The 1,062,241-nt window shown below is 39.9% G+C and overlaps 8 protein-coding genes, 3 long non-coding RNA genes, 1 other non-coding gene and 1 pseudogene across 22 annotated transcripts in view; 10 read left to right on the top strand and 3 right to left on the bottom strand.

The window, feature by feature from the left end:
• Window positions 1-22,945, top strand: part of DNAJC13 (DnaJ heat shock protein family (Hsp40) member C13) — a 119,993-nt gene extending 97,048 nt beyond the window's left edge. The window contains exons 45-56 of the mRNA XM_045791762.2: window positions 181-272; window positions 1,907-2,006; window positions 3,876-3,950; window positions 4,177-4,289; window positions 8,467-8,636; window positions 8,785-8,827; window positions 9,182-9,355; window positions 10,923-11,102; window positions 11,398-11,538; window positions 13,544-13,687; window positions 16,067-16,166; window positions 22,072-22,945. Of these exons, the coding sequence (XP_045647718.1) occupies window positions 181-272; window positions 1,907-2,006; window positions 3,876-3,950; window positions 4,177-4,289; window positions 8,467-8,636; window positions 8,785-8,827; window positions 9,182-9,355; window positions 10,923-11,102; window positions 11,398-11,538; window positions 13,544-13,687; window positions 16,067-16,166; window positions 22,072-22,178 (1,439 nt within the window). The 3' untranslated portion in view covers window positions 22,179-22,945. The remainder of the gene's footprint in view (window positions 1-180; window positions 273-1,906; window positions 2,007-3,875; window positions 3,951-4,176; window positions 4,290-8,466; window positions 8,637-8,784; window positions 8,828-9,181; window positions 9,356-10,922; window positions 11,103-11,397; window positions 11,539-13,543; window positions 13,688-16,066; window positions 16,167-22,071) is intronic.
• A 22,937-nt stretch (window positions 22,946-45,882) lies between these two features.
• Window positions 45,883-52,545, top strand: LOC148108400 (uncharacterized). The gene is made up of 3 exons (XR_015727871.1): window positions 45,883-46,305; window positions 48,145-48,288; window positions 52,189-52,545. It is a non-coding gene; the product is annotated as an uncharacterized LOC148108400 (long non-coding RNA).
• A 2,434-nt stretch (window positions 52,546-54,979) lies between these two features.
• On the bottom strand, window positions 54,980-150,222 carry ACAD11 (acyl-CoA dehydrogenase family member 11). 2 transcript variants are annotated; one of them, XM_045791770.2, is made up of 20 exons: window positions 149,933-150,222; window positions 144,958-145,057; window positions 142,583-142,708; window positions 141,797-141,958; window positions 139,815-139,979; window positions 119,754-119,895; window positions 119,109-119,230; window positions 116,745-116,851; window positions 115,593-115,719; window positions 101,743-101,820; window positions 100,917-101,055; window positions 95,810-95,917; window positions 94,118-94,216; window positions 73,740-73,806; window positions 72,855-72,940; window positions 70,754-70,825; window positions 69,644-69,798; window positions 57,429-57,545; window positions 56,464-56,573; window positions 54,980-55,580 (listed from the first exon to the last, which is right to left on the bottom strand). In XM_045791770.2, exons 1-20 carry the CDS (start codon window positions 150,079-150,081, stop codon window positions 55,466-55,468), a joined length of 2,346 nt encoding a protein of 781 aa, XP_045647726.2. In that variant the 5' UTR covers window positions 150,082-150,222; the 3' UTR covers window positions 54,980-55,465. The 2 variants fall into 2 exon arrangements, with proteins under 2 accessions (XP_045647726.2, XP_087726331.1); XM_087870205.1 differs by lacking the exon at window positions 95,810-95,917.
• On the top strand, window positions 88,122-93,734 carry ACKR4 (atypical chemokine receptor 4). 3 transcript variants are annotated; one of them, XM_045791777.2, is made up of 2 exons: window positions 88,122-88,331; window positions 91,626-93,734. In XM_045791777.2, the coding sequence occupies exon 2, from the start codon at window positions 91,635-91,637 to the stop codon at window positions 92,685-92,687; it is 1,053 nt and encodes a 350-aa protein (XP_045647733.2). In that variant the 5' UTR covers window positions 88,122-88,331; window positions 91,626-91,634; the 3' UTR covers window positions 92,688-93,734. The 3 variants fall into 3 exon arrangements, with proteins under 3 accessions (XP_045647733.2, XP_045647732.2, XP_045647734.2); XM_045791776.2 differs by having other exon boundaries at window positions 88,246-88,331; window positions 91,395-93,734; XM_045791778.2 differs by lacking the exon at window positions 88,122-88,331 and adding an exon at window positions 89,186-89,311.
• LOC148108401 (uncharacterized) lies at window positions 125,449-139,808 on the bottom strand. Its single transcript, XR_015727870.1, has 2 exons — window positions 128,123-139,808; window positions 125,449-127,855 (listed from the first exon to the last, which is right to left on the bottom strand). It is a non-coding gene; the product is annotated as an uncharacterized LOC148108401 (long non-coding RNA).
• Window positions 150,223-150,409: 187 nt separating the features above from the next.
• On the top strand, window positions 150,410-167,235 carry UBA5 (ubiquitin like modifier activating enzyme 5). 2 transcript variants are annotated; one of them, XM_045791771.2, is made up of 12 exons: window positions 150,410-151,030; window positions 152,309-152,354; window positions 152,467-152,556; window positions 156,805-156,914; window positions 157,789-157,875; window positions 158,514-158,598; window positions 159,328-159,432; window positions 159,611-159,738; window positions 161,454-161,589; window positions 161,882-161,957; window positions 162,098-162,204; window positions 162,739-167,235. In XM_045791771.2, exons 1-12 carry the CDS (start codon window positions 150,870-150,872, stop codon window positions 162,820-162,822), a joined length of 1,215 nt encoding a protein of 404 aa, XP_045647727.1. In that variant the 5' UTR covers window positions 150,410-150,869; the 3' UTR covers window positions 162,823-167,235. The 2 variants fall into 2 exon arrangements, with proteins under 2 accessions (XP_045647727.1, XP_045647731.1); XM_045791775.2 differs by lacking the exons at window positions 150,410-151,030; window positions 152,309-152,354 and having other exon boundaries at window positions 152,467-152,551.
• Window positions 166,482-209,680, bottom strand: NPHP3 (nephrocystin 3). 2 transcript variants are annotated; one of them, XM_045791768.2, is made up of 27 exons: window positions 209,234-209,680; window positions 207,290-207,415; window positions 206,611-206,761; window positions 204,215-204,367; window positions 202,755-202,888; window positions 200,855-201,015; window positions 197,803-197,959; window positions 195,789-195,863; window positions 193,499-193,672; window positions 191,267-191,370; window positions 189,941-190,055; window positions 189,542-189,685; window positions 188,966-189,063; window positions 187,765-187,867; window positions 187,273-187,355; window positions 185,301-185,439; window positions 183,435-183,599; window positions 177,700-177,794; window positions 177,043-177,165; window positions 174,478-174,667; window positions 174,077-174,318; window positions 172,978-173,053; window positions 171,452-171,579; window positions 170,323-170,563; window positions 168,994-169,119; window positions 168,313-168,428; window positions 166,482-167,498 (listed from the first exon to the last, which is right to left on the bottom strand). In XM_045791768.2, the coding sequence occupies exons 1-27, from the start codon at window positions 209,630-209,632 to the stop codon at window positions 167,321-167,323; spliced, it is 3,996 nt and encodes a 1,331-aa protein (XP_045647724.1). In that variant the 5' UTR covers window positions 209,633-209,680; the 3' UTR covers window positions 166,482-167,320. The 2 variants fall into 2 exon arrangements, with proteins under 2 accessions (XP_045647724.1, XP_045647725.1); XM_045791769.2 differs by lacking the exons at window positions 166,482-167,498; window positions 168,313-168,428 and having other exon boundaries at window positions 168,994-169,139.
• A 426-nt stretch (window positions 209,681-210,106) lies between these two features.
• Window positions 210,107-883,998, top strand: TMEM108 (transmembrane protein 108). Of its 4 annotated transcripts, XM_087870206.1 has the most exons (8): window positions 210,107-210,430; window positions 288,087-288,181; window positions 351,582-351,790; window positions 491,908-492,026; window positions 717,307-717,392; window positions 868,029-869,456; window positions 876,851-877,005; window positions 882,080-883,998. In XM_087870206.1, the coding sequence occupies exons 5-8, from the start codon at window positions 717,353-717,355 to the stop codon at window positions 882,200-882,202; spliced, it is 1,746 nt and encodes a 581-aa protein (XP_087726332.1). In that variant the 5' UTR covers window positions 210,107-210,430; window positions 288,087-288,181; window positions 351,582-351,790; window positions 491,908-492,026; window positions 717,307-717,352; the 3' UTR covers window positions 882,203-883,998. The 4 variants fall into 4 exon arrangements, with proteins under 4 accessions (XP_087726332.1, XP_045647735.2, XP_045647736.2 ...); XM_045791779.2 differs by lacking the exons at window positions 210,107-210,430; window positions 288,087-288,181; window positions 351,582-351,790 and adding an exon at window positions 484,987-485,075; XM_045791780.2 differs by lacking the exons at window positions 210,107-210,430; window positions 288,087-288,181; window positions 351,582-351,790 and adding an exon at window positions 484,987-485,075 and having other exon boundaries at window positions 717,311-717,392.
• LOC123788501 (U6 spliceosomal RNA) lies at window positions 673,763-673,866 on the top strand. The gene has a single exon (XR_006778518.2). It is a non-coding gene; the product is annotated as a U6 spliceosomal RNA (small nuclear RNA).
• A 2,260-nt stretch (window positions 883,999-886,258) lies between the features above and the next one.
• On the top strand, window positions 886,259-945,114 carry BFSP2 (beaded filament structural protein 2). The gene is made up of 6 exons (XM_045791945.2): window positions 886,259-886,762; window positions 919,397-919,479; window positions 924,783-924,939; window positions 925,969-926,130; window positions 938,322-938,453; window positions 944,890-945,114. Exons 1-6 carry the CDS (start codon window positions 886,274-886,276, stop codon window positions 945,112-945,114), a joined length of 1,248 nt encoding a protein of 415 aa, XP_045647901.2. The 5' UTR covers window positions 886,259-886,273.
• Window positions 945,115-950,225: 5,111 nt separating this feature from the next.
• LOC148108402 (uncharacterized) lies at window positions 950,226-991,966 on the top strand. The gene is made up of 3 exons (XR_015727954.1): window positions 950,226-950,322; window positions 971,387-971,545; window positions 991,896-991,966. It is a non-coding gene; the product is annotated as an uncharacterized LOC148108402 (long non-coding RNA).
• Window positions 991,967-1,015,405: 23,439 nt separating this feature from the next.
• CDV3 (CDV3 homolog) lies at window positions 1,015,406-1,032,577 on the top strand. 3 transcript variants are annotated; one of them, XM_045791781.2, is made up of 5 exons: window positions 1,015,406-1,016,040; window positions 1,016,779-1,016,855; window positions 1,025,032-1,025,177; window positions 1,028,578-1,028,737; window positions 1,030,203-1,030,645. In XM_045791781.2, the coding sequence occupies exons 1-5, from the start codon at window positions 1,015,801-1,015,803 to the stop codon at window positions 1,030,348-1,030,350; spliced, it is 771 nt and encodes a 256-aa protein (XP_045647737.1). In that variant the 5' UTR covers window positions 1,015,406-1,015,800; the 3' UTR covers window positions 1,030,351-1,030,645. The 3 variants fall into 3 exon arrangements, with proteins under 3 accessions (XP_045647737.1, XP_045647739.1, XP_045647740.1); XM_045791783.2 differs by lacking the exon at window positions 1,030,203-1,030,645 and adding an exon at window positions 1,030,652-1,032,577 and having other exon boundaries at window positions 1,015,412-1,016,040; XM_045791784.2 differs by lacking the exon at window positions 1,015,406-1,016,040 and adding an exon at window positions 1,016,350-1,016,368.
• An 8,191-nt stretch (window positions 1,032,578-1,040,768) lies between these two features.
• LOC123788459 (cyclin-A2 pseudogene) lies at window positions 1,040,769-1,044,023 on the top strand (annotated as a pseudogene).
• The last annotated feature ends 18,218 nt before the right edge of the window (window positions 1,044,024-1,062,241 follow it).

The raw sequence follows: 1,062,241 nt of genomic DNA on the forward strand, positions 1-1,062,241 counted from the left end.
TCTTTTTGCCTCTTAAGATTGCTGCTTAGGAGGTACTCCATTTCATGTCACAATGTTGGGAAAGGGTTATCAGAGACTTATAATTGACAGTAAACAACGGTGTAGATCAATTTTCTGAAGGTCTGTACTTTAGAACATCTCTTAGAAATAAAAGATAAAGCTTTTGTTCTTATTCCCTAGGCTCTGAAACTGAATGCATTGGGCACTTTAAGTTAATATTTTCTCTTCTCCGAGTCCATGGAGCGGGTCAAGTGCAGCAATTGGCTTTAGAGGTAAAGGAATTTTATATTAAAGCATGCTGTCTTTCCTACCACTACTATATGTGGTTTAGGCCTTGATTAACTACCATCTGAGGTTGAATGGAAGTTTGCGTGTATTTTCTTCTTCTTTTTTTTTTTCATTTAATCTATTAAGCCAAGTAAATATGTTCTTAAAATTTAAATTAGTATACTCATTTCGAAGAGCAAACATGCACAGTGTTGTTCAGTCTGGTTCCCTGTGTGGTCATTGTCATGCATCAGACCTTGGGATGCATTATGTAGTGTCATGCAGTGTGGGTGAAGGAATGGGCTTTACTGGGGAAACTTGGAAGCCAGAGATGACAAGAAGGGGGGGGGGCAGGATTTCCCTGATCTCTCAGTGTCCTCAGAGACCAGGGCATACTGCTGGCCACACACTGTAGGTTTGTGTTCAGAGGACAGACCTACCCCCTTCCCTTCAGTTACTGTCCCTTTTTATAGATTAATACAAAAGCAACCTCTTTAGTGAGGGTTACAGACAGACAACTGGGTTTTTATGCTGTTTACAGGAGCTAAGAAAGCCAGCTGCTCAGAACCTTTGGGCTTTAGAGGTCCAAGAGAAGTTGGAAGTCCCTTTTTTAGGAGAATGAAACCACTGGTCCAGTGAGAAGCTGGGTGAGGCCTTTTCTTCTGGGAGAAGCAGGAGGTCCCTGGCTACAGGGGTCTCATTGTCTAGGCAACCCAGAATAAGCTCCCAGGATCACTTTTCAGATGATCCTGCTAATTGTAATGTACACAGTTTATTGTAAAGAACACCAAATTAAACCCTGCAGTAACAGGTTTATGAGCAGTTTGTGAATTAGTTGTATAATATGTTCTTAAGGTTGCATTTTGGTTTAAAAGATTTTTTAATAAAATAATACATGTTAAATTGGTCAAAAAATCTTAACAAGCATGTTCTTTTAATTGAAAAGCGTGTTTCTCTACTTAATTCCTCCATGTACCTTATAACTTTTCAAATGAACATTATTAAATCTAACGTGTTGGTTTGAGATGCTGACCACATGGTTCAAGTTAAGTGACATTGATCTTTAGGTGTAGAGTATAAAAGTTAGACTTGAGAGGTCATCCTCTTTGAAAGAAAAACATGCCTGTTTCTTTATAATAGGAAGATAAACTAAATCTTTTGTGCTGGGCATTGAAGACATTTACTTTCTCCCTCTAAAAGCAAGAAGTCTGTCCCAGTAGTGATAATCATTATCTTCCTAATCACTCCCCACCCCAGTTCTGTGATTGGAATACATAGTTTTGGAGCATGAACCAGTATCGGATTGAATGCTTCTTAATAACCTCTAGATGGTGACTTGTTTCTAAAGTATTTTTTAGATTATTACATTTAATTCTTACGTCTAAATCAATAGGAAGCTAATATATATAATACATACATGAGCATTAACATTTTTAATTATTTTTATTATTTCACAAAAGATCAAAGTAATAAAGCCAGTCTTTTAAAATTAAACTCTTAAAAATTATTTTCCCTTCCATACATTTTTTTCACTTTTGTGAAGCTTCAAATTTACTTAGGTCTGACTAATTGGACTTAATATTACGTAGGTCCAGAATTATTTCCCAAACTCTTAATGTCCTGTTGATTTAATTTTCAGGTTGTGAATATAGTGACATCTAACCAAGATTGTGTCAACAATATTGCTGAATCAATGGTTTTGTCCAACTTATTGGCTCTTCTGCATTCATTACCATCAAGTAGGTATATTTCATGAACTGAGTTTTGGAAACCACAGCATGACCAACCTATAGAGGGAGCAGTTGCATAGCGAATAGAAAACCTCTGATAAAACATGGTATCCGTATTTACTTTGGAATCTTTTAAGTGGTATTCTTTATATTAAAGTTGTCTTCCCAGTTCAGAAGTTGAAACTTAAGAGAGGTCCAAAAGCAAAGGAAAATAACCTAGGTTTTTCAATTTTCTGAGTATGGTATGCACATGAGTAATTGAGAATTGACCCATGGTGTATAAAGAAATATCATTGGTCTTGGATGATAGGAAAAAATGCTTAAGATAAAAATTACCTTGTTTTCAGCTTAGAGTTCAATCCTGCATTATTTGTCCTTTACTGATTTGATGCAGATAGAGGTTATTACCACCAAGGTGAGATCAGTTTTTAAAAATATACCTATCTTATTTCTTGAATACACCCTGCACTGATATAGGCTCCTTTTAAACTATGTGGTTGTCTAACATACTAGTGTGTGTTTGTGCTGGAATCAACCTTGAGATTGCTTTTCAAAGGCAACTGCAGTATAACTCCAACTTCATCACTGACTATCAGAATACGTTGCTCACTTGGCTTTGCCAACCCCTTGGAGCCATGTTGCTTGGCTCACAGCTATCCACCTCCTTGAGAATAAGAACCTGCCTCTTTTCATTTTATGCCTTAGTGCCTTGCACACAATAGTGCAAGTTCAGTGACTTGAATGGAGTTGAATTGCCATTGAATAATTTTCTTTTCTTTAGTAAATGACATTTGAAATCGTTCTCTAAAATGACAGCATTTGAAAGTCATTTGCACATTATTTATGTCATACTTAATAACTTTAGTTTTTCTTTTTTATTGGTTTTCAGTAGCTTTGTGAGACTTCAAACAATGCAAAATAACACTGACGACGTAAAGAATGTTACAAAAATCATAATTGGAAAACTATAGTCCAATCAGTATTTTAAGCTTGCAGGTGAAATGGCTGACATCTAGATATCTCAGCCTACTCTGCTGTCATTTGTATTTTAGACTAAATTATCTGTCTCCACTGTTTGCTAAGGGATATTAAATACATAAAATATTTAACTTTCCTGTATCCACTCCAAAGACTTGTTTACCTTTGAGACTATGTTTTAACAGTGGCGCATTTTCGGTAAAGTATTGTTGCTTCTCTTAGGAACCTCCTTTTGAATTTGTGTTCTCCTGTATGTGAATGGAGCCCAGCCCAGGGACCAGCCTTTGTTGTTGCTTCAGCGTCAGCCTAATACTTGGTAGCCTCCAGCCTTTTTGCCAACTCTTACCCCATTGGTCACCTGTGTGTCATTGCTATTTGACTCTGAAAGCTGAGTATACTTTGATGGCAAGGGATGAGAGGTGTGTAGGCTGTGTCCAGAAGGATACTGTCATGTCTTAGATTGGAGCAGTGTCTTGCAACTGCTGCTTCCTATTCACTTCTCTAAGGCTGTAGCACCAGATAAAAATCTTCAATGCCTGACCAGTGTCTTCAGGGTAGTGCCAGGAGGTGAGAAGATTTTGCCTGTGTAGTGAACAATAAGGTAGGAAAGCAGTATGGCACAGTGGTTACAAGTGTGAAGTTTGGAGTCAGAAAGACCTCTGTGTAAAACCCAGCTATACCACTCACTAGCTGTGACACCATGGACTGTTTTAAACTGAGCCTCATCTTCCTCATTCCTAATAAGGCCATGATAATACCTATCGCTGGTTATTGTGAAGAGATAAGTATGATACCCTTTGTAGAACACCTAGGTCAGTGCCAGGCACAGAGCTGATGCCCAGTAAATGTCAGCTAATGTGATGATGTGATACATTCCTTGAAATATCTTTTACCCTGCAGGTCGCCAGCTTGTTTTGGAAACTCTTTATGCTTTGACATCAAGCACAAAAATAATCAAAGAAGCAATGGCAAAAGGTAATATATAGAGTGCTTTCTCATCCAGTCATGCTCAGAATAAGTGAAGCTTATTTTGAACTATTTTGTGCAGTCTAATAAACTAGAAGAATGCTTTGGAAGGCTTATAATTTAAAAAAAAAGTCATACTGCGTTAAGTTGAAATAAAGTTGAAAATGAGTTCAGCTGATGAGAAAAGTCATATTCTTTATAGTATAAATGCTAATTCTTTTTTTTTCTTTCATAGGAGCTTTGATTTACTTACTAGATATGTTCTGCAATTCAACACATCCACAGGTTCGAGCCCAAACAGCAGAACTTTTTGCTAAAATGACAGCAGACAAACTAATAGGTCCAAAGGTGAGCGCAAAATAGGTCCTTAGAAAGGAGTTATTTAAGCTCTGTTACTTTGATATTGATTTCATGAAGTGTACCAAAGTCTTATGGTGAGGATAAGGACATGATCTGATGTGAAAGTTGGAAGATTGACGTACTTGAAGTTGTTACTCTATGTTGACTACTTTGAGAAAAATTATAGTTGGAGAAGCCTGTATTAGAATTGAAAAGTCTTAAGACCGTGTTTGGATTATGGCGTTATACTGTTTTCCTTCTTTGAAGAAAGAACAAAAGTATATGTAAGTTTTGACAGAAGATAATTAGGTTAGACTGTGACACTGTGAGGATTGGCCTGTGGAAACAGCTAGTGACAGGGAAATGGTGATCTATGTTCTTACACACTCCACATCTTTGTTAGTAAGGATACATCACCTCGGAAAGTAAGTCCATACAGGCATGTGAGTGTAACAGCCTCTCCGTTTTGCAAGGAGATCTTTTGTCCAGAATCTGGAGATGACCAGATAACCTTTGGAAACATAGTCCTGTTTGTAGATTAGGAATGTGTTAAAGCAATGCTTCTAAGTAGAATTTCATCCAGACACAGGTGGATGGAATAACAACTCCTTCTGTTATTAACACAGTTTCAGCAGAAGTAGTGCTCACTGAAGAATTCATTGTCTTTGCTAGCCCATGAAGCTAGCGCCTCAGAGAAATGTGTCAGGACTCAAAGGCTCCCTGAGCCCCCACTTCCAGAGTCGATTTTACATCAATAAAACAATCTGGATTTAGGTTTTTTCCCTTGGCTCATCTCTAGATATGAATATTGTGAATGTGTCACAGGCCCTGAAACAGTTTTACTTTGGGAATAAAGTTAACAGTCTGTCATCACAAGGGTTAATGAGGGGGATTACATTCGGATGTCTATAGAAGGGGTCCATAAAAGTATGAATATTGATATTTAATATCAAGTTTTCTTAAAGCTAGAGTTGGGTAGCACATAGTTGTGATATCCAATATTACGTGATAGTGTTTTAGCTGTTTAAACGTACTGGAATTGACTTTGAGCTCTTTAGTAATTTTTTGTCCTTTGAAATACGTGAGGGACAAATTTTATCAAGGTGAATATATTTACACTTAAATTTTTTGTATAGGAACAATACAAGTACCAGCTCCTTAATTGAATGGTTTTCAGGAAGATATTTTGGAACTGGGATCGGTAAACTTTTTTTTCCTTTTTGGTTAACAGCTTTATTGTGATATAATTGACATAGCAAACAGTTCACACATATAAAGTGAACAGTTCAGTGGTTTTATTATATTCACAGATTGGGTAACCACTGTCAGTTTTCAGCAATCCAGGAAAAAAAACTGTTCCCCTTAGCAGTCACTCCCCATTCCCCCTCTTCCAGCACCTGGCAACCACCAGCTTACATTCTAGATTTGTCATTTCTGGGCAGTTCATATGAATGAAATCATACAGTATGTGTTACTGGGTGGTCACTTAGCATGTTTTCACGGTTATTCCATACTGTTGCAAGTTTCAATACTTCATTCCTTTTTATTGCCAAATATTCCCTTGTATAGATACACTGCATTTGCTTTTTCATTTATCAGTTGATGGGCATGTGAATTGTTCCTACTTTTTGGCTGTTCTGAATAATGCAACTGAACATTTGTGTGCAAGTTTTCATGTGGATATGTATTTTATTTCTCTGAGAGTAGAATTTCTGGATCAGAGGGTACTATTTGTTTAACCTTTTGAGGAATTGTCATGTTGTTTTCCAAAATGGCTGCACCATTTTACATTCCTACCAGCAGTGTCTGAGGGTTCTAATTTCCCCATACCCTCTCTAACACTTGTTATTAGATATCAATTTTGATTATAGCCACCCTGGTGAGTATGAAATGATATCTCATGGTTCCGATTTGCATTTCCTTGGTGACTAATGTTGAGTATATTTTCATGTGCTTATTGGCCATTCGTGCATCTTTTTTAGAAAAATGTCTTCGCGTCTTTTGCTTATTCTTTAATTGGGTTATCTTTTTACTATTGAGTTGTGATTGTTCCTTTTACATTCTGGATACCAGTCCCTTATCCGATACATAATTTGCAAATATTCTCTCTCATTCCGTGAATGTCATTCTGTTTTTTCTTTTTTATGGTGTCTTTTGAAGCACAAAATTTTTTTTTAAAGATTTATTTATTTGACAGAGGGAGCGTGAGGGAGGGGTAGAGAGAAAGAGAGAAACCCCAAGCAGGCTCTTCACCCAACATGGAGCTTGATGCAGGGCTCGATCTCACTACTCTGAAATCACAACCTGAGCCAAAGCCAAGAGTCAGACGCTGAACTGACTGTGCCAGCCAGGCGCCCCATAGTACAAAATTTTTTAATTTCAGTGAAGCCTAGTCTGTTTTTTTGGTTGCTATTGTAGCTTGTGCTTTTGATCTCATATCTAAGAAACCATTGCCTAATCTCAAGTTACAAAGAGCTATGCCTGTGTGTCCTCCTACTAGAGTTACACAGTTTTAGCTCTTGGATTTACGTCCTAGATTCACTTGCGTTAATTTCCATACATGATGTGAGGTGGGGGTGGGACCAGTAAACTTTTTCTATAAAGGAAAAAATACAGTAAATATTTTATCCTTTTGGGGTCATCTGATTTTTTTCACAAATACTCAACTCTGCCATTGTAACAGGAAAACAGCTATAGACAGTAACTGTAAATGGTTGTGGCAGTGTTTCAGTAAAACTTTGTATACAAAAACAGGTGGCAGGCCAAGTTTGGCTCCTAGTGTGGCAATTCCTGTTCTCAAATAACTGAGTAGTCTGGATGTAACTCTGAGTCTTACAGTCAAAGACTTCGCATTATATAAATTGTTTTACTTAAATGTTCAATAGTATCAGTGAGTGAGCACTTCCTATTTGAATTCATTCATGACCAAGAAAAGTGAAATGCTTCCTATTTTGTGAATGCTGTCTATTATATAACCGACATAGCTTCCTTTAGTTCATTGGCTGCTTAGGAAGTTCAGAACTAAACTTGTAGTGTGTCACTATCAGTTATGTAGAATTTTTGATGTTTCCTTTGTGTACTGACTTTATATTAGTCTACATGCAAATAAGTTTTTGACTATCTACTGCGTGCCAAGGGCTGAGAATACAAGCAATGAGTGAGAAAGACTAGGTCAGGGAAGCTCTCCAGAAGATAAGTTTGAGGGGCATCTGGGTGGCTCAGTCAGTTAAGCATCTGCGTTTGGCTCAGGTCATGATCTTGGGATCCTGGGGTCAAGCCCCGTGTTGGGCTTCCTGCTCAGTGGGGAGTCTGCTTCTCCTTCTCCCTCCGTCCTTCCCCCCTGCTTGTGTTCACTCTCTCTTTCTCTCTCTTTCAAATAAATAAAATCCTTTAAAAAAAAAAAAAAGGTAAGTTTGAGCACAGGCTTAAGTGATATGAAGAAGAGAAAATCATGTGAAGACCTCAGGGGAAAACTTAACTTCCCAACCTTCATTTTCCCTTTGTCTTTATGCCTCAAACTAATTTTCAGTGTGTGTTTGTGTGTGTATGTGTTTATGTGTATGTTGGAGGTATTATGTTTACTGCCCCCTCCTTTTAAAGCAATCTGCACCCAATATGGGGCTTGAACTCATGACCACGAGAGCAAGAGTTACATGTTCTGACTGAGCCAGCCAGGCACCCCTGTATTTTTTTAAAGCTGCATTTTAAGTCCTTTTTGGAAAAAGGCACAGTATAATATAAAACATAGTATTGCAAAATAAATGCACTTGAAAGGCACAAAGGCAGGGTGAGAAAAATTTGTTTGTAAGGGTAGGTGGCATGGGGGAGAATTGGAGAGACAGGCCAACCAAGGGTATTCTGGGAAGAAGAAACAATGTGTGTGAGACATAATCTAGCAAGGTGTCCTCCAGACAGTATATGCATCGGCAATATTGAATTTCTTCAAGGGTCTTAAATTCGAAGCAGAGAGAAGAAATGAAACTGGATAGGTACATAAGAGTGGGTCATATGAGACTTCTTAAAGTTACCTTTGCATAAACCAAGGTTGATCTCTTTGGATAATAGTTACGGCCCAAATCAGCCATACCACAAATACAGCAGTATTCCATCCTAGAGAAATACAAAGCACACCAAACACTGAGCTGTCCAATAGGTCTTTTATCTTTCTCAACCCCCCTCATAACAGGTCCGCATTACATTAATGAAATTTCTGCCAAGCGTTTTTATGGATGCCATGAGAGACAACCCTGAAGCTGCTGTACATATTTTTGAAGGAACGCATGAAAATCCTGAGTTGATTTGGAATGATAGCTCCAGAGATAAAGTATCTACAACAGTTAGAGAAATGATGCTAGAGTAAGTAAAGCCTTCAGGTAAATCTCCAAGAAGGACAGATGTTTCCCACGTCGTCCATCACCTCTCTAATATTTATTCTAAAGGTTAATGAAGTGTATTTTGTGACTGAAGTTTGATATCCCCCCTCCTTCTTTTTCCCCCCTCCAAGGCACTTTAAAAATCAGCGAGACAACCCTGATGTGAATTGGAAGGTAAAATATACTTTTATTCAGAGGAAGGGATTTTGCATCTTACTGTATTTTTTGTTGATTTGTTGTTGTTTTTTAATTCCTACTGAGTCAGTTTAATGACTGTTAGATATTTTGTCATTAAGACACTTAAGTATTCCCCTGGAAAACAAGGTCTTAAATTTAAAAATAGGAATATACACTTTCTAAGTAACTAATCGGAGCACCTTTTTTGAATTTTATTAAGGAAAATAAAACTTACAGTAATTATAATTTGATTATATTGATAAGCATTTAATGGGATTTGCATTTTTTGTGTCATGTTGGACTGGTGGTTAAGTGACTTGACTGTGATTTTTTTTTTTTTTTTCTTTAAAGTTGCCTGAAGATTTTGCTGTGGTGTTTGGAGAAGCAGAGGGTGAACTTGCTGTTGGAGGAGTTTTCTTGAGAATCTTCATTGCACAACCAGCGTGGGTTCTAAGAAAGCCCAGAGAATTTCTTATTGCACTATTAGAAAAATTAACTGAGCTCCTGGAGAAGAACAATCCACATGTAAGCTTCAGCCAGCAGCAAAACATTTTGATCAGTTTCCTAAATATACTGATGGTGTTTCTGTTAAAACACCGTCCTCATTGGCCATACATTAAGAATTGGCTACCTCTTTCAATATAGCAGCCACATTTAAATTCAAATATACCCATTCACCTTTTTTGCAGCATTTGAAAGTGAAACTCGTTAGTAAAAGAGTTCTTTCTGAACCAAAGTTGGAGATGTCTATTGACAGAATGCTGTTTCTAACAATTACAGAGGCTCTAAAAGGAGGTTTCTGCCACCCCATTTCCAATGACTATATAATTTTAAGGAGAAACCTAAATGTTCAGTATTGCCCTGGGAGTGTGTCCTGCTAGGGGGTATTCTTCACTCAGCTTTCCATATATGACTGGGATGACTCTCATGAGAGATGTTGACAGGAGAAGTAACTATGAGTGAACCTAGTACTTATGTTCAAAGCCAAAAGCTACTAGGGAAGCAGGAGTGAGAAAGTAGCCTTGGTCTTCATTTGTTGAGTCAGAAATCCTAGTAGTATGTAAGGTTTTGTTATTTAAAACGTTAGATTAAAAATAATTGAGGTACGTGACTGTTGTTATATTAAACAGGCTGGCTATGGGGCAACATGATAAAGAGCCCAGGCTGTATTATTAGGTGGTCCTGGACCCCAGTACCAGCTCCACCACTGACTAACTCTGTGACCTTGAGCAATACTTCATGGTTCTGCCTCATTTATAGATAGATCACAGCACCTGTCCCTAAGGGGGAGGTTTTAGTGAGTTTTGATATCTAGAGGGACCTTAGCATAATGTCTGGCACCTGTCAGGTACCTAGAAATTACTCGTTACTATCATTAGCTTAGCACAACTTCAGAAGAAGAATTACTAGTTTACCAAATATTTGCATATGTCACTTTCCATAGTCATGTTTTCTCTTTACTAGGATTTTTACTACATATATAGTTTCCTTAAAAAAAATGAAATCCTCAAAAAGCAGAAACTTAGGGAAAAAAACACAGTATTTTCCTCATATCAGCTTTCTTTGTGGGCTCATCCCAGTTTCCATGTTCATTTAAGATGCTGTGGTTGTGTATGTCTGCATATAATGGTATAAGTTACAGGTCTTTGCAATCCACGACAGAAAGTGCCTTGTGGCAACCAGACCTGTTCAGTAGGATTTTTAATAGAACTGGGAAACAAATTTCATGAGTTCTGCATTCTCCTGAACTAGTGATGTTCCCTGATACTGACATTTCTATAACATTGATTTAAACTTTCTAGTAATGTCTTTCGGGAGATGACCTCTTAAACCTGCAACAGAAATGAGATACGATGTGGCCCAGTGAAAGGCTGCTTGATTAGGATATGACATTCTTAAAGTCCTTGGAATTCATGGCTTTTTTCAAGACGGGAAGTTTGTTGTTTTTTTAGGATTTGTGAATCAGTTTTCAAAAATCAGTGCTTAGATTTATAGATCTCTAGGTTAGAATATCAGATAATTTCCAAGGATGTTTAGGACTTATTTTGTCAGTCTTTTATAATTTGTTTGTGTGTTTGTTTTACACCCTCAGGGAGAAACTCTGGAAACTTTGACAATGGCCACAGTATGTCTCTTCAATGCACAGCCTCAGCTGGCTGACCAGGTCCCACCATTGGGCCACCTCCCCAAAGTGATCCAGGCGATGAATCATAGGAACAATGCCATTCCTAAGAGTGCCATCCGTGTTATCCATGCCCTGTCTGAAAATGAGGTATTTATGAATGTATTTAGTAGCTTGTAATTCTGGAATTTATTTATGCTCTCCTCTTCCTGATTAATGCACATTGCAGAATAAATCCCCTTCCTACCATGTGCCCTTCTGCATATGAACCAAAGTATTGTAACAACTCTTAAACTAATTCAAAAAGATATAATTAATAGGAGACTGAATTTGGGTTCATTATTAGACTTGAGCTGAATGGAGGTTTTGCATATATTTTATTGTATTTACTGTGCTATATGAAATAATGCTGTTCTACAAGTAACCCCTTTTTTTGGACACTTAGCTGTGTGTTCGAGCCATGGCATCTTTAGATACCATTGGCCCGCTGATGAATGGAATGAAAAAGCGACCAGATACTGTTGGTCTAGCCTGTGAAGCAATTAATCGAATGTTTCAGAAGGAGCAGAGTGAATTAGTGGCACAAGTAAGTGACTTTCTAGATTCAGTACTGTTATAGGAAAACAAACATACCAAGCAAATAGATTTTCATTATTTGGCACTGGTTTGGTTTCTCCGACTTAGGTTTGGTAGAGAGGTAACTTGGGGGTTTGTGCATGCATGATTTTATGTTTTATATACACATACATACTGGCGCATACATATATATATCTATGTGTATACGTATGTATATATACACGTATATGTACATTCACACACACACACACACACACACACACACACACACACTGATAAAGGTGGACCAACTGTCAAAAATCTTACCAGCTTCAGGGCGCCTGGGTGGCTCAGTCGGTTAAAGCGTCTAACTCATGATTTTGGTTCAGGTCATGTTCTCAGGGTGGTGCGATCGAGCCCCATGTCATCAGGCTCTGCACTGGGTGTGGAGACTGCTCGAGATTCTCTCTCTCCCCCTCTTCCTCTCCTTCTCCCCCCTCTGTTCCTACATGCTTTCTCTAAAAAAACAAAAACAAAAAAACTTCAAAGTACTTTTGTGATGTTTAAATTTTAAATTTTGGTTTTCTGCCAAGCATTTATTCTTAGCTTGCCTTGTAAAATTTACTTCCTCCTCTTTGGAAAGACTCACTCTGTTTATTGATGCCTTCATTTCTTAAGTCATGTTTAAGAAACGTGCCAAGATTATTTTCTTTTCCAAAGATACTCCGGACCCACCTAATGTAAATAGGACTTGGTGGATACCAGTGTAGAGTAGACAGACACTAAAGGAACAAAAACCATTGCAAAAGTGATCTTTTTAAAATACAACTCTTAAATGTAACTGGGCCGCCGTTCATTTTAAAAACTCTTCATTGGTTTCCCGTTACTGCCAGATGACAGTGACAGCTGACACACTTAGCCTTAATACAAGGCCCTGCATCTTTATATCCGGCCCTGCAATTCTCCCAGCCCCTTTTCCTCTCACGTCTTCTTTTTTTTTTTTTTTTTAAGATTTTATTTATTTATTTGACAGAGAGACAGCCAGCGAGAGAGGGAACACAAGCAGAGGTAGTGGGAGAGGAAGAAGCAGGCTCTCAGCCGAGGAGCCTAATGTGGGGCTTGATCCCAGGACTCCGGGATCACGCCCTGAGCCAAAGGCAGACGCTTAACAACTGAGCCACCCAGGCGCCCCTCTTACATCTTCTGTCCCCACCTACCACTTGTCCCTCATTCAGGCAGATTAGATGTTCTGGGTACCTCTCAAGGAGGTAATTGGAGCTCTGAAGTTCCAGCTTGCAGTTGGCTTGGAGGGGGTTGGTGTATTGGAAAGAACTTGGGCTCTGACCTTAGGCATGACACATAACTTAGAACATTCAGATTCCTCATCTGTGAAATAGTTCTGATTCCTCACAGAGTTGGTAGGAGAATGGTATCCATAAAGGGAGGTACACTCACTAAATGTTGGTAACTTCCACCTCTTCCCTTTGAGCTTCAGTTGGGTAGTGGAAATTGTGTGATACCTGAGTATTATCTAGCTTTTATTAGGCTGATGGGAAATGTGTGGTGAATGCAAAGGTTGATGTTTTAAGAAAATGTGAAAAAAAAAATTAAGATACTTCGAATTATGTGCCCATTAGTATGGTGTGATGAGAGGAAGCAGCCCAGTATAGTGGCTAAAAGGTCCTGTTCTGCACTTTGTGGGCCTACATACAGATTCCATCACTGTCTCTGACTGTCAGGTTTTACAGACTCTGTGTGATGATTTTTCCATCAGTAATAATCATAATGCCTATGTCATTACATGTTGTGAGGATTAAGTAAAATAATCAGTCTACAGCATTTAGAGCAGTTGATGGCATGAAATAAAATCTCATTAAATAAGAGTGTCATTATCATTAGATCTATAGAAGAAATCTTTATTTACATTGAAATGAAAGAAAGGAGGTTGTCTTCTTCCAGGTATGGTTCTGGGGTGAAATTGTTTCTTCAGTGAATTTTTTTGGGCATATTTATATATGCTCATTATTCTCTTCTAGGCCCTGAAAGTAGATTTGGTCCCATACCTCTTAAAATTACTCGAAGGCATTGGCCTTGAAAATCTCGACAGCCCAGCAGCCACTAAGGCTCAGATCGTTAAAGCTCTCAAGGCCATGACTCGAAGCCTGCAGCATGGAGAACAGGTGAGTCTGCACAGGGTGACTGCAGTTTGCTGGTTACAGTAGGATAGTCACTCGAGGGGATTCTTTTTTTGAATACTGATAGCATGTTGTACATTTCAGGAAGAAAAATGCTGAGATTCTTCAGCATAGAAGAATATTGAGCATTTAGTGCTGGTTAAGGTTAATGTTTAGTTTTAGGATTTATTGCTGGGTAGTGATAACCACATTCATTAACAATTCCATAATGCCATTTCCAAATGCCATTTTAGTTTTATCCTCTTTCTTTGTTAACACTTACAGTGTGGGTCAGCCACATGCATATGCTGACTTCCAGCTGGCCCAGTTATTTAATTTTCCTCTTCGGCTTTATTGTTATTGTTGCTTCTGAGGAGTTCCTCATTCAGTGTTATCCTCCAGCCATTATCTACTAATGCTCTCTCGCTCTATCTTTTTTTTAGATTTAGGTGAAATTTACACAACATAAGAGTAACCATTTTAGAGTGAACAATTTGTGTTTAGCATATTAACAGTGTTGTGCCACCACCACCTTATCTAATTCTAAAACATTATCCCAAAAGGAACCTCTATACCCATTAAGCAGTCCCTCCCCATTTCTCCTCCCCCCCCCCCCCCCCCGCCTCTGGTAAGCACCACTTTGTTTTCTGTGAATTCACCTATTCTGAATATTTCATATAAATGGAACCATATAGTTCCACCACCTTTTGTGTCTGGCTTCTGTCACTTACCATGTTTTCAAGGTTCATCATGTTAATAGCATGTATCAATGCTTCATTTCTTTTTATGGCTGAAATATTCTTGTATGTATATGCCACAGTTTGTTTACCCATTCATCTGGTGATAGGCATTTGTGGAGTTTTTGTTTTCTTTTGTTTTGTTTTAAGATTTTATGTATTTGCCAGAAGGAGCGTGCAGAAGCAGGGGGGGTGGCAGGCAGAGGGAGAAGCAAGCTCCCGAGGAGCCTGATGCAGGACTCGATCCCAGGATCCTGGGATCCTGACCTGAGCCGAAGGCAGACGCTTAACCAACTGAGCCACCCAGGTGCTCCAAGACATTTGGACTGTTACTACCCACTATTGTTCTTTCATAAGTTTAAATTGTCTTTTAGTGATTCCACTGTGTTTGTGTAGAGTCTCCCTGAAGAAACATTTGTTATACCATTGTCTATTCTGTCAGTATCACCACTTGAACATTTTAAAGTAATACTAAAGAAGAGAGGCCACATATCTTGCTGCAGTCATCAACTATATGTTTAGAAGTATTTGGGGTTTTTTTCCTGTGGGGGTTCTGAACTTGCCAAGCCGAGGCACATTTGTGTACTATGTGCAGGCGGCTGTCTTACCTTCCACCTGCCTCAGGATTTCTGTTGATGAAATTAGCCAAGTAACCCTGACACCCATCTTTTAATCTCAAGGGGGAGGAAACAGGTGTGATAGTTTTCAGAATAGCAGCTCCTCTACCACCTTCCCAAGTAAGTACTTCCGGTGGTGCTTCCCAGCGTGGGACAGGGAGTCTCTTAGACTTGTGTGGCCCCGTGTATATCTCTGCTCTCTTGCCTGCCACCACATTATCTGGCGCTGCCTGTCTCCTCCACCAGGACTAGACTGTAAGCACTTCAGAGACAGAGGCTGTCTTTTTCATCTTTGTGTCCATTGTGCTTCCACATAAGGAGGTACCCAATAAATATTTGATCTGAATGTTGATATGTGAAAGACAGCCTCTGAGTTGGGATTTCCTAAACTTTTTTTTTTTTAAATCTGTATAACACAGAAATATGTCCTTCATCTTAGTCCATTACACTCTACACACATATTCTGTACTCATATATGTATATACATCCCAGATCAGTATTTACCCGTTTTACATGTGAGACTCTGGTGCTTTCAGTATTAACCTATTTTCTCGAGCATGCTGATCACAATCCTCTTAATCGATTTCATAAACTTCTAACAGGTCACAACCCATAATTTGAAAGACTGCTTTAGGTTTTAGCTTGAGTTTGTTGCATCTTCTCCCCAGACCCTGTCCTTGGGAATACTTCATGAGCTCATGCCACATGCTCAGCCAGTGTTACTATCACAAGAAAATCTTCCTGCCTAAATTACAAATAAGCAAGTAAATTATAGGTTCAAATAACAGTGTTCCACTCTAGAGGGAAGATTACTTATTAGGGACTTTTTTGGGTCTGGCTTAAGATGTGCCTCTCCCAGCGCCTGGTATAGAGTGTTTGATGAATGCTAGGTCTCGCTCCATCTTGGAGTCTTCCTCAGCTGACCTTCTTCCTTTTGTCTTGGAAGTTTGCTCTTTCTCTTTAGTTCTGTCTTCCACTACCCTGTCCTTATTAATTGATTTATGCTCAAAGAGTTTGCTTTACTTCCCTAGGTGAATGAAATCTTGTCTCGTTCTTCAGTCTGGAGTGCCTTCAAAGATCAGAAACATGATTTGTTTATTTCTGAGTCACAAACAGCAGGATACCTCACAGGTAAACCGCACCTAATTGGTTACTCTTAAGACATAGAGCAAAAACCACTTGAACTGTCCTTTTGTCCTGACTAGACTGAATGTAGCACTTAGCGTTTCTTCTTAGGCTACTAGCCACCTGTGTTGGGGTGCTGTGGGCATACAGTGGACTTCTGGGGTTAGTCCTGGACAGATGTCAACTGCTATTGTGTTGAATGTGTGCTGACTGAAACATGGACCTTGCTCAGTTGAGACTCAATTAATTCATGGTGGCACAGGTTACATTTGGAGCACGAGTCTATTAAAATGTTTATCTTGAACGTGTAAAAAGAGTAGAGAAATATCTACTCAGAAGTATCAGTATCAGAAACATGGTAGCATCATTCCATTTCTGTCAGAGTAACAGATTGAAACTCTAAAATGTACATTCATATGTGGAATATTTTTCTTCTAAGTTTCCAGTGATTAATCTGTAGTTTTACAAAATATTTACAGTTTTTCCTCTCAAGGGAAGAAATATGTGGGTACCGTAAAGGAAAGGACATTTTATTACGTAAGGATCAGAAGATCATACATTTTTGAAGTTGAGGACATTTGTCCATTTGATACACCAATTGCATAACAACTTTGGAATATTCGTTTCATACTGGCTTCTGTTTAAAAAGAAAGTCATAACCATTTTATTGCTATATCTGAAGATGAAATATAGTCCCTGCTGTAAAAGTTTTCAGTTTGAAATGAACCTTAAGAATAATAGGTAGTTTTTGTCATCTGCTTGTGTATAGTATATATATTAAGAAAAAAAGTCAGCTCAGGGGTGCCTGGGTGGTGCAGCGGTTAAGCGTCTGCCTTCGGCTCAGGGCGTGATCCCGGCGTTATGGGATCGAGCCCCACACCAGGCTCCTCCACTAGGAGCCTGCTTCTTCCTCTCCCACTCCCCCTGCTTGTGTTCCCTCTCTCGCTGGCTGTCTCTATCTCTGTCGAAAAAATAAATAAAATCTTTAAAAAAGAAAAAAGTCAGCTCTGTATCCTCCTCTAACCAGAGATGATGTGGGTAAACTGAGAGAAAAACCCAGTGGTTTGCATGCCAGTGTAATTGTTTTAGTAATCCTGATCACTAGTATAGAAGTTTATAAATCATGAAGACTAAAAACGGCGACTTCAGAAAACGTTTTCTTGGTTTTAATTTTAGTCTCAGTTGTGACACTCCTGCTTTTTCTTCACTATGACCACTTTCATATGAATCCACTAAAATGTATAAGCAGAGCCCTAACATTTATAAATACACGGTGCTTTGATTGCCAGTCCTGGGTCTCCATGAATGAAGAGCAGTGTTACAGGGCTCCCTTCTAACTTTTCCATGCCCTGTCTTGTGATTTCTCTGGAGAGAAATACCTAGAAAATGGTCTTTGTTTATCTCCTATCTCTCTTTCAAATTTGAAGTAAAGTTGTAGCTTCAGAGTATGAGTATGTTCTCTAACAGGCACACTAAAAACTTCATCTCTTTAGACTCTTTCCCAAAATTGTATGTAATACCACCTTTTTGTGGCATTACATTCGTTACTTTGTATCTAAGGATGTTGTGACTGGAAAATCTGCCTTATTTTTTTCCAGCTAAAAAGAACTACTTTTTTAAAAAGTTTGGCCCTGAAGAATAATAAGATGTAGATTATAAGCTTCCCTACAGGGGGACGCCTTTAATTCGCTGTGTTCTCCATTGTGCTTAGTGTTCATTGACTTGACCTCATACAGTAAAAGACCTGAGATGGTCCTTCACCCACTAATAGGATGTGGGCCAAAAGGTTTGTGTTGGAATACAGAAGAGATAGAGATTTATCTTCAGGGACCTAGATTTCCTTTAGAAATCTTTCAATCCTCACCCCATCCAAATTTGCTATAACTAGAGAAAAAAGTACAGGGATTAAAAAGGTTCCTGTCTGTGCCTTCCCTTCTACTTGGATCCCTGGGGTGACTTCTGAGTAAGGTGTGAGAAGAGCTATGATGAGCTGTAGGGGATGGAAGTGGGTTGGGGAAGAAGAAGAAAAACTGGGGTTACAAGTTTCTTCACATCCTCCTTTGGGCATCCTCAAGGGTCAGCAGCTTCTGTATAAAGCCGGTCAAGGGGGCAGTGTATCAGTCCCAACTTGGAAGTGGACTGGTGGTACTGTGGCCATTCCAAAGGCCCTCCTGAAGCCCATAGACACGTCCACACGGGACAGTCTGGACTAGTCCTGAGCTGTGTTGGCCCCCAAATTGTCCAGTTCTTAGCACATCATCAGTCTGGGATGTTCTTTTGGTGAGGTTTTTGAAAAAATTTTCCCATCAGTTCTAGTCTTTTTTAAAAAGACGGTTTAAAGAGTCAGAGCACTACTGGTTGAATTGTTGTCTACTCATTGTTCAGATTGCCAGATGTTGCCTTCTTGTGTTTGAGCTTTTCCATGCTTTGTATTGTGTGTCATGTGTGTGCTAAAAGGGGCAAGGTCTCCTAATAACGGTAAAATCGCACCCATAACTCTGTGGAATGTCTACAGTGGTGTGTTGAGTTGGAACTTAAATTGTTTAGGATTTACCCCACCCTACCCTCGGTTGTGAGAGGATTCTCTAACCAGTGTGCCAATGAAGTAAGGCACTATGAGAATACACTTCACTGTCCCTTTTTCTAAAATACCTGTGGGGGAGTTTGGCAAGTAGGTGTATTTTGTGTAGGAGATGGGAAAAGACAGAGGAAAGTTAATCACTATTTCAAAGTAGGATAAGAATAAAAAAATTCATTTATGGTTTTCTTCACCCTCGCTGCTGAGCAGATAGCATTCAGTCACGTGCTCAGGATTGGGGTTATAAATAAGTGTCCCAGGCAGGATTACTCATTGTTGATGAATTGAGATAAGACTGCCTGGTTCCATAGGCTCTCTAGCCTGGCATACTTGTTTTGTTTTATGATAAACAATCTAAAAGTGTCTCAATGCGGTTTTACCCGTAATGCAGAAAAGCCGTGGTTGCTTGCGGGCCCTCAGTTACTTAGTTATTTATTAGGTTCTAGCAGAACTGGGTACTGACAAGCTATCAAAATAATTTTTACAGTGAAAATCCTCAAATTACCTCAGTTACAAAATCAGAATAGAGAAGGAAGGAACAACAGGGAAAGGAAGAGAAGCAGACCAAGGTAAACATGCTTGTAGGAGTTGGAAACGAAGATGAAGAACTTTGTATACATACATACAGGCATGTACACACATATATTTAATTGGAATTGGAAATGAGGTTTACACACACACACACACACACACACACACACACACACACACACACACACCTGTATATGTTTATATTGTATTTAACTAGAGGCATGTGGAATAGTTAACTTGACTTCCTAAGGTCACTAAAGGGAGAGAGGGTGCAATTTTTGGGTCTCTCCTCAAACCAGTCTGTCAGTTCTTCACAGAGTTGGGTTTTGTTGTTGTTGTTGTTGTTGTTTTTTACCTTATGTTTTTCTTTTTACACCTGTCCCAAGACTACACAATGTGAGTGATGTTAGGAAAGATTCCCTAAGGTCGTCAATTTATTGTAGGTCACTGACTGCTAAGGCAGAGAGCTTCCTTCTTTTTATCTCCCTGCTGAGAATCCCATGTTCATTTTTACCAAAGCCCGTGCTTTTTCCACTACTCCATTATTGCAGCCAGTTCCCTTTTGTGGGATTCTTTGTTAATTGTCCATCTTTTCTTGTTCTTAAGTCTGGCAGGCTGGCTCAGTGTTGCCGCACGCCCCATTTCTGGCAGCCCCTACTCTGTCCTCCCACCTTTCTCTGGAGAACACAACTGCTCTGTCCCATCCTAATGACTAGACTGTACCTTCTGGCCCCTGGAAACCAGACAGGGTCTAAAGGAGAGGTCAGAAGTGTGAGGGAAAGAGCATTTCAGACTTTATTTACAGAAATGTCAAGGCATTGGTTTGTCTTTCCTGAAGCGGCAAATGGTGGGGCTAGAATTTGGTCTCTCGTGGATAATCCTTTTAGGACCATCATTTCACAATTTAATTTTAGCCCAGAGGTTCCCAAACTTTCTGAGTTCACAGTGCCCTTAATATCTTCATGATTTTTTTTTTCATCTGCTTCTAGGCCAGAAATAAGCTAACAGTTAAGTATTAGGTCCAAACAACTTGAAAATGGTTGTGTGGTGTCCAACAGATGTTCTGTGTTTCTTTCCAATTTAAAATATCTAGCAGCACCCCTGTGAATTTGTCCCAGGGTGCCTCAGCACACAGTTTGAGAACAGTAGCCTTAGTCTGTTTTCTATGTAGTATTCATGATTTGGTCTCGTAATCTACTCATTTGATGTGAATCAAGTTGAGTCCACAATTGGAAGTGCTTGGGAACTTTACTGATCCAGGGTGTTTGGGGGTTTATTTCTCAGCCTTCTATCTCTGGTAATCTTGCTGCTGCCTAAGGTTCAAAGAGTGACAGGTTGGTGGGAAGTGATGGTACCAGCGTGGTGCGGTGGCTCTGCACTGCCCTGTTAGCGGGGGTAGGCTGCCCCGGTGCTCTTCTTCTGGGCAGTCTGGGGAAGGCCTGGCACCCCGAGGGGGCAGAAGGCAGGAGTTGATAGATGCAGGCCTTCTGGTGCCATAAAAAGGGACAATCCCTTTTCCACGTTTTATTAGTTCAGGGTTCCAAGTGCCTCAGCCCTCTGTTTGGCACGTTACAGCTCACGCAAGCTGAATTGTCTCTGGCTGTATAATTACGTGCTAGATGCAGTGTTTGCTCAGTGACGCGAGTCATTTCACATCCTCGATACAAGTGCTTGTAAGGTGAACAAGATGAATCTGATTTGTGCCCTTTTGTCCTGCATTCGTCCCTGTTATGCCTTAGCCTTCATCAAACTGCTCTGCTGTTTGCACTTCCTTATAACTTCCCTTGCCGCTTATATTTCTTTTTTCCCCTCAGGTGTCTCTCCTTCCCTTCTAACTGGCAGCAGCCCCCTTCACCTCAGGAGTGGGCTTTAGATCCGCTCTGCCAGGCAGCTTGCTAACTTCTGTGTAGCTCTCTGAAGCAGGTAGAGAACCATTTTGCTAAATGCATGCCGCTTCCACTGCCTTTCTAGTTCTAACCCTTTGATGTTCCTTAGCCGTTTGCCTTATTTCCTGTAGTTGCAGCTAAAAGTATTGCTCAGTTTGCGGTATTATGCTATAATGTCTCTCGCAAGTACTCTGTACAGTTTGTGCAGTGCTTCTGGGATGTAATTGTCTCTGCAATGTTTAAGATGAACTGGAGGGCTAAAGCCATGACAGAGAATGCTCATAGGACACATCTTGATAAATGCTGGCATAGGTAGCATTTCCATGTACTAGAGTGTTAGAATCAAGGAAGACCTAGAAAGAGAAAATATTGGTATCTTTTCCCATAGCATTCTTGTTTTGACCTATGACAGATGTCCAGAGCCTTCCTTTTTTTAGAGACGTTGGTGTAGCAGCCCTTGTTCATTTGGTGTTACTTGTTGTGATAGCATTTCTTTGCACCAAATGAAAGTTGGTTACCTTGAATGTTGATAAAGTGTTTTTCTTGGGCATTTCATCAAGTATGGCTTTTGGATGGGCTGACTGAGTATTGAGTTTCTTTCCTCTACTTGTCCCCCCCCCCTTTTTTTCCATTTGATATAGCTGTCCTTTAGTGCCCAGGATTTTTTTGAAACATTAAATTCCCAGAATTGAGAAGGGACAGTTTCCCATGTTTCCACACCAGTGTGACTGTCCAGCATCAATTTTGAAATGATTTTTAACTTTGTCATCTAGCCATACCTTGAAAATGGCACTGTGTAGCTGTTTGTTAAGGTATGATAAGATAGATACTTGACTAGCTTCTGACGTTTTTATAAAGGTCAGCGTTTTCCCGTGACTCTGCTCTCTAGGTGTGTGTTTTCCTTTCTCTCTTGCAGGACCTGGAGTTGCTGGCTACCTTACTGCAGGGACATCCTCGTCAGTCATGTCTAACCTGCCGCCTCCCGTAGACCACGAGGCGGGCGACCTTGGCTATCAGACTTGACACATTTGTGAGAGACAATAAATGCTGAAAGGCCAGTGCCCAGTCCACATTCCTCCAGCTGATACGTTGAAGCAAACTCTTACTGCCTTTCTCCTGGTTTCATGACAGTGTTATTCCTTTTTCTATAAAAATATTTTTATTTAGGAAAAAAGTCAGTGATTCTAATTGTATCACGTTGTAAGAAAGCACTCTGTGGATCAGCCTAAGTGGGTACACAAGAATTTTTTTTTCTTGATGTATGTAAGCACATTCTGTTCCTTTATATCTGTTTACAAGACTGTGAATCAAAAAGACAAGACTTTCTTCCTAGTTTTTATAATGTTTTTTTGAATTAGTGTGACTGTGGGGTTGAACTGCAATCTACAGAAATTGGACTAGTTCACTTATCCCCGGAAAAGGGTCTTTCCCTCTACTGCATCGAGTCCACGTGGCTGTCCTCCTCCACCGTCAAACACTATTAGGTTTTGTCCTTGTGCCTGTTCACTGGTATCCTCTCCTCAATCATTAACTTCTGAGAGCTCACAGTACACGTCGGTATGTATAACTGGCTTTACCAAATTGAATGAAAAAGGAGCTTGTGCAAAAAAATTTAAAAATTTAAAAACGGATGTCAAGATATGTTATGTAAGAGATTAGTGTAATTGTGAAATGTTCTATACATTATCAAATATATAAAGCTTTCTATATTGAATGTACATTATACAGATCATTCATATGTGTACATAAAATTTTAAAAATAAAGGGAATTGACTGCTTTGTTAATGAGATATATTTGTTCTAATTTAATTTTTCCCCGTGGGAGACCTCATGTCTGTTTCTAAGACAGATTTAGTAGTAGGAATAAACACAGACTTTCCTCACATTCACCACTCCTCGTACAGATAACTACATTGACACATCTGATCATTCCTAACGTCCTTTGTTAATATTTTAGCCACACCTAAATTTCCAGAGACATAGCATTTTCTATTAAGTAATTCAGGAGTGGGGCAGCCTGTTAATACTCTGATGTGTGAAACACATTAATTCCAATATTTTTAAGAGGAGAGAAATTTAGAATGAGAACATATCTCAAATAACACAGATCTTAGCCTGTAGGTATCCTATTATGATCACAAACTGCAAGAAAATATAAACATGTAAAGAATACAAGCACTTCTTAAAGAATGAGAAAATACCCAAACCTCCACGTTGCCTTTGAAAGTAAGAACCAAGTTTATTCCACAGTTGATGTGTAAACAGAGCTAGAATGGAGACTTATTCCTATGGTAAGTCACTAATTCAGAATTTTGCATCATCTCTCGAAGATTATGGAGTAATATACCCATGTAAGTATTTTAATGTATAACTGTGATTTTAGTTTCCAGATAATACTTGTTACAAAAATATGTTCACTAAAGAGATTATAACAGCCAATTTAGGAGTGTTTTAGGAGAGTGCAAATCAATCTATTTCCTTTAAAAGCTATGAGAACGTAAATATTGTATTTATGATATTTAAAAGGCTATTTAAATTAATCTACAGTCATTGATATTTGAATACCAGTAATAGCTCATCTTTATTGAACATTGCCTGAATGCCAAACATTATATAAACATATATATATTAAACATACATAGATAGATAGATATAGATATATATCTCCTCATTTAATCCTCAGAGCAAGCTTATGGGCTTGATACTGATAAAATTCTCATCTTCCAGGTGACGAACGTGGGCTCAGAGAGGCAAAGCAACTTAGCAAAGTCACACAGTAAGTAACAGAGTAAGAAACCAAAACTACTTAGATCTGACACCAAAGTCTGTGTTCTGAGCCATGATCCTAACACAGCAGCAATCTCTAGCAGGTGTATGTAACTAGGAAAACAGGATTATTTTGGTCTTGTTTTGTTTTTAAACATTTTATATTGTAAACCAAAACAGATACAGAAAATCTCACTGAACAAATTAGTTTATGAGTCGTTATATAAGGCAAATCACCCTTGAAACTACCATCTAGGTCAAGAACTTTGCCAGCCTCTCCAGAAGTCCCTTCGTGTGCACCCATCAGAATCACAGTCCCTCCTTCCAAAAGTGACCACTTGTCCAACACTCCCTTGTGTTTCTTTTATCATCCACGTGTACATCCCTGAACGCCAGAGTTTGGTCTTGCACTTTTTCTTCTTTAAGTATGCTTTTGAGTCTTTTTTAATCTGTAGCTCCCCTTCCATCCCCTTTCCCCCCATAACTTTGTTGAAGGCCCTGAGGCCATTTTTTTTTTTTCCCCAGAGTTTTGAAGTTACTGATCACACACTCCTGGTGCAGTTCAACTTAATCTTCTGTCCTTTTGCATCCAGAAGCTCTATCAGATTCAGGTTCCATCCCTTTGGCAAGACTAGAGGAGTGTTGGTTTCTTTTGTTTGGAAGCACATTATGTCTGTAGGTCATGTGATATTGACAGTAATGGAAGCTCAGTGTGACTGGATCCATTCTTACATCAGGAGTTACCAAATGCTGCTATTTGGAGGCCCTTTCGCTTAGTACCTGGAATACTTCATAAGAAATTCTTCCTGCAAAAAAAAAAAATTGTTAAACAAGGAGGACTACATCAAACTAAAGTTTCTGCACAACAAAGGAAGTCAGTAATACGAAAAGGCAACCTAGAAAATGCTTGTAAATCGTATCCAATAAGGGGCTAATATCCAAAATATGTAAAGAACTCGGTAGCAAAAAATCTGATTGAAAAATGGGCAGAAGATCTATTGGGACATTTCCAAAGAAGACCTACAGATGGCCAAATGACACATGATAAATGTTCAACATCACCAATTATCAGGAAAATGCAAATCAAAACCACGAGATACCACCTCACATCTGTTAAAAATGGCTAGTATCAAAAGGCAAGAAATAACATGTTAAAGAGGATGTGGAGAAAAGGAACCCTCGTGCACTGTTGGGAATGCAAACTGGTGCAGTCACTGTGGAAAACCATATGGAGATTCCTCAAAAAATTAAAAATAGAACTACCGTATGACCCAGCTCTTCTACTCCTGGGTATCTATCTGAAGAAACAAAAACACTCATTGAAAAAGAGACATGCACCCCCTGTGTTCTTTGCAGTGTTATTTACAGTAGCCAAGATAGGAAAGAACTTAAGTGTCCATCAGCAGATGAATGGATAAAGAGGTAAAAAAAAATTATATATATATATATATATATATATATAAAATGGAATATGATTCAGCCATAAAAAAAAGAATGAGATCTTGCCATTTGTGGATGGACCTTGAGGGTATTACACTAAGTGAAATAAGTCAGACAAATACAAGATTTCACTTATATGTGGACTAACATAAAATTCGTAAATATGGAGAATGGATTGGTGGTTATCAGGAGGGAAGGAGTTTGGGGGTAGGCAAAATGAGTGAAGGGTGTCAGTTGTATAGTGATGTTTGTTGGTAACTGGACTTACCGTGGTGATCACTGTAGTTTCTACAAACAATTACGTTGCATAACTGAAACTAATACAATGTAATATACTAATTTTACCTCAATAAAAGAGAAAAGGAATGCTTTCTTTTATCTGCTGTTTGTTACCCAGTGGCACATTTTATATGGGAAAGGCAGGATGAAGGCTTAATTCATTTCCTTATCCACGTTCAAGATAATTTACTCTCTGTCCTCTTCTGAAGGTGACCAATTTGCTTTCTTACTAGTACCATTATTGTCGTATTTTTTAGTATCATAGATTTAAACATTCGCTGTGTTTCAGTCCTTTGCCGTTATAGGCATACCTTGTCTTGTTGCACTTTGCTTTACTGTCCTTCGCAGATACTGCATTTTTTTTTTTACAAATTGAAGGTTTTGGCAACCCTGTATCAAGCGATGCTTGGCACCGTTTTTCAAACAGCGTTTGCTCACTTCGTGTCTCTGTGTCACATTACAGTAATTACTGCAATATTTTAAAGTTTTTCATTATTATATTTCTTTGTATCTGTGATCACTGATCTTTGATGTTGCTCTTGGAATTATTTGGGGGAATCACAAACCATGTGCGTGTAAGACCGTGAACTTAATAAATGTATGTGTTGTGGCTGCTCCACTGACTGGCTGTTCCCCCATCTCTCCTTGGGCCTCCCTATTCCCTGAGATGCAACAATATTGAAATTAGGCCTATTAATAACCCACAATGACCACTTGTTCAAAGGAAGAGTTGCATGTCTCTGACTTTCAATTAAAAGCTAGAAATGATTAAGCTGACTGAGGAAGGCATGACAAAATCTGAGCTAGGTGGAAAGTTGGGCCTCTTGTATCACATAGCCAAATTGTGAATGCAAAGGAAAGTTCTTGAAGGAAATTTAAAGTGCTGCTCCAGTGAACACATGAATGCTACGAGTGAAACAGCCTTATTGCTGATACGGAGAAAGTGTTAGTGGTCTAAACAGAAGATCAAACCAGCTACAATATCCCTTTAAGCCAAAGCTTAGTCCGGAGCAAGGGTGAGGAAGCTGCAGAAGGAGTTTGAAGCCAGCGGAGGTGGGTTCATGAGGTTCAAGGGAAGACGCCGTCTCCATAACATCAAAGTGCAAGGTGAAGCAGCGAGTGCTGATGTGAAGCCGCAGCAAGTGAGCCGGAAGGTCTGGCTGAGGTAATGAATGAAGCTGGCTGCGCTGAACAACGCGTTTTCAGTGTAGATGAAACACTTCTGTGGGAAAAAGTGCCATCTAGGACTTCTAGGACTTTCAGAGCTAGAGAGAAGTCATTGCCTGGCTTCCACGCTTCAAAAGACAGAGCGTTAGAGGCTAATGTAGCTGGTGACTTTTAAGTTGAAGCCAATGCTCATTTACCATTTGAAAAATCCTTAAGAATTATGTTGAATCTATTCTGTTTATGCTCTGTACATGGAACAAGAAAGCCAGGATGACAGCACATCTGTTTGTAACATGGTTTACTGAATATTTTAAGCCCACTATTGAGACTTCTCCTCAGAAAAATGATTTCTTTCAAAATATTACTGCTCATTGACAATGCAGCTGGTCATCCAGGAGTCTGATAGAGATGTGCAATGAGATCAATGTTGTTTTCATGCCTGCTAACACAATGTCCATCCGGCAGCCCATGGATCAAGGAGCAGTTTTGACTTTCAGGTCTTAATATTTAAGAAATACATTTCGTAAGGCTCTAGCTTCCAGAGATAGCGATTCCCCGGATGGATCTGGGGAAACCCAATTGAAAACATTCTCGAAAGGATTCCTCATTCTCGATGACATTAAGAACATTTGTGATTTGTGGAAACAGGTCAAAATATCAACATTAGTAGGAATTTAGAAGTTGATTCCAGCACCCATGGATGACTTAGAGGTTCAAGATTTCAGCAGGGGAGGTCACTGCTGATGTGGTGGACATAGCAGGAGATCTAGAAGTGAAGCCTGAAGATGGGACTGAGCTGCTGCGATCTGGTGATAAAACTAATGGCTGAGGAGTTGCTTCTTATGGATGAACAGAGAAAGAGGTTTCTTTCTTTTTTTTTTTTTTTTTTTTGATGTTTTTATTTATTTATTTGACAGAGAGAGACAGCCAGCGAGAGAGGGAACACAAGCAGGGGGAGTGGGAGAGGAAGAAGCAGGCTCATAGCAGAGGAGCCTGATGTGGGGCTCGATCCCAGAGCACCGGGATCACGCCCTGAGCCGAAGGCAGATGCTTAACGACTGTGCCACCCAGGCGCCCCGAGAAAGAGGTTTCTTGAGATGGAAGCTACCACTGGTGAAGATGCTGTGAACATTGTTCAAATGACAACTAAAGATTGAGAATATCATAGAAAGTTAGTTGATAAAGCAGCAGCAGGGTTTGAAAGGACTGACTCCAATTTTGAAAGAAGTTCTGCTATAGGTAAAGTGCTATCAAACAGCATCATATGCTACAGAGAAATCATTTGTGAAAGTAAGAGTCAACCAGTGTGGCAGTTCATTGTTGTCTTATTTAAAGAGTTACCACAGTCACCCTAGACTTCAGCAAGACCACTCTGGATCAGGCAGCGGCCATCAACATCGAAGCAAGACCCCCCCACCAGCAAAAAGATTACAACTTGCTGAAAGCTCAAATGATGGTTAGTTAGCACCTTTCAGCAATAAGGTGTTTTGTGTTTTTTGTTTTTTAGAGAGAGCAGGAGTGGTGTCGGGGGAGGGACAAAGGAAGAGGGGGAGAGAATCTTAAGCAGACTCCGTGCCTAGCCTGGAGCCCAGTGTGGGGCTCGATCTCACAATCCTGAGATCGTGACCTGAGCTGAAATCAGGAGTTAGACTTGATTAATTCAAGTCAATTATGAGCAACCCAGGCACCCTGGAATAAGGTTATTTCTTAATTAAGGTATGTACATTTTTAGACAATGTTATTGCAGTTAACTAACTACAGTATTATGTAATCATTTTTTATATGCACTGGGAAATGAAAAAATTCATTTGACTCACCTTATTGTGATACTCACTTTATTTCAGTGCTCTGGGACTCAACTCCACAGTATCTCCAAGGTATGCCTGTATTTTTATTGAAGTTGAAAATGTCCTGTCTTTGCCAGTGGAAGCTTCTTCAGCCTGGTTCCTAAGTCCTTTTATTTTATTTTTATTCTAATTTATTTATTTATTTTTTAAAGATTTTACTTATTTATTCATTTGACAGAGATAGAGACCATCAGCGAGAGAGGGAACACAAGCAGGGGGAGTGGGAGAGGAAGAAGCAGGCTCATAGCAGAAGAGCCTGATGTGGGGCTCGATCCCATAACGCCGGGATCACACCCTGAGCCGAAGGCAGACGCTTAACCGCTGTGCCACCCAGGCGCCCCTATTCTATTTTATTTTATTTTCCTTTAATGTGGTAAAGTACACATAACATTAATTTATCATCTTTACCATTTCAAGTGTACAGTTAGGTGTTATTAAGTACATTCATAATGTGTAACCATCAGCACCCTCCACCTCCAGAACTCTTCACCTTCTTAAACTGGAACTCTGTACTCATCAACTGATTGATAACTCCCCGTTCTCCCTTTCCCCAGCTCCTGGCAACCACCACTCTACTTTCTGTCTCTGTGAGTTTGAGTGTTTGAAGTATCTCATACAAGTGGCATCATACGGTGTTTATCTTTTTGTGAATGGCTTATTTCATTTAGCATAGTATCTTTAAGATTCATTCATGTAGCATGTCAGAATTTCCTTCCTTTTTAAGAAGCTGAATAATAATAGTCCATTGTACGTATATGCCGCATTTTCTTTATCCGTCCCTCCATTAATGGACATTTAGGTTTCCATATTTTAGCAACTGTGAATAATGCTACTATGAACAACAACTCGATTTAAAAATGTGCAAAGCACTTAAATAGACATTTCTCCAAATAAGGCATACAAATGGCCAATATGCACATGAAAAGGTGCTGAATCATTAATTACTAGGGAAATACAAATCAAACTACACCGAGATACCACCTCACACCCAAGAGGATGACTCCTATCAAAAACCAAAATGAACGTCAATGAGGATGTGGAGAAATTGGAACCCTTGTGCACTGTTAGTGGGAAGATAGTGGTGTAGCTATGGTGGAAAACGGTGTGGCAGTTCTTCAAAAAATAAAAAAAGGAAAAATAATCATCATCAAGGCAATGCAAATCAAAACCACAATGAGATATCACCTCACACCTGTCAGAAGGACTATAATCAAAAAGATAAGAAATAACAAGTGTTGGCAAGGATATGGAGAAAAGGGAACCCGTGTGCATTGTTAGTGGGAATGCAAGTTGGTGCAGCCACTGTGGAAAACAGTGTGGAGATTTTTCAAAAAACTAAAAATAGAACTACCACATAATCCAGCAATTCCACCCCTGGGTATCTGTCTACCCAAAGGAGACTAAAACACTAATCTGAAAAGGTATTTGCACCCTTATGTTGATGGCAGCATTATTTGCAATGTCCAAAATATGGAGGCAACCTAAGTGACCACTGATAGATGAATGGATAAAGAAGATGTGGTTTATATATACAATGAAATATACTCCGCCATGATAATGAGAACTTGCTATTTGTGGATCTAGAGGTGTTATGCTAAGTAAAATAAGTCAAAGACATACCATATAATTTTGCTTATATGTGGCATCTTAAATGAATAAAAGAAGCAGAAACAGACTCATAAATACAGAGAACAAACTGGTGATTGCCAGAGGGAAGGGGCGTGGGGGCATGTGCAAAATAGGTAAAGGAATGTGGGAGATACAGGCTTATGGTTATGGGGTGTATACATCCTGGGGATGAAAGGTACAGCATCGGGACTATATATAGTTAATGGTATTTAATAGTGTTGTCTGGTGACAGACAGTAGCTGCCCGTGTGAGCTAATGTACAGCATAGCATAATGTACAGACTTGTTGAATCACTATGTTGTACACCTGAAACTAATGCAACATTGTGTGTCAGCGGTACATCAATTTAAGAAAATGAAAAATAGAATTACCATATGATCCAGGAATCCTGCTTCTGGGTAAATACCCCAAACAAATGATGAAAAAGCAAGGTCTCAGATATTTGAAAACTTAGTTTTAATCTTTTAGAGTAGAGGCTTTACCTAAGATTTATACATGGGGCATTTTTGCTTCAGTTCTCAGGTATAAAAGCAAGATAACACAGGCAGGGGGATAAGAAAGTAAATAGAGGACACCTAGAGGGTGGAGTTGTCTGGTATGGTTGGTGTATAGGGGTCGAGAGAGAGAACCCAGCCTAAGACCCAGGGAGTGGCCGGTTGGGCAGCATCCTGAGTGCCAGATGGAGGTGTGGGCATCCCGGCATAATTGTGATTTAGGAATGAGATCCGTGTTTGAAAATAGAAAGGAGTGGATGTGATCAATTTGTCATGTTTGTCTCAGGGAAGGTGGTCACAGGTGGCGAAACTCAAGGACACAGGTAGCGCACAGCCCATGTGGAAGAGCAGAGCAGGGGACGAACACAGGGAACAAGCCCTTGCTAGTAAACGTGAGATTATCATCAGGTAGCTGGAGAATCCCTTCCAGTCCAGAAATTCTGTGATCCCTTTTCTGATCTTAAATTCCATTATAGGATGGAATGTCTCTAAATACCTAAGCTTTACTAGGCTTTTGGAAAGAGCAGTTTGAAAAAAAAATGTTATAGATAAACTTCATCTGTTTCTGGCAACCTATTGACTAGAAATTGAATGGCCTGCTTGAATTTTCAGGACCACATGACATCCTATGCGGTGTAAGCACTTCCTTTGGGGCACTTGGCTCGCTCAGTCAGTAGAGCATGTGACTCTTGATCTCCAAGTCATGAGTTCAAGCCCCATGTTGGGTGCAGAAACTACTTAAAAAAGAAAAAAAAAAAAAACCGTTTCCCTCTGAGTGACCACAGGAGGTGTGAGCAAACAATGTGAAGCCTCCTTTGAGTTTGTTTCCTTATCTACATAGTAAGGTTGATCATTCTTAGCCTGTCAAGGACTAAATGCAGCTGCAAAAGGACTCTGGGAACCGCGAGGCATAACAGTGGCGGTAATAATCCTGAGACTTGAAGTCAGCAATTGTCATCAAGAATAGGGTAAAACAAATTTCAAGGACTTTTAGGTCTACATAAAACAATTTGTAATGTTTTAGTCATTTTTAGAAGTAGTCATGTTGCTATGTAATCCCTAACTAAAGAGTAACTATCAGAGATGCTACGATCTTTAGTTAACAAGACCACCCATTTCCTACAATGGAAACATCTTTTTCCCTGAGCTGCTGCTTGCTTACCGGCAGATGAGGTCCAAGAGGCAAGTCCTAGAAAGTGACTTACATTTGCTTCCGAATTGAGAAGAATGCCTGATGACTGACTTGAATGAAGGGTTCTGTCCGCAGACTGAAGCACAGACCACGTACACAGTCCAGCCAGTCTCATTGTCTCCATATGAAATGTAGAATTCAGAGTTTGAAGTTAGTTGATTAAAAAAAACTAGAGGGGCACCTGGCTGGCTCAGTCGGTAGAATGTGCAACTCTTGATCTTGGGGTTGTCAGTTTGAGCCCTGCTTTGGGTTAAAGATTACTTAAAATATTTTTAAAAAAGAAAGAGAAGGAAGAAGATAGAAAATACAGAATTCCTTGGGAAGCTGATTTCTAGAGGGCTGAGGGACAGCAGCAATCAGCCTCCAGCTTCCATTTTCAGATGAAGAGCCCAGGGCTAAAACCTTGGCCTGCAAGGTGGGACATGGAGTGGGACATGGAGTGACGGCTCTGCTGGTCAACAGCACACACCAAAACTTGGAGCGGACACTGGGCTAGAGCTGAGTAACTGGCTGGCTCCTGGGACCGCATGCGCGTTTCTGGGTTTGTCGGGTTTTTTTTTAAAAGTGTGTGTTAAGTTTTGGGTTACCCAGGTTGTATCAGAATCACTGCTTATGCCAAAGGATCTAGGTGTTGATTCTAAATAGTCCACCCTTGTTCACTTCAACCCCAAGAGGTTGTGTGGACTTGGAGTTGAACTCTGGGTCTTGGTCTCATTCAAGTGAGAGGAAGAAAGAGGCTGCCAGTTGTCCTAGAGCGAGTTGGGGCCATCGGGCTGCAGTCCTGGCCCTCACTGTGTGACCTCTCATCTTTAAATGAGGTCATTAATGCCTCCCTTACACTGCTGTTCTGTCACTAAGAGGTAAGGGGTGTAAACACCTGATAAAGGCCGGCCTCCTAGATGGTGTGGTGGTGTCAGGGGACGAAACACTGGTGTGGCAGGCAGAACCTACCCTGCTTAGGTCTCTGACCTTGGGCATCAATTTCTTCTATAAAATGCCTGGGTTGGTCAATCAGGAAATATTTCATTCCCAGGAATCTGATGAAAGACAACATAAGCCCTCTATGCAAAAATGTACAAAAGCACACATATTTTTTAAATATTAGAGAACTCAGTTCCACTCTAATCACAGTTAAAAAGCCCAGAGCTAGATAGCTTCTAAGAATTATGTACGATATTGTTTACCGCAAATAACTGGGCTTATTATGAAACAGACTCTCTGTCCTCCACTGTGGAATCTATCCTGGTCATCAACGTTTTCCTATTGCTATTATGTTTATGTATATGTTTAATATGTTACTTAGCATTTGGAACAAAAAACTTCACATCTGTGGGGCGCCTGGGTGGCTCAGCTGTTAAGCGTCTGCCTTCAGCTCAGGTCACGATCCCAGGATCCTGGGATCGAGATCCGCATCGGGCTCCCTGCTCCGCAGGAAACTTGCTTCTCCCTCTTCCACTCCCCTTGCTTGTGTTCCCTCTCTCACTGTCTCTCTGTCAAATAAATAAAATCTTTAAAAACAAAAAACAGAAAACAAAATCTGGGTTATTGATCATCCACTAACTTCCAGATTGAAGGAGTAAAAGGCAAGGCCAGTTTACTGTGGGTTCCAGGGCCCCATGAATACAGGAAGTAGGGTAGCCAGTTTAAAAAGTTTGTTTTTCCACCAAGCTTATCAAAGACGTGAACATTTTCATCATTTTTACAAAGCCCACAGTTTAGGAAAATAACTTTGTAAGAGAAAAGAAAGGCCCCAGAACTGTTCATGGAAAGTCTCAGTTACATATATAAATAAGAATCAATGTTTATGCTTACATCTTTTAACATTGAAAAGGTATACGGTTTATCTAACAAGGTTATGTGTTTACTATCTATAAAGAGTTTTCAGTTATACGCCAGTGGCAATATATATAAAATTGAATGTCTGTAAGGAACGTTCACCTGGCCCTTGCCAAATGGCAGTATCTGTGGGCGGGAAAATAGGAATCTCATGCCCTCAATTTCTTTATTTCATGGAAAAGTTTATGAAAATGTTACTTGAGTCAGTAAGGGAATGAGTCATTTGTCTTCAAAAAGAAAGGTCATATGGAAGTAATTCTGCAAATATTTAGTTGTGCGTAAATTCACTAAAGTTACCTCTACTAGAACTTAAGCGCAAACCCTTCTCTCACACTTGAATATTTTACAGGACTCAGAACAGCCCTTCACGTACATCTATCCAGTTTCCCAGCATTCCAAGGCAGGAAATGGAGCATATTTCCTGGCTTTAAATGTGAGAGTTGGCCAGACACTGTCTTGTCAGCCCTGAGTGATCAAGACGTTCAGAATATTTATGTGCATCCTGAGTTCAGAGCAGGAAACGTTATCAGTTGCTGCAGGGTTGAACGGTACCCCACCCTTCATATGACCAGGACATTCCTAAAGCAGCTTAGCATGATGGAAAACCTTTGAAGTCGAGCCTTAGATTGAATACCAGCAAGTGTATTCTTCCAGTCAGGATTTTAAGCATGAATGAGGCCAAAACAGGAAGGAAAAAGGTAACTTGTAGAAAACAATAAAGGAAGAAGAGAACATTGGAAAAGAAAGGTATCATATTTAATACCTTTAGAGATAAACATTGCGTGCACAAAACGACAGGATGCCACTTTAAAAAAATATTTTTTTTTCCAGAGAATTAAAATCAGGTCTTCAAAAAAAAACACCAAACAGCAGAAATGAGAAACAATGGAAGACACTGAGAGATAACGTTGAAGAAATTCCCTTAAGAAGCAGAATAAACAGAAAGATGGAAAAACTGGAGACAGAGTTAAAATAGGGGAGGCCCAGTCTAGGCGGTCCATTATCTAAAAAAGGTAGGTCCAGAAAGAGTTTTGAAAGAGAGTGGTTATGGATTTGTGTCTCCCCCCCCCAACCCCCAAGGTAATGGTTTTAGGAGGGAGGTGATAAGGTCATGAGGGTGGTGCCTTTGTAAAGGGACCCGGGAAGCTCTCTTGAGATCTTTCTGCCATGTGAGAACACAGTGAGAAAGCAGCACTGGGAAACCAGAAACAGGGCCCTCCCTGGCTGCTGAGTCTGCTGGTGCCTTGAACTTGGACTTCCAGCTTCCAAAACTGTGAAAATTAAGCCAACTAGTTGGGGTATTTTTTTTTATAGCAGCTCAAGCTGACTAAGATGGGTGGAGAACAAAATAAAAAATTCAAAAGCATTCCCAGAAAGGAAGAGTATGCCACTGAGTACCCAGCCCAACAGATGAAAATAAACCCTAACAAATGCATGTCATTGTGAATTTTTACGATATGGAAACAAGAAGTTCCTATAAATTTCCAGGGTATGGCAGAAGGAGAGAACGTTCCTTAGAAAGGAGCAAGAATCAGAATAGCACTGTATTTCTCAACATAGAATGTTAGAAGACAAGGGGTGATGCTTCAAAAGTCTAAGGGAAAAATAATTTCCCAGCCTAGGATTCTAGAGTCAGCCAAACTCCCAATTATGTGAGGGGACAACATTTAGGCATTTTCAAACACACTAGGTCTCAAATTTCTTCCCATGAATGTGTTGTAAAGCTCCTGAAAGATGTTCTCCCCCAGAGTGGGGTAACCAAGAAAGGAAGGAGGGGCTCTCCAGAAGGTGGTGAAGAGCTGGCAGCTGACTTAAGAGCATGACCAGCCCAGACCAGAGCAGTTCAGAGACTCTGGGAACAAACTCTTCACGAAGATGAAACAGAGACAGTCTCTGGGCTCAGCATATTGAGAGGAAAGGGACTGACATACCTAAAGGGAGAGTTTGGAGAAACGGCAGAATAATCGCTGTGGTGCGACGTGGCGAGGTAAGGTTCTGACTGGTACTTCCATAATGACAATGCCAATATGATTATATTGGGAGAATATAAGAACGGGATGTATGTGAGAGAGTGTATGTATGTTTGGTGGGAAGAGAATGTGAAAGACAATTGAATCTTCCAAAGGCAGAAATTAAAAGATGATGGCAAAAGCTAAAAAAACAACCCCCACCAAATAAAACAAGGAGTAGCAATATAACAGGCTATAGATGAAGAGTAGTGTTTTGTCAAGGTCACATTTCCCAAACGTAATCATTGTGTTGTGGATACGTGCCATGATGAAGTACATTTTGTGAGCGCAGGGATCACGCCTGTGTTGTTCGTCTTTAGATCCCCCCAGAATGTAGCAGTATACGTAGAATATAAGTGGTATTTGGTGAATGAATTAAACTGTGCTTATATAAATCAGTTCTTTATGATTAAAAAAAAATAATAGCCTGAATCCACATGGTACAAAATGGATGTTAATGGCCAACAGCAACCTTTACCAACTGACATTAGCAAAGCCACGGGCTGTGTCTGAATCAGGGCTGTGTGGGCTAGTTTCCAAAATTACAAATTCCTGCTCCAGGCCAGTCTCCCCTGACTTCTAGGTATTTTCAACAATGCCAGTTTTTCAGAATCTGACCTAGTGAGGCTTGGGGCTAGAACTAGAGTTCCCAGATGAGAAGAAAACCCACCTATTACCTTGCTTCACTTCTAGATTCTTCATTTGAACTTGCTTCAAACTCGTCTTGCGTACTGTCCTTGGCTTTCTATAGTGGAAATAGAATCTAAAAAGAGAAATTTTGAAAATACTTTCTTTTGTTTTCTGTGTACCTGTCAATTTTCTCAAGGTTATGTGGTAGACAAAAATCTGGCCCTAACCAGGACAAATGGGTGGGGTTTGGGGTTGAGTGACCTGTCAGCTGGATGAAACACCTCCTGAGAACAAGGACATCTGGGCTGTCCGCAAGTGCGTCCCCGTGGGTGCTCAGGAAGGGCCAGTAGAGCTGCTCACGATTGCAGGTGTCCTGTGTCTCAGCTCTATGATTAATCAAGGGTTCTTTCAATTCCAGATGGTCTAGTGTTGTGTTGCTTTAACTAGATATGAATAAGAAATCCTTTTGATTTAATAAGCTTTAAAGAAGCATAGAGCAGCAAAGCTAACAATGAATAGGAAGGAAATGTGTTAAGTCCCTCAACATTCACGCTCTACTTCTGGCAAAATGTTAGAACTTCCATGAATAGCTGTTTCTGTTTCGCTTCTTTTCTTCTGGGTCATTTTTGTCTCAAATTTTGTCAGCAAAAGAAAAGTTAAAAAGAGAGGGGCTCCTGGGTGGCACACTCAGTTAAGTGTCTAACTCTTGGTTTCAGCTTAGGTCGTGATTTCAGGGTCATGAGATCGAGCCCCGCACTGGGTTCTGTGCTCAGTGCAGAGTCTGCTTGAGATTCTTTCCCTCTCCCTCTGCCCCTCCTCTCTCTCTAAAAGATTTTATTTGAGAGAGAGCACGAGCGGGGTAGAGGGAGAAGGAGAAGCAGGCTCCCATCTGAGCAGGGAGCCTCACGTGGGGCTCAATTCCAGTTCCCTGGCTCATGACCTGAGCTGAAGGCAGACACTTAACCGACAAGCCACCCTGGCGCCCCATAAATAAATCTTTTTTTTTTTTAAGAGAAAACAAAGAAAATCATTAACTTAGTATGTGAGGATCACAACATATTATGGGTTTGCCTGTCCATTTATTTACTCCTTTGGGATTTACTCCAGCTGTCTTTTTTTTTTTTTTTTTAATTTTATTTATTTGAGAGAGAGAGAGCACAAGCAGGGGAGCAGCAGGCAGGGGGAGCGGGAGAAGCACGCTTCCTGCTTAGCAGGGAGCCCGACATGGGACTCCATTCCAGGACCCTGGGATCATGACCTGGGCTGAAACTAGACACTTAACTGATTGAGCCACCCAGGCGCCCCTAGTCCAGCTGTCTTGAAGGGTTGGAAGGAGATTTCTTGAAGAATGGTTTCAACTGGATTTAGAATTTAAATCTAACTTCAACCAAAGGAGGAGGGTAGACTGCCCAGGTCAATGGGTCTGTGTTGATCTGGCCCGAGAAGTGGCAGTCACGATCATCTGTGAGAGATCACCTGTGGAAGGAAGCTCATTTGCTCCTCAGCCCTCCAGAGAAGGCACAGAACATCTGTATCTGGGGAGAGTGCCCTCCCTCCAGCCTTATTCATGGCTTGGTCCTTTAATAGTAGAAAGTTCATTTAGCATCTTGGAGACAGAGATAGGAGTTATGATGGACTAAACTAAATAAAATGCAACAAGTAAGACATTTGGAGACCGTTTTCCCTGACTCCAGAAACCTCATCATTAACAATATTGCAGAGGATAAATTGGGAGAGAAAATTCGATGATCACAGTTTTGTATTTTGTAAAAATGTTGTCTCCCATTTCCCATGACAAGATAGGTATTAATTCCCACCAATTGGGGGGGGGGGCTCTCACTCATAGTTTACCCTTTTCTCTTCCAAAATCTTAGAGCCAGCCTTTTATTTACATTCAGAAACTTTAACCATCCTGAGCAAATACCGATTTTCCCTGAAATGATCTTTAGGGGTGGTTCTACTGCAGGGCCTTGGTAAACTAGAAATGCTTAGCAATTCCTTGTCATGCTGAGTTGTCCCCCCCCCCCCACATAAATACAGGAAATCCACTGGACTTAACTTTTCCCCTTCACCAGCTAACATAAAAGACATAAAATCACTGTCTTTCCTTAGTTGCCATAGTACACAGTTGTTTTTGGGGGTTCATCATCTGGTCTCCATTTCTAATACTGCCCAAGTCCTTTTCCGCACAGAGTGTGATTTGGGTGGGAAGGAGACCTCTCACACCGTGGACTGAAGAAGAAAAGCTGGGCTGTCCAATACAGCAGCCACTGGCCACATGTGACTATTGAGCACTTGAAATATATCTGAAGAACTGAATTATTTACTTCATTTTAATTAACTTATTTAATTTTTTATTGAGGTATAATTGTCATATAATATTAGTTTAAGGTGTACAACATAGTGATTTGACATTTGCATACATTGTGAAATGGTCACCATAGTACGTCTAGTTACCATCTGTCACCATACGAATGGTCACCAATGTCTTGTTACCATCTGTCAGTACGATACTATTGACTGTATTCCCCATGCTATACATTATATCCCCATGACTTATTTATTTCATCACTGGAAGTATGTACTTCTTATTGCACTCCTCTCTGGCAGTCACCAGTCCATCCCCTGTATCTACGAATCTGAGATTTGTTTGTTTCTTTTGTTTTTTAGATTCCACATATAAGTGAAATCATACAGTATCTTTCTCTGACTTATTTCACTTAGCATAATGCCCTCTAGGTCCATGTTGTCACAAATGGCAAGATTTCCTTCTTTTTATGGCTGAGTAGTATTCCACTGTACCACACCTTTATCCGTTTATCCATCAGTGGACACTTAGGCTGCTTCCATATCTTGGCTGTTGTAAATAATGCCACAATGAACATAGGGGTGCAGATATCGTTTCCAGTTAGTGTTCTTGTTTTCTTTGGGTAAATACTCAGTAGTGAAATTACTGGATCATATGGTATGTCTACTTTTATTTTTTTGAGGAATCTCCATAGTGTTTTCCACAGTGACGCATCAGTTTATGTTCCCACCAACAGTGCACAACGGTTCCCTTTTCTCCACATCCTCACCAACAGCTTGTTGTTTCTTGTCTTTTTCATTTTAGCCATTCTGACAGGTGTAAGGTTATATCTCACTATGATTTTGATTTGCATTTTCCTGATGATGAGTGATATTGAGCACTTTTCACGGATCTTTTGGCTATCTATGTCTTCTTTGGAAAAATTCCCAGGTCCAACGCCCATTTGTAAAGTGGATTGTTTGGTTTTTTGAGTTGTGTTATTGAGTTGTGTGTGTTCTTATGTATTTCGGATATTAACACCTTATTGGATGTATGGTTTGCAAATATCTTCTCCCATTCAGTAGGTTGCCATTTTGTCTTATTGTTTCCTTTGTTGTGCAGAAGCTTTTTAGTTTGATAAAGTCCCAGTGGTTTATTTCTGCTTTTATTTCCCTGGCCTTTGGAGTTAGATCCAAAAAAATGTTGCTTAGACCAATGTCAAGGAACTTACTGCCTATGTTTCCATGTAGGTTTCAGGTCTTACATTCAAATCTTTAATCCATTTTGAGTTAATTTTTGTGTATGATATAGGACCATCTAGTTTCATTCTTTTGATATGGTTGCCCAGTTTCCCCAGCACCATTGATTGAAGAGACTTTCCCCCCCATTGTATATTCTTGTCTCCTCTGTTGTAAACTAATTGACTATATATACAGGGATTATTTCTGGGCTCTCTGTTTTGTTCCATTGATCTATGTTGCTGGTTTTTTATACCATACTTTTTGATTACTATAGCTTTGTAGTATAATTTGAATTCAGGGAGCATGATACCTTCAGTTTTGTTCTTTTTTTTTCTTTTGGCTACTTGGGATCTTTTGTGGTTCCATAAAAATGGTGGAATTATTTGCTCTAGTTCTGTGAAATATGCCACTGGAATTTTGATAGGGATTGCATTGACTCTGTAGATTGCTTTGGGTAGTATAGATATTTTAACAATTTTAATTCTGCCAACCCATGAGCATGGAATATCTTTCCATTTATTTGTGTTGTCTTCAATTTCTTTTATCAGTGTTTTATAGTTTTCAGAGTACACGTCTTTCACCTCCTTGGTTAAGTTTCTTCCTAAGATTTAGTTATTTTTGGTGCAGTTGTAAATGGGGTTGTTTTCTTATTTTCTCTTTCTGCTACTTCATCTTTAGTGTAGACAAATGCAGTGGATTTCTGTATATTGGTTTTGTGTCCTGCGATCTTGCTGAATCCATTTACCATTTCTACTAGTTTTTTGGTGGAGGCTTTTAGGGTTTTCTATAAATAATGTCATTTGCAAATAGTGAAATTTCTATTTCTTCCTTACCAATTTGGATGCCTTTTTATTTCTTTTTATAGTCTGATTGCTGTGGTTAGAACTTCTAGTACTATGTTGAATAAAAGTTTTGAGCGTGGACATCCTTGTCTTGTTCCTGATCTTAGGGGAAAAGCTGTCAGATTTTCACCATTGAGTATGAGGTTTGCTGTGGGTTTTTCATATATGGCCTTTATTAGGTTGAAGTATGTTCCCTCTAAATCTATTTTGTTGAGCGCTTTTATCATGAATGGACGTTGTACTTTGTCAAATGCTTTTTCAGCATTTGAAAAGCGTCTGTTGAAATGATCATACGGTGTTTATCCTTTCTCTTGTTGATGTGATGTATCACATTGATTGATTTGCAAATGTTGAACCATGCTTGCATCCCAGGAATAAAGCCCATTTGATTGTGGTGAATGATTTTGTAAATGTATTGTTGGATTCTGTTAGCTAATATTTTGTTGAGGACTTTTGCATCTGTGTTCATCAGAAATATTGGCCTGTATTTCACCTTTTGTGGTTGTCTTTATCTGGTTTTGATATCAGGGTAATGCTGGCCTCATAAAATGAATTTGAAAAGGTTCCTTCCTCTTTTATTTTTTGGAATAGTTTGAGAAGAAAAGATATTAACTCTTCTTTAAATGTTTGGTAGAATTCACCTGTGAAGCCAGCTGATTCTAGACTTTGGTTTGTTAGGAGTGTTTTGATTACCGATTCAACTTCATTGCTGGTAATCTGTCTGTTCAAATTTTCTATTTCTTCCTGATTCAGTTTTGGAAAGTGATATGTTTCTAGGAATTTGTCCACTTCTTCTAGGTTGTCCAATCTGTTGGCATACAAATTTTCATATTATAATCCTTTGTATTTCCATGGTGTTGGTTATTTCTCCTCCTTAATTTCTGATTTTATTTATTTGAGTCCTCTCCTTTTCTTGATGAGCCTGGCTAAAGGTTTATGAATTTGTTGATCTTTTCAAAGAACTAGCTCCTGGCTTCATTGTTCTGTTCTTTTGTTTTTTTAGTCTCTATTTCTTTATTTCTGTTTTAATCATGATTATTTCCTTCCATCTACTGGGCTTTGGGCTTTGTTTGTTCTTTTTCTAGGTCCTTTAGGTGTAGGTTAGGTTGTTTATTTGAGATTTTTCTGGCTTCTTGAGTTAGACATGTATTGCTATAATCTTGGACTTTTGTGTTTTCATTTTCATTTGTCTCCTTGTATTTTTTTATTTCCTCTTTGATTTCTTGGTTGACCCATTCATTGTTTAGTAGCTCCTCCACTTATTTGTGTTCCTCCAGATTTTTTCTTGCGATTGATTTCTCGTTTCATACTAGAAAAGACGCATGATATGATTTCAGTTTTTTTGAATTTATTGAGACTTATTTTTGTGGCAGAAGGTTCAGCTGTTGTGACTGCAAACTGGCGTATGTGGTTATCTTCCCCTCTCTCCAAGGCAGGAGTCACTTTGAAATGTTGCTGGTCTCTTCCAGAGCGGCTTGAAGATGAGACAGAACAGAAGCCACTTTGGAGGGACTCCTGCCTAGTTGGGGTGGGGGATGGTTGGATGGGGTGGATCTGCAAGAGAATTCAGGGACAGGTTGCACTTGTTAGTAGGGCAGGTAGAGAGTGTTCATGCTGGTTCCGCAGATGTCCGGCTATCTAGGCTTGGGGAGGAGGGAGGGCAGAGAATCTCACCAGCTCTTTTGTTCGTAGAGAAGTCTCCTAAAGATCCCTGCCCCTCCAGCACTAGTTCTGAGATAAGGAAGTAAATCTCTTTTGAATATCCCAGATGTTTTTCAAACTGCTGCTTCTGTGCTGTATCTTGGTAGCTGGTTTATTATGCCGTTTCTTTAAGGTTGGGGGGGAGGATCTCAGTTTCCTATCACCCATTGGCTCTGCCAGAAGCAAGTGCAGATTTTTAAAGTACCTGGAGTTAAGCCCTGCTGATTGTAAAAAACAAAACAATACAAAAACCTTAAGCCCCACTGGTTTTCAAAGCCAAATAGTATGGGGACTTATCTTCTCAATGCAGGTCTGTGCCTGGGGTGCCTGGGGTGGGGTCTGCTCTGTGTTTGTGGTTATTCTTGCTGGGAGTTTGATTCCTGACCACATCCACACCCCTCCTACAGTTTTTGACATGGCTTCTTTTCTATGATTAGCTATGGAAAGTCTGTTCCGCCAGTCTTTTGGTCATTTTCTAGGCTGGGTGTACTGATGTGGCTGGTATCGAGACGTGTCTGTGGGACAAGGTGAGCTTAGTATCCTCCTATTCTGCCATCTTCCCAGCAACTATTTAAGTAATTATTGCCAGGTATGTACTACTATCATTTTATTAATTGTTTTCTGGCTTTTTTTTTTTTTAAGATTTTATTTATTTGTGAGAGAGATAGAGCACACAAGTAGGGGGAAGCAGTAGGCAGAGGGAGAAACAGGCTGTCTGTTGAGCAGGGAGCCCAGTGTGGGGCTTGATCCCAGGACCTGGGATCATGACCTGAGCTGAAGGCAGACTCTTAACCTACTGAGCCACTGAGGTGTCCTTTTCTGCCTATTTTTGTAGTTTCTCTTCATTGCTTTCTTTTCCTTTTTCTCTTTCCCCTTGTGGTTTGATGACTTTCTTTAGTGTTTTGCTTAGATTCCTTTCTCATTTTCTTTTGTGTATCTATGGTACGTTTTTGCTTTGTGGTTACAATGAGGTTCACATATATCATCCTATGTATATAATGGTCTATTTTAAGGTATGGTAACATATTTGAACACACCCCAAAACTCTATGTTTTTACTCTCCTCCCCCAAATTTTATGTTTTGATGTCACTTTTTACACCTTTTTAAATGTATCCCTTAACTAATTGTTGTAATTTTAGTTGATGTAATTAGTTCTCTCTTCAACCATATTAGTTAGATATGCTCAGTGAGGAGTCTGCTGGGGACATTCTCTCCCTCTCCCTCTGCCCCTCCCCGCTGCACTCACGCATGCTCTCTCTCTCTAAAATAAATAATCTTTTAAAAAATTTAAAAATTCTTTTTTCATTTTGCTGGTTTAGTGTGAGTTACACTGCTTTGTTTTCCAGTTTGCTGATCCATTTTTCTGCTTCATCTCGTCTGCTGTTGAACCCCTCCAGTGTAAATACACTGTTCAATTCTGTTCAGTTATTGTACTTTTCAGCTCTGTGACTTCTGTTTAGTACTTATATTTTCTGTCTCTTTGTTGAAGTTCTCATTTGTGTTCATCCATTCTCCTGAGTTGGGTGAGCGTCTTTATGACCTTTACTTTGAATTCTTTTTAGGTAGATAATTTATCTCCATATAATTAAGGTCTTTTTCTGAGATTTTTGTCCTTTTCCTTTCTATGAAACATATCCCTCTTTCCTCATTTTGTTTGACTCTCTGTGTTTGTTTCTATGTATTAGTCAAAGCAGCTACTTCTGTCAGTCTTGAACGAGTGCCCTTGTGTGATGATGATCTTTCTTGTTCAACCTGTTCAAACTCCTGGTTGTCTCTTGAACCTATGTAATTGTCTAAGCCACCTGATTTGTTCTTCATATGTCTCTATTACTGAGAGTATGCCAAGACCTGTCAATGATCCAAGAAAAGGAATCTTAGCACCTAGTTTTAGGCTAATTGGAAGCCACACCTCAGGCAGCAGCTTTTAAAACATACAAATATGTACAGTCATGTGGGGCAATTGTAATTCCTGTTTGTCTCCAGTCTAAGAGATCCAGAAGTGTCTCTAGAGTGACAGTTGCAAAAAACTGGGACTTTAGACGAGTGTATTTCCTTTCTGAGGATTGTCACCATGCTGTAGCAAGGCCGAGGGATGTGCAAGGATGGTATCTCCCTGATAGTGCCTTCTTAGCCTCTAGATGTTTGGGAATCCTTCAGCCTGTCCCTGAGGCTGAAGCTCTAGGCTAAGTAAATAAGCCTTTTGTATAGGAAGACTGGAGTTGTGTTTCAGTTTGCTGTCTGTGCAGTGCCCTGGGGGTGGTGGACTGCCAACAATTGTCTTTCTAATTGTAATCGTCCTGTGGAGCTCTGGAATACCAGTCTTCTTGGCCACCAGGGTTAAGCAATCAAGGGGCATCCCCTCATGGGGTTTTTGTAAGCTTGAGGGCTTTAGCAAGGCGGCTGAAGAATGTAGGGGGTGGGTCATACTTGCTGGCTTCAGAAAGGCAGAGGGAAAATATCCTTACTGTGCATTACCCTGGGTTTCAGCAGTGTAGCAGGAGAGTACCTTGTCTGTACATTTGTGCCAACTTTATGCTGACCATTCACATGCACTAGCCCCAGCCAGGGAGTGGGAGACCATTGCAACTGCTGGCACTCTCTGGTGTCAGCAGTGCCAGGACCACTCGCCCTACCCATCCTAGTGAGAGGGTGTGTCCAGCATGCCTGTGCTATTAGGCTATAGGGAGAGTGCAACAGTGGTGTCCACTAGCACTTCTGTCTCTGGGGAGAGTCTCAGCTGTCCCCTGCTCCTCCAGCCAATGCCCCCACATTAGCGTGTGAATCTCCCTCACATATAGTCTAAGTGCTTTTCAACTGCTGGTTTTTTCCACTGGGTCTAGAGTGAATGAAACTGCACGTAAGCCCTCTAAGGGGGAATCTCAGTTTCCTCTAGCACTTTGGGACCCCAAGAAGTCAGTCCCATTGGCTTTCCAAGCCAGATGTTCTGGGGACTCACCTTTCTGGGGTGCCCAATGTGGGGCACTAACCCCTCACTCCTCTCCTCCAGGAGAAGTGCCTGTCAGGTGAGATCCCACCCTCTTGTGGGTCACCACACTTGGGGATGTTTTTGTTTGTTTGTTTTTGCCAACTATATCTCTGCTTCTCTTACCCATCTTGATGTGGTCCTTCTATCCTTTGTTGTAGACAGTGGTTCTCTATTTTTTCAGATCTTTTTCAGAGGGAAATGATCCTTATGTCACTGCAGATTTGGTGCGTCCATGTGAGGAGGTGAGTTCAGGATCTTCCTATGCCTCCATCTTGGACCTCCCTCTAACTTATTTAAATTTAAAAACTGATGCTCAAGTCAATTTTTGAAAAACTTTAAGTAAGTTTGGAACAATTTGAATATGTGAAAATACTTTTCCAACTATAAACTTTACAAAATTTACATACAGTTAACTTTTTATAGTTCATGTATTTCCACTGAAAATTTAGCCTCCAATTTGAGATGTGTTATAAATTTAAAATATACTCTAGAGATTTGGGGGGGAAAGCATAAATATCTTGATCATTTTTTTATATTGATTACATGTCGAAATAGTAATATGTGGATATATTAGGTTAAACAAAATATATTATTAAAATTAACTTCACATGTTTCTTTTTACTTTTTTTACTGTGGCATCAGAAAATTTAAAATCACACACATGCCTTGAATTATGTTTCCCTTCCCTCTTCCTTTTTCAGGACAGGCTGGAGGTGGAAGTGTAACCTGAGTTTGGCCAACCAAATGCTCCTCGGAGCCCAAGAACGCACGGCAAGGACAGAGAAACGGTGGGCTGGAGGAAGGTAAGCCGTGGTGGAGGTTGCTTGTCCTACCTGTGTGTGTCTTGGCGAGACCCTCAGACGTCCACACCCACCTAACAGATTCCTGTTTGCTCGCATTAGCCAATCTCTTCCTGGTGTTTACAGCCAAACACCCTAACAGACCTGATTAGGAAGTCAGTCTCTACCCTCGACCCTTTTTCACAAAAATCCCTTTGTTACCACTAAAGTCACACAGTTGCTGGAGCAGCTGAGTCTATATCAAGCTCCTCAGGGGATTTTGATGCTCAGCTAAGATTGAGACACTCAGCTTTAGGTCTTTTAAGCATCTGTATAGCCAGTGAGCTAACATGAGCCTCTGCTGTCACACTTCTGATATAGAGGTTAAACAAACTTCCTGGGATCCCTGCTCTCCTGCAGCTGGAAGAATTCCATGCATTCAATAAATATTTATTGAGGATCTAATATGCATGCTTCAAACATTGTCCTACATGCTAAGGGCAGAGCAGCGAGCAAAACAAAAATCTCTTCTGCTTTAGCATACGTTTTAGTGGGGGAAAGGGAACAATAAGCCAAATTAAAAAAAGAAAGATACATAGTATGTTACATGGTGACAGGTCTAAGAAGAAAACCAAACCGGAGAGGGGGTAAGGAGAGAGAGAGAGTTGGAAGGGAGTAGAAATTTAGATGGGATGATCACAGAAGAAAACCTAGAATGTCACATTTTCAGGAAAGGGGCAAGCCTTGAGAATATGGGGTGGGAAAAGAGCTTTCTAGGCAAACAGAAAACAAGTGCAGAGAGCTTGAGGTAGGACCTTGGACTTGAAGTTGACATAAAGTTCCTTAATTAGGCTGCTCCTAACTTGTGAGGATGAAGGCTGCTTAGGGCTTCTGCATGCTGGAAGCTACCACTAAGGAGAAGAGGTGGGCAGGATTAGGTTGTCCTGAAGGGTGAAAGGAGGGGGATGGTAGGGTCAGAGTTCTGTGCATGGAGTTGGGGAGACTGTTGCCTTAATGACTTCTTCAACCTTGTATAGCTTGGTGTGTGTCATTTTGGAATTTGCATTCACTCTTGTCAACTTAAGGAATCTCAAGAGGATCAGGAAATGAAGTAGCTTCTAGTCGGGATACCACCTGTGGCCAGAGGGCTGCCCTGCTATACCCAGAGTATTCCTTGCTAAAGTGGGAATCTCAGACTCTCAATGAAGGCACTATGCATGTTTTCAACCAGGTGACTGGGAGCTGGGGTCTTCTTTGATCCCTAGCCAGGAACACCTTATTTCTAGGGTACCATCTAATCCTGGCCAGCACATGGAGATGGGGACCTGAGGCCCACACCTGGACTGGGCGTACGTGCCTGTTAATAGTTTTGTTTTGATTTTTTTTCTTAATGCATGCACATAATCAAAAGTAAAATTAGAGTAGCCTAATTTCCCAGAGTAGGTGGGGAACTTTCCCTCCTACACAGGGAGAAAAGTTTTGAATGGACAGCTTCAGCCTGCTGGGATGAGAAAACCCAGGAAGGATCTCTTGCACGTTCTATCCTCATGAGAAGACCCTATTTTAATAAGAAAAAAATATTTCTAATTTAAGAAAAAACATCTGGGATACTGGAGAAATATCAGAAGATCAACGTGGTTAACTGGGGTAAGGAAATAGAACGGTAGAAACTGAAGTCAGAGCTAAGGTGTTGGGGGAAAGAGGCATCTGCAATCTCCACCGTCACCCATTTTGAAAAAGTGAAACATGAGTGTTTGCCGGGGTGGTGTTAGCCATCAGCCCAGCAGGTGAAGGAGTGCTGCTGACGTGCTGTCCTGAGAGAGAGGCAGCACTCCAGAATAATCACCCTTTGTTTCTTCACAGGTTTTTGGTGAAGATAAGGCAGAGGAGAGCCCTTGTTTGACAGAGCTTATCACACCCCACACTTATACTAGAATGTGTGTGGATTTTCTTCATGATCAACACATAATGAGAGATACCGAAAAAAAGAGAAAGAAAAATACTGAGGTGGGGTCACAAACCCTAAATGCTCTTTGCCCCGAATTAAGTGAGGACATTTCCCAGAATCCTGTTTATTTGGAAACTTGGAAATCCTAGCGATCACCAACAGTGGTTTTATTTTTCTTAGGAGTCCTGACCTCCCTTTGTACCAAGAGCTGGTCACAGCACTCTGGCTGATTAGATTGGATTGAAAAGCAGGAAAATTTAAGAAGTGTGCGCATTCCCCTGGATTGTTAAATACTCATTAAACATTTCATCACCTGATTTGCCCAAACTGCTCTTGCCCTCCCACTGCTGGGGCAGCCACGTCCTCTCCAGCTACCTGGAACCCATTCTAGGTCTGCATTCATGCGCCGGAGCTTAAGCTTCTGCTCTGATCCATCTGCAGGCTTATAAATCAATGCTTTGCCCCCTCCCCAGTTGCAATTCAGGGATCATCCATGCCCATTCTTTCATTCATTCTTTTTTTGAGTGTTTACTGGAGGCCAGGCATGGTTCCAAGGACTGAGGGGAACCCCAGTACACAAAATAGGTGAAATAAGTGACTATAGGAGGGGAAAAGTGGTGCTTACATGGTAGTGAGCAGAACATAAATACATAGATACGAAATATGTCAGGTGTTGAGTACTGTGAGAAGAGAATGGCAGATACAGAGGTGGAGAATGACAAAGCATGTGGTGTTAATTTAGAGCAAGTAGTCAAGAAAGGAGACTTTGCTAAGGTGACTTGTGAGCAGACACCTGGAAATCTCAGGTTAGCTCTTTTTTTTTTTTTTTAAAGATTTTATTTATTTATTTGACAGAGATAGAGACAGCCAGCGAGAGAGGGAACACAAGCAGGGGGAGTGGGAGAGGAAGAAGCAGGCTCATAGCAGAGGAGCCTGATGTGGGGCTCGATCCCATAACGCCGGGATCATGCCCTGAGCCAAAGGCAGACGCTTAACCGCTGTGCCACCCAGGCGCCCCTCAGGTTAGCTCTTTTTAAGCGGAGAAAACAGTATAGAACCAAGCCTCAGAGGCCTGGCTGGGGTTGCAAGTTGCAACAGCAGACAGGAGGCCATGATGGAGGGAGGGAGCCAGGGGGATGAGCTCAGATGGTGTCAGGGGACAAGCTCAGATGGAACCTTGTTGGCCATGACAAGGACTCTGGATTTTATTCTAAATGAGATGCAAAGCCACTGAAACATTTTGAGAGGGTCATGCTGACTGCTGTGAGAACAATCTAGAAGCCCAACCAGACTACCATGGTGATTCAGGCAAAAGAAGTGGTGGAAAACACTTGATGGACAAACACTGGCCCAAAGGGCTAAAAGGAGGCCCACTGATTGGTCTGCACCCCCTGTACTCTGCTCCTTGGGGAGGGATCATCAAACGCCCATGAAAGAAGCCTGGCCAGGGATACCTGGCTTGATTGAAAGAGGGCATTTGTCCATAGCGGACATTTTCTTAAATACGTTTCACCTTATAATATCCTTTACTTAAGACCTTTACTAATTTAAATCCTTTCAGAAGCCTGGGTAAAAAGTGCCTTCCTTCTTTTTTTTTTTTTTTTTAAAGATTTTATTTATTTATTTGACAGACAGCCAGCGAGAGAGGGAACACAAGCAGGGGGAGTGGGAGAGGAGGAAGAAGGCTTCCAGCAGAGAAGCTTGATGTGGGGCTCGATCCCAGAATGCTGGGATCACGCCCTGAGCCCTGAAGGCAGACGCCCAACGACTGAGCCACCCAGGCGCCCCAAAAGTGCCTTCCTTCTGAACTTCCTAGAATCTGTTGTAGTTTAATTCACGAAAGGATGAGAAAAGTCTTTTTTTTTTTTCCTTTTTGCAACACTTATGCAACTTTTCTATTAAAATACTTAAATGCTGGGGTGCCTGGGTGGCTCAGTCGGTTAAGCATCTGCCTTATGCTCAGGTCATGATCTCAGGGTCCTGGGATCGAGCCCAGCATGGGGCTTCCTGCTCAGTGGGGAGCCTGCTTCTCCCTCTCCCTCTGCCCCTCCCCCCTGCTCATGCTCTCTTTTTCAAATAGATAAATGAAATCTTGAAAAAAAATTACTTAAATGCTTACCCAAGGCAATCTAGACATTTAATACAATCCTTATCAAAATACCACCAGCAGCATTTTTCACAGAGCTAGAACAGTCCTAAAATTTTCATGGAACCACGAAAGACCCCAAATAGCCAAAGCAATTTTGAAAAAGAAAAGTAAAGCTGGAGGCATCACAATCCTGGACTTCAAGCTCTATTACAAAGCTGTAATCATCAAGGCAGTATGATACTGGCACAAAAACAGACACATAGATCAATGGAACAGAACAGAAAACCCAGAAATGGACCCACAACTCTATGGCCAATTAATCTTCAACAAAGCAGCAAGGAATATCCAATGGAAAAAGGACAGTCTCTTCAACAAACGGTGTTGGGAAAACTGGACAGCCACACGCAGGAGAATGAAACTGGACCACTTTCTTACATCATACACAAATATAAATTCAAAATGGATGAAAGACCTAAATGTGAGACAGGAAACCTTCAAAATCCTAGAGGAGAACACAGGCAGCAGTCTCTTCAACTCAGCCACAGCAACTTCTTATGAGACACATCTCCAGAGGCAAGGGAAACAAAAGCAAAAATGAACTATTGGGACTTCATCAAGATAAAAAGCTTCTGCTCAGTGAAGGAAACAACAAAACTAAACTAAAAGACCATCTATGGAATGGGAGAAGATATTTGCAAATGACATATTGCATAAATGGTTGGTATCCAAAACCTATAAAGACATCAAACAACACCCAAAAAATAATCCAGTTAAGAAACAGGCAGAAGACATGGACATTTTTCCAAAGAAGACACGTGGCTAACAGACACATGAAAGGATGCTGTACACCATTCATCATCAGGGAAATACAAATCAAAACCACAATGGGACACCACCTCGCACCTGTCAGAAGGGCTAAAATCAACAACAGGAAATAGCAGGTGTTGGCAAGGATGTGGAGAAAGGAGAACCCTCCTACACTGTTGGTGGGAATGCAAACTGGTGCAGCCACTCTGGAAGACAGTATGGAGGTTCTTCAAAAAGTTAAAAATAGAACTCTCCTGTGACCCAGGAATTGGACTGTTAGGTATTTATCCAAAGGATACAAAAATACAGATTGGAAGGGGCACATGCAACCTGACGTTTATAGTAGCATTATCAACAATAGCCAAATTATGGAAAGAGCCCAAATGTCCATCAACTGATGAATGGATAAAGAAGAAGTGGTATATGTATACACTGGAATACTACTCAGCCATCACATAGAATGAAATCTTGCCATTTGCAATGACATAGATGGATCTAGAGAGTATTTATTATGCTAAGGGAAAGAAGTCAGAGAAAGACAAATACCATATGATCTCACTCATATAGAATTTAAGAAACAGCACAGATGAACATAGGGGATGGGGGGAAAAAGAGGGCAGCAAACCACAAAAGACTCTTTAGGATAGAAAACAAACTGAGAGTGATGGAGGGAGGTGGGTGGGGGATGGGCATTAAGGAGGGCACTTGTGATGAGCACTGGGTGTTATATATTAAGTGATCAATCGCTAAGTTCTCCTGAAACCAGTATTACACTATATGTTAACTAGAATTTATTTTTTACTAGAATTTAAATAAAAACTTGAAAAATAAAAATAATTAAAAAAATAATAAAATACTTAAATGCTGCTATGGAGTTTGCTGCTTTTTACCCACTGGTTCTCCTGGACAGAAAGTGGGCATGCCTACCTAGGACGTGTAAGTAGACCACAGTTGTGGGAAGAGCTGGGGTGATGCAGACCTGGGGGAAGCCTCTGTAAATAATCACAGGTTGATGAGGAAATGCGCTCCTTCATGATCATACTTTCTGCTCTGTGTTGCTAAGGTTAAAATATCAACTACCAAAGAGATCCTTAACTGGCTACACCCCTGGACAAGCACTGTCACAACTTCCATGACCGCTTTTGTGGGGAGCCTCACGGGAACTTCCCTGTCAGGCTGTCATGAGGCCCTTCCTCCCTGCTGCTGACCATGTGTAAATCTTGGAGAGGTCTTGATGGGTGAAGCACTGCCTGGTAAGCTCTCCTTTCTGCCTTCCTGCTGGGTGGTTATTATAGAGGGCAACTTGTCAGTTCAGAACCCGGGAGCAGGCAAACCTGGCTGACCATCCCGGGTGTACTGCTGCATAGTGACCCCCAGGGACAGCCTGATGACATCTTAGAAATGGCTCTGAGCCCCCACACTTAACAGTCCATTCATACACCGTGGCTGAGGCGAAGTATCACTTGATCATTCCATTCTTTGGAGACTGGAATTTTCTTTTCAAAACAACCCTTACTATTCTTTATAATGTTGTATCTAAATAAATGACAGGTAGGGGAGAGAAGTGAATATTGGCCACATGGAGTGACTTGCCTTAGGACTGGTTGTGTATATGGCAGAAAGAGATAAAAATAGATGAACTGAAATAAGTCAACCAGCAATGTAGCCAGTTTTCCTCAAAGGATAGGGAAAAATTATTACAAAATTCTAAGTACCAGACATAACCTTTAATTGTTCAGAAATAATCCTGATATCTTCTAAGTCACAACATCTAAAACTAGAAATAAGGTTCGATAGCTTGGCTTATAAGACTTTATCTCTTTCAAATGAGGATACCTTATAAAATATTGTGGTTCAGAAAAATCTGAGAGCTTCTACACAGCTTCAGTGATTGTCACAGTACACCCTCAGTAGGTAAGGGTCCTCTGGACTTAACAGTTAATCCCAGCGTACAGAAAGAAAAATGAGGTACAGAGAGGTTAAGGCTCAAAGGCAAATGTTTAGGAGGCCCATGTGACACACAGGAATCAGAACCCAGGTCTCTTTGTCAACTGCCTGCTCTCCACTCCAGGAAGACATTTAAATAATCTCTGGACATCAATAAACGTATGTGATGTGGATGTTAACAAAACAGAATTTTAAAGTTTTTAGAAATAAAAATACACTTGACCATGTAAAATTTTACCAGTTAATAGTCCAATGGCATGCACACCAGAAAGTTAACAGGTGAAATTAATTGTAATAATATATTTTAACTCAGTACAGGGATACCTCAGAGATGCTGTGGGATCGGTTCCAGACCACCACAATAAAGCGAATGTGGCCATAAAGAAAGTCAAATGAATTTCCTGGTTTCCCAGTGCATATAAGTTATATTTATACTATACTGTACTCTGTTAAGTGTGCAATAGCATTGTCTAAAAAAAACAGTGTACACACCTTAATAAAAAATACTTTAGGGGCACCTGGCTGGCTTAATCAGTGAAGTACGTGACTCTTGATCTTAGGGTTGAGAGTTTGAGCCCCACGTTGGGTGTAGAGATTACTTAAAATCTTTTTTTTTTTTTTTTTAAGATTTTATTGATTTATTTGAGAGACAGAAAGTGAGCACAGAGGGAGAGGGAGAAGCAGACTCCCCACTGAGCAGACCTTCTTCAAAATTAGGGGTCAAACCTTGGAAATCCTGCCCCTGCTTTATCAACGAAGTTTATGTCATATTCTAAATCTTTGTCATTTCAGCAGTCTTCACAGCATCTTCCCCAGGAGTTGATTCTACCTCAAGAAGCGACTTTCTCTGCTCATCCATAAGAAGCAAGTCCTCATCCGGTCAAGTTTGATCATGAGATCGCAGCACTTCGATATAATAGTAATGAACAAGTTTGAACTATTGCAAGGATTACCAAAGTGTGACACAGAGACATGAGGTGAGCAAATGCTGTTGGAAAATGGTGCTGACTTGCTTGACGCAGAGTTGCCACAGACCTTGGCTTTGTAAGAAGTGCACAAAGTGAGGCACATAGAACAAGGTGTGCCTTACATCTGCATTTTATCGTCTCGATATATAGTCACTACTCGAAAAGTATTAATGAGATAATTTACCTTTTTCTCGCACTAAGTCTTCAAAATTTGGTATGTATTTTACACTTACTTTGTTTCTTAATTTGGATGCTAAATTTTCAGCCAAACTACTTGCTCCATACTTAGATTTCATAAAATTTAATTTGAAAAAGTCAATTCACATACCCAAGTGAGGTACTTTAAAGTTTTCCAGTAACTAAGACTTGATGTTTAAAATTTTAATCAAAAGTTCCTCAGTTGCACTAGGTACAATGAAAGTGCTCAAAATCCCATCCGGCCGGTGGCCACTGTACTGGGCAGCACGGTGTGACATTAACGGGATGGCATTCAGAACAGATGGTCTGTGATCTCTTCTCAAAGCTAAATAACTTTCTTGTAGCGTAAACTATCCACTGTGCTCAGCATATTATACATAATCAAAACTTTATATTTTCTTGTAATATGCCATGTTTTCTAGTAAACTTAAACTGCATTCAGATTTTATGTATGAACGCTTTCTGTTGAATTACGAAGAGGCTTATATGAATTCTAAATGACAGTCGGTCACGCATCCTTCTCCAGTGCACACACGGTGGTACTACAGTGTTAAACCACCCCCTAAAACCACTGTTAAAAAGGATATCCCACTATATTTTTTACAGATCAATGACTCCTTGAATATTTATTTAAATGGAACAATTCCTGGGAATCAAAAAGTGAAAATATTTTTATGCCTATGCTTTAGCTCTACAGTTTACTTCATTATTTCTTTACAAGTTGAATGTTTTATTTATTTATTTATTTATTTATTTATTTATTTATTTATTTATTTATTTATTTTTAAAGATTTTATTTATTTATTCGAGAGAGATAGAGACAGCCAGCGAGAGAGGGAACACAAGCAGGGGGAGTGGGAGAGGGAGAAGCAGGCTCATAGCAGAGGAGCCTGATGTGGGGCTCGATCCCATAACGCTGGGATCACACCTTGAGCCGAAGGCAGGCGCTTAACCGCTGTGCCACCCAGGCGCCCCCACAAGTTGAATGTTTTAAAAATAAAGGCTGAACACGCCTTTAGGTGTGTGATAGACTGAACGACAGCAGCTATAGAATTTCTTACTTAAACCTTTGTGACCCTTGAAATTATAAAACCCAAGATCAACGCAGATGCTCAAATCTTTACTGAAGATGAGTGATTAATCCTGTGCTCAAACTGGTGCAAAATGAGAATGAGGCGCAAATGCTAGAGCCCGTGAAGTGTGTGTAGAGGTGAGACACCGCCGCTCCTACACCTTGGACCTCATGCCTGCGGCTTGGTCCCGCAGCTCCATCGCTGCGACTGCTGAGAGGTGGACTTCATCGGGCCCGTCTGCTAAGCGCAGAGCCCGCGTTAGGGCATACCTGGAAAAACAAAAGGAGCAGGAATGGCAGGAGTTATCAACGAGGAACACGATACTTTAACGTCAGTCACTCTGACTCTAAGCCAAGACTATTCATTTCTGAAATCTCGCCAAGGCAGTGATAAGAGCATAAAGAGAATCAAGGAAGTAAGCGCAAGGGCTTGTGAAATGTCACTGAAAGTTGTTACTTTGGGGAGAGGAATCTTAAATGGCCCAGTGCCATGGGTTTAATCTCAGTCTTGATGTGCTTTAGGGTTCTAGAAGTTGCTATAACTAAGAGGTATCTTAGGTAAGCCATAGGGAGTGAAGTATAAATATGTAACACTTACATACTATAAATATGTGGTGCTCTGTATTTAGTTCTTATGGTTAAGAATTGATGGGAAAAACTGGCGGGGCACTAGACTCTTGTTTCCAGTGTGAGAGAGAAGATGGCAGGGGGACCGTGCAGTGACGGGCACTGGAGAGTGTTCCTCGACTCCTAGCAACCAGAATCAGGACATGAGATGGTCACTGGCCTGAGGCATCCTTGTGGAGGTGGCAGACAGTCCTAAGGACATACCCAAGCCTGGCCCTGGGTGCCGTTTGCCATCTGTGCTCCTGTCTGATCATTCTGGTTTCAGAGTGAACCCCCAATGCCATTTCCTCGCTAGCCCATGAACCCCAATGTGCCCATCGGTGTAAAAGTAATTGAGCAAAATGATAATTGTAATCATAAGAGCAACTATTTATTGGTACTGGGTACCTATATTACCTCATTTAGCCTTGAATTATACTTTGAGTATCTTTTTTTTTCTTCTGAAACAGGGTCAAGGCAGCTGTAGATTTTTAATTCCATTCCAAGCCTGTCAAATGTAGATGATTACTAAGTGACATCTACTTACATGTTAGCCAGAGGGTAATCTTGGGAAAGACCTGCACCTCCACACACTTGGATCGCCCGGTCAATAATCTTACAGACGGCCCGAGGGGCAGCCACTTTAATCATTGCAATCTACATAAGCAAGATATAAAAAGAATGTTCCTTTCTTAGACAATACAGAATGTGGCAGAATTTGATATAATCTGTATTTTTTTTGTCAAATGAGACAAGGGAACTTTCCCACATGACTTCATCACTGAAACAAACAGGATCTTTGATGGAAGCCAACAAAGAGATCCATTGTAATGAGGTTAATGGCCATATTTCAGTCAATATAGACATTCTGGAAAGAGCCCTTCCAAATCATATTTTATTATTTGTGACTTGCCTTGTTTCCAAAAGGATTTAAGGTAGGTGATAAATCACATTCATCACCTTAGGGATCATAAAAAGAATTCCAGAGCCTTCATTAATCAGTTTTCTCTTAGGAATTTTTATTGGTTTTTAGAATTAAACGATATGGTTCTGGCTTATATGGAGTAAGAACATAAGAAGATAGGCGATGAGAGGCATCTTTTATGAAGCATTTATACTATGTGGAAGCAAAGTGCTATGCGCTCTGTATCACCTCGGTCACTTTCACTAGAATCCTAGGCCACAGGCAGCACGTCACATACTTTGCCCAAGGCCACAAGGCAGAAAGTAACATACTGGGTATAATTCCAAGTCTTTATAGTCTTGGATTTCCCTACTCCCTGCGACTGCATCTCAAGAATGCTGAAGATACTCTACATCCTGAAAGTCATTCCCTGAAACAGGCAAGTGAAAGGAAAACTAGTAAGTGACATGTATTTATAATCTTGAAACCAAAATCACAGAAGTTGTTTTCACTATTCTGAGTGCCATTAAGGTACCATGAAACCTGAAATGCCCAGTGGGTGAAAGAAACTGAAGAAGGCTTGGCAGACGTGGTCCGACGGGCCCTACCTCCTTCCTAGCGCCAGCGCTGCCCAGAGTGTCAATGTTGTGGGCGGCTTTCAGGGTCAACAAACGTATCTTCTCAATGGCAATGCGGCTTTCAGCAATCCAGTGAGCCACAACCTCCTGCAGGGGAGCAAAGGGCAGCAAAAAGGAGGAGTGGATAAGCTGGCATGAGTCCACATCTAACACGGCCTCGTAGCTTGGTGAGACACTCTAGGCCAAGGACCGTTCCCAAGCCTTACTCTGTTTTTTAATGGAAGAGTTAACTCATTTGATATATACCAGCCAACCACGTACTTCTGCAGTGCTAAAGTTAATACTGCCAGACTTTAGGACATTTTATTTGCTTAGAAAAATAATTTATTTTGGATAACTTGATGTCTAAAGTCAAGATGGCTGAACTGAGCAACCATCTTATTGCTCAAACGTTCCTCACTGACCCTCCTGAGTGCTAATCTCATAGTCTCATTGAAACTTGGATGAATGTCTGATGGTGGACTTGCTTATAGATGATGGAGATGAGCCGCAGGACAGTGTCAGTGTGGGGCAGGTGCAGCAGTCCTTTGCAGTGTTATTATTTAGCAACAATGACCTTGACCTGTGGTGAACAGTTCTATGAATTGTACCACATGTATAGATTGCTGTAACCACAATCAAGATACAGAACAGTTCTATCTCCCCTGAAAGCTGCTGCCCCTTTTTAGTCACATCCTCCCCAACTCCTAAACTCTCACAGCCACTGATGGGGTATAACTATAGTTTTGTCTTTTTCAGAATGTCATATAAATGGAATCATGTAGTATAGAGACTGGCTTCTCTCAGCAAAATGCTTTTGAGTGTCACTCACCAAGTTGTTCTGTATACCAACTGTCCATTCCTTTTTATCAAGGAGCGATATTCCATTGTAAGGATGTACCAGTTTATTTATCCCTTTACCTGCTGAAGGATATTGGGGCTGTTACTAGTTTTTGATGACTATTAACAGAGTTTCTGTAATCATATGCATACAGGTTTTTGTATGACTATACTTTTCATTTTTTAAAGCAGCTGCGGGGAATGGAATTACTAGATCATCTGGTAAATGCTTTTAAGAAACTGTCAAACAGTTTTCCAGACCAACTGTACCATTTTGCATTCCCACCAGTAGTGTATAATAGTTTCAACTGCTCTTCAAACCACTAGCACTTGGTATTGTATTTTTTTTTAATGTATTAGTCATTTTAACAGTGTGCAGAGCTATTTCATGGTAGTTTAAATTTGCATTTCCCTATGACTAATGATGTTGATCACCTCTTGATGGCTTTATTTGCCATCTATATATTCTCTTTGGTGACGTCGGTTCACGTCATTTCCCCACTTTTTAAATTGGGTTGTTTTCTTACTGCTGTTTAGAGAGCTCTTTCTTTATTAAGGATACAAGTCAATTTTCACATGTGCAATTTGCAGATATTTTCTCCTGGTCTGTAACATTTTCGTTCTCTTAATAGTGACTTTCAAAGAACAAATGTGATTAAATTTGATGCTGTCCAATTTGTCAGTTTTTCTCTTATGGGTTGTGCTTTTGGTGCATGTCTTAACATTTTGCCTATCTCGTCACAAAGATTTATCCCTATTATTTTTTTTTTCTAAAAGTTTTATAGTTTTACCTTTATAGTCTATAGTTTTATCTTTATAGTCTATAGTTTTACCTTAATAGTCTATAGTTTTACCTTAATAGTCTATAGTTTTACCTTAATAGATCTATGATTTATTTGGAGTTAAATTTTGTGTGAGGTGTGAGGTTTAGGACAAGGGTCATTTTTTTTCGCCTGTGAATGTCCAACTGTTCCAACACCATTTACTATAAAGATTAACCTTTCCCCATTGAACTGCCTTTGTACCTATATAAAAAATTGACCCATATTTTTATGAGTCTATTTCTGGACTCTGTTCTGTTCCAAAGACCTATATGTCTCTCCTTTTGCTAATACCACAGTCTTCACGTCAGGTAGTGATCTGATTCCTCCAATTTTCTTCTTTTTCAAAGTGTTTTTTAGTTTCTTTGCATTTCACATAATTTTTAGGACACGTTGCCTATATCCACAAAAATGTCTTGCTGGGATTCAGACTGGAATTACATTAAATCTGTAGAAGAGTTTGAGGACAGTTGACATTTTTACTATTACTCTAACAGTCCACGAACACAGTATTTCTCTATTTATTTAGGTTTCCTTTTATTTCCTTTATCAGTTTTATAATTTTTAGCACTTGGATACTATACATGTTTTGTTAGATTTGTGCCTTTTTAAAAATCTATTGTAAATAGCATTTTTTAAATTTCAGTTTCCAATTGTTCATTGGTAGTATATAGACAAAAAATTGATTTTATGTGTTGATCTTATATCCCATGATTTTGCTAAGCTCTGTTAGTTCTAGGAAGGTTGCTTTGTTTGGTAGAGTTCTAAGGATTTTCTAACAATCATGTTGCCTGTGAATATGGACAGTTCTACCTCTTTTTTCCCCCCAAACTATATGCACTTTCTTTTTCTTGACTCACTGCATTGGCTAGGACTTCCTCTATGATGATAAATAGGGGTGGTTAGAGTAAACATCCTTGCTTTGTTCCCAGTCTTGGGAGAAAAGCATTTAGTCTTTCATCAGTAAGCATGTTAGCTGTAGAATTTTTTAGATGCTCTGCACTGGGTTGAATAAATTCCTTTCTACTGGTTTGCTGAGAGTTTTTATTATGACTACATGCTGAATTTTGTCAAGTGCTTTTCTGGATCACCTGACATGATCATGTACTTTTTCAGGCTAGTATGGCAGATTACAAAAATTATTTTTCTTAGTAATTGAGTTTTGAATATGAATAAATCTTGCATTCTTGGGATAAATCTTACTTGGTTGTGGTATAATATTCTTTTTATATATTGCTGGACTTTGTTTCCTAATAGGTTTTTGCATCTATATTGGTCTACTTTGTTCTTACCTGGTTTTGGATTAGGGCAATTCTGGCCTCATTAGTTGGCAAGTGTTTGCTCCATTTCTACTTTGTGAAAGGGATTGGTGTTATTTCTTCTTTAGTTATTTAGTAACATTTACCAGTGATACCATCTGGGCCTGACCATTTCTTATTTCAAACTATGAATTCAACTTCTTTAATAGTTGTAGAATACTCTAGTTCACCTTCAGTGAGTTTTGGTAGTTTATGAATCTTGATGAATTGGTCCATTTCATCTAAGTTGTTCAACTTACGTGCTCTGCACCCTTGCCTGAATGTGTGGGTTCCAAGGCCCAGATCTGGAGTCGGGGAGTCTCCACTTCAGCTCCAAACCTCATTCCCCAGTCTGGCTTTTCCCAGAGAGTTCTGCATTGCAGTTTATAGGTGCCTACATATATCAGTAATGTTGTCACTTCCAGTGACTTCTACTTCCAGAAAGATGAAATAGATGTACTTTTCCCTATTCCTCTTGCTGAACACAATTAAAAACCTGGGCAAAGGGCGCCTGGGTAGCGCAGTCGTTAAGCGTCTGCCTTCGGCTCAGGGCGTGATCCCGGCGTTCCGGGATCGAGTCCCACATCGGGCTCCTCCGCTGGGAGCCTGCTTCTTCCTCTCCCACTCCCCCTGCTTGTGTTCCCTCTCTCGCTGGCTGTCTCTCTGTCACATAAATAAATAAAATCTTTAAAAAAAAAAAAAAAAAAACCTGGGCAAAGATAGATAAGAGGAGGAGGCAGACTGGCTAAGCTAAAAGAACAATGTGGTAGTGAGCTCCCTGGGTTTTCTTTTTGTCTAATACATCCCAGACTTGGAGCTGAAAAAGTTAACAAACTGAAAATGCCTGTGAGGACAGACAAAAATTTTTGAAAAATACCTCCAACAAAAGTCTACTCTGTTTAGCTGAAGGTTTGGGTAGGGGCGGCCTAGCAAAACAGAAAACTTTTAAAAGTCACCAATCACAAGGAAAGAGATCAAGAGAGGAAGAAATGAACAGACAAGAACTACAAAAACAACGAGAAAACAGTTAGCAAAATGGCAGTAAGAACTTACCTATCAGTAACTATTTTAAATGTAAATAGTTTAAATGCTCTTATTAATCACATCATAGAGTGATGGAATGGATAAAAAAATACAAAACAAAAAAGAAGACCCATCTATATGCTGCCTACAAGAGACTCCCTTCAGACCTAAAGACACATACAGACTGAAAGTGAAATGATGGAAAAAGATATATATATTTTTAAAGATTTTATTTTTTTTATTTGACAGAGAGGCAGCGAGAGAGGGAACACAAGCAGGGAGAGTGGGAGAGGGAGAAGCAGGCTTCCTGCTGAGCAGGGAGCCCAATGTGGGGCTCGATCCCAGAACACTGGGATCATGACCTGAGCTGAAGGCAGATGCCTAACGACCGAGCCACCCAGGCACCCCTGGAAAAAGATATATTCTTTGGAAGTAAAAGACAAAAGAGACTTTAAAACAAAAACTAGGGGTGCCTAGGTGGCTCAGTTGGTTGGGCATCTGCCTTTGCCTTGGGTCATGAGCTCAGAGTCCTGGGATTGAGCATGGGTTGGGATCCCTGCTCAATGGGGAGTGTGCTTCTCCCTCTCCCTCTGCTCATGCTCTTTCTCACGACAAGAAACATCACAATTAAACTTCTAAAAAATGACACAACGGTAAATGCAGCCAGAATAATGACACCTCACCTATAGGGGAAATGTGTATATGCCAGAAGAGGGTGGCACGATATTTTTCAACTACTAAAAGAAAAGAATTGTCAACACAGAATCCTATACCCAATGAGGATATACATCAGGAATGACGGATAAATCACGATGTTCTCAAAGAAAAACAAAAAATTTGTCACTTACAGACTCTTAATAGTTAAAGGAGTTTCCCTAAACAGAAAAGATAAAAGAGGAACCTTAGGAAATTAGGAAGAAAGAATGAACATAGTAAGAAAATATATAGCTAAACACGTTGGTTTTTCTTCTTGAATTTTCTAAATTACGTTTAACAGTTGAAACAAAAATTTTAACACTGTGATATCATTCTAAATTTATGTAGAAGAAATATTTAAGACAATTAGAGATAAAGGAGGTTAAAGGGATTTAAATTAAGGGAGATAAAGTTTCAAACTGGTAAAATGAGGACACCAGTAGACTGATAAAATACATGCATTTATACAAATACGTATATATTTATATAATGTAATACCTAGACCAACCACTAAATGGGCTATACAAAAAGGTACACTCAGAAACACTACAAATGAATCAAATCTAAATTTGGAATTCTAAAAATGTTAATCTAAAGGAATGCAGGAAAAAGAAAACAAACGAAAAACAGAGAACACAAAACAAAAAAATGGCACACTTAACTCATAACATGAATTAACAAAGACTGATAGAGTGGATTAAAAAACATGACTAATCTAAGTGCCAACTAGAAGAAATTCACTTCAAATATAATGATATCAGCAAGTTGAAAACAAAAAAATACAAAAAATGTGTAATATGCAAACATTAATCAAATGAAAGCAGGATGAGCTATATATTACTATCAGATGAAGCAGACGTCTGAACAAAGAAAATTACCAAAGACAGAGAGGGTCATTATACAATGATGAAAGGCTAAATCCATCAAGAAGAAGTACCAATCCTAAATGTGTATGCAACAAATAACGGAGCTGCTGAATATTTAAAACAAAAATTGATAGGAGCAGTAAACAAATTCACAATTCTAGTTGGAGACTTCAACACCCCCCTCCCAACTACTGATAGAACTAGACAGAAAATCAGCAAGAATATAGAGGAATTCAACAACACCATCAAGCAACAGGATCTAATAGACATTTCTAGAACACTCCACCCAACAACAGAATACACATTCTTTTCAAGTGTCCTCAAACATACAGTAAGATAAAACCATATCCTGAGCCATAAAACAAATAAGAAATTTGTAAGAAATGAAATAATACAGTTTGTTCTGTAACCACAATGAGATTAAACTAGAAATTAAGAACAGAGTAACAGGAAAATCTCCAAACACTTGGAAACTAAGTAACACTCCTCTAAATAATTCATGTGTCAAAGAAAATTGAAAGGAAATTGAAAAATACACTGAGCTGAATTAACATGAAAACAACAATATATTGCAATTTGTGGAACATAAAGCAGTACTGAGAGGGAAATTTATAGCACTAAAAAACACACATTAGAAAAGAGGAAAAGTCTCAAATCAGTAATCCATACTACCACTTCAAGAACCAAAATAAATCCAAAAGAGCAAAATAAATACAAAGAAAGCTAAAGGAAGTACATCATAAAGAGCCAAAATCAGTAAAATCGAAAAAACAGAGAAAATCAATGAAATGAATATCTTAATATTAGGCCCTAATATAACAATATCATATCTTATAGTTTTGTATATTAATAGTTAATATATTTTATATTCTTTGAAAAGATCAGTAAAAGCAACAGACCTCTAGCAAGACTGACAAAGGAAAAAGTAGGCACAAATTACTACTGTCAAGAATGAAACAAGGGATATATCACTAAAGACCTTGCAGGCATCCATAGAATAACAGGGGACTATTGTGAACATCTCTAAACAATAAACTTGACAGCTTAGATAAAATGGACCACTTCCTCAAAAATTATAAACAACCACAATTCATCCAGTATAAAATAGATAAATTGAATAGCCCTGTAACTATTAAGGAAATTAATCTTTAAAAAACTACCCCCCAACCCCAAATCTCCAGGCCCAAATGGTTTCATTAGAGATTCTACAAAATGTTTAAAGAATAATTACCAGTCTAGACAATCTCTTTCAAAAAGTAAAAGAGATGGGAACACTTCCCACATCCTTTTATAAAGACAATACTATCCTAATATCAAAACCAGATGAAGACAGTACAAAAAAACAAAAACAATAACAAAAACTACTAACATCCTTCATGAATTCACATGCAAAAATCCTTAACAAAACATTAACAAGTAGAATACAGCAATATATAGAAAAGAATTGTACACCATGACAAAGTAGGGTTTATTTCAAGGATGCAAAGTTGGTTCAATATTTGAAAATCAATCAATGTACTCTATATTAACAAGACTAAAGACGAAAAATTGCATGGTCGTAGAAATCAATGCAGAAAAGTTATCTAACAAAATTCAATTCATTCATGATAAGATAAAAATGCTCAGAAAACTAATTATAGAGGAGAACTCAACAAAGAATAGCTAAAAAGCTTACAGCTAACATTATATTTAATGTTCCCCTAAGATTGAGAACAAGGCAAGGATAATTCACTCTCCCTTTTCTTATTCAATATAGTGCTGGAGGTTCTAGTTAGTGCAATGAGGCAAAGAAAAGGAAACAAAATATATATGTATCTGAAAGGAAGAAGTAAGACTTTCTCTTATTTACAGATGACACCATGGTCTACAAAAAAACCCAATCTACAAAACTCATAAGTGAGTTCAGCAAGGTTGCCAAATACAAGATAAACATACAAAAATCAATTACATTTATATATAATTATATATACAAAAATATATTTCTATATACTAGTGATGAACACATGGACACCGAAATTAAATATACAATATCATTTACAATCACTCAAAAAATGAAAATACTTAGATGTAAATATAACAAAACACACATAGGATTTGTATGCTGAAAGCTACACATAGATAACAGAAATCAAAGAAAAGCTAAATAAGTGTAGAGACGTACTGTGTTCGCGGATTATAAGACACAACATAATAAAGATGTCCATTCTTCCTAAACTGATGAATAGGTTTAACACAATTCCTAACAAAATCCCAGGAGGATTTTTTTTTTGAAGATAAGGTAAGATTATCCTAAAATTTATATGGAAAGGCAAAGGAACTAGAATAGCTGAAATAGTTTTGAAAGAGAATAAAGTGAGATGAGTCAGTCGTCCTGATTTCAAGACTAATATATAACTATAGTAATTAAGACTGTGTGGTATTGGCGGAGGGGCAGAATAAAAGGACAGATCAGAGAACCTGGAAATAGACCCACACAAATATGCCTGACTGACTTTTGAGAAAGGTGTGAAAACTAATTCAGTTAAGGAAGGAAAGCCTTTTCAACAAATGGTGCTGGAGCAAGTGAACATCCACAGGCAAAGAAATAAACTTTGACCTAATTCTCAGACCTTATACAAAAATTAACTCAAAATAGACTGCAGATTCAAATGTAAAACTTTTAGAGAAAAATTATAGGAGAAAATCTTCAGGATCTAGGGCTAGGCAAAGTGTTCTTAGACTTGAGTCTAAAAACACAAACCATAAAAGGAAAACCAACAAATTAAGAGCTCCTCAGAATGAAACACTTTTGGTCTGTGAAAGACCCTGTTAAGGGGATAAAAAGATAAACTACAAAGGCGCCTGGGTGGCTCAGCTGTTAAGCGTCTGCCTTTCGCTCAGGTCATGATCAGGGTCCTGGGATCGAGCCCCGCATCGGGCTCCCTACTCAGTGGGAAGCCTGCTTCTCTCTCTCACACTCCCCTTGCTTGTGTTCCCTCTCTCGGTGTCTCTGTCAAATAAATAAATAAATAAATAAATAAAATCTTAAAAAAAAAAAAAAGATAAACTACAGAGAGGGAGAAAATATTTGCAAGTCAATAGTGGCAAAGGACATTATCTAGGATATATGAAGAACTCTCCAAACTCAACAGTTAAAAAATAACATACACACACAAAATTCCGGTAGAACATGGGCATAAGATGTGAACCCAAGAGGTTATAAGATGGGAAATAAGCACATGAAAAGATGTTCAACATGACTAACCATTAGGAAAATATAAAACAGCAATGAGATATCACTATAAACCTATCAGATGGCTTAAAAAAAACAACCAACCAACCAGTGACAACACCATATGCTGGTGGGGATGTGAAGCAACTTTATCATTCGTACACAGCTGGTGAAAACGAAAAACAGTTTAGCCACTCTGGAAAAGAGTTTGGTGGTTTCTTTAAAAACTGAACAAGCTACTCCCATATGACCCAGCATTCTTGGGCATTAATCCCAGAGAAATAAAGACTTATGTTCAGACAAAAACCTGTACATGAATGTTTATAGGAGCTCTATTTGTAACAGCTGCAGGCAGGAAACAACCCAGATATCCCTCATCAGGTAAACAGTTCAACTGTGATAATCCATACCAAGGAATACTACCCAGCAAAAAAAAGGAACCAACTACTGATACACGTAACCTGGGTGAATCTCCAAAGAATTACGCTGAGTGAAAAACACCAACCCCAAAAGTTTATATACTGTATGATTCCATTCTTGAAATGACAAAATTCAAAAATGAAGAACAGATTAAAGGTTGCCAGAGGTTAATGAGGAGGCGATGAGAATGAGGAAGTGGGTGTTGCCATGAAAGGACAAGATGAGGGATCCTTGTGGCAACGGAAAGGTTCTATATCTTAACTGTATCAGTGACGATATCCTGGTTCTGATTTTATACTGTGGTTTGGCAAGATGTTACCATTAGGGGAAACTTAGGAAAGGGTATAAGGAATCTCTCTGTATTATTTTTTACATCTGCATGTGAATCTACAATGATTTCAAAATAAAAATTTTAATTTAAAAAATTGGCACTTGCTTCTTAATTGTCTTAGTGAGTTTTCTCTATTGGTCAGAACGTGGAAGAGAAGTGTGGAGGTAAGTGAAGAATATAGAGACCAAACCTTATCATAAATCCCACAAGCAACCAAACATTCAGGATTCCGCAGTGAAACTGAGGAGACAAGAACAGAGGCTTCTGGTTGGCCATAATGGGTTTGTTGTTGTTCCCATTCCTAGTCACGGAACTGATGTTTACAGTGGAGAATAATATTTGTTAAGTTTGACCAGCAGCCAATATTATATGCTATTATTTGAGCCACATTTACCTTCCACAGTCATTTTTATGCTTGGTTATGTTTGTTCTAGTACATTTCTTTAACAGTGGATATTCGATCAGCTTCCCTGCAATAGTGATGTTCAATATACTAGCTGCTAATAACCACATGGGGCTACTGAGCATCTGAAATATGCCTAGTCTGAATTGAGATGTATCTATAATGTGAAATATACACCCAATTTAGAAAAATCAGTTTTTAAAAAAGAATGTAGAATACCTTAATCTTTTTATATTGATTTCATGTTGAAATTATAACATTTTGGATATACTGGGTTAAATAAAATAGATTATAAAAATCAATTTCATCATTTCTTTTACTTTTAAAAAATGTAGCTACTAGAATTTTTTTTTTAAGTAAAGCTTTTTTTTTTTTTTTATGTTCAGTTACTAGAAAATTTTAAATTACATTTGTGGCTCACAAGGAACATATTTCTACTGGATGACTAGAGGCAGAAACAAGGCTCTGAATTAACAACTTCAAACAAGCCCCAGCAGTGAGTATCTTTTTGATGACGGTAAAGCTGGGTGATTATAAATTCACGAACAGATCACAAATACATTTATTTCTTAGCTTTCGAATAAAGGAAAGTGCTCTCAGTTGGGTCTCTACTGAGCCTACATTTGCTGAAAAGCAGTCAGTGTGCAGAAACGGAGTGCCCTAAGGAGTTCCCAGATTTATTTACTAAGACATTATTTTGATACAGAATTTTTTGCTTTAGTGCCTGGAATAATTTAGAAGGCAGCTGGAAAGAGTCTCCAAATTCAGGGAAATGGAATGTTACTTACACAAACTGAAAAAAAAATCTGGCTCAGATTTTTGTTTATGACATGCCTCCACATCTCTTTTGCTTCTGCCAGATCATTTTCTTCGTGCCAAATGCAAGAAGTTTCCAGTGAAGGAAGCATATTTTTGAAAAGCTCAGGCTTGTTCTGCTTGATACATTAACTTACAAAAAGCAGGAGGGAAATTTCCCTCTAGTACAGTGTTAAAGACATCTCTCATGAAACTTAAGGAGAGTGCTTTTATGTGTTCAAGATGTCTGTGCATCAGCCTGTCCATGTCCTCCCTTCATCCTGCTCCAGGCTTTGGGTGATAATCTTGAAAAGAGAAAAGTGTAGGAAGTGAAATGGATGCTATGAGCAACTCTTTAGCTCCTACTCAGAGCAGCACGGAGTTGTATCCACAGTCCCAAAGTTCACACCTTCTTATTTCCTCCCACAGTGTCCATCCAACAGCTGAACTCCTTGCCCTCGCCATATACTAAAGGGGTTCCCCACAAATTATTCCTAGGTACGTGCCATAAAACAGCCTGTATTTTCCCAAAAGAACAGTGTTACAACTAAATCACAGATATGCTGAATAATATTTCACAAAAAGCAAACATAGCCTATAGCAATTTAAGGTAAAAAATATACTGTGAAATTTTAAAAGATACTCACAAATGTACTTTTACAAGGGGACCAATGTACTAAAATACACATGTCCAGCAAACACAAATACAATTTTACCACCCCAAGTTTGACCTAACACTCAAATGTTAGCAATCCTAAGTACTGAATATTTAAAAACAATTTTTCTTGCCTTCTTAAAAGTTAGAAGGGCTTTTGGGAGATGATTTGAATATCCCACTTACAAAGTTTTCCAAGGAATTAGAATGACAGCTTCTTTTCCCTCTTGATAAATACTCCCTAATTTTGATTATGTTGCCCACATGTAACTATATTGTTTACGGTGCTTTGTAAACAACAGACTCTGTAGAACATAATTTACAGATGGGAATTCAAAAAATCATGCACATCCCACCAAACATTTGTCCCATTTCAACTTGCATTTCTCCAGTATTAGGGAACTCACTTCCTACAGAAGGAGTCGATTCCATTTTTGGATCTCTCTCCTTTCCCTGAGTTTTAGGTTATTTTCCTATATTTCCTCACTTATTACTAATTCCCTTCAGAAAGCCAAAGAACAAGGCAAATCCCTCTTCTCTATGCCAGCCCTCTCTATCCATAGAGAGTGCCAATGTACCAGATTCTCTAGAGAACAAGAGTCTGAGAAAGTTGAAGGAATTGTCCATACTCTTTGTGCGGTGTTGAAGCACGTTAGGAATTATTTAATCTTTCACAAAGTTAAAGATCTTTCACCAGACTCTATTTATGTACAGACAAATATACTTTGTGGGAAAAAAGCATCTTATGATGTAGAGGAAATCTCCCTATGATCAAGTAATGCCGTTTTGTTTCAAAGTCAGTGAGTGCATCGGGCTACAATAAATTCAAATAAATAATCATCCTTACATGTGAGAACAGCTTCTTCTTAAAGGCCACTCTTTGTGTTGCCCGTTCACACATAATCTGCAAAGCGCGTTCTGCCAGACCTACTGTTCTCATACAGTGATGGATTCTGCCGGGGCCAAGGCGGCCTTGGGTAATTTCAAATCCCCTACCTTCACCTGTAAGAAAGAAAGGAGAACATGAAAGTGGCCAAAGCCCACTTATTTTGTTATTTACACAAATCTTGAGAAAAAGATGAACTGCCCCTTCAATGAGAATGGTATTCCAGTAGGAAAAAAGTCAGCTCTATAGTAATGTTCATTATTTATGGAACTTTTGATTTCTATATTTTTAAAACTACCGTTGTTAAACATTTCAATCCAATTTAAGAACTGTCTCTTGTTGTATGGTGACTAACATAATATAATAAAAAAATATTATTATTAAAAAAAACTGTCTCTTGATACCAGCCATGTGTATATTTTATAAGTGCTGCAGTGGTTACGAAGGTATATAAGACACAGTCCCTACACTAGGAGTTCAGGATCCAGAAGCAGGGGCAAGGATGCTAGGGATAAGGGATATGGAGGAGAACAAAGAAAGGCAAAGGAGAGAGAGATTGTATCCTGAGGGCCTGGCAGACAGCAGGGGTTTGCTGAGTGGCTGGGGTGAAGAACACAAAACCTTCCTGAAAGAAGTGCCATTTGAGATGTTCTCTGAAGGTTGGGTAGGATTCCAATAAGCAAGAGGATGAAGTCATTCCAGGCATTCAGCATGCAAAGTTATTTATGCTTCTAATGTGTTCATATATAAGACTTGAATTCAGAAAGTACATTGAGGTTTTCTTAAAACAAGTAGAGACCTGAAAGTCACGTTTCAAGAAAAAGTATGTTGCTCTGAATTGTACATTTTTTGTATTTAGTTATGCCTTCAATCGATGTGATATATAAAACCACATCAAACACTTAAATATTATTCCATGTAAGAAAATCCGCTGTGAAAAAATGTTCCCTTATAAATGGGTAAGAGGGAAAAGTATCTAAATCAAGATACACTTCCTATCTTTTCCAGATTTAGACCTGAAAATATTTTAGTACACAATACTGGAGAATCATTTTTTCCAACTTATCTCACCTAGTATTAAATTGGTGGCAGGAACTCGTACTTGATTAAAATGGATCTCAAAATGTCCTCCGTGGATATTATCTATAAAATAGAAAATATAATTTTAAAGAGCAAAATGAGCTGATCAAAAGAATACTCATATATAATTAATAATTACTCAAAGCAATTACTCAGAAGTAGGACTTAAAAGCCTCATGTGTCAGATATTCCTAGGCAGACCGTGAGCGCTGAGCCTCCAGCACCTCACAGTCCAGAAAACCGTTCCACTTAGAAGAGATTTTAGAAATCATTTGATCTAGAGTTTCAAATTCATTTTCTGAAGTTGTAGGGTTACTAAAATGGAAGGTGGCTTCACAGATCCAATCAGATTATCTTATTATTATTATTGTATCACTGCTTCTCCTTTGAGATTTTTAATATATGGGCTTCCATAGAAAATTTTGCTTGGAAAAAAAAAGTTTCCAATAGTTCAAAAATTGAAAGTGAGTAATGTAATTCAAGTTTCTTATTTTATCATTGTGTAAATCAATGCCTGAAGATGCAAAGACCCTCCTGGAAGGAACAGAGCAGGCTCAGCATTCAAAATAAAGCAGAGACTGGACCTTGAGGTATGTTTACTCCCAGTGCAGGCCTGTTCACTACGTGTTTGCCTCTTGGAAATGCTGGCATTTGATGGAGACTGGGAACACTTCTGTCTTTACATCACACTGCCTTACCCCTCCTCCTGCTAACCTCCCCCCCCCCCCCATCAAGTTCTGGAGATAATCTCATGCTAACTCCACACCCTTTTCCTGTCAGAATAGACACTAATAATCAACCTTCTCCACAACTGTTTCTTTTGGCCTTGGGCATGGGAGTTGGAGAGGTGCTGGTGAATTTGTCTCACTGGAAATTAAAACACAGGTTCTGCAATGGAGGTGATTTCCAGGCAAGTTAAATTATAAATCCATTTTGGGGATCTTCAGGCCATCGGTGTGCAACCCAACAAATCCCCATGCACAGTTTGCTCTAGTGAGCTTGTTCCCCACCATCTTGCAAACTACGCTTAATCTGTGGGTTTATTCTACAGCTGCATCCTATGGAAGGTGATGTCAAATGTTCTATAAAACTCTAAGTCTTACATCCGCTACTTGAACATTTTTATTAGCCATATTCAACAATAAAGAGAAAGCCAGGGTCATCACAGAAGACCATGTGGATCAGGTACAATAAACTTTTCCATAGCATTTACCTGCTGACTTGCTATAATTTACTTATTTACGTGTTTGTAGTTATTGCTACTGTCTCCTTCCCCTAGCATAAGCTCCCTGAGGACAGAGATCCTAGCCTATTGTGTTCACTAATGTATTCTAAGCACCTAGAACAGTGGTCAGCCCTCAATAAATACTTGCGGTGTAAATAATCTGAGCAGCAAGGGAACAATGAACATGAGCCTGAGGTGGGTAGCAGGAAACAAAAGTATCCTTGCTTTTTAGAAATTCCAGAGGACAGAAGGAAAGAAAAGTTTTGAATTCAAATCAGGCAAAACTCATTGCTTATTAATAGCTTTTGTAGTTTGGTTAAGAAAGCTAAACTTGAAGACAAAAGTGAATTTTATTGGGGTGCCTGAGTGGCTCAATCAGTTAAGCATCCATCTCTTGATTTTGGCTTGGGTCATGATCTTAGGGTTGCGAGATCAAGCCCTGTGCTGGGCTACACACTGGGCGTCGAGCCTATTTAGGATGCTATCCCTCTGTCCCCCAACCCCATTATGTCTCTCTTAAAAAAAAAAAAAAGTGCATTTTATTGTGGATTACTTAGATTTAATTTTTCTAAGTCTATTTCATTAATCCATTCTCCTGGATGACAGAAGCAGCAGTCTTAGTTGTTGTTCCTTGAATACAATCTACCTTTTCCCAAAAGTAAACAAAATGAGGTCCAATGCTGCATCACTTCTCCTTATTTGCTTTATTCTGAGTTCCACTGGCATTTATACTAAGACAGTTGTCAGCACCAAAGGATTTCTAAGAACACATCTCCTGTATTATAATGCTATCTGTTCCCTTCAGTGTTACTGCATATTCCAGCCGTCCTGCCTACAAATGCACGCTCATGTTGGTTGAATACTTACCCATGTAGCCAAAAACTGACAAAGGCCTTATTATTTCTACTCCAGGTGTGTTGATAGGAACAAGAACCATGCTGTGTTGTTTGTATCTGGTTAAAGAAAAACAGATGTTAGGAAAAGTGTGCTAAGTGGAAAAATAAAACAGATGCTAGGTGGAGTTGCAATTGTCATTTTTTGGTTGTTATTATGTAATCATGTAAGCAATGATGTCTGGAATGGGACTTGTGTAAAAGACATCAAGCAGAGTTGGATGGAGGCTGTGATCTGGAACAATGATTTGATTGAGGCTTATCATTGCTCAGCAATGGAAACTGGGAACTGATACACAGTATCAAATGTTGCAAGACTATATCTCCTTTGATCTATATATCTAATCACTTACTTACAGACAGTTCTGAAAATTTTTATGTTTTATAATCTGATCCAAACAGCTTTGAGGATTCAGCAACACTTTTTAATACAGGAAATTCCACAGTGAAGAATGTAGAACAACACACCCTAAAATGTTTCTTAAATATAATCTTATAGTAAAATAATTGTGAAACATAAATGTGACAATCTCATAATATATTTTATATTATTATGATTTGTAAGTCCAAATGGTGCATTAAAATTTTTTTTTTTTTTTTAGAGAGGGAGAGACAGAGGGGCGGGAGGGGCAGAGGGAGAGAGAGAATCTTAAGCAGGCTCCATGCCCAGCACAGAGCCCGACACAGGGCTCAGTCTCACAACCCTGAGATCATAACTTGACAGGAAATCAAGAGTTGGACACAACTGATTGAGTCATCCAGGCACCCCGACCAAATGGTGCATTTTAAGTAAATTATATGGGTTGAAAGAGTAATTCTTATTTCCAAATAGATTTCTCAATCACAATTATTTTATTACCTGTTTGCAGAGGCATTTTTAGTTCTTCCCAAAACAAGTGCAATTGTGCACTTTGGATTTCCAGCTCCTAAAACCAGGGGGAAAATGAGCAGAATACATCATAAAGGGAAATTTTTAGTGTGACATTTCACCCTAAAAGTTCTAATCCTTCCAAGTTTATCTTGCAAAAAAATAGGAAGAAAACCCTTGATTCATTAAAAAATGCTTATGTGCAAAACTGTACACCACCCAAGAAAAATGATGAGGCAGAGCCAAGAGTGGATTCCATCAATGAGAGCTGCTGCACAAATCTAACCAGAAGTCGAAGCCACGAAACAGCTGCAGCCCTTAAGACAAAATGCCGGCTCTCCCATTCATACTATTTCAGCATGTTAGAGAGGTTGTGAAATCCTTCTAGCGTATTTCCTCCTGTTTAGATCTCCTATTTTCTGACCAATGAACAACAAAGTATTAAAACTCATATGGTATTAACTACCCAGCCAGTGGCTGAGAAAGACCTCATTTCCCCGACCGTGGAGTTGGGTGAAGGTGAGCTGGTCCGAGGATCTCAGTACCTATCCTGACTATACCATTTGGTCAAGACAAACTAAGAAGCAGCTGAGAAGGATTTACTTGGAGTTGTCCACATATATAAGGCTCTGATTCCACCATTAATAAGCCTAGGTTCTCATTTTTTTTTTTTACATATTAAAGGTCAGGAATTTGAAATATAAAGTTCTTTCCATTTTAATGCAAATTTTTAATTTTATTACAGTTCAGAGCTCTATGGTAATTCCCCAAAGGGGCCTTCTTACAAAAACTACATTTCTTTTTCACCAGGTAAGTCTAAGCACCTGGTCCCTCAGGAAAACCATTTAACTGGCTTTCTAATTACAAGGCCATATGCCACAGGGTCAGACTAAGTTAAACACATCCGTACAAAGCCTTTAAACAAATTATCAGATTCTTTTTTCTAACTTCTTATAAAAAATGGTTTCAAGAGATCTGAAATCATATGAACATTCAATGAGCAATATTGGGAATTATGTCAAATACAGCAGTGCCCCCTTATCCACAAGGGATATGTTCCAAGATCCCCAATAGATGCCTGAGACTGTGACTGGATCAAACTCTTTATATACTGCTTTTCCCTATACATACACATCTATGATAAAGTTTATAACTTAGACATAGTAAGAGATTAACAACTAATAAGAAAATAAAGCAATTATAATATACTATAATAAAAGGTTGTGAATGTTGTTGATTAGGCAAGAAACAGAGACCAAGGCAAACACAGATAATGGAACAGAAGGGTAAAAGTCACCAAGTTAGAAAGACCAGGACTCACATTTGAAAATTTAAAATTCCTTACAGTTGAATCTCTGACTCTATAGAAGAAACAAATGAAACAGATTGTACAGTCACAACTGTACTCTTGTTGTGGTTTTGGTCTATCTGATGAAATACTAAACAAACAGAAAACCATACAATAGAAACCAATCTAGAATTTGCTAGAGCTCAGAATGGAAACCGAACTGCTTGGTAGGTTGGTTGCTTATTTATTTATTTAAAGAGCATGCACATGAGCAGTGGGAGGGGCAGAGGAAGAGGGAGAGAGAAAATCCCGAGCAGACATAGCACTGAGTAAGGAGCCTGACTTGGGGCTTGATCCCACGACCCTGAGATCATGACCTGAGCCAAAATCAAGAGTTGGACGCTTAACCGACTGAACAACCCAGGCACCCCATGGTAGCTTTTCTAAAACCAACTTGGAGAGATTCAAGATTGCAGAAATTTGTTTGTCCCTCATTGCTCCTGAGATTCCATTGAAATAAATATATAAAAGTATAACAAAGGCATAACCGTAACAGAAGAGGAAGTAGAGAAGGTGAGGCATAGGTTTGGGAGTTTGGGTGGTCGCCAACAGATGAAAGATTTCAATAAATATCAAGGAAGCAGATGAGGCAGGCTGATCAATGAAATGGGCAGAGGAGTCAGAGTCTTAAAAATGATGTAAGAAACTGCAAAGGGAGAGGGTTCTGGTCCCAGAGTCAGAAGGTATGACTGAGAAGCAAGGCTACCAAAGGTGAATTAATTCAAGATTTACAGGTGGGCAGATGTACCAGGTGACACTCCCATAGGCAGGTATGTGACACGTATCCTGAAAAAGAAAAGTATAGCATGTTACAAAAAAACTGAATAAAGTTATTCTGAGACTTGGAGCCTGTAGCTTGAAAACTAGCTTCCCATCAGTGACTCTAAACTGAGTCCCAGCCCTCCTCCACCAAAAGTTTCTTTATATAATTCCCACCTACGAGAGAAACATGGCTGGAAAAGAGCTCTGTGAAAAACTCCACCATCTACCCTTGCTTTTCCCTTAAGTATGCCCAGAAAACCAAGGATCTGTAGTATGTGAAGAGAGCCTGCAGCATTAAAGAGAATGATTGACCAAAATAAATAAACTGTGAAACTGACAATAGAGGAACAAAATAAAACAAGAAACAGAACCTAAACAAAACAAAACAAAATGAGTTAAACCAAACAACAAAAACTCTAGCTGATGTAATTGGAGAGATTCAAATGTATTGCAGCCATAAAACCAGAAAAGGATGTTATGAAACAGGAACAACCAGAGAACAAGAAAATAAAAACTTTCAGAGATTAACATATGACTGCTAAAGCATAAAGTTCAATAGGAGCACTAAAAATCAAATGAAGAAAATTTCCCATAAGCAGAGGAAAAAGTCAGAGGCCGAAAATAGGAGAGCAAAGATAAGAGACACTTAGAGCAAAAATATGAAGCCTAAGATCACAGTAAAAGAGGTCTAATAAAAAGAAAAAATAGTCCAAAAAAAGGAGAGAAAAATAAAGGGAAGAATTTATCAAAGAAACTTGAAAGTTCTCTAAAACGGAAAAAAGACCCCCGCGCCAGCATAAGATTATGACTTGCTGAAAGCTCAGATAATGGTTAGTGCTTTCTTGCAATAAAGTTTTTTTTTAAGCATGTACTTTTTTAGACATAATGCTATTACACACTTAGTAGACTACTGTATAGTGTAAACATAACCTATCTGCGTAGTCTGGAACTGAACCCGCAACATCTCCAAAGCTATGCCTGTAGATGATTTCATCTATAGCTAGAAAGTAAGGGAGAAGCCTTTTAACTAACTGGAACAGGAAATATTTTATCTTTTAAAAGATTTTATTTATTTGAGAGAGAGACAGAGAGAGAGCATGAGCAGAGGGAAGAGGGAGAGGGAGAAGCAGGCTCCCCACTGAGCAGGAAGCCTGATGCGGGACTCGATCCCAGGACTGTGGGATCATGACCTGAGCTGAAGGCAGACGCTTAACTGAGCCACCCGGGTGCCCCATGAACAGGAAAAATTTTTAAAAACAACCTTAAATTGGTCATGAGATGCTACACTAATCAGATAACAAATATGTTAGACAAAATTGTCTATTTTTTCCTCAAATATATGATTTATTGTCTGTATTTTGTATGAAATAAAAAGCAAAATTATTTTTCTACCCACTGGGCTTTTGAAACAATCATATTACTAAATCCAACTATTTCAAATAAAATATAAAGTTGTGATATTGAAAAGGAATGAATCTGTTTTTAACTAGAAGAAAAATACAAGCATTTTCAGAAATACAAGAGAAATGTAATGTTCAAACAGAACATTTTACAATATTTTGAAAAGTCTGCAGTATGTGTATTGACATTAGACAACAAAGGCCCTGAATTCAAGTTAAACATACTTATTTTCTATCAACCAATGATAACTGGCATTTTGGAGTTTCTGGAATTTATATATACACACATATGGACACAAAGAGAGAGAAAGAGAGACTTTATAACAGTTTTAGGTTCACAGAAAATTGGGGGGAATGTACAGAGATTTTCCATATATGGCCCCCATGTGTAACCTTCCCCGTATCAACCTCCCCCATGAGGATGCTACATTTGTCATAATTGACAGACCTATCTTGACACATGATCATCCCAAGTTCATGGTTTATATTACAGTTCACTCTTAATGTTGTATATTCTATGGGTTTGGACAAATGTATAATGACATGTAGCCATCGTTACGATATCATACAGTATTTTCATTCCACCCAAAGTCCTCTGTGCTCCCCCTCTGTGCATCCCTCCCTGCTCCTAACCACTGGCAACCACTGATCTTCTGTCTCCATAGTTTTGCCTTTTCAAGAATGTCATATAATTGAAACCACACCCTTTTCACTTAATAATATGCATCTAAGGTTCCCTCGTGTCTTTTTATGGTTTGGTAGCTCATTTCTTTTTAGCACTGAATAATATTCCATTATCTGTATGTTCTTCTTTTAAATGGCAATCTCTCCTTCTCTCTTCTGGAAATCCAACTGCACATATTTTATACCTTTTGATATTGTCCCACAGCTTCCTAAGACTCTGTTAATATCTTTCCATATATTCTTCAATCTGGTTAATTCCTACTGGTCTATCTTCAAGTTCATTAAATTTTTCATCTGTCATCTCCATTATATTATTAACCCCATTCAGTGAATTTTTCCCAGATATTTTACTTTTCCATTCTGGTGTTTCCAATTGGTTCCTCTTTATATTTCTCTTCTGGTATTTTTTTTTTTATCTTTTCTTAACCTCATTGAGCAAATTTATAATGGCTGCCTTAACTCCTTGTCTGACAATTTCAACATCTGAGTCATTTGGGAGTGGGCTTTCCCCTAGAAATGGGTCATGCTTTCCTGGCTCTTCTTTTGGTGAGTAATTTTAAATTGTATTCTGGACACTGCGATTTTTTTTGTTTTGAAGACTCTGGATTCTGTTACATCTCTTCAAAGCATGTTGATGTGTTTTTTTTGTCTTATTAGGCTCTTAGGTAGAGTCAAAGTGCAGAGTCTGTCTCAGTTTAGGTGGGGTTCAAAACTGAGTTCTTTGTATTTAGCTGCAGGTGCTTTGAGTCGACTGTCTGCATGATTTTGATTCAGGAGTCAGCTGAGACTTAGGCAAAGTTTACAGGTGAAACCTGGAGCTCTCCTTTTCTGGCTCCCTACAACCTCGTTTTTCAGCAGTGATGGCTGCTCCAGGCACTGTCTTCTGGTTCTTCAGAACACAAAGACCCAAGTTTTCTAGAGAAGCTTCAGCTTTCTCAAACCACACTGTGTCCTCAAGCCAAAGCTTAAAAATGAAAAACTGAGGGGGTGCCTGGGTGGCTCAGTCGTTAAGCATCTGCCTTTGGCTCAGGGCGTGATCCCGGTGTTCTGGGATTGAGCCCCACATAAGGCTCCTCTGCTGGAAGCCTGTTTCTTCCTCTCCCATTCCCCCTGCTTGTGTTCCCTCTCTCGCTGGCTGTCTCTGTCAAATAAATAAATAAATCTTTAAAAAAAAAAAAAAAAGAAAAACTGAGGGCTTCAGAGGGGAGGGGGGTGGGGGGATGGGATAGACCGGTGATGGGTAGAAAGGAGGGCACGTATTGCACGGTGCACTGAGTGTTATACGCAAGCAATGAATCATAGAACTTTACATCAAAAACTAGGGGTGTACTGTATGGTGACTAACATAATAAAAAATAAAAAAAAAAAAAAAGAAAGAAAAACTTCCCTTCTGTCTGTCTCATCTTCCAAATTTTGACTCTGCTACAAGATCAGCCTGCTCTGGGTCACTCCCCAGCGTCTTCAGGTAGTTGGGTTTTTTTTAGCTTTTTAGTTGTTATCTATGAGGTCGATCTTAGGGTTAACTCCACTGCATAAGAATGAAACTCCCTTAGAGTTCTGGCCTTTAAACTTTGCCAAAACCAGGTTTTCGCACATCCAGTAGAACAGTTTCTTACATATTCACATACCTATCATCAGTGTTGGCTAATGTTTTAGAAATGTAATGATCATTGCAAAACATGATCATATAAGCAGAATTAGAAATCTTAGCTCTAAAACTTTAAAACCAATAAAACCAAGGGTTTAAAATCCTAATCCCCTCTCTCCTATATTGTGAATTATACATGTAAAGTAAAAATGTATTTAAGATTAAAATATAATTGTTTTAAAACAATTTAGGTTCTTTCAAATTTAATGGAATCTCCTTTCCAAACAGTCCTGACAGGACTCTCTAGAAGAAGGATGTTTCAGCTGCCACACTTGCCAAATTTTAATGAGAAAAGATCCCACCATTCACATATTTCAAAATTAAATTTAAAAAAGTCTCAGATTATACCATCAAGGTGAATCCACTTGACTATATTTGCTTATTGAATCATGTTTGAATTTCCAAATTGTGTATCACTGTTTTATATAAGAGTGTGTCCTGATTTTTACAGGTGCTAATAGATTAAAAAAAAAAAAAAAAAGAATTCCACTAATCTGAGGATCAACCTGCAGAACATTAGGATGACTCAGATAACAGATTATCTACATTGAATTATGGCTCTTAACCGAAATTTCTTATCTGAAAATGCTGGGCTGGGGAATTTTTTTTTTTAACCCTTGATTGGTCCTGGCTGTGCAATAACATGCAATTATTCTTTGATTCCTAGAAATTAGAGAAAAAAATAATTTCCAGAGAGGCTCCCTTTTAAATTTTCAAGTGAGTATGTTTCTAGTTACAGTTTTTGAAGTTTTAGTTGTAGGAAGCCTTGAGGCCCACAGGCTGAAAGGGTTAGGTCACTTGCTTTATATAATCCACATTGTTCCCTTGGTGGGAGTACTTAAAAAATCAGATTAGGACACAATGGCACAATTTGGAGTTCATTTTCACTAGAGATCTTTTCTTTCTCTACTTTCTATCCTGGTAATCAAGGACATTTTTGATAAATCTTTTAAGGTTTTGTGGATTTTAAACTTAGATGACCAGAAGCTAAATCCTTCAAAAGCAAACTCTTTCTATAATTCCCTAAACCTAGCTGAAAGCCCTCTTTTTCTAATACCCGGAATATGTTTTTCTCTAGTATTTCCCAATAGCATTTCTCATCTTGCTTGACCATGAAAAACTGCTGCCACAGCTTTAAGTAGTGCTTAACAGATTTCAGGTATCAGGTAAATTTTGAAGAAACAAGGCAAATAATTCTTTGATTCTGCCTCATTCAATCTAACATGGAAAACAATTCAGATTTAAAAAATAAAACTTCTAAACTGGCTCTCCTTTGGGGTCATTAAGTAGAGGAAATAAGGGTGAGTGCATAGGTTGTAAATTTTAAGATACTTTGAATTAAACTTGATGTTTCAGAAAATGGGAAAACCCCCTCACAAATATATAATGTCAACTTAGCTGCAAGCAGAATTTGGCAGGTGCAGCAGACGAAACACATCCTTTAAATAGAGCTTTTGCTCTATTTTATTATTGGTTTTTTGTTTGTTGTTTTTAAGTAGGCTCCATGCCCAGCATGGAGCCCAATGTGGACTTGAACTGAGGATCCTGAGATCAAGACATGAGATCAAAAGTTGGACACTTAACTGACTGAACCACCCAGGTGACCCTCTTTTTTATTATTTTAGTTAATGAACAGGATACCAAATGTTGTAAATGAAATATGTTAGAGGAAATCTGAATAGGCCAGGAAACATTTAAATATATCTGTTGTGTCACAGGCCTCCATGAATGAAAACAGATGGCACATATAAAATAATTTTGTTTTTAATTCAGACTGGTATTTCAAGGCTGTTCAAGTGCCAGGATTAAGTCAAGCTGAAAATGACCTCTCCCTGATATTTCCTGGTGAGTTTTAATTTTTTAGGCTCTTACAAACCATATGGTTATCAAACAAAATCGTTCTCTAACACAAGGAAAAATGGCAGTTGGAGAAAAACCATGGGTATGGATGTGATAACAATAAAGTGATGTAAAGAGTATATAACATGAAGCGCACTTAGCCATTCACAGAAGTCTCAAGCCTATTTCCTCTACACTGAATTTGAGGTGAAATACTTGAACTTCAGTTGGTTTAGCTTTAATACTAACACTTAACTTCAATTCAAATTGGAATAAAAAACCATTACTCAGTAGGGAGGTTGCTTCTCCCTCTGCTTGCTGCTCCCCCTGCTTGTGCTCTCATTCTCTCTCCCTAACAAACAAACAAACAAACAAATAAATAAATAAATGTCTGTTAAAAAAAATGTTTAGCATACAATCCTACAGTTTTGAAAAAACCCCAATCAGGGAGTCTGGGTGTCTCAGTTGGTTAAGTGTCATGATCCCAGGGTTCTGGGATTGAGCCCCACATCAGGCTCCGGGGGAGCCTGCTTCTCCTTCTCCCTCTGCCTCCTGCTCTCCTTCCTTGTGCACACGCTCTCTCACTCTCTCTCAAAGGAATAAATAAAATCAGAAAGGAAGAAAGGAAGGAAGGGAGGAAGGAGGAAAGAAAGAAAAGAAAAGATAAGAAAAGAAAAGAAAAGAAAAGAAAGGAAAGAAAAAGAAGAACCCACCCCAATCTCATATGTTCTCTTGGAATATGTGTTATTTTTAATGGGGGAAAACACCCTTTGAAATTCACTTACTCCACCTCTAGAAAGGTTATACACAGTAATTATGCAATAAATGTTAAATGCTGAACTACCGCTGTCATTGTTACAGAACATGGTTGGCAAAATCAATTCCAAATAGATCAGAGTTGAAAATTATTAAAAATTTAAGTAATCAAGCCATAAAAAACTAGAAGAAAAAATAATATTTATGAAATCTCTGTCTGGATGGGAAAAAAATTCTAAACCTTAAAAATGATATATGAAATCAAAAGAAAAAGATCAATTGCATTGTCCATATAACTACTGTACATTAAAAAACAAAATTAAAAAGCAAAAAAAAAAAGCCTAATCGGGGGAAAATATTTTATACATGGCCAGCAAGAAGATGGGAAGAATACTGAATCTGTTACAAGTCATTTAGAAAGCAAAGTGGTAGTCAAATAACACATTCTATTGGCAAGGTTCCATGGAAATAGACACTTCCATTATTGATGGGTGTACAAAGTAATATCCCTAGGTAGTACAACTTGGCAATATCCATCAAAATTACAGATTCAGTTACTCTTTGATCCATCAATCCAACTTCTGGGACTTATCCTACAGATATAGCTGTTCCTGAATGAAAAGACAGATGCACAAGATTATTCACTGCAGTAGTATTGTTTGTATTTGCAAAGAATTGGACATAAACCAGTATCCATCAGTAGGAGACTATTTAAATACACTGTGCTGTGTCCATACAATGGAACCCTTCCAAAAAGAATAAGGAACCTTTCTACGCACTTATCTGGAAGAACTCTACAATTATTCTATATTGTGAATAGTATAGAACTATGAATAGAACACCATCTTTTGTATAAGACAATTACACATGATTAATCACATTCTTCAACACTTCTCAAATTAAGTTCAGTTTCCCACATTATCTACAAAAATGTTTTCTATAACATCACTTGTAATAGCAAAACACTAGAAATACTCTTTAAGTCCTATAATAGCTGAGTGGGAAGACAAATTATGATCTACACAACAAAATATTATTTAGCTACAAAACTGACATTTATAGGAGTGCCTGGGTGGCTCAGTTGGTTAAGTGGCTGCCTTTGGCTCAGGTCATGATCCCAGGGCCTGGGATTGAGCCCCACATCGGGCTCCCTGCTCAGTAGGGAGCCTGTTTCTCCCTTTCCCTCTGCCTCTGCCTGCCCCTCTGCCTGCCCCTCTGCCTGCTTGTGCCCCCTCCCTGATCAAATAAATAAAATCTTAAAAAAAAATTCCAGCTCCATTGCTAAACTTTTAAGTCTGTGGAGGATAAGTTAAACTCTGATTGAATCATTCATTCATTCATTCATTCATTCATTCATTCATTCATTCATGTATTTAATTATTATTCAGTAAACTGGTACCATAAATAAGGCACAAAGCTAAATGTTGAGGATATAGCAGGATACATAACTGCTATGCAAGATAGAAAATTTTACTAACAACAGAGTGAGATAGTACTGTAGGAGTAGAGTACATACATCCGATCTAATCTAAAAGGGTTAAGGAAGGCTTCCTGAATTAAGTAATGTTAAGGTCAGACCTGAATCTGGAACCTAAATAAGAGTGAGGGAGCTAGGGGCGCCTAGGTGGCGCAGTCGTTAAGCGTCTGCCTTTGGCTCAGGGCGTGATCCCAGCGTTCTGGGATCGAGCCCCACATCAGGCTTCTCTGCTAGGAGCCTGCATCTTCCTCTCCCACTCCCCCTGCTTGTGTTCCCTCTCTCACTGGCTGTCTCCCTCTGTCAAATAAATAAATAAAATTAAAAAAAAAAAAAAAAGAGGGAGCTAAAGTGGAGGGGGAGGAGTATTCTAGATAGGAGTAATAGCACTAAACAAAGGCTCACAAGTCAGTATTGTATCTACATATAATATAGATGGATGGAAGAAATTATATAATTGTTAATTATGGAGGCTGCAGTTATAGATGAGTCATTAAAGAAGTACAGCATCAAGGGAAAGTAAAATGGATTAATAATTAGAAGGGAAAGTAGGATTATTTATTAATTCAAAATATTGACTATGTGCCAGGCACTATTCTAGACACTTGGGATGTATCAGTGAAGAAAGCAAATAAAAGTCCCTGCTCTGATGAAGCTTTTATTCTAATATAAGGCGAGAGATAACAGCAAACATAATACAAATTATATAGTAAATTAGCACAAGATAAGTACTATGGGTAAGCTTAATTGGAATATAGGCAGGTGAGGGGTATTTTAAATAGAGTAATCAGGGATTGCCTCGGTGAGGAGCTGGTGGTGACTGGACAAAGCCTTGAGAGATGAGGGAGTAAGGCTTACAAATATTAAGAGGAAGCACATTCCAGACAGACAGAAGAGCCAGTACAAAAGCCCTAGAAGGAATGTGACTGGTACATTCTAAAACAGCAAGAGAGTTGGTGTGGCAGACCAAACAAGCAAAACGTAAAGTAGTAGGAAATAAGGTCAGAGAGGCAATGAGGGATGGAGGGAGACCTTGTAGGATTTTGTAGGCCTAAGAATTTAGGGGAGAGTTGCTTGTTCAATTCATACTGTTCCTGTGTATATGAGATCAAGAACAAGAGGTAAGAGAGGAGGCTTGGGAAGATGGCCGAGTAGGGGGACCACTGTCCCATGTTTACAACTAGATTTCAATCACCTCTGAGTAAATAAACCAGAGAGCTATCTGAAGACTGGCAGAACAAACTCCACAACTAAATGTAGAAAAGAAGCCACACTAAAGAGGTTAGTAAGAGTAGAAAAGGTGGCTGGGAGCTGCCTGCAGGAAAGAGGGAACTGTGGGTGCGGAGAGGGGAAAGTAACATGGAGCCCACATAGGGAAAATGAATCCCAAAACATCTGGCCTTGAAAACTGGAGGGGCTGAATTCCACGAGTTTGTATAATCAGTGAGACTTGGAGCCTGGAACTTCAAAAGTTGGCTGACTCAGCACTGGGCAAATGGGGAGGGGAGTGATAGCTGGGCCCCCCACCCTTAAAGAGACAACAGACCACAGAGAGGCAACACAGAAGTGACAGTTTGCACAATGGGAGGGACATCTGTTTATACTGACTTTGGAGTGTGTTGGGGGACTTCTCTGGGAACAAAGGAGTTGGTGGGTGCCATTTTCCTCCCCTCCCCCCAAACACAGAGCCATTTGTGGGAGATGGTGCTGCGCAGACACTTGCTGCCTAACCTGCTAGCAATGCACTCCACTCGTAAGTTCTCCTGGAGCACTCGCCCACTCCGAGGCTGCTGGCTTCAGACCTGGGTTCAGCACAAATTTTGTTAATGCCTCCGCATTTCAGAGGATCCAGCCTAGGACTAGCAGCTCAGAACTAATATTGCTAACCCCGCCTTCCTGCGCCCAAGCCCTTCTGCACTCACGCCCCCTCAGAACCAGCCTTCGTGGGTCTCACTAACATTACAGAGAGCAAACCCAGCCCACAACAGGCAGAGATTCAGTGCAGATGACTGGACTGAAAGGAAAAGCAACTCCGACACAACAGCAGGATGCAAGCAACACACACAGGTGAAGTGCCAGGTTCTGGTGAACAGCAGACACTGCACTGCAGGGCACTACAGGACCTTTTCCTCATAAAGCCACTACTTTCAAGAGCAGATGATGTAGCTGACTTTCCTAACACAGAGAAACAGACACAGAGAAGTAGAAAAATGAGGAGACCGAAAAATATGTCCCAAATGAAAGAAAGAATAAGATAAATCACAGCAGGAGATCTAAGTGAAACAGAAATAAGTAATGAGCCTGATAAAGAATTTAAAGTAATGATCACAAAGATACTCAATGGACTTCAGAAATAGGTGGAGGACATCAGTGAGACCCTTGACAAAGAGATACAAACTAACATATCAGAGATGAAAAACTCAATAAATAAAATTAAAAATACAATAGATGAAATAAACAGTAAGCTATAGGAAGCAGAGGAATGTGTCAGTCACCTGGAGGACAGAGTAATGGAAAGCAATCAAGCTGAAAAGGTGAGAGACAGACAAATACTGCATAATGAGAATAGATTTAGAGAACTCAGTGACTCCATCAAGCATAATAATATTCACATTATAGGGATACCAGAAGAGAGAGAAAGGGAGGCAGAAAATGTAATTGAAGAAGTAAGGCTGAAAACTTGCTGAATCTGGGAAGGGAAACACAGATCCAGATTCAGGAGGCACAGAGATTCCCTCAACAAATTGAACCCAAGGAAGTCCACACCAAGACACACAGTAATTAAAATGGCAAAAAAATAGTGATAAAGAATGTTACAGGTTGCAAAAGAAATGAAGACCGTTAGATACAAAGGAAACACTGTAAGTCTATCAGCTCATTTTTCAGGAGAAACTTTCCAGTCGAGAGTGGCATAGTGTATTCAAAGTGCTAAAAGGGAAAAATCTGCAGCCAAGAATACTCTATCCAGCAAGGTTATCATTCAGAATAGAAGAGGAGATAAAGAAGTTCCCAAACAAAAGTTAAAAGAATTCATGACCACTAAACCAGCCCTACAAGAAGTGTTAAGGGGGGACTCTGAATGGAAAACAAAAACCGTAAGTAAGAGTAAAAAAAAAAACAGGAAGCACAAAAGCAAAAAAAAAATTAAGTATATCTGTAAAACTCAGTCAAGAGAAGCACAAAATAAAAGGATGTAAAATATGATATCAAATATCTGAAATGTGGAGGGGAGTAAAGAATGAGTTCAAAATTAAGCAACCACCAGCTAATACAGATTACTATACGCAAAAGATGTTATATATAAACCTAATGGTAACACAAATCAAAAAACAGTAATAGACATGCAAAAAATGAAGAGTAAGGAATCCAAGTATATCACTAAAGACCAGCAAACCATGAGAGCAAGAGAAGAAAGGATCAGAGAAAAACTGCAAAAACAACCACAAAACAAGTAACAAAATAGCAATAAATACCTAATAGATCGATAATTACTTTGAATGTCAATGGACTAAATGTCCCAATCAAAAGACACATGGTGTCAGGAAGGATAAAAAAAAAAACAAAAAACAAAAAACAAGAACCATCTATATGCTGTCTATAATTTCTGCAGGTGGAGACTGAGCCTAGCTTTGCATGAGAAAAGAAATAAAAGGCACTGTTATGCAAATGTATTGAGAGTCCAGTTCAAATAGAAGGGCTGAATCTGCATGCATTTCTTCTCTAATTTTCATTTGTTTGGAAGTGTGGGAAAAACAAAGTTGCCCAGCAGAAGGATTTTGAAGGTTTGTATGCTGGTCTTTGAAAAAAAAGTTTAAAGAAGGCAAGATAAAGTCATGGGGAAAGGCATACTCTGGGGTCAAGGATAGGGAAGAAATACAGCAAAGCCAAGAGTAGTTTAATAGTTTAAGTAAAATATTAAATGATGTGGCACAAAAAATATGAAGTTCTATAACTGCCTAATTATTACTCAGAATTTAGTCTGTGATAATTTAGTCTTTAAAAAGAACTTTCTGGGGGTGCCTGGGTGGCTCAGTCGTTAAGCGTCTGCCTTTGGCTCAGGGCATGATCCCAGCGTTCTGGGATCGAGTCCCACATCAGGCTCCACCACTGGGAGCCTGCTTCTTCTTCTCCCACTCCCCCTGCTTGTGTTCCCTCTCTTCGCTGGCTGTCTCTATCTCTGTCAAATAAATAAATAAATAAAATCTTAAAAAAAAAAAAAAAAGAACTTTCTGATTTAAAGTCATTTTTCTTCTCTTTCCTAAACAAAATAACTTTTGGGAGTATTTCTCTAGATCCTACCTACAAGTGCTCATTAGCTGCCCTGATGCTCTCTGGGGTGAATTTTTTTGGTTTGGCCATTGGTTCCTCAGCTGCAGGCATTTTCTTGTTCCTTTCATCTAAGTGGAAACTTTGAAAGGTATGTAGTTTTTGAAACAAGATGGAATTCTTTCAAATTTGTACCCTAAGACACTTTAGAAGTTGGATTTGACTTCACAGTATGGTTATACAAAAAAATAAAAGATCAAGTGCTCACAAGGTTAAATTTCAGGAAAGCCCTCTTGGATGCAAGACAAAGGCGGGGTGTAAAACGAAAACAAAAGTAGCCTGAGTTAAAGAGGTCATTTGATTTTACTCTACACTCAAGACTGCTCCTCTCTGCACGCTGAAACAGGTTGGTTTTCTCATTTTCTCATTCTAACTTGGATAAGATTGTTTTTTAAAGCCCAAAGACTTTGTATATTTACTTTTGTAAAGGAAGTCTTGATGCACAAAAGTCTAAACGTTAACATGTGCAAAAAAGAGCTATTTGAAAACAGCTATATACTTTAATCTTAAAAATCTGAATATAGCAAGAAGAAAATATTTCTGATGTTAATACCATTACTTGCGTATAAAACTTTGTTAATGAGAAAATAGGTTTTGCTATACCATTTTTTCTGCTTTATTTTACAAATGCTATTTTTTTGTTCTTGTAATAATTATAAAGACATCTAAAATGTGCTCCTATATATCTGCCAGAGGATCAATTCCTGCAAATAATTTCAATTCCTGTCCTATTGACTCATATTTTTTAGTAAGAATTTTTTAAATAAGAATTTAAAAATATACTTCCTTAATGTCTTATATTATTTGGGCATATTATTTCTTATCATCAGGTTCAAGATTTGTGATGAATGAGAAAGAAAGAACAAAGTTCATACTGTGTTAATAACTAACACATAAGAAAATGATGACCAGAATGGTCTTCCAGATTGGAACTTTCCAAATAAACTTACAACAGTCATTTTAAATTGTTGGCACCTGGTTTTTACATAATGAAAGCAGTTCTTCTTTTTTTTTTTTTTTTTAAAGCTTTATTTATTTATTTTATTTATTTATTTATTTATTTATTTTTTAAAGATTTTATTTATTTATTTGACAGAGATAGAGACAGCCAGCGAGAGAGGGAACACAAGCAGGGGGAGTGGGAGAGGAAGAAGCAGGCTCCTAGCGGAGGAGCCTGATGTGGGGCTCGATCCCATAACACTGAGATCACGCCCTGAGCCGAAGGCAGACGCTTAACCGCTGTGCCACCCAGGCGCCCCGAAAGCAGTTCTTCTATGTGGTGTATTTCCTTGAGGGACCTTCTTTGCTTTACTCATCCAAAAAACGGTTAGTAAGAATAAGAATATTCTTTTGGAAATGTACAAGTTGGCACACTGTTTTGAAAATAATATTTTCATTAATGATTCTATAAGAATATCAGAGCTTCTTCCAAGGACAAAAATAACCAAAGAGTGACAGGCTAAGGAAAAAGCAAAATGAAACTCAGCAGTAAAATAAAAACACCAAAAGTCATTTTTATATACATTTTAAAACTTGTGAATTCGGGGGGGGGGGGCGCCTGGGTGGCTTGGTCAGTTAAGCATCTGCCTTCGGCTCAGGTCACCATCCCAGGGTCCTGGGATGGGGCCCCTTATCGGGCTCCTTGCTCATAGGGGAGCCAGCTTCTCCCTCTCCCTCTGCCTGCCACTCCCCCTGCCTGTGCTCTCTCTCTGTCAAATAAATAAAATCTTTAAAGAAAACCCCAAACTTGTGAATTCTGTGTGAGCTTATTTTACTTCTATAAGGTGTTAACCAATATAGTAAAATAACTAATAATGAGACAAGAAGATTCCTGCCATATCATCTACCTATTCTAGACTAATAGCTTTATATCTGCTTGTAAAACCTTTAGTTTGACAGATACTTACTGAGCACCTACTGTATACCAGCCACTCTGTAAGAACATACATTGTATTTATTTTAAGTATTATTTTTGTAATTAGTTTTGTAAGCTTTTCTTCTAAGCTATTCATTACAAACATAAATCCAACAGGTCATACTTTTAGGGAATAAAGAAACCCATCTTTTCCGCAGGATGGGGTCAGTTCTCTGAGAATGAATGTAGGTATGTATGTAGATGTAGCTATCGGATCAGCAAAGTCTTCTGGGGAGGTGATGTTAACTGAGGAGGAATCGGCCCTTTAAGGGAAGGGCAGGAAATAGTCTACCAGATGAAGGAACAGAATGAGTAATGATGTAGACATGTGCTGCAGCATGGCTGGTGCCAGCAACTGCTTGCAGATGAGTAGTGTAACTGTCTGGGGCGTATAGTAGAGAGATGCAGCACAGCGTGGGGTGCATAGTAGAGAGATGTAGCAGGAACCATGGTTGGGACCACATTATGGAGGGAGCCTTGGGCATCATGCTAAGGACCTTGGATTGTATCTTTCGGGTGGAGAAATGTGTCTTTCAGGTGAGGAGCTAAGTAGAAGAGTGACAGATTGACATTTCAGAGATACAGAACTCTAGTGGCAGTAAGAAAAATGATTTTGATGGGGCGCCTGGGTGGCTCAGTCGTTAAGGGTCTGCCTTCAGCTCAGGTCATGATCCCAGGGTCCTGGGATTGAGCCCAACATCGGGCTCCCTGCTCGGTGAGACTGCTTCTCCCTCGCCCTGTCTGCTGCTCCCCCTGTTTGTGTTCTCTCTCTGTTAAATAAATAAATAAAATTTAAAAAAAAAAAAAAAAGGAAAAAGAAAAATGATTTTGACAGAGAGGTGGTAAGGAAGAATAAGAATAGCAGATACCAGTTGGGAAGATATTGTAACAGGCCAGGTAAGAAACAATGGTGGTCGAATGGTGCAGGTGTGTCAAAGAGGCAAATTAAAAGAGACAGATTCACAATCTATTTGGAAGGTAAAATCAGAATTTAGGGGCTGACTGGAAATTAGGGATGAAGGTGAGAGAGGTCAAGGACAGTGTAGGCTTAAGACTTAGGTAATTGGTGGAACGATGCTACTGAATGGTAGCATACATTCAGCACGTGTGACAGGTTTTGAAGGAAAGCTAACTGGAGGAGACTTTGTTTTATAAAGGCCAACCAGTGAACTTAAGCATAAATACTGAGGTAATTTATTTAACTTATTTTAAAATAAATTCATTTTTAAAAATAAGTTTATAAATAATAAAAATAAATTTATTTTAGATGAATAAAATAATTTCTAATTTAATTTACTGCCAATATCCTCCATAAGAATCACAAAGTTGTATATGTAAAAAATATAACATTTTTTATTCCTTTTGTTGAAATCCGACTAAATTTTCATATTTTAAAAACTATTTTTACATAAAAGTCATTACTTTGATTTAGGGTTTAATGATTAAGAAAATTTCCTCAGGGTATTATTTTTATCTTTCTTGTGTAAATTCCAGCTCCTGCACACAGACTTGTAAAAACAAAGGAAGAAGAACTAATCTTGGGGGTATACTCCAATGTGGCTTCCCCTGAAGAGTTTCAAATTTCAAAAAGCGGCAGATTCAGCCTCACCTATGTTATAACAACAACCTACTTTCTAGTAAAAGAACAAAACATATGCTAGATTAAAAAGTATCTCCTCTTAAACGATATTAAAATGAATATCCTGTACTCTTTTTGAAATTTAGATTGGAGCCATGGCTTTGGAACACAACCAGTCAACAGATTACTACTATGAGGAAAATGAAGTGAATGGCACTCATGACTACAGTCAGTATGAAGTGATCTGTATAAAAGAGGAAGTCAGAAAATTTGCAAAAGTTTTCTTGCCTGCCTTCTTCACAATAGCTTTCATCATTGGAATTGCAGGCAATTCCACAGTAGTGGCAATTTATGCCTATTACAAGAAGCAGAGAACCAAAACAGATGTGTACATCCTGAATTTGGCAGTGGCAGATTTACTCCTTCTATTCACTCTGCCTTTTTGGGCAGTTAATGCAGTTCATGGATGGGTTTTAGGGAAAATCATGTGCAAAGTCACTTCAGCCTTGTACACAGTCAACTTCGTCTCTGGAATGCAGTTCCTGGCTTGTATCAGCATAGACAGATACTGGGCAGTAACTAAAGCTCCAAGTCAATCAGGAGTGGGGAAATCATGCTGGCTTATCTGTTGCTGTGTCTGGATGGCTGCCATCTTGCTGAGTATACCTCAGCTGGTTTTTTATACAGTAAATCACAAGGCTAGGTGCATTCCCATCTTTCCATATCACCTAGGAACATCAGTGAAAGCATCAATTCAAATGCTGGAAATCTGCATTGGATTTGTAATACCCTTTCTTATTATGGGAGTGTGCTACTTTGTCACAGCAAGGACACTCATCAGGATGCCCAATATTAAAAAATCTCGACCCCTCAAAGTTCTGTTCACCGTGGTTATAGTTTTCATTGTCACGCAGCTGCCTTATAACATTGTCAGGTTCTGCCAAGTCATAGACATCATCTACTCCCTGATCACCGACTGCGACATGAGCAAACGCATGGATGTTGCCATCCAAATCACAGAGAGCATTGCATTGTTTCACAGCTGCCTCAACCCAATCCTGTATGTTTTCATGGGCGCCTCTTTTAAAAACTACATCATGAAAGTTGCTAAGAAATACGGGTCCTGGAGAAGACAAAGACAAAACGTGGAAGAGATTCCTTTCGATTCAGAAGATCCTACAGAGCCAACCAGTACTTTTAGCATTTAAATGTAAAACTGCTCTCTCTTGCTTCGATACACATGAATGATGCTTCTCCCTCAAATAAAACATCTGCTTTATTCTGAAACTTAGATCTCAAACACCGTGGTGCCAACTTATAGCAATCAAGAGGTGACGGGAGGATGGGGAGAATATAGCAACCAGGAAGAGGAGGAAACGAAATAATAAATGCACAAAACATGAACTTAAAATTAATATAGGAAAATAGTATTAACAGGCATAAATAACAAAAGCACTGTGCTATGAATTAAGCCATCTGAAACAGATCAATAAAAAGTCTTATATTAAGGGGCATTTCTGATTACTTTAAATGATCTGAATTTTAATGTAAGAATGATTTCACTGCATAATTTCAGTACTTGTATAGCCATACAGCAAAATTTAATCCTTTTTTCCTTTTTCTTAGTTGGTAAGTGATTTCCTAAGACCCCAGAAAGAATAACAATTTAACAATAAAAGAATTAAATAAAAAGCTTTACTGGCCCTTTTAATACATCCCTGGTAAATTACTTTTTTTTTTCCTTTTTATCTCTGGTAAATTTCTGAACATATAATTTGCTTCCATGATGTCAATTTTCTTTAGTAATAAACTGGTTATCCTGTTAGATTGATATGTATACTCTAGAAGCAATCTTCAGTTAATCATATTTACATAGATGCCGATTTTGTGACTTCCTAAAGGGCTCATCCATTTATGTGAGTCTATTACTGAGGGTTGACTACACAATACACTTTCTTATGTACAGATTATTTGTTCTGCTTATACACTTGCATTTTTAAGCAATAAACATATGTGACACAATAAACAATTTTTAATAACATGTACATCTTATCTTTTTAAAATACAGTAATTTATAAATTATTATAGTTCATTTAATATGTCCCTACTGAAATTTAATTTTGATAGAAATTACAGCGGTCAATAGTGTACACTAATATGACTTTTCTCTCACAAACCATAAAAAATTGTGAACTGTAAAATTGTAGAGAAAAAACAGACATGTTTTCTGCTCTTAAAATAAATATCACCTAATCATGATATGTTATTTTAAAATTATTTTTCTTTGGGGCACCTATTTGGCTCTGTCGGTTGAGCCTCTGGCTCTTGGTTTCGGCTCAGGTTCTGATCTCGGGGTCGTGAGATCAATTCCCAGGTCAGGCTCCGCACTCAGCATGCAGTTTGCTTAGAGTTTCTCTCTCCCTCTGCCTCTGCCCTATCCCCCACCCCTGCACTCTCTCCCTCTCTCCAAAATAATTATGAAAGTAATTTTGAAAATTACTTTTTTTAATCAAATATTTCTAAATTTGAACTTGCTTTCGAAGGCAGAATTTAAAGAACGGTGATCATGAAACTAAGAACTGTGTATCATATTATTCTAGCACAGCACCTGGGACAACGGATGGATCTGAATACTCACCACTGCTGAACCATTTCTTGCCATCAATTACATAGCTATCTCCATCTCGTTGGATGCTACATTCAATATTTGTGGCATCACTTGAAGCTACACCGGGCTCTATAAATAAGCAAAGTTTGAATTTACAGGCAGGCAGACATCATCAGTTTACAAAAGAGGCATGTTCCTATCCTTCCCCCCTTCCCCCCTGGTTCTCCTATAACCTATACATAGTAGGTATTCAGTAAATGTGCATTGGAAGAATGAATGAATGAATTTCAAACACTGGGGATCAGCAATCTGAATTGTGTTCTTGGTTTCCTCACTGATACGTGATTTAAGATAACTCACTCAATCCTTTCTCCAATCATCAAAAGTAGATTAAGAATATTATTGTTTACTGTCCACAATGGAAATCTACTAAATACTAAATATTTGCAAGCCAGATTTCCCCACCATCTAGTTTACCATCTTAGACAATTTCCAACTGTGTCTTGCAAATTCCATCAGGAATGCTCTTATTTTGCATTCTATAAAGCCTGCTCAACAGAAAGTTTTCCATAGGACACCCTTACACAACTGCTTTACTACATGGCATTTCAAAATGTACAGGCTAGCCCTCAATCATAGTAATCTGTATTGTTAATACAGATTAAATGGGTCCTTCAGGTATTTTGCGTGTTCTATTTCTAAGACTAGAGACCCATGGGGTTCCTTTAGAAAGGAGCTATGTACTTATTTTGTAACCTCCAGTTAGTGCTTTGAAGATAACATGTCCCTGCAGATGTTCAATAAATATCTCTCGCCTATTTTATTTTATTTTTTTTTAAGAGTTCTTACTCTTTTTTTTTTTTTTTGTGAAAGATTATATTTATTTCTGTGACAGAGAGACAGCCAGCGAAAGAGGGAACACAGCAGGGGGAGTGGGAGAGGAAGAAGCAGGCTCACAGCGGAGGAGCCTGATGTGGGACTCGATCCCGGAACTCCGGGATCACGCCCTGAGCCAAAGGCAGCCGCTTAAGGACTGCGCCACCCAGGCGCCCCTCTCACCAATTTTAAATGGAGATCAGCTTTGTTATTATAAATATATACAAAGTTATAGAAGACTTTTAAATCCGGCTAAAATTAAGGCCAGATGACATTTAGTTTACTAAACTCAACTATAAAATGATGACTTTTTCCTTCGAAGAATTCTTAATTGCTGCTTCCTATGTACAAATGGTACCAAACCCATTTTTAACATGCTCCTAATTTTACCTCCCCACATGATCATAATTTGAACTATGTGACCAGCATTGGTGAATGGTCTATTTTTCTAGGTTTATGGCAGAGTTAAGTATTTTGTAACTATCAATAAAAATTATTACACAGATTAATATTTCACACATAAGGGCAAAAAAGATATTAAATATATATACCTGGCAATTTTAGAAATGCAAGTCAAAAGATTATGAAGTTAGTTTTACTCTGCTGCTAAATGCCTAAAGTAGAAGGCCAGAAAACATCACCTGGTATCCTCCCAAAGGGGAGGACAATTTAGTTCTGCACATTTAGAAATGCCAAAATTCGAAACTGGGCTCAAAACAAACATATGCCCATCTCTGTCCATGGGCAAATTTGCCTGAAACACAGAGCCACTCTTCCATTTTAGCTCATCCATAATTACTATAGGATGACTGACTGCACAAGGGAAGAACCATGGTTTGCTTTTACCTGTCATACAGAAGCAGGAGGCAATGTTCCCTTGAAGAAGAGGCTCAAGCCACTGCTGCTTCTGCTTTTCACTTCCATATAGGTGGAGCACTTCCATGTTCCCTGTGTCTGTATGTAAAAAGAAAAAACATTTCTTTTGCATTTAAAAATTTACCAATATGAAATCCAAACTTTACGTTGACAATATACGCACGTATCTTTTTAAAGCAAACATTTGCTTACAAAAATATTTTGAAACATTAATAGTAAATATAATTTATAATGAAGGTATGCCATAAATAGTTATTATAAGTATATGGCATTTGGTGCATATTTATTCGATTTGTGTTGAATTACACACACTTGTCTGCTTCATCCCAATAAAGCATGGCTTTAATGAGGTCTGACTCAATTAGGACTAAGGAAAACAATCTACCGTCTTATCTTTCCCTGTTTTCTTGCAAATATGCTTTGCTAGGAGTGACTGCAATGCTCCTGGAGAACAATTATCATTACATGCTCTACTGAGACGCCATCGTTGAGACTCCTGTTCCTCAAACATGCACTGTGCTCTCTAACTTTCACATTTTTGCCTGTGCCAAGCCTTCTCACAAGTCCAGTTCTACCCATCATTCCTAAATAAATTCCTGCTTCTGAGCCACTTCCATTGCGAAGAATCTCTGGTTACCCAGTCAGCAATCTCTCCTTCCTCTGAACTCAAAGAGTAATTATTGTCTCTTTACCTCTACCATTGCTCTTACTTCTTTGCACCCCGTACCATCTAGAAAAGTACTAGGTCGTATCTCAAGAATGCTAAACACAGAATCCCTGACAGCAGACAACTTCAAAGACCCTTTCCAATCCTAAGAGGGCATTGTTCAGTAACTGATACACTGCTATCACTCTCATATAAAAAAGAATGCTTCGTATCTGCCATGGAGCAAAACAGTCTAGGGGCTTTTCTCTGATATTTGTTTCTATCAAACTTCTTAAAAAATACTATTTAAAACCTTTTCATTGGGCTCCCTGCTCAGTGGGGGGGCCTGCTTCTCCCTCTGCCTGCTGCTCCCCCTGCTTGTGCGCTCTTTCTCTTTCTGACAAAAATCTTAAAAAAAAAAAACAAAAAAAACCCCTCTCCCTTGAAAACTGATCAGTCATAAGATTTTTTTTTTAAAGATTTTATTTATTTATTCGACAGAGATAGAGACAGCCAGCGAGAGAGGGAACACAAGCAGAGGGAGTGGGAGAGGAAGAAGCAGGCTCATAGCGGAGGAGCCTGATGTGGGGCTCGATCCCATAACGCCAGGATCATGCCCTGAGTCGAAGGCAGACGCTTAACCGCTGTACCACCCAGGCGCCCCAGTCATAAGATTTTTAAAAAATATTTATTTATTGTATTTTAGAGAGTGAGATACCCGACACAGGGCTCGATCCCACAACCCTGAGATCATGGCCTGAGCTGAAATCAAGACTTGGACACTTAACCAACTGAGCCACTCAGGTGCCCTCATTATTCATAAGATTTTCAGGAAGAATTTTTCAATATCACCTCTAAACATGACTTGAAGGACAGTCACGAAATGCCTATGAAAATGGAGTTAAATCCAATTTAAGTCTCTCAAAATGTGTTTGTACTCTGTTCAGACACTACTAACAGAGCCAAAGTTACATCAAAATGCACAAAATTCCTAGTAGATTAACATCAGTTTAAAATTCTTTTTGAGGGAGAAAATGAGTCTTGAGTTATAATTTATGAAGCTCACTGTTTTCTTTGCTTATTTTAAATTCACTGTTTCTTGTTATAGTTCAAATGAGGTAATATTGACTAAGATCTTTCCAAAAATTTTGTATTCTGAGAAGCTGGCAAAACGAAGCTATCATTCATGGGTTGGGAAAAAGCCTAGATAAGTTTCTTCTACAAATCCCTACAAGCCCCCCAAATTTTCTAGTAATAGCTGTAGAATTAAAATTGCTATTTTCAACATTCTAACATACAGTATTGCACGACTTCGTGAAGGGTAAAAAAACCGAAACAAACGACAAATTGGAAGACTACATATGTTTCCCATAAGCTTTTAGAACTATTTGGAAAGCTTGAGTAGAAATTCATCTTTCATACTTAAGAAACCTCCCGAAGTATTTAATTGGCGTCAATTACATTCCCTTCTTTATCTGCTTTGGAAATGCTCTGAAACACAATGCCCCAAGGCCTTCATGAAGATATCTCCACTATAAAGAGAAAATGCCTAGTTTTCTACTTATGGTTTTATACATCCTTGCTAAGGATGTTTGCTAAGGAGAGTTGCTGATCATACTCTGGCCAAAGAAAATGTATTTTCCTGGCCAATTTTAAAATTTCAGCAGTTTGGTGATATCATTTAGACAGTACAACTGACAGACTCATGAAATTTTAATACTAGAAATTTTAATGCGAGGCAAATGATCTCCTAGTGAAAAGTGAGTTCACAGGACAAATGAAGAAATAGTGGCAGAACTGTGTGTGCAAAGGAAGTCTTCTATAGCATTAGTTTTTATATTATGACTTCTTACTATGTCATGAAATCAATTTAATGGAATATGGCTAGCATTCTCTAAAAAATGAAATAGATCAAAATAGAACACAGTAGATTAGACTCACTAGAAAATATCTGAATATATTGTATGTAGTAAACTATTTCATAAAACCCTTTTTCAGTAATATATACGCCTCTCTTCTTGTTCCCCAAATCTCTTGCCCAATCCATCCATCCATCCATGAACATACACTACAACTACATATGCTACATATTAGGTCACAATATAAATTATATTTCTAATATGAGTAGCAATAAAAAAAGTTTTAAAACAAAAGACTACCAGTTCTCCATCCACAAAATTGTGCCACCTTTACAGTATAATGTAATAGCTACACATAAATGAGATGAAATCTTTAGAAATTCTGTGATAGATTTCTTGACTTTTACAATAGCCTCATATTGGATTAAAATGTAGTAGAGCAGTAATTTGGTAAATTGGTGATTTGCAGAGGGAAAACCACCGCAGATAAATTCAACCATCATCAGAAGTCTATAACTACCTTAATAGTTCCAAATAAATGGGAGTCAAAGTCCACTGTGCAAACACTTTGCTATGCCACCAGATTGTGTTTTCTCTCAGATAGCAAATATATATTTTTTTTTGGTAGTTCCATCCTACGTTAACTCTTTTTCAGAGAGCTTTAGCAGCAGGGCCATACAATGAGCACAAAAGGCAATGCTGACGTCTAACTTGCTCAGTGACAACGTAGTATATCATACCATCATCCTCTACAACAAATCAAATGTTGGTCCTTGACTGGAAGCAATAGAATAACTAGAGTAACTTCGGGGAAAAAAGACAAAAGACATTCCCAGGGTCTACCCCAGACCCACTGAATCAAATCTACAGGGATGGAGCCTGTGAATCTGTTTTTTTCTTTTTTGGGTTTTTTTTGTTTCATTTTTTAAGTTCCTTAGCCTGTTCTTTGACAAATCCAGGTTTCAAAACACCTTCTACAGACCACATTCCAGGTTTATCTCTTCCATATTACCTTTAAAAAAAATTTTTTTTTAAAGATTTTTATTTATTTAATTGAGAGACAGAGAGAGAGGGAGAACATAGAGGGAGAGTGAGAGGGAGAAGCAGAGTCTCTGCTAAGCAGAGAGCCCAACATGGGACTCGATCTCAGGACCCTGAGATCATGACCTGAGCCGAAAGCAGACACTTAACCGACTGAGCCACCAGGCACCCCTCTTCTATATTACCTTTTTAAAGAAAAGTTGGCCTCCTTCCCTTATCCTTCCAATTTTTCATGCCAAAATCTTTGGAGGCATCCTTGACTTCCCCACATCTAATCAGGAAATCCTCTTTGCTCTTCCTTCAAAATATATTTAGAATCTTTCTACTTCTCACCTTTTCCACTGCTACCACCCTAAAACAAATCCCCATCATCTCTAACGAGGATTAGTACAACAGACTCCCTGCTTTCTTCCTTCCCTCCTTTTGTTAATTCCCAACATAGTAGTCGAAGTGATTCTTTTAAAACTGACATAACATCTTGTTACTCCTCTGGTCAAATCTCCCATGGCTTCCCATTTCACAGGATGTATATGCCCTTACCTGCCCTATAAGGCCCTTTCCTCTCTGATATCTTCTCTTACTATTCTCCTAACTATGCCAGCCTCCTTGACTCTTCTTGGAATACACTAATCATACTCTTGCCTTAGGGTCTATGCATATTTTGTTTCCTCTGCTATAGAAATTCCTTCCCCAGATAGCCCCATAGCTAACTCTCTTACCTTCTTTATCGTACATCATTTTCTCAGTAAGGCCTATCCTGACCATTCCATGTTAAATTGTAATTTGCATTTCTTGTTCCCCAGCATTCCAGTGCTGCCCTACCCTGCTGGGGTTTTTTCTTCCTCCCAAAGCACTTTTCATCTTCAAACTTACTACATAATTTACTTACTTATGATATCTATTATTTATTTTTGTCTCCCTCCATTAGAACATCAGCTCCATGAGGGCAGGAATGTTTGTGTATTTTATTCTTTGATACATCCCAAGGATCTAGAACAGTGCCTGGCACACAGTAAGTAATTAATAAATAACTGGTGATTAAGGGCGCCTGGCTGGCTCAGTTGCAAGAGTGTGTTACTCTTGATCTCAGGGTCGTGAGTTTGAGCACCATGTTGCGTGCAGAGATTAAATAAATGTTTAAAAACTTAAAAAAAAAAAAACCAAACTGGTAAAGAAATGGAGAGATTAGTGAGGCTAACCAAAAGATTTGGAACTCTATATCCATTCCAACTAGCCATATTAATATCTAAAACTCAGTCATGGAACTGTAATCTTTATATTGCCAGTCCCTTTGGAGGTGACCTCTATTCACTAATACTCTTAATACAATGATGTTTAATAAAAGAATAATTCAAGAGAATATCAGATCCATTTTTAAAAATATTTAAATCAAAGTAACAGAGAAGTAAAATTGCAGACAAGTTTATAAACCAATGACTTTGTGTAGGAAAACTTCCTGTCATAAAATAGAGGAATTTCAAACACTGATCAAAATATGTCAGAAAGTTCTGTTCTTAAATAATATAGTAACCTGGTGCTTGGCAGTTAAAGACATCTGGAGCAAAAAAGCATTTTCCTGTTTCTTCAGCAATCAAGGCATAGTCCACCTGGCTGAGACCGCTTACAGCTGGCAAAAACAAGTTCCAGAGGCCTTCTGCTTTGGCCATTTCCTGTTAAGGTGATGAATATGCCAGAGTGATCATAATTTACCATGAACTAAAATAGTTTATTTTTAAAAGATATTGCTATTTATGCTTTTTGAAATTTAAAAACACTTATGAAGTTATTTGTTTTATTTACCCTACACTGTGTGAAACCAGAGTTACTAACCCATTATAAATCAACAGTTTCCTAACTGTTAAAGAAATGCCTTTTCCTCAAGTTTCCTTAGATTTGGCTGAAAAACTAAATTTGGTTTCCTGAGTACTTCTTATTGAATCATAGTTATTACAGATCTACCACATTTGAGTATAATTATGCCAAACATACTATTTTATACATTTTAATTTTGTACATGTGTTGTGGTTAGGATTTAAACATGAAATTTAGACTGAGCCCATGTGGGACAAATGTCCTGCTTGACTTCTACTGCAATTTCACAACGGATGATAGTGAGTGGTGCTGATCATATTTTTTCCTTCAACAGCTGTAAGAGGCTATCTTCATCACATACCACATACAAAACACTATGTAACCTGATTTGAATACTATAGATTCTGTTTTTAAGTTTCTTTTTAAAAAGTTATTATTGATATATTTATTCTCTACATATATAACAACAACAGCAATAACAAACTAAGGTTTCATAATACACCTGCATGTACATATTCCAACGTTAAAGGTTTTATTTTTCTTACCTTAAGTTTATCAATCACTAAAGGTTTTTTCCATCTGTCCCCTGAATTTTCATTTTGAACAAAGAACTCAATTACTTCCTTAAAGTAATAACAAGAAAAAAGTTCATTAGCTAAAGTTAATACAAAGCGAATAATGCCATAAGCTGGAAATATCCAAAGTAAACATACGTAGGTGAAGAGGCTTTTCAAGCTGCTATTAAATCAGTAATATTTCTTTCTAAAACCAGATACACAAGTATAAACAATTCTAGAGGTTTGCTGCTCACAAAATTATGCTGTCTCGATATTAGATAACAGACTTCCAAAATCTTGTACCAAGATTTGAGTATCCCATTTTTAGCAATATAGCTCACTGGGTGATCATAGAAACCAACCAGAAATGCCAGAGAAAATATTTAAAATAATGAAAAAAAATACATGTAGTAATGAATAGCTGTGCTGGAAGAACAATAAGGAAATTCCTCAGTGGTCAGAATGAAAAAAGCCTGACTCTTCAGGTGTTACTAAATTTCAAGCCACCATTAGCAAAAATTGGCAAAACTAATACTGTAACAAAACAGAATCACACTCCCCAAAGACCACAGATAAAGTAATGATCAGATACAGAATAAAGTATTTGTGTCCAATAGATTTCAAGAATAAAGGAAGGAGTTAAATGTATGACAAGGGTTATCAAAATTGGCCAAATTAAATTTGAAAAAGAACCCCCCCCCCAAAAAAAAGAGGTAAAAGAATCAAATGCAACTTGAGGAAAAGAAAAACCACATTAATTAAATATAAAAATTCAAGCAGCGGTTCTTAAACTTCGGTGGTATCAGAATTACTTGGGGCACTTGATGAGAACACAAGGATCCACCACCTATCCTACTTCAAAGAGCCTAGAGCTTCTGTATTCTTTACTAGCCTGGAGCTGAGATGCCCTTCAACAGATGACTGGATTAATAAGATGTGGTCCATATCTACAATGGAATATTACTCAGCCATCAAAAAGAAACGATTTCACAACATTTGCAGCAACATGGACAGGACCGGAGGAGATAATGCTAAGCGAAATAAGTCAAGCAGAGAAATCATATGGTTTCACTCATTTATGGAACATAAGAAGTAGGAAGATCAGTAGAAGAAAGGGAAGAAGAAAGGGGGGATAAACAGAAGAGGGAATGAACCAGGAGAGACTATGGACTCTGGGAAACAAACTGAGGGGTTCAGAGGGGAGGGGAGTGGGGCAATGGGATAGGCTGGTGATGGGTATTAACGAGGGCACGTATTGCATGGTGCACTGGGTGTTTTACACAAGTAATGAATCATGGAACTTTATATCAAAAACTAGGGGTGTACTGTATGGTGACTAACATAGAATAAAAAATTATTATAAAAAAACAAAAACACAAACAAAAAACACAAACAGCCTAGAGCTTCTGTATTCTTTACTAGCCCTGGCAATTCTGACACTCCAAATTTTGAGAATTACTGCCCTAAGGATGGTTGAAAAGATTAGATATAGCTGAAAAAAAAAATAAACTGGAAGACAAATATGAAGAAATTACTCCTTTTTTGAATGAAGCACAGAAATTCAATAGAAGGAAAATACAAAAGGGTAAGGGATACGCTGGATATAGAGAAAAGTTCTCAGATCAGTCTAATTGGGGACCCTAAAGAGTATGAGAAGAGGGAATACTGGAAAAAATTACATCTGAGTGTTTAGAACTGGTAAAAAACACCAATCCTCAAGTTCAGAAAACACAATAAGCCAAAGCACAACTGTTGAGCATCAAGGAGAAATAAAAGCTCTTAAAAGTAGGGGAGGGTGGAAGGACAGATCAATGATAATTTTTTTAAAAAGATTTATTTATTTGAGAGAGAGACAGAGAGGGGTAGGGGCAGAGGGAGAGGGAGAGAAATCTCCAGCAGACTCCCCGCTGAGCAGAGTCCAACATGGGGCTTGATCTCACAACCCGAGATGATGACCTGACCCAAAATCAAGAGTTGGACACTTAACCAACTGAAACACCCAAGTGCGTCCAGATCACTGATAATTAAACAATGGAGAACGGGCTTCCCAGAGCAACAAACAAAGCCAGAAATCAGTATGATAATGTCTTCAGTTGCCGGGAGAAAATAACTGTCAACCTAGAATTCTATATGCAATAAAAGAATCCTTCAAGAATTAGGGCAAAATAAAGGTATTAGAAATAAAGAAACAGAGAGAATCTGAATCTGAATCATTACTTTCCTCTCTGAGCAAAAAAAAGGAAAAGGAAAGGAAAAAAGAAAGATCAAAGGAAAGGTTACTAGCAGATTCTCATTAAAGGAACTTAATCCTAAAAGAAACATCTGAGTTGCAAGAAGAAACAGTAAATAAAGTGATAAATACATGGGTAAGTCTAAATTAAAAACTAGCCACATAAAACAATAATAATAATAATCTCCAATTTGTGCAACTAAAAGAATCAAGATAAACTAAAATATGGACCATGATGGCATTTTCCAATATTTTGCTATTATAGCCTCTGTGTCCCTATTTTTTTTTTTTTTTTACACTTAGGCTAGAATTACTAGATTAAAATCTGTGACTATTGTCACAAGGCCACATTAAGAAATTATTTTCTAAAATTGTTCCACTCCTTTACTGTCATATAATATACAAAAATGTTCTCTTTATTAAGCATGGCTAGTCTAGGGAACTGATGTATTTAGTGAAAACTGCAAGAAGACAAAGGACAGCTCTTTCTAACCAGGATGAACAGCATTCATCATTTCTGTCAGGAAGTCGGTTGAATTGGAGATTTCCTGTTTAGGGTTGTTTATTATTAACATCCCTTGTACTGCCATGGAAATAGTCAATGCTACTGTGTTTGATAAGAAATATATTATGCAATACGTTTACAAACTCCTCATCTCTGACTACCTCTTTATGATACTACCGTTCTGAGAAATTAAATTATCCAATGTTTACATAATTATTTTAAAACTTGTGTGATTTAATACTTCCTGTTCTAAAGTCCATCCATTTAGAGGTCTGCAAAATCTGACTGCAGTATGACAGGAATCAGAATTAATATAAAATATCTCATTACAAAGAAGCTTTCTTTAGTTCTTAGAGTATGAAAAACAGTATACTGGTGAAAGAAGAAAACAGAAAATACTCTTGATGCCTGATCAATTCTCCCCAAATAGCAACTTTAACATCTAACTTCCTCATTCACTGATTGAGATACTCCTTTGCAGTATATTGGTTCAGAATCTTAAATCTGAGCCTACAAATAATTTTGCAATAAGTTTTTCACTTTAATCTTAAGTCTATTAGAAAAAAGCAAGTTCTTTATTAGTACATTATTATACTGAATAGGAAAATATGACTAATGTTATCATTACAAGTGTATTCTCAAGACTATGTTGCTAGTTCTTGTTTTATATGCTATTTTTAGGACTCCTTATCCATTTTATTTTTATTTTTTTTTAGACAGAGAGCATGCACACGCGGCAGAGGGAGAGTGAGGGAGAGAGAGAATCTTAAGCAGTCTCCACACTCAGTGTGAGCCCGTTGCGGGCTTGATCTCATGACCCTGAGATCATGATCTGAGCTGAAATCAAGAGCCAGGTGCTTAATTGACTAAGCCACCCAAGCGCCCCTCCTTATCCATTTTAAATAGGAAAAATTGCCTTTTAACATTTTCATAGATAATGGGTTCTTATATTTTCACTTTATGAAATCCAAGGAATTTCAAAGATCATTTGAGTAGTTTAAATGAAGTTTTTTTTTCCCATTATAAAAATTTGGAAAAATATGTAAAAGTATTAAGAAAAAGTCACCAAGAGTCTTACTAAAGATGTATACTGTTAAAATATTGGTGTATTATATGACATAATCTTGTTTTCTAGACATGACTTTTAATTTTTATAAACTTAGTTATAATAATATTGGATAGAATGTTATAGGCTTTCCCCCTCCTATTTTGAAAAAGCTAATTACTTTTCTCCAGATATAATTTCAAATGTATATGTTCATAGACAGGACTTAGTATTGTTCAGAATCATTCTGCAGGATAAAACATTTTTACAGATATTGGTTTAAGATTTTTTTTTTTAAGATTTTATTTTTAAGTAATCTCTATACCCAACTTGGGACAGATAAAAGGCTGGTATCCAAGACCTATAAAGACCTTCTCAAACTCAATACTCAAGAAACAAATAATCAAATAAAAAAATGGGCAGAAGATATGAACAGACACTTTTCCAATGAAGACATACAAATGGCTAACAGACACATGAAAAAATGTTCAACATCATTAACCATCAGGGAAATTCAAATCAAAACCACATTGAGATACCACCTTACTCCAATTAGAATGGCAAAAATTGACAAGGCAAGAAACAACAAGTGTTGGAGAGAATGTGGAGAAAGGGAACCCTCTTACACTGTTGGTGGGAATGCAAGTTGGTACAGCCACTTTGGAAAACAGTGCGGAGGTTCCTCAAAAGTTAAAAATAGAGCTACCCTATGACCCAGCAATTGCACTACTGGGTATTTACCCCAAAGATACAGACGTAGTGAAGAGAAGGGCCACAGGCACCCCAATGTTCAAAGCAGCATTGTCCACAACAGCCAAACTGTGGAAGGAGCCAAGATGCCCTTCAGCAGACGAATGGTTAAAGGAGATGTGGTCCATATATACAATGGGATATTACTCAGCCATCAGAAAGAATGATTACCCAACATTTGCATCAACATGGATGGGAATGGAGGAGATTGTGCTAAGTGAAATAAGTTAAGCAGAGAAAGACAATTATCACATGGTCTCACTCATTTGTGGAACAGAAGGAATAGCAGGGAGATCGGTAGGAGAAGGAAGGGGAAAACCAAGGGGGGGGGAACAGAGGGGGAAATGAACCATGAGAGACTATGGACTCTGGGAAACAAACTGAGGGTTTTAGAGGGGAGGGGGTGGGGGGATTGGCTAGCTCGGTGATGGGTATTAAGGAGGGCACGTATTGCATGGAGCACTGGGTGTTATACACAAACAATGAATCATGGAACATTACATCAAAAACTAATGATGTACTATATGGTGAATAACATATCATAAAAAAAAAAATCAAACCCTCAACCCTGAGATAAAGAGTTGCATGCTCCACTGACTATGCCACCCAGGTCCCCTGGTTTAAGATTTTTAATGGAAGAAAAAGCTCATGTTATTAGTCTGGATATATTCTAGATTTGAATGATGTGCAAACACAAAATGACTACAGCTTCCCTTGACACACAAAATATTGACAATCTTCCGTTAAAGCTACAGATTTTTTTTTTTTACTAATAAAGCATTTTCTTTACATTGAAAATTCTTTTTTTTTTTCAATTTATTCATTTGAGACAGAGAGATACAGAGAGAGAGCATGAGCAGGGGGAGAGGCTGAAGTAGACTCCCTGTTGAGCCAGGAGCCCTATGTGGGGCTTGATCCCAGGACCTGGAGACGATGACCTGAGCTGAAGGCAGATGCTCAACCATCTGAGGCACCCAGACATCCTTACATTGAAAATTCTTTGTAAATATTTTAATAGCTGCATAATATTAAGTTCAGCAGAGGTATCACAACCCAACTTGTGATACTTCTTTTCTGTTTTCATGTTTCCTTTGATTTCCCATTCACATTTATAAATGAAAGAGCAAGACTACACGGCTTCTTCTGCCAACTCTGGCCTCTCCTTTGAATAATCGGCTGGTTCCAGGCACAAGCATATTAACAAATCTGTTTCATTTTAGGGTGAGCAGGTAGAAATCAGGCAGGCTGATAGGCAAGCTGGAGTTTACACCAAACCCCTATTTAAAAAAAAAAAAAAAGGCCCCAAAACAGAGGACTGTAGAGCACTAACCCTCATGTTGAAACCCTGGCTTCTCTGAAACAGGTAATTTGAGGTGGGTTTTTTTTTTTTTAGAGTCCTAAGCTTATTACTCGTAATTTAAATATTCTCTGACTCATTTTCAAGCCAGAGTAATAACTGTACCCCCGCTGCAAGGATTACACAAGTTACTATACCTCAAGCTCTTGGCATAGTATCTGGCAGAGGAGTAAATTCTTAATATAGTAACTAGTGCTGATTCACGGTCTCCCTCTCCCATTTGACTGTGAAGACAGCAACTTGTCTTCCTTGCTTAATATCGTCATGCTTAATAAGATTTAATATTGTCATGTCCCCACCATCAAGTACACAGACCAGCACAGAGAGGTGTTCAATGTTTGTTGAATGGCTGAAGGAAGTACTTTGCTGGGGGTAGAATTTGGGCAAAGTCTAAATCAGAGCACATGCTCTAACTCTAAGGTCCAGGTTTTCCACACTGTTCCACATTGGCTTCCTTCTTTCTTTGATTTAGGCAAATTGCTTAATGTCTCCGGGCCTCAATTTCCTTTGTCTTTTACCTTTTTTCAAATTGGAGTGGTTAGCATGCAATATTATATTAGTTTCCAGTGTACAACGCAGTGATTTGACAGTTATATATGCTATGAAATGATCACCACGATAAGTCTAAGTTGATCATTTGCTTTTTTAGAGGACTCCTGGAGCCTTCTGTTTGAAGCAAATGCCACTGCTATGCAGAAGTGTTAGAGGCCTAACCCTGAAGCCAACCTACAGGTTAATTCTTCAAACATCTTGATTTTGCTTTCCCTTCTCACTCTTGCTCTCCACACCAGCCAATCACAGGGGACTCCATTGTAAAACAAAAAACAAAAAACAAAACAAAACAAAACAAAACAAAATGGTCACCACCTGTGCTGCCACCTTCTCTTATTTCAAAATGTTTTTGAGGTGTGTCTTCCTCTGTTAGGGGTTATTCTTTGGTATGATCCATTCTGCTTTCCAATCCAACTTCCATTCTCTTTTCTTTCTTTCCTTTTTTTTTTTTTTTTTTTAAAGATTTTATTTATTTATTTGTCAGGGTGAGGAGGCAGGCAGAGGGAGAAGCAGGCTCCCTGTTGAGCAAGGAGTCCAATGCAGGATTTGATCCCAAGACTCAAGCCAAAGGCAGACACTTTACCGACCGAGCCACCCAGGCATCCCCCATTCTGTTTTCAAAACCTTTAGTCCTCTGATGTGTCCTGCTCCTGTTTTTGTGCTTTTAGCAACTTATTCTATTTTTTAAAATTTCTTTATTGTTAATGGGATTTTATTTGAGGGAAAGCAGGTAAATGCTGAATTCGGTCTGCCATTTGAACCAAGTGTTGCATTTTCTTTTTAATACGCAAAAGTTCAGAATTTTAAAACTCAAAATTCTGTATGTACTAACTAGATCAGAAAGTCTCCAAAGTGATACATTAATCACTAAACACATGTAAGAGGAGACTATTTTTTTTTACTATTTTATAAATTTAAATTCAATTAATTAACATATAGTGTATTATTAGTTTCAGAGGCAGACTTCAGTGATTTATCAGTCTTATACACACAGTGCTAATTACATCTGTGCACTCCATAACGTCCATCACCCAGTTACCACATCTCCTGACCCCCCTCCACTCAACCCTCAGTTTGTTTCCTATGATTAAGAGTCTCTTATGGTTTGTCTCTCTCTCTGATTTTGGCTTGTTTTATTTTTCCCTCCCTTCCCTATGAGCCTCTATTTTTTTTTTCCTGTTTTGTTTCTTAAATTCCACATATCAGTGAGATCATACAATAATTATCTTTCTCTGATTGACTTACTTCGCTCAGCATAATGCCCTCCAGTTCTGTCCATGAGTTGCAAATGGCAAGATTTCATTTTTTGATGGTTGAGTAATATTCCATTGTATAAATATGTCTTATATATAGAAGACATCTTCTTTATCCATTCATCTGTTGATAGACATCATGGCTCTTTCTGCAGCTTAGCTTTGTGGACATTACTACTATAAACATTAGGGTGCAGGTGCCCCTTCAGATCACTACATTTGTATCTTTGTGGTAAATACCTACTAGTGCAATTACTGGCTCACAGAGTAGCTCTATTTCCAACTTTCTGAGGAACCTTCATACTGTCTTCCAGAGTGGCTGTACCAGCTTGCATTCCTACCAACAGTGTAAGAGGGCTTCCCCTTCTCCGCATCCTCACCAACATTTGTTGTTTCCTGAATTGTTAATTTTAGCCATTCTGACCAGCGTGAGGTGGTATTTCATTGTGGTTGTGATTTGTATTTCCCTGACACTGAGGGATGTGGAGCATCTTTTCATGTGTCTGTTGGCCATTTATATGTCTTCTTTGGAGAGATGTCTGTTTATGTCTTCTGCCCATTTCTTGACTGGATTATTTGTTCTTTGGCGGTTGAGTTCTGTAAGTTCATAGATTTTGGATACTAGCCCATTATCTGATAAGACATTTGCAAATATCTTCTCCCATTCTGTCAGTTGTCTTGGTTTTGTCGATTATTTCCTTTGCAGTGCAAAAGCTTTTATCTTGATGAAGTCCCAATAGTTCATTTTTGCTTTTGTTTTCCTTGCCTTAGGAGACATGGCTAGCAAGAAGATGCTGTGGCCAAGGTCACAGAGGTTGCTGCCTGTGTTCTCCTCTAGAACTTTTGATGGATTCCTGTCTCACATTTAGATCCTTCATCCATTATGAGTCTATTTTTGTGTATGATGTAAGAAAATGGTCCAGTTTCATTCTTCTGCATGTGGCCGTCCAATTTTCACAGCATCATTTGCTGAAGAGACTGTCTTTTTTTGATTGGATATTTCTTCCTGCTTTGTCAAAGATTAGTTGACCATAGACTTGAGGGTCCATTTCTGGGTTCTCTACTCTATTCCCTTGATCTATGTGTCTGTTTTATACCAGTACCATACCATCTTGATGATTACAGCTTTGTAAAAGAACTTGAAGTCCAGGATTGCAATGCCACCACTTTGGTTCTTTTTCAACATTCATCTGGCTATTCGGAGTCTTTTTTGGTTCCATACAAATTTTAGGATTATTTGTTCCAGCTCTGTGAAAAAAGTTGGTTTTTTGATAGGGATTGCACTGAATATGTAGATTGCTCTAGGTAGCATAGACATTTTAACAATATTTGTTCTCACAGTCCATGAGCATTTCTCCCTTTCCTTTCCATTTTCCCCTTTCCTTTCCATTTTCTTTCTCCCTCAATTTCTTTCTTGAGTGTTCTATCGGTTTCTGAGTACAGAGCCTTTGCCTCTTTGGTTAGGTTTATTCCTAGGTATCTTGTGGGTTTTGGTGCAATTGTAAATGGAATTGATTCCCTTATTTCTCTTTCTTTTGTCTGTTAGTGTACAGAAATGCAAGGGATTGCTGTGCATTGATTTTATTTTATTTTACTTTTATTTTTTATTTTTTAAATGATTTTTTATTATATTATGTTAGTCACCATACAGTACATCCCCGGTTTCCGATGTAAGGCTCGATGATTCATTAGTTGTGTATAACACCCAGTGCACCATGCAATACGTGCCCTCCTTACTACCCATCACCGGTCTATCCCATTCCCCCACCCCCCCTCCCCTCTGAAGTCCTCAGTTTGTTTCTCATAGTCCATAGTCTCTCATGTTTCATTCCCCCTTCTGATTACCCCCCCTTCTTTATCCCTTTCTTCCCCTACCGATCATCCTAGTTCTTATGTTCCATAGATGAGAGAAATCATATGATAGTTGTCTTTCTCTGCTTGACTTATTTCACTTAGCATTATCTCCTCCAGTGCTGTCCATGTTGTAGCAAATGTTGAGAACTCGTTCTTTCTGATAGCTGAGTAATATTCCATCGTATATATGGACCACAACTTCTTAATCCAGTCATCTGTTGAAGGGCATCTCGGCTCCTTCCACAATTTAGCTATTGTGGACATTGCTGCTATGAACATTGGGGTGCATATGGCCCTTCTCTTCACTACGTCTGTATCTTTGGGGTAAATACCCAGTAGTGCAATGGCTGGATCATAGGGTAGCTCAATTTTTAACTTTTTAAGGGACCTCCACACTGTTTTCCAGAGTGGCTGTACCAACTTGCATTCCCACCAACAATGTAGGAGGGATCCCCTTTCTCCACATCCTCTCCAACAATTGTTGTTTCTTGCCTTGTCTATTTTTGCCATTCTAACTGGCGTAAGGTGGTATCTCAGTGTGGTTTTGATTTGAATTTCCTTGATGGCTAATGATTTTGAACATTTTTTCATGTGTCTGTTAGCCATTTGTATGTCTTCATTGGAAAAGTGTCTGTTCATATCTTCTGCCCATTTTTTGATTTGTTTATTTGTTTCTCGTGTATTGAGTTTGAGAAGTTCTTTGTTGTGCATTGATTTTATATCCTGCCATGTTGCTGAATTCCCGTATGAGTTCTAGTAATTTGGGGGTGGAGTCTTTTGGGTTTTCCGCATAGAGTACCATGTCATCTGCCAAGAGTGTGAGTGTGACTTTTTCTTTGCTGATTCATATGCCTTTTTTTTCTTTTTGTTGTCTGATTGCTGAGGCTAGGACTTCTAGGACTATGCTGAAGAACACTGGTGAGAGTGGACATCCCTGTCATGTTCCTGACCTTCGGGGAAAAGCTCTCAGTTTCTCACCATTGAGAATGATATTTGCTATGGGCTTTTCACAGATGGCTTTGATGATATTGAGGGTATGCTCCCCTAATCCCTACACTGTGGAGGGTTTTAATCAAGAAAGGATGCTGTACTTTGTCAAATGCTTTCTCTGCATTTATTGAGAGGGTCATACGGTTCTTGTCCTTTCTTTTAACCATGTAGTGTATCACATTGATTGATTTGTGGATATTGAACCACCCTTGCAGCCCAGAACTAATCCCACTTGGTCGTGGTGAATAATCCTTTTAATGTACTGTTGGAGCCTACTGGCTAGCATCTTGGTGGGAATTTTGCATGTATGTTCATTAGGGATAGTGGTTTATAATTCTCCTTTTTGATGGGGTCTTTGTCTGGTTTTGGGATCAAGGTAATGCTGGCCTCATAGAAAGAGTTTGGAAGTTTTCCTTCCACTTCTATTTTTCAAAACAGCTTCAGAAGAATAGGTATTAGTTCTTCTTTAAATGTTGGGTAGAATTCCCCTGGGAAGCCGTCTGGCCCTGGACTCTTGTTTGTTGGGAGATTTTTGATGACTGCTTCAACTTCCTTGCTGGTTATGGGTCTGTTCAGGTTTTCTACTTCTTTCTGTTTCGGTTTTGGTAGTGTTCAAGTTTCAGAAATGCATCCATGTCTTCCAGATTGCCTAATTTGTTGGCACATAGTTGCTCATAATATCTTCTTAAAATTGTTTGTATTTCCCTGGTGTTGACTCTGATATCTCCCCTTTCATTCATGATTTTATTTATTTCACTCCTTTGTCTTTTCTTTTGGTAAGTCTGGCCAGGGGTTTATCAATCTTACTAATTCTTTCAGGGAACCAGCTCCTAGTTCGTTGATGTGTTCTACTGTTCTTCTGGTTTCTATTTCATTGATTTCTGCTCTAATCTTTATTATTTCTCTTCTCCTGCTGGGTTTAGGCTTTATTTGCTGTTCTTTCGCCAGCTCCTCAGGGTGTAAGCTTAGCTTGTGTTTTTGAGACTTTTTTAAGTTTTTGAGAAAGGCTTGTATTGCTATGTACTTCCCTCTTAGGACTGCCTTTGTTGCATCACAAAGGTTTTGAACAGCTGTGTTTTCATTTGTTTCCATGAATTTTTTAAAATTGTTCTTTAACTTCCTGGTTGACCCATTCATTCTTCAGTAGGATGCTCTTTAACTGCCAAGTGTTTGAGTTCCTTCCAGATTTCCTTTTGTCATTGAGTTCAAGTTTCAAAACACTGTGGCCTGAAAATATGCAGGGAATGGTCCCAATCTTTTGGTACCAGTTGAGACCTGATTTGTGACCAAGTATAGGATCTGTTCTGGAGAATGTTCCATGTGCACTTGGGAAGAATGTGTGTTCTGTTGCTTTCGGATGGAATGCTCTGTATATATCTGTGAAGTCTATCTGGTCCAGTGCGTCATTCAAAGGCCTTGTTTCCTTGTTGATCTTCTGCTTAGAAAATATTGTTGTGAGTAGGATGTTGAAGTCCCCTACTATTAATATGTTATTATCCATGTCTTTCTTTAATAATGTTATTAATTGGCTTATGTATTGGCTGCTCCCATGTTAGGGGCATAAATATTTACAATTGTTAGTTCTTGTTGGATTTTGTTAGACCCTTTAAGTATGATATAGTGTCCTTCCTCATCTCTTATTACATTCTTTGGTTTAAAATCTAATTTGTCTGGTATGATGATTGCTACCCCAGCTTTCTTTTGATGTCCATTAGCATGATAAATGGTTTTCCACCCTGCACTTTCAGTCTGGAGGTGTCTTTGGGTCTCAGATGAGTCTGTTGTAGACAGCATACGGATGCGTCTTGCTTTTCTATCCAATCTGATACCCTGTGTCTTCTGATTGGGGCGTTTAGCCCATTTAGATTCAGAGGAACTATTGAAAGATATGAATTTAGTGCCATTGTATTACTTGTAAAGTCCCTGTTTCTGTATATTGTCTCTGGTAAGAGGAGACTATTTTAGATAGAATTTCCTAATATCTAAGTAGTATTTTCTTAAAAAAACTATACCCAAATGTCAGCAAAATACATCTCAGCCAGTTCTTATTAAAAATATAATAATTATTTATGTAGTTCAAGCAACAATAGTTACTGCCCTATAAACAAATATCAACTGTGAACATTTTTGTTTAAAGAATTTTGGTCTTTTTCAGTTTCTTATTTGATTTTGTTGGTCTAGCTCAGAGAGCTGTCAGAATCATAGAAAATTAAAATTAAAATTTACTGTATATCTACTCATACCTATGCACATCACAGATGAAAGACTGAGGCACTGAGAGTTAGAATCATTTGTTCATGATCACCCAACTTATGGCAGGAATGGACTAAAATTAAACCCTTATAATTTCTACACCAGTGTTCAACTCACATATACCTGCCCCCACCTGTCTTATGTATTTTCATAACAGCTTTTATCTTTTCTTCACAGAATTATCATCTCTTATTGAATGTCTTTCTTTTGTGCTAAAGTGTAGGCTCTGTGAAAGCATTAGCTCTGTCTTGTTCTTTTACTTTTGATGGCTCTCCAGATGCCTAACCCATTATTAGGTACCTAATAATTACATGTTAACTGAATGAATGAATGTACCATGTTACTTCTCTACCCTCGGTGAACTTTCTGAAACTTAACACTTTAAAGTAGTAGCCTGTGGGGAGAGGTGTGGTAGCATCTGTGAACAGATTGAAATGATATGCAACATTTTCTGGCTATGTCCATTTTGTTTAGTCTACAGTTTTCTTAATTCTCAAAGGGGGCCATAAAAACAAACAAGCACCTGAAAGTCACTGCCTTATGAAAAGGCCCTGGGGTGCCTGGGTGGCTCAGTCAGTTGGGCATCTGACTCTTGATTTTGGCTCAGGGAATGATCTCAGGGCTGTGGTGTTGGGCCCTGCGTGGAGCTCCCCACTTGGTGCAGTCTGCTTATTCCTCTCCCTCTGCTCCACCCCCGTCGAGTGTGCTCGCACGCTCTCTCTCTCTCTCTCTAATTAATAAATAAAATCTTTTCTTTTTAAAGGTCCTGAAGTAATGTTTTACTCTAATATATTTAGGATCTCAACTTTACAACAGTTAATCCCCCTTTGACTAAATTTTAATTCCAAAGATTCATCTGTGGCATTTCCTTCACATATTTTAGAAGCTTAGCTTCTACAGCAGCTCAGTGCTAAGGTGAGGAGGGGAATGAGGTAAGGACTGACTACAAAAATAGAATACCATGATACTCCTAGAAGCAGAGATAACAGACATAATCCATCAACAGTCCTTGAACACAAATACATTCTGTTTGTTTATACAGCATTTACCTTTTCAGCTGGAAGGATGTGTTGTTTCATGAAATGCTTCACCCTAGCAAGAACTTCCTGGCCGGTCTTACTCTGTACAAACAACTGCTGGGAAGTATCAATCTGTGGTGATGTACTATTGAAAGTTCTTTATAAAAAAATTTAAAAAAAAAGAAAAGAAGAAGTTACAAAGGTGTCCCAAATCATTATTATATATTTCTGAATATAATGTGAAGTCTTCTCCAACTTCCTCAAAATATCCCTCAGGAGTTGCCATATTTTGGAATTACTTAAGTTTTTCACACTATGGGGTGAATGTAGAATCACTTTACTTTGAACATGAAACCTCAATGCTGAAAGCACTATGTGGGTAAAACATAAGTCTGGCCCGATCTCAATCAGTGGTAGTTTTGAATCTTTATTAAAGTCACTTATCACAATCTCTCAAAAAGAAAGTGAAGGAACTGAAGACAAATGTAGTTATTATTCTTAGTATGTTCCTCACAAATACAACTACTGGATGTCATTATAAAGATCTTTATGAAGAGCAACACTGTCAGTTGTTATGTTGAAAGAACACAAACATCCGTCTATAGGATGAATTGTAAAACATAACTATCCTGCTGTTATGCCCTGGGTACCTGTGGCCCGGATGGAATTTCCAGGGACAGCATCACCATGCATTCCGTAAGTGCTAGTTATCACATCGTTTAGATGGGAGTGTGTGGTTGGCAAGTGAACTAGATGCCTCAAAAAGTGCCCCACTGACTGAGATATGGATTTCAAAGACACTTATGAAATGACTGAGTAAAATTTCTTTAAATATGTTGAAAGAGCAAAACTTCTAACATTAATATATCATCTTTTATAAGATGTAATTTTGAATAGGTAAATGTAAGTAACTTAAATATTAGAAAGAAACATTTGAGAATTTTATCTATATCCTTAAAAGTTTATAGGCTCAAGTTGGCAAAAAAAAATACTTTTAATCATGAATCTGGATTATTTTCTTTTTTTTCAGGCATAGAAGATATTTACCAAAAAACTGCTATGATTGGCAGCAGTAATCCTGGTATAAGCAATAAAAACAGTCCCTATCCCCCTGAAGTTTACAACCTTCATATATCTAATAAACGGTCTAACTTGAATTAGCCACGAATTGATTTTGCTTACCTTTTTGAAAGTTGTAATCCAGTTTCTGCCAGAGGTTGCACAATCTTGGCAAACAGAAAGCTATTCTCAGATGCATTATTTCCCAGAAGATATCTACTGTATACTCCCTATAAGTAAATTAACACAGAGCGATTAAGATTCATTGAAAACTGTTCTTCAGCTATCCAGTCTCTTCAGTTTCCCAGCTATGTGAGTCACTAAACTCACAAGGTATTAAGATGTAAATCAGACCATCAACTCTATTATTTACACATAGGGATAATTATACTCCCCTAAATTAAAGAGTTATACATGCATCATTTGCTTAACACACTCTCATCCTAACAGAATTGTAACTGGAAATCAAATCAAACTTGATAATGAACTCAGGAGTTAACAAAGATGCCAAACTGTTCTTAGGGCGCCTGGGTGGCTCAGTCGGTTAAGTGTCTGCCTTCGGCTCAGGTCATGATCCCAGAGTCCGGTGATTGAGTCCTGCATTGGGGGCGGGGTCCCTGCTCAGCAGGGGGCCTGCTTCTCCCCCTCCCTCTGCAGCTCCCCTTCCTTGTGCTCTCTCTCTCTCGCTCTACCTCTCAAATAAATAGATAAAATCTTACCAAAAAAAAAAAGATCACTATTCTCCTGTTATAGTGGGGGAAAATCTAAATAAACCAAAATGAAATTAAAAACTATAAAACTAGGGGCACCTGGGTGGCTCAGTCGTTAAGCGTCTGCCTTCAGCTCGGGTCATGTTCCCAGGGTCCTGGGATCGAGCCCCACATCAGGCTCTCTGCTCAGCAGGAAGCCTGCTTCTCCCCCTCCCACTCCCCCTGCTTGTGTTCCCTCTCTCCCTGTGTCTCTCTCTGTCAAATAAGTACATAAAATCTTAAAAAAAAACCACAAAACAAAACTATAAAACTAAAGAGAAGGCAATGAGATGATCTCTAAGAAATTTTTTTCTCATTTTTTTGGAGTCCTAGTTTAATTACCTGTCACCTTGAACAGGGTTAGTTGAATGCTAAGTAGTTTTTCTTTCTTCTCCATGTTCTGTGCTTGTCCCACCCTAACACAATCAACTGAATTTAATTAGTTTCATTTCTTTATGTAATTCTTTATGCACTAAAACACTCTAACAGTCTTTTCATCATTTCCAATTTCATATTTATAGCTAGAATGCAATGTTTATGATCATCTCTGTTACCACATATAGTCTATGACATACATATTAATTACAACATAACCCAAGTCAAACTTTTGTTTGAAATGAAAATACATTTTAAGTTCAAATCCCATTTGGTATCTGATTTGTGGAAACTGACAAATATAAAAAACATACCATAAATCCTCTTTTGAGAAACCCATCCAACCAACATGATTAACATGATTCTAAAATACAGGATGAGATGTAATACAACTATATCCTAGAAGACATTTCAATAGGTCATGGATAGCATGGACTCTGAAGACAAGGGGAAAAAACCTTAACCCTTTTTCCATTCTCTTTTGTTTCTAAAATCTTCTATTTACTTATTCCTCCAAGCCCTAGCACTTTGTCACTGATGAAGCATCTCAATTTCTTAAATAAACTCCTGAGGTTCGAAGCACATGGAAACTAAATCAGTATAAAGAAGAATACATTTTAGGGGCGCCTGGGTGGCTCAGTCGGTTAAGCATCGGAGTCTTGATTTCTGCTCAGGTCATGATCTCAGGGTTGTGAGATCCAGCCCTATGTCAGGCTCTGTGCTGGGCGTGGAGCCTGCTTAAGATTCTTTCTCTCCCTCTCCATTTGCCCCTCCCCCCTCTAAAAAAAATACATTTTAGATTAAGCTGTAATTTAAAAAAACTGAATTTATGCTCAATTTCCTCTTAAAATTAATCACATAAATATGACATTGTTAGAGAATGGAAAATTTTACTCATCTATTCTCCCAAAAATATATATTAAGAGGCTACTATAATCTAGGTACCATGCTAGGCTTAGGGACATGCAAAAGCATTTCTTTCCTCATCACCAGACCTGGTTAATAAATGGTTTTATAGTTTGAAGCAGACATCTTTAAAAGATTTTAGCTCTTTCTTAAATTGGATATTCAGGAAATAACCAATCTTCATATGCTTTTCTTTTTTTATCATTATTTCTTTCTCTCTTCCTATCTTTTAAGTTTATCATACCAAAAAATGATAACACATTTTGCTACTCAATTTTTTCCCTTGCCAAATTCCTATTCTGTAAATTCTGGGTTCATATTCACCCATTCCTGATATTTGTCATTACCAAAAGCAAAATGATCTAAGGAGAAAGAACATAAGACTCCTGAAGACCAGAAAATATTGTGAACAGTACAATAAATAATGGTGAAAAATAGGTTAAGAACAATCAATTACCTGTGCTATTCCAGCCATTTTAAAATATGCGAGGGCAAGAAAGAAATTCCAGTTAGGGAGAACAGAATTAATTCCCCTGCAGCGGCAATATATTGAAATCAGTTCTTCTAATGATGGTATCCCTAAAAAAACAGCAAACACCATAAAATTTAACAAAGATATCATGGTGAAGATTTCAAATGTAATAATACTGCATATGTATATAAAACTGAATAACCATTAATCCACATAACAAACATGTTCTGAATGCTGATTTCCGAAAGAATGATGTATATAAAGGGTTACATTTTATCATAAATTACTAAAAGTGAAATGCTATTGTTGAGAAAAACCAAGAATAAAATGATTTAGAAACATTTCAAGAGGGACGCCTGGATAGCTCAGTTGGTTAAGCGTCTACCTTCGGCTCAGGTCACGATCCCTGCCAGGGTCCTGGGATCAAGTCCCAAGTCAGGCTCCCTGCTCATGCATGCTCTCTCTCTCTCTCAAATAAATAAATAAAATCTTAAAAAAAAAGAGAGAAACATTTCAAGAAACAAATAAAAGCTATTTATCTAAAATTACAATATAATCTTACCTTTTAATTATGAAGAATAAATACAATTTTATATTAATAGCAATTTAGGCAACATTATGGTTTCATACCTATGTTTTCTTGAAAGTAAGAATTTTGATTTATCCCTGGGACTGTCCGTGGCCAAAAGTAGAACAGGGAGAGATGAGCTAAGTCCGACAAAGGATGACCAATGGTTGAAAGCTCCCAATCCAGAAGAGCTATAACTCGAGACTGCAATTAAAAATAATAAGGTTTTAACATATTTAATACAAAACTAAACAGGGAAATAAATGAAATCCTATTTTCTATCAAAAGCAAATCTTAGTTTACATAGTTTGTAGTCTTTACCTGTAATAGTACATCTCATTTATCAAATAACTAATTAGCCTTGAATATGTAGAGCCAAGTCCACTGGCTCCATTATTGGCCATCAGTTCTCCTGCATTTTAGTTTACGTACCCTTAGTATCTCTACTAATGAGGGGAAACAAAAGCAGTTGAAATTGCTCAACTTAGGGTTAACTATAGTAAAGGAGAAATTCTAATAGTTACTTATAATTTAAGCATCTACGTCATGTCATGTCATGTCATGTCATGTCATGTCATGTCATGTCATGTCATGTCTAGTTAAGAGTTTGCTCTCAGGACGCCTGGGTGGCTCAGCTGGTTAAGCTTCTGCCTTGAGCTCAGAGGATGACCCCAGGGCTCTGGGATTCAGCCCCATATCAGGCTCTCTGCCGAGCGGGCATCCCGCTTCTCCCTCTGTTGTCTTCTCCCTCTGCCTGCCGCTCCCTCTCTGACAAATAAATAAAATCTTTAAGAAAAAAAAAGGAGTTTGCTCTGGTGATAAATCTTACTGCATAACTAATATTACACTGTTATGGCAACTGTAATTTAATTTTGGCATTTTTTTGCTTCTTTTTAAGATTTTATTTTTATTTATTTGACAGAGAGAGTGAGAGAGGCACAAGCAGGGGGAGCAGTGGAAGGAGAGGGAGAAGTAGGCTCCCTGCCAAGCAGGGAGCCCGACGCGGGGCTCAATCTCAGGACCCTGGGATCACGACCTGAGCTGAAGGCAGATGCTTAACCATCTGAGCCACCCAGGCACCCCTTTCTTTTCTTTTTATTAAAGATTTCTAAGTAATCTTTACACCCAACATGGGGCTTGAACTCATGACCCCAAGATCAAGAGTCACATGCTCCCCGACTGAACCACCCAGGTACCCAGAGGCAATGGTAATTTTAAAATGAGTTATTTCATGCTGTAGCTACAAAAATATAATTGTTATAAAAGATGTTATTTATAACTATAAAATTCACAATTATACAGCAGTATGACAAAACAGTCATGTAATTTGGAACTCATAAAAACACAAAACTTTCCTCATTCTACTTTATCACAATATATATCAAGGGAATATATCTCATGTTAAGAACACAGGATATGATATTCAACTGTAAATACAAGGGGAAAAGCAATTTGCCAGAATACATATAGTTGAAACTATTTTTGTTTAAATAAAAATGTTGTAAACCACTACTCAAAGTTGAAAGGATATACACCAAACTAATAGCAATGGCTGTGGCTATTTCAAGGTATGGAGGAAGGAGCAATCGGGTATAGGGAGGGGAACCTCCACTGGAGGTTTCTGTACAGAGGAGTGACCTGATAGGGTTTGTATTTTAGGAGGGTCACTCTCGCTGCTACATTTTGAACAGACTGTAGAGGGGCCAGTGAGGAGGCTGCAGCAATCATCTACACAAGATTATCCAAGCCAGATAAACAGCAGGTTCATCGAAGCAATGCAAATTACTGGGTTCCATGCCTTTATATAACTTGCACTCCCTCACCCCTCTGGCACACTTGTACGCAGTATTGTAATTTTGTGGAAGAACACAGACTTTGGAATAAGACAGACCTATATTCAAATCCTAGCTCCACCACTTATTGGCTGTGCAACTCTGGACCATCTGGTTAACCTCTCTGAGCCTCAAATTTTCTCAGCCATAACATACTTATATAGAGTTAGTGTGAATATTAAATGAGGGCAGACAGCATGTCTGTTTTGCTTACCAGTTCCTAGCAAAGTCTCTGGCCAATATTCCATGAATAAGTACAGAGCATGGCATATAGTGGGCATTCAAAAATTTTCTATTATATCACTAAACACTACCTCTGAAACTAAAAAAAAAATAAAAAATGCTATTATATCTAAGGGAAAAACTGATCACCCCCTCTTCCTTGATTTGACTTAGTAAGACCTTTTATTGTTGTGGTTATATTGTTCTATACTTTACTCTATGAGCCAGAGTTGTTATGGAAACAACAAAAAAGGACTGATGTATTTTTCTCTATACTACTCTACTTGTTTCTATGTTCTTAACACCCAAAGAAAAGACGAGACATTTGCTTAAGCTATAAATGTTTACCTTTTTTTCAATGAAAACTAGGAATCTTCTCTGGAGTTAAGTTTCAAGATTTCTAAAAAAAATTTTTAGGTAGTTGCACAAAGCTATAGAACAATGGCCAGTGAGAAAAGCTGATGGTTCATCAAACTCTTATCAATTAGTATAAATTAAGTAGCAATAGTTTATCAGAATACCATTTATGCTTCTTTGTGTACAGAGCTATAACAAGCTCAGCTGAAGTCCTAGTAGTTAAAATGAACCTTTACTTCTTCCTCTTGCTGCTAAAAAACTTATTACTAAAATGACTTCTGACAGTTTTTCTGAAACCTCAGCACAACAAACAGCTTTTCATTTTGCTAATTATCTTCTACATTGAGTTTTATTTTTCTATGTGTGCTTTCTGTTCTATTGAATGTTATTAAACCTATGTATATTACCATTTCAAAACAAAAGAAACACATGCAATCCAAGATGACAAAAAGTAGGTGAAGAAGGCAGGGAAGAAAATATTAATAGAATTTTATATAAAAAGATGAAACCAGGGCCAAGGTTATTACATGAAATTAAATGTCAGGGGAAATATACAGTTGTTAGTGTGGACAGTAAAAGCGGATCTGAGTTTTCAATGGACAAAATAAAACGAGAATCATGATCAGTCAAAATCTTTACAGTGTATATAGATTCAAAACAAATCAGCTGCTTAAGAGTGACAACTTTTCTTGGCAATGAAACTTAAGAAAAATCTTACATGACAGAAATATTGTGTAAAGTGCTGAAATGTCTTCAACAACATCAAGAGGACTTCAAGGGGTCTCTGATTCCCAGAAAGAAGCATGGGCCGGAAAGCAACTAAGGACAAAAGTGAGTCAAGTAGAAGGCAAGACCATACACTAAGAGTGGGGATCTAAATGAGAAAAGCAACTTGATATTTTGAGAGGAATGGAAAAGATTTGAAAAAAAACATTTAAAAAAAAGTCATAGATTTTACAAAAAGATGTGGTTACAGCCTAAATGAAATTCTGCAACATATATGTGTCCCACACCCCATTAACCTGATTTATGACTTTATTCTGAGGCAAAAACATAATGACCCAAGATTAGGGTTAGAGACTCTATAAAGACAAGAGGTAAGAAGATTCTGGAATAATAAGTAATGTAAGGTCAGGAAGCTTTATAACTCTTATATTATCGGATACATCCACAAAGAATTATTAATTCAATTGACAATAAAGAAAGTAGTTTTTGAAATAACTGATCATGCCCACATGGGCCAGGTAGGATAAGAAGTCAAATGAAGTCATTAGGGTTCATGGATTCTACAGTAACAGCAATCAAATTTGTAGCACCTCAGGGGAGGTATAAGAAATAAGAGAAACAGAAAGTAAAGTGGGTATGGTCAAAGACACCCCTGAAGTGGTGTGAGAGGAACAGCAGTAAAATGTAGAAAAAATTATATAACATTGCAAGTCTATAGGCTGGAGATCAAAACCTGGTTTTATTACCAACAAGCATTTACTAAAGAATATTTTATCTTATTTACCTACTATTATTTAAATTCAATTAGCAACATATAGTACATCATTAGTTTCAGATGTAGTGTTCAATAATCAGTTGTATAAAACAGCCAGTGCTCATCACGTGTCCTCCTTAATGCCCATTATCCAATTACCCCATGCCCCCATGTAACTCCACTCCAGAAACCCTTAATTTGTTTCCTACCATTAAGAGTCTCTCATGGTTTTTCTCTCTCTCTGATAACTTTTCAGTTTTCCTTCTCTGCCCCTATGATCTTCTGTGCTGTTTCTTATATTCCACTTATGAGTGAAGCCATATGATAATTGTCTTTCTCTGACTTATTTCACTTAGCATAATGCCCTCCAGTTCCAACCACATAGATGTAAATGATAAGTATTCATCCTTTCTGATAGATGAGTAATATTCCACCGTATATATACACCACATCTTCTTTATCCATTCATCTTTCAATGGACATCTCCATCTTTCCACAGTTTGGCCATTATAGACACTGCTGCTATGAACATTGGGGAACAGGTGCCCCTTTAGATCACTACATTTGTATCTTCGGAGAAAATACCTAGGAGTGCAATTGCTGGGTCGTAGGGTAGCTCTATTTTTAACTCCCTGAGGAACCTCCCTACTGTCTTCCAGAGTGGCTGTACCAGCTTGCATTCCTACCAACAGTGTAAGAGGGCTTCCCCTTCTCCGCATCCTCACCAACATTTGTTGTTTCCTGAATTGTTAATTTTAGCCATTCTGACCAGCGTGAGGTGGTATTTCATTGTGGTTGTGATTTGTATTTCCCTGACACTGAGGGATGTGGAGCATCTTTTCATGTATCTGTTGACCATTTGTATGTCTTCTTTGGAGAGATGTCTGTTTATGTCTTCTGCCCATTTCTTGACTGGATTATTTGTTCTTTGGCGGTTGAGTTCTGTAAGTTCATAGATTTTGGATACTAGCCCTTTATCTGATAAGACATTTGCAAATATCTTCTCCCATTCTGTCAGTTGTCTTGGTTTTGTCGATTATTTCCTTTGCAGTGCAAAAGCTTTTATCTTGATGAAGTCCCAATAGTTCATTTTTGCTTTTGTTTTCCTTGCCTTAGGAGACATGGCTAGCAAGAAGATGCTGTGGCCAAGGTCACAGAGGTTGCTGCCTGTGTTCTCCTCTAGAACTTTTGATGGATTCCTGTCTCACATTTAGATCCTTCATCCATTATGAGTCTATTTTTGTGTATGATGTAAGAAAATGGTCCAGTTTCATTCTTCTGCATGTGGCTGTCCAATTTTCACAGCATCATTTGCTGAAGAGACTGTCTTTTTTTGATTGGATATTTCTTCCTGCTTTGTCGAAGATTAGTTGACCATAGACTTGAGGGTCCATTTCTGGGTTCTCTACTCTATTCCCTTGATCTATGTGCCTGTTTTGTACCAGTACCATACCATCTTCATGATTGCAGCTTTGTAAAAGAACTTGAAGTCCAGGATTGTGATGCCACACAATCTTTTTCTTTTTCAACATTCATCTGGCTATTTGGAGTCTTTTTTGGTTCCATACAAATTTTAGGATTATTTGTTCCAGCTCTGTGAAAAAAGTTGATGGTTTTTTGATAGGGATTGCACTGAATATGTAGATTGCTCTAGGTAGCATAGACATTTTAACAATATTTGTTCTCACAGTCCATGAGCATGGAACATTTTCCCCTTTCTTTTCCATTTTCTTTCTTCTTCAATTTCTTTCTTGTTTTATCATTTTCTGAGTACAGAGCCTTTGCCTCTTTGATTAGGTTTATTCCTAGGTATCTTGTGGGTTTTGGTGCAATTGTAAATGGAATTGATTCCCTTATTTCTCTTTCTTTTGTCTGTTAGTGTACAGAAATGCAAGGGATTGCTGTGCATTGATTTTATATCCTGCCATGTTGCTGAATTCCTGTATGAGTTCTAGTAATTTGGGGGTGGAGTCTTTTGGGTTTTCCGCATAGAGTACCATGTCATCTGCCAAGAGTGTGAGTGTGACTTTTTCTTTGCTGATTCATATGCCTTTTTTTTCTTTTTGTTGTCTGATTGCTGAGGCTAGGACTTCTAGTACTATGCTGAAGAACACTGGTGAGAGTGGACATCCCTGTCATGTTCCTGACCTTCGGGGAAAAGCTCTCAGTTTCTCACCATTGAGAATGATATTTGCTATGGGCTTTTCACAGATGGCTTTGATGATATTGAGGGTATGCTCCCCTAATCCCTACACTGTGGAGGGTTTTAATCAAGAAAGGATGCTGTACTTTGTCAAATGCTTTCTCTGCATTTATTGAGAGGGTCATACGGTTCTTGTCCTTTCTTTTAACCATGTAGTGTATCACATTGATTGATTTGTGGATATTGAACCACCCTTGCAGCCCAGAACTAATCCCACTTGGTCGTGGTGAATAATCCTTTTAATGTACTGTTGGAGCCTACTGGCTAGCATCTTGGTGGGAATTTTGCATGTATGTTCATTAGGGATAGTGGTTTATAATTCTCCTTTTTGATGGGGTCTTTGTCTGGTTTTGGGATCAAGGTAATGCTGGCCTCATAGAAAGAGTTTGGAAGTTTTCCTTCCACTTCTATTTTTCAAAACAGCTTCAGAAGAATAGGTATTAGTTCTTCTTTAAATGTTGGGTAGAATTCCCCTGGGAAGCCGTCTGGCCCTGGACTCTTGTTTGTTGGGAGATTTTTGATGACTGCTTCAACTTCCTTGCTGGTTATGGGTCAGTTCAGGTTTTCTACTTCTTCCTGTTTCGGTTTTGGTAGTGTACAAGTTTCAGAAATGCATCCATGTCTTCCAGATTGCCTAATTTGTTGGCACATAGTTGCTCATAATATCTTCTTAAAATTGTTTGTATTTCCCTGGTGTTGACTCTGATATCTCCCCTTTCATTCATGATTTTATTTATTTCACTCCTTTGTCTTTTCTTTTTGATAAGTCTGGCCAGGGGTTTATCAATCTTACTAATTCTTTCAGGGAACCAGCTCCTAGTTCGTTGATGTGTTCTACTGTTCTTCTGGTTTCTATTTCATTGATTTCTGCTCTAATCTTTATTATTTCTCTTCTCCTGCTGGGTTTAGGCTTTATTTGCTGTTCTTTCGCCAGCTCCTCAGGGTGTAAGCTTAGCTTGTGTTTTTGAGACTTTTTTAAGTTTTTGAGAAAGGCTTGTATTGCTATATACTTCCCTCTTAGGACTGCCTTTGTTGCATCACAAAGGTTTTGAACAGCAGTGTTTTCATTTTCATTTGTTTCCGTGAATTTTTTAAAATTGTTCTTTAACTTCCTGGTTGACCCATTCATTCTTTAGTAGGACGCTCTTTAACTGCCAGTGTTTGAGTTCCTTCCAGATTTCCTTGTCATTGAGTTCAAGTTTCAAAACACTGTGGCCTGAAAATATGCAGGGAATGGTCCCAATCTTTTGGTACCAGTTGAGACCTGATTTGTGACCAAGTATGGGATCTGTTCTGGAGAATGTTCCATGTGCACTTGGGAAGAATGTGTGTTCTGTTGCTTTCGGATGGAATGCTCTGTATATATCTGTGAAGTCTATCTGGTCCAGTGTGTCATTCAAAGACCTTGTTTCCTTGTTGATCTTCTGCTTAGAAAATATTGTTGTGAGTGGGGTGTTGAAGTCCCCTATTATTATTATCCATGTCTTTCTTTAATTTTGTTATTAATTGACTTATGTATTTGGCTGCTCCCATGTTAGGGGCATAAATATTAATACTTATTAGATCTTTTTGTTGGATAGACCCTTTAAGTATGATATAGTGTCCCTCTTCATCCCTTATTACAGTCTTTTGGTTTAAAAATCTAATTTGTCTGATGTGATGATGGCTACCCCAGCTTTCTTTTGATGTCCATTAGCATGATAAATGGTTTTCCAACCCCTCACTTTCAATCTGGAGGTGTCTTTGGGTCTCAGATGAGTCTGCTGTAGACAGCATATGGATGCATCTTGCTTTTTTATCCAATCTGATACCTTCTGTCTTTTGATTGGAGCATTTAGCCCTTTTAGATTCAGAGGAACTATTGGAAGATGAATTTAGTGCCAGTGTATTACTTGTAAAGTCCCTGTTTTTGTAGATTGTCTCTGTTTCTTACTGGTCTATGTTACTTTTGTGCTCTGTCTTTGCTTACAGGATCCCCTTTAGTATTATTATTATTTTTTTTTTTTGCAGAGTTTGTTTAGTGGTCACAAATTCTTTCAGTTTCTTTTTGTCCTGGAAGCTCTTTATCACCTTCCATTTTGGTTTTTTTTTTTTTTTTTTTTTTTTAAAGAGAATTTCCTTTTTTTTTTTTTTTTAGATTTTTATTTATTTATTTATTTATTTGACAGAGATAGAGACAGCCAGCGAGAGAGGGAACACAAGCAGGGGGAGTGGGAGAGAAGGAAGCAGGCTCATAGCGGAGGAGCCTGATGTGGGGCTCGATCCCATAACGCCGGGATCACGCCCTGAGCCGAAGGCAGACGCTTAACCGCTGCACCACCCAGGCGCCCCTATCACCTTCCATTTTGAATGACAGCCTTGCTGGAAAGTATTCTTGGCTCCATGTTTTTCTCATTTAGTACCCTGAATATATCATGCCAGCACTTTCTGGGCCACCAGGTCTTTGTGGGTTGATCTGCTGTCAGCCTAATGTTTCTACCCCTGTAGGTGTAAAGCATCTCTTGTCTCAAGCTGCTCAGGATTTTCTCTTTATCTCTGAAATTTGCAAGCTTTGCTATTATATGTTGGGGTGTTGATCTATTTTTATTGATTTTGAGAGGGGTCTTCTCTACCTCTTGGACTTGAATGCCTGTTTCCTTCCCCAGATTAGGGAATTTCCCAGCTATGATTTGTTCAAATATTCCTTATGTCCCGCTTTTTTTATTCTTCCTCAGGGACCCCAACAAATCTAATATTGTTTAGCTTTATGGTATCACTGATTTCTCAAAGCCTCCCCTCATGGTCCATTAGTTGTTTTTCTCTCTTTTCCTCAGCTTCCTTCCTTTCCATCACCTTGCCTTCTATGTCACTTACTCCCTCTCCTGCCTCATTTATCCTAGCTGTTACAGCATCCAATTTAGACTGCATCTTAGTTAAAGCATTTTTAATTTTGGCCTGATTAGATTTTATTTCTGCACTAACAGATTCTCTAGTGTCTTTAATGCCTTTTTCGAGCCCAGTTCATAACTTTATGACCATTATCCTGAATTCCAGCTGTGACACTTTACTTATATCCATATCGATTAGATCTGTGGCAGAGAGTATTACCTCTGGTTCTTTCTTTTGTGGTCAATTTCTCCTTCTAGTCATTTTGCCCAGAGAAGAATTGTTGAACAAGAGAAAATAAAAAATATCAACCACGACCCAAGCGAAATACATACTAGACAAATCTGAAGTGGTCAGAAACCAGAAGAGAAAAGAAAAAGAGAAAAAAAGGGGTGGGGGGTGTCGGAGAGAGACTATAATCTCCCAGGTGGATAAAATAGGGTGATCCACTTGCTCCTGGGTGTATTTTGGTCTGTTTGTTAGAAGAGACAAAATCCCAATATTGTAAAGAAAGCAAAACTTACACATATACAAAAATAAAATTGAATATAAGTGAAAGGAAGCCAAAAATGAAGAACATATCTGCAAAATGTAAAAAATGAAAGTCAAAAAATGACTTAAAAACAAAGAGTTGATAAGGTAAGAAACTTGTTGAAATGGGAAAAAAAAGAGAAAAAGAAAAGGAAAAATTTAAACTGAAAGATAAAGGAATCGTGAGGAAAAAACCCTCAAATTCTATATACTATTTTCCCCTAGTGCTGGAGTTTTGCAGTCCTGTGTGCTCCATAAACTTGGTGTTTGCCTGTTTTTCCAGCTGGTCTTCTGGGGGAAGGGACTGCTGTGCTGATTCTCAAGTGTCTTTGCCTGAGTGGAGTTACACCACCCCTTGCCAGGGGGCCAGCCTCACTGTGAGCCACTTCTGGTTGCTCTATGTGGGTTTTGTTTACTGAAGGCTTTCCGGACCTCTCTGGATGATGAAAATTAAAATGGCCACATCCCGATCGCAAGACCTGGAGCTGAAAGATCACAATCCCCTCTCTTCAGTAAACCTTCAGGGATAAGTGGTCTTCACTTTTGTGTGTGCCAAACTCTGCAGACTCCTGTGGTGTGCGTCAGATTCGATTTTCCTGGGGGGAAGGTGGAGGGTTGCAGCCTTTCTGCCCGTTGCAGGGCCCCCACAAGCAGAGTTGTTGCCCAAGCGTGCCACCATTCAAGGTTTACGGTGAATTGAGCTGAGAGTCCTCTCCCAGGCACCAAGTTTCCCTGCTGCAGTGCTTGGGAATGCTGCCAGCTCAGGCACCCCCATTCTTTCTGTGATTCTGGGGATCTCCTGAGGTCACACCGTCCCACCTGGGATTCCACCACCCAAGCAGCTTTCCAGCAGGGATGTCTCTCACTGGAGTGGATCTAAAGGTTCTGATTTTGCACTCAGGGGCTATACACTTTCCAGTAACTGGCTTGCAGAGGCTCCCTTCCCCTGCCATTTATCTTCCAATATATCCCCTCAGATTCACTTCTCCACACCTCCTATCCTGCAAAAAGTGGTCACTCTTCTATTTGTAGAGTTCCAGAGATTCTTTTCTTACATCTCAGGTTGAATTCATAGGTGTTCAGAATGATTTGACAGTTATCTAGCTAAATTCAAGGGACCAGATGAAATGAGGTCCCCTGCTCTTCCACCATCTTGGCTTCCCTATTTTATTTTTATTTATTTATTCAAGAGAGCAAGAGAGAGAGAGGAAGAGGGAGAGAGCATGAGCAAGGGGGAGGGGAGAGGGAAAAGCAGACTTTCTGCTGAGTAGGGAGCCCAACTTGGAGTTCGATCCCAGGATCCTGGGATCATGACCTGAGCCAAAGGCAGACACTTAAGTGAAGAGCCATCCAGGTGCCCCTATTAAAGAGTATTTTTAAGAAATCTGTAATATAGGGGTGCCTGGGTGACTCAGCTGGTCTAGTGTCCGACTCTTGATTTCAGCTCAGGTCATGATCTCAGGGTCATGAATTCAAGGCCCATGTCAGGCTCCCTGTTGGATGTGGAGTCTGCTTAAGATTTTTCTCTCACCCTCTCCCTCTGCCCTTCCCCCTCCATGAAAAAAATGTGTGTTATGTAAAGGTGTTGAAAAAAAACCCAATTGCCACATCTTTTCTAGCAAAATTAAACTTTATAACTATGCTTCTGCCCAACTACTCTGACACTTAAGAGATAATGAAGGAAGTTAAAAAGAAAGCCATTAAAAATACAAGTTTTGTTTGCATATCAAATGTTTTTTCTTCATAAGTTAATATATAAAAGGCTGCAAGACAGATGACTTCAGAAGAATCAGATTACATATATTTGTTATCTTAAATACATCTGACTACTAATTAATGAATGCAGATGCATTATCTCTAGGTTTATCTGTTTCTAATTAAATAAATTTGTTTTTCAAGTTGAAATGCACATTAAACTCCTTAAACATTTTTCTGCCAGATGGGTAAGATTTATATTTAGAAAAATAACAATATTTTTCAGGAACGCTGGATTTCTTTTAAACATTGCTGTAAGCATGCTGTACTATGGAAATACTCGCTCAAACATGCTTCAAATACTTTACATACAAGTAACTGGAAAATACGGATTACAAAACTGAGTAATGTGCTCTGGTTTTGCCATACCCTTTAGTAATCCTTTACTGGCTTACCACACACATTCCTGGAAGGTTTATCATTTAAGTTTGTTTTTGTCCTCTTTCTTGTGTTTTCTGATGATAAAAATAAAACACGCTATTCTTTGAAAAAAACCACAAAATGATAAAACCTCAAATCTTACTCATTACAGAAATCTACAATTTAAAAGTCTCCTATAATTTGATCCCTTACAGCCACTGTTTAAGTCTTGGTACATATTATGAAATATTTACTTCTACCTTAATAGTTTTATGAAGAGCAGAGCTTGATAGGCAATCTTAGAAAAAAGTAAAATGGAGGAACAGAGAGGAAAAGAAGGGAAAAGTAGAAGAGATATGAAACAAGCTGAGCACAGGTATGCCAGGTACCAGCTACTTGCTTCATACTGATTACTGCATTTTAGCTTCCCAACAACCCTGAACTTTTCATATTTCTTTATCCAATTTAAAAGGCACACAATGTCAGTTTCCTGGCTTTGATAATATACTATAGTTGTGTGAGATTCATTTGGGGAATTAGAATGATAGGTATACAAGACCCCTCTGTACTTTTTCTTTTTCTTTACAACTTCTTATGAGTCTGTAATTATTTTAAAATAAAAAGTTAAAACGAGTGGTTCATATGCTAGCATAAGAAGACCCTGAACTCAACTCCTTCCACAGATACACCAAACCTTCAGCTCCATATAGAACAACTTTGTCTGAAAAATACCTGAAAACTACCTGAACAGCTCCCCCACAATAAAGGCCAGGAAGGCTATATCAAGGGCACCTGGCTGGCTCAGACAGTAGAGAATGCACCTCTTGATCTTGGGGCTGTGACTTCAAGCCCCACGTTAGGTGTGGAGATTACTTAAAAACAGAATCTTAAAAAAAAAAAAAATGGCTACATCAAGATGGGTAGGAGAGATAGAGATGTAGTCTCACCAAAAATCCTATACCCTCCAGTGTGGTAACACATAAGCAGGAGGGATCTCATAAATATGGACTATATCCCTGAGGAGCAAGGGATAGCCCCACAGCAGGTAAGCCCCACATCAGGTACTCCCACCCTTGGGATCTGCACCAGAGAAATGAGCCCCCAAAATGCCTGGCTTTGAAAACCAATAGGATTCATATCCAGGAGAACCAAAAGGCTCTAGGAAACTGAGACTGCACTCTTAAAGGGCTCATGTATAGATTTACCCATCTTGGGACCCATCAAAAGCAGCAGGTTGAAAAGACCTTATATGAAGGAGATACGTTGGCCAATCTTAAAGCATCTGCTGGAGTGGCCAGGATCTGTCTGAACTCTCTCTGGGGTTAGAGAAGCTGGTAGGTGCCATTTTTGCACTCTCCCTCTACCTTGCTGGTGCTGCTTGCCCTGTAGCACCACACTGCTAAACCCAGCAGATGGGCATGCTCTGACCCTGTGCTACTACATGGCCCTGCCTTACTGAACTCAGCAAGTGGGCTAGCCAGCTGGGTGCTCCCTCGAGGCCTCATCCCAGTAAATCCAGTGGATAGTATTATCCTAGCCCATTCCTCCTTTATGGCTCTGCCAAAGCTATTCACACAAGGGACGCCCCTTGAATGTTGGCTCTGGTAGCCAGGGGGCTTGCATTTCTGGACCCCATGGGGCTGAAATGATCAGAGAGGCAGTCCTTGGCAGGCTATCACCCTTAGGACACTGTACTGACAGCAGAGTGGAACACATCCCATGTTCCTGTAACCACTCCTTTAAGACTGGGAGAGATAGCAGTTGTGCTTAATACATAGAAACAAAGACAGTGGTGTGGGTGGCTCAGCTGGGTAAGTGTCCGACTCTCGATTTCGGCTCAGGTCTTGATCTCTGTCAGGCTCTATGCTCAGTGAGGAGTCTGCTTGAGATTCTCTCTCTCCTTCTCTCTCTGCCCCTCCCCACTCAAATAAACAAACAAATCTTTTAAAGAAGAAGAAACAAAGAGAATCAAGCAAAATGAGGAAAAAGGAATATGTTCCAAACAAGAAAACACAATAAAAGCCCAGAAAAAAACCATAATGAAATGCAGATAAGTAATTTACCTGATAAAGAGTTCAAAGTAATGGTCATAAAGATGCTCATTGATCTAAGATGAATGGATGAACACAGCCAAGAACTTCAACAAAGAGAGAAAATATAAGGAAGTACTGAACAGAAGTTACAAAGCTGAAGAATGCAATAAATAAACTGAAAAAATGCACAAGAGGGGTTCAACAACAAATTAGATGAAGCAGAAGAACAGATCAGTGACCTAGAAGATGGGGGAATGAAACTCACCAAAACAAAATAGAAAGAAAAAATTGAAAAAGTGGTAATAGCTTAAACTTGATGAAACAACATCAAGTGGAATGACATTTGTATTATAGGGGTCCCAGAAGGAGAAAAGACAGAAAGAGGAACAGAAAACTTAACTGAAGAAATAATAATTGAAAATTAGGGAAGGACACAGAGTTGCAGATGCACGAGTCCAAGACGAGATAGCTTCACTGGTGAATTCTATCAAACATTCAAATAAGATTTAGTATCTATCCTTCTCAAACTCTTCCAAAAAACTGAAGAGGAGGGAATACTTCCAAACCCTATTTATTTATTTACTTAGTTATTATTTCTTAAAAATTTAAGTTATCTGTACACCCAACATGGGGTTCAAACTCATGATCCTGAGATCAAGAGTCTCATGCTCCTCCAAGTGAGCCAGCCAGGTGCCCTCCAAACTCATTTTATAAAGCCAGCATTACACCAAAACCAAACAAGACACGAACATACACACAAAAACGAAAATTACAAGCCAATATCCCTGATGAACATAGATGCAAAAATCCTCAACAAAATATTAGTAAACTAAATTCAACAATACATTAAAAAGGTCATACACTATGACTGGGATTTATTCCAGGGATGGGAGGATGGTTTAACACCTGCAAATAAATCAGTGTTATACACCACATTAAGAAAATGATCATTTGACTATCTAAGTGGATGCAGAAAACACATTTGACAAAATTCAACACCCATTTATAATAAAAACTCTCAACAAAGTTGTAATAGTGAATGCACCTCAACATAATAAAGGCCCATATATAACAAGCCCACAGCAAACATCATACTCAATGATAAAAAGCTGAAAACTTTTCCTTTAACAATTAGGAACAAGACAAGGATGCCCACTCTTGCCACTTTTATTCAACACAGTATTGGAAGTCCAGAGCTAGTAGGCAAGAAAAAGAAATTAAAAAGCATCTAAATTGGAAAGGAAGAAGTAAAACTGTCATTATTTGTGGACATGATTTTTTATATAGAAAATGCTACAAGATTTCACCAAAAAACTATTAGAATAAAAAAATTCAGTAAAGTTGAGGGATACAAAATCAACATACAACAATATTATGTTTTTATACTGTAACAATAAACTATCAGAAAGAGAAATTTAGAAAATTCCATTTACAATTGCATCAAAAATAGTAAAATACCTAGGAATAAATTTCACCAAGCAGGTAAAGGACCTGTACAATGAAAACTATAAGACACTGATGAAATAAATTGAAGAACACACAAACAAATGGAACGATACTCCATGCACATGGATTTGAAAAAGTAATATTGTTAAAATATCCATATTCTCCAAAGCAATCTATAGATTCAACGCAATTCCTATCAAAATTCAAATGGCATTTTTCACAGCAATACAACAAAGAATCCTAAAATTTATATGGAACCACACAAGATCCCAAAGAGCAAAAGCAATCTTTAGAAAGAATAAAGCTGGAAGCATCACACTTCCTGATTTCAAATTACATAATAATTTGATATAATAATCAAAACAGCATTGGCACAAAAACAGACAAAGACAAATGGAACAGAATAAAGAGCCCAGGAAAAAAACCCCACGTATTTGGCTGATTAATTTATGACAAAGGAGGCAAGAATATACAATGAGGAAAAGACAGTCTCTTTAATAAATGGTATTGGGAAAACTGGACAGCCACATGCAAAAGAATGAAACCATACCACTATCTTACACTATATATAAATTAACTCAAACTGTATTAAAGACTTGAATACAAGACCAGAAACCATAAAATTCCTAGAAGAAAACACAAGCAGTAGGCTCCTTGACATTGCTCTTGGCAGTTTTTTTTTCTTTTTGTAACTGATTCCCAAGACAATGGCAACAAAAGCAAACATAAATGGGACTAAATCAAACTAAAAACCTTCTGCACGTAGTCCTAAGGGGAAAATACATAGCCATCCAAACCTCACTCAAAAGAATAGAAAAATCTAAAATGCAGTTTTTATATTCTCACCTCAAGAAACTGGAACAGGAACAGATGAATAGGCCTAATCCACGCACGAGAAAGCAGCTGATCAAGAGTAGAGCAGAGATCAATGAATTAGAAACCAGGAGCACAGTAGGGCAGATCAACAGAACTAAAAGCTGGTTCTTTGAAAGAATAAATAAGATCGATAAGCCAATAGCCAGACTTATTCAAAAGAATAAAGGACCCAAATTAACAAAATTATGAATGAAAAGGGAGAGGTCACAATCAACACCAATGAAATAGGAATGATCATTAGAAACTTCTATCAACAGCTTTATGCCAATAAATTAAATAATCTGGAAGAAATGGATGCCTTCCTGGAGACCTATAAACTACCAAGACTGAAACAGGAAGAAATTGATTTTTTAAACAGACTGATTAATTATGAAGAGATTGAAGCTGTGATCAAAAACCTCCTGAAAAACAAGACTCCAGGGCCTGATGGATTCCCCAGGGAATTCTACCATTCAAAGAAGAAATAATACCTATTCTCCTGACGCTGTTTCAAAAAATAGAAACAGAAGGAAAACTACCAAACTCATTCTATGAGGCCAGTATTACCTTGATCCCCAAACCAGGCAAAGGACCCCATCAAAAAGGAGAATTATAGACCGATATCCCTGATGAATATGGACGCCAAAATTCTCAACAAGATCCTAGCTAATAGGATCCAACAGTACATTAAAAGGATTATCCATCATGACCAAGTGGGATTCATCCCTGGGATGCAAGGGTGGTTCAACATTTGCAAATCGATCAGCGTGATAGATCATATCAACAAGAAAAGAGTCAAGAACCATATGCTCCTCTCAATAGATGCAGAAAAAGCATTCGACAAAATACAGCATCCTTTCCTGATCAAAACACTTCAGAGTGTAGGGATAGAGGGCACATTCCTCAATTTCATAAAAACCATCTATGAAAAGCCTACAGCAAATATCATTCTCAATGGGGAAAAGTTGGAAGCCTTTCCCTTAAGATCAGGAACATGACAAGGATGTCCACTCTCGCCACTATTATTCAACATAGTACTAGAAGTCCTTGCAACAGCAATCAGACAACAAAAAGGGATAAAAGGTATCCAAATCGGCAAAGAAGAAGTCAAACTGTCTCTCTTTGCAGATGACATGATACTCTATATGGAAAACCCAAGAGACTCCACCCCCAAACTACTAGAAGTTATAGAGCAATTGAGTAATGTGGCGGGATACATAATCAATGCTCAGAAATCAGTTGCATTTCTATACACGAACAATGAGACTGAAGAAAGAGAAATTAGGGAATCCATTCCATTTAAAATAGCACCAAAAATCATACGTTATCTCGGAATTAACTTAACCAGAGACGTAAAGGATCTATATTCTAGAAACTATAAATCACTCTTGAAAGACATTGAAGAAGATACAAAAAGATGGAAAAATATTCCATGCTCGTAGATCGGAAGAATTAACATAGTTAAAATGTCTAGGCTGCCCAGAGCAATCTACACTTTCAAGGTCATCCCAATCAAAATACCAATGATGTCTTTCAAAGATCTGGAACAAACAGCCCTTAAATTTGTGTGGAACTAGAAAAGGCCCCAAATAGCCAAGGAATTGTTGAAAAGGAAAAACAAAGCTGGGGGCATTACGTTGCCGGATTTCAAGTTGTACTACGAAGCTGTGATCACAAAGACAGCATGGTACTGGCACTAAAACAGACACATAGACCAATGGAACAGAATAGAGAACCCAGAAATGGACCCTCGGCTCTTTGGGCAACTAATCTTTGACGAAGCAGGAAAAAACTTCCAGTGGAAAAAAGACAGTCTCTTCAATAAATGGTGCTGGGAAAATTGGACAGCTACATGCAAAAGAATGAAACCTGACCACTCTCTCACACCATACACAAAGATAAACTCCAAATGGATGAAAGACCTCGATGTGAGACAGGAATCCATCAAAATCCTAGAGGAGAACATAGGCAGCAAGCTCTACGACATCGGCCAAAGCAACTTTTATCATGACACATCCTCAAACACAAGAGAAACAAAAGAAAAAATGAACTTGTGGTACTTCATCAAGATCAAAAGCTTCTGCACAGCCAAGGAAACAGTCAAAAAAACTAAAAGGCAGCCCACGGAAGGGGAGAAGGTATTTGCAAATGACACTACAGATAAAAGACTGGTATCCAGGGGCGCCTGGGTGGCACAGCGGTTAAGTCTGCCTTCGGCTCAGGGTGTGATCCCAGCGTTATGGGATCGAGCCCCACATCAGGCTCCTCCGCTATGAGCCTGCTTCTTCCTCTTCCACTTCCCCTGCTTGTGTACCCTCTCTCGCTGGCTGTCTCTCTCTCTGTCAAATAAATAAAATCTTTAAAGAAAAAAAGAAAAAAAGACTGGTATCCAAGATCTACAAAGAACTTCTCAAACTCAATACATGAGAAACAAATAATCAAATCAAAAAATGGGCAGAAGATAATGAACAGACACTTTTCCAATGAAGACATGCAAATGGCTAACAGACACATGAAAAAATGTTCAAAATCATTAGCCATCAGGGAAATTCAAATCAAAACCACATTGAGATACCACCTTACACCAGTTAGAATGGCAAAAATGGATAAGGCAGGAAACAACCAATGTCAGAGAGGATGTGGAGAAAGGGGATCCCTCTTACATTGTTGGTGGGAATGCAAGTTGGTACAGCTTGGAAAACCGTGTGGAGGTCCCTTCAAAAGTTAAAAATTGAGCTACCCTATGATCCAGCCATTGCACTGCTGGGTATTTACCCCAAAGATACAGACGTAGTGAAGAGAAGGGCCATATGCACCCCAATGTTCATAGCAGCATTGTCCACAATAGCCAAATCGTGGAAGGAGCCGAGATGCCCTTCAACAGATGACTGGATTAAGAAGATGTGGTCCATATATACAATGGAATATTACTCAGCTATCAGAAAGAACGATTTCTCAACATTTGCTGCAACATGGACGGGACTGGAGGAGATAATGCTAAGTGAAATAAGTCAAGCAGAGAAAGACAATTATCATATGATTTCTCTCATCTATGGAACATAAGAACTAGGAAGATCAGTAGGAGAAGAAGGGGAAGAAGAAAGGGGGGGTAAACAGAAGGGGGAATGAACCATGACAGACTATGGACTCTGGGAAACAAACTGAGGGCTTCAGAGGGGAGGCGGGTGGGGGAATGGGATAGGCTGGTGATGGGTATTAAGGAGGGCACATATTGCATGGTGCACTGGGTGTTATACGCAAGTAATGAATCATGGAACTTTACATCGAAAACTAGGGATGTACTGTATGGTGACTAACATAATATCAAAAAAAAAATATTAAGGGCCAAGTGTCTTGTCCAATGGCATGCAGGTAATGAGGAGAACTTAAGTGGTTTCCTCATTTCCACCATCCTCCTCCAATCCCAGACCTCCCTGTCTGTGTTCCAGGGAGGAGGGTTATAGTTTTGAATTGTTTGTATCTTTTATGAAGATTACACTGTGTACATTTACACAGAGCAAGGTCACATTAATCTAATACAATTCTTTCAAAACCTCAAAAGAAGTTTTTGGAATTCTGTCCTGAGCTTATACATATGTATTTAAAGATTTTATTTATTTATTTGACAGAGAGAGCACAAGCAGGGGGAGTGGGAGAGGGAGCAGCAGACTCTCCACTGAGCAGGAAGCCCAATGCAGGGCTTGATCCCAGGACCCTGGGATCGTGACCTGAGCAGAAGGCAGACGCTTAACTGACTGAGCCACCCAGGTGCCCCTCTGAGCTTATAATTAACCAAATTAAAAATTCATCATGAGATAAGAAAAGGAACTGGAAATGAACAAAAAGAGCAAGAACCCGGATAAGCTAAATATTTTTGTAGATGAAAAACTTCTCTGATGAAAACAGTGACATGCATGTAAATTCCCAAATCCTGTTTAAGTAGTTAATCAGATATCCTGAGGCTTAGACTTGGCCTTAAAGATAGGCAGCAACCTATGCCTGAAAATCTGCAGGACTCGCTCCTAAAAGTTTTGAATGGTGAAGACAGTTCCAAAGGTAGGGGAAGCGTGAGGTTGAGCTGGGCTTCTTCAGAGCCCTGAGGGGACCATGTACCTAGTTGACATGTGTCCCAAATCAGAAGTGCTAAGATCTACTTAGTTTATTATAAATATGGCTTACAGTACCTCTGTAGGGTGGAAAACTATGTTATCTAGTTTGTAATCTCCATGAATCAAATTTTCTTCATTGTCATTATCTGGCAAGTTTTTCATTAGCCAGTCAGATAGCTGGTTCATGGCAGGGATGTCCTGATGAGCTGCAGCTTGATATTGTTCTGTCCAGGTTGATACCTAAAGATACACAAATAAGAAAAATTATAAAACTGAAAGTAGAAGTAAGATCCAGCAATTCTAAAATTAAAACAAAATTCAATTATATCAAACTTGGTCTTATTCCTAAATGCTCAAGACAAATGTCTATAAGTGACATTCACATGAGCCTAAAACATTTTTTTTAAAGCCTAAAACATTCAAATCTCTCTTGCATCTAGTTCATTTTACTAACCTAGACTTTAGTCAGGAAAAAAATACTGGCATCGGAATCAAGAAATGTGGGTTCTCGTCTTTTTTCTGCAATTATTTTATGGAAGAAAAAAAGAATGTACACAAACACATACACACATATACACAAATAAATAGGCATAGGAGATTCCTGGAAGGATCACAAGAAACCAGTAAACACTGAAAAAGAAAATATGGGAGCTAGAAGAAGAATGCAGATATTTTTCATTTTAATACTTTTTTTTTTTTAAAGATTTTATTTATTTATTCGACAGAGATAGAGACAGCCAGCGAGAGATGGAACACAAGCAGGGGGAGTGGGAGAGGAAGAAGCAGGCTCATAGCGGAGGAGCCTGATGTGGGGCTCGATCCCATAACGCCGGGATCACGCCCTGAGCCGAAGGCAGACGCTTAACCGCTGTGCCACCCAGGCGCCCCCCCACCTTTTTTTTTTTTTTAAAGATTTTAAATACTTTTTCTTATTACCCACAGAATCTTCTAAATATATTTCAGGTATAAGGAATGCAAAGACTTTTTATTATTCTTAGAATCAAATGCAAACAAATCAAACTATTCTCAAAGTCCTCCATCAATTGAGACCATATTATTTATCACCTTATACTTCTCTCCACATTCCCCAAGGTACCTCTGTTCAACTTAGTGCAGTGAAGATCTTCATCTTGGGAATCATACAGACCTAGGTATAAATTATGTCTAAGCCACTTATTCATGTATTATTTGATATCCATTAGCCTCAGATTCCTCATCTACAAAATGGGAGTAATAATACTTATGTCTTAGGGTTGCTACAAAGATTTAAGAAGAGTAGGTCAGCAACTCACCTACCATGGGACCTGGCATACAGTGAGTATTCTCTAAATCTTGGTTCCTTTCTCTCTTCAGTCAGCCCCTCAAAAAGATATACATACAAAAAGAAATAGTCCCATACATATCTGGTCTAGCTGTCCCTTTGGTTTCAAGTGTTCACCAACTCTTCCCTATCACTCTAGATTTTCTCTTTCCTTATATACACAATGCAAGACATATCTCTCCCACAAAGCTTTCTCCACCTAAGCAAAGGCACATTGACATCCACCCTCTGAATGGCACAGCTCTCATCATAAGTAACGAAACATTTACTACTAGATTATATACTCCTTTATTCTATTTTCGAGTTTTATGTAAATGAGATTCATGTACAGGTCTCTCAAAAAATGACCAAAAGTTCCTTTAGGGGAAGAACTTACTTCTATTTTCTTGATATTTAACATAGTGCTCAGCAAGTATTGAATACATAGATTTGCTTAATAGATATGTTAACTTAAAAAGGGAAACTGTATAGAAAATACATTGATAAATTAAATGAAGAGGCTGAAAAGCATTAAATTTGCATTCATGTACATGTTGTTAGTTACAGAAGCTTAGGCTGAAAAAACCCGATCTAAAAATATAAAATTATTTTATGCTAACAACAAGTCAATATAAAGGCTGATATTAAAAGTTCTATCCAAGGTTCAGGAACGTATAAAATAGGCTTTTATTCTGACTAATAATATATATTGTTTCCAAGAACTTGAGAAAAGGAGCTCTTTATGTGGATGTATTACCTGTCTTTTGCAGTAGCCAGCACCTCTACTGTATCCCTCCAGCTGCAATGACTGTACATTCAAGGAATGTAAGCGAGCCAAGGTTTCTATCATGGCCACATATATGGCTGAGCGTTCTGCTGGGCTAACTCCAGGAATTGTGAAATCACGAAAGATTCGACCCTATGGAAACAATTACAACAAATAATTTAAAACAAAATAAATTTTTTCATACCAATTATTTGCTGTGTCATAATTCCCCATTGCCTACAAAAAAAAAACCAGGATAACAGTTTGCAACCAAAAACAATTTTTTGTAGAATATGCTAGAAAAACATTCCCTTGGGAAACATGTTCAATAGAGTATATGCGCCAAAGGAAAAATACAAGGGCATTCCAAGTTGAACTTAAAGGACAAAAACTACTCTCAAGTTACATTTTACAAAAAAAAAAATTTTTTTTAAACACTTTGAATTTATTGTTCTTAATGGATCGACTTTCTATTTGGAGTCGTTTTCTTCCCCACTACCATCTGGAGGGTTTGGTTATTGCCATTACATATAGCTCTTTATTGCCACCTAGAGGAAAATTTAAGAATGAGTTAACAGCCCCAGTTACTAAATTTGTTCCTAGTCTATTTCATCCCTCCCATATTGCCTGTGCTCATATTAAAACAAAAGTTTAAGCCCTTGCAACTAATTACCTAAATGTTAATTAATAAACTATAATTTAACATCTAATTTCATATTTTTAATTTCATAATTAAAAATAAAAATAACAATAAAGTAAGATTAAGTGTTAATTTACCTGCACATGGTCCATCACGTAAAATTCTGTTCCAATGACAGAAGGATCACTGCAGTACAATAAAGGCTTGGGAACGGGGAATCCAACTGAAAACAAAGCTTTCTGGACTTTAAATTCTCTATCAATCTAAATAGGATGATGGATTATTAAAAATCAGAAACACAAAAATTTTTAAGTTTTTAAAAAAATTTAATTATTTTTTAGTAATCTCTATACCCAACGTGGGGCTCAGACTCATGACCACAAGATCAACAGTTGCATACTCTTCCAACTGAGCCAGGCAGGCTCCCCAGAAGTACAGACACATAATAACTATTTTGAGCTTACATTAAGGCTAGAAATAAATTTTGAAACAGTATCAACAAATGACGTAGAGGACAATAGTTTCCTTAAAAGTAGTCTTAGTGTAATTATTACAATTATAAATTAGGCCAGCACTAAAAATACCGTGATAATTAGGCTAAAGGATAGGCACATGCATGGGGCTTACTCTTGGCTCTATTAATATGAAGGCAACAGTTTCTGACCACAATATTTCAGATTATCATAAAAACATCTCTTTGTTCTCAGCCGTTCCCTGCTTGCTCATTGGCTTACTCTTGCTCATTCTTTCTCTCTCAGGCAAGTCTCTATTCTAATGCTCTGAGCACAGTCAGCTACAGGGTGCTGGGGGAAGGCAATGAGTGCTGGTAGAAGGGAAAAACCACTAGGTCCTTCTGGAGATCAAAAGAGGTACTTGTTTCTAAAGCAGGGGGAGGGGAATCCTTCCTGGTACCCAAGGCTACCATGGAGCTCAGGATAACCATGGGGAAGGGAGGCAATGAGATGCAAGCTAATACTGAAGCAGGAACCCAAATAAGATGGAAGGGCCTCCTCAACCAGGACAGATATATGGGCCTATCACTCAGGACCTGAGGACACAGCTTATAGCAGAGCTGTGATGCTGACTCATCTGTTCCAAACTCCCTGGTGATGGATCACTCCCCCCCCCCAGCTTTTTTTAAATTTATTTATTTTAGATGGGGCCGGGGGAGAAGCAGAGGGAAAGGGAGATTCTTAAGCAGACTCCTTGCTGAGCTCAGAGCACAGAACCCGACAGGGGACTCATCCCCGGGCTTGATCTCAGGACCTGAGCCAAAACCAAGAGCCTGAGGCTTAACTGACTGCACACCACCCAGGCGCCCCGGTGACAGATCACTTCTAAGGAGAAACCATGCAGTTTGACAGCAGGGACAAAGCAGCAGTTAATAAAGATTAACTAGAGCAGGGACATGACTAAACCCATGACCAAGGTGAGAGAAGCCAGTGGAACCAAAGGTTATGAAAGGAGTGTTTGTAATCACTCTGGTGCTGGGGGTGGGGTGGGTGGTGTAAGGACAAAAGGGTTAGGGAGTCATGAAGTGGATGGCAGTGTGAGAACATTGTTTTTTCAGTGCAGGCGTAGAAAAAATGAAGGGAGTTGAAACCAACTAAGCCACATTGTTGGGCTGAAAGCATTATGTTATTTTCTGATGTCTTCTGGTAGAATGTTATCAAGAAGAGAGACAAAGAAAGCTGTTTATTGGGGCATAAATTTCTGGGCATAAGTGGGGATTCTGCTTCAGCCTTACCAAGTTGAGACCTAATAGAAGTTACCCAACTTTAATCTTAAGCATTCAAGTTACTTCAAGTTTCTTGGATACGGAACCAAGAAAGTCAGAGTATGCGTTTTTCCATTACTGTAATCTTAAGCCTGTCCTTCAAAGGCCCTAACCCAGTCAGCTGGGCCTGGGAAATACCTATTATACATGGTTACAATAATACCCTAAATATGCACAGTGCTTTTAATGTTCTCTAGGACTTTGATTTCTGTTCTCTCCTGTTTTCATCTCTAAAATTCTACAGATAATAGCTATTTTCTGAAAACAGACTAGATTTTTAACATATCTTTTTTAATTCTCACTCAGCCTAATATTTAGAGAATACTATAAAATGCTTATTCAAACATTTCCTTTTATTAGCAAAAGATCAGTGGATTGTCAGAGCAAATATATTAAGATACTTCAGTGAGTAGATATTGTTATAATTTTTAAAACATAATTAAAATATGTAACCAAAGTACAAACATCTATAAATGAGCAGCACTGAAAATATTCACTAGATGACTGCATATCTAGCCAATTGTAAGGAAGGAATCAAATCCACAAGAAGACTAATTGCTCAAGATTAATGACCTAAAAATAACAAGGGATACAATTCAAGTGAAATTTTTATCTGAGAAATAAAATACATTATTATTTAATAATAAGATGACTTTAAAAAGCCATTTAAATTTTTTTCTGTATATAAAAAACATTTATTTGTCAACAAAGAATTATTGCTTTTGTACACCATACCTTATGTGCTTTAGGAAGAAGTGAACCGGGTGGTTTTTTTCTGAGTACATATGCTCGAAAGCCCTTCCGGAGATGAAAGGTTGGATTGGACTGTCCTGATCTAGATAAGAATAGAGAAAAGGTCAATTACAAAGATATTTTCCTCCTTCCCCAAATCATACTGAAATGTCAAAAGAAACACAAAATAAAAATATTATCAATTTCAGCGCTGGGAAACCAAGAGGGGTGCTACCAGCAGCTCAAAACATTAGTTTCTGGATGATATAAAGCAGATGATGCCACAGCGGCAGATCGACAATCTACCCACATAGGTAGAAGAGAGGGCCTCACTCCCGGCCTGCAAATCATGAGTTTTATCAGAAGTATCCCCAGAACAATGCCTAGATCTAAGTAAATAAAGGCTGGGAGAAGAGATTGTACTAGTCACAAAACCAATTAAAGGATGGTGGAATAGCTGGGTTCGTGTCCCCTCATCTGCTGTTGGAGATATAACCCCCAGATGCTTCACCAAGGCTAGTACACAAGTGCAGCTCTCCACAGGGGGAGCTGTGGTAAGCAAGGTCCCAGGGCGGACACCCGGGCCAGGGAAGTACAACAGTGCCCCAAGGAAATCACAGATACCAGGGCACTGGCTCTCCCTGACAGATGAGCAGAAATTCTCACATGAACTAAAAATAGACTCCAGATATCAAAACTATTCAGTTTGCACCTCCATTTACAATATAGCCAGTTTAGAATTACCCAGCCTTTGAAGACTCCAACAGCATGAAAGAGAGGTCTTAACTAGTGAAGAGAATCAATACCTGATACGTGCTGCAACATGGATGGACTTTGAAAACCTGGTGCTAAGTGAAAAAGCCCAGTCACAAAAGGCCACATATTATATGATTCCACTTCTATGAAATGTTCAGAGTATGTAAATCAATAGTGACAGAAAATGATTTAGTGGCTGCTGAGGGATGGGAGGAGGGGAAAATTGTGAGGTAAGGGTTTTTTGGGGGGGTGACAGAAATGTTCTGGATTTAGATAGAGGTGCTGGTTGCACAACATTGTGAATATACTAAAACGCACTAAACAACACACTTTATTTTTTTATTAAAGACTTTTATTTATTCATTTGAGAGAGAGAGAGAGAGCACAACCAGACGGAGCAGCAGGCAAACAGAGGGGGAGAAGCAGGCTCCCTGCTAAGCAGAGAGCCCACCGTGGGGCTTGTTCCCAAGACCCCAGGATCATGACCTGAGACAAAGGCAGACGCTTAACCGATTGAGTCACCCAGGTGCACCTAAACAGTACACTTTAAAATAATTCAAATCTTAAATTTTATGTAAGGTAAATTTTATCCCCCAAAATCCCAATATCAGTATAAACAGAAAAAAATTTTTAAAAAAAATACATATTTCTCTTTAAAAAAAAAATCTCGCCAAACTAAAAGCTTTTTCCCTGTATACATATCTACCATGGTTCTAACAAAGACACCCCAAAATGCAAAAGCCCACCTTGGGAAGATCATCACCAACACTGAACATAGTAACAGCTAAATTTAACCACTCTAAGCATCAGGCCGCCATGTAGTCTAGAAACCACTGATAGTATACCATAAGAATCATCAATAAGCCAACAGCCATAATTATTGTTTAGGACTTAGACAAGACATGGTGCTTGAAGAATTATGTTGATCTGTAACCAAAGAGGTGCACCTTTGTCAAACCTTAATTCACAAAGATGAAATCTTTGCATTTAAGTGTGCAGTTAGGGAAACTCACTTGGTTGGAGAAGACTTTGATTAGATGATCAACCTCACAAAACCCTAACAGGCTACCCTCTGTATTGGTTCACTTGGAAGCATATGAAGTCAGGAAACACGGTATTCCAGCAGGGTAGCATCAGATGAGCTTCTACGGTGGAAGCATCCCAGTAATCCATGCAGCATTCTAGCATCTACTCTGTGACCCCTGTGTCCCTTTGGTGATAGCTCAGGTTCTAAGAGATGAGACCACATAGGTAAGGGTGGGTGCCAACCTGGCTTAGAAGCCTGGTGTTCCACAAGAGCCATTGCCTCTAGTAATAATCCTCTGGACATAGCTCCCAGCATCCTAACAAGGGACAAGAGCAGTTGCAAGAACTTGCTACACTTAGGGAAGCCCAGAGTATCCCACCAGATACTTACAGTTTATTTCCAGGCCTTCCAGTTCAGATACAGTTTATCAATTAGATACTATTTCTACCAGAAGTAATGTTGCCTAGAAACACAGCTGACATGCCACCTTTACCAAGTTACTAAAGTAACTGAGCTAGAAAGTTAATTTTCTTCTCTTCCATAGAGAAGAAAAGGTTTTTAACCCTTTCTTCACAACTTGCTAGAGAAGTCTCAGGCCTGTGAGGTCATCCTTGTGGGTGGTTTTAGCTGCATCTCCAAGCTTCAGAAACTTAGAAATGCCTACAGGATTTTTTTTTTCAACAGCAATAGATTGGAAAAAAGCATCAGTCCTGATAAGGGTGTTACTTATGTTTGCAGCTATGTAGGCAGCCATCGTGTCCCTTGTCCAGAGATAAATCTGAAAATATTCAGGATTCACTGCTCTTTGATATCATTTCTTTTCCTAGTAATATTGAAATCACTATTTTGGTATTGAAACCACTCATGAAGTCATATCAATTCTGGTTAAGTGCGATACACAGTTCATTCCAAGTGAACTTAGACCTTCACTATCTATTCTATGAAACTGAGTGAGCAAAGATGAAAGATCACAACCAGTTTGGCAAGTTTGAACTTACAGACATTCCTCCTGTACCCTTTAGATTTGTACAAATTGAAGTAACTTTTGATATTGATAACAGCATCTCAAATGTATTTTCTCTAGATAAGAGATCAAGAAAAGAGAAGATTAAAGGACCAACATCATGGTATTTGAGCATGGAAAACATTTAGTATATGGTCCAAGAGGCTTAAAAGTATAAAGCTGGAGATGAGAAGCAGAGAGGCAAAATATCCCCTATAAACATGCTCTGATCCTATGTGTTCAACAGTAAGGACATGGTGGAAGATGAGACACATCAAAACAGAAACAAAGATGAAGCCAAACAGAAGATTCTTGGCAGGTACAATGGAATTATCAAATGGCTGGTGAAGAATCAAATTACTGAGAAGGAAGAATTTAACATTAGCAGAAAGAGCTGGAGATATCTTTCCTTTGTACCCCTGGAACTCGTTGTCTTTCAGCATAACCACATACAGCTTCACTCTCTTCTCTGAAGGGACCCTTCATCTCCTTGCTCTAACTAAAACTTGAATGTTCCGTGAGGACCCTCTTTCCTTTGTAGGCCTCTCAAGTGGTAGATTTTCAGCCCCCCGCATCAGTCATCTAGTGGGGCTGGAGATGGAGTTTATGTCTTTCCTGATACTCACTGCCACTTGCAAACTCTTTGCCTTCCCTGTTGCAACCAACTACTCTCTATCTTGCAATCACTCTTCCTCATTGCCTATTGACTTACTATTGCTCTTATTTACACTACTCCTATCCTCATTATTTCAAAATCCACTCAGATGTTCATTCTAACACTTAGGCCTGTCAGTCCCCTGAATTATTCTACTCCAGTGATATTTTCCGTTACAGTACTTTAGTCACCCACTCTAGGGGACACATTTTAAACATGAACAACTCAGGCACTGCATAATCCTCCTTGTTAAGCATTTCTATCTCTGACCATATTCCATCTTTCCACCCACTCCCACTGGTACATTGATTCCAACAATCCCTCAGTCCTGGGATCTATCATCCATTGATCATACTATTGTTCACCGTCCTTCAGCCTCCTCCCCCCATCCTTTCTGAACTCGCTTAATTTTGATGGCCAATACATAACTACCCTCTTGAATGCATCTTTAATACACTTGCTCCCCACCATGTTATTTGCTTGGCTTCCCCCATTCTGGCTTAAATCCAACTCCTTGCCTGCACTCACTAGAGCTGGATGTAGCTGGAGAAAGAAACATCCTAACAGTTACCACTGGCATTTGTATTCCTTGACTACTGATTTATGTGAAAATAAAAATAGGGGTAAAGAAGATTGATCAGAGAGTTTTGTGGTAGAATTAAAAGTCACCATGTCCCAATAGATAGTGGACGCTGAAGGTTGAATTAAAAACAGCTTAGGTTTCTGGCCTAGAAGCCTTGTGTTGTAAACAATGTTTAAGAGCTTACACCTATTATTGCATCATTAATTATCAAAAGGAGTAGGTTCGTATTACGGATTAGGAAACCAGTCTCAGGGAGTTTATGGAATATTTAAATTCCCAGTCATTAAGTGGCAGATAGAAATTCCTGAAAGCCAAGATTGTTTCTATAGCTCTGTGTTTATCAAAATACTATCTTTTGAATAAAATTTTTAAAATTTGCTTTCTATTATAAAACAGACCAGAGCCAGATTCATGGTGGGCAATAGTACTCTCAGGATCGTCATTCAGTTCCATTCCCTCACTTCAAAACGAACTAAAGCCCAAAGTGATGGCGTGATTTACTAAGTGGAAGATCTAGGATTAGAGTTCAGATTCCCCCAGCTAGCGCCATTAACTCAATCTCCTAGAATAGGGCCAATTAAACGGAACTACATCTGTTTCTCAGAAATAAAGGTCTACAGGTTACAGAACAAAAGTTGAAAGATCTCTTTATATTCCACAGAACTTCCAACCTTAATTGCCTCAGTGAATCCTCCAGGTACATACTTGCATCCTTTAACAAAGATTCCTTCTCATAATTGGAATCGTGAATGTTGTGGTGCTTCCATTATTGTCCTCGAATTGGAAATACCCAGAATGAAATGCAGGGCACCGCCGACCGCAGCTCCCACCTGCAGAGTGCGTCAGTGCAGGAGAAGCAGCCGGGATGGGGGGAATTGCGACCCCACCCAGGGCCAAAGGAATAAAAGGCCAATGCGCAGATTTGTTTCTGCGCAAGAAGACCTGCGTCGATACCTGTACTGAGTAACGGTCAGCTTGGCCTCGGGCTCGGCCCCAAAGCCGGGCAAGTGCTGGTTTAGATAGGCCTCTAGGGACCCGCTGTCGAACTTGTGCTGGGGCAGCACTTCGGCTGTGTCGGGCTCAGGGGAAGCACCGGCCTCCATGGCTCCGGCTGCCGCTGTCGGCCTCAGAGACGCAGATCCCACAGGCCTTCCGCGTTCAGAGAGTCCGCAGGAGGCCGAGAGTATAACTCCACGGCCAGGGGGCGAGGCCCGGTCGCGTCGGGGCGGAGATGACCCTGCCGCTCCAGCCAATCACACTGCCCTGAATCTGGTGACTTAGGTTCTAGACGGAATGTGCCAGAGGACCTCCGCGTGCTCGCATGTAAAAATTTTTCATTTCGGAGGCCGCAATCTTAAAGAAGGCAAAGCCTTTTTAGTCGCTACAGGCAATTATGGACGAAAAGGACTTTTGCACCCCAAATTAAATGCACCGGCAGCCGTAAGACCTACAGGGTCCGGTGCAGAAAAGGGTCCGTCAGGACCTTGAGCCTAGGAATAAAAGATCCCGGTGTTTCTTGTAGCCGCGGGGCTGGAAAGGCAATATCGCAGGCCGCGGGCTTTGGACGCTAAGGACCCCCGCCCCTGCTGTGGCCTGGTCTCGTAGGACCCGGCGAAGAAGGAAGCTAAGAGGGGCGTTGTGGTTTTGTTTTGTTTTACCTGAGGGGGAGCGATGACTGCAACGTACCGGAAGCGGCACCGTGGGAGGCCCGCGGGAGCGGCGGCGACGTGTCTTCTGTGCGGCGCTGGGAGCACTTCCCCAGGGTTCTGGGCTAGGAAGGCGGCGGCTACGTGCCTCCTCACCTACCCCTGGCGGGGCCGGCAGGCTTGGCAGCGTGGGGCGGCGGCGGCGAAGACCGGGGCTGGGAGCGTTGGCGGCCGGGGTCCCAGCCATGGCCCAGTCTGTGGAGCGGCTGCAGCAGCGGGTAGAGGAGCTGGAGCGGGAACTGGCACAGGAGAGAAGTCGGCGGGCCGTGGGGGGCGGCGACGGAGGAGGGGGCCGGGTCCGCATCGAGAAGATGAGCCCGGAGGTGGTGGACTCCAACCCCTACAGGTGACCTGCGTTGAGGGTCGGAGGCGGGCAGGGGGTGAGGTCAAGGTCTGCGAGTGGTCAGGAACGAGGCCCTCCCTTCCTGTTCAGCTCACACGGCCTCTCAGCCCCCTCTTCTTGTGCTGGGGTCCTGCTCCCAAACGCGCAAGGCCAGCTCTTAGTAGTGGTGGAAAGATAGTCTTCCTCTCAAAACACCCACCCACCCCAAAACCGAAATGAAGCCATATGGTTCTGCTCCTGGCATGCTGAGGATACACGTCCGATTTCCCAATTCCCCTGCCTCTATTAGTCTACCTCGTTCTGCATAAAGCTGATAGTAATAACTTTCGGAAGATGACATGAAATGTAAAACCCACTAAGCATTAAACTTCGAGTTTCATAAAGGCTTCTCAGCATTTCAAAACTGGGGACGTGGTGGGCAGAGCAGGATTAGCTTTAGCTTTAAAGCTGTTCGACTTTACCAGTCCTGTCAGCTCCTGGCCTTTCAGCTGGCTGAATATAGTGCAGTGGTTATAAGAGTAAGGACTCTAGAGCCAGACCGATTGGGTTCAAATCCTAGCCCTTAGTTGGATTTCCCGTGGTTACAGGAAATATTTGTGTGTAGTAGGGACCAATGATACCTGTGAAATCTTCAGATAATACCTACAACTGAAAATCCAGAAGTAACAATGTTGGCAAACAATTTAGAGATTTGTTAGGAACAGTTGAAAATGAGGAAGAGGAAAAGGGGGTCCGGGCCAGAAGCCTGTAGAATTTCCTAGCAAGCATGGTAGAGCTATTTGACTCTTTAAAGTGTAAATGAATGGGACTTTTATGTATATGTGTATAGGTTTAAATGTATACATTAAAAACTTAACAGTACGTGCTTACTAAGAGTAGACATCAACCATCCATTATGGGCAGAGACAACTGATGTTAAACATTAAATCTGGGTGTTAAACATTAAATATTTACCTATGCTAAGAAAACACAGAAAAATGTTGAAATTTCACTTCAACCTGTCTCACCTGGACACTTAACATTTAAGTCAGTTGTTTTCAATCGTGGCTGTCCATTAGAATATCTGAGGAGCATTTAAAAAAAATCTTGTTGCACAGGCTACAGGTGGAAGAGTATTCAGTGTTTTTAAAGCTGCCCAGGTGACTTAATTTCATCTGGTAAAAGCCAGCTGAAAGATTCTTTTAAAGCATCAGTAGTGATTGAGTTTTTCTGCGATGATGCGTGTTTACCTATATCACAATTAAAATTGTAAGCTTTAAAACATTTTTTCTTTGTTTTAAGCCGCCTGATGGCTTTGAAACGAATGGGAATTGTAAGCGACTATGAGGTATGGTAAACCTTTCCAAGGTTTTGAAGATGATTTTAATAAATGAAAATAATTTCTGACAACATTTTTGATGAAAAGTTAACCGACAAATATATAATTTTGCATTTCACAGAAAATCCGAACCTTTGCTGTAGCAATAGTAGGTGTTGGTGGAGTTGGTAGTGTGACTGCTGAAATGCTGACAAGATGTGGCATTGGTAAGGTAAAAACATTTCTCTTTGCCTGTCATATAGGGAAGCTACTCACTTCTGGAGTAAATCAGGTATAAATTAGGAATTTTTCTCATTACTAATGGTTTATTGATTTGGGGTGTCTTTATTCATATTGTTAAGAGAAGTTAAGAGACAACCCCACCCAAATGGAAGCTGATATTAACGCTAATAAAACAAGGAATATCCAATTTCAGGAGTTTTGTGTTTGGGATAATATATATTACAATTGGGACTTAAATGTTTTAGATACAGAAGCTTAAGAGAGAAGGCTGTTAAATTGATAGTGTATGAAACACAGGCATCTAACAAACATTTTTTAAACATGCATTATACAAGATGAACTAGAAAGCATGTACCTTTTTTTTTCCAAATAATAGTGACCCTATATTTTTAAAAATTTATTGTAGTTGACTTACAGTATTAGTTTCAAGTTTGCAACACAGTGGGTGATCGAACAGTTCTGTACATAACTCAGGGTTCATAAGTAGTCACCACTTGTCACCATACAACATTATTACAATATCATTGACTATATTTCCTATGCTGTGCTCAACGTTAAGAATAAAATCTTGCCATTCATGACAACATGGATGATCTAGAGCGTATTATGCTAAGTGAAATAAGAGAAACACAAATACTACATGATTTCACTTATATGCGATCTAAAAAACAAAACAAATGAACAATGAAAAAACAGACTTAACTGCAGAAAACAAACTGGTGGTTGCCAGACGGGGGGAGGTGGGTGGGAAGATATGTGAGATAGGTGAGGAGGATTAAGAGATACAAACTTCTAGTTAGAAAATAAATACCCTTCCTCTTTTTTTTTTTTTTTTAAGATTTTATTTATTTATTTGACAGAGAGACAGCCAGCGAGAGAGGGAACGCAAGCAGGGGGAATGAGAGAGGAAGAAGCAGGCTCCCAGTGGAGGAGCGCGATGTGGGGCTTGATCCCAAGACTCCGGGATCATGCCCTGAGCCGAAGGCAGATGCTTAACGACTGAGCCACCCAAGTGCCCCCACCCTTCTTCCTCTTAAAATTGAAATGGAGAATGTTCTAGATTTTTTTTTTAACCTATACTTTTTTCCCCCACTTCTTTTCTAAAACTGATTTAGGTTGTGAGTAGGAAGGAGAGATAACCTTATACCAGTCTCAGATATATAAAGCTAAAGTCCGTGATGTTAGATTCCTAGTGGTTGAATACCAACGCTTTCCACAATTGATTTCCCCCTCTTTAATTTGTCATTTTGACAGAGCAAGCATTTTTCCCACAAAGTTTATTGGTGCTTTTTAATGTGTTGGTCTGTCTCATGCCCCAAATTCCTTTCTTTTTTTTTTAAAGATTTATTTGAGAGTGAGTGCAAGAGTGCATGCATGAGCAAGCTGCCGGGGTGGAGGGGGCAGACAAGTGCACTCTGCCCTGAACACAGAGCCCAATATGGGGCTTGATCTCAGGACCCTAAGATCATGATCTGAGCTGAAATCAAGAGTTGGACACTTAACTGACTGAGCCAGTCAGGTGCCCCCATGCCCCAAATTCTTAAAGTGGTTTCAAAGTTGGCAGTCATGTATCCATATAGAAAAGGCAACACAAAAATACTAAAAATGTTTATTAACATTTTAAAGTGTTTCAAGGAGTTTACAAAAGCCAGCCAACAATTGCTTAGAGTTCACATAAGAACCACGGCTGATTGACCTAGGATAGTAGAGATCATGGAGATTATGACTCTCAGGTTTGAGTGTGCTTCAGAATCACTTGGAAGGCTTCTTAAAACGTAGATTGCCAGAGCCTACCCAGTGGTTTTGATTCTTTAGGTTTCGAGTGAACCTAAGAATCTGGATTTGTATTAAATTCCCTGGTAATTCTGATGTTCTGGGGGGATTTTTAAGAACTTCTGGATCGTTGTTACTCAGTCTGATGCCCAAAGTTGTATCATCAGCATTACCTGGGAGCTTGTTAGAAATGTATACTCTCAGGCCCCACCCCAGGCATGCTGAATTAAGAATCTGTATTTTGGGGCGCCTGGGTGGCGCAGTCGTTAAGCATTTGCCTTCGGCTCAGGGCGTGATCCCGGCATTCTGGGATCAAGCCCCACATCGGGCTCCTCTGCTAGGAGCCTGCTTCTTCCTCTCCCACTCCCCCTGCTTATGTTCCCTCTCTCTCTGGCTGTCTCTGTCAAATAAATAAATAAATAAAATCTTAAAAAAAAAAAGTGCTTTCAGAAAAGGGGTGGTGACCCACTGCCTGGGTATGGCTAGGGTTGGCTAGGGTTCCCTCTTCTTTTTTATTTTATTTAATTTAATTTATTTTTTTAAGGTTTTTTTATTATATTCTGTTAGTCACCATACAGTACATCCCTGGTTTCTGGTGTAAAGTTCGATTATTCATTAGTTGCGTATAACCCAGTGCACCATGCAATACGTGCCCTCCTTACTACCCATCACCAGCCTATCCCATTCTCCCACCCCTTCCCCTCTGAAGCCCTCAGTTTGTTACAGATTCTTTTTTTTTTTTTTTTTTTTTTTTTTTAAGAAGAGGGAACCCTAAATGGATTCTCAGAAACAAACTTAGGGTTCCCTCTTCTAAAAAAAAAAAAAAAAGAATCTCTATTTTAACAAAACTCCAGATGATTCATATGCATATTAAAGTTGGGGGAGTGCCCCTATATTTCTGACAAGCTCCTGGTGATACTGATGCTGCTAGCCCAGGCGGTGTTTTGAGTAGCAAGGCTGTAGAACAGTGGTTATCAGATTTTGCTGTAATTAGAATCACCTGGGAAGTTCAAAAAATTTTTGATACCCAAAATGGAGTAGAATCAGTCTTTGGGGATGGTACACAGACATCAGTGTTTTTTAAAACTCTCCTAGTGATTCTAGTGTGCATTCAAGTTTGTAAGTTAAGGATCTACATAGGTAAGTTTCAGAACTCTTCATTATGTAAAACAGATAAAGAAGCAGCTAATTCACGGTTAAATAGGAATGTGTAAGATTGGAGACTCAGAGCCTTTTACCCCTTTTGCCGTGGCCTGGATCACCAGATCTAGATTAGCTGCTTTATTTTACAGATGAAGATACAGGTCTAAAAAGTGAGTGACTTATCCGTGATCAGAGCTAATTAGTGACAGCTACAACTCATACCTCCTATCCCCAAATTTGAGATTTCCTTAGCTTATAAACCAGCTATGAGGCTGAAGACTCAAATTTAATTCTTGGCCTGACCTAGTAAGTACTGTCTAGTGAGCTGAAATAAACTATATTTTGTTTTAAGTTGAGTCAGAAAATTATCATAGAGGGCAGACAGGGGTGATGTATTTTCTAGCAAGATATTAAGGGTTACCTAGGTGTTGTTCTCTAGGTTGGGTTTATTTGTTATTGTTAATAAGATCCCCCCCTTCTTCTTCTTTTTTTAAATAATTTTAGCTGTGCACAGGATGGTGCACCACAAGCCACAGCCCCTGGCAACTGCTGCTGTAGCCTTTGCCTCTGTGCTCGCTCTGCCCTGGCCTCTTCCTCCATTTTTGTTTTTATTTTTAAATCTAGGATGCTAAGAATTGTGTTACAAAGTCATAGAATTTTAGATGACGGAAGGGACCTTGGAAATACTTGAGTGCAACCTGATAATTTCTTACTGATAAGAAATGGGATCTTTAAAAAGGTGTATGTATGAATGTGTGAGTGTGAGAAATGCTGTTATGCCTAAATATATAGAAGGAAACAACAGTTAACTTACTGGTTAGTAATTCTGTTTGGGGTGATATTTTAGCCATGGTTTAAGAATGGTGTCAGAGTCACAAAAGGAGTCATGTTATACTATAATTTTAAGTTATGACATTTGTTATCTTATTTTAAAATTTTATTTATCTAATGTGTTCTTGACTTTTAGTAAATGATTAGAATGAAATGGAATAAACATTAATTTCTCAATGAGTCATTTAGAGAGGCAGTAAGTGTTATGGTTCAGGTGCAGATACTGGGTTGAGAATGCTTGAATTTGAATCCCATTTTCATGTATATTAGCTGAGTGGCTTTGGGGTTTGTGCCATAGTTGTCTCATTTATACCTATTGAGCATGAAATGAGTTAATATATGGTATCTAGTGCTTTAGAGTTAGCTGATATTATTACTGTCAAACTGTTAAACCCATCAAATGTGAATGAAGTCCACTAATTTATTGTTTTTTATTTTTAGTTTATATTTTGGTCTGTTTTTCATCAAAATACCACTATTTTCATTTTAGTTGCTACTCTTTGACTATGACAAGGTGGAACTGGCCAATATGAATAGACTTTTCTTCCAGCCTCATCAAGCAGGATTAAGTAAAGTTCAAGCAGCAGAATATACTTTGAGGTAAATGGAATAACAATTAAAGACTATATTTAGTGAAATTTTAGTTCGTGTATTTTGTATAAATTAATGTCTGGGTGGCTCATTCTGCTTCTCCCTCTGACCCTCTCCCTCTTGTGTACGCTCTCGCTCTCAAACAAATAAAATCTTAAAAAAAAAAAGTTAATGCATAGTTTTTCTCCATAAAAATGCAGGTTTTACTTATACAAATTGTCTTACCTCTTGGAATGGGGTTGGCAGCCTTTTTCTGGGTAGGGCTAGATAGTTAATATTTTAGGCTTTGAGGGCCAGCTGTGACACTGCCCAGCTGTGTAGTGGTAGTATGATAACAGCTATAGGCAATAGAAGAATGAATGAGCATGGCAGTGCTCCAGTAAAACTTTCTGATGTTTAAATTCCATGTAATTTTAGCCTGTTATGAAATATTGTTCTTTTCTGCCACCGTTTGAAAAAGGAAAAACCATTCTTAGCTTGCAGACTTCATAAAAACAGGTGATAGGTCAGATTTCGCCCAAGGGCCTTACTTTGCCAACCCTTACTCTAAGGGTTTCTTTGTGGCCTCAAACATACTTGCACTGAATTAAATAAGGAACAAAGAAGCCCTTTTGTCAGGCTAGGCTATAGCTCACAGAGGTGATAAAAGCTTAATTCGGACCACATGCATGATGGGAACATTTTTGTAATCCTGTAGTCAACATGTTTTGAATGTAGTCCTTGAAGTGGGTCAAAGGAAGTAGAAGAGGGCTTCGGATTTTCTTTGAATAGCTTGAATTCCATTTTTCTGACCTCTGTTAAATGATCTTTTTCAGCTCTTTTTCCTGCTTTCACTTAGTATTCCTACCAGTAGTTTAATAAACATTCCCTTTTTCCCTCTTAGGAACATTAATCCTGATGTTCTTTTTGAAGTACACAACTACAATATAACCACAGTAGAAAACTTCCAGCATTTCATGGATAGAATAAGGTAAAATTTTATTTATGAATGTTTTGCACAGTGTCCAGCTCAGTTAAACAAGTATTATTAGAAAATCTGATGTTTAACTCGGTTGGTTGGTTGATTTGATATATATTTGTTTTTAAAATAGTTAATTTTTATGTGATCTTTATGTATTAGGAGCTCAGTAAAAAGTAAATATTGTCCAAAAAACAGTAACAACAAAAAACCAAAAACCCTGTTATTACAATGATAGAACAAGGGATCCTCAATTATAAGTTCTGTGTTCTAGGTTATATTTTTATGTGAAAGTGCTTTTCTGCAGACTGTTGTAACACCACTGAGATATTGAATTATATTCAGTTTTTATTACATTTACATTTGGAGTGAAACATGAATAAAAGTCTGAAAGCTGATAGGGAAATGGTAACTTTTATGAATAGACTTTATACTTCTTGTGCCTTCCAGGCGAAGTACTGTAGTATCATTGATGTTCATATTAGTTACTCAATACATACTAGATCTTTAATATTAAATACTATGTCATAATTGTACTCAAACATTTACTGAAAGAATAAATGTGTGCCTGAACAAATACAGCCTAATTAGAGTGTATTTTGTGTCCTGATTTTTTTTTTTTCCAAATAAAATTTATTTTCTTTACCTAGTAATGGTGGATTAGAAGAGGGAAAACCTGTTGATCTAGTTCTTAGCTGTGTGGACAATTTTGAAGCTCGGATGGCAATAAATACAGTAAGTATTCCTATTGTATAAGATGTTACACTCATGGATTTATCTGTTTTCTTGTATAGTTCTGCATTTAAGAATAGTTCTGCATTTAAACCCTCATGTAATGTGTTTTGTTAATTTTTAATTATTTCTTACCCTACTTTTGAAATTTATTCTAATAGCTGTGGGATCTGTCTAGCCTTGCTGGTATGGCTTATCTTTCAATATCCTGTTCTCTCTTACGCTAATGGAGGAAACTATAAAATAGTAGATACTTCTGATGTACAATTTTTAAAATAAATGAAAGTCTTAAAATGTCTTAACTCTATGTCAGCATTGGTTTTAGCTTTTGTTACTTTAAGATATAAACATGTATAAATTGCCTACAAACCTGGTTTCTCAGAAATAAAATTCTTTGAATTACTGTGTTTTCAATTTTTCAAAAGATTTTGCAGTTTTTTGCTGAAATTATTTTAGAAAAATGAATTTTTACATTAAAAGAAATCCAATAAGCCTAATGGCTCAATTTAATTAAATAGATGTTTATTGACTGCTTACTGAATGCTGTCAGTTTACTTTTTAAATAGAATGGCATTTGCCAAGGAATTCCACTGTTCATAACTTTCCTCTTTAGAAAAATTTAAAAAACCCTTGGTAATCCATTTAGTTAAACCCCAATTTTTCATGAAAAGAACTTACAGTAAATTACTTCTTTTTATGTTCTTTCTTATGTTTTCACCTGTTTCTATCAAGGCTTGTAATGAACTTGGGCAAACGTGGATGGAGTCTGGGGTCAGTGAAAATGCAGTTTCAGGGCATATACAGCTCATAATTCCTGGAGAATCTGCTTGTTTTGCGGTATGCATAATTCACTTTGGCTTATTTTTTTCACTAGTAAGTAATAGAGTTTCTAGGGGTACTGAAAATGTATTCAAAGAAAAAACAAACTTTGCATGTGATGGAGTACTATTTTGAGCATGTTATACTTTTTTCCTTTTATTTTGAAATATATTTTCTTTCATCCTTTTTCATGTAGTGTGCTCCACCACTTGTAGTTGCTGCAAATATTGATGAAAAGACTCTGAAACGAGAAGGTGTTTGTGCAGCCAGTCTTCCTACCACTATGGGAGTGGTTGCTGGGATCCTAGTACAAAATGTGTTAAAGTGAGTAAGGGCTAATTTTTCTGAATAGTCTTGTTTGTTTTTGATAAAAATATATTTCATAAAGCATTTCAGATATTGGAATTTCCAGCTAAGTATTTAGTTTTTTAAAAATCTGGTTTTAAATATATGTACGTTGTTTAATATATGTATAATATATATGTACTTTTAACTTACATACATATCTTAGTATATCTAATTTAAATATAAGCATACATATAAATACACGTTACTCTGTATTTGGAATAGCTCATGTTAAATGGTACAGTGGTACTGGTGTATTTATATTTGAAGTATTAACCAAATGATTTAAATCTCTGCAGTTCTGACCAAAGGGCTTAAACACACTTCTTTATTTAATTCTAACTAAAAATAATATGAATGTGATTAATCATGAATGAGGATAATTGCTATCCCAAAACACATAATCCAGCAACCACATCATCTAAACTATAGCAACAAAGAAGTGCACGGATTTCTTTGCAGCTAAAATTAATGTCAAAGGGTTTTTGAACCAACTCACACTTTATTAAAAGCAGAACCCCTTTAGGTGTTTTCTATCTCAGGCCATTTTTTTTTCTCACTTTACAACTTTAGTAAGCTTTGTTACGTTTCCTAACCCTCCACTGTAATAAGAACAAATTGCAGCATGATATAGAGAGGCACCCTGATATCAGAACTGTCAGCTACCAGCAAAAAAATTGTAAAAAGCATATATGAGAAATCTCAAGGCAACTGTATAGGGCTAGTTCATATAAAAAAACTTCACAACTGTACAAACTGTACAAACTTCAGTAGGCCCTATCTAAACAAAACATTTTAGAGTATGCTACCCAAAGGGTGGGGGGGAGATCATGGTTATAAACTGTTCTTTTAAGGATGTGTCAGATTTAGCCAGCCCCTTACTGATGGACATTAAAGCTACTTACAGATTTTTTTGCTTGTTAACAGTGCTGTAAACAACATCTTGCATATATTTTTGTATAGATTTTTATAGATAAGAATTTTTAGAAGTGGAATTTCTGAGTTTATGCAATATTTGACAGATAGTACTAAATTTCTCCTTCAAAAATATACATTTCTATCACAGAGTAGGGAGTACCTGGTACACCCACACTGGTTGATAACATTGGGTATCATCAGACTTCTTAATCTTTGTTAATATGATGGGTGAAAAAAATGGGTGTCTCATTTTAATTTTCAGTTGTTTATGGAAAGGCGTGAGCACTTCTGTTTTTCTTGAATTGTCTGCTTCATATCATTTGGTCAGTTTTTTGTCTTGTTATATATTAACATTCACTGCAAATATTTTTCCTTTTGTTTATGTTTTGTATGTGATTTTTTTTTTTCCTCTTCATATAAGCTTCTAAAAGGAATTAGATTTGACTGGTTGGGAGCACAAAGGAGCTTTATGGCACACTGGAAATGTTCTGTTTTTGATCTGGTAGTGATTACATGGGTGCAAACTTCTGGAAAATTTCATTGAGCTGTACATTTAAGATTGTAAAATTTAAGTTGTATATAAAAATTTTTAAAAAGTAGTTAGATTAAGTACCATATCTCGGGAGTCTTCACATTTTAATCTGACATCAGTACTTAAAGTATTTTGTTAAAAAAAAATCATTATGTACTTCAATAACATTTTTTAAAAATTCAGTTACTTCTAATACTTTTATGGTTTATTTCTTTGTTAAGTGTACTTTGATTTGTTTTTCTAGGTTTCTGTTAAATTTTGGTACTGTTAGTTTTTACCTTGGATATAATGCAATGCAGGATTTTTTCCCTACTATGTCCATGAAGCCAAATCCTCAGTGTGATGACAGAAATTGCAGGAAGCAGCAGGAAGAATATAAGGTATACATCAATCCATCAGAATGTATGAGAGGTCATATTATTTGGACAGTAATTTAAAACAATTATTTAGATTTGGAATACAAGATAAATGGATTCTGGATTTTGAAAGTTTTATTTATTGTATCTCAAAGGTGGAAATGTTAGTAAAAAATTCACCATGCTTCCAAAGTGAAAAAAAATCTCTCCAAAGTCCTTTCTTGCTTTTGGTAAAATAAAAAGCCTGTCTGAGTTTTTGCTCAATGCTTCAGAGGTCTGAGAGTAAGAACACTTTGATACTGTTTGATTTCTACAGAAAAAGGTAGCAGCATTGCCCAAACAGGAGGCTGTTCAAGAAGAGGAAGAGATAATACATGAAGACAATGAATGGGGTAGGAATTCTTTCATAAATCAAAATGGCCGTGTCAGATCTCTTATGGGAGGGAATATAATTATAATTGTACAAATTTTGAGTAATTATTGCTTATTAAGTTTCTTGAAAACTGTTACAAGATCAAATTTAACTCTATAGGTATTGAGTTGGTATCCGAGGTTTCAGAAGAGGAACTGAAAAATTCTTCAGGTCCAGTTCCGGACTTACCTGAAGGAATTACAGTGGCATACACAATTCCCAAAAAGGTACATCCAAAATCTGATTTACCATAAGTAAATGTTATGTAAGAGAAAATGTTTATCTTCTTTCCTCTTCATCCTAGTTTATCATGCCAATGCAGTATTTACTGTTTTAGATATTTTACACTATAGGCATTAAGATGTGTGAGAGAAGGTGTTCAGTGTTAATGTGGAAATAGGCATAGTACCTTTTAAACTGTTTAAAACACAGACCTAAAAGAGTGTTATTGACTCATGAATGGATCAGATAGAGTGGATTTTGATTAAGTCAAGATAACATTTTTGTATATTGGGCATTTAGCCATTTAAAAATACCACTTCACTAGAGATCTCAAGAATATTGAAATTACTGCCTTGTAAATCAAAAGATTGGTGGGGAATGTAAAGGATTTTGTCTGTTCTAAAAATTAGAAGGCATATTTCTTGAAATTGACTTTGTAAACTAGTTGAACATGGTTAAAACTTAGTGATTATATATTCCTAAGCATCACAAATTTTATATGGTTATTTTTTCACTATGTTTCCCCCCTTTGTTGATAGCAAGAAGATTCTGTAGCTGAGGTAACTGTGGAAGATTCTGGTGAAAGCTTGGAAGACCTTATGGCCAAGATGAAGAATATGTAGATAATGGACTGACCTATATTTTATTTCCTGAGTTTAAGCCTATTCCCTTGCAATTAAAAAAAATCATTTAAAAACTGACAAAGCTTAGGGCAGCATTAATTGATACACAATCTTCACAGAATTGTTACACTTTTTGAAAATAGTGTTGTCGCTTTTTCCTTTCAACTAAATCAGTAACTCCTAAAACTCATGTTTCATTCTAATTAGGAAAACTTGAAAACTTAGCCACTGAAATGCTTTGGCCTTTTGGGAGGGGTGGGAAGAAAGGACCAATATGATGCTGTATTTGTTCTCCTTTCACTAATCTTTTGTGGTCTGTTGCCCAAGGCCATGGATAATAAAGTAGTATGTGGTTCTCAAATATAGGGAAAGGACAGGAAGTACAACCAGTTGATAGAGCTAGCAGGTATCTACTCATTGTATTTAGAATCCCTCCTTACAAGAAAAACTATCCACTATTATTGGCCAACAGTGAATTTAAAATAGTTAATCTATAAAATAAAAAATATCCTCTCAGATGTTACCTAAATACAAGCTAAAATGTAGTCAGTGGAAGAAGTTTGTAAACCTGTATATTCAAAACAAGACAAAGGCAAATAAAAGTAAGCTTTCTTCATGGATAAGCAAATAAAGGTACTTTCAGGAAGTACAAATTATATTTCTGCATTGACCAAGGAAAAGAAATCCTTGCATCTGTAGAATACATATCTGGAGTCACTGCACTTTACTGAGGAGTAAGGAATAAATTTAGTTTAAGGTCATCTAGATTATACCCATCATATGGGCCACCTTCTGAGTACTTCATTTAAATTTGATTTTCTAGATAGATAATTGTCCTGTATTGGCATGAAAGAGACCTAAATTACCTCTGTAATGACTGACATGTATTTATTCACTGGAAGAGCATCATTTACTCTAATCATGACCACTAAATTATAAATTGATAAACTGGTTTTCTCTGAAGTTGCATACAAATAGAGAAAGCTTAGAGAACCTAGTTAAATTCCCAGTGGTTTGGAGACCAATAAAAAATATGCATGTGTAACCATTATTAGTAGGATGTAACTATGCTATGCTAATCTTCTATTTTGATGATTTTTTTTTTTACTTTGAAGATATGAATGACTAAATTGTATCTCTAGGGAAGAAATATTAGTACAAAATGAAAAATGCAATTCCACTTGTAAAATAAAGTTCTGGTTTCAGAAAGTCCCAAATATCAAGTATGTTCAGTATATTTGCTTTGAGATTGTAGAATCATATAGTGATTCTTCTGTTTAGAGTAAGGTCAGGAAAGTAAGAGGATGGTAGCCTTGAAACTTATTTATGTTGCCTTGGTAGGTCATTTGCCATTTAAAAAAAATTAGTGAATTCATCTGTAAAATAGTTTTTTCTAGTTACTCAAGATGTTTGGAAATTCAAAAAAGAAAAATAACCCCATTCCTTTGGAACATCAGGTACACTGATTTGGTAAGGCTTTGCTTGTAATTTAAAAATTGTATGGTTTAGGGGCGCCTGGGTGGCTTAGTCGTTAAGCGTCTGCCTTCGGCTCAGGGCGTGATCCCGGCGTTACGGGATCGAGCCCCACATCAGGCTCCTCTGCTAGGAGCCTGCTTCTTCCTCTCCCACTCCCCCTGCTTATGTTCCCTCTCTCGCTGGCTGTCTCTATCTCTGTCAAATTAATAAATAAAATCTTTAAAAAAATAAAAAATAAATAAAAATTGTATGGTTTGATAAAGTATAATAGCCAGCACTCATCTTTGTTCTGTTCTTAACATGGCATTGCACACTGTTGGTGTCTTACACTGTACTATTACCTAATTTATCTGATTTCTTTGTCTAATATTTTCCATTAAAAAATAGTTGATTTTACCAGAAAAAAATCTGGTAACAGGTATCTTTTGCTACCTGGAGTGCTCTCTTGACAGTCTGTATGCCATGAAAATATATATAATAGTCGATATGAGAAATTAATCATCACCGAGTTTTACATTACTAAATAAACCTGTAGTGCTTGACCATATTTATAAATACTATAGTTTCTAATGTGAAAGAAGGACACACTCCCTAAATTGCTGTAGCACAAAGGCTCTAAATTACAGTAAAACAGTATGTTCAGCTTTAAACCCCTTCTGCATTGTGATTGGGAAGTTAATTTATGTACCACTTAAATATTTTATGTGGTGAAAAAAATACGTATCCTAGGTTTTCTCACATAAAAATACTCCTTGAATACCTACAAACACAGATAACACAAAAAGGTAATAACCATTTAAGAATATTAAAGAAGCTTTAACCCTCCAATTGCATTTTTTCCCCATATATCTCTTTCTGCAAAGTATTAATGAAAATTATAACTACCATTATTTGGTTCCTACCAATTCAGATGTAATTGAGTTGTCTGAAAGCTACCTTTTTCATAGCGAAGGTGTGTATCGGTGTGAACGTATTTCTATTTGAGAACGTCAAATACAAAGAGATGTCTGTCCCAGCTTTTTTTTTTTTTAAGATTTTGAGAGAGTGTGCACATGTGTGTGCATGCACGCGCACGAGAGAACATGAGTGGATTAAGGGGAAGAGGGAGAAGCAGACTCCCCAGAGAGCAGGGAGCCCGATGCAGGTCTCCATCCCAGGACTCCAAGATCACGACCTGAGCTGAAAGCAGATGCTTAACTGACTGAGCCACCCACGTGCCCTTATTTTTAGTTTTTTAAGTAGACATTTTACATGAAAACATATGAGTTGGTAGTACAATAAGTAGTAAGATCAAAGTATAGCTTTCAAAAGTATATTTAAACTTAAATTTCGTGAAATATATGGAGTCCTCAACCTCCAACTGTAATTAATTTTTACCATAAATCACTTTGAAGACTATTATGTTTCCACTTAATGTTTTTCAAGTCCAAATTTTGTGGGAACAAAGAATAAATGCCTGTGATTCTTTTGCTGGTTTTTCCCTTTTTCAGGGTTCTTCTAGAATATTAATCTCAGATTATTTCATAAGGAGTTTTTAAAGGCATTAAATTTAATATACTACTATAATGTATTAAATTACTATACTACTAGATAATCAAACTTTAAATTTTAATTACTTTGTGCCTTTCATAGCTGGCAAACCCAGAAAGATGTATGATGGTCATATTTTATCTTTTTTCCTTTTGCACTTCTCTCAAAAGGGGAAGAAGGAGGCTCATTTTATAAGATCCTGTCAAATTTCTTCTAAGTCACCACTATAGTGCCTTAAAATCAGACCTCTGCTGCTCAGACTTAGGTGCATATGAATCACCTGGAGATCTAGCCAAATTGCAGATTCTGATTTAGTAAGTCTGAGGAGAGGCTCTCCAGTCTTAATTTTTCATAAGCTCCCAGGTGGTACTGATGATCCTGGTTCATGGACCACCCTGTGTGTAGCCAAGCCTTACTGAACATTAACCAAAACCCTATAAAGTCGCCAAAACCTAATTTGAGCAAACCACTCAGTATGGATATTTTTCAAGTATTTTTTGTAATGTTCAAAGTATTTATTAATTATGTAACTACAACTCTCTTGTATAAACTTGAGTGAGAAAAAAACCTTGAAACTGCACTTTTATTTTAAAACAGTGAAGTGATGGTTATTTCACCTTTCACCTTTATAATTAATATGTTGGAATCTTACAGGTATTAAAATTGAAGATTTTATTATATATAAATACGTAAATGGTACAAAACTAAAATGTGACAACATTTATAAAACGTGTAAAACATACTTCATTTTCAACATAAAATAGACTAATCTGAGTTTGAAATAAATGAAGAGATAGATTTAGGCCATTTAAGAAAGGAGACTGTCATGTCCCTGTTTTGGGGGGGGGGTGTCAAAGAATGCTAAGAGCTTGCCTTATTGCATTAATAACTTTAGATTATGCAGATACATGTAACACATCAGAACAATGTAGAGAGAGTAGAAGGCAGAGGGCTTGGCCCAGTCTGCTCATGGAAAAGGTAGAATTTTAAAACATGTAGCAGTCAGAGACAACTGTTACTAGTTCAGAAAACAATTCAAACCTTTCATAAACGTTATCCCTTTATTCCTTGAAACTTTTCTTTGAGGTAGAGATTTGGGCGAGGCTACTGCTGAAAAGCACGACCAGGAATGGTGAGGCTAACATTATAGCTCTTGAGACATGAAAGAATTATGGAATTGAATTCCTTGTCTTCACGGCTATGCAAGCTCTTATTGAGCAGAACAATCCACTCTTGATGATCAATTCTTCATGTCATTTTAGGGTTCTAATGTGTCCACATCCATGGATCCCATACATTAAGAAAGTTAATTCTTTGAAGCAGCTAACACTGACACAATCATGACTCAAACTTTAATGTAGTCCTATGCAATTTCATGCAAATATCCGTTAAACCACAAAATTAAAACATTTTTTTTTTGTTTTAAATTATGTTCCAAATGTTTCTTAATTATTTTATCCTAAGGTGCATTTGCAATGAATTGTAATTGCTATTACCTCTGTCCTTGAAGGTAAACATTAGGAGAATGGGTTGTTTTTAAGCTAAATGTGTCTCCACTTGAGGAGTGTCGGGAAGGAGCTTTTCCACCCAAGAGTGACGTTTCTGCTTCTTTTATTTCCATCGCCCTTTTGTATAGTTCAGCAGCTTTTTCAAAATCCCCTTCTTCATAGCTTTGAAAGAAAAAATTGTTAAAATGAGAATATATCCTCTTAACTTGAAATGACCTTATAGGATACAGAATAACAAGTTGTGAATAATTCCTCACTTTCCCCTTTCTTTTTCCAGTGTGTGCATTCAGGCAGACCAGTAAAATAGAATACCCAAACTCTTCTTTCAGAACTGCTAAAGTATATCTCAGTGCCTCATAGAGATACCATTAAGACCATGTTGTAACAGATGCAGTGAAATTGCTAAGGAAAGTCTCTGCATCCTGAGATACACAAACACAGATAAAGGAAAATCAATATGCACTTGTTTTTTTAGAGAAAAAAAGTGCATACAGGGTGGGGGGGAGGAACAGAGGGGGAGACAGAATCTTGAGCAGGCTCCAGGCCCAGCACGGAGCCCAACGCAGGGCTTGGTCAAGGCTCAGTCTCACAACCTTGAGATCATGACCTGAGCCAAAACCAAAAGTCAGATGCTTAACTGACTGAGCTACCTAAGCACCCCAAAATCAACATGCACTTCATGGTAAATTAGTTTCTGAGGACAGTAAATTGCCCATATTATCCCAGAACCAGTTACCTGCAAATGTAAATCATCTTTCACTATTTATACATTCCTCTACAAAATAGATGATGCGACGTTCATTTCATTCTGGATACTACTTTAGTATCTTAAGTAAATCAACCCAGAACAACCCCTTCCCCTCTTATAAGAAAAAACAATTAGCCTTAAATAGTCTGTGTTGTTCTATAGTAAGTCAAATTAAAGCTGTTTTAAAATGGAGTTTGGCTGTTACCAGGAAACTGAAAAAATTCTTACCTAAGCACGGCTAAATTCTTTAATGTTTCTCCAACTCGAGGATGCATCCGACCCAGGCTGTCTTCATAAATCTTTAATGCTCTTTCATATAATGGCAAAGCTTCGATGTGTTTTTTCTTATTAAGAAAACACAGTAATACTTGAACACACTGAGTTGCTGAAATTACTATAAACATTCTGGACCAAGCTGATCTATTGGAGTAAGCCCATTTGCAAACGTTAATATCCTTGTACAGATTAAAAATTTATTACTAACATCATGGTAGAAGCATATAATAGACAGTCAGAAACCTAAGTTTTAGACCCAGCTTGGTGACCACTGACCCTAATCCAGTAATGTAAACAACCTGTTTCTTACTGCTCAGTAGGTATGATATCTGCTTTCCACCTATCACAGGCAAACGCCAGAGCTTGAAGATGTATTAGACACAGAGATGTATAGAGTCTTCAGAATTAAAAAAAAACAAAACTTATGCAATGAACTAAAAAATACTCAGTAGGTGTTCTATACTAAGAGGAAGGGATGGTCTTACAAATGTACTTCAATAATTTCTCAAGTACTAAAGGAAGCATTAGTAATCTTAAATTTTCTTTAGTTACTTTTACTGTGCCACATCTATTTCATGTTTATATTTCATACCTTAAAACCATTCAATAAAGAGTTAATATGTGGGAACTTACCATTTGGCTATAGAGAACAGCTAAGTTCACCAGGGCAGTAGCTACACTGGGGTGCTTTGGGCCAAAGGATTTCTGCCGAATTTCAACAGCCAACTCATACAAAGGTACAGCTTTGTCAAGTTTCCCCTAAAAAACAAAAGTGAAATCTACCAAAAATATTAAAATAATACTATCTGATCAAAGCTTTTCCCATAAATAAAATTTTCTATTAAAGAGTAATTTTAAGGAAAAAATTTCAGAAACATCTTCCCCTACTTCAATGGTTCAATTTATAGATAACTGCAATCTAACAGAATATGTAAATAAAGCTACAGTGAATATAAAAACATTTTCTTTGATAATTCAGAAAGCCCCTTTATAAAGCTCACCTAGTATCACTTAGTTCCCAGTGAAGTATAAATATGCCAGTAAAATGTTTGCTACTGTATATAATTTAGATATGGCATCAAAATAAAATCTCATTTCCCACCAAATCCCTTCAAGATTTGTCCAATTTTTTTTTTAAAGATTTTATTTATTTATTAGAGAGCAGAGGGAGAGGGAAGAAGCAGGCTCCCAGCTGAGCAGGGAGCCTACTGTGGGGCTTGATCCCAGGACCCTGGGATCGTGATGTGAGCGGAAGGCAAATGCTTAACTGATTGAGCCACCAGGCGCCCCTCTAATTATTTCTTTTTCACTTGAAATTGGGCAGAAATAACAACGCATCGTTCTTACTAAAGCATTAACTTTGAGCCAGGTTGACCAGCAAGGGTCCCACAAAGTCTAAAGATAGGCTATGTAGCTCTGTAACTGCACTAAATGAAATGAAATCAGACTTCTCTGGCATTTTTTTTTTTTTTTTAATTTTAAGAACAGCTACAAAAATTCCAAACACCACTCAGGCTAGAACCCTATGGCAAAGGATGGTTACATTTCATTGTAGGCAAAGAAAAAAAACCGTGAAATTTAAATGCTCATTTAATCACCTACAAAGATTTCTCCGTCACCTCTGACAACTAGGTGATTTGTTGTGTTTATGGCTGCTTAACTCAGAACACTTACTAGTGGCTAAATTTTAGAACTTCTGAAATACAAGTTCCAATCAGAATGCTGATGAATGCATTTGTATTTGGAATGTATTTTAACAAAACCAAACCAGTACCTTAATTAAGTCTGATATAATGTTTTTTAATGTTCTACTCAGCTATTTGTTTAAAAATTTAATCATTATGATTGGAAAGCTCATAGAAAATAATCTATCCATCAGAAGACAAATTATTTTGCTGACAGTGGTTATGACTTAATTGGTAATATTATAAAACACATAGAAGCATGCCAAGGATTACTTACCATTTTCTTATACAAGATGGCAAGATGCTTCACTGTATAAGCCAAAGAAGGGTGATCAGGAGCTAATGCTCGTCTCCGAATGTCTAAAGCTCTTTCATAAAGTTCTTCTGCTTTATCATACTGTTTCTTTTCATTGCATAGAGCTGCCAGATTATTTAAAGACTGGGCACAGTCGGGGTGATCTGGTCCTAGAACTCGCTCTCTCATTTCTAAGGACCGCTTCAGAAACTGGTCAGCTGTTCTATGAACAAAACCCCAAAATGGTTTAAATAATTTATTCTCTAGAAGTAAGAATCCTTAGCCCGAGTTAGGTGGAGAACTGAAGCATATTTATTCTTAAATCCAAGATAGTTAGTATGAAGGATTCAGCCTAAAGTCCTCTCTCCCTCTTTCCTACCCCACATCCCTTCCTGCCCCTTTTTAAAAATTAAAAATGCTTTCCTGATAGTGTGAAGACCTAAAGTAGCTAGATGATTGCCTTAGTTCTCCACTTGACTTTTCCTAAAAGACAAACCCATAAATATTTTCCAAAACAAATTTCTGATACCTTTAAAATTATCAGACCTAATTCAAAAGATTTGGGTATTCATCGTTTTTCCCTTTCAGGTTACTACTATATCATTTTTAATTGAAGAATTTCTTTCAAAGCTAGCTAAAGTATTTAATATCAAATTTTTCATAGTTTTCTGAACTCCAAAGTAGTCCAAAAACACTTCTTTTTCAGAGTAGAAATATTAATGTCTTTTTGAATCTCCTAAGTCCAAATAAACTGAAGACTAAAACAGCAACCATCTACATTCTATCCTTTATTCTCCTTCAGTGCCAAGTTTCTTCTGTGAAGACTCAAGTACAGTATCTACACAAAATACTTTTTAAAAACATATGAAACATACTAGGGATGCTACAGAATAACTTTTTAGCTAATAAAAGAAACAATGTGACAGGAAACAGTAAAACAAATGCCATGGTCTTTGTTAAGCGTGGCTGTATGTTCATAACCTACCATATGTGAAATCTGGCATGGTTTCTACCAATTTATTCTAGCTTGACTTGATGGAAACAGAAATCAGCTTTGCATCTAAGGGACACAATATACACTTGTTTTCATTATTAGCATCATGGTACTCACTCCAGGTTATTCTGAAGATAGTAGAGAACGCCCAGCTCATTGAGGGTCCGAGCATTGTCAGGTGTGTCCTTTCCTAACGTTAGCTCTTCTAACTGCAGGGCTCGTCTACGTAAGAGGGCAAATCCATACTGAAGCAAACACAATGGAGAGTACATAGTAAGTGCAGTCCTTGATTCTGAAACACTACACTGGAGTTCTAAGAAATCCTTTCTCCTTTTGTTCCCTTTAAAGTAGATTACAGTTATTTTAAGTATCACACTAAATTAAAGCAGTGGTTATTGCAAATGTACATACTTCCACATGGCATCACATTCTAAAATCCATTAAAAGCTGTTTTGTGAAAGTGATGATGAGCTATTTTAGTGAAGTGAACAGAGTCCCAAGTACTTCAAAAAGATCAGGACACAGAATTCACCTGCAGATATTTACCAATTCCATGGCTTAAACACTTAAAAACGCCAGGTACTTAAACTGCACCTAGCACTTGCAAGTAGTAGACAAATAAATCCTGGAGCTCAAATGCACAGTATAGTGAATATAGACAATAATAGTGTATTATAATCATCAAAGTTGTTAAGAGATTAGATCTTAACTATTCCCACCATAGATAGAATAATTATATGATATGACAGAGGTGCTATCACAATGGCAATTATATTACAATATATAATGTATCAAATTAGCATGTTGTACACCTTAAATTTACACAATGTTATATGTCAAATATTATTTAATTTAAAAAATGTACATAGCATTTGAAGTTAAAACAGACTACATTTAGATTTTATCAGCAGATTAGAAAAATGAAAATAATTTTGTGTGTGTGTGTACAAAGGTGAGAATTTCTTTGCATTTGAATCTAACATATTAAATTTTATTTGCTTTTCCTTTACAGAATTGAAGAAGCTTTTTTTTTTTTTTTTTTTTTTTTTTTTTAAAGATTTTATTTATTTATTCAACAGAGATAGAGACAGCCAGTGAGAGAGGGAACACAAGCAGGGGGAGTGGGAGAGGAAGAAGCAGGCTCATAGCAGAGGAGCCTGATGTGGGGCTCGATCCCATAACGCCGGGATCACGCCCTGAGCCGAAGGCAGACGCTCAACCGCTGTGCCACCCAGGCGCCCCAGAATTGAAGAAGCTTTTAAGTCCATCTTCCAAAGTCTAACCTTCAAATGAACTTTATAGTCCCACTTTAAAAAAGTAAAAAAAAAATTTTTTTCCATGTTTACTGAGACATAATTGCCATAAAACATTGTGTAAGTTTAAGGTGTATAACATAATGATTTCATATATGTATATATTGCAAAATAACCATAATATATAGTTATACTTTTTAAAAATCTGCTAAGTTGTACTTCTCAGTAATACAAATAAACGTGTGTATAAGAAAATGTTAGCACTTATATAGAAATCACTATAATATCTGAAGTTCTTAAACATGTAAGGTGTATACAGCTATATTATGATATTCAGAGATGCTCTTTTCCTCTGGTTCAAATCACAATACAAAAGAAATCTCTCATTACCGAGTTGCCTTTTCTCCTTGTAGCCTTCTGACGAATTTTAAAGGATTTTTTCCTAAAATGTTCAGCTTGCTCATATCTTAAAAAAAAATAACAATAAAATCAAACAAAAGAAACATATGTCCAGAGTATTATACTTCAGTGAAATGAAAGCATTCCTTACCTAGTGGAAAGCTTTTTTTGGCTCTTAAATATAGCATAATTTCTAAAAATGACAGTCACATGGAATTAAAAATCTTTAACAAAAACCTTCATAAAACAAAATCTAACAAAACAAACCTAATCCTCCACATAGCTGACATTTAACAGATTTTTAACCGACTGAACTCACCCTGAATCTCTAAAGGATGACCTAACTAAAGGAAAATCTAAAATTTTAGTTTGCTCTACCATCTTCTTCTGTATGTGCTAATTTCTGGTCAAATATAAATGTGAAATTCACAAAAAATTTGTGTGAAATAATACTTCTAGAAATTAAAAGAAAAAAATTCCAATATGTATCATTTACGATACATGATTTCTGATAGAGGAAAAGATGCCATTCAGTGGGTGTCTAATAAATATGAGACTTTTTATTACACCCAGAATTGGTAAACTTTTTCTGGAAAGGGCTACATAGTAAATATTTTAGGCTTTGTGGGCCACATGGTATCAGCTACGACTATGGAACTCTTGAATCATGGAAGCAACCAAGATAATATATAAATGAAAAAAAGTGACTATGTTCCAATACAACCTTATTTACAAAACAAGGGGCCCTAGTGGACTTGACCTGTGGGCAATGGTTTGCCGCCCTGTATTAGTAGTGCACTTAATATTACAAAGCTAGTCAGTGAAGGAGCCCAGAATCAAACCCGGCTATATGACTCCAAAGTCCATGTTCTATCCTCCAAGCGTCTTCAGATGGAGATGAATCTTGTAGTTCTAATTTTCTGTTTACTCCACAAAGACCCAAGACCAAGAGTAACATTTGAACATGGTAGATTCAAAAGAATATTGGATAAGAAAAGTACACAGCCACAAAACAAAGCTTACCACATAAATACATTAAGAACTGTGACTCCCCACCATAAAACCAGAGTATTACTGATTGAAGTCTTACTTATTTTGTTTCTGGTACAAAGTTGCAAGTGCCTCAAGTTCACGAGCAATATGGGGATGTTCTGCACCATAAGCATTTTCGGAGATTTCTAACGCCTGTTTATACAGCTGTTCTGCATTGCCGAACTTCTTCCACTGCACGTACACACTTGCTAGTTGGTGGAGGGACTGAGCTACTCTCGGGTGATCTGGATCTAAAGCTGTTTCTCGAATTTCTAGAGACCTCTGCAAAGGCACCACAGCCTAGGGAAAAGAAAAGGTTAAAGGCCAGTTCAAGTGAGTGAAATGCTGTAAGATCTGCAATCTCATTAGCACAAAAAATGAAAGATGCACTAACTCCTAGCAAGGACAGAAGAGCAAACATGAAAAACCCACCCTGCCCCTGACTCCCAGCTGAAGTACCTGACTGAGGAGGCCTAGATCCTTGAGAAATCGCCCCAGGGTTTCATAAAGATCAGCCAAGCAAATCATGTTCTCCTCGCCTTCGCAGTTTTTCTCATACTGCTTCAATGAATCAAAGTATTCTGCGGCCATTGCGCTTTTGTCCTTGCCAACAAACTGCCAGTAGCTCAGCAGCTCAGCAAAGTGTCCTCTGTTTCAACAAAAAACAGTAATTTAATGAAAAACTTTAAAACCCACTATTGACTGAAAATGCCATAATTCATATCAGGCTATTGACACTTCATTAGCAGGCAAGTATAGTGTAGAGAGAGGTAAGGCTGTCGACTCTGTCATCTGAGTCCATCACTTCCCAGCTGTGTGATGGTGAGCAGGTGGTCTGACCTCCTGCACCTCATCATCCTTATCTGCAGAAAAGGGGCTCACCAACCCGACCTGCCTCAGGTGCTACTATAAGCAGATGATGGCACACAGCAAGTACTCCATAATGTTGGCTGCTGTCGTTAACGTACTTACTAAACACCACATTGTGAGTGGGAGACCTCACACTGCCTACTTTCCCGCTTCACTAAATGCTACAGCTGAATCTAATTCCGTCTCTTTCTCAGCCCACCCAGATGTCCCTCTTTGCCAGTTGCTTTCTGCTCTAAATCTCATTTTTATTACAGCATTATGGGGTTTTTTGGTAATTTATTTATTTTGTAAGATATAATTAACATACAACATTTATTAGTTTCAGGTTTACAACTCATGATTTAATCTCTGTATATACAGTAGTCCGCCTTATCCCTGGTTTCGCTTTCCCCAGTTTCAGTTAGCAGCTATCAACCGTGGTCCAGGAGCACATGATCCTCCTCTGACATAAGGTCAGGTCAGTAGTAGCCTAAGGCTCCATCACAGTGCCTCCTCCATTCACCTCGCTTCCTCTCCTCACTGGGACATTTTATCATCTCATGTCATCACAAGAAGGGTAAGTCAGTCCAGTAAGACATTTTGAGAAAGAGATCATATTCATATAACTTTTATTATAGTATATTGTTATAATTCTTCTATTTTATTATTAGCTATTGCTGTTAATGTCTTATTATGTCTAATTCATAAATTAAACTTCATCACAGCTATGTATGTACAGGGAGAAACAATAATATATAGGGCTTGGTATGACCAGTGGTTTCAGGCACCCACTAGGGGTCTTGGAAAGTATCCCCCATAGGAAGGTGGAGCTACTGTATTGCAAAATGATCACCACAATAAGTCTAATTAACATCCATCCCTATACATTTTTTCTTTTTTTGTGAAGAGAACTTTTAAGAACTACTTTCTTAGCAGCTTTAAAATACGCAATACAGTATTATTAACTATAGTCACCATGCTGTACATTACATCCCCAGGACTTATTTATTTAATAACTGGAACTCTGTGCCTTTCTACTCCTTTTACCCACTTTGCCCACTCCCTACCCTCTGCCTCTGGCAATCACCTACCTCTTCTCTGTATCAAGGGCATGTTTGGCTTTTGTTTGTTTGGTTGGTTGGTTTTTTTTTTTAGATTCCAGATATAAGTGAGATCATACAGTATTTGTCTTTCTCTGACTTATTTCACTTAGCATAATATCCTAAAGGTCCATCCATGTTGTTGCAAATGGCAAGGTTTTGTTCTTTTTTATGACTGAATAATATTCCATTGTATGTGTATAATGTGCACATACATATACACACCACATCTTCTTTATCCATTCATCTATCAATGGACACTCAGGTTGTTTTCTATCTTGACTATTATAAATAATGCTGTAGTGAACATGGGGGCGCATATATCTTTTCAAATTATTGTACTTGTTTTCTTCCAATAAACACCTAGAAGTGAAATTGCTGGGTCATATTGCAGCTCCAGTTTTAATTTTTTGAGGAACCTCATACTGTTTTCCACAGTGGCTGTCCCAAATTACATTCCTACCAACAGTACATAAGGGTTCCCTTTTCTCTACATCCTTGCCAGCATTTGTTATTTCTTGTCTTTTGATGATAGTAATTCCAACAGGTGTGTGGTGATATCTCATTTTAATTTTTAATTTGCATTTCTCTGATGACTAGTGATGTTGAGCATCTTTTCATGTGTCTGTTGGCCATCTGGATGTCTTTTTTGGAAAAATGTCTATTCAGATCCTCTGCCCATTTTTAAATCAGATCCTTGTTATTGAGTTGTATGAGTTCTTTATACATTTTGGATGTTAACCACTTTGCAGATGTATGATTTGCAAATATTTTCTCTCACTCAGTAGGTTGCCTTTTCATTTTGTTTATGGTTTCCTTTGCTGTGCAGCAGCTTTTTTACTTTGATGTAGTTCCACCTGTTTATTTTGCTTTTGTTGCCTTTGCTTTTTGTGTCAGATCCAAGAAATCATCGTCAAGACTGATGTCAAGCAGTTTACTGCCTATGTTTTCTGGGAGTTCTATGGCTTCAGGTCCTATATTAAAGCTAAATTAAAAATGCCGTTTTTCTTTATTATACCAAGCAACTATTTAAATCTTTTCCTGGGGGAAGGTGTTCTACAAGGAAGTTTCTTACCTTTTATAAAGGTTTTGAGACACAAAGAGATTGAGAAGGCAATCATGCAACTTCTGTTTACTTCCCTGCTGCTGAAAAAGCCAAGGAAGTTCATCTGCACTTCTCCAAGTCACTCGGTCCTGACTGTAAGGGGGAAGGGACAACACTCAATAATACCTTCCAAAAAGGAGATTACCTCAAAAGGCTTCAAACAAATGTTGAAGGGAGAAAAATGTATTTGACATCTATCTCTGACTCTTCAAATATATTCTAATACTGAGAAAATTAGGTCAAAATCAGAAACTCTAAGAAATAATCTAAGAAAATAAATACAGTGATATCAGGACCACTAACCAAACTCTCAAGGTATTTTCCTAAAATTGAGCTATTAAAAACCCAATGGTAAACAGACACACACATATTTTTAAACTATTAAACTGGAATAAAATAATAATAAAATGATCCTGCACTGATTTCATTTAAGTTTAAATCTTTAGCATGATATTAAAAGACTTACTTACATAATAATCTCTTGTTCTTTTGACATTAACAGGGGAGATGATTTAATCTTTTCCGTAATAATTAAATTTTTATACATTAAGTTATAAGCTAAGGAAGAGAAGTAAAGACACAGAGGTAAAATGTTTTGCAGAAGAACAATACGGACATTTATAATACCTTAGCTGCATGGTGAAATAGTTGATTAGCTTCTGCCTACATGAAGAAATAATGGTAGGACCTTCCATGTATTCCAGTCTTACTGTTTCCCAAGCCTGGGAAGAAAAAGAAAAAAATATTGCAGTCTATTTTCTGTAAGTCACTGTATATCTAACAATTAATTTATAAAAAGGAATTTATAATTATTTCAATTTTACAGATGTATAATAGAGAAGGCATAAGAATATTTTAAAATTCAGGAAATGTTTATGTGATAAACTGACAGAGAATAAAAATCTCCTGGAAACACTTAAAACACAATTTAACTCAAACTTCTAGTTAATACAGTAAAAATATCAGAAATGTGGATTGAAAAAGTACTGAAGAGTATATTTAAGCAATATACAATAGAGAAAGATAAGCCTGTGAAATTGCAAACACTTCACACCCGCAAATAAAATGCAGCATACTCACACGAAAGACTTCACTGACATTTTGTATACACAAAAGTCAACCATGGTATTGCAGATGGACAAGAATTAAACCAGTCAACATGTCCTAAATATGTGCTAGACATCATGCCTAAGATCTCACTAGGATCAAGGACCACCTCAATCAACTCACTTCACAACCTCTATAGTAAGCTGGAAAAATCTGCCCAAGGCTTACAGAATCTACCCAAGGTTACAGAGCTGTTAGCTGTGAAGAGCTGGATTATGAACTGAGGCATACTGACTTACTGAGTCCAAGCCCTTAAAACATAAATAATGATACCAGCAATTAATAATACATACAATTGAAAAAAACATTTTTTCTCTTTCAGAAAGAAACTACTTTTTAAAGTACTGTAAGTCCCTCTTTATCTCCAGTTTCACTTTCTGCAGTCTTAGCTACCCATGGGCAACCGGGATTTGAAAGCAGATGATCCTCCTTCTGATACTACGGTCAGAAGGTCAGTAGTAACCTAATGCTAGGTCACGGTGCCTACATCATTCACCTCATGTCACCTCATCAGGTAGGCATTTTACCAGTAATCTCACATCATCACAAGAAGGCTGAGTGCAGTACAATAAAATATTCTGAGAGAGACCACATTCACAGAACTTTTAGTACAGTATGTTGGTACAACTGTTCTGTTTTATTATTAGTTATTGTTGTTCATCTCTTACCAGCCCTAAATTATAAATTTAACTTTATCATGGGTATGCACGTATAAAGAAAAACATAGTATATATGGGGCTTGATACTATCCTGGTTTCAGGCATTAATTGGGGGTCTTGGAAGGTGTCCCCTGTGGATAAGAGGGGACTGCTTTAATTGTCATTTCATAAAGGTACTTCATAAAAATAGTATTAGCCAAATTTTACATTTAACCTAAAATCATTGCAAAAAAATTCTGTAATGCCAAATTTCAGATTTCAATTTTTGTCTTGTAATTGAAACACGTACAATAGCATGATACGCTGGCTTTTAAAAAATTTTTATTTTTAAACTTAAATTCAATTAATTAATATATAATGTATTATTAGCTTCAGAGGTAGAGGTCAGTGATTCATCAGTCGTATATAATACCCAGTGCTCATTACATTGTGTGCCCTCCTTAATGTCCATCACCCAGTTATCCCATCCCCCCTACCCCCTCTCCTCCAGCAACCCTCAGTTTGTTTCCTACAATTAAGAGTCTCTTACAGTTTGTCTCCCTCTCTGATTTCATCTTGTTTTATTTTTTCCTCTCTTCCTCGACAATCCTCTGTTTCTTAAATTCTACATGAGGGAGATCATATGATAACTGTCTCTCTGACTAACTTATTTCACTCAGCATAATACCCTCTAGTTCCATCCACATTGTTACAAATGGCAACATTTCATTTTTTTGGTGGCTGAGTAGTATTCCATTACACACACACACACACACACACACACACACCACATCCTCTTTATCTATTCATATGTCGATGGACATCTGGACTTTTTCAATAGTTTGGCTATTGTGGACACTGCTGCTATTAACATTGGGGTGCAGGTGCCCCTTTAGATCACTACATTTGTATCTTTGGGGTAAATACCTAGTAGTGCAATTGCTGGGTCATAGGGTAGCTCTATTTTCAACTTTTTGAGGAATCTCCATACTGTTTTCCTTTTTTTTTTTTTTTAATTTTTTAAAGATTATTTATTTGACAGAGAGAGAGCCAGTGAGAGAGGGAACACAAGCAGGGGGAGTGGGAGAGGAAGAAACAGGCTCCCAGCAGAGGAGCCTGATGTGGGGCTCGATCTCAGCACCCTGGGATCACGCCCTGAGCCGAAGGCAGACACTTAATGACTGAGCCACCCAGGCGCCCCCTCCATACTGTTTTCCAGAGTGGCTGTACCAGCTTGCATTCCCACCAACAGTGTAAGAGGGTTCCCCTTTCTCCACATCCTTGCCAAAATCTGTCGTTCCTTGACTTGTTAATTTAGCCATTCTGACTGGTGTGAGATGGTATTTCAATGTGGTTTTTTTTTTTTTTTTTAAGATTTTATTTATTTATTTGTCAGAAAGAGAGCACAAGAAGGGGGAGCAACAGGCAGAGGAAGAAGCAGGCTCCCCAATGAGCAAAGAGCCCGATGTGGGACTTGGTCCCAGGACCCTGGGATCATGACCTGAGCCAAAAGCAGATGCTTAACTGACTGAGTCACCCAGGCGTCCGGATGTGGTTTTGATTTGTATTACCCTGATGCTAAGGGATGTGGAGTATTTTTTCATGTGTCTATTGACCATTTGTATGTCTTTTTTGGAGAAGTGTCTGTTCATGTCTTCTGCCCATTTCTTGACTGGATTATTTGTTCTTTGGGTATTGAGTTTGATAAGTTCTTTATGTTTTATTAATGTAGTGTATCATGTTGATTGATTTGCAGATGTTGAACCACCCTTGCAGCCCAGCACTTTTGCAGCCCAAGCGGACTAAATCCCACTTGGTCGTGGTGAATAATCCTTTTAATGTACTGTTGATTGGCTAGTATCTTGGTGAGAATTTTGGCGTCCATGTTCATTAGGGATAGTGGTTTGTAATTCTCCTTTTTGATGGGGTCTTTGTCTGGTTTTGGGATCAAGGTAATGCCAGACTCATAGAAACAATTCAGAAGTTTTTTCTTACATTTCTATTTTCTAAAACAGCTTCAGAAGAATAGGTATTAGTTCTTTAAATGTTTTGTGGAATTCCTCTGGGAAGCCATCTGGCCCTGGACTCTTGTTTGTTGGGAGATTTTTGATGACTGCTTCAATTTCCTTGCTGGTATGGGTCTGTTCAGGTCTTCTATTTCTTCCTGTTTAGTTTTGGTAGTATATACGTTTCCAGGAATGCATCCATTTCTTCCAGACTGCCTAATTTGTTGGCATATAGTTGCTCATAATATGTTCTTAAAATTGTTTGTATTTCGTTGGTGTTGACTGTGATCTCTCCTCTTTCATTCATGATTTTACTTCTCTGGGTCCTTTCTCTTTCTTTTTGAAAAGTCTGGCCAGGGGTTTATCGATCTTATCATTTCTTTCAAAGAACCAGTGCCTAGTTTCATTGATCTGTTCTACTGCTCTTTTGGTTTCTATTTCATTGATTTCTGCTCTAATCTTTATTAATTCTCTTCTCCTGCTGGGTTTAGGCTTTATTTGCTGTTCTTTCTCCAGCTCCTTTTGGTATAAGGTTAGGTTGTGAATTTGAGACTTTTCTTGTTTCTTGAGAAAGGCTTGTATTGCTATATACTTCCCTCTTAGGACCGCCTTTGCTGCATCACAAAGGTTTTGAACAGTTGTGTTTTCATTTTTGTTTGTCTCCATGAATTTTTTAAATTCTCCTTTAATTTCCTGGTTTACCCATTCATTCTTTAGTAGGATGCTCTCTAACCTCCAAGTGTTTGAGGTTTTTCCAAGCTTCCTCTTCTGTTTGAGTACCAGTTTCAAAGCATTGTGGTCTGAAAATATGCAGGGAATGACCCTTATCTTTTGATATCAGTTGAGACCTGATTTGTGAACCAGGATGTGATCTATTCTGGAGAATGTTCCATGTGCACTTGAGAAGAATGTGTATTCTGCTGCTTTAGGATGAAATGCTCTAAATATATCTGTGAAGTCCATCTGGTCCAGTGTGTCATTCAAAGCCCTTGTTTCCTCGTTGATCTTCTGCTTAGATGATCTGTCCACTGCAGTGAGTGGGGTGCTGAAGTCCCCTACTACTATTGTATTATAATCCTTGTGTTTCTTTACTTTATTAATTGGCTTATGTATTTGGCTGCTCCCATGTTAGGGGCATAAATATTTACAATTGTTAGATCTTTTTGATGTCTAGACCCTTTAAGTATGATATAGCTTTCCTTTGCTGTCCATTAGCATGACAAATGGTTTTCCATCCCCTCGCTTTCAATCTGGAGGTGACTTTTGGTCTAAAATGAGTCTGTTTTGTCTAAAATGGTCTAAAATGCTGCAGACAGCACATGGATATGTCTTCCTTTTTTATCCTATCTGATACCCTGTGTCTTCTGATTGGAGTACTTAGCCCATTTAGATTTAGAAGAACTATTGAAAGGTATGAATTTAGTGCCATTGTATCACCTGTAAAGTCCCTGCTCCTGTAGAATGTCTCTGTTCCTTTCTGGTCTATGTTACTGTGGGGCATTCTCTTTGCTTAAAGGATCCCCTTTAATATTTCTTGCAGGGCTGGTTTAGTGATCACAAATTCTTTTAGCTTCTGTTTGTCCTGGAAAATTTTTATCTCTCCTTCTATTTTGAATGACATCTTTGCTAGGGAATGTATTCTTGGCTGCATATTTTTTATCATTATGCACCCGAAATATATCATGCCAGTCCTTTCTGGCCTGCCAGGTCTCTGTGGATAGGTCTGCGGCCAGTCTAATGTTTCTATCCTTGAAGGTTATGGACTTCTTGTCCAGAGCCGCTTTCAGGACTTTCTTTGTCTCTAAGTTTGCAAGTTTCACTATCATATGTCAAGGTGTTGACCTATTTTTATTGATTTGGGGGGGTTTCTGTGCCTCCTTGACTTGAATGCCTGCTTCCTTCCCCAGATTAGAGAAGTTGTCCACCATAATTTGCTCCAATACACATTCTGCCCCTCTCTCTCCTCTTCTTCTGGGATCCCAATTATTTTAATATTGTTTCACTTTATGGTATCACTTATCTCTCTAATTCTCCTTTCATGATCCATTAGTTGTTTATCTCTTTTTTTCTCAGCTTTATTCTCCATCATTTTGTCTTCTATAACTCTAATTCTCTCTTCTGCCACATTTATCATAGCAGTCAGAGCCTCCATTTTTATTGCATCTCATTAATAGCCTTTTTTATTTCAATCTGATTATATTTTAGTTCTTTTATTTCTCCATAAAGGGATTCTCTAGTGTCTTCTATGCTTTTTTCAAGCCCAGCTAGTATCTTTATAATTGTTATTCTGCTCTCTAGTTCCGACATCTTACTTATATCCATACTTATTAGATTCCTGGCAGTCAGTACTGACTTTTGTTCTCTTTCTTGAGGTGAGTTTTTCCGTCTTGTCATTCTTATAGAAAGTGATCACTTTTCTATTTATAGAGTTGCAGCTATCCTTTTCTTAGCTCTCTGGTTGGGTTTGCAGGTGTTCAGAATGATCTGATAGCTATCTAGCTGAATTTCTGGGACCAGACAAAACTAAGGTCTCCTACTCCTCTGCCATCTTGGACTATCTCCCAGTATGTTGACATTTCTAAGTAAAACACCTTATTAAAAAACCATTTACCTGTAGATGTTGAAACTTGAGCAAGCCACAACCATAAGTCAATAAGCACATTTTGTGTAAACTGTGAATAAGGGACGTCAAGACAGCCCAGGACAGCTCAGGGTAGAGTTCCATCAGTTCTGACTCACTCACACCATTGTGACTAACATTTATGAGGCACAGAATCTAGGTAGAGAAATGAATTAAGAATGATCATAAGCCATCTTTATAAGTAACAAACAGCCATTAAAATTTCTATAACTCTTTAAGGTTATTAACTTCTTATTCAAACTTATTGTTCAAATGATTTAGTAAAGAAACATATTTCTTAGAATAAAACACACTTTCCAAAAAGCATTAATCAGGAATAAGATAGTGTATATAGCCAATCTAGCATGCCAAAGACAACACACAGAAAAAAGTTTGATGAAAATTAAAACCTCAGCGGGCACCTTGGTGGCTCAGTTGGTTAAGCATCTGCCTTCAGCTCAGGTCATGATCCTGGGGTCTTGGGCTTGAGCCCTGTGTCAGGCTCCCTGCTTAGTTGGGAGTCTGCCTCTCCCTCTGCCCTCTGTGTCTCCCTTCCCCTTCACCTGTACTCTCTAACAAAAAATTAAATCTTTAAAAAAAAGAAAAAAATTAAAACCTCGGGAAATGGATTAAAACTAATAACAAAGTTCCAATTTTGGGAAGATGGTAGAAGAAAATGGTTCTTTTACTATAAATGCCCATTAACATAAGACAGCATATAACAAAACATCTCTAAAACCATAGGTGAGCCTGCAAAAAAGAAAGGGAAATCCCCCAGGTGCCAAAAATGAATAGGAAAGTGAACACTGGAGGGCTAAGTGCTGGACTGCTGTCCCTGGGGGAAGTGAGCATACCGGGTAGGCAGCAGTCTCAGTAATTTAAGGGCTTGGGTTTTCACACCCACAGCAGGTATGGAAGGTAAGCCCTTACACCCAGTAAGGTGAGTAGCTGGAACTAGAAAGCTTGCCAACACCAGGAATCCCAAGATTACTCTCAGTGAAGGGGTGCATGAGAAAATATCAGCCCACAGACCAACCACATAGGAAAGTTTACTTTCAAGCTCTAATAGTTAAGACACTGTGGTATTGGCATGGAATAAGCAAAACTGGAACAGAAGAGCTCAGAAAACAAACTCATGTTAATTTGTGAGTATGATATTCAAATCAGCAGAAAAAATGTACTATTTAATAAAATGAAAAGTTAGCCGGCCATATAATATAAGATTAAAATGTAGATTCCTTCCTCACATAATAAACAAAAATAAATCCATAAGATAAGAATTCACAAAGGTAGAATAAAACTGTAAAACATTTTAAAGAGAAAAAACACATATGAGAACATTTTTACGAGAACAAAATTTTTTTGATAATAAAGAAATTTTTAAAAAAGATATAATAAGCATAAACCACAAAGGAAACTGTTGAAAAATCTGACTTCATCAAAATAAAACTCTGTATAATGAATGATACCAAAAATTAAGACAAGAAACAATTGATATTATTTGCAAATTCTGTAACAGAAGATTTATATTCAGTATGCAGAACATCTAAGAGCTCCTGAAGATCAATAACAAAAGACAATTTAATTAAAACGCACGTAAAGAGGCTTGAAGCAGCAATTCACAGAAGAGGAAACAAGAACAGCCAATAAACATGAACAGATGAAAAATCTCAATGATAATTAGGAAAATGCAAATTTCATGAGATATCACTTCTGGCCATAAGCACACTATGGCAGCCAGCATTCCTGTATATGCTTGAAACATACTTAAGCACAAATTTAAAAATAATCACCATTTTCTTCAATTCACATACAAATGCAAATTTTTGTGAGTTTTATAAGTTTATTATCCTTTACCTGTTTCATTAGTTCTTTATCCATATCATTTGCCAAGGACTCCTGGATAGATCGCAGAGCAAGTCTATATAATGAAATAGTATCTTGACACTGGAAACACTGATGAAGGATTTTATCTAAATTGCCTGCTCTCCCAGCACTGTTGGAATTGAGAATAGATTTAATTTCTTACAGACAGCCAACATCTGTGAAAAATTTGGGGTAGATAAAAACAATGTGGTCTCTATTTTTTATACTTCAAATGATAACAGAAATGTAATAAAACACGATATAGGAAAATGACAGTTTTATGGGGCTGCTAGAGTCATCAATTTTATCCTAATGTACCACTTAACTCGATTCAGTAAACACATTCTGGGAACTTACTATGTGTCAAGCTATTACTGCACATTATGGAACACAGAAATGAGTAAGACTGGTTCTAATCATTTAGAAACATGCTACCTACATACAAGAAGCAGGAAAGTAATTACAAATAAGTGTTATTAGTTAGCCATGCAAGTTAAATTTGTTTAGGGCCAGGATTTAGGAGACATCAGGCTAAAGAAAGTCAGTAAATAGTGTGGTTTGTTTTAAAATATTACGCAATATTTGCCAATAGTTTCTTTTTTAAGTATGGAGATATACAGAGAAGAAAAAACAAAACAAAAGGTCTGTAGTCCCATCCCTCTCTATAGGCCTAATACCCTTTCTAAAGGCCTAATATATATGGGAAGCCATATCAGATTTCTTTCTAAGTCAGCATGACTGTACATAAATTTTGTTTAAACCAAAAGCCTGATTTATGGTCCTCATCTGCCTTGCAAATGAGTAGCCTAAAGGAAAACCATCTTGTCCTTAAGATATGGACCAATGCTCCCACCTCCTGCATTTTTTGATGCTCAGATGCATGATTCCTGCCTATATGTTAATCTATAATTCTTCAAGCTTTTACAAGATGTAAAAAAGTTATATAACCCTATAAGAACTCTTCGTTCTCCAGAGCACCTTCTTCCCCGTGAAGATTGTGTTTCCGGGCAGCTGTCCTAACTTGGGATTGAATAAAACTGTCTTTCTTACTTTTAGAGATTCTAAAAGGTTTGTTCATTTTGTGCTGACACTCTTAAAATAGCTGGAATGTGTGGAAAGGGACTCCCGCTCTTGAACTGGACTCAGGCCAGCTTCTGATGCTCACAGAAGCCAGACGCACTGCCCAAAGTGGAGACGGTGGGAGAGGACGGTGGGAATATCATGGGCAATTCAAAATTGTAGACGATGTTTTCACTGCAAATCTGGTGCTCAAGATAAGAATGTGGAATTAAGAGCCAAGAGTACTAGACTCAGTGTGTAGAGTAGGAGTTGCACTGGGATTACTGTCTATGGCGACGATTGCCAACACCATATTCATCTTCCTTGCCTCTGGTTGTGAAGAGACAAAGTACGGTGAGGCTGTACTGAAGAAGAAACATAGTTACACTCTGTAAGGCTTACTTAAAGGCAAATGACTAAAGGGTATCTGAAACAGAAGAATCTATTTTAAGATAAAAGGTTTATCAGGATTTGAGGACAGAGACAATTAAAAATTCCTACATACCTACCTACTAATATTCAAGGACACCCCAAAACAGCATGTGTTTGCCTCAGTTGTCCCTCACTTTCCCAAAGCTAGGGGCCTTAAGCAGGTGACAAGGAGCACTCACAGGCCCCCAAGGAGGGCAAAGATGGCCTTCTTTGGCAACCCTCGACAGGGAAACAGTTAATTTGATGAAAATTAGACAACTATATCCAACATGTTCTTCTAATTCACGGGCTAGGATCAATCCACAGTCACGAGTCACATTCTCACAGGAGTTAGTATCACTGTTAGAATCAACAGAATCTGATGTGAGTGGCTCAGAGACTGCCGCAATGATTGTTCTCAGTTTCACAAGGTGAGGAAGCAGTCTGCAGCAAACACAAAACATGCAGATCATGTAAAATCGCCACCACTTACCGTGCAATCATTTTGCCGAAAAGGGTGACATAAAGGGCATTGCAGGTCGTAGCAGAACGACAGTGTCGTTCTAGCTGCTTCTCCTGAACCAGTTTAGCAAAACACAAAACAAACAAAACAAACACAAAACCACCCTGGAATGAAACGGTCTTTACTACAGAGCCATCAACAAATATCAATGGCAGAAATGACACGGTTCCCACCACCTCGTCAGCGGCATCACTGCCACGCGGTGATGGACAGCAGATGTTCTTTTGCTTTTAAACATTCCTGCTTAATATAATATAGTAAAGCAAAACTTAAGCCCAAAATGTTTTTTATTGCTTCTTTTATATTTGTTAGTAGTTTAAGAGCCAATGCATTTAACAATTAGGAAACTTCAATTTTCCTTAACACAATAGAGAATTCCTATTTTGAATTTTAAGTCTCATTTCAGTGTTTTATAGGAAAGCTGATAGAGAGTAAAAGAGCAACAAAATTAAAAGTACTTACCTGCTCCTTACTCAATTTAATGTCCACAGAGTGGCATTCTGCAATTATAATAGATTTTGCATCTTTTGGATTTAAAGGATCAAGATGAAGTGTAGGCCACAACCTTTTATTCAAAGAAAAAAAAATAAAATTCTCTTCTAATAAGACAATAAAAGCTATAATCTACCCAAACACAAGTCAAAATCCATTACAAGAATTTTTTATATTGCCTTTATAAAATAAACAATACTAATCTCTGTTAGTCTTATTAGGTAATATTATTTGATTCATTCTAACGTGTATAGCATTACTTTCGGCAATTAATCCCAACAAGACTTTTAAATAGCATATACATTAGGTAGTAAAGCGGTAAAACATTTCCAGTTCTATGTTCCATACTAGGAATAAAACTAAACAAACTAGTACCTATGAAGAATAGTACAAGGTAGTGTTTGCCTACAAATTACTTGTAAGCCAACTGGAATGTAATCATTCTGCAGACATCCATTCTCAACAGGGTACTGAAAATTGTTTCAGGGTGGGGAAAAAGAATCTTACTTTTTTTATGTATAAAGCACAAATATACACATGCATCTGTTTATATACATAAACTGATATACAGCATATGGATGGTACTAAAATTTCTAGGAGCGAGGGAGGTGATTAGGAAGAAAATGTGTAAAAAGGCTCCTAGGGGGACAAAAATAGGTTGAGAAACACTGCCCTACAGAATTCAATCACTGTATTCCTTTCTTGAGGACTGCCAAAGTAAGCGCATGTTTCAGGATAACACGTGTCTGGTCCATTACTCATAGCCTGGCCCTCTCCCTATTTTTCTCCCCTGTAAATGTCATTGCCTTCTAGCCATCGCTAGCTGAAGCCACAACTGGCAATTCAAGCTAACCATGTCCAAAACAAAACTTAAAACCCTTCCTCCACAAACCTGCTCATCCTCTGTGTTCCCTATTTCAGTTCATGGAACTACAGTTTACTTAATTTCTCAAGCCAGAAACGGGGCCATCTAGCCTTCCCCTCCGTGACATCCCAGCTCTAACCTCCCACCAAATCCTGTAGACTCTTTCTCTTGAATTCATTCACTTCTCCCCCTCCTCCCTGCTGCTTACATGAAAAACATGAAAACACAAACACACATCCAAAACCTTTCCTTGTTTGTACTTAACACATTTCATGTAATCTGAAAGAACTAAAGTTAGCATCGTACCTCCATGCTGGAGGGCATGTTTCTACATTCACAGAAACAATTACTCTTACATTCACTGGCAGTGGATCTATCAGCCATTTCATGTGTTTTTCAACTTGCTTAAAAATATAAAAACAAAATTCATTCTATTAATTCAAAATATTGCAAAACAACCCAATAATAGTTCCCCAAGTAAAATGAAATTCTCATTAAGTTTCTCATTATAATTAAAGATACAATCTTGTTCTGGGCTGATACATTTATCTCAGGATATTAAAAGAACAAGTGACAAAATACTATTATAGCTGATATGAATTCTGGACACTTAAGTAGATGTCAAGGCCCTAAAAATATGTCCAAATGAACAATTTTTGCTAATTGGTTCATTCAACTGGTCTGTCCCAATAAGATACTAGTGCCCACTGACATACAGTACATTTTTTATCCATGTGCTTCCTCCCTAGAAATTAAGCAGAAATAGTAGAAACAATAGCAACATTTTCTTCTCATAAACATATTTAAATGCCTGCGACAGCCATTACTGATAATTTTGTTTCTTTCTGAGAGTACCAGTAGGTTACAAAGTGAAAACAGTACCTGAACTTGATCTATAGAATCAATAATGATGATGATGCTGCCTTGATGACGGGCAGAGAGTTTTTCTAGCCAGCGTGGAAATTCTTCCAGAAGCTTAGCCGGATCCAACGTCAGAGCAGATACTGACCAAGAGTGCTGCATCAACTGCAAGATGAGAACACATACGAATTCGAGTAGTTACACTTTATCACGGCTGGTGGGAAATAATTTCTATCCCGACTTTTTAAACCAAAATTGAGTGGCCAAGAGGACCCAATTGCATCAAGAATTATTTTTAACCTCATACAAATCTAAAACAAATAGGTAATACCGAAAATTGAAAATTATTGGGTACTCAGCCCCCACAATTTCTGATTCGAAATAAAAATTCTGGCAATTCCAAAACATGGCATCTTATACCTTTAGAGTTAGTCGCTTAATAATCAACGAGGACTCGGAGCTGGTTGACATGGGCCTTCCCACAAAATGAGAAAGAATTAGCGTGTTAGGGGAATTCTTCTGTTGTAACTGAATCCTGAAAGAAAAAGACCTTTTATAAGACTGATGAAGCTTATTTATTATCAACACAAAAAGAATTCACAATGCATTAGACATCAAATGCTACCCAACTGTCAGCAATCACATGGTCAATCACTTTTGAATGAACATGGGAAATTTCCATTTTTATTCCACTTTTAGATCCTTTTAAATAAACCTTTAAAAATTATAGATTCTGGGGCGCCTGGGTGGCACAGCGGTTGGGCGTCTGCCTTCGGCTCAGGGCGGGATCCCAGCGTTATGGGATCGAGCCCCACATCAGGCTCCTCCGCTATGAGCCTGCTTCTTCCTCTCCCACTCCCCCTGCTTGTGTTCCCTCTCTCGCTGGCTGTCTCTATCTCTGTTGAATAAATAAATAAAATCTTAAAAAAAAAAAATTATAGATTCATTTAAATCACAAGTTGATATTAACTAACGGAAACCAATATAGTATACATTTTACGTTAAAGTATTAGTGAAGTGAGCATTACCCTTTAATAAAAAATATGTTATTAGAGGAAAAAAGAAGTTTCTTTGCTAAGTATAAAAATATTTTCCAAAAAAAACATTATTTTCTACTAAGTAAAAGGGCAGTAAAAAGGAAAAAAATATGCTAACTCTTCAATGTATGTCATAATTCTGAAAGAAAATATTCTTACTAATTGTTTTTAAATAATAGGAACTAAAATGAAAGTAAAAAAGAGTTTATCAGCATCTATAAACCACAGTCCCTAATCTGAAGAATGACTGCATTCACAGTACAGGTCATCCTTGATTTTGATGTTCTTTATGACTTATTTCACTCTAAACAGTCTGTCTTTGCCTTCTTTCAAATATTTAAAATCTCAGTGAAACTTTTAAAATGAAGCCGTTAACTGAAAACACAGGCACATTCCCTGTATATCTAGTTCACCTAATTCCCTTTCACACTGACCACTCCCTTACACAGCACGTGCTTAGCTCTGACCTACATAATTAACGTACACAATCACAAAGACTCCTATTTCCGTTCCTTTCTCATCCTGTATTCTCTCTAACATCCAAATTGTATACACTTCAGGGCATGACTCTATTATTTTATATGTTTTTGCTTTTTCAGTGTTTAGTACAGGCCATGCAGGAAGGCAGACAGGCAATAATACATTTTGTTGAATGAGGTAATTCAAATGATGACAATGGTAACAACAAATTAACTGCACTGCATCATACCACTTTGATAAGAGAAGGGACTTTCCAGAACCTGGTCCTCCAGATACAAGAAGGGGTGGAATTGGTGCTGGGGCCGCCACAAGATCGTTAAGGCGTTGGTAATACTAGAAACAAAAATGAATTTAAATTGTGAGGAAGCACACACCTCTGAGAATTCCAGAGTCAACTTCTGACTATCCTCTGAAATCATTAGAGAAAAGCTGTGTGAGAAAATGAAATCTACTTTTAGTCAACAGCATCCTCATGATTGCTTCTTTTTATGGCTGGTTAAATGTGCCCAAAGTAGTAAAATAAGAATGAGCCCCAATTTCTTCTACACATAGTACTGTTGTCAATTAATGAATGAAAGACAATACTTAAGATCCTCCTCGGGTTTTACAACAGTCCAATTTTGCAGAATGCTGCTGGGAGGCCACTGTATTACTCCATATACCCTAAACCACAGAAAGCACTGTAGAAGGCTTTGAGGGTGCCGGTAGGCATCCTGTCTCCTGGGCAGAAGAGCACCTGTCCTGGACACCACCTCACTTTCCAGAGATTTCTGAGAATAGGTCCAAACAAGAACAGGTTTTGTCTGGGCCCTTTATTGCAGTCTCCCAACCTGCCGCAGAGAATCAGGTTAGGACAGGCTGCCTGAGATCTTTCCGAAATTGAGCTCTTGGCAAAGTCCGAGAACCCATGTATCTCAGGCTCTTCCCAGAAAACCAAAATACCTCAGTACTTACTAGGGAGTTGGCAAAGTTATCTTGGGGGTTGAGATGTTCATTAAGTGTGCCAGTGGCCTAAATGATAGCTGATGAGGAATTTAAAGAATTTGTAGTAAGTGGTTTGTGCACAGCTTTAGGGTAGCAGAAATTTCCAACAACTACAATAAATAATTACTTGGTATAGTTTTTCAATTAAATTTTCTGTTTGCCAATACATATATATAGAATATATTCCTCAGGAACTCCAATTATTCTGATAGCAATGATGCTTCTCAGAAAGCAAAGGACTTTATTGATTTAGGACCTTGTAAATCCTAACAATTTAGTTCATGGTCCCACATAAAGCCCATTTATAGACCCATGGTTCTCAAGGTAAGACCATTTGCCATAGAAGAAAGAGCATAGGATTAGGAGCCAAAAGACCTAGGTTCAAATCCCAGATCTGTAATCAATGCCATGTGTGCTCTTAGGTAAACTGTAATATGAACCTTAGGTTCTTTATTTATGAAACAAGGATAACAACATCTCTCTTATAAAATAACAATTTAACATTTATCATGTGCCAGGTACTGTGCCAAGTGGTTGATATGCTTTACCTGGTTTAGTCCTCCCAACCACCCTGTCAGGTAGATAAAGTAGTCAATCTCATTTTATAGACAAGGAAGTCAAAGTTCAGAGCTAAGTAATGATCAAAATCCAGAGGTAGCAAGTGGTAGAACCAGGAATAAACACAGACAGCCTAAATTATAAAATTTCTATGGAATTACTGCTGTTAACTGACAGCTATGATAATATTCTTTAAAACATTCATTGTTGGAGCACCTGGGTGGCTCAGTCAGTTAAGCATCTGCCTTCAGCTCAGGTCATGATCTCCAGGTCCTGGGATCAAGTCCCGCATGGGGCTCCCTGCTCCGTGGAGAGTCTGCTTCTCCCTTTCCCTTCACCTCTGCCCCCAACTCGTGCTTGCTCGCTCTCTCTCTCTCTCAAAATAAATAAATAAAATCTTAAAAAAAAAAACCATTCGTTCTTACATTAATTTTTAAATATTAATCATTTTTTTGAACTTGGACATAGATTCTTTGTGCAATTCAAATTCTGTTAATTTGTTTAGATATTTAAGGATGCTGATGAACTGATCAGCCCATTGCATTAACTACCGTGGTGTTTTCTCGATGTTTGACATTTTGGTTCCTCCAAGCATTGGAAGAATAGATAGCCTTATGATTTTTATCCAGTTTCCTAGCTACCCTAATCTTGGTTTGGTGAACTTCACATGGTAAGGAACATGTAGTGATAAATCCTAATCTTAACTAAAAATGTTTGATGTTCATAAATATAACTGAATCTCACTTATCTTTCATATGATACAAAGTTAAGCATGTGTCTCAACATGGATAATCAAACCATGAGGACAAACACTAATACACTTATTATTAACCTTGACTATATTTAGGTAAAAACACAATCAGAATACAGCTTTAAGTGGTGACTGATGTTTGTTGGAACAATAACTCCAAATGCTTACTTTCTCAAATCCCAACTCATGGGCTGAATTTGTAGCTTGTTGAAAAGTTTCCATTTGCTCTTGTTCATCATGTATGTCCCACAGAACATCACCAAAGTCATCTTCTTCTGGAACAGAATCTTCACTGCCCAAATCCTTAGTCTCTGGGTCTGTGTTCTCAAAGCCCAGGATGTCCTGAACACCAAGAGCAAGCACACAACAATGAATAAAGAATGTAAACACCTTGTAGCAATGTCAGCACCACAGGCCTAAGGTGGGTTTCACCTACTGAGGAATCAAGTCCAAACCTATGGCCTTTATATAGTACCTACAAGAATAAATTTATAACTATAAAAAAACACTAGTTTAGAAGTAAAGAAATATTAAAATGACAACCACACACAAAAAACCCAAACTCTTAATAAAAAAAACTTTTATTAAAAATAGAGGTGCAATTGGGGTACCTGGCTGGCTTAGTCAGTAGAGAATGTGACTCTTGATCTTGGGGTCATGGGTTCAAGCTCTACACTGGGCATAGAGCTTACATTAAAGAAAAACAACTGTCTGATAAAAAACAGAGGGGCATTTGATTCTTGGGAATCTGTTTTCTGAAAAATGTTACACAATATATTTGCTTATATCTGGTTGGTGAATCATTTTAAAGATTGTGCTAATGCCTAAGAAATATGCTGCTTTACATTTTTATAAGAATTTAATTACGAAGATGTGGTTTCTTGATATCAAATATCTGTGTCATGATATCTAGTCTTTCTATCACTGAAAATATGTTGTTCTTCAAGCAGTAAAGATGGCAAATATGTCCACTTTCACTTGCTGCCATTTATTCTACTCAATTATTTTTATTTACCTGGGTCCTAAAATTCACAAGATTGTTGAGAAGATCAAAACTGATGTTAATTTTTATACTAAAGAACACTGTACAAAATATGTTGCCAGAAGTCATATCATTATGTTTTGGGGCTCATTTTTTTTCTCTGATAACAAATCTCCATACTTGTAATACAAGTTAGCTGGAAAAAGTAATCTAATCCCTAACTTCTCAAATAGAATCCCTGGCGCCCTGGAGGAGGTGTCAGCAGGTACAGGCAACTGCAGCCTAAATGTGGTACATCTTTCTATTGTGCCCATTCTACTTTAAGGCGGGGGGGGGGTGTCTTTTTCTTATCATTATTAGTATTTTTGATAATATATAATTTTAAATGATTTTTTATATTAAAATAAACACAAGTATAACATTAAGCAGAATACATAACTCACATAAATTTACAAGTAATACTTGAGATATCATAGAAACACAGAAACTTTCATCATGAGATACTGTCTCTGGCCCATGACCTCAGACCCTTATAGGTATGATGTTACATCTCTCTGCTGTAAGAATAATGTAGTGGATAAATTTGAAAAGGATTTTTTTTTTTTGAGAGAGAGAAAGAGAGAGAGTGCGAGAGCATGTGTGTGCATGTGAGCAGGGGCGGGGAGTTGTTTTGGGGAGGAGGGGCAGAGAGAGAGGGAGAGAGAGAATCTTAAGCAGGCTCCATGCCCAGCACAGAGCCCCAGGCAGAGCTCAATCTCATGACCCTGAGATCATGACCTGAGCTGATATGGACATTTAACTAATTAAGCCACCCAGATGCCCCTGAAAAGGATTTTTCTACTTTATAAAAATTCAAGGTGCACACAAAACCTGAGGAGACTCTATTGAAAAAGATAAACATTTTCCGTCAAATCCTTACACTTTTTATCTAGCACTTTGTAATCTATTTTACACTTAATCAGGTGTTGAGGCATCAAATAGCTTTGTGAGACAGATGACAGATAAAGAGATATGGTACTAGTAATACTATCATACCACAGGACAGAAAACCACCACAAACAATGGCACTCTAGCCAGGTATTGTTTTCAAAAAAACAAGGAAGTTGTTTTTACTGGAAAAGCCAACTTTATGGAAAACAGTCTTTTTTTTTTTTTAAAGATTTTTATTTATTTACCTGACAGAGAGAGAAGCAGAGAGAGAGGGAACACAAGCAGGGGGAGTGGGAGAGGGAGAAGCAGGCTTCCCGCTGAGCAGGGAGCCCGATGCAGGCTCGATGCAGGGCTCGATCCCAGAATGCTTAATGACTGATCAGCCCAGGCGCCCCTCTGGAAAACAGTCTTAGGATTTTTTTTTTACATAGGTTTTATGCCCAACACGGGACTTGAATTCACAACCCCAAGACTGAGGACTGCTGAGCCAGGCAGGCACCCCTTAAGAGTATTTCAGATGAAATCTTAAAAAGAATGCATATTTACCTGTTTAATAATTTTTTCCACATAAATATAAGTTTTATATGCTCCTTCTGTAGGATCTCCAGAGTGATCGATAATCTGGAAAAAAGAAAGAAGTTCAACAACAACAACATGAAGAAAACCATAGTAACAGGAGGGGGTAAATACTTCTATAAAACTTATATGTCAGGGATTATTCTAAGTACTTTACAAATATTAATTTATCTGTCCTCACAACAAGCCTATGAGGGAGACACTATTATTATTACCTCCATTTCACCAAAGAGGAGACTGAAGCAAGTGATGTAACCTGTTTGAGGTAACAGGAGGGATTTATCATGAACAATGGGAACAATGTTGCAATAAAACAAAAATTACACTTTTTTTCTTATGTGTCCAAATTTTGTCTTATGTATTTCCATGCCACTCAATATATATAACCCTCAAAATACAACAAAATCAATTTTAGGAGAGTAAAGCTATAATTCTACAAAACAAAAAGGCAAAATGGTACTTGGCTATGTAAAACGGCAGTCTTCTGAGCTTGCTGAAAGAATGCCCTACCTGTAGAGAGCATGTACGTTGCTAATAAGTGATTAATATTTGACGGAGTAAGGCAATGGTTTTACGAGGCCTATCAAGCGAACCGTAATAAATTCTATCCTGCATTTACATTTATAATCATGGTAGACAGATTTTATTCTACTCCTATTTTTATAAAATAAATTCATCCTTCTGGTGTATTAATTTTTAAAAGTGATTTATAAATAGAATAAAGATCAGAAAGAAAAATCAGTCTCTTTCCTCTTGGGGCCTATGGACTAGGTTCATACTAAAATAAGACAAAGAATGAATGGTTCTGGAGATTATAAAAAATATGCACTTTTTTGTGTTAGGCTCTTTAGTTTAATGTTATGCTGGTCCTAAGTTTTTCAATACTAAACGATGTAAAAAAAAGCTTGTATTCACATTTGATCTTATTTCTTGAATGAGCACAGAGAAATAAAAACAATGTGAAAATCTGAGTTGTTTTCAACTGTATTCTTTTTTTTTTTTTTAAGATTTTATTTTTAAGTCATCTCTGCACCCAACATGGGGCTTGAACTCATAACCCTGACATCAAGAGTTGCATTCACTTCTGACTGAGCCAGCCAGGTGCCCCTCAACTGTATTCTTATGTATGCGTTTTCAAGTTATCTCTCAACTGTATTCTTAGTATGCGTTTTCAAGTTATCTCAGTGTGCAGTAAGGCGAAGCCTGTGATCTCTGTTCTAAAAATTATGCCACCATGCATCTAGGAATGATCAAATCTCTCACATTCATCATTACTGTTTTGCTTTTCCCAATACTCCTGGAAAAGTTACTATGAAAAGGCTCTTCCTTACACTGATCCTTGGTCAACAGCAGACAGAAGAACTCTGTACTTAGGAAAAAAAGGAACAGAAAAGAATCTGATTTGCCCACTCACATCATACCCTTGTAGTTGTGCATTGCTATTTATTCTTCTCTTTTTCTCACAGTCCACAACTAAGTCTACTGGCTCTGCTGTCAAAATTTATCCAGATTCCTGTTTCTCCTCACTTCCTTTACCACCACCCTGGTCCAAGCCACTGGCATCTTTCACCTGGTGACTGTAAGAGTTCTCCAAATCTGCCCTCCTCCACTACCTCCAAACCAATCAATGCTCAACACAGCCACGTAACAACATCCTTATCAGAATTGCATGTCTTCTGCTGCTGCTTAAAGGTCTTCCAATGACTTAAGTAAAAAAAAAAAAAAAAAAAAAAAAAAAAAAAAAACTCCAAGTAAAGAAACCATCTCACTCCAAGTAAAAAAAAGAAAAACAAGTAAAAAAAAAATCTCGCTTCAAATAAAAAAAAAAAACAAGGTTTCTAAAATGGTCTTCAAGGTTCTTTACCCTTGTCTCTCAGTTAACTGTCCTATTAATCTCCCCTCAGTCACTCCTACTTTATGGCCTTTGTTCTAACACTTCCCTTGCCTGAGCAAGTTCTTAAAAAAATAACCTTATGAATTTTACCTTGGCTTTGTTGGTCTTGTTCAGGTTAGAAACTTGATCAATCAATTGCTGGACAGAGTCGGAACTGACTTTCCCATCCTCCAAGCGATGATAAATTAATCGTGGTTTGCCTTCAGGGTTTTTCAGAAAAGCTTCTTCACAGTCTTCCAATAAAAGGCTAGATTGGAAAACAGTATTTCTTGTGCTACACTGCACTATGGCAGCAAACAGTCAGTCAACCTGAGTGTCAATAATGGGACTTTACAGCAATGACAGAGACAGAAGTGTAGCTTTCCAAAAATGCATGTTATATAGCTCTGTTCCAGCTTGGTCATAAAAATATAATGCATTTATTAGCAGACAGTGAGAACAGGTACAATAAAGTCTGCATTAAATTGAATTTTAGAGCATACAGAACTTTAATTTTTTAAATCTAGCAATAAGAAGAAAACTCTCAAAAATACTGTAAGCATGGCTCAAAATAATGGACCAGACTCATGAGACTGCAAATAAATGGAAACCTAATTCCACTTACAAATATATAATTTCCAAATTAAAATACAAATATTATTAACCCCAATGCTTCAACATTTTTCTCTTCTCTAGTCCTTTAGCCTTTCTCATCCAATAAATGACCTAAATCACCTGAATCTTTATACCCAAGATACAGTACGAGAAAGATCCAGAGGCAGATGGGGGAGGTCGGATGGCTAGTAAAAATCTTAACTGAGGTGCAGGGTTAAAAAAAAAATCTTAATTTTCTACAGGGTACCATAATGACAGTTTACAATATAATTTAAATTCTAGCATAATCTCGGAAGAATCTAACCATGTCTTGTACACTGCAAGGAAAATTACAACCAATTCCCCTTTCTAAAAAGCATTAAATGAAGTTTGTCTACAGAGGCAAATTGGTGTGTATACAGAGGACAGCTATTACATGATTCGGAATTTATATAATACATTAAACCACAGCCCCAATACAAAACAGAGTAATATTCTATCACATATCTCTGTGCCAATCCAATCAATCCAAACTATAGATTTTTTTCCTTGTTAAAATCATTCTGACCATGTTCTATATAATTTTTGGATTTTAATAGTTTTGTTATTGCTTTAGGAGAAAAGTTTGTGGCCATGTGAATACCAAAGAATGGGCGTCTGTTTGGGCACATGTTCCTATTTTAAAATCACTCCCTATAGAATTGACATATGGAGCTCAGATGAAATGATATCTTGGGATTTGGTTCAAAGTCTTTGGTGGGAGAGGAGTAGATGGGGCTACTAGGTAATGCTCAGGGGACGCTTCTAGATTCATCTTTTGAGAAGAATGGGGGAATCATCATGAGAGGTGAAGGAAGAGAGAGAAATAAAAGCTCTACCAGCCCCTGTTTATGGTGTGAGACCACCACTACTGCCATGCTTCTTGACAGCCAGGAAATAAATATTAAGGAAATAAAATAATCAGTAAATGGAATAAGAAAAATTAAAGCAAAATAAAGGCAAAGTTGAGGTGAATAATTAAATTTTAGAAATTAAAATTCTGTTTTAAAAATTAATTTATATTAGAGTGAGAGAGAGAGAGTGGGGGAGGAGGGACAGAGGGAAGGGGAGAGAGTCTTAAGCAGATTCCACACTGGGCATGGACCCCTGTGTGGGGCTTGATCCCAGGACCCTGAGATCATGACCTGAGCTGAAACCAAGAGTCATATGCTTAACAGACTGCACCACCAAGGAGCCCCTAGAAATTAAAATTCTTATTCTTTAAGAAGAATAAAGTTTTTAAAATATAAAATAAATATAATTTTAGCTAAAGAAGATAAACTGAAATCTGCCCAGCAAGTAATTAAATATGAAAGAAACAAGTAAAAGATTAAGAGGAATTTAAGATGAGAAAAATAGTTAAAATAATAAATGTTAAAAGAATAATGTATAATATTTTATTAACTAAATATAGATAAAAGATAAAAAACAAGATGGTTTCAAGGATTAAAGAATTAATGAGGAAAACAACAAATGGCATATATTACCACCTGAGATAAAACACTACCCAGATATTAAATAATAAAACAGAATATACCCTTAATAAATATAAAAGAAAAAACAGGAAAAGAAAAGGGGTAAGGGAGGAAAAGAACCCCAACTAAAGGCAATCAAGTGGAAAGAATCCTTAAACTTGTTTTGGGTTGAGGTCCATTGATCAGGTGGCTCCCTGGCCACTGGGCAGTCTTAAGGATCCATGATTGATTACACTGCATGGTCTCCATAAAGCCTAGGGCTCCACATACTTCTGTACACAGGTGAGGTCAGAGCTGGTTTTCAATAAAGACAAAAATGCTTTGGAAGGGTTAAATCCATCAGACAGCAAATGTAGAAAGAAAACTTAACCTCTTATTAAATGTATTTTGTCTTCTATCTATGTATCTAGTTGGTTAAAAAAAATCTTTATTTGCATACTAGACTCATTGGTATAATTATATTCACATTATAAGAAAATCGCTCACTTTACTAGAATTAAGTAGTAAGCTCCTCATAGAATTAAAAATTTGATTTAATATCAATACAAGTGTTCAAGTAACTCTCAATTTGTATTTGAAGAAAGAAAAAAATGAAGGTGAATGCTGACTATTGAAATCAGGCGTTGCCGACTTGTTCTGTTACGGCCAGAGAGCATACATTTTAGGCTTTGTGGGCCATACACAGTTTCTGTTGTAACTACTTAACTCTGCTGTTGTAGTGTGAAAGCAGCTGTAGAAATATATAAATAAATGAATGTAGCTATATTCTAATAAAATTTTATTTATAAAAACAGCTGACTGGATTTGGCCCAAGGGCCATAGTTTGCTACCCTTGATTAAAATGATCTTTGCTTTAATGATGCTAACATTATGACCTATTAAACAACTCAGTGTAAAAATTTTAATTCTTTAAGTATGAAAAGTTAAAAAATTTATTAAATTTTGTGGATTGCTTTTGATTATAAGAATATAATTATGACTTGTCTTCGAAGTTCATTTGGCAATCTCAATTCTACTTACAACTCCCCTAATAAGTGGCAGAATTTTCAGCTTACCTTGGTAAAGTTAAATGAATGAATAAAATAACTAATGAACTCTTCTCAATTTCCCATTTTCTTACAGCAAGGTATTGATTTTCAATATCTATTGGAAAATATATAGCATGGAAAAAATATCCCATTGTCTCACACATTCTTTTAAGTTTAGGAGAATAGTCCTGAAAAGAAATTAAAACAAAACAAAAGAAATTAAAACATAATAAAAGCACAGCTTATTTAACTAAAGATCAAGTCAGCTCATACTACTTAAGAAAGCATGTTTTAGAACAGGTTATATTGTATATATTTTTATTTAAAATTTAAAAATACATACATTCATATTTTAATAAAAATCTAAGACAAAAGGCAGGGTTCCTTTAAAACAAAAATAAGAAGAGCTTAGTAACTTGGCTGTTTTCTAGCTCAGAAAATGATTTTATTACATAATAAAACCTAACCAGTGAAGAAAAATATTAGGCTATTTTCCTTTGTATTTATTATTATTATAATAATAAATGATTTCTGCTTTATTGTTACAAAGAGTGTAAAACATAAATCCATGAATCTATACAGAAAAAACTGTCCACCATGCTATATTAGAACATTAAAGTCAACAGGTATAAAGGAAAACTATGTTGGTCTATAACAAATTAGGTTACTAAGTAATGATGACTTATTATTATGCAATAAATGAGTAATTCCCTTAACATCAGTTTGCAGTTTGGTAATAATCTACATTCAGTTAGTAAGTAGAAACTTTGATTTTCAAAATATTTTATCTTTTTACAAAAATTGAATAATATCAAAAAGAAACGCTGAATAAGTTCATTACTCAATACTCTGGAGGGTCTTAATATAGCAGGTATCACATGTGACATGCAAATTTCTTTCTTTCTTTCTTTCTTTCTTTCTTTCTTTCTTTCTTTCTTTCTTTCTTTCTTTCTTTCTTTTTTAAGATTTTATTTATTTATTTGACAGAGAGAGATAGCCAGCGAGAGAGGGAACACAAGCAGGGGGAGTGGGAGAGGAAGAAGCAGGCTCCCAGCGGAGGGGCCTGATGTGGGGCTCGATCCCAGAACTCCGGGATCACGCCCTGAGCCAAAGGCAAACGCTTAACGACTGAGCCACCCAGGCGTCCCCATGCAAACTCATTTTAAATGCAGTTAGAACAGCAGTTGGCAAACTTTTTCTGTAGAAGGCAAATATTCTTACAAATTAGTAATAGCTTAACAACTTGGATGTTTTGGCAGAGGTCTTTGGGGTCCATTTAGTTTTTGCTGTAATTTATTCTGCTGTTGTAGTGTGAAGCAGCCAGAGATAGTATGTAAATGAATAAGCCTACTTGTGTTCCAATAAAACTTTCTTTAAAGACGCTGAAATCTGAATTTAATATAATTTTCACACATCACAAACGTTCTTCTTCTTTGGATATTTTTCAACCATTTAAAAAGGTAAAAAGTAATCTCAGCTCTGGGTCATACAAAAACAGGCTGCAGGCCAGGTCTGGCCCAAAAGCTACTGTAGTATGCCCACCTCTGCCTCAGGTTAACTCCAATGGCTGTCTTGAAAAATTAAAAACCATGATAAGGATTAAATTCTGTAATAACTTGAAAGAGATTCAAGGCTAGAGCTGCCAGATATTAACTAAAGCAGGCACTATCAACATGTGTCTTAAACGCTGTGGAGAATGTGTAATAAAGCATTCAAAAGCATAACATTCCAAGGACTTAATTTGAATATACTGATAACAGTGAACAAAATTTTCTCTAAAGAAAAACTCTAAATTCTTCCTGCTCTTTAAGACATATAATCTGGTAGGTAGTAAAATACTTGGTTTAGATGTAGTAGTATCATAAACAGGACACAATATTGACTTGTATTTTAAATCAGTGAATACAGAATTTATAAACATCCTCACCTTAAGGAAAAGATCCATTTCAGGCTGGGTTTCATCTGTATAAATGAGGTAACATCTGACAGCGTTACTCCACAGAGAGTGTGAAAACAAGGGAGTAACTTGTAATAAACTAGCTACAGCAATATCCCAGTCATCTGAAAATAAAATTTATTATTAATTATTTGTGGAACATAAGGAATAGCATGGAGGACATTAGGACAAGGAAGGGAAAAATGAAGGGGGGAATTCAGAGGGGGAGACGAACCATGAGAGACTATGGACTCCGGAAAACAAACTGAGGGCTTCAGAGGGGAAGGGGGTGGGGGGATGGGCTAGCCTGGTGATGGGTATTAAGGAGGGCACGTATTGTATGGAGCACTGGGTGTTCGCAAACACTGGTGTACGCAAACAATGAATCATGGAACACTACATCAAAAACTAAGGATGTACTGTATGGTGTCTAACATAATAAAAAAAATCATAAGTTCATTTAAAAAAATCACCAGAAAAACATGTGACAAGATGATTTTTTTAAAAGTCTGAAAAAATACAACAGGCAAGGTAGAATGGAATCTGATCTCACTCGTGAATATTGACACAGTTTCTGGACTACCATATTAGAAGGCAAACAGTTCTACAACCTCAAGTTCTATTCTTGGGAATAAAGCAATCAATGTTGCCAGTGGTCCTTGCTGGGGTACCACTGGTTCCAGTCAGATATCATGAACCTATGTTACATGAGCTGTTCAAGGAGTTCGCAACTTTAGGACAGCCTACATTCCCAGGCCGGCCTATAGTTTTGCCTACTTATTATTCTTGAGATACATTAAGTCAAAAAGAAACTTTAAGAATGGCATAAAATGTAATGCTATTTAGTGAGAAAGAACATTTGAAGACGTATTTGGCGAATTCAAAAGCTATAATTAAAACATTATTTTCACTTTGCTAATAGATAATTTTGTAGTTTTAAGAAAAACGAGTGGTGCTACTTATAACACTCAGATCTGCACTGGTATTGAAATTCACAACAGACCTTAGAGCTGTTTTGGACACCAATTTATATAAAAATAATGAAAATATTCTTTTGACTAAGGATACTACATTGCATTATATTCCATTCTGCAACCTTCTCCAACCTTTAACAGCATCAAAGATGTGGAGGAAAAGATCAAAAACTACTGTTTTTCAGTTAATCTACGTTAGATTCTCACTGATCAACTGCGACACCTAGAATTCAGACCAGAAGCTAAGTTTTTAGAGCCTGATTGGCCAGTCGGGCTGTGGAGCACCATCTGATCCTCATGTGAATCATATAAGTTAATCAGCCCTGGTCAGTGACAGTACCAGTACATGCTGGTTTGGCAGTGGAAGACACCCAGAGTAAAAATCTCCTGCCTGCTGATGGTCTTTCTCCCAGCACACACAAGATTATAGTACCTGAACAGTCATGACTAAGGTAATTTGCAAATGGCATGTGTTACCTCTGTTGACATTTGCAAAGGGTCCTTCCACATCTATAGAACTATGGGCAAACTCAGGGCCCCTGAAGGACTGCTGAAGCTGGATCATACTCCCTATGGAAGGTTCACTTCCCAAGGCTCCTCCGGTCCAATATTCACACTGGGTTCCAGCAGCTTTAAATGCAAGAGATTTCATCTTGTGAAAACCAAATTATTGCATGTTCAAAAAGTTATCACATATACTAAACAGGATTTCTAATTTTAAAAAATGCTATATATTATAAATACAGTAAATATTCAATCTTTAATGATTTTGAAAGTACTCTGTCATCAACTTCTGGCAAGTTCTAAGGCGCCGGTTAACATAATTCTGGTTATCATCTCAAATTCAAAGAGGGGATTAAAAAGAGAAAGAGGAAAAGAAATAAAGAATATAATAATCAAAGGAATTGTAATAACAGAGGCAGTTAAAAATATCCCCATACAAAAATTTTAAACATTTCTAACATTATGGTTTAGGTATCAGTGTAAAATTGGAAGGAGAGAATTTCAAAGGAAGACCATTACTAGCACACCTGTAATTAAGATTGGTAATTCATTAGGATGTAACGTAAGGATATAAAAAGTACATCTTCTTTAACCTCCCAGAGTAACAAAATTAATGCCTGAATCAACAGGTACTTATGAGCTTTTTGATTTCTTTCTAAAAGATTTATATTTATTTATTTGAGAGAGAGAGAGTGTGTGTGTGTGCATGCACGTGCACTCACGAGTGGAGGGGTGAGGGGCAGAAACAGAGAGAGAAGCAGACTCCCTGCTGAGCACAGAGGCCTACATGGAGCTTGATCGCAGGACCCTGAGATCCTGACCTGAGCTGAAATCAAGAGTCAGATGCTTCCCGACTGAGCCACCCAGGCACTCTTTGGTGTTCTTTTTTTTTAAATAAATTATATTTGCCAGAATATCTACATGGCATCCTTGACTAAATATGAGTATACTAGTAACGGAATCAATTTCTGGCAAAAATAAGATTATTATCTGTAGGTCTTTGAATGTGAAATGAGTGATGTTCTCTCAAGCATTCTTTCTTCAGGTTTTAAATCAAAATATGAAGAAAGACCTAGGAGGAAATATTAACTTGTTCTTATTAACTTGCCAAGGAAATTACAATATAATGGTTTTGAGACACTGTACATTTTAACATATGTCAATACTGAGATAACCACTAAGATGAATGTGGGGGCATAAGAGCATCCTCTTAAGCACTCAAATCCAATAAAGAATCACATCACTTTTTTTCCCCTCAAAAGTTGGTAATAAAAATCCTCAGATGCTGGTCAGATTCCAGTGGTTCTAAAATGCAAATTAAGAGGCAATTATCAGTTGCCACATTTCACTCCAAAATCAGTTTTTAAGATAAAATGCATGAGGCCCCTGGGTGGCTCAGTCTGTTAAGCATCGGACTCTGGATTTCGGCTCAGATCATAATCCCAGGATCATGAGATAGGGCCCTGAGTTAGGCTCTACACTGAGCATGAAGCCTGCTTAAGATTCTCTCTCTCCTCTGCCAATAACTTCTCCCCCCGCCCCCACTCACATGCTCTCTCTCAAAAAAAAAAAAAAAAAAAGGATAAAATGCAGTTTCCTATAAATGAGCATTTTTCCACTGCATTTACAATAGAATCTTTTCCATTTTTCAGTATCAATCACAGTTTATTAATATTTTCTTGGAACACAGTAGACCCTTTCATTCTAGGACTCCAGGCTTTTCTTTATTTCTAGAAAAAAACATTTTATATGTTTAATTATAAAATAAAAACTTTTTGAGTAGCTTACAAAACTGTGCTGGAAGCCACTCAGCAGAATATCATGCAGATATTCTAATGGATAGTTGCAAAGAATGTATCATTATGTGGAAAAATAAGGTGACAGAGACTATGAACTGTCTCCCAATATCCATTCTCCCCTTCTTCCTTTAGTAACAGAATTTCAAACTTTAGGTGGATACATGACTCTCCTACTAATGATTATACTTTGCAATCTTCCTATTTGTATTTCTGGCCAATGGGGTATGAGGAGTGATCTGTATACCTTTCAGATTGTGCTTCCAAGGAGAGGAGCGGATTCCCTTCCCTCTTCTCTCTGCTAAAATGTAGATGACCTGGAGGAGTTGTCTTACACCAGAAAGAGGAAAGCTAGGGGGCGAGGCTGGCAGAGGAATAAGACAGAAGGAAACCCGGCACCTAACAACGTCATGGACTTTATGGAAAATTGCTGTTGTAACAGATGAGAAAGAGAAAGTGCAACTCTATTTGTAAGAGCAACCACTTACAACTTATAAAAGGATTCAAAGTTGGCTCTATGATATCATTACACCTATACTGCGGGCTCAAAGTATACACAGGAAGTAAATTTACCAGTAACGTCTGTACAGTTGTCATCTGAATCAGACTCTCCAGGATCAAATACTTGGATCCCCTGAGCCTGGAGCCTCTGAAGTTTACTCTCCAACTCGCGCTTAGCCCTCAGTAAGTCCTGAATTTCATTTTCCTTGGTCTCCCTAAAAATCTTTAAAAGACAAATGTTAATTTTGAAAGCTTTTCCATCATCAAAAGTTTGTGTCATTAACTCTTAATAAAAAAATCTTTCATTTATAAAACCAATATTCATTTGGTCTTGATCTTTTTTGTAACTGGAACCCTCTGGAATTCGGGCAGGAGCCCCATCTGCAGCGTGGGGCTGTCTTGAGTATAGCTTATTTTTAGCAAATTTATTCCCCTCCCACTAGATGCCAGTAATACCTTCCCATACAAAATATCCCCAAATATTTCCAAATGCCTTTGCCCCCATTTGGAAATACTTTCCTTTTCCCCCAAAATTCCTATTGCAATGCTCACTTTTTTACTTTTTCCCTGAAGCGATCTCAAGTTTAACAGGTCCAACTCAAAAACGTAAGAAGTGCTCTACTCTAGTTCTTAGAAACTTTAGGACTCCTACATCATTTACTTCTGTTTATTTATGCAGCATTATACAAACTTTTAAAACATGCTGTTTTTATTCTATGTCACTTTGAGGGTAAAAATGTAAGGAATTTACCTTGAATTGCCTTTTCACTTTATCTCTGTCATGTTCAAATGTCGCTGCCCTCTCCATTGCTTGGTATTTTGCTTCCAAAGCACTTTCCTTTTCCCGAAGTATTTTCTGATAAGTTTTTTGAAGGGCCTGAAATAATGGACCTTGTTATTTCTAACAAAAATTGTATTCCTCCCAAATTTTACATTATCCTACCTACATACTACATACATACCTCAGAATTGTAACAATCTACCTACTATTTTACCAGTTATCAAGAGCTACATATTGCCATTTTATTCAAATGTGGGATGAAAAAATACAAATATGCTTGAACTGTAGTAAATGAAGACACTTCAACATTAAACTTTTAATGGAAATTATTACTTTTTCTTTGAAATACTGTGCCAAATTCTTAATCTTCCCTATGCCTCAGTTTCCCTATCTGCAACAGAACAAAAAGTATAATTTATAAGGCTTAACTTGAAGGATAATTAATTCTGCATGACCATGCACTCCTTGGCTCCATGTCTTCTTCCGTTTGCTATCATCCCCAGAGCCCTCTTGGTGCCAGATACATTGAAGGCCTCCAGTAAATGTCTGACTGAAAGGGTTAAATAAATACAGAAGAGTTCTTTTTAAACCTTAGATATGTGAGAAAGGAATCCAAAGGGTTATATAAAAAAAGGGGCAGGTTAGTTAAGAAATCAGTTTAGGCCCCAAAAGAGTATGCCCCCTCAAATTAAAATGCAGAGCAGTTTCTGTTCAACTTTCAAAACTACTACATAAGGTAACAGGAGGAACCTGAGACAAAGGTGACATTTGTCAGCCCTTACTGCATTGTGCCCTGGTTGATCCAGCCTTCTTTCCTATCCCCATCATGTGCAGTGTCCACTGGGCAATGGCTTGGATGCATGAAATCGGGTATCTGAAATGCATGAGGTCCATTTTACACTGGCAAACGCATCAAGACTGCCCAGGAAGAAAACTGGTAAGACAACAGGTAGACTGCTGTTAAGGATTTCATCCCAGATTACAGTGTTAATAATACAACTAGTGCGTGTGTGTGTGGGGGGGAGGTGACTAGAATGCCTAGTCTAGAAGGAAGATGGCTCTTCCTATTAGAAAAATCAGTCTGAGATTCTTATTCAATTCCTACTGTGATGAGCCCAGGAACACCTGGGATGTCTCTTCCACAGTTTATAAAAACAAAACAGTAAAACCACAACCCTCAGAGAGGCCCAAAACTGATGGCACAAAGTCGTACAACTGCGGTCATAGAAAAGTAACCTTTTGCTTTATATACTGTTTTGATGAGTCAAAATACATCTACTGCAGGGAGCCCACGCAATAATTATTTTTTTTGAGTAAATTAATCAAATGGATTAAGGGAATTTGATTACACCTAGAGAAACGTTTTCAATCACAGCAGTTAAGATGGTGAAAAAGAGGTTTCCATAAAAATTCACTTCAAGATCATTAAAACTCAAGAGCTTCATGCAAAGAAACTGAGAGGTATGCAAAATTTAAGGGGGAGGATGAGTAGAGTTAAAAACTCCTAGGGAAAGTTTGATGAGTTGCTTCGACAGATGTCACCAAAGTTTTTTGTGTGTCTGTGTGCTCTGGGCTGACCTATTTCCCTGGAGTCTTCCTGCATTTGCTGCTTCAGAACACTTTCAGGCTAATTGCTTCAAGGTATGTTAATGAATGAACCAGAAATACAAGAGCGGCGGGGTTAGTTAAGGAATCAGTTTAGACCCCAAGAGAGTATGTCCCCTCAAATTAAAATGCAGATCGGTTTCTACTCAACTTTCAAAACTACTTGGTTCGGAGAGGGGACAGAATGGACGAAGGACGGAGTCAGGCGTCCAGAGTCCAGCCTGGCAGTGCGCGGACGTGCACTGGCCTTCCCGACTCTCAGCTTCTCCATCCCGGCTGCCCCAGCGGCGCACCCGGGCCCGGCGTTACCTGCAGCTCGGCCCGCAGGCGCTTGTTCTCCGTGTCCAGCTTGGCCTCGCGGCGGCCCATGGACAACAACTCCTGATTCTTGCTGACCCGGAAGATCTCGTATTCCTTCTTCAGCCGCTCGTACTCAGCCGCTGCGTACTCCAGCTCGGGCACCGACGAGCCGGTAGACTTAAAGCTAGCCCCCAGCAGCCCGCCACCACCCGTCCCGCGGGGCAGCGACCCGGGCCCTGACCCCGCCGCCGCCGCCGCCGCCGCGCCGCGGCGGAACGAGCTGCGCAGCAGGCGGGCTTTGGGCTTCACCTCCACCGGGATCTCGCAGGCCTCGCCACCGCCCGCCCCATAAGTGTCCTCGATCACTTCCCCGCCTGCGGGGCTCACGAGCGACGAGGCGGTCCCCATTACGCCTGTGGCCGGCCCTACAAGCCAGCTGGGTACCAGGAGGGGGCGGAACGCCGCAAACGAGACGGGGCGGGACAGCAAAAAGGGGCGGAGCGTGGAGGGAGGGTGGGGCGAGCGGGATGGGCCCGAGCCGCAGGACCGTGCGGGGCGGAGCGCAGGGCGGGCGCGACGGATGGGGCGGGGCAGCAGGAAGGAGCGAGACAGAGAGCAAGGAGGGCAGGGCGGAACAGAGCAGTACAGTGGGCGCAGTACTACGGCGTGGTGGAGCGGGGCGCAGGGCGGGCGCGACGGATGTGGCGGGGCAACAGGGCGGGGCGGGGCGGAGCGCAAGGTGGGCGGGACGAGCGGCACAAGACTGGTTGGCAGAGCTCAAGGCGGGAGGGACCGGAGGGACGGGATGGGCGGGGCGGGGCAGAGCGAGTAGAGGGGCGGTGGCGCGTGGGGGACCACTATATTAAGTCAGGGGCTAGGGGCGACCGTGCGCACGGCTTCTCTTAGCCGGTTCTACCTAGCCGGAGGCCTCTGACGGGCGCGTTCCTCACAGTGAGCGCTGGCATGGGTCCCGGGTTCCTCCACCTTCGCGGCTGCTGTTTCTCTCCTGCTACCGCCCCTGACCCAGCGCTCTTCTCTGAGGGCAGTTGGGAAATCTGAGAAACGTATTGAGCGCAAGCTATGTGCCTCTCACTATGTGTCTGTCAGTATGCAAGTAGTTGGAATGACCAGCAAGACAGAGTACCAGATAAGAAAAAGCTTTCAGACTTTACAGCCTGGGACCACCAGGGACAATCTTTAGACAAGGTGAGGTTTTTTGACTTTTTTAACAATGGACTCTGGAGGCCGCACGTCAGGGGAACGGTGGAATATCTCACCAAATAAAGGGAAAGAGTATTACAGTTATTTGGGGCAATGGTGGGCTTTAGGTGATATGAAAACATTTAAAAGATGGGGAAACTGTTTTAGAATTTAAAGTCGGAGGAGTAGCATTGACCTCTTTTCTGTTACCCTGTCTTGTGTTCTTGGACCTCTATCTGCTAACTAGGGCTTCTAGCCTCTCCAGGTGTGGAGGCCTGGGAGGACAGGAAAGGCGTTATTTGATTGACACTCCTGGGAACTAGATGTTGGTACTTTTTGGACTCGGTAGATTGCTAAAGTTGGCCTTTTTTCTCATAGGTACCTCTGTAAGTTTTTCAAAAACCCTTCTCCCCCTCATAATGGAAAACTTTTGATCTTCATTTCCCTTGATCCAGGCTGGTGTGGCTCTATTCAGGCTGTTGCTCCCTCCCTCCCCAGCTGTAAGGAATCCAGTGATACATTAAGCATCCTCTCTGCTGATGTTTGTTCAGATTGAAGATAATCTACTGGTTCACTTGCTGGTGAGGCTCACATCTGATCCACAGGTGTTACAGGTCAGGTTTCCCGGAAAGCGGACTCTGAGATGAAGATAACCATGCAAGATGTTTATTAGGGAGTACCCTTGGGATCAACACCTATGGAAAGGAAAAGAAGCACGTTTGCATGGCAGCAGAAGTTGAGCTCTGCTGCAGTCTCAATGGAGGCCTCAGCCAATCTTCAGAGAGTTCTGAAGCTGGAATGATGCTGCAGAGTTGTTTTAAATTGGGGTGCTGGTCTGGGACTTTATACGCCCATACCAGCAAGTCATCACCTAGCTGTCTTCAGCCAAAGCAATCCCATGGGGACTGGTGGTTGAAGGCTGTTTGCTGGCATCACTTCTAGTGGCTGGAGGAATAAGTCTTTCAGTCATCACAACATCTACCACAATAGGAAACACAACTCAGTCTTTGTTCTGAACAACTCTGGGAATGCAGGCCAATTCTCCATCAAAGTAGCTAGTCATCCTTTCTCTTACCCTTTCGATTTTCATCAGGAGGGAATCAGACATCAGGCCATTACATTCTTCAAACTCCAGGAGACATATATTCTTCAGGTTGTCTCCTGAGATGAAGGAAAACATTCCCACCGTCACAGTATCTCAGGAACTCTCTCCCTTTTAAAGTCTCTTCTGGGGATACCTGGGTGGCTCAGTTGGTCAAGTGTCCAACTCTTGATTTTGGCTCAGGTCATGACCCCAGGGTCCTGGGGTGGAGCCCCACGTTGTGCTCCTCACTTAGTGGGGAGTCTCCTTATCTCGCCCTCTGCCCCTCCCCCTGCTCACTTGTGCATATGTGTGCTCTCTCTCTCTAAAAATAAATAAATCTTTAAAAAAAAATATAAAGTCCCCCGATCTCTTCCAATTCTTGTACCCTCAATGTGGATCAGTGCTTTAAGGATCATCCACCAGGTTTCTGACTACCTCCTTTGTAAGATTCTGCATCTTAATCTTGCACCTCCTTTAGAATGTGCCTCAGTTGAAGACTTCCATTATTATGCTTGCATAATAAAATAAAGAGCCATCACCCATTCCCTCTAAACCAGTAACAAACTACACTAAACTTCCCCCAGCTTGTGGAGTAAATTCAGATTCTGCAGCCCGGTATTGAATGCCCCAAAGCAATGAGTCTCTCCTTTCCCCACTTCTCATCTACCCAGTAACATCCCTCTACCCACATTATTCCATTCTAGTCAAGCTGATTTTTCTCCTCATACCAATATGGTTTCTATTTCCTTTCAATACTGTCTGCCAACCCCCATCTCTTTCAACATCTACCTTCTTTCTCTAAGAAACTCCCTGGATAATTATACCTGTTGCATTTATCACATCAATAGTTTCAATTCAATAATCCTTGCCTACTATATGCAAAGTACTGTACCTTGTTCTCCATTATTATGTCCATCAATCTTGGTTTTTTGGTAGTTTTTGTTATTGTTGTTATGCCATTTGTGGCTTAGATTCATCCCAGCAACCCTTATTGAACTCTTGAAAACATAATGTTGTGGAAAACAAATGACTGATGACCCAAAGAGATGTTAAATACAGCCCACTTCTCAAAAAGCATGCGAATTTTCCCTCCTTTCCTTAATAACCTTTATTTTTTAAAAAAGATTTTATTTATTTGTCAAAGAGAGAGAGGGGGGGAGAGAGTGAGCTCAAGCAGCAGGCAAAGGGAGAAGCAGGCTCCCCGCTGAGTAAGGAGCCCAATGCAGGACGTGATCTCAGGCCACAGTGATCATGACCTGAGCTGAAGGCAGACGCTTACCTGACTGAGCCACCCAGGTGTCCCACTTAATAACCTTTCAATAGTTTTTGCAGTTGCCCCAAAACACCAATCCAGGTTTGCTGAGATCGTGGAGAGTTTTCCCTATGTAGTGATTACTAGCTGCCTTTCTCATCAGGGACACTATGTTTAAGTTCAGCTTGCACACTGACCTTGGATAACTGTTGGTTAATGCCTAAGTGACCTAACTGGGTGAGCCCAGAAGTGATCCGATCTAGAGTGCTAGCAATTACTCGGGATAATAGTGTGGTTGGTTTTCAACGTATTTACCAATCCTAAAACATCACAGAATTTAGTTTAATGTTTAGTCTAATTTCCAACCTCATTATTTGTTTCCCTTCTTTATGCTGAATTTAATGCACATACCACAATCTGCATTTTGAAAGGATAGCTTTGAATACAGAAGTATGGTGAAGAATAAAGTCTCTGACAGAAAGCTTATGGCTAATTAAGAATGGCTACATTTTTTAAAATACTACTTTCATTGAAAGGTGAAGTTTATGATGAGGATGGGCTATATAATTTGTGGGATCCAGTGTAAAATGAATATAGTGCCCTTTATTTAAAAATTATAAAGAATTTCAAGATGGCAACAGAGCATTAAACCAAGCGTGGGGTCCTTTTATGTTGAGCACTTGGGGTTCTTCAAGAGTCAAACATCCATGACTCCAGCCTGTTTATGACTCCTCCCCTTGAATCTGGTTGGGCTCAGTGACTGCTTTCACCAGTAGACTATGGCAGAAACGGCACTATGCCAGTTTCTAAGCCCAGGACTCGGGAGAATGGCAGCATCCACTTCTGTGTGTTGGAACACTCTCTCTTGCATCCTTGAGTTGCTATGTAAGGAGACCTACTACCTCACCTGAGATTGCCAGACTGGAGAGGTTATGTGTGGACATTCTAGGCAACAGTCCCAGTAGGACTCAGCCTTCAAGTCAAGGCACATGAAGTGAAGCCATCTTGGACTCTCCAGACCAGCCTATTGGCTAGTTGGATACCACAAAGTGACTTCAGTCAGTGACAGGGAGAGCAGAAGAATCACTCAGATGATCTCTACCCAATAATCTGATCCACAAATTCATGAGATATAATAAAACTGTAGTTAAAGCCACTGAATTTGGGGGTAATTTCTCACACTTGGAAGAGGAGAAAAATTTCCCCACATTTGGTTAAAGTAGTTTGTGAAATTAATGCTGCCACCTTTTTTTTTTTTTTTTTAAATGTGATTTGTAGAAGAAACATTTCTGGCAGTTAGTGTATACTTGGTTCTCAGACTACATGACTCTCAGAATCATTTGGGACACTTGTTAAAAATTAAGATCCACTGAATTTTAATTTCGGAGACTGGAGCTTGTGAATTTGCATGTTTCGTTATCTCCCAGGTGATAGTTACGTACTTTAAGATCTTAGAACCAGTGAAATTGCATAAAAATTGTGGCTAGGGATGACCTAATTCCTTGCTACTGAACGTGTGATCTATGGACAGCAGCATGACCTTAAATCTTGTTAGGAGTCAGATTCTCGGGTGCCATCACAGATGGACTGAGTCACAATGTGCAGATTAAGAAGATTCCCCAGGTGATTTGAATATACCTTAAAATTTTAGTGAGAAACACTGCTATAGAACAATGATCTTTAACATTGGTTGCACATTACAATCACTTGGAGAACTTAACAAAAACAAAAACTAACCTGCCGCTTGGGGTGGAGATCTGGCCATCATTTTTTAAAAGCTCCTCAGAGGATTTTAATCAGTAGTCAAGGGAGAAAACCAATGGTTTCATCCTCTGCTGTCTCATTATTGCCAACATGTGTGCAATCCCCCTGGTAACCGTCTTGGCATATGTTTGCTTACAGCTAGGTTCCTCTCACAGCTTGCTTTCATCTCAGTTCATCATAGTGAGTGCACATGTGATTTTGACTATTGATAGTATTGTGCTTCACTTTTAGAGATAGACATGACATCACAAATGGTCAACATGTCCCCCCAAAAAAATCCAATTGGAAATGCTACATGGAGTAATAGTGTTTGGAGAGAAAGCAGCTTTACAGAAGGAAGGGATTCTAATTCTCATTAAAACTGCCAACCTTCTCCCGGGCCATTTAGCCCTGCTCTGTTCTACCAAGTGAATTCTGATTCCTGAAGTCTCTTGCTACAAAGTCTGTATGTATGATTCTGATTTCAGGAGTTAACAATGGGGAGCATCTAATCGGATTAGCATCTGTGATTTAACATTTCTACCATTAGGGGGCAGTATAACTCAGGAAAAATTAATTTGGTTGGTAATTTGTATCTATAAAAAAGTCCTCGTTCTCATATGAAGATAAAAATTTTAAAGAATTCAGTCCAAGTGTTGTTGTTTTCAGTAGTGATAATCTCCATTGCCTTATTTAGTTCCCATCACAAGTAATAACATGACTCTGGAAATTAGCCCTGAAACAAAACAAGAGCAGAGGTTGGCCCCGTTTTTCTATAAGGGACCAGACAGTAAGATTTTACTCTCTGTGGGCCATTCGATCCCTGTCTTAATTACCCAACTCTGCCATTATAGCTCTAGAACAGCCATACGCAGACATAAATGAATGGGAATGTCTGCATTCCAATTAAATTTGATTTACAAAAACAGATGGCAGGGCAGATTTGGCTTGAGGGCTGTAGTTTGCTGACCCCAGAACTATAGGGGTAATTTTCAAACCTGGACCATTTTGAGAAGTACCTGGGGAGCTTGTTAAAAAATGTAGAGTCCTGAACTCCACATCAGATCTACTGAATCAAATTATCTGTGGCTGGGGCCCAGGCATCTAAATTTTTTTTAAGTCCCTACATGACAATGAAGCAAATACTAATTTAGTAATCATTATGCCAAAATAAAGTTAACTGCCTTTTTTGGGAATTTTAAATTCCTCCATGGCATTTTATTATATTTTCAGTATCTGAATATCTACCTATGTTGTAAAAGATATAAATGTAGAGTTTCAGCTTAGATTATCCTATACGTACAATCAAAGCACATCAGTGAAGTTCTCATTTCTACATAAATGTATTAAGCCACTGGTTTGGCGGTGGTTTTGATGAGATTGTGGCATATACAGGAGGTTCAGTGGGGTGGAGTCCGGAGCCGACGACCAAGAAAGAATTCTTAAGACGTCTTTGGTGCAAAATTGGTGGTTTATTAAAGCACGGGGACAGGACCCGTGGGCAGAAAGCGCTGCTGCCCCAGGTTGTCAGGGGTGGCTAATTATATACCATGGGGTTGGGGGAAGGTAAGGAAAACGGAAGGTTGGGAAAATACTTTCATATGTTAAAGAAGACACAGGATACCCGAGGCCTTGCCATTGTCAAGTTAAGGTTGTTTTTCCCTCTAGCAAGGCATTAACATTAAGATAGTTGGGAACTTCCTGGATCCCTAGAAGTATCTGTCTATGGTCCGCAGGCTCTAAGACATTTAGTTGTATTTCTGGAAACTAGGTTAGTGATAGAAATGCCTTGTTCTTGTAAACTGCTAAGACATTTGCAAACCGAAGGAGACTCAAGTCTTGCAGGATTGTGGTATCTATAGGTTAACGGTTTCTTTGTCCTTTAGGGCAACCAGGAGTGCCTGAGGAATGTCACGTACATCCCATGGTGGGAGGGGTTGTGGGGTGTCACTTTCTGCTTTGTCCTCAACTTGCCTTCTGTTCCCTCATCAGTTTTGTACCACAGCACATTTTGGCCCGTCCTGACTGATAGAGGGGCATACTGAATTAGTTTGAACAGGGAAGGGGGGAGATTAAAGAAAATGGAAAAAAGAGAAAGAAGAGTTTAGAGGGGTGGTGGAATGTTGTGCAGTATCTCCCCCAAATGTCCCAAATCTTTAAGGAACTTACAACCTCACAAAAAGTTTGCTGTGATTGAATTTTTGATTTTTTTTTTTTTTTTAAGAATTTGGTGAAGGGGAGGAGTTTAATGCCTAGATGAGTACAAAGGTGAAACAATACACACAGATGCAGTGGTCAGGGAAGTTGGGTAAGAATATTTTAAATATGGAGTGTCCATTCTTCGTGATGTATGTTCTCTGAAGATAGGGTTGCCCCTGGGCTTTTTACCTTGGACTAAGTAACTATATGGATATAAAGACATGCTTTAAAAAGAGTTGCAGTGGGTTTTCTGAAGAATATGATAACAAATATATTTACTAGCGGTCCTAAAGCAGACCACACATTTTGGATGTTTATTTAACAAATAAAGCTGTTCTATTTTTCTGGAGCAGAAGCAGCCTCAGGGTTGCAGGAAGCCATTTCTTTCTTGCTTGCTGAAAAATGTCTCTTTGTTTCTCAAGTTCAGGGTTGTTCTCCCTCCCCCCCCCCCGCCCCCACCACCCTCACATTCAGCTCTGAAGTTGAATATAACCTTAATTTTTTTTTTATGGAGCCGCCCATTTCAAATCTGGCAACCAGTGTCCACTTCAGACTGTCATTAGTGACTGTCACTTCTTACCCACACTCATGACCCACATGCCAGGAAGCAGGCAAGGAGCCAGATTTAATCAGCTCCCATGAAGGCAAAATGCAGTCTTTTCTCTACTGTACAAATTTGAAAAGAATGTACCTTTTCTGACTTACATCAAACATTGAGGAAAGTCAACTGAGATCTGGAGTTGTAAACGAACTTTATTTCTTCACAAGTTATTATGGATAAAAGTGGCAAGTTTTAACTCTCAGAGTTTAAAATATAGGAGAATTTATCTTTTAGATAAGATTTATTCATGGTTATAAAATTTTACTAACTCTTATAATACTAATGGGAGTTTTTATATTTGAGTTATAGCCTCAATCTATAAATGAGTTGTGTTCCAGTGATTAATAATCTGATATTTAGTATTTGAAACGTATTTTCTCAAGAAACAATGTTCGACAAGGTGGTTATTGTTTCAGCTCTCCACACAGAATGTTATTATGCTAAATGCAGAATAAAAATAATTCAAATGTCATCGGAACATGTATTCTATGGAACCATGCTTTTAGCATTTAACTCAGATCATCTAGGAACACATCCATACTTGGGTTGTGAAATCTCAGATATCACCGCTGCTCATATTTGTGGCCTGTTAGATGCCATGAAGAAGATAACCACGGAAGGAAATACTAATAGAGTGGAAATACATGAAATCGAGATTGGAAAAACAATAGAAAAGATCAACAAAATGAATGGTTGGTTTTTGAAAAGATAAACAGCATTAATAAACTTTTATCTAGACTCAGGAAAAAGGAAACTCAAAGAAAACAGAAAAAGCTCCTTGACATTGGTCTTGGCAGTGATTTTTTTTGGCTATGATGCCAAAATCACAAGCAACAAAAGCAAAAATAAACAAGTGGGATTACATCAAATTAAAAAGCTTTTATACAGCGGAACCTGGATGGCTCAGTTGATTGAGCAACTGACTTGGTTTCAGCTAAGGTCATGATCTCAGGGTCATGAGATTGAGCCTTGCATCAGGCTCCATGCTCAGCAAGGAGACTGCTTGAGATTCTCCTTTTCCCTCTCCCTCTGTCCCTCCCTTCGGCTCACACTCTCTCTCTCTCTCAAATAAATAAATCTTAAAAAAAAAAAAAAAAAAGCTTCTGTACATCAAAAACAAAACAAAACCAAAAAAACCCAACAAAATAAAAAGGCATCTTAAGGAATGAGAGAAAATATTTACAAACCTTATATCTGATAAGGGGTTATATCCAAAATATATAAGGAACTAAAAATATAAAAATATAAAAAATATATTTAATTTACTTAACTCAATAGCAAAAGCATCAAATAATCCAATTTTAAAATGGGCAAAGGACCTGAACAGATGATTTTCCAAAGAAGACATACAAATGGTCAGCAGGTACACGAAAAGGTGTTCAATACCACTAATCAGAGAGAAATGCCAATCAAAACCACAGCGAGATATCACTTCCCACTTGTTAGAATGGCTGTTATCAGAAAGGCAAGAGGTAACAGGTGTTGGCAAGGGTATGGAGAAAAGAGAAATCTGTTGCCCCACTGTTGGTGACGTTATGGAAAACAGTATCTAGTTTCCTCAAAAAATTAATGCAACTACCAGCAATCCAACTTGTCGGTATATATCTGAAGGAAATGAAATCTCAGAGAATCTGTTCCTTGTGTTCATTGCAGCATTATTCATAATAGCCACCACGTGGAAACAACCTAATTGGATGGATGCTGATGGATGAATGAAGAAACCGTGATACACATATACAGTGGGATAGTATTCAGCCTTAAAAAAAGAAGTCTTGCCATATGTAACAACGCAGATGAGCTCTGAGGGCATTATACTAAGTGAAAGAACCCAGACACAGACAAATATTGTATGATCTCATTTATATGTGGAATCTAAAAAAGTTGAATTCATAGAGGCAGAGAGTAGAATGGTGGTTAACAGGAGTGGGGAGGTAAAGGAAATGGGGAGATGTTGGTCAAAGGATATAAACTTTGCATTATAAGATGAATAACTTCTGGGGATCTAGTGTACAACATAGTAACTATGGTTAAGAATATTGTATACTTGAAATTTGCTAAGAATAGATTTTATATGTTCTTACCACACAAGCACAAATGGTAACTATATGAGGTGATGGGTGTGTTAGCTAACCTTATTGTGGTAGTCATTTCACTATATATATCTCACACACTGTATACTATATATATATATATATATCTATCTCATAACATTGTATACCTTAAACTTACACAATGTTATTTGTCAGTTATAGCTCAGTAAAGCTGGAAAAACAGAGATTCTGCTACATACTCATCCAAATAGCTAAAATAAAAAGAAAAAAAGAGACAGTTCTAAGTGTCACAAGGACAAGAATTTGGAGTAACTGCAACTCTCCTGCACTTTCTGAGGCAGTATAAATTGACACAAGCACTTTGAAAAATTGCTGGGCCATATCTCTTAAAGCTGCATATCCGACCTGTCCTAGCCGTAGGCATAATCCTTATAGAAATGCACCAAATGACACAAGAATGTGAAGAGTAGTATTACTTATAACTACCCCAGTTCCCATCAACAGTAAAATGGACAAATATGTGGTGGTATATGGTCACAAAGGAATACTACACAATAATGAAATGCGTAAATTATGTCAACAGGCAGTAACATGGTTACATTTCACAAATGTTGGACAAAAGACACAGACACAAAAAAGTTCATGTTTCACGACGTCATTTATAGTATATTCCAAAGCAGGCAAGTATAATTTATGATGATTGAGGTCAGAGTAGTAATTTCCTTTGCCAAGAGGGAGAGAGTCTGGGGGCTTCTAGGGTGCTGGTAGTGTTCTATCTTTGATCTCTTCTTTGATCTCTTCTTTGATCTGGAAGGTAGTAATGTGTTGTTCACTTCATAAGAATTAGCTGAGATTTACACTTAAGATTTGTGCACTTTTCTGCATGTCTGCTAAATTTTAATAAAGAAAATTCACTGTTAGATAAATGCGGACACCTATAGCCACAGGTTGAAGTGGACACATTCAATTGGTCTGACACAGAGGTTCAAGCAGGGAGGGGACCTGAAAGAGGGGAGAGGGAATAAGTTGTTATATAGTTTCCATTGTTTAGATTCTAGCAAGATCTTGTGCAAATTATTTGACTTCTTGCACTTTAGTTTCCTCATTTGAAAATGAAGACAATAGAGATTCACTTCATAGCAGCTGTAGACAGCCAGATGAGTAGTCTAGAAGTGTTAGAATTCATTATATCTTGTTCCTCAGGGATCCAGAGACACACTACCTAGTCAAGCTAAATTCTCTAAGTAACTTAGTAGGGTGACCTTAAAGAAAATCTGACAAGCCTGACAGATACATTTCATTCTCCGAAGGCTGTTTGGACTGACAGACCAAGACTTAGCCTTTCTGTGACAAAGAAAACACTGGCATATCTGCATCCTTAAGCACACATCACCACTGTCCTAAAATCAGTGTCTCTTGACTGCTTTTGTGGCTGTTCCATTTTGAACTAGTCAAAATCATTCCAAGAAGAGGGTCTGTTAGATTCTGAGGTCAAGAAGCAGGAAATGCCAGACTTCTTTTTTGTCAGTTTTTCAGATGACAACAGATTCACAAATCAAATTGAACCAAACCAAACCATAAAAAACAGTACCCTGAAAATGGAGGAAACGGTTATTTTTCATGGTGCAGGAAACATAACCATTTTAGTCTTGACAAATCATTACTTGGCAGCACAAAATTACAGGGTATAGCAAATAGGGAATAGTTTGCCCAATCACTTTTTATTACCTGTAATTAATGTTTTCTCCACTCTTGTTGGACTCAGGGAGACTCCCCCAAACTGTGTCTTTGGCTTTTCTTCCAAGTTTATTTGGGTTTTGAGTGGCCCCAACCTCAGCCACAAGGTCAGCTGCAGTCTGTGTACAAGGGACATTTAAATCCCCCCTCCCACCCTTGAACTACTCCTCTCTGTCCATTTTTTTTTTTTAAATGATTTTTTATTATATTATGTTAGTCACCATACAGTACATCCCCGGTTTCCGATGTAAGGCTCGATGATTCATTAGTTGTGTATAACACCCAGTGCACCATGCAATACGTGCCCTCCTTACTACCCATCACCGGTCTATCCCATTCCCCCACCCCCCTCCCCTCTGAAGTCCCAGTTTGTTTCTCATAGTCCATAGTCTCTCATGTTTCATTCCCCCTTCTGATTACCCCCCCTTTCTTTATCCCTTTCTTCCCCTACCGATCATCCTAGTTCTTATGTTCCATAGATGAGAGAAATCATATGATAGTTGTCTTTCTCTGCTTGACTTATTTCACTTAGCATTATCTCCTCCAGTGCCGTCCATGTTGTAGCAAATGTTGAGAACTCATTCTTTCTGATAGCTGAGTAATATTCCATTGTATATATGGACCACAACTTCTTAATCCGGTCATCTGTTGAAGGGCATCTCGGCTCCTTCCACAATTTAGCTATTGTGGACATTGCTGCTATGAACATTGGGGTGCATATGGCCCTTCTCTTCACTACGTCTGTATCTTTGGGGTAAACACCCAGTAGTGCAATGGCTGGATCATAGGGTAGCTCAATTTTTAACTTTTTAAGGGACCTCCACACGGTTTTCCAGAGTGGCTGTACCAACTTGCATTCCCACCAACAATGTAGGAGGGATCCCCTTTCTCCACATCCTCTCCAACAATTGTTGTTTCTTGCCTTGTCTATTTTTGCCATTCTAACTGGCGTAAGGTGGTATCTCAGTGTGGTTTTGATTTGAATTTCCCTGATGGCTAATGATTTTGAACATTTTTTCATGTGTCTGTTAGCCATTTGTATGTCTTCATTGGAAAAGTGTCTGTTCATATCTTCTGCCCATTTTTTGATTTGTTTATTTGTTTCTCGTGTATTGAGTTTGAGAAGTTCTTTGTAGATCTTGGATACCAGTCCTTTATCTGTAGTGTCATTTGCAAATATATTCTCCCATTCCGTGGGCTGCCTCTTAGTTTTTCTGACTGTTTCCTTGGATGTGCAGAAACTTTTAATCTTCATGAAGTCCCATAAGTTCATTTTATCTTTTGTTTCTCTTGCCTTTGGGGATGTGTCATGAAAAAGGTTGCTTTGGCCGATGTCGTAGAGGTTGTTGCCTATGTTCTCCTCTAGGATTTTGATGGATTCCTGTCTCACATCGAGGTCTTTCATCCATTTGGAGTTTATTTTTGTGTATTGTGTGAGATAGTGGTCAAGTTTCATTCTCTTGCATGTAGCTGTCCAATTTTCCCAGCACCATTTATTGAAGAGACTGTCTTTTTCCCACCGGATGTTTTTTCCTGCTTTATCAAATATTAGTTGCCCAAAGAGCCGAGGGTCCATTTTTGGGCTCTCTATTCTGTTCCATTGGTCTATGTGTCTGTTTTTGTGCCAGTACCATGCTGTCTTTGTGATCACAGCTTTGTAGTACAGCTCGAAATCCGGCATTGTGATGCCCCCAGCTTTGTTTTTCCTTTTCAACAGTTCCTTGGCGATTTGGGGCCTTTTCTGTTTCCATACAAATTTAAGGACTGTTTGTTCCAGTTCTTTGAAAAATGTCCTTGGTATTTTGATCAGGATAGCATTGAAAGCGTAGATTGCTCTGGGTAGCATGGACATTTTAACTATGTTAATTCTTCCGATCCATGAGCATGGAATATCTTTCCATCTTTTTATGTCTTCCTCAATGTCTTTTAAGAGTGATTTATAGTTTCTAGAATATAGGTCCTTTACGTCTCTGGTTAAGTTAATTCCAAGGTAACGTATGGTTTTTGGTGCTATTGTAAATGGGATGGATTCCCTAATTTCTCTTTCTTCGGTCTCGTTATTCGTGTATAGAAATGCAACTGATTTCTGAGCATTTATTTTGTATCCTGCCACGTTACTGAATTGCTCTATAACTTCTAATAGTTTGGGAGTGGCTTCTTTTGGGTTTTCCATATAGAGTATCATGTCATCTGCAAAGAGAGACATTTTGACTTCTTCTTTGCCAATTTGAATACCTTTGATCCCTTTTTGTCGTCTGATTGCTGTTGCAAGGACTTCTAGTACTATGTTGAATAATAGTGGCGAGAGTGGGCATCCTTGTCGAGTTCCTGATCTTAAGGGAAAGGCTTCCAGCTTTTCCCCATTGAGAATAATATTTGCAGTAGGCTTTTCATAGATGGCTTTTATGAGATTGAGAAATGTACCTTCTATTCCTACACTCTGAAGGGTTTTAATCAGGAAAGGATGCTGTATTTTGTCAAATGCTTTTTCGGCATCGATTGAGAAGATCATATGGTTCCTGAGTCTTTTCTTGTTGATATGATGTATCACGCTGATTGATTTGCGAATATTGAACCACGCTTGCATCCCAGGTATGAATCCCACTTGATCGTGATGGATAATCCTTTTATTGTACTGTTGGATTCTATTAGCAAGTATCTTGTTGAGGATTTTGGCATCCATATTCATTAGGGAAATCGGTCTGTAATTCTCCTTTTTGAGGGGGTCTTTGCCTGGTTTGGGGATCAAGGTAATATTGGCCTCATAGAATGAGTTTGGTAGCTTTCCTTCTGTTTCTATTTTTTGAAATAGCTTTAGGAGAATAGGTATTATTTCTTCTTTGAATGTTTGGTAGAATTCCCCAGGAAAACCGTCCGGGCCTGGAGTTTTGTTATTTGGAAGGTTGTTTATCACTGACTCAATTTCTTCATAATTAATTGGCCTGTTTAAGGAATCAATTTCTTCCGGTTTCAATCTTGGTAGTTTATAGGTTTCCAGGAAGGATTCCATCTCTTCCAGATTGCTTAGTTTATTGGCATATAGCTGTTGATAAAAATTTCTAATAATCCTTCCAATTTCAATGGTGCTCGTCGTGACCTCTCCTTTTTCATTCATAATTTTAATAATCTGGGTCCTTTCTCTTTTCTTTTGGATAAGTCTTGCCAGTGGTCTGTCAATTTTATTGATTCTCTCCAAGAACCAGCTTCTAGTCCTGTTGATCTGCTCTACTGTACTTCTGGTTTCTGCTTGATTGATTTCAGCTCTAATTTTGGTCAACTGCTTCCTCGTGCGTGGATTAGGCCTGTCCCTCTGTTGCTGTTCCAGCTTCTTGAGGTGAGAATATAAAAACTGCATTTTAGATTTTTCTATTCTTTTGAGTGAGGCTTGGATGGCTATGTATTTCCCCCTTAGGACTGCCTTTGCAGTATCCCATAGGTTTTGGACTGTTGTATTTTCATTCTCATTGGTCTCCATAAATTGTTTAATTTGATTTTTGATTTCCTGGTTTATCGAGTCATTCCTGAGCAGGATGGTTCTTAGTCTCCAAGTGTTTGAGTTTCTTCCAAATTTTTCCTTGTGGTTGAGTTCCAATTTCAGAGCGTTGTGGTCTGAGAATATGCAGGGGATAATTTCAATCTTTGGTATCGGTTGAGACCTGTTTTGTGTCCCAGAACATGGTCTATTCTTGAGAATGTTCCATGGGCATTAGAATAGAATGAGTATTCTTTGGTTCTGGGGTGTAGTGTTCTATATATATCTATGAGGTCCAACTCGTCGAGTATGGCATTCAAAGCCTTTGATTCTTTGCTTAGTTTTTGCCAGGGTGTTCTGTCTATTTCTGATAGTGGAGTGTTGAGGTCCCCTACTATTAATGTATTTTTATCTATGTGTCTCTTTATTCTGGTTAAGAGTTGGCTTGTGTATCTTGCTGCTCCCCTGTTGGGGGCATATATATTTATAATTGTCATATCCACTTGTTGAATACTTCCTTTAAGAATAATATAGTGCCCTTCTGCGTCTCTAACTATAGTCTGTAGTTTAAAATCCAATTTATCTGATATGAGAATTGCTACCCCAGCTTTCTTTTGAGGTCCATTTGCGTGAAAGATGGTACTCCATCCCCTTACTCTCAGTCTGAATGCATCTTTGGGTTTGAAATGAGTCTCTTGTAGACAGCAAATGGATGGGTCATTTCTTTTTATCCAATCTGCAACCCTGTGGCGTTTTATGGGATGGTTCAAACCATTTACATTAAGACTGATTACTGAGAGATATGATTTTAATGTTGCCATGTTGCCAGTAAAGTCTTTGTTTGTATTGGCTGTGACTTTCTGTTCTGTATCACTCTTGGGGCCTTTTTACTTTTATAGAACCCCCGTAATACCTCCTGTAGGGCTGGTTTCGTGGTTACAAAATTGGTTAGTGACTGGCGATTCTGAAATGTCTTTATTTCTCCATCAATTCTGAATGACAGCCTTGCTGGATAAAGGATCCTTGGCTGCATGTTTTTCTCTGAAAGAGCTTTAAATATGCTCCCCCAACCCTTTCTCTCATTCCAGGTCTGTGTAGACAGGTCTGACGTAATTCTGATGCTTTTGCCTTGGTACGTGAGAAATTTCTTTGCCCTGGCCGCTTTCAATACTGTATCCTTGGATCTCATATCTGCGAATTGCACTATGACGTGACGTGGCGTAGGTTTGTCATGGTTGAGCTTGGGAGGGGTCCTCTCTGCCTCTTGGACATGAATGTTTGTTTCCCTTGCTAGATTAGGGAAGTTTTCAGCTACAATTTGTTCAAATATCTCTTCCAGACCTCTGTTTTTCTCCACCCCCTCGGGGATGCCGATGATTCTAACATTGGATCGTTTCATTGAGTCAGTAATCTCCCGTAACCTACATTCGTGGGCGTGGATTTTTTTAAGACCATCTTCTATTTTCATTTTTTCCTCTATTAACCCATCCTCCAATTCACTAACCCGTTCCTCTGCTTCTGCGACCCTGGCCGTCAGAGCCTCTAGTTTTGCCTGCATTTGGCTCATAGAATTTTTAATTTCTGTCAGATTCGCTCTCATTTCTGTCCTTAGGGATTCTATATTCTCAGTAACCTTTTCGTTAATAGTTTTTTCAATTCTACTCATCATTTTGACCATCGTTACTCTGAATTCCATTTCTGATAATTTGGTTACATCCATATCCATTATTTCTGTGGCAGAGGCCACAGAATCACTGTCTTTTCTTTGCTGGGCGGGGCTTCTCCTTCTTGTCATTCTGATGAAGAGAGGTTGCAGGGTTTCCAGAGCCCAAATTATTGACTGGGTCCCAGGCCGTGCCCCTTGTTTTATAGGGATCTTAGGGATGTGGGCTTCTTCTTTAAAGATTTTATTTATTTATTTATGTGGCAGCCAACCAGCGAGAGAGGGAACAGAAGCAGGGGAGTGGGAGAGGAAGAAGCAGGCTCCCAGCGGAGGAGCCCGATGAGGGACTCCTTTCTGGAACGCCGGGATCACGCCCTAAGCCGAAGACAGGCGCTCAATGACTGCGCCACCCAGGCGCCCGGGTTGTGGGCTTCTTGATTTCTCAGCCTGCCTTCTGTGTTCTGGGGGAGGGGCCTGCCGCGCCGATACTCAGGCAGCCATGTTTGGGTAGAGACTCGGCGTCCCCTGCGAGGGGGGATGGGGATGGGCACTTCCTGAGCCGGTATTTCCAGGCTTTTGTTCTCTGGCAGCTTTCCCTGGCGGTTTGCTGTGCCTCTTCTGAGAGTCAGAGCAGCAGCGGCCAAATTTCAGCCTCTGTCACAGAACAGAGGGATTGCGGCCTGTTCTCTACTAATGTTCTGGCCACTTTAACTCTGTTTCTGTTGGTGCTGCTCAACCCTGCAGCGTCCCGGGATGTGCGCCCCACACCCGGCGTCCCAGCCCTCACTTCCAGGGCCGGCGCGTCTCTGTCCTTTGTGTTTCTAATGCTGCCAGCTGCCAGCCGCCCCGCGCCCGCTCCCGGATCTCCCGGTCTCAGTCTGGATCCAGTGAGCGCACCAGGATTCCGGGGTTCCGCGAAATGCCCGGTGGCGCGCGCACCCGGCTCACGGTCTCAGTCTGCTGTTTTGCAGGTGCCGTACGTGAGCCCGCCCGCTCTCCTGTGCAAGTGGCTACCGCTTCCCGGCGCCCGAACACGGTGGCTCCCTCCCCCTTCCGTTTATCTTCCGATATCTGTGCACAGTTTCATGGCTCCCCGCTTCGTACCTCAATACTCAGCGCTGGAGATGTTCATTTGTAGAGATCCAGATGCGTCTTCCTGCGTCTCAGGCTGGTTCTGTGGTTGTTTAGGCTGGTCTGGTACCTATCCAGGTCGACTTGGAGGACCGGCTGAAAACGGTGTCTCCTACTCCTCCGCCATCTTAACTCCTTCCCCTCTCTGTCCATTTTTGCATTGCCTTTCGTCCAGTGTACTTCCACTGGATGGCCATTTGCAATTCAAATTTTACCTGCGGAAAGCTCATCTTCTAATCTTTCCCAGAGAAGGATAAGCCTCAGTCTTTTTTCTTACACCATTTAATCTTCAAATCAGGCGATTAAGTAACATTTATGACCTACCAATAGGATCTCCCCACCTTCACAAAGCCAATTATGCAAATTTACATGATTTTGTCACTAGGAAGTTTCCAGAGATTCAGGTTCACTGCCCTTGCCTTACCCTATGCCTCCTACAGGTTAATTTTGATCCTTGGTGGTTATCCATAATTTCCCTTTAGAATAGTTTAAAAATACCACCTAAGAAGAAATTTCAGATTCACTTAAAATCCATTCTTGTCTTTCTCCAGTATATACTATTTGTAGCTTAGGATTATTAACTTTTTCACTAGAGGATTTTAGATTTTTATGTCATCTTTTTCATCTTCGTGGTTTTAGAGCCACAATAATATTGCCCAGAATAATGGAGCTATATTTCCACCATAGCACACTCTCCAGCACTGGCCCTTTCCAGTTAATCCCTGAGACTTTCCAAAGCTTTGGCATAATAGAAAAATAAAAGGCAGTGAGCCATACCAGGCTTTGAATTCCAGCTCTGCAATTTTCTAGCAGTGTGACTTTTGACAAGTTATTTTACCTCTCTGAACCTTTTTTCTGTTAGTTTTTTTTTTTTTTCCTCTTAAAGTAAAATGGAGTTGCCTCATAGACTGGCTATAAGAATTAAATTTGGTTTCACAGTGACGACTGAACTTTACCTAGCATGATCCCTTGCTCAGTCAGTGGTAGCTTCTTTCTCCCTCACCTCCCTACTCCCTTGCATGTGGGAACTAAATGAACCAATTTCCAGAAAGTTAAAGGGTTGAAGTTCAGACAGAAGTAGGTTCTGACGTTATGTGCATCATTAATAAAAACAAACATATAATTGTTACTTCCATGTAATTCACTTATTGAGAAACCTCAGCTATGTGAAATACCACCCAAACACTATAAATGCAAAAGGAGGAAAGTGGCGTCCCACCAAATCCTTGCACTTTCCTTGGCTAACATTCACCTGACTCATGAGAGAGCGTCCAAGTTCTCTGTGAAGATCCTATGTACTATTATGTTGGATATTGGCTTCCAGTTTTACAAATTAGAAAAGACTGGACAAGGTAGAAACATTGGCAGTAGTGAAAGCAGCAGCTGTGGCCTAAACTTAGTGGAGGAAGCAGGAGAACTAAAAAACATAGGAGAATTTTTAAAAAAGGAGTAGAATTTTTTAAAAAAAGAGTTTAACACTCTTGTAGTCCCTGAGAGCATTGCAGGATAGCATAATAATCAATGTCCATAGTGATTTCTTAATTATCAGTGAAAGCACATATTATGTTGTTAATTTAAATATATTGGAAAGTATGTAATAGGTTTTTAAAAATATAATTAGCCAGCATATAGTACATCATAATTTTTTGATGTAGTGTTCAATGACTTATTAGTTGTGTATAACACCCAGTGCTCTTCACATCACGTGGCCTCCTTAATGCCCATCACCCAGTTACCCCAACCCTCTAGGCTCCTTCCACAGTTTGGCTATTGTGGACATTGCTGCTATGAACATTGGGGTGCATGTGGCCCTTCAGATCACTACATTTGTATCTTTGGGGTAAGTACCCAGTAGTACAATTGCTGGGTCATAGGGTAGGTCTATTTTTAACTTCTTGAGGAACCTCCACACTATTTTCCAGAGTGACTGTACCAGCTTGCATTCCCACCAACAGCATAAGAGGGTTCCCCTTTCTCCACATCCTCGCCAACATTTGTTGTTCCCTGTCTTGTTAATTTTAGCCATTCTAGCTGGTGTAAGGTAGTATCTCTTTGTGGTTTTGATTTGTATTTCCCTGTTGCCAAGGGATGTGGAGCACTTTTTCATGTGTCTGTTAGCCATTTTTATGTCTTCTTTGGAGAAGTGTCTGTTCATGTCTTCTGCCCATTTCTTGACTGGATCATTTGTTTTTTGGGTGATGAGTTTGATAAGTTCTTAATAGATCTTGGATACCAGCTATGTATCTGTTATGTCATTTGCAAATATCTCCTCCCATTCTGTAGGTAGCCTTTTAGTTTTGTTGACTGTTTCCTTTGCCGTGCAGAAGCTTTTTAACTTGATGAAGTCTCAATAGTTCATTTTTGCTTTTGTTTCTCTTGCCTTTAGAGATGTGTCTTGAAAGGAGTTGCTGTGGCCAGGGTTGAAGAGGTTACTGCTTGTGTTCTCTTCTAGGATTTTGATGGATTCCTGTCTCACATTGAGGTCTTTTGTCCATTTTCAGGTCATCTTTGTGTATGGTGTAAGGGAATGGTCCAGTTTTATTTTTCTGCATGTGGCTGTCCAATTTTCCCAGCACCATTTATTGAAGAGACTGTCTTTTTTCCATTGACTGTTCTTTCCTGCTTTGTTGAAGATTAGTTGACCATAGAGCTGAAGATCCATTTCTGGGCTCTCTATTCTGTTCCATTGACCTATGTGTCTGTTTTTGTGCCAGTATCATGCTGTCTTAATGATCACAGTTTTGTAATACAGCTTGAAGTCAGGCATTGTGATGCTCCCAGTTTTGGTTTTCTTTTTCAACATTCCTTTGGCTATTCAGGGTATTTTCTGGTTCCACACAAATTTTAGGATTCTTTGTTCTAGCTCTGTGAAAAATGTCGATGGTATTTTGATAGGGATTGCACTGAATGGTAGATTGCTCTGGGTCTGTACTCTAGAAACTACGAAACACTTATGAAAGAAATTGAGGAAGACACAAAAAGATGGAAAAACATTCCATGCTTGTGGATTGGTAGAATAAATATTGTTAAAATGTCTATGTAGTAGGTTTTTTAAAAATTTCTATGCTAAGTAGTTAATATGTTTTCTTTGAAAAAATGCTGGTGGCCCTTCATCAAGAAATTTCAATTATTTTGAAATTTTTTTTCACGTTATGATACCAATATTTTATTTTCTTCTTCTTTTTTTTAACCAACATTTTATTTTAAGTAACTATATTCATGTAATACAATGAACACACAATTTGAGAGTTTACTGACATGTGTTTCCTGCTCCACTCTCTCTGAAACTATTTTTTGATGAGATTTTCATTCTTTGGTCAGTGGGAAGATTTAAACATTATTTGTTTGCACAGGCAAAAATCATAGAACCTCATTTTAAGATTTCTTGGGGTTATTCTTAAAGAATTCTTTAAGACACCTCCCTGTTTAGATTGGTCCCATGTCTGGGTAGCTTGGAGTAATATTCAGGAGATCAACATCTTACAACAATGACAAATTTTCTGAGATTTTTTTTCCCATCTCAAAGTATTCTCTTTGTGATTGTAGATCAGTGGTTTATTATAAAAGGATATAACTCAGGAATAGCCAGATGAAAGAGATGCATGAGGCAAGGTATGTGAGAAGCAATGTAAAATTTCCATGCCTTGGCCAGGCACGTCACTCTCCCCAAATCTCCACATGTTCACCGACCCTGAAGCTCCCGATTATCTTGAAATTTTATATGTGGAACATCTGTGATGTCAATCACTTCCACTCATGCCTCCGTGTGTGTGTGTGTGTATGTGTGTGTGTGTATGTGTGTGTGTACATACAAATTCTCTTTAAAAGATTTTGTTAAAAGATAATATATTCTCCAACATTTGTTGTTTCTTGCCCTCTTACACTGTTGGTGGGAATGCAAGTTGGTACAGCCACTCTGGAAAACAGTGTGGAGGTCCCTTAAAAAGTTAAAAATAGAACTACCCTATGATCCAGCAATTGCACTACTGGGTATTTATACCAATGATACCGATGTAGTGAAGAGAAGGGCCATATACACCCCAATGTTCGTAGCAGCATTGTCCACAATAGCTAAATTGTGGAAGGAGCCAAGATGCCCTTCAACAGATGACTGGATTAAGAAGATGTGGTCCATATATACAGTGGAATATTACTCAGCCATCAGAAAGAATGATTACACAACATTTGCAGCAACATGGACGGGACTGGAGCAGATTATGCTAAGTGAAATAGGTCAAGCAGAGAAAGACAATTATCATATGGTTTCACTCATTTATGGAACATAAGAAATAGCAGGAAGATCGGTAGGAGAAGGAAGGGAAGAATGAAGGGGGGGTAACAGAAGGGGGAATGAACCATGAGAGACTATGGACTCTGGGAAACAAACTGAGGGCTTCAGAGGGGTTGGGGCAGTGGACTGGGTAGGCCGGTGATGGGTATTAAGGAGGGCACATATTGCATGGTGCAGTGGGTGTTATATGCAAATAATGAATCATGGAACATTACATCAAAAACTAAGGATATACTGTATGGTGACTAACATAACATAATGAAAAATTATTATTAAAAAAGGAAAAAAGAAAATATGTTCTCTTTAAAAGATTTTGTTAAAAGATAATATATTCATGTAAAGACATCTCCTCTGAGCTACTTTGGGAGATGCAGTTACTAAGAGTATATACTAAGAGTATAAAAGTTCTTAATTCTAGTATGGTTTCACAGAACATTGCTGTGGTGAGGTTTCAGAGAACAAAACCACATCTATCAAATACTATTTTCTTGGGTTATGAACAAACATCCTTAGAGTAAATTAGATCCTTCTTCAATAACATTTCAGGTTTCCCATCATCTAAAAAGTGATTTTTGTCACTCTTCCCTCTGCATTAAATTATGCTGAATGTTTCAGCCTCTTAGAGTAAATTGGCTTCCCCAGAACTACCTGTGTTTTTGAAATTACTTTTCTTTTTGTAGAAGTAATTTCTTTACATTATTGAACTCTATCACAAAGTTTCTATCCTGAGTAATTTTTCTTTATCCTGGGTAGCTTCATAGATTTAAACATAGTAGTTTCAGAAGCCACATATAAATTGACAATATTTTTTTTGTCAGTACTCACGGCTTAATTAAAACTGTTTTTCCTCTTTTTTTTTTCCCATCAAAATAAACTGAAGACCTATATCCAGCAGATGCTGGAGTTCTACTTCTATTTAAGAGGGGAAATATATACCTTTCTTATCTTCATTTAGATTAATCAAGTATTTTAAACTTATTCCATCTCTCCATATGAGCTTGTTAGGTGTACATTTATATGTTAATCTTTTAGTGGTTGCTGTAAACATTTGAACATGTACCCTTGGCTTTTTTTAGAGTTTATCACGAATTAGGACTTTTAGCACTTCTCAGATAATGCAGGTCAAGTATTTAAAAACTTAAACTTCATTTACTCTCCTTCAACTTTTGTATTTTTATTATACATTTAATTTTTATATATATTTAAAGTCATATGACATAATAATTATTATTATTATTCTTAAAGATTTTATTTATTTATTTGACAGAGATAGAGACAGCCAGCGAGAGAGGGAACACAAGCAGGGGGAGTGGGAGAGGAAGAAGCAGGCTCATAGCAGAAGAGCCTGATGTGGGGCTCGATCCCAGATCGCTGGGATCACGCCCTGAGCCAAAGGCAGACGCTTAACCGCCGTGCTACCCAGGCGCCCCTGACATAATTATTTTTATATAGTGGATATTTATTCATATTTTTGCCACTTTTACCTTTTCTGTTGCACTTCATTCCTTGCTACATTCTCTGCTTCCATCTGGGGTCATTTTTATTCACTTGAAAAAGTCCCTATAGTATTTTCTTTTAGGGAAGGTCTGCTGGTGACAAATCTTCTCCATTTTTGTTTGTCTTAAAACATCATTTCATTTTCTTTTTTGAAGGATATTTTTATTGAGTTTATATTTTATATCGTTTATTGAGTATATTTATAGGATTGTAGGCTGGCAGCTGCTTCTTTCAGCATCTTAAAGTGTGTTATTCCATCGATTTCTGCTTTCACTGTGTGTGTTTGATAGTCAACTATAAGTCTCTCTGCTGAGCCCTTGAAAATAATTTCCACCCTGTGTCTGCCCCACATGGCTGGTTTTGATTTTCTCTTTATTTTCATTTTCAGCAGTTTGGCTATGATTTTTAAAAAAGATTTATTTATCTATTTGAGAGAGGGAGAGAGAGAGAGAGCTTGAGCAGGAGGGGCAGAGAGAGAGGGAGAGAGAATCTCAAGCATGACATGGGGCTTGATCTCATGACCCTGAGATCACAACCTGAGCCAAAACCAAGAGTTGGATGTTTAACTGACTGAGCCACCCAGATGCCCCTGGTTATGATTTTTTTTTTCACACTATTGGGATTTTAGCATTTCTTCAGCCTAAATCTTGATGTTGATCATTTTTATAAATTCTCAACCAATCATTCTTTGATTCAAATATTGTTTAAAAAACAAAAACAAAAACAAAAAACCCAAAATTATTGGGGTTTTTTGTTTTTGTTTTTACCAAATCTCTCTTGTTACCCTGGTTCTTTGATTAAATATATGTTTGACCTTTTGACCTTATCTTACAAGTTTCTTATCTGTTTTCTGCATTTTCCATTTTTTTTTAATTCTCCCTGTGCTTCGGTCTGAATATTTTGTACTGAACTACCTTCACTTTCACTAATCTTCACGTATACTGAATTTAATCTGCCTTTAGAATCATGCTTAATTCTCATAATTATTCATTTAGTTATTTGTGCTTATTTATACTAGAATTTTAATTTAATTCTTTCAAGTAGAGTCCAGTCCTTTCCTAAAAGTCTCCATTTTGTCATCTATTTTCTTTAACATATTAGTCTCCTAGAAAACTCACTGGACCAAAAGACTTTAGTAGGAAATAAATCTGCTGAAAGATGATTGCTGCCCTGGCCTATTGAATCTCATTTCTACAAGTGGGAACACTAAACACAAGATATAAAGGTTAGAAGTAATGAGAATTATATATAGCAAAAGAGAGGATGACCTGCATTTATGACATAAAATGCTTATAGAATTTAAATGCCGAATAAAACTTTAGTGATAATGTCAGCTAAACCCACCACCGAGCCTAATGTCTTGTACCTAGTGAACACTCAGTAAGTCTATATAATGGATGCATCCTCTGGTTGAATAAATCAAACCTAGATGACCTGCCCAAGAAACATTATGCAAGCATAGCTAAAGTGGAGCTCAATTCAGGAGAATGTCACAGAATTGTCATCTTTATAAAGTATCTTCCACTGACACATGTCATTTTCCTTCGTTTATTAGATGTTTTATTATAAAAATTTCAGACATATATAAACGGATTGATTTACATATGCAAAGTAATGAGTCCCATGAACCTATCACCAAAGTTCAAAATTATTCAACATTCTAATTAGAATTTTTCTGTAATTGTTGTTTTATTGATTTCTTTACCCACTCACCAACCCTCAGTTTATAATTTTTTCAACAAAATTTTTGAGGTAGAATTTACAAACATTGAAAAGAGAAATATAACTGTTAGTACAGTGTTGGCAAGTAGATCTACTTATGGAACTGTACTGTTATGGACTGAATTGTGTCCCCTTAAAATTCAGTTTGAAGCCCTGAATGTAACCCCCAATGTAACTGTATTTGGAGATAGGGCCTGTAAAGAGGTAATAAATATTAAGTGAGATCATCAGGCCAGGTTCTCAATCTGATAGGACAGGTGTCCTTATAATAAGCAGAAGAGACACCAGAGATCTCTGTCTGCACACAGAAAGGAAGGGTCATGTGAGCACATAGCCAGATGGTGGTCAACTACAAGCCAGGAGAAGAGGCCTCAGAATGAAACCAAACTAGTCAGCACCTTGATCTTGGACTTCTAGTCCCCAGAACTGTGAAAAATACATTTCTGTTGTTTAAGCCACCCCATCGATGGTATTTTTTCATGGCAGCCCTAGCTGACCAACACATACTCTAAAATGATCGAGAACATTCTTATCTACCAGAAAATTTCCTCACCTCTCTTTCCAGACTATTTCTAATGCTCTTCTTACTCTTGAGACAACCACTGTTACGATTTTTTTAACCTTATATTTATTTTGCTTGTTTTAGAAATTCATATAATAATTCAGTATGTTGTCTTTTGGGTTTCTTTTGCTCAATATTATGTGAGACTCATCTATGTTGTGCGAATATGTAGTTCATTCCTTTTCATTGTTCAGTAGGATTTAATTGCATGAATATATCACAGTTTATCTGTTCTCATGACATCAGACATTTAAGTTGATTCCAATTTTTGGCTGTTGTGAACCGAGCTGCTATGTACATTCTTGTGCAAGCATTTTGTGGACATAAGTTTTGATTTCTCTCAACTAAATGCCTAGGAGTAGAAGTGCTGAGTCAAAGAATATGTGTGTATTTAACTTCATAAGAAACTGCCAAACCTTTTCCCAAAGTAGTTGTTATCATTTTACATTCCTGTTAGGGATGCATAAGAGTCTGGTCACCCTCCATCTTTGTCAGCATTTGGTATTCTCAGTCTTTTTAATTTTAACCATTCTAGTGGTTGTGTAGTGATATCTCATTGGGATTTTAGTTTACATATCCCTGATAATTAATGATGTGGAACACTTTTTTTATGTGCTCATTGGCCATTTGTATATTTTCCTTTGTGAAGTATCTGTGGTGTGCTTGCCTATTTTAAATCATTTATTATTATTATTATTATTATTATTATTATTATTATTTTGTTCTGTTCCAAATATAAGTTCTTTGTCAACCATATGATTTGTAGATATTTTCTATAAGTCTGTGGCTTTTTCTTAATATTGTCTTTTGATGAGCACAATTTTTAAATTTTGATGAAGTCCAGTTTATCAAAATTTACTTTTATGGTTATCACTTTGTGCATTCTGCCTAAGAAATCTTTGTCCACTCTCAGGTTATGAAAATATTCTATGTTTCTTTGAAAGGCTTTATGGTTTAATTTTTATGTTGTGGTCTATGATCTATCTTAAATACTAACATGCTCGAGGTCACACTGTGTATAGACTCTTTCAACTTGCCCGCCCAGTATTTCATCAATCTTTTCATATGTCACTGAAAATACTGCATGAATTCTATTAGGGGCCATATAATTTTCTGTGCTATGGGTGTGCCATAATTTAACCATTTATTTTTGGACATTTAAGTTGTTCTCTTTTTTCTGTTATAAATAATATTTGCAATGAAAATGGGCTTTTTTTGCATATATGTGCATTTTGGATAATTTTGGGGGGTACATTCCTAGAAGGGGAATTACTGGGCCCAACAGGGTGTTACATCTTTAAGACTCTTAATACACATTATATTCCCAAATTGTCTTCTGGGAAAGAATGATGACTTAAATCCCCTTCGGCAGCATATGAGAATAGCTACCTCACCATATTCTCTCACTGAGTACTAGCCTCTGTAACTATTATCCTTTGACATGTTAAGGACAGTAGTTCTTGCAGTATCAATATGTATTTCTTTCATTATTAATGAGTTTGAACTTTTTAAAAATTTTGTTTTTATTTTAATTCCAGTATAGTTAACACAGTGTTGTATTAGTTTCAGGTGTACAATATAGTGATTTGTCAATTCTATACATTACTCGGTGCTCATTGTGATAAATGTGCTCTTTAAATGAGTTTGGACTTTTAAAACAGAGTTATTAAATTTGTTTTCCTTAGTTTTGAATAGCCAATTCATATTCTATGCTCACTTACTCATGACTTATCTATAGAGCTCCTACCTTTGCTTCCTATCAGTTTGTTCCAGAAATGTATGTATTAAAGATATTAGTCTCTTATTTTATTTTACTGTATGCTCATATTATTGTCAGTGTTTGCTTGTGATTTTTGCTTATGATTTTTTTTATGTTGTTAGTGATTGTAGCCAAAATTTTTGTCAATACTATGAAGATATTTGGGAATATACCAATTAAAAAATTTTAGAGGCAGAGGAAAGGTAGTAATAGTGAGTTAAGCATGATGGCTTTCACTGAGATGGCAGAGTAAGGACTTTTGTATTTGACATGTTTAGAGATTACTGTGTATTCATGAGTAGGTCCCATGGTTATCCTCTGCTTGTTTCCCCATGTATAAAATACAGCTAACACTATATACCTATAGACTAATCCTAAAACTTTATGTATAGAGTTCTGGTTGATAGTATAGGATAATGAAACACAAAGTATTATGCTCATAAGCTATTTTAGCTTACATGGTGTGTGCCAGGTAGAGACCCATTTTCTTTCTCTTCATATATTTGTAAGGGATAAAAATGCATGTATCATTTCACTTTTATGGCAAAAGTAAATTTATTATATTTAAGATAAACAGTTCCCTAAAAGGAAAGATGTGTCGTTGGAAGCAGATTTAATTGCCATTATATGTAATACCTTAGAAAAATTGAGGAAGAAAGAAAAGTCTTAATTAACGAAGAGGATGAATTCTAAAGACATGCTTTGCATCAGACACAGCTCTTTCTGAAATCTTACCATGAGCAGCTACTCCCGTTGGTAGGTAATACCAGAATTCACTGATAATCATTATGGACTCAAACCATCTTATGTATATCCAATTGCCTCCTTAGATTATGAAATCATCATCTCATGGAGTTGTAGACCTTGAAGACTGGAAGGCTATGTTGTCTAGTTTTATTGTTGTGAGAACTGAGGCCCATATTTTTCTCAAGAACTAATATTTCCTAAAAACTAATGCTAGAGCCCAGATGAGACCTAAAATTTTTCCTTCTACTCTGGAGTTTTTCCAGAGCTCTATACTGAGTAAAGGAAGTTAGTAAGTAAATTTTAAAAGCATAGCTACCTCAAAATTAAAAAAAAACCAGGATATTTCCAAATTTGTACTTTTTAGGCTAAAGTCCATTTATCCAAGAGTCACTCACTTTCTTGTTCTAAAGCAATGACTTTATTATGTTCTAATATAATAGGAAAAAAACTACTACAACCTAGCATGTGGAAAATCGTGGGTTTAAAAAGAGATACAAAACGGTGCCTGCCTGGTTCAGTTGGTAAAAGCATGCGGCTCTTGATCGTGGGGTCATGAGTTCAAGACCCACGTTGGGTGTAGAGACAACGTACCAAAAAAAGAGGTATAAATTATGACTTTCAGAGAGTTTGCCATTTGCTCATGGAATGGATTCTGCTTTACAAGGCTTTCTCCCAGATGTCAGAAAGCAAAATTTTTGGAAGTATTTTCCATTTGCTAACTAAGAAAAATGTATACATCTGATAACTTCTTTTAAATTTACTTCCGAGGAAAAAATATCTGGTGCAAAGACTCTTCAGCTTATTTGTGAAAAATGAATTGTCATTTCATTTTAGCAAGGTAAACAAAGCCATAAAAAGCATCGCTCAGAACTGTCAGAGAGGCATACAGCTTTTAAATCAGAAGGAAAGCTCAATGCTGCATTTTAAACCAGTGCTTTGTTAGGGCAAACTAAGTAGTTGAAATGATGAATTAAAAAGAAAAAAAAACAACATTCTACTGTTACAGTGATAAACATGCTATCTACACTCTTGTTAACTACTGGAGAGTGTGACCAATGGAACTGATCCACTGACCTTTGTGGAATGAAGCCCTTTCTGTAGGCTCTGTGGAAACCCTGTTATTATCTAGATTTATTTCGAATTAGATGGGCTGTTGTTTGGACAAAATGTAGTTCTAGTAGCTATCTAAAAAAACAGACCCAACTAGATGTTATTAATTTAGTTACTTCCCCTGCAAACGTATTTCACGTGCACGTGAGTGTCTATGTAGACATATTGGAAGATAAGTGAGTCTGAAGATTTTGAGAATCTTTCTGAAAATTAATCAGGAAGTAAGATGTTGAATACGGGATTTTTAAAGTTCAGTCAATATATTTAACTCGGTGAGCCCAGCTTAGCAAAGTTGCCCATTTTTTCCTGTCATACTCTTCTACAAAGCATCAAAGTATTCTAATTAGGTTCTCTCAGAATAAACTACAGTGCCAATACCGGCAGTTACTTTTCCTGGTTTATTAAATCAAGTGTCTGTTGTTTGTGTTTTGAAAACTTGGGTCAGTGACTGTGCAGCTGGCATAAATTAACTGGTGTAGGCTTTTTCACTGTGAACCCATTTTAGAGGTGAATAAGCTTGGCTGTGAAGGGAGAGGATTGAGCTTCTTAGCAGGCTGCAAGGGCTGATGGCAGAGTGCTGGATGACCATTTCTGGTGCCAGGTCCAGAGCTCACTCTCTGCCCTAATGCTAAGAAAGAGTTCCTTCTGTAGAAGCACTGGGCAAAGGTAAAACTTGTTGTTTTCATTGTGGCACATTTTTGTAATGAAAATGGAAATAGAGATGTTGTTAAATAACTGCATTGACCAAACAGTTCTTTTTTTGGGATTTAACTCAGCGGGGAATCTATTATAGTTTCCCCTTTCTAGGTCACAAAGAAATATTCCAATAGTGCTCAGGAGATTTTGAAGTACACACCACCACTCCCAAGAGAGAATTATAAAATCAGAAATAGGATCGCGTAACTAATGATTAGAGTGAAGAAATGCAGATCCTATTCTAGCAAGCTTTGATATTGACATGTGTCTCACTCAGGTTGGGAAAGTCGATGCTGCAGAATTATTTTTTGGCAATATGCTTTATGATGCTTAAAGAAAAGATTGATGTTGACTGTGTCAAGAGCAGCATCAAGGGTCTTGCTGGCATAGAGTGGTAGAGTGGAATGAGGACATGTCTGTTCTGTGGGGATAAAGATGGTCCCTGACAAATATTGAAATAATGTGACCACTACATGGTAACTACTTTGCAATTTTTGCTCCTGAATGGAGCTTCTTGTTAAGCAGGAAAAGACAAAACATCCAAATGTGAGACTGTTTAAGAATTTAAATAAAACTCCAGTAAGAAATAGAAACACAAACAGGATGATAATGATTTTTCAGAGGAGTGACTGTCACCCAATTTCCTGATGATTATGTCTGTTTATGTTGAACTTTAGATTTCTGTTCCTTAAAATTCAGCAATGATTAAAGACCAGTCCATTGGATCCAGCTCTAACCATTTCCAGAACATTAATCACAAACCAAGTCAACGTTTGTTCATAGCAAACTATTAATTGGTATTTTCTACAGGATTATTTTTTGAGCTTTTGAATTATAGATATATAAGGGAGATAAATAGAAATCTTTATTTGGGATGGAAAGGATGATGTGTTAGTCAACATCTCGTTTATTTTATGATCATGTCCTTCTTTGAGTCCTTGGTGTTTTAGGTCACCATGCGTTTGTGGGTATGGTAAAACCAAACCCTGTACTCTGTTAAAATCAATCAATAATCAACAATTTAGTTTGTTCATGTAGTAATGGTTTCATTTCAGACTAATGTTTTATTTAACCAAAGTTATTATTATTTACCCTTAATAGATATGACATTGAGCAATTTGTTTAACCCTTTTAAGTCTTACCTTTTAAGACTTACAAAAAGGATGATAAAATGGGAACAGAAATACAGTCTGCTTTACAGAGTTGTAGTGAGTGGTAGGAGATAATATCCATGAAGTGCTAAGCACAGGATTGACACATGATAAACACCCAATAAATGAATTCTGTTGGTATTATTAATGATATAATAAAACTGTGAGCCTGTGTGTGTTTTGCCTATCAAAGCTTATTTATTTATTTTTCATTAGGTTTGGTGCTTTAGAACAAAACCTTTTGGAATTTCCAAAAACAATGAGCAGACTTCACGAAACAAACAAACATTGGCTTTAGAACTGAAGTAGTATGGAAGCATTATAAATACCTAGTGTGGATTATTTGAAAATGATATATTAAATGTGAGAACTTTGATGAGAAGGTGCAGAGGATCTTGGTCTGAAACGGGTGCATGGAGGTCTATTAAAGCAACTAAAACATATGATTCCATACTTGTTCTATTTTTTATGAGTTCTTCACATGGAAACCTTTGAAGGAAAGTTTCTTCTCCAGCAGAAAATATATGTAGGTATTACACTTGATTTAAAAATTCTTTTTCTGGGGTGCCTGACTGGCTCAGGCCTTGGAGCATGCAGCTCGGTCTCAGGGTTGAAAGTTTAAAGATTACTTAAAAGTAATTGGGTTTAGAGATTACTTAAAAGTAAAATCTTAAAAAAAAGTTCTTTTTCTAACAGTGATTCTTCTAGATTAACTCATTAGGTGAGGTCTGTAAACATTTCTTTTTTATTCCTAGCCTCAAATGATACACCCTATTTTAAAAATACTCTTTAGATGTGGTGTATATACACAATGGGATATTACTCAGCTACGAAAAAGAATGAAATCTTGCCATTTGCAATGATGTGGATGGAGCTAGAGTATATTATGCTAAGTGAAATAAGTTAGAGAAAAACAAATACTGTATGATTTCACTCATTTATGGAATTTAAGAAACAAAACAGATGAACGCACGGGAGGGGAGAAAAAGAGAGAGAGGGAAAAAAACCATAAGAGACTCTTTAAGATAGAAAACAACCTGAGGGTTTATGGAAGGAGGTAGGTGGGGGAGGACTAGATGGGTGATGGGTATTAAGGAGGGTACTTGTTGTGTTCAGCACTGGGTGTTGTATGTAAGTGATGAATCCCTGAATTCTACTCCTGAAACCAATATTGCACTGTATATTAACTAACTAGAATTTAAATAAAAATTTGAAGAAAAAAAAGAGAAAAGGTTAGGACTCTGGGAAACAAACTGAGGGCTTCAGAAGGGAGGGGGTGAGGGATTAGGATAGGCCAGGGATGGGTATTAAGGAGGGCACATATTGCATGGTGCACTGGGTGTTATATGCAAATAATGAATCATGGAACATTACATCAAAAACTAAGGATATACTGTATGGTGACTAACATAACAAAATAAAAATTATTATTAAAAAAATAAAGTTGTAGGGCGCCTGGGTGGCTCAGTCGTTAAGCGTCTGCCTTTGGCTCAGGGCATGATCCGGGTGTTCTGGGATCGAGCCCCACATCAGGCTCCTCCACTGGGAGCCTTCTTCTTCCTCTCCCACTCCCCCTGCTTGTGTTCCCTCTCTCACGGGCTGTCTCTCTCTGTCAAATAAATAAATAAATAAAATCTTTAAAAAAAAAATAAAGTTGATGTAAAGAAAAACAAAGAAACAAACAAACAAAAAAAACCTTTTTATTGAAGTATAATTGACCTGCATAACATTATATTAGTTTCAGATGTACAACATAATGATTAGATACTTGCATATTTTGTGAAATATCACGTCTAGTTAACCATCATCATACATAGTTAGATTTTTTCTCGTGATGAAAACTTTTAAGATTTACTCTCTTAGCAACTTCCAATATGTAATACCGTTTAATTAACTGTAGTCACCATGCTGCACATTATATCTCCATGACTTATTTATTTTGTAACTGGAAGTTTGTACCTTTTGACCACCTTCACCCATTTCACCCATTCCTCACACCCCACCCCTGGCAACCACCAATCTGTTCTCTGTATCTATGAGCTTGGTTTTGTTTTTAGATTTGACATATAAGTGAGATCATACCTTGTGTGTCTTTCTGTATGACGTACTTCACATAGCATAATGCCCTTGAGTTTCATCCATGTTGTTGCAAATGGCAAGATTTCATTCTTTTTTATGGTTGCATAATCCTGTGTGTGTGTGTGTGTGTGTATCACATTTTCTTTATCCACTCATCCATTGATGGACACTTGGGTTGTTTTCATATCTTGGCTATTGTAAATCATGCTACAGTGAACATGGTGATGCATGTATCTTTTCAAGTTAGTGTTTTCATTTTCTTTGGTTAAATACCCAGAAGTGGAATTGCTAGATCATATGGTAGTTCTATTTTTAATTTTTTAGGAACCTCCATATTATTTTCCATAGGCTACACCAATTTTCACTCCCAGTGACATTGCAAAAGAGCTCCATTTTCTCCACATCCTCTCTGACGCTGTGATTTCTTGTCTTTTTGATACTAGCCATTCTAGTAGGTGTAAGGTTATATCTCATTGTGGGTTTGATTTGCATTTCCCTAATCTGTAGTGATGTTGAGCCTCTTCTCATGTATCTGTTAGTCATCTGTATGTCTTCTTTGGAAAAATGTCTACTCAGATCCTCTGACCGTTTTTTGATCAGACTGTTTTGTTGTTTTTGTTTTTGTTTTGTTTTGTTTGTTTTTTTGCTATTGAGTTGTGTGAGTTTTTTATATATTTTGGATATTAGCCCCTTATTGGACATATCATTTGCAAATATTTTCTCTGATTCGGTAGATTGCCTTTTCATTTTGCTGATGGTTTCTTTGATGTGCAGAAGCTTTCTAGTTTGATGTAATCTCAATGGTTTATTTTTGTGTTTGTTTTCCTTGCTTGGGGAGACAGAGCCAGAGGAAATATCACTAAGACCAATGACCAAGAGTTTACTGCCCATGTTTTCTTTTAGGAGTTTTATGGTTTCAGGTCTCACATTTAGAATTTAATTCCTTTTGAGTTTATTTTTGTATATGGTGTGAGAAAGTGGTCCAGTTTCATTCTTTCACACGTAGCTGTCCAGTTTTCCCAATATCATTTGTTGAAGAGACTATCTTTTCCCCATTGTATATTCTTGGCTCCTTTATATGTGTGGGTTTATTTCTAGGTTCTTTATTCTGTTCCATTGATCTGTATGGATGTTTTTATGTCAATACCATACCGTTTTGATTATTATAGCTTTGCAATATAGTTTGAAGTCAGGAAGTGTGATACCTTTCTTATATTTCCAGATTTGTTCTTTTTCCCCTCTCAAGATTGCTTTGGATATTTGGGGTCTTTTGTTCCATACAAATTTTAGAACTTGTGAAATTGCCTTTGAAAATTGTGAAAATTGCCTGTGAAAAATGTGAAAAATGCCATTGAAATTTTGACTGTAGAATCTATAGATTGCTTTGGGTAATATGGACATTAATTGACAATATTAATTCTTCCAATCTATGGGCATGGAATATATTTCCACTTATGTCTTTTTAAATTTCTTCTATCAGTGTCTTACAGTTTTCAGTGTACAGGTCTTTTACCTCCTTGGTTAGATTTATTCCTAAGTATTTTATTCTTTCTGATGCAGTTGTAAGTGGGATTGTTTTCTTAATTTCTCTTTCTGATAGTTTGTTATTAGTGTATAGAAATGCAAGAGATTACTATATATTAATTTTGTATCCTGCAATTGTACTGAATTAATTTATTAGTTCCAATAGTTTTTTTTTGGTGGATTCTTTAGGGTTTTCTTTTCTTTTTAAAAAAATATTATTTATTTATTTGAGAGAGAGAGAGCGAGCAAAAGAGTGCACACACAGAAGGTGAGGGAGCAGCAGACTTCTCGCTGAGCAGGAAGCCCGCTGTGGGGCTTGATGCTAGGACCCCAAGACCACGACCCATGCCAAAGGCAGATGCTTAACCTACTGAGCCACTTAGGCGCCCCTAGGGTTTTCTATATATCGTATCATGTTAGACGCAAATAGCGACACTTTTACTTCTTCTTTTCCAATTTGGATGCCTTTTATTTCCTTTTCTTGCCTAATTGCTCTGGCTAGGATTTTTGTACTATGTTGAATAAATTTGGCAAGAATAGATATCCTTGTCTTGTTCCTGATCTTGGAGGTAAAACTTTCAGCTTTTGAGTATGATGTTAGCTGCAGGCTTTTCATATATGGTCTTTATTATGTTGAGGTATGTTCTCTTTATAACCACTTTATTGATAGGTTTTGTCAAAAATGGATGTTGAATTTTGTCAGATGCTTTTTCTGCATATGTGGAAAAGATCATATGATTTTTATCCTTCATGTTGTTAATGTGGTATATCCCATTAATCGATTCATGGAAGTTGAACCATCCTTGCATCTCTGGAATAAATTCCACTTAATCATGGTATATGATCCTTTTACTCTATTGTTGAATTCGGTTTAATAATATTTTCTTTTTTTTAAGATTTTATTTATTTATTTGAGAGAGAGAGGGAGAGAGAGAGGGAGAGAGAGCATGAGTGGGGTTAGGGGCAGAGGGAGAATCAGACTCCCAGCTGAACAGGGAGCCTGATGCAGGGCTCAATCCAGGGACTCCGAGATCATGACCTGAGCTGAAGGTAGATGCTTAACTGACTGAGCCACCCAGGCACCCCAGTTTACTAATATTTTCTTGAATATTTTTATATCTGTATATACCAGGGATACTGGCCTGTAATTTTCCTTTCTTGTGGTGTCCTGGTCAAGGTAATACTTCACAAAATGAATTTGGAAGTTTTCCCTCCTCTTTTTTGGAATAATTTGAGAAGGATTGGTATTAATTCCTCTTTGAATGTTTGATAGAATTTACTAGCAAAGCTGTCTGGTCCAAGACTTTTGATCACAGGGAGTTTTTAAATTGCTGATTCCATCTTCTTACTAGTTTGATCTGTTCTGGTTTTCTATTTTACCATGATTCAGTCTTGGAAGATTGTATGTTTCTAGCAATTTATTCATTTCTTCTTGGTTGTCCAATTCGTTGTCATATAAATGTTTGTAATAGTCTCTTATGATCCTTTGTGTTCTGGCAGTATCAGCTGTAACTTCCCCTTTCATTTCTGATTTTATTTATTTCAGCTCTCTCTCTCTTTTTCTTGGTAAGTCTAGCTAAGGGTTTGTCAATTTTGTTTATCTTTTCAAAGAACCAGGTCTTGGTTTTATTTATCTTTTCTATTGCCTTTTTAGTCTCAATTTATTACTGCTCTGGTCTTTGTTATTTCCTTAAACTATCTTTGGGCATTGTTTGTTCTTCTTTTTCTAGTTACTTTAGGTGTAAAGCTAGGCTGTTTATTTGAGATTTTTCTTGTTTCTTGAGGTAGGCCTGTATCACTATGAACTTTCCTCCTAGAACTTTTACTATATCCCATAAGTCTAGGATGTTGTATTTCCATTTTTGTTTGTCTCAGGGTATTTTTTGATTTCACTTTTGATTTCTTCATTGACCTATTGCTTGTTCAATAATAGCATGTTGTTTAGTCTGCACCTATTTTTGAATTGTCCAGTGTTCTTCTTGAAATTGATTTCTATTTTTATACCATTGTTTTCAGAAAAGATGCTTGGTGTTATTTCAGTCTTTTTAAATTTGTTAAGATTTTTTTGTAGCCTAACGTAGGATCTACCCTGGATAATGTTCCATGTGCACTTAAGAAGATGCGCAGTCTGCTGTTTTCGGGTGGAATATTCTGTTAATAGTTTTTAAGTCCATCTGGTCTAATATGTCACTTAAAGCTGATGTTTTCTGATTGATTTTCTTGGTCAGTATGATCTATCCACTGATGTGAATAAGATATTAAAGTCCGTTACTATTGTATTGATGTCATCTCTCCCTTTAGGTCTGTTAATATTTCCTTTGTATACTTAGGTGTTCCTATGTTGGGTACACAGATATTTACAAATGTTGCATTGACCCCTTTATCATTATGCAATACCCTTCATTGTCTCCTTATTACAGTCTTTTTTCAAAATCTATTTGTCTGACATAAGAATAGCTACCCCAGCTTTTGTTTTGGTTTCCCTTTGCATGTAATATCTTTTTCCACCCCTTTGCTTTTAGTCTGTGTGTCCTTATATCTGAAGTGAGTCTGTTTTAGGCAGCATACAGATTTGTCTTTTTTTAAATTCTTTCAGCCACTTTATGTCTTTCATTCAGAGAATTAAGTGTATTTACATTTAAAATAATTATTAGAGGAGTTAAGATGGCAGAGGAGTAGGGGGATCCTAAATTTGTCCCTTGAATACAAGTAGGTAGTTATCAAATCATTTTGAACACATGAGAAGACAAATACTGCAAGTCTACACGTAGAAAAGTGACCACCTTTTGGAAGGTAAGAGGTGCAGAGACTTGAATCCGGTGTGATATAGCTATGGATATGGTGGTGGGGAGGGAGCCTGCTTAAGGAGGCTTCTGCAAAGGATTATAAGCAGTGGAGCACAAAATCAGAACTTCTAGCAGTCTGTTACAGTAGGGGGCAGACCTGGCTTAAAGGTGCTCAGGTGGCAAAGTGGGGCAGAATCCCTGGTGTGACACTGTGATCTGAGGATCCCCTGGGTTGCAAGAAGAGCTGGTGACACCTAAGTGTGGCACTGTTCCCAGGCATAGGAATGTGGAACCTGGCTGAGAATAGTGAATCTAGGTGCTGACTCTGCTCTATGTTGCCATAAACTGCAAACTACTGTGTGGTCCTGTGACTACTTTCCTGGGATGGGTTGGCAAATGGCAGAAGTATGGTGAAATTCTCCCTAGGAGGAATGGTGCAGGTCCACACCACAGGAGTCCCTAAAATTTGGAGTTTTGAAACTCAGTTGCATACCTGAGATTAAAAAAAAAAAAAGCTTGTACACAGGCAGGGTGAACACAGGATTCTGATGGAAACCGGGAGACAGGAGTGATTTATTGCTCTTCTGTGAGGACTCCCTGAAGAGTTGGGGAGCACGAATTTTAAACCTGGGGCTAGAGAATGGGGCTCTGCCATATTCATCCCACTCATCAGTGCCGAAAGCCTTCAGGAAGCAAAACAGCCCCACCTAGTGGAGTCTGGAGCTGCTTATTTTTTTTTTTTTTTTTTTTAAGATTTTATTTATTTATTCGACAGAGATAGAGACAGCCAGCGAGAGAGGGAACACAAGCAGGGGGAGTGGGAGAGGAAGAAGCCGGCTCATAGCAGAAGAGCCTGATGTGGGGCTCGATTCCATCACACCGGGATCACGCCCTGAGCCGAAGGCAGACGCTTAACCGCTGTGCCACCCAGGCGCCCCCTTTTTTTTTTTTTTTTTAAGATTTTATTTATTTATTCGACAGAGATAGAGACAGCCAGCGAGAGAGGGAACACAAGCAGGGGGAGTGGGAGAGGAAGAAGCAGGCTCATAGCAGAAGAGCCTGATGTGGAGCTGCTTATATGAAGCACTGCCTTGCTGTGCCCTGGAAGCGCACTTCCACTAGGGCAAGTCCACCTGAGAATCAGCACAACAGGCCCCTTCCGCAGAAGACCAGCATAAGCAACTCACTGGCACCAAGTTTACTGATCACAGAGGGCTGCAAAGCTTCAGCTCTAGGGGAAAATGGTACCTAGCATCCTTTGTCCTTAACTGTAGGGAACTCCCCCCAAAATCAACAAAAACAGGTAAACACCATGACATATTATAGTGAAACTTGCAAATTACAAAGATAAAGAGAAAATTCTGAAAGCAGCTTGGGAGAAGAAGTTCTTAACCTACAAGGATAGACACAAGGCTGACAGCAGATATGTCCAGAGACCTGGCAGGCCAGAAAGGACTGGCAGGATATATTCAATGTGCTAAATATTAAAAAATGTGCAGCCAAGACTACTTTACAGCAAGGCTGTCGTTCAGAATGAAAGGAGACAGAAAGAGCTTCCAAGACAAACAGAAACCAAAAGAATTTGTGACCACTAAACCAGCCCCGAAAGAAATATCAAAGGGGACCCTTGAGTGGAAAGAAATACCAAAAGTAACAAAGAATAGAAAGGAACAGAAACAGTCTATGGGAACAGTGACTTTACAGGTAATACAATGGCACTAAATTCATATCTGTCATTAGTTGCCCTGAATGTAAATGGACTAAATGCCCCAATCAAAAGGCACAAGGTGTCAGATTGGATTAAAAAAAAAAAAAAAAAAAAAAAGACCCGGGGTGCCTGGGTGGCACAGCGGTTAAGTGTCTGCCTTCAGCTCAGGGCGTGATCCCAGCGTTATGGGATTGAGCCCCACATCAGGCTCCTCCGCTATGAGCCTGCTTCTTCCTCTCTCACTCCCCCTGCTTGTGTTCCCTCTCTCACTGGCTGTCTCTATCTCTGTCGAATAAATAAACAAAAAATCTTAAAAAAAAAAAAAAGACCCATCCTTATGCTGTCTGCAAGAGACTCATTTTAGATCCAAAGTCACCTCCAGATTAAAGTGAGGGGGTGGAAAACCATTTATCATGCTAATGGACATCAAAAGAAAGCTGGGGTAGCAATCCTTATATCAGACAAACTAGATTGTAAACCAAAAATTGTAATAAGAGATGAAGAAGGACACTATATCATAATAAAGGGATCTATTCAACAAGAAGACAATTGTAAATATTTATGCCCCTAATTTGGGAGCAGCCAAATATATGAATCAATTAATAACAAACTTAAACTCATTGATAATAATACAATAATAGTAGGGGACTTTAACACCTCACTTACATCAATGGACAGATCATCTAAGCAGAAGATCAACCAGGAAACAAGGGCTTTGAATGACACACTGGACCAGATGGACTTCGCAGATATATTTAGAGCATTTCATCCTAAAGCAACAGAATAAACATTCTTCTCGAGTGCATATGAAGCATTCTCCAGAATAGATCACATACTGGGTCACAAATCAGGTCTCAGCTGGTACCAAAAGATTGAGATTATACCATGCATATTTTCAGACCACAATGCTTTAAAACTTGAACTCAGTCACAAGAGAAAATTTGGAAGGAACACAGATACATAGAGGTTAAAGAGCATCCTACTGAAGAATGAATGGGTCAACCAGGAAATTAAAGAAGAATTGAAAAAATACAAGCAACTGAAAATGAAGACACAACTGTTCAAAATCTCTGGGATGCAGCAAAGGCAGTTGGTTAAGCAACTGGCTTTGGCTCAAGTCACTCTCTCAGGGTCCTGGGTTAGAGCCCCATGTTAGGCTCCCCACTCAGCAGGAGTCTGCTTGTCCTTCTCCCTCCTCTTCTGCCCCTACTCCTGCTTGTGCTCTCTCTCTCTTTCCAATAAATAAATAAAATCTAAAAAAAAAAAAAGAAAGAAAAAGAGTGTCCCTCTTTATCCCCAAAGCAATGAGAAGCCTTTAAAGAGTTTTGGCTAGTGGTATGAAATGATCAGATTTGCATTTTGAAAAGATGCCCATTCTGGCTGCAGGTAGAGAATGGATTATAGTGGACAAACGTGGTTCAGGGGATAGTCTTTAGGAAGCTACTTCTAAATCCCCACAAAAAATGAGAGTGGCTTGGACTATATCATGGAGAATATGGAAAGAAATGGCCAGGTTTAAGAAGACTTGGATGTGGAGGGTGAGGGAGTGGGAGGCCTAGCTTTCTGAGCTAGGAGACTGTAGGGATGGGCATGCAATTTTCTGAATTAGGGAGCAATAAAAAGTGAAGACCTGGTTTTTAGGAAATGATCATGAGGTTTTGTGTATGATAAGTTGAGTTTGAAGTTTATTTGAGGGTGCTGAAAGTTCTCAAGTAAGCTTTTGGGTATCAGCGTCTATCCAAGGCTTCCCCCGACGGGGCTACCACTGTGTCTGGCCTCTTCAGGCACATTTTAACTCCCCTAATAAACTTTAGTAGGAACCTGTCTTGAATTTAGACCCTGGAACTGCATTCTCTGGCCCTGGCCTCCTCGAAAGTGCACTGGCCCCTGTGAGTCCTGTAGCAGTAGGTCTCTCCCCTCCTCCCCACATAGAATGGCCTTGAGCCTCAGCCCTGTGGTGTAGAATCTCTTTCCTTTGCCTTGAGCTACAGGTGGAGGTGACTCACCTGTGGTCCATTTCTTTCCATTCCGTCCAGCCTGTATGAACTGTATTCACCAGCAGCCTGTTAGGTCTGATTCTACTTATCTATTTACCTGTGGGTGTGAGCCTGTTTGAGGGGATGTTAGTGGTAACCCCTATTACAAGGGGCCTATCAGTTACTGGTTGCCTCTCAGCTGCTTCCAGCACAGACTTCTTGTCTCATTCTATTTTAGCTGGAGCATCTTATTACCTCAGGTAAATTTCCTGTTTCTAGTCAGAAATTTCTGTACTTCTCAGCTTATGGGTAGAACTAAGAATACTGATAGGTCTTAAGCTTGCTTACGTCCCCAAGTTTTGTTTGACAGCTTGGTCTCCAGGTAACTACCTCAAAATGTATGTCTAGAATCTGGTCACTTCAATTTTAGAACAGAAAAATACTTGACAAATATCGTAATTACAGACCATTCCTTCCCAAAAGAGCAGGAGTATCTTCAGTATATAAATGTCTATTTTTAACGATTGATTTATCGATTCATTTGTTTGATAAAGATTTCCTGGCCCTGTTCTCAGGGTTTGAATTAGGTGGAAGAATTCCTTGCTCATCTTTCATTTATGAATTGACCAAAGAAATCTTTGTTCTCCAATTAACACAGGGAAAAATAAATGGTTCAGATGCTCCTGGCAGCAATAGAGTTAATTAATTTTGACCCAATTTTTCAAAAACTTAATTCTAAAAAAAAAAAAAAAAAACCACTGCAAAACCCAACACTTATTTGCTTGCTAGAAGCACTTCACTGATTTATCTCTCAGCATCCCACTCCTGGTCATTAAAAATGCTGACTGAAATGTTTAAAAACCTGTAAGCTTCATTCACAATTCTGTGTGAATCTACCCTGTCATAAGATTTTTATTTTTATCTACCTTAAGTTTAGGCTGCAGAGATAAGTTGGCTTACTGTGTCAACTTTTAATTATCATAGATGTAAGTTTCCTTGACATTTAATTTAATTTATCTGCATTTTATCTCAATGATATATGTAATAAAAAACTGAGATACTTCTCAGTAGTTTCCAACTATCACTCTGTGAATTATATAAGAAATGAAGAGCATTGTTTTCTGTTTGCTGTGTGAGGAAACTGAGTCATAGAGCAGTGAAATAACGATTAAAAATCATCCAATGTCTGTGGCTGCAGAAACTAATAAATTCTCTGGTAGGAAATAAAATGGTTCAAATGAATACAGCTACCTCTGATCAACCTCTATGAATTCTTCCATGATGATTCATTCCATAATACTTTTTCCTCATTTGGAGTTCCCTTCACATACTAAAAATCATGGTCATTTCATATTGTTTATTTTTGTTTAAATTTTGTTTATAATCATTTAAAATTGCTCTTCATCTATGTGTGGTTTTAATCATAGATTGTGGCTGCTAGAGAGCAAGGACCACACTTTTATTTACTTGTTTTTAATCTCCTTTGTGTATAGAGTATAGAGATTAGTGTATAATCAGGGGTCAGTGGATTTTAGTTGATTTTAGCTCTGTGTTTTCCAACTTGTATTGTTTTGGCTGAAAAGTTTCTGAAGTTTCTGACAAAACTCTGCTGATTTGTGGTCAGTGAAGTAACCCAAGACCAAAGAGGTTTCCTGCTTGAGTTTTACACCCTGCCCTATCTGTGGGCAGATACTGTGAAGAGAAGACAATTTTAGGCTGAGCATTTGAAAAACATACCATGTAAAGCTTTGCCAGTGTGTCAGAACATAATGCTGGTCTTCCAACTTCAAATCCCACACTTTGTCTACCTGTTTATTTACTCATTAGAAGGCACAGACTGAGCATTTTGAGTACTGGGTCAAATTTCCTCTAGCTATGGGAATGTGTACAGAAACATTTTGTAATTTTTCCTAAACATTTCCTAATGAGGGAAGCAATACTTCTCACCCAACTAATATGCTTTCATGTTAATCCATAAACTTACAAAATAATTGAATGTTGAGACATTCGAATAGTGTAACTAAAAAAAAAAAAAAATCCAAAACCTTGATTTAATTCTTGCCAGTGTGAGAATGTTCTATTTTTGTTTCTGCACATAAGTATTTCAGTTTATGAAAGTCAAGGTCAAACACCTCACACAATGAATAGCGTTTCTCAAAAGTGCAGTACTTCTGTGCAGTTGAAGTGTATATTTCATGATCAGAACTCATTGATCTGATTCTATCATACAAAACTCAGGCTCCTTTTGAAGTGATAGTGATAATGCTCTCTAACAAGTATGGAGCCATCTGTGGTCCACTTCTTTATACATTGCCTCATTTGGTCTTCATAATGGCTCTATTAGTTGGGTAGGAGATTCGTAATGATTATTAACATACACATTTGAAACCAAGGATCACAAAACCATGGTTAAACCACTTATTGTGCAAGGCACAAGCTGATATGTAGTGGTGGGAGGAGACATTTAATTAAGTGCTTATCATGTATTGGAATGACCAACAGGCATTAAATTTTTATATTTGATTATTTGAGATGGAATATGTACATAGGTTAAGAACATGAGTTCTGGTTTCAAATCTTAGTTTTATTACTTACTAATTCTATGACGTTAGGCAAATATAACCTTTCTCAGTATCAAAATCTTAGAAGTGGAGAAAACACTATCACCTGTTTCCTAAAAAATTAAATCAGTTAAGGGATCTAGAGCCCTCAGGATATTATCTTGCACATATGAAGATTTCAATAAATAATACTCTTAGTATTAATCCAACTAAACCTTACACACACACACACACACACACAGCACGCACACCACACACACACATGCACATTACCAATAACGACCCTATGAATGGAACAACATTTTATATTCTTTCTTTATAATCACCCTTTGGATGATCTCATCCCGTTTTATGGCTCTGAAAACTATTAGTTCATTGATGATTTCAAAATGTGTATCTCTGATCTGCACCTCTTCTCTGAACTTAAATATCCAACTACCAACTTGAGATCTCCTGGATGTCTAATAGCATCTAAAATATAATGTACCTCAAAGTGAGCTCATCCATATCTCCTGCGATTTTCCCCATCCCGGGTAATAGTTAACTCCATTCTTCACCACGTGCTCAGAACACAAATCCTGGTGTCCTTCTTGACTTCTCCTTGTATTCCTTACTTCTTTCTTGTGCTGCATATTGGGTCCAGAAGGAAATTATATTGCTTCTACCTTCAAAATATACCCAAAATGCTATTGCTTTCCACTGCTCCCTATTTATCACTATTTAATATATCATACATTATACCATTTTGTCTTGTTTATTGTCTGTTTCCCTTGTTAGAAGGAAAGCTTCACGAAAGCAAATAATTTTTTTTCATTTTATATACAAATTCTTTATGGTTAAGACAGTCCCTGGCATATAACAGGTACTCAGTAAATAATCTGATGAATGAATGATTGAATACTTATTTAATAGACAAAGAAACTGAGCTTCACAGAAGCTTATTAACTTGCCCAAGGACAGGAGTGGGTAAGTAATGGCACCTAGGTTTATGGGGCTCTAAAGCCCACATTTATAAATACTACACATTTTGTCAGGGTTAATTTCTGGATATTGGTCATAACCTAGATGTGTCTTCACGTACATGTTAATGTAGTGGTGTCTTAGTATGTCCTTGGGAAGTAAAAATTCCTTATAACAAAATCAGCCGGTGTTTTAAAAAACCTTTTAAATGCTTTTCAAGGGTAAGTGCTTCCTGGTCTGAGCACAGAGAGGAAAGGGAGGTTTGGGAAGACTGGAGGAGGGAATTTTGATTCTGCCCACTTGGCTGCTCCCTTCCTGCCCAGTCCTCAGATTCCTGAGAGCACATCTTGCTCAGGCTGGGGAGGCATCCCTTGTCTTCTTTCCTTTCCTCTTTTCCTCTCTGTTTCTTTCCATTGTGTCTTTTCACTTATCTCCATCTCCATTCATACTTTTCCTTCTCTCTTGAGCTCTTTTTCTATCCTCTTGCCCAAACTACTGTCCTTGCTCCTTATGTTGTGAGACTCGCTGCCAACTCTCCCATGTATGAATGTCAGTGCCATCTCCTAGGGCACAGGATCTAAAATTCATTGTACAATATGTGAACCCTGGCCCTTGAACCCCTAAAATTTCACATAGGTAAATTATCTTAAATGAACGTTAAATGACCTTGGGATAGGCAAAGATTTTATAAAGAGGATATGAATAGCAGTTGTCATAAAAGCTAAGGTTGATAAATTAGACTTCATTAAAATAAGAAATTCTATTCATCAAAAACACTGAAAAGTGAAAATTCAAGTTACAGACTAGGAGGAGATATTTCAAAGGATTTATATCCAGCACATGTAAAAAACTTCTACAAATCAATAAAAGAAAGACAATGTAATTAAAAATGGAAAAAACCTAGAACAGATACTTCGCCAAAGAGTATATTCAAATGATGATTAAGTGTATGAAAAGTTCCCAACATAATTTTTCAGCAGGGAAATATAAATTAAACCCAAAATGAGATCACACAGCACATCTCCCAGAATGACTAAAATTAAAAAGAATGTCAATACAAAGTACTGATAAGGATATGAAGTGATTGGAATTGTCATACATTGATGGTAGGTATGTAAATAGACACGACCACTTTGAAAAGCGAACATCAGCCTACCCCAGGACCCAACAGTCCCATGAGTTGGTCAAGAAAAATGAGATTATATGTTTCCCAAAGTCATGTACAAGAATGTCCACAGTAGCTGTAAGAAAAGAAACCTGGAAACAGCTCCTCTATCCATCAACAAGGGAATGGATAAGTAAATGTGGTGTATTTATACAGTGCAACATGGCACTGAAGTAAAATGAGTGGACTGCAACCCTGCGCGGTAGCATGAATGAATCTCATGGACAGTTGTTGAGCAAGAGAAGCCAGACACAAAAGGGTGCATACATACTTTATAATTCCCTTTATATGATGTCCCCAAACAAGCAAAACTAATCCATAGAGACAGAAGTCAGAATAGTGATGATCTCTGCAGGAGTCTGCTGACTGGGAAGGGGCACCTTCTGTGTATTGAAAATGTTCTAAATCTTAATCTGGATGGTGTTACGCAGGTGCACATGAATATAAGAAATTTTCAATCTGTACATTTGTGATTTGTGCACTTTATGTATGTTACACCTAAATTTAAAAATAACGTCTTTCCTCCTAGGTATTTACTACACAAAGATTTATACATAAATATTCATAGTGGCCTTAGTCATAATAACTCTAAACTAGAAATTACCCAAATGTGAATCAACATTTGAATGGATGAGCAAACTGGGGTACATACATACAATGGACTTTACTTAGCGATAAAAAGAACTGAATAATTGAGAAATGCAACATGGATGAATCTCAAAATCATTACATTGAGTGAAAGAAGTTAAATGCAAGGACTGTATACTATATAATTCTATTAATATAAACTCCTAGAAAATGCAGACTAATTTATAGCAACAGAAGTAAATTGGTTGATTGGTTGTGTAGAGGGAGGGATGGACAAAATATTTTATTGAGGTATATTTTATATAAAGCAAAAGACACAGATCTTAAATATACAGTTCAACCAGTTCTGACAAATGCATACACTTGTGTAATCCATACTTATATCAAAATGTAAAACATTTCCAGCATCCCAGAAAGATCCCATGTGCCCCTTTCTAGAAGATCACACTCTTCAGAAGCAGCCATTGTTCTGATTTCTGCTGAAGTATGTTCGTTTTGCCTGTTCTAGAACTTGGTACTTTCTTGTGTTTGGCTTCTTTCATTCAGCATGTTTTTGAAATTTAGCTATATATTATTGTGGATCTAAGTAGCACATTATTTTATTGTTTTCTGTAGGCTTCCTTTGTATAAATATACCATAATTTATTTATATTCTTGTTGATGGCCATTTGAGTTGTTTCTAGTTTTTAGCTGTTAAGAATAAGGCTGAGGGTGGTCTTATACAAGACTTTGTATAGGCACATGTTTTTACTTCTTTGGGGCAAATACCTCGGAGTAGAATTGCTGGGTCACAGTACAGATGCATGTTTGACTTTTAAAGAAACTGCCAAATAGTTTCCCAAAGTGTATGAGAATTACAGTTTTTCCATATCCTTGTTGCTACTTGGTGTTGTCAGACTTTTTTCAGTATAGCCATAGGTGTATTTTGGTATCTTTAGGTTTTTTCCCCAAGCTTTGTGGGATTCTTAAATTGCTATCTATGGAATCGCCTTGGGATATGCTCATGAAGCTATATGCAAAAATTTATGCCCACTTACATTTTCATGAGAATAGGATCTATACATTTCAGCTTCTTAAAGCAGCCCCTCATTTTCTCAAATGCTAACAATTATACAAAGAGCAGTTTCTAAAGATGTGATTTTTAAAATCAGTCTGATAGCCTAAACCATAATTAACTAGTGTCAATCAACTATTTATATTCTTAAATCTTAAATATTTTTTTTATTGTAACATGCAGTTAAACATAACATAAATTCTTACTAGCTCTTAATGTCTTAAAATACCATTTGGCCCAGATTTGTAAAATGTCCTTTTGTACATAGTTCTCTCTATAATGAAAATCGTGTTTTCTGGCTCTGTGCTATCAGGAAAAGAAATTTGCTTTTCTGATTTGATTAAGGAAAAATTAGTTATGGAGACTTATACAAGGGATGTCTTTTGGTCTACCTTGAACTTGAGGAAATAGAACAGTTAAGAAATAATGCCTATCCAGCATGCTCTGTAAGGCCCAATTTATGGTTGTAACTAACCTCATCATTGCAAGTTTTTAGGAATTTGCTTCCTAGATTGTTGTTTATTTTCATGTGCATAATTTAGCAAAAGTTTTCAAAGCACCATTTGTATGGGTCTTTGACTTAAAAAGCCAGTGAACTTCAGAAGAGATAAAGTTTCCTTTTTACAAACCCCTCACATTCACTTTTAGAATTCACACTGAATGAATTCGAGGATTGAAGAAAGAATTGAGAAATGTTTGTTCATTCTCTGGATGTCCTGTTTATGCCCAATTCAAAGCATGTCATTAATATGTGGTGTTCATTTCCAATATAATTTTAAAAAAGCAGCTTCTAGCATTTATCTTGGTAAATGCCTTTTATTAGGCATTTAGGTTTGAATAAAAGTAATATGGAATTGTGTGTTGGTTGATACACATTGCATCCAAATTGCTTGAATATTAAAATAATGAATGAGGTACAGGAGGATGGCACTTCATTCCAGACTACCATAGTCATAAAGGCATTAGTTTAGTATCTCATTGATATCATTTGATACCCTCCCGAGGGAGAAATGGAGCAGGGGAGAAGCTTCTGATATACTTTTATTTTTTTTGTAACAGATTTATTGAGAGGTGATTCACCTACCATCCACCCATTTAAAGTACACAATTCAGTGGTTTTCAGTTTATTCATGGAACTGTGAAAACCTCACAACAATCAATTTCAGAATATTTCCATCATCCCCAAAGAAACCCTTTAACAGTCCCCACATCCCCCCACCTTGCTCCCATTTCCCCTCAGCCTCTCCAGCTCTAGGTAGCCATCAATCTATTCTCTCTATCCATTGATTTCTTAAAAAGATTTCATTTATTTATTTGAGAGACAGCAAGCGAACAAGCACAAGTGGGGGGAGGGGCAGAGGGAGAGGGAGAAGCAGACTCTCCGCTGAGCATGGAGCCCGACACAGGGCTCAATCCCAGGACCCCGAGATCATGACCTGAGCCAAAGTCCGATGCTTAACATACTGAGCCACCCAGGAGCCCCTCTATCCATTGATTTTTATGGATATGCCTATTCTGAACATTTCAAATGAATGTAATCATATAATATGTAGTCTTTTGTGATTGATTTCTTTTAATCTAGTTTGATATTTTTGGGGTTCATCCATATTATAACATGCATTCACACGTCATTCCTTTTTATTGTTGATAATATGCCTTTGTATGGATATACAACATTTTATTTGTCCATTCATCATTGATAAATGTTTGGGTTGTTTCCACTTTTTTGGCTATTGTGAATAATGCTATAACTACTTGTGAACATTTGTGCATAACTTTTTTGCATAGACATACGTTTTCAATTCTCTTGGTATATACCTAGGAGTGGAATTGCTGGGTCATATGGGAAGTCTTTGTTTAACATTTTGAGGAACCACTAAACTATTTTCCAAAGCAGCCACACCATTTTATCCCACCAGCAGTGCATCAGGGTTCTGATTTCTCTACATCTTCACCAACACTTGTTATCATCAGTCATTTTTATTATAGCCATTCAAATGATGTGAAATAGTATCCTTGTGGTTTTGAGTTGCATTTCACTGATGGCTAATGATGTTGAGCATCTTTTCATGTGCTTCTTGGCCATTTGTATATCTTCTTTGGAGGAATATCTATTCAAATCCTTTGCTCACTTTTTAACTGAGTTATAGTCTCATTATTGAGTTGTGATATGGTTTTGATATGCTTTGAGTAATAGAATGAAATGGAAAAAATGGTAATACGGGTATCTCCAAAATGATAACAATATGCACATCGATTGACATGCTTTGACTCACAGAACTTAATGAGGTGAAAGTCACTCTTAAGATCCCCAAGGCAAGGGCATTCTTTTATAGATAAGGAAACAAATTATTGTGAAAATTAAATGATTTCCTAAGAAGCTATAGCCAAGAGGTGAAAGAATGGAAACTCAAACCCAAGTGTTTTTATGCAGAATTTGCTACTCTAGCTAACACACTGCATTGCTTGGAAATGCAAAAAATGCTCTGTGCTGCCAGGAATTCTTAGATCTTTGTTTGCCTCTTGTTCTTTAAAGACAAATGAAACATTTATATTTATTGCTATAGATCATACAAAGTTTCTGTTTAGGACAGGACTAATGGATATGAGTTAGAGCAGTGTTCTCAGATTTGAGTATGTATCAGAATCTCCTAGGGAGCTTGTGAAACACAATTATATCCAGCATACATAATACATAATATTATGTAAATATATATCTTAAAATCATTATACATGATTTTATCCTTTCTGACATCATTTATCTTTTGATTGGAACATTGGAACATACAGCGTTCTGTGTGTGTGTGTGTTTAACTATATATATAGTTATAGTCACAGAAAACTTCTTTTTAGGTCAAAGAAGTTAAATAACTTATAAAAGATTATACATGATGCACAAGTGCCATTAACAACAGTTGAATAATGTCTAGCACTTATTATATGACCCCAAATAAACATTTATTGAGTGGATATTAAAAACATAGTTTAATGTATAATCTTACAACCATGGCTCTGAAACAAGTATGTATCAGAATCACCTGGAGGGTTTATTAATACACAAATTGTTGGACCACTTCCAAAGTTCCTGCTTTAGTAAGTCTGAGGAAGGATCCAGTAATTTGCATTTCTAACAAGCTGCCAGGTGAGGCTGATGTCTGCTGGTCCTGGAACCATACTGTGAGTACCATTGTGCTAGAGGAAAGAGAACATTTCAGTGCCTGGGAAAAGGATAATATGGTGAAGGGAAGGCCTGAATTATAATATAATTCTATATGCAAGTGAACATTTTTTTCTGATATCCTTAATCTTAATCATTTTTAGTGTACACTTTGGAATATAAAACTTGCTCTTTCTCTTGTGGCTTCAAAAGGAGAACATAACAAAAATGCCTGTCTTTTCAATTCCCTTAAACATACACTGCAGAACTTCATACCATCCAAGCATTCTGTATGTGTGCGTGTGTGTATAACTATAGCCATAGAAAACGTCTTTTTAGGTCAAAGAAGTTAAAAGATTATTTCTGCACATTAGGTTTATATATGTGCTTATATATAAGTACACATAAATATGAAAGAAAATATTTGATAAGGATGTTTGGCTTCACTTATTATATAAAGTGATTTTTTAAAAAGATTTTATTTATTTATTTGACGGAGAGAGAGACAGCGAGAGAGGGAACACAAGCAGGGGGAGTGGGAGTGGGAGAGGGAGAAGCAGACTCCCCACTAAGCAGGGAGCCTGATGCAGGGCTCGATCCCACGACCGTGGGACCATGACCTGAGCCAAAGGCAGACGCCCAATGACTGAGCCACCCAGGCACCCCTAAAGTGGTTGTTTATTCTAAAGCAAGGTAGCAAGAAGATACCACTCTGATGTAGCTGGAAAGCCAATCAGATTTCTCTGGAAGAGCCAAGTCATGGCCAGGGTGCTTAAAATACATAACACTGATCCTTGTGTACCATAGGTCCTCTGTAAATATTTGTTGAATAGATAAATCCTATATCTGCCATGGGTTTTACTTTGCTTCAATCATGTAACTTTCAAATTAAAAAACATGACTGATAAATTTTAGCTGTACTTTTCAGACTTTCATATCAAGGTGAGAGACATGCATTTCTTTAAGGCTGAGTTATTGTATATCTTTTTTCCTTGGGAGTTCTAAATCAATATCCATCATTAACCCTAGGTGATCAAATATATTCAAAAATGAATACCACACATCTGACACAAATCATGCTACTCAGTTATTCCTGAATTCTAAGAGAATTCAATGATGAAGCATTTGGAAGTTACTTAATGAATTCACCTAGATAGAATATGTTTAAAAATTTTTTTTTAAACTTTCTTTTTTTTTTTTTTTTTAAGATTTTATTTATTTATTTGACAGAGATAGAGACAGCCAGTGAGAGAGGGAACACAAGCAGGGGGAGTGGGAGAGGAAGAAGCAGGCTCATAGCGGAGGAGCCTGATGTGGGGCTTGATCCCAGAACGCCGGGATCACGCCCTGAGCTGAAGGCAGATGCTTAACCACTGTGCCACCCAGGCGCCCCAATATGTTTTAAATTTTTACCATACTTAATGTTTTGGTTGAATCTACTTAAGTAAGGGAATTTTTGTGGACAACCTTAGAAAAGGTGTTAATCATAAAAAAAAAATAATAATAGAGCCAAGGTTGAATTATCTACATGAAATTTGAAAAATTCCCAGGATGTCAAGACACCAGGGTCATATATCCAGAACTAGCTTATAAATTATATTCCTTTATATCATTTTGTAAGATGGTAAAACATATAGATACCCAACCAGCTGACTGCCTGTTGGGGCAAGTGCAGTGGAAGAGTACAGGGGCTTTGGTGTCAGAGCTATGTTCACATTCTGGCTTTCTTACTTCCAGGTTGTAGCAGATGCTGTGATGTGTTGCTCAGATCTCTATTCGGGACTGAAGACTTTATTTCCCTCAGCTGTTGCTAGTGCTGTAGACTACATATAACTGATTTTCATGGGAGTGTAAAATCCTGGTCCACTCATCCCAACTTGGGACAACTCTTAAAAGGCCTTTACAGCTCTAGAACTCCCCATGGGATTAGCTGAGGCCTCATTGAGACTCCATTGAAGCCCACTCCTCCTTCTGCCCAATGCTGCTTTCTTCCCTTCTTCTCCAAGTATTGATTGTGAGAGTACTCTTTTCAAATTCTTTGAACACAAATCTCCATCTCAGATGCTTTCTGGGAACCAATGTGCAACAGTGATCGTTTATGTTATTCAACTTCTCTGACTCTAAAAAAATGTTTCCTATAAAAATGCCCATCTCATTTAAGGTTGTTATCAGAACTAAATTAGATAATGATCTTAGCACAATGTCCAACACAGGATAGATGTCCAGTCTGTTAAATTCCTTTCTGTATCCAGCTAGTTTTCTTTCCTGTTGGTTGTTAAGTGATTTTTTCTCAGACTACTCACCTTGTGCGACCACAGGAGAGTGGGAGAATCTGAGATATGAGAGAGTGTGAAAACTTTCATTTGGTTTGCCCAACCCAGGCAAACAGCCTCATTCTGGGACTAGTTATGAAGAAAGATGGTTTACAAATTATTACCACATTCCTGAGTAGGCCAGGCTATGGTTCCCAATGGCTACTTCCTTGTACTAGTTTTCTCTGACTGCCAAGAAAATGGGTGATAAACATTTTTTAAGTTAATGGTTTCATGATTGATTGATATACCACATTTAAAAAAATTATTTTAATTCTAGTTAGTATACAGTGTAAATGAGTTTCAGGTGTACAGTATAGTGATTCAACAATTCCTTATATCACCCAGTGCTAATGCTGACAAGTGCACTCCTTTATGTTTGTTATTAACTTTCATGTATTTGGGTGCTCCCCTGCTGGGTGCATATATATATATATTTATAATCATTATATATTTTTATTAGATTGTCCCCTTTATTATTATATAGTGTCCTTTGTCTCTTTTTACAGACTTTGTTTTAAAGTCTATTTTGTCCAATGTAAGTGTTGCTACTCTGGCTTTCTTTCTTTCTTGCTTTCTTTCTTTCTTTTTTAAGATTTATTTATTTACTTTAGAGAAAAAGTGTGTGCACTCATGCGAAAGAGCGCAAGAGTGGGAGGGGGTAGAGGGTGCGAATCCCAAGCAGACTCTGCACTGAGCATGGGGCCTGACTAGGGGCTTGATCTCACGACCCATGAGATTATGACCTGTGCTAAAACCAAGAGTCTGACGCTTAACTGACTGAGCCACCCAGGCTCCCCTCAGCTTTCTTTTGATATCTATTTGCATGATAAATGTTTTCTCATCCCCTTACTTTCAATCTGCAGATGTCTTTAGGTTCTGAAATGAGTCTCTTGTAGGCAGCATATAGATGGGTATTGTTTTTTTATCCTTTCTGACACCATTTATCTTTTGATTGGAACATTTAGTCCATTGACATTCAAAGTAAATATTGATATATATGTATTTATTGCTATTTTGTTACTTCTTCTGTGGTTGTTTTTGCAGTTTTTCTCTGATCTTTTCTTTTGCTCTCTTTCATGGTCTGCTGGTTTTCTTTAGTGATATACTTGGATTCCTTACTCTTCATTTTTTGCATGTCTATTTTTGATTTGTGTTTTTTGATTTGTGTTACCATTAGGTTTATATATAACATCTTTTGCTTATAGTAGTCTATATTAGCTGATGGTTGCTTAATTTTGAACTCATTCTTTACTCCTCTCCCCTCTATATTTCAGATATTTGGTATCATATTTTACATCCTTTTATTTTGTGCTTCTCTTGACTGATTTTTACAGATATATTTAATTTTTTTTTTTTGCTTTTGTGCTTCCTGTTTTTTTTTGTTTTGTTTTGTTTTTTGTTTTTGTTTTTGTTTTTTTTTACTCTTACTTAATGGTTTTTGTCTTCCATTCACAGATTCCCCCTTAACACTTCTTGTAGGGCTGGTATAGTGGTCATAAATTCTTTTAACTTTTGTTTGGGAAATTCTTTATCTCCCCTTCTATTCTGAATGATAACCTTGCTGGGTAGAGTATTCTTGGCTGCAGATTTTTCCTTTTTAGCACTTTGAATACATCATGCCACTCTCTTCTGGACTGGAAAATTTCTGCTGAAAAATGAGCTGATAGACTTATAGTGTTTCCTTTGTATTTAATGGTCTTCTTTTCTCTTGCAACCTGTAACATCCTTTCTTTATCGCTATTTTTTTGCCATTTTAATTACTGTGTGTCTTGGTGTGGACCTCCTTGGGTTGAATTTGTTGAGGGAATCTCTGTGCCTCCTGAATCTGAATCTGTGTTTCCCTTCCCAGATTTTCTGCCTCCCTTTCTCTCTCTTCTGGGATCCCTATAATGTAAATATTATTATGCTTGATGGAGTCTTTGAATTCTCTAAGTCTATTCTCATTATGCAGTATTTGTTTGTCTCTCACCTTTTCAGCTTGATTGCTTTTCATTACTCTGTCCTCCAGGTCACTGATACGTTCCTCTGCTTCCTATAGCCTACTATTTATTTCATCTTTTGTATTTTTAATTTCATTCATTGAGTTTTTCATCTCTGATATGTTAGTTTTTATCTCTTTGTCAAGGCCTTTTCTAAAGTCCAATTAGTATCTTTATGATCATTACCTTAAATTCTCTATCAGGCCCATTACTTATTTCTGTGTCACTTAGATCTCCTGCTGTGATTTTTTCCTGTTCTTTTATTTGGTACATATCTCTCTATCTCCTCATTTTGTTTACCTCTCTGTGTCTGTTTCTCTGTGTTAGTAAAGTCGGCTATATCATCTGCTCTTGAAAAGTAATGGCTTTATGAAGAAGAGGTCCTGTAGTGCCCTGCAGTGCAGTGTCTGCTGTTCACCAGAAACTGGCACTTTAGGGGAGTCTCCTATGTGTGTTGTGTGCACCCTGCTGTTGTGTCTGAGTCACTTTTTCTTTCATTCCAGACATCTACACTGACTCTCCGCCTGTTTGGGTTGTACTTGCTCTCTGTGGTATTGAGACCCATGCAGGCCAGCTCTGACGGGGCATGACTGCAGGATAGCTCAGAGGTGGGGCAGTGGTGTTAGCAAAATTTGTGCTAAGCCACTAGTCCTAGACTGGATCCCCCCCCCCCCAGTCATGGTGGCCCCTGGGGTGAGGCATGCAGCAGCTGTGGGAGCATGGTGTCTGTGCCTGTGGGGGCTGGGCAGGGCCACACGCTGGGTTAAGAAAATTTGTTCTGGGCCCAGGGCTGAGTCCAGCAGGCTTGGAGTGGGTGAGTCCTCAGGAGAACTCCTGGGTGGGATACCCTGATAGCAGGTTAGTGTCTGTACAGCAAGTGTCTATGCAGTGACACCTCCCACGGGTGGATCTGTGTTTATGCTGGGGGACAGGGGAGGAAAATGGCACCTGTCAGCTTCTTTGTTCCCAGAGAAGTCCCCCAACATGCTCAGAAATCCATGTAAACAGATATCTTTCCCATTTGCCCCTGGCATTGTGCGAACTGTCACTTCTGTGTTGCCTCTCCTGGGCTGTTGTCACTTTAAGGGCAGGGACCCAGCTATCCCTCACCTCTATCTTGCCAGTGCTGAGTCAGCTGACTTTTAAAGCTCCAGGCTCCAAGTCCTGCGGCTTGTACAAACTCACAGAATTCAGCCCCTCTGGTTTTCAAGACCAGACTTCATGGGGATTCGTCTTCCCGGTGTGGTCTCCCTGGTGCTTTCCCCTCTCTGTGCCCACAGCTCCATCTCTCCTGCAGGGAGCTCTCAACCACCATGTCTGCCCTTTCTAATCTCTCAGATGTGGCTTCTTATCTACATTTAGTTGCAGAGTTTGTCCTGCCAGTCTTTGCATCCCTCTCCATTTTATTTACATGGATGTGAGTGGTATCTAGTTGTAAATGTGGAACAGGGGAAGCTTAGGATTATCCTACTCTGCCATCTTCCCAGGGTCCTCTCATGTTTGATTTAAATAGTCAACTTGAGAGAACGCGATCATGCTTTGGGAGTCAGGTTTTTTGTTTTTTGTTTTTTTTAAGATTTTTATTCCTTTCTCCTAAAAATATCAAACAGCAAGAATATACTAAAGTGCTTCACCATGTAACCAATTGGATCATATGGTATGTAAAGCCAACAGTGTCATGTATATGATAGAGTACTACTCATTAAAAATGGAAAGTCTGCATTCCACGCATTACTAAAGGGGTTAACCCAGATAAGAGCTGTAGGAGTGATTGATTATTCACTCTGGTAAACATTTATTAAGAATATTTCTGTGTTAGACTGGGGAGATGTGGAGATGAGTAAGACATAATCCTCTGCCTTAAAACAAAACAAACCAAAACTAAAACCTAAACCTCATCCTTTAGTCTTTGGAGGTGCTGGCTGTATGGGAAGCCACCTATGAGTCAGTACTTCTGGAATATTACATGAGAAAGAGGTGTTTTTTTTTTGTTTTGTTTTTTATCTTATTTGAGCCCCTATATTTCAGGTTCTCTTTGTTATAGAAACTTAGTCTATACCCTGACTATACATGTATTATCTCATTTAATCCTTATAATTATTATGTGAGGTATTTGTTAGTATCCTCATTTATAGATGAAGAAACTGATTCAGAGATTAATTCACTGAAGCAAGTGGCAAAACTAGAATTCATGTCCAGATAATCTGTATTCAAATCTAATTCTTTTCTCTAAATGGATTTGGTTACAGGAGAAAAGAAAACATTTTTAGTATAGAAAATAAAAGGCCATGGAGACATTGTCCTAAAGTTCATAAAATCGAGTAAGAATAGTCTGAACTGGTCTTGCTTATCAAACCTTGCTGTTAAGAACTGAGGGCTTCTTTGAAGATTGAAACCAGAAGAATTAAAGTTAATAGAAAGAGGAATTGTTCTATTTTGCAAAGAAAGTCAACTAAGGTTGACTACTGCAAGAAGTAAAACTGAAAATATAAATTAGCTGAAGGTGGTTTAGGTTATTCATTCACGATATACTCAGATGAGGGAAGTTTTGTGTGTGTTTGGGTACATCCTTAACTTGTGATTTTTAAGTTTTAAAGAAGAATTCTGCCTTCCTACAAAGTTCTCCTTAGGGTCTCTCTCTGCCAGAAATCTCAGATGGACTGGCTGGCACAGCATGCCATTCCTTAAATTCTCATGCTGGTGCTAGCACAGCACACCAAGCTGTGAGCAGCTTTGCTGCCAACAACTTCAACAAGGAAGAAGCAGACCATATGCTAAGATGTGACCTCTGCAAATGTCCTTAAACTCACAGTGATGAACAAGCAGGTGCTTAATAACCACATTTTAAAATTATGTCACAGTTTTAGGTTTGGAAGAGCATCAATCCATCCTGTACTCACAACCAGAAGCCTGTAGATTGTCTCTGAGTTGGTTGCTCTTGGAAGTTTCCTTTTGTGAAGGCCTTCAGAATGAAGGTATGGCATAAGTTAGTTTTTTGTCTTTGAAAGGGGCCATCTTCCCTTGTGTGGCCTCAAGTGATCTGTCATTTCCTTTTCTTCCAACAAGTGTGTTTTGGTGCAGTAAAGTGTGAGAAACACTGGTTGACTCCTTGTAAACTGGGCCCTTTTCCCTCATCTTCTTATTTCTTCTTTTATACTCCACTTGAAACTGCTCTTTTGAACAGCATTGGTGGCTTTCTTGTGTGTCTAATCCAAAGACCTATTTTCTGTCTTTAGTCCTCAGGAGCAATTGATATTACTGAAAACCCTTTCCTTCTATTCTTTATGTCCTCATAGATGTATGTACTGATGTCTCTCCCCTAAGACTTCCTGGCCTGTTCCAGTTACTAGGCATCTACGACTCTAATTCTCCTCCTTACTCCCACTCTTTTTTTGTTTCCTTAGCCAGCATTTCCCAGTGTCATGTAATATCTCAATTCAACTGGGAAATGTATTGAACAACTGCTGTATGCCCTGTACTGTGCTGGGCTCTGAGAATATAGACATAAGTAAAATTCATTCTTGCACTTAAGGAGCTCATGGTCTAGTGGTCTGAGAGACTATAGATCATCAATTATAATTGAGGATAATAAGTGCTTCCAGAGGTGAGTAGTGGGTGGTAGGACAGAAGGAAGAGGCCAGGGCAGTATGTCTAGAGGAAGATTTAAAGAATCGTCACTCCAAGCAGGTATAGAATTTTTTAAAATAATTTTTTATTATATTATGTTACTCACCATGCAGTACATCCCTAGTTTTTGATGTAAAGTTCCATGATTCATTATTTGCGTATAACACCCAGTGCACCATGCAATATGTGCCCTCCTTAATACCCATCACTGGCCTATCCCATTCCTCTACCTCCCTCCCCTCTGAAGCCCTCAGTTTGTTTCCCAGAGTCCGTAGTCTCTCATGGTTCATTCCGCCTTCTGTTTACCCCCCCTTTCTTCTTCCCCTTCTTCTCCTACCGATCTTCCTACTTCTTATGTTCCATAAATGAGTGAAACCATATGATAATTGTCTTTCTCTGCTTGACTTATTTCACTTAGCATTATCTCCTCCAGTCCCGTCCATGTTGCAGCAAATGTTGAGAAATCGTTCTTTTTGATGGCTGAGTATTATTCCATTGTATCTATGGACCACATCTTAATCCAGTCATCTGTTGAAGGGCATCTTGGCTCCTTCCACAATTTAGCTATTGTGGACAATGCTGCTATGTACATTGGGGTGCATATGGCCCTTCTCTTCACTGTGTCTGTATCTTTGGGGTAAATACCCAGTAGTGCAATTGCTGGATCATAGGGTAGCTCTATTTTTAACGTTCTAAGGGACCTCCACACTGTTTTCCAGAGTGGCTGTACCAACTTGCATTCCCACCAACAATGTAGGAGGGATCCCCTTTCTCCACATCCTCTCCAACATTTATTGTTTCCTGCCTTGTCAATTTTTGCCATTCTAACTGGCATAAGGTGGTATCTCCGTGTGGTTTTGATTTGAATTTCCCTGATGGCTAATGATTTTGAACATTTTTTCATGTGTCTGTTAGCCATTTGCCTTTCTTCATTGGAAAAGTGTCTGTTCATATCTTATGCCCATTTTTTGATTTGATTATTTGTTTCTTGTCTATTGACTTTGAGAAGTTCTTCATAGATCTTGGATACTAATCTTTTATCTGTAGTGTCATTTGCAAATATCTTCTCCCATTCTGTGGGCTGCCTCTTAGTTTTTTTGACTGTTTCCTTGGCTGTGCAGAAGATTTTGATCTTGATGAAGTCCCACAAGTTCATTTTTTCTTTTGTTTCTCTTGCCTTTGGAGATGTGTCGTGAAAAAAGTTGCTGTGGCCGATGTCAGAGGTTGCAGCCTATGTTCTCTTCTAGGATTTTGATGGATTCCTGTCTCACATCGAGGTCTTTCATCCATTTGGAGTTTATCTTTGTGTATGGTGTGAGAGAGTGGTCAAGTTTCATTCTTTTGCATGTAGAATTGAATGAGGATGTTCCAGCAGAGAAGAGCCAGGTTAAAAAGTAAGAGTTGTGAGGGATCAAGGTACACTCTGGGATCCGTAAATAATTTGGTTTATCGTGTGAGGGAATGGCAAACATGAGGCTGAACAGGTAAGCTAAGGGTGCATCAGGAAGAGCCTTAAATGCCTTGTCTTTAAGGAGTTGGTCTTTATTCTAAAATGTCATTAGGGAGTTATAAACAGCAGAGGAAAATGAGTGACAGATTTGTGTTTTGGAAATACTATTATGGTAGTGGTGATAAAGGTGATGATCCTAAAGCCAGGGAACCAGTTAAATGGCCCTCACAAAATCTAGGTAAGGAATGGTGAGCGCCTGAACCAAGCCTGGCCAGAGTGTTTGAAAAGGAAGAGAGTTATGTCTGTGGTAGGGTTGACAGAGGTCAGTGGCTGATTAGATTTGGGTGGTGGGGAGGTTGGAGCACTGAAAGACAAAGAGAAACCTAGGATATTATGTAGATTTCTGGATTAAGTGAGTACATTATGTGCATTTATCTGAGATAGGGACTTATGGAGGTAAACTAGATTGGGGTGGGGTGGCAGGACAGGGGACAGGAATGAAGAGTTCAGTTCTGGGCCTACTCAAGTGGAGATGCCCAGTAGACAGGTGAACATAGGGATAAACAGGCTTGCTCAGGGAGTTACGGGCCTTGCCCCCCTCACTGATGCTCTTCTTTTGGGACACCCTAAGCCATGGATACTTGATTGGGCTTTTATATGGAGGAATGACTGTGGAACAAATTAAAATAACACCTGGACCCATTTATAAATCCTATCCTTCTAAAAACTCTGTCATTCAACATCTCTTCCTCTCCCTGTGCCGCACCCCCCTCGCCTATTCTATCTCTAGCAACACTGAGGGGGAAGTTGTGAGAGGCTGAATAATGGCCCCTCAAAGAGGTCCATGTCCTAATCCCAGAAACCTGTGAATATGCTACCTTACATGGCAAAAGGGAATTTGCTGATGTGGTTAAATTAAGGATTTTGGATGGGGAGATTATCCTGCATTATCTGAGTGGCCCAATGTAATCACAAGGGTCTTTAAAAGAAGGAGGTAGGAGGGACAGAGTCAGAAGAGATATCATGAAGGCAGCAGTGGACAAGATGATACAGGGCCATAAGCCAAGGAATGCAAGTGGTATCTTGAAGCTAGAAAAGGGAAGCGAATGGATTCTTCACGAGAGCCTCCAGAAGGAACCACACCTGCCTACACTTTGACTTCGGGCCTCACTGAATTTGGACTTTGGACCTCCAGAACAGAAGGATAATCAATGTGTGTTGTTTTAAGCCACCAAATGTGTGGCAATCTGTTATGGCAGCAATAGGAAACTAACACAGAAGTGTAGCAAGAATTGAAGCTGGAGGGCAACACAATGGCCTTAGATATTGGCACAACTGAAACCTCAAACCTGCCTCATAGTGCGAGGTTACAACAGCCGGAAAGGCTCCAGAGCCCAAGTTTATTATTTCTTGGTTGGATACCAGTAACCAATGCAGTGATTTCCCCAAAACAATTATACTTTATTGTCATCTTTTTTGCTAAACCAGTGGTTTCCAGACAGGTTGCACTGGGAGATAATTCCTAGGCCCACCCTCAGAGTTTGAGATCCGGTAGGTCTCATGTAGGGCCCTTCTTCTCTCCTTCTCCTTCTTCTCCTTCTCCTCCTCCTCCTCCTCCTCCCCCTCCTCTTCAACCTCCTCCTCCTTCTTCTAATATTTTATTTATTTATTTGAGAGAGAGAGAGAGAGAGAGAGAGAACAAGCAGGGGGAACAGCAGAGGGAGAGGGAGAAGCAGACTCCCTGCCGAGCAGGGAGCCCGATGGGGGCTTGATCCCAGGATCCTGGGATCGTGACCGGAGCCGAAGGCAGATGCTTAACCAACTGAGACACCCAGGCCCTCATGGAGGGCCTTTCTAATAAGTTCCCAGATGATGCTGTTGGTCTGGGGACTACAACTTTCAGAACTACTATAGTGTGTGTGTGTGTGTGTGTGTGTGTGTGTGTGTGTGTGTGTGTATGTCTCCTTTATACTCACTCTAAGAGTTGCTGTATGAGTCCTCTCTCTCTTCTTTATTGGATTGTCAATTCTCTTGGATCTCATTCTCCTTTGTATCCTCAGAGTTTAGCAATGTGCCTGACCAAGTAGACATTTCATGAATGCTTATTGATTCCCTGTATAGTCCTGTCCCACTTCTGTTCCCTAAAAGTTAAGGACCTATCTCCTTTCAGCAAGAGTCAATTGCACAAAGCATTCTTTGAGATGCAGAATTTTTTACAACCCCAACAAATTTCATTGAGATGTAAGCAGTTGTACACTATTTCCAATGAATTGTGCATGGTCCATTCTGTGTGTGTGTGTTTGGTTTTTTTTTTTTTTACATGCCTGGAAGACTAAGTTAATTGTCCTTTGGTTGTTGGCAACTTCTCAATTAGAAATCTGTCAGATGCAATACTGTCACAAGGCATTTGGTGACATAAAGAAGAACAAAATTATGTAAGAAGAATAAACATTTTCTCCCCACTGGGGGCAGGGAAGGGGTGAGAAGAAAGCCACATCAGTAGTTGAAAATGCTCTTTCTCATGAGAGCTTTCAGGAAAAACAGTGTTGGTTTATACCAGTTAACACTGGGTTCCTAGATACAATGCAGTTTTGTTTCAACTCAGCCTTTCTCTGACAACTCAAAGCTTGGCTCTGCCCCAGAACCATTTCCTAGCCTGATGTGACTCCCCAGTTGAGTTCTATAGAGAAGAGGCTCTCAAAGCAGGTTTTTAAATCTTTCATAATGTGTTTAGAAGTCTTATATTAAGGTGTCTAGAGACCCTCATGTACCAGATTCTTCAAATATTCTTTCTAGTTAGTTGTCTTGAAAACTATAATTGACCATTAGAGTATGAACATGATATCCTATAAAGTCATAAAGTATAGTGACAGTTTTCTTTTGTTATAGAATCCACAGTGATTTTTCCTTTAGAATAAGGCTGCATGGTTATAAGGCACATGCTTATATGTGACTGACCAGACTGTACCCATCTAACTTTGCCCCCACTGAACCCAAACGCATCTTCAGAATCCTTCTCAACACATTACATTATATAGCTGGGAGTGTGGACTCTGGAGTTAGGGCTGGGTTTAAATATACACTGCTCTAGTTATTAGAGATAAGGCCTTGGAGAAGGTACTAATCTCTAAGCACTAGTGTTAGTAAATAGAAGCAATAATAGTACCTATTTCACAGAGCCCTAATGAGCTTAAATGAGAATATGCACACACATTTCTTAGCATAGGGCGTGGCACAAAGAGCTCCATAATGTTACTTATTCTTCTCATTATTATCAATAGCTATTAAGAATGGGCAAAGGATGGAATTGTCCTCCCCCATTATGCTTAGATCATATCTGGGCAGAATCTTTATTTGTAGGTTTCAAAATTACTTAACTAACTAGGCTCTATCCTTTTTGGCATGACAACACATTTGAGTGAATACCCAATCATATACCCAACTGCGGTACAGCCCTTTGACTCTAAGCCCAGTTTTTACTGCAACCTTTTATCTCCTCCAAACTATCCTGTTCAAATGGTGGTTCAGACATTGGGGAAGCTACTGTTACTGTTGTCATGTTCTCTTAACTCTTAGAGGACCTAGATTAGAACTGAGTTTCATACCACTTACCACCTGATCCTGTGTCTCACTAGAGTTTAAAGTTATTGAATGCAACAGTTCCTATTCCATTCAACTTCCCAACCATATCTTCAACCCATCCAGTTCTCTCCATCTACATGCTGCTACCCTTCTACTTCCACACACCATTATCTCTTGCCTGAATTTCTGAAATAGCCTCCTTCATGGGCTTTCTCCTTCCACTTTTGCCTCCCTGCCAACCAATCTCCATCTTGGCCAGTTTGATATTTTAAAAATGCAATCCTGACCATGATCCCTGATTAAAATTCTTCAATGCCTTCCTAGGCTTTCGTAATAAAGTATAAAAGCAAGAACCAGGCCTGCATGGCCCCTTTTAATTTGTCTCTGCTTATTTCTCTATCCCTATCTCATACCCTTCTCCTCCTCCCTCTGTACATCGCAGCTAAACTGAGATCTTTCAGATCCTCAATGAGCCAACCTCTTTCCTTTGTCATGGCCTTTGCACATTCTATCCTTTTGCCTGAATGCTCTTCCCCCCAAATTTTAATCTACTTGATTCTGGTTTTCCTGATAGGCTTCAGTTCATCTGTTCTTTCCTCAGACAGTCTTTATTCATTCCCACTCCTTTTTTTGCCAGACTATTTTTATTTTTTCCTCCATAGAGCTTAGCACAGTCTGTAATTCTACACATAAATCTACATTGACTTGTTCAGTATTTCTCTCCCCTTCTACGTGATGTGATGCTTGTGTGTTTAATCAGTCTCCTAGACCAGGAAAAATCGTAAGCAGGTTCTGGTTATCCTCACAAATATAAGAGTAAAACCTTTCCCTCCCTTAATGTCATACTGCCATGGCAGATTATAAGGGCCTCACCCTCCTTTTGGGGGTGAGTGCTTACTATATCCTGGCATTTTGCAATGGGGTGCCTGTCCTCATGGGGTAAGCTGGATAAGGAGTGAACTAAGTCCAGGAAGAGGAGTGTTGCTTGAGCTGGGGAGTTGCTTGAAATATTGTCAGAGTTGGCAAAACTTTCTGTAACAAACTGCAATATTTTTGTGGCTTAGTGCAATAAAAATTAACTTCTCACACAAGAACTCAGTGCAGATGTTTCTGGTCAAAGTGACCACCTTAGGTGGCTCTCTTCCAAGTAGGAACCCAGGGATCCAGGTCCCTTCCATCTTTTGGCTCTGCCATGCCTTAGGGCCTTGAAGCTCATCATTTATATCTGGTAAAACAGGAAAGAGGGAGCATGGAAGATTGCATTGGAAGTATTTATGAACAGGATAGGAAGTGGTGTATATCACTTCCTCACACGTTCCATTGGCCAGAACTCACTGCTTTGTGATATGATTCCATCTAACAGCAAAGGAGGCTGGGAAACAGAGCCTAACTATATGCCCAGGAAGAAGATGCAAGCATGGAGTTTGGATGGCTGGAGAAAGGATGGCTGATATGGGCCCTGGTGTGGATGACAGGTGGTGTTGGCAAATGCACCCTTGGCTACAATCTGGTTCCTGAGTGTCCACAAATTCTCCTCACTGTGGCCCTTGGTTGACACAGTTTGTTTTCATTGATGGTCCCTTCAGGTCTGATTGTCTTTCCTATCCCCACTGGCCTCTATGGCAATTCCCTTGCCTTCCGCCTTTCTTCCCCCTTTCAGCTCAGAGGAATGGTTTGTCACTTACTGGGGTATCTCTGTGGGATGAAGTTCATGCTAACATTTGCTCTGTGTCACTTTTATTCCTGTAAGTATAGGAAGTCTCTTCTTTTTTCTCTGTCTTCTGCTTATTGTATCTCTGCCCTGAGGCAATGAGTATAGCCTAGCTACTTGAGTGGGAGCAGGGAGAGAGAAAAGTAACTTTGGGAGAAAATAACATTGGTAGTATTTCAAAAATATTGTCCTACAACAAATACAAGCTCAATGAGGGTAGAGACTTTGTCTGTATGTATACCACAGTATCTCCAGAATCTAGTAAAGGGACTTAACAAATATTTACTGAATAAATAAATGCATGAATAAGTGCATGAATGTTGTAAGAAGCAACATTACTCACAGATAACCTCTTGCATCCTGATTCATCCATATCTTCCAAGGGTTCTCAAAGGGGTGTGAGTTGTGCTCCTGTGGCCTCTACAGGGAGACCAGAGAGAGCTATAGTGATGGTGCCGTAAACTCTGCAAGTCTGACCTTGTCTTATACTTTTATACACACATGCATATTCCCATATACACTTAGAGTGAAAAATAATCCAAGAAAACAGGACAGGGAACAATAATAAAGGGAAGAGGAATAAAAACACCCAGTGCCTGGCACATAGGAACCCTGTAAATGTTTACTGAATGAGAGAAAGGAAGAAATGCCCAGTTTCCCCTATTCAGAGACTGCAATGGGCAATTCACGAACATGCATTGAATTCCAACATTTTTTCCTTAAAAGTTTACTAAAGAGAACTACCCTGTAGGCTGCTTATAATGTCACTCTTGTCCCTTAGCAACAGACTGGGTTTGCTTTTCTAGCTGATCTGACTCAAGGACTGTGTGAGTGCGGTTGAATTCTGGGGGAGAGCTAACTCTCATGGCAGGGAGAGGCAGGACCAGGAGGCATTGAGGTTCCCATCCAACACTAAGGAAAGTGATGTGGCTTGAGATGGATTTTCTTTTTTTAATCTTTTTTATTTTAGAAATAGATAGAGTAAGAGCACAAGCTGGGGGAGGGGCAAAGGAAGAGGGAGAATCCCAAGCAGACTCCGTGCCAAGCACAGAGCCTGATGCAGGGCTCCATCCCAGGACCCTGAGATCATCACCTGAACCGAAATCAGAGTTGGATGCCTAACTGACTGAGCTACCCAGGCATCCCATGAGATGGATTCTTTATCATTAGTTCTTCTGATGATATTTTTGAAGAGGGCAGAATTCAATGAAAACTTTTCTCCTCTTTTTTTTTTTTTTTTTTGTAACCTCTCATCAACATTTGTGGCAAACACTACAGGTTGGCACTGACAACTCTCATATCAATCCCCTTCTTTCTGGCCTGTGTCTATTATATGGTCTGAAAAAAATATGCCATTCCCAAACTCCCTTGCAGCCAAAGAGGCCATCTGACCCAATTCTGGATCCGGGGACATAAGTTACCCCCTACTTTCCCTTCTTTTCTACCCTGAATGGACAAGATGGCAACAGCTGTAGCTACCATTTGTGACCATGAGGGAGAGGTCAAGAGACCCACAGAGATGTTGGCCCTGACATTGTTAAGCCACTGAACCAATGCAAGCAGACACCTGTCTTCAGACTTTCTTTTATGTGGGGAAAAATGAACCCCTCTTTGTCTGCGATACTGAGATGAAGGATTCTGTCACTTGCAGCCTAAAATATCCCTTGCCGACAGCGTCTTTTTCTTTTATTTTTATCATGATAAAAGTAAATAAACCAGCTCTATTTAATAAATAAAAAAATTCCACAAAATATTAAAATAAGATTTTAAAACATGGAATTGTAGAATGGACAAAACAATTTGGAAAAGAACAAAGTTGGAGGATTCACACTGCCTGATATTAAGACTTATTCTAAAAGCAAAGAATTTATAAAGTTTTTAAAAATCAAGATAGTGTGTTATTGGCAAAAGGATAGACATGTAAGTCAATGGAACACAATACAGCATGCAGAAAAGATGGAATTGCAAAATATTCATCATTGCAGAACATTTCCCAACAGAGGAAATATTCAACAATTCCAATTACCTCTTCTGTTTACAGTTTCAAGTCAGCTTAATTCCCAGTGACTTAGCCTAAGATAAATTGTAATAATAATGAATATGTTTAAAACTAAATTCTACATTAGCCTTTCCTTGACTAGACTACACTTATCTGATTTCAAGTCTTCTTGCTATCTGCCTCTGATCCCCCTGTAGTTTTAGGAAAACTCCTTTGCCCTTCAAGTAACCAGTCCAGGCACTAACCATATACCACCCCAAGTCTGAAACAGCTGCAAGGATTGTTCTTTCCAGTGCTTGTGCTTTCCCCTTCCTGCCTTTACTAATTTTCTTTCTCAGGCACATCATCCATCTCCCTCCCTCAGTTGTTTTTGGTTCCACAGTTTCCTTCTTTCTTATTTCCCTAAACTATGAATCAGTTTAAACCTGCAGTAAGTTGCCCTATTCATGAGGTCTGTTCTTGCAACACAATAGAGGCTTTATTGGTTACCTGCCTGGAGCACTCTTTCCCCTCATCTTGGCATGTCCAAACCTGTCTGGACATGAAGGTCTCCAGCCAAATGTCTTTTCAAGCAAGTCTTCCTGGCTGTCTACCTCTCTACCCTGCATCATTTCTAAATTCCCAGTTTTTCAATTCTCTTCAAAGCTTTATCAGTCTCCATCTATCTTGTTCATTCCTCACTTTGCTTTATTACTTTCCTCTGGTAGCATTTCTATACATTAATAACAAAGTAGCAGAAAGACAAATTAAGAAAAACAATTCCATTTACAATTGCACCAAATAGAATAAAATACCTCAGAATAAACTTAACCAAAGAGGTGAAAGATCTGTACTCTGAAAACTATAAAACGCTGATGAAAGAAATTGAAGATGACACAAACAAATGGAAAGATATTCCATGCTCATGGATTGGAAGAATTAATATAATTAAAATATCCATATTATCCAAAACAATCTACAGATTCAATGCAATCCCTAACAAAATAGCAACAGGATTTTTCACAAAACTAGAACAAATAATACTGAAATTTGTGTGGAACCACAAAAGTCCCTGAATAACCAAAGCAATCTTTTTTTTTTTTAAGCCAAAGCAATCTTGAGAAAGAATAATAAAGCTGGCAGTATCACAATCCCAGATTTCAAGATATACTACAAAACTGTAGTAATCAAAACAGTGTGGTTACTGGTATAAAAATAGACATATAGACATAGATTAATGGAACAGAATAGAGAGCCCAGAAATAAACCCATGACTATATGGTCAATTAATCTACGACAAAAGAAGGCAAGAATATACAATGGGGAAAAGATAGTATCTTCAATAAATGGTGTTGGGAAAACTGGACAACTACATGCAAAAGAATGAAACTGGACCACTTTCACAATATACAAAAATAAATTCAACATGGATTGAAGACCTAAATGTGACAGCCGTAGCACCATTTGTCTAGATGTGTCTCCTAAGGCAAGGGAAACAAAAGCAAAAATAAACTATTGGGACTACATCAAACTAAAAAGTTTCTGCACATCAAAGGAAACAATCAACAACACAAAAAGGCAGCCTGTAGAATGATAGAAGATATTTGCAAATGATATTAATTTCCATCTTCCTTTGTCTAAAGCTCCATGAGAGCAAGGACCTTATCTGCTAAAAGATGACATTTGTCTTAGGTTTACAATAAAATGAGTTAACCTGAGGGGAAAGTCTGTAAGCAGGATGTCCTTGTTTCCTCAGAATAGTCCATGTTATTTCGATGTCGTTATTTACAACATTCCCTTTCATTCTCAAAAGTATGCCTGGTGGATGGTGAGAATACCTTTCTCTGTGTCTCTTGTCTTTGGGGCTAAGCAGTAAGAATTATAACTTTATATGATCAGTGCTCTTTATAACCATATCTCTCTGATACAGTGAATCTGTCAGCCTCATTATAGATTTGATTTAAAGCAGGGAATGGAGGTGGGGTAAACAAACAAACAACTATAAATGACAGCCATGTTCAGTTAATATAAAATTGTTTCTCTGCTATAAAGATGTATTTCAAAGTCAAAACCATGATGACATACCACCTCACACCTGTCAGATAGCTAAAATTAACAACACAAGAAACAACAGGGGTTGGCAAGGATGTGGAGAACGCTCTTGCACTGTTGGTGGGAATGCAAACTGGTGCAGCCACTCTGGATAACGGTATGGAGGTTCCTCAAAAAATTAAAAATAGAACTATCTTGTGAACTAGCAATTGCCCTACAGGTATTTACCCAAAGGATATAAAAACACAATTTTGAAGGGGTACGATGTTAATAGCATTATCAACAATAGCCAAACTATGGAGAGAGCCCAAATGTCCACTGACTGATGAATGGATAAAGAAGATATAGTGTACACACACACACACACACACACACACACCCCACGCGATGGAATATTAGTCATCAAAAAGAACAAAATCTTGCCATTTGCAACAATATGCATGGAGCTAGAGTGTATTTTCTAAGTGAAATAAGTCAGTTAGAGAAAGACAAATACCATATGATCTCACTTATATGTGAAATTTAAGAAAACAGATGAACAAATGGGAAGGGGGGAAAGAAAAAAAGGAGAGGGAAACAAGCCGTAAAAGACTTAACAATGGAGAACAAACAGGGTTGATGGAGGGAGGTTGGTGGGGGGATAGGCTAGATGGGTGATAGGTATTGAGGAGGGCACTTGTTGTGATGAGCACTGGGTGCTGTATGTAAATGATGAATCACTGAATTCTACTCCAGAAACCAATATTGTACTGTATGTTAACTAAATAAAATTTAAATTAAAAGAAGATGTATTTCACTAGTTCTAGTAAATTCAAAATATTCTAGCATATGGAAGGCTGATAATTTTTTTAACTGAACCCTTATTAATGAGTGTTTCAATTTTTTCCAGTTTCTTCTTTTTTTTAAGATTTATTTATTTGATAGAGATAGATAGCATGAGTTGGGGGAAGGGCAGAAAGAGAGAATCTCAAGCAGACTCCCTGCTGAGTGTGGAGCCCAATTTGGGGCTCCATCTCACAACCCATGAGATTATGACCTGAGCTGAAACCAAGAGTTGACACTTAACCAACTAAGCCACCCAGGCACTCCTCTAATTTTTTCTTTACTAACAATGTTGTGACAATGAACATTCTTATATATTTAGTTTTGTATACATGTGCGAAATTTCATCAGGATAAATTTCTATATGTAAAATTGCTGGTTCAAATAGTATACACATTTACAATGCTGATGGTTATTGTCTAGGGCCATTTTAAACTGGAAATTAATATGGCAATCACCTTTCACTAAAGCAAGCTAGTATTTCAGTTGTAATTTTAGAGTAACACACGTGTATTTTACACATACATTCAAATCTGCTCTCTCTAAGGAAAAATTTTTAGGTATCCAAACTATATAATTATCTTTGCATTCCCGGCTTTCATTTTAATGATCTCTAATGAATGCATATGGAGTGAATTCATGGATCGTTAGCAGTGATATGCCTTTTTTTGTTAATTTTAGGCTATTTAATGGTCACAGATGGATCCCTCATTTACACATTTGTAGACAAGAGACCCAATATCTACAAACGTAAAGATATAGTTGTACACTAAACTCTGAATTAAAGTCATTTTTTGGGTTTTGTTTTGAATCACACACTAAAATCACAACACACTGGAGCCATGAGAAATCCTTAACTGGCATGGCTCAATTTATAGTTTGGGATGCAGATAAGGCACCACTCAGGTGGGTTCCCAAAGTTGAACATGTGACCTCTCACATGCCCAGCGAACAGGAAATACCACATCCTTCCCTGGAAGCTCCTTCCCTGGATATGCCAGGGCCATTGTGGTCACTTCCATTTGTGCTTCTGGAGTCTTAGCAGAGATGTCCCCTCAAGGCCAGGGGACTCTGCTACCCCACAGGAGGTTGGTGGCTCCCAAGGAACAGCTAGTGTAGACTTTTTCTTGGGCCGCTGCTCTTCTTTGAGGGTCCAGAGTGAAGATCCCCAGCCCTCGTGAGTAAGTTCCACCAGGAGTGGGCTCCAGGCAAACCTGGTCTGGATGCCCATCCTTGTCACTCCTCACGCTCCCCCACACAGCCACTTCTCCAGGACTCATGCCTGCTACCTGATTCCTGGTCTGGGGTCAGTCCTCGTGTGCACTGATTTACAGCCTCCTTTTGAATTCCTAAGTCTGTGCAGAGGCTAGGCTGGTGGTCCTATCTTTTTTCCTTGGTGGTGAGTTAATCTGAGGGGTCTTGTGGCCATTTCCTGACTCTGAGCTTTGCCCAGGGCAACCTCCCAGTCCACTCCAACTAGTTTTAATTCCTGAGACAAGGTGTTGGGGTCTTGATGCCTTCCCACCTTCATCCTCTAAGAGTGTCTTGGGCTCCAAATGCAAATTTGGCTACTTGCTACCAGCAATCTTCAGGCTTCAGATCTCAGTACTTTCTCTCTCCCTCACACACAGATATTAAATTCCATTTTATCCATCTATCCTACTGGAGGTCATTTAAGCCTGGTCCCCTCATTTTAAAAATGAGGAGGGGCGCCTGGGTGGCACAGCGGTTAAGCGTCTGCCTTTGGCTCAGGGCCTGATCCCGGAGTTATGGGCTCCTCTGCTATGAGCCTGCTTCTTCCTCTCCCACTCTCCCTGCTTGTGTTCCCTCTCTCGCTGGCTGTCTCTATCTCTGTCAAATAAATAAATAAAATCTTTAAAAAAAAAAAAGAATCCTTGTCTTCTAAATCATAATTCAGGGCTCTTTTCTTTTTTAAGAATTTATTTATTTGAGAGAGAGAGGGAGTGAAATAGAGCACGAGAGGGGTGGTTGGGGAGAGGGAGAAGTGGGACTCCATCCTAGGGCTCCAAGATCATGACCTGAGCCGAAGGCAGATGCTTAACTGACTAAACTACCCAGGCTCTCCCAGGGCTCTGTTATTTCTAAATGAGATGTTTCTATTTTGTGGGGTTCTCTGGTGAGTTTTGACATTTAAGCCACTCACTCTCTAGCATTCTCGGCCACGTTCCATGCTGCGCAGCTGAAATATGCTCAGACGTGCTGCATACCTTTTTATTTACCTAGTAGTGATTTCCAGAGTCAAAACCAAACTGCTCATTAAAATCAGCTGCTCTTTCAGAAAACCCACATCTGTATTCCCCTCCATTAAGATAGAATAATCAAGGGCTAGTTCTGAGCACACTCATTGCCCTAGAATGTGCTTTGCTGCTTCGCTTTGACCCAGTGACTCTAGAAAGTTCTTGTGCTGCAGCCCAGCCTTTGGCGCATGTTTCCTCAGCTCCTCTGGACTCTCCATTGGGTCAAACCTTTTCGAGCTGCTTTTTTTTTTTTTTTTAATGATTTTTTATTATATTATGTTAGTCACCATACAGTACATCCCCGGTTTCCGATGTAAGGCTCGATGATTCATTAGTTGTGTATAACACCCAGTGCACCATGCAATACGTGCCCTCCTTACTACCCATCACCGGTCTATCCCATTCCCCCACCCCCCTCCCCTCTGAAGTCCTCAGTTTGTTTCTCATAGTCCATAGTCTCTCATGTTTCATTCCCCCTTCTGATTACCCCCCCCCTTTCTTTATCCCTTTCTTCCCCTACTGATCATCCTAGTTCTTATGTTCCATAGATAAGAGAAATCATATGATAGTTGTCTTTCTCTGCTTGACTTATTTCACTTAGCATTATCTCCTCCAGTGCTGTCCATGTTGTAGCAAATGTTGAGAACTCGTTCTTTCTGATAGCTGAGTAATATTCCATTGTATATATGGACCACAACTTCTTAATCCAGTCATCTGTTGAAGGGCATCTCGGCTCCTTCCACAATTTAGCTATTGTGGACATTGCTGCTATGAACATTGGGGTGCATATGGCCCTTCTCTTCACTACGTCTGTATCTTTGGGGTAAATACCCAGTAGTGCAATGGCTGGATCATAGGGTATCGAGCTGCTTTTGATTCTGTCTCATTCAAAACAGTTGTCACTCAATGGACAGCTTAGGGAAGCAACTGGAAAGCAATTAGAGAGGTAAGAAATCATTCTGAAAAGCAATCTCAATCCACCAAGTCATGGTTCTTATTTTCTGGGTCTGGAATCCTCATCTGTGGCCTGGAATTCCAGGTATAGGCCCATTCCTCAGGCTGGTTGCTAGCTTTGGGTGGAATGTGTAGTTCGAGAGTGAACAGGTCATGGTTGGGGGCGGGGGGGAGGGAAGGGTAGTAGGAGTGTTCACATTTAGTTCTTTCCCAAGGAATTCTATTTCAAAAAGCCTAGAGTTGGGGCACCTGGGTGGCTCAGTTGATTGTGTCTGCCTTTGGCTCAGGTCATGATCTCAGGGTCCTGGGATTGAGCCCCATGTCAGGCTCCCTGCTCAGCGGGGAGCCTGCTTCTCCCTCTCCCTCTGCCACTCCCCCTGCTTGTGCTCTCTCACTCTTTCTCTGTCAAATAAATCCATAAAATCTTTAAAAAGAATAAAGCCCAGAGTTTTGCTCTGTATTGTCAGAATGTGCTTAGTTGACCTACCTAACATTGGGTCAGACTCCCAGCCAGCATTTTGTCAGAATGCCATTCTACAAAGACAGCTTCCAGAACTTTCTGAAAAGTACCTTTCAAGAAATCATGCTTCCATCTTGATCTACCTGTATTAGTTGACATGCAGAGAAAACTTATTTCTCTAGGTTTGCACCCATAATTTTACTAAAGTGTAGAAATCCCACTCTCTGTTTTCCATCTTAGCTCATCTCGGAGAGGTTCTCAACCCTGGCAGCACATTGAGTCAGCGAGGGAGCTTTTAGATATTGCCAACGCCCTGGCCACACCTCAGAGCAATGAAATCATCCCCACTGGGGGTGGGACCTAGCCTTCAGTACTTTTTAAAATTCTCAGATGATTTCCGTTGTGGAGTTTGGGTTGAGAACCACTGCCTAAAAATTACTGCCTGCAGGCAACAGTTTGCCTGAATGCTGAACTTAAGCTTAGTGAGGGTAGAAACTGGTTTGTAAACTCTTGCTCCTCTCTGACACCTACAATACCTCCTGGCCCATGGGTAATAACTATTTACTGATGGGATGAATTCATGCGTATTCTGAACTTCATAAAGATGTAGGTAAAGAAGTGGTCTCCCTTTGGTCTAGGGATAATGTTACACATCCACAGTCATGGCACGAGTCAGTTTTAGAGGCTTCTATGTACCCTGGTTCTTAAATTACAGGATCATGAAAGGTTCATGGTGCTGGGGGTGGCCTGGTGTGCCAGGGCTATGGAGACACCCAGGGGGATCAGCACTGTGGTTATTTACCAACTGGAATGAAAATATTTTAATATTTTAATATAGGTCCTCTTGTACTCATGTATAAACAGGCCACAATGGTTTAAGTTTGGGTCCCTCTGTTGTCAGGGATTTCCTAGTCTCAAAAGCTGTATGTGACCTGGTGCTGTCTTCTGTCATTGTCCACTTCCTTCCCCTTGCGTTCCAGCCACACTGGCTTTCTCTGTGTTTTTGAACACTGTCAAACGCCTTCTTGCCTAAGGGTCTTTGCATTTGCTGTTCAGTCTGCTGGAACATTCACCCGATGGGAGGAGCTGCCAAGTCACGTTGCAAAGGGCATAAAAACAAAAATGGGAATGACAGCAGCCAATTTGGCAAACAGTCTACCACAAGGCCCCTTTAGGGAAATATTCAGTCTCTTAGATAAAATGCTCAGTACCTCAGAGTTCTTTCTCTCTGTCTCTTTTTCTCTGGGAGTGCTCAAAATCATTCTATTTTGGCTGCCAGAATCTGAATATTCACTGTTTTTCTTTATGTTTATGCAATAAAATTGTCTTTCCTCCCTTTTTTACTCCATTCTACCTGTCCTCCTCCTTTCCCCGATAAATGCTTTATACTGGCTAAGGAGATGCTTCACATGAACGTACAGAGGAGGAATGCACATTTGTATGGCCTAACATATTATTCTAGTTATGGTAGTTACTCACAATGGGCTCAGGAAATAGGCTGAGTACTTCCTACACATTGTCCCATTTAATCTTCACAAGACCTTATCTTACACATAAGAAAACGAGACCTTCAGTGGTTGAAGAAACATTTACTTAGGTAAATGGTAGAGCAGGATTTGACCTCAGGGCTGCCTGACTCCATAGCCCACGCTCTTCATCCTTACCCTCTCTGTGCTTCTCTGTGAGATCATCACCTGTGAGGTTCCCTTTTTAAAGCTCTAAAATTCCTATTCGTTTGAAGCTTGTTTACTGCTCTAAGAAGCATGCACTAAGGGCATACTGCCCAGCTAAAATTTAAAATACAGCAAACAGAAGCATGACGCAGGAGGTGATTGTAATGGCAAACAAATCACAGAAGAATAATAGGATGGCCTCCATGCAGAAGGCTTTTATTAATCCAGGGAAGTGGCAGTGATTTCATCACGAAGCACAGTCTAGCAAGAATGGGCCACCAGGCTGAATTATATTGGAATATCTTATCTTCATGTTGGGCACATAAGCAAGGGTACATATTATATGCATGATTATTTTTCTTTGGGTTGAGGCATGTTTATGCAGTAAATTTCTCTTGGGGGTACAGTATCCCATTTAGGCTTCTCGCAAAACCATGGTTTCCTAGTCCTAAATTCAACATGGTTGAAAAAGATGTTTCTTCACAGCTTCTATCATGTCTACTTAATCCTAAATTATTAATAGTTTCAATTTATTCCCAAGAAGCTACTATTTTCTCTCTAAATATTCAAGAGGAAGATTTGAGTGGAAAAAAAAATGTTAGCATTTGTGTTTTTTTCCCCTCATACCATTCTGTTAAAAAATAATGACAAAATGTGGTCCCTGGATCATAACATACATATCACCTGGGAAACTCGTTTGAAACAAATTCATGGGACTCACCCCAGTCCATATGTGGTCTCCTAGAAGCTTTATAGTTTCAAGTTTTTGTATGTAGGTTTATAATTCATTGCATATTATATTTTTCCATATACTTTTCTGGTTGTACCAGCATTATTTATTAAAAAGACTTTTGTCCAAAATCAATTAACTCTAAATGTGTGATCTATTTCCAGTCCCTCTAATCTGTTCCATTTATCTACTTATCCTTCACCAGTACCACACTGTCTTGATTACTATACCTTTATTTATTTTTTTAAAAGATTTTATTTATTTCTTTGACAGAGAGCACAGGCAGGGGGAGCAGAGAGGGAGAGGGGGAAGCAGACTCCCTGCTGAGCAGGGAGCTGGACATGGGGTGGATCCCAGGACCCTGGGATCATGACCTGAGCCGAGGCAGACACTTAACCTAATGAGCCATCCAGGTACCCGATTACTGTACCTTTATAAGAAGTCTTGAAATCAGGTGGGATAAATCTCCAATATAGTTCTTTTTTTTTTCCCCCATTTCCTTAGATTATCTGCAGTTTCTCTCAGTAATGCTTTGTGGGTTTTTGGTGCATAGGATTTGCATATCTTTTGTTAAATTTATTCCTAAGTATTTTGTGTACATATATAAACCATCACTACTGTCCATTTCCAAAACTCTTTTCATCTTCCCAAACTGAGATTCTGTACCCATTATAGACCCATTAAACACTAAGTCCCCTCTTTTTCCCTTTCCTCAGCCCCCAGCAACTGCCATTCTACTTTCTGTGTCTATGAATGTGACTGCTTCAGTCGCCCCATTTAAGTGGAATCATGCAGCGTCTGTCCTTTTGTGACTGACATATTTCACTTTACAAAATGTCTTCAAGATTCACTCATGTTACAGCATGTGTCAGAATTTCTTTCCTTTTTAAAGGCTGAATAATATTCTATTATATGTATATGCCATATTTTGTTTATTTATCCATCTATGGATTCTTGGGTTGATTCTACTTTTTGGTTATTGTGAATAATGCTGCTATGAAAAAAAACTGTACAAATATCTGTTTGAATCCCTGCTTTCAATACTTTTTAGTATAAACTTAAGGTGGTATTTTTAAGACTCTGTTTTCCAAATGCTTATGGACAAAATATAGAAATACACTAATATAACACTGTGTATTAACTATACTGGAATAAAATTAAAAATAAAATAAATTAAAAATTTAAAAAATATAGAAATGCAGTTGATTTTTGTATTATCAATCTTGTATCCTGTGACTTTGCTACAATTATTAGTTCTACTAGTTGTTTAAAGATCCTGTACAATTTATGCATATAGCCTTGTTGACTGCAAATAAAGATGATTTTACCTCTTCCTTCCATACTTTATGCCTTTTACCTATGTTTTCTTGCTTTAATGCATGGTTAGGACCTTATGGACAATGTTTAGGAAAAGTAGTGAGAGAAGCTATCCTTGCCTTGTTCCCAATCCTAGGGTGAAAGTGTTCAGTATGTCATCATTAGGGAAAACATTAGCTGCATGGTTTTTCGGTGCATTTTATCAGATAGAGGGAACTCCTTTCTATTCCTGCTTTGATGGGAGTTTTTTAAAAAACAGCTTTATAGTGGCATAGTCGATATACAAAAAACTGCATATGTGTACACGTATACCTTGTATTATTGCACTTTGCTTCATTGTTCATCACAGATAGTGTATTTTTTACAAATTAAGGGTTTGTGGTAACTGTGTATCAAGCAAGTCTATTGGTGCCATTTTTCCAATAGCATTTGCTCATTTTGTGTTTTTGTGTTCCGTTTTGGTAATTTTCATATTTCAAACTTTTCCCATATTATTACATTTTCTGGTCATCTGTGATCAATGGTTACAACTCACTCAAAGCTCAGGTGATGGTTAGCATTTTCTAGCAATAAAGTATCCTTTAATTAAGGTATGTACATTGTTTTTTAGACATAATGTTCTTACACACTTCATAGACTATAGTATAGTGTAAACATAACTTTTATATACACTGGGAAACCAAAATATCCCTTTGACCCACTTTACTGTGATATTTGCTTTATTGCAGTGGTTTGGAACTCAACCTGAAATATCTCCGATGTCTACCCATACACAATTTGATGAGTCTGAACATAGGCATACACCTGTGAAACTACAGTCAAGGTAATAGACATATCCATCATCTCCAAAAATTATCATGCATGTATAGTGAATTTTGCCAAATACCTTTTCTGTGTCTATTGAATAAATCACCAGCAAAGGGCAGTGAATTTTATGATTCAACTCCTGAGGTAAGGTGAAAGTCCCCACTGCTTTGTGAATTCAGCTGCCTGAACAAAATTAAGATTTTATAAACTAACAAAGAAGAGAAATTGATGGTTGTGATGGCAACCAACAGCAATGTTCATAATACACCCTTTGACTCTCAATTTTGGAATTTTGTGAAGCTTATATTGCAACTGAATTAATAACTTGCTACATTTGACATCTTGTTTCACCTATCCCTCCTGCTCACGCAGCCAGACTTGTCTTTCTAAAATACAGGTCTGACCATTTTACAGCGTTGCTCAAAAAAACTTGCTACACTACAGAAAAAAATTCCACAGTATGGCATCCAGTGCCTTTCTGGATTTGGCTCCCTGTTGTCTTTTTAATAGTATCTTTCAGCGTACTTCTATCTGCCTCATCACCCAACATTTGCCCTTCCTCTGACATGCTGTGCACTCCTACGTGTATCATTGCTGGTAATGCCTTTGACCTTCTTATTACTCCCACAATCCACTCATCTTTTAAGACCCAGCTTAAATGCAGCCTCTTCCATGATGCCATCCACAGTATTTCCAGTTGCTGCTGATTTCTATTATCTCTGTGCTCTTATTGTACCTGTAATGCTCTCTTGTAAGATATTTAGTGGAAAATGTGTTTGTATTATGTTTTCCTCAGCTGTGTAGCCTTACATTGCCTCATATAGGGATGGCAGATATCACAGAAGCCACAAGTCTTCATTTGTGAGCCTATGAAAGGTATTACTAAATGATTACAGCATGATTTTCCACCACGCCTAAATGCACTTCAAGACACCTCAGAACATTGTTAATTTATTAATTAATAACTGCTTCAGGCAGTTTTTACCAGTTGATTAAATGAAATCTGCATTCTATCTCTAGCTAAATTTATGACCTTGTTCCTAGCAAAAACTGAATCCGTTGTTTAGTTGAACTTCACTGCATAGACTCCAGGGGTGGTTTCCACCAAGGACTCAATTTATTTGGGAAAGGTAGAAGGCTAGAGGATTATAGCAGATTATAGTGCTCTAGCATTATAGCATGTGGAGGAACTGACCACATGGAAGGAATCTGTTAGGAAGAGTGACAAGCTCTTGCTGAAGACAGGCCAGGTTGTCAGACCGATTTTCTTTTCTTTCAAGAAACTCACCAGGAGACCTTGTTATTTTCTTGGTTCAGAATCCGAGAATCAGATGAAGGTCTGCATCAACTGTGTGTAAGGCCATGCTCTGGGAATCTCATGGGCCAAGGGGAGGAGTGAGAGCGTTTCCAAATGTCACAATCCATTTCATTACTGTGGGGCAAATTTCATCAGACATGGCCATAAGTTTCCCTCTGGGAATGGCAGGTGTCTGCAACAAATAAAACTCTTTAAACCATACAGACATCAGTCTGACTAATGTTCAAAAGTTAGTTTGGGAGATGACAAAGTCATTAGGGGTTTCCTTGAAGAGAAGGTCAGTTTTGACCATTTGTCAAGTTCTTGGAAACCATTCCAAGGCCACGCTGACCAATACAATGGACATTAGCCACATTTGGTTTATTTAATTGAAGTTAATTAAAATTAAATAAAATTAAAACTTTAGTTCCTCAGTAACACTAGCCACATTCTAAGTGCTCAACTAGCCACATGTGGCTAGAGGCTACCACATCAGACAGAGCAGATATAGAACATTTCCATCATTGCAGAAAGTTCTAGTGGACAACACTGGTCTAAGGCCTCCTGCAAAAAACTTAAACTCCTTTGCACTGTAGCTTGGAGTTGCTGCAGAAGTTTTGGCTTACGTGGACCAATTATACTCTTTTGTATTTCTATTATGTGTATCATGTAACTATTTTATTTATATTTATTCACCTAAATAAGTGCTTTTTTCTCTTTCAAGGCCTTTCTGTTTAATGTCCCAAAATATCAAGGAAGTATTTATTCCCCATAGTTAGAGGTCTGTGTGGTAAGCAAGATTCTATTATTTATATTCTGTTGTTTTTTTATGGTGGTTAATATCTTCCCTGATCCCTGTGAGTGCCTTTTTGCAACCCTCTGCCTGTTAAGCTGGCTATGTCTTGCATGGTTGTTTGAATTTAAATTACCTGCCATTTTGCCTTACTAAGGGAAATGTAGCGAATTCGGTCATTAAAGGAAGGGACTATTGGGAAATGTGCCATAAGGCTCCCATCTATTCTGACATTTTTATTCTTGCCACCTCTCCCACATTATATAAAAGCTATTGTATATAGGGAGATGCATTAAAAGTCGGCCACACAATACAATGTGGCTAAAGCTTTCACATTTGTTTTAAATGGGGTTCATTTGAAATGACTTTTATCTTGATTATGGTGGCTACTCGATATAGCATTCATTCTTTGTTATAACTCAAAGCTATATGTTTACTTCATTTATTCCTGTGAAGATAATATTTAATGTTTTTAAAATTTTTAAGTAAGGTGAAATATACATAAACAAATAAAATGCACTGTGGCATAGGAGAGAAAATCTAATCTTTATTTCTACTCCTATGGTTCCACAGATTATCATCTTTCCTTGTAATATCCTACTGGGTCACCTCTTTGAATAAGGTCTGGATTGGTTACTCAGTATTCATATCTTCTTTTTATCCACATGATGCTGAGGCTAAAAACATGGTATATATTTGGAAAAAATGAACCAAACCGTTCCCTTTCTGGTTCCATTGTTGCCCTCACCACCCCTCATCAGAGACCCCTGTAGAACAGGGATGGTTAATCACAGGTCGGGTTTGAACTCCAGCTCCAGCCCTGCTGGCTAGGTGAACGACCAAAGTTACTTAATATTGTGTACTTCATCTTCTTCATCCTGAAGATGAGTTTTATTTCCAAATCTACATCATTGGATTTTCCTGAGATTTAATAAAAGCCCTTAAAACAGCACCGTTATTTTCCATTTGGGCTTCAAGTCTAAAGGACAGTTTTCTGTGACTTTAAACTTTAAAATTGAAATGTAATTACTATGGTCTGAATGATTGTGTCCCCCTAAATTTCATATGTTGAAATCCTAGTGCCCAATGTAGTGGTGTTAGGAGGTGAGGCCTTTGGGAGGTGATTAGGTCATGAAAGGTTTGCCCTCATGAATGAGATTAATGCCCTTATAAAAGAGACCGCAGAGAGAGCTCCCTTGTTGCTTCCACCACATGAGGACACAGCCAGAAGTCAGCAGTCTGCAACCCACAGAAACCCGAACATGCTGGCACCCTGATTGCAGGCTTCCAGCCTCCAAACTGTGAGAAATAAAGATCTGTTGCTTATAAGCTACCCAATCTGTGGTGTATTGCAGCCGACTAAGACAATAATTTATGTACAGTGAAATCCACAGATCTTAAGTATACAGTTTGATGGGTTTTGATAAATGCGTACATCTTGTAACCCACTATCAAGGCGTAAGAGATTTCTATCTCCCTAGCGCTAGATTTCTAAGTTCCCTTAGTGCTTTCCCAGTCGATCCCTCCCCCCAACACACACAGACACACACACGCACAGACACACACACAGACACACACACACGGCAATTACTATTTTGATTTTATTGCCAGAGCTTATTTTTGTCTATTTTAGAATTTCATTTGAATGGAATCATAGAATATGTATTCTTTTGTATCAGGTTTTCTCATTTTCCATATAATAAATTCTATATCTGATATTTATCTCCAATAGTTTATTAGCATTATATTTTTATAATATTTAATTAATAATTATGCCCTGGGAAAAATTGGAATTTCTTTAAAACTGAAATATAAACAAAAAGCAAGTGGCCTAAAATATAGCTTATTACTGTTTCTTCTTTAGTAATTTTTTTATATGTTGTTGTGTTTGTGTTTTTATGATAATTTCTTTAGTTTACCTTAATTTATTTCTCTTACGATTTTTCTTAATATTTAATTCACATAAATTACATTTATCAAGATTTGCAAACATCACCATTATATAATTCCAGATCTCAGGGTTGTGGAATGGAGCCCCACATTGGGGGGGGGGGGTCCACGCTCAGCGGGGAGTCTGCTTAAGATTCCCTCTCTCCCTCCCCTTTAGCACCCCTCCCCTCATGCGAATTCTCTCTCTCTCTAAAATAAATAAATCTTTTAAAAAAATTTCTGCTGTAGCAGAACTTACATTCTAAACAGAGAAGATGGACAATAGGTGAATGAACAAACATGTTTGTTTACTTGTTTAATGTTGGGGTAATAAGTTCTTTAAGGAAAAAGAGAAGAGGGAAGCGGAACTTGGAATGCTGGGACAGGGGACTTATTGTTCTAAACAGGGTGGGGAGGGAAGGCCTTGCTGATAAAGGGAAGGAGGTGGGGAATGGGCCACACAGATATGTTGCTGGGGGTGTTCCTGGCAAAAGGAAGAGCAAGTCCACAAGCACTACGGCAGGAGGGTTCTTGGCATTTCTAGGAACAGCTGGGAAGTCAGTGGGCCTGGAACAGAGTGAGCCAGGTGGGGGGAGGAGGGCAGGAGGGATAATGGGGCCAATCATGACAGGACTTATTTGCCATTTAAAAAATGTTGGCTTTTACTATGAGTGAAATGCACAGCCATTAGAGGATTCTGGGCAGAGGAAACACATGATTTGTCTTACATTCCTAAGGAATGTTGGTTTGCCAACTCCTCAGGAGCTTCCTGGATATAATCAGAACCCTCCTCCCCACTGCCCCCCCATGCCCCCCCCTCCTGCAACACACACAGAGGGTAGGGAGAGACCCAAGAAAGAGGCAGGCCACTCCAGACTACCAGGCTTAATGAGCAAGGTCACTTACATACAGGACGGCTGCAAGATGTCAGTAGATCTGACTAGATCTCTGTACCCACCTGCCACATCTTAAAAGTTCTTATAGAGGATTCAGTCACATATACCATCCAGATGGTCTCAACACCACATCACTATCTCAAGGCTGTGTCCTTGGGGCAGCTCCTGGACGCAAAGAAGGTGAGTGGAATGTACACTCCAAGAACAGGGCAGAGGGTGAGGAGCCTCCAAATGCCCAGGTCCAACTCATGGGTCAACTGGGGGTCACATCCTTTCCCTCACCTCTTCCAATGAGGATCATTCTGGCTTCTGGCATGAGAAGACCCATAAGAAGGCCATAGGAAGACAAGGATGGAAGCAGGGAGACCAGTTAGGAGGCTGTTACAATAATCCAGATAAGAGATGATGTGGTGGTAGAGGTTATGAGAAGTGGTTAGATTCTGGATATGATTTGAAGTTAAAGTCAGTAGGATTTACTGCTGGGTGGGCTATGGTTTATAACAGCGAAGTCAAGTAATGTCAGGGTTTTTGTTCTTAGCCAGTGGAAGAGAATTTCTATCACCTAGGATGGAGAAGGCAGGAAGGGGAACAGGTTTGGGAAGGAACACCAGAAGTCTGTTTTTTGGAGAAGTTGAGTTTGAAATGCCTGTTAGCCATTAAGTAGAGACGATGAATAGCAGATCTAGACCCAGGTATGAATCTTGAGTTTAGGGACAAGGTCTGGGCTGACAGTACAAACCTGGAAGTTATCAGACAAGACAAATTCAAAGCTAGATGAGTACATTGAGGGTGTGGGAGCATAGAGAGAAAAGAGAAGTTCGGTAAGAGTCTCTTTGGAACTGATGAAAATGTGAGTTAAAATAAAAACTATCAATTACAGAAAGGTTATTGGAGAGGTTTTTGTCCTTTATTACTATTTAATATTTCCACGACACTTCTCATCTATTCCTTACCCATTCCTTTCCTTGATACAGAGATTCTTACTAATTTTATCTTTAAGATGAAAACCAGCCCTGCCGTCCTCTTCTTCAGGATCCTCTCAGATTAATGGACACTGAAGTTGCTATTGCTCTTTTTTTTTTTTTTTTTTTGAGGCTGCTCTCCACTCTTTTCAGCTCCTTAGAAATTAAGAGGAAGCCAAGTAGGCACAAAAACAAATATATTGTCTGTGAGCTCGAGGTCCTTACCGACGTGAGGAACAGAGTTTTAGTTCAAAAAGTCTTGTTTTCCTCCAAGAAGCAAAGATAAGAAATGTTCCAACTGGTTTGTTCTAATCTATGACCTTGATAACTTCCTTCGTCTTACCAACATAGAAACAAAATCCTATTTTGTTGAAATGTGGATAGGCAGAAATAATCCTTCCTCTACTTTAGATATTGCTATATGGTCTTTAGGTTGTTTGAAAAGTCACTCTGAGAGTAACCTAAAGGTGAAATAAGAGATAAAATACCTGGAGAGATTTTGTCCCAGTTACTATGGCTGCATAATAAATTACCCTAAAACTTAGTGGAATAAAACAAATTTATTATACTTTTGAGTTCTGTGGGTAATGAATTTGGATGGAGTACAGCAGGGATTACCTGGCCTCTTCCATGATGTCTGCGGCATCACATGGAATATGTGAAGGTGGGAGCAGGGATCATCTGAAGGCTTATGCAATCACCTAGCAGTTGCTAGTAGGTGCTTTTTGGGGTCAAAGTTCCTTTTCACTTGGGCTTCTCCATGCAGTCTCTCTACATAGGCTAGTTTGAGTTTATTTGTGACATGGTGGATTGATTCCCAGGGTGAGTATCCTGAAAGAGAAAGCCAGGTGGACACTGTCCCCTCTGTCTGACTTAACCTCAGAAGTCACACAGCATCACTTCTGCTACATTCTATTGGTAGGGGCAGTCTCAAGCTCACCCAGGTTCAGCAGAAGGGATATAGGTCCTACCTATCCATGGGGGAGTGTCAATCACATTGAAAGAGGAGCACACGGGATGAAATAAAAATTGGTGCTCCCATCTTTGGGAAAATACAATCTGACAAAGATTTAGTGACTATTAGGAATGTAAGCTATTAGATCCAAAGAGTTTTGCCTTGAGAATTAGAGAAGAGCTAAATACCTCTGAGAAGAGATAGGAGATTATGGTAAGAACTTTCACTGCTAATTTTAGAAATGTTTTCTTTTTTTTTTTTCTTCCTTCCTTGTGGACCATGAAACTGTTGCTTTAGGAAAAGGTCTGCCTGTATCTGTATCTCAGGTTCACAGTCTCATTAGGACAGTATTTGTGCAGTTTGCTGGATGACAAGCTTCTCAGAAGGACACAGGGAAGTGACCTATGGTGAAGTTGTAAGCAATTACTGACGACCCTTGGGAGTTTGCAGGCATCACCCATAGGAGATTAGTGAGAAGCTTTTCCCCTCCCTGACAAGAGACCAGTGAATTCCCTAACCCACCCTGTGCTTAACTTCCACCAACTTCTCTCCAGACATGTGCAGAGAGAATCAGGATAAATCATACCCTTTGCCTGTGTAGATTTAGATCTCAGGGGGAAAGCTCTTCTTTCCCCACATACAAAGTCAGCAACATGGACTCATTTTTAGAAGACATTTGTGGCTAGGTCCAGGTAAGAGAATAGACTAAAAAGATTCACAACCTCTAAATAAAGACTGAGAGGGAAAGGACTGAAACCCTTGGTGTTAATAAAGCTCAGATAAAGTAAATGCAAATATGTGGACCAAATTCGAGGAGTTATTTAGGATGATTCCAAATTCCCAAGCAGTGCATATGCTGTAGGTATAAACATCAGGGCAATATTTTCTGGCTTTGCCTATATATAGTCCAGTCAGAGGAAGTTCTAGGCTTCCTGTCAGCTCTCCTGAGCAAGGTGACACAAAACAGAAAGATAGCTTTTTAAAAAAATAAAAACACTTAGGTCACGAAATTTTAGAATTGATCTCAAATCTTAATGCAATTTAAATGGACCAGATTTTTGCAATTTTCAAAGTATCTACAGCCAAGGTTGAACTTTATCGATTTGTTCTATTTTAATTGGCCTTTGGCTGGTGGAATGTTAGAAAGTTGGACCATTGAGTTCCTAGAAATGTGGTTTGGTTGCCTGGCTTCTGCAGAAGCATAAGTGTCCAAGTGAATGGTGGGTGCTGTGAGAGCATTGGGGGTCCAGGTTGGCTTGGTGAAAGCTGGGAAGTGTTTGGCAGTCAAGAGAAAGTGAGGGCAACAAGAATAGAGAAGGTAGTTCCCCTAGAAATGGGTAATTTCATGGAAGCACTGTGGAAAGGATTTGGAAGGAAGGTAGTAGTGGGAGGTTGAGTTAGGGATGAGGAAGCCCAGACCAGTTCTGAGATAAGTTTGGGAAAGAAAGAATGACCTGGGTGGATGGAGAACTTACATTTTGTGTTCTGGGAGATAATACAGAATTTGAGTAATTCAAACTTTCAAGAAGAAGAGTAATGATTTATGTAGTAGAGTAAGTCTCTGCCGTAAGTGGTAGATAATTTTAATGCTCAACCATCCTGTCTGCCTCTCTTCCTGGTCCATGAGCGGCTACTCTTATCTACCCATCTTCTGTTTGGATAGGGCCATGTAACTAGTCTGGCGCCTGGGTTGTGTGCAGAAGTGACATGTGAACCAAAATATTTACCTGCTACTATAAAACTCTCCATTCTCTCTTTCCTCTGCCTTCAGAAACTGAAACGTTCCTGATAATGGAGGCTTCACTAATCTGGGTCCTGGAGTGAAGGCAACATGGACTAGAGACTAATAGCCACCCATCGCCCCACTAATGCAAAATGGGTCATGAGATCAAGCCCTGCATGTGGCTCCACACTGGATGTGGAGCCTGCTTGGGATTCTCTATCTCCCTTGCCCTCTGCCCCTCCCCCCAGGCTCATACTGTCTCTTTCTTAAAAAAAAAAAAAAAAAAGAAGAAAAAATCATAAGGAAGATAAAATATATTTATAGCACTGTACTGTATTTATTGAAAAAATCCACATATAAGTGCAGTTCAAACCTTTGTTTTATATATATATATACACACATACATACACACACCTAGATATATCTCTATACCTCGATACCATGTTAGCTGGAAAGAATCCTGAGGACTAGAGTTCAGGGAAAATAATATGTATTTTGACATATATTATTTATTTTTTATATATTTTTATTTAATTATATAAATTTATATACTTACATATGTTATATATATTTGAACATAACATATAAAAGTATATACCATAAATAAGTGTGTACACACACACATACACACACACACACATACATTCCCCCTCCCAAGCTCGAGGTCTCAGGACTCTTTTCAGCCAACATGGTATCTAGGTATAGAGGGCAGCTCATATATCCTTCTGGTAGAAGGGAGGAGAGGAGTTTATGTTCTTCCTGGTCCCTGAAAACCATACTGATATTGACTGCAGAAGTTTATGGCTAGGACTTCTGCTGAACCAGGTATACCCAGGTTTTATAGGTCCTGCACATTCTTGGACCTCAGGTCTTAGCTAAGTCCCATCCAATAGCCTTGTGTAGGATGTCTGCCCCCGGCCCAGCCTCTACCATATAGTTACCTTTCCATGGCAGCACCATGCAGACTTGATAGTATTCAACCTTGGCTACTTTTTCTTGTCTCCCTATTGGCTTATAGACATGTCTGAATCACTTTCTTCTTGCCTCCTCTCGGTCTTAAATTTCTGTCCTTTCATTGTCCACTCCACTGCCTGAACTAAGCATCAGAGAGATAGGAGGATTGGGCCCCTATGGGACCAAACAAACTCTTTCTCCTATACTCCCCCCCCCCTTGTTTTTCTTTCCCTTTCACATAGGGTATGACCTGCCCGTTCTGTCTGGTGGGAACTTCCTCTAAGTCAATTCCTTTCTTGATCATCTGTAGACATCTTTGTTCTAAGTGAGTGTTCCTCCTTCCCCAAGGCATTAAGCCTGGCCTTAATGGTGAACATGATTTATGGAAGAATAAAACAGAGACTCAGGTTCACATTTTCAAGATAATTACATTAGCGTTTATAAAGTACTTTCTCCCTGGAAATTCTGCCTACTTGCCTGATATTATTGGCATTTGTTGACTTACTTGGTGGCAAGCCTAGCAGCCTCCAGTGTGTGGTAAGCACTTTGAGGGATGTGGATGGCCCTGGTGTCAACCCTGTGGTTCAGATTGATGGATTGACTCAGCAAGCCTCCTTCCATTCTGTGGAACAGTATATATAAAATATTTGCCTGCAACGAAGTAAACTCAGAGTTTAACCTCCAATTCCCATGGAAAACCAATGGGAGATATAATTCATTCTTTGAGGTCTGCCAGCTGCCTTATTATCCTAAACCCTATAGCCTAATTTCCTTCAGGCTCTTATTCACAGAGTCATGGCTTATTTCAAAACTGTCAAGGATCAAATGAATAAATGCAAAGACTTTACTTTTTTTAAACTTTTTTTTGGTCACATAGTTGGTCTTGAGGCCTTGGGTGAATTTCGTCTTAAGACAAAATTTTTTTGTCAGTATCTGGTTTAATTTTGTACCTCTCTTATGGGATGGCCACGTAAATATGATGTCCATGGGTCATTTTAAGCTGAACCCCAGGGAGGTTTGATGCTTTTAAGCCTTGAGGATTGTTTGACCTGGAGATTCTTAGTTGTTCTTTATGAAAAATAATGATTACTCAAGAGCTTTTAATTCTTTTTTTAGTTTGCTGCTGAATATTTTTAGCCATGCATGATTTTATATTTGTTGAGCTCATGATACTCTGTCTTTCATCTCTGTACCAGTCTGATCATACTTTAGAAATATGCCATGTGTCTTTCTTACTCTCAGCTACTGTAAGTCTGTGCTATATAGAGCTGCTGTATTTCTCTCTGGTGGTAGAGACATTACAGAGGACTCTCCTCTCTTTAGTTAACACAGTGATGATGGGAGCTTGTTCATAAGCAGATGTGTGGCATTTTTGACAAAAGATACATTCCTAAAAGCTGCCTTGAAAGCAAATTTCTTTATTTCAAATCCTATGACCCTTATGTATATGATTGGATAGCTTTTGTGTGTTACTTAAAAAATTTGTCAGATCCATCTCTTAACTTGAGTTACTTCTGTGGCAGTGAGTTCCTGCAGACTTTATCCAGTTAATGCAAGGACAGTTAGACTGAGACTTCCTATGGGCTCATGCCATGACTTCATACCTCCAGTTCCTTGCCCTGTTGTTTCTCTGATACTACATAGTGGGATCCTGCTCTGTTCTTACAGATATGCAACTCAGAAATTCAGGGGGAATAAACTCTCACTTGAATCACCCTTGACCAATGGGAGAGAGGTACAGATGGATAGATGCTTCCTCCTTTGTCTCCAGGGTAAACACTTCTGAGATGCAATTCATAAGACTCCTTGGAAGGTCCTGGCAGATCAAGAACTGGCTGCTCATAGGGATGGCCAACTCAACACATCCTTGTGTTGGCTTTGCCTTCTTCCTGTTTTGCTTTTTCCATCCTGTAGTCTTGCTCTCTATGAATCATATCCCAAAATAACCTACCTGCAAGGATATTTTTGCCTCAGGTTTGTTTGGAAGCCAAGGCTAAGCTAGTATTCTTCTTTATAAAATAGAGTCTTCTCTTATTTCTTATCTTTTCTCATTAAAGCCTACCAGTAGAGAGTTGAAACTTGAAGTTTGTGAGTTTGGTGAATGTATGGATGTTTGTATGTATATATTGGAGTGTCTAACTATATTCCATAATCATCTGTAGTAAATATTTGGTTATCCATATAAATAATCAGATTATTAAAATATGGAAAAAAAGACAGTCTCTTCAATAAATGGTGCTGGGAAAATAGGACAGCTACATGCAAAAGAATGAAACTTGACCACTCTCTCACACCCTACACAGAGATAAACTCCAACTGGGTGAAAGACCTCGATGTGAGACAGGAATCCATCAAAATCCTAGAGGAGAGCATAGGCAGCAACCTCTACGACATCAACCATAGCAACTTTTATCATGACACATCTCCAAAGGCAAGAGAAACAAAAGAAAAAATGAACTTGTGGTACTTCATCAAGATCAAAAGCTTCTGCACAGCCAAGGAAACAGTCAAAAAAACTAAGAGGCAGCCCACAGAATGGGAGAAGATATTTGCAAATGACACTACAGATAAAAGATTAGTATCCAAGATCTACAAAGAACTTCTCAAACTCAATACATAAGAAACAAATAAATCATAAAATGGGCAGAAGATATGAACAGACACTTTTCCAATGAAGACATACAAATGGCTAACAGACACATGAAAAAATGTTCAAAATCATTAGCCATCAGGGAAATTCAAATCAAAATCACACTGAAATACCACCTTATGCCAGTTAGAATGGCAAAAATTGACGAGGCAAGAAACAACAATTGTTGGAGAGCATGTGGAGAAAGGGGATCCCTCCTACATTGTTGGTGGGAATGCAAGTTGGTACAGCCACTCTGGAAAACAGTATGGAGGTCCCTTAAAAAGTTAAAAATTGAGCTACCCTATGACCCAGCCATTGCACTACTGGGTATTTGCCCCAAAGATACAGACGTAGTGAAGAGAAGGGCCATATGCACCCCAGTGTTCATAGCAGCATTGTCCACAATAGCTAAATTGTGGAAGGAGCCGAGATGCCCTTCAACAGATGACTGGTTAAGAAGATGTGGTCCATATATACAATGGAATATTACTCAGCTATCAGAAGGAATGAGTTCTCAACATTTGCTGCGACATGGATGGCACTGGAGGAGATAATGCTAAGTGAAATAAGTCAAGCAGAGAAAGACAATTATCATATGGTTTCTCTCAACTAGGAAGATCGGTAGGAGAAGAAAGGGATAAAAAGGGGGGGCAATCAGAAGGGGGAATGAAGCATGAGAGACTATGAACTCTGAGAAACAAACTGAGGGCTTCAGAGGGGAGGGGGGTGGGGAGATGGGATAGGCTGGTGATGGGTAGTAAGGAGGGCACGTATTGCATGGTGCACTGGGTGTTATACGCAACTAATGAATCATGGAACTTTACATCAAAAACTAGGGATGTACTGTATGGTGACTAACATAATATAATAAAAATATTATTATAAAAAAATTAAAAAATTAAAAAAAATAAAATATCATTTATATTTGATATAAAGATACCTACATTCCTCCATTTACTGATAGTCAAAACTCATCTTTCCTTTTCAATTCCTGGCTTCAAGTTCCTTCCCACTTGATACTTTATAACCTAGGACTCTATATATAATGGCAGGGAAGAGATCTTGGAGAATCTACAAAGCAGATAAACTGACTTAACGGTGAAACTTAAACTGGAATTATCTGCTGCCTTGGATAATTCACAGTTTATTCCCATTTATTAATATGAATAATTAAGGATTGCTTGAATGGATAATGATGACATAACATGATTTCCTATTACTGGAGACTGGAAACCTGTCCAATTAGTGGTTCCTAGAGGATCTATTGTCAGTATGTCTATCAGGAGAGTGGTTCATATACTTTAGAGAATTAAAAGGGAAAAGGATTAGAAGAGCACCTTCTTAGGTGAAGCTGGGATCCCTCCAAATTCTAGAGCTTCATGATAATGGAGGAGGAATCCTAGTGACCATTTCTATAATCATTGTCTTGAGAAGGAATTTGTTCCCCCCACTGTGCTATTGTGATTTATAATAAATATATATTTGGCCTTTATTCCTGGCACAGAACTCCTAAAACCCTTGGAATTTCCTAAGAGAAAGTTGTCTTATGTTATATTAATGACATGACATTTGGAAAGTCTCTAGGTAACCTAAGGATAGGAGCTGGTTTCCAGGAGAACCAACCTTGTGATTAGAGGATTTGAACTTTTAGTCCCACTAACCTTCCACCCCAAACCCTACCTCCAAGGAGGGGCAAGGGACTGGAGATTGAGTTCAGTCACCAATGGCCAACGATTTTATCAATCATGCCTATGTAAGGAAGCCTCCATAAAACTCCAAAAGGATGGGGTTTGGAGAGCTTCCAAACTGGTGAACACATGGAGGTGTTGGGTGAGTGGTGTACCTAGAGAGAGCATGAGCATGGAGGCACCGTGCCCATGTACTTTGCCCTATGTATTCATCATCTGGCTGTTCATCTGTATCCATTATAATATCCTTTATAATAAACTGGTAAACATAAGTACATGTTTCTCTAACTTCTGAGAGCTGATTTATCAAATTACTTGAACCTAAGGAGGGTGTGGTAGGTCAGAAGAACAGGTGAAACCAGGACTTGCAATTGGTGACTGAAGTCGGAGGAGGGGATGCCATTTTGTGGGACTAAGCCCTTGACCTGTGGGATCTGACACCATCTATCTGGAGTTAAACTGAATTAACTAAATTTAGCTTCTTTAACTAAACTGAGCTGAAGTGTAGGGCACCCAGTTAATGTCTGTTGAGAATTGGAGAATTGCTTGTTGGTGTTGGGAAAAAAAAAACATATATTGGACCTGTCTAGAAAGATAGAATTTCATCAAAATCTCAAAGAAATAGACACACTATAAGAGAACTTTAGAGGAGGAGATCCCTAAAATTTTTGTTTTGTTTTGTTATAAAGATATTAATTGCAGCATTGTTTATACCGGTAGAAAAAATGCAAAAACCCCACAAAGTTCCTTTAATAATGCTTTTGTCCATATTATAAAATGTTAGTCATTGGAAAACACAATACAGGCAGTCCTTGCTTTGCACAGTTATGTAGGACCCTAAAAATAACCGTACAAACTAAATTGCAAAGCAATGTTAAGAGGAGGGATAGGATTATTCTATGACCTTTAAAATTTGTCAAACAAAAAATAGGAAAACTAATATTTAGTACATTATAATTTAAAACATTACAATATTGAGAATTCAATTGTTTTATTCCTTTGTAAGGAAACTTAGCAAGAGTAATTTGAACAGTGCTGCTCTTCTAGTCATATAACTTTCAGTATGGAGTGACCATCTCTCCTATGCTTTGGTGAATTACCATACTACTTCTTAAGTTCAGAGAGCCTCCCACACTTTATCCTTTGTAATTGCAGTGTCATGAAATATCTGCAAGAATTCCTTTAATGTGAAGTATTTTGCCATTGTCACTTCCTCTGAGATATCTTCATCCTTTCCATCACAACTACTTTCCTTGTTCACATCAATAAGTTCATCTTTACTAGATGTTACTAGCCTGTTCCTCTGGCTGCATATCTGGAGTTTCTCAAATAGGGCCATGTCACCATGGTCAGGTATTATTTCTATGACTCCACGTACATTCTATTCAGATTTCACTTTTGGAGTTCTGTTTTTCTTTGTGTTACTTTCATCTTTGTTGGCCAGTTCCCTCTTTCAGTTATCTGCTTTTGTAAAATGTTACATGGGTTCATTAGTGGGAGACAAGGAGGCAACACAACTACACACTTTGCTGTCTGTATGAACTAATAACGTGTGCAGTGACCAATCACTGACAGACTTTGAAAGAAGTGACATGATTGATCACCGAACATGATGAACAGCTGTTGTTTGCATAATGGAGATCCCTAAAATTTACCAGCGATGCTGAAATTGGGGTCCTAGTCACTTGATAGTATGTTCCAAATGATTTTTATCTTATTATTGCTCCTTTCTGAGTAAGCAGAAAATAACAGGTAGCTCTGGTTCCTTTATCCTTTTGCCAGGACAGGCAAAAATTAGAGAAAATCTGAAATCACCTCTCTTCTTGTGGTTGTATTATGTGGGTAACTAGTCATCATGGAATCTCTCCATGATGATTGGTCCAGAGAGGGAAGAGACTATTTCCAGAAGAAGGTAGAGGAAGGGTAGAGGTGGCTTTATATAGTTAGAGTAATAATTGTTCATTACACTGACCTGAAGGAATTTGACTCTGTACAGTCAATATGGTAAATTTAACATAAAGTATCACATCTCTTTTGGTATCGGGAACATTAAAAGATTCCTTTAGAAAAGTAAGGGTGTTTTAGAAATATGTAGTTCCCAATTATGAGATGAGTAAAGATGATGTAACAATTCAGTATAAATATCCAGTTATAAAAACATGTAAATACTGGAATGTTGATGGAATATTGGAATGCAATGAAAATGAAATATCAAGTCATTATAACTTGACTTAATTTTCCCAGCTACTGAAATACTACTTCAAATAAATGTGTATTTAGTTTTATTTGTTGTTATTAATTGTGGAAATAAGAAGTGATTAAGCAATCTAGCTCTGGAGGCATTTTGCTTGGTTCAGTTTTTTGGGGTTTTTTTTTTTTTTGGTTTTCTTTGTTTTGTTTTTGTTTTTGTTTTGTTTTGGTTTTTTGCCACTTACTAGCTCTATGGCCTTGGAAAAATTACTTAATCTCCCTATGCCTGATCATTTGTCTGTAAAGTAGGAATAATAACTGTGGCCTTTTCATAGGTCGTTATGAGTATAAAATTAGTTAATACATGCCAAGTGCTTAGAACAATGCCTGGCATGTTGTCAGCATTCAAGAAATGTTAGCTATCATTATTAGAATAATTAGAATAATCTTTGAGCATTGTTTTTTCTTCAGGATTATAAATGAATGATACAAATGGATTTTCTTGCAACCTTTTTGATTTCAATGAAATGATCACTTAAAATGGGCTACTTGCAAAAAGTTCATGAGCTCCATCTCAAAGAAAAATACAAAGGAGAGGTTACTGGTCATGCTTACAGGACCTAAGGCATATTCTATCCTAGGTATTTATTAAGACCTTTTGAAAATGTTCCTTTTCGTAGGTGTTTTCACCACTCTCTCCTTCTAAGCATGTGGCATAATTTTATTTTTCACCTATAGGAAGTTAAGTGTGGCCACGTGATTTGCTTTGGAAATGATTTGTAATCTTTCTGGGTAGAAACTTTAAGAATCAGGGTATGTTTTGCTGCATTCTGTTTTCCTTCCACAACAGGCAACTTCTGAGATGAGGGCTTCTCCATTAGCCTGAATCCCTGACTGACAACTCAGAATGGATAGATGGTATGAACAACAAAGCAATTTTTGTTGTTTTAAACAACCACAATTTCTCTATTTTTAATTCCAGTGGAACTGAGGTCCTTTAAATAAGGCCTCTGGAAAGGAGGGTATCTTCAGGCCTCAGGTCTGGCTAGGCTGGTTCTTCTTTGGCTATATTTCATTCAGGAATGAACATCTGCATAATTAGGGTATCAATTTAAAAAAAATCACATTACTAAGACCAAGTATTTAAATGCAGGACAAATCCCCATATTTTGTGCAATGATGCTGTTATTTTTTAAAACCCTGGCATCAGTTGAAAATTTATATTAAAGTAATAAATTTCTAGCCCAGCCTCAAAAAAGCAGAGCTCATTTTTAAGGCTGCCATTCTGCTTGCCTGGAAAAGCCCATGTACCCATTATTCCAACACTTCCAAATACCAGTATTGATAAACTATCTTTCATTGTTCTGTCAGTTTTAACAATCCATTTAATCTATCTTTTTCTGATCTAATTTATGACACCTGATTTTCTCTGCTCAGAAATTCTTTGAAATTGAGTCAAATTATTTATTATTTTTCATCTATCTTGAAATGTAAGCACAGTTTATTTAACCTTAAAAAAAAAATGTTTCCAGGCCCCTGGGTGGCTCAGTTGTTAAGTGTCTGCCTTCTGCTCAGGTCATGATCCCAGCATTCTGGGATCAAGCTCCGGATCAGGTTCCCTACTCAGCGGGAAGCCTGCTTCTCCCTCTCCCACTCCCCCTGCTTGTGTTCCCTCTCTTTCTGCCTCTCTCTCTGTCAAATAAATAAATAAAATCTTTAAAAAAATAAAAAAAATAAATAAAAAAAAGTTTCCTGCCATTGCTGGACTAGGAATGTGTATATAGTTAGGTTAAGGACCAGTTTCAAACTTGTGGGGATATAGTTTTACTGAGGCCAGAGTTTTACTATATCATTTTACATATATCATTATTGGCCAGCTGGCCAATAAAATCTTTTTAATGTTTTTCCTCAGAAATGTCTCATGAATCCACTCACCCTTTTGCACCTGTTGAGTAGTACCACATAGTACAGGTTTCCTCATCACTTGCTCATAATTTCAAGCTTCCCAACTGGTCTTCCTTATAGTGTTCTCTCATCTACCATCGGAATTACCATTTTATTTATTTATTTATTTATTTATTTATTTATTTATTTATTTATTTAAGAGAATGGTGGGGAGAGGGAGAGGGAGAGAGAATCTCGGACTCTGTGCTGAGTGCAGAGCCAGACGCGGGACTCAATCTCACAACCCTGAGATCATGACCTGATCTGAAACCAAGAGTTGGATACTTTACCAACTGCACTACCCAGGTGCCCCCAGAATTACCATTTTAGAAACCAAATTCTAGAAACTCTTTATCTGCCCAGGGGACAAAGCGAGTGCTTTAGCATTTAGGGTCCCTCTTCCATTGTGTTCCCTCCCCCACCCACAGTTCTCCAAAGACACATTTTCACCATTTCCTGAAAATGTCATAGCTTTTCATGCCCTGGGGCTCTGCCCAGATGCCAGTCTATGGGGACATCAAAAACCCTTATGAAACTTTTCTTTCAATTTTACTCTGAGTTTAAGGGTGGTGAACTGTAAGAAAACATCTTCTTTTGCTGTGTATTCATTTATTTCTCATAATAACTTAGTGCAGCTTACAGAACAATTAGCACAAATACATTTAACCCCTGGGTTCCATTTGGCCTCCTATGCCATGTCTGGGGAACTGGGTTTTAGTACTGACTCCAGTAGATGCGGGATCCAGAGTAGGGAACTTAATTTCCTGGGAAGCAACTTCCTAATTTTTTAAATAAATGGTTGAACAGAAAGATTTTCAATGGAGGAGCAATTGGCCCTGAGGCAGAACATTCTTTCATGTGTGAGACTGTCCTGCACATTGCAGGACACTTAAAATCTCTGGCCTCTGACTGGTAGCAACGCCTAGTCTATTACAACCCAAAATATCTCCAAATATTTCCAAGCAATCGACTTTTTTTTTTAAAGATTTTATTTATTTATTTGACAGAGAGAGAGAGAGAAATAGAGAGTGAACGTCCAAGCAGTGGGAGCGGCAGGCAGAGGGAGAAGCAGGCTTCCTGCTCAGCATGTGGGACTCGATTCTAGGACTCTGGGATCACAACCTGAGCTGAAGGCAGTCGCTTAACCTACTGAGCCACCCAGGTGCCCCAGGAATTAATATATTTTAAATTTTGTGTGGAGGATCAGAATCTGGAAGAATTGGCCATCTAGATTTTTTTCATTTTCAGGTTTTTTTTTTTAGTTTTTATTTAGATTCCAGTTAACATACAGTGTAATATTAGTTTCAGATGTATGATTTAGAGAGTCAACACTCCCATAGGACACCTAGCACTCAGCACAAGTGCCCTCCTTAATCCCCTTCACCTATTTTACCCCGTCCCCCTGACCTCCTCCCCTCTGGTAACCATCAGTGTGTTCTCTATAGTTGGGCATCTGTTTCTGTTTTGCCTCTCTCTCTCTCTTTTTCCCTATCCTCTTTTGTTTCGTTTCTTAAATTCCACATATATGGAGGCCTAGTAAGACCTACTTCTGTGTTTCCAAGAGCCTGGCAAACATAGGCATTTCTACAGGCACCTCTTCCTCCTACGTGTTTGGAGTCATTAAGGACAAAAACATCACTTGGATTTGGTACAAGTCTTTGATTGTGTGAGTTCACTTGCTGAAGAAGGCTTGCTTACAGACTAATGTTAGGGTTAATGTCAGTTTATATCTGGAGGGGCCTCCTTTCTTGTTTTTCCCTTCTGGAACCTCACATGCCTGCATCCTGTCCCAGAAGACAGGACTAGGGCTTAAAATTGCAAAGTAGATGAGGCAAGTGTAAGATCACAGGTAAGTTGAGGTGTCCCGCATGACCACACGTGCTATGTTTTAATTAGTGGAGCTTTTTTTATCTCCATGATTGTATTTCAGTTGCCCATGGGAGAGCCTTTCTTCATAGATGAAGGCTCACAGAGTCCCTTGGAGGCCCAAGAAAGATTTATGGCTGCTTATCCAAAGGTTTCAGATGGTTTCCTATTACCACAGCTTTAACTCAACTCACAGTTACAGGTAAGAGACCTGTAGTGAGAGGCCAATCCAATTGTCAGGCCCTTATACCAACCTCTAAATGTGAGAATCCAACCCTTTAAATGGGTAAATAATCTCCTGTATTTGTGCAGTAATTGTAGCTGACTCTGGTGGAATGCGTACCTTATACAGGCAGTGGGCTAAGATATATATATATATATATATGAAAATATATAACATATATATATATATGAACATATATATATATGAACATATATATATATATATGAAAATATATAACTGAATGAGGAGTGTTTTATTATTCCCTCCAGTCCTAGAGATATTAATTAACCTACTGAAGTCCACACAGCTAGGAAGCTGTAAGGCTGAGATTTGAACCTAGACAGTCTGACACTAGAGTATGCACACACACACACACACACACACACACACAGACACAATTCTATTAAATGTTTGACATGCTTTCTACTCCAACTTCTTCACAATCCTATGAGGTATAAAAGGGCCCAAAATAAAGGAAAAAAAATAAGGCTCCAATGCTAGAGAAGTTAAATTTCAGAGCTCCTAAACACACTGACCTTCTTGCCCTCAGACAAGACACCTCAGACAAGACCATGCCTGTAACATGCCCTGATAGGTCTGCGTAGGGAATGAGCACATATGGGAAGAGAGGACAGATCTGGAAGGGAAGCAAGAATCTGCTTCCAGAATCTCCAGTTAAACTACTCTTTTTATCAAGGGTAGCAGAGACTCAGGTAACCTCAGAAAGGGGACAGTTATTCTAAAGCTACATTTGGGGCAAAGGTGGATGACGGAACTCATGGAAATCCAGCTCACGGGGGTTTGGTCTTCTGGAGCCAGGGGGTGGAGAGGGACTGGGATCGAAGGCAGATCTAGGTACCTTTGGACTCCGCCACTATCAGGATTAGCTTCTCTAGTGCATCCACCCCTCTCTGGGCTGCCCACATCTGCCCGGCACCGCCACCTGCCTTATTCTTCCCCTATTTCCAGTTCCAATAATGAGAGAGGAAATCTGATTGGCTCAGCAAATATTCATCTATCTGTTTGGGCAGAACCCCCAGCCCCCAGGAGGACTTGCCTTAGGCAGATAATTTGGTGTCTTTTGTGTCAGCTGCCCACCCAGGCTCACTCAGCCAGGCTGGAGGAGTAGGGCAGGGTAAGAATGGTGCAAAAGAAATGGAAAATCTTGGTCATCCGGACCAGACCCTCTGTAGAGCTGTTTTTCTCAGAAGCAGCTAGGGGTTCAGAGGCAATGGCGTTCACGTATCTTTTACAGAGATAAAATACTGCACTTTTGCACAACTATATTAAAATTCAGTCCTGTCTAGTGGGTATCTACATTTTGGGAGGTGATTTTTCAGTTTTCTCCAGGTTATATAATTCCACACCTAATCAACCCAGAGTGTTCATTTCCTCCATGCCCCCTTGCAAATTAGATTTAGGTAAAATTCCTATACTACAATGAAAACCTCTGAGACTCTAAGTCATCCCAGACATGTCATACCTGTGTCTGAAGGCCCCATATGGATTTTGGTTCAGGCTTTCAGGCCTTAAATTATTATTATTTATTATCTTCTCTGCCACCTAATCTTTCTTCATAAATTCTGGGAGTTACTAGTGTTTTCTCCTTGCACATATCCTACTTAGTGGTTCTCAGCTATGGCTACATAGTGGACTCAGGGAACTTTAACAAATACTGCAGCCTGAACATACCTTCAGAAATTACGATTTGTTTTGTGAAGACCTGACAATTTTTGAAAAGCTCCCCAGGTGATGATAATGTAGAGCCAGGGCCCATAACCATAATTCTGAAAGTACGGTCCCTGACCAGCAGTGTTAGAAGCCTCTGGAAACTTATCAGAAATTCAAACTTTCGGACTGCATCCCAGACCTGCTGGTTTAGAAACTCTGGGGGTAGGGCTCAGCAGTCTGTTTTAACAAACCCTCCAGGTGATTCTGATGCAGTCTCAAGTTTCAGAACCACTGGTCTGCATGGAGCTGTTTAATTTTTTTTTACCTCTTCAGAAACCTGTATCTCAAACCTTTGAGCTAAGGCTTTTGGAGGTGGCCTCTCAAGTCACATTTGTCACACAGCTTAACTTACTTCCTAAGAGCTGCGTTAGGCTGACTTATGGCTTGGCAAAAGGTTAATTGTTTTGATATTTTGGTAATTCTCAGCTCATTTGTCTATGATTATTAATTACCAAAATAAGATAGCTAAGTCTAGTCCTCTCAGTGGGCTCCCTTTACTATTTTTTAATGTGATTGTTTTCCTAATTGTTTCAGACAATCGTTTTTCTCCCCATGTCTGTTCCATGACATGATAAACTGGCCAGATACTAAGTTTCTGCTTATTCTACCTTCAGCTGCCATTATATGATTTTTCTGTTTTTTTCTTTTTGAGAAAAAAGACCCAACAATTGTTTACCAGGATTTTTGATGCTAAATGTTTTTATAAATACATGGAACATAACATACTTGCCATAAAAGCAAACACATATTATATAGGATATCATATAGGATCTAAAATTCAAGATGCAATACAACGTTATTGTATTATAATTGTCTTTATATGTCCCCCCATTAACTGCCAAGCTTCTGCAGGGAGGGGGGTTGCATATCTTATTCTTAACTGTCCGGCAGATTGGCTGAGGCATAATAAACACTGATCACATGTTTAGTGAATGAATAAAAGAATGAATGAGTGATGGTACCATCCAACACTAGCTGGTCATATCCAGGCATCATGTTTATTTTGTCTGGAGGCCACACTATAGAAGACTCACTGTTGTTATAATCCAAAGGTAAAAAAGTCAGACCAGGAACATGAATGTAAGGGTGTCTAGGAGAGGGAAGGGAAATACTGCATGGGTTTGGAGTCACTCCCTTGTGGGGATGGAGCTGATTTTTCCCTCCCCTATGAACCTGGGGAAGGCTCATTGTTGTCCTGTCAGCAAATGGAGTGGGAAGCATAGCTTGGTGTGAGAGAATACAATTATTATAATAAATGAGAAGGAATCAAAATACAGTAGTGGGAAGACCTTTCTTATCTCTGGGGGATGAGTTGTCTATGGAGGGTAGGGTTGGGGAGAGCTGTAGGAGTGGTTACCCATTAGAAGCATATTCCCTCCATGAGGCATCTTGACAAGAGGTCCTTTAAAGTTCAGTGTTTAAGACTATGATGAAAAGGCATTGAGCAAGTGAATCATAAAGTTCTCAAAAAATGGCACCATGGCAGCTCCCCAGGTCAGACTGTGGCTTCACTTGCAGAAAGAGAAAGGGTGGCTATGGAGGTAGGAAGCTATCTGAGAAGAGAAGGGTCATCTCTTGAGGCAGGCCATTTTCCCCATCAAGCTAAACCAGCCAGGCTTTATACTAGGGGAGGAGGATTGGAGCACTTGGTTGTGGGATGAATAGGATGGTCCTTCTGGAAATTTTCAGTCCTCACAGAAGGTAGGAGAGCCCACAATGCAGTGGCAATTAATTGGGAACATTAAGGATATGATGGTGTTAGAATAGAACAGAGCTTACTTTCTCTGTGATGCATTACTGGGCACATTTGGCAGGGTGGTATGGTGAAGGGCAAAGGACCTCGAGCTGAGGGAAACACAAAAAGAACCATTTCTGCCCATCTTTAGCTTGGGAATACAGTGACCTTTTTCTTTGATGAACAGTTTGGATTTGGGGTCTCCGGATCACACCAGCTCACTTTTCCATCACCTCCTTCCTCCTTTGTATTTCCTCTACTGGCCCCTAAACCATTTACTTCTGTTCCATTTCTCTCGTGATCCAAGTTCGGTCCTCTCCAGTGCAATGGCTGCCTTCCATTTCTGGTTCATGCACACAAGGATGCGGCAGGTAGCAACAATCTATCACGATGTGTAAATATAGTTTTATTCTTCACCCACACTAGGGCTCCCAGCACACACATATATTTTCTTACCAGCCAAAAATGAAGACTTTCTGCTTATTATGACTATATCCAGGACAACTGGTCTTTAGAAGCTTCCTTTCAGTTCTTTCTTAGGATGTGGTAGCTCCTGCTTCAGGGACCTTTCTATTCCCCTATCTGGAATATTCTTTTTTTTTTAAATATTTTATTTATATGAGAGAGAGACAGAGATAGCGAGAGAGCTCATGTGGGGAGGAAAGGGAGAATCAGGCCTCCCCACTGAGCAGGGAGCCCCAATGGGATCAGGACCTGAGCCTGAAGAAGATGCTTAATCAACTGAGCCACCCAGGCACCCCCTATCTGGAATATTCTTATGCTCCCTTTTTACCAAGCTAATGCCCACTCATCCTTCAGATTTCAGTTCAAATGTAGGAATTGTAATGTTAGAGAAAATAACAATGCTGGTATTTCAGTATTTGTTTCAAGTTTCAACACCATTTTTTTTTTCTCAAAAAGTGTCAGCGTAGCATAGCTGTTAAGAGCATGGACTCTGAAGGTAGATGGCCTAGCTTTGAATCAGCTCTTCCGTTTACTGCTGTGTGACCTTGGGCAAGTTTTTTAACCTCTCTGAACTTCAGCCTCCCCATCTGTAAGTGGGGATAATACTGTACTCCTGTCATAGTGTTGCTGTAAATATCAAACGAGTAATATTTACAAAAAACTGATTAATTAAAAACCAGAAAATTAATATTTAATGCATTTAAAATATAAACATATTTAAGTCTATTATAAAAAGGAAATGAAAATATTACCTTATAAAAATGCTAGACATATTTTTCTGTTATAAAAATATAATTAATAAAAATATTAATAGAAATAAAATACTATAAAAATAAATCGATGCTACATAAAAAAGGACTAAAACTTGAGTAGTAAAGAAACATTTATTATGAAATAATTTTTTATTCTTTTTAAAAAACCTGTAGTCTTAGAACATAAAAAATGAGGGGTGCCTCGGTGACTCAGTGGGTTAAGCATCTGCCTTCAGCTCAAGTCATGATCTCAGGGTCCTGGGATCGAGTCCAGCATCAGGCTCACTGCTCAGTGGAGAGTCTGCTTCTCCCTCTCCCTCTGCTGCTCCTCCTGCTTGTGCTCTCCCACTCTGTCGAATAAATAAATAAAATCTTTAAAAATAAATAAATAAAAAATGACAATCATGTCATTATTGAAACTCCAGAGCACTGTTTTTGCAGAATTATCCAGCCGTTGGAAGCTCTGGTCCATGAATGCCAGGAGGAGATTTTAAACTAGCACCTGCCCTTTCCTTACTCCCCTATCTTCAGATAACACCATCTCTCTCTCTGTCTCTCTCTCTCTCTTAAAAGATTTATTTATTTATTTGGGGGGGTAAGAGGAGGGGCAGAGGGAGAGGGAGTATCTCAAGCGGGCTTTGCATCTATCACAGAGCCCAAATTGGGACTCGATCCCATGACCATGAGATCATGACCTAAGCTGCAACCAAGAGTCAGATGCTTAAACAACTGCACCACCCAGGCGCCCCCAGAAAATACCATCTCTTAACTGATAATGTGGAGAAGGTATTTTTAAACATTTCCCCCAATAGGAATTACAGAATTCCACAGAATCTTTTCTTTTCTTTTTTTTTTTTTTTTTTGAGTGATACTGAGCTTGAGTTTTTGTTTCAAAGAAATCATTTCTGGTCCATTTTTGTCATCCTCAGATTTCTTAGGTATAAATGAAGGTTCTAACACAGTGTTGTCTGTAAATGTGGAATCTGTTACTTCCTATTCCACTCTTTCAAGAAGGTCTCTTTCCATTGTTATTTTCCTTTTTTTTCTTGAGTATCCTGGAGAATATAAAAGAACCCCTTCCAAATGATTGCAAGTTTGATTCAAAATTTCGTTGTATTTTATTTTATTATTTTTTGATTCAAAATTTTAATGCAGAGTGCAACTCTGGGTATTTCTCAAGACAGATGATTCTGGCTTCAGTTTTTTTCAAGATGCCAGCATAACTTTATACCAACAAAATATGAGTATTTTCTACTTAAAGATTTTAAGATACGTGGGATGCCAGAATACCAAAAACAGATTTTGCAATCAATACTCAAATGTCATTTACTTAAAGAACCCCCTTTCCTTACTTCTCAGACTGGATTAAAGCTCTGTGTTATAACTAGAGGTCTGCAAACTATGGGGGGAATTAAATCCAGGCAGCCTCCCATTTTTTGTAAATAAGGTTTTATTGAGCACAGGTATACATACTCATTTACATACTATGGCAGCTTTTGCAATACAATTGTAGTTGCAACAGACGCCATACAACCCACAAGTCTAAAATATTCACTCTTTGATCATTTACAGAAAAACTTTGCCAATTACTAACTTCCTATACCTGTCCTTCAAGACCTGAGTACATTTGTAATGATATATCTAGTGATTACTTTATTAATGTTAATCTCTCACTTTCTTTAAGCTCCATGAGGGCAAAAACTGTGTTTATTATCCTCACTATTACATTCCCAGAACCTAGGCTAATGTTGGCACATAGTAGATGCTCAATAAATGCTTGTTAATTAAATGATTAGATTATATGAGATGACAATTTGGGAGCAAATATTGCCTCTGGGGTAAACCTACATTTCTGTTGAAATATAGTGATGAAGAGTTAACGGGATAATACACAAAGTATGCAGCGTAATGTCTAGAATATAGAATGTGCTGAATAAATGACAGGGCTTATTATGTAAAATCCTCCAAATTGCCTTTTTAAAATCCTGTAGAGACTTTGTCATGTAAATGCACAAAAATATTAGGAAGTGCATTCATTCTAGGGCACATGTTTATTATGAATTTATTCCATGCCTCATGAAACCACTTTTCTTCATGGCTTCTGAGTTTTACCAACCAGCCTTTTTTTTTTTTTTTTTTTATAGTCCCTTCCTAATGATATGTGTTCTAGAAAAGAAAATCAGTGGAGAGTCAGCAGCCTTACTAAAGAACGGGTCAGTTCTTCGTTTGTTTGCTTGTTGACCAGGGCTATGCATTGCAATCGCCTGGGAACTGTTAAAAATAATGATGTCTGGGCTCTGTCCCCAGATGTTCTGGTTTCATTGGTTTAGGGTAGTGCTTTTAAAGCTTCCCAGGTGGTTCTAATATGCAGCCAGGGGTGAGACTGTCAGTTTTATCAGTTAAGAGGTATTCAATGAATATTTTTTCAGAGAGATTGAATACACAAAGAGACTACGGCCAGACCATTAATGACATAAGAATTCTAACCCACAACCCCTGCAGTAACTGACCGACAAGGATCAGGACTTAGTAACTACCAGCTTCCCCATTTTTATACCTCCTCCACCTTCCAACTCAAGACCAACAATAGAAAGTCAAACATATTTCCCAACCATCATATAGGATGCACTGCTCCTAGTTAGCTTGCCTTTAGCATTCCCATACTAAACAATCTCCAATCAGAGCATCCCTGAAGCCTTCCGCTTTTTTTTTCCCCTCACTATAAAACTTCCCTACTGACCTGCTTGTGTTTGAGTCTCTGCCAAATCCAGGTGATGGTGGCTGACTCCCTTACTATACTGAATAAGTAGCCTCTATTCTCATTTGGGTGGTCTTCATTAATTTCCACAGTGCTATTACTCTTGTTACTGTAACTAGTGTTGCACAGATAAATAATAATACTTTGACTTCTCTCACAACCAGGAAAATCATATAACAGAATCCCACTGGGATTAGGTTAAAAGCTGGAATGAATATGAGAATTCAAGGGTGTTTCACACAACTGAAAGGCAGGGTCCAGTTGGGTCTTAGGAACCCAGGAAGGGAAGGCTATTGGGAACCAAGAAATTTCCCCATTCTGTCTCTCATCCCCATTTTTTCTGTGCATCTGCTTAATTCTTTCTCCTTGACTTAGACCACGTGTCTCTATTTTCCAGCCCACATGGCAGAATAACCACTACCAGCAACTCTTAGGATTTTATCTCCTGAATTAGAGACAGAAGAGCTAGACCAACTGGAATCTCTTAGTGTACATCCACATCCCTATGGAAGGATGTCAGTGGACCATTTTGGGGAGGTTCCCTTTTCTGCTGCCCCACTGTTACTGAGTGAATTGCTGGGAGGAGGTCAGTTCCTACAGTAAACATGGAGGGTGGCTGAGGGGGACATGTTAGCAATACAACTTTAATAATAAAAAAATGAATAATTTAAGTTCTAGATTTGTACCAAAGCCTTTGTTCAGCTGTGTGTGTGTTTTGGTTTTTTTGTTTTGCTTTGTTTTGTTTTTGTTTTTTTAGCTTCCTAGTGATTTTGGTCTCCTCTGGTGAAGCTTCTCTTGTATAACTTGCACCTGCACCTCCACTCTCAGGCATCCTGAGGTCATTTAACATTGCAAGGAAAATTGTCCTTGAGACTATAGTGCCTCAGGGGACCTCATGTGTGCCTCTCCACCTTATAAGTTTATATGCCCGTAGAAGTGTGCCAGTTATGTCCGTGCCCTCACCACCTCCCAGTGTCCTTTAGAAGTACCCTTCACCTACTACTTGATGAGAGGACCTCATGCCCAAACAACTGCTATGATCTATGCTATCCTTTTTGGGGGGCTTTATGTCCTTGGATCTTCTTGCCCAGCAGATCTAGGGTTGAGACAGCTGTTTGGAGGCCCCCAACTTCCCACTGCATGTATCTCCATTCATCCAACGTGATACTTTTCTCACTCAGTCACCCCTCACTCTACAAACCAACAGGGATGCAGAATCAGCAGGAGAGCTAGAGTAAGAGAATTTCTGGAAGTGGAATGAACTCAGAGTCATCAACTGCTCATCAACTCAGGCACTAAAAAAATTCTGGGCAACACAAGGAGGCAATTAAGCCTAAGTGTATGCCATTTGCTTTGTAGGTGAATATATATTGCAGAGACTAGAGTTTTGAGACACTGTGCTTAAGCCAAAACTAGGGCATACTGTACTTCTTCCATCAGATCATACACCCTAAGTACAGAGGAGCCCATAGGATTAAGCCCAGAATTGATACTTTCTAAGGAAGCTTGGAGGAAAGTGCTGCTTCAGACATTCTTCCACTATAACCATGGAGCTCTGCACTGAGTCTTGGTATCAAAGATTTACTGAAGACCTGACACATTTACCATTAGGGAAATAACATATTCTTACTTTCCCCCACTGTGAAGTTCAATTAATGTTTTATGTGAAGTCAAATAGGCTGCTATTCCTTAAAGTTCTAGTTTTAAACCAGCAGTATTGTCAGTCTGCTTTGATGTCTGCTTATCTCTGAGCGAGGAGAGCAAGGAGCAAAGATATCTGGGTGTTTTATATTGGTTATGTAATTGCAGAGTTCACGGTCTCTTTGCCCTTTTCAAGGTCTTGGGGACTATCTGATCTGACATTTCCCAAGCCAGACAGCCGAGGACGGCCTCTGAAAGATCATCTCTCTCTTTCATTTCCCCCCCTCCTGGAATATTTTACGAGAGTTTGCAGTGCATCTGATCTTCCCTGGAAAGGATTTATTGGGCCCTTACGGCTGGAGGACATTGTAACCTAGATGAGAGGGACTGAGTTTCCATTCCTCTGCTTATTCATAGAGGTTGTAGCAAAACACACAGATGTTTTCAAGCCTTGATTTTTTTCACCAGTCAAATGGGAATAATGTGGAAAGCAATGTATTATCAACTGATGGTCAAAAGAGATCCTGATGTGGAAGGCATAAAATCATTTATTGAGCACTTATTGTATGCCATGTAATCTACCAGGCCTGGGGATGCAGTGATGGAGCAAAGATAGTCATAGTCACTTTTCATATGGGTTTACTTGAGTCTATTTGGAAAGTTAGATATTCAGGTTTTAAAAGGCACACAAACAAATGTAAACTTTAACTGTGACAAATGCCCCAAGGTGGAGGTATGTGGTGTTGTGAGAGGCTGTATTAGGGGCATCTGTTCTGGGTTGAAGGTCAGAAAAGCCTTCCACAATAGTGGCAAATGAGCTACAGTCTGAAGAGAAAATAAGAAGTCACTAAGGGAAGAGCTAGACACAGGGGAACAGCAGGTACAAGGCCCCATGAAGAAGAGACCCAGAGTGTATACCAGGGACTAAAAGATCATGCAGAAGGACCACGGGCACCTTGCCCTGCCACTAGTAAGGTTACACATTGCATACAGTCAGAGGGGAGAATAAAAACAACTTTGCATCCTTAGACAACCACAAAAAAATAAAAAAACCATGTCTAGGGGCACCTGGGTGGCGCAGTGGTTAAGCGTCTGCCTTCGGCTCAGGGCGTGATCCCGGCGTTCTGGGATTGAGCCCCGCATCAGGCTCCTCCGCTGGAAGCCTGCTTCTTCCTCTCCCACTCCCCCTGCTTGTGTTCCCTCTCTACCTGGCTGTCTCTCTGTCAAATAAATAAAATCTTAAAAAAAAAAAAAAACATGTCTAATCCTACTTTTCAAAAATGAATCAATCTCTGACTTTTATGACCTTGATATGTTCAGATTTATAATAATATTTGAAGATTCGATAGTAATATTTGAAGATACGGTAAGTGAGGAATTTATGGTTTTTGAGCAATGAAAATAATAATCAGACTGATTGTAACTTTATAGCATATTTAAGTATCCACATTCTCCTTTATTCAGGGTGTCCCATTCTTCTGCAAGTTGGACTCTTGCAAACAGCAAAAGGCTCATTTCTTAGGGTTTGAATCTCCCTCTGGGCTCTCTCTTGATGATGCTAGTGTGGCTGCAATGACCCCAAGTGAGTCTAGAGGGATTTAGTTGGGACCAGCTCACAGAGTCCTGCAGGTTACTTCAGAAGTCTTGTCTTTACCTTGAGATCAAGAAGGAAGCCATTGGGGGTCATAGGGACATGATCTCTTTTTTCCCCTAAGTTTTTATTTAAATTCAAGTTAGTTAACGTATTGGTTTCAGGACCAGAATTTAGTGATTCATCACTTACATATAATCCCCACTGCTCCTCCTAACAAGTACCCTGCTTAATGCCCATCATACTTTTAGCCCATCCCCCACCTACCTTCCCTCCAGCAACCAGTTTGTTTTCTATAGTTAAGAGTCCCTTATGGTTTGCCTCCCTCTCTGTTTTTATCTTATTTTATTTTTTCTTCCCTTCCCCTATGTTCATCTGTTTTGTTTCTTAAATTCCATATATGAATGAAATCATATGATATTTGCCTTTCTCTGACTGACTTATTTTGCTTAGCATAGTACCTTCTAGTTCCATTCACGTTGTTGCAAATGGCAAGCTTTCATTCTTTTTGATGGCTGACTACTATTCCATTGTGTATATATATATCACATCTTTATCCATTCATCTGTCAATGGACATCTGGACTCTTTCCATAATTTGGCTATTGTTGATAGTGCTGCTATAAACATTGGGGTGCATGTGCCCCCTTTGAATCAGTATTTTTGTATCCTTTGGATAAATACCTAGTAGTGCAATTGCTGGGTCATAGAGTAGCTCTATTTTTAATGTCTTAAGGAAGCTCCATATTGTTTTCCAGAGTGGCTGCGCCAGCTTGCCTTCCCACCAACAGTGTAAGAGGGTTCCGCTTTCTCCACATCCTCGCCAAGGTCTGCGTTTCCTGTATTGTTAATTTTAGCCATTCTGACAGGTGTGAGGTGGAATGTCATTGTGGATTTGATTTGTATTTCCCTGATGATGAGTGATATTGGAGCATTTTTTCATGTGAGGGACATGATCTCTTACACTTTGAGCTTGCAGAGTGAAGGGTGCATTAGAGAGAGAGTGGACATGTTAGAAAGCCATTGTAGTAACTCAGTTGAGGAAAGATAAGAGGTTTGCTCTGGGGTGGAGATAGTGGTTGTGGAGTGGAGAGGAAAATGGAATTGAAGGATATTTAGGTGATAAAATGAACAGGACTTGATTCTGGCCTGAGAACTAGTTGGGTGGTAAAGCCATGCCCTGAACAGGGAAGCACTGGAAGAGGGGCAGGCCTGGGGGCTTATGAAGTCCACATGCAGGAAAAGTCTGATTTTGTTTTTTTAGCAATTAAAGAATTCCTCAGATGATGGTACAGTTACACATAAGCTATTCCAACTACATGGTGTTTTAAAATCAGCATTCCCAAATCTCAGTGTGTAATCCTTTAAACCCTCTGGTAAAATGCACAGAATTCATTCCTTTGTCAAAGCCACTATTGTACCTCCTTGGAGAACTCATTTAAATGTATCTATCCTCGGGGGCCAGGGCAGAGGAAGCATTAAGCCAGAATTTCCCTCTCTTAATAACCTCTTACGTTTACGTGGTATTTTAAAATTCACAAGATACTTTATCACAGTGCTACTCAAAGCATGGTCTCCAGAAGGCAGCATCAGCATCACTTGGGAGCTTGTTAGAAATGCAGATACTGAGACCTTCTGAATCAGAAACTTGTATTGTGGGTGTTAGAAGCGGGGAGGTCTGCAGTCTGTGTTTTGGCAAGTTCTCCAGGTGATTCTGCTGCATCCTCAAGTTTGAGAAGCACTGCTTGTCATGTAATATCTCTTCCATGCTTAACAATAATTGTGGAAGGTGGATATTATTATTCTTGTTTCACTAAAGAACAACCAAGGCTCTGACAGGTTAAACGACTTGCTTAAACATATAGTTGGTGGTGACAAAGGTTGAAATTCAGTCCATGGTTCTTCTAAATCTACATTTAGTGCCTTCATAACCTTCTTACTTGAAATGAGTGCAAGGACCTTGAGGCAACAGATCTGTAAGCTTTGTTGGTGATGGAGGGTGGGAAGCTGGGTTTGGAAGAGATGGAAGGATATCTTACCTTACACCAAATAATAAACCATCAGATTATATTCATCTGCCTAGGGGGAACCTCATTTGTGGGAGCAGGAGTGTGCTGGAACTTGCTGGTATCAGCTAGTGAGAGGCAATAATGCACATCTCTTCCAAATTCTTCATTCAGTGATGGCATGCTGGTAGGTTAAAATGGACCAGGACGGGAATATTTACACCACAGAAAATGGCTACGGCTGCAAATCAGGGCTCTTCATTCCTACTCCCAAGGGTGGATTGTTAAATATTTACCAGCGCACCCCTGGAGGAGTGTCAGAAGATCTCAGAGACAATGCATCATAAAACAGGGAAGGAGTTGCTGGAGAAGTGAGGCAGGGTCACTGTGATCAAGATAAACTGTTGCCAATTATAACCATGAGCCAGAAGTTTCTCCTATGGATTAAGATTACTGGGAACAAAAAAAAATGTATCTTAAATTTTATGCTTTCAGCCGAGCTAACCTAGTCAAGATGGGAAAAAATTACTAAATATGCTTGTTTTTGAGACAAAAATAACGAACATTTTAAAACAGTGGTCTCTAGTTGTTTTTAAATGTGAAAAGCAACATGGGCAGGACTTTCATAATAAAGAACACTTCTTCAGCCTTTTCCCCAGCATGGGCTTGAAGTTGCTTGTGAGAAATATCGAACAAAATAATAACAGGTACCATCAACAATACCTACAGAATATGGAAAGAAATGAGTTTTTGCCAAGATCAGGTTTATGTTACATTTCAGTTAAAGTTGAATAAAATTGTCTGATTTTTTTCTGAAAACCTGAGAGAAAATGTAATTATATTGATATATAGATTCACCCTGGGAGGATTATTTAAAATGGAACCTATCGTAGCTAAAATTTGAATATATTTTGGTTTAGAAACCAAGAATGAGGGGTGTCTGGGTGGCGCAGTTGTTAGGCGTCTGCCTTCGGCTCAGGGCGTGATCCCAGCGTTCTGGGATCGAGCCCCGCATCAGGCTCCTCCGCTATGAGCCTGCTTCTTCCTCTCCCACTCCCCCTGCTTGTGTTCCCTCTCTCGCTGGCTGTCTCTCTCTCTGTCAAATAAATAAATAAATAAATAAATAAATAAATAAATAAATAAATAAATAAATAAAATCTTAAAAAAAAAAAAAAAAAGAAACCAAGAATGAAAACTTATGGGGTTTTTCACTCAGAATGTCATAGAACTTGGCTACTGACCCCAGTGATAGGAATCACTCAGATCCCCCCAGCCCTGTGGGTCTCATTCTGGGTTTCACATTAGAATCACTTGGGAAGCTTTCAAAATAGTTGATTCCCAGGCTACGCCCTAGACCAGTTAAATTGGAGTCTGAGAGTGAGACCCAGGCCTTAGTTTTAAAGCACCTCAGATGATTCCAATGTACACCTAAGGGCAGGAACCCCTGTCCTGGAGCAATGACAGGAACCACCCCCTTATTCTACAGATGAGAGAGCCCAGATTGCTTCACTGATTGTCCCTGAGGCACTCAGCTAGCTGCTCACTAGTTAATCATCAATGAGGTAACAATTGTGGAACGCCTAATGTTTGCTCAGTCCTGGGATGGGTGCCATGGAGTTTGGAAGGACCAGTGCAGTAGACTATGGAGCTCTGTGCTCATAACTCCCCCTGGCATTTTCATCCTCGTGAAATCATTTTAAATCAGTAGTGCCTTCAGGTCTTCATTTCATCACCCAATTCTTTTCCACCCCCAGGTTTTTCCAATACTCTACTTAATATTACATAATAGCACTCTGAATTTTCCTAGTGTGTACCACAGTTTGTAGTCATTTATTTATTTATGAGATTATTATATGAATGTAGACTCCCCCACCAGTCTGCAAGTTCCATGAGGGCAGGGATTGTGTCTGGGTTTTGTTCACTATTCATTCATTTATTCAACTAATATTTTCTGAGTGCCTACTCTGGGTTGGGCTCTGTTTCAAGAACCAGAATGTTGCCTGGAACACAGTAGTCAATAGATGTTGCTGTCGCTTACAAAAAGGCCGCGAGAAGCAACATGGAAGCATAAAGAGGATGCCCTTTGCCTTGAAGTGTGGTTCTCAGAGTGGTTCCCAGACAAGCAATTTTCAGCATCACCTGGGAACTTGTTAGAGATGGGCCCCACTCCAGACCTTTAGAATCAGAAACTCTGGGCATTGGCCCAGCAGCCTGGTTTAATGAGCACCCCAGGTGATTCTGATGAATGCAAAGGTTTGAGACCCTTCTCACTAAAGAAGTTGGAGTAATTGGGAGCTGATGATATGCACCAGGTTTTGTTTTGGCGTCAATTAACAAATGCCACCTTTGACCCTCCCATTGGCTGCCTCTTTGCCTATCCCTTTTTAAGGCACCCCACCTGCCCCAGAAAATCTAAAACCTCAAAGTGACCATCAGATTTTGATCCCGAAGGACAGCTCTTCCATCAAGGTGAGAGAATGCATGGTAGGCACAGCTGAAAGAGATGGTTTCATGAGGCACTCTTAATAAAACTTTGAGAATATTCTCTTTAAATGAGTTGGCTGTGTTAGGAATCAGATGTGAGTGTCGAGTGGTTATAAAGTTTGATGCTAACTTGTTCTGTGGTACCTGTTGCCAACTCAGGTTGTTAGCAACTCCCATTTGCTTTTGTCTCCCTTGCTGGGATGGCCAAGAATTTCTGAAGAAGGTCACAAAGCCTTGCTATTCGGTCTACTCTCAAGTCTCACTTCCCAGCTTTGACAAGGCCCTCTCTGGTGCTGCTGCTTATCCTTTTTTCCCTTTCATCCTCACTCCCAACTGCCCTCTTCCCACTTCTTCCCACCAGCTTCCTCTGACCTCTTTCACTCTCAGTTCTGACCCTGCCACTCCTCTTGGGAAGTGAAGGAGTGCAGTAGGCTCCCTCTAGGCTTCTTTCTCTCCTCATCTTTCTGCAGCTTCACGTGTTGCTTCTTTCCTCACTTTCCATCTCATTTACAAAGGATTTACTGAGAAACTTTTATGTGCCAGGCACAGTGTGGGCTATAATCCTGCTCTCAGTACATTCCGGAAAAGTGGATTTAAAAAAATATGCAAGCAAACAAATATATGCAGTATATGAATATATGAGACAGGATAATTATAAATGGCAACAGGAGCCACAAAGGAAATTAATCAGGTCCAAAGAGAGAGAGTAACAGAAAGAGGAAGAGGTGATTTGTTCCTTTCCAGGGCTCTCCTTCCTCTGTACATTGTGATTCCAGCCTGGTTTGCTTCCCTGACTTAATTACTATCATTTCTCTCTCTTACTCCCAATACTTTCCTTCTGCCTACAAATAGAATTGACCCACTCCCACTGTAAAACAGATCTTCATGATTCTAAGATTGGTTTACAACTGGTGTTTGTTTCCACCTCTCTACTGAAACTGGACCTTCCATTAAACTGGTTATTAGAGTCTAAATCTAGTGGCAAATGCTGAGTATTCATCATTCTTGATTTGCTATGAGATTGTCCATGTCTATTTTGATTTAAACCCATTCCTGGGGCACCTGGGTGGCACAGCGGTTAAGCGTCTGCCTTCGGCTCAGGGCGTGATCCCGGCGTTACGGGATCGAGCCCCACATCAGGCTCCTCCGCTATGAGCCTGCTTCTTCCTCTCCCACTCCCCCTGCTTGTGTTCCCTCTCTCGTTGGCTGTCTATCTCTGTCGAATAAATAAATAAAATCTTTAAAAAAAATAAAAAAAAATAAAAAAATAAACCCATTCCTCCCCAGGGTGCCTGGGTGGCTCAATTGGTCAAGTGTCCAGCTCTTGATTTTGGCTCAGGTCGTGATCTCAGGTGGTGAGATGGAGCCCTGCATCAGGCTCTGCACTCATCACAGTCTGCTTGACTCCCTTTGCCCCTCTCTCAGCTTGTGTGCTCAACCTCTCAAATAAATAAATAAATAAATAAATAAATAAATAAATAAATCTTTAAAAAAATAAGTAAATAAACCCATCCTTCCCTAACTTCTGTGAATTGGAGCCAGCCTTGTCTCGAACCTTTCCACATGTGCATCTCTTCTTGTCTTTCTTCGACATCTTCATACCCACCTCCTTTGTGACATCATTTCTTATGTTACCAGGCAGAAGTGACCAGGCCCTCCTCTGCTATCTCACAGCTCTGTCCTTAATGAGTGGCAGCACTCACCACCTGCTCTAGCTCTCTCATTCTCCTTTCTGGGTCTGCAGGATGCCTACGGGCAAGAACTGTGAATCAGACCTTCTGATCCCACCATGGGCTTTGCCATGGAGGCATTCAATAAATATTTGGAATGGATTACTGTTAGCGATGGTAGATTATTAAGTAATATCTTCAAATATTCCTTAATTAACTTATGTATTTGTGCATTTCAAGGATTGTAAGGCCTGGAAGCTGGGAATTGGATATTTCAGCTGGGGAAGAACTGGATTCGTACACTCAAACTAAAAGCCAGGGCCATCTGTAGCCCTGGTGCCCATGAACAGGACCTCAGTAAAGGCTGCCATAGCAACACACAGCATTGCTTTGTTTTAGTCAGCATAAATTAACCTTTTAAAACATATGACTGTGAAGGGTTATGTTATTTTTGTTAAGTATATAATTACATTTTTGCTTTGAAATACCACCCCCCCCCAACATTCCCAACCATTATGACTCTGGAACACATCCCCATGCCCCTCTGATACTTTCTCCTCCCAATGAGCAAAGTGCCTTGTTGGATCGCATCTGGTATGTTAATAAATGTATCTTTGCACAGTAAAATGCTAAATGATGTGCTGTGGATGCATGGGTGCTGTCAGGGTTTGCAGGAGGAGACAACTTGTTCAGCAAGTGTTTATGGCACTGAGACGAATGAGCAGCCTCTTAGGGCATGTTTGATTCAGCCAGACTGAGAGTGAGATGAGAGGGCCAAGTGACACAGAGTATGGATCAGGGAAGTTAGCAGAATATGCATCTTAAGGATGGATGAACCAAACTGCCAGCCCCAGGTTTGTTCATGATGTTTGAACTCTATGGAGTTTTACTTGAGTATATGAAGACCCAATCACAAATCAGTAAGAACTACACAGAGAAAGCATTTCTACTGATTAAAAAAAACCAGAACAAGTTCCAAAAATGCTGATATTTTTTCTGAGTCCTATTCACAAATACTGTTCTTCCTTCTTTCTTTCTTTCTTTCTTTCTTTCTTTCTTTCTTTCTTTCTTTCTTTCTTTCTTTCTTTCTTTCTTTTTTTCTTTCTTTTTTTTTTTTTAAAGATTTTATTTATTTGACAGAGATAGAGACAGCCAGGGAGAGAGGGAACACAAGCAGGGGGAGTGGGAGAGGAAGAAGCAGGCTCATAGCAGAAGAGCCTGATGTGGGGCTCGATCCCAGATCGCCGGGATCACGCCCTGAGCCGAAGTCAGACGCTTAACTGCTGTGCCACCCAGGCGCCCCTCTCTCTTTTTTCCTTTTTAAATATTTTTTTCATTTATTTGAGAAAGAGAGCACAAGTGGTGGGGGGAGGGAGGGGCAGAGAGAGAGGGAGAAGCAGACTCCCTCCAGAGCATGGAGCCCAATGTGGGGCTCAAACCCAGGACCCTGGGATCAAGACCTGAGCTGAAGGCAGATGCTTAACCGACTGAGCCACCCAGGTGTCCCTCCTGTCCCTCTTTCTAATCAGTATGGTAACACAGTGGGTGGAACAATGGGGCATAGATGGATAACACCTATGAGTAAAAACCAACCTTCAAACATTGTCCAAGAAGGTGTGTTTTTTTAAAAATCATATCCTTTAATATTTCAAAATAGGCCATGATTAGACCTCAACAATCCCAAACTCTACATGTATGTACCAGATGTAGGAAAACAAATAGTTATCACTTTTTTCATGATTATGCATGTGTAGAGGGGTCTATTATTTGGAGACCTATTTGTTTAACGGAGTCATCCAAACTCAGTGAGCTGGGAGGCACAGGTTTCCAGGAAAGCCTTTAAATATTTGGTTATGCATGATCATTCTCCCTAGGAGCAGGTGGACAAAGTGTGGCACATTTGAATGTTTCTGAGGTCATTTCTAATTCTATGCTAATATTAGATGCCAGTGTGATTGATAATATAGCTCATCAGTTGTAGCCACTTGATAATTATTCTCATTAGGCTCAGGTATAATGCCATTTTTTCCCCATGAGAAAACCAAAGTATTTTATAAATTTTCACTTGCCAAATAAACAACAATTCTCATACTCCAAGAGGAAGACAAGTGCAAATTGCATTTCGATGAGTCTAGAAAAAGGAGATGCTATTTTATTTAATATTTTTAGTTCCACTTGCTCTTCTCAGATGTATTTTTACATTACTCTTTGATAGTTTCCTTTGCTGAGTGTCCTTTCCCACACAATTCTTTTGACTTTGATTGAAAGTGATTTCTGTAGCTCTCCAAGAAAGTTTAAACTGAAAACACAGTTTTACCATCCAAAGCAGTAGCATCTACCCCATCCTGCCTCCACCACCAATCTCATGTTTTCAACAATTAGACTGTGAACACCTCAAGGGTGGGGTTAGAGGTTGATCCACATTTGTATCCCTGGGGTTGAGCTCAATGGTTGGCAATTGGAGATACTCAGTAAGTGCTGTTTGAAAAAAAAAAAAAAAAAAAAAAAAGAAGAAATGCATGGGTGACTCTTCCATTCTAGTCCACCTCATTAGATATTGATGACGTCCATGGAGGAGACATAGGTATGGGAAGCTGTTTAAAGCAACTCCTCACCCACCTCCCCTCTGGTAACCATCAGTTTATTCTCTATAATTAAGAGCCTGTTTATTGATTTGTCTCTCTCTCTCTCTGTTTTTCCCTTTGCTCATTGTTTTGTTTCTTAAATTCCACATATAAGTGAAATCGTATGGTATTTATCTTTCTCTGACTTATTTCACTTAGCATTATACTCTAGATCCATCCATTCCATTGCAAATGGCGAGATTTCATTCTTTTTTATGGCTGAATAATATTCCATTGTATATATGTGTACAGCATCTTCTTTATCCATTCACCTATAGGTGGACACTTGGGCTGCTTCCATATCTTGGCTATTGTAAATAATGCTGCTATAAACATAAAAGTGAATTAGTGTTCTTGTATTCTTTGGGTAAATACCCAGTACTGCAATTGCTGGATCATAAGGTAGTTCTATTTTTAACCATTTAAAGAACGTTCATACTCTTTTCCACAGTGGCTGCACCAGTTTGCACTCCCACCAATAGTGCAAGAGTGTTCCTTTTTCTCCACATCCTTGCCAAACATGTTGTTTCTTGTGTTGTTGATTTTAGCCATTCTGACAGGTGTGAGGTGACATCTCATGATAAGTTTTGATTTGCATTTCCCTGACGGTAAGTGATGATGAACATCTTTTCATGTGTCTGTTGACCAGGTTGTTCCAAATTCTGAAAGTTCTCAGTCTTTGGGAGCAAGAATAGAGCTCAGATACTCCACCAGGTTGGCAAAACAAAGCAGTTAACAAAATTGAGAATCCTTTTCTGTGTCAGGATATTTATATACTCATTTTCATTGAATCTTCTTAATAACCCGATAAGGTTAATATCATTCTTATTTTGAGGTGAGAAAATAGAAGCTCAAGTGTACTAAGTGTTCAGGGAAGCTTTGTTGAGAACTACAGAAGCTCTTGTAAACTCACCACTAAAGCACTAGAATCTGGGATCTCATCTTTGGTCAGTTTTTCTTTCCCTTCGTACCATTAAGTATCGTAGTGAGCATCTTTGTGTGTATGAGTATGTACACGCATGTGTATATGCTAAGTGTGAAGTTGTATATTTTTTTAAAGATTTATTTATTTGAGGGAGAGAGTGGGGGGTGGGGGAGAGAGAATCCTCAAGCAGACTCCCTAATGAGCATGGAGCCTGACTGATCCCAGGACCTCAGGATGATGACCTGAGCCAAAATTTGGAGTCAGCTGCTTAACTGACTAAGCCACTTAGGTGCCCTGAAATTGCATGGTTTTTAAATTTTTTATTTAAAAATTGTCATGCAATAAAATTGTGGTTTTTTTTCTTTTGGTGTACAGTTCTATGAATTGTGTGTGTGTGTTTGCTATTAATCTGCATTATTATTTTTAAATGAAGTATACTTGACATGTGATGTTACTTAGTTTCAGGTGTACAACATATTGATTTGACAATTTTTTACATTATTCAGTGCTTGCCACAATAAGCATAGTCACCATGTGGCACCACATAATGTTATTACAAGATCATTGACTATGTTCCCTAGCTGTACTTTTCATCCCCATGACTTATTTGTATTATGACTGGGAGTTTGTACTTCTTAGTTTCCTTCACCTATTTTGCCCATCCTCCCACTCCTCTTTCCTCTGATAACCACCAGTTTGTTCTTTGTGTTTATGAGTCTGTTTCTGTTTTTTTGCTTGTTTGTTCATTTGTTTTGGGTTTTTTTTAGATTCCACATATAAATGAAATCATATGATATTTGTAGTTGCCTATACAGTTCTATGAATTTTAATATATGTATAGTTTTGTATTATCCCCACCATAATCAGGCATAGAACAATTTCATCACTCTAAGGAGCTCCCTTGTGCTGTCACCTTGTAGTCATCCCCTCCCCCCATCTCTATCTCCTGGCAACCACTGATCTATTCTCTATCACTATAATTTTATACCACTATAATATTATATCACTATAATTTTATCTTTTTGATAATGTCCTAAAAATAGACTCATATAGTACCTAAACTTTTGAGACTGGTTTGTTTACCCAGTATAATGCCTTTAAGATTTATCCAAGTTGTGCGTATCAAAGTTTTTTCCTTTTTATTGATGAATGGGATTCCACTGTATGGACATACCACAGTTTGTTTATTCATTTGTCCATTTGTGGTAGATGGATTGATGGTTCTCCCAAAGATGTCCACATCCTAATCCCCAGAACCTGTGTTGTGGCATGTTATAATATGTTATCTTACATGGCAAGAGAAATTAAGATTGCTAGTTACCTGAACTGGCCACTGATGACTACAAAAATGGAAGCGATCATGAGCCGAATAATGTGGACAGCCTCTAGAAGCTGAAAAAGGCAAGAAAATGGATCCTTCCATAGGGCCTCCAGATAAGAATGTAGCCTGTCAAAACTTTGATTTTAGGGGCGCCTGGGTGGCGCAGTCGTTAAGCGTCTGCCTTCGGCTCAGGGAGTGATCCAGGCGATCTGGGATCGAGTCCCACATCAGGCTCCTCTGCTGGGAGCCTGCTTCTTCCTCTCCCACTCCCCCTGCTTGTGTTCCCTCTCTCGCTGGCTGTCTCTGTCAAATAAATAAATAAAATCTTTAAAAAAACAAACAAACAAACTTTGATTTTAGCCCAGTGAGACCCATCTCAGACTTCTCATTTCCAGAACTCTAAGATTATAAGTGTGTGTTATTCAAGCCACTAAATTCGTGGTAATTTTTTACAGTACTAGAAAACCAGTACACTACTGAAGGACATTAAGCTATTTCCAGTTTAGGATAGAGCCAATTATGGATAGAGCCGCTGTTAACATTTAGGTACATGTTTTTGTGTGAATATAAGATTTCATTTCTTCAGAGAAAATACTCAGGAGTGGGATTACTAGATCATGTGGTAAATGTATGTTTAGCTTTATTAAAAAACTGCTAACCTGTGTTCTAGAGTGTCTGTACCATTTTACATTCCCACCAGTTACATATGAGAGTTCTAGCTGCTTTGCCACCTCATCAGGTAGCAACGGGATTATTTTAGCCATTCCGTAGTTGGGTAGTAGTTTTAATTTGCTTTTCCCTAATAGCCAATGATGTTAAACATCTTTTTATGTGCCTGTCTGCTAACTTTATATCCTTTTTAGTGAAATGCCTAAGTCTTTTGTCGATTTAAAAAATTGGGTTATTTATTTTATTGTTGAGTTTTGAGAGTTCTATTTTCTGTATACAAGTCCTTTGCTATATGGATCTATTTGTGTGTCTACTTCTGACCTCTGTATTCTGTTCCTATGGTCTATGTGTCTGTTCCTTTGTTAGCACTACATTGTGTTGATGAGCGTAGCTTTCCAGTCTTGAAGTTGGATAGTGTGATTCCTCCAATTACTCTACTTATCAATATATTTTCTACCTACTGTACTCCCTTGCTTTTCCATATGCAATTTAAAACCTGTTTGTATATATCAACAAAAAATCCTGCTTGAATTTTGATTTGTATTAGTTAAGTCTACAGATCATTTTGGGTAAATTGATACCTTTACGATCTCTCTCCATTTATTTAGATCTTGTTTAAGTTTTTTTATCAGCATTTTTTTAGTCTTTTATTTTTATTTAAATTCTAATTAGTTAACATACAGTGCAATATTGGTTTCAGGAGACTTCAGTAATTCATCACTTATATACAACACCCAATGTATCAGCATTTTTTTCATTTTCAGCATATAGACCCTGTACATGTCTTGTTATATTTCTATTTCTTGAGTTATTGTAAATGGTGTTGTTTTTTTGAATTTCAGTTTCTAATTATACTTTGTTAGTATATAGAAATGCACCTAGTTGCTCATCCCAACATGTGCCCTCCTTAATACCCATCACCCGTGTTACACACAATTAATGAATCACTGAACACTATATCAAAAACTAATGATGTACTGCATGGTGGCTAACTTAACATAATAATTTTTAAAAAAGGAAAAAGAAAAAAAAAAGAAATGCAATTGATTTTTTGCATGTGTTGACTGTATACTTCAACCTTGCTAAATCTACCTGTTAGCTTTAGAGGCTTTTTATGGATTTCTTGAGATTTTCTATATGGACAATCATGTCTGAAAATAGGGAGAGTTTTGCTCTTTCCTTTCTAATTTTTGTGCCTTTTACTTTTAAATTTTTCCCCCCTTATTGCACTTGTGAGGATTTCTTACTCAATGTTTAATAGAAGTGGTGAAAGTGAACATCCTTGCCCTGATTTCAGTATTGGGAGAAAACATTCTGTGTTCCACTGTTAAGTATAATGTTAGTTGTAGGGTTTATAGATGCCCTTTACCAGGTTCAGGAGTAGCTTTCTATTCCTCGTTAATGGCATTTTTTACATGAATGTATATTTCATCAAATGTTTTTCTGCATCTATTTGAAATAATCACGTTTTAATATATTTTTAGTATGGTAGATTACATCAGCTGATTAATTTTCAAATTTTTTTCCTGAAGATCATTTTTAATTCTTTTCCTTTTTTTTAATTATTTTCAGTTAGCCAACGAAGAGTACAGCATTACTTTTTGATATAGTGTTCAACGATTCGTTAGTTGTGTATAACACCCAGTGCTCATCACAACATGTGCCCTCCTTAATACCCATCACCCGGCTACCCCATCCCCCCACCCCCTCTTCTCTGAATGATTTTCAAATATTGAATCAGCCTTGCATTTTCAAAATAAATTGTGTTTGATCTTGGTACAGTATTCTTTTTATATATTAAATGGGTTCTATTTGCTGATATTTTATTGAGGTTTTTTGTGCCTGTTTTCATAGGGGATATTGGTTTGCAGTTGTCTGTCTGTCTCTCTCATTCTTCCTCTTGTAGTGTCTTTGTCTGATTTTGGTATCAGAGTAATGCAGGCCTCATGAAATGAGCTAGTAAGTATTACCTCTCTTCTAATTTCTAGATGAGATTATATAGAATTCCCATTATGCTTTCATAAGTATTTGATAGAATTTACCACTGAAACCATTGGGGCCTACAGATTTATTTTTCCAAAGGCTTAAAATTTTTTTTTAATTTATCATATAGTAAAATTGACTTACTGTCTTTTGATATACAGTTCTGTGACTTTTTAAAAAAATCTATGGGTTTGTTCTTTTTCAGAATGTTTAAAATGCAAATTCAATTCATGTATTTAAGAGTTAATAGTTATAGGGCTCTTCTAGCTATTTATTTCATATTGGGTGAGTTTTGCTAGTTTGTGGGTTTTGAGGAATTAGTCCATGTCATTTTAATTGTTGAATTTTTGTTCATAATATTTCCTTATGATCCTTTTAATGCCTATGTGGTCTATAATGATATTCCCTCTTCCATTCTGGAATTCTCTTAGTTTCCTTCATCCAAGAATATCTGCATTTTACCTTTATTTCTGATGGGTATTTTCACTGGATATAGACTCCTGTGTTGACATGTCTTGCCTTTGGGTACTTGACAACTGTTGTGCCTCTTTCTCCCAAATTCCAAGACTTCTTTTTTTTTTATTTCTAATTTTATTTTATTTAAATTCAATTAACATAGAGTGTATTATTAGTTTCGAGGTAGAGCTCAGTGATTCCTCAATTGCATATAACACCCAGTGCTGACGGCATCCCATGCCCTTCTTAATGCCGTCACCCAATTACCCCCCCCCCCGGCTTCCCCTCCAACAACCCTCAGTTTGTTTCCTAGAGTTAAGAGTCTCTTATGGTTTATCTCCCTCTCTGATTTCGTCTTGAATAAGAATACTCTTGAGAGGAATTATTCACAAAGACTTCTGCTGAAAAATCTGCTGTCCTTTGAATCATGGTTCCCCTACAGGTACTATGTCACTGCATTTAGTGACACTCAATTTGTCTTGAGTTTTTAACATTCTGATTTTTATGTTTCTAGGCATGGGCTTCTTTGTTTTTTTTCTATTTGGGATTTTCGTCACTCCTTGAAAGTTTTTATGACTTTTGAGTAACTCAGGAAATATTCAGCCATCATTTGTTTAAATATTTTTTCACACCCTACTCTTTTTCTTCTTCTTGTGGGACTTGGATGACACAACTATTAAACATTTCCTTTTTCCTTTCTTTTTGTCCCACAATTCCCCAGGGCTCAGTTTAAACTTCTCAATCTATTTTCTCACTGTTGTATGGATTGAATAATTCTTACTGATCTATCTTCAAGACCACTGACTCTTTCCTTTGTCACTCCTTTCTGGTATTTAGTCTATCCCATAAGGTTTTATTTTGTTACTATATTTTTTGGTTCTGTAATTCCCACTGGTTGTACTATTTCTGTTTTGTTATTATTGATACTTTCTATTTTGTTTTGAGAGTTTCACAATTTCTTGTTCAAAGTTTTAAATAATATCTTATTTAAGGACTGTCCAATAATTCCAACATCTGTGTTATCTTATCATTGATGTCTGATGATAGTCTTTCCCCATGTATGCTGAGGTTTTTAAGGTGATTTGCACACTAAGTAATTTTGAATTGTATTCTAGACACTTTCAATATGATAAAACTCTGGTGTTGTTTAAATCCTATGGACCATATTGAGATTTTTGTCTTAGCAGACACTTGACCTCCTTGGGTTCAGACTACAAGTTCCAATCCACTTTCTGTGGGCTGGGTTGCAACATCACCTTTGTTTTCAAAGCATTTACAGTGTCATTTAGGTCTGTCTTGTGTGGGCGTGCCACTTAGTGGTCAGTTTGGAATCTAGGTGAAAATCCCTTTATTAACTCAGTTCTCAAAATCTTTGATATGTCATTAAGGACCAGATCCAGAATACACAGGTCAGGGTGAGCTCAGGAGTTCATACACAGATGTGTGGGGTTGCTTCCTGAGCTCCTTACTCTCCACTATTGCCCAGGTACTTCCTGGTTCCATAGGGCTCCCCTCTTCAGTCCTCTGTCCAAAAATTGCCACTTCTCTGATTATACTGTTATGTTGGAAGGATGGGGGAAGGGAGGAGTGGAAATCATTGGGATTTACCCTGCCCTCTTGGAGCTGCAGTTCCACTAAATTGAAAAGAAGGTTACTCTCCTTCAGAATGTTCTCTCTCATGGTTTTTCTTTATTGTCATGCACCCGGCACTGGATTGCCTGGAACTACAGTAATAGAGAACAAAAGGAAAGAAAATAGCTGAGGCATTTACCCTACTATCTCTGAGCTTTAGGAGATCTCATTTCTGCTGGTTGCCCTCAGATTAGAGGGATACTCATGGATCTCTCTCTGTTTGCATCATAGTGTTCACTTTGTGTTTCAGGCAGCATCGAGTTCAGGACAGAGGATACTTGAAAGGGAAAATGATAAAACCACCAGTTTGGTATTATTTCGATTCTGGTATTCTTCCTCAGTCTGCCTACCGATATTTACTTTCCAGAGACTTTTAATATCTATACCATGCAGTCTAAGTTTTATCATTGCATTCCATGGGAGACAAAGATTGGCATGTGTTTACTCCATCTTACCTGGAATCAGAACTCAGGACATATGTTTTTTGTCATCCAGGATGTTTCCTCCCCTGGCAACAGCCCCTTGATTTCTTTTTAGGCAACAGTCTCCTTCCCACTTTCAGCCCAGATGTTTCCAGAGGAGTAGGTCCCACTTATGGCTCAGGGTATGGCAAGTGATTTAGGCCTAAAACAATTCACTCAACACATTCTCCTGGCCAAATTGATTGGATTAGCATTGGACATACGACCCACTCAGAGCCAAGCTTTCTGCTGGAGTTTAGAGAAACAGCACCAGTTCTTCCTCTTCTAGATTTAAATCTGGACACCTTTAGGCCCAGGAGCTGCTGGTGGCTATATTGGAACCATAGGGGAAAGTTGGTGCAAGCAGAGGAAGGGAGAGAGGAAAAAACATACCCTGTTATCATTATTTGATCTTTGGGTCAAATGTTACCTGAAACCGATTAGATCTCTCCCTGAACCATCCAATAATTGGAGCCAATATATTCCCTCCTGTTGCTTACTGCACAATGAGCTGAATTTTCTGACCTTTGGAGGAGAAGTGTTTTTCATTTTATCGATACTTTCATTTTGCATTCCCTCACCTATTAAAAAAAACACTGACCAGTCATTACTTATATTTCTTTTTAAATATTTGCCTTACCTAAATGTGAGACAGGAATCCATCAAAATTCTAGAGGAGAACACAGGCAGCAACCTCTGTGACCTCGGCCACAGCAACTTCTTGCTAGACTGTCTCCAAAGGCAAGGAAAACAAAAACAAAAATGAACTATTGGGACTTCATCAAGATAAAAAGCTTTTGCATAGCAAGGGAGACAGTCAACAAAACTAAAAGGCAACCTAAGGAATGAGAGAAGATATTTGCAAATGACCTGTTAGATAAAGGGCTAGTATCCAAGATCTATGAAGAATTTGTCAAATTCAACACCCAAAAAACAAATAATCCAGTCAAAAAATGGGCAGAAGACATGAACAGACATTTTTCTCCAAAGAAGACATACAAATGGCCAACAGACACATGAAAAAATGTTCCACATCACTCAGGATCAGGGAAATACAAATCAAAACCACAATGAGATACCACCTCACACCTGTCAGAATGGCTAAAATTAACAAGTGAGGAAACAACAAATGTTGGCAAGGATGCAGAGAAGGGGGAATCCTCTTACACTGTTGGTGGGAATGCAAGTCGGTACAGCCACTTTGGAAAAAAGTGTGGAGGTCCCTTAAAAAGTTAAAAATAGAGCTACCCTACAACCCAACAATTGCACTACTAGATATTTACCCCAAAGATACAAATGTAGTGATCTGAAGGGGGACCTGCACCCCAGTGTTCATAGCAGCAATGTCCACAATAGCCAAATTGTGCAAAGAGCTCAGATGTCCATTGACAGATGAATGGATAAAGATGTGGTATATATATACAGTGGAATACTACTCAGCCATCAGAAAGGATGAATACTTAACTATTTACAGCAACATGGATGGAACTGGAGGGTATTATGCTAAGCAAAACCAGTCAGTCAGTCAGAGAAAGACAATTATCATATGGTTTCACTCATATGCGGAATATAAGAAACAGTGCAGAGGATCATAGGGGAAGGGAGGGAAAATGGAATGGGAAGTCATCAGAAAGGGAGATGAACCATGAGAGACTCTTAACTATAGGAAGCAAACTAAGGGTTGCTGGAGGGGAGGTGGGTGGGTGGATGGGGTAATTGGCTGATGGGCATTAAGGAGGGCATGTGATGTGGTGAGCACTGGGTATAATACTGAACTGATAAATTATTGAACACTACATCTGAAACTAATGATACGGGCTAGTTGAATTTAAATTTTAAAAAATGAAAAAAAAATAAAGTATTTGCTTTTACCTTTTCCTTATGGACCTCAGCAATCTTGTTATCCACATGTCCATTTAATGTGATGAGATGTCAATAAACCCAGATTCCTCTGGAAAGTTGTGACTATGAACAGGTGTTAGGTATTGTCAAATGCCGAGAGCTCACAAAAAGACATTTCATCTGACGGTTTCTCCACTATTCCTGATGGAATATGTGTTATGAGATGGAAGGTGGGGACAGGTTGAAAGATGAGAGAGATGAGTATATAATGTTGTAGTAATATACTACAAGCTTTCGCTGAATTGTATCTGTTTGAGGTATCCCAGCGAACTTTATAACCTTTCTCTAATAAAGAGGTAAACCTCATGGTATCAGTAAAATCTCCCAGGATGCTGCAAAAGCTGACTGATATCTCTCATCTCTGTGCTAGAGTTCAAGGGATATTGCACTCTCTTGAGGAGGGGGTGGCCTGGTAACAAAGTCCTTAAGGTGACTTAACCAATCACTTAAAAAACTGACATTTTTTCATGTGTCTGTTAGCCATTTGTATGTCTTCATTAGAAAAGTGTCTGTTCATATCTTCTGCCCATTTTTTGATTTGTTTATTTGTTTCTTGTGTATTGAGTTTGAGAAGTTCTTTGTAGATCTTGGATACTAGTCTTTTATCTATAGTGTCATTTGCAAATATCTTCTCTCTCCCATTCCGCGGGCTGCCTCTTAGTTTTTTTGACTGTTTCCTCGGCTGTGCAGAAGCTTTTTGATCTTGATGAAGTCCCACAAGTTCATTTTTTTCTTTTGTTTCTCTTGCCTTTGGAGATGTGTCATGAAAAAAGTTGCTGTGGCTGATGTCAAAGAGGTTGCTGCCTATGTTGTCCTCTAGGATTTTGATGGATTCCTGTCTCACATCAAGGTCTTTCATCCATTTGGAGTTTATTTTTGTGTATGGTGTGAGAGAGTGGTCAAGTTTCATTCTTTTGCATGTAGCTGTCCAATTTTCCCAGCACCATTTATTGAAGAGACTGTCTTTTTTCCACTGGATGTTTTTTCCTGCTTTGTCAAAGATTAGTTGCCCAAAGAGCTGGAAATTGGTATAGCCACTTTGGAAAACAGTGTGGAGTTCCCTTAAAAAGTTAAAAATTGAGCTACCCTATGATCCAGCAATTGCACTACTGGGTATTTACCCCAAAGATACAGACACAGTGAAGAGAAGGGCCATATGCACCCAATGTTCATAGCAGCATTGTCCACAATAGCTAAATAGTGGAAGGAGCCGAGATGCCCTTCAACAGATGACTGGCTTAAGAAAATGTGGTCCATTTATACAATGGAATATTACTCAGCCATCAAAAAGCACGATTTCACAACATTTGCAGCAACATGGACGTGACTGGAGGAGATTATGCTAAGTGAAATAAGTCAAGCAGAGAAAGACAATTATCATATGGTTTCACTCATTTATGGAACATAAGAAATAGCAGGGAGATCAGTAGGAGAAGGAAGGGAAGAATGAAGGGGGGTAAACAGAAAGGGGAATGAACCATGAGAGACTGTGGACTCTGGGAAACAAACTGAAGGCTTCAGAGGGGAGGGGGTGGGGGACTGGGATAGGCCAGTGATGGTTATTAAGGAGGGCACGTATTGCATGGTGCACTGGGTGTTATATGCAAATAACGAATCATGGAACACTACATTAGAAACTAAGGATATACTGTATGGTGACTAACATAACATAATAAAAAATTATTATAAAAAAAATAAAAAATAAAAATTTGAAAGTAAAACAAAAAACAAAAAACCTGACATTTTAATCCAGACCTGCCTGACTCCAAAGCACTTTATTTATCCTTGAGATTACATGAACATGTAAAACACCACCACCACTCAGAAGCACACATTTGAGCAAAACAACCTGTTGTCAGTGTTCATCTCCTTCTATGCCACAAATTATTGCATTGACATCATGGAGACTGTAGTCTCTTCCATAGTGGCCGTAGAGACCATAATAGATTAAACATGCCGGATATTCTTTGCTATCCCTTCCATTAAAAGGTGGGGATATTAATATTGGCTGTCCTTGGTGACTTGCTAGACCAATAGAATGCAGCAGAAATGATATTTTGGGACTTTTGGGACTAGGTCATAAAAAGCCTTGCAGTTTCTGTCTGAGTCTTGAAACACCCTCTCTCTCAGAGCCCTGAGCTGCCATGTAAGAAGCCCAAGTACACCGAGACTGTCACGCCGAAGAGACCAATGTAGGTGATCCTGTTGACAATCCCCATTAGACGCAGCCAACAAGGCACCAGAAATGTGAATGTGAATCTATCTTGACCTCTTCTTTGCTATTTTGTGAGATTTCCTAACAGGAATTTTCTCACAGATTGAAGGATCTGTCATGTCCAAGTGCCCTGGATGCAAGGATACACCTCAGCCATCTTCTGTCCAGGGCATTGGGTTTGTTTGCCATTTGCAGAAATCTCCTGAGCGTCCTGTTCCTACTCTCAGGGAAGCTCCTTCTAGTGTTTGTGTCACCCTTCCTCCCATTTCACCTAGTTCTCAGCACCAGCTTCCACCCATTCCCCTCTGGGGTAGCCTAGCTTCATTCTCCTCTATTAGAACCATTTGCTTCCCATCAGTGTTGGGGTGCAGGTGGTGATCCTGTGGTAAGAAGACTTTGGACTTCTTGAAAATACAATGGTTTGGTGAAGTGGGGCAGGGGAAAAGGTTTGCTGTGTTCTCCCCTGATGAGTCCATAAGAAGGCAGCAAAGCAAAACCAAAATAAATAAACATAAGCCACCAGTTAGAGTTTTCTCTAGTCTCTAATTAGTTCTTAGGATAAACACCCCATCAGGGTCTCCAGGTTTTGGCAATGTCCAGAATTGAATGATACGCCAAAGAAAATGCCACAAAAGCTCTCAGAAAACTGCCAGTCTTATTGGAGAAATGGATCTCATATACAAAGCAGCATCTTTCACCATGGAAGTCTTTCTTCTAGGTGAAGGCACTGTTAGACCCATGAGTAAGACACAGCCTCAATTCCCAAAGAACTCACAATTTTGTTGGGGCAACAAGACATGCTCCCAAGACAATCAAAAGGCAGTACACTTCAATGGGTGTATGATTAAATGATAAAAAGGTGTGGGAGAGACAGCTATGTCTTCTCTGGACTTGTAGGAAAGCTATTTGAAAACCACCTTAGAAAGGGAATGCAGTTTCTACAGCTTCTCTCAAATTGCCACTTTGCCCAGATGACCTCTTTATGATCTGGAGAAAATCTGCCTCTGAGAATTTGTAGTGTATGTTTTTCACTGAGTGATGGGATGGGCACTTCTGCATTCTGAGAGGACAGACCAACAGTAGACAAAGTAGAAAGGATCTATGCATGATTCTCAGCTTGGCTTGGTTTCATCTATTAAGTACATAGTTTTCTTTCATCCTAGCAAGTCCTCCGAAGTCCTCCAAAGTGCCCACAAGCCACTGGGTGAAAAAAATGTCAGCAGCCCTGCAAGGAGGAGAATATCTTTTCCTTTTTGAGACATAGTATAATGAGTGCTTGCAAATGTGAGTTCTGGATTCAGACGCCTTGAGTTTGAATCTCTGTTTCTCCACTCATTAGCTATGTGATCTTGGGCAAGTTAATTAATATCTTTTTACTTCCTCTGAAAAAAAAAGTACATAAAAATTCCTCCCTTACAGGGTTTCTTGAGGATTAAATTTAGTTAATACATATAAATACATTTAGAATGGTGGCTAGCACATAGTAATTGTTCAATAAATGCCCACTATTAGTATTCTGGCTATTTTCTCTTTGAGGATATCTCTGAAGAACAAGCAATCTCTGATAGGTTTTCAGGGGGGACTCTAATAAACAAAATGAGAATGAATAGATATGATAACCTTTGGAAGCTTAAAGGAGAGGGTATTAGGACATATTGAAAATAATGTTGCCTTACCTGGCAAGTATGAAGCATACAGAACTCACTATCCCAGGAGGTTATATAAGCCAAAAATGTAAATAGAATCAAGGAGAGATGAAATAAAACTCTGAGTGGTAGGACATAAAATTAGGACATGCTGAACTTCTGAGGCACAGAAAGCACCTGTCATTTCCATAGCACTCCCCTTGGTGCCGCCATTACAGAGAGCCAGCTGGATTAAAGAAGGGCCCGGCCTCACAGGAAATCTGTTTAGGTAGAGCTTGAAGAGGTTAGTGCTTTGACAGCTGAAGCTTTGCAAAGCTCAAAGCTGGAAGCCCCACACCTGCCTGCCCAGAGAGGGTACTCACAAAGATTTTGTTAAGTAAAAGAGCTCTCCAAACTCTGGAACCCATGCTGGCCCCAAGACAGTGAAAGAAGCCTTGTTTTAGGAGTTTCGATCATGGTGGCACTATTTTTGATCGTCTACCCTGCAGGTATCCCCTCTTTTTCCTTGCAGAGATGACCTTGAGTGTGTTCAGGTATCAGGGCACCCTATATTAAGTTCCAGGGCTTACATCATGATTGGTCTAGACAGTTATGGTCATCCCACCTCCCCTTTACTTGTGAGCACATGATCTGGATCTGGCCGAGGTGACATCAGAGGGACTCAGCTGAGAAGCTTTTGGTAAAGATTTTACTCTCAGATTTAAAAAAAAACAAAAAACAAAACAAAAACAAAAACAAACCCCTGCAAGTTTTATTCCTTCCTACTTTCAACATCATTATGTGAAGGTGTGATATGTGGGGCTACTACATCCTTTTGCAGTCATGAGGGAAATTGAAAACGTGTTCAGCCAGGGTCCTAACTTTGGTGAGCGACTGAGACAACCTTAGGACAGCCTACTTCCAGACTTTGTATGTGAAATTACTAATTACCTGTATTGTGTATAAACCACTTGTAACTGGGTATTTTACCACTTGCAGATAAAGGCATCCTAAGTGATGTAATTAATGTGTATGTTTTGTTCATCATCAACTAGTGCAGTGCTTGGTAAATGGTTAGAAGTTCAATAATCATTTATTGAATTAGTGAAGGACAGAACTGTCCCATCTTATTGGTGAGCCTACTCTGTGCTGGTTCTGGTGGTGAGGCCCCAGGAGGCTATCTGAGCCCTTGCCTGGGTAACCTGCCTGCAGTGGCAGTTACTGGTCCACTGAGGCTTTTCTTGCTCCTACCAGTTCTTTTGGGCTGAGTTATGCCGGTGGTCAGTAGTGGCTCCTAGCTTTCCCTGAGACCAGCTTCTGTCCAGATTGTGAAAGGATGGCCTGCTTTCATACCTTCTGTTGCTGAGTTCCTACTGGAGAGGATCTGTGTGTTACCTTCTGCTGACCTGCCCAGCCATAGACCACCTGCCTAGATTGCTAAATTTTGTCTATTTTGGGGGGATCTATTCCCACATCTTGAAGACTATCTTACCTGCCTCCCCAAAGTACACCCCCACCCCTACCCCAGCCCAGCTCTCACCACCATCTCTTGTATCTTGTCTAGAACTGGCAGTTGTGACCCATTTTCATTACCCAGTTCCCACTCCCACCCCCTGATCTGATATGGTCTGTTCTATCACAGACTTCCCAAACCCTGGGGAGTGTTCCTCTTGATATACTCAGAAGTCTTTTCTCTCCTCATCAGACAGAGTATGGTCAGATGCTATTGAACAATGACAATAATTGCTGTTTCTGCAGGCTAGGAAACTTCACCTGTGATTGTGTAATGTCAAGTAGAAGCTGAGCTAGAATAAGAATAAAAAAATTATCCTCTGCTCATTTTTCACTTCTTGGATTAAAGAAAGAGTCCCAGGCTTTTTGAAATCCCTATACAAGGACATTTCAGCCTCACTATTTATAAAATCAAAGAAAGTAAGCTTATTTTCAATCTTACTAAAGTTCCTGAGAATTAGGAATGATGGAAATGTTTTATAAATTATAAACTTAGATGGCCTGCCAAAAATAAAACCTACCCAAATGCCCATCACCAATAGAAGGGTAGTTCACCTGTGGCATATGTACAGAACATTAGTTCGATGAGAATGAATGATCTACAGCCATGTGGAAGAATTTCAAACTGTAGTATTGAGTTAAAGAGGTCAGACACAAACATGTTATATTTGCTTAAAGTTCAAAAAGACGCAAACCAAATATATGTTATTAAAAGTCAGGACAGCAGTTACCCTTGTGAGACTCGAAGGTTGTGATGAGAAGGGAGCATGAGGGGGGCATTTGAGGTTCCGGTCATGTTCTACTTTTTGTTCTGGGAGCTGTTACATGGATGTGTTTAGTTTGGAAAAATTCAACAGGCTCGACACTTAGGATATGAGCACTTCTCTATATATGTTATAATTCATTGAAATGTTCAAAAATAGTTATGTGGCAAGGAAACAAGGCCTGGATCAGAAAGCAAGCACAGATTCACAGAATCCTAGTGGCAAAAATAAAGCCCCTCATTTTAAAGAGGGGAAGGCTGAGTGCTCTGGAAATCCAATGAATCATTGGCGATCATATCAATGGGTCAATAGTTATGTCAGACATTGTGCCCACATCTGATTCCAGCCCACGGCTCTCTCATTGAGTGGGCATAAAGGAACTTAGATTGTGACCAGAAATCGAGTGATATTTCCTTCTGTGCATCTTTATTTCTTTTTGTTGGATTTGCTTGTGAGTCAGGGTTGGGGGAATTGTATAGGCATATTCATTACTAAGAGACATCTTTGTGGCTTAGCTGAGGTATGTAGAGAATAGCACAGATGAGCAGGCCTGGCCGTCACACAGGACCCCAAGCTCAGAAGGCTCCAACCTCGGTTTAATGCTCTGTTGTTTCCATCTTGAAATCCTTACTAATTTTTAAACAAAGCACCTAGCATTTTCATGTTGTATTGGTTCCCACAAATTATGTAGCTAGTCCTGCAGATAAATGTTGCTTTGTGTAAAGCAGGTGATATGCAAGTCAAGTATTTGTAATCAAGACTTATTTTAAGTGATCGAGGGAAATTTGTTATTTAAAAGTAAATCCTATACAATAACAAATCAGTTTTATATGAAAAATAATAACCTAATATATGTATTTTTTTGCTAAATGTCTATGCCACCAGTTAACTTAAAATGAGAGATCACATGGAAAGTGAAATAATAAATAAGAGTCTTGGAGTCATCTAATTTAAGAGCTGGGAAGAGAGCTTTAAAATAATCCGTTCCTCTTATTTAGCAGATGGAGAAAATGAAGTTTAAAGAAGGGAGTGATTTGCAAAGGAATTGAGTCAACTATGTAGGTGGAAGTCAATCAAAATTGATCTGCATAGTGCAATATTTGAAGACTCAGTGATATTTGGAAATTTCTGGCAAAGTTTCTGGAGCACTTCTTTTTCCATCCAAGAAAAAGCCTCTTAGCCAGGCCAAAACATTAAACCTTGCTTTATGCAGAATCATTTGCTGGAGAGAAAGCATACAGGGAAATTGATTACATTTTGTATAAAATAATTACCTTAATGTAGCATCTGCCATATACAGTGTTCACTTGGAAACAGAAATGGCTGTCAGAATGGCTCTGCCACAAACAGTTTGTTAGCATCAACTTGACCCAACTCAGAGTCTGCCACATGCAGATACCAGTATCCAACAAAGACGCTGGCATGTGTCTGAAGCACTGGGCTTGCATCTCAGCCCACCTCTGTTTGGCTTCACTGAACAGATTTAGGTGGCTGGATCATGGCTTTGTTCTGCTTTAGATCAATGACGTTTCTGAATCCAGAGTAAATATGAATGGATTAAAGTTTTTAAGTAGCTGGTATGGGCCAGGACTTCTGCTAGGTGACAGGATGGAACATGCCTCTGTTCTCAGGAAGTCCACAGCCTGGTCAGGGAAGCAGGCACAGTTACAACTCAAAGCAGTGAGTGCAACAGTACAGATACACAAGCGGTAGTGGGATAGTGGGGCTACTTGGTGGAGCCTGCAGCAACGTGGGCAGCAAAGAAGTGCTTCCTGGTCGAAAAGGATGAGTAGAAGTTAGCCTGATGAGGGCCCAGGAGGGGGATGACCTGGCACGTGGGGTGAAGAACTCCAGGAAAGAGTGGGAACAGAACCAGTGAATGGTTTTGTATCGGGAAGTGATTGATGCTTCAGAGAGATTATTGTGGCAGCAGCAGGGACAATGGATAGTGGGTGGTGAAGGGCAAGAAGGCAGGCAGTGGTTCAGGTAGGCAATGATGAGAGTCTGAGATATGAGTTCCCCTCACTCCATATAAAAGGTGTCTGAAAACAGTGGGCAGTGAAGTTATCAGGATTTGGTTATCTATGATTGCAGAGGTTAGGAGAAAAGAAAAGGAGGCTCTCTTTTATAGCCAATGTGGTGTGGACATAGTGGTGCCATCACCTATCATAGACCTTCAAAGGAGGAACTAAAGGGAAAGATGGTCCATTCTTGAAGATGCTGAGTTTGGGGTAGCTATGGAACATCTAAATGGCTAACTTTCACCATTGCCAGCAGGAACATTTGAACCTTTTCTTAAAGTTGTCTAAATATGTGTTTCTCTTCATTGGATAAATGAGTTCAAGGCACATGTGTGCATAGAATATGCAATATCATGCATCTTCAGTTCAAGTGAACATATCATTAAGCATTCATTTTTAAACCAGGTCTAGAGAGAAGAGAGTAGGGAAGTTAGAATACTGAAATTTTTTTGCTTAAAGGAGCCACAGTAATCACATTCCACATGAAGCAAGTGGAGCTCAGTGAGACTAAGTGGCTCTCCAGCGGTCTTCTAGGTAAGTGCCAGAGTTGGGACTCCAGCCTGGTGCTCTATCCCCAGCCCCATGAAATTCACCTGTCTAAAGTTTGCTACTTGTGTGTTTCCCACACCAACCTCCCATTTTACAGGGGTACTTTGAAGAACTATCTCCTTCTAGCCTCTATATCTGCTTGCCACCTAATAATCGTTCTATTTCTCCCTCCAACTCAGGTCCTAATTTTATTCCTGGCTTCTCTCCCCTGCTTGCTTTAATGTTTCTTTGAGGAGTGCCTCAGAGAAAGTCCTCCTGACCTGTTAGTTGATTACATGGTTTCCAGTGAAGTTGGAACCCTGCTGAACATTGTCAGTTATGGTGGTCTGGTTGCCTTTGTTTGCTACGAGGGCAAGCAAGGTCTTGAACAGTTAAAGGCCCAGGAGAAGGCAAAGCAGGAAATTCTGGATCAGCATGTCCTTCCAAAAGTTTTTTTTCAGTGAGAGAAGCGGTATTATCAGAATTCAAGTTAAGCAGGTGTTAGCATCCACTAGGAGTACTTTTGAAGTAATACTCAGGAATTGTTTTTGAATAATTCTGCCTGGGCCTTTAAAATCACACTCCATCCTAAATTCTAAGAAGGCAAATTATTAGGTGTTATTGTCAAGGCTTCGTTTTACATAAAACTTATGGTTATTGGGAGCCCCTTATACCATCAATATGTACAGCAGAGTTGTGTCCAAATTATAGAAATCAGCATGGAATGTTTCTTTCCAAAATGATTATAGATTTATGGTAGAATATTTGCATGGGGGGATAAGTTTCTCTGTCCCTGGATCTTTGATGTTTTACTCAATCCTTTCTTCTGGTGGGGAGGGGAACGTTAAGCATAAAGTAATATCAAAGTTAGACTGTGGGAAGTCTTCAATATTGGCAAGAGGGAGCCAGTATCGTCTGTCTTATTGTGGTTCTACTCTAAAGAATTTAAAGCTGTGGGAAAAAAGATTTGTCAGCATGGCAACCATGGAGACCAAAGAAAGTGCCATGGCCAAGAGCAGTGGAAAAGGAAGAAGGGAGGGAAGGCAAAGCTTCATGTGAGCAGACCTCAGTACAAAAGGGGAACTATAAAAGCATTTTGACATCCTCTATGCTCTGAGCATGTTATAGATTCACCTTGAATAAGACTGGGCTCGTTTTGGTGAAGGATTCTGTCTACACACACCTCACTATGCAATGCGACAGGGTTCTAGTTGCTTTTATGACATGCTGGTAAGGGCCATGATATGATATATGGAGATGTTGAGCCCTTGGTCAGGAATGCATAGTAATAATGTAAATTAAACACTTTCATTCATTTACCATCTACTATGTGCTGAAAACCATCCTAGCTGTGTAGCCTTACCAAAATCTCATAGTCAGGGCATGGTGTCCAGACCAGAACCCAGGTCACAGGGCTTCCATGTCAGAGCTCTTTCCATTGTACTCGATTGTCTAGTGTTTGTAATCTAGTATGGAGGTGTGTGTGCACGTGTAAATGGAAAAGCTGCCAAAACTCCAAAGAATGAATCTCAGGTGGTAGAATATTATGCATCAGAAGACTGGGACTTTATCCAACTTTCTGAAAAATAGTGCCAGCTAGGAAGGCTGCTCTGCCCAGGTTAAGGATATGCTGTGGAATGTGGTTGTTGGGAAGATTCAGGATGACAAATGGTAAAGAGCCTGGCACACAGTGTGATTAATAAATGAACCAATGTATAATAAATTAATAAAATATAAGCACTAGAGGGCTTCTCACACTGCATATTTGAAGCCCTCCTTCTGTACTGCCCCACCCCATGAAGCCACTAAACACAGTACTTATCATCATTTGATAGGCTATGGAGATCATAATCATCTTCCTTGAGAATCCTGGGGGTGCCCTAGTTTTGAAAACCCAGGGGACAGATTTGTGGCTATTTCTGTCAGGCTCAAGGCGTTCATCAGGTAGGTCCTGGACAACCTTGCTCAGTCCTAAATTTATTTTCCACTACTGATATTCTCATGCAGGGCTGGGGCAGGAAGCTTGCTTCCACATGTAACTTTCCAATCCCAGAGCACAAAGTGGGTAGAGACCTGTTCTGGCTGCCTGCCTTTGACTCTACTTTCTGCCCAAGCATTAAAAACCTCTTCACTTCAGGTGTATCTAAGACTCACATCCTGAGGGCTACATAGTTTCAACTCCCACCTACTGTACTATCTAAAGTCTTTGCTTCTGGTTCCTGGGAATTTCCTTTTCTTGTTTGCATTCATATTAAAGTGAAATCTTGTTAAGAATGCTCAGTTTAGGCCCCTCACCGAATGGCCTCTGGCCCACTGGAAGCTTAGGTAACCAACCCTGGACTTGTTTGAATCCAGACTTCCCTAAATCAGAGACAGGAAAAGAAAGAATTTACACTCTGCCCCATAGGCCAAGTTCTTTAGATTTGTAACAGAGAGACCTGCTGAACTCATACCTGAATGAGGCCACATGCCTCTCCCAGATAAACGACAAGTCCAGCTTTGTTTCAGACTGCGTTTGGTCATCTTTGTTTCTTACTGTAGTCTATCACATATGCTTTCTGTATATTTGGAACACTCCATCCTAAATTCTAAGAAGGGGTAGGGTTTGCTAACATCTGCTAGGTCTGCTAGGTCTAAGAAGGGGTAGGGTTTGCTAACATCTGCTAGGTCTGCCACCTTATCTAGATGTGTGGGTAACACTATAGCATTTGCAATGTTGGCTCACATTATAATACTCCACAAAGACCCTGAAGGTCAGGGGAATACAGCCACAAGTAATTGAACGAGTGCCCAAAGCATCTTTTCTAAGATGTAGAAAGGCTCTCAGCTGCTCTGGCCAAGGGCATGGTTTGCTCTTCAACCCAAAGTCATAGAGGCAGAAGGGCAACTTTCTGTGTAGTCAGGAATCTGGGTTCCTCCATCAGCAACCATATGCATTTGGGAACATTCATCAGCTAAAGAACTCGCTGAGCTGGAGAAAGAGACTTTCACAGGACAGCTCAAAATATTTTTTAAACTTATGGAAAACTGGTAGTGACTTTCTTAATGTGCCAGCTGCTGACAAGCATTTTTGTTTAAAGATATACCAGGTGGAAAATAAAATGTTTCAAGGAACATTTCAGTGGATAAAAGTTGGCTGTTCCAGGTGTCACTTGAAACAAAAGTCACTCTCAGTAAAAGGGGGGCACCAACAGTGACTACTACAATATTCATTCCCAAGCCTATTCCCCGTAGGCTTTTCTTCTCAGGAAATTCAACAGTCCCCTTAAAATAAGAGTGCAGCTGATATCTACATTAGTTTCTTAGTCTTGAAAAATACTTTGTCTCTGAAATATGCATCGAGGCAGAGGAAGGCCCTCTACCCACTTTGTACCCCTAACTTGGGCCTGATAGCACCCTTCTATATGAAATTGTATTTTTATTACAATAATAATGATGCAACATACCACACACATATGTTTTGCTCTTCCTCAGAGTAAAAACTAAAATCTTGTGTACCCCTAACTTTTGTGGGGTCTAATGCAAGAGCACCACTGAAGGCCTATATATCATATATCAAAGTATTTAAAAGATATAAATCATGCTAACAAACTGTTAAATAAATTGTATCTATCTACATTTACATATATGCATTCATAGCATCCTGGAAGGCCAAATTTGAGTTTATAATTTTCAGATCTCTTGAAGTTCCATGCTGGAATGAGGTGGCCAGGGGACCCCTCCAACCTATGGCCCACCTCCCCACCTCTTCCCACACCCAGTCTAATCTGTTCTGTGAAGGAATTGTCCACTAGTGTATTAGTCTACTTGGGGTGCCATAACAAAACACTACAGACTGGGGGATTAAATAACAGAAATTTATTCTCTTATAGTTCTGGAGGTTGGAGGTCCCAGATCTAGGTGTCAGCTAATTTGGTTCATGCCTTGAAGATGGCTGCCTTCTTGCTGCTTACACACATGGCCTTTCCTCTGTGGCACACAGAGAGTGGGAACTCTCTTGTCTCTTCCTCTACTTTGAAGAATACCGGTCCTTTTGGATTAAGGCCCTACCCTTATGACTTCACTTAATCTTTTTTTTTTTTTAAGATTTTATTTATTCATTTGACAGAGGGAGAGAGAAAGAGAGAGAGATTGAGAGAGCACAAGCAGGGGGAGTAGCAGGCAGAGGGAGAGGGAGAAAACAGGCTCCCCGAAGAGCAGGGAGCCCAATGTGGGACTTGATCCCAGGACTCTGGGATTATTACCTGAGCTGAAGGCAGAAGGTTAACCGCCTGAGCCACCCAGGCACCCCAACCTCACTTAATCTTTACTACCTCTGAAGGGCCCTCTCTTCAAATACAGTCACATTGGAGGTTAGGACTTCTTCTTTTTTTTTTTTTTTTTTAAGATTTTATTTATTTATTTGACAGAGACAGCCAGCGAGAGAGAGAACACAAGCAGGGGGAGTGGGAAAGGAAGAAGCAGGCTCCCAGCAGAGGAGCCTGATGTGGGGCTTGATCCCAGAATGCCAGGATCACGCCCTGAGCCAAAGGCAGACACTTAACGACTGAGCCACCCAGGCACCCCGGAGGTTAGGATTCGACATATGACTTTGAGGGGGATACAGCTCCGTTCATAACAGCAAGCTTGCAGACATTCAAGCCTGGACATCCAAGCTCTATCTACACAGCTTGTCAGCAGTCATTTTTTGGCTACCCATTAGGCCTTGAGGTGCTCATATCAGCAACATGGTCTACTCTTACAAAGATTAACCTAGAGAAAAAGGCTGTAGCCTGGAAAATGGACTAGGGAATTTTTGGACATGGATTTTTGAGGTCCCAGAACTTGAACTGGATTAGTCCCATGCAGTGATGGAAATATTCTGTTTGGCCTGTCCAGTATGGAAGTAGTCACTGGCCACTTGTGGCTACTGAGTACTCAAAATGGGGTTATTATGACTAAGGAGCTGAACTTTAAATTTTATTTAACCTTAATTTAAATTTAAATTGCCACATTTGACTGGTGGCTACCATACTTTTCCGTGAAGATCTAGAAGTTGGGGAGCACGCTCTGTTCAATCGTGTCCTCTGGCCCCACAGACTTCTTATCCTGTGGGTATGTAGCAGATTGTATTTTCATATATGGCCAAACCTATATATTTATCCCATCCCACATGCTTTTCTTACAATATGAGTGACATATATTTTTACCAAGAGGTGGGGTCTCTGTTTCCCCCTAGGCAGGTGATTGGGACTGCCTAGACACAGGAAGTATGTAGAAGTGATAATATGTGACTTCTAAAGTTAGGTCATAAAAATGGCACAGCGTCTGGCCCACTCTCGCTTGTGCTCACAATTTCTCTGTCTCTCTCTCTCTGTCTCTGTCTCTCTCTCTCTCTCTCACACACACACACACACACATGCGTGCGCATACACACACACACACACACACACACACACGCACTTTCTCTCAGAACTTCTTGCTTTTAAAACTATGGATATAAGCAAAGACCACCCAAATGAGAACAAGCAAAGGCAATTTAATTCAGAGCTTGTGTAGTTAGGGAGTCAGCCACCATCTCTGTTTTGCAGAGATTCAAAGGCAAGTAGAGGAGTGGAAAGGTATAAAATGGAAAAAAGGGAGGCTTCAGGTGTGCCCTAATTAGAAGTTTTTGCCATGGGGAAGCTGTTGGGCTAACTAGAAGTAAGGCATGCTATGTGATTGGTTTTCTCTGTTGGCCTAAGTTGGAAATGGAAGTAAGATTAAGGAAGCCATCAGTTATTCATCAAAGCCCTGGACATTTTGGGTTAATTGCTACAGATGCTGTGGTTGACTTTCTGGGCTGGTTGCTGCAAGTTGTGGGTCAGAGTTCTATTTTCATGTATGACCTAATCATCATCCATTTGTATATTCAGTCTCTCAGAACCCAGCCATCATCTCGTGAGGGAGCTTCCCACGTGAAGAGGACCTAAGGTCTTATAGCAGCCAAAACCAACTTGCCAACTCTGTGAGTGAACCACCTTGGAAGTATATCCTCTAGTCCAAGACAAGCCTTCAGATGACTACAGTCTCAGCTGACATCTGACTATAACCTCATGAGAGACGTTGAACCAGAACCACCCCGGTAAGCTACCCCAAACTCAAAACCCACAGAAACCATGAAAGATAAAAATGATCGTCCTGTTAACCCATTGAGTTTTACGGTGATTTTCTATGCAACATTAGATACCTCAGGAAGGAGAAGAGTGTAGCAGAAAAAGGGCGATCCCAGAACCCTCAAAGGTATGGCCCCAAGATGGGGGGCTTCTAGTGCCTGGATCTAAGGGCGGTACTGATGAAAGGGTTTTGTTTTGGTACCTAGGTATTTCCTAGGGAAGGATGGGCTTATTTATACAAAAGAGGAACTTGGAGGACTCCTTAGGGGGTTTGAGATCAGGAAATTGTCTTACAAAAGCTGTAACAGAAGAGCCTTTTTTCTGGAGTGCACAAACTAAAATGTAATGACACCATTTATGTGCTTGATTGTGTAAACATAAAAAATGTACATATTTTGGGATAGTCACAGTGGAAGGAGATCTGCTTAAGCCAATGATGCTGTCTGTCACTTTCCAAAATGCCTGTGAAACTTCTCTTTCGGAATTGCCCACCAAGCTGGATTATGAGCTTCCTGTGAAACCAGACTCATCAGTCAAACTGAGACTTGGTTTGTGACCCCAGACAGCATTTCCCAGCTTGATCACTCAACCTACTTCACAGACTTTGCTCTGAATGGCTTAGAATTGTTTCCAAAACTCACATCCCCCCACCCCTCCCCGAGGCTATATGTCAGAGTTATCTTTCTAAAACACATCCTGGATCATGTGCTTCACTGGCTCTTGGTTGCATAGAGAATTAATACCCAGCTTCTCGGCCGGATTTGCAAAACCTTCTATAATATACAACCCCCACCTCACTTTCCAGGTCTATCTTCCCAGAACACATGATGAGCTTGCCATTTACAGGTGACAGGTGCATTTACTGAGCCCTTATTATGTGCTCCACACTGTGCTAAGAGCTTTATATCACATCTCATTTTCTCTTTATATGATTTTGTAAGGTAAATGTTATCTCTATAGTACAGATAATAAAACAGTGATCACTAACACTTGCACAGTGCTTGCAATATGCTAAGCCACTGTCCAATAGAAATATAATATGAGCCATCTATGTAATTTAAAATTTTCTGATTATACATAAAAAAGTAAAAAGAAACAAGTGAAATTTATTTCTCTAAAATATTTTATCAGTGGGCTTCTAATCAATAAAGACTTATTAATGATATTTTTTTCTTCTTCTTGAGAGGATATTAAGTCTTTCAAATCCACTGTGTATTTTACACCTGCAGCATATCTCAATTTGGACACTAAATTTTCATTGAAAGTAATTGAACTGTATTTAGATTTCATAAAAAGAACAGTGGGAAAATTAGTTTCACATACCCGTTGTTCCAAACATACTTAAAAGATTCCTAGTACCTGAATCAAGTACCAAAAATAGTTTCCTTTTCTACTCTCATCCATATTGATAAAACTGCTTCAATTTAAAATTTTTAATTTTAATTTCAATCAGTTAAAATAAAAAATAAATTTGTTTTCCAGTGCACTAGCCACATACCAAGTGCTTAATGGCCATATGTGGTAAAGGACTGCTATGTTAGGAAGTACAACTCTGGGCACTGTACTGCTGTCAGCAAAAATGTAGGAAGTAGATGCTGTTACTATCTTCACTTTAAAGGTAAGGAAACAGAGGCACAGAGGGGTAATAACTTGGAGTAGTACACACAACTAATAAGCTAAAGCTGAGAATGTTTAATCTGCCCAATGCAACTTAGCTAATAAAGACTGGAGTCAGGATTTGAACTTAGGATTGTTTATGTCCAAAGCCTAAGTTTTTATACACCGTGTTAATCAGCACTACACACTTAATTTCTCACAATTCTCCTTAAATGCTTATTTTCTTATTTCTGGTCCTTTTTATCAGATTGTTCCCTCTGTCTGGAATGCCTTGCAAGGTCCATTTTGAGTGTCATTCATTCATCTGGACAGACATGTGATCACATTTTCAGCAAATATTAAGTCATTTTTCTTTTTTTTTAAGATTTTATTTGGGGCACCTGGGTGGCTCAGTCGTTAAGCATCTGCCTTTGGCTCAGGTTGTGATCCTGGGATTGAGACCCACGTTGGGCTCCCTACTCCTTGGGGAGCCTGCTTCTCCCTCTCCCACCCCCCCTGCTTCTGTTCCCTTTCTCACTATCTCTCTCTCTGTCAAATAAATAAATAAAATCTTAAAAAAGATAAAAATTTTATTTATTTGAGAGAGAGAGCCAGAGAGAGAGAATGCATGCACAAGAGAGCATGAGCAGGGGGAGGGGCAGAGAGACAAGCAGGCTCCCCAGTGAACAGCAAGCTCAATGCGGGACTTGACCCCAGGACCTAGAGATCATGACCTGAGCCGAAGTCAGATGCTTGGCTCTTTGAACCACGTAGGTGCCCCAATATCTTTCAAATATCTCCCATGTAGAATATAGCAGTGATCAAGAAAGATGTAGCCCCTGTCCCCACAGGGGTTAGAGTCTAGAACAATACTTTACAAACTTTGGTCTCAGGAGGCTGTAGCACTCTAAAATTTGAGAACCACAGAGGGCTTCTAATTATGTGGGTGATAGCTGTCAGTGTTTATTGTATTAGAGATTAACACTAGAAAACATTTAACGTATTTATTAATTGATTTAAAAATAACATAATGGGAGGTCCGCTAGGGAGATGATGGAGTAGGAGGACACTAAGCTCATCCTGTCCTACACATACAACTAGATAATACTCACGTCAGTGTAAATAACTCTGGAAACATCCAAAGACTTGCAGATAAACTCTACAACTAAAGTTAGAGAGGAGGCTACATCAAAGAAAGTAGGAAAGGTGAAGATGAGGTCTAGGAGCAAAACAGACTGTGGCTGTCTATGGTGGGGAGGGAGCCAATGGTGTGGAGAAGGGTGGAAAACAGACTTTCACATGGGGGAGCCCACAAATGGGGAGGATGAATCCCCATAACATTTGCCTTGAAAGCAAGAGGGGCCAAATTATATGAGTTCTTAAAATCAGTGGGACTTAAAGCCTGGAATTTTAAAAAATCACTGGGCTCCACTCTGGGAGAGCCTGGAGGGCATTAAGAAGCAGAGTCCCTACCCTTAAAGAAGCAGCAGAACAAACAGCCTGTGCAGATACAGCCTAGAACCAGCAATTTGGAAAATGTGGGAGTTGGGGGGCAGATGGGAAGGAGGGTGATTTGCTCATCTCAGAGGATGGCCAGAGAGATGGGGGTCATGGGGACTTCAGGAACAAAGGAGCTTGCAGGTGCCATGCTGCAGGAACCAGCATGGCATGCCTTACCTAACTTGCTTATACCATGTGGCGCTCCCTCACCCACCCTGCACCTTACTCCAGTACTGCTGACCCCTCCTCCAAAAGACCAGTGGAAACCCTGCTAACACCACATTTCTTGACCCATGTGTTTTGCAGGACCTCAGTTCTGGCTGCAGGTCTCTTTTTGCAACTAGACCACTGAACACCTTATTAAAACATGCCCCACCCCTGCCAGGAACCAAACGCTACCCACAGTAGGCAAAAAGAGTCTTCGCAGACAACTGGACTGAAGGATTGGCCAAGGCTCAACAGCAGAGCACATGCAACACACATAGGAGACACTCCCTGAAGTGCCAGGCCCTGGGGATCAGGGGACACTGCACTGCAGGACACTGTAGGACCTCTTCTTCATAAGGCTGTTGTTCTTAAGAGCAAGAGAAGTAGCTCACTTCGATAACACACAGAAACAGACACAGGAAGTCAGACAAAAGGAAGAGATAGAAAAATATCTCCTAAATGAAAGAACAGGACCAAACTATAGTAAGAGACCAAAGCCAAATGGAAATAAGAAATATGTCTGATAGAGAATTTAAAATAATGATCATAAAGATACTCACTGGACTTGAGAAAAGAGTAGAGGACATCAGAGATTAAAAAAAAAACAATCAGAGATCAAGAATACAATAAATGTAAGGAGGGCATGTGATGTGATGAGCACTGGGTGTTATACACAACTGATGAATTACTGAACTCTACATCTGAAACTAATGATGTACTGTATGTTGGCTAATTGAATTTAAATAAAAAAGAATACAATAAATGAAAACACACTTGTTGGAATAAATAGCAGGTTAGATGAAGCGGATGAATGAACCTGGAAGGCAGGGTAATGGAAAATAACCAAACTGAGTAAAGAAGAGGAAAGAAAATTACACAAATTGGGAATAGTCTTAGGGAACTCAGTGACTCTATCAAGCATAATAATGTTTGCATTATGGGAATCCCAGAAGAAGAAGAGAGAGAAAAGGTGGCAGAAAATTTATTTGAAGAAATAATAGCTGAAAACTTCGCTAATGTGCAGAAGGAAACAGATATCCAGATTCAGGAGGCCCCCCAAATTCAACTCAAGGAGATCCACACCAAGAAACATAGTAATTAAAATGGCCAAAAGTAGCTATAAAGAAAAAAAAAATTAAAAGCAGCAAGAGAAAAGAAGACAGTTACATATAAGGGAAACCCCATAAAGCTATCAATGGATTTGCAGCAGAAACTTTGCAGGCCAGAAGAAAGCGGCATGATCTATTCAAAGTACTGAAAGGGACAAATCTGCAGCCAAGAATACTCTATCCAGCAAGGTTATCATTCAGAATAGAAGGAGAGATAAAGAGTTTCTCAGACAAACAAAAACTAAAGCAGTTCATGATCATTAAACCAGTCCTACAAGAAATATTAAAGGGAACTCTCTGAGTGGAAAGGAAAGACCATAAGTGAGAGTATAAAAAGTAAAAACCACAAAAGCAGTAAAAATAAACATTTCTGTAAAAATCAGTCAAGGGATTCATAATATAAAAGGATGTAAAATATGACACCATATACCTAAAATGTGGAGAGGAGAGAAGGGTTTAAACTTAAGTGATCATCAATTTAAGATAGAATACTATATGCAGAAGATGTTATATACAAACCTAACGGTAACCACAAATCAAAAACTAGTAATAGATCTGCAAAGAGTAAACAGAAAGGCATCCAAGTATATCACTAACGAAAGCCAACAAACCATGAAAGAGAGCAAGAAAGGATCAGAGAAAATCTACAGAAATAACACAAAATAAGTAATAAATGGCACTAAATACATATCTATCAATAATTGCTCTGAATGTAAATGGACTAAATACTCTAATCAAAAGACATAGGGTGAAGGAGTGGACTCATTTATATGTGGCCTATGAAAGATTTATTTCAGACTAAACGATTGAAAGTGAAGGGATGGAGATGGAGAAAAATTTATCATGCAAACGATGTCAAAAGAAAACTAGAGTAGCAATACTTATATCAGACAAAATAGACTTTTAAAACAAAGACTATTGGTGCGCCTGGGGGGCGCAGTCGTTAAGCCTCTGCCTTCGGCTCAGGGTGTGGTCCCGGCGTTCTGGGATCGAGCCCCACATCAGGCTTCTCTGCTAGGAGCCTGCTTCTTCCTTTCCCAGTCCCCCTGCTTGTGTTCCTTCTCTCTTTGGCTGTCTCTCTGTCAAATAAATAAATAAAATCTTTTTAAAAAAATAAAAATAAATAAATAAATAAATAAATAAATAAATAAATAAAACAAAAACTATAACAAGAAATAAAGTGGGCACCTGGGTGGATCAGTCCATTAAGCATTGACTCTTGATTTTAGCTCAGGTCATGATCTCAGGGTCCTGGGATTGAGCCCCGCTTTGGGCTCCATGCTTAGTGGAGAGTCTGCTTGGGGATTCTCCCTCTCCCTAAGCCCCTCCCCCCACTCACATTCTCTCTCTCTCTCTCTCAAATAAATAAATAAATCTTTAAAAAACACAAGAGATAAAGAAGGGCATTATATAATAATAAATGGGACAATGCAACAACATGATATAAAAATTGTAAATATTTTTGCACCCAACTTGGGAGCACTCAAATACATAAAACAGTTAATAGCAAACATAATGGAAAAAAATTTATAGTAGTACAACAATTGTAGGGGACTTTAACACCCCACTTACATCAATGGACAGATCATCCACACAAAATCAACAAGGAGATAGTGTCTTTGAATAACACACTGGACCAGATGGATTTAACAGACATACTCAGAACATTCCATCCTAAAACAGCAGAAGACATGACAAGTGCACACAGAACATTCTTCAGAATAGATCACATATTAGGCCACAAAACAAGTTTCCACAAATTCAAAAAAATAAAAGTCATACCATGCATCTTTTCTTTTTCTTTTTTTTTAAAGTTTTTATTTCAATTCCAGTTTGTTAACACATAGTGTAATATTAGTTTTAGGTGTACAATTTAGTGATTCAGTACTTATATACAACACCTAGGGATCATCATAACAAGTGCATTCCTTAATTCCCATCCCCTATTTCACCATTCCTCCCTGCCTTCCCATAGCCATCTATTTGTTCTCTATAGTTAAGAGTCTTTTTTATGGTTTGCCTCTCTCTTTTTATCCCCTGTGATCATTTGCTTTGTTTCCTAGATTACACACGAGTGAAATCGTATGATATTTGTCTTTCTCTGACTGACTGACTTTGTTTAGCATAATACCCTTTAGCTCCACCCACATCATTGCAAATGGCAAGATTTCATTCTTTTTTATGACTGAATAATATTCTATTATATATAATATTATATATATTATATATTGCTATTATATATTATACATTATGTATTTTATATATATATACAGATACCACAACTTCTTTATCCATTCACCAGTCAATGGACATTTTGGGATTTTTCTGTATTTTAGCTGTTGTTGATAATGCTTCTATAAACATCAGGGTTCATGTATTCCTTTGAATTAGTATTTTTGTATTCTTTGAGTAAATACCTACTACAGCAATTGCTGGATCACAGGGTGGTTCTATTTTTAACTTTTTGAGGAACCTCCACATTGCTTTCCACAGTGGCTGCACCAGTTTGCATTCCCACCGACAGTGTAAGAGGATTCCCCTTTCTCCACATCCTTGCCAACACCTGTTGTTTCCTGTGTTGTTAATTTTGGCCATTCTGACAAGTGTGAAATGATCTCATTGTAATTTTGATTTGCATTTCCTTGATATGAGAGATATTGAGCATCTTTTCATGTGTCTGTTAGCCATATCTTCTTTGGAGAAATGTTTATTCGTGTCTTCCCCCCCCCCTTTTAAGAGAGAGAGAGTTGGGGGGGGCAGAATTTAACTTTAGTAAAATCCACCTGTGATGACATCTAGCCCTGGACTTTTGTTTGTCAGGAGATTTTTTTTTTTAATAATAATATTTATTACAGTATGTTAGTCACCATACAGTACATCCCTAGTTTTTGATGTAAAGTTCCATGTTTCATTACTTGTGTATAACACCCAGTGCACCATGCATTACGTGCCCTCCTTAATACCCATCACCAGCCTATCCCATTCCCCCACCGCCCTCCCCTCTGAAGCCCTCAGTTTGTTTCCCAGAGTCATTGTTCATTCCCCCTTCTGTTTACCCCCCCTTTCTTCTTCCCTTTCTTCTCCTACCGATCTTCCTAGTTCTTATGTTCCATAAATGAGAGAAACCATATGATAATTGTCTTTCTCTGCTTGACTTATTTCACCTAGCATTATCTCTTCCAGTCCCATCCATGTTGCAGCAAATGTTGAGAAATCATTCTTTTTGATGGCTGAGTAATATTCCATTGTATATATGGACCACATCTTCTTAAACCAGTCATCTGTTGAAGGGCATCTCAGCTCTTTTCATGATTTAGCTATTGTGGACAATGCAGCTATGAACATTGGGGTGCATATGGCCCTTCTCTTCACTACGTCTGTATCTTTGGGGTAAACACCCAGTAGTGCAATGGCTGGATCATAGGGTAGCTCAATTTTTAACTTTTGAAGGGACCTCCACACTGTTTTTCAGAGTGGCTGTACCAATTTGCATTCCCACCAACAATGTAGGAGGGATCCCCTTTCTCCACATCCTCTCCAGCAATTGTTGTTTCTTGCCTTGTCAATTTTTGCCATTCTAACTGGCGTAAGTTGGTATCTTAGTGTGGTTTTGATTTGAATTTCCGTGATGGCTAATGATTTTGAACATTTTTGAAAGACATTGAAGAAGACACAAAAAGATGGAAAAATATTCCATGCTCATGTATCAGAAGAATTAACATAGTTAAAATGTCCATGCTACCCTGAGCAATCTACACTTTCAGTGCTCTCCCGATAAAAATACCAATGACATTTTTCAAAGAACTGGAACAAACAGCCCTTAAATTTGTGTGGAACCAGAAAAGGCCCCGAATCGCCAAGGAATTGTTGAAAAAGAAAAACAAAGCTGGGGGCATCACAATGCCAGATTTCAAGTTGTACTACAAAGCTGTGATCACCAAGACAGCATGGTACTGGCACAAAAACAGACACATAGACCAATGGAACAGAATAGAGAACCCAGAAATGGACCCTCAGCTCTTTGGGCAACTAATCTTTGATAAAGCAGGAAAAAACATCTGGTGGAAAAAAGACAGTCTCTTCAATAAATGGTGCTGGGAAAATTGGACAGCTACATGCAAAAGAATGAAACCTGACCACTCTCTCACACCATACACAAAGATAAACTCCAAATGGATGAAAGACCTCAATGTGAGACAGAAATCCATCAAAATCCTAGAGGAGAATATAGGCAACAACCTCTACGACATCGGCCACAGCAACCTTTTTCATGACACATCTCCAAAGGCAAGAGAAACAAAAGAAAAAAATGAACTTGTGGCCTTCATCAAGATAAAAAGCTCTGCACAGCCAAGGAAACAGTCAAAAAAACTAAGAGGCAGCCCACGGAATGAGAGAATATATTTGCAAATGACACTACCGATAAAAGACTGGTACCCAAGATCTACAAAGAACTTCTCAAACTCAATACACAAGAAACAAATAAACAAATCATAAAATGGGCAGAAGACATGAACAGACACTTTTCCAATGAAGACATACAAATGGCTAACAGATACAGTCTTAAAATCCAATCTGTCTGATATGAGAATCGCTACCCCAGTTTTCTTTTGAGGTCCATTGACATGAAAAATGGTTTTCCATCCCTTCACTTTCAGTCTGGATGCATTTTTAGGTTCAAGATGAGTCTCTTGTAGACAGCAAATGGATGGGTCATGTCTTTTTATCCAGTCTGCAACCCTGTGGCATTTATGGGAGCATTTAGGCTATTCACATTGAGAGGGATTATTGAGAGATATGATTTTAATGATGTCGTGTTGCCTGTAAAGTCTTTGTTTCTCTAGATTGTAACTTTCTGTTCTGTGTCACTCTTGGGGTCTTTTTACTTTTATATAACCCCCCCTTAATATCTCATGTAGGGCTGGTTTTGTGGTTATGAAATTGGGCAGTGTGTGGCGATTCTGGAAGGTCCTTATCTCTCCATCAATTTTGAATGACAGCCTTGCTGGATAAAGGATCCTTGGCTGCATGTTTTTCTCTGAAAGAGCTTTAAAAATGCCCCCCCCCAACCCTTTCTCTCAACCCTATTTGGATCCTTTCTCTTTTCTTTTTGATAAGTCTGGCCAGGGGGTTATCAATTTTATTAGTTTTTTGAAAGAAGCAGCTCCTGGCTTCATTGATTTGTTCTATTGGTTTTCTTAGTTCTATATCATTTATTTCTTTTTTTAAATAGTATTTTTTTATTATATTATGTTAGTCACCATACAGTACATCCCTAGTTTTTGATGTAAAGTTCCATGATTCATTACTTGCTTATAACACCCAGTGCACCATGCAATACATGCCCTCCTTAATACCCATCACCAGCCTATCCCATTCCCCCACCTCCCTCCCCTCTGAAGCCCTCAATTTGTCTCCCAGAGTCCATAGTCTCTCATGGTTCATTCCCCCTTCTGTTTACCCCCCCTTTCTTCTTCCCTTTCTTCTCCTACTGATCTTCCTACTTCTCATGTTCCACAAATGAGTGAAACCATATGATATATCATTTATTTCTGCTCTAATCTTTATTTCCTTCCTTCTGCTGGCTTTAGGCTTCATTTTTGTTCTTTTGCTAACTCCTTTAGGTGTAAGGTTATGTTGTTTATTTGAGATTTTTCCTGCTACTTGTGGTAGGCCTGTATTTCTATATACTTCCCTCTTAGTTCTGCCTTTGCTGTATCCCAAAGGTTTTGGACTGTCAAGTTTTCATTTTCATTTGTTTCCAAGTATTTTTTTTTATTTCGTCTTTAATTTTCTGGTTAACCCATTCATTCTTTAGTAGGATATTCTTTAACCCAAATGTATTTGTGGTCTTTCCAAATTTTTTCTTGTGATTGACTTCAAGTTTCATAGCATTGAGGTCTGAAAATATGCATGGTATGGTCTCATTCTTTTTTTACTTGTTGAAGGCTGATTTGTGACCTAGTATGTGATCTATTCTGGAGAATGTCCCATGTGGACTTGAATGTGAATTCTGCTGCTTTAGGATAGAATGTTCTGAATATATCTGTTGAGGCCATCTGGTCCAATGTTATTTAAAGCCAATGTTTCCTTGTTGATTTTCTATTTAGATGATCTGTCCATTGATGTAAGTGGGGTGTTAATGTCCCCTACTATTATTGTATTATTATCAATGAGTTCCTTTACGTTGGTTATTAATTGTTTTATATATTTGGGTGCTCCCATGTTTAGTGCATAAATATTTACAATTGTTGATCATCATGTTGGATTGTCCCCTTTACTACAATATAGTGCCTTCTTTATCTTCTGTTACAGTCTTTGGTTTAAAGTCTAGTTTGTCTGATAGAAGTATTGCTACTCTGGCTTTCTTTTGACGTCCATTTGCATGATAAATATTTCTCCATCCCCTCACTTTTAATCAGCAGGTGTCTTTAGGTCTGAAATGAGTGTCTTGTAAGCAGCATATAGATGGGTCTTGCTTTTTCATCTGTTCTGACACCGTGTGTCTTTTGATTGGAGCAGTTAGTCCATTTACATTCAGATTAATTATTGATAGATATGTATTTAGTGCCATTTTATTACTTGTTTTGTTGTTGTTTCTGGAAATTTTTTGTGGTCATTTCTTGTCTTTGTCACTTTTGGTCTTTCCTTTCCATTCAAAGAGTCCACTTTAATATTTCTTTCGGAGCTGGATTAGTGGTCACAAACTCCTTTAGTTTTTGTTTATCTGAGAAACTCTTTATCTCTCCTATTCTGAATGATAGCCTTGCTGGATATTCTTGGCTGCAAATTTGTCCCTTTCAGCACTTTGAGTATATCATGCCACTCTCTTCTTGCCAAGTTTCTGTTGAGAAATATGCAGCTAACCTATGGTCTTCCCTTGTTATTTAAGGACTTCTTTTATCTTGCTGCTTTTAAGATTTTTTCTTTCTTTCTTTCTTTCTTTCTTTCTTTCTTTCTTTCTTTCTTTCTTTTTTTTTAAAGATTTTATTTATTTATTTGACAGAGATAGAGACAGCCAGTGAGAGAGGGAACACAAGCAGGGGGAATGGGAGAAGAAGAAGTAGGCTCATAGCGGAGGAGCCTGATGTGGGGCTCGATCCCATAATGCTGGGATCACGCCCTGAGCCGAAGGCAGATGCTTAACCGCTGTGCCCCCCAGGTGCCCAAGATTTTTTCTTTATCACTATATTTTACAAATTAAATACAATATGTGTTGGTATTGGCCTGCTTTTGTGATTTTGATGGGAATTCTCTGTGCTTCCTGGATCTGGATATCTGTTTCCTTCCCCAGTTTAGGGAAGTTTTTAGCTATTATTTCCTCAAATAAATTTTCTGCCCTCTTTTCTCTCTCTTCTTCTTTTGGGACTCCTATACTACAAATGTTATTATGTTTGATGGAGTCACTGAGTTCCCTAAGTCTTTCTCATGTTCCATCATACTTCTTTCTCTCTTTTGTTCAACTTCATTATTTTCCATTATTTTATCTTATAGGTCACTAATTTATTCCTCTGCTTCTTCTAGCCTGTGTTCATTGCATCAAGTCTGTTTCCAATCTCAGTTTTGCATTTTTCATTTCTGACTGATTCTTTTTTAACTCTTATTTCTAAGTAAGAGTGTCCCTGAATTCTTCTATTCTTTTCTTAACTCTAGCAAGTATCCTTTTGATTGCTGCTTTAAATTCTCCAGCAGGCCTGTTATTTATATCTCTTTTGTTTCAATCTCTGGCTATGACCCTATCTTATTTTTTTATTTGGGATGAATTCCTCCATCTTGGCATTTTGTCTAGGTCTCTATATTCTCTGTGTTAGAAAATCCTGTTATATTTCTTGCTTCTGAGAATAATGGCTTTATGAAAAAGAGGTCACGTAGTGTCCATGGCCTGGTTCTTCAGGGAGTGTCTCTAGTGTGTACCGCTGCATGTGCTCTGCTGTTATGTTTTGGCTGCTCTATCTTTTAGGCCGGTCGTTTGCAGAATCTCTCCTTGCCTGTAGTGGACAGCGTTTGGTCTTTGGCCAGAATGTGTTAAGTTTTAACTAGGTGTGCCCTGGTCTGCTTGTTAAATGAGACCTGATACTACTTCCACTACTACTTCTACTAGGTCTGAAGCCCTGCTGAAGTCTCTGGTCGGGAGATGTGGTATGGGCAGGGGTTTCTGCTGGTCATCTGGGGAAGGGGCCTGTCATGCTGGGACTGAGGCAAGCTTGATTAAGAGGGGCAATCCCAGAAGAGCACAGGGGTGTGGGTCTTGGTTTAAGTAGGATAGGAAGCCATTGTTGGGGCTGAGCTGCTTTCCACAGGTGGCTCTGTGTTTATGGTAATGGGCAGGGGAGAGAAATGGTGCCAGCCAGCTCCTTTGTCCCTGGAGAACCCTCTCCCTGAATGCTGCCTCTCAGGGACTGGCTCAAGAAGAGTGAATAATCTCCCAGCTGTGTGCCCCAGGCATTCATCAGATCACTGATTCCATACCATCGCCCTCCTCCCCCTGGATGTTTGCTTGTCTCTCTCCTGGAGTAGGGTGGTGCCCTCAGGACTCTATTCCAGCCAAACCTGCTGACCTTTAAAACTCCAGTCTTTAAGACTTGCCTGCTGCAAGAACTCCCAAAAATCAACCTGTCTCATTTTCCCAGGCAATGGCTTTGGGGAAATGTTTTGCTTGTGTGTTCTGCATGTGCTCCTCTCTTTCTCACCTTTCTCTGTGACCATAGCTCCCTCCCCTTCACAGCACCTGCAATCCAGTTTCTCCTCCAAATCACGTCTCCATACTTTCTACCTTCTTTGATGTGGCTTCTTCTCTCCCTTTAGTTGTGGAGTTTGTTCTCTCAGTCTTCAGGTTGATTTCTGGGGGTATTTAGAATGATTTGATAGTTATCTAGTTGTGTTCATGGGAAAAGACAAGCCTAGTGTCCTCCTACTCTGCTGCCCTCTCAGCTCCCCCTATGCATCTTTTCTGACCACAATGCTACAAAACTAAAAATCTACTACAAGGAGAAAATCTGGAAAAAGCACAAATATTTGGAGTTTAAATAGCATGCTAGACTGTACAATGAATGGGTGAACCAAGAAATCAAAGAAGAAATTTTAAAAAAACATGGAAACAAATGAAAATGAAAACACAATCACTGGGATGAAGCGAAAGTGGTTCTAAGGAGGAAGTATATAACAGTACAGGCTTACCTTTGAAAGTAAGAAAAATCTCAAACAACCTAACCTTACACCTAAAGGAGCTAGAAAAAGAAGAACAAATAAAACCCAAACCAGCAAAAGGAAGGGCATAATGAAGATTAGAGCAGAAATAAATACTGTAGAAACTAAAATACAATTGAACAGATCAATGAAACCAGGAGTTGGTTCTTTGAAAATATTAACGACATTGCTAAACCTCTAGCAAGACTAATTGAGAGAGAGAGAGGACCCAAATAAACAAAATCACTGATGAAAGAGGAGAAATAACAACCAACACCACAGAAATACAAACAATTGTAACAGAATATTATGAAGACCTATATGCCAACAAATGGAACAACTTAGAAGAAATGGATAAATTCCTAGAAACATAACCTACCAAAACTGAAGCAGGAAGAAATAGAAAATTTGAACAGACTGATTGCCAACAATTCAATTGAATTGAACAGAAAACTCCCAACAAAAAAAGTACAGAACCATATGGCTTCATAGGCAAATTCTACCAAACATTTAAGAAGAGTTAATACCTATTTTCACAAGCTATTCCAAAAAATACAAGAGAAAGGAAAAGTTCCAAATTCGTTCTATGAGGCCAGTATCACCCTCATACCAAGACCAGATAAAGATACCACAAAAGAGGTGCTGGGGTGGCTCAGTCAGTTGAGCATCTGTCTCTTGGTTTTGGCTCAGTCATGATCTCAGGTTTGTAAGATCAAGCCCCATGTCGGGCTCCCCACTTAGTAGGCAGTGGGCTTCTCTCCCTCTCCTTCTTACCCCTCCCCCCACTCGCATTCTCTCTCTCTCTGCTCGTATAAATAAATAAATCTTAAAAAAAAAAAAAGAAGGAGGGTCACCTGGGTGGCTCAGTCAGTTAAGTGGCCAACTCTTGGTCTCAGCTGAGGTCGTGATCTCACGGTCATGAGATTGAGCCCTGCATTGGGCTCCACACTGAGCGTGGAGTCAGCTTGTCCTTTCTCTTCCCCCTCTCCCCCTCTTCCTACTCTCTCTCTCTCTCTAAAATAAATAAATGAAATCTTTTTTTAAAAAAGGCACCACAAAAAAAGGAACTACAGGACAATATCTCTCATGAATATAGATGCAAAAATCCTCAACAAAATATTAGCAAGCCAAATCCAACAATACATAAAAGAAAATCATATACTGTGGTCAAGTGAGATTTATTCCTGGGCTGCAAGGGTGGTTCAGTATTCACAAAACAATCAATGTGATACTTCACATCAATAAGAGAAAGGAAAAAACCATATGATCGTTTCAATAGACGCAGAAAAAGCATTTGACAAAGCACAACATACATTCATGATAAGAGCCTCTGCAAAGTAGGTTTAGAGGGAACATATCTCAACATAATAAAGGCCTTATATGAAAAACCCACAGCCAACATCATAGTCAATGGTGAAAAACTGAGAGCTTTCCCTTAAGGTCAGGAACAAGACAAGGATGTCCACTCTCACCACTTTTATGCAACATAGTACTGGAAGTCCTAGGCACAGCAATTAAACAACACAGAGAAATAAAATGCATCCAAATCATAAGGAAGAAGTAAAACTCTCACTATTTGCAGACATGACACTATATATGGAAAACTTCTAGAACCAGTATAGTTGCGGGATCAAAATTGATGCACAGAAATCTGTTGCATTCCTATACAGAAATAGCAGCAGAAAGTGAAATTAAGAATATAATCCTAGGGGTGCCTGTGTGGTTCAGTCAGTTAAGCAACCACCTCTTGATTTTGGCTCAGGTCAGATCTCAGTGTGGTGAGCCCACATTGGTCTCTGCACTGGTGGGGAATCCGTTTGAGCTTCTTTCCCTCTGCCCCTCCCCTGCTCATGCTCTCTCTCTCTCTCTCAAATAAATAAATCTTAAAAAAAAAAGAGGGAGAGAGAAAATAATCCCATCCATAATTGCATAAAAAACAATAAAATACCTAGGAATAAACACAACCAAAGAGATGAAAGACCTGTACTCTGAAAACTTTATAACACTGATGAAAGAAATTCAAATTATGCAAATAAATGGAAAGACACTCCCTGTTTTTGGGCTGGAAGAACAAATATGTTAAAATGTCCATACTATCCAATGTTATCTGCACATTTAATGCAATCCCTATCAAAATACTGACAACATTATTCACAAAACTAGAACAAACCCTCCCAAAATTTGTATGGAACCATGAAAGACCTCAAATAGCCAAAGCAATCTTGAAAAGGAAAACAAAAGTAGAGGTATCACAATTCAAGGCTTCAAGTTATAATACAAAGCAGTAATAATTAAACCAGTATGGTACTGGCATAAAAATAGATCAATGGAACAGTATAGAAAAGTCCAGAAATAAACCCACAATTGTATGGTCAACTAATCTTTGATGAAGGAAGACTGAATATACAGTGGAAGAAAGACAGTCTCTTCAATGAATGATGTTGGGAAAACTGGACAGCTAGATGCAAAAGAATGAAACTGGACCACTTTCTTACACCATACACAATAATAAATTAAAAATGGATTAAAGACCTAAATGTGAGACCTGAAACCATAAAATTCCTTGAAGAGAGCACAGGCAGTATTTCTTTGACATGAACTGTAGCAACTTTTTTCTAGATGTGTCTCCTGAGACAAGGGAAATAAAAGCAAAAATAAAGTGTTGGGACTACATCAAAATAAAAAGCTTCTGCACAGTGAAGGAAGTAATCAGCAAAACTAAATGGCAACCGACAGGATGGGAGAAGATATTTGCAAATGACATAGCTGATAAAAGGTTAGTATCCAAAATATATAAAGAACTTAAATAACACCAAAAAACCCCAAATAATCCAATTAAAACATGAGCAGAAGACATGAACAGACAGTTCTCCAAAGAAAAATACAGATGGCCCTCAGACACACAAAAATATGCTCAACATCATTAATCATCAGGGAAATGGAAATCAAAACCACAATGAAATATCACCTCACATCTGTCAGAACGGCTAAAATAAAAAATGCAAGAAACGGTAAGTGTTGGTGAGGATTCAGAGAAAAAGGAACCCTCACGTTGGTGGGAATGCAAACTGTGCAGTCACTATGGAAAACAGTATGGAGGTTCCTTTAAAAAAAATTAAAAATAGAGCTAACCATGATCCAGTAATCACACTACTAGGCTTTTGCCCAAAATATAGAAGAACACTAATTCAAACGGATACATGCACCACTATATATGCATAGTGGCATTATATACAATAGCCAAACTATGTAAACAGCCCAAGTGTCCATTGATAGATAAATAGATAAAGATGTGGTATATATATACAATGGAATATTACTCAGACATAAAAAGTAATGGAATCTTGCCATTTGCAACATGAATAGAGCTAGAGAGTATAATGCTAAGCAAAGTCAGTCAGTCAGAGAAAGACAAATACCATATGATCTCACTCATATGTGGAAATTAAGAAACAAAACAAATGAGCAAGTTGTAAAAAAAAAAAAAAGAGAGAGAGAGAGAGACATACAAGAAACAGACTCTTAACTATAGAGAGCAAACTGATGGTTACCAGAGGGGAGATGTGTGGGGGAATGGGTGAAATAGGTGATGGAGATTAATGAGTACACTTATGATGAACAAAATAATAAAATAAAAATAACATAATGAACCTGTTACATGTGAACATAGATAATGTATCACTATGAAAAGATAACTATCTTTTCCGAAACAAAAGTATTAATGAGTGGCATTGTTCTATAATTTTGCTACTGTCTTTAATGTCTTTATAAAAGGCAGCTGGACTCTCATCTCTGCTTCTGTCTTTAGTCTGTTGAAATACACTGTTTTGGTTGAACTATATATGGAAAATCTGGCCTCACCCAGATATGCAATTGGAAAAGAGAGGAGTATCTTCAAAGTCTTCCCAGATAATTGTGAAAATTCTTCTTTGGTACTATACCAAAAATCAACAAGTGTTAATTTCTTAAAGGTTAGTTACAATGTGGAATCTGAAGCCATATCAATGGTAAATATATGAAAGAAATGCCTCATATACTAAAATTAGTCTATCTTGCACTTTCAGTGAATCTTACATATCTAATATGCATTGTTCATTTGGAAAACATTGATTCACTGAGTTATACCACTCTTTCAAATGTTGACATGTTTCCCTATACAATCTATAAAAATCACATTCATTAATATCAGCACTGATAAAACCAGAAAAGTCTAAGTGTTGGGAGGCAGTCAAACTTGTGACAAATACAATTTTTCCAGAATTCTGATTTTTATTTGAGTGTTCAAATTTTACCATTGACAGCACATACTGTGAGTTGTTTTTCTTGAAGTGGCAGTCTCACTTTGTTCATTTATGGAGAAAATGTCAGGTACTCAGGTCTAAGTAACCATAGTTTAATTGCCTTTTGTTCTTTCAAGTAAAAATGGTGCTCCTTGAAAACACACTCAGCTCACAATCCAGTCACAGAAATGCTTTTTCTTGAGATGACCATTGTACTTCATTGTGCAGCAGAAATGCTTCATGCATACTTCCCATTTTGTCATGCAGAACACTAAAGAGACATGCTCAAGAGTCATGATTTAATAAAGTTAATCATTTTTACTGCTTAATTGAAGACATTCTAAAGTAAAACTCATGGAGTTTTTTTTGGTTTGGTTTGGTTTTGTTTTGTTTTGAGTGGATGGGTAAAGAATACAATGACCATATTGTATGGACCACTGAGTATTATACACAAACAGTGAATCATGGAACACTACATCAAAAACTAATGATGTACTGTATGGTGGCTAACATAACATAATAATAAAACAGAAAACCCATTTTGACCTGGAGAGATTAAATTAAATTTAAAAAATTAAAAAAAAAAGAATAAAATGACCAATGCTACTGTTTGCACAAGCAGCTTCCCTCCAGAGCTTTTGTACCATCAGTACAAATGTCAGTACAGTGAAAAAGGTAAATAGCATCTTAATTATTATTATGAAAATAGCTTTGACCTTATAAACCCCCATAAAATGGTCCCAAGATCCCAGAGGTCTGAGGACCACACTTTGAAAGCCAGTGGTCAAAAGGAAAGATAATTACAGAAGTACATGGGTGAGCTGGCCCACTCCAAGGGGTTAAGGAAGGGCTCATGGCTATTTAAGTTTAGATCAAAAATATATATGCCAGTAATCCAGGTGAATGAAGGAACTACAAGAAGTTTGTTGGCTGAAACTTGAAAGATCACAGGGAGAGCAGCAAGTTATGAGGCCGGAGAGATGGGCAGCGCCAGCCTATGAACAGCCTTGCAAATGGATTGAGGGCATCACATTACCTCTGATTATTCCTGAAGATGTTTAACCTGAGTCTAATCATGAGGATACAACCAGAAAAATCTAATTTAAGATACATTCTGCCAAACAATCTTCCTGGACTCTTAAAAAATGTCAAGATACTGAAAGACAGAAAAAGGCTAGGGAACTGTTCTGAATTAAAGGAGACTGAAGAGACATGACAGCTAAAAGCATTATGTAATCCTTGATTGGATCCTGGATCAAAAATAAGTAAATAACCCAAAACAACCATAAAGGACATTACTGGGACAATTAGGGAGATTAGAATACAGACTGAATATTAGGTAATAATATTGTATCAAGGTTAAATTTTCTGAATGTGAACACCATATTGTGGTTATATAGGAGAATGTCTTTGTTCTTAGGGTATTTAGGGATAAATATTATGATGTCTGTGATTAATTCTCAAAGGACTCCTCAAAAACATTGTATGTATATACAGAAAGAAAGAGAAAAAGAACAATGTAGCAGAATGTTAATAATTGATGAATTTAGGTGCAGGGTAAATGGGCATTCAAGTTTTCAGTAGATTTGGAGATTTTTCAAAATATTGGAGTATAAGGAGTCTGGGCTTTATCCTGGAATCAATGGAATCTGTGGAAAGACTTTTTTTTTCTTCCAAGTTTTTATTTAAATTCCAGTTAGTTAACATAGTTTCAGGTTTAGGATTTAGTGATTCATCACTTACATGCAATACCAAGTGCTCATTACAAGTGCCCTCTTTAATACCAATCCCCTGTTTATTTCATTCCCTGAACCCATCCCCGCTCCAGCAACCCTCCATGTGTTCTCTAAGTTAAGAGTCTGTTTTATGGTTTGCCCACCTCTTTTCCCCTCTATGTTCATGTTATGTTTCTTAAATTCCACATATGGGTGAAATCATACTGTATTTGTCTTTCTCCGACTTATTTTGCTTACCATAATACACTCTAGCTAAATCTGTGTCGTTGCAAATGGTGAGATTTCATTCCTTTTTATGGATGAGTAATATTCCATTGTGTACACACACATACCCCAAGGGAGTAACATAATTGGGACTCTTAGGTTACAGGGATCAAAACCCAGTTCGAACAGGAAACTTACTGACTTACGTGATAAAATAGGAGAGATGATGCTTGTCTCCAGATTTTAGAATCCCAGTCTCCTCAGGCCTACCACTCACTTCCAAACCTTTCTCTCTAACACTGGCTTAATTCTGTGCAACTGTGGGCAGGACTTCTCTGACAAGCAACATGGCCTTAGACAAGTGAGAGTTTTTTTTCTTACTGCGTCAGAATCCCCTACCCCTGCCTGTTTGAGGCTGACTAATCCCAAGGGAAACATTCTTATTGGTCCTATGGGCACCATAGGTTTACCCCTGTGATCAGTCACTGAGGCCATTGATGTGAACAATGATAATTGGTTCCCCTGCACTTGCCCCTGTGCATCAGTTCCTCCTCTCAAAAGCAGACAGCCAAGACAGGATTAGATTCCCAAGAGATTCTTTGAAGGAAATGCTAGTAAAGGATAAACTGAAGAGGTATAGGAGTAGGCTGGGAGAACCTTTAGACTGTGATACAAGCCTGATACCCACGAAAGGAAAAAGGTAAGGAAAGGCTAAGTAGTAGGAAGAGTATCAGGCCACAGCACACTTCTAAGGAAGTCCTCACCAAGCTAATAGACAGTTTCTAAGAAAGCATTGCCCACTGGAAAAGTACTACATCAGGCAGAAATGTCTAAGCTCTAGACACCCATCACATTCAGTAAGGGCTAGGAGCAGTCTGGGGGAAGTGCAGTCTGGTTGTGAACACCACAGTGGATCCCAAACCTGCAGCAGCTGGAGCCTATCTCATCACATAGGCCCTTCCTCTCAAGCAGGTTCTTCAGAAGGAGGTCTGCACTGTATACCTCAAGATTACCACACCCTGTTGGTCAGAAAGGGAATAGGGGCAATGGTGGGAGAGGTGCTGGATTACAGCAGTAATTGTTCTCTGCAAGGGAAACAATCCTGCCTTTTCTTTGACTTTCAGTTCCCAATTCTTTGCATCTCTACGTCCTTACACAGTAATATGTAATAATTAAATTTAGATTCTGGAGACGATTACAAAAGAAAAGGTGTAAAATAGATTTTATGCAATGACAGTGTGATCTGACTTGGTCTAGCTGGAGTGGTACATTGAGGGTAAAGACATGCCTGTGATGTGTAAAGTCTAGTGTGTTTTTCCTATCTTATCACTCTTACTGTGTTTTCTACTTAAACTTCAGGATGCCTATGAGGGTCCTTGTTTCTTATTTAATAGTTGTGTGAGTTCGTGGCAGAACTAGAAATAGAAACTAGTTTCCTCTATGTTCAACCCCGGTTCCTTGCCTCAGTCACATTACACAGATAACCAGGCTGGAACACACAAAGTCTGGATTGTCACTAAAAATGGATGGGATGTTAAGATAAGAGAGGCCTGAGTTTGGTTTGGGATGGAACTGTGAAAATGAAATGGGATGGTACAGCTGCAGTAAAAAAGAATATGGTGGTTCCTCAAAAAATTAAACATAGAATTACTTTATGAGCCAGCAGTTCCACTTCTAGACCCATACCCAAAAGAATTGAAAGCAGTTACTCAAACAAGTATCTGCACACCTATGTTCAGGTTATTATTTATAATAGCCAAAAGGTAGAAGCAGTTTAAGTGTCCATTGGCTGATGAATTGATAAAGAAAATATGGTATATCCATGCAATAGAATACATTCTGGCATATGCTACCATAGGCATGTATCTTGAGGACATTCTACTAAGTGAAATAAGCTAGTCACAAAAAGACAAATACCATTCATGATTTACATTTATAGGAGGTGTTTAGAGTAGTCAAATTCATAGAGAGAAAATAGAATGCTACTTGCAACAGACCAGGGTGAGTGTAGAATTTTTTAAAAAATGAAATGAGAACCACGTTGGAAAACTATCTGACAGTATCAACTAAAGATGAATGTAAGTATTCTAGAACCCAACAATCCCACTCATTTGCATATGCCCAAGATAACTGAGTGCATTTGTCCACCAAAAGACAGGTCTAAGAATATATATAGCAGCACTCTGCATGTGGCCAGAAACATTCACATGTCCACCTGTAGGAGAATGGGTAAAGAAATTGTGGCATATTCATATGGCAGAATACTGTACAGCAATGGAAATGAACAAACTATTGCTACACACAACATGAATGAATCTCACAAACATGAGGTTGAGCAAAAGCAATTCCATTATAAAAAGAAGAAACTAATTAAACTAATAAAAACTAATAAAAACTAAACTAATAAAATCAGAATAGTGGTTGCTTTTGGGGAGGTGGGGAGGAATGTTGGAGGGAGCATGATGGTGGTTCCTGGGGTGCTGATAGTGATCTATTTTTCAATCTGCATTGTGGTCACATCCATGTGTTCAACTTGTGGAATTTCATTCAATGTTACATGTATCATTTAGGCACTTTTCAGCATATGTACCTTAATTTCTGGAAGTTTATGAAGATAACAGATCAGGAGTAATTAGGATTTTAAAGTCATCATAGAGTTTGAAATTAGTCTTTACATAATTGGCACTCAGAATTGATACGGTAGATAGTTTGGGGCCCAAATGTGGGAAGATAGAGACCTTCTCTGCATAAAGCAGGTATCAGTTGTATGACTATGTCAGAGTTAGTAGCAGACCATTACATTTTTAAAATGTGCTTTAGATTAGAAACCTTTTCATGTACATTCACTAAGATGAGCTCCTCATAACAACCCCGAGAGTAGCAGTTGCCACCATAGGCAATTTCCAGGTGAAGAAACCAGTACTCAGAAAATGCAGTGATTTACTAAGGTGTTTCAGCTACTAAGCAATGGATTCACAATTGAAGCCCAGGTAGGCTGACCCCAAAGCTTGTGTGGGCTCATCCTTCCCACTCCGCCACCAAGTATCTTTTGGTATCTGCCAACTTCCTTTCACTCACATCATTTTCTGCCTGGGTAGTGTGGTTCTGATTATATTATGTATACATTTCTATTATAGAGAAAGAATTTTATAACTTTTCTTGGAGCTTGTTCTGTTTACCAATTAGATTTAACTTTTTATTGTTTTAATTTTTAATTCAGTGCTTTATTAGAATGCTAATACAATAACAGTTATTTTTATTTAATCTTCTACATCATAAAAGAAGGGTAATGGCATTAAAGGAAACTGAGAAATTAAGAAGTCATCCATAATCTCACCATCTTATTTTTTATTATTTTTTAAATTTAATTATTTTATGTTAGCCACCATACAATACATCATTAGTTTTTGATGTAGTGTTCCATGATTCATTGTTTGTATATAACACCCAGCGCTCCCTACTCCCATGAAACGGCACAGGGTTGCAGATTGGATAAAAAGACATGACCCATCCATATGCTGTCTGCAAGAGATTTTGAACCTAAAGATTTTGAACCTAAAGATACCTCCAGACTGAAAGTAAGGGGATGGAGAGCAATTTTTCATGCCAATGGACCTCAAAAGAAAGTTGGGGTAGCAATTCTCATATCAGACAAATTAGATTTTAAGCTAAAGACTGTAGTAAGAGATACAGAAGGACACTATATCTTTCTTAAAGGGTCTATCCAACAAGAGGATCTAACAATTGTAAATATCTGTGCCCCCAACATGGGAGCAGGCAACTACATAAGCCAACTGTTAACCAAAATAAAGAGACATATTGACAATACATTAATAATAGGAAACTTCAACACTCCACTCTCAGCAATAGATAGGTCATCTAAGCAGAAAATCAACAAAGAAACAAGTGCTTCAAATGACACACTGGACTAGATGGATTTCATAGGTATATACAGAACATTCCACCCTAAAACAACAGAATACTCATTCTTCTTGAATACACATGGAATTTTCTCCAGAATAGACCACATACTGGGTCACAAATCAGATCTCAACTGATACCAAAAGACTGAGATTATTCCCTGCCTATTCCCAAGCTACAATGCTTTGAAACTGGAACTCAATCACAAGAAAAAATTTGGAAGAAATTCAAACACTTGGAAGCTAAAGACCATCCTGCTTAAGAATGTTTGGGTCAACCAGGAAATCAAAGAAGAACTTAAACAATTCATGGAAACCAATGAGAATGAAAACACATTGGTCCAAAACCTTTGGGATACTGCAAAGGCAGTCCTAAGGGGGAAATACATAGCCATCCAAGCCTCACTCAAAAAACTAGAAAAATCCTGAATACACAAACTAATTTTACACCTTAAAGAACTGGAGAAAGAACAACAAATAAACCCTAAGCCACGCAGGAGAAGAGAGATAAGATTAGAGCAGAGATCAATGAATTAGAAACCAGAGATACAGTAGAGCAGATCGACACTAGAAGCTGGTTCTTTGAAAAAATTAATAAGATCGATAAACCTCTGGCCAGACTTATCCAAAAGAAAAGAGAAAGGACCCAAATCAATAAATTTATGAATGAAAAGGGAGAGATCATGACTAACACCAAGGGAATAGGAACAATCATTAGAAACCACGTTGAGATACCACCTTATGCCAGTTTGAATGGCAAAAATTGACAAGGCAAGAAACAACAAATGTTGGAGAGGATGTGGAGAAAGGGGAACCCTCTTACACTGTTGGTGGGAATGCAAGTTCATACAGCCACTTTGGAAAACAGTGAGGAGGTCCCTCAAAAAGTTAAAAATAGAGCTATCCTGTGACCCAGCAATTGCACTACTGGGTATTTACCCCAAAGATATGGACATAGTGAAGAGAAGGGCCATATGCACCCCAATGTGCATAGCAGCATTGTCCACAATAGCCAAACTGTGGAAGGAGCCGAGATGCCCTTCAACAGATGAATGGATAAAGAAGATGTGGTCCATATATACAATGGAATATTACTCAACCATCAGAAAGGATGAATACACACCATTTGCAGCAACATGGACGTGACTGGAGGAGATTATGCTAAGTGAAATGAGTCAAGCAGAGAGACAATTATCATATGGTTTCACTCATTCATCGAACATAAGAAATAGCAGGGAGATCGGTAGGAGAAGGAAGAGAAGAATGAATGGGGGGTAAACAGAAGGGGGAATGAACCACGAGAGACTATGGACTCGGGGAAACAAACTGAGGGCTTCAGAGGGGATTGGGATGGGCCAGTGATGGGTGTTAAGGAGGGAATATATTGCATGGAGCACTGGGTGTTATACGCAAACAATGAATCATGGAACACTACATCAAAAACTAAGGACGTACTGTATGGTGACTAACAAAACATAATAAAAAATTTGAAAAAAGAAACTATTGTCAACAACTATATGCCAATAAATTAAACAACCTGAAGATATGGATGCCTTCCTGGAAACCTATAAACTACCAAGACTGAAACAGGAAGAGATTGACATCCTAAATAGGCCAATATCCAGTAATGAGATTGAAGCAGTGATCAAAAACCTCCCTAAAAACAAGAGTCCAGGGCCTAATGGATTCCCAGGGGAATTCTACCAAACATTCAAAGAAGAAATAATACCTATTCTCCTGAAGCTGTTTCAAAAAAATAGAAGGAAAAAGAAGGAAAACTTCCAAACTCATTCTATGAGGCCAGCATTACCTTGATCCCAAAACCACACAAAGACCCCATCAGAAAAGAGAACTACAGACCAATATCCCTGATGAATATGGACGCCAAAATTTTCAACAAGATCATAGCTAATAGGATCCAACAGTACATTAAAAGGATTATCCATCACGACCAGGTGGGATTTATTCCTGGAATGCAAGGATGGCTCAACATTCACAAATCAATCAGTGTGATAGAACACATTAATAAGAGAAGAGACAAGAACCATATGGTCCTCTCAATTGATGCAGAAAAAGCATTTGACAAAATACAGCATCCTTTCCTGATTAAAACTCTTCAGAGTGTAGGGATAGAGGGAACATTCCTCAATTTCATAAAAAACATCTATGAAAAGCCCATAGCGAATATCATTCTCAATGGGAAAAAGCTGAGAACCTTTCCCTTAAGATCAGGAACACAACAAGGAGGCCCACTCTTGCCACTGTTGTTGAACATAGTACTAGAAGTCCTTGCAACAAAAAGAAATAAAAGGTATTCAAATTGGCAAAGAAGTCAAACTCTCTCTCTTTGCAGATGACATGATACTTTGTGTGGAAAACCCAAAAGACTCTACCCCCAAATTACTAGAACTCATACAGCAATTCAGTAATGTGGCAGGATACATAATCTCACCATCTTAATCCAATTATTATTTAAATCATAGTATACCTTCTTCTACATCTGCTCTTGTGTGTTTATTTTCCCCACTTTTCCTGCTTAATATCTAGAGTCTTTAAAGCTACATTTCTAGAATAACTTTTTTGTGTGTTAAGAGAAAAACATTAATGTTAAAAAAATTTCAATTGAAAAAGTATAAGGAAAAATAAAAATTATCTTAATTCCACAACTGGACAAATACCAGTACTGACAATTGATTATGTTTTTTTCTAGGGCTTTTCTCCCTGTGAATATATAATATTTATTTGGAAATTGGAATCACAGTATATATACAAAATTGTATCCTGCTTTTTTTCTCACTTACATTCTCTGAAACCAAAATTTTAATGGCCATATCACAGCTTTTGGATAAAACTATTAAAAATTTTCCTACATAACTTTTTCATTCTTAAGGTTCTCTTCTAGTCTATGTACATATATAAATATAATTTTTAACATAATTTCAAAGATTGTAAGCTTCTTAGGGGCAGGAGTCACCAGGAATAAGTACAGAATCTAACCTTAAGTCAAAATTATGTCCCACCAAAGGTGTTACCCAGAGTGGGGTATAGCCCAGTGAAAATTTTGGATTGTGGAATCTATTATTTCTGGATTAAGGAATCAATGGAAACTGGAATCTTAACATTTATTTATAAAGATAGAATCTTGGGGCATCCGGGTGACTTAATTAGCATAGGCTAACATAAGGCTAACATTAGAGATGGCTCAGGTCATGATCCCAGGGTCCAGGGATTGAGCCCCACGTTGGGCTCCCTGTTCAATGGAGAGTCTGCTACTCCCTCTTCCCCTACTCCTGCTTTCTCTCTCTCTGTCTCCCAAATAAGTAAATAAAATCTTTAAAAAAATAGAGATAAGAGAATCTTCACACATCAAGACAAATAGTCTTTGGCTAATGATAGCAAGTAATCATCTATATTTGAATATATCCTAATTAACTTCAGCTTTACATATGTACCCACTGCCCTACTTGCTAGAAGTTTGTTCACCACCAAGTTTGCTTTGTGGCATTCTCATGGTGCCCCTTCTCTGTGCTGTGGTCATGGTATTGGTGTAGTTACTGGGCTGCCACAGGCAATAGCAGAGTTCTCTAGTGCCTGGCCTCACCCCCTCCACTGTAACTGCTTTAAGATTCTTCAAGGCTCTGGGTTAAGATGAGAGAAATGAGGAGTTCCCTCTCCTTTCCATTCCAAGGACTGTCAGATTTCCTCCCTTGAGCTTTCCTTTATTCCAGGATTATTAACAGGAGAAACAACTATTCTCTTTAGGGAAAATCATTACTTCTCTTACTAGGGACAAATTTTATCTTCTTGGACCCTCAAAAGCAATAGCAAATTAGTTCAGTCTTGGCTTGCCTCCCACAGTCTGATTCAATCTTTCTTATCCAGGATTTTCAGAGTGACAGATGCCCCATCAATGTAAATAGGTCAACTTAACTCACCTAAAATTAAAAAATAAAAAGGTTTGGAACAAAGAGCCACTGTTCATGTTCCAGTCAGCTTCAGGCTGCTTATTTTGGAATACTGAGAAATAGAGGGAGACAAAAATTGTATAATCAGATTACTGCACAGCGTCCAAATAACAACCTTCTTGCCAGTCTACCCTCCTTTAAATTCACTATAATGAGAGATGCCCTCTGACTTGAAAGCAAAGATTCAGTTAAAATAACTGGCTATACAGTTGCTTTCCAAACAGGTATGTTCACCAAATGATTAAGAGGATTAGTGTTTAGCTTCAAGGCCATTTATTTTAGTCCTGAGTGATGCAGACATTTCTCATAAACATGAAGACCCTGGTGGGGAGTATGTGCTGTGCATTCAATTATACATTTAGCAAATTATGGGTATTCTATATGTTGTGAGTATAGCAGTTAAGTGTGTCCCAATCTAAAACTACATCATGTTGATGGCACCAATGGAATAAACAAATACATGTCTACTTCACTGAACTTAAATATTATTTATGACATTCTAGGTATAAATAAGGTTACTGTTAGAATTATGTACCCCTGTGACTGTATCTTTCTGTAAAAGTCACCCAGCATCTCATACCTTCTAAGATTATCCTGAACTTACCATGTTTGCCTGAGAATAAAGAAACTATGATTACTGGAATGAACTTTGTTGGAAATGGAGGGAACTCTATGCTAGCCTTCAACTACCCAGGGTATTCTTTATTTCTTCTTCTAGTTCTCCCCTCTTCTAGGGACTTTCCTCACTCCCAGGATTTATAAGACCCTGGGATCCATTATTTCCTTGGTGTGGACTAGAATTACGTTCTCTGTGAATATCTGTTCAGCAGGGGAGGAGGGAGAATTGGAGGAAAACATGAGGAATGTTAATAAACCGTCTGATGGAGGTAAAATAAAAGCGTTCCACAGAAATTAACATAATAGTACAATGAAGAAGCCTGTTCAATAGTGTTTAAAAGTCATAGAGCCTAATTTAATTTAAAAGAGATTAGAAACATTGCCAAATGGCCACATGTTTGTAATATATATATCCTCAATTGAAAAAGAATAAATGGTTTAGCTTTTTCTGGGTCAAATATAATTTCTGACTAAACTCCTGCTGAGCTCTCCAACAAGTTATGATCAGAAAAGAAGCCCAGTAAATTAAGAGTTTTGTTGAGTTTAAAAATCTGATTTTAAGATTAATTTACACTTAGAGATGTTGTGTTGTTATTTCTCTTTTCAGTTACTTAAATAAAACAGCAATTGAGGACCGAAGCTAATGGTATAAGTAACAATAAGGTTATAACAGTGAAGTTTCCTGTTAAGGAGCAAGGAGAACCCATACTTTTTTTTTTTTTTTAATGTTATGTTAGTCACCATACAGTACATCATTAGTTTTTGATGTAGTGTTCCATGATTCATTGTTTGCATATAACACCCAGTGCTCCATGCAATACATGTCCTCCTTAATACCCATCACTAGGCTAACCCATCCCCCAACCCCCTCCGTTCTGAAACCCTCAGTTTGTTTCCTGTTGTCCATAATCTCTCATGGTTTGTGTCCCCCTCTGATTCTCCCATTTCATTTTTCCCTTCCTTCTCCTAATGTCCTCCATGCTATTCCTTATGTTCCACATTTAAGTGAAACCATATGATAATTGTTTTTCTCTGCTTGACTTATTTCACTTAGCATAATCCCCTCCAGTTCCATCCATGTTAATGCAAATGGTGGGTATTCATCCCTTCTGATGGCTGAGTAATATTCCATTGTATATATGGACCACATCTTCTTTATCCATTCGTCTATTGAAGGACATCTTGGCTCCTTCCACAGGTTGGCTATTGTGGACATTGCCGCTATAAACACTGGGGTGCATGTGACCTTTCTTTTCACTACGTCTGTATCTTTGGGGTAAATACCCAGTAGTGCAATTGCTGGGTCATAGGGTAGCTCTATTTTTAACTTTTTGAGGAACCTCCGCACTGTTTTACAAAGTGGCTGTACTACCTTGCATTCCCATCGACAGTGTAAGAGGGGAGAACCCATACTTTTAAGGAAAATTTCACATTCATGAGTCTTTCCTAACATTCTCAAGTAGACTTGGCTGTTTCCTACTTGTCAAGCAAGGTATATTACTATGACTCTATCATAAATGTTTCATAATGCATAGCAATTACTTACCATTCCCTATAATTTATTGCAGCTCTACTCTGTGCCAGACCTTGGGAATATGAGGTTTAAAAAGGTACACATCCAGTCCTCAAGGGAAGACAAACATAACAACATGTCAAATGGGACTTTTGCTATCACCTTAATATTAAGCATATATATTCTAGAAAGGGCATGGGACATCTCCACAGGAATTGCTAAGAGGTAGCAGAGATGATCCTGTGACTGACTCCTAGCCCCTCATTTAAATTCAACCTATGAAAAAGAGGCCTAGTTTGTTTGTTTGATTTTTTAAGAATTTATTTGAAAGTAATTTATAGTAATTGAGAACTTTCAGGTAATCCCCCCCCCCCATTCCCCATTAGGGAGAAAAGGGATATATCTACTGCCTCCCTTTAAGACAAATTGGAGCTGTGGGGCACCAGGAGTACAAGAAGTATGTCCCTTGGACTTTAATAGGCCTAGAAACTCATCTACATCTTACTTGGAGGCTGGTGGAGGAAATAGCAATGACATTTAAAAAAATAGGTGGTTGTAATAGGAATGGCCCATACTTCCAGAATTTTACAGAAGTTTATTGGTGGGCCAAGCAGACTCTGCAGAAGGGCTGCTGAGCTGGAGTCATCCTGAAAAGATCCATGTGAGAGGGATGACCCTCAGGCTTCCCTCATCTTGAGGGTATTCTGCTGGAGAGTAGAATCTGAGGAGCGAAAGGTTTATAAACTAGTGAATGTCTAGTTAGTGAGATCATACCTATGACAATCACTCAAGAATCTACCAATATGTGTTGTGAAAGAGTCAACATTTGGATGAGAGAACATTTTACAGCCAAATAAGAGCTACAAACAGCATCAGTTAAATAGATTTTGTCCCTTTTCTTCTCATCCATCTCTCTGACCCTATTCTTGGAGGCACCATAAGTAGAATCAGAGAACAGGATGAAAGATGGAAATGCTGATATTGAATTGGACTTCATTTCTTAATATCTGAAAACAAGACTATCCTTTAACACCTGAAGATAATAGAAGTGATGGGATATACCCCAGATGTTACCAGGAAAAAGGACGGGGAGATCTGCCAGTGTTTGAAAGCCTTGGGAGAAAACAAAGACAAATTAACTCATTGAATAGGTCAGTCAAACAAATAAACAGATAATTATAAAGGAACTGCATAACCCTTGTTATACAGATTCATGTGGCCTGTCATGGGGAAAACATGGGGGCACCAGGTTGAGTCTCAGGGGAGCAGTGAATGATTCCTAGAATCCATGAATTCACATAGCAAGTAAGAGTTTGCCAGGTAAAAAGAGTGAAAGATTAGAGGGGAAGTGCAGCTGGGCAAATGGAGCGGGAGGTGCAAATTTCTAGAGGCAAGAGACACAATGACCTGTTTTGGAAATTACAATTCAGTATGTTTTGAGTTTAGATTCTGATCAGAGAGCAGTGCTAAGTAATGAAATACATACCATAATAAGGAGGTCAAATGGAATCCTGGGTTCTATGGGAATCCATAAAGTAGCACTTTTAAGCAAAGAAGTAGTATTGTGAAAGGCTACTCTAGCTTCTGTGTTCTGAGACACCTGGAGTTGGGGCAGACCTGTTAAGGTGCTATAACAGTAATCAAGGTGATGGATCCTGGTAGTTTGGACTAAAACTAAGGTAATAGCAGTGAGAGTGGAGAGAAGGTGGCAGATACGAGTACTCTACAGGGAGTATTATCTAAAAGACTTGGTGATCAACTGAATGACAGGGTAAGTAGAAGGAACATGTTTCCACATTTCCAGCTTGGGCCCCCAGATTCATTCAGTCATTCTGTAGTTTTTTCAGCTCTTCCATAAGGCCAAGCACTGTTAGGAACGTTGGGATACAGATTTTGTATTAATCGGCAGAGTAATTGGATTACAAAGGAAATGGAAAGAGTGAGCGTAAATAGCTCTTTTTTAATAATTTGGTGGTTTTGGAGGGGAGAAGTGGGAGGGTAGTAAGTAGAGAGAGATGAAAAGTTGGGAACAGGTTTTCTTCTTTAAGGATGGTAATGACTGTGCGTGTTGAAATGCTGCTGGAAAGAGACTAGGAACAAAGTTGGGGAGTGACATCCTGGGAGAGAAGCATGAGATGAGAGGAACACTGGTGAGGAATTGATCTTCAAGAAACCTAGCAGATGGATGGAGTTTCCATTATCTGCTGAGAGTGAGGGCAGGGAAGAGTGGAACAATACAGGGACTCATGAAATAACCCATGAACAAAACCTGTCCTTTTGTGAAAACTACACTAATTGAGTCTGAATAAATAAATACCATGATAAACTGAATAAGGAAGCAAAAAAACCCAATAAGAATCACCCAAATATTCAATAAGTTATCAACAAGTATTCAGTTTACTAATAATGAAATAAATATTAGCAGAAATTGAAACAACCATGAGATAGCAGTTCTCCTTTATCAGACTGATAAAGGTTTAAAAGGTGATAATGCTCAGAGATTTGGGGGAATCTTATTGGTAGGCCTAAAAGGGCACTACCATTTAGAGAGCAATTTGGAAAAAATGTGTCAGAATTAAAATATGTGTTTGCTTTGACCTTAGGATACTAATTCTAAAAATGTATCTAAGGAATTAATTGAATAGAGCATATAGACATATGTGCAGAAATGTTCATTGAAGCATTGTTTTTATTAGTAAAAATAGAAAGCAAATGAACTGTCTAACAATATGGATACTGATATTTATTATATGTTGTATTTACTATAGCATATAACCATACAATAGAATGTTATGTATCACTAAAAATAATGATAGTGATCTATAGCTATTGACATGAAAAATAACCACAGTATATTAAGTGGAAAACTGGTTAAAATGTAATAGTTTATTTTCCCAGAGTTGTAAAAATATATATGCATAGAAAAACACTGACAGAAATTATCTCTTGGAGAAAATGTTTTCAATGGTTTAATGTTCTTCTATAAATCTTTTGGTATTGACTGATTTTCTTTTACAGTTTACATATTATTTTGCCACTTCTCCTCCCACAGTTAATATGTATTAGTTTTTCGAAACAATAAAGCTAATGCCGTATTTGTTCTACAAAAATTAAAAGTAAATAGAAAATGCCAATTAGAGAAATTTTTTAGTACTACCACTGCCTTAGGGTGAATCACAAAATGACAGTTTAATATACACTTTCAGTTCTCTCCTACCTGTTATGTGCTATAAAACGTGTTTCCTAATCTGTTGGCTTATAAATTGGGGATCTGGCCTAGTGAATTATGCAGATTTTCACCATTGTGGTCTCTGGTTAGGCCTGCTTCTAGGAAGGCAATGTCAAAATCAGAGAAATGGTCAAGTCCAGCTAAAACCCCATTTTTTTTAAAGATTTTATTTTATTTATTCAACAGAGATAGAGACAGCCAGCGAGAGAGGGAACACAAGCAGGGGGAGTGGGAGAGGAAGAAGCAGGCTCATAGCGGAAGAGCCTGATGTGGGGCTCGATCCCATAACGCCGGGATCACGCCCTGAGCTGAAGGCAGACGCTTAACCGCTATGCCACCCAGGCGCCCCTAAAACCCCATTTAAAACTGCCTGGTGGTGTAGGGAAAGGTCCATTATGGTTGACCTGCTGATGAAGAGGCTCCTCTTCCCACCAAAGGTAGAAGAACCAGCTATTGTTATAAGATGTACTTTTGTCAGCCACACAAGAGGCTTCATTTGAAGTTGAGAATGTGTCACTGGTAGTGCCTAGATAATGACTCCTGCCCTCTCATTTTATATACCCAGTTTGCTGCTGCCAAAGTCTGCACCAATAGAATCACAGTCAACAATCACAGACATTGCTCTCCTCTGGATATGTGTGGTGGAACACCAACATGACCAATGAATGCTTGGGATGGAAAGTAGTTCTTCTCATGAGTCTGTTTCCCAATAGGTATTAAAATAAATAGTTTAGTCCTATGCGGTCCACTTGTCAGAATAAATAGCCAGATCATCAGCTGCAATTTGTATGAACCCAGTATTGACAAATGTACATAGTAGGCTCAGAGTTTTGACCGAGTTTGGGTTGAGTTTTGATGGCCATTTATTGATGGATGAATCATGCAATCTAAGAACTAAAAGGGATCATAGAAATTCTCTAAGTCTTCATTTTATCATCAAGGAAGATGGGCTTTATGACTTATCAAATATAATAGGTGTAATAACAATACATCAGTAACAAATTGCAAAAATATGCTTTTGGTGTTGTAATTTTATATAACCAATAACTACTATACTGTTTTATTAATGTAGTTTCTTGGTTGGGCATATGATTTTTCTGGCTCACTTTTCTGCAAATTCATTTGTTAGGTCATCAAAATTTATACTTTTAGCAAATTAATTTGCAATCAGTATAATTCAAAGTGACATCAGTAGCTCTTAGCAAATGCAAAATTGCAAGTAATTTTTGATAATTTTTCATTTTGAGGAAGATCTTTTTGTTGATGAACAATTTTCGTGGGACAATTTTTCTAAAAAGATTTAACTATACAAACCAGCTTCATCTAACTCTGCATTTAATTTCAAATATACATTTATACAATGGCATTTTAATGTTTCCTCTGACATTTTCTGTAACTTGCAGAAACTGAAAATGGCTTCATGATTTGTATATGATTCAAAATACTCATTTATGCATACTATTGCTTTATATTCACTTATAAAGAAAAATTAATTTAAAGCGTTTCCTCATTAACAATTAGCTCATTTGAAGCTTTGTATAAAAAGAGTCTTCCTGGCACCTAGGTAGCTCAGTCGGTTGATGGTCCGACTTGATTTCAACTTAGGTCATGATCTTGGGGTCCTAGGATTGAGCCCCATGTTGGGCTCTACACTTAGCAGGAGTCTGCTTGAGGATTTCTCTCCCTTTCCGTTAGCCCCTCTCCCTGCTCATGCTTGTGTGCTCTCTCTCTCTTAAAATAAATAAATCTTAAAAAAAAAAGTTTTCTTTTCCATTGAATGCAACGATTTTTTTAATTTAATTTCTATTTCTAAGCCTGTGGATATTTGTTCCTAATACTGCTGCAGTTCCTAATACAGCAGCAGTTTTTAAAACGAGAGAATCTAAATTATTTGAAGCCAAACAACTCCCTGATATGCCTTATTGCAATGCCCATTTTATGTGCTTTTATCTTGTAATAATTTACTGACAAATTTTACTACCTACATGCCTCTGTTCCTGTTCCAATGTGTAAGCTAGAGAATTAACATGTGTGCAGATGGTGTAAGAATGGGCTCTGAAGATGGACAGGCAAGCTGATCTCCCATTGCAGTCCTGGTGCTACTCCATGTGAAACCCCTCCTCTCTCCTGGAGTCACCCACTGCTACTGCTTCTGATATTTTTGCCATTACTGCTAACATTCTGGGCCTGCCCAGGTCTCTTTGCCCTGGCCTCCTCTTTGGAGTCCCACGATAGCGAAGACTACTGTGGGCATGCTTTCAGGTGCTAGGCAGCCAGGCCAACTGGTCCATGATCTCATTGCTTACTGCTTGCTATGCTTTTGGACCTAAGTCCATGCCTACACACCAAGATACCCGATATATCTCCTCTGCACATATACACGTTCCATTGTCCCAACAGATTTCACCTATAAAACATAAGTTCAAAAATCAAATGGCAACAACAGAGCATTAAACCAAGCATGGGGCCATAAGAGCTACACCCTCTGCAACTGTACGGGCTGCGTGCCCATGAAGCTGGCCATGTCCAAAACAAAGAATGATCTAATTCAAAATGTCCATAGGACCAAGGTTGAGAACCTTGCTATAGATTAGTTTTTTCTGGTTTAGATTTTCTGTAAATATAATCGAACTGTACTTTCAGAGTCATTCCTTTTATTTAAGTTACATTTCTTGATACATAATTTAAAATACAAGTTAAATCCATCCATTTGAATGCACAGATCTGTGAGTTTTGACAAATGCATAGAATTCGGCAACCAACACCACCACAGTCAAGATATGGAACAATTCCCTCACCCCACCCCCAAATTTCTTTCACATGAGATTAGAGTTGACGGGATAGAAATCTACCGTTTGAGAAAGATGAATTCAGATTAATGCAAGAATCCTCAGCATGGTATGGAAAGGAATTGATTTGGGAGCTTAAGGAAAAAGATGACCAAACTGGTAAGCTCTGGCCTGCAGAAGTGGGTCTGTTAATGGTAAGAGAAAATTGATGAGGACATAATCAAGCAAATTTTTAGAATTTAGGGCCAGGATGCTTGGGTGGCTCAGTCAATTAAGTGTCTGACTCTTGATTTCGGCTCAGGTCATGAGATTGAGCCCCATGTTGGGTTCCATGCTGGGTGTGGAGCCTGCTTAAGATTCTGTCTCTCTCCCTCTGGCCCTCCTCCCTCCCACTAACCAACCCTGTTCATACTCGCTTTCATAGATAGATAGATAGATAGATAGATAGATAGATAGATAGATAATAGATAAATAAAATTCAGGGTCATTTTTGTATTTTTAATATTCTGGCTATCTAAAGGTCTAGAGTTTCTGAAATACTTGTCTTTCATTCAGATTAAAATTGGGACTGCTGAATATATTTCTGATTATTACATCTGAAATTACTTCCTTCTGTATAACTAGTATGAAATAGTATAAGAAGACAGCTATATGGGCAGAACACACACACACACACACACACACACGCACGCACACACACACAAAATCTATGTGCCATAGCCTGAGGCAGGTGGGGATACCTTATCACAGAGGAGGTTTGTTATGGGTGACCTGTTTGCTTCAACCTGGGGTAATTTCTCAGGTGTTACAGATTTGTTTTCTTGATTAGTTGAAATGCTCACAAGTGCAGAGATTGGGCGTTTGAAAAGAAGATATCACACAGTCCAGCTGAAAACAAGAAGAAACGAGAGAAAGAAGAATACAATAGAAGAAAAATAAATCAATGTAGGGAATACATTTTGGGCAGCAGCTTCAACACTTGATTGCATGAAATGTCAGGTGGCAAAAGTCAGCCACAAATGCCCAGACCAATTTTTTTCTATTATTCTACTGCGGAGGCCAACTGAATGGGCTCCAAATTTTACACAGCTGAACCTGAGAATTCTGGATTCCCCAGCAGCATAATTGGAGTAGGTCAACACATCTTACATCAGTTCTTGTCAAATTCCCATAATCGAATATACCCAAGAAAATATAAACTTGGTGTCTACATATACACACAAACCCATATTCCTACTCTGTTATTCAAATGAGCATCCTATAGACTTTTATGGAGGTTTTTTTTAATGAGGTGGTATGTGAATAAAAAAGCAATATGCATGTGTTTTTGTTATATGGGCCTTAAAATTGATTAAATAGTCAAGGCTTTGCTTATTGAGCCATGATGTTGTCCTTCTGTTTTTCTGCTCTATATGCTTAGATTTTGGCTTGCCAACTGGTGAGAGGCATTTTCAATCTAGAGAATGTTTGCTTCTAGATATGGAAAGCTTATAATCAGAGAGACAATTGTAGAAAACAAGAAGACAATGAGACTTGGGGCTTAGGACGGCAGTAAAAGAATGCATCTAGAGGCAGAGTGAATGGTAGATAAATATATGTGGGTGATGGCAGGCATAGGCAAATAATAACATCAGAGATATTTCTTGGACATAACCTTGTAAAAGAATGAATCGAGACAGAATATGTATTAATTTAATATTCAACTTCAAGTGGCCTATATTTTTCTTCTAAGGCATATATATATGTATGTACTATAGCTTGTAATTTGATTTCTGAAAGCATTGAGATACAACCTCCCAATTCCCCTTTCCCTTTGTAATCCATGAATAACATGGGCTGTGAATCATGCCTGGGGGCTCTTAGAATAACTTCACAAAAAGTAATGACATGCCAACTTTAACTTGAGTTTTTATGGAAGATTTTATGGAGAAGAAAAAATAACTATTTATTAAGCTGACAGTGACTAGAATTATCATTGTCTGTGTTTCTTGAAATGCAAACACTGCCACCACCTTAACATATGTGCATTTTGTCTATGATTCTTTTGTTTTGATATTGTATTATAAAGATTGTTCATTTTTATCACCTTTTCTGGTTTGGGTAAACCCAAAGTGTGTGATGTGGCATCAGCTTGAATATGATCTCAGTCTAGGGACACTGGACACCAGGCCAAAGTAGGATTTATCACAGGGTCCAGTTCATTCTTGAATGTTCTGTTAAGCATATATATATATATATATATATATATATATATATATGCACACACACACACACACACACACACAAAGAGTGGAAAGAAAATAGAAAAAGAGGGGAGGAAGAAACTGATATTTAACAAACACCTATTATGTTTGGTCAATACAACAAAAGTTCTCAGAGTCAATGTAGTAATGTTCACCTATACTGGATGGATTGCCATGAATGAGAGAAAAAGAAGAGATTGTCCCTATGTCTAGAAGGTTAGGAAATACCCAAAATATCAACCATAGTTATCTAGCAGTTAGTGCAAGGTGATAAAAATACAAAGAGCCTGGATATTTTGGCCAGAAATTACTTCCACCGTATACTATCTTTTAGAGAGAGATGGGGTGAACAGAAAACATTTTAAAAAGGAGAGTAAGAGGAAAACATTGTCAGAGCACATGGAAACACCATTCAAGAAGTAGAGTCTGGCAGATAACAAAGGCTTTGTTCAAAAAAGGATAGGAGTTCTCTAACCTGCTCTAAGTTGTGCTATTTCCAGATCAAGATTATGCCCTCAGAGAGTTTGGTAAACATGAAGATGTGCCACACAGCTCCTTCAGGGTCTGCCTCCACTGCAGACAGCTACCAGCCCAAGGTTTTGACACTCGTGGGGCAGATAGCCACTCTCACCCTTACGCTGGAGGGGCCAAGAGAGAAGATGGTATGATCAGAGCCCAGGGGCCCAGGGTTACCTGGAAGAACCTGTCTAGCATGAACTAAAGCAATGAAGGAGACCCAGGTGCTGCTGGAGACAGAAAGGAAGGGGGGAAATACTCTGACTTCTTCCTTCCTACTATCTTCCAGACCCCCCACCAGCACCTCTCATTAACCGAGGCCAACTGACTGGGAGCCTGGGGAATGAAGCCCACCAAGTCAGCCTGAGTGCCACAGAAAGCCCAGGGCCATCATTGTCAGGATATATTTCAGTCTACTCCTGCGAAAAACCTCAAACTGATACAGATGGTTCTTAACTGAAGGTGGTTTGACTTACGATTTTATCTACTCTCACGATGCTGGGCAGGGGCAGCGAGCCGCAGCTCCTGGGCAGCCCCATGATCACAGGGGTGAACAACAGATACGCTTACAACCATTCTGTTTTTCACTTTCAGTACAGTATTCAGTAAATTACATACGATATTCAGCACTTTATTATAAAATAAGTACTGTGTTAGTTGATTTTGCCCAACTGTAGGCTAGTGCAGGGACATTTAAGGCAGGCTAGAGGAAGCTAAGATATTCGGTAGTTTAGGCGTATTCAATGCGTTTTCAATCTATGACACTTTCAACTTACCATTATCAGGATGTAACCCCATTGTAAATTGAGGAAGGTCTATACAGCCATTTGGGGGAGCTTTAGGAGCAGGGAGCCTATATTCCTTAGATTCCTTATATTCCTTAGATCTACCATATATTGTGCATCTTGATGACTGATAATTACATGAACCAAACACTGTGCCAGGCACTGTTTATTATAAAGCAGATCTAAATACCCAATATAAATTCACTTAACTCCAGGGAATTGGCATTAACAGGGACTAATTTGAAATCACATCCATTCAAGACTTTTCATAAACCACCCAGTAAAAGGCGAATTTAACCCTATTCTCTTAATAATTCCAAACTGAACATACGTGTGCCATGTGAATAAGGTAGAAAACCTGGTTGATTGAGTTCTAGGGAATGGAGAATGAAGAACCAATTGTCAAAACCTCGAGGAGTGCATTTGTTTACTGTATTTTATAGGGAAAGAATAATTAAAGCTGGAAAGCTACTGAATAAACATTCAATTTACTAATAGTATGTTTTTAAAAATGTCAATTACTCTACACAAATCCCCCCAGAAAATGAAATTAATTTGGTTCCTATTCTCATTGTTGTTACCTCTAATGCATGTTTCCTTTGTATTTTCATGCAAAGGGGCTGTCTCACTGTAGGGTGTGTGTTTACTTATTTTTATAAATATCCAGCAGAAAAAGTGTACCTTTTATGGGAAAAATATTTTTAGCAGGTGTTCCAAAGCAAGTTGCGTATGATGTTCTCTGGTATGTCAGTATAATAACTACATAATTTTAAATATTGTTAAAGCTATAGATTTTCAATTTCGTTCTTGCTTATGGAACTGCAAAGGAAAACAGATATTTTAAAAGAAAACAATTTTTGATTTATGGAGAAAACAATTGGAATAAATAATTTAACAATATGGGGATTTAAAATGTGTCCCAAAGGAAACTGGGTTCAATTGCCAACTTTCTTTGATTCAAAGATGTCTCTTAGTAATTTAAGGGTAGCATGGCACAGCACCCATACACCACTGAGAACTAAATAAACATAATTTGTTCCTGGTAATTTATGAGAAGTGATAAGATTTAGCTTGGACACAATAATAAAAATTACCTAATGACCAACCCAGCCCAAATGGTGGCAATTTAGTTTAGTGCACCTGAAACATTCCAACAGTCGGTGACCTCCACGTACACCTGATTTCCGGTTTTGCCAGAAGAAAGTCTGAGAAGAATTTAGTTCAAGTTTCAGAGATTTATACTCCTTCTGGTTTCCAGAGATAGGATTATAGAAAAGGGAGCAAATAGAGGTTCACTTTAAAATGGTTAGGATTAGGGCCTTACTTAAAGGCTGTGGAGATACTTGTACTGCAAATAAAAGTTAAAAAAGATTGCATGTCCGAAAAACCTTAGACTAAGTTCAGACTCCAAAGTGAAAATATTCCAATTATCAAGTCAGTCACAAAGGTCCATTTTCCAAAGTAATGCAAGAGATGAGTTTTGAGAGAGTAAAAATGCTGAGACATAGAATTCCTCCCTGCTTTCTCTTACAACATTGTTGTCATTCATTTCACGTGTCCATACTTACATTCACTCAATACGTTGTTGTTATTATTCCGTCAAACACTTATCTATTAGATCAATTAAGAATAAAAAAAACCATGCAGTTTCACCTTCATTTATTCCTTCTCTGATGTTCTTCCTTTCATTATGTAGATCCAAATTCCTGACTGTTGGTTTTCTTTTTTCCAAAGACATTTTGACATTGCTTGCAGTGCAGGTGATCTGACAATGAATTTCCTCAGTTTTTGTTTGGCTGAGAGAGTCTCTATTTCTCCTTTGCTTTTGAAGGATAATATCATAGAATTCTGGATGGGTAATTTTTTCTTTCAACACTTTGTTCTACTCTACTGTTTTCTTGCTTGCATGGTTTCTTACAAAAAGTCCACTATAATTCTTACCGTTGTTCCTCTACAGGTAAGATGTTTCCCCTTGCTTTGGCTTCTTTAAGATTTCTGGTTTCCAGCAGTTTGAATATGATATGCATAGTAGGAGGGGTTTGTTTTGTTTTGTTTTGTTTTTATTCTGCATGGTATTCTCTGAGCTTTCTGGATTTGAGGTTTGCTGTCTGTCATTAATTTTGGAAAATTTCCAGCCATTTATCACTTTAAATATTTATTCTGCTCCATTTTCTCTTTCTTTATATTCCGATTATACATATGTTTCAGCTTAAAATTGTCCCACAGTTGTTAGATGTCATGTTTGATTTTTTTGCCTGATTTTTTCTCTTTGCATTTCAGTCTGGAAGGTTTTGTATTGCCATATCTTCACGTTTAATGATTCTTAACTGTATCCAGTCTGCTTATGAAACTATGGGAGGCATTCCTCATTTCTGTTACTGTGTTTCTTATTTCTAGCAGATCCTTTTGATTCTTTCTTAAAAGTCTCCATCTCTCTGCTTACGTTATCCATCTGTTCATGCACGTTTTCTCTTTTCCCACTAGAACCCTTAACATATTACTTATTTTATCTGTTTATTTATTAATTATTTATATATTTAATTTTATGTAAATCCCCTGCTTTTTTTTTTTTTTAGTTTTAATTCCAGTATAGTTAACATAGAGTGTTATATTAGTTTCAGGTGTACAATATAGTGATTCAATAATTCTATTCAATACTCAGAGCTCATTGTGGTTAGTGAACTCTTAATCTCCTTCACCTATTTCACCTGACCCACCTCCCCTCTGGTAACCACCAGTTTGTTCTCTTAGTTAAAAGTCTGTTTTTTGGTTTTCTCTTTTTTCTTTGTCCATGTGTTTTGCTTCTTTTTAAAAAATTTCAATTATTAACATACAGTGCAATAGTCATTTCTGGAGTAGAATTCAGTGATTCATCACTTACATAAAACACCCACTGCTCATCATAACATCTTCCTTATATACATGTCTATATCTCACAGCTCATATATATATATATACACACACACATACATATATCTCACATCTTCCTTATTCATTCATCAGTTGATAGAGATTTGGGCTCTCTTCGTAGTTTGGCTATTGTTGAAAGTGTTGCTATAAACATCAGGGTGCATGTACCTTCAAATCTGTATTTTTATATCCTTTCTATTTTTGTATTTTTATATCCTTTGTATTTTATATCCTTTGGGTAAACATCTAGTAGGGAAATTGCTGGATTATAGGGTACTTCTATTTTAACTTTTTGAGGAACCTCCATACTGTTCCCCCGAGTGGCTGCATCAGTTTGCATTCCCACCAACAGTGCAAGAGGGTTCCCTTTCTCCACATCCTGACCAAAACCTGTTGTTTCTTGTTTTGTTAATTGTTGCCATTCTGACAGGTGTGAGGTGATGTCTCATCATGGTTTTGATTTGTATTTCTCTGATGATGAGTGATATTGAGCATCTACATTTTTATGTGTCTATTAGCCATCTGGATGTCTTCTTTGGAAAAATGCCTGTTCATGCCTTCTGCCCAATTCTTAACTGGATTATTTATGTTTGGGGTGTTGAGTTTGATAAGTTCTTTATAGATTTTGGATACTAACCCTTTACCAGTTATGTCATTTGCAAATATTTTCTCCCATTCAGCAGGTTGCCTTTTAGTTCTGTTGATTAATTCCTTTGCTATGCAGAAGATTTTTATTTTGATGTAGTTCCAATAGTTTACTATTTGCTTTTGTTTCCCTTGCCTCAGGAGACATATCTAGAAAAATGTTGCTATAGCTGATGTCAGAGAAATTACTGCCTGTGCTTTTTTCCAAGATTTTTATGGTTTGAGGTCTCACATTTAGATCTTTAATCCATTTTGAGTTTATTTTTATGTGTGGTGTAAGAAAGTGGTCCGGTTCCATTCTTCTGCATGTAGGTGTCCAGTTTTGCCAAAACCATTTATTGAAGAGACTGTCTTTATTCCATCATTTAATCTGGAATCCTTTGTTGAAGATTAATTAACCGTATAATCACAGGTTTATTTCTCAGCTTTCTATTCTGTTCTGTTGATCTGTGTGCCTTTTTCTGTGCTCGTACCATACTGTTTTGATTACTACAGCTTTGTAGTATAGCTTGAATTCCAGAATGTGCTACCTCCAGCTTTGTTTTTCTTTCTCAAGATTGCTTTGGCTATTTGGGGTCTTTTATGGTTCCATATAAATTTTTGTGTTATCTGTTCTAATTCTGTGAAAAATGCTGTTGGTATTTCGATAGGGATTGCATTAAATCTGTAGATTGCTTTGGATGGTTTGGACATTTTAATGATATTCGTTTTTCCAATTCATGAGCATTATTTCTATTTATTTGTATCATCTTCAGTATCACTCATTAATGTTTTACGACAGTGATTTTATTTTTTATTTCTAGAAATTCTGTTTTGTTCACTTTCAAATTGACCTCTTATTTTTATGTCATGTTATTTTAAAATTTTATCTTATTTTAGAGATAATGATCTGCCATGATCTCTATCATAGTAGAACCACCATATCTCTATCATAGTAGAAGCAACAAACAGAATTAGTGACCCAAGCACTCAAATAATAGAATCTAAAAGAGACTGTGAGAAAAACTGTGCTTGAAATAATTAAATGAGAGAATTCTCATTCAAGCATAATTTTTCCACTGTTTCCACTGTTCACTATTTCAAGCATAATTTTTTCACAGTCTTTTTTTAGATCTATTGTTTAAATGCTTGGGTTACTCATTTTGTTTGTGGCTTCTACTATGATAGAGATAAGGTGGATCTCTTATGATAGAGATCATGACAGATCATTACCTCTTATAATTAGTAATCATTAATTGGTGTCCACTTTACGCTCCTATCCTCTATGGAATTCCCTAATATCCTAGACCCTTTAAATGTCAAAATATGGCTTTGATTTTTTTCTGCTGAAGAAAAACAACTGTTTCACTCATTCCAGAAGATACTTTACATTAACTTCTCCACTTGGGATTCTTACACTCCATGATCAGTATACATTTAGGTGTCCTAGCCATTATTTAGCACAGACTTGTGGTTTTGACTGCTCAAGCAAAGTAATAATTTTACTGAGAAATTCAGGCAGACAGCAAGTTTTCCTGGGCTCAGGAAGAGAGTGTTTATAGATCCCCTTGCATGGAGATCTGTATGCAGTTGTATCTCTCCACCTCAACCATGCCCTTACCAAATTTGTCATAGTCGGATGCTAAAATCCAGCTTTTGGACACTGGGACCTACATTTAGGTCTCATACCTCTATGTTTCTAGAAATTGCTGGACTATACTTTGAGCATTGCTTTGTATTAAAAATTGTTTTGTATAATTGGACATTCCTGCTCCGTTGAGCTTCAGCTGACAGCACATGATGCAAAAGGATCCACAGATAAGTTGTGGTGGTTGTTTTTTTTAAACTTCTGTTGTTATATAACAAAATTGATAACCAAATTACTTCTGTTATCTCCAAGCTTCCTGTAAGGTCTAGCTAAAGGTTACCATCAAGATGCTATTATCACTGGCAAGAATTGAGAAAAGGGTATTGCCTCCCTCCCTCCGTTTGCAGGTAGGTAGCAGGGGAGAGCAGCTGGAGGGACAATCCTAACAGCAGCAATGTGACCCACAAGGGAGTGTACAGAGGTGTGTGTAAAGAGCTTATAGCAGCATTCCACATCTAGATGATGATCAGTGTAAATCCCTGAAGATTCCCAAAAGATTAGATTATACCATAAAATGAGTTAGGGACTTGAGTCATAATGAATTGTGCTTAAAAATATAATCTTACAATATGTTGGTTAATTGAACACAATAAAAAAAAACATATGACCTCACAGCCCAGCAGAGACTCAGGAAAAGGAGTACCACTTGGAAGGCAGTGCTGACTCAAAATTAGACATAAGTGGGGTCAAAATCTGGAGAAAAATACCAGGGCCAAGGGCATTAATTCCAAGAAAGTGTGTGTATGTTTATGCATATATGTGCACTTGTGTGTGTATGTGTATACATACGTGTGTGTGTGTATGTTTATTTTCCAGAAAGAACAGTCAACACCCATTCTCAAAACTGCAGACAAAAAAAGAAGATAAGGTTTACACATATCTATTACATTTGGCAATGAGATTTATCTACTCCTGTATGAATAGTTGGACTAGATAGATAAGATCCCTTTCTCCCCTGAAATTATTTGATTCTAATGCTTCCATGTATCACTGTCTTTTTGATTCATGTCATAGAGCTCTTCTTGGTTTTATACTCTTCTCCCTAAGGGGAAATAAGAATTTGACTGTCTATGTTCTGAATATGGTGCAACCCATTTGCTCTTATCAGCTTGATATTCTTGATTCTAATCAGATTTCATGTTAGTATATGTGTTTCTATACTTCCTTCCCATCAGGCCTTGCAAAGTGACTAATATATAAGTAAATAGATTATTCCCCAGTAGAACCTAATTTTTACATATTAGTGGTAGTGGGTTTTTGAACAAGGAATCTGAACATGACAGACAGATATTAACTCTTTATTCATAGGCCCACTCTATGGTGGTGACTAACACTTATCTAACATTGCATAAGCCAGCCACTGCTGTAAGCACATTACAAATATTAGGCAATTTAATCCTCATAGCACACCATGAGAAAGCTACTGTTATTATCCCCATTTTACAAATTAGAAAACTGAAGAGCCAGAGATTAATTTGCATGGTCAAATGTCAAGCATTTCAAATGTCAATGTTATCACAGGCTGGGTTCTTCAGAAAGCAGATCCAGATTGGTATATAGAAAGTTTGTAAGTACTCTCGGGACAAAAACCTGTAGAAGAGAAGAGAAGAAAGTAGCGTTGAGCAGAAAGAGAACTTGGAAAAATGCAGTTTTAGCAATAGCCTTTGTCAAGGCCATGGGGAACCTGAATCAGAGGTGGCTCTTCAGAGTGGTTTCAAGTAGGGTAAGGGGACCATGACTTCCAAACTGACCAGTCATCAGTGAAGGCTGCCCTTGAAAAAGGGGGCATGACTGTGGTGAAGCAGCCCTCTCCAGCTAAGGGCATTTTCCAGAGAAGGGCAGCATCCGAAGCCACTAGGAAAATAATTTTTCAGCCCTAAAGGGGGAACAGGGAAACACATCCAGCAACTACTACATATGTACTTATGAATCATTCAAGGTTCTTAAGATGCAACTTCTGAGTCAGTGGGTCTGGGCTTGGGCTGAGAGTCTGCATTTCTAACAGCCCAGGTGATGCCAGTGCTGCTGGTTTGTGATAGCAGGATCCTGGTAATGCAGCATCAATGCTGCAAAGTTAAGAATAGAACCTAAGTTGTCTAGTTATGAGACTGTGGTCTTACAACTCTGCTGTGCTGCTGCTTAAAGAAATTCTCTACTAAATTCGAATTCTGAAGAACTTGATATACCATGCCAGACTGACTAGCTTTAAAGCATTTGCAGATCTCCTGGCCTGTATCTTTAGTGGACATGCTGTCCCAAGCATTTGTTTATTGATGCAGTCTATCATTGCTGGCTTTCTTAGTGGTATTTCCATTCAGAATATTCTTTTTTTTTTTTTTTTTGGCTAGCCTGACAGGTTTTTTCCCTCCAACATTTAAGCAAGTGTATCAAACATGAGAATGACCCTAGTTACTTGGTATTCATAATTTGTGGCGTATATTGGCTATTACTATTTTTATCAGAAAATTACCATTTTTCTATCTAAGGAGTTTATTATATTCTTAGATATGATTTTATTATGAGTTAAAGCCATTTTCCCCTGAAGGAGTCTATCTTTAATTTCACAATGAGAGCCAGTAAGAGCATTGGATTTGACATCCTGGTTCATTTATACTCATTTTTTTAGAGGAACCTCTATTCTATAACGTCAAACCTATACCAAGAATTTTCCAGGTCACAATATCTTGTTAATTACATGATGATACTCTTCTCAGTATGTACTTCCCACAAGCACAGAGGGAGGATAAAATGTCATGCAATTTTATAATGTCTACAACAAAGGACAAATGTGAGAATCAATAACATGTGTGTTAGCCCTTATCTTGTTTGAAATTCTTATGGAAAACAGTGATCTAATTGTTTTACTTTTCATCATTTTAAAAGGAGTATGCCATTGTGTATGCGTGTGTGTTTGTGTGTGTGTATAAAATCCTATATCGAGATTGAGTAGGAGTGAAATGGAAAAGAGAAGTGATCTTGAAGATATTTATTGAATTGTAAGATAAAATAGTCTTGAACTGGACAACACTCTGGTTGAGAAATTTCTTCTAGCTCAGTCTGTTCCCTAGGCAACAAAAGTCTGTGTTTAAAAAGGAAAAAAGAGAATAACACTTAGAGCAGTTAAGGTTTTAGAGTTATTCTTCATTCAGGAGATTCACAATGAAACATCATTTATTCAAATATTACAGTTCATAACAGTTACTTCAGGAATTGGGGTCAGCATATAGAGTAGTTGTGTCTGTGGAATGATGGCTCTCCAAGTGTGGTCCCTGGACCAGCAGCATCAGCATCACCATCACCGGGGAACTTGTTAGAAATGTGAATCCTCTGTCCCCATCGTAGATCTGTTGAATCAGAAACTGGGGCTGGGGTGGGGGGTGGGGTGAAGGAGGGCAGGAAGGACAGCAGTCTGTTTCACAAGCCCTCCAAATGGCTCTGAGGCCACTTGATTTGAGAACCACTGTGGTTATGAAACACTTTAAGTCTGTTTAGAACCAAACCGCTTCTGTTCCAGAATGCTTTTCTGCACATCTATATGGACACACGTGTATAGACACAAAATCTTTAAAACATTACTTTGAAGGAACTCGTACTAAAATAGTTGTATCAGAAGCAAATTTCTTTCTCAAGAGGATTGGATTAGAATTGTCTCTAAAGTTCCTTTTAATGCCTTTTTCTATGCCTAAACTATAAAAGTTGCAAGTTGCACGGGCAGCCTCAGCAGTAAAAACGCCACCATTGAATTTAATTTCAAGCAATATCTGGAAGAGCAGTCAGCAGCAGGAGACATCTTTCAGAAGGAAAAGGATGTCTTTATTCTTTAAATCGAGTGGAAAATGACTCCCATCGGATTGTTGAAAGCAGCTTTCCTACTGAGGTGGAGCGGTAGTTTGCCGTGCTCCCTCCTCTCTTTCTGCGGCTTGGAGAGAAGGTCAGGGAAGATAAGAGCTGTGAACAGGAGGGGAGATACTGTATTTTGTTCCTTGCTTTTCTTCCTTTCACTAGTTGATACTGGGGAGATAGCTGTAAGATCAGTAACCACTGGTTGAGAAGAAAAGACTAGACCCTCGTTTTCAAAGCCATAGAAGAGATAACCTAGGGTATTCATAGCCAGTACCTAAGAAAGAAGTTGGAAAGTCCCGAGAGCATAGTTATCTAAAATCTTGCAGCCCTAGAAATAACTGAGTATAAGCTAGTCAGTTAAAAAAAGAAAAAAAAATTGAATAACATCCAAAGACAAGTGCAAAGCTGGATTTAGCTTTAATTTAAATATTAAGACTTAAGTAGCAAGAGCTATATGGAGTTTTTTAAAACTTGTATTTTCAACTAACAATTATTGAGTGTCCATTAAGCCAGGTGCTGTATTAAGCACTGAAATACAAAATATGAATTTTAAATGTCTTATTTAAGTATAGGGTTTTTCAAGCAGTGTCCTTTGTTTGTTCTAACGTATTTTTAAAACTACACTGAACAGGGAAATTACTGCTCTACCACTCTGTAATGACTTATAGCTATTATTTATATGTTTCCAAAATAGGATCTCATTTAATTCTGACAATTCTCTGAGGTTTGCACCATTTAATCTTCATTTTGTATGTGGGAAAAAGAAAACTGTTGTCTAGAAACTCAGTCGAGTTCACCAATCAAGTAAGTTATGGGGACAAAATTTGACCCCTGGACAAACCCTGCTCTTAATTTCTGTACTCACTGGCTTCAGTTAATTCCTCATCACCAGGTAGGACTGGTGGTTGACCATTCAACCAGCATATACATGTCCTCTTGTGGTCTTGTTTTCTAATTGCAAGTCCAGTTCTTCAATGGCTGAATGTGTCTTTTAAACGTTAACAGTGTACGTTTCATATATTCAGAAATGAAGGTCAGTTAGGGCCAAAATAAATGTTAAATTGAGGCTAATTTTACATCCACTGTAAGTGTACATTTCAATTATTTTATTTTATTTATTTTTTATTAATAATAATTTTATTATTATATTATGTTAGTCACCATACAGTACATCCCTAGTTTTTGATGTAAAGTTCCATGATTCATTACTTGCGTATAACACCCAGTGCACCATGCAATACATGCCCTCCTTAATACCCATCACCAGCCTATCCCATTCCCCCAATGATTTTAAAAATAAATTTACCAAGTTGTGCAACCATGACTATAAATTGGTTTTAAAACATTTCTATTATCCCAATAAGATCACTCATGCCTCTTTACTTTTCATTCTTCTCACTACCCACTCTACTCAGGCAACAAATAATCTGCTTTCAGTCTCTTGTAGATTTGCCTTTTCTGAAAATTTCACATAAGTGGAACCATACAACATGTGATCTTTTATATCTGGTGTCTTCCACTTAAGAATGGAAGTGTGAATTTCATCCATGGAAATTTGAACATGAATCAATAGAGCATGAATCAGAGCATGAATCAATAGTCCATTCCTTTTAATTGTTCAGTAGTATTCCATTGTGTGAATATACCACATTTTATTTATTCATTTACAGGCTGATGGATATTTAAGTTGTTTATAATATTTGTCTATTATTATTAATTTTGCAGGGTACCTGAGTGGCTCAGTCAGTTAAGCATCCAATTCTTGATTTCAGCTCAGGTCATGATCTCACAGTTGGGGATTGAGCTCTGAGTCATGCTCCACTTTGAGTGTGAAGCCTACTTGGGTTTCTCTCTCTCTCTCTGCCCCGCACCACTCATGCTGTCTCTCTCTATATAAAATTAATAATAATAATAATAATAATTAATAATAATAATAATAATTTGGCTAAGAACATTCATATCCAAGTAAGTCTTTGTGTGGACATATGTTTTTATTTCTCCTGGGAAGATGCTAAAGTGTGGAATTGCTGAGACATATGATAAGCTTATAGTTAATTTTTAAGAAACTGCCAAACTGTTTTATAAAGTGGCTGCACCATTTTATATTCCCACCAGCAATATATGAAGGTTCAGTTTCCCCACATCTTCACCAACATTTGATATTATCTTTTTTTATTATAGCCATTCTAGAGGGTATGAAGTGGTATGTGGTTTAAATTTGCATTTTCCTAATGACTTACGATGTTGAGCATCTTTTCGTGTATTTAACTGCCATTAGTATATATTCTTTAGTAAAATTTCTTCTCAAATCATTTACCTATTTTTGTTAGGCTGTCTTCTTATTATTGAGGTATAGGAATTCTTTGTATATTCTAAGCCAATGTAAATTATGTAGTCCTAAATCTCTCTCTCAATGTATTTTAGAAAGACAGTGTACAGTACTTCAATATCTATACACCTCAAAAACATTGAAGCCGCATCATCTAATTTCTATGTTGATGAGCAGATTCAGTAAAATTGAAGTTTAAGATAACTGCAAACACCCTATCTTTTCTGTGAGGTCTGTTCCTTGCAGCTGGAAACAGTAAACACAACCTGCCTTTTAAAAGAAGCCTGTTGTTATCACAATGTGGTAGTTTTAAAACATGGCATCAAATTCTTTGACATTCCTCCCATCAAGAGATGGGGTCTTTCTCTCCTACCCTTGATTCTGTGCTGGCTTGTAAGTGCTTTGATAAACAGAGTATGGTGGAAGTAATGCTATGTGACCTCCAAGCTTAGGTCACAAAAGGGCAAACATATTCTGCCCTGTTTGTTAGCATACTTGCTCTTGAATCCCTGAGCTACCATGTAAAATGCCCATCTGTTCTGAGGCTGCTATGCTGTGAGGAAACCCAAGCCATAGGGAGAGGTGGTGTGTAAGCATTCTAATCGACAGTCCCAACCAAGGCACCATTTTTGCGGGTAAAGAAGCTGCCAGTTGATTCCACCCTCCAGTCATTCAAATATTCCCAGCTGAGGCCCAAGACTTCATGGAGCATGGAAAAGAGATAAGTCATTCCTGCTGAAGCCAGTCTGAATTCCTCACCCACAGAATCTATGAATATAGATGGTTGGTGTTTCATGCCACTACATAGAAGCTTATTGTTCATTCAGCACTCTTTTTTTTTTTTTAAGATTTTATTTATTTATTTGACAGAGAGTGAGGCAGCGAGAGAGGGAGCACAAGCAGGAGGAGTGGGAGAGGAAAAAGCAGGCTCCCCGCGGAACAGGGGGCCCGATGCAGGGTTCGATCCCAGGACCCTGGGATAACGCCCTGGGCCGAAGGCAGACGCTTAACGACTGAGCCACCCAGGTGCCCCCGATTCAGCACTCTTTTAACTATAAGGGACAGAAACCCCTGCAAGATTACTCAAATAACATGAAGTTTATAAGAAGGATCTTCTCATGAACTTGGAGGACAGTAGAAAACGATTAGAAACTGAAGTCTCACTTACCATCTCTCAGGGACATCTCCTGTTCTCATTTGCATACCTGCTCCATTCCCCTCTCATGCAGACAGAATTCTTTGGTGTGGTCATCAATCTGTATATGACCTCACAGCTTCCCCACCTTGGACCCTAACTATATCATCACTTCCCAGCTTTATGTCCCTCCGCCAATTGATAGTCTTTTAGCTCAAATTCTCAAATAGGAGAATCTGATTAGTACAGCTTATTTATTTGAACTAAGCCATTCAAGCTATAGGTGAGCCAGTATTGGCTACTTTGGGATAAAGTATAAACTCCTAGTGACAGGACATGGGTCTAGGACATATAGTGTAGAGACATGCTCTTTTAGGAACTGAGGAAAGAAGGAAGGAAGGAAGAAGGAAGGTAGGAAGGAACCATGAAACTTATGTATTTCACTAATAATAACTACATAATATGATGAAGACCATGGGGGAAATGTACACAACATACTATAAAATGACAAAAGGAGAGTGACTAATTCTGCTGGAGAAGTCAGCAAGCCATCCCAGAATTGGCGGCATTTGAACTTAAAGGATAAGTAGGACTTATTAATTTTTCAGCAAAGGTAATGACTTAAAGCACAGACACACCTGACATAATGAGGAAATGGCAAATACTTTAATGGGATTATGTTGCCAAAGAGCTTGGGGACATGAGGCCAGATCATTGGGATGACATACCTGGAATGCCCCTTTTTGTTATAATCCTGTCAGAGAAGGAGTAAACTTTGAGTCAATCAATGTGACAGGTTATACACGATTTAGATTTATTCTCTAGGTTCATAATTCTGAAATTTGAGTGTGCATCAACATTGCCTGAAGCTTTTTTTTTTTCCTTGAATTAGGTAGGCTCCACACCCAATGTGGGGCCTAAACTCACAACCCAAACTCACGACTCAAGAGTTACATGCTCTGCTGACTGAGCCAGACAGGTGTCCCAACCTGGAGGCTTTTTAAGAAAACAGATTGCCAGACCCCATCTGAGTTTCTGATTTAATAGGTCTGAGGCAGGCCTTGACAATTAGCATTTCTCATAGTTTCCAGGTGATGCTGCTGTTCCTCCAGGGACCACACTTTGAGAACCACTGCTCACTGAACATGTCCTTTACTGCTCATGCTAATCTGGGGCCAGGATTTAGAACCCACAGATTGCTGTCTGATTCTTGTATAGACTCACATTTCTAAAAGGACTGGTTTTTCCCTCTACTTCTATATCAGCAGTTTGCCTGATCTAGGTTGAGGAATGGCCAAGCTGTATGAATGTTTCACAACTGCAAGTAAATGGTTGCTATAGTGATTCTGTCTTATTTTAGGGATATATTTGTACAGGGCTTAGAATTAGAGTTGAAAATGGAGTCCATCACTTGATAATCAAAATGAGTAATTGCAATGGTCTCTTCTGATCTGACTGCATTGGTGAGGGCTTATGAGCCAGATAGGATTATCAGCACAGAGAATAGAGAAATGTCACTGTATGTTTTTCTCTATCATAGAAGCATGCTTGTTCCTTCTTAGTACTCACTGCATTTATTCTCTTAGTACTCACTGTAATTATTTAATTTTTTTGTTTGCTTTTTTATTTCCTGGTACTACTACTTGATTATAAGTGCCACAAGGACTGGAATCAAGTATGCCTCGTTTATAATTTTGTTCCCAGACCTACTATGATTAAAGAAATGAATGAATGAAAAGAAAGATACACCTTGCTCTCAAAGAGCTAATAGTCTGGTTGACATATAATCACATTACAACATAATAAGTTATGTAACAGCTGAATATTGAGAAAGCTATAGAATACAGAAGATGGAGAAAGTAATTCTGCCCCAGGGGAGTCAGAGAAGGTATTACTGATAAGAGGATCTTTTCAATGGGGGCTTGCAAGATACGTAGGAGTTTAGAACATAGACAGGGGTGTTGTGGGCTGATGTTGAAGACAAAGAAAACATCATATGTGAAAGCATGGCTATGTTATAGAACATGGTATGTGGGAGGAGTTGATATGATGGGGGCAAAAGGGATGATAGAAGGAAATGAGATAGGAAATGGAAAATCATACTGGGACCACAGGGTCTGGGATGTCATGCTACGGGCTTGAACCTCACCTCGCATTCGTGGGGAGCCATTAGAGGCATGAGAGTGACATGATTAGATTGTAGGAAAATATCCCTGATGGTCAGTAGGAGGGAGAAAGGGTGTCTAACGGGTCTAAAAGACCAGTTAGAAGAGCATTGCAGTTTTTCAGGCAACCTGAAATGTCCTGGACCAAACCATAACCTTGGGAATCAGAAGAGTGGGAGATATTTGGGTGGTATTTAGAAAGCAAAATCAATTAATGAGTCCTGGCAACTGATAGACTATGATAGATTTGTGTGAGGGCAGTGTGAGAATTTATTTTATGTAACCCTTACTGTGTGCCAAGTAAGTATTCGTTAAATACTGTTCTATGTACTTTATAGGCATTAATTCACTTAATCTTAGCCTTGTGAAATAGATACTATTATTAGCCCAGCTTTAGAGATGGGAAAATCTAGGTACAAGGATATTAAGTAACTTGCTCAACATCACATAGTTATTAAATGGTAGGAGCCAGGATTTGAACCCAGAAAGTCTGGTTCAAGATCCATGCTGCTAAACACTAAAGGAGCTATCTCATAATTGCCTTGGTTCCAAGGACAAAATATCTGGGGGCAATTGCAAAATGCATAAAAGGAGTAAATTCAGCTCCTGGAAACTTTGAACAATTTTGTTCTTCCTTTGTCTTCCAAATGCTAACAAAATATTCTCCCATTTCCGATATTACTGATTTCAATGACTTTCGAATGGAATCGAATGGGGCAGGAAAGAGAGACTATTGGTTCTGAACAGATACCAAAGGGCAGAGTTAGAGCCTGGTTTAAAGCGCTTCCTGATGAATGGTGGTGGGTGGGTTTTGCAGAAAGGACTCTGTGTCTGAGGAAAGACCCAGTCATGCTTGTGATGAATGGGGGTTCTGATAATAACTACATCCTGTAAAGACCATCTCCTTTGCTTGTTAGAAGCCCACTACGTATGTTCGGTGAGTTGCTGTTTTCCTATAATTCTTAGGAAAAACTTCTTACATAAAATGCAATATAGCTTATATACTTTGATATATCTAGAAGTTAAACCAGATGGACATGGAGCTTTCAAATCTACATACTATTGGAAGGGAAAAGACAACTTTCTAGGGAATAACCTAAAAATGACTTTTCCCATCTCTCTTCCACATATTCCCCTTAAAATCTGGCCTAATTTCTCTAAGCCAGGAGCAGAGGATGTGGCCCTGTTTCAGTATGTTGGAAGCAAAGCCACCAGGCAATACAATAGTTAAGGGAAATGGTTCTAAGACTCATTTGGGTGGTGGCAAGCAAGTAATCAGAGAAATGTTTGTGTTCTTATTGTGTGCCTTTAGTGTACTGTCGCACTGATAGAATTTGAACCGTCATGAATTCTCTGTTCTGTGGTGGTGGCAGAATTTTAAAATTACCCTGAGTAGAAATAATGTTCTAGCACTTCTAAGAACTACTAATAGGATCACTGCTTGTGTTGGGCGGTTTAAAATGGAAATCCCTAATTATCTTATATAAATATAAATGCATTTGTTGAAAATGATAGTTTGTTAATAAGAGTAAATCAAAATTTGGCAAAGTATGGTTTGGTGTGTAGTTGAGCACCAACCACAATGTTCTCTCTATAGCTTAGAGTCATTTTAGTCTTGATTATGTTAAAGAAGGCTGACTTGACTTTGTAAAGCCAAAATTTACTGATATCATTAATATGGGATGGAAAAAGTATTTTACTCATATTTTTCTAATGCCTATTATATTTCATGCTCAACATACTTGAGAAATGACTACATTTTTCCTTGTAAAATTTGTTTTGTATTGTTGTGATAGGGGGCTATTGCTTTGGTATCAGTGTTTTTCTATGTGGATGTCAAAGGCAATACATGAAGTTAAAAAAGGAAAAATGAACGTTAATTTTTAAAGTTGTGATAAAAAGCACGTGGTATAAAATTTGCCATCTTAACCGTTTTTAAGTGTACAGTGTTCAGTATTACGTACATTTATACTGTTGTGCAACCATCACCCCCATCCATCTCCAGAGTTTCAACTTTCCAATATAAAAACAACAATAAGCATGTCATATATATTATTACCTATCCATTTCTTTTAAAAGGGCCCTCAGGGGAGAATGTAAGTCACCAGCCTCCCTATATTAGAAGGCCTAACCTTTCCTGTTCTGGCATTCTGGCACAGAGCAGGCAGGTTCTCTAATGGGAAAGAGAGGATGAAGCCTATAGTTCAATTCTGTTTGGACCTAATGAAGGGCTCCTTAGTGTTTAGACTTCAGTTCTCTGATATAACCATCAGTTGTAAATGGCAGAGTTCGTAGGACATAGTTACCTACAAATGACATTCAAATTTGGGTCTCATGTTAACAGTGGTTTGGGGCGTTTGTTTATATACTCCCCATGGTTGGTGGCCCACAGAAATAGAAATATGAGAAATATGAAGACATTGTATCTCCTCTCTGTCTGCCTAGGGTTTTTGCTGTTTTTAGCCAGACCTGAATTAGCTTCATTTGACAGTAACTCTGGGTTTTGAAATTGGCCTTTTGTATTCTCTTGGGCAATAACTCAGCCTACCCAGTTCCAGGTGAGTGAAGACATAAGAATTTAAGGAGAATAATAATCATTATATCATACTTTGAGTACTCACTGTGTGCCAGGCTCCATGATGTTTCTTATATATGTTATTTCAAACAATCCCCCAAATCACTCTCCAAGATAAGGGTGAGGTTTCCATTTACAACTGCTAAGTGTCTGTCTGTGCTATATATGCCATCTCACTTAATCCTTAAAGCCCCTTTGTTATATGCTTCATTGCACTAATGAAGAGACTGAGGTTCAAGGAGCTTAGAAATTCTTGATGGTTACTTAACTATAAGTTGCAAAGCTGGGACTCCAGTTCAGGCCTATCTGACTTCAAAGTCTATGTTATTGCTCTCAATCCTCTTTAGATTTCCCCTTTGAGTCACCTGAATTCAAATCCTACTTATACTACTGATCTTTCACAGGCTTGTTTTTGTTTTGTTTTGTTTTTATGTTTTTATCTAGCTTGGCTCTTGCCATCCATTAGTCATGAAGGTAGTAAATCAGCTCTTCGGAGTTCTGGGTCTCTGGGGGAGGCACTGGATAGATAATTTGCTTCTGGGAGAAATAGTCTTGTCAAGGCTTATGGCTATTTTAAAAAACTGTAATTATAAAAGGCTTCACGTCAAGACCAGGTACCGGCCGAATGGACTTGAATGTATAAATTGACCTTCATTAACACCATTTGAGAAGAGATGGGAAGGCTGACAGTAAGGAAGACTAATACCTCAAACTCTCTCTGAAGTATTCTTTCATCTTAATTGAACAAAGGAGAGCAGACATGATATAGCTGTGGTTGTTTTAGCACATTAAAAAATCAATATTAATTTTTAGTAACTGGTTTTTGCAAGTCTTTGTATTTGAGGTTTTAATAGACTACCAAAAATAATTCCATAGTCCTGTCCTTTTCTTGCTTTTTCTCCCTCACTACAAAAGTAGTGTATTTTTATTGTAGAAAAACTGTAAAACATAGAAGAGCAAAAGAAGAAAATGAAATATGCCCCTTTGTTGACCTCCTTTCTTGATGTCAGGAGAAAGGACCCCTTGACTCACCATTCCATTATAGAGCGTACTATATATTAGCTTTCTCCCTCTGGTTTGAGATTTCCAGATATTGAAGGCAAGAATGAACTCATGTTATATAAAAGACTGAATATACTTGTTAATATACTTGCCTTAAGAAAGCTAAGACCTCCTGGTAGTTTGCAACCAGTTTCCAGTTTGTGATTTTGTTTCTCTATACCTTTTCTTTTTTTTTCTTTTCTTTTCTTTTCTTTCAGAGAGAGGGAGGGAGGAGAAGCAGAGGGAGGAGGAGAAGAGAGAGAATCTTAAGCAGGTTCCACACCCAATGCTGAGCCCGGCAGGGGACTTGATCTCACAACACTGAGATCATGACCTGACCCAAAATCGAGTCAGACGCTTAACTGACTGAGGCACCCAGGTGCCCTTATTTCTCTATATCTTAAGGATAATTGATCATAGAAAAAAATTAGTAAACCTCTTGTTGAAATTTTATCTGTATTCATTTTAAAAAGTTGATTTTGAAGCTACATTGAACTTCATAGACTGAAACTGGTTTATTTGCAAAATACACATTTTCCTCCCTGACAGAATACAACTACCTCTATGGCATGTTTTCGATTATTTACAGGGTTGAAAATGCTGTATTTTGGGGAGGATGAGATGGCACACATGAAAGCACTTAGGCACAGAGTCTTGTACCTAGTAGGTGTTTGGTGCATATTGAGTGCTGATCATATTCAGAGCATTCCAGTGTGGCTCAGGCAACTGGGAAATTTTCTCTTGTGCTGTTGTGGCTGTGAAGACTTAAGTAGAGCTCGGAATTTACCCTTCCCTCTGTCCAGTGCATGTTCTTTAAACTTGTGCTACTTTGCAGGGCTCCTCAGGGCAGAGAGCACGTATCTTTTTAATAGTAGATTAAGAGGGGGTGTTTAATAAGGACAGACTATTAAGCTGTAAGGATTGTTCAGGAAGTAAATTTATAAGAATAATTTTCAGTGTGTTTGCTCATATGCTTCTGTCAGCCTGAAGGCCATTTATGAATTTTCAGGTGGCTCCAACTGGATATTCCATAGCACTGTAATCCCATCAGGTGAAAATAAACAAAAATTTTCTCTGTTCACTGTTGTATCCCTAAAGCTTAAAACAGTGCCTAACATATGGGCAACAATAATTTATCCTATCCCTCTTTCCATTTTCATTCTTTCTTAATGGACTTACCACCAGAGTCATCTTTGACTTCATCTCCTTCACACCTGTCTCAGTCTGTCTGAACTGCTATAACAAAATACCATAGACTGGGTGGCTTATCAGTAACAGAAATTTACTTCTCATAGTTCTGGAGGCTGAAAAGCTCAGGTTTAAGGCACTGGCAGATGTAGTATCTGGTGAGAGCCTGCTTCCCGGTTTGATAGACAACCAACCATCTTTTTGCTGGTGGTGGAAAGGGCAAGGTAACTCTCTGGGGTCTCGTATAAGATCACTGATCCCATTCATGAGTGTGTCACCTTCATGACCTAATCACTGCCCCATGGTCCCACTCCAAATACCATCACATTGGGGATTAGGTTTCAACATAGGAATTCGGTGAGGACATAAACATTCAGTCTACAGCAACCCCTATATCCTATTTGTCACTATATCTGCCAATCCTGCCTGCAATATGTCTGGAGAATCACTCCCTCGTCACTATTCTCACTGCCTGAGAATAAATATGCTCACCTGGTTGACATAACGTGGAATTTCTTCTCAGAATTAGGAATGTGGGGATGTCTAAGAAAAAGTGGAAGGCATAAAAGATAGGGAGTTCCTAAGAGCTAGGGCCCTTGCTCACTGGTGTCTCCCGCATCATGGGAATAGAGACCATGGCTGCCAGAGATTTCATGAAACCATCAAGGACACACTATCTTGATCACATTTCCTCAAAGTAAATACCATGGGACTCTAGTTCTGTGGGGTAGAGTAGGGTATTTTTTAAAAAGGCATGCAGTAAAGGTAAATCTGTAAAACTTGTGGGTCAGATAATATCAAGCCAGGGATTTCTTATAGTTTTTAATTTGCTTGCATTTGATTGTGAAATTATAAGGGGCAGTGATGGTACACAAACTTAGCTGGCAATTCCAGACTCAGTTGGAATCTAGGGAAAGAGGCCTGGAATGGAGAGAGCATGGCCTAGGAGCATCATGAGAGAACATAGATTATACAAATCAGCCTGAATGCAGAAGGGGACTGAACTGGAGGCCAGGTCAGATCATGAGAGTTTTCACTGATTATATCATAATTTTGTCTCAATCAGTACTATTATATCACAAACAATATTTTACTCTCTATATTAGGGTTCTCCAGAGAAACAGAACCAAATAAGATATATCTATGTACCTATACCTATCTATGCAGAAATAGAGATTTATCATGAGAAATTGACTCATTGGAGGCTGAGTTCTTCTGTGATCTGCTGTCTGCAGGCTGGAGACCCAGGGGAGCTGGTGCTAGTCCGAGTCTAGCAGCTTGGGAGTCGGGGAGACAATGATGTATATCCCAGAACAGGGCCAGGAGATGAGATGAGATGTCCTAGCTTTATCAGTGAGGCAAGAAAAGGAGACAAATTCTTCCTTCTGCTTTTTGTCCTATTCATGCCCTCAATGGATGGGATAACACCCAACCATATTGGGAGGGCAGTCTGCTTTACTGAATCCACCAATTCAAGTTCAAATCTCATCCTGAAATACCCTGATGGATACACTAGAAACAATGTCTAATGTGGGCACCTGTGGCCCATTCAAGTTGCCATGTAAAATTAACCATCACACTTTATAAAGAATTTATGTAGAAAAATGACAAGAAGGTACTGTTTATATTCTTCTTTTTTTTTTTTTTAAGATTTTATTTATTTATTTGACAGAGATAGAGGCAGCCAGTGAGAGAGGGAACACAGGTAGGGGGAGTGGGAGAGGAAGAAGCAGGCTCATAGTGGAGGAGCCTGATGTGGGGCTCGATCCCACAACGCCGGGATCACGCCCTGAGCCAAAGGCAGACACTTAACTGCTGTGCCACCCAAGTGCCCCGGTACTGTTTATATTCTTGTAATAATTATTTTGCATTGCCTAAACATATCTTAGAAGTCCTGTAAAATTACTTTATGAGCCATCTTTGTGGATATAAATATTTATATTTAAATTAAATATGTTATTGCCCAACAATATTCCACTTATTGATTTTTAAATGTGAGACTTTAAATATATATGTGTATATATAATTTAAATAAATTAAGAAACTTTAAAAACACTTCTCAACTTACATTAAAAAATTCCTTCACTTGAAAAATCCCTCATGTTTTCATGATTGATTAATTTTGGAGAGCAGGGTAGCAGAGAAACTTTAAGGGTCAACTAAAGATGAGTGAGAAATTAAGATAAAATATTGCTAAGTGATGACAATGAGAGGAGATGGATTTTATTATTTATTTTTTACTATGCACAACTTCTCAGGAAAAACATCCATTCTATAAAAAGGAATACATATGGGGCACCTGGGTGGCTCAGTTGGTTAAGTGCCTTTGGCTCAGGTCATGATCCCAGCATCCTGGGATGGAGCCCAGTGGAGGGCCTATTCAGCAGGGGGCCTGCTTCTCCCTGTCCTCCCTGCTCGTGCTTTCTCTCACTATCTCTCTCTCTTTCAAATAAATAAAATCTTTAAAAAGATTAAAAATAAAAAGGAATACATGTATTTCCTAGGTGTTCAACAACAACAGCTATAAGTACATAGTCCCTTCAAAATTTCCTTGTGGTGGATTTGTATTGTGTCAACTAAGCTAGAGTTTTATTTTCCCAAATTCCCTATTCTATATGGCTTTGGGTTAGGGTTGGCCAGAGAGGAATTTCTTAAGATTTAGAAGGTGGAAATGAAGCAGCAAGGTCAGTGCAGGTCACCATGGGCCCTTGCAGTCTGCACACATCGTCACGACTCTACTGCCTTGCCTCGTTGGCGTGGGCCCACAGTCAGCTCTGCACCAGCTCTCCTCTTTCACTTCCTCCCAGCCTGGAGCCAGGTGCATGGGCAGCAATGTAGCAAAGGACAGCAGCATTTTCTGCAGATCCCTGTGTCATCGGGTTTGGAGGCAGTGAGAGACAGATGTGGATTTCAGTGCGTCCTTCTCTTCTGCTTCCCAGCCAGTTTTTTTCCTATGATTAGCCCTGCTGACCTGCAGGTACTTCAGGCCCAACATCAGATGCAGAGGCAAAAAGTCTTCCATAGACTTCTTACTAGATCCCGCAATTGGCGTTAAGGCGAAATTCCTGTAATGACGCCCTTATTCTGCATCATGAATGGTGGGTCTGCTTCCCTGATTGGACCCTGACTGACACATTTCTGTGTAACATTGTACCTAGAACCTTTTCATAGGATTCACTTTACTAGATGATCTTACTTTGGGGCAAATTACCAGTTTATTGCCCTCATAGAAGGTCAGTTCCAGAGCTGAGGTCATGTTTAAAGCTATATCGAACAATTGTAGCTAAGAGTACTGTCTGAAATGTCAGGGGGTCCAGGTTTAAACCCAAGATCAGCTACTTCCTGGCCATACTTGGGCCTCTCCTTAACCTCCCTGAGACTTTGCTCTCACATTTGTAAAATAGACGCATACTGCCTATCTCGCATGGTTGTTGTAAGATGTGAAGGAACCCAAGTTACATTAAGCACTTAGCCTTGTAAGGGGCACAAAGTAAAGAAATAAATTCCAACTATTAAAACAAAAACACATCAATGTAATCATTTTTCCCGGTAGGATTAGAGAGATATCTTTTGTTGGGTAATGAATTAGAAACATTAGCCAAATCGTCCACTAATATGTACTTTTAAGAAATCCTTATATCCCTCAAATAACATCAGGTCAGATAACTTTACCTCGGCCTTTATTATCATTTAGAATATGTTTCTGAAGAAACTTTGTGGAGAGGGGAGTGGGGAGAATGCTCAGAGCAGAGGAGGTAAAGAGCTAAAGGAGCTGTTTTCAGTTGCTATCAAAAATGGTTGATGAAATGGAACCCAAATGGATAGGGATGTGCAGTTGCCATCGCCCACACAATTGCTTCTGCTGTCACATGACAGATGAGGCTGGGAACCACACTTCATGAAAGATGAATGCCTCTGAGCTATTTGATTTGCTAAGCTCAACAGGGAAAATTTTCCGTATGCTTGCATGGTTATTTTTTTCTTTTCCTTTCTTTTTTTTTTTTTTTTTTTTGAATGTTTTCTGCCTGTAACCCAAGCTGCTGATTGCTTATTAAAGGCATAAAGAGGAGCAGATCTCTCCATGTGGGTTACACCAACCTAATCCTCAGAGGGCTGTCATCTTTGCTGGAATAAAGATGCTCCACCATGATGCCTTGCCCTGGCATGTGGTTGAGGGACATTTGTGGTTTTGTAGAACACCTTAGGGGTACTATTGGGCTACAGACAGATGAGGCTGAATAGTTGTTTAGGAAGAGGAGGAGATTTCAGGCCAAGTTTAGGCTTGGGTACAAACTAATTAAAAAGTAGAGGAGAGAGGATGGAATCTTAATCAATGTGATGATAAGGGATTCACCCTTTTTAATTGTGTCCCAATGTGGCTGGTTCCCTAGAAGAAAATTATACTTCATAGTTTAAATATGATGAAATTTTATCAAATGCTCATGTGAATTTTTATGGGTGAAGAAAGTCATTTTTAATAGTATACTTTAATGATGGAATTAAATAATGGCTTTGACTCCTAAATTCAATAGCCTTAGGTTATCATAAGAAAGATGATAAAATATTCATTTCTTTGTAATTAGTCTGAGTTAGAGGTAAAATGAGAAAAAAGCCTGTAACTTTGAAGTACTGGCTTCAGAAGGATGCTTTCTACAAAAGTAGAAGAATCAATGACACTGTGTTTAGTAAAGATTACAAGGTCATGAAATTGTTACTTCACTAATCTGCTGTCCAAGTTTTAATTTGTCTGCAAGCAGATAGCATCAATTAGTGCCCACACTGTTTGGTCACATGCTTTATTACTATCTCATGTTTATTTTAGTTTTCACATAGTCTGCAGTTCAAAGGTAGACATTTTTTTATCTTCCCACCTCCTGCAATAATTATGGGGAATGTGAGATTAGGGCTCAGTTGTTTACATCTACCTTATATCCATAAAGATAAAGTTGTTTATGTTTTCTGAGTCATGAACCTCTTTGAGAATTTAATAAAAGATATAGGTTGCTTCTCTAGATGAAAACCTCTACACGTTTGCAGACTCACACCAAATTTGCATATAATACCCAGGGTTCATGGACTCCTCAGAGCTCATCTTTGGACTCCAGTGTGAGAGCAACTGATGGGGAAAGAGGATGGTTATTTCCACCTTAGAGTAGATATGGGAGTTGAGTTGAGATTCAAGATGAGGGAGAAATCAAATGACTTCTTGTTTTTCCTAGATGTAAGTATTCACAGGTTGATTTTAAAATGAATTTCCAGAACACTAGACATACCCACATCCAAAAATAATTTTAAATGAATCGCTTCTTGGTACCATATCTCTGGAGGGCAAATTGGTGATGTGTATCAATAGCCTTAACAATGTTCATAGCTTCTGACATAGTCATTCCAATTTCATAAATCTATCCTAAGGAACTATTCAGAGGTATAGACAAAGATCTATGTCCAAGACAGTTTATCATAGTATTATTTATGATAATAAGAATTTGGAAACAGCTTAGAGGTTTAGGGGGAAAAAGGTGTTGAGTAATTAAAACAATCACCCATGTAATAAATTATTTGCAGCTAGCAAAAATTATTTTTTAATTTGAATTTAATGGCATGGGAAACTACTTGATATCTAATATCTAGTTAAAATACATAGAAAGTATTTATATTATCTAAATTATGGAATTAAATATTGATGGGAGTGGGTTTTAAAAGATTTACGTATTTAAATGGTGGATTATAGATTATTGAAAATTTTTCTTCTCTATATATCTATATTTTCTAAGTTGTTTTTTTAATGAATTGGTTTATTAATTGCATAAACCAATATGCCTATTATATGCTAGATTCTATGCTGTGCATACGCTAAGTAATATTTATCAATAGAAAAAATAAAGGAAACCCACATGTTTCATCTATAACAGTCATCAGACACCTGAAATTTCTCTCACGCTGATTTATGTGTATATTTTATTTTCCCCTTGTGATGTAACCTCCTGTAGGATAGAGGAGTCCATTTAACCCACATTTATTATTTCTTTGTATTGAGCACTGTTCTAGGCTCTGAACTTATCCAGCACTTTTTAAAGTCCTCAGCATTATTCAGCGTCCTGCAGAGTGCTTTATAAATTCCTGTTGAATTAAAGTCTAATGCCAAAGAGAAATACATTTGAGCTTGTTATCAACTGAATGAGATCAATCTCTTAATAATTTTAGGACAGCAGTATCTTATCTCTGTTTCTTCTTTTTTTAAGGTGGAACTAATATTCCCCACCTCAAAGTGCTAATGAGGAAATTAAAGGAACTATTGCACATAATGTCTGTCATAGTATCCGGCCAGTAGTTGACCTTAGTGGTTTTTTTTCCATTCTTTATCTATATATTGAACTTAGTTATATTCAACCATTTTTTTAATCTACAAAATGGCAGGGTCATATGGTTCAATCTCATAATTAGTGATAACTATGATAGATAGTAGCACCCTTAATGAATTATATAAGGAATGCATAGCTCTAGATTGAAACAGAAAGGGAGGGCTGGTTATAATTATGATGAAATAATTCAGTGAAATTCTGAGAACTAAAAATGTTGCCTAATTTTAATGTAGTGATAGCATTCATGTTTTAAAAACAAAAGTAATAACATCTGGGAGACCACATGTATAAAGGGCTGAAGGAAGCCTTCACAACTAAGACTAGAAACCCAGAAGTGCTATAAGAAAAGTCAGACCTACTTGACTACGTAAAGTTTAAAAGATCATATTGAAATACTGTGAATAATATTGATTGATTTCTTGTGTTTTATCTCTGGAATATGAGGTCTAGAGAAAAGAGATTTTTGTCTATTTTGTTCACTGTTGAATCCTCAGTATATCTAATAATGTCTGGCACATAGTAGGTATCATTACAAAAATACTATTAAAAGTCAACCAACAAATAATAGATACAAAACAAATATTTGCAGTAAGGGAACAGACAAAGGGTTAATATTTCTAATGTAAAAAGTTTCCAGAAAATTAACAAGGAGGGGGCATAAAACTCACAGGAAAATAGGGAGGTTCAATATCCAAGGAATATATGAAAATATTGTCAAACTAATGCATAGTGTTACCACTTCAGACTGGCAAAAGCTGAAAAGATTGACAACCTCTATTGCTGATAGGAATGTGGGGAAGGGTATTACTGTACATGGCTGGTGAGTAGGTGAATTGCCGTAGTTATTGTTGAAATGCAACCCAATGGTCTGTTAGAATTGAAAATGCATGTACACTTTGACCCACAAATGCTTCTTCTGGGCATCTGTTCCATAGAAGGGAAAGCACAAGTATATAGCATATATGCAAGAATGTTTATTGCAGCATTATTTTAGAGGCACAACAGAGAAAAAAGTAGAAACAAATGACTGCCCATCAATAGGGGAATGGTTGAATAAATTATGATACATTGTAGCACAAAATGTTATGCAGCCATTACAAAGAGGGTTATTGTTGAGAAAAAGCAAAGTCCAAAAATACGCGTATGTTCCAATTTTTGCAAAACAGTGACAAAACCTCTCTGTGTATATGTGTATATATATATTATGAATATGTGCGTACATTATGTGTAGTCATTTATTTATGAACACATGAGCATAAAGAATAACATGAAAGCATATGCAAGTAGGTTGTTAACATGGATGACTTTGTGTCTATGAGGAGATAGTGCAGATTGAGAGAGGAGTATATGGGAAGAGAAAAGCTAAACTCAAACAAAAATTGCATTAAAAAAACAGGTGTTATATGATCACACATATTGAATTTATGTAAAATGATATGTAACTGTTTACATGTATAAATATTTAAAAAGAAAAAATAACAAACAGAATAAGGGAAGTGAGATTTACTGAGCTCATGGCCATTTCAGTGCAGCCTACGTGCCTTGGTGCGGCCATAAAGAACACAGTAATACGACATTGGAAATGGAAAATAATATAAGGCAGGACTGCCAAACCCATTATGAGGAGGATGAAGAGGGATGCACTTCCACCACCAGATAAATCAAAATGAGTTAAGTAAGCCCAAAGAAACAGCTCCTGCAGGCCGTAAAAAAAAGTCAACAGGGAATTACTAGTAGAAAAATATGAAAATAGAAAATAGTAAAAACCACCACCGTGAAGCACATTTGTTCGAGGCCTAATTCAAGACTCTAGTTAAACTCCATGGCAGAGAGAAGCCCTGAAGAGAAGCAGGAGAGTGAACTACATCTTACACTGGCTGAACTCTAAGGTACATTCATGCTCTGAAAGTCCATAACTGTAAAATACAATGGGGATGAGCCGACATATAGGATTCATACAACCATGGGATTTTGGAGCTGGGTGGGCCGTGGAGGATTGTCTAATAGTGGGTCCAAAGGTTGGTGGTTGTTGTTTTAAGATGTTATTTTTAAGTAATCTCTACACCAAACATGGGGCTCAAACTCACAACCCTGAGATCAAGAGTCACATGCTCCACCAACTGAGCCAGCCAGGTGCCCCCAAAGATTTTTTACATTTACATTTCTTTATTGCAGTAAAATGTATATAATGTAAAATTTACCATTCTAACCATTTTTAAGTATACAGTTCAGTGGCATTAAATATATATTTATATTTTATATCTTTTAATGGGCCCATTGGGGGAAAGTGGGTGAAAGTATATAGTACCTCTCTGTATTATCTTTGAAACTTCCTATAAATTTATAATTATTTCAAAATTTAAAGGTTTTATTTTTTTCTACTCAGTACCCCATTAACCAACAACTCCCCATTTCCCTTCCCTTCCCTTCCTGGTAAACACCATTCTATTTTCTGTCTCTCTGAGTTTCACTGCTGTAGGGATCTCATATAAGTGGAATCATACCACTGTTTGTCCTTATGTATGAAGCTTATTTCACTGAGCATAATGTCTTCAGAGTTTGCCTGTGTTGTAAACTGTATCAGCATTTTCTCCCCCTTTTCAAAAAAATTGAAGTATAGTTGACACACATTAGTGTCAGGCATACAATTTAGTGATTTGACATCTCTATACATTTTGCTTATGCTCACTACAAGTGTAGCTACTGTCTATCACCATACCAAACTACTACAATACCATTGACTATATTCCCTATGTCTTTTGTTGTTGCTGATTTTGTTTTAATGGCATGCCTATGTGAGCTTCAGGAGCTTCCTTGCAATACTCTAGAGGCAGTAGAAGCAACATTCTAGATGTAGACTCCACCACCCACCTTTGCTCAGGGCAGCTCCACTTCGTTTCTTTCAGTGTTGTGCTTCCATAGGAGATTTCTGAAATTTCACATTAAAAAACAGTCCCACTATAAAAAAATGGTTTTGAAAACTATGAACTCTTCTTTTTTTATTTTACTGATAAGAGAGATGAATTTAGTTTTCCAAGGTTGCTAAGCTAATAAGTGGCAGGACAAGGACTCCTGGTCTAGTCCTCCGTACACTATACCATATTGCCTCCATTCAAATACAAAGAGTTGTGTTTCTCTTCTTGGCTCTGCCAGCATTTATTATAACCTAAAATGAACATCTTTATATAGCAATGCAGGTAATGTGTATATTGTAGACATGGAAGAAAGCATGGTTGAGAACAAATCTAGAGAAATATGCCTAGGATTTCAAATTCCAATGTCTTCCAAGTTTGTAACCTTGATCTGGTAGGTATGTATGCATATGCCTTAGTCTCTGGAAAGAATAAGTAATGAAAGAACAAATCTGACCTGAGTCTCAGAGAAATTTAAGAGAAAAATAAATGCCTGCTTTTCAATTCATTTAGCAAATGTTTAATGAGTGTCTACTAAGTGTTAGAAACTATGATAGACACTTTGCTTGTAATAGTGAGCCAAACAGAATATGCCTTTGCTCTAATGAGCTCACTGACTGGAAGGTTAGAATACACAGCTATCAATCCAATAATTAAACTAAGGAATAGATATTTCAGCTGAGTTAGAAGTGAGGAAGGGATGAAAGCTGGTACTATGAACATGTGCAACAGAAAATGACCACAAAATGGTCAGAGCAAACTTCCCTGAAGAAGTCATGTTTGAACCGAATCCACAGGAGAAGTAAGAGCTAACCAGATGAGTTTGTGGAAAGCTATTTGTAAATAATAGTATAGTTTACTTGTTTTTTAGGGAGGCTTTATTGAAAAGATAACGTTTGTAGAGGAGAGAGTATTGTTTAGGTTCAGGAAATATGCCTCCTTCGTCATGCCATGTCTTTGATACTCAACTGTAGCAGACATCACCAATCAATCACAGCACTCTGGTAAATCCCCATTCACCTTCTTAACAGAAGTCCAGGCAGTCCTTGCCAATCAATCACATTTGACACTTGAAATAAAATGTATTTGCCATCTTGGGTATAGTAAAAAATGATCTCTGGCCTCAAATGTAGAAATTTTGAGTTGTAACTACATGTCCTTAATGTATAAGCAGGCAAGCCACCATTTGGGCATTTTACTTCAGCCCCTTTAAAGATTAATTTTTTGTGTCAACTTGATTGGGATACCCGGATAGCTAGTAAAATATTATTTCTGGGTGTGTCTGTGAGTGTATTAGTATTTGAATCTGTAGACTGAATAAGGAGGCTAACCTTCGTTAATGCACGTGAACATCATCCAATCCACCTAAAGCCTGAAGAGAGCAAAAAGGCAGAGGAAGGGTGAATTTGCTCCCTCTGCTTGAGCTGAGACGTTCATCTTCTCCTGACCTTGAACATCAGTGCTCCTGGTTCTCAGAGTCAGATTGAGACTTACACCATCAGTCCCCTGATTCTCAGGGGTTAGGACTCAAATTGAATTACATCACCAGCGTTCCTGGTTCTCTAGCTTGCTGATAGCAGACTGTGGGACTTCTAAGCTTTTATAACCACAAGAGCCTATCTTATAGATTAGATATATAGATATAGATCTAGATCTTATTGGTTCTATTTCTTTGGAGAACCCTATACAAAGAAGACAAGAGATGCTGCTGCCCCATCCCATAAACCACATGAGACAGTCTATAAAGTGAGGCCTCTTTGAGTCCCAATGGTCAATTTATGGATAGGAGAGTTAGCCAGAAAATACGTCCTTGGGCAGTACCAGAATTTGTCAATTGCCTGGGAATTATGCATATATTTTGCTGAGACCTGAAAACTAAAACTAAAAAGAATGCAAGTATCAAAGGCATGAAGTTTCAAGCCAGAAGGGATGATATTAAAACTTTACAAAGATGTTGAATGCACATAACTTAAAATCTGTAGGCACTCCCTCTTCAGGTCACAGAGCCATGGCAATGTTCTCTGAATAATAAAGGACTGATTATGCTACAAACTCTGATTGAGAAGGAACATGGCTGCTTGCTAGAACTTGTGTTTATTTTGGGCTTAAAATGCATATCAATACATTTTTATAGTTTTTCTCCTAACCCCTACTTTCTATATGTGTACTTGCCAACTGAAGTTTTTCCAATCATGATGCTACAGAAGCTGGCAAAGGATTACTGGATTTCTGAAGTTTTTTTCTTTAAAAATTTTTTTTATCTCAACACATGGTAATATCTTTAACACTGACTGTCATACTGTTGAAAAAGATGTTTCGCATATCCCATGCTCTGTTTAGAGCCACTCTGGTACCCCATCATCTAAATACCTTGGTTACCATCAGCACAGTCCTGATGAGATGGACCATAGGCTCTAGAGTGAACTGGTCCTCACTTTGTCTAGTTGAAGAGATAGACACTTGATTCAGGATGAATTCTTCATGCTTTTCACTTCTGTAATCTTATGATGGATAATTGGCATTATGCTAATAATAATGATTATCTTTAGCATTTGATTATGTATCTTACCCAGCTACACATTCTTTGACTGAAGTCTTTCATATCAGTGCCAAATTGTATGAGAGCTACAGAGGAGATTTCCATTTAATAAGTGGAAAGGATGCTAATCTTAATTCCACTCTGTAAGTGTGTTGGCAAATGAATCAAAATGACACAAGTAACCCTGGATGTTGGTGTAATTTCATTTACTTCAAAGAAAGATGAAGGTTGTATCTTCTGTTTAACCATTGTCATTTTCATCTTCCTCTCCTCCTTCAAGCTCTCAGTGGAGAGGTTTTAGAGGGGTAGGCAAGCAAAAGCTAGAGAGTGGTGCTTATCAGTGTTTAGGATGTGAATGTAATATCCCTTTAGGTGTGTGTAGCCAGAGTGCCAATGCACAGAAGGAAGGCAGAGCTACTCCTGTGGCCTCAACTCTTAGGAAGCTGTGTTTGCGTGTGTGTGTGTGTGTGTGTGTGTGTGTGTGTGTGTGTGTGTAGGGTTGTTCTCCATGGTCTGATGGCTCCTGCTCCTTGATCCACCTGTCAGATGTTTGCCACTTTGTTGTCACTCCTGTACAGTTTTCTCTTCTTTTCTGTTCATTGTTATTTCCTTCTGGTGAGTGTTGATCAAACCTTAGGAAAGCCAAAACACACACTCCTAGTGTTCTCAGCTCTCTGTGGTGAAGTGCTGAAATGCAAGACTATTGCAGCTGAAATCCCAGACAGCTATGCCTGTGAGGTGCAGTCCTCCAGAGTACCCACAGATGTCTTTTTATAAACTCTCCCACTTCCCTTATATTTCAAGTTTGGAATATATAAAGGTGCCTGGGGAGGAGCAGCCACAGCTATAGCTCCCCAGGCCCTACAGGAAGCTGTTCTGTCCCCTGTTGAGAGTACATGGTATCTCCAGGAGAGTTTCTTTGGGTGGTTGGTAGGTTTTGAGTATTTGAAAATCAGTGATTTTAGAGAGCCTAGCTTTAACCAAGACACAAAATGGTTTTAGTTTTTGAGAAATTTAGGTAATATGCTACTATGATGTTCTAATAGCCTCTTGCTTCCAGACTATTTATAAAACCAGCTGTGTTACTTGGGGACACATCACTTCCTTCTCTGAGCCTGAAACTCTATTATAAAATGAGAGACTTGAACCACATCAGTGGTTTTCACTCAAGGGCTACCTTGGGAGGTCGTAGGAAGGTTATACTACTCTACTGTCCCCCTGAGCAGCTCAGCTTTTATTTGTTTTATGTTTTGAGATTCCATGTATGATTTAAATTAGGAGGAAAGGAAGAAGGAGGAGGAGGAAGAAGAAAGAGAGAAAGCATTCTGTAGTTTAAGGCTGTTTGAGGAAGCAGTTCTACTCCATGATTATAAATATTTTTCCAGCTCATTTTTTTTATTCTAAGAATCTAGATTCATCTGTGAGATGTAGGAGACTTGCAAAATTTGACTATTCAATCACAAATTCACATATTTTAGCAAAGAGTTATGACAAAAGGAGAGAATGTAGCTTCTAAAGAGTATCTGTCTTATACTTTGTTGGAAATTGGTAAGGAGTGTGAGGGGTGTTACCACTCAGTTAAATTAATAACCTGTCATCTAGGGCTTTCTCTATATCCTTTGATATTACTGATTGCTTTCTTCTCTGTCACTCTCTTGAGCCCCTAACCGTAACCCAAATATTACAAAGCAAAAATGAAGGAACTCCAGCCACGTGAGGTCCCATACCAGCAGGTGGAGATGCAAGGATGGAGTGGAGAAAAAACAACATTTTCCCATGACCTGGTAGCCAGTCTCCAGAAGATGTGTTAGCTGAGAGTCACTTGAAAGGGCAAAATCCCCTCAAGACTCCATCCCCCAAGCCTCTTTTCTAAAGTCTCCTTGCTTTCTGGTATGACCCTCTAAATCCCCACACCCTGCCCTGCAGTGCATGCTGAGGTGAGATTCTCCAGTCCATACCTCCAGTCACTGAATCATTACTGGACACCTTACCTGACGCACATTTGACCCTCATGCCTTGTATCTTCTTGTATCTTGTCATCCAGCTCACCTGCCACCAGCATTTCTACTTTTCTTCCCCGTTACACCTTTATTTTGCCCTAAAGTGTTATGTATGTTTTTGTCTCTCTCCCTTCACCTCTAATTACTACTTTGCTTTTCTCTATCATAGCAGTGCAACAGTGGACCCTTTCCCAACTTGACCTAACATTCAGGAACCTTCTGCCCATTTGCTAACCCATGAACGCTGTCACAGCTCACTTCACATGAGCCTCACTGATGGGACTTGGCAAATGTCTCAATGTATCCAAGCTACTAATGATTTGGGTCCAATTTATATCACAAACTACGTATAACTGAAAAGATCGATCAACAGGGCTCTATGTCTTCAATCAAACTTGTAAAATTTTTACTTAACTAGTCAAGTGTGTGTGGCTTCTATGGTGATCAATTCACAACGTATACAAATGTCAATCACTCTGTTGTCCACATGAAACTAATAGGATATGGCAATTATACTTCAATTTTAAAAAGATGGCAAAATTTAAAGTAGAAAATGAAGGTAGTGATAAAATAATATTATCTATCTCAGAGGAGTTTTGTGAGAGTGAAGTGAGATAAAGCATAGAATATACCAAGCACAGTACCTGGCACACTGCCGGTGGGCAATACATAGTAGTAGCCATTATCAAAAGCAGGAGATGTTGTTGGTTGCCTACCCCAAATTCATTGTTTCCTCATTCTTGCTGACAGTTTGCCCATTTTATTTCTCTCCCTGCCCCACAATGCCAGTGATAAATTGTTTATAAGGGGAAAGCTTTCATGATAAGGATAGATTTCTACCTTCTTGATACCCACTTCTCCTTCCTCATCTCCGATCTCCTAAGTGCTCCTTTTACAGAGCTGGGCAAGCAGGATGGGCCCAAGTCAGCTGCTGAAAGCTACTTAGTTATAAACAGGATATATACTTTGAGATGTCACAGAAAGAGTTTGTTGCTTTATAAAATTTAAGGAAGAGGAAGCCAAATCTATAGACCATAAGAAAAAAATCCAACTTGTTAATGGACTGATTTATAGGAATCTCTCCATTCTGTTAATCAAAAACGTTGTTTTTAACACTTCATGTTACCGTGCCATTAGTACTTTGTGAAATCAATAGTAAGTTCAACCAGCAATTTTACAATATGACAAAAGAGAAAAGAATGGAAAATATCAGGTGCATTACACATAATAAAAATTATTACACAAAAAACTTGATTCAGTTAAATATATACAAAGCTATGAGTATATATAAAATGATTCAAAATTAAGTGTATTTCTTACTGTAGGTAGTGGGCAAAGCATTTGGAAATTACTGATTTGTAAGAATTGCCTCTGAAAGTCAACTTGGGGCCATGTATGGACCTCTTCTTGGTCCTGAGAAAATACCTGAAGTGTCTCGGTAAATGTCCTCCCCTTAAGAACTTACTGCTGCAGGGGGGCCAAGGTGAGTCTTTGGGCTCATGAGTGAAGTCCTCTACATCCCCCAGTGAAATACTCACCAGTGACTTTGGTGACTTAGGGATTAGACAGAGTCCTCTCCCTCATGTGGGTAAATGGAGTAATTGGAGAAATAGCCAAACCTCCTTTAGAGATGAATAGACCCAAATGTATCATCTTTCACTTCTGTAAATGTGGCCATGGGCTGTGAGTGTGTCTTCTCCTTGTCTCAGGAGGGTTATCTGCTCTCCATTTGTCTCTAATCTGGACTGTGTTATAGCTTCATTGAAAGATAATGACTTCAGTTAATATGCTCTCATGTATGCTGATGTCTGATGTGGCTAAGTTTGGTGAAAAAACTTCCCAAACATTCATAAATATCTGACATATCTTCACCATGAGAGAATTTTCACTATCTCAGAGCTAGTTTGTGCTGTCTCTTCAACCACCAGTCCTACACCTTTTATTTTACTCCTTCATTCTTCCTTGACTTCATAGCCAGGCTAATATATATATATATATATATATACATACACACACACACACACACACACACACTTACTGGGAATCATAGATATAACTTCTGACCTATGTCCACTGATTACCCATCCCAGGTCCAATGGAGCCCATTGCCGAGTCCCTAGTGGTATTCAGTCTCTGAAGATGACTTCCCTCTGCCAATTCCAGGAAGCATAAGGGATTCTTTATTGGCTCCGTATAGTAAACATTTAGAAAATTTTATATGCTACAAAATCTAACATAGGTTTCACTTTGAATATTAGACTTTTCTATTTTTAGAACTTTACTGTTCAAGCTGCCCTGGTATTAAATCTTTTGGATCCAAACCGTTGAATTCTGAGATATGTATTAAGCATAGATTGATACTTGTCATAAATGAAAGCCCACTTTTAAGCCTGTAGCCTTCTGCAGCTATATTCAAAAATTCCTGCCTACTTTAGATTTTGTTAATGTGTCTCAACAGAGGAAATGGCCAGGGGCACCTGGCTGGCTCAGTCAGTGGAACGTATAACTCTTGATCTCGGGGTTGTGAGTTTGAGCCTCATATTGGGTGTAGAGATCACTTCAAAAAATTTAAAAATCTTTTAAAAAATTGAAGAAATGGCCCATAAAATGCAAGCCAGCAAACTCAGACCAATGTTAGACCAAGTCACATAGTGATCCAGACCACCAGGGAAAAATTCAGGAAACAACTAACAGTATGAGTATTATGGTTAATTGCTATAGGTAATAAGACCTGATTTGCAGATTTTTGCAGGTAGCACCTACATAGGCTAGGATACGTTTTAGGTGCCTAATGATTGAGAGTTGTTGGTATTTTTATTTCCTTTTGCTATTTTCATCACCTCTGACCGGCCATACTTCAGATATGTACTTTTTGCTGTAAGAGGGATATATGAGCATGAATGGTTTAGTACAAAATCACATCCATTTAAGGACTAAATAGCTCACTCAATCTGTGCTTCCCAGTATTGGGTCATCAATGCCATTATTCAAAAATTTACAGTGTATATTATCCCAAGAAGAAGGAATGGTGTTGTAGATGGGGCTCAACATTTAAGCTCTTCCAGGTCCACATTTACCCCCAAAGTCCTGAGTGAGTTAAATTTTCTGGGGAACATTCAGCAAACTTACTGTATCGGAGCACAGGTTCGTATTTCAGTGAACTGATTGCATTTCAGCACCTTCCCCCAGAGCTAAGTCTCGCCACAATCTTTTCAATAAAACACTCCAGCAATGGTCTTATTTAGTTCTCTCCTTCCCACATGCTCAGACTTCTCAAAAGAATGGTTTCTACATTCACAACTTCTAGTTACTCACCTCCTGTGTTAGGGCACAGGTTAAGTAAGCCACTATAACAAAGAGATCCAAAAATACAGTGGCTTATATAATTTAGAACTTCTTTCTTGTCATGTAACATTCTGGAAGTAGGTAGTCCAGGCTTACTGGAAAGCAACTGTTGTCCATTCCAGAATACAGGCTCCTCGTATCCTGTGGGTCCACCATGCCCTGAAGTATTGTCTTCATCTGAGTGATGAGGACAGGTTGACTCCAGTGATTTGACCTGAACAGCTGGGAAAATGGAGTTGCCATTAACTGAAATGGGCAGATGGCAGAAAGAGCAGGTTTACAGGGCAGAGATGAGCTCATTGTTATTCATGTTTAGTTTGTAATCCAGGTGGAAATATGAGGTAGTTAGATAAACAGATTGGGAATTCAGAGGACAGGTCCAGGCTATAGATATGACTTGAACAGTCATTAGTCATGGACCTGGACAAAATCAACAAGGGGATGAGTATGCATTAAAAAAAGAGAAAAGGTTAAGTACTAAGCTCTAGGTCACTCAAAACTTTGGATTTTGGGAACATGAGAAAGGATTAACCAGTGAATGAAAAGGGGCAAATAGTAAGGTAGAGGAAAATCAACAGAGTATGATATCCTCAAAGCCAAGAGAAGAGCATGTGTCAAAGAGGAGGGGACAATCAACTTTTCAAATGCTGCTTATGAGTCAAGTCAGGTGAGGACTAAGATATGAAGATTGGATTTAGCTTCAAATGGCAAGCAGTGTATCTGCAGAGTGGAGGTGAAACTGAGATGGGCTCTTGTTTTATTGATTCATTTGTTTTTTCATTTGTTGACTCAAGAAATACTGAATATATACAATGCATCTTACATTCACAACATATGCCTTTAGGTAGATAATCAAAACAGACTATATATTGAGCCATGTGTCTTAGGTTCAATCCTGTAAAAAAATGCTATTTCTCTCCCTCTACTCTTTCCTTACAACCAATTCCCTTCATTTACTGGACACACCAGCTGCCTCAGTGACCAGCCTGTGGCAAAAGCAGTCACCCAGCAAGAGTGACCCTAAAGATAAGCTATAAGATATAACAATCAGAGAAGACATAAACCACTAATGAATTCTGGCTGAGTGCTGAATAGGGAAAATACACAAAACTCTGGGAGTAACTGGGCCACAGTTAACGTCCTCTCCAGTTTCAAGGGTCAGAGCTCGCCAAGAGAATTTCATTGCAATGAGTGTGCACAAGTATTCATTCCTGGTGATTTGCTCTGATGAAGTGGAACAATGACATAAATTAGCCAAATCAGCTTGGAAATTACTACACGTGCTTATGTTTGCTTAAATGTTTGTTAAAATGAGCTCACTTATCTGAACGCATTTCAGCATAAAGTGTGGGCCTGCAGTCAGGAGGGCCTCAGGGAAATATGGTAAGAATGCAGGACTTTAAACCCACCAGGGAAAATCCACAGGCAAAAGCTAAAGAAAGGGACTGTAATCATCCAGCTGGTATTAGGCTGCACTGAAGCAAACAGGTCACTGACTCAGGGGACAGAAGTCTCTGGTTCTGGCAAAAGCTGTCATTACCCACATGACCTTGGGGTTTCCTTTCTGGACCTCCTGCAGTTAAATGAAGGAGTTGGACAAGATAACCTTTGAAATCTCTCGCACCTCTTGCATTTCAAAGCTAAAGTCTCCCAAACGTGCAGAAAGATTCACTTTGTTGATAATTAGAAAGTACCTTCTTGGTTCCACTGTTAGTTTTGACCTGGATGCATGCATTACTAAAGGTGTCAGTGATTTTATCCTTATAAGAAGCCACACCTATATACAAGCTTCACAGATGCAGAGGCCTAATAATGTGGGGGGACATTTATTGCCTCTAACCTACATGCTTAGAAGGATTTGTGCCCTGTATGCCTGGTCAGGGCAAGACAATGGGACGGCTGTTGCTAGGAAGTGAAGCATTCTGTTACTTAGCCAAAAAAAAAAAAAAAAAGAAAAGAAAACAAAAGAAGAAGACAGCAGATGTGCAGGATCAGCTCTGTGGCACAGATCTGATGGTGACGACACTACTAACGTGTGCAAGCACACAGTGTCCTTTTTCCCTCTGTGATTTCTCACACGACCTTCCAAGTTAATTCTTGGCGTGCTTTGTGGATGAATGTTGTTGGACTTCTGTGCTGGGCTCCATGTCCCTTGTCTGAATTGCATATGACACGGTGGAATCATTGTTTTGTAATACAGTTTATTAGCTGAATTCACACAAAGCCACTCCAGCACATCATTCTATTGTGGAAACTGAGAGTCTGTTGAAGATATGATCTTAAAAAATAAATCAGGAGGTATATCTATATATCTATATAATAAGTAAATGAGAGGTATTTCTCTTTCTCTTTCTCTCTCGCTCTCTCTCTCTCTCTCTCTCTATATATATATATACATATATATCCTTCCTTGATGGCAGTCACGGCCTCTTAATTTATCTGCTGTCCCAATGCGGGTGGAGAAATGACCATAGGGTGGCATGGATCTCAGGCACTGTGCAGGGGATTTCCCCCCACATTCTCAAAGACAGGGATTGACTCCCCCACATTCACACCTTGACAAATGGTAAAACTGGGATTTGAATTTTGACTTTTTAACTCTGTCATTTATTCAAGACCACAATTATAAAACTCAATTATAATTTTTAGGCAACTAACGCTCTTTGACATCATTTGAACTTTGGAAATAACCAGGCTCAAGGTGAACTCAACTTCTGGATTCCCCAGTTAAATGAGCTGATAAATCGTCTTCTTTGCAGAAGCTACTTTGGCATTGGTTTTTGACACTTGTGAATAAATATTCCTAAAGATATATGAGCTTTCCGATTCTGGAAACAAGTGTGTATGCCTATAAAGGAATGATAATGGCATGTACTGATGGCGACCTATGGGCAAAGTGGTGTGCTGAAGACTGCGTATGTATTCATTTACTCTCAAAACAATGAGGTAGATGTTTTTATTGTCCCCATTTTCCAGATGAAGAGACTGAGGGGTTAAGTGTACTTTCCATGGTCATGTATCTAGTAAGATTCAGAGCCAAGATTCAAACCCCGGTAGTCAGATGCCACAGTCCCCACTCAAAGTCACTTTGCCATACAGATCCCTGTATATGTGTGCATACGTGTATCTTAACTATGGTGTGAAAAGGTAAGCTAAAAGGGAAGAAACTGAAGCTTCTAGTTTGTTAGTCGTTTTCTTCAGAGGAGACTCTGACCTCAGGATACCCAGCCACAGAGCATGCTGAGAACTCCTTCCAGGGAGAAGTCAGTGAGTTGGGACTAAGCCCCTGGACCGTGGATCACAGCAAGGGAGCTCAGGGGCTTTTAGAAAGTGGTGGATCATAGCATCTGGTTATTGAACAGGAAGTCTGAATGAAATAAGAGAAGGATTTCTGGAAGCAAAATCTAGCCCAGGGAACACAAAAAGGGTTAGAATGACAGGAGGGTTAGTCAGACCTCTGTGACCCATACCCCTACTTCCATGTGCACCTATAGCCTAAGCAGTATTTAATTTTATACCTTTTCAGTATTTATCAACCTTATTAATCTTTGAAAATAAAATATATAAAAACATATTGTCTGACTTTAATGTTCTGTTTTGTTTTCTCATGAGATTTTTCCTATACTGGCAGTTAGATAATTGGCCATTTTAAATTTTTTCTCTTGTGGATTTTTTTAGTAACAGATATATTAGGCCATATTATTTCATGGTAAATGACAGAAATCCAACAAACTTGAAGATTTATTAGATTTTATAACTGGGAAGACTAGGGGTACACCTGCTTTTAAGCAAGTCTAGATATGGGACCTCAAACAAGAGATCATGAAATCATTCGTTCTCTCTGTCTTTTCTGTCTCTCCATCTCTGTCTCTTTCCTCCTGCCATCCTACCCCAATGATTTATCTTCTTAGCCAGGCTCTCTCCCATGTAGCAGCAAAGTTGACTCCAGGCTTACATTGTCCTCAAGCTGGTGATTCCAGAAAAAAAAAAAAATGAGGGGGTTCCTTTTATTTTGTAGCATATATAACAGCTTATAGCATCTGTAAAATATTGGCTCATTGGGAAAATGCCAAGCCCTGACAAATCAGTGTGTCTGAGGGATGATGTGGTCTGGTTGGTTTGTTACATGCCAATTCTTGGGGTAGGGAGAGTGGTGCCATGCTGTACATTTCCATCAAGTAATAGTTGGTATTTTCCCAGAGCAAAATTAAGCAAAGGAGAGGGGGGGAAAAGCCACTTTTAAAATACTCTTTCCATTTAAAAATGAAGTGTTCAGATTTTTATTGATTTGGAAGTGCTCTTTATATATTAAGAATATTAGCTTTTGACGTGCACTATATAAACCATGTATGTTTGTCACAGTTTGTCACTTGTCTTTCACTTTGTTTATGGTATATTTGTTCCTTTTACAGTAATTAAAGAATTTTACGTGTGCCTCCACCCAGTTCAGTTCAAGCTATTTGTAGAGATCCTCACCCACGTCTCCAGACCACTCACTGCCTCACCCCACACACCTAAACAGCTAAATACGCTAAAATGTTATTTCGCTGCCTTCATCAAAGAGATTTTCAGGCATCAGTTAGTTTCCCCATCTGTAAAGTGGGTAACAATAGTACCGCAAAGCTATATGGCTTCATAGAGTATGTCCTTATTTTTTGGAAATGGATGCTAAAGTATCAGGATGTTGGGCACCTGGGTGGCTGAGTTGGTTAAGCATCTGCCTTCGGCTTAGGTCATGATCCCAGGGTTCTGGGATCGAGCCCCGCATCAGGCTCCCTGCTCAGCTGGGAGTCTGCTTCTCCCTCTCCCTCTGCCCGCCACTCCCCCTGCTTGTGCTCTCTCCCTCTCTCTCTCTGTCAAATAAATAAATATATCTTTAAAAAAATAAAGTATCAGGATGTCTATGGTTTATTTTCCAGTAGCTCATCTAAAAAAATTAAAGAATGAGAAAGAGGTAGGTAGAGTAAATACTATAAACAGCTAATAATTTTGAATCTAGGTGGTGGTTAAATGGATGTTCATTGTACTAATATTCTACTTTTCTCTATTTGAAAAATTTCCTAATTAAAAAGTTACAAAAGAGAGTGAGAAAAAGGAGCACTGGACTGTTGTGGGGAGTAAATTCTTTGCCATGCCTGCCCTCCTCCCTATCAGCTCCACTGACGGTCTGTCCAGGTGGCCAGGTGGGGCTTTGGGCTCCATGGGCAACACTATGGAGTACGCAATGCAGTCATCACCCTGGTATAGCCATTGCTGCTGAAGGAGGATTTGGGGTGGGGGAGGGGTGTTGGTGCCATGGAGGGCTGTGAACCTCCAGGAAACCTTCCTTCCAGCTAATCCTTGGAAAACTGTGTGAGACGGTGCCTGTTCTACCTGATGACCTGGCCTGACTTTGACATCTACAGCTTCTTTTGGGAGCGAGAGTCTCATTTTTTACATGTCTCCTATTTTGTTCAGAATATTTAGGTCAAATAAAATCCACTTTTTATTAAAAGGGGGAAAAAACATGCTAACATTGATTCAGAAAAAAAAATGTGAACCCTTTGACAGACTTAGCTCTGTTCAAAAGGAATATGAAAAACTGGAGTCATCTTTGAAGAATTCTAGCCTGGAGAAAGAGTCATCAGAAATCTGGAGCCTGGAGGAAACCACGAAGAGTTTAAGGAGAAATTAACTTCCTGAGAATAGGACTTGAATGAAGAAAGCTCTAAATGCACAGAATAAGAGGAGTTGGTGGCTGAAATGATAAGAATGATCCATTCACTAGAAGATGAATTAAAAGTCATCACATCACAAGCAGCTTTTCCAACAGAGTATGAAGCCAAGAGCCAACCCCCATGTGGTCCCTCACCAACAGGTAGACCTTCATTTTGAAAACAGAGCTTCCTCTGCTCTTCACTCAAGTCTCACCTTGGCTACCAGACTATGTTCACCCCCTTCTCCCTCAAGTCTGAATCCATTATTGCCAGTGAGTCCAAGGGAGCAATTTCTGCAAAGAGGACCTTTTTCTCCTTCTCTTCCTGTCCTTCCTCCTCCAGATTTGCACCCCCGCCACCTTCATATCCTGAAAATAAAGAGGATTCATTCTAGATTAACTCAAACATCAAACAAACCAAATACTCCAGAACCATACTGAGAACTTCTAGAACCATACTGAAAACATTGGGGCCTCCTTTTGTTTCTTTTTAAAGAAATAGTTTGGAAATTATTTCTCTTTCATTATTGGCTTAATAAGAAACTGCTGTTACTTATTTTTGCTTGAGTTGAAGCTTGATGGAACAGTTACTCTCAATGTTTTCAAGATAATATTACATCATACCAACTTATGAGGAATATTTCCATTTATTTTATCCTTTAGTAAGTATAAGAACTGTATTTTAATTTTTAATTACAATTACTATAATCTCAACAATAATAGGAATAATAAGTGTATTAATTCAGATACAGGAGTTGTTTTATTTTATTGTTTTTTTAAGATTTTATTTATTTGTTTGAGAAAGAGAGAGAGAGTGAATGAGAGGGAGAGGGAGAAAGAATCTGAAGCCGACTCCGCACTGAGCATAGAGAGTCCAGAGCAGGGCTCAATCCCGCAACGGGGAGTTCATGACTTGAACTGAAACCAAGAGTTGGATGCTTAACCGACTGAGCCACCCATCTGCCCCTACAGGAGTTGTTTGAAACTGCAAAAACAGTTTTTGTTTGCCCAGAGGTGTATTGATTACAGTTATAAAGCAAATATAAAAGTTGGTTTTTAGCTAAATAAATAGTGATTGGTGATTTGTTCTTGAAGAGATAGCTGCACTCCCATATTCATTGCAGCATTATTCACAATAGGCAAGATATGGAAATAACCTTAACGTCCGTCAAAGGATGAATAGTTAAGATGTGGTGTATGTATACAATAGGATATTATTCAGTCCCAATAAAAGAAGGAACTCCTGCCTTTGGAACACCCCAGATGAACCTGAAGAACAGTATGCTAAGTGAAATAAGCCAGTCACAGGACAAATACTGGATGATTCCACTTATATAATGCATATAAAATAGTCTAACTCATAGAAACAGAAAGTGGAAAGGTGGTTGTTAGGGAGTGGGGGGAGGAGGAAATGGAGAGTTGCTGTCCAATGGGTATACAGTTACAGTTACACACAATGAATAAGTTCTAGAGATCTGCTGCACAACATTGTGTCTAAAGTTAACAACACTGGATTATCCACTTAAAAAGTTATTAAAAGGGTAGATCTTACGGTGAATGTACTTGCTACAATTAAATAGATACATAAATAAATAGTGATTGGTTGAGAAGGATTTTACATGAGTCAAATCTATCAAACATTGATGTATGTTTTGGCTTTTCTTCCTTACTTGGAAAATTCTTTCCTACCTCAACATCATAAAATCTTTCTTGTACATCGTGTCCTAGAGTATTTATAATTTTATATTTTAATCCATACTGAAGTCATTTTTGTTAGGGTAACACTAACTATGGTAACAGCCCCCAAATCTCAGTGACTCAACCCACTAAGAGTTTGTTTCTCACCAACATCATAGTGCAGTGCAGGTTGTTAGTTGGGCAGCCTCTTCATGGACCTGCAAGGACTCAGATCTCTTCCACCCTGAGCCTACACTCTCCTTTAGGTCAATGACCTAGAGGGAAGTCCTCTCCAAAGACCTAGAGGGAAAAACATGGCAGAATGTTTATGGAGAGTGTATATGGGCCAGTCCTAGAAGTAGCACACATCACTTCTGTCCACATTCCACTGATGTCCACTGTGGACACAGCAAACTGCAAGGGCATCTGGGAATTTCAATGTGGTAATGGAGGAAATAGAGCAGGCTTTGGGGCACACAGAAAAGTCCGTGCCACAATTTTGTTGTAAGATGAGAAATAGAGATCCTTATTATTTGAAATACTGGGGTCATGTTGAATGACTCATTCCCTACTTCCTTCATTATCTTCATCTTCAGTTTGCTCTAGCTGCCCTGGTTTACCTTTCCTTCTAGGCCTTCAATTCTTTCGTGGTTTTGTATTGTTTTGTTTTCTTTTTCATAGAGTGGGAATGATTCCAATTTGGCTTCTCTCTAGGTGGTGAACTCAGGTTTCCCAGCATCATCTATCTAAATAATATAAATAAATTACAACTCTAAAATTTCAGTTAAAAAATGAGATGCCAACACATATCATGTTCCCACATAGATAAGGTCTCTCTCTCTCTCTTCTTCTAGTGGTCAATTTGTCTGTTTTTTGTTCATTACCACACTGTTCTTGTTACAATAACTCTTGTTACTACAATAATATTATGTGCACCTCGGCCAGGGCTGGAGAAACCTGGTTGCAGCCTATGTCACTTCATCATTGTCTTTGGATGACAAAATCTCTACACTGGGTCTTCAGTTGTGATATCATTCCATTAACAGAGCCTGCACTGGGGCAAGTGAAATCTAACCATGTGGTTTGCAGCTATAAAGTGAGTACACAGCCTCTGAGGCAAAAGGTGTTTGTCCTTGTTGAATCACAACCGTGACAGCCAGGATGAGGGTTTGCATAAGCCAAGGGAGCAAGATAACATCTCCCTTGTCACTTTACAGAATCCAGAATTCTCAGCAAAATTTCCCTCACAATCTGACTTCAGCCTGGTTTTCTAGTCTCACTGCAGAGATAGCACTGTGCTTATTTTCTCCAGTCCCTTATTTGCCTTTGGGAAAGCCAAGCACTTAAATCATTTACCCCAGATTATTTGGCAAGTTTTGGGAAAAGCCAAGACCACAACTCAAATCTCCCTTGTTTTGTAAGTGTACTGTGCTTTCCACCACCATCAACACGAATCCTGCTTGGGAAGCTTGTCTCTACATGTCTCAACTCCCTGTTTCTGAATACTTGAGAAATACTGCATCTGATCATAGATACTGAGACCAGGGTGTGGGGCCTATTCTTCTTCTCCTTCTTCTCTGTAAGTGATTCCTGATTCTAGGAAAGAGGTGAGTGAATACATGCAAAATTCCTTCATCCCACTTCCTTCACTGGGTTGTAGAGATGAAGTCAATGGCCATCTGAACATACAAAATCTGTAAGTCTTTACACCAAAAAATGCAAGGAAAGGCTCATCACATTATCACATCAGTGAATATCAGGTACTTAATCCTTTTATCCCCCATCTTGTCACAATCCCTGTACGTATGTCTTGGGAAAGTGGGTACAGAAGTAGAATGTATTCTACTCAGGAATTATATGAACAATATTCCAGTAGAGAACATGACATCCCCTATGAATGGCATTTGTGCATAACCATGAATAGTCTGGATGAGTAAGTCTGGGCTTTTAGGTTTATGTGATGTACCCACCCTCATGACTCTAAGAAATTATAGAGAAGTTCCTGTCTAATCATTTGAAAAAGGAGATAAACATCGAGAGCTAAGAAATACACCGTTCATGTATATATTCTCCCTGAGATCTCAAGTAGCACTAGATAAAACTTAAATCTCACCCCAGGCATTAGACAGGTAAGGATAAGAACCCAGGCAGGAGAAATGGAGGCGGAGAGGCAGGGACATGTCCAAATCCAGGTAAAAATTGAATTTCTTCATCCTTTTACACTCTGGGATTATTTTCATCAAGGCCAGAAGCTTCATGCCTTTATGTCTTCTTTTCAGAAAAGTAAAGTCTGCTTGGGGGAAATGTACTCAGGATGAGAGTTTCCCACACTGCTCCTAACTCCAGCATATATTTCTTGAGACAGTTTTAACCTTCTTAGGTGAGAAGGGAAATGATTTGGAGCCAGTAACCCTTGCTGACATTCAAGTGCTGTTCCTTGCAGAGACTTGCATTTAGTGTCTTTCAACCAAGGAGCCTTAAAACTCTTTCCAGCTGGCAATCTGCTGAGTTGGGGTCTGTAAAAGCTTTAACCTGTCTGAGGAGGATGCAGAGGAGAAGCGACACAGAGGCACGTGTGGGCCAGTAATCTGGGGCTTTCCAGCGGCATGCGCCATCAGCAGCCGACACTATTTTTAGGAATTTCAGCTTCTTACTGTGCATATGATAGCCAACCCTAGGTCTGTGCATATTCTTCGGGTGTGAATTAAAAGCCTAAAATGAAATCCATTTTCTTTAGTATTTACTGCTATTCTGATGCTGCTGCTACAAAAAAAATAAGTTATGCAGATTCATTTTTAATAATTCCCTTGAAAGAGAGGTCAAGGGAGTTTCTTGGGCAGATCCTTGAGAGCTGACTTGGGGACTAATTTATCTGTCTCAGATGGTGCCAGGAATGTAGAGGCTGCTCTGTCAAGTTTTGTGGACTGAATGGTTTTCCCTATTCCAGAATATCTGTAACAGGAATTGAGTCTCTATCTGTCAGAAGTGGTTTGGATGCCATTCAACAGAAAGACAGTTTAACTCAAGGGTCAGACACCATAGCCTTTTTTTTTTTTTTCCCCTTTTCTACCAACCAGCACCTCCTTCTATCTCTGAGAAATGTCATGGAATGGTGGAGAGATCATGAACTTTTAAGTCAGAAAATTGGAGTTTGAATATTAAAATTGCCACCCATTATCTGTGGGGGTTTAGGAGAATTACTTAATTTTTCTTAACTTCCCTTTGTCATCATAAAATAAAATTGCTGGCAGAATGAAGTGACAGAAAGTGCAGTGTGTAGGTGGTAGGGGCTTCAAAAATTATATTTTCTCCCTGCTCTCCAGACCAAATTTAAGAAGTGCTGAATGACAGTGTCAGAGGTGGAGGTCAATGTAGGTGGTGGAACAAACAAAACCCAGCTGGTGTAATTTACACATCAGTTCATTTAATCACTCGTTCAGTCAATACACATTGATTGAGTGTTGTCTCAGTGTTGTGCTGAGGGATGGGAATTCAGCACTGGCAAGGCTGGACTCTGATACCCCAGCCCCAGCCCCAACATGGGGAAAAATGAAGGACAGATGCCTCTCAACGGTGCAGAAAGTCAAGCTCAAAAGTGTACGTGCTGAGCAGATTCAAAGCCAAAATAGGACAGACGTCTTGAGGCCATCTGTGCTGGTCAGCATCCTCAGAGCTAGCCCAGGGCTCCAGATCCCTCTGTCTCCTGGTGATGACATAGGACCACTGTTTTGCTGACTGACACGCATAAAGTTCCTAAGATAAAAGCAGCTTAATATCTGCCCTGGCTTATTGAGTGGACTGTGGAAATGGCTGGGACTTCCTTCTCTTTTGCACTTATCTTTTCAAAAGCTTTTGAGGGCAGATAGGATGACCTCAGACTAAAGATGGAAGACCTGCTGGGTCTACATGAAATATGTTTGTCTTCTTTGGCAGACTAGGCCTCAGCGGGGGGAGATATGTGTGTGGCATGTGCTTTTGCCTGTGACATGACAAATGTTTACTTTGAGTGAACTCACAGAAAAAAGCGAGTGTGCCCTTTTACTCTGGAATCTGTAATTTATAGCATTCTTTAAGCTGTCTGTTACTAGAGTCATAATTTTTGCTTCAGACGAATTAAAATATAAACAGAAGTAAATAGTATCATGAATTGTTTATAAAGCGAAAGTTCTCGTGATAAGGATAGCAGCATTTGTTGAATGCTTACTTATCTGCTCATTGTTTTTCTTAGTTATTTACCTTGATCCTCAATATAACTATATGAGGTAGGAGTGGCAATCTTGATTTTGTATGTAGGTAAAACTTGGGTTTGAGAGGTAAATATTTTGTCCAAGGTCACATAGCTACTAAACGACAAACCCAGGTCTGATTCTGAAGCTCACAGTCTACACGGTGCACCAGCTCTGTATCATGTGAATAAAACGTGTGTGATATACGAGATATGATTTATAACACAAGTATGTATGAGTGCATAGAGACCCCACCATAGGAACAAATCATTCTCCTGGGAAGGCCATAAAATGCTCCGAAAGACAACCATCTCATTTTAGAGGCAAGAAAATGAAGCAGTGAAACTCAGAGAGCTTGTGACTTGCCCAAGGTGGCAAAGTGGCAAGGTTAAAAATGCCACCACATGCTTTAGCAGTGATTTTCCCTCCAATAAGGACGTTGCTATTTCATTAAGCCCAAAGTGTTGGGGCTCCACAGCAGCTAAAATAATTTATAGGGTAAGCAGAAAGTTTGAAAATCAAGACAGCTGCTAACTCATGATGTGCCTGGGGGCAGATCCACGTACAGCCTGAGTTTCCATGTTTTCGGAATAGGGATGATTCTGCCTACCCTGTGGGAGTGGTGGTGGAGGTCGCATAAGAGGGCGTCTTAGAATCAGACCCTGAAACAAACCTTGACATTAGAATGCATGTGAAAATTATTTATTAGGGACTGTTGTCAGTAAAAACTACTAAAGAAATGGGACATTGAGACAGGTGGGGCAGGAGGCCAAGTCACATCTTACAGAGAGTAATTTCAAGTCAATCCCACAGAGTTCATGTGGAGGAAAGGATAAGTAACAACACAGAGGAGTGAGGGAGCTGGGGAATTTATACCCCTATAGGTTTACATTCCCGCACTTGTGAGTCATTAAGTAAAGGGTGCCCCAGGGGGATGTAAATTCCCAAGCACTAACAGCTCCCCCTATGGCCAGAAAATTGGGCCCTGGCAGCCTGAAGGCAACCCTCCAACAAAAGGATGCCGTTTTAGGGAGTAAAAGCTACACCATAAGCCAGTGTGCAAGAAAATGAAAAAGGGACCAGAGGGTATATGAGCAAAAGCTACAGGTGGCATAGATAAACCACACAATATGGGTGTGTGGTCATTGTCAGCCCCTTAATAAATAGCAACAATTCTTTTTTTTTATGATGTTATTATTGGTGAATAGTGTAAAATATTTTGTGTTCCCCTAAATTCTGGAGGAGAGGACACTGGTAGATAAGGTAAAATACAGTTTCCTTCATATCCGGGGCTCCTTCTAGCTTTATAAAAGTCCCAGGGGCCCCGTTATCCCTGTATCATCTGCTTCACATCACTGTTTGAATGAAAAGGAAAGCCACTTTTCATAATTCCAAGCCAGGGGTGAAAGAATAGTTTTCCTTTCTTCCTCTCCTCCACCAGCCCCCTCTGCTTATTAGTGGATTGTGTGTCAGCAAGCTGGCACCGCTGGGGCCCTAGCTGCTTCTGCAGTTTGATCATTACCCTTTAGATGTGGGAGAGGGGAAACTGGCTCCTGCATCTGATCTCTTACGGGAATCACTGGGATCCTCTTTGACGGCACTTGCTGCCCACCATTTATTTTTTCATCAGTATTTCAGTAACAAAGCAGCATGTTCAAATAATCCTAGTCCCCTTTTCTCTTTGAAATACCTTCAGAGCCTTGGCCCAAGCTCACTTGGCAGAGAAATTCCCTCAGCACAGCTGCTGGTGGTGCTTCTCAGCCTTAGTCAGGATAAATCTCTTCAGTTCTCCCTGTCCCGTGGGTTTCATAAAGAATAGTGTTATGGGTTGAATTGTGTCCCCTCACACCCACACCCAAATATATGTTGAAGTTCTAACTCCTCATCATGTGACCTTATTTGGAAATAGAGCCTTTACAGAGGTAATCGAGTTAAAATGAGCTCATTAGGGTGGGCCCTAATCCAATATAATTGGTGTCCTTATGAAAAGGGAAAATTTGGACACAGAGACAGACATGCACAATGGGAAGTTGATGTGGAGATGTGCAGGGAAGCTGTGAGGTGATGACGAGGCAGAGATTGGGGTGAGGACTTTTCAAGCTAAGGAACGCCAAGGATTGCTGAGAACCACCAGAGGCTAGGAGGAAGAGAAGATGTATTTTCCCCTAGAACCATCAGTGAGAGTCTGGCTCTGCTAAAGCCTGGATTTCACACTTCTAGCCTCCAGAAGCATGAGAGAATTGACTTCTGTTGTTTAAAATCACTCAGTTTGTGAAACTTTATTTCAGCAGCCCTAGCAAACAAATACAACTGGGATCGCTGCTATCCCTGAGAATGGACTGAAGAATCTTTGCCAGCTGCTTCCCAAGCTCTGCAGTCCAACACATCCTCATCAGGAAAATGTGGAGGTTGGATTATATTTTCCAAGACATCTGCAAAAATGCTTCTCATCCTGCAGTTGATCATATTGACATTCATTAAAACTAGGCCCTCTCCCTTTAAATATGGGTGAGCTTGTGAGTCAATTGTATCCAATAGAAGGATGCAGAAGCAGCACTGCATGGCTTCTGAACCACCATGTAAGAAGCCTGACTATCCTGAGGCCGCCCTGAGGCCATGGCAGGAGGTCACAAGCAGGTACCCCGGTCGTCAGCCTGAGCTTAGGTCCCAGCAGACAGTCAGCATCAATCACCAGATATGTAAGTGAGAATACGCTCAGATTATTCTAGCTCTCATCCATAATGTCTTCTGCACTCACGGTCTTCCCAGGTGAGACTCCAGACATCCTCAAGCAGGATGAAAAGCCATTTCCACTGTGTTCTTTCTAAATTTCTGACCCACAGAACCAATGAACGTAACAAAATCATTGTTATTTTATGCCACTGAATCTGGGGATAATTTGTTAAGCAGAAATAACAGAATCAATAGCTCTCCAAAGTCTCTGCCAGATCTTACTGCTTAGAGTTTGAGAACTGGCCTGGGGTATTCTGACTAGAGCATGAAGAGACTCAGGGAGCACCAGATCTGCCTATAAAGAGTGTTCTGCTCTTCACCTCTCTTCTTGCTAGAGCTGAGGAACCAATACCAAAATAACTGCATGTTTTCAGGACACCTACAAATAAATCCTATAGCATCTCCACAAAGTTCATGTGACCCTGCATTTCACAAGCATTTACAAGTATTTCAGCCCCAATTCCATTCAATCCACAAATCTGCAATGACTTTCATTGTGGTTGGGCACCCCCTCTGCTCACTTCCTGCTTCCTTCCCACTACTGCCATTTTATTCATCTGAGATCAAATTCATTCATTTGACAAAGTTACTGTATGTCAGTTATGTATAACTTGTGCAAAGCTTTGGGGGTCATCAAGAAGGTATACAAGAGATGAATCAGCCACTGATCTTGCTCTTAAAGGAATTTATATTCGAATCAGAGAGTTAAGGCTTATCTGAAGAACTACCATTGCAGGTAAAAGGTGATATGTGCCATACAAGAACACAGACCAAGGCTGAGTGCTGTGCAGACAGAAGTCACTCCCTGGTATGACGGGCCAGTTATTAAATTATTGCCCTCAGCTTTAACCCACCCTTCCATACTCTTCTTTTCTTTTCCTTTTTTTTTTTAAATTCTATTTAGTTAACATATCATGTATTATTAGTTTCGGGGGTAGAATTTAGTGATTCATCAGTTGCATACAACACCCAGTGCTCATTACATCACGCGCCCTCCTTCATGCCCAATACCCAGTTACCTATCCCACATCCTCCTTCCCCCATCAACCCTCAGTTTTTTCCCTATAGTTAAGAGTCTCTTATGGTTTGTCTCCCTCTCTGTTTTTATCATATGTCATTTTTTCTTCCTTTCCCCTATGTTCATCTGTTTCGTTTCTTAAATTCCACATGAGTGAAATCATATGGTATTCGTCTTTCTCTGACTGACTTATTTTGCTTAGCGTAAGAGCCCAGATGTCCTTCAACAGATGAATGGATAAAAAAGATGTGAGATGTATATATATATATATATATATATATATATATATATATATATATATACACAATGGAATATTACTCAGCCATCAAAAAGAACAGAATCTTGCCACTTGCAATGATGTGGATGGAACTGGAGAATATTATGCTAACCGTACTCTGTTTTCTGGGACTCACAAACTATGTTTCTGTGTTTCCAGCTGCTCTCTTGTAGGCTGTGCCAATAAGGGGCACTAGAAGAAGACTGCAAGACTAAGAAGGGAAAGGATTTGCTTCACTTGCTTGCTTTTTCTGTGAGCATCACCCCAGCAGTGCTGTTTCCCCCTAGCACTTTGACAATGACATTCATTCCTGTGGCAGCAGCGGAATCCAATTTGCACTCTCTCTAACAGGACAGAGCCAGCCTCACTGTCACTTCTCAAAGATACCAGTACTAGCCAGCTTGTGCCCACTCCTCAGAGGTCTGGATCCCGGCTCCGCAGGACCTCTTCTAAATTTTAATAATCCCTGCCTCTTCCCTTCATTTCCTCAGCTCCAGGGGTGTTAGCAGCCTCCTGCAGCTGTCACCTTCTTAAAACCGTAGTATTTCCTTTTTACCCTTTCAGTTACCTAGTTAATAATTCGTTATATCAGATTTTCTCTGTTCAAAAAAACCAGTGTGATGTTGGTGGAGATGTGAAATTGGCACCCTGTTCACTGTTGGGGAGAGTGTAAAATGGTGCAGCCACTATGCAAAACAGTATAATGATTCCCCCAAAAACTAAAAATAGATTTACCATATGATCCAGCAATTCCACTTCTGGGTATAGATCCAAAAGAATTGAAAATGGGGTCTCAAAGAGATGTTTGGCCACCCATGTTCATAGCATTATTCACGATAGCCAAGAGATGGAAGCAACCGAAGTGTCCACTGACAAGATGAATGGATAAACAAAATGTGGTATGTACACACAATGGAACATTATTCAGCCTTAAAAAGAAAGGAAATTCTGACAGATTCTACAGAATGGATGAAACTTGAGGAACTTACGCTCTGAAATAAGTCAGTCACAAAAGGACAAATACTGCATGATTCTACTTATCGATATATCTAGAATAGTCAAACTTGTAGAAACAGAAAATTGAATGGTGGTTTCCAGGGGCTAGAGGGAGAGAAAGAATGGGAGTTATTGTTTAATGGATATAGTTTTTTCAGTTTTGCAAGAAGAAACATTTCTGTAGATTGGTTGTACAGCAATATGAATATACTTACTACCAGACTGTACACTTAAAAATGGTTAAGATGGTAAATTTTATGTGATGTGTATTTTACCACAATTAAAAAAAAAAAAAACCTCATATGATTTCTGTCTCCTAAGTGGACTCTGAATCATGTGACAACTAAAGAAACTTTGTACTAGTCATGGGGCAGGTGCAGGGAGGGAGTGAACAAGTAAAGGAACAAAAACTTAGATGCCAGTGGCTTCACACAATAAAAGTTCATTGTTCGATTTGGTGACAGTTCAATGTGGCCAGCAGGGTGGCTCTGCTCCATGCGTCATTCAGGGACTCAGGCTTCTTCTTCCATCATGTGAGCTTACCATCTTCAACACATGATCCCTGAGGTCACCACAGAAGGGAAAAAGGGTATGTGTACAACTCCTATAGCTAAGGTGATCATGCAAATATCCCATTTCCCAGATCTTCCATTGGCCAGAATTCAGTCACATGGTTCAAATGTAGCCATAAGAGAAGCTGGGAAGCTAGAGAGGGTAAGAAGAAAATGAATTGAGTAAACTGTTGCTACCACAGCTTTATAGAGGGAATGGTATTTAGGCTGAGCCTTGAAAAATGAGTCTGTCCTGACTTCATCTCTGTATTTATTGCCTTTAGCAAAGGGCCTGGCAGAGAGGACTCACTTGATAAGCGTTTATTAGATAGATAGATGGATGGATGGATAAATAGAAATGCAGCTTTCTATAACTACTGAACCACAAAAAAAACTAGAATCAGTCTGTTTTATTTATAGCAGAACTATTGCCTGATGTCTTCCTTTGGGCCCTGAGATCATAAGACAATGCTGATTGCCATCACTCAGTAGATTTTTCATTCAGCATGAGACAGAGAAGTTGGTGAGTAGCTTACTTCCATGGCTCAGTGATGGGAAATGAGCCAAGAATCAAGATCCCAAACTGGACCATAGTCTGGTAGACAATCTTGAGTCCACACATGAAGTGCTCCTCAATCAGTGGGAATCTGTGGTCCCTCCCAAATTCTGACACAAATGCTGGGTATGCGGGGAGTAAATTGTGTCTCTCTTGAGATATGCCTCATTTGTCTGATTGAGCCTGTGGAAACTTGCCCATATATGAAGGCATTTGTTCTTTTCTTTTTTTGGCTTGTTTGAGAAGATATTAATAAAAATAAAGCCAGTAAAAGCAAAATGATTGTAATTAATGCTAATAAAGGGAAGAAACAGATTGCTGAGTGCATCTGTTCAATCTGGCTTCTGAGTATTTGGCAGAGGTTTCATCATTGGTAAGTGGGAGATAGTGAATTCAGGGCCATTACCCATTCCTAATATACTTACACATGCATCATGATGGCACAGTTACTGTCCCTAGAACTTGGGCACCTGCCCAGTAGGTTTTGTGTAACAATGTAATCAACTGTAATCTGGGTGAGAAGATTGTTCTTGATGTTCTGCACTGAAAGTGTTTCTACTTGGAGTCTGTGTTTTGGTTATCTACTACTGTGAAACAAACTTGCTAAACTTAGTGACTTAACCACTTGTTGTGCTCATAGATTATGTGGGTCAGGAATTTAGAAGGGCCCAGTGGAAATCATTCTCTCTTCTTCATGATATCAGAGGCCTCAGCTGAGAAGACTCTAATGACTCAAGGGAATCATCCAGAAGCTTCTTCACTCTCCCTGGTGCCTGGGCTGGGATCACTCAAAGGCTAGGCTCAGCTGGGACTGTCAGCAGGGGCACCTGCAACTTAGCCTCTCCATGCTGCTTGGACTTCTTACAGTCTGACAGCTGGGTTCCAAAAAGGAGGAAGCATCATTCCAAAAGACCAAGAAGAAAATGAATGGCCTTTATGACTAACCCTCAGAGGTCACTTCCACTACTCTAATGATCAAAACAGTCATAGGCCTACCTGGATTCCAGGAAGGTGATATAGACCCTCAAGATGGGTGATGTATTAAAGAATTTTTAGCTGGTTTTTTTTTTTTTAAACCACCACACTCAGACTCACTTTTTGTGTGTGTGTGTGGTAACCAAATTCTAGTGGTCCTAACTTTAAAACATCTGACTGCTTCTTACTACCCCTCCAATGTCATCACACTGGTTCCAAGGTTTTCCCCCCAAAACTATTACAATAGCCTGTTAAGAATCCTTTCCTCTACTTCATCTCCCTAAAGACTATTTTCAACACTTACTAGAGTGATCCTATTAATCAGTAGTCATATCGTGGCATTCCTTGGCTCAAACCCTCAGTGACTCCTCATTGTTCTCAAAATAGAATAAGTTCTTATGTTGGCACATATGGGTCCCTGCTACTTCTCTACCCTCCTGTCCTACCACTCTGCCCCTTGATCCTTCTACTCCAGCCACACTAGCCTCTTTGCTGTTCCTTGAACACACTAAGCACAATCCCATCTCAGGGCCTTTGAACGAGCTGTTTCCTCTGCCGAGAATGCTTTCCCCCAGACATCTACGTGGTTTAGTCCTTCACCTCCTTTAGGAATCGATTTATTTATTTATTTATTTATTTTTAAAGATTTTTATTTATTTATTTGTCAGAGAGAATGAGAGAGAGAGAGAAAAGAGCACACAAAAGCAGGGGGAGTGGCAGGTAGAGGGCTTCTCTCTGCTAAGCAAGGAGCCCTATGCAGGACTCTATCCGAGGACGCTGGGGTCATGACCTGAGCCAAAGGCAGAGGCTTGACTGACTGAGCCACCCAGACATCCCAGGAATCAATTTATATATCACCTCGATGAAATCTTTGCACAGCTTTTTCAATATATACTACATTTCATTTCACCTTATCCTCCAATATTCACCCCCCCTCACGGCTTTTTCCAAAATACCAGTCATCACCTAACACAGTGTATTTTCTTATTTGTCTTATTTCTTGATGTCTTCCCCATTAGAATGTAAGCTGCATGAAGATGGGGATTTTCTCTTTTTTATTCACTGTTGTATCTCTAGAACATAGAACAATATTTGGCACATAATGGATAGTCAATACGTATTTGTTAAGACAGTGAATTAAGGAGAGAGTGAATGAATGAGAGAAGAAAAATAAGTTCTGTCAACTTGTGCTTAAAAACTGTTCTGACATGATAAAAGGTTTCAAAAAGACCCATAAAGGAAAAGGGTTTAACTCTATTGAGAAAGTTTGGGTGGTGTGCTTTCCTTTCATAGAGACAATGTCCCAGCTTAACGTGTTAGTTGGGTTTTCTCCTCTTCCTTAGATATATGTAGCTGTGTAGCAGAAAGAGGCATAGTCCTGAGCTTTCATTAACTAGCTGTATGATCAAAAATAATCCACTTAGTCATCCTGGGCCATAGTTTCTCTTCTATAAATTGAGAGAAATTGTATTTGAACCAGGTGATCTATCCCTAAGTTCCCTCCAGCCTCAACATTGAATTCTTTATTTTGCTCACCAGATCATTCTCCACTGAATTCTGGGGGAACTCGAAGGGCAACATCTCATGACCTGGGAATAAAGAGGATGAATCAGGAAGAGAGAGAAAGTAAGCCAAGGGATCAGTGTAAACCTGAGCAAAATAAAATATATACTGCGCTGGAATATTTCATGAAGGGAACAATATTGGACATGAAATTCTGATACTTGGTGGAATCAGGATATGGCTGACCCTTTGTGGGTGGGGATTGAGTAATACCTGGAAGGGGATATTAGGGAGCTTCTAGGGTATTAGAATGCTACTTGTTGATCTCAGTTGTGGTTATATGGGTATGTTTTGTGAAATTCTGTCCATCTCTCACTTATGATTTATATATTTTTCTCTATATATGTTATACTTCAATTTAAAAGTTCACCAAAAAGTTCCAACCCAGAGCAGTAGATAGATAGATGATAGATAGGTAGGTAGGTAGATAGATAGATAGATAGATAGATAGATAGATAGATAGATAGATAGATATGGTCTTTTCTATAGATAATTACTAAGGAGAATTTGGACATTTTACCTGATTAAAGACCTGGATAAAAATGAAAGATTAAAAAAGATAATTTAAGTGGTAGGAACTGGCAGGGGGAGTTCTCAGCTTCGTTCCTGAGAAAAAACTATGATGATGAACCTCAAAGTGGTTGAAATTTGATACAAGGGAGCTCGCAAACCTGAATTCTTCTTTTCTCAATGGTCTTAGGCCTCTCTGAACTCTCTGGTCTATGGGATCCTTCTGGAATTCCCGATAAACTCTTGGACTCATTCTTGTTCTAATCATTCATAGCATCATTTCCAATGTACCCTTGGAGGTGCTTTCACACAGTCTATTTCTGTGACTTTTTTGATCTATCAAAAGCTTTTAGGACTCTTAAAGTCCATTTTAAAAGCAAGGGAGGAAGATGTACAAATGGCCCAGGAGAGAGGCTGCATGCCTTTCAGAAGTCTCACAAGTCAAAAAGTACAGCTAGTCTTTTGAAGCTATTGTCCAGGCAGGATTTGGTGACTAAGAGCGAGGTATTTGAAGGAGGTGGCTTGATTTCCCACTGTGAAGCACTCTGGAAAAAATAGACATTTTAAGCTCAGGCCTGACATCCTACACCTCATCTATTATCCCTAGCAGAGAGAAAGCCCTTTTACAAAGTTCCCAGTTACAGAAGCTTATCGTAGCAGTCCCCCCACACCTTTTTCTTTATTATGAAACTTGGGGCAGTAGAGTGTACTGATTATATTGATAATCCGACACTAGTTGGTCTGCTTTATGAAGAGATCTATTTTTTCATACTCAAACTCATTCACGTTATCCAGTAAGATGCCTTATTCTACTTCTCATGGTTCATCTTTGGTGCTGCTGCCTTTAGATTTATATTGGTTAGATATTATGTCAGTTGTCTGTTGCTGTGTAACAAATAACGCCAAAGCAACCATTCATTTTGCTCATGAGACTGAAATTTGGGCAGAGCTTGGCAGAGATGGCTCATCAGCTGGGGCAACTTGACTGGAAGCTGGGTGCTACACTTTCAAGATGGCCCACTCACATGACAGGCAAGTCAATGCTGGGTGTCTGATGGGAATTCAGCCAGGACTGTAGTCACAGGACTCTGTTTCTCTCCACATGGCCTCTCCACAAGCTGCTTGGGCTTCAATCTTGGGTATCCAAGACAGACTGTCCCAAAAGGACAAGATAGAAAGACATATGATCTAGTCTTGGAAGTCAGAATGTCTCTTCTGCCATACTCTATTGGGTGAGGTAGTCAAAAGGCCCACTCAGATTCAAGAGGAGGAGACATAGACCGCAACTCTTGATGAAGAAATGACAAGATCCTTAAAGAGAATGTGGAATGGGAGATGTAGCCATCTTTGGAAAATACAATGTGCCACATAGGTTGAAACAGTTGCTAACCCAGAGGAGTGACAATATGGTCATGAAACAAATGTGTGGGTATAGGTATGCGTGAAATGTATATGTGGAGGAGAGCCTTTGGTTCCCTTTCCACATGCATTCATGAGAGAATTTCAGTGTCAATCATCAGAAGGAGGAAGTAATTAAAGATTACTTCTGACCCTTACTCCACACTCCCTCATCCTCTTCTCCCCAAGGAACACAGTATTTCCAGGGCCACTGCATTGAAACTCAGACAGGGCTGAGGTTTTTCTCCCTTAAAAGAAAGCCTGAGGCAAAATATGTACAATAGATAGTTGGGGCTTGTGCTTTTTGTCTTCATGTGGAAAGAAAACTGAGTGGAGCCTGGATTGGCAGGCTCTATCTTCCAGATTCTCTATATCTCGATGGGTAAACTAGGGTCCTGTGGATCCCTAGATCAGAAGGGGGAAGAAGGGGCAGGATTTACCACGTTCTTTAATCCAACCTTATGAATAATAAGCAGGTGTTGTTCAATGTTTTGTTTGGCTCCTTGCTATTATTTATCAATTGATTAAGAACCCAGACCACATAAAGGATGTAATTAGCATCCCTAAACTTCCAAAATATATATCACTAATGTTTGATCTATGGCTCTAGATTACTCACTCACTTAAAGGTAATAGAGTTTGGAGTTGAATACAAAGCAAGGATGATACTTCTCGAGCTGGTGTCAAAGAGGAGGAGGACATGTTAGAGGCTTGCAGGTTTTATCTAGAGACCTTGAGCAAATTGGGAGTTTGAGCCCTTCTCTTAGCCTTATCCTATCTATTGGCAAGAAGACCCCAGATACCTGCATGCTGCTTCCACTCTTTCTCAGGAGCCCCAACAGGTTGCCCAAGCTGTATGTCCAGAGTACTAGCCCTACCTGTCATTGGGATGTATGTTCCCCTGCTCCTCAGTCTAGGATTGAAGTACCCAGGGAATTAAGCCTGACTTTCTGGGTCCCTTTTACCTGGAACATTTGGGCATCAAAGATTTCTCCAACTTCACCCACTGGGGCTGTGGCCCTTGTGGGAAGTCTGCTCTTTACCTGGTTGGCACTGACTCACTCAGTCAGTATGTCATCATTATGTACCGAATGCCCACTGTGCCAAGCATTATGCCAGATACTAGATATAGGATGGTGAATAAAACAGACCTAGGTCTTCACTTCGCAGAATCTAAGTATCTAAAGGAGGAAACAGACAATAAACCAGAAACAGACAAAAAACCCAAATAATACATAATTACAAATCGTGGCGGGTGCTTTGAAAGAACTAAAGAGGGTACAGAGGGATAAGATCAAGCAGGGAAGCATCAGCTGAAACAGGCCCAGCATCCTGTCTAACTTTGTGGGGCTAAATCCCTATTTTGTCTGTGCTCTTTACTGAATAAAAACAACAGTGGTACTAATAAATAATAACAATACTTAATACATATAATACTGACTATGTCCCAGTGATTTGTAAGTGATTTTTGTATGCTAACTCATTTAACATGATGTTGGTTAATGTCCTGGATTGCACCAAGATTTAAGGTCTGCTATTACCCATATGTCTCAAAATCCATGCATTTCTGTCTTACTCCTCTCCCCTCCTCTCTCCCACACACAGACTCCCTCTCCTCCCCATCAGCGTCTCCTTGTAACCTGAGATCTGTTTTTTTTAATAATAATTTGTTTTATTATATTATGTTAGTCACCATACAGTACATCCCTGGTTTTTGATGTAAAGTTCCATGATTCATTAGTTGAGTATAATACCCAGTGCACCATGCAATACGTGTCCTCCTTACTACCCATCACCAGCCTATCCCATCCCCCTGCCCCCTCCCCTCTGAAGCCCTCAGTCTGTTTCCCAGAGTCCGTAGTCTCTCATGCTTCATTTCCCCTTCTGATTACCCCTCCTTTCTTTATCCCTTTCTTCTCCTACCCATCTTCCTACTTATGTTTCATATAGATCTATTTGAATGAAGAGTGGAGTGACATATCCATTTGATCTATAGCTGTAAAGGCTGACCCCTTCTGGGGGCACCGCTTCTGTCAATGTCTGCGTCCTGCATAATTCTCCCACTCCCTGTTGACTTCTCCTTATTCAGTGTTCCCAGAATAGTGCACAGATGCAACACTGATCAACCCTTGCAGGGAGCCAATCCTATCAATATCCAGCTGGAAAGGAAGATAACTATCACAAAGATATGGGAAATTTAGTTAGGTCTGGAATTTTAAAAATCACACAGGAGAGATAAACTTGGGCATACTAGTTTTCTAACATATTTTTAGCAGCTGAATCCTTTTTTAAATGAAATGTTATTTGGAAATTCCAATATGTAAGACAGTTAAAGAGTGAGTGGGAGATCCATGGTCTAGGTTACCCTTCCTATCCTTAGGGGACCCAAGTCAGCCACATGAAACTCTATGGCTCTATAGAACTCAACTTTAAAACACTGCATTCAGCAGTAAGGGGCAATTGTGAGTAATCGAGTAGAGGAATAACATTTTTTAAAGTGTAGTTTTAGGAAATTAATTTGGCAGTAATATGCAGAAATAATTGAATGAGGAAAAATGGAGTTTAAGAGATTCTAACAGATTGTTGCTGATCTCCTTATTCGAGGTGATAATGATAATGTCTTATCTCCATATAGTATGCTCTGAAAATTAAAAACACATCATATACCCCACAGCACTTCCATGTGATATGCAAGACGACTGTCATTATCACCATTTTATATCTGAGGAAGGCTCATAAATAAAAGCCATATGAAAATATGTTAACTGAGAAACACAGTTCTCGGTTTGTAAGATAAGATCCATCTCTTATTTCTGTGGTGATAGCTTTCAGGTGTGAACCTGAAGGAATGGAGCACAAGACAGATACATTTCAACAGGGAAAGGACAAGAATTGATCTAGAGCAGTATTTCCTAAGATGTGTTCTTGGGATATTTATAGGTATATTTATGGGTGTTATTTGGAGAAAGTGGATCCATCTTCAAAGAAGTTGGAAAACCCCAGTTTCCACTTACGTTTTAAACCATAGTGCTGTTCAAAGATTTAAGAATCTAATGTGCATTATCTCTCTCTAAATAGGGCGTATAAAACAAAGAATCTCCTACCTGGGACTTTGTCTTTAAGGGCGTCTCAGAGTTTGGCAAGATTATAAGAAATGAATTTTGGCAAACAGTGGTCTAGACTGGGTTGACAAACTTTTTCTGTTTGGGCCTGATAGTAAATACTTTAGGATTGGCAGGCCATGTAGTCTCTGGCACAAGTACTCAACTCTGCCGTTGTAGCAAGAAAGTAGCCATTGACAATAGGCAAACAAATGGGCATGGCTGTGTTCCCTTAGGGATCCTGAAATTTGAATACATATAATTTTCATGTGTCATGCAATATTATTCTTTTTTGGATTGTTTCCAACTGTTTGAAAGTGTAAAATCATTCTTAGCTTTTGGGCTATACGAAACAGCCAGGGAGCTGGATTCTAGAACTTAAGGCAGTACCTCAGAAGGACTGGCTGCAGGATGGGAGGATGCATCTAGAGACAGGTATGAAGTCGGAGGCATCTATGGTTTGGGAAAGAGTGAGAATGGTGGTGAAGCCTGGCCTCACTGCCCTCAGAATTCTGCTGGGGCCTGGCACCGTTGTAAAGTATAACTTTGTGAGAACTTCTGTTCATCTCAGTTTGTTGTTTAGCCTGGGCCATTTACCTGTAGTGATTACATTTGGGGTAAATTTACCATATAACTCTTCATCAAAAGCAATGACCCAAACAATAGTAACAAGATGGCTCAATGGCTCTCTTGTCTGAAGAAATTTTGTTAACCCTTTTTGCCATCTTGTTCCTTGGTGAACCTTAATTTCTCCTGTCAAATCCCTTGCCTAATAGTAGGCAATTGTATTTGAGCTCTTTCTTAAAGATCTTGGGGTTATCATTCAGTTACCTCAAGGCAGTGTTTGAAATGAAGTGAGTCCTTTGTTAGCCATACTTTCCATTCCTTCCAGTGTAACAGTTGCAAAAACTCAGAAATGCTTGAGCCAACTTTTACTCTTTCATCATTTTCCCACTTAATGCCTCATTTGCCAAAGTACAGGCTGAATGGGGTTGAGGATGGAAAAGACAGAAAAATATTTCACCCCCTCACCTCTCCTGAACTCACTTCCACTTCTACCCAAACAGGTTAAACAGTATTCTTCCCAAAAGTTCAGTAAACATTTGTCCTTTTAAAAGTATTTTTTCTTATCACAAAAGCAGCAAATGTTCATAGCAAAGACTATCAAAGAGAGAAAAAAAGAGAGAAAGTAAAGAAAAGCCACCATAACCCTACCACCCAGAGATAATGGCAGCTGGTATTCTTTATTTTCAAAGTTTTTAATGCACATTTAATTAATAAAATAAAAGTCCATTATGTACATACTCCTTCAAAATAGAATTTTTTTCACTAAAGGTAACAATTTTCCAATGACCGGTTACATGCATTTTAGCCTAAATCAGTACTTCTCAAAGTTTCTTCCAGAGAACACTATTTCCATGAGTAGTTATTACGCAGCTGGAAAAAAATGGGAAGAAGGTTATGATCACTACATTTGGGAAATGAGAAATGCTGGGTCAAATACAGTTAAACAGGCTTCTTTATCTTGGGGTTTCCAAGTACCTTTAATATGCAGGTGGGTGTTATAAATCCTCAGGATGAGAACTCGAGTATACAGTGCTTCCCAATTTGTTGAACTACAAAACTCTTTTCTCCTCTAAGAATCTCACTCCACCACACATTCTGGGAAATGCTGGCCAAAATCATTAGGAGCTGAAATCAAACTTTCTCATTTCTCATAGCTATATACTTGGAGTTATTTTTATATTATATTATGAGATCTTTGGGCAAAATGGTGGAGAGGACAAACTTCAGAAGGCTGGCTGTTCCCAGAACCCTTCTGAGACACTTTTTCCAAGTCCATGGTGGTCAAAGCTGATTAGCTCAGGGGAGAGAATTTGACCCTAAGAGAGCCCATCTACAAAGGATAGTGATCACCTGCAACAACTGGATTTGGAGAGCTGAACTATAATTCAGAGAGTCAGTGAGTTGATGATACAAGTGGTCCATGGAGCCAAATGGAGGTAGATGGAATAGCAGAGTCACACAAGCAGGTTTATGCTATGGTAACAATACAAGAATCCACTTTTGGAGACTCTGAGGCCTAAATGACCTCTATGGCCCCAAACCATGAGTCCCCATTGCCATGTCACCATGAGGCTTAGCTGTGGAGTTTTCTCTGAGTGAGGCTGGCCAGAGAGTTGAGATTCTTGTTTTGTTAATCTCCTCAGGTATTTTCGCCATGAACTCACCAGGATCAATAACCAGTATAACTGCTGCTTACCATGAGAATAGCCCAGCTCACACATCTGGAAAACACAGCTGGAAGTATGTTGACTGTTCTCCCTTCTTACTGCTGCCTTAATAATAATGATAATATATAATATAATAAAAGTAATAAAGCACAACCCAATTGCCCAGGAGGGAAAGGGGATGCCTCCTGATATCTGTATCTTATCAGGGGAAGATTTAGGGAATTATTCTGGAGCTCCAGATTTTTAGCCTATGGGTTGCAATAGGTGGATGGGCTTCAGCATCTTTGTGAATCCTCTGATAGCATATGTAAAATTTTTGGCTATGTATATTTTTCTGGGGTGAGGTACCATTCATACATTTCTTTAGACCCTTTAAGTTATTTGTAACCCAAAAGGGTTATAATTAGAAAGGAAAATCTAGGCTTGTTTGTTTTGAACCATGAGTTCTTTATATAGATCAAATATCTTGACTTTCTATATTAAAATATTAGGATTTCTTATAATTTCTCTGAATCCATTTAGCATAACTTTATTTTCTTTGGATCTCTCCCAGCTTGACATTACTACTTTCATCTTAAAAGAATGGGAAAATGTCTCTGTCTAATGCGTAAATAAATACACTGAAACAAGGTACGGAGAGTCAAAGTCTCATTTTAGGTTATAAAGTGACATCTTTTTCTGGCCTCATAATGTTTCATGCCAAGGCTTTCAAGTTGAAAAGACATCTATCTACAAAACAATCTATATCTCTGTGCCAGTTTTGTCTCCTTCCCTCTTGCTCAGGTATATACTCTCTTGCTCTCTCTCTCTCACCCACAAATATAATTCCAAATTCTAGGGGATGTAGGAAGAAAAAGGGAAAGCTAGTGAAGTCACTTTGATAATGGATAAAAGAATGAAAATTCTTGAAAATGTCAAAAACGCAGCGCGAGCTGAAAAATAAAGCTATCTCGTGATAATGTTGAAATCTACCCATAAGGAGAAAGGAGAGCCAGTGCAGTTTTTAAAAATGAATACTAGAATAAAAATCCTTGAAAATGTCAAAAACATGAAATCTGAAAAATAAAACACTCTCTTAGGAATGTGTTAAAATCTGCCCGTAAAAGTAGACATTTTTAATTGAAATTATTATTATTTTTTTTGGATTTGCAATAATGATTTCATATGCTGAGACAGCAAAGCAGGCTAAGAAGGTTATGACCTCAATTTAATGAAGAGAAAAGTGAAACATGGAATCAGTGTAGCCTGTGGATACTCAGTAAGATGGCAGCCCAGCAGGATCTGGTACTCTGAGTGTCCTTCTCTCAAGCCTGTGGTTAGATCAATGACCCATGCACTTCATGCTTGGTGTCCACCAGAGAAAAGTCAGATAGTAAGGGAGTAAGAGATTTCAGATGAATGATCAGCTAAAAGGAGAAGGGCACGCAAAAACTCATGGTCTCACAAGTTGGTCTCTGTTGAATAGTCTAGAAATGTAAATCCTTGTAAAGCTTTCAAGTGATAGCTCCAAACATCACTTTTATTTGTGTCCTTTTGGATCAAGGACAATGATAATTTTAATTTTTAAAAAGGTTTCCATGTTCCCTGAAACTAATAATACACTACATGTTAACTAACTTGAATTTAAATTTTAAAAAATGCCATGTATCACGTTGATTTGCAGATTTGAACCACCCTTGCATCCCAGGAATAAATCCCACTTGGTTGTGGTGAATAATTCTTTGAATGTACTGTTGGATCCTATTGGCTAGTATCTTGGTGAGAATTTTGGCATCTGTGTTCATCAGGGATATTGGTCTGTAATTCTCCTTTTTGGTGGGGTCTTTGGTTTGGGGATGAAGATAATGCTGGACTCATAGAAAGAGGTTGGAAGTTTTCCTTTCACTTCTATTTTTTTTTTTTTTGAAACAGCTTCAGAAGAATAGGCATTAGTTCTTTAAATGTTTGGTAGAATTCCCCTGGGAAGCCATCCAGCCTGGACTCTTGTTTGTTGGGAGATTCTTGATTACTGCTTCAATTTCCTTGCTGGTTATGGGTCTGTTCAGGTTTTCTATTTCTTCCTGTTTCAGTTTTGGTAGTTTATAAATTTCCAGGAATGCATCCATTTCTTCTAGATTGTCTAGTTTGTTGGCATATAGTTGCTCATAGTATGTTCTTAAAATTGTATTTCCTTGGTGTTGGTCATGATCTCTCCTCTTTCACTCATGATTCTATTAATTTGGGTCCCTTCTCTTTTCTTTTTGGTAAGTCTGGCTAGGGGTTTATCGATCTTATTAATTCTTTCAAAGAACCAGCTTCTGGTTTCATTGATCTGTTCCACTGTTCTTTTAGTTTCTATTTCATTGATTTCTGCTCTAATCTTTATTATTTCTCTTCTCCCGCTGGGTTTAGGCTTTATTTGCTGTTCTTTCTCCAGCTCCTTTAGGTGTAAGGTTAACTTGTGTATTTGAGACTTTTCTAATTTCTTGAGAAAGGCTTGTATCGCTATACACTTCCCTCTTAAGACTGCCTTTGCTGCATCTCAAAGCTTTGGAACAGTTGTGTTTTCATTTTCATTTGTTTTCATGAACTTTTTTAACTCAGCCATCAGAAAAGATGAATACTTCCCATTTACATCAACATGGATGAAACTGGTGAGTATTATGCTAAGCAAAACCAGTCAATCAGAGAAAGACAATTATCATATGGTTTCACTCATGTGGAGTATAAGAAACATTGCAGAAGGAGCGCCTGGGTGGCTCAGCCTTAAGCATCTGCCTTCGGCTCAGGTCATGTTCACAGCGTCCTGGGATCGAGCCCTGCATCGGGCTCCCTGCTCGGCGGGAAGCCTGCTTCTCCCTCTCACGCTCCCCTTGCTTGTGTTCCCTCTCTTGCTGTCTCTCTCTGTCAAATAAATAAATAAAATCTTAAAAAAAAAAAACAAGAAACATTGCAGAAGATCATAGGAGAAGGGAGGAAAAACTGAATGGGAAGTCATCAGAGAGGGAGAAAACCCACAAGAAACTCTTAACTATAGGAAACAAACTGAAGGTTGCTGGAGGGGAGGTGGGTGTGGGGATGGGATAATTGGGTGATGGGATTAAGTGGGACATGTGGTGTGATGAGCACTGGGTGTTATATGTGACTGATGAATTATTGAACTCTACGTCTGAAACTAATGATTGTACTATATATTGGCTAACTGAATTTACATTTAAAAAGATTTGCATGTTCTAATTCTTGCCTTATTAACTCTTACTTGAAAATGTAATCACTTTGTTTAGAAAACAGGAGTAAATAGATATTTTCAAGGATTAAACCTGGTTAAGCGTTCAACTTTAAAAAAATACACACACATAGAAACACAACAATGGACTTATCATTAAATTCCCTTGACAATGTGTAGGGCAAAAATCATCTTGTGAGGGGTGCCTGGGTGGCGCAGTTGTTAAGCGCCTGCCTTCGGCTCAGGGCATGATCCCGGCGTTCTGGGATCGAGCCCCACATCAGGCTCCTCCGCTATGAGCCTGCTTCTTCCTCTCCCACTCCCCCTGCTTGTGTTCCCTCTCTCGGTGGCTGTCTCTGTCAAATAAATAAATAAAATCTTTAAAAAAAATAATCTTGTGAAGGAAACTAAAATATGCTATTCCCATTTTTCCTTCTTTTTAAAAATTTTGAAATGTAATGAACATACTGAAATGTACCTAAAATGTCACAGTTGTGTGGTATTCCATTGTGAGACTATGCCAGTTTGTTTATCCCTTTTGCTGTAAATTGACTGGGTTATTTCCACAAAGCCTTGCTTGCCTAAGAAATGCTGCTGTGAGCATTCTTACATAAGTCTTTTGGGGCACGTAAACATGCATTTCTGTAGGGTATATACCTAGGAATGGAATTGCTAGGTCACTAACGTATGTGTATCTTTTTTTTTTTTTAATGATTTTTTATTATATTATGTTAGTCACCATACAGTACATCACCGGTTTCCGATGTAAGGCTCGATGATTCATTAGTTGTGTATAACACCCAGTGCACCATGCAATACGTGCCCTCCTTACTACCCATCACTGGTCTATCCCATTCCCCCACCCCCCTCCCCTCTGAAGTCCTCAGTTTGTTTCTCATAGTCCATAGTCTCTCATGTTTCATTCCCCCTTCTGATAACGTATGTGTATCTTTATCTTTATTAAACACTGCCAAACCTTTTCCAAAGTAGTTATACCATGCTTAGACTTTTCTATTTTTAATTATTAAAATGATGTACCCAAGTCACATGGTTAACAACTGCACCTGGTTTTCCTGGCAAGAATAGGTTGGTAAATTGGTTTGGAAACAATTATTTTGCCAACTCTTGTTTTTCTTGATTAAATTTCCCCCAGTGATACACTACTTCAGATATTATTTCTCTTGCCTTTGCCATGATAATACAGTTATTTATTTTTTTATCAACCTTTGACCTGTATCAATATAGCTCTATGCAAATTGGGATTAGGGGACCAAGAAGAAAGCCAGTATCAGGGAAATAATTTGCATAGGAATAATTTCCCTTGGGCCTAAAGTGTCTATATTAAAGCTTCTGTGATGTGTAGTACAATCTGGTTGTTGTTTTTTTTTAATTCTTTTTTTAAGGCTATTTAAGTGATGCCAATGTAGCAGAATGACTTAACACTGTTAAATGCCAAACTGGGATTTCAAATACCAATGTTTTCTTCTTTAAAGTTGGATCCCTCCAGGATATTATGAAGATGCAAGCATCTTCACAGCAGTCTGTCACCTTGTGGCTCCAGAAATTGAGAGCTCATCATGTTCATGGATTAGCACCATTTTTACTTATTAATATTTTTAGTGTCTGCCTGTAAATCAGGCGCAAAGTAAAGGGCTTTTAAAAATAGCCTTCTCAGTCTATTTAGGCTCAATACACTCTGCTAAAAGGAGTTGTTGGTATCAGCATCTTCCTCTTTTTCCTTCCCCCTTGCTGGCCTCTCCCTGGATATGGGATGCACCTGTGTTTGATCCAGGCCAACCAAGTTCTCCAAAGATTTACCACTGCTGGCCTTTGCTTCTGGAAAACTCTTGAGGTGACCATTATCTTATTCTTTCATCCAAAGAGGTTCTAAGAATTCAAAGTTAGGAGCCAGAGTCTGGCTTGTGGCTAAGTTTTAGTCCTAGCACTGGACAACAAAGATATCTCACATTATATGAAGTAAAACATTTGCTTGCTCAAAGGGAAGGCAGAGATGGTCTGGACAGTGACTATTGTGACAATTATATAGAATTAAGTGTTTGAGAGGACACACACACCAATATATTTTGCAAATTTGTCATTTTATATTAATGATACAGTCCCTGACTTAAGGAGATTGAAATATAATTCAGGAGATTATACATGTATATGGAAATAATTGAAGAGCAAGTGCTGGATGTATAGCACAGTGTAACAGGACTTTGGGATTCAGACAAGGAGTAACTCCACAAAGTCAGAGACTGAAGTGAGGACCAGAAGAGGGTTCAAAGGAGGTTGGACAGGCAGGGAAAGAGCAGTGTAGGGAAAAGCACCCATGAAATGTGAAAATGGCATGTAAAAAAGGTAGAGAGGCCAGATTGATATGGCTAGATCATGTTGGGGAGAAATAACGCTGGCTACCTAGATGTAGAGACCCATCCACGGGGAGTTTACATGCCCGTGGAGAAGTGGCAAGGAGGTGCCACTTAGTATTCTATACCTGACAGACTAATGATGGGAACGACTTCTAGAAAGATGAACCCATCACAATTAATATCAGAGGATGGACAGGCAAGGGAAAATATTCTGGCCTCATTGAAGGGAATTAGTTAAAGACTTACATTGACACATGCAGTTAAGCAGGTGGTGCATCGTGATATAGAACAGCACCCAGTAGAGCTGAAATGTACAACCTGAAAGAAGTTTTGTTTAGGGACAGAGAAGACTTGGAGAGTAAAGAGCCATCTCATCTGCCATGAGAATTATAGTGTTCGAGTTTTATGAAATGCTCCCACAAATCAACAAAACCATATATGTGCATTAGAACTTAAACTATATATACACTAACATTAACATCTTAAAAATATATTGTTTGATTTCCATACAGACGCTTGTGTAAGAATGTTCACAGAAGCATTACTCACAATAGCCTAAGACTGGAAACATTGCAAAAATCCATCATCAGGTGAATGAATAACACACTGGAGTACACCCATGCAATGGAAGAATACCCTGCAGCAAAAAGGAATGAATGACTCATATACCCAACTACCTGGATATATTTTGTAGACAATATGTTGAGCAAGAGAAGCCATGCAAAAAGAAAACACACTATGTATATAATTTCATTCATATAAAAAGAAAATGCATACTAATCTATAGAGACAGAAAGCAGATCAGAAGTGACCTGGAGGTCAGAGGTGGAAGGAGGGACTGCAAAGGTTCATAAGAAAACTTTTGGGAGTGATGGAAAAAGTCTTTATCATAATAGTGGTGGTTTCAGGAGTCTATCTGTTAAAATTTCATTGAATTATATGCTTTAAAGATGTGCAGGTAATCATAACACAATAAAGTCAATTAAAGAGAGAGGCCAAAATTCCAAAAGTTTTCTTTAAAAAATTATACTGTTGGGGCACCTGGGTGGCACAGTTGGTTGGGCATCTGACTCTTGGTTGCCATTCAGGTCGTGAACTTGGGGTTGAGGTATTGAGCCCTGCGTAGGGCTCCACACTCAGCGTGGAGTCTGCTTGGATTTCTCTCTCTCTGTCCCTCTGCGTGCCCCTCTTGCTCTCCCTCTCTCTAAAACAAATCTTACAATTATAGGGATGCCTGGATGTCTCAGTTGGTTAAGTAGCTGGCTCTTGATTTTGGCTCAGGTCCATGATTTCAGGGTCCTGGGATCAAGCCCCACATCAGGCTCCGTGTTCAGCGGGGAGTCTGCTTGAGGATTCTCTCTCCCTCTCTCTACCCCTCCCCCCACTTGCACAGCTCTCTGTCTCTCTCTAAAATAATTAAATAAATCTTTAAGAAATTATATTGTCAGAGTTATTAATTAATGGTGATTTTTTAGTTTTTAATCCTTCAATGTATTTTTAAAAGATTTCAGTGTTCTAGTTCCTGCCTATTAGCAACTTTTGCTTGAAAATATAATCTAATTACTTTGGAGAACAAAAGAAAACAGATATTAGTATGAGTCAGGAAATCAAAAGCAATTGAAGTATAAGAACTAAAAAATTATTTTCCCATTCATATTACCCAATTTTGTGTTTTAAAGTGCAAACACATTCAGAAATCTCATTAAGAATTTATTGTTATTACTTCATCTGATCATTTCCTGATATCATAGAAAGTCAAACTGAATCAATAAACTGGATCATTTCCCAGTTTTTTCCTAGGTATTTGCTGAGTCTGCAGAAAAATCAGTCATGGTTTAGCTCCAAGTGAATGAATTGACAGCTTGTGACATACTTGTCGTAGGAACCAGGCAAACTGAAGAATGAAAGGCAAACTTTAAAGGGCCTCCTTCATATGGGGTGGAAGTGGCTTTCTCTCTTCATGATAATCTTTTCTTTTTCTCTGGTGGAGGATGAGCCAATTACAGCCATAGCTCAACAGGAAGGGGGGCTGACACTTTTGATCATAAAGATATTAATAACCATTCTCCTAGTGATTCTCTGTGGTTTGGTCATATCAATGATTAATTTGTAAAGTGTGAGTCTGTTGTTTCTTACTGAAAAGCTGACTGCACAGATTGGTACACAGTGGAGCAGAGGAGGTGGGTTGCTAAGTAAGGGACTGTCACTTCAGTATTATCAATACAGCAGACCCTTGTTTGAAAAAAACTGCCACTTGGAAAATGTTTCACTTTTATACCTTCAGCTGGTACCATCCAGGACCTAAGCCTTATACCTTTTAAACATACTAGTTGTTACGTCCATTATGATGCATTGAGAGCAGTGGTTCTCAACCTTGTCTACGCTCGTGAATCACCTGAGGAGTTTTTACAAATATTAAGGCTGAGCCCCACCCCCCCAGAGATGCTGACTTAATTGGTCTGGGATGAGGCCCAGCCAAAGATATTTTTGAAAAGCACTTCAGGTGTTTCAAATATGCAGCCAAGCTAGAGCACTACTGATTTAGAAGGACGACAGTGTTTTTTAAGTCCTCTAAGGAAATGCAATATATGGAAGTTTTTATAGTCCACATTAATTCAAAAAGGCTTTGAAATGGATCCCAAAAATATATTCATCCAAAGATTTTTTTAAACTCTGAAAATTATAATTAAATAAATGGAAATTAAAACACGAGCGTGGTACCATTTTTTCCTATTGGTGAAAATTTAAAAGATTGATGATATCCAGTGGTGATGAGAATGCATGGAAATGGTAATGCTGATACAACACACAGAGGAGTGAAAATTGGTGCCAGTTTCCTGGAGGGCAATTTAGCAACATCTGTCAAAATTTTCAAGTCTTATACCAATTGGTCTAGCAATTTCTGCTAGAAATTTACTTGTAAAATTTCACCCAGATCTAGGTTTAGGAATATTCACAGCAAAAAAAATTTTAATAGTGAAAAACTAGAGGAAACCAAAGTGTCCATCATTCAGAGAATTGGTTAAGCAAATTCTGATACATTAATAATATAGACTATTATGGAGACATTTAAAAAGAAGTGCTTCCTTTATATTTGCTGATATTGGAAGATGTCCAGGATATATTACTAGGTGAAATATTAGATATATCATTATAATATTAGGTATTTGATATATAGATATTAGGTGTAAAAAAGATACAGAAAATTATGTAGACTATGATCTCTTTTGTGTATATTTAAATAAATGTAACTTTAAAATTTTTTTAATTATTTTTTTAAGTTTTTATTTTAATTCCAGTTAGTTAACATACAGTGTTATATTAGTTTCAAGTGTACAATATAGTAATTCAATAGTTCCATACATCACCCAGTGCTCACACAAGTGCACTCCTTAATTCCCATCATGTATGCTGCTATAAACATAGTAGTGCATGTATCCCTTTGAATTAGTGTTCTTGTATTCTTTGGGTAAATACCCAGTAGTTTGATTATTGGATTGTAAGGTGGTTCTATTTTTAACTTTTTGAGAAACTTCCATACTGTTTTCCACAGTGGCTGCACCAGTTTGCATTCCCACAAACAGTGCACAAGTGTTCCTTTTTCTCCACATCCTCACCAACACCTGTTGTTTCTTGTGTTGTTGATTGTAGCCATTCTGACAGGTGTGAGGTGATATCTCATTGTAGTTTTGATTTGCATTTCCCTGATGATGAGTGATGTTGAGCATCTTTTCATGTGTCTATTGGCCATCTGGATGTCTTCTTTGGAGAAATGTCTGTTTTTGTCTTCTGCCCATTTTTTAATTGGATTATTTTGTTTTTGGGTGTTGAGTTCTGTAAGTTCATTGTATGTTTTGGACACTAGCCCTTTATCACATATGTCATCTGCAAATATCTTCTCCCATTCATCAGGTTGCCTTTTAGTTTTGTTGATTGTTTCCTTCACTATGCAGAAGCTTTTTATTTTGATGTAGTCTCAGTAGTTTATTTTTGCTTTAGTTTCCCTTGTCTCAGGAGACTTATCTAGAAAGAAGTTGCTAGGGCCAATGTCAAAGAAGTTACTGTCTGTGTTCTCTTCTAGGATCTATATGGTTTCAGGTCTCACATAAGTAAATGTAACTTTAAATAAATGCTCACAGATGCATGGTTTTTCTTTGAAGAAAATGTGATTATCTTTGGGAACATGAACTTTAGGAGAAGTGGGAAAATTTAATTTTTATTTTACACCTTTCTAAACAGTGTGAATTTTCTAACCAATTATATATATTAGAGTAATAATTCCATGTATATATTATATATAATATAGTGATATGTTACATATCACTGGAGTTACCTAGATGGTGAGATAATGTTCTGGGTTTTTTCTTTATAATATAAACTTTGTAAAGTGAGAAAATCAGGAATAAGGGTTATAAAAATAAGATAAAAGTATGAGTAATTTTGAATATAGAATACATGTCTTAAGGTCTCTGTAACTGCTGACATGTGACCACACATTTGGCTCTGATCTTTCTAATAGCCAATAAAATAAAGGAAACATTATCAAATCAATTATATGACTCATAATGTCTGCGGGATAATAATGTATTGTGGGAGAATCCCAACAATTCATGAAACTTCAGTGCAAATTTTTGGGTGGATCTTTAAAAAGAGACTACTATGTGGGGTTACAGGGATACGGTCAACAGTTTTTCATGAAAAGTTTGGAAATTTGGATCTGTTTTATGGAAGACAAAACAATAACAGAAGCTCAGTTGCTGGCCCTTTCTGCTAAGATAGTAACATTCTTAGCTGCAACAAATGACCTCTTCAGCTAAAGTTGCTACTGATCACCGACATCATAAGTTGCCCCAGCAATGCTGAGCTGTGTAGTGCCAGGCTACTACCTTACTGTCCTCAAAAGCCAGACACTTTTTCACTGCCACCTTCCCCAGAAAACAGATCCCCTTTGTTCTTTTATAAACCAAAGTCTCCTGTATGACATTTGACGAAACTGAGGTCATGTGACTGTGCTGTCACTGCAAAGAAACTTGGGAAAATGGAACCTGTCTCATAATATGGTAGGTTTTCCCCAGTAGGAGGGCAGGATATTCACAAGATGCAAGCTGGTCAAAAAAAGTATACATGCCTACCAAGATTCCAAAGCAGATCCATGATGAGGGTCAAACAGCATTCAGTGTCTGTGATGATGCTTTGCATTATACTTCTTGTTTTGTTATCAGGAAACTCTACTTATACTTTCTCTTAACTGAAATATCTTTATCAGTTCCAGCACAGATCATACAAACACGTAAGCTAATATGAGCTAAAGGTTTGAGCATGCCTTCTTCTTACAGTCCCAGATACCAATAATCTTTTAAACAAATAAAAACAAATTAAAATTCAAACATGTAACGAAATCTGGAAATAGACCGAATGCCTTTCAAGTGGAGAATGGATAAGCAAACTATGGTACAATATATAATGGTATATAGAAATGAGCTACTTATATATGCATTAATATAGAAGAACTTCAAAAACATTGTGCTAAATGAAATAAGCCAGACTGAAAAGGCTGCCTACTGTGTGATTCCATTTATGACATTCTTACAAAAGCAAACCTAGAAGGATGGAAATCAGATGGGTGGCTGTGAGTGGACTAAGAAGGGTAGAAGAGCCTGACTACAAAGGGGCATGCAGGAATTGTGGGGATGCCTGAAGGGTTCCGTATCTTGATTGTTGTGATGGTTACATGACTGTAAACACTTGTTAAATCTCACAAAACTGTGTACCTGAAAGGGTGAATCTTACTGCATATATGTTATGCCTTAATTTTTTTAATGCAGGGAAAAATCAATGAATATACCTGCATTCACTTTTTCAGCCAATATTTACTGATCACCTACTATGTGCCAAATACTCTTAAATGATGATATATTTAATCAAATTAATCCCAATGTATATAATGTATTATAAATAATCTAAATTACTCTCCCAATTCCTTAAACTTGATTTGCAGCCAAAAACAATGCATGAAAAACTTTAGCAGTGGTGGGAAGTGGTGGCAAGTAGTGTCTTTTATCCATAACTGACAAACTACTGAAGTCTGGTGTGAAGACATATTGCAGCCAATGAATTTGACACCCGCCAAGCACCAATTTAGAAAATCATTTTTAGGTGATAATTGGCTGTGTGAAACTCACATATTGGTGCACAGAGGCCTGGAATTTCTGTGGGAAGAACTGGGGAAGGAAAATGGTGAGGTAGATTGGGCAGTCTGAAGTAGTGAGGTGGAGAAAGCAGAGCATTGGCCTGTGAGGTCTGTAGATGTTACTAGTCCTTCTCCTGATGTGGTCAAGGTCATTTGCCTTTCTGGACTCAACTGCCTTATCCATAAAATGAATGAAGAGGAAAAGCACTGACTGCACAATGTAGAGGTCTTCCACCAATCACCTGTGTGACGTTGGACAAGTTGGCCTCTTGGGCTTTACTTTCTTATCATATTAAGTGAGAGGTTTAATGGTTGTACAACAATGTTGATACTACTGAACTATAAACTTAAAATGGTTAAAATGGTCAATTTTATGTTATGCATATATTTTACTGCAATAAAAAGTATTTTTCAATTGAAAAACAGATTTAGACAAAATGACTTTTTGGAATTGCAGTTTGATTTACCCTTTCTCTTGGGTCCAAATTCCTTTTTTTAAAATAAATTAACTAATTATTATTTTTTTTTTGAAAAACAAAACTTAGAATTGACCATGGTTAAAGATCTGATGAGAGTTCATTATAAAGCAGCAGAACATTATATTCTTATACATATGGAACAAAAAGAAGACAGTACTCTTATTTGACAGTGTTTCCCATGTAATTTAACATATCAAATAAGCCTTCATTTAGTATTTATTTATTTATTTATTTATTTATTTATTTATTTATTTATTTATTATAATAGTTTACAAAGCCATCTATGGGGTGTGCAGGCCCCGGGCAAATTTTTTTTTTTTTTTTTTGTAGGGCCCTTGTCTATAGAAACCATTTGAATCACTGAAAATCAGCTTGTCAGCACCATCCTGGCAACCCAATCTCATGTGATCCCACACAAGAAATACTGCACCTGCCAGCAGGAGCAATCTGCTTGCCAGACTGCCATTCTGAAACCAGGGCCTGGCCTTGGGGCTGCAAGACAGTCTTATGGTATGGATCCTGTGGCATATGGTCAACCTTACACATGGGGTAGAAGATTAAGAACACTCTGAAGGACAGAAACAGAAAGTCTGTGCACGTCCCAGCCTGGGCTCTGTGTGTCCCACCCAAATGGCTCTCTCATATCCATCTGGTCTGAAACACCAGAATGGGACTTAGAAAATTTTGAAGAAAGCCCTCCAAAGCAGAGGCCCTGAGGCATGAGCCCAAGCTGGGGGCAGGGCAGTTGGGGATAGGACAGCACAATGCTTCAAGGGTTAGACCATGCCATTGTCCTGGGAACTAAAGGGAGCACGAAACATGGGATATTCTGCTTTCTTACAATGAATCCCAAGACTGTTTCTAAGCTTGCTACTTTGTAGCACTTCCTATAAGAGAACACAAGTCCAAATGAGAAGCAAAAAATTATAATAGGAGGTCTTCTCTGTCAAGCACCATGAATGGAGAAGAAACTTAAAGAAGTAATGACAAGGTCATGTCTACAGTACTTAACTACAGACACACTTTTTATCTGCCTCTCCAAAGACAAGGGTCAAGGAGGGAGTGTGGTGGCCTCTTATATCTCTACCTTACTCTTTGAAACACCTCAACAGTTAAAGGAGAGATATCTCACCCATGGAGGTGCTGAGAAAATAGTGTGGGTGATTTCTGAGACTAAGAGGATTTGCTAAAAATCCTTTCCAACTAATGTCTACCTCTATAATTGATTCTGGACTGGTAAAGAATGGGAAGTTTCTCCTATTTGCTCCAAATATCCTTAAAAGAAAAGTTCTAAATCATTTGTTCCACAGCTGGTATTTCTACCTCCATCCCCATATAAAATAAGAAAGATTAACAGGCTTCCTGATGCTTTCTCAGTGTCCTCTACTTGGGAACGGACTACTTCAAGTCTATAATTTCTTTTAGAATGAGACCAAAGCTATGGGCCTCCTCCCCAGAAGAATGCACATCACCCACGCACAAAATTTTCCACACAATTTTAGTGGATTCAGAGACCCACTTGCAACCTATCCATGTACCCTAAGGGATCTGTGCTCTAGAAAATATTAAAAATGTAATTTGTTGCAAAAAAGAGCTTCAGCTTTAGCTGCATTGATTGATGAATCCCCAGAAATATTGGACAGTGGTTCTTAGTCTAGAGGTCTGTGGAAAAGTTTCAAGGGAGGAGTGAAGTCAGTAGCTATAGAAATGGGCACAATGGCAGTATCTAATTCCATGATTGTGACACTATTCCTCCTAGGTAAGGTGGCCTGATAAAACACAGGATAAGCAGTTAAATTTGAATTTCAGATAAACAACAAACTCTTAGGATCAGTGTGTTCCATGTAATATTTAGGATATTATCTTCATCTTTTTAGGCCGCTATAACAGAATATCAGAGACTAAGTGGCTTAAGCAGCAGACATTTATTTTTCACAGTTCTGGAGGCTGGGAAGTCCAAGATCAAGTCACTCGCTGATCCAGTATCTGATGAGGGCCCACTTTCTGCTTCATAGATGAACATCTACCCACCACGTCCTCACATGGTGGAAGGGCTGAGGGAGCTCTCTGGGGCCCTTTTATAAGAGCACTCATCCCATTCATGAGGACTCTACCCTCATGACCTAATCACCTTCAAAGGCCCTACTTCTAAACACCATCACACAGGTCTTTAGGATTTGACATGTACATTTCAGAGACACAAACATTCAGTCCATTGCTGATAGACTTATGCTAAAAACTGTTCATTGTTTATATGATGTTCAAATTTAACTGGATGTCCTCTATTTTGATTTGCTAAATCTGGCAACCCTACTCCTGGTCATTTCTACTTTGGCAGGTTTCTCCACCTTGGACTTATTCTTCTGTTCTCTGTGTGTTCCTTTTGGCAATGGCCTTTCTTCTCCCTTATTTCTAGATATACCTTAGTTTGATCAAGCACTGACAAGAACCTAATGATGACTGTTTTTATCATCACTGTCTCTTCACAGTACAGAAATAGCACTATTCTGTGTCTGTGTATGCACATGCATGAGGGAGAGAAAGGGAAACAGGAGTGATTTAAGAATTACTGTTTGGAAAAAAAGAGATAGAGAGAGAGGCAAACCAAAAAACAGACACTTGGGGCACCTGGGTGGCTCAGTCAGTTAAGCATCTGCCTTTGCTCAGGTCAGGATCTCAGGGTCTTGGGACTGAGCCCCACATCGAGCTCTGTGCTCAGAAAGGAGTCTGCTTCTCCCTCTCCCTCTGCCCATCCCCCCCTACTTGTGCTCTTGCTCTCTCTCTCTCTTCTAAGTAAATAACTAAAATATGCAAAAATCCACACTCTTAACTATAGAGAACAAACTGAGGGTTGCTGAAAGGGAGGTGGACAGGGGGAATGGGTTAAATGAGTGATGGGAATAAAGGAGGGCACTTGTTGTGATGAGCACTGGGTATTATATGTAAGTAATGAATCACTAAATTCTATACCTGAAACTAATATTATAATATGTTAAATATGTAATTCCAGCTACTTAACAGCTTGTTAAGTAGCTGGAATTTAAATAAAAAGTTAAAAAAAGAATTACTCTTTTAAGGGACACTTGGCTAGCTCAGTCAGTAGAACATGTGGCTCTTGATCTCAGGGTTGTGAGTTCAAGTTCTACACTGGCTATAGAGATTACTTAAAAATAAAATATTAAAAGAAGGAATTACCATTTTAAAATAAACATGCTTAGAAAATGAAGTCTAACCATCAGTGACTGCAGAAAATGGTAGTAATATAACTAGAATGCAATTAAGATAGGAAAGTGACTTCTTATAATAGGGAAAAATCCTTGAGGTTTATAGTCACCCAAAACTGTCAATGGGAGTTAACTCTTTTTGAAAATCAGATGGTTTAGGAGAACTGCTAGTTGCTAATGCCAATATCGATTCTCTTCTTTTTCTTTAAAAACCTTGATCTCTGATTTTGGTCAAGGCAGCAATGTGTCTGGCTAAAACACACATTTTCCAGCAACTTTTGCAGCTAGCAAGGCCATGTGACAAGCCGTGGCCAATGAAACATAATGGGAAATTATTGGGCATTTCTGGAAAATAGTTGCTTTTCTGATACAGATGCCACCTTTTCAAACTTGTTGCTTCCTTTTGTTTCTGCCCAGAAAGCAGAAATAAGGCTGGGGTGGCATAGTCATATTAAGATCGTGAAGCAACCATGAACATGAAAGTCATGTGCTTAGAATGGTGGATCAGGTAGGAAAAAGGCATTTGGGACATGACAACTGTGGTAGGCATTGCGTCATACCTGCCTGCATCCCTTTTAGGACTGAAGTCTTTGATCCCAGCTGCTAAGACTGTTGATAGCTGATGTCCCTCAGCTGTCATCCTTGCTGGGAATTGCCCTCAGCTAAAGATAAACACCTCGCCCCTGGTCATGCCCCTTTCTTGCAGGTGGGCAGCCTGTATCCAATGACTGACTGATGAGAGCATAGAAAGGCCTGTTCCCTGACCCCAATTTGGAAAAGCTCTGAAGGGCCAGCTTCAGAGTTCCCATGTGATAAGCTGAGACCTTTTCGTGACTATACCACAATCCAACTTCTTCCTCTTAGCTAATTCTGCTGCCTTTCTTACCCAAAAGGTATTAATACCATGCACACTCCTCAGTAAACTTCCTCCATTCAGTCTCCATGGCAGAATTCACTTTTCAGAAGAAGCTGACCTGCAATGATGACATTGCACAGGTGCTCTGCCAGCCTATCTCTGGACTTCCTGATAACGAGATTGTTTAAATTATTGAATACGCCCCAGCAGCTGTATTTCACATATAACCACTCCAAAGCAATGCCTGTCAAAAACAGAGGGGTATTCTATATCTTGAACCAGGCTTCAAAGTTTGAATGAAGAACTGGTTCACAAGACTTAGCTTGGGTTACTGAAGGCAAATGTAATAGAAGTGAAACTTCTGGATTGAGGAGGAAAAAAAACAACTCCCATCTAATTCCTCCTTTTGAATAAGAATGAGAAAAAGCCATTCCCTCAAACTGCAGGAAAAGGCAGGGCCTTGACGTTTCTCACTGGAAGAGTAACGAAGAATGAACTCCAAAGATTAGCTAGATTGAAACACAAACATTAGCTCTATGAAAACATGTAGCCCTCTTTGTCGAAACTAGATGAAGGTACAAGAAGAGCTGGTCAGCATACCCCAGGGTAAACAATTCCAGCACTAAAGATTTAATGTTCAAGTGTGGATTTGTGTTGCTCTTGACAAACTCCTCAGACATCGTCAGCTCCAGAAAATCTTTATAAGAGATGTTAAATCAAGAAGACCTTATCGCTGGCACCAAAAACAAAACACAAAACTAAAAAGCAAACAAAAAAATACCTAGAGATGAATACAAAGTAAAAATGGAGGCAATTGATTTCCCTTTCCTCCCCAGTGAATGGAATATAAGGTTAAGTATACCCTCAATTATCATAAAATTCAAAGAAAATGAATTATAGGTGACACCAATAGTGAATCAAGATCTCTTGAGACTGTAGAAACCTGAAATTAGTATTATTTCTAGTGTCTCATTAAATGCATTATACCTATATTGTTTATGGTGAAGCCAAAAAGTATAAAATCGGAAAAATCAGAAGGCAGTCCTGAAGGCTTAGTCAATCCTCACCTATGGTCATTGCATCATTACTTGTAGATTATTGTCTTCTTTTTCTGGTTTTAAAAATTAGTACAATTGACTCTTCAATAAGAGTCATTGATGTGAAAATGAGAAGCACGTACGTGGTCCATCCAGCTTTTGACTGTAAAGAGATTTCCCAAAGTAATTTAAATATAATGACTTCTCAGACATTTGCTTGTCTAGAGACTGGGGCAGTGACAGAAGTACATCTATCATATCATGGAAGTCCCAGCAAAAGCAGGGATTCAAGTTTTAATTTGTGTACCTGGAACTTCAAGCGTATCTTTCCTTTCCCATTTGTCTGCTTTACGCAGAGCTGTACTATATTGAAAATGACCATATTTGGCACAATGATTGCAGTCCTTAAATTTAATGTAGTTGTATAATAAAACAGTACAAATCACATTATACTCAGGCTAATGGATTGGTCCAGAGACCTTCAAGGATGATTCAAGAACAGGGAGAGAGGAGATTGCTGACAGAGTAAATGTCTGGAATTCTCTTAGACCAAGCGTTTCAAAGCATGGGGCATCTTTCCTCCTTAGGATGTGTGGCCTCCTTTCTTGCTTAGTAGTAGAATCCTGATTTTAGTCAGGGCCACAATGTACCCTGCTAAAAAAAAAAAAACCAAAAAAACAAAAAAAAAAATACAAAAACTACACTTTCCAGCTTCCCTTTCATGTAGCAGTGATCACATGACCGTTCTGAGAAGGAGTTTGGGAGAGTTTAGGATGAGGAATGGATCTTTTTAGCCAAAGGGTATATCTAGGCCCTTATCAAATGTGTTTTGCTCGGCCCACAGAGATTTCCTTTTAAATTGACTTGAATAGATTCTCATAAGAACTCAGATTTCTAGATTCTTTTTTAAGAATCATGAAATGTGATCCATCTTGCATTCCCATGTTGCAGTAATAGGCTACAACTTAATAATAACATGTCCCCTTCTTCCTACTGTCTTCCTGCCTGCTATACTCCATTCGTCACCAGCTAGACACCAAGACCTGACCTTTACTGCCCACCTGCTTGTACTCTCACTCACCAACCTTTGTCCCACATTTTTCGCTGAGCTCTTCTTTCCAGCTTATCTCTTAACTCAGACAAATGGAAAGTGAAATCACCCGTGGAACAATAGCAGCTGCCCTGACAAGACCTCCAGCTGGACCACCTAGATCAGTTTGAGTTTAACCCCTGACTTGCACCTGCGCCGATGGACCATGGAGTGACCTCTAGAATGACCATGACTACCTTTACCTCATTATAATACTAAAATCTCCACGTGAGGAGGAGCATCAGCCTATTTACATAACATATAATGTGTGTCTAGACATGTTTCCCTAAGGCGTTTGCACCACCTTATGCCTATCTCTGCATCTGAGGACCAGGCTTCCCTATCTAAATATTCATCCTAACCCTAAATGAAAGGAACCCATTCAGCATTGTTCTGGAAATCATGGCTTTGGAAGCTGTTCCCATGATTTCCTTATTTGCTGCAAATAAAGTTTACTTTGTGGGACGACTCAACCTAGTGCAGTTTCTGACTCACCAAGGAAGAAACTAATGTTGGTTCAGATACACTTTTACCACCGACCTCACCCTGCAAGTATTTTGTAAACCTTTTCTTAAGCCATAGTCTTTATCTCTTTCACTCTTTCTCTTCTGTGTCTTATGCCATGTTTTATCTGTCTGTGCCTTAGCCTTGAGTGACAGATGTGTCTCCAAACACATGGTTATCAGAACTACCTGAATTACCATGCCCAAGAGGCACTTTTTAAAAGCTGGAGCATGTGTGAGTAAATGGAATTATTATTCACTCACTTTAATATTTTTAGTTACTGGGGGCGCCTGGCTGGCTCAGCTGGTAGAGCATGTGATTCTTGATCGTGGGGTCATGAGCTCGAGCCCCACACTGGGTGTGGAGTTTACTTAAAAAAAAATTCTTTTTTAGTTACTGGTCCTGAACTTGGATCACAGGCCATACTTCAAGGTGAAGTGGACCAGACGAAGTCTAAAGGTTAAATTGCTCAACTGTTCTTAAGTGTTAGAACTGTGTTATAAGGCAAAACTCTAGGAGTATTCACCATATTCTTTTACCAAAGGCAGCACTGGAGCCATGTGACAGGCAGATAAGCAGTCCTACCTTCTGTGGGCCATGAAAAGCTACCAATGTATTGTTTTATTATTTATATACTTGATGAAATATATTTCGAGCATCTTTATTTTCCTTACATCCATTCAGGGGTTATAAATACCACAAATTACACCCATTGAATGAAGTAGTACTTTCTTCGTAAACCTCCTTAAGTTCAAGTTTCAAAGGACCCTCTGCATTCCAGGATTTCAGAATTAGGTTATCAACCTATGTGTACTGCTCCTAATGTTAGAGGCTTTGATTGTCTTAACTTTTAGCTTTTATCATCTCAAATGAAAAAATCTTTTACTTCCTTTTATTTAGCTTTATAAAGCAGCCTTCTATCCAGTGGAACTCTTGCTTTCTATCAGCCCAGCTCCCCTTCCAAGCACTTTCCCAAGGGCCATTGTAGCTTTCTTGAATTTTGGAAGACAGAGGTACACAAAGTTTTATTAGAAAGAAAAATATGTTTCTTTTGAGTGATATTCAACAACTGTCTGAACATTTGAGCTATAGTGACACATTGGGTTGACATCCTGGAATGATGATACTCCTTTGGTCAGAGAGAGAGAATAACCAATCATGGAGAGCAATTCCTTTTGTACATAGACTTTGGATTAATTTGTTGATTGTTTTTTCTTATATTGTTCTTGAGTTTGTCACTTAATGACACATGACAGTGTTTCTAAAGTGTGGTCCTTAGGTAAAGGCATCAGCATCACCTAGAAACGTTAAAATGTACATTCTCAGCCCTCACTTGAAACCTACTAAATCAGACATTCTGAGTAAGGTCCAACAATTTTGTTTCCACAAGCCCTCTAGGTGATCCTGATGCACATTCACGTTTCAGACCCACTGACATAGTGTTTTGAAAGGCAATTTCTAGTTAGAACTAGAAAAACTGGAATGTAAAGGAATGGAATATGGAGAGTATCTTGTATTACTTTTTGCTTGTTAAAATGAATGGCTACAGTGATACAATCACTGGCAATGTGTACAAGGTGTCAGCTGCTCATGTTTGAAGTAACACTACCTGGGTTCGATGATCTTACTAAAATTAGCAAGGGGAAAGGAAGAAGTGTGAGACTAGAGAAAAGAATTTAACCTGAGGGGAATTTAAATATTTATACATGCACATATTAGCAGAGAGAACACAGAGCCCAGAAAGGAAAAGAAACATAAAGGAATGTTAATGATAGACCCTACTAATGGGTAATGGCAATTCTCCAGATCAGAGTGGAATCAGCAGAGATGCCCACAGAAGTAGACGGGGGGTGGAGTCTGAGAATGTGAGCTTCCATTCATTTAAAAAATGATCACCGAGTACCTGCTTTACACCAGGCATTGTTCTAGGGGCCATCGTTCTAGTCCAATGAAGGACAAGATAGAAATGATCCCCTCCCTCACAGAACTTAGTCTAGTGGGGTCATGAACCACTGAACAGTGAATTGTAATGAAGTGTGACAGAAGCCATGTTAGAGGACATGCAGGATAGCTATGAGGTCTCAGAGGAGAGGTGCTGAACCCAGACTTGGAAGATGGGTGTCTTGGTAATGGCCATCATAATGTTTTTTTTTTTTTTCCATCATAATGTTTTGAGCAGAGACATATTGTGGGAGTAAACTGAAGGAAATTAATAAAGTACTTCTCTAAAGTTCATTTCTAATTATCTCTTAGAGGTGGGAAACATTAGTCCCCATTTACGGTTTTAATAGAATATGTATGCGTTATGAGGATATTTGACAGAAGGGAGAGATCTTGGACTATGGAAATCAAAACCCTTGGCAGACGCACTGGGCTGGGTCCAGAGCCCTCTTTGAAACCAGTTCTAACCTTAAGAAGCAGGGGCAACTGTAGCAGTGCAGAGAGGGCTCTAGTCAAAAGAATGGCATATATATATATTTTTTTAATCCTTGAAAGCAGAAGACCTGAACATTCTTCCTAATGGGAGAATATGGCTTCAGCTACCCCTAGGTCCTCTTGGGAGGAATTATACCCATAAGAGCTCTTAAGCATAAATGGCTATAAGAATATACGAGGGCCATGTTTGGGGCCCTTTGTTAGTAGAAATTTTGTCAGAGGACTGTTGCTGATGTAGCAGGAGATGGCTGATGGACTTTCAGTAGGAGCTCAGTACAAACAAGGAAAGAAAATAAAGGGGGAGCAAAATAATTTATTTTATTTCTTTTTTTTGGTTTTTATATTTTTATTTATTTACTGAAAAAAACATTTAAAAAAGTTTATTTATTTATTTTTTTTGGTGAGAGAGTGCGTGCAAGCAGGGGCAGGGGCAAAGGGAGAGAGAAAATATCAAGCAGGCTCTGAGCTCAGCATGGAGCCTGCTGTGGCCCTTGATCTCACGACCCTGAGGTCATGACCCGAGCTGAAATCAAGAGTGGAAAGCTTAATTAAATGAGGCACCCAGGCGCCACTGAAAAAAACTTTTTTTAAAGCAGGTAACATTTATTACTCACTCTGTGCTAGGCTTTTGGTATGTTTTTAACTTGTAACTTTCCTGTAATTGGCCAATAAATTAACAAGTGGTAGTGTCAAGGGAGATAAGAAGCAATAGAAAGAACATGGCCACATGTAAGTTTATCAGGTATACTCAAATAGCTATTTCATTAAGTTATTTTGAATCAGGCAAAGTCATGGAGCCTATAATTGAGATTAAAAATCATTGAATATTTAAACAAAATAATCTTTGGGAGTATCTTTTTTCAGTTCTCTTCTGAGCCCCTGTACATGAATGGTCAACAGCTACACATTTGTATACACGAGTCACCCACATGAGTCAGCACATTCTCCATGCCCCAGTCTTGATGACTTGTGCACGTTGATTTTGCTCAATCCTGCAGAGTATCCTGAGTACATGGTAACTGTTATAATCAAGTAATTCTAACTAGTCCATCTTTGTGGATATCCTAGGAAAGGAAGTCTCTATATTATTCTTCCAGTATCTTAATTTGCAGCAAATAATTCAGCTTGTGAAATATGCCTCTTTCCATTCTTGAACAAATCCTTTATCCAACAAGATCAAAGGACTCCACTTACTCTTTGAATGACTTCCTTCCTTTGACATGTTAAAATAATCTTTTATTGGTTTCACAAGCACTTGCAAGGTGCTCTTCAGAGTGTTTTTCTTATAGTTGTTATTCTTTGTTTTCCTCACATGAACTCCCTTACCAGTTTGGGGGAAATGCCCTCTTTTTTTTCTCTGATAATTTTTATGGCTCTAGCTAGCAGTTCTCTTTTTAGTTCTATCTCAAATGCTTGTTATTTTCATTCCTTGGTATATGCTTTTCATGGAAAGCAAACAACAACAAAGTATATAGGCTTTTCTTGTGGGTTATTGACTTTTCAAAGTCCTTCCTTTCAGTTGTCTCCTAAATGGGGCTTGTATTTATCATATTTCCTTTTTGAAAAATTTAGAGTGTATGGAATGGGTTTCTTGGTTTTCCCTGGTCCCATGAGGATATAGAATTTAATTATGTTATTAATTTTTGCTTAATGGCTCACACACAGCAATCTCTTGGGTCCATTTCTGATCCTGTTTAGGATGAAAGTTCCCTCTATTTACCTTCCTAGTGAAATTTAGACAGCAGTACTCAATTTATTAACGTCCAGCCCACATCCCTACCTGCTCCCCACCCCCCACCCCTGCACCCCTGTATGTCATCCTGATGACCAGTTGGTTACTTTGTATTTGGATAATTAGAGTCTTTTATTATTATTATCTGGACAATTTTTTTCAGCTCTCCCAATTCCATTTAACATTTTCTGTCTTATCATTTTACTTGGGTAATCAATAATATACATTTTTCAGTACATAGATGTTTTAACATGAACTGAGTTTTTAAAAAAGATTTTATTTATTTATTTGACAGAGAGAGAGCACAAGCAGGGGGAGCAGCAGAGGGAGGCAGAGGGAGAGGGAGAAGTAGGCTCCCTGCTGAGCAGAGAGCCTGATATATGGGGCTCAATCCCAGGACCCTGAGATCATGACCTGAGCCAAAGGCAGATGCTTAACTGACTGAGCCATCCCAACATGAATTGTTTTTATAGTTAAAGAGTTATAAGATAAATCTATCTTGTGAAGCTTATTCAGCAGATGCTTTTTCAGTACTCTTATGTACCAGTTCTAGACACTGGGAATAAACAAGGACTGGAATCAAAATTCAAATTCTAGTGAGGGGTGGTGTAGGGCAACAAGAAATAATTTGTCAGATGTTGATAAGAGCTAAGAAGAAAAAAAAAGTCAGATGATAGTTCAGAGAAGCCCTTGTCTATCAGTTCTACCAGAGAAACTCTAATGCCCTAAGGCACCCTTTATATACAGTGAATTATCTTCTCTCCTATGCAGCTTGAGTGATACCAGCTGTGTACCATCCTTGGGAAATGGGAAAAAGCAGTCACCAAAATCATTTTCTGTAGGGATTATACTGTCATGGAACCCTAGTTGAAAAAGACTGGGTTAGAGAGCATCAGTTATAGGAGGGAGTGCTGCTTGAGATTACTTGGTCAAGGAAGGCCTTTCTGACAAGAAGTCCTTTGAGCAGACACCCGAATTCAATGAGGAATGGAGGTTCCCTGCAGATGCAAGGTGAGGGGAGGAGGGCAGCCACAGCTGAGTATTCCAGTCAGAGACAAGGGTGGGTTTGTTGTATTTGAGAAACAGTTAAGAAGGCCAGTGTGGCTGGAGCTGAGTATCAGGAGACAGAGAGATGGAGATAAGATCAGAGAAGTGGCTGGTGATGGGTGGAGATGCTGAGACATACCAGAGACATTTTAGCTCAAGTCAATTCAGCAGAGATTTACTGAGCTCCAACTATGTGCTATGACCTGGGGTCTTCAGAGATGAAAGAATCATGGTCTCTGTCCTCATGCAATGTACAATATAGAGTATATTACTTGACTTAGACTAAGTAAATATAGTGGGATGAATGCTCCACCTTAATAATAAGCAAATGAGTACTTGGTTGAGTACTCCCAGAAGTGCACTCTGTGCCAAGCATTCAGGTGCTAGTGATTTATAAAGAAGTGCTCCTAGGAGGAACTCATAAGAGCCAGGTAAGGGTGGGATTTCAAGCAACAGATTCAGCCTGATCTAGGGAGTTCTGTCGTGTAAATTACAATGCACAGTGTGTTACACTTTGAAGTAATGGAGCTGAATTTTTATATGTGTACACCTGCTAGTCATTGGCTGTGGGCTGCCCATAGGGTGATGTCACTCTCAGGTGCTTTTGGTTCCATATAGGTGAGTTGGCTCCAGTGTCAAAGGTAATCCTTTGAAGATTATAGCAAAGGGAGTGGAGGCTAGGGGATGAGAGCACAGAGCTGATGAAAGGGATCGAAGGGGGTCTTGGTTGGGCATTAACAGTCTCCACCCCAGGGCTAGCAGAGCCTCTCAGTCCAGAGGATAGGGCTTGATGGATAGGCAGAGGATAGTAAGCTTTCCCCAAATGGAAACCACCTCTGTTTGCTTGGCTCTGTGTCTCCTTCTTATCTAGTTTAGTTCTTACTCACCATAGAGAACCCCAGAGATGTTTCTGAGTGGGAATGAGTGCATGCACGAACCCACTCCAGGCCCAGGAACTAATCTGGAGAATTTTTAGAAATCATTTGGCAGAAGCCATATACCCCAATATTGCATCTTCATAGAGGATGCTAAGCTCTTCAGCATAGGAATGGAAAACTGGTGGGAATATAGTTCAGAAATCTGGGAGGTATAGCCATAGAAATGGCATAAAAACTTGAGTGTGAGCAAGTGAGAAATAACATATCTAAGGGACAAAAATCCAAACATCTTAGAGTATGATGTGTTCTATTAAAAATTCCCCCCAAAAAGTGAAAATAATCTCTTTAAATGTTCAAGATAATATTTAGTGGTGTCAGCATCTGGGGTGTGTGTGTGTGTGAGTGTGTGTGTCTGTGAGTTGGTGTTGGATTGAGAGGGACATTTTTTTCATAGAGAACTTGCTTAAATGTGGACACGAATTAGTATAGGTGAGTGGCACTAGGCTGTAGAGCTTTGAATCAGAGTTGTGTTAGGCACTAGGAAGGGCTGAGCAGTATCCCTCTGGGTGCCATTCTGATTATTTGAAGTTGGAGGCCAGTAACATTGTTGAGAAGGAGTCTGAGGCCACATCCAGGTTCAGGAGATTATTACTAATAGCTAACATTTATTTAGCACTTCCTACACACCAAATGCCCAACTTCTATGAGACAAGTACTTGTATTGCCATTATTTCCATTTTACAGATGAGAAAACTGTACAATCATTTATTGAATACCTTCCAAGGGCCAAATTGTCCAGGTTTACACAAGTGGTAAGTAGAAGACTGGGATTTGGTCTTAGAGTCTACTCATAATGTCTAGAGTAGAGTTGAATGCTATGATTGATTATAGGAAGAAGGAATGGCATATCAGGCATTTTTTCATCCCCTCATTCTGGTCTTTTCCTCATCCTTCAGTCATCCTCCTCCCCCTTTCACATCTAGTCAAATTAAACTACTTTCTCATCCCCAGTGTTATACTCTTGTATGGGCTCTTGCGAGTCCTTGAGCACCCAACCTCTAGCCTTTGCAGGCTAAGTCTTACTCATTCTTTGGAATTCAGTTCAGGCATCACTTCTTACAGAAAACCTTCCCTGATTTCATCAGTCAGATTTTGTGCTCCTTCTGTGTAATTTCTTATAGTGTTATGAGCCTCTCTTGCAACATAATACTTTTTATTGTGAATTGTGATGACTTATTTCTCTTAAAATGAGCTAAAAGAAGAGGACATGCAGTGTTGTTGTTTTTTTTTTTTTTAAAGATTTTATTTATTTGACAGAGAGAGAGAGAGAGACAGCCAGCGAGAGAGGGAACACAAGCAGGGGGAGTGGGAGAGGAAGAAGCAGGCTCCCAGCAGAGGAGCCTGATGTGGGGCTCCATCCCAAACCGCTGGGATCACGCCCTGAGCCGAAGGCAGATGCTTAACGACTGAGCCACCCAGGCACCCCCATGCAGTGTTTTCATTGAGTGAATGAGACCTGATGCCTCACCTCTTGGCTCCAAACTATTGGTATTGTCTTGTAAAAGTTACCTGCTTTCCAGGTTCATGTTTGTAATTGTGAAACACATATGTTGGACAGGTCGAAATTTCTAGCTGTTATCTTTTTCTTATATAAGTTTGGGAACTTGCGAATATTCAGTACAAATTTTACCCATTTACATTTGTTTTCTATTATATGCATACAATATGGTATTTCTCTCCATAAACCATTCTCTCTCTTTTGTAGCCAAGCTTGCTAAGTTTGATATCTTCATTGAAAACGATCAATTTGTTGGGAGCAATACATGGGCACTTTGTATTAAAAATGTTTTTTCTTTTTTTTTTAAAGATTTTATTTATTTATTCGACAGAGATAGAGACAGCCAGCGAGAGAGGGAACACAAGCAGGGGGAGTGGGAGAGGAAGAAGCAGGCTCATAGCAGAGGAGCCTGATGTGGGGCTCGATCCCACAACGCCAGGAGCATGCCCTGAGCCAAAGGCAGACGCTTAACCGCTGTGCCACCCAGGCACCCCTGTGAAATATATTTTTAAAAAGTGTCAGAGCAGGAGGGAAGCTAGCTTGCTGGCCCCTACATTGGGCTTCCATTTTTCTGATGTGACAAATAAAGTCACTTTCGAGCAAGGTGGTTCTTGTTGGCACAGTGTTCTGAAGGGACCTCACTAATCCATTTAAAAACTGGGTCATATTCCACTACTGCAAATATCACTCCATAGAAAAACTCTGTGCAACAACAGCTAAGATCCAGGCACTAATCTCTTTATTTCACAAAATGACAGAATTTGGCAAAAACCCAGGAAAAAGAATCAAGAATCTCTTGGAATTCCTTAAAATAAAATAAGGTTTATTTAGTTAGCATGGCATACTAAACTAATAGCACATCTGTTTTACTTGAGGGTTTGCCTATGATGTATATTTTCTGTATCAGGAGGTACCACTTGGACTCAAATGTAACTTAGTGCAGCCTCAGAATTGTTACAGGAGAGGCTAGAGGAAGTTCAGGATGGGGATGCTGGGAACCTGCATTTTAACAAGTACTCCAGGTGATTCTGTTGCACTTTGGGAAAACCTCAGAGAATAACTCTTAGTAATGCTCACATAGAAATGTGCTTTTAGTTAGGAAGAGCATAAAACACGTGACGATATCAACAGAGTTCATTAGGGTGGCTAAAAGGTGATAGGTTCTTTTAAATATTTAATCAACTGGAATTAAACCTAGCTGTGGACATTGCTTTTCAATTTGTTCCACTCAGTAGGCTTGGAGTATCTATTACCTGTGAATTATTTTTGGCCTTAAAAAAAATCTATTCTCACAAAGTATGTGGAAACTTTCCTCTTGTCAGAGTCTTTATGTCATTAGTGATTTGTGTTGCAGAGTTGGTTTTCCCTTGTTAAAGAATGAGTCCATCAACCTGGCAGCTTATGCCAGTTTTCTCAAGCAAGGCTAGATACAAACCACCTGTAGATCTTTTAGAACCTACAGCTGCTGAGGCTCCACTCCTTACCCCAATCAGAATCTCTATGCACAGTGCCCCCAAATCTATTTCATTAAAAGTTTTACTGTGCAGCCAGACTTGAGATACAGTGGTTTAATGATAGCAAAAGAAACTTCGATATTTTTAAATAGATTCTTCTTGATTAGATATTTCTTTACTCTTGATATAGCCAGAACCATTATTGTGCTAGGTTCACTGTATTGCCTGTAACTCTGGATTTTATGTTAAGCCATCTCTGATACAGACACTGTGATGAGTAATGTCTAAGATTGTTAAGGGGGCTTCACTTCTGGATTTGATGAGCCAGAGAGGCCCAAGACACACCTACAAAGGTGAAGTTTTCTCTAAGTGGCAGTTTGATCATCTTGATGAATAGAACAGAAAACTGGTTGAAGGGTTGTCATACTACCCCGTCTGCAGAGCTGGGAAAAGAAGGTTTTGGAGAATTTAGCATTTAGGCCTTTGACTCACCTTGGTACACTACTGTACAGGTAATATGAGTTTGACTATGCTGAACAACATAGGTTCTAGCTGGCAGGTCTGAACACATTTAGGTTTAGGTCAAGTTTTGAGAGATGGCAGAGGCACTAGACTTCCCAACTTCCAGACTCTGGTATTACTGACAGAAAGATATCAGGGCAATTTTTAAGATTCCTAAGGTAGGTTATTTTACCACCTTCTGGCTTATGCCTGAATTGTTCAAGATGCTGAGACTGACAGCTCCCTGCTTTTCCTATATGTTTCTTCCTGAACTTGCTTGTATAGTTCCCTCACAGAATGTGAATTTCTAGGAAGCAAAAATTACTTAAGTCACTTTCTGACCAAGAGTCTAGCACAGTGCCACTGAGACACACATGCTGAATACTTCAGAATGAAACTACTACTTCTAGTTTCCACACTCCAACTATCAAGTTGGCAGAGACTGCTGCCCCACAGAGTAGGGGTAGGTGATGTGGGAATTAAACGCACTTTCCCTCAGCCTGTGCCCAAATTACGAGTATCACCAGGGCACCCCATGTTTACTCAGTCCCTGGAAGCTTTCCATCACTGAAGGAAGGAAAAGAAAAGGTCGTGAAACTTTCAGATAATATGAAACAAGGGCTATAACCATTTTCTGACAGGTGCCCTTAAAATCTTGCTACTTAAAGCGTGGTCCTCAGATCGGGAGCATCATCATCACCATCTGGAGCTTGTTAGAAAGGCAGAATCTCAGGTTTCTATTCCAGATTTACTGGATCAGAATCCTTTTAACAAGATACCCGGGTGATTGCTATTAATATTTAGAATTTCAAATATCAATTGACGTATTAATTCATTCATTGAGCAAAACAGCTCTGGAAAACGAATTCAGCCCTTTGTGCCCGTTCCGCAGCGGCTCGGCTCGGTAGCAACCGAACCCCCAGGGACATCGGAGCGGGTGCTGCCGAGGGCAATTTGGTGATTGGCTGGCAAGACCACGTGACCGGCGCCGGGCCTCTCCTGTTACTGGATTGGCTCTCGTGGACTCTGACGGGCAGGGCTGGGGCGGGCTAGAGTCCGGACGGAGAGGCGCGCGCGGGGGCGCGAAGGCACGAGAGCGCGGGTGCGCGTGCGCGAGCGGCGGGGCTTTCTCCGGAGCCGTCGGAGGGAGCCGGAGCGCTTCTCCTGAGGTAAGCGCGGCCGCAGGGCGGCCCTCTGGCCCTACCGCGGCTGGTGCGGACTAGCCGGGTGGGCAGGGCAGGGCTGGGCGGGGTGAAGGGGGAAGTCTGGGGTCCTCCCGGAGAGCTCTGCTTCGGGTAGGATGCAGACTCGCACTCAGCCACCCCGTTGGGTGCCTCGGTTTCCCTTTTCCTACCCTCTAAATGCACCTGTCTATCCCCACCACGGTGACGAGTCCTCCCGAGGGGAGTTGCCCACCTGGCAGCCTCGTCTCTGCCTTTGTTTCCCGCTTGGAGGGATGCTGGTATCGGCCCCCTCCCCAGGTGAAGGGTGAGTGTGGTGTGGCGGGGCCATCAGTGGACTCCGGACCTGGTTTGGGGCCCGGGAGAGGATGGCTTTAATGCAGTGGGACCTGTCACATGTGAGAAGGAAGGGGAAAAAAATGTGTCACTCTAGCCAAGCCGCGGGACTCGAACTAATCCGGCGGCGAGCGACGCCGAATTCCTAGCGCAGCTGTGCGGGAGGAGGTGGGGGGGGGGCACGACCAGTAGACCGAGCCCAAGTGTTGCCCGTAGAAGGCTTCTCCGGACCTGCACGCGAGCTCTCACCCCAGAGTTGCATTGAAACTGAACGCTTTTAGCCTGCCAAGGGAATCCAGATTTTCGTTAAGAGGTGAAAAAAAATTTTTTAAGCGGTTGGGCACTGGTCTAAATGATAGGAGCAGGTCTAAATGAGAGGCTACAATAAGAAATTACAGATAGGGCGAAACCGATGACTGGTAAATTGTGAGGAGGGAAATGCCTGCAGTGAACTGCAGACCAGACCATCGCACTGAGATTCTCCTTCAAGAAGATGGGGGTTTAGGGGTGTGAGTGGGGGTGGGGTGGGATGGTGGTTATCTCTGTAAACTGAGGTCTTTCTGGGCTGCTGAAGAGAGTAATTCTTTTGAGCATGTTAATGGCCTGTAGGGAGAAGGGAAAACATGGTGTGAATTACACCTATTCCCTAATTCTTTGAAAAGTGCTTGCTTAAAGACCATTTGGATGCCAAAAACGGTTTTTGTGTTGGGGATGGAGGGATGTCTCCTTTAAGTCATAGTTTAAAAAGGGAAGTTTTATGCAAGACATCTACTTTCCTTCTCCATTTCCCCAGACCTTGTAATAGCAAGGGCATACTGTGTATCTTATAATGAAATGTTAAAAGTCCCTTTAGTTTTCCACGAATTTGTTGGATGTGTCTGTTAGTTTACTTGATAATAAATGATTCATCGGTCTTTAGAAAGATTTTTACCATATGCTGGCATTTTACTCTAATCTATTTAGAACTTATTCAGGTATGAGATGGAGAAGACTCTCTACCTGATTCATTGGAGACCTCCTGATACTCTTTCAAAGCCCTTTTATTACTCTTACCTTCCCACATACAAAGTTTTGTTTCTTCAGGAAACAATGTGATTTTTCAAACACACCTCATGCCTATGAAAACACTTGTTAAGAAGTCAGTTTACCTGGCAAGTTAAAATAAATTGAAGAAGGCACACTTAAATTTGTTATGGGTATTGGAACATTTATCAGCTGTAGCAAATCAACTTTTTGATGGTTTTCTGAGGTGAATGAAAGTAAAGTTGCTGCAAAGGTTTTTGGGAATGTAACAAATTACCCTATTAAAGTGACTATAGACTGTTACCCTATTAAAGTGACTATAGACTGTTACGTTGCAATATTAAGTAAATTAGTGGGAATAATTCAGTTTACCAATGATTTTTTCTTAAGGTGACATGTGATGGAGAGGAGGAATTCTGAAGGTGGGGTAGGTGGTATAGTTTGAAAAGACACGCTTTTATGTTTAGAAAAATGTCATTTTCGGGGCGCCTGGGTGGCATAGCGGTTAAGCGTCTGCCTTTGGCTCAGGGCGTGATCCCGGCGTTATGGGATCGAGCCCCACATCAGGCTCCTCTGCTATGAGCCTGCTTCTTCCTCTCCCACTCCCCCTGCTTGTGTTCCCTCTCTCGCTGGCTGTCTCTATCTCTGTTAAACAAATAAATAAAATCTTTAAAAAAAAAATGTCATTTTCATGTAAGTTATGTAAAGGTCATGGTATGTTTATGTTTAGCCTTTGGAAGAGAGATGGGTTTTAAAAAGGTAGAGAAAGATAGTTTTATACAAGGGAAAAGAGAAAGATTAGCTGACTTAGTTCATCTTGAGGGAAGTAGTGTACATCAGTGACTTACAAGACAAGGTTTTATTATTCAATGAAAGCCCACTAGTGTTGCTTTGAAAGCAACAACGAAATCATTTCCTTTCTGGCATTTCTGTCCTCTGGGTCAGGAACAGGGAGGATGGAGAGCAAATGAGAGAGATTAGAGTACGACCTGCATACCTAAGCAGTAGTGTCCTTTGAGTGGGATCTGTGTCACATTGTATAAATCTAAGAGCCTTCACGTTGAGATGGGTGTGAGCACTTTCCCTAAGACGCATGCTATAGGATAAAGCTGGATAACATTGCCACAGGTGGGGTCATGGGTGAGATCATCTGATACAGAAGCACTGGGGGAAGAGGAGAGCCAGGAAATGTTTAATTCAGTGAGGTTCTGCTGCTTGCCTTTGGAGCCTTAAGGAGGCATTTCCAGGCAGAGCTCATTATTGGCTAGCCTGGCTGGGCTTCGTATGGCTTCCAGAGGAGCTGCCCTTCATGTGGAGACTCCTGCAGAGGTTCCGTTTCTCAGGTTGTAAGCATCAGTTATGTTTGTTATGTGCTTTAGAAAAGAAAGGCTCACAAAGACACAATCTAGCCTGCCATTCTTTCAGGTCTTTGGCTCGTCACCCACAGGATTCCAGAAATAAGTTGTGCCCTCCCTACCAGTAGATGGCACTGCTGTCTCTAGAATCCCTGGAGGAGATGAAACAGAGCTGGCAAACCAGAGGTGTGTAGCCTCCAGACTTTGAAAGGCTATCAGCTCTTTAAAAAAAAAAAAAAAAAAAAAGGTTCTGAAAGCCAGAATTGCTTATTTTAGGTAGAAATAGTGTGTGTTGTGGGGTTGAGGAATGGGTACAATTACTTTGCTGGTTGTATATAGGGGAAAAGGCAGAGGGTAAACTGACAAGCATTATAGGTTTTGAAAGCTCTTGGCATACATGTTGGTTAATTGAACATGAGATTGAAATCCTGATTTAATCAAAATTCACAACAATTTCATAGTTCTGATTCTTTGCACGTAAAGCTAGTCTACACATGGACAGGACTATGGAAATATACATGTGACTTTTAAACCTGATCAATATCCAGTAATTATATGCTCTGAAGATAGTGGTAAGGGTATTACTAAAAGCAGTGCTTGTTGTTACTGTACCGCACGGCTGTCCCCATAGGCCAAAGTTATTCTGAATCAGTTTCTTCTAAAACTTGGAAATTACTAAGAAGTATTTTAAGGTTTTCTTAGCCAATGCTGTCCTTTCAAGATTGTTATTTCAAATCTTGAATTTTGGTTTTATTAAGCTTGTTAGCCAGAGTTCATTTATCTATTCCCCTCTTTTGAAATAGCCATTCTTTCTTTGTTATTGACTGTTCTTTGAGATGGAATTTATAGCCAGTTGGTATTAGAAGGAGATGAGTGCTGTTGCCAGTGAAGTTACAGTGTATATGAGAACCTGAGTTTTGACCCTGCCTGAGCTACAGGGTGCTGCCTCTGGGTGTCATTACCCCAGTCACCTGCTTCCTCGTGCAGTTCACTCCCTGTGGCTCAGCTTATTTGAGGTTTATTTCTGTCTCCAGGAGAACTGATGAGCTGGTTTTTACTACCAATGCCGAATCCTAAAATCCTGCTGGTGCTAGATGACAGTAGTTACAGCAGTCCATTAACATTGTCTCATTATGTGACCTCAAATCTTTGCCTTTCTGAAACTCTGTTTTCTTGCCTGATCACTGGGATTGCTGAGGTGATAGATGTCTATTAAAATCTCTTTCAAGTCTTATTCTGTGGCAGGGTGACTCTTGTAAGGTATTTCTGAAGCCTCTGAAAAATTCTCATCTAGAAGGTAATTTCATACTGTGAGCCTAGGGCAAAAAGAAATCTTGATAGTATTTCTTTCTAGAGAAGTGATTGTGTATTGTCTTAGAATCCTAATAATCTAGAGTTAGAAGAAACCCATAGGTGGTTTAACTCAACTTTCTCATTTTATAGACAGAGTTTCAACTCAGAACTGAGTGATTGACCAAGCTAACAGAACTAGGTAGTGGTAGAGAACTTATTAGAGAACTAGGACCCAAGCTCAGACTCCTTTCCATCTTTCCTTCTCCAATGCTGCCTTTCTCCACTTGCCATCAGGACTTAGAATATGCTGTGTCTACAGGGCCAGAGCCAAGAAAATTCTGAGTAATTCCTTAATGTAGCATTTTAAAACCACAGCATGAATAATGTTGAGTTTGGGTAGAAATTCAAGGTCAGGCTTTTCTTTGCAGCTTGTTCTTCATTGACTGATCCTGCACAGGATTCTTTATGTGCATCTTTGGGTTTTTAAAACTTTTTGCATACTGTTTCCTAGAAGAAAAAGAACTTTCATCATCCTAGAAGAGTCCCTTACCAATCAGATATTCTTATATTAGGTTTATGGAACTCTGAGCGCTGCGTGGAAAGAATATGTCAATATAGTAGGCTTCTTTTGTAATCCTATACCATTTAACACATTATTCTGAGAAGGAGTTTCTTTGGCTTCAACAGACTGCCAAAATTGGGGGTGGGATGAGAGGAGTGGAATCCATGGCACAAAAATAGTGTAGAAATTCTAGAGTCTAAAGTAGGTTGTGGAAAATAGCCAGGATGGGAGAGTTTTTGAGGAGCTAAAGACACTATAGTGCATGAGGGTTGGGGTAGAGTACAGAAGTAAACCTATGGAAGTTCTTAGAACATTTTACCTTTATTAAAATGTTTAAAATTGCTTACTAAATGAAGATGCTAATAGTATTTTATTCATTTTAAATTAATAATGGATGTGCAAGTATTGATTTCCACTTATCATTGCTTGCCCAGGAAGTGCTCCCTTGTGATTTCACCAAAACACTTTCATATTCATGTTCCTTCATTGAAGATGACATGCATTGTAAGAACCTCCTTTCTCCCCCAGTCTGATTTGATTTCCAGATAGTGCTTTTCTGACTTGTGACTTGGGGGGTTGACTCCTATTTTTCACTTCTGAGGTCCTTCATTGCACTGTTTTTTACTGTAAGCTCCTAGGACTCAGCATGATCTCGGGGATGCAAAAATAGCATATGTGTCAGGGATAAAAAAAAATCTTGAGGTTCCTTTCTTTGTCCTCAGGATTTACCATAGAAACTGCTGCTTCTTGGTTAATTATTTTATTTCTCTTTTCTATTTGCAACCCCAAATTCTTTTCCTAATTGTCCCCCAAATAGTAGTGACTCAGAGTTTTTATATATTGAAAATATTTTTGGTTTTGCCAGAGCATGTACAGAAGTTAATTTGTGTTCAAGTCCTATTTTAGACATGTGAAACATAACTTTGGTGGCTATCACTACATTATGAAGAACATCTGCTTAAAAATCTCCTGATGTCTTTTCTGTGTCACCTTGCCTACATTTGGTACCATAGTGACCCAAACTGGTGAATGCTACCTTCTGGTACCTTTTTGGGTATGGGCCAGAGTAGTATTTGTTCTTGCTTTAGCAGAAGAAAATTACCCTTTTTCAGAAGGCTATCAATTGAGTGTATATAATAACAAAAAAAAAAAAGTCAAAATTTTGGCATTCTATTCATAGTACACTAATTTATTGTGAGATTTTGGGGGCATTATTGACATCTCTGAGTTTATTTCCTTGTCTGGGAAATAAGAGAATAGTGACCACTTAAATTCTTTCCATTTTTAAAAATCTGTGACTATATGAAATTTTATATGGTACCTAGACTAAGCATTTCCTAAAAGTGCTGGCTAGTTGGGAATTATAATCAGATTTGGCACCAAGATAATTCTTTATATCTGCAAATTTCTGGTTTACAAAAATAATTCTCTTTCCTTTTTACTTAATGTGTGGTTAGAGTACAGCATTGGTATCATTTGGGAGCTTGTGAGAAATGCAGATTCTCAGGTTTCACTCAGAACCTACTGAATTGGAATGCATTTCATCAAGATGCCTGGGTGCTATGTGTGCACATTAAAGTCTGAGAAGTGCTGCGTTGTTTCATTTGGAGTTTCACATTGACCCTGTGAGGGAAGAGGTATTTTACAGATAAAAAATCAGGGAACCAAGATTCCCTTGTTAAGTAACTAAGTCAAGGTTATTCTTCTAGTGTTTTATCCATAATGTTGTACCAAATACAATATTGTCTTCTTGGTTGGGCTGGAGCCAGCCTTGTATGATAGATAATAACTACTAGGTACCCAGCAGCGCATGGTCTTAGGTGTGGCTGTGTTACTGATTCTAGCCACCAAAATATGAGTGGAAGTAGAAGAGTGTTGCAATCTACATCCAGGAAAAAAACACACAGAATACCCATGTGAGCTTCCATGCTGTTTTCCACTTCTGGCTGGCTGGAATGGAGAAGATTTCTAGGGCAAGCTTGGAAATCAAGTTTTAAAAAAAGTGGTGCAACTTAGGTTAGCCTGGGTGCCTGGATCACTGTGTCAGTGAGGGCCATTCCACTGACTAACCTGTTTACCTGTTCAGTATGTATATGGGAACCAGAAATAAACTTTTATTGAGCTTGAGCCATTATGTGTTTGCGTCTATGTGTTAAGCACTTAGACTACTCACAAATTCACTTGAGTGGGGGGTCTGGACTTGAAGTCATGGGTCTTCTGGCCTAATGCGTTCATTTTTTCTCTTTGGCAGTTGGCGATCGGTCAGTGGTGGCCCAACATGCAGAAGTGAGTGAGTGGTGAAAAGCAGCAGAGCTGATGGGTCATGAAGATGTAAGTGCGTTTGAAGGCTCTCACACCCTTTACTCCAGGGTAAGTCAAAGGCATTCTCTGCTGTTGTTTTTCTGGTTTTACTAAATCCTAGAGGCTCTTGTCTCACTAGCCTATTTGAGTCAGTGCAGTGAAGTGCTCTGTCTTTGAAAGTTTCCCAAAGCCTTTATTGATTCAATTTATAGACACCATACAAATCAACAGTTATGAAGAGAAAATTCTTCAAAGTGATGGGATGGAAACTTTATGTGGAGATATCTCAACAGAGGAATTTTCAGTGAGTTTGGGTATGATTTATATGGGAGGAGTTGGTTGACTCTCCTGGCATGTGTAGTAGAGAAGGGAATCAGGCCTGTTTGCCTTTTTCTTGTAGCCATATCCTACCATTAGCTCTGTTGGCATATATTCCCCTCTCCCAGCATCCTCCTCTTCCATGGCTTACTTTGCTTAACTTTTCCTTCATTAATCATTTAAATTTTTTTCCAGGAAGGAAACAACTTATTAGAGTTGACGATTCCCACTTTGATGGATAATAGCAGTAGCAAACACATGGTTCTGCCTGTTCCATTTTATTTTATCCAGTGTCACTGGACACTACATGTCCATTCACTCCTCTCTATTTGCAGTCCCTAGTATAATGAATGTGGGCATTGGGAGGATTATAATCAAAGCTGGCTTTGGATTTTCATTTGTGCTGAAGACTTTTGAGACCAGAGGGAGAAATTTACTATTTGGAATGCACTTCTCAGAGTACAAGTAGAGGTCCAGGAAGGATGGGTTGAAAGGACATCATAACCTTTCTGAGCTTCCTGGCTTTAAGAGCTTAAACTAAAATCAGACTCCTTGAAGAGAAAATTATAATTAATAAGGATCTAAGCAGAGCTAAGGATGGTTAGGAAAGAGAGGAGGTTAAAAAAAAAATGGTACTTAGCTGAAAAAGTGGATGGAGGGTTGTTTTAAGCATCTCAGTTGGATACTGTGGAGCCCTTGGCAGATAATGTCCCATTACCCAGGCTCACACAGAGGGCACCCAGAAAGGCTGATGGCCTTCAGTGCCTCACATGGCTCAGCAATGAGTACAATTTACTGAACAAAATAGACAATTAGGGGCTGTAGATCTCTGGAGATTCCCATAAGCATACATCATTACTGTTCTGGAGTGATGCACATGCTTAGAGATAAGCAAAGCAGAGAAAAGGCAGCTGCAAAGCTCGTCAACAACTGAAGAGTCCAGGTGAGCAGCCAGATACAGACCATAGCTCAGGGCCTGGAGGTTGCTAGTGCAGGGACCTGGTCTTTGCTAGGTTTTCTCGTTAAAGGAAAGAAGCCAGTCTTTGCTAGCTGTCCTCATTTTCCTCTGTGACTCCCATATATCTTGCATTTTTAAGGTAACTAAAAAACATAGAATGCCAGCAATAGCACTTGATTGGCATGTTTCTGTGTAAAAACAGTGCAAGGATCAAACTGTAGAGGGAGCCATTCTTTATTGATTAGGGGGCCAAAGAAAGTCATGCTAGAATTGCCAGAGGAGCAGGGGTTCTCATCCCTGGCACTGTTGACATTCTGAACCAGGCAATTCTTTGTGGTGGGAGCCATCCTGCGCATGGTAGCCTGTTTGGCAGGGTCCTTGGCTTCTACCCACTAGATTCCAGTAGCACTCCCCACCTAAAAAAAATGTCTCTAGACATCACCAAGTGTCCCCTGAGGGCAGGAAATTGCTTGGTTGAGAACCACTGCTGAAGTAATACTGCTGAAGGGATTGAATTTTGCTCTGAGTTTTTCTGGGATTGTATTTTAACCATTTAGCCTCATTTTGCTAGTTTCCCTACCTGCAAACAAGACACACAATTAATAACTCAGTACCTAAGGAAGTGATGTACATAGTACTATATGACTATGTGGGGGCTCTATAAATGTTAAGAAACAATGTCTGTCTCCCCAAATTTCCAGGACCCAAGGATCACTCTTGTGCAAGTATTAACTGAGGAATATTGGGAGTTTGAAGAAGTGTGAATGATTAGTGGTAGGAAAAATAATGAACAGTACCAGATTCTGATTTTTTTTGAAAGCTTCATGCCCTATTCATTGCACCAATATATTCTGAATGAAGGCTTTCTTTTGGAAAGTTAAGAAGGGGGGAGTGAAGGAGGCAGAAGGAAGGTTATTGAGAAGAAAAGTGAAGGAAATTGCTTTTTTAAAAAGTTTAAGTATAGTTGACACAAAATGTTATGTTAGTTTCAGGTGTACAACATATTGATTCAACTTCTTTATATGTTCTGCTATGCTCACCACAAATGTAGCTACCATCTGTCACCATACAATGCTATTAGTATGTTATTGACTATATTCCTTATGCTGTGCCTTTTATTCCTGTAACTTATTCCATAACTGGAAGCCTGTACCTCTCTCTCTCCTTCACCCATTTATGCCCATCCTCACATTTCCCTCCCCTCTGGCAGTTCTCTGTATTTATAGGTCTGGTTCTGGTTTGTTTATTCATTTGTTTTGTTTTTTGGATTCCACGTGTGAGTGAAATCATAGGGTATTTGTCTTTCTCAGTCTGACCTATTTTTCTTAACATACCTACTAGGTCAATCCGTGTTGTCATGAATGGCGAGATTTCATTCTTTTTATGGCTGTTTTATATTCCACATCTAAGGAATTGTTTTTGATGGGGTGGTCTCTTAATGTTAAAATGACTCACGTATCAGTAGACCAAAGAACATAAAGAAGTAACCCTCAAAGGAAATACAAATCAAAACCATGATATCACCTCACACCTGCCAGAATGGGTAAAATTAATAACTCAGGAAACAGCAGATGTCTGTGAGGATGTGAAGAAAGGGGACCCCTTTTGCACCTTTGGTGGGAATGCAAACTGGTGCAGCTACTGTGGAAAAAGTATGGAGGTTCCTCAAAAAATTAAAAATAGAACTACCCTATGACCCAGCAATTGCACTACTAAGTATTTATCCAAAGGATACAAAAATGCTGATTCGGGGCATATGCACCCCAATGTTTGTAGCAGCTCTATCAATAACAGCCAAATTATGGAAGAAGCCCAAATGTCCATTGACTGATGAATGGATGAAGATGTGGTATATATGTACAATGGTCTGTTACTCAGCCATCAAAAGAATGAAATAGTGCCTTTTGCAACAACGTGGATTGAACTAGAGTGTATTATGCCAAGCGAAGTAAGTCAGAGAAAGACATACCATATGATTTCACTTATGTGGACTTTAAGAAAACAGATGAGCATAGGGGAAGGGAAGGAAAAGTAAGATAAAAAAACAGAAGGAAACAAATCGTAAAAGACTCTTAACTAGAGAACGAACTGAGGGTTGCTGGAGGGGAGGTGGTAGGAGGATGGGATAAATGGGTGATGGGCATTAAGGAGGGCACTTATGAGCCCTAGGTGTTACATGTAAGTGACAAATCACTATATTTTATTTTATTTTATTTTTTTAAGATTTTATTTGTTCACTTGACAGAGCACGAGAGAGTACAAGCAGGGGGAGCAGCAGAGGGAGACGGAGAAGCAGGCTCCCCACTGAACAGGGAGCCCGATGCGGGGCTCAAATCCCAGGACCCTGAGATAATGACCTGGGCTGAAGGCAGATACTTAACCAACTGAGCCACCCAGGCTCTCCTGAATCACCATATTTTATTCCTGAGACCAATAGTACACTGTATGTTAACTAACTTGAATTTAAATAAAAAGTAACCCCCAAAAGAAATCTATCCTCCCAAATGGCTGCTGATCCTAGAACAGATTTTGCAGGTAATACAGTAAAGACCACAGAATGTTTGGAGGAACATTTTTATTCTAGAACCTTTTTATTTCTGTTTCTTCTTTGGAATATGGAAAGGGTTAATCTTTAAACATATGCCTTTTGAGTGATAAACAAAAGGTTTTAATATAACATGTGTTATTTTGATACTTTTAGAACTCTTTATTGAAATGGTGAAAGTGGCAGTAACCCTCACCTAGACCTGAAACAATTACATTATTCTAATAGAAAGCCTCATTTTGACTGTAAGACAGGGTCACTGCAGGAGTTAGATGTAGACTGTCCTGGCAGGTTTGAGTTCAGCCTTGCTGTGTTTCTGGTCTGTGTAATTGTTAGACACACCACAAAATTTATAACAAAGACCTCCAAGTGATTCTGATGGATGCTAAAATTTGAAAAGCACTGCTCTTTTGGTTTCTGATGTTGTGAAATCTTACAAATGTGTCTGTGTGGCAGGGAGGATGCTGAGAAAGTATTTTTCCAAGTGATCAGAAGATAGGTAAGATTTTTTTCTTCTTGTGATAACCTCTTAGATCATTTTCCCAGATCATGGTCTAAGCCTTTTCCTGCCTTGTTCAATACATTAGCCACTAGCCACATATATCTGCTTTTATTTAAGTTAAAATTAAATTAGAAATTCAGTCCTTCATTTGCACTAGCCACATTTCAAATGCTCCATAGCCACGTGTAGCTGATACCATACTGGACAGTGCAGACACAGAATATGTCCATAATCCCAGGAATTTCTACTGGTCATAGAACTTTAGTCTGTAAGGACCCTATTTGTTGGAAACTCTTATTTTTAGTGATAGTGTGCTCTTGTTATAACAAGACCTCACCTCATTTAAAACAACTGCATTTTGGACTTTTCTGTTTTGATGAGCTCTTCAGTCTGTGAGTGTATCTTGCTGAACTTTCACCTTGCTGTTTAATCTCTCTCTTACAGAAAGTGCCATGGGCCTGTCTCTCTGACATAATCGAGTATACTGCCTCTAAAATATTTGCCCTTTAATCCAAGGTTTCTGAGCTGTTTCTCTCCATTTGGTCTCTCCACGGCCTGACCCTCAGTGGTGAAGCTTGTTTGTGCAGGACGTCTCTTTTGATACTACTTAGAGCTTAACAAAGAGTCTGGGAGAGGTGGCAAGAGAATTTTCACCTTTCTTTCTGCCAAGCCCCACTATGGCTCAACAAAATATTTCATTAAGATGAAAGCAATTCATAAGCTTAACCACTAGGGAGTTATGCCCTGAAGAATTAGTCTCTAAAGCAAATTTTCAACAGACATATTACAACACAAATTTAGTAATTAAGCCCTTTAGCAACATGGAAGAATTTTCAGTTTGTATTATCTATTACTATTATCAGTATTAGTTGCTCAGAAACTATCATAATTAGAACAAATGAAAAGATGTGGAAATACAGTTTTTAAAAAGATGTAATTTAAATCTGAGCCTAAGATTGTTCTGTGTGGTAGAGGGAATGAGAGTAGGGAGTGTGCCATGAGTAGTGTTGGAGGTGAGGGGAAGGAGATCAGTAGGGTCTGAGATTGATCCTTAGCCTTTACTTGACTGCTTCACTTCTGATGGAGTGCATTGTTTGTTCTCTTATTGCCATCCTCTCTTCAATTTGCCTTTCTTTCCTGCTTTTTGGAGAGGGCTCAGTGCTTCTCAAGGGAAGTGCTATTAGCATTTTGATAGAATGATTCATTATTGTATGGAACTTTTCTGTCCATTTATGTCCATTATAGGGTGTTTAGTATCCCAGGTCACTAACTGCTCATATTATTCTAACCAAGTCGTTGAGTCAACCAACATATCCTCCTAACTCCACCCCCATTTCCAAATACCTGTGATTGAAAATAACTGGCTGCTAAACAGATGAGTGGTGACTTTTTGGGGGGAGGGAAGAGTAATTAGTTGGGAAGGTACAGGAGCTTTGTGGGTTCTCGCTCATTAATTTTTTATATAACCTGACCTTTTCCCAGTGCTGAAATAGCTTTGGGAGCCAATTTTATTCTATAGGGATTGGAAGAATCAGATTTTGCCAATGTAAAAATTGACCCTTGAGCCTTGAAATCAACTCAGAAGTCACGTGGGGAATCTGTCAGTGCCACAGAAGATGGAGAGACTACTGAAGTTCCCATAGGATGCCAGGTTTTTATTCTCAGCTCACTGTAGCTAAATCTTCTACATCTATGTGAAAATAAATTGTGGTCTGCATGTGACAGCAGAAAAAATGCAACAAGGGCAATTAAAAGGCGATCCAAGGGAGCTAGGCTTTGTTAGCCATTTCCTTTCTTTCACTGATTGCAAATATTGGCAAAGTAGCCCGTAAATTTGTGAGGTTATATGTAGGCTATCAAACGGGAGAGCTAGATTGTGTTATAGTAAAGAGAAAAGGAACACTTTGAGTCGTTTTGTTTTGGGGCCCATGTAAATGTCTGATTACAAAAATGGAAACTTGTTAAGTTACCTTAATAAATGGAAAGCTTAAGGTTGTATGAAGAAATGAAACAATGTCAGACATGTAGCAAATTGGGAAGAATTCCAGGGGTTTTTCAGAATGAGAAGGAGGTGTAGTCTGGTCAGACCTTACAGAGATAGGACCTAACTCAGGACCAGGAAGATTGTTCCCGATCTATTGTAACTCCAGGATGTGTCTGTACTACCTGTGTTTGGTCAATCCATATTCTACTTCTTGACACTTAACATGGCACAACATTTCCATTTTGGCTTCTTTCCTCATGTACTCCTGTTCCTGTTTTTCCTTTTTGTCCCCACAACCTAATTGGTGATCTGTGTACCGACCAAGAAGGAAAGGAATAGGATAGTTCTGTAGTAACTATCATTCCTACTGGTTAAAGCTCTTTTACTAGAAATCTTAAGGGTACTGATGCCGTCTCTTGGTCCACATAGCTGTGGCCTGGGCTGCTTGCCTCAGTAATGACTGTGATCCTGGCAGTTTCTCTAGAAAGGAGCGATGGTGGGGTGTAGACTGATATAACATGAGCTCTCTAGCATTAGGACCCTGAGTTCTTAACTCCTAGAATCAGTATAAATAGTATTTGTGGGTTATGTGTATAATAAAGAATTGGAAGATTATTTGAGAAGACTGCATGTTCAGTAGCAGTTGTGAAAAAAGCCTGCATCCATTTTTTTGGGAAGATTGGCTGCATCCCAGTGCAGAATGGTAGGGAAATTGCTGGGCTAGATGATTGGAAAATGAAGAGTTGTATTTTCCATATGGATATCTTGCTTTTTGCATCTGTCAAATGTGATTCTCTCAGCCACCCATGTATCCCACAGGAATAATAGCTAGGTAGCTGTCTAAATGTTGAAAGATGTTTTGACATCTTTGACAAAAGTTGTTCAACAGCTGTGTTTGTAAGATTCCAGTTTTACAAAGGAAGATAACTTGGCTTATGACTCTAAAAATAAATTCCATATAGATGTTGTCATCTTTGGGATTACTGCCTTACAAAGTAGACTTAATATTTTGTATTTTGTGCATTTACCACTGATCTTGGAGAGTTAATTTCATTTGAACCAATGATTGTGACTCTACAAGGTAATGCATTCTCATATCGCAGAAGGCTCTGTCCTTACTGATAATTCTGTGTCAGGGTAATAATGAAGGTCCTGGCTCCATGGACGCCTAGAGCTGTGAGTGGTACGATCTGTGGCAGCACCAACAGACCATTGGTTCATGGAATTCATTTAAGTCTCTCACACTTGTCAAGTAGCTAGAGCATGGTGGTGCCACATATGGACAATCAGTATTTCCTTAGATGCAACTTTTGTTGAAAGCAGCAGAAAAGGAGTTCAGCAGGGCTTCTGCAACTGCTGATGGAGGAAAGAATATTGTCTTATTGAAAGGTGATCGGGCTCAGGTTTCTCACCCAGCTGCTGACTACTGAGATAAAAAGAGCAAATAGGAATCATTTGCTGAAGTTTTGCCCTTCTAAGTCTGTGAAGATCCCTCTCCATCCTCTCTATTGAATTTTTTTTTAATGGAAAGGAGAAGGGGAAAATGTGGAATTGTATTCAAAGAGGTTTAACACATACCCATATTTTTTCTAAACAGGAAGATTTATATGAGATAACCACATCTTGCCAGATTAAAATCTTTAGTTTTAATTTTAAAGAATTACTAATCTTACGGTATAAGCTAAAGATAAAGTAACTCAAATTTTGCATATGCAATTTTTTTTTACGAAAATAAAACTAAATTATATTCTAATAGAATCAGGAATTAATTTGCAGCCCTTCCATGAAGATTCTGTAGCAGCAGTAAAGACACCTCTTTCTAGGGTGTAAAGAGATTCTGAAAGATGGCAGAGAGCCAGGATCTTGAGTCCTAATAAGATTTTGTCCTGTGAGTGGTACAGGTCACTCTCTGTGAGTGGTGAAGGTGCACAGGGGTAAGGACTATGGTTGCAGATGCTTGAGGGCAGGGCTGAAACCTCTAGCCTTGGTGAGCTGCCCTGTCCTTCCTGTGAGCCACGGGAAGGAGTGATTGATCCTTTTCTACCCTTTCCCTCCTGAGCCCATCATAGCATCTTGGCGTTCTCCTTTCCAAGAAGTGAAGCTGTGGCTGAAGTAAATGTCCTCAAACATGACCCATTCTTTATCAGCACACCCCCTTAGAGGAGGCTTTGTGAGCAAGGAAGAAGACAGGTAGACACATGTTTCTCTTAGGAACCAAAAGCTGTCTCTTTTCTATTGGAAAGAAGACTTATTGAATCACTTCTGAAATTTTAATTATTGGTATCAGTAAAGCATTAAACAATTGGATGTTATTTAGGGATTCCCAATATAGAAAATTAGGTTTTTACTTGGAGAGACCAAAATTCCATGTTAGTACAGTGCTTGATTTTAAGTTTTTGTTTTTTCTGGTGTTTCTCCAACTGTCTTTTCCTAATATCTTGTTTAGATTCTTTAGGCTCTTTCCCCCCTTACTTAGATTTTTCTCTTATTTCCAAAGTTCCGTGGTTGCCTACTGGCTGCAGGACAAGATGCTTAACTAGGGTAAAGGCTGTCCACAGCCTGACTCCAACTTTCTCACTTTCTTTCTACTCTTTCTGTGCATAAACTTCTCCTAATTCAAACTGGTCCTTAGTCTCATTCTCTCCCCTCTGCATGGAATGCCCTTTTTTCTCTTCAGTGACCATGTGGTTTGGTAGTATTGATAGAGCGTTGGCCTAGTAGCTGGACCTGTATATTGATCCTGTCAAATCAGCTTTTAGAAATGTGACTTTGGGCAAAATATTTGATTTCTGTCAGCCTCAATTTTCTTTTAGGGTAGGATTCATAATACCATCTTACAGTATGATTGTGAACATGGTACTTGCAGTGCTTTCCGACCTGTGTCCTCTTTCCTGCCTTTCTGACAGAGTTCTACATGTAGGCTCATTATATGTGCTTGCTGATTAAGTTATTGAACATCATAGCAGAGCTGGTCTGCATCACAATTCTTGATTAGCCATACTTATCCCTTCCATACTTTCTCTAACTACATCTTTCTTTGATAAAAGCCCCAGTACTTCTAGCCCTATCAGCAAGCACCTAAAGATATATTCTCCTCCGTCCCCTTGGGATTGTGAAAATTATGTTCATGGACATTCATGATGTTCTAGTGTATCTGCCCAATTCAGAAATTGACAGCAACTTCAAGGTCACACGACCTTGATAAGAGGTTCATTTTCTTCACATTTGTTCCCTCTCATACATAGTGAGATTTATCATAAAGAACAAATGCTATGGTTATAGCTGTCATCGTAAAGTAAGGTATACCTCTTTCAAACAAAGTTTTCTAAGGCCCAACCACCAGGCTTTTTATTACAAACATCATTTAATAAAATGCAACATGACATTAACAGGATTGCTTGGACGAACTCTTGGAGTTCATTTAAGCAGACTCTGCCTTGTATTGATTCTCAATTATAACATGTTAGCATGAATAAGCCTTCCAGTGTTCTTAAATGATGGCGATGCTCTCCTGGCAGCTCTGCCCTTCTCTGACTGTGGAGCTGCAAGCATATCAGTGTTTCTTTTGTTCATTCTATTTAAACAATGGTTTTCTACTTTTTGTTCAAATGATTTAAACCATATGTTAGGTCTATAAATTTTGGTTTCATAAAATCTAACTACTGCCCCTTTTTTTCTTCCATTTTCACCATTTTTCGTACTGCTTCATGCACAAAATAAGGCTTATTTTTTCTTCTACTCAAGGTAAGAATAATTTAAATGCTTGTATTGCTTTTCTAGTTTGATCTATTGTGTTTTTTTTTTAGTAATTAAAATGGGTTGTAATTTCATATAGATGTGTAGTTCTCATTGAATTTTGTCTTTTTTGTTCTTGAATTTTTTGGTGAGAGACAGGAGTACAACTGCTTGGATTTTTCTGCATTCTTTGCTTATTCATGTATATTGCTAAATGGACCCTTACCAGTGGTTTTGTCTCTTTTTACCTCAGGCTTTTGAAGGAAATATATAAAAAGCCACAAAAATATTTGTGGTATGGAAAGATGTGTTACGTTCTTTCCAGGTCCCTCTTTTGGAGAATTAAGATAATTTTTTTTTTTTTTTTTTTTTACTTTGTAATCAGAAAGATGACCTAGTGTAACTTCTTTGAATGAAGACATAGGCAGGCAATAGGGGCCCTTGACATTTTCACTCCATAGGCATTGATGGAGGGAGTGCCCATATTTGAGTATGTTTCAGGGGAGAAGAAAGGGTGAGTGGGAACAATAAACTGTGAAACTGCTTTGTACTTAGTGGCTTCTTAATCCTTCTGAAGGACAGGGAGACCTCAGGGCCCCAGCCATGTGCTCTTCCTCACAGAAATATTCATAGTTGGAGGAAGCAAGAATTAAAACCTCCTAATAAGTAAGGTGGATTTTTTTTTTTTTTTTAAACTATGGGCAGCAGGATAAGAAAAGCAAATGGAAGGGGAGAGATGATTATCAGCTCAAATGCATGGTTGCTTTGTTGAGTTGTGTTAGGTCAGACATCCTACTCCACCTTCAGTTTTAAATAAACCTCTCAATTTCTTGCACTGTGAGCTTAATCAGAACTTTCTGCTGTTCCTGGAAGCTCTCCCCTCTTCCCTCAGAATTTAGAAAGGGATCAGGCCCTGTCTAGGAAGAACTGACTGCCCCTCTGAGGGTTCGCTCGTAAGGAAGGAAAAAGGGCTTGCATCTTGTCTTGTGCAAGTCATATCCTGATCTGCCCTTGGAATCACTGCTGCAGTCAGATGTGTGCTCGCTGCCACATCTTGTCTGTTTGGGGGTGCCTTCCTCCTTTATTTGGCTGCAAGGCAGGTTGCTAAGTGTTGTGGCTATTCTCTTGTGCCTACCAGCCCTCCTCCCCAGGGTGGAAAAAATGGGGGAAGAATGCTCCTGAGGGGTGAGAAGTCCAAAAAGAAGACAAGTGCCAAAGCACAGAGCCCCATTTCACAGATCTGCTCCAGGCCTTTTTGTTTACCTAGATTTGCTTCTTTGGATAGTATAGTTGGAGGCCACATTTTTGTGACTGGGTGACTTTATTGCTTACTGGAATTTTTTTCTCACTTATTTGTCTCCACAATTAGACAATAAGGCCTCTACAAACATGGAGCATGCCATCCACTTCTCTTGGCATTATTTATATTGCCTGTACTATGGGAAGTACATGACAAGAGCTCAGAATAGGGGGTTTCAGTACATTAATAGTTTCTTTCTGTAGTCTGTGTTACTCATTCCCTTTACCTTCCCATACTTACCATTGCTATATTTCTATTCAGTAACCATTTGCTTGGTTCTCCCTGTAGTAGCATTTATTTTCTAAACAGGTCCAAATTCTGCTTGCCTCCAAAGCAGTCTGTAGTACAACTGATTCAGCCATATCTGAGTTTATCTGTTGATCTAAATCTTACCTTTCCCTCTCTTGTGACCCTGCAATCTCAGGAACATGAGCCCTACTTTTGATTTATGGGGATTCTTTTTCCTTTCACTACCAGGAAATGGAATTGGCCTAGAAAAGAGGCCTCTTTTCTGTCAGGTCTCACTTAGTCTGTGTGGTTTCAGAAGAGTCAGCACACCTCTCTGTGTAGTGCAGTCTCATAACTGAGAGTCATCCCAACTCCTCTTGCTCAGACCACTTTGTTACTGGTTCTCCATCTCTCTGGTGAAGTCATTATTTTCATTAAAGTTCTGTTCCTTTGTCCTAGTTGTTTTATTCATTTTTTTTTTTCCTAGCCAGACCCATTTCTTTGAAGGGCAGGGACAAGACCTAATTCTCATGTATCCTTGGCCACCCTTTTTCTCCCTGTAGACAAAGCATAAGATTCCATTCAAATTAGGTGATCCATAAATGTATTAACCTAATTAAACCCAAGCATTTATAAAATTCAAGAGGAAAAAATGCCCTTAAAACATTAGCATCCAAGCACACCCTAGAGGCCTTCTGGTTTACCACCTCATTTTTTGATTGTCAGTTTATTGATTCAGTTATTTTTTCATTCCTCCTTCCCTCCCTGCTGTGCCAGGCACTGTGTAAGAAGCAGCAGATTTGAGGTGAATATAGACATGGAACTTACCATCAAATGGAGAGGATGGACATTGAACAAATAATTAAAAGTCTTAGAGCTTAAATACTGAGAGCTACAGAAGCCCACGATGCAGAGCTGCCTTAGGGCCAAGGAGGCTTTTGTTAGGATTTGATGTTTATTCTGAGAGTTTTTAACCCAGAAGAGGGGAAGTGACTTGTGCAAGGCCAGTTAGTAGCTCGTGTGTACCAGAGCTTGGCCTGTAACCTAGATTTCTACCATTCTTTTCAATTCTGTGAGAATGCTATGGAGACACTCACTGTTAAAGTACCTTGGTCTTGAATTTATTGGGTTGCACAGCTTGGCTATTACATGAACAGCTTACATTTTGTTAATGTACTTACTCTTTATATTTGGCAGTGAGAAATGTTATACTTATGAAGCAGTATACTATGTTTTAGTACCATAACTCCTTCTGGGATAGTTATTGGCTCCCCTTCTGTTAGTTTCTCTCAACACTGTATAGTTTATGGCCTTCATGAGTTTTACATTTTTTCAATTTCCCTTAACTCATTGGAGTTTTAAACTGTGTCCTACAAAGTGATAAAAAATGAAAGACTCAGGATTTATAGAAATTGAAAGTGGCTAGAAGATAAGTGATGAGCAAGTAAGAACTTTAATAACAATTTTAAAATTTCAGAATAAACTCAAGAGGTTCTCTGAGATGAGCACAGAAGGTAGAGAATGGTAAAGGAATCCTTTTGCATTCTTTTCTAACTCATCAGACCTCTTCACATATGTGGGCCCAGCCAAAATGCCAATGGACAAAAAGTGAAGAGAACTTCTCTTTACATGTTTACTCACAAATTATTCATGTAATGTGCATGGGAAGAGGAACCAAACATTGGGGATAAAGTCCTTCAGGAAGGAGCTATAATAAGGGAGTCTGATTATTAACCTGTGGATATAGTAGGTATTCCGTATCATGCTTATACAAATAGTTCTATGATAGAGAAATATTTTATCATTCTATGTTAGTTTGCAGAGAAGCATAACATACAGAAAATGTGATTTGAGCAAGATCACACATCTAGTTAATGAGTTCTTGAACTGTGTGAAATTGTCTACAAAATGTTTATAGTTGAGGGCATTTTTTTGTGGGTGATTCTGGTTTTATCAGATTCTCAAAGGGGTTTCTGATGACAGAAAGGTTAAGAATAATGATATCAGCAGAAAATACTGATAATTTTTAAAAGTCTGGATTGATGGAATCTTTCCTTATATGTCATGAAATTCAAACTTAAAAAGTTGCTAAGTTTTACAATATAATTTAAAACTTACATAATGAAAATCACTCTAACAAGATTCAAAGATGTAATTGTGGAATATTTAGAGCATATTTGTTGTTAATATCCTTAACATGAAAGTAGAAATTGGCAGTGATTATGAAGTTGGACTTAATGGTATTGGTGAGCGTGGGGACCTCTGGAGCACTGTGGTTAGTTGGGTCTATGTTGTCAAATCTTTCTGGAGCACAGTTTGACCACATACATAAAAATGTAAAATATGCTTACACTTTGACCTAGCAGTTCAACTTCTAGAATTTGTCTAGAGAAAGCAATTGCACAACTGTTACAAGATGCATGGACAGAGATACCCATTGCATTTTTGTGTTTGGTAAGATAAAACTAAGGATAACCTGGATATCCATTAGTTAGGAGACATTATTAAATAATGGTACGTGTCTACCATGGAGTACTATGTAGCCATTAAAAATGATATGGTAGTTCTTTGTTTTTATGAAGAGGCATCCATGACATATTAGTAAGTTAAAAAAATTCTTATCACAGGACAACATAAATAACCCATTTATATAAAATTATAAATGCATATATATATATAAACATATATATATATATATAAACACATAAAGAATGTTCCCTAAAATCCTAGCAGTGTTTTTTCCGAGTGATTTTTATTTTTGTTTTGGTATTTTCCTATATAATTTGAATGTTTGTGCAATAAACACATCTCATCCATAAAAATCATAATATTTAAAACATGTTTGGCCTCAATGATCAAGTGTTTGCCACATCATCTACGTAAGGCAGCATATTAAATGGGTAAAAAGAACTGGACATTGTTTTTATGAACGTCTATTAAGTTAGACTGTGTATACAATATTATAGTAGGTAATAGGAATACAGAGGAGTATCTTTGTTTCCTAGGAGCTTAAAGTCTGGAAAAATTTAAAGATGATTTGGTATCAAGTAGGCGTGCAGTTTTGTGGCAGGGACTATGTAAGTGCCTTCCTGGGGCAGCTTTTATTTTTATTTTTAAAAATTTTAAATTTTATTTAGTTAATATACAGTGCAATATTGGTTTCAGGAGTAGAATTCAGTGATTCATCACTTACATACAACACCCAGTGCTCATCACAAGTGCCCTTTTTAATACCTGTCACCCATCTAGCCCACCCCCCACCCACCTCCCTCCATCAACCCTCAGTTTGTTCTCTACTGAGTCTCTTATGAGACTCTCTCCTTTTTTCCCCCCTCTCCTTTTTTTTTCTTTTTCCTCTTCCCATATGTTCATCTGTTTTGTTTTTTAATTTCCACATATAAGTGAAATCATATGATATTTCTTTTCTCTGGTTAACTTATTTCACTTAGCATAATACATTCTAGCTCCATCCACATCATTGCAAATGACAAAGATTTCATTCTTTTTGATGATGGCTAATATCTATCTATCTGTCTCACATCTTCTTTATACATTCATCAGTCAGTGGACATTTGGGCTCTCTCCATAGTTTGGCTATTGTTGATACTGCTGCTGTAAACATCAGGGTGCATGTACTGCTTCGAATCTGTATTTTTGTACCCTTTGGGTACCTAGTAGTGCAATTGCTGGATTGTAGGGTAGTTCTATTTTTAGTTTTTTGAGGAATCTCTGTATTCTTCTCCAGAGTGGCTGCATCAGTTTGCATTCCCACCAACAGTGCAACAGGGGAGCTTTTATGATGGCATGTGTATTCAAATATATCACTTTACCTTGAGAGTTTACCCAAATATGAAAGAAAAATCAGTCAATGCTTCACATTGAAGGAGGTATTTTGGCACAATTTTATGGACCTACAGAACCATTTAACTGAGTGTTGCTAACAGTTTTGGCACTTATTTTTAAAAGGAACTAGCAATTTCTTTGGCAGTTCATTAGGTATCTTAAACACCTGCAATTTAAATGTGGTGGCATGTGGTGACATGGAGTCTTTTTTGTGGCACTGCTGGAAAGTCAGAATGCATTTTCGAGGAGAAAAGGTCACATTGCAAATAAAATAAGTACTTAGTCATTCCCTAATCCAGTTTTTATTCTTGATATGGATGTTTTCCTCTAGAATTGTCGTATTATTTTTTGACGTCGGAAAATCATAGCCTGTTGACCTGATGCACAAAAAATAGCCATGAAATATTTTGAGATTTTTTTGATAATTATATTCTCCATTAACTTCTCATTTAAAATTGTCTTAATTTTTTTAAGGCTCAGAGAATAAAAACATCTGCCTGCAGCTAATGGACATTCTTTTGGGCCAGAAGGATAGGAGCCCCTGATCTAAGGAATCAGGGTAGGTTTAAAGGAAGTTGGTTAATGAGCTTAAATCTTAATATATTCTGCTACTCATTTTCTGCTTTTAGTTTTATCATAAGCTGTACTAAGGGGAATATTCAGAAACATATTCTAACTCAGGACATACACCGGCTTAGAAACTTGAAGTAAATCTCACATAAAATTTCACAGAATTAAATTTCAGTCTAAAGTCTGGTGACATAATTTAATGCCACTTCATTGCTACAAAGATTTATCAAGCCCCTATGGATTCAAGAGAGAATGGAAGGAGAAAGATTGGAGGCAGCACTTGAGAGGACTTTTGCCAGTTGCATGGGGAATGATAGGTAGGGGCTTACTGCAGGCCACAGATTTACAGTGAGAGCATTCAACAGGTTGTGCATGTCTCTTCTCTCTAGGCCTGTATGTGCATGAGTGGAGGGATGAAGTTAACCAGGTTGTAGTTTTGCCAAGTGGGCAGGTCCACATGAGAGTGGGAGGGAGTTCAGGGTATACTCCTTCCTCACTCAGAAAGGGAGTAGTCATAACAATTGAATGTGGAATTTGAACTCCTTAGGAGTTGAGGCCAGACATGAGGAGGTTGAGGGACAGTGAAAAGTGGTAGGATCAATGGCTTGTAAGTCTCACTGGAGTCCCTGAAGTTGGTCTCACTGAAGTTGGGGTACCAGAGGTGAAGAACTGTCACAGGAGATGGTGGTGGTTAGAGAGTAACCTGGAGGAATTGCAGTTAAAACTGGTGTCTGACCTTGGAATTAAGGTGGAGGACAGACTGAGAAGCCAGAGTACTGGATCATCTGTGTGGATACTGAGTTCACCTGGAATCATGGCCATGGTGGTGATTGGGAGTGACAGAGAGCCAGGAACCCAGGTCTTTGCTGAATGAGGAGGAGTAGATGGTAGTCTGATTTTGTGTGACTCCAAGCTCAGCAAAGGGCGGGACAATGGTCTAGATGTAAAGAGAAGCAATAAGGAAACACCCACCCCACCTCTAATCCCCATGGTTCAAGGAATGTTGGAGGTAGAAATAGTCACCACGTGGGGGGAGGGGGGAGTAGTGCCTTCAGGGAAGAGCCAGGTTACAGTTAGAGTAGAAAGATGAAGCATTCAGAGAGGAGGCCAAGGATATAGGGGATCTTGCTGGTGGCTGCCTGTGAGTTCCAGAGGCATAAGAAGAGGGCTTCAGACACTGGGGGTGGTAGGAGATAGGGTCAAGAAAATGAGTAAAAGAGGTTATATGGCCATAAAATTTGGAGGAATGAGAAATGACCTGGGCTTCTCACAGTGTCTGTTGTTAACAGGGACTAAAGGTGTGATGAAATTAATCTTAATGTTCCCAAGGCGATGAACATAGGGAATCGGATGGAAGGCAGGCAGTGTGGGTATTGGAGCACTCAGGGTTCTGGGTCTTCAGACACCTGATTGAGAAGTAGTCTTACACTGAGCGCACAGGGCTCCCATTTAACCCCAGCTGGGGGACTGTCTTAATTTCAAGCGCTCAGAGCTCAACCTTAGCCCTGGCCAGGGAAGTACAAAGAATAAAAGAGGGTCATACAAGGCTCTCCTGCTTTATTCAGCTTTGTGAATCACCTTACATATTTCACGACAGAGACTGCATCCCTTTGACTGTGGCTTCTTTCTGCTAATTACTTTCTACTTGATGAAGAGCCTTCCTTCATTTCTTGTTCCTTTCTTTCCCACTTACCCATCTGTTTTACTTCTGTCTGGACAGATGAAAGCTGCAATGTATGCCAGTCTGAGGGCAGAGCATATACAGCGCCCAGCTCAATTAAGATACTGTCTGCAGGAAGGCATTTGGTCATTTTAGACTAGGGATCACTTCTACCAACATAAAAGGCATTCTATTCTATCTTCTGGGCAAGCCAAATGAAACTAAATGTATGAACTGACCTTTAAGTGATCTATTTTAGAGAAGTTAATTTGTGTTTACTCTTTGTGAGCACTATATTTAAAATTCAGAATGAACTCTTGATAAGTCCTTACTGTCCCTGTGGACAGATGCTAGTGTCTTTAGTGTCTGTCTGCTCTGTGTCAGTCTTTTGAGCCCTAAATACACTGTGTAAAGAGATCCAAAAACGATTTGCCAAAGGGAGCAAATTTTAATTTCAATTTCTCTTTCTGGAATCCTACCTTGACAAGCATATCATACAGAAATGACATTTCATGAGACATTTGAGGAGTTTTAACATTTCACTTCTAAATGTCTATTTTGTGTGTAAGGGAACTTTTCATATATGAATCAGAATTTTCAAAACAAAGGGAACAAATGTGAATATAAAGGTTGGTTAGAAAAGGAACCCTTTTTTTTCCTGTGTAAAATTATAGAATGTGGTAGAAGTTTCAGAGATGGAGTGAAGCAGGGGAAGATAACACTGATGAAATCGTGGTTTTAAAGGTACCCATACAAAGAAATCTGTCCTACAGATCACTTACACAGTGTGTAAACAAAAAGGCAGCCAAAGGTGATTTACTGGCATTTTCCCCCCAACTTTGCATTGACACTTCACATCTGCAGTATAGTCATGATCACAGTGCGGCTCCTGCAAGACTCTGAAAGTCCTGAAATAACAAAGTTAAATCAGATTCCTGCCGAGCTATAAACTTTTAAAAGGCAGAACCAGGTCTTTTATGTCTTACACAGTGACTTTGGGAAAATGATCTCACCCTTTGAGATGTACTCAATGCCAAAGCCACAATGATATGATCCTTGAATATAAATGAATTTAGTGTATATTTGTTGAATAAATTAAATTGTGGTCAGTGTAATTTTTTTTAATACCATGTATTTACTAATTCTGTGGGTGCTAGCAATCCAAATGCTTGGGTGTGTATAAGGATATGCACAAATATACACATATATAGGAAGACACACACACAGACATGCACTGACATAGGAGATAACTCGGATATACAGAGAGACATTCTAAGTCTTAGCTAACATGATTTTTAATTAGCCAGAATGTTGCCTTTCCCAGCTATGGTAGATTCAGTAAGTTTACTCTAAATGTGTTATACTTTGCCAGCTTTTTAATCTTTTGCCTCATAGAGGAAACAACTATATTTAAGAAAAACATGTCTTAGGAAATCATAAAATGAGAGAGCTTGGGAAGGGAAATGTGACATCTTCTCCTAGTGCCTTAAGCCTGATCTTTTCACCTCTGACCTAGTTTTGACATTTTTAAGCTCTAGTTAGTACAGAAGCAATCCGACTTTTTTTTTTCATGCTCCAGAAACAAATTTGTTCTTACTGAAAAAATGAAAGGACCTTAACTTAGGGTGCATATTCCTTAAGAAAGAGCTTCTATGATGCATTTAACTGATAGCTCCTTTTTTTTTTTTAATGAGTATTTTTTTTTAAGATTTTATTTATTTATTTGACAGAGAGAAAGAGAGACAACCAGAGAGAGAGGGAACACAAGCAAGGAGTAGGAGAGGAAGAAGCAGGCTCCCAGTGGAGGAGCCTGATGCGGGGCTCAATCCCATAACACCAGGATCATGCCCTGAGACGAAGGCAGACGCTTAACCACTGAGCCACCCAGGCGCCCCTAATTGATAGCTCCTTTATCTTGATTTTAACAAGTTGTTTTATTCACAACTGAGCCAGTTTTTAAAATGAGAGGGTTGTTTTTGTCCATATGGCATTCATGTGGTTATGAGTATTTGTACAGAGCATTCTAGGAATAAAAATAAAATTTAAAAATGAAAATTGCAATACCAGCATGTGCCTATTTCTACATAGTTCAGCTGCTTTCAAGGCTTAAAGTGGATGGGATCACACATCTGAATATTTCAATATAATTGTAGGGTTATTAATGCATGTCAATTTTGGTTCTGTAAACAAGGGAATAGACTGTTCTGGAGGTTCTTCTCTAGTGGGTAAATATATTCTTTAAGTATAAGGATTGAAAACAACCATAATAGCAATGAAAACCTACTCCTCTTCATTAGTGTGGTTTCTGTGAGTTTTTACTGTGACCATAATTCTTCACGTGTACTTGATACTCCAATTACCTTACTATATTTGGCAGTCCAAGCATGACATTCCTCACTGGATTTTCATTAATTAAACTCGTCTTTTCTGTGAAGTAAGGACTTTCCTGGAGGCTGATATTTCAAGCTTCATAATTGGCATTGTACTGGGATAGCCACCAGTTTCATTCCTGTTTCTGTCTGGTATAAACCCCTTCAGTATTGTGTGTGTTTGGCTATAGGATAATCTCTTCATTCTGTTTTGTATTACTATCTTATTTCTAATGTATATCTCATTTATTGCCACATCTTGTTCTAGAAAGGATTTAGAGTGGTTTACAAAGATGTACAATATATAACAAGTTAAATTTTAAGAGTGAAAGTGAAAGAAGGTGGGGTAACAAGTTGAATGAAGCTAAGAAAATTGCAGTTTATAGAAACTGATAGTCTTGCTTTCGAGAGGACACTTACATGGCTTTGGGTTTGTAGCAGCCATTTTGAAGAGATCTCTGCTCCATTACATAGTTACTTAGGTATAAGAACAAACCATTTGCCTCTCCCCTCTTCTATAGTTTGATCAGTGTCTAATTCTTTCAAAGGAATTAATATACATAGAAGAGTAGATATCATGTATATGTAAGGTTATGAAGAATAAAACATGTACCTTCTGTGTACTCTTCACCTAACTTAAAAAAACAAAACATTACCACTTCTTTTGAAGCCCCCTTGTGCTTGTCTCCAATTACATCCCCCTCCTTTTCCCTTACTGGATGTAACTAGTATCTCCAACTTTACAGTTAAGCCTTACTGTTTAAGTTCTAACACCTGTCCACATATTTTTAAGCAAAAAAATGAAACTGTAATGTGTTTTTCTGTGACCTTTCCTTCTTGTGCTTAGCATGTTTGACATTCCTCTATCTTGAAGTTTGTACCATAGTTAATTCTTTTTCCCTTACATGAATGCGTACTATTTATCCATTCCCATATAAACAACAGTACTATCAGTGTTCCTATTTACATCTCTTGGCTCATGTTTCCCTTATGTATGTCTTACACAGATACACATTTGTAAGACTTTCTCTAGGCTATATAATTATCAAATGTTGTGTCATAGGGATTGTGAATATTCAGCTTCACTGGATAATGCCAAATTGTTTTCCAAAGTGGTTATAACATTTTATGCTCCGGCTAGTGTAATGGAAGCTCTTTTGCTCCATATCCTCATAATACTTGGTATTGTCTGACTTTGTAGCATTTGCCCATTTGGTGGGTGATCGATGCATTCTTTCTAAAGGTACTGCCAGGTGAGAAGCCTGACACCAGAGGTGAAATCCTATTTATTTGGTCCACCAGACCCTTCTAGACAACTTCTCTTTAGTCCCTGAAGTTTTCCTTCATACTGGCCAAAACTTCACTGTGTTCTGCCTGCTTTAGCTCTCTGAATTACTGACATTCATGTGGTATTTCCTACCTAGATTGAGAATTTAGAACATGCTTTCAAATGTCTTTAGTTGTGATTTTCTCAATTAATTCAACATATAATTACTTAATACTGTACAGAATCTATGCCAAGATATGTTCTCTGCTCCAAGAGGCCTTATATGTCTTTTGAGGGTGAGGGCCAAAAAGGCTGTAAACAAATTATAAATTAAAGTGCTATGAAGGAAGCATCAGGTGTTGAGATGGAGGGTAATGTGGGAAATGTACTTCAGGCCTTTCAGGCAGGTGGATTTAGTTAAGACATGATGAATGGAAAAGGGTTAGTTATGCCATGTGACTATGACAAATATGTGTGGGGCAGGCTGGGGAGAGGAAAGGGGTAGAGAAGGCATTTCAGGCCAACAGGAAATAACACATGCAAGAAACTTGAAGGCAGGGTAAAACCCAGCATGTTTAGGAATTGTAAGAAGGCAGATGTGTCTGGAAGGCAGATGTGGCTGGAAGGCAGATGCTGGTTTGGTGTATTGTGGTAAGACTGTGAAGATTAAGAAAGAGCCAGATCATGTAGAACCTTCTAGACAGGGTAACGAGTATAGATTCATGCTTAAGTACAATGGAAAGCTGGTGAAAGGTTTGAAAAGGGAAGCTGAAGGAGAAGGTGACATGATCTAATTGAAATTTTAAGTTAACTCTTGATATGTAAAGAATGGATTGAGGGGTAGGAAGGGTGTTCAAAGAACAACAAAATTATAGACATTTAGGGCACCTGTTCTTTAAGATGATACAAGGTGAGGTCCTTATGCTCCAGAAGTTGTTAATTATTGGGTGGTAAAACACATAAGAAAATTGATAGTAGGGGTGCCTGGGTGGCTTAGTCGGTTAGGCGTCTGCCTTCAGCTCAGGTCATGATCCCAGAGTCCAGGGCTGGAGCCCCACGTCAGGCTCTCTGCTCAGTGGGGAGCCTGTTTCTCCCTCTCCCTCTGCCTGCTGTTCTGCCTACTTTGCTCTCTCTCTATTGAATAAATAAATAAAATCTTAAAAAAAAATCGATAGTACTTTGCAGTTTTCTGTACAAAGCAAACATACCTTAGAGGTTCAGAAAAGGAGGAGATCACTGTGGACAGGAGTAGTCAGGAAAGTCTTCTTGGGCAGCTGTCAGATTCAATATAGACCTGGAAGGATGGGTAGAAATTAAATAGCAGGGAAATGGGGAAAGCATTCCAAGCAGGACAAAATGATGTAGACCTCTGTTTGAATAGAACAGAGGAGGGCTGGGAGGTGAACTTAGAGGGAAGGCCTTTGCCAGGTTGTGAGAGACCTTGAATGACTTCTCTTCCCTAAATATGTCACTACTGGTGGAGTGGTGAGTTGATACATGTTTCACATCTTTGTGAGAATGTAGCTGACAGCTGTAGTTGAGAAGATTTCACTGGGAATACAGTTTCCTTACAAAGAGCTTCTGACATCCTTTATTGTAAGCTGATTTTGTTGGTCCTGGATTACTTTCTTATGGGACTTTACTAAGTCACTGGTTGATTTTTAGTTTGTCCTTGGGTCTCCACATAGAAGAACCAATTCTTAAAAAAAAAATAACATGTCTAGCTAAAATAAATAAAAGGGCAGGGGCACTGGGTGGCTCAGTCAGTGAAGCGTCTAGCTCTTGATCTCAGCTCAGGTCTTCATCTCAGGGTCATGAATTCAAGCCCCATGTTGGGCTCTACTTAAAAAATAATAATAATAACCCAAAAACGACAGTGGGGAAGGGACATTTATCTCACTCAAGACTTTCCTTATTTCAGCTATGGGATGAGGAAATGGTTGAGGCAACATGTATCTACAGAATTTATTTAGACCAACTAGAATCAAGTCAAGTGTTGTTCTCAAGAAACTAAAGGCCCAGTTCAGTACAATTCCTATTACTTATAATCCTAAGCCCTGCCCTCTCCATATTTCATCCTTTGTTTAATGCCTAAACTCCCCTTTAGCTTGCTCTTAAGGTGGAAATAGTAAGACCACATGATATCCCATCCTGGATTTTGGCTTCCTTCATTTATGACTTTGCCTTTACTACATCATGCCTGTAGCCAGGAGTAGTGCATGGTCTGTCCAGTCTTTGGTCAAAGTATAAGTCTAACTGTGTAGTTGACCTCAGTCATATGCTCCTGAGAATGTGTACATTCTTCATCTGCTTTTCCATTGTTTTGTATACCTATAGGTATTCTCTTGAATTTGTTGATTCTCTACACCCTATTTTTTACTCACAAACTTGATAGATGTTCCTTGTCCAAAATAGTAGATTTCTCTTGGATTGATGCTATACAGTACCTTCCACATGTAACATATCTTTCTAAACTTATTTTCCTGTAAAAGCCCACTGCTGCCTTTTTGCCCATTTTTCTCTTTTGGCTCAGTATCACCTATCATACCTCATTAAGTGCTGCTCTCTGAGGGCATTGAGTGACAACACCAGTATAATAAATGTCATAGGTACCTGCCAACCTCCTCACACCGCCTTTCAGGTGACTTGAGCCATTTTGATAGCCTGTCACAGATTTAGAGGGACCCTTTAAGTGCCCAGGGTGTGTGACATTCTACTTGTCCTCTGGGAGGCCTACTGTCTTGGGAGAAGAGGGCTTAAACAAGTGAGGAGTGAGCAGATAGCATAAGAGTGGCATCACTAAGATGTCAGTCACCTCTGCTCAGCTCAACCTGGGCAGTTGCAGAGCTGTGGTGCACCTACTACCACTGCCACCCTCTCCCTGCAGCTGTGGGCAGTGAGCTGCAGAAGCTGAGGAAATTTAAAGTGGATTTTTCTCTGGAAAGGGCTTAGGACTCTGATGCAACCTGTGGGAAAGTGATGTGAATAAAGATATAAGACCAAAAAAAAAAAAAAAAACTACAAAAAACCCTGAAGAATGTTTAGTAGGAAGAGAGCATGATTTAAATCTCATTATAACATTTCATTATAAGAACTCATTCTCTATCATAAAGCCATGTCCACATCCTGGCAGGTGACCCACAGAATATGCTTTTTGTTGATCTGATAACGATAAACTCTGCAATGAATATTTTTCTGATTCTTGTTCACTTAATAGCCACTTGTCATCAGAAATGAATTGTGTTCTGAGCTGGAGATGGGTGCATGGGAAACCAGGCTATGGTAGCAACTCTGAATGTTCTATTTCCCTTTTTAAAAATTTATTCAATATTTACTGCCCTCAGGGAACTCAAAGAAATGGAGACATAGCCAACTAATGCAGGTCTAATCTCCTTGAAGGCAGGAGCTCATGAATTTGTCTTCTCTCGTGTTACCAGTATTTTATACAGTGCGTTATATGCAAAAGGTGCTCAATAGGGATTACGCCCCCCCCCCTTTTTTTGTTTGTTTGGAAATAATTTCAAACTTACAGAAAAGCTGAAATACACTGCAGAAAACACTCACATCCATTATCCAGGTTCATTTATTGTTGATATTTTGTCCCTTTGCACGCTCATGTACACATGCTTTTTCTCCTACTCCACCCCCAGTCCCCCGTATGTAGATGTGTATATAGTTTTTTTTCTGAAACCATTTGAGATTAAGTTGTATATCTCATGGTTCTTTAAACACTTTAGTATATATTTCCTATGACTAAGGATGTTCTTATACATGACCACAGTACTTTACCAACCTCGATAAATGTAACGTTGATAAAATACTTTAATACACTGTCCACATTCCATTGACCCAGTATTTTTTACAGCATGTTTTTTTCTTCCAGTCTAGGGTCATTTACTGCATTTACTTCTGTCTCTTTAGTTTCTTTTACTCTAGAATAGTCACACAGCCTTTCTATGTCTTTTATGACATCAGTTTTTTTTTAAATACAGCTTTATTGATACAGAATTTACATGTGATAAAAATCACCAGTTTAAGAAACACTTCATTGATTTTTAGTAAACTTGTGCAAACGTCTCTACAATCCAGCTTCAAAACATTACAGTTACCACAAAGATACCTCGTGCCCATTTGCAGTCAATCCCTGCTCCCAACCCCAGCAAACCACTACACTGAACCCCTAACAATTCATCAGTTGCAGTTTTGGTTTGCTTACGTTGGTACTGGTTCCCCCTGGAGGTCTCTGCTTGCAGGTATCTGTTCCAGTAAGTTGTGCTCTGCAACTACTTGTCCATTTCTAATTTGGGGGGGGGGGGGCAGTAGCTTGCCCTGTGACCTCAGTTCTCTGATGGCTCTAAGAAGAGTTGTTGATTTTCACTTTGTTCAGCTTTTTACTTGAGAGGATGGGGGTGATGACTTCCAAGCTCTTTACATGCTGACCAGAAACCAGAAGCTCTATTTAAGGATTTTCAAGAGAGCAAAGAGGCCAGTTTTTAAAAACTCATCAGCAAAATACCAAACCAAGGATAATATCACTTTTTTGTTTTTTTTTATTATATTCAGTTAGCTACTGTATAGTACATCATTAGTTTTTGATGTGGTGTTGAGTGATTCATTAGTTGCATATAACACCCAGTGCTCATCACAACATGTGCCCTCCTCAATACCCATCATCCAGCTACCCCAATCCCCTTCCCCCGTCCCCTTTGAAACCCTCAGTGTGACTTTTTTTGTTTTTAATTCCAGTTAACATACAGTGTTACATTAGTTTTCAGTGTACAGTATAGTGATTCAAAACTTCTGTGTATCACCCTTTGCTTATTACAAAAAGTGTACTCCTTAATCCCTATCCCCTATTTAATCCATTCCCCCCATCCCCTGTGGTAACGACAGTTCTCTACAGTAGAGTCTGTTTCTTGGTTTATCTCTTTTTTCCCCCCGTTTGTTTGTTTTGTTTCTTAAATTTGACATATAAGTGAGATCATATGGTTTTGTCTTTGACTTATTTCACTTAGCATTATAGTCTCTATTTGCAAATGGCAAGACTTCATTCTTTTTTATGGCTGAATAATATTCTATTATACACACACACACACACACACACACACACACCACATCTTCTTTACCCATTCATCAGTCAACAGACACCTGGGCTGCTTCCATACCTTGGCTATTGTAAGTAATGCTGCTGTAAACATAGGGGTGCAAGTATCCCTTTCAGTTGGTGTTCTTGTATTCTTTGGGTAAATACACAGTAGTGTGATTGCTGGATCATAGGTAGTTCAACTTCTAATTTTTTGAGGAAGCTCCACTCTGTTTTCCAGATGCTATACCAGTTTGCATTCCAACCAAGAGTACACGAGGGTTCCTTTTTCTCTATATCCTCATCAACAGCTATTATTTCTTGTGTTGTTCATTTTAGCCAATCTGATGGGATGTGAGGTGGTATCTTAACGTGGCTTTGATTTGCATTTCCCTGATGATGAATGATGTTGAGCATCTTTTCATGTGTCTCTTGGCTATCTGTAGGTTATCTTGGGAAAAATGTCTGTTCATGTCTTCCACCCATTTTTTAAATTGCATTGGTTTTTTGGTGTTGTATAAGTTCTTTATATATTTTGGATATTATTCCTTATTGCATATATCTTGTAATTATCTTCTCCCATTCATTAGGTTGCTTTTTGTTCAGTTGATTGTATTCTTTGCTCTGCAGAAGCTTCTTACTTTTTTAAAGATTTTATTTGTCAGAGAGTGAGTGCACGGGAGTGCACAAGCAGGGGGAGGGGCAGGCAGAGGGAGAAGCAGGCTCCCCACTGAGCAGGGAGCTGAAGCAGGGCTAGATTGCAGGACCCTGGGATCATGACCTGAGCTGAAGGCAGATGCTTAACCGACTGAGCCACCAAGGCACCCCGAAAAGCTTTTTATTTTGTAGTCTCAATAGTTTTGTTTTTTTGTTTTTTGTTTTTTTTTTTTTTTTTGCTTTTGTTTTATCTTTTCCCATTGCATATTCTTGCTTCCTTTGTCAAAGATTGACTATATAATTGTGAGTTTATTTTCTGGGCTCCTTGTTCTGTTCTGTTATTCTAGGTGTCTGTTTTTCTGCCAGTACCATACTGTTTTGATTACTACAGCTTTGTAATATAACTTCAAGCCTGGAATTGTGGTATTTCTAGTTTTGTTCTTTTTTCAAGATTGCTTTGTCTATTCAGGGTCTTTTATGGTTCCATACTAATTTTAGGATTGTTTGTTCTAAGTTTGTAAAATGCTATTGGTATTTTGATAGAGATTGCATTAAATCTGTAGATTGCTTTGGGTAATACAGACATTTTACCAGTATTTGTTCTTGCAACCCATGAGCTTGAAATGTCTTTCCATTTTTTGGTGTTGTCTTCAATTTCTTTAATCAGTGTTTTACAGTTTTCAGCATAAATGTCTTTTAACTTTGATTCAGTTTATTCCTAGGTATTTTATATTTTTGGTGCAATTGTAAATAGGATTGTTTTCTTAACTTTTCTTCCCGCTGCTTCATTATTTGTGTATACATTATTAATATATAGAATTAGTGTATACATTAGTGCATACCTTTTTCTTTAAGATTTTTTATTTATTTGACGGTACAAGCAGGTGGAGCGGCAGGCAGAGGAAGAAGTAGGCTCCCCGCTGAGCAAGGAGCCTGATGCAGGACTCAGTCCCACGACCCCGGGACCATGACCTGAGATGAAGGCGGATACTTTACTGACTGAGCCACCCAGGCATCCCAGTGCCTACAGTATTAATGTATAGAATTAGTGTATAGAAATATAGATTTCTGTATATTGATTTTCTAGTCTATGACTTCACTTAGTCCATTTATCAGTTCTAGTAGCTTTTTGTGGGCTCTTTAGGGTTTTCTATATATAGTATGTCATCTGCAAGCAGTGAAAGTTTTGCTCCTTTCTTTCTGATTTTGATGCCTTTTATCTCTTTTTGTTGTCTGATTGCTGTGGTTAGGACTTCCAGTACTATGTTGAATAAAAGTGAGAGAGGACATTCTTGTCATATTCCTGATCTTAGAGCAAGAGCTTTCAGTTTTCACCAGTGAGCATAATGTTAGTTTTGGGTTTTTTCATTTTTCATGCTTTTCATATTTTGAGATATGTTCCCTCTAAACTTACTTTGTTGAGAGTTTTTAAAAAGGGATGTTGTACTTTGTCAAATGCTTTTTCTGCATCTATTGAAATGAACATATGGTTTTTATCCTTTCTCTTGTTGATGTGATGTATTATGTTGATTTGCAAATATTGAACCACCCTTGCATCCTAGGAATAAATCCCACTTGATCGTGGTGAATTTTTTTTTTTTTAATGTATTGTTGGATTTGGTTTGCTTGTATTTTAAGAATTTCTGCATCTGTGTTCGTCAGAGATACTGGTCTGTAGTTCTCCTTTTTTGTGGTGTTTTTATCTTTGGTATCAGGGTAATGCTAGTTTCATAGAATGAATTTGGAAGTTTTCCTTCCTCTTCTATATTTTGGAATAGTTTCAGAAAAATAGGTATCAACTCTTCTTTAAATGTTTGGTAGAATTCTTCTGTGAAGGCACTTGATCTTGGACTTTTGTTTGTTGGGAGTTTTTTGATTACTGATTCAATTGCATTGCTGATGATTGGTCTGTTCAAGTTTTCTATTTCTTCCTTCTTCAGTTTTGGTAGGTTATGTTTCTAGGAATTTATCCATTTCTTCTCGGTTGTCCAATTTGTTGGCATATAATTTTTCATAATATTCTCTTACAATTGTCTGTATTTCTGTTGTGTTGATTATTGCTCCTCTTTTGTGATTGATTCCTCTCTCTCTCTCTCTCTCTCCTCTCTCTCCTGTCTCTCTCTCTCTCTCTCTCTCTGTCTCTCTCCTCTCTCTTTTGATTTGTCTGTCTAGGAGTTTATCAGTTTTGTTGATGTTTTCAAAAAACCAGCTCCTGGGTTCATCTGTTCTATTTATTTTGTTTCTGTTTTGTTTATTTCTGCTCTTGTATTTATTATTTCTTCTGATTTTGAGTTTAATTTGTTCTCCTTTTTCTATTTCCTTTAGGTGTAAGGTTAGGTTTATTGGAGATATTTCTTGCTTCCTCAGTTAGGCCTGTTTTGCTATAAACTTCCTTCTTAGAACTGCTTTTTCTGTATCCCAAAAATTTTGGACCATTGCATTTTCATTTTCATTTGCCCCTATGTATTTTTGAATTTTCTCTTTGATTTCTTGGTTGACCCATTCATTGTTTAGTAGTATATTATTTAACCTCCATGTACTTGTATTCTTTCCAGATTTTTTCTTGTGGTTGATTTCTAGTTTTGTAGCATTGTGGTTGGGAAAGAAATGCATGGTATGACTTCGGTTTTATTGAACTTGTTAAGATATGTTTTGTGGCCTAACATGTGATCTATTCTGGAAAATGTTCCATGTGCACCTGAAAAAATGTGCATTCCGTTTTAGGGAATGTTACGAATACATCTGTTAGATCTATCTGGTCCAATGTGTCATTCAAAGCCACTATTTCATTGTTGATTTTCTGTTGGATGATCTATCCATTGATGTAGTGGGGTACTAAAGTCCCCTACTATTATTGTATTACTATCAATTACTTCTTTTATGTTTGCTAATAGGTGCTTTATGTATCTGGGTGCTTCTTTGTGGGGTGCATAAATATTTACAATTGTTATATTTCTTGTTGGACTGTGCTTTTTATGATTATGCTGTGTTCTTTGTGGTACAATCTTTGTTTTAAGGTCTGTTTTGTCTGATGTAAGCATTGTTAGCCTTACTCTTTTTCCCCACTTCCATTTAATTGATAAATTCTTTTTCATTCCTTCATTTTCTATCTACATGTATCTTAAGTCTGAAATGAGTCTTTTGTAGGCAGCAAATAGATGGGTCTTGCTTGATTATCCATTCAATCATTCTATGGCTTTTTATTTTTTGCTTTTTATTTTTATTTTTTAAAGTAGGCTCCACACCTGGGGTGGGCGGAGGGGAGTCCAACATGGGGCTTGAATTCATAACCCTGAGATCAAGACTTGAGCTGAGATCAAGAGCCAGACATGCAACCAACTGAGCCACCCAGGCACCATTCTGTGGCTTTTTATTGTAGCGTTTAGTTCATTTACATTCAAAGTAGATACTGATAGGTATGTACTTATTGCCATTTTGTTACTTGTTTTATGGCTGTTTTTGTAGGTATTCTCCTTTACTTTGTTTTCTTTCTTCTCTTGCAGTTTCTGGCTTTTAGTGATGTACTTGAATTCTTTATTTTTTTATGTATCTATTACTGGTTTTTTGATTTGTAGTTATCATTAGGTTTATATATAACATCGTGTGTGTATGACAAACTGTATTAAGTTGAAGGTTTCTTAAGTTTGAACCCATTTTAAAAGCATGAAATTTTTACTCTTCTCCTTCCCACATTTTAGGTATATTATCATCCTTTTGTGCATCCCTTGACTGATTTTTTTTTTAAATAGATATTCTTACTGCTTCTGTTCTTCCTACTTTTTTTTTTTTTTTACTCCCACTTACCATCATTCCTTTATACTCAAAGAATCCCCTTTAGCGTTTTTTGTAAGGCTGGTTTAGCAGTGATGAATTCCTTTACTTTTTTTTTTTTTTTTTTTTTTTTGGTCTGGGAAACTCTTTATCTCTCCTGTTCTGCATGATAGCCTTGCTGGATAGAGTATTCTTGGTTGCAGGTTTTTTTCCTTTCAGCACTTTGAATATATCATGCCACTCTCTACTGACTTGCACGGTTTCTGCTGAAAAATCAGCTCATAGTCTTTTGAAGTTTCCCTTATTGGTAATTGTTTTATTTTCTCTTGCTGCTTTTAATATTCTCTCTTTATCACTCATTTTTGCCATTTCAATTACTATCTGTCTTGGTGTGGACCTCCTTGGCTTGTTAGGTACTCTCTGTGCCCCTGGATGTGGATTTCTGTTTCTTTCCCCAGATTGGGGAAATTTTCAGCTATTATTCAAATTTTCTGCCTCCATTTCTCTCTCTCCTCCTCCTCCTCCTGGCATCCCTATAATGTGAATGTTGTTACTCTTTGTGGTGTCACTGAATTCCCTTAGTCTCTTCTCATTCTTTATTAATCTTTTTCCTTTGTCCTGTTTAGCTTGATTGCTTTCTATTACTCTGTCCTCCAGATTGCTGGTCCATTCCATTGCTTCCTCTAGTCTGTTATTTATTCCCTCTAGTGTATTTTTAGTTTGAACTGTTGAGTTCTTCATCTCTAATTGGTTATTTTTTTTTAATGTTTTCTATCACTTCATTGAAAGTCTCACTGAAATCTTTCACTTTTAAGTTCAGTGAGTATCTTTACGGCTATTGCTTTAAATTCACTCTCAGGCATATTACTTATCTCTGTTTTGTTTAGCATTCTTCCTGTGATTTTTTCCTGTTTTTCCATTTGGGGTGTATTTTTCTCTCTCCCCATTTTGTCTAAGTTTCTGTATCTGTTTTTGTATATTAGGGAAGTCAGCTATGTCTCTTGCTCTTTTTTTTTTCCTTTAAAAATTTTCTAAAAATATTTTTTTAAGTTCAATTAATTAACATATATTATTGGTTTCAGAGGTACAGGCCTATGATTCATCAGTATTATATAATACTCAGTGTTCATTATATCACATGCCCTCCTTAATGTCCATCACCCAATTAACCCATCCATCTACCCCCTTGTGCTCCAGCAACCCTTAGTTTCCTATTATTAAGAGTCCCTATGGTTTATCTCCCTCTGTGGTTCATCTTGTTTTATTTTCTCCTGTCATCCCCTATGATCCTCTGTTTCATTTCTTAAATTCCACATATCACTGAGATCAAATGATAATTGTCTTTCTCTCATTGACTTATTTGGCTTAACAGAATACCCTTTGGCTCCATCCATGTCATTGTAAATGACAAGATTTCAGTTGTTTTATGGCTGCATAATATTCCATTGTATATATACCACATCTTCTTTATCCATTTATCTGTTGATGGACATCTGAGCTCTTTCCATAGTTTGGCTATTGTGGATATTGCTGCTATAAACATTGGGGTGCAGGTACCCCTTCGGATCACTACTTTTGTATCTTTGGGGCAAATACCCAGTAGCACAATTGCTGGGTCGTAGGGTAACTCTATTTTCAACTTTTTGAAGAACCTCCATACTATTTTCCAGAGTGGCTGCACCAGCTCACATTCCCACCAACAGTGTAGGACAGTTTCCCTTTCTCCACGTCCTCGCCAACATCTATCGTTTCCCGACTTGTTAATTTTAACCATTCTGACTGGTGTGAGCTGTTATCTCATTATGGTTTTATTTGGTATTTCCCTGATGCTGAGTGACGTGGAGCATTTTTTCATGTGTCTGTTGGCCATTTGGATGTGTTCTTTGGAGAAATGTCTGTTCATGTCTTCTGCCCATTTCTTGACTGGATTATTTGCTTTTTGGGTGTTGAGTTTGGTAAGTTCTTTATAGATTTTGGATACTAGCCCTTTATCTGATATGTCATTTGCAAATATCTTCTCCCATTCTGTCTGTTGTCTTTTGGTTTTGTTGACTGTTTCCTTTTGCTGTGCAAAAGCTTTTTATCTTAATGAAGTCCCAGCAGTTCATTTTTGCCTTTGTTTCCCTTGCCTTTGGAGCCATGTCTAGCAAGAAGTTGCTGCAGCCGAGGTCAATGAGGTTGCTGCCTGTGTTCTCCTCTAGGATTTTAATGGATTCCTGTCTCACAGTTAGGTCCTTCATCCATTTTGAGTCTATTTTTGTGTGTGCTGTAAGGAAATGGTCCAGTTTCATTCTTCTGCATGTGGCTCTCCAATTTTCCCAACACCATTTGTTGAAGAGACTCTTTTTTCCATTGGATTTTCTTTCCTGCTTCGTCGAAGATTAGTTGACCATAGAGTTGAGGATGTATTTCTGGGGTCTCTGTTTTGTTGCATTGATCTATATGTCTGTTTTTGTCTCAGTACCATACCATTTTGATGATTACGGTTTTGTAGTAGTTTGAAGTCCAGGATTGTGATGCCACCAGCTTTGGTTTCCTTTTTCAACATTCCTTTGGTTATTCAGGGTCTTTTCTGGTTCCATACAGAATTTTAGAATTATTTGTTCCAGCTCTGTGAAAAAAGTGGATGGTATTTCGATAGGGATTGCATTGAATGTGTATATTGCTCTAGGTAGCATAGACATTTTCACAATATTTGTTCTTCTAATTCATGAGCATGGAATGTTTCTCTATTACTTTGTGTCTTCCTCAGTTTCTTTCATGAGTGTTCTATCTTTTCTGAGTACAGATCCTTTGCCTGTTTGGTTAGGTTGATTCCTAGGTATCCTATAGATTTTGGTGCAGTTGTAAATGGGATCTACTCCTTAATTTCTCCTCCTACTGTCTCATTGTTCGTGTATAAAAATGGAACTGATTTCTATGCATTGATTTTTATATCCTGCTACTTTGGTGAATTCCTGTAGGAGTTCTAGCAATTTTGGGGTGCACTCTTTTGGGCTTTCCTCATAAAGTATCATGTCATCTGTGGAGAGTGAGAGTTTGACTTCTTCTTTGCCAGTTTGAATACCTTTTATTTCTTTTTATTGTCTGATTGCTGAGGCTAGGACTTCTAGTACTCTGTTGAACAGCATGGTGATAGTGGACATCCCTGCTGTGTTCCTGACCTTAGGGGAAAAGCTCTCAGTTTTTTCCCATTGAGAATGATATTTGCTGTGGGCTTTTCATAGATGGCTTTTATGACATTGAGGTATGTTCCACCTATCCCTACACTGTGAAGAGTTTTAATCACAGAAGGATGCTGTACTATGTCAAATGCTTTTTCTGCATCTATTGAGAAGATTGTATGGTTCTTGTCCTCTATTTATGTAGTGTATCACAGTGTTGATTGATTTTTGGATGTTGAACCACCTTGCAGCCCAGGAATAAATCCCACTTGGTCTGGTGAATAACCCTTTTAATGTACTGTTGGATCCTTTTGGCCAGTATTTTGGTTAGAATTTTGGCATCCATGTTCATCAGGGATATTGGTCTGTAATTCTTTTTGGTGGGGTCTTTGTCTGGTTTGGGGATCAAGGTAATGCTGGCTTCATAGAACAAGTTTGGAAGTTTTCCTTCCATTTCTATTTTTTGAAACAGGAAGTTTCAGAGTTTCAGAAGAATGGGTATTAGTTCTTCTTTAAATGTTTGGTAGAATTCCCCTGGGAAGGCATCTGGCCCTGGACTCTTGTTTGTTGGGAGATTTTTGATGACTGCTTCAATTTCCTTGCTGGCTATGGGTCTGTTCAGATTTTCTATTTCTTCCTATTTCAGTTTTGATAGTTTATAAGTTTCCAGCAATGCATCCATTTCTTCCAGATTGCCCTTTTTTTTGGGCATATAGTTGCTCATAATATGTTCTTATACTGTTTATTTTTCTCCCGTGTTGGTTGTGATCTCTCCTCTTCCATTCATGATTTTATTTTTGGATCCTTTTTTCTTTTTGATAAGTCTGGCCAGGGGTTTATTGATCTTATCAATTCTTTCAAAGAACCAGCTCCTAGCTTTGTGTATCTGTTCTACCGTTCTTTTGGTTTCTATTTCATTGATTTCTGATCTAATCTTTATTATTTCTCTTCTCCTGCTGGGTTTAGGCTTCATTTGCTGTTCTTTCTCCAGCTCCTTTAGGTGTAAGGTTAGATTGTGTATTTGAGACCTTTCTTATTTCTTGAGAAAGGCTTGTATTGCCATATACTTCCCTTGTAGGACCACCTTTGCTGCATCTCAAAGCTTTTGAACAGTGGTGTTTTCATTTTTGTTTGTTTCCATGAATTTTTAAAATTCTTCTTTAATTTCCTGGTTGATCCATTCATTCTTTAGTAGGATACTCTTTAGCATCCCTGTATTTGAGTTCTTTCCAACTTTCCTCTTGTGATTGAGTTCCAGTTTCACAGCATTGTGGTTTGAAAATATACAGGGAATGATTCCAGTCTTTTGGTAACAGTTGAGACCTGATTTGTGACCCAATAAGTGATCTGTTCTGGAGAATGTTCCATGTACACTTGAGAAAAATGTGTATTCTGTTGCTTTAGGTTGGAATGTTCTGAATATATCTGTGAAGTCCACCTGGTCCAGTGTGTCATTCAATGCCCCTGTTTTCTTGTTGATCTTCTGCTTAGATGAGCAGTGAGTGGGGAGTTAAAGCCCCCTACTATTATTGTATTTCAATGTGTTTCTTTAATATTATTATTAATTGGCTTATGTATTTGGCTGTTTCGGTGTTAGGGGCATAAATATTTACAATTGATATAGAGTCCTTTCTCATCTCTTATTACAGTCTTTGATTTAAAATCTAATTTGTCTGATATAAGGATTGCCACCCCAGATTTCTTTTGATGTCCATTAGCGTGATAAATAGTTCTCCACCTCCTCCCCCTCACTTTCAATCTGGAGGCATCTTTGGGTCTAAAATGAGCCTCTTGTAGACAGCATATCGATGGGTCTTGCTTTTTTTAAATCCAATCTGATACCCTGTGACTTTTGATTGCTGCATTTAGGCCACTTAAATTCAGAGTAACTGTTGACAGATAAGAATTTAGTGCTTTTGTATTGCCTGTAAAGTGACTATTTCCGTAGATTGTCTCTGTTCCTTTCTGGACTATGTTACTTTTGGGCTCTCTTTGCTTAGAGGATCCCTTTTAATATTTTTTATAGGGCTGGTATGGTGATCACAAATTCTTTTAGTTATTGTTTGTCCTGGGAGCTTTTTATCTCTCCTTCTATTTTGAATGTTATCCTTGCTGGATAAAGTATTCTTGGCTGCATATTTTTCTCATTTAGCACCGTGAATATATCATACCAGTCCTTTCTGGCCTGCCAGGTCTCTGTGGATAGGTGCTGCCAATCTAATGTTTCTACGCTTGTAGGTTACAGACCTCTTGTCCTGAGCTGCTTTTAGGATTTTCTCTTGGTCTCTGAGATTTGCAAGTTTTACTGTTCTATATTGGGGTGTTGACCTATTTTTATTGATTTTTGAGGACGTTTACTGTGCCTTCTGGAGCTGGATACCTGTTTCCTTCCCCAGATTAGGGAAGTTATCTGCTATAATTTGCTCTAGTATACCTTCTGCCCCTGTCTCTCTTCACTCTCTTCTGGGATCCCAATTCTAAATATTGTCTCACTTAATGGTATCACTTATCTCTCATATTCTCCCCTCGTTATCCAGCAGTTGTTCATCTCTCTTTTTCTCAGCGTCTTTATTCTCCCATCATTTGGTCTTCTGTATCACTAATTCTCCATTCTGCCTCATTTCTCCTAGCAGTTAGAGCCTCCGTGAAAGGATACAATCTAACTATAAAAATGGAAATTAAAAGACAAGAAAAAACAAAAGAGAAAATGAAAAATAAAAAAAACCCCAAAAACAACAAAACAGGAAGGGATATAAAGAGACAGGTGAACAGCACAGAGCAACACACTATCTCCTGAGTGTATTTTGATCAGTTTGCTAGAAGAAACTACATCTTGAAATTGTAAAGAAAGAAAACCTTATATATACAAAAATAAAATTAAATACACAGAAAGGATAGAATGTAAATGTAAAGATGAAAGATGAAAATTAAAAACAGTTTAACAAAACAAACAAACAAAAAAACCAAAAAAGATGGAAAAGAAAAATAAGGAAAAAACAACAAAAAAGAGAATGTGATCAGACAGAGTATTTACACTGATGTGGGTGTTACCTAGTTGTGGTCATGGGACCATGTGGATTTAGGATCCTTGTATTCTGCCATCTTCCCTGACTATCTGACTTTTTGATTCTAGCCAACCTATTGGATGTAAAGTCGTGTGGCTTTGATTGGCAATTTTTAGTGACTAATGATGTTGCTTTATATTTCTTGTCATACATAGACACATAAATTTAGAATTTTTGGGAGCACAGCAGATTCGTTTTGACTGGGCTCTTAGTAAGTCTTAAAAGGTGAAAAAGATGTTTTCAAATTTTGGTGTCTTTGGATGGTACTTGTGCTTTGCCCATTTTTACTCCATATCACCTCATTCCAGTGAACACTGTTCCTGAGTGCCTATTCTGTATTAAGTTTGACAGTTCATAAATAAATCCAACTTAGGTCTGTCCTCTAGGAGCTTATATATCAATAGCCTAAATCAAATCATCCTTGTAAAATAGCACATGAATGAGTCAGGATAGAATGTGTGTGGTTCTTCCTGCCTTTATCTCTCGTGTCTCATGTCTCTTATTTCTTCTCATTTGCTAACTAAAGAGATGCCAGGTATCAGCTGATTAGCTGTTACCTCTATAGGTCATGTGGAAGGATCTAGAGCTTCACCGCCAAATGGTAGCTACTAACCACAAGTACCTATTTAAATTAAATAAATTCACTTTCTTAGTTACATTAGTCACATTTCAAATTCCCAGCAGCACTTGTGGCTAGTGGCTATGGTATTGGAAATACAGAACATTTTTATCTTTGCTAAAAGTTCTGTTGGTCAGTACCAGAGATGCAGGATTGTATTGCTTTAGAGGAAATCTAATATTTCTTAAACATGTTTTCTGTTTCAGGCTCATACTCTTTCTTACTTGATCCTCTCAAAATCTCATGAGAATCAGGTCCTGAGGAATATCAATGAACATGCTGAAGTTGCTACAGATTAATTCATCCCAAGTTATATAATTAAAAAGTGACACAGTTGGGGTTTTAAGTTCTGTGTACCTATATTCCAAAGTTGTGGGAGTTTAAGTCACAAGTAGAGAGAGTTAAGTTAATCTTATTCTTTGGTTCATGGCACATTATCAACATTCATTATAAAAGGCCCCTTCTTGATATTTATATATATAAAGTTTATTTCCTTTATCCCCATATGTCATTCTCATTCCCCTCTCCCCATGGGCAGTCATTTTAATTTAATGTATATCTTTTTTTTATTTGGGTACATTTTAAAATTCATACTTTGTATTCATGTATTTTAACAGAACTTCGTGTCTTTTTTTCTTCCCACTAAGCATTGCGTTAAGTTCTATGTACATACAACCTGCTACTTCTCTTTGGTGTGCTTCTCCGTGGCACATCTACCACATTTTACTCATCTGTGCAGCCAGTGACACTTGCACAGAATTCTGTCGAGCTCCTCCTCCCCACAAATAGTACTGCCATTGACAGCCTCTTTTGACTGTGTATGAGCATTCCTTTGGGATTTATACACAGGAGTGGAATTGCTGGGTCATACTTAATTTTATTAAGTAGCATTTTATTGCTCTCCAGAATGGCTGTATCAGACTGTTCCTCCAGCAGCACTTCTGAGATGGTTCCTGTTTCCTTGAGTCTCCACTAATGCTTGGCATGACTCAAATTCTTAATTTTTGCCAGGCTACTGTGTGTGAAGTGAAATCTGATTGCTTTTTGCTTGCTATGTTGCTGTGATTTCTAGCAAGGTAAAGCACCCTTATTGAATAATAACCTTCAAGGAGTCCACCTTGAGGAATAGTCACAACTCTGTTGTTGTTCTATGCTTCATTACTTTTATATTTAACACATTCCCATAGTTTTAACTTCTCTGGCCATAAATCTCCCTCCCTTGTACCTTACCCTTTGTGGTGGAAAAGATAGGACATTATCTAGTCTACCCTTTTTTTTTTTTTCTTTTTTGCTGTGGTAAACAACAAGTTTTCTCCTGCTTTGTACCAAAAGTGAATAACAGAGGAAGTAACAGATGGTTCAAAGGGTGAGAACAAAAGCACAAAGCCACTTGGGAGTAATGTACCTTTTAAAAACCAGCATTCAAGGGGAAGCAAGTTAAAGAGGCTGACAGAGTAAGGAATCATGAGACAGGTTGCTAGGAAAGGGATCAGGTGGTATCTGGAGACCTCAAGGCCTAAAAGAAGGAGATGATCCAGAAAGGTATATAGCTCTGGGCAATGTGGGGCATAAAGAAAAAAGGAGATTCATTGCAATTTGGACTGGGAGGAAAGCAGAAGATATAAGGGTCTAGATTTTTTTTTTCAAGATTTTATTTATTCAGAGAAAGCGAGAGTGTGAAAGCACACACGTGAGAGTAAGAAAGTGGGAGGAGGGGTAGAGGGAGAGCGAGAATCTTAAGCAGACTCAGCACTGAGCACGGAACCTGATACGGGGCTCGATCTCACAACCCCAAGATCACAACCGGAGCTGAAATCAGGAGTCAGACGCCGAACCCACTGAGCCACCCAGGTGCCCCACGGGTCTAGATTTTTTTAATACATGCACTTTTAAGTACCGTATATGTGATAAAAAAATGTGTATTTTTAAATATATGTAATTGACCATGCAGTATAGAAAATGTCCTCTATAAGATTAAGCCAAAAGTCATAGTGTCATCTCCCAGAGGACTTAGAGTTTGGGAGCCCAGCTTTAAATTTCTTTAGAAAATGTGAGTCAAAGAGGTTACAGTCTATGTTCTCCTCTATGATTTTGATGGATTCCTGTCTCACATCGAGGTCTTTCATCCATTTGGAGTTTATCTTTGTGTATGGCGTGAGAGAGTGGTCAAGTTTCATTCTTTTGCATGTAGCTGTCCAATTTTCCCAGCACCATTTATTGAAGAGACTGTCTTTTTTTCACTGGATGTTTTTTCCTGCTTTATCAAAGATTAGTTGCCCATAGAGCCGAGGGTCCATTTTTGGAGTCTCTATTCTGTTCCATTGGTCTATGTGTCTGTTTTTGTGCCAGTACCATGGTGTCTTGGTGATCACAGTTTTGTAGTATAGCTTGAAATCAGGCAACGTGATGCCCCCAGCTTTGTTTTTCCTTTTCAACATTTCCTTGGTGATTCAGGGCCTTTTCTGGTTCTACACAAATTTAAGGGCTGTTTGTTCCAGCTCTTTGAAAAATGTCATTGGTATTTTGATCGGGATGGCATTGGAAGTATAGATTGCTCTGGGTAGCATAGACATGTTTATTCTTCTGATCCATGAGCATGGAATGTTTTTCCATCTTTTTGTGTCTTCTTCAATGTCTTTCAAGAGTGATGTGTAGTTTATAGATCCTTTACCTCTCTGGTTAAGTTAATTCCAAGATATCGTATGATTTTTGGTGCTATTGTAAATGGAATCAATTCCCTAATTTCTCTTTCTTTAGTCTCATTGTTCATGTATAGAAATGCAACTGATTTCTGAGCATTGATTTTGTATCCTGCCACATTACTGAATTGTTCTATAAGTTCTAATAATTTGGGGGTGGAGTCTTTTGGGTTTTCCATATAGAGTATCATGTCATCTGCGAAGAGAGACAGTTTGACTTCTTCTTTGCCTATTTGAATACCTTTTATCCCTTTTTGTTGTCTGATTGCTGTTGCAAGGACTTCTAGTACGATGTTGAATAATAATGGCGAGAGTGGACATCCTTGTCGTGTTCCTGATCTTAAGGGTAAGGCTTTCAGCTTTTCCCCATTGAGAATGATAGTCGCCTTAGGCTTTTCATAGATGGTTTTTATGAAATTGAGGAATGTACCCTCTATTCCTACACTCTGAAGTGTTTTAATCAGGAAAGGATGCTGTATTTTGTCAAATGCTTTTTCTGCATCAATTGGGAGGATCATATGGTTCTTTTTTTTTTAATAATAATTTTTTATTATGTTACGTTAGTCACCATACAGTGCATCCCGGATATGGTCCTTGACTCTTTTCTTGTTGATGTGATCTATCACACTGATCAATTTGCCTATGTTGAACCACCCCTGCATCCCAGGATGAATCCCACTTGGTCATGATGGATAAATCATAGAGGAGAACATAGGCTGTAACCTCTTTGACATCAGCCACAGCAACTTCTTTCATGACACATTTCCAAAGACAAGAGAAACAAAAGAAAAAATGAACTTGTGGGACTTCATCTAGATAAAAAGCTTCTGCACAGCAAAGGAAACAGTCAAAAAAACCTAAGAGGCAGCCCACGGAATGGGAGAAGATATTTGCAAATGACACTACAGATAAAAGACTGGTATCCAGGGTTGCCTGGGTGGCGCAGTTGTTAAGCATCTGCCTTCGGCTCAGGGTGTGATCCCAGTGTTCTGGGATTGAGCCCCACATCAGGCTCCTCTGGTAGGAGCCTGCTTCTTCCTCTCCCACTTCCCCTGCTTGTGTTCCCTCTCTCGCTGGCTGTCTCTGTCAAATAAATAAATAAAATCTTAAAAAAAAAAAAGACTGGTATCCGAGATCTATAAAGAACTTATCAAACTCAATATACGAGAAACAAATAATCAAATAAAAATGAGAAGATATCAACACTTTTCCAATGAAGACATACAAATAGCTAACAGACACATGAAAAAATGTTCAAGATCATTAGCCATCAGGGAAATTCAAATTAAAACCACCTTGAGATACTAACTTATGCCAGTTAGAATGGCAAAAATTGACAAGGCAAGAAGCAACAAATGTTGGAGAGGATGTGGAGAAAACCCTCTTCCACTGTTGGTGGGAATGCAAGTTGGTACAGCCACTTTGGAAAACAGTGTGGAGGTCCCTCAACAAGTTAAAAATAGAGCTACCCTATCACCCAGCCATTGCACTACTGGGTGTTTACCCCAAAGATACAGACATAGTGAAGAGAAGGGCCACATGCACCCCAATGTTCATAGCAGCATTGTGCACAATAGCTAAATTGTGGAAGGAGCCGAGATGCCCATTGACAGACGAATGGATAAAGAAGTATGGTCCATATATACAATGGAATATTACTCAGCCATAGAACGATTACCCAACATTTGCATCAACATGGACGGGACTGGAGCAGATTATGCTAAGTGAAATAAGTCAAGCAGGGAAAGACAGTCATCATATGGTTTCACTCATTTATGGAACATAAGAAATAACAGGGAGATCGGTAGGAGAGGAAGGGAAGAATGAAGGGGGTGGGGAATGAACCACGAGAGACTATGGACTCTGGGAAACAAACTGAGGGCTTCAGAGGGGAGGGGGGTGGGGGAATGGGATAGGCCGGTGATGGGTATTAAGGAGGGCACGTATTGCATGGAGCACTGGGTTTGGTATAAACGCAAACAACGAATCATGGAACGGTACATCAAAAACTATGGATGTACTGTATGGTGACTAACATAACATAATAAAAAAAGAAATGTGAGTCAGGAAAAATACTGATAGACACTTTTAAAACATGTGCTACTAAAGTTGTGTAGATAATCTAATTCAGTGGTTTGTAACTTCTATCCCTCCCATCCATGGAGAGGGCTCTGATATACTTACTGTTCAGTAACAGTGACTAGTGGTTGGATAAGCTCTCTCAGTATGGTGAGGGGAAGGGATGGAGGAAGAGAAGGTCAAGTTTTGAGGATCATATCTACAAAAAAATGAACAAGTGGTCAAAGACGATGGAAGTAAAGAAATTAGTTGAAGAGAAACAGCCTAGAGCACCAACTCTCCATTTCACTATTGCGGAGGCCCCATTGACTTATCAATGCCTCAGCTTCACTTTTTTGTCCTCCCCAACATACACAGATTTTAGGGATACCTGATCCACTTTATCTTTGTCAGATCCTCTGAAAACAGCTACTTTCTGAATTCCTTCCATTTGGATTTTGAGATCAGCAATAGCAGTTGCCGCAAATTATAGGCCGAGGGAGAAGGAAAAGGCATGGGAATGTGGGAGGAGAAATGCAGTGGCTGGACAAGGAGTTGAGTAGGTTCTAGAGGTCCTTTTCATGTTGTTTTCCTGTCAGACAAGTATTGAAAACTGGCAGTTACGGCCTTGTTAGCATCCCTGAACTTCCCTTATTTTATACCTTCTCCCCTTGGGATTCCCAACTTTTGAGTCTAAGAAGTTCAGCTAGTCATTTAAGAACTAAGCTGAGAGACCAGAGTGAAAGGTTAAGATGGAGAACAGATTAATCAGTGAAGGATGAAAGTAATTACTAATGATGGGAAACAGTGGTAGTTAAAAAGCTAAAAGGAAATAAAGCTTTTCCATAAAGGCAGGAAATGATACTAATAGTAGTAGTAATAGTCCTTTATGTGTATCTATTATTTCACTTTAGCATTCTTTTCACATTTTGAGGAGTCAAGGATATGACTGCCATTCTCATGCATACAAAGAGGCTGGGTTATAGATTGGAAGAGAGACTTCCTTGAGGTCTCCTGGAAGCTGAGGATGGACCTAGGGTTTTGAGTAACTTATTGCTTCTTTCCATGACAAAATGATGTGTACAGGGATAGATGTGCCTGGGACAGGCAGAACATAAAGGAAAAGGGGGTCAAAGGAACAGAAAAACTGCATAAGCAGAGTTATGTACTGAAAATTAAGCTACTCTGCCCTTAGTTTGTTTTATAATCTAATACTTTAAATTATTCCCTTGGATATTTTGTAGAACATAGAATCTGAATGTTAGAGCTGCTTACCTTTTTGATATTCTAGTCAATTTTCATTTGGCTAAAAGCCAAGTACAGTTTTCCAGTTTGAGATATGGGAGGGCCTTGGCAGAGGGTAGAGCCCAAAAAGAAGGGGCTTAGTCTCTTTATGCTATACCATCTTTCTAAGGCTGACTAGAATAAGGCTCAAATCAGAAACAGATCCAGGTCTAGGGAGAAGCTGATGGAAGGAAGAGAAATGGAGTCCAGGGCCAAGAAATTAAAATCAGGTTGCCACACCAAAGCAGGGAAGGACGGCATTCAGAGCTGAGCATGTTGGGGGCACTGCCTTAGTTCTATATATCAAGTGGTCATGCTAAAGCCCAAGAGACAGATTCATGGCACATATACCAGGACTTGGGAGCTGGGCTTCTGTGGTTCCTCATTCTTTGGCTGGCTGGACCAAAGACTTGGGTAAAAGGCAAAAGAAGTAAGCAAGTGGGTGGCCATCTGCTTGGGATGAAGCAGGGGGCACACAAAGTTGGCAGCTGCTGTTTTATAAATTGAAAATTAAGAAATCTGAGGTCTTAGACTTTATTTTGGCAGAGAGAAAAAGTGCCTATTTAAGTGTGCTCTTTGTTTCTCCCCCTTTTTCCCTGTATTGTAGTGATTGCAGTGGTGTTTAGTTCCTTGCAGTGCTGTTCTACCTCCTTGGGATGATTGGTGGGTCTTGTGAAATTCTGAAGAAAAATGCAAACTCTGTCTCCAAGAAGGATGTTTTGGTCACATTTCCTCTCTGGAGGCAGCCTCCAAAGTTCTAAAAATGATAAGATAGAAATAAAAATATGTCAACTTCTTTTCCCTCTTTCAGTCTTCCTGTGACCAGGCAAATTCCTGCTTATACAAGCTAGTTTCCGCTGCCTGCTGCTTAGAATCACAGGAGAGGTAGCCTACTCAAGGAAAATCTCTATTTCTTGTCTTTGATGTAAGGAATAAACAGGAACCTGGCCAGGATTCCCTGAGCTCTTGTTCCCAGACTGACTCAACATTGGCTCTGTTCTCAGGATGCAAGTGTGGTGTGTGTGATCCTGGGGCAGCCCTAGGGACATTCAGGGGAATCACCCTGGATGCTACTAGCTTTCTTTAGTGGGTTGTCTTAGACAAGCTAAAGTCATCCTTGAGGAAAAAGAGTTCCTTAAACTGAAATATAAAGCAGATGGGTGGGGTGGGGGACAAAACAGATTGGATTTATTTAGTCAGAATAATTGCAGACTAAATTAGTCATTTACCAAGTGTGAAATGTTTTCCCTCTTCACACAAACATACACACCCCTCTGTTATATTTTATTAATCTTGGGTCTTGTAAAAAAAAAAATGAAGGAGGAACTTATGGTTACCCAAAAATGTATTCATTTATCCAACAAATAGGTGTTGAAATCTTATATTGTGTGTAGCTCTCTGCTCAAAACTGTGAGGGGCTAAGATGCAAAAGATGTGATTTTTGGCTTCCAGAATTCTTCAGTTAAATATGGAAGAGAAGACAAACTTGAAAAATAGTATGAGAATACTCTGTAATGGTCAAAGACAATAAGCAGTATCGGTGGTATATAATTATATTCTGGAAGACTGGCAGATATATAAAGGAAAAGAGATCCTTGGTAGCTGCATTTTACCAAATCATTAATGTTCCCTCCTGGATTTGTTCCCTGTATGTAAAGCAGGGGCCTTTAAGCCTGGTCAGGTAAGATGAAACATATACTGCATATTGCATTTATCTAGGACTGTGTCCGAAGAGTGGTCTTTGAAAAAGTAGAGTTTTCCAAATCCCCTCAATGATTCTTTGGGATTGTTGGAGATAATCACCATTAACTTTATGTTGCAGGTAAGGAATGGCAGTTCGGAAGGGCTCATAGTCTTTCTAAGATGAGAAGGTATCCTTTGAAATAAATGTCAGATGGGTTAACATAAAGCTTAAAAGTAGAGAAGAGTACTTGTCCACAACTGGCATCTTGCCCATGTGCTAAGGCAGAGGTGTGGGGTGTACCTTTTCTTAAAGGAGGTCCTCATCCAAGGCATAGAGGAGCCTCTGAGTGCAGGCTGAGGTCCTTCTCTGGAAGACCAGAAACCTTACCCCAATGCATGGCATATGAGACCTAGGTTTTGCTCAGTGTTTTCTTGTGGCATGCTAAGGCCATGGTAACTAAGACAAGTAGACTCTTTACACATATCCTACCTGTTGTCATCTTGTCCAGTTGGTTGATAACATAGAGCTAAAGTGAACTGCTTAAGGTTCTCTTTAATATCAAGAAAACAGTCTGGAGGAAAGCCCAAAGTGTAGACTATCTAATCATAGTTCCAGAGAGCTATGGCAACCACCTATAGAAGATTGTGGCATATTGTCCACTCTCTGCTGCCTACCCCCATTCATATTTATTCGTTGTGTAGATTGAATAAGCATCTGATGGCAAAAGGATGGTGAATTTCAGATTCCTTTGTATGTGATTAACTTCCAGGGGCTATTAAGAACTGATTTATGTGAATTGTGATACTGAAACTAAGCAACTCATTTGCATCTTTGCCTTAGCTTCTCCAGGCAAATGCCTCCAAGGGCTTTTGTGGGTCACCTTTGGTACTTGACAGTGACTTTAGGGAAGGAAGATTTTGTCTAATGCTTGCTCATTCCTTAAGGCCCAACTGAAACACTCTTTCTGCGCTGTAATTCTTCTCTGAACTCTTTAGTCTTGTATATATTTTCCATAGCTCTTTGTTCATGTCTCTTTTTTTTTTTAAAGATTTTATTTATTTGAGAGAGAGAGAGAGTATGAGCACAAGCAGGGGGAGGGGCAGAGGGAGAAGAGAAGCAAACTCCCCGCTGAGCAGGGAACCTGACCTTGGGCTCTATCCTGACACCCTGAGATCATGACCTAAGCCAAAGGCAGATGCTTAACTAAATGAGCCACCCAGGCGCCCCTGTTCATGTCTCCTTTGACTACATATTTGGTTATTCACAAATGTGTCTATTTCCTCCATTGAATTTTAAGATCTTTAAGGACAAATTTCATATATTGATTTTTTTTCCCACTGAGAAGCTAGAAATAGTGGGTACTCAGTGGTATTTGCTGATTAAAAAAGGTTTATATAAAGGAAAGCCTGTACAATTCAGTATTGTCATTATGAAGTACTGTTATCCCTGCACGTAAAGTTTAGGTATTTTTCCAGATTTTGTAAAAATACTAGGACCTGATGCTTATGAGAAAGTAAGTTTTGTATTCAGGCAGACTTTAGATGGGGTTTCATCATATATGAAACAATTTATCATCTTCATTATTAGCTTCTCACAGCTTCTCCTCTGGGTTCCTTTATCTGGGAAGCAAAGTGGCCTTATGAAAGGAGCATGGACTTTAAAACTGACCAGATGGGTGACTTGGGTAAGCTGCTCTACCTTTCCCTGCATTCATTTCCTCAGCTATAAAACAGGGATGATTACAGTTCCCTTGCACAGTTCTAAGACACATGGTTGGGCTTTGTCTCTTATGCCTTCATCCATACCCTCATCATTTCTCACATAGATGTTTCACTGGGAATGATTATGCTATTCTTTCAACCCATTTTCCACACTGGTGTTTGTGGAATGTAGATCTCAACACTTTTCCTGTAATTTAGTACTTCTTCATCACCTCTAGAATAAAAGTCAAATTTCTTACCATAGTACTAGAGGCTCTGACTGCTGTTTTATTCTTCAACACTATCTTTCTGCTTTCATGTTGGTTGATTCCTCCAGGAAGCAGACATCAGCATGGAATTAGAAATGCAAGAGATTTCGTGCCTGTGAAAGGTACTGGAGAAAAGGAGTAGGAATAGGCAGGGGAAGTTTAGGTTGTGATGCTGGTCTGACACCTGTGATAGAGGGGAAAGGAAGGACAATTGGATAGGAAGAGTCTCAGACTTTGATACAGCTCTGTGAAAGTCTTTTCCAGTCCAGTAAGGAGCTTTGGTGTAACAATTACCTGTATATGAGTCCCCGCTGTTGGCAAATGGTGAGCCTTGCTCAGGCATTGGCTAGAGCTGCCTGGGAGAGTAAAACCTCAGATTGAAAGTCGAGGCAGATCCGGGATGCTTGGGTGGCTCAGTTGGTTAAGCGTCTGCCTTCAGCTCACATCATGATCCCAGAGTCCTGGGACTGAGTCCCGCGTCGGGCTCTGTGCTCAGTGGGGAGCCTGCTTCTCCCTCTGCCTGCTGCTCCCTGTTCTCATGCTCTCTCTCTCTCTCTCTCTCACCAGTAAATAAAATCTTAAAAAAAAAAAATAAAGTTGAGGCAGATCCTAAAGATATCCATAGCTAGCAGCTAGCAAACTGTACGCCTTGAGGCAGATTCTCTTGAAAATAAACCTGAGCAGCCGCATACCTCATGACCACTATAGTCTTCTTTGTATTCTTTGCTCTGCCATGTCAAGTTCCTTTAGCAACCATTGAACAGATATGAGTGCCCACTTTGTGCCCATAACCAAGCTTGCTGAGCAAAACCAGGCTCTCTGGAGCCTACAGCCTAATGGGGGAAATAAATGCTAGTCATATATTCACACTGACAGGTCCATAACTGTCAACTGCAGTGAGTGCTCTGAAGGAAAGGAAGCTCAGTCTGTGGGAGTGGGTGACAAAGGAACCTGGATTCCTTGAACTCACCACAGTCTCACCACACAGTCTCTTGCCTTTCTATATTTGTGTGTGTTGTCCTTCTGCCGTAACATTTTTCCCTGCTTCTTTACCTAGCCAACATCCTCAATAATAACATCCATAAACACATATAGGATGACCATATGTCCCCTTTGCCTTGGGTACTTGGGTAGTTACAATCAATCCCTTCTGTTCCAGTGTAATTGTTAGCATCACTCTCATGCTCAAAATGTCCCAGTTTGGATATTATGTAGTCATTTATTTGCCAAAAATTTGCACTATTCTACACATTTTATACAAAATATTCCCTTAATGCTCACTATATCTTTGGAACAGTAACGACTTCTTACCAGTTTTACAGTGTGAAAAGTGAGTCAGAGGTTAAATAAACTTAATCAAGGTCACAAAGTGAGTGGTGCTGGGATTTGAACCCAGGGAGTCTGGCCCCGAGCCTGGTCCTCTCAACCACCAGGCTGTTTTGCCCTTCATAGGGCTTTACTTTGTCTTTTTTATTTTTATTTATTATATTCAATTAGCCAACGTATAGTACATCACTAGTTCTTGATGTAATGTTCAACGATTCATTAGTTGCGTATAATACCCAGTGCTCTGCTGGCTAACTGAACATTAAAAAAAATTACTAACACCCAGTGCTAATCACCACACATGCCCTACTTAATACCCATCACCTGGCTACCCTATCTCCCCACCCCCTCCCGTAACCCTCAGTTTGGTTCCCGGAGTCCAGAGTCTCTCATGGTTTGTCTCCCTCTCTGATTTCTTCCCATTCAGTTTTCCCTTCCTTCCCCTGTGATCCTCCGCACTATTCCTTATGTTCCACATATGAGTGAAACCATATGATAATTGTCTTTCTCTGCTTGACTTATTTCACCTAGCATAATCTCCTCCAGTCCCTTCCATGTTGATGCAAATATTGGGTAATCATTCTTTCTGATGGCTGAGTAATATTCCATTGTGTAATATGGACCACATCTTCTTTATCCATTCATCTGTTGAAGGGCATCTCGGCTCCTTCCACAGTTTGGCTATTGTGGACATTGCTGCTATGAACATTGGGGTGCATGTGCCCCTTCTTTTCATTATGTCTGTATCTTTGGGGTAAATACCCAGTAGTGAAATTGCTGGGTTCTACCTGTAGGATAGCTCTGTTTTTAAGGTCTTGAGGAACCTCCATACTGTTTTCCTGAGTGGCTGTATCAGCTTGCACTCCCAACAACTGTGTAAGAGAGTTCTGCTTTCTTCACATCCTCGCCAACAGTTGTTGTTCCTTGTCTTGTTAATTTTTGCCATTCTAACTGGTGTAAGGTAGTATCTCATTGTGGTTTTGATTTATATTTCCCTGATGGCTAGTGATGTTGAACATTTTTTCATGTGTCTGTTAGCCATTTGTATGTCTTCTTTGGAGAAATGTCTGTTCATGTCTTCTGCCCATTTCTTGACTGGATTATTTATTTTTTGGGTGTTGAGTTTGATAAGTTCTTTATAGATCTTGGATACTAGCCCTTTATCCAATGTCATTTGCAAATATCTTCTCCCATTCTGTGGGTTGCTTCTTAGTTTTGTTGACTGTTTCCTTTGCTGTGCAAAAGCTTTTTATCTTGATGAAGTCCCAAAAGTTCTTTTTTGCTTTTGTTTCCCTTGCCCTTAGAGATATGTCTTGAAAGAAGTAGTGTGGCCAGCATCAGAGAGGTTACTACCTATGTTCTCCTCTAAGATTTTGATGAATTCCTGTCTCACATTGCGGTCTTTCATCCATTTTGAGTTTATCTTTGTGTATGGTGTAAGAGAATGGTCCAGCTTCATTCTTCTGCATGCAGCTGTCCAATTTTCCCAGTACCATTTATTAAAGAGACTTTTTTTTCCCATTGGCTATTCTTTTCTGCTCTGTCGAAGATTAGTTGACCAGAGAATTGAGGGTCCATTTCTGGGGTCTCTATTCTGTTCCATTGATCTATGTGTCTGTTTCTGTGCCAATACCATGCTGTCTTGATTATCACAGCTTTGTAAAAGACCTTGAAGTCACGCATTGTGATGCCCCCAGCTTTGGTTTTCTTTTTCACAATCCCCTGGTGATTCGGGGTCTCTTCTGGTTCCATACACATTTTAGGATTCTTTGTTCTAGCTCTGTGAAAAATGTCAATGTTGTTTTGGTAGGGATTGCATTGAAAGTGTAGATTGCTCTGGGCAGCATAGACATTTTCACAATGTTTATTCTTCCAATTCATGAGCAGAGAATGTTTTTCCATCTAGTTGTGTCTTTCTCAATTTCTTTCATAAGTGTAGTCATTTCTAGAGTATAGATCCTTTACCTTTTTGGTTAGGTTTATTCCTAGGTATCTTATGGTTTTTGGTACTATTATAAATGGAATCAATTCCTTAATTTCTCTTTCTTCAGTCATATTGTTAGTACATAGAAATGCAACTGATTTCTGTGCATTGATTTTGTATCCTGCCACATTGCTGAATTGATATATGAATTCTAATAATTTTAAGGTGGAGTCTTTTGGGTTTTCCGCATAAAGCATCATGTCATCTGCGAAGAAAGAGAGTTTGATTTCTTCTTTGCCAATTTGAATACCTTTTATTTCTTTTTGTTGTCTGATTGCTGATGCTAGGACTTCTAGTACTATGCTGAGCAAAAGTCGTGAGAGAGGGCATGCATCCCTGTCATTTTCCTGACCTTAAGGGAAAAGTTCTGTTTTTCCTCATTGAGAATGATATTCGCTGTGGGCTTTTAATAGATGGCATTTATGATATTGAGGTATGGTCCCTCTATCCCTATATTTTGAGGAGTTTTAATCAGGAAAGGATGCTGTATTTTGTCAGATACGTTTTCTGCATCAGTTGAGATCATATGGTTCTTGTCTCTTCTTTTGTTAGTGTGATCTATCACATTGATTTGCAAATGTTGATCCACCCTTGTATCCCAGAAATAAATCCTACATGGTCTTGGTGAATAATCCTTTTAAGGTACTGTTGGATCCTATTGGCTAGGATCTTGTTGAGTATTTTGGCATCCATATTCATCAGGGATATTGGTCTGTAATTCTCCTTTTTGGTGGGGTCTTTGTCTGGTTTTGGCATCAGGATAATGCTGGCCTCATAGAACGAGTTTGGAAGTTTTCCTTCCATTTCTGTTTTTTGGAATAGCTTCAGTAGAATAGGTGTGGTTTCTTCTTTAAATGTTTGGTAGAATTCCCCTGGGAAGGCACCTGGCCCTGGACTCCTGTTTTTTGGGACGTTTTTAATTACTGTTTCAATTTCTTTGCTGGTTATTGATCTGTTCAGATTGTCTATTTCTTCCTGTTTCAGTCTTGGTAGTTTGTAAGTTTGCAGGAATACATCCATTTCTTCCAGATTGCCTAGTTTGTTTGCATATAGCTGCTGATAATACATTCTAATAATTGTCTCTATTTCCTTGGTATTGGTCGTGATTTCTCACCTTTCATTCATGATTTTAATTTGGGTCCTTTTTCTTTCCCTTTGGATAAGTCTGGCCAGAGGTTTACCGATCTTATTAATTCAAAGAACCAGCTTCTAGTTTCATTGATTAGTCTACGTTGTAGTTTCTATTTCATTGATTTCTGCTCTAATCTTTATTATTTCTCTTCTCCTGCTTGTTTTAGACTTTATTTTCTGGTCTTTCTCCAGATCCTTTAGGTATTAGGTTAGCTTGTGCATTTTGGGATTTTTCTAATTTTTTGAGAGAATCTTGGCTGGCTATGTACTTCCTTCCAAGGACTGCCATTGCAGTATTCCGTAGGTTTTGAACTGATGTGTTTTCATTTTCATTGGTTTGCATGAATTGCTTAAGTTCCTCTTTAAATTCTTGGTTGACCCATTCATTCTTTAGCAGGATGCTTTTTAACCTCCAAGTGTTTGCATTCCTTCCAAATTTTTCCTTGTGGTTGAGTTCCAGTTTCAAAGCACTGTGGTCTGAAAATATGCAGGGAATAATCTCACTATTTTGGTATCTGTTGACACCTGATTTGTGACCCGGTATGTGATCTATTCTGGAGAATGTTTTGTGTGCACTCGAAAAGAATGAATATTCTGTTGTTTTAGGATAGAATGTTCTGTATATATCTACAAAGTCCATCTGGTCCAGTGTGTCCTTCAAAAGCTCTTGTTTCTTTGTTGATCTTCTGCTTAGATGATCTATCTGTTGTTATGAGTGGAGTGTTGAGGTCTCCTACCACTAATATATTTTTATCAATATGATTCTTTATTTTGGTTATTAGTTGGTTTATGTTGTTGGCTGCTCCCATGTTGGGGGAATAGATATTTACAACTGTTAGATTTTATTTTTGGATAGACCCTTTAAGTATGATATAGTGTCCCTTTATATCTCTTACTATAGTCTTTGGTTTAAAATCTAATTTGTCTGATATGAGAATTGCTACCCCAGCTTTCTTTTGACGTTTGTTGGCATGGTAAATAGTTCTCCATCCCCTCACTTTCAACCTGGAGGTGTCTTTAGGTTCAAAATGAGTCTCTTGTAGACAGCATACGGATAGGGCCTGCTTTTTTATCCAGTCTGAAACCCTGTGTCTTTTGATGGGGGCATTCAGCCCTTTCACACTGAGAGTAACTATTGAAAGATATGAATTTAGTGTCATTGTATTGCCTGTAAAGTCCCTGTTTCTATAGATTGTCTCTGTTAGTTTCTGGTCTATATTACTCTTGGGGTCTTTCTTCTTTCATAGAACCCCCCTTAATATTTCTTGCAGGGCTGGCTTGGTGGTCACATATTCTTTCAGTTTCTGCTGGTCATGGAAGCTCTTTATCTCTCTGTTCTGAATGACAGCCTTGCTGGATAAAGTATTCTTGGCTGCATGTTCTTCTCATTTAGTACCGTGAATATGTTTTGCCAGCCCTTTCTGGTTTTGCATGTCTCTGTGGGTAGAGGTTTGATGTTATTCTCATGTTCCTCCCTCTGTATGTAAAAAGTCTCTTACCCCTAGCTACTCTCAGGATAGCTTCCTTGGCTCTAAGATTTGCAGGCTTCACTATTAGATGTTGGGGTGTTGATCTACTTTTATTGATTTTTGGGAGGGTTCCTCTCTACTTCTTGGACACAAATGCTTGTTTCCTTCTCAGCTACAATTTGCTCAAATTGTAGTCCTATCTCTCTCCACCCCATGGGGGATCCCAATAAATCTGACATTGGAATGTTTCATGGCATCATTGATCTAAGTCTGTTTTCATGGGCTACTAGCTGTCTATCCATATCTTCCTCAGCTTCCTTCCTATCAGCTTATTTTCTAGATCGCTGATTTGTTCTTCTGCCTCATTTACCCTGGCTATTAGAGTATCCAGTTTAGGCTGCATCTCATTCATAGCATTTTTAGGTTTGGCCTGATTAGATCTCATTTCTGCCCTTAGAAATGATATATTGTCACTAATTCTTCTCTTAAGCCTAGCTATTGACTTCATGATTGCTATCCTGAAGTCTATCTCTAACATCTTGCTTATATCCGTATCCATTAGTTCTGTGGCATAGGACATTGTCTCTGTTTCTTTTCTTTGTTGGGAGTTCCTCCTCCTAGTCATACTGTTGTGAAATGGTTGAGCAAATGGATAGAGTCCAAAATATCAACCACAACCCAAGCAAAATGCACTTTAGAAAAAATCTGAAGTGGTGGAAAGCTACCACAGATACGCCTTCAAAGTCAAGATGATGAAAAAGAAAGGGAAAGGGGGGGGGGGCGGGGAGAGAGATCTTAATCTCTCAGGGTGGACAAAACTGAGTGATCTGCCTGTTCCTGATTGATTTTTGGTGTGTATGTTAGAAGACACTATATCCCAAAATTGCAGAGAAATCATTATATATATATATCACGATTAAGTTGAATAGAGTGAAAAATGCGCTAGTATGGGGGCATAAATCTATAAAACATATATGTGAAAAAATAAAAGTTAAGCAACTTAAAAACATAGGTTGGGAAATAATATTTGAAACAGGAATAGGTTCCCGAAAAAAAAAGAGAAAAAAAACAATAAGAAAAGAAACTAAAAAATGTAAAATTTTAGCCTGAAGCATAAATGTGTCCTGAAGGAACACCTGGAACTCCCTATATTATTTTCCCCTGGTGCTGGAGTTTTACAGTCCTGTGGGATAAGCTTATCATTCACCTGTTCTTCTAGCCAGTCTTCTGGGGGAGGGGCCTGCTGCTTGGCTTCTCAAGCGTCTTTGCCTGGAGTTGTCCCACCCCTTGTCAGGGGGATGGGCTTAATGCTAGCTGGTTGGCTGTGTGGCTTTTGTTCCCTGGTGTCTTTCCGCTTCTGTTTATAGGATCAGAGCAAATATGGCCGTTTGGGAATCTCTGGCCCAGAGCTGCAATGTCGCGGTCTCCTGCCCCCCCCCCCCCCAAATCCTCCAGGTCAAACCATCTCCACTTCTGCACATACCGAACTCCACAGACTCGTGCAATTTGTGCCCACCGCACCTCTCCTGGGGGAGTCATGGGGACCCATGAGTGTCTTTGTGCTTTGTGACTCTGCAACTGCTAGCGGCCGTGAGCTCACGCATACACCCTCTTCCACAGCTCCCTGGTCACGTGGGGGAATGCCCCAGTGTCCTTTTGTGGGCCACACTGCCCTGTGAGCCATCCCTGTCATGGGGGCAAGCTCTTTTATATCTCCTCTAGGATGTTAAACAGCCCGTACCTTCTAGTCCTTTTCAGGGTGGTCTCCTACCAGGTTGGTTTGTGGTTTATGGTAACCTGAGCTGACAGTCCCTTCTGGGCTCACTGACCATAACCAGTCTCCCCACTCGACTGCTTGATCATTCTATCAGTTCAGGCTTCCCTGTTCTTTCTGAGTCTCCTGGAATCCTGAGACCACAATGATTCTGCGTAGAATTCTGCCATGTTTGTCCCTTGTGCCCTTTTCAGAAGGGGGTACCTCTCACTAGAACAGATCGCTGAGGGTCCGGATTTTTTGCTCTGGTGTTGTATCACTTTCTGTGGCTGGCTTATGGAGGCTCCCTCCCCCCTCTGTTTATCTTTGGATATTTCCCCCAAAGATTCAAGGTTCCACACCTCCTACTTGGAAAAGTAGTTGTTTTTCTGCCTGTGGAGATCCAGATAAATCTTCTTACATCTCAATTTGAATTCGTGTATGTTCAGAATGGTTTGATAGATATCCAGCTAAATTTGAGGGACCAGATGAAACAAGGTCCCCTACTCTGCTGCTGTCTTGCCCTCCCACCCCGGGTTCAAGGCTTTACTTTAGAAGCCCTCTTCTGATGTCCAGTTCCACCTCTTCACCTGGCCTAGTTGTTCCCTATGTGATCCTTCATACCTTGCATGTTGTGGGGGCGCTGTGTACTGTTTCTCACTCTTCATTCCCCTCTGCTTCCAGTACCTCACACATACAGAGAGTTCAGTACATTTTTCGAATGACTGGATTGAGACAGGTGAGAACGTCATCGATATGTGCCTCATGGACTGTTAAGCTGGAATAGACCCTTGAGTGAGTAATAGTGCTCCTTTTATCTAACATTCAGACATTACTTACCTTCTCCTCCTAGCTTAATACCATCCCCATACCTACCAGGTTATGAGCACTGTAGACTAAAAAGGGACATCTTTGCAAAAAGTATATTCCATAATTATTTGTTTTGTCTAATTTCCCTTGTGGTGTCACATTCTTTGGGCATTGTTTCTTTTCATGTCCCTGAAGTAATGTTTTATTTTTAGAGAGTTCTAACCAAGAGGGCATTCCAAAGACAGTGATATTTCTGGACTTGTTATAAAAGAATTTATAATTTTAGAAAAAAGACCACAGTTTGCATTTTGCTAAAGGACTTTCAGAGGGAAAGGATAGTTTAGTAATTAGGAAATGAAGGTTTATTTTTTTACCTTGACTCTATTGTTTTCCCTTCTTACCCTCCATAGGGGCAAGTCCTGAAGTAATATAAAACAGACACATGAAGTAATTCTACAAACTTCATGCTCCCGTTATTTTCATGGTTAGGGCCTTCCTAAAGAAAGAGAACTTCTTAAGATATTGAAGATAAAGCTCTTAACATGGTTATATGGAGCATAGAAAAGACACTTGATCGATTATTCTTCAACCGGGAAGCTTTCTGTCATCTACCCATGTATCATGGAGAATAAGATTTTATTTTCAACCATTAGATTTTTAAACACTTCATAGATTATCAGTTGAAAATTACTAGTATTTAAAAAAAAAAAAACCACACAGAGAACAGTATCATGAACTGCATGTACCCAGCTTCGGCTTTTACCTGCATTCTCTCAATCTTATACCCAGACCTGCCTATCCAAGTCATGAATGCTAGGCTCTCTGGTCAGTTGGTTTTTCTTCTAATGCTTGGTTTCCCTTTGCCTAGTCTCTTTACTTTCGCTGAAAAGATCAATCTGTTAGACCTGTTTTAGCCACTCTTCCCTTTTCTCCCCACTGCAGAGAAGAAATGTCCTTACATCATGGTTTGGAGCAGGATGCTGTGAAGTTACCTTATTCTAAAATGGTGTAGACATCCAGGAGCTATCACAAGACAGTATCGTAGGAGAACAAGGGAGGCAGGTGGAGGCAATTCCTGTCAGAATGACGAAGACATCAGAACTGCTCTTTGAAGGATTATTAGCTTTTGGAGAAGCTTTTGGATGGATAACAAATTGCAATTATTCCTTTTTCTTTTTATTATAAGGATGATAGTAAACAGTTTGGCATGCTTACTACATTCCAAACACTGTTCCAGTATTATACTTTACCTATATTATTTCATTATCACAGCAACCAAGTGAGGTACAGGGACTCTAACATTCCCATTTGACAGATGAGGAACCTGAGGCACAGGGAAGTTAATTCACCCAAGGACATACAACACAAGGGAAATAGAAGTTCAGACATTCATGGGTTCATAGAGTAGGTGTGAAGGTCATGGAGACCAACTCCTTTATTAAATAAACAATAATGCAAGGGGTAAAGGCCTTCTCCAGGACACACAGCTAGTGTGTGGCAGGGTTGAGACTCATATTCAGAAACACTGAGTTGAGCCTGGTGTGTTTCACTTGTGCCACTCAGCTGTCTCCACTGCTAGAAGCACCCAGAGGCCTCATGATATCAGTACTCTACCTTTCAGCTTTTGTTATTATTGACTCTTCTTTTACTATCTTCTTCCCTTCAGGAATGTTTAATTTTTTAAAATCTTAACTCTAAAATTATTGAACTTTGCAAACAGAGAATACAGCCTATTCAAGACATGGTGCAAAAGTCAGTGTAAAGTTGGGGAAAATCTCCTGCCTTCTTACATGAAACTCTAAATATAAAATGAATTGTTTTCATGTTTTTTTCATTTCCTCCACCTTATAGCCTTAAAAAAGTGATAGATGTCTGAAGGATAATTTTTTTCTCTGCCACCAAAGGCATTGCACATTGTGGTGCTTATTCATGTTATTTTACTTTTATAATAGAAAAAGCATATACAGAACAAAAATTCAGTGTGAAAGGAACACAAACACATCACTGATTATCAAATCAGAGGCTACAACAAGAGATGGGAATATGATTGGGTTATAAGGATTTCCTTTTTTTTTTTTAATGCAAGTTACTGTATACTCATGGGTTTTTATTTACTATATTACATTCAATTATAATCATTCTTTTTTGACCAAATTTGGCCACTGGAAGTCTCCTTAATTGGTTCTTGTGTCTTTTTTTTTTTTTTTTTTTTTTTTTTAAGAGAGAGCGTGTGTGCATGGGGATGGGGGAGGAGCAGCAGAGGGAGAGAATCTTCAAGCCGACTCTCTGCTGAGCTTGGAACCAGACATGGGGCTCGATCCTGTGACCAATGAAATCATGACCTTGAACCAAAACCAAGAGCTGGATACTTAACTGACTGAGCCACCCAGGTGCCCCTGGTTCCTGCGTCTTTTTGACATAATCCCATTAGTTTTTGAGTCTTCTTGCTTTCTATGACAATAAGATATCCCCAAAAGATGTTTTATGTTCTTGCCAGATTTTTTTCTTTTTCGGTGTGTGTGTGTGTGTGTGTGTGTGTGTGTGCGCGTGTGCGCATGTGAACAGAGCAGTTTAGATTATATGGATTTTAGAACTCCTTGAGAAATTTGAAAGCCATTTTTTAGATCACTGTGCGAGTTGCTATTTTTAAAAACAGAATTTTGGCCTTCAAGAGCTATATTTTTAGAGTGAACCTTATTTGGGAAATGGAATTTATAAGTTTTCTAAATCAAGGGGTTTACTAACTTCATATTTTCTCTTTTTCAACTTTTTGACTCATTTACCTCTTTGCTGAGAGAAGAGAACAAATACACTTACAATTGCTTACTAAGGAAATTTCACATGAAAAGAAATGGGAAGAATTTTCAGATACTGTTCCTGCCCAGAGAGTGGTGAAAAGGATGGCATATTAAATGTTCTCTGTCCTCCACGGTCTTCTTTGCTATGTAATCAAAGACTCTCCCTCCACTCTGCCTCTCTACTGTTGGCTAGAAGTACAAGGAGCTATTTACTTCAAAGTCAGACATGCCTGGAGTCACATTTTAGCTCTCCTCTTACTAAATCTTTGTAGCATTTGAGGTTTTTCTCCCTCATCTATAAAGTGAAGCAAAAGTACTCTTGTAAGTTGAAAGTGAGGATATAATGACACATTCCACATAGTACAAGTACAGGACTGGAGGCATAGCAAGTGTTTAGTAGTTGTCGAATTCTGAATTCCTTCTACCTTGTATTATATTTACACATGCAGGATATGTGTCTGCCTCATTTCTCTAAGCTTTATTAAATATAACACAACTACAGAAACTGCATAAAATGAACAGTTTAATTAACTATAAGGTGAGCATTCTTTTGGACATATCCATGTGAAACAGGTCTCGTCTTCCACCGTTGGATGAGGTACACTCTACGGTAAATCAGGACAGTCCTGATTTTGTAGTGTGGATAATTTTGTAGCAGTTTCCACCACCAGAAGTCACATGTAGGGATGAAAAATGACATTTCATGGATAAATTAAGTTGGCCCAAATCCCACAAAGATCTTGTTAGCATAAGGGAGATCTCATTGTCCACTATAGTGTATTTTGGGCTTACTTCTATGGCTGTGGAAAGACTGGCCCACTTTGCAGTTTTTAAATCACGAAATGACTAGGAAAAATGCTGATGTTTAAAATGCTTGTATTTGTCCCAGAAAGCTTAAACTCCCAAATGTAAAAGGAAATTTGGAATGTCAGGAATCCCTGAGGAGGAGCATTCAACTTAGGATCTTGGTGCTGTTTGGCTGATAAAGTGGCAGTCACCGGCTGTACAGTACAATCCTGATGCAGATGTTGATGACTCAGTCTGGTCTTCTTCTTCTCTGCGTTCCTCCCTTGTCACACTCTTTGGCTGTGAATCCAACTACTTGACCTGCTCCTCATTCTCTAGGTCTCTGGGTTGGATAGAAAGCCTGATGAGTTCTGAATATTGATTCCAGGAGTTCTTTCATGTTTTACCATCCCACATTGACTTATCTCTCTAGTTCCCAGTTTGGATCTGGTAACCCTGCAGGATAAATCTTCTGATAATTGTTTCCTATGCTCCATGCCTTGTAACTATAGGAGGATGCAGCTTGCTCTGTTGCCCAGCCCTGGGAGATTAGTCACTGACTTGAAGTTAACCGAGGAAGTGTCTTTTTTTTTTTTTTCTTTCTGTTCTTGTTTGTTTTTGTTTGAGTAGTTTTTTTCTTTGGTTGGTTGCTGGCCCTTAAGAGATGTCATAAAGGGGACGCCTGGGTGGCTCAGTCATTAAGCGTCTGCCTTCGGCCCAGGACATGATCCCGGAGTCCTGGTATTGAGCCCTGCATTGGGCTCCTTGCTCCGCTGGGAGCCTGCTTCTTCCTCTCCCACTCCCCCTGCTTGTGTTCCCTCGCTCGCTGGCTGTCTCTCTATCTGTCAAATAAATAAATAAATAAAATCTTAAAAAAAGGAGAGATGTCAAAAAGCTATGGCATTATGACAGTTAGCTCTTGACCTTGCTTTATGGACCCAAGTGAGAGAAGCTTGGTTCTGTCATTAAGATTGGTTGTTCCAGGTCCATACTTCTTGTAGTCCCTGGCATTGCTGGTTAGCTTGCTCTGAATCTTATCTCTTTAACAAGACTACACATACTTTGAGAACAAGGAGCATGTCTAGTTTTCTTCCTTGGCACCCGAGCACTCAGCATTATCATCTATCTACCATGTGTTGTGGCAACCAGAGAAGAGCCTTGGGTTTGCTGTTTTGTTTTGCCTAGCTGTCATCTAGCAGGTCAGGTCATTAACTATTTTGTCATTAGAGTTGAAGTCCAACTAGTTGGTGTCTTATAGAAATAATACCTTTGTTAGAAGGAGAGGGCCCACTCTTAATCGAGAACTTTCAGAGAGCTCCAGGTAAATATCATAATTTTGGTTTTGTACCTATTTGAAGAGAGAAAGATTGTTATTAGAGTGTCGAAGTTGACTTTAGGGTTTCCTTCCTCAATCAGGGCCCAAGTATTTTAGTCCATGGTGTGCTTTTGAGGCAGAAGGATGGCCATGGTCCTTGCTCTTGAGGTATCTCTAGTCTTGTTGGACTAATAACAGATGCAAGAGATCTGAGAAGGGTGCTCTGGGACATACAGCATGTGCTGCAAGATTGTCAGAGGGCAGGAAAGGCATCACAGAGATGATAGAATATGAAGGTCTTATGCTGGACCTTCATGAATGGGAGGATTCCTAAGGGCAGAGAGAAGGGCTTTGGAGGAGACCAAGGTATGAACAAACTAATGTGCAGGATGTATTTGAAGGAACTGAGTAAGAAAATTAGGCTGGAGCGGAAAGATAAGACAAAGAAGTAATGGTGGGTAAATTGAGAAGGGTTCGTTATAGGTCATAGGTGATAATAAATGCCTCCTAAGGGGTTTGGAGGTGAGAAAGTGTTCTCGTGAAGGTGATGTTCTCAGATTAGCCTTGGAAGGGCCTGCAGGGTAATAGCAATGGGGTAATGCTGAGAATTGGGTAATTGGTGGGGATAAATTGCTGCTGGGGCTGCCGTTTTGAGTAGTAAGGCTTAGGCCACTATGTTTCTCTCCTACACTAATTCTAACAGATTTTTATAGTTCCACAGTAGCAGTTGAAACACAGAGAAGAATTTTTGCATGATTTATGACGCCAAACAGTACATTCAGACTGTATTTGAATGTTCGACTTGGAATAAATATTAACATGAATAACTTTTTAAGGACATTTCTGATTGATAATAGACATTTCAACGGCTGCTTATTAGACTGGTTCCGAGTCATGAAGCTGTGGCATCAACAATCCTTGACATTGCTGTTTGGGACCAACGAGGGAAGCTTACTCTGTCATTAAGATTGTCTGTGCCATGGCCACAAATGCAGTGAGGAACCATCCTGTGCATGCAGCCCTGGTCACCATGCACATTCATGCATGGGAGGGTCCTCATCAGAATGATGTCAGTTGTCTGGTCACCTTGCCAGTTCATGCTCTATATTTTTTCTATAATTTTGACATATCATTTTGAATTTTTTATTAAAAATAGATTTTGGTTTTTTTTTTTAAAGAAAATGTACATATGAATCTTATGTCTCTGGCTGTAATTCATTTTTGACAGCTTTTTTTGGTCCACTTTAATCTGAATGTGCCTTGTGGACTCTTACAGTGCTGTATGGTCTGGTAAGTTCAATAACACCGATTATAGGTCATCACTTCATAGGGACTGTAACTGAGTAGGGAGTGAACTTGACAAGGAAGGAGAGGAGAGAAGTTCAGGACCCACGAAGAGGCTGATTTGCTGAATAACTACCTTCTTTAATCCCAGATTTGTACCAGGCCACATGGTTCAGAGGTGCAAGCTAGCTCTCATTTCCTGAGACTGGAAAAAATGCTAATGGTCTGGTTGGAAATTTGTTCATTCATAAGCTGACCTGCTGTCAGTAGGTCTATCTTGAATAATAATAATAATAATAATAATAATAACAATAATAATAAACATTCCATGTTCAATCAAATGTCATTTTCATATCTGGTCTATATGTACAGTTCCCAAACCAAACTACACAAAAATGAAAGGCTCAACTAATGGAATTTAAAGGCATGCTCATACTTTGCCAGCTTTGTAGGTTAAGCGTAAGCAGCAAACTAAAATGAGACCAGCAAAGATGAAGAATGTGGTAGGCACGGAAGAAGGTGAAGAGTGGGTCTTCTAGGCACATTAGTGAAACCCTGGAGCACTTACAGCAAGTGCCTAATTACAAAGCAAGACATTCATTACCCCAGAGGGAGATCATTGCCTTTGGAAATCTAGATTCTGGGATCTGTATTCTGTCCCATTTAAAGCAAAACAACCCCCCTCCCGCAATTTTCCTAAAGTCCTTTATGTGAAACACCTTGAGCCAGGCAAAAGGTTATTAGTGAGCATTTCCTAACTCTCCAGCCACTCAAGGCAGTGATATAATTCTCATTGCTTGATAGATATAACAATTCTTCAGGGGAGTCTTTTCTCCAGACTTAATTTTAAAAGGAAATATCACAAAGCTGCTGTCTTGTTGAGGTCCAGTATATAGGGGCTGGATGTCCATGTATTATTAAGACTTCTTCCTGTCAGCTCTGCGAAGGATGACTTTGGGGCAAAGCCATCAATGTTCATTAGTAAGTCATTTCCCACCATTTAAAAACCACACACACACACACACACACACACACACACACACACACACACAGTTTAAGAAGTCAATGCAGTGCTATTCTCATATTGATACTATAAGAAGTTTCAGAGTTTCATTGTAACAGTGAGATAAGGCAGTCGTCCCTGAAGTCAGCATCAAGAAAAATCCATCGGTTAACAGTTTGGAGTTTTTCTTTCCAGTATAATTTACATGCATATAGGTACATCTTTTTTATTTTATAAAATTGGGATCATACTTTAAGAATATATGCCCTACATTTTTTCTTACATTATAATTTATCATGGCATTAGATATTCTCTAAGAACGTGAATTTTTTAAAAAGATTTATTCATTTTACAGGGGGAGAGAGCACATGAGCAGGGGAGGGACAGAGGCAGAGGCAGAGAGCGAATCTCAAGGAGACTCCCTGCTGAGTGCAGAGCCTGACATGGGGCTCCATCTCACCACCCTGAGATCATAACTGGAGCCAAAATCAAGAGTCAGACGCTTAACTGACTGAGTCACCCAGGCACCCCTAAGAACATGAATTTTTAAAGAATGAATACTATAGTTTTATATGGATGTCTGAGAATTTATTAATGAACCCCTTTTAAAAAATTATATCTTGCTTTTTTTTTAACCTTCATAAAATGATGTTTATTTTTGCACATTTAGACTACTGTTTGTGAATTTTTTAGGATAAATTAATGTAAGTTAAATTACTGGTTAAATACATACATTTTTAATAAACAACTTCAGAATGCTTCCAAAAAGCTGACTCCAATTATATTTCCTCCAGGTCTAACGGGAGATTGTCTGTTTCACTGTGCTCCACCAACACTAAGTGTTACTGTTAAAACAAATTGTTTGGCAGATTCATAGATAAAACATGGTATCTTACTTTAATTTTTATTTCGATTACCAGAGAAATTTAATTTTTTCATATACTTGCATTCTTGTATTATTGTTTTTGGCTTATTTTGCACCCTAGAAAGTGATCCTCTTTGCATATTGGCCTCCCTAATGAGCATGAGTGGTAAGGCAATCATAGTTTATAACTAACTGCAAACCCAGGTGAAGGACAGGCTTTCTTATAGATTTGCTGATTAGATCAATAGATTTTTTTTTTTAAAGATTTATTTGAGAGAGAGTGAGTATGTGCATGAGTGGGTGGAGGAGGGGCAGAGGGAGAGGGAGAGAGAGAATCCAAAACAGACTCCCTGCCAATCACAGAGGCTGACATGGGGCTCAATACCAGGACCCCGAGATCATAACCCAAGCTGAGGTGAAGAGTCTGACACTCAACCGAATGAGCCACCCAGGTACCCCTAGATCAGTATCTTTTATGTCTACTTAACAAACATCTGTCCTAACCTTCTGTTCCTTATTCTTTCTCTAACAGTTACTGATGATGGTGCATAATATGCTCTAATAAGTTAAGAGATCTATCTGATGGGTGGAATCGTTTTTCTTACTATGAATTTACAGTTCATTAGCATCATACTATTAAAACTTTGCTTATTTTATTAACTACTACTCTCAACTTATTCACTACCAACTTCTTAAAATTTTTTGGCCAAAGAAGACTGTGGAGAGCATCAAGTTCATTTTTCTGCCATTAGGCAAAGCCTAATCAAACTAGCCTGGAGGAGGCAGTAGAGAGAAAGCACTGGATTAAGTGCGAAGACTTGGTTTTGGATCCTTGCCCTTCGAGTAAACGTGGCTAAGCCAAACCTCTCTGAGCCTTAGATTGTCCATCTGTAAAATGGGAATAATAATCTCAGCTTTACTTACCGTAAAAGCTGTTCATTTAAAAAAAAAGGGGGTACATAAAACACTTTGTAAAGTGTTTTTATAAAATTTTATAAAATATAGAAACTTTTATAAAATTACAGAAATTTTTATATATTTTATATATTTTTATAAAAATAGAAATTTAAAGTACTGTAGAATTCATCTTTTTTATTTCATTAAGGAATTTCATGAACTGAATAAATACTGATTAATATTGAGTATTTTGTATGTGGCCTTCTGGTGTACAGGCCCCAAACTCTTAATACAAATCTTAGCTCATACCTGAAAGAGCATACTCTATAATTTTTTCTATACCTATTTAATCTTCTCTTTCTAAAAACTCTGAAGAGTTGATTCTCTGATTTGAGAGACATCTAAAAAACATCATAGATCAATGAAACCAGTAGCTAGTTCTTTGAAAATATAAAATTGATGGATCCCCCAGCCAGACTCATGAAAAAAAAAAAAACTCAAAGTCACAAATGAATGAAAGCAGAGGAATAACAACCAACATGACAAATACAGACATTTGTAAGATAATATTTTGAAAGATGGTATGCCAACAAATTGGACAACCCAGAAGAAATGGATAAATTCCTAGAAACATATAATATACCAAAACCGAAGCAGGAAGAAATAAAAAATTTTGCCAGACTGATGACCAACAATGAAATTGAATCAGTAATCCCCACAAACAAAAGTCCAGGGCCACATGACTTCACAGGTGAATTCTACCAAACACTTAAAGAGCTAATACCTATTCTTCTAAAACTATTCCAAAATATAGAAGAAGGAAAACTTCTCAATTCATTCTATGAGGCCAGCATTACCCTGATACCAAAGAAAAAACACCACAAAAAAAGAACTACAGGCCAGTATCTCTGATGAACATAGCTGCAGAAATTCTCAACAAAATACAGCAAATCAAATCCAACAATACATTTAAAAAAAGCTTCACCATGATCAAGTGGGATTTATTCCCAGGATGCAAGAGTGGGTCAGTATTCACAAATCAACATCAAATTGACAAGAGAAAGGATAAAAACCGTAGGTTTATTTCAATAGATTGAGAAAAACCATTTGACAAAGTACAACATCCATTCATGATAAAAACCTTCAACAAAGTAGGTTTAGGGGCGCGTGGGTGGCTCAGTCAGTTAAGTGTCTGTCTTCGGCTCAGGTCATGATCCCAGAGTCCTGGGATCAAGCGCCACATCAGGCTCCCTGCTCAGTGGGTCCCTGCTTCTCCCTCTCCCATCCACCTGCTTGTGCACACGCGTGATCCCTCTCTCTCTCTCTTTCTCTCTGTGTCAAATAAATAAAATCCTTAAAAAAAAAAAAAAAAGGCTTAGAGGGAACATAACATAATGAAGGCCTTAGATAAAAAACCCACAGCAGACATCATCTTTAATGGGGAAAAACTGAGAGCTTTCCCCTAAGGTTAGGAACAAGATAAGGATGTCCACTCTCACCACTTTTTTTTTTTTTAAAGATTTTATTTATTTGAGAGAGTGAGTGAGTGTGGGAGAAAGCACAAGCAGGGGGATCAGCAGACAGAGAAGCAGGCTTCCCACTGAGAAAGGAGCCTGATGCAGGACTTGATCCCAGGACCCTGACATCATGACCTGAACTGAAGGCAGACACTTAACCGACTGAGCCACCCAGGCGTCCTACTTTCACCACTTTTATTCAACACAGTACTGGAAGTCCTAGCCATAGCCATCAGACAACAAAAATTAAAAGGCATCCAGACTGGTAAGGAAGAAGTAAAGCTTTTGCTATTTGCAGATGACATGATACTATATATAGACAACCTGAAAGACTCCATCAAAAAACTACTAGAACTGATCAATGAATTCAGTAAACTCATGGGATATAAAATCAATATACAGAAATCTGTTGCATTTCTATACACTAATAATGAAGCAGCAGAAAGAGAAATTAAGAAAACAATCCCATTTACAATTGTGCCAAAAATAGTAAGATAATCTAGAAATAAACCTAACCAAAGAGGTGACCTGTACTCTTTTTTTTTTTTTTTAAAGATTTTATTTATTTATTTGACAGAGATAGAGACAGCCAGCAAGAGAGGGAACACAAGCAGGGGGAGTGGGAGAGGAAGAAGCAGGCTCATAGCGAAGGAGCCTGATGTGGGGCTCGATCCCACAACGCCGGGATCACGCCCTGAGCCGAAGGCAGACGCTTAACCGCTGTGCCACCCAGGCGCCCCAGGTGACCTGTACTCTTAAAAACTATAAAACATTGACCAAAGAAATGGAAAGATATTCCATGCTCATGGGTTAGAAGAACAAATATTAAGATGTCTATGCTGCACAAAGTAATCTAAGATTTAATGCAATCTTTATCAAAATACCAACAACATTTTTCATAGAACTAGAACAAACAGTTCTAAAATTAGTATGGAACCATGAAAGACCCTGAATAGCCAAACCAGTCTTGAAAAAGAGCAAAACTGGAGGTATCACAATTCCAGACTTCAAGTTATATTATAAAGCTGTAGTAATCAAAGCAGTAGAGTACTGGCCCAAAAATAGACACATACATCAATGGAACAGAATAGAAAACCCAGAAACAAAGCCACAATTATATGGTCAACTAATCTTTGATAAAGCAGGAAAGAATATCCCATTGTAAGACAGTCTCTTCAACAAATGCTGTTGGGAAACAGGTTAGCTACGTGCAACAGAATGAAACTGGACCACTTTATTATACCATACACATACATACATAACCTCAAACTGGATTAAAGTTCTAAATGTGGGACCTGAAACCATAAAAATCCTAGAAGAGAGCACAGGCAATAATTTCTCTGACTTTGGCTACAGCAGTATTTTTCTAGGTATGTCTCTAGAGGTATGGGAAACAAAAGCAAAAATAAACTGTGACTGCATCAAAATAAAAAGCTTCTGCACAGCAAAGGAAACAATAAAACTGAAAGGCAGGCTATGGAATGGGAAAAGATATTTGCAAATGACATATTTGATAAAGGGTTAGTATCCAAAATATATAAAGAAGTTTTAGAGCTCAAGATCCAAAAACCAAATAATCCAATTAAAAAATAGGCAGACTGGGGCACCTGGCTGGCTCAGAGGAGCATGTGACTCTTGATCTTGGGGTCATGAGTTCGAGCCCCATGTTGGGTGTAGAGATTACTTAAAAATTTGTTTTTAAAAAAAGGCAGAAGACATCCAGGTGGCAAACAGACTCATTGAAAAGATGCTCAGTTATCATTCATGAGGGAAATGCAAATTGAAACCACAATGAGGTATTGACTCACACATGTCAGGATGGCTAAAATCAACAACACAAGAAATAGCAGGTGTTTAGGATGTGGAGAAAAAGGAACCCTCTTACACTGTTGGTGGGAATGCAAACTGGTGCAGCCACTGTGAAAAACAGTATGGATATTCCTCAAAAAGTTGAAAATAGAACTGCCTTACAATCCAGCAATCACAGTACTGGGTATTTACCCCCAAAATACAAAAGCACTAATTAAAAGGGATACATGCACCCCAATGTTTATTGCAGCATTATTTACAACAGCCAAACTATGGAAGCAGCCCAGTGTCCATTGATAGATGAATGGATAAATGGATAAAGAAGATAGGGTGTGTGTGTATATTTACATATGTGTGTATATATATATATGTATGTATGTGTATATATATATGTGTGTGTGTGAATAAATTGTGTGTATATGCATATATGTGTGTGTGTGTATATAATGGAATATTATTCAGCCATAAAAAGAATGAAGTCTTGCCATTTGCAATGACATGGATGGAGCTAGAGAGTATAAGGCTAAATGAAATAGGTCAGAGAAAGACCAATACCATGTGATTTCACTCATGTGGAATTTAAGAAACAAAACAAACGGACAAAGGGAAAAGAGGGAGAGGCAAACCAAGAAACAGAACAAACTGTTGGTTACCAGAGGGGAGGGCGCTGGGGCGATGGGTTTAAATAGGTGATGGGGATTAAGGAGTACACTTATCGTGATGAGCACTGAGAAATGTATAGAATTGTTGAATCACTATATTGTACTCCTGAAGGTAATATAACACTAAGTTAACTATACTGGAATCAAAATAATAAACTTAATAAAAAATAATGTGGTGGCATAAGAACATGAATGTATGATGCTTGTTTTGAGTGTCTCTGAAAACTCATTTTTTGGTACCTTTCTTGCTAAGTTTCAGTTATTCTGCCTCTAATAAAATACCGAGTCTATAAACCATGGTGAGGTTAGCAGTACTTAGAGTTTTAAAATGCAAAGCGTGTCTTGGGAGGAAGCTTGCATCTTTTTCCTCTGATACTAAACTCAAGTACTCTTTTCTGAAACTGTTAAATGGTAGGAAAGGATAACCAGGAGGATATAGTCCATCATTTCAGCCTTAAGTTTATAAATATATAAAATATATAAAAAATTAAGTGATACAAATCAACTTCCTTTCAGATCCAGACTGAAAGTTAATCAGCCAAAGGGGCACCTGGGTGGCACAGCGGTTAGGCGTCTGCCTTTGGCTCAGGGCGTGATCCCCGCGTTATGGGATCGAACCCCACATCAGGCTCCTCTGCTATGAGCCTACTTCTTCCACTCCCACTCCCCCTGCTTGTGTTCCCTCTCTCTCTGGCTGTCTCTATCTCTGTCGAATAAATAAATAAAATCTTTAAAAAAAAAAAAGTTAATCAGCCATGAAACAGTCAAATTTATAGAACATTCTTCCTTATTGATTAGTTGGCATACCTAGAGTGCTATGAAAGCTCTCCATTACTTCTTGAACTCCAAGGCCTAGGAACTGTGGCTGATAGTATCCTCTGGCCTCTTACCTAAGTGATATATAAAAGTTTTTCTTCTGTCAAATTTTAAATTTATAATTTTCTTTAGTTGTATAATTTAAAACGTATCAATAGGGGCGCCTGGGTGGCTCAGTTGTTAAGCGTCTGCCTTCGGCTCAGGGCGTGATCCCGGAGTTCTGGGATTGAGCCCCACATCAGGTTCCTCTGCTGGGAGCCTGCTTCTTCCTCTCCCACTCCCCCTGCTTGTGTTCCCTCTCTCACTGGCTGTCTCTCTGTCAAATAAATAAATAAAATCTTAAAAAAAAAAAAAGTATCAATATATTAAATAGTTCACTGTTTAGAAGTTTTTAAAATAGCATTTGCTCATAATTCTAAACTAACACAGTGGTCATTATTTTAATTTTTAACTTTTTAAAAAAGACATGGTTTTACAAAGTATAATCAGATTATATTCAATATTATAACTTGGGTTTTTTTTTTTCACTTAACAGTAAATCTTCAAAAGCTTTCCTAATTCACAGTATAGTCTTGATAATATTAATTATCAAGATAATATTAGCAATATTTTTATCAAGCAGTCATACTCTTTACCATTCTCTATTGTAGAACATGTCCATAGTTTCTAATTCTAGAGTAGTCATTGAAGCTGTATTTATAATACATTCACTCATAAAATGATCAGATATTTAAAAGGGAAATTACATAAAAGAAAAGGGCACAAAGCTGTGTAAGTATCTTAAAAAGTTCATTTAGACATAACTGGAAAAGTTATTCTGTCATATCCATGGCTTGGGAGGAAAAACATCATCTTTTAATATGTTTGTAGATAAAGATTGGAAAGGTTAGAATGAAGTCCCACTTGGGTAGGAAGCTGGGACCGTCCCTGATTAAAGCCTGAACCTTGACCTTACTGCACCCTGCAAGAAAGCTTGTTTCTCATGCCCTAGTTGGGCAAGAAAAGTGTGGAGGCAGATCTGCTTCTGGGACTGGTTCTCCATCTTTATTGTGTGTATGATCTTGGCCAAGTCACTTTATTTCTCTGGGCTAGTTGAATCTTATTTAAAAACAGATCAGAGGTCTTAGATACTTGCCAACGTTCCTTAATTCTGTGACTTGTTAACATCATACCTGCTTAACATTGCTCTGAGTGGGGGCACCTGGGTGGCTCAGGTCATGATCCCAGGGTCCTGGGATCGAGCCCCGCATCGGGCTCCCTGCTCTGCTGGGAGCCTGCTTCTTCCTCTCCCACTCCCCCTGCTTGTGTTCCCTCTCTCGCTGGCTGTCTCTCTCTGTCAAATAAATAAATAAAATCTTAAAAAAAAACAAAAAATACCATTTCTCTGAGTGGTCTGGAATTATGGGAAATTAATAAGACTGCAGGGTGGAGGAAACTTAATTCTGATGGAGGCAGAAGTTTCCCAGAACAGATAAATAAGAAGGCCCAGTGCAACTTGCTTTAAAACATTTTTATATCTCTCCCGACAATTCATATTTACTGTTAAGACAGGGTGTCTTTCTGAATTGAAAATCTGGCTATAAATAGAGATGCTTTCAATTCGTTGAAAACTCAATTGGTGGATGGCTGTGACTTCTTTTCTGCTGAATCCATTTTATCCTGCTGAGAAGTCAATCCTTGGTCATTTGTAAACCTCTCATTTTCATTTATGACAATAATGATAACAGGGGAATTGATATGGGAAGCAGGTACCCTGGTAGCTAAGAAGGTCTTAGAAGCTGGTTCGTAGACCAGCTATTGCATGGATGGCAAATATTGTAGCTTAAGTTTCTAGTTCAATCCTATTTCCAAAGGAAACTTTTCTCAGGATGTACAAATGTGCAAGTCTGTGTTTCTTAACCCTTATAACCCATGTCCTTCCTGAGACCTTAGAGTTAGTCATTCTCTTTGTCCCTCCACTCTAGTGTGTACACATACACACATGAAAGAAAGATGCTTCTAACCAGGTTGATAAGCCTTGGTACAAATAAAAAGAGCATTACATTCATTTCAGGGCAACTTGGTTATAGTTTCAGATCATCCACTTCCTTGCTCTTTGGCCTTGGATAATTTGTCAGGCTCCTCCGTTTTCTGTAAAATGAGGGTTTTGGCTAGAGAAACTCCAATATCTACAAAATTATACTTTGAGAAGTAGAAGTCCTGAGACATAAATAAATGCAGGCCTGGCCCCAGGCACATTGGTAAGGCAAGACATACTATTTGCCCTGGAATTTACTCCTTCCTTTCTGTACACCTCATCATTCATTCACTTTCCCTACTTCCATTCGCCTTAGCATCTGGCACTTAGTAGAATTCTGCTGCCTCCTGCTGGCAGGCCCCTTTCAGCAGTAGGTTAGCGGTTTTATGACATATCCACAGCTATCTTGCCCACTTAGCATATTCATATGCTAGCCATTCTTCAGCATTCAGGTTAAATGCCTTCTTTGTGAAGCCATATTTGATTCCTTCATCTAATACTAATCTCTCCAATCTACTAGCTTCCATAGCACTTCTTTCTTTCTTTCTTTCTTTCTTTCTTTCTTTCTTTCTTTCTTTCTTTCTTTCTTTCTTTCTTTCTTTCTTTCCTTCCTTCCTTCCTTCCTTCCTTCCTTCCTTCCTTCTTTCTTCTTTAAGTAAATGGTATTTATTCTTGCTTTGTAGACATAAATAATATTTCTTTTACTGGATTATAGTCCCTCTGAGGGCAGAATTTATATCCCAATTCCTGGTACATCTGTTGAATGAGTGAATGAATGACTGAGGCAGGGAGTTAGTGAGTTGAATGAGTGAATTAATTCATCACTGCATCCCCACTGATACTATGGTGTTCAGTATTAGACTCTCAATAAATATTGATAGATGAACAATTCTGCTTTTCCCATCATTCCCCTAGGTCCTTTCCAGATAAACTAGCTTCTTAATGTCTGATTAATGAAGAAGTTATTAATAGCTGATATGTTGCTGCCCAGAAAGGAATTTGTGTTTTATAGCAGATTCAAAGGTGTGATTCTTTAATGGTATACATTTCAGATAATGGACTAGATAAGAGGTTTATGGGATGTGTGATGCATGTGGTCAAGGACAGACAGGAGCTTCCATCTACCATGTGGGTTCCTCTCAGCCTCTGTAGAAAGCTGGTCTGATTTACTTGTATTAACTTTTAATTTGTTATGTAAAACAGATTCTCCATAGAACACTTAATAATTGTTGCAAATCTAACATCCAGCTGGTGTTGTGTTCTCTTGCAAACATTTTTTCCATTCATCTGCAGTGTTTTTATTTTTGCCATCTTGGCCATGAATCTATAAGCTACACTGAAGAAGGAAGACTGAGATTATCCCAGAGAATGGAGATCTGGTGTTCTTAATCTCTTCCACAGTATCTTCCTGGAGCTCATGAAGCAGTGCTCACTTAAATTCACTCTTGAGGGTGCAGTGAGTAGTCTCTTTCATTGCAACTGGGAGATGAGGGAGACTCTTAGGACCTCTAATGAACAGCACAGTCTTTATTTTTTTGGATTAAATCTGAACAGCCTCACCTCATCCAAACACACAATTCTGATAGCTCTGCCTCAACCACCACCATACACTGTGCCTTTCCTATGATGTATGCCAAAACAGATGATAGATAGTAAGAACAATGCAAACCCTGAAGGCCTGATTATTTTGTGACTGTTCCCTTATTTAATTCAGTCTCCATAAGTTTTCTGTGGATTATATTTCTCAGATTCCAGAAGACCAAGTATATCTAAATAATTTGTTATAATGCCCAGCAGAGTACCGTGAGTGAACTGACAACAAATGACTAGTGATGAGAATGGAGGTTTGCAAATACAACATCCAAAAAACCAGGGGGAAAATTCAACTTAATGTTGAGTAGTTGGCCCCAAGAGGAAAGAAACGTCTAGGTGTCTCAGTGGGAGAGGTGGTGGTTGTCAGTGTTTGTACTGCAGGTATTTTCCTCCTTTTCTACTCTCAGCCACCCCCCACCCCCCAGCATGTTAGGAACATGTATACCCTGGGGTGGGAGGGATATTTAAAACAAAACAAAACAAAACCTAAAGCTTGGTTAAATTGGCCATTGCAAACAATGTTGTTGAAATTATGTAGAAGCCATGACCATGGGTCATTGTGGGAGCAAGATACAGCCTTTGATTTGTCTCCAGAATGCAGTGTGTTTAGAAACCCATCACTCAAAGTTAATAGTGCTGTGTTCATGATGGTTGGATTTCAAGAGTCAATTTAAACATCTTTTATTCAAAGAAAATCCGTAATATTTTGTGGTGATTAATCTGTTCCAGGTATACTTGAGATTTAAGGAGTGGGCAAAAGGTAAAAGTAGATTTCTCATTGTTTAGAGTTTTGATGGTGAAAACATCATTTTTAAAAAATCTAATTTATTTAAAAATTTTTTATTCAATTTATTTAAACTAAAAAAAACCCAACCAATGCACCCGTTTCTTCCATCCCCCACCCCTTGGCTCCTGCATCCACCAATCTGTTCTCTGCATTTATGAGCTTGTTTTTGTTTGTTTGTTTGTTTGTTTGCTTGTTTTTTTTTTTTTTGATTCCACACATAAGAGAGACCATATGGTATTTTTTTAAAAAAGATTTTATTTATTTGACAGAGAGAGGCAGTGAGAGAGGGAACCCAAGCAGGGGGAATGGGAGAGGGAGAAGCAGGCTTCCCACTGAGCAGGGAGCCCTATGCGGGGCTCGATCCCAGAATGCTGGGATCATGACCTGAGCCAAAGGCAGATGCTTAACGACTGAGCCACTCAGGCACCCTGACCGTATGTATTTATCTTTTTATTTCACTTAGCATAATGCCTGTGAGGTCCATCTATGTTGTCACAAGTGACAAATTTTTTTTCTTTTTATGGTTGCATAATATTCCATCACACATATACCACAGTTTCTTTATTCATCCATCCATCAGTGGTCATAGGTTCTTTCCATATCTTGGCTCTTGTAAATAAGGCTACAGTGAACATGGGAGTACATATAGTGTTTTCATTTGGGTAAATACTCAGATGCAGAATTGCTGGATCATATGGTAGTTTTATTTTTAATTTTTTGAGGTACCTCCATACTGTTTTCCATAGTGGTTGCACGAATTTACATTCCCACCAACAGTTCACAAGGTTCCCTTTTCTCCACATTTTTTCCAACATTTGTCATTTCTTGTCTTTTTTTTTTTAGATGTATGTATGTATGTATGTATGTATGTATTTAAGAAATCTACACCCAACATGGGACTCAAACTCACAACCCTGAGATCAAGAGTTGCATGCTCCACCAACTAAGCCAGCCAGGCACCCCTTCTTGTCTTTGATGGTAGCCATTTTGACAGATGGTAGGTGATATCTTATTGTGTTTTGATTTTCATTTCCCTGATGATTAATGATGGTGAGCGTCAGGGCACCTGGGTGGCTCAGTCGGTTAAGTGTCTGCCTTCAGCTCAGGTCATGATCCCAGGGTCCTGGGATCGAAACCCATATTGGGCTCCTTGCTTTGCGGGAAGCCTGCTTCTCCCCTGCCTGCCGCTGCTTGTGCTTGCTCTCTCCCTCTCTCTCTGTCAAATAAATAAATAAAATCTTTAAAAAAGGTGATAGCATCTTTTCATGTACCTGTGGCTATCTAGACATCTTAGAAAAATGTCCACTCTGATTTTTTGCCCATCTTTAAATTGGATTATTTGGTTTTTTGTTGTTGAGTTGTAGGAGTTCTTCATATATTTTTGATATTAACTCTTAGTCAGATATATGATTTGCAGTTAGTTTCTCCAACACGGGTTGCCTTTTCATTTTGTTGATGATTTCCTTTGTTGTGCAGAAGATTTTTAATTTGATGTAGTCCCACTTGTTTATTTTTGCTTTTGTTGCTTTGGCTTTTGGTTCAAAAAATTATCACCAAGACTGACGTCAAGGACCTTAGTGCCTATGTTTTCTTTTAGTAGTTTTATAGTTTCAGGCCTTTTGTTAAAGTCTTTAATCTGTTTTGAGTTAATTTTTGTGTATGGTTTAAGAGTGACCCCGTTTTGTTCTTTTGCATGTGGCTGTCTAATTTTTCCAAAACCATTTACTGAAGAGACTGTTCTTTCCACATTGTATGTTCTTGGCTCCTTTGTCATGAATTAATTAACCATACGTGCATGGGTTTATTTCTGGGCTTTCTATTCTGTTCTCTTGATCTATGTGTCTGTTTTTTTCCTTTTGTTGTTGTTTTTCTGAAACCATATTGTTTTAATCATACGATAGCTTTGTAATATAGTTTGAAGTCAGAAAGTGTGATGGCTCCAGCTTTCTCAGGATTGCTTTGGCTATTCAGGGTCTTTTGTGGTTCCATACAAATTGTAGCCTTGTTTGTTCCATTTCTGTGACAAATACCATTAGAATTTTGATAGGAATTGCATTGAACCTGTATATTGCTTTGAGTAGTATGGACATTATAACAATGCAGAGATTTTTGCATCTGTGTTTATCAGGGATATTGGTCTGTAATTCTTTTTTTGTGACCCTTTTGCCTGGTTTAGGTATCAGGGTAGTGCTAGCCTCGTAAAATGTGTTTAGAAGAGTTATCCTTCTGTTTTTTGGAAGAGCTTGAGAGCAATTGGTATTAATTCCTTGAGTGTTATGTAGAATTCACCAGTTAAGCTGTGCAGTCCTGGACTTTTGTTTGTTTGGAGGTTTTTGACTACTGATAGAGTCTCCTTGCTAGCAATCATCTGTTCAGATTTTCTATTTTACCATGATTCAGTCTTGGTAGATTGTATGTTTCCAGGAATTTATCTATTTCTTCTAGATTATTCAGCTTGTTGGCATGTAATTGTTCATAGTAGTTTCTTATGATCCTTTCTATTTCTGTGATATCAGTTGTAACATTTCCTTTTTCATTTCTGATTTTTATTTGAGGCCTCTTTTTTCTTTGTGGGTCTAGCTAACAGTTTGTCAGTTTTGTTTATCTTTTCAAAGAACTGGCTTAGTTTCAATTATCTTCTCTCTTGTCTTTGTAGTCTCTATTTCATTTATTTCTGCTCTAATCTTCATTTCCTTTCTTCTAACTTTGGGCTTCATTTTTTTTCTAGTTTCTTGAGTTAGATTGTTTACTTGAGACTACCTCATTTTTGAAGTAAGCATTTATCACCATGAACTTTCCTCTTAGAACTACTTTTGCTGCGTGCCATAAATTTTGGTATGTTGCATTTCCATTTTTGTTTGTCTCAAAGCATTTTTTTAATTTCTCTTTTGATTTCTTCTTTGACCCATTGGTTCATTATCATATTGCTTAATATCCACATATTTGTGAATTTTCTAGTTTTCTTCATGTAATTTCTGGTTTCATATCATTGTGGCTAGAAAAGATGCTTGATATGATTTTGATCCTCTTAAATTCATTAAGGCTTGTTTTGTGGACTGACACATGATCAGTCTTGGTAAATGTTCCATGTGCACTTGAGAAGAATGAATATTCTCTTGCTTTGGGATGAAGTGTTCTGTAAATATCTCTTAAGTCCATCTGGTCTAACATGTTTAAGGTCAGTGTTTCCTTATTGATATTCTGTCTAAATGATCTACTCATTGATATAAGTGGGGTATTAAAATCCCCTATTGTTGGCTATTTCCCCCTTTAATTCTGCTAATATTTCCTTTATATATTTAGGTGCTCCTATATTGGGTGTATAAAAATTTACAAATGTTATATCCCCTTGCTGGATTGACCCTTTTATCATTACATAACACCTTTCTTTGTCTCTTATTACAGTCTGTTTTTGTTTTTTTTTTTTTAAGATTTTTTATTTTATTTGAGAGAGCATGAGCATGAGTGGGGTCGGCAGGGAGAGGCAGAGGGAGAAGCAGACTCCCACTGAGTGGGGAGCCCAGCGTGGGGCTCGATCCCAGGACCCCGAGATCATGACCTGAGCCAAAGGCAGATACTTAACCAACTGAGCCACCCAGGCACCTTACAGTCTTTGTTTTAAAGTCCATTTTGTCTGATGTAAGTGTAGCTACTCCAGCTTTCTTTCATTTCCATTTGCATGGACTATCTTTTTCCATCCCTTCACTTTCAAATTGTATGTCTTCTCATATCTAAAGTGTGTCCTTTGTAGGCAATGTGTAGGGTCTTTGTGTTTTGTTTTGTTTTGTTTTTATCCCTTCAGCCACTCTTTTGATTGGAAAATTTAGTTCATTTACATTTAAAGTAATTATTGATAGGTTTGTGTGCTTATTGCCATTTTGCTAATTGTTTTTTAGCTATTCTTTTTTTTTTTTTAAGATTTTATTTATTTATTTGACAGACAGCCAGCGAGAGAGGGAACACAAGCAGGGGGGGTGGGATAGGAAGAAGCAGGCTCCCAGCAGAGCAGGGAGCCCGATGCGGGGCTCAATCCCAGGACCCTAGGACCAGGCCCTGAGCCGAAGCCAGACGCTTAACGACTGAGCCACCCAGGCACCCCAATTTTTTTTAGCTGTTCTTATAGTTCCTCTCTCTATCTTTCTTCTCTTGCTCTCTTTCTTTGTGGTTTGATGATTTTCTTTAGTGGTATGCTTATATTCCTTTCTCTTTATCTTTGTTTTTTCTTTGTGGTCACTATGAGGCTTATATATAACGTATCTGTAACAGTCTTTTTTAAGTTGATGATAACTTAAGGTTGATCTCATTCTAAAACTCAACCCCCCTCCCATGTTTTGCCTCCCCTTTACCCCCCCTCCTATGTTTTATGTTTTTGATGTCACATTTTACATCTTTTTATCTTGTGTATCCTTTAGTTATTGTAACTATAGTTAATTTAAGCACTTCTGTCTTTCAACCTTCATACTAGCTTATAATTAATCCACTACCTTTACTATTTATTTACTTTTGCAGTGAGATTTATTCTTTCATATGTGTTCTTGTTATAATTAAGACTCTTTCTCTTCAGCTTAATGATGTCCCTTTGACTTTTTTTTTTAATGATTACCACATAAGTTTAATTAACACACCCATCATCTCTTACAGATACAAAAGAAAAGTAAAACATTTTTTCCCCTTGTGGTAAGAACTCTTACTATCCGCTCTCCTAGTAACTTTCCTACATATCATACAGAAGTGTTAACAATAGTCATCATGTTGTACATTACATCCTTAGTCCTTACTTATCTTATAACTGGAAATTTGTACTTTTTGATCATCTTCATCCAACCGTCCACCCACTCCAACCCCCTGCCCCTGATAACCACAAATCTTACCTCTTTTTCCATGAGTTTGGGGTTTTTTTGTCTGTTTTTTAGATTCCACCTATAAGTGAGGTCACACAGTATTTGTTTTTCTTTGACTTATTTCACTTAGCATACTGCCCTCAAGGTCTGACCATGTTTTTGCAAAGGTAGAATGTTCTTTTTTATGGCTGAATAATATATATACCACGTTTTCTTTATCCATTCATCGCTTGATGGACACTTAGGTTGTTTCTGTGTCTTGGCTATTGTAAATAATACTGCTATGAACATTGGGGTGCTGATACATCTTTGACATAGTGTTTTCATTTCTTTTGGGATTTGAAGTGGGATTGCTGGATCATACTGTAGTTTTATTTTTATTTTTTTGAGGACCTTCCATACTGTTTTCCGCAGTGGGTATACCAATTTACAATCCCACCAGTGGTGTACCAGGGTTCCCTTTATCCCCCCTTCCCTCTGACAAACACCAGTTTGCTGTCTGTATTTATAAATTTGATTCTAGCACTATCACCTTTTAAAATTATCTGCTTGTTTATTTGTTTATTGTCTGTGTACCCTGTTAGGGGAAAGTCTACTAAGAACAGGGACAGGGGCACCTGGGTGGCTCAGTCGGTTAAGTATCTGCCTTCAGCTCAGGTCATGATCCCGGGGTCCTGGGATTGAGCCCTGAAGTTAGGCTCCCTGCTCAGCGGAGAGCCCACTCCTCTCTCTCGCTCTGCTCCCTCCCTGCCCTGCTTGGCTCTCTCTCTCTCTGAAATAAATAAAATCTTAAATAAAAAAAAAGAGCAGGGACAGTGTCTTGTTTCATTCTGTTTTCTGAGTTTAGAGCAGGGTGGGGCACAGAGGAGGCTCTCAATGAGTAGTTTCTGAATATGTGAGAATAAGCAGATAACTTTTCATGATGAAACTTGCCATGTAGTATAACTAATCATGTACCTATGTTTTTACTCATTTATTTGAAAATCTCATTTAGGTACTCAATTATATGTAGATTTATTCAAATGTGAATTAAAGTTTTTTTTAAAAAAACTCAAATTATGGGGCTCCTGGGTGGCACAGTGGTTAGGTGTCTGCCTTCGGCTCAGGGCGTGATCCCAGCGTTGTGGGATCGAGCCCCATGTCAGGCTCCTCTGCTATGAGCCTGCTTCTTCCTCTCCCACTCCCCCTGCTTGTGTTCCCTCTCTCGCTGGCTGTCTCTATCTCTGTCAAATAAATAAATAAAATCTTTAAAAAAATAAAAATAAAAAAAAATAAAAAAACTCAAATTATAACAGTCACCTCAGTTTATGTGACTGAGTGAGTGTGAATGCATTTTTTTCCCCTAAGGCTAGTTTAGTAGTGATGAACTTTAGCTTTCGCTTGGTTGCCAAACTCTTTATCTCTTCTTCAGTTCTGAATGATAACTTTGCTGAATACAGTATTCTTGGTTGGAAGATTTTTGGTTTTTTTTTTTTTTTTTTTTTTTTTCCCTCTTAGCCCTTTGAATATATCATGCTGCTTCCATCAGGTCTGCAAAGTTTGTACTGAAAAATTGGCTGATAGTCTAATGGGGGGTTCCCTCATTTATGGAGGTTTAGGCTGCTTCTGATGGTGAAAACGTAACTATTTCTTAACATCTTAATGTTCTTCCTGTGGTAATTCCAGAATGTTTTTATTGTAGTTCTATGCTGTAAGCACAGTCACAAAGGAGTTGTTGATAATAACCCAGTCTGGGCACTTTTACCAAGCCTTTGATTTTCCATGAATTGATTTTCAGTTGCAGACTTGCTGCACATTTGTAACCTCTGACCCATGAACCTATCATTTGTGAAGGAATTAGAAAAATAACACTGATTGAATTTGAAAGGATAAAATTAGAAATTCCTGAATACTTTAATAAAGTCTGGCTTTTCATCTATAAAATGGCATGGTAATATCTTCACCATGAAAGAAAATGAACTAACTTATGGGAAGCTACTTTGTAAATTATAAACTGCCTTATAAACTTACCATATTTTTATTATAAAATGGAAATACACTTTATCTCCAGTTTTTATTGCTTTGCCTTTCTGTCCAGTAATCATATGTGCATGGTGGCACTGAGGAGGTTGCTTTAAAATCTATTATATTTTGTTATCTATTATATTTACTATTATCTATTCTATTGTTTTACTACTATCTGAATGTTAGACTTCTATGTAGAATTCACTTGTAGTTTGGCATCATTTAGTAGTTATCCAGAGAGACAGAAATGTGGTTTACTGTTCCTTTTTAGGACTAGATCCATTAGTAAAGAGAGATAAACCTCCTTATATCCATTACTACATATGGATGCTGCAATGAGCTCATCCATGACTTTATGAAGAACTAGAGTAGAATACCAAATGTAGAAATATTTGTTTTAGGTTTCTTACCTCAGCCTTCTGGTGTCAATTTGATTTAATCCGAGAAAGGCCAAGTAAATCCAGCACAGAGGAGGGCTGCTTTGTGAGGATGAATTGAAAAAATGAGAATTCTTTAGCCTGGATTGATACTTAACAATGGAATATGTGATCCAAAACAATAAAATGGTGAAGAGTTGGGATTTTTTTCAGTACCTTCGAAAGAGTACTCTTTAAAACTTTCAGCACTAGGATGTAGATTCTACTGTCCATTCCATCCAATCTGAAACTTGAAAGTAATTTTCTTCTAAAACTTTTCTGATTACAGACATAACATGTTAAAATCTAGAAAATTCAGTTGAGCATAGTGAAAAAACAAAAAACAAAACTATAACCCCACATAATAGAGATCATTGTTATTAATCATAACCACGATCACTGTGAATAGCCTTTCAAACTTTGTTTTATGTTTTTATATCTGTATCTAGATATCTATACCTAGTTGTATGTATAACTTCTGATTTTCAAAATTAAGACCATATAGTTTTTATTACCTAAATTAAGAACATTTCCTCATTGTCACATGCAAAGTGTGACATTATCCATTTTTTAGATGAACCATTATTTTTTTTTAAGTGGGGGCTTGAACTTATAACCCTGAGATCAAGACCTGAGCTGAGACCAAGGGTCAGATGCCCGAATGACTGAGCCACCCAGGCACCCCATAAATTAAGAATCTTTCCTCATTGTCACATGCACATAAATTAAGTATCCATTATTTAGATGAACCATAATTTATCTGTGCCCTATTTTTGGACATTCCACGTTGTCTTCCAATTTTTGCTCTTATACATAATGGGGCAATGAAAAGAGCCTTGCATGTAATTTTTTGTGTGTATAGTTGACACACAATGTTAGTTTCAGGTGTACAACATAGTGATGCATCATGCCATGCTCACTACAAGTGTAGCTACCACCTGTCTCCATAGAACGCTATTACAAAATCATTGACTATATTTAGTGTGCTGTACCTTTTTAATTCTGTGATTTATTCATTCCATAACTGGAAGCCTGTGTCTCGCACTCCCTTCCATCCGTTTATCCCATCCTCCCATCCACCCTGCCCTCTGGCAACTATCAGTATGTTCTCTGTATTTATAGGTCTGATTCTGCTTTTTGTTTATTCATTTGTTTTACTTTTTAGATTCCACATAAAAGTGAAATCATATGGTATTTGTCTTTCTCAGCCTAACGTATTTCACTTATAGTATCCTCTAGGTCTATCTATGTTGTCACAAATGGCAAGATCTCATCCTTTTTTTTTTTTTACAGCTGAGTAATATTCCTCTCTCTCTCTGTGTGTGTGTGTGTGTGTGTGTGTGTGTTTACATGCATGTACATGCCACCTCTTCTTTATCCATTCATCTAGCCATGTATGTAAAAATTTATGTGAAATTTTGTAATTCTTTTGTTATGGACAATGCCTAAAAATGGAATAGCTTGGTCAAAGATACCTATAGTTTTAAGGATTTTTTAAATATACTACCAGATTGTCCTACAGAAGAGTAAACTGAGAATTCTCATTGTCATACTACTCTACCACTGTCTTACCAGCTTATCAAGTACTGTTTACTTTAGGCATTGACTGCAAATTACTTTCCCCTCACTATCATAGCCTTAGATAACACCTTATTTCTTTACTGGTTTACTTCAACAACCTCTAGTCTTGACTTTCTCCACAGCATTCTTCATGTTTTCAACATGATCTCTCAAATAGGAATCTTATCACATCAATTTGATGGCTCCTTTATAGTCTTCACATGAACCCACCTACTGTACCATGTATGCAGAGCTCATTGGATTTGCAGTCCCAGCCTCTCCAGCCTCATCTGTAGATACTTGCCCACTTAAAGTCTTGGCTTTAGTCCTCTTTAATTATGGTAAAAGACTTTTGATCTGAGGCATGATTTTTTAATCAAAAATACTGGTTAAAATGGGACAAAAAATGATACATCTTAAAATTTTTATTTTAACTTAAAACATATAACTGGACATTTGATAGCTTATGTCTTGATGCAGGGCCAAGGCCTTTGCTTTGAATGTGTTTCCACTTGTCAAGGTCCTTCTTGTGTAACCATACCCATAGTATGTTACTTACGAATTCCAGTTTGGGTTTTTTTCATATAGAGTGAATACAAAAGCAGAATCTTCTAGGTCATTATGGTTTTCTTTTATGGCTATCATTATATACATACATACACACATATATATATGTATATACACACACACACACACACACACACACACACACACACATATTTTGTTTTGGTGGCTGCTCTTTTTTAGTTTTTCCAAAAGATTCAACCTAGTTTTCGTGGAAAAAATAACTCTTTTGGTACATATTCATATTTCAGTGGCTTATATAATATTTAATTAAATTACAATTGTTAAACCAAGCACAACTGCCATACATAGGTTGGAAAGAAACATGAGCGGCTCTTGGCAACATATCTCTTAACTGGGGGAAGTATTAAGTGCCTGGCCTACTGGAGAGAAGCCACTAGGCCGGGAATATTTGGCTTGGCAAGTGTCACTGAACATGTCTTTCAGAGGGAATTGAGAGTATTTAATTCAGCAGTTGGTTCAGGGGAAGTTAGTAAAAGGAGTTTTTCACTAACAGTTTTCACTGTGTTTGCAATCCCTTAAATAAGTCATGGTCTCTCCCTTCTACATCTTTGGCCTGCTAGTTGCTCTCAGATCCTTGCAAATTGACCTCTGGTATCATGGCTTCTTCCCAAAAGTTTTTTTTCGTAGCCCTTCCCCTTCCAGCTACTTGTTCCTTCTGTTTGCTCACTTAGTACCATTTGATTTTCCTTGTTAAAATGACTGTTGTAATTCCCTTGGTTAAAGTGTCCCTATATTAGGCTATAAGCCCAATGAGACCAGGCGTCATGTCACTTATCTCTAATTCCCTAGCATCTAACACAGCCTTGGCTTTTAGAAAGTATTGGATAAATGAGCTTGAATTTTTTTTTTCCAGCAAGTGATACAAGCTATAAATATAAATACCACACATCCTCATATTAAGACACATTTATTATTTCTAAAATTTGAATAGAACTTAAATGTGTTTTCTGAATAGCAGTTATTGAATTGGTGGCATATCTTAAAAATCATAGAAATGAGAGTGAGTTAAGAAAGGTTAGATCACTTCAGGGACAGCTAAACCTTAATGAGCATAGTCATTGAGTATAACATTGAGTGTAACATTCTTTTATAAACACCCCTCCGTGCTGTTGTCAGAATCTCTATTCTGGGCTTAAATAACCAGTGCAACATTTCTTTTTAACTTCTAAATCCTAAGGGTAGTTCCAGGGTAGGGAGGTTGTGCAGCTCCATGGGTAAGAACATGAACATTAGAATCCAAGTGCTTGGGTTCATACCTTGGCCCTGCCTCTTACTCTGCCCTTGAACAAGTCAGGTCCTTACTTCTTTCATCTATAAAACAGAGAAAGTTATAACTTCTAGGTGATCCATAAAAAATACTTAAAGCTGCTTGGCATGCAGTGTGCCTTCAGTTTATGTTCTCATTTACTATTGTTATTATTGTGATACTAAAGAATTCATAAAAGTGATCCTGTAAATAGTATAATCACAGAAGGATTCATAAAAATGCTTTTATAAATAGTATCATCCTTCCTGCGCACTCACTGCACAGAATCCAAAGAGGTAACTCTAGGTGGGTAGATATTTGAATCTGGAATCTACCATTTACTAGCTGTAACATTCTGGGCTATATTCTTAACATCTCTTAGCCTTGATTTTTTTTTTTTAACCTATAAAATGGAGCTAATCACAATGCCAGACTTAGAGGGTTATTGTTGATATTAAATTATGAGATATATGGAAAGTATAGTTCCTGGAAGATAATAACTGCTCAATAAATGTTATATATATCTGGCAGTTATAATTGACAGTCACAGTCTATAACTGAATTTTTTTTCACAGGAGCCTCCATTTTCTCCATTGGCAGAAAAAGAAATCTTGCCAGTTTCTGATAAATTCAGGGAATTCTGGACTTTTCCCCTCAATCTCTAGTTTGAGTAAATAATCTTTCCTTGTATCTTATTTTTCATATCCCTTAAAGTGAGGTTCTGGGGACTAGGTGTTCTGATATGGGTGGTACTTCAGTTCAAATATAGAGTTCCCAGTGGTCTTTGGCTCTGCTGAGTCCACAACTGAAAATTTTCATTCCCTTTCTGTCTCCTGGGCTCCAGATTTTACAGCTACCTTTGGTTTCTTGGAGCCTGGTCTACCTGCTTCATATCTAGTACTTTGGGGGAAATTTTTGGTGTTCTCTGGCATCCTGCTAGAGAGCTCAGAACTTGTAAGAGCCCCCATACATTTCCATGCTCACCTTCTGCTGCTATGGCTCTTCTGTCTCTCAGGATCCTGCCAGGTGCTGAGCTGCTGTCAGAGCTGCTGAATTTACCTGGGGTTTCCACTGATTCATCCTCCATCCACGTGTGCTTAGCTCAGAGTGCAAATGGGTAGAGAGGTCCTCTATTTCCTTTTCAGAAACCCAGAACAGCATTTAACATTTAGTCTGCATATTATTTTTCTATCCTGCTGTAACAAATCACTAGACATTTAGGAGCTCAAAACCAAGTCCAGATTGACTTGGCTGACTTGTCAGGCTCAAGTTTCACAAGGCTGAAATCAAGGTCTACTTCAAGCTTACCAGGTTGTTGACATAATAGTTTCTTGACTTTGTTTGTAGGATTGAGATCCCCATTTCCTTGTTGACTGTCAACTGGAAGTTGTTCTCAGTTTCTAGAGGCCACCCACATTCCTTAGCTTGTGACTCCCTTCCTTAATCTTCAAGGCCAGCAATGATGGTTTGAGTCCTCAAATTTTGAATCTCTCTAAACTTCCCTTCTGTGTCATCTTTCCCGCCTTCCTTTTTCCATGCATTTCTCTGACACCTTTGCTTTTCAGGGCTCAAGTGATCCATTGGGCCCACCCAGATAATGTCCCTGCTTAGGGTCAGCTGATGAGTAACTTTAATTCCATCTGCAAAGTCTCTTTACAACAGTGCTTAGATTTAGTGGTGGATTGAATAGCCAAGCAACAGAAAACTGGGGTAGGGTACATCTTTAGAATTTGGCCTGTAACGCTCTTACCCCAAACCTCCCTTGACTTTTCCTGTGCAAATGGAGAGATAAGCTGGCTAGACATGCATTCTTCAAAAGCCATCGCTTATCCTAGGATCCCAGCTTTTGATATAAAAATATGTTAAAAGTGCCTAATTGGGGGCGCCTGGGTAGCGCAGTCGTTAAAGCGTCTGCCTTCGGCTCAGGGCGTGATCCCGGCGTTCCGGGATCGAGTCCCACATCGGGCTCCTCCGCTGGGAGTCTGCTTCTTCCTCTCTCACTCTCCTGCTGTGTTCCCTCTCTCCCTGGCTGTCTCTCTGTCACATAAATAAATAAAAAATCTTTAAAAAAAAAAAAAAAGTGCCTAATTGGATGCCTCAAGATGCCCTGGACATCTAGAACCAAAATCAACCTTTCTCTGTTATATCTTGTGTACCCCATGGACAGTGTGTACAGAAAGCCCTCCTTTTCTCTTTGGATGGTGGTTGAAGGGTAAAGGACCTTCTAAAGTTACGGCAGTTCAGTTAATCAAACATTTACTAACTATTCTGTACACAGTGTCATGGGACATTCTGACTTTGAGGAATTTAAAACCCAGTATGGGTGAATTTCATTTAAATAAATACAGTAAATACACAATGTGAGAAGACTGTTGTAGGAATATGCATATTGTTGTCGGAACCCAGAGGAGGAGGCTGGAACTTCAACTGAGAGGTGAAACTTTTAAAAAATAATGGTGTACATCAGGCCTTGGAAAAGGGTGGTTGTTGAGAAATAATTTTACATATTTGCAGTCTACAGAGTACTTTTCTATACTGGATTTCATTTAGTACTCACAGTTACTTTTTGCAACAGGGATTGTAGTATTTGTGTTACAGATATGGGAGCTAAGGCCAGAGAAATTTGCTCAAAATCAGATTCTGATCTTTGACTGAAATTGAACGAGTTTGACCAATTCTAGATCATCCGCTTATTTACTAAACCACATTAAGATGAACAGAAAGAAGGAGGCAAATCATGTGGAGAAAACTGCATTATGCTAAGGCAGTGAGGTGGGCTATTATAGTATGTATAGTAGTCAGCCTTCAGTAGTCTTCCATGATGCCCAAGTACTGGTATTGATACCTTTGTGTAGTCCTCTCCCAAACTGGTTGGGGCTGGCCTATGTAAACAATAGGATACTGCAGAAATGATGATGTTTGATTGTGAAGCTAGGTTAAAACAGACATTGTAGCTTGCAGCTGGCTTTCCTGAAATCTCTCATTGTGAGGGGAAATAGCTGCTATGTCCTGAGACAGGCATCTCTTTGGGGAGGTCTGTGTGGCAAGACTATGTGAAGGCCATCTTGGCAGCACGTCATCCAGTCCCAGCCAAGCCTCAGATGACTGCACCCCTGGACAACATCATGACTGCAACCACATGGGGGACCCTGAGCTAGAATCATCCAGTTAAGCTGTTCTCAGATTCCTTATCCACAGAAACTGTGTGAGATGTTCATTGCTGTTTTAAGCCACTAAGTTTTAGGCTAACTTGTTTCACAGTAATAGGTAACTAATACAGCATGGATTTTAAGAGAGTGAGTAATTAATCTTATTTAAATAGTGTTGAACAGATTGTAACAAACAAACAAACAAAAACGTGCCCTGCAGTCTAAGAACCTTGTTTTTTATTCTATAGGCATGGAGACACTGAAAGGTTTTGAATAGCAAAGCACTTGGAAAAATAGACTATTGGAGAGAGTCTTCCATATGGAGTATTTACAGATTAACTGAATTCCATGCCATTTGAGCCTGGAAAGCAGTCACTAAGAGATTAAATGCCCTCCAAATACTTCTGTCTCATCTTTTTTTAAATTTTTTTTTTTTGAGTCTGAAAATCTTAAAACCTATATCTGACTCTTTTTGCAATCCTAGGAATTTTATTTTTATTTTTCTAATTATTGGAGAGCTTCCTACTTCCATTTTTTTTTTAATTTATTTATTTCAAAGAGAGAGAGAGTGAGTGAGGGAGGGAGCATGAGTGGGAGGGGCAAAGGGAGAGGGAGAGAGAATCTCAAGCAGACTCCACATTGAGCATGGAGCTCAACGCAGGCTTGAGCCCACAACCATGAGGGACACTCTGAGCCGAAACCAAGAGTCGGACACTTAACAGACTGCACCACCCAGGCACCCCTCTACTTCCAGCTTTCTTACAAGGTGAGCATAAGTCCTTGAAAGACAAAACGAGTTGTCCTAAGAGTGCTAGAGGCACATCTGTGGGTTACCACCAGGAGGAGGTATACGTGGTATGGATGCATATGCTGCACAGCCATAGGGAAAAGTGTATAGTAGGAAAACTCTCATATGGACCCTCTATTCCCTGGCCTTCTTGTGTAGTCAAATGATGAAAGAGATTTAACTGCCAGCAAAACCTAGACATCAACTCATAGCAACTGGAAAAGAGTGATTGCTTCTGATATGCCAGGATACCTAGAATGAAGCAGGTGATGCATCCTATGTTTTTGAGACCTTTAGGGATTGAAAGTCTACTACCTAAACCCTGTCAGTGAACAGCCATAACCTGTAAGCTACAATGTACTGGGGAGAGTGATGTGGGTAGAGTGAATGCCTTTTTTTAAAGTAGAGTGAAATCCAGGTTTAAAGAAAGTGGTATAAAGTGGCCCCACATCTTTGGATTTTGCTTGAACATTGTAAGGGCTGATATATCTCCTATGCAGACTTTGTCTCTGAAGGTGACCTTTCTATATCATGGGTGCACTTGGTCATACAGGAGACCCCGGAGATGTCATCCCTGGTTTGCTTTGCCTGAAGCTCGGAGGCAAAATGCTATGGTGGAAAGAACATTGGACTGGAGAATCTGGAGATGACTAGCCATGTAATCTTGGGCAGATATTGAATCCCCCAGGTCTCCATATCCTTGCCAGTAAAATGAGGGAGGGTTGAATTGGATGATTCCCAATGTTCATTTTGATTACAACATTCCATGACTTGTTATTTCTTTTAGGGAATATCTCCATCAAAATTGAGGTACCATGTATCTCTGGGGAGAGTTTAGAGTGATAAGCTGACTCTCTTTCTGAAGGGAATAAGAGAATTTTGTAAAAAAAAAAAAATGTTCTTGGAAACTTTATGCAGTTATTAGACACAGTATATATCCATTTGCTTAGTTTTCTGTGTAACATGAGTATTCCTCTGTAATTGTAAGAATTATTTAATTTCTAAAATTCAAAAAAGTTGTGGGAAAAATTAGCTGCCTGCCATTGTGTGCATAAATAATGATTAAGCAAGTCTGTGCCATAGATATTGTTCAGCGTGTTTTTATTCTGTTAGTAACTTTTAAAGTTTTTGATATAGTGTTCAATGATTGATTAGTTGCATATAATACCCAGTGCTCATCACATCAGGTGCTGTTAGTAATTTCATTTTAAATCAAGTATTATGATGGATAGGAGTTAAGATGGTGGAGGAGTAGAGGACCTGTTTCTCAGCCGGTCCCCTGAGTCAAGCTGGATAGGTACCAGACCAGCCTGAACATCCACGGAATCAGCCTGAGATGCAGGAAGATACATCTGGATCTCTACAAATGAACATCTCCAGCGCTGAGTATTGAGGTACGAAGCGGGGAGCCGTGAAACCGTGCACAGATCTCAGAAGATAAACGGAAGGGGGAGGGAGCTGCCGCGCTCGGGCGCCGGGAAGCAGTAGCCACCTATACGGAGGAGCAGGCGAACTCATGGACCGGCACCCGCGCGAGAGAAGACGGAGACCGTGAGCCGGAGAGCGTGCACAACCAGACTGAGGGCCGGAGCTTTGGAGCGCGCAGGGGCGGCTGGCGGTATTAGAAACACAAAGGACAGGGGCGCCTGGGTGGCACAGCGGTTAAGTGTCTGCCTCCGGCTCAGGGCGTGATCCCGGCGTTACGGGATCGAGCCCCACATCAGGCTCCTCCGCTATGAGCCTGCTTCTTCCTCTCCCACTCCCCCTGCTTGTGTTCCCTCTCTCGCTGGCTGTCTCTATCTCTGTCAAATAAATAAATAAAATCTTTAAAAAAAAAAAAAAAGAAAGAAACACAAAGGACAGAGACGCACCGGCCCTGGAAGTGAGGGCTGGGACGCCGGGTGTGGGGCGCACATCCCGGGACGCTGCAGGGTTGAGCAGCACCAACAGTAACAGAGTTAAAGTGGCCAGAACATCAGTGGAGAACGGTCTGCGATCTCTCTGTTCTGAGACAGAGGCTGAGATTCGGCCACTGCTGCTCTGACTCTCAGAAGAGGCACAGCAAACCGCCAGGGAAAGCCGCCAGAGAACAAAAGCCTGGAAACACCGGCTCACAGTGTGCCAATCCCCATCCCCCCTCGCAGGGGACTCGGAGACTCTACCCAAACAGGGTTGCCTGAATATCGGCGCGGCAGGCCCCTCCCCCAGAAGGCAGGCTGAAAAATCAAGAAGCCCACATCCCTAAGATCCCTATAAAACAAGGGCACACGGCCTGGGTCCCGGTCAATAATTTGGGCTATGGACAACCCCTCAACCTCTCCTCATCAGAATGACAAGAAGGAGAAGTCCCCTCCCCCCCCAGCAAAGAAAAGACAATGAGTCTGTGGGCTCTGCCACAGAACTAATGGATATGGATATAACCAAATTATCAGAAATGGAATTCAGAGTAACAATGGTCAAGATGATGTGTAGACTTGAAAAAAGTATTAACGAAAATGTTAATGAGAATATAGAATCTCTAAGGGCGGAAATGAGAGTGAATCTGGCAGAAATTAAAAAATCTATGAGCCAAATGCAGTCAAAACTAGATGCTCTGACGGCCAGGGTGAATGAGGCAGAAGAACATATCAGTGAATTGGAGGATGGGTTAGTAGAAGAAAAAGCTAAAATAGAATCTGGACTCAAAAAAATCCACGCTCAGGAATGTAGGTTACGGGAGATTACTGACTCAATGAAACGTTCCAATGTCAGAATCATCGGCATCCCTGAGGGGGTGGAGAAAAACAGAGGTCTAGAAGAGATATTTGAACAAATTATAGCTGAAAACTTCCCTAATCTAGCAAGGGAAACAAACGTCCGTGTCCAAGAGGCAGAGAGAACCCCTCCCAAGCTCAACCATGACAAACCTACGCCACGTCACGTCATAGTGCAATTGGCAAATATTAGATCCAAGGATACAGTATTGAAAGCAGCCAGGGCAAAGAAATTTCTCACGTACCAAGGCAAAGGCATCATAATAATGTCAGACCTGTCTACACAGACCTGGAATGAGAGAAAGGGTTGGAGGGGCATTTTTAAAGCTCAGAGAAAAACATGCAGCCAACGATCCTTTATCCAGCAAGGCTGTCATTCAGAATTGATGGAGAAATAAAGACCTTCCAGAATCACCAGTCATTGACAAATTTCGTAACCACAAAACCAGCCCTACAGGAGACATTAAGGGGGGTTCTATAAAAGTAAAAAGGCCCCAAGAGTGATACAGAACAGAAAGTCACAATCTATAGAAACAAAGACTTTACTGGCAACATGGCATCATTAAAATCATATCTCTCAATAATCAGTCTCAATGAAAATGGCCTAAATGCTCCCATAAAATACCACAGGGTTGCAGATTGGATAAAAAGACATGACCCATCCATTTGCTGTCTACAAGAGACTCATTTTGAACCTGAAGATACATTCAGACTGAAAGTAAAGGGATGGAATACCATCTTTCACGCCAGTGGACCTCAGAAGAAAGCTGGGGTAGCAATTCTCATATCAGACAGATTGGATTTTAAACTACAGACTATAGTTAGAGACACAGAAGGGCACTATATTATTCTTAAAGGATGTATCCAACAAGTGGATATGACAATTATAAATATATATGCCCCCAACAGGGGAGCAGCAAGATACACAAGCCAACTCTTAACCAGAATAAAGAGACATATAGATAAAAATACGTTAATAGTAGGGGACCTCAACACTCCACTATCAGAAATAGACAGAACACCCATGCAGAAAATCGACAAAGAAGCAAGGGCTTTGAATGCCATACTCAATGAGTTGGACCTCATAATATATATAGAACACTACACCCCAGAACCAAAGAATACTCATTCTATTCTAATGCCCATGGAATATTCTCAAGAATAGACCATGTTCTGGGACACAAAACAGGTCTCAACCGATACCAAAAGACTGAAATGATTTCCTGCATATTCTCAGACCACAACGCTCTGAAATTTGAACTCAACCACAAGGAAAAATTTGGAAGAAACTCAAACACTTGGAGACTAAGAACCATCCTGCTCAAGAATGACTCGATAAACCAGGAAATCAAAAATCAATTTAAAGAATTTATGGAGACCAACGAGAATGAAAACACAACGGTCCAAAACTTATGGGATATTGCAAAGGCAGTCCTAAGGGGGAAATACATAGCCATCCAAGCCTCACTCAGAAGAATAGAAAAATCTAAAACGCACTTTTTATATTCTCACCTCAAGAAGCTGGAACAGCAACAGAGGGACAGGCCTAATCCACTCAGGAGGAAGCAGTTGACCAAGATGAGAGCAGAAATCAATGAATTAGAAACCAGAAGCACAGTAGAGCAAATCAACAGGACTAGAAGCTGCTTCTTTGAGAGAATCAATAAAATTGACAAACCACTGGCAGGACTTATCCAAAAGAATAGAGAAAGGACCCAAATTAATAAAATTATGAATGAAAAAGGAGAGGTCACAACCAACACCAATGAAATTGGAAGGATTATTAGAAACTTTTATCAACAGCTATATGCCAATAAATTAAGCAATCTGGAAGAGATGGAGGCCTTCCTGGAAGCCTATAAACTACCAAGACTAAAACAGGAAGAAATTGATTTTTTAAACAGGCCAATTAATTATGAAGAGATTGAGTCAGTGATAAACAACCTTCCAAATAACAAAACTCCAGGCCTGGACGGTTTTCCTGGGGAATTCTACCAAACATTCAAAGAAGAAATAATACCTATTCTCCTAAAGCTATTTCAAAAAATAGAAACAGAAGGAAAGCTACCAAACTCATTCTATGAGGCCAATATTACCTTGATCCCCAAACCAGGCAAAGACCCCCTCAAAAAGGAGAATTACAGACCGATTTTCCTAATGAATATGGACGCCAAAATCCTCAACAAGATCCTGGCTAATAGAATCCAACAGTACATTAAAAGGATTATCCATCATGACCAAGTGGGATTCATCCCGGGGATGCAAGCGTGGTTCAACATTTGCAAATTGATCAGTGTGATACATCATATCAACAAGAAAAGACTCAGGAACCATACGATCCTCTCAATTGATGCAGAAAAAGCATTTGACAAAATACAGCATCCTTTCCTGATTAAAACCCTTCAGAGTGTAGGAATAGAGGGTACATTTCTCAATCTCATAAAAGCCATCTATGAAAAGCCTACAGCAAATATTATTCTCAATGGGGAAAAGCTGGAAGCCTTTCCCTTAAGATCAGGAACACAAGGATGCCCACTCTCGCCACAATTATTCAACATAGTACGAAGTCCTTGCAACAGCAATCAGACAACAAAAAGGGAACAAAGGTATCCAAATCGGCAAGGAAGAAGTCAAACTGTCTCTCTTCGCAGATGACATGATACTCTATGGAAAACCCAAAAGAATCCACTCCCAAACTAGTAGAAGTTGTAGAGCAATTCAGTAATGTGGCGGGATACAAAATCAATGCTCAGAAATCAGTTGCATTTCTATACACAAATAATGAAACTGAAGAAAGAGAAATTAGGGAATCCATTCCATTTAAAATAGCACCAAAAACCATACGTTACCTTGGAATTAACCAGAGATGTAAAGGATCCATATTCTAGAGACTATAAATCACTCTTTTTTTTTTTCCTAAAGTTAACATGTTTATTTTATTTTTTTTTATTTTTTTTATTTTTTGATAATGATTTTTTATTATATTATGTTAGTCACCATACAGTACATCCCCGGTTTTCGATGTAAGGCTCGATGATTCATTAGTTGTGTATAACACCCAGTGCACCATGCAATACGTGCCCTCCTTACTACCCATCACCGGTCTATCCCATTCCCCCACCCCCCTCCCCTCTGTAGCCCTCAGTTTGTTTCTCATAGTCCATAGTCTCTCATGTTTCATTCCCCCTTCTGATTACCCCCCCTTTCTTTATCCCTTTCTTCCCCTACTGATCATTCTAGTTCTTATGTTCCATAGATGAGAGAAATCATATGATAGTTGTCTTTCTCTGCTTGACTTATTTCACTAAGCATTATCTCCTCCAGTGCCGTCCATGTTGTAGCAAATGTTGAGAACTCATTCTTTCTGATTGCTGAGTAATATTCCATTGTATATATGGACCACAACTTCTTAATCCAGTCATCTGTTGCAGGGCATCTCGGCTCCTTCCACGATTTAGCTATTGTGGACATTGCTGCTATGAACATTGGGGTGCATATGGCCCTTCTCTTCACTACGTCTGTATCTTTGGGGTAAACACCCAGTAGTGCAATGGCTGGATCATAGGGTAGCTCAATTTTTAACTTTTTAAGGGACCTCCACACTGTTTTCCAGAGTGGCTGTACCAACTTGCATTCCCACCAACAATGTAGGAGGGATCCCCTTTCTCCACATCCTCTCCAACAATTGTTGTTTCTTGCCTTGTCTATTTTTGCCATTCTAACTGGCGTAAGGTGGTATCTCAGTGTGGTTTTGATTTGAATTTCCTTGATGGCTAATGATTTTGAACATTTTTTGATGTGTCTGTTAGCCATTTGTATGTCTTCATTGGAAAAGTGTCTGTTCATATCTTCTGCCCATTTTTTTATTTGTTTATTTGTTTCTCGTGTATTGAGTTTGAGAAGTTCTTTGTAGATCTTGGATACCAGTCCTTTATCTGTAGTGTCATTTGCAAATATCTTCTCCCATTCCGTGGGCTGCCTCTTAGTTTTTCTGACTGTTTCCTTGGCTGTGCAGAAACTTTTAATCTTGATGAAGTCCCATAAATTCATTTTGTCTTTTGTTTCTCTTGCCTTTGGGGATGTATCATGAAAAAGGTTGCTTTGGCCGATGTCGTAGAGGTTGCTGCCTATGTTCTCCTCTAGAATTTTGATGGATTCCTGTCTCACATCGAGGTCTTTCATCCATTTGGAGTTTATTTTTGTGTATGGTGTGAGAGAGTGGTCAAGTTTCATTCTTTTGCATGTAGCTGTCCAATTTTCCCAGCACCATTTATTGAAGAGACTCTCTTTTTCCCACCGGATGTTTTTTCCTGCTTTATCAAATATTAGTTGCCCAAAGAGCTGAGGGTCCATTTCTGGGCTCTCTATTCTGTTCCATTGGTCTATGTGTCTGTTTTTGTGCCAGTACCATGCTGTCTTTGTGATCACAGCTTTGTAGTACAGCTCGAAATCTGGCATTGTGATGCCCCCAGCTTTGTTTTTCCTTTTCAGCAGTTCCTTGGAGATTCGGGGTCTTTTCTGGTTCCATACAAATTTAAGGACTATTTGTTCCAGTTCTTTGAAAAACGTTCTCGGTATTTTGATCGGGATAGCATTGAAAGTGTAGATTGCTCTGGGCAGCATGGACATTTTAACTATGTTAATTCTTCCGATCCATGAGCATGGAATATCTTTCCATCTTTTTATGTCTTCCTCAATGTCTTTTAAGAGTGATTTATAGTTTCTAGAATAAAGGTCCTTTACGTCTCTGGTTAAGTTAATTCCAAGGTAACGTATGGTTTTTGGTGCTATTGTAAATGGGATGGATTCCCTGATTTCTCTTTCTTCGTTCTCATTATTCATGTACAGAAATGCAACTGATTTCTGAGCATTGATTTTGTATCCCGCCACGTTACTGAATTGCTCTATAACTTCTAATAGTTTGGGAGTGGATTCTTTTGGGTTTTCCATATAGAGTATCGTGTCGTCTGCGAAGAGAGACATTTTGACTTCTTCTTTGCCGATTTGAATACCTTTGATCCCTTTTTGTTGTCTGATTGCTGTTGCAAGGACTTCTAGGACTATGTTGAATAATAGTGGCGAGAGTGGGCATCCTTGTCGTGTTCCTGATCTTAAGGGAAAGGCTTCCAGCTTTTCCCCATTGAGAATATTTGCAGTAGGCTTTTCATAGATGGCTTTTATGAGATTGAGAAATGTACCTTCTATTCCTACACTCTGAAGGGTTTTAATCAGGAAAGGATGCTGTATTTTGTCAAATGCTTTTTCGGCATCGATTGAGAGGATCATATGGTTCTTGAGTCTTTTCTTGTTGATATGATGTATCACGCTGATTGATTTGCGAATACTGAACCATGCTTGCATCCCAGGTATGAATCCCACTTGATCGTGGTGGATAATCCTTTTAATGAACTGTTGGATTCTATTAGCAAGTATCTTGTTGAGGATTTTGGCGTCCATATTCATTAGGGAAATCGGTCTGTAATTCTCCTTTTTGAGGGGGTCTTTGCCTGGTTTGGGGATCAAGGTAATATTGGCCTCATAGAATGAGTTTGGTAGCTTTCCTTCTGTTTCTATTTTTTGAAATAGCTCTAGGAGAATAGGTATTATTTCTTCTTTGAATGTTTGGTAGAATTCCCCAGGAAAACCGTCCGGGCCTGGAGTTTTGTTATTTGGAAGGTTGTTTATCACTGACTCAATTTCTTCATAATTAATTGGCCTGTTTAAGAAATCAATTTCTTCCTTTTTCAATCTTGGTAGTTTATAGGTTTCCAGGAAGGATTCCATCTCTTCCAGATTGCTTAGTTTATTGGCATATAGCTGTTGATAAAAATTTCTAATAATCCTTCCAATTTCAATGGTGTTTGTTGTGACCTCTCCTTTTTCATTCATAATTTTAATAATCTGGGTCCTTTCTCTTTTCTTTTGGATAAGTCTTGCCAGTGGTCTGTCAATTTTATTGATTCTCTCCAAGAACCAGCTTCTAGTCCTGTTGATCTGCTCTACTGTACTTCTGGTTTCTGCTTGATTGATTTCAGCTTTAATTTTGGTCAACTGCTTCCTTGTGCGTGGATTAGGCCTGTCCCTCTGTTGCTGTTCCAGCTTCTTGAGGTGAGAATATAAAAACTGCATTTTAGATTTTTCTATTCTTTTGAGTGAGGCTTGGATGGCTATGTATTTCCCCCTTAGGACTGCCTTTGCAGTATCCCATAGGTTTTGGACTGTTGTATTTTCATTCTCATTAGTCTCCATAAATTGTTTAATTTGATTTTTGATTTCCTGGTTTATCGAGTCATTCCTGAGCAGGATGGTTCTTAGTCTCCAACTGTTTGAGTTTCTTCCAAAATTTTCCTTGTGGTTGAGTTCCAATTTCAGAGCGTTGTGGTCTGAGAATATGCAGGGGATAATTTCAATCTTTTGGTATCGGCTGAGACCTGTTTTGTGTCCCAGAACATGGTCTATTCTTGAAAATGTTCCATGGGCATTAGAATAGAATGAGTATTCTTTGGTTCTGGGGTGTAGTGTTCTATATATATTATGAGGTCCAACTCGTCGAGTATGGCATTCAAAGCCTTTGATTCTTTGCTTAGTTTTTGCCAGGGTGTTCTGTCTATTTCTGAGAGTGGAGTGTTGAGGTCCCCTACTATTAATGTATTTTTATCTATATGTCTCTTTATTCTGGTTAAGAGTTGGCTTGTGTATCTTGCTGCTCCCCTGTTGGGGGCATATATATTTATAATTGTCATATCCACTTGTTGAATACTTCCTTTAAGAATAATATAGTGCCCTTCTGCATCTCTAACTATAGTCTGTAGTTTAAAATCCAATTTATCTGATATGAGAATTGCTACCCCAGCTTTCTTTTGAGGTCCATTTGCGTGAAAGATGGTACTCCATCCCCTTACTCTCAGTCTGAATGCATCTTTGGGCTCGAAATGAGTCTCTTGTAGACAGCAAATGGATGGGTCATTTCTTTTTATCCAATCTGCAACCCTATGGTGTTTAAAGCAAGAATTTAAACCATTAATGTTAAGGCTGAGTACTGAGAGATATGCTTTTAATTCTGCCATGTTGTCAGTAAAGTCTTTGTTTGTATTGGCTGTGACTTTCTGTTTTGTATCACTCTTGGGGCCTTTTTACTTTTATAGAACCCCCCGTAATACCTCCTGTAGGGCTGGTTTCATGGTTACGAAATTGGCTAGTGACTGGCGATTCTGAAATGTCTTTATTTCTCCATCAATTCTGAATGACAGCCTTGCTGGATAAAGGATCCTTGGCTGCATGTTTTTCTCTGAAAGAGCTTTAAAAATGCTCCCCCAACCCTTTCTCTCATTCCAGGTCTGTGTAGACAGGTCTGACGTAATTCTGATGCCTTTGCCTTGGTACGTGAGAAATTTCTTTGCCCTGGCCGCTTTCAGTACTGTATCCTTGGATCTCATATTTGCGAATTGCACTATGACGTGACGTGGTGTAGGTCTGTCATGGTTGAGCTTGGGAGGGGTCCTCTCTGCCTCTTGGACACGAATTTTTGTTTACCTTGCTAGATTAGGGAAGTTTTCAGCTACAATTTGTTCAAATATCTCTTCTAGACCTCTGTTTTTCTCCACCCCCTCGGGGATGCCGATGATTCTAACATTGGATCGTTTCGTTGAGTCAGTAATCTCCCGTAGCCAACATTCGTGGGCGTGGATTTTTTTAAGACCATCTTCTATTTTTTTTTTTCCTCTATTAACCCATCCTCCAATTCACTAACCCTTTCCTCCGCTTCCGTGACCCTGGACGTCAGAGCCTCTAGTTTTGCCTGCATTTGGCTCATAGAATTTTTAATTTCTGTCAAATTCGCTCTCATTTCCGCCCTTAGGGATTCTATATTCTCAGTAATATTTTCCTGAATACTTTTTTCAAGTCTACTCATTATCTTGACCATTGTTACTCTGAATTCCATTTCTGATAATTTGGTTACATCCATATCCGTTACTTCTGTGGTAGAGGCCACTGACACACTGTCTTTTCTTTGCTGGGGGGGGCTTCTCCTTCTTGTCATTCTGATGAAGAGAGGTTGCGGGGTTGTCCAGAGCCCAAAATTATTGACTGGGTCCCAGGCCGTGCCCCTTGTTTTATAGGGATCTTAGAGATGTGGGCTTCTTCTTTAAAGATTTTATTTATTTACTTATCTGAGAGAGGGAGACAGACAGTCAGCAAGAACGAAACAGAAGCAGGGGAGTGAGAGAGGAAGAAGCAGGCTCCCAGCGGAGGAGCCCGATGAGGGACTCCTTTCCAGAACGCTGGGATCACGCCCTAAGCCGGAGACAGGAGCTCAATGACTGCGCCACCCCGGCGCCTGGGTTGTGGGCTTCTTGATTTTTCAGCCTGCCTTCTGTGTTCTGGGGGAGGGGCCTGCCGCGCCGATACTCAGGCAACCCTGTTTGGTTAGAGTCTCCGTGTCCCCTGCGAGGGAGGATGGGGATGGGCACTCTCTGAGCCGGTATTTCCAGGCTTTTGTTCTCTGGCGGCTTTCCCTGGCGGCTGGCTATGCCTCTTCTGAGGGTCAGAGCAGCAGAGGCTGCATTGTCGCAGAACAGAGGGATTGCGGCCCGTTCTCCACTGATGTTCTGGCCACTTTAACTCTATTACTGTTGGTGCTGCTCAACCCTGCAGCGTCCCGGGATGTGCGCCCCACACCCGGCGTCCCTGCCCTCACTTCCAGGGCTGGCGCGTCTCTGTCCTTTGTGTTTCTAATGCCGCCAGCCACCGGCCGCCCCGCGCGCTCCCGGGTCTCCCGGTCTCAGTCTATGCCTGGTGAGCACACCTCGATTCCGGAGTTTCGTGAGAAGCCTGGTGGCGCGCGCACCCGGTTCAGGGTCTCAGTCTGCTGTTTCGCGGGTGCCGACCGCGAGTCCGCCCGCTCCCCCGTGCAGGTGGCCCGCCAGCCGCCAGCCGCCCCGTGCGTGCTCCGGGAGTTCCCGGTCTCAGTCTGGATCCCGTGAGCACACCGGGATTCCGGTGTTCCGGGAGATGCCTGGTGGTGCGCGCGTTCACGGCTCACCGGTCTCAGTCCGCTCTCTCCCGGGTGCCCTCTGTGAGTCCGCCCGCTCCCCCGTGCAGGTGGCTGCCGCTTCCCGGAGCCCAAACGCGGCGGCTCCCTCCCCCTTCCGTTTATCTTCCGATATCCGTGCACGGTTTACAGCTCCCCTCTTCATACCTCAATACTCAGCGCTGGAGTTGTTCATTTGTAGAGATCCAGATGCATCATCCTGCGTCTCAGGGTGATTCCGTGGTTATTTAGGCTGGTCTGGTACCTATCCAGCTCGACTCAGGGGACCGGCTGAAAAAGGGGTCCCCTACTCCTCCGCCCTATAAATCACTCTTGAAAGACATTGAGGAAGACACAAAAAGATGGAAAAATATTCCATGCTCATGGATCGGAAGAATTAACATAGTTAAAATGTCTATGCTACTCAGAGCAATCTACACTTTCAATGCTATCCCGATCAAAATACCAATGACATTTTTCAAAGAACTGGAACAAACAGTCCTTAAATTTGTGTGGAACCAGAAAAGGCCCTAAATAGCCAAGGAATTGTTGAAAAGGAAAAACAAGGGTGGGAGCATCACTTTGCCGGATTTCAAGCTGTACTACAAAGCTGTGATCACCAAGACAGCATGGTACTGGCACAAAAACAGACACATAGACCAATGGAGCAGAATAGAGAACCCATAAATGGACCCTTGGCTCTTTGGGCAACTAATCTTTGATAAAGCAGGAAAAAACATCTAGTGGAAAAAAGACAGTCTCTTCAATAAATGGTGCTGGGAAAATTGGACAGCTACATGCAAAAGAATGAAACTTGACCATTCTCTCACACCATACACAAAAATAAATTCCAAATGGATGAAAGACCTCAATGTGAGACAGGAATCCATCAAAATCCTAGAGGAGAACATAGGCTGCAACCTCTACGACATCAGCCAAAGCAACCTTTTTCATGACACATCTCCAAAGGCAAGAGAAACAAAAGAAAAAATGAACTTGTGGTACTTCATCAAGATCAAAAGCTTCTGCACAGCCAAGGAAACAGTCAAAAAAACTAAGAGGCAGCCCATGGAATGGAAAAATATATTTGCAAATGATGCTACAGATAAAAGACTGGTATCCAAGATCTACAAAGAACTTCTCAAACTCAATACGTGAGAAACAAATAAACAAATCATAAAATGGGCAGAAGATAATAACAGACACTTTTCCAATGATGGCATACAAATGGCTAACAGACACATCAAAAAATGTTCAAAATCATTAGCCATCAGGGAAATTCAAATCAAAATCACACTAAGATACCACCTTACACCAGTTAGAATGGCAAAAATTGACAAGGCAAGAAACAACAATTGCTGGAGAGGATGTGGAGAAAGGGGATCCCTCCTACATTGTTGGTGGGAATGCAAGTTGGTACAGCCACTCTGGAAAACAGTGTGGAGGTCCCTTAAAAAGTTAAAAATTGAGGTACCCTATGACCCAGCCATTGCACTACTGGGTATTTACCCCAAAGATACAGACGTAGTGAAGAGAAGGGCCATATGCACCCCAATGTTCATAGCAGCATTGTCCACAATAGCCAAAGCGTGGAAGGAACTGAGATGCCCTTCAACAGATGACTGGATTAAGAAGTTGTGGTTCATATATACAATGGAATATTACTCAGCTATCAGAACGAGTTCTCAACATTTGCTACAACATGGACGGGACTGGAGGAGATAATGCTAAGTGAAATAAGTCAAGCAGAGAAAGACAATTATCATATGATTTCTCTCATCTATGGAACATAAGAACTAGGAAGATCGATAGGGGAAGAAAGAGATAAAGAAGGGGGGGTAATCAGAAGGGCGAATGAAGCATGAGAGACTATGGACTCTGAGAAATAAACTGAGGGCCTCAGAGGGGAGAGGGGTGGGGGAATGGGATAGACTGGTGATGGCTAGTAAGGAGGGCACGTATTTCATGGTGCACTGGGTGTTATACGCAACTAATGAATCATCGAACTTTACATCAGAAAGCAGGGATGTACTGTATGGTGACTAACATAATAAGAAAATTAAAGTAAAAAAAATAAGTATTATGATTTGTAGCATCTTCTTAACACCTTGCACGAGGTGCAGGCTCCTGCCTACAAATCGGACTGATCTTAGTTTTGGTGCAACATGAGTATATCATAGAATGCTTGGGAGTTGCAGTTTGTAGCTATTATAGATTTTAGGGGTAGGTAAGTGGAGACAGGAACCCTTATAGAACTCTACAGGATAACTGAAATCCACTAATCAGTCACAAATCCTATATTTTAGCTTCCACTCTAAATGCAACTCTTTTTCATCAAACCTGATTGTTTTCTTTTTACTCTCCACCCCACTCCCCGCCATCCCTTAGAGGTTTGGTGAAAATGCAATCAGATGAGAAAGCAGAGAAATGAAAAAGGAACAAAATCAAGGGGCCTAGATGTTTTTAAAGCTTCATAAAATCAAACTCTGGTGATTCTGGGGTTGATTTGAGTGTGGAGAGGGAAGAAATGGAAGGTAGTCCCAGGTGTAGCAGTTGGCCCTGTCTGAGCAGGGAACCACAGCTTCACACAGTGAGCAGGCAGGATGACAAGTAGAAATAAGTAGTCAGGAAGAAAAGAGGGAGAAGCAAATCAAGAAACAGACTCTTAACTATAGAGAAGAAACTATAAAGAAGAAGGTAGGTGGGTGGAGGGATGGGAATTAAGGAAGGCACTTGTGATGAGCATCGGGTGATGTGTGGAAGTGTTGAACAACTATATTGTACACCTGAAATTAACATTACACTGCATGTTAACTAACTGGAATTTAAATAAGAAAATGTTTAAAAACAAAAAAAAGTTGGTGTTGGGCTTGTGAAAGCAAGTATTTCCATAGCAGTCTTTCCACTGTGGACTCTATTTACTCTCTGCAGTAGGTTCTTTTTCTACAGTCCTTTCTTTCTAAGAGGATTACATCCTCCATTGCTTTCTGTCCACAAATCTTCCGGTACCATTTGATCGGCGTGTTTGTGTTATTTCTGATTCAATTAGGATTGGGCCATACCTCTAATGGTCTGAGGAAGTGGCCAGCATTGCTAGGTGACTAGCATCCTGCTCTCACATAGCCAGAGAGTGATGTGAATTCATTGCTAAGTTATAGAATAGGGCCCGAGGGATACTGGGATTCTTCTACTAAATCAGACCTTTTCAAAATCCTGATTTGAAACAAATACAAGCTCCTAAAGCTACTGAAGCAAAACTCTGTCTCATAAGGCTGTGGTTCTTAAACTTGAGTGTACATCTTACGGAGGTGAGAATCTTCTGGAGGGTTTGTTAAAATCCAGTTGTTGTGTCCCTACCCCTAGAGTTTCTGATTCAGTAAGTAGGAATGGAATTAAGGCCCCAAAATTTGTACGTCTAACAAGTTCCCAGGTGATGCAAATGCTGCTGGTCCACGGATGTTTTGAGAACCAGTGTCCTAAGGGTTCACCAACGTGGAGTAATTCGAGAAGAGGCTACAGTCCTGAGGTTTCTTGGCTCTGACCCACTGCCCCTTGGCTCTGGGGATCATGGGTGTGTGCTCATATCCTGTCCTCCAGATGCATAGGGTTCCAGACACCTGAAACTGTGTCTGAACTCTGGGATGCTCAACCAATTTGAATTTCCGAACACACTATAATTCCAGAGATTCAGGGCAGAATTTATCATCTCTTATGAAAATAATACTTTTAGGTAGGGAGTATTATACTTTATCTATGAGGAATTGAAATTCAAAAGGTTTAAATTACTTGCCTAGGAAATAAATGACAGAACTAATATTTGAACCCAGGACTCTGGCTTCAGTGTCTGATTATCCTTCAAGCAAATCTCTCTTTCTCCTGGGTTCCATTTTGAACTGAGGGTTTTCATCACCCTCTTTTCTCATTTTTTATGTAGCTAAGATTATTAAGACTCTGTTTAATTAGGGTTTGAATTATGACTTATACATGTTTGTGTGTATTCATATATGTATGGATACATATACATGTACATGCTCCCTTCATTTTTATTATTTTGCATGTATTTTTATCATACTATATAATATGCATTTTGTAAATTGCCCCAAAACAGGGCAAAGAATATATATAAACATTCCCAAGTGTAGTGAACACATGCACACACACATTAGTCATGCACACACAATCTGGTTTTTCCTCCATAGCTCACATTAAGTCTGAGAAAATGTGTCTTTTGTAGCCATAGACTTATATTAGGTTTCAGCCATGCCCTGAGCTGCTATCAGTAAATGGAGTTCTAACTGCCTTTGCTACCCTGCCCTCCTCTCATTCTCCCCAGTAGTTCTCCATAAAGGAAGACATTAGGGCATCATTTAGTTCTGGTGGGAGATAGTTGGCAGGTCTGTATTGACATACTCACTTTGTTGGAAAACAAGGACAAGCCCTGAGGGCTTTGAGACCATGTTTGCCGTGAGAGTTTATATACTTTGTCAACATTAATAACAATGTGTGTGTGTGTGTGTGTGTGTGTGTGTGTGTGTGTGTGTGTATGTTTGTTTTCTTTCTTAAAGAAAACAGCTCTTTTTCCACTGAGGCTGGCGGAGGGGGGGGGGCGTGGGGCGGGGCGGGGAGGGACAAAAAAACTAAAAAATTCCAGCATCTGCTATTGACAGCTATAGTGAAACAAGGATCTGGGTCACAGGAGGAGTGGTGATAAGAGGAAAAAACTGTAGATGTAAGTACCTCCAGGAACAAAATGACTCTGGGAAAATATAAAATCACTTGCTTTTGTTTTTAAGTCTGGTTCTGGAAGTGGGCATTGGAAAGGTTGCAGCTTGCAAGTTATTGTGAAATTGTGTATGGAGGGCTACTTAAAATCTGAATATTGCAAAAGCAGATGTGGGCAGGTAGTTCATAACACATAAACTAGGTAGCTAGTAGGTGTTAGGTTTGTCCATGTATGTGCATAAACTTTGGCTCGGCTGCAGGTGGTTTTCCACAGTTACCTCGTCGTTCTTGAGGATGAAATTGTGTATAAAACACAAAATTTTCATTATGCTCAAATTGTTCCCTATTACATCACTTGAATTGAAACAAATTTGTGTTTTCAAAACAAGTATTATGGCAGAACTGACTTGACAGGTCAGTTCTCAGAAGATTCACCCCTTCCCTTATTCTTAGTATATGTGCTGCTGAAGCAAGCACCCCTTCCCTTATTTTTGAAATACTTGATGGTCATTTGTAACATGAAGCGGCACGTGATGACTCTAATTATTTTCTATCTCATATAAAATTTTGGACAGTATTAAAAACATAAAATAATGAGTAAAGTCCCCACTCCCAACCTCACAAAACAGATGTTAATTTTTTTAAGTCACACAAACATTCAAGATGAAATTTTCTTACCTAATGTCACCCTGTCCCTGCCTTTGAACAGCCATGTGGGGCTAAGTCACTGATTACTGAGTGTTTATTTTCTCTTGTTTATTTTTCTTGACTGATATTCCTAGAAGTTATCTGTTGAAGTGGCTCTGTATTCTTTGATGAGGTATATATATTCATTTGTTCCCAATCTTGAGGCAGTTCTCAGGGTCTCATTTATTGACTTCAGGATATAGCTGAGTATACTGGATACTTCTCAGCAAATCCTGCTTACAGAATATTTGTGATGGTTAATTCTTGGGTTCTCTGGGTGTTTTACCCTCTTCAGGCCCACTTTGGGAGGGAAAAAAAAAAGAAAATCCACATGGAGAAAGAAATAGCTCCACATCTTTGAGCCTATATTTGCAGGGGTGCCATGTCTGAGAAAAGCATAGTTTGGGCATCTGGGTGGCTCAGTTGGTTAAGCGTCTGACTCTTGGTTTCACTCAGGTCCATGATCTCAGGGTCTTGAGATCAAGCCCCTGCTCAGTGGAGAGTCTGCTTGAGATTCTCTCCCTCTTCCTCTGCCCCTCCCCCTGCTCCTGCTCTCTCTCTCTCTGTCAAATAAAATAAATCTTTTAAAAAATGATGTCCTTGGAAGGAGCACTTGGTTATTTTCAATAGGTTAAAACCCAGTCTTCTAATTAGATGTGGCAGCTGGATTCTCATGTGTTTGAAACACAGAGAGATGAACATTGCTTCACTAATATAATTGCTGGGATAGGTAGTATCCATAGAAACATGTAGGAAATTTTTTAAGTCTTGATGTAGTAATAAACTATAAGGTCCTAGAATTTAGGGTTGGAATGAAATGTGGGGAGAGTGGACATTTTGTCCCATGCTTCATCTTACAGTAAGGAATTAAGCCTACAGAAGCAGCATGACTAGCCAGGAGATCCTGGCTGGTTATAACAGAACTAGGACTTAAACACTAGGGTTGCTAGCTGTTCACACCATGCATTGATTTTTGTAGTTCAGGACGGTCTGACCACTTAAGATTCCAGACAGGCCCCATTTTGTTGCTGTTCCTCCCTGTAACCCTAGCATTTGTCACACCTACTTGATTTGATTCCTCTGCCTGCCCCTTCCATTTTATTTTTTAAAGCTGATAAAAATGAGGGAAGGATGCTTGTATAGAGGCATGGTTACTCCTTGTTATTTTATTTCTTTAGTTGACATCCTTTCTTACTTCCATGGATAGAAATATGAATAAGAATATTGGTGTAAGGAAGACAAAAGTGCTAGCCTACTTTATATGGAGACCCATTTTTCAACAGTTGTATCCAGTCAGTGAAATTCTCTGCTATATTACTGGAGATGCAAAGACCTGGGAAAAAGCAACCAAGAAAATTTTAGGAAAAAATGTCTAACACCTCAAAATAGGTATATACACACACACACATACACACACACATACATATGTGTACATGTATGTGTGTATGTGTATCTATGTGTGTATATATGTTCGTATATATGTATTGTGTATGGGTAAACACACACGTAGACATATTTTTTTTAAACCAAACTGGGAAAATGTATTAAGAAAAATGTTGAGAATGAAATACAATATTTAAGATACAGAGTGTTCATGTGCTATTTGTGACTTTTAAGCTTTCAAAATGAATTATAAAAACCACGTAATTGGAGGGTATTCATGAAAAACTGTGTAGTGTTAATTTAGTACAATCTCCATACACCCAAGGATAAGCTGAATGATAATAACAATAGCTGACACTTCACTGAGCACTTACTAGGTGCTAGGCACTATTCTTCATGACTTAAAGAGAATCTTAAAGAGAACTTAAAGAGAATCAATACAACCCCATGAGGAAAATGCCATCATTATTAGTCCATTTGATGGTAGGGAGACTGAGGTTCAGAGAGGTGGCTTTATGTGCCTAATATCACACAGTTAGCAAGTTGAGGAGCTGGGATATAAATTGAGAATGTCTGCTTCCAAGCTTACACTCCTAGTAGAAATGAAGGGAGGAGTTAGAAGCACCTGCCTTGGTCATGCCTTTCTCACTTAATCAGACAAGTCAGGGCATCCCTTCAAGCAGATTTGTTATCTATTAAAGGGGCATAAAAGTAATACACATACTGTTTTCCTTTCTTACAGATTTATTGTGATAATCTAAGAAAATAGGGGAGGGAAGTTATATTTAATGAAAAGCTATGAGCCAGGGACCATAGCAGATTTTTTTCACATCGCATTATTAGCTGTTGCTGTCCCTGCTATTGTTACTGTGCAATACTCAAATTCACTGTTGACTTCAGAGTCACTGCCATTTTCAGAAGATGGATTAACTGCCATCTGTTCTTATGTGTGGGTTTTTCTTTCTGCCTCTCTTGTCTGTTTTGCTCAACTGATTTCACTGGGGGTGGGAGATTATTTTTAAGGCAATACATGTTGTTTGCAGAAAATTTGGGCAAAGGATTTGAAAAGGCAGTTTAAGAAGAGGAAACTCAAAACGCCATCAAGCATTGGAAAAGATAATTCATTAGTAAGGAGATAAATGCAAATTAAATCAATAATGTGTATAACATTTTAGAGAGCTCAATTATGCCAAGTGTTTCTGGGACTGTGGGGACATTCATGCATTGCTAATAGGAGCATAGACCAATGGTACCATTTTTAGAGAGCCATTTGGCACCACTTGTTCAAACTATGGCTACTCAAATCTCCATGACCCAACAGTTACACTCTTGGAGATGTATGAAAATACCTTTGTTTTGTATATACACTGACATGTATACATACATATGTGTGTATATATAAAACACACCATAGCAGGACATAAGAGGGTCTTCGTGCAAGGTTATCATGGTCACATAAGAGGGATTTGGAGGTAATCTGGATGTCCTTCACTAGGGAAGTGGTTGCTTCAAATTTAGTGAGTGAATGTAAAGGAGTTAGCTATTAAAGGCAATTGATTAGATGAACAGTTATCAACATGGATGGATTTTAAGGGCACAGTACAAAGTGAAAAAGGTAAGAAAAATAAGACCCAGTACAGAACCATTTTCCCAATTTAAAATACGTGCCCACAAAGTGATAATCATTTTGTAAGAGCACATACAAAAGAGATACCTGTTAAATTTGTTAGAATGGTTATATGATGATTATATGAAAGATGAAGGGGAGAAATGGAGATTAAAAGTGGGACAATGAATAAAGAAAAGAACAGATAGTCTCATAGGAACAGTGATAATAATGTGCCCTAAACAGAGGGTAATGATTCATCAACCCCCTGAAGAGAAAAAAAATTAAAAAATATGTCAGAACAAAACAAGAAGATAAATTTATCCATAATCCTACTGTTTGCAGATAGGTGTTAAAACTTCAGTGGACATTCTAATAATATTTTATACATGTGTGTGTCCATGTATGTGTCTGTGTATATGTATACATATATACACATATTTTATAATTTTATAATTTTAAGTGAATAATTGATGTGCAATGTTATTAGTTTCAGGTGTACAACATATTGACTCAACAGTTCTATATGTTACTCAGTGCTCCCCGTAGTAATTGTAGTCATCATCTGTCACCATACACTATTACCATCTTATTGCCTATATTCCCTATGTTGTACTTTTCATCTCTAACTTATTTATTTTAAAACTAGAAGTTTGTACCTCTTAATCCTCTTTTTTTTTTTTTTTGTCTATCTCCCTAATCCCCTCCCCTCTGGCAACCACCAGTTGTCTGTGTTTAAGAGTCTATTCATTCATTTGTATTTTTTTGATTCCACATGTAAGTGGAATCATATGGTATTTGTCTTTCTCTGTCTGATTTGTTTCACCTAGCATTGTACCCTCTGGGTCCATCTATGTTGTCCTGAATGGCAAGATTTCATTCTTTTTTATGGCCAAGTAATATTCCGTTATATGTATACACCCACATCATCTTTATCCATTCATTTATTCATGGACGCTTGAGTTGCTCCCATAGCTTGACTATTGTAAATAATAGTGCAATAAACATAACGGTGTATATATCTTTCTGAATTAGTGTTTTGTTTTCTTTGGATAAGTACCCAGTGGTGGAATTACTGGGTCATATAGTATTTATATTTTTAGTTATTTTAGAAAACTCCATACTATTTTTCATAGTGATTGCACCAATTTACATTTCCACCAATGGTGCATAAAGGTTCGCTTTTCTCCACATCCTTGCCAACCCTTGTTATTTCTTGCCTTTTTAATATTAGCCATTCTGACTAGTGTGAGGTGATCTCTGATTGTGGTTTTGATTTGCATTTCCCTGATGATTAGGGATGCTGATGTTCTTTTCATGTGTCTGTTGGCCAATTGCATGTCTTCTTTGGAAAAATGTCTACTCAGGTCCTTTGCCCGTTTTGTAATTGGATTGTTTGGCTATTTGACATTGAGTTGTGTAAGTTCTTTATTTATATATTTTGGATATTAAATCCTTATTGGATATATCATTTGCAAATATCTTCTCCATTCAGTAGGTTGCCTTTTTGTTTTGTTGATGGTTTCCTTCACTGTGCAAAGGCTTATTATTTTAGTATAGTCACAATAGCTTATTTTTGCTTTTATTTCCCTTGCCTGAGGAAACGTAGCCACAAATATGCTGCTAAGGCTGGTGTCCAAGAGATTACTGCCTATGTTTTCTTTTAGGAATTTTATAGTTTCAGGTCTCACATTTAGACCTTTAATCCATTTTGAGTTTATTTTTGTGTGTGGTGTAAGAAAGTGGTCCAGTTTCATTAATTTGCTTATAGCTGTCCATTTTTTTCAACACCATTTCTTGAAAAGATTGTCCTTTCCCTATTGTATATTCTTGCCTCCTTTGTCATGAATTACTTGATCATATTATTTTTTTCCCCAGGGGAAAGGGATATTTGTATTTAATGGGTACAAGCTCTTTTGAAGGACAATGAAAAAGTTTAGAGTATAAGTGATGGTGATGGTTGCACAACATTGTGAATGTATATAATGCTACTCAATTGTACACTTACATATATTACACATATTTTATCACAATAAAACAACAAAAACAAACATTATCTCCCAGTCTTTGTGGGTCATGAATATAGGCCCAGCTAAGCTAGGAATTTTACTTCAGAGTCTTTCACAAGACTACAGTCATCTGAAGGTTCTGGGGAATAATCTACTTTCATATTCACACATGTGGTTGTTGGTTAGTTCAGTTACTTGAGGGTCCTTGGGTTGAGAGGCTTAGTTCCTCACTGGCCAGTGGCTCATGAACAATTCCTTGCCACATGGGCTTCTTCAACATGGCCAATTGCTTCATCAAAGCCAGAAACAAAGGGAGAGTATGCTAGAAAAAACAGAAGTCACAACCCTTTGTAACCTAATCACAGGAGTGAAATCTCATCATCTTTGTCATATTATATTGGTTAAAATGTCATGACTAAGTGCAGCCCACAGTTGGTGGGAGAGAATTACACATACACATCCCAGGAGACAAGAGTCACTGGGGACCATCTCAGAAGTCAGCTTGCCACAATAATACTGTATCAAATGATACCACAACATCTGGATGAAAGTTATTAATATCACATTATTGAACCACCATGTAGAAGCAAATCAGATGTTTCTGAATATTTAACAACAAGTAGCCAAAGATTCAGATGATAGACTTGAATATTGACATTTATTCTGTATTTTTCTTGCTCCATAAAACACATCCACAAAGATAAATATACTTACTTTGATAGTTCCACCAGTTCTGTTTGAAATATGAGAACATTTTGAATGTCAGCTTAGATAAATGACATTTTTTGAAAGACGGTTAAACTATCTGGCCTTCTGAGAATCAGATTGCTTTATTATTGATCATCAATACTTTTCTTCCAACAATTTGAGATGCCATTAATTCTGACAGTATATCTGTGCTAGATCCTTGTAGAATTGTAATTGATGCCCATGGAATCTAGCTAGTACCTGAAATTGTTTATCAATAAAGTTAATTATGTCTTTTAATAATTTATAAATATATATGAATGTGTCTACACATATGTATATACAATTTGTGCATATTGACCCAAAATAGATTTAGAAGTAGACAATATTTCTAAAAAATAAAGCAGTAAATAGTAAACTCTCCCTTAGTTCGTTTTTAAATTTTTCCTTCCCCACCCCTCCTTTATTACTTATTTTATTTTTTTAAACTTTTTTTATTAGTTTCAGAGATAGATGTCAGTGATTCATCAGTCTTATATAGTACCCAATGCTCATTACATCACGTGCCCTCCTTAATGTCGATTACTCAGTTACCCCATCCCCCCCCCTCCAGCAATCTTCAGTTTGTTCCCTTTCAGTAAGAGTCTCTTATGGTTTGTCTCCTTCTTTGATTTTGTCTTATTTTATTTTTTCCTTTCTTCCCCTATGATCCTCTGTTTTGTTTCTTAAAGCCAAATATGAGTGAGATCATGTGATAATTGTCTTTCTCTGATTGACTTTACATAGCATAATACCCTTTAGTTCCGTCCACATCATTGCGATTGGCAAGATTTAATTTTTTTTCTTGGCTGAGTAGTATTCCATTGTGTGTGCGTGTGCATGTGTGTGTGTGTGTGTTTGTGTGTATACATACCACATCTTCTTTATCCATTTATCTCTTGATGGACATCTGGACTCTTTCCATAGTTTGCCTACTGTGGACATTGCTGCTATAAACATTGGGGTGCACGTGCCCCTTCAGATCTCTACGTTTATGTCTTTGGGATAAATACGTAGTAGTATAATTGCTGGGTCGTAGGGTAGCTCTATTTTCAACCTTTTGGGGAACATCCATACTATTTTCCAGAGTGGATGCACCAGCTTGCATTCCCACCAACAGTGTAGGATGGTTCCCCTTTCTCCACGTCCTCGCCAACATCTGTCGTTTCCCGACTTGTTAATTTTAACCATTCTGACTGGTGTGAGCTGTTATCTCATTGTGGTTTTATTTGGTATTTCCCTGATGCTGAGTGACGTGGAGCATTTTTTCATGTGTCTGTTGGCCATTTGGTTGTCTTCTTTGGAGAAATGTCTGTTCATGCCCATTTCCTGACTGGTTTATTTGTTTTTTGGGTGTTGAGTTTGAAAAGTTCTTTATACATTTTGGATACCAGCCCTGTATCTGTTATGTCATTTGCAAATATCTTCTTTCACTCTGTTGGTTGTCTTTTGGTTTTGTCGACTGTTTCCTTTGCTGTGCAAAGGCTTTTTATCTTGATGAAGTCCCAACAGTTCATTTTTGCCTTTGTTTCCCTTGCCTTTGGAGTCGTGTCTAGCAAGAAGTTGCTGTGGCTGAGGTCGACGAGGTTGCTGCCTGTGTTCTTCTCTAGGATTTTAATGGATTCCTGTCTCACAGTTAGGTCCTTCATCCGTCTTGAGTCTATTTTTGTGTGTGCTGTAAGGAAATAGTCCAGTTTCATTCTTCTGCACATGGCTATCCAATTTTCCCAACACCATTTGTTGAAGAGACTCTTTTTTCCATTGGATTTTCTTTCCTGCTTTGTTGAAGATTAGTTGACCATAGAGTTGTGGATGCATTTCTGGGGTCTCTGTTCTGTTGCATTGATCTGTCTGTCTGCTTTTGTGCTAGTATCATACCGTCTTGATGATTACAGTTTTGTAGTAGTTTGAAATCCAGAATTGCCAGCTTTGGTTTCCTTTTTTGACATTCTGTTGGCTATTCCAGGTCTTTTCTGGTTCCATACAAACTTTAGGATTGTTTGTTCCAGCTCTGTGAAAAAAGTGGATGGTATTTTGATAGAGATTGCATTGAACGTGTATATTGCTCTAGGTAGCATAGACATTTTCACAGTATTTGTTCTTCCAATCCATGAGCATGGAATGTTTTTCCATTTTTTTGTGTCTTCCTCAATTTCTTTCATGAGTGTTCTATAGTTTTCTGAGTACAGATCCTTTGCCTCTTTGGTTAGGTTGATTCCTAGGTATCCTATGGTTTTTGGTGCAATTGTAAATGGGATTGACTTGTTACAGTTTCTCTTTCTTGGATCTCATTGTTGGTGTATAGAAATGCAACTGATTTCTGTGCACTGATTTTATATCCTGCCACTTTAGTGAATTTCTGTATGAGTTCTAGCAATTTTGGAGTGGACTCTCTTGGGTTTTCCTCATAAAGTATCACGTAATCTGTGGAGAGTGAGAGTTTGACTTCTTTGCTGATTCAGAGGCATTTTATTTCTTTTTATTGTCTGATTGCTGAGGCTAGGACTTCTAGTACTCTGTTGAACAGCAGTGGTGATAGTGGAGATCCCTGCTGTGTTCCTGCCCTTAGGGGAAAAGCTCTCAGTTTTTCCCCATTAAGAATGATATTCACTGTGGGATTTTTGTATATGTCTTTTGTGATATTGAGGTGTGTTCCATCTATCCCTACGCTGTGAAGAGTTTTAATCAAGAAAGGATGCTGTACTTTGCTTTCTCAGCATCAATTGAGAGGATTATATGGTTCTTGTCCTTTCTTTTATTTATGTAGTGTATCACATTGATTTGTGGTTGTTGAACCACTCTTTAACCCAGGACTAAATCCCACTTGGTTGTGGTGAATAATCCTTTCAATGTACCGTTGGATCCTATCGGCCGGTATTTTGGTGAGAATTTTTGCATTCATGTTAATCAGGGAAGTTGATCTGTAATTCTCCTTTTAGGTGGGATCTTTGGTTTTGGTATCAAGGTAATGCTGGCCTCATAGAACAGGTTTGGAAGTTTTCCTTCCTTTCTATTTTTTGAAACAGCTTCAGAAGAATGGGTATTAGTTCTTCTTTAAATGTTTGGTAGAATTCCCCTGGGAAGGCATCCAGCCCTGGACTCCTGTTCGTTGGGAGATTTTTGATTACTACTTCAATTTCCTTGCTGGTTATGGGTCTGTTCAGATTTTCTATTTCTTCCTGTTTCAGTTTTGGTAGTTTATACCTCTCTAGGCTAAGTAAGCTGCTCCATATTGCTCTGTGTGATTTTTGTTCCCTGAAGGCTTTCCATGCCACTTTAGGGGATGAGAATGAAAGTAGCAGTTTTCCAATCTCCACATCCAGAGCAAAAGCTCAGGGCCCCACTCCTCAGGACCCTACTCCTCAGTACACCCTCAGAGAAAATCAGTCAATCACTCCTGTTTCCCTGGTCTCCATAAGCATTGTGTGCTCACCCAGCCTGTGACCAAGTGTTTCTCTCTCAGCACACAAGCCTATTTGGAGTCTCCAAACCCTGCATCTTCCTGAGGCAGATACCTTCACCCCTCCTCGGGGCAAGCTGGGCAGGGTGGTTTCTCTGCAGTTCTGCTGCTTGCTGGGTCCCTGCTGCTTGCTGGGTGCCTGCTCAGACACACAACTGTGGTGTGGTTCACAGTGTATGGCAACACCAAGCTGAAACCCCACTCCTGGGCTTGCTGATTGCAGCTGGCTTCCCTGCTCCAATGCCTGGGAACTCTGTTGCACTCGGGCACTCCTGGTCTTCCTGCAACCCTGGGCATCCTAAGACCAGACTGTCCCAACTAGGATTCCACCCCACTTTGTCACCTGAGCATCTTTCAGGCAGGGATATCCCTCATGGGAGCAGACTTCTAAACGTTCTGATTTTGTGCTGTACTGCTATATCACTTTCTGGTAGCTGGCTTGCAGAGGCTGCCACACAGCCCCCTACCCCCCCACCATGGTCTGTCTTCCCATATATTGCCTTGGATTCACTTCTCCATACCTCCTAACTTGCAGAAAGTGGTTGCTTTTCTATTCGTAGAGTTGCAGTTGTTCTTTTCTTAGATTTCCGGTTGAGTTTGCAGGTGTTCAGAATGATTTGATAGCAATCTAGCTGAATTCCTGGGACCAGACAAAACTGAAGTCTCCTACTCCTCCACCATCTTGGATTATCTCTCTACTTGATCATATCAATTAACTGACCTGGCTTTTCACCAGCTTCCTTTGACTTATGTGTCTGTTTTTGGTCTAGTACCATGGTGTTTTGATTAGTATAGCTTTGTAGTATATTTTCAAGTCTGAGATTGTGATACCTCCAGCTTTGTTCTTCTTAAGGTTGCTTTGGCTGTTCAAGGTATTTGTAAGGAACCACATACAAATTTTAGGATTATTCTATTTCTTTGAAAAATGCTATTGGTATTTTAATGGGATTGCACTGAATCTGTAGATTGCTTTGGGTACTATGGACATTTTAATGATATTCTTCCAATCCATAAACATGCTAGATGTTTCCATTTTTTTCTGTCATCTTCAATTTCTTTCATCAATGTCTTACAGTTTTCATAATATAGGTCTTCCACTTCTTTCATTAAATTTATTGCTAGGTAGTTTTCTTTTTGGTACATACACTTATTTACACAAATAAATGAAATGGGGTCATTCTCCATGTACTTTGTTTTGTTTTTTTGTTTGTTTGTTTTTTTGGTATCTTGGCTATTACAAAGATGCACTAAGTTATCTGTAAGATGCCTTCTAATTCTAAGACACTCTCCCCTCAGGATGAATACCATATTATCAAATTCAGTCAAATTGTAAACTGACTTTTGTTCAGCATGACCCAAAACATATTTTGCTTAACACTCTTAGTTTCAACTATAGATACTAATGCATTCAAAGGAAAATATATTTGTATTTTGATTTATTTGCATTTAATTCAAATAATAGTCATTTTGGCTGGATATGCTGGGAATTAGTTATGTTCAGACCTTTTCACAGGCTGATAGTTTACTGTAAGACTAGATGACAGCATCAAATGAGTGTTGGTCCCAAATGGAACAAGTGAGGGTGAAACTTGATCTAATGTACTGGGAAACCATTCCATTTGAGTGACCAGTGGTTTTTAATAGGCTAGAGATAAATAGTTTCTGATGATTATCAACACCCAGTAAATTAGTGAGTAAGAGTTCTGAACCTTTGCTCTCTGTTTAGTATCGGGATAGTGAACAACCTTTAATAAAGAATGCATTCCTTTCTGCCAGAGACAAAAGCACAACTTCCCAATGGAAAACAGCATGTCTATCTAGGCCTCCTTCAAAAGCTAGCTCAGATCTCAAATCATTGCACTAGGAGCTGGAAATGACAGAATGCCATTGGCTATTGTTGCCATGGTAATCACTGCTGACCTCACAGGTCCTTTCTAATGATTTGCCGCAGGTTCATTTGTATTACATTTGGCGGTGTGTGTGTTTATCTAGGTCTATTTGTTTGCTTGAGGCTGAGCTGTCATGTTTTGATCTGAATCCAATGAGTAAGGCACCAATGCCTTGTACATAGTAAATGTTAAATGAAGATTTGTGAAATTGGATTGGGTGCACTAAGTTTGGAAAAAATCACAGGCATGAGGAGTTTGACAAATTTTTGCAGTTCTCAAAATGTAGTCCTTGAAATCCATGTTGCTGGCTACTTTTCCTCTTGAACAGTTAGAGCTGCTTATTGGAGTATCAGCAACTGTGTAAGTTTTGCAATTCTCCAACCCACACAAGCCCCCCAGGTGGCCAGGAGAGGGTAGCTATTTTAAAAACTACCCTTCTTTAGGATTTATTTTTAAGCTTTTCTGGGGGAGGGAGAAGCATGGATTTAACAGGCCCAGGGATACTCACCAGATTGTCTTGTCTCTGGGGGTTGATTGATTAGTGGTTCTAACACCCAGCTGAGTATAAGCTGTTCTTTGGGATTCTGATGCCTGTCCAGGTGTGGGAATCACTCAGTAATCCCAGGACTATCTTAAGACCTTTGATCCTGAGATTTCCCCAAACCTAAACTGATATTATATCAGATTTTTCCTATGTCTCTCATGAAAAAATAATGTCCCACATGTTAATATATTGCTTATGGTTGTAGAGTACCACGAGCCTTTACATGGAATCATTCTTTCAAAAAAGAAGTGAAAGAGAACACCCAAAGTTTGGGAGATAATTTAATCAAGCATTTATATTAAGTTCTGTGTTTTTAAAATAACTTTCCAGTTGCCTTTCATTTACCCATATAAGACTAGCCACTCCTGCCTCCAGTGTACATCTCAAATTTACTAAGAAAAATTCAGAACAACAGGTAATTTGCTTTAGTCATTGCCCCCAAACCCTGTTTTTCACTAGTAGAGGAGATGCAGATTAAACTGTACTTAACATCTGGAAAGTAGCTGTTCCAGAACCAGTAAATCCTTTGTGAAATCACAGTGAGGCCAAGGGCTGTGAATCACCCCTTATTCTCCACTCAAGTCTCTGCTTCCCACAGATACGATAGATCAGATGCCAGGGTTTGTCAGTGTACCATGGGGGTGTGTAAATAAATTTTGCTATGTTCTGAGGCAGTGGGGCATGGGGATATTGCTACAGACCAAGTGGGAGGACTGGACTGAATGTTGGGCCCTATTATTTTCTAACAGTGTGACCTTGACTACGTCAATATAAAGATGCCCGCCTTCCTTGTCTCACAGGTGGTTGTATCAGATGAGTAACATTGATCATTCTTTGCAGCTTCTGGAGTGTTTTGGAAATGTGTTAACTTCATCCACTGAACTCTGATGATCCTACACAGAATCTAGGAAAAGTGTTTGCATGTTTACTTTCCTCGAGTCCAGGTTGTCAAATGCATCTTCCTCAGACTCCTCAGTTTGATACAGCTCTTAGAGCGTATCCCAGAATACTGGGTAAGAGGATAAAGAAAAAATAGAAAAGAAAGGGGACAATAGTATGTACTCTCCTCTACCCGCTCTCCTGTTCCATTCAGTGCACTGATTTCACTCACCACTTTTCTGCTTTGTATGCAAAGACAAACCTCTCATCATAATATGCATAAACAGTGGAGTATAAACACTCGTTTAAAAATAAATTCACTTGTAGTTGGCTGCAGCCATCTGAATGAGCCCTAGATCTCTTTATGGCAGTGCCATCCATTTGTAGCCCCTTTAATTCATGGTCCTTAATAATTTCTTCAGAGTAAATATCAAGTTTACTTTGTTTTATCTATGAAGAAAGGACCCACAGAGCAAATGAATAGTGTAAATAAGGTTTCTAAGAAACATCAACCTGCTTGAGAGAAAAGATGGTTCTCAAATGCCTTTCATTTGTTTGCATCCTATGTACTGATTATGTGGGATTCTAGTCAATAAAGTAGTCCTTTCAGGATATCCACTTGGTAATATTTTATTAGCACTTAATTTGAATTACTGTAATAAAACTCCACTTCTTTAAGATTCATCCATCATTCAATATTGTAACCCATATTTTTCTTCTGGTAGTATGAATTTGTTGTAAGGTATTATTGTAATTAATTACATGCCCTTAAATTACTTGGATACTATCTGGTATGGTCACATTATGTAAGCAAGACTTTTTTTTTTTAATTTCAATTAGCCAACATAGAGTATATCATTAGTTTCAGGTGTAGAGTTTGGTAATTCATCAGTTCCATATAACACCTGGTGCTCATCACATCACCCAGTTACCCCATCTCCCCACCCACCTCGCCTCCAGCAACCCTCAGTTTATTTCTGTAAAGAGTCTCTCATGGTTTTTCTCCCTCTCTGATTTCTTACCATTCAGTTTTCCCTCCCTTCCCCCATGACCCTCTGTTTTGTTTCTTATATACCTCATATGAGTAAAACCATATAATAATTGTCTTTCTCTGATCGACTGGTTTTGCTTAGCATAATACCCTCCAGTTCCATACACGTTGATGTAAATGGTAAGATTTCATCCTTTCTGATGGCTGAGTAGTATTCCTGTGTGTGTGTGTGTGTGTGTGTGTGTGTATACGTATACACATACATATATATATGTATATCACATCTTCTTTATCCATTTATCTGTCGATAGACATTCAGGCTCTTTCCATAGTTTGACTATTGTGGACACTGCTGCTGTAAACATCGGGGTGCATGTGCCTCTCGGATCACTACATTTGTATCTTCGAGGTAAATACCCAGTAGTGCAATTACTGGGTTGTAGGGTAGCTCTATTTTCAACCTTTTGAGGAACCTCCAAACTGCTTTCCAGAGTGGATGCACCAACAGCGTAAGAGGGTTCCCCTTTCTCCTCATCCTCTCCAACATTTGTTGTTTCTTGTCTTGTTAATTTTAGCCATTCTGACTGGTGTGAGGTGGTATCTCCTTGTGGTTTTGATTTGTATTTCCCTCATGCCAGTGGATATGGAGCATTTTTTCATGTGTCTGTTGGCCATTTGGATGTCTTCTTTGGAGAAATGTCTGTTCATTTCTTGATGAGATTATTTATTTTTTGGGTGTTGAGTTTGGTAGGTTCTTTATAGATCTTGGATACTAGCCCCTTATCTGATATATCATTTGCAATTATCTTCTCCCATTCTGTTGGTTGTCTTTTGGTTTTGTCGACTGTTTCCTTTGCTGTGCAAAGGCTTTTTATCTTGATGAAGTCCCAATAGTTCGTTTTTGCTTTTGTTTCCCTTGCCTTTGGAGTCGTGTCTAGCAAGAAGTTGCTGCGGCCAAGATCAAAGAGGTTGCTGCCTGTGTTCTCCTCTAGGATTTTAATGGATTCCTGTCTCACACTGAGGTCTTTCATCCATTTTGAATTTATCTCTGTGTATGGTGTAAGAGAATGGTCAAGTTTCATTCTTTTGCATGTGGCTATCCAATATTCCTAACACCATTTGTTGAAGAGACTCTTTTTTCTGTTGGATTTTCTTTCCTGCTTTGTCGAACATTAGTTGACCATAGATTTGAGGTTCCATTTCTGGCATCTCTGTTCTGTTCCATTAATCTATATGTCTGTTTTTGTGCCAGTACCATACTGTCTTGATGATTACACCTTTGTAATAGAGCTGAAGTCTAGGATTGTGATGCCACCAACTTCGGTTTCCTTTTTCAACATTCCTCTGGCTATTTGGGGTCTTTTCTTGTTCCATACAAACTTTAGGATTGTTTGTTCTAGCTCTATGAAAGCAGTTGATGGTATTTTGGTAGAGATTGCACTGAATGTGTAGATTGAGCAAAACTTTCAATTTTCCCTTGGTTTCTTTCTTTCTTTTTTTTTTTTTAAGATTTTATTTATTTATTTATTTGACAGAGAGAGACAGCAAGAGAGGGAACACATGCAAGGGGAGTGTGAGAGGAAGAAGCAGGTTTCCCGCGGAGCAGGGAGCCCGATGTGGGACTCGATCCCAGGATCCAGGGATCATGACCTGAGCCGAAGGCCGACGCTTAACGGTTGAGCCACCCAGGCACCCTTTCCCTTGGTTTCTTAAGATAAAAATGTCTTGGCACTTAAATGGCATCACTAAGGTTTGGATGCAGAGAGAATTGCCTATAAGAAGCCAATTGGGGGGTAGGTAATTAGTTATCTCCACTGTGACTAGAGTCTAGTCAAGAAAAGGGCCAACTTTTCCTTCTCAAAACTTGGATAGATTTCTATAATTGCATGAACAAACCTTTATTTATAAAACTTTCACCCTGTGCTTGACCTATAGTGAGCATTGGGTAAATAATGAAGATATAAGAGTACATATATCTTTGGGGTTTTCCTTTGTCTTTCATATAGACTGTCTTAATATTGAGCAGACTGTGTTGTGATTGGAGCACTGCCAGAGGATTGTATTGAACGCACAACCTTTAATCATCCTATCCATCCATCTATCCATGTTTCAGATATTTGGGGGGAACCTACTGTGTAACCAGCCAGGCACAGAGAACAGTCCCTGTCCCTGTACATGTCATATTTAGCGTATAATCCACTTAACCTTTAGTAGAGAGATTGATAAAGTCTTTGCCTCTTGCTATACTCAGAGTTGCTGTGTGCTTCGTCAAAGTTTTATCCCAGACATCCTTTTTTGGTTATTGCTTTGTGTTTACTTGGCCACTAGTTACAAAAAGACAGGTTCTGTGGGCATAGCTGATCCCTGCTTTATGTTCTTATCTCATTTTTTTTCACTTTATGCTACTATGTGTAACATAGGGACTCTCCAGAATTAGGGATTCATAGTTCTAAGTAGCTTTGTATTAAAGACAATAACTAATATTTTTGAGCATTTGCTGTATCTATGGCAGACACTCTTCTAAGAACATTTCATGTTTTTTCATTTTAATCCTCATAGTATCCATGAAGTGAGTGTTGTTATTGTTCCCATTTAACAGAAAAGGAAATTGAGTCACGCAGGATTATATTTGTATGATAATTTCACAGAGGCAAACTCTTGGTCTTTTTTTTTTTTAAGATTGTATTTATTTGAGAGAGAGATAGCGAAGGGAGTATGAGCAAAGTGCGGAAGTGGGGAGAGGGAGGAGCAGGCTCCCTGCTGTGCAGGGAGCCCAATGCGGACTTGATCCCAGGACCCTGGGATCATGACCTGAGCCGAAGGCAAACATCTAACCAACTGAGCCACCCAGATGCCCCAGTCTTGGTCTTTTTAATAGTAAAGCCATTTTGGTATCCTTTTTTTTTTTTCAAATTGTTTCCATATGTTATCTCACTTGATCTGTCCCCATTTGTTTATATGGGAGCAGTGAGGTAAATGAGGGTGAGTCTCTGCTTTCCAGGTTAAGGACTACATAGTACTTGGACTCAGGGCCTCTAAATTCTGGTCCAAGACCCTTCCTCCAGGAGTACACTGCCTTGTTTCTGATAATCCGACCAGTAGATCTCTCCTGAAGATGTGGGTCTGTCAGTTTTAATGGGAGATTTAGAATCTTGGTGACTTTAAATAGTTCCTGGAAGAGCATTATAATGTAGCATGTTTCATATCCACTTCATTTAGTCTAGGATCTAGAGTATTTCAAATAAGCACCAAGCATCATCTTTTGCTGCTTCTTTGTTGGATTAATATCTGGAATCTGCCCTTAACAGCTCTGGAGTAAAAGGCTAGTTCTCTGACCAAAGAATGAGTACTAATTGGGAAATAAATCAGAGTTTGCTATAGCTAAAAGGGAAAAACTCCCACAAATTTATCTGTCACTTTGATTCGTTCTTTCATCCTTAATAGATTTTCGGGTCTCAAAGAAGTTCTGTGTATGAACGTGCCTGTAGAAGCATCTTGTTTTACATATGATGAAAATGGTGAGAGCGCTTCTTTTGACAGGAAATTTCACTTCTTGTTACTGAAAACTGTCATAACAGTCATTATGTCTGGCTTTCAGAGATTTCCTGGAGTTAGGAGAACAATTGACAGTTAAAATGGCAATATCAAGAGCATTCTGGGGTTTTATAATGAGTACCAAGGGAAATTTTTTCTCTTTAGTTTGTAAGAAAAGAGTAGGAATATTTAGGAGGCTGAGGATAATGTGGAAATGAACTTTAATGCTTTATTTTTTTAAAACAGAGTGTTCTTTCTAACCGTTGGAAGTTGAAAAAAAATTTTATATCATGGTTCCCATTTTCTTGTTACTGAGTTGGCAGTTAACTAAGAGATATGTCTCTTCAGCTATCCCTCTGTGCTTTTTAAGTAATCCCCCTCAAAAAGCACATTTGCAGCTTTTTGTTTATGTGTTTATTTATTTATTTAGGGGTGGAGAGGGGCAGAGGAAAGGGAGAGAGAGAATCCTAAGCAGGCTCCATGCCCAGCGTGTAGTTTGATGCAGGACTCAATCTTACGACCCTGAGATCATGACCTAAGCTGAAATCAAGTGTTGGATGCTTAACCAACTGAGCCACCCAGGTGCCCCCCTGTCTCTTTATTTGATTAAGCATCATTTAGAGCTCTTGGATCCCGTTTTTTGGTTCTTAATTTTTATATATACAGGGCTTCTGAGGCTTATGATTTCTAATTTTTCAGTAGGAGTTATTTCTCTGCTTCCTGTAAACCCACCCGTCAGCTCCCCAAAAAGAGACTCCCATGCATTAGGAAGAGCATTGGCTTATTTTATTGTGTTATGTGTTTTCACAGGTTTTAAATCTTAATTTACAAAGCTCAAATATGATTTCTTAATTTTAATAGCGTTTTGATATATTTACCATGTCCAACACATTAAATGTTGAAGCTTTGTATGTAATTTATGTGAGTTGTTGCTTCCATGTCTGCAGTTTCTTGCTTTCAGGAATTGTGGATGGTCTTAGAGATTCCTGTGTTAGTTACCTAATAGACCTGAAAGGTAAAAATAACCTACTAGCTTATTAAAAAAAAAAAACTAATATGAAAGCAATTATGAACATGTTTTTCTTTTCTTTTTTTTTTTTTTTAAAGATTTTGTTTATTTAGAGAGAGAGAGAAAGAGCACGTACTTAAGTGGGGTAAGAAGGAGAGGGAGAAAATGAATCTCAAGCAGAGATGGTGGTGAGCATGGAGCCTGACAGGGGGCTCAATCTCACAACCCTGAGATCATGATCTGAGCCAAAATGAAGAGTCAGATGCTTAACCGACTGAGTCACCCAGGTGCCCCAATTATGAACATGTGTCTGACTATGAATAAGACTTACTTTTCCAAACTAGTCAACATTTTTAAAAGCTATTAGGTGAAAATAAGTCTTTCTCCCTATTCTTTGATTCCTAAATATCATTAAGATAGCCACTGTGAAGTTCCTGAAGTTCCCTCTAGTAATGATCTAATGTTCTATTCGCCTACGAACGCACACATAGTACATGTATATATGCATATGTACACATTACATACATCTGTACTTATTTATGGAAAAATATGGGTTTTGTTATGTGGTACACTTCCCTTAGCGGTATATCTTGGATATATGCTTACATCAGTACATATAGGTCTACCTCTTTTTAATGTCTATGGAGTATTCCATTGTGTTGGCATGCCATAATTTAACTTCTGTGTATCAACATTTTGGTTGTTACCTGATTTATTTTGTTGCAAACTATGCTGTAATAAACATCTTTCAACATATCTTTTTATATTTTTTCAGTAAATATATTTGTAGGATACATTCAAAGCAGGGGAAATACTAGTGAAAATGTGTGCATTTTTAGTGTCACTAAAAAGTGTCAAATTGTCTTCCAAAATTACCACACCAATTTATACTTCCACTAACAGTGTATAAGAATGTCATGTTTCTCCACATCTTTGTCAGCATTGAATATGACAAAAACTATAGTTCACAGATATGATAGGTTAGAATAGTTATTTTAACTTAAATTTTTAGGTCCTTCCATGTCTATGGTTGATTTCAGTAAATGGTTACTGAACACTTACTGTGTGCCATCATCGAAATAGGATCTGGGGATCAAAAATTGTCCTTGTGGAGTCATGGAAGTGAATTTTTTTTAGAGGAAATCAAAGATTACAAGCATAGAAAAGTGAGTCTTTTGTTCCCTGATAGCAGAAGGAAGTTCTCTCATAAAAGATGGACAGTGTCCACCAGTGTTGACTTTTGGTTCTATTGCTGGCTTAAATTGGCAAATCTTCACTTCTGCATCAGTGGCCTTGCTTTCCTCGTAGAAGGCAATAGCTTTTGTTTTTCTCCAGAACCTGGCTTAATTACCTCATCAGGTGTCTGTAGGAGCTAGCATCTGCTGTTGGGCTCTGTTCTGAAAGGGCACCAGGCAAGCATGAGATCCTAACAGCAGAACAGCCCGAGGGCTGGAGAAACTTCGTTTATTCATGGTTCAAGCTCCTCCACTTCACTGGGTTTTCAGAGAAAGTATTTCACTTATGGGCACCCAAATTATATTATAGGCATTTTGAGTGTTTCTTAGGATTCACTGAAGGGGGGGGAATGTGGATAGCAGTATCAATCATTTGGGACCATGTTAGTTCCTAATACCAAAATTACCTAAGTGAATAAAGTGCAATAGGTAAGTTAAAATATCTGGTTGTGAAGCCTAGTAAATAAATCAATAAATCAGTAGGCAGGTCCTAAATGCACAACATACTGGATGGATAAATCTGGTTTTATGAATGAAGCCTAATATACCAATAACTTAATTCTTCTTATAGCTGAAGATGAGGAAGATTTGAGGTTCTGTAAAACTGGAATTTTCCCTGGAATTAGCCTGAAGAGAGCTCCTTAAGAGCTGTCCACTCTTGGCCCATTGTCTTGAGCCTGTGGACTTTTTTGGGGGGAGGGGGTCAGGGGAGGGCTCCAGTTTGCTTAAGGGCTGTGTGTGCTCTAGGCCAGTGCCCAGGAGGCTTACTTGGGAGCTGCCCTTTCTGCAGCCAACCAGCCCCCAAGTATATTTTAATAAATAAAGAGAAAATAGCTAAGTACCTTTAGAAGGGCTGGAACAGACTAGTAGTTGCTAGGCAAGTGAAAGTAATTCAGTGTCCTTGCCAAACGTCTGCCATGCAAATAAGGAACTTCCAGGGAAGGGGGAGTGAGATGGTGGTGCATATTGGTTGCCATAGGAATGTTTCCCTGATTGGAACAAGACCACAGAGCAGAGAGCAAGACAGCCACATGATGGTTCTTTCTGCTTGGAAATGGAAGCCCAGAGTGGGCAGTGCAGCAGAGGTAAAGCATGGGGATGAAAGAGCAAAACCCAAGGTTCTGTAGGGGTCAGGATGTGGGAAATATATAAGAAACAGTGCATCCTCTGAAGGAAGGAAGGGCTCCCGCAAATGAGACCCTAGATGCCCTATTAAATTAATGGTTTCTTAACCTAAAATCAGGGAGAGAAGAGAGACTAGAGTAACTCAGGAGAATTACAAGATGAGCTCTTATGCTATTCTGAAGACCTGAGACTTATTGGAGAAATTACAATCCAAATTAAATCAGGGAGAATTCCAGTTAGGGTCTGGAATAAACCCAGGTTTAAGTTAGTTGGAGGTTTAAAATGGTAGAGTTTAGTGGAAAAAGATAATTTAAAGGTAAGTATTTTTAATTTACATAAATATGCTAGATTGTCTTTAATTCACAAAAAGGTAGTGATTAAAGATTTGTTAATGAATTGTGCTGCTTTATTTATCAAGTTCTATTTTTATAGGGAAAAGAAGCACAGTTGACCATACTGTGTGCTACCAGTGTAAAACCTTAAAAGAGACCCTCTGAGATGGGCTTACTGCTCTATTAGTAAGCACTTTACACAACTGGTAGCAGCTTCCAGAATGACAGCTCAGGGTCCAAGCAGAAGTAAGCAGCTTTTAGCAAATATTGAACCTTGAATGTGCTGTTTAACTTCTTTGTGATTAATCAATTATCCAGTTTTTAAAATGGAAGTGATAGCTGATCCTTGTCTCTAGGAATGGTGTGAGCATGGGTGCTGCTCTCATTGAATACTATTTCTGGGGTTGGTGTAACATCCCAAGGTGCCTATGATGATAATGACAACCTTAGTTTGTCAGTAGCGGTTTAGGGCAAAGAGTTTTTATCTTTTAGGCTACAATCTTTAAAGGAACTTTCTTTAATTGATAAAGGTTTCCTTGTACAAATGAAGGGTATGTATGTATTGTCATTTGCCATATATTTGGCTCCTGTACAGTTGCTATTTAAAATAGTTTCTTCTTCAGAATATGTATATAAGGATTATATATAACTGTTTACTTTTTATGTGATTACTTTTTGGGTCATATAGAAGAAGACTAACAGAATGTGATTATTTATTCTCAAATATTTGACTTTTTGTAATGCAGAAATTGAAAGGATGCCATGGGACCTGGATTTTAGTAGTCACTGTGTTCTGTTTCATGGCTCACTCTCCAGGTCAGTTTCTTGAGTCTGGAACTTCAGTGTCAGTTTTATTTTATAATTGATCAGGTGCTGGTTAATTGACACAAATTATTTGAGACAAATTTGTAAACCAAATGCAAAATTTTAATTTATTGGGAGAGTGTGATTAGAAAAACTGTTTTTTGGGTTCTTCAGATGGTATAAACTTTCCCTAGTATGATTTTGACAAGGAAGCCAGAATATATACTGGCTATAATGTTCTTTAAACAACAACAACAACAACAAAAACATATTCTTAATCTAGATTCTCTAGAATCTAGAGCAGTGCTATCACATAAAAGTATAATGTGAACCTCAGATGTGAGCCTTATACGTGATTTTAAATTTCCTAGTAGCCACTTAAATTAGTAAAAGTAAACAGGTGAAATTAATTTTAATAAATTTAACCTAATATATATAAAATTTATCATTTTAACAGTAATTAACATAAGAGTGAGTTAGTGTGCATGTTTTCTGTATTACGTCTTGAAATCTGTACATTTTACACTTATAGCGCATACCAATTTGGACTCTAAATTTTTACAGGAAATACCTGTATTTACATTAAAATTTACAATTGAAAAAGTAGATTCATATAATCAAGTTACTCCAAACATGCCTAACACTTTTCAATAACTGAATCAGTGTCCATATCTAAATTTAATTAAAGTTAAATAAAATATAAACAGAATTCAGTTACTCAGTGATACTAGACATATTTCAAGTACTCAGTGACCACATAGAGCTAGTAGTTGCTACCATATTGGACAGCATATAGAGGACTGCTCTTATCTAGCTACTTTTCCTCACTCCCACATACCTAATATTAGGAAACCTGTCTGAGAATTCTAATGAAGAGAGGAAAAAAAGAAATCTAATGAAGAGAGACTCTCCCTTTACAAGTATGGGATGACAGACAGAGTTTATGCTTTTCAAAGGAAATTTCTACCTAAGCTGTATTAGAACCTTCCTGGCAAGGAGTAATCTATCACTTTGCTTCCAAACACACCCCTCATTGTCTTTCCAACAGACAAAAGCATGCCAGCATTGGTAGTTTGCCTCAGGTTCATCTGGTCCTCAACTCCATGATAGTTCATTTCCATTTCATCATTGCATTTCCTGGTTATAGGCACCCCCTTTATCTTTCTCATTGTTTCAATGTTCATATTTGGCTCTAATTTCTGCTTTACCTTAGTGAAAGATTCAAATGTTCAAATTACAGGTTAGTTGTTAAGGTCATCTATACTGAGGTAAATGTAATTGGTTTATGTTAATTTGAATAAGAAAATTTTCCTCCTTTGCTTCTTGCTCCAGATTTCTAGAGTGGCTGGGCCAGGAAACCTCACTCTCCCCTTTACCCATAGGAGTATCTTTCGTTGGGAAAATCAGGGTTCTTTGATACAGAAGTCAGCCCTGTTAATCTTAAAGAACCTCTTTTTCCCTAGACAAGAGGAATTAAGAAATAAGTAAGTCCATAGGTAATGACTTGGAAGGTAAAAACGCCCCTTCAACTTGCCAGAATTTTTTGCCCTGAATCTTGGTTGGGTTTGGAAACTTATCTGGCATGTAGTATAATAGCAACTCCATCACTGGAATGATATAGAACACAGAACTTCATCAGTTCCTGTTGAGTACCTGCCACTTTCAAGGGACATCACCAATGACAGTATTGAAATTTACCCTCTATGTTCTGGAATATATAGAGAGTGAAGCACTTACAGAAGCTTTCCAGGTCTATAGAATGGTGTATTATCCGTGACAGCAACAAGTACTCTCTTGGCAAGAAAGCTAGGTTGGAAATCAGGAACTGTTTGACCTGTTGAGACATTTTAATCCAACCTGAATAGGAATGCATATTATGCTCTTCCTCATTACCATCGGAGTCAAATAAATTTAAATAGGGCTTTGTGGAATGAGTATTGGAGGATAGCTAGAAAACCTTGCCTGCCAGTACCTGGTCTATCAGCTGTTAGGGGTGTGACATCAGGAATGCCATTAACTTCTTGCTCTAGGCCACACTTTTCACCTGTCATGTGAGAGTGTTATACCAAATAGTCTTGAGGTCCCTTTCAGTCATCACATGTTTTGATCGTCTAGTCTAATCCCACAGCTGCTTAGATGAGGAACGAAGCCTTGCAAAGTCTCTTCTGAGATCACATAGCAAGTGTGAAGCAGGTCTCCGGTTATCACAGACCTGTGCTTTGTGTGCCCCAAGGAGCTTCATCATGCACTTAGATGCTTAGGTTGAATTAAGTGAAGATATCCAGAAGGATGGCTGGTTCTTTTTGTTCTCATAACAACATTGATTTTTGTCTGCTCATTTTGAGATTACTGGCTAACACCTCTACAACCCCTGGGTTACCTATTGCTTTACCTCCTTCATATAACTAGTCAGTAGTTTTGCTCAGATATCTGTGTGGCATAAAGTCCCCCAATGACCTCAAAATGAAAAAAAATTGGTTTGTTTGTACACACATAAGTGCACACATACACATATTCTTTACTGCTGAAAATGCTTGATAACAAAGGGAAAAGCAGTAGCTGATATGTAGATTTAAATTTGCTTAAATATTTACCAAAACAACAACTATAACAAAGCAAGCAGAACAGAGGGCCCCAGTGAACTGCTTTTGTTGAAGTTCCCAGTGTAGGTTGGAGGCCCACTTCCAAGTGTGGGAGCGAAACTTACAAATAAGAAATTGAGCCTACTTTCTCTGGAGGACTTCTTTTAACTGGGCAAACCTAGGGGCCTGCAAACTCTGATATCCTGTCATCAAATAAAAAAACAAGAGGTGTCAAGAAAAGGAAACTTACTGATTGCCTATTATGTACCAAGCATGCTAAGTATCTTATATATATTGACTCGTTTAATTCTGTAACCACCCTGCAGGATAGATAGGTATTATTTTCATTTTACAGATCAATAAAAGTGCTCAGTAAAGTTATGTAGCTTGCTTAGGGTCACATAATAAGTGAACAGGGATTTTCTTTGGCTCTAAAATCTGATTACACTAGCATCCAATAGCAGATGACAATATGTAGACCTTAGCAATTTCATTTTCGTTCCCCTGAATTTGAGGAGGACACCTGATATGACACTGAGATGCCAACCTAAATAGACCAAAAAAAAAAAGAGATAGATACAGTAATGGAAAAAATTTTGTTTATAGACAGATGTTGTTAACATGTATCTCAGAGATCCTTTGAAATAATTTTAAAAAATATTAAAGGATTTTTTTTTCAAATAATAGGTTTATAAATGAACCCACTTATCAACATCAATGATCAGCAGCAGGTATAATGAATCCTAAATCAAATTTAACTTTCAGGGAGGTGCTTGCTGCTTTTTGGGTGAAATAGAGTTCTATCATTTTGGTTTTTAGAAACCATGCTATTTGTATTGTTGGTTCTCAGTCTGTAATCCTTTGGGTACATGAGAGGATGACATTTACGTTCAATATCTTTTCTGTAGATATGACAACTCTTCAAGTTATCTAATGCTGCAGCACAACAAACTTAGTGCCTTAAAGCAACAACTATATTTTGCTCACAAATCTGAAATTTGGGCAGGGCTAAACAGGGACAGTTATCTCTGTTCCATTCAGCCTCAGCTGGGTTGGCTTGGAGGCTGGGGGCTGTATTCATCTGAAGCTCACTCTCTTACTGTCTGGAGGCCTGGAAAAGACTAAACAGCTGGGCTCTTCCAGCATCTCTATTTCTTTGTGGTCTCTCCAGCATAACAGCTTCAGGGTAACCAGACTTTTTCCATGCCAGCTCAGTGTTCTTAAAGCATATGACCCAAGAAAGAAAGTCAGGTGGGAACTTTATCTTTTATGACCCACCCAAGGAAATCACACATCATCCCTACCCCACTCATTGAAGCAGTTACAAAGGCCACTCAGTTTCAATGGCAATGAAAATAGAGTCTGTCTCTTGATAAGGAAGTGGAAAGCTTCTGGAAGAGCATGTGGGACTGGAAATATTGTAGTGGCCATTTTTGGAAAATAGTCTGTTACACAGATAAGCTAGCCTACAGGTTACATGCTGGTGCCCAAGCCACATGTATTTTTGATCATTTATCTCACCCAAGGGAGTATATTGGCATGCAAATAAAATATTTATTTCCATATAATTAAACCCACCAAAAATTCAAAAAAGTACATTATCTGCAAGTTTTTGGCACCCTACCTATCATTAGAAACATATTGTAAAATACTAGTGGATTAGGTTAATGAAGTAGATAGTTGAGACTCTCCCTAAATTTTTCATCATTGTTAAGCCAGTATTTGTTAAACGTTCCTGAATGGTCCTATTTCTCCTTTTCTACTTTGTGTGCAGAGGTAAACAGCTGAATAGTTATATAAATAGCTTTGCATAGAAACCTTTCCATTTAAAAACTAAAAAATGAGAACAGTTGCACTTAAAATTGAATGTTTCCTGAAAGGGTTTGTTCTAGCATTTTATAGCAGCTGCTGCCTCTTTTGGGGATGAAATGATTATTCAAGACACATTTTCAAAGTTGACAAAATTAGTATCTTCTCCTAAGCTCTACTTGTAAATTGTGGGAATCCTATGACATGACAGACAACAGACTTTTTGCATTAATTGGGCTATTTGTTCTAGACCTTTTTTAAAAACTATAAAATAACTCATAGAGAATATAAAATTTTAGGTACAGTTTAAAGAATTAAAAACATAAATACTCATGTGCTTATCATTCAAGTTAAAAAGTAAGCCATCACTTTCCTCACCCTGTAGAGGTCAAACCTGACCTGACTTTTGTGTTTATTGTCACTTTTCTTTCATTTGTCTTATTACCATTTATCTAGTCAAATCCTTCAGTTGTTTGGATCTTCATACAGTGCTTTTCACTTAATTAAAAACATTTCATATAAAGAGCTTGCACATCTTTTGTTAAATTTATTCCTGGGTACTTTTTATTTTTGTTGCAGTTAATGATACTCTGATTATTGCTGAATATACACATGTAGTTGATTTCTACATACGATTTTGTAAAAATCAAATGTGCTAAATCTTACTGATTAAAATAATTTGTCTTTTGATTCTTTTGGGATTTCAACATAAATCATGTATTTATATCATGTATAAATGACAACAGTTTTGTAGCTTCCTTCCTAATTTTTACATATTTTCTTTTTCTTATATTTTTGCCCTGGTCAGGCCTGCTAGAGCAATCTTAAATAGATATGATAATAGCTGGCACCCTGGTCTTCTTTCTGATTTTAAAATAAATATTTTTTATTATTTTCATTTTCAAGTATATAATATTCATTGTAGGTTTTGTTTTTGTTTTTATTTTGATAGATATCCCTTGTCAAAGTTGTTTTTTTTTTTTCTGTTCTTAGTTTGCTGAGTTTTTAAAATTGTGAATGAGTGTTGAATTCTATAAATATTTTTCTGTGGCTAATGATTTGGTCATGTGATTTTTTTCCCCTTTAGTTTGTTATTGGGATGAGTTACATTAACTCGTTTTCTAAAAATAAATCAAGGTCACATCCCTTTGATAAACCCAATTATGTTTACAAGTAATTTGTTTAGAATTTTTCACCTATATGAAATTGACCTATAATGTTCACTTCTCATTCTGTTTCTTTCTTAATTTGGGATCAGAGTTATGTTGAAAGAGGGAGTGTTCCCTCTCTGGAAGATTAGAATAGTAAGATTGGAATTTTTGTTCCATGAATGTCTCATAGAACTTGGCTTAACCTTATAAAGAACCTGTCTGAGCCTGGTGATTTCTTTGTTGGAAGATTAATTATCAATTCAATTTATTCAAAAGTTATAGGACTATTCAAGTTTTCTACTTAAGTCATATTTGGTAAATTGTAGCTGTAGTTTTCTAGATGTTTATCCTTTTCACAAGTTTTCAAATGTATTGGGCTAAAGTTGCCGAAAATATCTTCATTTATTACTTGTAGCATTTATAGTTCCATTTTTCTTTTAAAAATGATTTTTTAAATCATCATTTAAATCATCATTTTAAATCATCAACCCTATGATTATATGCATTCCTTCAGGGTTCCCCCCCGCCTTGATTGTCACACTAAAAGCTTGTCTATTTTCTTAATTTTTACCAAGACCCAATATTTGGCTTTGTTAATCATTTCTATTATATATTTTTGCTTTTTCATTAATTTCTTAATCTTATTTTCTTCTTTACTGTCTTAAATTGGAAGACTACCCCATTAATTTGGAGCTTTTCTTCTTTTCTATTATAAACATATAAGTTTACAAATTTCCCTTTGTATTTTGGCTCCATTCCTCAGATTTTGATATGACCGTTTATTGTTCACTCTAAGAATTTTCCAGTTTCCTTTTTTTTTTTTTTTTTTTTTAAGAGAGGGAGAGGGAAAGAGAAAATCTGAAGTAGGCTCCATGCCCAGCATAGAGCCTGAAGTGGGGCTTGATTTCACAACCCTGAAATCATGATCTGAGCTGAAATCAGTTGTCAGATGCTTAACTGACTGAGCCACCCAGGTGCCTGTCCAGTTTCCATTTTTATTTCTTCTTTGGTTGTGAGTTGTTTTGAAATATGGTTTTTTTAAACTTCTAAATGTATGAAAGTTTTCTAGTTATCTTTAAAAAATTTATTTCTAACATAAATTGTATTACAATAAAAGAATTTTGAAATTTACTGAGGCTATCATAGCTTAGTTCTGAGAATTGTATAATGTATCACTAATTTTTGCATTTAATAGTCTGTATGTGTTCTATATTGTTAAAAAGCTTATTAGTTAAGCTATTTAAAACTTCTATCCTTACTAATATTTTATTTGCTGAAGCTGTCAATTACTAAGAGAGTTGTATTGCAATTTCTCCTTCTGTTGATGGATTTGTCCGTATCTTCTCATTACCATATCAATCTTTGCTTTGCGTATTTTGGGACAATACTAATAGGTATACACAGATGTATAATTCTTTTGCATGTGTCTTGTTCCATGTTTTAGGTGTATCTTTTAAAAGCAACATGTAGCTAGATTTTTGTTCAGTCTAAAAATATTTACCTTTAATTGAAAAGTGGGGTCCATTAACATTTTTTGCAATTAATGATGAATTTGTACTTCTTTCACTGTTTTATGTATTTTTATGAATGTTTTCTCTTCTCCCCTTGCCCTTTTTGCCATCTTTTGAATTGATAATTCTTTTTGGTATTCGTTTTTTACCCTACTTCTTTGGAGGTTATATGCTTTATGTCTACTCCCTTAATAGTTGTTTTTGCTAGTTTAATGAACATACTTTAAAAAGTTTCTATTTAATGAGTATGTTACCACTCATGCTCCAAAACTCAAAGGCTTATCTCTCCTCAAGTTCTCTATTTTACCCCACAGATTACACATTTTTCTTACAGTTTTAAATGTTTGCTTAGTTTTACCTATCTCTTTACCCATCTCTGTTTTTCTTCATTGTTACTTTCTTCCCCCTTTTTGAAGTATGTCCTTTAGAATTTCTTGAATGAGTCTTTTTTAAATAGCAAATGCTAGAAATGAGTAAGATACACTTCCATAAAATATGTAATTCCAATGTAAACTAAGTATAAAAGTAGAGATCAGGACAAAGTGTTGAGAGCACAGAGAAGGAAAACTAAGTGTAGGGAGTGCGGAAGGGTTTCTCAGGACAGACTATAAGAATATGAGATGTGACGTCATGGAGGGCTATGCGTGTGTTCATGGAACATTCATCATCAGCTCAGCAGGCTGGAACTTAGGCGGGGGTTGGTGCCAGATGGAGCTAGAGAGGTTAGCCAGCTAGCTAATGGGTTGTGAAGAGCATTAAATGCCAAAATAAAGACAACAGAAAGTTGGGGGAGGTTTAAAGCAGTGGAGTGTCATGATTAAATGCATTATTTAGGAGTGATATGTGTGACTATATGGAGGACAATGAGTTGCAATAGTCACCTGAGAGGAGGCTGAATAACTAAACCAAGGTGAAGCAAAAATAATGGAAAGATAAAATTTTAAAAGACGTTGACAGGTAAAATTTTAATAACATATTTAAAGCAGAGAGGGTCGGAGGATGTTTTCCAAGGACTCTGATTTAGAGGACTGGTAAGATTGAGGTGGAGTGCATGTTTGGAAGTTGGGGGGAAGGTGCCATTGGGGAGAGAGAATGATTTTTAGTTTGTAATATAAACCATTTGATGTGTTTTCAGAACAGATGGTGGTTGGTTGTTGAAGAATCAATAGCTAAGGTATTTGGGATGTCTCTAGGCTGAGAACTCAGCAACATTTTTAAAATTATATTTACTGTTTTTCCTCCTTTTGCTTTCTAAGTTACAATATAGATCTATGCTTCAGGATACAAACAGCAAATCCTCCTGTTTGAAAAATTATTGTTACTGGGCAGTGATTGCTCTTGGCTGGTGGGACCTCTTGTTTGAAGTCTGTTTTAATCTTAGCCCTGTTTGCAGGCTGGCAGATGTGACCCAGAGTATCTAAGAGCATCTGGTAAGACAGGAGAAAAAGGAGAGAAGGAAGACAGGCAGAGCAAGGGAAGAGGGAGGGAAAATATTTTCCATTTAATTAAAGTACTGGCAAGGCTTTTGCTTCCTACGTATTGTGTGGGTTGTTTTTTTTGTTTTGCGTATCATTCTTTTTTTCCAGTTTTATTGAGTAATAGGTGACATATATTATAGTTTGAGGCATACTACATCATCATTGGATTTACATATATTATGAAATGATTACAATAGGTTCATCTAACACCCATCTTCTTATATAGATATAAAAAGAAAATAAGAAAGGAAAAAAAATTCTCCTTGTGCTGAGAATCCTTAGGATTTACTCTCCTAACAACTTTCCTACATACCGTAACAGCAGTTTTAGCTGTAGTCATCAGGTTGTATATGACAGCCCTGGTACCTATTTCTCTTATAACTCGAAGTTTGTGCCTTTTGACCACCTTCTTCCAATTCCCCCTCTCCCCAGTCCCTGCCTCTGGTAACCACAAGTCTGATGTCTTTCTATCTGAGTGTTTTGGAGGGAGTTTTTTTGGTTTCACATATAAGCAAAATCATACAGTTGTTTATCTTTCTCTGTCTGACTTATTTCACTTGGAAAATGGCTTCAAGATCCATCTATGTTATTGCAAATGGTAGGATTTCCTCATTTCTTGTGGCTAAATAATATTCCATTGTATATGTATACATTTGACCTTTGAACAACATGAGGGTGAGGGGTGCCAGTCCTCTGCACAGTTGAAAAATCCATGTATAGAGGGGGGAAAGATAGCGGAGGAGTAGGGGACCCTATTTCAACTGGTCCCCTGAATCGAGCTGAATATCTAACTGACCATTCTGAACACCCACAAAATCAGCCTGAGATGTAAGAAGATATATCTGGATCTTTACAAACAGAACTTCTCCAGTGGTTGGTCTTGAGGTATGGAGTGGGGAGCCGAGACTCTGCGGGCAGATACCAGAAGATAAACAGAAGGGGGAGGGAGCCTCCATAAACTCGTGCCGGGAAGGCAAAAGCCTCCCATGCTGGGGACAGCTACAGACCGGTAGTGGCAGGGAAAGGTCTTTAGGACACCACCCCCCAGACTGAAACCTGGAGCTCGGGAGCACATGTGCAAACCAGGGGCAGCTGGGGGTTTTAGAAGCGCAAAGGGCAGAGACGTGCCCGGTTCTGGGAGCGAGGACTAGGAGAACAGCTGTGGGGCACACAACCCAGGACACTGTGGGTTTTTAGCAAAGACAGAATGGAGTCATTGTGGCCCGGAGAGCTCAATGAAGAGCAGACTGTGATCTCTCTGTTCTGAGACGGGTTTGGATATGGTCACTTCTGCTCTGACTCTCAGAAGAGACACAGAAAGACACCAAGAAAAGCTGCCAGAGAACAAAAGCCCCAAAAAACCAGTTCTCTCTGAGCCCATCCTCCGCCCCCCACAGGGGGCAGGGCAACTCCGCCCAAATAGAATTGCCTGAGTATCAGCGTGGCAGTCCCCTCCCCCAGAAGGCAGGCTGGAAAAACAAGAAGCCCACATCCCTAAGGTTCCTATAAAACAGGTACATCTTGCTTGAATCCTGGTCAATGATTTGGACTCTGTACATTCCTGCAACGACACCTCATCAGAATGACAAAAAGGAGGAATCCCTAACAAAGGAAAGAAACAGAGACTGTGGCCTCTGCCAGAGAACTAATGGATATGGATATAACCAAGATGTCAGAAATGGATTTCAGAGTAACAATTATCAAGATGATATATAGGCTTGAGAAAAATATTAACAAAAATATAGAATCTCTGAGGACTGAAATGAGAACTAATCTGGCAGAACTTAAAAATGCTATGAATGAAATGCAGTCTAAACTGGATGCTCTGACCACCAGGGTAAACGAGGCAGAAGAACAAATTAGTGAGTTAGAGGATAAGATGATAGAAAAGTAGGAAAAAGAGGTGGCATGGGATAAATGAATCCCATTTCAAGAAACTAAGCTGAGGAAGATTACGGACTCACTGAAACATTCCAATATCAGAATTATCGGGATCCCCAAGGGAGTGGAGAAAGAAAGAGGTCTAGAAGATATATTTGAGCAAATCGTAGCTGAGGACTTCCCTAATCTGGGGAAGGAAACAAGCATTCATGTCCAAGAGGGAGAGAGGACCCCTCCCAAGAACAATAAGAACAGATGGATACCACGACATATAATAGTATAATTTGCAAATCTTAGATCCAAGGAAACAATCTTGAAAGCGGTGAGGGGGAAGAGATTTCTTATGTACAGAGGGAGGAACATCAGAATAATGTCAGACCTGTCCACAGAGACCTGGCAAGCCAGAAAGGGCTGGTAAAACATATTCAGAGTAGTAAATGAGAAGAACATGGAGCCAAGGATACTATATCCAGCAAGGCTGTCATTCAGAATGGATGGAGAGACAAGGAGCTTCCAAGATGGGCAAAAACTGAAAGAATATGTGACCACCAAGCAGGCCCTGAAAGAAATATTAAGGGGGGGGTTCTATAAAAGAAGAAAGACCCCAAGAGTGATACAGAACAGAAATTTACAGTGAAGGGATGGAGAACCATTTTTCATGCCAGCGGACCTCAAAAGAAAGCTGGGGTAGCAATTCTCATATCAGACAAATTGTATTTTAAGCTAAAGACTGTACTTAGATATACAGAAGGACACTATATTATTCTTAAAGGGTATATCCAACAAGAGGACCTAACAATTATAAATATCTATGCCCCCAACAGGGGAGAGGCCAACTACATAAGCCAACTGTTAACCAAAGTAAAGAAACATATAGATAATAATACATTAATAGTAAGGGACCTCGACACTCCGCTCTCAGTAATAGATCATCTAAGCAGAAAATCAACAAAGAAATGAGAGCTTTGAATGACACACTGAACCAAATGGACCTCATAGATATATACAGAACATTCCACCCTAAAACAACAGAATACTCATTCTTTTCAAACGCACATGGAACTTTCTCCAGAATAGACCATATACTGGGTCACAAAACAGGTCTCAACCAATACCAAAAGACTGAGATTATTCCCTGCATATTCTCAAACCCCAAAGCTTTGAAACTGAAACTCAATCACAGAAAAAAAATTTGGAAGAAATTCAAACACTTGGAAGCTAAGGACCATCCTGCTTATGAATGTTGGGGTAAACCAGGAAATTAAAGAAGAACTTAAGCAATTTATGGAAACCAGTGAGAATGAAAACACATTGGTCCAAAACACGTGGAATACTGCAAAGGCGGTCCTGTGGGGGAAATACATAGCCATCCAAGACTCACTCAAAAGATTAGAAAAATCTAAAATACAGGGGAGCCTGGGTAGTGCAGTCATTGGGCGTCTGCCTTCAGCTCAGGGCATGATCCTGGCGTTCCGGGATCGAGTCCCACATTGGGCTCCTCAGCTGGGAGCCTGCTTCTTCCTCTCCCTCTCCCCTGCTGTGTTCCCTCTCTCGCTGGCTGTCTCTCTCTGTCACATAAATAAACAAAATCTTTAAAAAAAAATCTAAAATACAGACCCTATATTCACACCTTAAACAATTGGAGATGGAACAGAAGAACAGGCCTAAGCCATGCACGAAAAGAGAACTAATTAAGGTTAGAGCAGAGATCAATGAATTAGAAACCAGAAATACAGTAGAGCAGATCAATGAAACTAGAAGCTGGTTCTTTGAAAGAATTAATAAGATGGATAAACCACTGGCCAGACTTATCCAAGAGAAGAGAAAGGACCCAAATTAATAAAATTATGAATGAAAGGGGAGAGATCAGGACTAACACCAAGGAAATAGAAAAAATCATTAGAAACTATTATCAACAACTATATGCCAATAAATTAAGCAACCTGGAAGAAATGGATGCCTTCCTGGAAACCTATAAACTACCAAGACTGAAACAGGAAGAGATTGACATCCTAAATAGGCCAATATCCAGTAATGAGATTGAAGCAGTGATCAAAAACCTCCCAAAAAACAAGAGTCTAGGGCCTGATGGGTTCCCAGGGGAATTCTACCAAACATTCAAAGAAGAAATAATACCTATTATCCTGAAGCTGTTTCAAAAAATAGAAACAGAAGGAAATTTTCCAAATTCGTTCTATGAGGCTAGCATTACCTTGATCCCCAAACTAGGCAAAGACCCCATTAAAAAGGAGAATTACAGACGGATATCTCTGATGAATATGGATGCCAAAATTCTCAACAAGATCCTAGCTAATAGAATCCAACAGTACATTAAAAGGATTATCCATCATGACCAGGTGGGATTCATCCCTGGGATGCAAGGGTGGTTCAACATTCGCAGATCAATCAGTGTGATAGAACACATTAATAAAAGAAGAGACAAGAATCATGTGGTCCTCTCAATTGATGCAGAAAAAACATTTGACAAGATACAGCATCCTTTCGTGATTAAAACCCTTCAGAGTGTAGGGATAGAGGGCACATTCCTCAATCTCATAAAAACCATCTATGAAAAGCCTAAGGCGAATATCATTCTCAATGGGGAAAAGCTGAGAGCCTTTCCCTTAAGATCAGGAACATGACAAGGATGCCCACTCTTGCCATTATTGTTCAACATAGTACTAGAAGTCCTAGCAACAGCAATCGGACAACAAAAAGAAATAAAAGGTATTCAGATTGGCAAAGAAGAAGTCAAACTATCTCTCTTCACAGATGACGTGATACTTTATGTGGAAAACCCAAAGGACTCCAACCCCAAATTACTAGAACTCATACAGCAATTCAGTAATGTGGTGGGATACAAAATCAATGCACAGAAATCAGTTGCATTTCTATACACTAACAGACTGAAGAAAGAGAAATTAGGGAATTGATTCCATTTACAATAGCACTAAAAACTGTAAGATATCTCAGAATAAACCTAACCAAAGAGGTAAAGGTTCTCTACTCTAGAAGCTACAGAACAATAATGAAAGACATTGAAGAAGACACAAAAAGATGGAAAAACATTCCATGCTCATGAATCGGAAGAACAAACGTAGTTAAAATGTCTGTGCTACCTAGGGCAATCTATACTTTCAATGCCATCCCGATCAAAATACTAGTGCCATTTTTCAAAACGCTGGAACAAACAATCCTAAAATTCGTGTGGACCAGAAAAGACCCCGAATTACCAAGGAAATGTTGAAAAGCAAAAACAAAGGTGGGGGCATCACATTGCCTGATTTCAAGCTATACAAAGCTGTGATCATCAAGACACCATGGTACTGGCACAAAAACAGACACATAAATCAATGGAACAAAATAGAGACTCCAGAAATGGACCCTCAACTCTATGGTCAACTAATCTTTGACAAAGCAGGAAAAAACATCCAATGGAAAAAAGACGGTCTCTTCAATAAATGGTGCTGGGAAAATTGGACAGCTATATACAGAAGAATGAAACTCGACCATTCTCTCACACCATACACAAAGTTAAACTCTACATGGATGAAAGACCTTGTTGTGAGACAGGAATCCATCAAAATCATAGAGGAAAACATAGGCAGTAACCTCTTCAACATCAGCCACAGGAACCTCTTTCATGACACGTCTCCAAAGGCAAAAGAAACAAAAGCAAAAATGAACTTTTGGGACTTCATCAAGATAAAAAGCTTCTGCACAGCAAAAGAAACAGTCAACAAAACAAAGAGGCAACCCACAGAATGGGAGAAGATATTTGCAAATGACATATCAGATAAAGGACTGGTATCCAAGATCTATAAAGAACTTCTCAAACTCAACACCCAAAAAACAATCAAATCAAAAAATGGGCAGAAGATATGAACACTTTTTTAATGAAGACATACAAATGGCTAACAGACACATGAAAAAATGTTCAAAATCATTAGCTATCAGGGAAATTCAAAGTCACATTCAGATACCACCTTACACCAGTTAGAATGGAAAAATTGACAAGGCAAGAAACAAATGCTGGAGAGGATGTGGAGAAAGGTGAACCCTCTTCCACTGTTGGTGGGAATGCAAGTTGGTACAGCCACTTTGGAAAACAGTGTGGAGGTTCCTCAAAAAGTTAAAAATAGAGCTACCCTATGACCCAGCAATTGCACTACTGGGTATTTACTCCATAGATACAGATGTAGTGAAAAGATGGGGCACATGCACCCCAATGTTCATAGCAGCAATGTGCACAGTAGCCAAACTGGAAGGAGCTGAGATGCCCTTCAACAGACGAATGGATAAAGAAGATGTGGTCCATATATACAATGGAATATTACTCAGCCATCAGAAAGTATGATTATACAACATTTACATTAACATGGATGGAACTGGAGGAGATTATGCTAAGTGAAATAAGCAGAGAAAGACAATTATCGTATGGTTTCAGTTATTTGTGGAACATAAGGAATAGCAGGGAGATCATTAGGAGAAGGAAGGGAAAAATGAATAGGGATAACAGGGGGAGACGAACCATGAGAGACTATGGACTCTGGGAAACAAACTGATGGTTTTAGAGGGAAAAGCAGCCAGCCTGGTGAAGGGTATTAAGGAGGGCATGTATTGCATGGAGCACTGGGTGTTATATGCAAACACTGCATCAAAAGCTAATGATGTACAGTATGGTGACTAACATATAATTAAAAAAAAAAACTAATGATATAGTAGATGTTGAGTGATTGAATTTAAGTTAAAAAAACAAAAATAAATAAAAATAAAATTGTTACAAGTAAAAAAAAAAGAAAAACTAATGATGTAATATATGTTGACTAATTGAATTTAAGTTAAAAAAACAAAAATAAATAAAAATAAGATTGTTACAGGGGCGCCTGGGTGGCACAGCGGCTGGGCGTCTGCCTTCGGCTCAGGGCGTGATCCCGGCGTTGTGGGATCGAGCCCCACATCAGGCTCCTCCTCTATGAGCCTGCTTCTTCTTCTCCCAGTCCCCCTGCTTGTGTTCCCTCTCTTGCTGGCTGTCTCTATCCTGTCAAATAAATAAATAAAATCTTAAAAAAAAAATAAGATTGTTACAAGTAAAAGAAGAAACTAATGATGTAATATATGTTGACTAATTGAATTTAAGTTAATAAAAATAAAATTGTTACAAGTAAAAAAAAAAAGAAAAGAAAAATCCATGTATAACTTCTGACTTTCCAAAAACATTACTAACAGCCTACTGTTGTCTTGAAGCTTTACCAATAATATAGTCAAGTAATACCTTTTTTGTGTTATATGTATTATATACTGTGTTCTTCAACTAGAGAAAAGAAAATGTGAAGAAAATCATAAGGAAGAGAAAATCCATTTACAGTACTATACTGTAAAAAATCCATGATATGTGGACCCACACAATTCAGACCTGGTTGGTCAATGGTCATATGTGCCACAACTTTTTTATTCATTCATCAGTGGGTTTTTTCTGTGTCTTGGCTATTATAAATAATGCTGCTAGGAACATGAAGGTGCAGATATCTCTTCAATATAGTGATTTCATTTCCTTTGGATATATACCCAGAAGTTATAGTGCTGGATCATGTGGTAGTTCTACTTTTTTTTATTTTATTTTATTTTTATTTATTTATTTATTTATTTATTTATTTATTTATTTATTTATTTGATCCTCCATACCGTTTTCCATAGTGGCTGTACCATTGTATAAGTTCCACCAACAGAGTACACATCCATGCAATCATTTGTTATCATTTGTCTTTTTAATGATGGCCATCTTAATGGGCATGAAGTGATATCTCGTTTTGATTTGAATTTCCATAATGACTGGCGATGTTGAACATCTTTTCATGTGTCTGTTGACCTTTTGTATATCTTTGGAGAAATAGCTATTCAAGTCCTTTGCCTATTTTTTAATTGGGTTATTTGTATTTTTGCTATTGAGTTTTATGACTTCTTTATATATTTTGGATATTAACCCCTTATCAGATACATACTTTGCCAATATTTCTTCTCATTCCATAGGTTGTCTTTTCACTTTGTTCATGGTTTCTTTTGCCGTGCAGAAGCTTTTTAGTCTGATGCAATCCCGCTTGTTTTTTATTTTGTGATTTGTGCTTTAGATGTCACATCCAAAAAATCATTAACTAGATCCATGTCAAGGAGCTTTGTTCCTATGTTTTCTTCTAGGAGTTTCATGGTTTCAGGTCTTATATTTAAGTATTTAATTCATTTTGAGTTAACTTTCGCGAGTGGTATAAGATAGGGGTCCAGTTTCATTCTTTTACTGTGAATATCCAGTTACCTTAATATAATTTATTGGAGACTGTCTTTTCCTTTGTCAAATATAGATACCACATGTGCTTGGGTTTATTTCCGGGCTTTCAGGTCTGTTCCATTGGTCTGTCTGTTTTTATGCCAATATCATACTGTTTCAATGACTATAGTTTTATAGTATAGCTTGAAATCAGGAAGTGTGAATACCTCCACCTTTGTTTTTATTTCTCAGGAGTTTTTTTTTTGTTTTGTTTTGTTTTGTTTTGTTTTGTTTTTGGCTATTTAGGGTCTTTTGTGGCTCCATATAAATTTTGGAAGTGTTTTTTCTACTTCTGTAAAAAAATACCTTTGGAATCTTGATAGGAATTGCGTTGTACCTACAGATGGCTTTTGGTAGTATTGAAATTTTAACTATTCTTGCAATCCATGAACACAGATACCTTTCCATTTTATTTGTGTCTTCTTTGGTTTCTTTTATCATTGTCTTTAGTTTTCAGCACAGAGATCTTTCACCTCCTTAGTTGAATTTATTCCTAAGTATTTTGTTGTTTTTGATGGTATTTTAAATGGGATTGATTTCTTTCTTTTTTCAGAAATTTTGTTGTTAGCGCATAGAAACACTACTGATTTTTGTAGGTTAATCTTGCTTCCTGCAATTTTATGAATTCATTGATTAGATCGGACAGTTTTTTGGTTGAGTCTTTAGAATTTTCCATATATAAAATCATGTCATCTTCAAATAGAGACAATTTTACTTCTTCTCTTCCAATTCTGATACCTTATATTTCTTTTTCTTACCTGATAGCTTTAGCTAGAACTTCCAGTATTATGTTAAATAGGACTTGTGAGAGTGGGCATCCTTGTCTTATTCCTGATCTTAGGAAAAAAGCTTTCTTTTTTCACCATTGAGTATGATGTAGCTGTCTGCTTGTCATATGTGGCCTTTATTATGTTGATATATATTCCTTCTATGCCTAATTTGTTAGAGTTTTTATGAATGGTTGTTGAATTTTATCAAATAGTTTTTCTACATCTGTTGAGATGATTATAGTCTTCTCTTTCATTCTATTAAAGTGATATGTATCATGTTAATTGATTTGCATACGTTGAACCATCCTTGTATCCCAAAGATAAATCCCACTTCGATCATGGTGAATGATTCTTTTAACATGCTGTGGAATTGGATTTGTTAGTACTTTGAGAATTTTTTCATCCATGTTCATCAGGGATATTGGTCTGTAGTTTTCTTTTCTAGTACCGTACTCTTCAGGTTTTGGTATCAGTTTAATGCTGACCTCTTAAAATGCGTTTGGGAAGGTTCCTGTATCTTTCATTTTTTGGGAAGAGTTTGAGGAGAATTACTGTTGTTTTTTTTTTTAAATATTTTGCAGAATTCACCGGTGAAGGTATCTAGTCCTGAGCTTTTCTTTATTGGGAGATTTTTGATTACTGATTCAATCTCCTTACTAGTAATTGGCCTATTCATATTTTTTGTTTCTTTCTGATTCTCAGTAAGTTACATGTTTCTAAGAATTTTTACCAGTTGTTGACATATAATTGATCATAGTAGCCTCTTACGATGCTTTGAATTTCTTTGGTATCAGTTGTAGTATCTCCTTTTTCATTTATCATTTTGTGGATTTTATCTTTGGTTACTCTAGGTAAGCATTTGTCAGTTTTATTTTTTCAAAGAACCAACTCTTAGTTTCGTTAATCTTTTCTATTGTTTTTCTGCTCAGTATTCACTTATATAGGCATTAATCTTTATTATTTCCTCTTTCCTGCTAACTTTGGGCTCAGTTTGTTCTTTTTCTAGTTCCTTAAGGTAGTGAGGTAGGCTGTTTATTTGTTAATGTAGGCATTTGTTCTTAAGAAGTTCACTCTTAGAACTGCTCTTGCTGCATCCCATTAGTATGTTGTTTTTTCATTTTCATTTGTTCTAAGAAACTGCAAATAGAAACGGTTTTACTCCTTCCCTCTTTCTTATGACCCCTTTAGTTTCTTCTTTGATCCATTGCTTGTTCAGGAGAGTTTTGTTTAATTTTGATGTGTTCATGAATTTTCTAGTTTTCTTCTTGTTGCTGACTTCTAGTTTTGTGCCATTATGGTCAGAGAAGATAATTGGTTTCTTATGATTTCAGTCTTCTTGAATTGCTAAGACTTGTTTTGTGGCCTAACATATGATCAATTCTAGAAAATGTTACATATGCACTTGAGAAGAATATGTGTTCTGTGTTGGATTGATGGATAGAATGTTCTGTGTATGTTTGTTAGGTTCATTTGGTCCATAGTGTTGTTCAAATCTTTTGTTTCCTTATTGATTCTCTGTCTGGATGATCTATTCATTGGTGAGAATAGGGTGTTAAAGTACTCAACTGTTACTGTATACTATACAGTTTATTACTCCTTTTAGTTCTGTTAGTTCTGCTTTATGTATGCAGGTGCTCTGATGTTGGGTGCATAAATATTTACCATTGTTCTGTCTTCCTGCTGTATTGAACCCTTTATCATTATATGACCTTCTTTGTCTCTCTTCACTTTTTTTTTTTTACTTTAAAGTCTATCTTGTCTGATATAACTGCCTCTCGTTTTCTTTTCTCTTTCTTTCTTTCTTTCTTTCTCTTTCTTTTTTCTTTTTTTTGATACTATTTGCTTGATATGTCATTTTCTATCCCTTCACTCTCAGTCTGTGTGTGTCTTTAAAAGCTAAAGTGAGTTTCTTGTAGGCAACATATTGTTGGATTTTTTAAAAAGATTTTATTTATTTATTTATTTATTTATTTATTTATTTATTTATTTATTTGAGGGAGAGAGGGGGAGAGAGAGAGTATGAGCGGGGAGGAGAGAGAATCTCCAGCAGACTCCACATTGAGCCTGGAGCCTGATACAGGGCTTGATCTCATGACCCTGATATCATGACCTGAGCCAAAATCAAGAGTTGGACACTGGAATGACTAAGCCACCCAGGCGACCCATATTGTTGGATTTTTAAAAATCCACTCAGGCATTCTATGTCTTTTGACTGGACAATTTAATCCATTTACATTTAAAGTAATTATTGATAGGCAAGGAGTTACTATTGTCATTTTGTTTGTTTTCTGGTTTTTTTAATAGATCCGTTGTTGCTTGTTTCTCATCCTGCTGTCTTTTTTCTGTGTTTTGATGTATTTCTGTGTACATACATTTTGACTTCATTGTGTTCCTTTGTGTAATTACTCCAAGATTTTCCCTTGTGGTTACCATGAGGCTTACATTAAATATCTTAAACTTATAGCACCCTATTTTAAAGTTATAAAAATTTAACTTTAATAGAATTCATATACTTTACACTTTTACTTCTTCCCCCCCCTCACATTTTAGGTTATGGCTGTTAAAGTTTACATGGTTTTTATATTGCTTAATGTAGATTATTGTACGTATGGTCATTATTTGCTACATTTGTGGATTTGGTTTTGTTTTTTGGGTTTTGGGGTTTTGTTTTGTTTTGCTGTATTCATTTTTTTTTTTTAACTTTCAAACTAGAGTTGTGAGTTCTGCACCACTATTGCCATTTTGCAGAATCAATGGCTATATATTAATTATTACCAATGAAATTTACCCTACTTTTTTGTGTTTTTTGAGTTTAATATTCTTTTACTTCTGCTCAAAGAACTCTCCTTAACATTTATTATAAAGCAGTCCCATGGTTATGAACTCCCTCAGCTTTTGTTTGCTCAGGAAAGTCTTTATCCCTCCTTTGTTTCTGAAGGACATATTAGTTGACAGTTTTGTTTTTGTTTAATATTGTAAATATGTCATCCTGTTCTCTTCTGGCCTGAAAAGTTTCTGTTGAGAAATTGCCAATAGTCTTATGGTGAGTTCCCTTGTATGTAACTTCTCTCTTTTTCGCCTGCTGCTTTTAAAATTCTTTCTTTGTCTTTTCTTTGTCTTTGACTTTTGACAATTTAATTATAATGTGTCTCAATGTCATTCTATTGAGGTTCAGTCTATTTGGGGTCCTTTGGGCCTTGTGGAGGATCCAGATTTCCATTCCTTCCCCAGGTTTGGGAAGTTTTCAGACACTATTCCTTTAAATTTACTTTCTATCCCTTTCTCTTATTCTTCTGGAATTCCCATAATGCAAATATTGAATATTGTTTCTTTTTATTATGTCCTAAAATCTTGTAGGCTTTCTATACTTTTTCATTTTTTTTCTTTTTGTTTTTGTAACTGGGCAATTTCCAATGTCCTATCTTCCAGGTCACTAGTTTTTTCTTCTACAGAGTTGAGTATACTTTTAAAACTCTATTGAATTGTATAGTTCAATTATTGTATTTTTCAACTTTACAATTTCTGTTTGTGTGTTTGTGTGGTGGAGGTTTGTTTTTGTTGATGGTTTCTATTTAGTTGTCAAACTTCTCATTTTGTTATGCATTGTTTTTCTAATTTTGTTTAATTTTTCTAACTTTGTCTAATTTTTCTAATTTTGTCTGTGTTTTCTTCTCATTTGCTGAACTTCTTTAAGAGGATTATTCTAAATTATCTGGCTCTTGATAGATCTCCCAGTTCTTTAGGGTTGGTTATTGGAGCTGTATTGGTTTCCTTTGGTGATGTCATATTTACCTGATCCTTGATTTTTTACATTGGTATCTGTACCTTCAAGTAATGGGTCTCCTTTTCCAATCTTTACAGGTTGACTTTGGCAGAGATAGTTCTTTACCAGTTTGCTCAGTTTGGGTTTATGAGTGTGTCTGCTGGTAATGTCTTTGGGCATGTGGGGCTTGCTATTATGGTGTGTTTTGGGGAGAAGCAAATATTTGAACTCTGAGGACAGGGATGGGGTGTGTGCCACTGTCTAAGAACAGGTGGATAGAACTGTTTGCTTGGTTCCCTGCCCAGGCTAGGCTGTAGGATGAACTCTGTGGTTACTTGAATCTCTGGTCAGGCTTACTAGATGGTCAGGACTGAGTACTGTATTCAGAGCTATGAATTAACTTCCTCACCCTGATAGAGTAGCAGGCAGGCTCAGGGCCTACACAGTTCATTCATTGTTTGGGAGCCCAAATCAGACCTGAATGTGTACTGAGGTCCTTAAGTGAGGTCATTGGTTTTGCTCTTGCATATGGGGAAACCATGGGTTATGCCGTCTTTTCTAATGGCACTATACATATGACTGTTGAATTGGGCTGCATAGCTTCCTGTCTGCTCTGATTATATTCCCTGGTTGGACAGGCTGAAGGCTATATTCAACTATAAGCAGGGCTATAAATTAAACTCCTTGTTCAGGCACAGCAGGAGAAGCAGGTCTAAAACTGGTGAAGCTCTTTGTTTGCTATCTTAAGCTGACCTGCACCTCAAGTTCCTTGGCTGAACAGGGCCACTGGCTTTGCTCTGCAAACTATTTGCTTTACTTTGCCCAGGCAGGAGGTATAGAGGGCTGTTCCAGGCTAGTCTGAATTTCCCAAAAGGTCTTTCCAGTTTGGAGTTGCCAGGAAGCTACCCCCGGCTTTGGCTATGGATTAATCCCCCTGCCTTGGCTTAGCATGGGAAGCCTGAATGCCCCACACTGATTTTGTTCTGGAAGTGATCAACTCTGCCCACTTACCTGTCAGCTTGAGTCCCACTGGGCCACATAGCTTCTAATAGTTGTCACTAGCCCTTCTGATCAGATGCGACTGGAAGGCGCCCTCCACAGAGGGTAGAGCTTTGACTTAGCACCTTGCCTGGGCGTGGGCAAACTCAGCTCTAGGGCCTGCAAAACTCTTCATCTGAGGATCCAAATCTCAGGGTGAGATCTGCACCCTGCCAAGTTCCCTGATCAGAGTGCACCCCAGATTTGGTTCTACAGATGAGCAAAGCTGGTGGTTGGGATTACCACTTGGGTACTGCAGGTAGTGAACTCTGTCTGCCAAGATCTGTATATTGATTTTTGCAAGCTACTTGCCCATTTTATCTGTCATAGTCAAATTCCCAGTGTCTGCACCCTGCAGATTCCCCTGCAATTCTCATCATGTGAGATCAGGGTATGGGTTCTCACAAGTGACCCCATAATGCTTGGGTTCTCGTTTCCTACTAGAGGAACTGATGGCTCAAGTGAGACCTTTCCTGGTGGTGCTGTACTGTCCTGGAGGAGGGGCAATGTGGTCAATGTGTAACCACTCCTCTTATCCTTCTAATGTAGTCCCTTTTGGTCTCTGTGTACTTCAGTCTCACCTCTGTGTTCTAGGATTCTCTCAGTGGCATCTCTTTCTTGAATAGATACTAGTTCTTCCTGTAAGAGGGAGTATAGTTAGGAACAACTTACATTGCCATCTTCGTGATGTCACTCTCCTGCCCTACTGTTTTTAGCTAGCAAGGTTAGCTTCTCCCTGTGGAGATTACTGTCTGACCTATGAACCTCCCAGAGGAGGGCTCTCTTTTTGATACATGAGTCATCACAGTGACTCAGTGACTTACTGGTCACTCACGTGTAATAATTGCAATGAGCACTGCTAAGAGGTGAGAGGAACTTCTCCCTGCCAGGGTATGAAGTAGCTTTGACAGCAGACGTGTCAGCTTGAAGCCCAAGCAGCTACGCACTTTCTACCTGGTGCCATCATGTAGTGCTCTGGACTCAGGCATGCATGCAGAATGTCCCATCACATCCAGGTACTTCTTGACAGAGGGAGAAGCTGCCCAGGGTATTTGGGAGAAAAAAATCATGTACTTTAAAATGGTTTCTTTGGGGAGCTATACTCTATCTGGCAGCATCATGATCTGAACAATTCCTAGCCTTTTTATGTTGGTGGTGGTGACTGACCCATGGGATCCTGCTATGTGGATCAGCTGCTGTTAAAATATGTGATCTTTTAGAAGTGACTCAGGAGGAAAAGTGTCAAGTAAAGTTAATCATTTCATCCTGGTCAAAACAAAAAAAAAAATAGAATTCGAGTTGTTAAGTTGCAGAATGAGTCTATAATTTTTATTTTGTTAGAAATTACAATTATGATAAGATATATCCCTGCATCTGCATAGAGACAGGTTTGTCACTATTAGCACCTACCTCTGGTTGGCATTGGTAAAGGCAGAAAGTGAGGAGCAGTTGGTGACATATGTGAGCACATATGAACAGTACTGGGCATTTTCTCTAAATTATCTCATTTATCTGATGGTGTAGTTAAGGAAGGTCAGAGAGTAAGGAAACTATTCAAAATCACTGAGCAGGACCTGGTGGCCATAGTTCAAATCCATGTATAATTGGTTGCAAAATGTATACCACATTGCCTCCAGGCATGTTTTGGGTTTTTTGTTTTTTGTTTTTTTTTTTTTTTTGAGAGAACAGATGTGGTTTCTTTGATGAATTAGTCTCACCCAGGTGTTTTCCCTTGATAGAGACACCATCCTTTTATGCCTGCCCCAGATTCCAGCCTTCTATCCCTCAATACTATCTCCAAGTTACAACACACACACACACATCAGAAAACAAACTGAAAAGGGGGTTCACTTCAGAGTGCAACAGCCAGCCAGCCCTATTTCATTCTTTGCTTTGTATTCTTTCTTGAATGCCTATTAGGTTATTTGTCAGTGATGTTTTTATACTTTTAAAATTTCTGACCATACTTATCACAAAGACAGATTATATAAGGTTCTGAACAGTGAAGATAGCAGCTGTATAAATGTAGGGATTTGTTCCTTATTTTTCCTGGCAATTTAAAATTGACTAAATGCCAAGAATGAGCCAAATGTCAAGCCATCGTGAAAGACAGGAACATATAAAGGTTTTCTTGGGAGCAGGATTCCTTGGTACCAACCTGAAGTAGCTTGTTGCATCACACCAAGCTTGGGGAAAAGAGCCTTGAATTCACATGGGAATGTTCTGTTGTCTCTAAGAGAACTTATAATCACTTGCTTGAACAAACAAAATTTACAATAAGAGGGCTTGCGGTCATGCATGGATAGTGTTTTATTATGGGAAGCTGTGTTGTAAAGATGTAAATGTTAGAACCTGATAGTTTTAGGTGGTAATTGGAATTGGAGTATATCTATGTCATGGTCATATTCCGTGGGACTATAGTTACCCAGTTAGAAGACTAGATTACTTTTAGCCTAGATTGTCATCCACAAAGCACATAAAATGAACTAGAACCAGGAATTGGGAGTTATGAAAAAGTGGAACAGTAGGTCAGAAGATCAGTTAAGACCAATGACCATATCATAAGTCATCAATCATGGGACAAGTGTGATCCATTCTCCAGTGCAGAGTTTATCACTTGTTTAAGAACCCATAAAGAGTGATTTCCTGAAGAAACCTCTATTGTTCTTTCTTCCTTCAAAAGAAATCTGAGGAGAAAAAAGTAAAAGGGAAGAGAGACGAAATGTAAGACAAGGGAAGATCTTTATATTTGGTACAGATAGTCCAAATCAGTTTTTGTTTCTTAGTTTTGTGCCACCTTTTTGTAGATAAATGAATTCTGGCAAAGCCCCAGGAGCCATTGTACTAACCTCTGTTGATTTTCTACTAACTTTTTAGAAACCCAAGCTCTTAAACTGCTTAGAGGTTTTGGATTTCCCATCTGTGTAATAAAGGAGGCATTGTAGATGATCTGTAATGTTGTATGATTTGTGATCATAGCAAGTAAGTTTAAATGAGTTTAGTTATCATTTAATGTGCTAGTTGACACACAGTGACGGGGAAAATCAGCCAAGGACAAGTAGCAAGTAGGACATTAGAGTTCTGTCTAGTCTCTGCTGAGCATGCACAGCCTTCCAGATCACCAGAGATAAGGGGGAATCTTAGCGAGACTCTCCCTGGTTGTTTCCTTCCCTGAATCTCCCTATTATATTTTTGTCTGGTCTGCCATTTGATACTTTCCAACCGGTATCAAGACCTCAGGCTACCCCTGATGTTACCTTTTCTGATTGTTTGCCACTGAGGTTGCTATTGTATCCATCAGTACCCAGGCAGGAATTTTTCCATGCTCTGCTCCAAATAGTCAGCCCCCTGCAGCAGAGCAGCAGCACTGCCAGTTACCACAGAGTTCTCCATCTGCTGAGGCTGAGGGAGAATTTTCAGGTAATGGAGCTGAGGTGGAGGTGTGGGGGGGGCGGGCCAAGGGATTGGAGGAGTTCCTGGCTAAACTGTAACAGATGCACTGTTGTTACTGTGATTCAGTAGGTTTTCCTTAATAAATCCTCAATTTGTTGTATGCCTTCAGTCAGTTTCCAGATTGGTTAAATGATTGGGGGGTATTCGTTCGTTCGTTCGTTCTTTCTTTTTTTATTGAGATGTGATTGACATGTAACATTGTATTAGTTTCAGGTGTACAACATAATGATTTGATATATGTGTATATTGTGAAATGGCTACCACAGGTTTAGTTAACATCCATAAGGATACAATGGTTATTTTTTTCTTGTAATGAGGACTTTTAAGATTTACTCTCTTAGCTGCTTTCAAATATATAGTACGGTATTGTTAACTATAGTCACCATGCTTCATGTTACATCCCCAGGACTTATTTATCTTACAGCTGGAAGTGTGTACCTTTTCACCACCTTGACTCATTTCGCCTATACCCCCACTCCCTCCCATTCTTGCCTCTGGGAACCACAAATCTATTCTCTGTATCTTTGAGGATTTTTTTGTTTTGTTTTTGTTTTTTTAAGATTTCACACATGAGAGGTCATACAGTATTTGTCTTTCTCTGACTTATTTCACTTAGCAAAATGCCCTTATGATCCATCCATATTGTTGCAACTGGCAAGCTTTCCTTTTTCTTTATGGTTCAATAATATTCTGTGTGTATACACACACACACATACACATACACACACACACACACACACACTACATCTTTATTCATTCTTCTATTGATGGACACTTAGTTGTTTTTTTTTTTAAATATCTTGACTATTTTATTTATTTATTTATTTATTTATTTATTTATTTTACTTTTTTTTTTTTTTTTTTTAAGTAATCTCTTCACCCAACATGGGGCTCAAACTCGACCCCAAGATCAAGGGTCACATGCTCTACTGACTGAGTCAGCCAGGCATCCCCATCAGCTAGTATAAATAGTGCTGCAATGAACATGGGGGTGCATATATCTTTTCAGATTAGTTTTTTCATTTTCTTGAGAGAAATACTCAGAAGGGGAATTCTGGGTTATATGGCAGTTCTATTTTTGGTTTTTGAACAACCTCCATACTGTTTTCTATAATGGCTGCACAAATTTACATTTCCATCAACAGTGCACAAAGGTTCCCTTTTCTCCACATCTTCTTCAGCACTTACTTTTTGTCTTTTGATAATAGCCTTTCTAACAGGTGTGAGATAATAGCTCATTGTGGTTTCAGTTTGCATTTCCCTGATAGATTAGTGATGTTGAGTATTTTCCCATGTACCTGTTGGCCATTTGTATGTCACTTTTACAAAAATGTCTATTCAAATCCTCTGCCCATTTAATTAGATTTTTTTTTTTTGCTCTTGTGCTATAGGAGTTCTTTATGTATTTTAGATATTAACCCCTTATCAGATATATGGTTTGCAAATATTTTCTCCCATTTTGTGGGTCATCTTTTCATTTTGTTGACAGCTTCCTTTGCTGTGCGGAAGTTCTTTTTGTTAGATGTAGTCCCACTTTTTTTTTTTCCCTAAAGATTTATTTATTTATTTTAGAGCACAAGTGGGAGAGGGAGAGAGAATCTCAAGCAGATTCCCTGCTGAGTGCAGAGCCTGACATGGGGCTTGATGTCACAACACTGAGATCAGGACCAGAGGTGCATCCAATCAAGAGTTGGATGCCTAACTGTGCCACCCAGGTGCCCCATCCCACTTTTTTTTTTTTAATGCTTCTGTTGCCTTTGCTTTTGGTGTCAAATCCAAAAAAAAAAAAAAACGAAAAAGAAAAAGAAAGAAAGAAAAAAAAAAAGAAAAATTGCCAAGGCTGATGTCTGTGGAACTTTATATTGTCTTCTACAAGTTTTGTGATTTCAGATCTTACATATCTCTAATCCATTTTGCAGTTTGAGTTGATTTTTATGTATGGTGCAAGATGGTGGTCCATTTTCATTCTTTTGCATGTGGCTCACCAGTTTTTCCAATACCACTGATTAAAGAGACTGTTCTTTCCCCATTGTACATTCTTGGCTCCTTTGTCATGAATTAATTGACCGTATAGGCATAGGGTTTTTGCGGGGGTGGGGGCCATCTATCCTATTCCATTTTTGGGGGTGTGTGTGTGTTTATGCCAATACCATATTGTTCTGATTACTGTAGGTTTATAATATAGTTTGAAGTCAGGAGTGTGATGCCTCCAGCTTTGTTGTTCTTTCTCAAGATTGCTTTGGGGTTTTTTATGCTCCCATGCAAATTTTAGTATGTGTGTGCTATTTCTGTGACAAATGCCATTAGAATTTTGATAGGGATTACATTGAATCTATACATTACTTTGGGTAGTATGGACATTTTAACAATATTAATTGTTCTAGTCCATGAGCTTGAATGATCTCTCCATTTATTTGTTTTCAGTGTCTTATAGTTTTCAGTGTACACATTTTTCACCTCCTTGGTTAAATTTATTCCTAGGTATTTTCTTCTTTTTGATGCAATTGTAAATAGGACTGTTTTCTAATTTCTCTTTCTGATAGTATAAAAATGCATCTTATTTTTATATATTGGTTTTGTATCTTGAAGCTTTACTGAATTTGTTAGCTCTAACAGTTCTTTGGTGGGGTTTTTAAGGTTTTCTATATATAAAATGTCATTTGTAAATGGAGAAAGTTTTACTTCTTCCTTTCAAACTTAAATGCCTTAATTTCTTTTTCTTGCCTAATTGCTCTGGCTAGGACTTCCAGCACTATGTTGGATAAAAGCAAATGTGTGCATTCTTGTGTTGTGCCTGATCTTAGAGGAAAAACTCTTAGCTTTTCATCATTGAGCTTGCTATTAACTATGGGTTTGTCATATATAGCCTTTTTTATGTGGATACATTCTCTCTATACCCACTTGGTTGAGAGTTTTTATCATGAATGAATGTTGAATTTGGGAATGCTTTGTTCTACAATTTTTGAGATGATGTGATTTCTTTTTTCTTCTTTTTTTCTTTCTTTTCTTTTTTTTTTTTTTTTTTTTTTGTTGTTGTTGTTGTTGTTGTTAATCTGGTATGTCACATTGATTGATTTGCAGATGTTGAGCCATCTTTCCATCCCTGGAATAAGTCCCACTAGTTCATAACGTATGGTCCCTTAAATATGTTGTTGAATTCAATTTGCTAATACTTAGTTGAGTATTTTTGCATTGATATTCATCAGAGATATTGACCTGTAATTTCTTAAAGTTTTCTTGTCTGGTTTTGGTATCAGAGTAATGGTGGCCTCCTAAAATGAGTTAGGATGTGTTCCCTCCTCTTCTATTTTTTTTGGAAGAATTTGAGAAGGATCGTATTAACTCTTTTTATAAATGTTTGGTACAACTCACCAGTAAAACCATCTGGTCTGACTTTTGTTTTTTGGGAGATTTCCAGTTAATGATTCACTCTCCTTATTAGGAATTGGTCTATTCATATCTTCTACTACTTCATGATTCAGTATTGGTACATTGTATGTTTCTAGGAATTTATCCATTTCTTCTATGTTGTCTAATTTTTTGGTTTATAATTGTTTATAATAGTCTCTTATCCTTCATATTTCTCTGGTGTCCATTGTAACATGTCTGCTTTGATTTCTGATTTTATTTATTTGAGTCCCCTTTTTATGTTGGTGAGTCTAGCTAAAGATTTGTCTAATTTGTTTATATTTTCTAAAACCAGTTCTTGATTTCATTGATCTTTTCTATTGTCTTTTTAGTCAGTTTCATTTAGTTACACTCTGATCTTTGTTTCAATGAATTTCATTGTTTTCAACAAATTTTCTAGGTTTGTCACTGCTTTTTGGGGAAAAGATTTGCTAAGCTCCTCATTCAGCCATTCCAGAAATCCTGTCTCTTCGTGTATTTATAAAGTATTCTCCAAAACCTGTTTTACAATTTTATGGCTTCAAATTCATGCACGTACACTCTACTTAAACACATATGAGTCTCTTCATTATCTCCTGTGATCCCTGCAGGTGCAGTTCACCATGACTTGGCCTTAAACCATACTGATTTGTTGCAAGCAATCAGCTATTTATATTACTTCATGATTTGTTGGTAACTGGAAAGATCATATCAATAGGCATTATACTGCAAATGGTAGAATATCTGTGAGTTTTGTAATTCAGAGGCTAGGTTGATTAGAAAGAATATTATTAGCTGAGCAGTTTTGTACTTAAATAACTGATAAGTTCACAAGTTTTTTGCTTTTGAGAGGAAAGTCTGAGCAGGATACAGTTAAGGGGTGGTAAAAATCTTTTTAAAACATCCTCACAAAGCAGAACTAAGTACAAAATTGATTGCTGTGTTCTCAGTTTATTCCTTTCATTTCTCCCCTTCCATTTTCTGCACATAAGAAGTCTTCAGACATAATCACATTTGAGTGATGGAAAAACACATCACAGTACCAGAAGACAGAAAATTCAAATGGAATCTGGTACTGAGAATGGGATATCAACTTGTCATAATTTATTATTTTATCTTCTACAACCATTTTATATTGTGCTATTAAAAATTTTTAAGTATTGGGGCGCCTGGGTAGCGCAGTCGTTAAAGCGTCTGCCTTCGGCTCAGGGCGTGATCCCGGCGTTCTGGGATCGAGTCCCACATCGGGCTCCTCTGCTGGGAGCCTGCTTCTTCCTCTCTCACTCGCCTGCTCTGTTCCCTCTCTCGCTGGCTGTCTCTCTTTCACATAAATAAATAAAATCTTTAAAAAAAAAAAATTAAAAAAAAAATAAAAATTTTTAAGTATTTGTATATGCCTCTCCTTCCCTCCCCAAAAAATATTTTGCTTGTGTCATTTTGAGTTCTACCTCTAGTAAAATTGGCTGTGCCTGCCATAGTAGATTAGGGGAAAGGCACTGACTATAGGGGCTCACTCAAAGGATCCAGCATACCCAGTCACAATGGTGCTGCTCAAATAAAGTTTAAAATTATATCATTTAGGGGTGCCTGGGTGGCACAGCGGTTAAGCATCTGCCTTCGGCTCAGGGCGTGATCCTGGCGTTCTGGGATCAAGCCCCACATCAGGCTCTTCCGCTATGAGCCTGCTTCTTCCTTTCCCACTCCCCCTGCTTGTGTTCCCTCTCTCACTGGCTGTCTCTGTCTCTGTCGAATAAATAAATAAAATCTTTAAAAAAAATTATCATCTAAAGGGAAAGAGTTGATATACAAGAGAACATAAGGCCAGATAGTCTAAGCTGTTGAGGGAAGCAGGCTGCAGACCTCTCTAATGGTCAAGCTAGTTTCAAAGCTATGGTACCAGCAGTGCCATTGTGGTTGAAACAGGCCCACAGTCAGTGAATGGGGTACTGGGAGTAGAGCCTACCCCCTCGACAGCTGAGTCAGAGGTAGAAGGTGAGGACCTGAATTACAGGGTTGAACTGGAACCCACTTAGGAATCTAGAACTAAAGCTCATTCATGGGAACTGGACAAATCTGGCAGTTTGGTAAGAGAAAACTGCAACAAGGTATCTGTGGGTCCCCTCGGGGTACCTTAGGTACACATGAGCAAGAGTAACAAAAACAACTTCAGACCCTACCTGCCCATGGGATGGCCTGCTGTTATCCAGATAAGAAACCTGGGCTGAGCATGCTGGCTAATGGTCTTTTGGAGCCTATAGCTGGGCTGAGGTGGGAGGCAGGGACTAATCTATATGGTCATCTTCTCAATGCCAAGGAGATATTATTGTCTTTATTCATAGTAAATTGATCAATCAGTACTGCTGCTACTGAGGATGACACAAATGTCAGAAGGCCCAAATAATATGGAGAAAATACCCCTCTTGTTTTCATGATTATTACTGATTTTTTAAAAAGGTGAGACACCTTAGGTTAGTGGATATGATCCTGGAATGGAAGTTGAGAGTTAGTGCTTGGCTTACTGAGATAATGTAGTAAAAAATCATGAAATTGGAATGAATCTTATCTTTCTGCTGTCCTGGATACTGTTGGTTCAGTTTTCTCAACCTTAGTACAATGAATATTTTGAGTTAGCTAATTCTTCATTATGGGGGAGGGTAGATTGTCCTGTGGATTGTAGGATGTTTAGCAGCATCTCTGGTCTCTATCTGCTAGATGCCAGTAGCACCTCACTTCCTCAGTTGTACAACCAAAATTGTCCCCATCAGAAAAAAAAAAAAAAAGTCTCTAGACATTGCTAAATGCCTCCTGGAGACAAAATCATCCATCTGAGAACCACAACTAAAGGATACAAAAGCACCTTGTGGAAGGGGCACCTGGGTGGCTCAGTTGGTTAAGCATCTGACTCTTGGTTTCAGCTCAAGACATGATCTCATGCGTTGTGATCTCATGGGTCGTGGGATTGAGCCCCACATCTAGCTCTGTGCTCAGCTGAGAGTCTGCTTGAGATTCTTTCCCTCTGTCTGTCCCCCCACTTGTGCTCTTTTTCTCTTAGTTATTATTGTGGTGATTTTAACATATGTTGACAAATTTTTTTGAGATTTCTTCCTCCAGTAAGCGAAGCTTAATACGTTTCCCCTTGAGTGTGGGTTGGACTTAGTGACTCACTTCTAACGAACAGTGAATGGAAAGGGAACATTAGTGACTTTACAGTAGAGAAACTTGACAGATACCACCTTAACCATGTGATCAGAATAAACACCATCAGTAGTAAATCATGTTGCTATTATGTATTCCCTGGTATGATAGAATGAGAAGAATACTTTGCCTCTGTGGTATTCTTCCCCCAAATGCACAACCCCAAATTAAGGGGAATTCTATAAAATGCTTGACCATTACTTTCAAAAGTACCAAGGTCATGAAAGAGTAAAGATAAGGAAAGATGGAGAAACCATAATAGATTGAAAAGGCTGAGGAGACATGACCATTAAATGTCATGTGGGATCCTGGACTAAAGCTAGGAACAGAAAAAGGATGAAGGGAAGTAAAAGTTCTTTATCCTCTTAGGTTCTCTGACAGGGCTTAAGAGTTACCGTGACATAAGACTATTAACAGGAGAAAAGCATACGAGTTTTGTTAAATTTTTACATGTACATGGGGGCCTTCACAAGAGTATGAAGAAGTGACCAGAGCAGAATATACCATTTAGACAAATGACATATTTGTGAAGAAATGACGGGGGTTTGGGTTGGAGGCATTAAGTTGTGGAGAAATGACTAGGGGAGATAAGAAATGGGAGGGAAACTAGTGGAAGATAAGGGTTATTTTAGTAAGTTTGAATAGATCCATTTCAGCATCATTTGCCAGTGTCTGGTGATAAGGATGTCCTTCTCTTCGTGGTACGAGGAGGGTACCTTTCTTATGGAAAATTTTATGACCTGTGTTTAGAAAGGGGAGGTCAGTCCTTCCTAAATCTGTTTCTCAAGCAACTGTACCTCAAAATAATCGATATGCCAAAGTGGCGTATTTTGGGGTGGCACATCCTGAACACCTTCAGGGATATTAGTTTGGGGGAAAAATGGAGAAATTGAAATGAAGTTGTAGTTAATAATATTGTCCCAATATTAATTTCATAGTTCAATACCATGATTATATAAGATGTTAACATTAGGGGAAGCTGGGTGAACAATATATAGGAACTCGGTACTATCTTTACAACTCTTTTATAAATCTAAAATTATTTCAAAATAAAAATTTGAAAGTTTTTCTCTTACATTTTTCTCATTTTGCATGTCTTTAGCACTTGAGTTTATAGACACCCCAGGGTCACAATCCACTTACTTATGAATTTACTTAGGAATTACTTAGGAATTTTATTCTTATAAATATGTGTTTTTCCAGCTATTATAGAAACACTACAGAAAAATTAACTTTGTAACTTCCTTGGCTCCAAATGTAATTCTCTTAAAATATTCTTTAATGAATGGATAAATAAATGAGCAGAAACTGATTGAGCAAACTGGAAAATTATTGAAATATACCCAGTAAATATCCAGTGCATGCAGGTTTGGAAGATGGTTAGGATTTGTTTGTTTTGTTTTTTAAGGTTTTTCTTGACCACACCTTTCTCTGAGGGTGAGTTAAGTTCTTTCTTAGGTGATTTTTAAGCAAATGGGGCACCATTTTTCTCAACTATGTTCATATAATAAGTTGTAGAACAATGTCCTCAAAGACTGGGCATTAGAAAGATGTGGGTCATAGTTTACATGTACTGTTCACTACAGATAAAAATAGTGTCTAACATTTGCCTCTGTTTTATTAATTTTAAAAGTAGGGTCTTTTCAGAGGGTGCAAAAATACAGATTTAAAGGTGTACATGCACCCTGATGTTTGTAGCAGCATTATCAACAGTAGCCTATATATGTATGCAGTGGAATAGTACTCAGCCATCAAAAAGAGTGAAATCTTGCCATTTACAATGATGTGGATCATGCTAGAGTATATTATGCTAAGCAAAATAAGTCAGAGAAAGACAAATACTATGATTCCATTCACATGTGGAATTTAAGAAACAAAACAGATGAACATATAGGAAGGGAAAAAAGAGGAAAACAAACTATAAGAGACTCTTAATGATAGAGAACGAACTGAGGGTTGATGGTGGGAGGTGGGTGGGGAATGGACCAAATGTGTGATGGGTATTAAGGATGGATCACTAAATATAAATAGATAGATAGATAGATAAAATTTATTTAACCTTAAAAGGTTAAGGTTAGCAGATGCCATTGCATGGCCTATTTGAATTCCTAGCCAAGTGTTTCCTCAGGTTATAAAGCTCAACCTCATATACTGTAATTAAATTATGCTGGTGGGATATACATTACCCAAAAAGTTTTTTTGCTACTACTTTAGGTTTCAGGGAATCTTTAAAAGCAAAAGCAAAATCTGTTTAATAGTTACTTTTCTTGGAAGAGTTGGGAAATGCATAGGATTACTTCGGAGACAGTGAGCCGGGTTTTGCTGAGGCAGTAGTATTGTCCTTTTGTTTCTAGGGCCATTATTTTTTTTTAAATATTGTCTTCCATGATCCTGCTTGTTTCATATAATTCTGTTTTTAATTAGATGATTCTAACACTGGAAAAAGTGCTGAGGTTTCTTTTCAAAGTTTTCTCTGCATTCGAAATATAAATCTACTTTATTAGCAGACTCCATCAGAGTATTTCTTATATCTCCAGCTTTATATTTTCTTACTTAAGATTGCTTTGGATATTTGGGATCTTTTATGGTTCCATACAAATTTTAGTATTGTTCCAGTTTTGTGAAAAATACCATTGTTATTTTGATAGGGATTGAATTGAATCTGTAGATTGCTTTGGGTAGTATAGACATTTTTAATGATATTTATTCTTTCAATCCATGAGCATGGAATACCTTTCTATTTGTGTCAACTTCGATTTCTTTCATCAGTGTTTTATAGTTTTCAGAATACAGATCTTTCACCTCTCTGGGTAAGTTTATTCCTAAGTTTTCTATTAGTTTTGGTGCAATTGTAAATGGTTCTGTTTTCTTAATTTCTCTTTCTGCTACTCTGTTATTAGTGTATAGATATGCTACCGATTTCTGGGTATTAATTTTGTATCCTGCAAATTTACTGAGTTTCTTACTTCTAATAGTTTTTTGGTGGAGGCTTTAGGATTTTTTTTTTTTTTTAAGATTTTATTCATTTGAGAGAGTGAGTGAGAGCATGAGCAGGGGGAGGGGCAGAGGCAGAGGGAGAAGCAGACTCCCCCACTGAGAGGGAGCCCGAACCAGGGCTTGATCCCAGGACCCTGGAATCATGACCCGAGCAGAAGGCAGATGCTTAACCAACTGAGCCATCTAGGTGCCCCTAGGATTTTTTATGTACACTATCAAGTCGTCTGCAAATAGTGACAGTTTAACTTCCTCTTTACCACTATGGATGCCTGTTATTTCTCTTTTTTGTCTGATTACTATGACTAGGACTTCCAGTACTATGCTGAATAAAAGTAGTAAGAGTGGACATCTTTGTCTCATTCCAGACCTTAGAGGAAAAGCTCTCAGTTTTTCACCATTGAGTAGAATGTTAGCTGTGGGTTTTTCATATATGGCCTTTATTTTGATGAGATATGTTCAATCTAACCCCACTTTGTTTGTAGTTTTTGTCATAAATGGATGTTGAATTTCCTCAGGTGCTTTTTTCTGCATCTATTGAGGTGACCTATGATTTTTAACCTTCATTTTGTTGATGTGGTGTATCATATTGATTGATCAGTGAATATTGAACCATTCTTGCATCTCTGGAATAAATCCCACTTGTTTGTGATGAATAATCTTTTAAATATATTGTCACATGCATTGTCATATATATCATATTGCTAATATTTTGTTGAGGATTTTTTTGGATCTATGTTCATCAGGTTATTTCTTTTTTTGTGTTATTTTTGTCTGATTTTGGTATCAGGGTAATGGTGGTCTTATAGAATGTATTTGGAATGTTTACTTTCTCTCTCTCTCTCTCTCTCTCTCTTTTTTTTTTTTTTTTGAATAGTTAGAGGAGAATTGGTATTAACTCTTATCTAAGTGTTTTGTAGATTTTACCTATGGATCCATCTGATCCTTGGGGGCACCCTGATTGGGTTGGGGCTAGAGGTACAGGCAGTGAAGAGTTCAAGGCAGAACAAAGGAGATAGAAGTTTATTGAATACAGTGCAAGGAAGCAGCAGGCAGAACCACAAAGGAGAGACTATCTGCCATGAGGTGGTGGTGAGGGGCTATAGTTGCAGGGTGGATTGAGGGGGTATGAGGATATTTGGAATTTTCCCTTTTTTGGTAACTGTGCCTGGTAGTAAGTATCCCATTGGTTAGTGAAGGCTTATGGCTTAATGAGCCAGTTTGTGTCAGCTCAGTGGTTGCTGTGGGATCTTTTGCCTTGCTGAAGTTTCATTGTTCAAGACTGTTGCCTAAAAGCAGCCTCTATCGTCCTGGACTTTTTTTTTTGGTAGGTTTTTTGATCACTAATTCAGTTAGTCTGTTCAAATTTTCTATTTCTTCCTGATTCAGTTTTGGAAGATTGTATGTTTCTAGGCATTTATCCATTTCCTCTATGTTGTCCAATTTGCTGGCATATACTTTTTCATAGTATTCTCTTTGTATTTCTCTGGTGTCAGTTTTTACTTTTCCTCTCTCATTTCTGATTTTATTTGGGTCCTTTCTCTTTTTTTCTTGGTGAATCTGGCTAAGGGTTTATCAATTTTGTTGATCTTTTCAAAGAACCAGGTTTCATTAACTTTTTTTCTTTTTTTTTACTCTGTTCGTTATTTATTTCTGCTCTGATCTTCTACTCACCATGGGTTTTGTTATGTTTCTTTAGGTGTAAGGTTAGATTATTTATTTCAGCTTGATTCTGTTGCTGCTTCAACTTATCTATTACATCACCATTTCTTCCGGGAAGTCTTTCTTGAGCCCCTTCTGAATCTGGGTTAAGAGTACTTTGTAAAGTGCTCCTTTAACGTTTGCTGCATTGTATGTAGCTGCTAATTTTCTGTTGCCTTCTTGAGACTCTAAGACTGAAGGCAGGGAACATGTTTATCTTGTCCACATCCCTAACACCCAATGCAGTTCTGGCACCAAGATGCTCGATAAATATTTGTTGAATGAACAAATGATGAATGAATGATCAAATGAGTAATATTATAGCTGAACTAGGTTACTGATGAGACTTTCCAATGTCTACTGAAGAAATATTGGGAAAACCAAATTAGGGTCATTTTATCACGTATTCTAAGAACAGTCTAATAGAAATTTAGCAGGTGGGGAGATGATTGGCATTAAGCCAGGATTTTAAACAGTAGAAATAAATAACACTAACAAAGATCCTTTTGTACTACAACAAAACTAGTCTTACAGTTTGAGCTAATTTAATTATGTTATTTGAGTGACAGATCTATCTTTTGTGTTTATGTTTGAATAGCAGTAGAGCAATTATGTAGCAGTTCCTCAGTATTTTAAATTGCAGATTGTCACTAAATTTTGCGGTATCTTCTCACTTTAAATTAAGTAGAGGTTTGGTTAACAGTTCTACAGCTTCTCTCTATTTTGGGTGCCTCACAAATCAGTTGCCTCTCTTACAGCTAGTGGCAAAGTAGAACAAGGGGATGAGTAGGAGAATGGGGAGTTGGATGTCATGGTAGATGCCAACCAGAATAGACTAGATGCTATTGTATGCATCTACAGTTGATGTGCACAGATAGAGTGATAATGGGTTTATTTGGTTGTTAGAGACTTACATTAACCAAAACAGCATCTGACTTCTCCATGGGCAAGTTTTCTCAGCTGAGTGAATACTTTCAAGATGCCAGTAGAGCATTCATTTTAATCTCTCTCAAGTCATACTTTAGATATAAGAGACAGAAGAAGGTACTTGTTCTCCATTCACAGTGCCTTTGAAGAACAGCATTGGTTGCTAAGGAACCGCAATAGCATATTTTTGTGCGAACAGTTGGTCAGCTGGGAATTCACATTACTGTTTCAGTCAGACTCTTTTCCCAGAAGGAAGCAATCAATCTCTCTCTCTCTCTCTCTCTCTCTTTCCCCCTCAGGGTATGGCAATATGCTGACTTTGGTTCACTTTATCTATTTTGGTCAAGAGGTATCTCAGGTGAACCTTCATAGGGGCAGAAGAGAAGGCTAGGATGGCATATCTACTCTGCATCGAATATTGATTTCATTCTGAAAAGAAAAAAAATTTTAAATCCGCCTTTACAATTGTTCTGGAAATTGCCACCATCTATTTGGTTAGTGTCTTTGTCACAAGGCTCCTCTATGTCTCCCCTGGGCTACAAGGGTCATGATTTCTATTTCACAGACAAAGAAACTCAGTGGCTTACTTTGGAGGAATAAGAATAAACTCTCAGCACCTAGAGGGCCTGGAAACTTACAGGAATTTCCAGACTCTCATTACCTGGAAAAACACTTTTAGTCTGTTTTCTGAAACTCCCTTATCTAAGCCTTTTAAAAGAGAACCAGTTCAAAATATTTCACTATAAAGAACATTGGAACACAACAAGCATTTCTGTTAGCTCTTAAAATTCCTGCAGTGTAGCAGTTAAGGATGACTTAATTAAAAAACAACTGACAATATCATTAAGTCGGTGAGCAAAATAGAACTATTTTCAGACTGGAGTCCTACCTTCAGTCTGCAGAGAGCTTTGATTTAATATTTGGGCTTGTTTCCTTTTGTACTCAGTACAGAATTTAACAGTGATGACCGTTGGTTGTGTTCTATCTACTTAAAAAGATGGATTTTCAGAAGAAATGAAAACTGATGAAAGTAAATCAATTCTGATTTGTGTGCAATCAGGTATACAGCTTCTTTTTGTGTCAAACACCTTTCTAAACAAGGTGTTCCTAGAAAACAAATTATAGTCAGGAGACCAGATCCTATCTTGGCTCTGTCATAAACAATTGATCCTGGGCAAATCTCTTAAATTTCTTGGGAGCAGGTGGATTCCAAAGTCCCTTCCAGCCCTAAATTTCATTTTATGTTAATATCTGAGCTCAAATTGCTAAAGTGGAAGCATTTGGCAAAAATCAAGCAAAATAATAACTAAAATTTAGTGAGTGTCTACCATGTATTAAGCATGTTCTAAGTGTTGTTGTTTTTTTGTTTTTTGTTTTTTTGTATTGTCTTATTTAATTCCTACAATAACCCTATGAAGTAGGTGCCATTATTATTTCACTTTTACCAATGAGAAAATTGAGGAAAGTTAAGTAGCATGTCCTGGACAAGTTCAGTCTGTGGTTATATTTAGGCAAATTAGACAAACTATTGGAGAACTGCTTTTACCATCATCACCTCAGCTTTTTATTCAGACTTGAGTGCTAATCAAGTGCTTTGTTTTTGAATCTTCCAAGCTTGCCCTATATGCGGGAGCACTGAATTCCAGTGTTTTCAGAAGGAATTATGACTATGGGGATCCACAGAAATGACATTATGATGGCAAAATAACTTTTAGTAATTAGTAAAGAGGAATTTTAAGGGTCAAAACAAAGGCAAATAGAAGTCTGTATAAATCTGTGGAGGCTGTTGTAAAAATGGCGCATTGTCAGTAGTGTGTGGTGTGATTTGATGTGATGAAAAAGGGAAGCACATGCATGTCAAATGTCACACCTATGAAACATACCTGTAAAGACAGGTGGCATCTGCAGGACTTCTTCAAATGGAGCAGCCTTAAATTCTCCCTAACAGGAAAGTAGTCAGTCAGTTTACCTAGTTGATATTTCTCCTCAGCTCCTCAAAATCCGGGTGTTCAGAAAATAGTGATTCTATAGGTGTTTTACAAGTCAACCAACACACTTAAAAATGTATTGCCTTTTATGAATCTCAAGTGGCTAAGATGCTGTGGAGAATGCAAAGAAATTTTTATGACAATATGTCCTCAAATACATAGTTACAGTACATGTACAATATACATGAAGACTTGAGCAATGTGAGATAATGTATTTAATGAACAGTACAGATAAATAGCCAATTGGAATGGTGCAAAGATTGTACCTCAATAGCTTTCTAACTTAAATGATTAGGATTTGAAGTTCCAGAAACTGTTTGACTTACTGTTTATGTGATTTAAGCAAGTTATTTCATCTCTCTGAGCTTTGTTACTTCATTTGTAAAATAGGGTGCCAGTAGAACCCAAACTATAAGGGGAGAATAGAAATCAAATGAGCTAATGAGTGTGAAAGAACTTTGCAAAGTTTTTAGATGATATTGTCATTTGAGATAGCATTTACTGCTGTTCATAAGAAATGTCTAGCTAGGTGCCTTCTAACCATATGTTAGAATTGTACTGCCTTCCCCCCTTTAGTTAGGTATGGCCATGTAATTTACTCTGGCCAATGAAACGTGAGTCCAAATGGACGTTTGTCCCTTTCACTTTAACAGCATATATGTGATTCACTACTTTCCCCTTTGTTGTTATGCCACTGTGACTGTGAGAGCATGGGCCTTAATCAACCTGTAGTCCCTTGAGTGGCCACAATGAGCAAGCCCACAGCTGATCAATGTTGAGCATAGAACATAAGCAAAAAATAAATTTCTGTCATTTTAAAGTAAGGGGTTGTTTGTACTGGAGCATCATCTCCTAACACACTCCAACTAAAATGTGTATCATTCATATTTAATATTACTTGAGTACCTGTATATTTAGGTTCTAGTTATGCTGCAGTGGTATTGTCTACTACATAGTGGAGTTGTGTTTATCTTTGCTAACTCCACTTTTCCAAAAAAGATGTTGGTCTCAAACTCAAACCAGGCCTTTTATCTTTTTTTTTTTCGTCTGTATTGTGAAGTATTTAAGGTATCTACAGATCAAGAATAGAATTGGACTGTTCTGTCTACTTCTATTTTGCAATATCAGCTTAATTGAAAGGAAAAGTTTCTATTTGGACAAAATTTCTATTTGATTATAACAATATTTGGAAGGGTGGTTGAAAAATAACAGAAGATGAATTACCTTTGTTATATCTGTTTCCTTCTTTAAAAAAAAAAAAGTAGTCTAGTTATTCTGAAAAAGTAATACCTGAGTCTTATTTTAGGCAAAATAAACTCTTACTCAGTTTCAGGTCCTTACTCTACTTGACGTACTTTTCTCACTTAGTGAGAAAAGATTGGACCCGTTTTAGACCATGTGATCATGAGCCTAGGCTTGAGAGCCTTGCAAGGAATGGCATTTTGAATAAGAGTACTTTCCAAAATGAGGACAACAAATCCTTCTAGATGGTGCCTAAGACAGAACTACTTTAGATTGTACTTCTTTTCTGCATTAAAGAATATGGTAAGCATCCATTATCGTAATCACTAACTAACTCTGAGGATCTGAGCCATCAGTTAGGATGAGGCCAGTGTACCAGCACTGAATATACCTTTCTCTAAGCATGTGTAAGCCAGGTGAAGGAGTCCTTTCTTTGTTCTTGGATGAATGATTAGCCCATCCCTGGGCAATGAGTCTGTTGGAAGGCTAATTGGTGCCAGCACTGGAGGCAGTGACATGAGCCTTTTGAACGTTTAGTCTTTTTAGATTGAACAACTAAACCATCTTTCAGGAGCAAATCCTAACAGGCCGTATGCCAGGTATTTGAGTAGTCATTTTCAAATAGGTTTTGTCCTTTAATACTCTTAATGATCCTGTGAGTTTTGTCAACTCCCTTTAGAGAATAAAACAAAAATACAAAAACTCACTTCTGCCCTCCACATTTATCTCTGTTGTACCTCAGATATCTTAGAGATTGTTTAGATGTGAAGTAGGTTGGCCTAAGGAAACAAACTTTTAAGTTTTGTTGTTTTTTTTTAACATCACAAGAGTGACATATTTTTCACAGATAATTTTTTAAAGTAGGCTCCATGCTCAGCCTGGAGCCCAATGTGGGATGTGAACTCACAACCCTGAGATCAAGACCTGAGTTAAGATCAAGAGTCAGATGTTTAACCAACTGAGCCACCCGAGGGCCCCTACTTTTCATAGATAATTTAAAATGCTGAAGAGTCAGTAGGAAAGAAATTGCCCATAATTCAACCATGCATGACAAACTGTGGATACTTTGGCAAGCCACCCCTTCCTAAGCTCAACTGCATGCAGTGTGTGTGGAAGGAAATGAGAGAGTATTGTCCCTTTTCCAGCAATAGCTGGACAACTGAGTGTCTCAAGAATAAGGGGCAGGAGAATTAAATCAGTAAATAGGCAGCCTTGAGAGATGCTATCACAGGGCTAGTGTCTGTGGTTACTATCTCCTGTTGACCTTTTCCACAGCTGGCTAATGTCAACCAGCTACTAATCAAAGCTTGTGAAAAGTTGGCTAACACAACAACATAGAGTTCAGCCTATAGATATGTTTACCATACTGAAAACACCACTGGCCTTTCCCATACAGGGAGAGTGTTAACAGTCATGCTGTATCTCTTAGAGCATGTGGTGAATCACCTGGAAAAGGACAACAAAAATGCAGTCTTCCCATATACAAGGGAAGAACATTCATTTCTCCCCAGATTGCATTTATTTTCTCCCCAGATATTCACTTGTGACATCCTGCTGTTTCTGATAGATTGTCTTCTATGATTTTCTCCTATTTAATCCAGGTGGTGAGGTATTCCATGTGTCACTTATCTTGCCAGTTGACAGTGATGAGCAAGAGCTCATCATTATGATATACTTTGTGATTTTCCACCTGCACATTAGTTTTTATTCTAGTTTTCTTAATTAAGTTAGGTAAATTCCCAAAGCCCATTTTCCTGGAATTTAGATACTTCAAAGCATTTATACACCTGTGCAATTCTCTCAGTTCTCCTTGCCTGCATTTATCCATGCTCTAAATGGCTATTTTCTTCCATCTGCTCAAGGGGATCTACCCCTTCAACTACCTAATCTTTGAGAGTTCTTGTACCTTATTTGTCATAATTCTGGTGTAATTCTTTACAAGAGTAGAAACACAAGTTTACATTCAATTTTGAGAAATCCATGATGATGATGATGATGATGATGATGATGATGATGATGATGGAGATGGTGGTGATTAATATTCCCATGCCTCTAACTTGGAGCCTGGCACTGTTCCACATGAGTGAGTACTGTTGTTACCTCCATTGAGGAAATTGAGTCACCGAGAGGTTAAATGACTTACCCAAGCTAATAGTGGCAGAGCTGGGATTCAGACCCAGGCAGTGTGTGACTCTAGGGCCTCTTTCTTTTAACTGCTAGTATGTACACTTTCATTCTGCTTCCACTTTTCACCTTTTTTCTGAATTATTCTTCAGTCTGTGTGAGGTCTTTCTGTTTTGTTCCATTTTATTTGGGAAGATCCAACAAAGACAGAGAATATAACGGTTTTGCTCCTAATATGAATGCATGTTGAAAAAAATGGGAGAGCCGGGAATCAAACAGAGAATTCCTGATTCACAGTCACCTTCTCTGTTGATAGCTGTCAAAAATTACAGTGATCTCCTGCGGTATGCTTTGCATTGATCAGTATGTGCTTATGAGGAGGACTGGCTGCTTTCTGGCAAGCCTGAGGCAGAAGGCATCCTCCAGGGCTAGTGGGCTTTCCTTAGGGCCCACTTCATCTCAGGTGGGTCATAGCATCAGGTTAAAGTCCTCAACCTTATGAGGGTCTAATATGCAAGGAAATCACAGTGTTTGCTGGTGGAGTCAGAAGTTCCGAGAACTCCACAATTCAGGAGGAAAGTTTCTTGGAAAGTGGATCTGGTAGGGAAGAGGAGCTTGATGTGGTTTTGCGATATAGGTGAGGTTCAGTGGGGTGGAATCTGGAGCTGACGACCAAGAAAGAATTCTTGAGGCGTCTTTGGTGCAAGATGGTGATTTATTAAAACACAGGTTCAGGACCGTGGGCAGAAAGAGCTGCTGCACCAGAATTGGGAGAGGTGGCTGATTATATATTATGGGGTTGGGGGAGGTAAGGAAAAAGGGAGGTTGAGAACGTACTTTCATATGTTAGAGAAGACTCACAGGATACCCACGGTCTTGCCATTGTCAAGTTAAAGTTGTTTTTCCCTCTAGCAAGGCATTCACAAGAAGATAGTTGGGAACTTTCCAGAGGAACATTATACTCTGCCTGCTTCAAGTATCTGTCAATGGCCTGCAGGTTATAAGGACATTTAATCGTATCTACATTTCCTTCTGGAAGCTAGGTTATTGATAGAAATGCTTTATTCTTGTAGATTGCTAAGACATTTGTAAACTGAGGGAGACTCATGTTTTGTAGGATTGTGATCTTTATAAATTAACTATTGGTTTTTCCTTTTGTTAGCTTTAGGGCAGCCAAGAGTGCCTGAGGAATGTCACATATATCCCACAGGGGTGGGGGGTTGTGGGGTGTCATATTCCACTTTGTCTTCAGCCAGCCTTCTGTTCCCTCATCAAGCTGACACCATTCAGTGGAATCATATGAGGAAACAACAACTCTGTTTGCTTTGTTAGTGGGTCTGGATGTGAAATTGTGAGAATATGTGTGGTTCCAATTCATAAGCCATCCTACACTGAAGAGTTGGATTTGGACCTAAAACAATACTCCATTTTTATTCTAGGTTGTTTCTGTAGTTTTACTGAACAAGAAAACATTTTCCTTAGTGGTTTAGTGTCTTTTCACTTCATCTTCCAAATACCTGGCACTGAATTGAATTTAGGGAGCACTCTGGTCTAGCTCCCTTGTTATATAAATCAGGAAACAAATGTCTACAGCACTTAAGAGATTTTCTCAAGTTTTCAAGTAATTATAAGAGTACAGCCCTGATCTTTGGCCTGCCAGCCCATGTTCTCGTCCACTTTATTTCCATTTTTGCTTATTGCAGGAAGGAACAAATATTAGTTGGAGTGTTTGGAGGTTGATAGATGTCATTTGTGAGAATTTTTTAAACTCAGAGTTTACATTAACTGTGAGCAAAAGCAGATTTTAAGGTAGGCCTCAGAATTTACCCAACCCCTTTCCCTTCATTTCTCCACATCCATTTAAACAGGTATAATATCTGGAATCCCAAATTGAAAGAAAGCTTTTTCTAGCATGATTGACACACTTACTGTTGGCTTAAGGAAATGGGGGAGGGTATGAAAAGAAAGAGGGTAGTGGAGGAAGAAGGGAGGTAGGGAGAGAAAGAAAAGACACAAACTCTTACTCCCAGCTTTGTGACTTGGAGAACATGGTAACTTTTCTCAACACCTAATTAACATAGTAGGTATGGACTACCTCAGTAATTAACTTCTATTCACTTTTAGTTGGTGCCACTCATTTAACATTTAAATGCCAGCCTAAGTGGGAAGCTGAGGTTTTTGTGAAAACTGAAGCAGTGAAAGGGGAAGTTACCTAAAAGGTGCACCATGGCCTTACCTTTAGATTTTAGGTCTTTGTCATAGGAAGAGAAATTTTGGGAAGGTGGGAAAAGGGCTTCCACTGGATGCTCTGTTTTTCCATCAAGACCCAGACAAGGCCTAGTTTCCATTTTGAGTTTCTCGAAGTCCCTGAGCCCCCTAGGACTCCAAAGAGTTTGAACACTGCAGTTCCAGGTACAGGTTAAAAATTTTAGCCCTGGACCCTGCAACCAGGTCCCTTTAGTTAGAGTGTGGCTGGGCTGGCTTCTTTAAGCTGCCACCTTTGAATGCTTTCCATTAATAGAAAAACTGATGGAAAACCAGGGTGTGAATTTGATCAGTTGACCACACCTTGCTGTCACTGCTAACCTGGCCATGCCTTCAAATCTCTGTTGACTTTGAGGACTTGTTGGCCTATTCTTTGCAAGTCACTCAGCCCAGCCATCCTGCCCACTTTGTAAGTATCTGGGTTAGCCATGCCAAACCCTAGTCTTTGTGTAGTTTTATATACCTCTGTGGGGGACTGTTTGAGGATTTAATGAACTATATGCATGCAAAGGATTGGTATCTGACATTAAGTCTACTTACTATCACCCGAACCTCTGTAATGGCCTCCTGACTGACCTTCTTGCTTTCACCCTGTCCCCCTGTAAGCTGTTTTTTTTTTTTTTTAAGATTTACTTATTCTAGAGAGAGAGCAAGAGAGAGTGCATGAGTTGGTGGGGCGAGGGGCAGAGGGCGAGGGAGAGAAGCAGACTCCCTGCTAAGCAAGGAGCCCAACTTGGGGTTAGATCTCAGGATGCTGAGATATGACCTGAGCTGAAATCAAGAGTTGGACGTTCAATGGACTGAGCCACCCAGGCGCCCCCTGAAAGCTATTTTCTCTGTAAAAGCCAATATGATCTTTTAAAGATGAAAATTATATCGTACCACTTCCTTGCTTAAAACCCTGTAGTGACTTCTGAATTTTGTCACACTGAATAAAACCCAAGCTGCTCACCCATGCCTGCATAGCCCTGCATGATCTCACCCCTGCCTCCATCTTGAATGTCATTCTGTATAGTTTTGCCCTTTCCATTCAACTACACAGATCTTTTTTTCTTTTCTTTTCTTTTCTTTTCTTTTCTTTTCTTTTCTTTTCCTTTCTTTTCTTTTCTTTTCCTTTCTTTCTTTTTTTAATACTCCCAAGTACCTGCTGACATTGGCACGTGTGTACAAGCTATTTCTGCTTCCTAGAATGCTCATCCACTGGTCCTCACATGATAGCTTCTTCACACCATCAGATTCCAGCTGAACATCTTAAGAGGCATTCTTTAATTGTTCAAGCTAAAGTAGCTACCTATCACTCTTCATGTCTCATTTGTTTATTCATTTTCTCTCTACTCCCACTAGAAAATAAGCTTCATGAAGTCACAGGGACCTTTCATGGCCTTTTTGTTTGTTTGTTTTTGTTTTTGTTTCCCCCATGCATGCAGTGGTACCTAGAACACCGTAGGTGTTCAGTTAATATTTATTGAATAAATGAATGACACATGGTAAGTGTTCAATAAATGTTAGCTATTATTATATTAGAGAAAAACAAAAAAGTGAAACCTTAATATAATTGGAGTTCCATTTAGTCCTCATTCTGTGCAGTGATATATTCAGAGAAACAACTGTTCAGGAAAATAGGACTGAAAGCAACAAAAATCTTTACTCCCACAAGAAAATATCAAAGGTGGGAGGGTATATTTTTCATTTATTTCAACACTTGGTAAAATCGTGTCTTGCTATCTCTGTTGCTCACAGTACTCAATAATCATGGCAGCTACTCCATCAGTATTATCTTCCTGTCTTCTTGCCAACTCCCAACCAAAGAACTATCCTCAAACAACTGTAACCTGGCTGGAGCCATTTTCTGAATCACCATAACAAAAAGCCTGGAGTGAAGCAAGCATACTTGGAACCTGGTGGTGTGGGTGGTGGAGGTGAGACTGGGCATATTCATAGGTTAACAATTTTGTACCTGGTACTCATATGGCAAAAAGGGGGAAACTGAATAAAGATTTTAATGAATTCTAAACTAAATGATATTTAGGAAAGACTATGAAATAGCTCTACTTAGGGATCACTGAATCCCACAAACTTTTTACTCGGAACCAAATACACAAAAGATAAGTCTCTCCATTTTTAGTATCCTGCTACAAAGCTTTGGACCTAGGATAGGAGGAGATATCTATTATCACAAAGTTCCTCTTCACTTAGAACCTTATGGACTCTGATTAGATGATGTTAACTTGCTTTATTATTTTGTTTTTAACTATTGTGGATTAGAAACCAAACCTAAAAGTGAAGGGGAACTGTTACAGGTGAGAAAATAACTTAATATTAGACTGCTTGATATAAGCAGACCAAGATGAAGAATGATCTTACCATATAGTCATAACAGTGACTCTGATTCCCGAAATAGGGGTCAGTCATATTTTGTTCCTTAGTGGGTTCTGACTTCTAGAGCCATTAGTGCTCTCTGAAAGCTCCCTTAGGTCCAGCACACATTTGTAAGACAGACCCTTAGAATCACAAGATGTGGTCTGAAGGAAGTAGGACTTTACTCTGCAAAATTGCCAGGTCTGCCAAAGCAGCTTTCCTGAGCTCTTGGCTTCCTTAGCACAGTGCTCCAACCAGCTGACCTCAACTGACTCATCAGATTATAGGAGAAGTTGGGAATAGAAATTAGTTCCCTGGGGGATCCTGGCTGTATAATAGCTATCATTTGTATGCAGTTAAATGATTTGCAGAGTAGCACAGCTCAGAGCTCCCAGCTGCATTTTGTCTATTTCTGGAAGCGTATGAAACAGTTGGCTGGGAATGTAGTTTCCAAAAGGTAATGTGAGCATTATAGTAACATCTGGGGCTAAGTTTTTCTCCCACCTCATCTGACCAAAATCTAGATTTCGGTCAGAAGTCCATTCTGCATCCAAGGAACTTGGGTTTAATAGCTATTGTCTGCTTCCCAATGCTTGCCTGTCAGTTCTCTTGTTTCTACCTGCCAGTCTTGAGCCTCTCAGCGGCCATCCCCCCAGAGAGTGCCAAGAGACATAAATATTCATGAGGGAAAGAGAGATTCAGAAGGCTGAGGTCAGGGGAACCCTGTTTCTCAAATGGGCTACTGGCTTCTTACCTTGCTTTCCTTTTCCTGTCTCCCATCCTCTTAGAGCAAATTGTCATATAAAGTGGCCATTATCTATCTCCTCCATCCAGTAGGGAAACGGCAATGTGATAGGCAAGAGCCAGGAGAGGTGTGGGAATCACACATGATCCCCTGGGATGGCACAGTGTTTCTCAATCCAGCTTATACTAATGATGGCTAAATTGTCCCCAAATTCCTCCTATACTCCAGGAATTAAAGAGAGTAGGATAAGAAGAGCAGAGAATTATAGGTGGTAATGGCTGTCATGGTCAACAGTGGAGGGATGAGGGAAGGAGAGGCTGTTGCTATTTGCCCTAGCAAGGCCATCAACAGCTCTGCCCTAGGGAAAGTCATTTACGAGCTCACACCACTGCTTCCTCTGATTTCCCAAAACCTTTCTGCACCAGAAACCAGATTAAAAGGAATGATAGTTGCAGCCTAGAAGACTGTGAGAGAGGAACCATATTTTAGCCCTTTGCCTCCCTAAAGAGTGGGAGGGTAATGCTCAGTTGCCTGGATCTAAAGGTCTGGAGAATTTTGACACTGGGTAGTCCATCCTCCTCTTCTCTCACCTTTCACTTCCCTCTGAGTCCCATCAACACTGGCTGCCAGGTTTCCAAAGCTCAGGCTTCTGGCAAAGGCCCCAGTCTGTCCCACACCAGGGACTCGTTCTCTGACAGCTATGTGTTTCAGCCTCAAGTTCTGATTTTCAGTTTTGTCACTATTCTAAGCAAGGATTTTGCCTGTTACTGGTTACCCTTACCTAGGTTTCATTTTGTGACTTCCCATCAGAGATGCTTAGTTTGATTAACTATCTCTTTATAGTGCTCCTTTCCTTTTCTCTGCATTAGAGTTGGTCTCTTAAATCACCCTAATTTATAGAACAACCATGAAAACCATCTTTATGTGCCTGCCTTTGCATGAACTATATTTAGTGCCTTTATCTAACTATGTGGCAAGAATAATTTTATTAATCTCAGCAGACAAAACCAAGTGTCAAGTCATAGCAAGGGTGATAGGAGCAAGGATTTCTCCCTGATTTGACCTAACACCGTGAAGAGTTTCTTGGCTTCTTCAGGTAATGGAATATACCAGTGATTCAACACAATCCTTAACCCAGCCAGTCTCATGAGGCATGTATGGAAAGCTTGATACTTTGAACAATTGGCAGGTCCCCGAACAGTGAAGACCCAGTAGTCTGTGAGAATGAAGAGCTTGTGTTGGAGTTTAAGAGGCCAGCAGGAGGCTGTGTGATATAATAGAAGGAACACCGAACTTGTAGTGATAGTCCTGGGTTTAGGAGCATCCTTACTCTGCCAACTTGCCACATGATGTAGTCAAGACTTTTAACCTGATATTCTTCAGGTGTTAATGACTGCTGCATATCAGGCACCATGCTTGGCATTGCTGATAGAGTTGGGAATGTGACAGGGTTTTGCAGCTAAGTGTGACAACCCTAGATATATTATGGGGTTCTTATGAGAGTCATTTCTTTAGTTGAACTTAATTGTTCACAATATATTATTTCTATGAAAAATAACATTAATAACAAATATGTAGATCTTCACAGCAGGTTTAGGTCCTGATAAGGCCATCGTAAGTTGAAAATGCATTTAATAAACCTAAGCTACCAAACATCATAGTTTAGCCTAGCTTACCTTAAACATGCTCAAAGCACATAGCCTATAGTTGGGCAAAATTATCTAGCATAAAGCCTATTTCATAATAAAGTGTTGAATATCTCATGTAATTTATTGAATACTGAAAGTGAAAAACAAATTGGTTATATGAGTACAGAATGGTTGTAAGTGCATCGGTTATTTATCCTAGTGATTACATGGCTGTCTGGAAGCTGCAGCTCACTGTCCAGCATCACAAGAGTACAGTATAGCATACTGTTAGTCTGGGAAAAGTTCAAAATTCAAAATTTGAAGTTATGATTTCTACTAAATGTAACACTTTCATACCATTATAAAATTAAAAATCTTGAGTTAAACCCTCCTAAGTCAGGGACCATTTGTATTTTAAAGTCTACTTGGGAGATGGTTAATGTATCCAGCCAGGGTACCATATTGAAAAAAGTACAGAGCAATATAGATGGGGAATGCACATTATCCTGTGGGAAAAGATTTTTTACTCACTTATACTCATAAAATAGCAAAATGTAAAAACATTACTGCCATTGATATGAGGGATATAAGGTGCTTATTAAAAAATAAATTTCATGAAACTCACTTGTTTCTTTTAAAAGCCATTTTTCTGTGATCTTACTGAATACCTGGGAAGACTGCAGACTTATGATAAAGAACCTCTGTTTACATAGCATATTTTCATATCACTTCTAGAAGGGTCAAAAGCAGCAGAGCAGAGTGGCCTGAAGGATTGAGTTGAGGACAATCTTTAGATCACCCTTCCAGAGATGAAGGGGCTTTATGAGAGCTTCTTTGCTCATTTGGAGCCCAAGACACAGCCCTTGGGATCCTCCTGAGAGAATAAATACCAAAAGTAGATTAGGTCTGGGCACTCTTAGATGCAGTACACATTGGATGATTCAAAGTAACCGAGAAGAGCATTTTAAAATCATTAATTATAAAGAGAGTTTACAAATTGATAAAAAGACATTATCCCATTAAAAACTCTTCATGATGTAGATCTTAGTTTGGATCTTAGTTTGGTAAGTGAAAAAAAGACTATTAAGTTTCTTGTACATATAATCTTTTTGGAAGAGAAATATTTGCAGGTGTATAGAGAATATTAACTGGTTATCATTGGATGATATGGTTCTGGGCTTATCTTTAAACTTCTTTGTATTTTTTAAGTTTTCTGTAGTAAGTATGTACTTCTTTTAGCCCCAGAAAAAGTGATTATAAGCAAAATCCTAAAATATTATTTATGCAGGAAAGGGACTATGTGCTGTTGACTATTTTATCCCAGTGTTTGGAATATATGTTAAAATAACCTGAGAGAGAGCTTGTAGAACTACAGCTTTGTGAGTCTCACCCCTGGAGATGCTGACTCATTTGGACTGGAGGAGACACGGCTGCCAAGGAAAGTGGAAGCAGATTCTAGACTAAGTCACACTAAAGAGTATCAGAACCATCATTTCCCGTATAAACTCCAGGTTTATTGTAGCACAGGGCAAAATCTGTATTCCAGCTGAAACTTATCATTCAATTTCCCTCTGTCTTAGTTTCAGTAGTTGTTCTACCTGGCAAGGATGTATCTAGTTTAGTTTCCCCTAAGATGCCTTTTAGGCTCCTGGGACTTGGAAAAGACAATTATCTACTAAATACCAGGTGGCTGTGTAGATTAGCCCCAGTGAGTAAAAACACAGTGATTTGAACAAAAGACATGATTAGCTGATTGAATAACCACAGGCCATCTCAGTGCAGGTGTAGTAGAAACAAGGATGGGGTCAGATACTAACACTTCTGTTTTCTTGGTTTCATTAACAGTGCACTCATTATTTCAATACTCCTCTGATGTTAACAGTAGGGAGACATGGAAAGAGGGATAACTTATACACCACAGCATTCATATTTTTTATTAAAATAACATTTTCCTTAAAATTTCATGGAAAGAGATAACTTAATGTTATTTCTCCATCTACTTATAGAGAACTAATAGTAGTGTGTGCTTCCTGGGAGATATTTTTAAGAATTCCAAACTAAGCATTTGGCTCCATTTATGACTATGATAGAAAAACTAATATTCACACTGTCCACCTGTGCATACACAAAACTATGTTATATAAAAGGCAGGGCTACCCAAATGCTTTAGACTACCATTCCATTTTCTGCTTAGTTAAAAAAAACAAATGGAAAGATTCTAAGATGCTGCCTGTTGAAAACCCTGCTATAGACACCAGAATCTCTGAGCTCCCAATTAACTAAGGTATAAATGGGGAGAGGAAGGATCACAGGTAATTTAAAGTATAGTTAAACCAAAACTAGTCAAAATGTAGTACCAACATTTTAATTGTAAATATACTTAGTTTAAAATGTATCCAATATTCAGATACACATTAACATTCTAAAATGTCATCAAAACATAGATAATTTAGGTATTGTTGGTATGCATGCAGCTGAATATCATTTTGCTTCCTCATAAAGAAATGGTCAAAATATTAAAATCAGAGTTTTTAAAAGATCAAAGTCTGTTTTTTTTTTGTGGAGAAAGATATCCCCAAAACATGATAGACATATCTATTCATTAATATGTATTTCCAATAGTAGACACATTCTAAAACATAGTTATTTGTGCAGAATTTTGGGGATTTTGTTTTTGGACAGATTCATTATCTATGCATACCTTTTGGGCATGGTTAATCTTCATACTTATTAGTCCACTTTTAAATATTCAACAGTTAAAACTCATATCACCCTGGCCCATGTTCCTATCATTTAGGTAAGTGATGGAAGATGAGGCAACTAAAAGCAGTGGGTGTTATTAGCAAGAGACAGCTCTGTGAGGTGAGCTGGTCATCAGTTGATTCTTTTTCATTATCTCACTCATTTGTAAGCTCGAGGTCATTGGTTCAAGCTTTCTCCTGACATCTAGATAACTCACCACCAGATAGATGGTGATGGTGGTAGCTGGCTTTCCATTATAATCTATGCCTCCACTATTGTCATTTGTCCACACTTGCTAGATACATGAGAGAAGATAGCAAAGCTATAGAATAAACAGATAAATGTAATATGATTTTAGAGAGTAACAGTTTTACTTGAGGATGTTGAGGGCAAAATAATGTAAACAAGTTTTATTGATGATAAGTTTAAAAATTAGTTTTATATTAAAGTGATATATACATATTACAGAATATAAAGCAAAATGTGCATGCTTTTTAAAGATGAAATGGGAGACTTCAAGAAAATTTCCTGATTAGACCACTTTCGACTATACTCAAGACTCCAAAATGGGAGATTGGGGAGGAGGTAGAGTGGTATAATTAGTTCAGTCTCCTCTTCTATTAGGTGTTCTGGGAAAAGATTGAGAAGCACTGCAAGGGGGCATGAAGAAAAATAGCATAACATTTAGTTAAATAGATGCCCATTTAGTTACAGTTAGGATGGGACTCCACTGAGTTACACTTTTTCTGAAAAAGCCTAACTCTTAAATGAGCCAAGCATAAATCGCTAATTATCCTGTTTATGAGGATTTGAGATTTAGAGAATAAAGAAATACAAATGGCTAAATTATAACAATTTCCTGTTAGAGAACCATTACTTTCCTCATTTACTTACTGTAATGTCTCAGTTACCACTTTGGTGTCAAAAGTTCCCATGACTTAGGTGTACCTGCCATCTTGCTGCTAAAGATTCTCTATACACTTTGATGATGATGATGACAATTATAATGATAGTCAAGACCTACATAGTGTTTATTGTGTACCAGGTGCTGCTCTAAGTGCTTTGCATTTAGTCCTCACAACAACCCTATGAGATAAAATTATTCCTGTTTTTTTTCCATTTTACAGATGAGGAAGCTGAGGCACAGAGAGTTCAGTAATTTTCCCAGGACATGTTGCCTAGGGATGGTAGAACCAAGATTGGACCCTGGGCAATCTGGTTCCAGAGTCCTACTTTTAAACATCAGCTTTCCTGCTTCTCATCACAGAAATTATTAAACATGTAGTGTTTACAAGGGTAGAATTCATGAAGTTGTTGAAAGTGATGTTAAAGAACTGCTTGTGTTACATGAACAGCATTAACAAATGAGGATCTGGTAGAATTAGATAATCAGGACACAGTAGGTGCTTCCAGAAAGAATCAGTTGGCTAACAAAGGAAATAAAATGAAGTCCTGAAATAGATTTTTTAAAAATTACTTTCATTATGATGCTCGCTTCAGCACATATACTAAACTTGGAATGATACAAAGAGGATTAGGATGGCCTCTGTGGAAGGATGATACACAAATTCATAAAATTAATTTCATTATGATTGTGCTATGAATGTCCTGTATGAAGTAAAGGATGTTGTATGGTAGATATATTGGGCAGTTCTGTCGAGAAACACATGTAGACACACTCCAGAAGGCACTCCATTTATTCTTTATTCAGAGAACTAGTGACCTTTTCCTAGTTGTTTTCAGATAAAGACAATCTGTAGTAAGGGTATGCTTGAAAGTTAACTTCAGTCTAGTTATTGACACAGGAAGCTAGGTAATGTAAGAAGTTGATGGTGCCAAGTGTCAGTAAAGGTAGAGAGGAGTCCCATCTGTGATCAGTTGTCCTATCCCAGAAAATAAGAGCCTGAGTGGTCTTACCTGTGCCCTGTCACTCCAGATTTCTTTATTTTTCTTAATCATAAGAAAAGAGAAAATCATTCAGGGGCTACATTGCTCTTTATGATTGCTCTGACCTTGGAAACCGTGTGTGTGTGTGTGTGTGTGTGTGTTTAATTTCACTCTAGTCGACAGCTTCCTTCCTTAGGTCTGTGTTTTTTGAGGGCAAAATCTTTTTTTTTTTTTTTTAAGATTTTATTTATTTATTTGACAGAGATAGCCAGCGAGAGAGGGAACACAAGCAGGGAGAGTGGGAGAGGAAGAAGCAGACTCCTAGCGGAGGAGCCTGATGTGGGGCTCGATCCCGGAACGCCAGGATCACGCCCTGAGCCGAAGGCAGACGCTTAATGACTGTGCCACCCAGGCACCCCCAAAATCTGCTTTCTTTCTTAATACCAAATGCTTAGGGTCACTTCATCACGAAAGTTGCCCTTCCCACAGTTTACACTCAGAGATTATCTTCTTATGAAAGACCCCATTGCAAAAAGAGAAACACTTTTAGGCACATTTAAGTGGAATGTATGAAAGATTTTCCAGGAGTGATTTTGCTACAAGAAAATTAAGCTTTGAGCAGACCAAATCCAGAAGCATGAACTTCAGTCAAACAGAGGAGGGGAGATTATTCATTATTACCATATTAATCTTGGACTTTGATCATTGGAATACAGATTTAACCAGCTAACCAACATAAAATAAGTTCTGAGTCCACTCTTAGGAAGTTCTCTTATCAAGTAGTTTGATAGTGACCAAAATTAAATTTCAGCTTTTATGCTTTGGGCCCTGAAAATAAGAAGATGGTTAATATTGAAACAGAATTTAAATATTCAGAAGTCTTTTTGCCTAGAGCATTGAGTCAAAGATATTGTAAGCCACAATGAACCTGTGGCAATAGCCTTTGTTTCTGAGCCCCAAATCTTCTTTGCCTAGTACTCCACCTAGTAGATCACATCCTATCTAGGCAACCCAACTTTGTCTTGTTGTGCCACCAGGCTGCCATTTATCTCTCAAATGTGTCAAGGTCCAATAGTTTCTGTATGCAATTTTCCGCCAGCTTTTCATTCCAATTTTAATGGAAGCAGAATCCTTCCCTCCCACTGTAGATCAGTTAACCAGACTGCATTGACAGCAGGGAAGATAAACTTTTCCCTTCAGGACTGCAGAATATAAAAGATTAAAATTTGCTTTTCTCCAGGAAAATTCATAGGTTTGAGTCTCCCCCAGGGAGTTCTCTGATCTTTGATGCCAGTGGGCTCTTGAAGAAGACCTGCTGGGGATCATCCTTTAGAGAGAACAGTTTGAAATTCCAGTGTAGATTTGTCAATGGCCACATCAATGCACTAGCAAACCATGAGAAGGAAATCCTAGGAATACCAGGGTCATTAGGTAGTGGCAAACTATTGTCATGTTGCAGTTGTTTTTTTTTTTTTGTTTTTGTTTTTTGGTTTTTTTTTTTAAGATTTGTTTATTTTAGAGAGGGTATGAGTAAGCAGGGAGAGAGGAAGAGGGAGAGAAAGAATCTCAAGCAGACTCCCCACTGAGCATGGAGCCCAGTGTGTGGCTCCATCTCAGAACCCTGAGATCATGAAATCAAGAGTCAGATGTTAAACCAACTGAGCCAACCAGGCATCCCTCATGTTGCAGTTCTTATATCTGCTGGTTTGAAGGTTCACAGTAAGGCATTTTCTTCCCATGTTACGATAGTCTTGTAGCCTTAAACACTGCCTTAAGCGTTTATTTCTGCTTCATCAAGCAAATCATTGTTCCCTTATCCCAGGAGCATAGAGCCTGGCTAGAGGTGTGCTGAATAGAGCTGTCCTTTCAGTGAAGCCTTCTGAAATCCAGGCATGGTACTCGTTGTGTAATAGCACCCAGACCAAATATGTCTGTAGGAGGTGACCTGACTCAGTTTTGTCCTTTCTTGAACCAGCATCTTCACTGTACTGTCCAGTCCAAACATCTTTATAGAAATAGCAAATGTTTATCTTTAGCTAGAAGTAGAGAAGCCTTTCTAATAACAACAAAAATGTTAGTTGGGAATTTTTGAACTCTCACTCTGGAATTTTGAATAAGTAAATATACACATAAAAACAAATTATGTTTTCACAGATATTATACTAATATATCTTCCCCTTCTCCCCTTTAAGTCTTGTCTCATTGCAGCGCATCATTCTTAAGACATGGTGGGCTTGTGGCTTTAGCATAGGAGATGGTAAAACAGTGGGTGTGAAAGCAGGCAATAAGGAGTGAGGAGGCCCATTAAATTATTTTATCTGCTCTGTAGGTATAGAGAAAACAAACCTAGAGGGCCCAGCTATGAGGTTCTTCTATAGTGTGGAGACTGGAATTAGGAAAAAGGAAAAGATGATATGAGAAACAGAAGAAATGTCTGCCTCTGTCCTGGCTGGGGTAAAGATGGGAGAAAGGAAAATAAAAGGTGGGAGGGAGACAGAAATGTGTGCAAGAGGGGCATCTCCACAGTTGTTCTACTCTTTCGCGTTGGGAGACTGAAGACTTCAGAGAAGTGCTGCAAACTCAGCATTCTGTCCCTGTGTTCTTATTGGGACTGGGGAGTGGGAAGGAGCACTGTGTTCTACAAACCAGTATGGAACAGCTCAATTATCATGCAGCAAGTTTGCTGAGATGAGAAGCAGAAACATCACAGCTGATGTTGGGTTGGACCATTGGGCAGGGGGCTGAATGGTACAGGAGCACACTCTGGGGTCTGCAGCCAGCCAGAGGTGAGAGAAAGCTGAACAACAAAGGGGCATTGGCAAGACCTAGCTGGGAGCATTGCTGGAGGTAAAAGAAGGGGCCAGCCTGGTACTTTGGCATCAGAGGCCAGAAAGACACATGGTGACAGGGAAACTAGAAGCATTACTGCAGGTCAGTGGGTGCCAGGCAATGCATATGAAAAGACTGGCACAATGCCTGATGATTACTCCCAACCCCCATTAGGCACTGGGGAGGGCTGGGTGCCATTATAGGAAGAGCGGAAGCTGTCAGGGAGTTTGAATATTTTCTAAAGGAGCTGTTTAAATTATAGTATTGAACTAAAGTGTAAACTGGATCGAAAATTTAGTCACATTAAAAGGCGTTACATCAGATGTGATCAGAACTAATTTTTTAAAAAGTGCTTTAAAGAGTCATCAATAATTATATTTGTATATATCTTAAACATTTTAATTTAATTTAATGTAAATGTACACAGCGGTCTTTTAATGTGGGGCCAAGACCTTTTCTTCGTATATTGGTCTTCCAATTAGAGTTCTTCTTATTTCTAGCATAAATTAGACCTATAATGCTTCATCTACAATTTATTTTTTTTTAGATTTTATTTATTTATTTATTTATTTATTTATTTATTTACTTACTTATTTGAGAGAGATATTGAGTGAGAGAGAGAACACAAGCAGGGGGAGCAGAGCAGAGGCAGAGGTAAAAGCAGGCTCCCCACCGAGCAGGGAGCCCGATGTGGGGCACAATCCCAGGATCCCAGGATCACGACCAAGCTGAAGGCAGATGCTTAACCGACTGAGCTACCCAGGCACCCCTTCATCTACAATTTCTAATTGTATTTTCTTTACTAGGTCAATAACTCTTTAAGCCACTTGCAAAGAAATTTGAGTATAGGATCTTAATTTTTTTAGTAAATTTTTTTTTACAGTTGCCTTGATAACTGATTGAAAGCACTGTTAAAAGAAACCCACCTTAGTTAAGTCTATTCAAAGCATTCAATATAGTTTTCTTACGGACAGCCCTTTGTCTTCATATTTTCTCCTGTTTTGCAGTATGTTTATATTACATAACTAAAATAAATACAAAAGATGGACATAAACAGATTTGGGGACACAACTGACCCTTGAGAGCAGAAAGAGACCTGTTACCAGTGAGTTCTCAGTGCACCACAGGAAACAGGCAGCTACGATGTGGAGAAGGAATCCAGGGTGCTGATTAATTCAGCCAGTTCGTTAAATGGAGATTGGTTAAAAGTGAATAATGTAACATTTTCTCTTTAACAGCAGATGAGGGCTCAGAAGGACAGCCTAATTAGTCGTGGGTAACATTTTAATTTTTTTAATTAAAAAATTTTAAAAATTACATTTTTCCCTGCACATCCAAATTGCATTCTCTGTGGATTAAACTTTGAAAGCCCACTTATACATTCTGTAATAAAATAATCAAACCATGAACGTATATCACTAATTTGTATGTGGATATTAAGTGGAACACTGATTTTTTTTTTCCTGCTGGTCCTTTTATGTGATGTTCCTGATTGCATGATGTAAGTAAACCAATAAGGTTTTTATTTCTTGTCTATAGAGTTTATCCTGGTTTCTGCTTACATACTTCTGGAAAGGTCTTTTAAAATATGAGCTTCATTGCTGTATTTGTAAGGAAGTTTGCTTCCTGCCACAAGTTCTCCAGAATTACAGCTGCCTTCTCTACCACTTACCCAGGTTTGGCTTGGCTTTGTTGCTCTGGCTTTGTATGTTCTTAATCTGTGTCCTCTTTCAGTGCAGTGACCTCTTTGCTCTGACTATAGAATAAATAGGAGGGGATATTTTAAGGTGCTTGTGGTTGGAAAAGTAACTTTCTGATTGGGAGTCCCAGCCGCAAGTGGTTGTTTCCCCCCATTGAATGGACATACTGGTGCTTTCTACTGTACTCTTAAACTTCTCTTTGCCCTTTACCCTACCTGCACTTCCGCCTATCTCCAAAGGTGTTCATGTTTCCCATTTCATGTCCAGTGCCATGCAGGCTTCTTGTGTTCCACGCTCTTGCACTATCTATCTATGCAGTGGCCTATTTCCAACTCCCTGTGGCCACCTAAGCCTGAAGTAGAGCAGGTAGAAAGGAGAGTTGGGAAGCTCTTCCTTGACATTCTGCCCATGTATATGTTCCTCTTTTCATTTGCAGAGCCAAAGATCCTACAGGCTAACTCCTGGCCATGGTACCAGGAGGCAGAACTGAGTATTTGTTGATTTCTCCAGCTATAGGAAAACTTTCACCCCAATAATAAGCAGCTGCTTCCGCTATGTTTGGCAAATTAATTGAGGACCTTTTCAGTCCGTCAGATTGAAGAACAGGGTTGACATCCTTTTTAGCTTGAAGGATCAAGAGTAATAACCCATTTTTTTGCTTTCATTTTGATATTTTCGCCAGAGCCAACACTGTTCACTTCATGAGGACCTACTCAGGGTTGCTTCACAGTGTTCACAACTGTTTGTGATCCATTTGTAGCACATTACTGAATCTCACTTTCAAAACATTGGAGGTAGGACTTGTTTAACTTCCCCCAAACCATTGAATTGATCCTGCTGTTCTGTTCCTATTGTAAATACAGCTTGTAATTAATTCCTTACTGTCCTAGGTTTGAACCATATTTGCAAAGCCTTGTCATGTAAAATGATTTTAAAAGGCAGAGCATCAACCACTGTGCTGGGGTCAATTTTTAATACTCTGTAAAGGCTTAGAAATCAAAACCCCATTTAAAACATAGTCTTTCCTATTCGTGAACAGAAACAGAAATATCAGTCGAGAGCATATTGTGACAAATCTGTGGAAAATATGTCCTCCATTGATTTGTGCAGTTATCCCTGGAAAGAACATATAAGGAAGTAAGTCTTCCCAATCCAAGTTTCCTTTTGATAAAACCTTGGCAACAAGGTTGGAAACAGCTTTTTCTAATCCTAGATTTCAAGTCTTAAGGAATAATTTTGCCAGATGATGCAAACTTAGAAGATATGATATTTTAAATACCATATTCCTTCCAGACATCTGAGGGCTTAACATGCAAATTAGTACGTAATTTCTCGTGTGTGTGTGTGTGTGTGTGTGTGTGTGTGTGTTCGTGTTCTGTCATGTTGAATCACTTGGTCATGTCAAAGAACAAGACCTTGGGCAAGTCAGTTAACCTTTCTAGGCTGTCCTTTCACATTGCACTATGTTTTATTCTAAGCATTTCACAATAAAAATGCTTTTTTATTCTAATGGAAAAGAATTTTGAGATTACATGCTTCTGTGTGCCCTGCATATGCAAATTACATAGACTAAAGTTTTATTTCTGAAAACCCGGGCTAATACGATACACATGGGCTACTTTCTTTACTTCTGTTTTATATTAATATATATGTTTATGTATATATACATACATATGTAAAGTGAAGAGGGGGTTAAAAAAATCTTTTTTGACTAAATATTGGATCTACACCAAACCTGATCTCCTCCCTCACCCCCCACTACCCACCTTCAGTGTTGGAAATTCTGTAACAGAATGAGCTATTGTAGGGTTGAGAGGTAGGGAGAAGAACTTTGGGCCTGTGTCTCCCAGGGCTATCACCCAACTCATTAACGTAAGTTGTGGTCTTGAGAGTGCAACAGGACAACATGGCTCTCCCAGCAATTTCCTGCCCTTATTCAGGAGAGTGTTCTAGCTTACTTTAAGCTTTACATATATCAGGGCACCATTCTCTGGAAAAGAAAAAAGACAAAAAAATAGTTTTTAAAAACTCTGATGGCTCATGTGCTACTTCTTCCTCAGAACCATTAAAAACTGTCTTTAGACTTAATTCTCTGTTTCTAATCTGCTAAAATGAGAACCATAGCTAGTCTTCACCTCTTTTCTCAATTCTCACACCCCATTAAATTGAAGCTAGTTTGTCACAGTGACACTGAGGAATGTTATTATTCAAAGCTGAATTAAAAAGGGAATTTATGTAGAACAAAACCAATAAGCCAAGCAGCCTTGACATTTAATTTTCTTGGAAACCTTTCTCATTGAACCAGGAAACTGCATACTACACATTTGCAAAATGAAAAGTGGTATAGTAGGAGGATAATCTCCTCATATAAATGATGAGTAAATAATCCAAAAGAGATTAGATGTTTTCTCCTTGCCTTGTCCTTGCCTTCTACCCTGAAATGACATTTATGAGTTCCAGCTTTTAGAGACAGTTTATTTTATTTCTTTTTTTCATAGACATGAAGTGTTATGGGGAAGTGGGAGGGGGTAATTTTTATTTATGTTTTTGGCCATCAATTTCAAGTTTGCACTAACTGTTAAGAATATTGCTTCTTGGCCCTTAAACTCAGGATCAATAACCAAGAGTCACCTCAAAATCCTAACGTAAATTGTTTAAGATAGTTCAAGACACTGTTTGGCTCTTTAAGGTAGGCTGAACATAAAGAAGGAATCCTATTTCAGGATCCATTTAGTTTTCTGCTTTAGTCAGGGTAGGTAATGGTAGTTCTTTCAACAAAAAGTCAGTCTCAGTGGTTTAACATGATAAAAATCCATCACTTACATCCTGATTGAGTGTAGGTTAGCAGGACGTGAGGTGAGGGGTCCTGTTCTATATGGTAATTTAGGGATCTAGAATTTCTCTATAATGTAAGTCTGCCATCTTCTCAGATTTAGCATCCCTCCACTGGATTCTGGCAGGGAAGTGAGAAAGAGAATATAAGGTCATACAAAATAGAGATAGGTGGGTCTGTTTCCAGGCCATTGACTAGAACTCAATCACATGGTCTCACTTAACTCCAGGGGAGCTTTGGAAATACGGTTTAGCACTGTCATCTGCAAAAGGAAGACATGAGTTTGGTGACGGATAGTATTGACTCTGCCTTGGTTCCCTTTCCTCTTGCTACCCATACCTGTGCACACAGCGCTTGTCCTAGGTTGGCCTAGGACCGTGATGACACCACGGTATTTAATTTGATTGATCTAGTTCATCCATTTCATCCTTTTTTATTCAATTTCCTTTTCTCTGAAAGAAAATGATCTTTACACATAGAGGATGACTTTTCTACTGTCAGGTGTAAGCATGTATAAATATAGACCCTGCTCGAATGACCATATTTTTAAAGTGAATTCTACAGGGAGTGGATGCTGACTGTTTAATATATACACAGGAGAAGAGAAGATACCATCTATTCATCTATTATTTTTGGAAAAGCTTTAAATGATCTTCTCTACCAAGCTGTTCCTCTGTGTAGAAGAGAAAATTACAGAGCTGCAAGATGACCAAATGATCAAAAGAAAAACAATGCCAGAGAGATTTCAGTTTAAATGATAATGGAATAAAGTGACATGATGATGTATAGTAACAGATTACTTGGCACAAAAATTGAGACACAGTGTTCAAGAGAGATTCATTTATGCCCCTTAAACTTATTCCAAAATTCAGAGCCTAAGAATTCTAAACTCAAGTTCGTTCTTAAGCAATTCAGATATATGAAGGATTTTTTAGGTAAGGCCAAAGAAAGTAAAGAAACTTAATGACAAGGAACTGATAGGAGTCAAAGATTGGCCTGGGTAGTCCAACTTTTAGTGAATTCTTCAGAGCATGGTGAAAGCATAGATTGACATTTTGTTAGGCTTGCTGGTGTTTCACAAGGGAGATTTCTACCTATGGATATTTAAGGCCCATCAAATACAGTTCTCTATGCTTTTTCTCAAAATCCCATCCCCAGGAAGGGTGTGGAAAATGAAGTACTACTTTCTTATCGATTATAGTACTGGTTTTATCTGCCAACATAAGGCCAGTACTGCAAGAAAAATCCCATTCCCATGGCAACAGAGATCTCTACTTTTAACTTGTTATCACATGAAGAAGAAACCTTTTTTTTTCCTCTCTAACCTTAAAGATTGCAATTTTGAGAATATGGGAATGACCTTTGACAACAGGGTGTTGTTAGAGCATCTGGGCCAAAGGGCTAATGTCCAGGGTGAAAGCCTTTAGGTCTTTTAATATGTCAACCCTGATTTTATTTACATCAAGGCAAGAAGCAAAACTTAAACCACAGAGACATCATTTTCTTAGGAACAGTGACCTTTTATTCTGGAGGTATCTCAAGGGTAGAAGAATATGACATTTCATTTGTTGAATTTTCCTGAATATTACCAGACACTCAAAAGGGGGGGGGGCAATTAAATCTTTATTGGATGTTAGTACGTTCTTTTCCTGATAATTTCTCCTTCTGTTTTCATTTAGCCTTTTAAGACAGTGGAGCCAGTCCTATAAGAGACATCTGATCACCCTAGTCTAGAAAACTCTAAAGGCTTTGCTGTGGATAAATCATCTGCCATTTTTGTTTTAAACCCTTAAAATGTCAGGAAGTCTTATCAGCCAGATATCTTCAATAAAGAGGCAAGGAGGAGTCTGGGTATGGGAAGAAACCTGGCACTTACTGATCACATGCTCTGTGCCAGGCACTGTGCTGGCTGCTTGAGGTATTCAGAGACCATAGTGTGTGTCATCTTCCTTGCTTTTGTGAACAGAGGGGAACACTGGCTCATGCTAGGTGTCATTAGAGGCAGTCACTTCTCTATATGAGGATCTAAAGTAAGGGTTCAACAGAATATTCTGTAACCATTGGTGCTAAATACATTATGATCTATCAGAGTTGACTGAGCTGGTATTTCAATTAAACAGTGGTTTTGGTGATTCATTGCAAAGAAAGAAATCCTAAATATGCCAATCTAGTTGATTTTTATTCTTAGTGATCAAAAACAATAAACCATTTTTCATTTAGAATTAATTGGAGGAAGTGACAGAATGTATTTTTGAGTAGTACCATTGTGAATAAAATTTAAGCATGGGGGGTGGGTACCATAAGCAAGGCAGCCATGCAGACTGTTGTTTTAGAAAAATGGGGGAGGGGGTAAGAATACAAAATCAGAGAAGGGGATCAGTGTTTACAAAGCATAGTCCCCTACAGAACCTTAATAACTAGGTTTTAAATTCACCAAAGTTTTCTCTCCCACTGCTCACTATCTTTATTAGTGAGTGAATTTTCACCTCTCTTAGTATGAAATAGTCCTCCTTTGAAGTTTTGAGAAATGTTTTTAAAAGTCCTTATATCCGTCAGAGTGCTCAATTTATGCTGTGGTAGCAAATTACCACAAAATAGCAAATGACAATCACAAGTTTATTTTTTCCTCATGCTACATACCAACAAGGATGGACTGTAGCTTTGCTTACTCGTCGTTACTCTGAGACCTAGGCTAATGATATAGCCTCTGTTTGGAACATTGCCAATTTTGTGGTGGAGGGAAGAGAGATTTGCTTCCTGTTAATGGAGCGGTGGCTGCTAAAGCTTCAGTCCAGAATTGACACACATCACTCCTGCTCACGTTTCATTAGCTGAACAAATCACATCACCAAATTTGGGCAGGGAAGGAAATCCTTTTTCTCTTTCTAGACTTAAGTACCTTGAACTTCTTGGGTGAGAGCTGTACCCCTAGTCTCTTTTTCCTGGGCCATTTTGTCCAGTTGGGGGCCATCTTAAGGCATTTAGTGTTTTTTTTTTTTTTAAAGGTTATAAAACCACCCCTTTAATTTGGTCCTTGCCCTGAGACTAAGATTTAATTACCTTCATTGCTCAAAGGTCTCCTCAGTTTTTTTGTTACAGTTTAGGTTGTAAAGAAGTTGCTTCTTCTAATCCTGTAAGACTTGGAATTTCTGGACTCTTAGTCCCTTTCATTTCTGCTTATAAAGGATCCATTTCTTAAATCATCTTTTTTTCATGGTACCGTTGTCAGATGCAACCAACAGCAGTTAAAGGATGTTATTGATATTCCCTTTTTTCACCTTCACCTAAAACAACAAGCTTATCAGGTGTATTTTTGTATCCTAAATTGTCACAGGTGACAGTTTTTTTAAAAATGTTTTCTTGCTGCAAAAGGGATTGCCATTCTTCCAGGCTTCACTAAGAGTTTCCATACAGGACCACTGCCTGACCCCAAGTCAGTGCCCTATAGTTGAGGCCTTTTTGTTGTTACAGGAACACTCCACTCCTGATACCAATTACTATATTAGTCATGATATACTAGATTATGCTATGATAACAAAAGACTTCCAAATCTGAGTAACTTAAGACAGCAAAGGTTTATTGTTCACCAAACCTACATGCCCATCACAAATCATCTATATTTTTGCTCCTCCAAGAAAGGACTATGAATATTTTTAATAATACAGTCAACTATAATTACTGATACAAATGTTACTTAGCTCATAAAACCTGATTGTCCCTCTTTATATCCTTCTACTAACTCATGTATTCAACAAATATTTATTGATTACCTACCATGTGCTAGACTATGTTCTAGACCCTGGGGAAATAGCAGGGGAAATAACAGACAAGAGCCCTGCTCTTGAATCAGCTCATCTGTCTACCTATTTCTACTTTCCTTCTCCGTCCTATCCCATGATCAAGTCCACAAATGAGATGTTTTAAGCCAATTCCTGAAAAATGAACAGAGTTTGGATAAGCAAAGGTAAAATAAACAGATAAAATGGAGAACAGCATTCTAGGTAGAGGGACCAGGAAGGAATGGAGTCAGGAAAGCATAAGCCCTGCCCAGAGAATTGTTCCTGTGGCTAAGCATGGAGAATGCAGGATAAACTCTGCAGTTAGGAAGCCATTACAATAGCAAAGGAAGGATACAATGAGATTTGTTACCTGATAAGATGTACAAGGTGGGAGTTTCAGCCTGGCTTATGGAGAGATGAAGTTCATTACCAGGATAGAGAACTCCAGAAAGTGGTTGAAATATGTATTAATCATTTATTTTGGACACACTGAGTTTGAGATTTGAAGAGGACTTCTCTGAGGAGTTGTCAGGCAGAGAGGCAAGAAGCTCAGGAAAGTGTCCACAGCCAGAGACCTAACTAATGCCGAGGCAACTAAAATGGAAGAGTTTTAAGGGATTGTGCAGAAAGTTTAGAGCAAGAAAAGAACAGGGGTGGCCAGGATAAGCAGGAATGCCCACACTTAAGAGATGGAAGAAGAGACAGAGTAATGGCCTAAGAGGAATATGTAATAGGGAGAAATGAACCAGGAAAGTGAATGCTACAAAAGCTAGAGTATGTTTTTATATCCACAGATAGAATTGAGCCCTCACTTCATAATGACACTGTTCACTGTGACAGAGTTCATATAGGCTTTAAAACATCTCCTTAGAGGGGCGCCTGGGTGGCTCAGTCGTTAAGCGGCTGCCTTCGGCTCAGGTCATGATCCCAGGGTCCTGGGATCAAGACCCATGTCGGTCTCCCTGCTCAGCAGGGAACCTGCTTCTCCTGGGATCGAGCCCCATGTCAGGCTCCCTTCTTCCTCTCCTGGGATTGAACCCCATGTCAGCCTCCCTGCTGGGCAGGGACACTGCTTCTCCCTCCCCAACTTCACCTGCTTGTGTTCTCTCTCTCTGTCTGTCTCTCTTTGTCAAATAAATAAATAAAAATCTCCTTAGATTTACTTCTACTCTGTGTCATATGGCAAAGTATTGAAATAATTTTTGCTATATATCTTTTGTACTGCACATTCCTAACAAGGGTGGTTTTGCCCCAAAGGGATGGAAGTTGGTTCTTGGTGGGAGGGGAAGGTAGGGCAGCTCAATTGTTATGGCAATGGTCTATGGCCCTCCAAAACTCAGTCCTATCAAACAAAACCTTATTCCTTAGTATTTTATTTCTTTTGCTGGGTTTTCTTGGATATCATGCAAGCAGCATTGACATTGAGTTCAAGGAAAATACACAAAATATATGCAGTGCTACAAAATTATAGCAAATTGATAATGTTAATAACTTATCTTTTAAAATTTTAGTCCTCCTTAACCCTGCATTAAATAAAGATAGTAAACCTTGTGCTGACTCTTGTTTTGTATGAAACACAGATATAAATATGATACATAAACAAATACACAGTGTATCTGTGGTATTAAAATTTCATTGAGGGAACATATGGGGAAAATGCCCACAGTTTCCAAAGGGGGGAAGTAATGAAAAAGGTGAGGCATACTACTCTGAACAGCTAGGTGTCATTCATAGGATTTTAGTCTTAGTTTCAATATTGACAGTCTATGTATCCTTCTAGAATGTTTCCTTCAAATTTGTTACCTGTAATTTGAGTTGGTTGCCACCAGATGGCAGGTTCTGGTCTCAAAGTCCAACTAGACAGACTTCTCTACATAGCTAATATAGGCAACAAGTAGGTAGTAAACTTATAGCAAGGTTAATACTTCTTCTAATGCTTCTACCAAAATATTACTCGTATTAAAAATGAACTATCACATTGATTAGTATTGGTTTTGTGCATTTAAATAGCATCCTAAATTTATAGCAGGATTTAAATAAATAACACAAGTTTTAGGAATTTTTATATATCCTTGATGTTTGCTTAGTTGACCTGAATTAAACCAATTAATAATGGTAACTCAGTTTGCCTTTTTCAGAGTGAAATTATATTCTCTTTGGAGTCTCAGGAAAGTTTGGGATTAAAAGAAGAACCTATATACCCTTAGTAATAATTTGTTTAACCTTTCCTATTTGATAGCATGAATTTATTTTCTTCAATTTTGGATAGAAACAACGCTCCCCCCACTTTTTGTTTCTTTTTTGGCTAGTTTTCAGTGCTGTAAAAAGGACTCCTGAACTGCAATGAGATGTGAATAGTTGCCCTTTGAGGCTCCTTACAACTCTAGGATTTTTTAATTCTGTAAGGAATATATGTATGATTGTTAAGGGATGTAGGCTAAGGAGCAATTACAGCAGGAGAGGGTTTTGGTGAAATAAGTTTTGAAGCAAATATATTTGAATTGCCAGAGGGAAGGAAAGAGGACATTGCCTGTAGAGGATTAATATTGAATTGGAAATGGGCAGCATGAGGCTCACATGTGATTGTGCATGGCAAGAAGTAAGTAAAAATGCCAACTTGATGAGGAAAAAGAATGTTTTGGAAAGCAATAAAAGATGCCCTGGGAACATGCTGAGGAAATTTGAAATATCAGATAAAAGGAAGAGTGAATGGATTTTTGGAAGGAAGTTTACACTGTATATGTATGTGATTTCAGAAAAAGAAGTCAGTGGCTTTAGCAGAAAAATAGAAAAATCAGTGAGTGACCAGAAGCTACCTGACGTGTTACTTGGCCTAAGACATAGTACATTACTGAATCAGGAGACAGGGCTCTAGGAAGGGTCTGAGCATTGCTTTGCAAATTAATATTTCATTTCTTAGGACAAAGGAAGCAAAGATATATGGATCTAATCTCCAGTGTGGGGGGCTAAAGAGGAGATAGAATTTTGTCCTTAGAGATAAAAGTTTTTTTTTTTTTTAAGATTTTATTTATTTACTTGTCAGAGACAGAGACACTCAGAAGCAAGGGGGAGCAGCAGGCAGAGATAGAAGCAGACTCCCCACTGAGCAGGGAGTCTGATGAGGGACTGTATCCCTGGGATCATGACCTGAGACACTTAACTGACTGAGCCACCCAGGCATCCCAAAGATAAAAGCTTTTTTTTTTTTTTTTAACACTTTTGCTCCTCAATTTTTAAAAAAGTAAAAATATATAAAAATCAAAGGGAAAAGATGTACCTTTTGACCACTTTGTAGAAGGCCAAAAGAAATAAATCTCCAGAGATAACTCAGTTAAAGAAAAGCATTTGGGGGCACCTGGGTGGCACAGTCGGTTAAGCATCCGACTCTTGGTTTTGGCTCAGGTTGTGATCTCAGGGTCCTGAGATTGAGCCCCTTGTTGGGCCCCCCACTCAGTGGGGAGTCAGCTTCTTTCCGTCTTCCCCTCATTGCCCCTACCCCTAAAAGAAATAAATCTTTAAAAAAAGAAAAAATTTGTTAGGAGCCTTTGTGATTACCGATGATGTGGGGATTTGGTAGGTTTGGGTTTTTAAAGCTAATTTTTAAGAATTCAGTATATGTTTAGAAGAGAACAGTGTTGTTTGATGCAAAGACAGCGGGCTTAGCAGTCCTGAACTAAATATGGCTCCGCTACCAGCTATCTTTATGACTTTGAGCAACCCAAACTTTTTGAGCACTCTAAAAGAAACAAAGACATTAATGCCTACTTAATGATGTGAAGCCACCAAAATCTAGCACATTGCTGAGCACACAGTCGTTGCAAAAATATTTATTTCCTGTGCTTTTACCTATAGTTTAAACCTACTGTGCCCACATGAATGGTAGGGCCTTAAATACACCATTAGGTCTATTTCTCAATTACTGACCACTTAAATTAATGAGATGGGCATGTTTTTTCACATAATTAAGTGTTTTGTGTAAAAATTAGGTTTACTATTAAACTGGCTAAATACAGGTGTTAGCTGAAATCTATTATATTTATAAAACAATTTTAAGTTTCAATTAAATACAAATAGGGAAAGTAGGAACACTAATTCTTTTTTTTTTTTTATTAATAATGATTTTTTATTATATTATGTTAGTCACCATACAGTACATCCCCGGTTTTCGATGTAAGGCTCGATGATTCATTAGTTGTGTATAACACCCAGTGCACCATGCAATATGTGCCCTCCTTACTACCCATCACCGGTCTATCCCATTCCCCCACCCCCCTCCCCTCTGTAGCCCTCAGTTTGTTTCTCATAGTCCATAGTCTCTCATGTTTCATTCCCCCTTCTGATTACCCCCCCTTTCTTTATCCCTTTCTTCCCCTACTGATCATTCTAGTTCTTATGTTCCATAGATGAGAGAAATCATATGATAGTTGTCTTTCTCTGCTTGACTTATTTCACTAAGCATTATCTCCTCCAGTGCCGTCCATGTTGTAGCAAATGTTGAGAACTCATTCTTTCTGATTGCTGAGTAATATTCCATTGTATATATGGACCACAACTTCTTAATCCAGTCATCTGTTGCAGGGCATCTCGGCTCCTTCCACGATTTAGCTATTGTGGACATTGCTGCTATGAACATTGGGGTGCATATGGCCCTTCTCTTCACTACGTCTGTATCTTTGGGGTAAACACCCAGTAGTGCAATGGCTGGATCATAGGGTAGCTCAATTTTTAACTTTTTAAGGGACCTCCACACGGTTTTCCAGAGTGGCTGTACCAACTTGCATTCCCACCAACAATGTAGGAGGGATCCCCTTTCTCCACATCCTCTCCAACAATTGTTGTTTCTTGCCTTGTCTATTTTTGCCATTCTAACTGGCGTAAGGTGGTATCTCAGTGTGGTTTTGATTTGAATTTCCTTGATGGCTAATGATTTTGAACATTTTTTCATGTGTCTGTTAGCCATTTGTATGTCTTCATTGGAAAAGTGTCTGTTCATATCTTCTGCCCATTTTTTGATTTGTTTATTTGTTTCTCGTGTATTGAGTTTGAGAAGTTCTTTGTAGATCTTGGATACCAGTCCTTTATCTGTAGTGTCATTTGCAAATATATTCTCCCATTCCGTGGGCTGCCTCTTAGTTTTTCTGACTGTTTCCTTGGCTGTGCAGAAACTTTTAATCTTGATGAAGTCCCATAAATTCATTTTATCTTTTGTTTCTCTTGCCTTTGGGGATGTGTCATGAAAAAGGTTGCTTTGGCTGATGTCGTAGAGGTTGCTGCCTATGTTCTCCTCTAGAATTTTGATGGATTCCTGTCTCACATCGAGGTCTTTCATCCATTTGGAGTTTATTTTTGTGTATGGTGTGAGATAGTGGTCAAGTTTCATTCTTTTGCATGTAGCTGTCCAATTTTCCCAGCACCATTTATTGAAGAGACTGTCTTTTTCCCACCGGATGTTTTTTCCTGCTTTATCAAATATTAGTTGCCCAAAGAGCTGAGGGTCCATTTCTGGGCTCTCTATTCTGTTCCATTGGTCTATGTGTCTGTTTTTGTGCCAGTACCATGCTGTCTTTGTGATCACAGCTTTGTAGTACAGCTCGAAATCCGGCATTGTGATGCCCCCAGCTTTGTTTTTCCTTTTCAACAGTTCCTTGGAGATTCGGGGTCTTTTCTGGTTCCATACAAATTTAAGGACTATTTGTTCCAGTTCTTTGAAAAACGTTCTCGGTATTTTGATCGGGATAGCATTGAAAGTGTAGATTGCTCTGGGTAGCATGGACATTTTAACTATGTTAATTCTTCCGATCCATGAGCATGGAATATCTTTCCATCTTTTTATGTCTTCCTCAATGTCTTTTAAGAGTGATTTATAGTTTCTAGAATAAAGGTCCTTTACGTCTCTGGTTAAGTTAATTCCAAGGTAACGTATGGTTTTTGGTGCTATTGTAAATGGGATGGATTCCCTGATTTCTCTTTCTTCGTTCTCGTTATTCGTGTACAGAAATGCAACTGATTTCTGAGCATTGATTTTGTATCCCGCCACGTTACTGAATTGCTCTATAACTTCTAATAGTTTGGGAGTGGCTTCTTTTGGGTTTTCCATATAGAGTATCATGTTGTCTGCGAAGAGAGACATTTTGACTTCTTCTTTGCCGATTTGAATACCTTTGATCCCTTTTTGTTGTCTGATTGCTGTTGCAAGGACTTCTAGGACTATGTTGAATAATAGTGGCGAGAGTGGGCATCCTTGTCGTGTTCCTGATCTTAAGGGAAAGGCTTCCAGCTTTTCCCCATTGAGAATAATATTTGCAGTAGGCTTTTCATAGATGGCTTTTATGAGATTGAGAAATGTACCTTCTATTCCTACACTCTGAAGGGTTTTAATCAGGAAAGGATGCTGTATTTTGTCAAATGCTTTTTCGGCATCAATTGAGAGGATCATATGGTTCTTGAGTCTTTTCTTGTTGATATGATGTATCACGCTGATTGATTTGCGAATATTGAACCACGCTTGCATCCCAGGTATGAATCCCACTTGATCGTGGTGGATAATCCTTTTAATGAACTGTTGGATTCTATTAGCAAGTATCTTGTTGAGGATTTTGGCGTCCATATTCATTAGGGAAATCGGTCTGTAATTCTCCTTTTTGAGGGGGTCTTTGCCTGGTTTGGGGATCAAGGTAATATTGGCCTCATAGAATGAGTTTGGTAGCTTTCCTTCTGTTTCTATTTTTTGAAATAGCTTTAGGAGAATAGGTATTATTTCTTCTTTGAATGTTTGGTAGAATTCCCCAGGAAAACCGTCCGGGCCTGGAGTTTTGTTATTTGGAAGGTTGTTTATCACTGACTCAATTTCTTCATAATTAATTGGCCTGTTTAAGAAATCAATTTCTTCCTTTTTCAATCTTGGTAGTTTATAGGTTTCCAGGAAGGATTCCATCTCTTCCAGATTGCTTAGTTTATTGGCATATAGCTGTTGATAAAAATTTCTAATAATCCTTCCAATTTCAATGGTGTTTGTCGTGACCTCTCCTTTTTCATTCATAATTTTAATAATCTGGGTCCTTTCTCTTTTCTTTTGGATAAGTCTTGCCAGTGGTCTGTCAATTTTATTGATTCTCTCCAAGAACCAGCTTCTAGTCCTGTTGATCTGCTCTACTGTACTTCTGGTTTCTGCTTGATTGATTTCAGCTTTAATTTTGGTCAACTGCTTCCTTGTGCGTGGATTAGGCCTGTCCCTCTGTTGCTGTTCCAGCTTCTTGAGGTGAGAATATAAAAACTGCATTTTAGATTTTTCTATTCTTTTGAGTGAGGCTTGGATGGCTATGTATTTCCCCCTTAGGACTGCCTTTGCAGTATCCCATAGGTTTTGGACTGTTGTATTTTCATTCTCATTGGTCTCCATAAATTGTTTTATTTGATTTTTGATTTCCTGGTTTATCGAGTCATTCCTGAGCAGGATGGTTCTTAGTCTCCAAGTGTTTGAGTTTCTTCCAAATTTTTCCTTGTGGTTGAGTTCCAATTTCAGAGCGTTGTGGTCTGAGAATATGCAGGGGATAATTTCAATCTTTTGGTATCGGCTGAGACCTGTTTTGTGTCCCAGAACATGGTCTATTCTTGAAAATGTTCCATGGGCATTAGAATAGAATGAGTATTCTTTGGTTCTGGGGTGTAGTGTTCTATATATATCTAAGAGGTCCAACTCGTCGAGTATGGCATTCAAAGCCTTTGATTCTTTGCTTAGTTTTTGCCAGGGTGTTCTGTCTATTTCTGAGAGTGGAGTGTTGAGGTCCCCTACTATTAATGTATTTTTATCTATATGTCTCTTTATTCTGGTTAAGAGTTGGCTTGTGTATCTTGCTGCTCCCCTGTTGGGGGCATATATATTTATAATTGTCATATCCACTTGTTGAATACTTCCTTTAAGAATAATATAGTGCCCTTCTGCATCTCTAACTATAGTCTGTAGTTTAAAATCCAATTTATCTGATATGAGAATTGCTACCCCAGCTTTCTTTTGAGGTCCATTTGCGTGAAAGATGGTACTCCATCCCCTTACTCTCAGTCTGAATGCATCTTTGGGTTCGAAATGAGTCTCTTGTAGACAGCAAATGGATGGGTCATTTCTTTTTATCCAATCTGCAACCCTGTGGCGTTTGAAACCAGAATTTAAACCATTAATGTTAAGGCTGAGTACTGAGAAATATGCTTTTAATTCTGCCATGTTGTCAGTAAAGTCTTTGTTTGTATTGGCTGTGACTTTCTGTTTTGTATCACTCTTGGGGCCTTTTTACTTTTATAGAACCCCCCGTAATACCTCCTGTAGGGCTGGTTTCGTGGTTACGAAATTGGCTAGTGACTGTCGATTCTGAAATGTCTTTATTTCTCCATCAATTCTGAATGACAGCCTTGCTGGATAAAGGATCCTTGGCTGCATGTTTTTCTCTGAAAGAGCTTTAAAAATGCTCCCCCAACCCTTTCTCTCATTCCAGGTCTGTGTAGACAGGTCTGATGTAATTCTGATGCCTTTGCCTTGGTACGTGAGAAATTTCTTTGCCCTGGCCGCTTTCAATACTGTATCCTTGGATCTCATATTTGCGAAATGCACTATGACGTGACGTGGTGTAGGTCTGTCATGGTTGAGCTTGGGAGGGGTCCTCTCTGCCTCTTGGACACGAATTTTTGTTTCCCTTGCTAGATTAGGGAAGTTTTCAGCTACAATTTGTTCAAATATCTCTTCTAGACCTCTGTTTTTCTCCACCCCCTCGGGGATGCCGATGATTCTAACATTGGATCGTTTCGTTGAGTCAGTAATCTCCCGTAGCCAACATTCGTGGGCGTGGATTTTTTTAAGACCATCTTCTATTTTTATTTTTTCCTCTATTAACCCATCCTCCAATTCACTAACCCTTTCCTCCACTTCCGTGACCCTGGACGTCAGAGCCTCTAGTTTTGCCTGCATTTGGCTCATAGAATTTTTAATTTCTGTCAAATTCGCTCTCATTTCCGCCCTTAGGGATTCTATATTCTCAGTAACATTTTCCTGAATACTTTTTTCAAGTCTACTCATTATCTTGACCATTGTTACTCTGAATTCCATTTCTGATAATTTGGTTACATCCATATCCGTTACTTCTGTGGCAGAGGCCACTGACTCACTGTCTTTTCTTTGCTGGGGGGGGCTTCTCCTTCTTGTCATTCTGATGAAGAGAGGTTGCGGGGTTTCCAGAGCCCAAAATTATTGACCGGGTCCCAGACCGTGCCCCTTGTTTTATAGGGATCTTAGAGATGTGGGCTTCTTCTTTAAAGATTTTATTTATTTACTTATCTGAGAGAGGGAGACAGACAGTCAGCAAGAATGAAACAGAAGCAGGGGAGTGAGAGAGGAAGAAGCAGGCTCCCAGCGGAGGAGCCCGATGAGGGACTCCTTTCCGGAACGGCGGGATCACGCCCTAAGCCGAAGACAGGCGCTCAATGACGGCGCCACCCAGGCGCCCGGGTTGTGGGCTTCTTGATTTTTCAGCCTGCCTTCTGTGTTCTGGGGGAGAGGCCTGCCGCGCCAATACTCAGGCAGCCCTGTTTGGTTAGAGTCTCCGTGTCCCCTGCGAGGGGGAATGGGGATGGGCACCCTGTGAGCCGGTATTTCCAGGCTTTTGTTCTCTGGTGGCTTTCCCTGGCGGTTTGCTGTGCCTCTTCTGAGGGTCAGAGCAGCAGAGGCTGCATTGTCGCAGAACAGAGGGATTGCGGCCCGTTCTCCACTGATGTTCTGGCCACTTTAACTCTGTTACTGTTGGTGCTGCTCAACCCTGCGGCGTCCCGGGATGTGCGCACCAACTCGGCGACCCTGCCCTCACTTCCAGGGCTGGCGCGTCTCTGTCCTTTGTGTTTCTAATGCCGCCAGCCACCGGCCGCCCCGCGCGCTCCCGGGTCTCCCGGTCTCAGTCTATGCCCGGTGAGCACACCTCGATTCCGGAGTTTCGTGAGAAGCCTGGTGGCGCGCGCACCCGGATCAGGGTCTCAGTCTGCTGTTTCGCGGGTGCCGACCGCGAGTCCGCCCGCTCCCCCGTGCAGGTGGCCCGCCAGCCGCCCCGCGCGCGCTCCCGGATCTCCCGGTCTCAGTCTGGATCCCGTGAGCACACCGGGATTCCGGTGTTCCGGGAGATGCCTGGTGGCGCGCGCGTTGACGGCTCACGGTCTCAGTCCGCTCTCTCGCGGGTGCCCTCTGTGTGTCCGCCCGCTCCCCCGTGCAGGTGGCTGCCGCTTCCCGGCGCCCAAACGCGGCGGCTCCCTCCCCCTTCCGTTTATCTTCCGATATCTGTGCACGGTTTACAGCTCCCCTCTTGGTACCTCAATACTCAGCGCTGGAGATGTTCATTTGTAGAGATCCAGATGCATCATCCTGCGTCTCAGGCTGATTCCGTGGTTATTTAGGCTGGTCTGGTACCTATCCAGCTCGACTCAGGGGACCGGCTGAAAAAGGGGTCCCCTACTCCTCCGCCATCTTAACTCCTCCGGAACACTAATTCTTAAATCATATCAGCCTTCATTTAATTTAACCTCACCTTTTTTGCCATGAATTTGTAATATAAATAATTTCACTGGACACGTCATTGAAATCCTGGCTTTCCTAGAGCATTTTCACACCAATGTTGCTGTGGGCAAATCTCTGCATTTATTAATAATTTTCAAATTACATTTCTTCTCTAGTGACTACACTTACTCCAAATGAGACAAGGAGAAAAAAATAAGCTGTCTTCTCTGTTATATTTTTTAAACTAACTTCCTGAATGTTTAAACTTATCAACATCAAAAAAGGAAATAAAGCCCCATGATATTTTTGCCATTATGAAATCCCACAGTTTTCTTTTCCAGTCAGCAGGAAAGCTAATTCTTTCTCCAAGTTTCCCTATCCTTACCAGCTAGAAAGCCTACCTATGTGTGGTGAGAAACAAAACATGGGTTGGGTACCAACATCCTTCCTAATACAGAACTGCTTTTTTACATTGATGGCTTTCCCCCCCCCTCTCCTACCGGAGTATATATTAGTGTCAGGGCTACCATAACAAAGTACCACAAATTTGGTGGCTCATAAACAAATATTCATTGTCTCACAGTTCTGGATGCGAGAGTCCAAGATCAAGGTTTGACAAAGTTGATTCCTTCTGAGGGATGTGAGGAAGAATCTATTCCAGGCATCTTGCCTAGCTTCTGGCGGTTTGCTGGCCATCTTTGGCACTCCTTCACTTATAGAAGCATCACCAATCTCTGCCTTCCCCTTCATATGGTGTTCTCCCTGTGTGCGCATCTGGTATATGTCCAAATTCCTCCCCCGCCTTTTATAAGGACACCAGTCATATTGGATCAGGGACCACCCTGATGACCCCTTTTAACTAATGACATCTGAAGTGATCCTATAAGGTCATACTCTGAGGTACTGGGGTGTTACAACATCAACATATGAATTTGAGGGGACACAATTAAACCTATAACACAGAGGTTCCAATTCTCTAGGCTGTGAAAGTGCCTGGCACAGACCAGTCACAGAGTAGGGCTCAGTGACTGTTGGACAAGTAGGTTGGTGGGTGGGTGGGTGGGTGGATGGATGGATGGATGGATGGATGGATGGATGGATGGATGTATAGGTGGATAGGTGAATGGCTGGCTGGCTGGCTGGATGAATGGGTAAGGGAATGGATGGATGATTGGGCAAATGGATAAATGAACAGGTGGGTAGACAGATGGATAAGTAGATAGGTGGGTGGATGGATGGGTAGATAGGGAGATAAGTGGAGTAATAGAATGATGGCTGGACGGACAGATAGCCTTAAGTAATGCATCATCAAGGGAGCCATTCGAAAACACACCAGTGCCAGAGAGAATGAGCCCAGTGGGCTGGGGTAACCAGGAAAGACTTCCTGGGGGGCAGAAGTTTCAGTTGAGCCTTGACTGAAGGGGGAGAATTGCAGTTCATATTCTTTTTTTTTTTTTTTTAAGATTTTATTTATTTATTTGACAGAGAGAGAGACAGCCAGAGAGAGAGGGAACACAAGCAGGGGGAGTGGGAGAGGAAGAAGCAGGCTCCCAGTGGAGGAGCCTGATGTGGGGCTCGATCCCATAATGCCAGGATCATGCCCTGAGCCGAAGGCAGACGCTTAATGACTGAACCACCCAGGCGCCCCTGCAGTTCATATTCTGAACTGGACAGAGTGATGATGCTAGCAAGCACCTATTCAAGGGGCAAAACTCCTCACCTTGCCTTGCTTTATTTTATTTTTTTTTCATTTCTTTTTATTTAAACTCAGTTAATTAACGTATACTTTATTCTTGGTTTCTGAGGTAGAGGTCAGTGGTCATCAATCTTATATAATCCACAGTGCTCATTGCATCATGTGCCCTCCTTAAATCCCATCACCTTGTTACCCCATCCCCCCACCACCCTCCCTTCCAGCAACCCTTAGTTTCTTTCCTATGATTAAGAGTCTCTTATGGTTTGTCTCCCTCTCTGATTTCGTCTTTTTTCATTTTTTCCTCTCTTCCCGTATGATCCTCTGCCTTGTTTCTTAAATTCCACATATCAGTGAGATCATATGATAATTGTCTTTCTCTGATGGACTTATTTCACTTAACATAATACCCTCTAGTTCCATCCACATCATTGCAAATGGCAAAAGTTCATTTTTTGATGGCTGGTTGGTATTCCATGTGTATATATACATCTTCTTTATCCATTCATCTGCCGAAGGACATCTAGGCTCTTTCTATAGTTTGGCTATTGTGGACATTGCTGCTATAAAAATTGGGTGCAGGTGCCCCTTCAGATCACTACATTTGTATCTTTGGGATAAATACCCAGTAGTGTAATTGCTGGGTCATAGGGTAGCACTATTTTCACCTTGTTGAGGAACCTCCATACCGGTTTCCAGAGTGGCTGCACCAGTTTGCATTCCCACCAGCAGTGTAGGAGGGTTCCCCTTTCTCCACATCCTCACCAACATCTGTCGTTTCCTGACTTGTTAATTTTAGCCATTCTGACTGGTGTGAGCTGTTATCTCATTGTGGTTCTATTTGATATTTCCCTGGTCCTGAGTGACGTGGAGCACTTTTTCATGTGTCTGTTGGCCATTTGGATGTCTTCTTTGGAGAAATGTCTGTTCATGTCTTCTGCCCACTTCTTGAGTGGATTATTTGTTCTTTGGGTGTTGAGTTTGATAAGTTCTTTATAGATTTTGGATACTAGCCTTTTATCTGATATGTCATTTGCAAATATCTTCTCCCATTTTGTCAGTTGTCTTTTGGTTTTGTCAACTGTTTTCTTTGCTGTGCAAAAGCTTTTTATCTTGTTGAAGTTTCAACAGTTCATTTTTGCTTTGTTGCCCATGCCTTTGTAGACGTGTCTAGCAAGAAGTTGCTGTGGCCAAGATCACAGAGGTTGCTGCCTATGTTCTCCTCTAGGATTTTGTTGGATTCTTGTCTCACATTGAGGTCTTTCATTCATTTTGAGTCTATTTTTGTGTGTAAAACAGTAAAATCCAGTCTCTGACCTCAGGAACCTAACACTTGGGGGGGGGGTGTCTGTGTGTGTGCGTGTGTGTGTGTGTGCGTCAAAGAACAAACAGGTAACACACAATTCTTTAATAATCTATTACATAAATCATGTATGATCTTATACCTGGAAAGAAAAACTTGTCCTAATCATACCCTGAACTTCCCCATATTTGAACTTTTTAATGCTGTTTGCTGTATATGGAAGAATGATTAAAAAAACAATTATAAGCGTAGACAACTAATTACATTTGTATCTCTTTAAAATTTATAACATACTTCCACATGTATTACCTAATTTAATACATGCAATAAGCAACCCTGAAGGGTGATGCTGTTTCCTGTTTCACAGGTAACCAAACCAGGGCTCACAAAATTTAGGTAATGTGTTAAATGTAAGAGACAAACTGGGGCAAGTCCAAGATTTCCTAACTTTACTCCCTAATTATTTTCCATTGCATCATTGCTTTTTCATCTAAATATTCCTCTTGATATCCTATCCACCCTTTGAGGTTCAGCTGGGAAGCCATCACTTCACGTGGGATTTTTCAAGTCATCCTACCTGGAGGAAATTCTTTCTCTTCTTAACTCTTAAAGCACTGCATATTTCTGTTGTGGTTCTTAACCTATATCTCTTTGTGTTGTCATTATTTCTGTATGTGTCCTTTTCCTCCCAGATGGTAAGCTCCTTGAGTCCAAGGGGTGTTTAATTACCACTTACTGGCAATAGGCATGCAAGAAAAGTCTGTGAATGAATGAATGAATATAATAAATGAATGAATGATGTTCCAGGAGTCTCTGCCATGAAGCAGTGTTTTGACGACTCACTTAGCCAGGATATTTCCTCTTATAGTTGCCAATAAAGGGAGGAAATGAGCTCAGAGGTAAGATGAGGCTGGGTTTTGCACACACAGGCATAGTGCCTGGCAAGCCATTATCACACCTCTTGGGCTGTGATCTCTTTACCATGGTTTCTTTCATATCTCTTTTGGGCTATAAAAGCTCTGGAGCTGTCAGATAAATATGCCCCACCTTTGTCTGTGATGCAGGGACTTTTCCACCTTTCCCTCCATCTTTTGCAGATAGAAGTAGATCCTTTAGCTGTTAGTAAGCCATTGGCCACACTGGTCTTCTTGTCATCTTCTCATTGTTGTGTGTCTTTTCATCTCTATGTCTCCCCTGACTATAGTCTATCTGGTTGGAGCAGTGAGGGATTTTTTTTTTTTTTTTGAAGGAGGTCATGCTGGCTCTCTTAATAGTCAACCTATGATAACATCATTGTAGGGCTATCATAGTATGTGCTGCTTTTCTGAGTGGACAAAATGCTGACAGTTGTCATAAGTAGGGATTCCACAGAGCTTTTTTTTTCCATGTAGCCTATGAGCTTAGGACTAATAGTATATTAGACTAGTGATCAAAATGGAAATTAACTAGCAAGATTATTACAAAACAAATACAATGTCCCTTTCCAGAATATGTAGCCTCAAATTATGATAGTAACCATGTAGATTGATGTAGTCTTTTTATAAAATAATTAAGCAACATGTATTATAAATTTATACACACACACACACACAAACACACACACATATACACACACACCTCTCTTGACCAACCTGGCATTTTTCTTCCAGGAGTTAAGTCAAAGGAAATGGTTCAAAGTTAAAAATATGAAGACAGTGTATCAGGTAGGGGATTGCACTCAGCAGTGTCAAAGAAATCATTACAGCAGCTTAACAAAATAGACGTTTATCTTTCTCATAACAAGAAGTGGGGAGACCCAATATTTGGGGCTCCTGAGACAGCTCCATCATACCATTGGCATCCCAAGCAATGGCTTTTGTCCTCATTGTCCCTTGTGGCTATAGGATGGTAAGTTTATTTCATGTCATTGTTCCAAATGGGAAGAGAATAGAAAAAGCGAGACAGCTAAAACTTTTCTAGAAATCTCAGGTGTACTTCTGTTTTCTCATTAACTAGAACTGTCTCTCCTAGCTTCAAGGAAGACTGTAAAATTAAGGTTTGCATCAGTGTTAGAAGGTACAGGAGAGACAGTGAAGTATGTTCCAAACTGAGAAGGCACTTTGAGACGGGAAAACGAAGCAGGCCACTCCCTACAGTTTACATAGAGTTTTATTCAGGGTAACCTACTGAAAGGGGGAATTGGGTGGAGAATAATCCACAGAAGCTGCACTGTTACTCTCTATAAAAATCTGGATCTTAGTCCACAGATTTGTAGAGTGAGGGGACATGCAAAAAGGCATTGTGATGAGATGAAAGGGGTTGCTTGCACCTCAGAGAGCTTACACGCACCTAATTGACAGTTACCCTTAATTAGATCTTGTGGCACAATCTGTGCATCAGGAAGGGGAAAGACTATATTATCTCTGACAGATTCATGGGAGGCCAAAACAAGCCTCCCCTCTTTCCAGCCTTAGTGGGCATTTCTAAGGTATGTATGTTAATCTCCATGGGGCTCAGAACACGTAGCCCCAAGAGAGATCACTGAGCTCACGTGAACAAGATGGAGGGCCAGAGATGGAGCCAGTATTGTCAGCACTGCTGTGTCAGCTATATTGTCAGGTTAACCCAAATTGGGTTTTGTTAGTAAGGAAGATTGGGAGACTGTCTATTGGTAAAACAACTAGTAATGTCTTCGATAGTAATCAAAGTACTGAATATGACAAAAGAAAAATAATGGTGGCCCTATTGATGTCCATTTGCAGAGTAATAGATAAAATTATCTAATATGCGATGGAATATTATATAACCATATTAATCATAGTTAGGTCAGGAAAACAGAATCTACTCTAAATGTGAAGAATAAGAAGCATTTTCATACAGGGAATCAGAAGCTTATACAACCTGTGGAAGGCTGGAAGAGCAAAGCTCAGGAAAGCCACTATCTTAGTTTGGATTCTTCCTAAAGTAGAGCTTAAGGCAAGGATTTAGGAGTAGATAGTTTATTTGGGAACCAATCCCAGAGATCAGCAGTGTGAAATAAGGCAAAGAGGAATGGCCAACAGGGGTGTGTTGCAGAGATTGCATAATGGGAGCTTGATTCTATCAGAACCTACTGAGAAAACTACAGAATACCTTTCAGAATTGTCTGCTCACAGGATGAAAGGTAGGAAGATGTATCCACTGGCTCCCAAAAATGGCCTCATGGATATTAATTCCCATATTTCTGAGCTGCGCACATGTATGTGGCCCCAACTAACTCCTATGACATCTGCTATGTCAGAGGAATGCTAGAACAGAAGATGGAAATGTGTATTCTGCTCTTGAGGTGGAATGCTGCCACCATGATGTTGAAGCCTGTATGGAACTGTGTAACCATGGCTGAAATCAAAGGTGAAGCCAAGAGGGTATGAACCAGGGTGCAAAGGCATTGCTACAGCAGATTTTAGGAAATTGAACATAAAGGAGACTTAGGGGAATAGCCAATAAAAGCATTAGCTGACTGCAGTACCTAAGTAAATAGGTGGTTCTCTGTTGGGCACTGGGTAGCCTCTGACAAAACCTTCCATCTCTTGTCTAGTGCTAACCCACACTGCTACTGGTGAATAATGGCTTCTCTCTTACCCTTCAAATGTCATGCTTGTGCTTCCAAGCAGTGGGAATCTAATGGGAATCTAATCTGATGATGACGCCCTCTGAGAAATGTAGTTTTTACAGGTTTCATGCCCCTGAAGTATAACAGAGTTCAGAAGGGTTGGGATTGTCCTAAGTATCAATAAATTGTATCTTGCCCAGGAATAATTGATGAATTACTTATAAAAGTTTATAAAAATATATAAAACTTGTTTTAATCATTTCCTATTCACTCCGTTGGTGAGGAAGGGATCCCCCCCTAGGGTTTTGGGGATGGCCAAACATACCACACTGGATGCATGCGATCAACAGCAGTTGATTAGTCACATATTCGTAGCTGGGGGATGAGAACACTGCATGTCACACAGGACCACATGGGAGCTGCGCTCAGGAACAGCGTGAACAGCTAGGAGTTGTGGGAAGCAGGCTTGTGGTATCAAGAGGGTGGGGTGCCCCCTGGTTGCTGGGGAGGATGTGATTGGCTTGTTTGAACAATTCCACTTGCTTGTTAGGAACTGAAACACGTTACTCAGGGATAAGAAGGAACTATGCCTGATAACCTTTGATAAGGAGAGTTGCTTAGCTGGGGAAACTTACGCAGAGTGGGGAGGGAGGCCATTCAAGGCCTTCCTGATTTTACCAGAACTCAAGGCAGCACATAATAGTGTGCTGTAATTTTAGGCCTTATGCCACGTAAACAACAGTTTTCACTAGTTTGGGTACAGAAAAAAGGGTATGTCTTTTTTTCTTTTTAATTAACATTAAATGGTTCTCATTTAATCATCTCATTTTGCAAGGCAGCCCTTTCTTCCCAGGATTTCCTCTATTTTGTGGCAAGCCCAAGAACCTCAAAGCCCAACTCAATTGCAGGAATCAGTCCTTGAAATACCATCCCCTAAGAAAGGAAAATAAAACAGGGCCTGGCACATAGGGAACATTAGAAAATATTTGAGTGAATGCAAGAGCGAGATGAGCCAAAAGAGAAGTCCTAAGTTCTTCACTGCTTTTGTTTCTGCAGATACCTGGTGTGTTTGGCCATACAGCAGTCACTTTTCCACCAGCTTTTTCTTTTTTTTTTCCACCAGCGTTCAACAACACCTTGTCCCTGGTGGTTGAGGAGTGCGGCCTCATCTCCTTAAATCTGAAATTCAGTCCTCCCTGCCTCAACAATTGCTGCCATGGACTTCAGGGAAAGTGGAAAGAATCTAGAGCCCAGGAAGCATTGCCCACCCAATCTGCACTTATTGAAACAGTACCCCAGTCAGAAATAATAATAAGTTTCTTGAATTACACACTCATTATTGTTTTTCTGTGCTCCGCCCCCACATGCTCGTTTTCCTCACCCTCTATAACTGTGCCTACCACATATAGCTATTTAACTTTAAATTTAAAATTCTTTTCCCCAGTTATACTAGCAACATTCTAAGTGCTCAGTAGGCACCTGTAATTAGTGGCTACTGTGTTGGACAGTATAACTTACAGAACTTTTTTTATCATTGCAGAAATTTCTGCTTGACAGTGCCAATTGTATCAATTTTGTAGGATCACTTATGCATTTACTGAATACCTACTATGTGCCTGACCCTATTCTAAGCACTGAGGACATAGCAGTAGACAAGACAAACTTTCTACCTTCCTAGAACTTACATTTTAGTTTGCATAGTCTACATCCAAATGTCTGTGTGTATCATTAGCTTGAGTAGGGACAGCACTGGAAAACAGATGGCTAATTGTTCTTAAAATTCCTGATTCATCCCCAGTCTGATTTCTTTGAGGTATAGCTCAGTTTTCTTCAAACTGTAGAGCCCTGAATTTTGAACACTTCTGATTTAGGGTGATTCCCAAGGCACAAATGGCTTACACATTTGACTTACCTTTAAGTATTGACTGTCATTGTTAAATCTTTTAGATTCTGGGTGAGAGGCTTATTTGAAAATAGTTCTAGAGTTTAATAGTTTAAATCCATTCTGGCAGCTTGTGTTTATAATTTTAATTCAGAGAAAGGTCTAGTTCTTATTGATATATATAACCACAACAGAGACTAGGAAATACATTGCCATCATTTTGTTGGTTTTTCTACTACAAAGCCCATGTTTTTTTTTTTTTTTTTTAAGATTTTATTTATTTATTTGACAGAGATGGAAACAGCCAGTGAGAGAGGGAACACAAGCAGGGGGAGTGTGAGAGGAAGAAGCAGGCTCATAGCGGGAGAGCCCGATGTGGGGCTCGATCCCACAACGCCGGGATCATGCCCTGAGCCGAAGGCAGACGCTTAACCGCTGTGCCACCCAGGCACCCCTACAAAGCCCATGTTTTACTACGTGCCACCCCCCATGTAGGTTTTACTCATACAGCATTAATATTACTAGCTTAAAAGTTGGAATAATGGAGATGGGTGGTATTTTCAAATTAGTCATTAGAATTCAAACACGCTATGCTAATGCTCTCAACAAGAGCCACAAACGCCGGCACCAACAATCTGTTTGAACTAATGAACTGTAAACATTTTCCCCGCTGGTGAACTGATGAATTGTAGTATGTTACAGTTAAAAGAGACCTTGGAAATGGGCCTTTCTCTTCCAACTCCCTCTTTCCTCATTTATTGGTCCTTTGAAGTTGTAAATGATTTGTCCAAGGTAACAGTTGAAAAGTAAAACCCTGCCTTAGCATAATGGGTCCAGAAATTCACTTCTGAAAAGCAAAGGTTCTCAAACTTTAGCATGCATCCTGGAGGGCTTGTTGAAGCATAGATTGCTGGGCTTTACCCCAGGAGTTTCTGAATCAGCGGTCTACGATGGAGCCTGATAATTTACATTTGTAACAACTTCCTGGGTGCTGCTGGTGGTCTGAGGACTACATTTTTAGAATGGTATAAACAATGTGGTGACATTATTACGAAATTAATGAAATGGTGAGAATGAGCCTACATAGCTAGCCCTGGCAATCGGAGGATCCGGCTGCATGATCACATCTATCCAGGTGTAAACTTGGGTTTGGCACCACCCAGTGACAGTTGTCTAATGCTGTATTAACATCAGCGGGGATGATTCTGGGTCCTGTAGCTGCCCGGGACTTATAAGACAGTGACATTCCAGCTATCATATGGTTAGTAGGCATTTATTTTGTTGTTCTGATCTGGGAAGATTGAGCCTTGGGGACCCAGCCTCTATCTCTCTGCTTCCCAATTACTGCCTGCTATTTCCCTATCAGTCTTGTCCTCTCCTCCATATAGCCTTCTCTCCCCCAGAAAATGAGAACGTTGGCCCAACCTCATTTGAGAAGCTAGAGAGTCCCATATTCAAATTGCTTTGTTTAGAAATTTTAAAGCAGCCGGGGGTAGATATTCTGTTGTTCAGTGTACTCATTCTCAAACTCCTGCTTCACTGTCCTCAGTCAGTACCTTTGTACTTTTTTACCTTTACTAGTCAAAATCCTTCTTAACCTTGAAAGTTTAGCTCATATTCCATCTCCTTCAAAACCTTGTCCTGCTACTCTCCAGAAAATGTTATTTTTTCCTTACTTTGAAGGTATAGGACATGTTTCTTGTACTTCTATGCTCCAGACTCTGTGGGTGTGTTCATTCTCAGAACAACCTTGCAACATAGGTGTGATGCCTGTTTTACTAATAGAAAATGTGCTACCCTTCTCGAGTCTCTGTCTAAAATGTTATAATTTTCTAGAATATAGTGTAATAATTTGTCTAATATAGCTAGTAGGGGCAAAGCTGGTTATAGAGTGATTTTTGCCATGATATTTGTTCCCCCTGCTAAACTGCAAGCTCCTTGAGGGCAAGGATCATGTCTCATTTGCTTTTTATTCCCAGCTCCAGTCTCTGCTACTAACACAGTACTTACTACTTTGCAGTATTCATTATTTTCCAAAGAAATGGATCTCCAGTCTGGTTGGTTATGGTCTTCACAGGAAGGATGCCCCTTCAGTGTGGCCTATCCTCCTTGTTCCCACTCAGAATTTGTGACAAGACTCCCCACTGTTTCCCCTGTGAATGTAGCCTTCCGGAAAAGGAATATCAGTCTTTTTTGGGAACAAGTGATTTGACGATTAGGGTGGTTTCAGCTTTATGCCAGTCTCTTAGTCTGCTTGTAGCTTCCACATCCTCTTTACTCCACTGATCCGCATTCTCTCTCCCTTTTTAGTCATTATCTCCTTAATCTTCCTGACATCCCTATGAAGCCAAGTAGCAAGGACAAGTGAGAGGTGGATCAGAGATAGATTGGGTAAGATATCACAAAGAACTCATGTTGCATAAAACTTGAATTGCATAAGAGGCTGTGGATCTAAATATTTAAGAAACACTGAATCAGTCATTTTCTGTTTTAAACATAACTTGCAAATGTGGTTTCATCAATCATTTCACTTCCTCCATCTCTTGTAAAATGCCAGTCTCAGGAATGAGAAGAAGCAGGACTGGCCTCACTGTGGCTCTAGTGCTCTTTTAGCCTGGGGTGAGGGTCCCTGGTTCTTGATTGACTATACATTAGGATCACAGGGAAGTCTGATTTAATTGATCCAGCACATCTCTCCAGGATTCTAATGTACAGTCAGGATTAAGAAGAACTAGATTAGGTTCTTGATTTCCAACTTTAGCTGATCAGAAGAGCCATCTTAGAAGCCTTTTATAATTGCTCCATCTAAGAACCTGGGAATTAGAATTCCTGAGGGAAAGACTTAGGAATCTATTTAAAAATAGATTTTGACCATCAGCTAGTTTTGGGAATACTAATTTTGGTACTTCTAGGTATCTCTTCTAACCCATCCAGTTATTAAAGCAAGGTCTAATTGTCAACATAGTTAAATAAGCTGTTTAAGTCCCTCACATATGAGATGAAATGTATTATTTTATTCAAGCTTCCTGGAGCAAGGCATAAAGTTGAGAATCATCAGAAATGCTTGGAATATTATGACTTCACTGGGGACTAAAGTTGCCCGCACTGATCTTACCTGTAATCTTAATCCATACTCTTCAGGGAATCTGTTCCTCCCTTCCCTGTGTGTTATGAGCGGCATAGGGGTGACTACCTGCTCCTGTACCACATAGGGAGTGACTTTGCACACCACAGACACTGAGCTGCAGGACATCTTTGAATTGGGAGCAGACAGCACCACCCTCCTCTGATGGCCTTGCCTGCAGACTGAGGTAGAATCCATAGAACCTCAAACTTCAGGCTCTGTTTTATATTGGCCCACCTCACTCTTGCCCACATAATTTTTCATTCCATTTGAATTTTTATCCCAGCTGTACATTCAACAGATTACCTATCCTATGGAATCACCTGTCATAAATTACATATTTTGAAAGATTAAACCAAAACCATAAATTAAAACTGTCTTTGCACCAGCTCAAAAATTACAGAAGTCTTTATGTGGATTGAAATGGAATGGGAGAAGCTAAGGACAAGGAATGGAAGAAAAAGAAGTGTTTTTGAAATCAAAATTAAAATTTAACAAGGACTATGATATTATGACTAATTTCACATACTGAAATTTATTGCATGTTCAAAGCGTACATGGTGATTTAAATGTTCTTTCCACATGTAAAACATTCTGATAAGAGTTTTGCCTATTTCATATGGCTTTCCCTCCCTTTCCATTGTAAAAACTTGGCACATCTTTTATGACAAATGCCTCCTTCCCAAAGGGAATACACATATTTTTAGGTCCCAGAATTCAATCTCTGAAGATGTTTCAGGCATTGCAGAAGAAAAAAGAAAAATGAATGTTTGCTGTGGACAAGAAATAATCTTTTTCATAAGCAGTGCAGTCAAAATGATGAAACATCCTCCTTTAGTATTTGGCATTGCTACAGTATCATTTAATTCCCTGACCTCACTGTACAGTCTTTAATACCAAAACCATAAAAGGGAAAGTGTGGTATGTATTCTTCACCTTACACAAGCACCTTTCTGTCTCCTCAAATGAGATAAATGGCGTTAATACACTGTAATGCTAGAAGAAAGAAGTCTGTGTCATTCCAATAAGCCTCAAGCTCCTGGTCCTATTTTTACCCCATTGCTGACTTCAGTGGCTGTGGACAGCAGAACACTCTCCCCCAGCGCATGCAAATAAACTCCAGCTGGTCTTGAGGAACACTCAGCCAATTACTTCTCAGTCCTCCAAGCAGAATCCACATTAATTGATTCCTTTTTGTAGGCTTTTCCTTAGTAGAAGGTGAACAGTTTTTGCCTTTTTGTTTGGAATTCAGCATCTCGTGAATCTGACAGCCTCCAATATTTTATTTTTCAGAGAAGAAAATATGAAGGGGGAGAGAGGAAAGGAGAAAGGAGCACTACTGAACTGCTTTTTATCCTTCAGAGTTTACTGGGTGAGATCCTGGGCCCCAAGGTTGCTGGAGGACAAGCCTAGGTGGAGGATAGATCTGCACTGCTTCCTCCATCAGTAGGATTCTCTCCACAGACAAACATCATTCTCCTACTCAGTTTGTAGAAAAGTGCTCATGCAGGTTCTGCACCAGGAAAGCCTTTATTAATCAGAAATCACACTGTCCTATTTCTTTTGGCTTGTAGTCTTGCCCCATGTGAATTAGTTGCTAGTATTTTAAAATAGGGAGAGACATCTAAATGCATGGCTTCTCTTGAAAATTTAAGGGAAAAAATTTTGTGGAGATTTTCAGCTTAAGGAAAAAAAGACTTTTCCTGCTCACAATTGGCTGGAGCCTAAAAATACCATTCCCTCATGCTTTCAAGTTCACCGTAGTCACCACTGTTTCCTAAACTCCCAGGACTGAGACAAAATGACAGACTGTAATCAGGCTCACACTGTTGATCATAGGTTCAGAGAAAAATGAAATATTTCTTGCTCAAAACTGAGAAAATTTGGAAGAAGGATTAGGAGGGCCGCAAGTTTCAGAAAAATGATAGCATCTCTTTCTTTATTTAAATAAAGGATATTCCTGTTTAATATTCAAATCATCTGTATCAAAAGAATTTGACTAAAAACATATTATAAACCAAACTTGCCCTCAGGTCACATGCATCCATTTATGACTTATGATGTGAGGCAAGAAGCCTTCATATTTGCTTTCCTGAATTAATCTAGTGCTCATGATACTCAGGCCCTGGGGTGACTTGCTGAATATCAGTTCCTTTCATTTTCCTAGTTTTCTCTATCCTCACAAGACCAAAAGCAGCATGTCTGTATACCATTCACTTGGGAAAAATGGAGACACACATGTTCTAGATGTACTAGATACACAAGAGGTGCTTTACTTCATTTAATTCTGTCAGCAGTCTTCTGATTTAGGAGTCAGCCTCATTTACAGATGAGGGAGCTGATGCTCAGAGAAGTTAAGTAACTTGATCAAAGTCACATAGCAAAGCTACTCAGTGACAGGCCTGCCTGATTCTTCCCCTACAGCATGGTGTGCCTGGCTCATTGAAATGCTTTCCCTGAATCACTACCTAACACATGACTTTAGCTTTCATTGTGGGTTGATAAGGAACAGCCATGCCAAGAATATTCTGTTCATATTTTATAAAACTGCTATTGAGGGTGCTAATGCTTACCAAAAATTGTCTAATGATCTTATCTTAGAAGTTAGTGTCAGAAAAGGATAGTATTTTTTTTAAAAAGGGGTAGTATTTCTGAACAGAATACAAACTGTGCCTCTGTGCAGCCAGAAAAAAAAAAAAAAAGTAATGCTATCTTTTTTGCCTTTATTTTTAGGAACCTCCGAAAGAAATGTATTGTTCAGTTACATTTCACGGTAAAATTTTTTTAAAAGATTTTATTTATTTCAGAGAGAGAAAAAGAGCACCAGCAGTGGAGAGGGGCTGAGGGAAAGGGACAAGCAGACTCCCTGCTGAGCAGGGAGCTCTCTGGGCTCCATCCCAGGACCCTGGGATCATGACCTGACCCGAAGGCAGATGCTTAACCCACTGAGCCACCCAGGCACCCCCATATTAAAATTAATACCCCCTTTCTCCACATAATTTTGAATCTCCCTTTCTGATATTATTAATGTGCTTTAATATGTTAATAATTCTGTTATAAAACTTGCATTTATTAGTAAGTCACCTTAGATCCTTTTTAAGGAAGACAAAGGTATAAAATATGAATAACAAACTTGAAGTTCAACTTACACCCATAAAACTAAATTCTAAATTCAATTTAGATAAGACACTGGATCCAACAAAAGGGACTATTTGGTTGATATTCCAAAGTGTTTGGTTCATTTCTAGTTTAGGGAAAGCACAATTAAGAGGTGGTTGGTGAGCTGTGGCCTAATGTGTCATTATCTTGCCTTCTGCTATTAGGTATTTGCTTTGAGCCCTTGTTGTGTGCCAGGCACTGGGACAAGTGCTTTGCATGCATTATCTAGTCTTTGCAGTAAGTATATCAAGTACTATTCTTACCCATTTACAAACAAGAAATCCACCAGAGAAGTCTAGAAACTAGTTCAAGGTCTCATAGCTGATAGGTGTGATCTCGAGCAAAGACAGAATTTTTGGTATCTGTGCCCTTGCCTATAAAATAGAGATTTATGTTCCTTTCCAAACTTTTTTGCAGGCCTGTGAGGTTAGTTGATATTGTCAACTCTCCTATTCTTCTCCCCGCTCATTTTCCCAAAGGAAAGGTAAGGTGTGTTGGCCATCAGTTTAATCAGCTCTTTCTGGGTCCTAAAGAGATGGAGAGCCATTGTTCTGTTTTGTGCCAGCTCTATTATTTGCCTGAATTGTTGGTCATCTTCATTCTTTGCCTCACAAAATTTTTTTTTTTTAAGATTTTATTTATTTATTTGACAGAGAGAGAGACAGCCAGCGAGAGAGGGAACATAAGCAGGGGGAGTGGGAGAGGAAGAAGCAGGCTCATAGCGGAGGAGCCTGACGTGGGGCTCGATCCCATAACGCCGGGATCACGCCCTGAACCGAAGGCAGACGCTTAACCTCTGTGCCACCCAGGCGCCCCTCACAAAATGTTTTAAAGCTCATCTCACATGCAGTTGATTCTCATGATTCATGGTAGTTATGTTCTGTAAAGTTTTCACAAATCCTGAACTAGTGAATATTGAGCTGTTGCTCTCAGGGGAAATAGTTAGGTTCCTGTGAGCCTCGGGTCATATTTTTGTCAATTAATCAGTAAATAATCTTGGTTTATATGTGTTTTTGTTTATAGAAACAGTGTTTCTAGATACCTTATGTAACATATACTATTAATTCATTAATTTTGAACTCACAGCCAACAGCACCATAACTCATGCCTTCTTGCACTTTAAGAGCACTAGATAGCACTTCAGCACTAGGCTTGGGGACCATTTCAAACAAAGATAACAAAAAAAGCACAAAAATGCTAAAAATGTGGTACTAAATAGCCTATGGAAAGGACAGTTGTTCACAGTATGAGAGCTGAAACAAGGGCGGGGGGGGGGGGGAGATGGTGATGACAGAGCACTGCCTTGTTTGACCTCAGCTGGGAATGTGTGTTTTGAGCAATTCAAATTTTCCCCACTCTGAGCATGTATGCAAATGATTGCTAAGGCAATGTGAGAATTGATTTGAGGGTTACAAATAAATTTTAGGGATATTAACTCTTTGCTTTTTATAAGGTGAACATTTTTTCTAGGTTTTCATTTGTATTTTTTATTTGTATTTTATTTCATTTGTATATTATTTATATTTTCATTTGTATTAATTATAGGTTTTACTTTGCAATTTTTTTATATAATGAAGTTTGTATTTTCCTTATTGCTTCAAACTTTGATTTGGATCTAACAAAGCTTCTCTACTCCCAGTAGAAGAAATTACCCTTACCCTTACCTTATTCTAGTATTTGTATACATTTTTTTTTAACATTGAAAGGTCTAATCCTTGGAATTTATGCTGGTGTATCATATTTTGAATTAGTACAATTTTATCTTTTCCCATATACTCTGCTATTATCTCGCAAAGTTCATCTTTTTGCCTATTGATTTAATATGCTGCCTTTATCATATAAATTCCCATATATAATTTGGTGTATTCATGTGTTATTATCAAATGGTTTTTTATTATTTAGAGGCTTTAGAGTATGTTTTAATGTCTGGTAGGGCTGGCAGTCCCTCTTTCTCCTGTCCCTACTTTGTTGGGTTTTTATGTTGTTGTTTTCCAGGATTTTCCTGGCTATTCCTTATTCTTTATGAACTTGTCATTTCAAGTCAATTTGCATATCACATAAGAGATTTTCATGGGGCACCTGGGTGGCTCAGTCGTTAAGCGTCTGCCTTCGACTCAGGGCGTCCCAGAGTCCTGGGATCAAGCCCCACATCAGGCTCCTCCAATGGGAGCCTCCTTCTTCCTCTCCCACTCCCCCTGCCTGTGTTTCCTCTCTTGCTGGCTGTCTCTCTCTCTCTCAAATAAATAAATAAAATCTTAAAAAAAAAAAAAAAACTTTTCATTTGGCTCTTTATTACATTTTCCCCTGCTACATGGACATTTCTAATTGAAACATTTTAAGTGATCTATGAAAGAGAAAAATTTCCCTTCCTGAATCAGTGGTATAGATATAAATGTTCCATTTAAGCCAAAGAGGGGAGAGGCAGGATTCTGTTAGGCTTATCTTCTATAAGGAGTGGTTCAAGTTACTTGCACCTCTTTGTTTACTCTGAGCTGATAATCAGTGAGGCCCCCACCTGTGCCACTGTATCTGCATATTTAGGCAAATATTTTCATCATCCTCCTCTCTTATTTTTCTTTTCTTCAACCTCTTGGCTGTAAACTGTACTTTCTTAGAATTTCATCCCAGAAATTCATTGTCATCCTTGGAGGTCCTAAGTTATTCCCTGAGGGGAATGATACAATTAATGTTTCCTACTGTCTGGTTAAAAAATGGCTTTAGATGGAATCTTATTGTGCCTCTCTGTCTATCCAAAGCAGAACAACTGACCCAAGAGACTCAGGTGAGAAACCATCATTAGAACTAAGTGAGTTTGGTTAGGTCACAAAACGAATATACAAAACTCAGTCATTTTCATATAGAGGCAATTCGAAGATAAAATGGAAGCAGAAATTCCATAGTGGCAAATATATATATATTTATATATATTATATATATATTTATATATTATATATATTTATATATTATATATATTTATATATTATATATTTATGTATATTATAATATATAATTATAATATATAATTATATTTATTATATAATAATTTAATATATATATATTGATATGTGAATAAAATGGCTCTATTGCATGTATTGTCAAAAATCTAACAGTTTCTCAGAAGCCTCTAAGCATTTCTAGATGACTAAGGAGCTTATATTCCCCTTGATCAATATAAACAACTATTTCTCTGCTCTCCTGTTACTTAATAATTTATTCATTCATTCATTCATATGTTTACTCACTTTACAGTTGAGCGCTTACTATGTCCTAAGTCCTCTCCATAGATGCCCACTAACCATTGCTTATGACTCTTGTGTTCCCTTCCTGTTCCTGTTCACCCTTGTCTTGAGACTTAGTCTCTGTACTATCATTGCCAGCTGAGCACCACTAATATAAGACTATTTTGTATAAGACTTCTGAGATTTTGAGGGTGCTAGTGGTGGATAAGCATTGTGGGGGGAGAATAGATGTAGTGTATAAGTAAAAACAGCATAAAACAAGCAATGAAAAATTTTATACATTTTAAAGTTTATGGGTCATCCCCTCTGGAGAGTTTCTCATTTTATCTTTTATTCTTAGGTCCCACCTACTTCTGTCTTTTGGAATTGCTCTTCTGTCTCTGAGCATGTCTTGTATATCATCTTAACCCCTCTTTCCAAGCTTCTCAGAACTGAAATCTCCTGATATTTTATAGTGGAAAAAAATTTATGTCTTTCTCTCCCTCTTCCTCAGCCAGATCATGCTTAGGGCGGTGGGTAGGGCTTTACGTAGTCATTACGCTATTGTGCGTACACCCCAAAAACGTGCTTCTCACTCTCTGAAAAGAATTCTTCTGATCTTCAGAGCTACAACTTTTAAAATACTATCTTTCTCCTCACCACACTTGGATTTTGAAGAGATCAAGTCTTTAAAGCAAGTAGAAGATAATTACAACTATATGCCAATGACATTTTTTCTGGAATTTAATAAAATGATAAAGATAATTTAGGGGAAAAACATTCACGTAACAAGATAAATCTTAAAAAGAGTAATAATGGGGGGACTAACTTTACCAAGAGTTTAATTTAAACAGTGCTTATTATTATAGTGAAAGAATGAGCAAACAGAGATATAAAATGTAACACAAAGTCCAGAAACAGATCTAAAGGAAATCAAAAATACCAAAAGAAAACACAGGAAACTGTTTATGTAATCCTGGACTAAGGAAGGCCTCTCTAATCATGGCTGTGTGTGAGTGTGTTTGTGTTTCTCATTCTTACAAAAAGGGGGAGAAGGCACAATTTACAACATAGATGGGCCTAAGAAACATTATGCTAAGTAGAAGAGCCAGATACAAAAAATATGCATTATATATTATTTATGTGAAATGTACAGAATGGGCAAATCTATAGGTGACTAGTGGTTGCAAGGGACTGGGAGGAGGGGAGAAGAGAAATGACTGCTAATAAACATAGGAGTTTTGGGGTTTTGTTTTTCAGTTTTGTTTGTGTTTTGGTTTTGGGGTTTTTTTTTATTTCTATTTTTTGGGTTTTTTTTTGGTATTTGCTTTTTTTTTAATTTTAGAGTGATGAAAAATGTTCTGGAATTAGGTACTGATGAAGGTTACACAACTTGAATATACTAATGACCACTGAATTGTAAACTTCAAAGGCTGAATTTTATAATATATTAATTATATCTCCACAAAAACATTTGAAAGATAAATTAGTTTCACTTGAGGTATTATGAGAAAATAACCCAGCATGCCAGTAGAGAATCATTAAAGTGTTAAAGAAAAAGATATTCAATGACATTTGTTAAAGATGGTGAGTCAGGCTCTATTCAGGACCATCAGGATAGGTATAGAGAACAATGCAATGGGATTTTACAGTGGGGGAGAGAGATTGGGCTCAACTCCAAATACAGCTTGGGCAGGTGGCCATTTATAGCCAAGGATGGTGGGGGGGGGTGTCAGTAGATGGAAAATTACTAAGAGGAAACATCAGGGGTAAAGGGTTCTGGCTAAACTAACCTAATAAGATTCTTGCTAAAGATAGGCCAGGGTACTTATCACCTGGGGATTGATGGAGCATAAGGAACCTGATCAGATATTGAGAGTAGAGGGTTCTGGTCAAACTGACTTAGCAGTTTGCCAATCTCGTTCTTGCTAAGCCTAGACTTTATAAGGAAGTTCATGGACGGACCTAGGAGGTGGTTCAGGAGCCTTACTAAAGAATCTTTGTCCAAAAAAAAGCGGGGGGGGGGGGGGGGGCAGGGGCACCTGGGTGGCTCAGTCGTTAAGTGTCTGCCTTCAGCTCAGGGTGTGGTCCCAGAGTCCTGGGATCGAGCCCTGCATTGGGCTCCCTGCTCTGCTGGGAGCCTGCTTCTTCCTCTCCCACTCCCCCTGCTTGTGTTCCCTCTGTCACTGGCTGTCTTTCTCTCTGTCAAATAAATAAATAAATAAATAAATAAATAAATAAATAAATAAATAAATAAAATCTTTTTTAAAAAAAACGGGAATCTTTGTCGAATGTGAACTAAAAATTTTTAAAAGACAAATGATTAATAAACTTATAAAATGCAAATTAAGGCAATGGGATGAAATATTTGCTATTTATTGGCAAAGATGTAAAGAAATTATAAATTTCCATCATTGGATAGTTTGTAGTCTAATGAATAGTCTCATATACTGGTACTGATGAAGGGTGATTTCCAGTATATTTCAAAAACCTTAAATTGTGTCCTTGTGATTCCATTTCTAGGAACTTACCTTAAGGAAATTCTGTGTGCCATTTAAAATAAAGTAGCAAAGTAATAGTAACATAAGATTTTCTGCTAGGAAGAAAAATTAGAATGTACAATAGAGAGGGCACCTGGCTGGCTCAGTCAGTAGAGCATATGACTCTTGATCTCAGGGTGCTGAGTTCAAGCCCCACATTGAGCATAGAGAATACTTAAAAATAAACAAAAAATATAATAGATAAAATGAGACACCAATAGAAGTGCACATTGAAAGGCTGCAGAGATAGGTAATTTGTATTTTCTTATATATTATCTCTATTTTGTTTATCTGTATTTTGCAAATATTCTATACTGGATTATCCTTTATAACCAGAAAATAATGAGTAAGTTATTTAATGTAATACAACTTCAAGTGCGGTGAAGCTTTTTGGGTTGTTTTTTTTTTTGGTTGAAGACCATAACAAAAATAAGATTAGAAATTTTTTGTTTCTCCTGTTTAAAAACTAGAGATTCAGGGGGAGATTAATTGGAAGTCCTCAAAAGTTCCTAAGTCAGACTTTCACTGTCTAGTTGCCCATGAGTTTCCTTTAGTGGTATGTATAGTTTCAGGATTTAACCAATTCATGAATTGGTATTTATATAACCATTGTAAATCAGACTGTGGTATATCCAGTCCAAGGATTTTCCTCTTCAAAGTCAGGGATTTTAGGCTTTACAACCAGGATCATGTTGAGTGGAATTCTTTTTTTTTTTTTTTTTTTTAAGATTTTATTTATTTATTTGACAGAGAGACAGCCAGCGAGAGAGGGAACACAAGCAGGGGGAGTGGGAGAGGAAGAAGCAGTCTCCCAGTGGAGGAGCCTGATGCAGGGCTCGATCCCAGAATGCTGGGATCACGCCCTGAGCCGAAGGCAGAACCTTAACAACTAAGCCACCCAGGCGCTCCTGTTGAGTGGAATTCTTTCTGATTGTTGAATTGAATTATGTTCACCAGGTGTAACAATTTTCTTTTCCCAATTTCCTAGACAGAATCATGAATAAACTGGAGGACAAGCAGGACCAGATGATACCATGAAGAGAAGTTTACAGGCCCTCTATTGCCAACTGTTAAGTAAGTTGATGTCATATTTCTTTTAGAGTATACCAGTGTTATTATTTGTCCAGTGCCAGAAACTTATACATTTTCTGGAGGAAGACCAGGGTTTGCTCAATAGAAAATTTTGCCTCTGCTTCGTCTGGGTACTTAAAGTCTGAAGCACTAAGTCACTCTATTGCTTTGGGCATCAGTTGTAATGTAGACTGTTAGAATAATTCTTAATTGGCATGTTAAGAATAGTTAATTCAAGGTTGAGTGTCAAAAACATATTGCTTTTGGTTTTGTGGCAGAATAAAGGGTTCCAGTATGAGCTTCTGTGGGTTCCTCATAGAGAAGAAATGGTAGACTGTGTTTTGTGGATTTTGTCACATAGAACCCATTATCATTCAGTGACTATCCAGCCTTTGGCTTAGAATGTTTTGCTTAGTTATGTGTGTTCTTAAATAACTAGTGATAAAAATGTGATTTCTTTAGGTTTGATGGTAGAATGAAAAGTGTTTGGTTATGACTTTATGCATGTTGCTCAGGTGTTTTGGGGGGTTGTGCCACAAATCTCCAGGTACCCCAGAGTGACTTTATAACCTTTGGGATTGCAATTGTTACTGAATGAACATAAAAACCAATACAAGTTGGTGGGTTTGATGTTCAGGCTGACCCACTTGGGACAATAGATATTGCCCACTCCAGGTTAAACCAAAGCCATTGAGTTGGGAAAACCTGGGGTTCATTCTGCTTGTCTGGTTCTTGCTGAGGTATATAGAAGACCTATCTTTCCTAGACTGGATGGTTCCTTTTTAACTTTTGCCAAGAAAATAACATAAGAGATTGGGATGCAAATCACCTGTTCCCCCCTTAGAATTTATCAGTTCAGGTTATGTTGCACTCCTAGTGCAAAGCACTTTTATGTATAGAAGGCATTCTGGTTAGGTGTTTTAATTAACTTATTTCTGCCACTGAATTCTAATCCCTGAAACACAGATCACATCACCCCGTTTTCAGCCTGGTGAAACGCCGCCAAGTTATATGAACTCTCTCATGTTCTTTCTCCATGCATCCTATAGAACTGTGGGTTTGTTGCCTTTTTTTAAATGGTAAACTTGCTTGTTAGAAAAAAGATTTTATAGATTGAAGAAGCAATGTCATCACTCAATAATTAATTCTGCCTTGATGGGAGAGTGGACATTCAAAGGTTAAATAGGATCACACACACACACACACACACACACACACACACACACACCAGCACCACCACCACCACCACCACCATCACCACCCTACTCCCACACAAGAAGGGAAAGCAGACTTTGCAGGAGGAAGAAACAGAAAATGAAAGAGAGATTAGTAGATTTGGAAAGCAGCAAAATGTTTGTTGTTTACCTATGCTGGCTGTACGCCCCAAAGTTTGTGAAATGTTATAAGGTCCTATATGATTTGAAAGGCTTCAGTTAAGTATTCCATGAGTCAGAGATCAAGTCTTATGCTAATGAAACCCATCCTCCCAAGTGGAGCCTGTGTGAAAACTGAAGGGCTTTTCCTCAAACATTAACTGGTATCTGTAGAAATCAGCTTTGTCTTAACCGTTTCATTATTTACAGGCTTGCCTGGAAATGCAAGCAGCGCAGAGTAGATAGATTCCAGCTAGTTAGGAGGTAGGTGGTGGTGGCCCTTAATAAACCACTGTGGTTATTGGGTAGCTGGCTGTGGGAGTCCAGATTTGTAGAGCTGGGAGGGTCAGGCACTGGGGCAGTAGGTCAATTAGTCTGACTTCAGACAATGTTTTTCACAATTTCATAGAGAAGAGGGGTTGTTATGTATAACATTTTTTTTCCTTAGGAGAATTGGATATTTAGTAAAAGCCAAGCTAACTTAAACTCTGGCACACATATGCACTCAACAGCTGGTATATGTCATTCCTCAGCCAGTTATTAAGTTACAACTTCGATTAAAGCCAGCCACAAACAATATGGGTTTTTTTTCAGTATTGAAACAGACTTGAGAACTACAGGGTCAATATAAATCTACTATGTTACTTTTTGTAACTCAGCAAATTGATGTTTTTAATTTGGGGGGGGGGAACCTGGTAGAGTGTTCTGGTTATATTTTGTTGCATAACAACCCTCAAATTTTGTAGCTTGAAGCAACAACAATCACTTATATTGCTCATGCACCTGCCATTTGGGTAGGGGTTGGTAGAGTCGTCACAGTGTCTGGGATCTGGGCTAGAGGCTGGACCAACCTGAGGCCCACCCAATATCTTTTTTCCCTTTCACATGACAAATTGGGGCTTCTTCACAGTGTAGTATCTTCAGGGTAGTCAGACTTATTATATGACAGCTCATAGTTATGAGGCCAGGGCAAAACCTACAAGGCTTGTTATGAATTAGGCTGGGAAACCCAAGAGCAATACTTCAGTCACACTGTATTGGCCAAAGGAGTCACTAAGACCATCCCTTATTCAAGGGGAGAGGTATTAGACTCCAACTCTCAAAGGGAAGAATAGTAAGAATTTATAGTCCTCTTTAGTCTATACAGAATTTGTTTAAAAAAAAACAAAAAACAAAAAAGCAATTACTTACTAATGGACATGAGTGAGTTCATGAGTTGTCTTTATCATCAGAGAGTTTGCTCACTTGAGTGCCAAGTGTGTTCAGTTCAGACATCTGCTTATCAGCTTACCTAAATCATCTCATTCATTCCAGAGGCAAATGCTTCAAGATGAAGAAGTGTTAACGGATGAGTAAGTTAAGGACTGGCCCAGGGTGACCAGGTAGTGAGTGATGGAGTAGGAATTCATACCCGGGTCTCTCTGACCATTTTGTTCATGCCCATTTTTTCCATTCTGCCTGGTGCCTCCACCACACACAGAAAAAAATCAGTGTGTGGCCCTTCTGCTGTCCCTGTGGCTAGTTAGGAGTGGTTCTAACCTGTGATAAAGTTTGCATCCTATTAGTGATATCAGTTGAAGCTAAAAAAAAAAAAAAAAAAAAAAAAAAAGGAAAAGAAAAGAAAAAAATCCAATCTCTCTCTCTGGATTACTGCATCACAGTCAATAGTGACTAGGGCTATTTGTGTCTGATAGGGGCTAAGGGATGCAGTCTTTGGCAGGCAGGAAAATTGAGGTTTTATGTTAATTTTGTAACAACTGACTGTGTCTAATTTGTTTTATTTCTTGGGCTCTGTTCCATAGTGCAGTACTGAGTGTTTCATCCTGCCAGTTTTAGCCCTTTGGGAAAGTTTAACATATTTTATATGATACTTTAGAACAACTGAAAACTTAAGGATGAGGGTGGTGATGAGAACCTTCATAGTTCTGTAAAAAACAAATACTGCATTCCTTTTTCTTTTTTACACCATTAAGTAGGTGTGAAGCTAGTGCTAAGAATACCTGGGTTTTTGAGCTGCAGACCTGGGTTCAAATCCTAGCCGTACCACTTAGTAGGTGGCTTATGTTAGATAAATTACTTTACTTCCATGCACCTCACATGTAAAATGCGATATGACCACCCACTACATAAGATGGTGTTGAGTGAGATAACACAGCACACAGACCTACAATAAATGCCAGTTTTCTTATTGGGCCTTCTGTCTAGAAGAGAGGGCTACAACCTAACCAGGAGCTCTACTGTAACATATACATGGGACTGTCTGGTTCACAAAACATTTTCACAGAATTTGGTTCTCAGAATACTTGAGAATATCAAAGCAAGTGGGACATTAATTATCATTAATCCCATTCTACAGAGGAAGGAGTTGACATGATCAAGACTGCCTTTCCCAAGCCATATCACAATTTTTTACTTTAAAGAAGTAATAATGGAAGGTAAGAAGCATCATCATAAACCTTTAAGAACATGACACTGCGGGGAGGCACTGAGTCCTGAGTTAGCAGATTTGATCTCTTCCTAGGTGCTGTGTCCTGTGCTACTTTATTGTTAAAAAGACTAAAATAATTATTATAAGCTTATGAAAGTAAGTTTTTATATACCAATATCTATTCAAGCCAAGGTTGTTTGGATACTTAGAGTTAAGGAGTGATTATATTTAGTTAGGTGTTCCTTTATACTCAGGCATTTATATTTCTTAAATCGTGCTCTATATTATTATTAATACATCTTGCTTGCTGTTGCATGCTCTGCATATACTGTACTAACTGAAGTTGGCTCATGTATTCTGTCTTCATGGTTTGTTTCTCCTGATAAGTAAGAGGAAATTTTTCCCTAAGACTGAGGAGGGAGAATTGTTATAAATCATAAATTTAGGTCAGTGTAGGTCCAAACAAGTATTGACTCCAGAAACTTAGGCTCTTCTAGGTGTTACAGGCACTCATAAACCTATTGCATTATGAAAGCATATGAAATGAAGGATCTTCATCTCCTCTACCACCATAGAAGGTGCCTTTTACACTGTTCATAATCTCCACAGAGAGTAATAGTGTGGCAACCATGATTAAGGGCTTGGATTCTGGATTAAGACTGCTTGGGTTCAAATCCTGGCTTACCACAAATTCTTTTCCAAATGATTTTCAGCCCTTCCCATACAAAACATAGCAGTTGAGTGTGCCTTTACTGCCAATAGCTTTTGGATTGTCTGTCCACCACCCCTTGCAAATCTGTCACTCTTGAGGCTACTAAAGACTTTGCACTTGAGGAAATAAAAGAGCATGTCCTATTTAGTAACTAAGAACAATTTATCAGCCTGCTTTTTCTCCAGTGGCTACCACCAGTGGCTGTAATAATGGTAATGACACATTTGGTCTTCAGTCAGCGTTATGGAAATGGATTCCTTCATTTCATCAAAACTACAGTTCGATATTTTAGGCTGTATTATTCTGATCGGCTTTCATCAGTGTTTCTCAAACCTGACTTTACACTAGAATCACCTGGGAACCTTTTAACAAATCCCCTTTTCCATACCTTACACTACATCAATTAAATCAGAATCTTTAGGGGAAGGAGTGGGGAGTGTGGTGACTGGGCATCAGATGATTCTAATACGCAACCAGAGTTGAGAATCACTGGCTTAGAACAATAGCTTTAAACTTAGATATGCAACAGCATCACCTGAAGACTTGGGGTTTTTTTGTTTGTTTGTTTGTTTGTTTTTTAAAGATTTTATTTATTTATTTGACAGAGAGAGAGACAGACAGCCAGAGAGAGAGGAAACACAAGCAGGGGGAGTGGGAGAGGAAGATGCAGGCTCCCAGCAGAGCAGGGAGCCTGATGCGGGGCTCGATCCCAGGACCCTGGGATCAGGCCCTGAGCGGAAGGCAGACGCTTAAGGACTTAGCCACTCAGGCGCCCCACCTGAAGACTTGTTTAAACAGAGATTGCTGGGCCCCAACCCCAGAGTTTCTGATTCAGTAGATGTGGAGTAGGGACAGTAATTTGCATTTCTAAATTTCCAGTGATGCCAAAACTTTGGTCCTGGGACCACACTTTGAAAATCACTGTCTTAGACTTATGAAAGGCTATCTTGGAGCAGGAAGAAGCTTTCAGCTTCCCTGTTATCACTTGAGCTGCATAGTGGTGAAGTGGATCTTGGAACAAAACCAGGGTGAATTAGGAAGAAGGAGCAAAAGAGAAGTCAGGGAGGGAACGAGCATAATCAGAGTGTTGTAGAATTAGAAAGTGTTAGAATTTTGAAGTTTTGTGTTACTCTTCAGGATACACTAGAAGTTAGTTTTTACTCTGTTGTAGCAATAACAAGGGCACAAAGAATGGACTAGCTAGGATTAGAAATAAAGCAAAGGGAAAACAACAAGAGTGGACCTTGTCTCTATTTACTATAGTGGGTCCATTTTAGAACTTGATTTTATAAGACTGTTTCTTCCCCACTTCATATTGGATAATTCTTTTGCAAATCAAGAATTTGAGGCTGGATTTTTTTTTCATTATGAAAACATTTGTTAATGTTGGAGAACTGGTTTCTTTGGTTCTGAAGGAAGTGTCATTCACACAGAAAAATTGAGGAAGTGACACTTTCAAATGTAACAGTAACCCAGGAAGTTAGGCATACTGGGTCCTTAAAGGTGTCATGTTGATTTAATGTCTTTTACATTTTAAGTTGTGATTTTTGAATTTCTATAAGTCAACAAACGAACCTTATAAGACCTTTTCATTGGAAGCAATTCCAGTGACGACCAAGGAATAAAATATTTTAAACAATTTTATGACTTTCGAGTACTTTATTTTTTTCCAAGTACTTTCTGTTAATGGTTGGCAGGTATGTAGAAGAGGGAAGTCATGCTCACATTTAGGACAACTGTTGCCTTATGCAAATTTAAATATTAAGTCTTCAAGAGTAAATTCAGTTTTCTATATGAAAACACTTTTGCTAAAACATATGGTGGGAGAGAGCATAGAATTTGGATTTAAAGAATGTACTTTGAGCTCTCACTTCTCTTACTAATTATGGGACTTTGCATAGAGTACTTAACTTTCCAGAGCCACTTCATTTTCCTTAACTGTAATACACAGATGATAAGTATAATAATATCTACCTTGATGATTATTTTGAGAGCTAAATGAGAAGGGTATTAAAACATTTCATAAATTGCAAAATTTCTAAACATGGGTTGCCAGGTTAGTACTGTCCCTAAATAATTTTCTATTGTTGTTAAATTGTACCATTGTCTAGCAAATCCTGTTTAAAAATTTTATTTTTTTTTTAAGATTTTATTTATTTATTTATTTGAGAGAGAGAGTGAGTGAGAACACAAGCTGCAGGGAGAGGCAGAGGGAGAGGGAGAAGCAGACTCTCCCTGATCAGGGAGCCTGACGTGGGGCTCGATCCCAGGACCCTGAGATCATGACCTGAGCCAAAGGCAGCTGCTTAACCAACTGAGCCACCCAGGTGCCCCTAAAAATTTTTAAAAAGAAATGATTCTGGGATCAAGCCACACATCAGGCTCCCTGCTAAGCAGGGAGTCTGCTTCTCCCTCTACCTCTCCACCCGACTTGTGCTCTCTTTCTCTCTCAAATAAATAAATATTTTTTTAAAAGAGGATATGTGGAAAAAATCATAAAATCATGTTTTCAGGATTGAAAGCAAGTTCCTTTAGTAATTGCCACTCCATTTAACAGATGAGGAAACTAATGCTATCTTAAGAAGATAACTTGACCATGATCTAAACTTAGTTGATGTGAGCGCAGATGTTTTAACATGGCTCCACAGACTCCTGATGCAGTGCTCATTCTAGGATCTCCTTTCTTACCACCTTCCACCCCCATACTCCAGTCACACTAATTTTCTTCTCCTTTCTCAAGTATTCCAACTTATTCCTTGTTTGGGGCCTTCAATGGGCCATTACCCCTCACCTGTCATAACTGGCTCCTTGCTGTTCAGACTTCTACCAGCGCCTACCTCACAACCTGGCTCTCTCCATTATATTATCCTAGTTTAAGTTCTGCATAGCAATGGAGTTGGCTGATGGGGTTTTTTGTGCTTTATTTTTTATTGTTTACATCTCCATTTGGAATGTCCTCTAAGAGCCAACATGCTGTATTCCCAGCACAGAACAGTGCCCAGCACATGGAAGACCCCCAACACACATGGCATTAAAATAGAATGGACTGGACAGGGGAACAATGGGTAGGTTTCGTGGGTGGTTTATATTGTCAAATGAGACTCCATATAGAGAGGATTGAAATTGTAGTCTAGATTGGCACTGTTCCATAGTCCCAGAACACAAGCCATAACTTTAGATTTTCTAGTAGATTTTTCCAAAAGTAAAACGAAGTTGGTGAAATTAATTTTAATAATACACTTTATTTAACCCAATATATCCAAAACATTTTCATTTCAACATATAGTCAATATAAATTTTTTTAAGATTTTATTTATTTATTGACAGAGAGAGAGGCCCCAAGAGAGGGAACACAAGCAGGGGGAGTGGGAGAGGGAGAAGCAGGCTTCCCGCTGAGCAGGGAGCCCGATGCGGGGCTCAGCTCAATCCCAGGACTCTGGGATCATGACTTGAGCCAAAAGCAGATGCTTAATGACTGAGCCACCCAGGTGCCTCAGTATAAAAAATTATTAATGAGGTATTTGCTTTCTTTTTTTTTTTATACCAGGTCTTTGAAATTCTGTGTATATTTTGCACTTACAGCACATCTCAATTTGGACACTGCATTTTGTCAGAGTACTTGATTTGCATTTATATTTCATAAAATTTACACTTGAAAAATTAGATTCACATACTTAAAATTTTTCTAATAACTGAATTATTTGTCAGTTTTTACATTTAAATTAGTTAACATTAAATTTTAAAATTCGGTCGCTCAGTTAAACTAGCAACATTTCAAGTGCTCAATGCCACAAATGCTAGTGGCTGCAGAGGTCTTTATTCGTTGTACCAGACTACTAGTTTTGAAGTTGCTTAGCACTTCCTGCCCTGCATCAGCACTGTGGTACAGAGCCTGGTATTTGGCCAACTGAGGCAGAACATCAGGGCCTTGTGCCAGGATAAAGGACTGCCTCTAGACTATCAATTTCTTGACCATCATGTTAAGAAATAGGACTTGCTGAATCCTTTTAAGACTTTGAAAGTAAAGTTGTTTTATTCTGATTTGTTCTAGAAGGGCAAAATCAGGGGATTTTCCCAGTGTCCACAGAGAATGTGTAGTCCAGGGTTGAACACAGCACAGTGCACATATGTGCACCACTCTCAAAGCACAAAGAGAATCACATAGAGCAGAGGGTGTGACTCCAGAGCAGCCCTACCCAGGTGGCTGCCATTAAGTGAGCTGCCCATGGTGGCATCGAAAGTTTATCTATACAGGAAGGCTTTTTTCTCTCATTCTCTGCGAGACCCTGAATAAGGAATATCACTCCTTAGAATAGTGTTTTGAGATTCCCTACCCCTTCTGTGTGCCATCACATTCTGACTTCTGCTTCAATCCTAGCCTGGCAACACTTCATCTCCCTTAGTTACAAGGAAGTTTAATGATGCAAGGGAGAGAGATGTTATTTCTCACAGTCTTCCTATATTTGTCTAAGAAGCCTGGATATTGTGCTATGAACCAATTCCAGCAGGAACCCCAAAGGAAACTACTTCATGGTGTGTGGATCTCTTGGGAGAAGAACAAGGGTCAGTGTTATACACTAAAACATCGGATGTAACAGGCTTTGGTCATGGCTCTAAGTTAATTACCAAGTGACAGTATTTCCCTGCTAAGAACATTAGCAGAGTAACTCTAATTGAGATATCCACGGTGCAGATTCCAAGATAGCCAAGGTGCCTGATGAGTAGGCAAAAGCTGAAGTTTGTCATGGGGAAAACAATCTCAAATCCTCAAATCACACTTTGCTGGTAGAGATCTTCCCAAATGAACAAGCTATCATGAAAGGAATCCTTAGGGTATTTTCCTACTTTAATTTCTTATGTAACCCCTTCGTGGCACTAGCCCATCTGGTACCCTTCTGTTTTCATTTTCTTTCACGTCATTTTTATAAAGAACCTACTATATGCCAGGAATTGTGCTAGGCACAGGAAATGAAAGGATATGAACCCTTCCCTCCAAGAGCTCCCAGGCTAGTAGAGAAAGAGGCTTCATGCAGAAACTAGAGTACAAATGTGATTAATGTGATCCTTTATCAGACAGTGTCTGCTACATGTATGGCTCTGTGGAAAACTCTGGCGATACAGAGATATGAGGCATAATCTCTACTCTACAGAAGCTTATAGTATAATCAAGACAGTACAGAAGATGTAAAGAAGATAGTGCATTGTAAGATGTAGTAAGAAGCCATAGGTCAAGCCATGTTCTTAAATCCAGCTTAACTAGTAATAAAGTGACTTTTGATCCAACTTCTGACTCCTCTATATATGTTTTAATTGGTTCCAGACATGGAGAGAAGCAATGATTAGTCTCAATAACCAGCACTATAATCACAGGGATGATGAAAACAAGCCTATTATATTTCATAAAGTGTTTTCCTATCCCAAGTGGCTTTCATCATCCTGACATCCCTATTGATAGGTATCATTTTTGTCATCATGTTGCCATTAAGGAAATGGAAGCCCAAAAAAGCCAAGTGTTGTTCTCAAGATCCTACAAGGAACTTAGACCTAATTCTACTTACTCCAAGTTCATATCTTTTCCAGAATGCCACAGCCTCCCATATTGTACCTCAGTCACAGTCCTTGCCATGGGAAAACTGTGAGACCCACTGAGGGTGGTGGTTGCACCTGAGTGTGTGTGTCTTCTTGGAGTTTTTCAACTTCAGTCCGTGAACTCCAGCTTTTCCCTGCAGGATGCCTCATTTTGTTTTAGCAGCTTTGGTGGCTGGGTTTTTTTTTGTTTTTGTTTTGTCCACCAACACCCATTTCTGGGTCTGCTTAAAGAAATAAAATAAACAGTAACAGGATAAAAGTATTGGCTCCCAAGTCAGATATTGGCTGGGTAATATTGGGGTAAAGAAATGTTGCAATCCATTGAGGCAATGGGCCATTCCTTTTATAAGCTGATGAATCTGTAGTTCATTTAGCCTCATTATTTCTTAGTTAGCATGCTCTGGTTGTGCCATCCTTATGGCTTTATTTTTAGAAGTCTTAGATTATTATAGCAACTGTGAAAAAGGATGGGAAAAGAAATCTGGCTCCCAGTATACATCCTGCTTGTTTCTTGAATTAAATTTGCCATCATCTACCCCTCAGAGGATGTTGCACCTACCCCTGCTACTGACTGAAAGCTGCTGCCATCACATGGTTTCTGATGGGGCTGTCAGATGATAGAGATGTTTCAGGGTGCTGCCAGTCCTCCTCCTCATCCAGTTGTTTATTCTGGGTACCAGCTGGATGTGGGAGAGTAGATAGAGGTGGAAAAGATCAGATAGGAAGCATGGATAATTGTGACATCTTTTTCACAGTGCCAAATGAAGCATTAACAATTTGTTGAGTCTGATGTTCTAGTCATGGCACTTATGCCTTATTCAAGCTGATGTGACAAGGGGAAGAGACAGTAATGGGACAGCCCCATTGTTCATCGAAGAGTGACCAGGAACTCAGTAAGTAAATAGAGATGGCATACTATTGGGCTGCATCAGAGCAGCAAAAGGGTAGGGGATGGTAGCCCTTAAACTGTTTCCCTCGTGCTATGGTTAATTATAGAAAAGCTTTGAGGGGGTTGTAGAGAAAAAACTGGAGTAGGGAATACTCTGAGCATGAAGGATGTGAAATGAAGTTTTTACTGTCACTTCCTGGGTCCTTACCGCAGCCGTTCCTCCCCCATATGCCCTGCTACTGTCTCTGAGGGCCTCATCTGTTGTCTCCTCCCCTACCCCCACTTTAGACTTTTGCCTTTGTTTCTCTATCTGGCACTCCAGTTTCCTTGGACATTAGAACCCTGCCATAAATCCATCTTAGGATTGCCTACTAAGCTCCTATCAGCATTTTCCCCTAGGGAACTGAATTCTATTTTCCATAAATCTTCAGCACTGAGGGCCTTGCCTCAACAGACTGATCACCCAGAGCTGTGACAAGGAAGCTGACTTGGCCTTAAGTTTTGGGTATTGGTTAAACCCCACAACTGAGCTCTCATCAACTGTCCAAACTAAGGCAGATACTACACATCCTATTGGATTTCCCAAGTTATGAACAGCAACATTGTCTGTAGCTGATTATTTGCTCCAGCTCCTCTTCCAGCCCTGTGTTCGTTCTTCTTTCACATCATCACAGGTTCATTGCTGAGGGGCTATCATGCCTTACTGCCAGACTCATCCAACATAGCTCATTTTCCTTCAGTATTTACGGTATTTCAAGAGAAAAAAAGTGCAAGATACGGTCATGCGACTGGTGAAGAAATCTCTTTTGCTCTTTGTTTCCTCAGAAGGATATGATCCAGTGGGGGTCCAACATGGAAGAGAGAAAAATATTTTGAATAAGCTTAGGGTCCCAGAGCAACAAAGAATTAGGAATTCAGATAAAGGAATACAAGCAATTAAAAAAGGGATCATAGTTGAGTCTAGAATTATTATGAAGAAATGAAATGAGATCAGGGTCTTAAAAGGTCATGGAAAGAGATGAGAAAGAGGAGGAAAGTGGGAAAGAGAAAATTAGAGCTGAGAAGATGAAGGATTTTTTTAAGTGACCCCTAATTCTGTAATTAGAGATAATAATGATGTGGACAGTTTTAAGTTGTTTTATTTCCTATTCAATACAATTTCCATAATAGAATATATAAGTCCCCACAAGCCCAGCATATGGTAGTCTGAAAATTCCAGCGGTTTGGCATTTGATGATTTGATATATCTTGTAAAATCCTGTTGTTCAACCACTGAGACCATGTGCTAACTGCAGAAGGGGACATTTTGGGTGAATTTTGACAGGAGGTTTGGGGCAGTGAGTGTATCAGAAACCAAAGGTGTTGTAAGAAATGGAGGAGGAAGAAGATGAAAAGCCTAAATTGAATCAAATGGCCACCAGGCCACAGGTTGAATAACACAGTTTGTTAAATTTGCTGAATCTGAAAGTCAAACACTGTGGTACAATGGATCTGTCCATTAATACTGAATTATTTATATATTTTTTTAAAAAAAGCAGGGTTAAGGGTGCAGCCAGACCCAGAGTTCATCAGAGACCCCTACAATAATGACATCAACTGTTGGGTCTTAGTTGTTGCCATGGTTGCTTAAATGCCACTAGGGTAAGCCTCATCATTTTTATACCATAACTGACAACATTTCAGAGGTCTGTTCATTTTAAACCATCATTTTAAATTAAGTTTTGTAGTGAATAAATTTTCTTCACATTAAGGAATAAAGAGATTTGAAATTCTTTGAATAATATGGCAATTTAAGTGACTGTCGTGTATAGTAGAAAATATTTTAATAAGGAAATTTTAGTTTATGAAAAATATAGTAGTTACATGAATTTTTTTCCAGCTTTATTGAGATATAATTGACACGTGCCATTGTGTGAGTCTAAGGTGTACAATGTGTTGATTTCACACATTTATATATTGCAAAATGATTACCACCATAGCATTAGCTAACACCGACCTCACATCACATAATTAACATTTATTATTTTTGAGACTATTTAATATCTACTTACTCTTAGCAACTTTCAAGTATGTAATACAGTATTAACTATAATCACCGTGCTGTATATCAGATCCCCAGAACTTATTCATCTTATAACTGGAAGTTTGTAGTCTTTAGCCAATATTTCCTCATTTCCTGCACCCCACCCTATGCCCCTGGTGGCCATCATTCTAATCTGTTTCTATGAGCTCAGCTTTTTTAGGTTCTACATGTAAGTGAGATCATACAGTGTTACCATTCTTTGACTTATTTCACTTAGCAAAATACCATGTTATTGCAAAGAGCAGGATGTCCTTTCTTGTGGCTGAAGAAAAAAAAATATATATATATATATATATGGCATCTTCTTTATCAGTTTATCCATTGACAGGCTGTTTCCATAATGTGGCTATTGTGAATAATGCTGCAGTGAACATGTGAGTGCAGATATCCCTTTTAGACATAGAGATCCTATTTTCATTTTCTTTGGATATATACCCAGAAGTTGGGTTGCTGGATCATCTGATAATACTATTTTTAATTTTTCGAGGAACCTCCATACTGTTTTCATTGTGGTTATATCAATTTACATTCTTACCATCAGTGCACAAGGGTTTCTTCTGAATCCTTGCCAACACTTGTTATCTCTTTTGTCTTTTTGGTAGTAGCCAATCCAACAGGCTTGAGATCTTATTTCATTATGATTTCGATTTGTATTTCCCTAATGATTAGTGATGTTGAGCATCTTTTCACGTACCTATTGGCTATCTGTATGTCATCTTTGGAAAAATGCCTATTCAGTTCTTCTGCCATTTTTTTAACTTTTAGTTTTATTGAGATATAATTGACATATAGCTCTGTATAAGTTGAAGGTGTACAATATAATGACTTTCATATACTGCAAAATAATTACCATAATAAATTTATTTAACCTCCATCATCTCTTATAGATACAAAAGAAAAAAAGGTTTTTTTTCTTGTGATGAGAACTTTTAGGGTTTATTGTCTTAATAACTTTCAAATATATTATACAGAAGGGATAATTGTAGTCATCATGTGCATTACATCCCCCCTACTTATTTATCTTATAGCTGGAAGTTTGTACCTTGCACCACATATATCCAGTTGTCCCACCTCCACCTCTGGTAACCATAAATCTGATCTCTTTTACTGTGAGTTTAGTTGTTGGTTTTGTTTTGTTTTTTTTTCTTTTAGATTCCACATATAAGTGAGATCATACAGTATTTTTTTCTGTATCACTTATTTCACTTAGCATAATGCCCTCAAGTCTCATCCATGTTGCTGCAAATGGCAAGATTTCTTTCTTTTTTATGGTTGAATAGTATACCATTACTCTCTCTCCCTCTCTCCCTCCCTCCCTCTACATTTTCTTTATCCATTTATCTGTCAGTGGACACTTAGGTTGTTTCCTTGTCTTGGCTATTGTAAATAATGCTGCCAAGAACATGAAGATGCAGATCTCTCTTTAACATAGTAATTTTGTTTCCTTTGGTATATACCCAGGAGTGGGATTGCTGAATCATATGGTAGTTCTATTTTAAACTTTTTGAGGAACCTCCATACTGTTGTCCAAAGTGACCTTACTAATTTGCAATCCACCCAGCAGTGCACCAAGATTCCCTTTTCTCTACATCCTTGACAACACTTGTTATCTCATCTTTCTATGGTAGGCCATTCTAACAGGCATGTGGTAATATCTCATTATGGTTTCGCAGTTTTCTAAGGATAGTACTCTTGAGGACCTTTTCATTTACCTATTGGCCATTTGTATATTTTCTTTAGAAAAATGTCTATTCAATTCCTCTTTCATTTTTAGTTGGATTTTTTCTTCTTTTTTTGCTTTTGAGTAGTTGGAGTTATTTATATATCTTGGATATTAACCCCTTATCAGATACATGGTTTGCAAATATATTTTCCTATTGTATAGGTGGCCTTTTCATTTTGTTGATGGCTTCGTTTGCTGTGTAAAAGCTTTTAAACTTGATGTAGTCCCACTTCTTTATTTTTGCTTTTGTTGCCTTTACTGCTGGTGTCGAATCCAAAAAAAAAAAACATTGCTAAGACAGACGTCAATGAGTTTTTCCCTATGTTTCCTTCTAGAATTTTTATGGTTTCAGGTCTTAGGTTTAATAAGACTTTAATCCATTTTGAGTTGATTTTTGTCAGATAAGAGTTACATGTATTTTTAAAATATGTATTTTTTCACAGTCCCCATTTTATTTAATCCTCATAACTGGATAACCCAGTTTTGCAAAAGAGAGGACTTAAACTCAGAAAGGTTATAATACTTAAGGTCACAAAGCTAGAAAGTGGCAGAGAAAGACATCATCTTCCTTTTATGTATTATAGGTATGTATTCTTCCATAATACTTTTGAGTATAAGTTAGTTATTTTATTCTTCCATATACTTAATTGAATCAAGTCTAGCATCATACTCTTTGAGCTTCCCATCTCTTATGTATTAGAAACTTAGGAGTTAATCATAGTTCAAAAGGGAAGTCCTCCAGATGCTCTCTCCCAAATGAGGAAGAGCCCTTGGCAGTAATTTGTTTGCTGGTTCTGTTGATACTGTTTGGTGTTGTAGTGATTGCTATAACTTCTTGCTGACCCACATCACCACTACTGATCCCATGGCATCTCTTAATCTAACTGACTCTACTGGTCCATTCCTCAGGAAAGTTTTTCTGCCTCCAGTTTTACCTGCCTACTATGCTTATTTTTGTTTTGGTTTGGTTTCTTTTTTTGCCTTGTCCCTGTCATTTTCTTTTTGTCTTTTTTTTGTAATTAGGATATAATTAATATATAACATTATATTAGTTTTAGTTGTACAACATGAATCAATATTTGTATACATTGCAAAAGGATCGCAATAATCTAGTTATCATCCATCACCATACGTAGTTACAAAATTTTTTTTTCTTGTGATGAGGACTTCTAAGACTTACTCTTTTAGCAACTTTTAAATATGCAGTACGGTATTAGTAAGTATAGTCACCATGCTGTACATTACATCCCCATGACTTATTTTATGACTGGAAGTTTGTACCTTTTAATCCCCTTCACCCATTTTGCTTACCTTCCACCCCTGCTCCTCTCTAGCAACCATCAGTCTATTCTATGGGTTTGGTTTTTTGGTTTTTGTTTGTTTTTTCTTTTGTTTTTTTAGATTCCACATGTAAGAGATATCAAAAAGTATTTATCTTTCTTTGTCTGATGTGTTACACCTAGCATAATGCCCTCAAGGTCTATTCATGTTGCTGCAAATGACAATATTCCATTCATTTTTTTAAAGATTTTATTCATTTATTCATGAGAGAGAGAGAGAGGCAGAGGCAGAGGGAGAGGAAGAAGCAGGCTCCCCACAGAGCAGGGCGCCTGATCAGGACTCCATCCCAGGACCCCAGGATCATGACCTGAGCCAAAGGCAGATACTTAACCAACTGAGCCACCCCGGTGCCCCGATTCCATTCATTTTAATGGCTGAATAGTGTGTGTGTGTGTGTGTGTGTGTGTGTGTGTGTGTGTGTGTGTGTGGTGTCTATCTTCTTAATCCAATTATTTATCCATTGATGGACACTAAGGTCATTTCCGTATCTTGGCTATTATAAATAATGCTACAGTGAAGATGCGCCAGCATATATCTTTTCAAATTAGTGTTTTAATTTCTTTGGATAAACACCTAGTAGTGGAATTGCTGTATCATATGATAACTCTATTTTTAATTTTTTGAAAAGCCCCCTACTGTCTTGCATAGTAGCTGCACCAATTGACATTGGCACTGGCAATTTACAGGGTTCCCTGTTCTCCACATCCTTGCCAACATTTGTTATTTCTTGTCTTTTTGATAATAGCCATTCTAACAGGTGTGAGGTTATCTCTCATTGTTGTTTTGATTTGCATTTCCTCAGTGATTAGCAATGTTGAAATTTTTCATGTGCCTGTTGACCATCTATATGTCTTCTTTGGAAAATGTTTATTCAGATCTGCCTGGTATTTAATCAGATTTTTTTAAAGATTTTATTTATTTTGAGAGAGAGAAACAGAGTGAGAGAGCGTGAGCATAGGGGAGGGGCAGAGGGAGAGGGAGAAGCCGACTCCCCACTGAGCAGGGAGCCCAATGAGGGACTTGATCCCAGGACCCTGGGATCATGACCTAAGCCAAAGGCAGACGCTTAACTGACTGAACCACCCAGGCGCCCCAGTCAGATTTTTTTTTTCTCTTTTGTGAGCTCTTTATATATTTTGGATATTAACCCCTTATTAAATACATGGTTTGCAGTTATTTTCTCTGTTCAGTATGTTGTCTTTTCATTTTGTTGATGATTTCCTTTGTTGTGCAGAAGCTTTTTGGTTTGGTGTAGTTCCACTTGTTTATTTTTGCTGTGTTGCCATTGCTTTTAGAGTCAGATCCAAAATAACACTGCCAGGATCAACATCAAGGAACTTACCACCTATGTTTCCTTCTAGGAGTTTTATGGTTTTAGGTCTTACCTTCAAGTCTTTAATCCATTTTGAGTTAATTTTGTGTATGGTTTAAGATAGTAGTCTAGTTTCATTCTTTTGTATGTGGCTGCCCCATTTTCCCAACACCATTTATGAGTGTCCTTTCCCCATTGTATATTCTTGGTTCCTTGGTCATAAGTTAAATGACCGTATGTGTGTGGGTTTACTTCTGGGCTCCCTATTCTGTTCCATATGTCTGTTTTTATGCCAGTACCATACCATTTTGATTATGATAGGTTTGTGATATAGTTTGAAATCAGCATGGTGCCTCCAGTTTTGTTCTTTTTTCTCAAGATTATTTGAGGTATTTTGTGGTTCTATACAAAATTTAGGATTGTTTTCTATTTCTATGAAAAATGTCATTGGAATTTTGATAGGGATTGCATTGAATCTGTAGATTGCTTTGGGGAGTATGGACATTTTAACAATATTAATTCTTCTAATCCTTGGGCATGGACTGTCTTTCCAATTATTTGTGTATTACATGTTCAGTTTCTTTCAAACATGGCATAGTTTTCATCGTACAGGTCTTTTACCTCCTTGATTAAATTTTTTCCTAGGTATTTTATTCTTGTTGATGCAGTTATAATTGTGATTATTTTCTTAATTTCTCTTTTTTGATAGTTCATTCTTAGTGTATAGAAACACAGCAGAATTTTGTATATTGATTTTTGTATCCTGCAACTTTACTGAATTCATTTATTCTAATAGTTTTTTGGTGGAGTCTCTAGGGTTTTCTACACACAAAATCATGTCATAACACAAACAGTGACATAATAAAAATAATATAAAAAATAATAAATTATTTTTTAAATAATTGGATGCCTTTATTTCTTTTTCCTGCCTAATTGTTCGGGCTAGGACTTCCAATACTATACCATATATAAGTACATTCCATCTATACCCACTTTGTTGAAAGTTTGTGTCATAAATGGATGTTGAATTTTGTCAAATGCTTTTTCTGCTATTATTGAGATCATATGATTTTTAGCTTTCGTTTTGTTAATGTGGTATGTCATGCTGATTTGTGGATGTTGAGCCATTATTGCATCCCTGGAATAAATCTCACTTGATCATGGTATATGATCCTTTAAATGTATTGTTGAATTTAGTTTGCTAATATTTTATTCAGGATTTTTGTAAATATATATTTTTCAGCTTCAAAAATTGTGGTTTTGGGGGTATCTGTAGAGTAATATCCAATAATCTAGAAATATAGTACTCTGGCTGAGTTCTATACAGGGCTATGCTAGATGATAGACTTCTGTGTTATATTCTCGATATTACAAGTTCTACATGTGCAGTTAGCAGAGATAGCCTCAGTAGTTGATCAACAGAATTTTCTAGGATATGTACAAATCAAATGTCAAATAATTGGGATTTTCAGACCCAGTGCTTTTGGGGAATTTCACTCTATTATGGAAATTGTACCGAATAACAAATACAATGATTTAAAACATTATTATGATCTCTAACTGTAGGAGCGGGAGTGGCTATTAAAAATCCTCAATTCTCTCAACTCTAATTTTATTTGTCTCCTGTTTTTCTTCCTCTTCACTCTCATTTCTCAAAGCAGAATTCTCTGGCATTGAGCCACTTGCCTAAAATCATATCATTAATCACTGAAACAAGAATCCCATGAATTTTGTTTGTTGGTGTTACTTCATTTGAAGTCTAGTCTTTGGCTTATAGTCTTGATGTCATGTCTGGTGGATTGGTAAGCTTCCCTAGGACCTCTCAGTCAGTGCATAGCCAACCATTCTATAACCCAAACAGGCACTAAATGAGATTAATAGACAAAGATATGCACTAATTTCATTCATTCAACAAATATTTGAGTGTCTGCTATGTGCAAGTCATTGTGTTAGATCCTATGTTAAAATCCCTTAAGAAACAAAAATCTTAAAAGTCCCAGAGAAAGATAGCTAAAGATTATTCTTTTCTGAAGCAAATTTTCATGGGCATTCATTAAGTACTCACTATGATGCGATCAGGATCCAGGCTTCTTCTGTCTTAAGATCCCACTATCTTCAGTGCTGCTACCACACAAGATCATCACAGAAGGGCGAGAAAATTTTGGATACTTAACTTTTTTTTTTTTTTGCCTAGAAGTAATAAACATAAATTTCTGCTTCCATCCCATTAGTTATATCTAGTCATATGGTCCCATCTGGATGCAGGGGAACTGGGAATAGTCTGTGGCTATGCAGATACTTCCCAGCAACAAATCTACACTATGGGAAGGAAACATAAATCTTGGATAGTCAACTAGTTATCTCTGTGTTCTTGGCTCTAAGCTTAAAACTCTAGGTGGAAGGATAACTAATAAAACAAGATAGCCTTTCAAGCATTCAGTTCTTCTGACAGCTTGTAGTATGGAGTAAAATAAAGGCAACAGGCATGGTTCTTACAAATAACTAGTTCTAACCACTGTTGCTTTGAAACTCTTACAGCATTATTTCACAAATAGTGTTCTGTTTTTATCACTATCATCACCACATCTGTTGATGTGAGCGCCCTTAAAATAAATGAGTGACCAAAACCACATTAATTTCAAGTTTTGATAGACTCATGGAGCTAAATATTGCTGTTCACAGATTTAAGAGGATGAAAGGAAAGTAAAACATGGTTCATTTCAACTTCCTGCTACGGTAGTATTAAAAGAGCAGTACAGGTCTAGATATGTGAAATGAATGAAAACAGGACTATCATTTACGGTTATTCACGTTGTGAACTGCAGATAGTAGGGACACCATTCACATTATAGACTGTGTTGATTGTGCCCTCCTAAAGTTATGTGACTATTCTGTAGAGGACCTGAATGAAAATTTTAGCAGTGGGGTTATTAGGACAACAATGTTTAAACACAGTTTATGATGCTGTAATTATAAATTCACACAAGGACCCATCAGATAACTTTCCTTTTAGATTTTTTTTGATACAAGTTTAGATCAATAACCAACTATTTCATGTTCCTATGGGTAAGTGGAAAGTAAAATCAAAGAAGAGAGTTGAGCATATAATGAATGGTAAAGAAACAGAAAATGGAAGGGTGAAGAAGCTATGACATGGTTAGAACTAAATGAGTAGATGAGAAGACCTCTCTAAGCCTCTGATCACTCATCTATAAAATGGGAGGCTTGGGGTAGGAGGTGTTTGACATTCATTCTTGTGTACAGTGTTCAAAAAAAACATAGAATGTAGAGCAACCTATTGGAGGAGTTGCTCTTTTACCCAAGAAGTATCCCATAAAACAAGAAGAGTAGTTTTCTGGCAGAAACGTTTTTCTGGGAGTCAGAAAAGCTAGATTCTAATGCTGGCTCTGCTGCTAACTTCCTATCAATTATTTCACCTATGTGAGCCTCATTTTATCTATTTCTTTTTTTTTTTTAAGAGTGAGTTATTTATTTATTAGAGAGCCAGAGAGAGAGAGTACAAGGAAGGGGAGCAGCAGAGGGAGAGGGAGAAGCAGGCTCCCTGCTGAGCTCGATCCCAGGACCCTGGGATCATGACCTGAGCTGAAGGCAGATGCTTAACCGACATTTTCCACCATTTTATCCATTTCTGAGTCTCAGTTTATCTACCTGTAAAAATAACATTAAAATAAAAAATGGTCTGTAAGCTTATCCCTACTCTTAATATTCTAGAATTAAGAAGGGATGGGTGTTTTTGGCGTAAAACAAACGAAAAGGTCCTGAGTGTCATTGAATCTATACAGTGGAGTCAGATAGCCTGGGAAAAGCTCACCAAAGAAGAAACATAAGGGAGGGCAAGAGATGATCTTTTCAGTTACACCATCCTAGATGTCACTGCTTATAAAAACGTATTTAACTCTTTAGGTATAATTAATACAGAAAACTGAAATCCATACCACCCTTCTGATAGGTTCTTTGAATTCTTAATCTATAGAAAGATTTCCTTGGCCAGTGATTAATTTAGTTTTACCTGGTTTCGTTGTTTACCAAGCTTTCCTTGGTTGGCTGATAATCATCTTCAGAATGTTTTCTGTATATTTGAATTTGCTGAGAGAAGAGAACTTAAATGTTCTCACCACACACACACACACACACACACACACACACACACACAAAAGGTAAATGTGAGGTTACGAATAGGTTAATTAGCTTGATTATGGTAATTATTTTACAATATATATGTATTGTAAAATATCACCATGTATACCTTAAATATATGCAGTTTTTGTCAATTATACCTCAATAAAACTGGGGAGAAGAGGCCAAATAAACAAAAAATGTGTTCTGAATATCTCCTGTGCACTGTTGTAGTCATTATAAGCATTAACAAAAGTAAAAGAAAAACAGGCCTGATCTCATAGAACTTCAGGTAATTCCAATGGGTGTGGGAAGTAGCTAATTGGAAAGGTAATTTTAAAAACGAAATTGTAAAACTGTCTTCAGCACACCTGAGGGTCCTAAACATGTCATGTGAAGGAACATGAGTCATATTCCTATTAAAGAACATACAAAAGATACTCATTAAATATTTGTAGGTTGAATAAACGGGCCTAGAAAAAAATCCACCTGCAACAAAGGCAGCCAATGAACAAAGCTATTAGTCACTGTTATGGGTATTAGTGGAAAAAAATAGTAATAATGCTGGCCCCCTTGAGAATTTCTAACCATATCCCTGCTCTACTGCAGTTTGGATTTTGAATCCATATTATATATGTAGTATAAGTAACTCTAAGAGGAGATATAAATAAAAATATTTCTGGCAGGTGACAAGCACCTTCTGAGGGCCAGCCAAAAATGGAAATTCTCTTGGTAGGAAAGCATCCTCAACCAAAGGGGCTTAGGATACCTAGATATTAACTTCAGTCAAATATGAGATTTTAATAAGAGATTACCAAATGCATAAGGAAACAAACTGATGGCAAGAGTCAGCAAAAGAAAGAGGAAGAGGAAAGAAAGGAAAGAGAAGAGGGAGAATAAGGAGAGAGATTGATTTAGATTGCCAAGAATTTTAGATATTGGAATTATCAGATACTGAATATGAACTATGGTATTCTCATTATCGATGTTTAATAACCTCTGAATTCAGTGACATATAACAACCACTTGTTATGTTCATGGAGTCTGTGGGTCAGGAACTCTGGATTTGGGGAATGGTTTTCCGTGCTCCATGTTGCCTGGGTCCTCAACTGGATGGCTGGAAGACCAGAGCAACTCAACAGCTGGCTGCTGCAATACTCTGAAGGTTCGTTCACTCATATTTCTGGTGGTTCATGCTGTCTGTGATTGAGGCCTTAGCTGGAATTATCAGTCAGAACATCCAAATGTGGCCTCTCCATGTGGCCTGGACTCTCTCACAGCATTGTGGCTGGTTCCCAGTGTGTCTGCAGAGACAGGCAGAAGCTGTATATCACCTTTTCTAACCTCGCCTCAGAGTCATGCAGCATGACTCCCACAGCATTCTATTCAGAAAGGAAATCAATCACAAAGACCTAGCCAGGTTTGGGAGAAAGGAAAAGAGACTTCACCTCTTGATAAGGGTTGTTGTCTTATAAGGTTCTGAAAGAGAATTGGAACCAGAAATATTGTTGAAGCCATCTTAGAAAATGACAGTCTGTTACAATAGGTAAAAATATTTGAACAAATATTTCAGATAGAAATGGGGAAGAGGAATCTTGAGATAATAGACTATTAAAATTAGCCAGTTAGATTTGAAAAAAAGAACTAGCTAGATCTTACAGAACTAAAAAATGTGTGATTATTAGAATTTGAAACTCAGTGGATGGATTAAATAGTAGATAAAATATCTTTAAAAAATAATTAATGTACTAGAACACAGAGTTTAAGAAATTACCTGGAATAGGGGTGCCTGGGTGACTCAGTCAGTTAAGCGTCTGCCTTTGGCTTGGGTCATGATCCCAGGGTTCTGAGACTGAGCCCCGCGTTGGGCTCCCTGCTCAGCAGAGAGCCTGCTTCTCCCTCTCTTCCCCACTCATGCTGTCTCTCACTATCTCTGTCTCTCTCTCTCTCAAATAAATAAAATCTTTGAGGAAAAAAAAAAGAAATTACCTGGAATATATTATGGAGAAATAGAAGGTAAAAAATGTGAGTGATTGAGATATGTAAGATAGTATGAGAAGGCCAAATATATGGGGTTCAAGAAGAGAGGATAGAGAAAATAAGGGAGAAGAAATACTTGAAGATGTAATAATGCAGAATATTTGCTAGGATGTATGAAAGATATGAATGCTCAGATTCTGGCAATACTGCGAGTCTCAAGAAAAAATAAAAAGTACTCCACACCTGGATAAATAATGAAATTACAGATGAAAAGATGGTCTTAAAAGCAACCAGTGGAAAAAGTTACTTAGAAAGGAATAACATTTAAACTGACAATTGACTTTGCAGCCACTATAGCATCCAGGAGACTGTGAAATAATATCTTTAAAATGCTGAAAGTTGATACTGTCAACTTAGAATTATGGATCTAATAAAACTGGCTTTAAAACATGAGAGCAAAATAATGTTCAGATGTTTTTTGGTTGTTTTTTTTTTTTAATAGAACATTTCACAGATGGACCCTCATTTAAAGAACTTCTGAAAAATGTGCTTCAGGAAGAAGAAAATTCTTCTGAGAGGGAAGGTCATCAAAAAAATTAGTAATTTTCTATATTAAAATAATGTCTAATTGTAGGGTTAAAGAAAAAACTAAAGAAACATACTGGACAATAGCAGCATATAAATTGGAAGGGGTTGAACAGAATCAAAGTCTTATTCTTGCAGTGTTTGAGGAGATGGAAAATACATTGTCAAGTAGTCATGACAAAATTTTAAGGGAACCACTAAAAAAAAAAAAATAGAAATAAATTCCAAACAAGGAAAGAAAAAAAAAAAAAAAAAAAAAAAAAAACCCTATTGGAATAAGGAAAAAAATACAAAAGGAAGGCAAAAAAGAGTGGGAAATGGGCATAAAGTTTGATAAATAGGTCGAGACAGAATAAAATCTGAATATCATTAAGCACAATAAACATCAGTGGGATAAACTAACCAGTTAAGTGCTTCACAACTTACTTTAAGAGATTACTATATGCTTAATGTAAAAGAAAAGAATAATATGAGAAAGGAAAAATTATGGGTCATTCTTGCCCAGGAAAATAAGCATAGTCCTGACTTGATAGGAGGGATCATGGCAATCATCAGACCTGCAAAGGATACAATGCCTACATCCATCACGCCTGATTTTAGAATGCCTGCAAGGACACATTATGCTGCCTTCTGGTTTATTTCTTGGATAGAGATTGGCAGGAGGTATTCATTGATATCATCCCATTTGATGCTGTCTGTTAATATTCATGACCTGAAGCTGCTACGTAGCACCTGTGTTATATAACAGCACCTTTTTTATGACCTAAGATGTCACAGTCTCATGTGTAACGAGGTGCTTGTGGGAGTTATTGAAGGATTGATTGTAGACTCTTACCCAATCCACAATTTGCAGGAGATGAGGCGCCATCATAAAGAATTAATCAAAGTGATTCGTCTCTATTACTATGGACAGATTACACTCTAATTCTGTCTCTGAAAGTTTATGACTAGTCTCTGAGTAGTTAAATATTTTTAATAAGCCTTAGAAAAGCAATTTATTTTTGCATGGGTTAAGCATTGCTCACGTCCAGAAATTTTTAACAATAATATCTGACCTCATAAAACTTGACCCTCCCAAAACAAAATCTAAAGCAATATTATGTTTTTACCCCCTTTGAATACAGCAGATCTACCTGTTATCTGCTCACTAGTATCTTAAAGCTTGAGTTAGCCAATTTGGTTAAAGTTAAAAAGCTTAGATTTGCCTCTCATCTTTTCCCCTCTTATGAGAACTGTTATTGAGTAAAGGGAGAAAGAAATGGGACAAAAATCTTTCATCCCATTAGGTTTAGGATTATGATTAAGTTGTCTATCTGAACTGGGCAGAGTAGATGTTGCCTAGTTGTGAACTTTGGCTGATTCCTGGTGATGAGGGAGACAAATGCAGGACTTTTCTTCCAGGCAATGTTATGCTTACTGAGTGCACAGCACTGAGGTACACCCTTTGGGATTATGTCAGAGGCCCAGATATTTTTTAGTGGAGGAAAGGCTCCAACAGGGGTTGCTTCATGTGTTTCCTTCAGGGATCTTGAGGGAAGGGTAGGACGGGGTTCAGATGCCCCTGAGTCCCATGGTGAAAATATCATTCATACTCCACCATCATTTCTATCAAGCTATGAAATGGGCAGTTTGCAAAGGCAGGAAGGTATGGTAGGTGGGTCTCCAAAACCTGGTTTGGAAGGCTGTGTGGTGGGCCCTGGCCAAAAGTTGCTGGCTCCGTCCTGCCTGCTACTTCTTAGTATAGATGAATAAGCCAAAGTGTTGGAAGTCCAGAGCAATTAATTACTCAGGTATTCGTGTATCACTTTCTTGTCTCTAAGGCAGCTGCTGCCATCTCACTTCCCAGTTCCTGCAACCCAGGGGCAGAGGTGCAGCCGCAGCACCCCAAAGAGCACTCTGCCTCCTCCAGCATCACTGCTGCTGCTCTTCTGCATCCTCTTCAGAACCTCTCCCTCTGCAGTATCTGTCTTCAAGACTTTGGGGAGAGCAGAATGAGCTCTTCGTATAGAGTGGGAGGGGTAACGGGCCAGGGGCCAAGAAAAGAAAGAGAGAGATGGAGAGAGCAAGGGACTATAAAACCTCTTTTCTTGCTATGAACACAGGGCAAAGCATTGTGCAGTGATTTTTTTTTTTTTTTTTTTGAGGAGGAGGAGGGGGGGTAGAGGTTTTTTTTATCTTAAAATGACGTCTATTTAGAAGAAAAAAGATGGTATCATTTAAGCCTCTTGGACTAAATTTGGAGTATACAGAGCAGTTTCAGGATTAGCTGATTGTTAGTATAGCTGAAAAAGCAATAAAACACACCCTTTCTGTGCCAACAGACCTGTGGACATGTCACGAAATAGAGATTTTAACTTTTCTATTGTCTTTTGAATTACAAGAAAATATGAAATACTCAATTACTCATTTGCTATGTTTTCAGAGTTCTTCTGCCTGACTTTTAGATTGCAAGTGCCACAGATACTGGTGGTTAGAAGCAGAAATTGCATTTTTACAAAAGAATTGTCTTGAAATTTTTCTATCAAATATTCTGTATATCAACCTATTACTCATGTTTAGCATGACTAGAGGAGGGGAGGAGCTAAACCAAATTCTAATATTGTGCTAAATTGATTTAACCTTTAATATTGCTGTTTATGCTTTATTTTCAAGTATTCAAGATGTCAATTTTATTTTGGTTTTCAATGAGGTGATTGTGAGCTGTATAAAATGAAAAGAGCTTGCTGTTCGTGTTTTGATTTAAATCTTGGTCCTACCATTTATTAGCTGCTTCAGTTTCCTCATCTGTATAGAAGGAATAATATAACCTTAACCTACCATGTAGGGATTTGTGAGGATTAAATGAGATTATTTATGATAAGCTCCAAACACAATACTTGCTACCTGATAGATACCAAATAAATAGTGGAAATTATTAATTATTCATGTAGCTCTCTAGTAAGGAATCTGAAATTGACTATGGTTTAAGGTTGAAAGAGAAACCTTGAAGAAAAAGAGAGCATAATTCTCATTCAGACAGAAGTCCAGGTGGTACCCTGGTGAGGTCAATGCCCAGCCAGCAGCCTTAGAACTTTGCAGTTGCCAGTGAGAACTACCTGAGAATTAAACTCAGTTCCTTTTTTTTTCCTTCTAAGGACTCCGAAATCTCATAAATTGGATTGGAATGTCAATAATGCAAACTTTCTGAGGCCATTGGATATAGGAAAAGATCATGAATTTTCTAAACCTGGCTCTGTAGTTTGGGGGACTTTGGTTTACCTCCTCACTTATTAAATGGGGGAAAAGTGTAACTCCTCCTCCAAGGTCCAATGAGGTAGTGTATGTAAAAATGGTAGCACAGTGACTGATTCACAGTGAACTGTGGCTGAACTGATTCACAGTGACTGAACAGAGTGCCTCTCCGTTCCATGTTGTCACCCACCCCACCTCCCACACTCACCCCTGGCTCCCCTTTTGTGTTAAAAAATCTGCTGTTTTCTAGCAGGTTGTCTCTCCATTTCGAGTGGCTTCTTTGCAGTGTCAGAGCATGTTTATGGAGCAACCCTGGAGCAGAGAGCTCTGCCAATCACAGATGTGCCTTCCAGAGGACCTGATGAAGCCATCTGAGAGCCTGGAGGGAGTTTTCCAAGAGAAAACGTTTATTCTTAGAGTTGCATAGGAAACAGTGGGCTGATCTCTGCTTCATGTGGCTTATAATTCACTGACAAAATGTAGAAAATTTTAAGTATAAAATTGAGAGAAGAAAAATTTGCACACACATATATAATATTGAGCAGGCTCTTGTTAATGATTTGAGGATAATTCCTTTGTTAAGCTAGTCATTACAGGCCCATGTGTAGTAATCCTCACATTTTCCCTTGGTTTAATTTTCAGTATCAGACTGTCCTGATAGGTAGCTTTTTAATACAGAATAGTTATGTTCACTAACATTCCTCCCATTCACTAATGATACCTTCATGGCACTTAACATATTATTGATACTCAGTTAAAGTCTTACATAATTCAGTGTTGTCATCTGACTTGGCACTTTAATAAACATGGTCTGATTAGTTCCATTTGCTTCTAAAGCTTCTGTAGTCTATGGTGAGATGTCATCCTTTCCTTTATGATAACTGTATTTTGATGACAAAGAAGTGTTTTTGTTCTTCTGAAACTCCTTTGAAGGACTTCTGGAAGAATCTCTCTCCCCTATGAATACTTGAGGAACTACTAGAGGACGCCACTGAGAAGTGGATAAGTCTATGAGTTTTGAACTTGCCACCCTCATTGGCTCAGCTGTATATTGCCTACAGAATGCAAACCCCAGAACTTTTAGCTATCTAAGAGACAGATAGTATTATTCCCAACATGCAGATGAGAAAACTGAGATTCAGTGAGGTTAAATCATATACCCAGGATTGAAATAGCTACAACTAAATAATAGAATTTTAATCCCTGGACTCTGACTTCAAGCCCAGTGTTCATTCAGCTATTTCACATTATTAGTTAGGGAAAATATATAGGTTACCGAAAAGGAAACGAGTTTGCAACTGAAGGAGAAAGAATGTATTTGAGTCCTAATACAGTACGCAGGGGCTGCTAGTATGGACAATTTAACACAAGGGGCAAAGAAAGTTTTCCAATACCTAGAGAATGGGTATGATTCTTATACATAGGACAGGCCTTGGAAAAATGGATCTGGCACATCAGTCCTTTGAATGGCCCAAGTGGTCAAGGAGACAGTTCCTGAATTGGCACAGTGCATGTGGATGCCCACAGCAGACTCTCCAGGGTACAAATAGGTGAATGCCTTGTGGAAATAGGGCCCAGAGCCAAGGAGACTAGGAGTTGGTTTTGTGGATACAAGGGATGAGTGAGCCTCTCACCATATGTGAGACCAACTTACCAACTCGGTGTATTCCTTGAGCCAGCTGTTAAGTGTCTTTGCTTAACACCCAGCATAGTTCAGGAACCCACATTCAGTATTTTCTTGCTTGCCAAGCCACTAACATGCAACTGTTTAAAAGTTTCTAATATTTAGTAAGAATATTAGAGATCCATGTGCCCAGGGATCATTCTTCATAGTGAATAAGATCATTAAGATCTCTTCCCTGGTGGAGCTTACATGCTAATTGGGGACCCCATACAATATGGAAATTAAACATTAGAAAGAACCTTACTATGCAGAGATCCAACAAGATTCTTGTGATAGGTGTGACTGGGTAGCTAGTTTGAGAGGTGAAGAAAGTCATCTCAGTAGGTGACATTAGACTAAAATCTGAATGACAAGGGTGCCTGGGTGGCTTAGTCTGTTGAGCTTCCCACTCTTGATTTTAGTTCAGGTCATGATCCTCCGGGTCGTGAGATCAAGCCCTGCGTCAGGCTCTGCACTGGGCATGGAGGCTGCTTAAGATTCTCTCCCTCTCCCTCTTTCCCCCCAATCATGCACTCTCCCCCTGCAAAAAAATCTGAATGACAGCAAAAAGCCTGCTCTGCCAAAGTGAATAAAAAGGGACATTCTTGGTAGAAGGACTAAAGGGTCAAAGATCCTGAGGTAGGAACATGTTCAGGATTATTGACAAACAACTAGAGGGCCAATGTGGCTGGAGTGTGGTAAGTAAGTAGACCAGAGGAATAAGATGAGGTATATAGGGGGGTCAGCAAGAGCAACAAATTTGTGTTTTATTTTTAGTGTAATGAGCCACTGGGGAATTCTAAACAGAAATAACATGATATGCTTTATGTTTTGAAAAGATAGTTGGCTGCTTTCTGGAAAAGTGATTATTGGGGTTGGAAGTGAAGGCAGGGTGACCAATTAGAAGGTAATTATAGTAGTCAGGCCAGAGATGGTGATAGCTTGAACAAGGGTGATAGTCACAGAAATGGGGAAACAAAGTCAGGACACATCTTGGAAGTGAGTCAACAGGACTTGCTCATGGATTCGATCATACAGAGTGAGGGGGTCACATTTAATCAACCCTGGCAGGCAACAAGGCAAAACATGTCCTAACCATTAATTATATAAGCTGCTTGTCCACACTTGAGTTGATAGAGAAAGGGATATGTGAGTCTTTGTTGCATTTGGGTGCTGGTGGCAATAACTGCAACACCTCTAGATCCTGAAGTAGTTCGAACAAACGGACAGCGAGAAACAACAAGGAAAAAATTGGGACTCTCTTTGGAAGTGGTAACTGTTTCATTCATTCATTCGTTCATTCATTCATTCATTCATTCATCAAATATTTAATATCTGTTAAGTGTAGCTGAGTGCTTAAATATAAAAAATGTGAGAGCTACTAGGAAGCTTACACTTTGGTGTCCTTATAGGAATCTTCTCAAACAGCACACCTGGAAGTTACATCTTTGGATTGAGATCTCTGTGGACACCAACCTGGTTAATATTTGCAACAGACATAGCAGCCCTTTGGCTTCTGAGTTGGTTGTTGTCTTTCTACAGCATGAACAATTTAGACCTTCTTAATGCATTTTGAAAAGAATGCTGGCATCTCTACTCTTCCTGACTGAGAATCCATGATTATTCTCTTCATGCTCTCACTTATCTCTTCTCACCTACTCATTCCTGAGACTTACTCGTATACGGGGCAGAAAGTATTACTCTTTTCCTGGAAGTATATAAAGGGTGCCTAGAGTGCCTTGCTTTTCCCTCATACAAGATCCAAGCTGCATTAATTTGTCATTGAATATTTCCATTTTAAGAAGCTGTTAATTCCCATAAATGTTGATGGAAATTTGAAGCCCAAACATTTTAATGAAGTCATAAATCAAGAAGCTAAAGCAGGTTTCTTCACATGTCCTCAGACAAAATTAATCTACTGGATGGAAGGTTTCCTACAGTGTTACAGCTCTTGCTTTGGGCAGACAGAAACATTCCCAGCTTGGGTTTTAATAAGCTACGGTCATTGCAATGCAAAAATGATACGGAGAAACTTAACTCTGTAGTTTAAAGTGTCAATCACTGCATGCCCTTTTCTCCTCCCATCAGATTCTAGTTTTGGTCATACCCGGCCCTAAAGTTGCACATATCAGAGGGTAAGTATCACTAACAGATGTCTTTGTTTATTTATCCCTGCCCTTTGTAACTGCGGTAACCAATGTACTTGCCATTCAGATCAGGTCCCAGGTTAATACCCAGCCTTCACTCTGTATTGCCTCATATACTCATCTTTGGAATTCTTCAGCTATTACCTTTATGTGTTGAAATGAGAAAGTGTCCTATTTATGGGCTAAATTCTCCCTGATATTTTTTTCAATTGTCTGAAAATATTCCCTTATTTATAAGCTCATACTTATGCAGTTTTCTTGGGCTCAGTGGATCTCTGTTTCAACATATTATATCTGTTCTGTATAGTGTCATGTATTATTTAAATGCATTTATTATAAAATGGGACATGCACAAGCTTTGCAGATTGCCAAAAAGGTTGCCCTTTGGGCAGATTTTCTTATGAACTACATAACTCATGATCTCTTCCTCCTTCCCACTTTCATTTACAGAGCATCCTGGTACCAGGTATTACCATAGTAACACAGAAAGATTGTTCAAAAAAGGGGAGGGGAGAAAGAAAGACAGCACTGAGCTTTCATCTCTACTGCTTTAGGCTTCTGTGAGCCCACCAACCAGGACAGAGGGTCTGGGAAAAGCAGGGAACCCTATCCCCATCTCTGTCATTAGAATGAGTGTTGTGATACCTGTGGATTTTGAGTATTTGGTTCCTCAGATATCTGTCTAGTAAATGCCTACTGAGTGTCAAGCCCCACTGCCTGCTGAGGATGCAAGCAGGAGGAGATGTGGTTCCTGCCTTAAAGAACTTGTGGTTCAGTAATCCTACCCCTTTCACGTAACAGAGTTGTTTCGCAAAAATCTTGACAAAATTTCCAAATAGACTCCCTTTTCTGCCAGGCATCCTTTTTCCAAATCTTCTGAGAATGGGCTCTTGGCTTATTACTATAAAAACAAATTTTCATTCCAAATACCCTGCTAATGTAATGACAATGAGAACCACCATTTGAAATACTTAGGCCTTCCAAAGTTTTGGAAGTTCTCTGCTGCTATAGGTCATAGCGATGGTTTGTAAGTCTTTGCAAGCCAATTGTTTGTCCTGATCCCTTGAGGATATTCCCCAGGTAAGGTGGAGAGCACCAAAAGAACTCCAGGCAGTGGTGAACTGGAAATGCTTGTAGTTTCTTGGAGAAAAATAATCAAAATACCATAGTGGTAATTTAAAAGGAATGAATTGGAGTGACAAGTGAGAAATTAGCTGAATTACATTTTTCTGCATAAACAATTAAGTAGCAAGGGGCATTTGTGTCATCCAAAGCTAAGTTATTGCTTAAATGTGTGCTACCTTTGAAAGTTGTATCAATTCTTTTGGTATGCTACATATGCTACTGTTCACTACATTATTATTCTATCCTAATGATAGTTAAAGTAAATCTGTTTAGTGCTTGGAGAATCTGACTTATAAATTTAATAGTGAGATTTCTTCATGGATCTGAAAGTGTCCTGGCTCATAGATGGGCTCATGATTTTTCTGAGTTATTAAGGTAAACATTAAAGAGTATTCACTGATAAGAAAAACAGATTATAATCTTGTGTTTACATCTCCCAAAAGATTTCTGTGAAATAGTTCCTTTCACTTAAATTCAAAAATGACTCACTTCATATAGTATTTTTGTGGTGAATAAGAAAAATCCTCGCAAAAGTAGAGTGTTAGAAATTCTTAAAATTTGACCTCCCTCAAATTCCTGAACTCTGCATCCTTACTGTTTGACTCATTGGAAGGGTGAAAAATTCTCAGAATGGTAATACTTAGAGATTCCATTGATACTAAAAAGTAATATTCTCTAGTTTGAGTTTGAATTACATCATTCATGCCAGCCTCTGGAACGATGGACTTTTAAACAATCAAGTGGCCCAAAGATAGCAACGAAAGAGTGAGGACACAGATAATCTTCCGCCTGAGTAAATAAATCCAAGCCTGTAGGCAGCATTTGAGCAAAGTGGAGAAGTTAGTCAATCATGCTGCCCTTCTCCAGACCACGCAAGCACTGCTAGAGGGCAAAGGATAGGACATCTGCTGCGAAAGCCACATCCAGTTTGGAAATGATTGTTTTCTTCTTCTCAAGCTTGAGATAAGAGCAGTTACCTCTGCTATTTCAGAGCAGTTATTTGATATGTCCATGGTATGGTCAGTATCTCATCCTACAAAGAGGATAATCAGTGATTTATAGAGTACTGGGGTTCTAGAGGTGAAAATTCTTGGAGTTTAGATACTTGACCGTAAAGAAGTAGATAACAGTATTGATTCACCCCCAAAACTATCCTTTAGGCTGTTTTCCGTGTTGGTAATAGATTACTTCAGCCATCCCATTCTCTTGTCCAGATTGCTCCTGAGCAAGAACCTCATTTATAGCTACTTGTCTGTGACTAGGGATTGATTCTATGAAGTTGGAACTATGACTTTCCCAGGGGGAAGCCAGCTGAGACTGAACTTATGTCCACAGATGACAACACCATTTTCTAGCAAAGATAACATCATTACATTCTGTTCCTTTCTGCTTTGGGTACAAATCATCACAAAGAGAAGCACTAGTGATGTTCTAAGCACATATCCTGGCTTTTAAAACAGTCCATGATATGGGTCTAAATCTGTTTGGAGAAAAAGATGAGACCATGAATGTGCAAAGTACTTACCACAGACACAACTGGATTTGATGATTATCTGTAACACAGGCAAGGCAGAAATTACCTAACTTACAGAGTTCCTGAGGGAACTAAATGTGAGAATGCAGGTGTGTCAATCAGGAAAACAGGAAGCAGAAATCATACTAGATGATAGTTCAAGCAGAAAGGGATTGCATATAAGGAGAAGTGCTTATGAAACCATTGGAAATCTAAGAGAATAGAAATCAGGAACTATCAGGTCCAAGGACACACCACTGTAGCAACAATCCAGGGGTCAAGACTACTCCTTTTGGACCCCAGGAACCACCACAATTATCTGTAAGCACCAACAAAGCCATAACCAGGATACTGAAATGCTGAATACAACTGCCTCACTGTTCCTCATTCTGAGCAGGACCTGGCCTGCCAGCATCTGTAGAAACAGAACAGTGGCCTCTTGCTCGCTTCTGCCTTCCAGGTTTCCCACAAGCATGTAGTACACATCTAGAACACTGCTACACACAGCAGTCTGGAGAAAAGCTTTTCAGCCTCTCCAGCTAGAAAGAGGGTAGAATGGAGGTTGGGAAAATCAAGTCACATTTACCACAGCAGGAAAGTACTTAACCCAGTGCCTGCTGAATTCTAGTTATATTACTGATGCTTTTGGTATTCAGATGTAGCATAGTACTTTTAACCCTGCTGTCTCAGCCCTCGTTTCATAGAGTTCTTTTGACAAGTTGATTTTTAATGACACCTAGACAACTGAGGGATTGTTCCTCCCCCAAGACTTAAAGTTGGCACTACTGGCTTGGGAGGCCCTACTGATTTTGTTGAGACTGCTATCAGAGCTCTCAGATCACAAGTCATGACCAGGTTATTAACAGAACATACAGTTTTACTTAGGGATACCCCTCATTAGCATGTAAAATCAAGAGCCTCAGCAGTTCCAGGGGAGAAGCAGTTTGGTCCATATGCTATAGAATTGTGCTATCCAATATGATAGACTGTAAACGCATGTGGTGATTTAAATTAATTAAAATTAGGGGCACCTGGTGGCTGGTTGGTTAAGCATCTGACTCTTGATTTCGGCTCAGTCCATGATACCAGGGTCCTGGGATTGAGCCTTACATAGGCTCCCAACTCAGGGGGGGAGTCTGTGTGTCTCCCTCTCCCCTCAGCCCCTCCCCACTGCTCACGTTCTCTCCCTCTCTCTAATAAATAAATCTTTAAAAATTAATTAAAATTTGAAATTTTCATTAGCCATGTGTAGTAGTAACCACCATAATGAATGGTACAGATACAGAATATTTCCATCAACTGCAGAAAGTTCTATTGGACAGCACTGTTAGAATGTGTCTTCACATGTAAATCAAAACTTGTAACCGGGGATGTACTGTATGGTGACTAACATAATATAATAAAAAATCATTTAAAAAAAAAACTTGTAAGCCTGTCTCTAAACTGTACAATCTTTGTAAATTTTTTTGAAAAATTGATATCAAGTATCGTTTTAGGACCCCAATCCTTTCCCAGTCTGCACCTATAGTCTAGCCCTTTGTGTTTGGCAAGGAAAGCTGGGAGTATATGGTGGTGGCTGTTTGATACCTCAGTGACCATTTGACCATTACAAAAAGTTGATTATTCTTGGATGGGCCAGTTTGGCATAGAACCACTAGGAATCATTGAAGCCAGACATAGGGAAGACAGGATCCTTTGATTATATGTTCTTTTTTTAACTTAACTCCCCCCAGGCAGAAGCTTCTTCTTGCTTCTAACATTCTGTATACCTTTGAGGTTTGATGTTCTACCTTGAAACTTCAAAATAATTCACTTAAAAATTTGCCCTTGAGGGGCACCTGAGTGGTGGAGTTGGTTAAGCGTCTGACTCTGGGTTTTGGCTCAGGTCGTGATCTCAGAATTGTGAGATCAAGCCCCGTGTCAAGCTCAGCGCTAGGCCTGGAGTCTGCTTGAGACTCTCTCTCCCTCTGCCCTTCCCTTTCCCCACTGGTTCTCTCTCTTTCTATCAAACAAATAAACAAATCTTTAAAAAATAATTTAAAAATTGTCCTTTAACTCCCACCGTGTTCGTAGACAATACCTATGTTTTGGATTGGATGTGATCATTGTAGCCTGCACTATAGTGCAGTACTCATTTGCGGATTAAATAAAGCTACCCTTGCATCATTTGTTGAGGCTCCAGTGCTGTGATTCTGAGTCCTGTGTGCAGGAACTTTATGGTCAATGTCGCTGTCATTCATTCTGTACCTACAGGCTTCTGTCTCCACCTTCCATTCTTGGCAAGCACAGATGTGTTGGGAGAATATCCCAAGTTCAGACTGCCAAGTAAGGAGCTGCAGTAGAGAGATATCTACTGAGCTTCTGCAAAAAGTCTAAGTGAGACCATTGAAAACAAACGAAATATTCATGCCGTTTTCTCCTCCAGGTTCTGTAATTCTCTTATATCAAGTCAGATGACAACAAAGCTACATATGTTATTATTTGGCTCTCCATAAAATACCTTCACCACCCCAGAATTTTACACTATGCTTTTAGCTTTTCTTGAAAGTAGCTGTAAGTGTCCTGTACTGTTTTAAAAAAAAGTATATCAAAGACAGTATTTACTGTGTTGTTTAATGGCCTCTTACATAAAGACTTGGGAGATAAATTCCTCTTATAATTCAATACGAGGGCAAAAGTTGCCTTTACAGGTGAACTTACATGCTACCACTTTCAAATGTTGGGAGTTGTGCAGTTCATTCAAATCTTTTTTCCTTGGCTCCAAGGAAGCTCTAAAAAATTTTTTTTCACTTGCAATAGTTCTCCTAGCCTAGATTATCTGGTATAATATCCACCACCCAGCCTTATCATCACTTGTTCTTATTATTATACCTTACAAGAGTTTCAGTTTTTGTTATTGTTGTTTTGTTTTAGTAATTTTTTGTTCTTATAAACATCCTATTATCTTTGGACATAGATTAAACATCAATAAACCAGTGAATAGCAACTTGGATATGAGTAGTCACCTATGGAGGCTTTTAAAATATATGTCTGGAGCTTACCTCACAGCTAGTGAATCAGAATCTCTGGGGCCAGTACTGGGCCACATACTCTGTGTGTATGTGTTCTTTTAAATCTCAACAGGTAATTCTGATGTGTCCCTTTGGTTAAGAGCCATTGAAGTTACTCAGTGAAGGAATGGTGTAATAAAGAAAAGAACTGGAAATTAAGCAGTTAATTAACTGAGTCATGGCTGGCCTGTGTGAGATGCTGAGTCAAGCAAGTAGTGACATATGCTTAAAGAACTTCAAACATAAAGGGATATAGTTGCTGTAAAGTCCTGATTCCAGGGCAGTTGACTTCATTCGTTTGTTCATTCCACCTATGTGCTAGGTACTATGATTGGCACTGAGGATACCAAAAATGGCACAATCCCCTGCATCTAAGGAGCTCACAGTCTAGTGAGCTATGAGACATACAGATAATGACTAGACATTATAAGAAATACAGTTATGGAGACATGCCCAAAGCATCATAGAAGCCCAAAGAAAAGGCATCTGGCCAAATCTTTGAGGGAAGAGGTCAGTGAGGGCTTCCTGAGGGAAACATGTAGAGATCTGGGTCTTAAAGGATGATTAGGAGTTATCAAGATGAAAGATTTTCCCAGAAGAGGGACCAGTGGCTTGTGGGAAACTGCATACTAGGTATAGGTTATCTGTTGCTGCACAACAAATTTCCCCCAAACTGAATGACTTAAAACAACAAACTTACTATTGATCTTACTATTTCTTATGGGTTAGGAATTTGGAAATGGCTTAGCTAAAGGGTTCTTGCTATAGGAGTCTCATTTGGTTTTAGTCGTCTGAAAGCTTAATCAGGACTGGAGGATCTGCTTCTGAATGGTTCTCTCACGTGGCTGTTGGCAAGAGGCCCCAGTTTCTTACCATGTGGGTTTCTTGATATGCCTGCCCATGTGTCTTCATGACATGACATCTGGCTTCTCCCAGAGTAAATGATCCAAGAGAGGACACGGGAGGGGGCGCCTGGGTGGCACAGCGGTTAAAGAGTCTGCCTTCGGCTCAGGGCGTGATCCCAGCGTTCTGGGATCGAGCCCCACATCAGGCTCCTCCGCTATGAGCCTGCTTCTTCCTCTCCCACTCCCCCTGCTTGTGTTCCCTCTCTCGCTGGCTGTCTCTATCTCTGTCGAATAAATAAATAAAATCTTTAAAAAAAAAAAAAAGAGAGGACACGGGAGAAGTCAAAATATCTTTTATGATCTGATCTTGGAAGTCACATAAAATTCTAGTGATTACACAGATTAGTCTTATGTAACATGGGAGGGAATTATGTACAAGGGTATTAGGCAAGGATTGTTGAGATCATCGTGGAGAATGGCTACCACACAAGGACATAAGCTTAAGATTGGGGAATGGCAGAAGAATCTGGCAAGGTGCTGAGCCCAACCAATCATGAAGGAGTCCAAAGACCATCATTAAGAAGCTGAGACTTTAGTAGGCAATGTGAAGCCACTCAAGGAGCAGTAAGAAGAGAATTGATAGTGTCATATTTACGTTTTAGAAAGGTCTCTTGGACAATATGGAAAAAGAGTTTAGAACAGAAGAGCCAGTGAGCTATCATAAAGTCCAGTGAGATGATGCAGACCCAGGCCAGGGCAGTTGTGGGATGGAAATGGAGAACTTTGCTATTCAAAATGTGATCCATGGAGCATAATGCCAGGTAGCATTGGCATCACCTGGGAGCTTGTAGAAATGCAGGATTCCAGGCATCACCCTAGATGTACTGAATAGAATCTGATTTGTATGGACCTAAAAATTTGAGAAGTACTATCATAGAGAATGTAGTAGAAATAATTAGGAATGCGAGTGCTGACAAAAAAAAGAGGACAGAAGTCCTATTTGCTCCACTCCAAAGCTAGAGAGCATGTTGTAAACATTTTTATCTGAACCTACAGAATGAGTCCAGAGAGCTATGTATATGCAGTGTCACTGTTAATATGATACAGCCTAATAACAAGACGACATTCCTTTTATTATAAATCGTAGTCATGTAAGTGGTGCCAACAAAAGGAACCTACCAAATATATTCCTGTTGTAAAGTTTTATATTATTTTCCAACCAGCTTATCTGTGCTGTCTGAGTGTCTTAAGAATGAATACCTAAATTTTCAGAAAGGAGGCCATGAGGAATGGAATAATATGATAACAGAGATTTGGAAAGCTATGAGATAATGCACATTCTGGAAAATGTCCTGATTTTCAGATGACCTTTCCAAGCATTGTCTTTTCTGGAATCAGATTTGGGAGCCAATTAACTGCTGGGACTCACACAGTAAATGTTTGCCAGGAAATCCATTACTTGCATTATGGTCAACAGGAGCCACCACCCAGTGGTTTCTGCACTTGTTGAGTACAAGTGTATTGTGTGATGTTTGCAGGCTGGCAAGCACCAATTGTCAGATGCTCTGTGTCAATCTTTGCTTTTTTCTTTCATTCCTCTACCCAGTTCTTTGCAATTAGGAAAGTTATATAAATGAATTTGTTCTGGATCTTAGAACTTATGTTAGCCAGTTCTGCAAAAAAAGAAGGAGGGAGAGGGGCAGGGAATATGAATTAATGACTGGAAAGTCAGAGAAAGAGGGAAGGAGACGAAGGGAAAGGGAAAGAACCTCCAAAATACAATACCAAGCATTGGCACAATGAGGGTGCTTTATTCATGGAGGAGGAAGAGTTTCCAGTGAGTTACTGATCATTTATTGAGTCATTTTTAACTGGCTTCTTACAATGCTATGAAATTACCCATTGCCATTTAGAGTGATTAGGTAAGTCCCTAACCAGTAAATCTGACACTGCCAATAATTATACTGCCTTAGGTTGTAAAGCTCTAAGCTACCTGTCACCTATAAACTCCTCCTGTGGGATTCCCAAGGATCATCCCTAGTTGTAACTAGGACGTTCTCAATTGTACTGCACCCCTCCTGAGCTTCAGGGGCTTGCATGTCGATACTCCCAACCCAAACCCTAAGTGAGTATTGAGATCCACTTTATCCTCATGGAAATGAGATAGTGAAGAGGGAAGAGATGCTAATTAAGATCATTCCCAACTGTTTTGTGAAAGATAAACTTCATTTTCCTCTTTTTGGTTATGTCAACATGCCAGGCATCACATCCCTATTCCTCAGAAGATTTACTTTTGAGGGTAATTCTTTGAGATTCCAAAAAATCATGTATCAGAGAATTTACAAGTTACCCTCTCCCCCAGTTCCCAACTTTACCCTATTTTTCTATATTTCATCCCATAATACTAATCACCTTCTAAACTACAATATAATTTACTTATCTTTATTATCAAGGTCCCTCCACTAGAATATAAGCTACATGAAATCAGGAGTTTTAGTCTTTTGTGTTTACTGCTATATCCCTAGCACCTAGAAAGTATCTAGAACATCGTAGGTACTGTTATTTGAATAAAGATCCTAAAGGACCTTGAAACCCATTTAGTGCCTTTATTTAGAGATAATGTGATTAGAATGTTGTTTGTGACTTGGTGAAGGTCACACAAGTTTGCAGAGGCAAATGTAGAACTCGAACCCAGATATTCCTCTCAAGCCTGTGTCCTTTCTACCACACCCGGCTGCTTTTGGCTGCTTTTGGTTGGGGACTGGAGGTTATAGGTCCTATTTCATAAGAAGGGACTTTCTGAGTCCTGCCCAGAAATAGGCAGTTATGGACATCTTCTGCTCTCAGAAAGACCTTGGCAGTCAGATGTGGCTGAAGCCTTTTGTTTCTTGGTCATATTAGCCAATTTTTGCTGCTAGGATTTTCTCCCTGCTTGAAGAATGACCCCACATATATACACACAATTCTCCAGCCACCCCAAATCAGCACACAGCTCTGTCAGGAAAAGGGCCATAACCTCAGCCCCAACCTTCCTTGGTGCAGCTTGGGCAGAGGAACTGGTGATGGAATTACTGAGGTGCTAAAGCCCCTCTTCTAAGCCATCCCATTGAAAACAAAAAACCCCCACTATTTTGACTTTGGACCATCCCACGATGCTATTTTTAGTGACTTTGATTCTTACCACTCCTAGTTACTTCAGATGATCACACAACCTATCTCTGCACCCCAAAACTTTACCCCAGCATTTGGGCAGTCATGCCATGCCCTTTGCCCTACCTCGTACCACCCTCACCATTTCCAAGGGGCCAACAAGGAGAATTGGAGAAACCAGGCAAGATTGAGCAAACTAATTGAGGAAGAAGGTCAAGACTGATGTATAAGGGGAAGAACTAGGAAACAGGAAGAGAACCAGGAAATAGGCAGGGCTTCACAGCCCTGCAGAGGCAAATTATCTAGGGAATTGAACCAACGACATCAAAGTGTCATTAGAAAATATTAACTTTTTACCCATCAAGTGCTATGTTCAAAACCTCTCTCACAAGGCCCAAAACTTCCCTATTACAGGGTTATCATCTTTCAATAGAAATACTTAAATTTCGTGGTTCAAAAGTCATTGCTTGGAAATGATTTCTTATGTGATGTTGGATTTCTAGAGAAAAATATGTCTTTCTAGCCCTTAGATGCTGTTCATAAGACAGGGAGCAGGAATTAACAGTATGGTTCAGTTGGCTTTACAGGATTACCCAGCTAGTGTGTGAGTTCAGGAATTGTCTCATTTGCAGGGAAAGAGTGATTAATACACCAGGCACTCCTCTGATTCTCCTGGGAGTTAGAGGAGGCAAAGCTCAAAGATTACATTTACAGACTATCATGAGCCAGCCCCTACCTAGAAACAATCCAACCTTGTTTTTATGATTTCATCCTTCTCTAGCCTGCAGGCTGCCATATTCCTGCCACCTTACATTCATTCATCTGAATGACTGCTGGGTTAGGCTCTGTGTTAGGTATGCACCAAGGAGGCAGAGAGGAGTCCTACACAACCTCTGTCTTCAAAGACCTCAGGTGGTTCATAAAGATGTAAATAGGTACACAAGTAATCAACAGCTATTGGCAAAATTAATGCATCATAATAAAAATACATTGACATTAGATTGTGAACTCTTAACTCTGCTTTAGTAGTTAAAGCAGGCCTCTGAGAGGAGTTTCCATTTAAGTTCATGCCTTATCATTTCCCTAAGGCCATCAAATTCCCAGATTCTCATCAATAAGTCCAAATAGGCTATTCCCTCACCTAGGACTTTTTCTGTCTTTTTTTCATTAGTAGATATCTGATTTGTGGTCTAATACTTAGGGCATTGAAAGAGCATGCTGGATCCTCTAACTCAGCCTTGTAGGAACACCATACACATTTTTCTAAAAGTGGATTTATTGTAGTATCTGAAAAGAGACTTCTAGGAACTTCCTTGAGGTGCAGGGAATCCCATAGACCCTACTCTTATTACTACATAGAACCATCTAAGTTTAGACCTGAACTGACCTTCCAAATCAACTTATCCTGTTTATAGTTGATGGACATCAAAGCCTCAGGAGGCTAAAGGACTGCCCAAAGTCACACAACTAACCATAGGCAGAGCCAAGTCTAGGACCAGGCCACAGTTTTGCACTTTTTTTTTTATAATAATTTTTTATTATGTTAGTCACCATACAGTACATCCCCAGTTTTTGATGTAATGATCCATGATTCATTACTTGTGTATAACACCCAGTGCACCATGCAATACGTGCCCTCTTAATACCTATCACCGGCCTATCCCAATCCCCCACCCCCCTCCCCTCTGAAACCCTCAGTTTGTTTCCCAGAGTCCACAGTCTCTCATGGTTCATTCCCCCTTCTGTTTACCCCCCCTTTCTTCTTCCCTTTCTTCTCCTACTGATCTTCCTAATTCTTATGTTCCATAAATGAGTGAAACCATATAATTGTCTTTCTCTGCTTGACTTATTTCACTTAGCATAATCTCCTCCAGTCCCGTCCATGTTGCTGCAAATGATGTGAAATCATTCTTTTTGATGGCTGAGTAATATTCGATTGTATATATGGACCACATCTTCTTAATCCAGTCATCTGTTGAAGGGCATCTCGGCTCCTTCCACAATTTAGCTATTGTGGACAATGCTGCTATGAACACTGGGGTGCATATGGTCCTTCTCTTCACTACATCTGCATCTTTGGGGTAAATACCCAGTAGTGCAATGGCTGGATCATAGGGTAGCTCAATTTTTAACTTTTTAAGGGACCTCCACACTGTTTTCCAGAGTGGCTGTACCAACTTGCATTCCCACCAACAATGTAAGAGGGATCCGCTTTCTCCACATCCTCTCCAGCATTTGTTGTTTCCTGCCTTGTCCATTTTTGCCATTCTAACTGGCGAAAAGTGGTATCTCAATGTGGCTTTGATTTGAATTTACCTGATGACTAATGATTTTGAACATTTTTTCATGTGTCTGTTAGCCATTTGTCTTCATTGGAAAAGTGTCTGTTCATATCTTCTGCCCATTTTTGTTTTCGATTATTTATTTCATGTGTATTGAGTTTGAGAAGTTCTTTGTAGATCTTGGATACTAGTCTTTTATCTATAGTGTCATTTGCAAATATCTTCACCCATTCCGTGGGCTGCCTCTTAGTTTTCTTGACTGTTTCCTTGGCTGTGCAGAAGATTTTGATCTTGATGAAGTCCCACAAGTTCATTTTATCTTTTGTTTCTCTTCCTTTGGAGATGTGTCATGAAAAAAGTTGCTGTGGCCGATGTCAAAGAGGTTGCAGCCTATGTTCTCCTCAATGATTTTGATGGATTCCTGTCTCACATCAAGGTCTTTCATCCATTGGGAGTTTATCTTTGTGTATGGTGTGAGAGAGTGGTCAAGTTTCATTCTTTTGCATGTAGCTGTCCAATTTTCCCAGCACCATTTATTGAAGAGACTGTCTTTTTTCCACTGGATGTTTTTTCCTGCTTTGTCAAAGATTAGTTGCCCAAAGAGCCAAGGGTCCATTTCTGGGTTCTCTATTCTGTCCCATTGGTCTATGTGTCTGTTTTTGTGCCAGTACCATGCTGTCTTTGTGATCACAGCTTTGTAGTATAGCTTGAAATCCGGCATTGTGATGCCCCCAACTTTGTTTTTCCTTTCCAACAGTTCCTTGGCGATTTGGGGCCTTTTCTGGTTCCACACAAATTTAAGGACTGTTTGTTCCAGATCTTTGAAAAATGTCATTGGTATTTTGATTGGGATGGCATTGAAAGTGTAGATTGCTCTGGGTAGCATAGACATTTTAACTGTGTTTATTCTTTCGATCCATGAACATAGAATATTTTTCCATCGTTTTGTGTCTTCTTCAATGTCTTTCAAGAGTGATTTGTAGTTTCTAGAATATAGATCCTTTACCTCTCTGGTTAAGTTAATTCTGAGATAACGTATGATTTTTGGTGCTATTATAATTGGAATGGATTCCGTAATTTCTCTTTCTTCAGTCTCATTATTCGTGTATAGAAATGCAACTGATTTCTGAGCATTGATTTTGTATCCTGCCACATTACTGAATTGCTCTATAGTTTCTAGTAGTTTGGGAGTGGCGTCTTTTGGGTTTTCCATATAGAGTATCATGTCATCTGCAAAGAGAGACATTTTGACTTCTTCTTTGCCGATTTTTTAACACAGACTGTTGGGCCCCCAAACTGGAGTTTCTTATTCACCAGGTCCAGGGTGTAGCCTAATAATGGGTAAAAAGTTCACAGGTTCTGTTGCTAATGTTGCTGGTCTGGTGATCAAAGTGGAAGAACCATGTGCATAGAATCATCTGGGGGATCTTTTAGAAAATACTAATGCTTTAGCTCCACCCAAACCAATTAAATCTCAGTCTCTAAAGGTGGGGTTCCAATCATTGGGATTTGATAAATTATTTCCAGGTGGTTCTAATATTTCGGCAAAGTTAATCATTGCATCTGCAGTAGTTGTCCTACATAGATGCCAGAGGCCAGGAAAATTTACATTTTCCCTTAATTTGTTTTTATTTTTATTTTTAAAATTATTTTTTATTATTATGTTCAATTAGCCAGCATATAGTACATCATTAGTTTTTGATGTGGTGTTCGACAATTCATTAGTTGCGTAAAACACCCAGTGCTCATTACCACACGTGCCCTCCTTAATACCCATCACCTGGTTATCCCATCCCCCCACCCAAATATGTGTATATTTTCTTAGGGATAAAACAGTGTCTGCCTAGTGGAATGAATAATAAGTGTGCCTCTTTTTTTTCCTATCAAGTGGGCATAGTGCTATCCTGACTATTAGACTGTCTTTTGTTCATTCATCAGGAGCCTTGGATTTTATCCAACTCTTGAAAATTATAGCTAACATTTCCTAGTGAGAGCCAACTGAACACTGAATCTGCTTCCAACACTTTCCTCCTCTTTCTTGCCCCCACAGGAGCAGGACAGAGGTAGGAGTGGATGCATATTTCAAAGTTCCCTCTCTCTGAGCTCTGAATTGTGTCTTTTGGCTGAGTGTTAAAAAGACTGCAGGTTTTAAATACTAGTCAAGCTGTAAATGATACACCGTTTTAAAATTTTTCTAAGTGGGCAATTTTTGATTCATTAAATCAGCTAAATGGTAAAATGTTCATTTCAGGATGCTGTATTCCTTCCATTTGCAACAGGTAGTGGATTATGAACCCTGTGTGGTGCTCTCAAAGAGAGGGGGGAGGGCAGGGATGAAGGTGGAGAGGAGGACTGAGGAGAGGAGAGAAAGGGTGGACAGCTGGCTACCACTGTGTGAGAAAGGACTTAGGGTCACATGAAAAGGCCCAGACTGACATTTCAGATACTCTTCAAGAGCTTACCTATATCTCATTTATACCTGACAGAACCCTCTGGGGCATATTTTTTGTCCATTTTACTAATGAAGAGATTGTGAGAAAGTAAGTGAGAGAGATTAACTTTTTCAGTTAAGCAAAAATTCAGACAGCCCAGTGTGACCCCTAGGCCAAGTTCTCCCCACCCCAGTGCTTCCTAGACACCCAGCTAGTTTGTGTAAATGAGTGAATACAGCCAACAATGCTTTTTTTTCTTCCAAGTTTTTATTTAAATTTCAGTTAACATACAGTGTAATATTAGTTTCAGGTGTAGGATGTAGTAATTCATCACTTACATACAATACCCAGTGCTCATCACAGCATGTGCCCTCAATACCTATCACCCGTTTAACCCATCCCCCCAACGCCCCAGCCCACCTCCCCTCCAGCAACCCTCAGTGTGTTCTCTATAGTTAAGAGTCTGTTTTATGGTTTGCCTCCCCTTTTTTCCCTTATGTTCCTCTGTTACATTTTTTTAAACTCCACATATGAGTGAAATCATTTGGTATTTCTTACTCTGACTTATTTCACTTAGCATAATACTCTCTAGCTCCATCCACGCTGTTACAAATGGCAAGATTTCATTCTTTTTTATTCAGCCAGCAATGCTTTCAAACAGCTAAAATTATCTGTGCAGCAGGTGCCTCCATAGTGTCAAATTATAGCAGCCTCCCCAGCTATAGGAGCCTTCTCAGGTTTCTCTAGGTTGTTCCAGGATGCTGAGGACAAGGCTGCAGATGTTAATTTAGCTTTTCTGATGGTCTGTGCTTCTGTCAAATACAAATGGAGTCCTGCCGAGACCATATTGCCTGGGCTTCCTTCTCTCTTTCTCATGACTTTGAAAATTCCTTCTCGATTGATGGGAGAGACCAAGGCCTCTGCTAAATGAGCACTGCCTGGGAATGTCAGCCCTTAAGAACTCCCCAGACCTGGCCTGGACACATCAAAAGGGAGTTTACAGGGGCACCTAGCTGCCTCAGTCAGTGGAGCATACAACTTTTGATCTCAGGGTTGTAAGTTTGAGCCCCACATTGGGTGTAGAGATTACTTAAAATTATATCTTTTTTTAAAAGGGGGGTAGAGTTTGGGGCGCCTGGGTAGCGCAGTCGTTAAGCGTCTGCCTTTGGCTCAGGGCGTGATTCTGGCGGTTCCGGGATCGAGTCCCACGTCGGGCTTCTCCGCTGGGAGCCTGCTTCTTCCTCTCCCACTCCCCTGCTGTGTTCCCTCTCTCACTGGCTGTCTCTCTGTCACATAAATAAATAAAATCTTTAAAAAAGGGGGGGGTAGAGTTTGCATTTACTTTCACAGGGTGGCTTCCACTTAGCTGGTAGCTTAGTTTTGTCCCCCAAAGTTCTTTGTCCTGCTCCCTTTGGAGATTTTTTTTTCCCTGAGCCAAATACAGTGTATGCTGATAGGCAAGAAGTCCTTTTCCACTGCCTCTTGTGGTGTTGTGTTATTGCTGACCAAATGACTCCCTTCCCACTGCAATAGTACTTACCATTTCCTCAGGTGACTAGGATCTGATTAACTGAATACCTTGTTTGTAAGAGGTGATCTTTCTGAAGGTAGTGGACCTTTGTATGATTTGTCAACCAGAGTGAGTCACATCTCCATACTTTTTGCTAAGTATGAGTTTCCACCCCTGACCCATTCCCAGCAGAGTTGATGCAGGAGCTTACCTCTACTACAGCCTCTGAGTGAAATTCTGCTGCCTTTCAGGCAGGGCATTTAAAGCCTCTCCTGTTCTGAACTTGTTGATAAATATCTCGGGGCGCCTGGGTGGCACAGCGGTTAGGCGTCTGCCTTTGGCTCAGGGCGTGACCCTGGCGTTATGGGATCGAGCCCCACATTGGGCTCTTCTGCTGTGAACCTGCTTCTTCCTCTCCCACTCCCCCTGCTTGTGTTCCCTCTCTCGCTGGCTGTCTCTATCTCTGTCGAATAAATAAATAAATAAAATCTTTAAAAAAAAAAAAAGAAATATCTCATCAAACAGAACTAGTGAGATAAAAATCTTTTTCATTTGCTTCTCTGAGTCTCCTCTTCTTATGCCTGAAACTATTGGTTCCAAGTTGGTGCTTGATTTTCCTACTTGCAGCAGTAAGAACCACAAATATTCAGTCAGACTCTGAAAATGGTCTTAGAATTCCAGTGTCAAGTATGGAGCCTGAAGACTGTTGAGAGTCCTATCATTTGAGGATTTTCATGCTGGAATTAGGTCTTGTAAAGGGGAAATGGAAAGAGCACTAGACCACAAGTCAGGAGACCAAAAGTTTAATCAGACTCAACTGACTGCCCTATGACCCATGTCAATTTCTCATCCAGTTTCCACAACTGTGAAAAGTTTTACTTAGATATTCGCTAAAGCAGTGCTGTCCACTAGAAATATAATAGGAGCTACATCAGTAATTTTAAAAATTTTAGTAGCTGCATTATAACTAGGAAAAATAAACAGATGAAAATTTCATAATATATTTTATTTAATCTAATGTATCCAAAACAATATTATTTCAACATGTTATCATATATTTCATGTTCTTTTTCCATGCTAAGTTTTTGAAATCCAATGTGTATTTTACACGAAGAGTGCATCTTAGTTCAGACTAGACAGACACATTTCAAATGTTCAATGTGGCCACATGTAGTTAATAGCTACTATATTGGACAATGCAGTTTTAAAGTCTTTTTGGCTATTTTTTAATCTGCCCCAGTTCTTTATTTGAAACTCTTGAGGTCAGAATTTTTCATATTTTAAAAGGTAATACAATATTTATCATATATTATGTAATATCCCTTGGGGTTCTAGAGCAGCACTCCATGATCAAACAAATATTTCTATAGCAAAAAGTATGACAGTTCACACTAAATGAAATAAAGACAATAAATAGCATCATGTGGGTTGAATGTTGCTGCCTAGTGAGTTAAATTAAAAAACTCAGTTTTCAGAGGGTTTCACCTTTTGAAATTATTGATAAAGGATTGTGCATCTCTACTATGAAAACTGTGTGCACTTAGGTTCAATATTTAGTTTTATTTATCAAAAATCATCCCAGTATTAATATGGTAATGCAGTTGTCCATTTGCTGGATGAATGATGGTTGAATCATTCACCCTTGTTTTGAATCTCATTAGTGTCAGCTATCTCCAGCAAGCATAAAAGGTGATCCATGGGGTTTAGATTTAGGATTGCCAGATAAAATACAGGATGCTCAGTTACATTTGAATTTCAGATAATCATCAAACAATTTTTTAGTATAAGTATGTGCCACACAATATTTGAATTTCAGGTAAAATGACCTGGGCATCCTATATTCTTTGATACCAACTCTAACAGGTTGAAAACTACTTCAGCAAGCAGAACAGTGCTTCTTGCGGACCATCTAAGGCAGTGTGAGGAAAGACTAACTTTCTCATCTTGCACCACATTTACTCAGAGAAACCATTCAAAGCAGCCTTGGATAGTTAAGGAGAATGGAAACCTGGGTGTTTTAATTCCAGAATCCAAAAAATTAAGAATGACAATTCATGTGGTGTTTTCAGTCCCCATGACATAAATCAGTACGAGGAGAACTTTGATGAACCAAAGGCTAATTTGACCAATGTTCTTAATTGACTGTCTTAAAATTCTTAAGAACTTTGTCAGAAACCAGTTGGCCGCAAACCAATTGTGTGACCCCTGATTTGGGGGCTTCTTAATCTCCACCAACGATTCCAGAAAGAAAACCAGGGAGAGTTTTAAATTAGGAACAATCTGTGTTGATTTTTTTTAATGGGGGGAGGGATTTGTTGAGAGCATAACTCCCTGTCTGAATGCCTCAGAAATGAAGAGGTGCCAAGAGAAAGTGCTGCTTTAAGAACCATCTGGCTTGCCCAGGTGCAGGGTGGGGAGGCTTGAAGACTGCATCAAAATGGGCCTTGGCTCCTGTAAACAGCGTTGTTCCCAGCACTCTCTGCCAAGTTGGGCACTTTGTCTCTCAAAGAGAGTCAGCAGAAGCAGGTGGCAAATTTGACAGACTAAGGAGAAGATAGCATGGTATCCACTCATTCAGCAGGGTGTACTCAGGATCCCTCAAACTTTAGTGGCATCCTTTCCAAGGACTTGTAAAAGTGCTGGATCAACAGCAGTGACCTGACTGAGAAACGGTTCCAGATTAAAAGAGACTAAAGGGACATGACAAGTAAATGCACTACATGATCTTGGATTAAACCCTGGATCAGGAAAAAAAAAAAAAAAGTAGCTATAAAGGACATTATTGAGACAATTAGTGACATTTGAAATATAAGTCATTTATTAGATGGTAGTTTTGTCATTGTTAAAATTCCTGATCATAATTGTACTGTGGATATGTAAAAGAATGCCTTGTTAAAATTCCTGATCATAATTGTACTGTGGATATGTAAAAGAATGCCTTTGTCCCTAGTTTTTAAGGGTAAAGGTTATTTTTATGGTTTCAAATCATTCAGGAAAAAAAACTACACATGTACACATAGAAATGTGGCAAAAGTTCACTGTTGGTAAATTTGTGGGAGGGGTACAGAAGTTCATTATATTATTCTTATAACTTAGTAAGGACTTTTTAATAAAAGAAGGAGAAAAGAATGGTGGTCTGACACAGTTCAACAACAGATGTTCCAAAGGAATACCAGGAGAGAAGGTGAGGGGCCCTGCCTCCCTGAGTCAGGGGCTACCAGAATTAGATTAGCTTTAGACTCGCCGCCCTTTAACTTCCCTGATTTTCTGTTTCAGAGGTAGAGTGGTAAAGTGGTGAGAGCCCACATATCAGACACAGTCAGCCGTGCTGTGTTCAATCAGGCACTGTAGTGTCCTCACTGTTTAACCATTCTGAGCCTCAGTTTCTTAATCTGTAAAATGAAGATACTATAACTTACCTCTCAGCCTTGCTCTTAGTATTGGAGGTGATGTTTGCAAAGCATCTGGCTGAGTGTCTGCAATGTAATAAGTACAACCCCAAAATTAAATACATCTTTGTTTCCACAGAAAAGACCATGGCCTCCTGGGTCCACAATCTTTTATTTTTGTCAGGAATAGAAAACAGCAGTCTGTCACCAAGTCTGTGGACCTGAAACTCAGTCTCTGCCCCATTTGAAACCCTCTAATTGCAAACCCCAATGGAAAGCCTATTCATTTAACTGTTCTAAGCAGTGTTTCCAAGCATGATTGGTTTCCTAGCAGGCGTAATCACTTCATACAAAACCACTGCAAGCCTTTTCGCTTTGCTTTTGAAAATCTTTTCTTTCCCAACTGCCATACAGCATGAAAAGCAGGATCAGGTTATCAGCTCAAAGGTTTGAAAAGTATGAAATTAACTCTGGACTTTAACCTCAAGACAAATGACCTCACAAGACATGGGAGGTAAAGTAATAAGAAAAGTAGTCTGGGGCTGTGAGTGAATGGCAATGATGCTGAACAAAATCAAAAGACTTGGATTAGAGATGCTGGCTCTGCCATTTATTAGCTGGTAGTTTTAAAGCAAGCCATCTGAGCCTATTGCTCTTTTGTGAAATGGGGATGCTAAGGCTTCACATAGTTGGTGCATTAATCAAATGAGACAAAGTCTGTGAGAGGCTCTTGGTAAACTGTAAATGGCTTGCTATTCAAAGTGTAGTTTAGCATTCAGCATCGATGCCAGAGACAGATATGCAGACTCTCAGGCCTTACCCTAGACCTACTGAATCAGAATTGACATTTTAATAGTGTTTCCAGGGCATCTGTATGCCCAGGAGAGTTTGAGAAGCCAGGTAAAACACCACTCTTGAGTTGATTTTTAAGGTGGTTCCTTCAAAAAGGCCTGAGGGGGCTTACTATAAAACTAGACCCTTCGGAATGGCCTAAAAATTGCTGAACCACAGGAGCCACTTAATAGTTCAGTGTTTTGCCTATTCAGGCTATAAAGCATTTCTTACAAGGTTCTGGCAAACCAGCATACCTACTAATGAACATGAAAAACACAGCATTCTGACCCAGCACAGAAAGGCTAAGCTCGTGGAGGAGGTCCTCTATGTTACCCCAACCATCAGCTCTGAGTAGACGAGTGTCAGCTTTGAGTTTGTGGATACCAGTTATTCCCAAATCCTGCTTTTGGCCTAGATAGAGATCACCATGTCTATTGTGAGACCATCCTGGCTTTGCTAGGGCAGGAATTTAAGAACTTGACCCAAGATCAGCTATAAGTAGGAATTAGGAGTATCCGTTCAGTCTTCCTTTGCTGCCAGAGGTTGAAGGTGGTGATGACCTCAAATAACCTCCCCTCACCCTTATGGTAGATTAAGGGAGAAGGCCGTGGAGGTTTGAAAAGATGCAAACTCCACAATTCTTTTCATCTGCTTTACTTTGAGCCAAAGCTTAGCTAAGTTAGAGCCCTCAAGAGCAAAAGCTACTGGGCCTTTATCCTGGTTCTCAGCACTTAGCTCAGCAGCTGGCCATGGTAAGTAGCTGGGCATGGTAAGTAGCTGCCTGATGAAGACTTTAGTGTGATGCTTTGTAGATGTTAGGTGTTCAATAAATACCTGTTGTTGATTGATTAGGCCAGGATGACTTTCCTGTTAGGTACCTATAGGCACAGAGCCCAGAACCTGTGAGCCCTTCAAGGACCTGTGAAAATGTTTCAGACCTGAAGATGAACAGCAGAATTAATGACGCCAAAATACAGAAATAAAACTGCAAAGTAACCATTAATGTGTACTTAGCTATCTTTAATATATAATATAATGTCAGCTAGTCAAATGCAACTTGAAGAGTTATGTATAAATTATATTAAATTGTGGGATGTGAGCACATTTTAACATGTTAAAGGTGGTGTGGAAAGAGCTTCCAGAAATTCGTGTCTAGGGTTTAAGAAGGACTTAAAACAGCCCTGGTCATAGCAATCTGGTGGCGTAACCCCCAGCACTCCCCTGCTAGAGAGTCTGGAGTGGAATGGATGAACTACTGCTTTTCTAAAGGAACTGAGGCAGCCTCAAAGGTAAGAACCTAAGACAGTGGCAAAGAAATGGCAGCAAAAATCAGGGAAGCCAGGATGTTTGAAAAATTATAGGATTTTCACCCTGTCCCTAGATAATTTTCCTTCTGCATTTTTTATACAATCTTTTGTAAGGAGATAATTTTCTGCTACTTGTCTTACTATCCTTATTAGAATTGATTAATGGCATGCCCTACATACTGTGATTTCCATTTATTTCCTTAATCACAGGCTGTAGAGGTTGGGGTGGGCTGAGTGTAGAGGAAAAATGGGAATCACAGCTTCATCAGTCTTTCCCATTTCCCTATGCCCCTCAAGAAAATAATTTTTTTTAAGTTTCTATTAAGTTACTAATCTAGGTAATATACAGAACTAAGTGGGAAACAGTCTCTTTGCCCTGAGAGGCCCAATTTAATAAACATTCCTGCAAACAAGAATAAAGGGATCTATATCAGTTAGCTTTTGCTGCATAACAAACCCCTTAAACTTAGTGGCTTAAAAAAACCATCGTTTATTTAGATCACAATTCTATAGGTCAGCTTTATAGGCTATACTGACTCATGCCTTTGTACTCAGCTGCCAAGTGAGTTAGAGGTCTGGCTGATCTGGGACAGCTCATCTTTGCTCCACATGGTCTCTCATGCTCCAGCAGGCTAGATCAAGCTTGTTCACATGAAGGCTAAGTAGGTGTCCAAGAGAACAAACATATATAGAAATGTATAGACCTTTTGAAGTCCAAACTCAGAGCTGGCACACTGTCACTTTCACCACATTCTGTTAACCAAAGCAAGTCACACAGCCAGCCTAGATTAGAGGGGTGGGAAAATAAACTTCACTTCTTGATAGGAAAAGCTTCAAAGTCACATGCAAGGGGCATAATTACTGTGAAGGGAAGAACTGCAGCCATTTTTACAATCTGTCAGAATCACAACAAAAGTAATATGGCCCTGGTGTGGAAATCAGTAAATATAAGGGTTAGAGTGCCAGGGCCAAAGAAGAGAAGATGGGGGGTCAGAGGATTCACATATTTAAACGTAGTCAGACCAAGGGGGGGGAAGAATGAGTACCAGAGCCTGGTCATTCCACTGGAGTTTGCAAAATTGATTTTAATGGGGAAATGAATGACCACTTTAAGCAAGATGTGTGTTGTGGTTTGCCACAAAGCTGTGCTTCAAAGATGTGCAGAGACATAACATCAGATAAAAATTAATCTTGCAGTAGACACCACAGAAGCTGGGAACAACCCTGGCTGACTAAGCATCTTTCTCTGTGCCCTATAACCAAGGACAGAATCTTCACTTAAATGGAAAACTGTTAGTCACATGGCTAAGAAAGTGGCGAGCAGAAATAGCACTTCCAGGCAGAAGCACAGGAACAGTTTAAACACCGGGTAGTGATGGAGAGGGTGCTAACACAGGAAGTAGAGGGCTGGTTGAGTATAGCTCTGCTCCTGGCTCTGACACTAACTAGCTCTGTGACATTGCCCAAGTCACTTTTCCTTTCCAGGCTTTGGTTACCATCTCCAACAAATAAGAGAGTGGCCTTTGATCATCTCTGTGGTTCCTTCCAATGGTAGGATTAGGATTATTGGGCTGACTACCTCAACACATAATGGCTCATCCCAACAAGCTATACAGGGGAAAGAATGTTTCCAGACAATTTTATTCCTGGGCTCTACCTGAGTTTTCCTGGCCATGGGCCTTTCTGCCAAACCTAATTTTAAAACCTTTCTTTGAGATAAGGGAGTAGTTACATAAATAAGAATCAGACGGGACTCTCAAAGATTTAGAAATCTCTTTCTTTCACTAGGTTTCCCAGGCATTTTAGGCCACGTAGGGCTCCCTATTGAAGTCCAGTGATTGAATATGCAGTCCTATTATGTTTTCCCTACCCCTGCAGCAATCCACATACGTCAACAGATTCATATTGTTGCTTACATCCTTGCATAAACTCCTTGTATCTGACATGCTTAAAAAAACATGCTTTGACTTGGCATTTTAATTCGCCGATAAATTGGGTCACCAAGAAGTCTTCACAGAGTACCAAAGAAGGATCTCCTGTGCCTAGCACCAGTTGGCCAATATACCCTTGTTCTGCTGTTATGCATTTCCATTGTAATTTCATTTTTTCCCCCACTTGGTTGTGAAGTTAAGAGTGTGTTTACTGTCTCCATCTCCATTCAGCCTTTTTATAAACGGTGAAGTTCATTGCAGCACTATTTGTAATAGTGAAAAGTGGGTCATCTTAAGTGCCCATAAAGGGAGGAATGGTTTAATAGATAGGGCACAACTGTTCAAGGGAATACAACCCAGCAGTTAAAAGGAACAAGGTTCCTTCATATTAACATGGAACATTTTCTAAAAGATATGCCTGAACAATGTTATAATATGGTGTTATTTTTAGAAAGGTCAACCTAAACTATGTATTTCAAGGTAGGTATAGATATGTGTAAATGAGGCAGGATCTCTCAGGAAGAATATATAAATAAGTACCCAGTTTTCTCAGGGCAGCAGAGTAGATGGGAATATGCAGAATAACAAAAATGTTTGCCTTACCTGCATTACTTAGATTATTAACATTAAAAATATAACCATAAGTGGAATCTAAAAAAAAAAAAAAAAGAGTAAAAAGCAGAATCAGACCTATAAATAAGGAGAACAAACTGATGGTTGCCAGAAGGGAGGAGGGTGGGGGTGAGCAAAATGGGTGAAGGCGAAAAAGAGATACAGGCTTCCAGTTATGGAATGAATAAATCACAGGAATAAAAGGCAGAGGGTAAGAAATACAGTCAGTGATACTATAATAGCAATGTAATGTGACAGATGGTAGCTACACTTGTGGTGAACATAGCATAACATATAAACTTGTCAAAGTACTAAGTTGTACACCTGAAACTAATGTTAACATTGTGTGTCAACTATACTCAAAAAAAAATAAATAATAAAAAGAAAATAATATTTGTGCAATTAAAAACTAAGAAGGATTTTTATAAAGCAGTAGGTGGTGATGGTTTATATCCACCTCTGGATGTAAGCAAATACACAAAAATGTGAAAAAATTGCTTGCCCTTTCTCAGATTAATAACCCAGGACCCTGTGAGCGGAGATGTTATAATATTTCTGACCCACCGGTGTAAAGGAAAATAATACAACAAAAGCTTTAGAAAATAAAAAACCATTATATTCCAACCTAGACAAGAACCACCTGAAAACGTCTACATATCAGGTTTTAATTACTCTGTCATTTCAGTTTTGTTCTCAGAGTGAATTCTGAGAAGTGACAGATTTTCTCAAATACTGTGCAATTTAAATACAATTAACTTCTTACAATTTAATTACAAGAGAGTACTATTTCTTCAGAATCTGGGCAATCAGAAAGCTCACATAATCAGCTTTCCTCTCTACTCTGCTTTTTGAAAATGAGACCAATAAGAAGCTGAAATCAGGGAACTCTTCCAAAAATACCTTTCAGCTTCTGTCATAGGGTCAGTCCAGATGACACTTAATTTCTTACACTGTTAGCAATTATGGTATCATATGGTGATATATGCTGATAACCGATATTTATAACAAAGGCAAGTTCCTAATATGTCTTTGGAGATTTCAAAGAAAGATAAAATCGTAGGTGGTATGTGGTGTTGCTTACTATGGTTTTGTTTTTTAGGATTTTATTTATTGAGAGAGAGAGAGACCAGGAGAAGGGGCAGAGGGAGAGGGACAAGCAGACTCCCCACTGAGCAGGGAACCCAGCTCAGGGCTTGATCCCAGGACCCCGAGATCATTACCTGAGCCAAAGACAGACACTTAACTAACTGACCAAGCCACCCAGCCTCCCCTTGCTTACCGTGTTTTTGAAAATTATAATTCAAATGCCTCTTAGGTATCCAGAAAAATCAGCAGTAGCATTTCCAAATCAAAAGATGTGGGAGGAAAGACTTGTACAGAGTTTTCCAGATATCAAATGTGGACTAGCCACATGTATAGTGACTACCATCCTGGACAGCATGATTCTAGAGCATTCTGACAGAGAGTCTTCCTGGCCAGGGGCCTGTTAGGGATTGCATGGTGCTCAAGGGTGAGAGGAGGGCTCATTTGTCTCCAGCCAGCCATGTCTTTTCTCATCCTCCCATTTGGTCTCCTCAGTTCCCAGACAACCAGAGAGGCAGCATCTAATCCCCTGCAGCACATGCCACGTCTTTCCCAGTTCTATTGCACCCTCTGGTGCAGTACCTTCTCGCTGCACCTTTAGTCTCTATCAGCAGGTTGAAAGCATGCTCAACTCTGCGGGGCTAGCCAGCCCTTTGTTCCACCCTCCTACCCTCTGTGGCTCTTCTGGTTCCCAGTTCTTCCCAGAATCCTACTGGTGTATGCATGGAACAGACTGTTCAAGAGGCCGACATGGCTTAGGCCTTCTCCTCAATGTCATTTTCCTGCCTGTCTCAGGCAAACTGGTTTCTAAGCATGAGTAATACATTCTCCTTTTTTCTTCAATCTATCCTCAAATGGTGCATTTACCAGATTATAGCTGACATTCCTCCTTCACTCTTTTTATGGGGCAGGTGAAGCTGGCTTCAGTTCAGCAGCCTGGACGGTCACAGCCCTCACAGTCCTAGAAATGCTGAATCCCAGCTCCTGTGGCTACTGACACCAATGGCTACCTAGCAACCGGCTTGTTGTTTTCAGTTTATCTCTTTCTGAAAATGGCTTTTGTCTTTTCTTCCATTTTATTTTTCTGAATTACTGCCTTTGGTGTTCAGACCATCTCAAATTAATGTAAAAACCCTGACTTAGTCAAGCCAAAAATGATCTACAACCCTCCTTTTCTACTAGTTTTTGCAAGAACATTTAAGTCACTATGTCTTTTATGTTCCACCTGTCTTAATTCCTGTTTTGTCTTCTAATTTGCTAATTATTAAATCACTGTCTAAGGTTTATTCAATGTGTTTTTGATTCAATGAATATATATTTAATAACCAATATTTTAATTGGTAAATTTTCTTATTGTCTCATTTTTGCCTTCTTTGTGTTCTAATTTCCCTGTTTTTCAAGCGAAAGATACTACTTCATTTACTTTTTAAGCATCATTAAACATATTTATTTTATTTTATTAAGATTTTATTTATTTGAGAGAAAAAGAAAGCATGAGCGGGGAGAGGTAGGGGAGAGGAAGAAGCAGACTCCCCACTGAGCGGGAAGCCTGAGGCTGGGATCATGACCTGAGCGGAAGGTAGATGCTTTAACTGAGTGAGCCACCCAGGCACACCTAAACATATTCATTTTAAAATCTTTGTCTAATGTTGAGAACTCGTTCTTCACTACGTCTGTATCTTTGGGGTAAATACCCAGTAGTGCAATGGCTGGGTCATAGGGTAGCTCAATTTTTAACTTTTTAAGGGACCTCCACACTGTTTTCCAGAGTGGCTGTACCAACTTGCATTCCCACCAACAATGTAGGAGGGATCCCCTTTCTCCACATCCTCTCCGACAATAGGATGATACAGTGCGTTCAAACTTTCTTCTACTGATTCCCTTCTTCTCCAAAAAGAGTCAATCTTCTAAAAACTTCAGGGTCCAAAGTAGGGAACTAAAATCATTTTTCTCCTCCAAGACCAGTTGGCTCTAATTCTAAAATTGACAGTTAAGCTATGGTGCTGTAAAGCAGTATACCTGGTGTTCAGGTTATCTGCTACTGTGTAACAAACCAGCCTAAAACTTGTCAGCTTCAAACAATAACTTTTTATTATATCTCATGGTTTAATAGGTCAGGAAGTAGAGGGCAGGGTTCAACTGGGTGACTCTTCTGCTACATGTGGCTCATTGACTGTAAATGCCTGGTGTATTCAGCTAGCAGGTGAGTTGGTCTGGAGGCTGTAGGACAGTTTTACTTACATATCTTGGCAGGAACAGCTGAAAGGCTGAACTCAGCTGGCACTGCCTGTCAACTGGAGTACCCACAGTGCAAGCTCTGTCTCCCGCACTGCAGTTTCAGGGCAGTGGGTGTTCTTACATACAAGCTCAAGTTTCCCAGTGAGACCGTCCCAAGATAAGGCAAAAGCTGTAAAACTTCTTATGACCCAGCCTCGCAAGGCCCAGGAATCACTTAAATTGCATTCTGTTGGTTAAGCAAGTCACTAAGACAGACTCAGATTTAAGTGGGAAGGAAACTAGACTCCACCTCTCAATGGGAGGAATAGCAGAAAATTTGTGGTCATCTTGAATTTACTACACTTGGCTTTTTAATGATCCTGAAAGGGACTCCTAGACGTAATGCACATGTTCCTATCTGTATCAGCCTAGGGCCACAATAGGACAGCTGCAAGAGGAACAAAGCAGTAGTGAAACCTCTGACCCACTAAATAGTCTTGAACATAACCTGTATATCCAGTGAACACACAGGTAGGTAGCTAGATCCCCACTGCCTTAGTAACCAAAAAAACTTCTCCTCTCAGGAAAGCGGGAAACAGATCAAATATGAGAAGGATTGCATTTGATTCATGTAGACTCTGTAACCTGCTTCTCTGACCCTGTGTTTTCCTTAGATTTTCATCTAGTTAGTACCCACATTTGAGTATTTGAGTATTCTCTGTTTTTTTCAGTTCTAGCATTGAATCCTATGCGCTTCTTTGCTTTAAAAGTAAGCAGGGAGGCTGGACAAGTAAGAGACTCAGATCCCACAAAAGTCCTGCTTCACTGCCACTGGAACTGAGTGTCACTGGCAAGAAGGTTCTTGGTACTTTTAATAATTCATCTGCACCTGGGGTGCCTGAGTGGCTCAGTCGGTTGAGCGTCTGACTCGGTTTTGGCCCAAGTCGTGATCTCATGGGTAATGGGATCAAGCCCTTTGTTGATCTCCAAGCTCAGCAGGCAATCTGCTGGAAGATTCCCTCCCTCTGCCTGCCCCTCCTCCCACTTGTGTGTGTGTGTGTGTGTGTGTGTGTGTGTGTGTGTGTGTGTGTAGTGCGCACGCGCTCTCTCTCTCTCAAATAAATAAATCTTTTAAAAAATAATAATAATTCACCTGCTCCAGACAGTTTTATGTAGTGAGGTTAGGAGATAAGGAGCAGATCACTGATAAGGAATATGGATTAAAATTCCCCCAAAACCTTATTTATAAATAAAGTCTTTTTAGAAATAGATCAAGGCTGAGTATATTTATGGGTTTAAGTGACCTCAGTCAATGAATGCATTAAACCCGTAAAAAACAGTTAAAGCACCATGGAGTATTCAGGTATATAATACAATATGTCACATGTATTTAATCCCTGAACAAGCCACTGACAAATGTGATTTTACTGAATCCCCACTTTCCTGAGTTGCATGGAAGTTAATAGAGTTACTTCTCGCCAGTTCACTCTGTTTGCCAAATTATTTTTATTTGCTCCTTTTATAGAATGACTGATCATCTTTGGGAGAAGCTACATTGAAATTTTGATGTAATGTTGATAGCAGATTATAATAAAATGAATGCTGTGACAGAAGATACGCTAAGAAAAATTCAAAACAACTTCCCAGTCTAAGATATCCTCATTGGCTAAAAGAAATAGATGCTGGCTATAGTTGTAAATTTTGCCCTTGAAACCCAAAGAATTTTAGTTAGGGCTTCTCTCGGATCAGTAAACCAAACAGACTGTAAATCAAAAAGTACAAATCAATAATCTGTTGAACACAGATAATCACTTAGGTTCCACATCAAGCAATTTCAGGAGAGCAAAATGAAGAATTTTGCTGCTGTGGCATTAAAGTCAGAAAAGTGCTTAATGTTCTAGGCATCATCCCTTATTCACAGGGTAGGCTTAGGCTGGGATCAGAATGATGGATCCAGAGGGCCTGAGATAGTAACAACTTAAATAACATTTTAATCCAACCCCAGGAGAGAAGGAAGAATTATGTGAAATCATTGATTAGAAAATAGCAATTGTTTCTTGCCCTCATGGTCATTTGTATACTCATACCTGAACAGCTAGATATATTAGCAGTTGTGCCCCTCACAATCAAATGTGTAAATGCAGGGCAGTTCATGAAGGTTGGGCCTCTCTCCCTAAACTGATTGTTCCTAGTTCTTCTAAAACTGTGCTAGAGTAGATTAGCAGCATTCTGATACACTTAATTTAGCAAAACCCTGATGCATCTGAAGTGCGAAGAGGTAAAAAATTAAAAAAGAAAAGAAAAACTTAAGCTTCTCCCCTACCCAGAGAACATTTGTATCCAGAACCAAGACTGGGTAAATTTGATGCGGCTTAGTTGTTTATAAAAAGCATCTGATGTCATTCAAATGCCTTGTGTTCTCCAAGGTGGGTACATAGAAGTTCTTTGTGTAGAGTGTTTGCTAAAATCTGCTTGTAGTGAGAGCATTTGCAGCAGCCTTAATCCCTGTGGTCATGGCTATTCCTTTATATTAGGAGAAATCACATGAAACACACCAGTCTCTAACTGTATGATCACACATCCCTGGGGTGGAGGCACTGAGTGCTTATATATAGTAGAGCTGCTGGTGCTGAGGTGACAGAAATAATACCTAACACTTCAGGATGTTCAGCACTCTGCTAAATGCTTTACGTATATTAACTCATTTAATTCCCACAAAAACCAAAGGGTTGCTGAAACATTTACAGATGAAATCTGGGATTTACATCCTGATTATAGAGAACAGAGTATACAGGGTATGGTAGAACAAGGTTGGCCATAACCGAAGTTCTAGGGCTTAGTGATGGGATAGGAGTTCATTATTTTATTCTATGTATTTTTATGTAAGTTTAAAATTTCACCATAATAAAAAGCAAAACAAAAACTATGAGATATGGATACTTCCTTATGGAAACCTTGCCCAAGTTCACACAACTCCGAAGACTATGCATCTGGCTGCTCTACCCATGGTTCTGAACCTGCACCAAAACTCTTCAGAATGCAGCAGTGAACTAGCCGGGGTACTGCAAGGTATTTTAAATTGTGGATGAAACTACAGCTGTACTTTGCATATGTCAGATACCCTCTGAGCTGCTAGCTCAAATTGTTCCCACATTAGAATGCATTGCATTCCTTTGATGATACCTTTGTGAAGCTGGTTTTTCAGCACTTGTGGTAAAAAGCAAGTTCCATGTGAAAAATCAACATAGAACAAGAACTGAGGATATTGGTATGCAATCTGATTCCAAGGTTTGAAAAGTTGCACAGTCCCTAATACATGCACACATGCCATTAGTAGATAATTCTGGTACTGAAGAATAAAATTAAAATATTTTTCTTTCAATCAATGTGTATTTCTTTTCAAATGGCTACTGAGTTGTTAAGACATAAATACTTCTTAAGTTTTTTGAGCCTAACTCAGTGCCCTGTGAACCAAAGTTCAGGGAATCCTTACTCTATACTATACTGCCTAAGCTGTAAAAGCTGATACGTGGAGCATCTAAACGCCTGTGTGCTATGCTAGCTCAGCCTCCTCCTTAAAAACCAAGACAGTTTCATTCATATACCCATTCAACCAATACCTACCATTTACCAGGTTCTGTGCTAGACATGGGGGATGCATCAGTGAATAAGACAAACAAAAATCCCTGCCCTGGGGCTTATCTGCTGATGTGGAAAACATTAAATAATCAAAATAAACAAACAATAAACATGCATTGTATTGTGATAAGTGCTAAAAAGGGGACAGTAGCAGTCCAGGGAGATAGGAAATGTGGTAGGGCATGGAGGAGATAGAATTTTAAACAAGGTGGGCAGGGAAGGCCTCACTAAGATAACAGTTTGGTAAAGACCTGAAAGAGGTAAGAGAACCATTAGCCACTTTGTTGTCTTTTAACAAAAAAATAATAATAAACTAATTCAGAAACAGAACTCTGACGTTGTACAACAAATAGAAAATGGGAACCTGGCCTACATCAGATAAAGTAATTAATGGAAAAGCAAAAGAAAAATGAAAATAACTTTTTTTTCTCTGTGAATTACCTCACTTCACTGTTTTCAGTGGATCCCAAACTTAGATGAGGGAAGAAAGGTAATAGACCAGCTCAATACTGTACCTCAGTTACAATGGGAAATGAAGAAGGGCCCAGAGATTTTGTGCAAATAAGTCATACTGTCATGATTTGAGATGCTAAGTGACACTAGCTAAAATGCTTAGATGTTTTAAATGGGACCTACACTATACTAATACCAGCTGTTCATATAATAACAACTTACCAATATTTTGCTTTTGTATGGAGATGTTTTACAAAGATGAAAGTGGAGGGCCATAAGGGTTTTTTTTTCTTGAGCCATGAGTTACATACAGAAGTCAGTACTGAAAATGTTAAAAGCAATTAGAACCATCAGTCAAAACAAGCAGTGGGTTGTTTTCCTTCTGGTACCTTTTAAAAGCCTTGTAAATGGAAATATCAGAAGAAAAAAAGTTTAAATTAGCCCTGCTGAATTTTTTTTATGGGACACCTGCAACCGTCATGGAGCAGAGGAATTTCCCCAATCCTTGCCCAAGAGAAAATTGCAGACTTGTTCTAACTGGCGTAAGGTGGTATCTCATTGTGGTTTCACTCATTTGTGGAACATAAGGAATAGCAGGGAGATCAGTAGGAGAAGGAAGGGAAGAATGAAGGGGGCGTAAACAGAAGGGGGAATGAAACACGAGAGACTATGGACCCTGGGAAACAAACTGAGGGTTTCAGAGGGAGGGGGGTGGGGGGATGGGCTAGCCCGGTGATGGGTAGTAAGGAGGGCACGTACTGCATGGTGCACTGGGTGTTATACGCAAACAATGAATCATGGAACACTACATCAAAAACTAATAATGTACTATATGGTGACTAACATAACATAATAATTTTTTTTAAAAAATTGCAGATTTGTTGATTATAAGCCCTCTGGATGTCCTATGTTCCTGAGCTTATTGTCTCACTTCAGTGTCCTTAATGAAGCCATCAAACTCACAGAGTACGTTCCTGAAGGGACCTGGAGCTATTCCAGCTTCTTTGCTTTCCATCTTGGCCTTTATCAGTCTTGCTTGGCAAGATATAGACTCAGATTATTCTCCACCACCTCCTCCTTTTCCCAAAAAGTCTGGAGTTAATCCCAGTGTAAATCATCTCTTGTTAAAACCATTTTGTCAAGCAGGATCTGCAATGGTTCCCAACCCTGGCCGTGCATCTGAATCCCCCCAGGAGCTCAATAACAACATAAATCTGGACTTAGTACATTTGGGATAAAGCCCATGAATTTGTATGTTTAGCAAGTGCCTCAGATGATTTTCTTAGAAAACACTTCCTGGGAATCTTAAAGGGTGAGTAGAAGTTTACCAGATTGGCAAAGAGAAGAAGAGAATTCTTTTACACATGGATATAAAATGCCATAATGTGTAACTGTAGACAAGGTGGTGGGGGTGGGGGGGGAGTTCGAGGAAGTACAGATTTTCAAACTGTGCTCTCAAAAAGTTCTCAGATGGGAAGGAAGCTGTTTTATCAGTATTAGGGCTCTAGTTAGATTTCTTCTAATAAGGGTTACACTGCTAAGCTCCCCTCCAGTTCTGCTGTTCCAATGTTACCAAGTGGTAGGTTCCTTGCCCAGTCTTCATTAGGCCCAGTGAGGGTTTGGATTGGTCTCAGGCTTCCCTTGATCCACCCATGGCTACCTCTTATTTGTCCTTTGCTTTGGCACTAATTGTCATCATAAGAGAGAGAAACAACATGGCTGGAACTTGGAACTCAGCTGCTTATAAAATATATCAGGCAGGAGCAACCCACCCGAAAGTGCTCTGCAGTTTGCTGTAACTTTGTGTGACTTTTAGCTTGCCCATTATGGAAACCCTGAAGATAGTTACATTATCAAGTTTTTCTCAAGCATCGAGGTCCTTCTTCCTTTGCTCAGACTGATGCCCTAGTCACAGTTCCCCTATTATAGAATTCTGAATTTATTATCAATTTTATCAGACAAAGCTTTGTGAAGAGCTCTGGATTTGAGATAGGTGACTCTTGGCTTCCAATTCTAGTTCGTATGTCGCTTACTTAACCTGAGCCAAATAACCTGGCCAAATGAGACCTTCTTTACCTCTCCATTTCCTTTTCTATAAAACTGGAATTCTAGCATGCTTTACTTTGTGCAGCCAGGAATAACAGATGAAATCTTATGTGAATGGAACTTTGAGAAAAGGGATACAAATGTGGTAGTATTTCTTAAGAACAAAAGTGATAGAACCTTGTATAATTCAACCTTTAAAGACAAGTTGCTTTTTCTGAGACACTAAGAAGAATCAGTTTACCAATAGGCACCTTTCAGAAATGTTAACTCTCATGGATAGTGTTTATACTTAGACCATCTGCCATTTATCAAAGGATCTGGCCCCCAGCTTTCAACACTGATTCCATCGATGGAGCCAGTCATGCCTTCTTTTGGATTCCTGTTGCAATTAGTACTTCCCTCCATGAAAGCGTTTATAATACTCCTCAAGGGCAGAAACCTTCTTTGTACCTTCCCTCAAGCCTAACACAGGGCCTGGCACATAGTAAGCCCTTAACAAATTTCGGCTCTTAAATGAATGAGTCTGGACACTGTCCAGCCTTGGATTAGATGCACTTCGGGCCAAAGATTAGCACAATACACATTCCTGAAATGGAATGGATTTTAAGGATTCATCTTGCCAACGTCCTGTCCAGGAAGCTGGTCAGAGCCAACTTTCAAGCACCTAATAAATTCAGACCCCTTATTTTTAGTTCCTTCTTGAGAAGGACATTGAGTGGTTTCACTGGCTAACTCATCAAGCATGAGCATCCTTTGTGCAGCTGAAGTTCATTTCCATTTCCTCCACTTAAAAGAAATGAGAGTAAAATATGCCCACATCTAGTATATAGGAGGGTTTTTTTACATAAGTAAAGACTCCTCTTATATCACAGAGTCTGGTCTAGTTTAGGTTGGAAGCAGGAACCATCATCTCAATTAGAGTACAATTGAAGAACTAAGAAATTGTCAACTTTAATTTTAGAGTTACTTCCCACAGCAGCTGGTAACATGGAAATCAGCTTCACTGCACTGAGGGGAGATACTGCAGATTGGAACACTGCCATCCTTTTGACAAAGATAGACCAGACTAGTATGCTGAAGATCTTGGATTTCTTATGTCTGAATGTTACTTTTCTACTCTCTGAAGTGTTTAGTCCTCTGTGCCTTATTTAATGAGACTTGAATGAATTTAATTTACCAAAAGTGCTTTTTTGGATAGTGAGCATTTCTATTTCTCCTCTCTATAAAAATATAGGGCATCTTTAGGCAGAAGGAAAGTGATAGTATTAAATGTATGGAAGAAAGTTTTACTGTCCAGTAAAAATCTTCCAATACTAGAACTATTTTGAGCTGATAGTAACATGGCTCTAAAATTCTTTTAATTTCTCAGAAGAATGTGGTCATAAGTGAAACCACCATTTTTGTGTTATTTGTCTTACTTTTTTAAAAAGTCCAATTTAGAGTTCGAGAGTCCAAGGGATACTATAAAACCACAAAAGCGCACACCATTGTCACAGAGCCATCAATACATGATGATTCATCTCAGGATGTTTTCTCTACTTCCTTCAAATATGATTATTTCCAGACAATTTCATTTAAATACTGGTATAGGGATTATTTCTAGAGATGGGACATTTGCCTCCTGGGATAATTCTATCTGCAGAAGGGTAGAATCTATTTAATTCCCATGTAGCAGTATTGAGATTTATTTTATTGGTTTGCTGATTTTTTTTAAACTTCTATCACTATTGCTAGAAACTAATTAAAATTAGATGCACATCAGATTTTATTAAGTGGCTGCTACCAAAATGTTGAAGTTCAGGAAATGATAGGCCAGTCCATTCCCTTTAACATTGTTGGCAGATTCACAATTGGGATATGAATTTCAGATTTATGAGATTTCAAGCATCTGTATGTCCTTATTGTTTCCTGAGGAATTCTTTTTAAAGAAATGAATGTATGGTCTAATGAAAGCAGAACCACCAACTGAATAGTGTACACTCCTCATCTAAAATCAATTGACCAACACTAGTAGTATTACTGTGGGCAAAAGCATTTGGGTTTATTAAGTTAAGTAAAGGCTGTGTTTTCAGCTACTCTCCACTATATGCTTTTGTAACAAAAAATTATGGGAAAATTAAGAATTTAGATAAAACTTGGGATACTAAGGTCACATATTGGCATACTAAGGTCTTCTCATGTTTATTTCATAGAAAGGACAAGTTTAGGGATTGGATGTAAGTTATTCAAAAATTTTGATGCAAAAACTAGACCGTTTGCTCCTTACCCTGAGAATCCTAGCATTTGAGATATGGAAGCAGCCTTTTAAGAGCAACTACCCTAAAGGGGAGGGATGAAGAAGTGGTCCCCAAGAGTCTGGTTCCATACCTACTTGCCATTGTCTAGCCATGTGATCTTGGGCCCATTATTAACCTCTTGGCCCACAGTTTCCTTATCTGTAGTGGAGGTGGTGATAACATGTACACCTGCCTGGAACATTTTAAGCATGAAATGAAATCTCCTGAAAGCATTATATGAACTATTAAGACCAATATCAGGGTCAGTTGTTTTTATTACTATTACCTAGAAACTCCACCCTCACCCCCACTTTTCCCATGAAGAGCACAAGTATGCAGTGACTTGCCCAGGAGCATTCTTCCTATCCCCAAGGAACATTGAAAGAATCAGGAGAGAGGTAATGAGTTCAGTGCTAGGACCACCATTAGTTGCTGGATAACTTAGTTGTACTACTTTGCCTCATCCCCTACAGAGGGACAAATAACTATAGGCTAGAAGGGTTGCTGTTGGATAAGCACACCAGCAGTGCAGCTGGGCTCACTAAAGAAGTGGAAACTACATGGTGTGGGGTGCACAGTTTACCAAGGCCCCTGAATACAAACAGCCAACAAAGGGTAATGGGGCTGTCTATAGGGGAACAACTTCTCTTATTACAGTGAAAGAACAGGACAGAGTGTTCTAAGACTGAGAAGAGTTCTTCTCCAAACCATCTCTTCAAAATTCTCCCTTGTCTTATTTTCATTCCTGTTGGTCTTAGCATGTCTAATGTCCAAGTGTTTATTCACCTATAACACTCTGGTTCAAACATTAACAAAAGTCCCTTTTTGTTCTTGGCTTTCTCTTAGTCGTGTTTAAATTTTCAAAAGAATTTTACTAAATATTAAAGGCAGGCAAAAAAACCCAAAAAACAAAACAAAACTAAGCCAAAGAAATAAAAGAAACTAAAGCCATCAAAACAGTGAAATTGGGATTTAAATCTCAGAGTATCTGCCCCCAAAGCCGTTGGGTTTTTAGTTCATTAAATGTGAGATATCCATCCCATTGTTAAAACAGAAATTACACACAGGAAGCAAGGTGCTTAGAACCCTCATGGGGATTTATATTTATATACAAAGTGCATGAAAAATCTGATGCACAAAGAAGTCACATTTCTAAGCAAACATTTGTTGGGAAGAAAAATAGAGAATCTACTATCTACAATAGAACAAGACCCAGTCTGAGCTAAAACTGTCAGATCCTCTTGGTCTCTAAAGGGGGTCAGAACAATATCAGGCTAGCAGTAGCTTTTTCTTAAATGCATGCAGATACACTAATAATGCTCATTAGGCTTATAGCTCACTTGAATTTAATTTAGAGTGTTTCATTTGTGTCCCTTTATAGTTGCTGGGACAGATGTGTGCATGGCTTAGGCGTACTTCTCTCTGCATGAGACAGATGTCAGGATATTGGGCCATGCTGGGAAAATGCCAGTATGTTTATCAGTGGCAGTACATTGTCAGCCTCCCTTCCCCCAACTGGGATTTTCATTTTTGTAGTTAAAATGCCAATCCCAGCTCGGAAAAAGAAGGATTTTGAGAGAGGTAGAAAAGTCAGAAGCAGGGTAAAGGTGGAGAAGAAAATAGACAGTGATCAAGAGGCAGAAGAAAGAGGAAAGCTTTGAGTCAGTCATTTCCTATAACTAAAATGGTCTAGATGATTTATGATTCACACACATGACTGGGATTCACCTGGGGAGTGGAGAGACATTAAAAATAATCTGGGGCTCTGGCCCTACCCCAAGCTGCTACTTCTTAAGGACCAGGAACCTGTATATTTTTAAGCTCGGTATAGTAGGCTATGGGCCAGCCCCAATAGGCACTGGCTGAGGTAATCTCTAAGGTTTCTTTCTAGTCTTAAGAGTCCTTGCTTATGAGAAGGGAGGAAAGAAAAAGAGTTGTACGGGTAGACACACAGGGCAGGACTGGTGTATCCACGTTGCTTTATCCTGGGGAAGCTGCCTTCCTGGTAAAGGCTGTTAAGATAACGGATCACAGGAGGTAAGGGAAGGATGTTTGATGTTGGTGTTGATATCTTTTCTGTTGTCAGAGTTATTTCACAACTGTGACACATCCGTGACTAATGAAAGTATTTTATCCCCACCTTATAAGTCTCAAATGTTTTGATCTCTTTGATGTCTTTGTCTATCAACCTGCAAAGATGCTCTAAGCTCAAACCTTCCCCCGCTGGACCACACTGCTAGTGAATCAGAATAGGTAGAAAGGAAGTGCCAGCCCCCTGGCTTTAGTCCCTCTTCTCTGCCCCTGGGTACTGAAACCTCTTTCCCCATTTATCTTCCTCTTGGAGAATATTCTTATGAATAGGTTTCAGCAGGTAACTCTCCAGCTCTGCCAGAAGAACCAGGTAATTTACTCCAACCAGAGGTCCAGGAAGAATGTTCCCCTCTATCACTCCCACCACTCCTCACTAAACCTTGTCAAGACTTCCTTAAAACTTAAAAAACTATTCAAAATGTCTGGAAAACAGAAGATTCCCCTCAATCCCAAAACAATTATTTCCATTTTATGTAATTTCTTGATGAATTTTCATATTCATATTTTACACAGAGCACTTATGATTTTTGTGGGACCTTTTCTATTATAACCATTTTTCTCATTGCTGTATAGTCTTGATAATAATCTTTGTAAAAACTACAAAATTCTCCATCTAGATGACTTTATCAAATACGTACATAGTGCTTCCCATGTACCAGGTACATAAATATTATAACAAATATTAAATCATCCTCATGATATTTATAAGTATACTCATTTCATACTCCTAACAACTCTATTATGCTCATGTTATAGATGAGGAAATCGAGGCTCAGAGAGGTTAGATACCTGCCCAGGGTTCCATAGTAAGTGAGCAGTAAAGATAAGCATATGCTTATCTGTGTTCATAGCCATTATGTATTGCTGACATTTGATTTAATTACTTTTCTATTGTTTAACATTTAAATTGCTTATAGTTTTTTATTATAAATAACTGCAAAGAACATCCTTTCAGTCATGGCTTCTTTATTCTTTTCGATTATTTGTTTAGTATAGGTTTCCAGGGGCCCTTGGGTAGCTCAGTCAATTGGGCATCCAACTCTTGGTTTTGGCTCAGGTCATGATATCTGGGTCATGGGATCGAGCCCCACTTCAGGTTCTACACTCAGCGGGGAGTCTGCTTGAGATTCTCTCCCTCTGCTCCTCCTCCTGCTCGCTTTCTCTCTCTCTCACTCAAATAAGTAAATAAATCTTAAAAAAAAAAAAAAAAGAATAGGTTTCCAGAAAAGCTATGTATTCCACTCCCTGTTTTGACCTGAGGGACAGAGGTGGCCATCTTTCACAAATTTCTACGGGGGAAAAGTGAAATGTGGAGAGGGTACTTTCTTGCAAGGCTGTTAGTGCTTGATTCATGGCCAGTGTAATCTAGGAACAATAGGGGGAAATTATAAAACTTTCAGTTTAGTGAAGGTGAAAGCTTCAGATATTAGATGATGTTCTGCAGCCTGGTGTTGTTCAGTGCCTCCTGGGTGACCTGGTATCCATAAATCTACTCTTCAAACAAGAGAAACAATTGTCTTTGTTTCAGTGAGGGAAATAAAAATGGGATAACTCTTAAGCAGCAAATAGATTAACCAACCAGTTGGTGAGTTTAGTCTTTCTTCTTATATATGGATGTTTTGACATCCTGTAGACAGAAGTTGAGTTAGAGGTCAAGCCCAATTCTCTAGAATTTCTGCATAGATAGAGATGGGGTTGGCAATCTTTTTGGAAGGAGTGCTAAGGGCACTTGTCTGAAGCTGCATTTGCATAGCAGGAGCGGCTGTTTCCTTCTGCAGTACATTTGTTTAGGGAATGGCTTGGAGTGGATGAGCTCATGGAAACCATGCCCCCCTCCTGAAAAGGTCCTCTAAGCTCAAGCCTTCCCCATTGGACCACACCACTTGTGAATCAGAATAGGTCAGTCAACTTATGTTTAAGGTTTTGGATGACATTAGACTAAAACCATCAGAGATCTCAGTGGATTGTAAAGCATTTCTTTTCTTTTTCTCATTTATGTCTCAGCCCCAGTTCTTCTTTGCCTAGGATGATATCATAAATAGCAAAAAGTGAAAATGATTCCCATCCCCCTAGCCCAACGTACATCTTCAGCCTAACACACACACACACACACACACACACACACACACACACACACTCACTCACTCTTCTCCTGGACCATCCCAATGTTAACAATCATACATCTATTCCCCATTCTCCCCAATATAAATGTAATTATCATATCCCCATTAGCACATTTTATTAATGGTCTTCCTATCACATAGACGTGACAAATCTGAAAACCAGAAATAAGAAAGGTGGAATGTCAGAGTGAGAAGAAAATAGGAATAGTTGATTTTTCACCCCAAGTTTCTGGGAAATTGCAATGAGCCAGTGAGGCCTGAGTAAAATATGTCAATGTCATAGTTCTAACTTCTACTTCACAGGCCCATGTCTTTCCTTGCTCCATAACTCACTGTATCAAGCTATCGAAAACCTCAAAAGTGTTCAAAAGATAAAGAATGTGAGAGAGGTTTTGGCAGGGGTGGAGATGGGGTAAAATGTTGGTCCTGATGACATTTTAAGAACATAAACAGCTAAGTAAATCAGACCTGAAAGAGAGTGACTAATGTCCAGGAGCTGTATGCAGCATACCTGATGCTGTTGCCTGGCAACCTATAGCCAGTCCTGGAGCAACAGAATCCCAGGCAGAGAAGGAATTTGGAGATGTGTCCGGAAGAGCAAATTTACCCCCCACACACACACCCATTTGCTAACATGGATAGAATTGGGTAAGGGACTTTGTTTTAAAATGTACCCAAGATACAGAAATTTTGACTGTTATGAGGGAAGAAGTTTATACTCACAGATCCCTAGAAACAAGAGACACAGCGTGACACAGAGGGCCACACAGGGAAACAGCAGGGTCAGGAGACAGAGCAAGGGGAAACATGGGTGAGAGTCTTTATTGTGGTTTTCATGGGAAAGAATGGATGAGGCAGGGTAAGCAGGATAGTCAAGTTTAGGATTGGCTAGTTTATATCATTTTAGTGGGCTCTGGCCTGTAGGAGTGGTTCCTAGTCGCCTAGTACCTGGCCCTGGGGTAATTGGAGCAGAGGGATAGTATCTGGCACTGTAGGGGCCTGATAAAGGGAGGTGAATGGGGGTACAGATTCAGTATTGGTTGGTCTACATTTCAAAGGCAGACTCACAGGCAAGTTTACTATATCTAGAATTAGTTAATCCTGGGAGGGGTAGTCCTTTCTCAGGTCTGCAATTCTCCAAATGCCACAGCATAAGAATACAGAAAATAAGAAAATATAGTTAATACAGACCCAATGAACACATACAAGCAAAGGATCTATTGTCTGTTTTGTAATGTAAGAGGTGTCTGTGTTTTAGGGGTTGGTTTTCCCAGAGCATGTAGGAAACTTTGAAGAGCAACATTAGGAAGATCTCCTGTTCCCCGTCCCTTTAATGGCCAAGTACCCAGTGAGCAAGCCTACATTCAGTTCTAATGCCAAGCAAGGTGCCTCAAGAAAAGCCATTCTATTTTCAGGATTTACATTTAGGACCTAAAAAGCGTGGAAATTTTTTATGCAATAGCAGTATGCAGTCCACAAGACACAGGCTTAAAAGGATAACTCCAAATAGTACAAGACTCATACATGGTCATTTTGATTGTCTAACACAGAAAAGTGGAAAATACATTTTTTCTCAGCTCACCTGGCTTATTTAACCAGAGTTCAAGCATCAGCTGTGTCATTTCCCATCATGCACAGTGAGCATTGCTAAAAACCATTATCTGGGAATACTATATTATGCCATTGTTGATTAGTTTCATTAATGAGAATAAACATTTGCAGAGCCTTTTGTGTTTGTAAAATAGTTTACAAGCACTGGCTGGCTCACTTGTTAATAATTACTTTGGGGGGGATTCTTAATGCATATTTAGGAGATAAAATAATGATTCTGATGGGATTAGGGGGAAAGACAAGTACTAGAAAGCATTTAGCACAGTCATTTTCATTCAGTTCCATAGTCTCTACCAAGCCTGCACTGACTAATCATCATTTTCATTGCATTTGGTTCCATATTCTTAATATTCAAAACCTAGCACAATTACACATAGAAAAAAAATATGGTGAAAACTTATTTTAAGCTTTACATTATCCACTCTTTCTCATTGCCTTTTGGTGTCTTGATATGCACATAGTATGGGTACAAATGAGGAGGTGCTCTGTGAGTACCCCTGCCCACCCACCATGGCGCAGGAGACCTGTCTTCCAGCTTTTGCTGTGATGAATGACCCCAAAAACTTCACTGCATTTCTAGGCCTCAGTATTCTCATTTGTAAAATGGCTGAGGAAGGGAGGTACAGTGGAAGCAAGGGATTACATCCAATGAATCCATATCTTGCCACTTTCATTGTCTAAAACTTAAATGTGTGATTTCAGTTGTCTCTCTGTTTATTAGCTTACTAAAACTCAAACGGACACTAGTGGGACCATCAGTGGGACCACAGGACCGTGCATGGATGTACACATAAACACCTACCTTTACATACTGAGATATTTACATCCTTTTGGGTGGAGACATATTCCAAAGCCACTCATTAAAAATTGTAATATTTCGTGAACCTTCTGAGTTTTCTAAGCTACATTTATACTTTTTTATTTTTTTAAATATTTTATTTATTCATTTGAGAGAGAGAGAGAGTAAGCAAATGAGAGAGCTCAAGTGGCAGAGGGAGAGAGAGAAGCAGACTGTCCGCTGAGCAGAGAGCCCAACGCAGGGCTCCATCCCAGGACCCTGGGATCATGACCTGAGCCAAAGGCAGACGCTTAACCAACGGAGCCATCCAGGTGCCCCTCTAAGCTACATTTAATTTTAGAGTGTTTTCACTGGGTATTATATAAAACTGATGAATCACTGACCTCTACCTCTGAAACTAATAATACATTCTATGTTAATTAATTGAATTTAAATTAAAAAAATAAAATTAAAAAAATAAATCAGCCAACTAGTTAACAAACAAAAAAATATTATAGTGTTTTTACTTTAATCTTTAAGTAACATTGACCCTCCAAGTCAGCATTATACTATAACATTTGGGTATCCAGGAGCACCTTACACGTGTGTCATGCCTGCCCTCAAGAATGAGAATAGTATTAAGCCTCACGCTCCTCTTTTTTTTTAAGATTCTGTTTATTTATTTGACAGAGATAGAGACAGCCAGCGAGAGAGGGAACACAAGCAGGGGGAGTGGGAGAGGAAGAAGCAGCCTCCCAGCAGAGGAGCCCGATGTGGGGCTCGATCCCAGAACTCTGGGATCACACCCTTAGCCGAAGGCAGACGCTTAATGACTGAGTCACCCAGGCGCCCCAAGCCTCACTCTCCTCTTACTTCACTCCTTGGTGGGCCCTCAAATCTGAAGTGAGGTTGTAGGTGGAACAACAGACATCATAATCTCCTGCCCTGTTTTTTAACTGTCTCTTGACAAGTTCTAGTAGAAGCTGAAGTGGTCCAGGATATATAATCAGAAACAGGGGCCGATTTGATAATAAGGCTATTCTATGGGAAATTTTCCCATGACACTCATCTTCAATTTTATAATGTAACTCTAATTGTAGAAATAGATGTTCTTTACAGCCAACAGTGATGGTAAGTATCTCAAGAACAATCACCATATGTATTTATATATTAGTTAGAGTTGTCATTTTGAAAACACTTTTAGACACATTTTAATATTAAGCTCCATTTTTGGAGGACGTACATGCTACATATTCTGCCTGTCTTACATCAGCCATGTCAGCCAGGGTCCCCTCAGAGAACACTTGGCACTCACAGGGGGTTAGTGGGCAAGTTTTAGACCTTTCAAAAGAGATGTTTCATAATAGTGACAAATTTTACAGACAATGAACTTTATTAAGATTTGCCAAAAACTCTTTCTTTGGTGCTTCCCTAACACTTCACTGTGTAGAAAAGTAGTATAATTTAAACTAATTTGCTGAGTCAGTATTCTTCTGAAAATAACTTCCTAATATCCCTCTCCTAAAATCAAGAGACTTATGCACTAATGGAATCTGTTCGTTGTTTATTCATTATTTATTCATTCATTATTCAGTCTTAAACATGAAAGCCTTAGTCATTAAAAATGACATACACCCCTAAATTGAATACTGTTAATTTACTATCCCAAGATTGATTTATGAAGATCAAATCACATGTAATTATGTGACAGTTTGCTTTGAAAAACTTGACTGATATCATAGTGAAATATCAAGGAAATCCAATTTTAATTGATTACTTTGCTGTAGGGTTTCTTTTAATCTGTTGGAAATACAAATGGTTATATAGTAATGTGGTTGCTGTTTCCTTTCTGCCTAAGCAGGAAATTGGAGTTTCTTTCTGTTAATGTAGTTTCTGACTTTATGACTATTTATGGCTCAGTGCTTTACTTTGCTACTTATGTAGCCAATATTGCCATGTGGTAGCTATTACTTTCAGTAAGTCTTATGATACGAGATTCAGCCTCATTAAACCATTCTAGCATGTCTCTGCCATCTTCTGAGCCGAAACCTGCAAAATGGGAATAATTATCAACTTTATTGGCTGTCATGGTGATTAAATAGAACCATGTAAGGAAAGCAACCACCATAATGCCTGGTACATATTTCCTGGCCCAGTTCTTCACCTTTCCTGTATGTGCCATAAAAGGGCAGTGGTCATCTCACTCTAAAACACTGGCTGACATCCTGATTCTGCCATGATCATGCAAAAATGGAATGACAGCACCTTATATATTACATTTACCTTCTGAACTTGGCTACCCTGATTTTTTAAACAGCTTTATTGAAGTATAAATTACATACTGTAAAATTCGCCCATTGCAGGCGTGAAGTTCAGTGATTTTCATAAATGTGTGCAGTTGTATAGCCATCACCTCGTACATTTATAGAACATTTCTATCACCCCAGAATGTTTCCTCATGCCCATTTGCAGCACCTCACTTTCACCTCAAGCCCTAGGCACCACTGATCTGCCTTCTTTCTCTATAAATTTACATTTCCTAGACATTCTTACAAATGGAATTGTACTGCATATATAGTCTTTTGTATCTGGTTTCTTCACCGTGCATGTTTTTGAGGTTCATTCATGTTGTAGCATTCTATTGGGCTTCTTCAAAGAAGCAGAACCAATAAGATAAAAATATTCAGAAAGGTATTATTAAGAGGGATTGGCTCACATGATTATGTGCAAGCTGGAAGCCCAGGAAAGCTGTGGTGTAATTCTGGTACAAGTCTGAAGGCCTGAGAACCAGGGGAGCCAATGGTGTAAGTTAAGGTCCGAATCCAAAGGCCTAAGAACCAGGAATGCCAATGTCCAAAGGCAGGAAAAGATGGATATTTCAGGTCAATCAGACAACAAATTTGCTTTTCGTCTGCCTTTTTGTTCTATTCAGGCCCTCAAAGGATTGGAGGATGCTCATGCCAAATTGGTGAGGGTGATCTTCCTTACTCAGCCTACTGATTCAAATGCTAATCTCTTCCAGAAATACCCTCACTGACACATCCAGAAGTAATGTTTTACCAGCTGTCTGGGCATCACTGTACAGTTAAGTTTACACATAAAATTATCACAAGGATTTATCAATATTTCATTTTTAATTGCTGAATAATATTTCATCATAAAGATATGCCACATTTTGTTTATCCATTCACCAGTTGATAGAAGTTTGGATTGTGCCAGTTTCAGACTATTAAGAATAGTGATGTTGTGAACATTCATGTGCATGGACATATTTTCATTTCTCTCGGATAGATTCTTCAGAGTGAAATTGCAGGGTTATATAGTAAGTTTGTGTTTAACTCTAAAACCACCAAGCTATTTTCCAAAGTGACTCTACCATTTTACACTCCCACTCCCACTAGCAATATATGAATATTCCAGTTTCTCTATATGCTCACCAATGCTTGTATTGTCTTTTTTGTTATAGTCATTGTAGTGGACATGAACTGATATTCATTATGGTGTTAATTTGCTTTTCCCTAATACCTAATAATATTAAGTATCTTTTCATATCCTTACTTACCATATAATAAGTGAAATGTCTTCTTTGGTGAAATGTCTATTCAGATCTTTTGCCCATTTTTAGATTGGATTGTTTTCTTCCTACTGAGTTTTAAGAGTTCTTTATATATTCTACATATAGGTCTTTATCAAATCTGTATTATGCAAATATTTTCTCTTGCAGCTTATATTTTTGTCTATGGCTTTTATTTTCATAATAGTATCTTTTGAAGCACAAACGTTTTTAATTTTGATGGATTATGCATTTGGTATCATTTTTAAGAACTTTCTGCCCAATCTAAAGTCACGGTTTTTTTCCTATATTTTCTCCTAGAAATCTTATAGTTTAACTCTTACATTTAGGTTTGAGTGTCATCGTGAGCTGATTTTTGTGTATAGTATGAGATAAGTATCTAATTTCATTATTTTTGCATGTGACTATTCAGTTATCCCAGCATCATTTGTTGAAAATACTTTCCCCTCTCCCATTGCATTACCTTGATACTTTTATCAAAACTCAATTTACTGGGGTACTTGAGCGGCTCAGTTGGTTAAGCGTCCAACTCTTAATTTCAGCTCAGGTCATGATCTCAGGGTCATGAGATTGAGCCCCACGCTGGGCTCTCTACTGGACATGGAGCCTGCTTAAAATTCTGTCTCTCTCCCTCTCCCTCTAACCATTCCCACTCGCACTTGCTGTCTCGAAAAAAAAGAAAAAATCAATTTACCATAAACATAAGGATTTATTTCTGGACTCTCAGTTCTCTTCCATTGATCTACATGTCTATCTTTGTGCTCGTACCACATTCTTGTTTGGTTTTTTTGTTTTTTGTTTTTTTACTTTTTATTTTAATTTCAGGTAATTAACATACAGTGTTATATTAGTTTCAGGTGTTCAATATAGTGATTAAGCAATTCCATACATCCCTCAGTGCTCATCACAAGTGCACTCCTTAATCCCCATCACCTATTTCACCTATTCCCCCCACCACCCCTTCCCCTGTGGTAACCACCAGTTTGTTCTCTGTAGCAAAGAGTTTGTTTCTTGGTTTGTCTCTCTTTTTTCTCCCTTTGCTTATTAGTTTTGTTTCTTAAATTCCACATATGAGTGAAATAATATGGTATTTGTCTCTCTCTAACTGTGTTACTTTGCTTAGCTTTATACTCTCTAGCTCCATCTGTGTTGTTTCAAATAGCAAGATTTCTTTTTTATGGCTGAATAATATTCCATTGCACATACATAGCGCATCTTCTTTATCCATTCATCAGTTAATGGGCATATGGGCTGCTTCTGTATCTTGGCTGTTGTAAATAATGTCCCTTTAAACATAGAGGTGCATATATCCCTTTGAATTAGTGTTTTTGTACCACATTGTCTTAATCACTGTGAATTTATAGTAAATTTTGAAATCAGGTAGTATAAGTCCTCCAACATTGTTCTTTTCCAGAATTGTTTTGGCTTTTCTAGGTCCTTAGAATTTCCATATAAATTCTAGGATCAGCTTGTCAATGTCTGTTAAAAAGCCTATTAGGATTTTGATAGGAATTGCGGGGCACCTGGGTGGCACAGCAGTTAAGTGTCTGCCTTTGGCTCAGGGCGTGATCCCGGCGTTATGGGATCGAGCCCCATATCAGGCTCCTACACTATGAGCCTGCTTCTTCCTCTCCCACTCCCCCTGCTTGTGTTCCCTCTCTCGCTGGCTGTCTCTATCTCTGTTGAATAAATAAATAAATAAAAAATCTTAAAAAAAAAAGGATTTTGATAGGAATTGCATCAAATTTATAGGTCAAGTTTGAGATAAGTGACCCCTCAACATAATGGAATGACTTTTCAAAACAACTTTAATTGTAAACAATTTCAAACTTACAGAAAAGTTATAAGAATAGTACAAAAAAATACACATATATCCATTATTCACATTCATTGAGTGTTAACATTTTGCCCATTTGCTTTATCATTTGAAAATAAATTGCATATATCATGCCCTTCACCCCTAAATACTTTAGTGTGCACTTCCTAGGGATAATATTCTGTTGCATAACTACAGTAAAGTTACCAACTTCACTAGATTTAATTGTACAATACTTTCCTCTGAATTATCCATATTCCAGTTTTGCCAATTAGAATGTGCTTCATAGCACATTCCTGAACAGAATTCAGTCTGGAATCACATAATCCATTCTGTTGTCATGTTTGTTTCTCTCATCTGGAACACTTCCTCAGCCTTTCTTTGTCTTTTATAACACTGATAGTTTTGAAAATACATTTCCAAAAAAACCCCCAAAAATTTCATAAAATGAAGAAAGGGATAAAGAAAGGGGGGGTAATCAGAAGGGGGAATGAAGCATGAGAGACTATGGACTCTGAGAAACAAACTGAGGGCTTCAGAGGAGAGGGGGGTGGGGGAATGGGATAGGCCGGTGATGGGTAGTAAGGAGGGCACGTATTGCATGGTGCACTGGGTGTTATACGCAACTAATGAATCATGGAACTTTACATCAAAAACCAGGGATGTACTGTATGGTGACTAACATAATATAATAAAATAAATAAATAAATAAAAATAAAATCAAAGAACTAACTAAAAAAGAAAAAGAAAAAATATCTATTTGTAGTTTTGAAAATAACTTAAAAATTATTTTAAAATACATTTTAAGATAAATGTTCTTTGTTTTTTCTTTGCCTAATGTTTCCTCCTGATTCCATTCATGTTGTGTTTTCCAAGTCGGAACACCACTTAGGTGATGGCATGTCCTCAGAGCAACATATCTGTAAGCACATGATGTCTGATGTCCATCTGCCTCTCATTGATATTAATTTTCATCACCCAATCAAGGTGTCCAGTTTCTCCACTGTATAACTGCCATTTTTCCCTTAAATTTAGTAAGTCCCCTTTCACTTTGGACCAGCATTTTAGATTTTTCTCAGTGTTCCTGGCATGGAGAGGAACTGCTCCTCCACTTGCAACACTGTAAGTAATTGCTACCTCCTGTAAAGCGAGCATTAAAACATGGAGGCCTTTTTAATGTGTATTTAAGGCTTTCCTCTAATGCATGGATGATTCAAGTTAAAGAAAGCTACTACCAATTATATGACAGTTTTCTTATCCACTGTAATCTAATACAAGATTAGCTCCTTTCTGCTGTTCTATTAATATCTCCAGTCAAAGACTTGCCTGATTTGATCCCTACCATGCCTGTTCATGAATAAATGGATGGAGCTGTGTTCCTGTAGGAGTTTTTAAGGTTTTTTTTTTCTATTGCATCAAATCAAGATAAATGAACAGCTCAAAAGAAAAGAAATGGCTCAGACTTTATTGGAAAGAGTAATGCTTAGAGAAAAAAAAATTTAATAGCTTGGGAAAGTATAAAGGATGATGACAAATCCAAAACATGTGCCATGATCAGTATTTCAGCATTCAGTTAATAAGAAAGGATGACAGCTTTGTTATTAAATCATGTAGATGCTAATTGAAGGCACAATCAAATAGGAGGATCAGTTGCTTTCAAAACACTTTCAGATTATTACCTGTGATGTCAGTGGTGCAACACAGTTTCAAGACGTATTTCAAATTCTCAAACTGATATATCTCCTAGGTACGTGCATGCATTGCAAAGGAATAGTTATACAACTGGTCTTCATGGAGAACCTCGTTCTCAAAGTCACTTTTGCATCTGAAGATGTAAGCATCCCCCCATTATATATTACAACCAAGGTCACCAGAGAGCTATATCTGCATACTAAAGCCATTTCTCCACCTAGTTCTACAGAGGTCTAGGGCTGGTAGGGATCTTCTGGTGCCTTACAGCATGGAATCTGTCCTGGTGTTAGTGGATGAATTAGACTTTGCCTGAAAGTCTGTGAGGCCCAGTTCTTAGAAATGGCTCAGCCTATCCCCCAAAGCTCATTACTATCAATATATCTCTCTCTGAGAATAATAACGACAGTGACTTCTTGGATTTGCATAATCCTCTGCCCTTGCAAAGCACTCCTGGGAATGCCTCCTTTGAAGCAGTAGAGCCACAATGCCTTGGTTTAAATCTTGGCATCACCATCTCATGACTGTATAATCTTAAAGTTGTTTAACCTTGTGGTGTCTCAGTTTCTTCATCCATAATGGTGGTTCCCTGCTCATAGGTGGTTGTAGGAACTAAATGAGATAATTTTGATCAAGTGCTTAGAACAATGCCTGACACACAGGAATCCTTAATACAAGTTATCATCATCATCCTAATATCCTATGGAAGAAAGTAAAGGCATAGATTAATATCCTGTTTTGATGGATGAAGAGTCAGAAGCCAGCAGTTTAATGACTTGCCTATGATCATACAGTAATTGATGGGAGACCTAAGACAAAAAGAAGCCACTCTAAGCTTTAAAGTCCTGTCTTAGGTCTGTAGGGAGGGTCTTTTCTCCCTCTAATCTTTTGAGCATTTCATCACATTGAATGGTTTTTTAAAAAAGATTTTATTAATTAATTAATTAATTTGAGATAGAGAGCACAAGAGGGGGAAGCAGGCTCTCCACTGAGCAGGGAACCCGATGCAGGGCTGGATCCTAGGATCCTGGAATCATGACCTGAGCCGAAGTCAGATGCTTTAACTGACTGAGCCAACCAGGTGCCCCTCATTAAATGGTTTTGAAGCATAGAAAGCCTGAGGACTTCACCTGGATGTATAGAATAAGAATTGGACCAGATTGCATACTCACAGAAATTCTCAGTTTTTCACCCAAGCCCCCAGGCCCACCAGAGCTTAGATCTGTGGTAGCTGCCAAACACAGATGCAGTGAGGAACCAGTCAAGATGGAGGCAGGAACAACACAACCCCCACTGCCCCTGCCCCTTCTAGGCTCACAGCTACCCCAGCAGGAAATCTCACTGACATGCTAGTTCTATCAAGCCCAAAAGCCACAGTGGCATTAGCAAATGTAGAGAGTTAGGTCCCCCTCAGAAATAAAGACCAAAGAAGTATCTGAGAGTTTGATTTTATAACTTCAGATCTCTAGGGAATGAAAATTAAATTTGATCCAACTTTGACAGTGGACACCATAGAAGCACCTCTTTGCAAAATCATTTTCCATATGTTACACATCAACATTAAAAGAAAAAAGGCAGAATACATAGTTGAATGAACACTGGTATTATTCCGTTAGAAAGAGAGAAAAAGCATACACACATACTCTACAGTTTTAGCTAGCACCTGTTCTCAAAGTAGACCTCCCAGGGACAACTTAAAGCCCTGCAGCTTTTCCTGAAACATGCGCAAATGACAAAAACTAAAGAGGCAATAATAAAAAGGGAAACATTGTTTCCAATAATCAACTATTCTGGAGTTCCTGTTTCATTAGGTATTTCATTAATCATGCAAAACAGGAAGAATGAAAGGAAACACAAATATGAGGGAGGGGGTGAAAAGGACTTTAAAAATAAAAAGAGAAATATGCTTCTCACATTCTTAAAAAAAAAAAGAAGACAACGACGATGACAACTGGAAGAAATGTACCAAAGGGTTGAGTGATTCCTTTTGAGTGGTGAGATTGTGGATGTTCAGTTTGGTTTTCCTTCTGTCTATAGGTATCCTCTATATTTATAAGAATGTATTTTTATAATAGAAATTGAGGAAAGCTCATTTTAAAAATATTTTTAAAAGAAAATCGGTACCCATTGGGCACCAGTTGTAAAGGTATACAATTCATCTCTGGCATCATCACTTAGGGAGCTGTGTGGTTACTAGGTTTCTTTCCATCCCAGTGAGACTTTGCTCTATAAGAGTACAGCCGCTATGCCTGGTACTCAACAAGTAGACTTCTGGACCTTGCTATTACAAGGACAGGTGCAGGTATAAAAACAGGTGTGAACATCTTTTCTTTGTGGATAAACCTTATCAGTGCGTCTAGAATGTTTTGAAAACGAATCCAAGTATCAGATCCCTCCTCTTACCCAAGCAGAGCCCAGCTGACAAGGTCCCCAAAGACCTGAATAAGACCCAAGGTGGGCATACTTGGCTGTCAGTTTACAGTATGCAAGACCAAGAGGCAAATAAAAAAACAGGGTCTTGGGGAGATGCAAATCAAAAGCCAGAAGAGTTTCCAGGTGAGTTGGCATAAAGCTGGAAAAGCTGGATAGCAAGCCAAAAGACGGAGCCCAGGGAGCTAAGGCCCCCAGGGATCAAGTTGTGGGTAGGAGAAAGTTTCCTGTGTGGGAAGAGGAATGCCACTGAAAATGCCAGTGTAGCCTGGATGGGATGGTTTGTATACCCCTTTAAGCTTCTGAGAGTGAGGATTTAGTCAAATGTGAATTATAACTATGTCATTGTGAGTGATTGAAAAGCATTCCAAGTTCCTGGACTGACAGACATTCTCTGTGTTTCTACAACCCTATTATTGCCCATCTAAATCTGACAATAGGGAAATTGAAAGGGATTCCTATCCCCATGGAAGACGTGCATTGCTGTTACCATATTACTATCATGGCTTTTTGAAAATGTATACCATTTCCTTGATACAAGATGCTTGACATTCTCCTGGTAAAAATGCTGAACTTTACCACCTTTACTAAAGAAGCAGTAAACATTATCTCAGCAAGGGGAAAAGGAAGATTTTTTGCCAAATCTTAAAGATCTTGGCAGATATCTGTACTATGATTTTTATAAGAAATTAGATTCTCCAAATTGTGGGTAATGGATTTACAGATTGCCCAGATGGCTTAGTGAATAACAGATTGGAAACAAAACAAATTATAGGCAGGAACATAAACACCAAACCAAATTTTGAAAATAAGCAGAATAGAAATCTGAAGAGCATTAGCAGATAGTGATTATTTGTAACCTTTAAGGTCATCTTGGTTAAAGATGTGATTTGGTGTGGATGCCCCAAATAACAACTGAAAAAAGCTTTTTTCAACATGGTTCAATCATACCAGCTATGATTGAGTGCCTTCTACATGCCACATACCATTCTAGGAGTTAGGGACATAGCAGCAAACAAAACAGATCAAGTCCCTGCCTTCATGGAGCTGACGTTCTAGTGGGGAAGGACTAATAGAACAGGAATAAATAAGCAAAATATAGGGTACATGAGATGGAGGTACATGCAGTGAAGCAATCTAAAGCCAAAACGGGAATAGATGTATCGAAGGATGGTGCTTCAACTTGGAAAGGGGAGAAATGGTTTCCAGAATGGGAGGCAGGAGGCTCCAGCAAGTCATTTCACTCTGATTACCGTTTCTCCACCTATCATGTAAAACAGACTGTGATCTATGTCATGAACGAGCTCTTATAGGTCTGGTCTGTGGTGGTGCTTTGATTGATGACACAAGGGAAAGTAAGAAACAGATTGGATTTCAAACTTAGACAGTAATTCACCACGTAGTGTTCTTTTGCGCCAGTGAAACAAAGCCACAGAATGCCCAGAGCGAGGCTTCTGCTTTGGGGTGAATGCTCCGGGAAGTCATCACTGGTGCTTTCCGCTCCTGTGGTGGTATATGGGAGGAGAAAAACGGGGATAACTGGTTGCATCTTCTTTTTTTTATGATATTTTTTATTGTATTATGTTAGTCACCATACAGTACATCCCCGGTTTCTGATGTAAAGCTCGATGATTCATTAGTTGCGTATAACACCCAGTGCACCATGCAATACGTGCCCTCCTTACTACCCATCACCAGTCTATCCCAATACCCCACCCCCCTCCCCTCTGAGGCCCTCAGTTTGTTTCTCAGAGTCCATAGTCTCTAACTGGTTGCATCTTGAAGATCGTACAGACTTTTATAACTGCATCTTTAACGTTTTTTCTTAGAATTCACCACCTTCTAGGCCCCGTCATTTTTCAAGCCCATTTTATAGATTAGGAAATTTAGAAATAAAGATTAAGTAACTTGCTCAAGTTCATATAGTTTGTTGCAATTTAAGGATTTAAACCCAGATTCCTCTGATTCCAGAATCTATAATCTCCACCACACCTGGCCACATTCTTATAAGTGCCTCATTCTTTACCCTAAAAATCATACCCATTTACCCCCTGAAAGGAGGAACTGTACCTTGTGCTTTTTGTGTTCCCAGCATAGTGAGGTAAGAGGAACATGGACTCGGGATCAGAGAGTCCTGGGTTCAAATTCTGACTGCATTGCTTACTAACTGTGGAGCCCTTGGCTCCTTATCTGTAAAATGGCAATAATAATGCCCACTAAGAGGATTTAATGAAAGAAGACATTCAAGTGTCCAGCTTATAGCTGGGGCTCAGAAAGTATTAGTTTCCCACCACCAGAATGTGGGACACTATACTGGACAAATTACCTGGTTTCTTCAGGAAACAAACTGCAAACAGAAAAAAAAGAGAGCGAGAAAGAGCATGGGAAATTACTTATAGATTAGAACTGATTTAAGAGACAACCAGTTTCAATGTTTAGACCTTATTTGGATCCTGATTCGAACAAACTATTTAAAATTAATATATATGAAATACATTCAGAAATTTGAACACTAACAGGGAATTTGATAATATTAAGGAAAAAAATTTTTTTAGGTGTGAAAATATTGTGACTCTGTTTCTTAAAAAGAGTTATTTTAGAGGTTCATACTTAACATATTTCCAGAGGAAATGATCTGATGTCTGGGATTAACTTCAGAATAATGTGTTGGAGAGAATATGAATAAACAAAATTGGCCATATGTTAATCACTGTTATACCTGGGTCATAGAACTTTTTATACTGTTTTCTCCAGTTTTATATATGCTTAAAGTTTTCCAAATTAGAAAGTAAAACCAAACCAAACATCCTGGGATGTGGAATTGGTTGCACTGACTACCTGTCACTGTCTTAGGTGCTGTCTCCTCCATTAGACTGGGGACAAAGGACCAAATCTAATGGTCAAAGGACATCTGCCACTGCCTGTTGCTGCCTTGGTTTATAGAGCTGGCCTAGTCATTGGACTTCCTGCCCATGCTAGATTCTCCTGTTCAGGGTCTGCAGGTTTTATGCAAGCAGCCCTATAGACCATCTCCCCCCAAGGAACCCAGGGGGAAGTGTGACACAATGAAAAAAAGAAGGTGACCTTTAGAATCAGAATTCCCTTCATTGGAAGTTTGGCCTTATCCTTTAGTAGCTGCATACCATTGAGCAAAACTGTTCATCTTGCTGAGCCTGAAGGAGTTGTGGTGAACAAATAGAATAGCATAAACCTAATGGAAAATCATAAACCCTAAAGATCCCTCCCAAGAATCTGGGCTCTTAAATATATCAGTCAGCTGAGATACAGCAATGAATCAGAAGTAGTGGTCTCTATAGCAAGAGTGACTGATATTTTTGTAGATCATCTCTGTTTTCCACTGGACTATGCCCCTGAAAGGAGGAACCATACCTTGTGCTTTTTTGTGTTCCCAGCATAGTGAGGTAAGAGGAACATGGACTCCGGATCAGAGTCCTGGGTTCAAATTCTGACTGCATTGCTTACTAACTGTGGAGCCCTTGGCTCCTTATCTGTGAAATGGCAATAATAATGCCAACTAAGAGGATTTAATGAAAGAAGACATTCAAGTGTCCAGCTTATAGCTGGGGCTCAGAAAGTATTAGTTTCCCACCACCCTCAGGTACTCTCTTGATGCTTGCTGAATGAATGAGTTTAACTAGATGTTTCTCTGGAATGTGGGTGCCTCAGAGACAAGTCACTAGGTTTTCACTGGACAAAGGTACCTAGTGGGACTCCTCAGGCTGTGTACCTGAGTGTGGACTGTTCACCCAAAAGAAAGGTGTCTTTGTGTGTCTTGTGCCGAGGTGCCAAATGGGCTATCAGTATCCCTGCTCAGAAGAAAAATGAGTTACCTAGAGAAAGGAATTTGTTTTTATAATGCATGATTCACAGTAGTGCCAAGAGTCAAGAGGAAAAATAACTCCCAATTGATGTTGTTAGAGTACTGGGCCTTCTTGGAATCAAACCGCATTTTTAGACCATGTTAAAATTTCTTCTTGGTTGATTCAGGACTCTAGCCTAGGCATCATGGTACCAAGGTTATTATGAAACCAAAAGTATGAAAATGCCAGTTTCCAAAAGGGCTGTCTGACTGAGGTGGCCATCTTGGGCCTGGCTGCATTTAGGACTCATTTCCCCCAGGCCACCCTCAAGTCACAGCTCTACATGCCCAGCTTCTTACTGATGTCAGGTGAATCTTCAATTGTGATAGAGTCTCTTCTGGCAAATATCCATGGGCGGAAAGGTCCAAGGGCTGTGCTTCCTTTGAAGTATCTGAAGAGGTGCTGGCTCTCCAGAGTGGCATTAAGATCATTATGGTTGAGGTGAGCATTTATTCATTCTCTGTCCCTGTCACAGTCTTGTTATTTCATCCCAGAAGTTCAAGGTTGCAGAGGCTCAGTGATGCAACTTTTCTGAAAGAACAGAAACAAGGATCATTCCTGTAGATATTTTATGGGTGAAGGTCAAAATTATTCTAAAACCTGTCAGGACAAGCAAAGGCAAGAGAAGAGCCAAGAAAATTTTGAAAAGAGGAGCACCAAGGTTAAGTGAAGGAAGAAGGAAAGGGGAGAGGAAGGCACACGTAACAAGAGTATAAAGTGAAATATATAAGTAGATGAATTTTTTCCAAGTGCTTAACCAGTTGTCCTAGTACCATTTGTTGAAAACTACTTCTCTTTCTTCTTTCCCAATACCACCTTTTCAGACTAATTTTTTCATCTTTGGGGGGATTTCTATTTAGTTTCATTAATTTGTCTCTGATCTCATGTCAGTATCCCACGTTGGTATCTAGGAGGGCTACTAGCCCAAAGGGGTTCGGGTCTGCATCCGGAACTGAAGTTAGATGTGCGCTTTTTCAAACAGGGAACTCTTCTCTTTGTCATTCTGAATTTTGGAACCTAACACCATGAGGTCAGAACAAACTGTTTTGGGCAGTGGTATGCAACTAATAGGGAATTCATTATTTATGCCCGAGTGTAAGATTATGCTATGACCTCCCGACCACAGGAAAATAAAGGGATGTTGGAAAGAACTTTAAGCCTGTCACCTATAATTAAAAGTCGGGTAGAGATCAATGAAAGTCCCCATAATTTGATCAGTCTTTCCTTTTTTTTTTTACAGTTATCACCACTGCATGAGCTCTCACTGACCTGCTTACTGTCTGGAGTCCCCAGCCTGGTTCAGCAGGGTGTTTTCTCTATCACCCTGTAAGAAGCAGAGGGACTCTGGTTGTTTCTACCCAAGCAGGGTGAGAACAATGTTATCAGATATTTGCAGGCAGATAGCAGAGGTGGATTTTTCCTAACCTCATCCTACCTTCTTACGTCTCCCGCTGTCAAACTATCATATGGCTGCAGAGTCAGTCCACCCTCAGAGAGCAGTAGAAAGGGAAAACCAGTATGTTTTTTTACTTTTAGTGTCCAAGTTTATAGTAGGGTGAATATAATGTAGGACTGAACTCTGGACAACACTCTCTGAAGTTCTATGCCACAGGTTCCCCCAAATAATTTCGCAGGGTGGGGGGGACTGCAGGAAGGAAAAAAGGGGAAGATGGTTGGAGATAATTATTCATTCCTGCCTTTCAGTCTCACTGTGTTAAACCCACACTTCCATTTTAATTCTTATCATACTGTGGGGGGGGGTTATTTATCTATATATCACCCCCCCCCCAGTCCCTGTGAGCTGCCTAAGAATGTCAGGACTATTTTAAGCATTTTGATAATGTAGTGTGGTCTCAGGAATATAGTAGGTAGTAAGGTAGTAAGTTTGAGAAATTATTAAATGAATGAGTCTTGGATCTTATGTGACAATACTAGCATTTTGTTAAAAACCCCATTCCTCTATTCGATTCAGCCACACTATATGTATGGCAGGTGCAAGGGGGAAGGAAAGCATCTGCTTTAAAAAACAACATCCCCACTATTGCCTAATGCCTTGGAACATTTTCCAGGTCTGTGTCACTAGAATCAGGGAAGGAATCTGGGAAATGAGATTGAGGCTCTTTGCTGAGAAAGATAAATATTGTTCTCTAAGCAGGTGACACATTGCAACATGAGTTTATTGATGCCTAGAGCCTGTGACAGCCTGGCTGTGACTGGCAGAGCTTTGCTGGGTCTTGTCTCTACCAGACAGGATCCCAAGACTTCACAGAAAAGCTCTAGTGAGGAGTAGGAAAATCCTGGAAGTGGCAGAAGCCTGACTTCCAATTTCTCCTTCACCCTGCAGGTTTAACTCTGAGCAGCTTTGCTAATCACATAGGAACATCTTTTGAGAGAGATTTTACTTACCCATTCCTTTGCTTGTTTAGCCTCGTTTTTATTTACTGGTTTCTTTTAAGGCAAAGAAAAAGTTCAAATAATCCTTATCGCTGCTCACAGGCACAAAGTGAAAGCCCAGAGCCCTCTACTCAGCCTTCACCCAAAATTGTACTGGCAGCATCCAGCTCAGAACCATCCTAGGAATGAATGCTTAATCGCAAATTAAACATGCTTCTAGGCTGTGATTAGGATTATCTGGGAGAAGGGTTATAGGACAGTGTATGGTTACATCCTCTCCACTTAGAGAAGATTAAAACTAAAATTCCCCATATCAATGAACTGGTGCTGAGGAAGATGCAGTGTGGGTTCTCTAAGGAATGAGTTTCCCGTAATTTCATCCTTTACATCTAGCAGTTTTGCCTTTGAAAAGAAACTATCATGATAATGTGAAGGCGGAAAGGGAGCATTAAAAATACCATAAATAACCTCCAGCTATTTAGCTACTCCAAAATGGGCTGGGTATACACAATTCCCTTCATGGAGACAACTTTTTAAAAATAAGTAAGTAACTTTAGGTAGAAGTTTTCTCTTCATCAGCTCCACTTCTGATGTGAAAGCCTGTGGTGCAGTGGCTGTGCTCCATGGAGGAGACTTCTTTGGAGAGCAGCTTTGGCCAGGAGATTCCAGTGGGGAGGCAGAGAGGTGGGGAGGAAGCTCCCTTCTAAATCTAAAATCTCTGCAGGAAAAATTAAGCAGGGAGAAACAATAGCGTGTGTGTGTGTGTGTGTGTGTGTGTGTGTGTGTGTGTGTGTCAGAGATATCTCATGCACACACACACACACAGAGGGAATATGTTTTGCTTGATATATGGATTATAGTTAATTTTCTTGAAAAGGTCCTTTTCCAGAATGACATAGGAGAAAGTCTTGCACAATAAAACCATCTGGTTTTATAGGAAAGTGATCAGATAGACTGTATCTTGTGTTTTTCTCCTTTTTTGTTGCTGCTGCTGCTCTTTGTATATTTCCTTGTTTTGTTGCTTTTGAGAACATAAGATCCTATGTCTTCTGATTTATTCAGCCCTTTCTAAAGAATGGAGCTTGCCTTGTTGGCCTTACTGGATTCTAACTCTTGCTTTCTGTGCTGACCAGGTTGCACCTGTGTTTTTTAACGTGTTCAATTCTATTAAAATTAATGAACAAATCATTTCTTTTTTTTTTTTTCATTTTTTTTTTTAATAATGATTTTTTATTATATTATGTTAGTCACCATACAGTACATCCCCGGTTTTCGATGTAAGGCTCGATGATTCATTAGTTGTGTATAACACCCAGTGCACCATGCAATACGTGCCCTCCTTACTACCCATCACCGGTCTATCCCATTCCCCCACCCCCCTCCCCTCTGTATCCCTCAGTTTGTTTCTCATAGTCCATAGTCTCTCATGTTTCATTCCCCCTTCTGATTACCCCCCCTTTCTTTATCCCTTTCTTCCCCTACTGATCATTCTAGTTCTTATGTTCCATAGATGAGAGAAATCATATGATAGTTGTCTTTCTCTGTTTGACTTATTTCACTAAGCATTATCTCCTCCAGTGCCGTCCATGTTGTAGCAAATGTTGAGAACTCATTCTTTCTGATTGCTGAGTAATATTCCATTGTATATATGGACCACAACTTCTTAATCCAGTCATCTGTTGCAGGGCATCTCGGCTCCTTCCATGATTTAGCTATTGTGGACATTGCTGCTATGAACATTGGGGTGCATATGGCCCTTCTCTTCACTACGTCTGTATCTTTGGGGTAAACACCCAGTAGTGCAATGGCTGGATCATAGGGTAGCTCAATTTTTAACTTTTTAAGGGACCCCCACACTGTTTTCCAGAGTGGCTGTACCAACTTGCATTCCCACCAACAATGTAGGAGGGATCCCCTTTCTCCTCATCCTCTCCAACAATTGTTGTTTCTTGCCTTGTCTATTTTTGCCATTCTAACTGGCGTAAGGTGGTATCTCAGTGTGGTTTTGATTTGAATTTCCTTGATGGCTAATGATTTTGAACATTTTTTCATGTGTCTGTTAGCCATTTGTATGTCTTCATTGGAAAAGTGTCTGTTCATATCTTCTGCCCATTTTTTGATTTGTTTATTTGTTTCTCGTGTATTGAGTTTGAGAAGTTCTTTGTAGATCTTGGATACCAGTCCTTTATCTGTAGTGTCATTTGCAAATATCTTCTCCCATTCCGTGGGCTGCCTCTTAGTTTTTCTGACTGTTTCCTTGGCTGTGCAGAAACTTTTAATCTTGATGAAGTCCCATAAATTCATTTTGTCTTTTGTTTCTCTTGCCTTTGGGGATGTATCATGAAAAAGGTTGCTTTGGCCGATGTCGTAGAGGTTGCTGCCTATGTTCTCCTCTAGAATTTTGATGGATTCCTGTCTCACATCGAGGTCTTTCATCCATTTGGAGTTTATTTTTGTGTATGGTGTGAGATAGTGGTCAAGTTTCATTCTTTTGCATGTAGCTGTCCAATTTTCCCAGCACCATTTATTGAAGAGACTCTCTTTTTCCCACCGGATGTTTTTTCCTGCTTTATCAAATATTAGTTGCCCAAAGAGCTGAGGGTCCATTTCTGGGCTCTCTATTCTGTTCCATTGGTCTATGTGTCTGTTTTTGTGCCAGTACCATGCTGTCTTTGTGATCACAGCTTTGTAGTACAGCTCGAAATCCGGCATTGTGATGCCCCCAGCTTTGTTTTTCCTTTTCAGCAGTTCCTTGGAGATTCGGGGTCTTTTCTGGTTCCATACAAATTTAAGGACTATTTGTTCCAGTTCTTTGAAAAACGTTCTCGGTATTTTGATCGGGATAGCATTGAAAGTGTAGATTGCTCTGGGCAGCATGGACATTTTAACTATGTTAATTCTTCCGATCCATGAGCATGGAATATCTTTCCATCTTTTTATGTCTTCCTCAATGTCTTTTAAGAGTGATTTATAGTTTCTAGAATAAAGGTCCTTTACGTCTCTGGTTAAGTTAATTCCAAGGTAACGTATGGTTTTTGGTGCTATTGTAAATGGGATGGATTCCCTGATTTCTCTTTCTTCGTTCTCGTTATTCGTGTACAGAAATGCAACTGATTTCTGAACATTGATTTTGTATCCCGCCACGTTACTGAATTGCTCTATAACTTCTAATAGTTTGGGAGTGGATTCTTTTGGGTTTTCCATATAGAGTATCGTGTCGTCTGCGAAGAGAGACATTTTGACTTCTTCTTTGCCGATTTGAATACCTTTGATCCCTTTTTGTTGTCTGATTGCTGTTGCAAGGACTTCTAGGACTATGTTGAATAATAGTGGCGAGAGTGGGCATCCTTGTCGTGTTCCTGATCTTAAGGGAAAGGCTTCCAGCTTTTCCCCATTGAGAATAATATTTGCAGTAGGCTTTTCATAGATGGCTTTTATGAGATTGAGAAATGTACCTTCTATTCCTACACTCTGAAGGGTTTTAATCAGGAAAGGATGCTGTATTTTGTCAAATGCTTTTTCGGCATCGATTGAGAGGATCATATGGTTCTTGAGTCTTTTCTTGTTGATATGATGTATCACGCTGATTGATTTGCGAATACTGAACCACGCTTGCATCCCAGGTATGAATCCCACTTGATCGTGGTGGATAATCCTTTTAATGAACTGTTGGATTCTATTAGCAAGTATCTTGTTGAGGATTTTGGCGTCCATATTCATTAGGGAAATCGGTCTGTAATTCTCCTTTTTGAGGGGGTCTTTGCCTGGTTTGGGGATCAAGGTAATATTGGCCTCATAGAATGAGTTTGGTAGCTTTCCTTCTGTTTCTATTTTTTGAAATAGCTTTAGGAGAATAGGTATTATTTCTTCTTTGAATGTTTGGTAGAATTCCCCAGGAAAACCGTCCGGGCCTGGAGTTTTGTTATTTGGAAGGTTGTTTATCACTGACTCAATTTCTTCATAATTAATTGGCCTGTTTAAGAAATCAATTTCTTCCTTTTTCAATCTTGGTAGTTTATAGGTTTCCAGGAAGGATTCCATCTCTTCCAGATTGCTTAGTTTATTGGCATATAGCTGTTGATAAAAATTTCTAATAATCCTTCCAATTTCAATGGTGTTTGTCGTGACCTCTCCTTTTTCATTCATAATTTTAATAATCTGGGTCCTTTCTCTTTTCTTTTGGATAAGTCTTGCCAGTGGTCTGTCAATTTTATTGATTCTCTCCAAGAACCAGCTTCTAGTCCTGTTGATCTGCTCTACTGTACTTCTGGTTTCTGCTTGATTGATTTCAGCTTTAATTTTGGTCAACTGCTTCCTTGTGCGTGGATTAGGCCTGTCCCTCTGTTGCTGTTCCAGCTTCTTGAGGTGAGAATATAAAAACTGCATTTTAGATTTTTCTATTCTTTTGAGTGAGGCTTGGATGGCTATGTATTTCCCCCTTAGGACTGCCTTTGCAGTATCCCATAGGTTTTGGACTGTTGTATTTTCATTCTCATTGGTCTCCATAAATTGTTTTATTTGATTTTTGATTTCCTGGTTTATCGAGTCATTCCTGAGCAGGATGGTTCTTAGTCTCCAAGTGTTTGAGTTTCTTCCAAATTTTTCCTTGTGGTTGAGTTCCAATTTCAGAGCGTTGTGGTCTGAGAATATGCAGGGGATAATTTCAATCTTTTGGTATCGGCTGAGACCTGTTTTGTGTCCCAGAACATGGTCTATTCTTGAAAATGTTCCATGGGCATTAGAATAGAATGAGTATTCTTTGGTTCTGGGGTGTAGTGTTCTATATATATCTAAGAGGTCCAACTCGTCGAGTATGGCATTCAAAGCCTTTGATTCTTTGCTTAGTTTTTGCCAGGGTGTTCTGTCTATTTCTGAGAGTGGAGTGTTGAGGTCCCCTACTATTAATGTATTTTTATCTATATGTCTCTTTATTCTGGTTAAGAGTTGGCTTGTGTATCTTGCTGCTCCCCTGTTGGGGGCATATATATTTATAATTGTCATATCCACTTGTTGAATACTTCCTTTAAGAATAATATAGTGCCCTTCTGCATCTCTAACTATAGTCTGTAGTTTAAAATCCAATTTATCTGATATGAGAATTGCTACCCCAGCTCTCTTTTGAGGTCCATTTGCGTGAAAGATGGTACTCCATCCCCTTACTCTCAGTCTGAATGCATCTTTGGGCTCGAAATGAGTCTCTTGTAGACAGCAAATGGATGGGTCATTTCTTTTTATCCAATCTGCAACCCTATGGTGTTTAAAGCAAGAATTTAAACCATTAATGTTAAGGCTGAGTACTGAGAGATATGCTTTTAATTCTGCCATGTTGTCAGTAAAGTCTTTGTTTGTATTGGCTGTGACTTTCTGTTTTGTATCACTCTTGGGGCCTTTTTACTTTTATAGAACCCCCCGTAATACCTCCTGTAGGGCTGGTTTCGTGGTGACGAAATTGGCTAGTGACTGGCGATTCTGAAATGTCTTTATTTCTCCATCAATTCTGAATGACAGCCTTGCTGGATAAAGGATCCTTGGCTGAAAGAGCTTTAAAAATGCTCCCCCAACCCTTTCTCTCATTCCAGGTCTGTGTAGACAGGTCTGACGTAATTCTGATGCCTTTGCCTTGGTACGTGAGAAATTTCTTTGCCCTGGCCGCTTTCAGTACTGTATCCTTGGATCTCATATTTGCGAATTGCACTATGACGTGACGTGGTGTAGGTCTGTCATGGTTGAGCTTGGGAGGGGTCCTCTCTGCCTCTTGGACACGAATTTTTGTTTACCTTGCTAGATTAGGGAAGTTTTCAGCTACAATTTGTTCAAATATCTCTTCTAGACCTCTGTTTTTCTCCACCCCCTCGGGGATGCCGATGATTCTAACATTGGATCGTTTCGTTGAGTCAGTAATCTCCCGTAGCCAACATTCGTGGGCGTGGATTTTTTTAAGACCATCTTCTATTTTTATTTTTTCCTCTATTAACCCATCCTCCAATTCACTAACCCTTTCCTCCGCTTCCGTGACCCTGGACGTCAGAGCCTCTAGTTTTGCCTGCATTTGGCTCATAGAATTTTTAATTTCTGTCAAATTCGCTCTCATTTCCGCCCTTAGGGATTCTATATTCTCAGTAATATTTTCCTGAATACTTTTTTCAAGTCTACTCATTATCTTGACCATTGTTACTCTGAATTCCATTTCTGATAATTTGGTTACATCCATATCCGTTACTTCTGTGGCAGAGGCCACTGACACACTGTCTTTTCTTTGCTGGGGGGGGCTTCTCCTTCTTGTCATTCTGATGAGGAGAGGTTGCGGGGTTGTCCAGAGCCCAAAATTATTGACTGGGTCCCAGGCCGTGCCCCTTGTTTTATAGGGATCTTAGAGATGTGGGCTTCTTCTTTAAAGATTTTATTTATTTACTTATCTCAATACTCAGCGCTGGAGATGTTCATTTGTAGAGATCCAGATGCATCATCCTGCGTCTCAGGCTGATTCCGTGGTTATTTAGGCTGGTCTGGTACCTATCCAGCTCGACTCAGGGGACCGGCTGAAAAAGGGGTCCCCTACTCCTCCGCCATCTTAACTCCCTCAGGCTAACAGCATTCAAATTATAAGTACAAGGTCTTAGAATAGTGAAAAATACATTTTGCTCTGGGACTTGCATGTAGTCTGGTTTGGCTGGACTAATGTAATGTATCCTGGATAGGAACTGGAACATTAAATATTAGGTGAATGTGCTCTGGTGGTGCGGCTGCTGTTGCCACCACTGTGCAGCGCCAGAGCAGGAGCCATCACGGAGAGGAGGCAGGAGGAGGCCCGGACTGTGCTATGAGGCTTCCCATGCTCTCTGTTATTTTCCTCTGTTCATCAGGCAGAATGGCTGATCTGAAGCCCGGTGAGGAGGCCGGGAAGAAAGTAGCGCCGCTTCTCCGGGTACGGAGCACCTGTGCCCCGAACAAATCATTTCTTAAAAGATTTTTATTTATTTAAGAGAGAGCAGAGTGAGAGGGAGAGCACAAGCAGGGGTGAGGGGCAGAAGGAGAGGGACAAGCAGACTCCCCACTGAGCAGAGAGCCTGATATGGGGCTTGATCCCAGGACCCTGGTATCATAACCTGAGCCAAAGGCAGACACTTAACCAACTGAGCCACCCATGCACCCTGAACAAATCATTTTTTAAAATATATGAGGCTGGGGGAAGAAAAGAATCCCTTAAAAATTTGATATTTGAAATTCACTTCAAAATAAAACCTGAGAGATGGGAAGTAGACAACATATTAGGCAAGGGGTATAAAAGGGATACTTAAGTAATCATTATAATTATATAATGTCTAGAATTTACCTCAAAGTAATGTAGGAATGGGGGGAAATGGATGAGGGGGTTTAGGTGAAACTGGACTGTCCAGGAGTTGAAAACCATTGACACATGTGAGGTTCATAATACTGTTATGCCTACTTTTATATAGACTTACATTGTAATAAAAAGTAAAAGAGATAGCTATACATATGTCTCTCAGCCCTTAGATAAGGACAAAATCATAGCAGATCTAGAATAAATCAAGCTTCTGGCTACTAAAGGAAGATATTGACATTTAGTGTGGGTGGTTGCTTTATTTGGGGATGCTCACTATCATCAAATGTTTCGTTGGTAATGAGTAAAAGTGCTAGAATAAAGAAACTCCTGGTTATGGATTTGATCTGGACTTAATAGGTTTCTTCCATTACTGATTATTTTATGGGGCAATTTACCATACTAATGAAACACTTCTCTGATGGGACATTGTAATGGAGCCAGAGAAACTAAACAAGTGACTCTGTTTCCTAAAACCAACAACAGAACATCTAATGCAGACTGCAGTGTGTATTGAATAGCCAAAATATTGAACCCTCTACGGAACATAAGACACATGCAATCTGCCCCTATCTACTGTATCAGGGTCATTTATAGACTGCATACACAGGGTCCCTCAAGGACCCATATGGATTATCATTTCTTTCTCTTCTGATTTCCCCAGAAGCATGACTCACTATGTTCCACGATGCACATACTTCCCTGGGGATAAACCTAATTAAATCTCAAGAATCAGAGGAAGCAATCTTCTTATTAATATTTGTCAGAGGAATTCTAGTGATGGAGGATGGGGAAGTCGCAAGATCCGAGAGACCAGACTAGAAGTCAGTTTGTGTCAGAAATGTATAGAAATTAGAAATACATTCAGAACCTTTGAGTTCAATTTCTGGCAGCAGAGGGGGTGATGTTTGCTTTGAATCATGATCTGCCTGGATGAGTCATGATCCTAAGAGGGAACTAGGGTATCCAATTTGTCACTGGAACAGCCACTCCTTATATTAGGAAGAGCAGTGTGTGAAAGAGATTTGGAAAATGGTTTCTCCATGGAATTATCTCATATCTTGGAGATTTGAGGAAGCTATAGATTCAACAAAGGCTTGAGATCCCACTGGGAGTAATTGTGTTGAAGGGAGATGCTGAATATCTGGAAAAGTCTCTTAATGACTTCTGCTGTAGCCATGACAAAAATTGACAAGGAGGAACTTCTTGGAATCCAGGCACCAAATCTGAATTGACACATCCATTCCCACCAGCTCTGAAGGATGATGAATATGATCACCAAACAGGGAAAATTGGAACAGTTGGAATCTATAGCCAGGAGACACCAACAGTGAAGCACAGATATCAGAGATCTCAACCTCAACTTGAACACTCTGTAGATGTGGGTAAATGAAATGATGTTAGAACAAGATCCTTCTGATGCTACGGTAATCAGTCTTATTGGGAAATGCTTATAGCCATGAGCCTAAATTTAGAGTCCAGTTCTGATGTATTTCAGGACTTTCTGAAGATGGGGGAAAAAAAAAAAACCTGTATACTTAAAGCCCTTCAATGTTATCCATTATCAGTCACTAGATTCAGTCTTCTTCCTATCCTTTAAGCTGATTAGTAATACTGTTTCTATAACCAAGATGAAACCAAGCATGTTTCTATAACCAAGAAACCATTAGGAAAGTGGGTGACCATTAGTGTCACTTTTTGCAAACTATTTCAGGAAGATAAATTGAGAGAGACAGAAAGCAGAGAATCTATCCACTACAGATCGCTGAGCATTTGCTGTAGAATCAGACCACATCCTCAGTCTCTGACACTAATTCATCAAGACCCTATCTGAGGCAAGTTTTGAATGACTGCATATGCCATGATGTCAAGGCCCTAGGGGGCTGTCCCTGGGTGCAATACCTCTCCTTGCAGGGTGAGGTTCTCTTTTCTGGGAGCCTGTGGGGATTTTTGCCATACCTGTAATTCTGTGATGAAAGTTCTAGACCTATACTGTCCACTATGGTATCCAGTAGCCACGTGTGGCTATAAAATTTATTCAAGTCTTGCATCAGGCTCCTTGCTCAGTGGGGAGGCTGCTTCTCCCTCTACCTGCCACTCTCCCAGCTTGTGTGCTCACACGCTCTCTCTCTCTCTCTCTCGCTCTTTCGCTCTCTGTCACACACACACACACACACACACACACAAATAAGTAAAATCTTTAAAAAAAATTAAAAAAAAAAAAGAATGGTCTGAATCCAGTTATACCAACTTATTGCCTCTCAGGTCTAAAGCCACTTTTCTTTGCCTACCCCTATGATACTGGAGCTGAATTCTGTAAACATTTCCCTTTTGCCAGTGGCACAATGTTATGCTCTGTCAATAGAGAAAGTTGGAAAAATTTTTTTAAAAAGAAAATAGCATAAGGGGCTTCTTGGTTCAGAACCTTCATGATTCCACTCTGCTCTTCTTGCTCCTATAGCACATGGTTGCCCATGGCCTAGGGAGACCCAGTGGTGCTCACCCTCCAGTGAGCTATTCTGCCACCTGGATGGCCAGCTTCTGACCTGTAGCCCGTGGCCATCCATCAAATGTCTCCACCATCCAGTGGGCTGGATTCCTGTTCTCTCCAACAAGGCCCAAATCTCACCTTGGGGGTGGGGGAGAGGACTTGTAAGTTTGTTCTCTCCTTGGTCACTCTGCCTCAGCCCTAGAGATAGTAGACGCTGTCTATAGTTACTATGCCTATATTCTTTGGAGCTCTCTTTTTACCATTTTAGGCACTAACTACCTTTCATTAGCTAATAATTCTTCATATTAAAGGTTCCTTGTTCAAAAAATTTTTTAAATTTTAATTAATTAAAAACTCAACTCTACAGTAATACTAGCTGCCCTTCAAGTGCTCAATAGTCATATGTGGCTGGTGGCTACCACACTAGCACAGATACAAAACATTTTCATTATTGCAGACTTCTTATGGATAGCACCACTCTATACAATGGATCAGTAAACTATGGCTTGTGACCAAATTCAGCCCATCTCCTGTGAATAGATAAACTTTTCTTGGCATGCCCATTCTTTTTGTATTATCGGTGACTACTTTCATACTACGTGGGCAGGATTGAATGGTTTGTAACAGAGACCATGTGGCTGACAAAATCCAAAATGTTTACTGTCTGGACCTTTACAGAAAATATTTGCCAACCCTGCCGTATACTCTTCCCCAGAATGGTTACATACAAAATTTTACACACAATTTTAGGAAACAAGTGAACATCCTTACTTCCATCCATGTAAACCAAGCTCGGGTTACAGGCTTCTTTGCTAGTTCCATTTTTCTAGAATCTTCAGACCTCAATTCCATTCTTCTAATATCCACAAATACTAGATTTATATTTCAAAAGGTTAAAAACATCTTAAAAACTAATGCAACTACAGAGTTTAAGGTTGTACTGTATGTGCCACTTTCATACACCATCAGTGATATTATTTGAATTTCACTGATAAGCCCACCATCACTTAAGAATCAGGCCATTGCTTCTATTTAATATAAACCTTTTCCCTACTTTCAATTCTTCTAAGAGTCTGGATTCAATGACGTTTTTGTTAGGTTCACCAGCTAAGTTATTATCTATAGAAGGTTGTCAAAATCCTAAATACTTCCCATCTTTTCTGATCCTTGACATCTTTATCACTATAATACCTTTCTTTAGCCTTCTTCTGCTAGCTATTCCATTCATTCTCAAATACATGCACATCCTCATGCCATAGTCACACTTAGGGGGCTGTCCTCTTAAGGTTCTATAGCACATCTTTGCAGTTTTTATTATGTGTTGGTTGGAAGAGAATTTGTCCATGCATGTGGACACATACACACACCTAGACATTCTTTAATTTTAACTTAAATACTTGATTTAATGAGCCAAAAGGACAAAATATTTTCCAAAGCCACAGGATGAGGGGACTCACCAGAGGGAGAAGCTGATAGTTGATGCAGTGTTTCTCAAAATGGCTCCCTCTAGTGTCCAGAGTTTCTTAGAGTAACACAGCTACAGATGACACTGCACATTGGTCTTTCCAGGTCCAAAAACCTCAAGTCTTGCTACATCACAATCTTTTGTACTAAGAACTTTTATCACCATCCAGAGAGAACATAATGTAACAGTCTTTGTACTTCTATTTAAAAGACCTTTGACAAATCATAGATCCTCCTTTTTAAACAAACAAACTTAGCATCAGCAAGGCATGAATGTTTTCATTCAATCTGTCACTCATTCTTCTTTTTTTTTTTTAATTAAGTACCTGCTATTTCCAAGAACTATTCTGGTCGTTAGAGATATGCCAGTGAACAAAATAAAGTGTTATCATGGTAGTGCTTACATTCCAGTGGGTACTAAAAACAATGTAATTTTTGAAATCAGACATATAATATGAACTGAGGTAGTAGTGTTAAGTAGTATAGAAAAAAATAAGTAGTAATATTTTAAAATTAGGTAAATAATATGAAAGAAGTAATGCAGAGTAAATAATATGAAGGGTGATAGGAGTGCACTTTCATATGTGGGGTGGTCACAGAAGGCCTCTCACATAACATCACAGCAGAAACCAACATCCAGTATGAGAGGAGCCTTTAAGACACTGACAACGGGTTCAAAGATCCTGAGTCAGGAGCCTGCTTGGTGTGTTGGAAGAGCAACATGGAAGTCAATGTGGCTAGAGCAGAGTGGGGAAAAGGAAAGCAATGTGGTCAGAGGAAATGTTGCTGGCCATTGCTAAGACTTATCCTTTTGCTCTAGGTAAGCTGGAAGTCCTAGAGGGTTTTCAGCAGAAAAGTGACTTGTTATCACATTTAATATTATCTTTCTCTGAATGATATTTTGTTCCTCATTTTTAAGCCTTCTGAGAAATACATTATCTCTCAGTCCACTCCAAACTCTGATTTAATGCTCTTTTTACTTGGGTCACCCAGGCACTGAGTTGGATCTGAAGACCTCAGTCCCAAATCCAATTCCCTGTGCCCACCACCTTTACCTCTTTTGGTTTGCCTTTTACTCTAGTGTTGCTATGGGAATCAGCCACATGGCAAAGTAACCATAAAGCACCTGCCTCAGCTAATGCCATGTCCTTCTCATTCTGCCCCTGACTTCTCTGCCACAGCCATGTGGGATGACTGTGAGGGCCACTTGGCCCTTCTGTTGCTTACACACTCCTGACATGTGAGCAGGTTAACATCCCAAGAGGCAGGCACCCTTTGACTAATGAGGGACAGGGGCAATGGATAGATTCTGTCTCTTGTGTCTGGAAGGACAGAGGTACATTTTACACAGCTCCTCAAAGGATCCCCAGCAGGATTATGCCCCAGTTACCCATAGCAGCAATCAGCTCAGTAACACACCCTGGATGTTCTTTTTCTTCTTTACCTTTTAACTCTTTCCAGTCCCTTATACCTGTTTTTCTGAAATCACTGCACACAGTAAACTACTACATTTAAGCCATGTCTCAGACTAATTTGGGGAAATTAGGGTTAAAATATCCCTTCTCCTTTTACTTTTCCTTACTTTGCTCCTGCCTTTTCATTTAAAAAAAAAATCAATCTTAGAGAGACTTTTAGAGAGTATTCAGTTACATACCTTTTGGTTACAGATAAGGAAACAGAGATCCAAAGAAATTAATATGCCTCTGCTATAACTTATCTTTCTGGTGCAAAAGATGAGCAAGTGGAAAATTAAGAACATGTAAAAAAACAACGGAGCTTGGAAGACAGTTCCAAAGTCAAGAATAAGACTTTCTTAATAGAGAAAAAAGATGGTCAGCTAATCTTTGACAAAGCAAGAAAGAATCTCCAATGGAAAAAAGACAGTCTCTTCAACAAATGGTGTTGGGAAAATTGGACAGCCACATGGCAGAAGAATGAAACTGGACCATTTCCTTACACAATAAACAAAAATAGACTCAAAATGGATGAAAGACCTCAATGTGAGACAAGAATCCAACAAAATCCTAGAGGAAAACACAGGCAGCAACCTCTGTGATCTTGGCCGCAGCAACTTCTTGCTAGACACGTCTCCAAAGGGAAGGGAAACAAAGGCAAAAATGAACTATCGGGACTTCATCAAGATAAAAAGCTTTTGCACAGCAAAGGAAAGAGTCAACAAAACCAAAAGACAACAGACAGAATGGGAGAAGATATTTGCAAATGACATATCAGATAAAAGGCTAGTATCCAAAAATCTATAAAGAACTTATCAAACTCAACACCCAAAGAACAAATAATCTAATCAAGAAATGGACAGAAGACATGAACAGACATTTCTCCAAAGAAGACATCCAAATGGCCAACAGACACATGAAAAAATGCTCCACATTACTTGGCATCAGGGAAATACAAACAAAACCACAATGAGATACCACCTCACACCAGTCAGAATGGCTAAATTAACAAGTCAGGAAATGACAGATATTGGTGAGAATGCAGAGAAAGGGGAACCCTCCTACACTATTGGTGGGAATGCAAGCAAGTGCAGCCACTCTGGAAGACAGTATGGAGGTTCCTCAAGAAATTGAAAATAGAGGTACCATATGACCCAGCAATTGCACTACTGGGTATTTACCCCAAAGATACAAATGTAGTAATCTGAAGGGGTACCTGCACCCCAATGTTTATAGCAGCAATGTCCACAATAGCCAAATTATGGAAAGAGCCCAGATGTCCATGAACAGATGAAAGGTAAAGAAGATGTGGTGTGTGTGTGTGTGTGTGTGTGTGTGTGTGTGTGTGTGTGTAGATATAGATATAGATATAGATATAGATATAGATATATGGATATGGAATATTATGCAGCCATCAAAAATGAAGTGCCATTTGCAATGACATGGATGGAACTAGAGGGTATTATGCTAAGTGAAATAAGTCAATCAGAGAAAGACAATTATCATAGGCCCTCACTGATACATGGAATTTGAGAAAAAAAACAGAAGATCATTGGGGAAGAGAGGAAAAAATAAGATGAAACCAGAGAGGGAGACAAGCCATAAGAGACTCTTTAATCATAGGAAACAAACCTAGGTTTACTAGAAGGGAAGGGATGTGGTAACTGGGTCATGGACATTAAGGAGGGCATGTGATATAATGAGCATTGGGTATTATATAAGACCAATAAATCACAGACCTGTACCTCTGAAACCAATAATACATTATATGTTAATTAATTGAATTTAAATTTTAAAAATAGAGAAAAAAGAGAGTTTAAACTTTGGCATGGCATAAAAGGAACTGGTGCCTTCCAGGAATTAAAATAAAAAAGTAATCATACAATTTTGTAATAAATGATGTGTTTACAAATGGTCAAAGTTTGGAGTCAACTGCATTTTTTCTGGAGAGTTTAGTTTCTTAGTAAGTCAATCCATGTATTTTCGTAGGGCATCTTTCCTAACAAGGTTCAATGCTGGTGTTTGTGAGAGTCAAAGAGCATTCTGAGATAGCTACTGGTAGACTGGGATCAGGAGATTGAACTTCTAGTTATATTTTGGCTATTAGTTGACTCTGTGACCTTGAGCAAGTCACTTTCTCTGGGCTGTGAGTCAGTGCATCCTTTGTAAAATGACTATTAGTCTTATCATTGAGGCATAGAATTTAACTTTTGAAGTGGCTTTGGAGCTCATTTCCATCTTGCAGGTCCAAAGAAATGAATTAAGTTTCTGAAAGTCATTGAGTCAGAAAAAGATCTGGTACTGTAACTTGGTCTTCCTCATCCCCAATCTATGGATGAGTTTGAAATTCTTCCAGTCATGAAATCTTGTCATCCCATGATCGAAGTATAAGAGAGTATTTCTGCTCTAAAAGATCCCATAATCAAATTGAGGAGACAGTTAATACACATAAACAGTTATTACAAGACAGCAAATGAGATCCTATAAGCAGGACAACAAATTCACTTCTTTGGCCATTCACAGAAGCAAGTTGTCAGGAAAATCACTGATATTTGAGCTGAGCTTTTTAAAAATGGGTTGATGGAAAAGATCATTATGGATGGAGAAAAGTAGCCAGAACAAAGTCACAGACATGATCAGCCAGGAGGACATTAACTGAATCTGTCCAGCAGGAGTGAATGGTAAAATAGGGTTTATGAGTTACAGTCCTCGGGGAGAGGGAATTCTTGGTGTCTCTCTTTCCCATTCCTTGGTGCTAATCTGACGTTATCTATCTATGGTGAGGCAATCTGACTTCAGTCTATAACAGAGGGAAGTGGAATGTGGAAACTATGACCAAGATCTCTTATAATTAATTATATGCAAATTTCTGATCTATCCTCAAGCAGTTTTATTTTTAAATGACATTTTAAGCATAACTGATACACAGTGTCCCTGGCACCAGTGCTCGGTAATTTAATTGGTAGAATAATGAAGAACAATTGACATATTTTGCCGGTAGTTCTTTGGAACAGATTGTTTAAATAAGTACAATTGTTTATAAACAGAAATGTGTGAGGCCTACCTGGCTTGATAAATTTCCTGTTTTATGTGGGATTGGTGGAAAGGTGAGAGAGAGATTAAAAGCTTCATGTTTAGGGGCGCCTGGGTGGCTCAGTTGTTAGGCGTCTGCCTTCGGCTCAGGGCCTGATCCCAGGGTCCTGGGATCAAGCCCTGCATCAGGCTCCCTGCTCTGCTGGAAGCCTGCTTCTTCCTCTCCCACTCCCCCTGCTTGTGTTCCCTCTCTCACTGGCTGTCTCTCTCTCTCTGTCAAATAAATAAATAAAATAAAATAAAAAAAGTTTCATGCTTAGGGGTGCCTGCCTGGCTAGAGCATGCAACTCTTGATCTCAGGATCGTGAGTTCAAGCCCCACATTGGGCATGCAGCTTACTTTATATAAACAAATTAAACATTTTTTAAAAATATAATGAAAGTTTCATGTTTAGCATAGATAATGAGAGAAATATAATTATGGCAGGACAATAGCAGTATGTATACTTGGAGAACAAGGGAACCTTAAAACAACAAACAATAAAATAGAAATCAAAACAGGATGAGAGAAATAAGACCTAACATTTATGTCAATAAATGTGAATAAAGTCCCTCTTAGATGATAGGGACTTTCACCTAAAACAAAATATAGCTATGTTCCCTATTCACCTAAAATATAATGACACAAAAGAGTCACAAATACAAGGATAGTCAGAGAAAAATTGGACAAAAGTAAAGTAGAAATATATTTTTAAATCAAAAAAGTAAATAAAAGAGACAAAATAACACAGGAATGGCAGTATTAATGTTGGTTAAAATAAAACTCATGGGATAAAAGTTTTGGCTAGGAGGATCGTTTTATAAAAGGTGTGACCCCCAATGAATGTATAATGTATTATAACACAGAAATATAGAGAACAGAGCTATTAGAAGACAAAAGGCTGGAAAGCAACATAATTATTATGGAAAAATTAGCACATCATACTTAGTCTTCAGTAAATCATGGAGTCAAAAATAAATAGAATGTAAATATGCTTAATAAAGTTAATTTGATTAGTATATATCAAACTTTGTATCTTACAGATGATATAATCAAATATCCATGGATCATTTATTAAAAATTTATAGTGAACAAAAAAAGCCTCAATAAATTCATAAAAAATAAATTTTCTTCATAGTATAATAAAAGTGTTAGAAATTTAAAAATTAAAGTTTCAACCAAAATTTCATGGTTATTAAAACAACCATCCTAAATAAATATTAGATATTAAAGAAAGTGGAAAGTTCAAATGCAGATTACATAGAAAATTACAGCAGTGCAAAAGCTACATGTCAAAGCTTATGGCTGAAAGGTGATTAAAATATTTTATAGAAATAGTCATACATAAAGGTTGAAGGAGTATGGATTGATGATAAATTCTGAATGCACAAGCAAGATGAAAATCCTTAAGGCTCAATTCAGACAAATCCATAGCCTCAAAAGCTTTCGTCATTTAATAAGGAAGAATCAAGATAAACTGCTATGAATTCAGCTCAAAAAAATGAAAAGAAAAACAAAATATACTTAAAGCATGGAGAGAAAAAATTTTAAAAATATAATCGGGTATTACAAAAACAGTGAAATTTGTAAGTATATTCAGGAGTTGATTGAAAAAATAAGTGTGAGTTTGGCAAGTCTATTAAAAAAGGGAAAACAAAATTCAGTATGAGAAAAGTATGAGTAAATTTTTAAACAAGGCTACACTTTATACTGTATTTTGTACTGTGTGTTTAGGGTGAAAATTTCAACAAAATTTACAATTTCTAGAAAAACACAGACAACCAAAATTATATAGAAAACCAGACATAACTATAAGCATGGGAGTTATGTTTGAGCTGTCAAATTTTTTAAGTTCTTAAATTGTCAAAGAATTATCTCCAAAAAGAAGTTTTACTGTTATACAAATAGACTAATACAAAATGTTTAATGAACAAATATTTCACATGCTATATAAAGTGGCCCAGATTACAGAAAACATTTAAAACTTCTCACTTTGTGTTATACAGCTCGTGTAACCCAGTTACCAAAATCTAACCTGGTTCCTGAAGTACACACACACACACCCAAACTTATGGAATAGTCTTGATCATAAATATAGATATAACAATCTGAAACACAAAGAATGCCAAGATGGATTGCTTATTGGTGTCTATTAATATAGACCAACAGACCACAAGATCTAACAAGAATTGTTGAATGACCATCTCAATAGTTTACAGAAAAAATATTTGATAATATTTAATAGCCACTCTTTTTAAAAACTCTTAATTAATTGACAGAGAAAGATATAACCTAATATTAATAACTGTTATTATGTATAGTCATTCCTATTAAAACCAGGATCAAAACAGGAATGACCACCACCATCATTGTTAGATAACCTTATTCTAGATATTCAAATCAATGCAATAAGATGTGAAAGAAAAGTAAGAGTAACAAACTTATGGAAGAGTAATACAAGTTATTATTTATCAGAGTATCATTATTTTCCTGAAAAATCCTAAACCATTAGAATGAGTAGTAGATGTTAGTGTACAGTTACAAAGTCAACATACAAAAAAACTAATAGCTAATGATTCTTTTTATGTTATGTTCAAGAACAGACAAAACTAATCTCTGGTGATAGAAATCAGAACAGTGGTTGCTCTGAGGGGGGAGTATTGCCTAAAAAGTAGTATAAAGTTTCAGGGGGTATAGAGTTGTTCTGTATCTTGATTGGAATGCTGACTAATAGGTGTATACTGCACATTAAATATATGTGAATATTACTGTCTGTAAATTGGAATCATACAATATATAGCCTTTTCAGGCTGGCTTCTTTCACTTAAAGGCATATTGCCTTTTTGTGGCTTGATAACTCATTTCTTTTATCACTGAATATAATATTTGATTGTATGGATGTGCCATAGTTTCTGTATTCATTCACCTATTGAAAGACATCTTGGTTGCTTCCAGGCTTTGGCAATTGTAAATAAAGCTACTATAAGCATTGATGTGCAGGTTTTTATGTGGACATAGCTTTCAACTCATTTGGGTAAATACCTAGAGAACAATCGTGAGATTGCATGATAAGACTGTTCAGCTTTGTAAGAAACTGCCTGTTTTCCAAATTATCTGTACCATTTTGCATTCCCTCCAGCAATGAATGAAAGTCCCTGTTCTTTCATCCTCACCAGCATTTGATATTGTAAGTTTTTTGGACGGATATTGTAAGTTTTTTGGACGTTAGCCATTCTAATATGTGAGTGGCAGTATCTCATTGTTTTAATTTGCAGTTCCCTAATGACGTTTGTTGTTGAACATCTTTTTGTATCTTCATTTACCATCTGTTTATCTGCATTGTTGAGGTGTCTGTTCAAATCTTTTGCCCGTTTTTAAATTGGATTGTTTTCTTATTACTGAGTTTTAAGAGTTATTTGTTTATTTTAGATATAAGTCCTTTATCAGATATGTATAAATATTTTCTTCTAATCTGTAGCTTTCCATTCTCTTTCCAGTATCTTAGAGTAGAAGTTTTTAACTTTAATGAAGTCCAACTTATTTTTTTCTTTGCTTATGGATCCTGCTTTTTGTGTTATAACTAAAAACTCATCACCAAAACCAAGATCACTATTTTTCTCTTAAAACTTTTTGGTTTTATAATTTTGTGTTTTACATTTTTTAATAATATTTTTTATATTATGTTAGTCACCATACAGTACATCCCTAGTTTTTGATGTAATGTTCCATGATTCATTATTTGCGTATAACACCCAGTGCACCATGCAATACGTGCCCTCCTTAATACCCATCACCAGCCTATCCCATCTCCCCCACTGACACCCTCTGACCTATGACCCAATTAGAGGTAATTTTTGTGAAAGATGTAAGATCCGTCTAGATTCATTTTCTTTGCCTGTGGGTATCCAATTGTTCGTGCACCATTTGTTGAGGGAAAAACAGTCCTTTCTCCATTGAATTGTTTTTGTTTTTTCTTCAAAAGATCAGTTGACTGTATTTGTTCAGGTTGATTTCTGGACTCTATTCTGTTCCACTGATCAGTTTGTCTCTTCTTTTACCAATACCACACTGCCTTGAATACTGTAGCTTTATAGTAAGTCTTTAAGTTGAGCAGTGTCAGTCCTTTGACTGTTCTTCTTCAGTATTCTTCAATCTTTTCCCTCTCCATATAAATTTTGTAGTCAGTTTCTTGATATCCACAAAATGACTTGATCTGGGATTTTGACTAGGATTATATGAATCTATTGATCAAGTTGGGAAAAACTGGCATCTTAAAAATATTGAGTCTTTCTGTCCATGAATAATATCTCTCCATTTATTTAGATCTTAGATTTCTTTTTTTTTTGTATGATACACTATTTTATTTTATTTTTTATAATAATTTTTATAATATTATGTTAATCACCATACAGTACATCCCTAGTTTTTGATGTAAATTTCCATGATTCATTACTTGTGTATAACACCCAGTGCACCATGCAATACGTGCCCTCTTAATACCTATCACTGGCCTGTCCCATTCCCCCACCCCCCTCCCCTCTGAAGCCCTCAGTTTGTTTCCCAGAGTCCACAGTCTCTCATGGTTCATTCCCCCTTCTGTTTACCCCCCCTTTCTTCTTCCCTTTCTTCTCCTACCTATCTTCCTACTTCTTATGTTCCATAAATGAGTGAAACCATATGATAATTGTCTTTCTCTGCTTGACTTATTTCACTTAGCATAATCTCTTCCAGACCCATCCATGTTGCTGCAAATGTTGCGTAATCATTCTTTCTGATGGCTGAGTAATATTCCATTGTATATATGGACCACATCTTCTTTGTCCAGTCATCTGTTGAAGGGCATCTCGGCTCCTTCCACAATTTAGCTATTGTGGACAATGCTGCTATGAACATTGGGGTGCATATGGCCCTTCTCTTCACTATGTCTGTATCTTTGGGGTAAACACCCAGTAGTGCAATGGCTGGATCATAGGGTAGCTCAATTTTTAACTTTTTAAGGGACCTCCACACTGTTTTCCAAAGTGGCTGTACCAACTTGCATTCCCACCAACAGTGGAAGAGGGATCCCATTTCTCCACAACCTCTCCAACATTTATTGTTTCCTGCCTTGTCCATTTTTGCCGTTCTAACTGGTGTAAGTGGTATCTCAAGGTGGTTTTGATTGAATTTCCCAGATGGCTAACGATTTTGAACATTTTTTCATGTGTCTGTTAGTCATTTCTTTGTCTTCATTAGAAAAGTATCTGTTCATATCTTCTGCCCATTTTCGTTTTTGATTATTTGTTTCATGTGTATTGAGTTTGAAAAGTTCTTTGTAGATCTTGGATACTAGTCTTTTATCTGTAGTGTCATTTGCAAATATCTTCTCCCATTCTGTGGGCTGCCTCTTAGTTTTCTTGACTGTTTCCTTGGCTGTGCAGAAGCTTTTGATCTTGACGAAGTCCCACAAGTTCATTTTATCTTTTGTTTCTCTTCCTTTGGAGATGTGTCATGAAAAAAGTTGCTGTGGCCGATGTCAAAGAGGTTGCAGCCTATGTTCTCCTCAATGATTTTGATGGATTCCTGTCTCACATCAAGGTCTTTCATCCATTGGGAGTTTATCTTTGTGTATGGCGTGAGAGAGTGGTCAAGTTTCATTCTTTTGCATGTAGCTGTCCAATTTTCCCAGCACCATTTATTGAAGAGACTTTTTTTCCACTGGATTTTTTTCCTGCTTTGTCAAAGATTAGTTGCCCAAAGAGCCAAGGGTCCATTTCTGGGTTCTCTATTCTGTTCCATTGGTCTATGTGTCTGTTTTTGTGCCAGTACCATGCTGTCTTTGTGATCACAGCTTTGTAGTATAGCTTGAAATCTGGCAACGTGATGCCCCAGCTTTGTTTTTCCTTTTCAACAATTCCTTGGCTATTCGGGGCCTTTTCTGGTTCCACACAAATTTAAGGACTGTTTGTTCCAGTTCTTTGAAAAATGTCATTGGTATTTCGATCGGGATGGCATTGAAAGTGTAGATTGCTCTGGGTAGCATAGACATTTTAACTATGTTTATTCTTCCGATCCATGAGCATGGAATATTTTTCCATCATTTTGTGTCTTCTTCAATGTCTTTCAAGAGTGATTTGTAGTTTCTAGAATATAGATCCTTTACCTCTCTGGTTAAGTTAATTCCGAGATAACGTATGATTTTTGGTGCTATTGTAAATGGAATGGATTCCCAAATTTCTCTTTCTTCAGTCTCATTGTTCATGTATAGAAATGCACCTGATTTCTGAGCATTGATTTTGTATCCTGCCACATTACTGAATTGCTCTATAAGTTCTAGTAGTTTGGGGGTGGCGTCTTTTGGGTTTTCCATATAGAGTATCATGTCATCTGTGAAGAGAGACAGTTTGACTTCTTCTTTGCTGATTTGAATACCTTTTATCCCTTTTGTTGTCTGATTGCTGTTGCAAGGACTTCTAGTACTATGTTGAATTATGCGAGAGTGAGCATCCTTGTCGTGTTCCTGATCTTAAGGGAAAGGCTTTCAGCTTTTCCCCATTGAGAATGATATTCGCTGTAGGCTTTTCATAGATGGTTTTTATGAAATTGAGGAATGTACCCTCTATCCCTATACTCTGAAGGGTTTTAATCAGGAAAGGATGCTGTATTTTGTCAAATGCTTTTTCTGCATCAATTGAGAAGATCATATGGTTCTTGACTCTTTTCTTGTTGATATGATCTATCACACTGGTTGATTTGCGAATGTTGAGCAACCCTTGCATCCCAGGGATGAATACCACCTGGTCGTGATGGATAATCCTTTTAACGTACTGTTGGATCCTAGTAGCTAGGATCTTGTTGAGAATTTTGGTGTCCATATTCATCAGGGATATTGGTCTGTAATTCTCCTTTTTGATGGGGTCTTTGCCTGGTTTGGGGATCAAGGTAATACTGGCCTCATAGAATGAGTTTGGTAGTTTTCCTTCTGTTTCTATTTTTTGAAACAGCTTCAGGAGAATAGGTATTATTTCTTCTTTGAATGTTTGGTAGAATTCCCCGGGGAATCCATCAGGCCCTGGACTCTTGTTTTGGGGGAGGTTTTTGATCACTGCTTCAATCTCTTCATAATTAATCGGTCTGTTTAAATAATCAATTTCTTCCTGTTTCAGCTTGGTAGTTTATAGGTTTCCAGGAAGGCATCCATTTCTTCCAGGTTGTTTAATTTATTAGCATAAAGCTGTTGATAAAAGTTTCTAATGATCCTCCCTATTTCACTGGTGTTAGTTGTGATCTCTCCCCTTTCATTCATAATTTTATTAATCTGGTTCCTTTCTCTATTCTTTTGAATAAGTCTGTCCAGTGGCTTATCGGTCTTATTTATCCTTTCAAAGAACCAGCTTCTAGTTCTGTTGATCTGCTCTACTGTGCTCCTGGTTTCTAATTCGTTGATCTCTGCTCTAATCTTGATCACCTGCCTTCTCGTGCATGGGTTAGGCTTGTTCTTCTGTTCCAGCTACAGCTTCTTGAGGTGAGAATATAAAAACTGCATTTTAGATTTTTCTGTTCTCTTGAGTGAGGCTTGGATGGCTATGTATTTTCCCCTTAGGACTGCCTTTGCAGTGTCCATAGGTTTTGGACCGTTGCGTTTTCATTCTTGTTGGTCTCCATAAATTGTTTAAGTTGATTTTTGATTTCCTGGTTTATCGAGTCATTCCTGAGCAGGATGGTTCTTAGTCTCCAAGTGTTTGAGTTTCTTCCAAATTTTTCCTTGTGGTTGAGTTCCAATTTCAGAGTGTTGTGGTCTGAGAATATGCAGGGAATAATTTTAGTCTTTTAGTATCGGTTGAGACCTGTTTTGTGACCCAGAACATGGTCTATTCTTGAGAATGTTCCATGGGCATTAGAATAGAATGAGTATTCTTTGGTTCTGGGGTGTAGTGTTCTGTATATATCTATGAGGTACAACTCGTCGAGTATGGCATTCAAAGCTCTTGTTTCTTTGCTGATTTCTTGCTTAGGTGATCTGTCTATTGCTGATAGTGGAGTGTTGAGGTCCCCTACTATTAACGTATTTTTATCTATATGTCTCTTTATTCTAGTTAAGAGTTGGCTTGTGTATCTTGCTGCTCCCCTGTTGGGGGCATAGATATTTATAATTGTCATATCCACTTGTTGGATACATCCTTTAAGAATAATATAGTGCCGTTCTGTGTCTCTAACTATAGTCTTTAGTTTAAAATCCAATATGTCTGATATGAGAGTTGCTACCCCAGCTTTATTTTGAGGTCCATTGGCATGAAAAATGGTTTTCCATCCCTTCACTTTCAGTGTGGATGTATGTTTAGGTTCAAGATGAGTCTCTTGTAGACAGCAAATGGATGGGTCATGTCTTTTTATCCAATCTGCAACCCTGTGTCATTAATGGGAGCATTTAGGCCATTCATATTGAGAGTGATTATTGAGGGAGATGATTTTAATGATGTCATGTTGCCTGTGAAGTCTTCGTTTCTATAGATTGTAAATTTCTGTTCTGTATCACTCTTGGGCCTTTTTACTTTTATAGAACTCCCGTTAATATCTCCTGTAGGGCTGGTTTTGTGGTTACAAATTCGGTCAGTTTCTGCCGATTCTGGAAGGTCCTTATCTCTCCATCAATTCTGAATGACAGCCTTGCTGGATAAAGGATCCTTGGCTACATGTTTTTCTCGGATAGAGCTTTAAGAATATCCTGCCAACCTTCCTCTCTTTCTAGGTCTGTGTAGACAGGTCTGACGTTATTCTGATATTTTTGCCTCTGTACATGAGAAATCTCTTCCCCCTGGCTGCTTTCAATACTGTATCCTTGGATCTAATATTTGCAAATGCACTATGACGTGACGTGGCATAGGTTTGCCATGGTTGACCTTGGGAGGGGTCCTCTCTGCCTCTTGGACATGAATGCTTGTTTCCTTGCCGGATTAGGGAAGTTTTCAGCTACAGTTTGTTCAAATATCTCTTCTAGACCTCTCTCTTTCTCCACCCCCTCGTGGATGCCGATGATTCTGACATTGGAACGTTTCATTGAGTCAGTAATCTCCTGTAATCTACATTCTTGAGATTGGATTTTTTTGAGCCAAGTTTCTGTTTTAATTTTCTCTTCTACCATCCCATCCTCCAATTCACTAATTCGTCTTCTGCCTCATTTACCCTGGCCGTCAGAGCATCTAGTTTTGAGTGCATTAGATTCATAGCATTTTTAATTTCTGCCAGATTCACTCTCATTTCCGCCCTTAGAGATTCTATATTTTCGTTAATATTTTCATTAATATTTTTTCCAATCCTACACATCATCTTGACCATTGTTACTCTGAACTCCATTTCTGATAATTTGGTTATATCTATATCCATCAGTTCTGTGGCAGAGGCCACAGACTCATTATCTTTTCTTTGCTGGGGGGCATTTCTCCTCCTCGTCATTCTGATGAGGAGAGGTTGCAGGGTTGCCCAGAGCCCAAATTATTGACCAGGACCCAGGCAGTGTGCACTTGTCTTATAGGGACCTTAGGGATGTGGGCTTCTTGATTTTTCAGCCTGCCTTCTGGGGGAGGGGCCTGCCATGCCGTTATTTAGGCAACCCTGTTTGGGTAGAGTCTCCCTGTCCCCTGTGAGGGGGGATGGGGATGGGCACACTGTGGGCCGGTATTTCTGGCTTTTGTTCTCTGGCAGCTTTCCCTGGCGGTTTTCTGTGGCTCTTCTGAGAGTCAGAGCAGCAGTGGCTGAATCCTAGCCTCTGTCTCAGAACAGAGAGACCGCAGTCCACTCTCCACTGAGCTCTCTTCGTCTCTTTATTTTTTTTAAAGATTTTATTTATTCGACAGAGATAGAGACAGCCAGCGAGAGAGGGAACATAAGCAGGGGGAGTGGGAGAGGAAGAAGCAGGCTCATAGCAGAGGAGCCTGATGTGGGGCTCGATCCCATAATGCCAGGATCACGCCCTGAGCCGAAGGCAGACGCTCAACCGCTGTGCCACCCAGGCGCCCCTCTCTTGGTCTCTTTAACTCTGTTTCTGCTGGTGCTGCTAAAAACCCTGTAGTGTCCAGGGTTGTGCACCCCACAGACCGTGTCCCAGCCCTTACTTCCAGGGCCAGCACATCTCTGTCCTTTGTGCTTCTAACAGCACCAGCACCTCCCGCCCGCGCGCGTGCTCCCAAGCTCTCAGTATCAGTCCAGTTCCAGTGAGCACTCCGGAGCTCCAGTTTTTGGTCTGGTCACGCGAGCGCTTCCGAACTCCTGGTTTCAGTCTAGTTCGAGTGAGCGCTCTGGAGCTTCTCTTTTCAGTTTGGACGCGTGCGCTCCCGAGGTCCCAGTTTTAGTCCGGTTCCAGTGAGCGAGCCGGAGCTCCGGTTTTCAGTCTGGTTGCCCGCGTTCCCAGGCTCATGGTCTCAATCTGTTTTCTGGAGGGTGCCAGTCTGCGAGTCCGGCCCACTCCCCAGTGCAGGAGGCTACTGCTTCCTGGTGCCCGAGCGCCGGCAGCTCCCTCCCCCTTCCGTTTCTCTTCCAATATCTGTGCGCGGATTCACAGCTCCCTGCCTTGTACCTCAATACTCGGTGCTGGAGATGTTCGTTTGTAGAGATCCAGATGTATCTTCCTGTGTCTCAGGCTGATTCCTTGTGTTTTCAGGATGGTGTGGTACATATCCAGCTCGACTCAGGGGACACCTACTCCTCCGCCATCTTTTCCGCTTCTCAGATCTTAGATTTCTTTCATCAGAGTTTTGTAGTTTTCCTTATATATAGATCTTGTACATATTTTATTAGATTTTTTATTAAGTATTTCTTGGAATGGGGGTGCTAATATAAGTGGCATGGTGTTTCAAATTTCAAATTCCAATTGTTTGTTGCTGATATATGGGAAAGCAATTGACTTTTATATATTAACCTTGCTTATTTAGTTACAGGATTTTTTGCTGTTGTTTTTTGTTTTTTGTCAGTTCTCTGGGATAGTCTGCATTAACAGTTCTGTCATCTGCAAGCAACTTTATTTCTTCTTTCCAAATCTGTACCTTTTATTTCCTTATTAGTCCTTTTTATTACCTTTTATTGTCTTATTATTTAGGATTTCCAGTATAATGTTGAAAGGAGTGGTGAGAGGGAACTTTCTTGCCTTGCTCTCGATCTGTATGCAAATTATACCTCACTAAAATAAGTTAATTAAAAATTAATAGTTCTCCTGTATTCTAGCAGTGAATATCTAGAACATAGAATGTAAGAAAAATTATTTCCATTATAATGCAAGAAAAACTGCATTTAACAAATGGCCAAGACTTAAAGTAAACTATAAAATTTCACTAAGATGCATAGAAGATTTGGATGAATGGACAGAGACATCAGATTCTATCTCAAGGGAAGATTTAGTATTGCAAAGATTTCCAAAATTAGTTTGTAGCCTTAATGAAATTCAAATCAAAATTCTAATAATGGAATTGTTTATTAACCCATAGAAAATAGTTTAATTCATTTGGAACTATGAACAGGCAAAATAAAGACATTTTTTAAAAATAAGAGTAATGAGGAGGGGCTTTCTCTGCCAAAAATCAAAACATGTCATAAAGTAATAGTAGTTAAAATATTGTATTACAGGTACAAAAAGTGCACAAATTAGAGAAGTGGACCCCATAGACCAGAAAAGTCTCTAGTATATTTAATAATTTAAAATATAATAAAGGTACCAGTCCAAAAACTGGGGAGAGGATAATTCAGTAAATGTTACTGAGATAATTAAGTATTAAGAAACGATAAGTTAGAGATTCTCCACACATGTTATATGAAAGTAAATTTCAAATGGATTCAGCTGTTCATCCAAGTTTCCCTAGGAAAACAGTCTAGTTAAGGAGGTTTGCTGTGTAGGAGGTTCAGTGCTGAGTCAATTAGTCTGGTGGAGCAGAAGGGCAGTCAGGCTGCCATATGGTCAGCACAGAGAGCTCAGCCCACACCAGGGGGAGTTGTGGATCTGAAATGGCCCTTCAACGTTGTCCCAAATTGAGAGAAGGGCCCTGAAAGCAACCAGATGTTGGATTTGGGTTTACCCCAGAGGGTTGTAATCTTGGGCGAGACCACTCCCTTTAGCTGAGAGAAATTCCAGGAGAGGAATTCAGCTATGAGCCATCAGCAGCCAACACTCCCAGCAACTGGTGGAGGAGAACCTTAGTCTTGAAGACAGAATCTGAGGGCCACACAATAGCTACTACATAGTTAAATGTAAAAGATGAAATTATAAAACAAATAGAGGAAAATATTGATAAACATTCCTAAAATAGGATTGAGAAGGTCTTTTTTTGTGATACTTTTCCACAAAAGCTCTTGTAAAACAGCTATTGTGACAATTGGTTTTATTGAGGTTGGGAGTGTAGATGGGAAGAGAAAGCAGTAGGAAAAGCCACTGGCATCACTGTGGCCCAAGTGTGACCTCCCTTGTCTGCAAGACTAGACATTTGAAGACCTTCTAGTGCTGCTTTTTTCAAAGCCCTGAGAAATAAAGCATGTCAGCCTTGGTTTGTGACCTGAGCTATTTATTGCTCCCATGAGACCCTCAGGATTAATTCACATATGTGTCTGGTAGGGAGGGGCTAGTTTTCAGTCACCCAAAGGGCCCTGCTTATTTCAAACTCAGCATGTTTATAAGAAAGCATGGTCTCCAGGGAATATTCCCCTACCTCTCCTTAAAATTGCACATCCTGGGTGGCCTTACCCTACTTTTGTGAGGCCATTTTAGAAAGTCAAGGAGCTGCTGAACATCTAGCATGGTGGACTTTTTTCCAGATGTGCTCTCTCAGTGTCCCCGTGTTCTCACTTGCTACTTTGTTCTGAACCTTTAGGGAGGCTGATGTGTGGTTAGAGACTATGATTTCTAGGAAGGAAGAAGGCATCCTCAGGATTAATAATAATTGTAACAGCAGCCACAATGACCATAGCAGATAATGTGAGAAGCACTTTCATATATCGTCTCACCAAATCATCCTAAGTCTCCACTTTACAGATGAAGGAAGTGAGATTTAAAGTGACCAAGTTGGGGCGCCTGGGTGGCACAGCGGTTAAGCGTCTGCCTTCGGCTCAGGGCGTGATCCCGGCGTTATGGGATCGAGCCCCACATCAGGCTCCTCCCGCTAGGAGCCTGCTTCTTCCTCTCCCACTCCCCCTGCTTGTGTTCCCTCTCTCGCTGGCTGTCTCTATCTCTGTCAAATAAATAAATAAAATCTAAAAAAATAAATAAATTAAAAAAAAATAAAGTGACCAAGTTGCCCCAAATCACACAGCTGGAAGCACTGTCCTGAGCTACCTGGATATGGATTAAGATCTGTCTGATCCCAAACACCTCACTCTTTGTACTACCTCCAGTTCCTCTCAGGCCCCATTCAATGAAACACGCTATGGGAACCACTTAATGTGCAGCTATTATTTAGATCAGTGATTCTCAGTCTTGGCTTCTCATAGATTCATCAGAGGAGTTTCCAAAAATCCTGTGGTTCCAGTGGCAAGCCAAATTTGGGAACTATATATTAGATGCACACAAAAGTACTCTAGAATACAAAATTGGTGTCTTCTTAAAAGCTAATGTTACCTCTATGCCTAAACTTTGAGATTGCATCATTGGATGATCCTGTGACTACTCTGAAAGTTTTGTTTACAACTTTGTTTTCATATTAACCTAACAAAAATGATAAGATCGAACATAGAGGTGTCAGTTGGCTTAGAAATTTTAGGTGCTGCCATGCATCCTCCTATGTGGTGGGGAGTTACAACTCTGAACAGTTAGAAAGCCTTGGTTCAAGTTTCAGACCTACCACTTACTACCTATGTGATTTTTTTTTTCTTTTTTTACTACCTATGTGATCTTGATCTTGAAATTTCTCCTTAAACTGAAGGAAACCAACTAGATATTTGAGCAGCAGAATGACATGCTGTGGGTTGGGGGAAACCTCTTTCTAGAATACTAGAAGACTAGAGACAAAGACTTTGTTCAAGGCCTACAGGGTATTGATAATGTTACCTTCACCCACCCACCCCAGCCCTCATGAAGTTCAAGATAAGAAGAGCAATCTGATGCTGATTTGGTCTTAGGAGTTAGGAGACCCTGTTCTTTGTAAGGGCTCCTTAAACAGATGCATATGCATTTTTAGCCTCAGTTCTTCAAAAATGAAGATGTACGATTTGAGCCTATAAGAGCAGTGACATAACAAGAATCTGGTGTGACTTCAGATATTGTAAAGATCCTATCCACTGGGGTACTGGAAGCCCAGGGTCCCATGCCAAGGATTGTTGTGTCTGCTTCTGGTCTGTGCATTCTTCTCAACTATGATTCAATAAATTAGGATCTTAACCTAATTTGGAATGGGCATATGGGGTCTGTCCCAGCTTTATTACTTTCATCCTTCAAGATTGACGGAGAAGTACTAGGTGTGAGATTTGAATTGGGATGAAGGTGGTTCAGTAAGAGGAAATAATCACTTCTTATATACATGGAGGCAGCTTTGGAGCCATCCAAGGACCTCTCTGTCTTCTCCAGTTGCTATACTCAGACTCTCCCTTTCAGAAGAAGAACAGCATTGTGTCTTGGCTACTATCCAATTTAATCATACAGCCCATTTCCCAAACTTTCCTTCACAAGCACCAGCCAGGCACATGATTGCTCCCAGATTTTGTTCTTTGACATTCTTGAGAAGCACTGATTTGTTTGTGTCCTTTAAGGTTGCTTAGCAATGAGACACAGGAGGCAGGGTGACCGGCACAGAATTTCACAGGTGGCTCTTGCTTCTCCCTGTTGCATTTGTTTCCACCCTCTATTTCAGATCATTTTAGCCTTTTTATTGCTCTGTAAAGTCTTGATCTCAGTTTTTATATTACAGGATTTATGTTTGTGCCTGTTCTGTTGTAAACCACCTTGAATACTTTGAAAGCATGAAAGGCACACACCATAAACAAGTTATATCATTTCAGATTTCCATGTCTGTGGTGGGAGCATGGCATACACCACATTAGATGCATGCCAGTGAAACTCTGAGCTGGGGACACATCTGGAAATTCACTCTCGTGTGGAACCACCCAAGAAATCTGATCAAGCATCTGACAGACTTCTGCCATGCTAGAATAGGCACAGAAGGATGAGCTGGCATTCAGAATATCGCATGGCAGCCATCCCCATCTCCAGGGAAGCTTTGCCAGGAAGTTTGTTTACTACAATAAATTGTATAGAACAGAAATATTGGGGTTTTGACATGGGTTCTAGCAGCACATTTGTGAAATGGCAGAGTATGGAAAGAACAGGAGTTTGGGGTTAGACAGACCTGGGTCTGAACCTCAGGCAAGAGAGATACAAGATTCATGACCAAGAGAGTTAGCTCACAGTAGAGCTTGTGCTTTCCCTGACACACCAACATACACCCACACCTCACTAGATCCCTGCACTTTCTACCCCACCGAACAGAACCTGGCAAGCCCCGCTCAGAGAGGGGTTTAAGGAGCCAGGCAGCTTCCTTAACTGTAGCAGTAGCCGGTCAGATCTTACTTTAAATGTCATGAAACCATTTTTTACAGGAATATAAATTTCTATTTTAGCTTTTTCCTTTACACATTCCTTTGGCATATGTGCTGAGCACATGTTTAAAAAAACTAGCTATAGTTCAATTCTGATTTTCTTACTTTAAAATGATCACTTCACACTCTTATGCATAATTCATTATGTAAACCATAGATCTTTTTTGAGCTCACAGGAGGGCGGACAAGTGTGAAAATACAGTTTTGTGGGTCATACCAAGTTAGCACCTGCAGAAATTCCATAGTTAGACCTGTTTCTATCCAGGTGACTTCCAGTGCACAGGTATTCAGCTGGAAGTATCTGAATATCACTATGCAGCATTTGGAAATGGTCGTGAGAAATAAAAATGCTACAACCTCCTGCTTTAAGGCACTTGGTTTTTTCCTTACCTCCTAAAGTTTGAAATTAGGACTTTGTTTAAGCACACATCATCTAGGTTTATGTTGTTAGAAAAACTTCTGTTTATTGTAACTTCACTGAAGCCAGGATGCCTGTTATACAGTTGCTGTGCCAGGCAGCACTCATGACAGTTATCCTGTCTGTGCACCGGTGAATGTTGGTTGTAGTTGTTCACCTCATCTCTCCATTTGAGGCAGTTGCATATTTAACTGCTTTTTTAAAAGGCTCCACAAAGATTCACTGTGACTCAGCATTGAAACAAAAAGTTATTGTGTATGCAGAGGGCATCGAAGCGGAGCAGCAGGGCAGAAACTTGATATTTGTGGAACAAATGTCCATCGTTGTAAGAATGGTCTCCATTCCAAAGCCAACAATCAAGTTCTAGATGAGATCAAAGGAAAGAAAACACTCACAAAGCAGTTAAAATTAGGTTGTGTTTTGTTGCTGAGATTCTTGCAAAGGGGTTGACAATAAGTGAAGGGACATATGGTAAAAGTGTCTAGGTAAGTCTAAAGCAGCTCTTTCAATAAGTATAAAATAAAAATTGTAATTGTGGGATACTTGGGTGGCTCAGTCAGTTAGGCTTCTGATTTCAGCTCAGGTCATGATCTCGGGGCCTTTCATCAGGCTCTGCACTCAGCAGGGAATCTGCTTCTCCGTGTCCCTCTGCCCTTTCCCTGCTTGTGCTCCCTCTCTCAGATAAATAAACAAAATCTTTTAAAAAATTGTAATTGTAAGAAAGCATTATGTCATAGTTTGGTTTTTTTTTTTACCCATACATATATACGTCTTATACTTGATGAAATCTGGTACTTAAAATAGAAGAGCTAAAATTTCCTTAGATAACTGTTGTATCTATTATCCAGTTGTTAGCCTGGAAAAACTTAACAAAATTTACTGCCAGAGTTACATGTCTGTCCACAAGCTGATGTACCCTCAGATGGTTTTGATATGAACAACAAAAACTTCATGGTCTTGCTGATGGAGATGCTAAAGCCCAGAATCCAAAAGTCTCCATTCAGTCACTGGACATATATTTAATCAAATGGACCATGAGAATGTGAAGCATGGATGCCCTTTTCCCAGTGTTCCACGTGGACACTTGGGCTTAGATGGGAAAACATGGGAAGGAGAGGCAAAAAAGAAAGGAGAGGAGAAGCAAGTAGGAGGACCTTTCTCTATGGGCAGCTATTCATTTAGCCCTTAGTAGTGTTTATTTTCTTTAGCCTCTGCTCCAGGACACCTTCTTCACAATTCCCTCTCACCTTTTCCTTCTCTCTCTACCCCCATCTTCTTCTTTTGCTTTTGTCTCATCCTTTCGTCCCTTCCTGTCCTTCTAAACCTTGAGATGGCAGATTAATTGGGGTGGGGAGGGAATGGAGACTATAGGGAGAAAGCTGCACAAACAGCAGGCCTTGAGAAAAGACTTTAAAAACTTAAAATTGCCAATCCATCTTCATCTCAAAACCTCCTATATTCTAGATCAGGAGTTGCAAACTACAGCCTGCTGCCTCTTTTGTAAGTAAAGTTTTATTGAGTCACAGCCACACCCATTCATCTATATCTTGGGTCTTTCTGCTTTCACACCACAGTGACAGAATTGAGTACTTGCAAGAGAGACCATATTCACAAAGCCTAAAATATTTACTAGTCTGTCTAGATATGTGCTTCCCCAAGAATATCCTGCAGAATTCTAGTTCTGCAAAATGTTAAACAGATATTGCTGGAAAGAAAAAGATTCTCAGGTCAAATAATTTTGGAAACTTTGCTTTTCAATCACAGTACTTCTTGGAGCCTTTAACACGCTAATGTACATTGTGAATTTCTGAGGAGTAACTGAAGAATGTAGCATTTTCCCAAGTTTTGGGGGGAACGTTTTTCTTACAGAGCTCTTGATGGGGATAGAGTTCCTCAGAACACACATTAGAAAATATCTCTTTAATAATATCCAAGATATATTTTAATTGAGAAAAGCAAGATGTGTCCAGTAGACATTCAGCTGTATAAAGAATGGGAAGGGAAAATATAGTTCAGGGCTCACTTGTGAATGTTTCAATTATCTCTTGAAAGATTCATAATTAACTGGTAAGACTGTTTACTTTCAGGTGAGTTTGCAGCTGGGAAGGAGACTTTTCACTGTATTTTCTGCGTTTTGACTTTTCAATCATACCAATATACTTTATTATCTAAATAATCTGTCAATCAACATAACTAAATCTTGAAACAAAAATGTAAAATGGTAAACCACTTCGGAAAACAGTTTGACAATTTTTAACAAAGTTAAATATACACTTACCATATGTCCCAGCCGTTCTACTCCTAGGTATTTACCCAAGGGAAATGAAAACATATGTCCATAGAAAGACTTGTAAACAAATGTTCATAGTAGCTTTATTCATAATAGTCCTAAGCTGGAAACAACCCTGATGTTTATCATTAGATGAATGAATGCAAATTGGGGCATAGCCATGTAATGGAATACTACTCAGCCATAAAAAAGGAACAAACCACCAATGCAGCAAAAGGATAAATTTCGCAGATGTTACAAAGCAAGAGACAAAGGATTCTATCTAAATCCACTTATGTGAAAATCTAGAACAGAAGAAACAAACCTATAGTGATGGAAATCAGATCATTGGTTGCCTGGAGTAGGTATAGGGGAGATCTGATTGCAAAGGAACACAAGGGAACTTTCCAGGGAGACAGAAATGTTCTATATCTTGATTATGGTGGTGGCTACACAAGTATGTACACTTGTCAAAACTCATCAATCTGTGCACTTGTACAGATTGTGTGGATGTGTGGATTTATTGCATATAAATCATACCTCAATAAAATTAATTTTAAAAGGAAAGAAATAAATGTTTCCCTGAATCAATCAAAAGGGAGCCATGAAAAAGGAAGGAATATGCAAGAATGAGAAGATGGAGTCAAGTTAGCCTTCCCGTATGATGGCACACAGGATAAATCTCTGTCCTATAGTATGGGAACCCCAGAGAAATGGAGAGAAATGAGCAGACCCTACCTCCATTGGTTCTTTGCTACCTGGGGATTCTGGTTTACAAACCAGCTCTGCTGGAGCAGAGCTCCTCCACCTGGTTGAAGGTCCCTGTTTACCATGAGTGAGGTTGGTGACCCTTTCTCTCACTTGCTGTCACTGGATCATACTATGCTTTATGCTGTCCCTGATGGTATTCCTTTATTTCTGGAACCTTGCAATTCAAAGGGTAGCTCCATTGCCATTTTGGGTGTAACAGCTGGTGAAAATGTAAGCAACAGAGCTGACTTTACTACAGCCCTGAAAGAGTATCCCAAATGGGTTGTCTCCAGTTTACAAACCAGTCGAACTCCAAAATAAAAGATAATAAGCCACTTGACTCTTAGAACAAAGTTCCTGATGGAAATAACATTATGGATCATAAAATACATATATACATACAAGCCAACATCTAAAAGTCCACCAAGTGTGAACTAAGATATTGTGGACCTAATCTAACCTCAAGGCAGCCAGTGTTCTTTTTTCCCCATTCCGACTTCAAGGCCAAGTGTCTTTTCATACTGAGTGTAGAAATTAGCCTTATCTGCAGACCTTTAAAGGTAAGTCTTCTTTCTTACGACATAGCAAAAAACCCAGTGGTCATCTTTGCTTACAGATGCCCAGGTGTACTCTAGCAGATATGTCTAGGCAGGGGTACAGACCCACTGAGGACTGTAGCACATGAATGAGATGTGGAGCCAAAGCTGGGTAGGATCTGACTCAGAACCTGCACACAGAGCAAGAAAGACCTGGGCTTGCAACTCAGCACTGCCACATACCAACTGTGAGATCTCAGGCAAATAACTTAAGCCTCCTTGCATGTTTCCTCATCTGTAAGGTAGCTATGGCAATAGCTTACATAGCTTGAAAAGTTATTATATGGGTTTAATGAGATAACATAGGCATTCCATTTACTATTGCTGTGTAACAAACTTCCCCAAACCTTAGTGGCTTAAATCAGTGACACCATTTATTTTGTTCAGAAACCTGCATTCTGGACAGGACTTAATGGGGTCAGCTCGTCTCTACTTCACTTGGCATCAACTGGGCTGAAATCACATGAAGATTAATTTACTCACCTGTCTGGCAGTTAATGCTGGGGAGACTCCTATATCTGGGCTCTTAAAGAGCTGGGGCTCCTTGGACATGTCCATCTCTGTGTGATCCATACAGAATAGCAGCATCACCTTATTGCATGTCAACTTTTATGGACTCATAGTATAACTTGGAACTCATAGTGTCACTTCTACCATAGTCACAGGTTTGCCAGATACAAGGGGAGGGAACATAGACCCCATATCTCAATGAATGTCAACATCACATTGGAAGAAGAACCTGTGGGATGAGACATTTTGGGGCAGTCTTGTTTGAGAAATATAATCTGGCATAGTAGTAAAGTACATAACACAGTACCTGAAGCGTGTAGGACCAAATAAATTATATCTTTTTGACCATTAATACTGCCACCACCACTGTTACTACTACTACTACTATTATTATTATTATTATTATTATTATTATTATTATTATTACTGCTATCATTATCATTATTATTATTAGCATCATTATTAGCATAATTGCCAGTAAACCTGAAGCAACTATCACTACTGATGTTCGATGCTTGCCCTTCCTTTCTGGGTGAGAGCCATAGACACAATGCCACCTCCAGGAAATCATTTAATGGAAACCTTGTGCTGGCCTCAAACTTCAACAGCATAATTCCCAGTGAGGGAAGGCGATATCATCATTGTGAGCAGAGAGGGCTGAACACACAAGCTGTAATAAAATGAAACCTGGGGATAGGGAGCAAAGACAGGTTTCCATATAAAAGATGAGTTTGTTGTGCACCTACAGCCTCCTCTGTGGTGAAGATGACAGTGACAACGTCCCATGGAGCCCCTTATCCCCAGCTCTCCTCTCCCCCAGGAAAAGAAATGCAACATGAGCTTACTAAGTCTTTTAATTCACAATGCATCATACCCACATCACGGTTTCTCTGGACTTGTGTCCGTCTGTATAGCCCCACTGAAGACCAAGGGCAGAATTTAGACTTCATCAGTTTCAAAGGCATTCATTTGGTAAGAGCCCAAGAGAAAATATAGCAGCTGGTGAACTAAAAGTAAGAGCCCAAGAGAAAATAAAGACCATAAATCCAAAGTGCAAAATCATGGGATTAGTATAGAACTGTTTCTTAATGGAAAAAGTTCTCTATAACTACCCCTAATCCTCCCGTCTTATGATGTTCTCAAGAAGCAGTTCTGTTTAGAAGCTGACCCATTTGCTACAAGCTAGCTCAAGCTATCGCACCTGCTCTCTTGCACTCTTTCTTTCTTTTTTTAATAATAATATTTTTTATTATATTATGTTAGTCACCGTACAGTACATCCCTCATTTTTGATGTAAAGTTCGATGATTCATTAGTTGTGTATAATACCCAGTGCACCATGCAATACGTGCCCTCCTTACTACCCATCACCAGCCTATCCCATTCCCCCACCCCATTCCCCCTTCTGATTACCCCCCTTTCTTTATCCCTTTCTTCTCCTACCGATCTTCCTAGTTCTTATGTTCCATAGATGAGAGAAACCATATGATAATTGTCTTTCTCTGCTTGACTTATTTCACTTAGCATTATCTCCTCCAGTGCTATCCATGTTGCAGCAAATGTTGAGAAATCGTTCTTTTTGATAGCTGAGTAATATTCCATTGTATATATGGACCACATCTTCTTAATCCAGTCATCTGTTGAAGGGCATCTCGGCTCCTTCCACGATTTAGCTATTGTGGACAATGCTGCTATGAACATTGGGGTGCATATGGCCCTTCTCTTCACTACATCTGTATCTTTGTGCACTCTGTTTCTGAACCTAGGCTGCCCAGTTGGTTCCACATCCACCTAGTGTGAGCACAACACTAGGAATAACAAACATACTTTTGAGGTTGTGCTTTACAAATGGAAATTAATTTCCCTGAGGGCAGAAAGTTTAGATTGCCTTTGTTCTTGGCTCACTTTGGACTAAAAAGGTATAGAAGATAACAGACCCAGTCAGACCAGAGGGCATTGTTTCTAGAAAAAAACACAACGGTAGTTGCCAAGCAGAGTGGGATGAAGGACTGCTGTAGGCTACCTGACTATTTGTATTTGGAACTTACTGAATAGCTGGACCGTTTCCTGCATGGCATCCCCTGCCCTACCTCTTCTCTGTAACTCATGTGGATGACGTGGTCTTCTCTTACAACAGAACTAGTTGCCGATCCCTCTGCACATCCTTAGCAGCACCTTTCAAATTTGGTGAGATTGGAATCACATGGAAGTGACTAAAACACACACACACACACACACACACACACACACACACACACACCAATTGCATAGTCTGTTCCCTGAGTTTCTGATTCAGTAGGTCTAGAATAGGAACCTAACAGTCAATATTTCTAACAGGTTTCTAGTTGATACTGATGCTGCTGGTGGTCCACATTTTTAGTAGCTCTTCTTATTAGAAGAGCTATATACCTCTACATGTATTTGTTATATATATATATATATATATATATATATATATATACACTGTATTTGTTATATTATGATTTTCATTATTATTTTCATAGCAAAGACTTAGATTAGTACTGTCCAGTTGAAATAAATATGAGCCATGTATATCATTTTAAATTGTATAGTAGACACATTAATAACAAGGTAAAATCATTTTAATGACTTTTTATTTAACCAAATATATCCAAATGTTATTTCAACACATCATCAATACAAAAATTATTACTGAGATCGTCTATATTTTTTTGTAGGCCTTCAAAATTGTTTATGTATTTCACAGTTCCAGAACATTTCAATTTGAACTAATCACATTTGGAATGCTCAATAGCCACATGTGGCTAATGGCTGCCATATTGAGGAGTGCGGACTTAGATTTAATACTGTGTGCTAGGCAGTGTTATAAACCCCTTATATATTTACTCATTTAATCCTCACAATAATCCTATGAGATAGTGTTATTAATCTCATTTTATAGGTGAGGAAATTAAGGCACATACCCAAGGTTACTGGGCTAGAATATGAGGATAAAGGGTTTGAATCTTGGCAGTCTGGCTTCAGGGTCAGCCTCATTACCCAAGGCCTTCCTGCTCAACCACAACTCCCTGGAGGATAGGGAGGAAACACTATTTTGTTATGTATTCCCATAGCATAAACAATGATTAGCTCAGATAAGACACCCAGTAAATATGTGCTGAATGAATTAAATGAGAAAGGAAGATGAGGGGGTAACAAGGAATTTGTCAAATGTTCAGCCAACAGGATTATGTGCCTTGAATCATCAGTGTATATGATTGATGAGAGGAATATTTTTTTGGTTTATTAAGTTTTTTTACTTCCAGTATGGTGGAAGTACAGTCTTAGATTCATTTCAGGTGTACAATATAGTGATTCAACAATTCTATATATCATTACTCATTGCTCATCATGATAAGTGTAATTTTAATCCCTTTCACCTATTTCACCCATTCCACCTTCCACCTTCCCTCTGATATGGTTTATTTTAAATGAGGACCCTCAGTTAAAGGTTTTTTTTTGTTTTTCAAGAACATTTTTGCTTGAAATATACTTCAGAATACCTGGTTCTAAAAGATATATATAATACATTCCATCCAAGAAAAATAAAATGCACATTTTCCTCACATATACATAGAAGAATGCCCTGGTTAAATCACATAAAAAGAGGGGCACCTGGGTGGTTCAGTTGGTTAAGCATCTGCCTTCCTGCCTGTCCTGCTCGCAGGTCATGATCCCAAACTTCCTGCTTAGTGGGGAGTCTGCTTCTCCCTCTCCCACTGCCTGACACTCTCCTTGCTTGTGAGCACACGCTCTCTGTCAAATAAACAAAATCTTTTAAAAAATCACATAAAAAGAGACATAACAAATATTACAGATATAATAAGACTGGAATCATACCAAGTATATTTTCCAATCACAATGGTATAAAACTAAAGATCACCAATAAAACAAAGCTGGAAAATCAACAATGTAAATATTAAATATTTAATATGTAAATATTAACACACTACTACACAAGCAGTGGGCCAAATAAGAAATCAAAAGTCAAATCAAAGTTTGTCTCAAAACAAAAGAAAGAGAAAACACAGTATTCCAAAACCTATGGGATGCAGCAAAAGCAGATGTTAGAATAAAATTCATGCTATAAATGTTTGTATTAAGAAAAAAAGGTTCAAATAAACAACGTTACACCACAAGGAACTAGAAAAAGAAGAACTTAGCTGAAATTTAGTAGAGGAAGGCAATAACAAAGATCAGAAATAAATAAAATAGAGACCAGAATGAATAATAAAATAACACTGAAAATAATGACCAGTTTTTCCAAAATAAATAAATAAAATTGGCAATGTTTTAACTACATTAATGAAGGAAAAAAAACAAGAGAAAACCAAAGACCAAAATGAGAAATGGAAGACAAAACAATACAACAGATAACCACAGAAATACATAGCGTGATAACAGATTACTATAAAAATTATATACTAACAAATCAGATAACTTAGAAAAAAACATAGTTCTTAAAAACACGCATTACCAAGATTGAATCATGAATCTTGAATCCAAATAATAGGAAATCTTAGACCAATAACAGGAATGAAAGATTGGTTGATACCAAGGCAGGATAAAAACAATACAAGAACAGAAAAGTCTAGTTTGTCCCATATAAGTATTGCTACTCCAACTTTCTTTTGACATCCATATGCATGAACAGTGTTTCTCCATCCCCTCACTTTCAATCTGTAGGTGTCTTTAGATCTAAAATGAGTCTCTTGTAGGCAGCATATAGATGGATCTTCTTTTTATATCCATTCTGAAACCCTTTGTCTTTTGATTGGAGCACTTAGTCCATTTACATTCAGAGTAATTATTGATATGTATTTATTGCCATTTTATTACTTGTTTTGTCATTGTTGCTGAAGATTTCTCTAATCCTTTCTTATCTTTGTCACTTTTGTTCTTTCCTTTGCACTCAAAAGTACCCTTTAACATTTCTTGAGGGCTGATTCAGTGGTCATGAGCTCCTTTAGTTTTTTGTTTATCTGAAAAACTCCATATCTCTCCTATTCTGAATGATTCTTGCTGTTATAAAGTATTCCTGGCTGCAGATTTTTTTCCCATTCAGCACTTTGAATATATCATGCCACTTTCTTCTGGCCTGTGAAGTTTCTTTTTTTTCTTCTACTGAGTTCTGTTTAAAAATCTCCAGCTACCCTTATGGGTTTTCCCTAGTAGGTTAAGGACTTATTTTGTCTTGTTGCTTTTAAGATTTTTTCTTTATCATTATGTTTTGCAAATTTAATTACAACATGTCTTGGTGTTGGCCTGCTTTTGTTGATTTTGATGGGAGTACTCTGTGCCTCCTGGATCTGATTGTCTATTTCCTTCCCCAGATTAGGGAAGTTTTTTGCTACTATTTCTTGAAATAAATTTTCTGCCCCCTTTTCTCTCTCTTCTTCTTCTGGGACTCCAGAAATGTTATTACATTCGATAGAGTCACTGAGTTCCCTAAGTCTATTCTCATGTTGCATCATTCTTTCCCTCTTTTGTTTGGCTTCATTATTTTCCATTATTTTGTTTTCAGGTCACTAATTTATTCCTCTGCTTCTTCCAGTTTGCTGTTTATTACATCAAGCCTGTTTCCAATCTCGTTTATTGCATTCTTCATCTCTGATTGGTTCTTTTTTTAACTCTTTTATCTCTGTGGTAAGGGTCTCACTGATGTCTTCTATTCTTTCTCAAGCCCAGTGAGTATCTTTATGAATGTTGCTTCAAATTCTCCATCAGGGGGGCACCTGGGTGACTCCGTCAGTTAAGCATCTGCCTTCAGCTCAGGTCATGATCCCAGGGTCCTGGGATCAAGCCCTTCATTGGGCTCCCTGATCAGTAGAGAACCTGCTTCTTCCTCTCCCTCTGCCCCTTCCCCCCACTTGTGTGTGTGCTCTCTCTCTCTCTCTCTCAAATAAATAAAGTCTTTAAAAAATAAAAATAAAAAATTCTCCATCAGGCATGTTACTTATCTCTGTTCCACTTAGATCTCTAGCCATGCCTTATCTTGTTCTTTCATTTGCCATAAATTCTTCTGTCTTGGCATTTTGTCTGTGTCTCTGCCTTTTTCTGTGTGATAGAAGTTATGTCTCCTGCTACTGAAAGTAATGGCCTTATGAAGACAAGGTCATATAGTGCCCAGGGCCTGGTGCCTCAAGGAGTGTCTCTGGTGTGTGCTGCATGCACTCTGCTATTGTGTTTTGGCTGCTCGACTCTTCAGGCCCGTCACATGCAAAGACTCTCCTTGCCTGCTATGGGCAGTATTTGGTCCCTGGCCTGAATGTGGTGAGTTTTAACTAGGAGTGCTATGGTCTGCTTGTGAAATGAGACCTGACACCAACTCCACCAGAACTGAGGTTCTGTAAAACTAACTCTGGCTGGGAGATGTAGTGTGGAGAGTGGTTTGTGCTAGTCTTCTACAGAAGGGGCCTGCCATGCTGGGACTGAGGCAAGCTTGATTAGAAGGGCAGTCCCACCAGAGCACGGGGAGTGGAGCTTGGTGTAAGCAAGTTAGGCAGCCGGTGTTAGGACTGTGCTGCCTCCTGCAGGTGGCTCTGCATTTATGCTGAGGTGCAGGGGAGAAATGGTGCCTGCCAGCTCCCTTGTTCTTGGAGAGGCATCTCTCTGAACACTGCCTCCCAGGGATACTCTCTGAGAGGAGCGAATGAGTTATCTCCCCACTGTGTGCCCAGGCGTTCTTCAGATCACGGCTTCCACAGTCTAGCACCAGGTTGTTTGCCTGCTTTCTGTCTAGGAGCAAGACAGTGCCCTGTGGACTCTTTCCTAGCCAAGCCCACTGACCTTTAAATCTCTAAGCTTTAATCCCTGGTGGTTGCAAAAACTCAAAATTCAGCCCCTCTCATTTTCCAAGCCAATGGCTTTGGGGAAACATCCCCCTTTTGCATTCCCCTGTGTATACCTGTCTCTCTCTCACCTTTCTCCACAACCATGGCTCCTTCCCCTCTGCAGCACCTTCAGTCCATTTCTCCCCTAAACCACATCTCCACACTTCCTACCTTTTTTGATGAGGCCTCTTCTCTCCCTTTAGTTGTAGAGTTTGTTCTTTCCATCTTCAGGCCAGTTTCTGGGGTATTTAGGATGATTGATAATTATCTAGCTGTGTTCCTGGGTTGAAAGGAGCCTAAGGTCTTCCTACTCTGTCACCATCTTCTCCTCCTCAAATCTGAGTGAGAGGAATATTTTTAAATTAAATTTGAAAATGTCTATTCTCAGGGAGCTTCCAGGCTAATGGAGTGATGTGAGAAATACACATGACAAGAATATGTCTTACATATTATCATTTAGCATGGCATTCATAGTTAAGATGACTAGAACCAGGAAAGGGGTACACTGAGAGAGGCTATCCCAAAGTGGTGAATCTTTAAGGGAATATTAAATGAGATAGAAGGAATATATAGGTAAGACACTGGAAATAATGGGTAATATATGAGTAAGACATAGGGAAGGAATGACAAGAAGGGTAATCATCCTCCTCTTATTCATCAGCATTGATTGGATACTGTATGTTGCAGATATGGTTCCCAGAAAGCAGACTATGAGCTATAAAGCTGCATGTAGGACGTTTTTTGGAAGTGTTCCCAGAATCAACACTTTTAGTAAAGGAAGCATGACTGGGCAGGGGAGCAGTTGGGCTGTGATGCAGTCACACCAAAGGCCACAGCCAACCCTATGGGGAACTCCAGAGCTGAAGTGGCCCTTTACAGTTCTCCCGGATTGAGGCAAGGAGATCAGTCCTTTTAACCCCATAGGAGCCAGTCATTGGATCCAAGTTTTTTATCAAGAGGGTATAACCTTGAGCAAGGCAGCTCTCTTCAACTGAGAGCAATTCCTGAAGAGAAACTTAGCGATGTGCCATCAACTGCCAATACTCCTAGCATCTATAGAACAAGAGCCTCCTTTTTGGAAGTGGAAGGAGGAATCTAGATGGCAGGCTACATTGTCCACTAAGTGCAAAATCTGAAGAACCAATGAGAGGACATGATGGTGAATGGAAAGCACCAGACAGAATCCCAACATAGCCATCTTGCTTGGGGAATTGATACAAGGTCATACAACTAGTGAGTGAATTTATACTTAGTTCTAGTATATGTTTTCTTCCCATATCTCTCCAGGAAAGAGAAGAGAGAGGTGAAGAAAAAAACTTAAGCACCCTTTATTATAAAGTGTCCTATTCCTAGGTCTGTAGGATTTAAACAGTGTGTTCTAGATTCTAAAAGAAATTTGGATCACATTTGGGTGGGGGGACACCACTTACCTATGTGCTTTAATACCTGAGTTGTGGGAGCTGTGGCTAGAGTTACGGGGAGAACAGCTAACCAAATTTGCGGTAAGGAACTACCTCCCCTCCTACCCATGCTTAGGATGTAGGGGCAGCTACCTTTTGCTACTGAGGAGGGTGTCTACAAAAGACAACATTCTGAAGTTGGGCTGTAGTGGTGGTCCCCACACACCAGGCTTAGCCTGGGATTAGAGTCTTTCAGCAATGTGCTTCAGTTTTGATCCTGATTTTATCTTCTCGGGCTCAAGTCAGAGGCAGGATTTGAACTATGCTATGTGTTCATCTTGGCTCCCCATTGAATGTGTGACCTTGAATAAATCTTTTGACTTCTCTGAACCTTGGTTTTAGGGAATGAGACCCACCTCTTATAATATATGAGTATTAAATGGGTTTGTAGGAATAAAAATACCTGCAAACATAATTAGATACTTAATAAATGTGTGTTCTGATTCTGAACATTAATACAGTGTAAAATATAAAGTGCTAAAGTGTTTTCTACTCATGGATAAATTCTGAAAAAAAATCCTTTTCAGAATTTGCCAGAATTTTCTCTGCCAGTATGCATTTTAGTACCCATGATGGGGAATGAGATAATAGCAGCCATCTCCATGGCTGAGATTAGGATGCCAGTTTGGGAAACACAAAGCCGTAGTCAGCTTAGCCCTCAATAAATGTTTGTTGAACAAAAAATGAACAGTGGAATGATAGTAAGGGGGTTCATATTTCTCCTCTTCCAGGAAGCCTTCCTGGGTTCCTCTGGCTTTCAGGGGTTCCCTGCTAAGCTACTGCACATAAAATCTGTTACATCCCACATAGTTTTGAATTACAGACCATCTTCTGTTGTTCTCTCCTTGTTCTGTGTGTTGTTCTTGTCTCCTTGGTTTGACATGGATAGGAAAAGACTTTATTAGTTTTTCCTCCAGAAAGCTACCTCCAAGTCCACATTGAATTATTCAGGTACATATATCCATGGATTTATACTCCAAAGGAGAATAATAAAGAGGTGGAGGGTGGGCACTTTGTAATCTCATGGATTCAGATTTGTTCTTTTCTCCCTCATAGGGTTTTATGATGACTGAATAAGATAATATATAAAAATCACCTAGTAGAGTGCCTGGCACACAGTAGGTACTCAATAAGTAGAAATCTACAATTAGTGAACAGTATTAGGGGAAAAGAGAGACAAGCAGGGAGGAAAGCTTTAATCCCCAAGCACGCATAGCCTGGAGGGCTGACTTTCAGAATTCAATTGTGAAATCTAGCTCATGCCCAAAACCTAAATTATACCTTGGAGTATGGGCATCCTGCCTTGAAATGGGAAATTAGGCAATTTCACAAGGATGCACAGCTGTGTTGCTTGAGCCGTTTTGTTCCAGGCAAACTGGAACAGGCAGTGAACCTTTGGCAACCGATGAGAGCTGTACCAGACAGTCTGCGCCTAGCCCCATCAGGAAACCAGGCGAGAATACCAAGCAGCCTTGCACAATGCTCGTGGAGAAGCTGCGGGGGCTCAGGAGCAGGAGAGCCAGCATGCCAGAGAGAGCAGACACCCTTCTTTGACGTCAGCCTCTCCACTTAGCTCACCCTCCCCCTCCTCCCAGACTTGCTACTGTCCCTGCTAGCCTCTTTTGTCCTCTCAGTAAGCAGTAAGCTCTTCTGTGAGGAGGAGTGGGTACTGAGAGATAATGTCAGCAAGCACAAGAGGATGTCAGGTCAAAAACTCCAATGATCTTTTTAGGTAAGTGATTCTCAGGCATGTTTAGGCCAGGACTTTGTGCCTTTTCTTCTCCCTTTTGCTTTTGAGAATTTGAAGCTGCGGGTAGACAGATACTGGTGAGGTTATCCTCTTTGTGCAGGTCCCAGGACTATCCAAAGGGTTCCTCAGGAGTCCCAAAGGTCCTCTTTTGCTTGCTGAGGAGCCTGCTGGACCAGACCCAAGTTGTGGGACTTTAGGCCCTGTGGGAATCATTTAATTGGGTTTATAGGAACCAGGCATTTGGAGACTCCATGGGCTTCTCAGCGCTGCCCTATCAGGTGGTCCTCAATAGTAAGTCCTCCTATTTATCCTGCTTCTTTATTGCTGCCATTAAAACCTGCCCAGAGCATACACCTTCAACCAGGAAGCCAAAGCTGAGACATATCTCTGTAAAGCCCAAATCCTGGCACACACTCTCACACAACCCTTTAGAACTTTGGAAAGAAATAAAGGCTGATTTGCTTTTGTAGTTAAGAATGGAACATGCAGTGATGGGCACAATTGTGGAAGAGGATCTTAGGAGAATCTCTAGGAGGTAGGTTTCATCTCAGCATTCTCTTGCCTCACCCTGTCTTATGGGATGTTGTGTTCATTTGAACTAGTTGATGTTAATCACCAAAGCAAGCAAAGTAAAAATGAGATAAATACACACATGCACACACTCACCCACCTCAAACTGCTATAACATAGGACTCACATTATTTACTGCTTTCTTTCATTGACATTGTCTTCAAGAAATAAACATCTATAATTTTGTTGGAAGTATTCAGCTGCACATAACTTAAGTGTATGGAATTAAGTATTCTTTTATTCACATATTATTCAGTAAACATCATTGTGTTCCTTGTATGAGTCAGACAGTGAACTAAGTTCTGGGGCTCCAGATGCTCAGGAAGTTCATGGCCCCAGGGGAGTGACCTAAATGTAGTAGAAACTAAAACAACAGTTGCTACCTGTTGAATGCCAGTACTGTGTGGGGCCTCTGTACCTCTAAGTCTCCTATCTTACCTCTGAAAGCACCATGAACTGAGTTAGGCATTATCATCCTTATTGTATAACTGAGGAAAACAAAGCTCAACTAATTTGCCTGAAGTCACAGAACTAGGAATTTACAGAGCCAGAATTTTTCCTAAATACCACTGTCCCCTCCCCAAGCTCATGCCTGCCCCCCACTCTTGAATGAAGGGCTCTGTGGGAAGAAGAGCCACAATATGAATGGGAACAGAGTGTCCTGGGAGCACGGGGGCTGGGAGACATCATTTCTCACCAGGAATATTGAAGGACCTTGATCTTGTCAAGACAAAGTGATTGTCAAGTTGGATTTTTAGAGCTAGCTACATCATCACATAGCAGGAAAGGGGTATGGGCAGAAATTTTGAATGAGGATGGAGGTATCCATATCCAACACCTTATATGGCTCCCGTGATTAAATTGCAGTGCAATCCAGCCCCATAGTAATGATAAATAAACTTTGATTTTCATGCAGCCTGCTTCCTGGGTCAAGAAAGTTGTGACTATTTTATTACATGAATGGCATTTACCCTAACCCCTCAGTTGGATTTTGAACAGGTTTAAAACTATGTGTTCAGGCTGTTAGTCTCTCTGACCATTTCACCTCCAAATTCTACACTTTGGTTCTGAATGCAAATATTTTAAAAGCTGAGAATCAGAGGGAATATAGAAAGATGTGGCAATAGTCATGGATTTTTTTTTTCCCTTTTCTCTTTCTCTAAGTAGGCTCCACAACATATCAGTAGCTAAGTTAGAATCTACCCACTAAGTTAAGAAAGACCCGAGGAACCTGAAACTGCCATTAGGGCAGGGTGGGACTCAGACTTTCTCTACCCACTGTCCTATCTGCATGCCCTCATCTGTGGACACATGATCTTATACCAAGTTGCTGGGAAAGTTGCCTGCAAACCTCCCTTCAGCTATATCCCCCTCCAAAACCCACATGGAACTTTTTAAAAATACTTTTTAAAATTTTAGAATAGCTTTAAACTTATAAGAAAGTTGCAAAAGTAGAAGAGAGAAGTCCTATATACCCTACATTCAGTTTTCTGTAACATCTTATATTACTAGAGTACATTTGTCACAATTAATGAAATGATACATTATTATTAATGGAAGTCCATACTTTATTCACATTTTCTTCATTTTCCCCTAATGTCCTTTTTCTGTTTCAGGATCCTATCCAGGATACCACATCACATTTAGTTGTCTCCTTAGGCACTTTTTGGCTGTGATAGTTTCTCAGAATTTCCTTGTTTTTGATGACCTTGACAGTTTTGGGAAGTATTGGTCAGATACGTTGTAGACTGTCCCTTAATTTGGATTTTTTATTTGTTTTTCTTCTCATTAACCTGGGTTTATAGGGGAAGGAAAACTACAGAGGTAAAGTGCCATCTTCATATAAAGGTCACATACTGTCACCATGACTTTATCACTGTTAATGTTGACCTTGATCACCTGGCTGAGGTAGTTTTGGTCAGGTTCTCCACTATAAAGCATGAAACATTTTTTTTTAAAGATTTTATTTATTTATTCGACAGAGATAGAGACAGCCAGCGAGAGAGGGAACACAAGCAGGGGGAGTGGGAGAGGAAGAAGCAGGCTCATAGCGGAGGAGCCTGATGTGGGGCTCGATCCCACAACGCCAGGATCACGCCCTGAGCCGAAGGCAGACGCTTAACCGCTGTGCCACCCAGGCGCCCCCGAAACATTTTTTTATTAGCCTTTTCCTTTTAGTTTTGGGAGGGTACAAGCCAGTCAGGACTGCACTTGTGTTCTTTCCCCTGATGTCAACAAGATGTTCCCTGAATATTAATGATCCTGTTATTTTATTAGAAGTTGAGTTGACCTTTTCATTTTTGTTTGGGGAAAGTCTTCGAGAGAATATCTTTGGTGTATGAGTTTGTGTCCCTGTCCTAGCTGATTTTCTTCCCTTCTAGAATAGCAGCTCCTTGAAGGAAATGGTCATATCCTCCAATATGTGGGCACCATATATTGGCCTCCAGCTGTATTCCATCTGTCCTCTAAGCCACAAAGTGCATGTATGCCAGAAATTCCGTGGCACTCCTAGGATGCCATGTTCCTTTCTTCCTTTGGGGGAACTTGGAGCCTAAATTGGAGAAAGATGATATAGAAAGAGCCCAGAATTGAGATATTTCTCTTTCCTTCCATATGAGCAAGAGAGAAGGAAAATAAAGGAACCCAAATAGAGAATCAGCCTGTTGAGTTCCTGCACTTAAAAAAACAAACAAACAAAAACAACTTTAAATCCAGAATGATCACTGAAAGAGCTTTAAGTTCACTTCTACATGGGTGGTATTCCAGTTACTGTTGCCGCCTAACCAACCACCCCAAAACTTTGTGACTTAAAACAAAAGTGATAATTCATTTCCTCATAAATCTATAGCTTGGGCAGGGATCACTTGCATGCATGTGTGTACGTGTGTTCACATGTGTTTGTAGTGTTTCTGTTAGGAAACTGTGCTCTGGGGGCACCTGGTGGCTCAGTTGGTTAAGCATCTGCCTTTGGCTCAGGTCATGATCCCAGAATGCTGGGATTGAGCCCCACATTGGGCTCCTTACTCAGTAGGGAGTCTACTTCTCCCTCTCCCTCTGCCTGCTGCTCCCCCTGCCTGTGCTCTCTCTCTCTCTGTCAAATAAATAAATAAATAAATAAATAAATAAATAAATAAATAAATAAATAAATAAAATCTTAAAAAAAAAAAAAAAGGAAACTGCTCCATCAGCCTCCCGGTGCAGCACAAGGAAATTCATGCTGGCTGAAGGCCACAGGTGTGGCTGCCTGGAAGGAGGGTAAAAGCTAGGTTTGCACCCTAAACTCCCTGGTTTCATGAAGAAGCCAAGGTCACAAGCATAAGTTATCTCTATAAAGCACACCTTGAAGGTAATGATGCATATTTATTTTTGAGGGAAACCATGCTGTGAGAAATGAGGAGTTCATGTTTGATCTTTAAAATAGAAGAGAGCATAGAAGATCAGAGGATGGAACACGCTAGAATATCAGGACCAGTGATTTAAAGAGAACACTGTGGGTTTGGAGCATTAGTGGGATTGTAGGGGCAGTGACTCGGCCTAGGTCACTCCCAGTCCTAACCCTGTATAACTGTGTGGCCCAGGGTATTTCACTTTGTTGGACCTCAGCCTTCTCATCTGTAAAGTGAAGGAGTTAGATACCAGAGAATCCTAATATCCCTTCCCACTAAAAGAGAATAATCTTGAAATTAGAAAAGCCCATTTCCTGGCAAGATGGTATGTTCCTGCCCATGTTGAGAACAGACTCCCTGATGGTCAGATTTGATATGCTGTGGATACTCTTTCCTTCTGTTGTTAAAACACCGGATGCCGGGGTGCCTTGGTGCCTCAGTCGTTAAGCGTCTGCCTTCGGCTCAGGGCATGATCCCAGAGTCCTGGGATCAAGCCCTGCATTGGGCTTCCTGCTCTGCTGGGAGCCTGCTTCTTCCTCTCCCACTCCCCCTGCTTGTGTTCCTTCTCTCACTGGCTGTCTCTCTCTCTGTCAAATAAATAAATAAAATCTTTAAAAACAAAAACAAAAAACAAAAAAACACCGGATGCAGAAGTTAAATTCCTAAGTGTTCCAGTTTCCAGTTACTCGTTGCTGTAAAACAAACCACCCCAAAACAGTGGCTTAATCTTTTACTTTATTAGAATGTTAGAGTTGGGGGCGCCTGGGTGGCACAGCGGTTAAGCGTCTGCCTTCAGCTCGGGGCATGATCCCGGCGTTGTGGGATCGAGCCCCACATCGGGCTCCTCCGCTATGAGCCTGCTTCTTCCTCTCCCACTCCCCCTGCTTGTGTTCCCTCTCTCACTGGCTGTCTCAATCTCTGTCGAATAAATAAATAAAATCTTTAAAAAAAAAATAGAATGTTAGAGTTGACTGAGCTCAGTGAAGCAACTCTCACTTGGCTTCTCTTGTGTGGTTGCAATCCAACAATGGCTGGAGCCAGGGTTATCTCTAGGCTGCTTCACTGTCATGTCTGATGCCTGGCTGGGGTTGGAACAGCTGGGACTCCTTAGGCATTTTTCTCCCTCTCCATGTGGTCCCTCCACTCAGTCTCTCTACCTGGTGGCCTAAAGGCCACTGGACTTCTTATATGGGGTGAAAGACACCCAAGAGAAACCTGAAGAAGCTGTGTGACCTTTTCTGTCCTGGCCTTGGAAGTCATGTGATGTCACTTCTGCCCCATTCTATTCCTCACATAAGTCACAAAGGCCTACCCAGGGTCAAGGGGAGGAAAACAGACCCCACCTCTTGGTGGGAGGGGTGTCCTTGAATTTACTGACAGTAGCTGACCTGCCGTCTTGCTTGGTGGCTTGGTGATGAGGGGATGGCTTAGAAGACTTCTCAGTTTCCTGATCCTGTGATTCTGTCACAAGGTTTGAGGACAATGGGAAAAATATCTAGCAGTAGAAATCTAGTGTAATGGGGAGGAAAGCGCTACTTAGAAGATAAAGACATTTTAAATTACAAGGAAAATGATGGGATGTCTGGGTGGCTCAGTCAGTTAAGCATCCAACTCTTTTTTTTTTTTAAGGTTTTCTTTATTTATTTGAGATAGAGTGAGAGAGGGAGAGCAGGAGCTGGGGAGGGGGAGGGTAGAGGGGGATGGAGAAGCAGGCTCTCTACCGAGCAGGGAGCCTGATGTGGGGCTCGATCCCAGGACCCTGGTATCATAATCTGAGCCGAAGGCAGACGCTTAACTGACTGAGCCACCCAGGTGCCCTTAAGAGTGTAGACTCTGAAGCCAAGGTGCCAGGTCAAATCACAGCTCACCATTCCCCACCTGTGTGAAAGGAGACGGGTTCCTATACCTCTCTGTGCTGCTTTTCCTCAGTTGCAATGATGAGCTAACAATAGTACCTGTCTCATCAGGGTGTTCTGGGAATTAAATATATCAGGACAGGTTTAGCCCTTCAAGTAGTGAATTGTGTATAGGAAGCACCTCGTATGTTAAATTAGCCATTTCTCTCTTCATGAGCTCTGTACGTGCCTTTGCCAGATGCAAATATGCCCAATATGCACTGTGGGCAGCCAACCAAATAAGCTGAAAGAGGAGGACCTTTCCTTTCTTTGGGCCCTGGGATCATGTATGCATTGAAATTCTAAGTAGGAGGAGGCCTTCCTGAAATATCTGGACACCCATCAGTCTGTGGGTTTCCGCCCCCTACACTTGTCCATTCTCCGAGGTGCTTTAAAATTCAGTTCCACATTTAAAGCATGTCAAGCTAAATTTTAGTTTTAGTCTCTCTCACATACTTGGAATTAGAGCCTCCAGAAGCTATTATGCAAATCTATACAAATGATATGCAAAGAGGCGATAGCCCCAGATTGTGGGGAGAAGAGCGAGCAGGCCAGCACAAAGGAACTTGAATGAAAATTTGCATCTGTTAGGGGAGGCCCGGGTTGAAGGCCTTGCACAGTTATTGTGACAGTATGCGCCCTTCCATTCAATTATTAACCTTTTATGCCAAAGAGGAGAGGTAAAGTCATGTCTGATTTCCTTAGTGAAGGTGACAGTGGAGGTTGAAGGAGGTGTTTGTTTTGCAGTACCACATCATAGCAATTTTTATGATACAAATGAAAAGTTGCTTTGAAATAGTGGCTGTGGTCCAGGCTGTGTCCCCAACCTGCCTTGTCTTTGTGGACAAGTCAGCTTGCTCCTTCCATTGCCCCCTTTGTGAAATGAGAGAATATGATTAAGTTACCTCTAGGGCCCCTCTCACTGTGACAGCTAAATGTTATCCTCCAAATGAAAACTCTTGGCACCCAGATGGCAATACCCATTCGTTGTACCAAACAAAGGTTTACTCTAAAGTCTACAGAAGAAAGGGCTGAGAGGTAATTTAACAGTCTTCCTAGAGAGAAAAATAACTTCACAGGATGCTGATAACTTAAAAAAAGGGGGAGGGGCAAACATTTATTTACACTGTAAGTCTTAGAGCAAGAAGGATTGTAGTCATATACTTCCCAGCTGGGAAGACTTTAACCCCTGGAATGTTCCTAGTGAGAAAGTCAGAGGAATTTCTTTCCCTGAGTATTTTAAAGACTAGGATGTGTTAACCCCTCTGCCTCTAGAGTGCTGCAAAAGTTCTTCTGGAGGCCAGGGTGGCTTCTCTCCCACCCGTCACTGGGCTTATTCAGGGTCTCTGTAAACTTTGCACTGCCCTTGGTCCTGCTGCCAAAAGATTGCCATGTCCTTGGTCTCTGGTCTCTGATTGTCTCTAACACATCTGGTGTTCTACCCCAGGAATCCTCTGGGCCTTTAATTTTAACTCCAGCTGTTGCAGCAGCCACCAGTGGGCACAGGCACACCCTGACAGCCCCTCTGCCCAGGGCTTCTCTAACTAAGCCGCACTGGCCATGGGCCTCGTGCAGGAGTGAGGAATACAGAGGAACGAGTGCCAGTGGAGTAGCCCTGGGCCAGTGGAGATGGGAGCGATGTAGGAAATGTTAGAGTTCGGAGCCAACGGCCAAGAAAGAATTCTTGAGACATCTTTGATGCAAAAGGTGATTTTATTAAAGCATGGGGACAGGACCTGTGGGCAGAAAGAGCAGAAAGAACCAAAGATTATGATGGGTGACTGATTATATACTTTCAAGTTGAAAGGGGATTAGGGACAACGCAAGCCTTCAGGGTATTTTGGAAACAAAGTTTCCAAGATCCTAAGGGGGCTAACCAGAGTTAGAAAGGTCATTTATTATTGTTTAGAAAAAACTCAGGAGATTCTGCATTCACTATCCTCCTGGTTCCATTTTAGACTGAAATCCTTTCATGCTAGAAATATAGTGTCTGCACCATGGCTTCATAGCGCAGAGCTTTTAGCCCTCACTTGCAGGGCCAGGGCAAAAGACGAGTCAGCTGTGGGCCATTTTCCACTTTGTGAGGGAGATGGGCAGCTCCGCACCTGAGGGAAGCTCTTCCAGCCACCCCTCGTCCCATGGAAGCTGGACAGGAAGGAATTTGGCATCCAGCCTCACCACTTGGGCCTAAAACTAAACCACATTTCCAGCCTCCTCTGAAGTTGGTTGAAGCCATATGACTGAGTTACGGCCAACAGAATGTTGTTTTACTTTTTTGCTTTAACCTCTTTAATATATTAAGAACATTAACCCCGTTCTGGTTCCAAGATGGCAGAGGAACAGGAGACCTAAAGTTCGTCTGGTCCCAGGAATTCAGCTAGAGAGCTACCAAACCATTCTGAATACCTATGAACGCAACTGGAGAAAGAAGAAAAGAGTACCAGAAACTCTATGAACAAAAAAGCGACCACTTTCTGCAGGGAGGAGCAAAGATGGCAGAGGAGTAGGGGACCCCTTTCTCAGCTGGTCCCCTGAATCGAGCTGGATATGTACCAGACTATCCTGAAAACCCATGGAATCACCCTGAGATGCAGGAAGATACATCTGGATCTCTACAAACGAACATTTCCAGCGCTGAATATTGAGGTACAAAGCGGGGAGCCATGAATCCGTGCACAGCTATCGAAGATAAATGGAAGGGGGAGGGAGCCGATGCGCTCAGGCACCAGGAAGCAGTGGCCACTTGCACTGGGGAGCGGGCCGGACTCACGGACCAACACCCGCGAGAGAGCAGACTGAGACTGTGAGCCTGGGAACGCACGTGCGACCAGACTGAAAACCGGAGCTCTGGCTCGCTCACGGGAACCAGACTAAAACCGGGAGCTCCGGAGTGCTCACTCGAACTAGACTGAAACCAGGAGCTCAGGAGTGCTAGTGCAACCAGACTGAAAACCGGAGCTCTGGAGCGCTCACTGGAACCGGACTGATACCGAGAGCTCGGGAGTGCATGCGCGACCAGACTGAAAACCGGCGCTCCAGAGCGTGTGCGAACCACACTGAAACAGGGAGCTCAGGAGCGCGCACAGGAACTGGGGGCGGCTGGCGGTGTTAGAAGCACAAAACACAGAGACGTGTTTAAACAATTTTTGGAGACCAGTGAAAATGAAAACACATGGGTCCAAAACCTATGGGACACTGTGAAGGCAGTCCTAAGGGGAAAATACATAGCCATCCAAGCCTCACTCAAGAGAACAGAAAAATCTAAAATGCAGTTTTTATATTCTCACCTCAAGAAGCTGTAGCTGGAACAGAAGAACAAGCCTAACCCATGCACGAGAAGGCAGGTGATCAAGATTAGAGCAGAGATCAACGAATTAGAAACCAGGAGCACAGTAGAGCAGATCAACAGAACTAGAAGCTGGTTCTTTGAAAGAATAAATAAGACCGATAAGCCACTGGACAGACTTATTCAAAAGAATAGAGAAAGGACCCAGATTAAAATTATAATGAAAGATAAAATTATGAATGAAAGGGGAGAGATCACAACCAACACCAATGAAATAGGAAGGATCATTAGAAACTTTTATCAACAGCTTTATACCAAAAAATTAAACAACCTGGAAGAAATGGATGCCTTCCTGGAAACCTATAAACTACTAAGACTAAAACAGGAAGAAATTGATTATTTAAACAGACCGATTAATTATGAAGAGATTGAAGCAGTGATCAAAAACCTCCCCCAAAACAAGAGTCCAGGGCCTGACGGATTCCCCGGGGAATTCTACCAAACATTCAAAGAAGAAATAATACCTATTCTCCTGAAGCTGTTTCAAAAAATAGAAACAGAAGGAAAACTACCAAACTCATTCTATGAGGCCAGTATTACCTTGATCCCCAAACCAGGCAAAGACCCCATCAAAAAGAATTACAGACCAATATCCCTGATGAATATAGACACCAAAATTCTCAGAAGATCCTAGCTAATATGGGGGCGCCTAGGTGGCGCAGTCGTTAAGCATCTGCCTTTGGCTCTGGGTGTGATCCCGGCGTTCCAGGATCAAGCCCCACATCAGGCTCCTCCGCTGGGAGCCTGCTTCTTCCTCTCCCACTCCCCCTGCTTGTGTTCTCTCTCTCTCCTGCTGGCTGTCTGTCTCTGTCAAATAAATAAATAAATAAAATCTTAAAAAAAAAAAAAAAGATCCTAGCTAATAGGATCCAACAGATCATTAAAAGGATTATCCATCAAGACCAAGTGGGATTCACTGGTATACAAGGGTGGTTCAACATTTGCAAATCGATCAGAGTGATAGATCATATCAACAAGAAAAGAGTCAAGAACCATATGATCTTCTCAATTGATACAGAAAAAGCATTTGACAAAATACAGCATCCTTTCCTGATTAAAACCCTTCAGAGTGTAGGGATAGAGGGTACATTCCTCAATTTCATAAAAACCATCTATGAAAAGCCTACAGCAAATATCATTCTCAATGGGGAAAAGCTGAAAGCCTTTCCCTTAAGATCAGGAACAAGACAAGGATGCTGCCCACTCTCACCATTATTATTCAACATAGTACTAGAAGTCCTTGCAACAGCAATCAGACAACAAAAAGGGATAAAAGGTATCCAAATCGGCAAAGAAGAAGTCAAAATGTCTCTCTTCGCAGATGACGTGATACTCTATATGGAAAACCCAAAAGACTCCACCCCCAAACTATTAGAAGTTATAGAGCAAGTCAGTAATGTGGCAGGATACAAAATCAATGCTCAGAAATCAGGTGCATTTCTATACACGAACGATGAGACTGAAGAAAGAGAAATTTGGGAATCCATTCCATTTACAATAGCACCAAAAATCATACGTTATCTCAGAATTAACTTAACCAGAGAGGTAAAGGATCTATATTCTAGAAACTACAAATCACTCTTGAAAGACATTGAAGAAGACACAAAATGATGGAAAAATATTCCATGCTCATGGATCGGAAGAATAAACATAGTTAAAATGTCTATGCTACCCAGAGTAATCTACAGTTTTAATGCCATCCCGATCAAAATACCAATGACATTTTTCAAAGAACTGGAACAAACATCCCTTAAATTTGTGTGGAACCAGAAAAGGCCCCGAATAGCCAAGGAATTGTTGAAAAGGAAAAACAAAGCTGGGGCATCACGTTGCCGGATTTCAAGCTATACTACAAAGCTGTGATCACAAAGACAGCATGGTACTGGCACAAAAACAGACACATAGACCAATGGAACAGAATAGAGAACCCAGAAATGGACCCTTGGCTCTTTGGGCAACTAATCTTTGACAAAGCAGGAAAAAACATCCGGTGGAAAAAAGACGGTCTCTTCAATAAATGGTGCTGGGAAAATTGGACAGCTACATGCAAAAGAATGAAACTTGACCACTCTCTCACACCATACACAAAGATAAACTCCCAATGGATGAAAGACCTTGATGTGAGACAGGAATCCATCAAAATCATTGAGGAGAACATAGGCTGCAACCTCTTTGACATCGGCCACAGCAACTTTTTTCATGACACATCTCCAAAGGCAAGAGAAACAAAAGACAAAATGAACTTGTGGGACTTCGTCAAGATCAAAAGCTTCTGCACAGCCAAGGAAACAGTCAAGAAAACTGAGAGGCAGCCCACAGAATGGGAGAAGATATTTGCAAATGACACTACAGATAAAAGACTAGTATCCAAGATCTACAAAGAAATTCTCAAACTCAATACACGTGAAACAAATAATCAAAACCAAAATGGGCAGGAGTTATGAATAGACATTTTTCCAATGAAGACAAAGAAATGACTAACAGACACATGAAAAAATGTTCAAAATCATTAGCCATCAGGGAAATTCAAATCAAAACCACATTGAGATACCACCTTTTGCCAGTTAGAATGGCAAAAATGGACAAGGCAGGAAACAACAAATGTTGGAGAGGATGTGGAGAAAGGGGATCCCTCTTCCACTGTTAGTGGGAATGCAAGTTGGTACAGCCACTTTGGAAAACAGCGTGGAGGTCCCTTAAAAAGTTAAAAATTGAGCTACCCTATGATCCAGCCATTGCACTACTGGGTATTTACCCCAAAGATACAGACGCAGTGAAGAGAAGGGCCAGATGCACCCCAATGTTCATAGCAGTATTGTCCACAATAGCTAAATTGTGGAAGGAGCTGAGATGCCTTTCAACAGACAAATGGATAAAGAAGATGTGGTCCATATATACAATGGAATATTACTCAGCCATCAGAAAGAACGATTACCCAACATTTGCAGCAACATGGACGGGACTGGAGGAGATTATGCTAAGTGAAATAAGTCAAGCAGAGAAAGACAATTATCATGTGGTTTCAGTCATTTATGGAACATAAGAAATAGGAAGATCGGTAGGAGAAGGAAGGGAAGAATGAAGGGGGGGTAAAGAGAAGGGGGAATGAACCATGAGAGACTGTGGACTCTGGGAAACAAACTGAGGGCTTCAGAGGGGAGGGGAGTGGGGGATTGGGATAGGCCAGTGATGGATATTAAGGAGGGCACATATTGCATGGTGCACTGGGTGTTATACGCAAATAATGAATCATGGAACATTGCATCAAACACTAGGGATATACTGTATGGTGACTAATATAACAAAATAAAAATTATTAAAAAAAAGAAAAGAAAAAACTCAGTCATGAGACCCTTCAGATATATATCAGTGGGCCATATGTTGGGGGATGATTACTAAGGTATCTTGGGGGATAGAGACAAAGGAAGTTTCCGAAGGAATTTTTTATGTTAAAGAAGACTTACAGGATCCTGAGGGGCAGGATAAGATTACCTCTCGCACTTAGCAAAGTATTAACATCGAGGCAGCTGAGTTCCTAGGGGAACGTCACTGCCTGCTTCAAGGATTTGTCAGTGGGCTGTAAGTAGTAAGGAAATTTTTCTTTTGCCTTTGTTTCCCACATCAGGAACTGGTGAGTGCTCCTCTCACGTAGATAGTTTGAGGTGCAGTCTACTCAGTCCCTCAGAGGTCCCCAGGAAATACGAGTTGCTCATCCTGATCAATTCATAACCTGCCCTCAGATTGATTTTCTCTATTTGGCTCATCTCAGACCCCCATGGTTGTCCCCTCGGATCACTTCCCAAAATACACTACCTGCACACAACTCTGCCTTCCCTTTTTCTGAGGGATTTCTAATGTAAGACACCTGTCTTAGCTCGGGCTACCATACCAAAGTATCACAGGCTGGGGGTGCTTAAACAACAGAAATTTATTTTCTGACAGTTCTGGAGGCTAGAAGACCAAGATCAGGTTACTGACAGGATTGGTTTCTGATAAGACCTCTCCCTTTGACTTGAAGATGGCCACCTTCTCACCGTGTCCTCATGTGGCCTTTCCTCTGTGTGCAAGCATCTCTAGTATCACTCTGTGTGTCTTAATCTCCTCTTCTTATGAAGACATCAATCAGATTAGATTAGGGACCACCCTAACAGCCTCATTTTAACTTAATAACCTCTTTAAAGGTTATCACCAAATACAGTGACATTCTGAGGTGCTAGGGGTTAGAGCTTCAACAAATGAATTTGGGAGACAAACAGTTCACTCTTTAACACTTATACTGAACCAAGGGACTCGTGAGCAAACAGAGGCTTGTAACAGAATGTCCCTCGAAACATCAGAGGTCAAGACTCCCAGCCCTAAGAACAGATTGTTCTTGTGGTGTTTGGCTGCAAGAGAGGGGTTGGAATAACCCTGAACCAGTCAGAGCATCGTGGCACAGCAGGCTCCTGTCCTCTTCCTCCTCCTGCATTGTTGGTGGTGGTTGACCAGGAAAAGCATGCATTTTAGATACAGCTCGGTTTCATATACTGCAGCTATGGTGGGACTTTAAACATGTTCCTTAATCTACCTGAGATCTCAGTTTCCTACCCCCGTCAAGTGGTTGTGAGGATTAAATCAAGCAGGCCAGAGCAGGTGCTAAGATAACAGTTTTTAGGATTGACTTGAATAAGCAGAGATTACTATTAATATATGGTTTAGATCACCAAAGAAAGTGTAGAAAAAAATAGGTTGCTTTGGGCAAATTTTTGGCCCTGGAGACTGTGTGTGCTACAGTCTGTTCAATCTCTTGTCCCTTGCCCTCCTCCACCCACTAATTTAGAAGTGCAAGGCGAGAGGAGCTTGTCAACACTCAGACTCCATCCCACACCTAAGTCAGAGGTGGCTTCAGTGTGATCCTGGGCCTGTTCCAAAGGCATGCCAGAAGATGATCTCCCCTTCTTTGTTTCTGAAAGCTCACCAGGGCCCCTGCCTTCCCCTGTCAGCAGTTTTGCTGACCATCCCAGACATGTAGAAATCACTACCAGGACCCCTGCTTTGGCCATTCATTGCTTCAATCTGGTGGGGAAGGGCATGAGAGTAACCAGGAAGGGGTTCATAAGAAAAAGGAGGCGTTCACAGGTCAGAATTAGGCCTTAGAAGTTAATCAAGCCACTCCTCAGCAGCAGAAACCAGTTCTTTCCATTCTATGTATTGTACCAGGGTGGACAGTTTTCCAGTTTATAATCCGAACAGATCCTATGTCTCACATTTGTACAAGATGTGTTATTTGTTAAGTTTGGCACATGCTATTGTGATTAATAAAATGCACATATATTTAGAAGTATTTTTAAATTTATAGGTTTTTGTCCTTGTGCATTTTCTCAATGAACTAAAAGCACACACACTGATCATCATGAAAAATTCATGATTTTCTTTTAATGCTCAAAAGAGGTCCTCCTTTTCAAAAGGTTGGACATCACCAGTGATTTTCCACAAAGCGTTCAGCCACATGAGCGCCACAGGAAAAGCAGTTAACATTAATGATAACCATAAAACCAGCTGGCATTCATGGAGTGCATCTTCTCTTCCAGGCTCTCTGCTAAGTGCTATATGGGCACCAGATCTGGTCACCCTCTGGACGCCTGTCCCCTTCTGCCTATTACTATCCTATGGCACTGAGATGTCTCTGCCTTGTTTTAGGATTGTTTGTAGATTTGTTTGAGCTCACTCAGAGCCAGAGACTGCCCTGTTCATTTTTGTGTCCTCCAGTGTCAAGGAGAGGATAGAGACCCTCCTTACTTGTCCAGTGAGTAGGACTGAATAAACAGAGGTCTGACCATTTGTGCCTTTGTCCAGTCCATAAATGGAATATTAAGAAAGGGCATAAGGTTGGTCAGCTCTGCCCATGTAAGCCTTCCACATCTGACACAGGCAGGCTCACACAGATCTGCCAGCCTCCCTTTGATCAACCTGGCCTTGACCACTCCCTGGCCACAGAGGGGCAGCAGGCACTCGGAGGCCGTAATCCTTCTCACACCCAGCCCCGCCTGTTCTGAGAAGCTGCTCTTGAGGGTCAGGGTGGCAGTGTGGACCTCCAGACTGCTCCCAGTGTTCCCTTTAGTTCCCAGAGCTCCATAGGTTCATGGGTAAGGAAGGTCCAGGCTCTGAGCAATTCCCCGGGTGTTTTACCTTTTCTCTCTGTCTTCCTCTCAAGGCTTCCTCCTGATCTTGGCACTGACCGAAGCACTGGTATTTGCCACCCAGGAACCATCTCCCAGAGAATCTCTTCAGGTCCTCCCCTCAGGCACCACCCCAGACACCATGGTGACAGCATCCCTCAGCTCTACCAGACACTCTTCCATGGCAACTGCCCCTACTTCTGTGGTCTTACTGAGCCCCCATCCCGATGGACCCTCCTCACAGACTACAGCTCCCATGGCTATGACAACGCCACATCCAGATGGACACCCTCCAACAAACACCATCTCCACCATCATGGTGACAGCAGCCACCCCACATTCTGAAGGGCCCCTGACCACAGGGCCCCTTCCTGCTGCCATGACAACCACATCCTCCCACTCAGAGGGCCACCCCCAAGGGGAGGCTGTGCCTGCCATCCTGCTGACAAAGCCAATGGGAGCCACCAGCCGTCCCACCACAGCACCTACCCGGGCCACCACGCGCAGGCCTCCCAGGCCCCCAGGCTCTTCCCGAAAGGGGGCCAGCAGTTCATCACGCTCTGTCCTGCCTGCACCCAGTGGCCACTCTGGGAGGAAGGAAGGCCAGCGAGGACGAAATCAGAGCTCCACATATCTGGGGCAGAAGCGGCCCCTGGGGAAAATCTTTCAGATCTACAAAGGCAACTTTACAGGGTCTATAGAACCTGACCCCTCCACCCTCACCCCCAGGAACCCACTCCGGGGTTATTCTTCCTTGCCACAGCCCCAGACAGTGGCCACAACCGTGGCGCCCAGCAGGACCTCGTGGGCACCATCCACCACCCCCTTGGTGCCTGCAGAGGACAAGCCAGGCCTTAGCAGAGCAGACCAGGGGGGTGGTTCCACCTTCACCAGCCAAGGAGGGGAGCCGGACACCACAGTAGCCTCAGGTGCCCCTACCAGTCCACAACCTGCCCCAGTGCCTTCTCAGCAACCCCGCGGTGACCCACAGGATGGCCCCAGCCACAGTGACTCCTGGCTTACTGTCACCCCTGGCATCAACAGACCTCCATCTGCCAGCTCTGGGGTTTTCCCAGCCACTGCGGGGCCCACCCAGGCTGCCTTCAATGCCAGTGTCTCAGCCCCTTCCAAGGGGACTCCTCAGGGAACATCCTCAACCTCGAAGGCCCCAGCCCACCCTACTGGGGGCTCAGAAAGCACTGTTGCCCAAGCCAAGGAGGAGGCTACAGCCACCCCCACCATGACCAACAGGGTGCCCAGTCCTCTCTCCACAGTGGTGTCCACAGCCACAGGAAACTTCCTCAACCGCCTAGTCCCTGCCGGGACCTGGAAGCCTGGAACAGCAGGGAATATATCGCATGTGGCTGAAGGGGACAAACCCCAGCACAGAGCCACCATCTGCCTGAGCAAGATGGACATCGCCTGGGTGATCCTGGCCATCAGTGTGCCCATCTCCTCTTGCTGTAAGTGCCTCACCCTCTCATCACTCCTCTCTTTCCCCCTCCTCTCCCTCTATCACATCAACTTGTCTCTCCCCAGAGTTCCTTTGCCCCAGAGCTGGGCAGTCCCTACCAAGTAGGCTGCAAAACTTCCCAGAATTATAGGAAACCATGTGGCAGAGCAAGAATCATGGGTTATCCCTATCCCCAGTTCTCAGCTTGCCAGGCCATGGCTTAGATGCCCACTCATCATAAAAACACAGCTCCCAGGAGTGGGGGAGAACCTTCTAAGTAGTCCAGTCCAGCTCTGCATTGTGCAGAAAGAAACACCAAGCTAGAGAGGTGCCATGACTCACCCAGGAGCCCAAAGTTAAGTGAGAGATAGGCCTGGGATGGAAAGTCACCGTCTTCCTGCCCAGTGCTCTTGTCATGACACCACCCTGCCACACTCACCCTCAAGGGTGGCCTGCTAATGGCTGTAGTGACATGGCACCAAGACACCATAGGTGAACACTGGCACTTCTACACATACAACCTTCAAGTAGGAGAGCCTTCACCTTCCTCTCCATCTTCTTCCACTTCACATCCATCTCTCTGCCTGTCTTTCCTCCCCTCCCTCATCTCTTCTCCTGTTCTTTCTCTCTTTCTCCAAAAAAGGAGAAGAGACTTTGATCTTGTAGGAATTTCTATTAGCCTTGGCAAAAGCAGCAGTTCCTATAGCTAAATTGGGAGCTGGAGAGTTACATGTGAATCTAGCTATTCTCTCCCTCCTCCCCAGTTTTATTTGTTCAGGGATGGTGTGAACTGGATGCTGGTGTGAGCTGGATGCAGTGTGGACCTCATCATTGCTCCCCCTGGTACTGGTAGGTAAGGGCTCTCCCCAGGCCACCAGCACTTCCTTGCTACTGCCTGTCACTCTTTTAATGAGAATTTGAGAGATTCTTCTTCCTGATGTCTCCATAAAGAACCTGATATAATCACTTAGAACTTTAGGGCTTCCTTTATGTCTTCCCCATGTACTTGATCCTAGATTCTCGGAGTTTCTCTGATAACCTCACAAGAATCCTCACTAATTTTAGCTTCCCCCCACCCCTACACAGTTATTGTCTGGCCTCCTTGTGAACCCTTCCAGGGGTGAGAAACCCCCTGTGCTCCTCAGTCGTTGGACAGCCCATTCTCCTTTGACCCCTTCAGGTTGTTACCCAGCTTTCATGGAAGCCTGACATTTGTCTCTTTGTAATTTCCACTTTGTGGTCCTGAGCCATGCCCTCTGAAGCCACACAAAACCAGTCTATCTACCAACTCCTGAAATATTTCAAATGGTGCTCAAAGAGAGCTGTTCCTTTTCTAAGCTGCTCATCGCTATTCCTTCAAGTCTCTTTTTAGGGCCACATTGCCCTGGCCCTACCCCATCATCTGCCGCTCCTGATGACCACAGTTTTATCCCTGCTCTCCCAGAAGGGAGCATAGCATTCCACATGCCCAGGCATGGCCGAGGAGAGCAGATGGCGGTTCCTTTGTTCCGGACACTTCAGTCACACTCAGGAAGCCAACACTGGCATCAGCTCTGTTGGTTGTACTAGCTGTCACATCACACCATGGACTCATCCTGATCTCAAGAGGAATGAGGTCCCAGCAACTTTCCACAGAGGACACTGTTAAGTCAGCTCTCCCAGCCTTTCCTCATGCGTGGGTCATTTGAACATTTGTGCAGGAGGTATAAGCCTTTAACATGAGCATGGTTTCTGCTTGGCGTTGTACCAATAAGATCTTTTTAAAATCTACATTCTGGATTCTTTCCAGAAGCCACCTCTCCCAGCTTTTTGTTTCCTTCTAGTTGATAAGCAAAGCAAACTTTCCATGTCAAGGGTGGGCAGCCTACTTCTGCTCAAGGACCTAATTCAGGAAAAGTGAAAAAGTTTGCAGGTTGTCTATTTTATTCTTTCATTAAGTGCCTTTATTGTCTCTCATGTAAACACATGAATGCTTAAAACTGTGATTGTCCACTCCTAAACAGAAGAATGATAATGAGAAAATGTAGCTCTGTTAGCCAATAAATCATTAATAGTGGTCATATTTGAGAAGTAACCACATTACAGACAGCTTTCTAATTTTCCATTCTTTACGTGTCTCTAGAAGCTTTAGTTTACAAAGTGAGTTCCCATTATTTTTAATCAATCCATCTTCAAAACAGACTAGCCAGAGGAATAAAAAACATAAACACGCTATGCAAGGAACATACCTCATAGGCAGGGACTAAGTCACAGGTGAATTGACTTGCCCAGGGTCCCAATCACGTAAGTCAGCTCTGATCCAGTGGTAGAATCTGTCTGATTCAATACATATTTCCCAAGTGCCCATTGTGTGCCAGGCACTATGCCAAGCACTAGGGAATCAAGAGATGCGATGTGGCTGCCTCCCCAGCTCTCAGAGCCTTCTCCCCACCTGGTCCTTTCTCTTTGCGTAAGCTGGACAGCACAGAGTAGATCTAACCTTCACCCCACAGGCCACACCCACCTGTGTTTTATAGTTCTAAAAAGACTTCTACAGCCCTCTTTGCCATGTGTGAATTTGAAATTAGATCTTACTGCAAAGCCAGAAAACCCATGGGCTGCCTAAACTGTGCATAATAATGCCAGCCAAGACAGGACACAGCCTGGAACTGCACCTAGGGAATGCTCCCAGCACTCTGAAAGGAGCCTTCAGGTGCTGGGATAGAACATACTACTTTGTAAAGGAAGCTATGTACCCTTTGTTCAAAGTGGACTCTGGCAGGCTCTTGGAATCACAGACTCCATGTCTGTCAGCATCTGTCTTGCATTTCCACTGTCCACATAGTAGGCTCCCCTAAGCCCTCACTCGCCAAGATCCCTGCCTGAGCTCTAGCTGCCTCCACATAGAGCTCCCTATCCTTAGTCATGGCCCCAACTCCTGTGGGACCATCTGTGGGGGCCCTGTGAAGGCCCTGATGCAAGGGACATCGAGATAGAATACTTATCCAGCTTCAGCATACCATGCTCTTTCAAAGCACAGATGAATGTGCTGCTTTCATAGCTAATCCCACTCCAGTCTCAGACAAGCAGACCTCTTCCAGTGGCTGCATTTATCCTAAAGCTCATTCTACTGCTCCCAAAGCAGGGTCTTCTTTGCCAGTTTGCCATATATTTCAGGCAATCTGGGTTCATAGCAAAGTGCATGCATAGGTTTCCTCACATCTGGCTTCAGACCAGCCCTGACCTGAAATCAAAAACAAGATTTCAGGTGGCCAGAACTGCCAGGCAGGTGGTTGAATCCCCTGCTTCTCTTGGAAGCAGGGGATAATCATAGCAAATCTCAGGCCTGCCCAAGAAGGGCTGTCATCAGTTCCACCAACCCTTCCAGATCATAAGCCCCACCCAATGGCTGGAAGGATATATGTGCAGGGACTGAGAAATGCTTTGTCTCCTGAGCCATGCCAGAGACAGCCATACAGGGGTTCAGATGTGCTGAAAACTGAAACTGATTGGATCCAGGCCACGTTTGGCTGGGGCAGAGGAGCCATGTGGCTCTTGAGCTGGTCTCTGCTGCCACCATCAGGATGCAAAGAGCTCACCATCTCCTGTTAGAACCCTCTGGGCCCGGCACTGCGTTGGTCCTGACACACTCCTGCCAGTGCTCTGGGCTTTTTCATCAGGTGGTCAGTTTTGTGACTCTGCCAAGCTCCCTGGCCTCTCCTGCACTTACCACATCCATTCTCAAGAATGTCTTCACCCTGCCTCCCTGAAAAAGATGAAAGGCTGTTTGGATGTTGAGGACAGGAACCAGGCCAGCTGCAGATGTTTTTCATCACCAATCTTAAGTTGAGCCTGACTGAAGCAGAGTAGGACTTCTTTCTGCCCCTGGATATGTGAGAGTCCATTTGCACTGTGCCCCAGAGCATTCTGGCTTCCTTCCAGACATGCAGTAAATGCCATTAGATATATGTAACTCTTATAGGCCCAAAATGACTTTGTAGTTATTACATAAGAAAACATGGGTCAGAGTTACTCTTTCCGTGAAAAGAGTAGAATAAATTGAAATGAGAAGGAAGTGTGACCAGGAGTGTGGAAGGAAGTGTGTCTCCTCGGGGCTTATGAACTAACTGAAGCAAGGGGGATGGGGAGTAGGCTCAGGGCCAGGCAGTGTTGTCCAGGGGGTGTCACCTCAGCTGGACCAGAGTACTTTGCTCTCACTGCTCTTCTCTGTGCTTCCCAACCAGCACCCCCTGCTGGGAGCGTTCTAGTCCCACCCACCAGGATGGGGAGCCAGACAGCCCCCAAACCTGGTTTCCCCAGGCCCTTAGTCTTGTGTCCAGCCTGGCCTCCTTCCAACCCTTAGGCCTCCCTGAGCCTCTTTCCCCAACCCCCAAAGAAAGGAAGTGATTGTCCACAGGCTGGGCTGGTCCCTCAGGCTGGCACCACTGGGCCAGTCCTCCCTTCCAGGATGTCAGTTTCTCATCTTCAAAATGAAGGAGCCAAACTGAAATATGTCACAGGTCCCTGTCTTCTAACTTTTTTTAACATTAAACCTGCATAAATCACTAGAGAAGAGGCCTGGTATGACAGAAAGGCTTGGCTCATGAAATCACATATGTCAGGGTACCTCTCCTGCTGGTCACCTGTGGGGCTTGGACATGTAACTTAACCACTGGTCCAATGTTTTCTCACCTATAAAAATAGGACTAATATCCACAGCATTAGTTCACAGCCTTCAAGCCAGGGGCGCCTGGGTGGCTTAGTCACTTAAGCATCTGACCCTTGATTTCAGCTCAGGTCATCATCTCAGGGTCATGAGATCGAGCCCTGCATTGGGCTGTGCACCAAGTGTCCTGCCCACTTGGGACTCTCTCTCTCCTCCCTCTCCCTGCTCACTCTCTCTCTCCCTCACTCTCTCTCTTAAAAAAAAAAAAAAAGGCAGATGACAGCATGGGCTTGTGTTTGCACAGAGTTGTGTCATTTAAAAAGTGCTTCCCCATGCCTCAGATGTGTTCCCTGCAGGATTCAGGGCAATATAAGACAACAAGCATCACCCTGAGGGTCACAGAGACCCGGGTCAAGTTCCATTAATTACCTGCGTGATCAAGATCAATTTTGTTAACTTCCATAAGCTTTGTTTGCCTCTTCTTCAAAGAGGAAGAGTAACAGTACATTCCTCAGACTGTTTTGTGGGTTAAATCAGACTGTAAAGTGCCTAGGTCAGCGCTGGGCATATATTAGAGACTCCATAAGTCTGAATTGTACTTTTTCTTGGATGAAAGTTCAGGCCACCAAAATAATGAAAGTTCTAAATCACAGGTGGACCCTTGGCCTTGAGCCACTCAATAGTCATGTAGCCCAGTTTTTCTTTCTAGATCTCTCTTGTGGAGGGTACTGGAAGAACAAGAAAACTCTCATTGAATAAGCACTGACTGTGCATCAGGCAGTGTGCTCAGCATTTGCATTTATGATCTCTAGCTCTTATTACAGCCCTGTGAATCCATAGTAGTCAAGTGTGGTGAAGTGACTTACCTGATGTAACACTTGAACCCAGGCCTTTTGGATTCCAAGCCCAAGCTCTGTCTATGGCCAGGCTAGCCTCTATTGTAAATGAAAGGGCACTCAAGAGGCACTGAGAATTCCCAGCGAGAAACAATCAGGCCTGGAGCGCTAACAACATTTGAGGGGAGAAAGCTAGAAAACAGAGCTCCCTGTTCCAGCCCCCAGACCAACAGGGCCAGCCCTTCCCACTAGGCAGGGTCCTGGTCCTGTGTCCTAAATAGGCCCAGGCTCTGGAGCCAGGGGCAGTGTGGGCTTGAGGGAGCACTGGACTGGGGGGTCAGAGGACCCAGACTCTGCAACCTATGCCAAAGCAGATTAGCAGCTTTACGGCTTCTGTTTCACCAGTTTGAATTCCCCCAGACCATTTCACCATCCCAGTTCCAGGAGCAAGATGGAAAGTTAGTGACAGTGAAGAATAAAGATGCCAGAAGGGGGGGAGATAGGACCTGGTGTCTTGCCCCAGCCCAGCCACTCATAGACCAGTGACCTGTAGCAAGTCAGCTGAATGCTTTGGACCAGTCTTCTCATCTGCAAAATAAGGAGGTGCCCTAACTTAGCAGATTTTCAGGCTGAGCTCTGCAGCTCCCCCTCTTCACCCCCATTCATCTTTCAGTCACCTCCTTCTTTGAGAGGAAGGAAAGAAGAAAAAAGGAGAACTTTAATTTGGAAATTTTTCAAAATTTGAAGGTCTGTACCAGCCAGTCTAAAATTTCTTTTAGCTCAAACATTCAGAAATGTCTTATATCTTTAAAACTTTTTTAAGGGTACCTAGAAAAGTAATGAGCAAATTAGAAGTCTTTCTGATCAAAGCAGATTGGATCAGTAGAAACTTGCCCAATCTCTTGGCCTTGCCTGGAGGCCTTTTCAGGTTGAGATGCCAGCAACACCAGCAGCTGAGAAGAGAGCTACAGAATTCCTGTATTATCCCAGACGGACTGAAGGGGTGGGCCCTGAGGTCTCAGCCTGTATGGGTGCCAGCTTTTGCAGATATCCCACACCTGCCATATACAGGCCCCCAGCGCTGGCCAAATCTTCAGGCTGTGGTGGACAGAGCTGGCACTCTGATGCCCCCTGGTGGTCATTGTCATCACGGTGCCGGCCTCTGGACTCCTGAATCAGGGGTCCCCTCTCCCCAGCACAGATGGTCAGCACCTCCAAGATGTTGAGTGCAGCCCTGCCCACCCCTGGCCTGGAGTTCCCAATCTTCATTTACTGGCTGCTCCCCAAGAGGGCTACTGTCATCCTTGTCAAAGCATCACCTATTGCACTGTGTGAGCCTGGACAGGCCACCTTACCTCCCCAACCTCAGAAACCTTCTCTTTTGGGAAGCTGAAGTCCTTCTATTCACACACTTGGTTCATTAGCAACATCCAAATATACTCATCCCTCTCAGGGGCCATGTAAGTCTCAGAGATTGGACAGATAGGGTCACATATTAAGATTGCCTCAGGAAAGCCTTTCATGATGACCCTAAAGCATTCTCTCCCCAACTCCTCTCCATTGTCTCTCTCACTTCACCCTACTTTATTTTCTTTGAACAATTATTGCTATCTGAATTTACCTTATATTCATTTTGTCTATTATAGATCACGTGACCCCCTCTGTGCCCCTCCATACACAAACTTGGAGGGATGTTTATGATACAAGAAAGCCTTGTCTTTTTTTCACTCTCTCTCTCCCAGACTGGCCCAAAGTTGGCATTCGACGTATATAGATAATTGTTGAACCAACAAATTATTGAAGGGATAAGTGGCTGAATATATGACCATCACAGACCCACCTGGAGACTTGCATCTGTCGCTCAGCAATGCTGGCTCCATGCTTGTCTCCCTCCCCCATCTCTAACTTGGACTCTCTCTACAGCTGTCTTGCTGACAGTGTGCTGCCTGAGGAGGAAGAAAAAGACAGCCAACCCAGAGAACAACCTGAGCTACTGGAATAATGCCATCACCATGGACTACTTCAACAAGCATGCTGTGGAGTTGCCAAGGGAAATCCAGTCCCTTGAAACCTCTGAGGTAATGAGCCCCAAACCAACGGGTGCCCTCTGGAAGGTCCAGCGCCATCACAGGGAATAGCACAGGCTCCAAAGTAAGCCGTGGAGCATTTGCTTGCTTCTTAGTGTCTCGCTTCTCAAAAGATGGTCCACAGACCAGTAGCAGCAGCACCCAGGAAGCTACAGGCCCCACCCAAGCCCTAGTGAATCAATCTGTATTTTAGCAAGAATTCCCAGGTGCTTTCTATCCGTGTTAAAGTTTGGGAAGCACTGTTCTTGGGACCCCGGGTTGCTGGGAGCAATTTGATAAGTATTCGTTGAGAACCCATTTTGTGGCAGGCAGTCTCTGGGGATAATGAAGATGAGAGCTTGCTCTCAGGGGGCCCATATTCCAAGATGTGGTTGAGGTATGAGCCCCAAGTTTCATTCAAAAGCAAACAAACTAGGGGAGATACAAGAATATTTGCAGAGAGCTGTAGAAACCTAGGAGAAGAAAGCCTTCGCAGTGGTGGTTAGGAAGGATAAGTGGATTTTGACAGGTATTCCAGCAAAGGAAGTAACCTGAGTAAAGGTGGGAATGGGAGAAAAGAATACTTTGGGTCAGGAAGTGTTGCCCAAAATACCCATCTGGCCAGTGAGAGAGCTAGGCTTTGACCAGGTGCTCCTTCTACAATCACACAGAAGGTAGGGCAGAGGCCAGAGCACAGCAGGAAAGGTAGATTGATTAGGTGTGGGCTTGAAAGGGCTTGAATGGAGTTTATACTTCAGTCTTGGGCAGTGGAGGGTCATTGAAAGTTTTGAGTTTTGTATCACCTAGTTTTAGAAAGATTGTGCTGACGGCCTGGTGAAGGTACTCTATACGTGATTAGTGAATGGATAGGAAGGAGAGGAAGGGTGGTTTAATGGATGGATGAATGGATGGGAGGACAGGCAGGAAGACAGACTCAAAATAAGTAGGCCAGCTGGGATGCAGTTGAGATGGCCCAGGAGAAAGATGGCAGACATCTGAGTAAACACAGTGAGAGCAGAGAAGAGTTCTTCTGGAGAGAGTCCCCTTTTTCCCTGCAGATCCATCCCCACAGCAGCCAGGGTGGGCTTTTATAAACATAAATGTGATCACATCACTGCCAGACTCAAACACTTCAGTAATTATCTTGATGCTCTTAAGTTAAAGTTCACAGTCTTCTGCAGGGCCCATGAGGTGGACTTGGCCCAACTGTCCAGCCTCACATTGTGCCACTCTCCCTCTCATCTGCTGAGCTCCAGCCACACCAGATGTCCTTTCATTTCTTTATGACACCAAGTTACATCCCATTCTAGTGCTGTGCATGACTGTTCCTTCTGCTGGAATATGTTCTGTCCCTCCCCAGCACTCCTTCACCCATAGTTCCGGCCCAGTCTAACTGTCACTTCCTCAGAGAGGCCTTCCCTCATCTCCCAGGCTGAGCTCTGCTCTCCTATCATGCAGTCTCAGCTCCTTATGCTTTTCCTTCATGGCACTTACCGGAGTTGTAATGATGTAGCTGCTGGTCTGATATTTGTTTAATATTTCACTCCCCAACTAGAATACCCAGTTGCTTCCACACTGAGAAACCCAGGGGTCAGTTCTAAGCATTCCTCTTACTCAGACTACCAGCAGCATCAGCACCATCAGTCATTTCCTCCTCAGAAAGTTTCTCTGTCTTCACCCCATCCTGTCCTGTCTCTCCCCCACCTCTCAGCAACTCCTTCTCAGTCTCCTTCATTGACTCCCAGTCCTTTGGGTCCTTTGGCCAGCCTCTAATCACTGCAGTGCCTGGGCTTAGTCTTCCCACTGCTTCTTTTCTCTCTCTACTTAGTTTCATGACTTTAAATACTATCTCTGCAATTTCCATCTCTGGCCTTGACATTTCCCCTGCACTCTAGACTCATGTGCCCAGCTACTGCCATGCATGTCTAACGGGCATCTCAAATTCAACATGCCTAAGATTGAACTGTTGACTTCCCCTCCCCACCCAAACACCCAGAAGTTCCCTGGTGTTTCTCATTACATGGGTGGCACTGCCAGTTGTCTTTTCCTCTTACACACCGCACATCCAGTCTGTCAGCAGATCTCCTTGGTCCTTCCTATATAGGAGTACTTTTCACCACCTGCACTGCTGCCTCCCTCAAATCATGGATTGCTGCAGTAACTTCTGAAAACAAGGTCTCTGCTACCATCTTGCCTCCTGCACTGTGTCCTCCACATGGTAACCAGATGATCTTCTCAAGGGAAGGACTTCATGTCTGCCATGGCTCCCAACCGTTAAATGGCTCCTCTTCACACTTTGAGCAAAATCCAGATTCCTCTTAAGAGACCCTTCATAGGCTGGCCCCTGCCTACCTCCCTGGCCCCTCCTGCCAGACTTCGCATTGACCACACTCTTGAGCCACACCTGCCTTTGGCTCTTCCTCATACAGTCCTTCCAACAACACAAGATTGCTCTCACACCTATGTAAAATGCTCTTTTCCTGGTTCCATCCCTCACTTCCTTCAGGTTTCTGTTCCAGTGCTGCCTCTTTAGGGAAGCTTTCCCTGACTTCTCTATACAGAAGAAGCCCACCCTCCACCCCCATGGTTTTCTGCTTTATTTTTCTTCAGAGCACTTCTCACCACCTGACATTGCATCATTCTCTATTGACTGGCCTGTTATCTGTCTATCCTACTAGAATATAAGCTCCTGAGGGCAGGAGCCTCATTTGTTCTGCTCACTGCTCTATCCCTAGCACCTAGAACAGTGCCCAGAACATGGTGGGTACTTGGTAAATGTTTATCGCATGCATGAAGTGTTATTCACGATTGACCCATCACCTAGCCCAAAACCTAATACACAGTGGACACCTAATAAAAATGTTGAACTGAAGGACAGAGCAACAGGCTTCATGAAAGCATTGACCTTTAGTGTGGTCAGTGTACATCTTGCATAGAAAAATTAGTAACTACACTTATTGTGGTGAGCATTTCATAATGTACATAATTGTCAAATCACTGTGTTATACCCCTGAAACTAATATAATATTGTATGTCAACTACACTTCAATAAAAAATAAAAATGTTTTAAAAAGTGTTCCTGAGAAATATTCTAGTGAGTGAAAAAATGGGTAAGTTGGCAAAAGGGCTGGCACACTTTGAGTATGGGCTGTGAATCTCTGAACTCTAAATTTTTCATATTCTCTTTGGAAATTGGTAAATGAAAACCAAAGCCAAAGGACAGTGTCTGTGAGCTTACTATAGAAAAGACCCTGCTTATGCAGCATCCCAGGTAGTCATTCTAGCCCGGAGCACTGGGGCTGCCATCAGACAAAAGCAGAGGTTCTGGTTGAGGCTACCACCAGCAGTCACCATCCCAGGTCAGGAAGTTGCAGGAGAACCAGCAGCAGAAAGGTCAGTTTGGCTTCAGAATGAGTTATATCACTGTTTCCCTCCCAGCAGGTCTGCTGCCCTCATTCTGCTTTATTTAGAGTAATGTTACAATTTGTTCCAACTCTCTGGGCCCAGCAGGCCCTGTGGACCACCCATAGAGCGGTCATGCGGTCACAGGGCGTCTGCCCTGCACTCCACAGCCTGGGGCTGCGCTCACCGCCTGCCCTGTAGCTGCCAAGTTTGGTGGCTGCCAAGTGCTTTGCCTAAGCAAGTTTTTCTGGTGCCCTGCTCCCCTTCTGGGTTGATGAAAGCAGCAAAACACAAATCCAGGCTGTATAGGCAAAATTGTGATGCCCAAAAGGTGCCTGGAAATTTTTTTCCCCCCTTCCTTCCCTTCCTCCTCCTCTCTCTTTTTTTCTTTACCCTTGTCTGTTATGTCCTAAGTTACTTTCTTTTTTACACTGCAGGAAGTGTCCACATGGTTCACTCTTGGTGAACACTTGGCTTTGTAAGAACTATAAAATGACATGCCAGATCTCGGCCTCCAAAATTTCCCTCCACAGCTCAACCCAAAGCCCAGTGGAGAAAGGGGATGCTCAGTTTTCCTTACTTAGAGGGCTGACCCCATGTCCACCCCTCTCAGATGGACACTTAGTCAATTCCAGACATTGAAGAAAATTTTTATCTTCTGAAAAGACATTTCACCAACAAATGGCCTTTCTTCCTTTCTCTCCTTATTATCTGTAAGACAATATGTACTCCTTAAAAATTATACATGTTTTGCTTAAAATAAACTTCAGAGAATTAATTGTATTTTCTGCAAGTGAAGACATCTAAGCAAGTCCGGCTTAAGCCAGTTCTACCTTGGCATATTACTGAGTCTTTGCCCTGAAATAGCCTACAGGTTCTGAGATGTCAGTTTTTTAGAATTGAAACAAGCTATGACTTTTTTTTCCCTAAATTAATACCTGGGCCTGAGTCTGAGTACAGACATTTAGTGGACTACAAATGCTTGCAGTCCTTGTTAGTTGAGACCAAAACCATTCAGATGACCTGATCAGTGAATTACCTATCTCTAGGCTTTTCCATTTCTGGGGCTGTACAGACAGACCAAATTTTTCACTTACCACCTACTATCACATAGAGATTCATATCCGTTCGCCTCAGCACATCTAGTGCTACAAGAAGTGGGGGAATGATTCTGACCAGGCTCTGGGAGGATTCAGGAGGGGGAAGAATGAGCCCTTGAAGGCTCAGAGACAGGGAGGTGGTAGGAGAGGAAAGAGGTGAGAAGTATAGGGTGTGAACGTACAGGGAGGAAAAACCACCATGTCTCCCAGAGATCTGTGAGAAAGAGGCAGGAAGGAGAGTCTGGGGCCCACATAGACCCAGTTTTGCCCATGAGGGCAGTGAGCCATGTGCTGTGTGTTGCGTGCGGCAAGCCCTCTCAGACTTCTACATGGAGAGCAATGCAATCTCTGGCAACCAGAGCTGGGATTCATTCAGGGAGCAGGAAATCTTTTCAAGAAGCTGCTATAAAAATCTGAAAGAAGAGCAGAGAGGGCTTTGCACTTCAGCATTGGCAGTGAGGACGATGAAAATGTTTACCGAGCAATCCCATGTGGAAATGGATGTCCTCGTGTGTGTGTTTCTTTATGAATGGCCACCACCTGAACGCTCCAAGTACATACATCTCCTCCCTCTCTCCTCCTAGGACCAGCTCTCGGAGCCCCGATCCCCAGCCAATGGTGACTATAGAGACACTGGGATGGTCCTTGTCAACCCCTTCTGCCAAGAAACACTGTTTGTGGGAAATGATCAAGTATCGGAGATCTAACCGCAGCAGCCCTTGCTTTGCTGTTCCCTACCTTTCGTCTCTAAATTATAAATATACACATATATATTATAAATATAATCTTTGTGTAACCCTGACTTAATAAGAAACATTTTCAGCTTTTTTTTCCTAAGAATTGTCAACATCTTTTTTATAAGTGTGGTTTAAAAAAAAACTTTACAGAATGATCTGTGGCTTTATAAAATAAAGGTATTTCTAAGCAAAGCAGTTGCATTGATTGCTTCTCTTAATAACTGTCCTTGAGCATTTGGGGGTTCCAGCAGCCCCAGGCAGGTGAGGGAAGAGATAGACCCATAGAAGTGAAATGTTAAAATGGTCAAGAGCACGGCCCTTTGAGCGCTTCTTAAAGTTCTGGTTCTTCTTGAATGAGTGGGACCCCATTTCCTCCCCCTCCTTATGCACAGCAGTGAAGGCAACTGGGCCGCCTAGGGAGAAGCAGCAGACTCACACGCAGAGCAGGAAGAGGGACCATCTCATCAGCCCCGTGGATGAGTATCCTGCACCCGCACAGTGGCACCATTGGCTGTCAAGGCTAATTCCATCTGAGCTCAGGACAGCAGGCAGGAGCACGCAGCCATCAGGAGTTTGTGGAGGACATCAGGCATCCCAAGGCCACATCCCCCTAACATCGCACAACAGGGAGATTCCACTGTGCTGACAACAGGACTGCCTTGCCCTGGCGGACAAAAAAGGCCCTTCCTTAAGCACATTCCTGCATCCTCTCCAACACCCACATCTGCTTTCAAACTTGTGCCTTTCTCTGGAGATGGTTTAGATGTGGATCCTAACCCTGGAGCTTGGGAATGCTTGCCTTCTTCAAGGCTCAAATGTTTATTGGGGTTCAGCTTTGTTTACTCAAAAGGCATTGCACTGTGCCTCTGAGGAACATGCTTATGTAAGAAGCCTTGAAGTGTGGAGCTGTACTTCTCTAAACCCTCCTGCAATCTTACAAAAACAAGATTGCCAAAGTGGATTGCTTGGGAGAAGACATCATTATATCCCTCCTTGGCGCTGCACACCTGCTTGTCGGTCCGCAGATGGGCTTGCCACCCAGCGCTCATTTCCCAGTCTCCCCTGCACGGCTGCCTTCTCTGGTGGCCGGCCAGCTGCCTCCCCCAGCCCACACTCAGGAGGGGTCAGACCCACAGACGCACCAGGGGCTTCCACAGGTGGCTGCTTCTTACTTTTTTTCCTAATAGATAGTGGTGGGGAGAGAAGAGAACTGCTTTGACTCTCTCTTTAAAAGAAAATTAGTTTGATAGTATATTTTGAATATAGATGTTCTTATAGTCAGATTGGGAATTGACTTGAATGTTGATTCATATGTTCGTGTTGTTACTGTGGTCTTTTTATCATAACTTTTTCCTTTCTTCCTACATTTCCTTTATAAAAAAAAAAAAAGATGGCCTTCGAAAATGTGTGTTCTCAATGTTATATGGATCTACTTAACATGAGTTTGGTGGTTGTCTCTAAATCTTTAAAGACTCTTCAACCCACAAGGAACCAGGTTAAATGTTGCTCTGAGATTCATTTGCCAGTGTGCTTCTGTCTGACCTTTTAACCTTATATTTCTGTCAGCTATTGCATTTACTATAGCAATGTGTGTGCGTATATAAAGAAATCTGTAAAGTAAAATTATATATAATATATGTAATCAAAGATACATATGTTATATATATATATGTGTGTGTGTGGATGTATGATCTATTTTTCCTTATCCACAGAATTCAACTACCATGTATATATAAATAAACTTATTTTATTAGCCAGAGGATTAAGTTGCTAATACATTTTGCATTCTTTTCATTTTAAAATAACGTTTAAGTCTTCCTTAAGGACCAACACTGCTTAATGTTCATCTGTATTTTTAAATCTATTTTAACAGTAAGTTGGGTTTTATTAGCGTAATGACCTAATAGGATTAGCAATCCATCATTTGATTATACAAATCCTTTAGAACATGCAAGAGAATCATCTGTCTTTAGGTCTTTGGAAACATTGATGTTTGCTGGGTACATCCCTTCTCTCTCCTCTTCCTCCCCGGGGCTGGGGGTTTTGCTGTACATATCTTTGGGTCAGAGAAAGGTGGAGTTAACCTGGCCACTGAGAGTTATCATTCTGTAGAGAATAACAGTTTGTAAACATGACACCTGTGCAAACAACTTGATATCTTGAACCCTTCATTTAGCCTTGGATGATACACCCTGGAATTCCTACAGCTCCTCGAGACCCAGTGTTAGGAGTATGTTATTATAACAGTCTGGTGGGTGCCATGGGCCCTACAGGGTGTACCAGAGGTGGACGTCTAAATAAATAAGGGACACTGTCAGCTTTTACTTGATCAAGTTATTTCCTTAATCTGTTAATCATATAACCAACATTGATATTTATAAAGTATCTTTTGTGTCATCTCAAATAGACAAAGTAGAAGGGGGAAAAGAAGTTGTGGTATCTTAATCAGCAAGGAAGAGCACATAGAATATTCTAGTAGGTAATCGTAGTTTTGAACTCTGCTTGTGTGACTTTGGATAGTACCCTAGGTCTCTAGGTGTTGGGAGACAGAGGGGGTGTTAGATAAGTCACTGGACTATGAGTCAGAAGAGTCCTTCTCATCTCAGCTCTGCTACTTTCTGGACAGGGGACCTTGGACAAGTCATAGGAGCTTTCAGGGTCCTCATCACATAAGGAGTTAATAACCCATCATTTGACATGTGATGATATTTCTGAAGTTGTGCAGTGTGCAGCTCAAATAGTAGTTCATGTCAACCGTCTATCTACCTCCTAAGGTTGAATTGAGAATTCAATGAAATAAAGTATGGGAACTATATACAACACTAAGATGGATTCAATATGTACTAGAAGTTGACTCCTTTCCCCTTCTTTCGCTTGAGGTATGTTCCCATGTTGCAGGATTTGGGATAAATATCCAGCTCTGGGTTTTGGCTACTTGGTTTCTGTAGTGTAAAACTTAAGTGCAGTGGGTTTTAGGTCCATTTTGTTATCACAGAAGAATTTTTTCTAGACCTGGAAAAATATTCGAGATGTGACCATAACAACATGCCTTAGTAAATGCTGACAGTAGGAATTAAAACCCAGGGGGTGACATCAAATCCTAACTTGAAGCACCCTTAAAGAGCTTACTGAAAAACCGTCTCTTTGTTCTTATTTATTAGTTTTCTGGCAAATGAAGAAACAGAAGTATACGGAACAGCTACAGCATAATAGGTGCCCAACATGTGTGGGACCTGAATTGGCCCAGGATCCCTTATCTAGTGCATTAGAGAAAGCTCAGGCCAGTGTATGGGAATTAAGGTCCAGAGAAGTGGAGCAACATGGCCAAGGTCAAGCAGCTGATAACAGCAGTGTTTGAGGTAAGAAAAATGCCACAGAAGGACCTGAAGCAGCTGCCAGGACTGAGGGAGGGTGAGGGAAGCAACAGGCTTCATTTGTTTCTCTTGAGTTCATGGGGCTGCCTCCTACCATGGGGGGTTCACATCCATTAACATCGTCTGTTACCTGTGTGGACATGCGTGCACATTCACATACACAGCATACATAAGGATGTAGAAAGCTCTGAAATCAGCCCTGGAGCACGTGGATTCGGTTCTGGGTCAGCCACTCACTACACTTGTGATTTGAGGTCTCTAAGCCTCAGTTCATTCATCTGTGAAATGGGGCTGCTTAATGCCTTCTTTGCCCTCTCTTAGGTAGTAAAATACACAGACCCAGATGAGCCACCTCCACAGCCTGCGCTGATCCAGCCTCCCCCACCACCAGCGGAAAAATCTGGGAAGTCAGACACATGACCTTGCAGAGAATGCATGAGTGCCTTTCTGCACGCAGCCCTGGGCAGGGACCGTTTCTCTTTCAGCTTGGTGAATGGTGGAAGCTCATGGAAAACAGCAGACAAAGCAGCCCTGGGAATAGGGGAGCTTCCAGAGAGGCCCACAGCCGGGCCACAGGGACACTGGGACTGGAAACCAAAAGCCACTAGGCTCTGTAAAGCCACTAGGCTCTGTAAACCCACTAGGCAGAGAAGAGGCAGAAAGGGAGATGAGCACAAGGCGGGTGGTGGTGGACATGCCCACCGGGGCCAGCTCCAGCATGCCCCTCCAGAGGCATAGGGCATCCTTTGGGGGAACATGGTCATCGTCCTCCCTGGATAGCCCCCCAGCCTCCAGGACCAATCCCATGGGTGGTCTCATCCGAGCCCCCAGAGTCTATGTAGGGATGGCGCCCAGTGGGTACACAAGTGGCCTGGGCACCCGAGTGACACGCCGGGCCCTGGGCATCAGCAGTGTTTTCCTGCAGGGCCTGCGGAGCTCAGGTCTGGCCACAGCACCAGCTCCAGGTCTGGAGAGGAACCTCAGTACCGTTGAAGACCTGGGGGGTTGCCTGGTGGAATACATGGCCAAGGTTCATGCCCTCGAGAACATCAGCCAGGAGCTGGAGGCACAACTGCGGATGCACCTGGAGAGCAAGGCCACACGCTCGGAAAGATGGGGTGCCCTCAGGGCCTCCTGGGCTAGCAGCTGCCAGCAGGTGAGTGCCTGGGCCATGCCCAAGGGTTTTGCATAGGGCCAGGAGAGGGTGCTGACAGCTGCTGAGGGGTCATTATCAAACAGCAAGAATGCTGAGGCGGGACAGGGGAGTGAATGGTCTGAGACCAAAGAAACAGACCATAACCTCTCATTCTTTCCTGCTAAAAAATACTAATGACAATGAAAACAGTAATGACAGCTACCATTTACTGAGGTAGACTAGGGGCCAGGCCCACAATAATCCCTGTACATGCACCATCTCCTATGTTCAAAGCAATGCTATGCAGGGGCTTATTCACTGATTGCATTTTTCAGAGGAGAAAACGGAGGCACAAAGGAATTATGTAATTTGTCCAAGATCATGCAGCCTGTAGGGATGCTGAGCTTTGAGCCTGAATTGTTCCAGTTCCAAAGCTTGCATTTGTCCCATTACCCTGGGCTGGCTCTGTAACCTTTGTATTAAGAAAGGGTTTTTACAGCCATCATCAAATGGAACACCATCGAATGGATGTGGCATCAAAAACAAGGATAGGAGACAACTATCATATGATTTCTCTCATCTATGGAACATAAGAACTAGAATGATCAGTAGGGGAAGAAAGAGATAAAGAAAGGGGGGGTAATCAGAAGGGGGAATGAAACATGAGAGACTATGGACTATGAGAAACAAACTGAGGGCTACAGAGGGGAGGGGGGTGGGGGAATGGGATAGACCGGTGATGGGTAGTAAGGAGGGCACATATTGCATGGTGCACTGGGTGTTATACACAACTAATGAATCATCGAGCCTTACATCGAAAACCGGGGATGTACTGTATGGTGACTAACATAATATAATAAAAAATCATTATTAATAAAAAAAAAAAAAAAAAAAAAAAAAAAACAAGGATAGGGGCGCCTGGGTAGTGCAGTTGTTAAAGCATCTGCCTTCGGCTCAGGGCGTGATCCCGGCGTTCCGGGATTGAGTCCCACATCGGGCTCCCCTGCTGGGAGCCTGCTTCTTCCTCTCTCACTCGCCTGCTGTGTTCCCTCTCTCGCTGGCTGTCTCTCTGTCACATAAATAAATAAAATCTTTAAAAAAAAAAAAACAAGGATAAATGGCGGTGTGTTCCTATATCCATCTGCTGCAGTAACGTCCAATAGAAATATGAGCCACATGGTAATTGACAGGTTTCTATTACCCACAGTAAAAAAGGTAAAAAGAAACAGGTGAAGTTCATATTAGCATATCTTACTTAAGTCAGTATATTTTAAATGTTATTTCAACAGATAATATTTAAAATATTAGTGAAATAGTTTACACTGCAATAGAACTTTCTGCAGTGATTGAAATGTCCTATATCCATACCGTCCTGTCTGGTAGCCACCAGCCACATATGACTATTGAGCACGTGAAATGTGGCTAATAAGACTGAGGAATTGAATTTGAATTTTTATCTTTATTTTTATTTTATTTCATTTCATTAGCCACATGTGGCCAGTGCTATCTTATTGGACAGGGCAGGACACAGAGGTTTCATCTTTCTCCCTTGCTTGGTCAGGATATGCTTTCCAGGGTGATTTCTGCAGAGGGCTGAGCTCATCTGTCATGTCTGGCCTGCAGGTACCACCACCACTACTCCAGCCAGCATTGCACGTCTCATCAGTTCTCTGCGGGTAGCTGGCTTCTCCCCTCCCTTCCCTCCCCCACCTCCACCTGACAAATGCTGGCCTTGGGATCCCTCTGAGCTACATCAGCCTCCAGTGCTGTCAGGAACTGCCAGCTTGGACCCCTTGTACCCTAAGGCCCAGCATGCACTCCCCAAGCAGAGATCACAAACTTCCATTTGTGTGTGGCTGGGTAACGCAGTGCAGGCATACTCAGAGGCTCCCCGTTTCCCCTCCTGCCTCCCATTTCATCCTAGAACGCTTCTCCTTCATCATCAATCAGTGGCTGACCGTCAGCTCAGGACATGTGATGTACAACACTGTCCTCTTGGCTTTCCTCTGGAGCTGTTTGTTCTGCTTACATCCATCTGGACTGGGAGGGAGAGCCATTTTAGAGCAGCCTGGGGCTTAAAGCTGTCAAATCTAAGACAGCCATCCCTCCCGGATTCTCCCAGCGGTCCTGATTCCAAATATTTGTGTCCTATAAGCCAGCAGACCATCCCTAGGTATTCCAATATTTCAGCATCTGCAGGACAATTTCTTGCATTAAAATGCCATGCACACTTTTCACGAGAAGTCAGGCACCCCAATTTCTAAGTCAGAAAGTATGGACACAGGGGCGCCTGGGTAGCGCAGTCGGTAAGCGTCTGCCTTCGGCTCAGGGCGTGATCCCGGCTTTCCGGGATTGAGTCCCACATCGGGCTCCTCCGCTGGGAGCCTGCTTCTTCCTCTCCCACTCCCCCTGCTGTGTTCCCTCTCTCACTGGCTGTCTCTCTGTCACATAAATAAATAAAATCTTAAAAAAAAAAAAAAAAGAAAGTATGGACACAAAACTTAGTCCATATTCAACAGATACTGACATGGTCTGGCTCCAGCTAGCTACAGGGGATTGGGCACCTTGCCCAACTTCTCTTAGCCTCAGTGTCCTTATCTGTAAAATGAGTATAATGCCACAGCTATTCTAACAAATCAGTAGATATCTAAGTTGCGTGGTTCCTGCGGGCAGGTAGACTACAGATTCAAAAACTGCACCATGACAACAGCACAGACACACTGCTGCCAGAGGCAAGGCTGGACAGCAAGACATTCAAGCCTGCCACTGATGGTCAGAGTCCCAATTGAGAGTCATTTTCCTTGTCACTGACCATAAGTCAGATGGTTCATACGAATACAGAGTTCTCTTTTTCTGCTTTTGTTTCAAGGCATGGACTTGAGGATACAGTTAGACTGACCTGTAAAATGGAGTTATTTCTGTATCATACAGCTTCACCTTCCGGCCATATTAAGCTCTGTTCCACCAAAAAGAGCCAAAAACAATTCTACCTATTTGAGAAATGCACATTAATTTTCCTTTGTTGTAGTTACAAAACTGACCCACACTATCCACCCCTCCCAGCTTCACCAAAAAGCTTTAAGGTGGCTTTGCTGATGCCTGCTCTCCTTCTTAGTATTCTCCACCCAGTCAGCAGTGTGATCTTTTGGACATGTGGGATCTGACTACATGATGTCCCTGCCCAATACCTGTCTGGGCTCCTCATCACTGACAGGACACAACATATGACTCTGGGCTCAGACTACAAGGCCTTAATAAAACCACCTCTAAGTCCTAGCCACACTACCCACTTGGGAGGCCCTGCACACACCACATGTCCTCAGCCTGCTCCTCTGCAAGGCTTCCCCTGTGCCTTCTGTGTCTCATGACAGCCTGTACACACATCCATGGTGGTGGTTACCATGCTGTCCTCTGGTCACTTGCCTGTCTATGCCCTTACACTCTAGGCCCACTTAGGAAAGACCAGATCTCCCTAACAGTGAGAAGAGTACAAAGGGTATAAACTAGAAGTTCACCTGGGAGTCGGGTGAACTTACATTTAGATGTTGGCTTTGCCACTTACTAGCTGGGTGACTTCAGGTCAGTTAGTTCTCTCAACTTTTCTCCACATTTGCCATTTGGAGATCACTTCATCTACTGAGCAGACTGTTAAGGGGGTTAACTGAATGTAATGTACCCAGTAAAATCAGTGGTTAAAAGCTTAGAAGACTTTCTTTACTCATGGCATTGCAGATACCTAAAGCCATGTACATGACTGATACTCAACAGTGAATCAGGCTCCTGCTTCATATCCTGGCTCTGCCACTTACTTGGACCAGCCAGTCCTCTGCTCTATGTCTCCCTTTCCCCATCTATAAAATGGATGGATGAGCACCTCCCAGGGTCACTGTGAGCATGAAATGAAATAAGATGCAAAAAGGAGCATTGGAGAAGGGCACCTGGGTGGCTCAGTCGGTTAAGCATCTGACTCTTGATTTCAGTTCAGGTCATGATCTCAGGGTCGTGAGATCAAGACCCGCTTTGGGCTCCATACTGGGCATGGAACCTATTTAAGATTCTCCCTCTCCCTTTACCCGCCCCCCCGCCCCCCCCCCCCATTCACACGTGCTTGCTCTCTCTTTCTCTAAAAAGTTGGTGGGGGGAGCATAGGAACTGTGAAGTACTATACACATGCTGCAGGCCATCCTGAGTGAGTGCCAGTCCTCTAGGGGCCAGGTCTCTGGCCAAGGGACTTGCCTCTGGAGGCCATGACCCCCTTCAGGGCCTTAGCTGGACCCTTTCTTCCTCTCTTCACCCCTAATAGAATCCTCCTCATCCAACAGCCAGGAGATGATAGCTCCCTCCCAAACCCTATCTGTCCCCAAATGGCAGGCCCAACTTCTGGCTACTCAGAAACAAAACCTTTCCCACTGGGGAATGGGGGCCCCACTGCCTTCCTGGGTACTTTGTCATGGAGCCCTAGACCCACCAACCAGCCAGTTCCCATAGAACTGCAGGATGGTCCCACCTGCTCCAGGGCCCCTAACCTAGACCTAGAGAACAGACTACCAGCAATTCATTTATTTCAGAAAGGGCTGCCTTCCCCTCACATGGGCTTTAGAGGCAGCCATGCCGTGCTAAGAGTTTCTGGGCTCCAGAAATCCAAAGCTCTCTGCTGCCCAGTCCCACGATCCCAGGAACCCCAAGCTCCTCTTCATCTCCACCCACCCACCCCCACCTCCAGCAAGGGCCTGGTCACCGACCCCGGGTGAGGTTTGCTTCTTGGGGTGGGGCATGGACCCACGGCTGGCAGCACCACAGTGCACTTGTCAGCAACTGGAAGGGAAGGGCAAGCCTTTTATCTACCTTTGACCCAGGTACCTACAGAGTGGCACTGAGGTTCAATACTCTTAGGATTACCTATCCTCCGTGGGTTGGAGTGGCCAGTCAGTGGGAAAGGGAAATGCCTGGCTTCATTCCTCTCCTCCCCGCAACTCACCGGAACAAAGCATGTCAGTGCAGTCACTCACAGGAAGGGTCACCCAGCATTTGGTGGGCCACACAGTGCCCCAAATAGCGAGGTAGGGCCCCTGGGGGGCCTAGGAGAGTTTGCATATCCTCCCTTGAGTATCCTTGTGTCTGAGGATGTGCAAGATTAAATAGCAAAAATTACCATGACAAATCAAGAGAAAAACCAAAAGCTTCATACTTTATTTATTTATTTATTTATATTTTACCACATTTCAAAGCACTTTTCCCCCTGTCTTTTGAACAAGGAGCTCCACATTTTCATTTTGCACCGGGACCCACAAATCATGTAGCTAGTGTATATGAAGTTCCTTTTCACTTCCAAACTTCTCCCTACTCCTCAGTTGTGTTAGAAGCTCTCAGACACTCATGCTAAGCAGTAAAAACAGACAGGAAAACTCCCAGGTGATGGCAATGGAGGCCAAGGGGGGCATAGCCCCTGCCCATTGCTTGGGCAGAAAGTGGTTCTTTCCCTTTCCTGCTTTACCGAATGCTCCTGACCTTTCTTGCCAAGTGAATGGTGTTCATAGTAAGCTCCGGCGGCAACGTCAGACCCTTTCATCTTCAAATAGGTCAAACACAAGCTTGGAATTAGGCAGCTCCCCGCCTTGGAGCTGCAGATAAAAGGAGAGTGGGGACAGAGGAGGTGCAGCCAGGGACGTGGAGTCTCAAAGCACAAGGAGTAAGCCAAGGCCAAGGCCAAGGCCAGAGATATGCTGCCTGGGACAGAAAGGGGAACGTGGAGGCTTCGATTCCACTGAAATTATTGGTCTCCATGGGAGAAAACAGAAGCTTACACCTCAGACAGCAGAGGTTGTTAGCTGGAGGAAAGGGAAATCAAAATTATTAAAAGGCAAGAGAATTAGAATTTAAAAGGACCTGATTTGAAAATGTTTCTTGCTGTTCACAGTTCCTCTTTCTGTCCCTTGCAGAGAGAGCCCAGACTCTGGGGATCAGCCTATTTGGGGAAACTGCTAGAAACTCAGGCAATCCAGGTGAGGGCCAGCTCTCTCACCTACAGAGCCTGTAGTCCTAGCAGGTTTAAAAAAAAAAAAAAAAAGGAAAAAGAATCAAGAACTAATCCCCCCCCCCCAATTCTATCCCCGCACCAGCCCTGAATAAGAAGGCAACAGGATCGTTGTTCATGATTCACAACCTGGTGTCCCTGAAAGGGGAAAGAAATAGAACCATGAGCTATTGGAGTATCTGCAACAGCCTGAATACATTTATCAAAGATAAACCACCCCATCTATTTCTTAATACTGTACATGCACTTCATTTGGTCAGAGCAGTTCAGTAAGGTAGTTACTTTGTTAGCCAAGTTATAAGGGACACTAAAGTATCATTAGAAATGGAACTATACAGAGAAAAAAATGTATTCAGGAGAATTCCTCTCAGGGAGAGTGACATATGAAATTGGAAGAAATCTTTTGATGGAGCAGGGGAAGGGAAGGAGGCATGAAGCTGCTCCCAAGGGTCTTGGTCCAGTAATATCGGTGGTCACAAAACTGCTTTCTAAGAAGAGTAGTTTCTCATTTCCTGGAAGGAGGGGGGCAGGGTCTTGCTTTGCTAAGTAGAGTATATCTGTGCAGAAACACAGTAGAGTATGTCTGTTACAGAAGACAGGGGAGAGAATAAATGCTGTCACTGGGGGCCACTCTCCAATCTCTTAAGATCTCTTAAAATGTGAGGGCCACGTTGAAGAGTAGAGGACAGGGGAATCCCGGTAATGAAAAATAGGGAATGTGCTACAAAGACAGGATTCTGAAGCAAGAAAGTCCGTGGGTCACACTTGGACCCAGAAAATTCTTTGCTGATCTTGCTACATCTTGATTTCTTACCTGAATAATAAGGATGTTTGGAGACTTTCTTGACATGATAAAATAGCTAAGAAAGACATACTAGAGGACTTCCTGTAGAAATGAAGAACAAAATAAGTATGCCCACTATCTCTACTGTTATGTAACATTGGTCAGAGGTAGTAGTTAACGCCAGACAAGATAAAGCAATTGGAGGTATAAGGATCGAAGAGGAAAAAGGGAAAATGTTGGGCTTTCTGGAAAGCCCAAAAGGATCCGTGTGAAAACTGTACAACATACAATAAGATAATTTAGTAAAGTAGCAGGTTATAAAATAACATTAAAGACATATGCTAAATATATATATATATATGCACACACATATACATATATTCATTTAATATGTAAATGGCTACCCATCTCCTTTATGATAGCAAAAAATAAAATATCTTTAAGTAAACTTAAGAAATGTCCAAAATGTACATGAAACAATAATAAAATTGTCTTGAAAGGACAAATGTAAAGAAATACCATGTGCTTGAATATAGACTCAAGAAAAATATCAGTTCTCCCTAATTTATAAATTTAATGCAATCCTAATTTTTAAAATATCATAGTGTTTTTTAGAACTAGATGGGTTTATTATAAATTTTTATTTGTAAAAACAAAAAAGCAAGAATAGCTGAAAAGAATAACTGACAGAGGAGAGCAAGGAGGGAAAGGTCATCTCTCCCAGACATTGCAACATACTAGAGAGTCTCACGCAGAAAGCAGTTTCATGTTTGCACATAAAAGATGGGAAGACCAAGGAAACAAAATATAAAATTTAAAAGTAAGCCCTGCCCCATATAGAAACTTAGCATTGATAAATGCAGCATTTGAAACCAATGGAGGAAAGGATGGACTTTTTAATAAATGGTATTCAGACAACTGGATAATCATAAGGAAAATAAAACTGGATCCATCCTTCACTGTACCTTAAATCAATTCCAAATGTATCCTAGATTTAAGTGTAAAGAAGGAAACCATACAAGTAGAATGCATGAGGAATTCCTGTATAACTTGAGTGTGAAAGAAGTTTTCCTTGCTATAATTCAAAATCTAAAAGCAATTAAGGAAATATCAATAAATTTGATTATCAAAAATTTTTAAATTTTGCATCACAAAATAACACCACAAGCAAAACTAAAAGATAAATGACAAACTATAAACAGCATTTAGAATTTGCAGTTTTAAAATAAAAGCCAAAAACGTGCTTTACTGTTAAGTAGGCTGGAGATATAAACGGGGAATCAACATAAAAATAAATGAAAATGGCTCTTACCTACATAAAAAGATGTTCAACTTCACTCATTGTAAGAGAAATATGAACAAAACAAAACAAAAACCTACCTGAGGTACCATTTTCACTTATCAGATTGGCAAAACTCCAAAAGTATATCAATCTGTTTTATTGGTGAAGTGCTAGGGAGACAGCCAATTCCACAGTGCTGATGGGGGGACAAATTTTACAGTGTCTATGGAGAAGAACTTGGCAATATCTAAATAAACTGTATATGCATTTATATACATGTAATTTAATCCAGCAATCCCATGTCTAGGAATCTCTCCTGATGACACACTGTCAAAAACACAAACAAGAAGTATGCATAAGGCTGTTCATTTCAATCATATCTATAATGGCAAAAGACTGGAAACAACCCAAAAACCTAGCAATAGGGGACTAGCTGAATAAGCAATGCTACATCCACAAAAGGAATGAGGAAGGGCTCTGTAAGTATTATGGAGTGATGATCTCCAGGATATACTGTTGAGCTAAAATGCAACGTGGGGAGAGTGTGTATTTCATTCTACCATTTATCTGAAAAAGAGGAAGGTATATGAATGTATACATACATATTCACTTTTAACTGGAAAAACCAACTACAAATGTTTTTAAATGATCACTTACAGGAGAAGGGAGGAAGTAGGGTAGAGGGGAAAGGAATAGACACTAGAATTCTTTCAATTTATCTTATTATGAGGAGATGACTTTGGAACCATGGAAGTATTTTACAGAATTATAAAAGTGACTTTTAAACAACAGTAATTTGTACATCTCTAGTAGGATACAAAAGAGTACTGAAAAAAGAATCCTAAGTCACTTTCGGTAATTATATTGTTGGTGGCATTGTTCGTATTATTCTAACACTGGTGTGGGCATGTGTGTACTGTGGGATAATGCAAAAGAGTAATTTGTTGAGTGTCATTGAGAATTGGGACTTTTAGTATGGGTAAAGGGAGATGCACTTGTAAGGCAGATTAAGTTTAGTGACAATTCTCTAATCCTGAATTTGAATTGGAATTATCAGTATAAAATCATGGAGTATGTGACCCTAAAATAAATGTATACCCATTTTCTAGCTCCAGCCAGTGAGAAGAACTAGCAACAATTGCCAACCCGTAGCAATGAGCAGTTTTAGCCTCAGGTCTTTGTCACTAACTACCGTCTTTCATTAGAACTGAGGCTCCTTATAGAGATATGGCTGAATCTAGGTTTGGGAGAAGGAAGCATAAGAGATGAATCTGAAACATCTCATCATACCAAAACCAAGGAAGCTACAAAGAACTGCTAGCATCATGTCAAAAGACTTAGGAGCCAATTTGAATAAGCTCCCACTAATCAAAGATGGCTACATATCAATAAGAATATTAACTACTAAAAGAAAAAAAAAGAATATTAACTGCGATGGATTGAAACACATTAAATATGTTTAAATCAATGAGTTCAGTATAATACCAAAAGGTCCATTTATTAGTTGCCTCAGAGTCTGCTGGAGAACCAACTCATTATTTTGAAACTGTTAAATAATGAGAAGGAATTACGAATTTTTCCTGCCTTTCCTATAAGAACTGAGAATCCATCATCATTTTTTTAAAAGAAGAACTGAAGGGAGGAATTATCCTTTTATAGAAATACTACACCAAAAAACAAATAATGTAACTATTAACTATGTTATTTATATTTATAACTAATATTAATTATTAAAATAGAACTCAAATATCACCACTTTGCAACTATCATAAAATAATGGATCTAGGCAATAACAAACATCAAATGGCTACTAATATCAAAAAAGACCAGCAGACGTGTACTTCCTGGTGGAGTACACAACATCACCTATGACATAGTCTTGCCAGAAAAGAAAAAAGAAAAAGAAAACTGAATGTGATTGAGCCTCAAAATAAAACTACCAATTCACAGAAAATACAGAGGTCAGACGAACATGTGAAATAATGCCACTGGGTTGGAATCAGCAAAACCCAGACTGTGGAAAAAGATAGAACTAAATACCCAATTGTTTCAACAAGCAAACATTTCAAGGGACAAATCGGGAGATGAGGGGGAAACCTATAAATTAAAAGAGATTAAACTGACATATCAACCCACTGAAATGGACATTATTTGAGCCACTATTCAAGCAAACTGTAAAAAATAGACAACTGAGGAAAAATAAACTGGGTATTTGAGGAATTGTTATTAATGTTTAGATGTTATTTTTAGATTTTTGAAAGTTATTTTTTTGTTAAAGATTTATTTATTTATTTTTCACCAAAAGGTGTATTTATTTATTTGAGAGGGAGACAGAGAGAGAGAGAGCAGGAGCACAAGTGGGAGGAGAGGCAAATGGAGAAGCAGACTCTCTGCTGAGCAGGGAGCCTGACACAGGCTTGATCCCAGAACTCTGGAATCATGACCTGAGCTGAAATCAAGAGTCTTGACGCCTAACCAACTGAGCCACCCAAGTGCCCCAAAAGTTATTTACAGATCTTTATAATTTAATAATGCATACTGAAATATCTGAAGACGAAATAATGGTATTTGGGATTTGTTCAAAATAATCCAAGGCAGAGTAGAAATGTGAGGGGATATAGGTGAAACAAAACAGGCCATGCATTTGTAACCATTGGAGCTGGGTGATGGGTATATGGGTATATGGATGAAATAATATGTGTAAATTGCTACATGCATAATCAATACCCAATTAAGTTTGTGGAATTGAATAAATGAGAAGCTACAGACATTGAGTGGTAACATAAACGACTGTATTTACATACATGTATTCATGAGTTGTTCAACCCACCCATGCTGCAGGAGTTTAGAGAAGAGGCAGGATATTGACTGGTCCTCAGTGAGGGTATCCCAGGAGGTTGAGTCTAAATGTGAGACCCAAAGAACATGCCAGAAGATGGCACTTCAGACTGCATCCGGCACGGACAAAGGTTCGGAGTCAGGATCCAGTCTGACCATCTACAGAGCAGTCTATGCATGGGGCAGATTTCTCAACTGCCAAAGAGAAATTTTGCACTGAACACTTGTTAAGATCGGCAAGACATATTTTATTCAGACTACTGCAGTAGGGGAGAGACACTTCAGTATGGACTGAGCTCAGCTCCACTGAAACAAAAGACAGAAGGCTTTTTAAATGCTGGGTGTGCCAAAAGAAAAGAACTGAAGGAAGTTAAGGGAGGGGGTGATTTATGTGATTAGGCCATCTGTGTTTGCTAATTGGTGCTTATCCAGAGGAGAAACACACTTCTCATAGCTTTATGACAGGAGCAAATTAGAGGAAGACGCCCACCAAAGTCAGCATCCGACCCTCCCACACGAGCTGGGAGATAGGAAGATATCTCACTAGAAGTGTGCATTTCACAGATTGTTCCCAGGTCCTTGAGAAAAGATTCTGGGTTGTAGATTTATATCTCCAAGGGACAGATAAGGGATTTATTCCAAGTTTCCTAAAATAACTGCCAAGGAAAAGGGAGGTCAGGGGCCTCTTGTCAGGTTTTAGCTGGAATGGAACAGGAAATTCTTTTGGCAGCATTGGCCTTTCTCAAACAAGCATGTTAAGGGGGCTAGGTTCATGCTAGGGACCTGGGTCTGGGGCCAACAGAAGCCATGCCAGAGTGTGGCCAGGTTCCTTAGTGTGCGGGACTAGGTGGCGTCATTTATGCAAGAGTTTTCATTCTCACCACCAAGCACCAAGTGCCTCCCTGTCTCTGCTCTGTCCCCTTCACCTCTCTATTCTGAGACCCAGTGCGGAAAGGGCATGCCACGATACACCAAAAGGCAGCCAACAAACAGTTGGGCAGCCGAGACTGAATACGGAACCAGACTCAAGGTTTTCAATCGGAACCCTGAAGTTCCAGTCAGGGAGCTCCCTTAAAATCCCACACCACATTGAAATACAAGCAACAACCTCAATGTCCAATACAGCTAAATAACACAGCAGAATCCTCCGCTGCTGTAAAAAAAACAAAAAACAAAAAACAAGGAAGCTTATTATAAACTGAGGTGGGACTAGCACCAGTATATATATTTTTGAGTAAAAAGGCAGGCTGCAAACTCCCATGCATGCTCTGCTACCATTTGGGTCTTTGCAATGTGGGGGAGCAGACTGTCTGGAAGCATATACAAGGAGCGGTAGCAAAGTATTCTTCCAGTGAGGACTGGAGACAAGAGTAGGAGCAGGTGTATACTTTTTGCAGTGTTGGGATTTTTTCCCTGCATTGTAAAAAAATGGAGTAATAAATAAAACTCCTGCCAGCAACCAGGGGCGGGAATGGGGGCATTCTAACCAGGTCCAGGGCAGGCAAAGCCCTCACAGCCTCACAGACGCTACTGGCATGTCCTAGGGGGAAAGAAGACTCATCTCCACACTCTCCTCTCAAAGCGAAAACCCAACAAATCAAATAAGCATGTATAGGAGCGATAGGAAAGACCTCACAGTGGGCTACACTCTCCAGAAGAACTAAATTAAAATTTAATCCAGGCAGCTGGCACAAGTGCCGAGAACAAATGTCGTGGCTCTTCACAGGGAATTATCGAAAGAATGGGTGAACCAAGCAGAATGTTACGCAGGGTCCCCAGTGTTCCTTCAGAGGGTTTATGCAGATCCACTGAAGTTGAGGACTCAATTTAGGGAAATAAAACCTAGCTTATCATTGTCTGGTTGGGGAAATACACATAAAGATTCGTTTATCTGGTTGTAAACGAGCTAATAGAGCTGACTGTCACAAACACATTATTCAGCAGAAATGAGAAGTTACTTCAGCTGTTATCAGCAGGTAATGAAAAGCCGAGCACAGGGAGTGGAAAACTCCTTCACAAAACCAACTTGCTATCAGAAAACAACTTGTAATTTTTATTTGCATTTTTCAAGGGCCAGTGAATAGCCATCTAAATAAATCAGAGGAAACACCACAGTATGGAGAGAGAAATGAAGTTAGAAAGGCTCCTCCAGGAGACTCAGAGCAAAGTTGTACAAGAGGCAAAGAACCGTACCTGAATTCTAAGTGCCCACACCTGCCTGCCCCCACCAGCACCCCGCCCTGCATGCCCCCCTCCCTCCATGCACCCCTTCACAGGCCCTCTCTCTGGCGCTGCTGCCCAGAGCACTTCCAAGCATCATCCCCTGCCTGCAACTGGGCCATACCTTCTTCCTCTTCATTCCCACTAGGCATGTAAGAGTCCCTTCCTCGGGCCCACTCCCAGCCAGCTCTGACGAGGAAGCTGATCTCACACTTGGATTTCTTATTAGTTACTGGCCAAGGAAACCTGGGCATGTCTTTTTTTTTTTTTTTTAAGATTTTATTTATTTATTTGACAGAGAGAGAGACAGCCAGCAAGAGAGGGAACACAGGCAGAGGGAGTGGGAAAGGAAGAAGCAGGCTCCCAGCGGAGGAGCCTGACGTGGGGCTCGATCCCAGAACGCTGGGATCACGCCGCCCTGCACCGAAGGCAGACGCTTAACGACCGACCGAGCCACCCAGGTGACCTGGGCATGTCTCTTAACTCAGCGCCTCGGTGTATCTGCATAATAAAGGTGAAAACTCTTTCCTGCGGTGTTGTGAGGAGTAAACGAGATGAGGAGGTGAAGCCCTGGGACGTCTTGGGAGTTCACTGTCGCTGTCCCTAAGGAGCTTTGCTTGGGAAGCAAATTGCTTCTGGTGATATTTCAGACCACCTGCAGGTGAGGGGGGCGAGCCCAGGGACCCCCGGTGCAAAGTCCACCTCCAAGGCCAGCCCTGCCAGGCACTAACCCCGAATTCCTGGGGTTTTCACCCACATCCCAGCCACCCCCTGGAGCAGGCACAGGTACTCAGGGGGTTCTACAGATTCCCCTCTACTGTCTCCTAACAAAACCGTGTACTGTGACAAGACTCATGAACATGACACGGTCCACACTTTCACTATGAACTGCAAGCCTCCGGCACGACACTTATTTTGCATGACACAAGGATTTACAAGAACTTTGACTCACTGTGTCCTTTGATTCAACAACGTGTGTGTCACCCGGGACGATGGGATTATGCCCACTGAATTAGTCTGCGAAGACAGCCAGAACAGCGCACCACAGGCCAGCTGGCTCTGACAGCAACAAAAGTTATTCCCTCAGGGACTGGAGGCTGGTAGTCTGGGATGGAGGTGTAAGCAGGGCTGTGTTTTTTGTCTGAGGCCTCTCTCCTTGGTTTGTCGATGGCCAGTCTCTCCCTGTGTCTTCACAGGGTCTTCCCTCTGTACATCTGTGCCCAAATTTCCTTTTCTCATAACCGGTAGAACTGAATTAGGGCCCCATCCTCAGAGCGTCATTTTAACGTAATCACCTCTTTAAAAGCTCTGTCTGCAACCATGTTCTAAGGTCATGGGAGTTGGGACTCCAACATATGAATCTGAGGGGGACACAATTCAGCCCATAACTCCCATTTTATAGACAAAGAAACGGAGGCCTGCAGAGATTAAGTTCCCCCTTTGAATTAGTATCCCCACCAGGACCCACTCAATGTTATTTCCACCCCCAAAGTATTATGAAAAACCTCCTGTTGTCCTCATTTATAAGACCAGGGTCAGTCCTGCCTCAGACCCCCGGCCCTAAAAGGGCATATCGTTTGAGTGTCCACTGTTTGATAAGACCAAGTCATAGTCAACAAGAGCTGTTCTCTGTGAGGAGTTTAAACACCAAGATGTGCCTCCTTTTTCTCCTCTTCTCTCTCTTAATTTGGAAAAAAACTGTCAGAAACTGTGATTGATCCTTAGCCAAGCACACTTTAACTGGAACTAACTGCTGTAGCTAGGATGCGTGAGGCTGGGCGGCTTCCAGCTCGTCAGGCAGCTCAGGACTAGGACTTGAAAGTTTAATAGCTTTGCTGCCAGGAAATGGCGCAGCGCCCCCCTCCCGTACCCCAGGGATTTCTACTTTTCTTTTTCAGTGATCTCAACGCTCAGAAAAATGTGCTGAGCAGTTGGCCCTTGAGGCAAAACGTCTATATCTGAGCAGAGTTCAGGAACTCCCCAAGGTGCCCCACTCCAGCATGGGTGGGAGGAGGCCTCCTCTCCAGACTCATGCCAGCATCCGTGCTTTCCACAGGCTTCTGGGCTGGGCCCTTGGCCCCTGCAGGTTGATCCCCTCCCCCGCCCAGTGCCAAGTGCTACTTGAAGAGCTGAGGGTTCAGCAAGAGCCACACCCAGTGGCCCTCATTGCCAACCCCCAGGGTTCCTGGTCTGGGGGTGAGACATGCACCTGCTAAAGCCAGACAGACCACTGAGAACACACTTCTCAGTGGATAAAGTCAAGCTTTATGAACTTGTTGCAGCAAGGGAGAACCCAGGACATCTCAGGAAGAGGGAGCTGGAAGGGCCTGTTTTGAGGACCGGGCTTGTGCTGGGTGATTGGGGGGGAAGGTTCAGAGCAAGGATTTGCTCTGCATCTGATGCTGCCAGAAAATGGGGGCAGTATGATGAGTGGGTATCTTTCAGATTTCATCCAGGAGATGGGAGGGATGAAGCCGGCACAGAGTGGGCATTAGTAAGCAGCAGTAACCTCGTCACCTGTGCTGGCTGTCAGCTGGATATTGAGTTTTGTGGCCACAGAGCATCCTGGCCTCTCTGTTCCCATAGGATTACAGCAGGTCTTGTCTCTGTCGCTTTCCACCAGGATCACAGCGTGACCCTGCCTGGTTATCACTGATACTGTATGCATGTTCCAAGCAGGTGAGAGTACTAGGGCCGAGCTGTTAGCTGCCGGGGCCCGGGGTTTTACCTCCTCCACCCAAACTAAGCTTCCTGAGTCCCTGCATCCTCAGGAGGCAGGAGGCCTGTGGAGACAGAGCAGGAGTGTGAGGGGTCTCTGCCCCCACACAGCTATAAATAGCGCCCTCAAAGCCAGGGGCTGAGATATGTTATGTGACTGTAACATGACTTAGGGCCCACTCTGTGCCTCTGGGACCCACACTCTTGCCTGTTCCGCCCTTCTCTCCTCCAGGAGTCTATCTTGGCAGTCATGCGACAAGCAGTAAATGAGGTAGAACAGAGTGACGGGTAAGTGCAGGGCCGTGCCCCAGACAGAGCCGAGCCTGGGCCCAGCTTTATTTACCATAACCAGAAGGGAGCCCTTGGCCCAGTTACTAACCCCCAGAGTGAGTTTCCTTATCTCTAAGTTGTGAGAGAATGATCCTTATCTCACAGGACATTGTGAGGACTCTGGGAGATAATAGATAAGCAGAACACAAGCTTCAGGAAGGCGGGAATAGCATCCCTCACGCTCCGATCTTTCTCTGGCACCCGGGATAGGCATCACAAACTGGGTGGATGAAACAGCAGAAGTGTACTCTCTCCTGTTCTGGAAGCTGAAAGTTGGAAATGTAGGTACCAGCAGGGCTGGCTCCTGCTGCCGCCGTGAAGGAGGTTCTGTTCTGAACATCTCTCCTACCTCCTGATGGTGGCTGGCGTCCGTGGCATTCCCAGGGTTATAGATGCATCACTCCCATTTCTGCCTTCACTTTCCCTGTGTGTCTGTGTCCACATTTCCCTCTCATATGGACACCAGTCACACTGGCCTGGGGCCCACCCTAATGACCTCCTCTTGACTCGATGACATGTGCAAAGATCTTACTTCCAAATAAGTTCACATTCACCGGCACTGGGGATTAGGACTTCAACCTGTCTTTTGAGTGGTACCCAATTCAACCCATCAGAGTAACTATTGGGGTTTTGTTTTTTTTCACATTGTAGTCCTGATTTCCAACATTTTATCCTATTTCCTCAAACGTCATTTTAAAAGGTTCCAGAATGACCAATATTTCTGTACCTACTCCATTTCACCCTTACTTCCTTTTGCACTTGGCATCAGATCCCAAATCCTATTGAACACATGGAGCTTGAGTTTCAGAAAAGAAAGCCATGGTACAGAGAACCTGAGAGAGTACTATCCATACAGTAGAAATAGAGTAAACGTCACTAAGTTTCTATGTGATCTTGGACAAGTTACCTCACCTCTCTGAACCTCAGGTTCCTCAACTGTTAAATGAAAAGATTGGGTCAAACTGACATCTCCCTGCAGACACACAGGGAGCAGGCCAGATTGCCTTCCCTAACTCTGGTGAGCAGGTGGTCACATTACCCCTCCTTAAAGGACATGAAGACACCAAGTCCGTCCGACCCCTATGTCTGTCTTCACTTCTGACTGCTAGCTAGCTCCGTGCCCTGCAGCAATCCCTTTTGCTCTGAGGCTCCTCATCTGTAAAATGAGAGGGTGGAATTCTCTGATCTCCCCAGCCTCCAGCCACACACCTATCTGTCATGGCTCATCATTATCTCTGAACAGTGCAAAGCCTAAAGAGAGCAGCAGCCCTCCACAGAGCCCAGTTCCCTAAGCCTTTGTGGCTCAGCTGACTGGCTGGCTGGGGGCGAGGAACAGGCAGTACATGTTGGCCACCTACTTCACTTCTAAGGGTCAGGTGGTGGCCTATGCCCCACCACCAGTGAAGCAACAGTTTTATTAACCTCCCCCCGCCTCAGGGTTCTCCAACTGGCAGGGGAGCCCCTGGAGATGGGGGAGTCCCAGACGGCTGCTTCTGACCCAGTTCTCTTGGCAAATGGTGCCACCTTCTAGGGGCCCTGAGCACTATCTTGCATAACTAGTCACCCAGGTTGCAAAATGTCATTTGTGTTAAGTTTTGGGCGCCCATCATCATCCCTTCGCTGCCAACGCCACCCTGATCTGCAGTTCATGATGCCCTGCGGTCTCTCTGTTTATGTCAGATTTTCCACAATGGCTCCCAATTTCCTGAGGATTAGAAATCACCCATAAAATTTCATTTTGCCCCGAGACTTTGCATATATTTGCCAGCAATTCTTTTCTTACTCTCACCTGCTTCCATTTATGATGAAGAAACCACCCCCGCTTTTTCTCTTTTAGTTGCATTTTCTGTGGCTTTGGGTTTAGGTCAGAGCTTGCATTTGGAGTCAGGGGGTTCTGAGTCAGCCCCACCCTAGTCTCAGCTTACCAAATGCTTCACCCAGGCCCCTAATCTCTCCCACCTGCAGCTTCCTTATCTGCAAAAAGAGGGAGATAATTATACCTGCCGACATGGCCCTGACCCTTTTGAAATTTAAGGAGAATAACGTGAGTGGAAAAAGGCTTTGTCAGTGTCAGAGATTAGGCTGCAGATTCTTGGTCTGTGGGTGTAATTAGTGTCACATGTAAGTGCAGAATCTTTAGTGATGTTGGCATGCGTTGGCCCTGCCTCCCTCCTCACCAGCAGTCTTGACAGTGTAATATTTGTCATGGTAGCTGCTGTGGGGCTGGCACAGAATTCAGTTTTATTATGTTCATTCATCAGGCATTGAAAGTGGGTCTACTGTGTACTGGGAACTATGGGAATTCACATAGAGCACATCAAAATTCTCAGACTCCAGGACCTGAAAGTCTAAGAGGGATGATGAGTCATTAAATCCACACTGTTGAGTGCCTGCTACGTGCTAAGTGCAGTGCTGGGCATATGATAGACGTCAGCTGCACATTGAACAGGAAGGACTCAGGAGGCATAGTTATAAAGGCAGCTTTGGTTTGGGAGCACCTGAGTGGCTCAGTCGGTTAAGCATTCGACTCTTGGTTTCAGCTCAGATCATGATCTCAGGGTCCTGGGACTGAGCCCTAAGTCGGGCTCCCTGCTCAACGCAGAGTCTACTTGTCTCCCTCTCTGCCCCTCCTCCCACTAGCTCTCTCTCTTTCTCAAATAAATTAAGTAATTTTTTTAATAAAACAGCTTTTGTTTGAGAGAAACCTCTTCCGAGGTCCCCTTTGACCTGTTCATCAGAAGGTGAATACTCTCTCTTAGCCCCGGTTGAAAACACAGATAGTCTCATGACTTTTCTGATCACTTGTTGGTAACTAAAAATTCCATGCTCTGGAATTTTTAAGTCTCAAAGTACAGTCTCGAGTCAGTAAATAGAAGGTCTAGTTGGTATATTTTAAGTCACAAAATACAGTCTTAAGTCAGTAAATAGAGGGTCTAGTTGGTATATTATTCAACATGTCGACCCTCATCTCCCCACTCTCCCAAGACAAGCCTAGCACCCAGCTCTTTCTTGCAGTTCTCCTACCCTCACACCCCACTGCTGTTTCAACCTGACCAAAGTGCAAGCTGAGGGGAAAGAGAGGGAAAGATGACTGGAGAGTTCTTCCTTGAGACATGCTATTGTGAGGTGGCTTCACAGTGTCTGGGTCTGGCTAAAGTTTAAACCAGATTCTTTCTCTTGGGGACCCTTTTCTGGGTTTTTGTAAGACTCTCCTCCTGGACCCACTGCAAGGAGAAGCCCCTCCTTCAGCTGCTGCCCCTGGCCGTCCCTCACCCTTGCAGGCTGCCCTATTGGGCAGGACCCCTCTCAAATGAGGCCAGGCGGCCATGCCTGTCGCAGGCTCCACCTCTGTGCCCAGGATGGGTGCCCCTTTGGGGCCTGGTGGAGGAGTGCAGGGACTTCCCAACCAAGTTACCATTGTGTTGTGACACATACATTTCTTCAAATCATTTTGTAACCCTGGACAGCAAGTTTCCTTATCCCCCAGTGTACAGACAGGGAGACTTCTAGAGCATCGCAATCCCCAAGTAACAAAAACAGGGTCTGAAACCCTGTCTCTTCAGTCACAGCCCATGGTCTCCTCCTTGCTACTGGACTCTCAAGGGCAAAGGACCTGCCTTGGGGCCTGGGATAAGCCACCACACCTCTCTGGGCCTCGGGTCTTCATCTTTCATGATCTCCAAGAGCTCTCTGCATTCTAAGACTGTGTCATGAAATTACTGAGTTAAGGTTTCCTGGAAGCAGATGGCAGAGAATTCTGCAGAGGCCTCACTCCTCCATGTGGGAGGCAGCCCACAGCTTAGCTCTTCACTTCTTGCTCTAACACACTATGTCTCCTATGGGTGTGTACCTTAAGCAAGTGTGGGGAAGAGAGAAATGCCATTTAAATAGTGCTGGCATTCTGCTCCCTCCATGTTCATCTCCAGTGGAGAGGAACATAGCTGACATTTATTGAGCACCTATTATGTTCCAGAACTTGTTCTGAGGTTCTTGCATATCTTAATTCACTCAACCTCACAACAACGCTATGAGGCCAATACTTTCATGACTCCTTTTTTTGAAGACGAGGAAACTGAGGTACAGAGCAGTTAAATAACTTTTCCCAAGGTCACACAGCCAGACAGTGATAGAGACAAGACTTTCAACTTGGGCAATTTGGTTCCAGAGCCTGTGTGCCCAGCTCCACCCGAGACAGAGCAAAGCTTGAGGCGTCTTACCCCAGAGGGCTTCTGGGATGCAGAGCAGGAGGCGGAGAAGCACACTTGTCCCCGACAGATTCCCAAAAAGCAGAGCCCAAGTGCAGTTTGTGGGAAAGGAAAAGCAGTGGAAACTGGGGGCATACAAAAGTGTTTTAAAAAAACCCCAGGGCTGAGCACTGACTGCTCCAGCAGCCACCCCTGAAATAGGAAAGAAGAGCTCCTAATTTGGTTTAAGCCTCAACAAATCCCCAGTGAGAGGACAAATTCCTCTGACTCTGGCCAGCACCCAGGAAACAAATCTTGTCAGAAAGAAGTCGGGAATAACCATTTCTGAAGGGCCCCCTTAGGGTAAATACAAAGTGCCGCTGGGAGAGCTCCAGCGACTGTGACCATGACCCCATGGCAGACCCACACCTGCGCACAGCCTCCACCACATTCACAGTGCTGTTCTTAGTTCCCACGTCCCCACACCTCCTGCCCAGCCCCAGGCCTGAGTCCACAGCCAGTGCCACTCCATCGTCATCCCTGCGGCCCAAGGAGGCCTTTTCTGGAGCACTAGAGGCTCTCCCCTGCCCTCCACCTCGTCTACCCATCTCTGACCTGCCTTCTCCAGTCAGTCTCCCTCTCTGCACATTAGGGACCTACCGCATAACGTTTGCCGTGCTAGATTTCTTCTGGTTGTTTTGCTTATGTTATCTCATTTTTCCCTTCTTAATTACGACATATAAAAACATATAAAAAAAGGCATCCTCAACATCCAGAATTGTCAACCTTAATGTTATTTGCTACAGACCTTTTATATTTAAGATTTTATTTATTTGACAGAGAGACAGCCAGCGAGAGAGGGAACACAAGCAGGGGGAGTGGGAGAGGAAGAAGCAGGCTCTTAGTGGAGGAGCCTGATGTGGGGCTCGATCCCAGAACGCTGGGATCACGCTCTGAGCCGAAGGCAGACGCTCAACCACTGCGCTACCCAGGCACCCCAGACCTTTTATATTTAAACATGAAACCAAAGATTTCAATGGAAACCTCATTTGTGCTCTGTCCTGATTCCATTCCCCTCCCCAGAGGCCACAACTGCCCTAAATTTGGCGTTTATCTTTCCCACCAATGTTGTTCCAGTTTTACTGTATATGTATATAAACCCTTTATGGGATTGTTTTGCATGATTTTAAACTTCATATTAAGTTGTATCATTCTGTGTATTAGGGTTCTCCAGAGAAACAGAACCAATAGGATATTTATATAAAGAGAAAGAGATTTGTTTTAAGGAATTGCCTCACAGGATAATGGAGGATAGGTGTTCCAGATTAAGGGGTCATCTGATTGGAGACCCAGGAAAGAACCAATGTCCCCGACCAAGTCCAAAGACCATCTGATGACAAATTTCCTTCCCCTGGTGGGTTGTGGGGCGGGGGGGGGGGCACTCAGTCTTCGATCTATTAAGGCTTTCAACTGCCCACATTACAGAGGGCAATCCACTCTACTCAAAGTTCACCAATTTAAATATTAATCTCATCCAAAAACACTCTCACAGAAACATCTAGAATAATGTTTGACCATATCTGACCATCATAAAATAGTTGACACATAAAATTCACCACCACATAGTTATTTCCCTCTGCAACTTGCTTTCTTCACTTCTCATTTTGTTTTTGAGATTGATCATGGTGACCCAGGTAGCATTTCATCATATATACACCATAGGTTATGAACTGTTTTCTACAGGTTATGAATTTTTTGTTGTTGTTATTGATGGATATGGGTTATTTGCACTTTTCTCTGTCATAAACAGGAGAGGGCATAAACCTTCTCATGCATACATGTGAGAGTTTCCCTAGGACAGAGGTGGGCATCCTACTGTAAGCAGGCCAAATCCAACCAGGTACCCACTTTTATAGATAAAGTTTGATGGGGATGCAGTCACATCCATTCACGTACTAATCTTCTGCAGCTGTTTTCATCCTACAAGGGCAGGGTTGTGTAGTTGCCACAAAAACGGCAGGCCCACAAGATCTAAAATAATTTCCTCTCTGGCCCTTCATAGAAAAAGTTTCTGACCCTGCTCTCAGCAAGTACCTAGGAGCAGAATGGGCTGTGCCTGTCAGCGGCTCTTACATGACATTGCCAAATTGCTCCCCAAAGTGGCTACCTGGATTTACCCTCCCAGAACAGTGTGTGAGAACTACCTTTGTCCACACCTTCTTTTCCAAGGGTTTGCCAGTCTGCTGCTTGTGAATCGGTTTCTCATCATTATTTCATATGTCTGGCTCTTTAATCGTATATCACTTATTCACTTAACAAACACCAATTAAGGGATTACTGTGTGCCCGGTACTATCAAGCTAAAGCGGCTCCATTTCACAAGAGAAGAAATGGAGCCACCTAATGCCAGACTCATGCTTCAAGTACGGTGGTAAGATGGGTAGATGGCTGCACGGGGACTGTGTAGACATGCCCTGGAGAGGGTAGCACTGCGAGAAAGAACGAAGCAGCTGACATTATTCCACATGCCTGAGGACGCTCAGGTGGGAAATAAAACAATTTGGCTATGTGCCCATAGCTTCTGACAGCCAGAGGCACCTGTGTCGTAATTCCTAGCAGAGAGGACCTGTATTTCACAGAGGCGTCAGTAAAGTAGGTTAGTAATTAAGCTGGTTTTGTGTCTTCCCTTTGACCTTCGACAATAAAACACCTGTGGTTATAAGAGAGTGCGAGTGTGTGAAAGGGAAGCTCCATCCATGACTGACACAGCAAGAAATAGAGCTTTCTTATTTAAAGCTACAAAGATGGCCAATAAATACAGGAAAAGGGTTGTGGAGTGTGAGTGAGTTAAATCTTCATTTGTCGGCTGGGAAGTCAATAAATGATGTCTGTGGCTGATAACTCAAGCAATCAAAAATTCGTAGAAATATGGGGGAAGCTCTGGGCAAACAAAAAGCAGAAGCTGCAGGGACTGGGGCTGCAGGACAAGCAGATGTGGGGCAGGGAACACTTTTCTGCACCAGCCTTTCTCTTCAGCCCTGTTTCATTTCGTGATCAAATGTATGTGTTACTTTGATACCTTTTAAATTAAAATGCAGAAGTTCAAAATAGAGCATGACTCCTGAAATATTTATAGAGGAAGTGACACGTATGTAATAATCTCAGACAGGAGTGGGGGGGGTGGCAGGAATAGAGATTTTTAAATTTAGCCATGAGATTTTAGTTATGGAAGTGGGGAGACAGGGGGCCATCGTTCTCGTCTCTCTCCACCTTTACATATAGTTTTACCTCGTTGAAATGTCCCATAATAAAAAGTGGGGTTTTTTAAGGGGTAAAAAAAGAGAGCGTGGGTTGTGGAGTCTGGCAGACACAGGTGAAATTCAGCTGGGCCACTTAGCACTGTGGGCAAGTCACTCGTATCCTGGGTCTCAGCTCCTCATCTGTAGACCGAGCATGCACCCATTCTGTATGGCCACTGGTGTTGGGCACAGGCGGTAAATGACGGCCTGACTGCGAAGGACTGATTGTGGCGTAAAGTGTAGGAAGCACAGTAAAAATGATGGGGTCTGATTTGTTTGGTTGCTTCTATTGGGGTTTTATGAAGTCTGGCTCTAGATTTTGAGTTCTTCACAGGCATCTTCTACTTAGTTGTGCTCTGCCTTACCTGTGTGTGTTCATTTGCATTCCTCAGCTAGCCTACTTCACCTACTAAGTTCACAAATATCTAGTGTCCATGGGCCAGGCACTGAGCGGGGGCTGAGCAGGCAGAGATGGGAGGCTGCCCCGTCCCAGGGGCACACAGGTCTGTGGTGGGGAAAAAGAAACAGGTCAGAATATAATACAGCATGACAACTTATACCGATAGAGATATGCCCACAGGGGATCTGGGATGTACAGAGGATGCACAGTGTGGCCTGAGCTAGGTTTTGAAGGATGACTAAGAGTTTACCTGTCAAAGAAGGAGAGCACAGTGGCCAGGTGGCATGCTTAGGCCATGACATACAGAGGTGGCAGCATGAGTTATGGTTCTGAAAGCTGGAAAGGGCTGAGTCTGTTCAGAAAAATAGTTCAGTTCGCAGCAGGAGAGTGAAGAAGAGATAAAGCCCAAATTATGTGGGTTTGTTCAAGAGCACACTCTTGAATAAATGTGAGCTCAAATTTGCATCTTAGTAAGTCATTGCAGTAAAAAAGGGAATGGGGGGTTGGAATGTTCTAAATCTAGAAAAGAAAGAAAGAGAGAGATCGATCAATCAGCAGGTTGCCCAAACAGACCCTCCCAGGGTCACTGTATCTTGATGTGCCTAGCACTCAAAACTCAGATTTTGTTAGGATGTGTGTAGAAAATTAGGCCTTGAAGGGCTGGCTCATGACAAAGAAACCCTTGTGATACCTACACTCAGAAGGAGGTAGGAATATACAGTGGCTGCTACTCTTTAGTGCCCAGCACTGGTGGCTGCTGTCCAAATCAGGCCCTCCTGTTTCCCAGGGAGCTGGAGGCAGGATGCTAGGTAAGCTCAGAACTAGTCCTCGGAGGGGTAGAGAGGTTTCTGGGGAAAGTGAGGCCTAAGAAGTTTTGTCCTCATCAAGACAGAGGGCAACCTGTAGGAACCAGGATGTTCCTGATTGCCCCAAACGGTTCATAACACCACCCACCTTCTCTGGCCCCTCACTCCGTCCTCATCTAACCCCTTCTACAAAGACATTCTTCAGACAGAGCACAGTTCAATGATGAGGTCATTTAGCTGCAGTACAGATCCAGAAATGTCCACCGTCCTGGCCTCCCGGAGTAAGACCCAACCTTAGCTCTCAGGTGATCCTGATCCTCCCTGGATCCCCAGTGGCTGTGACTGCACTCAGGAGCAGACTGTGCTGGAGACGGTCTAACCTCTCCGTCGGGGCTTTATGACGTGCTCCCTAACTCCACGACTACGGCTGCAATCTTAACTCGGTGTGCATGGGCTTTGCACTCTCCAACCCTTGGCAGCAACAATCAGGCAAAATCACCAGAGGGATGACTGGGACTCAAACCAAGGTTGGGCAGTGTGGCAGGAATGAACTGGGCCACATCGGTGCAGAGGCTCAATAGTGCTCTGACCTGGGAAATGAGGAAGAGGGAGGTGCTGGAGGTGAACTCAGGTTGGAGCCAGGTAGGAACCTGGGTGTTCCCTGAGAGGGGGAATCGTGTCTTCCCTGCCTTGGTGCTCCATGGAGAGGCAGCACTAATGCTGGGCTCATTAATTCAACTGATACTGTCCCAGGTTACTTAGGGATAAACGAACAAGTCCCATGACCCAACCTGAGAAACGCTAGCATATGGAGGTCAGATAAGGGAGAAAGACCTAGTGAGGGAGACCGAGAAAGAATAGCCAGTGAAGTAGAAGGAGGAGCCGGAGAGAGCTGAGTCATAGAGGCCAAGAGAGAAAAGTCCGTCTTCCATGACAAGTGTAGCCGGCAGGTCAAGATGAGTGAGGAGGAGCATCCGTTCAGTTTGGTGACATGGCAGTCCTCGCCGTCATGGTGAAGATGCAGTTTCAGTGGGGTACTAGGGACAGATAATGACTTCTTGTTCATGTATTACAAGAACAAGTCATGCTGAGCATTCCTCCTAAACTTGGAAGTCAAATAAATGTGTAGGGGCACCTGGGTGGCTCAGTTGTTAAGCGTCTGCCTTCGGCTCAGGGCGTGATCCCGGAGTCCTGGGATCGAGCCCCGCATCGGGCTCCCTGCTCTGCTGGGAGCCTGCTTCTTCCTCTCCCACTCCCCCTGCTTGTGTTCCCTCTCTCGCTGGCTGTCTCTCTCTGTGTGTCAAATAAATAAATAAAATCTTTAAAAAAAAACCACACAAATAAATGTATAAAGGGTTTCCAGGGACTCTTATACCCTGCCACAGCCCCCGTCAAGTCTAATTTCCCAAGGGCCCAGTCTTGCCCACCTCCTCCCCACACCTGCAGCTCTAGCTACTGGGATGCCAGTATCTTTAACTCCAAATAAAGCATTAATTGTACCCTTGGGCCCAAATGATAACCCTTCTAAAAATGCTGCTTGTCCTCACCTTTTTAAAACACAGTAAGGGTCAAATTCCTCAGCTGCCACCACCGGCATCATTTATTTTAATAATTACAGCCATAGCAAGGAAACAGCTGTAGGAAGGGATACAATCCTTGTCACCATAGTACCAGTGACCAGGGCTTTTAACAAATGACTATGGGCAGGAAAAAACAAAAGAAAAAAACAAAAGACCAAGCCACTAGATGGAAGTCTTCATTCAACTGCCTGTGCGGAGGAGCAGGAATGGTGCCAGACTGCACACACCCATCAGGTCCATTGGACCATCATTGGCCAAGTGCTCTGCTCTAAGGTAAATAGCAGTGATATTAATGGCCGCCGTGCATGGAATCCCTACTCCGTGCCAGGCAGCTGACCGAGTGCTTTACCTGGAGTGGCTCCTTTAACCCTTGAAGCTTCCCTAGCAGGTACGGAGCAGTATTATCCTCATTTTATGGATGAGGGGACCGAATCTTAGAATTATTCAAGTAACTGGCCCAAACCCATGAGTGGAGGAGCTGGGTTTGTAAATGAGGTCATTGTCTACTCAGTGTGGGACATAGGTCGGGGTGTGACTCTGATGCAGGAATGATCCGAGAAGGGAGGAAGAGAGTCAGCAAAGGCACCATGCACCCAGGAGCTGGGGCTAAAAACTTAGAAGTCATCCTTAATTCTTTTCTTTCCTTCTTTCTGCAACTGCGCCATCACCAAAACCCATCTGTTCCATCAGCAAAATGAGTCTTAAACCTGTCTGCTTCTCTTTGTGGCCCCTATAACTGCCCTAGTCAAAGCTGCCATCATCTCCTGAGCGCTTTTGCAGAGCTTCCTAGCTTCCTAGCTGGGTCCTTGGGACAGTCCCCTGCGTCCAACAATCTTCCTTTCCCTCAGGACGCAGGGGACACACCTACCTCACAGATCACACCTGTGCCCGGCTCAAAGCCTTTCATGGGCTCCCCAGCAAATTCTGCCTCCCTTCCCTTGCTCCCCCAAGGCCCTGCCCCTGGATCTGGCCTTTGACTACCTTTCTAACTGCACCCCCTCCAGTGGCTGCTGATTCCCCCACAACCAGTACAGAGCCCGGCACATGTGCTGAAGAAATGAAGGCAAGAATGAGTGAGTAAATAAATTTAAAAAAGCTTTGCAGAGGAAGGCATGTTTGAGATGAGCATTAAGGTTGGGTAGGGTTTCTCAGACGGCAAGGCCTAGGGGCGTGAGGTGGTAAAACAAGGTGTTCTAGGTATAGACAATGACACAGGCAAGGACGTGGAGGAATGCCAGGAGCAGCCTGGGAGGCAGCATGGGCAGGACTGGAGGCAGGTCTGTGCAAAGCTGGGGTTCTCCAAGCTGAGCACATGCCATGAGCCCCTGGAAAGCTTTTCAAACACGGACTGTCAGGCCCCACTCCAGAGACTCAGGCTCAGACATCTGCGGTAGGGTCTGAGAGTTTGCCTTCCTCGCAGGCTTCAGGTGGTGCTGGTGCTGCCACTCCAGAGACCACACTTTGAGAATAACTGGTGTAAAGTGTCCTGAGGAATCCTCCACGTGGAGGCGAGAGCAAGACGGTTTCAGGGGCGTAACGTAAGGCAGCTGCACACCAAGCCAAGAGCAATTCGAGCTAACACCGGCCAGCAGTGAACCCACCCTTACCCCTGCCTGTAGCATCCCTCTCGGGACGAAGCCAGTGCCTACCTTGGCTTCCGACTGCCCCTCCCCACGGTACTCAGCCCTGCTTTCTCCTCCATTGAATTGTATGCTTTGAAGGCATCTTATTTTCTCCAGCAAACTTACAAATCCTGAGTCCAGTTCCGTCCAGACCACCTACTCTCACATACCAATTCACACTGATGCTGCTATGACAGGAGACCTGGTGTTAAGTCATGTTGCACAGGGAAACAGTAATCATGTGCTGATGGTAGCAGTCAGCTCTGTGTGGGCAGAGGAGAGAGAGGAGGAGGGGAGGTTGTCCCCTGCTGGCCTTCCCAGCACTCCATGCGCAAGCTACCAGCTCCCCACCCTTAAAGTTCACCCTGCAGTGCAACTCTGACATTGGTTCGTGCTCTCTTCCTACTAAAAAAGAGGGCAGGAGTGGTTCCAGGGTTATGAGCGAGTATGCTTGTACTCACAGCATCTGCCTAGTGACCATACATATTCATATTTGGTATTCGTCCTGCCTTCACTCCTGGAGAGAGAAAATGATCAGAGAGGTGAAGTTAATTTATACCCGCTTCAACCAGAAATCTGAGAGGACCAGGTAGCTAATGTGCAGGTCCTGCAGTTTTAAATGCAGATGACATTTCTTCTGCAGGCCTGACTGCAGAGCACTCGGCCACAGAATTTCTCCAGGCCTTCAGAGTTGGGCCCACAATCTGCTCAGCTCCACTCAGCTTACAGGGCTCAGCAGTGAAAGCTCAGGAGATCAGCGTGGGAAATGGTGGTTTGGTTTGGTTTGGTTTGGTTTGGCGAGCTTCCTCATGCCAGTGGGGAAGATAGCTCTTTATCTCTGTGATGCAGCCCAAAAAGGAACCAGGAGTCCTGGCTGTCCCGTTACAGGAAAAAGAAAACAATCCTCCCCAGTGAGTCTCTCTCTCTTGATTCTGATGAGCCTTTTATTTTCCAAAGCTGGTGACAAAAATATGCACACTCTGGAGTCACAGTGACCTGGCGTGGCATTCTGGCTCTGCCACTCTCCGTCCTGGTGATATGGGGCAATTTACATATGACCCTTGGCATCCTCGTCTGTAAACTAGGTGTGTTGCTGTCAAGGTTAGATATCATGAGCATGTAGTGAAGTCATGAGTGTTAAGTATTCCATAGCATTTGAGGCACAGTCACTGAGCTGCTATCTGTTTAACAAGCAGCCTTCCGTGAATAGAAGGCTCTGGTTGATAGCGCTTGCCAATTCCCCTGGTGTAAATCCTCTCACCATGGCCGATAGCCAGCTCCCAACATGCTATCCCTCCTTAGTGCAGACCTCGGAAGAGCTGCACGTGGCATCTACCATTATGCAGTGTTTCCACTGCGCAGATCCAACAGAAGTCAGTAACCTCAAGGGCCTGGATGACAGTCAAACAGAGTAAAGTAGTTAAGTATTTATGACCTTTGTTTTGAGTATTTATTAACTGGGTTTTTCATATAATTTATGTAATTGTAAGTTCACATAATTAAAACTTTCATGATGGCTGTGTTTAACCACTGGCTCCCAAAACTCCTGAAATCTTTACCAGTCTGCCCTGGCAAGCCAGGACAAGCCAGCCCCAGCACGTGGGCTGGGCATATCTGTAGGTGGTCAGTACATTCCCTCCCCTCTGCAGTTCCTGTCCTCAGCCCTGGGGAGGATTTCATGAAGCCTTCCAGTTGGAGACAGAGAACCTGCTCCACGGCAGGCTCTCCATGCTTTGCTTTTGGCCTTGGCCACCATCCCGGTCCTGGGCCTCTGCTAAACCTCAGCCAAGGTCCCAGCCCTCGTCCTGCCACCTCCCTGGCCCTTTCTACAGTGGAGGAGGCAGAGCCGCCCCTACCACCAGAGAGGACCCCCCTCTGCTAAGCCGAGCTACCTACAGGAGAACAGCGAGGGGCTCTCCGGCTGACTTGAGGGCTGGCGGGTTATTTTAAGATCCTTCTGTGAAGATGGGGAAGCAGGGCCAGCCACTGAGCTTTGGCAAGTCAGGGCCTATAATTAGCCTCAGCCTGAGGCTCAAATAAGCCCCCGGTTGTTATTAAACATCAGCTGGAGCAGGAACTCCAGCTTCCCTGAGCGGAGTACTGCACGAGCCTCCCAGGACAGACATTTGGACAGAACTACCCTCTCTGCTGGACAGTGTCCAATTTATCCCAGAAAGCGCTCCTGTCCTCAACCCCAAGTGAGAAGGAGGAGCAAGGACACGGAGCAGCCGGCCCCTCACTGTGGCCCATCTTTGAGCAGCTGGCACTTCCTACCAGACTCCTTCGAGGTTTGCTCCTTGTTGCCTCTTCTTCATAAAGAGTTTGCAATCAACCAGGAAAGTGTTAATAATTAACACTTTGGCTACTATCGTAGCAGGGCAAAGCAAAGGCTGAAACGAAGTACAATACATCCAAATGCTGGCTGTGCTTCTTCTGGAAGGCAGGATTTGGGGTGATTGCATTTTCAGCCATCTCTCTGCTTTTCCAGAATTGTAGGCCTCCAAATACGTATATTTAACCTATGCTTCAGAGTGTTTTTACTTTTTCAGCCCACCCCCTGGGTCCCACGTTTAAAAAGCAGAAACACGTCAACAGACAAAATTAAGCTGTATCAAGCTGAAGAATTTTAAGAATTTAAGCTTCAGGGTCCCTCACTCTTGTGCACACCTTTGTATTAGTCTTTTTTTTTTTTCTTTTTCTTAAAGGCAGTCTCCCAAATTGCATAAGCCCCAGGCCCCACATCTGCCTACAGCTGCCCCCACTATGGCCACGTCATCTAGAATGACAGTAAAGCCTTCATCTCTACAGCAGTCATGCTCCAGCCCACAGTCTAGACACCCGCTATGATTCGGTGTCCTGCACTAGAGTGAGTCATTTGCCATGGGCATCATTGTGAGAAATCGAGCAGGGTGATTGCCTTTGGCTTTGAGTTTGTCATCTGAAAAATGGCATTGGCAAAGTGGCATCCAAAGACTGGAAAAGTAGCTCCCCAATGTGGGGACTGCTGCTGTGTGAAGGAGACTGAAGAGAGGACTCAGCCAGGGCAGCCAAGGCCAATCCTCAGGGACGCCTCAGGTAGCCAGGACCCTCTGGATGAACTATATTCAACAATATTAACTCTATTTTCGTTTTTTCTGTGTTCTTGATGCTCTGGCATCTGGGGTCTCACTGTTAGGGCAAGACCGCCCCCACAAAGCTAGTGAATCTTTGAGATAGTAAACCACTTGCCATGCTTTTGCTGTGCAAACCCAGCCGATCCTGAGCCCATATCCCCACCTGCCTCCTCTTTCTGGTTCTTACACTCCAGGAAGCAGTATTCCTCTGCCCTAAGCATCCCAGGTGCCCAGAGACCACCCCAGAGGCCCAGAGACCACTGAAATTCTTCAAACTACCCAATCCTAAACCTGCTCAACTGTTTACCCTGCTTCACCCATTCCTTCCCATGAAAACCACAAGTCTTTTGCCCACGCTTTCCCCTCATCCTTTTGAGACCAACGCTGGTACTTCCTCCTCTGGCCCTGCATGGTGGGGCTGCCCCTCCCCCTGGGAATTGTGAATAACATCTTTTCAATGTCAGTCATCTCCTGATCTGTTGGCCACACCATGCCTAAATAAAAACAGAATCTCAGCTGTATTCTGTAGGGTATGGGGAGCTGGTTTTGAAAAACCACTCCATGGCTCCATGAAACCCCCAAACTGTATGCATAGCATTTATGTTCATATGTATGTTTTGAGGGTGGATGAAATTCTAGAGCCACATTGTCCAATATGGTGGCCACTGCCCACAGGTGGCTATTCAAATTTAAGTTAAATTTAATTTGAGGCACCTGGCTGGCTCAGTCCGTTAAGTATCAGACCCTTGATTTTGGCTCAGGTCATGATCTCAGGGTCATGAGATTGAGCCCCTAGTCAGGCTCTGTGCTGAGCGTGGAGCCTGCTTAAGATCCTCTCTCCCTCTCCCTCTGCCAGTTCATGTGCTCTCTCTTCCCCCCCAAAAAATCTATTAAAAATAATGATAAATTAAATTTAAATAAAATTAAATTTTCAGTTCCTCAGTCATTCTTGCCACATTTTGAGTGTTCAGTAGCCATGTGTGGCCACCGTAATGGTTGGTGCAGACAAAGAGTTCCATCATCATGGAAAGTTCTATTGGGCAGCACTGTACTAGAGATTTCATCAGCTTTTCAAGGGCATCCATGACCAGAAAATGTGAAGAGCCACTAAGTCAATCCAGGGAATCCTCATTTAAGGAGCCAGAAACTTCACTGGTAGTTGAAAGCTCAGCATTATGACAGAGGCTATGAATAAGTCTGCCTTTGGCTAATATTTTAGCTCCAAAAATCCAACTCTAAAGGCTCTTAAAAGACATCCAGATTTTATGATTTATGGTTTATCTCCTCCCCGCCTTTTTGGAGAGAGACACTTGAGTTCTAAAAATATTTGCTGTAAGAAAGGTGCTCTAAGTTCCCAGAACCTCTGTGCCTGGTGCACGTCATGGTGGGAAGGGAGGGAAGACAGGCCAGTGACCTTGTCTCCTCTGATGTGTGTGATCTTTCTAGGTGGGCGAGGCAGTTCTGGAAAATGCCCGGCTCATGCTTCAGACAGAGAATATCCAGGCGGGTGCGGACGACTTTAAAGAGAGGTAACATCTGCTACAGAGGGGATAGTCCTTCCGCTGGCCCAGACTCCTGGGCAAGTCGAGTGCTGCTGTTCTGGGGTCTGCAGCATTCACTGCCAGTGGCACAGAAGGCTGGAGTGGGATCATAGAGGTCCCGGGAGAATCTGGAGCAAAGATCGTCCAGCTCAAACCCTCCTTATAGACACAAACCAGGTCCCAAGGGCTTGGAGATTTTGCCCAGTGTCACCCCGTCCAGAGCAGGGGTTCTCAAATTGTGGCACACTTCAGGACCGCCAGGAGCTCTTACAGAAAACACAGATCGCTGTGCCCCACCCTCTGAGTTTTTGATTCAATAGCCTGGGGTGGGACCCAAAACCTCGATTTCTCACAAGTTCCCCAGGATGCTGATCCTGCTGGTCCTGGCAGCACACTTGAAGAACCGCTGGGTTTGAGCAACGCTTCTCCATTGCAGCTGCATGTTAGAATTACCTGGCCACTTAAAAATGCCAATGCTCAGCTGCACAGACTAATTAAACCACAGTCCCTGGGCGTGGGGGCCAGGCCTCGGTATTTTTAACTCCCATGCGTTGAAAAACACCTCTTCGAAGTCTAATATAGTGTTTCCTAAAATATGGTGTATATGACACTGATGAAGACCATTTGAAGTGGTATAAGGATAAACATTGTATTTTTAATAGTTACGTATTTTTAGAGTTACCTTCTATTTATGACTCATGAAACTGTTTTTCCACTATAGCACTACAATTTATAGTAGCAATTTAAATTTATTGAATATAAAGAGCTTTTCAAGTTTACTGATTTAACATTTACTTTTTAAGAAGATGAATTTAAGGAACACTGTAAAGTAAATAATGATAGGAGAGAGATGCATTTAGGGTGAAATCATGATGGCGAGTGAGGTTTGGGAAACACTGGTCTAATGGAGAAATGAAATGAAAAAGACCTCTCATTGATGAACACAGTGATTTTGAGAATATTCTGTGGGGAAGGTGTTCTGGATGTGGGGCAATTGGATGAGTGGTGGGATAGTTAGTAAGGGAACATTTCCCTAAATTGGTAGACAAAGAGGAAAGGCATATAGTTGGGAGTCTTTGGGGAAGACAGTGATCCATCCCACTGCCATTCTTATCTCAGGACAAGAAGAGTATTGTGATGAAAAGGAAAATCTCTACCATCTCCTCAGACCCAGAGTCCTTTCCTTTCTCTAAGACCAAGCTTCTCCATCTGCTAAAAGGATGTCCACTAGTGGCCACTCTGGAGTCAAGGAGGCTCTCAATCAGCTGGAGTTGGTGCCTTGGACAACACTGTGTTCGCCAAGGTCACAGGAGCCCAAAAAAAATGAAGCCATCATCCAGCCGCCGACGGCTTCCTGCACAGCTAAAGATAGATGCCAATAGACATGAAGCCATTTCTACTACATTTAAGATAGAATTTAATTAAGTGTGAAGTTAAGGTACGATCTGACCAAAATTTCTTTCACTCATTCATTTATTCATCATGTGTTCATGCCTTCATCCAGCCATTCAACAGAGTAGCAGGGGCTTGGTCTATTTGGTTCCCCATTGTACTGCGAGCATCTATAACAGTGCCACACACAAGATAGATGCCCACCAAACAGTTTTTGAATTAGTGAATAAATGAATGAATTCAACAAATATTTGAATATCTGCCAGGCCCCTGGCCAAGTACTGGGAATGAAGTGAATGAGACCTCCAGGAGCTCACAGTTTAGTATCAAAGACAGAGGAGTGAACAGACAGTGGCATCACACAGTGGTTGTGCCATCACTGAGAGGAGCACAAGTGAAATGGGGACATTTAGTCTGGCCAGGGAAGGTTGACAAAAGAGGTGACACCTAATTTGGACACTAAACTTGTGTACGAGTTGACCAGGCCAATGAAGGAGGCATGAGTTTCCCGGCAGAGGGGACAGTATGTGCTAAGGCAGAAGGACATGAGAAAGCATGGTGCATTAGTGGCCACCACGCAGTTCATTATAACTGGGGCATATGGAGTGAAGGAAGGAGGGACAACCAATGAGGCTTAAAAACCAGGGAGAGATCAAATCCCGGAGGACCGTGTCAGCCATACCAGATCTCTCAGAGATGACTTGAGAGGAGACCCACAGAAGGGATCTGAGCAGTGGCTCATCATGACCCGACTTCACCTGTAAAGGGAGATTTGTATTGGTAGAGAGGAGAGGTGGGGCAAATGAGCAAGGAGCAGTGGGAGCAAACAGGCTGGATGCATGGCAGGGTAGGGTCTGCACCAGGACCCAAGGTTGAAAAGGAAGGCAAGATCAGATTACTAAGGGGCCAGAGGATGACACTTACGTCTCTGAGCAGATGGTGACCCAATGTGGTTAAGGATGGTCCCTCTGGGGGCAATACTGTAGGTCAGTTGTGGGAAGGCAATCAGAGGCTCTTATAGCTCAGGGTCTGCCTGGGATGGTGGCCATGAGCAGACTTCAGAGATGGGTCCAATAAATCATTGGCAGGGTTTGACATATGCAGCCTGGAAATAGAAAGCAAAGATAAGTTTCAGGCTTTGAACTTGGGTAATTTAGAAGACTTGCTGTTCTATTGACTAAAATAGAAAATTGTGGAAGGAAAGCTGGTCTAAAATTCAGGGATAGATAATGAGTTTGGCTTTGAGTGAGCTGAGTTGAGCGGATGATGGAGAAACCAAGCAGAAATTGTGGTATGCCACTGAAGATGGGCCAGAGGGGTCTGCAGGTCAAGAAAGGCAGTGCTGGGTGTCACAAGCAAAGAGATTCTATTTGAAGACTTTGAAATGGAAGGGAAAGGAAAAAAGGATAGCAAGAGAAAGCTAAAAGCTTAACAGCGGCTTTGGGGGATATCAGAGAGATATGTCAAATGCTTAGAATGTTTAGAGGACTTCCAAAAAACAGTCTGTAGGGCACCTAAGACCTCCCATAATGCTGAATGGAGCACATCCTGGCAGGAACCAGGCTCCCTGGAGAGATAAGCAAAATAGAACTTCAGAGGCACAAGGGGGACTCTTCCAACTTGGGTCAGCAGGGACCAATCCCAGTGATATGGGTGGATTTTCATTCCAGTTGGAAGGGCAGGACTTGATTCCGGAAGGACTAAATGTTAATAATAATACAGTCCTTCATGAAGAATACATCTGGGTAGAAAATCTAATCCTGCATATAGAGTACATAAAAATGTCTTGAAAAACCAGCTCTTCAGCGGGCAGGGGCAGGAGGGGATTCAAAGGTACAGGTCCAACTCTGAGGAAAGTCTCTAGTGGTATGCCACAGGGCTCTGTCTTTGTTTCCTTCATTCACTATTTTTAACTGTAAGGTGCATGCAAGCTATCTTGCCATGAAAGGGCAAAATGGCAGAAGATTGGACTTGTGGAAAAATGCTCAGGGACTCTAGTTGACAGGACACCTGGTCAAAATCAAATGAACAAACACACAAACAAACAAAAAAAAAACCCGTAAAGCAAACCCTAGGGCCCTTGATGAATAGAATTAGAGAGTTTAAACAAAGGAGCAGACAGTCCCCTGGGGACTCTGAACTGATCAGGCAACATCTGGAGTTTTGCATTCCAGTCTCCATCACATTTTGAGCAAGACATGGACCAATTAGAGCATTTCTAACCATTCCACACATATATCTGAAGGTCGAAGGTGGGTGCTAAGAATACAAAGATGGGAAGGTCATAGTCCCTGACACTGATGATGAGAGATATGGAAACCAATATATATGAAGAATGGAGGAACAAAAGGCTTGGAGGATGGGATGACAGGAAAAGAGAATGATATAAGAGACAAGATCTAAATATTTATAGAACTGCCAGAAGGATCAGACTGACTTTGAGTGCTCCAGAGACTGGAACTCAGACTCTTACAGGAATGAAGACTCAAGCTCCTGAAGAAAGAAATTTTGCAATAATTAGAGCTGTCCCAAAATGGAATGGTGGCAGTGGTAGGTGATGAGTTCCCTGTCACTGGAAGTAGTCAAGTAGAGGCTACATGATCACCGATCAAGAATGCTATCAAGAAGTGCCTAGGTGGCTCAGTCGGCTGAGTGGACTGACTCTTGATTTTGGCTTAGGTCATGATCTCAGAATCCTGGGATCGAGCCCCACGTCAGTTCCCATGCTACACAGGGAGTCTGCTGGAGATTGTCTCTCCCTCTCCTTCTCTCTCCGCCCCTCTCCCCGCCCTTGCACTTGCGCTTGCACTCTCTCGAGTACCCTCTGTCTCAAATAAATAAATAAATAAATCTTTTTTTTAAAAAAAGAATGCTATCAAGGGATTGTCACCGGGTAGGAGTTTGAATAGTTGAATCCTAAATTCCCTTAAAACTCTAAAACCATAAGATGCTTTCTTCAGTGAGTGATGTGAGATTTCTCCGTTCTATGGATGGATGAAGGTAAGGTGTGAAATGTGGCTGAGGGGTACAGCTGGGTGAAAGACCATAGAAGGAAAGGAGTAACACTGGGAGAAATTGACAAAGATGCTGGGTGATTTATAGAAAGAAGGTTCTGTGCAAACCAGAGATGGAAAGAACTCGGGGGGGGGGGCAGTTTCAGATTTGTGTCGATGTGTGTGCGTGTGTGTTATTATATAGGCTGCAAGCTTTTAAAACTCTGGAAACTTCACATAAAAATCCAGGTCTCCATTTCTCTTGAAGAGAACTGGCACACCCCTGCCCACGTAGCAGTAACGGGAGGAGCTGAGCAGCAGGTCCGCTTGCGTGAAGGATGACCTGTCCTGTGGGCTTCAATCCCCACCTCTCCCTGCTTCCCAGACCCGGCCCTGGTCCCTCATCTATATTTCCCACTTGGCCCCTGAAAGCATTTGGATTTGCCGCCACGGTTTTAAATTTTCACATGGGCTCTTTGGAGACAGAAACCATGTTTTTCATTTTGGGATCACTAGCCTGGTGCTTAGCAGATTCTCAGTAATGCTGTAATGTTTGTTAAACGATCCTCGGGGGGAAAGGACGACAAATCAGAATAATGGTGACATGCCACATCCCCCTACCTGCATCTCATCTCCTGGACAAGCTTTCCCTAGAGTTCTATGCTTCCAGGGCCCCATGAGCCTGGCAGCTTGTGAAGCTAGGTTATCAGAAGTTGGCTGCCATCACCTTCATTTTAATAAATCAAGATGTAACACTTGCGTTAACAGTGCCCTCAAAGCTGTTGGAATGGTGACTTCTAGCATTCGTTTGTCTATCACATAATTGGCCTGTCGGTAACATTTGTCATCTGATTATTTCCCCTTTTGGGTTGCCCACCTATGCTGATTAAGCTCCTTTACCTGCAGATATGAAAATGAGCAGCCATTTCGAAAGGCAGCGGAAGAGGAAATTAACTCTCTGTATAAAGTCATTGATGAAGCTAATTTGACAAAAATGGATCTGGAGAGTCAAATAGAAAGCCTGAAAGAAGAACTTGGCTTTCTGTCAAGGAGCTATGAAGAGGTAAATGGGGGCCAGGCGGACGCTGCCTTGGCTGCGGGCCAGAGCGCGCACCTGTCCGGGGAGTTTCCCATCAGTGAGGGTAGCTCCTGTGGGCCTCTCCACCTCGCTTGCCCAGCGCTGCAGGCAAAACGCGAGTAAAATACTTCCAAATCCTTGTAGTGGGTGAGGTGACCCTGGGAGTCTCAAATTCAGATGGCTTTGGGCCTAGGCTGGACACAAATGGAGGAGAGGGCGGGTCCACACTGGTGAGTGAAGGGGCCTGCGTCGAGCTGGAGAGAGCATCCCCTGCCTCAAGGCACTGTATTCCAGGTTGTGGTTGTTGTGGTTGTTGTGGTTGTTTAGCGCTGCATAGAACAAACAAAATTACTCTGAAGGTAGACCCAGGCCGTGGTTTGCACGCACTCGTTAAGGAAATTAGGTCAGCTCATTGAGTGACAGGACTCAACGGGACCGCCAACCATGATTCGGTCCATTTCCCTGTGGAATGGCACCGACTCTAAACCACCTCACACGTGTCACTGTGTGAGCGGACATCGAACGTGCTTTCCCCTGTAAAAGTCAAAACCCACCTAACTCTGATTACCTTGGGAAGTTCCTTCTTTTGTCCGACCTTAGGCTGACCAGGAACCCTAAATCCACTTCCTCCTGCTCTTAGCTCAGTCATTTGCCACCACTCTCCACCACTCACTCACCCTTTAGTTACCTCTTAATCTCTCCCAGCCTACTCTGACTTTATGGAATTCATAAATTTCATCTTGCTCTTGTTGCTCACTCTGTGTTATTTTGTTATTTATGTGGGCCCCAGGCTCGTGAACACCAGCCTAGAAATGCCTCCTTCTTGCAAAAGACGGTGGCACGCGTGCTGACGAGAGCGTTGGGGACTTTGCAGTCTCTGTGAAGCCCCATGGTTGGCAGGAGCAGAATGAGAAGCACAAGGGGTGCCCGCAGACCTGGGATTCTGCGGGCTGAAATTCTGTATGCTTTCCTTGTCCTCTGGAACTCACCTGAAGTGTATATTGTCATTTGCAGGATGTGAAAGTGTTGTACAAACAGTTGGCAGGGTCTGAACTGGAACAAATGGGTGTTCCCATTGGCACTGGGCTGGACGACATCCTTGAGACCATCAGGATCCACTGGGAGAAAGATGTTGAAAAGAACCGGGCAGAAGCAGGAGCCTTGCTCCAAGCCAAGGTGAGGCAGGACCTTCTCCCTGTGCAGAAGGAGGCCAAGCAAAGGTGAAAAGCAGTCAACATAGGAAAGACGAAACGCAACAGTTTCAATCTCAATAGACGTCATAGAAGGACAATTTAAAATAATAACATTTTGTGTCCCTGTCTTAATGCATAACATGTTTAAAATAGTAATCCATTAAAATGCGGACAAGTGCATGGTGAAGTAGGTTCTCCCCTATATTACTGAGGAGTATAAACTAGTATGACATCTCTGAGTAAGGGAATTGATGATATGTATTGAGAATCTTGAAACGCCCCACCTACCAGTTGAATAATCTGGATACTGTCCTAAAGAAGTAATTGAAAATACAGATAAAGTTTATATCTAAATGTATTCATTGCAGCATTCATTATAAGAATGAAAAAATTGGGGGAAAAGCACATAAATGTTTAATAATAAGAGTAAGGCTAAGCCACAACCTTTCCATGCAATGAAATACCAGGTAGTTATTAGAAATACTTATGAAGCATTTATAACAACATGGGAAATGCTCATGTAATAAGGTCAAATGGGGGAAATAAGAGAATACAGAAGGGTATCTACCAGGAAAGAACAGACTTTGTCAAGCACCAAAAAGTAAATATGAGGCTTCCTGGGCCTAACAGTCTATTACAGCTATTCAACTCTGCCCCAGTAGTTTGAAAGACAAAAGGTAACACATGAGCATGGCTGTGTTCTAATAAAGCTTTATTTACAGAAACAAGAGGTAGGCTGGATTTGCCTGTGGGCTGCAGTTGGCCAACCCCTGGTACACACAGTAGATAGCATTCAAACAAAGAAATGAGGCATCAAGAAAAAATTAGAAACAAAACACTAAAATGTTTTGGTGTTAGCAGTGGTTGTCTTTGAGGGAGGGACCTATTTGACATGTTGAGATGTTTTTTCTTTCTTGTTTTTGAGTATAATATTTTTTCAAGCTTTTCTTAAGCAGTATGAGTTATATTCATGGAAGGAAACATCTTTTATTTAACCTCGTAAATAATAAAGGAGTTAACCAGGACATAGAATGCACGGGGTTTCTTCTTCCCTTCTCCATCTCCCACCCATGATTCTGACGCACAGGATGAGAACAGAAGAGGAAGGAAAGTGTACAGAAAGTATGAAAAATAAGGTAGCTTATTTTTTGCGAGAAGGCAAGAGGGCTCTGGGTTACTATGCTCTGGGTTACTGTTTGGTGGGTCTCAATCCCAGCTGCCCAGCGGAATTACTCCAGAGCATTGTCAAGAATGCTCATCTAAGGCCAATTAAATCAGAAGAAGGAGAGGGACTGTGATTTTTTTCAAACTCTCTGGATGATTCTAATATACAGCCAGGCTTGAGAGCCACCAGAGTTTATAAAAGCTACCCCCAAAAAACCCCAAGGAAAACCTTTTCTGTTCTCCCATCCCCCTCAATCCCCTGCCCCCTCAGTATCAACAGGAACCTTCCCAGCAGGGTCTTCACCAATTCTGGATCCCCCAGTGTTCTCTAGCCTCAAAAACATCTTTACTCCCCATTTCTCTACCCCACCCCCATCCCCTTTCAACAGCCCCTTTTCTTTCTGACCTTAATTCCTTGGGCCAGGTCACTGCAAACTCTCTTTATGGCACATAGTGTCTAGTAGCTGCACGACATGCAGTCTCCCACCCCCAGCCAGGTGAGAAGGGGGAACAACACAAAAGGAAAGTGAAACCAAACCATAGATTTGATTTCAATCCATTGCTTCTTTTTTAGGAGACTCATGAATATTCATAATTCATGACCTTAGACACCATCTCATCCCCTTTCCTCACTTCAGAGGTGAAAAAACAGATCCAGAGAGGGCAACTGATGTCCTGAGGTCACATAGCCTGCTGGCAGCACCATCGTTCAGCCCTCCTGGCTCTCAGGCCAGGCACCTTTTCTCTTCATTGGGTAGTCGTTCCTCCTCCGTTCTGTTGCCAAAGCCAGATCTCTGTGGCCCAGGAGTTTGCAAACTTGCTTCTGTCCCAACACTCCTGAGGCATACCTCACACTGCAGTGATTATTTATTTGGGGAAAGGGGAAGGGGCGTTGTAAATAACAGAAAGAAATCCTGCATAGAGTGGAAAAGGAAAAAAATCCTGGCCATTATTACTCACCCTTCACCCTCTTGAGAATCATCACCAACCTAACAGTAATTCAAGCATTAATTCTGAACAGATTCATTAGTGTTTTTTTAATAGAGTAATCTAAAGTTACATCTCAGAGAAAACAGACAGTACTTGTTTTCTTTTGGCTAATGCTGCCGGGGCCTCTTGCAGAGAGGCGGAGCTCAGAAAATATTTGCAGAATGAGTGAATTCCTCTGATCATCAACAGAGATCAGAACTGACAGCCAGAAGTCCTCCAATAAATAGTTTTGTCAGTTGCTGTCATGCCCTTGGGGGCTGACATTTGCCCATCCTGAACACCTCTTGTCGGTTTCTTGGCAGCAAAGCATAAATGTGAAATGGCTTAGCACACACTCCTTTCAAACCTTTTGCAGAGAGCATACAGACATGTATTTAATTACCTTTCAGACTGGGGAGGCTGAAAATTAATTGACATGATTAATTTATGTCTTTGTTTAGGTTTCCCCAGAAACTGACCCTGTCTGAGACAAATATTAAAGAGAAAATGGTTTATCTGGAAGTTGGGGGAGGGGGAAACCAAAATATCAGTAGAGAAGAAGCAGAGAAGGGAACCAACAAAGAACTCATTATCCAACCAGCACCCACTGTGGGAAACCAGACTCTGCACCCAAAGGGTTTCTGGGAAACAGTATAGAATACAAGAGAGGGGAAAGGCAAGGAAGCTGGGGTAGTAACACCATTCCCATTAGACATCTGCAGTCTGCTAGCAGAGTGACCTTTCAGAAACTTCAGAGAAAGCTTTCCCAGGCAAAGAAGGGTAGAATCTGGCAGTGGAATGGAAGGGTGGTGAGAACAACATGTTCTGGGATAAAGGTTCCTGAGGGATAGAGGTGGATGCCATCAGCATCTGCTCCCAAGTTACCTGCTAACTCCTCTTATTTTTAAGTCATTAAAAGCTTATGAAGAGGTTCGGGCTAGGTTCTCTCCAACCTCAGCCAGGGATGTCGGGAACTTTGGTGGTTGAGCTTTTGGAGCTTCTCAAGTTGTGTAACTCCATGTTTGGGGGGATCCATTTGGTCCAGAGAATTTCTGGAGGGTTTTCCAGGCCATTTTTTTCTGCTTGTTGTGGTTACCCAATTCTAGATATTGGGGATGCTTGGGGAACTGCAGACAACGTGCCATCCCACCCTCCAGACCTTCTGGCTACCCACGGAATACATCCCCCAGTCTGCAACCCACAGGCCCTAAAAAGGAATATGGGAGAGCCCCTATCATTCACGTGTTTCCTGGCATTCCTATGCTGAGACATTTCCATTCTATAGCAGGCAAGACAAGCTCCATTTTGTATTCTTAACCTCCTCCCTGGGATCTTCCTCCCAGGGAAGGGCTCCACACGCTCACTCCTGGAAGCCTCATCTCTGTCCCTTGTTCACTGCAGTGGGAGGATGTGTAGAATAACCAAAGTCTTATTCAATTACCAGCATCAGCTCGTGTGGTAGGGTAGGAGGTGCTGACGAGAGAGAACTCAGCTTCCTTTCAATAGCCCCTAGGGGCCAGGAACCCCACAGCAAATGCGCCCATGCTATCTCTTCTGATAGTGGTTTGCACTTGCCTCAGATCAGTTCAAGGCATACGTGGTCAGGAACCTTATGGGAGCTGTAACCATCATGCCTTAAACAGCCCCGATGACAGATTGTGGAGATAGTTGAGAAAGAAGACAGGTGAACAGATGGAGATGAATCATGAGGTTTCTGGTTATTGATAGTCTTAGAGCTGGAAGAGACATTAGCCACTGACTAGAGCAGTGCCCTCCAATAGCAATTTCTGTGAGGATAAGACTTTGTATAGTCTGTGCAGCTATCCACTATGGGAGCCACTGGCCGCATGCACTGTTGAGCACTGGGAATGTGCCTGATCCAACTGAGAAACGGAGTCTTTAATTTTATTTAATGCTTATTAATCTCTATTTAAATAGCTATGTGTGGCTAGTGGCTACCATACTGGACAACATAGGTGTAGATCTAACCATGAGGAGACTAGGAGCCTCAGGTAACATGTCTCCATATCATTCACTTTCACAAACAATAATTTACCCTGCAAGGGCAAATATTTTATATAGAGTGCCATGTCAACACCTTCTCTTTGCTTGCTTGTACAAAGAAGCGTGAATATTTTCTAGAATATATGAAATTGGATTGGAATGGGTTTCGGCTAGTCAACTGGGGTCACTGGCTCTAGATGACAAGGTGGCCCGATGCGGTATCACCACGAGAGCCTACTGGGAGAGTTCCTTTCAAGGAGAATAGAAAGAGCAGAACCCCTAAAGGCATCTGTAACCTAGGGCTCCCTGTGTGTTGATGAGTTGGCTATAATCCCTGATATCTCTTCAGTGAAATAAGCCATGGTCTATTCTGGTGTGCTTGCTGCAAGCACTGAAAGGGAGTCCTCTAGTCTTTCTACACCTCATAGTATGTCACAGGAAGAGCTTTGCAAAAGGGCCCCAGCTCACTTTTATTTCATTTTTTATGTACTTGGATTTTATGTAAGCATTTTTAATATATAATACCTTCACTTGTTTCAAAATTCAAAATTCACAAAACGATATACAGTGAAAGTGACATCCAACCCATGTCCCAGCCACCCAGTTCTTTTCTGCAGATCAATCAATGTTATCCTTTTACTATGAGTCCTTTCAGAGATACTTTATGCACATCCAAGGAAATATGTATATATTCTCTCTCTCTTTCTTTACACAAATAGTAGTATTCGGAACATACTGCTTTTTAGATGCATGATACTATACCATGTTGGGCAGCAAACTATGGCCCACAAGCCAAATCTCACCCACTGCCTGTTTTTGCAAATAAGTTTTATTGGAACACAGCTTTGCTCATTCACTTACATATTGTCTATGGCTGTATTTGCATATACCAGCAGAGTGGAATTGTTGCAATGGAGGCCATATGTCTGCTAAGCCTAAAATATTTACTATCTGGCCCTCAACAAAAAAAAATGCCTGTTCTAGCAATGGATATCTTAGAATTTATTTAATGCCCGGATGATCAATATTTAGGTGGCTTCTAATCTCTTGCTTTTATACATTAGACTAGTCACTAACTATTTGTGTGTGTCCCTCATTTCCCAAAATAGGAATATATTTGCTGGATAAATTCACAGATGTGGAATTGCTGGGTCAAAAATTATGCACACTGGTAATTTTGATAAATATTCTCAAATTACCCTTGGAAAAGGTTGTAACAATTTACGTTCTCATCAGTGATTGAGAGTGCCCAGTTCCCCACATCCTCACTAGTACTGTGAGTTCTCATACCTTGTGATCCTCATCAATATTAGAGGTAAAACATGGTTTTTCAGTGATTTTATTTTGCATTTCTCATATTATAAGGAAGGTAGAACATCTTGGTATTCAGCCATATTGGTCTTGTGCATACTATCAGGTCATATCTCTTGCTCATTTTTATTATGTCTTGGGCTTTTTATTACTAGTTTGTAGTGACTCTTTGTACACTATAGAAATTAATCCTCTCCCCGCAATAAGTTGTAAATATGTGCCCAGCTTGTCAGTTGTCTTCTCACTTAAGTTATGGTAGTTCCAGGTGGCTTTCAAAAGGTATTGTTAGCCAATAAGGCAGGGTTACTATAGGAGCTAGGAGGCCAGGATTTGGTTCCTGTCACTATACATTACAGGAGTGTGGCCAAGATGGTCAGAGCTGGGGGACAGAGTGAGGGGAATCAGAATAGTTGTTAAAAGGGAAACTAAAGAGGCTATCTCCCTGAGGTAGGCACTACCTGTCTTTCACCTGTCCTTTACCCTTACCCAGTACAACATGTATATTGTAGAGGGCACTCCCAGGCCCTCAGCCTCCACGTTGTGTTTCCAACCCCACAACTTGTCGACAACCAACATTTGAATAACTATCTATATAGAGGATCACCCAATACTGTAACCTCCACATGCTACCAAGTAATAGTCACTCACTCGCTCATTCAGACTCCATTTGTCAAGCACAAAGCAGGTGCCAGGACTTGTGCATGGGGCTGTGGGCACAAAGTTCCAGGTCTGTCCCTGGCCACCAGATTCTGCAATCTCAATGCTATCTTAGGTACTTCTCAATGGTAGCTCTTTCCCATGAAAAGGGTAGGGACCTTACTTCTAATATAAGAGACTTGCAAAGATAAAACAACCCAAATCCCTGAGAAATGAAAGTAGTATGGTTTGCGTTCAACATTTATCAGTCTCTGAGAAGGGACAGAGCTGAGGAGTCCCTTCTTCAGAATGGGATGATCTCCATGAACCAGAAGAAAAATACTACCATTTAAACATCAATAATTACTTTAAGAAGAACATATTTTTCTCTTCGGAATCACATTCACTGCTGAGCCTCTTCCACCGCCTTCATCAGCAGGTACACACTTCCTTATGACCGAGGGACAGCAAGTCGCAAAGCCAGGGTGTCCCTCAGTGTGTCCTTGGGCAGCTTCCGCTGCGGCTGGGAATTGGTCCCATAGCCTTTCGTGAGCAGCTTCAATAGCCAGGCAGTTCTTGTGCCAATTCAAGGAGACACTTGGCTTAGCCAGGCCAGCCCTTCTGCCAACACTGACGTTTCACCGAGTGAGACATGTACTTCTTTTTAGTTCCCACTAAGGAGAGCTCATGTCTCAGGTGAAGACCGGATGGCATCCAGCCCTCTCCCAAATAAATCCTGTGTCTGCCTGGAGTGGGTCAGGGCTGGGGATGCTGCTTGTCCAAAGCTATCCTTAGCTAAATAACATTTATATGATACTCCATGGTCATTATAGTACAGATAGCTAATCCTCCTAATGCAAAGGAGATTGATTTTGTTCCACTGCCAGTGGACCGTCCTTTGCTGTAGTCTCTTGCATGGGACTAGGACATATTGTAGACCTTTAGTAAGTGTGTTGGTATAAAACACCATGTTATGTCCGCAGGGCAGGCAGAGGGGTCAGTAAGAAGTTGTCCCTGCACACAAGGTACCTACAATCTAGCGCGAGGTTGGCTGGGTGCAGGTGGCAGGCGACGGATAGAAAGACCGTTCTTCTACAAGCAGAATACAACATGCGGTGAGAGCAGTGCCCGCAGAACGCTTAGTAAGACTGTGCCAAGGGCCCTGACTGCGTTCTAAGCACCTGACAGGCTTGTTCCTCTTCCATCTTCCCACTATGAATTAGGTATTGTGATCTTATCCATTTCACAGAGGACGGAACTGAGGCACAGAGAGGTTAGTCACTTTCCCAAGAATACACAGGTCCAAAGTGGTAGAACCAAGATTCAGACCACATATTCTGATTCCAGAATATGTTCAGTTCAGAACACTCTGAACTGTTAGTTTGGCCTGGACAGATCACATGGGGTGTGGGGGAGTCTTGATTCATTGTCTCATGGAATGTGAGTGTCCAGAAGGTTATGCCAGACTTTTGTCATGATCTTCCCAAACTGTGATTCTGTGCCCTCCCTGTGGGATAAGATTCCTCTGTGATACAAGCTGGGAAGCCTCTGTCTCCCCAAGGAATCCATTGCTTTCCCTTTCTCCATGATAGTGAACATCATGAGGTTAGTGATCCCATGAGGTCTAGGAGGCTGCAGAGCAAGGCGGTCAGCTGTACTCGGCAGCAGAGCCAGGCTCTTGTAGAGCTTTTGTTCGCCAGCTGCAAAAACAGAGAGCTTGAGGGACTGGGTGAAATCCACACAGCAACTGCTGGAGAAAGGCAGAGTCCACATTTCAACTCTCAGCCGTCACCTTGGATACATGTTCTGCTACGAACACACCTGCATGGCAGAGGGGTGGGTTTGGCGATGGCTCTTTTCCCCCCTCCATTTGGAGACTCTCAAATACTTCTTTCTGACTTACACCAAAGCATGCTGCTTTTCTGCTATCCCATCCGTCTTTTGTAGGCAATAACGTGTACATTTAATTTAAATTTTTTATTTGAAATTTTTTATGTTTCAAAGTGTCAATATGCTCTCCTGTCCCAGAAATATAGATGGAGTGCAAACACGGCAGCCTGGCTCCTACGCAGCGGAGCCGAGATTTCAGGCTGGTGTGCAAGCCTGGGGACCAGCATATTCGCATCTCATTACACATCCTAGCAACTGCACGGAGCAACAGAACACAGCCCTGCCTTCCTATCCTCAGGGTCTAGAATGACACACCTGCTGTTTGCTCTGTGAGGAGAAATCTTGAAGGCATTGGGTTGAAATGGAAACAGAAGTAGTTATTAATCAGAAAGCATAACTCTAAAAAGCCATCGGAAAAGAACAGGTAATACTTTTAGGTGAGTCAAAGCAGTTGATTGTCCCCAGACGAAGGGCAAGTATCATTTGTAAGCTGATTTGAGAAGGTATGGGGCATGATATAAAATGACACTGAATCCCATAGTGATCAAATTCATTTTTTAATCTTAATTAAACTTATAAGAATCTTAATTAAACTGTGTAAGAAAGTTTCCATTTGGTGCTGGTAGGTCATTAACACTTCTCTTATACTCATCAATCTCACCTTTCAGCAAAGAGAAAGCAGGCTTTGGGACTCAGCAACGTGGTGGGCAACATTCGCTCAAATATAATAACATTGGTTTTTTTAAATTTTATTAATTTTTCAGCTATTTTTTGTCTATGACCAGTTTTACAGTTTTATCAGTTTCCGTAGCAATCTGGAACTTTGTTCCCATGAACCAGGCATTACATGGGGGTTTTAAATGCAGATTCCTGGGCCCACTCAGATCTCCTGAATCAGAACCTGCATTTTCACAAGCTCCCTAGATGATCCTGATGCAGGGTCCTCTGACACCTCATCTACAGTTTCCATTTTAAACACATTCATTTACAAAGAAAAAGTGAATCGATTTAAATAAAAAGTGTTCGAATTAGTATTCAGACATGTGAAAAGCCATGCTGCTTGTCGAATGTTTGGGAAATACTGGGATACAGCATTCATGCCCCCAGAGACCAGAGCATACCTCTGAATAGAGACCACCCATTGTCTGGGTTGAGAGGAGGGCAGATTATATGGGGGATTGTGGTGAGAGTCTTGGCCAGCAGATTTACCCCAGGCTCACCCACCTGGGCTTTGAAACTTGCCTTCAGTGGGACTACTTCCACTCATGCTCGCCTCTTCCCCACGGCGTGCTGGTAATGTTTCATATCTGCTCTCTGTGGAAAAATGTAACCATGTGTGTTTGTTCGCAGTCAGATTCACAATACCACGTAAAGGTAACATAGAAATTTCTGTTGATGTTTTCTTTATATAATTTTAGAGATAACATTAATTTTAGGAAAAAATATGTACTTTGCTTTTCTATTTACACCTATACCTTCAGTGTGACTTGCTATTTCATGCAAAATCTGCCAGCTGTTTTAATAATTCTGTCATCAACAATCATGTCACAAAATCAGATTATAAAATATGCTTCATTATTAATATCTGATTAAGCAAAAAGCCACGCACACCAATGATAAATGAGGATAGCTCTGATAGGAATTTTGGTTGATATTTCCATTGACCTTAATGAGTTCTTTCATCAGTGATATGAGTAACTTCTTTGCAAATCAGATTAATAGTTTGTAAATATTGGAAAGATATTCCCTCTAATTTTTTTGCTATTCATAATGTGACAGCTATAGACATGACCCATTTTAAGTTTAATCTGCATTATTAACGTTTTCTGCATCCCTTTCTTAAGTCTAGAGAGTCAGCAAAACAACAATTCAATCCCTGATTTGTAGTGTTTGCCAATTTCCATGAGGTAACTAACTCTCGCCATAGCAGATTTCAAACTCCTAACTTGATGTAAATAAGCAGAGTTTGGAAGAGATGCTCAGACATCACCATTAAATGTTACTCCTACCACACAGGTACCACTGATATAAATAACTCTGATAGCACAGATAATGATAAAATGTAAATAATTAGCAAGTGATGTGTTTGGAGTTTTTGTTACCATTTTAATATAACTTAATTGTAAGTGGATATAATTTAATTTTTAATGACGGCTGTGTTTACCAACTAGCTTACAAACTTCCTGAAAATTTAACCCTCGGCTCTCATGAGCTATCAGGCGCGGGCTCCAGCTGCCGGCTGCCCCTGCCCGCTCTATGCACCTGCACCTCTCAACTCAGTCTGTCTGCCAGAACCCCATCCTCCCACCGTCCACCCACCCACACAGCCCACCTGGCCAAGTCCCAACCCCAAAGACAGGGAGAGAAACGGGGCAACCCATTGCAGCAGGACTTGACAGAGCTCAAGGATGTTTTAGAGGGGTCCACCTTCACTCTGGGGAAGACAGGTCCACTTTCAGGTGTCTTGATGGATTGGTGGGAGCAGCGGCTTTCAAACCTGGTTGCGAGCACAGCTCTGGCCAGCTCTGCCCCTCATAGGCCATACGATCTTGAGTAAATAACTCAGTCTCTCTGTGCCTCGGTTTCCTCATGTAAAATAGGAATAACAATGACACTGGCTTCATAGGGTCGTGAAGATTTACTGAAATAATGGACTTAATGCTGTTAAGGCAGTGCTTAGCGCAGTATAAGCGCTTAACGCATATTAGTTATCACTAGTAGTATTCAACCTACAGTGGCTTTTACAAACTCATTTATTGGTTAATATTACTTCTTCCACATAAAAAAAATATATGCAGTCACTATTTGCATGCTTTTAAGGTTTTAAAATTTCTGCATGTATAACCTGTTGGAAGCATCATAGTCACTCCACTCACTGTCATCTGTGTTCTGTGGGCAGGGACTGGGGCTCAGAGAGGCTGAATGATGGCCTGGGGACACACAGCCATGGACCAACCGACTGGTCAGAGATGGGCCCACAGCTTCCATTCTCCTTTAGCTGATCCCAGACCTTTAATGGACATCTTTGTTGAGCTCTTTCTAGCCCTCACACAGGAAGAACTACACCTGAGATGTGAGCCCTTGGACCCGGGTTTTCTTAGTCGGTTAGATTGGACTATTTCTGCATAACCCTATAAATAAGTATTCATATGTAGTAAAAATGGTCAATCCAGACAGCCAGTAAACTAGGGGAGAAAACGGGTTTTTTCTCCCATAAAACTGGCTTAGAGACATGTGTCAGACTGTACCAAAGATGAATGAAGGTGATCTCAAGTTTTTCCCCCTTTCTCCAGCAGACAGAAAGAGTAGCAATGACCTACTCCCGTGAAAGTATGGGAAAGAATCAGACTATGTCCTTCTTGCTCAGGGAGAGATTGCGAAACACAGACCTTCCCCTTGTGTTCACAGTTGTGGCCAGACTGGTTTTTACAAGGAAACAGGGACTATCAGACCAAGGTGGATAGTTCCTCATTTGAAGAAGGTGTGGGGCAATCGGCACTGCCTGACGGTACTGGAACGGGTTACCAGTTCTCTGAAAGGCAATTTGGCAACATCCATCAAAATGATAGATGCATACCCTTTGACTCAGCAGTTCCACTGCAGGGATTTACCCCTCGGAGATACCCCCATGTGTGGAAAATGAGCGTTGTAGGGTTATTCTTACACCACTGTTTGTAACAGGCAAGGACTGGAAACAATCTAAGTGCTAATCAGTGCAGGGCTTCTAAATAATTACAGTACTTCCAAACAAGGCAATACTGTGGAGCCATTAAAAGAATGTAATGGATCTATGTATACTGGTGAGAATATTTTCTAAGATGTATGAAGTACCAAAGCAAGGAGAGGATGATCACATATACTTACTTATAAATATACGAAATATTTCTGGAAAGAGGTTAAAGAAACTGGAAACGGAAGAACTGTAATTAGAGCATAGGGACAAAAGGAGACTTTCTCCTATAAACCCTTCAGAAAAAGCTTTTGAATTTTATTCTGCTTGTATGCACTATATGTTCAAACTAAATAAATGCTTGTATACAAATCGGTGGGGGTGCCTGTGGAAAAAGAGGACTTTTTCAATCTGCCAGCTGTTTGCTCTGAGTCAAAGGCAATGGAGTGGTGCCTGGGAAGGGTGAGAGGAAAGGTGGGGTTCGGGCTGTGCACACACCCCTGCTCACGCGGAGACCTGACCCTCCACAGCAACAGGCAGAGGTGGCCCGCATGGCACAGACCCAGGAAGAGAAGCTGGCCGCTGCCCTCAGGCTGGAGCTGCACAACACTTCGTGCCAGGTCCAGAGCCTCCAGGCGGAGACGGAATCCTTGCGGGCCCTGGTGAGTGCGCTGGGAAGAGTCCTGGCATTTCTTCAATTTTAACTCTCAACTGTTGAGCTCTAGTCATCTGGGTCAGAGTTCACAAGAGATCTGCATCTCACAGCATGTGAGTCTTGAGGCCCGAAAGGGTCATCTGATACTGAATCACAACAAGTATAGTGAACGCTATTAGTGCCCCACAGAAATACCTGTGAGTGTTGGTGGCTTACACCCACAGACGTCCCTTTTCAGGGGCCCCACTTCTCCAGAGAATTGGCCTCAGCCAGGCAGTAGACACCAGGCCTAGGTGGTTAGGCCCGCCTCCTCTAGCCCTCAGCCAATGACTAGCTGACGTGGGGTTTAAAAACCCAGCCCACTTGCTTCCTGGTGGAATGGGTTTTACCGGGTAATTCGCACTCCCAGGCTCTGTGGGATCAGGCTGTACCAGACTCCAATTGAGACTTCCCGCTGGCTTAGCACCTTCCTCTGTCCTATCCTGCTTTCCTTGCTCCCCTTTTCTTGAGAGCAACCCCTTACTTATTTACATGTACCAGGATCCCTGCCCCACCCTCTGCTTCTGGGGAACCCAACCTAAGACTAGGAAGCTCCTCAGACTCACTGAGGTTTGTGGGAAAGTCTCTTGCATCATTTATTATTATTATTATTATTATTATTATTATTAATTAAAATAATTAATAATAATACAGCAATTCACCCTCACATCTCATCTGGAGTGCATGAGGGGATTGTTCATGTAATCCTTGTGCAACTGAGGTGGTCTGGACTCCACCGAGGCCCAAGGAGCCCCTGTCTCCCATCAGCTTCAAGACTTGGGAAAGTTCCAATACTATCGCTAGTACCCCCTTCTTCTACCACTCCCCATACACCCTCCCACCGAAATCCGTTCCATCACCCAACCAGCACCTCCCAATGCAGTCTTAGCCTACCATCAAGTTAGCTCAAGGATTTATTCTAGTTGGTCCCCTCAGAAACAACGTTTTCGCTGCCCGTGGCCAAGATCATTCCATCACCCCCAGTTCCCCTCCTTCACGTGTCTTCAGTTCCCTTGGGTACATTGTTCTCTGGCCAACAAGGTCACATGATGCCCAGTCAGCTCAGGGAGATGCTCAGTCTTGCCACAGCATAGCACAACATGACACACATCTCGCTGCCACTGCTCTCCCACACATTGTGATGGGATCAGGGTCAGTGCAAGGGGATGTGAGAAAAGGATCTGAGGTGAGACAAATCAGGAAACTACAGCCTAAAGCAATGCTACTTTAGATTTAAAAAAATTGTCTGAAAGACAATTGCACTATTTACTCAGAGTTATGTGAATTTTATGCTAATCAGTTTTATTTCCCTGCCATAACCCTTGATCCTAATACTAGGGGTGCTGCCTTTTGCCCACGTCGCTTTAAACACGGTTAAGGGGCTGTCGTTTATTCCCCAGATGTCCTTGTGGCTGCCAAAATTGCCCCTCTTCCAGAGATAAAAAGTGCCAGGCAAAACGTTGGGGACATACACTCAACCCCACATCAACAGAAAAGTCTGGATGAACTGCACCTGAGTGGAGGTGGCCCATCACTCAGCATACATTCCACACATATACTGGCTGCCTACTGCATGCTAAGCACTCTGTGAGGTAGGTCCCAGGGACACAAACATGAAGTGGATGTTTTCCGTCCTCTCAAAGCTCATAACCGGATTGGGTTTAACCAAATGACTGAACACAGCAGAGGGTGCTGTGCTCCCCAGAGCAGTTGCTCCTAGCAGCCTCCATGCTCAGCAAGTGCCAGCCTGCCCTCACCTCTGTCCCTCAGCAGATGCTGTCACCTGCACCATTCTGCAGGTAAGATTAAGGTCCTCCAACATGAGGTCTCTGTCCTCTGTTTCCAACCTCAAAATGTCTCTGAAGTTTTATCCACCCTATCCTCCCTTCAGTAAACTTCCCCTGTCCACTATTGCCCCATCTGGGACATTCCTCTAGCTACTGTCCCCTCTCTTCTGCATTTTCAGTGTTCCCCTCCCCCGGCATTGCCTGGGGGTAAAACAGAAAGTCTTTCTATGCCAGACCTTCCAGCACTACCCCGCGCTTGGGCTTCAATCACAGACCAGCCCAGATTCTACAGAAAGGGAAATGCCCAGAACACACCCTTTGCTCTCCTACACTTGAGCCCTTGGACATGTTCTTCCCATGGCTGGAAGGAGACCCCTCCCCCCAACTCTGCCCACCTCTACCTGTCCTCACACCCTTGGCACAGGTGAGGTGGAAGATACTCAAGTGCTGCATCCAGCAAAAAGCCTAGATCCTGACTCCCACAGGTGGGGTGATCTCTCCACCTGCCACCCACTTGCATTCAGAGCCCTGTGGTTCATGGGATTATATCATCTTATCCACTGACATCACATTAATTCCTTGAGGGCAGAGACCATGTCTAATTTATCTGATGTCCCCAAATCACTGGATGAGTGTTCAAAACGTAATTTCTTCAAAGTGATACTAATAGTCATGAGAGCGTGCTCACATGCATTCTCTCCTCGGACCCTCATAGAAACACTGAGAAGTGACCTGGGCTGGGACTGACAACCCATTCTGCAGAAGAGCAAACTGTGGTTCAGGGGTTTGCCCATGAACAGGAGTAACAAGTGGAGAGGCTGAGCCCTTCTGGCTCTATGACTCCCCTAGACCACAGCGGGCCTCTGGAATTGGGGATTGGCTCTCACTCTGGAATCTGGAATCTTGATTCCTCTACTCATTAGCAGAGTGGTGTCTCTAAGACTCTGTTTTCTCACTTGCAAAGTGAGGTTCTATTTGGGTTATCATATGTATCTGCCGTGTTAGTGGCTTAAGCCAACAGTAGAAACTGTGTTCATTCACTCACAGTTAGGCGGAGTCTGGCAGAGACAGCTGCGGCGTCTGCTGGGGGCGGACATCCAAGAATGGCGACTTCCGCTCCTATGTGTGGCACCTCAGCTGTGCATCTCTTTCTCCCTCTGTGGGGCCTAGTCCAGGTGGCTAGCTTTGACTTCCTCAAATCATGGCAGTCATGTCGTCGGACTTCTGACGTGGCATCTGGCTTCCCTCTGAGCGTCAGGAGTCACCAGGCCTCTTAACACCGGGGCTTGAATATCACTGAAAGTCCCTGAATCTCACTTATACAGAACTCTGTTGGTCTAAGCAGTCAGCAGCCATCCCACATCCCACAAGAGGAAAAAGAAACGCCACTTCTTGATCAGGCACTGGCAAGGCCACCTAGAGAAAGAACATGTGGGACGGAGATAGGGATCGCAGCTGCCTTTAGAAATGTGATCTGCCGGGGACCGAACACAATTTACCTCATAAAGTCATGGGCATGATTAAGGAAACCATGCAGGTCAAGTCCTTAGCACGGTGCCTGGCACAGAGCGAGCAATCAATAAGTGGTATCTATTATTGGTTATCATTGTAAAATTCTTATTATCACTGCTGGTATAGTAATCCCAAGTTGGCCTCATCTGATCACCTCATTTAAACCCCGCGGTCCCAACTACCGTAACAAATCGGAAGAAAACTCTCACCCCCAACCAGAAGACCTAGGAGTAGTGACATGCTGGCTGAGCTTGGGACCCAGGACAGGCCACCTCTGTCCCCTGCCAGCTAGTAGATCAGAGCTCTGGTCACTGGGCCTTACAGCCAAGGTCAGGAGCCCAGACAGCCAGAGTAAGTAGCACACCTTCCTGCAGCTTTCAGATACAGCTCAGGCCATCCAGCTAGCCCTGTCATCATTGGTTATCATTGTTTGTGCACACACACAAGGCCCCTGCAGCTCACACAGGCCTCGGATAGGCGGGCTGGCGGCACGTGCAGCCCCCTTTGCCAGCAAGGCACTGTTTGTACTGGCAGCCAGGCACTGGTAATGGTGCTTACAGCCTACTGAGCTCTGTGTTCTGTCAACTCAAATCAGGAATGGAATTCAAGACCAGAAATCACATAAGGTCACTATTCTTACTTTCTGGAAGGTTTAGCAATTCAAGGAAGTCCCTTCAAATCTCCAGAAACTGGGGAAAGAGTGTGTGCTTCTATGACCTGGGTTTGCTTGTTGGTGTTGTGTTGCTGTGGGGACTGGAGTTGGGAGATGGGCAGCAGTGGCCTGATGGATGTCAGGGACTTAGGTGGGAAAGCTGGACCGGGACACTGAGGATGGGGCAGAAGAGACAGAGGACCTCTGAGAGGTGTTTCCAAGAACCTACATTGGGCGATGGTCCTAAGTCGTCAAAGGAAACCTCAGGCCACATACAGAAGTCACCTGTGAACATGGAGCAAAAACTGTAGACAGATGATCCAAACAGGATTCCATTTGTTATTTCCAAACAACAGGTGTTACAGGTCCAACATCAACACCAAACACTACGAACCAAGGAATTTCCTGATAAACAAAGGGGGAAAACCGAGAAGGTTTGGAACAAGTGATTCTCAAAGTGCAGGTGGCCATTTCTGCATCTTCATTGCCATAGAGGGGTTTTCAGATCTCACCAAAATAATAACCCTAGACCAGATACTGATCTAGATTTATTTTCTACTAGTTACATTTTTTGCCACCTGTAAATGTTCCTAGGATGGGAATCTGACTCTATATTCTTATGTCCTGTGGAATTAAGATGGTTTAAATTAAGATGATATGGTGGCCCCTGCTTAACAGGAGCCATGATTCAAGATGGCATCATGACCAAGAATCTTCCATTTCAACCACAGTAATCAAAAAGGTATGAAAAATCTCCTCCTATGAGACAGGGTACAGAAAGTTCTTTTAATGAGATTTTACTTCAATTTGAAAAGATATTTATCTGTTCTCATGTGTTATATAAAAAACCAGATGCTGAATTATAGGTGCACCATGATTACAACTATTAAAAAATGTTAAACACAGATGCACACAATATTTTAAACCTGTTTTTTAGTCAGCCCTACAGTCTGTAAATCTTGCTATATGGAAAGATGAGGTTTCCAGTCTAACAGGGAGACACGTAGGGCAATAAGTGTAACCATAATACAAGTGCTGTCATCCTGGGCATCACACCCAGATGAGCACCTACTCTGTGCCAGCCCGTCTTATCACAGGGGTTACAGAAACTTCATTTCTGCTCTCAAGAGCTCACCATCTGGTAGAGGAAACATGCCCCTAAGAAGCTCAGCCCACTGTTATTACAAGTTTAAGGGCATGCATGTACTTGGGCAGCCATGGAAACCCTAAGGAGGGGGCCCTAACCCCACCTGGTGAGGGAAAGGGCAAGAGACTATCAAGGAAGTCTTCCTGGAGGAGGTGACCCCTAAGCTTGGACTTGGGGAAGAGTAGAAATGATCCAGGTGAGAAGGAAGGAGAGATACAAATCCATATTTGGACTTTCGACAGAGCAGTTGCTGTTGTGTGGAGAATGCTGGGGCAGGAAGAACTAGAGACCAACAGATGAGCTACAAGCTACTGAGGTTACCCCAGGGGAGCAGTGATAAGCATTCATCCTGGACACTGGTGGCCGGGGGAGAGAGGGCACAAATGTGAAGACTTTCCAGAATATATAAGAGGCAGGACTCAGTGATGATTGATTTGGGGAAGGAAGGAAGATGAGAAGCCAGTGGCTCCACTGTGGACACATTGATTTGAGGTGCCCATGGATTGTATATATTTCCAGGAAGAAATTCAGTAGCAGGTTTATGCTCTGGGGAGAGGTCTGTCCTGGAAACATCAATGCAAGAGTCATCAGGAGAGAGACAACTAAAATCCTGAGTGTGGCAGAGACCAACCAACACAGGCACAGGAAGCACAGCTCAGGGAGAAACAGGCTCAGGATGCGGCAGTGGGGAGCCCACAGTGAAAGGGCAGCAAGGGGAAAAGGCATTAGCCAAGGTGTGCTACTAACATACTAAAGAAGAAACGACTGAGTGTTTAAAGGCCAGAGACATTCATTCAAACTCTGGCAATCTGGGCAAGGGTGCTGGACAAGAAGGCATTTTAGCTGAATGATGGATGGGGTTTCCGCAGTGGAGAAGGAAAGGGCCCCCCAGGGAGTGAGAAATCATGAGCAAAAAGGCCCAGAGGCAGTTCAGAGAGCAAGATTTCTTTGAAAAAACACCTGCAAACTGCCTCCCCTGTGTGTGTATGTCAATTTCTCACTCTCGTTTTTTCTCTCATTATCATTCTCTCTCATCATTATACTTCATCTTTCTCCCTCTCCTTTCCCTCCTGTCTTCCTCCCTGCACCCCCTCATCAGAAGGATCAGTGAACTAGACTAAACAAGAGTCTGGCCTCCCGGAGGGGGATTCATCATTTTCCTCCGCAAGCCAGTGAGGCCATTGTCCTTGGAGTAATGGACAGCCCAGGCCCAGTGCAGCCCCTTCCACAGCTCTGCCCACCTCCCTCTTCAAGGGCCCTGCCTGCGCCCTCGGGTGTGGACTGCGTTGCGTTCTTTCTTTGGCAGAAACGAGGCCTGGAGAACACGTTGCACGACGCCAAACACTGGCACGACATCGAGCTCCAGAACCTGGGCGCCGTGGTGAGCAGGCTGGAGGCGGAGCTTAGGGAGATGCGCTCCGAGGCCGAGCAGCAGCAGCAGGCTCGCGAGCACCTGCTGGCGCACAAGGCCCAGCTGCAGAGGGACGTGGCGTCCTACCACGCCCTGCTGGACAGGGAGGAGAGCGGGTGAGCCTCCCCTCGGCCTTCATTCCTGTGACAGGTGTATGTACTCATGGGTTTGAAATGAAAAGTTTTTTAAACACTATAGACGCAATTAAGGTAAGAAGGAGAAATCACCCTTAAACTCCCCAGCACGCGCCACGCGCGCGCGTGCACACACACACACACACACACACACTCCCACGGCCTGTGTCCTTGCAGGATTTTTTTTTCAAATTTATTTTTTTAATTTAAATTCAATTAATTAACATATAATGTATTATTGGTTTCAGAGGCAGAGGTCAGTGATTCATCAGTCTTACATAACACTCGGTGCTCATTACATCACGTGCCCTCCTTAATGTCCATCACCCGGTTACCCATCCCCCAAAGCCCCTCCCCTCCAGCAACCCTCAGTTTGTTTCCTATGATTAAGAGTCTCTTACGGTTTGTCACCTTTCTGGTTTCATCTTGTTTTGTTTTTTCCTCTCTTCCCCTATGATCCTCTGTTTTGTTTCTTAAATTCCACATATCAGTGAGATCATATGATAATTGTCTTTCTCTGGCTGACTTTTTTTGCTTAGCATAATACCCTCTGGTTCCATCCATGTCATTGCAAATGGCAAGATTTCATTTTTTGATGGCTCAGTAATATTCCATTGTATATATATATACCACATCTTCTTTATCCATTTACCCATCGATGGACATCTGGGCTGTTTCTATACTTTGGCTATTGTGGACATTGTTGCTATAAACATTGGGGTGCAGGTGCCCCTTCAGATCATTACATCTGTATCTCTGGGGTAAATACCCAGTAGTGTAATTGCTGGGTCAAATGGTAGCTCTATTTTCAACTTTTTGAGGAACCTCCACACTGTTTTCCAGAGTGGCTGCACCAGTTTGCATTCCCACCAACAGCATAGGAGGGTTCCCCTTTCTCTGCATCATCGCCAACACCTGTCGTTTCCTGGCTTGTTAATTTTAGCCATTCTGACAGGTGTGAGGTGGTATCTCCTTGTGGTTTTGATTTGTATTTCCCTGATGGCTAGTGATGTTGAGCATTTTTTCATGTGTCTGTTGGCCATTTGTATGCCTTCTTTGGAGAACTGTCTGTTCATGTCTTCCTTGCAGGATTTTTCTATTCATATATTCGTATCTACAGATATACACATACACGTGGACATAATTCTATGTGTTCGGACATACCAGGGACATACATGCTGTCGGCTAGGAGTACTTCCAGCTGCGAGTAATTAATGGGGCTACAAACCAACGCTCCTGAAACTTTAATGTGCACTCAGAACACCAAAACCTGAGCATCTTTTATTAGTTTTTTATTGAACTATAATGAGCTTACAGTGTCACATTAGTTTCAAGTATACAATGTAATGATTCAACATCTCTAGACATGATTCAGTGCTCAAGATAAGTGTACTCTTATCCCCTTCACTGGTCCCCCCCCCCACCTTCCCTCTGGTTACCATCAGTTTGGTCTCCGTATTTAAGAGTCTGTTTTGTGACTTATAGGTAGACTTTAAGAACAAATGAGCAAAGAAAAAAAGAGCAAAAAACAGATTCTTAAATACAGAGAACAACCTGGGGACTTTTTTTTTTTTTTTTTTTTTTTAATGCAGACTCTGCTTCACTAGGTCTGGGGTGAGGCCAGAAATTCTTCATGTCAAACAAAACTCCCAGGTGATGCCTGTAACTGCTGGCCCACAAACCACACTTTGAGGGGCAAGGGCACAAACCGTGTTTATTTAAGAGTTCCAGAAATAAGGTGGTCTAGGCCTCTCAATGATTTCATTAAGGTGCCAAGCTCTTTCATCTTTCTGATATACCATCCCTGATACATGGGCTTTTTGTCTTCATTTCATTACCCATCATTGCCAAATGCCTACCACAGCTCCAGACATCATATCCTCATTCATGGTAAGAAAAAGGAGAGGGGAGAGGGGGGCAGCTCTCTTCTTTTATCGGTGAAGGAAAAACACATTGAGAAGGCCTCCAGTGGATTTTCCCTTACGTCTCATTGACCATAACCTGCTCACATGAGCATACCTACCTGCAAGGAATTCTGGGAAAGCAATTACTTGGCTTTTTCAGCCTCCATACTGGAGAGAGGCCAGGGGTAGGAATGGCATATATATACATCTGTATATGTATGTGTATACACATGCACATAGGCATGTGTATATATGCAGTCTTTTTTTAATGGGTAAGGATTCCAGGAGCATATGTGTAAGTCTTGGGACTCTGCCTCCTTTCCAGCTCATTAAGGAAATCCAAGCCTTTATTCTATCATAATTCTGTACCTTCATATTTCCCTCCAAAGTTCCTTCCTAGACATACATTGAATAATGAATAGAATATCAGCTCTGAGAGACAACTTAGTGATTATATAATGCAACCCCTCAATTTCAGAGAGAATACAAAAGCCCAGAGCAGAAAAGGATGTGTTCATGATTACACAGGGAGGTGGAGGCAGAGCTGGGACTGGAGCCCAGGTCTCCTGGCTTCTCCAATGTGCTGTGTAACATTTTTCTTCTGAAGGCAAGAGACCTGTATAGAAGCAACCTAATCCTCCCACTTTCCCAATAGAAAATATGTCATCCAGCTCCTTTCCAACTGTCTTTTTATTGGATTGATTTCTGTTGATTATAAAAGCTAGATGTTCCTAACAAAGCTCATTTTTTCACATGCCCATGAACGTCTGAATAAATACATAAAATTGTTTTAAACATATACAAAAAGTAATGAGTTAGGCTGAATTTACTTCAAGAACATAAGAACTCCATTAGTGAGTGCACAGTAGGTGCCAACCTAGTCTTAAGCTCTTTATCTTCATTTCTCCCCAAAACTCTGCCAGGATAACATCATTCTCCCCATTTTATAGACAGGAGACAAAGCCTCAGAGAGCTTAAGTCATTTGCCCAAGATCACACACCTAATAAATCTAATAACATGGAGCAGGGGTTTGAAACCCAAATTACTTTGTTTCAAAGGCCAAATACTTTTGAGACACCTGCCTTTCCTATACTCCCACCGTGATATCTTTACTAATTTTCACCGTCTGTGACTTCTCTCACTTGTGTTTTTTGTTTCAGCTAATGAAGAAACTTCCTCTCTTCATGAAGAAAATGCTGCCTCCCTCACCAAGTGAGCAATGAAGTTCCTAGAGGAGTTTCCCCCCACATCACCTAGACCCCCACCACCACCCTACCCTCCTGAGCTGCATTTCTTGCTGGATTCCCTGGTTGATTCAGCCTAATCTGAAAAGCACCCTGGAAGTGGAGAGGGTCCTTCTGCCTTAATTTCAATAGTCTGTAGCCTGATCGACCTCCCTTGTCCCTCTCCAAATAAATGCTTTGTGTGTGGCTTCCAGTGTGCCCACCTTGTTCGACCCCCTGTTGGGTGAAGATGGGTATCACTTTACCTGCCTGGTCTTCACTCCTGGAGCCGTTCTTAATGGCTTCTGCAGGGGTCCTTGAGCATGACGCCATCTGCCTCGTCATCCGAGGGTCAGCTGCTCTGGGGTTTATGGACATAAATGTGCAGCTTAGGCCAGACCTGTGCTCATGGCATGTAAGATTGCCACAATTTGGGGGCAAAACAACACTCTTGCTAGAGAGCGGATCGGCGTGGTGCTTTGTGGAATGTATCATGATCACAAGTGTCACAGAGCAGTCAGATCTCTTTGATGTACTCTGCACAGGCACACACGTGCAGACACACGTCCCTGCGATGGCAGAGCGTCTCCCAATCAGTTTAAAGGGTACTTCGATTTCAGACTCGTGGGGGGGGGGTATTAATTAGGTTTGGTTGCCTACTCCACAGGCAGCCTCAGAATTTTTTTCCAGGATCCTTCCCCCAGCCTTCTCAGGGCCTAGCCCAGCCAAATATAGTTTGTGAATCTGCCACCTACCCAGGCAAGACTCCCCTGCCTTCTGATTAAAACTGAAACCACCACCTGTGTCCTACCACAGGCTCAAAGTGCCTCCAAAACCAAACCACATACAGCCCAGCCTTAATTTCTTAATTCTTCCCCCAAGCTTCTGTTAGTCCACCTGCCACACAGAATTACAGACCAAAATATCCACTGAGTCTGTCCTAAGTGGCCAGTCCAGACAGGGGGATGTGTCCAATATGGGCACATTCAAAGACACCCTCCCCCCACCCCTGGGGTTCCAAATAGCGAAAGCCAACATAAACAAGAGAAACCTTCTTTACCCTTAAGAACGCTTAGAAGAGAAGCAAGGCAAGAAGTGGGGTCTCTGGGTTGACACTGTGCCAACTGGCTTTCCTTTTTGGCTTCTAGGATCAAAGGAATTGTATTAATAAGTCATGTGGGCAGGACAGCTATTTACAGCTTGCAGGACACCTTTACATAATTCTGTTTGTTGTTCGAGGCACAGAAATAGTCAAGGCACCAGCTAATGCTACATCTCGGCAAAGCACCAATTCCTGCACAGCTGTACGCGCCAGGGGTGCCCGCAGTGGAAGCAGTGGGTGCGAGGGCCTCCCTGGAAGACAGCGTGCATGGGCGAGCTGTGTTGGAGGCACTGAGGTCTGAATAGACATTTTCCCAAAGAAAATAGATGAGTGGCCAACGGAGGTCTCTTTCTGTTCTTTCTTACTTGTTACAATTAATTTTCTGCCCCCCAGCCAAGACCTAAATCCCTAAGCTACACTCAGCTGGAGGGCCCCAAAAGGTCAGCCATCACAAGGAGGTACTTCTGGGTCTGAATGGCCGTGCGTTTTCCAGAACCTGGAAGCTGTTTCAGCTATTGGACGGAGAGAACGGATTTGCACACCCTCCTGCGTTTCCACCAGCCAGCATGCTGCGCCGGGCCGCACACACTCCGTCTCCTCCACTCCCTAATCTCGAAGAGCAGCTGCCATAAATCATTAAGTTAATCATCCTTTGGCAGGGAGAGCCAAGGCAGACCAGTGCTTCCAGTTCGCAGCATGGTTTCTCGCTGCTTCTAATGAGGCTTCATTAACAGGTAAGAAAAGGCGCTGCTGGCCCTCTGATTCCGCCAGGGCCTTACTGAGCTCGGGCTTCCTCTCACCACATCCGGTAAAATTACACCCTGGCAGCAGCTCGCTGACAGGTGGCAGGGGAGGCTGCCGCTTGTGTTGGTGTCAAGGACAGACCATTTGTTCTGGAGCAGACCAGAGAAGGGCTTCCAAGGGACTCCTCCAAAAGCACAGACGCGAGCTATTTCCAGACCAGGTAACGCCACCGGCCTCTGGCCTCACCCCACTGAGCTCTGGAGCTCAGTGTAAACACCCAGAGAGGTTGGTAGAACGTTCTTTGGCTTTCAGAGCAAGAACAAACTCACCTTCATTGTCATCTACAACACTTCTGAGCACCTCCTGGCGCCCAGACATTTTGCTGGACTTTGAGAACACCAGGAAACAGAAGGCAGTTTCTGCCGGGTGGGTTTACTGTCTCCCTGGGGAGTCTGCGTGTGCACATAAAGGGAGAAACAAAACAGGGAGAGAAGCACATTACAGTTTGCAGGACCCCTTCAAAGAATTCAGTGTATTATAAAAGGCATGAAAATAGACCTCCAGATCTAATCTCTGTGGGTTTTCAAGAATCATCAAGCCCCATGCTGGTCTCTGATGATCTCCAAATACCCCATAGATATTCTTCCCCCCCCCCAGATTTATTGAGCTGTGATTGATATTCAGCACTGTGCAAGCTTAAGGTGGATAGCATACTGATTTGACATACATACGTATCGTGTAATGATTACCACTGTAAGTTAGCCATCCATCATCTCCTTTAGACATAGAAAAAGAAAAAGAAAAATATATTGTTTCCTTGTGCTGGGAACTCTTGGGGTTTACTCTCTTAACTTTTGTACTTACCTTACAGCAGTGTTAGCTCTAGTGAGTCATTACGCTGTATGGGAGACCCTGGTACTTATCTCCAACCGGAAGTTTATAACTTTTGACCACCTTCCTCCAACCCACCCCCTCCCACCTCTGCTAACCATAGATCTGATCTTTTTTTCTGGGAGATTGTTTGTTTGTTTTTTAGGATTGTACAAACAAGTGAGGCCATACATTATTTGTCTTTGTGTGCTTTATTTCACTAGCACAATGCACTCAAGGTCCCCGTGTTGTTGCAAATGACAGAATTTCCTGCTTTTTATGGCTAAATAATATTCCTCTGGGTATATGTGTGTGTGTATCTATATATGAACCACAACTTCTTTATCCATTCATCTGTCCAAGGACACTTGGGCTGCTTCCATGTCTTGGCTATTATTGTAAATAATGCTTGTATGGATATGGGGTGCAGAGACCTCCTTGACCTAGTGTTTTCATTTCCTTTGAATATTGTCCCAGAAGTGGGATTGCTGGATCATATGGTATTTCTATTTTTAATTTTTTGAGGACCCTCCACATCATTTTTTCACAGTGGCTGCACCAGTTTGCATTCCCACCAGCAGCGCACAAGGGTTCCCTTTCCTCCACATCCTCGCCAGCATTCATTTCGTCTTTTTGGTGCTAGCCGCTCTAGCAGGGGTGAGGTGATATCTTATTGTGGTTTTGATTTACATTTCCTTAACAATTAATGATGTTGAGTATCATTTCATGAACCTGTTGGCCACTCATCTATTTTCTTTGGGAAAATGTCTATTCACGCCATTTGCCCATTTTTTTAAATTGTAATTTGCTAATTTAGCTATTAGCAGATATTTACACTGCTTCCAAGGTTGAATATATATATTTTTTTAAGTTGCAGAAACGGGGTGCCTGGGCGGCTCAGTTGGTTAGGATTCTGACTCTTGATTTCAGCTCAGGTCACGATCTCAGAGTCATGAGATGGAGCCCTGAGTCAGGCTCCACACTGGGCGTGGAGCCTGCTTAAGAGTCTCTCCCTCTCCCTCTGCCCCTCCCCCCACTAACGTACACGTGCACACACGTGCTCTCTCTCTACAAAAAAACACTTTTTTTTTAAATGCAGAAATCAACATAGGACTCTGGCTATTAAAGATAAAGAAATGAATGATTTTAACATTGCTATAAGGGAAACTAATTTGTAGAACTCTATCTGCACAGAACTATGTGATCCCAATCTGTTAGCATAAGATTCACGTTTACCAATTATTACAAATGAATTTGCAGGGGCCCTTTGAGGAAACGTGTGATGCCAGTGTAAGGAGCCAGCAGCAGCCATAATAGGAGCATTTTCTCATAAAAAGGCAAGAATGGGGTGCTTGGCTGGCTCAGTTGGAAGAGCTCGTGACTCTTAATCTCGGGGTCATGAGTTCAAGCCCCACAGTGGGTGTAGAGATGACTTAAATAAATAAAACTTAAAAAAAAAAAGGCAAGGGTAAGTCAAGCGCTAATGGAGATTTGATATTACTCCTCAGGAGAGCAAAGTCACCTGTTTGACATTCTAAGTAATGAAGCACTAACACATACACCTCACCATCGGAGCTGCTGGGGCATGATGACTACAGCTGGCCTATTACGCTTACAGATCTAACGTTTTGCAGTTTGTGAGCAGGGACTTTCACTGAGTAGTCTTATCTCCAAAGTGAGGTCCTTCCGTAGAAAGGGTGCTCTGTTCCCAGAAGGACTGAGGTGGCAGTGCCGGGGTGGATACGGTCCCCCTTCAGGACAAGTCTTCAAGTAGATTAGAAAGCAGATATGATCTCTCCTTGGATATGCCCTTGTCTGGCCAGTTGACATTTTGACTTTGTTAAACCAAATTCCTGTTCTTCTTGAGACATCGTCTTGAAGTGCTAGTGGGATATGGTGCTGGGTCGCTGGAAATGAGTCTCTGTGTGCTGAGTATCTGTAGGGCAGGGGCCTGGCACCCCAAGGCTGATGTTGCCACAGCCTCCCCTGTTCCCATGCCAGAGTACAGCACCCTATGTCCTGTCTGTGGTCCTTGGTAGGGTCCAGGGGCATTAGGAAATGACAGCCTTGAAAGGCTGGGAGCCCCACTTTTGCCCAATTTTAGTTGAACTATTTTTTTTTGCTATTGAGTTGTGTGAGTTCTTTATGTAATTTGAATATTAACCTCTTACCAGATACATGGTTTGCAAATATTTTTTTCCCATTCAGTAAGTTGTCTTTCCTTTTGCTGATGATTTCCTTTGCTATGCAGAAGTTTTTTAGTTTGATGGAGTCCCACTTACTTATTTTTTAATTTTTTTCCTTAAGCTTCCAGTGTCCGATCCAAAAGTCTTTGCCAAGACCCATGTCAAGGAGTTTTTCCCTATGTTTTCTTCTAGGAGTTTTATAGTTTTCAGTCTTACATTTAAGTCTTTAGTCCATTTCAGGTTAATTTTTGTAAGCGGATTTAAGAAATGGGTCTAGTTTCATTCTTTCACGAATATCCAATTTTCCCAGCACCATTTATTGGAGAGATTATGTCTTCCCCATTGAGTATTCTTGGCTCTCTTGTCAAATATTAATCAATTATATATGTGTGGGTTCACTTCTGGGCTCTAAATTCTGTTCCATTGGTCTATGTGTCTGTTTTATGCCAATACCATACTGTTTTTATTGCTTTAGTTTTATAATATAACCTCAAATTAGGAAGTGTGATGCCTCCTGCTTGTTCTTTCTCAGAATTGCTTTGGCTATGCAGTCTTTTCTTGTTCCATATAAATTTTAGGATTGTTTTCTCTGCTTCTGTAAAAAATATCATTGGAATCATGATAAGGATTGCACTGAATCTATGGATGGCCTTGTGTAGTATACACATTTTAACAATATGAATTCTTCTAATCCATGAGCATGGGATACCTTTTGATGTATTTGTGTCTTCTTTGATTCTTTTATCAACGTTTTCAGTGTAGAGATCTTTCACTTCCTTGGTTAAATTTATTCCTAGCTATGCTATTGTTTTGATGGTATTGTACCACAGATATTCTTTCATAAACTCTTACATCATCTTTTTTGTTTTGATAAATGGCAAAAGAGGATGGTGCCTCTTTGGGGCAATTCTGGCATCTTATCTAGGGTTGCTGGACTTAAATAAAATACAAGATGTCCACGTAAATTTGAATTTCAGATAAGTGATGAATAATTTTTTAGTAGAAATGTGTCCCACATATTACATCAGACGTACTTCTACTAAAAAATTATCAGGTGGGACACCTAGGTGGCTCAGTCAGTTAAGCGTCTGGCTCTTGGTTCGGCTCAGGTCATGATCTCAGGGTGATGTGATCAAGCCCTGCATTGGGCTCCATGCTCAGCATGGAGTCAGCTTGAGAGATTCTCTCTCTCCCTCTCCCTCCACTCCTCTCTTCCTGCTCATATTCTCTCTATCTCTATCTCTCTCTCTTCCTCTCCCTTAAATAAACAAATAAATAAAATCTTTTTAAAAATTATCAGACAACCCTAATCATAATCAGTGAGAAACACTTCATACTCACATTCAGCACAGCTTTCTGACCTCAAGTGATTCATGAAGATTTGTCCAGAATTTCTAGCTCGGATATCACAAGAAAGGGAAGGGTGACCCAGGCCATGTTCTTGCCCAGTCTTGATTGAAAACCTAGTCTCCTGACACAACAGCACAGCAGGTCCAATCCATTCAAGAAATTAATCTGCTAGTTGAGTGAAGAAAGCATACTACTTTCTCAGCTGAAGTGACTGGCTTAATTGGATCATATAGACCAGTTATTTTGAACAATAGATTGAGCAGGAACTGGAGTAGATCCCAGCATAGATGTGCATGCTGCAGAATCAACAGAAAACCCAACTTTGCCTGTCATGCCCAAGAGAATATAGTCTGTTTTCTCCTTCTCCTCCTGAAAAGTGGAAGACAATCCACACAATAAGCAGTCAAGCTTTCAGTGTAACTTTGGGATTGAAGACAAAAGATATGTTGCATTTTAGGAGAATGGGCTTTGCAAAGTGGATAAGCCACAAACTCCTGAATTTCTCTGGACAAACAATAGGTATTTTGGCTTTTTTATTGTTGTTTCATTTTGTTTCTACAGCTAAAGTTCTTATTGATGACCTACCTAAATGAGGTTCACAATTTTTAATTAAAAAGCCTACTTGGCAGGGGTGCCTAGGTGGTACATTTGGTTAAGTGTCTGCCTGTTGATTTTATCTTATTATTTTTTTTAAGATTTTATTTATTTATTTATTTGACAGAGAGATACAGCGAGAGAGGGAACACAAGCAAGGGGAGTGTGAGAGAGAGAAGCAGGCTTCCTGCAGAGCAGGGAGCCCAATGCAGGGCTCGATCCCAGCACCCTGGGATCATGACCTGAGCCGAAGGCAGATGCTCAATGACTGAGCCACCCAGGTGCCCCTGCCTGTTGATTTTAGCTCAGATCGTATTCTCAGGGTCATGAGATCAAGCCCCACCTCTGGCTCTGTGCTCAGCACAGAGCCATTTGGGATTCTCTCTCCCTCTTTCTCTCCCTCTGCCACTCCCCACTGCTTGCTCTCTCTCTTTCTCTCTCTCTCATATAAATAAATCTTAAAAAAAAAAAAAAGCCGGCTTGGCAAACAAGACAAGATGTCACCAATTCCCTTTATGTCAGTATTGCTATGGGTACTTTGAGAGGGAAACAAAAGGGCAGGAATCAATAGACCAGTGGTAGATTAAGCACCTCATCATTTAGTTACTACAGACCAAGAGAAAATAGGCAAGAGAAACAGGTAGGGTAATAACTGTCTGGGGAAGTGAAATTGTGGTTTTGCATATTGTTTGGGGAATTTAATCTTGGCAGTTCGTGCTCAGTAGTGGAAAACTCTCTCCTCTCCAGGATTAAATCCTCTTCCTCAAAAAACAGTTATACAGCCCCTGTTCCACATCAACATCATGGTAGGTGCCAAGGATATGGAGAAGTGCAAAATGTAGACCTGCCTTTAAATAATCCAGATCAGCTCTGTCCAATAGAAATAGAATCCAAGCCATGTATGTAATTTTAAATTTTCTAATAGCCACATTTTTTAAAGGGTCAAGGAGAAACAGGTGAAACTAATTTTAACAATACATTTTACTAACCTCAATATACTCCAAGTCCTATCATTTCAGCATATAATTGACATTTTAAAATTATTATAAAGATATTTTAGATTTTTTTTTTTTGGTACTAGGTCTTCTAATCAGGCTTATAGTTTACCCTTATACTCCATCTCAATTTGGATACTAAATTTTCTTCAGATTACTTGATCCATATTTAGATTTTAAAATTTATAGTTGAGGGATGCCTGGGTAGCTCATCAGTTAAGCATCTGCCTTCAGCTCAGGTCATGATCCCAGGGTCCTGGGATCCAAACCCACATCAGGCTCCTTGCTCAGCAGGGAGTCTGCTTCTCCCTCTGCCTGCTGCTCCCCCTGCTTGTGCTCATGCCCTCGTTCTCGCTCTCTCTCTCTGACAAATAAATAAATAAAATCTTTAAAAAAAATTATAGTTGAAAAAGTAGATTCACAAACCCAAGTTATTCCAAACATACTTAAAATTTTTTCAATAACCGAATTGAGGACCAAAATATTGTTCTCCTTTGATGTTTATATTTTTTCCTTTGATCTATATTAACAAAACTGGTTCATCTTTTTTAGAAGAGTTTATTGGCTTTGAGGCAAAAGCATATTGGTTTCAAAACCACACTTGTCCAAGTTAGGTAAATTCACTAACTCTTGTGTCCACTCCATGTTATTAGCATCATGTTTAAGAAAGTATTGGATATATCTGAAAATCAACTCTAAATTTATAAATATAAAAAAAAAACCCTTTTTAAATGTTTCTTGTTTTAGAGGACAAATATTTTTTACTGCTTTTATTTTTAATTTTTTTAAATAATTAAAATTATTTAACATTTAAAATTCATTACTTCAGTCACACTAGCCACATTTCAAGAGCTCAATAGCTGCATGTGGCTGGTGGCTACTGCTTGGACAGAGCAGATAAAGGTTGAGTAGAGGTGGGCGAGATGTATAGTTTGTGAAAACTACTGAGATGTTTGCAAGCTTATTTGTAGGAAGTCCTGCTTCCACCTCCTCAGATATATGTGAAATGCTTAGCTGGTGGGTATCCCAGAGTATCCTAGGCAGGTGTAAATAGAGTGGCCACCATTCCAGCAGTTTCACAGGCATCCCACATGGCTCAAATAATCCTTCCACTCCACAGAACTGCTTCTCACAACCAGTAATTTTGGAAGGAGCTCCCCTCACAGAGCACTTAAGCCTTCTGTGACTAAAGCTTTTGTCTCATGCCACATCCCACTCCTTTCCTTGACCCCCTAAAACACAAGCCCTGGAAGGGGTGAGCTGAGTCAAAATTGGCCACCACGATCTTACCTCTATCCCCCTCTTGCTCAACTGAATTGTTCTGCCAGTCTCTTCTCTCCCTTGTAGTGATTTTCTCTCCAAGGTTCCATAGATTCTCCCTTAATCCAGCTTCATCAAGACTCACCCCCAAACATTTCAGTTCCTCAGACATACATGAATCCCATATTTGGACTGAATTCATATTCTGTCCTCAGCCCCATGCCAGTTGGATGTATGACCAGGTATCTGTTTCAAAGTTCCTAAATATCTCCTAGGTTTTTGGGCTAATCTCCCCAGATTATAAGAGGGACATCCAGGGGGTAGTGTGATCCAGCTCCACAGGCTAGTCTACTGGTCTCATTTGGTCCCAGCCTGAGGGTCCCATTGTATACTATGTTCATGAAACTTAAGGCATCACTGAGTATAAGATGTACCATCACTGGATGTAACACTAGGAAATAAAACCACTTCAAATGGAAATCTACTAGGAGACCTCAGATTCAGCTGAGACACTATAGGCCTTAGGAGAGGAGTAAATGAGAAATTTATGGAAAAGAAATAGCAGGAAAGGAACATGTAGAGTGGGGTAAAGGAAGTTGCATGTTTCAACTTTGCCACTGGGGGGAGAGAGGGAAAATTCTTCCCTAATCATTTGAACCCCAAGTTGGTTCTCATGCAGGCTGTGGGACTACTTGTACAGTTCAAAAACCTCAGAGAATTTCGCCTAAAGTGGTCTCATATTACTGAATTCCCAGGCAGAGGCAGAGCCCAAAGCTTATATAATTTGGGGCCATCTTTTAAAAAAATGAATACAAAATAACTATTCTTGCAAATTTTACAAAAAACATATGATCATATGAAGTTGTGACTACAGCCCCTTGCTGGGCTTTGGAAGAGACGCACAAAGGAGGGACCCTGAAGCTTTAGTTTCATTGGCTCCAGGTAAACTGTCTCTGCTTCCAAGAAACTGGCAGAAGCAAACAGAAATCCTCTGTGAACAAACCCAATTTTAATCCCACTGGACAGCAATAACACACCATCAACTGTTTTCATATCCTAATTTCAGAGATGTTCAAGCATGAAACAATGTGCTTTTAGGATCGGTGATCAAAGAAATTTGGTACTTTACAAAGGAAAATGGTAATGTAAATTTTGGCCCTGGTCTGGCTGAAACAATAACAACAACAACAACAACAAAGATGATGGTGGTGATGACGGTGATTATGATGATGATGATAATGATTTGACGGCTACCATTTATCAAGCTTCTACAGTGTGCAAGCCTCCTATAAATGTTTTTCTCTGCCCCCATGAGAGCTTAGTGCCACCACAAAAGACCTGATGATGCAGGGTGCTGTTTGCTACCATATCCACAATTAGCTCACCTATTTGGTGAGTGCATAAGTCAGCTGGGTCATGGAGAATACTTGCAGATTATCACAAAGTAATCAAATGGTGGGGTGAATCACAGAAAGATTTCAGAGGTCATATTTTTACTGGAGCAAATCTATGCAGCTCTGGCCCCTGCTGTGCCACTACTGACCTAGCCAATGCTTTTCTCCCCGTCCTCTTCTGCCCCTCCTGGCAGGGACAACAGTATACCTTTACTGGACTGCCTAGGCTATGTCAGCTGTCCTATACAAGGTCATTATATAGTCTAGAAGGACCCATAGAACCAAGCTGATCCATTTCATATTTTCATAATGCTAATTGGACCTGTGGGCCTGAAGGAGCTAGCTAGCAAGTAGGTGCCTCAGTAAGGCACCTGCATGCCAGAGGATGGGAAATAAGCCCTGAGAACATTCAGAAGACTGCCACACAGGTAAAGCCTCTAGGGGTCCAATGATCTGGGGTTTTGGGGATAGACCTTCTAAAGTGAGTAGTATATGTTGTAATTTATATCAGCCACCATGAGGAAAGAGGCACAAAGCTTGATTTTCAGAAGCAACACAAATCAATTCAGGCTGTGAACTATTAACTCAGTAACTCAGAAGACTACAAGGTTTTGGGTTTGGGGTATTTTTCTCTTTTCTTTTTTCTTTTTCTTTTCTTTTTATTTTGACATAATTTCAGATATAGAAGAGTTGAAAGAATAGTTAAGGAATTACCATATACCCTTCATCGGATTTCACAAATATTAACATCCTAGATACATTTTTATCAGATTTAAACTTTGTTAACTTCAGAAGTATAAATGCTACAAAATTACCCAAAAAAAAATTACCTTAAAGTTAAAGCATTTAAATGTCGTGTATACTTGGGGAAGAAGTTAAGATGGCGGAGCAGTAGGGGGACCCTTGGATTGCCTCATCCGCCAAACACAGCTAGATAATTATCAAATCATTCCAAACACCCAAGAAATTGATCTGAATGCTGAGAGAACAAACTGCAGAACTAGAGAGAGAAAAGAAGCCACATCATGGAAGGTAAAAAGTGCAGAACGTGATTCCAGGGAGAAAAGAATCACAGGTGCTGTGGAGGGGAGGGAGCCTTGATCTCAGAGAGAGGAAAGAGAGAGAAACAGAGAGAAAGTGGTGCACAGGGGATTACACAAGAGAAACACCTCTCCAAAACCATTGTCTAGCAAAACTAGAGCAGCTAATAATCACAAGTTTTTTACAAGAGCAGAACCCAAAGTCTAAAGTTTTAGAAGTCTGCACCATCGCCAGGGTGATGCCTGGTGGGCATAGCAGTGCTCCTATGGGGAAGGAGAGTGGAGGTCCAGGAGCAGACAGTGTGCTCTGAGGACCCCTGGGTTGTATGAGGAGAGACAGTTCCCCTTCTTGGAGTGGCATGGCCTCACAGGGGACAAAAGAACTGGTAGCACCAACATGCTGTCCAGTTCTCAAGTGTAGGAACAGAGACACCAGCTAAGGGTAACAAACCTTAGTGCCAGCTTTATGCTGTGCTTTATCATGAACTCCGAAATGCTGCACAGTAGTGTGACTGCTTTTCTGGGACAGAGTGGCAAACAGCAAAAGTGAGGCGAGATCCTTCCCCAGAGGATCAGAATGGGTCCACACCAGGCCAGGTTCCTAAAATTTGGAGTTCTGAAACCAAGCTGTGTGCCTGAGATAAAACACGGGAGTACTGTACCACCCAGCAAATAGATGGCTCAGACAGATGGGATGAAGGCAGGTATCTGACAGAAGCTGGGGACACAAGAGGGGTGACCGTTTACTCTTCTGTGAAGGCTTCCTGAAGAGTGGCAGTAGGAACTTCCCGCTCCGGGGTGGAAGAGCAGAGCAATGCCATTCCCCCCCACCCTCAGCCCATTAACACTGACAGACTTCAGTGAGCCACACAGCAACCCCCAGTGGAGACCAGAGCTGCTTACACTGAGCCCCACCCCTCGGCACCCTGCAGGCACATTTCCACTAGGACAAGTCCCCCTGAGAATCAACGCAGCAGGCCCTTCCCCCAGAAGACCAGCACAAACCCCTTATTTACACCAAGTCTTCTGATCATAGAGTGGTACAAAGCTTCAGCTCTAGGGGAAACAGGATCTAGATTCTTTTTTGGGAGGGGGGGAACCTCTTCTTAATATAGCCATTACTTTAAGGAGCAGGAATATAACAGGCTTTCCTAACAATCACAAAAACAAAAAAAACAAAACAAAAAAGTGACCTAGACAAAATGATGATATGGAGGAATTCACCCCAAAACAAAGAACAGGAAGGAGTAACAGTCAGGGATTTCATCAATATAGATATAAGTAAGATGTCTGAATCAGAATTTAAAACAACAACTATAAGGATATTAGCTGGGCTTTAAAAAAGCATAGAAGACACTAAAGAATCCCTTACTGCAGAGATAAAAGAACCAAAAACTAGTTAGGCCAAAAAATAAAAATGCTATACTTGAGATGCAAACCCGAATGAATGCCATGACAACGAGGATGGATGAATCAGAGAAACAAATCAGTGATATAGAAGATAAAATTATCAAAAATGATGAACTGAAAAGAAGAGGGAAAGAAAGGTATTGGATCACAAACGTAGACTTAGGGAACTCAGTGACTACATAAACTGTAATAACATTCTAATCATAGAAGTCTCAGAACAGAAGAGAGAGAAAAAGTGGCAGAAGATTTATTTGAGCAAATTATAGCTGAAAACTTCCCTAATCTGGGGAAGAAAACAGACACCAAAATCCAAGAGGCACAGAGAACTCCCATTAAATTCAACAAAAGCTCACCATCAACGAGACATAACATGGTCAAATTCACAAAATACACAGACAAGGAAGGAATCCTGAAAACAGCAAGGGAAAAAATGTCCTCAACCTACAAGTGAAGACAGATCAGATTCACAGCAGATCTGTCCACAGAAACTTGCCAGAAGAGGGTGGCATGATATAGTCAACATGCTGAATGGTAAAAATATGCAGCCAAGAATACTTTATCAATCAAGGCTGTCATTCAGAATAGAAGGAGAGATAAAGAGTTCCTCAGACAAACAAAAGCTAAAGGAGTTCTTGACCACTAAACCAGACCTGCAAGAAAAATTAAAGGGGACACTTTAAGTGGGGGAAAAAAGACCAAAAGCAACAAAGACTGGAAAGGAACAGAGAACATCACCAGAAAAACAACGTTACAGGTAATAACACAATGGAACTAAATTCATATCTATCAATAATCACTCTGAATGTAAATGGACTAAATGCTCCAATCAAAAGACCAGGTATCAAAATGCATAAGAAAAACAAACAAGGCCCATCTATATGCTGCTTACAAGAGACTCATTTTAGACTTAAAGACACCTGCAGATTGAAAGTGAGGGAATGGAGAACCATCTATCATCTTTGTTTCTGTATTATTTATTTCTGCCCTTTATTCTTTATTATTTCCCTTCTTCTGCTGGCTTTAGGCTTTATTTGCTGTTCCTTTTCTAGCTCCTTTAGGTGTAAAGTAAGGTTGTGTATTTGAGACTTTTCTTGCTTCTTGAGGTAGGCCTGTATGCAATATACTTTTTTCTCAAACTGTTCCCAAAAAATAGAAATGAAAGGAAAATTTACAAATTCATTCTGTGAAGCCAGCATTATCTTTATTTCAAAACCAAAGACCCCACTAAAAAGGAGAATTACAGGCCAATATCTCTGATGGACATGGATGCAAAAATTCTCAACAAGATACTAGCAAATTGAAGCTGACAGTTTATTAAAAGAATTATTCATCATGATCAAGTGGGATTCATTCCTGGGCTGCAGGGATGGTTCAATATTTGCAAATCAATGAACGTGATACACCACATTAATAAAAGAAAGGATAAGAACCATATGATCCTCTCAATAGATGCAGAAAAAGCATTTGACAAAATACAGCATCCATTCTTGGTAAAAACCCTCAACAAAGTAGGTATAGTTGAAATGTACCTCAACAACATTAAGGTCATCTGTGAAAGACCCACAGCTAATTTCATCCTCAATGGGGAAAGGATGGCAGGTTCTTTATGTCCAGGAACAAGACAGGAATACCCACTCTCACCACTACTATTCAGCATACTACAAGAAGTCTTAGCCTCAGCAATCAGACAACAAAAAGAAATAAAAGGCATCCAAATCAGCAAGGAAGAAGTCAAACTTTCACTATTCAAAGATGACATTATACACTATGTAGAAAACCCGAAAGACTCCACCAAAAAATTACTAGGACTGATACACAAATTTAGCAAAGTTGTAGGATATAAAATCAATGTGCAGAAATCTGTTGCATTTCTATACACCAATAATGAAGCAGCAGAAAAAGAAATCAAGGAATCAATCCCATCTACAATTGCACCAAAAACCATAAGATACCTAGCAATAAACCTAACTAAGGGGGTGAAAGAAATGGAAGAACATTCCATACTCATGAATTAGAAGAACAAACATTGTGAAAATGTCCATAATACCTGAAGCAATCTATGCATTTAATGCAATCCCTATCAAAATACCACCAACAGTTTTCACCGAGCTAGAACAAACAATCCTAAAATTTGCATGGAACCACAAAAGATGCCAAATAGCCAAAGCAACTTTGAAAAAGAAAAAAAAAAAAAGAAAGAAAGAAAAAGCTGGAGGCATCACAAATCCAGATTTTAAGCTATATTACAAAGCTGTAGTCATGAAGACAGTATGGTACTGGTACAAAAATAGACACATAGATCAGTGAAACAGAATAGAAAACCCAGAAATGGACCTACAACTCTACGGTCAACTAATCTTCAAAAAGTAGGAAAGAATATCCAATGAAAAAAAAGACAGTCTCTTCAACAAATGGTGTTGGGAAAACTGGACAGCAATGTGCAGAAGAATGAAACTGGGCCACTTTCTTACACCATACACAAAAATAAACTCAAAATGGATGAAAGACCTAAATGTGAGACAGGAAACCGTCAAAATCCTAGAAGAGAACACAAGCAGCCACCTCTTTGACCTTGGCTGTAGCAACTTCTTACTAGACATGTTGCTGGAGGCAAGGGAAAGAAAAGCAATGAACTATTGGGGTTTCATCAAGATAAAAATCCTCTGCATAGCAAAGGAAACAATCAACAAAACTAAAAGAAAAACTACAGAATAGGAGAAGATATTTGCAAATAACATATCAGATAAAGGGTTAGTATCCAAAATCTATAAAGAATTTATCAAGTCAACACCCAAAATATAAATAATTCAATTAAGAAATGAGGGGCACCTGGGTGGTTCAGTCATTAAGCGTCTGCCTTTGGCTCAAGTCATGATCCCAGGGTCCTGGGATCGAGCCCCACATCAGGCTCTCTGCTCAGCGGGAAGCCTGCTTCTCCTTCTCCCACTCCCCCTGCTTGTGTTCCCTCTCTCACTGTCTCTCTCTCTGTCAAATAAATAAATAAAATATTTTTTTAAAAAATGAGCAGAAGTCATGAACAGATACTTTCCCAAAGGAATACAGATGACTAACAGACACATGAAAAGATGCTCAACATCACTCATCATCAGACGAATACAAATCAAAACCACAATGAGATATCGCATCACACCTGTCAGAATGGCTAAAAGTAACAACACAGGAAACAACATGTGGTGGTGAGGATGTGGAGAGAGGGGAACCCTCTTGCACTGTTGGTGGGAATGCAAACTAGTGCAGCTACTCTGGAAAACAGTATGGAGGTTCCTCAAAAAGTTAAAAATAGAACTACTCCTCAAAAAGTTAAAAATAGAACTACATGATCCAGGAATTGCACTACTAAGTATTTACCCAAAAGATACAAAAATACAGATTCGAAGGGGTACATGCATCTTGATGTTTATAGCAGCATTATCAACAATAGCCAAACTATGGAAAGAGCCCAAATATCCATCTACTGATGAATGGATAAAGAAGATGTGGGGTGTGTATACATATAATGGAATATTACTCAGCCATCAAAAAGAATGAAATCTTGCCATTTGCAATGATGTGGATGGAGCTAGAGTATATTATGCTAAGAGAAGTAAGTCAGTCAGAAAAAGACAAATACCATATGACTTCACTCATATGTAGAATTTAAGAAACAAAACAGATGAACATAGGGGAAGGGGGAAAAGAAAGACAGAGGGAAGCAAACCATGAAGACTCTTAACTATAGAGAACAAATTGAGGGTTGATGGACGGAGGTAGGTGGGGGATGAGCTAACTGGGTGATAGGTGTTAAGGAGGGCACTTGTTGTGATGAGCATTGGGTGTTATATGTAAGTGATGAATCACTAAATTCTACACCTGAAATCAATTTTACCATATACATTAACTAGAATTTAAATAAAATCTTGAAGTAAAAAAATTATTTACTTTTATAAATAAAAAGACAAAATAAATGTATACTTTGCTTTAGAAATTTTGACCAGCAAACATTGAGACAAAAACTTTAAAAATTTACTACTTCAAATTCATTAAATTGAGTAATAATTTCTAATTGGTAGACTTTATTTTTTTAAGATTTTATTTATTTATTAGAGAGAGAGAGAGCAAGAGAGCATAAGCAGGGAGAGGAGCAGAGGGAGAGGGAGAAGCAGACACCCAGCTGAGAAGGGAGCCCAATGCAGGGCTCAATCCCAGGACCCTGAGATGATGACCTGAGCCGAAGGCATATGCTTAACTGATTGAGCCACCCAGGCACCCTGTAGACTTTATTTTTTTTAATGGCTTAGGTTTACGGAAAAATTGAGCAGATTGTACAAGGAGTTCCCATATACTCTCTCTCCCACAAATTTTTCCCTATTATTAACTTCTCACATTAGTGCAGTATGTTTGTTACAATTAGAGAAGCAATACTGACACATTATTAACTAAAGTCCATAATTAACATTAGGCTTCATTCTTTCTGTTGTACATTCTATGGGTCTTGATAAATGCACAATGTTATGTATCCATTAGAGTGTCACTGGAATAGTCCACTGCCCTAAAAATCCTCTATTCATCCTTTCCCCCTTATTTGAGCCCCTGGCAATCGCTGATCTTTTTACTGTCTTTACAGTTTTGCTTTTTCCAAAATGCCATATAATTGGAAACGCAGTATGTAGCCTTCTCAGATTGCCTTCTTTCACTTAGCAATATGAATTTAAAGTTCCTGTATGTCTTCTCGTGGTTTGATAGCTCATTTCTTTCTATTGTTAAAGTAATACCCTATTGTACGGATGAAATATGATACACCAATTTGTTTATTCATTCACCTGTTGAAGGGCATCTTGGGTTGCTTTCCATTTGGGGCAATTATGAATAAAGCTGCTATAGACATCTGTGTGCAGATTTTGTCTGGACATAAGTTTTTGACTTATTTAAGTAAATATCTATGAGCATGATTGCTGGATCATACAGTGACACCATGTTTAGCTTTGTAGGAAATTGCCAAACGGTCTTCTGAGGTGGAAGCAGCAATGCCAAGTGCCATTTGCATTCCCAACCAACAATGAGTGAGTGTTCCTACTACTCCACATCCTTGTCAGTGTTTGGGATTTTCAGCTTGGGGGATTTTAGCCATTCTAATGTAGCAGTACATCATTGTTGCTTGAATTGGTGATACGCTAATAACTTATGGTGTCGAGTACATTTCCGTGCACTTCTTTGCCACCAGTACATCTTCATCAGGGAGGTATCTTCCCATCCTTTGCCCCTCTTTTAATTGGGCTGTTTTCTTATCAAAGAGTTTTAAGAGTTCTTTCTAGGGGCGCCTGGGTGGCTCAGTGGGTTAAGCATCCAACCCTTGGTTTTGGGTCAGGTCATGATCTCAGGGTCATGAGATTGAGCCCTGCGTCGGGCTCTGCACTGAGCATGGAGTCTGCTTAAGATTCTCTCTCTCTTTCCCTCTGCCCTTCTACCAGCTCACACTCTCTCTGGAAAAAAAAAAAAAAAGTTCTTTCTCTATTGTGGATAAAAGTCCTTTACTATACATGTGATTTACATGTATTTTCTCCCAGTGTATGACTTATTCTTTCATTCTCTCAACAGTGGGTTTTGCAGGGCAGAGGTTTTTTATTTTAATAAAGAACAACTTATCAAATTTTTCTTTCATTGATCACACTCTTAATGTTGTATCTAAAAAACTCATCACCAAACCCAAGATTTTCTCCTATGTTTTCTTCTAGGCATTTTATAGTTTTGCATGTCACTTTTAGGTCTATGATGTACTTTTTGTGAAGAGTGTGAGGTCTGTGTCTAGATTCATTTCTTTCCAATGCAGATGTCCACTTGTTCCAACACCATTCGTTCCTCCATTGTACTGCCTTCACTCCTTGCCAAAGATCAGTCCACTCTCTTTGCGTGGGCCTGTGTCTGCGCTCTCTATTGTGTTCCCCTGACCTGTTTTTTCACAAACCACACTGTCTTGATTTCTGTAGCTGGATAGTAACTCTTGAAGTCAGGTAGTGTCAATCCTCTCACTTTGTTCTGCGTCTTCAGTATTGTGTTGCCTATTCTGGGTCTTTCGCCTTAAAGTTTAGAATCAGTTAGTCACTACCCCCAAAATAATGTGATGGAATTTCTTTTTTAAAAATATTTTTATTATATTATTATTATATTATATTATATTATATTATATTATATTATATTATATTATGTTAGTCACCATACAGTCACCATACAGTACATCCCTGGTTTTTGATGTAAAGTTTGATGATTGACCAGTTGTGATGGAATTTCTAAGCCATTTGAAAGTCAGTTGCAGGCATGATGTTTCTTTATCCTTATCATCCTTTATCATTAATTAATGAATATGTCTTTAAAACGAAGGAACTTCTCTTAAATAACTACAGTACCACTATCAAAATCAAGAAATTAACGTTGGTAATAACACTATCGTCCACTCTAAAGACCTTACTCAGATTTTATCAGTTGTTTCAATAAGGTCCTTTAGGACAACAGAAAATCCCATATCATGGGCTATGTTGAGTAGTCACATCTCTTTAATTTCCTTGAATCTGGAAAAGTCAGTCTTTCCTTCTGTGTTTCATGACATTGACCTTTGACAAGCACAGATGTATTTGTTTCCTAAGACTGTTGTAACAAATTATGACAAACTAGGTTGCTTAAACAACAGTATCTATTATCCCACAGTTCTGGAGTCTAGAAGTACAAAATCAAGGTGTCACCAGGGCTTTGCGCCCTCTGAAACTCATGGGGAAGGATCCTTCCTTGCTCACGCCCAGCTTCTGGTGGTGGCAGAAGTCCTTGGTGCTCCCTGGCTTGCACATGCAGCCCTTCGCGCTCTGCCTCTGTGTTCATGGATGTTCTCCCTTCACATATCTGTGCGCCTGTTTTTCTTCTTATTGTGTTTTTTCTCCTCATCTTAACTACTTACATCTGCAATGACTCTATTTCCAAATAAGGTCACGTTCTGAGGGACTAGGATTTCAACATATCTTTGGGGAGGACTAAATCCAGCCCACACCACCAGAAGGTCCCTCTGTTTTGGGTTTGCCTGAAATTTCCTCAAGATTAAATTCAGGTTGACTACTTTAGGTCGGAATACCATAAACTGATGCAGAGGCACCTCGTATTAATATGTCCCATAACTGGTGATGTTAAGTTTCTTTTTTTAAAGATTTTATTTACTTATTTGACAGAGCGCACAAGCAAGGGGAGCAGCAAAGGGAGAGTGAGAAGCAGTCTCCCCACTGAGCAGGGAGCCTGATGCAGGACTCGATCCCAGGACCCTGGGATCATGACCCAAGCCGAAGGCAAACACTTAACCGACTGAGCCACCCAGGCATCCTGGTGATGTTAACTTTCCTCACTCAGTCAAGGTGGTGTGTGTCCAGCGTCTCCACTGCACTTAGCATTTCCCCTTTTGTCGTTGATAAGTATCTTATGGGAAGATAACTTTGAGACTATGTAAATCATCTGTTACTCCTCAAACTTTCTCCCACTGGTCTTAGTTTTGGTATGAGTTGATGATTCTTGCTGCATCATTTGTTACTATTATGGTTGCCAAATGGTGACTTTTAATTCCATCACTTCTACGTTTCAGTTGGCTTTCTCCTAAAAGAAAGAGTATTCCTTTCTCCCCTATTTGTTTGTTTGTGGGTTTATATCAGAATGGACTCGTGGAGGGGCCAGAGCAAGAGAGGGATCTGTAGCAGGTTCAAGAGGTAATGCAAGCTGTCCTGCCCCCGGGCCTCAGGACAAGCACACCCCCACCGACATTAGAAGTGTCTGCTGCAGGGGCACCTGGGTGGCTCAGTCAGTTAAGTGTCTGCCTTCAGCTCAGGTCGTGACCCCAGGGTTCTGGGATTGAGCCCTGTATCGGGCTCCCTGCTCAGCGGGGAGCCTGCTTCTCCCTCTCCTTCTGCCTCTGCCCCCTGCTCCTGTTCTCTCTCTTGCTCGCTCTCTCTCTCTCTCTCAAATAAATAAATCTTAAAAATAAAACAAAATAAAAATCTAAAATCCTGCACATTATAGAAATCTTAAGCCACACCAGAAAGTCCAAATAAGAATAAATCACTTAAAAGTCTCACCCTGCAGTGAGCTAGCATTGTTCGGTGATCATTTTTCCAGCCCTCTGTCTATGCCCACAGTGGGTAAGAAGTATTGCTCAAAGAGATTTACTAAAAAAAGAGCCTGGGTGGCTCAGTCGGTTAAGGGCCTAACTCTCTATCTCAGGGTCATGAGTTCAAGCTCCACATTGGGCTCCAAAGCCTACTTTAAGAAAAAAAAAAAGAGAGAGAGCAAGCTATTCAAGCCTGGCACCCAGAACAAATTATATGTGACTGGGCTCAAGCTACACGAGCTGCTTTTTGAAAAGGAAAACAAATAAACAAACAAAAACTGGAATTTTGGGTTAATTCCACCTGAATTTAACATACAAAAAAAATGATGTTGAAAGAAATACTGAATTTTTGATTTATGATTTTTCACCTTAAGAAATATTAGTTGCTACAGGATTCTTTTGGGCCCAGGGTTAAAAAATAAATAAATAAAGATAGTGAAGACCGTTAAGAGGTTGGAATATTATGCATCTTTTAAATACACGTGTTTGATTTATCCACTGTCCCTGCACTGGAACACGTAAGTATTAGCACAGCTACACTTTTTTTCTTTCTCTTCTTTCCCACTTAATATTTTTTTTCTCACATCATTTTCACTTTACTGAGGTTTCTACTATTCCCACTCCTTTCTGCAACCGTAATTCCTTTTACTCTTCAGCCTTAGTCTCCCCATATTTAAATGAACTATGAGACTTTGACCCCAGTGTTCTTCCTGGGTTCCTTATTTTGTTTCGTCTTTTGGCTAAATGGATTACCTTTAAAGAGTTTTCCAAGAAGGGCTGATGGCTAATGCGTGCTTCCCTTCCTGACTTCTCTCGTGTTTGAGCATGTCTGACGGTCTCTGTTATATTTTACTAAGAACTTGACTAAGGACACCTTCCTGGGTCACACTTGGTTTCCCTCAGCACTTGGCAGACATGGCTTCATAGTCCCTAGGCTTTGAGTGTCGCTGAGAAAAAGTCGGAGCCCGGCCTAACTCTTTACCCCTCCTGCTTCTTCCTGGACACCTGAATAGTCTCTCTTCATTTTTCAAGTTGTTAAATAACTCGGACTATAGCTATGCTTTGACTGCCATCATGTTTAATCAGCTTTTCCAAGTATCTGATCTGCCCTTTGTGCCTGAAAATTCTGTTCTTCTTTTATCTCCAGGCAACGTTTTTGGATTGTGTCTCTGAGGGTTCTTTCTCTTCGTGTGTTAGAGTCTCTGCTTCAAAGCCTTCAAAGGATTGTCTTTGCTCTCCTGCATGTCTGTCATTGCCTCTCTTGTTTTAGAGTATTTTTCTCTCTTTTCTCTGCGTTATCTCTAGCCTCTCCACCAAAGTTTGGCTGCCAGTCATGACTGTTCATAACCATATTGAGTTCATTAATTACATATCTAATAGAATTAACTTTTCTTTCGTTCGGCAGTCTCTTCAACCCATTTTGCTGTCTTGGCTTATCATCTCACAGGACTTATTATATTTAATTAATATTCTGTATGTTCTTAGAGTACAAAGCAGTTATGGAGAATAAGTGCTGTTTCAGAGTGGTATTTTCTCCTATACTGGTATCTTTCTATATCATTTATTTTCAAATTATTTATTTGACATATATTCGAGTACCTACACTGCAAGATGGTGTTCTTTGGCAATATCACAACAGAAGAGGAACTTGCTCTCACGGTGCTTACATTGTGAGTGTGCTGCGCTTTGGTGCACTCATTGTACGCGGCTGTGTGTTTGGGTTTGCGATGATGTGTTTACACTACATCTCGTCATTTCCCTGATGGTGAAACCAAACTGTGCCACCCACGTCCTTCATCTCACTAATGAAGTGAGATTGAATTTTCCTTGACATTTATTATCTTCCCATTATCTGGAACCAGTTGAATTTCCTTCAGAGCTTCAGATTAAATCACTCACGCTGATTTTAATCCACTTTCCTGTAGCCTGAAGATAGAATTGTATGATTAGACGTAGGGACTTCAATCCTACAAATGGGAATTCAGTCTGTTGTCATAACAAACTTTTCTCTATATAAAGGTATTTTTTAAAGATTTTATTTATTTATTTGACAGAGAGAGTGCTCAAGCAGAGGGAGCAGCAGGCAGAGGGAGCAGCAGGCTCCCCACTGAGCAGGGAGCCCCACACAAGGCTTAATCCCAGCACCTGCGGATTGTGACCTGAGCCGAAGGCAGACGCTTAACTGACGGAGCCACCCAGACACCCCTATAAAGGTAATTTTTAATTACAAATTACATAACTACATTTTCAAAAAGTTAGCAAAGAATATGATCACCTATATATGATTCTATTGGAAAACTATTTTTGTGTTTGTTGGGGTTTTTTTTTTTGAGTTAACTAGATCATTACCTAAAAGTGAAAAAGCTGAGGAACCAATAGAACAATCCATGGTCTCTATGGTAACCTACAAAAACATTCATCATATGACTGTTTAGAAGCAAACCACTAAGGTTTTCCTGACAGTTCCACACAAATGAGCAATCTTATAGGTGTTCCATATCTTAGTTGTATTTCAGGATGAAAATAACCATATGAATGGTTATAACCCATGCACAAGGATGATTTTTTCATCCAAACTTCACCATCTTCTCCCTTGTCTTCCTCTCGGTCAAGAATCATGTTAGTTTCTTGGGTGGAATGGAAAGGAAGGATGTCAAGTATCAGAACTAAAGTATTTCCTCTCTAGGTTGTCTCCCAAACCCAGGAGAAGGTAAGAGGGAAGACCTTTAACAAATTCAATAAAGACAAAATTGCCTCAAGCAATCTGCTGTCCTTTCAGGGTTCACATAATAATACCAGTGATGGGAGGAGCTGGGAAGTGCAGGTTGAAAAGGAGAAGTGAAATCAGATAGTCACCTGAGAAGTACCTCTGTGTCAAAGGGAATTGCAGATTCTCAAAGGAACCAAGCACAGAATGACAATACCAAGTTGGATTAAAGAACACTTCCTCCTTCAAGCAGAATACATATCTCTGAGTTTCCTGGTAGCCAGGCAAAAAAGAAAAATAAAATTGATACCATATTTTCCTTGCCTTATAAATGTTTTCCAGACTATTGGAAGACTCAACATTTCTTCCCATTTTTGAACGCTGAAAGGACAATTTTTACATGGATCCCTACGTATAGGACCACAAACAATGGAATAGACAATATTCTCAGGAATAGTTTTAATAAAAAAAGGGACAGATCTACTTATAACTATTTCTTCTATGATCCCAAATATGAAGACAACAAATCAAGATGTTTTATAAAGGAACTTGCCACAAAAGGAACTCCTAAAATTTCTTCTAGATTCATGAATGCATTGTGTGACTTTCCTCTCAGTGTTCTATTTCCCACTGCTCCTGCCTTTGTACATTTTCTCTGATTCTGTTTCTCTCTTGGGGATGAAAGCATCATCTGTTATGAGCCATTGTTCAACAAGCCACGTTGACAGCCAGAACAGACTGAGTAAGCTGTCATCAGAGGCGGGTCCTGGTGAAAGCAGGAAGCAGAAACCATTTTTCCTTTGACACACTCCTCTTTATGGCCATTAGATCCCCCACACCATGTGGGTCCTCACTGCCCTTGTGGCTTACAACTGCCCACTATGTCCCATGCAGGCTCACCTCCTCCAATATTGCCACAGCTTTAAGATTCCTTCCTCTATTTCCTATCGAAACCTCCCTTTCCTCAGGGCTGAGTGCAGCATCAAAAGGAAATGATTCTATCAATTCAGGTTCAGTTGGAGAAGTAGAGCCCCAATGAGCTCGGGGATAAGGGACTGGGAATGAGACCTTACACAATGATGGGAGGAACTGGGAAGTGCAGTTTGGAAAGGAGGAGTGAGATCAGATAGTCACCTGAGAAGTACATCTGCTGTCAAAGTGGGATGCAGAGGGGAAGCTGATGGAGAAATGCATGAGGAGCTGTTGCCTGTACAGGCTGTGGGAGCCCACAGCCAGCATCTGCTGCTGGACCTGGGGCAGCTGCTGGTCCTCAAGGCCAGCACTTGGATAGATGAGCTGGTCTTAGAGTACGGGAGGCTAGAACAAGCTGGAACCCACTGCACTTAACCATGGTGACAGTCCAAAAGTAATAGCTGGGCTTCTCTTCCAGCTTCCAAATTTTTATGCAGGTTCTCTTGCGGCAAACTCTAACCTGAAACCATACAGAAAAAAAGATTTGGAAACATTGGTCCCATTTAAGGTGCTGGCTGGATACATTTAACTTTTTCTCCCTTAACCATTCAGTTGCATAGACGAAGATACACCCATTTACCCTGTGGCCTCAAAACCCCCAACCACACCACCATGTAGCCCCTGGAAAGTGCATAGTCCAGACTGAGGAACAGGGCTTTCTCTGGATGCTCAGCTCATCAGCCACTCCCCTGCTTCAAATGATCAAAGGCTCCCAGCTGGTCTCAGGACCAAGTCCAAGCTCCCTCACCCAACATTCAAGGCCTCCGTGGTCTGGGCTCACTCCACTTCTCCTGCCTTGTTTCCTGTCATTCATCACCCACTCTTGCCTCCAGAAGTCTCCTTTCCAGCACATTCCTGTGGGTCCCTGACTCACCTGTGCTCTCACTGGTTCCTCACACTTCCTCCTGATGTTCCTTTTCTCTGTCCTACTTCTTTGCCCAACTCACATGCCTGTCACATCCCTAAAGTACCCCCCCCATCTTTGTCTGTACCATTAGCTCCACCTTTCCACTTTGTATTATCTGTTGGTGTTTTGTCTAGCTTCTCAGGTAGCCTGTGAGCTCCCCATGGCACACTGTCAGAAGCCTACCCCAGCCTTCCTCCTCTTCCAACTTGTCAACATAAGACCAGTTGTATCTGGAGGAATCACTATTAGACTAAACCAGTCACGGTGACCCCACTGTCCTTTGCCAGTGAGTGATCTAAGGTTGGGCACATGCATGGCTCAGTTCTGGTCAGTAGGATGTATAGAAAAGACACCAGAGAGCTTGCTGTTCCTCTCTCTCTACACCGCGTGAGGACACAGTGAGAAGGCAGCCATCTGCCAGCCAGGGAGAGCTCTAACCAGAAACTGAGCCTGCAAACCTTGATCTTGGACTTCCAGTCTCCAAAACCGTGAGAAAATAAATTTCAGTTGTTTAAGCCACCTAATCTGTACTCACTTGTTATTGCAACCCAAACTGAGAATTGATATATACTTAAATAGCTGAGACTTACTCAAGTGCTTAGCATACGTGAGACACTGGTCTAAGTATTTTTATTTTTTTAAAGATTTTTATTTATTTAGAGAGAATGGACACGCATGCAGGGGGAGGGGCAGAGGGAGAGAGAGAGAGAATCTCAAGCAGATTCCACGCTGAGCACAGAGCCCAATGCAGGGCTCAGTCCCACAACGCTGAGATCATGACCTGAGCGGAAATCAAGAGTTGGACACTTAACAACTGAGCCACTCAGGTGCCCTGTTGTAAATATTTTTAAAGCACCAATTCATTTAATACTCACAACTTTCCAGTGAAGTAGGTACAAGTACAATCATATCCATCATACAGATAAAGAATCTAAGGCACAGAAAGACTGAGAAACTCAGCCCAAAGCACAAAGGTGATAAATGGCGGAGCTGGGATTTGAACCGAGGTTGTCTGGATGCTGAGCTCACACTTAGCCACTACGTTCTCCTGCTTCTCAACAGCTGCCCAGGGTATTTTATTCCACTGAAAATTCTCAAGGGCCAGCACAGTGCCCAGCACGTGTTAAAGCATTTGTTAGACACCGACATGCCAGGCGTCTGCCATGCTTTGTCAGCAGTCATCTAACTTCACCATCACGACAAGCTTATCAGCAGGGCGGCTGACCGGCCTGCTTTTCCCTGGGCTGAGGGGGCTCCTGGAACGCAGGGCTGTCAGATCAAACTGGGGCACGCTGGTCACCCTACCCATCAGGTCAGTTCACAACTGCATTAGGACTTACATTGCCCTAGGCACTTTTTCTTTGAAGGGCCCCTCCCACCGTAGGAGATTTTTGTGGGGCCCCCAAAATTCATTTTTTTAATGATCTGAGAAAAAAATTAAAAACTTTTCTTTAACCCTGAAGGTTCATTTTTTTCTTCTTCTGATTTTAAAAGAAATCAAAGCATCTTAGTGGGGTCCTAAAAATATGATGTGCCCTCATCATTGTGCCCACATGCCTCCTGGTCCTAATGGAAGCACTGGCTCTAGGTTATAATCTATCATGATCCCCATTTCACAGAGATCTTAAGTAATTGCCAAATAATCAAACATCTAGAAAATAATGGAACCAGGATTTGAATTCATGCTGTCTCACTCCAGAGCCTGTATTCGTAACTGCTGTAGCAGTGTTTTCCAACATTTTTGATGGGGACCCACAATAAGAAATAAATTTCATAACACAACACCGAACACACACACACACACACACACACACACACACACACACACACCCCTATAAATATAGCTGAATCAAAAGTTTCATGTAACAATATTTACCCTTACTACACATAATTCACATTGATGTTTTCTATTCTACTTTTTTTGGTTTTAGTTCATTTTTTTTTAAATGCCAGTTCAGCCCAACAGACTTCATGACCCCTGTCAATATGTTGGGACCTACAACTTGAAAAACTTTGCACCCCACTCTACTACTCTACTACCATTTAATAAATGGGGTTTTTTTGAATGAATGTCTTGGATATAGGGACAGGATAGGGACACCACCAAATACAAATATTTTCAACCAAAACACTATCGGGGTGTGGGGTGCCTGGCTGGCTCAGTCAGTACAGCATGCAACTCTTGATCTTGGGGTCATGAGCTCGAGCCCCAACTTGGGAGTAGAATTTACTTAAAAAAAAAATCGCAAAGCCTCCTTCAAAAACTCTGTACTCTGTACCATCCCACAGTGCCTCCACCCGAAAGGGAATAAATTTTTAAGGGAAAGAAAACTATCCATTTTATCTGTCTCTTTAACAACTAAACTAATATGAAAGAAGGTATGTGTTAGTTTAGAAAGACGATGCCAGTGGATGATTAAATATATGAAAGTATCTGCTTTCTAGAAAGAATGGAATGTGGTAAGAGCTTTGATTTTATACTGTTTTGACTCGAATAAGTCTTCACATTCCATCCTTCTTCAGCAGTTTGTAAGAATGAAAGGGCAGGAAACCATGCTTCAGAAAATTCATGAACCCCGGGGCTAACATGAGACAGCTCAATCTCTCAGGTCTGTGTATGCCTGTTTCCTCCTTGATTAATCAAACATGAGCCTTTCATGGGGCTTCCTTCACTGTGTACTAAAGGGAAATGTGAATTTCAAGCTGGCTAGGTAGATAAATAATTGTTACCAAACTAGACCTAAAATGCAGATCAGGCAATGTAAATATACCATTGGGTTGATTTTAAATCCCTCTGAATTCCTGTAGGGCTTCTGAACCCCAAAAAAAGATGCTAGTACATAATTAGATATTCTCAAGAGACACTGAGGAGCTGGCTCCCCTGTCCTTCTACGTTTGGGGACTGGGACCCTCTGATAACCAGCTGTATGCTCAAGGTCTAGACTGGCACAAAAGATCAATTGGTCAATAATGGATGAATAAAGCCCTGCACGAAGAAGGGAAGGAATGTTGGCATGATCTCAAATTAAGGAAATTCAGACCAAGAAGCCATAAAACCCAAGCTCTCAAAGTGGGGCTTAGAAAAGGAGGGGACACAAGAAGAGGAAGAGGAAAGAACATTGAAGACACAGAGATAGAGCATGGCATAGTGGGAAGGGCTCAGAACTGGCAGGTAGCGGCATAGGTTCTGTCCATCTTGGTGTCTAACTTGCTGTTTGATTTTGGCCACAGCCTTTCCTTTTCTGAGCCTCGGATTCCTCAACTATAAACTGAGTCTTTTCTGCTCAATGACATTAAAGGTTCCTTTCAGCTCCCAAATTTCAAAATTCCCAGATCCAAACAACTGGCTATGTCAGGCTATGCATGCAACAGTTATCGGTAGAAGGCAGGGAGGAGGGAATTTCCTCTTGGAATTTTGACATTAGAAAGGGGTCCTCATGCCCAAAGATGTTGGGACCTCCATCTTCACTGGATGGCACTGCTCTGCTGGGGTTGGGGTCAGTAATCCCAGTTCCTGCGCTAATTTGCTAGATACCCTAAGCAGAAGCCCCAGCATGCACTGCACGTCTTATGTTCCTAATTACAAGGACAACTGTGCCAGGCATTGTGATAATTTTTTTTATGTGCATGATCTCACTTTGTCCTCACAGCATCCTGTGAAGTAAGGACTATACTTTATTATGCTGCACATGAATAGAGAAGGCTCAAGGAGATTAAGTTGGCCCACCCAAAATCATACAGGTCAGGTGTAGTAGAGGTTGAATTTGAACCCAGCTATATCTGCCTCCAATGTTCGTGTTCTTTCTACAGCATGAGGCTGTACAGGTCTCCTGATTTGCAAGAAATAAGCCCCCTCCCAACCCACCCATCTTGGCATATCAGGAGGATTAAGATATATCCTGCTGGACACTTTTTATTTCTTTATTATTTATAGCACACTTCTTTTCTTTTAAGATTTTATTTATCTATAAGACAGAGAAAGAGCACACGCAGGCACAAGCAGGGGGAGAAGCAGGCTCCCCGCTGAGCAGGGAGCCCGACTCCGGACTCAATCCCAGGCCCCTGGGATCATGACCTGAGCCGAAGGCAGACGCTCAACCGGCTGAGCCACCCAGGCGCCCCATAGCACACTTACTTCTTTAAGATTTATTTACTTGAGAGAGAAAGAGAGTGATGGGGGGTGCAGGGAGAAGGAGAGCGAGAATCTCAAGCAGATTCCCTGCTGAGCACAGTGCCTGACACGGGGCTCCATCTCACAACCCTGAGATCATGACCTGAGCTGAAATCAAAAGTTGGCGCTTAAAGACTGACCACCCAATATTGCACCCCAATAGCACACTTACTTCTCAAAAGGGATCTAAGACAGCTTAAAATATTAAAACACGTACTACAGGACAGTTTTTAAAAATTAAAGGATATAGAAATACACACACACAAATGAAGGCAGGTTTAAAAAATGATAAAAACTGACTAAGGTCTATAGTCTACTTAACAGGAATGAACCAAAGTCAATTTCCAGCTTTGTGGTGCTACATCCAGAGAAGATGTCTCCTTTGGGGGAAGCGTTCACAAGATTTTGTACTCTCTCTGCAACTTCCTATGAGTCTATACTATTTCAAATGACAAGTTTTAAAATTATATAAACAAATAATAAAAAGATTAAGGGATCAGAAATAATCTAGATAAGAAATAAATAATTTAGAGCTTCCAGCCCTCCTCCCCAAATCTTTCCGCTTCTCCCTGGGCACGCAGGTACGTGGATTTCCCAGTCTCCCTTAGAGTTAAAAACGGTCACATGACTGAGTTTAGCCAATAGAATGAGAGGAACGAACGAGACCCTTGTGGGCTCATCTACAAAAACCTCCCAAACGCTTTCTCCCTGTTCTTTCCCTGTATTAACTGAACACAGATGATAGCGAGAGTCTAAGAGTCGGTACCACATGGGAGAAGCCTAAGTGACTAATTACAGTGCAGGGGAGAGCTGCCCACTGACCTTTCCACCGTGGGCTGTTACAGGAGCTAGAAATAAACTTCTATGTGTTCAAACCATACACTCTTTACGTTTCCCCCTTTACATTCTTGAAACTATTGAGGACTCAAAAAGTTTTACTTATGTAGGCTGCATCCAGTGATATTTACTGTATGAAAAACTGAAACTGAAAAATATTTAGGATACTTATTAATTACTTTAAGAAGACTAGATCCATTACATGTTAACATAAATAACATTTTTTAATAAAAAATAATATCTTCCAAAACAAAAAATTTACATTTTTACAAATCTCTTTAATCTCTGGCTTAAAATAGAAGACAGGCTAAATCGTCATATCTGCTTCTGCAGATACATTTTTGGTTTAAGTACATGAAAAAATATCCAGCCTCACACAGATATGTAATCGAAAAAGGAGGAATATTTTAATAGGTTTTTTCAGATCATTGTGGATATTCTCTCTTTATACTGCATCTAAACTCCACAAGTGATAGCTTCTTAAAGGTTGGTTGCAATATAACATCTAAAACTATATCAATGAACTTTTCATATTCTGTTAAATTAAATCTGCTGGTTTGTTTTGTACTTTGAATAGATCTTTTACCCATGCATGAGTTTATAACATCATCCATGGGTTATTTGGAAAACAGTGATTCACCAAGCCATGCAGATCTTCCAGATATTGACACATTTTAATTCACAATACTTTAAAAATCACATGTGTTAGTATCTCCAATATTACCCCCCCCAAAATGTATTTTAAGTATTGGGAAGGTGTAAAGCTCAAAATGGCAGGTACTAGTTTTCCAAAATTCTAATTTTCACTTAAAAGCCTGAGTGTTATCACTGGCAACAAATACTATCATTTGTTTTCCTTGAAGTAACAGGCTTGCTTCCTTCAAGAACATGTTTGTCCAGTCCCCGAGGCTAAATTATGAGCTTGTCAGTCATTCTTTCTAGTAAAACTGAAGTTCCATGGAAAAAACCTCTAGTGTGGAGGTCCCTTAAAGAGTTAAAAATTGAGCTACCCTATGATCCAGCCATTGCACTACTGGGTATTTACCCCAAAGATATAGACGTAGTGAAGAGAAGGGTCATATACACCTCAATGTTCATAGCAGCATTGTCCACAATATCTAAATCGTGGAAGGAGCCGAGGTGCCCTTCACCAGATGACTGGATTAAGAAGATGTGGTCCATATATACAAATGAATATTACTCAGCCATCAGAAAGAACGATTACACAACATTTGCAGCAACATGCACGGGACTGGAGGAGATTATGCTAAGTGAAATAAGACAGCAGAGAAAGACAATTACCATATGGTTTCACTCATTTATGGAACATAAGAAGTAGGAAGATCGGTAGGAGAAGGAAGGGAAGAATGAAGGGGGGGTAAACAGAAGGGGGAATGAACCATGAGAGACTGTGGACTCTGGGAAACAAACTGAGGGCTTCAGAGGGGAGGGGGGTGGGGGAATGGGATAGGCTGGTGATGGGTAGTAAGGAGGGCGCATATCACATGGTGCACTGGGTGTTATACGCAAGTAATGAATCATGGAACATTACATCAAAAACTAGGGATGTAGTGTATAGTGACTAACATAATATAATAAAAAATTATTATTAAAAAAAAGAAAGAAAGAAAAAACCTCTAGTGCACTCAGCTCACAACTCCGTTAGGTAAGCACTTTCCCCTGAACCAACAGGAGTGCACTTCAGTGTGCAAGAGCAGTGCTCTATGAACACTTCTCTTCTGTCACACAGAGTGGTGAAAGGATGGGTGTTCAGGGGTCACAGTTTACTAACATTAAGAATTTTTACTGCTCGTCAAGGATATTCTTTTTTTTTTTTTTAAGATTTTACTTATTTATTTATTTGACAGAGATAGAGACAGCCAGCGAGAGAGGGAACACAAGCAGGGGGAGTGGGAGAGGAAGAAGCAGGCTCCCAGCAGAGGAGCCTGATGTGGGGCTCGATCCCAGAACGCCAGGATCACGCCCTGAGCGGAAGGCAGACGCTTAACGACTGCGCCACCCAGGCGCCCCTCGTCAAGGATATTCTTAAGTGAAGCTGGTGTTTCTTTTCACACAATGCATGATGAAAAGAATCTAATGCCCACCAGAACCATGGAACAGTTAGTGCCACTGTCTGGATTCATCCTGAGGCACCACCATGGTTTTTGTGCCATTAATGCAAATATAAACACAGAGGAAAGGGCAAATGAAGTCTTAATATTATTATTAAAAGAGTTTCGGGGCACCTGGGTGGTTCAATCAGTTAAGCGTCTGCCTTCAGCTCAGGTCATGATCTCAGAGGCCTGGGATCAAGCCCTGCGTCAGGCTTCTCACTCAACATGGAGTCTGCTTCTCCCTCTGCCCCTCCCCCACCCCACTTGTGCTCTCTCTCTCTCTCTCTAATAAATAAATACAATCTTTTTAAAAAATTAAATTAAAAAAAAAAAGGTTTTCAACCTCATGGATTCCCTTAAACAGTTGGGAAAGCACTTCATTCCCCCAGAGTTCCTCAGACCATTCTCTGAGAGTCACCCAGGAGAGGATATGAGGCTTAAATTTAACTCATTTTTTTTTCTCTTTCTCATTAGCTGTCTCAGCTTGGCCATTGGCAGGCCCTGAAAGACATGGATTCAGGGCTAACACATTTGGCTTCCTTTCATATCTTCAAAAGACTGAAAATATAAGCTAGATTATAACTATTATCTTTCCCCTTCTCTGATGACCTGGTCTTTAAAGTGACACGTTTTGGTATATTTTAGTCATATTTTATGAAGTTTTCTTTTTTTTCTCTCTTTCTGTCTGCCTGCTTGCCTGTCTGTCATTTTTAGATGCCCTAGTATTCGTAATAACGGTGCTGTCCCCAAATCATCAGGGTTTCTGAATTTCATAACAGAAATTCCAGTAGTCCCAAAGGCTTCTGGGAAATTCTTGACCTGAAAGAGAAAGGAATGTCCTTTCTCTGGGAAAGCTGCCTGATCATGTTTATCCGATTAAAATGGCCACGTGCAGCAAGGTCACAAGATCAACGGTGATAATAGAAGCCCCACAGATGGGAATTCTAGACCCTCCCATTCCTCTATGCTGTAGTCCCCCCCGACTTGGAGAGATTTCATTTTCTCTTTTTTTCTACTCTTTTCCTATTCCCGTCTTTCTAACTCCTTCCTGGGGCCCAGACTGACCCCCTGAATTTGACTATCCCCCCTCCTTCTTGGTTAAACTGACTAGGAAATCTCCTAAGTTTCTATTACTTAATCCTCTGGTATTTGTCATCTAAGTTTTACTATATACTTCTTTGTGTTTAATTATTCTTGTTGGTTTGGGAATTTGACTTGAACCAGTGGTATTTTCTACCCTTCGTCTCATATGCTGCCAGCTTTCTTGAAGGATTTATAAATTAAAAGCCATAATCGACTCCCCACCTTTGCACTTTGTGGAAGTTGCTTTCTATGATGTCACTGTGGCTCACTTCACCCCTTCCTGTGACCCCCTCACCCACCTTTTGGAATGGGACCTGGCAGCCATTTTGTTATCAGTGGCCCGGCCCATCCCAAACCATAGCTGACTGGACCAAGGGTGGACACCTGACTCATGCAGGTCAATCAGAAGTTTTTCTCCCATGAATGTGCTGTTGGGCCTCAAATAAATGAGTCAGATGTTGCTGGTTGCTTGACTCAAAGATGGGTCAACTCAGGAGCTGTGGGTGGGCAGAAAAATCAAGAAGGCTGGTCTACTGAGGGGAGCAGGAAGCAGATGGGCAGAGAGGAGAAAGAGATAGAGACCTCGAAGCTTTGGCAAGTCAGATGAAATCTTTACTTTGGTTTCCAAAATCTGTCCAGCTCCTGGTCCCTGGCCTTGGGAGACCCTGTTTCCTGTGGGTTCTAGGGAAGTCCCTTGGGCTCCAAAAAACACTCCTTTTTTTTGCCTAATCTAGCTCCATTTTAACCAAGACTCACGTTACTCTTCCTATCTATCAGGTATCCTTCAAGACTAAGCATAGATATCCCCTGCCCTGGGAGCCTTCCCTATGCTTTCAGCGGAGTGACCATGTCTTGCCCAGGACTTCTGTACTACCACAGTCCCCTGCATGACTGCAGTCCCCTGCATGACCACGGTCCCCTGTGCTACAGCAGTACAACTCCCCCAGTCCATTCCCATTACTGCCATTGGCCCATGAGTTTACCGTCGCTTGTCTATTAGACTTGAGCCCTTAGATAACAGTGATAATATCCTATTTAAGCCCCTTCTCTTATGGTTAGAACAGCACCTGGTACCTAGTAAGCACTAAAGAGATTTTTGAATGAATGAGTCAGTGAGAAAGTGAATTCATGAGTATGGAAATCTATTATTCAATGCCCTTCATTCAACATTTCAAGTTGAAGTATTTTAGCTGCTTGTGAGAATTGGAAGGTATGCACCATGGGAGCAGGTACTTCTTGTCCTGTGACCAGTGTGGCCCCAGCACCTAGCACAGGCCCCAGCATAGCGGACACCCGATGTTTGCTGATTGAATGAATCAGTTAGGAGGTATCTGAGGAAAGAAAAGTAGGGGGTGTTTGAGTGGCAAAAAATCTCAGTCTTAACCTTCTACTGTAAGTTCTAAATTCTATCCATAATTCTTACCCTATTATTTGCATTCCTTTTTAAAGAAAACCTACAGAAGGAAATGAAGTGCTCATTTAGAAGGAGTTATAGAGCCCGGTTAGCCTCACCCCCACCCCCATTGCTGCATGCCCCAGCAAGGCAGATGGGCCCCCAAAGTTCTGCTGTTTGCTCTTCCTCTGTCAGCTCAGGAAAGATTTCATTTCTCTGATGCTCTTAGCAACATGGCATCTGTATTTGTTTGCAAGGGCTGCCCTAACAAAATTCCACACACTGGGAGGCTTCAACAACACGAATGTATGTTCTCCCAGTTCTGGAAGCTAGATGTCAAGAGACCAAATCGTCAGCAGATTTGGTTTCTTCTGAGGCCTCTCTCCTGTGTCCTCACATGGTTTTTGTGCACACACATCCCTGCTGTCTCTCCGTGTGTGCAAGTGTCCTCTTCTTTTAAGGCACCAGTCGGATTGCATAGGGACCCACTCTAACAGCCTCATTTGAACTTAATCACCTCTAAAGGCCCTCTCCAAAGACAGGCCCATTCTGAGGTGCTGGCAGTGAGAGCTTAACATCTGAATTGTGAGAGAACATAGTTCAGCCCATACAGTATATATTAGCCAAACATACTGGAACCAGCTGAAATATCTAATGATAAGATAATGATTAAACTCATTCAAGAAATATATCCTGGGGTGCCTGGATGGCACAGAGGTTAAGCGTCTGCCTTCGGCTCAGGGCGTGATCCCAGCGTTATGGGATCAAGCCCCACATCAGGCTCCTCTGCTATGAGCCTGCTTCTTCCTCTCCCACACCCCCTGCTTGTGTTCCCTCTCTCGCTGGCTGTCTCTATCTCTGTCGAATAAATAAATAAAATCTTAAAAAAAAAAAAGAAAGAAAGAAATATATCCTGACATATGATTTCTCTCATCTATGGAACATAAGAAATAGGATGATCGGTAGGGGAAGAAAGGGATAAAGAAAGGGGGGGTAATCAGAAGGGGGAATGAAATATGAGAGACTATGGACTATGAAAAACAAACTGGGGGCCTCAGAGGGGAGGGGGGTGGGGGAATGGGATACACTGGTGATGGGTAGTAAGGAGGGCACGTATTGCATGGTGCACTGGGTGTTATACGCAACTAATGAATTATTGAACTTTATATCGGAAACCAGGAATGTACTGTATGGTGACTAACATAATATAATAAAAAATCATTAAAAAATAAAAATAAAAAAATAAAAACTGAAAAAAATACATATCCTGAATGCCCCAGGGCTGGGTACTACACTGGGTGCTCAGTTCCTGTCCACAGTCTAGTGGGGGCAGGGGGCTAAAGGACAAATCATAAAGGAGGCCGCCTAACCCGGCGCTTACCGGCACAGATTCCAGATGGAGACTTCCTTGCTTCCCCCCACCCCCGCTTACCAGCTGGATGACTGTGGGTGAACTGTTAAACCTCTCTGTACCTCAGTTTCCTCATCTGTATAATGAGGTTCATAATAGCACCTACCTCATAGGCCTGAGAATTAAATATTTATTTAGAATAGTTGCTGGCACATAACCCTAGATGAGTGGTAAATAAATGAATTTGTGAGCAGCCATGCGAGTCATTGAAAATGAAGTGTTTGGGAGATTGCATTACCGGCCCCAATTTTACCTCCCTCCTTGTATCCGTGCCCTTTGCTATGTACCTGCGATTCCTGCACGAACAGTGGAGTCGATTGCTTTGTCCCTTTACTTCGGGCTCGCCCACGTGACTTGCTCTGTCCAATAGGATGTTTGCAGATGTGAAATCAGTAGAGATTTGAAGTGTACCAGTCGGGTGTGTCCCCTTGTGTTTCTCTTATCATCATGAGAACATGCTGGGACTATCCTGCTGATCCTAGGGACAAGATGGAGACATATGGACCAGAGGCCACTGACCCACAAATCCCTAAGTGAGAACTAGCTTACACATGTGTGCTAAGACTTTGAGGTTGCTTGTTATACAGCAAGAGCTGACAGACAGAAAGTTGACTACTTAATGCATGAGGAAAATTTCCCACTCAGTTAAGTGGTGGCAAAGGCAGGTAACAACACAATTTGTACAGTAAGATCTTATTTTTATTTTAAATAAATATGTGCATGTGTGTGTGTGTGTGTGTGTGTGTGTGTGTATGTGAGTGTGTGTGCATCCCTAAAAAATAGATGAAAATGTTAATTGGTGGAAATCATGGATTGGTGGTGATTTTTATTTGTGTGTGTTTTTCTCTGTGCTTCAGATAGCTGCGTTTGGATTGTGAAATGTTGTTTGAGAAGGTATACAGATGGGTGAACAGACGAAGTACCAGTAGCTGGGTAGACAAGCGATCCCTCCATGGTTCCCGTTCTCTCATCCCAGATTTCAGTCCGGATTCTTTTGTGGTGACCAAACCCACACTACCACGGGGTTGGAGGCCACACAGAATATCTGTGATTGTAGGAGTTTGGAAAACGATTTGTAAGATAGCCTTTCAAGGTGAGACAGCTTGTTAAGATTCTCTGGGGCCCTCTGAATGGTTCCCTCAGGGCTTGGAACGTTGTGTTTAATGCATTTTGGACACATGCCAGGTCAGTGCTGAAATTAGAGGTTAACGTTTAGTTTAAGAGCTACACAAGAGGAGGGCCTGAGGAACAAGCTTGAAATACCTGATTTCCATGCAGCAATTACTTCTCTTTAGGCCACATTGCCCCGCACCATTGCATTGGCCTCTCCAGCCAGAGCAGAATAAAATGGGCAGGTCCCACAGCCTTTGCCCTATCTCACTCTGGAGTCGGAATCGGCACTGGCACCACAAGGGACTTCCAGGCCTTGGCAGGAGACACTGTTGCTATTTTCTTTCTTTTTTTTAATTAACTTTGTCAAGTTATAATTTAGAGACAATAAACCCATCTGTTTTAAATGTACAGTTCAATGAGTTTTGGCAAACACACACTCTCGTAACCACCCCTACCATCAGGATATAGACATTTTCCATTTTCCTGAAAGGTTCATGCAGGTCCCCTCGCAATCAGTCCCAACCCACATTCCCAGCCTCAGGCAACCACTGACGTGCTTTCTGAAAAAAGATTAGATTTGCTTATCTAGAGCACGAGATAAATGAATCATATGGTGTGAACCTTTTGTGTCTGGCTTCTTTTGCTTATAATGTTTTTAAGGTTCATCGAAGTGGTTGTGGGTATCAATAATTTGTTCCCTTTTATTGCTTAACAGTAGTCCATCATATGGATGAACCACAATTTCTATATTCATTCACCTTTTTGTTTTTTATCGTAAGCTTTACCCCCAACTTGGGGCTCGAACTCACAACCCCGAGATCAAGAGTTGCTTGCTCCAACTGAGCCTGACAGACACGCCTATTCATTCACCTTTTGATGGACATTTGGGTAGTTTTAGTTTAGGGCTATAATGAAAAGGCTTTTTTTCTTTTGAGTTTCAACTGGACTTATTTGATGGCTGCATTGGGACTCACTAGCTGCTGATTGAATAATCTTCCCTGAAAACTAAGGGAAAAGTTGATGATCAAACAAATTGATAGTTTATTCATTCATTTAACCACTCGTTCGATTAACCACTTATCCAATAAGCATTCACTCTCCACTTACTATTACTACCAGTAATAATTTAACAATATTATTTAGTGACTGCTTCATGAATGTTAAGGTCACCGTGCTTAGAATGTACCTGGGATTATATTGTTCATTTCTCATAGCGGTCATGCAGGGTTGCTGTTAACTGGTCTCAGCTTTAGGTGCTTTCTTCAACCTAAAGTGTGAGGCAAATAAAACTGCATTTTTTAAAACAAAAGCATTTTCTATACAACTGAAATTTTTTCACTTATTTATTGGCCTTCCCTCCTCTCTTCTGTTCTACTTTCTGTGAATTGATGAGGTTTTATTACATCTCTTCTTTAATCAAGACCAAATGGTCTATGACATTGCTCTGGCTTTTATGTTTATTAGGGTTGAAGTGGTGCCTGGCTGACACTGAGAAGAAGACATTACACTCCCAACATCCCTGTGTCCGAGCTAGATTGGTATTCACTCCCAGCACACACTGAACACTTCATCTTCCAGACACACGATTGAGCCAAGGTGCTATATAAGTCAAATAAATAAGTAAAGCCAAGGGCACTTCTGTCCTTATCTGGCACATGGAAATATAGTTAACTTTCTCTGGGTTCCTAGTGAATGCTCACACTCAACAGGAACTTTGGAAAGAGAAAGAAAAAAGACGATGAGACAGAGAAAAACTGTCTTGACTCTTGAAGAGTTTAATTAGTATGAAAGTCAAGAATAAGCTGGAAAAATAGTTATCAAGAAAGCATAAAGAAGGGGAGAAGGTGCCTGGGTGGCTCAGTCAGTTAAGCGCCCAACCCTTGATTTTGGCTCAGGTCATGATCGCAGAGTGGTGAGATGGAGCCCCACATTGGGCTCTGTGCTCAGCGGGGAGTCTGCTTGAGAGTCTCTCTCTCCTTCTCCCTCTGTCCCTCCCCTCCATGCTCACACACTCTCTCCCTCTACAATAAATAAACAAATCTTAAAAAAAAATAGAAGAGGAGGAAGGGGAGAAAACTAGCATTTCTTGAGATTCTACCATCTGCTAGAATGTGCTAGTCCAGTGGTTCTCAAAGTTGTCCAGTTATGAGAAGCCCCTGGAAGGCTTGTTAAAACACAGATTGTTAAAAGAAAAAAATGGGAAGAAAGAAAGAGAAAGAAAGAAAGAAAGAAAGAAAGAAAGAAAGAAAGAAAGAAAGAAAGAAAGAAGAAAGAAAGAAAAGAAAAGAGAAAAGAAAAAAGAAAAGACAAAAGAAAAGAAAAAGGAAGGAAGGAAGGAAGGAAGGAAGGAAGGAAGGAAGGAAGGAAGGAAGGAAGGAAGGAATAGATTGCTGCCCTGCCCCCCTACAGTTTCTGACTCAGTAGATCTGGGACAGAGTTCAAGAATTTACATTTCTAACAAGTTTCCAGGTGATGTGGATCCTATCAGTCTAGGGACCACACTTTGATATCCACTCAAAGTTGCTAATATGTGCTAGACATATGTATTATCTCAGTTAAATATCCCAAGAGCACTATGAATTAGGTCTCATTATCCCCATTTTCTACATGAGGAAAGTAAGAGTTCAGAGAATTTTCAGAACTTGTCCTGGGTCCACAACGATTGAATGGCAAAGCCAAACTTTGAATTTTGGTCTGTGCCACTCCAAAACCCATGGTTTTCTCACTATTTCAAACTTCCCCCAAAATCTTTCTGGAAAAGTAGACCTAGAATATTATCTGAGCTGGTCAATGCTGTCAGAGCCTCCAGGGTTTGGGAATAAATAGGCATGGTGACATCATTTAGGATCACATGTTACTAAAGTAATAAGGTGGTTAACTGAATAGTTTGGAAAGGATCCAAAATGTAAGAGTCAATGACCCTTATCAAAACTCACTTGATTCTTTGAAGCTAACTCAGAATGGAAAAAAATGTCAAGGCAACCTATCCCCTCTGTTTCTTCCTTTCATAAAGACAGAGCCTGGTTACAAATCAGATTTTCCTCTATCTCCCTTCTGCTTCCCATAAGCCCCCTGCTGCATTTATTCAGCAAAAGAAACATTTCTATAAAAATGTATGAAAGCAAAGACTTTGAACTTAAGTAGATTTTCTCATGTGAACAAAGCAATTCTTTCTGTTGAATTTTTATCTTCTAAGTCTTTAATTCGGACACAAATTACCAATTTAAGAAGTGAGAGAGGAGATACCACTATAGATTCTACAAAGATTAAAAGGATGATAAGGTACATTTATGAACAACTTTATGTCAATAAATTTGATAATTTGATGAAATGGATGCATTTCTTGAAAGACACAAACTACTGAAGCTCACTGAAGAACAAATAGATAACCTGGATATCTATTAAAGAAATTAATTTAAAATTTAAAACATTTCCATGAAGAAAGCTCCAGGTCCAGATGGCTTTACAGGTGAATTCTACCAAACACGTAAGGAAAAAATAGTATCAATTTTATACAAATTCTTTTGGAAAATTGAAGAGGAGGAATTACATCCCAGCTAATTCTATGAGGCTAAAATTACACTGAAATGCAAAGACTTCAGTTCAAAATTAAAGACTGCACTTAATATTAAGGGGAGAAAAATATCACAACTTTGGTCATGCTCGTCAACATGGCATCCCAAGCTCCTAGCAGCCCCCAGGAAGTAAGCAAGGTTCATTTATGTCTCTTTTGCAGATAAGGATATAGTTGGAAAAAGTTCAACCAGCACGCCTTTCCTGTGGTGTTAAGGCAGGCCAGGACAGGAGGACACCAAAAATAAACTACTTCACAACTTCTGAGGGAATGAGGTTAGAAAATGTTCAAAGTCACCAGAGAATGTTAAAGAGAGTCCTTAGAGAAAGACCCCAGAGACGGCAATTCACCTCATGGGAAGTGAGTTGAATTTTTTTTAACTTTTTATGACAGAGAATTTTAAATTTATCTAAAGGAGATAGAATATAATGAAGCCCCATATTCCATACCCAACCCCAACCATCAACCATCAACCAGTCTATGCATCCAGACCTTCATCCATTTCCTCTATCCAACATTATTTCGAAACAAATCCCACCCCTTGTATCACTCTGCCCATAAATATTTCCATATGTATCCCTAAAACAGGACTCTCAACGTCAGCACTGTTAACATTGAGGTCAAATAATTCTTTGTTGTGAGGAGCTGTCCTGTGCGTGGTAGGATGTCTAGTGGCATCTGTGTTCCGTACCCACTGGAGGCTGGTAACATCCCTTCCCCTCAGTTTTGAAAACCAAAAAAGGTCTCCAGATATTGCCAAATGTCCTAGGGGGAAAAAATCTCAAAACTGAGGACCACTGCTCTAAAAGATGAGGACTGTGTTTAAAAATATAACTATTGGGATACCTGGGTGCCTCAGTCGGTTGAGCGTCTGCCTTTAGCTCAGGACATGATCCTGGGGTCCTGGGATCGAGTCCCACATCAGTCTCCCTGCTCTGCCTCTGCCCCTTCCCCTGCTTGTGCTCTCTCTCTGTATCTGACAAATAAATAAAATCTTTAAAAAATATATGGCTATGATACTATTATCACATATAAATTATTAATAATTATTTCTTAATGTAATTAAACATCCAGTGTTCAAATTTCTAATTGTCTCATAGATACTATAAGTGGATTCTTTCCAATAGTTTTTTAAATAAGAATCCAAATAAGGTCCATACACTGGGATTGATTGATATATCTTCTAGATAGCTTTTAATCTATAGGTTCCCCTCCATTATTTTATTTATTCATTCATTTTTTTTCCCCTAAAGAGAAGAGGTCATTTGACATACAGTTTCCCACAGTCTGGATTTCACTACATACACATTCACAGTGTACTTTAACATTTTCTCTGTGCTCTCTATTTCCTGTAAATCAGTAGTATGATCTAGAAGCTTGATCAAATTCAGGTGCCAAGACTACTTCAATATGACGTTGTGTTCTTCCATGGGGCACCTGAGGTAAACAGCCACTGATGATCAATGCCGTTGTAATTCTATCAGTCTTTCTCCGTGTATTAACTAAATTCTTCTGTAAAGGGATATTTTCCCTGAGAAGCAGTTGTTTTAGATTATTACTGGCCACCTGCACCTGCAACACTAGGATGATCAAGATTCTGAAATCTTTTTTTTTTTAAAGATTTTATTTATTTATGTGACAGAGAGACAGCCAGCGAGAGAGGGAACACAGCAGGCGAGTGAGAGAGGAAGAAGCAGTCTCCCAGCAGGGGAGCCCGATGTGGGACTCGATCCCGGAATGCCGGGATCACGCCCTGAGCCAAAGGCAGACGCTTTAACGACTGCGCTACCCAGGCGCCCCAAGATTCTGAAATCTTGTCCAAACTCAGTAGAAAGAAAGGTGAGCATTGATGACTGATGCCTGACATGGACATGTGATGGAACAGCGGTAGTTAATGCCTATCCCCAATCTAATTTACTCCCCTCTTTTAGAACTGAAAACTCAGTAGAAAGAAATAAAACCATTAAGAGTGGCATAGAATGGGGGTGTATGGGTGACTCAGTCAGACACCTGCCTTTGGCTCTGGTCATGATCCCGGGGTCCTAGGATCAAGCCCCACCTTGGGCTCCCTGCTTGGTGGGGAGCCTGCTTCTCCCTCTCCCTCTGCCTGCCACTCCCCCTGTTTGTGCTCTCTCTCTCTCTCTCTCTGTGTCAAATAAAGAAATAAAATCTTAAAAAAAAAAAAGAATTGAAAAAAGAATGGCTTAGAATGTACTGAATGTGATTGTGGAGTCAGAGTGGGCTCAGAATCAAAGTGTCTATTTTTCTTGTTTGTTTTTAGTGATAATCCCCAATGTGGACAATATACAAGGAACGTCACTTTGGGATACTGTTTGTCAGAAGGTAAATTGGAACAACTTTTCTGGAGGACAACTTGACAATATGTAACCAAAACCTTACAAGTTTGTATATCTTTGACCTAGAAATTCTACTGCCAGAACTTTAGAGGGATGTGCAGGGAGCAAAGATTGTTCATGGCACGTCTGTAATAAGGAGACATTGGGAACAATGTAAGGGTTTGCCTAGAGCGAGTTAGTTAAAGGCAGAATGCTCTTCCATCCATGACCTTGCAGTCACTCCAATATTACAGAATATGTAAGGGCTTGGAAAGAGGTTCGTGACATATTATTGAGTGGAAAAAAAACAAGTCTGAGGTAGTGTATTCAGTAAATCTCATTTCCTACTTTTAAAAAAGGAATTTAAACATATAAATATATGCATGGGAAAAAAGGTCACGGTAGATGTACCAGCATATTAAGTTAATATTAAATTATTAATATTACCTGATGGTAAAATTAGGAGTAATTTCTATTTTCTTCCTTTTGCTTATATGATTTTTCAAAATTTTCTATAAGTAATTCACATTATTTTAAAGGAAAAAGCTTTAATAACAGGTACTTTTAACTAAGGTTGCCAAATAAAATACATTATGGGACATACTTAGACTAAAAAATCATTGTTGGTCTGAAATTTAAATTTAAGGAAGCATCGTGTATTTTTATTTGCTGAATTTTTATTTGCTAAATCTGGCAAGCCTACTTTTCATGCAAAGTAACCAAAGGAAAAGGGGTGCCCGACTGGCTCAGTTAATAGAGTGTGTGACTCTTGATCTTGGGGTTGTGAATTTGAGCCCTGTGTTGGCTGTAGAGATTATTTAAATAAATAAAAGATTTTTTAAAGTAACCAAAGGAGAGATTGGGGTGCTTGACCCCGACGTGCTGACTCCTTTGAGGACAGGAGAGGAAATGACTGCTCCAAGTCCTTTAAGCCAGGAAACAGGATTTAGTGGAATAAGAAAAGATCAGTTTGGAAGCCACACAGTCCTTATCTGAAATTTGGAGTCCACTACAACCACCGGCATCACCATCCCCCGCCCCATTCACCCCGCAATCTGTACGTCCTGGGGTGAGTTCCTTGTCTCCCCTGAACCTCGGGAATAATGCCTGTCTTGCAAGGATCAAGTGAAAAGTGTGTGATGGCACTTTGTAAATTGCAAAGTGCCAAGAAGCACATTATTATCATGTTAGTAAATTATACACACAGGGACATGTTGAACAGGAACGAAACATCTGCCACAGATGAATGCAGAATTGTTCCTTGCCGCAGATTTTTGATGGCTCTCTGAGGTCAAAACAACTCAAGGTTTAGTCACTCGGAGACTGAACCCATATATTAACATCTATCCAAACTGTTCTTACCGTCCTATTTATAGATGCACTGATCACTAGATATTGTGGGAATACTTTGCCGCAAGTCGGTTGCTAGATTGGTTGGCAAGCAGCGGGCCGCGAGTGGCTCAGAGGACGCCTGCGTGCTTTACGAGTTTGGCAGCTCGTAACTCCAGGCCCTCACCTTGTCCTCACACACCAGTCTCGGTCACCTTGGAAACTGCCCTATTCTAGATGCAGAGCACAGAACGCGCTGGCTGGCATGGAATTAATCAGCAGCCGCTTCTCTTCTGGTCTGTTACTGAAAAACTATCAGTACCTCTCAAGCCACTTTAGGGAGGGTCCGTGGTGGGGTTTCGAGGCTCTTCCAGGGGGAAATTAATGCCGGAGTTTAGAGCTTACGGACAAACGGAAAAATAAAGGAGAAAGAAATTAAGGGAGAAGGAAAGAGGAAAGGAGGGAAGGAAGAAGTAAAAGAAGAAAAGGTCAGGAGGAACATGAGATATTATCCTATTTTACAGATGAGAAAGCTGAGGCCCAAGCTCACGTAACCAGGAAATACCAGAGCTGCATTTCAAATCCAAGGGAAATACAATCCTCGAAGGAGGAAAAAAAATTCCCCCAAATGACTGAATTTTCCAATGTCCAAAACAGTTCCTGGTGGGAATCAGACACTCCAGAAATAGCGCCTCCAAAATGCAACTTGTGCCACGGGACCGAGGAGGGACGCCGTGAGAGGCAGCCTCCGCGAGCCAGGAAGAAAGCCCTCGCCCAGCCGCCACCCCTGGTCTTAGGCTCCCAGCCTCGAGAACTGTAGGAAATAAGCGTCTGTTGTTTAAGCCCCCCAGGCTGTGGTATGTGTTACAGCAGCCTGAGCTTACTGAGACGAGGTAATTCTACGGTTAGCTTCTTAAGGAGCCTCCGACAGGTTCTCCACAGTGGCCATTTTCCATTCCCACCCTCAGGGTCTGAGGAGCAAACGCCAGTGTGGAGTCCCGCCAGCCTCAGCCTCGGTCTTCGCTCTGCCACCGACGTGACCCAGGCACCTCTTCACATAAGCTCTCTGGCTCTCAATGTCCCAAATGGGGATCATGAAGTGGATGAGGATTGCATGGATGACACAGGAAAAGCTCCCAGCACACGCTACTCAGTACACGTCAGTGGTTTCGTGGTTGTTGCAGAGAGAATCACAAAATCGCAGTGTGGGAAGGGGCCCAATAGGCACAATAAATGATTTTACCTCATGGATTATGCCAGCAGGATTCTATATGGAACGTTTCCCCACACACACACTCACTGGGGGTCGCTATGGGCCAGAAGCACCCACTGGACATTGGATAGCAGTTCCCAATGTTGGGGTCATCCTGGAACAAGTGTGTTCTTGGAAAGTTGGTTTTCACAGGGTATAAATGAGGATTATGAAGAGGGAAAAAGAATTCTGAAGTCTGATTACTTTGTGAAACACAGGGTCCAAAACACCAAAGCAGGTTTCTCTCCTGCAGGACTTTTCAGGGCATTGAGCAGGATTGTGCACTTTGAAAGAGCCAATGAGGAATGGAGACTGCAGCATTTCTTCAACTCCCCTGTCCTGGGAGACCTTTCCCAGTTGGGCAAAGTCTGCATCAGGAAATGAGGCATCTGTCCACATAGCACGGAAAGCCCGTACAAGGTCGACCTCAGCTTTGAGTTCTAAATACTCATCCCAAACCACAGCATTGCAAAAATTTTCTCCTTTGCCACTTTATCCCAAATGGCAATTTAGAAACCACAGCCACTGTTGCCCTGCAATCCTCCTTAATGTCCCCAATCATCCCTGCTGCGTGACGCCAACCTCCAAGTGCAAATTCGGGGTGTTAGATAATCTTCCGAGGCTGAGAGATGAAGGTCACCCTGTCAGGACTGAGGAAGTCCACCTTCCCCTCCCCCATCCTGTGGCTGGTCCTGGACAAAAGTGAGCTAGGCTTCCCTTCTCAGCCAGGTTTTTCAACTGCTGAGTTCAGTAAATATCCAGAGCACTCACATTCTAGGGTTCTGCACTTGCCCCTTTGTATGTTAATGCACTTTTTTAAAAATCCATAATAAGTTTGAAGGCTATTAACTAAGAAATGTAAGGAACCGTCAGGATCTGGAACAAACCAAAAGACTTAGTAATTTCCTGAGACGCTGAACAAGGGGCTGGAGGCATGGTTCCAGAAGACTTGACCTCCAACATTCACATGTAATGCAAATGCAAAAAAGTTTCCCCCTTCTGTGGCACCTTCCAGAATGGTGAATAATTCCATCTCAGATGGTGACCAGATAAAATAACTCTCACTTCACGTATAAGCTTACCTTGAGTCTTCTATTCTCAGGGGCACTGAGGAAACTGAGGCCTTTCTCCTGAACTCTTTTAACTAAAATGAAAAAGATGGTCCCAGGATGACCCCAAGACAGGAACACTGGCACCAGTGAATCTTCATTAAGCGCTTACCATGTGCCAGATGCATGTGGTCCAACAGCCAGAGAAGAGAGCCAACTGCGCATAAATTCACACGGCTGGGATTAATCCTAGCCGGCCCCAGGACCACCCCACCAGCTCCTCCAGCCCCTGTGCGAGCTGGAGTCGGGAAACTGCGCAATGTCTGCAATGTAAGGAATCCGAGCCACCCCACCCTTATCAAGCCGGTCCGAAGGCGGCAGCTGCCGCGGAAGCCTTTAGGGAGATTTGCTCACGTACGAAGTTGGACGTGGGTCTTTCTTTCACCAACACACTTGAACGCAGGAGGCCCTGGAAGGCAAGAAGAAAGGCTAGCTGAGCTCTGCGGGTGGGACAAGGTGGACCTCTGCGTGGGAGGCAGGGGGCGCGGCTGCAGAAACTACGGGGTGGCTCAGGTCTCAGGCCTTTACGTGTCCCTGAATCCGCAGTTCGGGTGCGGCAGGTGTGTTGAAGAGAAGCAGCCTGCCCCGCCAGGGTAACAGGTCAACAGCGTGGCTGGACCCCAACAGGCTGGGTGACCTGACCAGCTCATTCCCCTTTTCTGACCTCAGCTTCCTTGTCAGCAAAAAATGAGTTGGTGGTTCTAAACCTGTGGATTGGGATTTTTTTTCTTGTAATAAAATTCATGTAACATAAAAGGTGTTGTTGCTGACATTTGGCACATTCCCAGTGTTGTGCAAACATCATCACTCTCTAGTTGCAGGGTATCTTCATCACCCCAAAAAGCCCGTGCCCATGAAGCAGCCACTCCCCTCGGCCCCTGGCAACCATGAATCTTCTGCCCCTGTGAACTTTCCTGTTCTGGATATTTCATATAAATGGAATCATACAATTCTATGGCCTTTGTGACTGGCTTCTGTCACTTGGCACAATGTTCGCAAGGTTCATCCATGTTCCAGCATTTAGCCCTTCGTGGGTTTTTTTATGACTAAATAATATTCCATTGTAGAGATACACTACTTTTATCTATCCACCCGTTGATGAACATTTGAGTTGTTTCCACCTCTCGGCTACTGTGAGTATATCTGTTTTGAATTCTTTGGGGTATATATATCCAGGAGTCAAATTGCTGGGTCGCATGGTGTTATGGACCAAATGTTTGTGTCCTCCCAAAAGAAGCTCTGAACCCCAAAGTGATGGTATTTGGAGGTGAAGCCTGTGGGAGGTAATTGGATTTAGATGAGGTCATGAGAGTGGGACCCCCATGATGGGATTAGTGCCTTATAAAGAGGAAGAAATCAGAGCTCCTTCCCGCTCCCCCCCCCCCCCCCGTGAGGATTCCATGAGAGGCGGCCATCTGTGAGCCAGGAAGAGGGTCCTCACCAAGAACCTAACCCTGACCTCAGACTCCCATCCTCCAGAACGCTGGGAAATAAGTGTCTGTCGTTTAAGCCACCCAGTCTATGGGATTTCGTTGTAGGAGCACAAGCGGGCTAAGACAGATGGTCTTGTGTGTGTGGGTTTTTTTAAAAGATTTTATTTATTTATTTTATTTTAGAGAGAGCAAGCACATAAGCAGGGAGAAGAGCAGAGGGAGAGAGAGAATCTCAAGCAAACTCTGTGCTGAGCACAGAGCCCAATGCGGGGCTCCATCTCAAAACCCTGAGATCATGACCTGAGCTGAAACCAAGAGTTGGATGCTTAACCGACTGAGCCACCCAGGCGCCACTATGGTATTGTATGTTTAAGTGATGGAAGAACCCCAAACTATTTTCCACAGTGGCTGCACCATTTCCCATTCCCACCATCAATGTTTGAAGGTTTTATTTGTTCCTCAACCTTACCAACATGCGGACTCTTTAAAGCAGGGAGGGCATTTAGTAATAAAACTTTTTTTTTTCAAGATTTTACTTATTTATTTGTCAGAGAGAGAGAGAGCACAAGCAGGGGGAGTGGCAGGCAGAGGGAGAAGCAGGCTCCCTGCTGAGCAAGGAGCCTGATGCAGGACTTGATCCCAGGACCTGAGCCGAAGGCAAACACATAACTGACTGAGCCACCCAGGTGTCCCAATAAAACTGCTTCTTATAATGAAATCTTTCTTGGACCCTACTATAAGAAAACAGATATAAGAGAAACTGCTGGGGTGGAGGTGAGAGCACCTCTGAGGAACCCCTAGAATTTGAAGAAACACAGTGTGAAAACCATTTGCTCCAGACAGGTGTGTTGGATCCTTCCCGGCCTAGAAACCACAGGTCCCATCTTGACCTGCTTCCCATGGCCATCCAGGTCCTTGGAGGTTTGGCCTAGAGAGGACTCTCCCCATCTCCATCCCATGCTTCTAGGGAAGGCCTGAGGTTACAGTGCTCTTCCAGATGTGGTGTGGGGCCCATCTGTGCAAGAATCATCTGGTTCCTGCTAAAATAAAAATTCTGGGATCCCACCCCAGAATGGGAATCTTTTCAGAGGAACCCTGGAATTTGCATTTTTTACATACATCCAGATAATTTTGATGCCCCCAAATTTGAGAACCACTGGACTGGAAGGGGCTGAGAGGTGAGGGAACTGAGGGCAGATGCCTCAGTGGGTGAGGCCAAAGGCCAAACATCTTGCTGAACTGTGGTGAGCTTCCTCCCTTGCTCTTTAAGTGAGAGAGAGGCGCTGGATTTTGCTTTGGGAGCCAAGTGCCAACTGGGGCTACCCAAAGGTCATATTGGCACCACCTCCTTCTCACAGGACTGTGAAGTTCCAAAGGCTAAGGACCCTCTTATGCCCCTCAGATATTGTGCACAGTGTTTAAGCATTTCCAAGTGCTGTTAATTTTTTTTAATGATGGTTATTATGGTTACTTTTTTGAAATTTGAAAATATAGCTGATCAGTCATAAAGCAATGACTATTTATACAAGTTTTAGCAGCGTTAAGCAATGCCTTCCTTGTGCTGAGAATCAACATTATTTACTTTGGGAATCTTGCCCAGATTTCTGTTAACTCATTCACACATAGCTTCTCCCCCCAGCCTTGTGACTCAACGAGGTTTTTGCCGGCTGGGGCAAGGAAACTGTTATGTACAGACCCAATCTAATACAATGAACTCATCAAGGATCATCAAAAGCCCCCTATTCCAGTTACACCCTCAGAGTAGAAACCCCCTCTTCAGGCTCTGCTGGGACTCCTCCAAGAATGAGTAGCTCCCCACTGTTTTGGTTATCCATTGCTATGTAACAAATCTTGCTGAAACTTAGTGACTTAACACAACAACCATTTTATTAGTCCTCACTGGTCTTTGGATTGACTAAGCTCAACTGAGCAGTTCTCCTTCTGTTGTCTGTTGAGACTACAGCCATCTGGGGGCTCAACTGGGCTGAAGAATCCAAGCTGGCTCACTCACATAGCTAGGAGCTAATCCTGGCTGTCAGCTGGGAGCTTAGCTGGGCCTGCTGGCTGAAATGTCCTATACATGGCTTCTTCATGTGGCTTGAGCCGCCCACAGTACGGCAGCTGGGCTACCAGAGGAGGTATCCTAAGATCGAGTGTTTAAGAGGGAAGACGTGTTTTAAAGCACTGATTTGGGATTCGACCCTAGCTCTAAGACCTTGGAGAAATCATTCACTCTCCTAGAACCTAAACTTCCCCATTTAGACATGAAGATAATGTCTTTCTCATCAGAATGATGTGAAGACTGAGACGGTGTATATAAAGCTCTTCACACAGCGCTCACGCAGAGTGAGTTATGATCGTGGGCACCCCAACACCTAATCCTAGGACACCCTGGTTAGAACATGCTGGATCTGTCCACTTTTTCTCCCACCTTATCCAGATTCCTCAGCTACTACCTCTCATTTCAAGAAAAGGGGGAGGTTGCTCTCTTTAATGGCATCCTGTAGGTCTAGATACAGAGATTAGAAACTATGACATGACTCCTTGGAATTTATATTAAAAGGAAAAAAATCTTACAAGTACTCAAAGGTATTTGTAGGAAAATGTTCCTTGCAACAGCGTGAATAACATGTTACAATAACATGCTATCAAACTAAACGTCTGTCAAAAGGGGGTGAGAGATGATAACATTCATATTGTGCTGGATATTATTTGCTCTTAGGGCATCTAGCAACTGATCATCCTTCCTTTTAGGGGGAAACTCTAAGATTGGAAATAAACTCCCCTGCTGTCTGCTACAGAGGCAAGAGGAAGGGAGATAAGCCCACTCCTGCTCCCTAGAAGCCATGTAAGCTGAGCGTGGCCTGTGAGATGCTCTCACCGAATGCCTTGCCCACAGAGACACAGGCACAGTTAGTGATGTTCAAGATTGCCAGGCTGGCAGTGGAGCCTAGATTCCAGGCACATATAGGTAAGTGTCTGGTGGAACAGAGCTGACCTAGACAACTCAGCTTGGAACTGTTGTGTATGAGAGAAGTGAACTTTCATCCATTAAGCCACTCTAAACTGGGCCTTTTATGTTATAGCAGCTTAGTTTATACTAGTTATGGTGCCTTGAGAACATGGCCACATTCCTTCCACTGAGGAGTAGCGTCTATGTTTCCTCCTCTCAAATCCCGGGGCAGGATCGTGACCACTTAGATCAATGGACTATAGTGAAAGTGACTCCCAAGGCCGGGTCATGAAAGGCCACATAGCTTTCTCCCTGCTTACTAGAACACTACTAGCTCCTGGAGCAGTGAGCCACGCTGTAAGAAGTCAGACTACCCAGAGGCTGCCACACGATGAGGACGCCTAAGCCATATACACAGGCCATGTATAGGCACTCTGGGCAGAAGTTCTAGCTCACGGGGCACCTGGGTGGATCAGTCAGTTGAGCATTCGACTCTTGGTTTCAGCTCAGGTCGTGATCTCAGAGCCGTGAGAGGGGGCTCTGTGCTCAGTGTGGAGTCTGCCTCAGATTCTCTCTTCCTTTCCCCCTGCCCCTCCCCCACCACTCTCTCCCAAAATTAATAAATAAATCTTAAAAAAAAAAACCCAACCTTCTACCTCAGTCCAGGGTTCAAGTCATCCCAGCCAAATCTCAAACATGTGAATGAAGAATCTTCCAGCTGATTCCATCACCCTCTCCCCACACCAGCTTTTCATCTCTTAGTTTGAATTTTCCCAGCTGAGGTCCCATTGTGACATCATCCCTGCTGTATCCTGTTAGAATTCCTGACCCACAGACTATATGAGCATATTAAAATAGCAATTGTTTTATTCCACTAAGTTTGATGAATTGTTATACTACGATAGCTAAGGGGACACTAAACTAACATATAATAGATCCTGTGGGCTATCAGTACTCTCAAAAAACTCCTCTTTTGCTGACTTGGTTGCTGTCGTTACAATCAAGAATCTTGACTGGTAGACACACAATGAAACACTCCACAGTGCTTAAACTGTCACAGAAAAATGTTCACGATGTAGTTTTAAGTGAAAATGGCAGGTTCCAAAACAGGTACAGAATAGTTCTGTTTTTGTAAACTAAAATTATTTTTGCATAGAATAAATTCTAGGATGCTACATACTAAAATTATACAGTATTGTGTGTAGCTATTGGAATTACAGGGGTTTTTGTTCTTGTGCTTATCTGTATATTCTAATTTTTTAATAATGAATATCATTACAGTTACTTAAATAATTTTTTAAATTTAAAAATATTTTTTAAAAATTAAGCCAGCATCATAGATCAAGGAATTTGAGAGTACTTGGCATACCTCTCCAACTCTGAGGATTTTGTACATGGCCCAGTGAGAAACCCAAAAGTAAATCTTTAGGTAGTGTGATAGTCCCTAATAATTCCTCCTCTCCCTATAAACATATGCTGTTTCTCACATCAGGCAGTGTTTGGGGCGCTTGGCTGGCTCAGTAGAGCATGCAAGTCTTGATCTCAAAGTCATAAGTTCAAGCCCCATGTTGGGCACAGAGATTACTTTAAAAAAAAAAAAAAGTAGTAGTGTTTAGGGGCACCTGGGTGGCTCAGTTGGTTAAGCAACTGCCTTCGGCTCAGGTTATGATCCCAGAGTTCTGGGATCGAGTCCTGCATCGGGCTCCCTGCTCAGTGGGGCGTCTGCTTCTCCCTCTGACCCTCTCCCCTCTCATGCTCATGCGCTCTCTCTCTCTCTCATTCTCTCTCTCTCAAATTAATAAATTTAATCTTTAAAAAAGATAGTAGTGTTTAGTTCCCCTTTTCTTAAATCTGGGCTGTGCCTGTGACTGCTTTGGCCAATAGAATACAGCACATTTGAGGATTTCTGTTCTCAAGACTTAGGAAGACTGGTAGCTTTTGTTTCTTCCTCTTATATGCTTTTTCTTGGGATGTGCCCTCTTGGAACCTAGCCCAGCCCATGGAGCTGAGAAACAAGACTCTCCAACTGGCAACCTCAGCTAAGCTCCTAGCTAACAGCCAGCACCAACTGTCAGCCATGTGAATGAGTCATTTGGAATTCCAACCCAACCAAGCCCTGGATGACTTCAGCTCTAGCCAACAATATATGGGGCAGAAGAACCACCCAGCTGAGCACTGTTAACCCACAGACTCATGAGAGGTACTAAAATGGTGGATGTTTTAAACCACTAAGTTTTGGGATAATGTAGTAGCCAGCCTCCAAGATGGCTCCAATGATCCCCACCTTCTGATATTCATACCTTGGATAGTGCCTTTGCACGCTGTACCAGGGCTGGACTGTGTGACAACAGAAATAGTAGAAGTGATGTTTGGTAGGTTACTTCCAAGATTCGATTATAAAAGACCTTGTTGTTTCTGTCTTGGTCACTCTCTCAGATCACTCTGCATGTTGTGAGCAGCTCCGTGGAAAGAAATCTACATGAGATGACCAACTTGTCACCAGGTTGCCCGGGACTTTCTTGGTTTCTGTGAACCCCCTCAGTCCTGAGCCAACCAGGATGGTTGGCCATCCTACACTCATATGGTAAGGAACTGAGGCCTTTGGACAACAGTGTGCTAGAAACTGAGGCCTCCTGCCCACAGCTGCATGTGATATATCCAGCACCAGTCAAGCCTTCAAATGACCACAGCCCCAGCTGACCACTTGGGACCTTGTAAAAGACCCTGATCCAGAACTACCCAGGTAAGCTGATCCCAAATTCCTGAGCCCCGGAAACTATATAAGATAATAAGTACTTGTTATTTTAAGATGCTAAATTTGGGGCAATTTGTTAAATATCGATAGATAATTTATACAGATGGTCTGTTATACCCAAATAGGTAACAGACACAAGGGCATGTTCCTGTTTTCCACCCTGTTATAAACAGCTGTGATGATCTTTCTGTCTGGGGACTTCCTTTCCTTTCCTGAAAACCAACCTGAGGGAATTTTGCCTCTAGAGTTCCTGAAGAGCAGTGCAGGGCAGGGCCCCTGCTTGCTGCTGGCGAAGCTCATTCCAATTTTAATCGTCTTCCAAGCGTTAACAATGAATCCCTTGGGCTCACAAGGTCCTCCCACCTCTCCATTTCCAAATGCTCTCTGAGGCCATCCTGATTTCCCAGAAGGCCTGAGGTGCTTACCGGCTGCTTCAACAGCCTTCTCTGCTGGAAAGTATCCCAGGATCTCTGACAACATGAATATCTGCATGCAGAAAACAGTGCGTGGGCTGCGTGCTCTGCTGGGCATGCAGATGGTTTGTGAGGATCTGGGACACTTGACCTCAAATCTTTCCCGACCAGGCACCGAGGTATTTGAGATTTCACCTTTTGAATGTGATTAATTCATTTGGAAGGGTCAGTTTCTTCACCAGCACCTTCTTCTGGATGAGTTTTGAAGACCTTCTTCCCTGCCCAGGGTAGCGTAAGAGCAGTGGGAAATTAGTCCAGGGGAGCACAAAAGGCAGGGGGGCCCCGGAAGCTGATCCTGGCTCCATTTCCAGTGTAGTATGGGGTTACACTGACTCTGTCTACAGGCAGGCTGTGGGCTGCACACATGCAGGGCTCCCAGCATGCTCCGGCAGGACGCTGTGTGCTCCCAGAGAGCCGAGACACCTGTAAAGTAGATAAAGATACAAGTAACATGGGCTGAACTATTAGTTTTCTGGAACTGCCATAACAAAGGACCACAAACTGCAGGGCTTAAAATAACAGAAAACTATTCTCTTACAGTTCTGGAGCCAAAAGTCCAAAATTAAAGTGTCAGCGCGTTTGGCTCCTTCCGGGGCTGTGAGGGAGAATCTATCCCATCCCTCCCTTTTAGCTTCTGCTGCTTTGCTGGTAATCTTTGGCATCCCTCGGCCTGTTGGTGCGTCCCCCTGATCTCCTGTTCACACGGCGTGCTCCCTATGTCCCACCCTGCCTGACCCCATCTTCACCTCATCATCTGCAAAAACCCCATTTCCAAATAAGGTCATATTCACAGGGACGAGCAGTAAGGACTTCGTCTTCGAGGGAGCACAATTCAAACCGTAACACTGAGCATTTAGTAAAACAGTTAATATCCATGAAATGCCGGGCACTTGCCAGGATAGGCATTTTATACACATTATTCCTGACCCTCACAATGATTTCCCAATTTCATAGCTGTAGAAACAGGATCAGATAGATTACAGGGCCTATCCTAACTCACAGAGCTAGAAAATGTGGGCTCTGGAATCAGACAGCCTGGCGTCACCACTTAGCTGGGAGCGAGGCCTTGGACAAGTTACTTAACCTCTCCGTACCTCTGTTTCTTCATTTGTAAAGTGAAGATAATAATCGTGTCTCCATTCATGCTGAGTTGTTGCAAAAATTTTAAAAGATAATGCACAGAGCCTGACACACAGTAATTACTGAACTCGTGTAACTGATATGATAAATAGTGGAGTCAAGATTTAAATCCACATCTCCTCAGCTCTCATGCCTTCATTGTCTCCTCTGTGATGCAGCACGACCAGGTGCCAGGCACTGCTGCACCCGTGATCTCTCTGAATCTCCACCGTATTTCATGGATGAGAGAACTGAGATACAGAGCGGTGAGGTGACCCAACCAAGGTCACCCAGCAGAAAAAACCTTCTAATCTAGCTCTGGGGACTCTAATGATTTTCCACTATGTAACCCCTCATCCCAAGGCACAGATACAACGTTGTGGAACACTGTCCTCTACCGTGGTTTGCTAATAATCTCCGCATCCAAGGTAGTCAGCCAAGATTATGAGTTCAGTCAGTGGCCCACTCCAAGACTGTGGCAGGCAAAGAATTCTGTTTCCGTAACAGTCAGCTCCTGCCGGTTCAGAAAGCTCAATCCAGAAGGTATACTATTTTTTCTTGAGAAAGTCCTTCAGAAGGAAGAACTCTTCCACTCACACATGCGCGTATACACACACACACACACACACACACACACACACACACACACTGCTCATATTAGGCCTCACCCCTGGAACAAAGTAACTAAGTGTTGAAAGGAGATGGGTTATATAAGATTTCTCAGTTAGAAAGCCTGGAAAGTACAAACCAGCTGCTAGGCCCAATCCGAAATCCCCTGGCAAACTAGGGTAGAGAAGATTCCAAAAGGCAAAAATAAAACCCAAAAAACCATGTAAACACCTCAGAGATAAGCTCCCTCAGATTTCTCTGTCAGGACAGAGAGACAAAGCAGCTAGGTTCTCTGGCCGGGTTTTCTCTGGTCTTCTTCCAGCACCTCTGCCCCGCGGCTCCTCCACAGCTCAGCTCAGCCCTGCAAACACCCGAGCGGAGCAGCCTTGGAGTAATGGCCCCCCGCAGGCCCCCTCTGGCCCATAGACAAGTTTTGTTTAGCCTGCACACGGTTTTTAAGTTAGTTGTTAACATTTTCAAAGTGAGGTGTTTCACATAAGACTTCTTGTTTTTTGCTTCTTTTGGAAAATCGAAGTTCTGGCCAAGCGTCTCCGTGTCGCTAAGGGGCCACTGCGAGCCAAAGCTGAGTAATGGCTGCCTCCAAGTTGATGGTTTTATACCTAGCCCACTCGACTCATTTATCATCCTTGCCTGACCCCTCCAGGCATGGAGGTTTTCACTCAGGCCAACTGAGACCTCCCCTCTGCTCTCAGATAAAAGAGATCTGGCCTTCCCTGGCATTCGAAAGCCCTTCACAGCAAGGCCTCGTCAGACTGAGCACCTGTGACCATACTTCATTCCAAATTGATCTACTCCTTCCTCTCCAAACAGGTTCCGGATTTTCCCACATTGGTTCTTTGGCTAGGGCTTCTATATTTCCTCTAAGATGACTTCCAGCCCAGCTTGGCCAGAACTCTTCCTTCCACACCCTGTGAGGTCCATATGAAGGCCTTCTCAGAACCTCCCAAGCAGGTGCCGGCTCGCTTTCACTCGATGCTTCAAAGCACCTTGTCATTTCAAAGCACTGGCTCTGGGCTCTCACAGCTTCCCACATTTGCACATGACAATTTCCCTTCCTGGGCTTCTCCGCCTGCTAGCCAGGGGCTCGGCTGGACGCAGCCTTGCCATCCGCTTCACCGCAGCGTTAGACCCGTGAATCAGGACACTATCTTGACCCTCTAGCCCAGCCCAGCTGCCACTATCTAATGCCTCAGTTGATGCCACATGGAGCACAAGAATTGCCTGGCTGAGACTTGCACACATTCCTGACTTTTGTGACAACTGTGAGAAGTAGTAAAAGGGTTGTTGTTTAAGCCACTAAGTTTTAGGCCAGTCTGTTACACAGTGGAGAGAACTGAGATAGTTGGGAAAATAACAGTGTTTAATCTTAATTATTTTCTTCAAGTCTTTTTATGAAAAAAAATATATATATGCATATACACGCACACGCACACACACACACACACACACACACAACTTAGAGAAGGGGAAGAGAACTACTATTTACTGAGCTAATTTGATTTCTGTCTGGCCATTTTACATGCATTATCTGATCTAATAAGACAATCCAGCTTATATTATCATTTACGCTAAAAAAAGAAGCCAAAGCCCAGAGAAGTTCAGTAACATAGCTCGTGAGTGAGGGAAATAGGAATTGAATGCCCAGCCTGCTATAAGATCCAGGTTTTTGCCACCACCTCACCTCCCTACACCACCTCTCTGGGCTCAGATTGTGATCTACACTCCACTGCATGTGACACCATATGTGGTCTCTTTGTGTTGCTGCAAAGCCTTCAGACCTTCCTATTAAATGGCCATATACATATATTTTTTTTAAGATTTATTTATTTATTTATTTACTTAGAGAGAGAAAGTGGAGGGGCAGGGGGAAGAGGAAGAGAATCTCATGCAGACTCCTTGCTGAGCATCAGGGCTCGTTCTCACGACCCTGAGATCATGACCTGAGCTGAAACCAAGAGTTGGACACTTAACCGAATGAGGCACCCAGGTGCCCCAGTCAAAGGCCATATATTATTCCAGTTATAGTTTACATACCATTCCCCTCCTGTTGAGCATTTACATTCCTTCCAGATCTTTTTGCCACCAAAAGAATTCTGACAGTTGCATCATGCCACAGAGTCGGAATTCTAAAGGGCGGGGTGAGCCTTTCTTGGGTTTCTTGAGTCTTACCAGGAATCCCAACTACGTGACTCCTCCAGCCATCCTCTCCTCACCCAGCCATCCACTCCACACTGACTGCCGTAGTGAACCTGGGTATACGGTTGCCTAAGGAGAGTGTCCCAGGTGGAGCAGAGAAAGAATTTCCTTGAAATTCACACCCATTCAGCCCAGATGAGTTAATCACCTTTTATCAAGTTAATTCAGACCTCATTAATCTTAAATAGCTTTGACAGCTGGAAAAATGAAGATTATGTCAGGATTCTTGTTGATTTTGAAAAGATTACAAATCCTGTTATTTCTAAAAGGCCAGGTAAAAGGTTTTTAAATCCTGTTAAGAATTTTAGCCGATATCCTGAGAGCAGTGGGTAGCCATTAAATGGTTTTAAACGAGGAGTGATGACCTAATCTGATTTTTTTTTAATCTGGAAAGAACACCCTGGATGGAGGGCAATAGCAGGATTTCGTGATTGAGAGGATGGGGGGGGGGGGGTAGGGAGGACTCCAGCACAGATGGGTGCATAGGAGGAGAAGCAGGAAGGGAATCCTGGGATCAGGTGAGCTACAGGTGCCTCAGGGCAGCACCTGGGCCAGCCACCAGCTGACTTCTGCCAGGACTGGGGATGCAGACCTGGGAGGGAGGGCCCCATTGGCCAGGAGGGAGAGAGATCTGGAAAGCCACAGTAGGCTGGGGAAGGCCCCGAGGCCTCAGCAGCCCATGAGGCTGCGAACCCTTTCCTTCCTAGGAAGAGAGTCCAGAACTACCCCATCTTAAGGGGCTGTTTGAGCTGGTCGTCACGTCCCTGGAGGGTTTCAGTTCAAAGATTCCCACGGATTTTATACTTAGGGGAAAGCACTACCCCAGCTGGAGCCCCAGGAAGAAATCCCCTTGTTTCTTTCTTTCTTTCTTTTTTTTTTTTTTTTAAGTATATATTTGAGAGAGAGATATCGAGAAAGAGCCAGGAGGGGGTGGGGAGAGGGAGAAGCAGAAGCCTGAATGAACGCGGGGCTTGATCCCAGGACCCCGGGATCACGACCTGATCTGAAGGCAGACACTCAACCAACTGAGCCAACCAAGTGCCCCCAAATCCCCTTGTTTTTGACCTCCCAAAGATCTGCAGCCAGCCAGAGACAAGTGCCCAGGGGACCGGCACTTGTTAAAGCGCAGATCTGTGCTTTAAGGGGAGCAAAGACGGGCGCCTAGATGGCTCAGTCGGCTGAGTGTCTGCCTTTGGCTCAGGTCATGATCCCGGGGTCCTGGGATGGAGTCCCGATTGGACTCCTTGGTTGGCAGAGAGCCTGCTTCTCCCTCTCTTCCCTGCCTGTACTCTCTTGCTACCTGTCTCTCTATCAAATAAATACAATCAGAGGAGCAAAGACAAGCAGCCTGGGGGAGGCAGAGTTTCATCCCACCTGGGCATTGGGGAGCATGAAGATGGGACGGGTTCTCCTCTGGTCTGTGAAGGAAGAGGGACGGGCCACGCAAAGATCCAAACAGCGGAAAATAGAGGACAGGCCAGAGGCGGGAGCCCAGGGAGCTGCGCAGCTGTATGACGCAGGCAGATACGACTGTGGACACTGCTCAGACTCACGAGATTGTCAAGTTCTGGGCAGCATTCTAACTGTGGCCCCACAGGCTTGTTCGTCATCAGAGGCTGAGACAGAAATTTCCTGTGACATCATCTGGGAAAATCGTCTGCCAAAAAGCAACTTTCCAGAGCCCATAGATGGGCATTTTTTTGTACCAGCCTCCTCTCCCTGCCTCTTCCTTGCCTACCTGTATTTTTCCTTTTGTGTCCTTCGTTTTAAGCCTTTAGAGGAGGAGATAAGGTATGTAAAAGTAAACAAATCCATAAAACCACGAAACCTATCATCTTTCAACAGATAGCCAGTGTCCACCAAGTCTACGGAAGGGCCAGTGTTGCCGTGAGTCTCGTGGGAGGGAAGCTAGATGGGGCCAGGTAGGCAGGGGCAGGGAAGGAAGTCTAGGAAGGGGCAAGCCTGGGCAGGGGACTCTGGGGACAGTGTTTGAGTGAATTGGAACAGAAAGTCCTCGGGAAACCCAGAAGGTTCTTAGTGTGGTTACATACTTAGAGTTGACTTCACCTGAGGCTGGTCAGGCAAGTCCAGGTCAGTTTTGTTCCAAATATCCTATTTGAGAGTTAAAAGAGGAGATTTTCAGGCTTCACATTTCTTACAGCCAGGCAAAGAGGTTCCCTTCCGTTAGGATATCCTGGGAAATGGGAAGGGCCTAGGGATGTGGAAATAGGGTGGCGAGATGGTGATAAACGCTCCTGGAACAACTGCGGACCTGCCGCAGTCGGGGGGTGGGGTGGGGGTAGGCTGGGATCTGAGCTGCCATGCGTTGGGGGTGGGGGCGGGGTGGGGGGAAGAGGCGCAGTGTCACAAGAGCCTTTAATTAACTTTGCCATTTTACTGAGAATTTACAAGCGGAGTTATTCTTGGTCGAGCTGTTTGGCGGCAGGTTCAATACATAACATATAATTGTTACATAAATTTACAGTTGTTTACAGATACACGACACGATATTTGTTCCTCTGGGGCCAAGACCCTCAGATGCCAGGAAGAAGGAGATTTGCCAGCAACAAGGGAGAAAGCCCCAGGCAACCTCACAAAAATTTTCCAGTTTCTAACCTTTCAGCATGCCTCAGGCAGGGCCTCCTATTGTGAGGAGAGGTCCCCTGAGGCCGGTGGGGAGGGCCTGTTGAGGGGGGCAGACCATAGAATCACACCGTCTGGGATTAATGCCACGCAAGAGGTTGGGTCATGGTCATCAGAATGCTTTCTTCTTCTGTGTAATCATCTGACAGGAGGCTTTTCAATGTTTACCTGAGGAGACCCCTAGCTTCCTCCCTCAGATGCTGGACTGAGGAGTGGTAGGCCAGGAAGTCCAGCTCTGTTTGGGGTGAGTGGGAGAGGGATGCCCCAGCTCGAAAGACTGAATGGAACAGCAGGTTGCAGTGAGGTGTTCAGTCTGTCACGAGACAGACAGGGTTCTTTATAGCGGCCATTGTGATCCAGATATCTGGAGGTCACAGACGGTTTAATGTGAGTAAAAACTATATAATCAGATTTGAGAGAAGATGCCAAAATACTAAGTTACTTCATTACTTCATATTTAGTAACTGCAAATATAAAGCATGACCCTTTTTTTTCTAATTGTCAACAAATGTTCAGTGATTGTCTACTCTGGGGCAGGCACTCACTCCATAGGCCCTGAAGACCCAGTAATGAAGAAGAAGCAGGGTCAGAGAGGACAGATGCAAGGAACAGTCACCAAACACCCCCGTATAACTGTGTTTCATGATACATGCCTTAGCAATAGCATTAATACTCTTAATAACAACATACCTGGGACGCCTGGGTGGCGCAGTCGTTAAGCTTCTGCCTTTGGCTCAGGGCGTGATCCCGGTGCTCTGGGATCAAGCCCCACATCAGGCTCCTCCGCAAGGAGCCTGCTTCTTCCTCTCCCACTCCCCCTGCTTGTGTTCCCTCTCTCGCTGGCTGTCTCTCTGTCAAATAAATAAATAAAATCTTTAAAAAAAAATAACAACAATACCTAACATTAACTGGGCTGACAATTCCAGGCACTAAGCTGAGTGGTCCTCAATCCGTTCCCTCCTACGTTCCTCACAACTCCCCAGGCAGGTGTGTTCATCATCCCCTTTACAGATGAAAACACCTGAGCTGCAGAGAAGTTAAGAGACTTGCTGGGAAGAGGCCAAGTTGCGATTTGAATCCAGGTCTGACTCCAGAAAGCAGGCACTTGACCCTGAAGTAAAGAGCAGGAAGAAGTAGTAAAGGACTTGCCTTTGGGATGGAGCGGATCTCTCTGCGCTCCCTGCACTGTCATGCTTTCCCTGCCTTCTTAGCCCAAGTAGGAATGAGGATTCCATTGACCTACTGACCTGGTAACCAGGGCCAGAGAACTTCACATCTACTTGTTGGGTCATGAAATAGGATCAGGAATGGAGTTAGGGTCAGGAACAGGATAATCGTGCCTTTCCAACATAATTATATCCCTTGTACTCTGTGATCAAAATGATTGAGTCATAAGGTTTTGCTTAGTGCCAGAGCCATCTGACTTGCTCTCAAAGAGGTCACCCAGGTTAGTTTTACTTTGATGAATTTACCAGAGGGCTGAACCTGTTCCACAGCCAAGTCGGTGCTCTGAGGGCCGGCTGCCTGGAGAAGCCTGACTCCCAGCAATCCAACTCACAGGAGGCTGGAGTATATAACCACATACTCGTGAATTCATTAACAGTGGGTGTTAGTCCTTCAATGACTGGAATGCTGCTCCCTCCACTGGGGCACCCTTTTCCCAATATCAGCAATCAGAGCGCCAAATCAGCCATCAGCCGGCTGGTTGGTGAGTCTATCCCAAGAGTTAGCTGCGGGCAGATTCCATTTAAGTGAGGGTGGGGCTTAGTGAGTCATGGCCAACTCACAGCAGGGCACATCTGTATGAGCTCCAGTTTCCTGTTGCTCTTTCCTGGACAGTGGTGGGTAGTAAGTGTCACCTGCTGGCCTCTTAGCTTTACCCCACTTCTTTTTCCTTTCTATTCTCCAGCTTCCTCCCTCATTCTTGTTTCCTGCTTTCTCCATACAATACAATCAATAAGATTGCTGATCATTCAATTGTTATTACATTCCAGCCCTGCCCCCCTGAGATTATATACGGGAGATGATCTGATGGGTGGGTAGGTTGGTCCAAGCTCTTCCTTTAGGTATGGCCTTTTGTATTTATTGTCAGATATATTAGGTTGAACCATATGAAATTGCCATTCGGGCAGGCCAAAAACGGTCAAAGAACAGCCACTTTTGTGGTTCAATGAACAGCAGGCCAGATTTATTAGGGGTGGGCTTAATGAGTTCAACCCATTTGCAAGCCTTGGTGCTAAGTGTGTGTGTGTGTGTGTGTGTGTGTGTGTGTGTGTGTGTGTGTGTAAAGGGTCATACATGGCAGCCTTTTACATAATTCTGGAAACAGGCTTCTCTGGCTAGCCACTGGTGTCTGGGACCTCGTTCCTTTTGCCATCCATTCAGCCTTTGATTAGGGCCTTAATGTCAGGGATGACGAAGGAGGGACTTGGGGTTGAGGGAGAAAGTCAAAGTCTCTGTTATACATGAGAGTATGCGTTCTGAGGCCAACAGAGAACAATTTTAAGGAACACTTTTAGAAGTCCATATCTTGTTTATTCCCCTGTTAATGTGAAAAAATTGGGGACCAGTGGGAACACTTTTACATTCTACACACAGCAAACACCTATGTGATACAGGCTGATGCCCCACACCACTCCTACCTTCCAGGGTTTTCACTGACTGTAGTTGCGTGTACATATACTTGTCTGTTTCTGGTAGCAGCTTACCATACAGTAAGCTCTGGGAGGGTAGGGCCTGTCTCTGACTTACTCATCCTTAATTCCTGTCGTAGGGCCTGGCACAGAGTAGGTGCTCATTAAAAAAAAAAAATTTACATAAATGAATGAGTGAGTGAATAAATGAGGTTAAACAACAAGCAAATCATGGAAATACCAGGAAGGCATCAAATACCACACCAAACAAAAGGTCTCTGGACCTTTAAAGGTCGGGAACCAGGCTGCCTACAGAAGTCAGCAAAGGCTCCCCAGAGGAAGTGGCCTGAAGGCATTTGCTCCCCAATTGGAAAAGGTTGGTGGAACAGCTCAGGCCATAGCACAGTCTGCCTCACAGATGTGAGAGAGGAAGCCACAAGTGACAAGAAGCCACAAATGAAAAGTTGCTCCCTATTTCCTGGCAGCCCTTTGGCCAGCATGGGATGCACTCCTTTGAGCTGAGCATGTGTGGAATTTCCAGCCTAGGTAGCAGAATGGAACTTGGAACAAATAGCTCAGCAAAAAAGAACCCAGAGACAATGGGCTGGGTCCAGCTGCCCTTTGCCAGCTCTTGAGCTCACAGAATGTTGGCTCAGTGGGCCTTGTTGAGGGAGATATTTTAAATGATGTCTTTTGGATTGTACCACTTCAGAGGGCTCAGAGAGACATTTCCATGTTCAGACAGCATTAAGATCCTTAGAAGATGTGCTGAAATACCTGGGAATGGTCTGAGTCCTCACCACTGTTCAACTTTCCATCTAGCGAGGACAAGTTAAGGTCTGTTTTGCTTTAGAGTTGGGGAAGGTCTAAACATTGGAAGGCAGAGGGGGAAAAAACCCCATCAAGAGGGAGCTGGAGGATGCTTCAAGATGAGGGCAGGTGATGATGAGGGGGTGATGGCAGAATTCAGGGCCCTGTGTAACCAATCTAGAGGAGGGTGGCAGGGGAGATTGAAGAGGAACTGGTGGGAATGTATGCTGTCAGTTTCAGGGCAGAGGATTCAAATAGAAGAGATCAGCTTCTGGGAGGAAAGAATAACTACAGATAATAACACAACCACAAAGATATTGGTGTCTCTACTGGTCTGATCAGTACATATGATCAAGTTCTGGAGTGTGTCATGAATCACGCCGAAAAATGTGGGGGATTTTTGCAGTGTCAACCCTCAACTGCTATTCCTTCTCTACATTTCCCAAGTCATTAATTCCTCAAGACACTGATATATTGATGAGGACCTAAGGAAGGGAGGGTCCTGAATTCCAGTTATTCATATCTGGATCTTCTTGATTGTAAGGGAGGAATGATGAATTACTCAACCTAGAAGAAGGCACATAACCTTAAATATTGCTAAATTAGGTGCTTCATCGATGAGGAAAGAACAAAAGTTAGAAAGGGAGGGAGGAAGGAATGGAGGGCAGAAGGGAAAGAAAGGAAAAAGAAATCTGATCAGAAATGTTAAGGGTGATAGGGTGGGAGCAGCACTTAACTTGGCCTGCATCACAGGAAGCTAAGTGGTGTCACAGAAGGAAGTTACCTAGGGCCCATCCTGGGTGGTTGGGGACAGGTTATGTCTGGGGAATTATACCTAAGCTTACTGTTGCTCAAGGCTAGGTCCTTGATTTACTTTGTTGATATATTCTGGACTTAGTTCTTTAATAGTAGTGGAGGTGGGGGAGGGAGGGAAGACAACCTTAAATGGGGACACTATAAAGGAAAAGACAAAGAAGTCACTCCTTTTACTGGCTGTACTGTGTCTACCCCATGAAGCTACTAACATAGTCTAAGTCATTTCCTCAGTGGCTGCTCTCTTCTCTGTCCTTAGAAAGAGGAAGTTGAAAGTCTAATACTTGACATTAGGCCACCGGTTTCAAATGAAAAGATTCCTTTCATTCTCAAGGTCCCAAAAGTACTTAAATGGTAAAACCAGGTTTAATATGGGTACTTTATTCCCATGCCTATGACACACCTTTCTCCTCCTTTCACCATATATAGAAGCTAAGGATAAATTGCAGCCATCATCTAGACTCAAGTCAGGGCAGGGAGCACTATTTAAATGTATTAAAAAGCCATGCATCCCGCATCCAATGCGTGTTAAGCACTGTGCTGGGCAGCTAACAGGTTCTCTTTCCCCACAAATCTTACAAGAGCTAATACCCCCATTTTACAGATCAGAAGCTCAAGGATCAGATTTATTTAGCTTGACCTCGGTAGAGGGTGGAGTTCAGACAAAATCAATCCCCTACTATCTACGTACTGGCTTATTAAAGATCTTTTCCTAAACAAGACCAAAACTTCAAGCCCACTACTCCTCTCACTTTCCTAGTAACCATCCCATAAAATGAAAATTAAAAGTTGCCAGACCACAGGGAGTGAAAGTACAGAGTGGGGTGGAGGAGGAGTTCCCATCTTTAACATAGCTAGCTTAACACAGAGCCTTTCCACTTCCCTAAAGTTCAAGCCACAAGGCCACAGTTGGCTCTGGGCGAGCAGACACGCGTGCACCCCACGCATGCTCAGACGCGACCCGTCCGCCCCTTTCACCGGACCTCTTTAGCCAAGTCACCAATTAGCCCTCTAAATGCCCGCCCCCAAGGCTAAACCCTTGGCCAATCGGGAGGCAGGAGCTATCAGCATACACCCTCCTCTCCCCTCCGAAGGCCCCGCCCCGTCTGAGGCAGGGATTGTCACCTAAGCGCTTCGTTCTGGCACCTGATTGGCTCCTTTGCCAGCTCCGCCTCCGTCTCCTCCCGCCGCCCTCCCCTTTGCGCTCCCACAGCGGCGGGCGGAGCTAAGTACGCAGGCGCGGGCGCTGCCTCTCTTTTCTGGTGGCCCGCCCTCCCTCCTCCCCCTCCCTCCCCTCCCCACCCCCTCTCCCTTCCTCTCCGGGCCTGCGCGCGCGTGTCTTCCTCCTGCACGCGCTGCCGCTAGCCAAGCACTCTCGCCGGAGCCTCTGGCCCGCGCGTTCCTTTTCCCCTCCGGCTGCGGAGCGGGCGGGATCCTGCACCGCGGGCGCGGCAGCAGCGGCAGCCCCTGCGGCCTCGAGCGGCGGTAGCGGCTCGCGAGCCCCCAGGCGGACCGTACCACCGCCCGCCAGCACGCGGGGGGAGCCGCCCGCCCCGCCGCACACGCCTCGGCGACCCCGCGGGGCTGAGGCGTCGCCGCGCCCGGGAGCGTGAGCGCAGAGCCGGCCTCGACCCCGAGCTCGGAGCCCCGCGGGCCGCGCCCGCCGCCGGCCCCACCCATCCGGGCTGAGGAGGCTGCGGCCATGGCCGAAACGGAGGAGCGGAGCCTAGACAACTTCTTCGCCAAGAGGGACAAGAAGAAGAAGAAGGAGCGGAGCAGCCGGGCGGCGAGCGCCGCGGGCGCGGCGGGCGGCGCCGGAGGGAGCAGCGGAGCCGCGGGCGCGGCGGGCGGCGGGGCGGGCGCGGGGGCCCGGCCGGGCGACGGCGGGACCGCGGGCGCGGGGGCCTCCGGCCCCGGGGCCGCCACCAAGGCCGTGACTAAGGTGAGGGGTCGGGGAGGCCGGGATTCGGGGCCGGGCCGCGCGTTTGCGCTCATGTGCCCGCCCCCGCCGGCCGCCCGCCCGGGGCAGCGTCCGGGAGGGGCCGGCCGGCGGGCGGACGGGCGCGGAGGCTGGCCATGTGACGGGGGCTTCCCACGCCGGGCCGGCCCGCCTCTCCCCGCGGGACCCCCCAGCCCGCTCCCGCCCCGCCCCTCCACCTCGTGTCGCTGGCCGGGACCGAGACCCGGTCCGCGGCACCCTCAAGGGGAAATGGGTCTGGGTCGGAAGTACCCGGCCCGGAGCAGCATTTATCGAGTGACGTCTGCTCTGAGTAATTTGGTGTTCTGACTTCAGCCCGGCAGTCTTGAGCAGAATTTTCTAACAATCGTTTTTGTGGCCGCTTTAATTGCCATGGCTTGGCCTCTAAGCCCGTTACAGAATAAGTCTCATGACAACATTGTGGTAGACATTTAGTTGTGGGGTTACAGACTTTTTCATTCGACTTTCCCTGGTTGCTTTTAAAGTAACTCTCTGGAAAGAACCCGGTGGAAGTAGGGTTGGACTGCTGGACACGTTTGTCCTCCAGCCTAGTCGGCCTCGGGATCAAACAGGGCCTCTAGCCAGAAAACGAGTCTATATTTTAGGTTCCAGACACTTGATCCCCTTTTCATAGTCTGATAATTTGAGTTAGTTGTGTTTTAACAAATAGCTTTAATTGATCAAACGCTGTGTCTTTTACAGGATGAAGATGAGTGGAAAGAATTTGAGCAAAAAGAGGTTGATTACAGCGGCCTCAGAGTTCAGGCGATGCAAATAAGGTATGGTCTGGTTACAGATGTGTTTAGATAACCCTTAGGGTAGGTATTGTGTGTTTGGTTTTTCTCTAGCCCCAAAGCTGCATCACAGTGGCCTCATGCTTTAGATATGTGTATTAGGGCTGTATTGGATTGTGTGTTCCTTTTCTCTCTGGTGGCAGCCCTTCTATATGCTGATCAAATTAGCTGCCAGCTTCAAAATCCTGTGAGAGATTGCCTACTTATTTGAGACAGCTAAAATGAAATGGATTTTGTGGCTTCAAAACTTTAACTTTTAACATTGGTGTGTCGAATTTAGGGTTTTTGTTTGTTTCAAAAATAATGTGGTTTTCAGATCCTCTCCAATAAGCAAGTTAATACGTATTTTTGTTATTGAAGTATACTTAACAGATGTACAGATTTTATATGTTCACACAGTGAGACCAATCTGTGTAATCGACAGCAAGTTCAAGAAACTGAATATTACTCCTACAAAGCAAACGTAAGCCCTTTTAGTCACTGTCTTCACTCCCAAGAATAATGAGTATTCTAACACTGTAGATTTATTCTCCCTAGAGTTTTATAGGGATGGCATCAGATAGTCTAACCACGTTATTTTTAAAGTTCAAGAAAACGGGTGCCTGGGTGGCTCATTGGTTAAGGGTCTACCTTCAGCTCAGGTCGTGGTCTCCAGGTCCTGGGATCGAGCCCCACATTGGGCTCCCATCTCAGCTGGGAGTCTGCTTCTCCCTCTCCTTCTGCTTGTGCTCTCTCTCTCAAATGAATAAAATAAAATCTTAAAAAAAAAAAGTACAAGAAAACAGTAATTTTTTAAAAATTGGGTTGGTTGGTTGGTTTAGGGGATTTGAAATTAACATATTAAGTCCAGTCTGTGATAGTTGGTTTTAGATTCGTGTGAATAGATGTCTTATCTTAATGCGCTCATAGAGTAGAAATAACAGGTGAATATATGGTTCCACCATTTTTAAGGTTAAAAACTTTTATTCCTAGTTTAAAGAAATAAATGATTTAATGAACTACCTCCAGTTCGAAGTTTGCAGTTTGTATATACCAGTGACCATGTGGCACACTGGCAGAAGTAATTTTTCTTAACAGAATACTGTCTTTTGACTTCTCCAAGTGGTAATATTTATGGCGTTAAGTATTGAAAAACCAGGGCTAATATTTTTGACATTTGTTGAATACCTACCAGAGTGCCAAGCATTATGTCCTAGGTTCTTTTTCCTCGTTTCGTGAGCTTAACCAAAGTGAAACCTGACTGACTGGGAGACCTTTTAGGAAATGGGGCTTCTCCACTCTTGAGGTTCTTTTGTAGTAATGTTAAGTGGACGTGATTAGACTAAATTTTATTCCCAACAACTTTTTGAATTTGTGTGTTAGATGTTTCTGGAGAGGTGTAGTTTAGAAAATATCCCTGTGTTTTCCTGGGGCTTGACTTGTGAAAATGAAGAGGAGGGGACGTGAAGTTCTTACTCATTGGGGTTGTGGTGCTGCCTGTGTGTGTGGTTCCTGTTTGGCTGTAGAATAAGGCTCTTGGTCTGCCTTTCCTGACCACAGGTTCTTAACTGCAGATTTTGAAGATTTGAGCAACAGGAAGAATAGTGTTTGGTCATGTTGAACTGACTGAGCAAGAGTAGCACTTTCTGAAGGGAAAGGTTTCAAATTCACTGAAGGCTAGAAATTGATTTTATTATATCATGGAGGATATTTAAACTGCCTATTTTTCTGTCACTGATTATATATCTTATTTCCATATTCAAGGTTATTTTTGTCTTTCTTTTTGGCTATTCCAGAGATGGTGAAACATTTCTTAAATCATTTATATCTTTCACATTTGCCAGGGACCTAGGTAAATCTCAGCTAGTATGAGTGTTTAAGTTCTCCTTGACCTGAAGCTTGACCAGCTTTCATGTTGTATTTTTCATTATTAGCACGTAGTCTTAACTCCTGGGTGGTCTGCCACAAGTCTTCCTCTAACCTGCTAACATTGGAAAACATCCCCCTTCAGGAAGCTGCCTTTGTGGGTCTCACTCTGGAGAATAGAGTCTGTATTTCCGTTGCCTTCACAGATCATTCAATAAAGAGGAATCTAACAGTTTTCAGGAAAGACTTGAGTGTGAGAAGTCATCTGAGGTTTAATAATAATGACTAAAATTTTCACACTCTATACTGAATATCCTTATAAACTTTGTCTTAAATGTTCTTGACAGTGAAACTCGGTAGGTTGGGGTCCCTAAGGAAAGACACTTTGGTTCATTGGAGCGAAAGTAGGTTGCTCACATAAATGGGATGGAGTTGATAATGTCATGAAAACATGGATTTTGAGGAAAGACAACTCTGGGTTTTAGCCTGCTGTTTATGTGTGACCTTGGAGTCACTTTACTTTTAAGTGTTGGTTGTGATCTGCAGAATTGAGACAACTCCTAGGATTTTTGCGCGGATTTTTGTACAGGGTATTTGTAAAATACCCAGTCGGTAATATTAATCTTCTCTATTCATTGGGTAAATTAGAATACTTAAGTCTTGGGAATTTCTGTTACTTAACCATGAGGCACCTGCTCTGTAATACCAAGATTTGAGGACAAGGGGTAGTGGAGGTACACTACCTACTACTGTCATGACTAATGTTAGACTCTGGTGAGTCAATTCACTGTGGACCTAATAAAAGAGAAAATGACATGTTCGGGTTGGCATTAGTATGACCATACAAACAAAAATCCCTCTCAAGAGTGTTAAACGTTGCTTATAGACATTGAATTATTGTCTTCTATAGCTTGGTCTTAATCTTTTCGGCAGAGGCCCTTAGGAAGAGGCAGAGAAATGAGATATCTTTTGAGAAGTTGGGGGGATGATTCTTTATGCCTCTAATCTGTTACCTTTATCTATGAGAGAGGCAGCCTTGCTATCTCAGTATGAGATGAGGGAATATAAAACTTTGGAAGTTGACTTAAAATATCTTGAAATTTTCAGCTGTATAATCTTAGTTTCTTCATCTAACTTTTCGCTTTGAAAAATTAGAAACCTCAGAAAAGTTGCAAGAACAATAAAATACCCATATACTCTTTGCTTAGATGATCTGATCATTTTTGTCACATTTGCTTTCTCTTTAGTCAGCTGCAAATACTGCAGCTTTATTGAAGGTAAGTGTGCATTTGAAAGAGGAAATTTTTTAGTAGCAGCAAATACACTATTAATGTATCACATTTACCAACTAACTCAAGATTTAAGTACCAAGAGTATAAGGGCTTGTGTCAGATTACATCTAAATTAATAGATGTATTCAAGGTCCTCATGATATATAAATAAGTTCTTTAGAGGGGTGCCATTGGGGTGGTGATAAAAGGGGCCTAACACTGGAGCTTAGATTGTTGGTGGAGCAGTCTAAATGGGACCTGTAGGCGGCCTCTCTCATCTTTAAAATGTATTTTTGGGGGAAAGAAAGATTCCAAGTAGTATTCAAGGTTACTAAATGTTGAGCATTTGTCACGTTTCAATAATGAATTGACTTCTTGGAGGGACACCTGGCTGGCTCAGTAGGTGGAGCATGCGACTCAATCTCCAGGTTGTGAGTTCAAGCCCCACGTTTTACTTTAAAAAAAAAAAATTGAGTTCTTGGAGCCCAGTGGGATTTTTTTTAGGAACATTAAGAAGTCTAGAACTTTGGGGGTGCCTGGGTGGTTCAGTTGGCTAAGCATCTCCCTTCAGCTCAGGTCATGATGCCAAGATCCTGGGATTGAGCCCGGCTTTGGGCTCCCTGCTCAGAACAGAACCTGTTTCTCCCTCTCCTTCTGCTGCTCCTCCTGCTTGTGCTCTCTCTCTCAAATAAATAAAATCTTAAAAAAAGGAGGAAGGAAGGAAAGAGAGAGAGAGATAGATCTGGACCTTTAAACGCGTTAGGTAGAGCTGGCTAAGTTGTTCCTTGAAGAAACACTCCTGCATCCAAGCTGGATTCATTGTAGCAAATACTGGTGTGACTAGTGTGCCAGACACCAGGGTCGTAGAACTAACTCCTACTCTACTTAAACACCAGTGATGGGCAGTATGCTGTGGAACACAGGAGAGAACACTCCCGTGAAGGGGTTGAGAAAGAGGCCTGGGAGGAGCGCGTGCCATCTTGAGCTGACAGCATAGCTCATCAGGCCTTGTCTCGCCCTTTTACTGTTGTAACAGTAGTTGGACAATAGGGTCAAACCAGTGGAGGTGCCTAGCATTCTAGCAGAAGCACAGTCAAGTCTGGCTTTTGTTTTAGCTGCTAAAACCCTAATGTTGGGGAACGGGGGGTGTCCTGTGAGATAAAGAGGTAAGGGTGTTCCATCTTTATTGATAAACCGCTGCAGGATGTGTAATCCTGACCAAACTTACTGAAAGTGAATTTCTCAAAATAGAGAAAATGTCTGTGGTCGTATGTTAGAGCTCTAAAGAGGCTAAAATGAAATAAGAGGCAACAGGAGGCCTGAGCTCTGGAGACCAGGGATTGGCTTGCTACTTTGTAGCCCTGGGGAAGGGGCTTAAACTCTGAGTGTCCGTTTCCTCCTGTGTACAGTGGGTCTCCTGCCTGCCTTGGTGTTATTGTAAGTTTAACTTTGTGAAGTGGTAGGAAAGGGCCTGGCTTCCTAGATACTCAGCAAATACTCGTTTTCTAGCTTCATTCCCCTGTACTACCAGCAGTGCCTTACAGACTGTTGCGTATATAAGGCCGTATACTTTAAATTGTGATAATGTATTTACAAGTAGCAGTGTAGTGTTTAGAAATGTGAAATGTAGCTGATGAGAAGCTGTATATTCTGTTTGGGTCAAATACCAGATTTTAGCCTAATTATCTTCTGTGGAAATGATTCTTTGCAACATGTGTCTTACAGCATTTAAAGATTTGACATTTTCTGGAGTCTGTAAATAAGAAAAAGTAATCCGGATGTTTAAATCATTTTTATCCTGGCCTTTTGGCAAGGCTCTTAGCATCTCTGGGCCTTTGTTCCCTCTTTTGGATGAAGTGTTTTGACTAGACAATTCCCAATGTTTAGTTTAACTAATATTTCAGAATCTTAAGAAACCAAAATATTAGGTTGTCTTGTGCCTATTATTACACATAACACAATCCCTATTAAATCACTCTTACTTAATAATAGTTTATAATTTAAAGGGATTTTTAGATTTGTGATTTATTCATTCTTGTCTCTTAGGGTAAAGAGGTAATAAACATTACAGTAAAGGAACCTTTTACATGGGACCATCAGTATTTTATCAGACCAGATTGGGGCTTTTCTTTAATAATTTATTGTGAATTAGAAAGTATATATTTTAAGAACATTAAAAAGGTATAACAGCATTAAAAAATGTATTAGGATGATCCATAATCCCTTCTGCTTAGAGATAATCATTGTTAACATTTTTTTATTTTCAGTCGATTGCTTACTACAAGCTGCTAATTCCGGAATTTAGATATATTAATCACCAAATATTACTGTAATTTGAAGAAAAATCTGTTTTAGAGTCCAGTATATATATTTGAAGAACAGTGATTCAGCACATTTTGCTGAGTTAACTGTTGCGCAATGTAAATGACCAGCTGAAAGCTAGCATACCTTGGGAGTATATGTGAGTATAAAAGTGCCATGAAGGTTCTTAAAATCTTTGTAGGGGTCTTACCTTCCTGTCTGGCTGGGATTGGGTTACTGGGACATTACTAACAAGTCTTATGTAACTAGGTAAATAACACCCATGTTTTTACTCATGAACCAGCCAAATTGCATGAAAGTATAATTACATTGGCATTGGTTCTCAGAAGTGGGTGACTAAAAAAAAATTCTTTTGGGACAGTTCTTATGTTTGGATACCACTGTTAGACTCCTGGATAAATTAGGACCTTCATATCCTTACCTGGTCATTCATTCCACATATAAACTTTAGAAAACAGGGTCATAGTGGTTGGTATCTATTTTTAAAAATCTATTTAAAAAGAGCATGTTCATGTTGTGGGTTTTGGGGATTTTGAGTTTTGTTCTCTCATTTTTCTCCTAGTGTAAAGGTGGCGTCTGTTTGAAAACTTAAATGGATATTAAAAAGCATGTAATGGTGGGGCGCTTGGGTGATGCAATTAGTTAAGCATCTGACTCTTAGTTTCAGCTTGGGTTGTGAGATTGAACCCCTCGTGGGACTCCACACAGCATGGAATCTGCTTAATTACGTTCTCTCTCCCTCTGTCCACCCCCCCAAATGTAATAACATTTAAGAGCACTTACTATGTGCCAGGCACTTTCCTTGGTGCTTTGTGCCTATTAACTTGTGTATTTTCATAATGGAGCTGTTATCCCCATTTTACATTGGAGGAAACTGAGGCATACAAAAGTTAAGTGCCATACTCTAAGTCTCCTGGCTAGTCAGTGGCAAAACCCAGATGATTGGAGGCAGGAAGTCTGGTTTTAGAATCTGCTCGTAACTGCTTGCTGCTTGAAGAAAATAAAACCAGGCATTCTAGCACCCAGCTACTTTTTAAAACATTTTTTTAATAATTGAAATATCCTTTTACTTAATATTAGGTATATAGATTTTGTTTTAGTAAGCCATTGGCTTACCTGACATGAATATTACTTCCATGTCAGCATAGGCCTGACATTTTAAATGGCTGTATAGGATTCTATGATGTGTTTAAAAAAAAAAAAGTGGGGGTGGAACCATAGGGTGGCTTGGGCATATTCTCATTCTTTTTTCCTCTTGAATTATAATCTTAAGTAAAATCACGCTACAAATGCAGATTGAGGATGAGTTCATTTCCCTCTCCCCTCCCTGATTGCCACCCTAAGCCTAAATTCTGGAAGCCCCTCTGTTGGTGGGCATTGTCTTTGAAATTTTTCTATAAGTGTCTTTAAAGAAGGCCATTACTTATTCAAGAAATTTGTCTTATAGCCAGCACTTTCCTTGTTCTAATAAGAATGGAAGGAAAACACCCTGAGATGACCTTTTGCAGAAGCTAAGAGAGGCCATGATGTTCCCAGGGTCATACACGGTGTAGGGTGGGAGTCCTCTGTACATTAAGGCCATGGTCACTGATCGGGCATCAAAGGGAGAAAAAGGGTGAAAGGCCTAGGACAGCTTTAGGCAATAGCTCTGTTTTTTCAGTAGGAGAGAAAAGCATGGTCAGAATGATAAAGGTTGATAGGCTGAAGTTCTAGGAAAAACCACTGCTGTCATGCAGCATGATTCATGGAAAAGTTGGTGGTGTGTGCCAGAGGTGGCAGCAGCAGCAAGGGCGAATCGTGGCAAAAAAGGCAGATTTGACAGGTAACTCCCTGATTCCTGACTCAAACCAGTTCAGGAAGAAATAAGAAATTGGCATAAACACTGCAGCCAGTGTTAGGATACCATTGAGGGTATCTTTTGCATTTATAATTACTAGTAAAGCCAAAGACTGAGTTTTTGTATTTTCTTTTTTAAATGGGTGACATATCTGGTGATAGGAACCAGTTCTTTATATTCTGTGTGTCAAACAGTAGAGACTGGCACTAATAAACTCTGTAGCACTGATGTCAACACTGAACACAGGCTTGTTTCTTCTGTTGGAATGTGAATTCTAATTTGAAGAGTATTTTGTACTATGTACTAAAGGATTAGCAAATGAAATTATACAGCTTTCAAAAACCATTTGATCACTGAAAATATGCTTACCATGAGTGCCTGTTTGGCCACTGTGGACCTAGAAAAATCCAAGGATTACACTCTTAATCCCTCTCAAGTCCCTTTTTCTTAGGTTAGCCTGGCCTCTCTTCCTCCCTCAGTTGTGTGAGGTTCTCAGCTGGGGTCCTGCTCTTACTTGGGGCTGCTGTATGTAATCACACAGATTGTCATAAAGCCTGGCGTGTCGGTATGGTAAATGTTTCTAAATATTCTTGAGAATATGAGGTTTGCAAAAAGGAAAGCAGAGACTATCAGACCAAGTGGTTTTCTAAACCTTTTAGCAATAAAATCCTTTTATATGAAGTTAGGTGGAAGTCCCAGTGTTTAACAGGTAAAATCCCTTCTTTCTGTCTCTGTTTCTTTTAAACAAGTGGGGCACTGGGGCTCTGAAGAGGTTAGGTGACTTCTCTTAGGGTCACACAGATCAGCATTGATACGACTAAGTATTTGGACTGACGGTTTTCCTGGAAGTTCTATAATTGAATTCACTTGTTTGCTTTTCCAATAGTGAAAAGGAAGAAGATGATAATGAGAAAAGAGAAGATCCAGGTGATAACTGGGAAGAAGGTGGAGGTGGTGGTGGTGGTGTAGAAAAATCTTCAGGTCCCTGGAATAAAACAGCTCCAGTACAAGCACCTCCTGCTGCAGTAGTTGGTAATCTCAATATTTCATGTTCATGAAGCTGTTTATGTATCATTTTATATACTGTTGGCATTTAACTAAATGAGTGCTTGTGGTAGAATGAGTGGGGTTCCTTTCTGTTCTTGGGAGAGACGTTTGTATATGTCTGTTTAAGGACTTTATATCCTAAGTAAAGGAATTTGGAACTTAAGATAGGTGCTTTTCTGTAGGCTGCTTCAATTTATATGTAAACTAACTTGCCAAACTTTAAAATATTTAAGTAATTTGTTTCCATTTTTGACAGTCAGCTGAGGGAAATTGTACCTGTGTTTCACCTGTGTGTGTGTTTTTCCTCCATTCCCCATTCCGCTCTGTCTTGAAACATGAATTCTCAGAATGGCACGTACATAAGAGTTGATAAGAAGAGGTTCTTGGTGGCGGGTAAAGAAATACTAGAAATCTTCTAGCGGGCTGTGCCCACCAGAGGGCCGAAGTGAGTGAGCAGGCGCACAGTATACCCGTGGTATTAACATTTCCTGGAGTGGGGGGCGTGGTGTTTAGGAAATAGATGTCTAAAGGGCTCCTTAGAGCAGCAGTGTTGAGAAAAGTTGGAGAAACGTTGCGTTAACATATACCCAGTTTTTTTAATACAAAGAGTAACAAATCACTCCAGATCTTACTGCACAGAGACCACAGTGTGTGTCAACATTCTTGCATCCTTTCTAGCGTTTTGCTGTGTGTGTAGATGTAAGTTCTTCCGTTTAACTTTTTTTTACTGCATCTGTCACCGATCGTGGTGACCTCGGCACGGCTAACCTCGGTGTCCAAGTCTCGGTCCTCACCCGATTTGCCCCGTCAGCAGCGCTTGCAGCAGCTGATCACCCCAGCGCGCGCTCTGTTGGCTTCCAGGACACCACAGTCTCCTGCTCCCTCCGTGGTTGGTTCTGTCTTCCGGGCTGAGATTTCTTCTCTCCTGCCTACCACAGTGCTCAGCCCCTGCTGCTCTTTCTCCATGCCCTCCCCGTTCAGCAGTCTGCAGTTGCCAGCGACTCCAAAATTCGCATCAGCTCACGTCTCTCCTGACCTCCAGACACATAGATCTTAACTGCCTAGCTGGCATCTCGATAACCACATATCCCCAGCTGAGCTCTTCATGTACAGTAGACCCTTGAACAACATGAGGGTAGGGGCCCCAAACCCCCCTGTGCATTCAAATCCACGTTTCACTTCTGACTACCCCAAAACTTAACTACTGAGAGCCTCCTGTGAATACCAGTAACATAAACTTACCAATTGACATGTATTTTGTATATTTATGCTACTATATTCTTAGAACAAGCTAGAGGAAAAATACTAAAATCATAAAGAAAAAATATGTTTACAGGTCTATATACCGTATTTATTGAAAACACCCACGTGAAAGTGGAGCCATGCAGTTCAAACCCATGTCAGGGGCCAGCACACAGCCTTCCTCATGTCACTGCTGTTCTTTCAGTCACTTAGGCCACAAATCTTGGAGTCATCTTTGATACCTTTTTCTTCAAACCTAAGTCTAATTTGTCAGTAAATCTGTTTTGTGTTTATTTTCAACATCAGACTCTTTGTGACTAGTGGTCTCCAGTGCCACTGCTACCACCGTGGTTTGAACTGTTAATGTCTGTATCGATCAGTGAGGCCACCTCTTCACTGGTCTGCCTGCTTCTGTCCGCGCACTGTTCCCGGCGGCCAGCAGCAGCCAGAGGAGCGGTCTCTTCAAGAAACAGCAGAACGTGTCCCCTGTACTTGGAGCAGAAGCTGAAGTTCTCCGTGACCTGCAAGGCCTTGGATGTCTGCCTTGTGATCCCATTTTCTGACTTGGTGTTTCTTTTCATCTGGTCCTCGCTTACCCTGCTCCTTGAGGAGACCAGGCACACTACTGCCGCGGGCCTTTGTGCCTGTGTTCTCGGCCTGAATCCTCCTTCCTTTATATTAGGAGTCTCTGAGCTTTTCCTGCAGAGGGCCAGATAATAGGTAATTCACGTTTTGAGGGCTGCGCAGAAGATGTTTTTAATTACTCAGCCCTGCTGTGACAGCACAGAAGTAGCCCTAGACGATACGTACACCCAGTGAGCGTAGCTGTGTTCCAGTAAAATACTTATGAAATCCGGAGTCGGACCAGATTTGGCTTACTTACCAACGGTAGATCTGTTTGTCTCCTTACGACTTTCCAGCCTTATTCAGTTTTCACCTCATCACTGAGACTCCTGTCCGTCATGTCCTCCCTTCACCAGCGCTTCCCCCACTTTCATTTTTGGTAATGGTGCCAACCTGACATACATGTCTCCTGCCTCGAGCCTAACACTGTCCAGTAGTACTTTCTGCAGTGACAGAATAGCTCTGTTTGCTGTCTAGTGGCCTCTAGCCATGGAGTACTTAAAATGCGACTAACATAACTAAGGAACTGAATTCTTAAGTTTATTTCCTTCCAGATTGGCTGCATGTGGCTAACGGCCTGAATATCCAGTTCATGAAGGCACGTCCTTAACATTTGTGTCCCTGCTGTGTCGTTTAGAGCGGCACCTGACACATAGCAGGTGCTCAGTCACTAATGAGCGTGCGTGATCTTGTAACTTGCTCACACTCAATTAGAAGCTGTATGAGACAATAAGCCTTTATAGTAGTATTCAAATGGCTGCATTATATTGGAGCTAATAAATGATGGTGTAGGCGTTTATTTGAAATGAAGTTTTTGATAAATGGAAAACACACTTAAAATACTGAATCCATATTGAGAATGGGGAGGGAAAAAATGATATATAGGGAAAAGCTGCAAGGTTCTGTCCTGAAAATGTTAGCCATCCTGGAAGACTTCCAGCTGCTTGGTTGCTTAGTTTTTTTTCCTGCTTTACCTGTGTTTATAAAATAAGACAAAGAGCCTTAAAATCCATTGATGATGTAGAAGATAAGGAAATTATTAAAGATATGTAGTAGCTTATTTTTATTAGTCTTTTAGAATAAGTACACAAGCATTTTCATAAATAAATTGTTGACACATGGCATGTTACTTAACCCACCAACCAGGTGAAGAAGTGATTATCCATGTTTACCTGTGTGTAAACTGAAGGCTGAGGTGGGGCTGTTTTGAAAGACAGTCCCTGATGGGCTGTCTCCAGGCCCAGCAGATTCCTCTCCCACTTCCAGTGAGTTGACTTCCAAAAAGAACTCATTTACATAGGTAATCGAAGTTGTACATGGAAGAGAAGTTAGAAGACTGCCCCAGAAAGAGTATTTTCACTTTCAGACATTTTCTAGTTAACTTTCCTTCTGTTGTCCATAGACGACTTGTGTAGGTATTGGGTTTTTTTCTGTAATTGTCAAGTGAGTGGGAATGCAGGACTAGCTTACTAAAATGCCAGGCATTTGAATAGTTTCTCTAAACTGTACGAAATGTTAGTTACAGAGACCCCAGAACCAGCAATGACTAGCGGTGTGTATAGGCCTCCGGGAGCCAGGTTAACCACAACAAGGAAAACACCACAAGGACCACCAGAAATCTACAGTGACACACAGTTCCCATCCCTGCAGTCCACTGCCAAGCATGTAGAAAGCCGGAAGTAAGTACTCTCAACTCCTGCCTTCTGTCTGGGAGTCCTGTCCCTTGGCCAGCGAGTGGGATGTAGGAGATAGGAAAACCCACCTGAGGTGGGGAGGAGGGGGTCTCCTTGGTAAAGCTCAGGCTGCAGCTGACTGTCAGCTGAGAATTAGGTGGGATTTACATGCCTGAGGGTGGGGAAAGGGGTAAGGACCCTGGAGGGGGCAGTGGGGAAAGAGCACCAAAGACAGACATTGTCTACAAAAGTTTCCTTATTCCTGGCGTGTGTTGTTCAGTAGCTCCGAACTCTGTCTGGTTAGAATTCTTTGTAAGTACATTATTGCTGGCTTGTGTTCCTTACAGCATGGAAACTAGAAACGTAAGAGCAGTGTTTCATTGTATTACCAGTTGATGTGCATAGATCAAAGATGTTGGCATTTATAAGTCTAATATTAAAATCTTATTTCAGCAGGTACTTAAAATGAGTGCTTCGTGGAATTAAATGACCACATACGGCACTTCCACATCCTTTGTAGGGACATGAATTTTTTTAAGTAAATAAAATGGGAAGAAGTGCAGAGAACATCAGATGGAAATACTGCTTTTGGGGGGGTGGCTTTTAAAGTAAATCCCAGCCTTTTTGCCTCTTTGAGAGCCCAGCTGGCTTGAATTTAAGCCTCCACTGGACTTGCTCCTCTGCTCTGTCCTACAGAATAAGGGGCCGCGATTCCCCGCACTCACCTTGCTTTATCTGATCCACTCCCTTAAAGTAGAAGTGAGGAGAAATCATTGAATAATGATTAGAACCTGACTTGAGTAAGAAAATTGTTGCTTTTATGCATAAAGAGATGTATTGTTTATTATTTGCTGAAAGTAAAAGCGACTCCTAGAAGGAATCACCGTGCCATCAGATAGCCTTTTGCTTTGCACTTGTCTTCAAGTTGGTCCCAAAATAGGCTTGCAGTAAAGAGTATTCAAATAGATTTGCTACCACAGAAAATAGGACCATAGAGCTTCATTCAGTATTTGTGTTTTCTGTTCCTTTGAAGCCGGAAAATGATCTGATGATGATTTTATATGCAGGTTTTCCCTGCTGTGGAAAGTAGAGCATGCCTGTGAAACCTTTCCTAAGCCAGAAAGGCATAAAGCAAGGAGGACCCCCCCCACTTTCCGAAAGGTTGCGTTATACCCCACTTTGCTTTTACCGGAAGACCTCCTTTCTTGTGCTAACTTGCGCTAACTGAAAGAAATCTGAAGAGGATTTTCACTGTTACGAAAAAAGCTGTCACCCTACTAATGTAGGTCTTCTGTAAAAGCAAGTGGTGTAACACAAACTTCGGGAAAGCAGGATACCTGTACCGGTTTCCCCTCCTGTTCCTCCCTCAGGATACTTCTAAAGGGTGGCTGCTTTTTTTGTTTTGTGTTTTTTGAGGATCAACAACCTAGTGAAGAAGAAATATTTACTGATTACATTTCTTTTCCCTTAGGGATAAAGAAATGGAGAAGAGCTTTGAAGTAGTAAGACACAAAACTAGAGGTAGGGATGAGGTTTCAAAAAACCAGGCCCTTAAACTTCAGCTAGACAACCAGTATGCTGTGCTTGAAAATCAGCAAAGCCACACACAGTACAATTAAGGAACGGCCTTTGCTAACCCTAAGGTAACTAGACGGCAGCTGACCCCCAGGAACAGCCGTTCATCATCTGATCTCTGCTGGACCCACAGCCGATGCAGACCACTCGCTACAAGTGCCCGGCCCTGTGGCACTGTGGAAGTACAGGTGTCACAGCTGCTCTTTGTATATATTGGATTTAGGGGGATTCTCATTGTTCTAGCAATGCGTGAACTAGATTCAGCAGTGTTCTTTCATTATTACTCTGCAAATACAAAACCAGAAACTGCAGCCAGTGGTCATTTCAAAATCTTTTTATGTTCAGATACTGAGCCTTCGTAAGGGCTGACTACCTCAGGTTTGCTGCACTCGTTGCGGACTTCACGTGGATCACAACTTCTGGACACGGAGGTTACAGCTAGTAAGTGTCGGTGTGAAGCTTGAAACCAGCTCTACTGGATTCCTATCAGAAATCCTGCAGAAAGTCAGCCATCTGGGTTCTGATCTGCTGTAAAAGATGAAGATTTAAGTGACCTTAATTAACCTGTCCTGTGCCCCACCCTTAAGGATACTCTGTAGTGGGCTGTGTTAGACTTCCTGGAACGTGCCGCTCTCAAAAGAACTCATGTGTTCAGATAATCTCTGTAGGGTTGTGATTTTATAATTTAAACTTTGAGTTGTATTCTGAGGTAACCACAAATTAAATCAACCAAACTTGGGTCCACCAAGTGGGAAAGGGTATAGGGGAGGGAGTAATCTTATTTCTTTTAGTAATTTTTTATTTGGGTAGTGCTTTTTCTGTGTTTCACACGTTAAGGCCTTTTTTTTTCCTTTTTTTTTTTTCTTCTTTGACTTGGAATAAGTTCTTTGACAGAGCATATTGCTTGGTTAAATAAGTGACCTGAAATATGCATTAGAATTGTGAAATGTCTTGTGAATTTGCCAATCCCTAGAGTGGAACCAAATAGCCTTTGATGTCAAGGACAGTGGATGCGGGGGCTCTACTTTAGGTGCTGCTAAGCCTCCTCTAATCAGGTCTAAACTGCACAGTAAACTGCAGTGGAAAGAGTATGGGTTCTGCTCAGGCCAAGGGATTCACTGACGGGTCCTTATCGGTTCAGAGAACGTGAGCAGAACCATAAGCTAAAACCCACTTAGGTTTTCACGGATCTTGCATGATCTTTGACAAGATTTCCAGATACACTTGTGCCCAAATTTTTCAGGTATTGGCCATTCTATAGATGCAGTGATGGTGCCAGTTTAGCTCTGTTAGCAACCTTCTAGTATGTCTTTATGTTCATTTGAAGAGTCAGGGGCGAAAGACAGGTGATGTAGCACTTCTGTTTTTAATAATTACAGCTTAAACTGTCTGGTAATTTTCAGTTCTTAAAGGGACTTCAGGAAGCTACCCAGAATTACTGAAAAGTCTTTCCATCTAATGAGATAGTCGGGTAATTTACTAGTTTTGTATCTTTGGTTCAATAGAAATATTTCAAAGTGGTATGTGATCACTTAATGCAGAGTCTGGGTTTCTCTCTAATAAATCCCTTTGCCAAATGCAGGAGGTGCAGACTTGCTACTGGCGAGAGTGAGGCAAGTGAGCGAGTAAAACTGTCCGGTGTGGGGGCGTCTCCTACAGGAGTTGAGTGTTGATGAACGTGTCAGTGCAGGAATCAGCTCCTGGGAGGTCACAGTGTCTCCTGACAGGACCTGCCCACCACGTCTGGGCCATGATGTTGGCGTTGTTTGAGGTGGCAGGCTGGGTGCCTGCCTTCTGGTATATTGGGGTGAGTAGCTGAGCCAGCCAAGGAGAGGTTGGATGATTAAGCAAGAAACGAGGTATTCTTGGTTAAACTGAAGACTTCATTTGGGAACCAAAAATCTTAACAAATAATCTCTTGGACCTTGAGCCACATATTTCCCCTGAAAAGTATGCATTTTTCCAGCAAAATTTTGTTGGGGGTTATGTTATTGAGGAATGAACTGAGATGAATATGTGGAACTTTTATTTAATGGCATACTACACTAGAAATCTGAAGACCTGCGGGAGATTGAAAATTCCAACTCTTGTTACAACTTTTTAAAAGATTGTGAAATTATAAAAATGCACATGAATCAAGTTTTAATATACTGTATGATGGGTGGGTGAGGCTGTCCATTGTACCATTTCTTTCTTTGAATTCTCAGGCATGGTTTGGCAGTGCAAGAACTCTGTAACATTAACAAATTCAATAAAAAGTAAATATATGGATTGTGCAGTCTGATTGTTTTTATTCTCTATTTTTCCCCCCTCTCTGATAGGGTTTACTCTTAATCCTTAACATATCCTCTGTTTCTGAAAATGGCTGATTGATGCCGTGCCTCCGTCGCTGTAGGAAGAAGGTACTCTTCGTCTCAGAGGGGGGACCTTCTGTTCAAGGAGTGTTTGCAGAGTACTATGTTAACAAGACAGACTGGAATGAAAGTGGCTACAAAGCTAGGATGAGTATTCTTTACCAAAGTTAAAGCCTCGAAATGTACTTTTTTTCTGTTAGTGTAGTTGTCATAAGCCATGGCAAAGGAATCAATAATCTTTCACTGTGTAGAATAAAGATCTCGGGTCTTGACCCGTGAGAAGCTTACACATTTCTCAAATGAGCAACCATTTTAAAGTTCAGGATTTAGTCTGCATTATAGTCCCTACATTTTTTAAACTAGAGAGAGTATATTTCAAGTCACTTTTGGTAATGGAGTTTAAATGTTTAATGTTAACAATTGCTATTTGGTCATTCCGGCTAATTTGAGATTTTTCTTGACAGCCCTACTTAAAATAGAACACTTAACAAAACACAGTCCCTGTCACTAAAGTCCCTCTTAAAATCCTCAGTATTTTTTTTTTCTGAGCTAAAATTTGCCCTTCTAAAGTGTACATGTAAGTATTGTTTTTAGTATATTCTCAAAAGGTGTGCACCCATCAGCACTCTGAGTTCTGGAACATACTCCTCATCCTCCACCCCCCTCCCCCAAAATCCCATACCCATTACCAATGCTTTACCATTTCCCAAATCCCCTTCCCTAGTCAACAACTGCTCTTTGTGTCTTAGATTTCTCTTTCTGGACGTTTCCCATAAATAGGGCTATTCAACATACGGTCATTTTTAACTGGCTTCTTTAACTTGGTGTGTTCTGAGGTCCGCCCGTGTAGCTCGCATCGGCACTTCATTTCTTTATATTGCCCAACAGTGTGTGGACACACCGCCTTCAGTATCCATTGCTCACTTCAACGTTTGGGTTGTTTCCACTTTATCCTCCTTATGAATAATGCTGCTATGAACGTTCATGTACAAATTGTCAATATGTTTTCAATTCTTTTTCCATATTTAGGGTTGAAATTGCTGGGTCATATACCTTTTTGAGTCACTGCCAGACTTCCTAAGCAGTTGCACCATGTTACATTCCCACCAGGGATACCTGAGGATTCTGATTTCTCCGCATGCTCGTAATTATGTAGTTCCATGACATAAGCTCTAGTCCTCTTCGGTGTGAGCTGGTATCTTGCGGTTTTGATTCGTGCTTGTGTAATGACTAGTGATGCTACACGTCCATGTGCTTATTGGCCATTTGTGTATTTTTGTGTATTCAAATCATTCGCTAATTTTTTGTTTTTGTCTTCATTACTGAATTGTAAGGGTTCCTTATATATTCTGGATACTTGTCCCTCATCATTATAATTTGCAATTATCTTCTCCCATCTTCACTTTATTACTGTCTTTTGAAGCACCAAGTTTTTAGTTTTAATGAAGCCCAATATATCTTGTTCCTTTTGTTGCTTGTGCTTTGGGTGTGTCTAAGGAATGTGACCTAACCAAGGTCATAAATATTTATGCTTATTCTAAGAGTTTTGTAGTTTTAGCTCTTTCATTTAGATCTTTAATCCATTTTGAGGTTTTTTTTTAAGATTTTATTTATTTATTTGACAGAGATAGAGACAGCCAGCGAGAGAGGGAACACAAGCAGGGGGAGTGGGAGAGGAAGAAGCAGGCTCACAGCGGAGGAGCCTGATGTGGGGCTCGATCCCATAACGCCAGGATCACGCCCTGAGCTGAAGGCAGACGCTTAACCGCTGTGCCACCCAGGCGACCCCATTTTGAGTTAATTTTTGAATATGGTGTGAGGTAGGAGTCTAACTTGGTTCTTCTACATGTGTATATCCAGTTATCCAGCACCATTTGTTGAAGACTCCTGTTACTGGCACGCTAAACATTTCACATGTCTATCTGCCTCTACTAGAATGGGAGATTGGTTTGGAGTAGAAACATGCAGGAAGGGATGTCGAGTTTGGAGTGTGGGTTAGGAATGGGGAAGAAGAGCCAGGCTGATTATGGTGACTGACGAAAGCATTGAGGCCAGAATCTGCAGACATTCCATGGAGATGTTGCAGATACCGTTCCAAAACACTGCAATAAAGCAAATATTGTAATAAAGTGAGTCAAATGAATCTTTTGGTTTCCCAGGACGTATAAAAGTTATGTTTATACTGTAGTCCATTTAAGTGTGCAATAGCACTGTGCCTAAAAAAATTTACGTACCTTAATTTATTTATTGCTATGAAATGCTAACTTGCAGCGAATCATAGTCTTTTTGCTGGGATGGTCTTGCCTCGATGTTGATGGCTTCTCACTGACCAGGGTGGTGGTTGCTGAAGGTTGGGGATGGCTGGGGCAGTTTCTTAAGACAGTTATGAAGTTTGCTGTTTTGATTGACCCTTTTACAAAGGATTTCTGTGTAGCATTGTGATGCTGTTTGATGGCTTTTTTTTTTTTTAAAGCTTTCTTTTAGAGAGTATGCATGGGTGTGCACCAGTGACAGGAGGGGCAGAGGGAAAGAATCTTCAAGCAGACTCCCCACTAAGCGGGGAGCCCCATGTGGGGCTCAATCCCACAACCCATGAGGTCACCACCTGAGCCGAAACCAAGAGTAGATGCTTAACCAGCTGAGCCACGCGGTTGCCCCCATCTTGGCTTTTGACACACCTACCTCGCTAAGCTTAATCACTCGTAGCTTTTGAGTTACGGTGAGAGAAGGTAAGTCTTCTTTCACTTGAACACGTAGGGTTCTTAATTGCCCTGATTTCAATATTATTGTGTCTTAGGGAATCGGGAGGCCGGAGGAGGGAGAGAGGGAAATGGCTATTCGGTGGAACAGCCAGAACACACACCACATGCTTATCAGTTAAGCTCAGGTCATGGGCACAGTGTGTGGCGTCTCAAAACAATCGTACAATAGTAACGTGAGCGATCACTGACCACAGGTCACCATAACAAATACAACAATAATGAAAACATTTCAACTACTGCAACAATTACTGAAATGTGACACGGAAACATGAAGTGAGCAAATGCTATTGGAAAAATGACACCAATAGGTTTGCTCGATTCAGGGTTGCCACAAACCCGCAATTTGTAAAAAATGCAGTTTCTGCAAAGCGCAATAAAGCAAAACGCATAGAACAAGATATGCCTCTATACAAAGTGGAGACAGAAGTTAGTGGGGTAATCGGCTAGGCAGGAGCAACAAAGTAGAGAATCATATAAGCAGATAGTCTAACAACTAGTCTGAAACTGCAGGTCTATGGTGGTTTTAATTCATCACCCGCCTATGTAACGAGGCATTAATGGGGCCTGCAGAACGCAGGCCGGTTATAAATTGCTTCTGAGCTTGATAGGAAGGTAATGAATATTATGAAGGATACATTAATCCAAGAAAAATAACTGCTTTAAATACACAGTTTTATTATCTAAAATGAGAGGAGTAATGTCCACATTAAGGATTTAGGAGATATATATATATAGTCATTAAGGTAGTCTTTTGACATTGGAGCCAAATGAGACTAGAATTTTCAGTGACTACTGGATGTAGGTAGTAACACAGGAGCTGGGTCGAGCTTCAGTTGTCAATTCATTTCACCTGGGAACACCCTCCCCCAGCTGAACTTTCCAGGGATTCCATCAGAGCATGCAGCAAGAAACTTCTGTAAGGGTGAGTTCCTTTGTTTCCAAATACAATGGAAAATAGTGTGTAAGTCCATAAGTCCGAGGGACACCAAGTCCCGTTCCAGAGCCGTCGTAGCTGTTAAACGCTTGAGCAGATAGCTTTCCTACCGTGTGAGAAGCTGGGTTAATGAGGTAGGAGGCACTCATTCCCCCACTTAAAGGGGTAGCAGATTTAACAGGGAATAACTCTAAAACTCTCTTGCAAATACTTAGATGTTCCACAATTTGCAGTGATATTTCAGGAAACAGCCTTCTGCTTTTGTCTTCCTTTAGACCCGAGCAGTTTTTTACCCCAAGCTCTGAAGGTTTAATCTTAAACCAGCGGATTTTACCATTTCTTACCTTGTTAGGACAAAGTGGCAAAAATTTTCTCTAGCCTCTGTTAACACCAGTTGGATGATTTTACCTTTTTCCCCCAGGAAAACTCAGAAAACTTTGATTTTTTAATCTTTTTTCATCTTTACATACAAAATAAACTATTGTTTCGAATGTTGGCATATGGAAACACAAGACAGAGACCGTGTCCTTCCTTTTTAATGCCTGAAGTTTATATAGTCTCTCCTCCCTAAAAAAGCCTGCGGCTGAAGTTTTTATCCTGGGTGAGCAACTTTCTTTACAAGAAGCAGGGTGACTACAGGGGATGTCAGTGGTTCTCAAACTGCTGCATTTTGGCGTAACCTGAAGGTTTTTAAAAACTGATGCCAGAGTCCGGCGCCCCCTCCCTTCCCCAGGAATTCTAGTTTACTTGGTTTGCGTGTGACTTGCCCACAGGGAATTCGTGTTTTTTTTATGTTCCCCAGTTCATTCTAATGTGCAGCAAAGTTTGGGACCCACTGGGTTACTTCAAAATAAGAGCTGATCTCTCTGTGACTGAGTTGGAAAAGTCACAGGGCTAGAGAAATGTAGAAAATGTTTTCAGTTGTATTCTGAGCCCAGAAAGGATGATCACGTCTGTAAGCGCGTTCTTGGATACTGTGAAATGGGGGCAAATTCCAACTGAAATGGGCGGGGGGGGGAGCTGTAAGCTCAAATAGTAAATTCTTTTGATTTTTATGTATACCTTTTTATAGTTCAGGAATTATCGATACAAATACCATTTTTAATATTTCCCATTTCTTAGAAAATGATCTCACCATTAATAGGATTACTGCAATTACTTTGTTTTCCTTCTCTATGCAGTGATCTTATTCTGCTGGCCTTGTGTCTTGACAGTAAATCTGTTCTAGAATTCACTCCCTGCAATTGTTAATCTGCCCTACCCTGCTCGTGGCTACTTTTAATTTGCTCGTCCATTATGCTGCCCAGTTACACCACCTCTGGGTTTTACAGATTTCTTTAGAATCATGCAGTTCTCCCTGATGACTCCAAGATGAACCATAATTAACTTTGCAAGAGATAAGCATCAGCAACTGCAGAATCCCACAGCTCATCTACTTAGGAATTGGAACCTCAGCCGCTTCTGCTACCCACACTCTTGGCCTGAGATTCACTTCACTCACCAGCTCTTTCCTTTTAAGGGTCAGATGGGTTGCACTTACGCATCCATTTTAAGGGCATGTAGGCACAGAGAGGAGTCCTCTTAGGCTTGGTTTTGGCTTTAACATGCTGGCACCATTGCGATTTTCTTCCTGGGTTTCTCTGATTTTACAGTTAAAATGTATGTCTTTAATTAGAACCCGAATTAAAGCTGGAAATCAGGAACTCCCACCCTCAACAGCACCATGAGAATGGGGGTGAAAGAAGGTTGCAAGCTTCCATTATATTCCTTTGTTCTTCCCTGACATTCCCTTCTTCCTTCTCTTTCTTTTAAACCTTAGCTCAGGTTGGGAGCTAAGTGTTTAAAAAAAAATCATTCGTTTTAAATAGCAAATCATTCATTGGAATTTTTTAAAAAGCACTCAAACAGTGGGGTGCCTGGGTGGCTCAGCCAGTTAAGCAACTGTCTCTTGATTTCAGATCAAGTCATGATCTCAGGGTCGTGAAATTGAGCTCAGCGCAGAATCTGCAAGGGGTTCTCGCTCTTCCTCCCCGTGGCCCTCCCCCTGCTCGTGTTCTAAATAAATAAACAAACAAATAAATAAAATCTTTAAAAAAAAATACTCATACAGTATTTAACCTTGGGCCAGGCATGCTTCTAAACAGGAGCAAGTGTTGCTCATTTAATCCCTGGCGGTCCCTTCAAGATGAGAAAATAGGTTCTTGGAGGTTAAGTAACTTGCCTAAATCCCATGGCTGGTAATGAAGGAGCGAGGATTCCACCCCAGGTGTTTTGGCTCCAGCACGTTCTTAACCATGAGGCTCTGCTTCCACTCCTCTAGCTGGATTTAAGGCTGGAGAAGCGAGGTGGGAGAGAAATGTTTCTTCTCGGTTGACTTGAAAATGCCCTTTGCCGTATTGTCATCCCAAGGTCAGTGTGGACGCACTGGAGCCTGGCTTCTCCACTGCCTGGCTCTCAGAGCAGCCGCATACAGACTTCCCAACGTGGAGGTGAGTTGTACTATCCTTTATTTACTTGCTGGGGGTGGGGTTTTATTTTTCTTAGGATTATTTATAATGAACACTTTCAAATACAGGAGTCCAAAGAATAGTGTAATAGATGCCATGGAACCCATAACCCACCTTCCATGATTATCAATTTGCAGCCACTCTCCTTTCACTTATGAACACCCTCCCCGTTCCCTGGATTACTTTAAAGCTAAACCCAGACCTATTTCATCCATAAATACTTCACCTAGAGATAAAGACTTAACCATAATAGCATGACCACACCTAAAAACCTAACGTTTTCTTAGTATCAAACAGCCAGTTGGTGTTCACAGTCTCTCGTTTCCATGGTGCTTTACAGTTGGTTTGTTTGAAATAGAATCCAGGAGGATGACCTGTTGCATTTAGTTTTCTAAGCCTCCCAGAATTTCCCCATGTTATTCTTACCGTTCAGTTATTGAAGAAACCTGCTCACTTGGCTTGTAGAATTTTCCACATTCTGAATTTAGCGGGTTGCTTTCCTAGATTTCCTGGGAGTCGTGGTTTGGGCGTTAATTGATTGCATCTGGCTTCCAAAGCGGCCAGTCTTTGCGCCGCGTTGTGACTCAGGAACTCCGGACCCTGTGCACATCTCCCCTTTGCCAGCAGAGGGCGCTAGAGCCACACTGTGAGTCAGCAAGGCCCCTCTTTGGGTCTGCAGGGCGGCTGGCAGATTGGCGTTTGGGGCCGACCGCGTGCACCTCAGCGGCCCTCAGCGTTCAGCCACGACTCCAAGTTTCTCTGCCAAGGTCAGGCTGGGTGCTGCGGTGGCAACCACGTTTTCCCCTCACAGGTTTGAGCCTCGGCCTTGAGCAGGCCCCCAGCTCCAAGTTTCCAGGTTCCCTCGGTGCTCACTGTTCCTCAGCTGTGGGGGCGGGGCCTGCTGTCTGGTCGCTACTGCTTATCCCTACCTACGTACCCTTTGACCCTGCTTAGCAGTTCACCAAACGTTTTACTAGTTCATAATTCTTTATATTACAGTTTTCCTGTTACATTTACTGGTTTAATTTGCTTCCTGGCTGAATACTGGCTGATGAAATGGTACCAGGAATGGTCTCAGGGGAAAAACCTTCCAAGTTTGGATTTGGGGTTTGGTTTGCTGGTGCCTCTGGATTCAAGTGAAATGATGAGCTCCCTGCCAGTGGGAATGGGCTGCTTATGATCCATGACGTGCCAAGGCAATACAGTTAAGGTGCTACTTCTGCTGGTGATGAAGCAGGGGCCTTGGGAGCCCCTGAGCTGGGCTGCACTTGACCTTTACAGCAGTGATGATGTCTGCCAGGACCCAGGAGGGGCTGCTGCTGCACCCCCTGGAGTGCCTCTGAGAATAAATGGCAGGCTCAGGTCCTTAAACTCTCAGCTCAAGTCACAGTCCAGGGACCAGAGAGCCTCCAGGCCAGACCTACTAGAATCATTTCATGTAGCTGGGGGACTGATTGATGTTCCTGAAACCAAACAAAATTGTGCACAAGGCAGAATTACAACATCAGTTGAATTCACAACCTCATTAAGTGTCTCATGTGACATTTAGGATATTGACTGGGAAAGACAGTGCCTGCAACTTGGAACGGCAACATCTGGTTGGACTCAGACTAAACAGAGTTTTAAAACTTCAAGCCTCAGGGCTCCTGCCTGGCTCAGGCGGAAGGGCTTGAGACTCTTGATCTCGGGGTCGTGCGTTAGAGCCCCACACTGGGCATAGAGCTTCTTTTAAAAAAACGAAACTGGATTTAACAAAATGTAAACCAACAACAACCACCACCTTCAGATCTCTCTGAGCTTTCCTTGCCAGTGGACATAGTTTGCCCTCCTGTGGTAGCTGAGAAAGCTAACCTTTTCTTGAAAATCCTGAGATTCCCCACTTGAGACAGATTGCTTTGCAAAGACATGCTCATTCTCGAGAACTTCTTTGTTACCACTACACCCATAGCTAGTGTGAGGGAAAGGAAAGCGCTTTTCCTAACATGTATTGGCAGAAGTCTGGGGAATAAGCGTGGGAGTGTATTTGAAGGGTTAAAGCCAGGAGAACAGAATGTAACGTTAAATGGAGATGAATTCATTGATAGGGGTGCACTTATTAGAGATTCTGGATTGAAAATATTACCTCTCAAGATTCTAACAGCTTATTTGGTTGGCCACCAGAACTTGGACTCGGTGGTAGCCTGTGTTTTTGTTTATATTGAGGTATAATTGATATATAACATACTAGTTTCAGGTGTACAACATAATGATTTGATATTTGTATGTATTGCAAAATGATCGCTACAGTAAGTCTAGTTAATGTCTATTGTCAGCATAGTTATAAAATTTTTTTCTTGTGATGAGGACTTTTAAGATTGATTCTCTTAGCAACTTTCAGATATGCAATAGAGTTAGTAACCATAGTCACCGTGCTGCGCACTACGTCCCCAGGACTTACTTCGCTTATAACTGGAAGTTTGTACCTTTCCACCCCCTTCACTCATTTCTCCTACCCCACCCCCTACAGCTGGTCACCACCCATCTGTTGTCTGTATCTATGAGTTTTGGGGGTTGTTGTCTTAGATTCCGCATGTAAGTGAGATCTGGTATTTGTATTTCTGTCACTTATTTCACTTAGCATAATGCCCTCAAGGTCCATCCATGTTACAAGTGGTAAGATTTCCTTCTGTTTTTATGGCTGAATAGTTTTCCTGTGGAGTGTTGGTGTGGGTGTTCGGGTGTGTGTATACATCAGCGTCTTATCCTTTCACCCATGGGTGGACTTTCACTTAGGTTGCTTACTTTAAATAATGCTAAAATGAACATGGGGATGAAGATATCTTTTCAAGCTACTGTTTTTGTTTCCTCTGGATACATACCCAGAAGTGGAATTGCTGGATCATAGGGCAGTTCTATTTTTAATTTTTTGAGGAACCTCCATACTGTTTTCCCTAATGGCTGTAACAATTTATATTCCCACCAATAATGCAGGAAGTTTCCTTTTTTCCCCACCTGCTTGCCAACACTTGTTATTTCTTGTCTTTTTGATACTAGCCTTTCTGACAGAGGTTAAGTGATAGCTCCTTGTGGTTTTGATTTGTGTTTCCTTGATGGTTAGTGATGCTGAGCACCTTTTCACATACCTATGGGCCATCTGTGCCTTGTTTGGGGAAAATGTCTATTCAGATCCTCTGCCTATTTTTTAATTGGATTGATTCTTTTTTGCTATTGAGTTGTAGGAGTTTTTATACATTTTGGATATTAACCCCTTCTCAGATATCTGATTTACAGGGGGCAACTTTAGCCCTCCACACCTGGCAGTTCCTGCCTACCGCTTTTACAACTTCCTCAGGACTGTGTGATCCCCAGTGGGCAGGCCGACCTGGGCTGCAGCAGTGGCTATGGCTGGAACATTTCTTGGTGGGGTCAGCGGGACAGAGTCCATGCTGCTTGGTGCCACAGGCTGATCCCGCCACGACCCTGGGAGCAGTGGTGGTGGGCAGCTCTGAGTCCAGACCTAAGTCTGGCATTTGGTGCCCCAAGAGGACCGGGAGAACTTCAACCCCAAGGCACCTGGGTGGCTCAGTGGGTTAAGCCTCTGACTCTTGGTTTTGGCTCAGGTCATGATCTCAGGGTTGTGAGATTGAGCCCTGCATCGGGCTCTGCGCTGGGCATGGAGCCTAAGACTCCCCCTCTCCCTCTGCCCCTCACCTGGTGCTCTGTGTGTGTGTGTTTCTCTCTCTCTTAAAAAAAAAAAAAATCACCACAACCCTGAGAAGGCAGCACCCACCCAGCAACCCCCATCTGCCCCAGGCTGGCGGTACTAAAGGCCAGGAACCCTCAAGCGCCACGGCAGAGGCCCAAGACAAGATGGGTTGCATCTTTTAAGGGTTTTCCCATAAACGATGAGTACGTCACTGTTCCTCCCTGGAAAGCAAACCATAAACAGCCTGCATTTACCGTTCATGTGTATGAAGCAGAAGAAGAGACTCAAAAGAAGTCGGCTGAATCCAAAAAAAAACAAACAAACAAACAAAAAAAAACCAGAACATGAATATGTCCGGGCTTTTAATTCAGCTATTACTTCACCTGGCCCAAGAAAACCATGGGTACCTCTTGACGGTCCGGTAGACGGTAGTTTGGGTGGCCACATGCTATGGCCGTATCCGTTGTAGCAGAAGACAAGCCAGTGACGTCAGCGAAGTCCGGGCTGCCGCGAGCTCGTTCGCACGTACCTTGGCGACCTGGAGGTGAAGCGTAAGCCGAATGGGCTACGTGAAGAAGCAGCCGGACGTGACTGACAGCCCGGGGGCCGTCCTTGTGGGCTGGTGAGCTGAAGTAGGAGAAGGTAAAATACAGAATGAGCCGCTGCCTCGATGTCTGTGTGGGGGGAAAAGCTGGGCTCGCGGGCACTGCCGCTGCGCTGCTGGCCTCGGCGTTGGCGGCACCACGGCCCAGGGCGCGTGCGTCCCTCGCGATACCCACACCGAGAAGCCGGGCGTGGGAAGGGGACCCGAGTCTTGAAGGTGCTCGCTTTCGACCGAGCTGCACCAACGGCAAATCCGTTTCTTACCCCGTTCTTGCTGCACCAGCAGCCTGCCAACTGCAGAGCTGACAGCTGAGCCATGTTTGGGGGCGAACTAAGTTTGAGAGGTGCCGACCCCTACCTGAAGTGCTTGCCGTCGGTCAGGGCGGAGCGGCCTTTCATTCGCACCCTGCACAGGCACAGGGCAAAGCCCGCCTGAATTTTTAGTTCAAAAGAATGCATACGCCTTGGGAAGTCTTCAGCCTTGTGTCCCGGACCTTGGCCGGAGCTACCTCAGAGCACCAGGGCTCGCGCAACAGTCAAGAGAAAAGTGTAGAAGTTCAAAGTGTCATGGTGTTTCTCTCCTCAGCCCTCTGGAGACACTAAGTGTGTAACAGCGAAACAGCCTTTTTCTAAGACGTAAATCACTCAAAGTACACGGTGTACAGTTTTGCTAAGGTTTTAATTTTTTTTTCTTTAAAGATTTTATTTATGAGAGAGAGTACGAGCACGCACACAGGGGCAGGGGTGAGGGGCGGAGGGAGAGGGAGAAACCGACTCCCCTCCGAGCAGGAAACCCAACAACAATGTGGGGCTGGATCCCAGGACCCTGGGATCATGACCCGAGCCGAAGGCAGTTGTGTAACGACTGAGCCACCCAGGCGCCCCTCTAAGGTTTTAATTTTACAATCATTTCTGAATATAGAAGTTATGGTCAAGTACAAATTATGATGTCTATTACTTTTTAAATGGTTTTAATTTGTATATCTTTTGTACTTGTTACTATTTTAGATATTCAGCTAATTTTAAGTGGTTTTGCTAAGGTATTGATGCCAGCTATCAGACAATAAGAATAAGAACTGATAAATGGAGTTGGGGGAAAAATATATGATTTACAAATATCTTCTCCCTTTCTCAGGTTACCTTTTCCTTTTGTTGGTGGTGTCCTTTGCTGTGCAGAAGCTTTTTTTTTTTCTTCAAAGATTTTATTTATTTATTTGACAGAGAGACAGACAGACAGGGAACACAAGCAGGGGGAGTGGGAGAGGAAGAAGCAGGCTCGCAGCGGAGGAGCCCGATGTGGGACTCGATCCGAGAACGCCGGGATCACGCCCTGAGCCGAAGGCAGACGCTTAACGACTGAGCCCCCCAGGCGCCCCTGTGCAGAAGCTTTTTGTCTGATGTAGTCCCACTTGTTTATTTTTGCTTTTTGTGTTAAATCCAAAAACTCCTCACCAAGACCAATGTCAAGACACATACTGCCTGTCTTTTCTTCTAGGAGTTTTATGGTTTCAGATCTTATGTTCAAGTCTTTAAATCATTTTCAATTAATTTTTGTGTGTGGTATAAGATAGTGGCCCAGTTTCATTCTTTGGCATGTGGCTGCCCAATTTTCATAACTCCATTTACTGAAGAGATTGTACTTTCCCCATTGTATATTCTTGCCTCCTCTGTCAAATTAATTGACCATATATACATGGGTTTATTTCTGGACTCTCCGTTCCATTAATCTGTGTGTCTGTTTTTATGCCAACACCATACTGTTTGTTCCAGCTTCGTAATACAGTTGGAGCATAGAAAATGTGATGCTTCCAGCTTTGTTCTTCTTTCTTGTTTCTTCTTTGACTAAGCAATCTTGAGAAAGAAGAACAAAGCTGGGAGCATCACAATTCCAGATTTTAAGATGTGTTACAAAGCTGTAGTAATCAAGCAGAGATTTGATGACAGTTTCCCAAAGAAGACATCCAGATGGCCAATAGACACATGAAAAGATGCTCAACATCACTACTCATCAGAGGAATGCAGATCAAAACAATGAGATATCCCTTCATGCCTGTCAGAATAACTAGTATCAAAAAGAAAAGAAATACCAATTATTAGCAAAGATGTAAGCAAAAGGAACCCTTCTGCACTGTTGGTGGGAATGTAAATTGTTACAGTCATTGTGGAAAATAGTATGGAGGTTCCTCAAAAAATTAAAAATAGAAGTATCTTATCCAGGGGCGCCTGCCTGGCTCAGTCAGTAGGCATGTGACTCTTGATCTCTGGGTTGTGAGTTTGAGCTCCATGTTGGGTGTAGAGATTACTTAAAAATCTTTCAGAAATATCTTATCCAATAATTCGACTATTGGGTACTTACCCAAAGAAATGAAAACACTAATTCAAGAAGATATATGCACCCCAAATGTTTATTGCAGTATTATTTACAATAGCCAAGATATGAAAGCAGCCCAAGTGTCCATTAATAGATGAATGGATAAAGGACATGTGTACACACACACACACGCTGAAATATTAGCCATAAAAGGATGTGATTTTGCCATTTGTGACATGGATGGAACTAGAGGGTATTATGCTAAGCAAAATAAGTGAAAGACAAGTGCCATATGATGTCACTCATGTGGAAACTAAAAAATAAAACAAAAAGCAGAAGCAGACCTATAATTACAGCGAACAAACCGATGGTTGCCAGAGGAAAGGGGGGAGAAGAGATGGACAAAAGGGGTGAGGGAGAGTGAGAGATACAGGCTTCTATTATGGAATAAGTCCCGGGAGTAAAACCTCAGCAGAGGGAGGACAGTCAGTGACACTGTAATGGCATTGCACAGTGACACATGGGAGCTGCCCTTGTGGTGAGCCTACCAGAGCATGTAGAGAAGTTGAATCACTATGTTGTACACCTGAAACTAATGTAACATTGTGTGTCAACTATACACAAAAGAAAAAAATTTTAAAGATTGCTTTGGCTTTTCAGGGTTTTTGTGGTTCCATACAAATTTTCGGATTGTTTGTTCTATTTGTGTGACACGTGCCATTGGGATTTTGATAAGGATTGCATTGAATCCATAGATTGCTTTAGGTTTTCACATTTAACAATGTGTTAATTCTCCCAATCCATGAGCATAGAATATCTTTCGATTTATTTGTGTCATCTTCTGTTTCTTTCATTGTGTCTTCTAGTTTTCAGTATACAGGTCTTTCATTGCCTTGGTTAAGTTTATTCCTATTTCATTCTTTTGATGCAGTTGTAAATGAACTGTTTCCTTAATTTCTCTAATAGTTCTTTATTGATCTGATAGTGTATAAAAACACAACTGATCTTTGCATATTGATTTTTGTATCCTACAACTTTACTAAATTCATTTATTAGTTCTAATAGCTTTTTGATGGTGTCTTTAGGGTTTTCTATGTATGTCATCTGCAAATAGCGACAGTTTTACTTCTTTCTTATCAATTTGGATGCCTTTAATTTATTTTTCATGTATGATTGCTGTGGCTAGGACTTCCAGTACTCTGTAGAATGAGTGTTGGGAGTGGACATCCTTATCTTGTTCCTGATGTTAGAGGAAAAGCTCTCAGCTTTTCATCATTGAGTATGATGTTAGCTGTGGCTTTGTCATATACAACCTTTATTTTGCTGTAAATTCCCTCAATACCCACTTTGTTGAGAGTTTTAACCATGGATGTATGTTGAATTTTGTCAAATGCTTTTTCTGCATCTACTGAGATGATTATATAAGGTTTACTCATTTTGTTAATGTGGATTTATTATGTTGATTTTATGGATATTGAGTCATCCTTGTATTCCAGGAATCCTACTTGATGGTGGCAAATGATCCTTTTAATGTATTGTTTTTGTTTTGTTTTGTTTTTTAAAGATTTTATTTATTTATTTGACAGAGAAACAGCCAGCGAGAGAAGGAACACAAGCAGGGGGAGTGGGAGAGGAAGAAGCAGGCTCATAGTGGAAGAGCCTGATGTGGGGCTCGATCCCAGGACCCTGGGATCACGCCCTGGGCTGAAGGCAGATGCTTAACGACTGAGCCACCCAGGCGCCCTTTTTAATGTATTGTTGAATTCAGTTTGCTAATATGTTGTTGAAGATTTTTTCATTTATGTTCATCAGGGATATTGGTCTGTAATCTTCTTTTATTGTAGTGTCTTAGTCTAGTTTTGGTACCTGGGTAATGCCTTGTAGAATGAATTTGGAAGCATTTCTTCCTCTTCTATTTTTTTGGAAGAGTTTGATCAAAAGTCACATGCTCGTCTGATTGAGCCAGCCAGGCAGTCCCGGACTTTGAGAAGGATCAATATTACTCTCATTTACATGTTTGGTAGAATTCACCTCTAAAGCTAACCAGTCCTGACTTTTGTTTAAGAGCTTTTTAAATTACGGATTTGATTTCATTACTAGTAATCTGTTCAAGTTTTCTATTTCTTCCTGATTCAGTCTTAGAAGATTGTATGTTTTTACGGCTTTATCCACTTCTTCTAGGTTGTCCAATTTGTTGGCATATAATTTTTCATAGTAGTCTCTTATAATTCTTTGTATTACTATGTTGTAAGTTGGATCTTCTTTCATTTTATTCTGATGTTGAGTCCTCTCTCTTTGGTACTTGATGAATCTGGCTTAGGTTTTATCAATTCTGTTTATATTTTCAAAGAATCAGCTCTTAGTTTCATTGATCTTTTCCACTGCTTTTTTAATCTATATTTTGCTTGTTACCACTCTGGTCTTTCTTTCTTTTTTTTTTTTTTTTTTAAGATTTTATTTATTTATTTCACAGAGATAGAGACAGTCAGCGAGAGAGGGAACACAAGCAGGGGGAGTGGGAGAGGAAGAACCAGGCTCATAGCAGAGGAGCCTGATGTGGGGCTCGATCCCATAACACCGGGATCACGCCCTGAGCCGAAGGCAGATGCTTAACCGCTGTGCCACCCAGGCGCCCCAGATTCTTTGAGATTTTTTTCTTATTTCTTGAGGTAGGCCTGTACCACTATAAACTTCCCTCTTAGAACTACTTTGCTCTGTCCCAAAGATTTGGAAGTGTTTTGTTTCTGTTTTCATTGGTATTTTTTTTTTTTAATTTCTTTATTGACTCATTGGTGTTTCAGTAGCACGTTGTTTGTTAGCCTTCATGCGTTTGTTTTTGTTTTGATTTTTGTTTGTTTTTTCTTGTAATTAATTTCTAGTTTCATAGTCTTGTGTGAAATCACATCAAGCATCTTTTCCATCTTCTTAAATTTGAGACTTGTTTTGTTTCTTAACATGTGATCTATCCTGGAGAATGTTTCATGTTCATTTGAAAAGAATGTGTATTCTTCTATTTGTGGATAAAATAATCTATATATATCTGAAATTATATATAAAACCTGTTAAGTCCAGTCTGCTAATGTATTGTTCAAAGACACTGTTTCCTTATCGATTTTTCTGTCTAGATGATCTATCCATTGGTATAAGTGGGATGTTTCAGAAGTCCCCTACTATTGTTGTATTACTTTGAATTTCTCCCTTTTTCACTCAATATTTGCTTTACATATTTACATGCTCCTATGTCGGGTGTGTACATAGTTGCAACTGTTATACGCTCCTTGTATTGGATTGATCCCTTTGTCATTACATAATGGCCTTCTTTGTCTCTTGTCACAATCTTTGTTTCTGTTTTGTCTGATGTAAGTATTGCTAGCCCAGCTCTCTCTCTCTCTCTCTTTTTTTTTCCCCACTTCCATTTGCATGGAATATTTTTTCCATCCCTTCATGTTCACTCTGTGTGTGTCTTTAGGTCTGAAGTGAGTCTTTTGTAGGCATTATATGGGTGGGTCTTATTTTGTTGTTGTTGTTTGTTGTTGCTTTTATCCATTCACCCACCCCATGTCTTTGATTGGAGCATTTAGTCACTTTACACTTAAAGATGTCATTGAAAGGTATGTATTTATTGCCATTTTGTTTTTTTTTTTTTTTTTAAAGACTTTATTTATTTATTTGACAGAGATAGAGACAGCCAGCGGGAGAGGGAACACAAGCAGGGGGAGTGGGAGAGGAAGAAGCAGGCTCCTAGCGGAGGAGCCTGATGTGGGGCTCGATCCCATAACGCCGGGATCACGCCCTGAGCCGAAGGCAGACGCTTAACTGCTGTGCCACCCAGGCGCCCCTGTATTGCCATTTTGTTAATTGTTTTCTCATTATCTTTGTTTTGCTACTTTGTTCCTTTCTTCTCTTGCTCTCTTCCTTTGTGAGTTGATGACTTTCTTCAGTGCTATGCTTGGGTTCTTTCTACTTTCCGTGTCTATTATAGGTTTTTGATTTGTGGTTACCATGAGGTTCATACATAACATCCAGCATATTGGTGTCTTTTGTCACAGCCTTTTGGTCACACATGCTTAGCGAGGGGCAGGGGGTAGCCAATTGCAGTGGTCTTCTGGGGGAGGGGCTGGTGACGGTCAGACCCGGCAGGAGCTACTGTCACTATCGAAGCTGTGGCACATCTCTCTTGCGGCCTTTAAGATTCCCATTCTCTTTGATTTTTTTAAATAAATTCTTTAATTTTTAATTTTTAACATTTTAATTACTATGCGTCTTGGTTTGGATCTCTGCGGGTTTGTCTTGTTTGGAGCTCTCCATGCATCCTGAACCCGGATGTCCATTTCTTTTCCCAAGTTGGGTCATTTCAGCTCTTTCCTTTCTTCCTTTCCTTTCTCTTTCTTTCTTTCTTTCTTTTTTCTTTTTAAATCATGCAGTATATATGTATATTTTTAATTCCAGTGTCATATTAGTCTAAGAAGTACAGCATAGTGATTCCACACTTCCATACGTCACCCAGTGCTCATGGTGACAAGTGCCCTCCTTAATCCCCATCACGTATTTCCTCCATCCATCCACCCCTTCCCTTCTGTAACCATCAGTTCTCTACAGTTAAGAGTCTGTTTCTTGGTTCGCTTCTCTCTTTTTCTTTGCTCGTTTGTTTTGTTTAAGTTCCACATAAGAGTGAGATCATATGGTATTTGTCTTTCTCTGACTTTTTCCACTTAGCATTATACTTTCTAGTTCCATCCATGTCCTTGCAAATGGCAAGATTTCATTCTTTCATATGGTGAATAACCCAGTACACACACACACACACACACACACACACACACACACACCCCACTTCCTTATCCATTCATCTATCTGTGGACACTTTGGCTGCTTCCATAATTCGGCCTTTGTAAAATACTGCGATCACTGGATCATAGGGTAGTTCTGTTTTTAACTTTTTGAGGAACCTCCCTACTGTTCTCTACTGTGGCTGCACAAGTTTGCATCCCCACCAACAGAGCACAAGGGTTCCTTTTTCTCCACATCCTTGTCAACACTTGTTGTTTCTTGTGTTTTTTATTTTAGCCATTCTGACAGGTGTGAGGTGATATCTCATTATAGTTTTTTTTATTATAGTTTGGATTTGTGTTTCCCTGATGAGTGACGCTGAGCATCTTTTCATGTGTCTGCTGGCCATCTGCATGTCTTCTTTGGAAAAGTGTCTATTCATGTCTTCTGCCCATTTTTAACTGCATTACTTGCTTTTTGGGTTTTGAGTTTTATAAGTTCTTTATATATTTTGGATACTGACCGTATCAGATATGTTATTTGCAAACCACTTCTCCCATTGCACAGGTTGCTTTTTAATGTCATTGTTTGAATGTGTGCACTGTGCAGCATCCTTTTATTTTTATGTAGTCCTAATAGTTCATTTTCACTTTTTAAAAAGTATTTATTTTAGAGAGCGAGAGCATGTGTGCATGCAAGTGCGGAGAGCGGGTGAGGGAGAGAAGCAGACTCCCCGCTGAGCATAGAGTGCCACGTGGGGCTCGATCCCACGACCCTGAGATCATGACCCGAGCTGAAATCAAGAGTTGGATTCTTAACTGACTGCACCTCCCAGGTGCCCCAGATTATTTTTACTTTTATTTCCTTTGCTTAAGAGACATATCTAGAAGAGTGTTGCTGTGGCCTTTTCAGAGACATCACTGCCTATGTTCTAGGATTTTTATGGTTTCAGGTCTCATGTTTAGGTCTTTAATCCATTTTGTGTTTATTTTTGTGTATCATGTAAGAAAGTGGCCCAGTTTCATTCTTTTGCATGTAACTGACTGATTTTTCCCAACACCATTTGTTGAAGAGACCTTTTTTTTTTTTCCATTGGGTATTCTTTCCTGCTTTTGTCGAAGATTAATTGGCCATATACTTGTGGGTTTATTTCTGGGTCTTCTATTAAGTTCTATTGATCTTTGTGTCTAATTTTGTGTTGGTACCATCCTGTTTTTGTTTTTAAGATTTTATTTGCAGAGAGAGCACACACAAGCAGGGGAAGCAGCAGGCAGAGGGAAAAGCAGTCTCCCCACTGAGCAAGGAGCCCGATGTGGGACTTGATCCCAGGACTCTGGGATCCTGACCCGACTGAAGGCAGATGCTTAACTGACTGAGCCACCCAGGCATCCCGATAGTGGTACCATACTGTTTTGATTACTACAGCTTTGTAATATAACTTGAAGTCTGGAATTGTGATACCTCCAGCTTTGCTTTTTTTTTTTTTTTAAGTTGGATTAGCAATATAATAAAAAATCATGGAAAAAATACTAGCAACATCTTCAAAGAATTGCTGATCGTTATCTGTGTATATGGATGTATGTGTGCTTCCAATGTTAGGATAATTCAATACCACTTTCAAACATGTTAAAATGAGAGCTAACTGACAACCTATAAATATTGTTATTAGATTAGAATAATTTAAAAACCCAAAGTGATTTAAAGCATGCAAAAATTTTCATAGAGTTTCAAATGCAAAATTCTCATAGCTAAATGATTTACATTTTCATGGGAAAAAGTTAAAAGGCACTGCCTCAGTCTGTGATGGAAATTTTGCCAATGCCATTCTCCAGAATCATCGCAAACTCTAAATAAAAGATTAAGTACATGCCAACTGCAGACCCAAATGATGAAAGAATCAAAAGCCCAAACAAGGGAAAATTAGTTTGTTTTCTTTAATATGACTTCAGGACAATTTGGTTACTTCTTCTTTTTTTTTTTTTTCCCCATCATGGTGAGTGTACTCTTTAATCCCCATCCCCTATTCTACCTATCTCCCTACCCACCTCCCCTCTGGCAATCACCAGTTTGTTCTCTGTAGTTAAGAGTCTGTTTCTTGGGGTGCCTGGGTGGCTCAGTTGTTAAGCGTTGTCCTTTGGCTCAGGTCATGATCCCAGGGTTCTGGGATCGAGCCCCGCATTGGGTTCCCTGCTCCATTGGGAGCCTGCTTCTTCCTCTCCCACTCCTCCTGCTTGTGTTCCCTCTCCTGCTGACTGTCTCTCTCTGTCAAATAAATAAATAAAATATTAAAAAAAAATGAGTCTGTTTCTTGTTTTGTCTTTTTCTTTTTTCCCCCTTGCTTGCTTAAATTCCACATATGAATGAGATCATATACTATTTGACTTTCTCTGATTGACTTATTTCTCTTAGCATTATACACTCTAGTTATTTTTTTTTTAAGATTTTATTTATTTATTTATTTGCTTACTTATTTATCAGAGAGAGAGAGAGAAAGCACAATCAGGGAGAGCAGGCAAAGCAGGCAGAGGGAGAAGCAGGCTCCCCACTGAACAAGGAGCTGATGTGGGACTTGATCCCAGGACCCTGAGATCATGACCTTAGCTGAAGGTAGACACTTGACTGACTGAGCCACTCAGGCGACCCTCTAGTTCTTTTTTTAAAAAAGATTTTATTTATTTGAGAGAGAGTGCATATATGAGCGGGAGGTGATGAGGGTCAGAAGGAGAGGGAGAAGCAGACTTCCTGCTGAGCAGGAAGCCCAAATACGGACCTCAATCCCAGGACCCCAAGGTCATGACCCAAGCTAAAGGCAGATGCCCAACTTACTGAGCCACCCAGGTGCCCCTATACTCTAGTTCTATTCATGTGTTGCAAAGGGCAAGATTTCATTTTTTATGGCTAAATAATATTTGTGTGTGTGTGTGCGCGCGCGCGTGCGTGCACATACACACCGCATCTTTTTTATCCATTCATCTACTGATGGACACAGACTGCTTTCATATTTTGGCTATTGTAAATAATGCTGCAATAAACAGGGGTACATGTATTCCTTTGAATTAGTGTTTTGTTTTGTTGTGTGTGGGTTTTTTTTGGAAATACCCAGCAGTGCAATTACTGGATCATAGTATAGTTCTATTCCAGCTTTACTTTTCATTTTCAAAATCACTTTGCCTCTTTGGGGTCTTTTATGGTTTCATATAAGTCTTAGGATTGTTTGTTCTAGTTCTGTGAAACTATATGATTGGATATTTTGATAGGGATTACATTAAATCTGTAGATTGCTTTGGAGAGTATAGACACTTTAACAATATTTCTTCTTTGAATCCATGAGTGGGGAATGTCTTTCTATTTCTTTGTGTCTATAATTTCTTTCCTCAATGTTTTACAGTTTTCAGATCTTTTACCTCTTTGGTTAGGTTTATCCTATGTATCTTATTATTTTTATTCAGTTATAAGTGGGATAGTTTTCTTAATTTCTCTTATGCTACATTTAGTGTATAGAAATGCAACATAGTTCTGCACATTGATTTTTGTATCCTTCCATTTTACTGAATCCATTTATGAGTTTTAGCAGTTGTTTGGTGGAGTCTTTAGGGTTTTCTATATAATAGTATCATGTCATCTGCAAATAGTGAAAGTTTTACTTCTTCCTTACCAATTTGGATTCCTTCTATTTCTTTTTCTTGTCTGATTGCCATGGCTAGGACTTCCTGTGTTGAATAGAAGTGGTGAGAGTGAGCATCCTCGTCTCGTTCCTGATCTTAGGGGAAAAGCTCAAGTTTTCCCCACTGAGTGTGATGTCTGCTGTGGTTTTTTCATATATAGGCCTTTATTATATTGAGGTATGTTCCCTCTAAACCTACTTTGTTGTGGGTTTTTATCATGAATGGATATTGTACTTTGTCAAATATTTTTTCCGTGTCTATTGAAATGATCATATGGTTTTTATCCTTTCTCTCATTGATGTGATGTATCACATTGATTGATTTGTGAATATTGAACCACCCTCGCATCCTGGGAATAAATCCGACTTGATTGTGAATGATTTTTTTAATGTATTATTGGATTCAGTTTACTAGTATTTTGTTAAGGATTTTTGCATCTGTGTTCATCAGAGGTGTTGACCTATAGTTTTCTTTTCTGTGTGGTGTCTTTATCTGACTTTGGTATCAGGGTAATATTGATTTCATGGAATGCATTTGGAAATTTTCCTTCCTTTTCTATTTTTTTGAGTGGTTTGAGAAGACTACGTATTAACTCTTCTTTAGATGTTTAGTAGAATTCGCCTGTGAAACCATCTGGTCCTGCACTTTTTTTGTTGTTGCGAATTTTTTGATTACTAACTCAATCTCCTTGCCGGCAGTTGGTCTGTTCAAATTTTCTATTTCTTCCTGCTTCAGTTTTGGTAGTTTATATGTTTCTAGGAATTTATCCATTTCTCTAGGTTGTCCAATTTTTTGGCATATAGTTTTCCATAATATTGTTTGTATTTCTGTGGTGTTGGTTGTTATTTCTCTTTAATTTGTGATTTTGTTGGAGTCCTTTCTCTCTCTCTCCCTCTGTTTTGTTTTGTGTTTTGTGTTTTGTGTTGTGTGTGTGTGTGTGTGTGTGTGTGTTGATGAGTCTGGGTAGAGGTTTATCAATTTTGTTGATCCTTTCAGAGAACCAGTTTCTGGTTTAATTGATCTGTTCTGTTGTTTTTATAGTTTCTATATCATTTATTTCTGCTCTAATCTTTATTATTTCCTTCCTTTTGCTGGTTTTAGGTTTTGTTTGTTCTTTTTCTAGCTCATGTAGGTGTAATGTTAGGTTGTTTGAGATTTTTCTTGCTTCTTGAGGTAGGTCTGTATTGCTATAAACTTCCCTCTTAAAATCACTTTTGATGCATCTCAAGAGTTTTGGACTATCGTTTTCATTTTCATTTGTTTGCATGTAATTTTTTATTTCTTCTTTGATTTCTTGGTTGACTCATTCATTGTTCAACTGCCTGTTATTTAACCTCCATGTATTTATGGTCTTTCCAGGCTTTTTCTTGTGGGTTTCTTTCTAGTTTCACAGCATTGTAGTCAGAAAAGACCCGTGGTACAGTTTTGATCTTTTTGTGTTTGTTGAGGCTTGTTTTGTAGCCTAATAGCCTAATACGTGATCTATTCTGGAGAATGTTCCATGTGCATTTGAAAAGAATGTGTATTTTGCTGTTTTAGGATGGTATGTTCTGAATACATCTGTTAAACCCATCTGGTCCAGTATGTCATTCAAAGCCACTGTTTCCTTGTTGATCTGTTCGGGTGATCTGTCCGTCAGTGTAAGTGGTGTATTACAGTTCCCAACTATTATTGCATTACTAAGAGTAGTTCCTTTATGCTTGTTATTAACTGTAGTACGTATTTGGGTGCTCTCAAGTTGGGTGCATAAGTATTTACAATTGTTATATCTTCTTGTTGGATTGTCCCCTTTATTATTATTTATTATTATATATGTCCTTCTTTGTCTCTTTTTACAAACTTTGTTTTTAAAGTCTTTTCTGTCTGATGTAAGTATTGTTACTTGGCGTTCTTTTCTTTCTTTTTCTTCTCTCTTTTCTCTTCTCTTTTCTTTTCTTCTTTTTATTTTTAAGTGATCTCTACACCCAGCATGGGGCGACTGAGCCAGCCAGGTGCCCTTCTCCTCGGCTTTCTTTTGACACCTATTTACATGATAAATGGTTCTCCATCCCCCCACTTTCGGTCTGCAGGTGTCTTTAGGTCTGAAATGAGTCTCCTGTAGGCAGCATATAGATGGGTCTTGATTTTCTTTTTTATCCACTCTGTCATCATGTCTTTTGCTTGGAGCAAATATAGTCCATTTACATTCGAACTAATTATTGATAGATACGTATTTGTTGCCATTTTGTTACTTGTTTTGTGGTTTTGTAGTTTTTCTCTGATCCTTTTTCTCTCTCTCATGGTTTGCTGGTTTTCGTTTTTGTTTTAGTGATATACTTAGATTCCTTACTCTTTATTTTTTGCATATTTATTACTCTTTTTTGGTTTGTGGTTACCATCGGTTTACATATAGCACCTGCTGCCTGGAGCAGTCTCTAGTAAGCTGATGGTCACTTAATTCTGAATCACCCTTTACTCCTCCGCATTTCGGTATTTGTCATATTTTACAGTGTTTATTTTGTGCTCCTCTTGACTGATTTTTATAGGTATACTTAATTTTTTTGCTTTTGTGCTTCCTATTTTTCTTACTGTTACGATTTTTGCTTTCTACTCAGAGTCCCCCTTAACATTTCTTGTAGGGCTCATTTAGTGGTTATAAATGCCTTTAATTTTTGTTTGGGAACTGTCTCTCTCTCCTTCTATTCTGAATGATAGTCTTGCTGGATAGAGTGTCCTTGGCTGCAGATCTGTCTGTTTTAGCACTTTGAAGACATCAGGTCACTTTCTTCAGTCCTGCAAATTTCTGCTGAAAAAAAAAAACAGCTGATAGCCTTACAGGGTTTCCTAGTATGTAACTGTCTTTTTTTTTTTCCCCCTCTTGCAACCTGTAACATTCTTTATCACTATATATATATATATATATTTTTTTTTTTTTTTCCATTTTAATTGCTGTGTGTCTTGGTGTGGACCTCCTTGGGTTGAACTTGATGGGGGAATCTCTGTGCCTTCTGGATCTGTGTTTCCCTTCCCAGATTCAGGAAGTTTACAGCTCTTATTTGTTCAAATACGTTTTCTGGCCCCCTTTCTCTTTTCCCTCTGGGACCCCTATAATGGGATGTTAGTATATTTTACGTTGTCACAGAGTTCCCTTAACCTATCCTCAGTTTTTAAATTCTTTTTTCTTGTTGCTGTTTAGTTTGGTTGCTTTCTACTACCCTGTCTTCCAGATAATGAATCTGTGCTGCATCTTTAATCTACTGTTGATTCCCTCTAAGTGTATTTTTCATTTTACTTATTGTATTCTTCAGCTCTGATTGGTTCTTTTTATATTTTTTATTTCTTGAAGTTCTCACTGAGCCCATCCATTCTTAAGTCTGATGAGCATCTTTATGACCATTACTTTGAAACCTTTATCAGGTAGATTGGTTATCTTGGTTTTGTTTTGATCTCTTTTGAGGTTTTGTCTTGTTTTTTTCATTTGGAACATATTCCTCTGTCTTCTCACTTTGACACCGTGTGTTTGTTTCTGTGTATTAAGTAGGTCAACTGTATTCCTGGGCCTGAAGGTAGTGGCCTTATGGGGAAGGCAGCCTGTGGTACCCAGTAGCTCAATCCTCCTCGTCACTAGAACCAGGCGCTCCAGGGTTTCCCACGTGTGGGCCGTGTGCGTCCTCCTGTTGTGACTTGGCTGCAACTGCTGCAGACATGCAGGTGGGTAGGGCGGGCTTCCAACACAGCCTGCTGAGAGGCCTTGCCGAAGCGGCTTGCGTGTGCTGTTGGGTGAGTTTAGTCTCCCGTGCAGCTCCCTGAGAGTCCTTGCCACAAGTCTTGCTGATGTGTTTGTGGGCAGGCCTGCCTCCCTGTCCCTGCTGGTCCTGGCAAGGGCTGTCTCACATGTGTGTTAGAGTAATAGGCACTTGGAAAGGATGCTGGTCTCAGCCAGAGCTGTCAATTGGGTGTGGCTGGGCAGGAGCTCCTTTGGGGGGGGCACCTTGCTGGGGTGAGGAGGTGGGGCTGGAGGGAAATGCTGGGGTGGGGTGAGTTGTGCTAGCTAGGTCGATGTAGAGTGTTAGGACTGGCTCCCATCAGCACTGGAGCAGGTAGGTTGAAGGAGAGCAAGAAAAATGGTGTGTGCCAGCGCTTCCATCCCTGGAGAAAGTTCTTATAGATCCCTGCCCCTCTGGCACCTGCCTTGTGGTCAGTGAATCTCCTTCACATATAACCCAGATGCTTTTGAAACTGCTGCCTCTGTGACGGGTCTTGGAGTGAGTGATATAGTGTGTTTGCCCTTTAAGAGTGGAATCTCCATTTCCTCTATCCCTCTGGGTCTCCCAGAATTTAGCCCTGCTGATTTTCAAAGCCAGAGATGATGGGAGCTTGTCTCCCATGCAGATGCCCAGGGCAGGGTGTGTTGGATGAGGGCTCGTTTCCCTCATTCCTCAGGGAGGATCTCTGTACCTGTGATAATCCTCCCATTGGTGGTTCCCCACCTGTGGGTCACCACACGGGGAGTTTTGGTTCCTGACCACATCTCTGCCCTCCTACCTTTTTGAGATGGCTTTCTCTTTACGTCTTTAGCTGTGGAAGAGCTGTTCTGCCAGTCTTCATGCCATTTTCAGAGTGAGTTGCACTATATTTAGCTGTAGTCTTGATGTGTCTGTGGGAGGAAGTAAGCTCAGGATCCTCATACTCTGCCATCTTTTCAAGTTCCCTCTTGTTGTCTCTGTTGACACTTTAATTATAATGTATCTTCCTCCGGGTCTCTTTGGGCTCCTCTTTTTTAGAACTCTGGGCTTCTACTGTCTAGATGTCGGTTTCCTCCCCCAGGTCAGAGTTTTCAGCCGTTATTTCTTCATACATATTGTCTTCTCCTTCTGAGAGCCCTGTAATGCATATATTGGTTTTCTTAATGATGTCAGACTCAAAGTCCCTTAAGCTATGGTCACTTTTTTTCATCTTTTTTTCTTTTTGCTACTCTGATTCAGTGAGTTCCACTGTCCTGTCTTTGAGCCAACGGATCCTTTCTTTTGCTTCATCTAGCCTCCTGTTGAACCTCTCTGTTGTACTTTTTTTTTCCCCAGAAAGGGAGAGGGTGGGGGAGGAGCAGAGGGAGAGGGAAAGAGAATCCTAAGCAGGCTCCACACCCAGTGTAGAGCCAGACATGGGGCTCGATCCCACAACCCTGAGGTCATGACCCAAGCAAAACCAAGAGTCAGATGCTTAACGGACTGAGCCACTCAGGCGCCCCACTGTGGCACCGTTTTCGTTACTGTATTCTTCAAGCCTGTGACTTCTGTTTGGTACTTCACATTTTCTCTTTGAAATTTTCACTTTGTTCATTATTTTGAGCTTGGTGAGCATCTTTATGACCATTACTTTGAACTCTTCGCAGGGTAAATCACTTATCGCCATTTCATCATGGTCCCATTCTGAGGTTTTATCTTGTTCTTTCTCTGGGAATGTATTCTTCCTTTTCTTCATCTTCTTCCACTCTCGGTGTTAGTTTCTGTGCATTAGCACCGCTACCTTCTTCGGTTTCGAAGGAGTGGTCTTGTGTAGGAGATGATCCTTAGTGTTCAACCCTGCCCCCGCTCTTGGGTGTCTCTTGGACCTTTGTGATCGTCCAAACAGGCTACTTTATTATCAGTGACTCCCGGTAGTTGAAGTGCGCCAGAGCACATCAGTGTCCCCAAGTGGAGGAGTTTGGTCAGCACCTAGATTCAGGCTGATTGGAAGCCAGACCCTCATACAGTAGCTTTTAAAGTATGCAAATATACCTTTTTCAGGGGAATTCTGGGAAATGGGCATTTTTGTCTGCTCCCTGTGCACTGAGTTCTGGGATGATAGCCAGTTAAAACCTTTTTGTTGTTGCCGTTGTCCCATTGAACCTGTGAACAGAAGCCCCACCAGCCACCAGAGCCAGGCAATCAAGGGATGTATCTTCTGGGTGGTGGCCGTAAATGCTGGAGCACCAGATGCATAGACAAATTCCTTTCTCAAAGCCACCAGTGACCTGGGGTGGGACAGAGGGGAAATGAGAATATGGTGCCCACTGGACCCCTTTCCTGGTCTCTGCAAAAGATGGTAGTTGGCCTCCAGATGTGTATTTAATTGGAAGCCAGCTCCTCCGGCCACAGTTATAACAAAGCTAATTGGTGTCTCACAGTAAGACGGGGTGTGTTTCAGTCTGCTCTCTGGGCTGTGCCCTGAGGGTGGTAGCTAAGAACTCTTTCTGGGATTGTTAAAGCCCAAGGGACCTGTGAATGTAAGCTCTGCTGGCCACCAGACTCCGGTGGTCAAGGGTTGTCTCCCAAGAAGTAGTTGGAAATTGGGGCCCCAGATGTGTGCACAAGCTCCTTGTTAGGATGCTGGTGACTTGGAGCTAGGCCGAGGCAGAGTGTGAAGACAGCACTGCAGTCCTGAGGTCTCTGGGGAGGACTGTAGTTGGTCCTTACCTGAGATGCATGTTTAATTAGAAGCCAGCCCCTCAGACCACAGCTGTAAAGCTAAGCTAATAGACCCCTCACAGAAAGACTGGGGGTGTGTTTTTTGCTGTCCCTGTACTGTGTCCCAGGAGGTGGCCAGTGGAGAACTCTTTCTGCATTTGTTACAGAACAGGACCTGTGAATGTAAGCCCTGCTGGCCACCAGAGCCAGGTGACCAGGGATGTCCTCTGGACAGAAGCCACGCAAACTCGGGCACCAGAGGTGTGCATGAGCTCCTTCCTGGGGGATGCCGGTAACCTGGAGTGGGGCAGGCGGAGGGGGCAGGAGCAGTGCGCACAGTCCTCTAGATGTGTCAGATTAGAAGCCTGTCCTTCAGGAGGAAGCCTTAAGATAAGCAGCCAGGCCTCCTTCACATGAAGCCTGGGGCTGAGTTTCAGTCGGCTGGCCCAGCATTATGCCCTGGGGGCAAGAGCCAGTTAAGAACCGTTTCTGCTTTTGTGACAGTCCCGTGGGATCCACAAATGTAAGCCACTCGTGCCAGGTGATCAAGAGGTGTCCCCTGCATGGCAGCTGCTGCAAAAACTGGGGTACCAGACATAAAAGCAGGGCACCAGATGTGTGCACAAGCTCCTTTCTGGGACACAGTGGTGGCTGGGAGCGCGGCAGAGGGAGAGCGCAAGATGGCGCCTGTCAGGCCTCAGACTTGGGAGAGTATTTCTGTAGGTCCTTCGTGTTTTAAATTGGATGCCTGCCCCTCAGGCTGAAGCCTTAAGATAAGCGACTAGGCCACTCTCACAAAATGTCCGTCTGGGCACTCTCTGGTCTGCTACGTCTGCTCTGGGCCCTGGAGTGGATGGGTCCATCTCAGCCCTCTAAGAGCTGTTTCTTGGGTTGCTGTGCGCATGTGGGTCTCGTGGAAGCAAGCTCCTTTGGCTTTCAAAGCTAGTTGTTTTGGGGGCTCCTCTGAGGGGCAGGTCTTAAAAGGTGGGGTGCCAGATGTGGGGTTCAAACCCTTCACCCTTTAGGGAGAAGTTCAGGGTCGTGGACTGCTGCATTAGAGATGAGGTTTATGCTGCGATGTGGAAAAAGAGCTGGGTGGCTTGGTTTGTTGGTAGACGTAGATTAAAAAGTATTTTTAGGACTAGAGAGTGGGAACCAGCACACTATGGCCTATTGCCTAGTTTTGTATGGCTTTGAGCTAAGAATGGTTGGGATAAAACGCCATAAAGATTCAGACCACAAAGCTTAAAATGTTTACTCTCTGGACTTCTACAGAAAAGTTTGCCAACTCCCGATATAAAGAAATGCATATTAAAGCACCGCTGGGTGAAATGTGTACCTGTGAAATAGTAGGTTTGGATTACGACAGTGGTTTATCTTTTTTGGGTGGGAAATCACAGATCTGAGCTGTAAAACTGAGCCCTGCCCTAAAAATGCACATATACCGAACTGTGCCTCTGTCCATTCCAGCCATTATGGCCCCAGGTTAAGAATCTTTGCACTGTAGTATTAGCCCTGTTTGAGCTGCCAGACGTGGGGCCCCAGCCATATGATCTTGCTTAACCTAATTATCTCCTTAAAAGCCCTCTCTCCAGGTTGTCACTTTGGGGGTTAGGCTTCAACCTTGGAATCTGTGTGTACAACACAATTCAGTCTGTAATACAGATCTTGCCTTTTTAATCTGAGAAAGTATGCTTTCTAAAGGTGGTTTGCTCCTGAATCCTGTGTACCACTTATATGCTAAGGAATATTTGCTGAATTAATGAATGCTGGCCATCAGACTAATGCACAAGAAAATCCACGGAGGAATGTTAAGATTCTAATTTAAGTGTCACATTAAAATACTATAGCAATTCTGAGGAGAAACTAAGAATAATCAAGGAAAGCTTTTTTTTTCCTTCCTAAATGAGAGAACTTTC

Source organism: Ursus americanus, chromosome 20 (genome assembly GCF_024610735.1).
Source record: "Ursus americanus isolate L20-20 chromosome 20, mUrsAme1.1.p, whole genome shotgun sequence".
Classification (NCBI taxonomy): Eukaryota; Metazoa; Chordata; class Mammalia; order Carnivora; family Ursidae; genus Ursus; species Ursus americanus.

Coding starts and splice junctions, on each gene's coding strand:
- ACKR4 (XM_045791777.2), top strand. CDS start 91,635: ATGGCTTTGGAACACAACCAGTCAACAGATTACTACTATGAGGAAAAT.
- ACAD11 (XM_045791770.2), bottom strand. CDS start 150,081: ATGGAGGCCGGTGCTTCCCCTGAGCCCGACACAGCCGAAGTGCTGCCC. Junction 145,058..149,932: donor CTGACCGTTACTCAGTACAG/GTATCGACGCAG, acceptor ATTCTTATCTAG/ATCAGGACAGTCCAATCCAA. Junction 119,896..139,814: donor TAGTTTTCCACCCTACAGAG/GTACTGTAAGCC, acceptor TTTTAATTGCAG/TCTCGAGTTATAGCTCTTCT.
- UBA5 (XM_045791771.2), top strand. CDS start 150,870: ATGGCCCAGTCTGTGGAGCGGCTGCAGCAGCGGGTAGAGGAGCTGGAG. Junction 159,739..161,453: donor CTAGTACAAAATGTGTTAAA/GTGAGTAAGGGC, acceptor TTGTTTTTCTAG/GTTTCTGTTAAATTTTGGTA. Junction 161,590..161,881: donor AGCAGCAGGAAGAATATAAG/GTATACATCAAT, acceptor TGATTTCTACAG/AAAAAGGTAGCAGCATTGCC.
- NPHP3 (XM_045791768.2), bottom strand. CDS start 209,632: ATGGGGACCGCCTCGTCGCTCGTGAGCCCCGCAGGCGGGGAAGTGATC. Junction 189,686..189,940: donor TTAAGCGACTAACTCTAAAG/GTATAAGATGCC, acceptor CTCATCTTGCAG/TTGATGCAGCACTCTTGGTC. Junction 187,356..187,764: donor TTAAATTGAGTAAGGAGCAG/GTAAGTACTTTT, acceptor AAACTGGTTCAG/GAGAAGCAGCTAGAACGACA.
- TMEM108 (XM_087870206.1), top strand. CDS start 717,353: ATGAAGAGAAGTTTACAGGCCCTCTATTGCCAACTGTTAA. Junction 869,457..876,850: donor TGTGCCCATCTCCTCTTGCT/GTAAGTGCCTCA, acceptor CTCTCTCTACAG/CTGTCTTGCTGACAGTGTGC. Junction 877,006..882,079: donor AGTCCCTTGAAACCTCTGAG/GTAATGAGCCCC, acceptor CTCTCCTCCTAG/GACCAGCTCTCGGAGCCCCG.
- BFSP2 (XM_045791945.2), top strand. CDS start 886,274: ATGAGCACAAGGCGGGTGGTGGTGGACATGCCCACCGGGGCCAGCTCC. Junction 886,763..919,396: donor GGGCTAGCAGCTGCCAGCAG/GTGAGTGCCTGG, acceptor TGATCTTTCTAG/GTGGGCGAGGCAGTTCTGGA. Junction 938,454..944,889: donor CGGAATCCTTGCGGGCCCTG/GTGAGTGCGCTG, acceptor TTTCTTTGGCAG/AAACGAGGCCTGGAGAACAC.
- CDV3 (XM_045791781.2), top strand. CDS start 1,015,801: ATGGCCGAAACGGAGGAGCGGAGCCTAGACAACTTCTTCGCCAAGAGG. Junction 1,016,041..1,016,778: donor CCACCAAGGCCGTGACTAAG/GTGAGGGGTCGG, acceptor TGTCTTTTACAG/GATGAAGATGAGTGGAAAGA. Junction 1,025,178..1,028,577: donor ACCTCCTGCTGCAGTAGTTG/GTAATCTCAATA, acceptor ACGAAATGTTAG/TTACAGAGACCCCAGAACCA.